Source organism: Pteronotus mesoamericanus, unplaced genomic scaffold (genome assembly GCF_021234165.1).
Source record: "Pteronotus mesoamericanus isolate MK-2021 breed Mesoamerican mustached bat unplaced genomic scaffold, CSHL_Meso_final contig_56, whole genome shotgun sequence".
Lineage (NCBI taxonomy): Eukaryota > Metazoa > Chordata > Mammalia > Chiroptera > Mormoopidae > Pteronotus > Pteronotus mesoamericanus.
The window spans coordinates 7,904,057-9,057,489 of record NW_026555201.1 but is presented as its reverse complement, the minus strand read 5'-3'; the positions used below and the strand labels follow the sequence as shown (position 1 = coordinate 9,057,489).

Genomic DNA, 1,153,433 nt, shown 5'->3' with positions numbered 1-1,153,433 from the left:
CTGGATTAGGTCAGGCCTTCCCAGGATAATCTCCCTTTTGATGAACTCAAAGTCAACTGAGTAGGAGCCGTAGTTACATTTGCAAAAATCCCTTCACCTTTGCCATATAATGTAACCTAATCATGGACAACCACAATATTCATACATTCATAGCTCCTGCCCACTGTCAAGGGGAAGAGGGGATTATGTGAGGTGTATACGCAAGGGACAGGAATATTGGGGCCATCTTAGAATTCTGCAAACCACAGTCGGAAATCAGATACAACTACAGAACAAAAGTCACAGATTTACTTTTTCTACAATGGTCTGAAAATTATGTTATTTTTAAATGAAGATAGAGACTGAGAGATAATAATAGACTTTGGGATAAACAATGGGTTTATCCCAAACACAATGAATGGGTAAACACATTCATTTATGTCTTCTGTCTCCCCAAAATGCGCTCAAATAACAGTAAAAGAATAACAGTGTAAAGCTTCCAGGACCGGAGACTAGAAGAGCATGGACAGGAGGTGCTGGCAAGGATGTGGAAGATGGGAAATGGATAAAGGTGTGGTGAATCGCCTGGCAGAAGAGAGAAAGCTGAACCCAAGAGCTTACAGAGGCAAAACCAGCAAACAGCAGAACAGCAGAAAGGCCCAGGGATTAGAGGGTCCATAAGGTAGGGGCAGGTTGAGGAATGAGGAAGCGGCCATCAGTCTGCATGCAGAACAGAGACACTCCTAGGTCTCCTCCTCCCCTCCACGGAGGAGGACACACTTTACAATGCCAGCAGGAGTTTGTATTGATTCTCTGGACACAAATGAACCACCGAAGAGATTCTGGACTGAGAGACAGCAGAGAAATTAAGTGTACATTTACACCTTGTTTTAATTAAGATGTCTCACCTCAACCAGCTGCTTCAATATTTTCAAAATTCTGAGATAAAAATATTTTATTCTTATATTTTTTTACTTAAACTGTCAGCTATAATGGCAGTGTATTAGTTTTTAGGGATGCCATAACAAAATATGACAGATTAAGAGATTTAAACAAAAAAAATATTTTCTTACTCTTCTGGAGTTTAGAAGTCCACAATAAAGGTGTCACCAAGTCTGGTTTCTCCTGGGGTCTCTCTCACTGGCTTGCAGATGACCACATTTTCACTGTGTCTTCACATAGCCTTACCTCTGTGTGCATGCCTGGTGTCTCTTTGTGTGCCCAAATTTCCTTTTCTTCTAAGGATACCATTCAATTAGATTAGGGGCCACCCTAACTAATTAAGCTAATTAATTTTAGCTTAATTACCTCTTTGCAGACCCTCTCTCCAAATACAGTCATATTCTGAGGTACTGGCAGTTGCGACTTCAACATATGAATTTTGGGTGACACAATCCAGCCCATGACAGGTAGAATAAAGGCATTTTACTGCAAGCAAAATCTTAAAAAAAAAGAAGATGATTGTGATCCACTAAAATGAAGGTATAAACCATCTAGGAGGAATGAATCCAGCCCAGGAAGTAGGAAATCAAACACAGGAAAGAGGTCAAGGAATTTTCCTAAAACGACATTGAAGAAAGTCCCAGGATGACAACTGTTCAGCCCTGAGGGAGTTCAGGAAGACAAGGAAGTTCAGATAGAGAGAGAGAAAGAAAGAAATAGGTCTCAGGTGGGGATTCAGACAAGACAATAGATGGCCTGATGCTTTCGACTGTACTGAAAGTGGTCCCACAGTTCTAACCATAAGAGATACAAAGAAATCTAAACCAAAGGAACTAAGAAATTATTAAATGCAAGGAAACCTAAAGTTGGTCCAGAAAGTGTAATCACAGCGGGGTACTGTGATGTTCGAAAGTGAGCAATGTTTCCATATCCTAATAAAGTAAACACAGAATATTAATTCAACCCAAAGTTGTGTTAGAACTCTTTTGGGGAAGACACAATGGAAAGAAAAATGGGGAAAAGGGGTGGCCTAAAATCGCTAAATCCACATCTTTCCTAATAAGTAGTTGATAAACAGTGGCTAAAATCGGATAATCAGAAGATTGCAGTTTAATCACATAAAGGCGAAATCTGGAAGAAAATATTAGAAGAAAGAGATAAGCATGGTGAAAGTTATTGCCTCTGGAGATTCAGCGGGGGACACAGTTGTGGCCAGGGGCTGACGATTTTATTGTAAGTTCTGAGTACTCTTTGCCTTTTTAAAACTAATTACATATATTATTTCAATAAAAAAAATTTTTTTAATGTCTCAGACAAAAAGAAAAAGAAAACATTAAACAAAGAAAATATGAGTGCACCACCTCAGGTAAAAATATACAAATATAACCACCTCTTGCTCTGTATTATATTTATGCCTCTCAAAGAATATAGCAGGCCAAGTTGGGGGCCCTTTATTACTAATGTAATAGACATGCTATTGTGTGCTTGCCAGCCATGTGCCAGGCAAGAAGATGAATGAAGGAAATAGAAGCAAAACACTTGAAATTTAATGGGATAGGCATGACATTTTACATACTCATATATATTTTAAATTCCTAAGATATTCTCCCTAACCATTTCTTTCCTGTTTATCATATATACCTTTGTTATCTGAAACAGAGCCCTCAGGCATTATTAGAGCCCTCATTAGCTCTCCTCTCTTTTTAAGCCTAGTTTTGACCAGTTTTTATAGGAGAGTGTACACTTGCTACTTCTGTTTTCGCTCTTACTGCATTTGGCTTTTATACCCACAAATAGAACTATTCACCATAGTGCCAAATTTTGGAGCTCTTTTCAGCGCTCTTTTTTTCTTTTTTATTGACAGCTCTGCTACCATTTGACAAAGCTGAACAGTTTATTTATTCTTAAAATTCACTTCCCTTGTAGCTTCAATGGCCACCCTTTCCAAAGGTTTGCCTTCAAAATCTCTGGCCACTAAATCTTCTTCCACCAGCTCATGAAACATTGGAGTTCTCAAAGGTTTCATACCCAAACTCACATTATACCTTTCTCAGATGTCTCCATCGCAGCTCAACAACCCCATATAACTCCAAAATGACTCCTAATGTTTTCTCTTCTAATCCTTATGTTCCTGACAGTATGTCCCATACACAATATCAAGTACAATGTGTGCTTACCTGCAAACCCTGTTTCTCCCCCAGCATTCTTCTCTAAGACACTACCATTCATCTATTCATTCATGCTTGGAACCTGAGATTCAGCCTCTAAAATGATTCTCACCCATTTCCTTACGGGACACTAGGTCCCATAAAGGCCACTTAAATAGTTCTCACATTTGTCCTCCCATCTCCAGCCCTATTAACATAATTCTAGTTCCGACTCCTGTCATTTTGTAAGTCTATTTTTTAAAGTAGTTTTAGGTTCACAGCAAAAGTGAGAGGAAGGTGCAGCCCTTCCCCCATATACCTCCTACCCCCGCACATGCATAGCCTCCCTCATTATGGACATCCCTCACTAAAACGGTACATGTTTCCCTGAACCTACACTGACACATCAAAATCACTCTAAGTCCATAGTTTACATTGAGGTTCACTTGGTGTTGTGCTTTCCTGAGGGTTGAACAAATATATAATTGACAGCTATGATATTGTAAAGAGTATCTTCACTGCCTAAAAATCCTCTGTGCTCTGCTCTGCTTATTCATAACATTTCATGCCACACAGCCCCTGGAAAATACTGACATTCTTCCTGTCTAAATAATTTTGCCTTTTCCAGAATTTTATATAGTTGGAATCGTACAGTAAGTACACTTTTCAGATTGGCCTCTTTGCTTAGTAATTTGCATTTAAAGTTCCTCTTTGTCTTTTAATGGCTTGATAACTCATTTATTTTAGAAATGAATAATATCCCATTGTCTAAATGTATCACAGTTTATGTATCCATTCACCTACTGAAGGACATCTTGGTTGCTTCCAAGTATTGGCGTCTATGAATAAAGCTGCTACAAATATCCACGTACAGGTTTTTTGTGTGGTCCTAATTTTTCAGCTCCTTTGAGTCAATACCAAGGAACATGATTGCTAGATCTGTCGTTAAGGCTTGTTTATTTTGTAAGAAACCACCAAACTGTCTTTCAGAGAGTCTGGGTCATTGCGCTTATCCAACAGCAATGTCTATGAGTTCTTCTTGCTCCATGCCCTCACCAGCATTCGGTGATGTCAGTGTTTCAGATTTTTGCCAAATAGTTGCACAGTGGTATCTCATTGTTGTTTTAATTTTCATTATATTGATGACAATTGATGTGGAGCATCTTTTCATATGCTTATTTTCCACCTGTGCGTCTTCTTTGGTGAGAGGTCTATTATGGTCTTTGGCTTTTATTTTGCCAGCAATAAGAAATTTACTTGTTTTGAAAAAATCCAAATGCCGGCACTGTCCAGAAAAATTTAACAGGTTTATTTATTTTATTATAAAGTTGAACTGCTGAGACTCGTTCACTGAAACATTTTGACTTGTATTAATGCTTTATGTCCCCACATTTATATTTTTAAAAATTCACACATAAATGAAAATGGAAAAACTGCCAATACCTGATTTCTTTCCCCTATTTTCCACTTGCAATCATATACTTAGGTACCTTTTGACCCTATGGGGAAAAAAAATCTAATGTTCAGAACTACTAATAACAGGGAGAATTTTTTTTTTTTTAAGACTGAAATGTTTACCATCTTAGTGGATTCTTAAGCATGTTCTCCATGCTCCACATATGTGGCATGGATAGCACAGGTTGGAGTCTTCAAAAAGGCCAACCAGACAGGCCTCACTTGCTTCCTGCAAAGCACCTTCAGCTGCACTCCAGAACTGCAGATCTGGTTTGAAGTCCTGAGCAATTTCTCACTCCAGACGCTGGAAGGGAAGTTTGCGAATCAGTTCAGTGGAATTCTAATTAACGTCTTATTTCATGAAGTGCCACAGTACCTGGCCTGTCATGGTGAGTTTTCTGTACCCTTCAAGTAAAAGGCACACTCTTTGCGAGTGGCTTTGGTAGCCAATTGCTTCCTTGGTGCTTTACCACTGGTCGATTTGCAGGCAGTCTGCTTTGTAGGAGCCATAGAATAGAAACTTATTTACCTAACCCCTTCTTCTTGGGCTAGAGCCCCTGGAACTTGGACAGCTAGAGCAGGCCCTGTCATTGGAGAGCAATGGTGGCTGCAAACACCCTTAGGCCGATTTTTAAAATTAAGTTGTTTAATTTTCCAAGATATAGAATTGTAGAATGGTGGATTTTTTCTCTAAACACTTTAAGTATTTTACCCCAGTCTCTTGTCTCTTGCATGGTTTCTGAGTAGAATTCAGATATAATTCTTTCCTTTATTTCTCTAGAGATAAAGTGTTTTCTCCTTCAGTTTTCTTTAGAAGTTTTCCTTTATTTTTGGTTTTATTTAATTTGAAAATTACATGTCTATTTAGTTTGAAAATGGTATGCCTAAGTATAGTGTTTTTATTTGTTTGTTTTTGGTTTTGTTTTGGCATTTTTCCTGCTTGGTGTTCTTGGAGCTTCCAGGAGCTATGGTTTGGTGTCTGGCATTAATTTGGGGGAAATTCTCAGTCATTATTGTTCAAATATTTCTTCTGTTACACCTTTTGTGGTTGTCCCACAGACCGTGGATATTTGATTCTGTTCTTGTCAGTCTTTGCCCTCTTGGCTTTTCCCTTTTGGAGGTGTCCAATGAGATATTCTCAAGTTAGCGATTCTTCTGCCAGCTGTGTCCAGGCTACCAATAAGCCCATCAAAGACATTCATCCTTTCTGTTACCATGGTTTTGATCTCTAGCATTTCTTTCTGGTTCTTTCTTAGGGTTTTTATATCTGCTTACATTGCCAATCTTTTCTTGCATGCTAGCTGCTTTATCCATTAGAGCTCCTAACATATTGTCATAATTGTTATAAATACCAGCTCTGTTCATTCCAACATCCCTGACTTGTCTGGTTGTGATGCTTGCTCTGTCTCCTCACATTGTATATAGGGTTTTTGTTTTGTTTTGTTTGCTTTTTGGTATACCTTGTAATTTTTTCTTACTAGCTGTACCTAATGGGTCAGGTGAATTGAAGTGCTGTAAAGAGACCTTTAGTAATATATCTGTGATGGGGAAGGGGATGCTCTATAGTCCTGGGAGAGGTCTTTTAGTGACCCTGTGCTTCTGGACTGTAACTTCGCAAGTGTTCCTTAGTGTTTTTCCCTGGCCTGGGGTAGGACAGGTTGGCTAAGTTGGGCTGAAGTTGAGTGTTTCCTTTTCCCCAGAGCAATTAGACTCTGATAATACCCAACAGGTAAGGCCCTGGTTGATTAGTTTCCCCTGAAGTCAGGCCTTATTAAGAGAACGCAGTGCTCTGGCGTGTTTCAAAACGGCCCCTCCTCTTCACTCTGCTGGAAGCACAAGGAGACTCTTCTTCCATATTTAGCGTGAGAACTCAGTCAAGCTCCTGAAGGTAAAACACACAAAATTGGGAGGTCCCCCTTTATAACTGGGTCCTTCAGAAGTTTTTAACTCTCAGTGTTGCCCACACTGATGAACCTCCTGCAATCCGCCAATTAACACTTCAGGTTTTCCTGGCCGTGGACTGGCTCCCCCAGCAGTTTCCACTTGGCTCTACTCGGGCAAGCAGACCCCTGTCCTGTCGTTGCAGGCTCAGGGGAGGGCTTTGCCTTGTGTTCTCCCCTTTCTTCCACTTCCCAGAATAGCTGTTGGTTCTTTAGTGTGTTTAGCTTTTTACTTCAGGCCCTTGTTAGTTTTCATCTGGTCTACTAAAACTCAGCCTGACTGGTTGCCCTTTCTCCCATACTGTTTCTTTGCTATCTGTCTATATTCTGTAATTTAGCTTTTTTTTTATTCCTCCATGCCCATGTATATGCTATTTTCATTTTCCATTAGTCTCATTTCCCACCTGATAAAATCTTATTGTATGAGTTAAGATTCTAATGGTTATAAATGGGAGAAAAGACAACTCACGTTGGCTTAAGTGTATAAAGGAAATTGACTCATGGAGCTGAATTTCCATGGTAAGCTGGCTTCAGGACTACCTGGATTCATGGATCCAGATTTGTCATTGGGACTGTTTTTCTCCATCCCTCTGCTTATCCCTGCTGTTTGACATGTGTTGATTTAATTCACAGTGTCATTGCAGTGGCAAGTGGCTGTGCTAGTTCCAACCTCCTATTCTTGAGATTCAAGTCCAGCTAGGATGAGAGAATACAGGCATACCTCGGAGATATTGTGGGTTCAGTTCCAGACCACCACAATAAAGCAAGTATCACAATAAAGTGAGCCATGAATCTGTTTGCTGATGGAGAGTCTTGCCTTTAATTTGTATAAAAAATGCAACATCTGTGTGTGCAATTAGATGAGGCATCCCTGTATCTCTTTCTAGGCTTCTAAGCATCTCTGATTTATTTAAGTCATATGGCCACCTCTGACCCAATTACTGTGCCCAGAGAAATGGAAAACATTTATTGGCTTAGATCTGGGTTACACACTGTGGTCCTTTAGCCTAACCCTTTGTTCCACCAGACCAAAGAATTAAGAATGGCACAGGGATAGATCCCCTGAAGAAAATCAGGAGCTGTTACACTAAGGAGGGTAAATGGCTGTTTAGAGGATTAAAACACAATGATCCACTATATTAGTTGTATTAAGACTCAGCTTAAGCACCCCACTAGGCTGAAATCTTTGAGGGCAGGGACTATCTATTTTCTATCTTGGTACGTTAATGCCTTAAACATATTAAGCACTCAGTAAGTATCTATTGAATGAAGAGCCTGCCTACAGGAAACCAACAGAGGCAACAACTAACTGCTAGGGAAATTGGGGAAAGTTCCAGAGAGGTCGTAACACTTCAGACCAGTCTGGCCAGTGAGCATGGGTGCACCAGGAGTGGAGGAAATAGCAAAAAGGGCATCCAAAAGAAGTAATGACCTAAGAAGATGCATAGGCCAACAAGAAATGTTTAAGCCTAAATTATCTAGATTAGGAGAAATAGGAGATAACATGGCTGGACATGGAACAGGACAGGGAGACTAGGGGGAAATTTGTAAAAGGCAAACAACAATAGAAACTGAAAGATTTGTCTTTATCATTAGGCAATGGAGAATCATTGCAAGATTTTAAATGAGGTATTAATATAATCAACTATTTTACTTTAGAAAGACAACATTGATTTCTTCTGCCAAACTATCCTTGCCATCTGCTGTGAGAATCAAGAAACCAATTAGGTCTCCCCTCGATATTTCAAGCACCCACCGTGAAATTTCAGGGGGAACCACTTTATGAAGTACATGGTTGTCTAACCACTATGCTATACACCAGAAATGTAAACTGTAATATTGAATATAAACTGTAATTGAAAAAAGTGCAGTAAAAAAAAAAAAAGAAACCAATTAGAAAAGGGTTACCTAATCAGGCCAGAGAATGTGAGGGAAATCAAGCGAGGTATTTTTAGGAGGTAAAATTAAGACCTGATAGTGCTCACATTAATTTAGAGATGGAGGTAAGAGAGAAAGTAAGACGTTATCACATTGTCTGGCCAAGTAGAAGGGAGTGCCAGGAGCAGAGATAAGGAGCAGAGAAAAACAGAGGCATTCTGAAATATGCCTCTTCTTCCTTCTATACCCTGCTGTTCTGTGCTGAGCTGTGCTTTGCTTTTTCAATCCAAAATACCAAAAACATTTACCTCCTAATATGTGGAACATAGTTACACAAGATCTCCCTCTAAACTGGTAACTATCTTGCCAAGGCTTCTAGGACAAAAATTGAGTGATGTTTCTAGAAACATGTAAAGAGGGGTGCTGGCATAAATTCACCCACATAGAGTTATAATTTTCCCCAGGAGAGCATGATGGGAAGTAGGGAGTTTGAGAAAAGTAGTCATAAGACCTAGCTGAGGCAACGAAGAAGGCACTAGATAGTTTATTGACATGATATGATTTAATCTTTAATTTCATGATTCCATCTTTTTAATTTATTTTTAATTATAATTGACATATAATATTATATTAGTTTCAGGTGTACAATATTGTGATTCAACATTTACATCTTACAAAGTGATCACCACAGTTAGTCTAGTAACCATCTATCACTGTAGATAATGATTACGATATTATTGACTATATTTCTCATGCTGTACATCCTTGTGACTTTTTAAAAAATATTTTATTTATTAGAGAGAGTGAAAGGGAAGGAGAAAGAGAGGGAGAGAAACATCAATGTGTGGTTGTCTCTCGCGCACCCTCTTCCTGGGGACCTGGCCCGAAACCCAGGCATGTGCCCTGACTGGGAAACATACCAGTGACCCTTTGGTTCACAGGCCAGCACTCAATTCACTGAGCCACACTAGCCAGGGCTCGTGACTTATTTTTATAACTGAAAGTTTGCGCTTAAGCCCCTTTTCCTTTTCCGCTCATCCCCCGACCCTTCTTCCCTCTGGCAAGCATCAGTTTATTTTCTATATCTATGAGTTTGTTTCTGTTTTTGTTTGTTTTGTTTTTTAGATTCCAGATATAAGTGAAATCATATGGTATCTGTCTTTCTGCCTGACTTATTTCACTTGACAGAATACTCTCTAGGTCTGTCCATGTTGTCACAAATGGCAAAATTTTATCTTTATGGATGAGTAATATTCCATTGTATACATAAATCGCATCTTCTTTATCCATTCACCTATTAATGGGCACCTTCCATATCTTGGCTGTTGTAAATAATGCTGAGATGAGCATAGGCGTATATATAGGTCTTCAAATTGGTGCTTTGGATTTCTTCAGATAAAAACCCAGAAATAATTGCTGGTAGTTCTATTTTTAAATTTTCTGAGGCATTTCCATAACTGTTTTTCATAGTGGCTGCACCAATTTTCAAATTCACCAACTGTGCACAAGGATTCCCTTTTCTCCACATCCTTGCCAACACTTGTTGGTTGATTTATTGATAAGCCATTCTGTCAGGTGTGCAGTAATAATCTCATTTTGGCCTTGATTTACATTTCTCTGATGATTAGTGATGCTGAGCATTATTTTATGCATCTGTTGGCCATCTGTATGTCCTCTTTGGAGAAATGTCTATTTAGGTCCTATACCCATTTTTGTATTGTTTGGGGTTTTTTTTGACATCAAGTTGTATGAGTTCTTTATATATTTGGATATTAACCTCTTATCAGATATAGCATTAGCCAATATCTTCTCCCATTCAGTTGGTTGCTTTTTCTTTTTTTTTAGTTGACGGGTTTTTTTTCATTGTGAAAATCTTTTTGATTTGAGGTAGCCTCATTAATTTATTTTTGCTATTATTACCTTTGCCCTAGGAGGTATATCCAAAACAATATTGCTAAGACCAATGTCAAAGTGCTTACTGCCTCTGTTTTCTTCTAGGATTATTACAGTCTTAAGTCTTTATTCTACTTTGAGATTATTTTTTATATGGCATAAGAAAGTGGTCTAGTCTCTCTCTCTTTTTTTTTTTTTTTTTTTTTTTTTTTGCATCTGTCTGGTTTTCCCAACACCATTTGTTGAAGAAATTGTCTTTTCCCTATTGTATATTCTTGCTTCCTTTGCCATATAAGCATGGGATAATTTCTATTTATTTTTTTCTTTTAGGTTTTTTTTCTGTTTTTATGCCAGTACCATAATGTTTTAGTTACTGTAGATTCATAGTATAGCTTGAAATTAGGGAATTTGATTTCTCTTGTTTTGTTCTCCTTTCTCAGGGTATTTGTCTATCTACATGGGGTCTTTGTGCTTCCATAAAAGTTTTAGGAATATTTTTTCTATTTCTGTAAAAAATGCTATTGGAATCTTAATAGGGATTGCATTAAACATACAGGTAGCTTTTGATACATAGGGCGAGTAGATATCTTTAACAGTATTGATATTTTAACAATACTCTCATAATCCATAAATACTGGATACCTTTCTATTTATATGTGTCTTTTTCAATTTCTTTCATCAGTGTCTTGTAGTTTTCAGAGTTGAGATCTTTTATTTGCTTGGGTAAAGTTATTCCTAAGTATTTTATTGTTTTTGATGCTATTGTAAATAGGATTAACTTTTTTATTCCTTAGAAAACTTGTTAGTGTCTAGAAATGCTACTGATTTTGTGTGTTAATTTTGTATTTCAACTTTACTGAATTTATTAGTTTTAATAGTTTTATGGATGAATTTTTAGGAATTTCTATATACAAGATCATGTAATCTGCAACTAGGAACAATTTTCCTACTTCTTTCCAATTCTGATGTCTTTTTCTTTCCTTTTGCCTGATTGCTCTGGCTAGGACTTTCAGTAATATGTTGAATAGGAGCAGTGAGAGTGGACATCTTTGTCTTTATATCTTAGAGGTAAAGTTTTCAACCCTTCAGCAATGAGAATAATGTTAGCTGTGTGTTTCTCATATAGGCCATTATTATGTTGAGATATATCCCTTCTATGCCTAATTTGTTAAGTGTTTATACATAAACAGGTGTTGAATTTTGTCAAATTTTTTTTCTGTATTCATTGAGATGATCAAAAAGATGATTCTTTAATTATATTAATGTGATATGTCACATTGATTGATTTGCAGATGTTACATCATCCTTGCATTCCCAGGGATTAGTCCCACTTGATCATAGTGAATGATCCTTTTAATGTACTGCTGAATTTGATTTGCTAGTATTTTGTTGAGAATTTTTGCATCTATATTTATCAGGAATGTGAGCCTGTAGTTTTCTTTGCTAGTAGTGTCCTTATCCAACATTATCAGGATAATGCTGGCCTCATAAAATGAATCTTGGAGCATTTCTTCCTCTTCAAATTTTTGAGAAAATTTGGGAAGGATTGGTGTTAATTCTTTAAATGTCTGGTAAAATTCACAGTTGATGCCTCTGGTCCTGGGCTTTTCCTCTCTGGGAGATTTTTGATTACTAATTCAATTTTCTTAATAGTAACTAGTCTATTTAGATTTTCTATTTCTCCCTGATTCAGTCTTGGTAGGTCATATGTTTCTAACAATTTTTCCATTTTTTCTAGGTTGTCAGTTTTTCAAAGTATAACAACTGCCTTTTATTGTTGGTAGAGCACTGTGTTTCAAGATTCTCATCTGACAGGGTACTCAGGGTGCTATATTGATGGTAGGGATTTTAAGGCACTTTGAGTAGAAAGATTAACTTCCTTTTTAGAATCAGTGAAAACCAATCTCCTGTATATGCAAGGGGGGATCATGTTCCTGGTATAATAATATTAAATGTTCTCGTAGCAGCAGGACTGCCTTCTTAACAAACAGATTTATACCTAATAATGTCCTATTATTTAGAAGTTATTCATAATACCCAGTGTTAGAGGGAGTGGAGGGAAATGGAAGCTCACCAGACTGCAGATTCAGTTGTAGATTCGTAGATCCTTCCTGGCCATCTTGACAATACGCATAAAGAAGCCCTCATGTGCATAAGCTCTTCTCTGACAATTCCATTCTCAGGGACTATGAGTCTGCAAAGGCGCAAAGATTTGCTACAGTATGTTCTAGGTATTATTTATCACAAAGAAGTACCGGGAGTATCCTAAATGTCCTTGTTGCATAGTTAGGGCATTTTCAACATAGTGGACTTCACTCAGATAATGAATTTCAATGAAGATATTAAAGTAAATATACAGCCCTGGCTGGTGTGGCTCATTGGATTGAGTGCTGGCCTGTGAACCAAAGGGTTGCCGGTTCAGTTCCCAGTTAGGATACATGCCTGGGTTGCAGGCCAGGTATCCAGTGGGGGGCACTTGAGAGGCAACCGCACATTGGTGTTTCTCTCCCTCTCTTTCTCCCTCCCTTGCCCTCTCTCTAAAAATAAATCTTTTTAAAAAAAAATAAGGTGAAAATACAGATGTATATATATTATATGATAAGAAATTCTTGCCATTTTAGGAGCTAGAACACATCACAGGACAGCAGCTATAGTCTAGTGCTATTTTTTGGAAAGAAAAAAGTGAAGTAAAAAACTAACTGGAAGTATTAATGAGTTACAGGGGTGGGGGTGAAGAATATTCTATCTCCCACTCATAGTTTGAAATACAGAGTCTCCGGTACACAAGGAGGAATTTTAAAAATAGACCAAGACAGAAACTAAAAATGAAAATTCTTTTCTCCTAAGTTCAAGAGCCAAAGTTTTAGGGAAGAGAAAATGGAGATTTGAAAATATATATGAGTTGGCCAAGCCAGGTTTTTCCTGCTTGTTCAAGAAAAACTCTCAAGCTGATAAGAGGGAGACAGGCTCCAAATAAAAGTGGAAAGTAGACTGGACTGCCCACTGGCCCTCCTCTGCAGGCTGCATCTTGCCGGTGAACTCCCTTTTGCATTTAGGGATCTGAGAATAGGGTTGACCCGTGCTCATCTTCCCACAGAAATTTTGGAAGTCCTCAGTGTTTCAGCTGATATGAGTTCTGCCCACAAAAGCAAAGGGAGGACAGTCACATGAGACTAGTCACAAGAGGGACAGAACTCCCCTCCAAGTGAAGGACTCATTACAGGAGTGTCCCACGAGGCATTTGAGGACTAATGTGAGAGCCCCGAATGGTGTGGCTCAGTTGGTTGGGTATCTACCCACAAAGCAAAAAGTCAGTACATGCCTGGGTTGTGGGTTCATCCCCTGGCCGGGGTGTGTACAAGAAGCAGCCAATCCCTGTTTTTGTCCCTCTTTTTCTCCCTCCCTTACCCTCTATCTAAAAATAAATAAAATCTTCAAAAAAAAAATAGAAAGAAAAAGGACTGATGTGAGAATATCTTTGTCAGGCCCCAGAAGAGATGAAAAACTTCAGCAGGTCTGCCCAGGGTGATACTGCGCAGATGAGGGGACACTAAGCAGAGAGGTGAGGGGTGACCTGTCCCCACTGGGGATTAGGTGACCACCCAGCTACAGCTACTCAGATTTCTCAGAGAGGATGGAGAAAGATCTGAAGAGAAGGCTACCTGCTTCTTGTAATCCAAAAAGGTACAAAGTGACATGGCCCCCTTCTGTTCGCCTCCTCCTGGCAGGAACTAATCGACAGCCACACCTGGGTGCAGAGAGGCCTGAAAATGTATCCAGGGCTGGGCAATGTCAAGCCCACACTGCAGAGTGAGGACAATGGCATTTGGTCTGTGCTTTAGGATTAGCTCTGGGCATCTTGAAAAACTTTCAAGATGCAGAAAGGAAGTATAACATTTTCTAGAAACAGTGAAAAAGTGATTTAGTGGGTAAAATATGGAAACCTTACATACACATATACATAAGAAAGCAATAACAGAAAATGAGTACCAATTTTTATTTTGTGGGGTAGTAATAAAATCTTTATTCTTTGCACTGAAATGAAGACATACATTAGAATTTGATATATAGATCATAAAACCAAAGATTTAATCTTTACTCTTGAGTTGTACTCTCTATAAGACAAATTTAGCAGCACTTTTGACCTATATTGGTACCATTTTATTGTTGTTGATAGCATAAACTATTAAACCATTTTGATCCAGTAATTTTACTCCTAGAAGTTTATCCTAACCCAGAAACATACATTATAACTATAGCTAGATAAATAAATGGTAGATCTTTTATTTATACAAGAGGAAACAAACTATAAAATTAACCAAAAATAAGAGAATCAATGAGTAAACAATTTTACATACATTCCATGAAGTATTAAAATTATAGTCTTTAATAAATAGAAAAATGACTAATATATAATGATAAATGCAAAAAGCATAGTTTAAAATTGCATACATGGCTTGTTGATAATTATGTAAGAAAAATTATGCACAGAAAATTCTGGAAAAAATTTGCCACAATAACTTTATTTTAGGTATCAAATTATTATTTTTCTTCCTGTTTGTATTTTTTAAATTTTAATGACATCATGTTGCGTTGCGCAGCAGCGGGTGGTGGTGAGGCAGGGCTCGTCCCAGGCCCGGGCAGCAACTACCACATCGGGGACAATGTGCCGCAGGTAGCGCGAAGCTCCCTGATCTGAGGGACGCTGTGGGGCAGCTGAGATGGGAGCAGGGCTCTGAATCCTGGAGAGCCTGGCCTGGGGTTGTCCCGGATGAAGGGAATAAATATGAGTTCTCGCAAACACTTCTCTGTTTGCAAGGAGAGGGGAGGTGGCACATCCCCCTAGTGGGGAAGGCCCGGAGTCCCTTTGTTCAAAGGCTTTTATCAAAAAGGTTATCAGTGGGGCTAGGTAACAGGAATACACACGTTATCTCATTACATCAGTATGTTAATGTTCACAGAATGGGTGATGTTTTGAAGAAGACAAACGGCAGGAACACACCGATTTACATGGGTCTAAGAAGAGGCTAGTAAACAAGAGAGAAGACTAAACAGGAGAGCGTAGTAAACATAAGAGTGCCTAAGGATATAGGGTAAGAGTCTGTGAATAATGTAAATTTCCTTCCCAGCATGAGCTGACTAGAGCTTTTGAGGGAAGAACAAAGCACACTTTAAAGAATTTACTTTTAGGCCTGATTTCCCCAGGAACCAGGAACCAGGAACCGCCAGATCTGGTTTAGGGCTGATTCTTACTGTTTCAAGCCTGAACCAGGCGTGGGGAGGGAGCCGCCAAGAGACAAGTAGATTTCTTTCGGATAGAATGAGGACTCCGGCCATGTCCAAGCAGAGCCAAGGGGTGCGGGCCTTTTTGCCCTTTCTCCGTGTCCCCCAATTTCTTGTCTGCTGCCAATATTCGATCGGCATCTGTCTTAGGTTGTATGGCTCAGCTCAAAGTAACTTATCCATCTTTGATAACCTGTCATCCATGGCAAAGTAGAAAGGCAGGAGCTACACCCCTGCCAGTGGGAACAGGTCATATCTCCTCAGGGGCCTGTTTCTCCAAGGCCTCCTGATTATTTCCAGCCTTGGGGCACCCCAGCAGGTCGGCAGGGTTACAGTTCCTGAAACCAGACAGGGCGTTTCCCAACAACATAACTATATTTAAAATAAAAATATTATTTCAGACATCATTTGTGTGTTTCCCTCTAACCATTAGAAGATGCTTCTGAGCATTGTGATAATGTTTTATTATATAATATCTAATTTGATAGTGTTATCAAATGAAAACAATGAATTTTGGAGCCATTTCCAATCAAAACTTGATAAGAAGAAATAATTTTCAAATGAAATTAAATTTTTAAATGAAACAAGTAACTTATCACCTTCTTTGACAAAGTTTCATTTCAGTTGGAGCTTTTTAGAACTATATTTCTTGGAATTATAAAATTAAAAATATAAGCAACATTGTAAATCACTTCCTGTAAGTATTTAACAGCCTAATATTAGATATACACCTTCACTATTCTTTCCTTGAAGGAAAAATTAACCTTAATAAGTAAAAACTGTATAGGATCTATAAAATAACTTTAAGAAATCTATAAGCTTTCTGAAATAGCCTCTATAATTTTCTAGGTTTTGAAACATTATATAATATCATATAATTATGTTTTGGAATTCTTTTGTCTAGAAAATATTTTATTTTGACTTTTATTTATTTTTTTATTTATTTTAGAGAGTGAGAGAGGAAAGGAGAGCAAGAGAGCAAAAGAGAGCTAGAGAGAGCGAAGGTGAGAGAGAGAGAGAGATTGAGACTTGTTGTTGCAGTTATTTATGCATTCATTGGTTGATTCTTGTACGTGCTCTGACCAGGGATTGACCTTTAGCCTTGGCCTATCAGGATGATGCCCTAACCAACTGAGCTGCCTGCCAGAGCCAAGGAGTTTTTAATCTTAAGTATAAAAATAGGTTTCTACCTTAGAGAAACAAGATATCTGTTAGAAATCTGATTAAGGATTGCCTGCGCCATTAAGACTTGAGAATTAAGGAACATATTGTATTCCAGATATCGAGCCCCAACGTTTCACTCTCAAGGTGCAGGAAAGTTAATAATATTATAATCATGACTCCTAGGATCTAGTGTCCAACCTCAGGGTTATCTGATTGAAAACAGAATGTTTCATTAAGCAGTGGATTATTAGTAAAAATGTGCATTAATAATTTTATAAGAGAAATAAGATAATTTGCAAAAAGAATTCAAGATAAAGAAAATGCTAAGACAGCTTGACTAGGATAGTGGTTGACAGTGCTCTAACCTCCTGGTATACAGACGGCCCCCGGGACGGTTGCCTGTGAGCCAGGACAGACAGTTTGAGCAGTGGGAGGCAGACGAAGCATAGGAAGGAAGGAGTCACAAAAAACAGGAGAGCAGCAGAGACCGTCTCACCCACGTTCGTCCTGATTCACAGCCTAGGGATGGTGGCTGATGCTGCAGTAAGACTGACTACCTAGTACTTATAAATGTAGACATTTTAATGTGGTTAAAACAAACAAACAAAAAAGAACATCTCACTTACAAGTTAATTAATAATTTAAATATATACATATATTTAAAACAACTTAATTAAACTAAAGCAAAAACAAAAAAGTTCACCAATTTCTCCCACTGCCCATCCCTACCAACCTGATCTCTGTATCTATGTGTTTGATTTTCTTTAATTCCACATATAAAAGAGATCATACAGTGTTTGTTTTTGACTTATTTCGCTTAGCATAATGACCTCATGGCCCATCCACTGTGGTGTAAATGGAAAGATTGTATTCATTTTTTTTTTTTTTTTAATTCCTGTTCCTCCACTCTCCCTTTCGGCAACCATCAGCTTGTTCTCTACATCTCTGGGTCTGTCTCTGTTTTGCTTTGTTTGTTCATTTATTTTTTTATTTTTTTAGAATCCACACATAAGTGAAACCATGCAGTATTGAGTTTCTTTTCATGTATAGTGTAAGATAGTAGTACATATTTATTCTTTTGGATATGGCTGTCTAATTTTCCTAATATCATTTATTGAAAAGACTGTCCTATCCCTATTGTATATTACCGGTTCCATTGTCATAAATTAATTGACCATATATTTGTGGGTTTGTTTCTGAGCATTCTACTCTGTTCCATTGATCTATGTCTTTTTTATGCCAATACCATACTATTTTGATTTCTATAGTTTGTAATAGAGTCTGAAATCAGGGAGCATGATCCCTCCAGCTTTGTTCTTCCTTCTCAAGATTTCTTTGGATATTCAGGGTTTTTGTGGTTCCATACAATTATTCGAATTATTTGTTTTTTCTGAAGAAAATGCCATTGGAATTTTGATAGCGATTGCACTGAATCTGTAGATTGCTTTGGGTGTGACATTTTTACAATATTCTTTCCATCCATGAGTACAAAATACCTTTCCATTTATTTGTCTCTTCTTCAATTTCTTTTATTGATATCTTATAGTTTTCAATATACAGGGCTTTCACCTCCTTGGTTAAATTTATTCCTAGATATTTAATTCTTTTTGATGCTGTAAATGAGACTGTAGTCTCAATTTCTCTTTCTGATAATTCATTAGTGTATAAAAATGCAGCAGATTTTGTGTATTGATTTTATATCCTGCAACTTACCTGACTTTGTTTAGTTATAACTCTTCTTGATGGAGTCTTTAGGGTTCTCTCTATATAATATCATGTCATTTGCAAATAGTGGCAGCTTTACTTCCTTCTTTACAATTTGGATGCCTTTTATTTCTTGTTTAATTGCTCTAGCTGTGATTTCCAATAGCATGTTGAATAAAAGTAGTGAGTGTGGGCATCCTGGTCTTGTTCCTGATTTTAGAGGAAAAGCTTTCAGGTTTTTACTGTTGAATGTGATGTTAGCTGTGGACTTGTCATTGCGCCCTTATCCTGTTGAAATATGTTCCCTCTATACTTTGTGAGAGGTGGTTTTTTTTTTTTTATCATAAATGGATGTTGAATTTTGTCAAATGTTTTTCTGCATCTATTGAGATACTCATATGATACTTATTCTTCATTTTGTTAGTGTGGTGTATCATATTGACTGATTTGTCAGTGTTGAACCACTCTTATATCCCTGGAATAAACCCCACTTGATCATGGTGTATGATCCCTTTAATGTATTGCTGAATTTCATTTATTAATATTTTGTTGAACATTTTTTGCATCTGTGTTCATTCATCAGGGATATTGCCTGTAATTTTCTTTTCTTGTGGCATTCCTGTCAGTTTTGGTATCAGAGTAATGCTGGCCTCATAAAATAAGTTTCGAAGAGTTCCCTTCTCTTCCTTTTTTTTTTTTTTTTTTAAAGAGTGTGCAAAGGATTGACATTAATTTCTTCTCTGATTGCCTGGTAGAATTTACCAGTGAAGCCAATTGGTCCCAGACTTTTGATTGTTGGAGGGTTTTTGATTACTATTTCCATCTCCTTACTAGTAATCAGTCTTTTCAGATTTTCTCTTTCATCTTGACTCAGTCTAGGATAGTTATATTTCTAAGTTGTGTTTCTAGGAATTTGTCTATTTATTCTTGTTGCCATATAATTGTTTATAGTAGTCTCTTTTTTTTAAATTTGTGTTATCAGTTTTAACATATCCTTTATTTCTGGTTTTATCCTCTCACTTTTCTTGGTTAGTCTTGCTATTAGTTTGTCAATTTTGTTTTTTCAAAGAGCCAAGTCTTAGTTTCACTGATCTTTTATATTGTCTTTTAAGTCTGAGTTTTTTTTTCTGCTTCGATCTTTATTATTTCCTACTATCTACTAACCTTGTGCTTCTTTTGGTCTTCTTTTTCTATTTCCTTGCTATGTAAAGTTAGGTTGTTTATTTGAGACCTATCTTGTTTCTTTTTATTTTCAATTCATCTTTTATTGAGGTAACACTGGTTTATAACATCATATAAGTTTTGGGTATGTAACTTAATTTTTTTTAAGTAGTGTTGGTATTCAATATTATATTAGTTTCAGATGTAAAACATAGTGACTCAATATTTGTATACCTTACAAAGTGATTACCTCACTAATCTAGTAATCATCTGTCACTGTGCAAATTTATCACAACATTATTGACTATATTCCCCTTCACCTTTTTTCACCCCCCTCCCTACTCCTATCCCTTCTGGTAAACTTCAGTTTGATCTGTTTCTATGAAGTCTCTTGTTGTTTCATTTGTTTTGTTTGTTTTTTTACATTATACATATAAGTGAAACCATATCATATTTGTCTTCCTCTGTCTGGCTTATTTCACTTAGTATAATACCCTCTAGGGATTGTGATGCCTCCAACTTTGTCTTTTTTTTTTCCTTTCTTCTCATGATCGCCTTAGTATTTGAGGTCTTTTATGATTCCATATAAATTATAGAATTATTTGTTCTAGTTATGAGAAGAATGCCATTGGTATTTTGATAGGGATTGCATTGAATATGTAGATTACATTGGATAGTATTGTCATTTTAACAGTATTAATCCTTCCCATCCATGAGTACCATATATCTTCCACTTATTTATACCTTCAATTTGTTTTTTCAGTGTTTTGTAGTTTTCAGAGTACATGTATTTTACCTCCTTAGTTAAATTTATTCCAGGTATTTTTTCTTTTTGATGTAATTGTAAATGAAATTTTTAAAAAATTTCTCTTTCTGTTCACTTGTTATTAGTGTATTAAAACACCAGATTCCTGTATATTAATTTTATATCCTGCAACTCTACTGAATTCTTTCATTAATTGTATTTTTTGGTGAATTCTTCAGGTTTTTCTACATATAGTATCATGTTACCTGCAAAGAGTGACAATTTTACTTCTTCCTTTCTAATTTGAATGCCTTCTCTTTCTTTTTCTTGTCTAATTGCTGGGTTTAAGACTTCCAATACTATATTGAATAATAGCGGCAAGAGTGCACATTTATGTCTTATTCCTGATCTTAGAGGAAAAACTTTCATCTTTTTAACATTGAGTATAATATTAGCTGTGGCCTTGTTATATATGGCCTTTGTTGAGAGTTTTCATCATAAATGGATGTTGAATCTTGTTAAATGCCTTTTCTGCATCTACCGAGATGACCATATAATTTTTATCCTTGATTTTGTTGGTGTAATGAATCACATTAATTGTTTTGTGGATACTGTACCACCCTTGCATCATTGGTAAATCCCACATGATTATGGTGTATAATTTTTAAAGATATTGTTAAAATTGGCTAGTCTTGTTTCTTCAGGTACCTATTTATTACTATGAACATTCCTCTTGGAACTGCTTTTGATACATCTCATAAATTTTGGTATTTTATATTTCACTTTTGATTTTGATTTTTTGACCCATTGGTTGTTTGGTACTATCTTATTTAATCTTTACATATTTGTGAATTTTCCCATTTTCTTTATGTAATTAATTTCTACTTTCATACCATTGTTGTAGGAAAAAAATTATTATTTTAATCTTCTTAAATTTATTAAGACTTGTTCTGTGGCCTAGCATGATCTATATTGTGAAATATTCCATGTATTTGAGAAGAATGGGTATTCTGTTGCTTTTGGATGAAATGTTCTGTAAGTATCTGTTAATTTCATCTGGTGTAATGTGTCATTTAAGTCTAATCTTTTCTTATTAATTTTTTATCTGGGTCTATCATTGATGTAAGTCAAGTACTGAAGTCCCTTACTATTGTAATGCTATCTATTTTTCCCTTTTAGTCTGTTAATAAGTGTTTTTTTTTATTTAGGTGGTCCTAGGTTGAGTGAATAAATATGTACATATCTTATATTCTCTTTTTGGATTGACCCCCGCCCCTGCCCCCACACTGATCACTTCATAATGCCTTTATTTGTCCTTATTATAGTCTTTGTTTTAAAGTCTATTTTTTTCTGATATACATATAGCTAGTACATGTTTCTTTTGGTTTTCCTTTGCATGGAACACCTTTTTCCATCTCTTATTTTCACCCTGTGTGAGTTCTTATATGTAAAGTGAGGCTCTTTAGGCAGCATATAGATATATCTTGGGTTTGTTTTTTTTTTAAATCTATTCATTCTATGTCTTTATCGGAGAATTTAGTCCACTTACATGAAAGTAATTATTGATAGGTATGTACTTATGGCTGTTTTGTTAATTGTGTTCTAGTTGTTTATGGTTCTCTTGTTTTCTTCCTTTGTGGTTTAGTGACTTTCCTTAGTAGTATATTTATATGCCTTTGCTTTACCTTTTGTGTATTTACAATAGGTTTTTGCTTTATGGATACCATGAAGCTTACATATAATAACCTATATTTATAACAGCCTATTTTCAGTTGATAAGTGTGTTCCCCCCAACTTTTTTATGGCTTTAATGTTATATATTTTATCTTGTGTATGTCATATCTGATTATTATAGTTATTTTTACTACTTTTGTTTTTTAACCTTCATACTAGTTTTTTAAGTGAAAATTCCACTACCTTAATGACATATTTGCCTTTACCAGTGAGATGTATACTTTTATATATGTTCTGTAACTAATTAGCACCCTTTATTTTCAGCTGAAAGAAGGCCCTTTAATATTTCTTGTAAGGCCAGTGTTATGAACTCTTGCTATTTGCTTGTGTGGAAAGCTCTTACCTCTCCTTTACTTTTGAGTGATAACTTTGATGGGCATAGTATTCTTAGCTGGATTTTTTCTTCTTTTAGTACTTTGAATATATTGCTTCACTTCTTTTTGGTCTACAAAGTTTCTGCTGAAAAACCAGTTTTATGGGGCTTCCCTTATATATAACAAGTTGTTTTTCTCTTGCTGCTTTTAAGATTATCTCCTTGTCTTTAACTTTTGTCATTTATATGTGATGTGTTTTACTGTAGTTCTCTTGGGTTTCTTATTAGGAACTCTCTGAGCTTCTTAGATCTGGATGTCATTCAACTTTGACCTAGCACTTGGCTGTCTCTCAAAACTTTGTGATTTTTTTCCCCAAGCAGTCCACTTTATTTTTAACCACTCTCCATTTTTGAGAGTGTGGCAAGACCTGTTTATATTCCAATGGGAAGGAGATTCTCAGTCAGTACCTAGATTCAGGCTGATAGGAAGCCAGACTCTTCAGGAAGAAGCTTTTAAAGTAGACAAAGATACAATCCCATGGTTGACAAATATAAGCCCTCTTGGCCACAGACCAGGCAACGAGGAAAGTAACATAAAAATCTGAGTGGACTATGAAGCTCCTATGGTCAGTCATGTATGAATATATTTTTCAAATGTTTATTGAGTGCTTACTACATACCACATAGTACTTTCTACGTGTGTATGCATGCATTTGTTAACCTTCTTAAAAATTCTTTCAAGGGTACTAAACATAACTCCATTTTACTAATGAGGTAAAAGACCTAAAGATATTAGCAATTTTTCCCAAATCTCACAGTTAATTAGTGGTAGAGTCAGATTTGAGCTGAGTTCTTAACAACTATGTAATACTGTTTCTCATGAAAGCATTAACAACCAAGAAATAACAGAAGTTTCAAGATGGCAGACAAATCTCATGTGCTATTTATTCAGCCTCAAAATTCTACTTAAATGACAGTAAACATTTGTAAAAGGGAATAAATCCAAAACAATATATAGAGTAGATGAAAAGGCCCAAGTATTTCAGAAAATCTGACAAATTACTAGAAGACAGAAAGCCGAGGCATCAGAATAGAGGAAGTCACAAACCCCTTTGAGGGTTTAGGCCAGCCAAACCCCCAAAGGACTCTAAGCTGTGAGACATTCAATGCAGAGTGGGACTGGGTAGCTGGCAGTATTCACTTTTACACACAGGGCTGTCTGTGAACAGTTAGTCCAGTTGGCTTGTTCCATTACTTTCCCCGACTCAGCAACCGTTGACAATGGCACGGGGAGTAACAGTATCTGTACAATGTTACCAGAGGAGTGCTTTTTAAAGAAACTGAACTATGGTATATGCGTGGACCTTAGATCAGGCTCCAGACATGGGAGTTGGCCCCTAGATAATGCCCTCTTTGTCACTTGACAGCAGGGAAAACTTCCTGGATTCCTTGACTTGGACTACACACAAAGGGAAGAGAAGGCAAGATACTCTGGGCAAAGGCACAACTTAACTTGAGCAAAGTTATGAAGGCAAGGAAGAGCATGGTGGCTGAGAAATCTGTTCTCTCAGAGGATAAATGTCAGTCCTAGGTGTGACAGATGCTGAGGCTAGAGGTGCAGAGAGGAGCCCGATCTTGAGCTTCTACTTTCTCTACAGGCCAAAGGGAGCCATGGAAGGATGTGAAATGGTTAAGACCATTGTTTTAGAAGTTGTGTAGACATTTGGCAATGGATGCTCTTTGGGTACCCTACTGCTGTAATCCCCAAAGTGTGGTCTGAAGAGGCAGCATCAAGACTGGAGAATTTACAAGAAATGCAAATTATTTGACCCCACTCCAACCTATTGTATCAGAACCTCTGGCATTGGGGCCAGTAATGCTTTAACAAGCCATCTGGGTGATTATGGTGCACACTGATTTGAAAACCACTCTTTTTGAGGAATACCTTTTATCCCAAGACACTTCATCTCATTTATAAACCTCTCCTGCCAAGCCAATGTAGCATGGATCATATCCTCTATTTTTACCCCTCTGTCCTTTGTATGTATTTCTTATATGGTAGAATTTTTTGGTACTTCCTTATGTCTGTATTCTCATGGGAACCAGCACGCTTCTTTATAACAGGTATGCTCTCTCACCTGCCTTTGCAGCCCTTGTATGACCTAGGAAAATGCTTAATAAATTAACTTGCTAAATGAATGAACACAAAATACCAATTAGGAGGCACATGCAGTAGTCCAGTCATAGGGGAGGAAATGAGAGCTTTAACCAAAAGAGTAGTGTGAAGAAACCTGAGTGATATTTAGGAAACAGAGTGGGCAGAATGCTAGTAAGAGCTAACAATTATATAGCACTTAACATGTACCAGGCAGTTTTAACTGTTATACAAGTATTCCTATTTAATTCACACAGTAACCCTCTGAGGTAGTTACTATTTTCATTCCCATATTATGTAGGAGGAAACTGAGGTTCAATAACTTACCCAAGTCAAGCAGTGAATATTCAGGCAAGGTTCAAACACAGGTGGTCTGGAGCAGAGTCCTTGTTTGTTATTCTGCCCCCAAATTTGTGCTAAGCTTTTCAGCTTGAGTGGCTGGGTAACGAGGATGCTATCAGCAAAGACATAAAGACAGGAAAAAACAGGGAAAGAGGCTGATTTCAGCGTTACACATGCTGTTTGAGATACCTTTATGGGGTGCCCAGCAAGTGGTTTGATATAATAGTCTGAAATACAGGACCATAGAATCGGCTAGGTATAAAGACTTAGAGAACAACTTGAAAACCATGAGAATAGGTGTGGTGACTCCAGAAGAATTGTATACTCATATAACAAGAAGACACATGGGAGTGAAGGCCCTAGTGAACAATACTTAAGAGAAACTAAGATGCAATGGCCTCACAGGTATAAGGAAACCCCCAGTAAACAGTGGTGTCTGAGAAGCTAAGTGGTAGTCTCATGAAGGGAGTGGTCAAGAGTATTTATTAGTATTAATGAGTTCAAGTAAGAAAAAGACTGAAGGTCATTTTGCCAAGACTTCACTGAAATTGTTTTGCTATCATCACCAATAGAGGGGTAAAATCCAGATTAAAATAGGTTATGAAGTGAAAAGAAGGCACAAGATTGGGAAAGCAAACCTAATTCTCTACACATAGATGGCAACTTGTGGAAAATTCATTAAAAAATTTTCTGATCTTTCAGATGAGACCTCTCAGCATATTTCGACAGTCCAGCAGATGGAAACAGTGGAAGGTGGAACCAAGGAAGAGATGGAAGACCAACTTAACTGAAGCCTGGGTGAGAGGCTGGTCTTGAGCTGACAGACAACTGAGTCTCTGAGATGAGGAAATGAGGAAGGGAATGGGTATGAGGTTTTTAGAGGGAAGGACAGGTATAACGGCCTTAATTGCATTGATGAAATGAGTCTGCTATGTTTGTAGGTGAGGGTTAAGTGTTACACGTAAAGGAAGATTTAGGGGAAGAGAGAGCATCCCTAAATGCAGTAAGAGAACAAGTAATTTTATGAATAAGCCATTTATAAAATCAATCAGGAGATCTTGAATGGATAAAGACAGACGTCTAGGAAGGACAGAGAAAATGGTGGGAAACACAGACTGCAGGACTAGCATCAGTTTACAGCAACTGAGGACAGAACTTGATGGATAGGCCATAGAGTAGGATATTACAGTTAAAGTTCAAACAGCCCTGATGAAAATATCCAAGCTGTAGCCTTCCAAGTGGCTGATCTTAGTGGTAGAGGTGAAGTTTGATAAAAGCAAGAATCACACGTTTGGGATATTAAATGAGTATCTACATAAGTACATGTCAGAAAACATTTATATTGGCACTCTTAGGGAAACTGTTTTTGTTGGGAAAAATACAACTGAAATGTGAAAAAGAGGGAAAAATGCTTGAGGTAGATGACCTATGGCTCTGGACGTCACAGCTTAAAAAGCAGGTAACACAATCTGATTGTCACTCTGCAAGGGGAGAGGGTGGCCACAGAGGAGGGAGAGGAGTCAGACACCGACACCGACTAGAGGACGAGCTTGAAAGAAACAATGGCAAGGTAGTTGAAAATAACTTGTAAAATAGGAAGGAACATCTGCTTTTTGAATTGTTTATGGTGAAGTGGGCAACATAACGTAACTCTTCTACTCTCCTACAGCTAGGAAAGGATCAGTTCACAGCCCACCAGAGCTTACTGGTCTCACTAGTGCCCTGTGAATGGTGCTCAGCAGTTAGGTGTGACGCTGACTTTGTTGCCCACCAAAATGTGATCAGAAGTAGTGAATGTCACCGTCAGTAAGAAAGCACAGGCAGACGGCTGATTCTCTGCTCCCTTTCCCACACAGCAACTGACAACGTTCAGAGCGGTAATTTGGTCCAAGACATGGGAAGCAGATCTCCACACTACGCACAATGTAGTTGTTCTCAACTACCTATTTTGGAGACCGTTTGTATTGCAGAATACTATATAACTCCCAATCAGTTGCTGTCCTGTCAATTTTATCTCAAATATCCCAACCTTCACTCTAAAGATATACTTGTTCGGCATAACATTCCCTGTCACTTGTTACCCCAGTAACATCCTTGCTCATCAGCAAACGTCTTAACCTTCCTTCCTACCTAAACTGCAGATAATCTTTCAACAATACAAATCTGATCACAAGGCTGCCTGGCTTTTAAGTCTTTTTAAGGCTTGCCATCATCTCTGAAATTAAATCTGAATTGTTTACAAGGCCCCCTGTCGTCGACCCTTCCTAGCCTCTCACTACTCCTTATATTCCAAACTACAGATTCTGAACACATCTTGACCTCGCCTGCGCTTTTGCCTCATCTGTTCCCATTCGAGGGCCCATGACTTCCTTGGCTTACGCTTGCCCTTAGTCTCACACCAGCAACCTCTGTGCCACGAATCACACAGAATCATGTATTTCCCCGTCACACCATTTAATAGTACTTAGTGTTTTCCCTATTTATTGTCTCTGATACCAAGCAGTGCTAAAGAATAGGCGTACCAAGGGAAGTGGGAAAAGGTAATTACTAGCTTTGCCTTTGATGACTCATTTACTGGAACTGAGGCATAGCAATAAATTTTGTATCAGTCTTGACACGCAGAGCACTGCGAGCACGGGCTACGGTCATACACACACCGGTGGGCCTCATTTGAGGAGCCACAGATGGTCATCTGATATAGCTGATTGCACTCAGAGTACAGCTGATGCTAAAACAAATTTCTAAATCTTTTAAAAGTAGAGTTTAAAGACTGATTTTCAAGGTTTCCAAACTCAGCACTCTGAACTTAAACTGCTGACTGATCAGCATCATTAATATTTCAGTAATACCACGTAAAAGGAAAGTAACACTTATGCTCATGCCGATTTTCTCCAATGGGACTGAAATGGTTCAGATGCTTGAAGGACTACTCATTCGCTCAGTGGTCTTGTTTCAAGTAGGCAATTTGTGGTAGCTTTTCTGCCACATGCTCTTACCATCAGTCTTTAAAATCCCATGTGTGAGTATCAAGAGTCATAAAGAAGCATTTTACTGTCTCCAAACATCAACTAATCCTAGGAAAGTAGCAAACATTTGCTATAGTCAGCTTCATTTTAATAGTTGCCTTCAGAGTTCAAATACATGGCTGTTTAGGAATTACACAAAATATCACTATTTGGCATGTTTTTATAGCTAAATAAGAAATTACCCGTACTAGGTCAAGAAAGTGAATTATTGGACAAACTTTTCTTGAAGAGAATGCAAATGAATTTTGAAAATCCATGTACTCTTATAAGAATTCAAGTAAAATAACACTAGTTGCTCATGGCTACTGATCCTAAACTTTTTTATATAGTAAATTTATTCCAAAGCACTCCACCTGCTTCACATTCCCCTTCACAGCAGTAGCTTTGTATTTGTATGTCTATTAAGTATGCAGAAAGCACTTTATACCCGTAGAAAAAACAGTATGTTAAAGGATTTAATAAGGACCATCCATTTAAATCAAAGGAGAAAATAGTATGTGTAGAGAGAAAACCTATTTTCACTAAATCATGACGGCTCTAAATAAAGGGCGGAAAAGGGATTAGAAGTAGTACTCAAATTTAGCTAGGAAGCTGAAGAACTGACACTCAAAACTGTCTGTATACTTGTCCACGTATAAAATCTCAACTGGCTATAGCTGCTAGCAGGAAACATCTTTCTCTAAAACAGTACATCTCAGCTGAGACCATTGTGGCCCCACCCCACCCTCCTCTGGGAACATTTAGCAATAGTTGGAGACAACTGTTTTGTTGTCCGGCGGAGGGGGTGGGGTGGGGGTGGAGGATGGTAGCTGAGTGGGTAGAGGCCAGGGAAGCTAATACCTTACAATGCATAGGGCAGCACCCCATGACACAGAATTATGCAGTCCAAAATGTCAACAATGCCTAGGCTAAAAATTCTGCTCTAAAAAGAACATGCATTTTTCTATTAAAGTATACATTCTGGAGGAAAACATGGATTTTTTACTTCTAGAGGAAGAAACTGAGAGTTTATTTCCAGACCTTTTAGGAGGCCTTAGGTCATGGACGGTTAACGATTTCAAGCAAGATAAACATTTGTGTCTTTTAAAAATACACCAAGATTGCAGTAAGCTCCTACCACACACATTTAAGTTGCCCTTACCTTAATAAGCAGTGGGTTTATATTAAAAGTGAAATGTCTGTGAAACAAGTGAAACAGCTTTGCAGAGTAATAGAATTATTACAGGCTATTAAAACATGAGGTTATCATATTACACATTAGCCAGTTCTGGAGTACAGTTCTTTAGACTTGTGCATGTTGTGTGTGAAAAAAGCATTCTAGAATAAAATCACTCACTGTGCGTAGACCATTAGTTAATGATAGCGGTTAAATACACCAATTCCAATACTCCCTAATTCAAAAGGAATTTCAGTTCACAGAATAAAACTTTTTCTCCCCTAAAATCTAAAAGAAACAATTAGCCAAAATCACCACTGATAATCATTTAAGGATCAGAATAAAAAGGTATGAAGTAGTCAGGGTAGTAAGAGTCCCTCTACAAAAATTTGTTCTGAAACCTGAAACACATTGATGTAATCTAACAAAGTAAAATTATCTGCAATACTCCCCTTAGTCTTAATTGGGTTTTTTGGTTTTAACTCTTCATCCAGGGATGGCTTATTGATTTTAGAAAGGACGGCAGAGAGAACATCAGTTGGTTGCTTCCCGTATTGAACTCACAACCTAGGTATGTGCCCTAATCAGGAATCAAACCCAAACCTCTTGGTGTTCGGGATGATGCTCCAACCAACTGAACCAACCAGCCAGGGCAAAGTTGGTTTTTATGGTATCATAAAAATCCAATCCCAGTTTGAATGTAAAGCTAACTTGCTAAGTTACAAAGAGGAAAAAACATGTTGCTGATTCATCTTGCTCTAAATGACAGTATAAGTGTTCACAAACCTTACTTTTCTAGTATTGATAAGTAAATACAGCAAGTTACTGAATTGTAAAGAGAAAATATGTAATTTCAGTATACATATTCCTTAATGGTCTGATCTGGCAAGCTATGGCAGCTTGCTACCAAATACTTCCATTGTGTTCCAGTTTTTCAACTAAAGGTATCAAAGTTTTATTTAACTGAAAAAGTCAGTTAAATTCATAATGTCCTTTTTCCAAACAGTAAAGTGAACGCTGTATTGTCTGTTTTCCATCCCACAGAAGAGTGAGTAAGATTTCAAAAACATATGAATCTGGGGTGGCAGTGGTTTAAAAGTTAGACTTCAATTTGAGATACAGCTAGAGTCCAAAATTTATTTGCGGAAATTTTAAAGCTCTTTAATATCAAAACAGTTATTAAGCATATTGTATCTAGAGATTAGCAGTTAATTTTAACAATTTAAATTTTGGGTAAAATTTTAAATGGGCAGAAATGTTCAACTGCCTAAACTGTGAGATATTACTATATACTTTGTCATGTGGTTAATTACAGCCTATAAGGCCTCTTAATCAGTTAACTGAATTTTTAAAACTATGGTTACATAAAAATTATGTAAATATTCAAACATTGATTAAGTCATTGTACTCCAGGCTTTTAAGAATTCTAATTCCCAATGGTTAAGAAGCTTTAGGTATCATTAATGAATATATAACCGTCATTTTAAAATTTATTCAGTGCTATTGATTTTATAAATTTTTAGGTTAGGCCTTGTCATACCAAATTTCCTTTCTGCCTAAGTGTCATAAAATAACCTAACTTCAAAACACAATCTCATACTAAGCTTTCTTGAAAAAGAAATCAGGTAGATCCAAACAATTTAAACATCTTCAGCTGTTCCCTTAACTTTTAGATCTCCTGAAGACTATCTATGTAGAGATGCTAAGCAGAACTTACTAATACTTACAAGACCAGTAAGCTGTATGAGTGGCAACTATGACTGGACCTCACACCTTGCAACCTCTGTACCACTATTAGGACACCACCACTAGAAGTATGGAGTTACCCAGTATGACTTGGCATTCAAAATCTGAGTATTCTCCTGTTATTAATTTTACATATGGTAGTAAACCATATCTACTACTAAAAAGAACAGAATCTATATTTGTATTAAAAGACAAAATTTCAGCTATATTAAAAAAATTAGCCATCTTGCAAACTTAAAAAAGTGTATCTTGGAAGGTTAAAAAAAAAAATCCAAGAAATGAAAAGCATTTGCATTTAACTTTAGATAATTAACTAAGACATTCACACAACATATGCATGTCAGTCTCCTACTTGGTCCTAGAGCCTGCAGTATTGTAATTTATTGTGAAACCATGTAATCAAATATTTAAATATATCCACAACATCTATACCACGGTAATGTATAGTACATAATATACTAACATCTCAAAATAAATTTCTACTACAGTTTTATGCAAATTATGGTGTAAGATTACCACCTGCCACATTCTGAAATGGCATCAACTTCATATAATGTTCCATGTCAATGAACTACTCAAAATCCTTACGGTAATGATGTTTTATGCATTATCATCTGAATATTCAAATTTAAGCTGTTAATCTAATAACCACAGTATATTACCAATTCAAATCACTGCATATTTGGACGTTAAAGCAGGTAATTAATACAGCAGAAAAAGTATTTCTAATTCACAGTTTCAAAAATAAAGGATGCAGTTTTCAAATATGATTGCTTAAAATTGGTCACTAAATTTAACTGCCTCCTTCAATACATGTAAACTATGTTTGCACAGCATCAGGAGATGTCTTTATTTCAGAAGTTAGTTCTTACTGTTACAGAAGCACCACAAATTTGAAGGAAGAGGCTACAGTGTGAAATGAGTTCACTGAAGGATATGTTAAATGAAATTTTAAATATGATATAAGGTACTGCAAAGCCTTGTTTCCCCCAGCAAAGACCCCTTAATCCGGAAAAGTGGTCAATGTTTACCAAATACAGTAAGTAAATTAGATCTACAAGAGAAGTGGAAAAATCTAACTAAAAGGCAATACTATTTATGAGCTAACAAACCCGTGATAGCCAGTTTCAGAATTTTCCTAAAACTAAAATTTAAAAGCATACACAGTATTTGTATCCTTCAATAAAGGGATGGCAAGATCCAAAGGGAATGAAAGAAAAAACTGGCCTTAAGAATTTAATTTCTAAGTGGCAAAACACACACACAAATGGGTAACTGAGAAAAACTGTGTACTTAAATATCCAAATTTAAAATGTGTAAGAAAATTTATAATAGAAAAAAGTGGCAAACTGTTATTGTGACTTGATTTGCTGAAAACACCTGCAAGTTCACACTGGCATTAAGAAAACCAAAGTTTCAAAAATTTACTCCTCACTCTCTCTCCAAATATGTGTTTTCTGTGCAAAAATAAATATCTGCAAATTGCACTAATACAATACTTATGTTAACTTTTGTATTATGAATAATCTGCACATGCTGCTTTACAGACAATACATTATTTGTAAACTTGCTCATGCAAAATTAGTGTGCGCAAGAGGGATATTGTTGATCCCTACACTTTAAAAAATGGTATTTTATTATCCTTTTTAAATAGCCAAACCCTCTGAAATGGAACAAATCTTACACAGATCTTCTTATCTGCCAGCTAAAAATCAATTTACGTTGCTGAAACAAAAAGTTATACAAGAAAAAGAAACATGGTTTTTGTCTTGAAGAATTTTTGATTTTTAAATATGAGAAATTTTATAAAAGAAAGAAATTCATGGTCACAAAATTTTAACATTTTAATCCTAAACATTACAGGGCAAATAATCCTGGACCCTATCTCCATATTCCATAAATCCTGACTTCTGGTTTCCATTTTAAACGTTGTCCTAACCACTAAAACATTAGTGGTTTTACAACCTCTGGATTATGGAAATACATATTTCTGAAATAAATGTTACAAAAACAAAAGTGGAAGAAAGCCAAACTGTCTCCATGAAGGGGGAAAAAAAAAAAGTGGAACATTTTGAAGCTTTTAGACACTTCTCTTTCCACGTCTTATGAATAACCTGTCGATTCAGTGCATCATATGGTCAATGTCATGGTCCCCATGTTGAACAAACATCTAACTAGTGTCCATTGATTCCAAGTTAGTGGATGATGAATCTTTTTGGATACTTTCAAAGATGGCTGCCAGCTCAGGGTTAGAACTGATCTGTGACTGGAATTCACTCATCAGTGGACTCTTCTCTGCTTCTGGAATGGTTAGTAGTGCCGCCACTGCTCTCATGGCAGATCTCTTTAGTTCATCTTGCTTTTCAAACTCCTGTTTTACTGAGTTTGCCTTTACCTGTAACATTGAGTAAATTTGTATTATATGCTATAAAAGACAAGCTCTTATATGAACAAAACTTAAGCACCTAGATATTTCTGATAAATAAAGCAAAGCTGCTCTTTCATAGGTCCCAAAGCCACATTATATTCTAAGCACAGTTGTTTTTAAACTTCTTTTTAGGAGCAGTCTGTCTTCCTCTCCTTTAAGGGAATATTTTATACAAAGGCCATTAGGGAAACAGAAAATCCAGAGCCATCGTGGTTGAACGAGTGAAAACCTGAGCTCTACCTGGCTCAGCAAGTTCTACTTCAGCTTCCACTAAGAAACTGCTCCTCTGTACATTCATTATTCTTCAAACACACCACATACAACATCTCTGTGCCTTAATTTATATAATTATTTCTATATGAAAAGCCCTGTTTCACCTTCTGAATCTAAAAATATTTCTGACTTTTTTAAGGTCCATTTTAAATGTCATCACTTTCATATAAAGTCTTCTATGATTACCACTCCCTACCTGCTCCTCCAAAATTACACATTTTTCTTTTTTGTTGACCCATCTCACTTTACCCTGTATCAGTACTTCAAAATATATATCATATTCTTATTAATATATAGAGAAACTTTAAAGAATAGCACAAAACAGTGTTTTGTTTTTTTTTTTAAAACATCCACATTCAATATAGGTTAACTTTTAAAACCTACTGCTACATATGGTTAAATTAGGAACAAAACATTATAAAATCAACTAGGAATCCTGAATATACCAAGTCTGGCCTAACTCAGTGTCTATCAATGATTACCTTAGTTGTACATGTGGCACGTAATGGCTCAACAAGCCGGTCCAACCTCTGCAGTACTGCGCTTGGACAAAGCGTGGAGAGTCTCACCAACATTAAAAATGTTAGCATCTATTATGGTAAAGAAAAAAGAAAAAAGACAATTTAGACATTGCATTATTTTCTAAAGACAATTTCAAATTCTAACAAATGACTAGCATGCACCATAAGTTTCATTTTAATGTAATCTCCTTCAAAGAATCATCACAAACCTTATCAAGGAATTTTAGTTACAAATACTACAGAGACCTTACCTATAATGTGGTCTTAGTGTTATACAGAACTAGAAAAGTGTTTCTGAATCTCGACCACGTATTAGAAATGGGGAGATTTACCCTGTTCCCAACCTGTTAGGATAAGGCCATATATTTAGAATTTTTAAAAAGGCTCATGTGTGTCCTGAAAGGTGTAGCTTAGTTAGTTGGGCATCATTTTCTGCAAACACTGGTTTGATTCCCAGTCAAGGCACGTGGCTAGGTTGTGAGTTCAGTCCCTGGTCAGGGAACATATGAGAGGATTCTCTCCCTTTCTTTCTCCCTCCTTCCCCCCACCTATAACTTTAAAAATAAAAAATAAAAAACTCATGTACTCCAAAATGGAAAACCATTAAATTAAGAAAATAACTGAACCAGGAGAAAAGCTTTTTAAGATTCTATTATCTTAGTAAATTTTCCTTTAAAAAACAAAAAAACAAACCTGGTTATTCAGATTATTCTATATAAAGCCTGGTAACCTGCGATCCTTTTTCTCTTAAACTACAAACTGTGGAATTAAACAGGACGATGCTATCACTTACGTGGGGGCTCTTTTTAATGCATTCTGGGAGGGGTCAAGTTACTACCACATATGGAAAAAAGAAAGCTGGCGTTCGGAGTCTGGCTGAATAACTAACTGCTCAATGATGACTTTTGCCTGCTTGATCAAAGGCCATGAATGGCAAAGAAAAAGACAATGTACTTACTATTTTTCAATTCACCCTTTAATAGTTCACATTTAAAATGCACACGAGCAAATAGGAAAACAAAGAGCAGTTATGAGCAAAGCTCATGCTCTAAACTTAGAAAGTGGTATGATTTCTCTTCTAGCTGCTTCTACACAGATGCTTCTGGTATCTGAAAATAGTTCTTCCATATTATCCTTTAACAAAACTCTTGATATTATACAAGAGTATATTAGAATGGAAAACAAAAATCCCTCATTCAGGTAAATAATATAGTTATCATGTAGAATGACCCCAAAGACAGCTAAAGAGAATTAGTCAAGGCAATGATGGGAAACGTAGAATATCCTCCATGGGTAGTAACTGTAATACACTTTTAAGAAAGGCCAAAAAGATCACAAACTATACTTTGAATAGCCAAAACCAGTCTGGACTCTTCTTTGAATGGAAAATACCTAGGGACTACATGCTAAGCAAGCTGGCACAGAACCTCTTAGAATTTTCTATTCACTGAGATTTGATTCCTCCTTCAAGGAAATGGTTTCTGGATTTTTTCTGTGTATGTCAACTCATGTTACAATTGCATCACTCTTACTTTTGTGTATTATAGTTCATGAGTAGCAAACCAATTCTCAAACAAAAGTAAATTACACAGGTAAAAGTCACTGTAGCTAAGTCCTCTAAAACATTCTATTAACAAGCACAAACATCTTACCTTAATATCATAATGGTCCTTCAAACCATCTTCAACATGATTTAGGAATTCAAAAATATCTAGTCTATCAAGACAACTGTCTAGAAGTGTGTACATACACTCAAAAGCTGCCTTTCTAATATCCAGGCCGTCATCAACTGTATGCTTAAATGGACCCATTTCTACCTGTTGAAACACAAAAGAATGTGTGCATATACTTAAAAGTAAAAGATAATCTTAGAAAAAGTGTAATCTAAGTAGCTTACCTCTCTTATAAGCTCCTTTCTAACTTTTGTTTCATTGTAAAGATGTGGAAGAACCGTATCTAGAAGATCCCTTATTAAAGATGGCTTATTATGTGCTGCTGAATTAAATGTGACCAAGGCTACTCTTCTTACATTCAAATCTGGGTCTTCTAGCGTTTTTAGGAAGTCACCTAAAATATTATGAGGAGCAACATACAATTATGGTAAGCTTAAAATAAAACATACATTATATTATTTCTAAATTGATCATTTATTATTGTTGGTATTATTGCTATATCTTCAATGTGGGTCAGAGAATATGATAAAATACTAAGTGTACAGTTTCTTTCAGAAGCAGGTAAGCCATCACATTTCAATGTGACTGTATTTAATTGATAACCAACTCTCACGCACCTATAATACAAAGGATACAGTAGAGTCTGAAAAGTACCCTAATTACTTTTACAGATACTTTATAAAATAAAGGTGGGTTGCAAAGAGAAGTGAAGGAGCCAGCAGGCATGAGAACTAATAATTTGAATGACTGTCCTGGTTCAAAGAAGAAAAAAAGGTGAGGACAGATCCATTACTTGATAAAGATGAAACACTGTTAACAAGTACACAATTTATCAGATAACAAAGGGAAATGTGCCTCCAAAAGTCATATTACTTATTTGTATCTTTAATGAGTGGTAAGAGGATAAGAACGCAAAAGGAGAAAAATGAAACCTAACACAGGACAAAAAGCTAAAGAAAGCACCTAGGCACTTGAAAACAGATACAAGTCTGGTTTTCTAACAAATGCGGAGAAGAAAGTATTGTGCAAAGATCTTTGGAGTCATCTAGATGATGATCCAAATAGCTTCATTTGTCAATTGTGACTTTTGGCAAGTTCCTTTAGGCAAACGTCTCGGTTTCTTACAGTGTATGAAGAATTATAACCTTTTAGGGCAATTGAGCAGAATAAATACCATGTATATATTGTTGAACACAGTGTCTGGTACACATGTGATATTCACATGGAGCTATCATTATGTAATCTCAATCCTACCATCACCCATTTTTAGAATACGCAAGAATAAAGGTAGGTTCCAGAAGACTTAAATGTATCACAGCAGCAATTTGGGGAGGCGGGAGGGATAGAAAAAAATACTGCAGACACCCCAGATTGGTAAGCTCAATGTTGACCGTTCAGGAAAGTCCTAATTACACAAAAAGCTTAGGAGACAGCTTGAGTTCAAAAAGGATTTACATGTACCAGACTAAACCTCTTCACCCGTGTTTTTTTTAGTTACAAAGATGGTAAATTAGAATACTAATTAGAATAAAGATGCCTTCAGTAAAGCATCTAAAACATTGCTATTATTATGGACAAATGGTGACATGGACTAGGATCAGTGGTCCCCAATTCCTTAGTCTGGGAATTTCAGTTTTTAAAAATCTACCTAAGTGGATGTAAGATGTTCTTATAATCACAAATAATATTAACTAAACCATATTCTGAGGGCTTTTAGCTGTTACTCACTCCCACCTCTAGGAAAACTGATGGTGAAAACAACACAGAGAAGCTATGACATCATGGAAAAACAATCCTAAAAGGTAATTCTTGTCCTCATAGAAACACAGAGAGCCCTAGTCTTTCTGGGGTATCTGTTAGTTTTTCTGATAATCATCTTTTTTATTCCAGGTTGTTCTCACCTTACATACAGAAGTGTCAACAGATCCCCTTGGGAACTGAAGGGTTATAAGTAACAACACAAAACTGGGGCCCTAATAGCTCAGGATACATTTATTTCAGAGAAAACTTCAGGACTGTTTAGATATATCAAATATTTTTTTCCCTTTATCCATTAGTCACTTTAGGCCATCCCCAAAATATGATTTTCAAACGTGTAGTTGACTCTAAAGACACCTAGTGTATTTACTAATTTCAGTTATTTGCAAAATTATATAACAATATCAAACCAAGGAATGAGAGAACGTAAGTATATAAGATCATACATTATCTTTCTAATGAAACAATTACCAGACTGTTAAAAGCACTTTAGTTCCTTGGTGATATTTTTCATTATTGAAATAATTTGTTTTTTGACAACTAACTATAAATAATCCGTATGTTTATCTTTGTTTCCACTTACCTATGCAGTTCTTTAATAGTGGATCAATAGGTTGCGGATGATCAGAAATAGTAAACTTTACAGCTGTAACCACTGAACTTCGGGCATATGATGAGCCTAATTAAAAATAAATTTAAGTCTATTGGTACGTAAGTCCATTAAAATCCATGGACATCTTTATCATTTTCCAAACCACTTCAAGTAACACTAGAGTCTTCAATTTTTAAATTCTCTTTGGCCACGAGGGTTATTGCTATCAGAATACTAACAGCTGGAGCCAAGTTTAGTCATGAAACATAATCTCATTATACAGGGTCCAACAGAAATAATGAACACCTGCTTGAGTGTGGTTGGGAGGGTAATATGACTGTAATAATTTATAGTTTTAATTTGAACATTTCACCTAAAATGTCATATGATGTGCTTGAGTGTGATGCTGTTATGTTACAGAATTACATGCTTACAATTTTGTAATAAAAAGCGGGGGGGGGAGGGGGGGAGGCTGGCGCATTATTTGTGCCCAATCCTGTATTTCAAAAGAAACAACTTCTTCTGGGAAGAAAGAAGCCTAAGAGAGTAGCAGTGGAGGATCTAGCCCTCACAAAAGGAAATTATTAATATCCATAAATAGCTTATAATAAATTCAAGTGTTTAATTAAAAAAGAAAGCAAATTCTAATAAATTGCTATTATTATCTTCTACTTGGTCTAAAGGGATTCACACCAGCTTATCTGAAAACTTCTAGAATCTTTCATTTGAACTAAAGTTAGATGCACTAATTTTAGTAGTATTAATTATTACCCGCAAACTCCTCAGGATATATTAATTCAAGAGACATCTGTCTTTATCATATTTTAAGACAAAAGGGTCACATTAGAACATAATGAACAGCAGAACAGATCTATTTAATCATTATCTAATTACACTCTATTCTTTTTAAACAAAATGTTATTCGAATATAGCTCCATATTATAACATAAGGCAATGGGTTCTATATGTAACAAGATACAGAAATGTTTTAACTTCTGCATAAGGCATCTTTTAAGGCAACCAACTGCTAATAATTAAAAAATTTTAAAGTAAGAAAACCTAGGTACTTACCTGATATCAAGTACCCCTTAAGCCGTGGAAGGAGAGTTTCTGGATCAATTAGAGTGAGTTTGCCTAGACATTCAGCAACAACATTTCTGGTTCCTTCTTCTGCACATTCACAGTGCTTTAGCAATAAAGCCCAGATGTTTTCAACATATGGTTTAAGGCCCACTACTGATGCAGAGCTAATAATTTCCTTCAAGGAATGAAGCAGAAGATACTGCCTTTTGGGTTGACTGGTTATTTCTTGTAAAACAAATGGTAGATATTCAGGAAGGTTGCCCACACTAATACTGCCTAAAGCGTAAGATGCAGCTGATTTGACTTCTTCACTAGGAGACGAGAAGGCTTCTAATATTACAGATTTTAGTTCCAGCTGCCCACTTAAGTCAATATGATGCCCAACTTCTCCAAGAGAAAGCAGAGCTAACAGACGAATAGAATCTGTAGACCTTGAGTTCTTGACATCTTGAATAAACTGACCTACTACAGCTGGTCCTTCTTTAGGACACGCTCGAGTAAGGGCAGCTACACATTTGGCAATGGAATAGTAAGACTGCTTGTGAGTAAGAGCTGTGCTCTGAGAATAAACCGGACCAGTCAGCATGCGCAACAAATCCATGTATCCTAGATTATTTGTTCCAGTGACAACCAGAGCCTGGAAAAAGTCCAGCATGGCGCTGAGAGCACCCCCCTGCAATAACGGTGATCTCACAAGTCCAATAAGTTCATTGAGAATGGATCCACTTATCTTTGAAAGAGAGGAGGGATACACTTTTGCCAGTGTGGTAAGAAAGCTGATAGCCATCTGTGAAACATGCATATCACTTTCACTGATAAGAGGTGGGAGCTCATCTAGAACTGCATCAATCATGGCAGCTGTCAAGCTGTCGCTATAGTTTTTAATTAGAATATCTAGGGCAGAAAGAGTACCCAGTTTCAAAGCTCTCTGGTTCTTCCTGAGAAATGAAGCAAGGATAGGAACCCCTTCTCCCAGGACAGGCCTCAAATCTATCTTCAAAGGTGATCCAGCAATCAGTGTCAACGCCTTCACTGTAGTTAACCGCGTAATTTCATTCTTTAGTCTCTCCAAGAAAATCTGAAGTGTATTAGGCAAGTCAGAACCCAAATTGTCTCCAAGGTTGCAAATAATTTGTCCCATACAGGAAATAGCCCTTTCCTTGACTTCCTGATCAATATCAGCTGCTTTTAACCTCTTAATGGTACAGGTAAATAGATCTTTGATGTAAGGAGTTGCGTCAAACGAGGAAGGCTGATCTAAGGGACGAATCACTTTCACAAGCTGTTGAGTAACAAGAAGTGCTTCAGATGTAATCTTGTAAAATGGGTCTCCAACACAAGCCACCACTGGAGGGACCAAAGCCTGAACATGAGGATGGAAGACTTGAGGAGAGTGGTTACAGAGGATTACATATAGACACGACAAAGCATCGATCTTCAAATTTGATGAGCTTGATTTATCATTCAATGAGAAAATGATTCCTAAAAAGCCAATAAAAAATCCAATAATTTTTATGCATAGTTTTATGAAAGAAAAAATTAAAAACTAATCCCTAAAATATTATTAGTTTCTATTTCATCGCATTATTACTAAAGTAGAAATTCCACAATCTGTATTAGAGCCCAACATTTTAGGGTAAGATTTACCTTTTTACTTTCAAATTTCTAACTTTAGGTTTGTCCTATAAACAAAGTTAGTTCTATGTACAAATTAAGTTGTCAAAATTGTCCTTTTGAAGGAAACATTTAAGCTTATCTAGTCTTAATAAAGTCTACATTAAGTTCCAAAAGTGATTTGCTATTTCTTTCATACCTGGTACAAGAACAGGGACGTGCTGCGTTAGGGCTCCAGGTAATACATTTACCAGTTCAGTTAACATGTTAAAACAACACTGTCGGGTCTTCACACTTTTTTCTTTCATCTGTTTGTGCAGAGCTTTAACAATGTTGGGAACCTGTAATTATCACACACTCATTAGCTGTTTCAGCTATTTTATTTCTTCAGTACACTTAACACAAATTACCAGGTATGAAAAGGGAAGACTTTATCTTTTTGGGTTTTTTTTTTTTGGTTAAATTTCTAATTCCTCTAACTGTTAAAAACATTGTTAGACACAAACTTTGCTGCATCAATTCCATTCTCTTATAATGTATTTGCTTAATACTTGATAACAGAAAAATTGTTAGCTTTCTCCAGAGCAATAAAAGTCATCCTTAATTAATTATAAAATGCACAAAATTAAATAGAAATCTAACCAAATAAAGTTTTCAACCAAAATTTTCTGAGCATAATTTATAAATGTTTTTAGAACATAGCACAGGTAAGAATTAAAGAAAAAAAGAGACAAATTATGGGAAAGAAACCATTAACTTAGCTCTCTTTTTTGCTTTTAGTTCGCTATTATAATGAAATCAACCTCACTTCCAGTGTAGCTATAAGGATAAAGGATATAATTCAAAAATATATGCTTATATACTTTCTATTCTAATCTTCTGTTAGTAAAACCTAAATAGGATATTTACTAGTAAATCTTATAAATGCCAAGACAGAGCCACATATATCGATCAATGATCTGAGAACTACACACGAAACACCTAATTCATCACAGCATCATCAGAATTTCCTGTGATTTTACCTAACTTCTGTATACTTTTTCGATTGCTTACATACCCTTATACTTTACCATATTTCTTCCCACAACTAATCTTCAACGTTCACCTTTAAGTTCACCAAAAGTTCTTTTTTTAATTTGTCCTACTTGAAAACAAAGTAGATACGATATGCACATCCCTCCTTGGTTTAGCTGTTTAATCTGACTCACATATTTTATAATCTATAAAAATGGACATGTGGGATTAAAAAAAATTAATGAAAGCCCTAGCCAGTGTGGTTCAGTTGGCTGGAGTGTCATCCCATAAAATGAAAGGTAGCAGGTTCGATTCCCCATCAGGACACAGGCCTAGGTTGCAGGCTTAGTCCCAGTCAGGGAGTGTACAAGAGGCAACCAACCAATTGATGTTTCTCTCTCACATCAATGTTTCTCTCCCTTTTCCCCGACACTCCTCCCCCCTCTCTAAAATCACTGATTATGTCCTACCATAGGGATTACATATATGACAGGAAAATGCCAAGCATGTACCAAATGGGAGCTGTATAGATGTAATGGTTAGAATCTTGGAAAAGATGTCCTAAAGTGAAAATGTGTATTTTATTAACAATAAGAGATGCCGTTTATAAGTACTTACTATGTAGAAGGCACTACATCAAATGTTTACATAGATCATCTCTTCTATAATTATCTTGGGCAGACATTTCTAGGTAAATCCTTATTACCAATGAAAAAAGGTTTAATAAAATGAATAATCTATCCATGATCACATAGCTAAATTTAGAAGTGAAGCCAGCTACAAATGCAAGTAGTCTGACTCCACAGTTCTAAGACTCCTCAATTAATATCAAAGATAAAAATTACTGAATCACAAAATTATTTTAATAGTTTATCCAGCAAAATTAAGAATACTTCAATCAAAATAAACTATTTACAAATAAGGTAATATGAACTTTCTCTAAAGATGTTCTGGAAGTCAATTTCCGCACAAAAAATACAATTTTAAAAGGTCATATTTACTAGCATGCTGTTCAAAACCATACTCTAAACCAACCTGACTCTGAAGCATTGTCAAAGGTGTTTCTCCCTGTTCCATTGCATCAGGGTCACACAGCCAACTTTGCACAGGACGAGTTTGCTTCAAAAGAGAAAGGTATGCGTGAAAAACATCTGCCTTTACATTCTCTTCACGCTCTTTAAATCTGGATATCAGTGCAGGAGAGACGGTCTTATAGAATTCTGGAAGCATTTCATGCCTTGTGCCAACCACAGCATCCAAGCACTTAGCGGCTGCACGTCTCACTTTCCAGCTCATGTCATCGTCATCGCTGTACTCATCATCACTCCCTAGAGAGAGATTTTAATGTCAGGCTTGTTTAATACAGTGACTGAATTATAAGTAAGATAGTTTTCTAACTTTTCACTAATACATACAACAGTAGGTAAGTTTAAAAAGAACTAGTCCAGATGAAGTTAACTGATAAATTTATATGTAATTAACCTCTAAAGAAAAATCATACTTGTTTTTGATTTATTAAACATTTTCTCAATTATAGCGAGTCATGAGCTGCTTATTAATCCTTTAAAATCATTAACACAGTAAACTTTAGAACATAAGTATCTGCAAAACCATCAATGTCCCAGCCTTTTAAACAGTGTGAATAAAAGTTCATCTGAAAGAAATCATTTGACACTATCAAAAAATCAAACAAACAATTGGGGACTTTCTAAGATAACCCATGAAGCAGATTTGTAGCTACAGATGATGTGGTAAGAAAAATGGCTATCAATCCCAGGATATTCTGTGGAAATATTTTTCTGGGAAGAAAGAATTCTGACACCAACTTTCTTTGTGACTACAAGACTTTTCACTAAATTTTTTAATGTGGGGGAGGGAACTATTAGGAAAAAATATGCATATTCGTAACCTTTAAAGATACTATCCTAATGTGGTTTGAAGAAACTACGCTGTCTCGATTATAACAAAAAAATTCTGCCCATGTAACAACACAGCACCATCTTCCCCAAACTCTTATCAGCTTTAAAACAATATTCCAAACATAAACAAATCCATCTCATTTATGTATACTTGATAACTTCTGTGTGTGTGAAATCACTGAAAATTATTTCCAACAGCATCCTGATGAATCAGTTGGGTAACATGAAGTCAGGAGGATGGCAAAAATATTAACAGCTCCAGGGCAGTCCAAAATTATCCAACAATTTTGTTATTCTTAGAAAAAACTAAAGCCCTGAAATGATTTCTTGGTGGGGGAAAAAAGATTTCATCTCTTCAATGACTTAAATCCCAATTAGCTAGTGAAAGGTAAATGTAGCCAGCTATGCCTTAGGAAAATCCAAGGATATGTAATAAAATTGTCCAATCTCATTTATTTAATTCCCCCTTAGCACATTATAGGAAAACCCAACCAAATACTGCTAAATCCATGGCATTTGATTTGTTTACCAATACCTATTTGAATAAAAATTACACAGTACTATCAAAATAAACTATTTAAAAGCAAATAAATAAGTTTTTCTCATGGCAACTCAACTATGGGGATAACTTTGCAGAAATGTAAGTTATTTTTAAAAGGTTATAAAAAGCCAAACATCCTAATCACTGACATTGTAATATGTTAACTGATGCAGCAGTTGAATTTTTTGTCGTAAGTACACTAAAAGCCAACAATCAAAACCTGGAACATATATTGCTACAGCTTTTTTCAAAGGATGCTCATATTAGAAGCTAAGATTTCCCATCATTAATACAACACATTTATTGAGTGCCTACTGTGTGCCAAGCACTAACCAGGGCACTGGGATACAGCAGTCAATAAAGAAACTAAAAATCTCCGCCTTCATGAAGCTTATATCATGCTAGGTGGAAAATAATTACTAATGTCAGAAAGTGATTAAGTATAATGAAGAAAATAAAAATAGTGAAAAGGGAGATGAATATAAAGTAAGAGAAATGCAAAGAGATTGACCTGGTGGGCTGCGGGGGGTGGTGGTATATAAGAAAAGTGAAAAAAAGTAATCAGGTACAACACCAAACTTTTTGGCCTGAGAAACTAAGAATGGAGGTACCTTTCTGAGATGGTAAATGCTAAAGAAACTGGGTAGGCAGGGGATGGAAGAAGGGTGAGGAGAAAACATTCTAGATATCTAAGCAGTAAATCAATTAAATGACTGTATATATAAACCTAGAATTCACAGGAAAGATCTGGGATAAGATAAAATTTGGATTTTCAGCATGCTGACATTAAAGCTGTAAGACTAGATGAGATCAACAAGAACCTAAGAGCGTAAGAGAAAAGTCCAAGGACTGAGCTCTGGAGTTCTCCAAAGTTTAGGCGTCAGGGTGATGAAGAGGAACCAGTAAGGAGACTGAGAAGGAGTAATCACAAAGACAGGACTAAAACCAGGAGTGTGGTATGCTGAATGTTAAATAAAGAAATGCTGCTGACACTGAATAACGGAGAGTCAAACATTTGAGGTCACTGACAATCCTGTCCATCACTGCAAAACTGGACTGATGAGAGACGGGAAAGAAAGGAACTGGAGAGCCTTCTTTTAAGGAGTTCTGCTGTAAAGGAGAGAAGCTGGGCAGTAGTCGCTATAGCATAATCTGGCATTAGAGGTGTTTTTTGTTAAGTTGGGTTTTCTTTTCGTTTTTAAAAGAGTAATGAAATTACAGACTTTAAAGGGAAGTCATTATATAAATTCATTCAAAGAATCAAACTAAAAAGTATCATAAAAAAATAACAGGAAATCCACCAACTCCTATGCCTAGTAACTTACCCACATAAACATCTCTATTATGATTCTTTTAATTGTAGCAAACAACACATGGGCAACCCCTATATTCTTGAAGTGCTACTCCTTTCCAGAGTAAATATCACAAATCATAGGATGACATCAATCTTAAGTGCCTCAAAAATGTTTATCTTCTTCATGAATTATCTGAAGTTAAATGGAGCCTCAAACAATATTTAGAATTTTTCATGAAAGTAACTACATATAAATCAACCACACTGCTCTGAATATGTTTATCTACAGGTATAGTCATAAGAATAACCTTCATTTCTCTCCTTACCAAATGCTTTGTAGAAAATCTGAAGAACAATAAAGAATAAAATTCATTTATAATTGCTGGCGATGAGAAAAATATTAGTTACATTTTTTCTGTATATTAAAAAAATTCTGTTAAAAAAAAGAAAACAAAACCAAGCCACAGGCCCCAAACAGCATCACTGGTGATAAGAGCCCATAATACCAAATCTAAATTTAATACCTGATCTAATTGCAGTTTCAACTTCTCTCAGAAATATAATCTTAACTAATAGGAATATTCTGGTCAAGCATCAGTAAGATAATCTGTCACATAGGCTCTCTCCATCCTCCACAGAAAGAAGAGGCAATCTACATAAATAAAACCCTTTCCCAAAGAAAGTATGTTCAAGCCCCAAAATAACCCTTTATTTTCTTTCTCTAATTAACTCTCATGCCCCACCCTTCTTCCTATAAAAAATCTTTTCATTTTGTACAATTCTCAGAGAGTCCTTCCAGTTGCTAGATGGGATACTGCATGATTCATGAATCCCTTAATTAAAGCCAATCAGATCTTCAAATTTACTGGGCTGAATTGTTTTTTAAAAAAAGAAAACTGGGACACACTAATTTTTGTTACCCACTTTTTCACTCAACTGCTTTAATAAATATTTTTCTAGAACATGATTTTGAAAATGTTGTACAACAGTTCAATACATGGATTCCCCATAATTTATTTAATCAATTTGCTATTGTTGAATTTTGAGGTCATTTCTATTTTCACTATTAGAAATAATAAATAAATCGTTAGTGCATTTAGGGTAAGATTTGACTCCATCTGTAACACTGGATCTTTCACAAAAATTTAACAAATTTCTTCTATTTAATTTGAAATACCCTGGTCATCATCATCACCACCATCAGCATCCATGGCATTTTCATCTTCATCTTCATCATCATAATTATAATTCGGGTCATAGGTAAGATATTTAAGACAAATATTTATAATGGTAGAAACATGAGGATATACTTCCTTAGGACATCTGAAGAAAGAAAACAAAAGCTGCCTTCAGTAACTGTATTTTTCTCCTTGATTCAGTACCCGCCACATTTTGCTTTGTTATCAGATTATTTCCTCCCTTTTAATAGAGTAGGAAAGTGGTTCCCAGCCTTTTCAATACTAATGCTCCTACATCTTTCTCTCACGTCAAATTACTTATTTAAATCAATTTTAAGATAAACGTTAACCATCACATTTTAACATCTCTGAAGTCGGGGTGATTTTTTATAATAAATGGTATGTTAGGGTTAATATGGGGTAGTATGGAGAGAAATCTGTATACAGTAGTCCCTCCTTATCTGTTGGTTATATGTTCTAAGACCTCCCTGGTTTATAGTGCAGACAGTACCAAACCCCACACATACTGTTTTGCCCATATATACATGCACTTTTATGGCTTCTCTTTGGCATACTGAAATTCTAAACTATGTTTTGCTTGATGTATGAACTAACAAACAAAATAGAGACGGACTCATTAGACAGAGAGTAGGATGACAGCTAATGGTATGGAGGAGATTAGGTGGTGGAGAGATTGAGCGAAAAGTAAAAAGGACACATGAACATGGACAACAGTAGTGCCTGGGGGGGGGGGAGTATAAGGGGACTAAATGGTAATGGAAAAAACATAATAAAAACAAAATAATACTAAAAAGAAAAAAACTTATGTTTATTTCTGGAACTTTTCATATTTTTGGAGCAGCTGACAGTGGGCAACTGAAATTTCAGGAAGAGATACCATGGGTAAGGGGAGACTACTATATACTATATCTTTTCAACATATGACTAGAAGACTAAGCTTATATGACCCTTGATCTTTAGCCATTAGGATTATCATGAAAATGCTAGTACATATTCATCTAGGCTTGGTCCTGTAGCTATATGTTAAGAAGACAGAAACATGTTAAGTGACCCCAAATAAAGAAATAACTTGTTTCTTGATTAAAAAGAGGAAATGAATCCCACAATTTGATTTTAACAATTTGTTCTAACTATAAAGCTACTTCAAACTATGAATGGCAAGGCACTGCTACAAATAACCACCAGTGAAGTCTCAAGACTCTGTACTGTGCTACAACACTGTCAATTCTAGCTAACGGGGGGTTACAAGGCCTCCTTTTTACATGTTACATGGCCCCTTCTAATACATTTGCAGTTTTTATTATTAAGGAACCACTGCCCTAGTAAAATGGATGTGAAAGACCTCAATTGTTGAGAAGTTACAAAATTTGCTATACATTTATACATTTATGGCCAGATTCCTGGCTGTCAGTAAAATACCTCTTCCCAGCCACCTAATCTAGATCTTAATTATTATTCTATTTTTAAGAAAAAACTTTATTTAAAAATACAGATCTTAAAAACTTACCTTCTCACAAACGATTCAAAGGCTTGAATGCAGTACTCTCTTAACTCATCGTCATCTACATTACAAAATTTTACCACCAAAGGAATTATCTTCTCAAGGTATTCACCTAAGAAAAGTACAATCGTTCTTAAAACCATTCATTATTACTTTAATTAAAGAAAACTTGAAAATATTTAAACATTTCTTACCTATTCTATGACCAGCTTGCCTACTAATAGCAGCAATACATTGTATGTAGGTTCTTGTTGTTGACATGGAATCATTTTTGGACAACTCTGACAAAAGGTGTTCAATAAGATCTACAAAAACTATATTTCCACAGCTCATAACCAGGTGGCCAAGAGCAATAATGGTTCTTTTCCTTACTGCAAGTCTAGGGCTGGTCAACTGGGGAAGTAGACAGGTCAGAATTGAAGGATGGAAATTAACAAGAAGTCCTCCTTGCCTTTAAATAAAATAAAAAAAGAAAACAACAAATAAATTCAAGATGTTTGAGCATTACTGAATGTCTGGCCTCTGAATTCAATGTATTCAAAGAGTAAAACTTTACATGACATAATCCAAATTCAGAATGAAAGGAAAACTAAATTCATACTGTCTATACCAACCCAACTGAAAACGTGAACGGAATGAATGCAATTTTGAAGTCTGTAGCCCTAAATTACCTCCTGGAATCTAAACCTATATTCCCATTTATAGGATATCCAACCAACAGACTTGGGAGCACATTAAAAACAGCAACAAAACAATGCTCTTGCAGTTTTCCCCTTTCCTAGATCTCTGAATTTTCTCTATTGATAGCTTTTCCACCATTACAGTTCTTTCACAGTTCACAACTCAAAATATCAGCATCTCTTGACTATCCCCTCTCCCTATTTTCTTTCTTCTACATTTCTATATACTAATTTCACTTATCCTGTTGCTCTAACCCTCTCTTCCATGAGTTCACATGTGTATAGCTCAATGAGTCAACAACCGTCAAATATCCATGTGCCAAGACAGTGCTAGTAATCAAGGTACACAGAGTGCAAAAAGTCTAACTCTTCAATACTTACCAAATTAAGTATAAATTTCTCACTCTTCTCAACATGACTTCAATCTATCACAATGACTTCATAGTATTCATTCTATATTATGGAAAACTACAATACAATTTTCCCTAACTCCATTACAATTGTTGATATATTCTATACATGGGCATAGACACCTATGCCCTATATGTTCTTCAAAACTAAATTCAAATGTTACTATTTCCATACAAACTTTCTTGGATCCTTCCATTTTAAACCCTAAAACATATTACACTCAGTATTTAGTCTCATTTTGCCTTATATTAACAGCCATTTGTGTTCTAATCTGTAGTCCTACGGTTATGTATAAGCTGTTCATTATGTACCACATGAAGGCACTTGATTATTTTTAAGTGGAAGTGCATTAGCCACAAATAATGATGACATATAATGATTATGCAAATCAAGGATAAACTGAAATTGACAGGTGTTTAACATATTTTCCTTTAGGAGCTGTTCAGATGTTTGTATCTTTGTATCTTCCCAAGTTTGACTTCCAGAGGAAAGTAGAAAAGCAACAAATTTAAAAAAACAAGTTCCTTTCTCCTCAAAAACATGCACTATATAGACATGGTTGGTGAAATTTACAAACAGCATTATACTAACTGGAACATTTGCCATGCCTGCAGGCACATCTTATCTAAGTAGATTATTGTATTCAACAATATAAAAAGAGTAAAACAAAAACTTTACTGAAATATTTAAATCAAAAATTTTATTACTCCTCAAAACTATGTAAAACATTCTTGTTATGCAATATTACATGATAAATATAATTATTTTTCACCTCACTCCTAACCACACATTTATAAATAGCCACACTTTAACCATGAATAATTTTAGACCAAGTTTTATTATACTTATCAGAAAGGAATTTTAATAAATGCACATAATATTTATATTACAAGCACTATAGATTATAGACATGTTTACCTGCTCAACATATCAGCCATAATATCCAAGGCTTCTAACTGAACAGAGACATCTTCCTGCTTTGCTATTGCACTGGTAAGACGTCCAGTAATCTTTTTACATACATTAGCAGCTAACGCAGACCCTGCATGATTAAAACACAATAATAATTTCAATACAAATATATTGAATTCCACTTAACATTCATGGAAGTCGCCAAATAATTCAACTGTAAACTTGATTATGACAGACTCAAGAGACCTATGTCACAAAAATATGTATTTCAAAAGAGGTTGTTTCTCAATAAAATAACTTATTAGACGTAAATGCAGAAGGTATAAATGACCTAGAGAAAACAATGTCGATTCAAATAGACTCTATTGGACAACTATTCCCATGCATGGCATGAATGCCGACCATGGAGTCAGTAGTAGCTGCAAGTGCTTGGAAAACAGAGAGATATCAAGATGGTGGAGGAGTGAATGGAAGTCACACGGACCTTCTCCCAAGACCAACCTGGAATTACAACTAAATTGTGGAGAAATCACCTGGAACAAATAGCTGAACAATAGCGAGAGAGGAGCCTTTTAACCTCAGACAACAGAAGAATCAGCATTAGCACAACTTAACTGGTAAGGAGTACAGTATAGACTCAAGAAGGCGAGCAGTACACCCACAGGCAGCAGCACCAGGAGGACACTGAAACAGCCAGCTGGATCGCCCTGAGAAGAGTGGGGTCTAAACCATAAGCGGGTATCTCTAGACCACAGCACCAGAGCCCAAAAGGTACACAGATAACCACCAGCTGCAAAAAGCAGCAGGGTTGCTTGCTCTCTGACAGAGACAGGTGGCTGGAGACACAAAGAGCCTTTTAAAGGGCCAATACATAAATTTTTATTTGCAACCACTTACCCTGGTCTCTGGTAAAGGTGGGGGTAGAGTGGGCTGGAGACGTCTGAGGAGAGACTGGGGAAGGAGGCTTTGGGGAGAGAACTAAGAGAGTAGCTGGCGGGATCCCAGTGCTGACCCATCCCTCATATGGCAGCAGCCATCTTTCTCAGGCCGATCACTCTCCCGAGCAGCATCAGACTAAGCGGACACAATAGCCCCGCCCCCAAGAGAGACTCTGCCCCATCCTGTGGTGCCTAGGCCTGACTGCTGAGTGCAGAGCGACTAGATTAACAGCTGAAGAAAACAACCACAGATAGTAGATTCCTAGAAGTTTCCAACAGACTGCGTAAGGTCAGACAGGGTCAACATCTGGCATCATCAGAGGCAGATCCAGAAAGAAAAAACAGTGGTCTCCTACCACAGAAATTCATACCTCGAAGTCAGGAAATCAAGACAGATCAATTTAAGAAGCAGAAGCAAAAAAGAAGAGTCTCACAAATAATGGGAAGACAAAGGAACACCCCCCAAAGGGAAAGGAGGAATCCCCACAAAGAGAACTAAATGAAATAGAGGGAAGAAAACTATCAGATATTGAGTTCAAAACAACAGTTCTAAGGAACCTCAATGAGCTCAGTGAGCTGAGAGAATTACAAAAAACTATAAGGACACCACTAAGAACTCACTGCAAACTATATCAGCATAAAAAAAAGGACATAGAAACTATCAATAAGAGACAAGAGGAAATGATGAATACAATTTCTGAACTGAAGAACACAGTAGAAGGAATCAAAAGCGACTCGATGAAGCAGAGGAATGAATCAGCAAGCTGGAGGATAAGGCAGAAAGAGCAAGAAAATGAAAAAAGATTCAAAAAGAAGGAAGAGGCATTTAGGGAAATGCAGGACAACCTGAAACATAATAATATCCATATAATAGAGATACCAGAAGAGGAGGAGGAAGAAGGGATAGAGAACCTGCTGGAAAAAGTAATGATGGAAAACTTCCCTAACTGGAGGAGAGAAAAAGTCACGCAAGTCCAGGAAGCACAGAGGGTCCTATTCAAGAGGAACTCAATGAGCCCCACTCCAAGACACATAATCATTAAAATGGCAAATATCAAAGAAATAGAGAATCCTAAAGGCAGCAAGGGAGAAACAGGCAGTCATATATAAGGAAGCCCCAGTTTGGCTAGCAGCTGACTTCTCAACAGAAACACTGCAAGGCAGAAGGGAATGCCAAGAAATACTCCAAGTAATGAAAAAAGCAAAGGCTTGCAACCAAGACTCCTCTAGCCAGCAGGGCTCTCAATTAAAATGGAAGGCGAAATGAGGAATTTCCCAGACAAAAGGCGGCTAAAAAAATACATCTCCACCACACCAGCATTGCAAAATATGCTAAAAGGATAAAATATGCTTAAGAGGATGAAGAAAAAGAGTATGGATACCCAGTTCCTTTCAGTCACCACTACTTGATATTATCAATATTTTTAATACTTATTAATCTGAATGTAACAATGATTTGTTTTTTTGTTACTTTATTATTTGTTGAAACTAAACCTGTTTGTATATTTCGTGCCTATTTCTATTATTTTTTAAAAAAATCTTTAAATGACTTTTTGGTATTCTTTATCCACTTTTTGACTAAATGTTTGTAGAATTTTTTCCCTAAAAAAAAAAAACCAAACACTATTAACCCTTTTTTAGATGTGTTCCAAATACTTTCCTATTCTATTACTTGTCCTTTAACTTTTTTTATATTTATATTATTGTATAGCTTTAAATGTTTAATATAGTCATTGTCAATATTTTACTTTATAGCTTCTGGGTTTGTATTTTCTCCTAAAACTCCTTAGATTTTACTTAGTGATTTTTAACTCACCTGAATACTTTTTGTATAATGTGTAAAATAGGATTCCTATTTGTTTTATTTCAAGTAAGAGCAGTTCATGCATCTTATTTGTTGAAAAAGCCTTATTTTCCCCATTGATTTGAAATACCAATTTAATCATATATTACATAGTTAGATATATATGTTTCTAGAACACTCATTTCACTGATCTACTTTATTATTTCTGGGCTGGTATCACGTTTTAACTGCTGAGACTCTATAATGGATTTAAATTTTTTAATATTTTTATAATGGATTTTGACATTTAAAAAATAAATATAAAAGAAAGTGCTTGGAAAGCTGCATGGGTTCCTCTGTATCAGTAACCTAGACTTTTAAATTTTAGTGACTTAAAAACCAATGACAAACAAGGTTTCTTTAAAAGAGAAAAGGAAGATAACTGTAACCTCTAATAAAATCCAATCCAGTTCAAAGATTCCGTAACTTCATTACAAAATAAAAATGTTGCTCCAGAGGACTCACAAATGAAGATTACTACTGTAAAGTTGATTTGTGTTAATAAAAAGTGAGAAAAAAATTTTAAAGGGAGAATCTGAATGGTTAACAACCAGAAATCAGCTAAAACCAAACATGTTTTAATGAGAGGAAAAAGATGAGGAAAATATCAATATAGTTAATACAATTACAAATAACATCTCAGAGTTAGTGAAATATTTTATTGAAATTAAGGTTAAAGTAGCATTGGTATGATACATTAGAAAAAGCATCAGTTTTGGATTAAAAAATAATGGATTTGAATCATCACCCAATTAGGTAATAAAAAACTTTGGGTGAATTAATGTTATCTCCCTGAATTTTAGTTCCTTCATCCAGAAACTAGGAATATTAAGGCCTTCCATATGGCTGATGTTGAGAGTAAATGAAATAATATACATGTACCATCCACCATGATAACTAGCATAATGAATGGCTAATAAATATGTTTTAAGTAGATGAGAAAAACTACATACCCAGGCTACATTACTACTAATCTATATCTTTCCACCAAATAAGGAGATAATTTCACTCCATTTGCCAATGAGACAAAAACTTAAGTCTGTTAATTTTAACCAGTAGGATAGCATTTAAGACCAATGCTAAAACATTATCTAAACATTTCTGTCAGAGATCAAAAGCTAAATTAATTGACAAATTGTTTTTAATTTTTTTAAAAATTACCAAGTAACTGTAAGATGTTCAGCCTTACTTAAAGGTATTAGTAAATAGAACTATTTTACAGCTGTCTTAACAGTGTTAAAAATTTTGTATCGTAAGTTCTAATGCAAAGCAAAATTAATATTGAAAATAAAGAGCTAACAAATAATTCATGACGTTGGTTATCTTTTCCCTCATTGTATAGAATGGCATAACTCTATTCAATAGTAATGGTACATACAACAATGTTAAACCTTGCTCCAACATAAGAATCCTTCAGAATTGGTATTTCTATGAGATATTTAAATCCAGTCAAAATATTCATTTAAAACTGAATTTATTTTTAAGCAAAAATAAGACTCCAGACTTTTTTCTTAGTCATTCAAAGGGATGCTTACCAAAGATCTTTTAGGATAAATAACTCTCTCCCTCCTTGGCCAGGAGTGTTTTGGGTGGGGGTAGGAGGGAGAGGAGGGGCAGGGGGAGAAAGGACAGTAGAGGAGAAATACCTCCAAAAGGAAACAGGGAGGAAAATGTTATCTTGCTTACTTACCACTGGAAGCTGGAGGAAGTTCTCCAATTACTGTTTTAAGGCCAATACTTGAAATATCTCGAAGTTGTTCTTTATCAGAAAGCATATTAGTGCAGAGGGTATCTACAATGGTCTCTACTTGGTATTCTTTCACTTTACTCACTAAAGGGCCAAGGCTGTAATATAAAGAAAAACAAAATTTTCATCTAGATAAATATAAAAACAGAAAAATAAACAAATAGAAACATTAACTTTCCTGCCTAGCACCTATCAACACAAAGTAAACACATTATGCCTGTATCATAAAAAGTGTACAAATAAGGCTATTAAATAAATTCTCGATTCATAAGCTCCCTGCAGCTGGTTTCCAATTTTTTCCCCACCAATTTCCATTATAGTATAATGAAATGTAAAATAGTACTACTTTGTGCTCCCAAAGCATCTTGCATTAATATATGCTTTTCATATTAGGATTTTATACTGCTAAAGGTTTGAATGTAGGTCTGCTGGTTGAGGAGAGAGAAAAGCCATTCCTTTGTGTCCTTCCCATAGAATTTAAGACACAATAGATAATGCTGAGTGCATGAATGCTCACTGAGGAAGAGCCGTCATATTCAGGACTGTACTGAATTACAAAATAAAGCCCCTTTCACCAAAAACCTACCATCTGGTTGGTGAGGTAAGGAATTCACCTAATTACTTTAGAAATGAATTAAAGACATTCACTATTCTGCACAATTTTTGTTTTTAAAAAAAAACTTTTAAATTCAATGGTAATATTTACAGGAGACTGCACCTCAGAGATTTTTAGGTACTGGGTTTTGATGGGATATAGTTAGAAAAGAAGAGCATTTCATATAAAAAGATCAGAGACTAGAATAAGTGGAATGCATACTGAAAGAAATGAGGAGAGAAAACTGATAAAAAAAAAGGCAAATCAAAAACTTAAGAGGAAACTTAGGACCCTGGAACAGAATGGAGAACCTTTAAAGTTAGACCAATGAATTTAAATGTGATGTGGTAAAATTGGGAGCTAATACATTTTCTCAGGCATAAATGACAATAAAAATAGTTTAATATGGTAAATGCTCAGATCAATGTTTCACATATATATGCTCAATAAATAAATGCTGCTGATTGCTTGACTAGAGAAGTAGTAGAGAGAGAAATTTGAGGAATTAAGAGGAAAAAGGAAGAAAAATAAAAAGGTTAAAGAAACCCAAGAATAGTCCCATCCAAAATGATGGCAGTGACAACAAAAACATGGCATATATGTAAGAGAAACCTAATGTCAAACAATGAAAATCTGCATTGCAAATAAAAGGAATTCAAAAATAAATGTAAAGAATTCTAGCTTCCATTAATGACAAAACAGCTTTGTTGGACTAACCCTCCTTCACATAACTGTAAGACCTCTAAAACTATTATTTTAGAAAACAACAATTTCAATGCCAGATAATGACGGAACTAAAACCAGAGAAAAACTACCTAGATTTCATATCCAGTAAAATTACCCTTTAAAAATGAAGATAAATTAAGACAATTTCAGTTGAAAGCTGAGCATATATTGCCACCAGACCTGTACAGCAAAAATTGCCAAAGGAAGCTCCCTAGGCTAAAGGAAAATTAAACCAGATAGTACTTAGATTTACAGAAAGGAAGAAAGATCACCAAAAATGTTAAGTGTGTATATATACGAATACATTTTAAAAATTATGTATTTTTTGCATTTATGAACATAAACACAAATATATTAAAAAAGCAAAAGCACAAAGGAGAAAGACAATGAAAAAATGTTACTGCAAGGTTTATATAATTTATCTCATGTGGTACATTAACTTCTAATAGATTATGATAAATTTAAGATGCAATTTATACCCCTAGTCTAGAATGACAATTTGAAAAATAATGAAATCAGATACATCTAAAAAGTTGACAGAGAATATCAAAATTAAATATTGTAATACAGTGATTCCCAACTTTTTGATTTCAGAAACCCTTTTAAAACTTCCAGAATCAATGAAGACCCTGAAGAGTTTTTCTTTCTGTGGGCTGTATCTGTCAATATTTACCATATTAAAAATTAAAAGTAACAATAATAAACTCATTGCATGTTAACAAAAATAACATTTTTAAGAAAAATAATTATATTCTCCAAAAAAATAAAAGAAAATTTTACATTTTTGCAAATTAATTGTTAAGCTTAAAAGGAAAAAATTGAATTCAATCTGTTATATCACATATCATGTGGCCTCTGTAAAATTATACCATGTATTTAGGAGAAAAGGAGAGTCAAAGGAAATGAAAAAACCCTAGCATTATTCATATAATTGTTTTGATACTCAGGATCATGTGATGTCCCAGGGGCCCCCAAATCAAACTTTGAGAACTGCTACTATAAAGTATTTGATTAACCCAAAGAAGGCGGAGGAAAGAAACAAACAACCAAGTACCTTAACAACAATAAAAAAAGAAAACAAGAAGCAAAATGGCACACTTAATCCAACTATATCAATATTTGCAATAAATGTCAATGGACTACCTGCTGTCAATAAGATACATAATTTAAAAATAAAAACAGCATTGGCCAGGTAACTCAGTTGGTTAGTGTCCTCCTGACATTCCAAAGTTGTGAGCTAGTTCCCCAGTCAGGGAATATACAAGAACCAACCAATGAATGCATAAATAAGTGGAACAACAAATCACTGTTTCTCTCTCTCACCCTTCCTCTTTCTCTCTAAAATCATTAAAAGTAAATAAATAAAAAATATTAAAAATTTTAGAAAATAAAAATACAACAAAACAACACAGCCCTGACCGGTGTGGCTCAGTTGGCTGAGTGACCTCCTGCAAAGCAAAAGGTTGCCAGTTCCATTCCCACTACGGGTACATGCCTATGCTGCACGTCTGGCCGGTCCCAGGCCAGGGCATGTATGAGAGCCAACTGATCAACGTTTCTGCCTCACATCTATGTTCTCCCTAAAAATAAAAAATAAAAATAAAATATTTAAAATAAAAACATTAAAAATTAAAGTAATATAAAGAGATATACTATATAAAAACACTAATGTTAAAAATGTTGGAGTGGCTGTATTAACATAAGCGAGAATATATTTCAAGACATGGTATATTTAAAGAGAAATACTTTATACTCATAAAAAGGTCAAACATCAGAAAGATATAATTATAGCCCTGACTGGTGTGGCTCAGTGGATTGGGCATCATCCTGTAAATCAAAAGGTCACAGTTCAATTCCTAGTTGGGGCACATGACTGGGTTGAGGGCCAGGACCCCAGCTGGGGGCGTGGAAGCGGCAACCGATCAATGTTTCTCTTGTGCATTGATATTTCTCTCCCTCTCTTTCTCCCTCCCCCCTCTCTAAAAAATAAATAAAATCTTAAAAAAAAAAAAAGGTAATTATAAAGGTGTATATACCTAGTTATACATCTTTAAAGTACATGAATAAAATCAACATTAAAGAGAAAAATAGGTAAATTGACAATTACAGCTGTAAATTTTAACACTCCTTTTGATATTTAATATCAACAACAAATCACTAAGGATATAAATCTGAAGAACACCATCAACTACCCTGATATAACTGACATTCCAAAAACACTGTACTCAAATACTGCAGAATACACGTTTTTTTAAGTGTACACAGAACACTAACCAAGATCATCTGGTGAACCATAAAGCAAATCTCAGTAAGCAAACAAAACAAATAAACCAAAAAACAAAAACAAAACCGCCCTGAAATCTGAAAGACTACTGTTCTTTGTCCATTAACTGAATTAAATTACAAACCAGTAAAAATAAAAATCAACACCTAGAGAACCCTCAAACATTTAAGAACTGCTTCTAAATAATCCATGGTTCAAAAAAATCACAATGGAGATAAAAAAGTATTTCAAATCGAATGATAATGAGCCCTGGCTGGTATGGCTCACTGGACTGAGTGCCAGCCTGCGAACCAAAGAGTTGCTGGTTCGATTCCCAGTCAGGGTACATACCTGGGTTGCAGGCCAGGTCACCAGTTAGGGGCGCACAAAAGGCAACCATACATTGATGTTTCTCTCCCTCTTTCTCCCTCCCTTCCCCTCTCTCTAAAAATAAATAAAAAAGAATCTTCAAAAACAACTAGAATGATAATGAAAAGTCCTGAAGAACTAGAGAAAAAAAATGCCTTTAAATGTTATGAGAATTAGAAAAGAAAGTGAATAGAAGGAAAGTAATAATAGGGAGAAATCAATAAAATAATCAACAAATAATAGAGAAAATAAACAAATAATAAAACCAGTTTTTTGATAAGAGTAGTAAAGTTGTTAAATCCCTAATTAGAGAAATTAAAGGGGAAAAGAGAGAAAACACAAATTACCAAAATAAAGATTAAAAGAGGGGGATAGTCACTGATGATAATTATTTAGGTACACAATCCTGAAAAATCAACAAAAAACTATTAGACACTGCATTAAAGGACTCATTCCCATTACAATGGTGATTCTCTTAAAATATATCCATAGCTTCAACACAGTCACAATCAAAATTTGAGCAAGCTTATTTATTAAAAAAAAAAAAAAAAAAAGAAATTGACAAACTGATTCCACAATTTACATGGAAATACAAAGAACCTAAAAAATCAAACTACTCCTAAGAAAGAATGAAGCTAGGAAACTTACACTACTTTACTTCTATAGACTACTTTACTCCAGCCTTTCTCAACCAAGAGCAATTTCTACCCTCCAGAAGACATGTGGCAATGTCTAAAGACATTTATTATTATTATTATTATTATTATTATTACAGAAAGAGAAGGGAGAGAGTTGAGAGAAACATTGATAACTTGCCTCCTGTACGCACCCTGACCAGCAACTGAACTTGCAACCAAAGCTTGTACCCTGACTGGGAATCAAACTGGTGACCTTTTGGTTTACAGGGAGACGCTCCAACCTACTGAGACACACCGTCAGGGATAGAGACAATTTTGGTTGTCACTAACTACTGAAGAAGAAGGAATGTTAATGGCAAATAATGGGTAAAGGCCAAACTGCTGCTAAACATTCTAAAATATACAGAACACACAAGAGAATTCCTCACAACAAAGAATTATCTGGCTCAAAAGTCAATATGCCAAGGTTGAAAAAGCCTGAGCTACACTAACAGAACAGTGTTGTACTGGCATTAGAATAGACAAATAAATAATCAATGGAACAGAACAGAGTCTAGAAATATTGGGTTAGCCAAAAAGTTCATTTGTTTTTTTTTTCTACACAACAGCCCTACTAGTGCTTAGTTGTCTTTAACTTCATTTGAAACCATCTTGTTAGATTGTACTGTGACAACTGTCATATCAACATGCATTTAAAAAACAAAAATCAAACCTGGAGAATTTTTGTGTAGCCATTTTAATATTGAAGATGGAAGAAAATATGCAACATTTTCAGTGTATTATGCTTTATTATTTTAAGAAAGGTAAAAATGCAACTGAAAGGCAAAAAACAGTTTGTGCAGTGTATGGAGAAGATTCTGTGACTGATCAAACATGTCAAAAGTGGTTTGCAAAGTTTCTTGGTACTAATCACATTGTGGCCAAGTAATTCTTTGCTGTGGGGCTGTCTTATGCATTGGAAGATGTTTAGAAGCATCCCTGGCCTCTACCCACTAGAAGCCAATCTTGGGAGATGGCTGACGTACTCAAACTATTCAAATCAATAAAGTTATTGTGTCTTTCATTTTACGGAAAAACACTAAATGAATTTTTTGACCAACCCAAAAGAACCACACCTTTATAGTTAATTGATTTCTAACAAAGATGCCAATGCAATTCAGTAGGGAGAAAACGTATTTTCAACAAATGGCACTTCAATGACTAGATATCTTTATGGGGGAAATAATGAATTCATTTCCTACTTCATAAAAATTAATTCAAGATAGATCACAGAATTAAAAGTAAAATCTGAAACTACAAGATTTTTAGAAGAAAACAGGAGAAGATCTTTGTAACAAGGTAAACAAAGATTTCTTAAGACACGGTAATGATCATAAAAGAAAAGCTGAAATTAATATTAAACTAAAGTAAATTTAAAACTAGTATTAAAAACTTAAGCTCATCAAACTGGGAGAAAATATTTACAAAGCATATACATATCAAAGGACTTACACCCAGAATATATGAAAAATACTTATAATATATGAAAGCTACTGATTTTTGTATCTTGTTACCTCACTGAATTCTTGTTTAAATTTTTCCTTGATTAACTTAATTTTTCCCATATACCTTTATCACTTCTTATGTGTCCGATTTTTCCCCCTTGTCTTATAGTGGCTATTACCTTCCAAAGAAATGTATCAGGGACAGAGACACATCTTTACCTTGTTTCTGATTTTTGTGTGAAGATATCTGGTAATTTATTGGTATTTGAGTTGAGGTATGAATATGTGTGGTTGTGAACTTTAATGTTAAAAAGATACTATCAATTCCATGTTATTAAATGTTTTACTTCAAACTGGCAATATATTCTCCTAGTGAGATAAAGCATCCCCTACCTGTTCTTTCCCCCCAATGACACATTACATGTGATGCTGATCTTTGGAAGGTGCTTCCTTCACTCTTCTAATTATCCAAACCAGCCTAAGTGTTAGGTTTTTGTTTGTTGTTTGTTTGTTTTTAATTGAAATCAAGGCAGAATCTTACAGTGCCTTGACAACTAACCAGAAAATTTTTTTTCCTTCCTCTGATCTATTAACATGATGAAATAAATGTACTAATAAAGCACATAATATTGAACTGCCCTATATTCTTGAGATGAACCTCACTTGATCATGTTATGTTACACTTAACATATTGTTTAGTCTTATTTTGAACTTTAAATGAAACTGGACTGTAGTTTTCTTTTACAGTGTTATCTTTAGTCAGGATTTGTTATCAGTACTTAGTTTAAATAAAAGACTGGAAGGTTTTCATACTTCATGTTCTGGAATAGTACTGGAAGTGTATGTACTGGAATTACATATTCTTTGAGGTTTCAAAGAGTATGTCAAAGATTTCTGGGCCTGAGTTTCTTTTGAATGATCAGTTTAATAACTTTCCCAATTTCTTGGTAAGGCTCCTTTTTATCTATTGGGATTTTCTCTCCTCTTGTGTTTTATCTCCTAATTTATTACTTTTGTTCATATCTTAATTTTTATTTTCTTGTATATGTCATTTCTCCCCAATCCATTAATTCTAAGTATAACAGATCATCAATTCAGGTTCCTACGAGTTAAGATTCATACTCATGTGATTAAGACCTACATACCTCTTAACTCTAAATCTGGAACACAAGACTACTTTTTCCTTATTGTACTTAAAGCCTGATAAATAAATGTTCGGCATTTATTTTAAACAAAACTTTGTTAATTAAGCACATGGAAAAATAATTAAAAGATGACAACAAAGTAAAATTATAGACTCATTTGCATTATTCTGCAACTTATTTTTAAGACCCATTTTATTTTGAGCTTGCACATGTCCCAAGTTAAACATATACCAATATAAAAGAAAGTCATACTGCATGTCTAGAAATTCTGTGATCAACGACTTCTCAATTTTTGCCTGCTCTTACAGCAAGTATGTAAAGGTTTAGCTCAAAACAAATTTAAAACCTTTATAAGAATATCCAATAAAGGAATGATGAGACAATATTTTATTTAAACTGATATCAAATGTGACATAGAAATTGACATAAAATTCCATAATTTAATTTTTATATGAAACTAAACAGTATACTTACTAATAACTTACGGTGCAAATTGTTAAGGATTTCTAATATTTGGTAAGTATAAATTAAATAGATGCATTAACAGAGTAAATTCAACTTTACTTTTTCATTTTTTAAAATTTTTTGTTTTTTTTAAAATTTATTGTTCAAATACATTTGCCTCCATTTTCCCATCTGCACTTTCCCCTGACCCACCCACCCATCCCCACCTCCCACCCTCAATCCTTCCCCACTTTGGCTTTGTCCATGGGTCCTTTATCCATGTTCCTTGACTTGACCCTTTCCCTTCTTTTCCTCGTTATCTCTCTCCCTCCTCCCCTCTCATTACTGTCAGTAAGTCCAACTTTCAAATGTTGTTAGCATCATACCTAACAAAATGCTCCTACTGTACTATACACACAAAGACAACTGGAATTTCCAAAATTTTTAAGAAAGGTTCTTTGTAACTATTTTATCATCACTGTTGATTTGTGTCAACTATGGTTGTAACTGCTGCTATTCTTTAAGTCTTATTATTTTTTTTTGTTTTTACTTCCCTTAATCACTGGTTCTTAAATTTTCCTCACAGTGGAATATAGGAATGGATAGAGCCAAGAAAGCCTTTTAAATAAGCTAAAATATCAGGTCAAACAAGTGAGAGAACCACTCTTTCTGGGGTTTCCTATATGTACTGCTTAAGAAGTAAAATACCATAAAAGGCTACATTTAGTCAATATAGAAACTATAAGGAAATGTATCTTATGTACCAAGAACACTAAACATTCATCAGCCACTTACTCCAGAAAGACACATTACAGGACTAAGATAATTTACCAATTATTACAGTATTTTAAAAATGTGGCAAAGGGCATAGTAAATAAGTTAAAAAAAAAACAAAACTTACCATTTGACAGCTAAATTCTGTACCTCTCCATTTTTATCTTCCAGTAATTTCAAAATCATTTTCACTACTTTCCTTTCACTATCATCATCCAACTTGATGGAATCTTTCTGCAGTTCTGTCATCAAATCATTTGTTGCCATAAACCTATCAAAAATTAAAATTTGTTAATTATTTAAATAAGGTACTATTACCCGATATTACCTTCCCCAGGTCTGTCTTGATTTCAAATTTCCTGAAAGAACCTACAGTGTGAGCAATCTTTCACTCTAACTGCATCACTGCTCATAGGGGGAGAAAAGCTCCTCTTAATTTTTTCTTTGAATTTTGTCTAAGAAGCCTTCAACTACAAACATTAAGAATACCTTCCTAAGTAATGGCTGTGTGTTGGACTGAGGTCACATATTACAAATTACTAGGAAATTTCCAAAATACAAATTCTCACCTTCACCCCAACTCCCACCACTAAGGTATCAGGTGTCTTTTCAAAATAATGATGAGGTGATTCTAGAAAGTTGTTCCATGTGACATCCAAACCCTTCCTCTTAAGAACCACTGCCAAAGGAAGGTTTAATACTAAAAGAGCCTGACAAAAAACCCAAAATGATCAACTGTCTCAACTTAGTTTTAAATAAAGGATTGAACAGAAGATAAAAATAAGGTAAATAGACTTGCAGATTTTTCTTAATACCTCACCAAACAATTCGTTGTTTTAAAAGTAATTTCTTAGAATATTAGTCACACTGAAATAAAGTCCCGAAATCTGTTTAAAAACCAAATAAAATTTTCCCATCATTCCTGGCTCCCCTCTACCTATCAAAATAAACTAACTGAAATAACTACTCACTGTATGTTGCCATGTATAATATGCACTTTTTTGCCCAAATTTTTGAGTGAAAAATAAGGATGCACATTACACATGGGTAGTACTAATTTTGTATCTATATAAATGTTTTTAATTTTTATTTGCTTATGCATTAAAAGTGTAACTCTAGAAGGCAATAATGATATCCATATGCAAAACAATACTGAAATATGACAATCAGTTTTGTTTCTAAATATAAATACTTGAATTAAAAAATTAAAACAAAAGATTTTTTTCCTGAAAGTTTGGGCCAAAACATGGGTGTGCATTATACATGGGAGTGTATTATACACGGCAAAATACGGTAATGCCCTTTTATTTGAATCAGATCCAGTTTGACCAAAAATTCAGTATTTTATGTTACATGCAGAAATGTCAACATCCATGTTTAAATCCATTAAAATACAACTATTAGGGCTGAAATGATAAACAGCTATATAGACAGTCTGGCAATGTAGGCAATAAACTGTGACAAGTATTTGGCAAAAAACTTATTAATTTAGTTCCTCATTACTTGTAAGGGCAGTTTAAGAATAATTCCAGTAATTAGTATGTTCATTTAATACCAATTTCACAAAGTTTTAAACTACATGCAAGCAAAATTCCTACCAAATTTTGTAAAACTGCTTATAAAGAAAAGCTTATGTTCAAATTGGGATAATACAAGGTAAATCAGGCATGTACTTCTTCAAAATGGACATAGTTCTCCTAATTGGAAACCCCTCCCAATTTTACATGACAAAAGTAAATTAAAACCATGTAGTATTCTGGAAAGTAAAATAAAACAAACTCAATGAGCACATGAATGTAGGCACTTCTACATATAAAATATTAAACCATTTACTTAGATAAAATTCATTAAATAACCACAGTAGTTAGCATTTCTAAGAATCCCTGAAATGCTGATCATCTTGTAAAGAAAAACATCAATTTCAGTAAAAAAGCCGATAATCCCAATATAAAAAATTTTTGTTTTATGGTTCTGAAGTGATTCTACAGTACTACCACAAAGACAGATTCATTCATTCATTCATCAATTCATTCATTCATTCACTGCCCATTATGATCATATGCCTATGGGCAAAGGATAGATAAAAGATAAACTTTGGCTCCTCACCTCAGAGAACCTCTGATTCTCTGTATCAGAGAATTCTAATAAATAAGTCTACTGATTTTCAAAAGTCAATTAATGGTTAATTTTTTTTTTAATTAAAATGAGCACCAGCAAAATTAGCAATCCAGAAAAAAATGAAATGATATAGTATGAGGGGAGAGGGGTTTAAGGAGACTAAATGGTAATGTTAAAAAAAAAACAAAAACCATAAAGATTTAAAAAAATGAAAGTTATTTTTTAATGATATCCTGAAAACCAGTAAAGCCTGAGTATTCCTTCTGTTAATTTGATATGACAAAACTGCATTATAAATATTCTTATAAGGAAATCAACAATTTTGAAAGCTGTCCATTGCAGATTCAAAAGCCAATTGGTAAACTGTCTCTTGAGCACTTACTCTTTATGTATGGTGTACTAATGGCTGAAATGATAAACACATACTCAGTCCCTTTCTCTTAACTTTTTCTTCTGCTATGGCAGACAGATAAGTAAATGGACAAACCTCAACCTTACAAACTTTTTAAAGCCAATACTCAAGGGTATTTGGCAATGATCACACCAAAAAACTGATGCTTAGCTTGGGACTCAAAGGATTAATAAGGGTTTGTATTGGGAAATCTGGTTTGGAATTTTTAATTGTTTATTTTTGTGTGGGTGGTGCTGGTGAGGGTTAGAATACCTCAGGGTAAAAGACTGAGAAGGAGCAGTTCAGTGGAAAGTCAATCTGATAACCAAGAGGGAGTCGTGCGTATAGTGAACAGAGGATTCACATCCTAGGTGGGACGGAATGGGATGATGAGAGTTATACAAAGTGCTCAATTTAAAACTTATTATCTATTTATTTCTGAAACTTTCCATTTAACATTTTTGGGCCATAGTTGACTATGGGTAAATAAAAGTGCAGAGAGCAAAACCATGGATAGGCTCCGCTTCAAGTCTACTTAGTGCCACATGCTATGCGTAAGTGTGCTTTTGTGGTAATTTTGCTATTTAAAATAACCCCTAAGTGTAGTGCAAATGTGCTGTCTAGTGTTCCTAAGTACAAGAAAACTGTGATGTGTCTTCCCCCCCCCCAAAAAAAGTCAGATAAGATTTTTTCAGGCATGAGTTATAGTGCTATTGGCCTTCAGTTCAATGTTAATGAATAAATATACATTAGATAAGATAGTTTTAAACAGAAACACACATAAAACAAATTTACAAACTGATTAACTGATGAAAATTCTGTAAAACTTGCCCATAGGAACCTAACCCTAATGGTTCATTATCACTAACTGAATGTTCTTGGCAACTTTGAGAATGAACTCGGAGATTTATGAGGTTAAAATTAATAGGTATTTGAAATGGATTAGATACGAGGATGGGAAGAGATGAGTTAGGAAAAAGACAAAGAAGTAGGAGGAAAACCACAGGGCTCAGGTGTTAGAGATGAGTGTGTATACTGTCCAGTCTTAATGTTATTAAACAACCACTCTGACATCAGATGGTCCAAGCACTTATCTTACAAAAGGAGAAAGATTAATAAGCCATGTTCAACTACAGACTACATGGACTGGCCACTCCTCTGATCTGAAACAAACTGATTTGATGTTTACAAGTAAAGCATATTGTTTCCTGGACATAAACAAGCATACAGAATGACCATATTAGACAAGTTCACTTTGCAACACAGAATATCAAACTTCCTCCACTCTGGGTGACTGCTACTTCCTTTACCACTTACTGCTCTTCCTCTGCTGTCGTCTCCCCTATCTGTAACATTAAAGATGTCAAATGATAGAATTTCCCCCAGTTTCAGACAACTTTCAATCTAAAGCAAATCTCCACTTCCTTAGACTTTTCCCAAAATTACCCCAATAAACAGGTCCCAACCCTCTTGCTGAGATATCCCATATTGTGTGTGCTCCCTCACTGTATTAGTAATAAAACCAATCTCTACCAAAAATATCTATATAAGAGTTTCAAGGAGGAAGAAATGGGAAATGGTACAGCTGCTTACATATCAAAATAGACAAAAACCCTCTAAATTAGTTACATGAAGATGGTTTGGAATTTGGGGAGAGTAATTTCAGTAAGCTTAGGAGGGCAACAGCTAAGGAGTTTAGAGTTTATCTTATAGTCAATGGGTACTAGTGGGGAAGGCAATGATAAGTGGTGATATTGAAGAAGAAAAATCTAAAGGAAGATTTACCAAGAAGTTGGATTAAAAAGAGGCTTGAGATGGGGAGACTAATTTGAGAAATATTTATCATGGTACCAAAGAAGAGAAGAAAGGTAAAAGGGTGACATCAAGGTTTTCCAATTGGGACATTTGGTGGATGGTAATGTCACAAGACAAAATAAGAATTAAAAAAGGCTTAAGTTAACGTGGAAAAGGAGAAAGTAAGATGTTAACTTTCAGAATCCTGTAGGAGCCCCAAATGGTTATAACTTAAGAGGCAGTGCAACTCATTCATTAATTCAACAAATATTTTGGGGTGCTATCATTAGGTACCGTGCCAGGCTCCACAAACAACAGTTATGAACAAGACAGTCAATAGTGTAGAACTTACATACCTGGCTTTTCCTACTGGACTGAAATTTCCTTGCAAAGAGAACTTACTCATGTCTAGTAAATCCAATGTAGAGAATAATAAATAAAGGTAGAAATAAATATACTATACTGCACAATGAGTAACTCTCAACCCTTCCCCTCATATATAAACACAATGTGACCCTTGTTTCTAAATGATATGGGCCAAGTGTATCACCTAGTGATTGAATTATCTTTTACAGATCTTGTACACAAACGATGGCTATCTCACTTTTTCTCATTTATTCCCTTAGAGTTATGAATTAACTTGGGACAGTCTTACTATTGTTCATATAAACAAAACTAATTTTTAGTCATATTTCTTCTTCCCAGTTTCCTCAATGAGGTCCCTTTCTCCTCTTTTTCAGTGGTGAGCTGTAATCATTGATGATCATCAGTGTCACCACTATGCCTGAATCAAAAAAAAAAAAAAAAAATCACTTAAATGAAATCTAGAAACTTACTGCCATCAACCTGCAAAGTACTTTAAAATGTCCAAAAATCACTAATCTCTACAAATCTATTTCTTCTGATTAAACTTAGTTTTTTCCAAGCACAAGCAGACCAGGTAAGGGTCACTTAGTATTTACTGTTACATTATTGTAAATGCCCACACAGTACTTTCAGCTATGTTATAGGACCACTAATGTCCCTTCCAGCTCTGAAAATCTATTATTCCATTTAACAGGACTGAGATTTTTGTTGGCATTTTAAGTAGCTTTCAAGAGAAAACGACTTTGTTGGGTAACACAAACCACTATCAAGTGAGGAAATTCTATATGCAGTGAATTATTTTTGACTATATCAAATGGTATTTTTAAAAGATTGGTAGATTTTACACTGGCTTATGGAAGAAACTTCCGAAATCCTTAGATACTTTTTTCTTAACTTTGGAACTAAAATCCAATTTAACTAAAACAAGCATCCATTGAGAACCCACATGTTCAAGGCACTAAGCAGAGTGAGGGGTTCAGTTCAGTAAGACAAGGTACCCACCCTCAAAGAGTTTCCAGAAAAATACTCACCCCCAGCTACAATCAAGATTATCTACTCCCTCTCCCCCAACAAAATTTTGCATAGTGTGCTTTCACATTGCTTCTCTATCTAGAATTTAAAGAACTTAGCTCAGATACTCCCCAAACACGAATCTCCTTGCTTTCATCTTCTCTGCCACTGCAGCTGGACAACTACATACTGCCATGGGTTACTTACCTTTGTACAATAGTGTCTTTAACCATTCATGTATATATTGCTGAGGGCAAGAACTAGATCTCCAACTTTTGGGAGTCCCTCTAAGGGAATTATTAAAAGCATCTTCCAGCACAAAATATTCCACAAACCTAACTTAGAAGGAACTGAAATTTAAGGTCTTAATCTTAATGTACCCTAGCCAAAACCCTGAAGCAGCAGCATACTGGGGGTAGTTAAGAAAGAGTTCATGCTCTGAGGATATCTGGAAAGCCCAGATCTACTACTATCAGACTGACCTTGGGCAAGTATTCAATACTTAACATCACCATTTCAGTTTCCTCAGCTGTACTAGAGATTAGTAGTATCCACTTAAGGATAAACAGGATCAAGTGTGTAAAGTCCATACTAACCATTAATTTTAACTATTATGTACAGAGAGATAAAAAAAGGTAATTGTTTTTCCTTAGCTCTTGATTCCTTGGTATACTTTAATTCAGTTAGTGGTAAAGTACATAAAAATAAAAGCAGAACTTTGTTATCTCAACCCACTGAGTGTTCAATATTAATATTCACAAATGAAGCATTCCCATGATTCACACACACTGAAGTTTTCATTCTGGTACCTAGAGAATCATCTACTTACTGGCACTAAACTTTAATATATTATATATAACCCACCTTCAAAGAATACAGAATATTAAAAGAAAAAGAGCATTCATTCCTCTGCCAATAAATTGAGCCTATGATTTAAATCCTACAAAACAATTCTTTTAAAATGCTGACTTTTCAAAACTCTGAAACATGCACCCATTTCTTTACCTTCTTTGCATTAATGGACTACGGAGTCATCCCGAGACCTGAAATTTCGGGCCTATAAGGGACCGTTTGTAATCACCCATGTGCAAGTCTGGCCAGTGAAAATTTAATCCCAAATTAAGCAGCCTGCCCAACATCTCACAGATATTTCACAACAAAAAATCCTACATAACTAAAACCCCTATCTTGAGACTAATAGATTTCCTGTTTGGGGTCTGCCATGAGAAGAATATATTTTTTCCCTTATTTTTAGATGTACTTTTTTTTTTCTTTTCCCCTTAGCACAAGGTAGAATGGTTAGATACAATATGTTAATTAGCCTTGTCCTCAACACCCTTCTGGCACTAGATATTTTAAAACATGTAGCAGAAAAAACAATGATATTTACATCAAAATAAACAAATAAATACATTTCTACTGAGAATTAGAAAGCATCACTTTAAAATAGAAGATACGTATTCAAGTTAATTAATGCCTGTACTGAAAATATACAGAAAAATCTTCAATACTTGACTTCAAATGACCACTATTTTAATTAATCTCTACATGTCTGTAATTTAATATACACAGTGCTTTAGTTCCAAAGACTTGTCTGTTAACTGGATGGCTTGAGCATATCACAAGTTTTTAAAACAGGGTAAATAAAAATTCTTAATGATGCCAAATTACTGAGAAGTCAGTCACCTATTGTTCCTAAATATATCTTCTTCCCAAAACTATCTTCTGTAATACCCACCAACTATTAAAAATTGTTCAATATTATACTTTTAGAATAATCTTTCCTGCAATGTTTTGATTTATTCCAGCCTAAATTGATAGATGATCCTTATCAAGTCCAACACTGACTACAGCTTAACTTCAGAGCACTATTTCTTGCGCACTCATACAGTTTAAAAACAAAAACCCAACCAGGTGTACATTTTTGCCAAGTTTCAGTCAATAATCACATATTATCACATGATTTGATTTCTTTATTCTAAACGTATTACCCATACACAAGTCTAAGTAAACAGAACTGTACTATCACAGGGAATGTGCTATCTTTAGACTGAAATTGATCACAATCAAAATAAAATTTAGTACTTTTACGGAATGAGCCAAACTGACAGAAATGGGAAGGGGGGAAATCAACACTAGCTAAAAGTTAGTCATATATATGTTCCACTCAAATGTTTATTTAAACTTCAAAGGCTTAAGCTGGGAGCAAGCAAAGCTCCGAATACAAGTAAAGAACATTCTAATCCTTTGAAAAAAAACAAAGAAAAACCTTATTTTAGCCAATAATCTTGATTTTGGCCCTAGAACTACACAAATCTAAAATATCAAAATACCCAAAACAAACATGTCTCCTCCAGAAAATCACAACACTAAAATCCATAGTATTAGCAAAGTTTCAAATACAATACTTAAAAATCCCCCATGTACCAAAACTTTGTAAAAACCACTTGTCTTTGAAGTCACAGAACTAAAACTGTATTTCATTGGCAATGAAATTCATTATGTATTTCATTAATATACCAACACATCACTTTAATTAAGAACGCAATCTCTACATTTTTCATGGTTCTTGCTTCACAAATGGGGACATTTCTTACTGATAAAGTTTAGAAAATTTTTCAGGTGTTATATCATACTGTTTGTACAGTAGATAAATAAGCTTTTCAGCCAAAATCTTAATGGAAGACTGTATGTTCTTTCTTTTGAAATGCACATAAAATACAACCACTAAACCTTGGAGAACCAGTATCAAAGAAGTAAGTTTTCTTAGATCAAGAGGCGGGAATAAAAAAAATGTAACAGTACTGTAGTGCAAAAAAAAGAGAAACCAAGATAATCCGCGAAAATAGAACAATTCTTCAATATGCATGTTACCAGCGTTTGGAACCAACAATACAAGTGTGCTGGAACTGAAGTGCTATCATATTTACCATCCCCGTATTAAAAACAATTCCTTTCAATAAGATTCATTTGCTTGGTTTACTTTTCTGTTTAAGGTTCAGCTATTTATCTCTCTTGTAGTAAATTCTGGATATAAAAAAAATAAAACTGAAACCCCGAGTTCCTACTTGGGTTTTTACCTGACAAGGGAAAAGAACAGAGATGCTGGCGGGAAAACCCTACGAGTCAAGTTTCCTCCATCCTGGCTGCCCTCCCCCTTCTCTCCACTTTCACAAATGAAATAATCCTAAGAAAAAGTTTATAATCTAATCCGACAAGAGGTCAAAAAAAGCAAGTCGTACAAGATGAATGCACCTAGGCCCCCCTCACAACTGCGGGAAAGGAGGCGGCTAGGTCCCCGAGTGGGCAGCCGCGCGGCCCCAGAAAGCAGGGCGGCCTAGCGCCCCCGGCGGGCCGGCGGGTAGGCCTGGCCTCTCGATCTCCAACACTACAGCAACTCCTTTCCCCACAACGGTGGGGGACTTCGCCCCTTTCCCCTACCCGGGATTCGAAAATCATGTCGGGAAGTGAGGGAAAGGGTAGCAGAGAATGCGGTGGGGACGTCTGGGGACGCAGAAGAGGCCCAGGGCCAGCGGCGGCCAACGGCCTAAAGAAAGGAATGGGGGAAGGTGTTACAAGGTGGGAAACGAAAGGGGACTGCCGGGATCTGGGACCGGACTGGTGGGCTGGGGACTTACGGAAAGCTGAGAAACCGGCTAAGGCCAAAGGGGTGGGGCAAGGCCTGTGTGAGAGCCATGGCCGCGGACGGGGGACCCCGAGGAGGGTTTACGGTCGGATTTCGGCCTTACCTGAAGTCCTTGTCACTGGATGTCATTTTTTCCAGCAGATTGGAAATATGGTACGAGGCGCTCGCCATGTTGACGGCCTCGATCCCACCCGTCGCCCCTGCCGATGCTGCTGCCCGCCGCCGCCGCCGCTGCTCCTCTCACTCGCGGCGGTCCCGCTTCCAGGGTCGCAGCACGACGCAGACGCTGCCTTAGGGAGGCGCCTCGACGGGTTGCCCCTTACCCGGCCAAGCGTGGGCCTGTCCCAGGGAAAGCAGAGGCTACGAGGCCGGCCTAACGACGGCGCTGCTCGCCGGAGAACGAGCTCATGGGAAGCAAGGAGTATAGCAGGGCCTCTCCTGGGAGCCAGACACTTCCAATCCGGCTCGTCTAGCTCCCTCTCCCTCCGCACTGTCTCCCTAGGGCAAGAGGCCAAAGCCCGCCTCCTTCGCTCCGGGGGAGGAGATGGTGTACGCGGGACGCCACGGAAAGCTGAGGTTAGAGTTCACGGAGGTCTCCCCACGCACGCTGTAAGGACGCTAGTTAAAAGGTAATCCTGTTGGCTGAGGCTTGTGTCAGTCTTCACGTATACCGCCTTTCAGAAGGCAAGACCACGACCGAAAAGGCCTATTCTCGCGAGACTTAAAAGCGACGGTTAAAGCATGGGGGAGCGGGTGGGATAAGTGTGTCTTAATCTAAAAATAGCTTGACTTTTTACCTGTACAGTAGAGAAAAAGATTACAATTATAAAGACCGGAAGTAGTGCTAATTAAGGGGTTAGCCTGGACACGAGCAGGAGAATTTACTAAAAGGATCTTTCGTTTCGAATGCGGGTGTGGCCTACATTGCCTTAACCACGACGGTATAGTGTTGCCACGTGAAAACCACAAATCCCAGAATTCAGTTGATGGGGGTGGTGGTTACAGTGGATTAGGGTGTGATTGGCCGAAGGAGCTAATTTTTATTGGCTCCCTTGGAAGGAATGCATACTGGGATTTGCAGTCTGGCAAGGCAGCTATAGTGGAGAGAACCTCTAGATCACGGCGCGCTGGGTTTATGTAGTTGATAACAATTTTCTCTGCTTTTGCTGGTATGGGGCGTCTGCAGAACTAGGCTGCTGAGGCTTGGGCAGGCGCATTGCGGATCAGTTGGTGTCTTTGGCAAAAGCCTAGTAGCGACTTTCTAACAGTAATCGTTGAGACTGATGGTAGCCCCCTCAAAAGGCAGCTGATCCTGTCCTGGCCACACTCCCTCTGCGCATTGAAGAGCCAGCTCCTCTAAAGCAAGGATCATAAGATTAATGGGCCAAAAACTGATTATATTTCAGGGCCTACTCGCTTTGTTCAGAATAGCTAAGTGAGTACCCTTTGTAGACAGTGTTTGTGGACTTGATAATCCTATGGCTGTGTGTTTTATTTTGCCCGGAGACATACACACACTGCAATCAAAGATTAGATATCAAATCACTTGCTTTAGTATCCATGTCTTTTTTTTTTTTTTTTTTTTTTTTTTTTTTTTTTTTTTGCTGCTTATATGGAGCTAGCTTCGGGCCTTTCTAAACGAAAAAAGAGAAATCCCAGTCAAGAAAGGGGAAAAGTCAATCTCGGTCTATTACTGCCCCTGTTTAAAAAAAAAAAAAAATTAGCTACTTTTTTCCAAGTATTAAATTTGACCTTTCACTACTCTTCTTTCCCTTAGCCATCAAATGTTATTTAATGTCTTCTAAAAGCAAGGTGTTGTTATAGGTAATACTAGTTAAAACAGATGACACAGAATCTGATTTAGTAATCCATACCGAAAATTTCCCTCATTACTCTTGTTTACCCCCATGTATCCTTTTATTTTAACACAGTTTTTCTCCCCAGTAGTACCGAATCTCTTCCCTCGTTTTACTGATCAGCTATCGTTAGGTTCCCTGAGACCTTCAACCACAATCCCTTCTGCTCTGAACAACTTTTCCTCAATAGTTCATATAAACTCTCCACATACACATCGCACACAGATAATCCAGTCATTTATATTGTATGGAACCCAAGGCTTAAAGTCTGCCATCTGGTGATAACCCTTTCTTTTAGCCTGAATCCAAACTGTGTAAATCCTTTCATTTATCATTTTCCAACTGAACTATAATATTTGTAGTCAGACAGCTTAAGTATAAATCTTGTTTACTGCCTCTTATTAGCTCTCTTAGGCAATTCGTGTTTAGTTCCCGAAGCCTGAGTTTCTTTGTGGGTAATAGATGACCATCAGAGTATCACCCCAATAGGCTGTTTTAAGAGTCAAATGAGCTGCCCTGGCCAAGTGGCTCAGTTGTTTGGAACGCAGTCTTGTACACGAAAAGGTTGCAGATTTGATCCCCTTACAAGTGCATACTCAGAGGCAATCAATTAGTGTTCCCCTCTCGCATCAATGTTTCTCTTTCTCTCTCTTCCTCCCTCCCCTCCTCTGTCTCTAAAAAATAAAAATAAAAGAGTCAAATGAGCTTGGTCTGTCTCGGCAGCCATAACAAAATACCGCTGTCTGGGTGGTTTAAACAACAGAATGCATTTTCCCACAGTCCTGGATGCTGGAAGTCCAAGATCAATATGCCTGCAAAGCTGATTTCTCCTAAGGCCTTGGCTTGCAGGTGACAGCCTTCTCATCGTTGTCCTCTCACAGCCTTTTCTCTGCGTGCTCTCACCCCTGGTATCTTTCCCTCTCCTTATAAAGAAATCAGTCCTGTTGGGTTAGCACCCCCACTTTTAACCTCATTTAACCTTGTGTTCTCATTTAACCTCAGTTACCCCTTTAAAGGCCCTGTTTTCAAATACTTTCACATTGGAGGTTAGATCTTAACATGTGAATTTAGGGGGAACATAATTCAGTTTGCAACAGATATTGCATATAAAGTACCGTATTTTGCCGTGTATAATGTACACCCACGTTTTTGGCCCAAACTTTCAGAAAAAATTTTTTTCTTTTAATTTTTTTAATTCAATTTTTTATTTATTTGCATTTAAATACTTGTTTTTTTGAATTGTAAAGGAATTTTAACATTTATTTTTGAACACATTATGGTACAAGAAATCTTATGTAACAAATAATTACAAAACACAAGAACAGACACCAGGTATTTCAGGCACTACCCATGTATAATGCACATCCTTATTTTTCCCTCCAAAACTTGGGCAAAAAAGTGTGCATTATACACAGCAAAATACGGTACTTAGCACATTGTCTGGAACATAATAATGTTTATAACTAACATTATTTGCGCATTTACAAAGGTCTTGGTAAGCATCTAATAGAAGTTGGCTGTTTTTATTATATTCTCTCAAGTCTTTCACTTGTGCCTATCCCAAATGATTCTACATAGCCAGTTTTCCAAAACATTGTTTTTATAGTGTTGTCAATTTTAAAAGTTGTGACTCTCTATTACCAAATAAAATCCAAACGTTTTGGCCATCAGTGGCCTCCATCTGTCACTACACCTTTCTTTCTGACCTAATATAGGAATTGCTCCCATCAGTTTCTTTGTTGAGTCCCTCAAAGACCTAACTCCAAATTTTTGTACATCATTATCATCATAAGCACTTACTTATAGGTCAGGTGCTACATTAACTCATTTAACCCACATTTTAACTATGAGAGGTACCCAGAGGTTAAACAAGTAGCTTCAGAGCCTATATTCCAAACCCCTATGCTGGAATGCTTCTCCCCGCCTGGGATGCCTTTCACATCCTGCACCTCCTTTTTGAGGATCTTGAACCAAACATAGTGTTTATAAGCTAGCCTCCAATGAGAGCATAAATTCCTTAAGAGCATATATCACCAACTTTTAAGCCGCTTATGCTTCTTTGAAGTACTTAGCCTGGTCCAAATTCATAAGAGGAACTCAATAATACTTAATTTTATTTCGTCTTCTTGACCACTTAGAGATTTGATTTGTCACTGAATATAGTTTGTTACTAAAAGTGGGAAAATGCTTTCCTTTTAGGATCCGTAAGTGCCAAATGAATCTAAGTGCGAAAGAAAATAAGCCTAGAAAAGACTATCCTCTAAAATGTTTCTTTCTAGTCAATGGTCATAATGGAAAACTGAGACAAGAAATTCGAAAAAGGAAGAAAAAATGTAGTCCTTCAAGCTGTTGGAAGTTCCTTTAAATATCAACAAGTACTTTAGCTTAATTCGAAAATATTTATTTTGTGCTTACACCATGCCAGATGCTAGTTACTGGGGACACAAACATGAGCAATACATGTTCCTTAAGCTTGAGGAACATTCATGTTGACCAAATCTTAAATTTTATATATATATTTTTTTGTATTTTAGGCAAAATTGAGAAAATTGCTTACCTTAAGTATAGAATTGAAATAAATTAATATTTATATTCTGTATTTGTAATGAGAAATAGATCCTGACATTGTCTTGTAAATGTTTAAAAATGTAAGAATAGAGTGAATTAAGTATTCAATATTTATACATAAATGTTAATCAAGGGGGAACAGTGGAAACGTTACATTACTGATTTATTGAATCACATAAAGTTGTTGGGGTACCAGCATAAAATGTTATTTTGTTTTGCTTTTCAAATATACTCTGTCAAATATTTTTCATGACTCTTAATGACATATCGGACAGACCCCGCAGCTTTCCCTTTGAAGACTTAAAAGTCCAATCCATTTTAGTCCAACATCCATTCTGATACTGCCTTCTGGTACGAGATCTCATAAGGTTAAGGAGGATGGTAAAAAGAGAAGATAAGGGGAAAGAAGCAAATTTTCTTTATTCAATTGTTACTGTTATATTTCTCTTTTGACTATAGATGGTGTCTGGCAGATACCCATATATTCTCTTGTGAGGGTCAAGGTTGTGACTTATTTAAGACGTCTTTCAGAGGCCTTTCCTCTACCGCTTCCATGACCTAGGATGCCTGAGTGTTCCTTAGCCCTGTAGGTGGCCAGTAGTACTCACAGGTTAGGTACGTCAATGTTGGGGGAGCACAGAGCTCCTGGATCTGAGGGTCACTGTCGGGGGGACAGCTGAGGAGGGAGCAGGGCTCTGAATCCCACAGAGCCTGTCCGAGGGTTGTCACGGATGAGGGAATAAACACGAGTCATCGCAAACACTTCTCTTTCTGCCAGGAGAAAGGACATGGCTCTTCCCTCTAGTGGAGGAGGCCCTGAGCCCCTTTGTCCAAAGGCTTTTATTGAAAAGGTTATCAGTGGGGCTAGGTAATAGGAATGATCTCATTACATCAGTATGTTAATGTTCACAGAGAATAGATGATGTTTTGAAGAAAACAAATGGCAGGAACACACCAATTTACATGGGTCTCAGAGGAGACTCATAAACATGAGAGCACCAGAGGGGATAGGGTCAGGGTCTGTGAATAATGTAAATTTCCTTCCCAGCATAAGCTGGTTAGCTTTTGAGGGAAAAACAAAACATGCTTTAAAGAATTTACCTCTAGGCCTGATTTCCCCTGGGAACTGTCAGATCCAGTTTAGGACTGTCTCCAGTATTGTTTCAAGCCTGAGCCAGGCAGAGGGAGGGAGCCACCAAGAGTCAAGGAGACTTCTTTCAGATAGAATGAGACCCCAGCCGTGTCAAGGCTGAGCCGAGGGATGAGGGTCTTTCTGCCCTTTCTCCATGTCTCCCAAGTTTTTGTCCTGATGGCCATCGGCTGTGCCTGGCTTAGGTTTTCCCTTCCGTCAAGGGAATCTTACCCGTCATCGACTACCAGCCATCTCATGGCCAAACAGGGTGATGTGAGGGAGGCAGGGGCTGTATCCCTGCCAGGGGGACAGGTTTTGTCTCCTCAATGGCCTGTTTTCCCAAGGCCTCCTTGATTAGTTCCAGCCTGGGGCCCTGTCGCCTGTCAGCAAGGCTACAGTTCCTGAAAACAGACAGGGTGTTTCCCAACACCTCAAGAAGGCTCAAACCCACCTTATTTCAGAGGGAGTGTTTTCTTGGCCGGCTGGAAACTCATGCTCCTTGGCCACACTAAGTGAAGGATGCGCAGGCTTTTGCACTGCAATACCCCCATCCTGCCACTTCTCGCCATTTCTCCTCTATCCTCAAGTTTGCACACATTAGTAGGTGGCCAACCACAGGATGAATAATCTGAAGTTTTGGGGGTACAATGTGAAATGTTTGTTACTTTATTTTTCAAGTCACTGCTTTCAAACAGACTCTGTCAAATATTTTCCTCCACCCTTAATAACATCTCAAGCAAACCTCAAAGCTTACCAAACCCTTCCCTTCCTGCAGGCATTATCATTTCTTCTGAATGGTGATTTTTTTTTTGTTTGTTTGATTGCTTTGGGGGGTTTTTGGAGTGGGAAGGAAGGAAAAGACCCAGCATTCTGTCAACTAATAATTGTCACATTGCTCTTAAATCCTTTCTTCCCTTAGTAGTCATCTTACAGACTGGAAGGTGTTAGTAGGATCATGGTAACAAAGTCACTCCTAGAAGGTGATTCTGGCTGCTTTTGGTGGATCTCTTTAAAAGCAGGACATTTTATGCCTAACATTTTCATCTTGGACACTTCTAAGACAATAAGAAATGTCTTGTTTTATACGTATGTGGAGGGAATGTAAGGAAAGGGGCCTCTAAGAATGTGGAAAGGCAATAAAGAGGGATAAGTTTAGAATGACAACAACTTTTGTGGAGAAAAAGGAAAATCTGGAGTAATGTGACAAAGAACAAAATTGTCTTTGTGGGCTTATGGTTGTTGAAGCCTAAATAGATAACATATAATTCCTCAGTGATTTGAGAGAAATATTACTGAGTCCGGATTATTTTCCCAAAATATGCTTGAGGGCTTTATATCAATGTCCATCTTCCTATACTGTCTTTACAAGGGGCTCCACTGTAGCATTTCCCAAACTGTATACTAGTCCCAAACAGTAGTTCCAAAAGATGTCAATAGAAGCAGACACACTTGCAAGGTTGGGGGAGTAATGGAGGGTGGAGTTGTGGTTGAGAAAAAGAGTTTAGAAAACAGTTTTTTAGTTTTTGGTTATTTACTTTAGAGATAGAGAGGAAGGGAGAGAGAGAGAGAAACACAGATTTGTGGTTCCACCCATCCATACATTCTTTGGTCGATCCTTGCATGTGCCCTGATTGTAGATGAAACAGGCAACCTTGGTGTCTCGGGACAACGCTCTGACCAACTGAGCTACCTGGCCAGGGCAAAACAGTTTTCCTAACTGCAGGACATCCCAGAACTTTTCCTACACTAATAATATCTTGTGAATCCTGGAGAAGAATATACAGAATCCCTATAAACTGAATTTTGTTTTGTTTCCATCTCCTTTCCTATGCAGCTACTTGACATATTTGAAACTTTTTCAAGTTCTACTACCATCTCAAAAGATCATAGTACAATACCGTGAAACGTAAGTTGGATATTATTGTTCCATTGGGCTTTCTTTTTTTCTTTTTCTTTTTTCCGGAATTGAATTCTCAATAGGTGACGGGAAGAAGTAGACTTGATAGAAAATGAGTTTATTTGACATTTATTTTAAAACAGCCTCCTGCCAAGTAAATGTGGACTGTGCTCAATTCATACATTTGCTGTAAATTAAGTTAAAGAAAATAAAGAAAATAGAGCTATATTTATTCAAGCAGTCATTAACTTCTGAAATATAATTCTTTGTTGAATGTCAAAGCTGATATGTTAATAGAGGAGGAAAAGGGCAGTTGTGATTTGTGTCTCAGTTAGACAGCTTTGCATCCAAATAAACAGACACAAAATGCTTCCTGTTACAGATCATTTATCAATACTGAATTCAACTTACATGCAAAAGGAAGTAAATGCTACATGTGACTAATCTTAAGATTTATTTCCCATTGATTGGAAACAACCCAACAGCTAGAGTTTTTCCTATGATCTACTCTCTTCTGAACAACTGCTAGAAGCTCTTTGTTAATTTTTAGTGCCACTCTAAATCAAACTTTATTGTTATTCTATGAAGGGATTTTTCTTTTAGAGTTATAAACACATTTGCTGCCTATTAGAGAAAATTACAAAGATTATTTATGTCACATGCTATTGCTTTTAGACTATCTACCAGTTCATTCTTGCTTTTGACTTTTATAATAATATAAACCATCATCTGGCATTTAAAAATCATAACATTTTCTCATATAAGTTTATAAGATCACCGTCCAGGATTTTCAGGCAACTGAAAATATAACTTTATAAATATAAAAGCTGGTTATCAGTTATGGCAGAAGGATGAGGAAGAAAGTACCAGAATTCAGCAAATGCTGTGTTTTGCTTTAAATACAGATGTTGTGCTGATGATGTCTTGTCCCATTGCTTAAAAAGGTATCTGCTTGCTACAAGGTGCAAGTTTTCATTTCTGAAAAAAAGTTGTGAAAGAGTAATTAAAGACTTGAGCACACAGAGTCAGAGATTTTTTTTTCAGATCAGGGATTTTTTTTTTAATTACAGTAAAATGAAGCAGGAAAGATAGTAATTTCAGTGAAAATAAATTTAATAAAATGGTGCTGAGACTCTTTCAGCAATGGATATTCATACCATGAAATCAGTCCATCATTATTATTTACATTAATAGGTGAAGTGGTAAAAACATTCTAGAAAAAATTGCATTATATGAAATATGTTTGTACCATATTTATATAACTTTAGATAATACAAACATTTCTATATAACGTAGGTAAAAAAATTAAGTGATCTTTCTTTGTATTTTATGGTTTATACAATAAAAATTTTGTATTAATTCCTAACAATTTTGAGCACTTTATAATAATGGATGTAGTTATTAACCAGATATGTCATAATCTGGAATGGGTTTAGGAGAAAATATTTACTGATTGAGCACTTTATAATAATGGATGTAGTTATTAACCAGGTATGTCATAATCTGGAATGGGTCTAGGAGAAAATATTTACTGATTGGGGCAAAATGTAACTTTTAACAGCACAACCAAGGTTCAGAACAGGTGAAAATAGTTGCAGAACATGTATTTGATAAAGAAATTGTATTCAGAGCTCACAGAACCCAATAATAAGACAGAAACTCTTATTTTAAAATGGGCAAAAGATTTGACCAAACACTTCACCAAAGAAGCTACAGGATGACAAACACATAAAAAGGTGTTTAATATCATTAGTATCAGGGAAAGACAAATTAAAGCTACAATGAGACAACACTACAGATTTATTAGAAGAGTTAAAATCAAAAAGACCGATCTCAGTAAGTGTTGGTGAGGGTGTGGAACAACTGGAACTCTCTTGCATTGCTGCTAGAAAACAGTCTTAAAAAGCTAAGCAGACATCTCTCATATATCCCAGCCATTCCAGTTCTAGGTATCTACCCCAAAGAAATGAAATCATATGTTTATACAAATAGAAAGATCATAAATGTTATATCAGATTTATTTGTAGTAGTGCCAAATTAGAAACAATCTCAGAGTCCACTAACAGCTGAGCAATTAAAACAAATTGTGATGCATCAATACAATTTAATACTTCCTGAAATAAAAAGGATACAACCATAGGTACATACCCCAGCATGAATGAATCTCAAAAATCATTATATAAGTAGAAAAAAGAGTACAAAATCTGTGAGTCTATTGATATATAATTTCTGTTGATATAATTTTAGAAATTGCCAACTAATCTGTAGGGACACAAAACAGATCAATGGTTGCAAAAGGATGAGGATAGAGGCGGGGACAGGTTATGAAGTGTCCGGGGCAGTTTTGGAATTGGCGGAAATATTTGTGATTTTGGTTGTGGTAATGGTTTCACAGGTGTATATGTGTGTCACAATTCATCACTGTGTACATTTTAAATGTGCTGTTTATCAAAGATCACCAAAATAGTAATAAAGACACCAAAATAATAATAATAAAAAGAGAATCCACATGAGCCAAAAAATTAACAAATTTAGTTAGAATACAAGGGTCAAAGTAACTTTTCATTTTCTTTCATGGATTTTCTCCAGAAAAGAGGAGTTGATTTAAGGCATAAAAAGAATAAGTCAGAATTGTCAGTACTGGAGAGCAAGAGATAGTAACCAGAAAGGAGGAACCGAGAATTGTATAAAAGAGAGTATATACTTCCCATATATGTCTACAGTTGTGATAATTTTTAGGAACTAGTGATACTATATTTAGAACACATAAAAATGTTTATGTGCTAATGTTCCATTTAAAATTACTTAGTATGCATAGTTAGAAACAAGTACTTGAACATTTAATACAATCATTTTGCTTGTGCTGTACTCCCATATTTCCAACTGTGCTGGCATGTTTCTGCTTAGATATTGCACAGTCACCTTAAACTCTGTGTATGATAATGTGTAGCTGGGTGATTCAGAGTGCAGGCTCTAACTCACAGAGAGCTGGGTTCAAATCCCCATTATACCACTTATTCTGTATTCTTGGGCAACTTCTTTAAAATAAGAATGATACTAATAATACCTATGATTAAATGAAGCTTAAATGAGATGAATATAAAATGCTTAGGACAAGGTACTTTAAAAATATTACCTACTATTATTAAAAACCAAAATTATTTTTCTCCAAAAACTTAATCTTCTTCCTTATTGCATTTCTTTTCATAGGTCTCACAAATATTCCAGTCTCCTAGACTAGAAATCTTGGGAAAATATTTGAATTTTGCATTTCCTTCATTATCTATATCCACTTCAACCCAATTCTTTATTAAAATATCACTTAGATTTTTCCTTTCTAATAAAGTTCCAATACAACTAGTCTCTCTAGGCCCTCTTAAATTCATTACTCATGTAGTAATTCAGTAAACTCTAGCCACACTATGTACTAGCTAAGGGATTTAGGCAAATTAGTTAACATTACTAAGCCTCAGTGTTCTCCACTACAATTTGGGGATAATAATATCTACCTCATAGAGTTAATGTGAGGATTAAACTGTATAATGCATGAAAAATCCTTTTTACTGTGCCTAATATAAGAGTAATTGCCTGACAAATGGGAGTTACTTTTACCATTTCCTAATTATCTCTTTGTTATTTACAATTTAAGACATTTTATCTGTTTCAGTTGTCACATCTGACTGCTGCTTCATTGATCTTTTGGTCCACAGAATCCTCTCAACATTTCCTTACATATACTGGGTTTAGTTATTACACTTACCCTGCCCTCCTCTAAGCTCATTGTTAGTGTACTGCAAGTGATTTTCAGCTCCAGCTGAGCTTCGAATCCACTGGGATGCCTCTAAAAAATATTGGTGCTCAGGCTGCACCCAGACCAATTAGCAAAAAATCTCCCCAGGAAATTCGACTGTGTAACCAGCGTTGAAAACCACATTTTGTTTTGTTTTGTTTTGTTTTCATCATTTTTTGTTTGTTTTGGTTATGTTGGTCATGATTTGCTCTGGTTGTTTTTTTTTTTGGGGGGGGTGTCTATTTGTAGAATTTTGCTTCAGTTTCTGAAGATATTTTTGAGTCTTGATTTTACCATGAGGTATTCTAGTAACTCCTTAGTGTTACTAAGTTTCTGCAAATGTAGGCATTGTGTCAGCAGTATCCTTAACTAAATCATTTGTAAAAAAACAGAGAGAGAGAAAGAGAAAGAGAAAGATAGACAGACAGACAGACAGACAGTAATACACTCCTGGAGAATTCTTCATGACTTGGCTTTAATTCATTAGCCTTTTGAAGAGTAGCAGTAATCAAGTACTCCAAGTAGAAATCCATTTAACTGCCCTGATTATACTTCTTAGTCTGCAAACATCATTTCTTCTAAATCTTCTATAAAGACTATTATGAGAGAACCTGTCAAAGGTCTTTCTAAAATCAAGATATGTTATAATCTTATCAGAATATTATGTGGTTTACCTGGCATGATTTTTTTAGTAAACCTGATCACAAGTTCCCTTTTTTAGTTCTTAAAGACTCAACAATTCATTCTAGAGCCTTATTGGTAGTCATAGCAAGCTCTCAACCCCATAGTTTGCAGCATCTTTTTTTTTAAATTGAAGCTTTATTTTACTACCTCTATATTTCAAGCACATTTTCAGTTCTCTCCAAATTTCTGAAGATTATCAGTAGCCACTTAGTAATAGTCAACAGCTTTTTGATAGATTGAGGTGACAGTATCTTTTTGGTGTCCTGAGATATTGTTGTTCACCCAGGCCTGGAAATGAACTAGGGCAGATATATATTTTTTTATTATTTTACTCTCTTGATCCTCTTTTCTTCTTATTACTACTTATTTTGCTCTTCCCATATAATGATTAATCTTCACACAAAAGGTGGAAGGAAACATAGTTAAGGAGTTAGTAATGTTAAAGAAAATTAAATATTTCAAATTAATGCGTTCTATTCAGCACCATTATGTCATTCATCCTAAATGGTAGCCTGGTATACCATTCTTGCTTTCTTACTCACAAATAAGTTCCTTTTCTTGTTGTTAATAATCTTCACAAGCCTCAAAATCTTCTGAGCTTTTAACCTCGCTGACATCATTTCCATATAATCCTTGCTACTTCTCCAAATATGTCTTCTTCTCCTTCTCCTCCTCCTTTTATATGAGTCTTTCCCTCATATTTCTGTTCTCATTTTTTCAAGAGTCTTGTAAAGGTGAATTCTCTGAAGATTTATCCATTTATTCATACCCATCACTTTCTATTTCTCCCCTTTTTGCTCTTGTCACTATAGATCAGAGATTGGCAAACTGTTTCTGTAAAGAGACAGATAGTAAAAAGTTCAGGCTTTGTAGGCCTGCAGTCTCCATTGTATTTACTCAACTCTGCCATTATAGCATGAGAGCAGCCATAAAAAACATATAAACAAATGACTGTGACTGTGTTCTGATAAAGCTATAAGTGTAGATACCTATTTGGGGGTTTATATACATTTTGCATGTTATAAAATATTCTTCTTCTTTGATTTGCTTAAGACTATTTAAAAATGTAAAAAATCATTTATAGCTGATGCATGTGCCTTAACAAAACCAAAAAAGTTGTTGGATGGAATTCACAGACAGTCTGTAGTTTGTCAGCCCTGCCATAGAGGGGTGAAATGTGCAATACACACTATAATCAGTAGAAAAAAATGATAATAATTAAAATAATCATGTAAATGAACTGAACTAGCTCTTAAACCCACATTTTCATTGGGAACTGTTGTGGGTGGAATTATGCCCCCTCAAAAAATATTAAGCACTAATGTCTGGTACTTATGAAATACAATGGCTATATTGAGGCCTCCAAAGGACTGGCATGGTATTGTGACGTCTAGCATAGCACCTTGTACAAAATAATGGAATCAAAAAAATTTGTTAATTCGAATCAATAAATGCAAAACAGTTATTTTGAATATTTGTATTTAAATTATATATACTCATAGAATTTAAAGTCATTTCATTGGCCATTAAATTTATATTGTTCTTTAAATATATTTTTGTTATTTCTTTATGGAAAAGAAAAGGGGGAAAACCAATAAACTAAAATAATGTACTATTCTAAAGAAAAATATTAAAAAACAATAGAATACAATCTAAGTGGAAAATGCTGAGAAGAAAATAAATCCATTACTTGACAAAAATAAGTTTATTTAATATTCTACATCTAAAATTTTTGTTCTCTTTGTCTTTTTCCAACTCACAGTAGATGGTTAATGAGGCAGAAGAATCCTACAGAGGAAATTCACTGCCACACAGTATTTGCATACTCTTCTCAAGCAATTCCTAGGACTTCTTGCAACCCCAGAAGCTAAGGGCAGGCATAGAACACACTTTCCCCCAGAGCCTTCAGAGAGAGCATGTTACCACTGAAAACTTGATTTCAGACTTGTAGCCTCCAGAACTGTGGGAGAATAAATTTCTGTTGTTTTGAGCCACCTAATTTGTTGTGTTTTGTTACCGCATCCCTAGGAAACTCGTACAGAGACAGAAAACAATTTACCTTGCAAATGATGTCATCTCAGTCTTTTCAAGTTTTATAATGGTATCTTCTGGACAATTGTTTATTCCTTTTAGGGATTTTCTCTCTACTCTCCTGTCTTCTCCTGCTTCCCAAGTTGGCCTCTAGCCATGCAGAATACTTTCACTTAAGTCATTAAGGAAGTAGTTTCTGGTATTCTATATCCTGTGGTTGTTGTCAATTGAAATTCCTTAACCCATTCGGACTCTGGGCTCTGGTATTCAATCTCACTGCGTTCATTGCAGCTTAGTCTTCTCATTTCTCGGTGTTTTTGTTAGTATTGAGTGAGGTTCAGTTGATCTTACCTGCTATTTTTGGTCATAATGCTGGCATCCATTGCTCATAGCCATGGCCTTTCTCCTGACTCCTATTCCAAAGTCCCTATTCTGAAAACGAGGCCAATTTTGCCATCATTGTCCCTTCTTTATCCACACTATCCTCTTGTGTGGGCCCAGGGTCTCTCAATGACCTACCTCCTCTGTACTAAGCTGGACTGTGCAGGACCTTGAGAAACTGCCCTCAGGCCCCTCCCTCAGTGACTGCGACTCTACCACTCCTCTAGCCTAATGTCTGTGTGCTACATTAACCATGGTTTTTTTCTCTGAGAGGAATTAGAAATGTTTCCAGCCTGTATCTGAGGAAGTCAGCAGCAGTGTTCTGACCTGACATTCTCCTAAACATATCTGGGTGTTTCTGTTTATGTGTCCTCCTCAGAAACTCATATGTAGGTAGTGAAACTCACTTCCAAGTATGGGATGGAGAAAGCCACTCTCTCTTGCTTTCAGCCCTCAGTTTTGCTGGAACTTTTCTGTACTCTATTCTCATTGTTTCTGCTGTATGTTCACTTTTTATGAAAAATGTTTCAAGCTTTGGTTCTAGATTGAAGTCCAAACTTTGATGATGATGTTAAGAGAAATCCTTTGTTCTCTTGTAAAAGCCGTCTTTCAAGACTCTTGTCTCCTTGTGAATTTTTAAAAGCTAAATTTGAGACTCAGGGTGGAACAATGACTTTTTCTTTCAAGGCTCTAGTTGTCTTCTTTTCCCAGAGACAAGATGCCTCCTACCACGACCAGCTCTTCTTGGCGGAAGGACTACAGAGGGTAAAGATAAAATGTTGAGTGAAGAAAATATGCGAGGTCATATTTCAAAAGAGTAGTCTTCTATATCAGATTTATTCATGATTTTATTGTCAGAACTTCAGTTTTTTGAGAGCTTTCCTAACCTGTAGAGCTTTGTAGCTTTTAAGAAATTGTTAAAGAATTGGTTTTTTAACTTCTTTTAGAAAACCTTGAACTGATTTTAAATGATGAACACAGCTCTTTTGGGCTCCAAAGAGTTGCCTTACTCTTTCAGATTTAGAAGCTTCTCTACAGGAAATGTAGAACAATTTCTCAAGAGCTTCCCCTCCAGAGTTATTCTCAAGAAAGCCCTTTTCTAACCAGGCTGGATAGACTCCCAAGGCCAGACTCGTCTTCCAGGATGACTTTCTCCTGTCTCATCAGGGATCACCTGACTTTCTCAGGCGTCTACTAGTATCCTGCAATCCCCTCCACCAGCATTCCCAGGATCTGGACAAAGGAATCTTCACCGTTTTTCCTGGGAAACTTGAGTCAAACAGGATTTCCAATGGCCTAGTCTGACATCCTAGAATTCTTGAGAAAGGCATGCAAATACTACAATGTGTCCGTGAATTTCCTTTGTGGAATTCTTCTATATTTTTAATGTACATCATTAACCATGTACTGTGAGTAGGAAACAGTTGAAGAAGAATAAAAATTTTAGACATAGACTGTAAAATCAACCTCAAGTAAAGTACATTTCTACTTAAATCGTTTTGTCTTGTTCTAGTATTTTTCTTTAGAACAGTACATTATTGTAGTCCACTGGTTTTCTCCCCATATTCCTTTCCATATTCTTTTCCTTAAAAATATATTTAAAGAGCAATATGAATTTTAAGTGCCTTTGAATTACTTCTTAAATTATGTTAACAACAGTAACAAAATAAATAAATAAATAATATGTTAATATAGCATTTGAATATATTCAAGGTAGATGTTTTGCATTTATTGATTCAAATCACCAAACATTTGTGATTTCCTATTCCGTACAGGGTCTCTGCGAGATGCCGCAATAATACCATGTCAGCCCTTCGGGGACTCCAACCCCAATGAGTAGTTATTACAACTCATAAGATGCAGAGAGGCATGGACTTGAATTCAGATAGATCTGAGCTTTTGTTAGATCTGCTATTTACAAACTGATGATGGAACGTGACAGAAATATGCTACCTGTGGACTGGAGGGGAGCAACCAGCAATGACTGTAGTGAGAATGGGTTTCGAAATATTTGATAAAGAAATGGAATTAGAAATTTTGAAACAGGGGTAGGACTGACAAAGGTGGAACTGGGTCAGGGCCAGGAGAAAAAATATATTTCTTGGTTTATAAATAAAATACCCACAGTTTAAAAGTATTTATGTCTTATCATTTTACTTAAACATTTAGCTAATATAAATGTAATTTTATGACTACATGTCAATGTGCCATTTTGTTGTTTATATTTTATGAACTATCTAAATGAATATGTTGTAAAAATGTTATGATCTTCTATAACCCAAAGTATATACAATTTAAATTCACTATTATATATAATGAAAACAACTTTTTAAATAAATAAATAAATAATCTACACGTTAGTCCTACTTTTATCCAGTAAATTCTTTTTATTAAATTTGCATTAAACTCTTGTACAGCCTTAAGTCCATCTTACTGGCTTCTCTCACACTGGGTTTATCTCTGTTCCAAGCAGAGTGCATCACGCTATGACAAACAGCTTAGGCACCAGGGAAATTCTTTTTTTACTATTGCTCACAGTCTCTCTAGAAATGGTGTTCCTGAATAAATGTGGTAATGTTTGTTCAAATGTTTCTTAGTCTTGATCCTAAAATTCAAATCATTAAGATAGTTGCTAATCAGGGGTCTCGTGGATCCTAACGAAAGGATGGGCCAGCCTGTACTTGTCCCACTGAGACCTGCAGCCCACTAAGTGGGAGGAGGAAGCATGTGGGCACGCCAGCAATCGCTCGAAACAACCCAGTGGGATAAAGCCAAAAAATATGAGAACTATTGCTTCCATATTTATTCTTTAAGTCTATTTGTAGAAGTTTTATGTGTGTATTTTGTTAGAATAATAATGTGTGTATACAATTAGTAAATAAATACATCTACATATGTTGGGAGGATATGCTCAATTCTTTTTAACTGTTAGAGGAGTGCAAGTAAAAACACATCTTGGCGGGGACTGAAACACTACTCCTACTTCTTCCCACTTTTCAGAGTGCAGCTCCAGGCTCAAGAGAGCCTGGATTTTCTCGTCCCGTGGACTGTGGGCAGCACCCCTGGAGCCCTTGACAGAAGCTGCTGCAGTCACTGAGAAACACTGCACAAGGAGTAGTGCCCTTTCACCTTGTGCTCGGGGTCTAGCGAGGGTCGATTATGTCACAGGAATACCCGAACGTGCCATGTCATTTAGTGCGTCTTCTATCAGAGGCTAGCTGAATGCATAAGCTAGATTTGGACTTTTATACTTGCTTCACAGTTGTAAGGTTTTTTTTTAAACAGCAACGAAAGTGCTCCATATTCCTTGACTCTGGTTTTAGGAAGTATTATTGTACTCTTTTATAAGCTTGAAACTGACAATAGCAAATAATCAATAGTAACTTCAATGAAGTGAACTGCTGTCATTTATTAAATAATTTGCATCTGACAGAAAATATAATGGGTAACGGTGATGGGTTTCTTTTACCTGCCTTGGCTTCAGAAGAAGAAAATTTTAATCTCAAATGTGGAAACTGTCAAGTTTTCTTATGCATAGCACCAGACCAGTATCACCACCCTTACCATCCCCGCTCTGCTCCCTGCAGAAAACTGTATAGGCTGTTAAGGAGATAACCTCACAATCAGAGGAATGAAAGATGCTTTCTTCCTGAGTAAATTTTAGTCAGTTTTTTTTCCTGAGTAAATTTTGGTTAATCTAAAAAAATGCTTTTTCAGGATGTTATAGTGTATTTCACTATAGTAAAGATATTAGAGCTCTCTTTTTTTCTGATAAATTATTTTGTAAAGATTCATGATTACCATTCTTTACACTAGCTTTCAACCTCTAGAAGTACAAATAAATAGTGTGTACTGACCTCAATAAAAAACCTGGCATTTAGGAATTATTTTCACAAAATACTGAAGTTGATATCCTGTTCTTATCCTCTACCCTATTCTCTAAAAATATGTCACTGTCAGACTATTTTGATTAAATTGAGGACTCCGGTCAATTGTGTGCACACTTTGGGGTGGGGGGAGGGATGTGTCTTCTCATCCTATTATGTCCAATGTTACTTTAAGCATTTTTTTCAGTGGCCAGCCTTAAAAAACAAATCTTGGAAGAGTCAAGCATTTAGCCTAATAAAACATTTAACGCCCTTTCTGATCTTGTTTTCTGGCTTTTCTGTGATAATTTAGCACTGAGGACTTTGAGAGTTTTTCTCATGATCTTTTTCATCAGAAAAGGTAGGAATTCTTTGGTATAATAAAATAGAGAAACAGCCTACCTCCACAAACATTTTAAAATCCTAGGTATAAAAAAAAACTAATTTTCTTATTGGTTTCCAATTTCTACCAACACATCCTATCAAGTTTGTTTTGCACAATGAGCCCACTGCCTGAGTACTTAGAATCTCAGAGATAAAGGGCTTATCAGTTACCTTACAAGGAATAAAACACGCAGCGCTGTTCATGTCGGGTCCTCACCATGACACTGCTTTAAGTCTTTTCAGAAAGAAGCATCTGTACCTTAAAAGGTGAACTCGAGTGATGTAATTTATATACAGGTTATGGCATTATGGGGGCATTGTCAGACACTAGTCTCTCTTGAAACTATTCCTTGATGAATAAGCAAAACTTAAGCATAGAAAAAAAAATCACCTAATAGTGTTTTTTTTCAAGAGTGGGCACTAGTATGACAAACTGTTAGAAGATGAGGTGCTTAATACAATTTTTGAGTAATAATATAAAATACTGAATCAATTTGTACAGCTTCTAAATAACAGCTATGTGTATAAGATGGCCTTCCAACAAATGCATAATTATATGTAGACACTTCATGGTTTGGGGATATAAATATCATCTTATGTAAGCTACTTGAAGTTTCTTAATTGTTTGTTGGTAGCACAGAGCATTTGAAGAGATAGAAGTAAAGTGCTGTCTGCACATGGCACTGCAGCACATGGCGGTGACAAGGCTTTCGAGTTGCGTAGAAATGCATGGGGTAGAAGACAGGATCCAGAGTTTAACTAGACTTGTTTAATGAGTAACAATCTGTAGTTCACAGGGGTTTTTTGTGTGTGAAGACAAAATGGACATACGCAGATTCAAAAAGTTCCCCAGCATTTGGCATGCAAGTAAGCCCTCTCTTGGGGGTTACTAATAGTGATGCTGTGCTGATCTGACTGAGTTCCTCAAACAGGACTGTATGCACTTCCTGGAGAGTGAGAGAAAGATTGTGAGAAATAAGCAACACAACAGTCAACCCTTATCCATGGCGGATACATTCCAAGACCCCTATTGGGTGCCTGAAACCAAGGACAGAATGAAACCCTGTGTATATACTATGCTTTTTCCTATATGTACATATTTTTCACTAAGGAAGCACTTAATGGCTTTTCTTTGGCATATCCAAACTCCCGTCATTTCTCATCTTGGACTTTGTAGCCATTATTAAAGTAGAATAGGGTCCCTTGAACACAAGCACTGAGATATCACAACATTCAATCTGATAACTGAAAAGGCAACTAAGTGCCTACCAGGCAGGGACTAGCGACAATGTGGATGCACTGGACAAAGGGGTGATTCGTGTCCCAGGAGGGACACAGCAGAAAGGTGAGAGATTTAATCACACTACTCAGAAGAGCTTATGAATTTTTTATTTCTGGAATTTTCCATTTATTATTTTCAGACCAGAGTCGATCACAGGTAACTGAAGCCGCAGAGAGTGAAACCGTGGATAAGGGGGACTCCAAAAGAGCAAAATGGGGCCCGTGCATGTGGCACCTTTGTGCATGACTCAACAATTAGTGTTGAGGGAAACAGGTTTTTATAAACAAGATTCCAACCTTGGTGGGGCTGTGAGCACGCCTGCTGGGAGCCCTGCTTTCCCATGAGACCCAGCACTTCCCTGGCTCCCCACCAGGCTATAAGCCAAAAACAAGCCCGATAGTTCCCCATATCCTTATCTGTTCTTAAGCCGGCAGCACAAACACTTCTTCATCCCCTCTGGAAAGTACACTTGCAGGTTTGAGATGCCACCCTCTCACAGCAGCTCCCTCTTTAGGATCGGGGCCGGGGGCGGGGGGGGGGCGGGACGGGGGGGGGCGGTGCGCTGCTCTCAGCCTCCATGTAGTGGTTCAGGAAGACATGTGCCATGTTGCACTGGATCAAGGTAAAGTCCAGGAAGGCACACATCCAAAGAGAGTGGCTTCTCCGTATGTCCTTCGGAGAAGTAAAAGTCTCCATTCTCAGCATTCCCAGCCGCAGTTCAGCAACCCAAGAATCTCCCACGAATCTGTGCTTGGTTAGGCCAGTCCTCGCAATTCCCAGCACCATCAGCCATGTTGCCCTGTTCCCCAGGAAGGTTTTCCAGCAGGTCTCCTCTTTCTTACTCCAGCTCCTTCCTTACTGCACCAGGCTGCATGGCAGAAACCTGAGTGCAAACTGCATAGCTGTCTGCTGCTTTCTCTCTCTGACCTCATGGCTGAATCCCTTATGGCTCTTTCCTCGTGGCTGCCTCTTCAGAGGAGCAGACATAGCTCCTCCCTCACTATACGCAGCATGGCTGAATCTCTCCCATGGCTGCCCTCTTCACTTCACAGACCAGCACAGCTGCTACCCACTCCCTCCGCCCTCATGGAGGACCAGCCTTCCTCTCTCTCTGCCTGCCCTTATTTTAAACCCTGACCTGGAGCTTCCTATGTGACCTTGTCTCCAGCCCCTTCTACAATGAGCTATGTTTGCCAGTTTCCTGTGTCTTTTACCTTCTCTGGGCTGCCATCTGTAGTCAGGGCAAGAGTTCCCGTGGCACTGGAGCTTCCAGGGAGGGCTTTCACCTTCCCTGGTTATGTCACAAGTCACAGAATGCTCTCAGAGTCACAGAGACACCTTTCACCTGGAGGGGGAGGGTAGCACAGCTTATGATCTGGGAAGACACTGGCTATCTAATTGCCATTGTAATACAAAGTATCTTAAACACTGTATCCCCTGCTCTCCCTCCCCCTTCCCCCAACCATGTGCTGTGGGGACTTTGGGGACCCCTCGCTCTGCCCCCTGTTTCAGGACTACTGTAGTGTTTGTATTTTGGAAAAAGACAGTCTCCCTTCCAAATGTTTATTCTCCTCTCATCAACAGTTTTCAGTCCCACACTTCTGAAAGGGAGCAAGCCATTCTCAGAAGTTAAAACATTTTATTAACGTCATTCCCATGGAAAATTGTGAGGAAAAGAAGTCATGCTGATCAAGGGTAATTGATTATGTTAGAATGAGTCACAAAATTCAGTGTTCACTGCTTTTCAATCTATGCCTGCCTCTTTTTCACCCATCCAGGATTCAGCCAGGCCATTGCTTGTTCAGGCACAACCCCCAAGAGATTGCAAAGATTCCTAGCTTATTTATGTTTCCAAGGAGAATGTCTTTATTCCTACTAAACTCTAACAAATCATTATATATATATAATATATAATATATTATATATATATATATATATATATATATTTGCTTTTGTACTTGTAATATAGCTTTGGGCCAATAGGCAAGAAGTTCTTACCACAAATGTAATAATTGAATATAGTTTCATCATTATTTTCAGCAATCACAATAAAAGAAAACTTAAATGTATCAGATAAATGGTTTGTGGAGTGATTATTCATGTCACAATTCCTTTATCATTAGCTTCCTGAAGAAAACAAAGGGCTGGCAGAGAAGCCTGAAGCAAAAATGTCCATGGCTCTTGAGCAATGAAGCAATAGAAAAATAATCCAATTTAGCAAACTTTTTTCCCCCATGTAATCTGTTAGGGGAGATTTACCTCTGCATATTCCTGGATCTGTATGTTTATTTGTTTTAATAATATTAAAAGGTTTCTTTTTTCACATACCCAAAACAATTCAATATATAAACAAGAACATTATGCCAAAAAGAGAAATAGTCTGAGTTGAGGTAGCTTTATAATCCCTTTCATATACGAAGTGGAACTAACTCCTCTCCTATTAGGGACAAAGATAAACAGAAAACACTAAAGAAAAGAAGAGTTGTTGTAAATGAGAGAAATGATGAAGTTTATTTATGTAGGGGAAAAGATGAAGTTTCTGCTTTCTCATTTGGCTTTTCAGTCAGCATCTGTAACTGAAGGTCAGTAACTTGATTAATTAGTTCTAGAGTCTGGTAGTAGTTAGAAGATTTAGTGTGCTTTGGCATAGATCTTGCACTCAGCTGTGCTTCTCTAGGTTGCCTTTGAACCAGATTAAAATAACAGTGCAGAGTTTCTCTCTGCTTGAGCTTAATGACGCCACAGACTCTCCTAGCTCACGCGGGCCAGCTGGCTGTCCGTTTGCTTCTGAGCCACTGTCAAGTTACTTATCCAGAGGAGTTAGGTCACAGACTACGACATACCATTCACACCCGTATTTCTTTTTTCCAATCTGAATTTTTTTAATCGATCACAAAAATGAACACATACCAGTAATTATAGGCTTTTAACATGAATCTTATAGAGTATAGAAGAAAAGTATCATTCATCTAAAGCACGGTTTTTCAGCCATATTTCTACCATGGTACACATAAAGAAAAACAGTTGATATCACAACTCAGTACATGCACATTTATAGATTTATATACACACACACACGCAAATGTGATATTGTGATTTATAGTAAGAAATGCATATGTGGTCTTCATCCCCATTTCAGGCACAGAGCTCCTTTAACTCTTTGGATTTCCCCAGTAATGAGAGCAATAAAGGTGTCATTTGTCACATCAAGGGGGAGACTTTTGGAAAGCAACTACGAATGGGAGCTGATTGCCAACTGAGGAAGGGAGGGGGCTGAGTTTGAATCTATCACCGATAGGCCATGAATTAATCATTCACGCCTGTGTAATGAAGCCTCCAGCAAATCCCCAAAGCAAGAGCAAACAAATGCTGATGTGGGGAGAGTGGTGCCCCCGGGGAGGGCATGGAAGCTGGTCCTTTCCCGTACCTGGCCCTAGGCATCTCTTTCGCCTGGCTGTTCCTGAGTATATCCATTTATAATAAACCTGTGATGTAGTAAATAAAATGTGTCTTTGAGTTCTGTGAGCCACTCTAGCAAATTAATCAAACCCAAGGATGGTGGTTATGGGAAGCCAGTTGGTCAGAAGCACAGGTGGTATCACCTGGACTTGCCACTAGTGTCTGAAGGGTTGGGGCGGTGCAGAATTGTAGGACTTCACGGTAGGATCTGACACTATCTATGGTAGCAGTGTCAGAATTGAGTTAAATTGTAGGACACCCAGCTGGCGTGCTAAGAATGACTTGGTGGTGTGAGGAAGCTCCAACCCTCGCCTTTTCTCCTCCCACCCCCAGCACACGTTGGAACTGGGCCCAGGAATTAAAAAAAGAGCATGTATTCCCACACACCCAGATAATGTGAAACAAAGGTTTCATGAAACAGTACTTAGTCTTACTGTAGGCAAAGCACTCCAATGTTTTCTGATTTATTTTATTTTCCCCAAATGGCTGGGAGCCACTAATGCATTGTGACCTGAAGTTTAAAAACACCCTTTGTTAGGAGAGTCCCTAGAACTTGCTTCTTTTGCTGAGAATCTGCTGAGCTTGTCACTGTCAGTACCCACAGGGAAACCTTTTTTTCTGCTAAACATTTATATACTTTCTGTCAGAAATCAGTAGGAAACAGGTTTTTGTTACCTCCACAATAGTGAATGTGTCCAGAGACTTAGGCCTGAGGTCTATATATCTGTTTTCAAATAATTTTTACATCAATGCTTCTTGACTGCATTCTGACAAATTCATTAAACATACTGTGAGCTATAGGGGAAAAATGAGGAAAATTCCAAGTACTTTAAAATAAAAATTTTAACATTATTTCTTCTGCCTCCAAAATGGCAAAATGGCACTTGCAAATATTTGGCTTGGGGTAACAGGACAGTGCCTCTTGCCTGGAGAAAGGGCTGCTGATGACTTGTCTGATGTCAATTTCACATAGCAATTGAAGGGGTGCAATTCCCAATCTGTCCTATCATGGACAGACAAGGCTTTTTTCCTCCCATTTCCTAGATGCCTTTAATCTTGCAATCTATTTGCAGTCCATGGTTGGAAATAGATTTTTTATATAGCTGTATGTGCAGTCAGTGACCAGAATTGGAAGAGCTTCTGTCTGCCACAGCAGAAATGTGGAGAGGCAGATGTGGCAGTTTGACGAAGCTTGGACTCAGAAAACTGGGGTTTGCAGGTTCCACTCCTTGAGGATTATACTGCCTTGGAAAGAAAGCATTTCCCTTCTCTGAGCCCTAGGTTAGTGCACATATAGACTGTGTATCACATGCCAGGTATGGTACTAAATTTTGGAAGGCGAAGATACTAAAATATAACGCATACCCTTAAAATGAACATAATAATACTCTAATACAGTTCTTGTAGCATTGAAAGATAGAACAAGCCCTGGCCAGGTGGCTCAGCTGGTTGGAAAGTCATCCTGTACACCAAAAGCTTGCAGGTTCCATCCCCAGTCAGGGTGCATACCAAGGTTGAGGTTTGGGTCTGGGCACATCCGGGAGGCAACCCATCTGTGTTTCTCTCGCACGAAGATGTTTCTCTCTCTCCCTCTCTTTCTCTCTCTCCCCCTTCCTCTCTCTAAAATCAATAATCACATCCTCAGGTAAGGATTAAAAACAAAAGACAGAACAAACAGGAAATATCCAGCACAATGTTTCACCTGTTCAGATTATGTTTGTTTCTTTTTGTGTTTGAAGCCATTTTATTGTGAAACATAATACACATTTAGAAAAGTGCAAGAAAACATTTGTTCAGCTACATGAATTATTGAAAAGCAAACACTCATGTAACTGTCACCCAGGCATAGAAACAGGATACATACAGCTATTACCCCAGAAATTCCCACTTGCTTCACCCTATCAGAACCCCACCCTCCCTCTAAAGGTAGCCACTTGCTTGACTTTCACAGTTAATACAGTTTAGTTTTCTTTATATGTATGTTTTTTACCACATAAGTATGCACCCTAAACATTACAATTGATTTAGCCTGATTTTGCACTTTACATATAATCTATTCTAGCTGGCCTCTTCTACATATCACATTATTTGCAAATTACCTACATTATAAATGTGAGTGGCAGTTCATTTGTTTCTGTATAATATTCAATTGAATGAATATTCACACACACTTTAATTAAAAAAAATTTTTTTTATCCTCACCTGGGGACATTTTTCCATTGCTTTTCAGAGAGAGAGGAAGGGAGAGAAGTGAGAGAGAGAAACATAGATGTGCGAGAGAAGCAACTGTTGGCTACCTTCCCTACTCACCTGGACCATGGATGAAACCCACAGTCAAAGTAAGTGCTTTGACCAGAATCCAACCTACAACCTTTCAGATACTTCAACCGATTGAGCCACACTGACCAGGGTCACATTTTCATTTTTAATTCACACTATCACTGGTGAACCTTTGGTTTGTTTCCACTATGTTGCTATTACACAAGAGACTGGGATGAAAATTTTTGTATGTGTCTTTTGGTACATCTGAGTCTGCATCTCTGTGGCGTATATACTTAGAAGAATTGCTGGGTTACAAGACATATGTATCCTCATTCCTGCTAGGTACTGTCTGTTTCCAAGTGCACCGATTTACACTCTAATCAGCAGCGTGTTGCTTTTGCACCACTATTTACCAACTCTTCGTATTGTCAGACTTTTACTTTTAGCTATTCCATTGAGTATGTAGATCTCATTTTAGCTTAAACCTCACATTCCTGATTACTAATGAGACTCAGAACCTCTATCAGCTATTTGGATTTTCTCTTATGTAAAATGCCTGTTTAAAATTTTGACCCCCCTGCCTTTTATTTTTCATTGCATTGTCTGCCTTTGTCTAACATTCTGGATAGGATTTCTTCTTGGTTACTTCATATAATATAAATGTTATGCAAATGACTTCTCCCAGTCTGTACCTTGTCTTTTTGTCTCTTACTGATGTCATTTAATAAACGGAAGTTCATAATTTTAATATAGTCCGCTGTATTTATCTTTTTCTTTATTTTAGGTGATTTTCTTTGTCCCAACAATGTTTTCTGAAAAGATCTGTTCCCTCACAGCACTCCAGTATTACTTCTGTGATACAGTGAGTGTCAATCTATGTGTAGGTCTGTTTGTGGGCTCTGTTTATGGTACCATTGATCTGAATCTGTATTATTGCAATAATTCCACAAATTTCCTATATCTTTATTAATTTTTACCTACTTATTTAATGAGTTACTGAAAAATGTATATTGCAAATTCTCAATGATTGTAAATTTGTCCATTTCACTTTGTAACTATCAATTTTTACTTTATGTATTTTAAGGCAAAGTTATTATATGCATACAATTTTTAATTTTTTGTGAATTCAACTTTTTACCAGAAGGAAATGACCTTTATTTCTAGTTATAGAAATGTAAACTTTTGTTTTTATATCCTCCATGTCCTGATTTCTTAAATGTGTTTCTTGTAAAGAGCACCTAGTTGTAGTTGTTTGAAAATCTTGGTCTTTTAATTGGATCATTTAGTTTACTTGCATGCAATGTAATTGTGGATTCATTAGTTTATACCATTATCAATCTATTGTCTCTCTGCTCCAAATTCACTCTTTACTATTATGCTTGTGATATCGGATTGTTTCTACTGTGACAGCTGGCATGATGTTAATTCATCAGTGGAGGCCAATGGAGACAAAGAAGAAGGTTGGAGAAGACAAAGTATTTAGGATACCTCCATGGATGGCTCCTTCTGGCACTGAAGGGGAGGCTTCCCAGTGAGTTGGAGCACCTCACTGGATGCATATTTTAACCACTCCCTTCTCTGTGCTGTTTCTAGCATTGAACTTCTCACATTGCATTATACTTTATCTAGGTGTCAGACTGTCTCCACTGCTAGGATAAAAGTTCCTTAAGAATCAGGTTTATGTATTTGTCTTCTCTATTCCTCAGTACTTAGCACTGTTCTGGGCAGCGACAATAGTTGCTAGCCTATATGTTGTACATTTCCTCATATGTTTGAATATAGTAGATATTTAGGTAATGTTTGTTGATAAAATAGTAAATAATTATTCCCATTTTTTCAGGAGAAGTATCAATAACTGAGGATCACAAAAAAAAATAACTTGCTGAAGGTTGCATAATTAGTAAATGGCATAGTCAAAATTTAAACATAGACACGTCTCTTTCCTCTATTCTGTGCTCGTTAAGATACAAGGAAGGATCAAGCAAAGGGATCTGTTGTTATTTTGTTGCTAAAAATAGAAACCTGTGCTGGATTTGAACTCCATAGTAGGAGATAAAGAAGTGTCTTACCTAGTACTGACTGTGTGCCAATATATTTACATATATTCAGTGATAAGATGGGCATTACTATCATCATGTAACAGAGAAAGACACTGGATCCCAGACGCGTTAAGTGCAACTTGTCAAGTCATAGAGTTTTAAAATGGCAGAGACAACACTCAAACCCAATTCCAGACAATTCTTGAGACTACACTCTAGATCATTAATATATTGACTGTTTATGTACCTTAAAAAGGTAAAAAATATATGCATGTAATAAATACCCATGTAACTATTACTCATTGTAAGAAATAAAACAGTGCTCCATGTACTAACTGTGTTCTCCTGCATTTGGTGACTATCATTTGTATGCATGTCTTTAAGTTTGTGTGTGTATATATATATATATATATGTATATATATATATACTGTACAGTATACAATATTATTTTTCATTAGTCATACTTATGTAAATACTACTCCTCAGCAAATATTTGAGTATTTACTCTATGCCAACCACTCCTTTAAGTGCAGAGAAAACAGTAGTGACATAATAAAATCCCTGCTTTCATGAAATTTAATTTTGGAATGGGAAGGTGGACAATAAAGCATAAACAAAGCAATGTATAATACACCTGGTAGTAAAAAATAAAACAAAATAAACATGGTAAGGAATAAAGAGTGATGGGGGTGTGGAAAAAGATAAAGTCCTCTTTTATCAAGTGATATTTGAGCAGTTACCTAAAAGACATGAGAGAGTGATGTCTGACATTAAAAAACACACACACTCTCACCACTGTGGAGAATAAACCGCAGTGAGCTACTCTGTTGCACAACGTCCAGATGAGAGATAATGGTGGCTTGCATTGTTGAGCAGGTAATAAGTGGTCAGAATTTGCTTGTATTTTGTTATACTTATAAGAGAAATGGCTATAATTATTTTTTCTTGACTCGTCTTTATGTTTTTGGAATCAAGATTCATTAGCCTCATAAAATGATCTGAGCAACTTTTCTTCTACTTTTAGGACAACTTGTATCAAATAGAAACAAACCTTTCTATGAAAAATTGGTAGAACTCACTGTAAAGCCATCCAGGCCTGGGATAATTTGGAGGTGGGGTTTGATTTTTTAAATTCTTAATATCTTCTTCAAATCCTCACTTTTTAATTTTAGCATCTATTTTTCTTTGAATTATTACATTTCATCTAAATTTTCAAATAGCATATCTGTGTCCATATTATTATTATTTACATGGATTTTTTATCTCATTTTTGTTTTTGCCATTATTACAGATGTCCCCATTTCCCCACCCTTTGCCCACCCCTCTCCACCTATTTGTATTATTGTGCCTACATTTTCATCCCTTTTTATTCTGTATTTTATTTATTTTATACTCTTTTTATGTATTAGTCTTGCATGAATATCTTATTAAATTTTTAAAGAACAAGGTCTTTTTTTTAATATCTTCACTAATTTGTATTATCATTGTCATCTTTGTCTATTTCAGAGTTTTTTTATATATATGAGAATATAAATATTTCCTTACTTTTTGTTTTTCTAGGTGTTCTCTAATGCTCTCCCCAGCCCAACCTTTTATATTGAATCTTAGCAGTACATTCTTATGGCTCAAAAGCCCAAAAGTATAAAACATTTTATAGCAGAAATCTGACCTCTTATACTGGTCTCCATATATTCAATTCTTACCATGGTTCTGTTGTACCGTTCTTAGTTTCACATGTGCTATTCCAGAGTTTCTTTATGCATATACTAGTACTAAGTATATAAACATAGAGTCTCATTTTCCTACTTTTTAATAAGGAGTGGGGAGACAGACAATAAAAGTTGCAGATTATAAATTCTCATCTGAACCTTTCTTTTTCACTTAACAGTATAGCCCTGGCTGGTGTGGATCAGTGAATTGAGCACCAGCCTGTGAACCAAAGGGTCACCGGTTCAATTCCCATCAGGGCACACACCTGGGTTGCAGGCCCGGCCCCCAGTAGGGGATGTGCAAGAGGCAACCGCACACTGATGTTTCTCTCATTCTCTTTCTCCTTCCCTTCCTCTCTCTCTAAAAATAAATAAAATCTTTAAAAAAATAGTTTATAGGTTTTCCATAACAGTACATAAAATTCTTTCTAATTTTTTAACAGCTGCAGAATATGTGTCTTGTTCAATCATTTTCCTACTGATAGCCTTTTGGGTTTTTTCTCATCGTTGTTATAAATATTGTTTGTAACAGATACCACTTGGACCTTTGCAGCCTCAGCAGGGTCCTTTTTCACTATTTCTTCTCCTATCTGCTCCTGTCATGATGTGTCCTGCAGAGCTATGGCTAACTCCAACCACAGAGTACCTGTCCCTTGCCCAAGACATGTGGCTTGCACCTCCTGACTTAGGGCTCCTCTGTTGCAGCTGAGACACAGATGTCCTAGGACAGGCTTAGCAGCCATGCATTCACACCAGAATTGCAGGAAAGTGAACCTTAAAAAAAGTCACAAGGAGTGAAGCTTAGAACAAAGGGAAATGGGAACCAGCAGAAAAATTATCCACCTTTCCTCCTTCCCTTCATCCCACAGACTGTCCTGAAACACAGCAGTTCATAGACTCTTAGGATCCTGCAAGATCAGCAATGAGTTTATTGACACCAGGTGGTAGTCTGCTCAGTGGTGTGCCTTGTGATGGCTCTCCCTTCTTCCTGGACTCTTTCCTTTTTCACTTCTGGGCTTGCTTTCTCAGGTACAGCAGCAACAGATAAGGGGTTGCCTCAGGCTCTATGCTCCAGAGCGGTCAAGCTGAGACTGCGGAACCAGAAATAACCCTTGAAAGCAGAGCCCTCAGGACAGAATTTGGAGCTGTGCTTCTCTCCCATAGGGACCCTATTGCTGGTGGTAAGTGAAGGGGGCAATAGCTCCTGTTTGCATTAACAACAGAATCACTGAGGCTTTCATCTAGGGATAATTGGGATGAGGTAAAGGGGGAAACTGAGGCTCTGGCTTGTGGTGTGGCTGTAGCACATCTCATGTCTCCGGGGATATGAGAGTAATGATGAGCATAAGGATTATGGAGGAGACTGGGTCGTGTGCATGGCATTGGGCAACCCAAACAGTCTGCAGGGCACCTTGCTGGTTATTAAACTATTGTTTTTCAGTTTCAACCTCACTTTCTATACTTTGCTGTGTGATACTCTATGAACTGCGAGCCTAGCAGCTGGCTCCTTGTTAGGTTTTTCCAAAAAAGAACACTAGAGGGAGACTGAAAGCCTGGAGAGGAGAAATAACCAGCCAGCACCTTCCTGTTTTGCGTTAAGTGCCTGTCAACATCACCACTTCGTAAATACCATCTGCCAGCCCCGGTCTTCAGAGGCCTGCATTCCTGCTACATGGAGGCTCTTCAAGCTTCTAAGTTTTTATATACCCAACCTCTGTCTTGTTGCCCAGCTCTTGGAATGATAGTTTCTATTTATGCTATTATGTCTGTGTTATCTCAATATTGTCTTTTTGTCTTTTTGGTCTTTTACTATTTATTTAATCTTTTACAACACACTTTGTTTTACAACTGGATTGAGTCAAATAAGTTGAAATGATTATTCTTTCCAGAGATTAGGAATTTAATGTGTTCTCTTGCGCATCTGGAGGTGGTTCTAAGAGTTAACTTGGTTGCTTGCTAGAGCTGGGGTTCAATGGTGACATGCATTCATCAAGAAGGAGATGCAGAGCTTTCCCCCACATAATGCAGAGGAGAGGATTTAAAGGTTTCAGAGGATGGGGATGTTGGAGTGAATTTAACATAAGAGACCTGTACACTAACCCCCTGACCCAGCCTCATTGCCTCATCCTGGATGCCTCAGAGGGCCCTTCCTTCACTAGGACATTAAGCAACACATCGGTGAGACAACCTTTGGTATCACAGAAACGCTCAGTTGTCCTTGTGCTCCGTAAGCCAGGCAGGGTGATGTGAGATGCTGCTGTTGCCACGGGTCCCCTGATTCCAGCACCCCTGCTGGAATCCCAGCAAAGCCTGGCTCAGTGGCAGCGCTTCCTGCATAGGGATAATGGGGACACATACGCTTCACAGATGAAGAGATAATCAAAACGTTTGGCCACCAGCCAAATCAATGATATAGACATGCTAATAAAATGTTACTTGATCTTTATAAGATGGGAAAAAAAAAATCCTGTCACACGTCCAGAAAACTGACTGGAGTCACCACAGTGGAGAGTCCATGCCTCTCACCCAGCTGCAGACCTCAGTCAGTCCACAGATTCAGAGCCCTTTGATTGAAGAGCAGAGTGATCCCTTGAGAAAGTGCCCTACAACTGGTCTACAATATACACTGTGAATCTTCCGCTAAGCTTTCCTCAAAGAGACAGGGCAGCCATTTACCATTGTGACTGTGCCCAAGGGAAAGGAAATACTCCGACCTTGACCAATGAGCTTCTAGAGTAGTTTATAAGAAAATGTTCAACTCCTGCAGCCCCAAGGTAGACTGTGGTGAGAATCAGGCCCTGGATCTCATTTTAAGGTTGGCAGTGCTGCAACGGAGACTGATTGCAAAGTTGACAGATTTCCTATGTGAGATACAGACCTTGATAGAAAAGGAACGGGGTCTTGGGATCTGGAATTGAGGCATTTTGGTGGGTCAGCCTGCGAGTTCCCTAATGCCCAAATTCTTCTAATCTCTCTAAATTGGCTAAAGCAGACTCTTCCACTTGCTCTGGTACCTAGAGACTGTGCAATGGCCTCACCTAGCAGGTATCTCATACAATGGTGCCAATTATTAGCACACACGCCTCCATCCCATTACCCTGGGCTGAAAACGGATCAGATTTCAGCACAGGCTGAATGAAGAAAGAGCTTCCAGGAAGAAATGGCTTACATGTCAAAGGGATTGAATAATGTGCATCATATATACAGGCATGAACTAAGGGAACGTGTGAGGGACCAGATCTTTAGAACATGGGACTCGGGAAGAGTATAAAATAGAAGGCTACAAAGGGAGTAATTTATGGATATGGAGGCTTTTTTTTCCTATGACTTGGGACTCAATGTTTTGGGAAAGTCACCTGAACCCAGGCCTCCCAGTCTGCGGGCATGATTTTTTGAAGTTTAAATACAGCACTAGCCTATATTAAATTAAACGGAGTTGCTGGAATTTCCTTGACATGAGATTGGGAAAGTGTTCAGAGGGCTCAAGGATATGGGAATGTTAGAAGGAATTTACTGTGCAATACCTATGGACCCACCACCTAACAGTCCGTGAGAGGCCCTAGAGGATGCCTCCCTTCAACAAATTGTGCCTGTGAAGGAATCACCGATGTCTTTGAGAAGTTCAGTGGTTGCTGTCTTGCATAGGCTGGAGCTGATGGTGAGGTGCAGCACTGACATGTGATCCTTGGAATGCAGGGAGATGAGGGATTAAGGAATGGCAGAAGCCAGGTGGCAGCACTGACTCGTCAGAGGCAAGAGGGATCTAATTACCATAGCGAGTAAGGTCAGCAACAAAGGACACAGTTTGCTCAGGACTGTTTCTGCCTGTTATCCTAGTATAATTATTAGTAGTGCGAGATTTCACTCTCAAAAATGCCCTGGTTTTGACAATAAATCTTTGGTCACCCAAGTAATGGACAAAAACAGTGGAATGACAATCAGGATGCGTGGACCCATGGGGATCTAGGGTGATGGCTATTAGATCATAATGTTTCTAGGGTCAAAACAGACAGTTGACTAGGGTGTAACATGATTGATAGAAAACAACAAGTGCAACTTTTAAAAATGAGAGGCAGTGAGTAGTGGGCTGGTGTCAGCTGTTATAAGAGAGAATTACAGTTTCTCATTGATTTTCCAGACCTAAGCCAGTTCGCAGACCCCGAGCCAGCTGAGTGAAGGAATGGGTGTTTGACCTTGAGAATGTACCCTGCAATGTCATCACAAGTATGCATTTTCCCAAACCTCCCCCAGAGAAACCTGTGACTCTTTTTCCAGGCTAACTGTACACTGAAGAAAAGAGAATATTTATACTTTTTGAGGGCCAATAACAAAGTAAAATTTATGCAGGCTAATTAATAAATGGAGTGCTGGCCCAAGTCATTCTTACAGTGGATCCAGTGAGACCACAGATCCACCTTGTGATAATTTTCCTGGTCCTGAATGTGTCATTGGCAAAAATATTCTTGGCACAAACCAAACTTTTACATTTGACCAAAGACTTGCAAAGTAAGAACAATAATGCTAGTAAGTCCCTGAAACTGCCACTCTACCTTGGCAAAGAGAATAAATCAGAAGCAATACCATCCAAGAGGAATTTCAGAAATTAGTGTCACTATAAAAGACTGAAAGGATGCAAGGACGGTGCTCCCCATCAGGTCAAGGTTTAATTCTTGGTTCTGTAAAAAACATAAGATAATGGAGGGTAATATTGGAATGTCTTAAATATGAACAGCTGGTAGTCCCAATTGCAGCTGACATGCCAAATATGGTAGCTTTATTGGAACAGATGGTATTCAGTATCCGACTATTAATTTTTTTAAAGATTTTATTTATTTATTTTTAGAGAGAGGGGAAGGGAGGGAAAGAAACATCAATATGCAAGAGAAACATCGACTAGCTCCCTCTTGCATGCTCCCAATCAGGGACCTGGCCTGCAACCCAGGTATGTGCCCTGACCAGGAATTGAACCGGCGACCTTTCAGCTTGTGGGTCAGCTACTGATTTTGTAACTGTGATTTGCTCAATCTTAAGCAGTAGAAAGGAAAAAGTAGTTTGCTTTTACATGGCAAGGACAAACTTACTGTCCTGACCCAGACCTGTGCCAACTTTCTTGCTCTCTGCCATAATATGTCTGCAAATTACTAGTCATCTTGATATTTCATGGACCATCACTGATCCACCAGATTGATGACAACATGTTAACTGAATCTTGTGAGATGTGACAAGTGCCCTAAATGATTCCCTAGTACTAAAAAGTAGAAGACAAGCCTCATTGAGATTCAGGAGCTTGCCGTATTAGTTAAGTTACCTGGACTGGGAAATACCGGAATATCCCCTTCTAAGATGAAGAATATATGTTACACCTCATACTTCTTACCACAAGGAAAAAACACTCTGCTTGATGAGCCTCTGGAATTCGGAGAACAGATTGTAATACAATATATTGCTTTGACCCACTTTTTGGATGACTTGGAAGGCTTCCATTTTCTAAGAGACCTAGTGCAAGAGAAGGCTCTGCAATAGGTTCAGGAGAAGATGGAAGGTGTCTGTGCTCCTCCTACCATGTGAACCAGTCATTTACAGTTTTAAGGACACAAGTCTTTCATATCTTTTTTACAGATTTATGCCTGCACACTTTATAGTTTTGATGTTAGAGTGGTATTTTTATTTCAATTTCTGTTTATATACTACTGATACTATCTTCAGCCCTGGCTGGTATGGCTCAGGGGTTTGAGTGCTCAGCTGTGAACCAAAAGGCCACTGGTTCAACTCCCAGTCAGGGAACATTCCCGAGTTGTGGGCCAGGTCCCCAGAGTGTGCCAGAGGCAACAGATCTTTTCTCACACAAAGATGTTTCTCTCCCTTTTTTTCTCCCTCCCTTCCCCTCTCTCTCAAAAATAAATAAAATATTTTTAAAAAATTATTTTCAGATATTACTTTATATTCTGCAAACTTGTGAAACTCATTCAGTGTATTGGATACCAGGTATTGAAACTTTACCTTGTTAGATGTCTATTTTTGTATTCCTATAAATATTTTTGAGATTTGTTCTGGGACCCAACGAATTTAGATGCAAGAATACAAACAATTTGATTGTTTTATGATTTGTTTCACAGATTTGGAGTGATGCTCAATGGAATTGTTAATTACTGAGGAAACTTCCAGAGGTTATTATGTATTACCCCGTGAATTACATTTCTTTTCCCCATTCTGCCCAATGGGAACACTTTGTGTGTGTCTAGCACAATTCTCTAATGCATTTGTTTTTATTCCTAAACTTGGATGATTTTTTATATTGATGAACCAATGAGTACTGTGCTAAATACTTGAGGGGGATTCTGCAGATGTCAGAGTTCTCTCTTTGTGAAGCTCTTTCGTCTGCAAACTCCAACTGTCTTGATCTACTCATACTCTCAGTTCAGCCCCTCAGCCCAGCGTGTATACCAGGGTTTGCCACATATTCCCTACCTGGTGCCATGAATGGAAATTCTGGGTGATAAGATGGGGCAAACCTGGGGCTTACCTCATTTCTATTTTCTCTCAAAGGTTGCTGTCTTTCATTGCATAATGTCCATGAAAACCATTGGTTCATATATTTTTCTGTTTTATTTTATTGGTTGTTTTCAGTGGAAGGGTAAATCTGGTTCCTGTTACTCCATCTTGGCAGGAAATGGAAGTGTCAGAAATGAATTTTAAGAGTACATTTATTATATTTTGTCTGAAATTTGGAAGCATTTGATAGCATAAGGATTTTCATATTCTCTAAAGTGGCAGCATCTGCTAGTTGCCTTCTCCAACACCCAAACTCCTCTTCCTTCTCAGTAATGGAACACTAAAAACACGCCTGGCTAAAAGACAGAGTTCTCATTCTCCTGTGATACCTAGGTGGCCTATTTGACTGGGTGTTGCTCGTAAAGTTGTAGACAGTAGTGTGCTGAATCTTTGAGGTGCTCCTGTAAAGCTTATTGCTTTACCCCATTTTGCTGCTTAGAATACAAATGGAATGACTGGAGTACTTGTAGCCATTTTGTTACACAAAGAAAACTTGTACATCTTTCATAACTGATCATAAAACTGTAAATGGCCTGGTCCTTCATGATTCTGAAGAGCCACTATAGCAACCTGAATATGAAATTCTTGTTGTATAAAAGTCAGTTAACTTCATTGTTTTTTAAAAGAATTTATTTTATTTATTTTATTTTTAGAGAGAGTGGAAGGAAGGGAGAAAGAAAGGGAGGAAAACATTGATGTGTGAGAGAAACACCAATCAGTTGCCTCTCACACACCCCCAACTGGGGACCTGCCCTGCAATCCCAGCACGGGCCTTGCCCTGGAATCAAACCAGTGACCTCAACCTTTTGGGTCGCAGGCCGGCACTCAATCCACTGAGCCACACCAGTCAGAGTTAATGTCATTGTTTTTAAAGCAGCTGTCATTTAGAAGTTTTCTGTTTACACACTGAGTTGTTCTGTCTCATACCTCTAGTTTGTCAAATAGCTAGGAACCTAACCCAACGCCTAGAGAAAAATCTTCTACAAAGAAAATTTTGACATAGGAGAAATTTACTTGTGGTGATTCAGGCTCACCATTTGCTGTCTTTCCTCTGCTTTCCTACCATCTTGTGTGCTCAGTGCTTTTATACTCTCGATCTCTCCATTATAAAAACCTGCTTTCAAGGAAAAAGCCAAAATTCATTTACTAGGGTTATTTTCATATAAACAGAGATCGGTGTTTTCATCTAAAGAGATTAAGCTCTGATGATGTTCTCTTCAGTAAGCAAGGAGACATTTTTAAAAATTACCAGGATTTCTCTTTTGGGGGCTGAGGGCGGCTCTTGAAATTTTGTCTGCATAGGAGCCTGCAGTCAAGTGGCAAAGATGGATAGATAGATTCAGCTAATGAGTAGATATTTTTCACATGCTTTTAGACAGGCAATATGGAAATATATGGCTCAACATTCCTCCATCTTGAATCCAGAACTAGAGAGTAATATCTGGGGGAAAGCTCATTACTTTCAATTTTCCTTCAAGCTCTTCTCTGAAACTGTATAATTTTGGCAAATATCATGATCAAAGAGTTTCTCCTTCTCTCTAGTCTGCTCTGGAAAGCTGATATATTGAAGGGAATAGACTTAGTTCGCAAGATAGCCACGTCCAGTTGAACCATTTATGTGTAACCAATCACAGCAGACACAGAAACAGGTGTTATCTAGTATGTCTTTCATTTACAAGCCCCTCAATTCTTTTATTTATCCAATTTCTCAATATCACCTTTACATTTTTATTTTGAATATAGTTCTATGAGCTTATGAGCAGGAAAAACAATCTGTAATGTATACATGTTATTTTTATCAAATTTCTTTGCTCTAACAGCAATGGTTTACTATATGCTAGAATAAAAAGTACAAGGATGAAAAGATAATTTCTTTCCCCTCCTTGTGGGATTTATATAAGACTATAATTTTGTGGAGTTGGCAGAGACTCCTTGAGAATTTCTTAGTTGTGGGGATATGTGTAATTCTTGGATCTAGTAAACAAACTCATTCATAACTCATGTATACAATTTAGTAGGACTGCCAAGGAATGCTTGCCTGAATTTATGCATACAAATGACAGATACATAACACAATTTCTTAAAGAAGGAAAATGCACTTCAAATTTTATGTTCTCACTTGCTTGTTGCTAAGTGGGAAACAACATGTGAGAGGGAACTATCAAAAATTGTAATGCATATTGCAAATTAAGTTGTCATCGAAATATTGTTAATCAAAGTATAGTATTAATTCATCTATGAAACATACATATGTCAAGAGCACTTGCTCTTTTCTCTGCCCAGAATACTCTTCTCCAAGGTCTTTGCATAGCTAGTTCAGTCTCATCCTTCAGTTATGAGTTTGAAGCCTACCTACTTAGAAAGAACTTCCTTTGCAACCTGTCTAAAGTAACTCTTTATCCTCTTACTCTTTATCTCCTTACCTGTTTTATTTGCATCATAAGATTCATCACAGTCTGTTAAGATATTGCTTATTTACATTTTTGCTTATTTAATATCAGTCTTCCCAACAATTGAACATTATGAGGATAGGGATTTTTAAATAATCTTGTTCATCTCTGTAATCTAGAGTCTAGGAAAGAGTCTGGTATCTGGGAGAGTCTCAGTAAAATGTAGTTGGGTAAGTTGTTTGAGTAAAACATAGAGTGAGGTCCTAACTCTGTGCCAGTTAACACCTAGCTAAGAGCCCTCAGTTTATTCAAAGTCATATAGGTAAGACAGACAATGTAAATATCAACAATGTAGTGAGTTTTACAGGGGTATGTGTAGGCTGGTTTGAGAGCATATAGATGGATCACTTAACGCAGTGTTTCTAAACCTCAGCCACATTGATGTTTTGAGCCACATAAGTCTTTGTTACAGGGACCAGTCCTGTGCATTTTAGGATGTTTGGCAATATCCAGGGTTTCTACACCCAGATGTCTGGTGTAGTACCCTTTCCCTGAGTTATGACAGTTAAAAATGTCTCTAGTCATTGCCAAATGTTCCTGGGAATAGTATTGAGCTAGGTTGATAACCACTGATCTAACTCAATCCATATGGTAAATGTTTAAAGAAAGTTTAAATTAATTTTCTTGTTTATCTACCCATAATAAAGAATTTGATAGGCATATAAGCAGAGGAAAAAATTCCATAATCCTACCGGATTACTACCACTCAGGGTAATCATTATTTCAACATATTGACATATTTCTTTCAACTAATTTAACCCAATATTTTTCCATTTCCATAGATAAGATCACACATATCAAATAATGTGTGATATAACTTTGCCTAACATCATTCTTCTGTAATTAAAAAATAACTCAGGTAAATTATTGTAATAATTACAACTATACATGATATATAAATATAATATCTATTTAATTATATAATATTCCATAGTGTGATTATATCATAATTTATATAACTTATTCCTTAATATGAAATATTTAGATGTTTTTAATTCTTCCAAGGTATATAACAACTTACTCTATCACCTACAGTTATAAAATTGCAGAATTTACTCTAACCTTACTAATATAACATTTAAAATGTTTGCTAATCTCACTTTACTATAATCTTTAAAAATATTTGCTAATTTAAAGGTCAAAAAGTGTCTTGCTTTTGTACAAATTCACATTTAAAAAAATTCATTTACTTTGGCTATTATTCTCTTTTGTTCAGTTATGCAAAGGGATCTTGTGTTTTCCTTAGCTATTTCTAAGAACACTTCATGTGTTTAATTGCATGTTAAATGTCAAACTTTTGGTCATATTTTTCAGGTTTTTAAAATTTTACTTAGTATTAAATACGGTTTATAGTATTTTTATGAAACAGTAGTCAATTTTAAGATATTTAAATGTTTTGCTCTTATGATTTCTCCATTGATTTTAAGCTTAAAAATCCTCTGTATCTAGAGGGTCAGATAAATATTTATCTGTATTTTCTTCTGTTATAAAAAGTTATATTATATATACATTTCACTCTGCTACTCCTGGGATTTATTTTGTTATGTGGCTTAAGATCAGGCTAAACTTTGATATTCTTTCAATAAGCTGACCAACTGTCCATGATTTTTTTCCCCCCAGTGGTGGTTTTATTTTATTTTCACTTTTCTAAATGCTTTATTTATTTTAAAATTTTATTTTATTGATTATGCTATTACAGTTATCCTCATTTCCCCTCTTTGCCCCCTCCACCCAGCACCCCCTACTCCCTCAGGCAGTCCCCATGCTGTTGTTCATGTTCATGGATCATGCGTATAAGTTCTTTGGCTACTCCATTTCCTGTACTACACTTTACATCCCCATGGCTTTTTTCTAACGACCTATTTTTACTTCTTAATCCCCTCACTTCTTAATCCATTTCGCCACACCACCTTCCCATTTGGCAACCATCAGAAGGCTCTCTAATTCCGTGATAATGCCTCTGTTCTTGTTTGCTTAGTTTGTTTTTTAGATTCAATTATTGATAGATATGTATTTATCACCACTTTATTGTTCATAGTTTTGATCTTCTTTTTCTTCAATAATCCTTTTAATAATTCACATAATAATGCTTTGGTGATGAGGAACTCCTTTAGTTTTTTCCTGTCTGGGAAGATCTTTATCAGACCTTTGATTCTAAATGTTAGCTTTGCTGGGTAAAGCAATATTGATGGTTCCCTACTTTTCATGACTTCAAATATTTCTTGCCAATCCCTGCTAGCCTGCAAAGTTTCTTTTGAGAAATCAGCTGACAGTCTTATGGGAACTCCCCTGTAGGTAACTAACTTCATTTGCTGCTTTTATAATTCTCTCTTTATTGTTGACCTTTGGCATTTTAATTATGATGTGTCTTGGAGTGGGCCTCTTTGCATCCATCTTGTTTGGGACTATCTGGTCTTCCTTGACTTGCATGTCTATTTCCTACACCAAATTAGGGAAGTTCTCCTTCATTATTTTTTTCAAATAGATTTCCAACTTCTTGCTCTTTCTCTTCTCCTTCTCACACCCCTATAATGGGAATGTTGGAATACTTAAAATTGTCTCAGAGGTTGCTTACGGTATCCTTGCTTTTTTTTGTTGTTCTTCTTGTTGTTCTTTCTTTCTTTATTGTTGTTCAAGTACAGTTTCCTCCATTTCCCGACACCACTCTCTCCTGCCCCATCAACCCCCAGCTCCCACCCTCAATCCTACCCCTCTTTGGTTCAACTGGTTGCTTTTTGCTTCCTTATTTTCCAAATCATAAATTTGATTCTTGGCTTCATCCACTCTTCTGTTGTTTCCCTGTAAATTGTTCTTTATTTCAATCGTGTGTCCTTCGTTGCTGACTCAACATTTTTTATGCTGTTGAGGTCCTCACTAAGTTCCTTGAGCATCCTTATAATCAGGGTTTTGAACTCTGCATCTGATAGATTGCTTATCTCCCTTCTGTTTAGTTCTTTTTCTGGAGTTTTGATCTGTTCTGTCATTTGGGCCATGTTTCTTTGACTTCTCATTTTGGCAGCCTCCTTATGTTCATTTCTATGTATTAGGCAGAGCTGCTATGACTCCCTGTATTGATAGCATGGCCTAATGTAGTAGGTGTCCTGCCCAGTGGAACAGCCTCCCCTATCACGCAAGCTGGGTACTCGACTTGCACCCTTCATGTGGGCTGAGTACTTCCCTCCTTTTGTAGTTGAGACTTGATTGCAGTAGGCAGGTCAATGGGAGGGATTTATCCAGGCCAGTCAGCTGCAAGGATTGGCTGTGACCACTGACCACCAACCTCCACCCTCCATGGCGGATCAACTTTGCAGGGTCAGGGTGGTAGTGCTCTGATGTGGTCTGTAGCTGTCCACTGGGTGTGCAGGCTCTGGGGTTTCCTGGGTGGTGCAGGCCAAGGTGCGTTTTTTGCTTGCCAGATGGGAAGGGGTGTGTATGGGAATGGGTGGAGAAGTGAAGGGAATTAAGAAGTACAAATAGGTAGTTACAGAATAACCTGTATTTATATGGGGATATAAAATACAATATAGGAACTGGAGCAACCAAAGAATTTATATGCATGACCCATGGACATGAACAATGGCATGTGGATTGCCTGAGGGAGTGGGGGGTGCTTGGTGGAGGGGGTCAGAGGGGTAAACTGGGGACAACTGTAATAGCATAATCAATAAAATATAATTAAAAAAATTATATTTCTTCTTCTCCAATCTGAATGACTTATTTTTTTCTCTTGCTTTATAACACTGGCTAAGACCTTCAATACAATGTTGAATAGAAGTGGCAAAATTGGACATACTTGCCTCGTTCCAAGGATACAGCTGCAGAAATGATTTATAATAATAAAAAAAGAATGACAATTATTTTTTTCACAATTTTATTGAGCTTTAACAGTGTGTCAGCAGACATTCTTCAATGTACTCTGTATGTATCAGCTCATTAGTTCTCACAACTCTCTATGTGTCATTATCATTCTCATTTTACAAATAAACAATTCAGCCTACAGAGAGGCTAACTAATTTGTTTATGATTACACAGCTAATAAGTAGAGGTATACCATTTTCCATCCCCACACATCTCACATATGTGATAACTCTACATCTTTGCCAACACTTCATATAGTCGGTCTTTTTAATTATCAGCATCATATCATCATTTTAATTTGTAGGAGTATCTTGTAGTCATTATTATGTGGAAAGCAAAGATTTGGACTGACATCAGAATTGGCTCTTACTATTGCATTTCATTTCCATAGAGTATCAGAGCAGCAGAAGACAGAGTAAAGGACTTGTCAAGGGAAGACTTGGGTTTGAATTTTGTCTCTGCATTGGTTCATTTCACATTGCTCACATTTAAATAAATAATAATACATCATAGAGTAGGAGATATGAGTTTTACACAAGAAAGTATGTAGCACGTCAGTGGTGCTAAAGATTTTTTTAAACATTTTTTTAACTATTTTAAGTTTAATGTTGTTTTTCTTTGACAGGCTCAAAATGCACACAATTCTCCTGCATGCCCCACTGATTTATGCTTTATCTTCTACTTTCAGCATCTTACCCACTTCAAAGATATTAGTTAACACCAGCTTGGGCAGACAGCACCCATGGCAAAAAGAAATACTCTAAAAAAAGCTTAGTCATCATATTTATGTCCATCAAAGTTGCAAATAGTTTAGTGTTTTATGTAAATTTTGTACCAGACACTGTAAAAGCATTTTTGTTATTTTGATAAAGGGTCACCTCAAGGTTTTACAATACTAGTTTTAGTGATATTAGGTATAGTGAATGGAAAAGAGGCCAAATGTCAAGAAGTTACAGTGATGTGCTCTGAAAGCAGAGTCTGTGTTTAATTTCTACCCCAGCCCTACTTGGTAGCTATGGGACTTTGGACAAGCTATTCAGCCTTTCTATATTTTGGTTTCCTCATCAATTAATGGGGGCATTACTAGCTCTTAACCATTTCGAGTTTAATGAGAATTAATGTGGTTTACAATAAGTGTTCAATAAAAGTTAGCTTTTGCAACTTTTTAAAACTCATAAAACTCACAAAAACTTTAAATTTATGTCCATTTTTAAAATTTTTTATTTATTGATTTTTTGAGGGAATGAGGAAGAGAGAGAGAGATGGAGATGAGCATTGATTTATTGTTCCACTTATTTATGTATTCAGTGGTTGACTCTTACATGTGCTCTGACCCAGGGATTGAACACCAGCCTTGGCATATTTAGTCAGTGCCCAAACCAACTGAGCTACTCAGTGAGGGCCATCTTTTTTTTTAAATTGAATTTATTGGAGTGACATTGGTTATACAATTATATAGATTTCAGGGGTACAGTTCTACAATACATCATCTGTATACTGTATTGTGTATTTATACCCCAAGTAAAGTTTCCTTCTATCAACACTGATACCTCCTTTAGCCTCTCCTACCTCCTCAAACCCCTTTTTCTCTCCGGTAATTGCTATACTGTTGTCTGTCTATCATCTTGTCTGTTAACAGCGTCATAATATTTGTAACTACACAAATAATATTACTTTCATTGCTAATATTCTCTGCTTGTTTTTTCCTAAGCATGCCTCAGTTTTTTTTTAGTTTATTCTACAATTTTGTCCAGAACTTTATAACCTTCAGGCTGTGAAGTAGCCAGTTTTGCCTGAATATTAGAAATAAGAGAAATACAAGGTTTCATATTGTCTACAAGACTGTGTAACATAAAACAAGGTGATGATATTTCAGTTAACTAAGGATTTAGGTCAGCAATGAAAAGAGAGAATTCATGTTGACTTTATAAAGTTGCAAATCAAGGAACTGTAGTTGGCTTGCTCTTTCCTTAAAACTAATTCACTGATTTGTGTGGTGATAGTGGTACAATACACACTCTACATTCCTCTTACCTAGATCCCCAAAAGTATTGAGGTCTGTCCAGAAAGTATCCAGTCATGTAATATGAAAAGTAGAGATATTTATTGATGAAGATACAAGATACAAGAAACATTGTACATAGGACAATGACGCCTCAATGGAATCTTGCACAGTTCTCCCAGTCACCAACAGCTGCCCCGTCATATTTTCCTAAATCTCATTGGTGGTCTGAAATCCCTTCCCTTTTAAAGGTGATTTTAGTTTTGGGAAAAGCCCAAAGAGTCAGGATGTCAAATCTGAACTATATGGGGGCTAAGTCATCTGAGTAATTTATGTTTTATAAAAAACTCTGCAGATGTGATGCATGAGTGGGTGTATTGTCATGATGAAGCTGCCAATCACCAGTTGCCCCTGGCTGCAGCTGTTTTCATCATATTGCATCTCTCAACTGATGAGGAACATTGATATAGTACTCCTTGTTAATTGTTTGACCTAGAGGGGTGTACTCGTGAAGGACAACACCTTCCCAATCAAAAAACACAGTTAATATGGTATTCATTTTACTGTGACTTTGTTGCATTTTCTTCAGTTGTGCAGAACCAGGCAATAGCACAGTCTATTGCAATGACTGGCTCTTCATTTCTGGATCATAGTCATAGACCCGTGGTTCATCTCCAGTTATGACCTATTTGAGGAAATCTGTTTCGTTGGTAGCGGTTTGAATCAAGTCATTAGCAACTGCAGCATGATGTTTCTTCTACTCTGGTAGAAGAAACCATGGAACACATTTGGCCATAATACATTTCATGACAAGATCCTGCATCAAATCTTGGACAGAGTAGTTTTTGGAACCCCCCCCCACCCCCCAATCAGCTTCTGGTTCTTGCCTGTCAGTTGCCAGTCTTTGTTGACTGCACCTCATACATGTTCAGCATTTTCAGGCGTTCTGCTTGTTGTAGGCCTTCCAGAACATGGATCACTTTCAACAGATTCTTGGCCATCTTTAAAGCATTTTTGCTGCACTTTTATTTGAGCTACACTCATTGCCTCATCCCTGAAAAGCCTTCTGAATTCTCCAAATAGTTTCCATGGAGAAATGTTCAAGCTTAACACAAATTTGAGGCAGGTTCATTGCTCTACTCCCTCAGTAATTTTGAATGCGATGGCCACACAGTACACATGCTCACTCAATGGCAACTACTATCCCCACTAGTGAGTACAGTGAAGTCATCATTGTTCATGCTTGTGCATTCCAGTCCACTCTGCTTGGATGCCAGTTTACATCAGTGTTGCACAAACTGTTCTCGTTATATTAACAATGGCTGGACTTTTACAGATAGACTTTTCCTTTTAAAAAATTCTTTTTTACTTTACCCTTCTCTTACCCAATTCCCTCTTTGCATTTCTCTATGAATCCTATTTATTCATCCAGGTAATATTTGATTTTCCCCAGCGGTTTGACTATGTCAGTTGGATAAAGAAGCAGCCACATTTCAGTACTCTGATAGCATATCAAATTATTTTGAAAAAGCAAACCAAAAATTGGTAAAAGAAAAGATACAGGAGTTATAGCAGTATTTCCAAGGCTTAAAAACTCTAGGTTACAAAAATGCAGAAAGTTGATTTGACTGTATTAGTGCCCACCTGGATATTCTTGATAAATAATTCACAACTAATTTGCTTGTTTAAAAGATTAAAAATGTATTAGAAGGGCCATTTTCACTCAATATGCCTATTGTTGATCTAAGCATTAAAGACAATAATGAAATATCTCTAAAGAGATTACACTCCTAAGGAGGAATTTTGGGTGCTGGCATGAGGCCGGTTTTTGTCCAATACTATAAAAGGATTTTTGATGCTGAGCAATAGAGTGTTGCAACTGTTCCCAGTTTCCCTCTTGATGTGTTTGGTGTAAAATTGCTCTCCATATCTCCAGCCAAAAGATGTGTGCATCTGCCTCTCAAAGATTGAACTGCATCTGTTGACAAGAAACAGGCATTGGGGAAGCATATTTTTTGTTAAAAAGAGTGTTTTCTTTATACCAGGTGTTAAGGGAATGCAAATAAATTAGCATTCTTAGCTTTGTGTTAAGTTATAAAGTAATTTTTTGCTGTACAACATTAATCTCAGGTGATTGCATGCCTTGATTAATAGAGGTGGATATACAATCAAGAAAAATCCATTCTCCTGACCTAGTAACTTATCCAGAACCGTAATAATGGTAAGACAATATTTAATCCGAAACTATATACTGACTCCAAACAATCACTAAGCTCTTATCATACATATGTTCCACAAGGGATATTTCATTGTTTTCTTTCTATTCCCAGCTATGATTCTAATGTAATCTCAATCAAAGAAGACAAATAACAACAACAAAAAAATTTAGTTAACAGGACATTTCAATCAATAATTACTCCTACATCAGGTGTGCTTTTAAAATTATTCAAATGATATAAACAGTTTAGTTTGTCTTAACTTTTGAGTTTTCTTCTATTTCTTATTATATATCACCTTGATTTTTCCCTGTATTCTAATTATAGGGGCAAAGATAAATTCTGGATGAACTATCTTAAATGTTATTGATGCTTTTAAATATAATAATTGGAAAATAATTTAGAAGTAATTTGTTAATTATACATAGGTAATAATAAATACAATTTAATATTACAACATGAAAGAAGACTTGAATGTCCTCCTATGTGGGTAAGGTACAAACAAAATTAAGGGCAGGAGATATCTACATATAAAAATAAAGCTACTTTTGGATGAACACACTGAAATACTATTTAAATACTTATATTTCAGAATAATGCAGATAAGAAAAACATTCCTAACATTTCTTTATAACATATATATTCAATAGGATAACAAAGAATCAGGAATGCAAATTCTGAAGAGAATGTGATCAAAGTTTTTCAAATGTGAAGGGTTTCTCAAGTAATACCTTTTCTGTTTAATTGCATTAAAAAGTATAAACATTGTATTAAGAGTGAGATATATATTTTACTATCATTGTTAAAAACTAAGCATTATTATTTTCAAACTGCTATTTAAAAATTAAATGCCAGAGCTTCTGGTCAAGATGGAAATGTAGGTAGACACACTTTGTCTTGTGCTACCATAGAAAAAATTACCACCAGATCTCAAAACTAGTAACACCCAGAAACATCAGAAAATCGATCTGTATGGAAGTCCAACAACCAAGGATTTAAAGAAGCCACATTCATCCAGATGAGTAGGAGGGCAGAGTCACAGAGCTGGGCAGAAAGGTGGTGTGGCACAGAAGGCTGCGGCAGTGGAGAACAGGCAGGAGGGATACCTTTGAAGCGAGCTATCCCACCCCCAGGCCAGATTACACAGCCCAGGGCTTCAAGCATCGGGAAAATAGATCCCTGTTCCCTCTGGCTAAAAAGCCAGTGGGGTTTGACGTGGCTGAAGAAACTGCCAGATTTTCACTGCCTAAAGGGCCAGCATAGTTTTTGAACATGCCCAAACTCACCTGCTCCTGGATTCATCACCAGGACAGCAGATGGAAGGGTGCCAATCATGCACGGGAAGGGGGTGAAGTGACTGGAAACGGGGTGAGCACCAAGGGAACTGCCAGAAGCCAGGCAGTGGCATAGTCCCCTATCTGAGCCCTCCCCACACAGCCACAAAGCAGTGAAGTGGGTGTCCTGCCCTGGCAATTACCTAACGTTCCACCCCACAGAATTCACGGGTGTCTTTTTGGCATAGGCCATACTACTAAGGAAATAAAAGCAGCTGTAATGAATACACAGAAACAAATGCAGGGCAGCTGTTAAATTGAGGCATCAAAGAAATATGTTCCAAAAGAAAGAACAGAACAAAGCCCCAGAAAAAAAACTAAGTGAAATGGAGATAGCCAACCTATCAGATGCAGAGTTCAGAACACTGGTGATCAGGACGCTCAGAGAACTACTTGAGTATGGCAAAAAAATAAAGAAATGAAGTTTACACTAAGTGAAATAAAGAATAATCCACAGGAAACCAACAGAGAAGGGAAGAAAGCTGGGATTCAAACCAACAATTTGGAATGCAAGGATGAGATAAATATTCGACCAGAACAAAAGGAAGAAACAAGAATTCAAAAAAATGAGGATAAGCTTAGCAACCTCTGGGACATCTCCAAATGTGCCAACATTCAAATCATAAGGACGCCAGAGGAGAAGAGGACGAGCAAGAAATTAAAGAACTTATTTGAAAAAAATAATGAAAGAAAACTTCCCTAATTTGGTGTAGGAAATAGACATACAAGTCCAGGAAGCACAGAGAGTACCAAACAATTTGGACCCAAAGAGGACCATACCAAAACACATCATAATTAAAATGCCAAAGAGAGAATTTTATTTTATTTTAAGATTTTATTTATTTATTTTTAGAGAGGAGAAAGAGAGGGAGAGAAACATCAATGTGTGGTTGCATCACACATGCCCTCTACTGGGGACCTGGCCTGCAACCCAGGCATAGTGCCCTACATTGGGAATTGAACTGGCAACCTTTTGGTTTGTAGGCCAGCACTCAATCCACTGAGCCACACCAGCCAAGGCTAAAAAGAGAGTTTTAAAAGCAGCAAGAGAAAAGCAGCAAGTTACCTGCAAAGCAGTTCCCAGAAGACTCTCAGCAGATTTTTCAAAAGAACTTTGCAAGCAAGAGGGGACTGGCAAGAAGTATTCAAAGTCATGAAAAGCAAGGGCCTATAGCCAAGATTACTCTATCCAGAGAAGTTATCATTTAGAATGGAAGGCCAGATAAAGTGCTTCCCAGACAAGGTAAAGGCAAAGGAATTCATCACCACCAAGCCATTATTACAGGAAATGTTAAAGGGTCTTACTTAAGAAAAAGAAGAGATCATAACTATGAACATTAAAAAGGCAACAAATCCCCCCTGGCTGGTGTTGCTCAGTGGATTGAGTGCCAGCCTGTGAACCGAAAGGACACTGGTTCGATTCCCAGTCAGGGCATGTGCCTGGGTTGCAGGCTGGGTCCCTGGTTGGGGGCATGCTAGAGGCAACCCATTGATGTATCTCTTGCACACTGATGTTTTTCCCCTCTGTTTCTCCCTCCCTTCCCCTCTAAATAAATAAATAAATAAATAAATAAATAAATAAAAATAAAAAGGCAAAAATTTACAACGATCAACAACTGAATCTAAAAATAAATAAACAAACAAAAAACAAACTAAGCAAATAACCAGAACAGGTTAGATATGGAGATTATTTGGAGGGTTATCAGCTGGGAGGGGGAAGGGGAAGAACGGGGAAATGGTACAGGGATTAAGAAACATAATTGGTAGGAACAAAACAGACAGGGCAAAGTTAAGAATAGCATTGGAAATGGAGAAGCCAGAGAACTTACACCCACAACCCATGGACATGAATTAACAAGGGAATTGCTGAGGGGAAGGGGAGTACCGGACAGAGAGGGGCAAAGGAGGATAAACTGGGACAACTGTAATAGTGTAATCAACAAAATATAATTTAAAAAATAAATACCAAACATTTAACAAATTAAAATATGTAATTAAGTTTGAGATCACTGTGGATAAGTGAGAGAATACATTACAGAACATATTTTTGTTTTTAGAGGGGAATCGTTTCTTTTGTTAGTATTAAGTATTTTTTCTTTTACCCTTTTAATGTTGTTCACCAGGCTAATCTATTTTTATGATTTGCATATTGCTATATCAGTTTCTCTATGTTGATATCTATCATAATATTTTTTATCCATTTTATCCAGTTTTTCTATTTCTGTGGTGATTCTGGGAAAAGCTGATAGAAAGATTTATTTTTCTATGAGAGTGTCTTTTAGAATATAAGTTTGATGCTTCATATATTTTATGATTACTGATATATTTGTTCTTGTATCTGACATATTTCTTTTGTGTTTTTATCCATTGTGCTTTGCTTATTTTTCCTTGGTTTCTTTTCCTGTTTTCTCTTCACCTGATAAAGGATTTATTCTCCTTTCTCCTCTACTCATTTGGAAATTATGTATTCTATTTCTTTCTTTTTGTCTTTATTTTTATTGTTGATCCTTGCAACTTTTAGCACTAATACATATATTTTTTAACCAAGTCCAAAGTTAATTGTATTTTTCTCCTCCTTCTGAAGAGAATAATCTTACCACACTTTAGTTTTCTTTAAACATTTTCCCAATTTCCATGTAACTTTTGCCTAAAGTTTTAGATACTTCTTGTTACTAAACAACAACAACAAAATACTGTTTTGTTTATAAACAACATTCATTTAGATTTCCATATGTTTCCTGATTTTTCACTTTTAATTCTTATACATCACTACCTCCTTCTAATTCTATAAATTTATTTAGTCAGTTGAAATAGACTTTCAAAGTTATTCTAATAGTGGTTTTTATTTTTGAGGTATAAGTAGCTTTAAAATATCCTCATATTTGGGGGCGGTAATGGGGAAAACAAGGGAAAGAGTCAAGTCAAGGAACGTGTATAAAGGACCCATGGACAAAGCCAAGCCAAGGGTGGGAGATGGGGGTGGGTGGGACAGGGGAAAGTGGTGGCAGGAAAATGGAGACAATCGTACTTGAACAATAAAAAATTTTTTTAAATCCTCATAAATTATAGCTTGATTGGCTCTAGAATTATAACACAGTTGTTTTTCCTTTAAAAACCACACAGATGTCAATCTATTTCCTTAGACATCTATTTTTACTGAGAATAGTATATAGTAATCTGATTTTTATTATGTAGGATTTCCTCTTTATCTTAATATTCTGCATTACTATAATGTATCTAGATGGGAATTTTTAAAGTATATTTACCCCATTTGACACATGGTGGAATCTTTTAGTCTGAGGACTTTTGTCTTTCTTTGGTCCTGAGAAATCTCAGGCATTAGCTATTGCACCTGTCTCCTCTGGTCCTCCTTTGGAAGCTCCTTTCAGATGTGCCAATCCCACAACTTCAGCTACTTGCAGCTATATTTTTCTGATCTTGTTTGTTTTGCCATTTTTATGGTAATATCTTCATTTCTAGACCATGTATTTCCCCTCCATGTTTTTGAATTGTGCTTGTAGGTAAACAAAATATGTTTACCTATAATTTAGGTGTGTCCCTAAGCCGAAGATGGGAGCTTTAGCATTGGTTCCCTTCGCTATCCTGGCCTGAAAGTCAAGAGGACTTATTAAAAAGAGAAAAGAAAACAACCAATGGATACATGATAATAGAATATGCTAAACTTATGTAACCACCCAATCAACATTTCTTTCTCTGCCATAAAATAAGAAGACTAAATTTTAGATGAATTACTCTAACAGTTATTATTGAGTTACATGAGATTAATCCCATAGGCCACTTTTATCTACTCTTAATTGAAGAAAAAGAGAACTTCTTCCATCTAATCCCCCTCAAGCAAGAAGTTTCCATGAATAAAACCCTATTTCCCCTACAGTTCATATCCTTTCCTACATCTGCCAAGGAAGAAAAAGAGCATCATCCCAGACAACTGACCAGTGGAACCATGTAGCTCTGCAAAAGAGGAACAGCAAGAAATGGCATTTGTTGCAGCAAAAGGTAAGAAATTGGAAAGGCACATAGACCAGAGGAGGAAAATACTTGCCATTTTAATGGTCATAGCCAGGAGAAAGACTTTTGAATTATGTTTACCTTATGTTCAGATCTTTCCAGGTAGGCTGGTAATAGTAGTAGCTATTGCTTTGACAACCTACAGGTGCTATTAGAGTTCTCCAAATTACAAGGCACTTGTATTGTCAATAACAGAGCCTAAAGGAAGTAACTTGTAGTGTTTTCACTTACTTTTAAAATTTTAACATTCTTTTGACATTCTTTCATGGACACTGTGCTCCCAAATGGTTACTTGTGTTTGCCACAATGTCTTGAGGCCAACTTAAATAACTGAATAACTCCCACATAGAAATAAGCTATTCAGAGATAGAGAAGTGGTATGACTGGCCCAAATCCCAAAGCGGGGTCGGTAACAGACCTGAGAATGAAGCTTGTAGCACTTAAACCCTTCCCATCCCCCAGCCCTGAGACAGCTGTTCTGCACATAAGACCAATGTATCATTCTATCTAAGTCCTTTTTTTTTCAAATGACCCTTAAAGCTAACCCTTTGAAAGAGGATCTTGTTTAAAAAGAAAAAATGTCTGATTATTTTTTCTGATCTTTTCTTCAGATTATTTTCCAAATGGCAATTAAACTAATGTCTCTGACTACTTTGAGTGAGGTACACATATAAAACTCCAGAAAGATAATTCTTGTTAAGATTCAGGAACTCATGGAATGAAATGTAAAACCCAAGATATTATTCTAGTCTAATGTCCACACAGATGAAAAATTAAAGAGTTTAATGTAATAGAGAGTTTAAATGACTTATCCAAGGTCACACAATTTGTGGGCAGAGCAAGGAATAGAAAACCTGATCTAACTTCCAGAGTGGTGCTCTTTCTACTGTATAACACTGAGTATGATGAGTTCCTCACTTAAGACAACTGACAGAGTCTGATGGATTACGAGGTAGGTTGGAGGAGTAATTCGCTATACTAGTCACATTCTTCCTGTTATTATCATAAATAGAACAGAAAGTCTAACTTTTTTTTTTTTAGAGAATACATATATAGTCTGGAACAGAACATTGATAGAAATATGAATTGTAAAAGTTCTTCTCGTAAGGCCTTACAAGGAAAGGTGAGCATATTATAGGATACTGGAAGAAAAGAGATCCTTGTTACAAAGTGACTTTGCTGATTTGGGTTATATTCTTGGGTGGAAGGCAAACTCATTAAGTAATTAACTTGGATATGTAGCTGAAGCAAACTTGTAAGCAAAGTGTAAGAGATGCAGCCATGGTTTCTTCTTGCTGCTTAGAGTAAAATACAAGATGAAAGAGAAAAATTGAGGAAGGAATTGTTAACCAAAAATGACCCAGCACTTGATGGTTTGAAAAATTCTCAACCTATTGTCAACTTAAGAAGCATCCAACACTTAAAGAATTTTTATGTTTTATTAGAGTCAAACTGAGGACATTGCCAGGAAGCAAGATCTCAAATGCCCTGGAGAATGATAGTTTTGCAGTTTCTTTTATGCATTTGGAATTAAGGAAGGAAGGTAAGGAAAATTAGCAAGGTGGGCACTGCATTAGAGCATAGCTAACAAGCTTATGTGTTCTCTTGAAGGGTCTGTGTTAACCTGGATGCACAAGATTAATGGGCAGGGCTTGCTGAAATAAAAAATAAACCTTTTACTAAAGAAGCTACATGACTGGGGCAGAAAGTCTAACTTTTGTTAATGTTAAAGTAGCATAGTATAAATGAACTTTCACTTAAAATTCTACACATTCCTGTTTTCTTTATGGCATGTAATTTTACAATCTTAAAGTTCAGGCTGCTGGGAACTAGAGAATCAAATAATAGAGTGAATTTGAATATCATTTCTGATAAGGCAAAGAGAAAAACCGATGGTCATGGCTAAAACTGCTACCTCTAAATGAACTTCAGTAGTAGCAGAGTAGTCAACCCCACTTGGCAAATGCTTCTTTGAAAGTAGAATCTCAGGCTTGCAGGAGTTCAAATCTCTGGCCTGATTAAGATCCTGGTAATGTTTTCTTACAGCTGATATATCACTTCTTGAAGATCATCAACAGGTCAAAGACACATGGCCTACCAAAGCCATTATCATTTTAGCTACTATTGTTTTTTCACAGCTCACCTACAGTAAACATTTTAAAGAAACAGATTTAGCTTTTACTTTCCACTGTGATCACCTCATGAGTCATGGCACATTGAGAAAGAAAGATGTCAAGAATGTTTAACCGGCAGTGATTTAAACAAGGGCCATATTTGAGGGAATTAAGAAAATCAGCATGCTCATTGCTCCAGGGTGATTTTTCTTGCTGGTAAGACTAAAGGAACATCAGAACTCGAAGCAGTGGAAATCTTTCAGCCCCAATTCTTGCTGCCAAAGTTAAAAGACTGCCAGGATGGAAGTCTGAATCATTTCCTATGCCAGTTACAGCTGTGTTTTTCATCTTTATCATGAATTACTTGATTCCAATGTCAAAAAAATCCACTTATCTACCAGTCTTATTCTTATCTCTTTCCTTGTCCCCATCACCACTCCATTCCCAGGAACTGATTGCAAAGCAGTTAAAGACATTTAGTACAACATCAGTTCCGAATGTCCTAATTTAGCCTGATGTGAATGTCCCACCGTGAAATATTCTGAAGGAGGGCTGAATCAATGTGTGATGGTTCGTTTTCTTAGTGAAGCCATCAAAGACAAATGGGCCTGTAAAAGTGCTTAAAACTGGTAAGACAAAATGCATTGGGGAAAAATTATAAAGTTAAAGTGTAGGTTTTAAAAAATCAATGGTAAAAGTGCAGAATGTGGGAGGAGGGATTTAACAACTGGTCATGAAGAAAGGCTGTTAGATTTTATTGACTGAAAGTTTGGCATGAGCCAAAGGTACAATGTTCTGCTTTTCTCCAGCATTAGGAGAAGCATGGTGTCCAAGACCAGTGTGGCAAAGATTCATTCCATTTTGCAATAATCATATGATACCTGGATCATCATATGTAGTTCTGATAAGCAGGTTTCCATGTAATTAATGTTTCTGGCTGGTGTTCTTGGTCACTTCTATGTCACATTTAAACTTAATAATGTGTACCTGAGTCCTTAACCCATCCACCAAGAACTAGCAGCACTAAATATTCATGGAAAAAATATCAAATAACATATGAAGAAGAATTTAGTGACAAAGAATGCGCCTATGAAAATCCAATTGCAAATTGCAGCTGGACAACTATCTCATAATCAAATGTCTTCTTCAAGTAACATTAAGTAAAATTCTGATGGAAATGAAGTCAACTTTTAGTGTTCTGCTTAGGACTTCAGATATGACTTCAAATGTCACAGATGCAAAATAAGCAATATTCATTTGCTTATTATGTTGGAAACAAAACAGGAATATCAAAGAGATAATCACAGATATAGAACCTATTGACTAGAAAGCTGATCTCTTTCAGTATGTGTGAAGAATTCTAGTTACATAGTACGTAAAATAATTTATGTCCAAATGTTTGTTAAAATCAGTATACCAGTTCTATTAAAAGATGTTATGTTTGATTACTTATTTCTAGACCTGAACATTTTCATTTTAGGTTGGGAGAGAGGATAAACTATGCCATGACAATGATTGAGAGTTATTTGCTTCATGTGCCTCTTGTGACCCAGGTAGGTCCTCCAGGAAGAAAACTGAGAAGTTAAGGTGACTCAGTGGCATTGGGAAAGTAATTCAGTGTTACGCAACCATCTTTTGAGCAGGTTTAGAAGGACAAGCAGGCTTGGTCCCAACCAGTAGCAGCAAAGAAAATTCCCAGACTCTAACAAACAAAGAAGTAGCTGATAATTGGTGCAGGAGCACTTGCTATAGCTCTCTTTCCAGGGTTCAGCTAAAAGGGAGCAAGCAAAATCACTCACCTCCCAATTTTTCCCTGAAAGGAATTCATCTGCATACTTTGAAATCTGCTGCCCTGAGGGTCAGTATTCTAATTCAGATCATATCTGGAGGCTACCTGGATCTTCCCTGGAGACCAGGGAAACAAGGATGAGCCTGGAGGGCATTATACTATGTGAAATAAGCCAGACTGAAGAAAGACAAACACTGCATGTTTCCACTAATAAGAGAGTGGACTAAAAAAAAAAGGCAAAACAAAACAGAATCATCTTCTGGAAGGTGGGTCCCTTGTAGCACAGGCTTCCCCTACTAGGTGAGTGTCCTAGAAACCCATCTGTATAGTGTACCAGCGGGCCTTGTTCTGAGAGGCTGTGTTCGGCTTCAGTGAATTTTTTTTTAAGATTCTTTTAATGCACTTACCTATTTCATGATGAGTGATTTATGAGCACACCTGTCTCTACTGCACTGAGTGTTCAGCAGTTTTTGACCACAAACAGCATGACCCCTCTGCCCTGACCTCCACATTCACCGGATCTCAGCCCGACCGGCTTATTTTTTTTTTGTTTCCCTTGATGAGAAAAGTTCTTAAAGGGAAATGTTCTGCTGATGTGGAAGAATGCAACAAAAAATGGCAGAAGCACTAAAAGGCATCAGAATCGACAAGTTCAAAAACAGTTTTAAGCAGTGGAAAAAATGTCTCAATAGGTGCATTGCATCAAATGGAGAGTACTTTGAAGGGGACTGAAGTTTAAACGTGTAAGAATAAATACATAGTTTTTTAAATAAATTCTGTTGTTTTGGCATCCCCCTTGTGTATGAAACTTTTTCTAAAAAAGTCAAATTCATAGAAACAGAGAAGAAAAGTCGGCTGGCGGATGGGAGAGAAGGAAAGGAAGAGAGTAGTAAAAGGTATAAACTTAGTGATAAAGTAAATAAGATCTGAGCATTTAATTTATAATATGGTGACTATAGTTGATAACATTTAGTGTACAACTTAACTTTGCTAAGAGTAGAATTTAAATGTTCTCACCAAAAGAAAAAAAGGGTAAATACGTGAAGCGGTGTTACTGAGCAAAAGTGGGGTTCAGTTACCAGACACAAAACACAGGCATAAGACAAAGGTTGGTGGGGAAGGAAAAGGTCTTTATTAGAATGTTTCATTTGAGGGAAAGGGAGACTTCCTGCCTCCAGGCTCTTCTCCTCCACAAATCACAGAAAACCCAAAAAGGCTGAAACCCAAGACCATACCCAGAAATTCCACTCCACCATTGTTTGTCATTCAGAGCTCGAGGGTGCTAGGTGGGCTGCAGTCCAGCTTCAGGCTCCCTCCCTGGAGTGAGCGTGCACAGGGCTGGTGCTGCCATCACCACGCCGCAGCCACTTCTTGTCCCTGGGGCCTGTGGCCACTGCCAACTGCTGCAGCCAGCAGAGCAGGGGCTCTGTCCGTGGGGGCCTGAGCTTGCCAGTCCACGAGCGCTCTCGTCCCTGACAGTGTGATCAAGGGGAAGGAGAAGGCCCATGTTTCTCCCTTCCCTCCATTTAAATCTCCTGGCCCTAAATTCCATGAACTCTGAAAGGGTCTGACGCTCCAGCCAATCTCATCCTTTCCCCAGGCTAGCCTGGGAGGTCTGCAGGTCCTTGGCCGTCACATTCCGGAAGGAAGTAGGAGGTCTTTTCCCTCCATCAGTCATGCTTGCCAGGCTCATAGAGACTCCGCGCAAGACCGCCTCTACTGCGTCTGTGCCTGAGGGCGGGGAAATGTCTCGTACACTGCACTAACTGCACTGCTCCACTCCTGCCACTTCCTGTGACCCCTCTCTCACTTGGCCCCACCTTAACCGCTGGTCTGGCCAGGTTTGGTACAGATATATCTGTACCAATTGTACATGTGTTAATTAACTCAGTGTGGGGAATCCTTTCCCAATTTTAGGTATATCAAGTCATCACATGACCTCAATAAAGCTGAAAAAAAAAACCCTCAGATAGTATTTGTGTTCAAAGCCTTCTATAGAGTTAACTTTTCCCGAAGTTAACATGGTTAGATGACAAGAAACCTTAATTTATTGGCTCTCATCTGTCAAAACTGAGCTTTTCCAAGGTAACTGTTCAACTCTGGAATGAAAGAAGTTGCTTGCAACTGCATCATTCTGAATGATACTCTATGTAACTTAGTTAAGGGTGGGGAGAGGGAAGTTTCTTTAAGCAAAAGAAATAAGATTACAGAGGCCAGACACAAGAGCAAATGTCACATTTGGAAAATTTCAACTAGTTCAAATGGGGGTGATGAGAAAGTAAGTTGGCAAGGTGAGGCTGGACTGGGAAGAGCTTCTTGCTCTGCTAAGGAAAATGGAATTTTATCTTGGGGATTATGAATACCATTTTTGTGTTTTAAACAGGTGAGTGTCTTGATTAGATCTACAATTTGGAAAAACCACTTTCACTCCAATATGGAGAATGGGGTAATTCTGGACAAACCATCATCACAGTAAAGAGACCAGGAAAGAATAGAAAATTATACCAGTAATTCAGCAAAAATTTGGTAGAGATTAACCAAGTAGCAATGATGACACAAAGAAGTGAAGAAAGCCAAGAGCCATATAGGAGGTGGAACTCATAGGAAATGCAGCCTAATTTTGTAACAGAGTGAAATGGTTGCTCTCTCTGACTTTTTCTTAATTCTAGCCTGCATTCTCCCACAGCCCACAGGATAATAGTTCCGTCTATAGGTATGCTAATTAATTAGAGGAGTTCTGTTTGGGGCTTGAGTTTTTACTAGAACAGCCCCTTGTCAGAAGGACCCTTTCCAGGATAGATGAGGAAATATATAGAAAATAACGACGGTTTATCAAAGATGTACCAGAGTCTCCAGACTAGACTCAAATCAGCTGTAGTCAACAGACCCAGCAGGGAAAAAAAGAGATTTCTAAAAAAAATTTTTAAAAATCTTCACCTAATGACATTTTTTCATTGATTTAGAGAGAGGATAGGAGAGAGAGAGAAAGAAAGACAGAAACACCTATTGATCACCTGTTTGACCTGAGACTGAATCCACAACTTGGGTATGTACACTGACCAGGAATCAAGCCTGCGACTTTTCAGGCTGTGGGACCACACTTCAACCAACTTAGCCACACTGACCAGAGAAAGAGTAAGAGATTTTAAACTCTTCATTGGATCCCTGTCTGTAACTAGCTGTCTATAGTCCCCACCCACCTCTTGCCCACTCCTCCTTCTTCCCCTTGATGTAAAAGACCTCTGAATTCTGGGCTCTCTTAAGATGTATTTGAGAATCCTCTAAGGCCCCCATCTTTTCAAGCTGGTACCTTTTCAATCAATAAACCTTCCTCACTTCAAACTGTGACATATTGAATATTGATCTTTGAAGCATTGGGCATATGAACCTTGAATGGGTAATGGTGGATCATGGGATGAGGGAGAGACTGAATTAAGAAGGACTCCCTGGTGTCTATCTCGGGCAGTGATATAGATGGAGAATACAGGGAGGGAGGTCAAATTTGGGGAGGGGAAGACAAAGATGATATGTTTTGGAGACTCTGAGTTTGCAGTGCCTGTGGGACATGTAAGTGGAGATGTCTAGTAACTGGAAAATACGTACCTGGAATTCTGAAGAGAGACGGTGCTAGGGCTCCAGATATAAGAGTTATTAGTATGTATGAATGTCAGCTAGAGTCATTAGAGCAGATGAAATCATATAGGAAGCATCTCTAGAATGGAAAGAGAAGAAATTAAGGTGACAGACCACTAAGAAACATCAACTTCTAAAATGTCACAAAAAGGAAACCATGAAGGAATTTGAGACAGTACAACTTGAGATAGGAAATCTAGCTGAGTACAGAATCACAAATCAAGGACAGCATTTTATTTATTTATTTATTTAGGCAGTAAAGTCTTGTAATATCTTTAATTTTACTTATGTTTTATTGTTGTTTACCTATAAGTGGAACCTAGTCAACAAAACAAACAAGCGAGCAAAATAGAACAAGAGACATCAAAATAAAGAACAAACTGACAGTGATGAGAGGGGAGGGGGAAATGGGAAAAGAGGGGGAAGAAGGGGGAGGGTCAAGTCAAGGAACAGGTACAAAGCACTCATGGTCAAAGACACGGGGCGGGGGGAGGGCGGGTACTGAATGTGGGAGGTGGTGGGTGGGCAGGGCAGGGGAGAGTAATTGGGGGATAATGGGGACAACTGTAATTGAACAACAATAAAAAAAGAAAATAAAAAAGAAAATAAAAATATTGACAGTGTTTTAAATAAAAAGTCATTAGAAAGACACTTCTGATTGGTCAAGTAAATAAGGGCTAAAAGAAACACATTGTATTTAGCAACCAATACAGCCATGGCTTGGCTGTCAAGTTTCTTAAAATTTATATGGGATTGGCAGGGAACTAACATAACAAATACATGGAAAAACAACTGAAACATGAGAACATACAAATGATGATGTGAGTATAATTTACATAACAATGCATACACAGAAGAATTAAAATGGTCTAAGTCACATTCTATATAATCATTAGAGAAAGGCTTAAAAATTGAATTCGACTAAGGTTTTATAAGAGGAAAATTTGGCTTGGTAGAACACCCTCCCACAGGTGAAATGGAAAGGTGGAAAATTTATTCCATTTCCAACGTGTTTTGTGGGATTGCTCTGAATTCTCGTCTTGTATTTCATGCGTTTAACATAAGTTCAAAACCGTCGCTATTTTGTAGTAGCAATATATCATATTTGTGAGACTTTGGACTCATTAACATATAGTATGCAACAGTTTTCTCCTTATGGTCACTGTGGGTTCCATTTTGTAAACTGTATTCAGGCTTAAGGTTTTTGGTTTTGTTCCCAGGGGAAGAATAGGAACTAAAATTTATTGAGCTCAAGGCCTTAGTTCCACCACACCTTTGTAGGGTAAGATTTATTATTCCCATTTACAGGTGAGGTCGCTGAGCCCTGGAGAGGTTAAGTGACTTGCCTAAGGTCACAATGAAGCCTAAGTCTCCCTATCATAGGTTACTATGCTGCCTCTTCCCTTTGTCATCCTTCCGATTTGAAAAATTGTCAGTAATATACTGGCAAGATTCCTACCCTCTCTTCCTAATAGGTTTATGATAATATTTCTCCATTTAGATACTGCTGTATATGCCTGAATAAAAAATATTTTATATGATTATTTTTCTGAAAGAAAATGAACTTCAGAGTTATTTAACTGATGACACTCTAAGGAATTAAGATAATTATTATTGTTACCTCCATCTTCATCATTGTTACTATCACACTGTCAGTTTACTCCAACACCAATAAAATAGAAAGAAAAGACCTTACCAGGTGGCTTAAAAACATAAAAGAATGACCTTAGTCTACCTTTCTTAATCAAGAAAAAATACAGTATATGTACTATAGTCTCAGTGCTCTAAGAAGTCATGTTTATTTCTCAAATATCACTTCCACAAACATGTATATTTGTTGATGTTTAAATTTTTAAAAATGTTTAAAGTAACAGGGGGTAAAGTCTCATTTCACAAAAGAGATGAGACTCAGGGACACATACCTTTTGGAAAAGCGAAACTTGATGACAACAGTGAGCTACAAGATAAAAATTGTTCTTCTAATTAGATCTGGATGGTGGGAAATAGGTAGAGAACAGAAGTCACTTTATGACAGAAGTGTCAGGAGTTAAGGGATGCCACAAAAGGGGAATAAATGAGAGGCTGGGATGACCAAAATTTGCAGCTTTATATCTTTGCTTAATAGCATTCCTCAGAAGGTTCATATGCCTATAATTTATTCTCCCCACATTTTGTAGAAAGTGAAGGTAATTTTTTAAAAATCCTGACTTACAGTTATTGCTTTCTTTAGAAGCTTGTCTCTGGTTTCTACCTGTAGATATGTTGTTCAGTTCCTTGTTTGCTGATGTGTGCTTCAGCATGTTTATCCTTATTGGTAATTTTAAATTAGAAATGCTTTGATGCCAGGATTTAAAGACCTTGCTAACCATAGCAGATTACTATTAGTCCATGTCTGCTAAACAGATAATAAATATCACTTGATTTGTTATGTGAAAGTTTGGAGATTTTGTCCTTTGATTGCATCCCACAAATACTTCAAATGTTGGAAATGTAATGCTACCCTTTTAGGCTCCTGCAAATAAAGGTATCTAAAGTTAAGGAAAAGAGAAACAAACAAGCGAGTGAGAAGAGGTCAAGGTAGAGCCCAGATGGTTGAATCAAGCGCTGTTATGACCCAAGTTGCTTCTAAGTCAGTGATGTAGGATTAAAAATAAAATTAATCACTTAAACTGACAGAAGTATAAACATTGTCTAGTTAAAGTTCTTTCTATTTCGAGAATCTTTGATGCCCACATTTTGTGCTTTATCTTCTGAATAGTGAATACTTTCATTTATCCTTTGGACATTTCCTTTCCTAGTGATTAATTCAAAGAGTTTCATTTGAAATGTCCCTAAATGACAGTCACCTGAATGTGGCAAGGAACAATTTTTTATCAGAACTTATCAAAACATTGCTTTATGTTTTTTTTTAAAGCCAAAGGACACTTTGATAGCACATTCTTAGACTTCTGATGAAGTCTGGAGCTCTCTCCATTTGTTTTCGTCAGTTGAACTCAACTACTAGGGTTAATCAGCCATGGAAAGGGAGAGATTTATTTGAAAAATTGATAAAGAAAGATGCTGTCTTGTTAGGGATTCTTTTTGATGCTCCCTATTTACCCAAGCATTTTTTTTTTTTTTGTAATAATCCAAACAGAGCTGTTAAGGGAAATTATGTAAAATATAATGAAGACCACATGGTAACTCTGTTTCAGTGTAGTCTCCCTCTTCCATTCCAATTTCCCTCCATCCTTTCACTCCTTTCACTTTTTCTTTCCTGTGTCCTCTTTCAAGGTGGTAGGGCAGATTAGTATGGAAAGTGGTCAGGGGGAACTCTTGATGGAGAATGAGATGTGTGAACATTTTAAGGTTAAGTAAGAAATGAGAGAAAGACTTCAAAATCTTAGGGAATTAAATTCAATCCAATATTGTTTGGTACATTCTAGAGAAAAGGGGGATCTCTTCCTTAATTGTCAATATGATCTAGTTTATTTTAGTCAAACATTGAATGAGTGTGGGAAGATGTCTCCTTGTATATTCAGATTAAACATATCTTATTTTTCCCTTTTTCTTTAGCTATATTTTTATTTTTTAAATTCTACTGTATTGATTATGCTATTTCAGTGGTCCTGATTTTCCCCCTTGGCTCCACCCTCCACACAGCACCCCCTGCTCCCTCAGGCAGTCCCCACACCATTGTTCATGTCCATGGGTCATGTATATAATTTCTTTGGCCACTCCAATTCCTATATTGTACTTTACATCCCATGTCTATTCTGTAACTACCTATTTGTACTTCTTAATACCCTCACCTCTTTACCCATTTCCACACACCACTCTCCCATTTGGCAACCATAAAATGCTCTTCATATCTATGATTCTGTCTCTATTCTTGTTTGCTTAGATTGTTTTATAGATTCAGCTGTTGATAGATTTGTATTTTTTGCCATTTTATTGTTCATAGTTTTGATCTTCTTTTTTAGATGGGTCCCTTTAACATTTCATATAATAATGGCTGGTGACGATGAACTCCTATAGTTCTTTCTTCTCTGGGAAGCTCTTTGCCTGCCCTTTGATTCTAAATGATAGCTTTTCTGAGTAGAGCAATCTTGGGTCCTGCTTTTCATAATTTTGACTATTACTTGCCAATCCCTTCTGGCCTGCAAAATTTCTTTTGAGATATCACCTAACAGTATTATGGGAACTCCCCTGTAGGTAACTAATTTCTTTTCTCTTGCTGCTTTTCAGATTCTCTCTATCTTTGACCTTTGGCATTTGATTATGAGGTGTCTTGGAGTGAGCATCTTTGCACCCATCTTGAGACTCTGTGCTTTCTGGACTTGCATATCTATTTCCTTCAACAATTAAGGAAGTTTTCTTTCATTATTTTTTCAAATACATTTCCAATTTCTTGCCCTTTCTCTTATCCTTCTCTCATCCCTGTGATGCGAATGTTGTAATGCTTAAAGTTATCCCAGAGATTGCTTATACTATCCTCATTTTTTTTGTATTTTTTTCCTTCTCAGTCTGATTGGTTGTTTTTCTTCCTTATGTTCCAAATCATTGATTTGATTCTTGGCTTCATCCACTCTACTGTTGTTTCCCTGTAAATTGTTCTTTATTTCAATTAGTGTATCCTTTGTTTCTGGCTGGATCTGTTTTATGCTGCTGAGATCTTCACTAAGTTCCTTGAGCAGCCTTATAATCAGTGTTTTGAACTCTGCTTCTGATAGATTGCTTATCTCCCTTCTGTTTAGTTCTTTTTCTGGAGTTTTGATCTGTTCTTTCATTTGGGCCATGTTTCTTTGTCACCTTGTTTTGCCAGTCTCCTTGTGTTTGTTTCTATGAATTAGGTAGAGTTGCTTTGACTCTGTATCTTCATAGTGTAGCCTAACATTGTAGGTGTCCTGTAGGGTCCAGTGGCACAGCCACCCCTATCACCCAAGCTGGGTACTTGATTTGCACCATTTGTGTGGGCTGAGTATACCCTCCTCTTGTAGTTGAGCTTTGGTTGCTGCTCACAGATCAATGGGAGGGATTTATCTAGGCCAGTCAGCTGCAAGGATTGACTGTGACCACTGGCCACCAACCTCTGCCCTCTGAGGAGGATCAGCTGTGCAGAGGCATGGTGGCGATGCTCCAACATGGTCATAGCTGTCCACTGGGTATGCCGGTCCTAGGGTTTCCTGGATGGTGCAGGCCGAGGTCAGCTCCCAGGCCCTGTATTTTGCCTGGAACCACCTTGCCTAAGCTATAAAGCAATCTGAGATCACTGCTATTTGTTCTGGGCTTGGAGATTCCCAGGTGAAGCCAAGCTATGAATCTAGGCTGGCTGCTGTTAGTGTCAGGCCAGGGGCTCAGTGAGGCCAACTATTGCTTGTTCTTTAGGATTTAGGAAGTTGCAAAGCATGAGCCAAGACCAGTCATTCATAAGGAAAAGCAACTTTGGTGGTTCTGAACATTGGGTTTTTGTCCACCACACATGGGTGACAGGCTAGTCCACTCTACATCTGTGCCCCTCTTGTAAGTCTGATGGATGTTTTTTATTTAATTCCATAGTTGTCAAACTTCTATTCAATTCAATTTATGGTGGTTCTGAGTGATGGTTGTCCCATACTTTAGTTGTAATTTTGATGTGGTTGTGCAAAGAGGTGAGCCATGTCTGACTGTGCTGCCATCTTGCCTGGAAGTCTTTAACTATATTTGAAATCATTAAATCTAGAAAACATCTTGTTGAATATTTCATGAACCCAGATTATAAATTAACCTGTAAAACATCTAAGTTAAGAAGAAAATCAGAGATTATATGCTTAATAAAATCTCAGTTAACCTCACTGAATTTAAAGCCTTCTGCAGCAAGTACAATCTTTGGCATAGAGGAGGATGAAGTGAACTAGTGAACCTCAAACATGGGCCTGCAGCTCACAAGAATAACTGAACTAACCCAAGAAACAAAACATACTGCAGCTAACGAGTATTCTCAGTCAACAATCAGGACAAAAATAACAGAGGTGAGAAGATAAAATACAAAAGGTCATTTGGGCCATCTAAAGAATAAAATTCTTTTTGAGGAAAACATTCTATTAAGACATTACAAAATAAATTCATGAATTGAGCAGCTGTACTTTACTTTTCAAAGATTCCATGGAGAATTTATCAGTATGCATTACATTTAACAGCCTGAAGTTTAATTAAACACAATTATTGAAAAGAGAAAATTTGTGTTTTTGTTCCTTTCAATGAGAGAAAAATAGGTACTTAATTGGGTACCTTCAGTGTCTTCTGCAAACTGAGTTGAGGCCATTTTTTCTTTTATAGTCTTGGGCTGAACACATATCAATCTCTGCCTTGAGGAGAAAGAAATGCTTGGTGGGAAAATATGACAGAGTATATGGTAGCCTACAACCTCCCCTCCACTTTACCCCATAATTGCTCTCCATGTTGCTGAAGCCTCAGTCAGGCCAGAAGCCCACACTGGATAGGAAAGGCAGTTCATTTTTTATTCCCTCCTCAATAAAAACAAAGGATAAATTATCAAGACCATGATATTAAAATTCCACAGCTCAGTCAGAATCAAATCTTACGAATGAGATGGCTCCGTGTTCCCAAAAGCTGACAGGAAGAAAAGTCCAGCAGATCAAGATTAGCAGAGCCATCCAGTTTCCAGACTCCATTCAGCACCATTTCTGGCCCTTGTCTCCATCCTTATCTCTATGTTTTAAACACTAATCAACTTGACTTTTAAAATCCCTTTAGAAATGCTGATAGCTCTTGCCTACTACTTCAGAACACTTCAAGACCTTCCTATACAACCTGGCCTCAGAAAATCTTAGTAGATGTGGCTTTCTCTCACCCTTAACCTCTAAACATCCAGGAGAGGGAACTGGAACCCTCTGTTTGGTACACGTGCATTCTCTTATGAACTTGGTGAGATTTAAGGCCATTCATTTCTTTTCCTAAGGGCAAAGTAATTTATTTATATTTAAAAATTTATTTTTCAAATTGGACTGCTTGGTTATAAAAATATCCATGATTTGATACTCTCATTCCCCAGTGACTACAGCATAATTAGTTGTTAAAAGATGAAGTGAAACAACACACTCATGAAAAAAAGGTCAATGTTTAAAGGGCAGTACAGCCAAGGTCACTATTCATCAACACATGTTCTCACTCTAGTGCAAATATTAATACTACTAAAAGGGAAAAACAGTCAGATATTAGCATAGCGCAGTCTAGTTCCCAGGAGGTGTTACTACAACATTTTTTGTGTTTAAAATAAAGCACTGGAGAGACCTAAGAAAATGTCCTTAAGCTCTTTGTCGGGTAAGAATATCCAATGGTTTAATGGAATTTAATATCTAAATTTATCCTCAAGTCTTTCTCTTGAAGTCATTTAAAAAAACCCTCACATTTATGTAATGAATGTGACAGTTTATGGTTGGACTCTATTTTTTTTTACTCTGGAGATTTAGATTATTGAAAATAATATCAATCTACATGGATAATTTTCCAAAAGCTGCCTTTAAAATCCAGTAAATTTATTCTCAAATAATGCAACTTCTGACCTGCTTAGTATTCAAAACCAAAAACTGAAATTCTGCCACCCTCTTTGCAGTCTATTGATTTGAGAACTACAGCTGCTGAAATTAAACTTTATTGTTAGCATAGAGCTTCCAGCTGAGGAAGCAATTTCAAATTGGTTTCTTTTCTAGCCCAGCTTAATATTAAGTAAATATGTGTCTATAAGTGTCTCTAGCAGATTATTACCTAAAGTGGTGCATGCAACTTTGCAGGTGCAGCTCTGAGAAACCAACATCCACTTTGGTGATGAATCTTACTACCCAATGGAAAACAACAATTTTAAAACTAAATACACAGATATCCTCAGAGCTCTAAGAGTGATTTCATGTTAGACTTTTCTTCACTTAACATACTTTTTAATTTAGTGCTCTAGGATATGTGCATATAGCAATGAAATGGACATGGTCCTTGTCCCCAAGGAGCACCCTGTCTAGAGAGAAGACAAACAGATATTATCATGTCACATAGCAATAAATAGAGATTTTCACAGTATATGATGGGAAAGGCTTTCTCACTCACGTCAGGGCTACTTTAGGGAATGGGGAAGACTCCATAGAGAAAATCAGTACAGACTGATAGGAAGGATGTCTGATTTATTTCTCTAAAATACAAAGTTCAATTTCTTGGTTCAAGAAATAGCTCTTATTCTCTAAAAAAATAATAAAATAATGTTCCCCCTGCTGGCATAAACACTAACTGAAGTAGTGGAAATAATAACCCATCATTTTACAGATATTCTGAAAGACAAGTGAGGAAATGATGAATAGTAGAATAACAAAGCTGTGAATTCTGAATAACAAGAACAGTTAAGATATTACCTATTTTGATCTCCAATCTATAAGCAGTGAAAGTTTGGAAACTAGAGAAAAGAAACACAATGTTTTTTCATTAATGCCTTATATTTTAAAGAACTTTGTGCCTTTTGAAGTTATGCCTTAAAATACAATGAAAAACACACACAGAAACTCATCTCAGAAATCAGTTAAACTTGATTCAGTTTGTTATTGTGCCAATTTAAACTTACATCTGAATTCTATTAGACTTCCTTCTTAATGGAGAGAGCCATGGTTACTTGTCTAAGCAAAGATAAATCTGTACCCCAAAAATATCATGCCAATTTACCTGCTGTGTTGCATTTTTGTGTCATAAAAAGATGAGGCTGAGAGTATTGAGTGAAACTATTCATAAAAACCACTCTATCAATTGACTGTAAAAAACAAGGAGAGGGAGTACAAGCTCTACCTTGTATCTATATAATGCAAATATGAGGGACAATTTGTCTCTTTGCCACGGGATTTGAACAAAGGAAAAAACAAGTCTGGATACTTAGTTCAAATGGCCCTGGGGGCTGTGATTCAGCTTCAGGCTACAATGTTCAGGAGTGAAGAATAAGAAAGGAAATTCACTAAGTTTCCACAAGCCAAAGAGACAAAGCTGTAAATGAAGACAAATCCCAGGGATAATTTTATCTCCTAAAAAGATATGTGAACGGGCGAAGTCGTACACATGTTCTTGTTTATACGCCACTGACCACACCACCTAACATTCACTCAGCATTTACTGTGTGCCAGGCACAATTTAAATGATATACATTTATTATTTTATTACATTCCTGCAACAACCCCAAAAAGGTTGTTCTTCCGTATTTCATAGAATCGGCAACATCACTGACTGTGAAACACACCATTACTTTATATATATACTGCTAAGAAAGTAAAAACAATTAAACTGTGATTTGCTTTCCATTTAAGTCACATTTAGATTTTAAAATGTGAAATAATGTACACTTGGGAATCAGTGAAATTCACAGTATTCTGGTCCTTATTTTGCAGAAGGCAAAACTAAAGCCAGAGAGGTTAAAGTAACTTTCCTAAGGCCATATTCAGGCAAGAAAAGAAAGTGGAGAAGCCAGGATATGAACCTGAAATCAGGTGCTGGGACCAGGGCTGCTGTCTGTTTGTATGACCTTGAACAACCAACGATCCTCTGTGCCTCAGCCTCCTCATCTTTTGAAGTAGAATTTTTAGTTTTGAACTAGAACAATACCTAAAGTCTCTTTCAGCTCTCACATCTCAGAATCTTTATCTTCACAAACAGGCAGGGGTCTGGGATTTGATACGAAAAGAAAAACCATGATTACACACAGCATAATTTTTTGACCATGGAAATGAGAGTGGGCTCTAAGAATGAAGTCAGAGTTAGGGGCAGCTTAAGATAGTGGAAGCTTTTTGGCTCTTGAGCCAGAAAGACCTGATTTCTAGCATCAATGCCAGGTCTCTTTTAGCTACATGACACTGGGAGAGTTGCTTAACCTCTGTGAACTGAAGTTTCTTTATCTAAAAAGTCAGAATATGCCTGCTTCAAAAGGCTGTTGTGACGGTGAACTACTATAGTGAAAGCAAATTTTTTGACACGGAACATTTGCTTCATGAAAACTAGATCTCCATACTCTCAAAAATTAGTCTAAAATAAATATATAGACTAAGCTCTCACACTGGGTATTTTGGGCTACATGTATTCATGTATTCCCTTCTTACAAAAACCATTTGACAATGGTACTGCAAAGCTCAAAAGGATGGGGGTAATTGTGCAATGTATTAGTAAAAGATATACATTTTAGAATGTAAAGGTTGTAGACAGTTACTGTCCTCTGCTCCACCCACAGTATCTATTTGTCTTCTTCTAGTGATAGAATAACTATTTCACATTCTCTGTCTATGCACTTTGAATGTATTTGACTGAACACTTAACTCCTCACTGAGGCACATGAGACTCAGGTTTGGAAAATTAAATATCCCATCATATCTAAAGAGATATTATCCAGAAGGTTTTGCTTTACACATGCTGAAAGGAAGTCTGCATTCTTTACCACGGACTTGAGCCTTGAAAATTGAAGCTGCTAGTAGCCATTTAGCTAGCATGGGAGTATAAAAAATATAACACAGTGTTGTTAATAACAGAGTTGAGAGATGGACAGTGTCCTGATGACATTACTTTGGTCCCTGGACCCAGCCACACTGAAGCTGTGTGACCCTGTCTTAGTTCAGGCTGCTATGACAAAGTACCATAGGCTGAGTAGATTATACACAACAGAACTTTATTTATCCAAGCTCTGGAGGCTGGAAGTCTAAGAGCAAAGAGCCAGCACAGTCAGGTCCTGGTAAGGATCCTCTTCTGTGTTACAGGTTTCTCATTGTATCTTCACACTAACAGAAGACAGATCTCTGGGGTCTCTTTTATAAGGGCACTAATTCCATTCGTGAGGGCTCTATCCTCATGACCTAGTTACCTCCCCAAAGCCCCACCTCCTAATGCTATCACACTGGGGGTTAGGGTTTCAACAAGTAAATTTGGGGGGAACACAAATATTTTGTCCATTGTAACCCCTGCGCATTACAAGTTCCTTTCTTTTTTGTGAACTAATAAGTTCCTTTCCTGCCTAAGCTTATTTGCGCTAGTTTGTCTGTTACTTGTAACTCCAAAATATCCTTAATAACTCCAAATAAGATAATGTTATTAGATTTCTTAAAGGAGTTTGACTATTAGGAAGAGAAACTGCTACTAATTTTCTCACCTAATTCCCCTCCTGGGACTTGGTAGAACAAAAACTACCACTACCAGTTTGCAAGCTACCTCATTTGCAAACATCCATGACGGGAAGTTAGGCACAGGAGAGCCACAGTGTCTCCTGTAGCTCCAAAGGGTAGAAAATCTCTACCTTCATTGCTCCCCTTAGTCAACTGCTTTTTTGTCCCTCTAGACAAGATCATTTAATAATCTAAGACCGTATTCAAGGGGTTGCTCTCAATTTTTTTTCTAAACCTTTTAGTGAGACTGACAAAATCTAATTTATAAAATGAACTGGTATCAGTTCTGCTTTCTCTCATTTTTAAAAAAGAGGTGATGAAAGGGTCAACTCAAATGAAAAGCAGGCTCCAGAAAAAGGAAGACCTGCACCAGTTAAATACAGAACAGAAAAGGAACCCTGGGGTGGAAAAATTGCCTGTACTAGAACACAGTTTACATAGGCTTGGAGTTAGTCCTTTCAAATCAGGACTTTCATTGAGTACTGCTTTAAATCCCATATGCAAGTTAGAGAAATCCAAATGCACTTCCAATGTACATTCCTTAGCCTGGAATTTGAGGCTGTCCATATTATGACCACAAACTAGTTGTCTAGGTTCATGTCTCCATCCTTTCTCACACTAATCAACTATTTTAGCCAGATACCTATGCTCCTGTCTCTTGAACACATCCATTGTCTACACTGCTGTGACTTTCTTTGATCTTTCCATTCCCCTACCTAAAGAAGCCACTGAAACACCTTTTATCTTTCTTCTTCTGTACGCTCCATAGGAGCCAAATCAATTCCCTCTCCTTAACCAAAAGGGATTTTTCCTTCCAACTACACTTGGAACATCCGCCTTTTCTCTTTCTCTCTCTCATTGGACCTGCACTTACAGACTGCCTTGCACTATTAGCTGTCATTTTATGTGTATGCATTTCATTTCTCCAAATAGCTTGTTCATTCCTTAAGGTCAAACATGATTGTACCTTACGTTTCATAATAAACCCTGTAGTAACTGGTGCCGTGATTTGTACAGAGTAAATGGTCAAAAATAACTCATAGGTTGACGATTGAGGCTGAGTAAAATGCTTCCCAATACATGTTTTTGCTCAAAATTTCTCTTGAGAATGCAGTTAGTAACTGGGTGTCAGTTCCTGAAAAGGCGTAAATGTGGATGTCTGGTTAAAAATGACACATGGATAAATGTTAAATGGGAGGGACGAAGGGAGAGACCAGATCTGCAGAGCTGAAAAGAAACACATATGATAGTAGACAGGGTGTCTGTAAAGCAGCGTCACTCCACAGACTTCCATAAACTGTACCTACACAAACCTCACTTGCAGGAAGTGACCCTGATATATACATGCAACACATTGTTTTGTCTAAGTTCCCTATCCTGTTAATGATACTGAAGCATCTCCTTTCAGCTGGAAAGTAATAAACCCTGAGAGGAGGATAATTGTTTAATATGCACATAAGAAAGTCTGACACAAGTGTTAGGGAAACAGCCTAGAATTTCAAGCATAAGCCTGCATGGAGGATGGAAAGAGCAGGGCTTTGGGCATGGCTGTGGGACTGGGGTAGTTTACTCAACACTTTAGAGGTTTGGTTTCCTCATCTGTAAAATGGCAATAAGATTACTCTGACAGAGACTGCTAGTAGCCTAGCTAATATACATTATCTCCCTCTTCCTTATTGGTAGAAACTCTGTATTATTGCGGGGGCTGAATATGATCAGCTAATAATATATTTCTGATCCTTTCTTGCAGATAGGGGTGAGATTATAGTTCAGAAATCACTGAATGGGGCTTTTTGGTAATCTCTTTAAAGAGAGCTAACTCAGCTAGGAGCTGTGCTGTTCTGCATTTCAGCTTCCTTTCTTATACCTCCTACCTGAAACATGGATGTGATGGTTGGACCTATAGTGACCATTTTGTAACCATGAGACAATCACGACACTAGAAGCCATTCATTAAGTCTGATGAACAGAGAATGAAAGAATCCTGGGTCTTTGATGGTCATGGTGCTGGACTGAAAGTGACTATTTTTGGAGTTTTTTAATGTAAGAGAAAAATAAGTCCTTTTCTTGTTTTAGTTGTTATTTTTCCTGTCTTTTTTTTAACCAGTAATCAAATGCATTGTCTCTTCACAGAATTGTCATATAAATTTAATGAAATTATATATAAAGAATCCAAAACTGTGCCATTATTCCTTCTTCATACCACTCATAAAAGATTTAATTGTAGGGTAAATAATTAATGTTTGGCACATCAATTTTGATTAAAATATTATAACTTTAGTTAGGTTTTTTTCCCTACAAAAATATTTTTAAATATTATTACTTCACGACATATACATATCATGAATGATTGCAAACTGTCCTCTTCTACATGTGATCTGCCCCTCTGTTCTGATCAGGCTGTGGACTCACTAATTCCCTACTCTGTACATTTTTCCCTGTAACTTTCCATACACAGAAAGTCCTTGTTGGACTCTGCCTACCCAGTGCCCGTTTGTTCTTCAAGCTCACCTGATTTCCTGAGTCTACAGTAATCATTCTCCATCAGTGCTGTTCACACATTCTCCCATACCTGAGCTTCTCTATTAATTAACTATATCAAACTATTCAGCACTGAATAATTTTCTTCTTATATTGCCTTTTAGTTGTTTGGTATGTGGCATTCTTATCCTCTGCACTAAACTGTTACTTCCTTGAGAAAAGAAACCACATTCTGTAAGGAATATCCAAATGAGATCAATGTACATGAGACGCACAAGGATATTATTTTTGTTGCTGCACAATTGCTTCTCTCATCTCTCAGTCCCCAACAGTGTCTAGCGCAGCACTTGGCACAGAGGAGATGATTAATAAATACATGTTTAATGAAATTGAAAAGTATGCCCTTGTTTAGGTCATGATGCCAGAATGAAAAACATTCAGATGATATTCAAGCAAGAATTTTCATCTGAAAATTCAAAGTGCTGGCCCAATGAACTTGATGTATTGGGGCAAAAAAAGTACAATTGAAAAGAATACATAGCTAGCCAGAAACAAAATGGAAAAATACCAGGCCAGTCAAGAACCATTTCTAAATTCTGTTTCCTGCACTGACCAAAAAATTTATTTAATCCAATCAAGAAATACTTCAGTTGAATGCCAGTGAATTTCCTTCCACCTGAGGGAGGCAAAGGCAGAGCTTGCCATCAGATCAGTAGAAGTTTATACATGCATATTTTAAATTTTCTCTTAGAATGTCTAATTTTTCCTGTCAGAACAATTATTTCCACCATTCTCTCATTTGGAGGAGGTATTTTCATGTTAAGTCAGAGATTAAATATAACATTTAATTAAATTTCCAGTTTTTCATTTCCTTTACAGCTTTGAAACAAAAATTACTTTTATTAAAATATGAATTGACAGTCAAAACAAAATGTGGTAGCATAGTTTGAAATTCAAGTGTACTTTTTTTTAAAAAAAAGAGTCAGAATGTAAGGTATTTATTTCTACATCTGAGAATTAGAGCAAGTTGCCAGTAAACTAAAATGTAACTAGTAATAATTCAATTAATATTTTAAACAGGTCTTGTAATGGTCTATGAATAAAGGTGGACCATGCAGAGAACCTTTTTTATTCTTTTACAATAAATATGTGCTCATTAGGGGAAAATTAGAAAAAATAGACGAAGGAAAAGGAAAAAAGTAAAGAAATATTACATAATTTAAGAACCCACCAGCCTAGAACAAAAGAACAACCATTGACAGCTGGGGGTTCACACATTAAACATATGTATACAGTTAAGATGATGAGTCAGATTCTTCCTGTACTGCCACAGCTGAGGCTAAGGTCAGCTGAGGATGAAAGGCAATCATTACTTAACATGCTAATCACCACCTCTGGGGCCAGCCTTCCGCCCTCAGCCTTGCTAGTAAGTACCAGCACAGCATCCAGCCCAGCATCACTCCCTCCCCACCCCCAGTTTATATAAGATGAAGAGAGAATCCTCCTTCCTCTTTCACATGGAAAAGAGGAGGTTTGTTTTCTTCTCTCTGAAGCCCAGCAAGAGGAAACTCCAAAAGAAACATCCCTAAATATTAGAGATGATTGTCAGGCAGGGCACTGGCATATTATACTCCAGCTGGATGCTTGCTCAAGACAGACTCATATACATGCATCCTATACAGGAGCTGTACATGGTAAGGGAGTTCCTGGGAAGGCATTTGGAGTACTGAGAATCTAGGAATATGGTCGTGTGATTTTAGCAATTCTTTCTGCCTATGAAGAAAAGATAGTTTGCTTGCCATATGTTCACCGAGGTTTGGAGGTGCACTTGATTTTGGAGAGTTCTGAAAGTAGGCTTTTTGAAAGACCATGTCAGCATCGTTTGGGTGTAATGTACTTGGAAAGACGAGTGGTCCAACTTATATCCCATTCCTATTTTCTCGGTGCCCTTCAAAAGGCCCTGGTAATTTTTCTGGTTCCATGTGGCTGTTGCATGGGCAAATGAAACAGGAGACTTGAGGCTGCTCAGATGTGTTTTGAGGGTCAAGTAATAAGCTTATCAACTTTGAGAGGGCACTGGGAATACATACAGAAGGGGCTAACAGGAAACATGCCTGTGTACTGGAGAAGATTCTTGATCCACAGAACGTATCCAGGTAAAGCCAAAAACCACCCAAAGACTATCACACTCACTGCCTGTGAGGAGCTCTCCACATCAGTAGGGTCCCTATATCAGAGCAATCCAGATGGAGCCAGAGCAAAGACAGGGTCTAGTTAACATTTAGGTGAGAAGGCCTCTGCCCACTCTTTCTTCAGTATCACCAGCACTGGAGGGGTTAGTGCCTGAGAGAGGAAAAGGAAAGAGATGTCTTAGAATCTAACCACATACTACCATACATGCTCCACCCTCTGCTCTGAGCCACTGGGAGAAGCGGAGAGGTCAAGCTTTCAGTTAAGAATTAAAGACATCTTGAATACATAGATAATATTTTCCCAGAAACTTAAAAGTAATTGAGAAGTTATGGCCAAGGCTTCACTGAAGGGGCACCCACACACATATTTATTTTTTAATAAGTTGCAAAACCTCAAGAAGACTGTTTCATATGTGTATGTATTCTGGTAATATGTAGAGCTAGGTTATTCATGCCAATTCTCTTATTGAAAAAACCACCTAAAATTCATGGAAAATTTATAAGTAATTATTAGATGACAATTTAGGTATAAGAAACAACTTATAACAGTACATCAAGGAGAAAGTCCCCTTTAGGCTTGAGGACATTTGCTGGAGCAGAAGAAAATATACTGTAGCTTTCACTGCCTGATTGACACAGAAAAAAGCAGATGGGCACCTAGAAGCCAAACAAACCCCTGTGAAGCTTGAATCTCAAACTGCTACACATTTAATATAAAGATAACTCACAAAAGATTATCGAACAACTGTGTCTCCTACATTTACAGAAATGAAAAATACACTTGAAAATATTGGCAAAGAAACAGATAATCATAAAAAGTTATTTAGCAGATTTGAAAAAATAGTGGTTATGTTTAATACTGGATCAGATACAGTTGAGGAGAGAATAACTGTACTAGAATATAGGTCAAAAGAAATTTCCCAAAATTCAAAACAGAGATAGCAAAAGATGTAAAATATGGAAGAGAGATTAAGAGTTTGGGACAAAAAAGTGAGAACATTGGATATGTATTTAAATGGAGCTCTGGAGAATAGAGAATAAGACAAAGACACATTTGGTTAAATGATGGCTGAAAATTTTTCTAGGGATGGAAGTCATCAATCAACCCATTTTGAAAGTCCAGTGATTCCTGAGTGGTATACATTTTTAAAAAATCAGATCTAAATATACCACATTAAAATTTCAGAACACCAAGCAAAATAAATCTTAGAACAGACAATTTTTTGAAAAGTAAAATTACCTTCATAACAGCAACAGTTATACTGACAGACTTCTCAGTGATAATACAAAAAGCCAGAAGAGGATAATTATCTATTAAATGTGTTGGGAGAAAAAAAATTACTGTCAAGAGATTGTATACACAGCAAAACAATCATTCAAGAATTAAAGACAAATAAAGACATTTTCAGTTCAACCGAAACTGAAAGAGTGTTAACAATTAGACTCTCTCAAAAGAAAATTCTCAACGAATACTTCAGGCAGAAAGAAAATAATCCCAGAGAAAATGTCTGAAATGCAAGGACAAAAAGAGTGTTAGATAGGGGGTAAGTCTGAATGACCACTGAATGATATAATCAACAATGTGTGTGGGGGTTAAGAAAATTATAGCATTAAAATACAAAAAATAAAAATGAAATCATATGGGAACTAAACAGAGTTAAAGTATATAAAGGTCAATGACAAAAGTAAAAATATTAATTAATTTTAGATATTTATAGGCTAAAGTAACCAAGTTGCAAATCTGGAGTAATAACTACATGAAGAGAAATAAAGTAAATAACATTACAATTATAAAGAAAAAGAAGTCCAAATAAGTCAATGCAGAGAGAAAAAAAGAAGTACAAATAAGACAGGACAATTTTAATTTTTAATGTTTTTATATGAGAATTTTTAATTTTCTTTTTTTTATTTTAAATCATGTTTATTCTATTACAGTTGTCTCAATTTTTCTCCCTTTGCCCTCCTCCACCCATCCCACCTTGACCCCCTTCTCCTATAGTCAATTCCCACTCTGTGGTCCATGTCCATGGGTCATTCATACATATTCTTTATTTAGTTCCTTGTCCTCTTTTCCACCATTGTCCTCCTTCCCGATTCCCTCTGGTCACTTTCAGTCTGCTCCATGTTTCCTTGCCTATGGTGTACTTGCTCTTTGGTTTATTTGTTTAATTGATTTCACTTATAGGTGAGATCATATGGTATTTGTCTTTCACTGACTGGCTTATTTCACTTAGCATAATATTCTCCAGTTCCATCCATGTTGTCACAAAAGGTAGGGTTGCACAAAAATAATCAAGTAGATCAATGAAATAAAATGAGCATTCTAGAAACAAACATATTTATCTGTATAACAATGTAATATATGATTAAATTGGTATTTCTAATCAATGGGAGAATATAAGGCTTATTCAACCTATAAAGTGCATGGATCACTATTACTTGAAATAAAACAAATAGAGAGACCTATTTCACAAATTATATAAAAAATATTCAGGTGAGTTAAAAATTAATATGTAAAATCTATGGAGTTTCAGGAGAAAATACAAAATAATATTTTTCTCACCCTGATGTAACATATTCAAACCCAGAAGCTATAAAGTAAAATATTTACAATATGACTATATCAAACATTTAAGACTATATAGTAATACTCATTTAAAAAAATTTAAAGGACAAGTAATAGAATAGGAAAGTATTTGCAACACATCTAATAAATGTGTTTGTTTGATTTCTTAGGGAAAAAAATTCTACAAACATTTAATCAAAAAATGGATAAAGAATACCAAAATGTCATTTAAAGCTTTTTTAAAAAGTAATAGAAAAAGGCAAGAAATATACAAAAACAGGTTTAGTTTTAACAAATAATAAAGGAACAATTAAAATAACACATTGTCACAATCAGATTAATAAGTATTAAAAATATTGCTGATATCAAATGTTGGTGACTGTGAAAGGAACTGGGTATTCATAGACACTTTTTCTTCATCTTCTTAAGCATATTTTATCCCTTTAGCATATTTTGCAAGGCTAGTGTGGTGGAGGTATACTCTTTTGGCTTTCTTTTGTCTGGGAAACTCCTTGTTTCGCTTTCCATTTTAATTGAGAGCCTTACTGGGGAGAGCAGTCTTGGTTGCAGGCCTTTGCTTTTCATGACTTGGAATATTTCTTGCCATTCCCTTCTGGCGTGTAGCGTTTCTTTGGAGAAGTCAGCTGCTAGCCGTACCAAGGCTCCCTTAGTAACCTCTTTCTCCCTTGCTTCCTTTAGGATTCTCTGTTTGTCTTTGATATTTGCCATTTTAATGATGATGTGTCTTGGAGTGGGCCTCACTGTGTTCCTCTTGAATGGGACCCTCTGTGCTTCCTGGACTTGTGCGACATTTTCTCTCCTCCAATTAAGGAAGTTTTCCATCATGACTTTGTCAAACAGGTTCTCTATCCCTCCCTCCTCCTCTTCTCCTTCTGGAATCCCTATTATACGGATATGATTATATTTCAGGTTGTCCTGCATTTCCCTCAATGCCTGTTCATTCTTTCTGAGTCTTTGTTCACTTTCTTGCTCTTTCTGGGAGCTTTATTCTACCTTATCCTCCAGCTCACTGATTCAATCCTCGACTTCATCTAGCCTGCTTTTGATACCTTCTACTGTGTTCTTCAGTTCAGAAATTGTATTCTTCATTCCCTCTTGTCTCTTATTGATAGTTTCTATGTCGTTTTTTTATGGTGATATAGGTTGCAGTGAGTTCCTAGTAGTGTCCTTATAGTTTTTTGTAATTCTCTCTGAGTTCACTGAGCTCATCAAGCTTCCTTAGAACCATTGTTTTGAACTCAATATCTGATAGTTTTCTTCCCTCTATTTCATTTAGTTGTCTTTCTGGGGATTCCTCCTTTCCCTTCGACTGTGGGGTGTTCCTTTGTCTTCCCTTTATTGTGAGATTCTTCTTTTTTGCTTCTGCTTCTTAAATTGATCTGTTTTGATTTCCTGACTTTGTGGTGTGAACTTCTATGGTAGGAGATCTCTGCTTTGTTTTGTTTTGTTTTTTTCTTTCTGGATCTGCCTCTGATGATGCTAAATGTTGTCCCTGTCTGACCTTAGGCAGCCTGTTGGAGACTTCCAGGAATCTACTGTCTGTGGCTGTCTCCTTCAGTTGTTAATCTAGTCACTCTGCACTCAGCAGTCAGGCTTAGAGACACAGTAGGGTGGGGCAGAGTCTCTCCTGGGGATGGGGTTGTTGGGTCCTCTCATGCTGCTGCCACTCAGGGGAGTGTTCTGCCTGAGCCAGATGGCTGCTGTGGTATGGGGTAGGAGTCAGCACCAGCATCCCGCCAGCTACTTTCTCCATTCTCTCTCTAAAGCCTCTGCTTCCAGTCTCTCCTCAAGTGTCTCTAGACCGCTCTGCACCCCTTTTAGCCAGGGATCTACTATCTGTGGCTGCCACTCTGTACTCAACCATCTGGTTTTAGCACTACCAGGCCTAAGTTGAGCCTCCTGGGGGAGGGGCTATTGGGTCCTCTCACACTGCTGTCACTCAGGGGGAGTGGTCTGCCTGAGCCAGATGGCTGCTGCTGCATGGGAGATGAGTCAGCACCAGAATCCCGCCAGCTAATCTCTCAGTTCTCTACCCAAAGCTTCCTTCCCCAGTTTCTCCTTAGGAGTCTCCGGGCCACTCTGCCCCCACCTTTGCCAGAGATGAGGGTAAGTGGCTGTAAATAAAAACTTAAGTGTTGGCCCTTTAAATGGCTCTTTGCATCTCCAGCTGCCTGTGTCTGGGCAGAGAGCAACCATGCAGCTTTCACAGCTGGCTGTTATCTGAGTACTTTTTGGGCTCTGGTGCTATAAGCTAGATATCCCTGCTTATGGTTTAGATCCTGCTCTTCTCAGGGGGATCCCATTGGCTGATTCATTTTTCTTCTGGTGTTGCCACCCATGGGCGCCCTGCATGCTTTCTCAAGCCTCTACCACACGTTTTACCAGTTAGGGTGTGCTAAAGCCGATTCATCTGTCTCTCCAAGGTTAAAAGGCTCCTCTCTCATTATTGTTCTGTTTTTTGTTCCAGGTGGTTTCTCCACAATTTAGTTGTAATTCCAGGTTGGTCCTGGGAGGAGGTCACTGTGACTTCCACTCACTTCTCTGCCATCTTTATTCTCTAGGAGAATTTTTAATTTAAAATTTTTAAAAAAATTTTCTTGTTTATGCTATTACAGAATTCCCCCTTTGCTACCCTCACTCAACTTGCCCCTCCACTTCCATAATCAGTCTCCTCACCATTGTCCATGTCTATGAGTCACTCATATGTGTTCTTTGACCAATTTGTTCCCCTTCTTTTAATCTCTTTCCACCTGCCCCTTCCCCTCTTACTGCTGTCAGTGTTCCATGATTTAATGCTTCTGGTTCGATTTTGCTCATTAGTTTATCTTGTTCATTAGATTCCTCTTATAAGTGAAATCATATGGTATTTGTCTTTAATTGACTGGCATATGTCACTTAGCATAATACTCTCCAGTTCCATCCATTCTGTTGCAAAAGGTAGGAATTCATTTTTCCTTTCTACTGTATAGTATTCCATTGTGTAAATGCACTACAGTTTTGTTTTGTTTTTAAAATACATTCATCTACCAAAGGGCACTTAGGCTGTTTCCAAAGCTTGGCTTTGCAAATAGTTCTGCTATTAACTTAGAGATGCATACATTCTTTTGAATTGGTGTTTTGGGATTCTTAGGGTATATTTCCAGCAATGGAATCACCGTGTCAAAAGGCAGTTCTATTCAAGCTACTTTCCACAGTGGCTGTACCAGTCTGCACTCTCACCAACAGTGCACTAGGGTTTCCTTTTCTCCATATCCTCGTGAGCACGTGTTGCTTATTTATTTAACGATAGCCATTTTGGCAGGTGTGAGGTGATAGCTCATTGTGGTTTTAATTTGCATTTTTTTGATGGCTAGTGATGTTGAGCATTTTTTCATATGTCGCTGGGCCATCTGTATGCCCTCCTTGAAGACATGTCTATTCAGGTCCCTTGCCCATTTTTTTAATTGGATTGTTTGTCTTCCTGGTGTTGAGTCATATGAGTTCTTTATGTATTTTGGAGATTAAACCCTTGTCTGTTGTATCATTGGCAAATATGTTCATTCTCCCAAATAGTCAGTTCTCTTTTAATTTTGATGATGGTTTCTTTAAGCATGCCAAAGCTTTTTAGTTTGATGTTGTACAATTTGTTTATTTTTTTCCTTTATTTCCCTTGCCCAAGGACATATATCCACAAAAATAATGGTATGCAAAATATCTGAAATTTTACTGCCTATGTTTTCCTCTAAAATTTTTATGGTATCATGACTTATATTTAAGTCTTTTATCTATTTTGAGTTTATTCTGGTGTATGGTGTAAGATGGTGTTCTAGTTTTTTATTTTTGCAAGTACCAGTCCAGTTCTCTCAACACCATTTATTGCAGACTGTCTTTACTCCATTGTATGCTCCTGACTCCTTTGTCACATATTAATCGACCATAAAGACATGGTTTATTTGTGAGCTGACTGTTCAGTTCCATTGATCTCTGCATCTGTTCTTAGGCCAGTGCTAGGGATCCCTCCAACTTTGTTCTTCTTTCTCAAGATTGCTGAGGCTATTCAGGGTTATTTTTGGTCCATATACATTTTTGGAATATTTGTCTTAGATCTGTGAAATATGCCATTGGTATCTTAAAAGGAATTGCACTGAATCTATGTTGGGTAGTATGGACATTCTAATGATGTTAATTCTTCCAATGAGTATCTTACTTGTATCTTCTTCAATTTCTTTCTTTAGTGTCCTATGGTTTTCCTAGTACAGGTCTTTTACCTCCTTGGTTAGATTTATTCCTAGGTACATTTTTTTTTTTTGGTTGCAATAGTAAATGGAATTACTTTCTTAGTTTCTTTTTCCAATTGTTCATTATTTTGTATGAAAATGTCATTGGTTTCTGAATATTGATTTTGTATCCCGCTACTTTGCTGAATTCATTTATTAGGTCGAGTAGTTTTTTGGTGGAACCTATAAGGTTTTCCTTGGAAACTATCATGTCATCTACAAATAATGACAGCTTTACTTCCCCTTTTCCTATTTGGATGCTTTTTATTTCTTCTTGTCTGATCACTGTTGCTGGAACTTCTAGTACAATGGTAAAAGTGGACACCCTTGCCTTATTCCTGATCTTAAGGGCAGTGATTTTAGTTTTTGCCCATTGAATATTATGTTGGCAGTAGGTATTTCGTATATGGCCTTTGTTATGCTGTGGTTTGATCCCTCTATTCCCTCACAGCTGAATGTTTTTACTCTAAATGGCTGTTGGATTTTTTCAAATGCTTTTTCTACATCTATTGATATGATCATGTGATATTTGTTTCATTTTGTTTATGTGATTATCACATTAATTGATTTGCAGATATCATACCATCCTTGCATCCTTGGAATAAATCCCACTTGATCATGGTGCATGACCTTTTTAATGTATTGCTGGATCTGGTGTGCTAATATTTTATTGAGAATTTTAGCATCTGTGTTCATCAGAGATTCTGTTCTGTAATTTTCTTCCTTTGTTGTGTTTTTACCTTATGTAATTATGCTAATACTAGTCTCATAAAAAGAATTTGGAAATCTTTGCTCTTCTTGAATTTTCTGGAATAGTTTAAGAATGATCAGTGTTAATTCTTCTTTAAATAATTGGTTAGTAAAATTTGCCTGTGCATCCATGTGGTCCAGGGCCCTTGTGTGTTGGGAGTTTTTGATTATTGCTTCAATTTCACTGATATTAGCTAACATAATTAGCTGTTATCAGTCTATTCAGGTTTTTTGCTTCTTCCTGTTTTGGAAGATTGTATGTTCCTAAGAATTATTCATAAATTTATGAGATTGAGACATACAAAAGAGAAAACCAACAAAGCCAAACTTGATTAATATTTAAAATTAATTATTACATAATAATATTACATTACAAACTATGGTCAAGAAATGAAAAGAGAAAGTACTACTAACCAATATCAAAAATGAAAAGGTAAACATGACTACAGGTTCCTCAGACACTTAAAGTACAATAAATTTGATTTGGTAAGTACATTTATGACAGAATTAATAAATTACCCAATAAAAATAAAACCACCACAACAGATTCAAGAAGATACCCAAGAAGGCTTAGATAATCTGTTGTATTTCTATACATTAACAATTACCTATCTGAAAAGAAGTAAAGAAACTAATGCTGTTTATAATAACAACAAAATCAAGAAAATAAGAATAAATATAGCCAAAAAAGGTGAAACTCTGTACACTGAAAATTATAAGACAGTGATGAAACAACTTGAAGAACACACAAATAAATAGATATCTTGTGTTCATGAGTTGGAAGAATTAATACTGTGAAAATGCTCGTACTATTCAAAGCCATTTATATATTTAATATAACCCTTATAAAAATTCCAATAGCATTTTTCACATAAATAGAACAATCTTAAATTCTTATAGAACTACAAAAAGACTCCAAATAACTTTAAAAAATCTTAAGCAAGAAGGAAAAAGCTGGGACATATTTTCTGATTTCAAAGTATATTACAAGTCTGCAGTAATAAAAATAACATGGTATGGACATAAAAACAGACACACAGATCAATAGAACAGAAAAATAGCCCAGAAATAAACCTACACACAAATGGTCAACTAACATTTCACTAGTTGTCAAGGTTATTCAATGGGGAAAGCATAATCTCATCAACAAATGGTATTGAGAAAACTGTATTTTGACATGCAAAAGGATGAAATCAGGCCTCTATCTTACACTATATACAAAAATTAACTCAATATGGATTAAAGACTTAAATGTGAGACCCAAAGCCACAAAACTCATAGAAGAAACATAGGGAAAACCTCCTTGACATTGGTATCAGCAATAATTTTTTTGATATGACACCAAAAACATAAGCAACAAAAGCAAGAATAAACAAGTGGGACTAATTCAAACTAAAGAGCTTCTGTACAGTAAAGGAAACCATCAACAAAGTGAAGAAGCAACCTGCTGCATGGGAGAAAATATTTGCAAATCATATATTTGATAAGGGGCCAATATCCAAAAGATACAAAAACTCATATAACTCAATAGCAAGAAAACAAATAATGCAATTTTTTAAAAAAGGCAGAGAACCTGAACAGGTAATTTTCTGAAGAAGACATACAAATGGCCAACAAATACATGAAAAAGTACTCAATATCCCTAATCATCAGGAAAATGCAAATCAAAAGTACAATAAGACCTCACACCTGTTAGAATGGCTACTATAAAAAAGACAAGAGGTAAGTGTCGACAAGGATGTGGAGAATAGGGACCCATCCATGTACTGATACACTGTTGGGAATATATATTATACAGTCACTATGAAAAAGAGTGTGAAAGTTCTTCAAAAAATTAAATATAAAACTATTGTATGATCCAGCAATCCCTCTTCTGGGTATAAATACAAAGGAAATGAAAACAGGACATTGAAGCGATACCTGCATCCCTATGTTCTTTGCACTATTATTCACAATAGTCACCACATGGAAAAAACTTGTGTCCATCAATGGATAAAAAGATAGAGAAAATATTACACATATACACACACAAGAATATTATTCAGTCATATAAAGAAGGAACTTTCACATTCATAACAATGTGAATGGAACTTGAAGGTATTATGCTAAGTGAAATAAGTCAGACAGTGAAAGACAAATATGTGATGATCTTATATATATGTGAAATCTAAACAAGTCAAACATACAGAAACAAAGCAGGATGGTGGTTTCTAGGTGGTTGGAGGTGTGAGAATTGGGGAGATGTTGGTCAAAAGGTATATAAACTTAGTTACAGGATGAATAAGTTCTGAGAATATAATGTATGTGACTATAGTTGACAATATTGTAATATACACTTCAAAATTGCTAAGAAAGTAGATCTTAAATGTTCTCATCACACACTCAAAACCATAGTAACTATGTGAGGTGATGAATATGTTAACTAACCTCATTGAGTTAATAATTTTGCAATTTACATTTATCAAAAAATCACATTGTACACCTTAAACTTATACAATGTTATATTTCAATTATATCAATAAAGCTGGATTAAAAAGACATAGACATCCTAACTAGTCATATTAAATAAATAAAATCCATAGCTAACATTTTCCACAAAGAAAATATCAGGACCTAATGGCTTCATTTGTGAGTTCTCACAAATGTTCCAGAAAGAAATAGCTCAATCTTCTGTAAACTCTTACATAACATACAAAGAGAGAAACGGTTCTCAACTCATTCTATGATATCAGGAAAATCTTGATACCAGAATCTAAAAGGATAATATAAGAAAAAATTATAGACCAATTTCCCTCATGGAAATGGATGTACACCAATCCAGCAATATATGAAAATATAATCCATCAAACCAAGAAGAAGGAACAGCTTTAGTAAATAAAATTAGGCATCATTTTATGATAAGTTTGTAGCAATTGAAAAATAAGAATGCTCTGGTAATCTACTGAGAGTATCTACAAAAATACCCACTGTGTATATCATAATTAATAGCAACACATTAAAAGTTTTACTGTCATAATAGGATAGAAGTATCAGAGATCCTCACTATCACTACTTCTGTCCAACACTGTAGTGAAGATCTTCAATATCACTGTAAGGAAGGAAGTTGTATAAATGGTGAAGAGATCAGGAAATAAAATACAAGATGGTTATGTTTCATAGATATGACTGTATACAAAGAAAATAAGTGTCTACTTGTAAATTATTAGAAAATTATTAGAAAACTAGAGTTTAACAGGGTTGTTGGACATATAACATACATATCATACACAAAATTAAAGACCTATAGTGGGAAAAAACAGGAATAAAAATACTAAAAATAACATAGAAAAGTATCTTCATGGCTCTGGAAGAGGGAAGGGATTATTTAACTATACATAAATAGCAATAATCATAAAACAAAATAATTAAATACAACTATATTAAAATTAAATAGTTCTGTTCACCAAAACACCACAGAAACAATGAAAAGTTGAGCACAGTGTAGGAAAATATAATTAAATATATATAACTGACAAAAGCAAATATAAAAGTATAGTATTTATATAAATAACTCATTCGAAAATTTTAAGTATCTGCCCTGCCTGGTATGGCTCAGTGGATTAAGTGCCAACCTGCATACCAAAGGGTCATCAGTTCAATTCCCAGTCAAGGCACGTGCCTGAGTTGTGGGCCAGGTCCCCAGTAGGGGGCACACAAAAGGCAACCACACACTGATGATTCTCTCCCTCTCTTTCTCCCTCCTTTCCTCTCTCTCTAAAAAATACATAAATAAAACCTTTAAAATATATAAAAATATTTATTAAGTATCTACTGTGTACTACTCCTGGTCTAGGCAATTGGAATATATTCTATTAGGGACACAGATAATATAGATAAACAGATAAAGTATACAAAGTTTGCTTGGAAAAAGTCCAGCCATTGTTAATATAACAGGAACAGTTTGTGAGACATCGCTGTAATCTGGCAACCAAGGAGAGTGGACTGGAGTGCACAAGCATGAACAATGATGACTTCACTGTACTCATCAGTGGTGGTGGTAGACACCATTGAGTGAGCATGTGCACTGTGTGGCCGTCACATTCAAAATGACTGAGTGAGCAGAGCAATGAATCTGCATCAAATTTTTCATTAAGCTTGAACATTCCTCCATGGAAACTATAAAGATGATTCAGAAGGCTGCAGCTATGAGCAACTGGTGATTGGCAGCTTCATCATGACAACACACCCACTAATGTATCATGTCTTGTGTGGAAGATTTTGATAAAACATCAAATCACCCAGGTGACTCAACCCCGTTACAGCCTAGATTTGGTGCACTGCGACTTCTGGCTTTTCCCAAAACAAAAATCACATTTGAAAAGGAAAAGATTTCAGACCATTGATGAAATTCAGGAAAATATGATGGGGCACCTGATGGGCACTGGGGGAACTGTGTGAGGTCCCACAATGCCTATTTTGAAGGGGACTGAGGCGTCTTTGTCTCATGTACAATGCTTCTTGTATCTTGTATCTTCTTCAGTAAATGTCTCTATATTTTATATTACGTGGCTGATACCTTCTGGGCAGACCTTATATATAGTATGTTAAACAGTGATCAATGCCAAGGAGAAAAACAACAGAGGAGCATATATTTGTTCTCAGTAAACATACGCATACATTGTCACTCACTCACACACAGGTGATGTTGTGAGTCTAGGATAAGTTGGACCATCCCTAAGATTTACATAGTTTTAGAGAAGGTGTTAGATGGTGAGGCAAAAGTGTAATGGCCACTGTAATGAGAAGGTATTTACAGACCATAATACAAAACAGGCAACTCCATAGAATATGACAGAATTTATTATGGGGTAATTTACTAACAGGAAGATTGGGCTGGAGCAGGCAGTAGTTGTGCATAAATTATTTTCTACCAGCAGGCCCCATTACTGTACTCCTTTAATAGTATAACTCAGATAGGTACTAATGATTGACAAGACAAAGGGACAAAGAATGCAGTATAAACATTACTATCACCAGTTTGATATTTATCTCTGTTGTCATGCCATTCTGGCTGTTGCTCACAAAAGTATTTATGGCTACATTTTAAGGCATACAGATAATCATCAACTAGGAAGCTTTGATATGCTTGCTAGGACAGTGAGATTGGTCAGAGACAAGATGAAACTTAAAGATGAAATGAAATTTGGGGCACAAAGGTGGAGCTGGGTTTGTTCACATCTGCACTAAACAGAAGATATTCCACCTGCACCCCTTTTCCCCCTCCACACGCTCTCCTGTGCATACGCACACATATTTCACTCTCCTGTTTGTGGTTATATACAAGTCCTTAAAAACAAACAAAGCTTTTACTTCTAAAATGCAAAGATGTCTTAGAGAGAACACATTGTATTGAATTTACATTTAATTTCCAATTACCCATTTTAGATTTTTTTCCGTGAGAATATATGGAAGGAGGCAAGTAAGAACAAAATTCTGGCATTGTTGTCAGCAGTGGAGAATGATGTATAGAGAGAGCTATGGAAAACAAAGGATTATTCAACTTAACTTACAATATGTAGATACTTGGCAAATAAGTGTCTATCCCATTTCTGGAAATGTGCGGTGTATGTGCTGGGGCTGGGATTCGGTTAGGTGCTGAAGCAGGGCATTCAAGTTCACTCTAAAATAATTTGACATAAGGCTGTAAAGCTGTGGGGATGACCTTGCTGAGGTGGGCGGAGTTTACAGTAATGGAGGCATTCTGCCCGTGAGGGCATACCTGGGAGAACTGACTTTCCGCCATAAACTTTCATATTCCAGGTGTGATGATGTGGGACCAAGGTGCTCATCATCTCAGTCATAAAGTAGCCATTTCTCCGAGTACGCTCAGCTGGGCATGGCACCGCTGACTCTCTGACATGAGTTGGGAATAATCAGTTTTCAACCCTCTTATTCAATGTTTTTAGTAAACTTTTGCTTTTGTCAATAAAACAGCCCTTTCTATATGTGTGTCCCTCCAACTTTCTAGGAAACTAGAGCACACAGTTTGAAAACAAAAAAGGAGGTGGGTCCATAGAATGAACGCAAATGCTGATGAAGCCTGAGAGGAGGGACCAGAAAGTACAGAGGCAAGAAAATGTTCAGGAGAGAAAGTTTGAGGGCTTACAACTTTGCTCACTACATATTTTTCCTAGGTCCTGGCAATAGTCCCCATTTTTCTAGCCTAGTCATTCTTATCCCTCCACAGAATTCTCCAAACAGCTACAACCCATGACTTCACAATAAAGGTAAATATGTAGGGTAGGCAGGACGGAAAGCTGAAATAATTGAGAACATCAAGTGTCTGCTCCCATTGATCCCAAGTTTCTGCATCATTCTATTTCATCCCTGGGCAGGATCGAGAACTCTGAAGTAGATGCTGGCATCACCTGGGATGAATTATCCTGGATTTGGATAATTTCTCATAATAACACCATTATTCCTCTGAAGAATTAGTGAGACACACCAGTCATAATTCTGCTTCCTGTTTAGTTCTGAAAATCAAAAAGCTGTGAAAATTTGGTATCCCTCTCCCATTAATGTAAATACACCAAGATCATTGAAAGCCTAGCACACAGCATGTTCACATCTATTCCTTGGTACCACTGAGCCGATCTTGATTTGTTTTCATCAGTCTGTGTGATTATTACTATCCCGCTATATAATTGAATCATTCTTTAGCATCAAGCTTTCTCAAAATGAATTCACCAACAGGGAGTGGACATTCAGCAGCAGCAATTATCTGGGTGTAGTTCTCCTTAGCAACTTCTCTTGTGGAATGTTTGACGTGTATTGGAGAGTCCCATCTAGTACTGATAGCTTTTATTAAATCATCCTTTTCAGTTTCCTCTGATCTCTCTATCATAGGTACCAAAAATTAAAACCCAGTTTTTGGAATGGATGAGTTAGCATATGGCAGTTTTCCTCTATATGATTGTCCCAAATCTTTGATCTCTGTAGTCCTTTCCTTTGGGGTTTTTATATAAAACTGTCATTGACCTTGCAAGTACCAGCTGTCCTCTTGAAATATGAGGCTGGTAATGATGACACACAGCACCGATGATAATAAATGGTAGTTCATATTTCAGCTGAGTTGGGATTTTATGATCTGCTATTAGACCCCAAGTATTCAGTATGAATAGAAAATATTAAAATGTAATTCAACTGACTGATCTCTCGCTCTCTCTCTCTCTTTTTTTTTTTTTTTTTTTTGCTACCAAGCAGGGCAACTGGGATTGAAATCTGCAATGAGTCTGCTCACGAATCAGGTCAGATCTGACACTGCAGGTAGGCGACATTTTTAAACTGAAAATCTGAAGTTCTTGTTTGGAGAGATTAGATTTTTATCTAGGATGGGGTAATTTTATAATTACTTTCAACTCTGTAATAAATTTCAAACTCATATAAATGTGAACTCTTTTATAGTTTAGAATGAAAATTAAGTCAAATCAGGGTCTTGGGAATAGAAAACCAGAAAGTAAACCAAAAAAAACCCCAAAAAACAAAACCTCGAGTCTAATGAAGCCAAATCATTTTGACTACAAAAAAGCATGTTTCTCTATTCTATCTTGAATACTGATCCTTGTTCAATTTTTGCCTTTTAAAGCACATCCTTATATAAACCTTTCTTCTGGTCTTTAGGAGATGTTTATACTACCTTGAAAAAATTTTTGCTATGGCATGAATATAAAAAGAAATATTTCAATGTTTAATTTTTCTGTTTTAACTTTCGGGGGAAAAAAGGAAGTTCTTTGAGAATCAAAAGAGGAGTCCTAAGGAGATAGCACATGGCATTTAATTCCTAACATTGGGGTGGACATGGGCTGCACGCCCAGATCTCCCCCCAAGGATGGACTTGTTGCCCTGGCAGCTGGGAGTGCTGTTGGCAGAGAATCTTTAGCTGTGGTCAGCTCCTCCAGGGATTGCCCAGCTGCAGAGAATTGCCTCACCTAAGCTCACAACCTTTGTGAGATAGCCTACATCCAATGGCTGGCAAAGGTGGGAGTATAAAGGCCTGGTCCTTTTTTGCCCGATACAAGACCACCACGACCAGCTTTTTCAGATCCCGAGCTCCACAGGGCATCAGCCCAGGCTATCCTCAGACTGCATCTCGGCTCAACTTCTCTTTCTGCCCAAATCCCACCTCCTTTCTTTCTTGCCACAAATATGCATCCCAAGAAGTCACAGCTAAAAAACATTCCCAACACTGACTCAGTTTTGATATCCAATTGACAACATGGAAAATAACACAAGAAAATAGAGAGTGAGGGACAGATGATATTATCTCTAAAAGTTTCTGATAAGTTTCTTGGGTAGGAGTAGAGAGAAAAGCATTATGTGTGTGCTGAGTGTGTGTATTTTTGAGGGGGAGGGGTTGATAATCTTAAACAAGCTTAGAGGAGGTAGAATTACAAAGACTCAGAACTAGATGGCCAGATGAAAAAGAGAAGTTAAATAGGTTCTGGTACTAATTCCAGTGTGTGTGTGTGTGTGTGTGTGTGTGTGTGTTTAGGGCAGCTTCTTACACAACACCAAGCAATTCTGAGACACCAGCAGGGTGTCAAAGAAATCAACTTAAGCCTGACACTATCTACTGTTGACAACAGGAAACATCCAAACATGTAGAGAATTGTCAATGGACTGGAAGCAAAATCTCAATGGACTGAGAAAATGCTTCAGAAAATGGCAGTTTTGCAGTTTATTTTATACATTACAATCAAAGGGGAGGCATAAGGAGGGTTACATGAAATCTATTGGTGGTAGAGCAGGGAGGCTGGAGAAAGCACAGCAGGGAATCTCTGAGACTGGATAAAGAGTAAAATGAAAAGACATATACTTCTTTTACATTGCTGGGTACAGAATAGTTAAGAATCAACATTTACAGCACACAATATCTGGACAACAAGATAACAATGAGGAGTTCCATGGTCTTGTGCTCTACTGGGAGATTGTGCCCTGAGGGGGTCTGGAAAAGGGGGATTACTCTGGCATTCCAAAGACAAGTTATTGTAGATGCAAAAGACAATAGACAGGTTCATTTAAGGTAAAGATTGACCTTTATCAAGGAAGATACCAACCTAGTGAAATAGGGTGCAAAGTGGGCGTCCTCAAAATATAGGAGAAATTCCCCAAAGCCCACGGTTGGGGGATGGGGATAGTAAACAATACAGTGCTTAAAATATTTTGCATAACAAAAGGCAAACTAATGGCTGTGCTGCCACCTCAGGTTAAAGGTCTATGTGACTTTCAGGGCCTGCAGTGACTTGTGATGTAGCTGGGGAAGCCTATATAACACCTACAGGAGAGGCAGGGAGTTGGAGGTTCCTGTGTTATGGGGAACTCTTGCCCTAAAAATAGCAGCCAAAAGAAGGTAAAAAATATGAGGGAACTCGCAAAAGTAGCACATTGTAGGAGGGGCTGGATATAAGGTCATGTAGGAAGCTCCAGGTCAGCATTTAAAATAAGGGCAGGTTGAAAGAGGAAGCAGCAGCCATGTGGTCTGTAGTAAAGTAGAAGGCAAATTTCGGCCATAAGGTCTAAAAAAGAATCAGCAAACAACTATGCAGTTGGCAGTGAAGTGGTCCACCATGAGGGCTGGTGTGTAAGATAGAAGCCATGCTGGCCAGAAGTTAAGATTACGCCACGTGGCCTGGGTTAGTAAGGAAGTCAGCCATACAAGTTAAGAAGAGAGTGTTAAAAAAAAAAAAAAAAAAAAGCTAATAAAGCTCTGTGGGGATCAGGAATGGCTAATGGAACTTTGCAGGAACCTGCCGAACCAAGCAGAGATTCGTGAGAAATGCCTGGAATACTGAACTGTGACCAGGGAATGCTGACTCCTGCTTATCTGAAGCCATATGGAGAGGCCACAGTCTTGAGACATGTGCCTCCCTGGGCTCCACCATAATCCAGTGTAACATGGGACATGTTTCCCTGAACTATTACATGAAAGTTAAGGACAGCATACCCCAAATCCTGAAGAAGAAAGCTGCCGTGAAAAAATAATGACTCTGAAGCTCACAAGTGTACATTCCAAAGGGAATGAAGAACTTTTTGAGCAGCTGGCTTAAGAACAAATAACAATATGAACTTTTTGGCATGTTTTTGGCTTATAGCCTGGTGGAGAGCAAGGAAAGTGCTGGGTCTCATGAAAGAACAGGGATCCAAGCAAAAGTGCTCCCAGCCTCCCCAAGGTTGGAATCCTGTAAATAAAAACCTGTTGCCTTCAATACTAACTGTTGGGTCATACATCAAGGTTACATGTGGACAGGCCTCCATTTGCTCAATTACACTAGGACATGACTATCTACCATGACTCACTTTTAGTTAGAAAGCTTTAATTTCAGACCATCTGTGTGGTTACTTTTAGTCTCTGAGTTTGTAAAGCTGCCATTGCCATGCAGGCTTCCCCTGAGCCTGTCACAGGTTTCGTATGTGGCCCCTTCTTTGTCCACACTACCCAGAAATAGCATCAGATTTCACAGGTTAAATGTTCAGTCCTACTGTCCCTATCCCACCCCCAACTTCACACACTAGTTGAAAGCCAAGGTTGTTACCTGTGCTTCTGACTAACCAGCTACAGGTTAGAAGGTCCCAGAACCTCTTTCTTGGACTTCAGCTGCCAGTCCCAAGTCAATGTTACTATCTACACTTCTCATCAACTAGCTATAAAATCAGAGGTTCCCAGGATCCCTTCTTGGGTTGATTAATTTGCTGGAGTAGCTCACAGAACTCAGAGAAATATTTTGCTTACTAGGTTACAAATTTATCATGAAAGGATATAACTCAGGAACAGCCAATTGGAAGAAATGCATAGGACAAGATATAGGGAATGAGTGCAGAGTTTCCATGGCCTGTCCAGGTACACAGCTCTCCCCAAGTTACCATGTGGACTCCAACCGGGAAGTTCTCTGAAACCTGTCCTTTTGGGGGTTTATGGAGGCTTCATTACATAAGCATGACTGATTAAGTCATTGGCCATTGACAGTTAAACTCAATCTTCAGCCCCTACCCCCTCCCTAAGGCCTTTCCAGAAGTCACCCCATTAACATAATAAAAGAAACACCAATCACTTTTATCACAGGAAATTCCAAGAGTTTTAGGAAATGTGTTCCAAAGACCAAATAGGTATGAAAATACATTTTGGTTACCTGAATTTCCAAAGTATTTATTTTTCTTATAAATCACAATATTTCCGTAATCAGCATCCATAGATGCTTCAACACCTGTGAGTTAGCACCACGAGGTCCAGTGAAGAAGTTTCAAGCCTTCAAACCACTCCTTTTACCTTTGAATGATCCCCCCTTCTCCCTTCTGTATGGGAGACTTGTTAGTTATATTTCTGGTTTCAGTGCGGAGCATCTTCCTTGCTCACCTGTAGGTACCCCCGCTTCTAATTGCACACAAGTTGTTAATAAGTTCTCCCCATCAGAGAAGGGTTCTCAACGGTGGTAGCATGAGAGGGACTCAATAGGAGGGAAATCCACCTCTTGTATATTAACATATCTGTTTTGTGAAGTCACCTTCTTATCACAGGATCAATGGCCCACTCGCTCCAAAGGCTGACACTAATGCTTTCCCCGGAAGTACTCCTCCTATCCAGAGGAACAGAGCACATAGGTTTGACCTGAAATAGAAAATGAAATTCTCATTCTGGTTTTACTTCTGCCACTTGGGACAAGGAAAACAGCAAGAAAAATGGCTTCCTCGTGTATTAGCATGCCTTGTGACTTCAAACAGAATACCTAAATATTAAAAAGAGAGTAGTCTTAGAATGGCTCAAGAAATAGGAAGGCTTTACGGAGTCACAGAAAGAGGTGAAGAAATTGAGTTTTTCTATCAAAAAGTTCAACTGAGCCCTGGAGTTTGCATTGAAGATATATTAGGCTACATTACACTCTGTTCCTATTAGGAGAAAATTGCTCTGAAAGAAAGAAGAGGAAGCAGAGGAAATTTTTAGAGAAAAACCCTTTTCATTTCAGCAAACAAGGGAAACAGATGGAGAAAGAACTTGTAAAGAACATTTTTCATTATAAAAATTTTATTTAGATTTTTATTGTTGGGAATCCCAAATCTAAGCTCAACTATTCTTACTGTTTAGTGAAAGCAATCAACTCACGTTCTAATGCTCTCATTTTGGTTATGGTGGGAATGAAGAGAACAATGATAATGAATTTGTTTTATGTGTCAGGCATTACTGTAACCAAGTAAAAGGAAGCGTGCCACAGCCTTCCTTACATTTGTTTATGCAGTAGTAGTATGCAAATTTTTTCAGCACTTAACCTAGGAAGATAAATGAACCATCTGAATTTCTGTTTCAGTAAGTCTGCCTTAAATTAGACTAACTCCTCTGTGCTCCTATTGAGGAAATGGTTTATTTGGTTGTGACTGAGGCTGAAGGTTTATACCATCCTTCACAATACTTAGTATAGAATACATATTTAATAATTGCTCAGAAGAATCTGGTCACTTTATTAAATATACCTCTACTCTTTTTCTGAGAACCTGTTAGTTGTTTCAATTCGACTCAACAAGTAATTATATGAACCTGTGATGTAAAGCTGCTGTGAACAGAAAAGAGACCTGAGAGATTTGGTCCTCTGCCAAGAGGCTTGCTGTCAGCTTTGAAGACACAAAACATAAACACATGAAATGGGCAGTGAATGATCCAAGGCAGGGTATCATTGAAGGTCATGGTGCTCAAGAGTTCTGGTAAGGCAGGAGACCAGCAGTGATTAGAGCCAGGAGGGAAGAATAAGGTAGAAAGACTTGATTGGCGCCAAGGATGGATAAAAGGAAGAGAGGTAATTGGAGAAAACATTCTCAGCAGGAGAAAACATTCACAATGAGACGTGTGTGGTTAGAGCACAGAATTTCTCCTTTCTGTAGGGATGTAAAAACTTTTGCTGGAAATACTAACTCTACACAAACAGGACATCAGATATTTAAAAACAGCAATTGACATCTCAGTTATTGATAACTCAAAAAAAAATAAGAGCAAATATAGTATATATTATCCTCCAAATTTTAGGGAAAAGTATAAATCCAGATTAACCTTTTGTGTTGGAACAATTCATTAATATGTTAATTAGTGAAGATGTTGAAGTAAGAATATTTAAATTATTTTTGGTTCTTTTGTTGTTTTTTCAAGGGTTAAAAAGGTCTAGAATCACAGGCAGTCAGTTTCTCTCTCCATTGGGTTTCCATTTGTATTTAAATCTTTTTTTCACACAAATTATATTGTGCAGATTTTTTTTTGACTGACTTGCATTTAACCAGGTTGCCAAAGTGGATGATGCTCTCCTCTGTAAAATATGCTGACTAATGCTCACAACACTTACTGCTTCATGATTCTGCCCTTCACTATTGCAGGCAGGCGCTCAATCCACTGAGCCACACCAGCCACAACGGCATACTGCTCACCAGTTGATCTGTTTGTTTACAAGAGTCAATTGGGCTGATTCCCAAAGCCCTTTCATCCAACTGTACTAGTTATAGCAATCATGTATTTTTTAAAAAATCCTCATCTGAGGTATGTTTATTGATTTTAGAAAGAGAGGAGGTGTTTGGGGAGGGAAAGAGAGACATTGATGTGAGAAACATCAATTGGTTGCCTCCAGTACTCCCTGTTCTCATCCTGACAGGGGATCAAACTTGCAACCATATGGGATGATGCTCCAAGCAACTGAGCCACCTGGCCAGGGCCACAGTTATGGGTTGGTTGTTTTTTGGGGTTTTTTTTTTTTTGGAAGTATGTATTTAAAATATTGAATATACTCATAAAGTATAGATATAAAAAGAGCTGTTTCTATAAAAAGCAATGAATGATTTAGAAATTGTTAATAAAGCTAAGCTAAAAAAAAATCCTTTTGAAATAGATGTAAGTGACACAACTATTAAAAAACTGGGTAAAGGAATCACACATGAATCTGTACTTAGGCTGATGGCAAGTATCTTCATTAATTAATTAATTTATTTATTTATTTATTGTCTTTTTAAAAGATTTTATTTGTTTATTTTTACAGAGAGAGGAAGGGAGGTAGAAAGAGAGGGAGAAAAACATCAATGTGTGAGCCTCTCATACCTCCCCAGCCTGTAATCCAGGCATGTGCCCTGATTAGGAATCGAGCTGGTAACCTTTCAGTTTGTAAGCCAGTGCTCAGTTCACTGGGCCATGCCAGACAGGGAGGCAAGTGCCTTTAAATTCCTGCTCCACTTTAAAGAATTTGAAATTGGATATAACTTACACACCCAATGATGGGCCATACTTCTGTGGCTCCACATCAAAATATTCATGAATTAACATACATTTATTTGTATTAAGTGAGAAAAAATAATTATGGCACGTGGATATCATACCTTAAGTATTCTTGTTTTAATCTATTTTGTTTCTGTTATCTGACCAACTACTGGTCCCAATTGCAGTGAAGGAATCTACCATCCTGTGATGGTTGGTTTGCAAGCTCCTGCATGGCTGAGGCAGCCGCCTAAAGTCAAAAGTTCTGAATTGAGTGGTATAAATGCCAGAACACTGGAGACAGAAGACCGGAGATTCCAGTGGGCTGCAGAGAACCAGGACAAACTGGGATTTATGGCTTTGGGACAAGATGAACTAGTAACATTTTGTCAACTAAAAGCACTAAGTGAGCCCAACATGTGTTGTCACCAATATTTTATAGGGCCATTTTGAAGGGGAGGCAGACTCTGTCCCTCTGAGCCACTCCAGGTTGTCACAAATGGGGAAATAAAATAAGCCACTCCAGACACTCTCTTGGTCTGCCAGGAGAAGGGAGTGGCAATTCCCTCTAGTGGAGAAGGCCCCAAGCCCCCATGCTCGATGGCTTTTATTGAAAGGGTTATCGGTGGGGGCTAGGTAGTAGGAATGTGCAGGTGATCTCATTACCTCAGTATGTTTACGCTTACAGAGAATGGGTGATGTTTGAAGAAGATAAAGGGCAGGAACACACCTATTCACATGGGTCCAAGATGAGTAAACATAAGAGCACCAAATGGTTTACAGTCAGGGTCTATAAATAATGTAAATTTCCTTTCCAGCGCGAGCTGGTTATGACAGCTTTGAGAGAAAAACAAAGCATGCTTCAAGGAATTTACTTCTAGTCCTGATTTTCCCTGGGAACCACCTGATCTGGTCTAGGGCTGCCTCTAGTATAGTTTCAAGCCTGAGCCAGGTGGGCAGAGCAGAGCAGCCATGAGATAAGGAGACTTCTTTCAGATAGAATGAGGACTTCGGCCATATCAAAGCTGAGGGGTGAGGGTCTTTTGCCCTTTCTCTGTGTCCCCCAAGTCCTTCCCGGTGGCCTCTATGTGACTGGGCTTGTCTTAGGTTGCCCCTGCCATCAAGTGGGTCTTACCTGTAATTGACTGACCAGCCATCCTCAGGGGCCAAGCAGGGTGATGTGAGGGAGGCAGGGGCTGTGCCCCTGCCAGGGGGACAGGTTTTGTCTCCTCAGTGGCCTATTTTCCCAAGGCCTCCTTGCTTAGCTCCAGTCTTGGAGCCCTCTCGCCCATCCGTGAAGCTACATTTCCCGAAACCAGGTGGGACGGTTCCCAACACCATTTTAATCCTCAAAAAAAGTATAACCATCACCTAACAGACATTCCTTTAAATGTAGTATTTCAAAGTATGATTCAAACCTTACCACATTGTCCTTATTTTGCCTCAATGTCATCAAAACTTCATCCTCTGTGCTGATTTAAAAACTGAAACTTCTGAGCTCCTGAGAACTTTAGTTGCTTAATGTAGTGTTTCTATAGCTTAAATAATATATATTCTCATTTTAAGGGAGAAGTTAGGTTCACAGAGACTCCCCTGCTTCTTGTATTACATTATTTTATTATAATTTTTTAAAATGCACATATTTTATATGAATGTAAAAGAAATATGTGCTCACAATTCCTATCTAACTAAAAGCAAAAGTAAATTTCCAAAATACTAACAAAATCATGTAATTCAAATTAACAGCACAAATTTAAAATAATACATGATGTCGTTTTCCTGGAACTATATTGCTGATATAGGCTTTCATATGTAAGGATATAAACTCAAGTCAGGTTCCGTACATAACCCATTTTTATATTTTGATTTCAACAATACCAATTTAGGAAAAATAGGTATGTTCTTTATGATTTTGTTTCCTAGTTTAGGATAAACAGTCTTCTGTAGAATCAAAATTTTTCCAGTGGCTAATGGTCCTAGAACAATTTTCATGAAGCATCAGTTATATAAATTCTTTACTTTGAGATAAGTTTAAGATTGTGACATTTAAAAAATCTTTGTGTTGGTATTTAATCGAATTATTAAAATAGCAAATTCTTCATAGTATATTGATTGTTAATGAGTTTTTCCTAATTTATATCTGAACCATATTCCTCTTCTTACACAATAAGCATAATACTGGTGCTATGGTATAAGTTTTCTTGTTTTTTAATTCTGCATATCTATAACATCATATTCCATGTGATGAGCCAATTCTCCCATCATGTGTCTCTATTCTTATAACTTTATAACTTTGAAACCTTTGGCCAGTTATTGGAATGTGAAAAGAATTCCTTGTAGTGAATCTCTCTCTCTCCATACACATACACACGCATGCACACACATACAGGGTCTGACAAAATAACACCCTTTTTTATTAAAAATCTTTTATTACAAAATCATAAGCATGTAATTCTGTAACATAATATCATACTCAAGCATATCATATGACATTTTAGCTGCAATGTTCAAATTAAAACTCTAAGCTAGTACACCCATATTATTACCCTACCAACCACACTCAAGCAGGCCTTACTTCTGCCAGATTCTGTATGTTTGTGTGTGTGTGTGTGTGTGTGTGTGTGTGTGTGTGTGTGTGTGTATCCTGTTGGTTCTGTTTCTCTGAAGAACCCTAATGCACATGTATTAATTGTTCAATAAATATATATCTATTCTATTTCTCAGTGCAGCAATTAAGTCCTATTTTCTTTTCTACTCTGCTTGCTTTTATTCCTAGTATATGCAGCAGAGAATATTTGCTTCATTCTGGCCTCCTTAAAAAGATCTCCCCTGCCCAAATAAGAATGTGCTAAAAGCTTATAAAGCTGGCCGCGAATATTTACTCTTGTCTCTGGAATTCATCCAAAATATATCCTATTGTATTCATTCCTAGGCATAAATCTTTATCACCATCTTCCCCCACTTTACAATCTCCATTGGTCACTTTACTCCCCGCTTTGATTTTTATGTCAAGTCCTGATCTTTCATGCTGGCTATGCATTATACCTACAGGACAGTGATGAGGTTTGCCGTCTGGTACCATGCACCTTCTGGCTTTGTCGAACACTCCAGCCCAATCCTTGTGTTCATATTGAAGCCTCTGGAAAAGGAGGCTTTGTGCTCATGGATTTAAAAGTGGTTCCCTCCTACATTTAGTTGAAGATAGATGGATTTAAGAACATTATATAGCTTCATGGTTCATGCTCCTATCCAGGAAACTAAGAAGCACACTTGACTAAGTGCCATTCCTGTGCAAATGAAAAACTCTTATCCCATAGCCTCATCCCCATTGAGCTGCATGTTGAAAAGCCTGTCAAGATATCAAAAAAATAAATGGGATCCTTTATCCATTGGCAAAACTCCCCCTTTTCCTCATCTTCTCCTGCTTAAAGATGTTAGCCACTTGAGAACAGGGCTTTTGGCTTGTTTGCTGCTGTATTCTGTTTCTAGAAAAGAGCTTAGCACATCCAAAAATGACTGAAATAAGGCATTAATAAGTGACTTATGACCCATATCCTTTTCTATACCTTAATATTCTACCACCAGCACTAATTATAACTTCATTGAGTCTCTACTTCACCTCCTCCTCATTCTCTAAAAGTTATCTAAGTGTGAAAAAAAAAACTAAGAGGCAGAGACCTGCTGCTGTGTAGTTAGTGCAAGTGTGCAACTGCACATTAGATCTAGTACCTGAGCTCTAGCAAAGCAGACATAGTCACTCTCACTGCTCAAAACCTAGGCTTTCTGCAAGTTCAAAGGCACTAATTAAAGTGGCAGTACCTTAGGCCAATTCTCCCAAGCACATTAGGGTTCTTTTAGGATTACTAGTACCTAAAAATATTTACTAATCCCTATTACCAAGCAGTCCTATGAAACCTTGTGCTTGACAAAGTAAGATTTTCATGGAATCTAAAACTTTCAACAAAACAGAAAGAATAATGAGTGATGGCACCTTTGTAGAAACATCTCAACCAGTTTATGTATTTGGTGATACTGTTCAGCTGATCCAACATCCCACTTTCCAATAAGTCTTCAAGGGTACACTCCATGAATTTCTGGATGGAAAGGTTTCTTTATGAATATGACTTTTCAATGAATTCATGGTTCAGTATTGTAGCTGGGTCATAATGTTTTGTCCAAATTAGATGATCCAATGATATCAGAGAAAGTGACTGTAATTTTAATTATGGGGGTGCCCAACAAAATCAAGAACTCCAGGTTATTCTAAGGTTTTTTTCCTGGCTACAAGTGATTTCTATGGTTTTCTGGTCATTTTTTTTCTTATTTCTCTATTTCAGTAGTTCTCAAAGTGTGTTCTCCACACCAGCATCATCATCTAGGAACCTGTTAGAAATTCACATTCTCAGGCTCCACTGCAGACCTATTTAGTGAGACACTCTTGCAGGCAGGACTCAGCAATCTGTATTTAACAAGCCTTCTAGGTGAATCTGACACATGCTTAAGTTTGAGAACCACAGATCAATCTAACCTGACTCGACTTTGGAATTCTTTATGTGGAAAAAGGGGTTTTATTGGTACCTACACATGACTATGGCCTCACAGTCATTGAAAACCTCATTCACCTCAGTTCAAAAACACACTCAAACCCAGCTTGGTTCTTCATTAACCGTGCTGATAATCTCACACATCATTGGAGAAAACAATATTCTTTCAGAAGTAGATCTATGTTCTCATCATTCTGCTCTTTGATTCTTCTACAAGTTAATCCTAGCTTAGGCCAATTGTGTGCAGAAACAAGTGGGATCACAGTCACCTTTGAAACATTTGGGCCTTCTCCTAAGGGACCTGCATGGCACACCTGGACAACCATGAGCACACCTAGTTCATGCCATTTGAAATGGACCCCTTCATGCTAATATCTGCATTGCATGCTGGACAAATGTGTCTGACTTTACTCTGAAGGCCAGAATGTCAGGGGACAGAAAAAAGACCCAATCCTAGGAAATCCTTTGACACTAGTACAGTTAGTAAAGATAATGTGACAGGGCAGCAGTACCTGGCAGAAATCCAGTTCTATACTGGGATGCTCCTTAAGCCAGGGAGTGTTGGTGAGCCACTACAACCAGACCAAATATATCTAATACATAGAAACTATTTTAACGTTATAATGCAGTCCATCAGGATTTTTAGTGGTCTCTTACTTGATTTGAAACACCCAGCACATCTCTCCCTGCTATGTCGTCATGAGTCATGGGACCACTGCACTTGTTCACAAACTTGAATGTCCGTGCAACATCATTATCCTTCATTTCCAACTTCAGTATTTTTCCATACCATAGGTCAGCTGTATCTTTTAGGTGGGGTACCATCTCTGCAGAAATGACACATTTCCTTTTCTGCCTTATTTCCCCCACCCAGCACAACACTAACTATTGCTAACTATGAGCCTTTTACATAAGCTCCAGTTAGCTGTGGAACTAAAAATTAGACTAGCAAGAAAAGCCCATTGTCTTATATGGCTGGAACTTTTTATACTTAGTCTTATGTCATCCATTAAAATCAACAACTCAGCTAATTTTGTTTTCCAGCCTCTGTTTGATTCTATAATATCTGACAACCTCTATTAATGATCTAATATGATCTAAAAGGCCAGACCAGCATGTTCCTTCAGATCTTGGCATCTGTCTCAGGCACTGCGCATCATGCCAATGGGTAAGTCACATTTCCAGACCCTCAGTACTATGGGAAGGACTAGCCTGGAGAACACTTTGAGCAACCTCCCTATGAGGGCAGGTGCTGACCAAATGAAAGTGTTATACACTTTACCATTTTTTTTTAAACCCACTAATTTTATTGGAAAACTCTGGACTTATTCAAGTTTGCTTATATTCCTTGTATGACAATCATGTAAAGTAATCTTTCAAGGAAAGCTTGGAAGGATCAGTATAGATATGTGGGCCATTTTATCTCTGGATAGCTCTTACTAAATCTCTCCCTTGTGGTCATACAGAACAAATCTATTCCTTTTTGCATATCACTATTGCTCAAATATTTTTGTAATCTCTCATGTACCTTGCTGTGCCAAATGACCTCTTCCCACCCCTCTCTCTATCTGGCTAAGCCTCCCCAGTCAATTCAACCTTTCCATATATGAGGGTCTCCAATCTCATCACTATTTAGATCTTTATCTCCTTTTTTCCTGAATTTTTAATTTTTAAGTTACATTTATTCTATTACAGTTGTGTCAGTTTTTCCCCCTTTGCCCTCCTCCACCCATCCTACTCTGTCCCCCGCCCACAGTCAATTCCCACTCTGTTGTCCACGTCCATGGGTCATTCATACATGTTCTTTGTCTAGTCCCTTCTCCTTCTTTCCACCATTGTCCTCCTTCCCCATCCCCTCTGGTCACTTTCAGTCTGCTCCATGTTTCCATGCCTGTGGTTTATTTTGTTCGCTTATTTTGTTGAATAGATTCCACTTATAGGTGAGATCATATGGTATTTGTCTTTTACTGACTGCTTATTTCACTGAGTATAATATTCTCCAGTTCCATCCATGTTGTCACAAAAGGTAGGAGTTCCTTCTCTCTTTCTTCCTTTTTTTTTAAATGCATATTGATTTTATTTATTTATTTAAATGTCAAAATCCATTATGAAATATTAAAAATTTTAAATCCATTATAAAGTCTCAGCAATTAAAACAACATGACACCAGCACAGAAACAATCAAGTAGATCAATGCAATATAATGAGCATTCTAGAAACAAACATGTATCTGTCTAACAATGTAATATATGATTAAATTGATATTTCAAATCAATGGGGAAAATAAGGCTTATTCAACAAATAAGGTGCAAGGATCACTATTACTTGAAATAAAACAAATAGCCCTTTTTCATACATTATACAAAAAATATTCAAGTGAGTTAAAAATCTATATGTAGAATCTAAGGAGTTTTAGGAGAAAATACAAAAAAAACATTTTTCTTACCCTGAAGTAACATATTCAAACCCAGAAGCTATAAAGTAAAATATTTACAATATGACTTTACTAAACTTTCAAGGCTATATAGTAATGTACATATTTAAAAAAGTTAAAGGACAAGTAATAGAATAGGAAAGTATTTGCAACATATCTATAAAAGGGTTTATAGTTGCCTTGGGGAGGGGGAGAAAAATTCTGCAAATATTTAATCAAAAAATGGATAAAGAATATCAAGAAGTCATTTAAAGCTTTCTAAAAATAATAGAAATAGGCAAGAAATATATAAAAACAGGTTTAGTTTTAACAAATAATAAAGGAACAATTAAAATAACACATTGTCACAATCAGATTAATAAGTATTAAAAATATTGCTGATATCAAATGTTGGTGACTGTGAAAGGAACTGGGTATTCATAGACACTTTTTCTTCATCTTCTTAAGCATATTTTATCCCTTTAGCATATTTTGCAATGCTAGTGTGGTGGAGGTATACTCTTTTGGCTTTCTTTTGTCTGGGAAACTCCTTGTTTCGCTTTCCATTTTAATTGAGAGCCTTACTGGGGAGAGCAGTCTTGGTTGCAGGCCTTTGCTTTTCATGACTTGGAATATTTCTTGCCCTTCCCTTCTGGCGTGTAGCGTTTCTTTTGAGAAGTCAGCTGCTAGCCGTACCAGGGCTCCCTTAGGAACCTCTTTCTCCCTTGCTTCCTTTAGGACTCTCTGTTTGTCTTTGATATTTGCCATTTTAATGATGATGTGTCTTGGAGTGGGCCTCACTGGGTTCCTCTTGAATGGGACCCTCTGTGCTTCCTGGACTTGTGCGACTTTTTCTCTCCTCCAATTAAGGAAGTTTTCCGTCATGACTTTGTCAAACAGGTTCTCTATCCCTCCCTCCTCCTCTTCTCCTTCTGGAATCCCTATTATACGGATATGATTATATTTCAGGTTGTCCTGCATTTCCCTCAATGCCTGTTCATTCTTTCTGAGTCTTTGTTCACTTTCTTGCTCTTTCTGGGAGCTTTTTACTACCTTATCCTCCAGCTCGCTGATTCGATCCTCGGTTTCATCTAGCCTGCTTTTGATTCCTTCTACTGTGTTCTTCAGTTCAGAAATTGTATTATTTCTTCTTGTCTCTTATGGATGGTTTCTTTGTCCCTTTTTATGTTGACACAGTTTGCAGTAAGTTCCTCCTAGGTTCCTTGCAGTTTTTTGTAATTCTCTCTGAGTTCACTGAGCTCATTGAGGTTCCTTAGAACCGTTGTTTTGAACTCAATATCTGATAGTTTACTTGCCTCTATTTCATTTAGTTGTCTTTCTGGGGATTTCTCCTTTCCCTTCGACTGTGGGGTGTTCCTTTGTCTTCCCATTATTTGTGAGACTCTTCTTTTTTGCCTCTGCTTCTTAAATTGATATGTCTTGATTTCCTGACTTTGTGGTGTGAACTTCTATGGTAGGGGACTGCTGTTTTTTTGTTTTTTGTTTTTTTTTCTGGATCTACCTCTGATGATGTCAGTTGTTGGCCCTGTCTGACTTTAGGCAGCCTGTTGGAGACTTCCAGGAATCTACTGTCTGTGGCTGTCTCCTTCAGTTGTTAATCTAGTCACTCTGAACTTAGCAGTCAGGCTTAGAGACACCACAGGGCGGAGCAGAGTCCCTCTTGGGGGTGGGGTTATTGGGTCCTCTCATGCTGCTGCTGCTCAGGAGAGTGTTCTGCCTGAGCCAGATGGCTGCTGCCACATGGAAGAGGAGTCAGCACCAGAATCCTGCTGGCTACTCTTTCCATTCTCTCCCTAAAGCCTCTGCTTCCAGTCTCTCCTCAAGTGTCTCTAGACCACTCTGTGCCCCCTTTAGCCAAGGATCTACTATCTGTGGCTGCCACTCTGTACTCAGCCGTCAGATTTTAGCACTACTAGGCCTAGGCCTAGCCTCCTGGGGGAGGGGCTATTGGGTCTGTTAATGCTGTTGCTGCTCAGGGGAGTGGCTGTCTGAGCCAGATGGCTGCTGCCACAAGGGGGATGAGTCAGCACCAGGATCCCACCAGCTACTCTCTCAGTTCTCCCCCCAAAGCCTCCTTCCCCAGTCTCTCCTCAGGCATCTCCTGCCTACTTTGCCCCGACCTTTGCCAGAGCCCAGGGTAAGTGGCTGCCAACAAAAATTTTTATGCATTGGCCCTTTAAATGGCTCTTTGTGTCTCCAGCCACCTGAATCTAGTAGAGAGCAACCCTGCCACTTTTCTTAGGTGGTTGTTATCTGTGTACTTTTTGGGCTCTGGTGCTGTCGGCTGGCAATCCCCGCTTATGGTTTAGACCTTGCTCTTCTCAGGGGGATCCAACTGGCACTTTCATTATCCTTCTGGTGCTGCAGCCTATTGGTACCCCATCTGCCTTTTTGAGCCTCTACCACACTTTTTACCAGTTAGGTTGTGCTAAAGCTGATTCTTCTGTCTGTCCAAAGCTATAAGGCTCCTCTCTTGGTATTGTTCAGTTGTTTGTTCCAGGTGATTTCTCCGCAATTTTGTTGTAATTCCAGATTGGTCCTGGGAGGAGGTTAGTGTGACTTCCATTCACTCCGCCGCCATCTTGATTTCTAGATCTTTATCTTCTAAATAGTCTCTAATTTGTCTAAATATTGTCTGAAGTATGGCATCCAGAATAGCATATGATCTAGGATTTTAAAACACCTGTTTCATTTAAACATAATTATGAAATTTTCTTGCAAACAAAATGCAGAAAGATTATAACCTATGTACTTATCACCAAGTAAACAGAATGTTATCAAATAGAAGAAGCCTCTTATATAACCTCCTGTTCATCCTCCTCTTTTCCTCCTCTAGAGGATATCACCATTATCACAAACAAAATGATATTCACTGTTTACCATTCCAATGTATTTTTATGCAATGCATTTTACCATTCCAATGTATGTTGTTCAAGTACAGTTGTCTCCATTTTCCCCACACCACTCCCCCACTCCACCCCACTCATCTTTGCCTCCCACCCTCAAACTTACTCCCTTGGGTTTTGTCCATGTGTCCTTTATACATGTCCCTTAATGACCCTTCCCCGACTTCCCCCCCACCCCCTTCTTTTATTTTTTCCCCATTTTAAAGATTTTATTTATTTTCTTTTAGAGGGGAAGGAAGTGAGAAAGGGAAGGAGAGAAACATGTGAGATATGGCTGGCTCTCACACGCCCCCAACTGGGGACCTGGCCCACAACCCAGGCATGTGCCCTGACTGGGAATCTAACTAGCAACTTTTCCATTCTCAGGCCAGTTCTCAAACCACTGAGCCACACCAGCCAGAGCCATAATCCCCATTTTTTATGAGAAAACAGAAGTAGTCTCTGAGAAATAAGCTCATCACATGGTTATTTGGTTTGTATGTTTTTAAACGGAGTCAAATCCAGATGCATATGACCATCATGGCACTGTGGTCTTCATCTGTTTTAGTCAGTCTCCTCTAAGTCCATCAACATTTCTGGTTGTCTTATTCCAGGATCTTCTCACTGGTAATGCCAACCATCTGATAACCTATGACTGTCAATGGTCATGATAGCAAGCTTCCTAAAGTGTTTCCAAGTGAATGGGAAAAGTACATCCTGGACTCCAGCAAAGGTGGGGGCAGAGTGGTCTAAAGACGCCTGAAGAGAGACTGGGGAAGGAGGCTTTGGGAAGAGAACTGAGGGAAGAGCTGGCAGGATCCCAGTGCTGAGTCATCCCCCATATGGCAGCAGCCATCTTGCTCAGGCAGACCACTCCCCTCTACTCCCTTCCCTCTGATTACTGTCATTTTGTTCTTTACTTCAACATCTCTAGTTATATTTTGCTTGCTTATTTGTTTTGGAGAGCGTTATGATAAGTGAAATAAGCCAGGCAGTGAAAGACAAATACCATATGATCTCACCTATAGGTGGAACCTAATCAAAAAAAGATTTTATTTATTTATTTTTAGAGAAAGGGGAAAGGAGAGAGAAAGAGAAGGAGAGACACTGATGTGAGAGAGAAACATTGATTGGTTGTCTCTTATACACACCCTAACTAGGGACTGAACCTGCAACCCAGGCATGTGTCCTGACCAAGATTCGAACCAGCAACCTTTTGATTTGCAGGACAATGCCTAACAAACTGAGCCACACAGGTCAGAGTTCAATCTTGTTTTCATAAACCTTCCAGAAAAACTAGTATAAGTAGTAGTTTCTAATCTTTGTTTTAGCTTTTTATTATCATTCCTCCTAATGATTTTTAAAAAATGTTTGCCCTAAATTCTTATAATTATTGATTGAGGCAATTAAATATAGAGCTCACAAGAGCAGAAATGGAGAACACTTGGTTTTCATCTTCTGCTATAATCCTTTCATATTATTTGAAGACACATCTTAAATCTTCCATGGAAGTATTTCTTCACCAACCTAGATAGGTACTAAATATGACCATTTTGTGTTTTCTTTCCAGGAAGTTTGAGCCATGAAAACTGTAATCACTTCCTATTATCAGAGGTGATAGTAGTTTGGTAGTCTGAGCCTCTCTTGGGAAGATTAAATCTTCCCCCATATCTCTGTAGTCCTGGAAGTCTATTAATAGGTTAATCTTCAAGCTGAATCTAGCTGATATCTATGTGAGTTTTCATGAGGAGCCTTAAGTGATTGCACATATAACATACTGTCTGTTCCCAAGCTAGTTGGACCTGACTAAATTTTCTCATATTTAGGGATGGTTGATTCTATTGAAATCTCAAATTCTTCAAAACACTTGATCGATAAAATAGAATACTTAGGGAGGCAATAAGAAGCTAAAGATCTGTCTTTAACACTGTAGCTTCAAACATATTCTAAATATATATTTTAGAAGAAAATATACTTAACTTTCTGATGTTTAAAATACTCTTCAATGAAATGTCATTTAATTTAGGTGTTGTTGCCATTGAAATAAAACTAACTAAAAGTATTTTTTTCATATTAAGAAACATGATTTGAGTCTCTGTTACCAAATGGATTCTATCTTCCAACAGACAAATCACATTTGGCAGATTATACAAAGAAAAAGGAGTTAAATATAGTTTATACCCTTGAAGAAGATTATATCTGAACCTGTAATATTAAATAGCCTAAAAAAGTTACAAATTTCTATAGTTATCAAAATAGAATGCTAATAAATGATGTATATAGCTGCTATATTAGTAATAAGTTTGTGCACTTTATTTGTCCAAAAGAGCTTACTAAACAGAATTTTAAAATTTTGGGAAAATGTTTTAACTTAGCAGGGCTCCAAAACTCAAATAATATAGTTGAATACATGATTTTTCCCTTTTTATGAAAATTATTAAAATACAGAAAACAACCAACTTTTAGGTACTCATCACCAAAAATTAATAAATGCTGTTAACATATTAACATTTTTGTTTTACTTTTTAAAATGTAAAATAGGAAATAAAATATTTCAAATGAATTTCAAATTTCCTTTATCTCCCCCAACCCTTCCCACACCAACTCTATTCTTTTCCTTCCCAGAGGCAATTCCTACTCACTGATTATGAATGTGACATATATCCTTTAGTCCATGTTTTTATACCTACTACATATTTGTGCTCTTTTTATTTGTTTTCCATTTACATAAATGCACTCACATGGTATTTATCATTTCTGAAATTTTTCTACCATCCTGTTATTGAGAACCATCCATGTTGATTAATATAGATCTAGGCCATTCTTTAATTGCTAATAGCATTTCATCTCATAACACAACTTACTTATTCATTAATAGAAAGTTAGGTTTTTTCTATTAGTTTGCTACTTGACACTGCTGCACTTGACATCTTTTACATGCCTTCTTGTGCACATATATGGGAGTTTCTCCAGAAATATATATTGGTAGGTAGGCGCAAACACCAAAATACTGTCAGTGGTGCCAATTACAGCTTTACTCCAGAGTTCTTGATTCTCTCCATCCTCAGCATATAGTATTGTCAGTGTGGTGAACATCTGTCATTCTTTTTGGCTACCCAGAACCCTGAACATCCTTCCTATATTTAGAGAATCTTCCATTATGAGTCTCCCACTATAGATGTCAGTACTCTCTTTCCCACCCTCCTGAGACTGCTGACCAGACTCCCTCCCACCAGATGAATGGGAAGCCAGTGACCTCACAGGACAGAGGTGCTCCTTGGAAACTGCTAGTGTTGGCAGCAGCTACATTTATTCATTTTTCAGAGGTCTCAGAAATAGAGGTTCAAGAAGCAACACTCAGGGATGGCACTGGTGACACACAAACAGTGGTCAGTATTTAGGATTTCTGAAGGGCCATGGGATTTTAGTGGCCTGAGGTGGTGTGATTTGGAACGTGATTCCTGACCCTCTCACAGACTCTATGGGTTTTCTAATAGACAACTGAATGCAGCTCTAAGGACAGTGAATGCTGGAAAGAAACTGCCTATGTCAGAGCCATTGTTTCTTGAAAAAATAGTTGTGTAACCTATAGCAGACTAACTTCTCAGTCTCCACTTTCTCTTCTATAATGTGAGAAATAACTGAATTTATAGAGTTGTGAGGATTAAATAAACAAACACATATAAACCATTTAGAATTGTGCTAGGCACATTGTGAGCAATCAGTAAATTAGATACTATAATTTAATACATTCTTTTTCTGCTTAAATTAATTGTGGTTGGTTTCTGTAGTTTACAACTACAGAACCATGACTGATCTATTCAGATGTTTTTGTCTAATTTGATGGATGAGAAATTGTGATAAGTAAACACAGCCTGCCTCCTCACATAATCACATAAAAATTAGAAGTAAAATATAGAACATCCATCAATCAGAACCATCAGAAAGTGAGTTGAATGGAAGCCTGACAACTGCAGAATTAAAGAAACCACATCTATCCAACTGGTACGAGGGGTGAAGATGCAGAATGGGCTAATCCCACATCCACATGTGATAGATAGAAATTTGGGAGGGATATCTCAGGAATAAGGAGTCCCAGCCACAGACCAGGCCCCCAAGCCCAGGATTCCAGTGCCATGAAGATAAGCCCCAATAACTTCTGGCTGCAAAAACCAGTGGGAATTGAGTCAGTGGAAGAAACTTCTGGAGTCCCAAACAATTCCTCTTAAAGAATCCACACATGGACTTAATCAGACTCAATTCCTCTGAGCTCCAGCACTGGGGTAAAAACTTGAAAGGCACCAGTGGTGTACAGGGAAGGACTGAAGTGTCCAGCATCAAAGTGAGGGTAGAGAGACAGTTTTCTCCTAGACAGAAAGGCAGAGGCCATTGTCCCTTTCTGAGCCCTCCCCTCACAGAGCTGCAGAACCAACAGGCAGATGCCATATCTGAGACTCTTTCAACCTAACGCAGTTAGAATTTCCTTGCCCTGGAGATCCCCTGATCTCCAGGTTTGTTTAGTTTGTTCACTTAGTTTGTTCTTTAGATTCAATTGTTGATAGATATGTATTTATTGCCATTTTATTGTTCATAGTTTTGATCTTCTTTTTCTTAAATAAGTCTCTTTAACATTTCTTATAATAATGGTTTGGTGATGATGAGCTCCTATTGTTTTTTCTACAATGGTGCCCTGATCTTCAGGACTCCATCCCACCAAATTTATGGGCCCACCCAGACTGTTGACCATGACTTTTCCATATAGATGGCTGGCCTTGGCTCATACTTCCCAACTTCCTAAATCCTATCAAGCAAGCAACAGCCAGCCTCATTGAGACCCCAACCCCCATACCCCTTGCTAAGTGTCTCCAGGCATGGCATTAGAAGCAGCCAGCCTGGATTCACAGTTTGGCTTCACCTGAGAATCTCCAAGCCTAGCATAAGCAGCAGACATCTCTGCTTTATGCCATGCAGGGTGGTCCCAGGTAGAACATATAAGTTGGGGGCTCACTTTGGCCTTCCACAACATGGGAAATCCCAGAGTCTACACACCCAGTGGATAACTACAGTCCATGTTGGAGCATCACCACCATGCCCCTGCACAGCTGATCCTCCTCCGAGGGCAGACATTCGTGGTTGGCGGTCGCAGCCAATCCTTGCAGCTGACTGGCCTGGGTAAATCCCTCCCATTGACCTGCCAACAGCAACCAAGGCTCAACTACAAGGGGAGGGTGTACTAGGCCCACACAGAGGGTGTACCTCAAGTATCCAGCTTGGGTAATAGGGGAGGCTGTGCCACAGGGCTCTACAAGACACCTACTACATTAGGACAAGCTAGCAAGACAGGCAGTTATAGCAGCTCTACCTAATACATAGAAACAAACACAGAGAGGCTGCCAAAATGAGCAGGCAAGGAAACATGGCCCATATGAAAGAACAGATCAAAACTCCAGAAAAAGAGCTAAACAAAATGGAGATAAGCAATCTATCAGATGCAGAGTTCAAAACACTGATTATAAGGATGTTCAAGAAATTTAGTGAGGACCTCAACAGCATAAAAAATATCCAGTCAGAAATGAAGGATACCTTAATTGAAATAAAGAACAATTTACAAGGAAATAACAGAGTGGATAACACGAAGAATCTAATCAATGATTTGGAACATAAGGAAGAAAAATACAACCAATCAGAACAACAAGAAGAAAAAAAACAAGAATAGTGTAAGCAGCATCTGGGACAACTTTGAGAAGTCCAACATTCATATCATAATGATGCCAGAAGGAAAAGAGAAATAGCAAGAAATTATAAGTCTATTTGAAAAAATAATGGAATAAAGCTTCCCTAATTTGGTAAAGGTAAGAGACATGAAGTCCAGAAAGCACAGAGAGGCCTAAACAAGATGGATGCAAAGAGGCCCACTCTAAGACACATCATAATTAAAATGCTGGAGGTTAAATATAAAGAGAGAATCTTAAACGCAGAAAGAGGAAAGCAGTTACCTACAGAAGTATTCCCATTAGACTGTCAGCTGATTTCTCAAAGAAAACTTTGCAGGCTAGAAGGGAGTTGCAAGAAATATATATTGAAAGTCATGAAAAGTAGGGACCTACAGTCAAGATTGCTCTGCCCAGCAAATCTATCATTTAGAATTGAAGGTCAGATAAGAACTTTCCAGGCAAGAAAAAACTATAGGAGCTCATCATCACCCAACCATTATTATATGAAACATTAAAGAGATTTATTCAAGAAAAAGAAGATCAAAACTATGAAAAATAAAATGGCAATAAATACGTATCTATCAACAATTGAAACTAAAGAACAAACTAAGTGAACAAGAAGAAAACAGACAGAATAATGGATACAAAGAATGTTTCGATGGTTGCCAGTTGGGAGCAGTGTATGGGGAAATAGGAGAAGAGGTGAGGAGATTAAGAAGTACAAATGGATAGTTACAGACTAGCCATGGGGATATAAAGTACAGTATAGGAAATGGAACAGCCAAAGAGCTTATGCACATGACTCGTGGACATGAACAATGGTGAGGGGACTGCCTGAGGGAGTGGGGGATGCTGGGTGGAGGGGGGCAGAGGAAGAAAAATTGGGACAACTGTAATAGCGTAATCAATAAAAAATAATTTTAAAAGGAAATTGTATTTCACAGATTTTATTGCATTTTTTTCAGTGATAGCAAATCTAAGCATTTTTTTATGTTCATTGGTCATTTGAATTTTATCTTCTGTGACTCGCACATTAGTAGCCTTTGTGCATTTTCTATTGGGCTCTTTTTTTTTCTTATTAAATTGTAGGCTGTCTTTATATATTTTGGATATTAAACCTTTGCTTATGTATTACAAATATCTTCTCCCAGCCTGTCACTTGCCTTTAACTTTGTTTATAGTGTCTTTTATGCTGAAGTTTTAAATTTCGATGCTTCCAATTGATTAGACTTTTCTTTTATCAGTTTGGCTTATTGTGCCTTATTGAAACTCTTTCCAATCCTGAGGTCATAAATACATCATCCTATTTTTTTCTGAGAGGTTGAAAGCATTCTTTTTTTTACACTTCAGTATTTATACTATATGGACTATGATTTCGAAAAAAATAAATTATGAAAAATATTCTGGCAATAGGAACTTTTCATTATTTCTCAGCAGCTAGCTTACCGACACTGAATGCAGCAGAATTGTCTGTTCAGAAACTGCAGAGCCCTTTTGCTTAGATGCAGGAAGTAAAGAGACACGAAGGACAATCACGAAGGACTGATAATAAGAGCTGATGAGAGTGTCGTTTTTTTAGGGTCTTTACTAAGGAATCTACTAAATACATTATCTTACCATTTTAAAGCCCTTCCAATCACATGCAAACACACCTCACACAGGTTTTAGATATATCTCTCTGACGAACTAGAGGTCAGTCGGCAATTCTGGAGGTAGTGCTTCTGTCACTCTAAGATTCATTTTAATTTCCCCTAAGGGAATTCTAGGCCGAAAAGGTTAAGAACAGCATGAAGGAGCAGCACAAACAAATCTTTGGAAGCCCAATGCTGCCAACAGCCTTGCTCTAGCCCTGCTCATGGTCAGCATGATGTTCTGTAGCCACTGCATCAGTGCTCTCAGCTGAGACTTGAAATAGATTATGTCATTTTAAATTAATCATTTCCAACCTTCTTTTCACATCTATTTTGGCCCAGAATAGAAGTCTGGCATTGCAGATTCTTTCTGCCACTCAAATAAAAGTGACTATCTTCATTTGCTTTCATATCTCTCACCCAGGAGTTCATATAAAGTTGGATTTTGTGGGAATACTATATAAATATTTATTTATGTAAAACTAGGTTACTTTTGCTTGAAGCTGAAATCGGTGGGAGTACTGTATTGTAGCGGGAAAGGCTCAGCTGAGACCCTTGGAGATCTCTGCAATTACATTGCATCCCGGGCTTAAAGTCCCACCAGTAGATATTTTAGATTTATACTGCTGGATTAAGCAGTTCATTTTCAAACTCTAGAGTCCATAAGAAACAGCTGGGAGAGCTTATGAAAGTAAAGGTTCTGATTTGGTAGGTCCATAATGAGGGCCAGATATATGCATTTTTACATGCACTTCTAATGAAGATAGTCCATGAATTTCTCTTTGAGGAAATATGGGTTATGTTATTTTATCTCTAGAAATCTTCTATTGAGTTCTAAACACCATGGAGCTGGGTATTATTACACATTAGTGTTAATCAGTTATTAATTTTGCTAGTCTTTTAAGCTCCTCAGCAGAGGGGGAGATGAAAAGGAGTATCTTTTGTTGATGTGACAGGCAGAAGTAGGAATAGATTTAGAGTGTACAGCAAGCATTGCCCGGAAAGGAGAATTATGCCTGGTGGATCAGACATGTAAAGGGACCAAAAAGGCACAAGAAACATGTGGACTCTGCACATGGGATCCGGGATGGGTCACTGGGCATGACCCATCCTAGCCTTTCCAGTTATGCCTGTGAAAATGGCTTGGTCCTCAACACTCCTCTCAAAATACACACGTGTCCTGGAGATGCTGTGGGTTTGGTTCCAGGCCACTGTGATAAAGCAAGTGTGGCAATAAAGCCAGTTGTAATCTTTTTGTGGGTGGAGGATCTTGTCTTCAGTTTACAAAAAACACAACACCTGTGAAGCACAATAAAATGTAGTAAAATGAGGTATGCCTATACATTCTCTCCCTACCTGATGTTACTTTTTTTTGTTTTTCAGTTACAGTTTACATTCAAGATTATTTTCTATTAGTTTCAGGTGTACAGAATAGTGGTTAAACAATCATATATTTTACAAAAGTGTTCCCCTGATATTTCCAGAACCCACCTGACACCGTGCATAGTTACTACAATATTATTGACTATATTCCCTGTGATGTACTTTACATCCCTGATCTCAATTTAAATGAGTGAATTTATGGTATGTAAATTATATCTCAATAAGTTGTTTGGGTTCCTTTTTAAAGCATCTTTTGTACTGCAAAAGATAAACTTAGTAAACTCAAAAAGGCAGGTCAGTAGAACATATCCAAAATAAAGCATGAAGAGCATTAAAAAAAGAAAAGGTAACAAGGAGAGTATAGGAGATACGTGAAAGTAGGCCAGCAGACCTAGCAGTCATGTGTTCGGAGTCCCACAAGGAGGGAAGAGAGAGAACGGGGCAGTAGCAGTATTTGAAGAAATAACTGTGCCTTCTCTGAAACTGGTAAAAAAAAAAATTTTGATCCAGAGACTCAAAAATCTCAGTGAATCCAAAGCCACAAAGATACAACTTGGTGCATCATAATCAAACTGGTAAAAACCTAAGAGATAAAAAATAATTAAAAATATGGGAATCTCTCTTACCTGGAATTTGCATGTTGGTTCTAGAAGTATGGAAGGGAAAAGAGAAAGTGTTGGGAGAGGCTGAACCAAGTGATAACATTCTTCTTGTGGTTGGTGGCAGACTTGGTGTATAGGAAAAACCTAGTTTTCTACCTCCTATGCGGGGGAAAACTAAGTTCTTCTCTATGTTTTTATCCTATGTGTTTCTTTTACTTCTCACATAGAACACTTCTGACACCTCCAAGTAACCAAACAGATGGGTTTTCCCCTCACAACAAAAAAGCAAGTCTCCCACCTAACCTGGGTGTCCTACAACTTAACTGAATTCTGACAAGCTCTGTCCAGAGATGGCATCAGATCCCTCAAGTTAAGGGCTCAGTCCCACAAGACTGCCCCTTAACCCTCATTTCAGAAGCCCACTGTGGCTCAAGTTATCACTTGTGCTTCTGAACAACTGGGTATAAATTGGAAGTGCCAATGACCCCCGCTCTGGTTCAATTCATTTTCCAGAGCAGCTCCCAGAACTCAGGGAAACACATTTACCAGTTCACTAAAGGGTGTAACTTTTTTTTAAAGTACAGATGAACAGCCAAATACAGCAAGGTTCTGGAGGGACACAAACTCAGGAGCTTCTGTCCCCATGGACTTGGGGTTTGTCACTGTCCAGGTATGCATGTGCTTGCCCACCTGAAAGCTCTCCAAACCCCATGCTTTGGAGATTTCATGGAAGCTTCTATACATAGGCTTGATCAATCATTAACTCCATTAACTCATCTCCCTTCTTGGGAAACTGTGGACAAAACTGAAAATGTCCAGCTTCTAATGATGGCTTATTCTCTCTGGTGACCGACCCTCCTTCCAGGAGCCCGCCCAGAGTGGTCTCATTAGAACAAAAGACACTTCTGTTACCCAGGCAATTAGAAGGCTTTCCAAGCAGCTGGTTCAGGAACCAGGATTAAAACCAAATATTGGAACAAAAGATACTCCTAGTGCTCTTATTACTTAGAAAATAACACAGGTTTCAGGAGTTCTGTGCCAAGACTTGGGAGCAGAGATCAATATATGCAGCTTCTATTACTTACCTTGTATCCACCATGTTTAAATAGGGATAAGAGAAATTGGAGCAGAATGGAGGAACGCTCTCAAAGCCAGGTTGGCAAATGTCTTCTGCATGTCGAGCCTCAAGGACCTTGTGAACATCAACTTACCTTAAGTTCAGTTTGGTAACAACGTTCGAATTTATACTCAATGATTTAAAGCAATCACAGGGGCTTCTAGTAATAAGATAATGGGCCTCAGAGTCGGGGGAAGATGACCTCCAAAGAAACCTCGCCTGATATACCCAATAAGAAAAGGACTTCCTAAGCAGCAGAATGCAATGTGCTTTAGAACCATGCACAGTTTTGTCACTGACTGGTCATGTGACTATGGGATTTTTGTAAGCTTTAGTTTCTTCATCTAGCAAATGGAGATAATATTTATCTTGCAAAATACTTCAGAGGATTAGTTGAGAATATATATAACTATAAATATATAAAAATACATATATTATTTATATACAATATATAAGTAAATAATATATAACATAATACAGGGGTGGGCAAAAAATAGGTTTATAGCTGCGAGTATGGGAAACAGAGTTTATTCTTGTATTGTTTATTAATTATAGTCTTATTTTTCATATGAACAACTATAAGCCTACTTATGCCCACCCCATATGTAATATTATAATATGTAGTATAAATAATATATATGTAAATATGTCTATAAACATGTATAAACATATATTGAAGGTATATAATCCTGACATATTTGCTGTCCACACATTAGTTTGTCTTCAATGAGAAAACAGGATTTATTCCCAGGCCCCACTTTCTGACACTCTCTTTTTCTGACACTGTGTCATGGTTGCAGAGAAATTAGTATGCTATACCAGGGTTAGTAAAAATCGTCATTATTTTAAAAGAGAGATATAAATTTGGTTATTTGGTATTCATCTTATTCCCCAAAGATAAGACTTTTTCTAGTTAATTCAAAATTGTTTGCTCTGCAACTATAGTCTTGCTTAAGAGTGTTATTTCAAAAGAAATTTTTAGCTGTTGGCATATCCAACAGAATAGGATAAATGCATTTGAAAAATTATTTTCAAGGGCATTTTCTCAAAAAAGCAAAAAAAAATGCAAAATGTGAAATATGTATGATCTAGAATGGATCGGCTACTTGAGTTTCATAATAAAGATAATAGAACCTGATCACGACTCATGCCCTCTCTAGTATGTGGCATCGATAAATAGTTACCTGTGACTTCCACTTATAAAGTCAGGTTTAAGGACTAAAAATTTTCCTACTCAACAAAAATTCAAATTCACTACTTCTGAGAGTTGAACTTTATTCATTATAAATAATTTTCAGCTGTTGCTTTCACAGTTCTGAATATTTTGGAATACATTTTCCAGTTCCTTGCAAAGGAATTCAAATCTGAATGAATTTCTCTTTAGTCTTATTATAAAGTGACTCAAAGACAGCTCCAGGTGGAATTATCACTGTAATATTTTCTGTGTTAGATGCAATCACTATTTTGGGCATTTATTTCCAATGATGTCAATTTCCTTCTATACATTTCTGTTAATAAGTTTCCAAAAGATTAAAAGATCATTAGGGGTAAAAAAAAAAAATCTCTAAGTTAGATGAGCTTTTGTGTTTTCTGGACTTAGGAAAGTACTGAGTCCTTAAGCTCACTCAAGCAATCATTTTCTCAAATCTCCTTGGTATAATTTCATTCAAAATATCTCATTCTATTGTATATTATTGCAGTGAATGAAACATTTTAAAATGTATTTCTTATCTAGCTGGGTCACTTTATGAATTCTTAATTTTGAAAGAGTAATGATTACTTTTTTCTTTGTGGTCAGTGTTATTGATTGCAATATAATATGTGATTCAGCAAACATATTAACCATAATGATGTTTTGATAGTGCCTCAGTACCTTCCTCCTGGGTAAGGTTCCAACCCCTCTCTGAAGTAAAGAGAAGTGATAAACAAATCTCAGTGATCACAACATTCAGTCCTGAAATGCCGTCTCCCCTAGGGTGAAATTGCTACTGCTTAATAGTGCAGAGTGATCTTTCCTGCTGTTGAGAGGAAGTAAGCAAGAAAGAAGAGGCCAAGTCATGTTTCCAGGCAACTGACTGAGAATTTCTCGTATTTTAGCAGTGTATCTAAAATCCCTGGAGTACCTCAGGCTAAGACTCGGGTCTCTGTCCTTTGTGCCTAAATGGAACAGCATGGATTCTTGAGCAGATAGAATGGCAAAGCCACATGTAAGAAAGGCTTTATCTAGGACACAAAACCTGAAGTCTATACTTTGAGCCCATATCTAGACAGACAAAGAAAGATGGAGATTAATTCACAAGATGGAGGAAAATAATAATAATTGGAATATTTCTGAACAAATTTCAGTAAACATTATTTTGTTATCGTATTAGTTCTGAAAAAAGAGTCTTCCAACATAAGCCGAGGTCATCACGCAATACCACAATACACTCGCTATAGCGATACACAATACACTCACTGTAAGATGGAACTCCAACGGTCCCTACCCCCCACCTCCTGAAGGTTATGCTTTTGTGTTACCACTTCCCCTTTACTACAGGCAAGAACTGGTGATGTGTCTTTCTGATGGAATGTAGCAAAGACGGTGGCCTACTGTTATTACATCAGGTTATATCAGTCTCTGTATAAGCAAACTGGACATAATGTTGTAAGCTTGATGAAATAGACAGCCCAGATAGAGAAATCTATGTAGCAAGAAACTGAAGGTGGCATCTAAGAACTGTGGACAACTGCCAGTACCTGGAGCAGCCTCCATCCAACAGCCAGCACAAAGTGTGAGTGCTCAGTCATACAGTGGGGAGAACATTAATTCTGCCAATAACCCGAAGAAGCTTGGAAATAGATTCTGGCCCAATCGAGCCTCTAAATGAGAGTGTAGCACACCAACATCTTGATTGCAACCTGTGAGACACTGAGCAGAGGACTCAGTTTAACTGCACTCCTTATGCACGAAAATTATGATATAATAAATTTGTGTTGTCTTAAGCTGCTAAGTCTGTGACAATTTGTTATGCAGATAGAAGACCAATACACCCACTGAAATGGCATAAGTGGACACAGGGGACTGGCCAGGTGGCCCAGTTGGTTGGAGCATCGTCCCATACACAAGGCTGCAGGTTCGATCCCCAGTTAGGGCGTGTACAGGAGGCAACCAATTGATGTTTCTATCCCTGTCTATCAGTGTTTCTCTCCCCATCTCTCCCCCTTCCTCTCCTAAAAATCAATAAAAATATCCTTGGTGAGGATTTTAAAAAAAAACAAAAAACACAGGGAATACCAAGTGTTGGCAAAGCCGTAAAACAACTGGAATTCCAATACACTACTGGGGAGTGTAAATTGGTTCAGCTACTTTGGAAAGCTGTTTGGCAGCATTTACTAAAACTGAAAAACTGAATATATGTATATGTATACATATACACACGCAAATATACATAAATGTATATATACATGTATATATGTATATGCATACCCCATGATTCAGTGATTTCACTCCTAAATACATGACCAAAATAAATGTGTACCTATTTACCAAAACACATGTCTTGGAATGTCATTCTATTCTGTTCTGTTCTGTTCTTTCTATTCTATTCTATCACACTATAATAGCTCCAAACTGGAAACAACCCAAATATCCATCACCAGGAGAATGAAAGACTAACTTGTGGTTTATTCATAAATAAAATGCTACATAGCTATGAAAATAAATGAACTACAAATACACACAACGTGAAATTTACAGACATAATGTGGTAAGAAACTGGTGGTTTATACAAAATTCAATAACAGACAACACTAAACTAAGCCCTTAGAAGTCAGTACGGTGGAGTGTAGCAACTAGAAGGGAACATGAGAGGGCCACCAGGGCTAACAATGTAATCGTCTATTTCTTGATATGGCTGCTGTGATACATGGTGTTCACTTCATGATAATTTATCAAGCTGTACACATATTATGGGTGTGATTTTCTTTATGAATGCCTTCCACACAGCAAAGTGCATTTACTCTAAATAAAAGGTTTACTGAATATTTCCTCTATATAGTCCCTTTATGCCTCTTATGCTTCCATTTCACCTGTCTTTCTGTACTTTGAGTGCTAAAGAAGAAAGAGAAAGACAAGACATTAAAACAGCTAATACAGAGTAAAACAGGGAAGGAAATTCATGTTCCATGTTTGTCTAATAAAAGATTTCATTCAGGCCTATATATAATTTTATACATATACTTATGAACTATTACAGTATATTATATACAGCATTTCCTTTCATCCTTTAATACTCCAGCGTGTTTCTCTAAGAAAACATATTCTTATATAAACCACAGTATAATTATCAAATTCTAGAAATTTAACATGAATACAATAATTTCATTTAGTTTGTAATCCATATTCTAATTTTATTAATTTTCTCAATAATAAGCTTTATAGCATTTTCCTTCCTTCTTCCAAATTTATCTACTTATTATCAGTATGAGCTCATGATTTTTCAATTCTTAATAATATATTGTTTTCATCTATTATTTCGATGCTAAATTCCCCCAGATTTGGCCAGTGAAAGTCCCTTCAAGCTGCCTCTGTTATTTTTGCCATGACCCATAATTCTTGAGTACTTCCTTATCTTCTCATACAAGATACACTAGGCTCACTTTTTTTTCCATGCCCTAGACCTGAAATCAGCCTTTCTCCAAGGTACCCTGGTTGCTTTCAGTGGAAAATGATATTAGAAACCAAAATTTGGATTGTCCCAGGTGTGGTCATTTTTACTGGGGTGCCTTACTTCCAGCCCTTTGGAGTAACAGAGATGAATGTACATGCGTATGTGGATATATATGTATCCACATATATGAGTATATATGTCTCCCAGATCCTGGAGGTGCAAGAGTATAATTAAACAAACAGGACTTCCTGTTAGTTCTATTGCCTCTATACTTCTGAATTCCTAACATTGCCCTTCACATACCCAGTCAGGTCTTCCCTCTGTACATAAATGCAATTATATAATATTTTGTAGTTTATAGGGCACTTTCATGGACATTATCTCCTTTGATCCTCATAACAACCCTTTGATAGAGGAGGGTAATATCATTATCATTAACTTATAGATGAGGAAACTAAAACTCTTAACAGTTAAGTCACTATTTCAGGGTCGCATTGCTAATAACGGCCTAAAATGCCAAGTCTACCATTGTTTACATTCTCCTGACTTTCCACACAGGAAAGTGCTTTGATCCTTGAACTTGGCTAGACACTTGTGTCAGTACAGGTAATATAGAGGTAAGTCAGGAGTTCCCTTCACATTTATGTGTCCACTGAATTCCCTGCTTAACCCACACCTCCACATGTGTTATGTGAGAGAACTAATTGTTTTATTTCTGAGTTTGTGTTGAATAATATAGTTCCTCCTCCTTAGTCTGTCCAAAATAATGTGGCAATGAATACATTGAATACATGAATACATGTAATACATTGAAATCCACTATTGTGAAGATAGCCAAACTATTCTTCAGTTAATAAAAAATATGGCACAAGTGAAAATGCAGACAGTCTGCATCTTTACAAACTTTTATCAGAAAGATTTCATGTTTAATCATTTATGAAGTTAAGAAAGCCCTGCCAAAAATGCAAGTTATGAGAATATTTCTTTTTGAGCATAGTCTTAGATGTTTGTAAACTATAATTTTAAAATATAGTGATATTATAGGGAGTACATATGTCTATCTTACCTAATATCATTCTCTCTACACAAGTCATGTTGAGTGAATGCAGTTCTATATCCACATTCATCTCCAGTTTTATAGCTCTGACATGTATAGAAAAGATAGAATTTTATGTGACACTTGTGAGAAATCATGGCTTCTTACATTTGCATTACATTTCTCCTTAGAGGAGATCTTCCATGAGCAAAGAAAATTGATTTGATTTACTTAAATAATGGGGCAATCGTAAAACCTCTCAGAGCTCCTTATACAGAGTAGCTTTGCTTACTGGAGGCTTATTGCTCTCCTCTGGGGAAGAAAACCCCCAAATCATACCCTTTATGACTGAAATAGTTGTTGCTCTTTTAGGGTTGCCTGGTTTATGACATCATGAGCTATTGGATGCACTCCCCCACTGCCAGCCCTTTTAGACTAGCAGCAGTGTGTCACCGGTCCGGGCTCTGTACCTGGGACAAACTCCCTATCAGTCATTCTGTTCCTCACGTTCTCTTACTATCCATGATCCTTTCCAACACACACGTCCTCTCCCATTTTTATTTCATGCATAGTCTTAGAGTCTATAGAGGGAGAATAATTCAACAGAAAAAAACATGGAATTAGGAGTCAGAAAACCTGGATTTTGTCTCCATTTTACCCAGAAATATTTGTGTCGCTTTGAGCTTATCACTTTACTTCTCTGAGTTTCAGTTTATCTATCTATCTATCTATCTATCTATCTATCTATCTATCTATCTATCATCTATGTACCTATCATCACCCTTCAAGTTCTTCAAGCTCTGAAATTCTGACTTTTATTTCAAGTACAAGAGTATACTAGTTTAATGGTAATTTAGTAAGAGGAATCCCTTTACTCTGCCTGACTCTGATTGTGCCTGTATGTACATAAATATGAGACCCAAATGAAGATGATTCCCACTTTAGAAGTGGGATAGAGAGTCGAAGCAAGGACTTTATTCATTCATTTATTAAATATTTATTGAGATCTTTCCATGAGCCGGCTGTTCGTCTAGGCACTGTGTATCCAGCAACAAATGAGACTGCTCAAGGACACTGCTCTGGTGAAGCTGCCACTTTAATAGAATGTGTAGAGAGACAAACAATAAAGATATTAAAGGAAAAAATAAAATTTCAAATTGTTATAAATGCTATGAAAAAAGTAAAAGAGAAAAAGGGGACGAAAAGGGGATGAAAAGGAAGGTGAGCAGGTACTTCAGAATGAGTCATCAAGGAAGACTTCTCTGGGGAGGGAGGTCACAGCTGAACTGAGCCTTCTGGCCAGCCATGTAAAGAGTTGGTGGCAGAGCTTTCAGAAAAGGGAAGGGCACATGTAAGGAAAGGTTTTCCCAAATGGCTGTGTGTGTTAGAGAAAGAGAATGAACGCCAGAGTCACTGAAGCATAGTGAGTAATGGCAGAGTAATTGAACCTGAGGTCACAGAAGAGAGGCGGGAAGATGAGGAGCCCGCCGGGACGGGAGAACATCTTTTCTGCATGAGGCAGGAATGACACTGGTGGAGTAGGGTTTTTCCTACTTGGGAAGAGTCAAGTATGTCACAAGTGTGGGACCAAGGGCCACCAACTGTCACACCGGCTGGGCCAGTCATTGACTTATGCCTCTTTTACAGAAAACCTAAATCTAAATGGAAATCCAGAGTTGAAAATCCATGTTTCAGTCTAAGACATTCACAGTATTTTTCCTCTGAAAAGACCCATTATGTTCAGCAGAGGAAACTTCAGCCTTTCCCTGAAAGAGTGGATCATGAGCAATTGCGATCAAGAGAGAGAACACCATTGACAGATGATGCAGGAGTAAATCATACAGCTAACTCGTTGGGAGGCTGGAAAAGGCACTTTACCTTTCTTGACGTCCTTATGACAACTACAAAGTGAAGGCTTAGACAAAATAATCTTGAAGTCCCTTTCCAGTGCTAAAGAAAAATTGTTTATTTCTAGCTCTAGGATAGATTTTAAAATAACTTTTCTTGCTATTTAAATAATCCCTACTATATCAGACTTTAACAAAATTGAATAAGGAACTAATTTTTCTAACATATACTGTAGTTTTTATGTCTATCCCTAATCGTGTACATAAGTTATTTATATAATTTAGATGATTATTTCCATTAGCATATATGTTCTCATGAAATTTCATAATGTTAGTTTGTAATCCATGTTTTGAACAGGACAAACTGAAGACAGTCCCATAGCACTCCACCAGGGATCAGCACGTGGGGACACACACTTAATCACAGGGGACTCTGCCTGCCTCCTTTATCACTAGGATATCATGCAAATTTGACCTTTTTTTCCTTTTGTAAAACTCAAGGCAACACTTACCAGTTTCCAGATATCCAGAAATTCTCCTATTCATGTCTTACCTGCCATTAATATCACCCAGCATATTTTTTTATCTCAGACTTTACAGTTTTTATCTCTAAAAATTTTATTTGGGCATTTCTTTAATAACTTCTCTATTTTTTGAACTCATCAAATACAGTTAAAAATAACTTTTTTAATGTCCTTGTCTGCTAATTCTAACATCTGCATCAGTTCTGGGTCAGTTTCAATTAACTGATTTTTCTCCTCATCATGGGTCACATATTCCACATATTCTGTGTTTTCATGGCTGTTAGTTATTTATTGGTTGCCAGACATTGTGAATTTCACCTTCTTGGGGGCTGGATATTTTTGTATCACTATAAATATTCTTGAGCTTTGTTCTGGGATGAAGTTAAGTTACTTGAAAAGAGTTTCATGCTTTGGGTCTTATTTTTAAGATTTCTTAGACAGCAGCAGAGCAGCATTTAGTCTAGGCCTAATTATTTCTCACTGTGGAGACAAACTATTCTGAGTACTCCCCCAGTGCCCCGTGAATGATGAGGTTTTCCAGTCTGGCTGGTGGGAACAGGCACTATTCCCAGCCTTGTATTGGTGTGGGGCACCATCACCGCCAATCCTTTTGAGTGGTGTTTTCCTCAGCCTGACATAATTGCCCCAGATGTGTGTGCTGATTAGTGCTCTGCTGAATACTAGAGGAGGACCTTCTGGAGACTTCTAGAGTTCAACTTCAGTGCAGATTTCTCCTCTCTGTTACTCTGTCTTACGAGCTCTAGCTACCTGAAGTCTCCCAAATCCTCACCCCTGTCTCTCAACTCAAACCTAACTGAGGTCCCCCAATCTTGAACTGCAGTCTGGAAATGCTCCCACAGCAGTAATCTGGGGCAATTGTAGGGTTTGGCTCCCTACCAAGCTGCCATTCAGCATGTAGTGTGGCCAAGAATAAACATTGTTGCATAATACCACTGAGATCTGGGAGTTAATTTGTTAATTCAGTAAACATAAACTATTCTGACTAGCTCATTAAAATAGTACATATGTGTCTACAAACATATATATTTTCTTAATAACTAAGTTGTAATAACAGAATTTCAAACAAATCTTGACTATTTGGAAAGAACAATAATACTTTTTAAAAGATTTTATTTATTTATTTTTAGAGAGAGGGAAGGGAGTTACATAGAGAGGGAGAGAAACATCAATGTGTGAGAGAAGCATTGACTGGTTGCCTCTTGCACACTCCCAACTGAGGACCTGGCCTGCAACCCATGCATGTGCCATGACCAGGGACTGAACCAGCAACCTTTCGGTTTGCAGGCTGACACTTAATCCACTGAACCATGCCAGCCAGGGTATAATAATTTTTTTTTATTATTATTAAAAATAATAATTTTTTTAAATCCTCCTAAATAATTTTGGAAAAAAGAAAATAAATGTTATCACAAACTATTTAGGAAATAATGACAGAACATTTTATAAAACTGCATAAAATGCAGCACACTGTCTCTCTAGAGCATGCCTGCACTTTCTTCAGGCATGTATCTCTGCTTTCTAAGCCCTAAGGGTCCCAACAAGACTTGCAATCAGGGGAGCAGCAGGCTGTGGGGCAGCACATCCCAGGCTAACCCCTGGAACTGGTCTCCAAGGGCCCCATTTTTGCCTCTGTAACTTGTTTCCTGAGCCCACACAGCCCAGCTGGGTCACTTCTCTGCCCCTGTGACTTTGTAAAGGGCCGAGGCCGCTCTCTGAGCAACCTGCTTGAATCTTCTCTTTGAGTGTGCTTTAGCTTTGCATGCTAAATAAACTTCCTCTTGCACTATATATATATAAAATTCTGCAAAACCTATAAGCAAAGAAATATTAATAGCTGATTGAGTTTAATACTAGAAAATGCACCATGACCAAATAGAGCTTATTGTAAGCATGATTTAATATAAGGACAGCTACAAATATAAAGCAGCCACCCAAAAGGCTGAAGAAGAAAAATAATCTCCACAAACACCGAACAGAAAACTTTCACTCTGCTTTAAAAAAAATAAAAAATCTTAGCAAATGAAGAATTGGAAGGTGGTTCTATAATATAAAATCATAATGGAAAAAATTAATCTTGAACCTACTAAAAATATCCATATTCATGACTAAATACAGAGCCTTCTTATTTTGAAGTAATGAAGAGACAAAGACTTCCTCAATTAGTACTCTTATTTACCATTTTTCTGTAAATGTTATCCAACATAAGGCAGTAAAAAGCAAGAAAGCAAAACTATCATTATTTGGAGAATCTCTTACCTAGAAAACTCAAGAGAATCAACTGAAAATATTTTCGAAGCCGTAAAAAAGTTCAGCAGTATTTCTAATACCACATGCTCTTTTAGAGTCTCATCATATTCCATCAAGGGTGTGGGGTCTGTGCCAGGGGTGTCCGACGTTTTGGCGTCTCTGGGCCACACTGGAAGAAGAAGAGTTGTCTTGGGCCACATATTAAATACATTGTGACACATAATCACAAAAAAATCTCATAAGGTTTTAAGTAAATACGTGATTTTGTGTTGGGTTGCATTCACAGCCATCCCGGTCTCACGCGGCCCACGGGGCACAGGTTGGACATCCCTTGTAGTCTCTCCTTGAACTCAAGAGCACCTGTGACTTCTCTGACCAATAGAATACAGAGGAAGTGATTTTATGTGACTTTCAAAGCCAGTTCAACAATAGAACACAGTTTCCAGCTGGTGCTTTCTCTGGGGGAGGCCCAGGTTGGGGAAACCAGCCACTATGCTGTGAGGAAACACACGCTAGCCTACCTAGAGAGACCAAATGGAGAGGCCAAGGTGGAGAAGGACTGAAGTCTCCCAACCAACAGCAAACATCAACTGCCAGACAGGTGAGTTAACAGGCCATCAGGTGATGTCAGTTTCCAACCTTCCCACCTGTCAGTTGAGCCCCCGCCACCAAGGAGCAGAGAGAAGCTGTACTCACCGAGTCCTGTCCGAATTCCTGATTCATGAGTGTAATAAATGATTGTTTTATATCACTAAGTGTTCAGATAATTTGTTATGCAATCATAGTAACTAAAGCAGAGATAAGAATTCAAGCCTTGAGTTTGCAGTTTATATGACCAGTGGCTTAATCCATCACCTCACTATATGCCAGAATGGATTGTTTTAACATTTGGCTTTATCCAAGTTCCATGGACCTCTGCAGAAGGCCAGTTTTCTGGGTGCCAGATAGTGGGAGATCAGTTAGTTAACCATTACCTCTGAGCCAGATGGAAAATAGAGTGGGAAAAGATCACATTCACAATGACAGCCAACAAAATATCTAGAAATTAACAAGAAGTTTGTAGGTTGAAAATAAAAAATGGATTATTTATCTGAAGAACATAAAGGAGAACTGTTTTTTCCTAGAAGGAAACATTCAATATTGAACATAGAGTAATACTCACAATTAATGTGTAAGATTAATGTAATTCCATATAATTACATTATATGCACTTAATGTAATTAACTCGAATGGGAAATTTAAAAGGATTTTTCTTGAATTTTACATATTCTAAAAGCTCATCTGGAAAAATTAGAAGACAGACACAAAACACTAATTCAAACAGAGAAAGTTCAATATTCAAACTTATTAGCTATAAAAGGCGATGGGAATGAATAATGAGGGGTTAGCTAGGAAGAAGTAAAGAGAGCTAAAGGATATAGGAATAATATATTCAGCAGCTGTCAATTCCAGACCTAAGGAAGAGCCTCTCTCAACAACTGAGATCCTGGCCTTGTTGAAGGCACAGCTGTGGCTTCCCTAATGGCAGAAATAACTGTGGTTCTACATCCGTGGAACTTGCTTGAAGTTTGCACTCCGGCGTGCTGAGGAAAGCTGTTTCACCGGCAGGTGTCTCCCTACAAACATTTGACAAAACTGCCCAAAGCGGGAATTCGTTGGCTGCCGGGTACTTCAGCGGAATGTGCACGGCAGGAGTAGGCACTAGAGAGGCCACGTCTGCGCAGAGGCTGCCGGGCACGCTGTTTCCAATTGAGAAGGGAAGGCCTTTTCGTCTTGCAAAGTCTCTTTAGTGCCCTAAAGATGTGCCCTAGGCCTTTTAGACAAAGATGATCATGCCAGCTGGCAAAGGAAAACAGTTAAGGGACCCAGCTCCATTATCCCAGAGCATCCAATGAAGGGTGAATTTGGAGCTGAGAAACAGTAAGTTGATTACTGGCAGAGACAGCGATTTGCATTACCGCTATTTAATATTAAAATATGCTTTAAAACTGGAATAATGAAAACAATACAAGAGTGGCACAAGACTAAAGAAACCAACCAACAGAAGAAAATAAGAGAATGGAAATTTCGGAAATAGACATACAATCAAACCTTGGTTCTCAATTGTCTCCCATCTCGAACAGCTCAGTCCTTGACCAAGTTGTTCATGGAAAAAACATCTTGGTTGTCAAACAGAACTTTGGTTCTCAACCCGACAGCCCTTTCATGCTGACACCTGTCTGATCAGTCACACATCTCCCAGGTGTGATTTGGTTTTCAAACAAATCATTTCTCAAACAGCCTTCCTGAATGAATTAAGTTTGAGAACTAAGGCTCCACATACGTGTGTGTGTGTGTGTGTGTGTGTGTGTAGATATATGTGTGCATACGCAAATATATAAATTTATGTATGAAAGGGGCAGCATTTCTAAAAAGACTGAGGAAGTAAATCATTAGTTGTTAAGATTATGAACACAAGATTAGATTTCCATTTTGCATCATACACCAAAATAAATTTCAGGTGTATTAAAATATTAAATTTCAGAGAGCTTGATTGCTTAATTACTATTGCATCCGTTTTCCCTGGTCACACCAATGCAGCCCAGCTCCCAGCACCACTTGCTGGTATCTATGATAACAGCAACGCTGATCAGCACACTGCCCCGGAGAAGTAGGTGCCTTGTGGTTTCCAATGATACTAAATATATTATATATGAACATGTAGGATGGTAGCTGAAAGAATGAAAAGACCCTGACAACAGGAATATCATAATTCTTGGGAGGAGCAGGAATTACGTGCTTCCTCTCACGGCAGTCCCAAAAGATAGAGCAAGGAAGGTTCCTAAGGAGAATGGCCTGTCACTCACTGTCATCACTCTAAACTACATAAAGTTAGTGTTGCCTTCCAGGCAGCCCTCCCAGTGGTGTGTCATATTTGTCTCTCAGGAACAAATGTAAGAAGTAAACATGACTAGTCTCTAAACAACAACATAGCCCTGACTATTTTTTACCAACACCACTAAAAATAAATCAAAGGGACTATGAGGTTGTAAGATATAACTCAATATTCTTCTCATCTACAATACTGTGCATGATTTAATTTGCAGATCATATACTTAAATATATGTGAGACTCATATAGCTAAAATATAAATCCAATTCTTAAAGTGTTTCAAAAATAGAATGAAACATTTGTCTGAACTCAGAGAGCAGACTTTCTGAATATAACAACAAATGAAAAAACAATTGGGGAAAATATCGATATATAACCTAAAATTTTAAATCTTATGAGAAAACATTATAAATAGAATTTTAAGGTCAAATTTAGAATAAAATTTGAAACATTTATCATAAGTTTTGACTATCATTAATATGTAATAAACTCTTTCAAATGAAAGTATTGGCTGGGTCCAAGTCATCTGAAGGCTCAGCTGGGATGGATATGTTTCTGAGATCACTCACGAAGTCCTTAGCTGGCTTTGGGTCCTTGCTGGCTATATCTGGAAACATCAGTTTCTTGCCTTACAGGTGTCTCTGTAGAGCAGATCACAACATGGCAACTGGCTTCCCTCACAGTGAAAGACTGAGAGAGGACAGCCCAACACCTCTTTGTAACCTGATCTGGAAAGTGACATCCCCTTAGTCTTGTATTCCATTCAATGGAAGGTCCAGTTCATACTCACGAGGAGGCGAGGCAAGAGAGACAATCGTTGGGGACATTTGACAAGCTGTCTATCACAAAATCTCATTACTCAAAACATGGCCACATATTCTATTAGGGAATCTAGAAATGTGGTTTTTAGTTGTGTAGTAATAAGCACAGCTAAAACTCAGAATCCCATTAGTAAAAAAGGAGGGAGTATTAATTATGTAGCAACAAATAGTATTCTCTACTACCCTCACTGACCCCTTGCTCTTTACCCCATGACCTCCCATTTCTCTCCTGTCCTTCTTTCCCTTCTTCTAGTGCAGTCTCCAGCCTAAACCCTATGTTAAACAGTCCTCTATATTTTTATGTAAAAATATTCAGTGAAAGCACTATATTCTTGACTCATATTTATCAGGATGCTCAGGAATTAGCATTTTCAATCATTTTACTCCTGACATCTCTCTACTAGTTCTAACCTAACGTCAAAACAATAAGCTCTTTCTTTGCAAAACCCCTCAGAGACATGTCTTTCTTCTCATTCACACCACAATTAGTTTCACATGGACCCACAGCATATCCTGTCTGAAGATAATCCCCTCCTTACTTACAGTATCTCCTTAGATCCATCCTAAATATGGCATAAGATGAACCTTTCTGAAGAGCTGTGGAAAGGCATAACAGGAAGAGCTCTTACATAGGATTTTAGGAACTTGAGAAGTAGTCTCAGCTCTGTTCCTGCATGTGACCTCACAGAAATCTCAGCCTCCTTTAGGACTCAGCTTTCTCCTCTGTGATTCTAAGACCAAGTAATGGTAGGAACACAACAAGCATCCCCAGCAGTGGAAGGGGTGGAAGTAGCATGCCTTGCAGCTCTCTCCTGCTCCCTCAGATCCCACGCTCTCCTAGGTTACAGCACAATTATCAGTGGCTTGAATCCAGATGAGCCCAGCAGCTGGTCAGGGGGTAGAAGACTCCCCAATCTTATTATCCAGGTGTGTTACATTTCACCACCCTCTGGCTCTTCTAAATCACATGCCTTCCCAACTGAGAACATAATGGTTTCCCATTGTTCATTTACTCATTTATTTACCAAACATATTTCAAGCACTTACATGTGCCAGAGTCTTTGCTGAGTGTTTAGGGTGAGGAAGGTGTCCTCACAGCTTTTGAGTGTAATAGGAAAGTTGCACAATTTAAGAAGCAATAGCAAAGAAATGTGACATGTGTTTGATAAAAGATATTATGTGCTTATTTTTGGAAATCAAACCCTTGCCTTAATAGAACCATTTCGTCTGGAAAGGTCACAGAAAAATTGCCAGAGGAAATGAAGTCCAAACTTCTTTTCTTCCAAACTGTCCATGTTCAAATCTCACCTGCTTTTTTATTCCAAAATATTTTTAAGTTTTTACAAATAAATGAAACTTTAATTCTTAGTGTTTCCAGTATTTTAAATTACAGAGCGTTAAACATTAATTTTACCATTTCCTGTGTCCCTACCCATTTATAACAAACAGTAAGAGACTCCTTAATGTTTTGACAAAAAACTTTAAAGGTCATAGAACAATTGAACTTTCCCCATTGATTAGTAAAATGACTTGGTTTGGTTTCAATGTGCATGGTCATTTTTACAGTCATACACATCTTATGCAAAGTGATAACTGCTGGTCCCAATATCTCGATAGAAAAAAGTGACTAGATGAAAATATACCAAAAAGGTGAACATGGGTACTAGAAGTACAGCTGAGTTTAGTATTTTTCTCTAAATTGTTTTTTGCTTTTTAAAAAAATTATTCTTGTTTACTCTATTACAGTTACCCCAGTTTTCCCCCTTTGTCCTCCCGCCACCTCCCACAGTCAGTCCCCACACCATTGTCCATGTCCGTGGGTCCCTTCATACGCGTTGTTTGACTACTCCGTTCCCCTTCTTTCCACCATTCCCTGCTCCCCACTCCCCTCTGGCCCCTGTCAGTCTGTTCCATGTTTCCATGCTTCTGGTTTTATCTTGCCCATTAGTTTATTTTGTTCATTAGATTCCTCTTATAAGTGAGATGATATGGTATTTGTCTTTCACCGACTGGCTTATTTCAGTTAGCATAATGCTCTCCAGTGCCAGCCATGCTGTCACAAAAGGTTGGAGTTCCTGCTTTCCTTCTGGTGCATAGTATTCCATTGTGTAAATGTACCACAGTTTTTTTATCCACTCACTTACTGATGGGTACTTACGCTGTTTCCTACACTTGGCTTTTGTAAATAGTGCTGCTATGAACATCGGGGTGCATAAATTCTTTTGAATTGGTGTCTTGGGATTCTAAGGGTATATTCCCAGCAGTGGAATCACTGGGTCAAAAGGCAGGTCCATTTTTAGTTTTATGAGGAAATTCCATACTGTTTTCCACAGTGGCTACACCAGTCTGCATTCCCACCAACAGTGTACTAGGCGTCCCTCTTCTCCACAACCTCTCTAGCACTTGTTGTTTGTTGGTTTATTAATGATAGTCATTCTGACAGGTGTGAGGTGATACTTCATTGTGACTTTAATTTGCATCTCTTTGATGGTTAATGATCTTGAGTATATTTTCACATGTCTATGGGTGTCTATTCAGGTCCTTTGTCCATTTTATAATTGGACGGTTTGTCTTCCTGGTGTTGAGTTGTATGAGTTCTTTGTATATTTTTGGAAATCAAACCCTTGCCTGAGATATCATTGGCAAATATGTATTCCCATACAGTCAGTTCCCTTTTAATTTTGATGATGGCTTCTTTAGCTGTGCAGAAGCTTTTTAATTTGATGTAGTCCCATTTGTTTATTTTTTCCTTTATTTCTCTTGCCCAAGGAGATATATTGGCAAAAATCTTGCTATGTGGGTAAATCCCACCTGCATTTTTTTCTTACTGTATGTCTATTACTCTCCACTGCACACCCTACTCTCCAACCAGAATTGATTATCCATTCTGTGCTGAAAACACTCTCCACTGTCATAAAATCACTGTCTTCTTCTAGATTAGAAAGACACAATCTTGGAATCCCTCTCTCCTTCCTATTGCTGAGCCATGGGTGTTTCTTAGCAATATTTCAGACACAGGGAGCTTTTCATTTTAGCCTAGCAACAAAGTTTTAAGGCCATATTTTTCTGGACTGATTTTATAACCAGTTTGTCTCCTTTAAATTCATTTCATACTCTGTTTTTCAGCTACCACAGCACAGCAGTCTATAATCTACAAAGTAACTTATTGGACTTGTTGTTCTAGGGTACAATGATTTGCTCCAGGCAAGCTCATGAGTGGCCCCGCAAGGATTCTGGGGATGTTTGAAATCCATTGAGATAGAGAAGTGTGTTGGAGACTGTGAAACATGTTCTCATAATAGCATCTAAATCCCTTGTTGTAATGTCAGGCATGGGTGCATAAAACAGATTGAGCCCAACTGTGCCTGTTATGTGCTTGGGCTTCACACCATTGATGAAGGGTGAGAAATTAAACCAACTGTTTTCAGGACGACTTCAACAAACCACTCCACCAGAAAATCATTTCCTCCAGTCAGTCAGGCACTGTGAAATCATTTCAAGTATTTCCATCACTCCTATTGCAGCCAAATGTTTGATATTCTTCCACTAGCATGAGCCTTTCTGAAAAGAGTTTAAAACACAAATTGACATGTGAAGGATTAGAGAGGACAGTAGTTGAGGTCTGTTCTTAGCTTGGATTCTGCTAGCCATTTCCTGCATGACTATCATAAGACACCTGCTCACTCACACCTGTTTTTCTGTGATAAACTAGGAATTGAAGGCTTGAGGGAGGTACCCGTCCAAAAGAGCATCTATGAAATGTATGGAATGCTTTGAAGTGAATGTTATATAATTTAAGTTCATCACCTCAGATATTAAGCAACCTCTATTCTTGATATGTGATTCAAGGTAATTAATTAATATAATTAGTAGTACTCAACTTTGTCTTTCACAATGAGCACAGAACCTCTTTGTATCTTTTTTTTCTTATTTGCATTTAGCTTTTTACTTAGCAGTAATTGACTATACATACCTCACTCATGGAAATATCAACACATTGATCATTACAAGTCATTAAATAAATTTATTTTTGAGAAAAAATACTACCCATACCCCAAACAATCACTGATCTCTGCCATGCTTTAATACAGTGTCTGTAGATAATTGTTCTTGCCATTTCTGCCCATAACAAGCTGAGAGCCTAAAAGCTAGAAGCATTTGATTATCTTTTTCATGCCTAACGCAAAAATTCACTCACCTTGAAACATTAGGTTTGACCTCACTGACAGCCTAAAAATTCTCTTCAATGTGAAACTGAGGCATAGACACAGCCTACGGCAGTTTCAAGTTTTCACTTGAAATGTACATCAAACGTTGGCATCAGCACTTAGCTGGAGGTGAGGGAAATATTAAGCCAACCTGACACAAAAATCATAAGGAAGGTAAAATCTACTTTGAATTCTGCCCTCCTACCATCTATGTTTAGGAATAAAAGTATTCCAGTATTCACATGCTGCCCATAGTTTCCCATTTCTTCCCAGCCCTATGCCCTATTGGCTCTTTTCTCATCTCTATGGAGGTTCTTCTATTCCAAGAATCCTGGAATCTCAGAGTTGGAAAGGAACACGAGCTTGTCTGGGGCATCCGTTCTGGGCATCAATTCTGCCTGTGCAACATTTGTCGAGACAGTTTCCCATCTCTGCTTGTGATCTCTCAAAATGAGAAATCCACTTTTTCTGGAGGGAGCTCATCTCATTTTAAATGATCTAACCGATTAACACAATTTTTATGAATCAAAACCCTCTAACAGTTAAGTTCCTAACTGTGGCATTTGATTCATTCACTTGTTTATGGAGGAGGGGACAACTGGGCAGAACCTTTAAGGGTAAGTCTAAGGATGTCCAGAAAAAGAGAGGGCAGAGTGACACGTCAAGGCGGATGGAGAAAGCACACAGAGGAGATGTAGAAAAGTGCAGAAAAACTAGCTACCAGAGGTTTGGGGTAGAGAGCTCTACTCCTCTCATCTGCCTTTTTTCTGCCTTGGAGAATCCATCCTTTACCAACCATGTCCTTCTCCAGGACCTCGTGTTACCAGGTATCCCCTTTCTATCTTCTATTTCTCTGTCCCTCCTGTATCCTTTCAATAATGCTGGAATCTTCCCCAACATAAATGCCTTCCATCGACCCCACCTGGCCTCAAATTGCCACCTTTCTCCTTTCTTTCATAAATAATTTATAGGGACACCCTAGCTGGTGTGGCTCAGTGGACTGAGCACCGGCCTGCCAGCCAAAGGGTTGCTGGTTTGATTCCCAGTGTAGGGCACATGCCTGGGTTGCAGGCCAGGTCTCCAGCAGGGGATGCACTAAATGCAACCACACTTTGCATTGATGTTTCTCTCCCTCTCTCTCTCCCCCTCCTTTCCCCTCTCTAAAAATAAATAAATAAAAATCTTTAAATAAACAAATAACTAAATAATAATAAATAATTTATTTTATTTAGTAAAATGATTGATAAATAAATAATAAATAATAAATAAATAAATAAATAAATAAATAAATAATTTATGGGGAGAGTAGCCCAGTGCTCCTTAAGGTGTGGATCATGAACAACTCACACCAGTCACCCAAGTCCTTGTTTAAAATGCAGCCTCCTGGGCTCCAACTTCAGAACTGACTCAAAAGCTTGCGGTAATCCGTCATTTTTCTTCTATTAAAACAAAGCTGTTCTGAGATTTGAGAACCACTGAAGTCACCATTACTCCAGTATCCTGCATCCCCTGTAAGCTAACTCCTGCTGCACTTCTTTACTAAAGCTACATCTCAAAGGGCATCAGTGAACACCCTGCCTCTAAATCCCATAGTCTCTTCTCTGCAGCAATTGCCCCTTCTTTGTTTTCTGAAATCACTGCCTTCTCGTGATTTTTCCTTTTTACTTTTGTCTTCTCTTTCTATAACTCTTCATTTGCTCATGCTTTAAATGAAATTTCATTGCAGGCATTCATCCATGACCTTTTTCTCAATCTATACATGCTCACTGAGGAGTTCTGGTAAATGATGGCTCCAACTGCCACCTATATACCTATGATCCCTAGCACTTGAGTTCTGCTCCACTTCTACTTCAAGCTTCCTATGGTCATGACAAATCATTAAAGTCAATATTTAAAAAGTAGAGTCCTCTCTATAGTTCCCTTTAATCTGTTTCTCCATTTTTGAGTTCCTAAGATATCAGTGAAGATGCTTTCAACTTGAACAGAAAACCCAGACTCAGTTGGTTGGAACAATAAGGAAAATTATTCCACATAGTGATAATACTATTTCACATAATGAGTTTTGAAAATAGGTCAGTCCTTTGAATTGGTTAACTCAGGAGCTAAGTAACATCAAGCCCATTGGCTTATTATCTCCAGGCTGGCCTCTCCTGAGGAGGATGCTGTGGTTCCAGGCATCATATCAAGACAGAGCAGCCCACTCAAGGAAAATTAGGGATAGTTCTTTTCTTGCTTGTCTTCATAACAGCAAAGAAAGCCTTTCCCATTACTCCTCTAGGAGAACTTTCCTCTCATCCCATTGGCCAAAACCATGTCACATGCACTTTTAAAATTATCTGCTGTAAAACAGAAAGGCTGGCCACTGTGGTAGTACCACCTCTCTTGTGCCATACGTTTTGCTTTAGATTGTGGGTGTCTGAATAGAGTCAGATAGTTCTATCAGAACTGTCAGGTAGTTGAATCAGTTACGATTAGGTTTGACTGATACTAACAAAGACCCAACTCAATTGTGGCCCAGAGTTTCTGATCCAGAAACCGAAGGTCCTGGGTAGTTTATTGTCTCCATGAAGTGATGTGGAATCCAGGCTGTCACCAAGCTTTTAGCTCTTTTGCACGAGGTGTCCATGCCACTGTCCACCCGATATACGTATTCTACGCAGTAGGGTTCTGGAAATGAGAGAGAAGGCCTCAATCTTTCTCTTTTAAAGAGACTTCCTGGATATCCGAGGCAAGATTTCTTCTTATACTGAAAAGAAGGCTGATAAATGTCATTTTTCAGCTTGACACACTGTCCAGGACTTTGTTACCAAGGAAGAAGTTCTGTTGGGAGGCAACCAGCAACCCTGCTGTGTGGTGGATGGTCATACAGGGAGCCAGTGGTGTCTGCTACTCTTACTATCCAATCCCCTAAGCCATCCTGGCTAGAAACCAAGCATCTTCTTTAATTGTTTTTCATCACTTCACATATGCTTAGGACACTGAGCCCAACGATTGTCTGCAACAGATTTAACAAACCTTTTTATCTCAATTCCCACTGTCCCTGCCTTAGATCAGAATTTTATAATGTCTGGACTATTTAGTTTCCTTCCAGTCCTGTCTCTATCCACACTTCTTATGTTCAGTCTATTCCCTAAATTACCTTCAGATTCTTTCTTAAATACAATTCTGATTTACTAAAATAACTACAATATTATTCTATTGTTTATCAAATAAAATTAAACAGTTTAGTATGCCATTCAAAACTCAATACTGTAGAACAGAGTGATAGTGGCCAAAGGGGGGTCAATAATATTGTAATAACTATTCATGGTGTCAGGGGGGTACTAGAAACACGGGGGAGCATGTTGTGGGGTATATGATTGACAACTGTGCTGTACACCTGAAACTAATACAAAATAATATTGAATATAAACTGTAACTGTGCCCTGGCCAGTGTGGTTCAGTTGGTTGGTATGGGAGTATCATCCCATAACTGAAAGGTTGTGGGTTTGGTCCCTAGTCCAGGTGTGTGTGATGCCTGGTCCAGGTGCGTATGGGAGGCAACCAATAGACACTTCTCTCTCACATCGATGTTTCTCTCTTTCCTCTCATCTCTCTCTAAAAGCAATGAAAAAATGTCCTCAGGTGAGGATACAAAAATTTTTTTAAATAAACTATAATTGAAAAATAAAATTTAAATTAAAAAAAAAGAACCTCTCAATACTCTGACCCCAACCTACCCCCAACTGTAGTCACACCAGAACAAACTCTTTTACAGCCGCATAGGTAACACTGATTTATTTCACTATTTTTATTTGCTAACATATTATATTATGTTGTTAATATGTATTTTCCCTCATGCTTCAAAGGTTGCCAAATACTTTCAGCCAATGAGATCCCAACGGGCTTCCCCAAGTTATATCTGATTCTGCAATGTTTGTGGTTTATTCTACCATGTCCCCTCTGTCATTTATTTTTGTGATCTGGCAAACAGTTTGGATCACTGATGGCTAACTAAAGGTATACAGGTTATACTTTGAACTAATCATGATGGAGTAAAGGAAAAATGACAACCTGGAGTTCAAATGTATGTTATTTTTTGTTGTTTTTTTTCCCTCTTTATTGAGGTATACTTGACAAATAAAAATTATATATATTTAAGGTATACAACATGACGTTTTAATATATCTCTACACTGAGAAATGATTACCACACTCAAGCTAATTAACATATCTCTCACCTTATATGGTTACAATTTTTGTGTGTAGTAAGAACACTTAAAATCTACTTTTTAAGAAATTTCAAGAATACAATACAGTAATTTTAAAGGTGTACAGTGTGATATATTGTGAAATGATCACAATAAGTTTGGTTAGCACATTCTTAACTTCACATAACTACTATGGTGGACCCTTGGACAATGCAGGGGTTAGGGGCACTGAACCCCCCACACAGTGGAAAATCCATGTAAATTTTTGGAGGCTACTCAAAACTTATCTACCAATAGCATACTTTTAACTGGAAGCCTTACTGGTAACATAAACAGCCAATTAACACATATTTTGTATGTTATATGTACTATATGTATACTGCATTCTTATAATAAAGTAAGCTAGAGAACAGAAAATGTTAAGAAAATCATAAGGAAGAGAAAACACATCTTCAGTATTTATTGAAAAAAAAAAACCCATGTGCCAGTGACCTCATGTAGTTCAAACCCATGTTGTTCGAGGGTTAACCATATGTTTTTGTTGCTGTTAAGGTGAGAACATGTTACATCTACTCTATGATCAACTTCCAAATATGCAATACAACATTGTTAACTATAGCCACCATGCTGTACAATAAGTTCTCAGATCTTATACCTCTTATGACAGGAAGTTTGTACCCTTTGCCCAACATGTCATTCCCCTACATTCCACCATTCTACTCTCTGTTTCTATGAGTTCAGTTATTTTAGATTCCACATGTAAAATTATTCAGTTTAAAATTCATGTTCCAAGAAGGCTGAAGTCACCTTCAAGGGATAAATAATGAAAAAAAGGAATAACAATTGTCAGATAATTAAGAATTGGTGAAAAGCTTTTGACATTAGAGAAGCACTATAAATATTACTACAAAATGAAAAAAAATACTACTGCAGACCAGAAGGATTAACCATCCATTATTTGAGTTGGGAGATGCTGAGATTGGAGACACAACCGGAGTCCAGGTATTTGAAGATGAACAAAAGAGAAATAGCTAGGGGATGATACTGGAAAAATATTTTCCCAAATATATATTATAACTATCCATATTTATTGACTTAGTTTGTGATTCTATTTCTATGATGCATCCCCTCTTCATGTACTTTCAGGCAGAAGCAGACTTATCATGGAACTAATGAAGCTTAAGGGCCACCACCAGCACAGGTGCCTTCTGAGGTTTTTGACAGGGCCATAGCTATGTGTCCATAGGCTGTATAGGTGCTTTTTAATTCTTTAAAAGTGACAGGAAAATTGCAAAAATAGGTAACATTATTACTATCCAGAGACTCAGTTTGAGTTTTGTCAATTGTTTCAGTAATGTGCTGTAGACAGCAAAGTGATTCAATTTGGGATTGTGTATTGCATTTACTTTTAAGCCTCTTCTTCAGTCTGGAACAGTTTCTTAGTCTTTTCTTGACTTTCATAACCTTGATGCTTTTGAAAATTATAGGCCAGATATTTTGTAAAATACCCCTCAGTTCAGGTTCATCTGATGTTTCCTCATGATTAGACCCAGCTCATATGTGTTTAGCAGGAACATCACAGAAGTAGTGTTCTGTTCTTCTCGTTGCATCTTCTCACGTAGTACATGACTTCCATTTGTCCTACTACTGGTGATGTTACCTTTGATCCTGACTGAGGTGGTGTTTGCTGGGGTTCTCTAGTCTAATGTTACTCTTTTCCACTGTGTAATTAATGTATTGTGGGAGGTACTGTGACACTATGGGAACTTCTTCTTCTTTCACCACTAGTCTTAGCATTCATTAATGACTTGAATTATTACTGTAATGGTTGCCAAAAGATGATTTTTTAATTCCCTCATTCTTTCTACATTTATGAGTTGGTATTCTACTATCAGTAAAAGCTTTTTCTTCTCTCCATTTATTATTAATTAATTTATTTATATTGGTGTGAATTCATAATTATTATTTTATCCAATGAGCAATAATCTGTTATTATCATACTTTATTTTGATCTCAAATTGGTCCAGAGTTGGCCAGTGGGAGTCCCTTCAAGCTAGCATCTGTAAGTTTTGACATGTCCCCATTATTCTTTGAGCACCTCCTGCTATCTAAAATAACAATTATTTCCAAGATTATATTGTAATTTCTCTACTCCAAACCTGCAATGGTATTTGACAAACAAGAAGTGGGCACTAGGGCTGCCCATTGCTTTGGGGGTGTTGCTGTTTCCAAGCCTTCTAAGTGGAGAAGCTAAGGAACATACACATATACACATCTACATCTATATTTGTATATCTTTCTGCATATGAATTCTCACTGATACCTCCTTTTGCAATCCAACACCACAAGGTTCATTTTGGTTGTCTCCATATCGTATTTGTAACTCTGTTCTCTGAGAGTGAGAGACCTGGCTACCAAATCCTCAATTTATTTACCTATTGGATCAATTCCCCTGTTGGGTAACTAATCTTCTCCCTCATCCCTGCCACATGGATGCTCCCCATTACCCTGTGCCAGACATCACTCAGCCATGCATTGGCTTTCTCCTCACCCAATTCAGGCTCTGACAGCCTTCTCTGGGCTTCTACTACCACCACCTCATCTCACCCCACCCTGAACTCAGATTTTCTGCTTAGTGCTGTTGGACATCAGTGTCCTGCATTGGACCTCATAGACAACCTCTTCATTCTTCTTGGGCTCGGACAGCCTCTACCTGTTTCCCTGGTCTCCCTCACACGGACACCCTCTTCCTTCATCCCACTTGGGCTTTGACACCTCATGCTGCCACCAGCACCACTAGCACTCCTGAACTAAATCGTTTACAAAATAAGGGTGGGAGGGAGAAAGGGTTTTTATATTTTTATAAAAAAGGATATTTATGCTTTCATAACTTAGGAAAATTAAGGTATTTTTAACAACAATCAGTTAAAAACACTCTTCCCACTGAAGCTTTCCCTCCATCACATGCCCCCTAATGTTGGGTGACACTGCAGTGGACAAAGGCATTGTGGGAATTCAGCTGAGGGGAAGTGGACTTGGGAATTATATTTCATTTGACTATAGTGGAATATATTTATGTCAGTTTAATATCATATATGTATATTTAACTTTATTTTGCCACCAGAAAAACATTTATGTGTGACTCTATTTATTGGGTTAGCCAAAAGTCCATACGGTTTTTTCTGTAAAATAAAAGGCATATTTTTCATTTTTACCAATAACTTTATTGATTTAGATATTTTGAGCATGTCAGCTATCTCCTACATGGTATAAGGTTGATTGTTCTCAATTAATGTCTCAATTTAATAACTATTAACTTCAACTGGTCTACCCACCTGTGGAGCATCGTCCAGCGAGAAATCTCTAACACAGAACTTCACAAATCACTTTTGACACGTTCGATGAGTCACAGCACTTTCTCCATACATTTCCCAAACCTTTTTGTATGTATGTTTCAGTTGTGTTTTAACCTTCCTTGAAATAATAAAGCATCATATGCCAAAAATATTGCATATTTTCCATTTTCACTATTAAAATGGCTACACAAAAATTCACCAATTTTGATAAGTTTTTTAAGTGCATATGGCAGTTGTCACAATACAATCTAACAAAATTGTTTCGAATGAGTTTAAGACAATTAACTGCTACTACAGCCATCTTATGGGGAAAAAACCCCAACTTTTTGGCCAATGCAATAACAAAGTGAAACAAATCTGTTCAATCATCACCTGCCACTAAGCGACATTTACAATCAAACATTGTGATAACACAAGTGTTATAAAAGATAAGAACAAAGATCTTATTATTGATTATTATTAAATGTGCAGAATGTGTGCCATGTGCAGCTCATTCCTTAATCATGCTGTAGAAAAAACTGGCCCTATAGTTTCTGAGCATGTTGATTACTTTAGTATTTTGTAAAAATTATGTGTTTTCCGGTTCAGCTCCTAGACAGAACATTTAAACCTGCAACCAATTTGGATTTTGTTTTTCAGTCTAGATACAATTTGATCTGTCCATTATGAAGCTGTTCAAGACTTGCAACATGGACACAAGTCAGAAGCCAAAGGTTATTTAAAAGTTTGTAAGACTCAAAAAATACCATTTAACTGTAATTTGGCAGTCATTTCATGAACATTTCAATAGAACAAGTGAAAAATTACAGATTCCTGCTTTGGCTGTATATGAAGAGTCCCTCCTTCAATTATATTTAAATTTATTAAAGAAAAATAAGAAAACTCAGATGAAATAAAATATGAAATGTGATAAAGGTAAGTAATAAAACCTACAGATATTTTTATGCCACTGAAAAGTCATTCATAGGAAGAGACAAATTTAGGATAAAAGTAATCGAAAGACTCATGGATATTGTTTAATAATTCAATTAATGAAATGAAGCATGTAAACATGTTTGTTGGGAAAATATTAATTTTTTCCTTATTTGACACAAAATAACTGATATCAAAAAAGATAAAATAAAAATTATGCTATGCCACCAGAATGAAAAAAAATTAATGACAACAGGATGGTAATACCATTAATTCAAACAGAATTCAGGATGAATCACTAACCCCCAAAATTGCAGCACCCTGAAATCCTAGAGCTCATGTATAAAAGAAACTTGATAATGTTCCCCAAATTTGGTAATACTTCTAATAATTTAACATGGCATGAACAACAAAGAATTGTAAAATTGAAATATATAATTTTTCTAAACTGGTAAAAATAAAATTCAATTTTATCAATCATCCTAGAAAAATTAAGGAATTATCTTCCTTTTATTCCATACTACATTGTAAAACTGTTGCCATACAAAGAGGCTATCAAAGAGTATAAGCTCCACAAAAATGTCAGGAAAAAAGTAGTTTAGAATTATATGCTAGGCAGCTAATTAATTCCATATTATTTTATTTTTCTGGATTTTGTGAAATTAGTGATCTTTGTAAGCTTTTACATTTATAACTTGTCATCCACTTTCTCATTTTAAATAAATCTTCACTTTATATTTCATTCTCATATTCATAATTTTTATTATTTTTATGAAAGAAGATCCCCAAAAGTATGACCTCCAGGCCCTGCATAGCCTGGATTTGCCCCTGGAGTACTTACAGCAGTGAGCAGGCTTATGAGCCTTCATTCCTGCTTTTCCCGGGGCCTGGACCTGCTGCCACCCTCTTTGGTTGCTTATTATTCAAGATGTAACACACAGGCAGCCTTCTCCGTGAAACCTTTCAGCCTCCAATCCTACCCATCTCACCTGCAGAGTATTTTCAGAGATTCATTTGTAGATCTTATTGGTAATAAGACACATAATTAAATCCCATAATTATGTGAGCTCGCGGAGAGTAGGACAGTGTGTCATTGTCCCCATCCCAGCTTTATACCTGTTACTCAGTAAGACTTTGTAAATACCGCGTGACCAATGAATTTATGAATGAGTTGTAGTGTCACACAATAGGGTGAAATTTTCAGACATGCAGTTGCCAATATCCAGAGATAGTATGGTGTTTTTTATCTTGTTACTTAGGTTTCTGTGTCTTTTCCTGAGTTTTGTGTGTGTGTAATTCAACTTGTATGGCAGCTCTTCTGTTGGTGGAAAAACTCTTTGAATTTCTAAAGCTGTTGTTAAGATATCTTTTATAAACTAGTAACTTATTAAAGGGGAAAAAAGAGAATGCTGTGTCCACAATGCTCAGGGGAACTTACCATTTCTTGGTAGTGTGTGCAGAGGAATAGAAGCCACTGAAAAGAACCTCTTTTCATTTCCTGGTCTATACAGCAATCTATTACCTTCCTTTGCCCCATACACAGTGAGCATTTTTTTCCTGCCTTTTCCCCTTCCCTCACATTATATTTCATTTCCTCCCTCACATTTTTTTTTTCCTCTACACATCAACTCTCTTGCACTGCTTAATATCAATGTGCTTAACTGCAAGAAGTCACTTGTCGGGCCTGCCTGCTATTGTTATTCCTGTTTGTTCTCATCATTGGTTCATGTCCAGGCAGACTTGCACAAAGCCATACCTGTCTTTGCTCAGGCCTTCCGTGTACATAGTGTCTTAGACTGGATGTGCCACCACACCAAGGACTTACTTGTCCCTCATCTTCCACTGTGCATTGCAAAATTAACTGAACCTTCATTCATTTATAAACAACACTTTCCCCGTGTTATACATCTGAATGTTGTTCTCTGAAATGGGGACAGCCCTATTATCACTGAGTAGTTTGATTATTGCCTTGGGCTTGCACTCAGTATTCATCGATGCATTCATTTATTCAACAAACTATAATTGAGTATCTCATAAGGATTACTATTGAGATATTGGGAGTTAATTCATAGGGCTAGATATTTGCCCACTAAAGTTATGGAAGGCCAAGGGGCTTTCGAACCAGAAAAGCTGGGTTTGTTCTCCACATCTGCCTCCTATAGCTATGAAAGGGTTTGCCTGTCAGGTATGCAGTTTGCCATATGTACAATGGCGGAAATACTATCCATGTCCTAGTGTTGTTGTTTGGATTAAACAATATAATTTTCACAGCATCATAAAATGGTAGATTAGGAAAGGTAGGGTTAGGGCATGCCAACATCCCAGGGTTTTCTCTCTTTTAATTGAAACACACCTTTTCCCCTTCAAGGAAATAAAAGGGCTGGGGCTACTAAGCAGCACCAAAGACAAGAGACATGATCCCAATGCCAGACCCCAGCTGAGCACCAAGAAAGGCCAGCCCGAGGCTGGGGAGAAACACCTCCCTGTCCCTCCCAAACCCTTCCCAGCATCAGGCTCCAGGCCAAGAGCTGGCAGTAGTCACCAGCACTTGACAGTGACTCTGGTTGAGAGGAGCATTGAAGAGAAAGAAGCAGTGACACACTCCCCGCTCCAGAGCCACATCACTGTGATAGCACCTGAGAAGCGAAGATTCTGAAGACTGAGCAGCATTCCTCAGATTCCCAGCTCTAGGCACTTAATGCAGTGAGTCTGACCTTGACATTGGCTCTTGCTGGCTGCAGGGGAAGCCAATGACCCTCCCCTTGATTCAGATGGAAACAAAGGGTCTAGGGTGGTGGCACAGAGGGTATCCAGAGTCCAGAATGATCCTTTTAGACACAGCCATGCACTGTTTGTTTCACTGGATTCTTACATTTCCTGTAACACCACACCACTGCCTCTCGCCAATTTTGTGGTTGAGGAGACATCTGCTACCGTGTGCAGAACTGCAGTCCTAATGCTTTCCATAGGCCAGATGCCTTACTAGATTTTATATACAAATATTCCATCCTTACAACTCTTTAAGGTGTACGTTATTCCCATTTTCCAGATGAGGAACCCAAGTTCAGAGAGGAGATAAGTACCTTTTCCGTGATCTCACAGGAGGAAACTCGGATTTCTCCCTCAGTGTCTGTCTCGCAAAGCCAGGTTGCTTCCAGCTCCCACTTTGTAGGTGCTTGGTTTTTATGGCATGAATTTTGAATGAATTCTGGGCCTGCTTCCCTCTTCACAGTGCCCAAGAGATTCAAATATGAGCACTTAGAGTTTTCATGCCTATTACTTACTTTGTCATCTCCTGAGGAGGGCAATAGAACTGTAAATTGTACCGCGGGGAATCCCTGGAAGTGCTGTTCAATGACCTTGCTTTACTTCAGATAACTCTCTCCGAGTGTGTGTGTATGTGCGCGCGCGCATGCGTGCGCTACTACTTGAACTAACATTGCGCAGGAGGGACTGGGATTTTACAATCACAAATTGAAACAGCAGTATTCCTCTCCTGAATGAACCCACCAGGTTGTTCATCCTAACACAATGGCTATACCGAATGTTTATCTTCGTTTGTTCTGCTTGTTTCATTCTGCTTCATTTTTTAAACCTATGATGACTCCCAAAGTAGGTTAAACAACTCTAAAGTAAAAGCCGTGTTTCGGTTTTGCAGTGTCCTCACTGCATGCTACAGATGTTCAGTACTATCACTTTTAAGGCATTGTGCATGCATTGGGGGTAGGGTGGGGGAGGGAGAGGAGCAAGCAGTGAGAGAAGCTGGGCTCTTTGAATAAACAGCACTTACATACATAACCTATATTTTTCCAGGTCACACAGCTTTGGGGAGGCTGATGAGGCAACGGGATCAAGAGATTTTAAACAAAAGAGGGTCTGTGTGGTCTGGTTGCTCCAGGTGAATCTTGGGAAGCTCCAGCCTGGTCTCAGGCCTCCTGCAGTAGCTAAGGAAATCCTCAGAGGGTGTGTTGCTAAGTGGATTCCCAGATTTAACCCTCCTGACCACAACAAGGGAGCCTTTGCCCCTTTTCTCCAGGAGCCCTTACTTGGGTGTCAGATTATGGTGATAGCCCCCAACCAGGTGGCTATGGCCTTTGCTCTTTCTCTCGTATAACATGGCCAACGGCCCAGAGGGCTGATCTGAATGGCATTTCCAGCTTGTAACTGCTTCAGCGTGTTCCAACTGCCTTCAGGCTGAACTGAGGAATTTACCCCGCCCCTCTCTTGGGTTGTATTCTGTTACAAGCCACAGAGTCATGCTGCCCAACCTGTATTTTAAAACGATGCCGCTGATCGGCTTCTTATTGAACACTCTTCCTCCCTGATTTGGGCACCGTCCCCTGCATACAATAAGGGCCTAAGAGAAATCTGAGCAACATGAACCTTCCTGACCTCAGACTGTCCCTCCCATCGGATAATGACCCATTGTCCTTGGGCCAAGCTGGCACACCTTGTCACAAGTGTATGTTCATAACAGTCTTTCCTATAAGTTAGCCAGGCAACTGCTCAGCTACCTGCCTGCTGAGGAGCCCAGCACCAAAGAATAGACAAGAGTCACACAAAGTAACTATGGTATTCCTCAACTTTTATCGAAAGCAGGTTCACTCAAAGTAGAACATCAATATACATTAATATCCTACTCACACTCTAACAATCTAGGAGAAATGTAAAACACACACACACAGTAATCAATGGGAATAATGAACACGAGTCCCAGTGTCTCAGTCTTCAGGTCCTGCGGGCAAGGGAGTTGTCAGTGTCTTGCATGGAAGATCTATGGAGCCAGGCGGGCAGCAGGACAGACGAAGCCCTCAGTCCAGCAGGGCAGAGCGTCCGGTGGCCAGTGCCAAGGGAGAGCAGCATGGCGTGGAGCAGCACGCGGGGGTGTGGAGCTCGGTGGCTCAGCAGTGGTCTGGAGCCTGCCTCAGTTACAGCTTGAAAGTGGTGCACTCCATCCTTCTGGGTCTTTTTGATAAATGTCTTGGTACCCCTGATGCCAAGTGTAGAATTTCCCCAAGAGCCTATCTGTGGGTGGTCCCGCTCTGTAGACCCGGCTGCTCTGATCACAAGCATAGATATCTTGAGTGTGTCTCTTTGCCAGATGCGTTTACTCTTACTTAGGTAGTTTCCCTCTTGAACGAAAATGTCATGGCTGACTGGCAGCCTTCTTGGTTAACATGAGTGACTCCACTTTGTTTTATGTACTTTGTGCTATCTTGACTGGACCAATGTCATTTTATTGGTCCTGCCCTCTAAACACCTCAACCTCTTTGGGGTGAATTCCTTCTCACCAGGCTCTGTGGTTCCTCTTGCAAATAACTCCCTGGCAGGCAGAACTACCCTGCTGATCCTCCAGACATGCCTGTGGAGTATCAGGATTTGCAATGGTATCCCAGGCTCTAGGTCTCACTCTCGAACTCCCCTAGACAGTGACTTCCTTGGTCATTTTGAACAGTGAATTCTAAAGAGTTTCTGGGTACTCAGGAGTGCTTTGCTCTCAAGGGTCACGCCCCACTCCCTTCGCCCACATTACAAGTGTGTGTGGAATTTTTTCAGGTTATATCATCATAGGACTCCCATTTAGAAAGCTGTTTCATTCCTAAATTTTCATTTTAAAAAGTAGCCTTTAAATTATTTAAGCAACTAATCCTTGATATTAAATCCATTGGACTGGCTTAACTATTTTATCCTAAATACATGTGAAATTAGATATTAGTAAGGGTTATTCCATCTAAAAAAAGTTGTTGAAAACTGGAAACTTTGGCAATCAGCCAGGATGAAGCAGTACATTTTAAATCTTTTTTTTTTTTTTCTTGTGGAAAAAAGTCCATGTTACCCATTTCTAAACTTTACTGATTTCTCAGAAATCTACCTGAGGGAACTTTCTAAGTGAAGCTAACAAAAACTTAGGAGACACAATTATCTTTGAGAATTCTGAAAATTTCTTCACTTTAGGAACTCTACCAGGGGAAAAACTAAATTTTTAATTGCTTCTCCTATAACCTTTAAAGAAAATTTCTTGTATTTTTTCCATTACCATTTAGTCTCCTTATACCCCCCTGCCCCCACAAAATCACCACACTATTGTCCATGCCCATGAGTCTTTTATCCTTTTTCCTCAACCCCTCTACCCCCAAACTCCCTCTACCTTAGCTGTCATCCTGCTTCTATCTGTGAGTCTGTTTCTTGCTTGTTAATACAGTTTGTTCATTAGCTTCCACATATGAGTGAAATCATGTGGTATTTGTCTTTCTCTAACTGGCTTATTTCACTTAGCATAATGTTCTCCTGATCCATCCACACCAGTGCAAAGGGTAAAATTTTCTCCTCTTTTATAGCTGAATAGTCTTCCATTGTATACGTGTCCCATAGTTGTTTTATCCACTCATCTTCCGTTTTTGCACAGCACAGGAAAACCAACAAAATAAAAAGACAACCCACAGAATGGGACAGCATATTTCACAGATACATCTGATAAAGGGTCAATATCCAAAATTTATAAAGAACTTACAAAACTCAACACCAAAGAAATAAACAATGCAATTAAAAAATGGGCAAAGGACTTGAATAGATAAGGCTCCAAAGAGGACATACAGGTGTCCAATAGACATATGAAAAGGTGCTCAATGTCTCCAATCATCAAAGAACTGCAAATTAAAATCACAATGAGATATTATCCCACACCTAACAGAATGGCCATCATCAATAAATCAAAAAAACAAGTCCTGGTGAGGATGTGGAGAAAGAGGAACTTTTTTGTGCTGTTGGCAGGAAGGCAGACTGGTGTAGCCACTGTGGAAAGCAGTATGGAGATACCTCAAAAAACTAAAAATGAATCTGCCTTTTGACCTAGTGATCCCACTTCTGGAAATATATCCAAAGGAACCCAAAACACTACTTCAAAAAAAACATAAGCACCCCTATGTTCATCACAGTATTATTTACAACTGCCAAGGTATGGAAGCATCCTATAACTTCTATATCTCTCCCCACCAGAAAGAGAGGGGGGGAAGCCTTTAGAATTGTACTTAATTGATTAAACACAATCACAATACACAAAACAATCACATACACACAAACCTCCGCCTGCACCCCACCCCCTTTTTTGTTTAGTTTGGGTATTTTGAGAAGTTTGCTTCAATTTTTGAAACATTTAAGTTACTGGAATCTTAAATGTATAATCTTAGTTGTATATTATAATGTGGCTAATCTTAGTTAAGCTTGTAATGTGTTGCTTAGAAAAAGACAACTTAATCTTCTTATTTCTCATCCCCAGGGAGAAGTCTATGCATATGTAATCAGAATAATCCTGACTGAAAGTTAAACTAAGGGTCCTCAAGCTTCTTGATATTGTGAACTTGTCTTAAATTCTCTTAACTGTCTTCAGCGGTTCTCCTAATTTGGATCTTGCCTATATGAAGTATGTGTACAGGTGAATTGTGACATTTTGTAAAATCTTCTCATTTTATTCATTATAATTGAACTAAACAGATGAGACCAAGAAAAAAATATACAGGTGTTTCAATAGCTTTGGAGAGAGAACCCTACTGAGCAGTAAAAAAGAGCAGACGGCACAGGGCCCCAAACACTGCTGGCTTTGTAGAGCGGCGGCAAACAGGTAAGTCGAGGTCAGACGGTGTCTCAGAGAGGCAGAAAGAGAGAGAGGGAAGCCCACCAATAGTAGCTGATCACACGAGACTGGAGACTTACTAGGCACAGGGTTGTTAGATGATTATTTTAAATAATTTATGCAAATTCAACTATGCTTGCTTGGGAGAGAAAGAGAGAAACATTAAAATGGCACTCGCCTGCCATCCCCCTCAATGATCACCTTCCCCAGAGGCAAGAAACATGAATCTGCTGCTATGACCTAAGTCTACCTCAGGCCCCTTGTGAACCTCTTACCACACAGGGTAGGGAGAAAGTAGATTTACAGGTGCTTGTGTGGAAAATAATATGATAATTAGTAAATAATAGTACAAGAACAAACTCTGTGTTTCGCATACTCACAACTGCAAACCTACTTTTGCCCCACCCTGTATTCAAACATTCAACTTGGTTCTCAATGCAAATCAATTATTTCATTAGCTACTGAACCAAAGAAACAGAAATCTATTAAAATGCCAAAAAAAACCCCACAAACCCTGGCCATGCTGAGTTCATAAGAGATGGTCTGCTAGTCTCCCATAAGCACTTTCCAAAGGAATTTTCAAGGGTAAATTTCTTTCCTTTTTTTTTTTAAGAATATTTTATTGATTATGCTATTACAGTTGTCCCAGTTTTTTCCTCTCTTTTCTTCCCCTCCTCCCTGTACCCCGCCACCAGCATTTCACTCCCAATTAGTTCACGTCCATGGGTCGTACATATAAATTCTTTGGCTTCTCCATTTCTTACACTATTCTTAACCTCCCCCTGCCTATTTTGTACCTACCATTTATGCTTCTTATTCCCTGTACCTTTTCCCCCATTATCCCCCCACCCCCTCCCACCAGTAACCCTCCATGTGATCTCCCTTACTATTATTCTGTTCCTGTTCTAGTTGTTTGCTTTGTTCTTTTTTTTTTTTTTTTGGTTCAGTTGCTGATAGTTGTGAGTTTGTTGTCATTTTGCTGTTCACAGTTTTAATCTTCTTCTTTTTCTTAGATAAGTCCCTTTACCATTTCATATAATAAGCGCTTGGCGATGATGAACTCCTTTAACTTTACCTTATATGGGAAGCACTTTATCTGCCCTTCCATTCTAAATGATGGCTTTCCTGGATAATCTTGGATGTAGGTCCTTGCCTTTCATGACTTTGAATACTTCTTACCAGCCCCTTCTTGCCTGCAAGGTTTCTTTTGAGAAATCAGCTGATAGTCTTATGGGAACTCCTTTGTAGGCAACTGTCTCCTTTCTCTTGCTGCTTTTAAGATTCTCTCCTTATCTTTAATCCTGGGTAATGTAATTATGATGTGCCTTGGTGTGTGCTTCCTTGGGTCCAAGTTTTTTGGGACTCTCTGAGCTTCCTGGACTTCTGGAAGTCTATTTCCTTTGCCAAATTGGGGAAGTTCTCCTTCAAATAAGTTTTCAGTTTCTTGCTCTTCCTCTTCTCCTTCTGGCACCCCTGTGATTCAAATGTTGGAACCTTTAACGTTACCTCAGAGGTTCTTGGGCCTCTTCTCATTTTTTCAAATTTTTGTTTCTTCATTCTGTTCTGGTTGAATGTTTTTTTCTTCCTTCTGCTTCAAATCATTGATTTGAGTCCTGGTTTCCTTCCCTTCACTATGGGTTCCCTGTATATTTTTCTTTATTTCACTTTACATAGCCTTCACTTTTTCCTCTTTTTTGAGACCATACTCAATCATTTCTGTAAGTATCCTGATTACTAGTGTTTTGAACTGTGCACCTGATAGGTTGACTATCTCTTCATCACTTAGTTATTTTCTCAGAAAATAACTTGATCTGTTCTTTCATTTGGGCCATATTTCTTAGTCTTGGCATTCCTGCTACATAATAAGGGGTGGAGCCTTAGATATTTGCCAGGACGGGGCAACCCAGGTCGCTGCATTGTGGCACTGCATGTGGAGGCGGGGTCAGAGAGGGAACAATGCCACTTGCTGGGCTCTCATCTTGCTTTCAGTCACTTCCTCTGCTACCCACAAGCAGATTGGACCCTTTTGGTGCTGATTCCTGGATGGGTTGGTCTGTGTACATTCCAGGACCCTGTGGGTCTCTCCAATGGACTCTCCTGTGAGGCGGGGAATTTCTCCCACTGCAACAACCCCCACAGATTTTTACAGCCAGAGGTTTTGAGGCTTTCTTTTCCTCTCGCTCCCCAGATGTTCCTCCTGGTTTATCCACATGCGAATGTGGGACCACCTGGTCCACCAGCTGCCACCTCGCCTTCCCAGTCCTCTAGCCACTGCCTTCCTGCGCATCCTCTCTGCCCAGGCTGCCCATCTCTGCCCCTCCTATCAGTCTGGATGAATGTTTCTTCTTTAACTCCTTGGTTGTCGGACTTCCATGCAGTTTGATTTTCTGGCAGTTTTGGTTGTTTTTTATTTTTAAATTTGTTGCTTTCCTTCTTTTAGTTGTGAGAGGAGGCAAAGTGTATCTACCTATGCCTCTACCTTGGCCGGAAGTCATGGTTTTGGATTTTCAGGGTAATTTTCAATAGCTCCATTTAGTTCTGAGCTGACTTTAGAAAGCCACCTCTGTGTAATTTGTTGCTCCAGCATATAATCATATCACTGCCATTTACCTCCATCCCTGTTCCCATCACCTTTAAGAGAAACAAGCAATTTCTTTTTCATACACACTTGGTTTAAAATACAGTCATACCTCAGTACTCACTGGTTTCAGCACTCTTCATGAGTTCTGGAACAAAGTAATGACAATTACCAAGGTACCACTGTATAAGGTTAAGTTGGAGGGGAGGGATGGAGGGAGGAGAGAAACATAGTTTGTCTCTAGAATTCTCCTCATCCAGGCCTTTGCTCTGCAACAGCATCCAAACCTGGGCTAACATTTCCAATACACATGTACTATCTACTGTGTGTCCTGCTCAACTGCATCTAGTGGAAACCCTGATTATAGCTTCTCCAGTTTGAGACTTTTGTGTCACCTTCTCAGTGAGCTGCCCTGACCCAGCTATTTAATATGGTGATATCATTTGTCAACATTTCCAATGCCTCTTGCCTTGCTGTCTTTTTTTCTGTTTCACATGACACAATCACTTTTACTCTTTTATTCTGATACTTCTGATTTTTTTTTCTTATTGTATTGTCTGTCGCCTGTCTCCCCCAAACAGAAGTAAACTCCATGAGGCAGGGATCTTTATGTCTGTTCACTGATGCATCTTATTGACCTAGAGCAGTGCCTGGTCCACAGTAGATGTTTAATGAATATACTGAATGAACATGGGATGATTCTGCATCTGAATTCTCTGGGCAGAAATATTTTGAATGGGTAGTTACAGGCATAAAGCAGGTCTTACATCTGTGCTAAATTCTTTCACTTTATCACCATAAACACAGGACATTGGTAATTAGCAAAGTTTCTAAAAGTACCTCGTTGGTTACCACGTGCACATGAAGAAAGGTACAATGTCCAAAACAATTCACCATTTTCACAGTAGAGCAAAATTCATTACTGCAAATAGATTTGGAGCTAAAATTTGTATGACAGAAATGTCTAAATCTAACTGGTGGCTCATTTGTTTTAAATTAGGTTCTTATCCACAAAATCCTATTGCAGCAAAGTGATTTAAAGAGATTCTTCTTCTTCTCTTTAATGTAACTTAACCTGGGTATTAAGACTTCAATTAAATAGTTTGATGAGGAATCCACATTTCCTAGACTACAAAAGTAATTTGAAATAAATGACACTTTTTAAAACTCTATTATCAAACTCTCAGTAATGCCTGTCTTTTCCTGAAATGTTTTGAGTAGTGTTGTAGGCAAGGCCTGAATTTTTGCCCCATTAATTTTTACTGGTAAGAGCCCCTGGAGGGTAAAAATATTATTTCAAATGTTTGAAAAGTTATTTAAAACAACCAGTCCACAAATTTTTAAACAACATTTGAAACATACCACTGCCTGCTCTTTTGGTATAATCATGGTACCAGGGTCTGTCCAGAAAAAGTCCAGCCATTGTTAACATAGCAAGGACTATTTGCAGGACGTCAATGTCACCAGGCAGCCAAGGAGAGTGGACTGGAATGTACATGCATGAACAATGACACATCACTGTACTAGTCAGTGGGGCAGTCGACACTGTTGTTTGAGCATGTGTATTGTGTGGCCACCGCATTCAAAATGACTGAATGAGTAGAGCAACAAATTTGCATCAAATTTTGCCTTAAACCTGAACATTCCTCCACAGAAACTATGAGGATGATTAGGAAGGCAGCAGTTATGGGCAACTGGTGATTGGCACCTTTATCACAACAATGTGCCTGTTCATGCATCACATATTATGCAGTTTTTTGGTGATACATCAAGTAACCTAGGTGACTCAGTCCCCCTATAGCCCAGATTTGGTACCCTGCCACTTCTGGCTTTTCCCAAAACTACAATCACCTCTGAAAGGGAAGAGATTTTGGACCATTGATGAAATTAAGGAAAATACAACAGGGGAGCTGATGGTGATTGGGAAAACTGTGTGAGGTCCCAAGGTGCCTAATTTGAGAGGAACTGAGGCATCATTGTCCTATGTACAAAGTTTCTTGTACCTTGTATCTTCTTCAATAAATGTTTCTATTTTTCATATTACATGGCAGTATACTTTCTGGACAGACCTTATATATCTGATGGAAGTGATATTAGTAAGTCAATGAAAGGTTATATAAGCACTCTGAGTCACATTTTTCTCTTTATTCAAAAGTTTAATTTGTTCAGAGACTCATTTTTTTTTCCTGTTCAGCCATGGTAATTTGCATAGCTGATTTGAACCACAAATGCAAGGAGGCCATATTTTCTGAGACAAAAACAGGCAGCACACTTACAACAGTTTTGGGAATCAAGCATACAGAGGTTGGAAAGAGTAGGTTTATAGTTGTGAGGATGCAAAACACAGGTTATTTTTTTATTATTTATTCTTGTATATTTTTCCATACAAACAACTGCATACTTTTGCCCACACCTCTATATTGATTAGTATTCTGGATTCACCCCTCTCAGGCTGGGCCTGACTTTATGGATGTCTTCTAACTATCCTGATACCCAGTTTCTTCATCTATAACATGAGTCTACTAACACACACTTTGTAATATTATTATGGTTAAACTCCCAATACAGTGTCTGGCATACAGAAGCTCTGTGCCATAAATGGTAACTGTAATCATAATCATTAATTTTTCTGACTTTACCATTTATTAACCTGAGAAATTTAATAAAGGCATAAAAACATAAAGCTCTTCTAACTATGATTAATCAATTGCTTTTATTTAAAAATATTACATGGAATCAATGTTATCCTAAAAATCCATGTCATAGAATCATTCTTTATAGGTCCTAATTCTTGCCCAAAATCCTGAAAGTAATTTTAGCATTTGAGGAGGACCAGAGATCAATATTGGTCTTTGTTTAAGAAAAAGGGACAACCCTGGCTTGTGTGGCTCAGTGGATTGAGCACCAGCCAGCAAAACAAAAGGTCACCAGTTCGATTCAGGGTCAGGGCACATGGGGGACCTGGGTTGTGGGCCAGGTCCCAGCTGGGAGCATGTGAGAGGCAACCAATAGATGTTTTCTCTTGCATGTCGAGGTTTCTCTCCTTCTCTTTCTCTCTTCCTTCCCCTTTCTCCAAAAATAAATAAATAAAATCTTTAAAAAGAAAAAGAGGAAAGGAAGGAAGGAAAGAAGGCAGAAAGAAAGAAAGAAAGAAAGAAAGAAAGAAAGAAAGAAAGAAAGAAAGAAAGAAAGAAAGAAAGAAAGAAAGAAAGAAAGAAAGAAAAAAGAAAGAAAAAGAAAAAGGGACATATATTTACCAGTTCCTCACAGTTATGGGTTGAATTGTGTACCCCTCCCAAGATTTCGGAGTCATAACCCCCTGTACTTCTGAATGTGACCTTATTTGGAAATAGAGACTGCAGACAATCAAGTTAAGATGAGGTCACTAGAACAGGTCTAATTCAATATGACTGTGTCCTTATAAAAGGGGGAAATTTGAACACAGAGACAGAGGCACACAGGGAGAACACCATGTGAAGATGAAGGCAGGGATAAGGGTGATGCTTCTACAAGCCAAGGCAGGAAGACAAGCTGAGGAACACGAAATATTGCCAGCAAAATGCCAGGAGCTAGGGGAGAGCCTGGAACAGATCCCTAGCCCATGGCCCTCAGAGGGAACCAACCCTGCTGACACCTTGTTGGACCTTCAGCCTCCAGAATCATGAGATTCTAAAATGCTACTGTTTAAGCCACTAGTGTGTAGTCTTTTGTTACATCAACCCTAGGAAACAAAGCAGTGTTGAGTCAGGGAAAAGGGAAACAACGTATAGGCAATTCCCAGCACTGTTGCTCTATCAGCAGTCTAATAATGGTGGGGTTAGGGGCACTGACCCCCCACACACAGAGTCTGAGAGGGTGAGCAGAGTCTAAAGCATACAGCTGACACTTGAACAATATTGGGGTTAAGGGCATTGATGCCCCCACACAGTCAAATATCCACATATAACTTTTGACTCCCCCAAAACTTAATAGTCTACTGTTGACCAAAAGCCTTACTGATAACATAAAGAATCGATTAACACAAATTTTGTATGTTACATGTATTATATACTGTATTCTTATAATAAAGTAAGCTAGAGAAAAGAAAATATTACTAAGAAAATCATAAGGAAAGAAAACACATTCACACTATTAATTACTAAAACAATCCATGCACAAGTGGACCTGTGCCACTCAAACCCATGTCTCTTTTGCCTGGCAATCTAAACATACCTTGCTGCCTGGCCACGGGTCAGTGGAGAGCAGCTGAAGACCAGCAAGCTTGTAGAAATGTTGCCAAGAAGAGGATGGTGGCACAGAGGTCCTGAAGGTCTTTCCCACCTCAGCTTCAGGCAGAGAAGTCTTGCCATCTTCAGACAGGTTTTTCTTTTTTCCCCTCTTTACCAAAAGAAAGAAAGTTTTAAGAATTCATCCTTTCACTAGCTGTGGAAACTGAGTTTCACCAGCTGCAGTGAAACAATTGCTCCAGACCATCCCCTTTTGGCCAGTCGGCAAAGACACGGGGGGTTAGAAGATGAATCATTTCCCACTTTCCCACCCCAGAGCAGAATCCATTTGGGGCCTTTCTGTGGCTAATTCGCCCAGCAGACCCATTAGCTGTTGGTGCTAATCCTGAATCAACCCAAGGACAGGCATACCTCATTTTATTGCTCTTCGCTTTATTGCACTTCACAGATGTTGCCTTTTTTTTTTTTTTTAAACAAATAGAAGACAAGACCCTCTACCAGCAAAAAGATTAGTACTTCATTGAGAAATTTGCTTTATTTTGGCGGTCTGGAACCCAATCTGCAATATCTCTGCAGTATGCCTGCAGTGTTGGAAAGCATTGATCAGACACACGCAGGTGCACACACACACGTGGGGTCTCTGCACAATGTAGTTAGCGGCAGTGATTTCAGTTTATCAACTACCTAGTGTATGCCAAGCACTGTGCTAAGCATTTTGCATGCATTATTTAGCAAATATTCATTCAACAATGATTAAGGGCTTCCTATGTGCAAATCATTGAATTGGGTGCAGTGAATAAATGATGAATAAGACAGATACAATCCCTGCCTATGGCAGACAAAAATTTTACTTACCAAATACTTACTACACCTTTATTCCCCAATTTAGACTGTACAAAATCTCACTCTCCCAGCCCCCCGTTTCAACTTGGAGTTGTAAGCAAGCCAGTTATGTGCAAGCTTAAGGATGGAAAGTTTGCTTTCCCACTGAAATGAGACAGACACAACTACCTTCATTGCTTCCTTCCTCCCAGTTTTGATTTGGATGTGATGGCTGGAGCTGCAAAAGCCACCTTGAACCCATGAAGAAAAGACCAAAAGAGTCAAAAAGGCAGCCTGATATTGTTGAGCCTCTGAAACATTACCAGTAGCCACTACTTCTGTATTTGCCTCTTTTTAGATGAAGAAGATAAGTCCCTATTAATTTAAGTCACTGTTATTCATGTTTTCTGTAACTTGTAGCTAAATACACTCCAATGGATACAACTGACTTGATGAAATTTTCAGTCTATCTGGGGAGATGGACATAATTTATCTCATAGGAATCGTTTGCTTGGCACTGTGACACAGGCTGTGCAGGAGAATTATAGGGTGTCAAGAGCACGTATAATGGGTCTGTCCAATTCTAAAGTCTGTGCTGCCTGGGAATAGAGCTGGGTGTAATCCAGATTCTGCCACTTACTGGCTGTATAACTTTGGGAAAATTATTTAACGTCTATAAACCCAGTTAATTCTTTAATCTGTGAAATGGGGAATATAATACAATTTCTCATAGGCTTGTTGAAAGGATTAAGTGATAAAATGCACAAAAGATAGTTTGTACGTTCCTGGTACATAGAAGCATAATTATTATTACAAGTAATAATTATTGTATTGAGCTATTATATATCACATGTATGTTAATATTACATATATATTAAATGTGATTGTGGTAAGCAGAATTTTTAAATTCTCCCCGAGATTGCCACTCCCTGATGTATAAGCACTATATAACCCCCTTCCCTGAGCATGGACAGAACTTGTGAATTTGATAGTATATTTCTCCTGTGGTTTTATTCTCTCATATGAAAAAAGGAACATTATCAGGTTAGGTCTGACCCAGTCGGGCAAGCCCTTTAAAAGCAGAGTTTTCTCCAGATTGTAAACATCTGAGAAAGAAGTCAGAGAGGTGCTTCTGATGGTCTGAAAAAGAAGTGACAATCATGCTGTGAACTGCCTATGGGGGCCACGAGGCAAGGAACTGCAGACAGACCCCAGGAACTAGTGGGAGCGGTCACTGACCTACAGCCAGCAGGCCAACAGGGGCCTCAGTCTACGACAGCAAGGAAATCAGACTGTCAGCAGCACCTGAGCTGGGAAGAGGACCCTGAACCTTAGGTGAAATGGCAGCCACAGCCAACGTCTTGATCTCAGCCTGGGGGGACCCTGAGCAGAGAACCCACCCAAATGTTACCTATGGAGCTGTGAGATAAAAAGTTTCTCTTGTAGTAAGGCACCAAGTTTACGGTAAATTGTTATGAAGATACAGAAAATGAATATAATTACAGTTGACTCTTGAACAACATGGTTCGAGCACACAGGACCACTTATATGCAGATTGTTTTCAATAAATATGTACAGTACTATAAAAGTATTTTCCTTACAATTGTCTTAATAACATTTTCTTTTCTCTTACGTTGTTAAAAGAACACAGTGTATAACACATATATAAAATAAGTGTTGATCAACTATTAATACTATTATTTAGGCTTCTTATCAAGAGTAGTAAGGTTTTGGGGCAATCCAAACTTGCACGAGGAAGTCGGCACCCCTACCCCCAACGTTGTTCAAGGGTCAACTGTACATATATCATTATTGTATTTTCTCTCATGAAAGGATATATTGCATAATTTATTGCATCAGGATAAAGTCTAAGACGCTTTTTCAAAAAGATCTAAACACACAGAGGATTAGAGAACATAAGAGTTTGTTTCCTCACACACTGCAGTCCTGAAGTGGGCAGTGCAGGGTGGCTCAGCTCTACACAGGTGGGCATCCAGGTGCTCAAGTTTCTCCCATCTTGTTATTCTGACAGCCCCCCCCAGAAGGCTCTGTCTCTGCGTGTGTCTGGTCAAAGGCAGGCTCTGGGCTCATTAGCTAATGTAAGGGAGAACAGGTCCAGAGTACCAATTTCATCTTAAGCAAAGAATCGGGAAGCCATACGCATAACTTCCGCTCACAGTTTATTTTATTCTTTTTTTATTTATGGATGTTAGAGAAAGAGAGAATTTAATCCTACAGCCACAGTTTGTCTCGAAGGAGACAAGAAAATGCAATCTTGTCGTGGGATGAAGATATGCCCAGAAGCAGAGCAGAGTGGATTTTAATCAACAATGAGTAGTTTCCACCACAAATATTATAAAGTAATAATAATTGTTATGATATACTGACAAATGGTTCTCTAGCCCTGCTTTCCTGATGAGAACTTCGTTTTGATTACTTCAGAAATGACCAAATTTGATTGCAGAGGAGACACCTCACAATTTTGTAATTCTGAGTCACTCATTCAAGAGGCGATGATGACCTCTGCCTGGAATAGCAGTAGCATTAACTAATTATTGTTTATTAGTTACTTGCTACTAATTATTGCAATTCATCACTAAGGTACTTTTCTTAGTGCTTTGCAAACAGGTACAAGTGTTTTTGATCAATGGGTTTTATCCACCTACCTATCCTCACCTATGACATGGCGCTGGGGGTGTGGGGATCATAAAGCAGCAGAAGGCAGAGCACCTCTACACAGAAGGATAGAGGTTGGAGGAAGAGCAGTTTTTGTTGTGTTTTCGTCAATGGGCTAAGAGGAGTGTTTACTGCCAGACGGCGTTTTGTGTCAAGAGAGGCCATGAGGATGGCTTCAGATTTTCTTTGGTAATTAGGCTGGTCCAAATGCCCCTTTGCTGAGATCACCCCAAGGACTGCAAGAAGATAGGTGTTTTGCAAGGATATGAAGAGTCAACTTTGTTTCATTGTCTGAATAGTCACTCAATAGATGTTAAAGATGTCAATCATAGCAGAAACATGCAAGGGCATCCATTTTAAGAGAAAAGGAAAATTTTTGTGCTAGTTTTCAGAATTCCTGTCACAGAATCTTATTGCTTCTCGATTCCCTCTCCTCTGTAGCTGGGACTTAGTTTCGGGGATATTTTTCAAAATATTGTGTATTTTCCTAACTATATATAACTCTACATGTCATTTCATCCACAAAACTTATTTCTAATGCCCTTTATGAGCTCTAAGTCGATAACACAACCTGGCCTTAGGGAAAAGTTGGATTTCTAACAGGACTGCTATGAAGCAGCAAAAGTTTTTGGATTCTGATAATAGAATCCTGACTAAGGAACTCAAAGCATCTTCACAAATTGTAAGCCCCTTCTCTCATTCTGTTCTATGCTCCCAGAGCAAACAGGACATTTAGTTATTAGCAACATCTAAATAGCAACAGTTTGTTGTTTGTTTTTCTTCAAAAATATTTCTTAAGTAGCAGAAACCACATTGAGTTAACTTACCCCAGTGAATGGTCCAATTCTCCATGCACTAAATTTAATCTCTGCAGAGGCAGAAGGCTGGTCTTTGTAACTCCTAAGGCAGTCTCGGGTAAGAAGGGAGACTGTGAGCCTATGGACCAACTCCAAGTAGAGCTAATCTACTGGCCAGAAAACCTGACGTGAGTGGAGTGTAAGGCAGAATAAGAAAGAGTGAAGGAGTATGGCTCTTTTATTCCCATGTCTTGCTCAGCATTTCTCAGTTCCAAGGGCAGGGAGGAGCTTATGCTTTATTGAGATAATAGGCAGCCATTCAGGTGAGGTGCAGGACTGCCAGTGGCGTTAGGGCTCTGCTTGACCAGGTACATACAAAGTAGAAATAGCTTTCTCTTCTAAATTTGGGAAATCACAAGTTACAGGGTCCTGTCAGAATACAGGGAAAGTGTTCATTCCCATTAGGCTTTGAGATTTCATCCAGACCACTGATGAGCTGCTAAGGTAGGTCTAACTAAGAGCTAAATAAACTAACAATACCTTGAATTTGCATGGCCGTGTGTAGTTGTCGCAAAATTTCACATCTTTTACCTCAGATGTTCCTCAGAACAGCAGCTCATGGGAGTAATAATAATAGAAGTTCTATAACTAAGCATTTACTGTGTGCCCAGTGTACATACATTCACTCGCTGACTCTTCACATAATCCTCAGGGTTAGGTTCTATTTTTAGCCCCTTTTTACAGATGAGGCTTAAGGGGTTTGAGGTGCCCGAGTTCACACAGTAGTAAGTGACCAAATATCACTGTAAACTTACAGTCTGGCTCCAAGGCTCACATGCTATATACATTCCATTATAGTGGCTCAATGGGCTTTAGAGAACACAAGTGGCCAATAATCAGTAGCATTGGAACTGAAATCTATTTGTCCTGCTTCTTTTTTATTTCAGAGTTCTGCTGGTTTGGGGACCTCTGAGGCTTTGTGCTTTAGATAATCTTCTCTGCGTAGGTCCACTGTGACGTGCTTCCTCCACTGTGGTTACTCAAGAATCAACCTTTTCTCTAAGGTCAAGCTCATGGATTTGAAACCTTTAATTTCCTTCAAGTTGACATTTCACTGGTACATACTCCCAAGCTTCCTGCAGCTGTAAAGGAGCGATTTCAGATATTCACTCCCCACAGCTCTGAGAACAATTCATTTCAATTTTGGGATATTGCCCAGAATTCAAGAAAACTAGCATGATCCATCCAGTCTGGCTTTTCATTCTATCTTTTGACTAAGGCTCTATCTACAGACATAAACTATGTAAGAGGTGAGGAAAAAATTAGTGTTCCTGATGATGGTCTTTACCTAGTGTTTTTATGCTGAGAAAACAAAAGGCTCACATAATTGATAAATTTCTTTGTTCATCTGGATATTTTAGGATCATGTAAACAGTGAAAAAATATGTTGCATAAGGATTTATCACGTGTTAAGGAATAGTACTATAAACCCATGCAAAATAATCATAATAAAAGTTGTTTAGGGCCAATATGGAGGCATAGGGAGATACACTTTGCCTCCTCACACAACCAAAAGAAGGACAACGACAAATTTAAAAACAAAAAATAACCAGAACTGCCATAAAACCAAACTTTATGGAAGTCTGACAACCAAGGAGCTAAAGGAGAAACATTTACCCAGACTGGTAGGAGGGGTGGAGACAAGCAACCGGACAGAGAGAACGTAGAGCAAGGTGGCAGCTGGTAGACCTGGTGGTCCCAAATTTGTGTGCGAATAAACTGGAGGAACAGCTGGGGAGCAAGAGAGGCCGCATAATCCAGGGCTCCAGTGCGGGAAAAGAAAGCCTCAAAACCTCTGGAGGTAAAAACCTGTGGGGGTTGCGGCAGCAGGAGAAACTCCCAGCCTCACAGGAGAGTCCATTGGAGGGACCCATGGGGTCCTAAAATGTACACAAACCCACCCACCCGGGAATCAGCACCAGAAGGACCCAATTTGCTTGTGTATATTGAGGGAAGGGACTGAAAGCCGGCCAAGATCCAAGCAAGGGGCATTGTTTCCCTCTCTCTGACCCCTCCCCCGCACACAGCGTCACAATGCAGGGACCTGGGTTGACCTGCCCTGGCAAATACCTAAGGCTCCACCTCTTCCAACATAACAGACGTGCTGAGACAAAGAAATATGGCCCAAATGAAAGAACAGATCAAAACCCCAAAAATAGAACTAAGCAATGAACAGATAGCCAACCTGTCAGATGCACAGTTCAAAACACTGGTAATCTGGATGCTCACTGAATTGGTTGAGTATGGTTGCAAAATGAAAGGAAAAGTGAAGGCTATGCAAAGTGAAACAACGAAAATTATACAGGGAACCAACTGTAAAGGGGAGGAAACTGGGCCTCAAATCAATGATTGGGAGCAGAAGGAAGAGATAACCCATTCGACCAGAACAGAATGAAGAAACAAGAATTCAAATAAATGGGGAGAGGACTAGGAACCTCTGGGGCAACTTTAAATGTTCCAACATCTGAATCATAGGGGTGCCATAAGGAGAAGAGAAAGAGCACAAAATTGAAAATGTATTTGAAAAATTAATGAAGGAGAACTTCCCCAATCTGGCAAAGGAAATAGATTTCTAAGAGATCCAGGAAGCTCAGAGAGTCCCAAAGAAGCTGGACCCAAGGAAGCACACACCAAGGCAACACAAGATTAAAGATAAGGAGAGAATCTTAAAAGCAACAAGAGAAAAGGAAGAAGTTACCTATAAAGGAGTGCCCCTAAAACTATCAGCTGATTTCTCAAAAGAAACCTTGCAGGCAAGAAGGGGCTGGCAAGAAGTATTCAAAGTCATGAAAGGCAAGGACCTACAACCTAGATTACTCTACCCAGCAAAACTCTCATTTAGAATGGAAGGGCAGATAAAGTGCATTCCAGATAAGGTCAAGTTAAAGGAGTTCATCATCACCAAGCCCTTATTATGTGAAATTAAAGGGATTTATCTAAGAAAAAGAAGATCAAAAACTATGAACAGCAAAATGACAACAAACTCATAACTATCAGTAACTGAACCTAAAAAAAAACAAAAACAAACCAAAAACCGAAACAAAAACAAACTAAGCAAACAACTAGAACAGGAACAGAATCACAGAAATGGAGATTGGAGGGGAGGGAGAGGGAGGAGAATGGGGGAAAAGGTACAGGGAATAAGCAGCATAAATAGAAGGTACAAAACAGGCAGGGGGAGATTAAGAATAGTGTAGGAAATGGAGAAGCCAAAGAACTTGTATGTACGACCCATGGACGTGATCTAAGAGCCGGGAGAATGCTGGGGGGAGGGACAGTGCAGGGTGGAGGGGAATAAAGGGGAGAAATAAATGGGACAACTGTAATAGTGCAATCAATAAAATATACATTTTTTAAAAAAGTTGTTTAGTAAATCTAAAATAAGTCCAATGAGTCTTGAAAAAGAAAAGTTTTAATTATTTGTGTCAGAGAATGGCTTTAAAAGATTAATGTTAGGGAAGTTTCTATAATGGCCTTTTGGTAACCCAACATATTTATTAAGTGGAGAAAATGAACGCAGTAGAAATGTCTTCAGCAACTTAGCTTGAAACGAACAAAATTACAGCATTCACCTTGAGACTTGTTCCTGATAGGATGGCTATTGATCAAAGACAGTCCTGAAAAAGTGATAAAGGGGCAGCTAGGTTGAACATCTATTTTCCCTGTTCCTTAAATTCTGTATTTTTACTATTAGTGATTTAAAAAAATAATAATAACCAGCCAAAATTTAGAGTTGTCAGCAGCTAACCTCAGAAGACATTTAAAATTAAATTCAATAATGAAATTATTTTCTATTGAACATTAGTCAGGTGATCGTTTAATAAGATAAGCATAAAAACCCATGACTCAAAGTCAATAGCAATTCTAGAGACTGTTCCAGTGAAACATAAGGCTACTTTTTTTAATCCTCACCTCAGGACATAGTCACTGATCTTAGAGAGAGGGGAAGGGAGGAAGAGTGGGAGATAAACATCAATGTAAGAAAGAAACACTGTTTGGTTGCCTCTTGCTTATGCCCCGGCAGGGAACCGAACCCACGACTCAGGCAGGTGCCCTGACCGGAGTCAAGCCCTTTACCTTTCAGTTTATGGCACTACGTCCAACCACCTGAGCCACACTGGCCCGGCCAAGGTTATTTTCTAAACAGTGGTAAAATGGAACATTATTTGCCAATTAAATTGTTTTATATATTGGCAAATAAGTTGGCCATCTCCAACATACTTGATAAAGAATGATAGGAAAAGAAGAAAGGTGCTAACATTTAGTGAGCGATAGCTATGTATGGAGAAATAATATTATAAAATATAAAGACCTTGATAGAGAAGCAAAAAATTTTACTTCTCTCATCTTCCCTCATTATCCGCCACTCTTTCCACATCCCATAGCCCATGCAGAGCAGGGCTATCACGCAACCTGGGCTGCTCACCGAAGGATTACAGCGTGCGAGGGAAATAAACTCCTCATACACAGCATTATTCTTTGATGCTCTGGATTTTTTGGATCTCTTTGAAAAAGACTCTTAGACTTTACCTGACACAGTGATCCAGCTAATTGTTTTTAGAATGACATCTTGGCCCCAGCCCAAAGGAATCAACTTTGTTGATACATATTACTTAGGCTACTTGCTTTTGCAAGTCTGACACCTGATCTGTTGGGGGGTGTTGTGAATCATGGAACAGAAAAACAAAAATCTCCTTTGGATAAGATTGAGTTAGCAGGAAACTCCCTTCCAGCTCCCTGACTTCTGTGATGATGGGATGGGCCACTCCTGGGAAGAGACCAGGCAAGGTATTGTAATATTTTGACTCATAAAATTTTTACAAAAACAACTCTTTCCTGGTCAAGTTTGGGCAGGTGGAGTACTTGACTTATTGGTGTGGGGATGCCACATGATGATAAAACTTCCCAGGATTCTGCTCTCTCCCAGTATTTGCATTTCTCTCAGGACCCCAAATGGCCAAAAAACAGTTTTAAAAAGGGGCGGTGGGGTTCTTGGTTATTTTAACATTATTTTTTATGCTCTATTTAAAATTCATTTTTTACAACAATCCTTCAGGATAGATAATACTCTGCTCAGTGTATAGATGACAAAATACTCCTAAGGGACAGGAAACTTGCCAGAAGCGAGTGAGCTGGAAAGAACTAAACCAGGACTCAACCCAGGTAAGTTTGCCTCCCGCGCTTTCCCACTGAGCCTTCCCTCTTCTTTTTGTGCCCACGTTGGCTCTCTTCTACTGTTGCCTAAGCAAAGGGCTGGCATTTAACAAGGGACTGGGAGGAATGCCAGACGAAAACAATACCAAGTGCATAGAACAGAGCTGCTTGTGGGAAGACTTTGCTATATGCCCAGTCAGTCCAATGACCTGGGAGGCAGCATGTACAATGGGAAAACCACATATTTTGAACTCAGACCTGGGTTCAAATTTCCTCTCCACCATAACTGAATGGTGTCCAATGCCTGGAATTAGTGTGGTTACAAGTGATATTAGACTCATAGGAGATCTCATAATCAGTGGGCCACAGTGCCTACCAACTAAATCCACTGCATCTCTCCAACCCTTCAAAATGTGTGCTTCTGACTCCTGGTCTCTACTCTAATCAGTCTTAAGGCTGAGCCTCTCCATACTAGATGGGCTCTGACCCCTCTTCCCTAGTCCTACCAGGCCTGAGAAGTCATTGTGGTGGTATCTTAACCTGTTATGTTCATGCTTTAGTTTTTAGTCAGGATTATAATTGGACTTGTTATGCCCTAACTCCCTGCTTTGGACTGTAGCTTCCTCCTTAGGAATCTCCCAGCTCCTTTGTCCTCAATTTCCTCTAACCCTGCTCCTTGAGCAGCAGCTTACGCACCCTCTCCCCATCCGGGTCCCAGCAACAAACTGCCAGTGAGCTGCATGGCTGTGGCTGCCCAGACCCTTTCACAGGTGGCCCTAGGACACCTGGAGGGCTGTGCTGGGTGTTTAGGGGGACTTCTGCTCACCTGGGATTTACACCGCCAGCTGGAATCACCACATTCTTCTCTAGAGTGGTGAGGACAAAGCAGGGATTACCCCAGACTAACAGATAAACCCACCATTGCCTAGTGAACACCTTCCTTCCCCCCCTCCAGTCATTCAATATCTACATTTTAACAGACAGTATCATATTTTCTGGAACTTTTTGGAGAGAAAGGAGAGAAGCGGGTGGAAAAAAATCACTACACCCCCACAGAACAGATTCTATTTGATAGGCTATAATTTCTAGAATAAGCTTTTCTCCTGACATTAGAGTTCCTATTACAACTGCAGAGAAATGTATTAGCTACTGAATCATTTAAAACTTTATTATGAAATTTTTTAAACACATGCAAAAGTGTACAAAGTAGTTCAATGAACTACCATGTAGCTATTACCAGCTTCTGTAATTGTCAATATATGGACAGCCTTCTTTCATTTATATCCCATTTACATCTTCTATCTCCTGGATTATTTTTATACAAATCTAAGAGTTTATATCACTTTATCTATGAATATTTTATAATATGTCCTTCAAAGATAGGGATTCTTTCTAAAACAAAGAACCACAATACCATTATTATACCTGAAAGTTAAAAATCCCGAATGTTATCAAATACTCAGTCTTCAGATTTCTCTGATTGCTTTGTAAGAGAACATTTGTTTACAACTGCTTGGTTCAAATCAGGAGACAAAATGCATATGACACATATTAATATGTCCTTATAGTTTGTTGAAATATATATATGTATCTTTTCCTTTTTTTCAATTTTTTGAAGAAAGCAGGTCATTTGCCCTGTAGAATTTCCCATATTTTGAGTTCTGCTGATTGCTTTCCTATGATATCCTCTGTCTCCTATATTTCCTATGAAATTGGCAGTTAGATCTAGAGGTCCTGATTAGAATCCAATTCAATTATCTACAAGAATATTTTACTCTGGCTGATGTGGCTCAGTGGGTTGAGTGCCAGCCTGTGAACTGAAAGGTCGCTGGTTCAATTCTTGGTCAGGGCACATGCCTGGGTTGCAGGCTGGGTCCCCCTCTGGGGACATGAGAGAGATCCATGTATCTCTCACACATGGGTGTTTCTCTCCCTCTCTTTCTCCCTCCCTTCCCCCCTCTCTAAAAGTAAATAAATAAAATCTTAAAAAAGATTATTTCATAATTAGTGTTGCATATTTTCTTTTGCATCATAAAAGGCGGCACAGAGTGTGTGGTTGTTTCTCTTTTTGTGATGTTCAACTTGATCGGTAGGTTCTGGTATCGTCAGCTTGATCCATTCTTTATTAAGTTAGAAGCAGTTGATGGTCATTGTTCAGATTCTTTATTTCATTAGGATTACAAAGTGGTGACATTTAAAATTTATTATCCCTTCTGCATTTATTAGCTCCAGTTCATTAAAACAAACAAACAAAAATCGCCATCAACTCTTTGGTTACTATGAGATATTGTTTTTATGGGAAAAGCATGATAAATGCTTGATTCTGTCTCTGCCCTTCCTTTTGTTACTAGTTTCCAAAGATAACTAATGAGTAGTATTTTTAAGTATCAATGTAAATTCATGTACTTTTGAACATGTCTAATATATTTCATTATGCCAAATGTTAATCATTTTATGTAGATAACATTCTTTACACTATAGGTATGGATATGCAATCATAGACAATGGAAAGGCAAGGGCTATATGCTAATCCAAGTGAGGACATTCTGAAAGTATAGAAAGATCAGCTGGCGGAAATTTGATCAGGCTATGTAAAGTGGTTAACAACAGCAACAGCAACAACTACAACTACAACAAAAATCCCTAAATGAGTGGAAGCAGAACAGAACGGTCCGGGTAGAACTGTACAAGTCTGCAAGCCCTGAAAGCAAGGGCCCCAGGTCAGGGGACAGTGGAAGTCTGATGAGGGAAGGGCAGACAAACGAGAAGGCGGAGCCCCTGAGTCAGCACTGGGACGACTGTTGTGAGAGCACTTTCCACCTGGAACTGAAGAGCTGGAACGGGGAGCCAGAGAGGCAGGCTAGAGTAAACCAGACATCAAAGGGAGGCGTGCGAGGCAGCAAACCTACCAGGGGACACTTGAGAGACAGCTTTTGAATCAGAGTAAGGGGTTAAATTACAAGAACCTGGTTTATGTCTGTGCATTGACTAACTGCTTGTCCTGTGGGAGCTAAGTTGCGCTAAATTCTGCTGTGCGGTTCTAGCGGACGTGTATCAGTATTACACTTCAGAGCTTTTAACAGGAGGGGGCGACACAAAGAGGTCACAGGAGGCAAGAAAAGCCTGTTCAAAAACATAGTCATCTTTGGGGGAGAAATCTTTCAATGCTTCCTTTTTCTCAGGCACTAGGAAAATTCTTTGGAGATTGCCCAGGCTCTGTATGATCCCAACAGAAAGCCATAGCTCACCTATATATTTCCATATTCTGCCTTAAGCGAACATAACAGTGAATGTTACTTAACAGTTATGACAAAGATTTTTACTATTAATTTTAAGGAAAGGTATAATAAAATCATCAGAGATCATAGTGTAGTAAAGGATCTTAAAGGTCACGTAGTTGTAGACCTAAATGAAAATATTAAGACAAAATTCTCATTCCATTAAAAAAAAAAAAGAGTTGACATTTAGATGAACTAACTCAACAGAGGACCCAGCTCTTTTGCCTCCTAGGCACAGGATAAATAACAGCTTTATCAAAGAGTGGTAATAACAAAAAGTAGCAAGAAAAACAAACAAAATTCCCAACCATTGTAAATTTTTCTTGGAAGAGATATTGTCATAGTCTATGAAATTATAGACTGTCTTGTCGATTTCCCTTCTAGAGTTAGTAGTTTCAGGCCAACTTTCAAAAGATTAACATTGAAACCAGGAGTTAGCATAAATACAGAAGTATTTTGGACTGAAAAAGAAAATCAAACATGTGGATTGCGTAAGATTAATTTTCTTGCTATTTTTTCTTTTCAATAAACATAGGTTCAATAATCTGACCTTAAACAGAAGAGAGAAATTTTATTTTTAAAAAGATGCTTATTTTTGGCCTTGTTCTATTCTCTTCTTCTTTGAAATACAGTATTAAGAATACTGAGAAACAGAAAGCTGGCCAGACAGAGCATATTTTCCCTTAAAATATTGTATTATGACAGGATAGTCATAGTCTTAACTTCAGCCTGATTTTTCTATTTTTTTTAGTGGCTAATGAAGGTTTTTCCAAAATTGCCTCCAAAAATGTCACATTTAATAATGAAAAGCATAACTTTACTTTTGAAAGTATTTTCACTTTCTTAATGAGGTAAATCCATATTATTAACGTCGAGTGTTTTAGGGCAAGTTCACACATGAAGTTGGAGCTCACTCTTGACCAACATTTCTCCCTAGAGATGCAATCTATTGTTCTTTAAAGGAAAGGCTAGATAAAAATCAGTAAAAGCATACATAAACCTGAAAATAAGCATTTAAACATAACACATATTATTCAAAAGAATGTATTTGGGGCAACTCTTTTAACGGATATCTTCTAGGGTAATATTACCTCTTCAGATTGTGTACGTGTGTGTGTGTGTGTGTGTGTGTGTGTTCCGAGATGATACTGGATAACCATTAAAGTATTGTGGGGTATTCTTTTGAGAATGTAAATGAAGAAATATGTAACCAGTCTCCACAAAATTTGGAGTTACCCTCTCCTCTCCTATGACAGTTTTAAAATATAATTTTAACTATGTTGTGCAGACACATGAGCTTACATGTACCAAATGCTGTCCTTGCACTGCGTGTCAGAAGACTACGCCACAGATATTGAGTTTTGTTTAAACAGTAATGAGACAAATTCTGAATGCCTCATTGTTCTTATTTTTAACAGAAATCATAATATACTTTAACTATTTCTTGGGAATATGAAACCTCAATAGCCAATAATTTTGAAGTAGTTTTCCTATCTAAATAAAATGACTTATTCAGATATGCAATATCTCTTTTAAAAAAAATATTTCCAAGCTTCTTTATTTTCATTTTAACTTGGTTGAAATTATTTTTATCAGGATCAATTATTTTTTTATTGTTGTTCAGTTACAGCTGTCCTCATTCCCGCCCCCTGCTTTGCTCTCCCCTGCCCTATCCAACCCCTGCTCCCAAAGACAATCCCCATCCCATTGTGCTTGACAACGGGCCCTTTGTACATGTTCCTTGACTCGACACTTCCCCTACTTTACCCCATTATACCCCTCCCTCCTCCCCTCTGGTCACTGTCAGTTTGTTCTTTAATTCCATGTCTCTGTTTCTTTTTCGCTTGTTTGTTTTGTTGATTAGGTTCCACTTATAGGTGAGATCACATGGTATCTGTCTTTCATCACCTGGCTTATATCACTTAACATAATGCTCTCCAGTGCCATCCATGCTGCTGCGCACCCTTTGCAACAGATATGCAGTATTTTAAATAATACGACTTATTTAGATAAAAAATATCTTAAATAAGATATGACACGTCTATAAAAGATGTGACAACAAAATAGATGAATTCCATCAGGCAGCCTTGAAAAACCTGTCTTACTATTGTAGTAGCACTTCTTATAAAGACCTGAGTTATTCTGTAACCGCTCCGTACCTCCCAGCCCTGTAGGACTCAGAAGAGGGAGCTTTCATTAGAAACTGTTTATTCTTGGGAATGAAATTGGTACTTTTTTTGTCAAAATAAAAAGGGTGCGGAAGAAAGACTCACCTGATTTATATAAGAATTATTGATTGTTTCAAACTGCTGACCCTTCTTTTGTAAAGTAAGGGAAAATCTGTATACAAAGGGGCGTGTGTGTGTGTGTGTGTGTGTGTGTGTGTGTGTGTGTGTGTGTTCCTGAAAGGTTACTTTAAACCAGAGATAGGTTAGCTATTTTACAGGAAATAACTCTGTGTTTCTCCATGGATCAGTGTTATGGTCATTTTTGACCTCTTACCGCACAGCTCAAATGATAAAAAATTCGTTAGACTTGCCATTCATTCCAAAGTAAAACTGCCTTTCAGATCATTATCAGAACAAAAGCTCAGTAAACAAACTTTTGAACCATGAAACAAATAACTCCCAGGCGGTACTTTCTAGAGTCAGGCAATTCTAGCCTTCACTTTGGAAAAAAAAGAAAACGTTTCCATTGAAGTAAGCTTCTTTCAACACCTCAGTTCTATAACCTCCTCCCCCTCTTCACCTTAGGAGTAGTATGATATCCAAGGTAGTTCTGAGACGCCAGTAAAATCTAGAAGACCTCCTTCCCAATGCTTGTTGCTTTTGTTTTCAAGTAGTAAGAATCACTTCTAAATAGATATTGAGTATTATCACGTGGCAATGTTTAGTTTGAGGGATGTGTAAGGAAAAGGAGCAGAGGACATGTGTTTCTGCTGCCTACCCGTATTGGTGTAGAATGAGTTTTGCTAACCATACGGTGATGGAGCATGGGTTTTGGTCCAGTTGCACTTTTGGATCCTGACTGGCTAGCAGAATCACCTTCTCCAAATCTGGCTATGCTTGTTGGGTCTCTGTCCAGCAATGAGGACTTAGGTGATACACGAGGCACGGAAATGTGTCCATCCCTTTCAGTTTGGATTCACTGTACCAGACAGACAGTTCTGCATGTTACCCACTGCAGAGGTGAAAATGGTGCCCTACCAGCCTACACAATGAAGAAAGTAAAATGAGGAAACGCAAAACTGAATGGGCTGATCCTGCACTACAACTTTTGACTTTATTTTCATTGATTACTCTTTTATCATTACATATACAATAATTGTTTTGAGGGTTTCCAAGACTAAGGACTATGTTGCATGAGTATTTTATAGGTGATTTTATACCACCTGTACCAAAACAACTTTTAAATAAACACTGCAATTTTATTTATTAATACCGCATATGTTTACTAATGATTACATATACATAAATTAGTCTTATCTCCCTAACGATGAGGTATATAACTTAAAGGAGAAGACGGGGTTTACATTCCTTTTTTATTCATAAAATGCATGTGTCAGCACTAGATAACCTGTAGGTATGTGGTTCCTTGATTACTGTTTATCTAAAATATTCCATGGTAGCTACCTCTGAAATATTATAAAACCTTTAAATCACAGAAGTCAATACTAGTAGAATAATATTTAGTCTAAAAATTAATGACAGCTAACTCATGGGGTACTTACTTTTCATGAAATAAGTACTATTATTATTCCCATTTTACAGACAGGAAACTTAAGGCTTACTAGTTTGCTTACGTTTACACAGATAGTAAGTGATGGAACTGGGACTCCAGTGCAGTTCTGTTGGAGGCTATGCTATTAACTCCTACATTATTCTCTCTCCCATATTTGCCCATTTAATGTGAGCCTTCGGTACTTAAATTTCTACTTTTCAACTTTTACATTTTTCCAGTGTAATAAAAGATGGCATGGGTCTCAGTAAATACATATTATTTTATCAGACTAGAAGTCAGCTACGGCTACTGCTGTAGTGTTAGTTGGTCAGTATCTTCCAGTTCCTGGCCTAGGGACCTATTCTATTCCTTGGGCCAGCAACAAGAAGTCTATCTTCTGAAGAAAAACTTCTTATTTCTGCTGTCTCTCTAGTCTCCTATCAATTTTTCCTGCCAAGTTGGCCACTGGTTGGTTAACATACAATAAATCCATCTCTACTTATGTCATGATGGACCTCAGTAAGTTAATGTGTTACGTACCCCAGGTATATTTTAATGTGGAGTTCACAGAGACTATGCCTTCACCCAAAGGTTCTCGTTGTAGGAGTGGAACATGTAATCCCAGTAGTAGAAGAAAGACTAATTCCATAGCTGTCTCAAAGCCTGTAGGATTAAACATAGAGGTAGAAAAAAAAAATAAAAGAATCATTGCTCAGAAAAAAAACACTGTTTAGTGCTTAGGTCAAATGATTAGGATCACTGAACAGACCAAGTAAAAAACAAACAAATGAAGAAACAGAAAGGGATAACAATCAAATCACCTGACCCCAATCTGTGCTTTGGTTACCAGTTTACCTCCTTTAAAGGATACATGCTATTCCTGGCTGCTGTGGCTCAGTTGGTTGGAGCATCGTCCTATAACTGAAAGGTTGTGGGTTTGAATTCTGGTCAGGACACATATCTGGGTTGTGGGTTTGATCCCTGGTCTGGGCACATAAAGGAAGCAACCAATCTATGTCTCTCTCTCACATCGATGTTTCTTTCTCTCACTTCCTCTCTCTCTAAAAGAAAAAAGAAAAGCAATGCAAAAATGTCCTTAGGTGAAGATAAAAAAATATTTTTAAAACGAATACATGCTATAGTGAATCTTTTGAAAGAGTTTTTTTCCTTTTGGTGTCTCAATAAATCTGTAGCTGTATGTAGTATAATCATGAGCAGGAAATTCTTGCTCATGGTTCTGTAGATATAGATGAATAAATTATATTCTTAGGAGGAACTATTGAAGCAGTAAAAATTTCTAGTCTTCCATTTCAACTGAAAGCCCTCCTCTGAACAAGTTGTTAGAACATGTTCAGAGATGCCTATCATGGGAATATGTAACAGGAGAAATTGACTGTGGGAGAAGAAGGCAGTTTAGTCACTCACAAGTTGGCAGCATGAAGACCAGGGGAAGGGCTGTGTGCCAGGCCGGCAACCTCCAGGATGAACTAGCATTCAACCTTGGTTTGGTGAGGCACTTAGTCCTTGACTTGTCCACAGAATTTGTTAATAAAACTACAAAATAAAGAAGTTGGGAATACAATTTTCAAAGTATACTTAAGGAGTTTATTCGTGGTATATTCCTTACAGATTATTAATTTCCCAATAGTTAACTCAGTTGGATAAAGCTTGAAACTAAAGACAAGCAAATACTGAACATGGCAAGTATCAAATACTAACTTAACGAGCCCTCGCTTGTTTTGCAATGCACCTGCTAGATACCTCAGAATACCTGGTCTAGGGTAAATTCTTACTAGACAATCATTATGGTTTTCAAGTTTCCAATGATAGGCAAGATAACCAATCTGCTACTTATAGGGTTACTTTATTTACTCAGTGCTTCTGAGGCAAGGCTTATGCTAGGAGATGTATTGCTAACACAGTTTTGCTGGTCTCCCACCACATCCCATCCCTCCACGGGCTGCTGTGGATATCACTGCATAGGAGGATGGTGAACTGGAAGTGATTTTAGCTACCCAAGGAGGAAAAGGGTCAGTCTGAGATTGAAGGTATTTGGAAGCAGCAATAAATATTCAAAACTTAACTGCCAGACTTGTCATCCTGGTATTTTGTATCATGTCCTTAATATTTTTGAAATTACTGGAAAAAAATGGATTCTGAAATGCAGTGGTTCATCTCTTAGACCTCATTATTCTGTTCTCACAATGTGCATCACAGTGAAGTGACTGACTAAGGACTTTGAATACAAGTAAATATAGAAGCTCTGTATAAATATGCTTGTCGAATCAGGAGGAAGAAAAAGCTCTGAAGAGCTGTTTATGCTTTCTTTCATCTGAAGTGCCATTTTCTCTGTACATCAGATAACATATTGATTTTAGTGTACTTCAGTTCTCAATTCTCCATAAACCATGAAAACCTTAATGATTTCTCCAAAGCTCAAGTGAGAAACAATCAATTAATTTTCCCAGTAGTTCAACTCTGTCAAAATTAAAGTGCTATTTTAATGAATTTTCAGACATTTAGGATCTACACAGCAGCAGTTTAATGCCAAAAGCCTTTCTTTTACCATTGCGAGAAAAGTTTAAATATAAACCAATTAAATATAGAGTTCAAATGTTTTAAACTTTGTTATAGACATGAAAATGCAAGTTGTTTTACATGACATTCTTCTAGGGTTTAAAGTAATGCTGAGTTCACAGCAGCTTTGAATAGAACTGTTGTAGAATCATCCATAACAGTGAAATGCATCAGCTACTACCCATATGACACCATTCTTCTGTGTTGTGATTTGAAGGATAACAAAAAGGGCCATCCCATTTTCCCCTATAGGTCTCATCATATGCCTTCTGACTCAGTGATTTCACTCCTGGGAATGCGCCCTAAGAATCCTGAAACAGAAATTCAGAAGGATACATGCACCCCTATGTTCTTAGCAGCACTATTTATAATAGCCAAGATCTGGAAACAGCCTAAGTGACCTCAGTAGGCGAGTGGATTAAAACACTTGTGCATTTACACAGTGGAATGCTATACAGCAGTAAAAAGCAGGAATTCTTACCTTTTGTGACAGCATGGGTGGAACTGGAGAATATTATGGTAAGTGAAATAAGCCAGTCGATGAAAGACAAATAAATATGATCTCACTTGTAAGTGGAATCTAATGAACAAATAAACTAATGAGCAAAATAGAACCAGAGGCATAGAATCATGGAGCAGACTGAAAGCTGTAAGAGGGGAGGGAGGAGTTGGCAACTGGTTGAAAGACGGTGAAGAGATTAGCAACAGAACAGGTATGACAACGGTGTGGGGATTGACTGGGACTGGAGGGCGGAGTGGGTGGAGGGGGGCAAAGGGGGAAAATTGGGACAACTGTAATAACATAAAAAATAAAATGTTTAAGTTAAACATAAAAAATAAAATAAAATTCCCATGGCTTATAGCATCTTTTACAAGTAAGACATTTCCTGGAAGGGAAAAGAGGCTAGGGAACGAAACCTGCTCTCATTTGCACAATAGTGAGCAATAGTAAATTAACATAGATTAGTTTATCAGATTAGTTAACTGTCAGGTAGAAAGCAAAGACTACCACTGGGACAGGTGCACTTTGGAGAGAGTGGAGGGGAGGTGAGAAGGTCTCTATCTTGAAGTGGCAGCAGGGAAGGCTCCAGGGAGAAAGAACAAACAGTAGTGAAGGAAAAGAGAATGCTGAGAAGGGTCAGAATTTGAAAAGGCTGGGGGCAGCCTCAAAGTAAATTTCCTTTCAGGCTGTGCTGAATACGCTAAGAAAAATAAAACACTACAATAGTAATTGGAATAGTGAAATGAGTTAAAAATAGAAAAAAATTACAGACAGATAGGAGATCCTAGTTCATTTCATTAGCAGAATATGGAGTGCACTTTGCTGAGGTTCAGCGATGTTGCTGGCTTGATAAAATTCAATTTGTTTTGGGCACTGGAAAATCTGTGACTCTGAGACAATGCCATCCTGACATTTCATTTAGGGTCTGCTAGATGTTTTTGTTCTTTTTTTGTTTGTTTTGTTTTTCTGGTTTTCTTTTTCTTTTTCTTTTTTTTTAACTTGGGTTATAATGTAAAACTCATTTAATAACTTAAGGAATTTAGGAAAGTTGTTTTGAAGCATCTTTAACTTGTTTATAATTTTCTCTTTTTACAAGACTGGATTTGTCACAGTTCCTTCACAAGGAGAGGCATTTTCTCTCACATACAACCATTAAACAGACCAATTTGCAGTCTGGCCTGTTTCCTGTTAGATTTCAGGGTGGCTATAAATGGTCACGTTTCTTGGTGCTCATCTAGTCTATTATTGTTCATTAAAATTTTGAAGGCATTTCTCTATCTACCTATTAATCTTCCATAGGCATTTCCCTAACATAGGTCCTTTCTGGTCTCCCTGGGGCTGACTATAAAGTATACTGCTCGGAGAGCTTCTGAGTCAAACCCTGAAGCTTCCTGCTTCTTCACTTACAGAACGCAGCTTGGCATTTCTTCGTGGAAGCTGACCTGCTTCATGGTTTCTAGGAGGCACTCACTACTGTTGTTCTGAACCAAATGCTCTTATTTCTCCCTCCACCTTCACTTCCAGCCACATGGCTTCTTAAAGCTTAGGCAAAAGAGTGGGCAAATGGAAGAGGCTGATTATTATTCAAGACATAAATAAAAATCAAGAGGCAACCTAGTCACCAAGTGCAAGAAGGAAAATCATGTTATAAATCTTGTGTTACTTTCCATTTACATATTCAGTAGCAAATATCACTGGTAGTGCTTAAATAATGCAAATATAAATTAGGAGCAACTCTATCCATGGATCTTAATGAAACATCATATATAATAAGTGTGGAATAAAAAGGCTCATTGAGCAGATTTTTAAAAGTCAAAAGGAATATAAAGAAATGATCATACATGCATAATACATATGTGTAAGGCACTTTGCCATCAATGCTGAGACTGAAGTTTTCAGGTTGTAAATATAAATAAGTTTACAAATCCCTAAGGGACCTTTTTTTTTTTTTTTTTTTTTTAACATTTTGGTCCATCATATGGAAACTGCTCTCAGTTAGGGTTCCTGGGGATTTCAATGGATTGGCTGGTCTGGGCCCCAGAGCTAGTGTGGAAATAAATGCTATTTAGTGTTAAGTTAAAGGGGAGGAGATTTGTCTTTACAAAATGCTTTATTCATGCTCTTTGCTGGGACTCCTGCAATTATGATATAATCTACTTGTATCATTCCAGATGTTTACTCACTGTTACTTTGAAGTAGGCAAGTGAACATTATTGAATATTTCCTACACATGGGAATAGGAACACTCTAGAAAACTCAAATTATTTGTAAATGACTAGTCTAGAAGATGCAAGAACAAAACTCAAATTCAATTTCTTAGCCTATTTATTTCAGAATTGCTCATAGATGTCCTAACTCCAGAGTAACTGGAAAAAATCTCAAGTCTTCAACCACTTGTTTTCACTATTTTTTAAAAAAACAATATTTACTAAGATCTCTCTATTAAAAATGTAATACTGCTTTTTAGAAAAATTGGAAAACATAAAAACGTATGAAAACAGGATAAAATTCACAGATAATGCTAATACCCAGAGAGAACACATTTTGATGCATCTCTTCCCCACTAAAAAATATTTGGATTCATACTATAAATATGAGTACATATTGCTTTTAATTAATCTGGCAGATCATCTATATTAACATTTACTATAATTTTAAATGTACTATTAAGAATTAAGAGAAAACAACTGCCAATTTTATGGCATGATACTTCTACTTGTGGAAAGAAATCCTTTTGGATTTTATACTTGTGGAAAGAAACGGCTTAGATACAGTTTTTATCAAATATTGTGAGCTTACAGAAATAAAAAGTAAGTGAAATTAACTGATTAAATATTCCTAAAATTTTATCATATTCAACTTTAACTCCTATGATTCCCTTTTTGATGCTTGTGTTTTTCTGCACAATTGTCTTCTCTCTCCAGGGTATTGGTGATGTAGCATTTCTTGAAAGTTATTGCTATTGTCTCCAGAACTTAACTTTAGCTGAGGTCCCTCTTCTGCAAGTTTATTTATTTATTTATTTTTAGAGCGAGGGGAAGGGGGGAAAAAGAGGGGGAGAGAAGCACTGATTGGCTGCCTTTCCTGTGCACCCTGAGGGCTGAACCTGCAACCCAGGCGTGTGCCTCGACTAGGAATCCAACTGGTGACCTTTTGCTGTATGAGATGATGCCCGACTTACTGAGCCACACCAGTCAGGGTTAGAATTTACTGTCTTTTAAACTCATGACAGTTAAGGGTTTTACAACAGTTAATATAAATTTTATAAATAATTCCCTATTGTTGGACATTTAGGACCTTTCCATTTTTTGCCATTATAAATAAAGATGTGATAAACATCTTTGAGCCTACATCTTTGTTCACATCTTTGATAATTTCCTTTAGAGACAGTTCTAAAAATAGCACAATATGTAAAATAATATGCAATTTGCATTTCTAACATATTGCCAAATTACTTTCCAAAACGACTGTATCAGTTTATACCCTAACCAGTAGACTACGTGGGCACACTGTTTTTCAACCAGTGTTTTTCACTATTATCAACAGTACATACAAATTAAATCTTGCCTCTTGACCAACCTACCCTTTTCTTTCATTTATTTTTATTTATCACCTGCCAATATGATAAAGAATTCCTTCCCCTTTTTGGCATTTACTTTCTCACTGATCCTATGAATTTCAACTACGAAAGCTCTTAGTCATTGCTTAGTCAATGTGTACTAGACGTAGCTAGCTACCTTAATTTTCCCTCTGAAGTCAGCTTTCTTAATCACTTCATTGCTCTAATTTTTTAGGTACTCAAGGGGCTAAACCTGAATTCATTATTAGAAGCTTTTTTTTGTCATGAACCTAGGAACCATCTATTTAATTTTCCTGATGAAATGCTTATTTATGTCTAGTCCTCCATTTCATTAGTCATTTTTGCTCTTGTTCATAATAATAATAATTTTTTAAAAAATCATTGCTCTCCATTCTGACCTAAAAGGTTTCTTTCAAAATATTGTCAAGCCTTATTGAAATAAGCAAAATTCTGATCACTAGTTCGTTTATGGGCTAAATCTTCATGATTATTGGAGATTTACTCAGGAAATGACAACTATTCTTAACATTCATCCTTTTGGCAAGCATCACTGGACACACACTATAACATGCAATGCTCAATGCTCATGGCAACGCCAAGAAGCATAAGACACATTCCTAGCCTTATGATAATAATAGTAACAAGTGAAACTTACTGGATTCTCCCCTTGTGTCAGGCACAGGTCTAAATGCTTGACACACAGTAAGTCATTGAATCCATCCTACAAAGAAAGGAGATGGACATTATTATTATCCCTATTTTATAGGTAAGGAAACAAAGGCAGAGAAAAACAAGTGATTGCCCAGGATCATACAAATAAATTTGAACCTAGACAATTTTACTTCAGAATCAGCTTAACCCATACTTCCCTATAAAAACTTAGAGCATAGTAAGATCAGACTTATACATGAGCTGTAATAAAATTCTATATACATGAAGATATGGTAGTACAGGGGTTTGGGAAAATGAGAGAAATTAAGATGTAAAGAAGAGGTAGAATAGGAATGGACCTTGAAAGATAGAAGCAATTTTGTTTGGGGTAGAGATGAGACTAGATAGAAATGAAAGTGGATAGTTTAATGTAGGGTGGAAAGATTAACTCGAGAGCCCAACACCCCTGGGCTCAAATTCTGACTCCAGCCGTTGTAAGGAGACTTCTCTTAGCCTCAGGCACTCAGCCTATTTAAATTCTAATGAGCACAGATACATAAGTTGAGAAGCATATTATATGTTTAGGGAATAGAAGCAGTACAAGGTAGAGGGGTTTTCAGGGGGTATTGGGGCATTTCAAGGAAAGAAGGACGGAGGGAGGGAGGGAGGAGGCATATGAGGGGAGCAGTTGTGGCTAAAGACAAATTAAAATAGGTATGACGGTATGATGAGTTATTGGAAGACTCACAAGAGCAGAAAGACGACTTGTCGTTTTACTAAAAGAGAAACAACAACAAGGCAATGTTCATGAGAAAGAAGGAGACACCAGAATTATTTCAAAAGTAGATTTGAAAGAACTTGGTAACCAGTTGGGGATTTGGGGCTGAATCAAATATTCCTCCAATTTTTGCCCCAGGGGCTTGAAATGATGATAATACCTTTTGCAGAGAGAAATCGCAGTTAGTTTAGGAGTGAATCAGTGTTGGAAACTTGGGTGTCAGCAGAATAGATGCCTTTTTGAAAAGTTTGACTGCAAAGGGAGATTTTTGAATGTCAGTAGTCCTAATGTTAATTTAGAAAGGTAAATCTCCTTTTGGATTAACACTTTCTTTTCTTTAGCAAAACTGATACCAATTATATATTACAGGATCTTCTCATTCTTTTCAGGGACCTTTGTTTTGTTGTTGTTGTTGTTTTTGGATTAGGCATCCTTTTGAGAACTTGATGAAAATTATAGACTTTCTTATATCCAAAAGTGTGTATGTGTATGAAGATGGGAATCATAAACATACTACAGAAATTTGCATAAGTATTTTAGGGAGTGTTTATATTTTTTGAAGGCTAGCCAATGAATCCCAAAAGACTGCCCTGTGTCACTTCTTTTTTAACCAATGCATTAATATCTATTCCCAACTATAATTACCTACATGTCAGCAGTGTGCGAAGTGCCTTACCTATATTAGCTCATTTAATGCTCACCATAACGTTGTCATATAGGTATTACATTTCAAACAGAGGGGAACTCAGAGTTAGGTTAAAGAAGTTGCCCAGAGCTGCAGTTAGGCAAGCAGGCTCGAGATTTAAGAAGAGGTGGTATTTCAGTTCAAAGGCAGGAAAAGGCTGATATCCTGCTTCAAAGGCTGTCATGCAGAAGGAATTCTTTCTTACTTGGGGGAGGGTCAGCCCTTTTGATCTAGTTAGGCCTTCGGCTGATTGAATTAGGCCCACCCACATTAGGGAGAGCAATCTGCTTTATTCAGTCCATCGATTTAAATGTTAATCTCATCCAAAACACCCTCCCGGATAACGTTTGACCAAAAACCTGGGCATCTCACACAGCTCCCCTCCCCTCCATCCCTGCCATCAAGTTGACACACAAAATTAAAGACCGTAGTCTCCCTGACTCCAACTGCTGTGCCCTGTACTGCCATTTTAAAATACACTCTACTGTTTCCTTAGAACTCTCATTTTGCTTTCACACATGCCTTACATGAGTGAATCTTGGTAGAGTTCTTCTTCTTCCATGTTTCCTCTTCCTCCAGTTATACTCTCCTAACTGAAGATCTTAAAATAAAAACCATTTTCATTCATTCTATTTACTTTCTGTTCTCTTTTTCTCCCCCAGAAGACAAACTATCCAAGGAAGCTTCCGGGTTTTGCAGTAAAAGTGAGTTAACGCCATCTAAAAGAATGTGCGGGCACCCACTAGGAGTGCATATCAGGTGTTAAAAGAGTTTTCAGGTTAACTGCATGTCACAGAAAAAAAGGGCATGTTTTGGTAACAGTATTGAAAGGTTCAGGTGGCTGCTAAGTATGCAGTGTGTGTATTCAGAAAAGTCAATGCACGATTAAAAAAAAATACTGTGGATGTTTTAGGCCCTGGAGCCAATCCAAAATAACAGCTGGGATTTTATGTCTCCTGGGGGACTCCTCAAACTCATGAAATTCAGTCCCAGGAAGTCATCACACTCTGTTAGAATGAAAGCCCTGTAAGCAGGAGACTGGAAGCTCAGTTGTCAGAATACAAAGGAATTGAAAGGGAGGCTGCTCTTTCTATCACATACATTTTCAATTTTGTAAGTGGGTGCATCCACATAAGTTTGAAAAGATGATCAAAGGATAAAATAAAGCTTTTAAAGGTTTTTTTTTTTTTTTCCATTTTTTGCTTTTCTACCAGGTGACAGAGGCATGAGTAGGAAGGGAACAGGTCTCTTCTCCACTTCATTTTAAAAATTTTAAGTAGAAAAGGAAATCAAACAAGGCCACACTGAGGATTACATCCCATGGCCTGTGCAACCAACTGTGTATTCTGGTTAAGGTAAAATAATTAATTTAAATTAAACTTTGAGTTTTGTAAACCCACAGTAGAAAATCCTTCAAATTGTACAAATAACTTAGAAAAATTTATGTTCAAAAAAGGAGCACAGGCCCTGACCAGGATGGCTCAGTTGGTTGAGTGTTGTCCTGCAAAGGGAAAGGTCACCGGTTCGATTCCAGGTCAGGGAACGTGTCTGGGTTGCAGGCCAGGGCCCTGGTTGGCTGCAAGAGGGAACCAAATGATGTTTCTCTCCCTCTCTTTCTTCCTCCCTTCCCCCTTGTCTAAGAATAAATAAGTGAAATTCTTTTTTAAAGAAAGGAGCACAAATCCTTAATATTGTACAAGTGAGCAGATGTCTAAAAACAGACACTACAGCTGTATTTGCAGTTAATGCCTTTAAAGGAGATTGAACTTCAAATTTAGTAACGGAAAAAGATAATATATCTTATATCCTAGTGGCTGGTAGGTATCTTCCTCATAAAGGTCCCTAGCATTACAATTTCTTTGGGATACATTTTCATATATGATGCTTTGAATATAAGATGCCTTCAACAATAGACAAATATATTAGACTATCATTTTCAATGATCTACTTATCTTTTTTGTTTCTGGGTTGACATTATCAAGTGATATCATAGTGTTGGGAAAAGGATTCATTAAGGGCCTATTTCCCTGAGGTGATATTCTAGGGGTAGCCCAAGGGAGGTTACATCCTATCATCATCAACTATCACTGATTGAATGCTTACTGTCCCTTCCTCTGAGGATGCAAAGAGATAAGCCACATTCCTACCTGAGCAAATGTAGAGCCTCATTGACGACTTAGATGTACATACAAAGATGATGCAAGGTTGGGTGTTGTTAAAGGAGTGTTCCGATAATAAGAACTTTGAGGTTGGGGAAGGTAGGAATCTATTCTTGAGCTTCTTTACCAGTCTCAGCTGCATAATGTATAAAATCATATCTGACCCTAACACATAGGAAAATGTATTAATTTGATCTTTGACTACTTAACTGTAATTTAGATGCCAGGTTTTTAGCCCAGAGTTTAACACATAGCAGGAATTTTGTCCACCTGAGTTAAAAAACTATTATTTCAACAGTTGTGCCCTTGCGGTACGGCTCAGTTGGTTGGAGCATCATCCCACACACCAAAGGTTGCGGGTTCAATTCTTAGTCAGGGCACATACCTAGGTTGTAGGCTTGATCCCCTGTCAGGGCACGAATATGAGGCAACCAATCGATGTTTCTCTCTCACATTGATGTTTCGCTCTCTCTCTCAAAAAAAATTTTAACAGTTGTCAGCTGGAACTCCCTATCGACTGAAATCTGTCACTCATCTTGGCAGAACAAGTACACTGCTGAATGTAACTCTAAGAGTATGGTTCAATCCATACTTTAGTGTGTAGGTTTTCTAGAATTATGCTTGTTAGAACAACCACATACATATAAAATGCTATATAAGATACTATTAAAGCAAAAACAAACATGACCAATGTTAAAAACATGGGTCTTTGCCTGTATACATACACCAGCTGCCTTGTTTATAGCAGGGTTTGCTTTCCTTTTGGGGGAATCAATGACAGATGCCTTTCTCCACATTAAGGATAGTCGGACTAGATCTTGAAACAAGATTAGGCCAAGACTATTTCAGCACAGAGGGTGGATCATTTAAGGATGACAGGTGTGATGTTTATATTGATTTCTGGATTTTACTTCTCAAAGAATCTGGAAAGGAGATTTGAGCAGCTCACACCAGATTTCTACTGATAACCCGCTGGGATGGTTTGACTCTGCCCTTCATTTAACCCTTCAATTCCCTTACCATTGAAGCTTCTATGCCTGGGTCACTGCCTAGAGAGATGGCCCTTTGTCTTTGGCATCTGGGCATTTCTGAAATGGCAGTCACCTGTCCACAGGGCAGCAGCAGGAGCAAACATCCCAGCCTTATGAAACTGCTTAAGCAATGTCAGAGAAAAAAATTCTACTTTCTGCCTTTTGTAGTTATTAAATCCTCTGACTGTATTATTCTGTCTCGAAGAGAAGAGAGCAAGAAGTCTGGCAAGAGCCAATGCCCTCAGTTTGGGAGAGCAAAACTGCAGTTCCTTCAGGGGCCAAAATAAACTGCAGGTCAGAGAGTCGTAACAGTGCAGTAGTTGGTCCCCAACAACTTACAAGCCAGTAGTTGTAGCCTAAGGGTCTGAAATTCTTCATTCCACGTCAGATACTCGGGAGGTGAACACAGAGGTATTATCTAGTCAGGACCGCTGCCCTGAGGAGGATGGATGTCATACGTCTGCAGGACAGACAGTTGCCAAGTATCACTTGGAAGACTGTCAGGAGTCCCTCCGAGTCTTACCCTTTTGAAATCACAAGCAAGTACCCCCATGTCTGGGCAGACTCTTCCAGGTTCTACTGTTAGACTGTCCCCCTCCTCCCTATCCATCCTTCCACTGATATTCTATGAGCTTATGACAAGGGGAAGCAACAAATCATAAAACCTGATCATAAAACGCTTCCTATACTTTAAGACGTAATGAAATATTCACTCAGTCATGGTCTCTTTGCTTCGTTTAAAACAAAAGAGGTTCTGTACTCACACCTTTCCCACCCCATCAGGAAAATGTATTCCTGGAACCATGGCTGGTCATTCCAAAAGTTGCTATTTCCCTTAGTTGAGGGGCGAAGTTAAGAGAATCCATAGCTGCAAAGTCTGGACTTGGGGGAGGGGGTGACAGCCAGGGCGGGGGAGAGAGGCGAGGAGGAGGGACTAGAGGGAAGGACACTGCCCTCCACTTCTTTGAGGTCGTCGCCTAAGCCGGCGGAGCGGCCAGTTGGCTTTGGCGAGGGAGGAGTGATAACCGTGGGGGAGCAGCGTGGGTTCCGCACCCGCGGCTCGGTGCCAGGCTCGGTACCTGGCGGGCCCTTAGCAGGCCTGCCGCCCGGGGCGCGGAGGGTGTGAGCGCGCGCGCCCCCTCCGTGCCCGCTCAGCTTCGCGCGCGTCTCGGGAGAGGCTCCGCCGAGAGGCGGCCGGGGAACCCGCAGCCTCAGTCCTGCCGCCGGCGGAGCTTTGTGCAGCGGCGGCGAAGGCTCCGAGTCCCACCTGCTGGCGGCCGGGAGACAAGGAAGGGGAAGAAGCAGGAGGAGGAGGGGAAAGAGGCGGCGGCGCGAGCCCACTCCTCCCACCCGCGCCCACCTCCCGGGGGCTCCGCAGTCTCCGCTCTCGGCCTGCACGCGCCCCCCGCCCCCGGCCCGGCCTTGCGTCCTCACCGCGGCAGCCGCCGCTGCAGCCCCCTTAGCCCGGCCCGGCTGGCCCGGCCCGGCCGCCGCCACCCGGAGCCGCCGGCGAGTTTGAGGCGAGCGCGGGGCGCGCGGCGCCGCCTCGATGTGCCCGGTAGCCGCCTCGGCTCCCCAGCCCCGCTGAAAAGCCCCGAGCGCGCAGCGGCCGGCCCGAGAGGGCGAGAGGGAGGCGCGGCGAGCCGCGGAGAGAGGGATCGAGCCAGCGAGCGAGAAAGAGAGAGCCTGAGAGCGAGCGCAGAGAGCAGGCACCATGCCGGGTTGGAAGAAGAATATCCCCATCTGCTTGCAGGCGGAAGAGCAGGAGAGAGGTGAGTGAGGCGACGGCGCGGGCGCAGGCGGGGACGGGGGTCTGGGCCGGGGGCCGCCCCCGGTGCCTCCCTCTCCCCCAGTTCCCTACCGAAGTGTTTGCCGGCCGACGGGGGAGGGGCGCCGCGCCCACTGGTGCCGCGGGCGAAGCCAGGCGGCGGCGTGCGAACTCAGATTTCTTTTTTTTTAAATTTTTATTGGGGGGGGGGCAGTGGGGTAGAGTGGGGAAAAAGGGATGGTGCAGCCGCAGCCAACTTCTCGCGTAGAGAAAGATTTTTCTGGGGAAAACAGAAGGGGAACTTCAGCCTCTCAAGGGCCCGCTCACACGTGGAGCCCGGAGCGGCGGTGTGCGAGTTGGTTGCTGGGGGTAAGGCGGCGGGGAGGGTCCTGCAATGCTTTAAGTGACTTTTCAAACTTTGCTCCTCCTCCCGCGGCCGCCTTTGCGGTGTCCCCGCCTCTGGCTGAGCTTCGATGGTGCTGCCAAGCCCAAAGTTGCTGGAGATTCTCGGAGGAGGAGGAGGAGGAGGAGGAGGAAGGGCGCGGGGGCGGGAAGTGGGCGCTGCTGCAGGTCTCCCCAGGGGTAGGGGTAGAGGGAAAGCTGTCCCTAGGCTGAGGGTCTGGGACTGAAGAGTGACGCCTCAGGGATGAGTTATGCCCGAGCGCAGTCCCGGCTGTCAAGTTAATACCGCAGGACTGCGGGCTTTTCACAGTTACTGTCTATTTCTTTCTTTCTTTTTCTTTTTTTTTTTTTTGAAAAAGCGGCTCTCTGTGCCAGGTTACTGGTAGATCTTTTGTGCTTCGACCTGACAGGAATGCTGGGCTCGTTGCTTGGAAGAGATTTCCGGAGAGGAAGAAAGTTGAAGGCCTTTTGCACCTTAAAGGCTTAGTGCTGTTGAGGTCATTTTATGGTGTTTGGTTTGCGCCGAGGTTGGACAGGGAGTTCAGCTTGGTAACCTGGATATGATACACTGAGTGCACCAGAATTTCCAATACAGGCCCCAAGGGGCTGGAGAGGTGTGCGCCGTGGCTCTGCCAGCATCCAGAGGGACCCTGGCTGGCAAGGCCCCCCAGGGTTATTCCCCCGGTCCTCCCACCCCGGCCTGCCCGCCCTGGCTTCCAGGAAAATGCTTTAGGCTTGGATGGGTTTCAGGATGCTGGGTTCCCCTGTGGCCCCAGTGGGTGCTGAGGTTAAATGGTCCTGCCGGCGTAGGTGGGTGAGGAGAGCAGGAGGCCAGTCGGGTGTGTGGAGAAGGCGGAGCTGTCAGGGAAGCTTACTCCAGCAGCTTGATGAGTTGGTAGGGAGGGTGGCTTGGTTATTGAACATGCCAGAAGTTTCAGGCTTTTGAAATAATGCATACTACTGAAGAGCCAATGCACGATTTCCAGTTTTTCTCTAGGTGGCACAACCTGTCTGGCTTATATCCTGTTTAATGACTCAGGGAATTCATCCCTTTTTAACCACTTCCTTAATAGAAATGTGTGTACATTTCCAGCGCATTTTCTGGTGAGCGACTTTACATTTACCTGCTCAAAATGCGTCCCAGCCTTAGAAGTGCTTTCCCCTTTAGTTAACTGTATCTTGAAAGTTGCAGATAATGGTGCCAATTTATAACAAGGTAAAAGCACCGAATGCAAGCGTTCTGTCAAGTATGGACTAAGCGTCACAGTGCACTTGGTGTTAAATGTATCTGTTTGCTAAAGGAAACACCGCAGTACTGCCAACAGATTTAATGGGAATGCTAAATGAGTAGATTTTTGGATTGTGACAAAATGTACGTCTTTTAGAAATATATGGTAACTTTGAAAGGTGATCAGCTAATCTGTTTGGTGGAGATAAGACTGAATTTTCTCCAGAGGATAAAAATCTGAGTCAGAAATTGTGTATTCCGCCATATCTTCTCCCATAGGAGAAAAAAGGGAAGCTTTGTTAGTTTGTGTCTTTTTTCATTGTCTCACCTTTTGCTTATATTATGTGATGCTTTTCTAATTGGTATTGTTTTTGTTTGGTTGTGGTATTTCTTTTTGAGGTTCCACTTAAATGGGAATGCACAAATATGTGTTTTGTTTCTTTTAAAATATACTTTGTGTTTCAATTGTCTGTACATGTATAAAGATATATTTAAAGTAACTGTTAATGCGTATGTCAGAGCACACTGCTTGAGATTGGCTTTTCCTTTTGAAAGAATTCTATTGTAAAGTAATGAGCAATGTTTTCTGTTTGTATTTGAAATAACATTGTATTTAACTTGTTTCCTTTGGAATTTACACATTTAATTGACTCAGGTAGTGTTGAATAAAGTTCTTGTTAAATATAAACAGAAAGATTAAACTATCAGGTTGGGGGACAAATACCTTTTAAATTTTGTCTGGGGGGTAACATTGACCAAAAAGTCAATTTCTAATAGGTTACCATTAAATTTTAAGGTTCGTTATACTCATATAACCATTACTCTTTCCACATTCTCTACACTCAATTTATATTTAAATATTCTAAAACCCATTATGGAGACTGCTCTAACATAACATTTTTTCATGTAGATTTTATTGAGCTAAATCTCTTTCTGAAACTTAATCAAATTAATACAGGCTGCTAGCTTCTTTAAGGACCACATATTTGAACAAGTATTTCTCAGTATTGTCCTTTAAAAAAATACTGATCTCAACTCAAAGATGTAGGGAACCCCCTTTCCTGATATTGTCCCATACAAAGAGAGGTTTGGCCAATCTGTATAAGTTCATGCTATGCCTATAAACCGTTTGTAACTCGGGTTCATTTTGAAGGCCTCTGTCAAGATAATATTGAGTGAACTGTTATTGCATGCAGTGCTGAGCAAGGAGACTGTATCATGTGGGTTGTTGCAGTAAATGCAGTCACTTCCAAAGTGACATGTTAAGATTCATTTACGTACAGTGGCATACTATTAACATTCAGGACACATTTCTCTGCCCTCCCCCCCAGTTTTCTGCCTGAGCCGATAAACCCAATCCATTTAGAAACCGCCTAATACACTTTTGGGTAAATGTTTTGGGAGAAGTGCAATGATTCTGAAAACTGTCCTATTTAACATCTCTTGCAATCAAATTAAATTAAGTAATTTATTAGTTGTTTAATCTTATTAGCTGATCACATATACTAGGAATGTAGTTGTTAAGGAAAATTTCAGTGTAAAGGGATGGATGCCTCAGTAATTAACGATGCCTTCCTTTTGCCTTGTATACATACAAACATATACAAGGTCCGGCACAAATAACACCCCTATTTATTACCGACTCTTTTATTACAAAATAATAAGCATGTAATTCTGTAACATAATAATATCACACTCAAGCATACCATATGACATTTTAGCTGAAATGTTCAAGTTAAAACTATAAATTATTACACCCATATTATTACCGTACCAACCGCACTCAAGCAGGTGCCACTTCTGCCGGACCCTGTATATTCACCTGGGGAAAATGTATGCGTTTTGTATAGCTCCTCTTCCTCTTGCCTTTCTGCTCTTCTCACAGGTTTTGGAGGTTTACAAGTGAACTTGAGAGCTTCCCTTTGGACTTTTGTAGGAATTATTGTATCTGTAATTTTGCTCCTGTTTTGTCGAATGAGAGTATTTGGATCTCTTAGCTATAAAGAATTAGCTGTTAATATTAGCTTTTATAAAATATCTATGAGAAAGTGCAGGGGGCTTAAGTTGTGTGCCTTTATTATAGCTTTGGTCTGTTTCATTTTCCCCATTATAAGAAGATCTGGTGACTCTACCACACACAACCTACTTAACAAAAAGTCCAATTTGAAATTTGAGTTTTGGCTTGGGAGTGCTGCGGGGAAAAGGGGGGGGAATCTAAGCCTGTGGAGAGTCTGCTGTGTGTCAGGCACTGTGTTTGATATTTCACACGCACTATTGGGTGCAGCCTTACCACATGTCTGTAAGGTGGGTATTATTATTATTTACCCTGGCAGATGATGAAACTGATCATCAGAGAAGGAATAATATTTGACTAAAGTTACAAAGCTGAAAGTTAGGGCGCCAGTTTCTGAAGAGAAAATTCAAAAAAGTTACATTTCCTGAGATGAAGTTTTTAGCATTATATCACACTGTAACATCTTACGAGATTTTTTTTTTAAAAAAACAGAATTTTAAAAAACTGCCACAAAATTTTTCATTAGATGAGTTTTTTAGTTACATATATATGGAAGAAGCTTCCAGAGTATATTTTGGGCCTTTGACCAGCTGATTTTGCTACATAGTTTTATTAATTCTAAGCATAAACATTGAAACACTAACATATTTTTAAGTAGAATTATTTGACTAAACTTAAAAAACTAATTTAAGTGAGTGGTTTTTCCACCAAAGATTTGCCATAATTACATAGTTTTCCTTCTTTTCATAAAGTATTTGTCTTGAAGGCAAGAATGAACAAGAATTAGGTATTCTTCCTCTCTGTAACAAACTGGGAAACTACTATAGTGTGCATTTGCTCTTTTGCCAACATTTTATTTAATTAAAGCCATCCATCTGAACTCTCCGCCTGACGATCTATCAGAAGGCCCAATGGCCAAACAAAGGGATTTGAGATGCTGCTCCTTCTGCGGCAACCTGATTGAAAAAGTGGTATCAATGGTAATTGGTAAAGGATATTGAGAATTGAATATCATGGGTTTTAAAACTATTATTATATTAAATGCTGGTGATGGCTGATGGTAGAAGGCACTTAGGATTTGATCAGTTTGTATTCAGTTAAAAGAGCCTAGTAGTTTAGTAATACAGAAGTGCAAAAGTACTAGGAATACAAAGTAACACATCTAACAGAGAATGCTATTCAAGTGCTAAAGCAAAACCTGGTTTTCAATGTCTTGTTTTATCTTTTATTAAAGTGTATTTCTTCTTAAATTCAAAGGTTTCCTAAATATGAAAATCTATCAATACACTTTTCTTTGTTCAGAACTACATGGTGAGGCATGTTAGTGGCCAAAAGGTACTGTCAGTTTTATGGGAAAGTTAAAATTCTTTAAATATGTCTACCAATTAAAATGGACTTGATTGACTTCCTTACTGCCTTTCATTTCAAAAGTGATTAAATTTTAAGCCCCAAATCAGGCGTTGAATAGAATGTGAAGATGGGGCTCGTATCCTAGATAGACTCCTTGACCACATCCAGCACAGAGGTGGACCGCAAGATTTTTTGGGAAGTTTAATAGCCGTGTGTTTAAATCCACTTCAGCACTTCCTGGCTCTGTAGTCTTTTTACTCTTCAAAGGCATTGTATTCTCTTCTTTAAGATGAGGACAAGTAACATCTACCTCATGGGAGGAGTAAATGAAATTAGCAAATGTGGGGGACTTTATGGCGATACTTTGCATGTAGCTCAGGGGACTGCCATTATTTTTATGTCTTGATATGGATCTGTAAACGCAACACCTCAAGGTGTCCTTGATGATGAAATGATAGTTTTTATCTTTTAAAGACTTCATACATTAGTAACAACAACAACAGCAAAAAGGCCAGTGTTTTATGAAAAGCTACCCTGAAACACAGAACTTTAAAAGACCAGTGTCTTTAATATATTCTAGCCTGACTCTCATGAAAAAGAAGAAACCCCAGTGTAGAGGGAAATGTATCCAAGGCAACATTTCATACATCAAGGAAACATTTATTGGCCACTAACTGCCATGATGGATATTTGAGATGAAAAAAATCATGGCTCCCATTTTGAAGGAGGTTATTATGGATAGTTATAGAGTCAATGATATGACAGATAACTCAGTTACAGCCTCTCTTCTCATGTGCAGAGTAATGCTGAGGGAGCACGGAAGAGGGCTTGGCTGTGCTGAGGGCAGGTGGGAAGAAAGAAGATTTTGAGGACTGTTCTCAGAGGACGTGAGACAGAGGAAATGTTAAAAGATTTGAAGGAAGGGGAGGAGTTTAGAAGGTTGGGAGGGGATATGAGGACTGATATTTCAGACAAGAGGTCTGCTGTGTTCCCGGGCAATGTAGAAACAAGTATTCCGGGAGCCACTACTAGTTTCTTAAGGGGCTGAAATATGGAGTGCACGCATACATATTGACTGTGGAATATGACTATGCATTTCCCCATGATGTGGGGAAAGTGGGTCGGAGAAGGTGAGACTTCAGAGCCAGCTCTAGAAAGACTTTGTGTGCCAGGTTGAATAGTTCTGATTGTATCCAGCAGATAATGAAGAGTAAAAGGAGGGACTTCCAAGAAAGAAGTGACGGGATCCAATTTGCATCTTTGGTCACCGTGGCAGCAAGGGGGGGAAGACTGGAAAAGGGAGGGACTAGGGGTAGGGTGGGGTTGAGGTAAGAGGCTACTGCCCTGTTTCAGGACATGCAGAGATACTCAGGAGGCCACTTGGTGAGCAGGTGAATGTAGGAAGTGTGGAGGGTGTAGGTCTCTGGTTTAGGTGGTGATTAGAATCAGAGTTGTATCTGGAAACCCAGGGCCTTGTTACAAAGCCTGGCGTTCTTTCCACCATATATTGCCTTTCTTTTCTCTCTCCTCCCAAATCTACGTAGAGGGAAAAGGTAAACATAATCTGGTAGAATAATGTAAAAGTAGAAGACCACCAAGGTGATTGGGTACCAGCCTGTGTCATGAGGACAGCTTACTATACATTTGTTTTTTGTTTTAATTATATAAAATTCATATACTATCTAATCCTAAAGGAAAAATAATTATTATTCTGTGCATTTATCTTCTAAAACTAATTTGGACTTTTAAGTGATTTTTTAAAACTGAAAGAGAGAAATGTAGTAGTTATTTTATAGAAATATCTTCCCTAGTAATAGAATTTGAGTGGGATTAAAAATTATTATTGAAGTTTTAAATACTTTTTATACTGGACTCAAGATTAGAAAACCAGAATTAAAGTTTTCTCTTAGCCGTGTTCCTGACGATTTGGTGTAGGCACAGAGTGCTTTTCTGCACCACCCTTTTCTCATCTGTAAAGTAAGGATGATTCTGGGTATACTCACCGCCTGGGGTTATGTTACTGGTGAAAGCTATTTTTGTTACACGGTTCTATTACAAAGGGAAAAAGTTGTTGAAAGACTGAGATTCTTAAAGTACTTTTGTTTGTGACTTGGTGCGTTCTGGTTGGAAGCATTATTTGCGTAGCTTGTTTCATAAACTGGAAATTTTCATTTAAAAAACCTTAATTCTCAGGCTTCCAAAATAAAGTTCAAATATGTTATGTTTCCCCCTTAGGCTTCCATGTATAATAAAATAACTCCAATGATGCAAATTACAATACGTAGCCTCACAGTTCCTCAAGGCAGCCTCCTTCTTGGCTGTGCTTGGAAAGGTCCAGCTCAGCTGCTGAGCGGACCCTGCCCCGTCCTTCAGCTCCTGCTTCCCTCCAGTCCAGGCTTCTGACTTCAACCCAATACCCAAGATATCCTTGCTTCTCTAATAGAAATCATGGGTGGAATCATTCTAAGGGAGAGCTCCACTGCCGACTTTTAAAATTTATTACTCGATTTAAATATTTACTAACATAAAACTAGATGTAAACTCTTAATGGTTATAGTTCTCCTTCAACCACAAAACCAAAACAGATTTTTACAAATGAAATACAAATAAAACTACCAAAAAAAAATCAATAACGTTAGTTAACATTTATTTTGTGTGACTTGATACTGTTTGCTGGAAACTAAATTCCCTCTTGCAATGTGAATATGGAACTTGCTCCTATGGAAAGGAATAGTGTCTTTTTTTTCAGTTAAACTCCTATGGAACCTTGGTTTTAACAGCCTGTTATCTCTTTGGGCATGAGCACATCATTTACATGCAAAGGTCTCTATTCACATCGGTCTATTTTGCAACATTGTGATCCCAAATACAAAACCCAGTATGGCACGGCAATTGGTAGCAATATTAGGCAGCATGCTGATCTACATTAGTACTTTTTGAACTATTTGTGGTGGGGGAAGGGTCTCCTTTTCTTTTTTAAAATCTCAGTCTGGTATATCGTCCTGAAGCACACTGAGTGTACCATGTGCAACTCCCACGTGAGTCTCACCGCCCCTGTACTTGCGCATGTCCTCTTCAGTGAGATGAGCTCTTTAGCGCAGACTTAGAGGCTGGGGCAGTGTCAAATTGCCACAGGATTTCTAATCACCTTTCTTTATTTTAAGTACTCATCTAACCATGGACAGGTAAGAAACAGGTTTCTGCCTGGCATTGTCCACAGATGACATTTCTTTAAAAAAAAAAAATTGGTATTTTATTGATGTTATTTTTATTTTTAAAAAATTGTAATTCATTTTATTTTTTAATCGTTTACCTGATCAGTTTCATCTTTATTGTATTTTTCTAATTATATTTTATAGATTATGCTATTACAGTTGTCCTGATTTTTCCCCATTTGCCCCCTGCCAGGCAACACTCCACCCCCAACCCCCCAGAAGTCTACATACCACTGTTCAGGTCCATGGGTCATGCACAGGTTCGATGGCTACTCCCATTTCCTATATTGTACTGTACATCCCCATGGCCGTTCTGTAACTACCTATTTGTACTTCTTAGTCCCCTGACCTCTTCACCGATTCCCCCATATGCTCCTCCCATCTGGAAACCATCAAAACACTCTCCGCATCCCTGATTCTCTCTCTATTCTTCTTGTTTGCTTAGTTTGATTTTTAGATTCAGTTGTTAATAGATATGTATTTGTTGCCATTACATTGTTCATAGCTTTGATCTTCTTTTTCTTAAATCCTTTTAATAGTTCCTATAATAATGGTTTGGTGATTGTGAACTCCTTTAGTTTTTTCATGTCTGGAAAGCTTAGATCTGCCCTTTCGAATATAAATGATAGCTTTGCTGGGTAGAGCAGTCTTGGCTGTAGGTCCCTACTTTTCATGATTTTGAACATTTCTTGCCAATCCCTTCTAGCCTGCAAAGTTTCTTTTGAGAAATCAGCTGACAGTCTTATGGGACTTCCCCTGTAGGTAACTAACTGCTTTTCTCTTGCTGCTCTTAAGAGTCTCTCTTTATCTTTAACCTGTGGCATTTTAATTATGATGTGTCTTGGAGTGGGCCTCTTTGCATCCATCTTGTTTGGGACTCTCTGTGCTTGCTGGGCTTGTATGTCTATTTCCTTTACCAAATTAGGGAAGTTTTCTTTCATTATTTTTTCAAATAGATTTCCAGTTTCTTGTTCTTTCTCTTCTCCTTCTGGCACTTGTATGATGTGAATGTTCGATTGCTTGAAGTTGTCCCAGAAGATACTTACACGATCCTCATCTTTTAAAATTCTTTTTTTCTTCTTGTTCTGATTGATTGGGGTTTTTTTTTCTGCTTCCTTATGTTCCAAACCATTGATTTGATTCTTGGCTTCATCCACGCTACTGTTGTTTCCCTGTCCATTGTTCTTTATTTCAATTAGTGTATCCTTTGTTTCTGACTGAGTGTTTTTTTATGCTGTCGAGGTCCTCACTAAGTTCCTTGAGCACCCTTATAACCAGTGTTTTGAACTCTGCATCTGATATCTTGCTTATCTCCATTTCATTTAGCTCTTTTTCTAGAGTTTTGATCTATTCTTTCATTTGGGCCACATTTCTTTGTCTCCTCATTTTGGCAGCTTCCCTGTGTTTGTTTCTAGGTATTAGTCAGAGCTACTATGATTCCCTATCTTGGTAGTGTGGCCTAATGTAGTAGGTGTCCTATAGGATCAGTGGCACAGCCTCTCCTATCACCCAAGTTGGGTACTCAAGGTGTGCCCTCTATGTGTGCTGAGTATACCCTCCTCTTGTAGTTGAGCCTTGATTGCTGTTGGCAGGTCAGTGGGAGAGATTTACCCAGGCCCGTCAGCTGCACGGGTTGGCTATGACCACTGCCCACCAACCTTTGTCCTCTGAGGAGGATCAGCTGTGCAGGGATAGTGTGGTGGTGCTCCGACATGGTCTGTAGTTGTTCACTGTGTGTATAGGCTCTGAGGTTTCCCAGGTGGTTCAGGCCAAGATTAGCCCCCACCTATGTTTTGCTGGGAACCACCTGCTTGAGCTATAATACAGTTGAGATGTTTGCTACTTGTGCTGGGCTTGGAGATTCCCAGGTGAAGCCAAGCTGTGAATCTAGGATGGTTGTTGCTAGTGCTGGGCCTGGGGCCCCTTAGCAAGGGATATTTGGGGCTGGGGGCTCACTGATCCTAGCTGTTGCTTATTTGATAGGATTTAGGAAGTTGTGAAGCATGAGCCATTCATGTGGAAAAGCAGCTTGGGTGTGCCCATTAATTGGGTGGGAAGGAGACCCTGGGAATCTCCAGAGCAGGATAAACAGTGTTAAAGATGTTGATGGAGTTTCAGATATGGCACCAGCCTGTTGGTTCTGTAGCTCTGTGAGGGAAGAGTTCAGAAAAGGGACATTGGTCTTCCTCTCTGTTTGGGAGAAGGCTGTTCCCCAGTTCTTGCCTTGATGCCAGACACTTCAGTTCCTCCCTTTATGCTACTGGTGCCTTTTGAGCTGCTACCCCAGTGCTGGAGTTTAGAGGGAGTGAGTCTGATTAAGTTCGTGTGTGAGTTCTCTAAGAGGAACTGCTTGGGACTCTAAAAGTTTCTTCCACTGACTGAATCCCTGCTGGTTTTTGCGTCCAGAAATTGTGGGGTCTTATCTTCCTGGCACTGGGACCCTGGGCTGGGAAGCCTGGTGTGGGGTTGGGACTCCTGTCCCCTGAGATAGCCCTCCTGAATTTTTATCCACCACATGGGCTGGATGTGGGACCAGCTCGTTCCACATCTCTACCCCTCCTACCAGTTGGCTGGATGTGGTTTCTTTAATTCTGTAGTTGTTACACGTCCATTGAACTCAAATTCTGACAGTTCTGAGCAATGGTGGTTCTATATTTTAGCTGTAATTTTGATGTGCTTGTGCGAGGAGGCGAGCCGTATTTACCTGTGCTGCCATCCTGACTGGATATACGGAATTTCTCCACATCACACTTTGAATAGTACTGGATTAGAATATGTTCATTTAGCTGGGGCTGGGGAAAAGAGTTTAGAAGGGTGTGTGTGTGTGTGTGTGTGTGTGTGTGTGTGTGTGTGTGTAAAATGTGTATGGTACTTTTAAGATGTATATAATTTATTTTCTATAGCGGCTTTCATCTTACCTTCGAGATCTCATTCCTGCTGAAGATGGAAAATATCTGATGATGGACGTGGAAGGCGTTATGCTGAGTGAAATAAGCCTGTCAGAGAAGGACAAGTCCTATATGATTTCACTTGTATGTAGAATCTAATGAACAAAATAAGCCAACAAACAAAACAGAAACAGCCTCACAGATAGAGAACAGATTGACAGCTGTCAGAGAGGAGGGGGTCGGGAGCTGGGTGAAAAAGGTGAAGAGATTAAGCAAAAAACGAAATGAAACAAAATAAACAAAACCTTATAGACAATGACAACAGTAAGATGATTACCAGAGGGGAGGAGGGGTGGGGGAAGTTTAGAGGAGGGTAAAAGGAGGGTAAATGGGGATGGAAGGAGACTTGACATGGGATGGTAAACACTCAATACAATATACGGATGATGTAATAGAATTGTACACTTGGAACCTGTCTAATTTTATTAACCAATGTCATCCCAAAAAAATTCAATAAAAAAGAAGGAAAAAAAAGCACGTTAGTCTCCAGTTTAAAAACTCTTCGGTTGGTTTTCTTCCTTCTCAAGGATTTCCTCTTCTGTCATTTGCAAGATGACATTCGGGTGAAGGGGAAGCTGACTATTCTCACGACACTGGGTGAAGGGCATTTTATTCATTGTGTGACCCTCACTGAGTTCACTGTTCTGGGCTTGGCGCACATTGTGACTGGGCGTTGTGCCCTGGTTCCAGGGAAGTGAGACTGTTCCCATTTGGTCTTGTCACCTTGGTAGCTGGACCTTGCCATTGTGTCTGATGGCACCTTCTGCAGATACCGCCACTTTATTGCTCCAGCGCTGTGTTGAATGCTACGTGTGTAAACAGGGGATCCTCATGCTAGGCAATGAGTGTTATTGGTCAAAATATTCACTAGTGCTCTTAGAGCTACTCAGGTGTTAGTTTTTCTATCCTTTTGCACTTGTGAAGGAGTTCTGAGTTCTTGTAGGGTACTGGACACTTACACTTGAGCTTTTGTCCCCCTTCCCGCTCCCTCCCTTTCCATGTTCTCTGTTGTATCAGATATCTGGAGTTGCTTTTGTGACTTAAAACCTTCCAACTGGAAGGGTCAGGAGTCAGGAGGGTAAATGAATGATACGGGGATGAGTCCTGTTCTCATCATTAGGTGGACACCTCTCCCTAAGATCTGAACATCGGGGAAGAAAGAAACAGAGAAGAGCTGTCAAACAGCTCAGTGATGACAGAGCCGGAAGCTGACAAGTAATTCCAGCCAGTGCCGTCTCCTGTTCTACCTTATATACAAACCTTTCTCACTTAATAGTTTATTTTAAATCTGCCTTTTATATTTCATCAGCAAATATGTGAACATGAAAACTGACATATTCTCAGAACTGATAGTGTAACTGTAATATGCATTATCTATTAGAAATTGATGTGTTTTAAAGGTTTACTTTGTATTTTGAAAAAAGACATTCAGACACTAGATATACTAAAGACTTTGTGCATGAATTGGTATTAAAATTAATAATTTGCCTGTTACTGGCGAAATGTTCATTTCTTTTAGTTTCACAGTTGTTAAATATAGCAGGCAAAATGACAATTTGACACAGAGTTTGACAGCCTAAATTACTAGAGTTTATGTCTTTTCACAGTTCATCATTTGAGAAAAAGTTAATGAATATAGTTTTCACCTGCTAGTACATTAAAGCACAACAGCAAACCAGTAGAAAATAACATAGGTAAACATTCAGATAATAACATAGTAGATATTTATTTGTCTATTTTTCTGATATATAATCGGTGACTAGTTTTCCTCCTTGATATCTTTTAACATCAAGTATTTATATCTTCTGTTACTGATATTCAGAAATTCCATTGAAAAAGACTGGGAGAAGTGCACTAATGTCTTCACGAAGTCAAACTTAGTCACAGGGTTTCTACATTGTCCTCTTCAGAAGTGTCAGGATTATTGACTAAAAGAGAGTGGCATTTAAAATTAGATTTTTTAGATGAATTCAAATGTTTCTTTTTAAATGTATAATTTTCTAGTAAGTGCAGAGCACATTTTCATTAAATGAAAACCTTGAACAAGGCAATATAAATTTAGTTTCTTTGTTACTATTTCATTCCCCGCGCCCCCCGCCCCGCTATAATTTTAGTTAGTAGAATGAAAATTTGCCAGGCTAAAATCAGACACTTGTAATGCTCCGTGTGCTGGGATAGCACCTCATCAGGCTTTGTTAGTGATCTTGACTGCTGACGTGTGTGTGTGTGCGCGCACGCACGTGTTTATTTATTTATAGGCCCTACCACTGAAGTGTAGCCCTGGGTTTTTAACTGACAATTGCATAAAATTACTGAGTATGACCTGGGCTCTGCATTCAATGCCTGCATTTACTCAAAACCCTATCCACTTAGCCTCTGCGGATTATACTACTGAAAAAAGAGGGAGGGCAGGGTATTTGTCAGCTCAGCTCAGGCTTCCATAACAAAATACCATGGACTGGGTGGCTGAAACAATGGAGATTTATTTTTCACAATTCTGGAGGCTACAAGTCTTGGGTCAGGGTGTCAGCATGGTCAGTTTCTGGTGGGAGCTCTCAGCGTGGATTGCCAGTGGCTGCCTTTTCGCCGTGTGAGCTCACACGGCCTTTCCTTGGAGTGTGCATGAGGTAAGGGAGATTGAGAAAGCTCTCTAGTCTCTCTTAGAAGGACACTAATCCTGTAGGATCAGAGCCCCACCTCTATGACCTCATTTAGCCTTAACTACTTTTTGGAGGCCTCATCTCCAAATACAGCCACACTCTAAGGGCTTCAATGTATCAATTTTGGGGCAATACAACATTCGGTCCATGACAGACAGGAACAGATTAATGAATGGTTTATATAATGTTCCTATAAATTTCATCTTTCAGTGTCTGGAAACTGCTTCTTTTGGGCAAAAGATGATGTGCTGCTTTTAACATTATAGCCTCCAAGTTTTTTTCGATAGTTTTACCATTGAATATTTGTGTCTCCTCTGTTTGAATCTGGACTTTAACCAGTTGGGTCTGCTGGATGTGGTACTCCATGAATTCTGTGTCTGGGATACAAAAGACATGCAGCTTCCCCCTTGTTAGCTGGAATAATTGTGTCTAGATTCCTGAGCCGCTAAGTGGTCTACTACTTCTGACTACCTTGAGGCCACCATGTGAGGAAGCCAGTTCACCTGGAGAGGCCAGGTGTGGCCGCTCCGGTTGGCAGGCTCGGTCTTCAGTGTACCCAGCCTAGAGAGCAGGCATGTGAGTAAATGAGCCTTTAGATGGTTTCATCCCTCAGTTGTTGAGTTACCCTGGCTTTTGAGTTTCCACAGCTGGGGCCCTAGATAACAGGGAATAAATACAAGCCATTCTTATTGTGTCCTGTCTGAGTTCCTAACCCACAGAACTATTAGCATAATTAAATGGTTTTTAAAAGGCTAGGTTTTGGGGTAATTTGTTTCACAGCAGTTCCTTCTCTCTCATTCTGTTGCATTCTCTGATACTCATCGTTTATCATCAGCAAAATCCTTTCAGCGGTGTCTAATCTGTTGGCATCCCTGGGCCACACTGGAAGAAGAAGAGTTGTCTTGGGATGCACATTAAATACACAAACACTCATGGAAACCGATGAGCAAAAAGGAGGTTTTAAGTAAATTTACAATTTTGTGTTGGGCTGCATTCATAGCCATCCTGGGCCTTGGGTTGGACACCCTGTCCCCAGCCTCTTGCATTAACGTCCCCTTCACCTTGCTCTAATTGAAACCTGACTGACCCTGAGGGCACTGCTTCGCCTGTGCCCTCTCAGGTGGTGGCAGTTTTCTTTCCCATACCCCTGGAGTGGTACGTGAAAGAACATCACTTACTCCTTGTTGAATCACATTACAAGGGGTAATGTAACATCACATTACCCCTTGGTAAATGATGTTCTTGGTCTTTTTGTTCTTCTTTGCTACTTCCACTCTATTCTTCCCTCCTTTCTAAAGATCGCTGATTCAGAATCTTGTGACATCAGACCATACAAACCACTCTTTCTCTTGTTGAAGTCACTTTAGTCCATGACCATTTTCTCTCCTGATTCGCTACCACTTGTTCCCATATTACTTCTGTCATAATTCTGTCATAAATTGTTCCTCCAGTCTCTCGGTCCTCTGCCCTCCTCTCTTCTGCTTGTCATATCCTCCATTGTAACCTCCGCTATTCATTTCCAGGGCCGCACTTGGACCAGCAGCTCTCAGTGAGGTCTGGTGGTCTCTGTGGGATGCTAAGGCACTTTCAGAGATTCTGTTAGGTTAAAAACCATTTCAATAATAATAATAATAATTATAATAGTAATAATAATGCGAAGACATTATTTATTTGCCTTTTGAACATTCATTTCCTTGAGAGTGCACAGTGTAGTTTTCTGGGGACTATATGATATGTGATCAGCATCTTCACTCTGGCAGCTGATGGAATGTGTACTTGAATATTTTTGTATTTAAATTTTTCCTGTCTTGATTTCAATATGATAAATATTAATGGTATAACCCATATAACCAAAAGTTTTTTGGAGTCCTTGCTAATTTTTAAGAATGTTGGAAAGCCATCTGAGACCAACATGTTTGAGAACTGCTGCCCTAAACTTTGTCATACCCTGTGACTGCAACCCCCCTTTGCCTCATCTTTAAGCACCCTGCTGTCCCATCACCATCTGTCTTTCTCAGTCTCAGTTATCCGGACTCCAATAATCCTTCCATCCCACTAAAACCCATAGACCGTACTCCCTTTTGTACTATTCTACACCCCTCTCACATCCTCATTTCCTTTCTTCCCAACTTAAATTCCTCCATGTAGCTTATCAGTCTCTTGGGAGTACTCTTACTGTCCTGTTCCCTCTCTGATTTTGTAGGATTGATCAGGAAAACCTGATTAAATCCAGCTCTCTACCACTCTATGCCTGTTTACTTTAACGTGGTTGGGGAAAAACACTCAGCCAAGCTAACTGGATTCACTTGAATTTCGTGATCACTAATCTCAAATGGGCCTTCAGTGCTGCTGGGTCTTCCAGATACATTTCCTTGGTCAATTCATTCATGACCTCTGTCTTTCTAGGTGATGAATACCTTCTACTCTCTCTTCTTCCCTCAAATATATTTTTTTAAGATTTTATTTATTTTTAGAGCGAGGGGAAGGGAGGGAGGAAGAAAGGGAGAGAAATATCAGTGTGCAAGAGAAACATTGCCTCTCACACACCCCAACCAGGGACCTGGCCTGCAACCCAGGCATGTGCCCTGACCAGAAATCAAACTGGCGACCTTTTGGTTTGGCAGCTGGCATCCAGCCCACTGATACACACAAGGCAGGGCTCTTCCCTGAAATCTCCAATACCTCCTGTTCCATTCTCACCTTCAGCTAAAGCCTCTGCTTCCTATTTCACTTGGAAAACAGAAGCAATTAGAAGAGAATTTACTCTTGACTTTATGCACACGTATCCTGTCTTCATTCCTGTTACTGTGGTTGAATTTTATTCCCTTGGCCTCTAAGCTATCACATTGTCTTCTCCTCCTCCCTCATCTCATTTGGTAGTTTCCCCCTCAGGTTCCTGATATCTAAATAACATAGCACACCAGGGTTTGGTCTTTGTGTCTCCTCTTCTCTCATGCTCTTATCCAGTCTTATTAATATCCTGACCTTCTCAAATTTGTGTGTCTAGCCTAGTCCTTTTCCTGAACTCCAGTCTTCCCTATTCACCTGACTTTCAACATCTCTATTTGCATGTCTAACAGGCAGGCATCTCACCTAAAATATCTGTAATCACGCTATGGATTCTCTCCCTTAAGCCTGCTCCTGTCTTGTGTACCCCATCTTGGTAAATGACAAATCCATCTTACCTCTTGTTCATGTCAAAGCCCTTGGTATCTTCCCGGGTTCTTCCATTTCTCTCACACTCCATATCCAGAATGCTGGAACATCCCATTGACTCCACATTCAAAGTATGTCTAGGATATGATTATTGTCACCTGCCTCCACCACGTTTAACTCAGTTCAAGCCACGATCATCTATTTGTACCTAGATTTTTGCATTCTCCTCCTAACTGGTTTTTCCATTTGTCCCCTGGTCCTCTATTACAACAATTTTCTGCAGAAAAGCCACAGTGATCCTTTAAAAATATCTCAGATCTGCTCCAAACCATTTCATGGCTTCCCGTCTCCCTCAGAGTGAAAGCCGAAGTAGAAGACCCTGTATTACCAGGCTTCTTGTTACCCACTTGTCCTTATTTCCCCCTGCTCGCCCTCCACTTACTCAACTCCAGTCACGCTGGCCACAGAAACACCACATTTGCTCATGTCTCAGGGTCTTTCTCTGCACTTACCCCTGGGCTGGTACGACTTCCTCTCTGACCTTCTTTAAGTCTGTATAAATGTAGCTTTCCTATGAGGCCTTCCCAGACTCTTTTAATTGAAATTGCAACCCCTCTACCACTTCCCCTCTTTCTTGCTTTAATTTTTTCCACATTTATTTTATTTACTTATTTGTATACTGTTTATTTATTTGTACATTGTATGTGCCTATTGTTAATGAAAGCTCTGTGAGGGCTGGGATTTTCATGTTTTGTTACTGCTCTATTCCCAGCACACAGAAGAGTATTTGGCTCGTAGTAGCTGCTCAGGAAATATCTGATGATGTGAGGCTCTAAGGCAGCATTATTATGAGAGTAAGAGAAATGATTTTCAGATGTTGGAGTAGTTATGTTCACATTTAGATTTTCTATTATTTTCAAGGTTTATGTTTGAGTTTTGAGCATTGTGATGCCAGGGGAAAAAGAACCAGGAAAAATTTTAGTACCATATCATTTTTTGGTCTATCCTTTGGGGTTGAAGAAGAATTGGGGACCTAAATGGACTACTCTTACTCCAAGAGAGGAAGATGGCAGACGAGCATGGAGTTTCTCTTCTATTGATGGCTGTCTATAGACTGGCTCTTGAAGGTGTTCTTTAATGTCTAAAGCTATAGATGTTTTCTGCGAAAATTATCCCCTGTTGATGATGTAGTTGATGCTTTAAAGCAGAAAAATGGTATAGGAATGTTGTACACAGTGATCCTTTAAAATCTTTTTCTTGATATTCTGAGACATGATTGTTCTGTCAGTTAGTAACTATGTCATAGTTTTCTTATTTGTGCCCGCCCTGCCTGCAAGGTATGATGTAGGTATTTAATATTTCTTAAATGAGTGAATAATGAGACAAAATGAGTTGGTATTATGAAAAATTATGGTAGGAAAAGTTAGGCCTATCTTTTCCTCTCTACCTATATAGTCAAAAGCTGTGTGAAGTCAATAATGTATTATCACCTAGTACCGGGACATATCACTGAATTATATCATGCAGTTGTTTTATGTGGAAACTAATTTTTGTTTTTGTTATATGTGGCATTTAAAGAAGGTTTTCCAAGTACAAGGTGTGTTTTTTTTAAAAAAACAAATCTGAATAGTTTACATATTTTCTTATCTCTCTCTATATATTTTAAATTTGTGATTCTTAGAAAAGAACTGAAGGCAATATCTTTCTAATAGCCTTCTTTTGTCTCTAGATAAACCTAATAGGTTTTACTAGTGTATAATAACATGCCAGTAAAATGAAGATTAGTATATTATGCCCTAATTTTTCTAAGCCAATTCATTGTACTCTAATGGAGTGAAATAAAAAATGGTCTTTAATTGAATAATTTATTATGCCATTTGTTTTTTCTTAATATCAAACACAGGAAGTAGTACTTAATCAATTTCCTTGCTTATTACTGAAACCAAAGGGCTGCATAGTTTATATGGCAAGCCTATTAGGGAATGTTCATATATTTTTTAGGAAAATATTTGTAATGTTATTACATAGCATCATTCTTTGTTCTAAGGCCGCATTGATATGTACATAGACCCTTAACTGCATCATTTTTTTTTTTTAGATACAGTTGATTGCATGGTGAATAATCTCAAACATCAGCATAATCATGAATCATACTTAGACTAAGGCAGTTGGTTTAATGCAATAGTTTTTCCCCCCAAAGCACCTCTTTAACAACTAATTTTCCCAGACTCCCATTGCATGTAAACTGTCATTTCTTGTGACTCAGTGTTTCTTTAATCTTAAAGGATCTCTATTCTATTTCTTTCTAATTTCCCAAGGTATTTGCTTGGTTTCCCGCCTTCACCCCCCAACATTGGAATATCATAATAACTATCAGTTCTACTGTTCCACTATAATTTTATGTAATGCTTGGCCCAGAATGTCAGGCATTCAATGAACACTGGTTGGTTGATTTATCTAAACCCCGACTCCTCCTGCAGACTGTTTAACCTGAGGAAGACTCCTGAGTGAATCAAAGACTCTTCATCACGTCAGTATGCGGCAGAAGAGGAAAAAATTGTCAATGATCAAAATTTTACTTTTAGTTATCATGGGAAAACAGTTTAAGAAACTTGATTTTCCTGCAGGCTAATTAGAGGTTTGGGCTTTTAGAGTCAGAGTTGGATTTGAATACTCACTCCTACACTAAGTGGCTCTTTGGCTTTAGACAAATTATTTGACTTCTCAGTTTCGTCCTTTGTGAAGGGACCATAATGACACCTACTCTGCAGGGTTGTAATCAATTTTAAGAGTGTCCATAAAAGTCCCTGTTAGTGGTAGGCCGTCAGTAATGGTAGCTATATTTAGAACTGTGAAATCTAGATGCATGTACTAATTACAAGATCACATGCAAGACGAAGTCCAGGTTTTCACATTCTTCTGGGTGGTGCACTTACGTGAGGATTGCTTTAGAGGCTAGATTCCCAGGTGTTTGAAGATCCCTGTATTTCATGAGCAGGAAGGGTGATGTTCACAAATTTCTCATGATGAACTAAATATCTGGTAGCACAGTGACAACTGGTCAAAATGGTTGAAAAAATAATTATGACCATAACCTAGAAACTTACCTAGGCTAATTTGTGTCATATATAAAAGCCCCACTCATTGTAGAACTATGTTTCCCTGGATAAAAGGATTGATTATAAAACCATGTCTCTGTTTATTTTGTTGCTGATGTGGAGTTCAGCCTGACATCAAGCTTTTGAATCAGTTTTCTACTTCTCCTGTCAGTGACTTCATTGAAGAGTAACTTTGTTCAAAGTGAGGCTTTTAATATATGTTAAACCAAGACATAATCATACATCAAATAATTTATTATCTTTCAGTGTACAGAACCTGCAAAATGTGATGATTTAGATTTCAGTACTTCAATTAGTGGCCTACAGATAAATACAAACAAAACAAGGCAGAAACGGCAGAGTGCTCTGTGACCTGAGGTTGTGGAAAACCTAACCTGGGATCCCAGGGGATTCCTTTTGCCAGCCTAGACCCCTTCAGCCGCTCGACTTTCGATTATTTACAGCCATTTGGAGCTGCCTGGCTTCCCACTTTACTAACTGCTAGATGTACCTCCTGGGGCCCCCTGTGTTCATTGTGTGGACCGGTTTAGAGTCTCCCAGGGAAACCTCTGCTTGGGAGAACTTGATTTGTTACTGAAGTCAGCACTGATGGTTCCTTTCACTTGGTACTCAGTCCCAATCACAGTAGAATTAAGGGTTCTGCTGTCGGGGTACCAGTCTAAATAGATGCTGTATATTACTGAACTATCTTAGGAACATGGTGTTAGTTAATTCAAACCTTAACCCTTCTACCATAGTGGATAGATTGTCAAGTGAAATTTAAAATAATCCCTCTGCAGAGTGCATTGGTATTGCCCATAATAAATGAACATTGAAACACTGGCCTGTCTGGGAAGCAAATGATTGGAATCCATGGGGATCCCACTACATATTGTGGTCCAGCACAGCTCTTGGTGCTTGGGGTTGACATTATTGCCAAGTTCCTCTATTATATTTGGGGTCTGCCTGGGTCCCTGCTCCTATTCTTGGTTCTTGGTTCTAGGATGCTGATATTGACTTCTTACTCACACTACCACATAGCCTGAGTCCTGCCAACATCCTTGAATGCCTTCTGCCTGGTCTGTGTCTTCTCCAGTCATTTGTCCCTGCCTGAATCCCCGTGTATGCTCTGTCTAGTGTCTTCCCAAATCCCAGAATGCTGATTTTACTTTTTACTAGGACCCAACATTTACCTGGTTCCCTCCTTTCTGTCTGGGCATCCCAGACAAACTCTGACCTTAGCTCCCTCTCTGTCTCCTTTGAAAACAGGAACCTGAAGAATTTCTCAGAGTACTTATCTATAGGAAAGTTCATTGTACCCCTGGTGTGTGGGTGAGCCGACGAGAAGGGATAAAGCAGTACACAGTGGCTGCATTTATTTGATCATACGAGGTCTGTCCAGAGGGTATCCAGACATGTAATATGAAAAAGAGACATTTATTGAAGAAGATACAAGATACAGGAGACATTGTACATAGGACAATGACAGCTCAGTTCCCTTCAAAGTAGACACCTTGGGACCTCACACAGTTCTCCCAATTGCCATCAACTGCCCCATCCTATTTTCCTGAATTTCATCAATGATCTGAAATCTCTTCCCTTTCAAAGGTGATTTTAGTTTTGGGAAAAGCCAGAAGTTGCAGGGTGACAAATCTGGGCTGTAGGAAGGCTGAGTCACCTGGGTGATTTGATGTGTCATCAAAAAACTCTGCATGAGATGGGATGCATAAGTGGGTGCCTTGTCATGATGAAGCTGTCAATCACCAGGTGCCCATTGCTGCAGTCTTCTGAATCATCTGAATAGTTTCTGCAGAGGGAGTGTTCAAGCTTAACACAAAATCTGATGCAGATTCTTTGCTCTACTCGCTCAGTCATTTTGAATGCAATGGCCGCACAGTACACATGCTCATTCAACAGTGTCTGCCACCCCCACTGACTAGTACAGTGAGGTCATCATTCTTCATACTTTTGCATATCAGTCCACTCTCCTTGGCTGCCAGGTTACATCATGTCTTGCAAGCCATTCTCGTTATATTAACAATTGCTGGACTTTGTCCGGACAGACCTCGTAGGACTTGCTGTTGGAGCATTTTGGTGGGTAATATAGTTGAGAACTCACTTGGAGAAATGCTGCTAAATAGAGCAGTTGAGATATTGGGGGCTTGGAAAAATGTTAACGCGTATGTTATCCCTTCAAACACAGAAGAACAGTGCTGTAGACAGTGCTTGATTTTGAACTTTCTTATGTTTTCTCTCTGCTAATTCACTCTAATTAAAACCTTTCCTCTTGCACTGGCTGGTGTGGCTTGGTTGGTTGGGGCGTCGACCCATGTGCTGAAAGGTTGTGGGTCTGAGTCTTGGCCAGGGCACATACCTAGGTTGCGGTTTGGTCCCTGGTTGGGGTATGCACAGGTGGCAACTGCGCGATGTTTCTCTCTCACATCAATATTTCTCTCTCTCTCTCTCTCTCTCTCTCTCTCTCAAATCAACAAATGTATCCTGAGGCAAGGATTAAAAAAAATCTTTCCTCTCAATTTTGTTATTTGGTTACTGACTTTGCCCTTCCCGATTGCTCTTTTTTTCTCTGTTCAGCAAATTCAGCATTTATTGAGAACCTGCTGCATGTCATGCTGTGCTAGCTGCCAGAAACACAAATGTGAATAAGCTAGCCTGCCCTTGAAAAGTGAGGTATAGTGTAAAGTGAACATTTTCTAAAGCTGGTTCTGCATCAAGCTGATTATTTCGTTTTTCTCCATTTCAGGCCTAAGACTTTTTTTTTAAAAAAACATACCCTCACCGGAGGATATGTTTATTGATTTTAGAGAGAGAGAAAGGGAGAGATTGAGAGAGAGAGAGAGAGACAGACAGACAGACAGACATTGATTGTGAGAGAGATGTCAACTGGCTCCTTTTGTAGGTGCCCCAACCAGAGATCAAAGCCACAACCTATGTATGTGCCCTAATTGGGGATCAGACTACACAGGACCACACTCCAAGCAGCTGAGCCACCTGGCCAGGGTGACTTTTTTTTTTTTTTAAAAACAGAGCTTTATTCTCTTTCCACTCCAAATAATAAAGAAACCCCTTAGGGTTTAGAAGGAACTTCTGAGCATGTTACAAAAAACTGAAAATAGAATAAGTTGTATGAATATTTAATATTTTTATACCTCAAGCCTACCATAAACAAAATTAAAAGGCAAGTAGTAAACTAGGAAGAACATTTGCAACTTAAAAGACAAAAGGTTACTATCTATAAGGAAATGAACATATAGTTTGCTTTTTTTTTTTTTTGCAGAAAAGAGAATGAGTCTTTTTCCCCCCACAGCTAAGAGAGCAAAAGAGGTGACTTATTGTACATGCTACATTCAGCCACAACTTGGAACAGAACCAGTCCAGAATGTCACAGTTCCAGAGCAGAGGACCAAAAGGGATGGTTTTTATACAAGCAAGGTGGGTCTCTCAAAAGGGTGTCGTGATAAGATGGCAATGAATATTCTGAATCCATTAAAAGTTTCAGACAGGTATGCAGCCCAACAGTTTGTACCAGCATCGCTGGCCTTTGGCTTCCCTCGTTTCTGCTCCTGTGGCTTCCGTGGGTGTGCAAGCTAGCAATCTACTGGGACCTCTGCTTCAAATCTCTTATTTTGTGGCTTCAGCCTGTGGTAGGGAAACTCAAGAGTTAAAGATTTTAGGTTTAGTTATAGTTGATAGGCTTAAGTGATCAATGCACATGGAAAGCTGTTGTTCCAGAAACTGGAATATGTGACCAGTGACTCCAGGAGGTGGAAAGCAATTCAACCTTTGTTCGCCAGGGAGTCTGCAAGCAATTGAGATGGTATCTGAGCCCTTGTATTCCAGGGAGGGCACATCCCTGATGCAGATAAAGAATTTTTGATCAGTAGGTAAAGAAATACAGTCATATCTTGGTACTCACTGGCTTCAGAACTTGTCAAACCCTGTACTTGTCTCATTTTGATGAGAAAAAAATGTTTTCAGCAATCAGCACTTGCATCGGACTCATCGCACTTGCTAAAACTCAAATGAATGACGATGCTGCCATAAATGAAATGTTCAGGCATGGCTGGACCCAGGCGCACTCCGTCTCCCGTGTTGGCTTCATTCACTGTCAGGCTCTCTCAAGCAGCTCCAGGTTTCCATCTTCCGTCTTCATCTCTCAGTAACCTCTTCATAGTTGCTTTTTATAAGTCACTCTTGAATGAAAGAAAGAAAGAATGAATGAATGAATTCAAAGCAATAAGGGGAACAATTATCCTAGTAGAAAAAGGAAGAAGATCCGAAGAGCTGGCATAACCCAAGGCACTCACACACACGCACATGCAGAGGTACAAATCCAAATATACAGAAAAGCAAAGAAAGGCAAATTAAAACAAAAGCCTTTTACATCTATCTTTCATTAATTTGGTAAATGCTTATTAAGCACCTATTATCACCACACTGTTAAATTGCCTTATAAATTATATTGTTTAATTTAAACAAAAATTCATCTGAAATAAATGTTATCTTCATTTTATCAAAGAACAAAGGGTTTAAAGAAGCTGCTATAGTTCAGATTTTGTAGGTGAGATTTGAACTCATATGCGTCTAAATTCTATACTCTTTATCTACCATGGTGTTCTGTTAGCATTAAAAATGTCATGAAGGGTATTTGAAGATATGGCAAGTTGTTTATGAAATAGAACTAAGTAAAACAATATTGCAAAACAGTATGTACATGTGATCCCACATAAATTCCTTTAAAGTGGTATAGCATTGAGCATAATTTGGAAAGATACACACTAAAACACGAACAGTGCTTATCCATGATTTTTATTTTCTGTTCATCTGTGCTTTCTAATTTTTCTACTATATATATTTTTATAAGCAAAAATATTTTAAAATCTTATAAATATGTGTGTATCTGTGTGTTTGTGTCTGTGTGAAAATGACAAAATATTTTGAACTTTACATGAAAGAGGTAACAGGGCCAACTTTTTTTTCCTAAAAGAAGAATAAAGAGGAAGCATAACCAGGGCATAAAGAATATGTGCTACCGGTACAGGGAATACAGAGTGAATGAGGAAATCCATGCATGCTCTGACTAGACAACTCAGAGAATAGGAAATACAAATGTTGAATACATACTTGGAGGAATAGTCAATACTGGTAATTAAAGACTTACAAGTAAAACCATCATGAGATAACTGTCACCTATGAAATCAGGAAAGCTTTTTGAAATAGATTGCTAAAATGAATACCACGAAGGTACCGTTTTGGAGAAAGCGATTTGATGATAAGTGTCAGAAGTCTTAAAATTGTTTATACAAACCTTGATCCAGTAATTCAACTCCTGGAATGTGATACTAAATAAATAATCCTAAATACTGAAAAATTGTTATATACCACGATATGTGGCATTACCAATAACAGTGAAAAATTAAAAACAACCTAAATGTGTAGCACTACGGTCATGGGGTAATAAATGATAGAATAAATAATTTATTCACTAATTTATTCAACAAATATCCATTGATTGCCTGTACTGAACCAGGCATTGCTTCAGTGCTGAGGAAATAACAGTGAATAAAATCTCTTCCTCAAATGATTTTTTAAAAGAGGATTTGCATAACATGGGAAATGTTGACTTTAAAAATGTTAGCTATGAAAAGTAGAATATTCAATTATATGTATATTAACTTCAGCTGTGTGAAAGATAAACAGAAAAAAGCTGGAAAGGAAGTACATGAAAATATTAACAGTTATCTTGCAACTGGATTGTAAGTGAATTTTTCTTTGTATTTTTTACTATGTCCCAATTTTTTTACAATAAATATATATTGCTTTTGTAAATTAGAAAAATAAACATAAAACTCAGTTGCCATTATTTATTATATCTTTGCAGTAGTCTCTTTAAACAGGAAAATGGGAACTTATGTTCAAGTAATAATGGGAATATAATAGATAAAACTACCAGAATTTGTGATTTTATTGAGCTCCTAAAACATCTTTGGTTTTTACTGATATGTTTAAAAACCTTTAAGATGCTACTTTCATTAAAACACTTCTGTAGTAAATGGTAGTTGTGTATTGAACAAATAAAAACTTACATTTAACAGATCAAAAAATCTAACAGAATGTCAATTTGGTTAGGTAAATGCAAATTTAACAGCCTAGTAATTCTTTAGTTTTCTTATTTTACATGCCATAAAGAGTGCAATAATAGAATTAAAATTCTGAAAATGGCTATTTAGGATAATGGTGCATTTTTTTCCTTTTCCCTTTTTACAGCAAGATGAGGGTATTTAAATTTCCACTCAAGCATTATTTCCTATAGCGAAGGATCCCACTACTGTGATTCTAAGTAAACTTTAATTACATTCCATACTTAATAGAAATTTATTTTGTGTAATTGGTTTGTGTTTTGAAACATTTCAGATAGATCGCCTTAAGTTCTAGAATTGTTTTTATACTTTGTGTTTGGAAATTGGTTTTAATTAAAAATAGAGGTGTTTAAAATTTAATTTAAAATTATGAAAGGGTCCAGTAGCAGCTTCAAATGTTGAACATAAGTCACGTAGTTCTGTATTTTGGTCATATCAGAATTTATTATGCTTCTAGAAATGTTCCATAAGATTTAAAATTCAGGGCTCAAAATTTTAAAAATTAGCGCGAAATTCAGTCATGTTAGAATTAATACTAAGCAAAAAGCCTAGCTAGAGAACTGAAAATAATGTCAAGAATGTTGGGTAGAACCCTTGAAAATGAGCTGCCATCAGAATTGCTTTTTCACGTGAGCCTGCATTACGGAAATCCTCGGTTTTCCTAAGGTCAAGCGGCGGGTGGAGGAGAGAGCGGAGGGGGTGCTCCTCTGCCTTCACAGCCTCTGTTCCTTGCACTGCACAGCTCCTCTCATTTCTGTGCCTTTCAGGAGGTGAAGTTTTTGTCTTTGACTTTGAGACGGACTGAATTCAGTTGGGAAGTGGAGGTCCACCCAAAACACCTCAGGTGGTTTTTCCCCTTCTAGGAGTCCATGTATTCAGGCCTGGCCAGGGTCAGTGCAGTCTCTCCCTCTAGCGGGTGCAGGTCGGATCGCTGCCTTGGCCGTGGCCGAAGTGCGGACAGCCTCCGGGGCTGTCGCTAGCCTTTGACCCGTGTTGGGTGAGCGTGGACAGCCAGTGAGAGGTTTAGCATGTGCAAGCCCAGCCTCCAAACAGAGGGGTCTGGACTACCTCACTGCCACTACAGACAGCGTTTTGCTGTCTTTTTCTTGACACAGCTACAACTGGGAGCCGAAACTTGAGACTAATTCCTTTGTGTGCTCAGAATTCCGTTAGATCGCACATTGGCTTACTCAGATTTTACTCCAGGGTAGTGTTTGCCCTGCTAGACCCAGAGAGTGTGCAGGTGACTCCCTTTCCCTTCAGGGAATTACTGGCCCTTCCAGGAAAGCCGCATCCTGTAGCAGACAAGTTGTGGGGTTGGAAGAGCAACACAGCAGAAAGAAATTTTTTTTAAGTAATGCAGCATTTCCTGTTAACTTATTTGGGCTCTAGGCAGTAGAGTGATCAGGATTTTTCTGCTTCCTTAAAACAATGCAAAAGTTGACGTACAGGATCTCTTTCTGTGGCTCTGTCTTTTCTCTCCTTGTCTATTCTTTTTACCTCTATCCCTTTCTTGCTCTCTTTTGACACAAAATTATCAGTATTTTGCATGCTAATTAGTTTCAGGAAAAAAAGTCTGAGCATGAAATGGCCTACTCTTCCCAGAATAGTTAGACATATCTTGATTTTTTTCCCCCTACACGACTTGATTTTAAATCCCATTATCTGCTGTGTTCACGTTCTTCGTCGGCAGGGCTGACCGGCTTTCATCCAAGTCTTGGCTGCCACTTATTAAGCTCTCTGACCTTTGGCAAGTCTTACGAATGCCTCCGTGCCTCAGTTTGCTAGTAGTTAAGATAGAGATAATTACCACACCTTCCTCATCTGGTTACTGTGAGGATTAAATGAACTAACATACATAAATTTAGTGCCCAGTAAGTAGTCAGAAAGAATTATTTTGGTGCCAGTCAACTCAGTGTTTCCTTCTGAATTAGTACAACACAAAAAAAAGCTTTTTAAAAAATGTCTTCAGAGGATAGATTTAGTTGAAGTTTTTGATATATTTTTTTTTAACCTAGAATAGTATATTACATGCCACTCTGGATTAGAATCTGTTTAAATTCTAAAACAGAAACATTGTGACAGTCACTAGAGAATTAGAAATAGCTGGTGTCTGCTTGAACACAGCAGAATGAGATAAAGAGCGATTTTGATACATAAAACATCCTGGGAATCAACAGGAATTTTACAGTAATTATGATTGTGACAAGAATTGTAGTAGATTTTCACAGTAGCTTTTTTATTTCAAAGGTTTTCAAGGGAAATGTACAGCCACTTTGAAAAATCTGTATAAAAAATTAATCACTTTAATATCCTATAGAAGGTGAATGTGAGCAAGAAAGTGGTTGAGTGGTTTCCCCAGAAAATAATACCATGTTGATAAGTGGTAAATCCAAGCAGCTTAATTTCTTATTTATTTCTTTAGTATTTACAAATCCTTGTTCTCTCAGGATGGGAGCAATTTGCATGTGAAATCTGAGGGGAAAAAAATTCTTTGGATTAAATCCCTTAACAGAATGTAACTAGGTTTCTTTCTGCGAAGATATTTAACTGGTGGAAGAAATGCCCCTACCACCACACCCTCCTATCCCCTCAGGAAGAGACTGGCGGCTATAGCTCTCAGGGGAGATTGGAAGCACCTTTAGCTTTCTCTAAGCATTAGTGTGTTTTTCCAGTTCTTTAAAGGTTGAATATTCAGAATTCATAGGCAAATCTCTTAAGATTAAAACTCATCCCTCTAGTATAAAATGTTCTCTCAGGGTCAGTGTTAACCTGGGGGTGGAGTGGGCCCCAAATAAGTTGTTTCAATTCAGCAGCTGAGAAATGCCTTTGAATTCCCTCCAAATAGCTTCTTTATCTACTCACTGTTTGAAATTTCACGTTACAAAATCTCCTTTTTTTTTTCTTTAACTTCAAGTTTCCTATCTTCTGCAAATGCAACTATCACAGGCATAACTAAGTAATAACTTGCTCAGCCTTACAGAAACATGTTAATGAGTTAATAAACTTTTCTGGATTATGGGATTTCTGTTTTGCCTTAAATAGTACAGAGTAAGGGGAGAGCATCATGATTCTTGGTTGTTGGGAGGAGGAGTGGGAATGTAAGAAGGTGCTGCCCCAACTGTGAAAATGGGGGAGAGGGGGTACATAAAAAATAGCTGGATGCCTGCTTTTCTCTCTCGCTCTGGGCTAAGCCTTCTTTTTTGACCTTTGAGAAATCAACAACATAAAAACCCTTTCACTCTGTGCCTCAATACTTTTAGTTGTATCTTTACCAGGGGCTGATACAGTTTTTGATTTAGAGCTTGGGATCCCTCTCCTGTTCTCTGAAAAGAAAAAATATATATATATTTGGGGACTGAACAGTTACAGTTTTCGTGAAAGTGGGAATATTTTCAGATTCTTCCTAAGTTCTCATAGCAGACTTCAGGCTTTTTCCAGAGTTTAATCATTGCTCCTACTAACAGGCTCCAGATAAGCCTGTGTGATAGAGATGAATACTTTAATTCATGGCCCTTAAGAGGGTGAAAATCAAAGCAAGAGCCTATGCCATGTCAATTTCAATGATGGCACTAGAACGCAAGGGCTCCCTTGGCTTCCCTCTCTGCTGCAGTCATTGGCCCCCGCAGAGCCAGCCTTGGCCTCTGTCCGTGAGTGAACAGCTCACACCTGCCAGCCTTTATCTACCCACTCTAGCCAGGCCATTTAAAGCCGCGACAGCAGGCAGATGGCGCTGCCCTGGAATTCTTTGTCATTCCAAATTGTGCTGTCATTGTGGACAAGTCCATTTGTTCTACGTGAGGCTCCTCTCTACCTGTTTCCTCGCAGCTTGCCTGAAAAATGTAATCTACATCTGTCCAGATAGGTCCCCTGGACACTGCCTCTTTCCTCCACTCGTACATAGAGTCTGACCCTTTCTGCCTTACTCTGTCCAAGTCCCATTGCCCTGACTTCAATCTAACTCATGACTGACACTCATTGTACACCCCTGCCCATCCGAACTGTCCCTTCGGCCCTCTCGCCGTCCTAATCATTCTCACCAGTAAACTGACCTCAGGCCTGGCCTCCTGACTACGTGCATCCTGACCCTCTGGCAGAGTTTGTGTTTCTGAGGATTAAAGAAGGTATTTAAAGCAAAAAACCAGGTATGAGACTGGAAATTTAGGAGGCACCAGCTATGAGATGTGGACAGGGAAAGAAATAAAATGCTTGGCAGAGAAATAAAGATATTTATATCCTGTGAGTTGAAATAGAATAAAATTACAAGGTATTGGGATATCTTTTGACCCTCTGCTAAAGAAAAATATGAAAAGAGATTGTGAAAAATTCCATACGTCAAAGACGTGCGGCCAATTTATTAGTTTTTGTAGAAAAAGAGGTTTCATTTTGTGATAGTTTTATGAGCAAAACTGAGGTCTTCGAAGCATATGCCTACTAAATCAGTAGACAATAAATGTGTAATCGTATTATTAACATTACTGTAGGTTTTTCTAGAACGATGCAGGCATTGTATCTGTCCTTAAGGAGCTTATAGTGTAACAAATACAGCAGTAAAAACATATGAAACAATTAATTTACTAACTGCAGGCTTCTTTTGCGGTATCTTTTCTTCCTTAAAACTTCTTATAAAAAAGAGACAGACATATTAAAATTGTTAAATTTATTTGCAATACCTAGGAATGGGAAAGTGACATTTTGATACCAAGATATTCTTGTATGCTAGGCAAATAACTGTGGGACATTGAGTGAGATGTCTGGTTTTGCTGAGGATCATCCAGTCCTCTTTTTATTTGAAGAAGTTGGAGGAAATTACCCTTTTTTACCTATCTCCTTTGCACTTGAAATTAGAGGACGACAGGTCGATCTGGCTTAATGGTGTAATGATGATGATTATAAATGATTATAATAGGAACTGCATTAATCAGGGTTCTCTGTATATATGGAAAGAGAGGGAGAGAGAGAGAGGGAGAGAAAGGGGAGGAAGGGAAGGAGATTGAGATGAAGAGCGAGGGCGGGGGCGGGGAGAGAGATTGAGAGGGATTTTAAGGAATTTGGTCACATGATTGTGGAGGTTTGGTGGGTCCAAAATTTGATGGTGTAGGCCGGCAGGCTAGAGACTCAGGGAAGAGTTGCGCTTCTCTCCAGAGGCAGTCTGCTGGCAGAATTTCCTCTTGCTTGGGGGATGTCAGCTTTTCTGTTCAGGCCTTCAACTGATTGGATGAGGCCCTCTCACATTATGGAATGTAATCTGCTTTACTCAAAGTTCACTTAAATGTTTTCTTAGCCAGAAAACAGGTTCATAGAAACATCTGGAATAATGTTTGACCAAATATCTGGGCGCTAGCCAAGTTGACACATAAAATTAACTGTCACAGTAACTAAACTCAGTGGAGCATATTCTTGAGTGCCAGGTCCTGGGTTAAGTTCTTTTTATATATCTCATTTAGTTCTCTTATTAACTCTGTCAGTTGGGTGTCTTCATTCTACCATTGAGGAAATTCAGGGGTGAAATAGGTAAGTTACCTGCTGAACAGAGGTAGGAAGTGGTTGTGCTAGCATTCATATTTCTTACCTTACTATTTAAACGTGGAAACAACAGATACTCTGTGAACTCTTCGGAGTCCCATGAAGGGACATCTAAGTTGAGTTGCAGGGAACGCTCTGTGAGTACATTATTTATTTTACTGAGATTGTGACTCTTTTCCATGATATGATCACAATAGGATTTATGTCTTTGTGGGAAGGATTTTAGGACAAGGCTCAGAAAGATCATTTAAAAATGTTACTGACAGACTAAACAACATAAGTTTAAAAGGATATATTTTGTGTCTGAGGTTGTATTGAGTCAAAGATTATTTCAACTTGCTGAATTGGGACTGGCTATACACTAGTGGATCTCATTACAACTTGCTGGAGAGGAACAGTGTGCGGGATAGAACTTACATGGGCTCTAATTAACCTTCAGGTATCTGGAACGTGGCTGAAAACCAAAGGGGATGTGAAAGAGGCCCATAGATACCACAGAAATCATGGGTTGTAATGTAGGCATTGAGTCAATCTGTTTTCTTCCACTACAAACATTGATTTCTGAGGTTACAGCAGTGTGAGAAACTGTCAATTAGAAAGGGGGAGAGAGAGCTTTGCAACGGGCAAACAGCTTGAAGATAGTAAGAAATAATATCTGGTTGGCTAAACTGGGAGATGAGAAAAATTTAGTAAAGCAAACACAAACCTAAAATATACCACAGCCAGGGTCCATGCAGCATATATGAAAACATCCTTTCATACTAAAGATCATCAGACACAATATAGTAATCCTCATTCATAATGAATCCCCAGGACTCATTGAGAATCAGGTTTTGAACATTCTAGTTTAGAAGGCCTAAAAGTGTGTAGTATATTCTAGAAGGATCCCTTGGAAAACTGGTATGATGTTTTTAGTGCTTACAGTAATAAGCCTTCATTTATCTAGAAGTGATTTTCTCCATAATGTTTCATGCTCCTAGCGTTCTTGATACAGGTGTCTCTAGGAAACAATGATCATTACTGTGAGTCTTTCAAATTCCTCCTATTGGTACAGAAAGTGTTGCAGTGCTTTTTGGAAATGGAGCTGTCGGCCTTAATTGACTTTCAACTGGCACCCGTGTTGGCTGTAGTTTAAACAGAGTTAGAGAGCCCAGCTGTGCAGAATCATTTCCTATGTTAGAACTCAAATTCCTTCTAACTCTGCAGCTAGCCCCACTGCCCTTTATCCTGTCTGAAAACAAATTTGTTTTCATTTTACATGCTTATAACGGACGAGTCACTATTTAGAACTTATTTATTGCCCATGTCTGGTAGAACGTGGCATGTAAAAAAGATCCGGGGCCTGTTTCCTTCTATGTAAACATGTTGCACAGATGTCTGAGAATATGCATGGTGTTTAAGCAGTCACTGAGTTCCAGTGGTGCATTTACCAGTTATGCTTTTGGGGAACTTCCCAAATAGTTAAAAATACAATATTCCACCTGACCCAAATGTAAGTCTTGTCTAACTTCTGATTTTCGGTAAGGTTGTTTGTAACTTTAAGTTTTCAGGACCTCTATTTTTCATTCAAAATTGTTTTAGGAATAAGTGTTAAGAGTTTATGTATGTTCATGTGGTTTGTGGCTTCTTCTTGTTACATATTTATAGCAATTTGGGCATGCATTTGGTCATATGACTCTGGTGCAGTTTAAGGCCTTGCCTAGGACTTCAGAATGTGTGTAGTATTGATTTATAGTGAGTGCGTTACAGTGTTGATTGATCATATTTTTAAATGTCAGTAGTGGATCATATAAGGCAAAATGCGTATTTGCAGCAATTGAATTAATTTTGCGGAGGGAAATGACCTTTTGATTTGTACAAAAATCTCTGCCTTTGCTAAGATAGAACAGGCTGATACCTGTGTGGGTTTCTTCCTCAAACCTCCCCTTTTACTACCGTGTTTTCAGATGTCTTGGTTGAAAAAACACCTTGTATAAGTTTACACTAAAAAGGCTCTGTGGAACACCCACTTAAAGGCTGTTGGTAGATGTTATGAAACAAAGTTCTACTGATTTGTTGTTTCAAAAATACTGAGGGAGTTCTCTGAAGCTTTTTATATTAATGTGTGTTGTGAAACTCTACGGAGAGAGTTTTGTTTTAGTTTAGTAGTTAAAGATGTTTATTCCAAGCCACAGACACCAATTGGAATCACATTTAAAAAAAAAAGATGATTTATTATAAGGATTCAGAGATGTATAGTGGAATGTGAAGGTGTAAATGGAGCTACGTTACAAGGTTTAGGAAACTTCCAGGATCCTCCCCCAGGTCCGTCCTTCTGCTTCGCTTAGAGCCTCTGCTCAGTTTCTTCCCTTGCTCCATTGTGAGCCTTCTGTAGTGACTCTCCTTGGGAGCCCTTCTGCTTTGAATACCAATAGAGGGAGCTTTTAAAAGTCATTGATTAGTCAGTCCTTCATTAGCTGGGTTGGTGCTATTGGGTAGTCAGACAACAGTTATAAATAGGAGATGGCCAATGGGAATTGTATTGATGAGTTTATGTTTGTCATCAACTTGAATATTTAAAGTTGGTAAACAAGTTTTGCCGAGTTCAGTATATTTCAGGATGGTGCATAATTTAAAGTAGCTTTAGTCATGCTAAATCTTCCTCTGTTGAAAAGTTATTTAAAGAAAAAACATGTGAAGCTGTGGAAGACCTAATATTTAACAATCTAGATCAAACATGCTGCGGTCTAGATTAATGTCCCAGTGATAGACTGAAATATAATATAAGAGAAAATGCATAACTTTAACATTTTGCTTGAGAACAAAAGGTTGAGTAACCATTTCTGGTCATGACCCGTGATAAATGCAATTATACTTTAATGATTTAGGAACTAGATGTAGCCTTTAAAATATAAAAATTCATATTTAACTTAGCTGTTTTTGTTTAAAATATAACTCATTTTCTTTGTCTGCTTTTGCTTCATAGAAGAGCATCGTAAGTCCTCTTTGTCAAAATGCTGTAAAGTTTCATTAATTAAGAATTCAAGAACTTAAGTAATTATATTTTCTTTCTATAGCAATATGTAGAGAGAATCAATGTTTGTAATAATGTCTTCCAAGAACTCTAAGAATTGGCTTCTGAATCTCCAAAAAAGATTACATTATATTGGTATAGCATCAGTATTAGAGTATTTTACTCTTATCCATAGAACATTGGTACATTATTTAACAATGCACTCATATCCCTCAAACCATATCAGCTTCCATATTTGTCAAAGATTCTGCAGGGTTCTCATGCTTCCAGGAATATAGAGCTTATTTCTTGTGCTTGTATGTTTGGATTCCTATTTTTGTAAAATTTGGAAGAGGTATAGGGGCTGGAGTGGTGGGTAGACCACTTGGGAACCTTGTCAAGAAGTCAAGGCTTTGGGACTTGAAGTGATGAGTAGACAAGGTCTTGGAAAGCCCTGGGTGGGAAAGTTTAGTAATTTGGAGCTATAAGAGGAAGGATTCTAGAAGCCAGCTGTTTATGAAAGAGATTTAATTATGATGCCACAGCTGAGAGTGCTGTGAAGGGATGAAAGTGCTGACGTCTTTATTATGATTATACTCATTTAGTAGAATATAAGATGAGTAGGAAAGAATGCTAATATATTCCTCTGATGGTTACAGTCATAGACGAAAAAAGTATAATGAAGTGCAAACTTGGCTACCAAGTGTTTTGTCTGAGTCCAGGCCAATTAATTATAAGCCTTTGGACAAGTCATTAAGCCAACCCAAAGCTCCTGTTCCAATGGTGGAAAGTTGAGACTGAATTTGATACCATCCAGCTGTAAATATTAAATGATTTTATGAAAATTGTAGACAAAATATGATGTAGACATATTTACACCAATCCTCCTCAGTGTATATTGCAATTCATTTTTATCCGTTTATTCAGCAATATTTTTTTGAGAATCTAGTGTGTGGAGAAATTGAGTACTCTTCTAGGATTAAGAAAGTAACATTGTCTCTGCTCTCTTAGAATTTACCTTCTGTTGGGAAGGGAGGCACAACAGGCACAAGTTCAAAAACTTTGTATGTATAGAACAGCCAGGGTGAGAGCAGTGAGCTATTTTAGGTAGGGTGGTTAGGGAAATTAGTTCCAGCCTCCACGTGGAATCCAGCGTATTTACTCTCTTCTGCTTTTATGATATTTTTGATGGCCCATTGTCAGCCTCCCGTCAGTGCTAACCTCTCCACCCCACAGGATCACATTTTCCAGCAAACACACCACCAGCACTTATTTAAATGCCTAATCATTGGCAGAAATGCAGCTGTGTTCATCATTGTCAATTCTGATTTGTATGATGTTCCTATCCAAACATACCTCAGGGTACATTTGCACATCTAATTACATTAAAACTAATAATAGCTTAATAAAATACTACTCAGACAAATGTCTGAGCAAACAGCTGGCTGTTTCATTGTATCCTGGAGGACAGGCAGATTCAGACTTTGTTCTCCAACTGGAGGGCCTGAATTCTAAAGTGCAGACCCTCCTCCAAGAACACCCTACTGAGGGAAGGCTTAGGCAGGAAGTATCTAATTCAAAGGGATGTCCTCAGATAAAAGAGCCTGCATGAAACCAGAGCTTTATAGAACTACATGGGGGGAAAAGCACTTTTCTTTCATTTTACCCAGAGGACGATTGTAACTGAATTCAAATTGGGCCAAAATACAACAGAATATTGGTACAAGGTGTTATTAAAGTGCCCACCTTTCTACAGAACTCAGAAAGTTAATATTTAAATTTCTGAGGAAAGACGCTCTAAGGGATAACTTTGTCATTTTTTTTCTTCAGATGTTTGAAGCAACCCTTCATGCTGTTATCTTATGGAAACAATGTTATCTTATGGAAACAATGGCAAACTCTATTTTCCACGAGTGATTGAGTTTATGCATCCGTTGAGAGAGGAAATTTGGTAAAATTGGTTTTATCTTACTGGCACAGTAAGCCATCCTATTAGCCAAACCAGGAAAGATGGAATATTTAGGAAATAGAAATTAATCCTCTCCTCAGGCTGAGGTTTAGTGCAGGGAGCAGGCTGTGACCCTAATCCACTTGAGTAGCAGGGGAAGTAGAATTTTTCCTCTGCTATTGACTGGCGTCATCGGGCAGGTTTTGTTTGCCCAGGTAGATTGAAGCTAATAATTAAGCTCTTTTTTATTTTTTTGGTTCTTGAAACATTGACTGAAAAATGGAGACCTATGGGAAAACTTATGGATTATAAGAGTTGTTCCTTATTGGAATGAATTGTTGAGAGAGGTCTTGTAATGTTTCCTTAAAGCTTTTAAATAACAATTTAACAAATTAAATTTTCATCAGCCTTAATAGATTAGGCACAGTACTCCTGCCAGGTGAGAATGGATTAAAATAAACCTCCAAGTTGCTTCTTTCCTCTTGATTCTATTATGTCTGCCCTTTTCAGATTCAACAAACATTTAAGATCACAGGAGCACTGTGCTTTTCAGATATATTAATTTATTGGTAGCAATTCTTACAAAAAAAAAAATGTGCAATGTAGATTATCATTGCTTCTGTTGCAGATAAGAAGAAACTAATGGTACCAGAAGGTGAAGTTACTCTTTGAAAGTTGCCCAGTGAGGAAAGGGTGGAAAGAAGGCTTGGAACCAGGACTCTGAACTTGGATACTGGCTTAGACTTCCATTCATGAGCTCCAAGATCTCAGGCCAATTTCTAGTCCTGTTTTGACCCTAGTTTCTTTATTGGTAGAGTGAAGGGGTTGAAATGAGAAGATTTGGAGTAAGTTACTCTCCCACCTCTGCAATACATGACTCACTGGAAACTTGAGAGAGATCAGTACTTAAGGTTTTTGTGCACACTCTGAGAACACCTTGTGTAGGGTATATAGATATATGTTACATGGTAGTGTAGGTATTATTTCTGGGTTGAGAATTTTGAGTATGGAAGGCAAGTAAAAAGTGACATTGCTGTATGATCTAATGATCAAATGCACTAAGCTGGTGAAATGGAATCATACAGCTATTTCTTGATTTTCCATCAGTTTTTCCACCTACTTTAAAAAAAAAAATCCCAGATTCTCTATTGTCAATCTCCTTTGAAATTTTCTTAGTTGATAACTGATTCTTAATCTTTCTATATCTGCTTGTAGCTCTGAATGACTAGGGGAGGAAGAAAAGAGAAGATTTCTTTATTCTTCTTGAAAAATGCTTTCTCATCCTATGGAAAACTGTCTATGCCTGAACTGTCTAACACAGTAGTCACTAGCTATATATGGCGTTGAAGTAAATGAAATGTGAATAGTCTGAACTAATTTGTACTATAAATATAAAATACACACTAAACTTCAAAGACTTTTAGTGAGAAAAAAAGAACAGTAAATATTTCATTAATAACTATCTTATATTGATTACTTGTTAAAATGATAATTTTTGAATATGTTGTTTTAAGGAAAATATATTCCTAATAATTTAATGTTTCTTTTTATTTTTAAATGTAGCTTCTGGAATATTTAAAAGTACACTTGCAGCTTGCATTGGTAACTCCCATTGTATTTCAATATGATAGTGCTGGTTGAGATAGGATAGACCCTTCTCCCTCTCTCCAGGAAAGAACTATCCAGTCCAAAATGTCAATAGTTCTGAGGCTAGGAATTCCTGGTACAGATGTTGCAGAAAGGAAAAGTAGAGAAAAAAGATTGGGAACTAAAACTGCTTTTAGGTTAATTTTATTTGAAATATTAGAATGCATAAGTATTTAGCAACATTAAAGGAGGACTATTTATTGTAGGAAAGAGTAAGGAAATTGTAGGTGGTTAGGGGTATAAGTGTAAAAGCAAATGGTTTTGTTATTTCAACAAACATTTATTGAGGGAAGAATAAATATGTACAAACAAATACAAAGATTGAACTTAGTTGGTATGCAAGGCTTCTACATGGAAAATAAAGCTATAAAATATGATTCCTGCCTTCAGAAAGCCTACAGGGTAGTGGGGAATGGTGTGAGAAGCAGACTGTCCTTATAAGGCCGCCCACGATGTAAGAGGAGAGATGGTGGGAAAAACAACAGCCGCAAACTATGGATTTCCAGGGGAAATAAACCATGTTTGGTTGGGGAAATTGGGTACAGCTTTATGGAGAAGGTCCTACTTGAAATGTGCCAGTTGGGCAGGATAACAACCAATGGAGGCGGTGGGAAGGCATACACAGCAGAGGGAACAGCGTGGTCCAGGGCAGTGGGGAAGGAAAACATGGGGTATGTCTGGGGAATAGTTAATGGTCAAGTTTGCTTAGAATCCCAGTGGGAGGCAGTTGAAAATGATACTAAAATATGAAAACCCCACACAAAAGAATCATAAACAAAAATAAAGAAAACTGAGGTCATGTATAATAGATTGGTTAGATGAAAAAAAGGAGAGCTGAGAGAGGCAAATAGAGGCAAACTGTAAAGGACGAGGCACTTGATGGGGTATATAGGAAAAGGGGACGAAGGGGTCAGAGATGATCCTGGGGCTTTAGGTTTGGGTGTCTGGGACCATTAATTGGAGTGGAGGTCAGGAAGATGGATTGGTTCAGCCAGAATAACAAGATCGTGAGTTCAGGATTGCCTTGTTGAATTTGAGGTAACAGTAAGCTATCTAGATGGTGGAGAGGTCAAGGAAGCCCCTGGAATTAGATGTGGAGGCCTCGAGAGTAATGAGGACTAGAAATAGAGATTTTGGAATCATCTTTAGGAAATGATCATTGAAGTCTTGAGAATGGATAAGCTTACTTTGGAGGAAGGTAGTGGCCAGTGAGAAGGCTAGGCCATGCCCTTAAGGTATGACTGTATTTGGGTGTTGAAATAAAGAAGTCAGTAAAGGAAAGAAAAGATGTAGCAGAAGATTTTCTGTAATTGAGCCCCGTGAAAGTTGAGAGGTTTCCATTGGGAACGTCCCAGTGTTGAACGGTACTAACAGAGAGTGGAGGATGAAGCTGCAACAATGCTTAGGACTTGCATTTCACCTGGGAAGGCTGTGGGCAACCTTCTAGTCATGGGTGGAAGGCAGACGGTGGGGAACAAAGAAGAGAGAGCGCAAACTGCTTCTGCGGTCACAGCTGGTCCCAGAGCCTCTGTGGGGGAAACGTGCTAGTTTTGTGACATTTTTTTCTCTTGGGTCATTCATTCCCTCAACAAATCTTTATTAGGCAAGTACTTATTAATTATTTTACATAACATGGGGTGGGTAATTAGGGGTGTATAAAGAAAACTATGATATTATCGCTATTACCTCTACCTCTCAGCTCACGAAAACAGAGCCAACAAGGCCATTGATGGAAAAAAAAAATGGCAGGACACTTTTTAGTAATGAGGTTCCTAAATCCTAGAACTTTGTGGTTTTTCATATTTCTTCTCCATCAAAGCTCTGAAAGTTTTTAGAGTTGACATTCTAAACAAGGAACCATGTCTAATTCTACTTACCCTTGTGCAGCTTGGGCTAAGGAGAATGCTTCTGGTTAAAAAAATAAATAAATAGGAATTATTGGGGCAGGGTGTTAAAAATTAAATAAATAAACTCACTGTAGGATTGATCACCTTTTCATAGAAGTAATTTTAATTTTTAATTTTATCTGCTGCTTTCAGAAGGTTTGGTGAAAATGGAGACCTAACTGCTTCATTTTATTATTTATTACTGAGGGGGATTTGGGAAATAGCTGAACAGATTTTTATGAATCCAAGAAAGGAAATAATACTTTTAAAATACAAATTGGAAACTTTTTGCTATTTGAGTGAAAATATGATAAATGGCTAGTTTTGCTTTTTTCTATATGTACGACATTGCTAGAGTTATGGTACCACAGAGGGAAGGGTGTTTCTCCACGTACGCTGAGTGGGGGATGTATTTCTAGTTTACGTTAAGGTTTACATCCCTGTGCATGCTCGTATTCATGACAGCTTTTACTTCCCCACAACGATGTTATTTTTTGATGTCTTAAGGAAAGTTTGCAGTCAGGTTCTAGATTAGATTTTGATTTTTTCTATATTATTGTTATTGGAAACAAGAAAAACATGTAAGCTATTCACATTTGAAGAACTTGAATGTTTTAGAATACAAAAATACAGAAAAACACAAAAATAAAAACATGTTTGCTAGAAATTGCCAGCAATATAAATAGTTGAAGTTTCAGAAAGCATGACTGGCATATGTCAGTTACTGCTTTAAAGGGACTTTCATTCTAAAAATAGATGCAAGAAGTCAAAGCAATTTGTTATGCGGTTGCCAGAATTTTGGTTTGGTAATCAAAATATATCAGTTTTACTTTTGGGATTGCCAAAGATTCATTTTTCAACCTTGATTAAATTTTATGTAAACGTAGTAACATGTGAGCCCTAGATTCCATGTTCATAAAATGAGAATACCAATAAATCTCATTATGTTTCCCAGTAATTAAGACTAGGGTGCTATCATAGGTCCCACAATAAATAACAATTGTAAAAAAAAAATTGAGAAATTCTCTAACCAATGTTTTCCACAAATGGCACTGACTGATTTAAAAATTCATTTGTAAAGTACTGGTCCTATAAAATTAAAAAGTATAATTACTAGGACTGTAGTAAACTGTTACGATGAGGGTTACTCAGAGCACTCCTTGCTATCTGCTTTTGGGATATATTACTCCTTACATTAATATCATGGTATGGACAAAAAGGGAAAGAGAAGGAGCTAGAACATTTATTAGTAAAAGATATCAAAGCAGTGGAAAGTAGTGAATAAAAAGTTCTTAAAAATTATTCATAATTGCCTATTTGCTACACTAGCTGTATTCTGCATTATAATAGATAATAGGGGTATGAGAGATGTTTCCTTTTTAAGCAATCTTTTCACTACAATTCCTACTTATATGAATGCCGAAAATTGCTGATATAATTACAACTATCCATAATATGCTTGTGAAGAGGTTACTAAAAATACATCTGTTTAAATGTGGTTCTGTTCAAATGTGGTTCTTTAATTTGAATGTTAAGTTTTCAGAAGGCAATATTTGAAACCACTGGGTTTGGTGGTTGTGGAAGCAGAGACCCCAATACTCCCTAAATCCCTAATGGAATGGCTGAAAGGATATAGAAATGGGGGGAAATTGGAATTAACAGGAGAAACCAGTGACGGATACAGTCCCTGTGGCAGAAAGTGATGGGGCTTTTTGTCAGCGTTTTCCCAGATGCCCCAGATTGAAGGATGTCTTAGGGGCCCTTCCCCTTGGTGGGGCCAGAATGTGACCTGGTGACCTGAGCGATGCAATATTTGAAAGTAAGGGCAGGTTGAGGAGCGGCCGGTGAACACGTGACCATGGCATATTGAGATTCAAGCTGCTCTGAGTCTCCCTACACCCACTTGCCTTCTTCCAAGTCCTTCTCCTCACTTGACTTCCCTGGTCCTTTTAAGGGGCAGGTCTGTCATATGATCTCTGCTTCACCGTTTGAGGGGTTTTGAGTGTTTTTAGATCAAGGCAGACATCCAGAACACGGGCCTCTCCTGCCTTCTTGCCCTGCGTCCGCGATGGCTTCTCTGCTGCAGCCACACAGACTTCGTGCACTGCACTGGCCTTGGGTCTTTGCACTGGCCCTGAACTAGTTCCACTGCCTGAGCAGCTTCTTCGTTCCTAATCATCGTTCAGATCTTGCCTGCACCGTTACTTCCTGAAGGATCATTGGAGATCTGTGCTATTATGGCACTCTGTGATTCTAATTGTAGAGTCATTTTAATGATTGTATTTCTCTCTCATGTTAGACTTCGAACGCCACAAGGGCAGGATGGTATCTGGTGCTGTACAACACTGTATCCCTAGCATTCAGCACAGTACTTGGCACGTATTACTCAATAACTATTTATGGAATGAATGGATAGACGGATTGGTTGATCTAGCATTTGTAATTCAGCAGCTGCCTAGGGTACCCTTGACCTCTGCTTCCTGCGTAGTTGACTACCACAAGCGAAGCACAAGGCTTCGTGATGGGAAAGTTCCTCAGGTTGCTCTTGGTGTGCCTGCCATGCCCGACAGATTTTGGAAAATGGATCATTTCCCAAGGAACAGGATCCACATGTGAGGTCTAGAGATGCTCATTATGGTTCCTTTGCTGTCCTCGTGGGCTGCTGGATGTCATTACTGATAAAGTACTGTCCTCCTTCTCCTCCTCCCCTGCTCTAGACCATTTTTTCTTCAGTCCAGATAGGAATATGTCTCTAAGAAAGATTTGGAATCCACAACAAATTCTGCCAGAAAGCCATTCAATTTTGGAGATTATTTTATCAGAAAATAAGTTCTCTCTCTCTATTCAGAGTTTCTGTTATTCCAAATAAGGGGATCAGCATTTTCCTAAGGGTTCAGAGGAATTGTTTTCTGCAATAGATTGATCATGAAATATGAGATGATCTTAGAAAATGTGTTCCTCTGCTTTCAATGACACTTGAGGGGATGTTGCATGTGTGAAACTACAGCCAGCTAAGCAGGTCATCAGAAAAGGGAATAAGAGGAAGAATTACACAGAGTTGAAAAATGTGAAAGCCAACCTTGATAGAAATAATGACAAGAGCTGGCATGTACTGAGCACTTACTAGAGCCCAGGCATTGTTTTGAAGGTCTACATGTTTTAACTCATTTAATCTTCGTAACAAGCCTTTGAGGGACTTACAGTTATTAACCCCATTTAGGAAACCTTTGTAGAGGAGTCAACAGAAACGGGACATTGAGAAATATCACAAGTAGTGAAGTAGAAAAGAAACCTGATGGAAGAAAATTCAAACAGAGGAAAAAGGAAAATAAAGAGAACTATGGGAAAAGCACCTTTTGAAGGTGGTATCTTTGGGTGGTGAGTTTAGGGATGGTTTTAATTTTCTTCTTTGCAATTTTTAATATTTTTAAACAGGAGCTTTTAAAAATACACTGTCCTTTTAACAAAAAGCATAGTTGGCTGGAAGCATCTAAAGTTTTCAATAAATAATCTTAAGTAATTCAATGTAAATGAAATTGCATTAGTGGTGGTGTTTAGGGATTTAGACAAGTGTGAAGCAGCCCAAGGAGGAGTAAAGTAAACCTCCTAATTTGGGAAAATAGACCAGAGAGATTCATGCTGCTGAAGAAGCTCTGTGACTATACACTCTTCCAACTGAAAAAAAAAGAGAAAGGACAAAAAACATGGAAAAAGAATGGCACTGGCTAGTTACGGCTATTTTAAGAAATTCAGATCGGAATGCTGAGAAGGCACTTGTTATACATGATAATTAGGAGCTAGTTAATAATTTATGCTTGCAACTTAAATTATTTATTTATTTGTTTATTTATTCATTTTAATAGAATGTGCATACTTATGTATTCTACATTATGTATCCTTTCATTTATTCTCCACACCTGGAGATAGACCTAGCTGACTGACCCTTGTCATTGTGACCCAAGATACCACCTGGTGGCAGATGTAGAAATTGCAAGTTATAACCAGGGGAGAAACAAACCTGCGATGGTCTAGCCTTACAAACTGAAGTCTATGAGGTGATGATAAAGGTGATGAACATTTGAAAGGGCTAGGATTGTTGTTGTAATGTACATTTATTTGTTGCATCTGATATTTCTATGGTAAGAGAAGGCTAAAGTGTAAGCTTGCTTACAAGAGGAAATAATTATATCAGTGGATATAAAATTTAAAATTTCTTATTTTCCTAGTTTCTAATAATAGCAATTGTGTTTTGAAGAATTTTTTCTCAGAAGCTGTGTGATTGTTCTCTTTGCTTATTCTTATAGAGGGGATTTCTAATGGTCAAATAGAGATGGGTTCTTTCAGAAATTGGCATAGGTTTTCAACCATATTTTTTGGAAGAATCCCTGGGACAGAATCAAAGAAAATGGCAGCCATAATTTCTTTAAGTTGAAATAAGTTTGTGGATACTGTTGGTGGGAGAGTCACTGACTAGGAATAATTGTGACAACCATGTTGTAAAGATCTTTTGGTTAAAACACATATATACCAATCATTGTCTTCCTTTGATTTTACTAGAAATTAAGTAAAATTAAATATAGAAGAGTAGCCATTTGTATTTCTGATTCTTTGTAAGTTTCTAAGAGATACAGAGATTTTTAAAATTTCATATGTGTTAGCGATCAGGGTCATAATACGTGTCCTTTCTCCAATTTATAATTTAAACTCTGCACTTAGAACACAAGATAAATAAGATGATAACTTCTTTTAATAGTTATTTTATTATAGAAGCTGCCGCGGACTTACAGTCAGGGTGCATGAGTAGCCAAAGGGGCTTTAGGAACAGTGTACAAGAAAGTCCTATTTCAGATATGCAGCCTCTGCCAAGATCCCCCCCCCCACCCCGCCATTCTTCTTCACTTCCCTTTCATTGCTCAACATTCTCTCCTTACTTCCCAGTGTTTTGTTGCCCCCCACTTTCTGTGGCTGCAGGTCTGCCCTTCCCCTCGCTCTTCCCCAAGTGGCCCCAGCCAGAACTCCTTAGAGACAGTGTCCTCCTTGGAAATACATGTGAATCCTCATTCCATGGGGCTCTCATGGTTTTAATCCTTTGTGAGTGTTTTATATTTCTCTAGAGTTGTGGAAAGTTGAAAGGGAGGGTGATGAGTGACAGGAGGAACACATTGTGTTTTTGATGACTTGCCCAGCTAGGACCCAAAGATGGCCAAATGCCTGTTCTCCCAGAAGGGCTTTTTGCTTGCGACAGGGACCTGAGAGTTGAGAAATGGCTCTTAAACTTTGGTTTCCAACCCTGGCTGCAAGGTGCTGGTATTAATGGGTAGCAGGAGAACTAATCTGTAATATGCTCATAAAAGGAAGGAAAAGAGAAAAGAGAAAATATTACAGAAAGAAAAGCAAAGATAAAGGAGAGAAAAGGTAAGAGAGGAAACTAGGCTGGGGTCCCCATAGAGACCTACTGACAGGAAAATCTTACCTTTTATCTAGTGAGTGGAGTTCGATCTCAGGCTCCTACCCTCTAGTCCTTTTCTACTACTGGTGTGAGGCTGACAGGGAGGGAGGAAAAGATGAGAGTGGAAGTTCTGATTCCTGCCTTAAATTATGTCTCCGAAACTGACCTGTAGATTTCGTACAATCTCAATCAAAATCCCAGCATAGACATATTTTGTAGAAATTGACAAATTAATTCTAAAATTCCTATGGAAATGCAAAGGACTTAGAATACTAGCAAAAACAATTGGAAAAAAATTTAAAAAAAAGAATGAAGTTGGATGACTAGTTAGCAGATTTAAGCATTAATTATAAAGCTATAGAAATCAAGGCAGTGTAGGGGTATTGGTATCAAGATAGATGGGACAGAGTAGAACAGAATGGAACAGAATGGAAAATCCAGAAATAGATCCATGCATTTACAGACAGATTCTTTTCGATTAAGATGTAAAGGCATTTTAGTGGAAAAAGGATAGTCTTTAACAAATGGTGCCGGAACAATTGAATATTCATGTGTAAAATATGTGCTTCAAACCACACCTTATGTCATATTTTTCAAAAAATCTCAAAGTGTGTCATAGATCTAAAAGTAAAACCTAAAGCATAGAAAACATAGGAGAAATCCTTTTTGGGTTTGTGTTAAGTAAAAATTTCTTAGGTACGTCACAAGAACCACAATTCAAAAATAAATTGATAAATTAGACATTATCAAAATTAAAAATGTCTACTTTATGAAAGACATTGTGAATAAATGAAGAGACAAACCACAGTCTGGGAGGAAATATTTGTAAGACCTATATCTGGTCTTCTATTCAGAATATATTAAGAATTTTCAAACTCAATAACAAGTAAACAGAGAACCTTTTTTTTTTTATGGGCAAAAGATTGGAAGAGACGCTTAGGCAAAGAAGATACATGGATGGCAATTAATTACATGAAAAGGTGTTCAACATAATTAGTCACTGGAGAAATGCAAATTAAACTCACAGTGAGGTATCTGTACACACCTATTACAATTGTTAAAATTAAAAAGATTGACCATACCAAGAGGTGGAAGAATTGGAACTCTCATATGCTGCTAATGGGAATGTAAAATGGCACAAACACTGAAGAAGATGGTTTGGCAGTTTCTCAAATAGTTAAAATTTTACCCACCAAACCGTCAAACCATTCCACTCTCAGGTGTTTGTGCAAGAGAAATAAAAACATGTACATTTGAAGACTTGTACATGATTGTTCATATCAGCTTTATTTGTTAAATCAAAATAGCAAACAACCTACATGTCTTTCAACAGGTAATGGATAAATAAACTGTGGTATATCCATAAACAAGCACTATTAAGCAAAAAAAAAAAAAAAAAAAAAAGAACTGTTGATACATGCTACAACATGGATGAACCTTAAAAATAATTATGTTGAGCAAAAGAAGCCAGATACCTCAGACCCTCCCAAAAGAGTCCATATTGTACGATCTCATTTATGTAAAACTTGAAGAAAAGTAAACAGATCATTGTTTGTCTAGGGACAGAAAGGGAGGGATGGAAGGCAGGGTGGTGAGAGGGAGGGACTCACAACAAGTCATGAGGAGACCCTTGGAGGCCATAGATTCGTTTATTATCGTCGTGACGGTGGGAATGGTTTCTTGGATGTATACAGAAATCAACACTTACTGAACTGTATATTTTAAATATAGGTAGTTTATTTTATGTCAATTATACTTTACTAACGTTGTAAAGGAAAGAAAAAAAACCCATCACGTTTAACCCACTAAAGTGGTTTAAATGTGCATTAAGTATCTGATTTTAGGTTAACATTTCATAACAGTTTAAGTTGATAATTCCTTTAGCATTAGTGACATTTAAATATTTTTAGACATTAAATGTTATGTGCAACCTTAAAATAGCACAGCCACCGAAGGACCAAAATTTCCTGAGTGATTCTGTGAAATAAAGCAAGATTAATGATTTATTAAGTCAAAACTTTTCCCACACAACATTATGAAGAGTACCATGTAATATCATGCTTTGTACTCAGGTTGAAAAGTCTGCCTTCCACATTTATTAGTTTCTCAAGTATTTCTGTTATTATCTACTGTTTTGTTCATTTTATACATAATGTGAAAGAAAAGAAGTCACAAAAAAGAACTGTCCTTTGAAGGGGTTCATGTTTTAGTTGCAAAGATGAGATTTGTGTACATAATCAAGTATCATTAAAGGAAGCCTTTAAGTGAGATTGCCATTTGTTTCCTGTAATACTTACCTTTTTCAGATATTGATTTCAAGATCCAGATTTCTTATCCAGAAAACAATGGCACTTTTTGTTTCGGGGTCTTTACATTAATCTTTCATGTGTATATAATTTATCATGAACCACCTGCCTTTATTTTAGTAATTATATCTCACGATTAAAAGAAAATTTAATCCTACATTTATTCTCCTTTTTAACATATTTCCCGAGGCCTGACTTGGAAATTGCTAATGCTGTTGCTGGCCTAGTTCACCCTCACTTGAAATGATAACAGTTACATTCAATAATATTAGCATTTTTTCTAGACGTTACCTCTCCAGCTGTGAAGATTTTTTTCCTCAGATGATTCATGCAATGCTGAGAAACTGAGGGTACTTTCTGGAGAAGCACTTTTCTTTTCTACTGCTCTTATTTTGAGTGCCTTTCCAGTGGCCATTTTTCATGGTGTACATCTTTAACACATTTCCCTTCCTTCCTTCATATTTCATCCTTGAGTGCAACAGCTCTGTATCATCAGGGCCGGAGGAGGTGCGAGCTGCGGTGTGTCTGCCCCAGCTCCCCGGCCAGCTGTTTGAGAAGAAAGGGTCTGTATTTACATATTGTCTTCACTCTGGGCCCCCTGAGGAGCTAATGGGGGTTGCTTGCATTGCTAAGCAGGTTCCTGGGCTGCCGGCTTCTCCTGGAGACGTGCGCACCTGTGTGTCTGTGGGCCAGCTGTGGGCAAGCCTTGACGTCTGATGTTTGCTTGTTGTGCCTGAACCCTCGTTTTTGAAATCATTTCTCTGTCCCCAACCCAGGGTCCATTTTTACTTCTTTTCAGACTCAGTTGCTCTGTTCTTCTTATCAAAACCTGCTTCTAGGGGAAAATATTTCTATTATCAGCTCCATTTCATGGGAATTTAAGTCAACTTCCCCCCGAAGTATTTGTGTTTTAAACTTTCCCTCTGAGTGTGACGTGCAAGCTTTTCTCCCTTTAGAAGGATTACAGGCTTTGGAGAACAAGTGGTGAGGAGGAGGCCTGGGGAAGGGACCGATGTCTTGGTGCATCTGAAATCATGCTGTGGGTCACTGGGTTTCCAACTGTTTTTGGTCACACATCCCTTTCTGCTGAAGCTCAGATAAACTTGGTTTTTAAAAATGAAGCTGACTGAGACAGTAGCGAAGAGTTGAGAGGCCCACTTATTGTGCTCTCCCTGCCCCCCACCGCTGCCTGGATGCTCCTCTTGGGCTCCCAGAGTTCCCTGATTGGCAGTTGAAAAAGCAACTCTCCGAACTTCGGCTTCCGCCCGGTATGCAGAAACCTGATCCGAGAAGCATTGTAATATCCCAAATCATAACTTTTCTTGAACCCATTATAGAACTGAAGTTGCAGGGCAACAACTACCCTAAAATCCAAGGGCAAACAGATACCTGCTAGGAGAGCCTGAATGCAGGCCTTGGCTTATTTGTTTCTGCTTGGGAGGGAGGAAGGCAGGTCTGCCATAGAAGCAGATAACCTGAATTCAGCTAGAATGCTCATGAATTCCTGAAGGTGAAGTGGGAGAGCAGGAGAGCATAGAACCCATGTGGTGGCAGATTCAAGGGGAGTGTGCGCTTCGTTGAAGGCTCCCTCCACAGGTTGTACTGGGTGCTCCTAGGAAGACTGAGGGCTGGACAGATGACCCCAGAAAGCCTCCCTGAGTGATGCAGGCTTGGATAAGGAGAGGAAATGGTCTTGGTCCCAGACTTATGGGCGTCTTCTACCACGGGGGAGCGACAGAATCACTGAGAAAGCCTACCTCTGAGACAGAGGGACACAAGCCTTTCCTAGGATTGAGGCTGGACAGGGCCACAGAGAATACCCACCTTACCCACCACACCTCGGCAAAGCTTAAATTCTCATGTTCTGCTCACTTAGTGTTCTAGGTCTTTATTGCGGTTATAACAAGCCACCTTAGAATTTTAATGGTCTAACACACAGGCAGTTTATTTTCTCTCTCAGAATTCTGCAACCCAGGCAAGTGGAACAGTTGTTCTGCTCCACATGGTGTCTGCTGGTGTTGAAATGGCCTTAGCCGCTCCTCCATTCATAAACTGGCACCTGAGTGGGGTTGGCTGGAACGGCCCCAGGCTGATTTGACATGCTCTTGTCCCTGCCTCCGTCTTCAGCTTTCTTGGCTGCTCTTTTTAAGAGCAAAATGCAGAAGCTGCTCAGCCTCTTGAAGGCTAGACTGGAGTTGGCTCCACGTTACTTCCAGTGTTTTCTGGTCAAGGCAGGTTAGGGGGCCAGCTTAGATTAGAAGAAAGAGATTCAATCTCTCTCTCTCTCATTGCTCTTCACCTGAGGTTTTGTTTATTGATTATAGAGAGAGAAGAAGAGTGGGGGGAGGGGAGAGAAAGAGAGAGAGAGAGACATCAATTGATTGCCTCCCACCCACACCCCAACTGGGAATCGAACCTGTAACCTAAGTATGTGTCCTGACCCAGGATCGAACCTACAGTCTTTTGGTATATGGGACAATGCTCCAATCAACCAAACTACCCAGCCAGATGAGATTCCATCTCTTGATGGGTGGAGCAGTGGACCCGGGAACAGCGTGGGGGTTTGGGACACAGACCACCCCACCCTGTGCCTTTGGAAATCTGAGTATAAGTTTTTACTTTCCGAACACTTAATTTCTGTTGACAGAGGGACCCAAGCCTTTGTTGACCAGAAGCCTTATGGGTAATATAAACAGTTGATTAAGACATTACATATTTTGTGTGTGTATTATATACTATATTCTTACAGTAAAGTGAGCTGGAGGAAATAAAATGGTAAAAAAATTGTAAGAAAGAGAAAATACATTTACAGCACTATATGTATTTATTGAAAAAAATCCACGTATAAGTGGACCCACTCAGTTCAAATCCTTGTTATTCAAGGGTCAGCTGTGATATGGAGGATCAGAGTCCGTGGCTGCCCACTCTGTGGATTATGTGTCATATCAAATTTGCAATGCTTTCCCCTCCTGCCTCTGTCTTTGGCTTTTTGGTCTTCCCACTCTTCTTTTAAAATTGAAATATTTTAGCCCTGGCTGGTGTGGCTCAGTGGATTGAGTGCTGGCCTGGAAACCAAAGGGTCACCACTTCAGTTCCCAGTCAGGGCACATGCCTGGGTTGTAGGCCAGGTCCCCAGTTGGGGGTTGTGCGAAAGGCAACCACACATTGATGTTTCTCTCCCTCTCTTTCTCCCTCCCTTCCCCCCTCTCTCTCTCTAAATAAATAAAATCTTTGAAAAAAAATTGAAATATTTTATTGTTGTTCTAGTTGTTCCCTTCTTTTTATTAATATATATTTCCAAATCTTTAGCCATTAAAATATACCCCAGTCATCAAAGCTCAACCATGATTTCACTCCCTTCTTGAAAAGCTGATCGTATAATTTATTATACAAATTGGGGCGGCTTTGGGAGAGGGAGAGACTGCTCAAAGGACAACAGTCATAAACCTGCATTGTTCCTGGCAGCTTGGGACATGTAATAACCGTTCACAAACCTCTCCCTGATTTTTCTGTTCATGAATGATCTTTCCCTTCTGATGAATTTGTTCATATCTCGAATGGGACACATTTCATTCTTCCTGATATTTCAAGTGCAAATAGGTGTCAGTGCTCTCTTAAATTATAAATTCCTAGAAAGCAGATTCACTGTCTTACTCATTTGCCTTTCCCAGAGCATTTGGCACAGTGCTGTGCATACAGTAAGTACTCAGTTGTGAATGGAAGAAGAGAGGGTGGAAGACAGAAAAGTAACAACAGTGACGATCTTAGGTTAGTAAAAATATCCTGTGGAATTGAATAACTACCATCGGATCTAAGTTCTAGTAATTCTGCCCCCTTCACTAACCTTTCACATGACCCCTAAGCAAGTGATTCAATATGTAGGTGTCTAAATTTCTTCATCTTGAAAAGGGGGGAAATTATACCTGTGCTACATATTTTATAGGGATATTGTAAAGGCAAAGGAAATAATATATGCAAAAGCACTTGGAACTATTATATGTGAAAGCGTCTCTACAGATACAAGGCGATATTATTATGCCAATTTGTTTCTTTGTTTCCAGTTGAGTGGCCCAGGTAGCCTCTTCATCAGTCATCAGTTAAGTTGTCTTTTTCAGTGGACTTTCAGACATTAATTCCTCCACTCCCCTGCCCCACCCCGCCCCCCACACCCAGCCAAATTCTTAACTCTGTTTAAAATAAGATGAAGGGGACAGCTGGTCAGGAATAATCAGAATAATCTCAGCCCAGTCATTCCCATCTACTGTTGAGCATGTGAGCAAGTGATTTAGCTTCTTTGAGTCTGTTTCCATTTTCTTAAAATGAAAGAATACTACTCTGTCCAAGGGGATAGTGTGAGGCTCAAATTAAATGCATGTGAAAATCCTTCTGAAATAAATATGAAGGGTCATGATATTGGTGATTATTTTAGAATACTCCTTTGTACTTTGGCTTCCTGCCTTATGTTTGATTATCTGTCATTCTATGTATCTACCTACCTGTCCTTGTGTGTATATATGTGAATTTGGAGTTATCAGATATTTGGAATTTTTGAGTTTCTGAATGCTTTAATTTCTCAGGTGTTTATAATTTCTTCTGTTTTCTTTAGAGAAAGGAACCATTTTAACCTAATGTCTTATATTTACACAAACAGAAGCTATGAAGCAAAGTGATATTTTCTCTCTTTCAGGGGATAGTATCATGTGCATATTAAATATATAGGCAATTAAAATTGTGATTCATTTGGGCATGAAGGACCTTGGGACCACCCCCCCCCCACCCAATAATCCAGAGTTATATGATTCTAGGTTTAAGTAAGATGTTATTGTGCTCTGAAGTCCTTACACCTGCCTCCTGAGAGGTCCACAGAAGTGAGTAACAACAATGCTGGTGCTAGTGGTAGGACTGACAGTAAACCACAGCTGGGATCCCTGGGGTCTAGAACTCACTGTGATCAACCATCAGGGTCATTTCTACTTCATGCTCTAATGTAATGCCACTTCGTTATGGCCTCTTATGTGGGGGTAATATTGATTCGAAGTCTCCCCCAACATTGTCTGATTTCACGCCAACTCTTCCTTTTGTAGCTGGTAAGAACCCCTCTGGAGGACGTACCCCTACCTGTAGAAATTGAAGGGAAATGGCTCTCCCACCATCACAGCATGGTTGCGGCCCTTAAGTCAGACTGTTCGCGTTCAGTGTCCATTGGGTTATTTCCCATGTTGGACACTATAACCCAATGGACACTGTAAGCAGGATTTATTGTAGTGCATCTCTGAAGCTTTTTGTTTTATTCTGCTCAGAGTCAAGAGAACCCCTCTCGGGGACAGTGAACTATACTCTGGCACATTTCTCCTGAGCATATGTTTATATTTCAGCATGATAGAGCTCCCGAGCTTGCTAAGAATTTATCTAGTAAAAAATCACCATTTCTCAAGTCCTTTTGGAAGTCATTATGGTTGATTTGACCTCTGGAATAATACACATCTTAAAATGCTAAAAAAATATCAGTTTACACATTTTTTAATCCATGTAGAACTCTACTTAGATTTAATTACTGATGTGTATGTGTGCTTGTTTTCATAGCTTTTTTTTCTCTCCTTGATAATAGGACCTGTGTCCTACAAAAAGCCATCATACCTTAGAAGGTGCTATTTTAGTTATGTAATAGAAATACTGTTATTCACCATTCTTAAATAATCACTAAGAAAGATGAGGTTTTACTTTTTCATTTATTCAGTTATTTCACACTTAAAAATGTACATCACTAGCCAGCAGAGATGCAGATTAAAACCACAATGAGATACCACTTCACACTGGTCAGAATGGCCATCATTAACAAATCAACAAACAACAAGTGCTGGTGAGGTTGTAGAGAAAAGGGAACCCAAGTGCACTGCTGGTGGGAATGCAGACTGGTGCAGCCATTGTGGAAAACAGTATGGAATTCCTTCACAGAACTAGAAATGGAACTGCCCTTTGACAAAGTGATTCCACTGCTGGGCTTATACCCTAAGAATCATGAAACACCAATTCAAAAGAACCTATGCACCCCAATGTTCATAACAGTGTTATTTACAATAGCCAAGCGCTGGAAACAGCCCAAGTGCTCCTCAGTAAATGAGTGGATCAAAAAACTGTGGTACACGTACTCAATGGGCTACTACGCAGCAGAAAGAAAGCAGGAATGCCTGCCCTTCGTGACAGCATGGATGGAACTGGAGAGCATTATGCTAAGTGAAATAAGCTAGGTGGTGAGAGACAAACACCATATGATCTCACCTCTAAGTGGAACTTAATCAACAAAACAAACAAGCAAGCAAAATAGAACTGGAGACAAGGAAATAACGGGGAATGAAGGAGAAGAAGGGTCAAGTCAAGGATCACGTATAAAGGACCTAAGGACAATGATAATGGGGTGGAGAGTCACTGTGGCGGGGGCAGGGGGCAGGAGAGAGCAATGGGGGGGGTGGCGGGGGGGAATTGGGACAACTGTAATTGAGCAACAATTAAATGCTGAGCATTTTGTAAGGAAACTTTTCTAGAATATATTAAATCTTCTCAGTACTTTAAACCAATACATTAAATATAGTTTGATGATTTTTTTTTATGACTTAGACTCATTAATTACTGACTACAGCTCTTCCCAAATTGGTGTTAGCAGAAGAGTTATACATAGCATATTAATAGTTATCTTAGAAAAATAGTTTTCTATGATCAAATAAATGGGGTAAATAGTGGGTAAACAAAATTATATGATTTTTTTTCAGGATCACTCAGAGCCTTTACTGTGTTCATGAGTATTTTAAATCTCCAAGGGGAGTCATAGAGTGGAGCTTTTCTCAAATATAATGGGCCAGAAAACCACCTTTGTGTTACATTAGTTACAGTTCTGTAGAAAGTCTTTAGAGCTTTTGGGGGAAATGCTGCTTCAGTGTGATAGCCTGTAGGGCTATCAGTATATATGAGATGATTTGCTCCTACATCAAATGACCCCAGACTGCTGCTGAATTTTATGTCTCCTTTCCAAATACATTTTCTGTGCATTCTTGTATTTTTAGTGTTTTTGAGCATCACCGTGAATGTTTTGGCCTTTTCTAACCGTCCAATCCGTCCTTTTAGCCCCATATCAGTTATGATTTGGGTGCCCATATAATTGGTCATTCAAACCAGAAGACTTCTGGAAGTGAAAGGGAACTCTGTTAATAGTTTTTCTGGGACAGTAGCTGTAAATTTTGACTCTCCAGGGAAAACCAAGATTTTTTACAGCTAACAGAGAATCCAGTACAAACAAACTTAATTAAGTATTACAGGGTTTTTTTTATTGGCTCAAGTAACTCAGAGGCTAAGTTGGCTTCTTTTGTGGCTTGATCAGAGATCTGACTTAATTTACCTGGCGCCATGTGTAAGGTTTATCCTTGGGCCGGTCTGCATCATGGTGGAAAAATCGCAGCATTTTAGGTTTTACATCTTGCACAGTTTGCTGTCAGAAAAGAAGAGCATCTTTACCATAATTGTTAGTAGAAATCCTGAGCTTTGTGCTGACTGGACAAACTCCTGAACCAGCCCCCAAGGAATTCTAAGTGTTCATTGGTTGGATATAATGCAGCAATGAGTATGCAAAGGAGATGGGAGTATTCTGATATTACTGTCGGGGTTGGTTATCAGAAAATATCCCTGGAGGGGGGACTCAGTCCCACCCAGATTGAGTGGCTGTTACACACCGGGGGGATAATTGTGTTGTCTACTACATATCCCTTTGTAGTTGGTCCCTCAGCTCTCTAAGCATTAGTTTGGCAACCAAACTATCTAGGTTTATTAGAATTTGCTATGAAATAATAAAAAGGGCTCAGAAAGCCCTCCTGTAATGAATGTGCATGAATACTGGACTTATCACATCTATTTGGGCTGTTCAGAGGTTTTTTTTGCTTCCGTCATAATTTTCAGTTGTTTTCTATGTAGATGAGGCCAAATAACTGAGCAGTAGATAGATGGAGTAATTAGAAGGGATTTGGTCAATAAATTACTGAGAAAATACTAACAAATACATACCCTAATTAGATTGTTTTGACCATTTTATTGCACAAGTAATGTATGTTCATTATTAAAAATGTAGGAAAGATAGATAAGCAATTTGAAGATAATAGAGAACATTTTAATCCCATTGTTCTGACCTAAACATCAGATTAGCTTTTGACCTCCTTCGGAAATAAAAATTGCCTATTTTTATATAAGTATTTGTATATGGAAGTGGAAAGTCTATTCTCTTTTTGAAAATCAGAAAGAGCAATACTTACTCCGTGCTGTAGCTGGTATTTTCTTTCCCCAACACATGTTACCCAAATTATGAGATGTAATAATTTATAATAATACCTAATACTTTAGCTATCTGTTTTCCCTTCTATGAAATATAGATTAAAAATACAGGTTTTCTCACAAATGTGGAAATGTTTCTCTTAGACATAAATTATTTTCTATATACAAAGCTGTTATATTTATTCTGCATATTTCAACAGAAAATTGTTTAAAAAATAACTGTTTCAAGACACACATTTCTTCATCATTCCATCAGAGCCCCTATAATGAATGTGATGCACGTTGCATTTTGAGGGGCTAATCTTTCAGTCCAAAATATAGGGACATGTTAGATATTGTGTGTCTAAATTTGGAGGTCTGGGTGTGATCCTTGAGACAGGACTGTGTGGCTGGGGAGGTTGTGGTGTGTGTGGTAAGAGCACAATCACAGTCCCTTCTGACTCCTGGTCCTGGATCCAACCCTTGACCTTAACATCTCTGACTCTCAGCATTCTATCTGCAAAATGAGTGTAATGCCATTTAAACTTGAAAGGCTGTTTTAAGAATTAAATAACTCAGGGCCCAAAAAGTTCTTTTTACAAGGTAGGGACTTAGTAAATACATTATTGCTCATAATGGGCAGTTCCCAAGTGACGGAGAAACTTGAAATTGGAAGGCATCTCGAAGGTCTTCTGGTCTAGCCTCTTACCTACCACTGCAAAGTCTGTCCTGAATAGACAGGTCCTCAGACTCTCATTAAGTAACTTAGGGACCCCACTGCCTCAGAGGGTGACCTACACGTGTTTTTGGTCAGCTATAATTCTTAATGATAACAACATATATTTTGTCTGTAGTTTAGAGAACATTTTTCACATCTATTATTTTAGCTAATCTATATGGCAATTCTGTAAAGTAGGTAGAACTTTTAGGAAGTTTTTCCTTACATTGAACTCAAATCTGCTCTCCTGTAACTTGTACTTACTGATCTGAGAGCTACATGGAGCAGATTTTATTGTGACAGTCTTTCACATTGTGTCCTTTCAATGACTATTGTGCAACTACTATATGCCAGGCACTTACTAGGCAAGAGAGATACAGTGGGGGGAATGAAACAGTCTTGCCCCTGCCCCCCTGAAAGTGATAGAGCAGGGGTCTGCAAACAAAGGCTTTTAGTTCAAATGCAGCCCAGTGACTATTTTTGTAAATAAAGTTTTATTAGAACACAGCCACATCATTTTTTTACATATTGTCTATGGCTGCTTTTGTGTTACAATGGCAAATGATGGATGCAACAGAGACCCTGTGGCCTGTGAAGCCTAAAATATTTATTTTCTGACTATTTTCAGAAAAAATTTTGCTTATCCCTGACCTGGTGGATAAGGTTGATATTAAATTCTTGAATACATCAATGAATATGTCGTTTCAAATTTCTGTAGTGCCAGGTGCTATGAACAAGATAACAGGGAGAGCCAAATTTAGGTTGGGCAGAAGTGAGGCTTCCTTGAGAAGGTGGCATGCGAGCTGGGCTCTGGAAGATAAAACAGAGAGAGAGAGAGAGAGAGAGAGAGAGAGAGGGAGGGAGGGAGGACACTGTGGGGATTTGAGGAGCAAATAAGGTAGAGGGACAACTTGTTTGAAGTCCCACAGAAGGAAAAGAACTTGGCACATTTAAAGAAGTAGAAGAAGGACCTAGTGGCTGGAATTCAGTGAAGAGAGAAAGTAAGTGGTTTGAGCTTCAGCTAGAGACATAGGTAGGGGCAGGATCTGTCAGGGCCTTCTTAAAATTATTGTTCTTTTACTAAGGGAACTGAGATATTACTGATGGTTTTGAACAGATTTGCATATCTAAGCAATTACTTGGAGACAGGGAAGCAATTGAATTGGCTACAGTTGACCCTTGAACAACCTGAGTTAGGGTGCCAACCTCCATACAGTTGAAAATCAACATATAATCTTTCACTCCCCCAAAACTTAACTACTAATAGCCTCCTGTTGATCAGAAGCCTCAGGGATAACATAAACAGTCAATTAACACCTATGTTGTATGTTGTTACACATTTATTATATACTGTATTTAAAAAAAAATTTCTGCCCCATTTATTATATACTGTATTTAAAAAAATATATCGATGTCGGTTGCCCTGACTGGGAATTTGAACCAGAGACCTTTTGCTTTATAGCATGATGCCCAACCAACTGAGCCATGCCAGCCAGGGCTATATACTGTATTTATAAAATAAAGTAAGAGAAAAGGAAATGTTATTAAGAAAATCATAAGGAAGAGTAAATGTATTTACAGTACTGCACTGTATTTGTCAACACTGTAAGTTTACCTTATCTGTTCACAAGATGAACCCTCTGTCAGTACCCACATGAATTGATAATGAAGAAGCAGCAATATGACTGCTTTACGGTAGCCTAGTGTGATAGATATGATTGTTTCACGATAGCTTAGCCCATATACTAATGAATGAATCATTGTAAAATTTTCATGGCATATAGTATTACAGTCATATTCATAGTACGCTATCGGAAATGTTGTTACATTTTTTAAAAAACTGCTTAGCTGTGATGATCGGCTAATACACAGTTTCTCCAATTACAAGAGAGAGAGAGGCATGCTGTATGGTAATGTAATTGTCTGAAAGCAAAGGTATAAAACAGTATAAAAAGGAAAACTAACACATTATCAATTTTACATTAAATATCACTCACCTTATGCTGAGGTAAGTGTAGGCAATCCACTTCCACACGTGTCTTGCACATAATATTCTACACGATGAATACTTAGGCAGTGATGATGATAACGACACAAAAAAGTCTCATAGAGTTCTTGTCATGCACTTATTAGATTTTCACATGAAAGATACACGCATACACAACAGATATGTTTATTAACATATCTGGTATGGTGTCAAGATTATTTACTATTCATTAAGTGGAAGTGGATCCTCATAAAGATCTTCACCCTGGTCATCTTCCTGCTGAGTAAGTGGAGGAGGAGGAGGCAGAAGAAGGTTGGTCTTGCTGCCTCAGGGGTGACTGAGGCAGGAGACGTGGAGGAGGTGGAGGTGGACGGGGAGGCAGAAGAGGCAGGCACACTCAGCGATGCAGTTGGAGGTTTTCAGACTGGAGAAATACATCATAATTTGTCTGACTGTTTCGCGTCTTTATTTCTGTAAAAATATTTCTATACGGTACCCGTCCTTCTTCCTTTATTTGCTTTAGTTTCAGTGCCTGTATCATAGAAGGATCCCTGTCTGAAAAGAAATCAAAAGCTGTCTTGAATAGTGGGAACTCTTCTGTCAGGTTGTCTAATGCCGGTTTGTTTCTGGCCCTGCTCCCTTTAGATCTTCTTCGGGCCGAAAGCACTGGTCTCCAACAAGTCATCTTCTGTTAATCCATCTGGTGTGGTGTCTTTTAGCTCTTGAATTTCTCTGAGATCCATATCTTAAAACTCTTCACCTATTCCCCCCTGCCCCCCCGCCCCCCCTGCCGTACATGCCATTTTCACACTCTCTTTCATAATTTTCTTGATTGGCTCTGTTGTAAATCCTTTGAAGTGATGCACAACATCTGGACATAGTTTTCTCCAGTGGGAATTTGGCTTTTGTGGCTTTTTCCATAACAACATTGGCAACTTAAGTGGTGTGATCCTTCCAGATTTTCATGGTGTTCTCTCTGTCAGGATTCTCTTCCATAACATTTACAATCCTTTTCATAGAGTACAATGTCTAATGAGCCTTAAAGGTCCTTATGACCCCTGAACTAGAGGCTGAATTAGAGATTTTGTGTTTGGGGGTAAGGAGACCATTTTGATGCCTTCACTGATGAACTCATGGTGTTCTGGGTGGCCAGGGACACTGTCCACAAGCATTTTAAAAGACATCTCTTACTGGCAAGGTATGGGGTTGGCCAAAAAGTGCATTTGTTTTTATTTTCATAAAATAAAATACACATTTTTCATTTTCACCAATAATTTTATTGATTTGGATATTTTGAGTATGTCGACTGTCTCCCATGTGGAATAATGTTGATTGTTCTCAATTAATGTCTCGATTTGATTGCTTTCAACTTCAACCAGTCTACCCAACCATGGCGAATTGTCCAGTGAGAAATCTCCAGCACAAAACTTTGCAAATCACTTTTGACATGTATGATAAGGAACAGCACCTTCTGCATACATTACACAAATCTTTTTTTGTGTGTCAGTTGTGTTTTTACCTTCTTGAAATAATAAAGCATAATATGTGGAAAATGTTGCTTATTTTTCCCCATCTTTCATATTAAAATGGCTACACAAAAATTTACCAATTTTGTAAAGTTTTTTTTTTAAATGTACACTGATATAATAGCTGTCACAATACAGTCTAACACAATTGTTTCTGAAGTTAAAGACAACTAAGTGCTACTAGACCCATTTTACGGAAAAAACCAAATGAACTTTTTGGACAGCCCAATATTTCCTGACTTCAGGGACAAAGCATTGATGGAACCAGTCTTAGACAAAAGGTGCTCATTGTCCAGGCCTTCTTGTCATATAGTCCGAAGACGGGCAGCTGGTGTTATCTTTTCCCTTCAAGGTTTGGGGGTTGGCAGCTTTATAGATAAGAGCAGTTTTGATCATAAACCTGACTACATTTGCACAAAACAGTGGAGTTTGCCTGTCCCTTCCTGCCTTACATCCAGGTCCTCACTTCTCTGCCTTAACTAGTAAATGTCTGATGTAGCTCCCCCCTGCCAAATAGGTTACTTTTGTCTGCAGTAAAAACTTATTTAGGCAGATATCTTTTCTTCTCCATGATTTTCTTAATCATGTCGTGGAACTCATCTGCTGCCTATTGGTTGGGAAAAACTGTTTGTCCTGTTATATGGGCATTTTTTTTTTAAAGCCAGGCTGCTTTTTAAAATTATCAAACCATCCTTTGCTGGCATTAATTCTCCAGCATTAGGTCGTTCACCTTTATTGCACTTTATGTTGACATGTAATGACTTCACTTTTTCTTGAATCATATTAGAGTTTATTGGTATGCCTTTCTTATGGCAATCCTGCATCCACATAAAAGCTGCATTTTCAATATGAGATTAAAAAAAGTATTTTGCAAAAAGTGCAAGTTTTTCCATGCCCGTTGGTGTAACTGCAGTGATGGCTTCATGAATTTCTTTTCTCTCTTTACAGTGGTCCTTTGGCTGGATTCACTTATTTTGAAATGGTGGGCAACCAGAGCTGCAGATCTCAGTCTACAGCCTGTATCAAGCAATTCAACTTTTTCTTATAATGTCACGATTTTTCTCTGCTTCTTGGGAGCACTTTCAGCATCACTAGCAGCACTTCGTATAGGTCCCATGATGCTAATCAAGGTTTACGGTATTGCACAAAACAATAAAAAGTACACAAGACCTGCAGATATGTACTGCTCATGTGATGATTAGCATTACATGGCATTTCAAGAAGATACTTGCAACACTTGAGCTCACTTCAGTAGTAACCGGAAGTGGCTATGAAATTATTAAGGTAGTACAGTATATATTACTACAGTTAATTTTGTGCAGTTATGATTTAACACTATATCTTTACATTTGTTTACATTTCTCTTGACTGCAAATGGCACCATGTATGGTCTGTGTTTGTAAATTTTAATAAATTTTAACTTTTTATAAGGTGTGTATATTTTATGGTAGTAAATGGAAAAATAAACTAGTACCTACATAGATTTTATGAGCTCATGACTTACCAAACTTATTCTTAACTTTAAAAATATTTCTATGTTACATTGTTTTTCTGTGAGTTTTTTTCAAATTGGCACAAATCTTTAAAAGTCTTTTCAATATATTCATTGAAAAAATCTGCATGCAGGTGGACCCACACAGTTCAAATTTTTGTTGTTCAAGGGTCAACTGTATTAGGTAGACCAGTTGCTCTGATAGGTGAGTAAAGGGGAACAAGGAATCTGGGATGACTCCCAGCTATCTTATTTAAGTAACTGGATGAAGTTGCCATTTGGGAGATGGGGAGCCCTGAAGGAGAAGCATATTTAGTGGGACATGATGATGATCTGAGTTTTGGAGATGTTTAGTGTGAGATGCCAGTGAGGTATCTAAGTAGAAATGTCAGGAAGACAGTTGGATGTGCAAATGTGGAGCTTAAAGAAAAGATATGGGTGGTAGTTGTAATTTGGACATCGTTGGCATTTATGGTTCTTTGAAGCCATGCTGGTGGGTGAGATTGCCTGGGGAGATGGGTACATTTGTAGTTTGGGTAGAGAAGGAGGGGGAGCCACCAAATGAGACTCAGCAGGAACAACAAGGGGAGTAGGAAGGAAGGTGGGAGAACTGGTTTCCTTATGCTAAGCAGAGAGAGTGTTTTAAGAAGGAGGCCTGGTATCATATGTCCTACACTGCTGCTGATGGAAGGCTAAGACTGAGGGCCTATTAGGTTGGAAACATGAAGCACAAGTAACTGTAGCAAGAACAGATTCAGCCAAGTGGTGAGGACAGGAGCCAGGTTAGGGTAGGTTGGGAAGTATATGAGTAGGAAGTGGGGATAAAGAGACTGGTTTTTCCCCAGGTACTTGGTTGCAAAGGATAGGAGACAAGGTAGCAGCCAGAGAAGGAGAGGAGATCTACAGAGCTTCTCTTTGTTTTTAAGATATTTGTGTCTAGACAGGAAAGAAAGAATAGGGTGGGAGAGAGCAGAGTTAAAGGGTAATAGATGAAGCCTCTGATATTACTAAGGGTTGTCCGGGGGGACGTTGGTCTTTCAATAGGAGAAAGGACACTCCCTCCATTGTAATTGGAAGGGGAGCAGACAAATGATAGCAGTTGCAGGTAGGTTTGCCCATATGCTGACCAGACGTTGAGTGAAGGTCTGTGGCTATGGGTGCCTTCTGTTTTCTCTTACATAGTTGTTTGCTGAGAGAAAGAGAGCATGTTAATCAGAGAAAGAAAGTAGGATTGCTAGTGGTTAAGGGTGATGATTATAACTTCATTGTAAACTAATCTCTGGTTTTGTAATTTTTTTGCAAGAGAGCTCAGATACTGAAGCTTCATGGACTGAAAAGCAGATGGATAGCTTAGGCAGAGGATGAGATGGAAGGGCAAAGGACAAGACATTTCATGGTGTCTCAAAGAGAGTTATTGGATAAGGATGATGATGACTACATGAGTGGACTTACAGATAGGAATAAAGGGGTCAGTGGATTGAAAATGCCTCTGAGACAGATAGATACACAGACACATGCACAACATAACATACTTTATGTGCGCACACATTGTGGTGGTACTTGAGCTAGCAACCAGGAAGGACAGTAGACTGTGGGCAGAGAATGAGATATTTGGATTAGTGGCTTTGGTTTTAGTGATGATGAGGTCCAAGACGTTACAGCGGAGTGGGTAACTGTGCTAAGGGGATGGTGACCAAAGGTGAAGAGGTCAAGGAATTGTCATACCAGTGTATTGGGTCACATAGGGTGAAAGAAGGATTTTTGGTAAGAAGAGACTGAAAAGAGTCCTTAAATCTTTGGTGAATAAGGTGAACTGATACAAAAAAGAGGGGAAAGTTAGTGTGCACCTTAGGGGAACAGAACAGTGGCCTAGAATAAGCCTCGGGAGACCAGACTCACCTACTACAGGCCCTGAAGTGCACAGGTGTGAGAAACTAGACAGCCATAGCAGACATGCATCCTCATGTGTAGACAGGTTATCAGGTACAGTAAGGAGATGAAGGCAAGGCAGGGAAAAATCACTGTTCAGAAGTGAGGCTAAACATACGAGGGACTCTGTGATCTCCAGGGCTCCAGAGGCCACAGTTGAGGGCATAGCAGGTTGGAAAAGTGGTTATTGGCAGAGCAGAGAACATCAGTTCAGCAATTGGAGAGATGATAGGTGTGGTAGTGTGTGCCATGAGTGACCCCAGTGAATCATGTCTCCTTGTGTCATGTACTTCCCTTGAATTCGGTCTGAATCCATGACGTTAATCAATAGAACATGCCAATTGTGAAGGGGTGCCAATGCTAAGACTAAGCTTTTAGTTTCTTAGAAGCCCTTACATGCCATTAAAGAGGTCTGGCTACTCGGCTGGAGAGACATGGAGAGGCCATGTGAAGAAGAACCGCTACACTACAGGGAGAGAAAGGCGGGGAGAGACAGAGCACCCAAGTCATCTTTGCTGAACCCAGCCCCCAGTCTGCCAGCTGAATGCAGCCACTGAGTAACCATCAGCAAGATCAACAGAAGAACTGTCCAGCTAAGCTTAGGCCAAATTGTACAATCCTGAAACAGGAAAGATAGTTTTAGCCCCTAAGTTCTGGGGTAGTTTGTTAGCAGCAACAGAGAACTTAAGCTATGCTTGAGAACAGACGCCTGCACTTAGGAGGTCACCAAGGAAAGCAGTGAAGGTCAGGCATCCTGGTGGATTTGGTTTTGATGTTTACTTAAAAGTAGGTGGGCCTGGGACATACCATAATTCAGCTGTGGCCTATACCAAAGGCTCAGGAGGGTGTGTGTGTGTGGTGGTGGGGGTGGGGGGTGGCGGTTCTATGTTCCCCATTCCCGTCCTTAGCTCTTGTTAATGGCTCTTGGGTTAGCTGCAATGAGGAAGTGAACACATCACTAGTGGCCTGTTCTTTCAAAGGTTTTTCTTCAGACTAATATCTTAATTTTCTTCTCTCATTTCTCATGCTAGGTTTTTAAACTCCTTAATGTTCTTGTCACCTTCCCCACATATATTCCCGATTGTCAATGCCTTTCTGGAATGCAACACCCAAAACTAAACTCATTAATCCCTGATGTGGTCATAGAAGTTTGTAATAGGAAAGGACTATTGCATTTTCTTGCTTTAGGCACTTTTCTGTTTTAATGTAATTTCCGATTTTTAGTTTTTTTTTTGAGGGGGCAGCTATGACACTTTTGACTCATATTTAGTTTGAAGGCAACTAAAACACCTATATCTTCTTTTTCTTTTTTAAACACAAATTGCTACTAAGTCAAATCCTATACTTGTGCCGTCAATATTTTGAATTTAGGAATGGGGAATTAAATTTAGTCTGCTATATTTTGGTGCATTAATCTAATCTGTTACCATTTTGAATATTTTTTTCTTTTATATTACCTGTACTCTTAGCTTTGCACTACTCCATAAGTTTGATACACATGCACATGAACACACACTTGTTGTCTGAGTCAATGATGAAAATTATGGGAAAGGAATGTTTGGAGACAGTCCCGCTGCATCCCCATGGAAATTTATCTCGATTGACACCAGGTCGTTAGGAAGCACACTCTGAGGGGTGGTTCATCTGCCTAGGGACACCTTCTTGTATTTATCACGCCTCTCCTTTTAGTAAAAAAAACCAATTTGGAGGTGTTATTTGAAAGTCAAAAATGAAGTAACTATTGTACTATCTGAAGTTACCATGAAAACAGTCAAAATCCTGTTCCAGTGATGGGTCTGATTTTTGTTCTTCAACTACAATTTCTTTCATATGAACTAAACATTTAGACTAAACTATTTTCAAAAAGGGTGGCTTTGGTTTTCCCTGTTTGTACATCTTCCCTTTTGCTAGGTGCTCATTCAAAATGTACAACCTTCCCAGTAGCCTTCACTGAATCCTATAATCTGTCTTGTATGAGAATCAACAAGCTGTAGTCTGTTTTGGTAAGATGTTCAGGAGCAATGAAGGACTTTCACAACATTGAACAATCCATCTATGGTCAGTTTCTAGTCCACAGACAGAACCACTTTAGGGTCAACTGTAATTCAGCATCAATCACAAGCTGTTAATGCTTCTAAAGAGTTTGTGTCAATATAAAGCCATTCTGAGAATGATTGTGGGTAAGAATATATTCTTTGTAGGTCAAATTCCAAACCTCGAAAATATCACAGTACCGTCTCCTAGGTGTCTTGACTTTTAACTGTACCGAATAAGTTTATATAGCTTTTAGATGAGCTGTACACATGCCCTTCTGTCAAAGTCAATTGAAAGATGAACATCTTCCTCCATATTGTAATCAAGGCAGGTGAATGCAGTGGCTAATTACTCTGCAAAAGAAAGCTCAGTAATCTCCTCTGTCAAAATCTTCAGCAATTATATGTACAATATAAAATAAATTACTTTTTTTTTGCTTGATTTTCGGGGGAAACAATTTGTGGCTCATTCAGTCTGGGGACACAAGAGGATGCAGTTTTTAAAAATAGAAATCTTGATTAAAGTAGCCAGCTGGTAGTTCCTGTTCTTAAAATATTTTAAACCAAAGTCATTGCTATCTATTTCATTATATAAAACTCTAGTGCCTCAATTGCTTAGGTCCTTGAAACAAATAAAAAATTAATTCTTGAACCACTTTTTCTCTTATGTCTGCAGATTCTCTTATAGACCACCTTTGTATCAAAATGAAATGACTGTTTCCTGCAGAGAAGAAGGGGTTAGGTCCTTCAATTTTGTAACTGTATGGCATGCACATATTTCTTAGTGCAAGCATGTGGATTTTTTTTCTTTTTTAAGTGGTTAATAAGGACAACCTGGAAGTTTGGAAAGTCAGTTTTTGTTTTTTGTTTTTTTTACTCTTTATCAGTTACAGAATAACAGCCCTGTAGTTTCTTGAGCTCTTACTATTTCTTTAAAAAAAAAAAGTTTATTTTTTCTGGAAGACAGCACATGTATGGATCTTGTTTTCTTATCTTACTGTGTTTTGATCTTACCCAGTGTGTTTTGATTGGAACATTTAAGCCATTTACATTTAAAGTTACTATTGATAAATATGTATTTATTGCTATTTAATTTTTTTAAACTATTTTTCTCAGTTTTTTTCTTTCTCTTCTTCTTGAAGCCAGCCCTTTAACATTTGTTGTGATACTGGTTAGGTGGTGACAAAGTCCTTTAGCTTTTTCTCATATGGGAAGCTCTTTATTTTTCCTTCAATATTAAAAGACAGCCTTACTGGGTAAAGTTGTCTTGTTTATAGGTCTTTGCTTTTCATCATTTTGAATATTTCATACCAATCCCTTCTGGCCTGAAATGTTTCTGTTGAGAAAGCATATGACAGTCTTATGGGAGTTCCCTTGTAGGTAACTAACTACTTTTCTCTTGTGGCTTTTAAAATTCTCCTTTCCTTAAGGTTTGCCATTTTACTTATGTGTCTTGTTGTGGGCCTCTTTGGGTCCATTGTGTTTGGTACTCTCTGTGCTTCCTGGACTTGTTCCCTTCACCAGGTTAGAGAAATTTTCAGTCATTATTTCTTCAGATAGGTTCTTGATCCCTTGTTCTCTCTCTCCTCCTTCTGATATCCCTATGATGCAGATGTTGTTACACTTCCTGTTGCCCCAAGTTCCCTTAAACTATCCTCATTTTTAAAAATTCTTTTATCTTTTTGCTGCTCTGATTGGGTGTTTTTTCTACCTTGTCTTCCAGGTCACTGATTCGATTCTCTACCTCATCTAACCTACAGTTTATTCCTTCCAGTGTATTATTTATTTCAGATACTGCATTCTTTATTTCTGACTGGCCTTTTTTTATGGTTTCTATGTATTTTTTCATGCTGTTAAGCATCCTTATAATCATTACTTTGAATTCTATATTTGCTAGATTTCTTGCCTCCATTCCATTTACCTCTCCTTCTGGAGAATTCTCTTGTTCTTTCATTTGGGATCTGTTTCTTTGTCATCCCCTTTTGGCTACCTTTTTTTCTGTTTGTTTCCATGTATTAGGTAGATCTACAAAGACTTTGGCTCAGACCTATATCAGAAGCTGCCTGTGACTGGCTTTGGGCAGCCTGTTTGGAGCTATCAGTGATCCACAGCTCTGGCTCCCTCTATTGGGCCTGCGTGCATGTGGAAAGGACCAAGCTGTGAACCAAGGCTGGCTTTTACCAGCACCGGGCCTGTGGAAGGGTCAGCTAAAGTCTCAAAGAACCCAGAGATCCACTTCTGCTTGCAGGCTGCCTGTTAGGCTTAATCACTGAAAGAGCCTCTAGCTATACTCAACAGGGCTTAAGTTCCACAGGGTGGGGCAAGAGGGATTCCTGCAGTTGGGGCTATTGCTTCCCTGCCTCAGGAACTGGAGTGCTCTGCCTAAGAAAGATGGCCCCTGCAGTATGGGGAACGACTCAGCACAGGGATTCTGGTGGCTCTTTCTTCAGTTCTATCCCCAGAGCCACCAACCCTAGACTGTCTTCATGCAGCTCTAGTCTGCTCTGACCTCTGTCTGCCAGAGCCTAGGGTAAGTGGCTGCAAATGGAATTTTGTGTGTTGGCTCTTTAAGAGGCTCTCTGCATCTCTAGTTGTCTCTCCCTGGCAGACAGAAACCCCACAGCATTTCACAATCAGATGTTATGTGGGCACCTTTCCCAGTTCTGGTGCTGTAGCCTGGGGAGGCCAGCTTAGGGGTTAGATTCCACAATTCTCAGGGGAAACCCCTCTGGACGCTAAAATATCCCTGTGGAACTTCAGCTTGCCACCTGTGGGAGCCCAGCCAGCTCTGTTGTACATCTGCACTTCCTACCAGTCACGTTGTGTTGAAGCAGTTTCTTTGGTAAGTCCTTAGTTATAAGGCTTCTCTCCAGCTAGTGTCCAGTTGGTTATTCAGGATGATTTTTATATAATTTAGTTGTAATTCCAGTTTGGTCCTGGGAGGAGGTGAGTGTAGCTTCCACTTACTGCTCCACCATCGGGGATCTCCTGAGCTCTTACTATTTCAACACTAGCATGGCACTTTATGTTTTTTTATATGTTATTTCACACAGTCCTCTTAGAAGTATGTATTAGCATTTTAGTTTTAAAGACAAGAAAATTGAGGATTAGGGGTGTGAAATAACTTGCTCAGGGTCACACAGCTAGTATGTTATGGAGTTCAGATCCCATCCTTTTTACTTCCAGAATCTGGGCTCATAAGTACTGCATAAAATTGTTCTTTAATCAGCTCTGATTTGATGTGTCTTTTATTGTACATCAAATCCAATTCCTTTTTGAAAGTCAGCAGAATGTAAATAATATATCGAGTGGCCTTCTGTTAATATGATTCCATAGCCTTATTTTTGGAAATCTTTTAAGATAAATCTTTATATGCAATATGTGAATGGACTTGATGAGACATGCTTATCCAAACTCCACATTTTTCCCCCCATAGAGTATGCTATTTCTGCAGATTTACTTTTCTCTTTTTATTTATTTATTTATTTTTGTGTGTAAAACTCTACTCTGAGCATGAATGGGGCGGTACCCCGTACCATCCTCTGTCCCCACTACACATGAAAGAGAGACAGTGGATGTAGTCAGCATTTAGACTGCCAGTATCTTTTCAATGAATACAGAAGGATTTTGATGATGATCTGTCATTTGTCAAAAAGAAAAGTTTAAATACATGCATATTATCCTATGTCATAGAAACCTTTATTATGATTGATTCGTTCTGTGGCAGTATACTATGCAGATGTTTTATTCATGAACTGTTATTTTTGCAAAAACTCTGCGGGTTTCTATTTCATTTTCCTCAACCAAATACTGCCATGAATATTTTTTTGTTAAATTCATCCTTATATAGGCAATGCTATTTCTGAGATGTTGATGTACATTGTAGGGCTGGAACAGAGCTGTTTGTAAAGCTTAATGATTGTTGACTGTAGTTAAATCCTTACGAGTTTATGATATAGATATCAAAGGCATTGATTGGGCCAGGAAATTCCATCTTTGATTTAATGGCAAGACTGCTATTATACCATGATCCTAATTTTCCTGTGGTGGCAGGAATGTTGGTGGGAATGGCAATGGAAATGAAAGATGAAACTAGTAAAATCAACAAGTGGAATGAGAGATGTGGAGAGAACTTACCTGTTGTTTTAAACATTGTATATTTATTAAAACAATTGCATTTCTAAGTCTGGACAGCAATGTCAGATTTGCTCTTCACTCTTTTCTTCATTTGCTTCACTCTTCTATTTTTATGGGGGGGGAGGTGACACCTTAAATTGCTTTCTGCACACATAAAAAATACAATGGATTATTGAAAATTATAAAACGGGAAGGTGGGTTATATCTATTAGTCACACATATTTTGAATATTACTTTTCTGAGTAAATACCAAGTAGATTCCTTTTCTTCTCCCTTATGTACCTATTTGCCCTGAAATTTGGCAGATAATTGTATTTCACACTGGTGCAGAGAGTCCTTTTGTACGTGTGTGTGTGTGTGTGTGTGTGTGTATGTATGTGTGTGGTGAGAGAGAGAGAGAGAGAGAGAAGGAGAGAGAGAGAACAGGAAGAAAACTGTAGTACTATCTAGTTTGTAATTCAAGACACTTTTTGCCCTTCCCCACCCATCACCACTGGGCTCTCCCTACTAGGGTTCTGTTTTCCATTCTAGACATTAAAGGGAAACTGAAAAGGTGTGTAGTGGTTGTCCTAACTTGATCCTCACTTGAATTCATAAGAACTAGAGAAAACATTCTTCATGGATACACTTGACTCTACAAACCCAAACAGTAGATTGCCTTTATGAACTTCCCCAGGGTAAATAGGAAAAGAACACGCACATACACACGCAAACACACGCATGTCTTTTTTGGTTTACTTGTTGTCATCTCTGCTTTGGACCAAATTATTTCCTCTATTTTTCTCTTTGGAGTCTGCTCTCTTCTCTCTTTAGGTTTGTGCCAGCCAACAGCTTTAGGTGCTTCTGAAAGTCCCCTCAGATGAAGGATGGCAGAGAGGCTTTTGTTTTTGTTTTTCTTTTTTTTTTAATGTCTGTACCTACCTGACTAAACACAGGCAGTGGTGGAGAAGTTATTTTAGACTTCCTTTTGGTGCTTGTATTATTTCTGACTTGTTAATGGATGCTTCTTTCTAGTTCTTTCCTCATATAAGTGTAAGTGCCCTTAGAGCATCAGTTCATTAGGAAACCTGGTACTGTTTTCCGCATTAAAGTGTATTAAAATGACGATGCTACCTAATCCTCTCATTTGCAAAGCTGGGGAACTGGCATAGGGATATTATGCTTAGAAGTCAAGAGAGATGGAGGTTTAAGGTAGTCATCCTTCAGAAGGCAGATTAGATGACTGGGTTCTCCTTCTGTGCTTATTCAGAGAGAGTCTTATTAAATATGACATGTCAGTAGTCTTGACTATTGGCATAGTTGTCAAGTATGCTGTCTTTAGAATTTTCTTTGCTGTGTTGAAATGCTCATCTACCATTTACTCTGTGACCATGGGTAACTTACATTATCTTCTTGTATGTCAACTTTCTTAGCTGGGTTTAATAATAGTACTTTCCTCCCGGGGAGGTTGGGAGGAGTATCTCCTCTGTGTGAGATCCCTCGGGCAGTGCCTGGCACACAGTAAGCACGTGGTGCTATCGTTGCTCAGCAGCAGTAATAGATGTGAGCTCCACTCTAGATTTAGACTGTGCTTGAATCCTGGCTCAGCTACTTCCAGTCTTGGGATCTTCACTTCATTTTCCTTTGCCGCAAAATTTCCATGCAAATAGTAGCTTCCTCTTAAGACCTTTGTGAGAACATAAATCAGTAGAGTGCTTAGCACCTTGCCTGATAGTAACGTTCAATGAATGTGAGGTAATGTTGTCATTGTAGTGAACTTGTGATAATTCTCTTACTGTCATTCTATTTCAGGACTTTTCAGCTCATAGTTTTTGAATTGTCAACCTGATGTCTGTGATGGCTGGACGATGTTATCACCAGGCTGCTTCCTCTCTAGGCAGCAGATTCTGATTAGATATAGAAGAAGGGATGGAAACTTAATGAAATATTTGAATTTGTTTCTTGAAGTATTTGAATTTTATGAAAGGAAATGAACAGCAAGTTGTTATGTAAACTTTCCAGGTGGACTGAAGAATATCTCTCCAGCTCCTATTTACAATAAGATTGCTTTGATCAAATCTTCATAAAAAGAGTAAAATTTCTTACTTTCATATTTTCTGTCCACAATGATGAAAGGAAATTGATATTTTATTTGTCTTTTAAAGTTAATGCAACAAAGCTATATGACCTTTAAAAATGCTCTCATGATTTCACTTGAAGAGAACTTTTTTCCATTGCTATTAATCCTTTGATAATTTATTGAATTCCTCTCTCTTTCCGGAATGAACATGTTTCAAATGCTTGTGATTTTGTCCCATCTTGGATAAAGCTTGACCAAATTAGTTGTATACTGTATATTCCCTCAATTTTCTCCAAAATGAATTCCATTCCCAACTCAATAATACTCTTATTTCTTCTCTTCAAGCTTAAAAAAATGTATTTGTAGTAGTTTTTGCTGTCATTCATTGCTCAACATTTAACTCATGGTTTTTCGTGTGGTGTCCCAGAAAGGATATTTTGTTACCTCTCTTTTTCTTTTATTTCCATCCAACTGGAGTGTTATGAGTGGATCATATTTCAACATATTATATTCACCTCTCCAAAACCAGGCTTGTTGGTTTTGTAACAATAGAACTATTCAGAGTGCTTTCCAGACTGCGTCCTCACCAAGTTCTGAGACATATAGTTTTGCCCACTGAATTATTTAATAATTTAGTCCAATACTTTGCCATCCAGGTGATTTTGCAGTCTGAGTATCTGGGATTTTTCAGCTACTAAATGCTGAGGGTGACTGTTACAAACTAGTGTTTGTTTAATATTCATAAGAATGTAGAATCTGCAGTGTGCTTTATAATTGAAAGATAGTGTGTGGCTGGCTAGTGCTTTTCAGCCAATTAAGACATTTTACATGTAGTACTTTACTCATCTTATAGTAGGGTAAATAATGACGACCCAAAGAGATCAGGTCCTAATTCCTGTAATTTGAAAATGTTACTCTATTCAGGTCAAAGACCTTTATTGAGGTAACTAAGTTAAGGATCTTGAGATGGGGAGAGTGCCCTGGATTATCCAGGTGAGCCCTATTTGCCATCACTGTTGTGTCCATTGTGTGCGTATAAGAGAGAGCAGAGGGAAGTCACACAAACAGAGAGGAAGGGGATGCGAAGATGGAGGCAGCAATTAGAATGATGCAACCCCAAGCCCAGCGAGCCAGGGCTCTGGGAGCTGGAAGAAGCAAGAAGGGACTCTCCCTCAGAGCTCCTGGAGGGAAGGAATGTGGCCCTGCTGGATTTCCGCTTCTGGGGTGCCAGCCTGGGAGAGAATTTCTGTTCTTTCAAGCTGCCAAGGTTGTGGTGATTTGTTATAACAGCTTCAGGAAACTAATGCGCATCTTCTCTCTCTTGACATTTTCATTTTAAAGTAGATGAAAAAATGATAGGAATTATTAGTTTTGAGATTTCAGTCTTTATTTACAGAATTAGTAGTATAGAATTACATATTCAGGAAGCTAATTGAAATAGCACTACTCTAAATAACAAAATGTCACATACTAAGTGCAACTTTTTTTTTTTTTTCTTTAGAGTAGTTTGTCACAATGTAAAACTGTTGAGCAAATTGCTACTGTTGAGGTTAGGGCAGGGAGGAAATAGGATGAGATGATATATAAATTATTGAAAGATGGTGTTGCCACTTAGAATTTTACTTGTAGTTGCAAGTGTAGGATTTGAGCCCCTTTGTTTAAGGGGGAAAGGCAGCAGGTGCTGCCTTTCCAGACAAAGGCTGCCTGCATACTAGGACACAGGATGCAGAAGGGCCAAATGCCTGCCAGGGTGCGGCCAGGGAGAGGAGAAAGCAAATGGGAGGGAAAATCAAGGTGCTGACTAGCAGGGTAGAGGCCTGAGTGATGGCTGACTCCTCTCCCTCAAATATCTTCCCTGGTGGTAAAAAGCCAGCTGTAGCTTTGTTGTAACTCTGATAGGAGCAAAGGATTTTTTGCTTTAGGGAAGTCTCTGGAATTAAGTATTAAAAGAAAAAGAAAGAAAAAGTGGATAGGCAGAAGAAACTACTGAAGAAAAGGAAAGCAGAAAACCATGACTCTGGTACAGTTTTACAGGAAAAGGGCATGTTTGGGTCTCTTGACCCAATGACCCAATGATCTTGACCCCATGATCGCATGGCTTTCTAAAAATGAGACAAGAAAATGAATACGCATACTATGTCCTGAATCATGAACCCAATTAATCATAGATGGCTGTTATAATTAAAGAAAATAATTATTTAAACCAATTAGAGAATTTTATTTACTTTGTAGTATGAATTGATTTGTGAAAAAGGCTAGTATCATCTTCAGTTAAGCTCCTTGGATAACAGTACTTTTGTGAAGTTGCAAGTTTAGGAAGTTGGCCGAGTAAATGGGAGATAATGTATTACATGCACTAGGAGTCTGTATTCTAGTCTGCTCTGTTACTGGTGTGCGGTGTTTAGTAATTATTCTATTGGTATTATTGGTTGTGGTGTCTCACTTACATTCTTTGTAATATTCAGGTCAGGAAATTTCAACATGAAGATTTGCTGATTTAAATGCTTTACTTATGGTTGTCTTCAATTTTTGACAGATGTACAATTTACAGACACTATGTTTTGAGCAGGAAGAAAATAGCTGTGCTATAGTTCTTCTGACTAAAGAGCAATGATTGCATTTATCATTGCTCTAATCATAGTGAAAGCACTGCATTTGTTCCATTGAGTTTGAATTGTAACACTGTTCATTTAGTATACAGTACTTACAGGCTTCTAAACCTCACATTTCTCTCTTGGTTTGTAAGTTGGTACACATTTTCCTCAGGGTATTGTGTCCTTGTCTCATGGGCAGTGCTCTAACTCTCGTGTGGAATTCAGCTTTATTTTACATCTGGGTGAACATAATCTTCTGACCAGGTAGGACATTGCACGAATGACTCGGAGGGACAGTGGAGGGTAGAGGCCTGCTAGGTGTGACATGCCTGATTAGCTCACAAAGCTTTTGCAGATGGAGAATAGGAACCAGCATATGAACTTGTGAAAGTGAAGGGTTTATCAGAGAAGGTCACAAACTGCAAGGCGTCCGTCCGTTTGTATAGGTGAGATGGTGGTGACGGGAAGGGTCTTTGGGGTCCTCAGCTCCAGTCTCTGGTTATCAGATATGAATGCGGGCCCAGACTTGCTGGGTCTTACTTTTCAAGAAAAACCACAGAGAGAGTTTTTAGGTAGTATCCTGATTATTGACTTTCAATTAACTGAAAATTCTAAAAAGCACCACAGACAATTATACTGTGTGGGCCAAATAAAGCGTGCCTGGGTCTGTGAGTTTGCGACCTCTAGTAGACATGACTGAATGTACTGAACTGTATTCTCCAGCACCAGGGTCTTGCAGAAAAATACTTATTGCCTTGCATCCTCTGTGTCTCTCTCATTCTGTGACTGCAGCTATATTTTGATACTATTTTTTTCCTTTTCTATATCACTCCTAGAGCCTGTGGAAGAGAGTTTAGATAGTGCACAAGCCCTCAGAATAGTTTTCGTTGCAAACCACGGGTGGAGACTTGGCCCTTTTAAAGCAAAGAGCTGAGCTAGAGCAAAATCTGAAGAGGTAATCAGAACTCGTTTAAAAAATCTCCAGCAGGAACAGAGCTAGGATAAGGAAGTAAAGTAAGGGAGGGATAGATTGCATTAGCCAGGAAGCATTTTTACAAAAATGCAGTTTAGGCAATGTGGCCTCAGTGCTAAGTGAAGATGGAAATATGGGAAGTCTGATTTCCATCCTCTAGGGCAAAGTTGACAAGATAAAATACAGGACATCCAGTTGAATCTGAATTTCAGGTAAATTACAAATAACGTGTTAGTATAAGGATGTTCCATGCATTATTAATACATTACAAATACACCTCAAATATTGCATGGGGCATTTTTATGCTACCATCTTATTTGTTATTTATCTAAAATTCAAATTGAACCTGGCATCTTGGTTTTGTATTTGCTAAATCTGGCAACCTTATACCATGAGCTTGGGAAGAATTCGAAGTCTAGGCCAGAATATCCAACATTTACAAGCCAGAATTGTAACAAATTCTTTCAACAGTGTTTGGACCGATTGTCTGATGTTGAAGTGTTCTAAATTTTAGAATAACCTTTACTAGAACTGCTGCAGGTGAGGAGGCAGAGCGATCCATCTGTGTGCAAAGCTATTGTGGAATTTATAGGAGAATATACTTCAGATGCTTGTCCATAACTGATTGAAGTCTCTCCAGAAGGTTGACATTTTTTAAGAATGCTTTGGAGGCTGATAGTAATTGTTGGTTAGACATATTAGTAAGAAATAAATTTTGAGAGTATTGCCATCTTAATACTATTGAATCTTCTGATTCATAAACAGACATTCCATTTATTTAGGCTTCTTTCATTTTTTCAAACATGTTCTATAGTTTCGAAGTATAAATTTTTTATGATTTTTGTTAGATTTATTTCTAAGTAATCTATTTTTTAATGTTATTGTAAATGGAGTTTTCTTAATTTCATTTTCAGATCATTCATTACAAGTGCATAGAAATGCAATTGAATTTGTGTTTTATCTCACATCCTGTCACCTTGCTAAATTCACTTATTAGCTCTAATAGTTTTTTAGATGGATTGCTTAGGATTTTCTGTGTTTGAGACCATATCATCTACAATATGGTCTGGTATCAACTTTTCCTTTCCAGTCTGGATGGCATTGATCTCATTTTCTTGCCTGATTGCCCTGGTTAGAAACTCTAATACAATGCTGAATGGAATTCATGAGAGCACTATTCTCGTGTTACTTCTGATCTTTGGGTGAAAGCATCTTGCGTTTTACCACTCTGTTGTTAGTTATGGGTTTTTGCAGATGCTCTTTATTACTTTGAGAAATTTCTCTCTATTCCTAGTTTCTTGCGTTTATTATGAAAGATATTTTATTTTATCACGTACTTTTCTGCATCTGTTGAGATCATGTAGTTTTGCCCTTTATTCTATTAAATGGTGTGTTACATTATTTGATTTTTGGATATTGTATCAACATTGCATTCCTGGGATAAATCTCACTTGGTCATGGTATACAGTCTTTTTTATATGTTCCTAGATGCGGTTTGTTAAAATTCTGTTGAGGATTTTGCATCGATCATATATTCATAAGGAATATTGGACCATAGTTTTCATTTTTTATTTTTTTACTTGTCTGGTTTTGGTGTCACAATGATGATAAAATGTGTTAGGAAGTGTTCTCTCCTTTTCAGTTTTTGGCAAGAGGTTGTGAAGAATTGGTATTAACCCTTTTTTAAATGTGTGATAAAATTCACTAGTGAAGCCATTTGGGCCTGGGTTTTTCTTTGTGGGAGGTTTTAAATCACTAATACAATCTGTGTACTTGTTTTAGGTCTTTCAGACTTTTTATTTTTTATTGAATCAGTTTTGGTAGTTTGTCTATTTCTAAGAATTTGTCCATTTCATCTAGATTATCTATCTGGTTGACATATAGTGCTTTTATAGTATTTTTATAATCTCTTTTATTTCCATACAGTTGGAAATAATGCCCTCTCTTTCATTTCTGATTTTTAGTAATTTGAGGCTTTTTTTTTCTTGGTCAGTCTGGCAAAAGTTTATGCATTTTGTTGATCTTTTTAAACATCTACCTTTGGTTTTGTTGATCTTCTCTATTTCATTTTTACTACTTTTTATTTTATTAATTTTTGCTCTAATCTTTATTATTTCCTTCCCCCTGCTTGCCATAGGTAGAGTTTGCTTTTCTTTTTCCAGGGTCTTATAGTGGGAGGTTAGGTTCTTGACTAGAGATGTTTCTTCTTTTTAATATAGATGCTTTTAGCTATAAATATCCCTCTAAGTACTGATTTTGCTGCACCTTGTAAGTTTGGGTATGTTGTACTTTAATTTTAACTTACTTCGATGTATTTTCTTATTTCCCTTGTCATTTTTTTTTTGACCTATTGGTTATTTAGAAGTGTGTTTTTTAAAAAATTTCTGCATATTTATGATTTTTCTAAATGTCTTTGGTATTGATTTTTAGCTTTATTCTACTGTGACTAGAAAACATAGTTTGCATGATTTCAATCCTTTTTAGTATATTTGTAGGCTTGTTTTATGGCCTACCATATGGTCTATCCTGGAGAATATTCTATATGCTCAAGAGAAGAATGTGTATTTTGTTGTTAGGTGGCGTGCTCTATAGATGTGTGTTAGGTCTAGTTAGTCAGTTTATAGCACTTGTTGTATCTTAAACATTTGTTGAATACATTTACCAGGTTGTTTAATCAAGACGTGTTGGTATTTAAAGATCTTTGAGTCAACTGCCTGCTTGGTTGTACTTCTCTCTAAATTGACAGAGTGAAATTGAACTTGTAGTAAAAAGCTAACCAGAAACAAACCTTTATTTTTAGACATCTTAAAATTATTATTTAGGATGCGGGAATTAAGCTTCCAGCGAGGAGTGTGGTTGCCGAATGTAGCCTGCTTATACATGTTGTGTTGCTGAATTGTCTTACAGTCAGTAGAATGATTGCTTCTTTAAGGATTGTGCAGCACACTGAGAATAAATGCAATTTTAGGAGAGATGTGCAGATTTTGATGATCATGAGTGATGCTTTAAGTTTTTGCAATTATTCCTGAATATTCGCACTAGTAAACCACAGTGCTTAACTGTGAGTGGGATTCAAGGTTCAACTGAGTGCAACCTTTGCCGGTGAAATAAAATGCACCCACAACATTCTTGGAAATTTAAGGATGGTTAAAAGTACCATGAAATTTGTGTCTATTTAAGTCATATTTTGAGAGGTGTTTGAGTGTGTCCTGTTCTGTGAAAGCATTTTTCTCTTTCATGAAGCAGCTGAAATTGAGGCCGAGAGCTCCCATTAGGGTTGTTGCTATGGAATCCAAACTGAGATGTGCTGTGGCTGAATACTTTCTAGGGAGTTAACAAATTGCTCAGGTTGACAAACACCAGTGTTCTCGTTGACGTCATTAACATTGATTAAAATATAGTCATTATCTCTAAGTATATTTTTAGATTGAATTAAATTGTTTTTGAACAGCTTTAATATTACCATTAGTATCTAACTGGCTGTATTTCAACATTGCTGTTAATAAGTCATCTGGCTTCTCACAATATGAATTTGTGAATATGTTGCTTATTATTGAAAAAGTTGGTTGTGACCAAGTTGTCCTCATGTTCTCCTGTACTCATTCATTCAGAAATAATAATTACTTACAGAAACTAATGAAGCATTTTGACTAATGATTCCAGATTTTACTTTGACCCTTGGTGTTATTTTCTATAATTTCTTCATTTCCCCTCACTTAGGTATGTGGCAGAATTTTTTTTCTTCCCCTGTCAGTTGCAACAATGCCTGATTCTCCCTAATTTGGAATTGAAGCCATATCTCTAACGATTACTAATCATTTTTTTAAATGGCAGATTTTTTGTAGAGTCCACATAAGTGAAAAGCTGATTATTCAGTAATGTAGTTTGTCTTTTAAGTAATGCTTGCCTTTCAGCCTGGTGTGTGTTGTATTAGACATTTGTTTGAATAGTGGAAAGATCAAGTATAATAGTTTTAAGTCCCAGTTTAGCCACATTACAATGTGATCCTAGACAAGACACCCATTCTTTCCTGAGCTTCGGCGAGCTCCGTGTAAAATGCTAGTAATGCCGGGAAAATGCCTGTGTCTTTCTCATCCCCTTCTTTCTCCCCCCTGTGTGTTTCCTTTACCATTCTCTCTTTTTTCCTAAGCTCCAAGGGCTCTTCTTGTGCCTCTGTTACTTGTTTCCTGAGCCCATTTCTTTTATGGCTCACTTCTTCTACCTCTGTGACTTTCTAAATAAACTTTCTTTTATTAAAAAAATACTGAGGAAATAATGTAACATGGGAATAGTTTTCCAGGTTGTTGTGTTAAATGAGCTCTTGGCTGCAAAGCTCGTGATAAAATGCCTGGTATACAGAATACTCGGCATTCATTTATTTCCTTTTACTTCTTGTTTCTCCTTTCCAGTGGTAGATGAGTTCCTTCATAGTAGTAGGTTTTATTGATTATCTCTATATTTTTCAAATCTGGCCCAGGCTAAAAGCTAGTAAGTGTTAAATACATTATTTTTACAACTTTAACAACTTTTCCCCAGATATTCAAGACAAATCCCATCTTCTTAGGTTTCTAACTTTTGAGAATTCAAGGCAGTATTTCCTTCATCCATGTAATGGGCCATGTATTTTAATGAAATACAGTGTGGAGCAAAAGTAGGTTTACATTTGTGAGTATGAAAAACATAGCGCTATTCTTTTTTCTTTATTTAGAAGATTTTATTTATTTATTTTTAGAGAGAGGGGATGGGAGAGAAAAGGAGAAGAAGTGAAACATGGATCTGTGAGAGATACATCAATCAGTTGCCTCTTACATGACCCCAGCTGGGGACCTGGCCCACAGCCCAGTCCTGTGCCCTGACTGGGGATCAACCACAAAACTGGGGACCTTTCGGCTTGCACGTGGGCACTCAGTCCACTGAGCCACACCAGCCGGTATATACAATTAAATTATTAAATCGTATTATTATTTAATAATTATTGTGTTACTTTATATATGAATAACTAACTGTAAATTACTTTTACCCCACCCTGTATATTTGATATATTGCTAATCAGGAATAGACACAATATAATAATCTTAGAGCTAGCAGTCATGCTTCCTTTTATTTTAATTCTATGAAATTGTATCAAGTAACATTTAACTGTATATTTCCTGTTTTATCATTTTCCCTTGGAATTTGTAATTCCTTTTAAATCATTTATACTTTTCTTCCCTGCCTCCCACATTGCAACAATCAATAGAGCTGATTGTATTTATTCCTCTGGTTGTAACTAAAATTCCATTAAAGGTTTTGGTGCCATCAGCCAGGTTGTGTTGGAGCCAGGATTCCATCCCCCACTAACAAATACTATCTTCCAGGATTTTTCTTTCTTGTCCAGTGACAGTGTTTATTGTTATTCCAAAGCCAATTTAAAGCTTAACTTTAGAAACATTGTATTATAAACTGATCTTATAAGGCCTTTAAAAAAGGTTTCTAAGTGTGAGATAAAGATTTTCTGTTTAATGATGATTAATAACCTATTTAGATGTATTCATCGGAGGAACTGAAGATAATTTTGCTATCAGGCCATTTGCATAAGGGCAGAAACAGATGGGTCTTACTCCGAACCCTGAAGGCAAACAGAGCAGACACCCCTTTAATTGCTTGGGGAAGATGATTTCTATGGCCATGGCTCTCTCCCAAGGACACACTGATCTTCACTGTGACAACTTTCAAATTTGATACTATCAACAAGGCAAAAACTACATTCATTCTGTAAAAACTTCCCATACCGTGCAGCACCTGGCTACTCAGAGTATAAACCAAGAACAGACTGTCCATTGAATAAGTTTGCATTTTAATTGTGAAACTGATGAACAGAAATTTAGAAAATTAGAATGTTGGTAGAAAATTGCCTATGACCTTTGGGAATCACAGCTTTAGAGTCAGGAAATTGTGACTCACTGTATAATCTTTTACAACCTGTTACGTCTTTTGTTGTTTATTCTCTGGGACTAAATACCTTTCTTAGAGGGCTGTTTTGAAGGTAGAATGTAAAGCAGTGGTCCATAGGAAGTGCTGAGCAAATGGTGGTTAAGATAGCATTTAGTATCCGGAAACATTTGTAAATGAAAGTTCTGATTACTAGTTAGCTTGTCTGTCATTCTAGTTTGCAAAGTTAAGCAAATCTCAAACACTAAACATCTTCCATTATAAAGTAGTCAAATCAATCTTTCTTTATTGAGAGTTAATCAATATGTTCTTAGGTTTTTAACTGTCTCTGAAATAACTGGTAAATGAACAACAATTTATCAGAATTTGGAATAAGAACCTGAAATTCCCAAAACATGGATGAAAATTCAAGCACATACTATTCATAAATACAACTCCTGGATCATCAGAAAAGCAACACAATGCTATGCATCTAGTGAGTGCACAGTAAACATCTGATTAATTATTGGCCAAAGATATAAGTGGCATGATTAGCTTACAAGAATATTAACTAGCACCATTTTTTTTTTTTTTTTTTTTTTTTACACCACCAGCGAGATTATTGTTTGGACTCCTTTCTTAATTACTTATTGATTTCAAGAATTTGTGACTAGAAGAGACTTACATTTATTTATTCCTGATCTTTAGTTTTATAAATGAAGGAGCTGAGCCCTGGGGTTAAGCGACTTGGACCTAGGGACCGGAGCAGGCTTAGAAGTCAAGGCCGATTTACCAAGAGCGTAAAGGAGAAAGCCCATCTCAAGGCCTTGTGCTCCTGTTGTGCTATTGACGGGGCACTTCTGAAGGCGTTCCTGGCTGCCAAGATGGGCAGAGAAGAGGGGAGCTGAAGTAGGACATTTTCTAAGAAGAAGACTTGAAATGAAGAAAAAAACCTCTTCCTTTCCCCTTTGTCAGTGGGCCCCAGTGAGTGGAAGATGTGTAAGTACCACTCTTGGGTGACTGTGCTGTGGCCTTTTGACCCTGTAAGTGACAGTCAGCTTAGCATGCTATTACTAAGCCCAAGCCCAGGCTCCTGGTACTATTCCTTTCCAGAAGGTGGGGATACCTGCAGTTGGACTGCAAAGATGACCTGCTGTGCTCAGTGGGTACCCTTTGGCACGTCTTCCTTTACGTCTGTGATGGGGAGACACAGCTGTGCACTCCAGGTCTCCAGGTCGGGAAGAAGGTTAGCGCCCTACTCTGGCTGAGACTTGTGAGGAGGGAGAGAGAATGAGTGGGACGATTAGAGGGCAAAGGTCTAAAGCACAGTGTCTGCTATCAAAAGAGTAAACTCATGGATTCCCATCTCTCATTTTATTTTATCTGGAGGATCACTACTCTCTATAAATATCATTCATTCATTCACCAAGTACTGGTTGCATATTTGCTACCTGTCAGCTGCTGTTCTAGGTCCTAGAGGCATTACAGTGAACAAACCAGCAGCCACCCTTGTTACCACAGAACTTACAGCCTGGTAGGGGAGACAATGAAGACTATTTCTCCCCTCCCCCACCTGCACACCTTTATGTCTTGCCTCCTAGGTCCTTATTCCTTATTCTTTCCTAGAAACATCCAAAAATTCAACTCTATTCCAATTCATTTTATCTTCTTCTAACCCCGTTTAAGCTTTTACCCTTTGTTAAGTCAAAAGGCTCAAATACTCTTGCTGAACTCTTTTTTTTGCCTCATAGACCTTAAATAAAGAGAGCTCTTGTATATCATCTCTTTCCATTTACATGATGTCTCTGAGCTTCTTAGAATTTCCATGTGTCTCCAAATCATTTCAGATACGAATTTTGCTAACGCAAGTGTATCTCTGCATGGATTGCAGATGTGTACTCAGAGGGAGTACAGAAATCAAGATCTCTGACCGAATTCAGTAGTAGATAAGATTTAGGTCACTGCGGGGGAAGGGCATGGCAGGTTGCAGCGCAGTATATCTCAGGGGCAGAAGGGATGATGAAGAGAAAAGTACGCAGCACGTTTAAAAATATGGCCCTGAATTTTAGTCACAAAAAAATACCGAGCACTTACAATCCGAATGAAATCAGTTCCTGATCATTGACCAGAGGCACAAGAATTACAGTGGTGGACTTGTTTTCTAGTGTCCTCAGTGAAGGGTCTATAAATGACATGACCTCTTGGGTAAAGCAAACTGAGATTTTGACTTCCAGTGCTTTTTTAGGGCAAGATGAAATATTCCAGAGGTAGTGGGTGTTACTGAAAATGACACTTTTATCTTTGAAAGCCTGAATGGCAGTTCTTGTTTTTCCAGCTTAACACAATGATAGAAAAATTCTGATCTTTCATAATATTAGTCCCTATTTCCCTAACCGTTCCCTCTGGAAGAGTGATTTGACCACAAGATATGGTTCCCCGGAAGTTGAAACTGGATCACATACAATTAAGTGGTAAATTGAAATGTCTTAGAGCTCTATAATAGAAGGAGATTTAAGCAGTGAAAGTTTTATTTTTAAAATAACTCAATTAAAAATTTTAATTAGGATGCTGTTGGCATCGCTTTAATTTTTTTATTTATTGTATTGGTCCATTATACTCAGCTTTTGTAAAGCTATAATTGCCTTGTTATGACAGGATATGTTTGCCACCATATATCTCCTCCTGTAAGCCATGTTAACGTATGACATTGGCACTCCTTCCACTGAGTGGTGGGGTCTATGTCTTCTTTAAACCTTAGCTGACTTTTTGATTGCCTTGATCAATAGTGATACCATGTGACTTTTGAATCTAAGACATAAAAATGCCAGGTACTTCTACCTTATTGTTTTGGGATGTTTACTCTTACAATCCACTCAGCATGCTGTGAGGAGACATGCAGGTGTGTTTGCTGACCACCCGAGCTGACCCCCTCTGCCTGACAGCTGGCTATTAACTGTGTGAGTGATTGAGTTCTCAGATGATTATAGCCTACAAGCATAGAGTCACTCTTTGCCCCAACAAAGCTTTCAGCCACTCTGGTGGACATTATGTGGAGCAAAGACACATCCTACCCAGACTGCAATTTTGTGGGCAAAATAAAATGATTGTTGTAGTTTTAAACCACTAAGTCTGGGATAGTTTGAGGTAGTTTATTTCACATCAGTAGATAACCAGAACACATGGCTAACATAACCAGATTTAAATGTCTTGTTAATTCCTAAAATGTTTTGTTAAACTCCTATAACTGGGGCTGCTTACTAGAGAATAATAACTTGACTCTAATAGCCAGGTAGAGTCCTTGTTCTAGTCAACAGATAAATACATCTGGATGTATTTTTAGTGTAGTAGTTGAGAGTGAGGCCACTTTCACAGCTATATCACGTCCTACTTTATGGGCGAGTTATTTAGTTTCTTGGGGATGATACTAATACACTTAAGTCAGAGTTGTTGTAAGATTAAAAGAGTGAGTACATGTAAAGGATTTAGAACAAAACTTGGCACACAGTAAATATTCAATAAATGTTAGGTCTTGTTAGCATCATTATAATTTTAATGCTTTATGAAGACAATTCAAGGATTTGTTGAGAGCATTTAAGCCCACAGCTATGACTATCCCATACTTTTCTCCATCTTCTATTTGATAAATTGTGTCATATAATGGTTTTTGATCTTAGACACAGGTTTCTCCTTAGTAAAGAGCCCCGGTGAGAGTCTTTAACCAGCGGGGACATGGAAATAATTTTGGTCCATACTAGATGCTCCCTGTGCTTTTGCATCTATGGAGATGTCTACTTTTTGTTGGAGGCTCATAACTATGTCTTCCTCTTTACTTATGCTCTTGAAATAGAGTCCTAAGTATAGACTAGTGGCTTGATTTATCTGTGGATTTTTAAGTGTGGCTTTGCTTCTTTTGACTTTGTTCTGCAAATTGCTGGCTGTGGTCACGAATCTCTAACCTGGCCATCCCCATCTCTCTTTTCTTTGCTGTAATCAATACCTTCTGTGTGCTGCAAAGATAGGAGGTGGGTTTCAAACCTCCCTTGGTGGAGGATGTGCTTCCTGCCCCATTGTTCAGAAATGTAGCCACCATGATGTTTCCTGGTAATGCCATTAAGTGTGTCTGTGATAGCAACAGCCAAGGGCACACAGTTTCATTGCCTCATGCACAAGACCCTGTGACTTACATTGTTGATAATGGCTGATGAAGTGTAGGTATTGAATTTAATTTGCTACTGATTGGGTTTGTATTTCAGATTTTTTGTGAATTATTTTGAAAACATAGATACAACTTCATCAAATCCATATATAGCATAGGGTAGATATTTAGAACTCTGCAGTTGTTTTATTGTTGAGGTATATAAATACAAACTTTATTAGATATAATTATTAAAATAATTACCGACACATAATTTATTTCAGTTTCCAAAAACTTATTAAGAAATTGCTTTTTAAAAATACTGCTAAGAGTTAAAATTAAGCATATATGTTCATTGTCAATAATATGCCTGGTCCTGTTATTAAATGTTAATATTTTGAGTTCTTAAAATAACAATAGTGCTTTATATTTACATTGCACTCTATGAGAACAAAGCACTTCAACACATCTGTTCTGGGTAAAAAGGGAGTATGTTATTCACCTCCAGTTTTATGGGGAAAACTGAACATCAAGCCAAAGCTGGAAAAGGAGTAAACTAGTTAGTATTTGCGCTTGACTCTAAATAACAAGACTCAAAATTTTCTTTTTCTTCTGTAACAAAACATCAAGAAGAAGTCAGTCCTGTGTTGGGATGGCAGCTCCATGGTGCCATCCGTGATTCAGGTTCTTTCCCTCTTTATTATCTGCCTTTCTTAGCAGATTGGTTTTGTGCTCCTGGTTATGAGGTGATGGCCTCAGCTTCAAGCATCAAATCTACATTCGTGGAAGAAAGAATGGGAAAAGTGCCGAAAGCTCATGGCAGTTGAGTTTTCCCCTTTTTATTCAGAAAGCAGTAGCTTTTCCAGTAGTCCCATTTATTGGACTTGTGCTTACATCGCATAGGTCATGTAGCCCCCTTCCAACTCCACAGGAATGGTGTTAGTTATCTGTTGTTGCATTACCAAGTGTCCTACCTTAGAAGTTGAAGCCACATTTATTATCTCAGTTTCTGTGGGTCAGGACAAGGGTTTAGCTGGGTGCCTCTGTCTCAGAGCCTCTTACAAGGCTACAATCACAGTGTCCTTTGGGGCTGTGATTTCATGTGAGGACTTGACCGGGAGAGAAACCACTTCTACGCTCACTCACGTGATTGTTGCCAGGATTCAGCCCCTGATGGTTGTGGGACTGATGGCCTCAGTTCCTTACTGTCAGTTGGCCAGAATTTCTCTGTTCCTCACCACGAGGACCTCTTCACAGGTCCGATCACATAGCATGGCAGGTGGCTTCCCTCGGAGTGAACAAGAGAGTGAGAAAGGGTGGTCCAAAATGGAAGCCCCAGTATTTTTTTAACTTAATTGTGGAAATGACATAACATCACTTCTGTTTTATTTATTAGAAGTGTCACTAAGGCCAACCCACACTCAGTGGGAGGGGTTTATAGAAGGACAACAAATCATCTTAATCATTAGGAATCATCTTAAAGGTGAAGTACTTTTTAATTGGGATATTACCATCACACACAAAATCAGGAAGAAGACGAGAATGGATATTAAGTAGGCAGATAGCAATTGGTACACAAAGAGCAGAGAAAGAGCACAGAGTTTGGAGACAGAAGAAACTGGGTTTGAGTCCTAGAGGTGCCATCTATTAAATGAATGAATTAAATCTTTGACATTCTATGTTCTCAACAAAGTCATAGGGTTATTATCTAAAATGAAATAATGTAGTATAAAAGTATGCTCTGTAAATTTTTAGCAGTAGCTCTTCTCTATTACTATGTAGAGGAACTAGAATTAGAATCCAGTTCTAAAGGTAAAAGAAAGTAATTTCCCCCCAAATAACAAAATGCAGTCCAGGAATATGAATTTTAAGACAGAGTTAGGAAGCCTAAAATCTAGGGATTTTGCTTTTCAGAAATTACCCTTTTTCGGAGTAGGCCGTCTCACTGTGTAGGCAGATGTGAAGGACCTGTGTGCAGCAGAGCTGAGTCCTTTCTGCAAATGTGCTGCTGAAATACCTGCAGCAAAGTGTATGCTTCCTTCTTTTTTGAAAAATTGCAGGTTTTTTTGGTTTTATTTTCTTAACCTGTCTTTGGTTAAAGGTGGTTCAGGACCTTGCTGCACAGGTATATATTTTGCTTTTCTGCTTTTCAACCTTAAATTTAAGTTACACTTTGGTAACAGATAGGAACTGATTTTTTAGGTGAATTTTCTTTATGTTGCTGTCAGTGGATTGAATAACCAATCTATGTAGAATTTAGCATGTTATTAGAGTCACTTGCCTAATATTATGATCATTATATACTCATCCAGTTATTCATTCAATGCATGTATTTTGAGGGCCTGCTTTATGCAAGCACAAGGAAATTGATTCAGGGAAACATACAATTTAATTTTGACATTTGGAATTTATAATGCAAAAATGGAAGTAACACGTGAACACAAAGAATTATAATAAGAGGTGGTTTCTGATGAATATCATGAGAAGCACTAAATGTTAGGGGGATTTAGACAGAGGAAGAGACCACTTCCAGCTTGTGGAGCATTGGGAAAACCACTCTACCGCATAGCCAACTCCTGATTAGAGATTATGCATGTTAAGTATGTGAAAGAAAGACTTGCTGACATTGTCACCCTTTCTGCTTAAGTGCTTGGTTGCCATAAATAGGGGCCTTGTTTACTGTAATGCAGCTGAAATGGAAGGCCTTTTAAATCAAAATACTTAACCTCTCTGCCCTAGGAAAAGTAGGAAACAGGCACATTTGCTCAAAGAATTCAGCTCTGCTGTGCATGGGTCCCTGACATTGTCTAGTGGTAATTTGGCTCGTGCCCAAAACAGGGTAATGGAGAACAAGGCAGGAAGAATGGAGGAAGACGAAAGTCATTGAGCAGAAATAGTAGCTTGGATAAGCTGAATGGTCAAAACTTCATCTAGTAATAGAGACACTATTGCATGCTCGTGAAGAGATGCCTTTGATTCAGGCTGCCTGGGGTGTCAAATGGTTATTCTGCTGCTTTCAAGTTATGCGACCTTGGGCAAGTAAATTTCTTCTTGTCTCCGTTTTCTTATTTACCATATGTGATAAGGATAATAATATTTCTTAGGGTTGTGGTGGTAATGAAATGATTTAATGCATAGGAATCCTTAGAAGAGTGCCTGGCCCATGGTAAGCACTCAGTGTATATGAGCTGTTACCGTTGTTTGAAGTGTGAATTTCTAGAATGCCAGTCACTCACTTTCAAAAAGAAGTGCAAAATACTTTGCCAAAAGCAGATTGATTTACAGTTTCTGTGTTTCATTTCACCACAGAGAACTGAGACTTGAGCAGACTTAGTGAATGACACTAGATTGTGAGTGTTCTGACTTAGCAGCCTGGGACTCTGTAAAAGAAGGGGAGCTACAGAAGACTTGCTGGCAGTCGACATAACGTACTTGCAGTGTGTATTCGTTTCCCAGGGCTGCCTCGACAAAGTGCTACGAACTGGGCGGCATAAAGCAACATAAGTTTATTCTCTCACAATTTTAGGGGCTAAAAGTTCAAAGCCAACATGACAACAGGACCATCCTCTCTCTGAGATTCTGGGTAGAATCCTTTCTTGCCCTTTTCTAGCTTCTTATGTTGTCGGACGATCCCTGGTGTTCCTTGGCTTGCAGCTGCAGCAGTCCTGTCTTTGGGTCTGTTATCCCATGGCATTGGGGCATCGTCCTCTTACAGGACCCCGTTCATATTGGATTAGGACGGGCTGTAATGATTTCATCTTAACGTGATTGCATCTTCAAAGACCCTATTTCCAAATAAGGTCCCATTCCGCGTAAGAACACACTCTCATAGGTACAGGTACATATCTTTTTGGGAGACATAATTCATTCCCTAGCCAAAACTTAGTCCAAATCCACAATTGAGATTTGAAGCCCTTGGAGGTGTTGGGAGAAGTTTTGATGAGTTCATGGAAACGGGCTGAAGAGCTCTAACACTCTAGCGTTGCCGAATATGGGCCGCTGCTTTGTAAACTAGGTTAGCCAGTCACTTTTACCCCTGAGTCCACTCATTGAGTTTCTTTCTACCTTCCCAAAATGTATTAATTCATATAAAAGTGATCCTATGATTATCTAGCGGTACCTGAAAGATGACAGGTTGTCGTGTGTGTATGTGTGTGTGTAGAAGAGAAGCTTTGTGGCTTTGTGGGTGTTGTGTGAATCCTCAAGTAGGGTCATGGGGATCAAAATATTTAGAATTTATTGATGCTTAGGGAGAACAGTGTATTTTCTATTAAATTCTTTGGGAAGAGTCACACATGGGATCACAGCAGGGTTAGTAAATCGTGTACCCTGGGGCAGCAGCCCAGATGGTGTAAAGTTACTGACCCAGCACGGAGGGCTGAGGCATGCCGCCCAAGGCATAGAGCTTGGCTGGCTTCTGCGGGCTCGAGCTGTGGCCCTGTCACGGTCCACCACTTTGCCATTTGTCCCCATGGGTCCTGAACATTGCAGGTAAAAGTTTCAAAGGCCTAGCTGCCTGTAATTTTAGGATGAACTTGGTTAGAAGTCAGATCAAGTCAAAGAAAACAAAAATGTCTTTGCACGAGAGAAAAATGAACAATCTGGTGGCAATGCAGCATTTTTAAAATAGAGTGTTTAAGTTTTTCCTTGGTTATTTTTATTTACTTTTTATCTTAGCTTTTGAGGCAAATACTTCTTTTTGGGGCTTTAATCTAGTAACATTTAATGTTTTGGAAAAAATAGAAAACAGCTGGCCTGAGACAGATGAAAGAATGGAGTGCTGAAGTGTGGCACTGTTATTCAGAAAGCGGCATTGCCTCCTTGGGAGGCATAGGCCCAATTTGAGGAAGACTGGAGCTGTTCCCATAATTACCGAAGACACAGGCTGATGGGGGAGAGAGAGTGGCTGTTTCAAATTACACGGTCAAAAATAGGTAAATCAAAATTAGGTGATTTTACTATATATGCATTGATTTGATCTACAACTCAAAAAATATATATTTCTGTAGAAGTGCTTTTAAGGTAAACTTTTAAAATTTTAGTGTATAGTGCTTCATTATTACTTATTTTGTTCAGTAAAAGGTAGTTACCTTTTCGTATGTGTGAATATGTACTTTATTATATTTAAAAAAATCATCCTAATACCCTCTAGGGTAGAACCTGTGTATTAACTGCTGTTGAGATACTTTCTGGATTTGGATTAAAAATATAACTTCATTAAAAGAAGATCCCCAACTCTGGAACTAATTATCATGACTGAAGGAAAGCATTCTGTAGTGCTATATTTAAAAAAAACTTAAGTCTTTGGGCTAGCATTGTCGCCCGAAAAGACATAATTATGAGAAAAAAGATCCACAAAAAAAGTGTATATTGGATGATTCCCATTTATGTAAAGTTCAATTATAGGCAAAATTAATCTGTGGTGTTAAAAGTCAGGATATTGGTGTCCTTTGGGGAGAAGTGGTGAATTGGAGTTGGCGTGATGGGGGCTTCCCAGCCTCTGGTAGTGCTGTTCATAACCTGGGAGCTGATGACTTGAAAGTGTTCATTTTGTGAAAAGTCATCCAGCTATATACTTAATCATTTGTGCACTTTCCTGTTACATTACAAAAAGTTCAAAAGATACATTATAGAGTTTAATGAACATACAGAACTTCTCTTAAGGTAATTTTATCCTGAAGGAGTTTAAATTTTGTAGGCTTCCTGATGGATCTTGATGAAAATTTGTCCTGATCTTGAACATGGCCTATTTGGGAATGCTAATGTTCATATTTTGTTTTTTCATAATTGAACCAAAATTGAGGACTTTTTTCTGAGAGCTGTCCTTTGATATTCCTTTTATATAGCAACTTGCACCTGTTTTTGAAATTGTATTTTTAATCATATAAGTGTGTTCAAAGACCTGAGTGTGGTTCAGAATTAACGAAAATTTGTATTCAGTTCAAAAAACAGAATTTGTTTCTTAAATTTCCAGTAGCTTTATGGCTCATAAACTTGAATGTATATAGATGTGTATGTGAGTTCTAGGAATCTGAGGATCAGACAAAAAAGAAAAACTAAGAAATTATGGAGGAAGTATAAAAGAGTTCAAGAAGAGTGGAGTTAAGTAGAAATAATGAAGACAAGCCTCCTGGTGTTCATTTAAAGCAAGGCAGTGGACTATTCTCTTGGCAAGACATGTGAGGTATTTGTATTTAACTCCTTTTGATTGAATGGACTTAGCTGTTCTAACTTAGACGTGGTGGTGGTGATGGTGGTGTTGGGTTAAACAGTTTAGATTCTGTTTCAAATATTGCTTATTTAAAATACTGTGGTTCTGTGCTTGGTGAAGGATATAAACTATAAAGTAAATATATGATATAGTATAATATGGCTTCCCATCAAGAACATTTTCTGCCCGTTGAACCTATTTTCTAGTTGGCGAAACATGGCAGTTAGACATAAAAGGTTTAAATGAAATATATGCATAAATACACACAGAGTATCAACATTTGACAGTTAGTAAGCATTTATATGTGTGCCCATCAAGTGACGAGAACCACATTTCTAATAGAAAAATGGCAAATGACTAGACCAGGTAGTCTATAAGGAAAGATTTCAAATGGGTAATATATTTATGGAAATACGTTTAGCATCTTTAGTAATCAAAGGTTCACAAATTAAAATTTCAGTGATCACACTGGCCACATTTAGAAAAATGATATTATTGATGAAATGTAAGGAAATTAGGTGTGTCAATTGGTATAATCTTTTCAGTTGGAAATTAAGTGATCTGGATCAAAACTTATAATGTATATATTCTATAACCAGGAGCAGATACAGGCTTGTGAAGGTTGAGACTGATTATTTTTCTTTTTTGGAGGGGAAAGATCTTTTAAACAAGATTCTGATACAAAATTGGATATGAAAGTAAGTAGATTGTTTTAATGAGAAAAAATTGTTACAAATTTTCATAAAATTGGTCAATACTGCAAACATCACAAAATCCATCTGTACGTGTCAAACTTGAAGCGAGGGAGGCCCCTTGGTTCATTACAGCTTCACTGTGACAGCCTCTGAGTGCTTCTCCGTGTCTGTCTGTTGACTTCCAGAGACCAAAATACAGTTGCCACTTCTCGTCACCTCTGGTGTCCTGCCCTAAACCTCCATCTGCCTCGTCTCTCCTTGATCATTGGAATAGCCTCCTAATCAGTCTCTGGGTTTCACCTTTGACTGGAATGTATATATTATGTTTATGAACATTTTTAGTAATTAACTTCCTGATATTCATCTATAATATTTTATTTCTTATGTTATTTTGGTTAGTTTTTGATTGTCTTTCCGTATGCCAGTGATTTTGTATTATTTTCTACAAAGGCACAGGAAAGATAATTAAGTCCTCTAGCATGGTAGCTGGAAATTTCTTCTTATTATTAATAGTCAGGATGCATAAAACTGGAAAGTACACATGCACACATATTTGCTGGTTGCTGTACTGTTACAAGTTTGTTGTGTTTACAATTGAATATACTCCATTATTGAATATAATCCTGCCAGGGGATTACTTCCATTTAATCTAGGCACTGATGAAAATGGAATTGAATTTTTTGTTTACAATTTTAGACGCCTGATGACTAGAATGATTTTCAACAGCTGAGCTCCTGTCTCTGTAGTTGCCCAATCTTGTTTCTGTCCCACCACGCACTTACCTCTGGTGCTATGTTTGGTGAGAAGTCTTCTCATAGTGATATGACCTTTGGCCCCCGGAGGAGGAGTTGAAGTGAAGGACTGTGGGAATATTCCTGGCCATTTCATTTTTGAACAGCTGTCACTAACTGTCTTTGGAACTGACCTCAAAGTCCATATATAAAGGCCACTAAACTAAACTAAAATATAATTATTTACTCGATTTACCCTAACTGGATTCCAAAAATGCCCATGGCTACTCTATAGCCACTGAATCTAAGGGTAAGCTTGATGAAAGGGAAATTGGAGTGGAATGCAATAACAGTCATAACACATGCAGTTAAAATTTCTTATTTTACAAAATTTACAAAAACACATGGCCATGTAAATATATTTTTAGGACCCTTTACATGTCTTGGAAGAGGCTGCAGCAACTGAGGGGCCCTGAAGATTAAGGTGTATTAGGCACTTAATACATATGCTTCTATGACCAGCAATTGCACTTACAAGGATTTATCCCAAGGAAGGTGTTCAATAAAATATCAGTAATAATGAACATTTGTTGAATGCTCACTATGTACTAGACACCCTGCTAAGACTTTATTTTGATATTTTAAATGAGCATTTTGATTATAACAAAAAAAATTTCTATTTTTAAAAAAATTCAGAGAATAATATCAGTATTTAAATGAAGAGTTGAATTTAGACAGTGTTTAAATTATGGTCATTTTTACTTTACCTTTTGCCTCGTCCTGTGTAGTAACCTTTTCATTAAGTATATGCACCAACTACTTAGTTACAGAACGCTAGGCTGCATTCTAGATGTTCAAATTCCTGCCTTCATGAAGTTTACATTCTAGATGGGGGAGATACTAGATAAATAAGTCAACAAATAAGATAAATAAGTAAAGTCTATAATATGTTAGATTTAAGTAGTAAGGAAAAACAGTACAGAAGGCGAGGGGATAAGAAATTCCTGTGTGTTGGGAGTGGGGTTGGAGATGTAAATGGATCACTTGATGGAGAAGGTGACGGTTACTTGAGTAAAGACCAGTATTGTGGGGCCGTAAGGATCTTAGCTATTTCTTTGAGTGATATGGGAAACATTTGGGACACGTTGAGGAGTAACGTGATCTGATGTATGTTTTAAATGTATCTCCCTGTCTGTTGGATTGAAAATAAAAGAGGTTAAGGGTGGAATAAAGAGACGAGTTGGCAGAAATTCTAGTGATCTGATATGGGGGTCATGGGGATGTGGAACAGGGAGGCAGTGTTGTAGGTGGTGAGATGGGGCCAGATTTTGTGTTTGGTCTTTAACAGTCGAGTAGATACCTCAGTGCGTGTTTGTGTGCATTTGGAGAGGGGGAGGGGTGGTTCTTAGGCATTCACAGTGTAGTTCCTAAGAGCAAACTCCAGCTCCGGTGGTCAGACTGACTCCACGTTCTGCCACTCAAGATGATTTATTTAGAGAGACTTTTGTTCACGTCTCCTGGTGATCTCTATGATTTCTTTCTTTAGAACTGGAAATACAAAACAAATGTTCTAAAATGAGTGCATGAAGATCTAATTGCAGAGAGATAGACTGAAACTTTTCATGTTCTCATTCATGTACAGGGTCATGTCAGTTTGGGGTATTCTTGTTTGGTTTGTTTATTTAGAATTTTTATATTGCGGCCACTGCAATTGCTTGTTTAATATTTAAAAAAAGAGAGAAAAAGAAATGGAAAGGAAAAAGAAAGAATGCCTTCAAACCCTGGAATCCAGGAAAACTGTAGACTTGAATATTCAGTATGCCAAAGGGTCTTATGTAATTTTAATGCCAACATTAAATTAGGATGACAGAAAAGCCACAACTGTCCAAACAGATGATGCACTTTTACGTGATAAATACCCTTGAAAAAGGCAGTATGTATGTTATCTACAAAGTTATTTTAGTATTATGTTACACCAGGTCTTTTATTGAATGCCGTTGGAATGAATCTCTATTTAAGGGGGTAACGGAAAGATCTTTCCTGGAGTTCTTTAAAAATAGGATGAACGCTGGCATAGCTGTGATGTTTTGATTTAGGCCAATAGAGGTTAGATTGCTTGACAGACTGTAAGTTCTGACTTAGTATGATGAATCTATTCAGAATTCAAAAATCTTTTCAGAAGACACTCTTCTATATGAAGGCAGCAGGATCTGAACCAAGGGAATTACAGATGTCTTTCACAGTCTGCAAAAAGGGTTTTGAAGTGCATTTTCCTTTTTTAAAAAGTTGTCATATCAGTCAGAAAAAAAATTAAAAATAAGTATCCAAGGACTCTGAATGAGCTACATAGTATATTTTTTCTTTTCTTGTGTTAAAGAATAGTTTTAAAAAATACTTTCAACCATAGTTCTCCTGAAAATAACATAGTTTTATATGACACACAGATTTATAAAAATTGCATGCTACCTTGTTTATAGCAAAAGAATGAGGGGTTGTGTTTTAGAAAGAAAGTGAGGCAACTTTTGTGTGAAAATACATTGGTGGTATTGAAATAGAGGTAATTATGGGCCCTAGGGGGTCCTAAAGTCTGCTTTCATCTCAGCCTCTGAATCCTTACGTGATGGTTCAGAACTAACTTTAATGCCCATTGTGTCCCATTTTCTTTTATCTTCCCCTCTTCCCCGGGCCCCCCTTTGGGGGTCAGGGGTTCCTTTGAGAATCTGGAGGCAGCCATGGAAGCTGTCCCATCAAATATGCACATATATACATAACAGATTTACATGTAAATTCATCAGTATTTCATAGTATCTGGAAACCATCTGTGGACCTCAACTGAGTGTGAGTCAATTAGCATGTATCAGTAAAAATATGGGGCTACAAAGTCTGTCATGTGAACAATAGTTAGAGAATCTTAGGGTGATTAGCTAGATAGAAAAAGAAAAGCTTGGGAGACGTGCCAGTAATGAACTGTCACACATATGTGAGGAGCTGTCATGTGGTAGGGCTAAGTTTGTTCTGGGTTGTTTGGAGCCAGATGTTCCAACACTGTAGCTACTCACCATGTGTGGTCATTTAAGTTAAAAAAAACAAAAACAAAAACCCTCAGTTTTCCAGTCAGAGAAGCCACATTTCAAGTGCCCAGTGGCTGCTTGTGGCTAGTGGTTACTGAAGTGAGGAGTGCATGTATAGAAAGAATATTTTTTCATTTCAGAAAGATCTGTTGGACAGAGCTACTCCAGAGTTATAAACTTTAAACAGAGTGGATTATGGAAAGGCAGATTGCAGCTCACTGTGAACACAAGCGTTCTATCAGTTTAACTGTCCATGCCTGTTCTTTTGAACTAGTTTCCTCACAGATTATTGAATTTACTGTCATTTCATGGACTCCTACAAAGCCTAGATTCCTACCCATTTGGAATGATGTAGAAGAGATTCCCACACAGAGCCTTAGGATATTTAAATAGAAAGAGGATTCAGCGATTTACTATTTTATTTACTAAAGATGAAGGCACAGAATGAGAGCCTAGTGACTTTTCCCCAAGGGCTCATGACTGGTGGGTGTCAGAGGCTAGTTGTCCTCATGAATCCTTGGACAGAGATTTCTTTTTTCCCCCATTCCACTCACCGTCTAATGTTTTAATAACAAGGTCCTCCTGGTTCTTGTTGAACAGATTTCTGATTCTGGCCTCAGCCAGCTTTTCTGCTGTTCTTTTGTATTTACTGCGTTGAAAACTGCACTGCAGCTAAGCTGTATTGGAACAAGTTATTGTATTGTACTGGCTGTATTGGAACATATTATCTCATTACTGCCTCCAGGCCTTTGCCATTGCTGTGCCCTTTATCAAAGTGACATTTCTTCATAACCTTAATTCTGACTTCTACTGAAGCCCCAGAATACTTCAACTCACATCCGTCCTTTTCTTTGCTGAACTACCTTTTACAGTGTATTCAAACATATATACTTTTTATGACTGTTACATTTTGTTTTGGCACTCTGATCAGCTTAAAGGCTGACGTTACTATTTTCATGTGTCTATTCTTTCTCTGTCTCCCGCTCTAGAATATAAGTTCTAGAAGGGCAGTGACCACAGCTGTCTTCTTCATCACCATTTCCTGCTATACAGCACATGGCCCAGCATTTCAGTAGGTGCTTAATAAATATTTGTCCAATGAATGATCTCCCAAAGTACCTGGTACTAAGCTAAGCTTCTCAGTAGTGTTCTCAATAAAAACTTTGCAGGTAAACATTTCTGTTTTCTATAAAAATAATTATTAAAAATCTGAGTATGAAGAAATAATATGGGGTACTCCACCATACAAAGAGCTTGAAGTCATCATTCTTGTCCTTACAATTACAAAAAGCTGAAGAAACTGAAATTCATTGACTTTTCTTGGACCCGCCATCCGTGGCAGGGCAAACACCACCCTGAAGTCAGGATAGGTAGGTGAATCCAGGCAGTCATAGCTAAGATGTGCTTCCTGGAGCCATAAAATGGAGAGACCATCTAAATAGTATTTTTGATGACTTGCTGGAGGGTGAATATGGTCTAGCTGGAGAGTGAGATTCCTGAGCACAGCAGTTTTACAGGGTGCCTCACATTAATGGGAAGCCCACCACACCCTCACAGTTGCTCTGGTAAGAGAAGGGGAAAGTAATCATTATGAAATACCCCCAGAGCATTCTCTATAATAAAGATCAACTCTCCAGGGGAAATGATTTTAGCACAGTCTTATAGTACCTGGGGGAAGGACATTCCTCTGAATCAAGCTCTAACTGTTTTATATCACCTAAGGGGGAGGGAAACCCCCCCCCCCCAAGAAACACAGGTAAAGGTCACAGCACAGCAACACAAGCCCACCAGAAGACTGAGATTTAATCATAAGAATGCTTCTACTTCCCATTCCTTATCACCACACCATCAGGCTCCCCTATAATAACATTAGATTGTATCTGAAGGGTGCAGGCTATACCCAAAGGTAACAGGAGAGACAGAACAAGGACACAAGAGAATTTTGAAGCTCTGTCACCTACATCTACAGCAAACATTCAGCACAGCCCAACTCCTAGCCAGGTTAACATAAAACCTCACACTTAAGTCCTATTCAACTCAGTTCTTATTATCCGATATATCGTGACTTGCTTTCAATAAAAAATTACAAGATGTGCTCAAGGGCAAGAAGAAACATAGTATGAGGAGACAAAGCAAGCATCAGAACCAGATTCAGGTATCATATAGATTTTGGAATGATGAGGTAAGGGTTTTAAAATAACTGATTCATTTCCGGTTAAGATGGAGGCATAGGCAGACACGCTTTGCCTCTTCGTGCAACCACAGAAAGAATTACAACTAAATCTCAAAACAAATAACACCCAGAACCATTGGAAAACTGAGCTGTGTGGAAGTCTGGCAACCAAGGCATTAAAGAAGCCACATTCATCTAGATGGGTAGGAGGAGTGGAGATGTGGAGATGGGGCAGAGAGGAGAGGAGACATGGCATGGTGTGGAGTGGTGGCAGCAGTGGCGGTGGTGGAACGGGCACTAGTGGTCCCACATTCATGAGTGATGGATAAAAACCAGGAGGGATACCTTGGGAGCGAACGATCCCAGCCTCAGGCCAGACTGCACAACCCAGTGTTCCAGTGCCAGGAAGATAAAGCCCCATAACTTCTGGCTGTAAAAACCAGTGGGGGTTGGGGTGGTGGAAGAAACTGCAGGATTTTCAGGAAACTCTGCTTAAAAGGCCTGCATGGCCTTGAAACGTACGCAAAACCACACACTCTGTGATTCAACACCAGGGCAACAGCTGGAAGGGCGCAAGTTGCATACAGGTAGTGTGTGAAGTATCTGGAAATGGGGTGAGTGCCAGGCAAACCTCCAGAAGCCAGGCAGCAGCATTGTCCCCTCTCTGAGCCCTTACCCTACACACGGAGCCACAAAGCGGTGAAGCAGGTTTCCCCACCCTGGTGATTACCTAAGGCTCCACCCCACACAATTTACATGTGACTTTTACAGGGAGTCAAAACAACTCTACCTAATGCACAGAAACAAACACAGGTAGTCTGCCCAATTGAGGAGACAAAGAAATAAGGCCCAAGTGAAAAAACAGAACAGAACTCCAGAAAAAGAGCTAAACAAAATGGAGATAGCCAACCTATCAAACAATGGTGATCAGGATGCTCAAAGAACTTATTGAGTATGGCAACAACATAAAGGAAGAAATGAAGGTTACACTAAGTGAAATAAAGAAAATCTACAGGGAACCAACAGTGAAGGAAAGGAAGCCAGGATTCAAATCAACAGTATGGAACATAAGGAAGACATAAACATTCAACCAGAACAGAAAGAAGAAACAGTAATTCAGAAAAAAACCCCAAAAACCCAAACCGAGGATGGTATAAGACGACTCTGGAACATCTCCAAATGTGCCAACATCCGAATCATAGGGGTGCCAGAAAGGGAAGAGGAAGAGCAAGAAATTGAAAATTTATTTGAAAAAATAATGAAAGAAAACTGATGAAGGAAATAAACATACAAGTCTAGGAAGCACAGAACATCCCAAACAAGGCAGACACAAAGAGGACCATACCAATACACATATTAATTAAAATACCAAAGATTAAAGGTAAAGAGAGAGTCTGAAAGCAGCAAGAGAAAAGCAGAGACTTACCTGCAAAGGAGTTTCCTAAGACTATCAGCATATTTTTCAAAAGAAACTGCAGGCAAGAAGGGACTGACAAGATGACAAGAAGTATTCATAGTGATGAAAAGCAGGGACCTACAACCTAGATTACTCTATCCAGCAAAGCTGGATAGAATGGAAGGGCAGATAAAGTGCTTCCCAGGCAAGGCAAAGCTAAAGGAGTTCATCATCACCAAGCCATTATTACATGTAATGTTGAAAGGATTTATTTAAGAAAATGAAGAAGACCAAAGCTATGAACATTAAAATGACCAGAAATTCACAACTATCAACAAATGAATCTTTAAAAAATCCAAAAAACAAAAAACAAACAAGCTAAGCAGAAAACCAGAACAGGAACAGAATTTTAGGTATACAGATCATTTGGAAGGTTATCGGCTGGGAGAGGGAAGGGGGAGAATAAAGGGAAAGGTGCAGGGATTAAAAGGCATGATTGGTAGCTACATAATAGACAGGGGGAGGTTAAGAAGATTAGAGGAAATGGAGAAGCCAAAGAACTTATATACATGACCCATGGACATGAACTAAGGGGGGCGGGGACTGCTGGAGGGAAGTGGGGCACTGGGCAGCGGCGGGCAAAGGGGGAAAATGGGGACAACTGTATAGCATAATCAATAAAATACACTTAAAAATAACTGACTCATATGTTAAGGACTCATAGTAAGAAGAGACAACATGCAAGAATAAGCGAGGAATGTAAGCAAAGAGATGGAAAATATAAGAATCAAAAGGGAATGCTAGAAATCAGAAACACGGTAACAGAAAGGAGAATCTCGCTCTCGGGCTCATCAGTGGGCAAGACGTGGCTGAGGCCAGTCGCAGTGAGCTCGACGGTGAGTTGAGAAAATCCCCCAAACTGGGATGCGGAGAAAGGAGAATGGGAAAACATACAGCCCACGACCATGGCACAATTTCAGAAGGTGAAATATACTTGTGTACTGGTATGTGTAATTGAAATATCAGAAGGAGGAAAAAAAGAAAATAAAACAAAAGAAATATTTAAAGTAACAATGACCAATAATATTCCAAAATGAAGGACAGACATCTAACCTCAGATTCGGGAAGCTCAGAGATCACCAAATAGCAAAGAAACCAAACGTATCTAGACGTAGGTATATGATGTTCGACCTGCAGAACACCAAAGTGAAAGAGAAGATTTTGAAAGAAGGATGGGGTGGGCTGAGGGGAACCTTAATTATAGAGGAAAAAGAATAAAAATGACGTGGATTTCTCATCAGAAACAATGAAAATTCAGTGAAGTATTTAAAATAATGAATAAAAAAATATACTCAGCAACCTTAAGTTGTATATCCAGAGAAATTATCCTTAAAATGTAAAAGAGAAATAAAGACTTTCTTAGGGAAGCAAAATAACGGGAATTCATTATCAGCACACCGGCTTTTCATGAAATGTTAAAAGAAGTTCTTCATAAGGAAAATAAAAAGGTTCAGAAACTTGGGTCTACTTAATGAAAAGAAGTGTATCAGAGAAGGAATACATGAGGTAAAATAAAGGTTTTTTGTTATTATTAATTGATTTAAAAGAAGATAGGTGCTTAGACTAATACCGGTGATAATGTATTATAGGTGATTGCAGCATATGTGAAATGAATGACCACAGTGTCCTAGGAGCCGGGAGAGGAATTGATAATATTCTGTTATAAGGTACAGGCACTATACATGCAATATGAATACTGCTTTCACGTATTACTTGGAGGTGGGTTTGGATTAGTTTAAAATTCATATTGCAAATTTTATGGCAACCGCTAAATTTTTTTTTAAAGGAGTATAATTGATATCCCCAGCATGGAGATAAAATAGTACCCTATGAAATGCTCAATTAACATAATGGAAGGCAGAATAAGAGGGGAGGAAGAAACAAAGAGGAAATCACATAATAGAAAACAGTGATAAAGAGGGTAAATAGTAATCCAACTATATAAGTAATGATTTTAAGTGAGAATGGTCTAAATATACCACTTTACCAATTAAAAGAGACGTTATCAGAGTAGCTTAAAAAAATAGACCTCACTCTATATTGTCTACAAGAAACCCACTTTGAATATAAAGCCTCAGGTTAAAAGTGATGGGATGGAGAAAGATAAACTATGTTAACACTAATCAAAAGAAATCTGGAGTCACTATCTTAATTGCAGAAAGAGAAGACTTCAGTACAAGGAAAATTATCAGGGGCAAAGAAAGACATTTAAGAATGATAAACAGGTCAATTTCACCAAGAACACATAACAATTCTAAATGTGTATACATGTAATATCAGAGCATCAAAATACATGAGGCAAAACCTGATGGAACTGCAGAGAGAAATAGATAATCCACTATTGTAGCTGCAGACTTCAGCACCCCTTTCTCAGTAATTGATACATCAAGCAGGCAGTGATCAAAAGCCAGTGAGGATATGGTTGACCTGAATAGCACTATCAATCAACTTAATCTAATGGTCACTTATAGAATACTCCATCCAACAGCAGCAGGATCTGCATTCTCCTTAAGCTTGAATGGAACATTCGTCAAGATGAACCACATTCTGGGGTATAAAACACATCTTAACAAATTTAAAAGAGTAGAAACCACACAAAGTATGTAATGAGCCTATGATAGAGGAAATCAATAACAGAGATATTCAGAAAATCCTCAAGTAGTTGAAGATTAAACAACACTCTTTTAAATAACATGTGGATCAAAGATGTCAAAATACTTCGAACAAAATGAAATTGAAAGCACAGTTTATCGAAAATTGTGGGATGCAGTGAAAGCAGTGCTTAGAGGAAGAAATTTAAGGCTTTAAATGCATGTATTAGGAAAGAAACAATGAAGCAACAAAGATTTGTTTCAGTCAGTAGATGGCTAGACAAACTGCAGCACAGTCGTAGAAAAAAAAAAGTAAATGGTGGGGGTGGGGAGAGAGAGTCTCTTATGAAGAACTGCAAATAATTTATGTAGATACTCACCTTTAAGAAGGTAGAACATAACTCCCTAATCCTTAACAGTGGGGTGTGCATAGAGATTTTGTTCCAAAGAGCATAGTGTAGAAAAGAGGAAAAAAATGTAACTTTGTAGTGGTTACCGTAGTTACACACGTACCTCAGCCTTTTGGTCAAGATTGACAGCAGCAGGGGTAAGTGGTGTTGACATTGTGTAGTCTTCATGTGGTGTGACGGTAATGGCACCTGACCTTCAAGGTCGTCCTCTCCCACATCCATAGCCCTAGTCAGTCATCAGACAAATCTCAGCTGAAGGACATTCCAAAAACTGAGTACCCCAGCAAACCAGGGAAGATCTAAGAAACTGTTAGAACCAAGAGGAGCCTGAGGAGACATGACAATTACATGAAATGTGTTATCTTGAATGGAATCCTGAACAGAAAACAATGTTAGGTAAACATGAAGAAAACATGAATAAAGTAGGGACTTTAGTTAATAATAACATATCAATATTGGTGCATTAATTGTAGAAATGCATATATAGGATATTAATAAATAGGAACCTCTCTGGGGTTATAGGAACTTACTATCTTTGCAATTTTTTTGTAAATCTAAGACTGTTCTAAAAATACATTTTATTTTAAAAAAATCATTGAGTATACCTACATTTTTCACTTGTAGGACTCTTACCCAAGGCCATTTGTTCCAGTTTCATGAATTTCTGCTGAGTAAAACTTTTGGTGTTTATGATATTCAGTTTATTTTTGGAATATAACCATTCTATTATATTCTCTTACAAACATTTGCAAGGACAAAATTGTCTTTCAGTTGTTAAAATCCTATATCTCCCATATATTTTTCAGTGCTTATGGTATTCATTGTTATTTTACAATTTTCTATTTAGGGACAAACTACGTAGGATTTCAAGTGAAGAATAAAGTTCATCTCTTCATCCACTCCTTATTTTATCCATGTATGAAGAGGCAGAGTGGAGACGGTCTCTTTGAAAGCAGACTGCCTGACAGAAACTGCGTTTTGCAATGGTGTCATCCAAACCCTGGGGAGTCCTGCAATTCAGAAGTCTTCCCGGTTCTTTCATGCATTAAGAGGATGAGCCTTGCCACGTTCTCGTCCTGACAGAGGAGAATGTTGCCATGACAGCTGTTGGAAGAGTGGGGTGCTGTAAAGAGCATCCACAATGAAAAGAGGAAATAGCCTAGCTTCTTGGATCTCACTGGTGACGCATGGGATAGCATGCGTGGGTTCTCAGAATGCACCTTGAAATCCGTTGGCTTCATTTTAGGTATAATATGTTATACAGGCACATCAGTACGTGGTTCATTTTTCAGTCCCCGAAGCAGATGTAGAAAAATTAAACCTTAATTAAAACCATGCATAGATACTCCCGTCCCCATATTTAGAGTGTAGACTGAGGAGCTACCATATTGAATAAAAATTTGTATTGTAAATGATTGTTATAAAGGGAAATATTTTCAAAAGAGAGGAAATCTTTTCTTAAAATATCATTGATTCTAAAACCAGAAAGATGCTAGCAAATAGTGAGGGAGCTAAGTATGACTTATCTCTTTTATCCTAGAGAGCAAAATAGTCTTTATCCAGAGACAATGAAAGAATATTTACTGATTAAAGGATGTATCTTCCATTTGCTTCAAAGTAACATGGGAGTGTGGGAAGTGGTAGGACTGTAGACAAAACAAGATAGGCTATGAGTTGATTATAGGCTACTGTTATAGCTGAACTATGTTCCCCCAAATGTGGAAATGACACCTAACCCCCATTACCTCGCAATGTCACTGTGTTTGGAGGTAGGGCCTTAGAAGAAGTGATTGAGTCAACATGAGGCTTTTAGTGTGGGCTCTAAACCAATCTGATTTGTGTTCTTATGAGAAGAGGAATTTGAACACGCCAAGGGACACCAGGGATGCACATGCACAGGGGGGAGGCCATATAAGGACATAGCAAGAAGACACCCTTCTGCAAGCCAAAGACAGAGGCCTCAGAACAAAACAAATCAGCCAACACCTTGATCTTGAACCTCTAGCATCCAGAACTGTGAGAAAATAAATTTCTGTTGTGTAAGCCACCCAGTCTTTGGTATTTTGTTAAGGTAGCCTCACCAAAGTAATACAAATATTTGTCCATCATCAGGGCCCATGTTCTTGATCTCTGGGCACTTTTAGATTAGAAGGGAATACAGAAGGGAATAAGTAATTTTGCAATTAGAGTGTAGTGTGGAAAGTGTTAAAGGGGAAGGTTAAGTTGCTTCGGGAACCCCATGATGGGTAACCAAATAGAACCAGGGGGATCAGGGGAGACTTGCTGAAAGTAGGTCAGAGTTAGCTTGGTGAAAAGGACAGGGGAAAGGGAATTTTAAGTAGAAGAAACATCATATGCAGAGGCCTGGATATGGGCGCATGGCATGTTTGGGAAATTAAAAGGTAGCTGGGTAGGGATGAAGTCTAGGGTGTATGGAAATGAGGGAGTAGTAAGCTTTTGTCACACACACACATATTTTGTGTTATGTCAGTCTCTCCCCACTGGGATGAAGCTGCATAATGCCTTTTATTCACTGTTGTATTTTCATTTGCATTGCCTTTTATTCACTGTTGTATTTTCATTGTCTGGCTAACAAATTTATAAATAAATTAATTAATTAAAATCTGATTTGTTCTTTTTAAAAAAATTTAATCTTTTTTATTTTTATTTTTTGTACATATTTTATTTATTTATTTTTAGAGGGGAAGGGAGGGAGAAAGAAAGGGAGAGAAACATCAGTGTGTGGTTGCCTCTCAGGCCCCCCCTACTGGGGACCTGGCCTGCAACCCAGGCATGTTGCCTTGACTGGGAATTGAACCAGTGGCCCTTTGGTTCACAGGTCAGTGCTCAATCCACTGAGCCACACTAGCCAGGGCTGTTCTTTTTTTTTTTTTCCCCTTAAAAAAACCTCTTTGGCAGCAGTATGGAAAGTGTTTGGAATGTGGTTCCAAGCAGGAACATCATTTAGGAGGCTGTTGTAGTGGTCCTGCTGAGGTTGATGGGGAAGTTTGGATAGACAGACAGACTAGACAGATGGGAGAGTTAATCAGGAGGCAGAATCAAGAAAACTTGTGATTCAGGGGGATGCAGGGTTTGAGAGAGAAGAGGGGAGTCCAGGCTCACTCCTAAGTTCCTGGCTTAAGTTTTGAAAGAAAGATAGATATTTTCTGAGGCGAGAAACATGAAGAAAAGTAAATTTGGGGGATGGGTTGGAGATGCTGAGTTCAGTTTTTGTCATGTTTAGCTTTAGGTAGCAGAACGACATCCAAGTCAAGATGTCTTCTTGACAGTGGCTGTAGAGGAGCACTATTTGGGTTGATGAAGAGTTGGGAATCTTCAGTTTCAAGACAACACAAAAGATGTGGGAATGGATGCAGTTAATCCTGAAGAGTGCGCATGCACCAAAGATAAGAACAAGGAGTTTTGAGAGTGAAATGAAAATGGGAACTCAGAAGCATGCACTGAGGAGTTCAATGCTCCTTGCGAATGTTCTGTGAAAATCTGTTACATTTGTTAGTACTGTATAGAGCTTTTGGAGGAATATGTGCTTCAAATTCTAGCTCTGGGCTGGAATCTTGGTAAGTTACTTAACTACTTTATACCTGTTGTTCTTCACTTAGAATATGGGCCCAATTCTGATACCTACCTCTATCATATGTTTGTTGTGAAGAGTAGATGAGATATCTGTAAAGCCTCTAGCACATGATGTGCACATAATACTTGTTAGCTCAATATCATTTCAAATTATATCCTTATGTTTCTAGTTTGGAACATTAGTGCTTATAACTTCTAAGTCACAACCACAGAAGATTACTTTAGGTGTGGATTGCTGAGTGTGATGGAGCACTCCTTTATGTTGTTTGTGGATCGGTGTATATATGAATAATTACTAATGTGCACAGTATTCCTACCAATGACTAATTACAAATTGTAAACCAAAGGATATTAAACTTGAGGCAACCTTTAATAAAATACAAGCTCTGGAATAAAATTACTGACTAAACCTCACTCAGTAGTGTTTAATCAGAGTCTTACTGTCTTTTTTTGTTTTCAGATAATCTGACTTTTATACAGGGTGGGGCAGGGGTAGGTTTACAGTTGTGAGTATGTGAAACAGAACTTATTCTGTATTATTATATATTAATTACTATAGTATTTTCCATATGAACAACTGTAAACCTACTTTTGCCCCACCCTGTATTAGTACAGTGAATGAAAGTCCTAGACTCCTACAGATTTACTGGCTCATTAAAGCACATCTGCATTTTTTTTATTTGCTGTCTTTTTAATTGACAGCTTGATGGCATGGCTTCCTATGGATTGCTCTGTCCTTACCGCTTCCTGCCTCTTTGCTGTTGAGGAGATGCTTTCATTCTTTAATATCCCTTGGTCTAAACGGCACTGTTTGGCTATAGGAAAAGCACCTTCCAAGGGTCTCATGCTTGAGTTCACTGTAAAATGCTCCCTGATGACTATTTTTTCCTAATCAGAAAAGTCTTTTCCACCTGACCCACTTTTTCTGTCTTAATTCCATTCCCTTTTGAAGTCCAATGTGGAAGTTTCTTTGCATAAAATTGTTTACGATAATACAAAAATCCTGTTAGTAGGTTTCCATACATTTCAAAAATTTGGCTCTCCTGAAGATTTTCTTTTATCATTAAACAGACTGTTTTCTCCCTAAATTTAAAAACTGTTTGTTAACTTGGGCTACACTCGCATCGCCACTACCACAGCCATGGCAAAAATAGATGTTTTAATATCTGAAAGGAAGGAATAAAAATATAACTATAAATACATATATACCATTTGAACAAGGCTGACCCCCAGGTGGGCTCTCACGCAGGACCGGCCTAAATGTGGGTGACCTTTCTACCTCAAAACCAGCATCCTTCATAATGCCAGGCTATTTCTAAAAGTTTATGTGGCAATTCTGCATAATACTTCACCCTTTTGAAATACATTAGGGTCAGCAAACATTTTTTTAAAAGGTTTTTATTTATTTATTTTTAGAGAGAGAAAAGGAGGGAGTGAGGGAGAGGAACATCAATCTGTGGTTGCCTCTCGCGCACCCCGTATTGGGAACCTAGCCTGCAACCCAGGCATGTGCCCTGACTGGGAATCGAACCAGCGACCCTTTGGTTGTTTGCAGGCTGACACTCAATCCACTGAGCCACACCAGCCAGGGCAAACAGTATTTTTAAAAACAGAAATATATTAATTCATTTGCACATCATTCATTAATCAATTTTTGTTTTTTAGATGCCAGGCGATAATGGTAGCTTCTTAACAGTTAGTAGTAAATGGAGTAGACATGGTACGGGCTCCACGGAGCTTAGCCTTTGGTGAGGGACACAGACACTAAACAAATAACTACGTTGGTACTCAGTAGATGTTTGAGAAACAAATGAGCTTTAACAAAATTGGGCTCAAGGGCGTTCCCAAAAAAGGGGAAGGTAGTTGAATTTTTTGAATTGTGCCTGAACCTCCTGAAATGTGGGTACTCTACAACTAAGGCTGTCATCAGTGTCAAAAGATATTACAGGTAAAACAGCGTAGTAGTTTTCCCTTAAACTTAGCTACTTCTTACAGCATTGTCTCTGTGAGAAGATGCACACAGAATTCCAAATACCATGTGAAGGTTCATTTAGAGTGCTTCATATTTTAAGTGGGCCTTGCTATTTTTCATGTAAAGTCTCTCATTTTTTTCTCCTACCCAAATTGCCTGCTTCTTTTTTCCCTCCTGACTCTTACTGCTTCTAAACAAAATCAGCTCCTTCCTCTCTGGGGTAAGCATCTGGGAAATGGAGAAATTTAGAAAGGTGACCCAAAGTTGGGATTAATAAGAAGTGGTGCAAAATCTCATTTCTTTTTCTAAAAATGTATGCCTATTTTGTGGCCTGTTGAAAAATAACATAGGTTTGGGAGTGTTTTAGAGGACATGATAAAAACGTTTTCTGTATTAATTAGACTCTGAGCCAGTATTCGCAATACTTCATTCTGCAGTAGCATTTGGCAGTGTTTGTTGCCCATGTCGTCTTTGAAAATTCTCTTCCTTTGATGTTCCCAGCCCCAGACACTCCTGGCGTTCCTCCCAGTTCTGTGGTTGTTCTTCCTTGGTCTCTGTTCCTGGACCATCATGATCTTTTCTCAGCCCTAGCACTGCTGACTTTGGTCTAGGTAGTTTTTGTTGTTGGGGCCTGTCTTGTGCATTGTAGGATATTTAGCCACAGGAATTGTATGAATACTGGCCTCTCTTCCCCAGATGTCCTCAGTTGTGACAATCAAAAATGTCTTCAGACATTTTCTAAAATTCCCCCGAGGGCAAAATAACTTCCCTGCACCTGGTTGAGAACCACTGCTTTATACTCTTTCCCTAAGCAACCCCTCTGTGCTGTTGGATTCAGTTATGATCTACGGGATAATTATGCTCATTATATAACCTCAGTTCAGACCTTGTTTCTGAGCTCCATGTTTTCTTGTGACAACATGTTTTCTTGGTTATTTCTAAGGGATTGCAAAATAAAGCATGCTGACCTTCCAACCACATTTCCTCTCTTGGTGTTTCCCATCTCATGATAAGGTACTGGTACCCACCCATTGCTCTTATTTCCCGTTTTTAATCAAATCACTAAGTGCGGTGGATTTTGCATGCCAGCTCTACCGCAGATCCTTTCCCATCTCTCTGTGTTTCCAGCCCACCGTCATCTACTGACGTGCCTCAATCCTGGTCTTCAGGAATTTTTACATCCGTTTAATCCATTCTCTATATTACTCAGGAATCCTGTAAAACAATAAATTTGAACAAGTCACTTACATGTTCTTCCATCTACTTTTAGGCTAAAGACTCAAATCCTTAACAAGACTCAATGGCCCACGTCGTCTGGCCTTGCCTTCCTTGCCTCCATTTACTGAATATACCGTATATCCTCCCACCGCCATCTCTGTGCACATGACTAGAATATTCCCAGACAAACAGCTCTTCCTCAACCCCACCATCCTCGGTAATTCCTAGGACACACACACACACACACACACACACACACACACACACACGCATGTGTACATTTTTTTCCTCATTTGAAAGGTCACCGCTACTCTAAAGAAGATGGTTTCATCAGTCCCATTTTGTGTCATGCTTCTTTTTTATTTTCAAAAAATTAAAGAAATGTGACAACATGAATTTTCATGTTATATCATTTTCTAAAAATTAGAAAAATATATTTCTAAAATATGAAACAAGCATGAGAAATAAAGTGCAGATTGACATATACATATATGTATATATATATTTGAAGTTGCTCTTTAAAATGATACTCCTATTTATCAATTTTTGGTGTGTATTTTTTTTTTATTAGAATGTATCAAGATGTTTGAAAAAATACTCTGGCAAGAAAATGTATGATACCATAAAGATTCAAAGGGAGATAATTTGTGTCTACTGAGCCAGAAATGTGTATGAGTCATAAATTAAACCTGACAAACCTGTCATAAAATATAAGTTTTAATAGTAGCATAATCTGTGCTTTCATGACTGTGTCAGAATCAATAATACATCATCAGCTCTTTTTTAGATTTGCCACATAATGCAAAAAGTAAGAGTAAACACATTTTTTAGTCCATGAGCAAAATTATAAAATGTAAATGTTGCTTATGCAAAGAAAATCTATAAATTTGTTTTCATTTATAGAATTTGGTACTTGGAAAGTTATTTTTTAAAAAGAAATAGACTAGGCCATAAACCAAATTGGAAGACAAGTGACACTCTGGTGAAAGGTGGATAAATATGTATGTAGCAGTGAAAGAGTTAATTTCTTTAATACATAAGCACTATACATATTAATTAATAAAAATGTTATCTTCCTGACTGGTGTGGCTCAATTGGATGTCACCCTGCAAAAGCAAAAGAGGCCATCTGTTTGATTCCCAGTCAGGGCACATGCCTGGGTTGAGGGTTTAGTCCCTGGTCTGGGCGCAGGAGAGGCAACTGCTCTATATTTCTCTCCAGCATCGATGTTTCTCTCCCTCTCTTTCTCTCTCCTTTTCCCTTTCTCTAAAAATAAATAAAATCTTTTTAAAAAGTCTACTAATAGAAAAGTGGGCAAAGTTCTTTAATTAAAAAAAAAACATTTTAAAGGGGATTTAAATGGCAACTATTTAAAACATTGTTCATCTTAAGAACAAATTACAACTACAGAGAAGTTTATCCATTAAACAAGAAAGGATAAACAATAATGATGTAACTAATGTTGAGAGTGTGTGGAGCAATGGGCAGTCATTTTCTGTAGGTGGTACCCAGGAAGGCTTTTTCATAACATGCATTAAAAGTCCTAAACTTGTAATTTGTAATTCTACGAATTTATCCTAATGAAGTAGTCAGTCATGAGACTGACAATTTTGATATAGAAAATTTATTCCAGCATTATTTATACTATCAAAACATTTAGAGACAGTTAAAATATCCATCAGTAGATGATATGGATTATCTACACAGTGGAATATTATATAGTTCAAAATGTGATGATATTTTAAATTGTGTATTCACATTAACAAATATGATGAATTAGCTAAAAAATGTAGGGCACACCCAGCACCCAGATCTGGGTTCCTAATACCATTCTTAGTAAAGGAAGCCAGGAATCCTTGGAGAAATACCTGCTTCTAGGACTGGGTCAGGAAATGTACCACATGAGCCCAGTGCCAGAAAGTAAGGCAGTGTTGAAGGAAAAACCCGCAATGATGGGGCATGTCGAAGGGACACAGGAACCAACTGAAAGAGCTCCCCATGGCCAGGGCTAGAACCAGGGCTGGTCCAATTTGAGCAACAAAATAAAATATTACATTATAATCCCAAGTGTGAAATAAAGATTCATGAGTGTTCTAATAGAAATAAATGATTGAATAAATAGATGGAGAAGAAGAGATAAATTTCCTGTGCAGAAAAATTCTAAATAATTCATGGAGCTACTCCACTCTCAAGGAAGGAGAATGTGAATCCCCGCACCTTAAGTATTAACTTAAATATATACACATGTAGATACAGAAATAAATATAGATATGTGTGTACACATTGCTGAGAGGTCCTAGAAGGAGTGACGTTTCAGTAACAACAAACAGACCTAGCCCTCAGACAGTTTCTAAATACAATTCTCTGTTAAAAGGAGAAGTGGCTGATTTTAAGACTGGGACAGGGAGTATACAAGATTAGTCTTGGAGAAAACTTAAGGTGAAGTAGGATATGTACACAGCCTCAAACTAGCTTCCTCATTTCAAAGACTTATTAATTACTGTGGTGGTTTTAAGGTAAACACACAAACTGTTTCATATGCCCCCCTTTAAGAGGTGTAGTTTAGTTCTCTTTCAGTGTGGATGCAGTGACTCACCTTTCAAAATTATGGAAAAAGAGTTCTGACTGGTATGGCTCATTAGGTTCTATTCCTGGTCAGGGCACATGCCTGGGTTGTGGACCAGGTCCCCCATTGAGAGCGTGCAAGAGGCAACTGTTTGATGTTTCTCTCCCTCTCTTTCTCTGTCCCTTCCCCTCTTTCTAAAAATGAATATATAAAATCTTTTTTAAAATTATGGAAAGAGAAAAATAGGAAATTTACAATGAAGAAACCCAGCATACACCAGGCACCTTAACTAAGTGATCAAGTTCAACATCAGCAGTGGTAAGTCCTATTAATATATGTACCAATGATAGGATGAAATGAGAAGGGCACTTTACATTCTTCCACCAAATCCATAACCCCGGTTTATTCATTAAAAAAAAAAAAACAGGAAAAAAGATTCAACTCGAAGGACATTCTACAAAATACCTGACCATTCGCTTCAAATTGTCAATGTCATGAAAAACATGGAAGGGCTGAGAAACCTTCACAGACCAGAGGAGAGTAAACAGACATGATGCCTAAATGCAATATTCTATCCAGGACTGGAAAAGAACATTAGTGGAAAAACTTGCAAATCTGAATAAAGTCAGAAAGTTAGTTAATAAATAGTATTGTACCAATGTTAAGTTCTCAGTTTTAATAAATATTATTTAAGATGTTATCACTAGGGAAGCCACTTGAACGTTATATGGCAATTCTTTATGATGCCTTCACAATTCTGTGAATAAACTTGTTCTAACTTAATAGCAATTTGCCTGGCCTACTGTAAGTGGTTCAATAAAAGGTACCGATTAAAGCCAGATATTGCTACCTCTTCCCTCAAACGTCTTCCTGGCTAACTCCCTCACATCTTTCAGGGCTTTGCTGAATGGCACTTTACTCAGGAGGCCTTTTTTGATTGTCCTTTTTATAGCTAGAACATGCCTCGCCCCCCTTGTCCTGCTGTCTGGAACTCCCAGTCTCCTTTTTATTCCTCTTCTTCCCCCTCCTCCAACAGGACCCATTACCTTCTAATAAATTATGTCATTTATATATTTACTACGTGCATTTGGAGGTGTCTGTCTCCTCCTGCTAGATTTTGACAACTCAAGGGCAGGGGACCTTGGTTTTCATTGATGTAGCCTAAGTGCTCAAATTAATGCCCACCTCATAGACACTTTAATATTTGTTTCATGGTTGATATTGTATTACGAAAGTGAGTTTCCAAGTGTCTTTCTAGTACTTTTAGTTTTCTGAATGTTTGGTTTGATTTCCAAAAAGCTTCCATAATTAGGTTTTGCTTTTGGCACTGGTTGATGGTCTGTGCCCACATCCTGAAGCCACCCAGAGGGCTGCTGGCTTGAGGCAGGAGTGGGGTCCCATCCAGCCTACTGGGCTGCTGCAGACATCTACCCGTTCCCTAGGGGTCTAGTCCTAAGTGGCCAGATCCTGGGAGAAATTCCACTGACAAAAGGACTGTGTAGCTGAAAGAGTTTGAAACTCACTTCCCTCTATGCCATTAAGTTAGAATGAGTTTGTTTTTCTAAATGTTGCTAAACTCTGTAACAAGTTTTTATGGGAGCTATGAAGTTGCTCTGGCAGAAGGAACTGAGTAGAGATGTCATGAGGAAGGAATTAGGAGAAGGGAAGAGATGAAACAGGGGATTTAGGTGGACTAGGCAGATGCAGAGATAGTGATAGATAAAGCGGGAGAGGTGATACAGGCTAAAGCCTATATGTAAGGAGGATTTGAAACCAGTTAAGAGAAATGTGAACTTTGTGCAGGAGAATCAGCAGAGAATTGTGAGAGAGAAGTGTTGTGTGACAGCTGCAAATAAGATCGGTTTTGACAATATTTTTAAAAACAGATTTTGAGGTCAGAAAGAAATATTATAATCTGCTGAGCAAGAGGCCAAATTTTGAGTGTGAAGTTTTATTGCAGGAGTAGAGAAAGGCCAGCTCCTCGGTTGTAGATGGCATGTACACGTGTGTGTGTTGCTCTTGCTCTCTGGGCTGTCATTTAGTGGCTGATGGAGCATTACCCAGTGTTACTCAGTTTCGTCTCCTTTTATTCTTGCCTTCCTATTTATGTTTTACTTTTTTCTAATCTTGTATAGTACTGCCTCCTTAATCTCTCATCCTTGGGAAGAAAGGAGTCTTCCCCAGAAATCACTGATACCCATGAACACCAATGCAGTAACCGAGTCATAGCCATGTTTCTTAGTGATGACATTTCTAAAAGCCTGCCTCCTCTATTATCAGTATTTTGCTGAGCAGAGTTTAGATTTTCTTGGTGTCTCAGGGATAACCATTCTAAGCATTGTGATTTATGCTAAAAACAAACAAACCAACAAAATAGAAAGTTTTTTTTATTTTAGTTATCTTAAAATGGAAATAATGACATTACTACCCAATTCAGACAGTTGCTTCCAGGATCAACTGAGACAGTTCATGGGGAGATTCCTCAGAGCCCGGCACAGAAATAAGTACCAAATGAATGACAGCTGCTGGTATCACCATCATCACTCTGACTGAGCCTGATAAATCCACTTACTCTCTGAGTCTTTTTCTTCACAGCCTTGGCATGGTTGTCATTTTCCTGTTACGTGGAGCATGTTGGCCACTCATACCTGCAGCTTAGTGCTCAATAAATGGTTGACAATAAATATGGGCAACATGAATCAATGAATACATGATTGTTTTAGATTTTTTTTAAGATTAAAAACATTCTATAAATGTAACTCTCCATTTGTTGCTGGATGAATGATTTTCTTTAGAAAATGTGGTACAATTTCTATGCTTTGAGAATGTACTCCAGTATAACATTTCCTCTTCTGATTTGGGTTGCAGCCATGCTCAGCCAACTTTGAAATTTAAATTTCTATGTCTTGACTAAATTTCTGTGGTCAAGCTTTACAGAATGTTTATACAAGTCCTCATGTAACTCTAATCATAAACTTGAATAAGTTTGCAAGTATGCGCAACAAAAATGAACTAAAAATGGCAGATGTTTACTCATCAGAATCCTGTTCCGTTCAGTATTCTAGGGCCTGGATTTTGTATGCAATTTATGAAATCATTCATCCAGCAGCAGAGAGAGAATGTTTTTAATGAGATGTCGAATCAGATTGAATTGTGATTGTGAAGGATATTGAATGTACCGAGTCAGAGAAATTTGAACTCTATTGAGATGAACCATTGTGCTTTATATTAAAATGAAAAAGTAAATGTTTATCTGCCATATATATATATATTTTTTCATTCTACTTTACCATAGTTAAGGGCAACAGGATATGATCAATCATGGAAAAAATGAAGAAATGTTGTTTATAGTATTGTTATAAAAGGAGATGGTGTTTACCCTTTACTGGGTCCCAATAATATGCCATTGATAATACTATATGTGATTTTTATTCATAATTGAGCTTTAAAATTTTCAACATTTGTATAACAGAAACTCAGTCAGTGCTCTTAATAATATAATCTCTTTCTTGACCACTGGGCTCTTTGTTGTCCTTAGTATCCAAGAGCTAAATAATAATATTTCTCAGTCCTCATCTTGTTTAATCTCTCAACAGTCACTCCTTCCTCCTTGAAACCGTCTTTCCCTTTGACTTGGGCACATGGTTTTCTTCAGCTTTTCTGTGTGCGCCTTCTCTGAGTTGCTCAGCAAAGCATCCAGTAGTTCCTCAAGGCTCAGTCAGTTCCAGTGCTTCTTCCTTCTCCCCTTTCTTTCCCTCCCCTGCCATCTCTTTCTGTCTCTGCCCCTCCTCTTCTCTCTCATCTCTTCTCACTTTATGTTTTTTTTAATCTCATCTATAACTCCGCCTATTGTCACTTTCCTACTATGTGCTGCTGATTCCAAAATTAAAATCTTCAGCCCATACCTTTTTTCTGAATACCAGACCTGCTTATCCAAATATCTTCCCTTTCTGGGATATGTCCATTGCTTGCTTTAGAACCCTCTTCCACATCACCACAATCCATCCAGGTCTATAAACATGAGACCTAGGAAATATCCCAAAAGTACTCTCACTCACTCTTTCAAGTCTACTCAGTCATCTATTTATTTCACCCCTTAATAGCTTCTGTTTATCCTGAGTGCACCTGGCTGAATACTCAAGGCTAAGCTAGCAGAACCTTTCACGTGAACGACATTAGGGATTACTGTTATAGGCTAGAATAATCTCCAGACTGGTTCTCTCACATCCATTCTTGTTCTTCCCTTAACCTTAACCACATTGCAGCCAGAGTAATCTTTTCAAGGGAGAAATTTGATTATATGCTGTCCCCCTTGTTAAGATCAAAATCTTTAACAAGGCTTCAAGTTCCTGCATGTTCTGACTCCCATTGACCCCATAAGCTCATGTGACAAGATGCTTTCCCCTTGTGATCTCTGGGGCAGCCAGAGACAACTGCCATTCTTTCTGTCCCTGGAAATGTGCAGGCTGCCTCCTGCCATAGGAGCTTTGTATCTGCTGTGTCCTCTGCCTGGGATGTTCTGATTCCCCAGCCCTCACTGCACACTGCTTCATGTAGTTAATTACTTCTCACCCTTAAAATCTCAGTTCAAATATCATTTCCTCAAGGAAGTTAATACCACCTAAATATTGTTAATATCTAAATACTATAGTATCATAAGATGTTATATATGATTATTAATGATATTAATAATTATTATTTTCTCAACCAGGTGAGGCTTCCTCATTATCTTTTTTTAACATACTTTATAACATGTAACAGCTATAATTATACCTTATTTGTATATTCATTTGATTAATATCTACTAGACTATAAGCTTCTTGACAGCAGGGATCATGACTTTTTTTTCACCATTTCTTCCCGTGCCTGTCATGGTATCTATATAAATTAGTCTTGATAAATGCAGGTCATATGGTTGAATGAAAGCCAAAGTGACTCAAATACTTATAAATTGATGTTCCAGGCACCAGATGTTGGGCTCTTCAGTCTTTAGCTTCAACATATTATAAGTAATTTCTTTAGAAGGAAACTCTTTCATCTGGCAGGATGGGCAGAGTGGCCAACCTCTACATTGCATGCTGCCTCTAAGATACAGAAACGAATGGCCATCTACTCGTCTGTATTCATTACTTTTTCTTTTTTTTTTTAAAGGTTTTATTTATTTATTTTAGAGATAAGGGGAGGGAGAGAAACATCGATGTGAGAAACATCAATCAGTAACCTCTTGAACATGCCCTGACTAGGGACTGAACCTACAACCCAAGCATGTGCCCCTGACCAGGAATCAAACCAGGGACCTTCTTCTTCACTGGATGATGCCCAACCAACTGAGACACACCAATCAGGGCCATTACTTTTTCTTAATAAATGTAATAACATTAAATATCAGCATGTTTTAAAACAGTGTTCTTCCAAATATTTTGTCCATTACCTAATTTATCTCATGGTCTAGTATAGACACACATACATACACTCACAACCGAAATAAATCTCTAAAACTTTGGTAATCAGTATTTTCAATTGCTACATGCAGTCTATTTTATTAATTTTTACTCTATTCCCTTCTACTTTATGCTATGTTATTTTATTTACTTTTTACTTTGGTTAAAAGAAACTGATTTCATACTTGGGAAGTTTTTTTGAGGAAATATCTTTTTTAAAGTTGTGGCATTACATATACACACACACATATATATATACACACATTTATATATATACACACACACACACATATATATACACAAACACACATTAATTAGGACTAGATAGACACTTTATTTCAAATCAGGAAAATTATTTTGACTGAAGAAGGGAAAATGTTTTTGAGGGTCTAGAAACTACTCTCACTTAAAATATAGGTGTGTTAATATATTTAAATTGTTTTTCAGCTAGCATTTAAAAAAATTATGAGAACTATTGGCTGTTGTGGAATTTCTTTTATTTTTATATCTAAAATCATGTAGTGTAATATGAACATTAAATTGGTTTTCAATTTAGTGTTCTAAATTGAACTAATTTATACAGATACCGTAAATCAGAAGAATCAGAAAGGTTTTAATGAGGCTTTGGAAAAAGACAAACATGAGAGAAGGGAGATGTAAAGGAAATTGAAAGTCATACATCTGTTATCAGTTCATGACCTTAGATTTGTAGAGCCAACTTTTGAGGAAGGCTTAGGATACCAGGGTGGTGGTTTGCCATGGCCAATCAGGAGGTAAGGATGGTTAGCATTAACACACTTTTATGTTTTCTTTTTAGAATACGATAAACAAGTTAGAATTAAGACAATGTAACTTTAATAAGACAGTCATTCTCTTAGAAAAAGTTTTAAAGATATATAGACTTCCAGCCAAGATGGAGGTGTAGGAAGATACGCTTTGCTTCCTCGCACAATCAAAGAAGGACAACAGCAAATTTAAAAACAAAAACAACCAAAACTGCCAGATAATCGAGCTGTGTGGAAGTCCAACAGCCAAGGAGTTAAAGAAGAAACATTTATCCAGACCAGTAGGAGGGGAAGAGATGGGCTGCTGAGACGGAGAGGACAGTGTGGCAAAGCAGTGAATGGGTGGGGGCGAGGTGGTGGCTGGCAGACCGGCAGTCCCATGTTCATGTGCGGATAAGATGGAAGGAACAATTGGGGAGGGAGACAGACCACACAACCCAGGGTTCCAGTGTGGGAAACTAAAGCCTCAGAACCCCTGGCTGTAAAAACCTGTGGCCTGTGGGGGTTGTGGCGGGGGGAGAAACTCCCAGCCTCACAGGAGAGTTTATTGGAGAGACCCATGGGGTCCTACAATGTACACAAACCCACCCACTTGGGAATCAGCATCAAAAAGGCCCAATTTGCTTGTGGGTAGCAGGAGAAGTACATGAAAGCAGGGTGAGAGCCCAGCAAGCAGCATTGTTCCCTCTTTGACCCCTCCCTGACATGCAGCACAACAATGCAGCAAGGTGGGTTGCCCCACCCTGGTGAATAGCTAAGGCTTTGCCCGTTCCAACGTAACGGGTGTGCTGAGACAAAGAAATATGGCCCAAATGAAAGGCCAGATCAAAACTCTGAAAAAAGAACTGAGCAATGAAGAGATAACCAACCTATCAGATGGAGAGTTCTAAACACTGGTCATCAGGATGCATACAGAAATGGTTGAGTGCAGACACAAAATAGGGGAAAAAGTGAATGCTATGCAAAGTGAAATAAAACAAAATATTCAGGGAACCAAAAGTGAAAGGAAGGAAACTAGGACTCAAATCAGTGATTCAGAACAGAAGGAAGAAATAGACATTCAACCAGAACAGAATGAAGAAACAAGAATTCAAAAAAATGAGAAAAGGCTTAGGAACCTCTGGGACAATATTAAATGTTCCAACATCCAAGTCATAGGGGTGCCAGAAGGAGAAGAGGAAAAGCAAGAAATTGCAAACTTATCTGAACGAGTAATAAAGGAGAACTTCCCCAATATGGCAAAGGAAATAGACTCCCAGGAAGTCCAGGAAGCTCAGAGAGTCCCAAAGAAATTGGACCCAAGGAGGAACACACAAAGACACATCATAATTACATTACCCAGGATTAAAGATAAGGAGAGAATCTTAAAAGCAGCAAGAGAAAAGGAGACAGTTACCTATAAAGGAGTTCCCATAAGGCTATCAGGGGATTTCTTCAAAGAAACCTTGCAGGCAAGAAGGGGCTGTCAAGAAGTATTCAAAGTCATGAAAGGCAAGGACCTACATACAAGATTACTCTATACAATAAAGCTATGCTTTAGAATGGAAGGGCAGATAAAGTGCTTCCCAGATAAGATAAAGTTAAAGGAGTTCATCATCACCAAGCCCTTATTATCTAAAATGTTAAAGGGCCTTATCTAAGAAAAAGAGGAAGGTCTAAACTATGAACAGTAAAATGACAACAAGCTTATGACTATCAACAACTGAATCTAAAAACAAAACCAAAACCAAACTAAGCAAACAACTAGAACAGGTACAGAATCACAGAAATGGAGAACACATGGAGGGTAATCAGCAGGGAGGAGGTGGTGGAGAAACAGGGAAAAGGCACAGGGAATAAGAAGCATAATTGGTAGGCACAAAATAGTCAGGGGGAGGTTAAGAATAGTACAGGAAATGGAGAAGCCAAAGAACTTATATGTACAACCCATGGACATGAACTAAGGTGGGGGGAATGCTGATGGGAAGGGCGGTGCAGGGCAGAGGTGGATAAAGGGGAGAAAAAATTGGAACAACTGTAATAGCATAATAAAATATACTTAAAAAATAAAAGAAGTATATGTTTTCTATTCATTTTTAATTTACCCTTTATCAGCTCCCTGCGACCATTAGCTTATTAGGCTTGTGAAGTCCTCTCTTAGCCATAGATTTGCATTCACATCATGTTGGCTATCAGGGTTGATTGTACACAGACCTCTCATTTGACTTTTCAATCTAGTTGCTCAGAGTAAAACTGGAGGAAAATGGCTTTATGATTGCTTCCTTCGATCGGAAGAATGTCTCTACTTGGTTTTTTTAGTTTTCTTTTTCCCTTTATAGAAAAGTCTCAAGAATTTTTTGTTAGGAACCAGGTGCAGCTAAGTTAATATATATACTTTTTAAACAGTTTTCTTATAAATAATAATTTTAAATTGTGGTATAAGATGCTTATAGTCTTACAATCATTTTCTTAAAGAGCCAAATAGATACCTAACAAGCCCAGTGTGTGAGAAACTGACTAAATACTATCTAAGGACAGACCCTAAAAGTCCATTCGCCCCCTGAAGGATCTATAATAGAAATTTAAAAGAATAAAATAGTTCTAATACATAAGAAGCATCAATTTTATAAATCAGTCTTTAATGTGAACCTTTAAATCCTGACCTTGGGAATTAAAACATCTTCCAATTTTTATTCCGATTTCTCTGGTACAGTGGGAGTGGCTTGTGTATCTTGATGTGATCTGACACTCTAAGGTCAACCCACTTTATAAAGGGGTATTACTGGCCATTCTTTTATAAACAAAGGGTCCTGCATCCTTAGAGATGGCCCTGAGAATAACTAAATATGTGGCAGAAAAGGCAAGAAAAGATAATACAGGAGCAACTTCCCTTTCTGTGCTGAACCGTGAAGGTGGTTCTTTAATTTCAGCTGCAGATGTTGCTTATAGAGCCTGTCACTAAGTGTGTGGATTTGTCTTATACTTAGCTATTGATTAGGTTGCTAAATTTAAGGATTCCTGCAGAAATAGCCTGTCTCAGGAGAAATCTGACTGGTGAGAAGATGCTGAACAGTTGATGCTGAACAGTAGCTAAAAATTTTGGTTACGGTTCTCATTTACAATGCCTTGTCAATGATGCTGTGGGGGCAGCCATCAAATCAGCATCAATCGTTTCTCTTCCAGAAGTCACCCATCTGTCACTTGCTCAAAGAGTACAAAAATTACTGTCACATCTCAAAGCTAAACATACGAAGAATTGTGTACTGTATCAATTGCCTTTATTTCCTCCAAACTTCTCACTCTTTACATATTCTCCCCTGCCAGTACTGGGGTGTAATCATCAACAATCATGGTTATTAAGGGGAAAAGATGGGGATGGAGAATGAGCATCATCTTCTAAACAGTTTCACATTTATAATGTAAGGCCTGAGCATACCCTTAGAGCGGCTGTGATGACAGCGGTCTGCGGGGAATGATTAATATGCAGACCACACCAACTCTTGCTCTGTGGAACTTAAGGAAATAGCATAGAATCTGTGGGAACAGAATGATTCATCATCATATGTGGGCTGACAGGGGATGAGTGAAAGTATTTGCTACCTACACCTTCAGCAGAAAGCTCCAGCCATTATGTTAGTCAAAGCACTCTGCTGCTCTTCCGGCCCCTCTCAGGTGGAAGGGATGAGAACTTCTGCTAAAGCAGTGGTTCTTAAAGGGACAGAGTAATAGCAATGCCCAGAATATGTTTGAAGTGCAGATTTCCAAGTCTACTCAAACCAAAGCTCTGGAGATGGGGCCCAGCAATCTGTGTTTTACCAAGCCCTCCAGTTCATGGGGTGCATGCTAATATTTGAGATTAACTATTAAAATATAAAGAATAATACACTCTGGATTCCACTTTTGGAAGTTATGTAATACATTTGGGCTCACTCTTGTTTAAGATTGATGCCCATTCTTTAGGGCAGCAATTTTCAACCTGTGTCTTGCAAGAATTTTTAAAACATATGCTACCTGACTATTTAGTCAGGAGCACTGACCTCTTTTTCCTTAGAGTGCCAAATAAAAATAATGACCACAGCCAACACAACAGTAGCCCTCTGGTGTGAATGCCCTGTCTTGAATCATAATATATAGGTCATATAATAGAGTTGCATCTTATTGGTCATGTCACATAATAAGGTTGTGTCTCATTGGCTAGTTCTTGGTATCAGCAACCCTTATATACAAGTATAGGCACCTGACTTTTTAAAAAGTCATTTTGGGAAAAAAAGGCTTTTTTTGGTAAGTCAATCAAAATTTTACCTATTTTTTTGTCAGGTTGGCAAAAAATACATATTTTTTTTGGTGTCCTGCAGAATTTTAGTAATTAGTTTATGTGTGCCATAGAAGAAAAAAGTTGAAAATCACTGTTTTAGGGCATGTATTTGAATATATTTTAAATGAAAAATGTCATTATTTAAAACCGCAACTACTACCTAAGAATTACCAATCATTTCTAAGGAAGGACTGTAACTCAGGCTCTCCCCTAGGTTTGGATTATTCAAAGCTGGGCTAGGATTTTAGTTTATAAGACAGGCCTAGAGAGAATTGAATTGCTCTAAATAATAGATTATGTAGAATTTTCTTGGACATTGCGGGGAGTAGATGAGGAGAGAGGAGCAACTAAGTGGCGAGGGATGTAAGTGGAATGACCCCATGAGAATTCTTGGAGGGGAGGAAGTAGAAAGGTCTTTTAGGAAAAGGTTGAGTTGTAAACTGGGTAATGCTGTGTAGTAACCCTACCTGTGGCACATCATCTTTCTCTAAATATTCTGCTAAGCACAAGAGCTGTGAATAACTGCACAGCAGGAAGAAGAGTGGGATCAAGGGGGTTCCACATTTGGATCTGTGCAGAGGTCAAGGTAAAGAATAATTTCAGGGTATTAAGCAGTGGATGAGAATTCAGGAGGAGCTGAAAACCAGAGGCAGGGCATGTAAGTCTCCAAAGCTTGCTAAAATATGGAGGAGGAGATGGGATTATTTCATAAAATAATCAGGAATAGTGTGATGTATTATTGTCAGATTGATTAATCTACTAATTTGATGGATTAATCTGACAGATATTTGAGCCAAATGTTTTTGGATTTTAAAGAGTATCATGGTTGAAGATGACATTTGTATTCTATTTTTATTATAGTAGGTGAATGTTTTTGTAATGAATCTTGTTATTTTGTGAAAGAGAATAATAACTCCATATTCAAAACCTCCTGCATAATTGGACTTTAAAACTGTTGATGAGGAAAGAATACAAAGTGGCTCAGTGTGGCTCTGGCTGGTGTGGCTCGGTTGGTTGGCTGTTGTAGTGCAAAGGCAAAGGTCGTCGTTTTTTTTTGTTTTTTATTCAAAGGTCGTCGTTTTGATTCCCGGTCAGGACACATGCCTGGGTTGCGGGTCCAGTCCCTGTACGAGGCACATATGGGAGGCAACCCATTGATGTTTCTCTCCCTCTTTTTCTCTCTTCCCTTCTCTCTAAAAATAAATAAATAAAATCTTTTTAAAAAAAGGCTCAATGCTGGCCTTCTGAGAGACATGCTGGGCTGTGCAGCAATGGACACATCAGTTACCTTCCCCTTTCTGACCCTTTCTGTTACCCTCCTGCCATTCCCCACCCCTGGTCCCATCTGCTCTTCAAGCCACAGGACTTCCTCACACACCCTGGCGTTCTCCAACTTCCCACTTAGCTCCAGAGTTGCACCACTTCTTTTTCTTCATTGTGTAGAATGGATACACTGGCCTCTGTTTGAGCAGAGGACTCCATCAAAAATGTAAGTGCTCTAACTAAAATGAATCAGTACTCTCCTTTATTAACAGAAATTTCCAACTGTATGTCAATTTACTTAAAAGGACATAGCCTTTTACTCTAGAAAGATAGACTTCTTATAATAGCCATAAGGTCAGGCTATCTGTTATGTTCCAACTCTGTAAGGGAGGAAACCAAGTCATCCAAAATTCATAGAATCATAGCATATGAGAGGGGGAGGACCTTTGAGATTATGGAGTTTAGCCCTTTTATCTAGCAGATCAAAACCCTGAAGGGTAAATGTGTTGCCTAAGCTAAAGATGAATGCTGTTTTACAGCACAATGGCCTCTCAAGGCCCTTTCTGCCAACAACTAGAGAAAGATATCAGATCGTACCTCCCCCCCCCCCCCCACTAAGGAAGAATCCATGATAATATAACATTAACCCTTGCAAAGCCTGGGAGTTGGAATTATTGATCATCTCAGGATATCAGACAAGGATTGGAGATGGTAGATTCCAATCTACCATCAGTTTTTTTCCTTCAGATTACCTGGGTCAAAGTGAACCTTTAAAAAAATACATACTTAACCTGTGAGACTATAAGATAAGACCCAGCCACCTGCTTCAAAGTGATGCAAAGGGAACTTAAAAACTAAGAATATACATATCAAATTAAATTCTTCCATTGTTTTAGTATATTTTTAGTCGCATTGTGTTTTTAAGGTCCATTTTTACTTTAGAAAACAAAACACACAAACCAAAAACTTAAATATCCTTTGGTCCAGAGACCAAAAAGATGATTATAATATCTGTCAAATGAAATTTCACAAGCGGAATAATCTCTAAATGCATTTACTGTAATGCTGCTTCCCTTTTAAAAATTTAATTAGAGACGTGCTTGCTGCCTTTCTTTCCTTCTGCGTTTGTTATGATCTGAAGACATTTTTCAGAAAAGAGAAATATAGAGAACATTAAACTCTTTGTCATGTTACCTTTTAAATGAAGATGTCTTTAATGCCTATAACACTTAAATAGAGGAAATCAATTTATGAACATCAGTTATATTGTTACATGTATTGTGGTTCCTCTTGACACTCAAATAATACTCTCTCATTAGAAAGTCCTTCCTTGATGATGCTCCCTCCCCCACCCTTCCAAATCGGCACTTGTTCCTGGAATCCCCCAAGTCTCCTCATCGTGGGGCCTTAGCATGTGCTCAGCCCCTGCTATGAAGGCATAACTACCTGTGCTCTGCTAACCCCTGTTTGTCCTTCAGATGAGGCATTGCGTAGCGAAGTCCAGGATTAGCTCATGTTGGATGTGCCAACAAGAGAGGTGGAAAGATTCTGCATAAGATTGGAACACGAAATTACCAACAAAGGAATCCTTGAGCTTTTACATTAGTGCCCCTCCTCCCCAAAGCACATGTCATAAAGCACCATCTACAAATGGAGTCTTCCACGTCATAGCACACATTGCTTATTCTGATCTGCCCTTCTTACCTACTACAGGTACGGCGTGAAATGAATGATGGTGAGCATAGTGAGTAACAGATGCTCTGAAATATTGTATACTCCCAGACTATTTAAAATATACCTCATTGTTCAGTTCAAGTGTCAAGTCAGAGTTGTGGTGACCATCTGCTGACCTTGGTCATTTTTGTACATGGGAGGGGAAGTGGGTCAAAAAGTAGGAAGAGCAGAAGCTTGGTGCTCATCTACATTCTAATGTAAATTAGTGAATGAAGAAAATCTCATAGTACTTAACGTTGGCAGGGACATTGGGCAGCCAGGAAGTAACACAAAAATTGAAAGAGAAAAATGAAAAGAAGGGTGGGAAAAGAAAGAGGCTGAAGAATTCCCCAACCTTTTTGGGACTCAGTTTTCTCATCAGAAAATAATAATTACAGTAGCACCTACATATGGTCATTGTGAGGATTCAGTGAATTAGTGCATGTAAAGCACTAAAAGACACATGGTAAATACTCAGTGAAAGGTATTTGGCGATAATAATATTATTACTCCTTTTCAGGATAGACACTCTGTCTTACTGATTCTTCTATGTGGGTAGTGCTTGTCACAAAGCCTAGCATAGGATGTGACGTGGAGTTGATGTTCAAATAAATGCTTGTTATGCACGCAATTGGATTAATTTTGTATTTGAATATAAAAGATAAAGAGATTTTGATAACTCTGTTGATTCTTACAGATATAGATTATAAATTATCCTCCACTGAACAGTGCTAGCTAGGTATTTCAGGAAGATCATGGTTATGTTACTGGTTGCCATTTCACTGAACACTACTTATCAGTCTATTTATGATTCTGTTTTAAATATCTCAGGAGTGATATGAAATAAAAATCAAAAGGTGGGAAGAAATGAGAAGGTGGAAATGAGCAAGGGTTTTTGGACATGGTACCTTGATGTTACCCATAGAAGCAACTTATGGTAAAACCATATTGGTGGAAGGAATGTTTTTAGCTTTGAAGCACAGAGAGCTTTATGGGACTAGCTAGCTCTTTTATGGAATGGGCATTGGATTTATGCTGTGTAGTCAGGAGGGAAGGATAAAAATAACTGGGGAGAAGATTTAGATTCATTGTGAGGAAGACATTTCAGAAATGGCAATGGTGACTTTCTATCAATGGGGTGAGTCATGGGGAACTGTTAAACAAAGACCAAATAACCACACGTCAGGAATGTTATTGATAGGGTTCCTGGCCAGAAACTTAATAACCTCCATTGGGGGTGGATATTCCAACACTAAGATTTTAAAGGCCTAAGGAAGAATCAGCTGATTTGGGTTCCAGTGCACTTAAAAGTGTGACCTTAGGTAAGTTTCCCTCTCTGAGCCCCCTCACGCACACAGTTGGTATAAAAATATCTACCTGTCCTGAATAGATTTTCAAAAACTCACTTGAATGAGTGTATGGTCTTGTTGTAACATGTCGTTAGGCATACTTGCTTTTACTGTGTATTTGTCATTTCCTGCACCTTTAGTAAGTGCTCAATTCACTGGAGGCTGTACTTGGCATTGTGGTTTACTTTAATCAAATGCATTATTGTTTTTCTTAGGAACTATTTTTGTGGAAATTGTACTTATTCAATTAAGAGAGGATACTTTGATATCAAAAATGGAAAGTTTTCCTGAATAAAAAACTAAATTTATATCATTTCTTTCTACAAAGGATTAAGGCAGGTTATTTTTCTGATAAAAACACACCCTCTTAGGGTTATTATTAAGATATTATTTCTGCTATTGAATTTTGGATGAAGTTTATGGGCCCTTATTCATGCTGTTAAGGAGAAGATTGTCATAACAACTCTCTACAATTTGCTTTTTAACTTTGTAGAAACTGAATCAATTGTCTACAATGGCCCTCATGGTTTTTCTGCTCTTAAAGGACTACTCAATTAGCTTGGATTAATTTTGCTAGACAATCCTCAAGTAGTTAATTTTTAATAGGAATTAATGATGTTTGCATTCTGAAACCATGTTCTTCCATTTTAATACACAGGATATGGTTGACTGCCTTCACCGACGCCCTGGTACCCTTAGGAGAACAACACCTGCTATGCGGCTTAATGTAATTTTGGTTTTGTTGGGGGGGGGTGGTAGGGGTGGGGTACGTGGCCATGACCAGGTTGGGCAGGGCAGTGGGGTTGGGAGGAAAGGAAAAGGATTGGGGAGCTAACACTTGCTGAGCACCTGCCATTTGCCAGAATGATCATTCAGTTTTCACAGTGCAGGGTGTGTGCACCGTGTTATTAGCTCCATTATCTTGGTGATGAAATTAAAGTTCTGAGAAGTTGATGAACGCTCCGAAAGTTCTCAGTTTAACTGTAAAGGTGCGATTTGGACGTGGGTTTCTCTGACACTCATGCCCAGTGCCTCTCTCCCTGCCATGGGCCTGTGCTGACAAGGCTGAGGCCCAGAGATGGCCAGTTCTTGCCACAAACGCACATGTAGCCCCCAACCCCCGCTGTAATCAGCGGTTACCTTCTCCTTTATGGTGGTGCCTTTGGAGAAATGAAGAAAGGAGCCAAAGAGGCATACACAGGCTGATTTGTTTCTACTAATTTTGCTTTTTCATATTAATATCTTTTAGAAACCAAATATATCAAATGGTATTATATTTTTTGAAAGAAATTAGAAAAATGAAAGAAATAGTATTTTCTTTTGTAACCATCTGGCATCTTAAAATAATAAAAGCAAGTAGCACTTATGGACATCTAAAACGAAGATGGCAGAGAATTAGCTGGTATTGTTAAAGTTTTTGAATAAAATATAGTTTAAATGAGAGTGGAGTACATTTGTAAACTGTTGGTTATTTCTCTTTATATCTACAAACGTCCTATTGGAGGTAGGTTTTTTTTTTCCAGACAAAAGCTTTAATGTTTTTAAGTAAAAGGATACATGACCCTTTGTAGCAAGAGTTGAAATTGTGCTGAGTTGACTATTTCTAAAGCTCATGCCCCCGCTGAAATAGCACACAGGCCTTAAATTGTGTAGATCTCATTTTTGGCTCTGACCTTAGGGCCCAGTTTGCACTTATTTACTGTATTTTCCAGGATATACATTGAAATTTACATATTTTTATATACCTATTCCACCTACTAGCCCGAGAATAATTTGTGGGCAGGAAGTTTTTCATATTTATATCTCTAGAGCCTAGGTTGTATGAAGTTCTTAATAAATATGTGTTTGTTGAAGTATTATAATTAGATGACTTATTCACCCATTCATCTCCCCAAAAGAAGTTGTTCTTGACTAAAGGAAGTGCTCCCCGCTTTGGGACCAGCAGAGAGTAGATGAACTTCAAAGTGTCTACCTCTCCTGTGATGTATCTACCACCTTGTCTCTGACACCAGGGTTACACCTTTCTTTCCAAATATAGAACCATTTTACTTCCTCCCTGATGTTGAAACTGCTTTCCTTTGAAGGCACTGCTTCCATAGCAAACCTTTCTGATGGAGAGACTATGCCATCTCTGATTTCTCCAGGTTCATAGAGGCTGATATATTAAACCTAAAGAATTCTTCATATACCTCTTGAACACTTCTTGGCTCACACTTCTGATGGAAATATAATGCTAGCTGTATATAATTTAAAATGTTTAGTTAGCCACATTAAAACAGTAAAGAGAAAGAGGTAAAATTACTATTAATTACATATTTTATATATATACCCATATATATATATTCTAATATACCCATAATTATTATTGTAATTTGTAACTAATATAAACATTTTAAGTATGTGTTACATTTTTATTTGTACTAAACCTTTGAAATCTGACATTTATTTTATGCGTTTACAACACATCTCCATTCAGAGTGGCCACATTTCAAAGGCTTACTAGTTTCGTGTGTCTAGCAGCTACTGTATCAGACAGCAGCTTTAAACTGCTGTTCCCCTGCAGTTTCTCAATATTTGTGAGTCTTTGTCTCATACCATCTGTTTTTGTAACCTTTGCTGTGACTAATAAAATCATTTTTCGCTTTTCGGAATTAGAGCATCATTAATGGCTCTACAGCTTTTCTGCTTCTCTTCACCTCTCTTCATCTTTGACCATTCTCAGACCTGTGGTCTCTCAATGTCTTGTCTCATCTGTGTCACTCATTACCATCATCTCTCTTCTTTTATTCCTTTTATCACCCCCAAATCTCTTGACCTCCATAATTTCTTACTCTGACTACAGTTACTAAAATTCTCTTATTACTTATCATTACACTTTTTCTTCTAGTCTTTTTGAATTGTGAGGGGAATAATTTTTATGTTTTTTTTGGGTATGAGCATGTGGGTTACCTAACTAAGCTGCTCTGCCTATGGGATCTCAGGAAAGCTAATCATCTGTGGAATATTTACTAAGCACATACTATTTATTTGTCATTCAGCAAACAGTGAAGACCCTTGCCTTCACAGAGCTTACTGAGGAAATAGATGGGGGACACGCTATTATCACATATAGTATTCTCGTTGATGGTAAGTGTCATGGAGTTAAAATAAAGCGGAGAAGGAGATGGTGAATTGTCAGGTATTGGATTGAAATTGTAGATAATGTGGCCAGTGAGAATCAGCAGAACAATGCCATTTGTACAGAAAAACCTTGGAGAAAGTTAGGCAGTAGTCACACAGGTATCTGGGGGAGGGGTGTGCTAGGTAGAGGGAACAGCAAGGACAAAAGCCTCAAACCTCTCTGTAAGTCATTGCTAATAAGAGAAGCCTATAGAAGAAAATCATCCAGAGGAAAAGTCATCATTGGCTTCCCTCCAAACCGAGGCCTAGTGGGAGCAGTATAAAGATGGGAAACGGCAGCCACTGACTCCAGCGGCCCTCTCTCCCCTCCCATTTATTGATGAGAAAACTCAGAAGAATTATATGGCTTGCTCAAGATCACAGAGCTCTTAAATGGTAGGTTTGACCCTGACTCTAGGCCTGACATTTTTTATTTATGCCGAATAAATATGGTAATTGTGTGGTTACCATGGTAGAACGGTATAATAGTGCAGTACAATTTTGATGCTAACAACCTCCTGTAGTTAAGGGAGAGGTTAAAGGGTAGACTCCGCAACAAGACTGCCTTCACACTGGATACCAGCCACAAGTTTGCACTGCATTTCTGTCCAACTGGCTATAAATTCGTGGGTTTATCCAACTTCCTGAGGATTTACAGTTCACTGGAATAACCCACAGAGCTGAGGCAAGCACTCTGCTTATAGCTACATTCGTATTATAAAGTTTACAAAGCAGAGCCAGCTAAATGAAGAGCCATACAGACCTAGGCCTGGAAGGGTCTTGAACAAAGAGCTTTCGTGTATTCTCTCCTTAGAATAAGGACATATTGTCCTCCAGATTTCTTTTGTCTGCCTACCGGGAAGTTCACCAGCGCCTCAGCGCCCAGAGTTTTTATTGGGGTTTCGTTGTATAGGAGTGATTTATTGAATCATTGGCCCTATGATTGAACTCAAACCTTAGCCTCACTTTCTGGAAGGTGAGCTGATATCATGTGATTCAAAGTCCTACCCCTTCAATCACATGATTGGTCTTTCCAGCATAGCTAGCCCCCATCCTGAAACTATCTAAGAACCCGTCTTGAGTCACTTCATTAGCATAAATTCGGGTGCTGGTGCCTACCATGGATAACCAACACAGTCCTGTCACTTGGGCAATTCTGAGTTTAGAATCTCCCGTCCAGGAACTGGCAACAAAAGCCAGGTACATTTTATATTATACAACAGAAATTGAAAACTATATAGCTTATGAACTTTACTACAAAGATAGCTGATTCAGAGATAAGAAGGTAGCAACTAACTGAGGCAAAAAAAAAAAAAAAATCCTGACTATGAAGGGAGTAGTCACAACCAACTCTCCTGTTCACCTCTTTGTGAGAGGGGAAGCTGCCAAGGGTAGAAAAGAACAGTGAATGGAAACATATTTAACTCTTTTTTTTTTGTCATCTAGGCCTCATTTGGAGGACAGGGCATTGTAGATTTAAACTGCACTAGATAAAGTTGATGTCACCCACTCCTGGCCTTGAGGGCGTTGGCAATTCCCCTTGCATTATCTCATAGGTGAAGAAAGGTCTTTGCTAATGAAGTGCTTTCTAGTGTCTCCAGGGCTGAGGGCAAATCTCATAACGGATGTTTGTTTAGGTGACTACTGTGTTTCCTCCATCAACTTCCACGATCCCTGTAGGGTTTTTCAAGTTTAAACAAGCATTGACTTGTGTTAACTATCTAGTTAAAACAAAACTTGATAATTTCACAAGTTTTCATCACTGTTAGACATCTATTGAAGTATGTTTTTAAAATTCATTCAATTATTTATTCAGCAAACATGCTTTTTAGTGTCTGCTCTGTGGAGAGCACTGTACGAGACATTGGTCCACAAACATGAGGACTTCATCCCCTTTTTCAGATCTGCCACTTCGATGATTATGATACAGTGTGGTAAGTTCAGTTACTGTGGTTCTTTTTTGTGTCATGCAAGCCAGAGGAGAACTTAAAGTACCCCCAGGGAATAGAGATACAAGGGTAAGAGAAAGTTTCTTGGAGGCGTTAATATCTGAGCTAAATATTAAAGGATGAGTAAGCATTTTGCCTGGGAAAGGGTGTGGGGAAATCCTATTCTAGGTGATGTGTGAAGCGTGAGCAAAGGCCTGCAGGTGAGATGGAGCTCGTGATAACTGAGAAACAAAAGCAATTCTGTGGAATAGGAAGTGAGTTGCCAGAAATGACCTGAAAAGATAAGTGATCACACTGTATGCCACATTAAGTAGATCTTGGAAATCTTTTAAAAGGTGAGATGAAGGACAAGAAAGTGCCATTCAAAACAAGGTGCTCTCATATGAGAATACGAACTGCAAGAGAATATCTTTAGTTCACTTTGGGAGAATGAGTAATGCTGCTTGGGGAGGTTGGTAGGGTTAAGAGTGGAAAAAGAATACCTCTACTAAAGGCAATTTATGGAAGGGAGAACAACCTATTATATGGAGGGGAAAAAAGCCTGCAAACCATTATGTGAATCTGTTAAGATTTAAGCCTGGGCTATCGTTTAATACTGTATAGAATAAAAGTTGCCTAGTGAATTGTTTGGGTACCTGACACTATTTAAATATTTCCAAGTTTAAGAAAAGAAGCCTATTTCACTGTGATGAACAGCTATTACTTCACTATATGTACATGGTATATTTATATATTTACCCACTAAAATGTTCTATGTCACTTCATTTCATTTCATATGGTATCCTCAGAGCCTATAACACTGGCTGGTACACAGTAGGCCCTCAATTAATTTTTGTGGCGTGCACTGAATATGCAGAAACTAAGGTGTACACCCTGCTTAAACTGTGTAGAGGAAGAAGTTCAGTAATAGATTTATGTTTGGTGTGATAATTGAATTTCAAAGTCAACAGAATGCCAAGCCTGATTTTCTCCTAAGACTAGAGTTATGTTTGGGGAAAATGTCAGCAGTCATTTCCACATAAGACAGAATTTATTTTTAGTTTAATTACACACAAGTGATCTCATCTTTTATTGTAGGTTTCCCTGGAGAATTAACATGTTGATGATCCCGAGCCCTGGTGCAGCTACTTGGGGAAGAGCTGCAATCTCAGTCGTGCCTTTACATTGGCATGAGATTTGGAAAAGTAGTGCCAGCATCCATGTATGTTGACTGTACTCAAGAAAAAGCTTAGGTGAGATCATCAGAACTTAGAAACTTAACGCTCCGCCAGAAAGTCCAGTATCCAGAAGAACAATTAGACTAAAGGCTAAAAGATGTCACACACAGGAAAGATTGTAAAGAAAATGGACTTTGCTAACTATAGGAATAATGTCATCTCATGTTAAGTTCACTGCCAATAAAGTACACTGGTGATCTAGTCTTTTTTGCCTCTGATTTTAGCCTGGTAAGCCTAATTCCTTGAATTGTTTCTATAGTATATATAATTGTCCTTCTACTCACTTGACTAAGAGATTCAATTTAGTGTCGATGTCCAAGTGATCTATTTGCTTAAGTCTCAGAGCCTGGTATATAGGGGTCCTCAATAAATACTTGTTTGAGTGAATCCTGTTGTAAAACTTAAAATATTTAAGCAGTTGGTGGATGATCCTGATGATTTTTTTTTCTAGGGCAGGAATTGGTTCTTAGAGTGGTAGGGTTTCCAATTTGTCACCTTTCTTAAATGACTAATGAAGTAAAAACAATTAAGTACTCCTAGATAGTCTGTGGTTTTGTGCTCCTGGATGGATGGAATCCTTGTGGGCTGTCTCTGGGGTGTAGATTAAAACTGAGATACATAGCACTTCTCCTTGCATTCCATTGCCTTTACCAAGTGTGCTTGAGGCCAGGAGCCTTTACGTAATAACTTTGTCTTATTGGGTTGTGGTTGAAGAAAACAGATCTTTGACACTCTCAGAATGTAAGGTATGAAAGAAAATATTTAATGACTTTTCCTTACCTTTAAACATATGCATATTTTTAACAGCATTCAAAAGAATTTTACCTTTCTTCTGCTATAATCTTATTCAATAAACATTATAATGTATAGCCATCAAACCATACATAATCATTGTTTTATTTAGTTGTAAGAAGTCTCAGAATTTGGCGTATAACCTGTAGTTGATATTGGGGCCATACAATAATTTGACAAAACATTAAAAATGTAGGTCCAAAAATTTCATGGTGATTTAGCAGAAATGTTGCGATAAGGAAGAAATTTTTCGATGCAACGTTAGAAGAATCACAGAGCCTTTCTTCATTAGTATTTTATCTAATATTCTCAAATTTCTGGAGTTTAGTTTCTTTCCCCTCATCTCATTTGTACCCTTTAGAGAAAAAAAAAAGAGGAAAATAAGGATATATGGCCTTGGATGGTGTGGCTCAGTGGATTGAGTGCCAGCCTGCAAACCAAAGGGTTACCGGTTCCATTCCCAGTCAGGGCATATGTGTGGGTTGCACACCAGTAGGGGGCACACGAGAGGCAACTACACATTGATCTTTCTCTCCTTCTCTTTCTCCCTTCTTCCGCTCTTTCTAAAAATAAATAAATAAAATCTTTGAAAAAAATAAAAAGGATATATAGAGAGGTTACTCTTACAATCTTTTAAATTTGAGATAGTGTTCCCAAACACAAGAAAGGAGATTATGCCTATTATTTTTACCTTGAGATTTAAATAGTACTTGCAGATTTTAACATCTCTTCTAAAATATTACTACCTATTTCTCCCTTGTATTTCACTGTCAATCTTCCTCAACAAGTATGTCCTGGTTTCCTTTTCTTCATCATTCTACTCATTGCATAATCACCTTCCAGAGTGATAGTCTTTTTTATTCTTCTGAAAACTCCAAGGACATCAGGGGCCTCCTAATCATGCAGGATTCATTCTTTGTCCCTGATGAAATCATTGACACTGATGATCATCACTTTGCAGTATTTCAACCTTCCCTTTGCCTGAAGTCATCTTGGTGACATGACATGGATATCATTTAGCTTTCGCCTGCTCCTTCTTTCTCTAGTACTTAAAGGTAGCAATTTTTAAGGTTCAGCTTTTGGACCTTGCTTTTTTTCCCTTTTATTCTATTTTTTTGTGAGGATGCTTTCATTCTGTTCCCTCCACTTTCAATGTCCATTTGAAGGCAATAAATTTAGAAACAACAGGGCCAAATATAGTATAGAGGGGGCTGAGGGAAGGATGCATTGTCTCTTAGGAAATCTTTTATCCTGTGCCTGCTGGGTTTTCCTGTGCTACTGAACTGCGTCATTCCACGATGTTCAGAGAAGATCCCATGTAAGGCCTATTAGAGCCGTTCTGAGTTAGGCTAGATTTCTGGAGGCAAGACAGACTGGCACACCAGTTGTCCTTTGCTCTACACCTGGGATTTGGCCTCCTCCCTGACAGATAGTGAATAGGACTAAGAGTTCTCTGAATCACCTGTTTGGTCAACACATAAGTCTGGATAGAACTCCCTTCCTTCTAGGATGAAAACAGAGGAATGTCTAAGCTTGGGCTCATAAAATAGCAACGCAGCTTATGGGAAAGCAGTTTCAAGATGGAAGATCAGAGGAAGAGATTCTGAGTATAATTTGTTACAGGAAATAGTATGATTTTTAAATAATGTAGGCATCCTACATCGACTACAAGGAGGGAGAATCTCAAGGAAAGGACATAAGGAACACAGAGAAGAAGTACACTGAGATGAGAAAGGCAATGAGCAAGTGATGGAAGTGAAGGTCTGGGATCAAAGGTCCCACCTTTGTTAGGCTCTGGGAATACAAATGTGAATAAGGAAAGTTTCACATTCTCATAAGCAAGTCGGTAAGTAGATCTAGGGGCAGCTTCCTAAAAGATGTAAAATTCAAATTGTCGTTAGATGGGCAATACTTAAGCAGGCAACTGTGAAGAAGGAAAGGCACTCTAGGAGAGTAACAACTTGGAAAAAGATAGAGAAATAGGAGAATGTAGGAAGGTGTAGGAATAATAAATTCGCTTATTATCAAAAATATTTTTCAAGCATCTTCTATGTGTGAAGCCCCAATTTTGGGGCGAGCAATGAACAAGGCAGAAAAAGACTGTCCCTTTGTGGCGCTTACATTGAAGACAGAGGAAACCAAATGATATATAAGAGAACAAATATGTAAATAAGGTAATTTCTTATTGTGATATGTCCTAGGAAGGAACCAAGTCAGGCTGATGTGGTTGGATGGAACTGGGCCCTGGCGGGGGACCGCTTTAGATCTGGTGGGCAGGGAAAGCCTCTATCGCGTGGACCATTTGAGCTGAGATAAGACTGCTGGGGTGGAGCCTGCTGTGCAGTCAGAGGAGCCCTAGAGGAAAGGCATGGCCAGTGCACAGGCACTGAAGCTGAGCATGTTCAGGATATAACCCACAGGCTCATGAATTTGATTAGACCTATAGCTGACCTTTTAATTTGGGTGGTTTTAATTTTCATACAATGATTGAAAAAAGCATTTGGTGAGAGTACAGGTCTTGGCAGTTAGAATGAATTTGATTCTGTTCTCAGATCTGCCAGTAACTCTCTTCAGAATTTTGGGCACATTAAAAAAAAAAATCTTGGCTTCAGTGCTGTGATCTGTGACACGAGGGTAATGGTCTATAGCTGTACATGCAAACTTGGGTTCACATACCATCTGCCCTTGGGGATACACAGCGGTGTGCCCGTGAGGTCACTTTGAAGCCACAGTATAGACACTGTCCAACTTCTGGGCTGTTAATTTCACTAAGAGTTTGGGAAAAATCCTATGTAAATAATATTCTATTCTAGATACAAAATTCCCTTGCATTTTTAAGATTAAAAAGTCAAATGTCAGAGATATATCATGCATTTGGCAGGACACTTTAGGCACTATTTCCATGCTCATGGGAGCTTTTCTCATGCATTTCAGTGGAACAGTTTGAAAAGCTTTAATCTAGATACTCTCTGGTTTTTCCAGCTGTGATTCTATGATCCATGATTCTTTTAACAGTTTTTTATTCTGGGTTATGTATTGTTAACTTTTTTTCCTCTATGAATGAATGAATTATCCAATGAAGATTGTTTATGTTGCTTTTAATTTAAAAGAACTTCTTCCAATTCAAAGAAAACTTTAAAACTAAAGTACTTCTAAGTATTCCAAAGGGTATTAAACACCACATTTAGAGAGAGGGAAAAGATACCTTATGAACTATTTGTAGTAAATACTGTTTTCACTTCAGAACTGTAATAACAGATGCTTCACTCTCCAACTGGATCTTAGAGGAGACATGCTGTCTTTCTGGTCAGGATTTACATTTAAAAATATATATGTGTTCATTCTAAAGCACATTTTCTTCTCCCTGGACTTGGAGATCAATAGTTTCCAGAGGATTATATCAGGATAGTTGTAACTGTAAGTGACAGAAAACCCTCTTAAACTGGCATAAAAAGTAAGCAGATATATTATTACACAAAACTGGAAGTCAGAGGGCAGGCTCCGTTTTTCTAGGATCTCAGCTGTACTGTCTTCTGTGTATTATCTTTCCCTTTTTTCCCCCCAAGAACTGGCTTTCCGAAGATAATTGTCACCACTTGCAGCAATTGTCCCTAACTGTAGTGGAAGAGAGGGCTTGTTGTTCTCCTTTCTTTCAGTCTGATTGGCCTACTTAGGTCATGTGCTCACCCCTGAACCATTAACATTGAGGCCAGTCATGATAGAGCAGGCTATCTGAGTTCACCCTTTGGGAATAGGGTCTACTTCCCCTGAGAACTATGTGTTGCAGTGAAAGGGGGAAAAACCTGAACGTGGCTCCATTTGGAAGGAGGAATATTAAGTGGCATTCACTCCTTTAAGGTAGGAGTCTACAGAGATGACTAAAGACGTGTTATAATGAATTTCAATTTGTTCTTTACTGTTGGCAGCCAAGTTCTATGGAGCAGCAGTTCCCATCTTGTGAACACAGAGAGGGGGACTGAAAAATTTTATTTAGAAAATATTTGCTGTGTTTCTCATGTGTTGCATGAACTGAAACCTATAGAGTAGTCACATAAACAAATGATAGCAATAGTGACGGGAATGACCAAGAACATATGGGCAAGTTTTACTGATCTTACTCACCTTTAATCAATATCTGCTCAATGATAAACTCTGTGGGAGTGGGGACTTTCCACTGCATCGTTCACCATGTATCTCTAATGCATAACACGTTCCCTGACACATACCCAGCATGCCCCATGTGTTTATTGAAGTAATGTCTGTTGGAGTCAGAATCAATGATTTCTGAAAGAATAAAGCTCAGTGACAGGCTTGAATAATCGGAAGCTTCTGTAAGGTAAGAAGTCTGAGGAGATTAATTTTTTCTCACTTGGAAGACAGAAGCATGTAATGAAGGACTTCTGATGTCAGAAAAGCTCCAAGACCTTGGCATAATGGAGCAAGTTGGGGTGATATCAATGCCTTAGAAGGCTTTTTACTTGATAAGAATATTTAGCACAGCACCTACCACGTAGTGCACGTTCAATAAGTAATTGATGAATGAATGAACAAATGAATGGTGAGCTTTCTAATTAGATTTGGGAGAATATTATGATTAGCTTAAATAGTTCATATCCAACTGTGCCTTCATGCATTTTTTTTCTTTGCTTCTAGTGGTGCGATTTGTGATAATATTAGCGCTTTGCTATTTTAATGTAGAGCTGTATTTCCAATGGAAGAATGTAGCCTAGTGAAATGTGCTTTGATTCAGTTTTCCATGTCCAAGGAAAAGGCTGCTTATTTGGAGCACGCAGGCGTAAACTTTGCACCTGACAAAGTTGCCTTCTTAGTCTTCAAAAGCAAATACCATCAGGACCTACCAACCAAATATGTCAATTAATGTCAAAAATCATTTAGAATAATTTGGTGGCATATTTGGAAAGGCTTGAAAGACCATCTAATCTAACCGTCCCATTTGTAGATGGAGAGGAGACCAGACAAGCAGGGCGATGGCCGGCTACTTCAGTGCCGCTAAGTGACAGAGGCAGAACTCGCGCTCACGTTGCTCAATGAACTGCAGTACTTCGACCATGCGAGGAAGTAAAGGATAATTAGAGCAGCAGCTTATTTTTAAAGTCTAGTTTTATGCTCTGAGCCATGGGGGTCTTGCTAGTCCTGGGTAGGCCTTCATTTTGTTAAAGGGCCATTTGGAATATGGAAAAAAAAGCAACCATCCTCTTAGGTGGTGAAGAATATTATTACGTGTAAAAGACTGAAGTTTTGTCAGAGAGGCTGGTAACATTGACTGTAAAACACTGAGAATTTAAAATAAAAACTCCTTGGAGATTCCTTCTGAAGTACATTGTGGGATAATGACTTTGCTCGCACTGAGGAGGAAGCTTTCTTTTGAGAAGGCTGTTTAGTTGCCTGTGATGAGTGTTTATTGATTCACCTTGTAGAATACATATTATTGTTATTTCTATATTAAAATGTCTAATAAAATTAATCAATTCATTAATTTATAATTCATACTTTCATGATACTTCTCTTTATTGTTCAGAGATTTTCTCTCTTTTTTTCAATCCTCACTTGAGGATATATTTACTGATTTTTGGAGAGAGAGAGTAAGGAAGGGGGAGAGAGAGAGAAAAATATCGATGTGAGAGAGAAACATCTATCAGTTGCCTCCTGTACACGCTCTACCAGGGATCGAACCTGCAGACTAGGTATGTGCCCTGACCCAGGATGTAACCAAAAACCTTTTGGTGTATGGGATGATGCTCCAACCAACTTAGCCACCTGACCATGGCTGTTCAGAAGTTTTCTTAAACAGGTTTGATTCTAATAAATATGGCTTTTAGGATATCCTTCAGGTATCCTCTCTATCTGACTCAGACAAATAAAAACCAAATGTATATTCATTCACTCTTCTATGTAATATAAGAGAGATATTATGATATACTTCTCATAGGCCATGCATACTTGAAAATGTGTTTTTACTTCTTTTTCAAAACACTGCCTGTTGTCCAGTGTGTTGTTCCTGACTGAACTCATGGAAGGTTTGGCTGGTTTTCATGCTCCTTGGCCGTTGGCCCTCATGTGTTTCATTGGTACTCCCACCTTCTGTGTCGCTGTGTGTGTATAGATCTTTCTCTAGCTTTAGAAAAAAACAACTCTGCCTTTTATATAGAAGATGATTTAAAATATTTTTTGGCATTGTTCCTTGAACTTAGCTTGGAGAGTCCTATGTACTTATTTACTTAACCCTTTTCCTATGAATCTGATCTTCTGAAGTGCCCAAAATCTGTTAGAAAAGTGAATCTCATCATAGTGCTTAAAATGATTTGTCACCAATAATATAATTTATTTATATTTTGAATGAAAATTTTTGTCTTGCTGTATTAATTTTTTTCTGGCTTCTCTTACGAGTTAGGCGTCACTTGTTTCGTGGTTGCTCTCAGTGTTCTCTCAGTTGGTCCCACTACGAGATCGCTGTGCAAATGAGCCAATCAGATTTCTGTATGAAGTCTTTTATTCTTAGAGAAGACAAAGAATTCAGAGAATGTGATTGTCTCTGTCAGCTGACGGTGCCACTCCGGATGTTACACAAACACCTGTCTGTCTCTTGACCTGCAGCATGGGCTTGATCATGGATATCAATCTTTATTTTTTAAGGATTTTCCCTAGATTTTAAATGGAATTTTTTTTTAAATGTACAGTTCATTCAGCAAATATTTATTATGTGCCTCCAGTGTGTCAGGCTCTTTGCGCTGTGCTGATTGTGACAGATACAGTGCAGACTTCATTCCAGTACGGGCTGGCATTGTTTCAGTGCTTTCCATGTTTCAGGTGTTGTGTTGAGGAATGCTAAAAATTTATCTCGTGCTTCTTTCGAAAGCTCATGAAGTGCAGCTATCCCATTTATTCTCACATTATAGTTGAGGAATTGAAATTTAGGGTAAGGGAACTTCCCAAGATTTCTCAGCAAGTGGGTGAGATTCCAGCTTGGTCTTTCTGAATCCCGAGTCTGGGCTCGTAACCCATACTGACTCATACACACCAGGCAGTTTGTGGATTTGGTGGGGGAAGCTATGTTGTGCTTAGCTAATGGTTTCTATCTTTATTTTCCCCCCAAAGTGGAAGATGAAATCTTCTGTAGAGAGTTAGTGGGATTAAAAAGAGGATAGAGGTTTGAACGTTGGAGAGACGTGGAAGGACTCTTGTTCGGTTAGGATGAAATAGTGATGGCGATTGAGAGTGCGGGCATTTCCGGGGAATCAGTCGATGCTGTGGACCATGAATTCATGATGGTATCGATCTGCCAGATAAAGTACAGTGTTGCAAAAACATTTATTTATTTTTAAAACGATTTTATTTATTTTTAGAGAGAGGAAAAGGGAGGGGGAAAGAGAGGGAGAGAAACATCCATGCGTGGTTGCCTGTCATGCTCCCCCACCTGAGGACCTGGCTCATAACTCGGAATGTGCCCCAACTGGGTATCGAAATGGTGACCCTTTGGTCCACAGGCCGGCACTCAGTCCACTAAACTACACAAGCCAAGGGCAGGGCAGTTTTTTAAATGAAATTCGAATAACTTAATAACAGTATCAATTGAGATTAGTTTCAGCAGCCAGTAAACTCCAGTTACTAGTAACTTAAGATAGAGGTTCACTTTTCTCTCATGCTAAAGAAATCTTAATGCAGATAGGTAGTCAAGGGCTTCTATGATATTTATGCTGTCATCAGTGGCTCAGCTGTTTCTGTCTTTTTGCTCCACTATTCTTAGGCCAGGCTTTCCATCCTCAAGGTCACCTCATTTTTACAAAATAACTGCTGGAGTTCTGGCCATCATGCCCACGTTCCAGATAGCAGAAGGGAGGAAAGGAGGAAGGGCAAAGGCTGTCCCTCGAGTCAGCTCCTTTTGTAGCATTTTCTCAGAAGCCCATCACTGACTTATGCTAAATGTTTAGATATTCTTAAATACAAGGGAGTTTGAGAATTATGATTTGTTTATTTTTTTAACCCAGGCACATTGCCACGTATAACAGTGTAGTGACCTGCTTTTAAAGAAAAAAGAGAACTGGATATTGAAAACAATAGCAGTCTCTGCAACCCTTTTCTGTTCCCCCATTTTCTGTTGTGTACCCAATATTTGGAAACCTTAGATGAAAATGAGACATCAGGTAGATGCATTATGAAATTCTCTCACAAGGTTAGAATGTAAATACCTGCTACTGTTTTCTACTTTAAAATGACATGACGGAGTCATGATCTAATAGAGGGGGAAAGAGAGGCAGCAAATGATGCTTCCTTTTCTCCCCCAACCCCCGACTGCCCTGGGCAAGCCTTGAACTATGCAAACTGTTTTTGGGTTACCAATGTGTTCTAGAGGCAGGGGAGCTGGATATATTAAACAGTGTTTGAGGTTGATTGTTCTGTGTATTTATTAATTGGTTTTCCCCATTCTTTCCCAAAGAGAATTTCACAGTTGCTGATTCTTCTTATAAACAGTTGGTTCGTAAATGAAATATAAACCAGCTGTATCCTTTATAAAAAGATAAAGTAAAACAAACACTTGAAACAAACACAATTTGTTTCGTGTTAATAATTTTCCATGTTTCTGTTCTTGGGGGCAGTGGTCATTTTTTCTAATCCTCTTTCGTTTCCAATGTCCGGCAAGTAGGAAATTAGCAACAACTTCTGTAGCTGCTATGGTGACAAAGAGAAGAAATTAAAGATGACCTGATACCATAAGGATCTGTAAAAGAGGAACATTCAGAGTCAAGAAAAAAAATACCTTTAGATCTATAAAACTGATTCTTCAGACATTTAAGTGCCTCCTGATGGAGCTGGCAATTTTTCTGGATGGTTTTAAGCAGATGCAGATGAAACTGTTATTTCCAATTTGTATTTTCAGTCCTGGTTCTTTGCTGATGGGTGTTTGACTCAGTATTATGTCCTGTCCCGAGGGTACAGATGAATGACTGGCTGTGGTCAGTGGCGGGGCTGGAAGTGTGCTGGACTCAGGCATTTGCAGCACCAGGAGAATTCAGTGCACACGGGGCCAGGGGGGTGGAAAGGTATCTTAAGCTGGGAATTAAACAAAGAACAAAGCAAAGGAATTGCACAGGAGCCTGGCTGGAAGGCAGCCCAGACACTTTCAAATGATCCAGATGGGGTTTTTATTCTTGTATATTGATATGTCAGTATTCAGGAGCAATCCCCTCCCTCAGTATTTCCTGTGGAATCGTGCACAGAGCTTTAGGCGGTTGACACATCTTGGATTTATGGGAAACAGTTTTCTTGGATATTTCATCTGTCTCCCAGGATGACATATCAGGTTGGAGGGTATCATAGCATTTTCTTTGCTGTTATAAACAGTTCTTTGAGCCGAAAGGCTTCTGAACTCATCTATTATTTCCCTCTGGGTGGGAAGTGATGTCTCATGATTGGTAACAAAGGCTCACATATCACCTGCCTTTAATGGTAACATCAGGGCATCTCATTTCGCAGTAGTGTGACTTTAATTTCCTGTCATCTGGATGTCTGTGTTCAGAGGCTGGGTTGTGCCATCGCAAAGGACAGGGAGGGACAGGGAGCACTCTTGCCTCATGTTACAGTTTGCCAGAAGGTATTCAGGAGAGTCCTTCTATGCCTTACTCCAAGTGAATGGGTCCCACTGTTGTATTCCCATTATGTGGTGGCTCATAGGAGTGTTGGGGAGGTAGAGACTATTACACTCAAAATAGAAAGTCTCAGCAGGGCGGAAGATACGGTCTTCGTGGGCACTGATCAGGTGTGAAAACAGGTGATAGGATCAGAATGCCCAGAAGTTAATGCTCAAATAAAGAAAATAGGAGGATAAAGCTGAATAGAGATTCCCCAAGGTTATGAAATTTTAAGGAAAGTCTTTCGGGGTCTGGGCCTGATTAAGGCTGTTCATACCCACTAGGAACTAAAGTGTACATGAAGTACGTAATGTTTTTCCTGGAATCATGAGAATAAGAGTGATAAATGATAGCGAGGTGATTCTGAACCAGACAGCAAAAGATCTCTTTAGTCCTTGAGTTTCTTCCAACATTTCTCAGATGCTACTTTTCACTCTGGATAACTTTTCTTGGTAACTCTGAGAGTCACTGGGTGGTTCTAAGTGCTCCTTTGAGGTTTTTTTTTTTCTTTTAAAATTCAATTTATTGGGGTAACATTGGTTAATAACGTTATATAAATTTCAGATATACAACTTTATAATATGACGTCTGTGTAGCCTCTTGTGTGCTCACTACCTGAAGTCTAGTCTCCTCCTTTATTTGACCCCCTTTACCTTCTTTGTCCTCCTCCTGCTCCCCTCACCTCTAGCCACCATTCTTCTGTCTGTATCTACGAGTTTGTTTGTTCATTTGTTGCTTTTTGTTTTATATCCCACATATAAGTGAAATCACATGGTTCTTGCCCTTTTCCGCAGTTCACTTAGCGTAGTACTCTCAAGGTGGTGTGTGCCTTGTCATTGTGGTTGTGGGTTTTTCTCTAGCTACATTTCAGTTGTGTCAGGGAGACAGAGAGAAGGCACATGTTTGGGTCTAATCAAGTGACCATGCTCTTGAGGAAGAAGGACCAGGGATGAATGCAAAGGAGTGATTAGAGAGGTGGATTGTGAACCATGAAGCTGAGCCAGAGGGCTAGTAGAGACGAGAAGGGGGAGAAGAGCAAACCACTGACCTACTAAATCAGTACAGGTGGAAGAGAGCGTTCCTTGACAATGTGGGACGACTGAGGTTTTAATATTTAATATAAGTTAATAAAAATCTGGCACATTTAAGTGGTTTAATTTTTTTTTGCTTCATCCAAATTACCGATGATCCTTATGGGTTTTATGATTTAAATTTTATGATACAAAATTAAATGTATCAACAAGAAACCTATTTCTATACATTTTTTTGATATGTCAATAAAATATTATCTCCATTGGATTTCTATTATTGAAAAATGTTGCTTTTCTAATATTTCTCATTCATCTGCATTTCTCAAGTGAACTTATATATTATGTTCAATGTACCAATAAATATTCCTACGTAAAAACACTTTGTCTTCACCAGGGTAAAAATTTACTTCAGGTGATTTTGTTTGTAAGACAAAAAAGAAATCTGTAATTTTTTTCTTATCACGTCCACAGCCCTTTTCTTTATTCCGATGTCTACTCTATCCTACTTTGATGGAGAGGTCAGTCAACATTATACGCTGTGACACATTTTATGGTGGGGGTGGCGGAGCTTACTTCATTTCCTTATCCCTCCCATTGGAATTAGAGAATTGAGGTAATTGTCTGGGGGCAAAATCAAGGCCTAAACCAAATTCTTGCTTCGTTTCACTGGTGTCATTGAGGTGTCTCCCCTTACATCATTAGGAAACAGACAGCAGTCTATTATGTAAGCTAAAATAAAGGAGAATGAAGTAATAAGTGCATACAAGTTCCTGTGTAGTCTAGAAAAGAAAAAGGAGTTGCAGAGAGAGCATTTTCAGTTTTTCTCTGTGCTACCCACAGGGCAGGAGTTTGGATTATCAATGAGTCATCTGGCTCTTTACACAAAAATATCTGGAAGGTAGAGAAGGGTAGTTCATCAGATTACACTGTTCCAGTTTCCTATGGAGTGCCATAATCACTGCTCTCCTCTGTTCTCACCAAGCCAGCGGCCTATTGCTAACTTTGCTTTCTGGTGAGCACCCTCTCCTCCCCTAAACCCAGGAAGGACTACAAAACATCTGTTCCCTACAGATGTGTCTGTAGTTCCTGGGTCAGACAAAATCTTACCCTTCAATAATTGACGATTTGGGTTTCAATAGGTTTCTTTTTTGATAGATGATTGTGAATCCATTCCATGATACCTGTTCCAGCCTGGGGGAACCAAACTCAACTGCCTTCTGAACCGGCAAAAAGGCAGCCGCTGAATCGGGATGATGGCAGGGTGTAGCCCTCTGTGAGCCTGAAGCCGAAGGGTCTCTGGCCTTACCCATTTCTGAACCATTCATGATAGAAGTTCGGTATTTGTGAATTACTTTTCCATATGCATTTTAAGGTTATTCCAAGGCTCTAAATAAAACTTAGCCAACAAGATTCTGTGACATTTGTATTAATTTATTCATGCATTCTTACTTTTCATTGTATATTTTTATAAAACATCTTTACCTTGTAGCATTAATGGTATCCTGGGAGTTTTGGGAGAAGTTGTCTAATGGAGATTGGTATTTGAATTTAGGCTTGACATTTTCTTTTACTTTGTTTTGATGATATCACTATTTTATTATGAGAGCTAACATAAATAATACCAAACTCTTATAAATATCGGAAGGAAAGAATCATTTTTCTGCTTGAGAAGAAAACTTATTGCTTTGATAAGGTTTTTCTAATTTGGACTAATTGTTCTTTAGAAACATTTTAATCTTCTAAAACTCTGAAATTTGGGGAATAGAGGGGAAAGTACAAAATAAAAAATGTACATTTGGGAGTATCATTGCTTGGTGTGATGGTTAATTGTATGTGTCAATTGAGTAGACTAGGGCTCAGGGTGTCTAGATATTTGGTCAAACATTAGTCTGGATGATTCTGTGATGGTGTTTTGAATGAGATTAACATTTAAATTGGTAGAGTAAAGCAGATTGTCCTTCCAGATGTGTGTGGGCCTCATCAAATCAGCTGAAGACCTGAGGGGGAGAAAAGGCTGACCTTTCCCCAACTAAGAGAGAATTCCTCCTACCTGGCTGTGTTCGAAGTGGAACATTGGCTTTGTTGTTGTTGTTGTTGTTGTTGTTGTTGTTGTTGTTTTTGTTTTTCCCTGTCCTTGGATGCGAATGGAAACTGGCTGTTCCTGCATCTCAAGCCTGCCGCCACCCTTCAGACCAGAACTGTATCATTGGTTCCCCTAGTTCTCAGGGTTTCGGACTGAGATTGGAACCACACCATCAGCTCGCCTGGGTCTCTGGCTTGTTGACTCACGTTGCAGATCTCAACACTTGTCTGCCTCCATAATTGTGTGAGCCAATTGCTTATAATAAATCATTTTTCTATACGTATAGAGGCCTATCTACCTCTCTTTTTATCTATCCACAACCTATTGGTTCTGATTCTCTGGCAAATCCTGACTAATGCAGTTGACTAAGTAGCTTTGATTCAGAGAGATAAAGGGAGAGATGAGTAATTATTTTGAAAATTATAAACACCAGAGGGAACATCATATAAAATGACTTAATTGGTCCGGTTTAATGTTTTCTAGAATATCTGATTTAAAAAGAATGGTGCTGAGAAAACAAGGGAAATTGAAGTAGTGTTTAAAAATTGGTTCATAACATTCTTTAAAATGTCTAGTGATTGAAATGAATGCAGTAAATTTCCCTTCTGGCATATTTTAGGGGTTAAATAAATACTGATGCAAATGAAATGCGGCATTTGGCATGTGATAAAAGAAAATTGTCTTTACCCTTTGTTTTTCAATTAATGCCATACTTTAATAGTATTATCATGAACATACACAGTTTTGAACCCTAATTTACAAACAAAAGTCCATTCTGATTTATTTCATAAAGATATATTATTTCTGGTGCTATGTGACATCTATGTTGTATCAAACAAAGTTAACTTTAACACAGTACCAGAAATACAAATGATTCCTTTAGAGTATCAGGCCTCCAGAAAAAGTAAATGCCTTTTGGTCCTAGGCAAAAGGGCATAGTATAAGAAACTGTTATTACTTTTCCTGGCTGATAGGGCTCAGTGGATTGAGTGCTGGCCTGCGAACCAAAGGGTCACCTGTTTGATTCCCAGTCAGGGCAAATACTTGGGTTGTGGGCCAGGTCCCCAGTAGGGGGCGCAGAGTGCATCCACACATTGATGTTTCCCTCTCTCCCTGCTCCCCTCTGTCTAAAAATAAATAAATAAAATCTTTAAAAAAAAAACCCTATTATTACTTTATGTTAAGATATTTCTTTTTCCTAACAAAATACTCAGTTTCTAGATTTTCTTGGCTGTTTTTCCTGATGGTGGTTCTCTTAACATTTGTGCGAAAAAGAAAAATAAATAAATAAAGATTTAAGTGTTCTTTTATCCTCTAAGAAAATTGTTGGAATGTGAGATTTTGAAGTGTGTGTGTTTTGCTTCTTAAAAAAAAAACAACATAATGCTTCTAATACTTTTTATTTGAAGATTTAAAAAAAAACATGAAAGGTACACTGGCTGCTTCTGAAGGGGGTTGCTGGAAGGTGAAGTGCTGAGACTGTTGTCTGTACAAAATCAAGACTTCCCAGGGGAGTTGATCTACGTGCCTAAACCTGATCAGTTATAAACTGTGTGTGGGTGGAGGGAAGCAGGAACACAGGGTTCTCTCTGGCTCTCAGATTCTCTGAATGGGAACATCTCAGCCCTTTAGAGCCCCCTGCTGTGGACTCCGGCCTGAGAGGGCAGAGATAACAGATATCTCATTATTTGTAGGAGCCACAACCTAAAATACCATGTTGGACACTTTGTTTTTGAATTGTGAATTAAACAATAATTTTGTTTACCCTTTTCCTTTTCATTAGGCTTTCTTATAAAATCATTTTATATGTCTGGCAGAGGTGGACATGCCTAGGGCTCATGGTGGCCACACGATGCAATGTTTTGGGTGGGCACACATATGTGTACATACCCATGTGTGCATGCACATGCTGAGGTGCCATGGTGTTTAGACAAAGCACAGGAGGTCCCTAACCCTCACATCCTGGCCTCCCACAAAGTTTGGCTTGATTTCTGACTTGATCAGTTTCTCACCAAGGGCTCCTGTGAGAAAAATGTTCTGAAGGTTTCTTCTCATTTTGCTTCAATTTTTGATTGAGCATTAATGGGTACAGAGCCACCTGAAGGTAGAACTATGTTTTATTCTTCATCTGATCCCCAGTCAGTGCCTGGCCCCGTGTGGTGCCTACTCTCCTCGCTTGTTAGACTTGTTTAGTGAACATCAGGAAACAATCCTGAGGAAAAGTCAGGCTTGTGGAAACCCGGCATGTTCAAAACCAACCCAGCATAGAAGATGTCGGCCCCTCCCTTTTTCAGCCCATTTAGTATCATTCTCGTTAACTGGAAACCCCACAGGAGGAGCCTCACCATTGGAGATCTGTGTGTGTCTGGAACCTGCCTGGTGGATGCTCGAGAAGACTGAAGATGGATGGGAGTGTCTCTTCTGTCATACTGCTTGATGCCCACCCACATCTAGTGCTTGCGGAGAACACAGGCTCCGCGTGATTCTCTCTTTCTGTCTCACTCTCCTTTGTCACAATGCGCTTCTTTTCTTTTCTAAAGCTAGTTGTCTCCTTGTCTAGACAACCCCCCTCTTCCATCTCCAGATGGCTTGTCTGCGAAGCCCAGAGAATCTCTCACTACCAAGCACTCCTCCCCCAGGAAGCCTTGGCAGTGAAGCTCGTCTAACTCTCATGGTGTTACTCTAGTTAGTAGGCATTTGCCAAGTAAGTAAGCCTTTGCCAAAGAGAAAATGACAGTATTTCCCTCACTTTGTGAATTGCTGTGGACGTTTATTCCTTTCAATTGTTAAGACCCTTCACTGGTGCATGTCAGGGTGGGCATGTCACACGCAAGGTTCTGGTCTGCCAAGGTTCCTGTTAAACTTTGTCATTTGCCTGCAGGGGATCTGGATTTTAGGAAACAAGTTCCCTCAAGATCAGATGAATTGGGAGACACAAAACAGGGCCATCCAGAGGCCTGTTTTATTTCTCATAAAATAGGAAGGCTTGTTTGTCTTTATTTTTTTCCCACTCTACTCTGATTTTAATTCAGCTTCCCGATGTACCCACCTGCAGTGTCGTCATGTTTGTCTTCCTCCTGCCTCAGTTCATGCAGATTCTTTGGTTTCCAGGTTTTGGGGTCATGGTCTTTGCGTGCTGTGTGACCTGCCAAACCTCTCACCAGGGAAAATTTGGACTGGGCAGGTCTCTCCCAAGGGCAATTTTTAATATATTCAGTTCTTGCATACTATGAACTGATATATCAATTGATTGTTTCTGTAGTATACTGGATGCACTAACAAATTCCAAGATTTTGTAATGATTTCCTTTTTCATATAGTCTAAAGTAGAGTCTAATTTATCCCCATAGTACTGCTCATTGCTTCATGAAATCCTTTCTTAGGTGGGAGAGAGGGGGTTAGGATTGAAACTAACACACCAGGAATTGCCAATTTCTGTGATAATTGATGATATGCTAGTACAAATTTTGATAATTGCTAATTATATTACTATCTACATCACAGTTACTAGCAAAACAGCAGAAAAGATGATGATGCAAGTAAAATATGCAATAATATGATGACACTCATTACAATTTAAAAACTTGTAAATTCTGTGTACTGTAATTTAAAATAATAAAGTAATATATTCTTATGCTTATTCTTCAATAATGTGTGTCCTTTGCTTAATTGACTTTACCTGTGGAATAGCATTTGGGAAAAGACTCACATTAAAAATTATGAGATAAAATTAACTATATTTATTTACTTTTTCCACATAAACTGACTAAAATTTAAATTGTGGCTTCCTGACCCATAAATCTGTGAAATACGTTTATAAGTACTATAGCAAAAATTCTCTTACTTTCAGTTTATTTCACCACAATTTGATTTTGTCAGAAACAGGTCAGGTTTGGGGAATATTTATATATAAATCTCATTTGTCAAATGTGTTGTGGAGAAAATCAAGGTCAAAAATTACAGTTTGAGAGATAACAACCTGAATAAATCAAAAGGAGAATGCCTGTTTAAGAGTATTTGTAGCCTTTACCAATATTGTTTAAAAACAAGCAAACAAAACCCCCAAAGAATTAGGGAGCAAACCTGAAAGAATGTCTCTTATCATTACTGGGGTCAGCATTATTGATTATTTGTCTCCCGTAATCTTTGAGATAGATATCATAGATTAAAGTAAAAGAGTTATGATCCCAGAATATGCCATTTGCACAGTGAGAAAAGATCGCCTTATTTCTAACAGCCCCCGTCTGTAGTCCATAGACCATTACTCATAGGATTGTTGAAAGAATTTGATGGCTTATAGTGTAACAAGTATTGGCTATTACCATTTTTGAGCCCAGTGAGCCCAGCCCGTTTTTGAGAAGGTGGTGATTCTTCAAAACTAGTATTTAAATACTATTTTGATGACAGGAATGAAAAGGAATTATCTACTAATAGACTAGACTTTAATATCGAATGGTATAAACAGTATAATACTTAAAAATCCTTTCAGTTTACCTTACTGCTACAGGTTTCAGATTTCTTATTGAATGAACTCCTGTCATTGTTGAATAGAAAAACATTCCTCTTTAGGCTAAAGACATTGGCTTTCCATTTCTAGCTCCAGTAAGCAGCTGGTCTTGTTGTCACAACATTGTCACAAGGAGCCACTTTATATAAATGAAGTTATTGTTATTATGTTAATACTTCTTCAACAGTGGTAAGCAGTGCCTTACTGAGATCTGATTGGTTCAGTTGCTTGTGGGTGTGACTCAAGATTAATTTTGTGTGGAAGGTCTTTGAAAACCATCTTACTGGAACATCACTGTCTTTTTTTTTTTTTTTTTTGATGTGGTGGTATCTGTTTTGTAAACCATGGCTTATGGCATATCTGGTGGTATTTTCCAAACTATGTGCTGTAGGACATTAGTCTTGCAAGATGCTCTGTGAAGTGAGAGCATCGTGAACAGATAAGCTAACTGCCCATTCCATCTCACTTTGGGAGGTCCGCATTGCATGCTAGCTCATTAAAAGCTCTGAGATGTCTTGGGGTAAAGACTTGGAGAAACAGTATTCTTTGGAATGATATTTTGGAATTTCAGATAAGCACCTTTTTCAGGAACTTGAGCAGGTCCAAAGCTTGAGGCCAGTTTTTGCCCTCTATGCTTCTGTGGCTGACTTGTGTGCAGATTAGGTGGCCTTTTACCGAGGCAAGAATTATAAACAGTTTTTCAGCTTCAGTAATGGGATGTTAACTTTGTGCATTTATATTTGTTACCCTAAGTCCTTCTTTTGGGCATGAATACAGGTATCTGCCCTATAGGCCTTTTCCTTGGTTTAAACTTGAGGGAATGGCCATCTATATTCTGTAAGAGTAACAGTGGAGAAAGAGAAATAAAATAATAGTCATCTCTTTTCTATTCAGTTGCACTCATGAATTAGTGATCACAATTCATGAGATACTGTGTTTTGCCATGTGTAATGCTCACTTTTTTGCCCAAATTTTTGAGGGAAAAATAAGGATGCACATTATACATGGGTATAATGATTATAGATCATGGCTATACTAATCCCGTGCATAATGCGCACAAAAATGTGGGTGCACATTATACATGGCAAAATATGGTAGCTATTACTTCCTGGCTTCTTCAGGATAGTTCTTCATAAAAACACCCTCATTAAATGGCATTAATATTGTGCCCTCAAATTTTACAGGAGACCTATATAATCCATAACATTTTTAGGATTATCTTCCAGTCTTCACTTGCCTATTTTTGTTGAAGACATGATATTACTAAACGTCTCGTTTAAATACCCTTGATTAGTACTTGATCAATTTTGTTTGAAACTTGGAAGTAAAAATGTCTTTATTCCTAACATCCCCCCCGAATATTTTATCTTATCAGATGCATCAAGTATAATTAAGTGTTCTTTCATGTTTTCCTTTTTGTTGAGGCTTCCAGGAAGATCAAAGTCAAATTTAATACTCACCACAGTAATATCTATACATGCTTTTTTAAAAAAAGGCTTATATATTATTTCATTTCCCTTGGGAGCAGGTGGTATTTACATTTTGTAATAGTGAAACATACTTCTTATGCAAAGCCTGTATTCAGAAAATTTATCTTAAAAACATTTTAACTGATTTATTTTCACAGACTTAAAGTTATATGTGTGTTAGATTTCACACTGGCCTTCAGCACTGCTTAATTCATTATATAGTGAATTTCCTCTGTATAGAAATTGTAACTTAAAAAAAGATGCTGAAGGGCTTTATAAAATTCCACATGTAAACAATTTTGGAATATTACTTAAACATGATAATTTTCTAAAGTTTTCAATAATTAAAAGTAATTAAAAAGTGAAACAGTAAAATTTAATGAGAAATAGATGCTGTCCATGAAATCCACAAACACAGGTAATATTAGTTTGTTTATTTTATAGATTGATCTTCCTTGATTACTCCTAGAATATGCTAATTAGAGATATAGTCATCTCAGGCAGCACATCTCAGATGTTTATGCAGGCATTGATGGAAAATGTTAGTACACGGTGTTCATTTAGTTAGGACAGTATATTGCAATGTGCATCTTAATAAAGGACTGCACATTGAACATATCATGCAATGTAACATCAATAAACCATTTTTATGTATATGTTCTTGTATGTTTTTTGGCCACCTCTAGATTTCCACTAACTGAAGGTTATGAAGAAAAATGAGCTTTAAACATCTATAGTCACATTTTATGATGTATAATTATTCCCTTAATTCCAGGATAGCACCAAAAGTGCTCTTACAATTATACCTCCAAAAACAAAGTTCTTAGAGAAGGAGCCATTTTTTTCAAGCCTCTGTTCTCCCAGAATTCTCCCCGTTTTTGTCTTGGTTACAGGAAACCATAAAATAACTGATATAAATAAAGGCTGTATGCCTAGAGAGTAGGAAGGCAAGAGAAAGGAGTGATGAGCGAACTCACGTCTTTAAAGGCAATCTTGTGGAAAAGGTTAATGGACCTGGTCTGTGTCGACTTAGAGACAGAACTAGAGCTGATGGATTGAAGCCGCAAGAACATAGATTTCAGCTCAAAGAAGAAAATTTTCTTATAATTACAAATGTTAAAAATAGAATTGGCTTCCTTGTAGAATTTCCCACCACTGGATATGTTGAAGTGGGATTTCAAAGCCAGTTTGCAGATGTTAAAGCATCTGTTTTACGGAAGCTCACAGCTCCCTGTTCTCCCTGCTGTTGTAGCCCCTGATCACACTCAGCTCCGAATTTTGCATCATCCGTCTCTCTCTCCATCTCTAGGAAGAGCCCCTGTGGGCAGCAACCATGTATTACTTATTTTGAGTCTCCATTCCTTAGCACAGTGCTTGGCACATAGCAGATGCTTAATAAACCTTTGTTGAATGGATGAATGCACGAATGGCTGTAGTTTGAAATAACAGTTTTTAAGCTTGTTTTTTCTAAGCTGCAGAACCCGATTTTCAAATTGAAGTCTGACATGGAGGGCTAGTATGTAAAAAAGATACAAAGGGAGCTTCTCTGATTAAGTGGAATTTCAGGGTTTGAACACCTGTGAAGAACCCCTAGGGACACTGTTTGAGAATCACTGATCTACGGAGTTGAACTTAAAAAACGTATTTGGTTTTCTTTTTGACCGCTAGTTCTTTGATTTGTGATATATTTATTTCAAGGGTTTTTTTTGTGGCGTGTGCTGCATTTTCAAACTTACTCTTTCTTTTTCTCGTCCTCAAGATGGTCTTTGAGTCTAGGAGTCAGATGCTAAGCAGGAGAGGCCCATGCCAATGTTCACCCCAAGACCCAATTTCATTTGCTTTTAACCCGGAAAGGCTGTATGACATACCCCTTTGTTCCTGCTTAAACATTTTTACTACAGACTTTTGGCTTCACTGCATTTTAGGTGGTAACTTCATGTCCTCAGTGTTCTGGCTCCTGGCTCTGACCGTGGATTAACTAGTTTTGTTTAGCCCATGGTCATCACCCAAACATGAAATTACATCTTATAGAACCCAGGAGAAGAAAGGAAAAGGGGGGGCCAACCCCGAAGATGGAAATAGGTCTTTAATTGGCCCTCAGCCCTTTATCCTCATTTGCGCTTGGGCATAGAGAGGGTAAAAACTGTGAACTAATGCTATTGATGAAGACTGTCAGCAGACTGTTCGAAAAGACAGAGGAAAAGAGAATAAAGGACAAGAAGACAAGGGCGAGATAGATCCCTGGCTTAGGTGTTGTTTCCAAGCAAGGGACATTTATGATTTGGTGGCTTCTATGTCAGGAATTCCAACTACTACCTGTACTAGTCATCCTAGACCAGTGCCTTTTAACCTTAAGAGTTCATTAAAGAAAACTTTGATTAAATGCCCTGACCAGAGGGGAGGTTACTGTGATTGATTACAATTTGCTGAGATGAGGTGAGGAAACTGAAGGTGTGGGGTCCTCAGACACAGCAAATGCTGCTGAACCTCCGCACACGCTGACCCTGCAGAAGGGTTTCTGGTACCTCACAGAGTGGGCAGCGTCCACGTGTTGAGTAAATGTTTTCAAAATAGTTTGAAAACGGAGGGCTGTTTCCTTTTTAACTTTTTAAATTGTAGTTGAAATTGCCATACCCTCTGCAGTTACCCATATTTTATGTTAAAGGAACAAGAGTGTGGCAGGTTCTTTGTTGCACCATAAAATGGTTGCTGTAGGAAGCCTCTGCCACAAGCTTCACACTCATCACCTGTGGATGTTTGCGGTTGTAAGGCATGAGTGCCTACATACAGAGATGGTGGGCGCCACAGCGGTGCACAGGTAGGCAGCTGTGCAAAGCAGAGAGCCCTAGCAGAGGAGGCTGGGAGACAGACAAGAGGGACTTTCCTTTGCTAAGAGAACCTTCACATTGTGGTAGTCGTGCACAGTTTATGAGAGCGAATGACAGGTTATGGTTGAAATAGAATATCATGTGTTTTCAATAGGAAATAATTGCAAGTCAAAGCTTTTGTGAGCAAGAGGAAAATAACTACACACTGACCCTAAATTTATATACAGGATTCAACCTTTTAGAAAACTTTTCCTAAATTTCCGGCTGCTTAGAAGGTCTTACAGCTCTTATTAATTACATGTGCTATTATATAGTCATTTAAAGTGACGAACTAAATTTAGAATGCTCTTATTCTAATAAGAATGCTTCTAAATTCTCAGGGATGTTTTTATAAGGATTTCTGAAGTTTTAAACTTATTTTTCAACCTTTATTAATTATCTTAAAAGCCATACTGTGTTGTTTTTCTATCACAATGGATTAGGATAATGATATGCTTTTATATGTTTAAGACATTTTAGAGAAACATTTTCTTCATAAAATTTGAGATGAGATGCTGTTAATGGAAAGGTGATCAGTCCTCAATGTGTGAAATAAAATAAGAATATATTAAAGTCATAAAAAAAAAAGATGCTTAACTGGGAATCTGGACTGTCTTGACATTCAAATAATAACAAATTTTAAACTCCAAGAGATATATAGACAGTTTACAATCAAGATATAAAGAGACCAGATTCCTTATTTTCATTTTGTTTTTCTCCAGCACAATTCTTCTTTATTGCCTTCGGTCCTGATGATCGGGCTGTGTTGTATGTACTATAGTGTCATTGCCACCAAAAGGCAGATGCTGGCCTCTCAAGCACATGCACTCTGGGACCAGGCCTCCCTAAACGCTCCAAGCTGTTGCTAGGTGAGGCAGGAAGGGCAAGATGAAAACATAGACTGCAAATAACCAAAGTGGGAGCAAGCAAGGGTAAAAGCCTTTGGTATTTATTGAGCACCTACTATGCTGGGTGCTGTTAGGGTCTAGGAATCTAAATATTTTAGGCTTTGAGAAAAGTCTTAAAAATTGTACGAAAGGTTTCCACATACCTTTTACCTAGTGTTAATATCTCACATAATCTTCATATCAATTATCAAAACTAAGAAACTGACCTTGGTACAATACTGTTAACTAACGTAACACACTTTGCATTTCGCCGTTGTTTCCACCAGTGCCCCCTCCTGTTCCAGGATCCACGCCAGGATCCCACATAGTCTTTAATCTCCTTCATTCCGTGACAGTTCCTCAGCCTCATCTCGTCTTTCGTGGCCTTGACGTTTTGGCTAGTTGACTTTTGAACAATTATAATGACGTGTAAGTTCTGAGAGGAAACTATGTTTTTGCCTGGGTGTAAAAAAACATTTGAACTGGGCCTGGAAAAATAAAACGGGAGATTGCCAATTTATTATTTCTATCTCATCTGTTGAATCCAAACTGTATTTATAGTAATGGGAAGAACATTAGGCTATGTGAATATAGTTTCGAAGAAGACAGAAGTGGTCTTTGCTCCAATTAAGCTTTTTATGGGGCATTAAACAAGTCATGACAAATGCACTGAAAATTACCAAGGGAAGGTAATATTGAGCAAGTGGACTTCACCTCACCTAATGGGTGAGGGGAGATTCCCTGAAGAGAATGGCAGCAAGCTGAGATCTAGCCCAGTTTAGTCAGGTGAAGGGGAGAGAGGAGTGGTCCGGAAGGTAGGAATAGCATCTGCAAGTACAAGGAGCACTTGTCATAGTGTAACTTCATTCCAATGCCGTGTCACTGAAACCTGATAGAGGGGAGCGGTGTGAAGAGAGAGTAAATGATCTTGAAAGAGAGGAGCTGCCAGTTGCACAGAAGATGAGAAACTTCAAATAAAACAAAGAAATACCTGAAAACATGGGTAGAAAAGTAAAACAGACTGAGATTCTCCATCAACTATGTGACAACAAGTTCCATTCATTTGCTGAGCTACTTGGGGAGAGAGGACATCTAGAACAAAGAGAAGGGAGAAGGGTCACGATGATGTGAAATTAACTGTGAAACTAACATGTACCAATAATCAAGAGATGGCTTAGGACCAGAATGATGGATTACCCTTCAGGGGACAAAGATTAGAGCAACAACAAAATTACAGAACCCAAAGAACACAGTTTTTGAAAAATAAAGAGATTTATTATTTTCCCAAAAAGGTATCAGAATCTTGGAAATGGTAAGAAGTTTGTTCAACTTCCTTAAACTTGTATTTTAATGGCTCAGTAGTGATTTTACTTTGAGTTACATCATGTAGGAAATATAATTTCAGGGTTTATGGCTTTTAACTGTCCTGGCCTTGGGTAAAAATATAGATTCTAATGACACTCTGTATCAAAAGCCACGTGAACATGAAATGGATAAGAGAGCAGACACAGCTTGGCAGGAGGGCAAAAACTAATAGGTTGGGTATGAGTTGCCCACCAAAAGCCAGTGAATATCTGAGGCAGGCCTAGCCAGAGAATAGTGAAAAGTCTGGGGAAAAACTTGGTCACAGAAATCGGAGAAGGAGAGAATTTCAAGGAGTCACACCTTACCCTGGATAGGTGAAGCGGGAGGAACGTTGAAACGATTCCTGTGATCTGGCGCTTAGGTTAACTGTCTGTCATGCAGGACCTTGTCAGAACAGTCCTGGCATAAATGCCGTATTAAAACAAGTTGAGTGAACGTTATCTGATAAAACAGTGATTTGTACTGAAAACTGCCTTCTAGGGAGTTTGTTCGTGAGCCAAAGGAGAGAAGAATGCATTGAATACAAGGCGGAGGAGGTATTTTTATGGAGGACATTATGTTTCTGGACCACAGAAGAGTGAGTGGGAGAGAAGTCTTGCTGAAAGAGTGCAGGGGGTCCTCGAGTGTAGGGAGCTGAGGGAATTTACAGCCATGAAAACGTCTTTCTTGCAGGTCTAAGAGAAGTGGATATAAGAAGTAGGCCCCAGCACTGACCACCTTGGACTTCTCTTAAAAACAAACCCTAGATTTAAGCCGACCCAAGGGAAGCCTGCAGTGTTAGCTAAGGCGGTCTCAGACACAGTAACTTTGCCCCTCAGTGCAGGCATACTTCACAGGTGCTAACTTAGCCCAGCTAAACATCCTTCTTCCTTTTTAGCACATTCCTCTATGTCGTTGCTCTTTTCTGTCTTTTGTTTTTTTGCTAATACTGTTCACTGACTCATTTGACAGTATTTTTCTTATTAACAACATATTTAATCTTCTTTAACTGATTCCTTTCTTCTGTCCTTGTTATTCTTTGATTTACTACTTTGCCCCATTAGTTTGTTGTGATGCAGTAGCCCCTAGTGACAGGAGCTTTTGCTACTTCCCTCACCTCTACCTCAAATGGCTTCTCTAACACCAGTTACTGTATCCTCCCAATATTTGCTATGATGCCCGGGAAGAGGTCATTTGCTGGGAGACAGAGCTGACGTGGAGCACACAGCTGCAGCAAATGTGAAACCCAGGATGGTTTAGACAAATAGGTTACTAACCTGTTCAGTACTAATAAGGATTTTGAAGATTGTTCCATATGCAAAATGAGCTGTAATCTAAAACCTGTTAACAGAACATTTGAATGGGATTGTTTCATCGTTAGCTCAACTGGTCAGTTTAAGGCTTCTTGTCATCCCCAGTCTTGTTGCCAGTAGTCAGTTATGTCTCCACAACCTACTCTTTTACTTCTTTTGTGCTTACACCCAAGTAGGATTTACTGAGTGCCCACTGAATGCATTCGTCTGGTTGCCCATGTAACTACACGTGAACGCCTCTATAAAGGCCATGCAGGGCAGGTGCGAACAAGGTTTAGGATGGCCTCCTTCCAAAACATCTTTGGCTCCTTTCCTTTCTCTTTAGCCTCTTCTCCACCTTCTCTTTCTCTTTACCCTAAACCAGTTCCCTTCTAATACAGGGTGGGGAAAACGTAGGTTTATACTTTTTCGTACGGAAAATAACACAATAAATAATAATACAAGAATAACCTCTGTGTTTCACTTACTCACAACTATAGATGTACTTTTGCCCACCCTTTATTTGTTCAATAACCGATGTGCAGAAGTCTGGGGTTGCAGAGAGGGTGAAGACATATTTACCTAGTAAGATTATACCACAGTGCCCTCTAGCCTGCATAGCAGGAAGAAAAATGTTTCCCCTTTCTGCTGTTCATTTCTGAAGGCATATTATTTAGCAACAAACTTTCAGCTATAGGCCAACTGAATATATTTGTTATATAAAGGGTACTGACCTGCTATTAAATACTCCCTAAAGTGCTCTTTCTTATAGCAGACATCATCACGTCACTTTTTGAATAGCCAGTGCCTTCTTGCAGAAGAAATATCCAGTGTCCTAATGTGTCAACAGGTGCAGAAACACAGCACCCCCATGTCTGCGGGGTCTCTATTGTTGGAGCCATTCGCTTGATTGAGTAGAAATAGGGAAGAGCTCTGCTTCTTACCTTGCTCTTGTCTCCCAGGGAAAAGCGGCAATCCGTACAATTTGTCCTTGAGGGTGGCAAAGGCAGGCATCCTTGGTGTTATCTCATTATCATTGATCCTTGACTCATTATTGTCTATTACGCACATTTTTTCCCTCCATATTATTTTTTGGGAAAAAACAATCAATAGGTTTAAGACTTCTTGCCTAGGTTGATTCAAATTCAATAAGTAGACTTTAAAGAGAAAATTTAGTCTTTCTTAGAGCCTTCATTTAATTACTTGTTATCTGGGGTTTTCTTTCCCACCTCCCCTTCAAGGAGAAAACTTAAAAACCTAAAACTTAAACCCAAGAATTTCATTAAGTGAGGCCCACAATATATATTTTCTTCAGAGATTTAAAAAAAAAGTAAAGCATTTTTTTTAATCCCTAAAATCTGCAAATTGTAGAAGTAGGTAAACATTAGAACATAATTTATTCTACTCTGTCACTAAATAACCTTGGAAGTTTTCTAAAAAGCAGCGTCTTTCCTGGCTATAAAAAAACAATTAATGGGGAAAAGTACTCCTGAGATTTGCAGCACATAGGCTTTTTAACTTAAAAAAAAGTATTTTAGCATATTTATACTCTGCGATAAAGTACTATAATAAATAATTAAAATAGAATTAGAGTAGTCACAATACATGATAACTACAGATTATGGTACAGTGCCCTTAATGTTTTTTATGCTTTTTTTGTTGTTGCTGATTGTTGATTTCCATAGCACAGTACTAGGCAAAAAATTTCCCAGTCATTCGATGGAAATTGACAAGAAAGGCTTTTAAGGGGTATTTTGGTCTCATTTCAGATTTTAGCCTGTTATTTAATTCTATACTCTTCTCTTGCATTTGCTCTAGAAAAAGTGTCTTAGTTATTTGTATAAATAATAAGTGTTTGGTGGTAAATGGATGAGAACTACTGGTTTGAAAAATGAAGTTTAGCAATTAATTTTTCCCATAGACAGGAAGCTTTCCCTAGTGCTCAATTCTGAGCATTGAAGAAATGAGCAACTCAGATAGGACATGTATCTTTACTATTAAATATTTCAAAAGCAGCAAAAACAATTTGCATTTAAGGTTGTTATCTTTCATTTTAACATATAAGCTCTTAGAGCTACCACACTATTTCTGTGTCTGAATCCAAATACATTACATGATTTCTAAATGAATTTTCCCAGAAGGCTGTCACTGTTAGGAAACATGAGGCCATGGTGCCGAAGTTCACCCTCACTCCCGTGCTGCGTTTCCTATGCAGCATTCCAAAATGGCCTTATCTGGTGACTTCAGCGCTGAGCTGATAAGCAGAACTGGCACTTTTCACAAGCTGTCACCAATCCTGGAGCCAAGCACTGCTGGGCGTGGGATGAAGACCACCAAAAGACATCTGGGAGCCTGCTCAGGTGACCTGAGCTTTGAAGCTGGTGTTCCTATATCTCTGTATTTTCCTTTAGCCCTTGCCAGAGTCATTGCCCAGGTCAGCTCTTTCTTGGAGATCCGTGCCCAATGTCACTCAGTGAGGAGAAGTGTTTATCCGTGGCTGTGCTATTGCATTGACATCCTTATGTCACCTCCCAATGTAAGAGCATGATCAAATTCTGCTTACTATGGGATGAGGTAGGGTGGTGGGAGAGAGGGAGAGGTTCTAACATTTGTTGAGTACCTGCTGTCAGGTGCTTGATATGTATTATTGAACACTGCAGCATCTTTGTAAGGAAATAAGGAACTGGTTTTCTACTTTTGCATGTGAAAAATGTTCATTGTCTTCTTAGTGTTACCCTAGCCCAGTGAATCACAGATTTTGGATTGCCAGCAAGGTATCTTTGACTCCAGAGCTCATGCTCTCTCTACATGTGCACATACACAGGAAGATATCTCAGGAAGAAATGCTTACTTCTATTGTTGAGTGCACTACAACTTCAAGAAGACTTTGTGTATGGCAGTGCTTCCCAAACATTACAGTACAATTGTGGAACATTAGGTGAAGCTTTGGTCCATTATTGAAGTAATAAAGTAGCAAGGAAATAAGAAGAGTAGGTCTTCACCTCCTGTCGCTCCCTGGCTCTTGTCTTCCTTAGGTCAGCAGTAAGACGTGCACCTGGGGTTATCTGCAGGGCAATGGAAACTCCAGGGAAACTATCTCCATTTCTAATTGTAAAGGTCACATCCAGTTTATTTCATTTTTTTATTGTTGTTCAGTTACAGTTGTCCCCATTTTTCCTTATTAAATCCAGCATACATCCTAGCTTTCTTGAGCTAGCCCTGAGTTCAAGTGCTTTTATTCTTTGCCGTACAAGCAAGCTCTTAAAAAAAAGCCCCATCTTACCCGTGAGGCTATTACATACCTTGGCACAAAAGAAAAAAATCCTGTCAAACCATAGAACCATATTTTTTCATTCAGAGATTTTGCTTATTACAGGGTCTCAGGAAGCATAGGCACAACCAAGTGAAATATATAGGGCTGACCTGTCCACCAGACGGGTCGCATTCATGGTGAGTGAAGCCATCCCTTGTCTCACTGAGTGACAAGTCTTAGGCTCGGTTCTGCTTTCACTTTTTTTTTTTTTGGTCTGTTGCTTAAAATAACTGAGCTTTATATTTTTCCCCCTCATCATATGAAATTGCAGATGTTTACTGGTTTCATTCTTTCTTTTGTCGAACTAACTCCCCCTCCAATGGATGGTTTTTGTTCTGAAAACAAAGCTCTACATTTCTGCTTGAATAGCTAGCTCCCTCTGTTATGACAAAGTTCTGTTATTTATATAATCAAGATCTCTTTTCATTTTTTAAATTAAAAATAATCTAAATGATGTGAGTGACAAATTTCCATGCACCTGAATGAAATATCCTGGTCTGTCCTCATCCGTGTGTCCTTCCACTGCCCTGGGACAGTATAGATGTTGGGGAAATGGTGGTACGTGTCCTCCTTGCTCTCAAACATGTGGGGTTTAAGAACGGAGAGCAAGAGTTTTGTTGGTCTTAGCTTTTCGTGTAGAAACTACTCGACATATACCCAGTATCCATTCTTTCACACACGGAAACCTGATTTTTTTTCCCTAATCTGGCAATGTGCCCAGCTCGCCTTGGGTGGTCAATAAGATGAAGCTGAATGTGTTAGGTGGGCTTTCAGGAAGGCCTTGTAAAGCAGACTGACTCAGCTGAGGGGCACGCCTTCTTGGTCCATCCCTTTCTCCCTCCTCTTTCTGCCTGAAATGTCATATCTGGCGTTCTACAGCCATCTTGGGCTTCAAGGCTGAAAGCCATGAAGAGAGATAGGATCCAGAGTTCCTGATGATTTTGGAGCTCCCATGGCAGCATATACTCTCTACATCGGTACTTTCTTTATCAGAACAGGAAATAAGCTTCTGTTTTGGTTAAGTCACGTATCTGGGGTTTCTGCTGTATGCAGACAAACCTAACCATACCTGATGCTGTTTTCTTTAGCTTTCTCATGACTGCAATGCAGAAACATCTATTTCTACCTCACCATTCTCCATGCTTCTCTCAATTCTTAATCCCATCCTTTTCTACTTATTGCTAGCACACAAGAGGACATTTTCGGACAGGAAATGCCTGCTTGAAAGTCACACATGCAGAGCAGTCTGGCCCGAGAATATATTCTTGGCTATTTCTGCTGTTCCTTTGTTCTCCTAAGAACACAAAGATTTTCAAAAAGGCACAGAACCTTTTCACTGCAGCACTCACTGCAGGAGTTGTGGGGTGGAGTAGGCAGCACCTCAATGGCAGTTGCTCGCCATGGAAGTCTAGAGCCAACACTGTAGCAGAAAGTGCATTGGACAGGGCTAGAGTCTCATGTGGGGTAGGAATGTAGTTTCTTTCCAATGATGTCTGATAGGAAGTAGATTCTGTGCCACCAGCAGCACCTTACTGGGTGAGTGTTTTATGGACCACCGAGTGAGAGAGCTTCCTTTAAGCCCTTGCTGATCTGGGGTCTTCTCCATGCCTTCCTACAACTTCCTGTGGGATTGCTCGTGTCAAATAAGATAGGTCATATTCAGCCTGGGAAAAATTAAAGGAATGTTTCAGTGAAAAGAAAATTAGAGCTTGAATAAGCAATATAGACCTAAATTGGGAAGGTAGAGTGAGTTACTCAGGCACAAGTCCCAAGAGAGGTGGTGGGGGAGCGTACAACAAAGAGAAACAAGGCAACCTGATCCGTTTCTATGCACCATGCCCCTGCTGGAAGGGATGATGCTGTCACATGCTGCTATGCCATATTGCTGTCTCCCCCAGCCACTGTCAGGATACTTGGAATTGAGGCTTTACGTAAACTTTCTTCCTCAGCAACCCAATCCCCATCAGCATGGCTGTTCCCCCTCTGGGCACCAAAGCGCTTGGCATGCTATAGAGAGTAATGTTAAGGCAGATTATAAGTGTTAATAATTATACTGGGTATACATACTACACTGGGTATAAGCTGCACTAGGAAAGAGTGTCATAAAAAGAAAGCTGTGATGGTAATGGACTGTAAGTTGATAATAAATATCCTAACAAGATAAGTCTTTTATTAAAGTTACAAATAAGTATATCCACCCCCTACTCTCCCCCTCTCCCTCTCTTATATGAAGGGACAGGAGGGATTATTCCAGATGTAGTTGGTACAGGTCCTTCATTTTTAGAGCAATGTATGTATGCGATATACAGGGGGTGGACAAAAGTAGATATACAGTTATGAATATGCAAAACAGTTTATTTTTGTATTATTATGAATTAATCACTGTATTATTTTTATTACATCTGTAAACCCACTTTTGCCCACCTCTGTATATGAATTTTGAGAGCAACATCAAGAGTTTGGAAGGGGTCCAGAGAAGAGTGAATGCAGTTATCAGTAGACTGGAAAATTGGGCCTTTAATGAAAAGTTAAAATAGTGGGACACATTGAGTTTGAAGTAGAGGTGATATAATAATTGTTAAATCACTGCTATTAAGAAGGACACTGACCAATGTTCTCTGTCCCCATAGAAGACATAAAACAAAGGGATTGTTTAAAGCAGAGGAGAAGAAAGGGATTTAGATTAGGTTTTGGGAAGCATTTCATGAGGGTGAGCATCTTCAAAGGAAAACAATGTCACAAACTATAATCAGTTATTGAGAAAGGTTGTGCAGCCTGTGTCTCAAGATATTAGTATAGTGGGCCTCGCACTGGCTGCTCTCAGAACTGGTTTTGAATATCAGCTCTTGCCTTAGCTAACATCAGTTAAGTGGCCTTTAAAATTCCTGCACTTTGTAGGATTTAGGGGCTTAGCGGACATAGAATTTGGAAGGCATTTAGGTGATAAAGGTGATAAATAAACATTATTTTTTCCCCTTAACAGCTGAACGATTATTTGCTTGAGATTTTTATAGCACAAGAGTTAGGCAATGTATTCTTGTCAGTATTGCTTATTTTTCTTTGTTTTTCAAGGATTTGGTTTTTGTAGAAAAATAGATCCTAGCATTTTTGTGGCAGGCGATTATTATTACTTGGCTTTATAAAGCCAAAACTGATGTGTGTATGAGTTTGGATTCAAGCTTACACCATGAACAAAGCGATGTAAGAAAAGTATTTCAAAAACAAAGTCAAGAAAAATTAGATATTATAAGTCACAAAAAGAAATACCTGGTCTAAACACTATATGGCATGGTCACAGTATTAACGTGTCATTTTGCCGTAACTGTGTCTGTTCCCATTACCACTTGGCCAACTCTCTGTGAAAATCTCTATAAAGAGGAAATACTGCTCTGTTAGATCTCAAACGCCACCATCTTTGTCTCCTTCCCATTCATTTGTATGTTAGTCTTGGAAGCAGGTGTTCTAAAGTTGCTGTTTGTCTGCCTTGGCTACGGTCACAGGGTCTTCATCATTAGAACAGAGTGTATCTTTCTTACCTAGACGGTATTTAAGCGTGTGCAGATGTTCAGTAGTGTCAGTTTTCTGTATTGCCAGATGCTAATAAAGAAGAGGCAGAAACTCTAAGAGTTGTTCTGCCTTAAACATCACCTTGGTGGATGGCTGCAAGAGAATGGGATTCTCTTGGGAGAATGTGATTCCTAGTGCTCAGTTCAAGGCTCGGAGTGCTTTCACTAAGCTGTTCTCCTACAGACAGTAAAGAGAGCAAACACTTACGAAGGGCTTTCGGGGTACCTGCTGCCAGTCTAAGTGGTTTACATGTATTAATTCATGTCACCTTCCTAACGGCGCTGTATATTTGGCACTATTTACTGTTGTTCACATTTTATAGATAAGAAAATGGAGACAGAGAATAGAAGCAGCATGCTGAGATTCTCGCAGCGACAGGCGACTGAGCCGGCACGTGGATTCACGCAGCTCAGCTCGCGGGCCCACACGCTTAACCATCAGGCCCCTGCCTCTCAGTTTGAGCAGGTTCCTACTGCTGTTGAAGCAGGACTTGAGAGGGGTATCTGGAAATGGCCTGACATGTTCTAGTTATTTGTGCCTTTTATCGTGGGGATGTTTTTGAAATTCCGCAACCAAAAACCTGACAAGCTATCTTCCTAATTCTTGTTTCGTGACACTTAAAATACAGAATTTATTATGGCTGGTTAACTTGGAACTCTCGTGTTCTAAAAACAGCTTGCAGATGAATTTTTCAGTCTGCCAAAGCCATTCTTTGCGCGTTCTTTTAACCCCTTCATGTCTTCCTGTCACCAGGACTTCATCCATTACCACAACCTCCCCTTTGAGGAGGGGTGTGCATTCACATGCAAAAGCATATTACAGATGACAGCCTAGGAATTCACTGACTTAAGCCCTCTCTTCTGCAACCCACGTGGAATTCAGGGCCACTGAAGACCGTGCCCCAGTTCCTCAGATGTTATATTCTCACAGTCACTTGTGGCACTGAGTTTTAGTTCCCATTGAAGTCTTGATCATCCTTGCTCCTTTGTTTCCTCTGCTCCATTTTGATCTATACCTGGCTTTTCACCCCTAGATTTTCCTGCGGATTACTCATACACAGCCTTTTCGGGAATAACAGACTTTAATAAATGTTTGGGGTAAGAGGGTCAGTTAGCCGTTACATCAACACAACACAAAAAGCTTAGAATTGAATGTGGAGAGATTTCTTTTCCTAAATGGCTCTCCATCACAGAGAATTTTTCTTACAAGGTGCCCCAATAGTAGCCTCTGGGCTCTTGCTCAACCTCCCCTCCCCTCCAGTTCTCTCTACACTTCAATTCAGTTTTTCTTATTTTTTGTGCAGAATTTTCTAGCCACAGCCCTTTAGCTTCAGGCCTGCCTTTTTCTCTCTAAGTGTTCATTAATATCTTGCTAAACAATATAGTCATTCATTCTTTACGTTTGTTTTCCTACCTCAGTTGACATTCAATATTATATTAGTTTCAGGTGTATAGCATAGTGGTTGGACGATCATACTTGACAAAGTGATCTTCTTGATGAGTCTAGTAGCTGACACCACAGATAGTTATTAAAATATTATTCACTATATTTTCCCTATGCTGTACTTCACGTCCTGTGACTATTTTTTAACTACCAATTTGTACTTCTTAATCCTGTCACCTTCTTTACCCAGCCCCCAATATCCCTCCCAACTGGCAACTACCAGTCTGCTTTCTCTGTCTATAAATCTGTTTCTGTTTTATTTGTTTATTTATTTTGTTTTTTAGATTCCATATATAAGTGAAATCATATGGTACTTGTCTTTCTCTGCCTGACTTATTTCACTTAGAATAATGCCCTCGAGGTCTATCCACATTGTTGAAAATGGTAAGATTTCATTTTTATGGCCAAGTAATATTCCATAAAAGAAAACAGTGTGGAGGTTCCTCAAAAAATTATAAATAAAACTACCATATAATCTAGTCACCCCACTTCTGAGTATTGATCTGAAGGAATCCAAAACACTAGTTCAAAAAAATATATATGCACCCCTATGTTCATTGCAGTATTATTTACAATATCCTAGATTTGGAAGCAATCTAGGTGTCCAGTGATAGATAAGTGGAGAAAGAAGAGGTGATACAGATATAGACATAGACATAGATATATAGATATAGATATTATATAATGGCCCTTTAGTCTGTATCAATTTAATAGAATTGGCAGTAACTTTGGAGTTTCAGCCTTCTCTTTCCCATCTCCTATCTCCTCACCTCTGTCTATCTGCCCCATTTCCTTACTTCTGCTCAACTTCCAAAAGCAGAAAAGAACAGAGAAAACATTTTTTTCCTCAGTGTTACGAATTTTGATTTTCCTGCTACCTTGCAAAAGTGGCTGTAGTCAGTTTGAATTTTTAATTAATTAATTTTGTGTTTGTTGATTTATGGATGATAGCCACTCTGAAAGTTGTGAGATGGTATCTCATTTTGGTTTTAATTTACATTTCTCTGATGGCTAGTGACATTGAGCATCTTTTCTTCTTTTTAGTTTTCATTTATTTATTTTTTAAATTTATAAATCATGTTTATTCTATTACAGTTGTCTCAATTTTTACCCCTTTACCCCCCTCTACCCATCCCACTCCACCCCCCTCTCCCACAGTCAATTCCCACTTTGTGGTCCATGTCGATGAGTCATTCATACATGTTCTTTGTCTAGACCCTTTCCCTTCTTTCCACCATCCCCTCTGGTCACTTTCAGTCTGCTCCATGTTTCGGTGCCTGTGGTTTATTCTGTTCGTTAGTTTATTTTGTTGAATAGAGTCCACTTATAGGTGAGATCATATGGTGTTTGTCTTTCATCAGCTGGCTTATTTCACTTAGCTTAATATTCTCCAGTTCCATCCATGTTGTCACAAAAGGTAGGAGTTCCATCTCTCTCTCTCTTTCTTTCCTTCTTAAATGCAGATTGATTTTATTTTTTTAAATGTCAAAGTTAATTATAAAATAATAAAAAAAATTAAAACCATTATAAAAAGTCTCAGCAATTAAACCAACATGACACCAGCACAGAAATAATGAAGTAGATCAATGAAATATAATGAGCATTCTAGAGACAAACGTATATATCTGTCTAACAATGTAATATATGATTAAGTTGATCTTTCAAATCAATGGGTAAAATAAGGCTTATTCAGCAAATAAGGTGCATGGACCATTATTACTTGAAATAAAACAAATATAGAGCCCTATTTCACATGTAATACGAGAAATATTCCGATGAGTTAAAAATCAATATGTAGAATCTAAGGAGTTTTAGAAGAAAATAGAACTAATATTTTTCATGACCTGAAGTAAAATATTCAAACCCAGAAGCTATAATGTAAATATTGACAGTATGGCTATATTAAACATTTCACTATATAATAATATACATATACAGAAGTTGAAGGACAAGGAATAGAATAGTATTTGCGACACATCTAAAACATGGATAATAGGGTTTTTTTTGTTTTTTTAGGGAAAAAATTCTACAAACCTTTAATCAATAAATGGATAAAGAATGCCCAAAAGTCATTTAAAGCTTTTTTAAAAATAATAGAAATAGGCAAGAAATATACAAAAACAGATTTAGTTTCAACAAATAGTAAAGGAACAATTAAAATAACATCATTGTCACATCAGATTAATGAGTATTAAAAATATTGGTAATATCAAGTATTGGCAACTCTGAAAGGAACTGGGTATTCATAGAAATTTTTTCTTCATCTTAAAGCAGTCCCTTTAGCATATTTTGCAGTGCTGGTTTGGCGGAGGTGTATTCTTTTAGCCTTCTTTTGTCTGGGAAGCTCCTTATTTCGCCTTCCATTTTAATTGAGAACCTTGCTGGGTAGAGCAGTCCTGGTTGCAGGCCTTTACTTTTTATTCCTTGGAATATTTCTTGCCATTCCTTCTGGCTTGCAGTGTTTCTGTTGAGAAGTCAGCTGCTAGCTGTATTGGGGCTCCTTTATATGTTACTACCTCTCTCTCCCTTGCTTGCTTTAGGATTCTCTGTTTGTCTTTGATATTTGCCATTTTAAAGATGATGTGTCTTGGAGTGGGCCTTGTTGGGTTCCTCTTGAATGGGACCCTCCGTGCTTCCTGGACTTGTGTGACTTTTTCTCTCCTCCAATTAGGGAAGTTTTCCATCATTACTTTTTCAAACAGGTTCTCTATCCCTTCCTCATCCTCTTCGCCTTCTGGTATCCCTATTATATGGATATTATTATGTTTCAGGTTGTCCTGCATTTCCCTCAATGCCTCTTCATTCTTTTTGAGTCTTTTTTCACTTTCTTGCTCTTTCTGGGAGCTTTTTTTCTACCTTGTCCTCCAGTTCGCTGATTTGGTCCTCAGCTTCATCTAGCCTGCTTTGGATTCCTTCTACTGTGTTCTTCAATTCAGAAATTGTATTCTTCATTTCCTCTTGTCTCTTGTTGATAGTTTCTATGTCCTTTTTCATGCTGATATGGTTTGCAATAAGTTCCTCGTAGTTTCCCTGTAGTTTTTGGTAATTCTCTCTGAGCTGACTGAGCTCATTGAGCTTCCTTAGAACTGTTGTTTTGAACTCAACATCTGATAGTTTACTTGCCTCCATTTCATGTAGTTTTCTTTCTGGAGATTCCTCCTTTCCCTTTGAGTGGAGGGTATTTCTTTGTCTTCCCATTATTTGTTAGACTCTTTTCTTTTGCTTCTGATTCTTAAGTTGATCTGTCTTGATTTCCTGACTTTGTGGTGTGAACTTCTATGGTTGGAGACTGCTGTTTTTACTTTCTGGATCTCTAAATATATTTATTCTTCAGGATGAACTAGAAATAAAGGAATATTAACACTGCCATTAAGACACATAATAGGAACCACAAGGAACGATTAGATGCGTATACCCTTTGTTCCTTCTGATAATGAACATTAACATGAAAGTAAACCAGTAGCACACTTACATTAACCATAGGAGATAATGGCAGGCCTGGAGCTACCTTTACTTTTAAGGACAAATCCTTGAATAGGACAATGAATGGTAAACGTATCTTGTTATGGCTTATTCATGGTGCTCAGAAGAGTGTGCAGTGAGCTTGAGACACACAGGGCTCAGGCAGAAACAAGGAAAGAGAGTGGATTCAGGCCCTGTGAGGCTGTGACTCTGCTGAAAGGGGGCCTGAGCAACCACGGATGTGTCCAAAAGATTGGCGTGCTTACGCAGCGCATGGTCCAAGAGGTACATGGGGGCCTCCAGATAGAGCACAGAAGGTAAAGTCAGGCACAGCTGAGTCACATCAGAAGACCCTGTTCCTTCACAGCAGAATCACAGCTACTGGCTGGAGGATGACCAGGCCCTGAGGGAGGGAGTTAAGGAAGGCACAAGATGTGAGCCCAGCAGTAGCGTTCCAGTCCTGTAGGGAGCCTAGGTTTTTGGTTAGTCAATCCGGAAGCTTGTGGAAAAAATTGTCTACCACAGTGGCTAGAAAAATTGCCACGAGGAGGCCTTCTGGATGCCTCCTGCTTATCCATTGTGGTGGCAAGTGAGAGCACAGTTAAATTCCCAGGTCTGTGTCTGGGAGGCAGTCTGTGTCTTCTGATCTAATTCTTGCCATCTGCATGATTAGCTCAGGAACCAGGGCATGCTTGGGTCTATGAGGAACTGGGGAGGCAAAGGCAGGGCAATGTTGTTAGGCTAGTGATTGGACAGCACTATGTTCAGCACACAATGTGGACTATGGAGGAACCTGGTTTTCCTCCTGCCGTGTACACAGCTGGAGAGAGCATCGTTCTCCGTACAATGAAAAAGTTAAAAAGCACATCAGATTGCGCTTTTTAGCAAGTTGATGTATTTTCTCAAACTCATTGGAGAGCTTGGTTGCAGGACAACTCGCTGACCCAAAATCTAAGGAGAGACTGACACCTGCAAAAACAGACAAGATGCAAACACTGGCTCAGCTGTGGTGCACTGAATAGGACGCCGATGGTGTGGTCTGTGTGGACTGGTGAGAGAATGTGGAGGCCTTGAGGGTGGCAGAAATTGGGGGACTACTCTCTCTTAAGGGTTTTTCTCTGTGAACCACAGTGAGCACTCGCAGAAGAGATTGGAGAAAGGCTTTTAAAAATTCCCTCTTTGGATGAAATAAAGCAGGAAAGGGAGGTCCTGTAATTTTAAAGGCTGGGCCTTGAAGACAAGGAAGCAAGGCACATGCAAGGCCCTGAGCCGTGCCAAGCTGTGGCAGTGGCTTGGTCGGTGACAGGCTGGTTAGAGCAGAATGAGCGAGGAGTGGAGGAATAGGAGATGAGGGTAGAGGTGGTGGGCGCGGTGTGTGTACAAACTGTGTAAGGTCAAAATGACTGAGAGCACTTTGGCTTTTACTGGAGTAAGATGAGAAGCCACTGGAGGGTTTTGAACAAGAAGTGATATAACATGACCTTTGCTTTAAAATGATCCTGAAAATAGTGTGGCAGTTCCCAATAAAGTTCAACATGCACTTACCATATAGTCCTGCATTCACACTCCTGGGTACTTAACCTAGGGAAATGGGAACCTACATTTGCACAAAATCCTGTACCTTATTGTACACCGCAGCTTGCTTTATAAAAGTCTGGAAACAACCCAAATGTCCCTCAGTGCTCAGTGACAGAATGGAAGAACAAACTCTGGTACAGCCAGACAATGAAATCCTACGATCCAAGGATAAGAAAGGAAAAACTGTTAAGTACCTGTAACAACTTGGATGGATCTCAGGGACTGTGTGCTGACCAAAACAAGTTAATCTGAAAAGGTTTTATACTGTATAATTCCATTTATATAACACATCCAAAATGGCAAAATGAGAGTGATGGAAAGCAGGCCTGAGGTTGCCAGGGGTGGGGTTGGGGAGGGTGTGACCGGAAAGGCGCAGCACAGGGCGCTCCTTTGTGGTGAGGGAGCAGTTCTGTACCCTTATTGCGATGCTGGTTGCACAGGTCTGTACATGTGATAATAGTTCCTAGAACTATTCTGTCAAAAAATAAGTACGTGAAAAATGTAGTGAAATCTAATAAGATCTGTCATTGAGTTAACAGTGATGTGCCGCTATTAATTTCCCTTGTTTGATAATATACAATGGGTATGTGGTGTGTCATTATTGGGGGAACTGGGCAAAAAGTACACAGAGTCTTCATTATTTTTGCAACTTTCTTGGGAGTCTAAATTATTTCTAAATAAACAGTTAAAAAAGGGGTTTCCCTGGCAGTTATGTTGAGTCAAAACTGAAGGGGACGTGGGGAACCAAGACCACCACTTTAGGTGAGGTGATAGAGGTGGGCCCGGGGTGGGTTTGGTGGTGGAGCTCCTGCCTGTCCCTTCCGGGCTCTGCAATGGAGCAACTTTCAGAAGAGCCAGGCTCCCAGTCCGCCACTACCCTTCCCTGGCTCTGCCACCGTCTCCGAATCCCATCTTTCACCCGGTGCTGCCGTTTGAGCCACACAGCCAGTGTGGGTGCTGCTACCCTAATGACGACAGCACAGATCCCTGCTGCTTTGCGCCACAGTTGCCTGAGCCTTCCCAGGTCCTGGACTTCTGCTGTCTGAGCTGTATTTCCTCTGTCCCTCTGTTAGGAAGGAGACCAATGCCTGCCCTGAGCCATTTGACCTGGAGCCGTGCACTGTTTCCCACTGGAGGTATAGCATAATTCTGCTCTTCTCACTCCCGCTTTCTCAGGAAAGATGATGGGATCCTTTCAGGAAGCTTCTAATTCCTTTTCTGCCTCCATGGAGGAAGAGTTCACCTTTGGAATATTTTCCAGTGGGATCTTCTTATCTCTCAGCACTTTCTCAAGACACATTCCCACCTGCGAGAAGGAAGGAGAATGAATCTCAGTGTCAAAACGTTTTCCTTCCTACTGGCCCAGGGATTCGGTGTGCATCCTTGTGCACTCCAGCAGTGCAGAGCTCACTGATCTGTGGGGAAGTACCAAACTCCGGCTCAGTCGTCCCAGCTTCCATCCCTTGTGAGGTGGAGGATGCAGCTGCCACCCTAGTCCTTCAGGCGTTGTTCTGATAGCAGCACACAGGCCCACACCCTTCTGGGGCCAGGTAAATCCTTCCTCCTGGCTTCCTGGCTGCAGCCAGGCCCTCCTTTCATCCTCCTAGCAGCGTATGCTGACACTGAGGTGGCCACTCAGATTGGAACATACTTTTCCAGGGCTGGCGGCCCTGCCAGGTCCTTGATACACAAAATTTATGCTAAGTCTTTGAGCCGTTCTGGATCATTGAGTCATAACTGCAACCTATTTCTTAGTAAGGTTATGAGTCGCCTTATATGAGTTTTGAATCATCATGGGTATTATTTAACAAAAGTGGTGGCACTTTTGCCAGTTGCCTTCCAGACATAGTCTCAATCTTTAAGCAGAAATATAAAAGCTTTAGATTGTTTTGAGATCCTTCTACTTTTATTCTATTAAAACAAGGTTTTTAATCTAAGCATGTGTGACTTCTAGACACTTTATAACAATCCTAAAACTGCTACCAGAAAACCCTCACCACCCCTGCCCCCAAATCCATAGGTTATTTAAGTCCCTAAGAAATATGTCATCATGTTATTGAGCATCCACAGGTAATCCTGAAAGAGGAAAAGATCCACAGTCTTAGTTTCAGTTCCTGCAATTTTTTCTAGACATAGCACATTTGCTACGTTGTTACATCCTCTGCCCTTCTGCTAAAATTTATTTTACGTCAGATAATTTATTTTTTTAGATCTCAAGATGATTGGCCCATTAACATGTATAATCAAATCACTTGTATTCTAGTTATGATCACTGAATTATTTGCATTTAAAAAAATTTTCTCTATGCCCGTTGTCCTAATTGTGTATTCCCAGTGCTCATTCTCAGGTACAGAGCAGAGAATAGTACTTACAGGTGTATCACTTCCGAACCCTGTGGCATCTTTCTCTGTCACTTCGACTAGCAAGGAGAGTCTTCAACAGTCTTACATTCAGGTTTTGTCAGTGTGAATCTTCATCATCATTGACATTTTCTCAAACAATTGAAGTTTTTTCTACCTAAATTATATTTAAATTCACTTTTATCCAAAATTGTTCATCTAATTTTATATTCAAACAAATTGAACTTTGAATGGTCAAAGTGGTTATTTTAAGGCAGTATGCATTTGTGGCTTGAGCATTGGCTTTGAAACAAAACTGACCTGGACCGGAATCCTCATTTTATCACCACCAAATGGCTATGTTTATAAGCACCTTAAGTTCTCTAAGCCTCAGTTTACCCATGTATGACATTTATATAATAAAATCAAAGGCTGTATATGTACAACACTTAGCACCATGCCTAGTGTATAATAAGCACTCAATAAATGGCAGTTACTGTTGCTATAATAATATTGTTACAACATTATTGTTGTTATTTTTTACAAATGTAGTCCCAAATTAATGATGTGAAAAATAATAGGTTAGCACATTATAATACTTGATGGCACTTATTCATTACCTAGGGATCCAGGAACACAGCTCAGACCTAATAAATGTCACATATTATGCTTAGTATGAAATTAAACTTATGAAAATTAGTACTGTTTAAATTTTATTAAATTTGGAAGCCAATTAACAGTATCTATTCTGATCAGAACAAAGTATATACTTTGGCTTATATCACTATTTAGCAAACTGACTATTATAGACATTTAAAAATATTCAACTTTATATAATATGTAATAGATAATGTTGAATATTGGATCACAGTTTTTAAAAATCTGTGAAACTATTAAAAAAAAGAAAAAAGAATTCTTGCCCTGACCGGTGTGGCTTAGTTGGTTGGGTGTTTTTCTGCAAAGCAAAAAGTCACCAGTTTGGTTCCAGGTCAGGCCACTTGCCTACGTTGCAGGTTTGGTCCCTGGTCAAGGCACTGGTAAGGGGCAGCAAGTTGATGTTTCTCTCCCTCTCTTTCTCCCTCCCATCCCCTCTCTCTAAAAGTAAATTTTAAAAAAATCTTTAAAAAACAAAAGAACTCTTGCGTGATACAAATAATTTTTTACAGTAGAAGAAAACAGTAGAAGAAGTAGCAGGTTTGATACTGGAGTTTGCTGCTGGCTTTATTCCCTTGGACAAATCACATTCCTTAGAAGTTTGCTTTTTCTGTAGTCCAGCTGTGCTTTCTAGTATTACTTCTTTATTAACATCCCATTGTGCTTACACACGTCCAGATTGTTCATTTAAATGAAGTCTTCACATTTTTTAGGCTACTGTTCCTTAGATCAAAATATCACTTAATTTATTTAAATGTGGCTTTTGAAGTCTGATAATAACAACTGTGTTCAGTAGAAAAACATCACAGACCCACAAAATCTTAGTTTCTATAAGCAAGATAGAAACTTGGAAATCTAATTTGGGTCAGTGGTTCTCAACCCTGAGTGCCCGTTACTATGATGTGAGATTTTTGAGCTCCTGGGCCACACCCCTGACTGGGTGAATCAGGGTCCCCAGGGGTAGGACCTGGGTTCTGCACACATTGAGAGCTCTCTCGAACCCCGATGATTCTGGTGCACACAGAGGACAGAGTACTGCTGATGTAGGCCGATACTTATCTAAATTAAATTTACATTTAATTAAAATAGGTTTTTTTCCCTTCTGATAGGGAGACATCTGGGAATAGATATCTTCACATACTCTTATGGGTAAAAGTTTTCTTCAGTTCAGGAGCAGTTTAACATGGGAACTACCCCTCTGTTTCTTTTGGTAAAGTGGATTTTAAAGTTTATAAAGAAATGTTTAAAATTACCATGATCATATTTTAATGGTCAGTTCCTTAAGAGATGTGTAGCTTAAAATAGCAATGCATAAAACATGATCATCCAAACACACTGTCAAAACATGGATCTTATTCCATTTGGACTGCCATAACAAATTATACTATAGTTTGAGTGGGTTAAAATAGCAGAAATTTACTTCTTCAATTCTGGAGGCTGGGAAATATACCAGCAGATTTGGTGTCTTGGTGAGAACCCATTTTTCATAGACGGCTGTCTTCTCACTGTGTCCTCTCTCTGGAGTCTCTATTAGAAGGACGCTAATCCCATTCATGAATGCTCCGTCTTCATGACCTAATCACCTCCCAAAGGCCCTGTTTCCTACTTCCATGTCATATTGGGGCTGAGGATTTCAATGGACGGATTAGGGCGGAACACAAACATTCGGTCTACAAGAGTGTATCTAGAATTCTCAAATTAGTTAAATAACAACTAAATATCAGATACAAATACCCTTGTAACCAGAAAAGAAAAACAAAAAACACTGAGTGATGAAAGTGTTTATGGTTTATTATTTGATCATTAGCAATGGTGGCCCTACTAACATTAATGGGCGCCTAGTGTGTCAGACAATATTCTGAGCACTTCAGGGCATGGTCTCATGTAATGCTTACCAAAATCCATGAAGAAGGGACCATATTGTCCCATTTACCCATGAGAATATTGAGACACTGAGCAAGTTTACATATACAGGCAGCTCATCATATCAGCCCTGAATCTGCAGGGTTACATTTGCAGATTCAGCCAACCATGGATGAAAAATATTCATAAAAAAATCTTATCTTGTTCCTGATATGTACTGTGTATTGATAGTGTGGCCTACCATGGTTGCATCTGTACTGAACACGGACAGACTTTTTTCCTTGTCCTTATTCCCTAGGCAATACAGGATAACAACTATTTACATTGTATTAGGTATTATAAGTAATCTAGAGATTATTTACAGTAGGTTATATGCAAATACTATACTATTTTATATAAGGGACTTGAGCAGCTGTGGATTTTGGTATCTGTGGGGGTCCTGAAACTAATGCCCCATGAATACCTGGTGATGGCTATAAATATTACCTAAATATTTTAATTCTGATCTTTCTTTATCAAAATTTTTATACCTTAGTAGTCCTTATTATTTCCAAGTACTGCTAGTATTTGGAATGCCAACCTGTATTAAAAATGTTTTACTCTTTAGGCAAAGCCAGAAGGCAAAGTCTTCAAAGCAGTTGAATCTCCTATGCAGACATAATTACAGCCAGAAAAACAAAGGGTAAGACCAAGTGATCCAGACACCACAGTTTTAATTGCTTTGTTTTCTCAATTCCCCAACATTTAAGATTTGAAATTCATTTACTATCTAAGGAGTGATACAGAGAGATAGTGAGGGAAGTGGAAAGAGCAGAGGGAGACTTTGACTTCCAGTTCCAGCTCTCCCATAGGGGAGTGATCTTGGAAAACTACCTGAATCTGCTGAGACTTCATGTGTTCTGTGCTATGAAATAAATGGAACAATGTTAATAGGAGCAATTAACAACAACAACAACAACAACAACAACAACATCTACTGTAGCTACTTCAAAGTATTGTCATGATCAAATGTTTTTGGCTATGTGATGATCTATAGATCCTTGTTTTCTTCTTATTGTTAACATTGTTATTATTGTTACTTTTATTATCTTACTAGTTTTCCTTACTATTACCACAAACTGAAAGTGATTTTGCCTTTCTAGAGTAGGTGGAGTGCATATTTTTGCTTGAGTTTGAATGAATCCATGCTAAAATATTAATAATACATTGTGGTACACTTATACAAACTTCAGGAAGGTAGCAAACAAACTCTAAACCTTGCAAATAAAAATAATCTCATTTCCGATATAAGCTTCATTATAATTTGGAACATTGAACTTTTTGGTATTATGAGATATAAATTGGTGGCAGACCTGTTCTTAGTACATACTGAAAAGCACACACCAGAATTGCATTTCTCAGCCTTTTCCCCTTTAATTTTCAGATGCTGACATCATTGAGTTTGATTCCACTTTCAACAGAAAGAGATCCTGGACTTTGGGGAGTCAGGGGCAGCCGGGTTTGAATCCTAATTTTGCCACCTCACAGCGGTGCAATTTTGTACAAGGTCATTCACCTCTGTGACTGTGGGCTCCTTCATGAAGGAGGGGTACTTGTGCCCATGCGATGTCATCAGGCCATTGTGAGGGTTGAGTAAGGATGGTATTGGTTACCACGGGTCTAGAAGGTCATTGGTATGTTTAACTGTGCTGCATCCCACCCCCAATGCACAGTGTCCGGTCTGTGATTTTTCCTGCAATTTCTTACTTTAAATGGAGAGTTTTCCTAGAGAGACAAGAGAAACTAAATTTTCCGTTGTGTTAGATCTGAAATTATCTTACCAGTATTAACTTTGATAACAAAGATGCCACCATTCTAATTTTCCATAGATTGGACATAAAATGCGTCAGAGGGTTTTTAATTTAGGGTCACATACCATAACTTGATTTTTCTCTGTCGCACCTGTCTTCATGTCTCCGTTTCCTCATGATTTTGTTCATTCAAGGTTACAAGGTCAGTTCTAGGTTAACTCTTCTCTCTTGTTAAGTCTTAGCCTTTCAGAGTTCTTCTTTGCCCTCAGGTGGCATCTAGGCAGCAGAGTGGGGTGGAGATTATCCAACCTCCAGGCCTTGGAGGAGAGGCAGAGGCTGGCTCTCCCTGCCTTCTCTGAGCTGTCTCATCCTCTCAGGTCTTTGGGCACAGCCCCTGCCCTCGCTGCATCTGCTACTGAGGTGTCCTTGATCTCAGCACAGTCAGTACCTGGAGGTCTTTCTCTGTTGAGTTGTTATCACTTTGACTTTTTTCTGGTGCTATTTTCTTCCCGAGACTCAGCCACACCCACACAGGGTCCTGGTTTGGTCTACTCATACCTGTTGCTGTAGGTTCTCATTGTCTCAGGCCACCGCGACAGCGTAGCACAGTGGCTGCCGCTCATAACCCCCCTTTTTGCCCCTCTGAGAGGCCCACAGGAATTTTCCAGGTCCAAGGGGAATTTCTATGGAGGGAAGTAGGAGGGACTTGTCCTCTCTGTCCAAATCTGCCTATTGGCATGTCTACTCTATTGCAGCCTTCTTGAGGGGCAGCACCAGTGAGAGTCTTCACTTGAAAAGGGACCAGGAGTGTCCTTGGCTTTCCTCTGCTGAGTTTCTCTGAAGAATTCCTGTATACCCTTCTGGGGTTTTTGATCTCAGTGGGTAAGATCCACCAGGTTCATCACAGAATTTTATACCTAGTTCTTCAAGCTAGTCTTGATATTTAAAGCATATATTTGGAGTCCAGGGAAAATCTCTATGTGCCTAGCTCTTCAAGGGAAAATCGGGTGTCTGTGAACTGTTCCAGAACAAGTCTACTGTAAAGTCCGAGAAGGGCAGTGGTTTCTTTTTATTGCCTGGCCCTGCCTTCTGCTTTGAGCCATGGAGGGCTTTGAGGTAACAAGAATTGCCAGCAATGATACAGATTTACATGATATTTCAAAACACTATTCTAATACCTACACAAGTAATATTTTACTTTTTGTTCTTTTATTTTACGTTTTGCATTTAGTTACTTTTTGCTTTGTGCATCAGATATTCATTGGGCAGGTCTTGTAATTCAGGACCAAGCTTTATCTGTGAATTTTGTAACTTCTCTTTTTATAATCAATTTACAGTTTTTGTCTCTCAAAGCTTTTGCTTTTTATAACTCCTCCATTTCACGATCATTCATTTCCAGAACTGGTGCCGACTCTGCTGAACAGTAATATTTTAAGCTGCATTAACTTAACTTCCTATTCTTATATTTTGATTCTCATTTCTCTAAAAGAAATCTATCATTTATCATAAGATGATTCTAGAGAGTAATAATCACATTTTCTAGTCCTAGCTTCTCTACCAGTTATAGATCCTCAATGATATGCTTTATATAATTATTAGAGGCTGGAGAGAGGCAATTTCTCAAACAGTGCTCTATTCCCTTGTGGCTGACAGGAGTTCTGATACTACAGTGGGAGCTACCGATCTTTGCTCCCTGTTGTAAGCAAAAGCTCTGAGTGGTCTTGCTTAAATTATTAACAAAATATACAGGTCAAGCATGCAGCCTTTTGCCCTGCTTTCCCCCATTTCTCTGCTCTTGAAAGTGCCCTCGTAATGTTGCACAAAAGGCAGTCACACATGGTTTGAGTTAAAACCGTGATCAATTTGTTGCCAAAATGTGTTGGAGAGTTAACCTTTAGTCATTGCAATTCTTCTGTCTACACATGCAGGTGCGCTGGGGCGATCACCTTCTCTAACTCCGTGATAATAGGAGTAGCTGTGGACAATGTGCCGGGCGTTGTGCTAACCACTTTGCAGGCCTTACTTATTTAATCTTAATAACCTGTGAAGCAGATACCATTTTGCAGATGGAGAACCAGACATTAAGAGAAGTTGACCAAGGTCACATAGCCGAAAGGTAACAGAACTCAAATGCAGCCTGCCCATGTTTACACCATATAATATAATTACATACACTGGGATGACGGTTATAAACCAGAGCTTTTCTGTGCAGACCAGGATGTGTGTTTACTCTGCCTATAAGTCCTCTTGGTTTGGAGCTTATAATCATTGAGACAGTGAAGGCAAACTAGGGGGTTCTTTCCAACATCCTTTCCCCAAAGCTGGAAAGTCCCTAGTCTCTAATCAGATTACATTTTTACTTAAAGGAGGCAGTTTTCCATGAATGTGTCCACTGATGCAATACTATGTAAACATGGTCAGGACTGTACCCCGGTCCCTCCCTCTCTGTTTGTAATAGAGAATTTCAGTTTGTTTACCTAACGTACTTTTGTTGAGTGCTTACCATGAGTTGGGTATTTTGATGGGTGCTGGGAAAATGAAGATATAGTCCATGCTCTCAAGCAATTTATAATCTTGTGTGGAGACAAGAGCCAATAATTACAGAATAGGGTGAACAGAGCTTGCAGGGGGCGGAGGGGACATGCAGACACAATGGGGGACCATGACTGGAGGAGTCAGTCGAGGAGGGTATGGGGAGCCCCCGAAAGAGAGGGTGACCCAGTGGGTTTTTACGTAGAGAATGGCTGTGAGGGGCAGACACCTAACAGACAGGATGAACGGGAAGTGGTGGTTTCAGTTATTCAAGTGAGAGATGATAAGGTCAGGACAGTGAGGATGGGAGGGAAAGAAGAGAAATGAATGAAAGAGAGGGTCCAGAATACACATAACTTGGGCATTCGTGGGATATGAGGGGCAAGGGGAAAGGGCCTTCCTCCCAGTTTTGGTTTCTCACCTTGCATCTGTGCTTGTCTCCTGCATTTCTGGAACCAGAATCCAGGGGAGATGCTTCTTTGGTTATGGCCTTGCGGAGGATGACCGAGTCGAGTGCGTATTTAAGGTAGCTCAGGTTCCTTGTCTGCGAAATAGAGAGAATAAGCCTCTTGGTTCACCGGGCTGTTGTGAAACCAGAAGGGGAGCATAGGAAGGGGCTTTTGAAACAGAAAAACAAAATATAAACCAAGCAGAATACCCTTAGTACCTTTAATATTAATGATTATAATATTCATTCTGGACATACCTTGATATAAAATGATGACAAGGGTGGTGGTAATAGTAGTTAATACTTTATATTGGCACTTAATACATTTCTGACACTCTTCTCAGTGCTTTATATATATCAAATAATTTAGTTGTCACCATAACTTTACTTTACAGATGAGGAAACTGAGGCACAGAGAAGTTAGGTGACTATTCAGGGTCACAGCTATTTAGTAGCCAGTTTGGCTCGTGTCGACTGACTCCTCTTATTTTCTCTCCTATAACTGTATAGCTCTCAAGTACAAAATAGCCATTTGTTTGTATCCGGGTTTTCTGTGGCAGTCTTGAAAATTTCCACCTGTGTGCACCGTTCCGGCTGCCACCCTTCCAGGCGTAGTCCCCCTTTAAACTTATTGTTAGCGCTCTGTTGGCTCAGGTGTTTTAACACCTGTGTTGATAAGCGTGGGCTTTTTCAGGAGGGCAGGCGAGGTGTGTTTACCCAGGGGGCACTGGCAACGAGACCCAAAGATTTAGGTCTCTGGTGAGTGTCTAATGACGAGGTCCAATGCCTGTGCCCCCAGAGGAGCTAAATGGTGCCTATGCCTGTGATGGAAAGCATAAGAAGAGGAGGAAGGGAGAAACGGGGGAAAGAAAAGGGGGCATAGAGGAAAACACAGGGGGGAAGACAAGGAAAAAGTAAAATAATAGGAAGTAGAAATAAGAATTAGATGTTGTTTGTCTGACTGATTGGAAGAAAGAATGAAAGGACAACATTTTTGATTACCTGCTGTGTAACCAGGCACTCTGTTAGGCCCTTCATATAAATTATCTCAGTCAATCCTGACAACTACTCCAGTCTTTGTTGAAGAAAAGGCGGTCTGGCCATTGGGTTGTAGCTGTGTCCTTATACGCCTTTTCTTTCTGACAGCCCTCAGCCATACATTGTGATTTCAAGGTTTTCTTCTTGTTGGATACAAGGGTTCTTAAGCTGACAACTTTGCTGGGAATTTTCAAGCCCCTGAGCCTTTCACAGCTTCGTGCTTGATTCTTTTTCCCTCCTTTGTAAAATTGTCTATGGATTTCATTTCTGCAATCCTTGGATTTTTTTTTAACAAGACCTTCAAAAGCTGTAAAGTTCAACGATGCATGTGATGGATGGTGCAGGGAAGGTAGTAAAAAAAAAGTTCTCCATCCCTACCAGGTCCCATGAAGGAAAAATGTGAATAATGGATTAAATAGAGCTCTTAACTTATAAAAGTCTCAATTATATATGCATGTAATTTTTAGCACAGAGATTTATTAATTTGCATTCAGATCATTAGAGCCAATTAGCAGCTTCAGCTTCTCCAGTGATGCCTTCAATCTTTTACCCTTTACTTCCCTTGTGATCCCAGATCATATTTCCATAGGCCAGCGATTTTCAGCTGGTGTGCCGCGGCACACTGGTAGGCTACAAGAATTTTTAAAACGTGCAACAGCTGACTAATTAGTCAGGGGCACTGACCTCTTTTCCCTTAGATTGTCAAGTAAAAAAAATGACAACAGCCAAAACAATAATAGCCATCTGGTGTGCATGAATCAAAATTACTCCTAGTTTTTGGTCAGATTGGTAAAAAAATTATTTTTGGGTGTGCCGCAGAATTTTAGTACTTAGTTTGCGCGTGCCATGAGATGAAAAATGTTGAAAATCACTGCCTTAGACTAATGCTTAAAACTAACCTCTGGTACTAGTGTTAGAAAATAGGAAGTTCTGTGTGCTGCCGCGCCTTCCCCTGCTACCTGCCACACACAGAAGCTGCTGCTTTTTCTACCCACAGGGGCCTTTTTCTTTGAAATAACTCTATTTTCCTGTCATTGGATAGCCCATTTGGAGCAATATCTGTCTGCAGGAATTAATAAATAAAGGGAAAAGAAGTGAAAATGCCCTTTGTCCCACTTAATTGAGACATTATTTGCAAGAAAGGGAAAGAGTAACTGAAATTCTGCTTAAAAACTTAACTTTTGGTGTTGGGCCACAGGTGAGATGTTTTTCCGATTTACCTCATTATGTCATCTAGGGAACTTTAAAAAATTAACAAAAGTTTGATTTTTAAGGAGTTGCCTATGTAGCGGTACAGGTCAGTTAATCAGTTCAACATTCTTTACAAATTCTTTTGGCTTATCTTTGGCTCCTATAAATGGGTTATACATGTTCTGTCATGTTCTCGCTACTTATTGCTCTTGGCTGACATTTTCTTCCTGTTGCTTTTGCTCTATTCCAATTATATTATAAACTCTTTGAGTTGGAAGCAATATGCGTAGTCTCTTTTTTATTAGCCATTGAAATCTGATAAATAATTTAAAAATTAGTCCAAGACTCTGTCGTGCCCGCCCTGATTGTCTTTATTTCCGGTTTATTGCTGCACTCTCTGTTGCTGTTCCCAGAGCTTTGCAATGGATGGGGATCTCTCAACTGTGATGTTGATTGATGTGTGTGCACTGACCCCTGAACTCAGCGTCAAGGCACTTTACCGTCACTACATCCTCAGTTTTGTCATAAGCATTTATTTTCGATCCCCTGTTAATTTCCTGTCCGTTTCATTAACGTGGCTATTTCTGATATCCTGTATCCAAAAGCTTCCTCCCCACCTCCCTTTCTATTAGCAGAAGATCTTACCACCCATAATTCTAGAAAATGTGAGGTTTTCAGGCTTCATCTGCTCCCTCCCTTGCACACTAAAGTTGCTCTTCATTACATCCATCCTGAGCTCCTTTGCCTCTTTGCATGGCTGACCTTTCTACCTCTGTCCTTCGTGAGCTGGGCTTTGCTTACTGCTGCAGTTTCTTTTTTTTGCAAATACTCACTGCCCCTGCCATGTTAAGCATTTTCATTTCTTCAAGCATGCCTTGGTGTAAATACTTCCACCCATTGTGAAAAACACCTCCACCTTTGCTGAACTGATTTTACTCCTCCTCCTTTGAACATGCCTTTGAAGTCTGGGTTTTAGGTATGCCATCCACAGACTCCCTTACCCTCCACGCATTGATCATAGTGTTTTCCGATTCTCCATAAAATGTCATAGCTATTCTTATATTGCTGCATCTGGAGTAGTGTCTTGTATATAAGCTTCAAAAAATGTGTTGAAAGTTGAACAATCAAAACATGAATGAATGAGTGAATCTTATAACTAGTTGCCATTCAATCCATCCTCGACGGTGTCTCTTAACTCTGTTGCTATCTTTGTCAACCCTCTTTCACTGTTCAATTTTCTCCAACTCAAACATTTATGTATTTTTGGAAAAGCAGCTTGTTCAGTGGTTTTGTCACAGGTGTGCACAGGTAACCAGGTCCTTGATGATCATGACAAAGAATTGGATGAGTCACACAAACTGAGTAAAGTGAAGCAAGCAAGGACATTATGCTTCGTAAAATATCGGAGCGGGGCAATCCCCTGAATGGAGAAAGGCCCCCTGTTGCCTGAGGGGTTATAATTTTATAAGACTTTTTACCTCCCTATTCTTAATTTACTTTCTACTCTGCTTGTGTTAGGAGTTATACAATTTTTCTGCTACGACACATGCGATTACCCATAGTTCTCCCTGATTGTCCACTTGGGAGGTGGAAACCACAATACTAATTTATTACAATCAGATTATAAGGATGCTAAAGTGGCCTATAGGTTGTTCAGGATCAAAGTGTGCAGGCCCGGCTGTGGTTTCAGGTATTACTATCCGGTTACAAGACTATTTTCAGAATTCAGGATGTTGGTAAGTGTCATGTCAGCTACTTACTTTAATGTCAGCCTCCCAGGACTTCCTCATTGTTATTTTATCTACTGTCTCCAAGTCTCCTACCTCAAGTCCAGCTATTTGTGGGGAATGAAGTAACTATTTCAGGAACTCAGGCTGTCTGGCCGATGATGTCTGGCTTAGCTTTCTTTAGCATACTTTGCATTTGCTGCAGATGCCTTTGGGACTTCCTCGTTTCTAACTCTCTGCCTGCCTCAGTTTCAAGCAGAGTCTTTAGAGCTTTGCTGCATTGGTTTGGAAACTGCGTGGCTTGGTTTGCTAGCTGTGTGATCTTGTCCAAATTACCTAGTCTCTGTGTCTCCTATTTTTAAATAAATGAAAGATAATAATAATGGTACCCCTTTCCACAGGCTTGTTGTATGGATTCTTTGAGGTAGTTCTAGTGTAACAGTAGGTGCCTGGTACATAGTAAATAAACTATTTTAATTATTTCTAGCTTTCACTTTTATAATTTTCTTTTTTATTTTTGTGTACTATTTCAGACATTCAAATAGTAATAGAGATTAATATTGCAAACATCTATACAACTACTAGTAGTTTAAGAAGGAAAGCAAAGATAGAAAAAGCCACCTGAGGACCCTTTCCCACGTCACCTCTTCCTTCTTCTTTCCCTCCTCCTACTTTCCACTCCAAAGACAACCACCGATGTAAATTTGGTGCTTCTCATTTATCTGTATATCTTTTTAGACATTGACTATGTAGCTAGGAATCATGAACACTATGTGGTATACAATGCTTTGTGCTGCTTCTTATTCTCCTTATTTTGGTTACCCCCACAATGTGCCCCTCAAATTAGTAATCTATACTGTTTTTAGAGTTATCACCTCAAAACACAAATCTGATTCTGTAAATTGTGCACAATTTCTTTTTTAAGAAAAAAACCTTGTTTTTTAGAGCAATTTTAGTTTACACCAAAATTGGGAACAAAGCGCAGAGATTTCCCATATACCCTCGGTTCCTGCATATGCATATCCTCTCAATATCACTCACCAGAATGGTACATTTTTTTCTTTTTTTCCCTTTTACTTTTCTTTTTGTTTCTTTCTTTCCTTTCTCTCCCTCCCTCTTTTTTTCTCTTTCTTTTTCTTTCTTTCCTTCCTTCTTTCTTTATTTCTCTCTCTCTTTCTTTCATGAACCCACATTGAACATTATAACCATACAGAGTACCTTCACTGCCCTAAAAATTCCTCTGTGCTCTGCTTACTCATCTCTGTTCTCCCCACCCTCCATCAGTAACCACTGATCTGTTTGTTTTCTTCAGTTTTGCCTTTTCTAAAATGTTATGTAGTTGGAATTGTATAGTGTATAGTCTTTTATAATTGGCTTCTGTCCTTAGTAATATGCATTGAAGGTACCTCCATGTCTTCTCACAGCTTAGTAGGTCATTTTGCTTTAGTGTAGGATAATATTCCGTGATCTGATATAGCACAGTTTATTTTTCCACTCACCTACTAAAGGGCATTTTGGTTGCCTCAAAGTTTTGGCAATTATGAATAAAGCTTCTGTAAACATCCATGCGCAGGTTTTTGTGTGGACATAAGTTTTTGACTCCTTTGGGTAAACACCAAAGAGGACAATTGCTGAAATGGGAGTTAAGGTACATTTAGTTTTGTGAGAGACCATCAAACTGTCTTCCGAAGTAGCTGTTCTGTTTTGCATTCCTACCAGCAGTGCATGTGTTCCTGTTGCTCCACTTTCTCGTGAGCACTTAGTGTTGGCAGTTTCCCAGTTTTAGGCTGCTCTAATAGGTATGCCGTGGTCCCAGTCTACTTTTGAATCACATACATACGTACTCCATCACATACTCTATTCTCGCCTCCTATGAACTGTTGTTCGAATGTTATCTTCTCAGTGAGGCCTTCCCTGGACATTCTAAGATGGCAACACCTTTATTCCTCATCCCTTCATTTCTCTCCACAATACTTCTTATTTTATGACACACTATATATTCTTTCTTCTTTGCCTTTTTGTATATTTCCAATTAAAAAGCAAACTCCATGCGATCAGGGATTTCTGTCTGCCTTGTTTCCTGATATAGGTTTACTGCCTAGAATAGAATTGGATACATAGTAGGTGCTCTGTAATAATTAGTCATTGTTGAATGTATAGAATCTAGTCCCAGCTTCTCAATCTGGGTCTCAGGTTACTTTGGTTCTGTCCATTGTTACTTCCACACCCTAATACCATCACTCCAATTTGCCCTACATTTTATTCTCTTCCAGGCTTTGGTTCAAGCTGTTTCCTATATCTGTACTACCTCCCTCTTCTGTTCATTTCTGCTTATCAAAACTTTTCTTCTTCTTTTTCGAGTTTAGCTAAAATCCTACCACCTCCAAGAAACCTCCTTAGATTTCTCCAGTTGAAATGAATACTTCCCTCAGGTTGCGCTAGAGCTTTGTACTTCTCTTATAGCTTGTTTCATAGTCTTCCTTATTTCAGATTTATTTACATATGTATTCCTGCAGGCATATGGAGTATAGAAATCTCATCATTTCCATTGAACTTCACAGCACCAAGCACAGTGCTCTGCCCATCTGTTTAGTGGGTGCTCAGTGAATTTTGTTTAATTAATTGAATCTGGGTGTGAGGAGGCACTTTAAAAAGGCCATTCAAATCCCTTTGAAAAGAGTTCTAAACTCTTGTTTAATGATTGTTTAACTGAGAGACCCTTTTAGATGGCAAAGCACTGAGGAGACTTTAAGTTCTTCTTTTGTTAAAATTATGATACTTCATTCTGATTCTCTGAGTACTGCCATGCTGTTGGCCCATAGTGCAGAGTAATCAAATTACCTTAATTCCATGTCACTTCTCTCACTTGCCATCCATTGTTTCTGTTGTTCCTCCTTTTGCTCAATTTTAAAATAGTTTTTCATTTAAAATTAATTTATAAGCATAGTCTCATTTCGTTTTCTAATCCAACTGACTTTCTGCCAGGTATGTTTTATGTGTAGGCTAAGAGGGAAGAATGAATGTATGCAGGTGTATATGGAATGCCATTTTCTGCCTCACAGACTAGGAAAGGCATTTCTCATAATTTAAAAATGTGCAAATTAGGGAATTTCCAGAAATATGTGTGTTCTATGAGCAGTAATGCTAAATAAGTGGGAGTGTGTAATTTATTTTTGGTTTTGGCTAGAGCCACTTTTGTAGTGAAAATCACTGATTATGGCTTTATTTAATAGGATGGAATAGAATTTTAAAACTGATTGAGACTTCAGATAATATTTAGTCCAGAATTTCTTTATCCTGTCAGGACCAGTGCACCCTTTCTTGACAGATATTTAGTAACAACAACTTGGTGGCTTAAAATAAATTTCATCAATAATACAATCCATACCTAGGGATTTTAAAAAATTAATGTAACACCCTGGCTGAAATATAAAGGAAACATAAAAAGAAAGTGATGTATAATAGAAGTGAATATATATACATATGAAAAAAATTATATGCAATTTATGCATAAAATTATATTTATACTATGTAAAAATTATATATGCCCATATACCTGCAGCAACATCTACCATATAATGCTTGAGCATGCCTCCTGGAAAACATGACGTAGTAAGGTGCTTGCACCCATATGTGGAATCATCATGAACAAAACAGCCACAGAGTCTGTCAGATACAGGTGTGTCGTGTTGGCAACTTAAATACTGTAAATGGCCTTATATCAGTGGTATGATTTTCCCAGATGGTGAACTATCACTTATAGTATTCGAAATGAAGCAATTTCACTCATACGCAGTTACTGACACATACACACATATTGTAGCTGCATACCTGGAAAAATCAGTGTGTATGAAAATAGCACAAAACAAAAAATACTTGTGTTTACATGTGAAAACGGGGGTAACGTGTAGGTTCAGGTAGTTATAAAAAGGGTTTTTCTAATATCTGAATGTCTGGTTGGAGCAGTTGGAAAATTATGAGGAACATAGGACAGCTTTTCCTTCAGTGGGATTGTCGCACTCATTATAACCTCTGTGACCGATCCTTCCTCACCCAAGGCCCACAAGACTAGGCCACAATCATTCCTATGAGGTTCTCTCTCTTAAAAAAAAAGTCATTGTTCAATTACAGTTGTCCCCATTTCCCCCCTTACTCTCCCCTGCCCTACTCACCTCCCGCCTCCCACATTCAGTGCCCCCACCCCGTTGTCTTTGTACTTGGGTCCTTTATACATGTTCCTTGACTTGACCATTCTCCCTCTTTCCCCTGTTCTCAATTACAGTTTGTGGAATAAATGAATGCTTAAATGAATATTGAGTGCAAGCACAAGACAATAATCAAACTACTCACTTATAATAGAGCTGTCCCCATTTCAGAGAACAACATTCAGGAATATAACACAGGGAGCGTGTTGTTTATAAATGATGGAAGATTCAGTTAATTTTGCAATGCACAGTGGAAGACGATGGGCAGGTGCGTCCTTGGTGTGGTGGCACATCCATTCTAAGACACTATATACATGGAAGGCCTAATAAATGTCCTCATAAATGTCTAGATTGCTCTCTAGTGGTTGGTGCCACCCAGCTGCAAATCTCTAGCTTAGTACTACCACCTCCTTTAGGAATGTGAGAACCAAAAAATTTCAGTTACCTGAAACTAGTCACATAACCAGTCACGCTTCATGTGGCTCATGAGCTGCTTGACAGCTTTGTTATGTCTGTAGCTACCGTATTCCTCAGACCTATTGTCAGAAGCATCTCTAGACGAATGATAATTATGAGGAAATGTGGCATCAGACTGCCTGGAATTTGAACCTGCCATTTACGAGTTTAGGCAAATAATTTGTGCTACTTAACCTGTTTTAGCTTCAGTTTTTTTTTAATAGTAAACCATAAGTAATAATAGAACATAAATCATAGAGCTGTTTTTGAAGATTAAATTAGAGAATGTGTATAAAGTGTTTGTTACAGTGAGAAACACTTGGTAAAGGGTAGTGATGATGATGATGATGATTATAATGATGATAATGACAGTGATAAAGAATTACACTTAAGATAAAATTCGTTACTTGGTTTTGATTTTCTTTCTAACTTAACTAGAATTTTTTTTTCTTTAAGCAGCTAGTTAGCCTAATTTTCATTTCAGTTTGATCCTTGTTACTCTTACAGATTTTCTTGTTTTAAGTTAAGTGCTCACACTTTTCCTTTTAGCTAATACTTTAAATTAAATTGCCTAACAGTTGATATCTTTTCATCACTGACTCACTGAAGATTTGCATATATGACTTTAAATGAAGTTATATTAATACAATCCTTTTTAAGTTGGTAGAGAATAAATATCTACATTTTATTGCACCACTATTTTTGGAAAAGATTGTTCACTTTTGCAGAGACTCTGTTCCCAGAAATTAGCTGTTATAATGATTTCTGTAGTAACACACACATTCTATATGAATCTCTCAGCAGTTTTCTCAGTTAAGTGCATTTTTATGCTTGGCAAGATGAGGGTAGTCTATGAAAATTAGTTTTCTTTTCTTATTACTTTTCCTGTTTAATTTGTAACCAGTTAAAACACCACAATATGATGGATGATTTATCCCAGTAAAACTGCAATGTTAAGGGATAAGTGGCAGACTTTGGGTAAGCAATGAAATCTTCCACTACCTTTCAATAGCCTTTAACACAACCTCATTATTAAAGTGTACATACTATCAAAATTCTGGATGTGCATGGAATTTAATTACTAACTAGCAATGATGCCAGGGTTTTATTTTTATGGTGGATGTGCAATGTTTATAAAGCAGCCTGTGGCATGATGAGCCCTAGCAACCCACAGAGAAGCGTGCATGAAAATGAAGTTTTGCAGCTAGATAACTGCATCCTGGTCACTTCCTCTTCACTTAACAGTGGCAGGACTTCCAGTTGTTCAGCCCAATCAAGAATCATGCCTGGAAATCTTTGCATATGTTGCTGGTGGAAATTAAATCCTTTCTGGTGATGACAGTACAGAATGTGAACCAATTATTTCCTAAAGTGCTGAGGTCCCATTTTGTAACAGTGGATATTACCAACTTTACTTTTAGGTTGAGACTTGTTTATGAGATAATGAATGAACAGGACAAGGTGACTTAAGACCCAAACGTATCTTAATCATTCTTTCATTTATCTACTCAGTGACTGCATCATTTTATAAGTGTTTATGGAACAACTACTCTGTAAGGCGCTGTGCTAAGTGCAGGAAATATGTACGATAGACATGGTTCCTGCCCTCATGCATCTTTTTAGCAATTCTGATGGATTTGATTTTGTAGCATACAGACAAGGTATATAGGCATGAAGTGTAAAATGTCTGAGAATGTGAATATAATGACCATCTAATAGAGTGTAAGCCATAAGAAGTTTAAAATGTAAAATGCTAGTCACATATAAAAGATTCAGCATTGCGGCACATTAATTATATACTTACGGAAGTAATGTGTAATCATAAGATTCTCAACAACAGACATTTGTTGAACAACTGCCATGTAAATGTACTGGACTGGGCATCAGTGGATCAGACCCAAGCCTCACGGTCAAGGCTTGGGTCTGATCCATTAAAAAAAAGATGCTAGATATATATGCTTTTGAAAAGGATTGGTACCTTGAAAATAATAGCTCTCAGGTGTTACCTTTGCAATCAGATAGTCAAAGCTCTTAAATTTACCAAGAGAATAACGGATGAGCCTGTATCTTGAAACAGCATATATCTCCTGCAGATTACATACTGATGAGGAGAAATGTCCTTCAGGAATCTTAAGAGGCTCTTCATAGCAGAGCCTCTTTCTGCCTAGAAGGAAGTCAGGAAAGATTTCAGTGCATCTTTCAGCAGTGGTGTTAAAATGTACAGAAATGTAATTGCATTTTTCAATGGAAAACTCAGCTGCAATGATCTGCTCAGTGCGTACGATATAAATTATCATGCCATTATCAACACCATCTTCTATCTATAAAACTAGAGGAAATACACGAGCATCATAAAAAATCCTTTTATCTTCAAAAGGATTTTATATTCATTACATTGCTCAGAAAGCAAACACAAGATTTTTCAAGAGATCTTTAGCTCTCTTGCAGAAGAATCATAGCACCAGGGACTTATGAGAAGCTGGAAGAAGGCACAAATTATACGTTAATTTGGACTGTTACTGAGAGATTTTAGTATTCAGAATTTAAGCAGTCACCTTATTCATCTAGATGGCCATTCCTTAGTCAAATAATGTACTAATGGATGAAAAATAGAAAGTAAAATTGAGAAAGTTAGCTTATGCTTTTAGGACCTCTACTGGATGCAGAGTATTATGATGGTACATGCATACATCTCTTTATTGTGCCTCACAGAGGATATATATATATATTTAACAAATTGAAGGTAAGACCCTCCACCAGCAAGATTACAGATCACTTTGTTGTCATATACTCACTTTATACTGGTGTTCTGGAACCAAACCCACAGTATCACTGAGATATGACTGTATTAAGCCTCAAAGTATCCTAGCAGTCTAAATATCTATTAATCCTAGATGTCTTTAGAATTAACATTTGGATTCTAAATCCATTTTGCCCATCACTGTGGTAAAGACGGATCCAGCAACCCCTCTCATCCCATATACTCTTTACCAATGTCACTTTGTCACTTCCTGTCAGGAAGTAGAGTCTAATTACCCTCCTTTTGAGTATGGGCAGGCTCCTGGCAGGTTTGCCCAATAGGGTATGCTGCAATTAACATTGTATGGACTCCAAGAAGGGTCATGAAAGGCAATGCACTTTCCCTCTTGTTTATGGAGATACTTCAGCTGACAGTACCGAGTCCAATGACCCTGAGGCTACCATATTTTGAGGAAGCCAAGAAGCCTGAGGTCCAGATCATGGAACAGAAAGAAGAAATCTTCTTTGTGCAATTTCCAAATTCCTGACCGCTGTATCTGTGAGCATGATAAAACCTTTGTTGTTTTAAGTCACTAAATATGGGGTAATTTATTTCATAGTACAGTTAACTAGAAAAATTGATAACATAAACTTGCCATTATAATAGCAAAGCATTATTGTCAACTGCAAAGGCCTGAATAAAGTCTTTTCTTCTCTATAGAAGCAGTATGTATGAAAAAATTTGAAGAATAAATTTGCGCATTTGGGGTAGACTTAATTATATCAACTGCCATATTTAAACAGCAGGGGGTGTGTGTGTGTGTGTGTGTGTGTGTGTGTGTGTGTGTATTACTAGTACTGGTTGGTGCCTCTACCCCCTTTACTAGTAGATGTAGCTCTTTCAGTCCAAATTTTTTAGCTGGAAGCAACACACATCCACTGCAGCTGAGTAACTAGGAAAGGATTTTATTCCATAGATATTAGGGAGCTCACAGAATTGTGGGGAGGAGTCTAAACATACAGGAACCTTCCTAAATCATGAATCTGAATTGGCCTGATGAGGAAATTGAAATTCTCGCTGTCGCCCATGAACACCAAGGAGACTTCCTGGCTGGCTGCCCCTGGTTGTTGGGCACGTCTGCTGCCACCAACATGGACTCCCCCCAGCCTCGTCTCTTCAGGTTGCTTGTTTACAAACCAGAGATTCAGGAGCACTTGACTGACTAGCAAAATCTAGTATGAGTGCCTATATCCCAGCTGCAAAGGAGTCTGGGTCTTCAGGTTTCTGGATGCTGCCCTGATAAAGCAAGATCCATAAGGCCGCAAGTTTCCCAAAATAGGGCGTTTGAAAGGTGCTAGGTAGCTTGACAACATGACAATTATGCGTAAGATGGGATACACTAAAAGGCAAACAGATTTTTGGCTGGCCACAGTCTGAAGATTATTCTGGTAGTGTCCAAAAGCAAAAACTAGAGACAGCTGATGAAATACTCAGGTCTACCTGCAGGCCAGGGTGTTAAGTTTTGTTTCAATGTATACAAGTCAAGAAAAATCTCTTGCTGTAGCAAGACATTGCAAAATTTAATTTTAATTTCAATCTTTCTTAGGAAAACCCTACCCAGAATAAAATGGAGATGAAATATTATCAAAAGAGGTGAAGTACGTCCGCTTAACTCTGCAGCCTTTACACTGAGCCTGGGGCTCCATGCTCATCAGTTCCTGTCTCTTGGCATAATGTGACCTTGAAAATAAATGGCGGTGTTGATGGTGGTTATGATGCCAGCACCTCTTGAGCGTTTTCTGTGTGCAAGGCATTACCTTAAGCACTTTACAGGTTAACTTTTTTAAATCCTCACGACCACCCTACCAGCTAACTAATATCATTAATCTGATTTTACAGATGAAGAAACTGAGGAACAAAGAAGTTCCCCCATAACTAATTAGCAGAAGTGTTCGCATTTTGACCCAGTCAGTCTGATTCTAGATCTGCTTTCTGAAGCTCTGAGGGGAATTTTACAAAGCATCTTGGTGGCTGTGCTTTTCCCCTGGTCTGAGCGAGTGCTAGGAATACCAGGGTCCAGCAGGAGTAACACCTGCTTGAATGTGATTGGTAGGGTGATAATATGGGTGTAATAATTTATAGTTTTAATTTGAACATTTCACCAAAATGTCATATGGTGTGCTTGAGTCTGATACTGTTATGTTACAGAATTACATGCTTATGATTTTGTAATAACAGATTTTGTAATAAAGAGCATTATTTGTGCCAGACCCTGTATGTAACTTACATATTAACTAGGAAAAAAGTAGAAATGCCTGCACTTAGGATGTTGATTGCTTTCCTAAATAGTTACTAATCATTCAGAGTCCATCATCCTATATGATACGTTTGTATTTTAATCATTAGTTTGTTGTTGTCTTCAATGAAGCACATCTGTCACATTTCATTCCACTCAACTCTTTGCCTTCTCTCTCTCTCTCTTTTTTTTTTTTTTTGTCATTTATGCTCATCAGCTTGACTTCTTATCTGCAATCTGGAATACTTTATGGCTTCATCAGCCAAATGATTTATATTTGAAAAAATGCTAATTAAGGTCAGCTGCAACAGACTCTTTGATATTAACTCCTTTCATATAGAGAAATTATACATTTATCCTTCCTTCTTGTTTACGGTTTTGAACCAGTTTTCTTCCCTTGAAAACCATGTTCCCAATCACCATGCAATTCAATTGGAAAACTATGTCCACACGTTCCTCTTGGCCACAAACTGATGCCAGCCTCTTAAAGAATTCTGGTGATCAGTGAAATTGTATTTCCCCCAACAGAAACCACAGTTGGCTTTCCACCCAGCAGTTGTGCTTCCTGATGTGGTCAGAGGGATTCAGTTAGATAGTGAGTATCTATTAAGTACAGGTCAGTGTGGCAGGCTGTCAGGGAACAGAGGGTGAGTAAGAAATAGCCCTTGCTAAACAGCTTAAAGCCTAGTTAGGGGTGGCAAGATGTCTACATAAATAACTCTAATGTATTCTAAAAAGAGGAATATGAGAGGTGCAGAGTTTCCGCAGTATGCCTGAAACTTCAGAGTTGTAGAGCCTGCCTGCCAGTCACGCACGCAAGTTCAAGTTCCTGGTCCAGACCTCCAGAACCGTGTTCTGTGTAGAATCATGCTGGCAGCCTTCCAGACTCCTTGCATCAGGATAACTTTATAAATGACAAATTGTACATTTTGTCCCAGTGTAACACTGTTTCATCCTGAAGTTCCTTGAGACTTTTAAATTGTATTACAACCACTCCTGGTGATTTATTTATATCCAATCTGTCGATTAGGCTCAGAACATCATGCATTCTTAACATTAATTCAACCTCTGTTTCAAAAGATGATTTCAGCTTTCAGATCTCCCTAATAAGTGCTGCAGTAACAACTCAAATAAAAATTTAATTTCTGTATCCTTTAGTTTTACCACGTTTTGAGTAGATGACTGTCCCTTCTTCCTTCAAGCCCAATTTTATTATGTAGACATTTTTATTCTTAGGGTGACACGGTAGAAAAATGATAGGCTTTGGAGTCAAATATATCTGGATTTAAAATCCCTGCTGTCACTCTGGGTAACTTTTCCAACTTCCATACAGAAAGGATAGCATCCACATATCATAATTTTTTTTACGTGCCATACTTTTGAGATTAGTTGAGATGACATAAAAATACTTTCCAAAAATGTCTCAGTGAGTCTTGTCCCCGCACCTGCTTATCCTCTTCACTTAGATAATATTTCTAAAGGGAATTCTCTCTCCTTCTCTATCTGAGCAGTGGCTTCTGTTGCTTCACTATTTACCAGCACAGATTTCCCCTGCTCCCCAGTCTCTCTCCGCTCATTCGGATCAACAGCATACATTTTTTTTTTTCCTGCTACTGTTTTGATAAGTATGCTTCATTTAAATTTTAACTAATTCCATAGTTTACCATTGCTCTGGTCCGCAAGTTTCCGTCCTTCCCCCTAATCGTGTTGAAATCCTGACCGCCCCCAGCAAAGGTGATATATTAGGAAATGGGGCCTATAGCAGGCGCTTAAGTCAAGAAGGGTGGAACCCTCATGAATGGGATTAGTGCCCACAAAAAAAAAAGGCCTCACAGCATCTCTTGACCCTTCCACCGTGCGAGGATACAGGGAAGTCAGCAGTCAGCAGCCCAGAAGGGGGTCCTCATCACCAGGACCCGATTGTGCTGGCATCCTGACCTTGGACTTCCAGCCTTCAGCACTGTGAGAAGTAAATTTCTGCTGTTTACAAGCCACCCAGACTTTGTTATTCAGTGAGAGTAGCGGGAATGGACTAAGATAGTCCTCGTCTACACTTTGCCTACTCCAACCCTGCCCAGAGAGAACCTCCAAATGCTTACACTGTCTATGTTTAAATTTGTAATGAAAGCAATGACGCTCATTCAGTGGTTCAAGCTGGTCTGGTATTATAGCATTTCAGTCAAAGGGCACCATTATCTGTCCAAAAGGTTAAATTTTGGTCATGGGTTTTAAAATGTACACTATGAAATAACTGCCTTAAAAAAATCATTTAGGAGCACGTCTTTCTCTTTTTCTTATAGGTTTTTTCATACGATCATACGTTTTTCACATGTTTCTCTGGGCAAAGTGCTGGCACAAAAGCCACCAAATGAAGAGTCTGTTGGGGTATTGGTTAAAGTCACAGCTCCAGGAAGGGGACCAGTGAGAAGGCCCAGCAAGGGAAGGTCTTTGTTCCTTGTTCTTCTCTTGCTTTACACAGACCCCATGAGCAGATGTTATGAGGTTGACAGAAAGAAATGGAAAGTTACATACAGAATAACAAGATTAAATTCAGGAAAAGAAGAAAAGTGGGTTGGTGGAAAAGGCAGAAATAGGAAAGTTGCTGAAGAAAGGTGATCATCCAGGGATATAGGAAGATAAGCATAAAGATATGCTCAGGGCTTGTTTTAAATCTTGTGATTTTGAGAAAGAAAACATTTGTTTCACTCTGAAGATTGTTTAAAGAGAGAGAGAGAGATAGAGCTCTGTGGGTTATGTGGGTGAGTGGGTGGATGGATAGACGGATGGATGATGTAGTAATGAATAAAATGTGTTGCTGACTGCTAGCGATTTCGTGTTTGTAGGTTGAAATCCTAACCTCCAAGGCGATGGTATTAGGAGGTGGGGCCTTTGGGAGGTGATCAGGATATGAGAGTGAAGCCTTCTTGAATGGGATTAGTGCTCTTATGAATGAGATGCCAGCGAGATCCCTCATGGGTCCCAGCATGTGAGGATACAACAGAAGGCGCCATCTATAAAGTAGGCAGAGGGCTCTTACTAGATGCTGAATCTGCCTGTGCCTTGATCTTGGACTTCCCAGCCTCCAGAACTGTATAAGAAATCAATTTATATTGTTTAGAAACCTCTCAGTCTATGGTATTTTGTTACAGCAAAAATCTGCTCTATTTAGATAGTCCTTTCTGCCCGCCCTCATGCTCTGAACAGATTTTCTTCTTTTGTAAAGGAGAAAGTTGTAATTTTGAGAAAAAATTAGGAATGTCATCGCAATAAACTGTGATTAAATTCAAAGACAGACACTCAAGATTGTACCACCTACTCTGTTTCTGCTAGTAAAAATAAAGTTAGAACCACTGATAACTTTTTTACATTGGATTTTAGAGCAGTAAACTTCTTGCCATGCTTCTTTGGGCTAATATGTTGAAAGTTACATTTCTAACTTGCAGCTGGGCCCTTAAGAGTCTCCTAATCCAGGTGTTTAATTTTCTTTCACTCATTTAACATTTCAGATCATTACTTCTAATCTGAAAATGAACTATAGGTCTGGGACGTACACAAACAATGCTGTTTCTTGGTCACTGACTTTTTAAGGGAGCATTTAAATTCTTCATCTCTACAGGTCAAATTGTATTACAACACATTTCATCAGCAAGAAGATCTATATACCTCTAAGACGGTAACAAGTTTTAGCCAGTGGCCCATGTATTTCAAGAAATGTGCCATAGATGAGAGATTAGAACTACAAAAGTTCTGAACCAGTAATAATTTTCTGGATTTGATCTGTAAAGAAACAGGGAGCCTGAAAAATGTCAGCACTTCCTCCAAAGTGCTGAAAACAGGCCTTTAAAAATTGTTTTATATCGTCAGATCATATTATTGATGACTGAATTTTATAGATCTAGTTTACAGCTCAATTCAAGAGCATGTATTGGCTGTCAAGTTAACATAATAAGTGCAGGATTTATAAAACAGTCTCTGATATCCAGGAGTTTACAGATTTTTTTGGCGAGATGTGGCACGTACTAAAAATCATAGTACGGTGTAGATGAATGCCATGAAGAGTTTACCGAAAGGGAGAAATATTCTCATTGAAAATGATTCCTTCTGGTGGGAGTGGAGGAGAAGCCACAAGATCAGGTCAGGACACGTGAACGTGAAGTGCCCCTGGCTGGATACGTTCTCTGTGAATGGGGCATGTGGTTCCTGTCATTCAGCGAGACCTTGACACGTGTGGTGGGGAAGGGCCTTTGGGTCTGAAGGAACAGAGGTCTCTCTGATCAAAACCTTGTAGAGGTGATGATGCAGGTCCCTCAGAATAGAATTCAAAGTGCTGACCGTGGAACCCCCCCAACTCCACCTCCATGCCCCAGGATCCCTGCTGGTCTGGGAACTGCCAGGGGTCTGTGGGAATAGAGGCAGAAACTTTTATAGCAGTAGATACTGCTGTGATATTTTAATTGTATTTTATAAAATAATCTGCAATGGATTAGAGAAAACAGACAAATGTTCTTTACCACAGAGCACTTGAAGGGAGCTGCCTTATACGATCTCCTTCTCAGCCTCTTCTCAAAGGCGCACCTGCGGGCCTCCTAGCTGTTTCTTGAACGTGCCAAGCAGACACCTCTCACCTTTGCTGTTCCCTCTCCTTGGAGTATGCTGCCTCCCTGTAACTAAACCTTCCTCTCCCTCTCCTCCTCTGGACCTCTTCAGTTCTGATAAGGTTCAGTCATCACCTTATCAGAAACGCTGTCTGTGGTGACTCGAATACAGCTCCCTCATCACTCTGTCTCCTTACCTTGCTTTATCTTTATTCCTGTAAGTTATTAATCCCCAGTATATACATATTAGTTTATTTATTGATTGTCTGCCTCACCCCTTAGAAGGCAACTCCACAGAACAGGGACTTCGTTATTCTGTCCACTGCCATATTCTTAACGCCTGGGACAGTGCTGGAGACACAGTTGGCTTTTGTAAATATTTGTCCAGTGCATGAATGAGTGAGTGGATGAATGATAGGAACAATTGTGGTGGTGCTTGAAAATGTAGATGTGCTTTAGGGAACAGTAGGTAATTTAATTTAGCTAGAAAAGGGAACAAGAAGAATAAATTTGCAATCAGCTCTAGTTTCAGTTCAAGTGGGTAAAAGCATATTTTGGTTCTAGACTTCAGCACATAAAGCAAAAGAACATTCTCCTTTTTCTGAGCCTTCCCAGATGTCATCTCGTTATCAAGGATCCTTTTCCTAACTAACTTTAATGTGCCTGTTTTGTTTTGATATTTCAAACTTAGTATCATGTTTCATATTTAATTTTCACCCTCATACCACATGAGAGTTTGCTCACAAAACTGGTTGGACTTCATGGAAAGTGCAGTGTCCTGTGAGGGAACATCCCAGAAAGGAGCCACTCACACATGTCGGTGTTTTTCCACAATGCCAGCTTTGTTAGGGGAGGCCTCCCCAACAAGCCAATAGAGTCGCACGCAAGGGGAGTTTGCCTCCAACAGAAGCTAGCAGAGTGAGCATCAGGCATGAAGTCCTGGTCACTGGCGTTTGCAGATGGAGAGGCGGGTAGTGGTCTCAAATTAAGCCAGGTGGCCACAGTGGCAGCACAGCCTGGTGGAGTGGAAGCTCCGAGTTCTTAGAGCCCACAAGGGGTGGGGGGCCTACTCATATTGATGTCCAGATGGAGTCCTTATCCGAGGGTCCAGCCTTGCGGTTTTGGACATTCTGGGCACCTCCGAAGAGCATTCCTGTTACACCCCATTATCTCAGTCTTGACACAGCTCTTGACATAACCCTCATGGCTGACAGGGACTCCATACTGGATTATCAGGTGTTCAGAAAGTCTGCTCTGCTGTTGCTCTGTACATGCAGCATATTGGAAATTAGTATGGGTGTGGGGAGGGAAGAGTAATGCTGCCTTAATTGTTGATAGAGATCAGTTGGGGTGCCAGCTCCTAACCAGTACAGCCGGGCCCTCTAAGGGTGATGAAGACCTGGAGAGGGTGGGGGTGAGGCTTGACAGTTGGAAAGAAAGCTCAGTTTTCCTAGGCTACTGAGGATATTCTGCAAGATGAGACAAGACAGCCAGGTGAGAACTCTGCATCCCACTTGTGTTCCCAGCCCTCTTGGGGTGTCTGGTGTTCCTTCCAGGGGCCTTTCAGCGCTCCTGGTCTCGCTAAGGGGAGACCAGTCCCACCTTTGAGTAACAAGAAAGCCATTTTCTCCTTTCGAGTGGCCTGGGTGTACATAATTCGTGTGCCCCAGAAAGCTGTTTAAATGAATTATGAGATTGTCCCCCTAGAAGTATTCCGTGGGAGGAAGTACCTTAGGTGTTTTACACCAGGATTTGGGCGTTCCAGGTTCTGTTTTCCTTCACCATTGGGGCTTTGTCACCTCAGGCAATTCACTTAATGTTCCTCTAAAGTACCTATAAAATACTTTCTTGATCCATACTTTATTCATACATTCCACTTCTGAACCTTAGGAAAACCTCCGTAAAGCCCTTCTGAGGGTCATTGAGTAATGCCCTTGGAGATCCTCCATAGAAAGTTGCCTAAAAGGACCTGGTTACATATATATATATTTTTTCTAACATCCCTAAGTAGGTATTTCATAGCACTAATCATTATTTTTAATATGTTCAGTTAAACCCACACATCTGCTTAATTCTTTAAAATCAAAGATGGCCTAAGACGTAGATGATCAGCTCTTTTTTTTTGTTAATATTTACTCAGTAGTTTATTTCTTGTGTGCAATTAAACAAGAGAACCAAACCACAGGACAAGTGCACAGAGTGGGGACTTACAGGGTAGGGAACGGATCAAACACACAGATGTGCAGATTTCACCGGAAACCTCAGAAAACTCTTAAGTCTGTAGCAGAAGGCTGCTTGCAACAGTCCAGATCCCTCACCCATCACCCCTATACTTGGATGCCACAGCAGGGCCAATGGTGTGATTTTTGAACCCAGAGTCCTCAAAGTGAGTGCAGGGGAGTCCACAAATGGTGCCCTCCAATTCTGTGCATCTGGTTGAAAACAGATGATGCAACAAACTTACACTTACTGTCTGACAGTTAAATTCATGTTATGAAAAAACTAACTTTAAGGTTTATTTTTGTAACTTTTTTAACCAGAGAAAACAACATACTCCTTGGGGAAAGGTGAGGGATGGAGAAGACAGGCCCTGGGTAAAAGTTGTTAGAACAGCACCTGGGGTGGCGAGGCCTGCCTGGGAGGGAGCCATGGGCCCTGCCCCGCGCCGCTCAGGGGCAGCCTGTGTCTGAGGCTCAGCACGCGCCCACGGGCCGCGCACAGCTGCTGCAGACATCAGGGTCTTCCAGCTCATCCTGAAACAAGTCCCACTGGTCTTCAGAGTCTGTCAGGTCGTTGTCACCTGCAGCCAAAAGCATAAGCAACATCTTGCCCAGCTCAAAGGTGACAACCTCTCCTTCACTGTGGTAGAAGGGGTTGCTGTTCTCTCTTTCCTCGATGAGCTCCCAGAAGTGGTTCCTTCGTTGGGCCCAGTACTGGATGTTCCCACTTTCCGTCTCTGTGGCTTCTCTCTACGGCCATCAGGGCACACATGCTTGTGAAAACAGTTCCCTCCAAATGGGCAGCTCCCATGTCCTTCCTCAAAATACCTACACTCCCTGTTGCTCCTTGCCTGCCTGTATTTCTGAATGAGTTTCTGCTTCTCTGCTTTCTCCTGCACCCAGCACTCATTTGGAATGACAGTTGTGATCTGGCATCCAGGGCAGGACTTTATGATCTTGCTCTCAAGTTGCTTAGCATTCCCTCCTCTTGCGACTATACTTGAGACAGTTGGTATGGTTGCAGTTGGAGAGGATCCGGAAGTGGCACTCACTGGGGTTGGCTTTTTTGTAGACCACCTCTATGCAGGTCCCACACGCTTTGTCCTTATTGCGCTGGACAGCAAATGAGAGCTCCCTGTCTTTCTCGTGAGCCTCAGTGCAAGACTTTGTGTGTGGTGATCTCTGGGCAGCATCCACAGGATGGAGGACCCACAGCCCGCACAGATCACAGGAGTCTCCATGGAGATATGCACACAGTTCTCCCCACTGCTGCATTCTGCGACTGCTGCCTAGGGGCAACGCTGCTGCTTTGTGTCTCCTGCTGGCTCCTCCATTTCCAAGTCTTCCTTGGTCCCTGAGCCCTGCAGGGCTGCTTCAGTGCAAGAAAGGGCAGTATGGCCACAGGAGGAACAAACTCAATGGCTTTCACCCAGTTCTAAACTTGCTCTTACAGTTGCAAAGTTTGAATTTCTTGACTCAGCCTCGCCTGTGTTCATTTCGACAATCAGTCCAACTACCGATGAGAGACTTAAGGAAGCAGCAAGGGATGAATTTGCGGTTAGATCTGTAGCAGTCACTTCTTCCTGTTTCAGTGGTTTGCTATGTTCGTTTCGGCGGTGGTCTCTGTAAATATAGTACCCTCGCTGAAAATACTTGCACACTACACCATATCGACTGCCAGAGAGGTCTTAACGAGTAGCAGCAGTTATCTCCTTCCTTACAAACCCCATGCATGAAATACATATAAGCCTGGTCTTGGAAGGAGGCGAGACGACATGAGTATCCTCCGTGTCACGCGGAAGTCCGCTCAAGGGTTTTGGACACGGCAGGATGGATCGATCATCTCTTGCAACTAGACTGAGAGCATATTCACGCAGGAAATTTAAAAATCCTTTCAAAGTTATACTATGATAGAGCAGGTTGCATTTTTCTTGAAAGGTATCAATAAGAAAGACTCATGTCTTTACCCCTTACTCTTTTCTCATCATTTGCACTAAAGCATTTGACCACTTTTAGGGTTCAGGAAAAACCTGTGTTCATAATTGAACAAGATTAGGGATTTGAATTTTGTGCTTTGTTGTATCTATTCTTTGTTTGTGAAGGTTGCTGCAAAAGCGGGCACTAATATTTTATTGACTGAGTCAGTAACTCCAGCTGTACTCAGAAAATCAAAGGTTTTTTTTTTGTTTGTTTGTTTTGTTTTTGAGAAACCGTTTTTTCTTCATTGGGGCCATATGGGATTTGTGTATGGTCAGCCTTTGGCCCTACATCAATATGCATATCTTTATAAAGCTGTTCTACTTAAAAAAAAAGCACAGATACTGTGCAATATTATCACCAAATAAAACAGTGCAGATTTGTAGGAAGTTGCTTTAGTTTGCATAAATCTCTTAGAGACACTGCAGAAAATTTCCTCTAATTCCCAGTGGGTATCTTGCACTGTTTCTGCTGCACATCAGCATCTGTCCAGCAGATGGCACTGTGTGGTAATCAGATGACAGCTTCCTTTCCCTAGTGTGGCTGTGTGCATTTCTGGCATGTATTATAAATACTTATTCTGTTACCATTACGGTGGAAGGTATGACACTTTTGTGAAATACAAGGTATTAAATGTCAATTATTTACAAATTTGTATCTTATACAGGCCCATTATTATACTATATTGCCTTCCAGAAGTATAGTGAACCTGTTCTCTTTCCTGAAGGAGCTTTTTATTCTTCTGATGATTAGCACTGGGGTTCACTTAATAGCTTGTTCTAATAGGGTAGAGATATATCAGCATATAACTTCCACACTAATATTATCCTGGTGCCCCTGCCCTCTGTATTTGCATCATGGATTGGATGTTGTTCCTCAGAGAGCTGCCCACAAACAGCTCTCTGTTGCCACTTCATGGATTACTGTAGTGGCAAGGAAGGAAGGAAGGAACGAAGCAGGGGAGGGAGGGAGGAAAACTAGCACCCAGTTATTCAAAGTATAGTTCAGAAGCATGGATCTACTGGGTGCTTGTTAGAAATGTATGCGGGCTCCCCTAGACTTAATGAATGAGAATATGCTTTTAAACAAGATTCTCAGATGAATCATGTAAACATTCAAGTTTGAGAAACACTAACTATTAAGTGCCCCCTCTTCCTTTAATTTTGTAAAGCAGATGCTGAGAGCCTACTATGTGTCAAACACTGTATCCTGGCCTTGAGTTGCAGAGACAGCCAAGTCAGGATGCCAGCCATCAGGGAGTCTCTAGTCAGGGGATGGAAGGGCATAAAACCAAATTACCAGTTCAGCAATGTAGGTGCCAAGCCACGGATGTGCTAAGAGCAAGCATGTGTTTGGTAGGCATGGGGCTGAGATTCACATTTAATCTTTGCAATAACTCTGAGAAATAGAAAATACTGTCCCAGAAGAGGAAACTATGCAAAGCCGTTCACATAGCCAGTCAGAGATGAGTTAAAGCTTAAACCAGTTCTGTCAGGCTCCAAAGCCCAAGCTCTTACAATAGGTCATCTGTCCTTATAACCTGTTATAGATGACAGGGGACGGGGTTGCTTTCCAGACCAAGGATTTGAGTACTTTATATTAAAATGTAACGCTGGAAAGTTTATAAGTTAAGCACTTAAGAGGGACTTCCCAAAGGAGGGCAGTAATCCCGTGTACCCCGCAGCGGTTGCTCTGAGTTCCGACATCAGGGTGCCTGGGGACCTAACGGGAGCCTGCCATCCTGTGGAGGAAGGGACTGACTGCAGAAGGGTGGCAGTAGGGATCTGTAATAGAATAGGATCCTGTTAACACTGAGCTCAGGAAAGCTAAGAATCCAAATATTCTGTCCCAAATCCTATCAGGTGACCCTTGCGAGTCCGCATTCACCAGGATGTTGAGTAACCCACAGAGCCACTATTCATAGGGATTGCCCAGATCGACACTGATCCGTTCAAAACCATTTTCAGGGGTTAATATAGTTGTAATTACCTACACTTATATGAGAGTGGTTGTTTTATCTAGGTTCCCTGATGAGTCTCCCACAGAGGATGGAATTAGATATCTCAGTGAGATAAGGAAGTTGCATCTATTTTTTTATGTGTGTTACTGTATGTAAGAAGATTGCTGCTCAGTGCAAGAAAATTATTTCATTCAGTCTTTTTTCATTTCGTATTAGCATTTATTAATTCATGTGTTGTGCATAGCTTTGAACAGAACTGAACAGTAAATTTGAATAATGGTTCAGCAGCAGAATCATATGTAGTTGGCAAAAATAAAACTGCTTCTTGTGAGGCCATTGTGGATCATATAGTGATGTTAAAGGAACTAAATGGCCTTGGTCTTTGATAGCTAATACTGGTATTCTTCAGAACATGCAAGGAATATTTAAGCTTCATTTTGTTATTTCCAGGCAATTTCTTACATTTAGTATCCTGGAATCAAAAATGGTTTTGCTTCTGGTTTGTCCGATATCAATGGTGAATACCATATTCCAAATATGGTTCATATTCCTAAATATACAAAGTGTTATATAGGGTGTAGTAGAAATTGTTAGGGAGAAATACCTGCACAAATTTGCAGGGACTGGGTAATAGATAGGAAAATTAGGTCAAAATGGTCAGTCTTATAGTGCATGTTGGTAATTTGTCAATCAGCACTATCTTACTCTTTAAAGGAGTAGCTCTGATACTCCAAATTTCTCCATAGCTAACATGAACAATAACGACAGTGAATTTACTCTAAAGTACTAGATCTTTTTGTCAGGGCTGAGGTTTTCCTCCATTTCAATTAGTACTTTCCTCACGTGCCCCTCAATCCCACTAGCTCATTTTTCATTCTTAATTTTGCTTCCAGTTCCTTTCTCCTTGGAGTAGAGCAGTGATTTTTCAACCTTTTTCATCTCATGGCACCCATAAACTAATTACTAAAATTTTGCGGCATGTCAGAAAATATATATTTTGTTGATCTGACAAAAAATAGGCATAATTTTGATTGATTTACAAAAAAAAATAATAGTAGTTAGCTTTCTACCCTTTTTGCTCCAAAATGACTTTTTTAAAAAAATCAGATGCCTATACTTGTATATAAGGATTTCTGGATTTCTGGTACTGAGAATTAACCAGACACATCCTTGTTATGTAACATGACCAGTAAGGTGCAATTTTGTTGTACGACCTATATATTTATAGTTGAAGAGGGGGTGTTCGCACCAGACGGCTATTGTTGTGTTGTCAGTTTTCATTTTTTTATTTGACAATTGAAAGGAAAAGAGGTCAGGGTCCCTGACTAAATAGTCAGGTAGTGCATGTTTTTAAAATTCTTGTGGCACACGGGCTGCAAATCGCTGGAGTGTAGAGAATTTTGTTTTAAACATAAAGAGGATGGAGGTGAGGTGACAGCCCTCTAGAAGAAGTCTGTGATGGATTGCGTTCGGTTATTGTCTGAATACACTGTTAAAAGTGTGCCCTTGACCATTTCATTTTACCCTCACCTCTCTCCATAATAAAATAAACTATTTCCCAGGAAAACAGTAGAATTATTAGCTAGTATTCCATCTATGGGAAAGCTATAGTCTACAGTCTACAAAAGGACAAAGATGCCAAGAAAAAACAAGTCAATTTGAGTGATTTTGAGTGATTTATATTTTTAAGAGTAGGTCTGGAGTATATCATAAAGTTATGCATATTCACTGTAATTTCTTAAATATACAAATCTCAGAGTCATGTAAATTATCATGGTCGTGAAAATAAATTATCACAAAGAAGCAGTAAGAGTGCCATATTATAAAATATGTTGAGCTTTGTTTTACTTAAGAACACATGGATCACTTTGGAAATTAGACTCAAAACAATTTCTTGCATATACACTAATCCCCTACTAAGCATATTATTTCATTAAACAGAACATCCCTTTCTTTGTCATGCTGAATAACTTCGCAATACTGAATCTGAAAAAAATACATTAAAAAAAACCCCTCAAACAGAAAACACATGGTGATTATTGAGAGGGTCGCCTTGGAAAATATGATCAGAGAAAAGGAGGAAAGGGTCCCCTCCGTAATGCCTGCGCTCCGGCCCGGAGGAGTCAGCCAGAGCTCTGGGAGTGGGCTGCGCTGTTCCGCACTTCCATGCGCGACACTAAGCTTGCCTCTGCCCACAGTATCGACTTTGATACTGCATCCTCTGCACCCTTGATGAACTTGCATGTATCCTTCAAGACTCAGATCCAGCATCCTCTGATTTCTGAAGCTAGCTGATCACTCTTCTCCTCTGTGTATTAGGGGCTCCTATTCTTGTTCCTGTCCCACTGTGTTGGAATTATATGATGATATGCCTTGCTTCCCTCATCCTGCAGTGGAGCTCCTTGAAGCTGGGAGCTACATTTAATTCATTTATGTATCCTTAGTGCCCAGTTGATGGATGGGAAATATGTGGCACATAATCCTAAATTCTGCTTCTGTGGCAGATATTAGTTACTACAAATCAATCATGGCACTTTTTCTCTCTGAGACTAGGCATGGCCCCACAGTTTTTCTGCACATCACACTTCAGTAAGCTACTTACTACAGATTCATTGTGATTGGCACACTAGTTTCAATTTCCTTGCCACCAATGGTCTAGCAGAACACATGGCTCATAGTAGGCAATCATTATTATTTCTATGTGAAAACCGATATTAAGTGGTTTGGTTTGACTCTTGGTTTAAGTATGCTGATGGAACTTCATCTAGAAGTGTTATACTTGTAAAATGTTCTGGTGTGTCAGTCACTGAGATTCAACCACCTCTGTTGCTCCACTTTTATTATTTTGAAACACTCTGAATTAAATAAGGTTAAACAGGTTTCTTTACATTATGTTATCAAATCCTTTATATGCCAAAGGGCATTACGTGTCTGCATGAAGAGAATAAAGTATTTAGTGTTCATAGATTTATTGAAACAGTAGAGTGTTTTATGGGACAAGTGTTCTCCAGAACCCACTTTGGGGAACACTGCTATAGCACATTCCAGATAGCTCTGTTCATGTCTTCAGCATGCTGTTTTATTCATGCATATATATTTAGTTATTGGTGTTGGGATACTGAGAACTGGGGCCTTTTCTTTGCTATTTTAGAATGATGTAATCTACAATATCCTTATAGAAAAATTTGGAAATGAGGGCCTCTTCTAACTCCTTGTTAATTTGTAAATGCTTTGACCTTCAAAAATACATTATTAGTTTTTCTTTCTTAATCTTGAAGATGTAAAGCATTAAGTGATATGAGTCAACAGGCTTGGATCCAAAGACCCCAAGTCTGAATTCACCAACTCCAAGCAAGTGTTCTCATTTTTCTCTTCATGACCCTGAGTTTTCTCACCTATAAAGTAGGGATGTTGAATCCCTGAAGTGGCAACATAGGGTGGAAGAAGCAAACAATGCAAAGATGTTTTTTCGCTCTGCTTGATTCCAGATACAACACTCTTAAAGGCTATTTTTAAAAACCAACTTGCATAGAGAGTAGTTTCATCTTCAAAAGATAGAGATGTTATTGAAAGTGACTAACAGCATCTGACCAGTTAGGTAGTGTGCCTTGTGTGTACAGTAGCAGCTGCTAAAGCCTAGTATTTCTTTTCTTTTTTTTCGTTACTGATGAGAGAGAGAGAGAGAGAGAAAGAGAGAGAGAGAGAGAATATCATCGGTTTGTTGTTCCACTTATTTATGCATTCTTTGGTTGATTCTTGTATGTGTCTTGATTGGGCATCGAATCTGCAACCTTGGCTTATTGTGACCACACTCTAACCAATGGAGCCTACCTGGCCATGGCCCAACTCAATCTCTATTTTTTAAAGAAAATATGTTTATTGATTTTAGAGACAGAGGGAGGGGGAGAGAAGGATGAGGAGAGAGAAACATTAATGTGAAAGAGAAACATTGATGGGTTGCTTCCCTTATGCACCTGACCAGGGATCGAACCTGCAACCTAGGTATGTGCCCGGACCTGGGATCGAACCCCCAACATTTTGGTGTATGGGATGATACTCCAACCAACTGAGCCGCACTGGCCAGGGCCCAACTCAAGCTTAATGATTTCGTAACACAGTAAGACATTTGATTACCATTGTGGTTTCTCCCCAGACCTCAGCCTTCCTCCCCTCCCACTCACACACACTGAAAAAAAGCAGATGGGAAAGAATTGCCTGTTAACATTACTTCACATAGTGATGATGTTGACAAAGATTGATACTGAAATTTGAGAATAAATAATTTCTTTTAACTAAGTGCGACATTAAGTCCATATTGAAGGCATTTAGAGTTTCTCCATATTATCTGCCTCCTCGGGTAGTGTGGACAGTAATGTGCCTGTTCTCAGCCCCATTCCACAGAGTCCCCTCTCGCATCCACACTGTGACTTAGGTTTTAATTCAGAGCAGTGTCCGTGGTCATGAAACAGATTGCACACTGTTTTTGTTTCATTTTGCATTTTGTGCAGCATGTTGACATAGTTGAAAAAATGGGGAATTGCATATACCAGGCAGCATTTTAATTCTAGTCTAACCACTTACCACTTGTGTGATCTTGCTCAACCACTTAATTTCCTCCTAGTCCCCTTTCCTCAGCTATGAAATGGGGATGATATGTAGGATTGTTGTGAGGATTCAGCGAGGTAATATAAGTAAAGATATAATAGCTGTTTAATAAATGCTAGTCCCACAAAGCCCTCCATCATACCACATCTGTTCGAGTAACTAATATAAAATATTAATCTGGATTCTTCTTTTTAAAAGCCTTCAGTGGCTCCCAGTGCTTTCAGGATCAAACCAAAACTCTTCATTGAGTCATTAAAGGCCCCTCGTGAACTGGCTTATTTCTAGCCCTATTTCCCGTCCTTCTCTTCTTCGTGTGTCGGGCCCCGTCACCCTAATCTCCGCTCCTGCGCAGCTGTTAGGCCTTTGCTCGGCCTTTGCTTGTCCTGTCAGGCACTTCCTTTCTTCCCGAGGACGTCCTCTCCGTCTGCGCCCCGCCCCGCCCCCTAGCATGAGCGTCTCTCTTCTGTGGTATCTCGCTGCAGTTTTTCATTTTAATTCAATCTGTTTATCTGTTCCCTCACAAGATTTCACATTAAGGGTACAACCTGTACCTTTTTATATTTGTATTCCCAGGGTACACTATCTGGTATATAGCAAGTGATCAGTAAATCTTTGCTTCATGGAGTCTCCCTCGCTATATTTCTTCCCTTGTGCCTATCAACCCAAAGAGAATGAAAAGATTCATCATTACTTATTAATCCTAATAGAGCCAGATGTATTTTGGTAATATTTTGTATAAAAAAGTAACCTACTTTCAGTGTCTATTTAGAAAAAAAATATAGGTTTGTGTGTATGTTAAAAAAAAAAAGAAACTCCATAAACATAAACTAATCATATTTATGAATTCTCAAATCATATTCTTAAAGAGTTAAAGGTAATTGAACTTCAGATACTTAAATCTTTCTGCAGCCTCAACATCATATAATTGGGGAGGAGTTCTGTTATTAGAATGCATGCCCTAATTGTTGGCACAAGAATTAATAAAAGGTACATGCTTGATTTGGCTGTTAACTTTGGCCCATGATTTATAAATGTATAAATGGCAAAAAGACATCTCAAAATTTTATATCTTCCTGGATATGTTGTTAGAGCTGCTGAGAAGCAGCTCAGATTCGCTAGGACTGGGCTGACATTTATAAAGACATAAAACTCCTGTGTAGCAGGAGCTTTAATTATTACTTAAGAGCAGAATTGTTAAAATGGCTCCCTCAGATCCTTGAGCTTTTGCTTATGTAAGGAGGAAAAAAAGATAAATTTCAAAAATGAAGTTCAGTCACACAGTTTGCACTGCCAGTTACTCTATAATTCATTTTGGGGACGACTTTTACATTTGGTCTAGGAATGAAGCCAAATAGCAAATGCGTCACTTGCTGCTGACAGGTAATAATAAAGTCTTCAGAAAGGAAAAAAAAAACTTGTCTCACATAGGAAAGATTTGGGGATATTTACAGAAGTATTTGAGTGTCTTCAAAGTGCATGAGCTTCACAGCAGCTGAGAGATTTAAAATCTTTTCCTGTTATTCATGTATAGAAATCTCTCATGGTTACTTGAAAATTCACCCATTAGAAGAAAAAGCCCCTATGTTTGATTCATGAGACAGACATGAACACAAATCTAAATAGCATTTTATTGGTTAATGCCTTTCATGTTTATTAAGTGGAGCTTTAATAAGAAGAGTAGTTCTTTGGGAGGGTAAGGTGTATTTTGCCAGCTTGGCATGTTTTACTTTTATTCTTGCAATAAATGGAGATTGGTCTGTATTAGAATGTGTCTACTCTCTGAAGACGTATAGACTGATAGCACTAATGATTTGCAATATTAACAGTAAAACTGTTTTACTTTTCAGTGACTCCAGGCTTTGAATTATAAATGGAATCATTTTACATCTTTTGGCATTAGTTGAAATACATGGGAATTAGCCCGGATTTCCCATTAATAATGTGCCAAGTAAGTGTTTCAAAATCATTAGAGTTGATATCTCTGTTTAATTGGTATTTGAAAAGTACATTTTATTTTTCAAAAAATATATTTATAAAATTTATACAAATTTCTACTGATTTGAAAAAATATCCAAATTTATTTTAATGGACAGGATAGTATTATGAGTACATATATACTATGTTATGTTTATCCTTGTATACAGGCATTAAAATTTTTAAAAAAAGACTTTATTTAGCTTCAGAGAGTAGGGAAGGCAGGGAGAAAGAGAGGGAGAGAAACATCTATGTGTGAGAGAAACATCAATTGATTGCCTCCTGCATGCCCCGAGTTGGGGACCTGGCCCACAACCCAGGAATGTGCCCAGACTGGGAATCAAACCGGCAACCTTTCTGTTCTCAGGACAACGCCCAGCCTCCTGAACCACACCAGCCAAGGCAGCACTTTTTGTTTATTGTTTGGGGTTATTAAAATCCTGCTCTAACTCAGGAGGTATAGGAAAAGATTGTTTTCTACTGTGGTCTTATTCTAAATTACATTTCTTTTTATTTGACTGCAAATTTAATCTTAGGAGGGCTGCTAACTTAACAAAGTGGGTAAATCTTGGCCTCTTTTCTGTCTTAAGGCAAATCATATGCAATTTTGGAAAGACATCAACTTTACTTAAAAATAATACCCTGGCACAGCTGATGTGAATTATAATTTTTAAAAGGTATTCAAATATGAAAGAATGAATTTGTGTTTTTATAGACAACTCTTTTCACAGTCTCTTGCTCTGTCCTTCTCAACTAAAGTCACTGGCTCTGTTTATGGAAGACTTTACCCCTAAAATGCAACTGAGTTTTTTATTTTGAAATTCCATCTCCTCTCTTTGTAGATTATGACTCTAATTCTTGATGATGTGATGAGGAAAAAAAATATTAGTCATGATGAAATCTGAATTGTTCATGTTGGGAATTGTTAGGACAGGTTGGTTTTTGATAAAGTTTTACAATTATATATCTGTAAAGACAGAGCCAACTTAAAACTTGCAAATTATTTTGAATTAAAGAAAGAATGCTTACTCTTTTAACACTTTGCTTGTTTAATACAAGGAAGAAAAATCTTACAAAGAAACTAATATTCAGAGATGAAGTTACCCAGCTTCCATGGCTAGAAAGGTAGAATTATGGGATTTTATTGCTGAAAGGGAACTTAAATTAGCCCATTTTACATATGGAGAAACCAAGCCCAGAGAGGTCAAGTTGGCACACTTCTGCCTCATCTTCTGACTTCATTGCATCGTATTCACTTCTAGAATGGCCCAGCTGGTAAAATCTTACTGGCCAGCTGTGGAGGCTGCATGATGAAGATTTGCTTAGCTGTTTGCAGCATAAAAAAAAGCTATGTCAATTTCAAAGGCAGTTATAATAAAACTCTTTATTTTGGCTTCCGGCTGCTGAGCTCTCAGATGGACAGCTCCAGCCTTAAAAGCAAGCATCTGCCTGCCATGCACTTGCCCGCGTTCCTGTTGCTCGTGTGCAGCCTCCTGTTTCCACTTCCAGGTGTCTGGAGTCTTGTGAAAGAGTGTCATTCTTTCAGCTTTTTAAAAGGATCAGCTTATCACTAATATTTTACCCCCATAGCCTCTATTCTCACATTCCTCTTGATTTTTAGTTTATTCTTCCCTTTTAAGAAATTTAGGGTAATTTAAATAGAGGAAGGAGATTGATTTCTGGGCTATCTGTTCTTGTGCCAGTACCAGGCTGTTTTGGTTACAATGGCTTTGAAGTGTAGTTTGAGATCCAGTATTGTGATCCCTCCAGCTTTGAGGTATCACCTCACACCTGCAGAATGGCTATCATCAATCAATCAGGAAACAAAAAGGGCTGGCAGGATGTGGAGAAAAGGGAACCCTGATGCACTGCTGGTGGGAATGCAGACTGGTGCAGCCGTTGTGGAAAGCAGTGTGGAATTTCCTCAAAAAACTAAAAATGGAACTGCTGTATGACCCAGCAATCCCACTGCTGGGAATATATCCTAAGAATCCCAAAACATCAATCAGAAAGAAAATATGCATTTCTCTGTTGATAGCAGCATTATTTACAATAGGCAATATCTGGAAACAGCCCAAGTGTCCATCAGTAGATGGGTGGATGAAAAAGATGTGGTACATTTACACAATGGAATATTAAGCAACTATAAAAAAGAAGGAATTCTTACCCTTTGTGTCAGCATGGATGGACCTGGAGATTATTATACTAGATGATATAAGCCAGTCAGAGAAAGACGAATACCATATGATCTCACTCATATGTGGAATCTAATGAGCAAAGTAAGCTGATGAACAAAATAAAACCAAAAGCATGGGTACATGGCACAGACTGACAGATTTCAGAGGGGAAGAAAGAGGGGGACTGGAAGAGATTAGCCAGAGAATATATATGCCTGTATGCGTAGCCATGGACACAGACAACAAAGCGGTGAAGGCCAGAGCGGGGCCAGGGCTGGGAGGAGGGGGCAAAGCGGGGTAACCAGGGATGCCTGTAGGAGTGTCAATTAAAAAAAAAAAAGTATCACCAACTTTGGAAGCACTAAAAAATAAATAAATAGAGGAAGGAGGGGAAGAAAAGTAACACTTATTCAACACCTACTGCTTATTTACCTCAAATTGCTTTTGGAATGAGGTCAGTATAGCTTGTAGGTATCATGCTAGACACTTTACCTACATTATTAATTGCTGAATTAGTAAAGGCTCAGAGATGTTCAGTAAGTCAGGGAGAGGAATTAAATAGCCAAGAAGCCCGAAAAGAGAGACATCACTAGGAGAAAGGTCATATATTCCTTTCCTCATTGCTGAAAAGAACATTAACAGGCTTAAAAGGAGAACGAAAGAGGGAGAGAGAGACAGAGTGAATGAATATGGTTACATGCTAGCTGCTACCTATCTGAAAATAATATATCTACATATTATTTTTTATATCAGAAATATGTACTTTTAAGAAAATGGGCTCTGAATTTCTTTGTCTGCTAATTCTATTCAGTAATTCTTGCAGGCGCGTTCCTGAAGTCTTATGCATCCAAGAGGCCCCCCTAGGTGTTCCTAGGAATACCCTATGGTTTCACTGAATATGTTTTATTTGTTTCTATGGTGTTAAGATTTGTGATTCCAAGATATGAAGTGTGAAATCCATTCTTACAAAGCATTAAAGCAACAGTGAACAACCAAAAACAATTTTAAAACTTTGCCAACTGCAAATGCAATATAGTGACATTTCACAAACTCTTATAGTAAAGTTTCATCATTTGACAGAGGGCTCAAAGAATAGATTCGTATTAGGAGAGAGGGGAGGGGGGAGGTGAGTGGGAAGAGAGAAACAGAGAGAAGGAAGGATGAAAGAGAGGAAGGAACGAAGGAAGGAAGGAAAGAGAAATGATTAAAGATTTAGAAATAAAGTAACTAATTTAGGGTTATTATAAAAGAATTTTGTTTTCAAGCAGGCTTTTAATGTGTCTTTCCACAAAGCCCATTAATATTGATTTAATATGATGTTGGTGTAATGGCCTTTGAAAGTCACAGATGATGCAAATCATATTGCTCATGACCAGTTCTGTCTCCTAGAAAAATGAATTAAAAAATTCAAGTTAGTAGAGGAAATTATGACAAATCCAAGGATCAAATAAACTGAATTGCTACCTGTTAAATAAATGTTTTCTTTAAAATGATGATAATGCATCAATAAAAAGGAAACTAAAACACATTCTCCTATCTTATGTCTGTAATTTAAATGCTTTGGGAAAAATTTCATCATGAAGTGAGTTTTTCACATGCTATTGTGGGATCTTGAGGATGTTTATGTGTCTGATGGAATTGTCAGGCACATTCTAAAGCAATACTTGTGGCTATATTAGCTCAAAAAGTTCCTAGAAACAAGGATTTTTCTGAAGAGAACATGATTTTTCTCAAGAGTCAATGATCAGATTTAAGATGTTGGCTTGAAACCTATTCTTTATATGGAAACAATAAGGCATTTTATCTTCAGTGTTCATGTTAATGTTGCAAATAAGTGTGTATAATGGACAGCAATATCTGATTAATTAAAATTAAATAAAGTTATTTTATTTGCCAACTAAAAATAAATCATACAACTGGAATTGATTTAAGAAGTTCATCTGAGTTTTGCAACTTATGTCTCCTCAGCAGGAAGTACCTTTTTGTGGAGCAAATGACAAGTTATATACACAGGTAGATAAGAACGAAGTACATATAGTTACAGGAAGCAGGATGCAACTGTGTCTGGGGAAGTAAGAGGTTCATAAGCCACGTTAGAGGATTCTGTCCTTACTCTAAGGAAACAGAAAAGCTTGGCAGGATTTAAGAGGACAGTGGAGATGGAGTTAGAGATGGAAGAGAGCAGCTGACGGAAGACCTTTAAAAGGAGGCTTTTGAAGTAAACAGCCCAGGGTGACATGCCTGCAATGCACCTGTATAACTGCCATCTTGACCCTGGTCAGAGGCAGAGGCTGGTCGGTTTCCCTCTGAAGCAGCTGATTAAGTCCCTACCACCAACCACCTACTTTATTGGGCTGTCACAGTCTGGGCCACTATTCACCGGCTCTCGTCACCTCCTGGGCCCCAGAGTCCATGGAAATTATTAAAACTAGCCATTCCTAAGCTGGTTTACTCAATCTCACCCATTCCTTCCTGTGGAAACCACAGTCAAGTCTCAGACCCACAGTCCCTCTCTTTCCCGCTGCCCCAGAGAGTCCCTGTGTGGCGCCTGTGTTGTGACCTGTACTCCATCTCTCAGGATCTGTGAGTACAATGGACTCTTTTCAGTGGCAGTAACCTCCCGATTCAAACAACGCCAGACTAAGCTGGTGGTGGAGGCAGCCGCGAAGTTAGTGAAGGCAGAGGTATTTAGGAGATAACACCAACAGAATTCCTGGAGAGGTCCACGTTGAGGATGAGACAAAAGTAGGTGATGAAGATGACCCCCGGATAGCTGGCTCGTTTAACGGAGGCCGGTCACCATGACTGAGAAAACCGGCAGAGGCCTGCGCTGTGGGATGGAGTCGTGACATCAGTTTGGAGCACGGCGATGTTAGGGTGACTTTGAGGTGTTCCAGTGGAAATGTCAAGGGGGAAGTCAGCTGTGCAGTTTAGGACTGGTGACTAGATCTGCTGAGAAAGAAGGACGTTTGAATAATGGACTTTAAAAAATCCCAGGGAGTGAGAATTAGAGATGGTAGCAATCCCTGAAACGGCGGTCCCCGAAGGCCTTTTTTGAGGAATGCTCCCCGCAGGAGAGGAGTCCTGAGAGTTGTTGGGTTGAGGCAAGAGACTACAAAGCAGGAGAAATAAATAATGTGAACACAGGTCCAGAAGCAAAATGTGTGTTGCAAATTCGGACAAGAAAGGATAGTCCAGCTTAGTGAAAGCAGACACTGTGTGTGGGGAGGAGTAGGAGCAGAGTACTGCCTAGGGACCGAATTACCCTGCCCTTGTGGGCTTGGGAGGTAGGGAGGTTATCAAGTGCCAGTGGTCCTCTGGCACTTCATTAGGAGAATTAAATCAAGTTTCTCTTGTTTGGGCTTTTCTGTCTTTTAGAATAGATGTTCTTGCAGGACAGAGATTCCCTTCAACTCAGCTAGTGTAGAGAGTATTAATGTTTCAGGCTTGAGAAGATTCACCAAACCTTATCATGTTAATTGTTGTTTCTGTCAACTGTCAAAGATGTGTTGTAAGTCTACTGTGTGCCCAAATCATAGGACCCAGCCCACCATCCCATGGAAATTATAGTTTCGAGTGGGAGATAGGCTTATACTTACACAGTGATTTAAAGAGAGAAATGTGGAGCCTAAAAATTAATGAAAGAAAGAATATGTCATGGCATATTTCTGTATTTGTCCTTAAACATTTTTACTATGTATTTCTTTTTAGTTGTGGTAAAATACACATAACAGATTTTTCCATCTTAACCTAAGTCTATGTCTCGGTCATATTAATTCCATTCACATTGTTGTGCAACCAAATCTCCAGAACTTTTTTTAATTTTGCAAAACTGAAACTCTACACCCACTAAACAATTCCCCTCTCCTCTCCCTTTCCAGCTCCTGCCACCACCATTCTGTTCTCTGTGTGTGTGAATTTGACCACTCTCGGAACCTCGTATAAGCAGAATTATACAGAACCTATGGGTACCTTTTTGTGACTGGCTTATTTCACTTAGTGTAAGGCCCTCAGCATTTATTCAGGTTGTAGCATGAGTTGGGATTTTTTTCTTTTTTAAGGCTGAATAATATTCCATTGTACGTATATATCACATTCTGTTTATTCATCGATCTATCGATGGACACTTGGGTTGCTTCCCTCTTTTGGCTACTGTGAATAATGCTACTATGAACATGGACATACAATATCTCTTCAAGATCCTGTTTTGAATTCTTTTTGGTATATGCCTAGAAGTGGAATTGCTGGAGCATGTGGTAATTCAATTTTTAATTTTTTAAAGAACCATCCTACTGTTTTCTATAGTGACTCCACCATTTTACATTTCCACCAACAGTGCCTAAGTGTTCTAATTTCTTCACATCCTCAACAACACATGTTTTTAAATTGTTGTCAACCTATTGGGCATGAGGTGGTATTTCTCTGTGATTTTGATTAGCATTTTCCTAATGATTAGTGATAGAGTATCTTTTCATGTGCTTATTGGCATTTGTATATCTTTTTTGATGAAATGTCTATTTACAATAGGTTGTGTGTTTTTGTTGTTGTTAAGTCATAGGAGTTTTTATATATATTCTGGATACTAGCCTTTTATCAGATATATGTTTTGCACATATTTTCTTTCATTTTGTAAGTTCTTTTTTCACTTTGTTGATTGTATCCTGTCATGCACAGAAATTTTAAATTCTGAAATAGTCCAATTTACTTATTTTTCCTTCGGTTACTTGTGCTTTTGGTGGTATAGTCAAGAAACCATTCTCAAAATCATTGTCATGAATATTTTCCTCTCTGCTTTCTAAAAAAAGTTTTATAGTTTTAGCCCTTATTTTGCTAAGGTCTTTGATCCATCCAGAGTTAACTTTTGTATATGATATCGGGTAAGGGTCCACCCTCATTCTTTTTCATGTGCATATCCAAATTTCCCAGCACCATTTGTTGAAGATATGTTCTTTCCCCATTGAATGGTCTTGGCACCCTTGTTGAAAGATCATATATATGATCATATATGCACAAGCACGTTTGTTTTTCTGGGCTCTGTATTCAGATTCTCCCCCCGCCCACCCCACTCTGGGCTCCCTATTCTATTCCAGTAGTTTCTTTGCCTGTCTTTCTGCCAGTATCACATTGTTTTGTAATAAGTGTAATAAATTTATAGCTTTGTAATAAGTTTTGAAATAAAAGAATATGAGACCTCTACATTTGTACTTCTTATTCAAGATTGTTTTGGCTATTTGTGCCCTCTTGAGATTCCATATGAATTTTAGATGGATTTTTTATTTCTCCAAAAAAAAAGCCTTTGGGATTTTGATAGGGATTACATTAAATTTAGAGATCATTGTGGGTAGATATCTTAACAATTTTAAGTATTTTAATCTATGAAACTAGGTACCTTTCTACTTATCTGGGTCTTTAATTCTTTCAGCAATGTTTTTTAGTTTTTAGTGTATGCAAGTCTTTTGTCTCCTTATTTCTAAGAATTTTATTCTTTTTGATACTATTGTAAATGGCATCTTTTTAATCTTTAAATATTTTATCATTAATTAAGAAATCGTGTCTCACATATTAGGGTTAGGAAGTGAAGTTTTGTCCCCAAACCAGCCTATTTTGCTATGTTTTTTCCTTTCCATTTTTATTTGGTGTTTTCTAATGGTTTTATCAGAATTTTTTTTTTTTTGGACTATTTTAGTTTAAAGCTCTTTCAATCAGATACATAAATCTCTTCCCAAATACACATTTATGAGATATTTTGAAAACTTTAACCACCTTCTTCCTATTATATCAGTAGTCCTATAGGCTGAACCTTTTCTTTAATCTCAAGGACCTTAGAAATTGATGACTTTCTATTGTATTTTATTTTTTCAGTTTCCAGAGGCACATCTTACACATGGAAACAAATAAAAATGTGACCTGTGCCCCTCGGCTAAAAGCCATTGGTTCATAATTCATTGATTGATTCATTCAACAGCATCAACTGAGTATCCATTATGTGCCAAATATTGGAAATTTTTACAAAATTTCATTTCTGATAGTGCCAGAGAAATTTCTATCAGTCCTGCTGAAGTTTGATCTACACTATCTTGTCCTGATTTTTCTAGCCTCTTACCCCTAAAAGAGGTACAAAATGATTATCATAAGTGTAAAAATAGTACTAGCTAACATTATTTAGCATTCATGATGTGCCGGGCACTATATACTTACTGCTAACTCATGGGTGACTCATAACAACATCCAGAGGAAACCAAGGCAGTGAGTGCTGATGGCCACGTGATGGTAAGTAGAAGGGCTGGGATCCAGCGCAGGCAGCCTTGCCCCAGAAATGTCTCTTACAAGAATAGACAAGTGATGAATCAAATCATGGGATAGCTTTAATATAAAATCATATGTATGTACAAAATTGAACATAAAAGATTATATGTATAATAAGATCTCAGTTGTGTGCGCTCTCGTGTGTGTGTGTGTGTGTGTGTGTATGAAACTAATAGGAAATATGAAGGTGTACACCATCAACAAATATTCTAAATGTTTGGGGGTATTTGGGGGGAGGGTAATTCATTTATTCATTAACATTTTTTCCTAAAATAGGCTTGTGTTTATTTTTAGAAAAAGAATTTTTAAATATTTCTCTTCTTGATGAACAACACCAGGGCACTTGAAATGAACCTCCACGCTAGGAGAGGCATAGGGGCAAGCAAAGTGTGTGCTGATTTTATTTTGGCAAAAATAGTAAGGCCTAGGAATATTACAGAAAACTTTTGTATCTGCTTTAAAAATAAAACCTGTATTTTGAACATGTGTGTGTTTGGTGATTTTGCCTACTTTTATCTTAGTAACTGTGACTTGTAGAATATAGAAACAGAGGCCTTGTGCCTGGCATTTATGAAAGAAGGATTTTGACCCCAGTGTGTTCCCCAGAAGTAGCCAAGGCTCCTTTGGGCCGCTGGCATGGATCCCCAGTGTCTCTGGGCTGGTTGCTTTGTTATATCCCTTAACTAGGGTCACCTTTAAGGATATGCTTCATAAAATCTCAGTTGAGACTTGAGATTTGAGCCAAACTTACAGAGGCGTAAGACTGAGCGGGTGCCTATAAAAAATAATTTAGAGAATTGAAGGGTGAGCCTCAACATATGTATTGAGGAATGTGATGAATGGCGAAAAGCCCCCATGTGATGGCCTGCTTCATCTCCTGCCTTTGTGTTTTCGAAGTATTTTAAAGGCTGCTTGCTTATTATATAAGGATCCATGTTTTACACTCTTTCTGTAGGAGGTTGCCCCTAGCCTCCTCTTTGTCACTGGCACATGTCCTCTTTTATTAATCTACTGTTTTTGTTTTATTAGGAGCATGCTCACTGAAGAGAGGGACATAAATTTCTTGGTGTTCAGTTAAGGCATAAAGGGGCAAGAAAAAAAGGGAAAGAGGAAAGGAAGAAGGAACGAACCCACAGGAAGCATCCGCTGTACTCTAGTCACTCAGATTTTCAGCCTGAATTCCTGCTGCCTCCCACCCTGAGGACTTTCTGGCAAAGCTCAGCTATGCCAGCTTTTGCAACAAAATCCAAGATGCTCAGTTAAACTTGAATTTCAGAAGAGCAAAAAATTTATTTTTAATTGAGGTATATCCCGTGCAGTGTTTGGGATATACTTACACTAAAAAAAAAAATTCATTGCTATATGGAGTTCAGATTTAAATGGGGATCTTGTATTTTGCGTGGCAACTCTTTTAACTTTTAAAAGGATTTTAAGATGTTTTAGCCCATTGGGAAAAAGTATTTGAAGGACCAACCAGTTAAAGTAAAAAAGACTCACTGGGCTCGTGTGTGCACATTTGACCTTGGTGTCCTTGACCCAGCACTGGAGAAGCCGACATACTCCTACCCTCCTCTCATGCCTCTCAGGCAGCCCAGATGACCCGTGAGAGGGTCTGGGGACTCCTGTCTGTCAAGCCTGGCACATAGTAGGAATTCAGTAGGTTTCAGTTTAAACAATGGATTCTTCGGTAGTATGAAAAATCTTGGGTATTTCAGAGATAATACTGCGCCCTAATGTTGTAAAATGACTTCACTTTACAAGGTGAGTAATAACATCACTGGCAAGAAAAATGTCAGCCAATCAGCTAGGAAAAATTTTCCATACGCCTCATTAACAGTGCAGCCCTTCCCGTCATTCTCTAATCATCTTGTTCCTTCCCTGCTCTTGTCTGGGACAAATAGTCTTCCTTTACAGCTGCCTGATACATTGTTTTCTAGTCATTTCCCTAGCAGATTAACATTAGGGAAATGTTGAGTTTTCACTATTTCATTAACGGTTAACAGCCACCGCCTCAAACGTGTAGCTCATTATTGGTCCATGATAAGAATAACCTTCACTGCTTAGCCATGGAGAGTAAAAGCTCCTCAAGTTGACTTTAGTTGGCAATCTGTATCAGAAGCCTATTATTATTACTACTATTACTTTAAACTCCCAAGTAGTTGAGTTTTTTCCCTAAATTACACATTGAGGGGCCGTTTTATCCTTGTGCTTGGGGTTGCTGCAGCTGGAGGCATTTATGGGCTTGAGTGGGAGAGAAATTGTATGCCTAAACCACAACACAGCAGTGTGGGACCACAGCCAGTAAATACCAGTATCTAAATTAATTTCCCGTTTTGGTCCTGGATTTGACTGTATTGAATTTGCAGCCTTATGGATGATATTTGCTAGCTAGAGTACCTATTGAACACATTGTCAAATATAAGTGGGATAGGTAAGAGAGGAGGTTGGTACAGGGGGCCCGTGCTTGGCTCTCTGTGAACATGGAATGCTTGGTAGAGAGCCTTGCACAGAGCAAGTGTGAAATGAACACTGTTACCTAAACTCTGTGCCCGCCTCTCAGTCGGACCAGGTGGGATGCCTGCTCTTCTAAGTGAGTTGTCATTTAGCAGACTGCTCCTTATGCCGTTTTGGGAATCCACTGTGCCATGAATTCTTTTGTTCTCGTTTGGCCTTTGAAGTCCAAGCTTGTCCCTTTGAGGATATATCTCTGTGTTGTTTCTCATGGTGTGCAGCTGCTGAAACTGAGTTGACCGAGTTGAATTTTTCAGATGTTTCTCATGTGATTATGAATCTTCATGTATTCTCATACATATATGCATAGACTGAGGCATTAGTGTGAATATGCAAATATATATTTAAAATAAACTTACAGATGAATATGACATGCAACTGACTTGCAGAATTAAGTCCTTTTGTAGTTTTCATCCCTAGAATTGCACCTATTAGTTTGACCTTATAAGCAGGTAACATAGGAGAGAGTCATCTGGGCCCATATATTCCTAATACTTACCCACAACTGTCTCTAAAGGGCCATTATGGACTCTTGAATCACTGATTCAGCCATTTCGCCTACTAAACTATTCTACCTGTCCATTACTTATTGACAGTGAATGGAAGTATTCATTCTGTTCGGTAATTTTTTTTTTCATTTTTCTCCGTTCCTTTTTATATTTGACCACAGATAGGAGCTGATTGGGAATTAAATTTAAGTTAGTCTAATTTCCTTTCATAGCAACAGTCTCATTATTGTGCAGCCAACACTTGGTGTCTTGACTTCACTGCTGTTTGCTATAAAATGTTGAAGTCTATACGAGAGTTCTTGTTGTAGTATTTGTAGCCGAGGAAACTAATCATTTCTGTCTCCACTCTGACTTGCCCTTTAAGATGTTTTATTCACTGCTAAGTTTAAACTTGGCCTTTATCCGTAGGAAGCTGCCCTTATCGATGACCCCAGTATTTTACTCTGACAATTCTGTTATCCTTATGCTTCTTCTGTGTTCCTTCCTTATTCAGTGGGCTTTTTTTAACCTCTCCCATTTTCTCACTGGCCCAGTCACTGCCATTACCAAACCAGAAAGAATTATCTGACTCACTCACCTATTTTTATCAACTCAGACCAGAGTACATGCCCCCTTCTCAGGGGATGTTCTGTCCTTGTGCTTTTCTTTCTTGTCAGTTTAACCCAGTCACTGATCCCAAACAGTTCTAATCAAATTCTTTGGCTTTATTATACCTAAGTTGATTTGGCCCCATGCATGAGTGAGTGTGTCACACCTCTGCTCCTGGCAGGATTCCTGTCTGATCAGAGTTTTGCATGTCCTGTGTTTGTTCTAGGCCAGCAGAGTCCCATCTCATTAACATAACCCTGATGTTCCAACCTCACATCTCCCCTCCTCCCCCACCCCCTGTTAATGGTTTTACCCATTGTCCACTAAGTCTTTTACTGTGAAACACTTGAATTGTTTCTTTAAAAAGCTTTTAGAATTAGGACTCTAAAAAACGTGGAAGCATAAATGGTACCTAGTAATAGATTAGTGAATGAAGAGTATTTCTCATACCTCATTTGTTGCTCTTCTGGAAAGAATGAACTCAGTGCCCTTTCCCCAAATTGTTCCCCTGCTGGATTCTGCATCCCCCTTCTCAAAGAACCCAAGCTCAAGACCGGATCCTCATCCCTGATGCTTGTTTCTTTATTCTATCTAAATCTTAAACCTTCAACCTTTCTCCTTTATCCCTCCATGACTGCTTTGGTTCAAACCCTTGTCCCCTGTGCCTAGACTATTGTAATAACTGTCTCTCTAATACTCTTCTTCAGTCCATTCTCCATACTGCCATATGAGTGATTTTTCTAAAACTCAAGTTGGTTTTGTGGTTGGTTGTTCATTGCTTGTAACATCAAATATTAACTCCTTAATAAGCACTTCCATTACATTGCCTTTGCCAGCGTCTCCATCCTCATTTCACCTTGTCTGCACACATACCACACTGAACTAATCGTGGTTGGCCACGGGGCATTGGCGTCTGTTACTGCAGGAACGCTCTTCTTTTCTAAAAGTATACCAAATGCCCCTCAGTGATTGGCTCACACATCTTTTCCCCTGGGATGCCTTCCTTGATCAAGTAGAATCAATCACTTGCTTTTCTATTCTTTCCCTGTATGTCTTCCACAACTTCGTTAATGCAACTCCTCTCTAAATCTCTCGTTCCCTTGTTCTGGTGTGAGATTTTGAAGATTAGAACAATCTTTTACTTTCCTTTGCGTTGCCCTGGCCTGGTATGGTCAATAGTTGGTACTCGGTAAATATGTGTTAAATTAATTCGAATGAAAGAATAAAGGCATTACTAACTTGGAACGAGAAAAGCCATGAGTAATGTAAGTCTAGGGAAATAAATGGAAGTGACAGATTCCGATGAGTCAGTGCACAGTGGAAATGATTTTGTACACGATTGTTTGACAGCAATTATCATTTGGATAAAAGCATGCATTTCCTCCTCTGTAACACCCATTGGAAAGATGGGCTTTGAAGAGAAAAGCAGCATGAATGTACCCTTCCTTTCTTTGAAATATCTGTGTGCTGCTTTGATGGTCGAGTTTCCCAACTGTGAGCAATAAACATTCTCCTCTTCAAATGAACTAATCATCACTCAGATTTTGGTGGGCAACCTGCTGCCAGCCAGCAAATGAGGCCTATTAATGATATTACTTATTTCAAGTCTGTAAATGTGAACACAGGGGAATGAGGACCCCACATCCTCCTGCTGACCATTAATCCTTGTTATTAATGGAGGCATTTTTATCAATGCCAGTCTCTTATCCTTCCCATGAAGGGGTTCTCATTAGTTTACTGTTTACAAGTTAAAAGACATATATGCATTTACAAATAGAGATTCGTGAGCAGAAAAAAAAAATGATACTTGCTGTATTTTCTTTCCAAATTTAGTGAAATCAATTTTGGGGAGGGTGGTTGTGGGGATCCTTCCAACCACATTTCCACTCCAAGAGCTATGGACTATTTTAGGGGCTGTTTTGAAGAGCATGCTAATGTAGTTGCCTCTATGTCACTGCCTGAAAGCTTTCATTAACTGGTAACAGGCTTATATAAAAGGGTTGTGGACAAAGGCCCAGCAAGCCTGGAAGCCAGAGGAGGTGTGGGGGAGGCAGGCATCTTCTGGGAGGGGATGGGGTCCTGGGGCTTCCAGGCCTGGGCTCTTCTCCAAGCATTTGGAGATGTTGAGTTTTGTGTGGTGGTGTTATTCATAAGGAATACTTACTCATTATATCCTGGCTGGGCGCAGAGATCTTATACACATCAGGATGGTAAAATGATCATAACGTGCTGCTGATTTCATCAGAGCCTTTGTTCCTTACCAATAATAGTAGCAAGCTTTATAGAAAAGGGCTCATTTCACCCATACATACAGTCCAGCCAGTTGTGTGCATCTACTAAACTGATATAAATCATCTACAGACCTCAAATACTTTAATGTGCATTTAAGGTAAATACAGTGGAGAACAGAATTTAAAGGAATACTAACACACTGGCTGCTAATTTGACTACTACTAATTGCTATTTAAACCTTAGTTTTGCCTTGATCCTAAGGAAGATGTTTAATTTGGGATTATAAACCCTTATCTTGCTTGATCTTGTATCTGTATTAATTCGGAGTCACCAAGCTGTCAATGATGAGAAAAAGGCCCTTGCTTATTTATTTTACAGAGGCAGTGCAGTGGAAGAGTGTGAATCCTGGTTCTGCTGCTTATTAAGTGTGTAATATGGGGTGATATAACATCACACAGCCTCAGTATAATCACTTGTTAAATGGAGCTAATAAGAGTAACACCCAACTCACTGGTCTGTATGGAGAATTAAATGGCATACACATTAAAAATTTCTTTTTCTTAATGCCTAGCACATAGAAAGCCCTCGTACATGTTGTCTGTTATTATTTTTTAAGGCTTTTCTCTCTACTCTTGATTCTTGAGCTTGCCTAATTTTTTTTTTTTTTTAAATGTAGGAGATAGAAAAATAACGTTGTGACTTGTTTTACTTAGCTGGAAACAGCGTCCAACTTCAGGATGGTTTTTAAATTACAATGATAATGATGACAAGAATCATAATAACAATTCATGGTTTAAAGCTGGTAGTAAGGGTCCACTGTGAGGGGGGGTGGGGGTTCAGGCCTGTAGGTTGTGCGAGAACTAGGGAAGAAGGGTGTTGAGGGGGAGAGAAGGAGAAGAGAGGAGATGGAAGAAGCCAGGGCCCAGGGGCCTAAGGGAATGGCCCATTTCCCCTGGAAAAAAGGAGACCCAATGGCAGAATCTCTGAGTGATGTGAGGACACCTTGGATCCCTACAGGAAGAGAATGGGGGTGTTGTGGGTCTCACTGAGGGCCCAGGTTAACAATACGGTGATGATCCGGAAGGAAAGGAAAAGAAGCCTCACTCTTGTGCCAGAATAAAGAAGTTAATAGGAGCTGAATATTCCAGAAGGGCTGCTTTGGAGTGCACCCCTGCCTCGGAGCTGTTGCCTGGGGCCGCGTCAAATAGACAGCTTTTGCCAGATCCTAGACTGACCCAAGCATCTCCCCTGATTCCAGTGCATGTGGCAGCAGCGGGAAAAGTTGGTGGCACCTTGCAGCAATGGACCTCAGGTTTGAGGAGAAAGCTGGCTTCATGAAATTGGGAATTTCACAGTCAGATTCTGCCCCTTACTTGGGTGTGTGGGTTCTATCTCTGTGTCTGAACGCCAGGCACTCACTCAACCACTAGGAGGAACGGATCTCAAAGCAAACCCCTGCAGGGGTGGAAAGAGCTCAGAAAGTTGGGGTGCCTGCGTCATGCTGGGAGGATTGTAGGTCGGACTTTAACTTTGGTTAAAGTGCATCAGAGATCGTCCCCTGGGGAACCACCTGTTACTCGCTGTTTTAGTCACTGATGCACTTTACTTAACATGATCTCATTTGATTATCACAACATGCCTGTGAAATGAACAGGGTAGTTGTCATCATACCCAGTTTATGGGTTTGCCTAAAGCCAGATAATCAGTAAACGAAGAAGCCCGATGTGAAATCTGTTTCTCCTTATTTCCAGTCTAGAGATTTTCTCAACACTTCACTACAACCAGTTAAGTAATCCCAATGCTTTCCTCACCCCAAATTTGCTCCATTAACTGGGCTCAGTTTGCAGTAAATCATTTCCTTACCAAGTTCTGCAGTTTTAAAGGAGAATGATTTTCTTCCATAAACAAATAATGCAGTTTTTAAATTGAGATATTCATTAGTTCCAAGGAAGAATGTATTATACGTTGATTTAGAAGAAAGGATGTCAGCTAAAGCTCAAAAAGCCCCTTTGTAAAATAGTCTGGGTCACCATAGGAAGATTGTAGATTACATTTTACGTATTCCAGACAGCGTGCCCGATATGAAACACTAACCTCTGTGCTCATGGCTCTGGGTCTATCCAAGTGTGACATTTGAATCAATTACTACAGGAAGTTATAAAATCTCTTTCTCTGGAGGTATTTCAAACCAATGCAGATAAATTCTGAAGGGACCAGGCCACCGCTTGAAGATGAACTCAACAACCTCTTGATATTTTCTAAGCATGAAACTAATTTAGTAGGAAGGTACAGGTCTTACGTGTGTACACAAAGAGAGACTCTGAGGTAGCTTGTTTCAATTCACAACTCATTCTGATCTTTGACAGAAGATAAAACTTCCCCTTTTATGAGTCTGGATAAACCAAGGAGTAGCGCAGAATGACTGAGGAAAGTCTAACTTGAAATTCAAATATATTAGTAAATCATGATAATGGTGAAAAAATACATACTGGGCACCTTACTGTATTCCAGAGACTTTGTCAAGCACTATACATGTGTTAACTCGTTTAGCTTTCACTGTGGCCTACATGGTAGGTGGGAACTGAGGGTGTGAAAGGTTAAGTAACTTGTCAAGAAAAGAGGAAAATCAGCTCCTTCCAAAAGGCAACATATGTCTCCATGAACTGACATGGAGAAAGAACATACATCTTGGAGATAGATTGGCATGAGTACAAGAGCCTGGTGGGGCTATCTTCCAGTCTCAGTTTTTAAAAACTGTAAATGGAGGGTGAAACACTTCTTTTGAAGTATTGTTTGTGAGGATACACACAGAGCATTGTTCTTAGCCGTTATAATTTTGAAATACGTCCAGGCAACCTGGTTGGGTCAGCATATGACATTTTGAGAGGGGCTTAATTAGTCCTACCTTTAAACCTGGGGTGGCCCAAGTCAACTCATTCTTTCTCTTGTCATTCTTGAAAGAAATTGCTAATGTAAGATATCTCACAGTGCTTGAAAATATCAATAACATTAACATAATGCTAATGTGAATAAATCAGCATGAACTAATTATCATCCCTAGAGAAACAGACCCAAGTGTCACCTTGGAGAGGAAGAACGGCAACTTCCCATGCACGTCTGAACCTGGCTCCGTGGCCAGCTCCCAGGTACTGTAGTTGGTGGGAATGAGATTCAGAAGTTATTGCCTTGGAGAGAGAGTTTCAGATGGTTCCTGCGGCCTCTGAAGGGGGAGCTGGGAAGAGGGTGGAGGGCAGATGGGGAGGCAGGCCAGACCCGCCCCCGCTCCCACCTGCCACTCCCCATCACCCTCCATCAGAGCAAAATTGCTTTAATGTTTTATATATGTTGAGAATTCCATGTAAGACTTTGAAAAAATAATTCTGTATTTTTTTTAAGTTTAAAAGTCGTGCTTCAGAAAATATGCTGGGCTGTACAGCTTTAGAAAATGAGTAAGTTTTTCAAATAGCTTTGTAAGACGAGTACTACTAACCAGTGGAAAAAGGAGGCAGTTATTTTTTTCGGCCTACCACAGAGGCCCAGGAAAATAAGGGGACATGCTCAGAAATGGTGAGGATCCTTTAATCAGCAGCCAAATGTCAGACCATTGATACCCATTCTGAATACTTCTATGGGAAAGAGCACTTTTATGAGACAATATAGGGGCAGCCCCAAAGAAAAATAAAAACAAATAAAATCCTTCTCCTTCATGAGATTTCTATTTAGCAAATGAAATAGAAAACACCAAAGTTTCAAATGAAACTTTGGAAACAGTCAAAGTTTCTGAATGAGACAACGGTAACAAGAGATCTCCCCTGCAGAGAGCCTGGGAAGGTGGGCAGATGCATCAGCCCAGAGCAGAAGGTTTTCTCACCTGAGGAAGCTTTGAAGAAAAGACAGAAATTTAATTTTCATTGAAAAAGAGAGATAAAACTCACTGCATATAATGAAAGTCAGACTAACAAGCTGCAGGGGTAAATCATGCTTGATGCCATTTTTTCTTATCCACAATGAGATTATAGTTAGGAGTGTGTTTTGAAAAATGTAAAAGCTGTGGGGCTGTGAGGTATTGGTTATTGATAATGCCAGTCATCTCCAAGTCAGATCATTTAAGTACTGCAAATGAGTACATTAGAGAATGGAGGGGGCGACCTTATATTTTGAAGGGTGAGCTTAATGTCAAGAATTCCAAGTATCAGGTCTATCTATTATTTCTTTTTAGTATAGCCTTCGGCAATGTCTTTAACCTTGCACTGCCACATATGGCATTGTCTGCAATTGTGATCATGTCATCTAAAACTCACAAGGTCAGGTTAGAGCTTGTTATAGCCTGTAGAGAGAGTCGCGTTGCATGGATGTTAAGCTAAGCTGAAATAATTGTCTCACCACAGTGCTGGTAAAATATGTCATCTTGGGACTAATATTTGGTCCATTTTGGACCCTGAGGCACAATGTGGGACAGATGTCTCTGCTTCCTGGTACTGGCTGACTAGTCCAATTGTGTCTTTAGATTTGAGATGTTTGTCCACATCTCTTTATCTAAAATAAAGATTTAGATTTGATTGTTGCCAGATGGGAGGGGAGTGTGGGGAAATGGAGGAAGAGGTGAAGGGACTAAGAAGTACAGATAGGTAGTTACAGAAAAGTCATGGGGTTGTAAACCCGTTATAGGACATGGAGTAGCCAAAGAGCTTATATGCTTGACCCGTGGACATGAACAACGGTGTGTGGACTGCCAGAGGGAGTGGGGGTGCTGGGTGGGGGGGAGCGAAGGGGTAAAAATTGGGACAACTGTAATAGCATAATCAACAAAATATAATAAAAAATAAAATTAAAATTGGTGTGAAGGTGGGAAGAATTCTCAAGTTCTGAATATATCATAAGCTTAACTCTTCAAAATATTCGCTAGGTATATTCAGTGTTTTGTTTTTTGTTTTTTTTTTTTTTAATGCATAAAGGAGACTATGGGAGTATGGGTGGAGGGAAATCAATATATAAACAAGATACAACCTGAACATATTTTATGTTTTCCAAAATGATTAGGCTCTTGTTTAAAACTATACTTATCTATCTCTCTTCTCTGAGGTAAGCTTTTGGACGTAGAGAGAAAAGTCCAAATTTATTGTATCAGTATCTATCATTTCATAATAATATTATTATCAAAACAACACCCACATATTGTCTCACAGTTTCTGTGGATCAGGAGTCGTGGCAATCGTAGGTGGGTCCTCTGCTCAGGGTCTCACAAGGCTGCTATCAGTGTGGCTGAGCTCTCATCTGAAACTCAGCTGGGAAATGATGCACTTTCAAGCTCACTCAGGCTGGTGGAATTAAGTTCCTTGCAATTGCGGTCTGTCCTCTGGAGACTGCCCTCAGTTTATAGAGGCTGCCTGAAGTCCCGTGGTACACAGCGCTCCCCAGTGTGGCCTCTTGCCTTATCAAAACCAGCAGTGAAAGAGGGAGGAAAAGGAGAGGGAGACAGGGAAGGGGAGGGGAGAGAGAGACCGCCATGACAGGCACTACAATCTTATGTAAACATGTAATTACATACATATAATCACGATATCCCATCAGTTTGCCGTGTTCTGTTTGTTGGAAGCATGTCACAGGTCCTCTCCACACTCAAAGGGAAGGGATCACACAAGGGCATGAGGACCAGAGGCAGGGACATGGAAGCCACCTCAAAAATCTGTCTGCTACACTCCTCCATTTTAATAGTTCCCAGATTCATTTTTAGTGAAACAGAAGAATGACAACATTGATTTTTAAATCAAAAAGTCTCCATTCCACTCCCCACCAGCCCACTGAGTATTGGTTCTTTCGATGCATTACTTGGCAATGATTGTAAGAACAAGATAAGCATTTACCTATGATTCAAACTTAAAAATAGATTCCTTTTCATAAAAATATATTTTACTAAATCAGCCTAGTGCACAATAAGTGTGTCTGGTTTTGGTTTTCTCAGTGGTTGCTTACTTGCTGGAGGCTGCTGAGAAGAAGAATGTATGACATTGTCTTTTCTATCTAATAATAGGCATTTCTAAAATGAATGGTTTGTGTATCAAGGGATTAAAGAAGGTCTTTGGGAAAACCAATAAACCCTTGAAAATGTTTACAAAAATGAAAACTTTTTTTTAGATTGGGCTGTGAAAGTCCAATATGGAGTCCAACATAAAGTTAAATTTTGCTATCACACGATTTTGTTCTATTGTCTAAATTTCCACTATAATTTAAAGAAATTATTCCCTCTCTAAAAATAATGAAAGTTAATACTTGAATTTTTTTTTTGGTTCATTTTTCCAGCCTTCTTATTTCCACTCTATACTATGAAACTAGCTTCTGTATTAAGTGGTTTCACTTTGAGTTGACTTTTCTTAGCACCAATTATCCTGGAATCAGGGGCCCCCCTGTGCTTCCTCTAGACAGAACACAGTTATTTAACTCTGACATCATCAGACAAATTGGAGAAACTGAACAACCACTTGTCCAGATTTTGCGGAAGGATTCAGCCTGATGGGGAGAAGGTGGTATTTGGACGTCAAGACCTCCAAGGCCGCATGCACTGCCAAAGCCCTGTGAAATCCTTTGAGTTATGTAAAATCAAAAAGTAAAACTGCCCAGTGCCATTCAAGGAATCGCAGCAGGCAGTCCTGGTGTAGGGGCCTCACCTGGGCCTGGAGCTTCAACAGCACATGCTATGTCTTCATTCATCTTCCTTTTCTTTGTCCAGCATTACCTTTAGCAACCTGAAAACAACCTCTCCGAGAGTGCCTTTCAACCAGTATCTTTCACTTCTTTACGTGTTGGGGGTGGGGGGAGGGGTGGTGTGTGTGTGTGTGTGTGTGTGTGTGTGTGTGTGTGTGTGTGTGTATGTATCTATCTGCTTTTCTGGTTGATGGTTAAAATGCCTTATCCTTGACCCTCTTAGTGTTTGGGGATTTCGTTCCACCCCGATTTTAAAAGGCATACTTTTAAAGGCCCTGGCATACTCAGGGCTCCTCTGCCATGGTTACATTATGGAAAGCATTGTTAGTGATACTAACATTTGAAAATTTGTTAGGCTTGTACAAAGAGTGAAACATTAGGTCCTATGACAGCTGGATGCCATTTCCATGTGCTCTCCTGGAAAGGACAGAGCTTTTAGCAGAATTAGAACTGGTTACACTTGGGAACCATCAAACTCCCTGTTTCAGAGTTGTGGCTGGCACTGCATTTTCTTTTCTAAACATTGTCCAACTAATAAGAAATATAGTTCACTCGTGGCAGTAAAAGCACGTGGATATGCGTTGGTGTTTGGGTCTGTGAAGGGAAGGAGGCTTGTGCTGTCTACCTGAAATTCTTTCAGAAACATTTTCTTGGAGCCGACACATCACGGGTGCTGTAAGTTAGTGCCACAGCTCTCAGGTCTCGGAAAGCATTTGTGCAGAGAAGTGATTCCCTGGAATTACAGGTGCTGTTTACTGAGTAAATACTTGATTTCCAGTCTTTCTGGAAATCTATTTAATCTATTAATCTATTAAATGTCTCTAGTTTTTTTTTTTTTTTACAGTACAAAATCTTACTTTGTAGAGAGAGATACATGTGGTTGTTAGGTTGTTATGTAGTAAATACTGATAAAGGGAATCTTAATGGAGGTGCATTTTTTTTTATAAACTAGTACTTTAGCAATAGAAGCTTTAAATGATCATTGATCATCTTTATCATGAAAATGTTAATGTGCAAAGCACTTGACTAGATGTTATTGGGTAATTAACCATAAAGAAATGTAGAGATCTCTATGCTCAAGGAATTTTAATCTCCCCAAACAAATACAAAAGACAACCTGAGAGACATTACTAGCATTCACCAAATAGCATGTAACTGTAAAAAACAAATTCTTTGCCACACTTGCTTAATTTCCTAGGAAATTTTGATATTCAAGATGTTTCTATGTCTGAGGACATTTAATCAGTTAGTTATAGAGTTTTAGAGGTGCCAACCACATAAGCTATCATATTGTGCAATTTTATAGATGAGAAAACCAGCCTAGAGAGGGAAAGTCATTTGCCAAAGGCCAAGCAGCAATCTAGCAGGCTCAGCTGAAACCAGTAACCAGGTCTGTTTTTGGCAAGAGACCTAGATCTGCATCATCAGCTTCGACTTTATAAGTGGAATGGCATACTGCCGTTTAGAACCTTTCACAGGGATGCTGAGAAACTGTATGGTTTTGTTAGCCAGGGAGTATTGTAGGTGAAAATAAGAAAACAGAATGATGAAGCCATCTTCTACCAGGCATTCTGTTTCTAGGTATGTGGCAGTATGGCTGCTGGGATTTGTTAAGTCACGTATAGTCAGTCTAGTTAATTTCTCCCTAGCCCACCCACATGTTTCAATTGCATGATACTTTCCGAATACCAAGTATTTGAAAAGAAAAGGAGGCACATTTATTTGGATGCTGTACACACACACATAAAAGATAGATATGGCAACATCACTCAGCCTCTATTCTGTCTCTGGTCCAATGTTGGAAATGCTCATGATTTTGGTTTTCTTCCTGGGGTGAGTGTGGTTGGCCAAGGGTGTGATGCTTACAACCCCTCCGAGGTCACAAACTAAGTGCAGCTGAGCCTCCACTTTTTGTTCCTTGATGAGATGTACACAGGAGTCCCCCTCATTCTGTTGGGTGTCCAGATCTCACATTCAGCCCCACTCCTTTCCATCAGAAGCCACCTTCCACAAGACTACACTCATGCATCACACAGCGACGTTTCAGTCAATCATGGACCACAAGTACCATGATGGTCTCTTAAGATGAGCTGAAAAATTCCTATTGCCCAGTGATGTTGTAGCCATTGTAATGTGTTAGCACAACACGTTACTACCTTGTCTGTGGTCATGCTGGAATAAACTAACCTACCGTGCTGTATACATACAGGTATGGCACACGTGATTAGGTTTGATTAGGTACAGCACATAATACTTGATAATGATAACAAACGACTATGTTACAGGTTTATGTACTTACTACACTATACTTTTTCTTGTCATTTTAGAGTATCCTATATCTACTTATTTATGAAAAGTTTTCTGTAAAACAGTATGCTGTGTTACGCCTGCAGTAGCCTCATACATCTTGTGTTTACCACATCTCTTGATATTCTCGTTTCGTTCTTTATAGCCACTCAGCCTAAAAAATCCACTCCTAATGTTGCCAGTAAGAGGCCACGTCAAGTGATTGATCTGGAAATGACATTAAAAGTGATTAAGGATTGTGAAGGTAGAAAATCAGTGATGGTTATTGCTCTCCAGTTAGGCACCTCCCGTTCCATGATAGCTGCCTTCTTCAAGAACAAGAACAAAATGAACAAGCTGTTAAAATGTTTGCTTTATGGAAGGAAACAAGACTAACAAAAATTTGAGAAGGGCCTTCGTCAGACATTGAGAAACTTCTAAAGGCCTGGACTGAAGACCTGTCTGACAGGGAAGCATATCCCGCTCAGCACCACGGCACTCACGACCAAAGCAAAATGATTGTGAAGTTAGAAGAAAAGGCCTGACCAGACTATGATGCTAAATTTACTGGTACCTCTGGGTAGTTTAAAAGATTTAAGAATTGTTATTCATTACATAATGTGAACATGAGCAGTAAGTTTGTGAGTGCTGATGGGAAGGTAGAAGATCTGCATAAGCTGATTGTGGAGGAAAGTTACTTGCTAGAGCAAATATTCAGTATGGATAAAACATCCCTATTCTGGAAGTGGATGCCTGAAAGGACTTCTGTCCTTAAGGAGGCCAATTATTGTCAGGTTTCAAGGCTGTTACGGGCAGGAAAACAGTCTTCCTTGGGAGCAATGTTGCAGGCTACAAAGAGAAACCCTTTATGACCTGGCACAGTGGGAACTCAGGGCCTTCAAATTAACGAGCACACTCTGCCAGTGTGCGTCAGGGGCAATGAGGAGTCATGGGTGACCCAGCTCCTCTCTTGAGATGCCCTCCTGAATTGCTGTGTTAAGAGAATAACTTACCTTTCGAGATTTTGCTTCTTGTTGATAATGCTCCCAGGCATCCTTCTTTTACTGATGACCTTCATTCCAATATCATAGGGGTGTTTTCCCCTCCAAACCCTACCTCTTTGATTTAAGGCCTACTGCCTGAGGAGGACCTTTGCCTTGACTATTACCGCATCTGAGCAAGACACTGATGCAATTCTGAAAGGAACACGGCATCTATGACCGCATCCAAAGACCGGCCTGGGCTCGGGGTGATGTCACCAAGGAGAGTATGGGTGGCATCTGGAAGAGAATATACAAGAGGCTACCCATGACTTCAAAGGGTATGCTAAGAATCAGGAGATTGCAAATCAATAAGGCTGTGGCTGAGATGGCAAACAGCTTTCACCTGGATGAGGATGAGGATGACCCTGAGGAGCTCCTTGAGATGGTTCCTGAGGACCTGGCTAAGGAGGGGCTGTTGGAAATGGAACAGGAATGCCTAGTTCAAGAAGAGGCAAGAGAAAAGGAAACTAGCAAAAGAAAAACACCCTAAGAAAACACAGTGAAGGGTTTAGCAGTTTTGCAGACTTCATCAAGCTCTTCTAAAAATGTCTCTTTTCTTTCCTTTCCTTTTCTTTTCCTTCTTCTCTTTTCTTCTCTTCTTTCTCTTTTCAGAAGAGAACTTAGTTTTATTTACATCAGACAGAGCTTTCATCTTCCACGTGCTCCACACAGCAGTAGCACATCATAGTAAAAGCATGAGGCATATGAAAACATAGCCAGTTATAAGCAGTCTGGATATTTCCTGTCATAGAAAAGAAGTATCCAGCCCACAGATTCACATTAACATACCTAGTATATGGACACAGACAAACAGTGTGGTGATTGTTGAGAAGGGGGGTTAAGTGGAGGTAGAAGAGGGTATAAGGGAGATCAATAGTAATGGAAAAAATAATAAAAATAAACTATTACAATGAAAATACACAATATATTAACATTAATCCAAAACCAAAAGGTTTTCATTAATAGAGAGGACTGTTCATTATCTATCTACAAGCAACTCTGTGATGAAAAAAAAAGAAATGAACCAAGCAAACCACCTTGAGCCTATTTCTGAAAAGTGTGTCACTTACTCAAAGTGGGTCTCAGGAGGTCCTTCAGGAGGTGGTCCAGAAGAAGGCCTTGTTACCGTGGGAGATGGCAGCTCGTGTGCACTATTACCCCAAAGACCTTCCAGGGGGACAAGATGTGCAGGGAGAGGACAGTGGTATCGATGACCTGGCCCTGCGTGGGGCTAGGCTGAGGTGTATATTTATGAGTTAGTTTTTAACAAAATAATTTTTTAAAGTAAAAAAAAGAAATCTTTAGTAGAAAATAGCTTATAGGCTAAGGGAATAAGGAAAGAAAATATTCTATACAGCTGTACAATGTATTCATATTTGAAGCTAAGTATTGTTACAAAAGGGTCAAAAAGTTAAAAAAATTAAAAAGTTTATAAAGTGAAAGATTTACAGTCAGCTAGCTAAGGTTAATTTGTCATTGAAGAAATTTTTTTTTATAAATTTAGTATAGCCTAGGTGTACAGTGTTTATATACAGTAATAGATAGTAATGTCCTAGGTCTTCACATTCACTCACCACTCACTCAGTGACTCATCCAGAGCAACTTCCAGCCCTGCAAGCTCCAATCATATTAAAATAGTGCTCCATACAGGTGTGCGATTTAAAAAAATCTTTTATACCATATTTTTACTGTAACTTTTCTATGTTTAGATACACAAATACTTGCCAGTGTGTTACAGTTGCCTATAGTATTCAGTATAGTAATACGCTGTACAAGTTCATAGTCCAGGAGTAATAGGCTATACCATCTAGGTCTGTGTAAGTGCATCCTATGATATTCATACAATGATGAACTCGCCTAAGGATGCATTTCTTAGAACATGAGCCCCTCATTAGGGGGTGCATGACTATGCTTCAGAAAAGGTATGTTGCTAATGATCTCAATGGTTTATTTTTTTTACCAAAATCCAGAAGAATGAGTATGTATAAGAGAGATGTCTAATTATTATTGATTTAATTTGCCTAGGGAGACTAATTTAGTTATGACCACTAAAAATTGAAACATAACTTTGACTAAGTTTATTGACAAGGGTAATGTTTTTATTTCTGTAGGCTGACATTGTTTCACCTTTTTCTCAGCTTAAGTAAGAAAATAGCAAATAGAATCTAAAGAAATATTCTTTATTTCTTATATCAGAAAGCAGGAAGTCAGGGAAGAAACACAATTATTCATACCACAGTGCTTCTCAATTGCGTATTCATGGCATTTGTAAAGAAAAAGTTATCATTGACTTTTATTCCCTATAACGTTCTATCATTTTGTTGAGATACACAATCTTTAGCAACATTTTTATAGTACTCATTGTCTTATGATAAATTTTAAAAACAATGTCAAGCAAAAGTTCATATTAATCTTCACATTTCTCCACCTAGTTTATAATTTTACTGTAAATGCTAGAATAGGATTAGGTTGAATTAAGTGAATATTAAAAATTATTAGTTTAGTTTGACATTTTTCACATAAAAATCTCAGAAGTGACTTTGTTCTGGCATTATAAAAAATAGATTTAATATAACAATGTCTTATTTAAAAGCTCCTTCTACTAAATATTTTGCAACATCCAGCCTAATACTTGGTGTATAATAGTTACTGAATAAATATTTATTAACTGTTGAGTGAATAGTTTAATTCACACTTTTTTTTTTACTATATTGTCTCTGTGAGGCAAGTGACCTAAGAATAATCTAGTGTATTACTTACAGAAAGCAAGATTTGAAAGATTGTTTCATTAATGTTTTAAAATATTGATGTTTCTTATTTACAATTCAATGTAACTACCACTTTGTTATATATTGTTCTAGTTGATTTTTAAATTTTATAAAATTTTCACCAGCTGAGTTTATTAACAGAAAGGATTGCATTTGTAGTCTTAGCTTTAAAAGCACCGAAAGAACCAGGTTTTGATGCATATGTAACGGTTCAGAGATTACCTACAAAAACCCAAAACAGCAATAGCAACAACAAAACCGACAGAAGCAAGGCTGGTAACTGAGGCGGGCGGCCAAGCAAAGGTCTTCCTCTACCAATTCATTCAGAAGCAGCTGTAGACAAAAATTTTACATAAAACATTTATTCTTTCTAAATGAAATAAATGTAAAAGACATTAAGTCATTAACATTTATACCTCTGAAATTATTAGAGCTTTAAATTGCACTAAGATTTTTGAGACACCTTTTTTAAGAACTTGGAGCAAATAACAGAAAACAAAGGCACTCACATCTTTTTATCCAGAAGTTATTCTTTATAGGGGGGCTCTCAAAGTGTAGTCCATGAATCACCCCCACTTTTTTTTTTTGCTCTTATCCTGTGGTGCTTAACACCTTTGGAGATTTAGCACCAAGGCAACGGCAACAAAGTGTAGTAGTAGTCATTATATTCTTCATCACCACACACTTGCAACTAAAAGCACAAAGCAGATTTCATATAAGAATGTTCTTAATGAGATATTAAACATAGTTGTAATAATCTATATTATGAAATAAGAAGTACTCTTAAAGCAGTCCTGTTGCATACCAAAGTGTGCTATCTCAGGAAAAAAGCAGTTGTTCAATTGAATTGGGAACTAAGCTAGCCACCTTTCTCATGGAATAGACTTTGGTTACTTAAGCTTGGGCATTTGGCAGATATTGTCTGGAAAATAAATGAAATAAGCCTATCACTTGAAAGATAACAACAGATTATATTTGTTGCCAAAGATAAAATTTGAGCTTTAAAGTGAAAATTTGAAATTTGGGGCATTTGTTTTCACCATCTTGAGCTTGACAGCTTCCCAATACTTACTGACTTTTCCAATAAGATCAGTGGTGATAATGAATATGATGTTTTGATATGAAATAATGAAGCATATCAATGTTTAGAAGACTGCATAAGTCATTGAACCAATTACTTTCCAAATGACAGTGCACAATGATACAAATCATGTTGTAAAAATTTATTTAAAATGTAAGCTAGACCAATGGATTTTAAAGAGAGTGCAAAAAATTTGACAAAGTTTCAGATCCCGCATTATGAATAAGAAAGTAATTAAGAAATTCAACTACTATTTAATTATGGTGTGATATCAAAAAAAGAATATCCTCAATGATCTGAAAAGGCTATTAAAACACTCCTTTCTTTTCCAACTACATATCTGTGTGATTTTGAATTTTCTTCATTTGCTTTGATCAAACAACACCTCACAACAGATTGAATGCAGAATGTGACATGAAAATGCAGCTTTTTCTTATTAAGCTACGCATTAGATTTGTAAAAATATAAAACAAGTGCTCATCTCACTAAATTTTTTTTTTTGGAAATGTAGAGATTTTTATAAAATGTCATTTATATTAACATGTAACGGTTTCTAATATTAATCTTATGTTCTTATAGTAACATGTCATGATATTACATTAACATGTTATTTTTAAATAAATTAGTAATGAATATGTTTTCAAATTCTGTTTTCTTTTTTTATTCTTTATTTTTAAATTAAGTTTACTTGGGTGACATCAATCAATAAGATCATATAGGTCGCAAGGGCACACCTCCGCGATACGTGCATTGTGTGCCCAACCGCCCACAGTCAAATCATCTTCTGTCACCTTGTACAATATTTGGCCCCCTTTTCTCTTTACCACTCCCATCCCCCTCCCTCGAGCGACCACCACACCGCTGTCTATGTCCATGAGTTTCAGTTTTATATCCCTCATATGGGTGAAATGACATGGTTCTTGGCTTTTTCTGTCTGACTTATTTCACTTAGCATCATATTCTCAAGGTCCATCCATGCCGTCGCAAAGGGCGGTATTTCATCTTCTTTTGTGTCTGAGGTAGCACTCCATAGAATATATATACCACATTTTCTTTGTCCAGTACTCAGCTGAAGGACACTTTTGTCTGCCTGTCTTGGTCACTGTGAATAATGCTTCAGTGAACAGAGGCATGCCTATATCTTTGGGAATAAATGTTTTCTACTTTTTTGGGTAAACACCCAGAAAAAGGATTGCTGGGTCATATGGTGTTTTATTTTTAATATGGTTAAATATCAATAGATATAACTCATATAAACAAAAGCCCTTTTATGTTCTCAATAATTTTTAAGAGAATGGCGTTCTTGACAGTGGAGCCCCCCGAACCACCCCTGCGGAGCAGTCCGTGGAGAAAAGCGCCCAGGGCGTTGAGGCAGGTCTGCGCCCCTCGGAGCAGTGACGACCCTCCGTAGCCTGAAGCTCTGCGGAGGCCTACAGTTCAGAAACAGGCTTAATTTTGTTTAATTTGATGTTTCTCCAACTGTTGGATAAAATCCTGTTTTTACCCTGAGAAAAGGAGTATTTGTGAGGAATAATATTTTACAAACATTGCTTCACTTTCACCTCACTTCAAAGATCTAGTAACTTAAATTGCATTGGTTAAAATATTATATAACAGAATTTTATTTCTTTTTTAAGGCTGACCAATATTTCATTGTGTGTATATATGACATTTTCTTTTTCCATTCATATGTTAAAGGACATGTAAATTGTTTCCATACCTTGGCTATTGTGACTGATGTTACAGTGAACATGAGGGTACTATTATCTCTTTGAGATCCTGATTTCACTTCTTTTGGATAAAGACCCAGAATTGCTGGGTCATATGGTAGATTTATTTTTTATTTTTTGAGGAATCTCCATATTAGTGTCCCTAAGGGCAGCACCGGTTTGCATTCCCAGTAACAAGTTTCTGTTATGTAAGATAAATAAGTTGTAAGGATGGGCTGTACAATATTGTGCCTATAGTTAACAATATTGTATTGTAAATTTAAAAATCTGTCAAGAGGGTAGATTGCATGCCGTTTTTATCACAGTAAAATGAAAGTTAAATGTTAAAATATCCCAGCTCTCAAGTTAAATATATAAAAGCTGACAACCCTAATCATGAGGGCAAATAATATAACAATATTTAATGAGCACAAGTGGCTGAGGAAGTAGTTTCTGTTTTATTCTAAATGTTTTCAAGATTCTATAAAACATTCAAAGACTCCACCATTAGAATTCTTATCACTTGTCATTCAGAAAATATGCATTGGTATAGGATAAAAATAAGACTGTTCTGACACATCTCTAATGTAAGGTTTTGAGGCTATATTTTAAAATAGCAACCCCAAGTTTTGTTGTTCACTTAAACTGTAAGAGCATGGGATTTGAGGGGTCATACAAGGTAGGTTTCAAATACCGAGTCCATCATTTATTGTCTTTAAAGGGTTAGTTTATAAATATCAGCACATATACAGTACATGAGATTATTGCACCTACCTCACTAGGTTGTTGTACAAAGAAAATGAAATTTTGACAGAGTCCATAGTAGAGGAACTGAGTGCCCACTAGAGGCCAAGCTCGGTGCTAGGTTCCAGGGAAATAGAGATAAATAGAACATTGCCTCTTTGTAAACAAACTTTGAGATCAGCCCCAGGGACAACCAAATAGGTCTCAATTGCAACAGAGAATAATAATGCTATAATAAAGTAAGGGAGAGGGGAGATAAAATGATTATCCTCCAATACTTTTTCACCCATTCTTTATTAATAGAAACTCCCACATTCTAGCCAGGCACCTGGCCCCCCAGCTAGAAAAACCACATTTTCGTCCTTCCTCGATGGCAGTGAGGTGTGGCCATACAGTGGCCTCGAGACGTAACATGTGCAACTTGTTACTGGTTCTGTTGTTAAAAGAAAACTTTACTATCTATTTTCCTCTTCCTTCAGGCTGGCACTTGGCCATGACAGAGTTTAGTCACACTTAGGAGCATAAGGACAGCATTTCAAGGTATAACATTTCAGATAGAAGGAGCCCAGGTCCCTGGATGATTTTATAGATAGCAGTACCACCTACTTTCTCCCAACCCCTAGCTGCCACCTACCAGCTCAGACCTTAATATGGGAAAGAAAGAAGCCATTGGTCTTGTTTAGGCACCCTTACTTATTGGTTAAAGCACCTGAACCAGTGTCCTAACTAGCAGAGTAGGCTGAGGAGGCCGTAACTCCCAAGCCTAGGCTCCTTGGAGGAGATGGGAGAGGGTGAGCATAACACAAGCCTTCCTGGAGGAGGGAATCCCTGGCCTGGGTTTTGAAGGGTCATTTTGAGTTGGAAAAAATTCCTCCCCATGTGATTCTGACACTTCCCTCTTATGAGCCCCTTTCCTATGAGAATCACTGATGTGATGCCTTATAATGAGATCTGACTTTTCCTTTATTAGTAAGATTCCAGTGGAAGATTGAATTAAGGAGTAATTGCTTCATTCTCTAAAATAATTTATATGGAGCACTTATTATATACATATAAATTAAGGATATAAATATCTAAGGTAGCTCCTTCTTCCAGATTTTTTCTTTAAAAAAAATCTTTTCTATAAATTGTCAATGCCCTCTCCTGAGGAAGGGGGTGGGGGATAATGGTGGAAAGAAGGGAAGGGACTAAAGAACATGTATGAGTGACCCGTGAACATGGACAACGGAGTGGGGATGGACTGTGGGTCGGGGTGAGATGGGCAGAGGAGGGCAAAGGGGGAAAAATTGGGACAACTGTAATAGAATAACAAAAAAAATCTTTATTATTTTTTAAGTGTTTTACTTTATTTTTTTTATTGTTGTTCAGTTACAGTTGTACCCATTCTCTCCCCTTATTGCTCTCCCCTGCCCTGTCCAACCCCTGCTCCCAAAGACAGTCCCCATCCCATTGTCCTTGTCCCAGGGTCCTTTGAATCTGTTCCCCATCTTCCCCACCCCCTGTTTTCTCCCTCCCCCCTTCCCTCTGGTCTCTGTCAGTTTGTTCTTATTTCCTTGTTTCCTATTCTTTTCCGCTCATTTGTTTGTTTTTGTTGATAATCTTTAAAAAATGATATGGTTGTTTTCTGCTCTTGTTTTGTATGGTAATTCTCAGCTCAGTGCAGCTGGTCACCTAGTAAGCATTCAGTAAATTTTTTTGAAAGAACCATTGAGTACATGGAAACATATATGCTTAGACATTAAGCCTACAACAGTGAAAAGGACAGTTTTGCCCTGAAACTCACAGTTAAGTAAGCTGATGATTAAAAGGTGGTATAAAAAGCAGCTATGATAGGGTTAATGAACATATTCTGCAAGTTAAATGTTGACAGTCATTACTGCATAAAAATAATTGAATTTTATTTCTCTAATAATGCATTATGAAAATAGTCCTCAGATATGTCTATAGGTGGGTTTTGAACAGGAGTTCAATTTTAACTACATCACTAACATAATGACATCATTTCTTTTTATTTTTCACAAGAGAACAAATCCGTTTTACTTATTTATTTTCAATAAATTTAAACCCTGGGGGAAGGGTGGGGATAGCATTACAGGGATTCTGTGTCCAATGGCTTTAGCAGGCAGGTTGTTTGGAATTTAGCACGAACCAGACCACTGTTTCTATGAGCACGAATTCCCCCCCCCCCCCGCCCCCATTCCTCTTGCTCTGTTCGGCTTGCCACCAGGAGTCACTGTGTTGTTCTTTGTGCACATTAGCACATCTCTTGTCTGGATAATATTCAGTGTTGTGTTGAGCATAAACACCTTCAGTTTTAAGAAGAGCCTTGTGTTCCCTCTGGTCAAAATTAAAAATGGCCTTGGACCACAGCCTTCCAACATATTTGTTGTTACAGAAGTCCTGTTCCCAGGAGCCCTCCACAGGCTCCCAGGCGGCAAAGTGAATGACATCATCTCTTGAGAGTCTGAAGTCACTAGGGTACAGCTTATGGAAAGACATTTACTCAGTGATGCACCAATGATATGGCAGAAAAAGTCAACATGGATAGAGATAACTGACTTGCATTGCCCACTCTCGCAGTAGATGCAAATCATGGCTAAAATTAACATCTTGGGTTCTATAAGATTAAGCTTCCCTATTGGTAAATAGTATGTATTGCAACTTAAAGACTTTTAGTTCTTTTCTGTCAGTTTTAACGTCTGATTAGTTTAAAAAATTTCCCTGATATAAAATTGGCACCAATAATTTGCCTTTTTCATCATTTGTATATGAAAGTAGAGACTGTGTAACAATTTTTAAACTGAATAATAAAAGTTGAACAGAAGGCTCTAACATGCTAAGTGGGATTTTGGCATCAAGAATATAAAGTATGCTATGAGTTTTTTTCCCTGTGTGTTTTAATGTTGTTTCTTTATTACATTTACTGAGTAACTGATATATGCAGAATGACAAAATGAATTGGCAGTATTACAAAACCAAACGTATTTAAGTAAAGGAAGCTTCCTCTTTATATATAATCTAAACTTGTAGGTGAATGCTGATAAGTGCAGTAGTTACTGGCACTCTACTGCGCACAGCCCTCCTGTAGTTTCACAAAGCCCTGTATAATCTGATGATCTCTTCAACGAAAGTGTTTTCCTGCTTTCATTGAGATTGATGCAAACTGTTTAAAGAAATTTGCCATTAAGAAATGAAAGTGGAAGCATGTTTCTAAAGAAATTTGAATGCAGAAAGAAATACTCCTTATTTTAAAAGACTTTTCCGCTGAACAATTCCTAATTGGGTCTCTAATTTGCTTCTCTCTAATCACTAATTATTTGTGTTGTTTATTAAATAAAGCATTGAGCCACCTGCTCTATGTAATACATACAGCCTAAGTTTGCTAATCTGCAAAATGATGAATAAACTAAGCCAATTCATCCATCCGTGAAATATTTCAAGGTCGACCATCCATTGGTTACAAGATTTTGAGTTAGACAGTGGAGGACAGTGCTTATAGTTTGATAATGTTTGCTCACTAAGCGTGAAATGAAATTTAACTGTGGCGTGTCTGCATTTGTAAATTTATTGTGGTTGTTTAGACTTCTTGCAAAATGAAATGTCAGACAGTCATCCTGAGATTCCAAATGTATTAGACTTCAAAGGGCTTGAATAACTGAGACTATGCTTTCAGTCTTTAAAGATTTTCTTCTATTTTTTCCACTATATAAAATTAATCAATATAGTCAACCAATAACTAAGTGTGGAATGAGCATAAGAAAATTAAAACTTAAAACGAAAATAATTTCTAAATTTGAAATGCTAAATTTACCATCTGATTATTATAGGGATTTGAGAATGTACAAGGTACTGAATTGACATTTTCCCTGAATATGTAATATATCAGATAAAAAGATTTAGACTAAAAAGTGCCTTATAGCTGCAAGATGTTATTATTTTTATGCAGCTAGATGCTTTTAAGCGATGGGAAAAAATAGTACTGATTATGAAGTTCTATTAGATAATAGTGAGACTTCACAGGATCTATTTAAGCTCCACATTGATGGTTCTGAACAATATAGTACCTAATGGCTTCTATTGCCTGAGCATTCATTCATACTTCCTTCCTCCCTCTATCTTTATCTCTCGCTCTTTCATGTGTCCTTCCAGGCTACTAGAGAACAAGAAAAATCTATTTTTAAGTGGCACACATTTATTTGTTTTTTTATTTTTCCTTTGGTTGATTTATTTTACCAAAGCATTGCATTTCCAAAAGCTTAGATTTTCTTTTTTAAATCGATTCATTTGGCTACAGGAACATTTTCTTGGTATTTAAAATAGTTTCCTGCAGACTCACTTTCAAGTTGTGATGACTAATCTAATTTAAATTTCTCTCTGCTTTCTTTCTCTAAGTGCTTTGCCATATGATTCATCTTACCTCCTTGGCCCTTTTCTCTTAGAGCTCTTCCTTAGACCTCAGTGTTAGCTGCCATCTACAGGCTTACTTGTTTGGTTTGCTATTTGAAGTATTTAAGAGTTTTTGATTTTTTCGAAGCTGTTTATCCAAGTTGGATTAACCTATGTTCATGCCTCTCTTTGTAACTTTTAGTATTGAACCTTTGGCTGGTTCATTTGTTTGATTGTGCATTTATTTGCGCAATGATACCCTACATACATACATACCGCACAATCAATATTTAATACGCAGTGTGTAAGAGGAAAGAGGAGAGGCTTCTCAGCCATCTCCTTACTTGATAGTAGTTACAAGTTTAGTGAAGAGTTTAAAAGCATGAGCTTAAAAAGGCTTTTAGAATGTCTGTAGTTTTTAAAATTCATTTATTGATTCTATCAAATGTATATAACACCTATGACATGTTAGCTACTTCTCCCGTGCTAGTTTTGAGCAACCTTTAGGGCTTGCTCTGTTTCATATCCTTGCTGAGTGATTTAGGTTTTGAATACACTTTTTAGGAAGGAAACTTTAAAGGTCTTTGTATAATTTAAATAGTATGTTTCCATGGGCAGTATGTGCTTATCTCACATCAAATCTGATTCATCTGTTTGTTCGTTCATTCATTCATTCACTCACTCATTCATTCAAGAAAGGCTTATTGTTTGTCCCTATTGCCAAGCACTGTTCACAACTTAGAGGTATGGCAGTGCACATGAGGGTTGGTGTCCCTACTCTCATGGAGTCTGTGTCTTAGAAGAGAAAAAACAGGTAACATACAAATAAGCACATATACAGAGTAGTTTCTGACAGTGAGAAGTGACAGGATGATATGACAGAAAGTGTGAGGGCTATTTTATAATGGGGGGATCTGGGGTGGCCTCACCCTGTCTTCGCCATGACCTGTTTGCCCAGTGTGGCAGGACATAGCTATATTTCCACTATATAAAAGCTCTCCCACTCTCAGTGAGCAATCTTAGGCAAATCTTGTCTCTTCAATCGCCATTCAATCAATTATTTATTCATCCATTATTCACTCTTCATTCTGTCTTTCCGCTCATCGGACATTGTGCATATAGTAACATGCTCTCCCAGCTAAGGATACAAAGGTAAAAGGAACCACCACTATATTTAGGCAGTGATCTCAGACTTTTTTGCACTAAGGGAATTTGAAAAACAAATACATTCTCTTCACAGAATTTTAACTTTACATCTAAAATTTTTCATCATAAAAGGGAACCTTGAACTCCCTTATGACCCAGCAATTCCATTTCTAGGTATATATCTGAAGAAACCCAAAATACTAATTGAAAAGAATATATGCACCTCTATGTTCACTGCAGTATTATTTACAATTGCCAAGCTATGGAAGCAACCCAAGTGCTCATCAATATGATGAGTGGATTAAAAAGTACATGTGTGTGCGCGCGCACACACACACACACACACACACACACACACACTTGGGTTTCTTCGGGGGGGGGGGAGAAATATTACTCAGCCATAAAAAGAACAAAGTCTTTATCATTGCAACAATATGGATGGACCTAGAAGGTATTATGCTGAGTGAAATAAGTCAGACAGACAAAGACAAATACCACATGATTTCACTTAAATGTGGAATTTAAAGAAAAAAAACAAATTAACAAACAAAATAGAAACAAACTCATAGATGCAGAGAACAGACTGATGGCTGCCAGAGAGGAGGAGGGTTGGGGGAATGGGTAAAAAAGATGAAGGAATTAAGAAGTACAAATTGGCAGTTACAGAATAGTCCTGGGAATGTAAAGTCCAGTATAAAGAATATAGTCAATAATATTTCAATAACAATGTTTGGTGCCAGCTGGGTATTTGAAATATAGGAAATCACTTTGTAAAATATATGATTGTCTAACTACTATGCTATCCACCTAGAACTAATTAAAATAATATTGAATGCAAATTGTAATTGAAAAATAAAATAAATGTTGCATCATACCTTTTTTAAAGTCATCTTTTAATTGTTATTCTGTTACGGTTGTCCCAATTTTTACCCTTTTGCCCCCCTCCACCCATCCCACCCCACCTCCTGCTCCCTCAGTCAATTCCCACGCTGTTGTCCATGTCCGTGGGTCATTCATAACTGATCTTTGTCTAGTCCCTTCCCCTTCTTTCCACCATTATCCCCTTCCCCTCTCCCTTATGGTCACTGTGAGTCTGTTCCATGTTTCCATGCCTGTGGTTCTCTTTTGTTCATTAGCTTCCTCTTATAGGTGAGATCATATGGTATTTGTCTTTCACTGACTGTCTTATTGCATCATTTATATATATGAAGAAGAGATCATTTCTAGCATATTGTGAATTTTAAACAAATCCATTAGGTCACTTATTTGAATGTATCCAATGGCATCTAAATACCACAGCAATTTGTTATAATCATTTAAAAATACCGTCAGAGTAGAAAAATTCTTGAAAGACAGCATATGATATTTAAGGGTATAAACTCTAAACAGGCTGGTTTATTATTAAGAGGCTATATATGTTAAATTATATATGTGAATAACACTGTAACAACAATGTATGGTGTCAAATGGGTACTAGACTTAATGGGACAAGCATTTAATAACATAGATGTCTAATCATAAAACTGTACAATAGACATTAATATATTATTGTGTGTCAACTATAATTGAAATTTTTAAAAATTAAGAATTATGTATGTGAGGGTTACATAATCTATGAATTTTATTTCAGACTAGTAAATATGCCACCCTTAGCTGTGTGGCTAGAAGCAAGTTGCTTAACTTCCCTGTATCTCCTTTCTTCATCTATAAGTGAGGATAAGTTATTGTATCAACTTTCTAAGATTGTTGGGAGGATTAAATGAGTCCATGAAACTCTTAGATACTGGCTCAAAGCAAGAAATATTTAAATTTGATATTGTCATTGTCATTATATTATTGTTGGTTAATTTACTGAAAATAGCCTTATAGGAAAAAAATAGCAGAGTTAAAGTCCTAAGTAAATTAAGTATATACTTATAATTTTCCCTGAAGTAAAACAAAGATAGCATATTAAATGCAAGTATGCATACCATTGTCCATATCTCAGATTAGTAATACCTGCTACTATACACCAACTAACTAGACTTTTGAGTCAAGGGGCACTATGACGGGAGGGGGGGGAGAGTTATTATTTAAAAGAGGCAGGAGCCAAGTGCTGTTGGAGTGCAGAGGAAGAGTCCACTTTTCTGCTCCAGAGTAGAGTCAGGGGTGCCTGAAGGGGGGACAGCTCTAGGACTGGGCCTTGGACAATTCCTAGTGTAGGTCTGGTGGGAACCTAGGGTTTGAATGTTGGTGGGAAGAGGGGAACAGAGAGGCTGGGAAGGATTTTGAAATCTTTTCTAACTTCAATATTTTGTGAATCTTAAAATTCTTAAAAATCTTTATGTCATTACATTTTTTTCTCTTTCGTTAACTAAGGCATCTTGGCACTGCGATTATAAGGATGCAACAAAAAGATTTATTGAACACCTACTCTCTGCCAGGACCACCGAATGCCTATCCCTTTGTATATGTGTCTACTTACCCACAGATATGCGTGCCTGATGGGAATTTTTTTAAAAAATTACTTTTTTACATTAAAAACATTTTACTTCAGGCTCTAATGATCCCTGTTTGGGTCATGACCATGAGAAAAATCATTTTACCATATATTTTTTTCTCACTGTTTTGGCTGCCCACTCACACTCAAGCTGGTCCCGATTGTTTTTTTTACCATATTTTTTTAAACAATGAAAACAAGTGCTTTTACTACTTAAATAAATGCAAGAATTGGAGTTTTTGTTGATTGTAGGGCTCTGGTGACTACTTACTGAGAATGACTTAATTTTAGTATACCAGCAGTGTTTTCTGTCCAACAAATCTAAGTGTAGTTACTGGCAGAATAATCATTTCAATGTCTTGGTCTTGGTGTGAACCACTTATTTTTAATTTGAAACATTTGTTTTGAAACTTGATTTCTCTTAAATTTTGTTCAAATTCACAAAAAGCAAGAACATAAAATATTAGAGTTATACCATTCAGATTTCTTAGACCATTACCTATCTTTCTATAGCAACTGTTGAAATAGCTGAGTCATAAAATTAGTCTTCATACTTCAACCTATCGTAAGCAAAGACAATGCAAAGGGATAGGGGACTATTACAATGTATAGGAAGAATCCCAGGGGTAAGGCAGCATTCAGTTGATTAAATTAGCTTAGTGATTGTCAGCCAGAGCAACCCAACATGCTCCCTGTTGGAAATTTATATGGACATTTTGGTTGTCACAATGCTGGGCAAGGTGAGAGAGAAAAGGAGGCCACCAGTATTTTGTGGATGGAAGCCTGAGGTGCTAGAATTACTGAATTGAGGGAGTTAGTGAAAACTTAGTTATAATTATTTGAACCTAGAAACTAATACTGTTAAATACAGAGGTGTAAGTTGCTTTTTCTTAAATGGATTTTATTTATTTAAAGATTTTATTTATTTATTTTTAGACAGAGGGGAAGGGAGGGAGAAAGAGAGGAAGGGTGTGTGTGGTTGTCTCTTACGCACCCCTCACCAGGGACCTGGCCCGCAACTCAGACATGTGCCCTGACTGGGAATCGAACTGGTGAACCTTTGGTTCACTGGCCAGTGCTCATTCCACTGAGCCACATCAGCCAGGGCGGATTTTATTTTTTAGAACAGTTTTAGGTTCACAGTAAAATGGAAGGTTACAGAGATGTCTCATATACTCCCTCCTCACAGATGCATAGCCTCTTTGTTATCAACATTTCATTGAGAGTGGTGCATTTATTACAAACCATGAGCCTACATCCACACATCCTTATCACCCAGAGTCCATAGTTTACTTAGAGTTCATTCTTGGTGTTGTACATTATATGAGTTTGGACAAGTGAATAATGACATGTGCCCACTGTTATAGTTATTATACAGAGTATTTTTCACTGCATTAAAGACCTGTGCTCTGTCCAATTATGCTCTCCTCTCCCCAACTACTGGCAACCACTCATCTTTTTACTGTCTCTGTAGTTTTGCCCTTTCTAGAATGTTATGTAGTTGAAATCATATAGTATGTGACCTTTTCATTTTACCTCCTTTCACTAAGTAATATGCATTTAATTTTATTCCATGTCTTTTTCAGGCCTTGGTAGCTCATTTCCCTTTAGCATTGAATAATACCTCATTACCTAAAAAATCACAGTTTATCCATTCATCTACTGGAGGATATCTTGGTTGCTTCCAAGTTTTGGGAACTATGAGTAAAGATGCCATAAACATCCAAATGCAGATTTTAAGGTGGACATAAGTTCTCAAATACTTCGTGTAAATACCAAGGAGTGCAGCTGATGAATTGTATAGTAATAACATGTTTAGTTTTGTAAGAAACCAACCATCATCCGAAGTTGCTGTACCATTATGTGTTCCCACTAGCAATGAAGGAAAATTCCTGTTTTTCTTCATCCTCATCAGCATTTGGTGTTGTCAGAGTTGTGAATTTGGCAATACTAATAGGTGTGTAGTGGTATCTCATTGTTGCTTTAATTTGCATTTCCCTGATGACATATGACATGAATCATCTTTTCATATGCTTATTTGCCATCTGTCTATTTTCTTTGGTGAGGTGTCTATTAAAGCCTTTGACCCACTTTTAATCAGGTAGTTTTTTTTATTGTTAAATTTTAAGAGTTCCTTTTGTATTTCTGTATTTTGTTCTTTGTATATTTTGGACAACAGTCATTTATCAGATGTTTATTTTGCAAACATTTTCTCCCAGTACTGACTTCTCTCTTGTTCTTTCGACATGAGATATTCTTCACAGTTTTAATATAAATAATTATACTAATTTTTACTGTGTTGTCTACCTATAACAATACCATTTTGTTTTCTCTATGTTGTATGGAATCACTTCTGATAATGTATTAAATTTGAAATTATTTCTCAGAAGTAACCCGTGCAAGGACCTAACTATATCTACTGGCATGGTTGTGTCCTAGGATTTACTAATTTATATATATGTTATTATTAAACATATATTTAAATATTTATAAGATATTTTATGTTTAAATTATGTATGCATGGGTCACATTATATATGAATTTTATTTAGACTAGTAAAGTAGGATATTTCAAATTTCTTTGCTACAATAAAGTGGTGTTGGGTCTAACAGGATGAAAAACACTGTCATTGCCAGGGACCAGAGCATCTTTCCCTCCTACTCTGCCTTCCTCAGTGTGTCAGAGTGTCTCCCCTAAGGTCACAGGGTGTCTTCCACAGTTCTTGGCATCACGTGCAAACACAGTGGTATCTAAAAAGGCTCCAGTTGATTTAATGTCTCAAGATTCTTCTAATAGACTGAATGTTTCATACAGATACTCACAAACTACTGTTACCATTGTTCGATCTAAATATATGTAAAAGAATACACCTTACTTTGCCTCCTCACACAACCAAAAGGACAACAACAAATTTAAAAACAAAACACAACCAGAACTGCCAGAAAATCAAACTCTATGGGAGTCCAACAACCAAGGAGTTAAAGAAGAGACATTAATCCAGCCTGGTAGGAAGGGCGGAGACAGGCAGCTGGGCAGAGAGGACCCATGGAGAGGTAGCAGCGGGTGGACCCGGCAGTCCCATATTTGCACGTGGATAAACCAGGAGGAACAACTGGGGAGCGAGACAGACCACACACCCAAGGTTCAAGCTTGGGAAAAGAAAGCCTCAGAACCTCTGACTGTAAAAATGTGTGGGTGTTGCGGCGGTGGGAGAAACTCTCAGCCTCGCAGGAGAATTTGCTGGAGAGAACCTCAACCTAGAACCTAGAACCTAGAACATACACAAACCCACCCACCCCAGAATCAAAACCAGAAGGGCCCAATTTGCTTGTGGGTAGTGGGGGAAGTGACTGAAAGTTGGTTGAGAGCTAAACAAGCAGCATTGTTCCCTCTCTGACCCCGCCCTCACATACAGCACCATAACCCAGCCACATGGGTTTCCCTGCCCTGGTGAATACCTTAGGCTCTGCCCCTTATAATGTAATAGGTGGGCTAAGACAAAGAAATATGGCCCAAATGAAAGAACCGATCAAAACTCCAGAAAGACTACAACTAAGTAATAAAGAGATAGCCAACCTATCAGATGCAGAACTCAAAACACTGGTAATCAGGATGCTCACAGAAATGGTTGAGTATGGTCCTAAAATACAGGAAAAAGTGAAGGCTATGCAAAGTGAAATAAAGAAAAATTCTCAAGGAACCAACTGTGAAGGGAAGGAAACTGGGACTCAAATCAATGATTTGGAGCATAAGGTAGAGATAAACATTCAACCAGGACAGAATGAAGAAACAATTCAAAAAAATGAGGAGAGGCTTAGGAACCTCTGGGACAACTTTAAATGTTCCAACATCCAACTCGTAGGGGTGCTAGAAGGAGAAGACAAAGAGCAAGAAATTGAAAACTTATTTGAAAAAATAATGAAGAAGTCCCCCAATCTAGCCAAGGAAATAGACTTCCAGGAAGGAAGTCCCAAAGAAGGTGGACCCAAGGAAACACACACCAAGGGACATCATAATTACATTACCCAAGGTTAAAGATAAGGAGAGAATCTTAAAAGCAGCAAGAGAAAAGGAGGCAGTTACCTATAAAGGAGTTCCCATAAGACTGTCGGCTGATTTCTCAAAAGAAACCTTATAGGCAAGAAGGGGCTGGAAAGGAATATTCAAAGTCAGGAAAGGCAAGGACCTACATCCAAGATTACTCTATTCAGCAGAGCTATCCTTTAGAATGGAAGGACAGATAAAGTGCTTCCCAGAAAAAGTAAAGTTCAAGGAGTTCATCATCACCAAGCCCTTATTATATGAAATGTTAAAGGGACTTATCTAAGGAAAAGAAGATCAAAACTGTGAACAGCAAAATGACAACAAACTTACAACTATCAACAACTGAACCTAAAAACAAAACCATCTAAGCAAACAACTAGAGCAGGAATGGAATCACAGAAATGGAGATCACATGGAGGGTTGTCAGTGGGGAAGAGGAGTGGGAAGAATGGGAGAAAAGGTACAGGGAATAAGAAGCATAAATGGTAGGTATAAAATAGGCAGAGGGAGGGTAAGGACAGTATAGGAAATGGAGAAGCCAAGGAACTTACATGTATGACTCATGAACATGAACTAAGGGGGGGTGTTGGTCAGGAGGATGCAGGGTGAAGGGGAATAAAGGAGAGAAAAAAATTGGACAACTGTAATAGCCTAATCAATAAAATATACTTTAAAACGTACAAGAAAAAAGAGTTCAATTTCCTGTGTGATCTAGGGAAAGTTGTAAATTGAATATGTAATCTCAATAGTTGGTCTGCTCCTCTTTTCCTTAGAGAGGATGGAGAATCTAATTCAGAAGAGTATGAAAACCAGGTAAATGCCGTTCAGGCAATTGCATATTCCCCCCACCCCCCCCAAAAAGAGTTAACTTTCTAAAAAAATTTATTTGCTAATATATATTTGCTAATTTTATTGAAGCGCATTTTTTATTTTCTCCTGGGAACAATTTTTTTTCCCTAAGAAATTTAATTTTATAGTTTGGTGAACATTTAGCTCAACTAAAACCAATTTGTCATAATAATTTGTTTTCTTTGCATGAAAGTATAGAGAAGCTGACACTTCTCTTGAAGAAGTTAGTGTTTTGGACTGGCTGGTCAGGATAGCACCTCAGCCAAGGACCCACAGGCATGAATGCCTGCGGGGGCCAGGTGGTAGGTGAATGAGAGAACTGGGCCCAGGGGAAGGGACTGTGGCTAAGTGGAAAGTACATATTTATTTCTGGGTGGCAGTCACCACTCAGATTTAATTAATAGTTGCCACATTGGAGTTGGGCCCAGAGTTGCCGTATCTTTTGATTTTCTGAGGAAACATCAAATGTCTGATTTATTTGTGAAATTTCTGACTCTTAAATGTTGGCCCAGTTTAAAACAAACAAAATAACACTTAAGTGAGCCAAACGAAGCACATTTATGGGAGATACTTGTTCTGTGAAGTGCCGTTTGCCATTTTTAAACTATCCCATTTGCTTAGACTGTAGAGTGCAATAACTGATGAATAACACTACTTACTAGTGTTTGTACTATGGACAGAAAGGGCGATTCTCTCAGAAATTGTAGTAAAATTAACTGAATGGGACTTGAACTTCACTCTACTCATTTGTCAGTTATTGTGGGGTATTAGCTAACTGCTGCATAACCTCAAGATTTTTTAGATTTTATTGTAGATTGGTCCCCCATTGTTCATCATGGAGGATCTAAGATAGGAGATGGGGGAAAATTCAGAGGTGCAGACCCAGGAAGCTCGATGAAAAGAGCCAGTCCACCTGTGCCACCCTTTAGGCAGAGTAGCAAGTGTCTTGCCTTCTGTCTTTTGGATTATGACACATGAATTCATGCTCCCTCTCACCCCCCACCCTTACATGGTTCACTGCCGCACTCTTTTATTCCTTGCGATTCAGGTAAACCTCCTCTAATCAGCAGAGTCCCTATTGCTGCTTTCCAAACATCTGTGATTGTTTTAAGAGGGCAGTTACTTCCTCTACCATATCCTTCCAAGTATATAGCCAAACTCCAAACTCTTCCCTAACAGCATCAAACTTCTTCTTGTATAAAAGTTTTTTTCATTATAATCAGACACTGAAATGTTAACCTCTCAAATAAAATTCTTCAAAACTAAGAAAATAAAAGAAAGGTGCCTTAAGCATAATTTATGAAAACAGTTTGGTAGGTATACAATTTTACTTCGCATTTTCTTTTCCAAAAATAGCTGCTTACTTCTGCTTCATAAGTTCTCAGGCTCTTTGAATATTGCAATTAAAAGTCAGCAAACTGGTTTGGAATGCTTTAAGTCGGTCTATACAAAAAAGGATCTTCTCTCTAATGAAGCATCATCTGTTCCATAATGTGAGTCATTTTAGATTAAACTGGGAGCTTAGAACTACAAAACAAATAACGTGGACCCCATTAATTTAGGAGTTATAATAATTTAGAGGTAGCTGGGTAAATTTTCTTGCCTGCATAATCTCTGGAAACATGTGTGCTTGACAAATTAATTACATAAACCAGGATATATGTTTAGCCTAGTTAAAAATGAAAGTCAGCAATTATTTTCAAACTCCATTTCCATAACAAACTCACACAGAAAATAATGAATCACAAAATGCAAATAATTCTTTGACAAGACAATCTGCAATTTGTATGAAAAAATGCCTGTAGGAGGTAGTATTTGGCAATATTGCCTTTGTGATCTTGGACAAACCACTAAAACATCACTGAACCTTTTTTCCTCATCTATAGAGTCATCATCTCATTATAAAGGTTGTTAAGAGAATTAAATTAAAAGATCATGTATTATTATCATTTATTTATCGACCTATTCAAGGTCTAGATTCCAGGTCTTCAAATTTCACTGTTTTTAACTGTTCTAATTTATTTGGTTGAGGGATTCAGAATAATAAAGAAAAGATTTGGCACCTAAGGACAAGTGAATTCATGTTTAAAGATGTTCATAGAACATTTTGTAGTATCTTTTGGTTGCCTTCATTAAGTTTGTGTTTCTTTTCACCACCTCACTTGTAAGGCATAAAAAAAAATGGGGGATCCATAAGAATAATGGGAATACATTGAATCTAACTTTACACATCTCAACTACTTAAATCTAGAAGAGGGGCAAATTGCCTGTGAGTCTAACAACAGATAGTGCTAAGGGCAATCACTTCCTTCTGGAATGGTCCTACAAACTTGATATTCCATAGATATTGAACAACTCTTATACAGTAAGAAGCTTTTTAAAAAATTACATTTTTGGGAACATGAAATTGCAGAATATTGTTTGTTTAGTAGGTAATATGATGACATGTTTAATTAATTGTAAACAAATAGAATTTTTCCTGCTTTTAAAATTTTACATTCATTTAAAGACCTGAAGAAAAAAGCTAGAGAGAAAAATGATTTTTAGTGTTATCCATGATTAACGCTGACCTGTCTAGACTTCCGAGTACCTCTTTCATCCAGTCTGAAGTGTTCCTGATTGTGGTACTTAAAAAAAGGAAGTTGTGATTTTAGAGACAAAGGCTGAATAAACAGGGTGTGAGCATTTTTTGAAAATTCTCTCTCTGCATCTTCAGCAAAAACTGTTTTATTTGCTCCTTAGTCTATTTGTTTTCATATTTTTTTAAAAAAAGTAACAAGTCATCTAAATTTGTAAGCAAAGTTGGATTATTTGTACTCCTCCGCCAAAACCTTGCAGTTGGTTTTGTTTTTTTTTTAATTTGCTGATTATAGTATGCTGTTACAAAGCTTATGAGCAGCCGCTCTGTGAAATGCATTTTAATATTTAGATCAAATAGCAACTGGACTACATTAATGCCCAGTGGGTAAATGTGTCATTTGAAAGCAGCTGCTGAGCCTTCTCCCTGCTGCTCCAATTAACACATACAGCATACTTTTGTCAGCAAGAGGCAGTGCATATGGATGAAACCACTTTACTGCTCATTAGTAGGATACGCAAGAGTGCACAAAGGGTTAATCAGTCTGCCCATCCCGATAGCTTTCCAAGAAGTTTCCTAAACTCAGAGTTTTGCTAGAAACGGTGTTAGATTAGGGGGTGGGATTAGCAGGTAAGAGAAAGTTGGCTCATCTCTTGCTTTGGTTCGGTCCATTGACTAGCCTGTTTCCCCGCCCCTCTCTTCTCCTACCCGCCCCCCTCCTCCCGCCTCCTAACCGCCCCCCCGCCCCTGATGATGGAGATATTGGATAGTGAAATTCTAGTGCTGGGACTCCCCTCAGCTGAATCTCTTGTTGAACTTTGTTCTCTTTTGTTGTGAAGCTCTTTGAAGGCCAAAGCTTCCCTGTTTGTTTTCTCTTTCTTCGTCTATATCATTTTACTTTCTCCCTCTTTTCCTTTTAAAATTGCACATTTGACAGTTGACCGGGCAAAGTAAGAAATCTTGTCAAGGCAAACCCCTGTCGCTGTTATTTTTCCCTCTCATGGCTAAAACCTGAGCGTCGATGGTAGCACAGAGGCAGATGGAAGGGTAGCGCGGCAGGGTCGGTGCGGGGCATTCATGCTCCACCAGCGCCCGGAGCAGCTGGGCTGTCTCAGCTCCGGCGCTGGCTGAGTCGAGCTGCGCGGTGAGGGAGAGATGGACCGCTTCCTGGGTTTCGTCAAGCAAATAAGGAGATCTAGGAGAAGAAAGGGGAAAAAGTACCGGCCAGAAGAAGACTACCACGAGGGCTATGAGGATGTCTATTATTACGCTTCAGAGCATTTTCGAAGTAAGCACTTCCTTCCACCCTCCTGTTCCTTCCCGCATGCCTGGGGTAACAATGCACCTTGTATGGTGCTTTAATCTTCAGTGCAAAAGGTAGTATTCTAGGTGAACAGTCTGTAAGTACTGAAGTGCTACGTATTGCTTGATATGTTGTGAGAATAACCTGCAGATAGTATCCAGGCAATATAACTAGCCCAAGTCTATACACATGATTAATATTTTAGGTGCAGCGAATTGATTATGTTATCATTTTAATGAACCATTCAAAATTACCTTGCAAGCCAATGTAGTAGATGGTTAAATTATGTTCTGTTGGAGTTGTTTTTAAATAACTGTGTTTTCTTTAGAATAGGGAAGGCTAGTTCATTTGGAAGAAATAATTGTTCATGTTCAAGTTGATGGTGATGATTAATGTTCCCAATACAGACTTCTAGTCAATTATCTGTGATGAATCGGAGGTATTGTTTGTATAAGGAAGTTCACGTACTTTTCTTTGATGCAAGTTTATAATTTTGTTATTATATTAAGGGAACTCATATTTGTTGTCAACTAGAAGCAGTGATACTTGTAGAATAAAATAATGTATCTATATTAAGGCTTTTGTAAATTAGCTTATAAATAGCTGAGACCTAGACCTCTTCTTATACTTAGCAGTCCTCTAAGTTCCTGGTGAGGTTTAGGCTTGTCCCAATAGATTTAAAATGCCCAGAAATGCCTAAGGGTGCAGAGAGAAAGCAGCTACATGCAGAGATCACCGAGTTTATGAGGTGCTCTAAATGGATAGAACCGACAGTTATATATGATCTACATTTACAAAATTAAAAATTATTTTTATCTTCTTGAATAAGGATCTTCATGAATTTGTATTTCAAGTCTAATCCTCCCTGGTCTTTTGATGTCTGTTGTAATATATCCCATCTACAACCTCTGAGTGTTGACTAATAAATAATTTAGAATCCATTCCTGTGGTATAAAACTCCATGAGAATTTGTTCTATGTGCCAGAAATTCTGTTGTGATCGATGAAAGTTGAGAGTTGAAAATTCATGTGATGGCAACAACTCAATAATGCAAAATTATAATTCTTTGACATGTGCTTTAATAATATGGCTATGTGGCTTTTACAGAGTAATCTGTGAGTTTTAGAGATGTTTCTCTTCTACAATGCTTTTACATAAATAATCTGCTCTAATGTAGTGACAATCTATGTTTCCTAAATTTAGTTTCCATAATATATTCAAGAATTTAAGATTTGTGTCACATCAAAAAATACTGTCAGCTGGCATGCATAATTCTGAAAACTTGGAGATAAAAAAAAGAAACTTAGGAACTTTAAATTACGTTATATTCATTGTACAAATTTCTTACAACCAATATATACAGGGTCCGGCAGAAGTAACACCATTGAGTGTGGTTGGTAGGGTAGGTGTGTGTCTTGCACGAGATAGACAGCAATTTGAACATTTCACCTAAAATGTCACATGGTGTGCTCGAGTGTGATATTGTTATGTTACAGAAATACATGCTTATGATTTTGTGATAAAATATTTTTAATGTAATAAAAAGGGGCATTATTTGTGCTGGACACTGTAAAATGAATCAAATTTATACCTTTTTGAGCTTGTATTGTGATATATTTATACAAATAGGAAAAAATACCTCTTTCAAGTACCTGCATCCTACTAGTTTTGGTAAGAACTTAAAAACAACAGAGATACTTTATAAGTTTACCAAATGTGCATGCCTACAAGGAGAAATGTTTGTGATGGTATCAAAGAAATATCGTAGGAGTTAGGAGAATGCTACAGCTAAAGCAGTAGTCTTTATCCATCAAATGCAGTAACTTAAAGGGAATCATGTCTTAACTTCTCTGATTTGTCAAGGTCATGCTAAGAATAAGATGCTAAACATCAAAAGTTATTTCCTTAAAACTGATATGTCTCTCCTGTGATTTATCAGAAAGTTCCCATTATGTAATACATAACTTTGTGGAGTTAGATGCATGTTGAGTTGCCAACTTTAGATGGCTGTATAGTAAACAGAATGTGTCACAGTAGATGCAGGCACTTGGAATTTGACATTTCATTAAACGTTTAAGTAGCCAGGGCTTTTAAAGACACGTAATGTGACATAATGATCTCTCAGTTTATCTTTTGGTTTCAGTTCCTGGGCATCTCTGAACTGGGTAGGGGAGCTTCCACTTATATTTTTATGGATATCAGAAAGTATTAAAGGGTGAGAGTGATCTGTAAAACCAATTCTCTCAAATGAGCAATATGGTTTAATTCAGTTACATCTACAGTGTATCTGTTTTAATTAGTCTTTGGCATAATTTGAAAGTTTATGACCTGCATTTCTGTAGATGGCTTAGGAAAACTGTTTTACAGTAAGGCTAAAACTTGGTGGAATTTACTGATGCCATCCACAGCTTAATGTTACCATTGATTAACCAGAAATGTTGTTGCTTTTACTTTCTTCCTATATTATTTGCTTCTTGAAGAGAGCAACCTATGGCTCTGTCTTGTCAGTCTTGTCAATTTACCTAGTGGTTTATATTACCATGAGAACTTTATACACGTAACAATGAAAGATAGAGCTAGAAAGATCTTCCCAGAAAATTCTCCAATAAGTCTGCTCTTCCTTTAGTACATTCTCATGTGCTTGCTGATCTCTAACTTTATCCTTAAATAATGTCTCATTTATGGTGGGTTCTGATTTAGAATTTTTTCTTCTTAAAGACAACATAGTTCATAATCTCATGAAATGCAAAAGCCTGAATTAAAATGTCAGGAGGACCTGAGCCTTTGAAAGAGAAGTTAATCTGAAAATAGATGATTTTTCTGTAACTCCATCACACTTGAGTTTTAGCGGTGATGATTGTGATGATGGTGATAGATTAATTTTAAATCTCCCCTGCTTTTATATTGATATGATATATGTCATTGTTCATGGGATGAACATATTTGATTTTTAAAAATCTGCTTTCATCACTCATCTATCCTTTCATAATTCCCAAGTTACAGCTTCTAGAAAAGTGTTTTGGGCAATTCCCCGAACTTTTGTGTGTTTTTATTTCCTACATTGTGACAGGAGGTGGAATTATTGCTTAAGATTTTTCAAGTTCTAGAACTACATAATCTTTTGCAGTTTTTGTTTTATTCTAAAACAGTTCAGAAAAACATATTGGCTAAAGAATTTTTAACTGTGATTTCCACCAAAAAAGTCACCTGGATATCTGGAGGGAATTGCTTTTTCTGGCAGGAATTGTGGGTAGGAAGATTTCTGTTGCTTTGAGATAATAATCTATCATTGAATATTAAGAAGTTTCAGAGAATATTTATAAACCTATGAAATTCTGAACATGTTGATAAACCCTAGACCTCATCTTTTATTTAATCTTATCTGTCAAGAAGCAGGATTTACTCTGAAATTCTGACATAGATGATTTGTTTGGTATTTTTCCTTAAGAAAAACCGGTACTGATTATAAAACTGATTTATAAACCTGAATGTAACAAAGAGCTAGAAAAGGATCTTGAAATTCACTTTTATTATGTTTGGTGCCTTTATTTGTTTTTAGTTAAATACTGTGTTATAGCAATGGCTTTTTAACAGCTCTGGAAGATAACATTTTGATTAATTTGTGATACAAAACATAAACCCTCTCACCGTATATATTTATTTTGCCACACTTGATAATATTTAAATTATAAAACAGGTAATGTATATTTTATAAGCCTTCTCTTAGTGCTGTTCATATTCATATTGAAATTCTGACCTGCTATGGTCCACGCAGGGCAGGGTTATGGAATTACTTTAAGAGGAGGAATTTATCTCTAATGAATAGGAGTCTGGGAGCCACTTTCACTTATAGCCCTGGAACCTTGGGCACACGTGTAGTGGCATTGAATCAGGCATGGAGCTCCTCCATGGTAACCGCCCTTCTCCATTTTCTTTGGGCCTCACTGAGGTGAGAGGAAGCTGTGCAGGAAAGCTGCTCAGGGCAGCCATTAGAGACCCTTTTACCTTTTCTGTTGATGTCCTTTCAGGGAATATGGTGTGGCTCTTTGAAAAAAAGGTCATTTACAAATAAACATATTGTTTTTCTTTGTTGTTTGCCTGTTCTAATAGATGTTGAGCAATACTTGTGATGTGCCTGTATAAAAACACTGTTAGCTAAGGTACTTTGTTAAATAATGTGCGCAACTAAAATGCCTGAGATGTTCAAACTGCATTTTAAGAGGGCTGCTCACTTTCTTTCATTTCATTAAAAAATGCCCTGCCTTGTTCCTCTTGGAGAAAAAATGTTTTTGGTAATAGATTTGTATAGCGTGAGAACTTTTTGGAATTGGTGTGGATAACTAGTTAAATAATTTCTCCTCACTAGTTCCTTTAACAGACTTTTTTTTTTCCTTTTCTTTTCTTTTTTTTCTTTTTCTTTTTTTTGGCACTTCATATATTCACATCCCTTCTCCTTCCCGGAACTGACATCTAATTAGGATCCTCTCTCTTGATAAGGGTGCCAAAAAGATAGAGTGAGAACTTTTACATGGATTTGGAAAGATGGCTGATCCCTGCTCTTATGTCTGTAAAAACTGAACACACCCAGTCAGAGGAGATGTTGCTTCCCTCAGCCCTTGGTGGTGGGTGATAAGAAAGAGGGGTTGGGGGAGAAGAGGGAGAAATGCAAGGAGAATGGGCAGCACATTTTATAGGTTATCCTTACCCTCCAAGGTTTACAAGCATAAAAGCCATTTATTTCTATGTTAAAAACAGTGATCATGAAACTGACAGGTCTTGAGTGTGAGATATTGGGTGAGGTAAGCCTCATCTGTATTTAGTTTGACTCAGGAAATCACAAACGAATAAGAAGAAACATCAGTTATATAGAAGCAGGAAAAACTTGCTTGTTTTGTGACTACATTGCTTATTTTTCTTTCCTAAGAATTGTTCTCCCCCTGCAGTATAACTGTTTTGTTGAAAATTGACTGGCTAACATGTTCCATTTTTCTGGAGTATTTTGTGTCATCAACATTATTATCTCAAGCTGTATTTTTCCTATTTGGAGTAACTTAAAGAAATATTAAAGTTGAAAGTGACCTTAGAATCCAACCTGAGTATTTCTTTTTAGATGAATAAACTAGGATACGCGCAAGTTAAGTGACTTATGCAAGCCCCCACTGACCCTTGCAGAATGCAGGCCTCCGGCTAGAGCCTGGTCCTCCACCTCTTATTCACACTCAATTTTAGTTTTAGTTGTCTAATCACTCTACTGATATTTAAGGACTAGGTACATCTACGTATGACTTAGAACTGTTAATTTCCCTCCTAGGAAGCTGTATTCTTATTTTAAACTAAATTCTTGAAGAAAAACTAACTTCTACTCTAATGCTACAAGTCAAATTAACATGGTGTCTTATTTATAAGTGGTGGTAATGACAGTGCTTGTCAGTGACTCAAAAAACCAGCTACCAGTATTTTCCGTGTCACCTCCCATTTCCTCTGTCATTGGCAAATGCAGCCACATTGTCAATGCATATCCCTTCTGGGGCCTGAGAGTGCCATTATTCTGTCAGAGCATCTTAGAATTAGGAAGAGTCTTCTAGTTCAGTTGGGAGGGCCTGCTGTTCAGTATGGGAAGTCCTTCCACAGCATTCCTGGTAAATGGCCATCGAGCGTTTGTTTGTCTTCCAGTACGATCACATTCACTTGCAGACAAGACAAGTCACTGAACAAACCTATGTCTCTTAAAAAAGTTTTAAATTACATGTTCACTTGTTTGCGTATGTCAACAAATACAATATATTCTCAAAATTTTATCCAGACCCAAATAAATATAGACTCTATTAAATTTAGTGTGAAATAAGATGTCATGCCTCTTCTCTATTCACATTATTTTTTTCACCAATGTAACATATGGTATGTGGAGGTGAGTAATTCCTTCAATGCTATTTTTGTTTTAACTACACAAACCCAGAAGAGCTCTGGATTGGGCCCACATCCTTGTGATGATTTTTCTTTTTTCCTCTTAAAAGTTTTATTTCTAAAATGTCACTGAACCTTCTATTTATTTAATGAAAAGCACATAGTGCTTTCTGTTTGCATGATGTTTTGAACATCTATATGTCTGCCCCCAATCTCTTGTTTTTTTCCTTGGGAAGGGCAATCTCATGTTTAAAATACCCCTGTGTCCACTCCAATTTTGTCATTACTGATTGATCAAAACTAACATAATTATATTATACCATTTCCTTGGCTATGGTGGTTGGTCTGGCAATGGACCCATAAACCAAGCTGGGCCAATTGAGTGCTCCTCTGGGAATTTGCAAATTCAACTCAATGTGCTCTACCTAATGGGGGGAAAAAAGTCTAGAATGAGAGAGAACCCAGTCAGCATGGAAAAGATAAGAGACCCCGTGCGCCCCCGCCCCCACCCCAGTTTTGTAGTCACAGTTCTAAACCTTGAGGTCTCTAGGACTACCCAAATTGAAGTTCACGTAGCTAGGAAGGACCAGAACTGGGATTGAAACTCGGATGGGCTAGTTTCTAGTTTGATAGTGTGGGTAATTTTTTTTAATTTGGAAAATATGATTATTGGGTATTTTCATTTGATAGAAGAAATAAGTGCCAGAGATGAAGACTAGATTTTTTTCCACCCTCCAATGTAATTTGCACTTTTTTTGGATTAAATTTTTTTTATTGTTTTTCTCTTACATTTGTCCAATTTTCCCCCTTTGCCCTCCTCCGCACAGCCCACCCCCTGCTTGCACAGTCCATTCCCACACTGTTGCCTGAGACTAAGGAACTATGTGACTTCAGATGTGTCACTTGGATCTCTATGCTGCTTCTGTTTCTTAGTTACAAAATTAGGGCCCTATATTCCAATGCAGGATGATAAAGACCCTGAGAGAGAAATCAGTAACAGATTTAGCCAGAGAGCTCTATCTTTCAGGACAGCACACAGCCAAAGCAGCTGGGAGAAGGAGAGAGCCAGTGGGCAAATTTGAGCAAGTTTCTCTTAGCAGCACAACTGCTGTGTATTTAACATTCTTTGTTCTCACTTTGCATTCAGAGTTGAACCTTGGTTTAGAGGGGGCCTTGCAACTGCCCCTCTCACATTTCCCCAGAGTTCTGCCACTGGTATCTACAGCTGCATGAAAGAGGATTTGGAGACATACAAGACAATTCCTGCTAATCAGCATGTGCCCTGAAACTAGGTCCTTCAAAATACAACACACAGGACAGTGAGACCCCCAAAAGGATATGTGTGGCAAGCATGGGCACATGTACACACACATGCATTCATGTACACACACTGCATTTATATAGATATTTGTGAGATAAAAAACAGCAGGCATTCTTTGTTCTAAGTTGGTATTAGTTTCTCCCAGTGGCCGCTGTGTTATGCTGGTTATGGATATGGGACCTGGATGAGATCACCTGAGCTGGAATCCTGGCCCTCTCCTTAGCAGATATGTGACCTTGACAAATAAATTTGTCTGTGGCTCAGTTTCCTCACCTGTAAACTGGGTCAGTAAGTAAACACCTCGCCAGGTTTTTGTGAATTAAATGTCATAATACAGCACTTAGTGCTTGACACACAGTGAGCACTTAGCAAGTGTTAATAGAAGAAAGCATTATTTATAAAGGCATTAAGTAAGCATGTTGGATAGTTATGAATGGCAGGCTAAGGAGCTTAAGTTCTTTGTTTAGGCACCAAGGTACTATTGTAGATTTTTTTTAGTAGAGGTATAACCAGAAAAAAAAAAGGCTGTACTTTAGAAAGATTAGTGTGGGATTAGTGTATAAAAGGGATTACAGGGAAAAACATAAATAAAAGAGCAGATATGGCAGTTGTGGGAAAACAGAGGTGTGAACAGAAGGGATATATTCAACATACTGAGTTTGAGTTGCCAAGAAGATGTCCAAAGAGAATTGTTATGAGGCAGTGTAGAAGGTAGAAGCTGGAATTATGGTGAGGGTATAAGGCTCACAAGACTTGCAAGACATACGTGTAGATTTCAGAGATGAATCGTGAGACTAGATAAATATGGTGAGGGAGACTTCCTATTCAGTCCTATGCTGGGGCCAAATCAGGAAAACTGATGAAACATGCAATTCCCATGATGTAACAGAGAATTTCAACAGAGAGAAGAATCAATCCTGTGAATACCTTAATAAGAGAATTTGTAATGAGTACTGAATTGATTGTTCATTTGATTAATTTCTTATAATAATGATATAGCAGATTAAATGCAGGTTGGTTATACAAAGGGAAATGCAACTCAAAATAGGTGTTAGGATTTAAAAGCTGGATTTTTATTTGTGTTGTACATTCACTTGTGGTGTCCTAGAGATAAAACTCCTTCTAAATGAGTTTAGAAAAATAGGGACTAGTACCTGCTACAACATGGAACAACCTCAAAAATACGCTAAGTGGAAAAAAGCTAGACTCAGAGGTTTAGCTTTTGATGCACATAGCACAAGGTTTCTTTATGGGATGATAAGGCTCTAAAAAATCTGACAGTGGTGATGGTTTCACAACTCTGTAAACTGACCTTAAAAGTCATTAAATTTTTTTTTAAGGTAGGGGGATAGGCACTCGAATGACTATGTGCCAAGTTTTGTCCGTTTTCTTGGTATGTAGGTATGTATTATGTATGTATAGCAGCTCCCAAGTGGGCAGTCAGGTTTTTGTCTCCGCTATGGAATACCCTAAGCATTAGCTCAGTCAAAAAGTATTTATTAAATACCAACTCGGAAAAAAAAATCTAATGAAATGTGGAATACAGAATGATTCACCATGATGACAGAGGGAAATATTCCCAGTGGTATTTTAGAATATATAATAGAATTGATTTAATGCTTTTTTAAAATTTGAGGTGTTAGAATTCTAGCCCAGTATCTCCTTAACTGTATCATAAGCTTAAAACCAGAAAGATTATCTGAAGCATTAAACCATATAGAACTGAACTCTTTGGATCTGTGGATTTAAACTAATTATCAACAGTTAGATATATGGATGTATGTTAACTAAATTGAATTTCAGTTAATATACTAAATCTTTGAAGATCTCTGTTCTAGAAACTGTTTAAAGTGACTCCAAAATATTATGTGTTTATGGCTAAGCCAATTCTTTATAATTAGTAATATTTAAAATATAGGATAAAGCATAAAGCATTTATATGCATTTTCTTCTTTAATTCCCTACTCTGTCAAGAATAGGAAGATTCAATTTATGGTAAGCATCCCGCAATCTTATCCATTCAGCAGCTACTTGATGACACCCACCGTGTATCAGGCATCTTTATCGGTGCTATGGATAGAGTGGTACAGAAGACAGAGAAGCTCTTTGCCCCATTGAAACCAACGCTCTAACAGCGAAACAGAAAATAAAAATTAGTGGTTAGTGCAATGGAGAAAATCATAATCAAAGGTACAGATTATAATGACAGAGCTGGAGAAAGGGGTGTTTTAGCTAAGGTCGTCTTTCTTGGAGAGACAGATGTCTGAGCAGACCCGGGCTGAGGAGGCAGAGGCACTGTGTGAAGATTGGCATAGGCGGCTAGGGCACTAAACCCTCAGGAGTTAGAAATATAGCTATTCATTTTAATACAATACTTGTGTTGACATATTCTGACTGGGCTGTCCCCTTAAAGTCCATTTATAAAATCAGTTCTTTGGAATTCTGAATGCATTTCTCTTAGGAAAATGTAGATTCCAAGCCACATCTCACCATAAATGCATTTGCAGAATTTCACTAATAGGTAAGTGTGGCCATGGCCAAAAGGAGGCATGGTTATTGCAGAAAACCTTTACTTTGCCAAAAAAGAGAGGGCTCTGGTTGCCCTTCATATATAGTAGTCTTCCTCTGACAGGTTAAGGGTTGCTTAAGGTTGCAATGGTTTTGGGGGGAATGAAAAAATAGTTTGTTCTCCATTTAGATTAGTATAAGTGTGTCATGATCTTTTTTACACTTGGATTCTGAACATCAATTGAACACAGTTCTTAAATGTGGCAAGCTAAAAGTGTGCTTGCCATGTAATCAGAGGATATTAAAATGTATGATTATTTTATAGTTTCTTGGGTTTTTTTTTGTAGTACACAAATGTTATGCTTTTTCCATAGTCTTTGAACATCACCATATTGTAGACTCTTAATGGCTTGTGCATTTTATAAGAAAGATTGTATGTCAAAGAAATTTTTTCCAGAGATTGAGCAAAGCTGTATAGGATCTTTCATGCTACAAGTCACTGCGTTGCTGTGCTTTAGGGAGAAGTGCTTATTATTTTACTAGCAATAGATAACCAGGGAATTTTATATTGCTTCTTGGAATATGAAGTTGTTTTCCAAATTAGTTGCTGTTTGTTAGATATGATTCTAAGGGTCAATCTTTTATATTTACAAAAGAATCTAGTATAAGATTTTTAAAATATTTCAGTTTTCTGATGACTGTCCAAATTGCTTTTCAGGAGATATAGCTGAACAACATACTTAAAAATTATGCCTAATTTTAGTACAGTGGCCTTCATTTTGTGAAAACAGGGATGGCTCCTGATTACTACTGAGCTGGTCTTATGTTTACATACTGCTTTTCTGCTGCTGGTGGTGGGTGATTCATGAATTTGCAGGTGCAGAAAATAACATTTGATTTGTGAAGCCCATTTTTAAGATAAAGCTAGGCATATGTCAAACGTAACCAGTAAAGAATGTGAAGCCAACAGTGGCACCTTGCTGAGTCTAAAAATTAGAGGTAGGTTAACAAATAACTACAGCAGAGAGTTTAGAAAAGATTACAGTTGGGGTTAATGTGTGTTTTTGTAAGTTGTGATTGGCATGTGAAAAAACTAATTTCTGTAAGCATATTGATGATATGAATAGGAACTTACACTTTCAAAATACTTTGCTCAGTGCATTTCACTCTGCCTAGAGTCATGATCAATTTTGAGGGAACAGCTGTCAAAATTTAGGGTGAAAAATACAGGTGTTCAGTGGTCAGTTATAAATTTCCACTTTATGGATTTACAGTGGTCTTTCATTATTGAAGTAGAGTTGGGGAATTCCCAACATCCAAGAAGTATTGTTTATGGCCAGTTTTATCTACCACTGCCAAGTTCTCAAGATTTATAGGGACAAGCGTCTCTTCCATTTTTAAAAATCCCAAAGCTTTTGTGTACTGGCATTTTTAGGATCATTTGGAAGATGGTCAGGCATACAAGGAATCCTAAAGCTAAGAAAAACTATTAGGATCGTCCAATCCAGCCCTCTGATTTTACATATGATTTTTTAACAGCATAGTAATTTGCACAGTAATTGTTTTGAATGCTTAAGGAGAGAGAATATCTAACTCAGGATTGCAGAGGTAGCTAAGAATGGAACTGACATAGTATTTAGCCTCTGAACTTGATGTATTTTTCATTTTGTTTCCCGCACCCAAACCCTTCCTACTGGAATAAGAGACTGCCTCCCTGGGAAGCACTCCTCCCCAGCTCAGCCCCAAATGTTAGATCTGGGGTGCCCGTGCGCACGACTGCCGCCATCTTAGTCAGTCCATTGTTTTGTGATTATCTGTAGTAATATCTTTCCTGTAAGTGCCGCTTCCTCAGCTTTATATTGCAGCACCTAGAACAGTGCCCGACTGCCTGGCCCACGCTGGCCCATCCATATTTCTTTCCTTCTTTTTTCCTTTTAGTACTGTTTTTCAGTTACAGTTGTCCCTCCTTGGTGGCCGTTGCTCCCTTCTGCCCCATCCCCCCCACTCCCACTGCCAATCCGCACCCCCACCCATTATCCATGCCCAGGAGTGTTTCTTGCTTGAAAACCCATGGAGACTGTTTCCCATGAGGAACCTATAGAAACCTATCTCATTGTTTTATAGTCCTTTTCAAATATCTTAAATGTATAGAAAACAATTTGAGTTTGCAATATCCCGTCCTGCTCCTTTCCTACAACTCCGTAGCATAATAAAACACACCCTTTCAACAGAGGTTTAGAGACTCTAAGTGGAAACAAAGTAGAAGGAGAAAGGAAATGTTTATATTTTATAGATTTGCCTTCTCTTTTTCAACACACACTTGTTACACAGTTCTTGATGCTTGGTCTTCCGAGATGAGTTCATGCCGGGCCCTGTGCGAAGCACTCTTCATGAGTTATCTCATTTAATTCTCGCAACTCCCTGAGACAGCTATTATCCTTATTGTCCATAAAACTGGGGCTGAAAGAGCTTAATTAACGGTCCCAATGTCATACAATTATCTGAGCTGTTAAAACTTATTACTGAATATTTATTAAGCACTTACTCTGTGCTATGCCAGCTGGGCCAAGTGCGTCACGCCTCCCAACTGCAGTGCGGTGTGTCTTCCTCCCCCAGGTTGCTGTTCAAGGACACCGTCATGACGGAGGCCTCAAGCTTCTTGACAGGTTGATTAACTCCTTAGTCATCTTGGTTATAATTCCATGCCTCTACCAGTAGAAGAGGCAGCAAAAGCAATTGCTGTTATGACTAACCATTTTTATAATGACATAAATTTACTTCTCAGTCTTCTGTATTCAGTTATTTTGAATGCAGTTATGCCTTAACCACGCCATTTGCCTTAGTTTCTGGTGAAACTTTGTGTGCGTGTGTTTCCCCATTGAATCTGAAATTCGTAACTGATGTATATAATTCATGGCATATTTGGACTAGAGGAAAACTTATTATCACCAAGACAGCAAATGAATCCAGTCTGGGGTGGGAACCTTGCCTGGGCCTTGCTCACAGTCCCTCAGCGGCACAGGAGGGAAAGCAGGAGAGTTGTGACACATCTGCCACCTGAATACCTGACTAGGAGGGCATGCTGTGTCTTTGAGACCTACAACTCAAATTATTAAGAGTTACACAGTGCAAATGCATTTATAGAAAGAAAAGTGTCAATATGGGTATAAAGCTGTCATAAAAATACAGAGTTCTCTTAAGGACTCCAAATAAATCCTAGAATTCATAAACATTGGAAAATGATAGTGGGACTCGTTTTCTTTATTTATATTCTCTTTCTAAGTCATACATGAATCATATCCCCAAAAAACTAAGTGCTCACATATCAAATTTGGTTATGGGAAATATTCCTCAAATAGAGGGAAATTATTTACTCTAAGATATAAAGTTGAAGAATGAATGTTACTCTTACTCTTGACAAGTGGTTAAGGAACTCTTACTGCCAAGTTATGTCACACATTATCCAGTTTGAGTTTGGCTTTGACAAAGTGTCTTACTTGGGGTTTTGTAATTGTCTCAAACAATTAGCTGTTTATTTTTTTTAAAAATTTATTTCTAGAGAGAGGGTAAGGAGAAAGAGAAGGAGAGAAACAACGTGTGGTTGCCTCTTGCACGCCCCCAACTGGGGACCTGGCCTGCAACCCAGGCATGTGTCCTGACTGGGAATCGAACTGGCCACCCTTTGGTCACAGACTGGTGCTCAGTCCACTGAGCCACACCATCCAGGGCTCAATTAGCTATTTAGTCTTTTCATTTGGAAGGCATGTTTTTTACTTTTTAAAGCTTTTCCTTCTTAAATGTCAAAGTATCCCAAATAATCAAAATTGCAACACTTTATATACTTGACAGGAGTCTCTTAGTTTGAAATATAATAGCAAGCTTCAGAAATGACCTGATGTTACTTGGAATTATGTAATATTAAGAGCAAAGCATAAATTTTAAGTTATCTAGAGAAGAGGTGAAGTATATCATTTTTAAAATTATAAAATCACTTCTCTTGCCTTGTTAAGACATTTGGTAACTTTCAATTTTAGCAGATTTTTCTCTCTCCATTTTTATATCCTTGTCACCTCAAAACTCTTACAAAATCACATTTTAAATCTCTCCCTCCCCCTCAAACCTGAATGGTAAACTCACCAGGCCCTTGAGTCCCTATCTGTTCTTTCCACCGGTTGGGATAGTACTGGCTTCTTACTCTTGTATTAGGCAGTTCCCGGGTTGGTTACCAGGCCCTCAGTTGTTTGTCTTCCCTGGACTTCAGCCCTAGGAGCCTGCCAGTGCTTGGCCTTAGTGCCCCAGAGTATCTGTGGCCTCCCCTCCTGCTCTCCGGCTATGACAGGCAGTACTGGAAGAAAAGACTGCCCAACCATGGAGGTCGATGGCGTTACAAATTAATGAGTTCCCGCCTCAGCGGGACTTTCCATACTAGTCATCCATCTCTGTCCTTATCTCCAGCCACTCTTTTGCTTTTCCTCAGCAATTATTCCCAAACTGAACCTCTCTTTGATATCCCAGCCTGTTCCTCCCCTACCTAATCTCACTCTCAACTGCAGACATGAACAGCTGCTAAATTCTCCTGACTCTACTTTCCCACATCCCCTTGCCCAAGTATCTTTTATTTACCAAAATAAAAAACAAAATCCATATAGACAGCTATACTTTCCTATCTCCAGAGCACAAAGAAGGTTCTCAGTCAATGTGAGACTACCAACTTTCACCCTTTTTCACCTGATGCCACACTAAAATTACTAAAGTTCTACGGCACAGCAAAAAATATTTGCTAATCTGACAAAAAATAGGTTTAATTTTGATTCATTCACCCCAGATGGCTAGGTTGGCTGTTGTCATTTTTAATCTGACAATCTAAGGGAAAAGAGTTCAGTGCCCCTGGCTAAACAGTCAGGTATCTCATGTTTTAAAAATTCGTGCAGCACACAGGTTGGAAATCGCGGGGCTAAGCTGATGGAACAAGGCCTCTCGGCCCTCTGGACTCCACACCCGCAGCTCCCTGGAAACTGATCCAGCAAAGGTCTCGGGGCTCCTGAACGTGGTTCCCCCGCTCTTAAAAAACTCCCTTAACTTGGTTGATTTTTCTGTAGCATTTGACAATTGGTCCCATTTTGATCGTTTGAGTTTTTCCTCTCTTGGTTCTGTGACCCATATTCTTCCTGGTTCTTCTCCCTTTTCTGGTCACTTGTTCCTTCGTCTCCCCTTTAACTTGGGAACTTCCCAGAGTTTATTCCTGGCACTTTTGCCTGCTCCATCTGTAAACTCTTCCTGGGCAACCTGTGCCTTCCCCTTTTGTAGTTTAAATGTCACAAATGAGATCTAGATCCCTATTGCCAACTGCTTTCTGGGTGCTCAGTCACCTCAGATTTCAACATTTCCCAGACCGAACTCAGTACTTATCTCACTTTCCAACATGTTCACTCCGCCTCCCTCTCTCTTTTAAAGGCAGTTGTCCTCTAACACTTAGTCCAAACTAGGGACCTCAAAATCATTTCTCAACATACTTACTCAAAGTTTTTCAAATGTATTTTACCTACTTCATCTACTGTTTACTTCCCCCTTGTATTCCCTCTGCACTTAGGCTAGCCCATAGTTAGAGGTTAGTAAATGGTTAATTTTATTTTATTTCACACCAAACTGTGGACAACTAGAATGGAGGATTCCAAGGGGCATAGCTATCTTCAGCTTTGATGTGTATATTAATATTTAGACCTACTAGAAAGATCCTTGGTAGTTTATGATGCCTTGAGGCTAAAATTTTTCTGAGATATTCTCTTAGTGTCCTAGTATTTCAATTCATGATTTTGACCTTGTTCATTAAAAGCAAAGTGGACAACTTGAGTCTCAAAGACCTGTGTAGCTGAAAATATTAGCTTGGAGTCTAAAATTCAATAATCATTGATTGCTTAGTCCAAAGCAGTTTATTGTTGATATCTTCTCCCTAAAATGGTATCAATTAATCTTGCCTTTGCATTTTTATTAATGGTCCTGTTATTTAGATTAGAATAATGAATTTAAGTACAGTCACATATTGAAAATATGAGAAATAAAGTGGTTTTGGTGACCTCGAAGTATTGCTCTAATTAAATCATGAAGTATATCACAGGAAGCTTGGTGAAGAAAGACAATAGAATAATGAGAATGTTTAACTGAGTTTAAATGGTAGCTCTAAACATTGTTTAAATTGAACAAAAAAGTTTTTTCTTTTTTTTTTGTAGGACAGAAACATTTTTTGCAAAAGTTATTAACTGACCAAAATGATTAGAATTTTTGTGTTCTTTGTAATTTTAAATCAGTTTTTCTTTCAACAATTATTATTACTTTTTCCACACAAACTAAGTTAAAATGAAAGCATGAGAGGTTTAAATTCAGGGGAGAAGAAATTCAGATTGCATAGTTTCAAAGGAATGCTTAACACTGAAAAATCTTTAGGATTTTCAGTTTTGAAATTTCAAATGTAAGGACCTATTTTAATAGTTCATAGGAAAAGAAATATCATGTCCCAATAAATAACAACTTAATTATGAATTATTCTTATCTATTTCTGTAGTAAATCCTGTATATTATAGTTTTGGTAATAAACATTGAAATAATTATAGTTTTTTAACTTTAATGTTTACACTATTATAGAAGACCCATCCCCCCCACATTGCTCACCTCCACCATCCCTTGCACCCCTTCCCTCAAGTCATCCCCACGCTGTTGTCTATCCATGGATTATGCATATATTTTCTTTGGCTAATCCTTTCACTTTCTTTCATTCAGTTCCCCCTACCCTCCCATGACAGCTGCTACTCTATGCCAGGTATACATGTCTCTGTTTCTATTTTATTCATCATTTTTAAAATTAGAGTCCACATATAAGTGTGATCATATGGTATTTTTTTTCCACTTACTGGCTTATTTTACTTAGCATAATAATCTCCAGGTCCATTCATATTTCTGCAAAAGTTAAGAGTTCCTTTTTTTTAAGGGTGTGTAGTATTCCATTGTATATGTGTACCACAGCTGCTTACAGTTTTATTTCATTTTATTTTAGAATTTTAAAATGCTTTTTATATACATTTTCCCTCTATGGTCTTTCTAGTAATCTTATAAGTTAATAAATCAGCTATAAGTATTATTACTTTCTCATTTTATACATAATGGGTAAAAACACTGAAAAATTAAATGGCTTGTCTTAGTGTCACATAGTGAGTAGTGTCACTAGTCTTGATTCTTCTGTTTCCTGAACTTATGGGCTTTTCTTCTTTTGTGAATGGACTTAGAGCTCTCTAACCTGTCCTATCTATCCTCCTGTGCCTGGAACATAGCAGGTGCAAAAGTATATTTGTTGAATAGGCTAGTCTACAATAGAATGAAATTTCATTATCAGTCTCTCAAAGAATCTTTCTACTTAAATATGGTATTTTATCAACCTAATAGAATTATACTGTTCACTTGAAAATACTGAAAGTGCTTTTGTAAAGTACAGTAAATAATGTGCTTTGTATAAATTGAAAGTTGTCATGAGAAACATCACACAGAGGCAAAGGATAAGTATTTTATTGTTAATCTATTTGGGGTTAATTTTATTCTATCTGTTATTTCTTGCTGCATGACAAATTACCACAAAATATGGCATCCTAAAATATCTCAAATATTTGTTAAATCATAATTTCTGTGGGTGAGAAACCTTGTTGCAGCTTAGCTGGGTCCTCCAGCTCACTGCGTCTTATGATGTTTTGACCAAGGTTTGGACCGGGGCTGCAGGCTCTCAAGGCTGGGCTGGGCCAGCATCCCCTTACACACATGCTCGTGTGGCTGTAGCCTCAGGTCCTTGCTTGTTATTGGTTGGAGACATCGTTTTTTGTTTTTTGTTTTCTTTTCCCACGCGGGTCTCTCCATTAGGCAGTGCAAACATGGCAGCTGGTTTCCTTCAGAGCAAGTAAGAGAGAAAGAGAGAAAGGCATGCAGCCAAAAAGCCAAAAGACAAAAGCCACAGTCTCTTTGTAATTTCATCTTGGAACTGAAAATCCATCCCTCTTCCTTCTCTTCATTAAAAGAATATCACTGGGTTAACCCACACTCAGGAGGATGAGATTATACCAGATTGTGAATACTAAAAGGCCAGAATCATTGGGACTGTCGTAAGTCTGTGTAGCACATCCAAATGAAATGCTATTGTTGAAATACAGTAAATCAGAAGAAATGAAATTCTAGCAGACTGACCTCTCTCTACCTTGTCCAGACTTTTTAAGGAAAAAGTTACAGATACCCAATTCAAACTGTCTTTAGCAGAAGTAATTTATTTGTTTTTTTAATAAAAAAAAAATTCTCGGGGTTGCCTTGATTCTGTTCTTTTCTCCCTTCAACATTCAACTTTGTTTTTCTTAAATAGTTCTGAGTGGATTCTGTTGAGCTGCCTAGTGCTTAGTGCTCATCCCTAAGGCCAGGGGCAGTGGGACTCCCTTGTTGACCAGTCCTGGGTCACCTACCCACACCTGGAACCTGGGGAAAAGTGACAGGACCAGAAATTTAAATCATACAAATTGAGAGTGGGGAAAGAAAAACTGAGGTGCTGTTACCACAATAAGGTATGGGCTACTGGGCAGATGAGTCCCTATTGCCCACCGCGCCCATCTGCCCCATCAGGCCCCTATTTGCTCGAACTCATATAGTTTACTACGCTTTTGGTGGGCCTACAGATGTCCAGGATGACATATGTTTTTTTTGGTGACAGGAATGAGAAGTAGCCTCCTAAATGAAAGAATTCATGCTAAAATCATTGTTTAAAGTCAACAACAAAGACACTCCATAGTTTTGCAGTGCCAGTGTGTGCATTGGAAGCAAAACATTTCCTAACTCTTTTTGTGTAAACTTTAATTGTTAATAGATCACCCACATCCTTAGGACTGAATCCAGTTCATCTATCTGGATTTAGAGAATGAACGCAAGGCCTTATTAATGTGTTCACTTACAGAAAATACAGGTGTATGTGTTGCTAGATAGTAATTGGGCTCAGCTGGGGCCATTAAGAGGTCAAATACTAGCTCTCCAAGGTCACTGGTATATAAAATTAAACCTAATAAACTGTAGTCACAACTTTACAGCAAGCTTGTTGTTGTCATTTTGGGTTTTCCTTCCCTACTTTCAGGTATCTAAAAGATTAGAACTGAGAGGTCAGCCATGGCTCACTCTTTGAATTATTAGACTGCCACTTGATTAATATAGATTTTATTTATTTATTTATTTATTTTAGAGAAGGGAAGAGAGGGAGAGAAACATCAATGTGTGGTTGCATCTCATGTACCCCTACTAGTGACCTGGCCTGCAACCCAGGCATGTGCCCTGATTGGGAATCGAACCGGCGACCCTTTGGTTCTCAGGCCAGGGCTCAATCCACTGAGCCACACCAGCTAGGGCGGCCACTTGATTAATTTAAATTGTATGAGGATGACAGCTAAACCAAAGTTTATTTGTCAGACGGTGCGGTTTCTGCCCTGTGGTTCCATGTCAGTGGACCCTGTTTGGCATGAGCGTGACTGTGGGCTCTTCCTCTGCTTCATGATGACCCCTGGGATTCAGCACGCCCTGGAGAGCCAGCCAAACAAGGCTCTTACCACTCTCCTTCCAGCGACAGTATCGCCCAGGCCAGACATTTGGTGCCCAGGACTGCTCTGGCAACATACATCCTCAAGGGCTCCTAACCAGACGTTGTGTGAGGCGCTGGGGATGCTCCGAAAAACAGAGCATGGCCCATGCCTGTGTGTGATAAGAGACACGTGACACCTGTGCTGGGTTTGGGGGGAGAAGAAAGCCATAGCTTAGCTGGTTCTTGGTTGAATGGCCATAAAGGTAAGTTTGTCTCCAGAAACTGTCCAGTTTTCTGCTCCTGCTTCCTGCTTTTAGTGTGTGGCTCACAGGGAGATGTTCTTTGCAGGCCCGCCCACCAAGAGAGCTTTTGCCCTCCTTGTGTCTCAGGTGTGGGCCACTATGCCAGTTCAAAGTCCTTGGTCCTCTGTTAATCCATGAGTACTGATTTTTATTTTGCAAAACATGGCCATCATATCCATCTTCCAGAATGAATTTTGTTTTTTTACCCCCTCCCCACCTATCCTCAAACTCCCAGCCTTCTTTACCTTCCCCGCAAACTTTATCCCAGTCAAAAAGTTATCATCATGAGACCAAAACTTAGTGTAATTCACCAAACCAAGTTACTTTTTTAAAACTCACAAAGTGTGTGACCCATATTATTATAGATGAAGTTTTCATTTTTGTTTTGTTGTTGTTGTCTGTTTTTCTTTATGAACACCGATAAATCTTTAAATGATGGGATTTTAGGCCAAGAAGGAGAGAGGGAGAGGGAACATTTTGCACGGATCGCTTATCGCTTTACTAAATTTTGTTTCTGAGCTTATTCAGTGTAGATATGAGGACGCCTTGATGGGGGAATTTGCAGTCTACTGTCAGAAACGGTTTCGTTTCCTCAATCTTCTTCCTTTTATCAGTTCTTAACTTTCTTCTACTTTCCCTTTCTCATAGCCAGCTTTTTCTTCTCTGGAGTTTGAGGCCTCTGCTGACTTAGTAGAATAGTAAGTAGTCGGCATGAGTCAACAGAGCTATGAAATTGGTTTGAAAATCAGTCTTCAGTTGTGATAATAAAGGGAGCCAGAATATGGTGGGGAGCATAGCCCTACTGTATTGCAGGCTGGTCAGGCCTCACTAGAAACATCCTGTTTGCTTCAGGGAGATGTGGGCATGTGGAAGCACTGCCAGGAAGCAATGACTAGACACATGAAAGACACATATGGACTGGCTGAAAGAGCTGAAGATGTTTACCTTAGTAAAGAGGAGCCTTCGAAGAAAAGTAGAGAGGAGGTTGGAGGTACAGTAGTGCTGTCATGTGCAACCAAGATTTTGCTTTGTGTGGCCTTTAAAAATACTGCTGAAATACTGAGTAGCTTTCAGGGAAGATTTTTTTTTTTTTTTTCTGGAAACAAAACTGAATCTTTTCTGTGACCACTATTAGCAATGCTGTAGAAGGAACATATGCATAGAAAACCAGGATGACAAATGGCCTATACATTATGTACTACCTAGTCAGTTGGTGGAAGCTGGCAGTAACAGTGCAGTCGTTTTGAGTATGGACTTTGGAGTAAAATGAACCTGACACTGAGTGCTAGTTTAGCGCCTTCCAACTGGGTAACTTAACCTCTGATCCTCAGTGTCCACATCTTGTGAGGCTCTGAAAGGAGATAATTCATATAAAGCAGTTAGTATGGTGTCTTCCATATAATAAGTGACAAATGTTAGTATTGAGGAAGATTGTGAGGTCAGAGAAAGAAGGATCAGGAGATCATGCCAGGTGGAATACTAAGTCCTGATTAGCTAGTGGCGTCTGCCATGGGAGTGGAGAAAAGCAGGCCCCATATTTATGATCTTTGGAGTACAGTTGAATAAAATAATCATTTATATTCAGTACTTATAGTTTATTTTTTATGTTACGTATATATTTACTTACAATGTAAAAGATAAATTAGAGGGAGCCTTGTCTTAAATTATGAACCTTCTCCAAAGAATATTTCCTGTCTTTCTCTCCATCTCTACTTGTATATCATAAGTTTAAAATTATGACAACCATATGAAGGAAAATACAGTTTTTTGTTCTAGTTTTCTATTAACCTTGCGAGTCTCGCAACATGAATGAATGGAGGGACATACACTCTGCAATACATAATGAATGAGCCTGTGCTTCTTCAATGTCTTAGTTCTGCAGATTAGGTATTTAGAAAGAATGTGAGGACAATCAGATCCTAAAGCAAGCTCTCTTTTGCCAAATCAAATATATTTTATCTGAATATACTTCTCTTATATTTGTATTAAACTCAAAAGAGGGCTTTTCCAGAACTTCAGTATATGAATAGTTACGTAGACTCTACCTGGAGGACCTTATCTTAAATATCCATGGATACTTAAGTACATTAACACTGCCAACTGTATGTTGTCAAGAACATTGCTTAAGGAAATAAAGTCTGTCATTAAAAGAGGTATTATTGCAAGGTCATCTCCCTGGGTGTTGAATAACTCCTGGAAAGCTAAGTGTAGCCACTTCACTTAAAGAGAGTTGCGAAGAGGAAAGTGCTAGTGCCTACTGAAGTTATCCTTGGTCCAATGGATGTATTTTCCTCAGATATGATTAAGTGAGAAGAAATGGATTATAACATAGAAATAAATTCTTTTTCATATCATGGCACAATGACCAAGAAACAACACATCTATATACTTACTTACTCCTTAGCTAGAAACGTAGTGATGTATTATTAATTTAAAAAACAACAACAACAGAAAACAGTATTGCTCTCTGGTTAAATCTCAAGCTCTAGAGTGAGAACTAATTGGAATCCTGGCTCCCCTACTTAATTGATTTTTAACCTTGTCAAAGTCTATAAACTTTTCTAAGCATGACCAGTTTTCCTCTTGTAAAATGGGGATAATTGTTATACCCATTGTCTTTTGGGGAGAAAAAATTAGATCAATGAGAATGCTCCCATCACAGAGTTTGTTGCGTGGTAAGCCATAAGAATAGCTAATGAGTGAAGTGTCTTGGATCCTGGACTCAGCCTTTACACTCACTAGCTGTGAATTTGGGGCAAATCCTATCAGTTCTCTGGACCTTAGTTTCCTTAACTATGACGTGAAATAAATTGATTAAATGATCTTGAATATTACTTCTAACTCTTAAACACTAGCCTGGTTAGCAGAAGCATTAAAAGCTCTTTAAAAGCCTCCACCATTCCTAAGTAGTAGTTAATTATTCCAGTCTTTACTTACACATTCCTTTATGTGAGGGGAAGACTGTGTGTTTTTCACCACCTCTATTTCCCAGGAATTTTATTGCCTCTAGTTAAGAGAAAAGTGTTAAGGAGAAAATGAACACCTTGTTGTTACTGTGTGAACACTAACTGCTCTTAATTGCTCTCCTTAAGATAGCTTCTGTTAATGGGTTTGCAAATCCTGTCTCCATTCAGATTCTTAATATTCCTTTAGCAAACATAAACCTATCTATTTAAAGTACGGTTTTTAGTGATGTCTAACACTTCTATAGGAAAGTACACAAATTAAAAACGTACAACTTGCTGAATATTTATGAAGTGAACACACCCATGTAACCAGCACGTAGATCAAGGATGAGAACATTACCAGCTCCCCCTAAATCTCCCTCATGCTCCTTTCTAGTCACTACCTCCTGTCCAACATTAACCGCTATCTTGATCTGTACCATGACTGATTGCTTTTGCATGGTTTTGAAATTGATGTGAGTGAAATCATATAGCAAGTAGTCATTTCATTTCACTATACTTGGAGGGGAATTTCTAGGCATCATGTATACGTATGTTCACCTTTAATTGATAGCACCCATTTTCAAAAATGGTTCTACCAATTTATATACTTTTGCTCCTAGCCCCAGCCGGCAATGATAATTCCATCTGTGCTTATCTATCTGTTTTAAACCCATATTTAAAAAGCAGTCTACTGTATTTGAACAAAAAATAAAAATTAAAAAAAATTAAAAAAATAAAAATAAAAAGCAGTCTACTATTTTGAATTAGGTTTAACAGATTTCTTCCCATTACCTGTACCCTCTGCTTCAGGTGATGATACAGCCTGGCTTTCCCTGGACAGACCATGAATATACCAAGTGTATACTTGCTGTTTTTGCATAATTATTATTTGTGTTTCTTTCATTTTCAAATTGTCTTAGGTTAGGGGGAATGCAACTGTTCTAGAGTTAGATTATTCTGATGGTTGCAGAACTGTGACTATAATTCTTTAAAGCATTGAGTTATATACTTTATATAGGCAAATTTTATGTATATGAATTATACCTCAATAAAACTGTTTTCGAAAAATTGTCCTACCTTGGATAATAAATTATGTGGTCATCCTCCTTTACCCCATTTCTACCATTTGCAAATGAGTTTCAAAATGAGATAGAAAGAAAAAAAATCTAAATGAGTGTGGCTGATTTATTTGGGAAAAAAAACAAACCTTCCTGGCATGGTGTTTGAAGTATTTGCTAGCAAGAGTTACTATCCAAAGCAAAGGAAAATTGATTTTATGCTACCAATCCATTAAGCTACTCTTTTCAAAGGGGATCCCTTCCACCCACATTTAACTTATTTTATAATTTATTCAAAACTACAATACATCAAACAAGGATTTCATCTCCAAAATACATAAAGAACTTATATGACTTAACACCAGGAAGACAAACAATCCAATCAAAAAATGGGCAAAGGACTTAAACAGACATTTCTCCATGGAGGACATACAGATGATCCATAAACATATGAAAAAAATGCTCAATGTCACTAGGCATCAGAGAGATGCAGATTAAAAAACTACAATGAGATATCACCTCACACCTGCCAAAATGGCTATCATTAATAAATTAATAAACAACAACTGCTAGCAAAGATGTGAAGGAAGGGAAACCCTAGTGCACTGTTGGTGGGAATGCAGACTGGTGCAGCCACTGTAGAAAACAGTATGGAATTTCCTTAAAAATTTAAAAATGGAACCGCATTTTCACCCAGCAATTCCGTTGCTGTGAATATGTCCTAAGAATCCAGAAACAGAAATTCAAAAGAATATATTCGTCCTTATGTTCACAGCAGTGCTATTTACAATAGCCAAGATTTGGAAACAGCCTAAGTGCTTATCAGTAGATGAGTGGATAAAAAAGGGTGTGGTACATTACACAATGGAATACTACGCAGCAGTAAAAAAGAAGTATCCCTCACCTTTTGCAACAGCATGGATGGAATCAGAGACTATTATGCTAAGTGAAATAAGCCAGTCGGTGAAAGACAAATACCATTTGGTCTCACATATGAGTGGAATATAATGAACAAAATAAACTACTGAGCAAGATAGAACCAGAGGCATGGAACATAGAATGGATTGACAGTGGTTAGAGGGAAGGGAGGAGATAGGGACTGGTTGAAAGGAGAGGAAAGGATTAGTCAAAGAACATATATGAATGACCTGTGATTATGGACGATGCTGTGGGGATGGGCTGGTGGAGTAGGGGACGGGCTGGGTGGAGGGGGACAAAGGGGGAAATTTGGGACAACTGTTAATCGTATAAACAATAAAATATTTAAATTTAAAAAAGAAAATAAAGAAAACTTTTACAATAAGCTTGCCTTATCAATGTTGCCATGAGATTAAAATTTTTAATTAAAACTATGGTATCTCTGTTACTGTTGCTAGGTAACAAACCACCTGAGACCTCAGTGGTGAACATAACTGTATCATCATACTCTTGGGTTCTGTGGGTCAGGGGCAAGGCACAGCAGAGATAACTTGTCTACTCTGTAGTTTCCGAGCCTTTAGCTTGTCATTGGCTGAGACCTCAGCTCACCTGTCAGCTAGAGTACTATGCAGGGCCTCTCCCTGTGGGCTAGTTTGAGCTTCCTCACAATATGGCAGCTGGGTTCCAAGAGGGAGCATCCCCAGAGGGCCAGGTCAAATGCATGGTATTGTTATGATCTAGCCTCCAAAGTCACATGGAGTCACTTTTGCCACACTCTATTAATTAAATCACAAAATTCTGCCCTGACTCAAGGGGTGGGAACGTAATCCCTGGATGGACAGGTGTCAAGGTCACAGTGTAATAAGAACATGTCGATTGGGAAGGATGGTGGGGCACAGCTTTGGAACACATGTCTTCCCTTTTACCTGGGTCTTCTCTTTCCTTCACCACTGTTGTTTTCGTCCTGCTCAATTTTGATTCCACTCCCAGTAATTTCTCCTCAGTGTGGGGTCCTCAGTGTGGAGAGGAGCTGAAAAGTGCACAGGGGCGTCCAGGCCCTGCCGCAGGCCTCTTGCCCTCACTGGCTTTCGCACTGGGCAGTTGCAGCCGCTCCCTAGTGAGAGGGCTGTTAACAGTTGCCCTTTTCTCAGATATGTAAGACTCTTCTTTGTTTCTCTCTGCTTTCTCCTCCACAGACATTGATACATGGACAAACCTCTTGGTGGTTTGTCCTCACTAGCTTGGAATTTGGAGTTTGTGAGCTACATTGTCTCCTAGTTTTGTGCAAATGTTATCCCTAGGGTTTTGACTATCTAGTTACTCTGTTTTTTTTAATGGAGAAATTTGGGAAGATAGAGAATTACGCTGCCACTGCCACCACCATTTTCCCAGAGTTCACTCAGAGTAGTCGTCTAAAAATGTCCATGAGGCTGCTACGCCAGTGCTGACTAAAACTCTCCAATGGCACCGAATAAAATGCAAACATCTTACCTTGTGCAGTCAGTGCCTCAGGATTTCGCTTCCCTTTCTGCCACTCCTCCTACGTTGCCTGTGCTCCAGCCACGGGACTCTTCTTTCTGTTTCTTGGCTGGTTTGCTCAAGGGCCTTCCAACTGGCCTGGCACATGCTTTCTGAATATATCACATGGCCAACTGCTTCTTAACCATGCAGATATCTCTTTAAATGTCATTCCTCAAACAGATTTGACCTTCCAGTTTAAAGGTGTTTCCCAGTCATTCTATACCACATTGTTCTGTTTTATTTTCACCACAGCACTTACCATAACCTGACGTTATTTCTTGGTTTGTTTATTGGGCGTCCCCCATGACAACCGCTGTAATGTAAGAAGCCCTGTCTGTCTTACTAAACACTGTATTCTATTCCCAGTGCCTGGCACACAGTAGATGCTTAATAAATGTTAGTAGGTTGCAAAAGAGAGGGGGAGGGGATGGGAGGGAGGAAGAAAGAGAACAAAGAAGGAAGGAAAGGCAGGAAGGAAGGGCAGGATGAAAGGAGGGAGGCAGGGAGGGAGAAAAGGCAGGAAGTGAGTGGCACTCCACGGTTCCTGATTATATAGTACTATAGTTCTGACCTCTGAGCTGCTTTGTCTTGTGGTCCTCAGTTTACTGAAAAGCCTTTTCATCTCTGAAGTCTTTGATAAGGTAGACCTGTGACATCCATGAGGAATATGCCTTGGGGGCCTTCTTGTTTCCACCAACTCACAAATACTTAACAGAATTTCCTCCATAAAATGCAGTAAAGTGTAATGGAAAAATCTAAATGACCTCTTAATGTTTCTTTGAATACAGAACTAAAATCATTTCTAAAGCCATTAAAATAAATTCAGCCACTAAAATAAATGCTACACTACATTGCACAAGCTTTTTATTTTCAAGAGGTTCTTATTATTCCCCCTGATGCCCTATGGCTTGGTAGATTGTAAAGTCCAGTGTAATTTGAAAACCTGCCATATTGACCTGGAATAAGAAAGACAAACTGTCCTTGGGCTCCTTAAATCTGATAACACTTTCCCCTTGAAATTATTGGGTTGGCCAAAAAAGTTCATTTAGTTTTTTCCATAAGATGGCTCTAGTAGTGGTTAGTTGTCTTTAACTTCATTTGAAACAATTTTGTTAGACTGTATTGTGACAGATGTCATACCAGCATGCATTTACAAAAAAAATTTAAAAATTGGTGAATTTTTGTGCAGCCATTTTAATACTTACGGTGGAAGAAAATACACAACATTTTTTTTGTGTGTGTATTATGCCTTATTACTTCGAGAAAGGTAAAAATGCAACCGAAACACAAAAGAAAGATTTGTGTAATGTATAAAGAAGGTGCTGGACTGATCAAACATGTCAAAAGTGGTTTGCAAAGTTTCTTGGCACTATAGACATTCTAGCTGAATAGTCCTTTGCTGCGGGGCTCTCTTATGCATTGGAAGATGCTTAGCCGCACCCCTGGCCTCTACCCACTAGAAGCCAATAGTGGGAGATGGCCAGCATACTCAAAAGATCCAAATCAATTAGGTTATTGGTGAAGGTGAAAAACGCGTCTTTCATTTTACAGAAAAAACTAAATAGACTTTTTGACCAACCCATTATGTTAACAAAGGCATTTTCTTCAAGCATAGCACTTTATCTTCATTGAACAGGTGTTCTGGTTTCTTCCTCTTCGCTTCTATGAATTCCTTTGTTTGGGGAGACATGGCTCTCTAGCCATGTGGTCAGCTGCTCTCCTCTGAACAGAACTTTCAGTAGAGCTCTGTCTCATGTTCCCAAACCCATACCCGCTAGAGGTGAGGTCAGTTCAGACCCTGTGAGCATGTCTTGGACTGCATTGGTACACAGTCCACAGCTTTCCGTTGTTTCTCTTTTCCCTTGTCTCTACTAAAATTTCCACTGTGGGGCAGTTTGGCACCTGTTGAATACTATGAAACTACATGTAGAAAAATGGCCCCTACCCTGCACTTAAAATGCAGCCCCTCGTTCCTTCCTTTATTTTCTGCTTGTGTTTTTCTGCTTACATTTCCCTTTCTTTATTGGGTGTCCTTCTTCTCTTTTTCCATAGGTAATACAATCTGCATAAGCATGCACAAAAATAATACTGCTCCACAGCTTGGCGGTAGGGCTCATAGCAGCCTTATGAACTATTTTCTCTGGAAGACAGTTCCAGCACTCTCTCATTTTATGGTACACCGTTGTTTACCAGGCACTTATATACCTTTATCTCATTTGATTTCCATTGTAGTCCTGCCAGTAGGTGAGCATATCCCCACTTTACCAGCAAAGGAATCTGAGGCTCAGCGAGGTTAAGGGAAAGCAAAGTTGGTTTTGACTCCAAGCCTGTCTGTCTAATTCAGTCTCTTTACTATTCTTATTAGTAAATGTGTGTGTGTGTGTGTGTGTGCGTATGGCTATCTATCCATTTTTTTGGACAGGGTGCAATGCTGTCCAATAGAAATATAATATGATCCACAAATAAAAGTCACATATTTTATATTTATTGTAGCCACATTTCTAAGAGTCAAAAGAAGTAGGTAAAATTAATTTTAATGATAGATTTTATTAAACCAGTATATCCAAAATAGTATCATTTCAATATGCAATCAGTATAAAAATTGTTAATGAGCTATTTTACATTCTACGTTTTCCACACTTCTTCAAAATCCAGTATATATTTTATGCTTACAAATAGGTTTTGATGTGGATTAGCCACATTTCAAGTGCTCATTAGCTATAATGGCTGGTGGCTTCTGTCCTCTATTGTATAGAAGGGAGGAAGGGAAAGAGAAGGTAATAATGTACAAGAAAGGTATACAGTGTGAGATAGACTCCCTATACTTCCAGTACTCAGATGTTCTATCTTTATCCTCAGAGGCAGACACAGTTTTTTATGTGCTTTTCAGAGTTATTTTATATATCAGGTACATTTTTCTTACTTTTAAAATACAAAGAGAGACACACTATAATCCTTTTGTGTTTTAGTGCTTTTTTTTTTCATTTAAGTCTGTATCTTGGAGGTCATTCTTTAGTTTAATAGAAATGTGTTGTGTTTATATGTATGCATACATGGATGCATTTTGTGTATATATGTGTTACATGTGTATACACCTATGTTCAATTACATCAATAAATATTTATTGACAACCTACGATGTGCCACACGCTTTGCTTGGTACTTGCATTATATCAGTGAATGAAACTGAGAAACCCCTCTACCTTTGGATTTTACATTTTAGAGGAGAGAGATAGACAGTAAATAACTAAGTAAGTATGTTATACAGTGTGTTAGAAGGTAATAAGTACTATTTTTAAAAAGAAAAAATTGTGAGGGAACAGGAGTTTTCATTGTAAACGGGGTGCCCAGGGTAGACCTCACTGAGAAGGTGAGACTTGCTCGATTCCTTGAAGGAGACCAGGGGCTGAATCTGGGTGTAGGATGTTCTAAGCGGGGAGAGGGGCAGTGCAAAAGCCCAAGGGAGGAGGTGCCTGGCAGGTCTGAGGAGCAGTGAGGAGGCCAGTGTGTCTGGAGTGAAGTGAGAGGGGATCATAGGAGAGAGTGAGGTCAGATTGGAGAGGATGGTGGATCTTGTCGTCTTTGTGGGCTGGCTACTGTGACCACTGGGACTCTTGCTTCGAGCATAAGGAGTTCTGCTACATTCTCATTAGCGGCCACAAAGCTTTCCAATATATGGATGTACCATAATTCCTTTACCAGTCTCCTATTCACTGAGATGCTTAGGTTGTTTCTGACCTATTTTATATTCTAAAAGACACAATATATGTCCTTGAATCTACATGTTTTTGCTCATGGGTGTGAATTTACATGCAGAATAAATTTCTAGCAATGGAGTAGTTGTAGGGATGCTTATTTTTAACTTTCCTAGATATAGCCAAGTTGCTTTCTCAAGAGGTTGTACAAATTTAGACTCTCATCCACAGTACATGAGAGTGCTTGTTTTCCCATTACGAAAGCAACTAATCAATAATTTTATTTTTGCAATTCTATAAGTAAAAGTGTTCTTGTATTGGCATAATTTTGTCATGAAACCCCCTTCATTTCTATATCAAATAATAATGTAGATTTATTCCAATCTTTTTCCTTCTCCAAGCTCCTAAACTGCTTTGCACTTTACATCTATTATAACAAATACTGCTTTGTATTTTAATTGTTTATATCCTGTGTCCCCCTCTTTATTATACCTTCTCAAGAGTATGGCTAGCCTCTCATTTTTTTTATACCCTACCCCAATGACTATAATTTTTCTAAATGCACAGTAAGCAGTTATCATACCTTTGTTGATGAAAAAGCAAATGAGGTAATTCTGTTTGAATTATGCTACATAACTTATACATGTGTTATCAATTTAATAATTAAAATGACAGCAATATCTGTCAGTGGAACTCCTTATTTATTGGATTACATGCTTTTGACTGCTACCTGGGAACAATTATGTATCCTGTCTGTACTGTTCAGGATGGAAGTAGTCAATTGCTATCTTATTTCTCATCCCTAAAGTAAGCATTTCTTTAAATATACAAAAACCTGAGTAAGACTAAATTGGATACCTATGTAGGCGACAGTAAATATGGTTCAACCAGATTTCTGTAGCTTTGTCTGCTTCTATCTGGTTCATCATCTTGAAACCGAGCAGTGATTTCTGGCCTGTAGCCTTGGGCATCTGGCTGCCGAGGTCATTAGGCCAGTGGCTATGCAATCACTTAGTTTTGAGAATCTTGAAAACCTGATTTGAAAATGGATTTGGGCAGAGGAGTGTGAGTTGGAGTGGGAAGATGAACTGCATTTCCCGGGCTGTGTTGCCCTGTACACTTGGGTCCCTGGAGATATTAACAAATGTTCCATTTTGGAAATGTTATACTGAATCTCCCTCCTCCATGCACATAAGTATATTAAGGGTTCTGAGAAATCGTGTGGTAAAGAAAAGTCTATCTCAGTGTTTGCCAAATTGATTTGACCACAGAAAACTATTTTTTTTCCTAGTAATAACTATCAATATATCATAAGACACCAGTTTTCCACAGAATAGATTTGGAGAAAAACAAGATCAATTAATTCTGTTTTTCATTTTGTACTAATAGAGGCAATTATTTAAATTTATAAATGATTATTATATATGTATATTATATACAGGGGTGGTCAAAACTAGGATTACAGTTGTGAGCATGTGAAACAGAGTTAAGGATGTTGAGTGAGCTATTGTAGTAGCCATAACCTGTATGTCTTTTTCCATATGAACCACTGTAAATCTAGTTTTGACCACCCCTATAGAAATCAAGTTCCTAGGATGTATTCATTACATGAAGAGTTGGTATCTGGTATGGGCTGGTTGTAGCCAGTTAACCACAGAAAGAGGCCACAGAAGAGTTGAACATTTTAATTGAGGGATTTTTTTTAATGGACTGCACCCTAGGACTAATTAGAAACATTAAAACCTGGGAATTTAAGAATAGGTTTAAATATGAAAATTGTACAAAGAAAGTGATGATTTTTAAAATAAGACTAGATATTAATTTCCCCTACTTACATAACATTTTCAGATACCTGAAATGTTGTCAGAGGAATGCTCCTAAACCTTCAATTTGTATTGCCAAAGATGCACTTGCTTGGATTTTCAATGATGGAGGTTTTCATCAACAGGCTCTGAGAACTTTACCCCGTGTGTAGAAATGAAGTGCTCCTCCCTTCCCGCTTTTGTTGCGGCTTGTGTTTTCAGGCTCTCTAATGCACTCACCTTGCTTCTTCCTCTTCTCATTTCTCTCTCTTCCCTCTCTGTGCTCCTTAAAAACATCCACTAGGCTGGCAATTAGGGCCTGGGAACAGATGCATCCTTTAATTTAATTTTGCATTCCATCATTTGAAACATGACCCCATGTGTGCTGCTTCTGGCCTTCAGAGTGCTGGGAAATCAATATGTTAATTTACCTCTATCTTCTCAGATCTTCTTTGAGAGAGAGCAGGCACCTCCACCCTGCTTTGTGAATGAGTTGTGTTCCAACGTATATTAGTAAATTGACTTTTTGGAACTTTGAACACTTTTCTTACCCTCCTACTGAAAAATGTTGTTCATGCTTATTATCAGCCCTTTAAATCCCGTTAACCCCTTGTGTATCTATCTAAATTGTACTACAGATAGTTAATTCATGGAGGTTGCAATGGTACAGATGTACTTCCAGTGGAAGAGAATAACAGTCCCACTCTGTTCCGCTGGGGTGATGTCTCCAATAACGCAGCATATGGTTACATTCCCTTATAGCATCCAGATTTTATTGGTGACTAATATTCAGCTTGTGGTAAAATGAAAACTCCAAGGTTTTTTCTACATCCAATACTCTAAGGTTAGGGCTGCAGCTCCCCACTTTTTTATACCTACGCAGTTCAAATGTTTTATATTAATGAAAGTATATCCCTGTTACATTCCATCTCATTTGATTTTGTCTCATTGCTCATGCAAGCACAGTGCTTTATGAATCTTCATTTGGTCATTATTTAATACCTTAGTTTTAACTCACTCATGTCACTTTATATTGGTTTAGATTAATTTCTATGCCTTTATACAAACAGTGCATAGATATGTGGGGAATGGCAGCTTCAGGAGTTTCAGTTTGCACAGCATTTTCATAGGAAAATGTGATCTCACTTGAGCCTCCCTCACACTGTGGGATGAACTAATGATCATAATAATCTCCATTTCAATGGATGCCAAAACAGAAGCAACAGTGTTATGAGTAAACAATGACTTTGAACCATACCCTATGCATGTAGTTTTGTCCTTTTTCTACTACATGACAACATTGCACTGAACTTATTCTTAAATATGCTGTTCTCTCTTTTTTTTTAACTTTTATATATATTTACGTACATATAAAGGGAATTGCAGGAATACCTTCTCTTAAATCTCCTCAGTGGACCAGCTCTCCAACTCTTGGAAGTCTTTGCTCACTCGGTCTCAAAGTTCTGTTTTCCCAGCCACATGGCTGGGGAGAGCCTTGTCTCTTGTGGCTTTTTGGGTCTCCTCCCGGCCCTCCTGCTCTGAGGCGTGGCTGCCAGTCTGTGCGCTGACCCCATCCGAATGTCCAGTGAGCTTCAAGGGTCTACCAAAATGGGAAAAGCTCCTTCCCTCCCATTTAAACTATTTTGCCATATTTTGCCATGTATAATGCGCACTTTTTTGCCCAAATTTTTGACGGAAAAATAAGGGTGCACAGTATATATTGGTAGTACTAATCCTGTATCTATATAAATGTTTTTAATTCTTCTATTTATGCTTATGCATTAAAAGTGTAACTCAAGAAAGCAATAATAATATCCGTATGCAAAACAATACCCTGGAATATGATAATCAGTTTTGTTCATGAATATAAATAATAAAAATTGAATTAAAAAATTAAAATGAAAGATCTTTTTTTCCTGAAAGTTTGGGCCAAAAATGTGGGTGTGCATTATACACAGCAAAATATGGTACTTTGTTCTGTGGACCTTAGGGTGGGCTGTCTGTGCTCTCCAAAGCCTAACGGTCTTTTAAAAAGCAGTCGTTTTCTATCTCCAGTCCCCAGAGCTCTGTCACAAGCCTATGGGGTAGAGGTGACACACACTAATGACTCAGAATCAGGCTCCGCTCCAACCTGATGCCATTATCCTTCTTGTGGCAGCAGGCTTTTCTCTTAGAATGTACTATTCCCTTGGTGGTTTCTCACCCCTCTCTTAAAGACATACCCCATTAGCCCTTCAGACCACACAGCTGTGACGGAAGCTTGGAGCCAACAGGATTTATACTTTCAATCTCGAACCCCATCAATAAAATGTCCTTTGTGTCATTTTCAGTAATGATCCAAAGGGTTTGGCACATTCGGGGATTTAGCTCCCTACACTCTACTTTGGGATCACCCTTTAGTATTCTTTCTTGATTTTGTCCCAGTTCTTCCATGTTGTATTAATTTCTTACTTGTTTTATGTGTCACTTATATGTGTGGGTCCTGTTTTAATAAATTAAAGACCCTTCTTTCATTTGCAGCACTTGCAATGTGCCTCCATGGATCGACCCTCCATAGGAGCTCCAAGACTTGGCTGTGTGTGGCCCAAACCCTAAGCAGTTAGGCTTTTTCCTGAGCTAGTGAAGTAAGTTTTCCTGTTTACGTCAAGCTTAATGGACTTACTTTTTCCCCAAAACAATAGGCAGTTCTCAGCCCTTGAGATGGCTTTTAAGCACAGTAGCCCCTTTGAATGCCAGGTCAGTTGTGTGACATTCAAAACAAATTTGAGTGAGTCTTAGAATTAACCTGTTCTTTGGGGCCTCCCCCTCCTGGGATTGGCCAAGTACCGATTGTTTCCAAAGCTCTTTAGACCAAAATGAACCCCAAATTTAATTCAGCTTTAACATATGCTCCACAGATCTGTAACAACAGACGAATAGGCCTATTTTATGATGTACTGTGTGGTTCGCATAGGAGTGTCTGTGTCTGTGTGTGCGCATAAGATCTTGTATGCTCGTGGCCCGATGTATACATTTAAATATAGTTGAAACTTAATGGTGCATTGTGTTACTGTATTACATTTGCGTATCAGGTTGGAAAAAGGAAATAATGAGAATAAAAGTATCATCATTAAAAATGAATTTTCTTTAAATAAGCTTTTTCTGAATTGAATGGAAGATTAGGGCTCCAACAGACGAAATGGTCTGTGGTGTCAAGCCTTTGGAATGTCTCTGAATAATAAACCACAAAACATAGGCCACCTGGCAAGTTTTTACTAGGGGTTTGACTGATAAAGTAAGATGGGACTGCTGGTACCATGAGACAGGGAATATGGTTTGATATATATCTATAGATATAAATGATATAGGTAGATATAGATAGATATAGATTATAGATATAGATATAGATATAGATATATGGGAGAAAATCCATAATAAAGTTAAAGCAGATCCCTAACCCATCCAGCTCACCCTTGGAGCTTCATGGCCCACATATACCTCAGTCTCTCCTTTTCTCTGGCCATTTGATGGCTTTCTTCCATTGCCTTGCCTCAGCTCCCTAGGGGTGGGATCAGTGGGTCAGCCTCAGGACTTTCCTGCCAACCCTGCTATTTGCCATTCTATTTTGGTTAACTGCCCCATCGAATGCAAAGCCTAGGTCCCCTTCCTCCCTCCATCTCCCTTCCTTCCTTCCTTCCTTCCTTCCTTCCTTCCTTCCTTCCTTCCTTCCTTCCTTCCTTCCTTCCTTCCGGCAAACATAACTTTCACAGAATGGACCTCACCCAGCTATAAAAAATAAATTTTGTATCACTTCTGTTAATGAACTTCATACCAAATCAAACTCTTCATCCATACACTCTTAAATTTTAGATGCCTTGAGCAATAACTTAGTCTGAGTTTGAAGTTTGACAGTCCTAAAGGACTGCCTTTCCTATTGTTTATTTGTTTAGTCATTTGTTTATTCATTTATTCCATTCTTTACTCAGCATTTGCTGAGTGTGCACTATGTCATAATAAAAACCAAAGCTCACATTTATCAAACACTTACTGTGTGCTAGACACTGTGCTAAGTGCTTTATGTGCTTTAGTTCATTTCAGTAATCCCATGCATTAGGCATTATTATTACCTACATTTTATAGGCAAGAAAATAGAGGCATGGGGGTTAAATAATTTTCTCCAAAGCCACCAGCTTGTGAGTGGAAGATTTGGAACATAATTCCATATTTGCATAGCTCCAACACCCACCTTTCAACTAAATTACTGAAATCATTTCCCATTATAAACAATTAAACTATTATCCAATGCCCATATTCCTCATTAATTAAAACCGAGAGTGTCAGCAAGGTGGGATGGGGAAGGAAATATCCTCTTTTCCTAATGCTCTGTTATTTTTTGTGATCTCAGAAGTTGATGCAGAGATAGGAATGGATGCAGCCAGGAAGACTTAATGAGATATTACAAAAAAAGAATATCATTGGTTGTTATAGTGAACTGGCTGGAAAGAAAGATTTTTTTTTTCATCCTATGTTCAGAGGCTTTGCAACAATAAGAAAGGTAATGAAGAGTGCATGCTCAGTACACTAAAGCCTTTTCTCTATGACAGAGCCGATTACTTAGACACTGTGTCCTGAAAATGGCCTTAGACCTGTGACCTTGACCTCTGCCCCAGAGAAAAAAGGCAATGAAGAAGCCCCACCTCGGGGAATTTACTCTATCCCACTGCTCAGGTTGGGGCCTGGTGGCCTTTTGTGCCCCGTCATTTTGGCCGTCATTTTCCATAAGCACATCAGCGATTCTGATGGCAGCGTAAGGCTAAGATAAAACACTGTCAGTCTAGTCAGAGAATCATTCATGCTGCTTAGTACATTTAACTGAGGCAGCGGTCCTCAACGTGTGGTCCCTGGACAGCAGCAGTGTCACTTGGGGACTTGTCAGGAACGCCAGTTCAGACCCAGGGAGCCCGTAAGTCTGGGACCGAGCAATGTGCATTTTAACAAGGGCTCCAGGGAATTCCCAGGTACACTCAGGAGCAAGGCCGCTGGATTCAAGGAAGCCAAGTGCTGTTGTGGGGTCCCACGCCATTGACACACATTGGAGTTACCCAGGGATTCTCAATGAATTGGTCTGGGATGTAGGCTGGGTACTGGGATTTGTCCCAAGGTACCCAGGCTACTCTCATGTGCAGTAAAGTTTAAAAGCCACTGCCCTTTCACTCTGGTCACCTGAGCTTTTAATTTTTTTCTCACTCTTAAATGTGAAAACTCTTTAATGCAAGCATTGCCTTTGTCCCCCGTCACCAATAATAAAATGCCATTGTATCAAAAAAAAAAAAAACAAAAAAAAGAAAAAGAAAAAGAAAAAAGGCCAAACACGAGTGTGTATCAAGAATATCTAGCTGACATGTTTATTTTCCATTATATACCCTTACACTATAACCTAAGCATGGAAAAGATAAAAAACTTCCTCCAAGTCACTGGGAAAATCAGAGACAGCAGCGAAATGAGAACACATTGTACCTGCCTTCATTCCCTTGGCCTTCTGGATCCGAGTCCACTGGGCCACACAAACCCTCATATTACTAACTTTCTCAGTTCCCTCAGGTGCACTGTCCCCTGTGCTGGCAAATTCTCATCTTTATTACCATGAAAGTAATTGGCAAGGTTGCAAGGCCCAGCCAACGAGGTCTACAGCGTTCCCAGCTGCATGTGGCTGTATGTGAGTGTGCATTTGTAGACAAATGCTCCAATGACTGGTGATAATAAAAACTGCAATTTGGGGAAGTGGGTGCCTGCTACACTGAGGTTATATCAACTATTAATTTCAGTGAAGTTCATCAGAAAGTGCCAGCAATTTGCAAATAGCTTTCCCTAATGGAAGGCATCCTTTCCTAGTTTTCTCAGTGAGCCTCTTCCAGGCACAAGGAGGCAATATTAATGTGCCACCCCAGCTCCACCTTCAATAAAATATATAGCAAATAGAGCATTTAATCAGTGTCACTGGATGTATAGTTCCGTGATGCTAGCATTTCTCAAAGTGCCTCTTCAAGGACGTAGAAGTTATTAGTCATTGCTGAAGTGAATTGACTCTTCCTTTTATAAGCCTGCAGGAAACAAACATTTGACAGGAATTGTGTTGATTCTTAACCCTCCCTTTACAAAGTCTGCGGTAGTTTTAACAAGGCACATCACCAGCGCATCATCGGGCCTCAGCATCGTTCTGAATGAGAGAAACTCAAGGCTGTTATCTCGTTATAAGACATTACCTCACCATGGCACCAGAACATGTGTGTTACATCTCTGGTGGCTGAAGCTGAGGAGATGCAAGCCAACATCCTGACAGGGCTGCTCATCTCAATCAGCTCATGTATACATTTATTTGCTTGCCTTTTGCTTTAGTGATTATATAATTTTCTCTCATGTCAGTTGCAATTTTTCAGCCTAGCATGAGAAATCATACCTGGTAGCCTATTAGTCCTGTTAAAGGTCAGTTATACTGATTAAAGATCTCTTTCTGTGTGTGTGTGTGTATGTGTGTGTGTATAAAATATATATATGTGTGTATATATATATATTTTAACATAGAGACTGACAGTTGCTGGGAAGGCAAAAAATATGGTGTATAGCATTCTTCTTCGCTTCTACTGCTTGATTAGCTACATCAGAAAACTCTAGTGCCTTTAATCCTGTCACAGACCTTTCAGTTGGCATTACTCTTTAAACATCTAAGCATAGAAGAGATAAATTATGAAAGCAATTTTATTTGCTTTTTTTTCCTTCCTAAGTCTCTTATCTTTAGATGCTGCTTCTGAGAATTTCTTCTCACCCCTCATCCCCCAGAGGTTTGGCCTCTTCTCATTCGGAGTGGTTTTAGAGATTATCTTGTTAATGTGAAGTAATTTCAATGTAAACACAACTTGGAATTTAAAGGTGCTTCTCTGTAACAATAAAAGTATTGTAAACTAATTTTTTGAAGGAAATCAAACTAAAGCATTTATATTCAAAAGCTATACAATGGCTCTCTGAGATTTGAAGCTGTTTAGATTGGTAGGGGGGTTCAAGAAGATTAGATTTGTAGAAGGCGGGATACAAAGCTCTGAGAATATAAAAGCTACCGAGATACATTGTCTGCCCCCAAGGAGCTCACATTCTGATGCAGGGGACAGATGTGTGAACTCAGAGTTAAAGCACATTAGGGTAAATGCCTTAATGAAGGGGTATGTGCCATGTGCTAGTAAAAGTTCAAAGAAGGGAGTGACCACTCAGCCTGAAATGCCAGCCACCTGCTCAGAAGAGATGCAGTATGCAGAGACTGGAAGAACCTTGCTGAGCTTTTCTACAAAGTCCAAAGGGAGCCCCAGGGAATTGAGGCTGGTCTTGGAAAGGGCCACTGCCACTGACCCCCAACGTGTCTCTGTGCCTTGCTGGTTGATAAACTATATTTAAGACCTGAAGCTTTGGCTCTGTAATACAACGTTTTAATTCAGAAAAAATATACTTTTGATGGTGTGGGTATTTCACCAGTCACTTACACCTCAGTGTGGATGAGCTTCAGTTTTTTCTGAGCATATTTTCATAGTTCAAGGGAAAAAAACAGGGTCATGGTGCAGTGAGTCCTGGAAAGGGATGGAAAGGCGCTCAGAAAAATGGACAGTGGTACCATGAGGACATTCTTATGGGGTCTGGAGTCCTGGAGGGGACGATGCTCATACACTCTTGCCCTGGGGATGTCCTAACTCTGCAGCCATTTTCTCCTCCTTGCTCATTTTTCTCCTCCACTTCCTCCTACCGTCCCCTTTCTCTACTTGTCTCTTCTCTCAACTCCAGTGTATAATTCTTTCTCTGAAATAGACCGTGGGTGAGTTTTCATACCATTTATAAAATTAAGGTAAAAACTGCTTCAGCTTCACTTGTCAAGAGCCTCCTACTCAACATAAAACTTACATGTCATTGGTTTCTAGTGTGTTTTCACTAAGGCAATGTGAAGGAATCTTAGCCCGTGCACCGGAGGAGAAGCCAGGTGAAGCAAGGGGTATGAGCACCCGAATGAGGATCAAAGCTCCCAGCCTACAGAGAGGGGGTGGCCTCCTACTAAATCGGTAGTATCATGCTCTTGATTTTACCCAATTTCTACTTGTTTTTAAAAAAAGAAAATGAACTACGGCATTAGTCCTGTCTATTTCACTTGCATAGAGTAACACTGCCAAGGAAGAAGTTCTTGGTTGACTAAAGAGCCATTTCAAAGACTTGGCATGAGCATGAATCAACATGAGAGCTCTGCATCGACAAGGCAGGCTTGAGGTGTTCAGGTGACTGCTGGAAGTCTGTTCAAAAAGGATGGTTCTTGCATTGGGTTGAACACTGCAGAACTCCTTGATTACTCCAAGGTGTTTTTCAACCTGGGATGACCACATTGTAAGGTATAGAAATGTCAAATTACTACATTGTACATTTGAAGCAAATACAATATTATATGTCAACTATAATAAGAATGAATGAATGAAATAAAGAAAGAAAGAAAGAAAGAAAGAAAGAAAGAAAGAAAGAAAGAAAGAAAGAGAGAAAGAAAGAAAGAAAAGAAAGAAAGAAAGTTTGAATCTATGAACTATCATTACCAGATCAGATGAACAGGTTGTGACCAAGGGCCTATCCCATCGGAAAGGAAGACCAAATGTACCTTTAGTGAAGGGTATACATTTAGGAAGATAATGAAGTTCATCTCCTTTCTAGTCTTGTACTCTATTGACATTGCAAGAGGGTAAGTTCTTTATGAGAAAAAATATAAATATATATATATTTCAATTCCTTATCTTTCAAGTAAGGAGTATAATACAGCCTGCTTCATAAGGTTTTATAAGGAGTAGATGCATCACTTCATGTTCGTCACTTAGAACAGTGTCTGGAATGCAGGAAGCCCTGAATAAGTATTAGCTGTTATTAAGAATATTGTTATTGTTACATTTTTCACTCTACTTAAGCTGGCCTCCTTCTCTTAGGTAGAGAACACAGTAGTGGCTCTATAAACCAGTGGCTCTGTAGACCAGGGATGCAGGATTTGCTCAAGGGCAAATGATGGTCTTTGTGCCTGGTTACACTTTATCCCAACTGGGAAAAACACAAAGAAAAAAGGAAGAAAACACAATCTCCTTTTCTGCCCCTCATCCTTTTAAATAACTGTGAATGTTAATAGGCTTTAATAAATATAAGCTTCCTAGAACTTACGTATGACTAGATAGGGCTGCAGTAATTATACCCTGTTCGTTTGCTCAGAAGTATAAGCGGACTTCTAGTTATGAAATAAAGCACAACCCTGAAAAGTTGAGCTTAAATTAAATTTTGCCCAAGGACTGCAGTATAAATGAAGTAACAACTCTTAGCAAAATTGTTTTCTCACCTATTGTTTTCCTAAGGCATGCCTTGAGGTTGCAAAGGTGAGCATGAGTATTGTGATGCTCTAACCAACCACATTAAGACTGCTAACTAGTAGTGAAATGACTACAGCCAAAGACCAAGATAAAGGAATTCTAGCTTCTCTCATCTTTAATACTCAAACTAGACATAGCATTCCTTATATTGGTCAGCTTTTGCCCTCTGATTCTTTCCCATTTATTTTTTACTCTCTGCCCCCATTTTTTCTGTGGCCAGAAACACAAATGGAACCTATTTTCCAAATGATTGTTTATATCCACTTTTGGTTGGGACAGCCAAATGGCCTCTCTGCATGGTCTGCATCACTCTTGCCTTCTTTTGTCCACAGCTGCACGGTCCTCTTGGCACATTGAGTAGCATGGGGAAGCATGATGTTGCGTAGCTGCCCATAGCAGGCTGCATTTGCCTTGTTAAGCAATATAAGTGCTTGCTGCACTACTTTGTAATTTGTGTCACTTGAATACAAGTGGGAAGACTTTTAGAGAATTTTCAGAGAGAAATATAAAACAAACTCTTTGAAAATGTGAGGACATAATAGATGCTGAGCAGATACATTGTCATTGGTGATTTGTATATAATTATTACTCACTTTTAGGTGATACTTAAGCCCTTTGTCCAGGATGAGAAGATTCATTTGTATACATCATCATTATCCCTCCTGACATGCACTTTGGTGACATTAATCTCTGTTTTATTTCCTGCGGCAGTAATGATGGGGTTGTCTTCTGTGGCTTTATTATGTTGTCATGTTTTTTCAGTGATCGTCCTCACGGTACAAAAGAAATCTCTCATGTGGGGATAAACTCCAAAATAGCTGACATTTAACAGTCATGCTGGCAAGTGTATAGTTTTTTTCCAGTTCATTTTTTTCCTTGTCAAGCTGAGTCCTGGGGAATTATCATTGACTGTGGCGAGACCGATAGTTGTTTGAAATTTTATGTCAGAACACATTACTGAGGTGGAGCTTGTTTCTAAAGACCAGATCGCTTGCACAGAGGTAGGCTAGAGGGGACGTCAATTCAAGCCTGCAAATGAATAGCTGATTTGAGGGACGCTTGAAAAAAAGACAGAGTGGATGACCCCAGTGGCTGATTCGGAGAGCCCATCCATAGTTGTGGTTGTAGTCAGGGGCCTATCTCGAAATCTCGTGGTGGAAGCATAAAGGGAAGCAGATGCACCAGGGTCTGTTTTGAAGGCAGCAAGGATTAGTTTAACAGTAGGGAGCTAATGATCCAATTTTAAAGCTACAATTTCTTAAGTATCACGTATCACTTTTATTAGCATCTTGCAGTAACAGAACAAACTATGTGGGCATGGCTTCTGTAAACAGAAAGTTCAAGAATATGATGATAGTAACTATATTCAGTACTTCAGCTCAATAGCCCCTGGTAACAGCCTCTTAGACAAAAACACATTAAACACAGGGAATGATGAAATGAAATCGAACAATATTGTTTATTAATTTGTTAGATGTTTTAATAAAGCCAATCCCCAGGGCAGAATCAATCCGTGTAACCACTGCAGATTGTCTATTCTTCTATTAAGTCATTTAACATATTACCTTACAGTTGTGTGTTTTTCTGTCTGTCTACTTCAGATAAATGGGAGTTCCCGGAGGGCAGGCCCTTGCCTCATTTCTCTCTGATTTCCCAGCACAAGCCCAGCGTCTAGCACAGAAGGGGGCTTGTGGGGTTTGGGGAACTGAAGCCAACCAAATATTGCACCAAATATTGCATCCGTTTGCCGAAAGATTTAAGCAGATTTTAGCTATAAATTTTTAAGGTGTGCAGCACACACTGTGAAATAAACATAAAAGAAAGGGTATTATTAACAACGGGTAATGGGAAAATGACCCTGGGAAAGGGAGGCTGCAGACACACTGCCAGCGCCAGCCCCTCACCTTCGCTGTCAGCAGCTCTGACTGAGGGGTTGGCCTGCCCCCTCACAGTCTCCTCTGACCAGGGGAAACAAAACTGTTGACACAGGTGTGTGTCAGGAAGCTTTTTCTGGTCCAGGAAAATTGCCTGCAGTCTAGTATCTCCTTGTTGACAATTACGCCCGGACATTTAATGTTAAGTAAAGCTCATACTAGGTAAATATAAGTCACCAGAAAGTTTGTCCTGGTTCACAAAACCATTACCTCAAAATAGAAGGTGATTATCCTCGAAGGAGCAAAAACATGGAGACTCAGTTTTAATATTATACTAATTTAAAATGTGTCAGACGCTGAGCTGAGTGCTACACAAATACTAACTTACTTATTTTTCTTAATAAAAGCAGAAACCAAAGCAGAAAGGCTTTGGTTCAGTCCCCAGTTCTGCCATTTACTGACATTGGCCCAATGCAAGTTCTCAGCTCATTTTGATAATCTCAGATCTTTGTCTGTCATATGGTGATGATAAGACCTACCTCACTGCAGACCTGATTAAATGAGATGATGCATAGTGCTCTGTAATGGTTAACTGTCTTCTGTCATCACACTGCTACCACCTTTGCCATCGCTGACACCCCGTCACCACCATTACTGGAGCTCTTGTGGCTGGTTTAATATCTACCATAAAAAATTATGATAAAAACCAGGTGCTTTTAAAAAAAGGGTGCTTATGAAATGAAAGAGTATTATATAGTATAAATTTCTACACTAATTCTGATGTCCAAATCAAGGATTTTTTTTTAAGAGACAGGCTTACTGCTCCAATAAGTTTACTCTGTTATGCAGAATATTGTGTCCTAGAAAGAGTTTTCTTTCTTTATTTATTTGTATTGTATTTTTCCCCATTGCCATTTGGTGCCCTTATACGCCCCTCCCCCACCCTCCTATCGCCACGCTGTTGTCCCTGTCCATGAACCCTTTTTCCTTTTTGCCCAATCCCTCCACCTTCTCCCCCGCCCCCCCCCCCCCCCCCCCGCAGCTGTCACCCTGCTCTCCATCTCAGAGCCTGTCCCCATTTCCCTTGTTAATTCAGTTTTCCAGAGATTTAGCTCTGGCAAGGATTGAAATGCTAATACTTTATTTAGGATGCACAAACCCAGGTCAGCGAGGTGAATAAAAAGGGAAAGGAGTCACAAAAAGACAAGAGCGATATCTAAGGCAGTCAAACTCAGACCCTCGCGATTGCCAGGGGCCTGGGAAAGAGCAACGGGTATAGAGTTTCAGTTTCGTAAGATGGAAAAGTTCTGGAGATCTGTTGCATGACCACGTGAATATACTCAACACTACTGGATTGTATACCTAAAGATGGTTAAGGTGGTAAATTTTATGTTCTGTGTTTTTTGCCACAATTTAAAAAAGGGGGAGGAGGAGGGAGGCAAGGGAGGAGGTGAAGCAATGCAAAGCAGCAAGTTCTAGGGCTGGTTAGCGCTTCATAAGGCCACCAGTGGACACCGCCTGCTGCTTGGTAGCTCCATCCACTTGGCATGTGGAACTTTTCTGGACCCTCTGGGAAAAAGATCCAGGTCTCAGGACAGTGGGTAGGAGGGATGTGAGGGGCTGTTATCCACCCATCTCCCACCCGGGTGCCTCCCATCTCCCACAGGTTGGAGTGTGCCCCTTGGGAAGTTAAATCCCCCACATTTCCAGGTGGCATCGAGCCTCTCCAGCTGTTGTGTGGGATGCCAGCGACCACATCTGTAACAAGCAGGAGAAACTAGAAACTCCAGGTGAGTGACTGGTGGATCCAGCTGCTTAGTGGCAGCCAAAACAGAACAAACTGTCCACACCCCCAGAACAAGGGAGGGCTGCTGGTGAAAACCGAGCTCCCCAAGTCAGAGCAAGCATGGCCCAGGGAGTCTGACCATGGGCAGCGGTAGCCCTTTCTGTGGAGATGAAGTAATTGCTACTGCACTCTACCTTTGTTGTTCTTTCTTCTGTTTTCATCACCTAAGACCCTTGCTGTTAGTATGTTTTATATTAGAAGTCAATGCATTCTTGCTTGGATGCAGGATTTTAAGATTGCTCCCCACACTCTTTGCCTTTGAGTCCTAGTTACTTACCCTAGTTACTTATTTATCACATAATGCAATGAGAGCATTTTTCAAGATACTTCATATTTCTAAGAAATATTAAAGTCTTGATCTTTCAGTGTTCTAAATATCAGCAAGCATCACTACAGCAATTGTGTTCTCAATTCCTACTCTGGGCTCTTTTTCCCCCACAGGAAAATCTCCTGATGCTTATCACACACACCCCGTTATGTTTTATTTTGGCACAACTTTTTTTTATTTTACTAGGATCAACACTATGTTTGGGGAGTCTTAGTACATCCTAGAAAAAAAATGAGTGGCATTTGAGAAGATGTGAAAATATTTCATGTTGTAAACAATGTCACATTTAGAAAATGTGAAAATTATACTTGTTTACCTCTTGGTAAATGGTAGGATAGCTTTGTGTGTCAGGAAATGGAGTGTTGACTGTAGACCTCAGACCAAGCTCATATGACAGCCAGCTGATGAAAGGGTATTAGATTGAAGCAGGGGACTCTGGGAGATGGGCTTCCCAAAATACTGGAACGCAGAGTTCTTTCTCAGGGCATCTGTGCTTCCCACCTTCTACTGCTTTCTGACCTCCATTTCTCATTCCTCCATAGAGAGAAGGGGCTTCCCTCAGGCTGATGTCAGTCTGAGAGTCAAGAGAGCTCCATGTTAGTCTTACTTCCTCTGGAATAGTAATCTAAGCCCTGAGTTTTAAAGAGCAGTCGCAGCTCTAGTCAGGTGGCTCAGCTGGTTGAAGTATCATCTGGTGGTTGCGGATTTGATCCCTTGTTGGGATGCGTGCAAACAATTGATGTTTTGCTCTCACCACGATGTTCCTCTCTCTCTCTCTCTCTCTCTCCCCCTCTTCCCCCCCCCGCCCTTGCTCATTCCCTCCCTCCTCTGCCCCCCCCACCACGCCCTTTCTCTGAAATCAGTAAAACATACCCTTGGGTGAGGACAAATAAACAAATGGCCTTGGCTTAGGTAAAGTTGTGCTCTTAGAGCCTCTGAGACCCTCCCTGGGGCGGGCAGTGTAGGAGCAGCCCTTGCTTAAGAGGCCTCAGGGCCAATAGAAGCTGTGTGGGGATGAAATATTTTGTCTCATTAATTAAACCAGAGACTTAATCCAGTTGTGTCCTGTGTGTGCATGTGTATGAGTGTGCATGCGCGGTGCTCCGTCTCATCTGTACTCCCAAAGAAGCCCTGCAGTGTGGCGATGCGGCTTGGGGAGAGAAGCAGGCGCACAATACCTAAGAACCCAGATATGTATAGGTTTTCTTTCAATTTCTGATATTACGGACTATAAATCGAACGTTTGCTCATTTTCACTTTTACGTTAACACTTGTTCTGTACACCCTTTTAAGTTATTTCTGGCTAGATTGTTTTTAAGTGTACACCAGAGGTATCCTTCCAACAGTCTGTTTTCCTTTGTCAAAAAGAACAATAAAACTATTCCCAAAAGTTGCAACAGATCCTAACTATGTACCAGAAGGTTGTCACTGAAACCCTCAAGAGCTATTAAGAGTCAGGAAGAGGAAATGCATTTATGGTACTTTCATTTGATGATTCACATTGCTCAGCATCATAAAAGAATAAACATAAATAAACTATGTTTATCTAAAGAAATGTTATCGTTTAAACATGGCATTCAAATGTAAGTTGAATACATCCCTGGATCCAGTATTTTCTCACCAACTGGGAAAACAATTGTTTTGTGTTCTCAATCAAATTCATTTATAACATTCTGGTAAATTAATACAAGTTCTCAGAAACCATGGATCACTCAATAACTTTCAGTAAACATTCACTGAGTACCTACCATGGTCTAGGTTAAGGATTCCCAGGTGAATTAACAGTAGCTATCCTCAGGGAGCTCAAAAGCTAGTTGATAAATTAGACAACATTAAATGATAAATACACAGAAGAAATGCTCTGGGAACACAGTGAAAGGGTGATTAATTCTGCCTGAGGTGATGGAAAAGAGTTTTTGAGGAATCTTTGATCTGCGATTAAAAGATAAGTAGGTGTAATCATTAAGGTAAATAAAGCTAGCTACTATAACAGGTAAACACCCAAATCTCAGTGACTTAACACAAGAAGAAGTGCTTTGTTTTGTTTTTTTCTCACTCTTGTCAGGCTAACAGCCCAAAGCAGATCAGCAGTGGTGGAAGGTGGCCCTCTCTCCACAGAGTGATTTGGGGACCCTGGGTCCCCCTGACTTGTTATTTTACCTTCTTCCAGGTCCTTGGAGCAAGAGGTCAGCAGGTGGAAGTTTTTATGTGCCAGACTAAGACATGGCCTTCAGCCCTTGCATTCACATTCCGTTTTCTGAGACTCAGACATGTGGACTCATCTAACTGCAAGGGAGATGAAAGTGTATTTTAGCCATATGTCGAAACCGAAGAGAAAAAACACAGATATTAATGAATACTAGCAATCTTGATACAGTGAGATTTTATTTGTTTACTTATTTTTTTACGTTAATAAGTAAGATTGGGCCCTGGCAGGGTGGCTCAGGTGATTGGAGCGTCGCCCAGCACACCAAAAGTTTCCGGGTTCGATCCCTGGTTGGGGCATATACGTAGGTTGAGGGTTCAGTCCCTGTTCCAGGTGCACACAGGCAACTAATCGTTTTTTCTCTCTCACATTGATGTTTCGCTGTCTTCCTTCCTCTCTCTCTAAAAAAATCATACAAACATATCCTCAGGTGAGGATTAAAAAAATAATAAATAGAGGTAAAGTTTGATAGCTACATAACCAGAAAAGAAGAGTATGAGACACACACAGTGATATGAAAGAGTTTGAGAAAGAGGGAGCATTATCTTATTTGACTCAGTGTAGTCTGGTGGGGAGGAAGGGGTCTGTGAGAAATAATACTGGAAAGGTGATTCACAGCCAGATTATAAAAGGTCAGAAATAACCGACTGAGAAGTTTAAGGAGTTACAGTTCTCCATTGTTGTTTTCATATTGTAAGTAAATATGAATTGATATACTGGACTGAAATTTACTTTTGAAATATATTTATTAATTCAGACCTGAGACATTGTTTTGATAATGCAATTTTTTTTAAATTTAAGCTTTGTTTTTTCAATAAGATTATAGTCTTGAAGTTAAAGGCCACACTTACACTTCCTGTATTTCCGTGTAGTTTCCCCTAAATGACTGAGGTGCAAAAGTGTTCAGTTAGTGTTTCTATTAATTAGCTGATAGTTTAATAATAACTTAACAAAAGTTGATTTTAATTAAGAGGTATAAGAAAGCAATGTTACTAGCCCATGGTACTATATCTAAATAATTCAGGAGTTCATACTGACTAACAACTAAGGGGCATCAGTATTGTATCATTAAATTAAATATGTTAATTGCCCACATGTACAAGGCTTTGAGTAGGGACATAACAGAGAGAAAGAGTCTTTGTTCTCTAGGTATTTAAGATTTCAAATTAAAAAAAAAATAATAAGCATGACTCTTCTTGAAAATCCTTATGACATTTTTGAGAGTACTCTATTTGGTCCTATATCAGAACACATTTGGTTTAATCCTAAAACTAAATGTCATTTTGTTTCAAATTAGAAAACATTTGAAATAGACATGTGAATTTCATCTCCCTGAAAATGGTAGACCAATGGAACTCTCATCTGAAGGACTAGCAGGTGCTTGATAAAAATATTCTACACCCCGGCCAGTTCACTTTGTCCGTTCCCTGCCATGGTCCTTCTAAGCGTAGTCTCAGTGTCTCTCAAGTGGAAGCTTCCAACCATAATAAATGATTATGTCAAGCTTTATTATGGCTTGAAATATGGATAAATATTTTCTCTATACAAGAAATATTTTTATTGGTTACTTGTTGAAAAATTGAGGGCCTGCCAGTGAGAATGAGAATCCGGTATTCTCTCGGTGCCTTTAGCACGTGTCCCTTGGATTTGCGATGTGCTTACCTTACTGATAGTTACTTATTATAGCTCTTTATTTGAAATTTCAGCAGGGTTATTTAAGTTACTTTAGATTTCATTTCCAACCATTGGATCATGATGTAGGCTTTCAGCTGGTGACACATGTCAGCTCTTTCAAATTATATGTAAAACTCAGAAGCAAATTTGCCAAGTTTATAAGTGAGGTAAGTGTGGTACAAAATCTAAATCTATTCATTTTGACTAACCAAACTGTGAGCTCTTTCTCGTTGGGGTTAATGAAAACACCACTCTCAACCTATAGCCTGATATAATCCATCTGTGGAGCATCTGCCTAAGAGCCAGTCAAGAAAATCAAGAAGTGTTAACTCCGGCCCCTGAGACTTTTGCCCTGTGCAGATGGAAGACATTATGGAGGAAATGAATTTTGAGCCAGTTTACAGTGGAAATAACCAAACCCAACATTCAGTAGTTGCTCCATGGGCTCCACACTGCCTTATGGAGGAAAAGAGCCTGAATACAGCTTTACCTTTAATTTCTGAAGTGTATGGATGAGGGTGGGGTTTGGGCGGGTGCAGAAAGCAGAATATGGGAAAAAGAATAGTTTTCCCAGTTATGCTGCCTAGTTCTTCTGCCCGTACTTTGGAGCGTCCCTAAACAGTCACATCTCTCCTGGTTTCCGAACTCACCTTACTCCTCTAGGTGCTTTAGTTTTCTTGATATTTTATTTTTCAGTTTTCCTTTTCCTCTTCATTATAGTTAGAGCTGATAGAGATAAAATTGGTCCATCATGGAACACACAGTGCTGTTGGGGGCAATCATTCCCATGTCTCTACCTTAAAATCTAGTAATAAGAACTCTGGGGGATTCCTGAAGCTGCATCTATAATTCTTTTTTAATTTCTCATGTAGATAGTATCTTTATTTTAACTTAAAACCCTTTTTTTTTAATCAATGCTATCCCCCCAAAGCAGACTACTATAATAAATATCTGAAGATGAAAGAGAATAAAGTTATAACAAACTTAGGATATTTTAATCTTTATTGGTTTAAATCAGTCTTCCTATTACTTTAGGAGAGAATTATAGTTCATTGCCTATGCTCTTTTAACGATCCCATGTAAAGAATTTATTTTAAATTCTCTCTGATATCTGTAGTTTGGTGACTTAACCCCCTTTTCACCAGTCTTTTGCTAACTCTAGGAAACTTGCTTGCTGTTAGTTTGTATCATTTAAGACTCATTTTAGGATGGCGAGCCTTTGACTGCCTCTAGGTCGTTTGGCACTTTGATCTGATCTAACAGGCTTGTTTAAAGTTGTTGTTCAAAAGCAGGCTCGTGTCCCCAGAGCTGTACAGGGAGTATCAGTCCTGGGTTGACCCTGTTGACTGGGGGTTGACAGGACAATAAGCTCGCTGGACAAGGGGCACGAGGCGGGGCTGCCTCCTTCTCCCAGCGGATTATACCCGCGGAGGTTATACCCCAGCCCAGCTCCCACAAGCCCCATGGCTTCCTCCCCATGATGGGTGGTGGACTGAGTGCCAAGACACTTGGCTTGCTCTGATTGTCCATATAGGCAGCAGGCACCCTGCTCTGCGGCTGCCTGGCCTTGAGCACGGATGGGGCTGCTTCCCATGCTTGCCCTGTAAAACGGAGGCGCGCGGAGGAGCGCCATTTCTCCCCTGGAACTCAGTCTGCCTCGGGATGCAGACTGTGGGATGATAAGGGTGTCAAGGCGATCCTTGGCTCATATAAATTTTCCCAATAAACTTATTCTTAAGTTCATACTATGTGATGTTGTAGAATTTTCTCCAAATCCTTGTGCTTAATGGTGGAATTCACCTGGAATGACAGTACTGGGCAGAAGAAAGTAAGCTGACGTTGTCACCTGCTAGGTGAGGAAAAAGGCATGTGCGCACTCTGTGGTATAGGTAAGGGACGTACACATTGAATGCACTGTCTCTCTCTGTGGAGGTTGTTGGGCCTTACTCTGTGGAGGTGAAAGACTCTATAAAGGATGCCGGTCCCAGTGCTTGGTTGTCTGTCTGAAAAATGAGGCGTATGAGAAAGGTAATACCAATGAAATAATCTGCTTTTACATTAACTAAGGTAGAAGTGTATTTCTCTCTCATGTACCCATCTGGACATAAGCAGTCCGTGGTGGCAGGGACCCAGAATCCTTCTGCCCTGCTGCTTTCTCATCCCTGGGACATTGTCTTTACCCAAGATGCCTCACCCCCAGGTCATCCGCATTTCAGCCAGCAGGAAGGAGGAAGAGGTGGGGGGGGGCATCCAGAAGATGTACACATTGATTCTGTTCACATGTGTTTGCTGCAGGGGAGGCTGGGAAATCAGTCATCCCCATTTACCCCAGGTGACAAAATGGCCAAATTACCTCCACAGGAAATCTGACTACTATATAATAGTCAGTGAAAAGGATTATACTTTTATAAAATTGGCATCTAGGTAGAGTCAGTAAAAACACAGCAGAAAATATACAAATGGCTTACAGAAAACTCGGAGGACAGAAATAGCGCATCAGTTTTCCCGTAGATAAGCTGTTGCCTAATACATGACTGAGAAAAGGCAAGTAATCTGGGGTGAATGGCAAGGTAAGGACCATTGAAAACTAAGTTTATTTCTTTCATAAAGCCTACTGATGAAGCAATGCAGAAAAATAAGTGGACCAGTAAATGGTGGTGTTCATCCAACATTTACTCTGTACCTAGTAGGTACCAGATATTGTGTTAGGAATTATGAAAATGAGATTGAAGAAGACATAGTTTTTGTTCTTGAGTAGCTCATGTTATAATGAGGGACGCAAACATGTAATTAAAATATTGTAATGGATATACTCAGATAAAATCAAGGGGTTCTATAAAAGAAGGGGAGAATGGGAAGAACGGTTACTGGTGGGCAACTAGCAGTCTCTGATATGGCTGGTATATAATTAATTTATGCAACAAATATTTATTAAAGTGTCTGTTAGGTGCTGGCTCTGCTCTAGGGTTATACTAGTCATCTACCTACTTAATCATCATGTATGCATTGCGAAAAGTCTGGCACGTAATACATATTGAAGTGAGTTGGATACACTTATGTACAGTATGAATATTTTATACAATGCAGGTCTTATCCATATATTTTGTAAAAATTACTTTAAAATAGCAGTAGCAATCAAATCGGAACAAGAATATTAAAAAATCTAGGAGCATCTGGACTGGAAAAACCCCAAGGGAAGTCCACACAGCCAAGACATAGCAGGCCATTTCCAGGCTCAGGGCTGGTCACTGGGCACGGTGAAACAAAGAGATTTTATTTTTTCCACACAATGCAGATAGAACCGGGCCTTATGTCCCCCTGGATCCTAAGGCTGCTGGGCATAAAGCAATTTTTTCAATACAACTTTTGGTTGATTACTGATGGAACTTTGGGGAACATGCCATGAACAACTGCGAAGAGAAAGAATGTGCTGCTGCCAGTTAAGTAAAAGGCAAACAGACAAGACCAAATGCCATGGAAACATGGGAGATAGAGAAGTCACTGTTACCTGTATTTTACAGATCAGGAAACGGAGCCTTGGGGAGTTAAATATGCTTTCTAAGATTGCACAATTTTAAATGGTGATGCCAGGATATTCACTCCAGCCATCTGGCTCGAGAATCCTTATGCGAGTAATTAATATTGATGGCTTAGAGCTGAGAAGTTGTAGAATAAGAATGCAGGAATATATATATATATATATATATATATATATATATATATGAATGAAATGGATATATACATATACATGTTTACATATAACTGTATATCCTTCCTCTTTTAAAAATGTTTTTATTAATTTGAGAGAAACATCAATTTCTGTTGCTCCACTTATTTATACATTCATCGGTTGATTCTTGTATGTCCCCGTCCCGGGATCAAACCCACAACCTTGGCCTGTCAGGATGACACTCCAACCAACTGAGCTACCAGGCCAGGGCTCCTTCCTCTTTTTTTATGGTTTAAAAACTTTTATTGAATATGAATTACAGCTTATTATATTCAAAATATTGTAACCCCTATTTCCTTCTTTTTGGAATTAAACGAAAACTCAAATATTTATTGAATGCTACTGAGTGAGACTCTACACTTTTCAGCAAGTCCTCAAGACAACCCTGAAAAAACTGAAGTTGTTATAGTTAAACTATCTTATCAGATTAAGAGATCAAGTCTTAAAAAGGTTAAGTAACTTGACTCTTGCAGTATATAAGCTTTTGCTTAAATCTAGACAAACTTTCACCTGTACAGTTTTTCTTGTGTTTGTTATCCCATACAATTTCCTTCCACTACTGTTCAAATAGAAAATTCCTTTTAAAACTATCTTATTTTTCTTCTCGAGAATAGAAAGCAAAGAAAGAGATGAGAAAATGAGAAAGGATAGAAAAAAATGCTTCTTTTGATTCATGTTTACCATAGACAATTTAAATTTTGGACCCCGACCAAGAACGTACAACTTGACTGATTATAGAAGCTTTTCCTGAAAATGTTCTTTTCCTGTGCACAGGTGCCTCTTGGCCTTCACTTGATATCATCCCCCTCTTTTTTTTTTTCTAGTTTCAATTTTTAAATAGCTTATGCAGCCAAATTATCTGGGTTTAACTTTATTTTTATCCCTTCTTTCTAGTGATAATCTTTAAGTTTTTCTGTAGCATAGAATATATAATTTGATAATTTTCTCCTCAGCTCATTTCTTTCCAACATCCAACTAAATATGTCCTTTCAGTGCTCTAATCCTAAATCCAATTTATTGTTCTATCTATCCATGCTCTTTTTTAAAATCATATGTAATTTAATCTTAGAAAATCTGCTTAGCCTGTCATCACCATTATTTCCATAGCTCAGATGAAGATGGTTTAATTTATTATAACATTATTTAGCCCATAAGTGGGTTCTAATAATTTATTGTTCTGCTAGCAATAGCCTTCAGTAGACAGGGACAATACCTACTTGGAAGCCTTCCCATTTCAAAAATAACTCTTTCCTATAGACTGTCAGTTATAAATTTATTTGGATTAACAAATACCCTTAAAATGTCAATCATTGCTGAGAATATCATTCCAATCAGCCTTTCACACCTTAGTGTGTGAGATGTTGCTTTAATGAGAAAATCATACTCTTTTTCTCTTGCACCTAATTAAACTCAGTTGCAGTGATGTAGGCGTATATTTAATGTAGATATTTTGAGACATTCAAGGGAAGTGTCTGACAGACCTGCAGGATTTCCAGTTGAGAGCTGCAGGAGGGTGCTGAGGACCAGAGGTGGGAGAGGTGTGTTTTTTCTTGGTGCCTTAGCTATGGTTTCCATGCCCTCTTGTAGCATGAGCCATTTCCTCAGTTCTCTGAAACAATGTTTCTCAAACATAAATGTGCATGTGATTCATATGAACTGCAGACTCTGATTCAACAGGTCTGGGCTGCAACGCCCAAGATGCTGCATCTCTAACAAGCTGCTGGCCTGAGAACCATAATCGAAGTAACGAGACTAAAATACCCAGTGTCCATGAAAAGTTATGGGAAAAAGTGACTTTTTTGGATGTTCTTCCACTTCTACAGTTTCTTCTAGCTCTTCTTATAGAGATTAATTTTTCCTCTTAAGTTCTCTCAGCTGCAGCATTGTATTTTTCAAGCAACAAGATTTCTGATGTTTCCTTTCCTTCTCTCTCTCTCTGTTTAATTCAATAGACATGACAGCCAGCAAATCCTGTAAGAGTAAATTTGTCTTTTCTTATGGCTGGATGGTCCTTCATATGATGCTTATTTTGTGAAATATTCTAAATTCACACTTTTGAGATTTAACTTCAAGTGAATAAATTTACCCTCCTCAAATTTTAAGCTTTGAGTACGAAGTCTGTCTGGAAAAAGTCGAGCCATTGTTAATATATAATGAGAACAGTTTGCAGCAACATCAATGTAACCTGGCAGCCAAGGAGAGTAGACTGGAATGTGCGTGCATGAACAATAACATTACTTTACTGTACTAGTCATTGGGGAGGTAGATGCTGTTGACAGCATGTGTACTGTGTGGCCGTCACATTCAAAATGACTGAGTAGGGCAACAAACACATCTGCATCTAATTTTGCATTAAGTTTGAACATTCCTTTGTGGAAATTATTCGGCTGATTCAGAAGGCTGAGGCTGTGGGCAACTGGTGATTGGCAGCTTCATCAGGACAACGCGCGTGCTCACGCATCACATCTCGTGCAGTTTTTTGGTGAAACATCAAATCACCCATCTGACTCAGCTCCCCTACAGCCCAGATTTGGCACCCTACGATTTCTGGCTTTTCCCAAAACTAAAATCACCTTTGAAAGGGAAGACATTTCAGACCTTCAATGAGATTCAGGAAAATATGACGGAGCAGCTGATGGTGATTGGGAGAACTGTGAGGTCCCACAGGGCCGATTTTGAAAGGGACTGAAGTGTCCCTGTCCTATGTACAGTGTTTCTTGTATCTTGTATCTTAAATAAATGTCTCTGTTTTTCATAGTACATGGCTAGATACCTTCTGGACAGACCTCATATACTCGTAAGTCCCACATGTCTCTGGTTGGGTGTGGTTGGGTATTGCTGGCATCTCACCCAGCAGCCCAGTTTCGCTGCTTCTGACCCTGCCACCCATACTGTGATCATGGAACTCCCTCTCCTCTCCTGACTTCTGGGATGCCTCTGTGCCTTGCTCCCTCCTAACTCGTCCTTTTCAGTGAACTACCTTTACCCTCTTCCTCTGATGTTCCAACCTTTCTTACCCTTTCAATTGTCTGTGTACGTCTCCCTGCATGTCAAGTCTTTCTCGCTTTTAAGGTGATTCGGAGGTTATTTTCACTTGCTCCCGCAGTGAGTCACTTCTCTCTGCTCTGTTAGGGGCTTTACATAATTCTACCATAGCCCTTACCATCTATTACAGTGTTTTATTTATGTGTGTGCCTTTGAACTGGAATGTGAGCTTCTCAAGAACAAAAACACTATCTTGTTCATCTTTATTTCTGTAACTCCTGGAGCAATATCTGGGACCTACTAGGTACATAATAAATACTGAATGAATATATTTATTGATCAGCCTCCTTTTCCTTATCATTTACTGTGTATGATTCCCAATTTATCACTTATCCCCATAACTTGCCTTTCCTCAGCCTTGATTTATCTATAATCTTGGCCAAACCAATGAGGTCTTCTTGTTCTCTACATAAATTACTACAGGTCATTTGTATATTTTCTGCTGGGTTTTACTGACTGTTCCTGAATGCTGATTCTGTAAAACTGCAGTCCTTTTTACTGGCTACTTTATATATGTTGTAGCCAGACTTCCTGTAGAGGTAATTTGGCAGCTTTGCCACCTGGGAGCAATAGCAGCCTTTGATGTTCCTCACTATCTATGGACCTCATGTGATGGAGCAATCCTTTCAGTTACAGCTGTCAGGTGATGCATGACATACTTTGCCCCTGACATTCAAGTGGGCCCTGCAATACAATGCTTTCTACCTTTGCCTTTTATAGGACCAGATGGCTTTGTTAGAACTGGAAGCCTGATTCATTAATCTTCTGCTGGAGATATACAACATAGTCATACAGGACTATGAATTTAGCAATTGTAAGCAGTACTAATTGAACAGTTTTAAATGTACTTTGGTGGAATTTCTTGTATGAAACTTAAAGGATGAGGGAAAATAACCTTTCGATAACATCAGAGTCTGGGTGATGTGATCTTGGGTTGTCTATGCAGAATGAGGCGCTGACACTGGAACACTAGGGTCTGGGCCGGACCTCCAGAGGGCCCCGGGAGTGGAGGGTCAGTCTCAAGGTCTGCAGTGAGTTTAACGGTCCAGAGCAGACTTGCTTCACAGTCAGGATTCTTGCTCAGACAAATCGTAGAGGTCAAAATCCACAGTAGGACGCAAATCCAGGAAGGCAGATAAGACAGCAAGAATTCCCCTGAGCAGTCTGGGAGAGGAACCAGAAACTTGGAAGAGAAATAATCTGTGTAGGAACAATGGGGATGCTTGCTTTTTATTATCTCTCAGGCACCAGTCGTCAAAAAGGGGTAGCCTGAAAGAATGAAATAATTGGAGAAGTGAAGAGGAAGGGGAAGACTATTTTTACAGGAATGGACCTCCCCCCCCCGCCCCCCCAGGAATAAAGGACCATCTTGCCAAATGCATCAGTGAGGAATGAAGGGGAAAGAGAGACATGAAATAAGAATAGAGTCAAGCAATGTTTAATTTCTTTCCTTTGTAATGTTTTTATGTATTTCTTTGTTCTTATGTTAATTTATTATGCTGCTTACTTTGGTAACTTTCCACTGCTACTACCTGGAAGAATAGGAGCTAGGTGAATCTCTAGGGAGCTTGCTCACGGAATGAAGATAATATTTTAATCATGACCCAGGAAGCAATGGAAAGGCTCCCGAGAAAGAAAAAAGTGTTGCCCTGGCTGGGTAGCTCAGTGGGGAGGGGCTTCATCCTGACACACCAGGGTTGCAGGTTTGATCCCTAGTTGGGGCACCTATAGGAATCAACAAATGAATGCATGAATGGGTGGAATGAAAAAACTCAATTCCTGTCTGTTTTCTCTTTCTTTCTCTCTCTTTTTCTCTCTCTTTCTCTCTCTCTCCCTCTCTCCCTCCCTCTCTCTTATCATATCTCTCTCTCTCAAATCAGTTTAAAAAAAGAAATAATTATTATCATAGACAAGAACAAAGATCTCTATGCAACTGTAGTGTCTATATTTTTAACTGAAAGGTAAAAAGGCTACTGTTAGTGAGGATTTGCCACTTCGCACTTAAATATGTAATAGACAGGAGTGTAGGCCTCCCACAGAGGTTTCAGTCTCTGCCTCCTTGAGGCCCCATGGTAATCCACTGGGAACTGAGGATTTTGAATAGAAGATAAATAAATTTGCTGGCACACTAATCGTACTGCCGTAAACTTTGGTTTCACTATGGAATGCTAACTTTCCCTTCCTTGCTATCCCACACTTTGGGGGGCTTGCACGACATCCAGGACACTCCAGGACAGACTCCTTCTAAGTCCCATTAAAGGCCAAATGCCTGGTTACAAAAAAAGTCCACATACGTTATGGCTATTATTTCTTTACTCAACTTGCCCCACAGAGGGCATGACCACTGTTCTGTACCAACTGATACATTTCCTTCTCCCAGGTTCCACTCCAGATCCATGGATCTGGTCGGGTCAGCCATGCCTTGGCTTCTGATTGCGGTCTTCCTCATGCTCCATGCTCCTATTGGGATTCATGATCAACTTCCTTCTGAGCACTCTGCCAGCTCAGATGCTAGCAGGGCTCCCATTGCCACTCAGTCTTAGCCCTTCCACCTTCGGGGAGGGTGCCACTAGCCAATGGTTCTCAACATTTTTTTATACCACGCCATATTTGGGGATAGAAACATACCTCCTAGTAACCTACAGCTATAGCCATTGCCCCAAAATATCTGCAACAAATATTTAATGAGTACCTGCTACGTGCCAGGTGTTATTCTAAGTCCGGGGGCAAATATTAGTGAAGAAAACACAGTTCCTGCATTCCAGCTTCATACCAGTGTTTGTTGTAGTTCTCTTTCTCATGTGTGTTGTCATTGTCACAGTGGGTTTTCCAGGGCTGCTGGTTTGCCTTGGGGAGTTGGCATCTCTTATTGGCCTACTTATTTGCAAAGCCTGACTGAGAAAGGCTCTGGCACTGTGGTATGTTGAAAAGATTCACCTGAACATTAACAATTCTATGTACAAAGAGGCGTGTACTGCTTTTTTTAAAATATGAACTATTTTACCTTCTACTTTTGCTAGTTACTAACTGCCTTGAATTAACTATTATTGTTAATTGTCAAAATATGTATAGTAAATTGGGCTGACATTCTCTCTTTTATTTTTTATTGCCTTAACATGTTTCATTTGCCCTTTTCTTCTTCCAGCTTGCAGTCTCATATTATCATGGGGGAAAAAGCAGGCGTTTGCTCCAATGTTATTGTTTTCTATTCCCCAGTTCATCTCTCACTTGAAGTAACTTTTTAATACAGTGCTTTTGAGACTGTTCTCGATAAAGTGTGTATGGTGTGGTACACCAGACATGATCAAATAGTGTACATCTGTTTATCACCTCATTTCGAGTTCATCTTTCTTCAGGATAATCTTGGAAAGGCTATGGTTATTTTTCTTGACTTTCTAATTAGCTTCCTGTTGTGATATATTCTACTTCCAGAGGGCATGGGTGGTTTTGTCAGGGTAGGCTTAGCTTTAGGGCAGCGTACCTCCCTTAGGCAACTTCTTATCAGCTCCTTGACAATTCTGCCCGTAAGCAAAGAGTGCGGTCTGGTGTTTGGACTCTGTTTTCTCTCTGTGTCTGTCTCAGTCTCCCTGTCTCTGCCTCCCCGCTGCTTCAGTTTTTCATAAGGAAACTATTTTACTAGTAGTTCATTGGTAACAAATGTCCTAACTTCCCTGAAAGAAAAGATGGGTTGAGGCTGCTTCCAGTAAAAATGCAAATGGAACAGGACAGTTAATGTCAGAAAGAAAGATCAGACCTCTCAGTGAGGAAACTCTTTATGGAGTTTTCAGTAGTAATCCTGTGGCAGCCCTTACAAATCAGAGGCTAGTTATATGAAGATGAAATGACATAAGGGCAGGGAGATAACCTAGGTACCGTATAAAACAAAGGAAGATAAATACAATGGTGTGTAATTTCTACTGTATTGTGATCTTTTGACGGAAAGTTGTTTCTTTCTAGTCTGACTTTAGTGAAGAATTGGTAGGGAGGACGGGGAGCAGTGACAGGGAAAAGTGCTAGGAAAGAAAAGGAGGGGAAAAGAGCTGGCCATTCTCTGAAGACGGGAGGCCATGATGTTCTAGACACTTGACAAATAGTCATGTTTGTGACAGCCTAGCTCTGTGCTGTATGGTTCTGTAGCCACTAGTCACATGTAGCTATAGAGTGGTTAGTCCAAACTGAGACATGCTATAAGTGAAAAATACATACCACATTCCAAATTTCAGCATATAGATGTATAATTCAATAATTCTGACTAAGATATGAAGTATCTTCTAGATTGAGTACATGTCGAAATAACTTTTTGATATATTGGATTATTAAAATTAAGTTTACTCATTTTTTATATTTTAAACAATACTACAGAAAATTTTAAATTGCATATGTGGGTCACATTGTATTTCTTTTGGATGGTACTGGTCTAACCATATACTGTGTTAGTATAACTATCTTGTACCTTTGGCATTTTAGCCATAGTTAACTTTCTTGTGTGGCTGATTTTACTTTCTCCTCACATTTTCCCTGTGAATTTGTTAAATATTTTAATGTAGTTGTTTTATCTGTTTTGGAATTTTTATTTTTAAAAGAGAAGGTTGATATGAGTAAAGAGCATGAACAACATAATTGGAGAGTTATTTTTATGGACCGGTTCTGGAGACAGTCCTCTGAAATAAAGAATTTTTGAGTACTTCTTAAGTTAAAAAATCTTGTCCAATTTTTATTAAAAAACCTTGTCCAATTTTTATTATTGATAGATATACTACACAAAGAGCACCTAAGAGAATAAATTGATTCCGAATAGTTCTCTTTGATCCCTACTAGAGGAGGAGATGTTACATCTTCTTTGAAAAAGAGAACTGTGAACAGTTGTTAAAGAGAGGGGAGATGTTTTTCTGAATGTCATTCCTCATACACCCCCAAGCCCCTTTCTCTTAGATTCGAGAGAGTTGGTCAAATTGGACATGTTTTCTTTAAGTACATTTCTAAGTTTGAAATTTACATTTGCATGCATCTTAAACATATGTGTCCACATCCATGTCTTCAGTGCATGTGACTCTCCTGAGAGAGAATATGGGTTCTACCCTCCACGGTCTAGATGATGGTTGGGGCTGGCTCCCAACTCCATCATGTCCTAGCTTTTGATCTTAAGTAAGTGACTCATCACTCTAAGCCTAATTTTCTCAAATGTAACATCAAGATAATTATAATAACTACGTATTGGATTGTTGTAGGAATTAAATGAGATAATTATCCAAAGCATTTAGCACAGTATCTGGCACACTCAATAAATATTAACTGGTCTTATAACTTTGATTGAGAAAACATAGTCTTCATTTACTTTCTTGTATTTTGGCCCTGTATCCTTCTAATGGGATGGATCAATAGAAGGCTAAGTGATTTATCCAACCTCTTTAATGAGTTAAAAGCACTCTTGGCATTAGAACTCAAGCCTCAACCCTTCTATGCCCTGGGCGAGCATCCAGGAATTATTGTTGACCGTGTTCAGATTCTGGGAGAGTAGCCGGGGGGACTCCAATCCTAATGTCACTTCACTGAAGTCAGGAACCTTACACCGATCCCAACACACCATTTGTATCTCTTATGCCTCATAGGCACTGGCAGGACTGCAGATGACCCAGTTAAACTCAGATGGCTACAGCAAACGGAGAGATACGTGACCTGGGGTTAGGTCGGTCTTATTGTAGGGTGAAGGTGGGCATAGTAATGGCAGGCAGAACACAAATCAGTGATTATGGCAACAGGTAGAATTATGTTCATCATTGGGGGTCCAATATACATGACATCATAATGAGAGCACCTGACCACCAGACCATGCCCAGCCACCACTGGGGCATCTGTCAGAAGAGCCTAGATAAAAAAATGCTAGAACTCATTATTGCATAACAGTGAAAAAAGATAGGAATATAAGACTTGCTACTAGGGTAGAGGCTCAGGAAGGAGCCTAAATTCATGTGTAAAGAATATGAGGACCCCAGTAACAGGTAGAAGCTAGTTCTGAGGACAAAGCCTCAACAGACTTGTAGCAAGATTAGCCTGATGCTCACTTTTCTTTAAAGAACAAAACTGAGCCAATATTTTCCTTTAATTTCACTTGCCTGAGTTCTGGAACCTGACCTGAGGCTGGGTTTACAGAGTGGAAATAGAGGATTGTGTAGGGGACTATTGCACACTCCCCTTCCCAGGAAGAGAACTAACACAGAGAAGCAGTCAAGTTATAATCATCCCAGTAGTCCGTTCAACAAATATGGGTATCATCACCGAGATTGTAAGAAATCTCGGTAATACTTCCTGTTCGTATATGGGACTGGAAGCCAAAGACTCCTTTAGAAGGCAAAGCCGCCTCTTGTGCCGTTAGTTTCAGAGTCACACTGCTGGCTCCACCATTTTCTCTCTCTGTGTCTTTGTGCAAATTACTTTGCTTTTCTAAGCCTCTTTCTATTCATCTGTGAAATGGAGGTAAGTTACAGGACTCACATCATAGGAGTTCTGTGAGGTTTAAATTAGATAATCAACCTAGAATACCTGCCATATTTCTAAGTACTCAGTAGATATCAATCGTGATTATTATTATCTGCTCCCTAATCTTAATCCTCCTATTGGCATGTGTTAACAGTAGATGGTGTACTGGTTTGACAAGTTCAATATCATGATCCTTTGAGCTCAGAAATTTATTGTGACCCAAGCAAATTGTAAACCCAGTGTTTGTAGTCACTGGGAAAAAATACTGACTTACTAAACATGCCAATCTATAAACAAATAGCTTAGGCACTCTTGATCAAGGTACAAAGTTCCTGAGGAACTTCTGAATAAAATAAAGGAGGAGAGAACACTAAATGTGTAAAGGAGGAATTGGGTGGAATGGTTTTCTGGCAGGAGGGAAGCGGCAACGTGAGAAAGTAAACTTCCATCCAGAAGACACTTTAACACCTTCATGTTATTGCAATGAGAGAAATACCAAGGACCTTTATTAGCCATATTTATTCTCCATAATTAATTTCCCTTCCTTCCACCCATTTCCGTTCATCCTCACTACTAGCACCTGTTATCTCTTCCCCGGACTACCACCGTGGCCTCCTAGCTGGTCTCCTTGTGTCTTCTCGAGATCCCTCTTTTGCGTGTCATAGGAAAGATCTTTCTCAAAACATACAAAACATCCTCCCCTTCCTCCCTGAAGTCCTTCAGTGGCTTCACATTGCTCTTATAATGAAAAAATTAACCCTTCAACTAACAAAGCTCTAACGTTGTGACCCTGACTCTCCCAAGTCCATCTCTGTGCTTCTCTCCAGCCATTAAACATCTGGGCTTCATCCTATATTAAGACCTTCCAGCCAAGGGGTCCTGGGCATGGGAAATGGACTTTCTCCCACCCTTTCCTTTTTGTTTCTCCCTCCCCTCCCCAGTGGTGCTCTCCTTGGTTGCTTTGACCCAGTCAGCTCCCGTTGTTAAATGCTGTCTTTGTACTCTGCCCTTCCTTTCTGTGGCACATCATTGCAACGTTACAAAATAATTGCTTGTTTAGTTTCTGCTTTCTCAACTAGAATTTAAACATCATGAGGGCATGGAGTCAGTCTGCCTTGTTTCTTATATTGTCCTGAATGCCTAACATGGCATCTGGCACATGGTGCATGATGATTAAATATTAGTTAAAGGTTGGACAAAAAAATAAAGAAATAAGTCCAAGATGAAGCAAAGAGATGTGGCAATATTGTTAGCTCTTTAAAATAATCTCCAAAGGGCATTAGGTTGAAGGGAAATAAGGGGGAGATAGAAGTTATGCTGGAAAGACCACACAGGAGTAATGAGGTGATTTTATGAGGTGAGAGTGTGTGAAAGAGACAGAGGGTATCCTGGGAATCACTAGAGGTGAAATAGAGGACAATTTGCAGAATGTAGTGGGGAAGAACAGGCAGTCAGTCACCGTGAACTGCAACCTAAGCAGACAAGCACCTTGTGCAGTGGAGTAATGACTTAGTAACCTTCTGGTACCAAAGGAAAGGAAGCAGCCTGTTGTTTAGCTCTGGCTTTACTTAACTGACCCAGATGCTCACATGATTGTGGTCAACTTTTCAAATATCAAGTCTTCCTTGCCACTTTACAGCAATGCCTGAAAATTCTTGTTGAATAATTGTCGGTCTGCAAAGCTCTGTGAATGCTTGCATGTTAGTGTTTTAACAACAACAAAAATACTTGCAAAACTACTGAATGCCAAAGCAAGCATTGGTGTCTGTTCAATTTGAGGACTTCTTTCTCAGAAAGTGTTGTAATGAACCTTGTCTAATTTTGATGCATCTTTATGACACCAATTCATCTACCTGGCATACCTCTTTCCCAATATCTCTTTAAATTTTTCATTTAGCTTTTGTTCCTCCAGAGATTTTTAGCAGCATGTAAGTATCAGTTGAAATACCTAGACTCTATGTTTGCCTTGTTGTCCTTTTCCTGGGTGCCGCATTGCATGTCTGTCTCAAGGTTCCTCTTCTGATTGGCCTGTGCCATATCCTAAGGGCTGTCTTAGTGTATTGGTAGGGGGACATGGAGGGGAGAGCCTGTAGTTACTGTTAATGCTGAAACATATTCCCTGAGGAATGGATTCATGCTGAAATCATGAGAAATGGGGTTATGAAAAGATTTGTCTTAGTGATGGCAGTTTTTGTACCAGAAAGTCCTGCCACTTCTGATCAATTGATCAATTGCCTCTCTCTTCTCGCGGCCCTCCTTTATCTGGCTTATCTCCTCAGACAAATCTTGATGGTCTTTCTCCTGACACCTGCCTTTCCCACTTCTTGACACCTTGGTTCCCAGGTTTTCGCGACTCTCTTGTCCCCTCCATGCTTTTTTGTCCCCGCTACTGCAGCAGCTTACACTTTTTATCGTCCTCCCAAGTCTGGCCAGGTGTTCCCTTCCGTCATAAAGGAGTCTTAGAATGCCTTCGGGCAGTGTGGGGTGAGTCAGGAATTTATGTCCAGATGCTGGGCTTGTTGCCCTGCCCGGCTCCCCCGTCACCCCTGTCGTGGGCTACTGAGAGTTTTTATTATTGATGCTGCAGTCTCTTTTAGCGACTTGGTTTCTGTAACTCCTCTTTCGTCCCGAATCCTAGTATTTTCTCTGTGCCTCGGAAAATCCTTATTGTCATATCAACATTACAAACATATGGCTCTTAATTTCTGCATGTGTATGTTAAAACTTGCTTATCCTTCTTTCATAAAACCATTGAAGTCTGTTGTAGGAAAGCTTACTATTTAATAATTTGTGCCCCATCCAGGGCCTTTAAATAGTATTTAGAAGAACAGAATGCAGGAAGCTCCTTTAACAGCCCATCACCGCTCTGAGGACAAGTACTGCTTTGCTTCAGTTTTCACATCTATGAAATGGGAGGGATAAGGGTACCTATCTTACAGGCTTGTCATTAGTGCTAAATGAGTTCCTATATGTAAAATGTTATCAAAAGACCTGTCCTTAATTACTGCTCAATAAATTTTAGTTATTTTATTAATTATACTTAGTACTATTATAATTGATTCTTGAGTTAATGTACAGTTTTTGATATAGTATCAGTCTTAAAAAGATATTTTACTCTCCGTTAAGCCTCTGTTCTTCTAGTGATACTTCTTTCTAGTGATGAATCTCCTAATGCTGCGTCTTTGCTATATTTTCACAACTCTCCTTCCACCACTTACAACACTTAAGTGTTTAATCCCACCTGTCTCTGGGGATTTCCATTTCTGAAGTAATATGTTTCTTGCATTGATTTGAGTCTCTTGCCTATTTTGTTCCACACAAATCATTCCATAATGGATCTAAGTACCAAGAAAGTTAACACTTCTCTATCATGACTCTGGCTTTCTTCTTTAAGATACAGTTCAGATAGGTGATTTTAATTTTTAAGCACTAATCATTGTGAGCCTTTGTTGCCATAGAAACCACAGTTGTCGCCCTGAGCATTGAAAACAGTGATCGCCCCTGATGGTTCACAGACCTGAATTTCAGACAATCAAAGGCAAAATAATCTGGAATTTATTGGGAATTCCAATGATTAAATAAGGCAGATGTTTTTTGTAAATGACCACAAACAAGTCCAATTGGACAATGTGCTACTTAACAGACAATCAAAAGCAAAATAATCTAGGCATGATGGTTTAGAATTTTCTCTTTCACAATATCAAGGAAGCACAGCTCAGGCTCCCTTCTAATTTGTCAAAACCAGGAAAAGGCATGTGCGTGGAGAGCCAAACGCCTCTTTTCAGGCCAAGGTATCAGCCCCAAACACTTTTATTATTCTCTGGAAAATAAGGTTGTAAAAAAGTAATTGCTGACACAGCCTTAATGATAGCACTTTAAGTATGCTGCTGTAATTAAAATAGGAATTTTATTATACTAGACCTCCGAGGGCCCAGTGTATATACCATTCAGATCTGCAGATTTACAAAGCAAGCATCTTTGATTCCTGCTGTCTTTGCTGTGTGGGCCGCATGCTCGCTTTGTGCCTCTCCTGGTTACAGCCTATGTAGAAACCACCTGTTTCCGGGCCGTCAGCAATCAGCTGTGCGTTCAGAACGGTGCCCTGCAGGGATGGTGCCACACGCTTAACTCTGAAATGCCATAAAAGGAACTACTCTTTCTCCTTTGATTTCCCCTGGAATAAAATGTTTGCATATTGTACAGTGAGGTTAAAATCCTACTACACACTTTGGTTAAAATTTGAAGAGGGCTCTCTTCTCTCAAAAGGATATCATACCCATTTTATTCCTATTTCACCTAATAGATAAGTTAGAAATGATATATAGCTGCTAGTTATAGACACCCAAAGATAGGGGCTTTAAAAAATTAGTTAATTCTTTTTCCCCTGTGATGAGAATTTCAGAGGATGGCGGTCCACAGGTCCCAATGCCACAGCTTCTACTGAGATCCTGGAAGTTTCCATTTTTCCTGTTCGGACATTCTTATCATGTGGTTGTTGCCTGTGGGCCCCAAAACAGCTGCCAGAGTCTCAGCCATCTCTTCCAAGTCCCAGGGAAGAAGAAAATAAGGGAAAGGGTGACAACCCCTGTAGGTCCTCCCTCTGCTTAAAGGAGTTTTCCCAGGAAGTCCCATCCAAAACCTTCCACTTATTTCTTATTGACAAGAACTTAGTCACATGGAAAATATATCGTTAAGTATATTGTCTGATTATGTTACCATCTCTCAAAAAAATCAGTGTTAAGGAAGGAGAGAAGGGACATTGGCTTGATGGTTAGCAGCCTTTGCCACACTCACTGTATATTAACAAACATGAGAGCGGGCTGCCCTCTCTGCGTGCTGTATTGTTTTTCCACAGTAAATACTTATTTATTCAGCTTATTTGTAATTAATAAACTGCTTTTTTTCTGTTGATAGCAAAATTATTCTTCATCACAAATCAGACCCAGCACAGTTCTTAATGACTTTTCTGGATCATCAAATAGTCTATTCTTTTCTATGTCATTGTCCTGTTACTTTAATGTTTTTGATTATTTGATAGTGGACCATTGAGGTATGACACTTTGAGGATACGCTAAAAAGAATGTTTCATTCTCATTTATGAATTATGTTCATGTCTCAATCTTTTGAATTAAAGCATATTTCTTATAACCAAAAATCCGGTACATATATGTTTAACAAGTGTAAAGTCAGGTCCTTGATATATTTATGCACTAATATGAATAGGCTCTGTATATCTGTTATTGGCCCACGCACTCTGAAATGAAGAATTCTCTCAAGAATTTTTTAATTTTTTTACTGTTTTGGTCTACTTTTTAAAATTTTTATTTTTTTATTGTTTATTCTATTACAGTTGGCCCAATTTCTTTCTCCCCTTTTGCCCCCCTCTGCCCAGCCCGCCCCTCTAGCCCGCAGCAATCCCCTCTCCGTTGTCCGTGTTCATACATCATTCGTACATGTTCTTTGACTAGTCCCTTCCCCTTCCTTGTACAATCCTCCTTTTCCTCCTCCCCTTCTACAGCTATCAGTCTGTTCCATGTTTCTATGTCTCTGGTTCTATTTTTCTTGTTAGTTTATTTTGTTCGTTAGATTCCAGTTGTAAGTGAGGTCATATGGTATTTGTCTTTTGCCAACTGGCTTGTTGTTATAGCGTAATAGTCTCCAGTTCGATCCATGCTATAGCAAAAGGTAGGACTTCCTTTTTCAAGAATTTTTTAATTGTGCTAAAATATACATAACAAAATCTGCCATTTTAACCATTTTAAAATATACCGTTCAGTGGCATTAAGTCTGTTAACATTGTTGTGAAACTCCTCATTGTATTTTTTTAAAATTATGACCTAATTCTTTTCTTCTCTACCATGGTATCTGGCACAAAGTAATGTTTCATCAATGTTTGCTCATGCATATGAATTTTTAGATGACCAGTAGTCACGTTCCCATCATTTTTATTGGAAATTTCAATGATTAAATAAGGCAGATATTTTTTGTAAATGGCCACAAACAGGTCCAGTTGAAAAATGTGCTATTTAACAGTGGACTTTCTTATCTAATACAATGCACAAGTACTTTTATGCAATTACAGCATTTTCACCTGACAATCTCTAAACTAAATTTAAGACTTGTAAAACTCCAAATGGCTAAGATCATTTTTATGACATGAATAAAGTCTCTTCTAAGTCCAATGTGTCACAATACTAGCTTAATAATAGTCCAACAGTTCTCATTTTAAATCATTTTTAAATGACAATTATTACAATAACCTCTTTCCTTTTTACATTCTATTTCATTCTGTTTTGCATTAATCTATAGAATCTATTCTTTTCTTCCTTGGCAGTCCAGCAGTCCTCTTTAAGATAATGAAAGCCACCAACAAAGAAAATGTCTAATGCAATCTCCCTAAGAAAAAATAGTTACATGGGTAGAAGACCTCATGGGCACTTGATAACCCCACAATGAGAAGAGCGGGTGTAGTTTCCCTTTGTTATTTAACCAACAAAGATCAAAACGACTTTAATTTTAGCATGTGTAATCATGTTTTCCATGCTTCCTTAATGCCTTTTCTTCCCAAAAGTAGAGGATATTCTATTTTTACATAAAGTTTGAGTGACAGGTAGGACAACTCATGGTACATGGAGAGAGAAGTTATATACAAATTTTTTAATAAAATGAAGTAAGAAGCCACTCTCCTGAACACCAGCTTAGTGCTGTGCTCTGGCACCTTTCCCCTCGCACAGTGGGTGTGGGAAGTACCACATCCAAGATCAGTCTCTTTAATGTGGGTGACCCTCCTGGCATCTTATTCTTGGCCTGGCCTCCAATTTAGGTCTATGCCTTGTTGCTAAGAACAAACATATTTTAAGTTGATGATTCATGTCTTATTTGAGTGACCTATTTTTTGGAAAAGGATGTATAATTTACATAGATATTTTATATTGGAGATGTTTTTGGACAGATAATTATAACTGTTGTACAATAACAATGCTGTTGGTCTTTTAAGTTACTAACAGACACTGTAAATATTGCAAGCAATAAATAATGCATTTTCCAATCACTGTTCTGCTTCCAAAAATGTTTCAGTCTATATACACATAGTTCAAATATTAAGACCTTTAAAGTTATAGCTGTTTGTGAACAACTTAAAAATCACTGCTAGGCATTAGTGGTAGATGATATTTTATAATAGAAATTCAGAGCAGTGGAATTGTATGAGATGTTGGGAAATGTTTGCAATTTTAAGTGTTATTGTAAAAGAAAAACCATTAGCATGGTACATATGGATTGTGTATTAGAATATGTGAAATATATAATATAGATCATAAAATATATATGAAAGTGAATTAAAAACAGAACTACTACTAAGCATAATAATTTCACATTTCAGTCAATCATTCTACAACTATTGAGTGGCCATTATATATGAGTCACTCTACTGGTCATTGGTTTTGTGGTGGGTGAGAGACAGAATTTTCTGATTATTCATTTAACTAGAAGATGATAAGACAAAATGTAGTGTAAAGATAAGGGTAAATATTTATTATCTTGCTTTTTCCAAACTGCTTACCATTTTCCTTATGACACCTACTGTAACAAAATGCTAGTTAAGCCTGATTAAGTCTTATAGTCAGAGAAGACTTCAATTGTATTGAGTAAGGTGTGAGTATGAGCTAATTACTTACCCATTTTGAGTAAATCAGTTCTGTAAATTGGAAGACAGTCTCTCCTTCCAGGTTTATTTTTGAAAAGGGAATTAAATAAGCAATGACAGGTGCATGGCATGGAGCCTGGCACCCTGGAGGTATTCCCTATATGCTCATTATTTGTCTTTATGTTATTGTATCATTACAGTTAAGCCGTATAATATTTATTGGGAAAAAACCCTGCATATAATATACAGGGTGGGGCAAAAGTAGGTTTACAGTTGTTTGTATGGGGAATAATACAATAATTAATAAAAATACAAGAATAAACTTGGTTTCATGTACTCACAACTGGAAGCCTACTTTTGCCCCACCCTGTACATAAGTAATTATGCACATTCAAAATAAATATTCTATATGCAGAAAATGATTAATGCCAACATGGTCTATCTTCATGTTAACCAAAAATCTTGGGAATAAACTTAAATATCAAAAAGCAAAAGATAATAGGTGCCGTTTTCATCAGATTTAGGCCATTCATATTAGTGACCAAGATTAACCTGTTTTGTCTAAACAAAGCTTTCTTTTTTTTTTTTCAGTTTAATTGAGGTATAATGGACATATAAAATTGTAAAATATTTAAAGTATACATCGGGGTGATTTTATATATGTATACCTTGTGAAAGGATTTTTGCCATCTAATTAATTAAAAAGTCCAGCACTTCACAAAATTATTTATTTATTTAGGAAAAACATCTAAGTTCTCTTCTCTTAGCAAATTTCAATTATACAATACATTGTTATCAATCATAGTCACCATGTTTTACATTTAATCCTCATGTAGAAAGCTTTTCTTAATCCAATTAATCCACCAACCCTTTTTGACCTCACTGGTAAAGTGTTTTGGATTATGTTAAAGATTACCAGATTTTAATCAGCACCAATGAATAGAAAGAAGGAACGGAGAGAGGGAGGAAATTTACAGATGTCATCTTTTTTAATGTCTGTTTTTATGTTTGTGTTTTATGTATGCTGGGATTCTGTGAGTTAATGTTAGTGTTTTGTTTAGATTTCAAAATGCAATGCTATTGTTTTATTTCTGCACGTTTCTTGTTTTGGTTTGCCATAATGTTTTCGGGCAGGCTGTTGAAGGACTGCTCCTTTCTTGTCTATATGTTGCACTTTTGACACAATAAAAATCATAGTAGAGGCTACTTATCCCCTAAATCTGTCCTTTCCTTCTTTGATAATAGGAAACCACTTTTTTAAACCTGGGTGCATTCATTTATTTATTTTTTTTACATAGTGTATTTTTAATTCTCACCCAAGTATATTTGAGAAGGGGGGGAGAGAGAGAGAGAGAGTGCACATATCAATGAGAGAAACATTGACTGGTTGCCTCCCACATGCACCCTGACTGGGGATTGAACCTGCAACCTTTTGGTGTAGAAGACAACACTCCAACCAGCTGAGCCACCTGTCCAGGGCATAGTGCATTCCTTTAAAACTACCTGTGAATCTAAGTTCTGGCTAATATGACATAAGCTGAAATGTAACATGAAATGTCTGTGAAGAGCCCTGCAGAGAAAGGGCATGATTTTCTTAATTTTTTCTTTTATTCTCCTTCATGAATACGGATGTGATGGCTGGAGAACAGGAAGCAATCATAGAGCTTAAATAGGGAGCTATGTGCCGAGAATTGTGGAGCAACAGACAGACCCTGGGCCTGTGTGGCATTGCAATTGGCTACTGTAGCCCTGAACTGAATGCTTCTGAACTTTTTTTTATGAAAGAAGAAATCCTTCTGTCTAAGCCACTATTTATTTGGATTATTTGTCATTGATAGCCAAACTAATCCTAAAAAATAAAAGTAATGTAAGGAAATTACTATAGGTTGTAGAATATAAACTACATTAAAATCTGAATTATCTTCCATTTCATTTTTGCAACATGTCAGCCTTTAAGACGGATCTTTTGTCTTGGCAGTGTGTCTGTTGTGGTGTTTTTCTCTGAAGTGCCTAGTCCCTTCTATAAAGTCATAATATCTGTAAGTATTAATTAGCCTCTCTGAATTAGAGGACTTAACCCAGGTCAAGATTTAACATGATCAAGGACAGCACTACAAAAAAAAGTTGAGATTTTTCTTGTGTATAGTCTTAGGCAAGCTAAAACTCTTTTTTTTATACAGAATTTTTCCAGGCTTCTCTGAGTACATCAGCAGCTCCTCAGAATGTATGTGCATATTTCTATACCCATATTATCTATTTCAGCATTTACATTTTATCTTATAGAGCCTAATAAAACAGTATCTTTAATTTCCATGCCATTTCTATTCTTTTTCTACCTTTTTTAAAAAGAGGCAATAGAAGTTAAAGAACAGAAAATTTGTAGAAGTAGTTTTGGAAATAAGTGAAAGAAAATGATCCTATTTCCATGTTTTCCTCATTTGTATCAGTGAGATTTTTCTCCATTGACACATCATAGTAGACAAACCCAGAATTTCAGTGCTTACAATAACCTGCATTCATATTTTTCTCTGTTGGGTCTGCGGAGGGGCCGGGAAGCTTTGCTTCTGATGAAAATTGGGCTCAGATCTGCTCCATTTGTCTTTCCTTCACGACTAGCAGCTACCCGGTTCATAATGTACTGGCAGATAGTGGAAGACAAAGAGGACTGAGTCTCTTAAGGCCTCACCTGGGGATGGTCATTCTTTCATTTCAGCCACATCCACTGGACAAAGTCAGTAAGGCAGGGAGATATATTCCATCTATTCTGTGAAGTGTCCTGATCTATCATCCTATCATAGAAACTGAAACATTTGAAGCCATACTGCATTCTACCATACCACTTGGGAGGTTTGAGCTGTGTGTAAGAGAATTCTTTATTTTATAGTCTTCAAAAAGAGAGGTTTTACATTTTTTAGTATCACGATATAAGCAGGTCGGCCAGTTAACTGAACTATGTACAGTATGTGTTTAAATGATTCTAATGGCCAAAGCTCTCAGCCCACGTATTGAATGGTCAGTGTCACACTGGGTCTCTTGAAGAAATTTGCATTTGATTCTAATGATTGGTGTCACTTCATTTTAGAATGCAGCTGATTTTACTTAATGGGCAAAATATAGTGGCTAACTGGACTGCCTAAAATTCTTTCAGCTTAGTGATGCTTTGAGAACTGTGCTAAAAATATCCTGCTCAACAGAGTGTAGTTTCTACGTATGATTGCAATATACTTTGGGGCCTCTATGGACATAAAATATTACAGCTCCATGACAGACTGCTTCATTGGTTATTAGAGGTCAAGGCAATTATAAATAGGGACTTAAGCTTTTAAAAATGTATTGTTCATGCCCTCAGATCATAGTTAGAGATACAGAAACACTAAGCATGATGGTATGTTGGGTACTACAGTTTTAGACTGGCGAAGCTGAGCAACGTGCACTGATAGAGCTCGTTACAGTCAGTTTCTAACGATTTTGGCATCATTCCCTGAGGAGAGGGAGGCATTCTCTTCTTATGGCTACTGCACCCCTACAGTTTCTGGCTCTCTTGCAGTTGGGTAGGGCCAGTTACTGTGTCTAGACATTGAGGTGTGAGTGGATATCATTAGGATGCTGCTGGACCAGTGCATTTAAGAGCCAGCTTGCCACCCTCTGGCTCAGTTTCTCCTACCGTACTGAGCTGGCAGCCACCTGGAAAGGGTGGAGGGGGTGGTGCTGCAGGACCGGGGCAGCTGTGCCTGCGGAGTTACCACACAGAGCACCGCTACCCTGGGTTGTCACGCAGCCTGCACTGGAATGGGCAAAACAAGAAATAAAGGTGGTTTGTTGTTTTATTTTTTTTTTGAGTTATGTCCTACCTTCTTTCAGATATGTAGGGCAGTCTCTCATTTTGCAGATATAGAAAATAACTGAAATTCAAAAAGTCAAGATATTTTGCCAAATCATGCGGTGATAATCTCCCATAGTCAATAATGCTGTGGCTTAAAGTTATTCTAACTACTGCCATGTATACTAGTTTGATCTTTGTTTAGTTGTGAAAATTAACTGAACCAGCTGCCCAAGAGAATTATAAAACAGTGTGAGATATTTATTTTTCTCATGAAAAATGTTGAGCACTTTCCTATGTATTTTTTGGATACTGTGAGCTCCCCTATCATCACCTCTCTCTCACACACACACACACACACCCCTCTACCTACCAAGGTTAGAGAGTTCCCAGGAGGTTCAGAGACGGTGCAGGATATGAACAAGGAGACCTGTTCCTGTTTGTGATAATGCCGTTTCGTCACTGTGCGATCTTAGGGAATCACTTAATCACAATTTCTCTGAGCCTGTTTTCATCTTCTTAAAAGAAGGCGTCGAATTAGATGATTTTTTTTTTCCAAACTGTGGTTCACAACCCAGTAGTGAGTTATAAATCTACAGAAAGTCTCTCCCAGCACTTTTTAAAAGAATAGATTTTTTAAGAGCAGTTTTAGGTTCACAGCAAAATTAAGGAGAAGGTGCAGAAATTTATCATATATTCCCTGCACCCACACATGCATAATCACCCCTTAACCAACATCCCCCACCAGAGTCATACATTTGTTAAAATTGATGAACTTACATTAATACATCCTAATCATCCAAAATCCATAGTTTACATTAGGGTTTATTCTTTTTGTACATTCTATGGGTTTGGACAAAGAGGCAATAACATGTATCCATCATTATGGTATCATACAAAATATTTTCACTGCCCTAAAAATCTCTGTGCTCCTCTTTTTCATCCCTCCTCCCAACCCCCAGCAACCACTGATCTTTTTATTGTCTCTATAGCTTTGCTTCTTCCAGAAAGCCACATAGTTGGATTCATACAGTATGTAACCCTTTCAGGTTGGCTTCTTTCACTTAGTAATATGCATTGATGGCTCCTCCATGTCTCTTCATGGCTTGTTAGCTTAATTCTTTTTAGTGTTGATGAATGTTCTACTATGTGAATGTACCACAGTTTATTTATCCATTCACCTACTGAAAGACATCTTAGTTGCTTCCATGTTTTGGCAATTATAAATAAAGCTGCTATAAACATCTGAGTGCAGATTTTTGCATGGACATAAGTTCTTAACTCCTTTGGGTAAACACCAAGGAATGCTGGATCCAGCTTGAGTGCTGGATTGCACGGTAAGACTATGTTTAGTTTTGTAAGAAACCGCCAAGCTGTCTTCCAGAGTGGCTGTGCCATTTTGCTTTCCCACCAGCAACAAATGAAAGTTCCTGTCGCTCCACATTCATGCACGCATTTGGTGTTATCAGTGGCACTTTTTTAATATAATAAAATTAAAATAGAAATCATTACAGTGCTTTTTATATAATGAGTGTAAGTGTAACATAAAACTTTGATTTCTGTTTTGTGTGTGTGTATAACAAATATGAGTGCATGTACTAAGGTGCAATGTAAAATGTATTTTTAGTACAAGTGTAGTCCTAGTTTGAATAGATGGTCTCTTACAGCTTTTCCACCTCTAATATTCTGTGAATCTGTGAATTTTTACAGACTCGATTTATTGATTTTAAAAGATCTTATAATGTACTAAATGAAAAACATTCCATTTTGTAAAAGCAATACATATATATTTTGTATGTGCATATAGAATACAAAATGTATGTATTTATATATATACACACATATATAAGAAACAACTATAAAGGTAATACCAAGATTAGTTCTGAGTGAGATTTAAATGTTTTCTGTTAGTTTGCCTTCACGTTATGTAATGTTCATGTATTCTGTTTTTTTAGTGTATTTTCAAAAGAGTCTGTTGCTATAAAAGGAATCTCTAATTGGTGGACTCTTCACTTGGATGACGACGTGGAGAGAAGTCAGGTGGGCAGTAAGGGGAAGAGTCTTGCAGTCAGTGGCGTGGGCGCACCTGCGGTCATGCTGCCACGTCTGACACAGGGTCAGCCCTTCGGTGGACTCTGCTTTGACAATGTCCCTTCTCCTTCTGCAGGCAAACGTTCTTTGAAATCCCTCAGTTGTTCTTGGAGGAGCAAATGGTGATGTGGGAAACCTAGTGTGGCAGTAGCTTTATTTATCTGCCCATTACAAATGGGCGTTGATACATGAAATAACTTGTAAAGGAAGGGCTCTGGAGTACAGAACGCCCGATGGGCGTCTGTCTCAGCCTGTGAGCCTGCCTGCGGTTAAGCATTGTCTCTGGAGTCTGTTTTGGACATCAGATGCCCAAAGCCCCCTGACTGAAGTAAGAAATCAGTTTTTAAGGTCAAACGTCTGAAGGCTGGGTGACTTCTTACTGAAACGATGTTCTATGCCTAAATGACATGTGTGATGTTGGACAATGAGCAAATATAAATCCGACTCCAGAGCGAAGTCCCCTCTGCCTCAGTCATGTAAACACACCACATACTGCTCAGTGCAGCCCAGCCCCTCTGAGCCCCTCCGCCCAGGCTCTGACCGAGAAGAGGTCACATGAGCAGTCAGTTCCTACAGGAATCATTGGCATCCCCTCTGCTCTTCTCTCATGAAAGTATCACAGGGGCAGTTTGCTACGAAGTGCTGATATGTACAAAGAGGGGACTGTGTGTGCCCTGTTCAGATATGTCAGGAACTTGTTGTGGGAGAACAAAACAATCATTCCAAAAAAGCTATTTCCAGTTCAGCAGAACTCCATACAACCATCATCTCTTACTACTCAAGTGGGAACTCCTGAGAGTAATTGTGTACAGATCTGGAACTGGAGGAATGATAAGGATTTATGGATTGAGGGGTCGATGCTTTCCTACCCTACCATTTCTACAAGGCACCACTTCTGTATTTTATTTTGTTTCTATTTCCTAACCCATCCCTCCTCTACCACTTCACTGCTTAATCTATAACCCATTGACATAATGAAAGAAATGCTCATTTCATTCAACCCCTGTGTTTCACTCATTAGATGTGTTTGCAGAATGACCCCCAAATGGGTAGCTGTGCTTGCATTGCTTGAATTCTTTGTGTTGAAGCTATCTCATGTCGTTTCTAGTTCTGTTTTTCACCTACCATTTCTTGGTATGAAGTATATCAGATTGCTTTGCCTGTAGACATCTTGCTGTGGTGTTGCTCTATAGTGTTTCAGAAAACTCCATGGTGAAGCTATGTATGTGTGCAAACTCCCCATTTGCATGCTAAAGCCAAAAAGAAGATGAGAAACTCTTATTTGATGGATGGGTCCCATGTGTAGAAATTCACCTGATTATGTTCTTTCATTTATTCACTTGTTTTCCAAAAAATATCTATTGAATGCTCTCCAGTGACCCAGTCTGAGCCTGTGGCTCTAGTGGCCGGACGCAGGGTTAGCGAGGGCCTGAGGACAAATGGGTCCTACAAATGTAGGGTTTTCTGTTTTGTTTTTCTGTATTGATTGGATCAAAGGGCTTCTTTAAAACAATAAAATATCAAAAGTAGCTTTGGTAAACAACAATTATTATAGGGGCCTGGCGAACATAACGAAAATACCACTATACTTATCTTTAAGTGATATAACTGGGATGAGAATTCTACCTCTTCCCATTTTAACTGTTCGATCATCACATTTACCTTCTCAACTGCAAAATGTGAGATTTTGATCCTACATTACTATATAGCATTACTGAAGAACATTAAAGCTGACACAATTTCTTCCTTCTGTTACTACCTTTACAGTGATTTTTCTTTTCTAGGAACTAGAAGGATTAGAGACTTATTTCAAAAATCACATGTATAACTACCTATTTTGATAAAATTAGATAGTTCAATACCTTAACATGTTAATATAACCTACTTTCTTATGTGAGAATAGGTAAAATAATTTTAATCTTCTGTACATGTCCTATTCACATTCAAACCTAAGTATGATTTTATCCTATGATATTGGTCAAGATGCCTTGTATCCCTAGGCCAGTGTACTTAAAAGGATATAAACAAGTTGAATTAGAATTACCCATAAAGTTGCTTCCACTTTACTTTTGGTCCATCTATAAATTGTACCTAAATCTGAACCTCCCAATTTTTAAATTTAACATCACTGCCCCTGGGAATTTTAAGAGCATTAATTTTTACAGAGATGCAATGGCCTCTTTGAGAAGAAAGCCTCATGGTAAAGTGGTCAGTGTGGTTTATTTTTTTTATTATGGTTTTAGAGAAAGAGAAACATTGATTTGTTTTTCCACTTGCTTAGGTATTCATCGGTATGTGCCCTGACCAGCGATTGAACCTACAATATTGGTGTATCAGGACGATGTTCTAACCAACTGAGCTACCAGGCCATGTTTGATGATGTTTCATTTGTTCCATAGTGCATTCGTCATATGCCTTTGGGCAAATGGTTAACTGCAAAATGTGAGACATTTCGAATCCTTCCTTAAAATAAGTATGTTTATTTGTACTGAATTGTAGTGATGTTTCAGGACTTTACGATAATTTCCTGTTACGAAAATCATAGCATCATAAAAATATTAGTTGGTTCTTAGAAATCATGTCCCCCTAATTCATGTAGCCTCCCTCACTGGTTAACATCCAGTCTCTGTTTGAATACCTCTGGAGAGGGAGGGGGGAGCTATGTCTTCCCAACAGAATTCATTTCCTTTTTGGAGGGATGTAATTGTATATTGTATAAAAACTTTCCTTCCTGTAATTTCCCCTTCCTCCTCCTCCTATTGTTGTTGTTGTCATTATTGTTATTATTATCACTGCCTTCTAGAGCAACACAGAAGAGTACTCATCATTCTTATATATTATAGCCTTCAAGTTGGGGATCAGAATTATGACTACCTTTCTGTTATCTTTAGCTTTCAAAATGTTTTGTTTTGTTTTGTTTTATGCCTCTATCTGGTGACCATATATCCCATCTAGGTCAGTTCCACTTTATGCCTGTTCTCTCAGCATAAATATTAATGGCATCTTCTTTCACTCTCAAAATTTTCCTAATTGGATAATAAATTATATAGTCACTCTATGCCTCTGTAATAGTGTCTGCCAAATTTATTCTACAGATTTCTAGATCTCAAGAGTGCTCTATGAGACAAGAGAAAAATTGTTTAGGAAACATTTTTATTTACCACCACCCTTTTCACAGATTCTCAAAGATATTAGTGAAAATTTCTGTAAGAAGGAAATCTGCTTTACTTTGTTTATCTTATTGTTTCTCAAATGTAATTATGGAAATACCTATTGCCCCCCCGCCAAGAAAAACTGTTTAGCATTCTCTCTTTCATAAAAATAGCATAGGTGGATTTTAATTTCAGTTATTTTAAGTTTTTTCTGAAATTGCTAGAAAGATTACACTAAATGTTAACCACACTGGTTCCTATTTTTTATCTGTAAGAGAGTTAGAGTGGGCTCTTAGGCTCAACAAGTTGGAAAAAACCTTGGCAACCATCTTAGAAGAACCCTCCTCATTTTATTTCTCTAGGATTGGTAACTCGTGGTAGCTTAGAATCAGCAGGACAGGAGGGGTGATGGAGTCTCTGGGCGTCAATGAAGGACCTCCCTGCAGCCTGGAGGATGCACCCGCTGTCCTGTGAATGGTAGTGTAGCTGGAAGGGTCTACAGCTGGAGACTAACCAGGAGATTTGAAGAGCAGTTACCAAAGTATGATATCAGGTCACCATGGAAACTGTGTCGTAATGACAGCCCTGGCTCTGGTTCGGTCAGCGCTTCCATCTGTAGGAACACATCTTCCCTGGAAACAGGGTGCCCTCTAGCCGTTATCCCTACACAAGAGAACTACAGATTTGTTACCTTTTAGTCCAAGGGTAGCTGTGTTAACCCAAACACAAAAATTGGGAAAGAGACTTCTTTAGAACACCAAATAAGATTTAAAATCAGTATCTTTTAAAGTCTGCTAACTTAATTTTGTTTGGCAATTGGATACGTTGGATTTAAGTGCAGTATCAGTTCTAATAAAAGGAGACCAATGCAATTACTGTTCAACATGCATCACCATTGTAAGGCATTGGCAGCCATAGAGGGTCCATTTTTAAATGATCTGCTGAAGATTAAATTTTTCATTGTCTTCCAACTGCACTAAGATAAATCTCTTTGGCAGTACTTTTCTTGGATTTGCATAGTGACAGAGCCCAACAAGATCAGTTACCATTTTTATTTTTATTTTTATTTTTTTAAGATTTTATTTATTTTTAGAAAGAGGGGAAGGGAGGGAGAGAAGGAGGGAAACATCGATGTTTGGGCTGCCTCTCTCACGCCCCGAACCAGGAGCTGGGCCTGCAGCCCAGGCATGTGCCCAGACACAGAGTCAAATTGGCGACCTTTCTGTTTGCAGGACGACACGCAACTCACTGAGCCACGCCAGTCAGGGCTCGGCTACCATTTTCAGTGGCTGAGTTTTCTGGCATCATTTGTGTCAGCTGTGGTGACATCGCATGTATACGTTTTCTGAACCAAAGAAATGGACAGCTTCCTGGGTCATGTTATGGGTTTTTCGGTTTTTGCTTTTTTTTTGGCGGTGAGCAAAATGCCAGCCCATTGTAAGTAACTAAACAGTATTTTGTAATTTAAAAGGACAATTACAAAAAGATTTCTTAAGGAGAGTATTTCCTGTAAAATTGGCTCCTAGGCTTTTGCTTGTATAGTTGGCTTGTACATGCTGCCCCCTGTCTACAAAATTCAAGAAGAAGAAATTTTTGTCCTACATTGCCTAGAAATAAAAACAGATTGTTCTAAATATGTGTGTCTTATAACTTACTGGACTTTTTTTCCATAGGGTAACAGTTTCTGATCAAAGAATAAGTTGTATTTCTAAAGATCACTCTTGACTAAGGTTTTTGGAACTTGGAACATATCCTGTCATAAAAACAAAATTACATAGATAGCAATCAGGTTCTCAGCAATTTTATCAGTTTCTTGCCTGGGCTGTGTGTTTGACTGTGAGAAGGGTCAGGAGAAGAGACTGTTAAAATAGCTGGATTATAATACCCAGAGGCCCAAGGCCCCTGTCTCGAGAGGGGGGTCTGTGGAGTTTATGAGGCTGTCACTTTTTTTCCTCTTTTAAATGCCCCTCACCTGTAGCATCTCTCTCAGTTAAGCTCCCATAATTACAGAGTCAAGAAGAATGCTAAAAGCATGTTTAGCATCTAGATTTTAACTGTCCATGGCCCAGATGTGTATTTTTTTTAACATATGCTTCCACTTTGAAGAACACCTTTTTTAAAAAAATTAATTTATTTATTTTTTCAAACACCTTCTTAATATGTAAACCTAAAATAGCGAGATTCAACCTGGCTGATTATTGGAGTCAGCCTGGGAACTTTATTAAATGCAGATTCCCAGGCTGCTCTCCTGGGCCCCAGACGTCCCACATCAGAGCTGGACCTGGGCATCTAACAAACAGCCAGATCAGGGAACCAATAAACAAAACATCTGGATCTCTTTTCTCCTAATCAAAAACCCGGTTTCAAGACCTGGCCTGGTGTGGCTCAGTAGATTGAGTGCTGGCCTGCAAACCAAGCGGTCGCTGGTTCAATTCCCAGTCAGGGCATGTGCCTGGGTTGTGGGCTGGGTCCCCAGTAGGGGGTGCATGAGAAGCCACCACACATTGATGTTTCTCTCCCTCTCTTTCCCCTACCCTTCCCCTTCTAAAAATAAATAAATAAAATCTTTAAAAAAAAAACAAACCCAAACCCAATTTCATCAAATCAGCTAAACTCAATTAAGAAACAAATAGAAAATAAATTAATTAACATAAGCTAATAATAATTAGTTCAATTTATTTCATATTTTTAGGTTTTCAAAGTAGTTTCACTTAATCACATTTGAACTTTATAACAGAGAAAAAGGAGAGGTGATTATAATTTTTTAGGTAAAGAAACTGTCCTTATATATCAGCTACAGCAAATCCTCCATAGCACAGAATGGGTATAAATAAATCTCAAAAGCATCATTAGTGGGAGGAAATAAAGACAAGTGAGTGAAATATTCATGCCAGGTGAGCAATGCTTCTTTTGGTCAAAGGGGTCCCCAGGGACTGATGGATCCTGATTGAGTGTTCCTGTGTGGGCAAACCCTCTTAAGTTATTCCAAATACTCACAGTTCCTCCCCTTCTTAAACTCCTACATCTAAAGTGTCTTCATCAAAGCTGCCACTGAAGAATCAGTGAGGACAGGAGAGAAAGACAGAGATGACTGTTAAAACTCTGCATGTATTCCCACTTACTATACATTTTAATGTTTTTAGAGTTTCTGGCGGAGCTCTGAGCAGTACCAGTCTTGGGCATGTCCTTGGGCATGCAGGCCTTTTTGCCCTTTCTCTGTGTCCCCCAAGTCCTTGTCTGCTGCCCATACCAGCCCTGTCTGTCTTAGGTTGTCCTTCCTTGTGAGGAATCTTATGTGTCTTTGACTAACCAACCATCACAGGGCCAAGCAGGGTGATGTGAGGGAGGCAGGGGCTGTGCCCCTGCCAGGGGGAAAGGTTTTGTCTCTTCAGTGGCCTGTTTTTCCAGGGCCTCCTTGATTATTTCCAGCCTTGAGGCCTCCTCACCTGTCAGCGGGGCTGCAGTTCCTAAAACCAAACAGGGTGTTTCCTAACAAGAGGGGTTACAGCCAAATTTTTATTTGGCCAGGGAAGCAGATCTTAAAAGATCATGTATACCTTGCGGAAGAGTACAGCTTTTTATGTCCTTGGCAGTAGAAAATATGGAAGGATTTTCATATGGGAAGTTAGAAGGATCATTGGCCACAGCTGAGAAGGGAGGAGAAAAAGCAGGCTTGATACTCCGAGCTAGAGCAGCATAACTGGGCCAAGGAGAAGAGAGAGCCGTTAGAGATAAGAGACCTTGATTTCGATGGATGGATTGGTTTTCTGAGTGGATAGATTGGATGGATGGTGAAGGAAGAAGCTAGGCTGACTCCATTTTTTGGCCTGACCCCCTGGAAGACTGAGAACAACATTCACCAAGCATATAGAAGGGGTAACACTTTTGAAGAAATCATGTTAACCAAAGGTCATCAAATAAGAACTAATGGCATTCAAGTTTTTTGTAGCATACTAAATAATACGTTCATTGTAATTTGTGCATGAAAAATACAATGATCATTTAATAATTATCTTTAAGTTCAAAACTATAAAATGAAGTAAACATTTTATACTGATATCCTTTAAGGAGATTATTTAGTACAATTACAGAAAAATTAAGATTATGTGATATATTTATTTTAGATATATTCTGGCAAAACTTTTATAGTAATGGAACAGAAAATGAAAGATGTAGCGGGCACAAACACAGCTGGCGATAAAGTGATAATTGGGCAAGTTCACGTTTTTTACTGATCCTCTGTGATTCTGTCTTTTCTTTTTTCTTATTGTCTCTTATATACATAATTCGAGGACCTAAATTATTATTTTCAATGAAATATAGTGTGAACAGAAAATGTTTACTTTAAACATGTCATATCCTGAATATACCATATCCTTAAGTTATAAATTGCATTCTAGTTTTAGTTTCCAAAAAAGTCTTTGTTAGATCTAAATCAGACCGAACAGATCTGATGGGTAGATTTAGAGAGTAAAGATTTTTTTTATATTGGTTTAGAACTTACAAATTGCAACTGAAGACATTTTGTAGAGATTTTTAAAATAAACATACAGTTCCCTGGCTTGTCAAAACCTTGCTGTTTGGGGCATTTGACTGTGATGGTTCACTGTGCTGGCAACAAGATGAACTTAAATGGATTTTTTTTACTCTTGCCTATCTCTGACTAAGGGCATTTCCAGCTTTATCAGGGAGCTTTACTATTTTTCCACTTATAATTTTGTAAATGTTTCTGACTATCCACTGCATAGAAGCTTGATGCTAGGGCCCTTATTGCAGAGATGAATGGGGCCCATTTTCTGGAAGCACATGTATAAACCAATAAATTACACAGAGGTAAGTTTGTCATCAATAGGAATGGGTACACAGTAAGCAAAGCGTCAGAAGGAAATAGTTCTATGGGGGACATGGGACAATCAGGAAAAGTTGCTAAAGGAGGTAGCATTGGGGCAGAACTGTGAAGGGTGAGCGGGGAGGGTGATGGCGAGTGGAGTCTGTTTTTTCAGATGAACGGCACAATATAAACAACAGCAATGAAATTGTGGGAGAGGTGCAGGGGGTTCAGGAGACAAGCTGACCAAACATCTGGGACTGAGAGCTGGAAATGTCAGTTCTAATTCTCTGAGAGGGTACCCAAGAATCTACATTTTTAACAAGTACCCCAGGTAAACTCTTAGGCAGACTACAGTCTAGCTTAAGCATACAGTCTTAAATTTTAAATTTTCAGAGTAGAGATTGTTTTACTTATCACTGTAGCAGTACATGGCACATGATAGATGATCAATGAATGTATTTCGAGGAATAAGACCACTTGCTAGACAGTTGACTCATAAGAGATAATTACTGCTTGATTTCTTAGGTACTTTCTGCTTTGGCTGTGAGTAAATGAGTTTACTACTGCCCATCCCATTTGAAGAAAGTAGAGGGGTTGACAGTCATAAAGGCAAAAATTAGGGAAGGGAATTTTTGATGGGAGGGTATTAGGTTATTTTAGTGGAAGAAAAAGTAGGCTGCTGGCTTATTTTCTGTCCTGTCTTTTCTACCTCAAAAGCTTAAAGATATGAATGAAGGGGTCTAAGAAAGTACTTTGAACTATTTGAATTTGCAGAGTTCACTCATCATGCTTTAGCCACCAATCTGAGGACTTAATAAGCTGCAGATACAGTCCTAGGAATACAGAGATGAAGAGACTGCCTTCAATGAGCCCTCCACCTACAGGTGAAGACAAACAAGCAAAACTTAATCACTTCGCAGTGACAAGTCTAGGACTGCAGAATAGGGGCCAAGCACTGGCTCAAGCACTTTCCACTTGTTATCATGTCATTTAATCCTAAGAACCGTATAAAGCATCTATTTTCAAGATGATGGAACTGTGTCTTAGGAGTTAAGTGATTTACCCCAGCCCACATTATAACAAGGAGTGAAAACTCTAATTTGAACTCAATGTCTGTAAAACACATTGTTATTACTCATTGCATTTATCCATCAGTATTCTATACTTATGTTTGCTTTTATTTGTTCATGCCCAAATAATCATAAAATATGATTGAGTTGTATATGTAAGATGCACTGACATCTTAAGTTCCCTCAAAATTTATCTTCAAAATTGAAAGCTATTCCAAGAACACCTACATGATGTCAACATCTGTCTGACCTCAAAAAATCACTCAGTGACCCTGTGTATAGAATCATAACTTGTTTCCTACTGAAAATTAAGGTTTTAACATTTTCCTAAGTCTTGCCAAATCTTAAGAATATTAGTAGGCTCAATCCTTAAATAATTTCCAATTCCTTTGATGAAAAGTACCATATTTCTGTATGATGATTTTATTAATATAATTGGTAAGCACCAAAGTTGTCTTAAAAATATGAAAGCATAAATACTGGTCAGAAATCAGGGTGCTTGGAAATAATACATTTCATTGCGTACTAAGCAAATGATGTAAAAGATTGTATTAAACTTCAAGGTTTGAAAGCACCCTAATTTTAAAAATACCTATTACTTTAAAAAAAATTTGTCTCTAACATACAAAGCAAACTAGAGTTCTTGGGTAGTTGAATTCAGTTACTTTTTCAGTGATGTGATAGGTTTACATGAATGTTTATTTTTTAAAATGATACTAGTCCTGAAACATTTGGTATCCTTTCTGCTCCTACCAGTTAATGGTCCAGATTTGATTTACCCACTTAGGATCTATGACTCAAAGTGTTCTGTGCAACTTGGCAAATAACTGTTTGAGTATCCTCAAATTCAGTCTGTTAACTAGTAATGTTATTAGTCATGCTTTGTCATGTGTAACTCATTGTGGCAGTCCAAACAGACCAATTCTGAGTTCCAAAAGGACATTTTGATATGTGGATTTTTAGTTTACCCATTACTTGTGTATTCATGCTCTTGGATTTACAGTTATTTAGTTTATAAGGCATAAAAATCTACCAAGGTTTAGATCAGTATGAACTCAATTATACTAAAAAAAATCTCAATGATGAATATAAATATGTGTTACAACTTTCATAGTTTAGGCTTTTATATATCTAAAATCACAGTGAATTTTATTTTGTTGATTTATATCTAGGTTTAGGCAAAATTTAATTTTCTTGATGTCAAAATGTTTTGTTGAACTGTGGTAAATAAGATCAATGATTTATTTTCTAATTTATAGTACTCAGAAAATTTTCTTGATTTAATTATGCTCATAAATTTTTAAAAATCTCTAGATTTTTTGGCATAAACACTTACAAAATTTTCTTTCTTAGGAACATGTATTTATTTATTAATGACAACTGAGATGCATCAATTTTGAATCCATTTTTAAGGACTTTGCTTTTCATTTTTAGATGGGAACTTTTAGGGATACCTTTTTATTAAAATCCCATGTTCTTTTTATTTTCCTGCTAAATACATTTTTAACCAAACATTTTGAAAACACTGTTCCTTAAAGCAGAAATCAGGCCAAACAAGCTCTAAAACAGTTGACTCATCTGAGCTCCAAATCCATACCCAAAGCTATTTCTACTCTGGTCTAGAAAATTATGTCTCTATGTTTGTAGAATGAAGGAAAAGATATCCTCTATAAAGTCAGAACAGATTACTTGAAGACTTCTATCATATCTGAACCAAACACACCACATTATCTAGTATTTTCAGAAACTATGCTGAAATGATCCAGAAAAACAGAAACCTGTAGAAGATTCTTCAGTAAATTCACTTTAGAGATATTCAGAATTATTCATATATTTTATGAATATATAATGTCTGAAGTCTCAGTCTGAATTGCAATTGGTAGTTTTATTTTTTTTTAAGAATTGCATGAATATTTTAAATGTAATTTGGTGTACTATGTTATTGACCATGAATTATTTATGTTAAGATTCTCTTTAATCATAAGGCCTTGCAAAGTGTATGACAGGAGAGCGGGTTGAATTTCTTCTTTGTACTTTGGATCATTAACTCAGGGGTTATAGCAACAGTAAATTCTCAAGTTGCATTTTGTCTTTTTGCATTTTGTTTATATGTGAAAAAGTTCATTTAAAGATTTGGAAACAAATTGATCTGGTTTGAAAATATCACACCCATGTACCACATTTGTATGTTTTAACAAGTAAATATTCACTTCCTTCAAGAATAAGACAGATTTACAAAAGATGGAAAAAGCATCATGAATGAATAGTTTGTTTCCAAAAAAAGAAAAAAAACCCCGTAGAATACTTCTCAGTTGGAAATGTTTTAGAGAGTAAAGCACCAATTATTTTTTGAGAATATTATTCTAAGTGTTTCCACAACTTGTGTATAATCTCCCAAAGGGTAGAGTGAATTTTATCTTATCAAACTATTTCTTTTCTCTCTTAAGACATAATTCTACCCTCTTCTGCTTGTCAAAATATTCCAGAGAGATGAAACATAACTCCCCCCTTTTCAAGGGTGGTCTGCACGTAGTGACTTCCTTCCAAAGATCACAGTATGGCAAGTGGAAAAAAGAGTCACTTTCTAGCAGAGAAGCCTGCCAGCCACCACCTCAGCCAGGTGATGGTCAGCGGTGGCAAGTCATGTTGCTGACAGGCCTCTTTCATACAATATGCTGAGAAGGGCACTTTACGCCTTCGGTCTTCTTCCTAATAATAGCACAACCCCAGCCTACTTAGGAGAAGAAAACATCAGACTCCCAGTTAAGGGGCATGTCATAACACACCTGACCAGTGCTCCTCAAAACTCTCCAGTTCATCAAAATCAAGGAAAGTCTGAGAAACTATCAGCCATGAGGAGCCTTAGGTGCCCTGACAACTAAATGGAGTGTGTTATCCTGGATGGGATCCTGAACAGAAGAAAACTAACTAACTAACAGTAGGTACAAACTAAGGAAATCTGAATAAAATACATACTTTAGTTAATAATAGTTACCAATATTTGTTCATTAATTTTGACAAATATACCACACTATTTCCCCTTTTTTTAAAGGCAAAATTAGGTGTGGAGTGTATTGGAATTCTCTGGGCTACCTTCAGTTAATTTATAATAAAATTAAAACTATTCTAAAATTAAAATTTTATACCAAAAAAACCCCCTAGAACATTGTGTACATCAATTATGTGCATTATAATCATTGTATACCCAGAGGAATTACATATGTATAGGGTTTATTGAATTTCTCTCTCCTTTTTAGAGAGCCATGTCTAGCTCTAGCTGTTGAGCTCGAGTTGGTAGTCTGTCATATGACCAGCATCATCATTAGATGGCGATGCTCTTATTTCCGAGCCCCAGATTTACATGTTTATATTTCTAGACCAAGAGGTGAAATCTTAAGGCTTAGTTCTAATTATAATGTAGTCTCATGTATTATCCCTTCCATTTTACATTAAAAAATGGGGGCTATGTGCACATTTTAGGCCAAGATTTGTTTGTTGTTTTTTTTTGTTTTTTTTTTTTTACTCAAATACGATCTGTTATACAGTAAGTCTGGGTAACCATTATCTACTATTTATGTACATAGTCATTACCTCAACTGGCATTTATTGAACATTTTCTCTGTGTTAGCACTGGCCTAGATGCCGAGGATGGAAGGGTAAGAGGATCCCTGGCTTAAAGAGCTCACCTGGTGATGGAGGACAAAGTAAACAGTTATACAACAGGATCTGGAAGATAAGCAAGGTAGCTATCAAGAGCTTTGGCTGCCTTGGGGGGGCCGCCACTCACAACAGGCTCACATTGCTCCTTTCTTGTCAGCTCATTCATTCATCCCACAAATACTTACTGAACAACTGCTACTGAATAGGCTGTGTTCTAGCCACTTAGGTACAGCAGTGAACAACAGACCAGTACCCCTGCCCTTGTGAAGCTTACAGTCTCTGAAAATTACAAATGCCCCTTATCCTGAGCTGAAATATGAATCCCTATAGCTTCCATTAGGAAAAAAATGTTTATTTTTTTCCATGTGAAAATCTGATACTGAGGAGAGCTGTTGTGCCTCTGAATCCTCTCCCACCCTCCACTGCAGTCCCGTCAAATACTGTTTTCTGGCAACACCTCCCCAGTTCCTTCCAATATTCCATACATGATTTACATTCAAGTCCCTTCCCGATCCTCTTTTGGAAAGCAGTGTAGTTGGAAAGGTACTCCAGTAAAAGTCAGGAAGAATTGGGTTCATATCCTGGGTCTGTCATGTAATAACTGTGACCTTTGCTTATATTACTTGCCCACGTGCAGCCTCAGGTTTCTCATCTATAAAATGAGAGTATTATTTTTACTTTGCACAATTATTGCAAAATTAGAGCTAATTTATGTAAAATGGCCCGCAAAGGTCTGGGCAAAAAGGGATTCTAAAAATGGCAGCTCACTCTAAACTAACCAAACTCCTTTTACCAAATATGCTGCTGGTAAACTCGGTCTTTCTCCTTCTGCATTTGTGCTGTTGAATTTTTGGTTCCAGGTGTGTGCGGACGTTGACCCCTTTTAGTGTACTTGTGATACGTATTCACAATCCCTTATCAGAAATCCAGGAGGCAGATGTGCTTTGAACTTTCAGCCTTTAGAAGGTAACACAGTGACCCCTATGTTACCTGCTGTGTGTGCCCCTTGCCCATATTATCCTGGAACAGCTCCCTGTTACCAAACATACCAACACTGCTGCAGTGAAAGGTATGGATATTCACACTAAGGGGGATTAATAAAGACTTTCAAACCTCTTGTTAGCTCAGGTCAGGTTTTGCCACCAAAAGGGTTAAAAACAACTTCCGGGTTTTGGTGCTTTTCATTTGGGGACTGTAAATAAGGGATTAATTTTTGTCAATCCTCGTGCTGCCCTGTTGAGATCAATTTCAGTCCTAAGTTGGTTCACCCACAGCACATGAGTGTCCCTTCCGCCTTCTGAGTCATCAACAATTTTTATAAATATGCTGTAAAAATCTTTCAAGTCACTGATTAAAAATAGCAGAAACATTTTCTTCTCATGGATATGACAGATCTCACAGATCCTGAGATGTTTTGTTTCTCAATCATTTAAAAAAGTTATTTGTCATTTAATATGATTACCAGATACTTGAATGAGCTCTAAAATTTGTTTCAAAATGCTTTTTATTGTTTTGAGTTTTTTTCCTTTGCTATGCAGTAAATGCTCTGGGAGCCTTTTTTCTTATTTTTTTATGTTATTCTAATTCATCGTGGCTATTATCTTTTATATTAATTCACTTCCTCTGGCTATTAAAATCATGTTGCATGGTAATGTTATTAATTTATCAAGTTTTACAAATTATGTTTATTTGTATCAAAATCTTGACAAAAAATGGTTTCACAAAAAAATATCATTTTTAGCCAGTAGATGGGAGTCAACTACAACTGAATAGTTTAAGACAGTCAAAGAAAAAGAATTTGTGGATTTTCAGATAGATTAGCATATAATTTTTAAATATATACTCAATCAAAACATAAATATAACCTAACCATGTATTTTCATTGTGGACAGACCACAAGCATATTTGATTTTTTCATCTTCATAAACATATTCAGCTATATTCTTCTGTTCTTCTACCTGACATACTGTTTTAATTATCTTTTAATATGAAGCATAAAAAGGGTATGAATATTACATGAACACATAAAACACATGTTTATGTTTGAGAGCTGCATAAAAGCTCATTTCTCTTAATACTCTAAAGAAGTAAAAATATTATAGCCCTAAAATATAATAGTATCAAATCATATCTTTGAACCTATGATTTATCTTATTAAAGGAACTTTTAAAACTACTATGAAAATCTTAAGGTGCAAGAGTATATTATTGTCAGTTTCCATAGAAACCAGTCATGGGTCCAACGCAGCTCATGAGAAGTAACCAGAGGCTGCTCCAGGAAGCACTTGCCTCCTTACCTCATCAATGAGAAAGGCCCCTCCAAAATCCTCCATCCTACCCATCCCTTACTGTTATATCAGAGCATTCCTGATGGTTAGTTTATCTTACTTTGCTGCATTAACTAGGAAGCAGATGTAACTGTTTCATTAGTAAACCTGGTGCTCGGGAAGGTGCAGGGACACATCCTGATTCAATGTCAAAAATCTGTCCACCTCCATAGGATTGTACATAAACACTATTAATAAATATATTCTAGTGCCCACTGTTTCCACATTTTTATTTTTCAGTGCACTCACCCCCAAGGGTACTGTTCTTCCCATGCTGTTTCTATTGTGTTTGCTATTGTTTAGTTTTGAAAAGAAAAACAAGACTGAGGAGTTTGCTGAGAGAATCACTGAGGGGTTGATTTTTATCTTTTATTCTGTTCAAGAAATAATTTATTTGATCATCATGTGGAAGCAGTGGATTAACATTGAACTACCTGTCTGAACTAAGAAAATAAGCATTGCAAATTTAAACTTCCTGATAGACCTTAAAAGTAAACTAACAAAGCATACGCTGATGTTATAAATCTTTAGCATCACCTTGAATAAATCTATTTTTTAAAGGATTTTATTTATTTATTTTTAGAGATAGGGGAAGAGAGGGAGGAAGAGAGGGAGAGAAACATCAATGTGTGGTTTCCTCTCACACGCCCCCTACTGGGGACTCAGCCTGCAACCCAGGCATGTGCCCTGACTGGGTATTAAACCAGCGACCCTTTGGTTTGCAGGCCAGTGCTCAATCCACTGAGTCACACCAGCCAGGGCACCTTGAATAAATAATCTTAAACGACACTTCTTTCATTACAGATACCTAACATTTAAACAAATAAAGTTTTAGACAGAGATTATATTTTTTTCTTTCTTGTTTTTTTTTTAAATTACCTATATATAATTTGCCACATTTGATTCTGTGGTGAGCTCTGTTTAATTATGTTACTAAAGTGTTGATGTACAAGAGCATTATGAACGCCGTCATGGCATTCTCCCTATAGAGGGCATGTGTTCTGTATGTCCCAACACATCCCAGTGCTTCTGGGGGCTTCAGAGATTTGATAGGCCAGTTCACCTTAAATATTCAAAAGGCAATAAGGGATCCTGAAATTATGCCCTTTGAAACTATTAATAGCTTTCTTAGAATAGAGACTGTTGGGCAAATACCCATTGCTTCTCTGTTTCTTTTTAAAAATTGTTAATAACCCCTCCCAGGCAAAATGGACTCTCAGTTAATATTCAGTATTACACATCAATAGAATAGACTTGTCTTATTTTTTTAAACCTAGCATGGTATACTGTTTCAAATGTCCTTTTAATTAAACTATTAATTTCTTTTTTTAGCTGTAGTCTAACAGTAATTTGTAACACGTGAAAACTGATGGAGGGCTGTTTTAGCAAAAATCCATGAATTTTCAGTGCATAGCATTGCAAGGCAGTGAAAGGAGGTTTAGAAGTGGTTGAATTACGGGGACACACACTAGGTTCCAAGTTTGTAAAGGAGCAATAAGCAGGAAGGAGGAGGACGCCACCATCTTTTCTCCCACTTTCACACACACACGAATCTGCCTCTTTTTAAAAGAAGCATTACTTGAGGTACACAGAGAGGGTCAGTGCCTCTGACTAGGCCAGCCCAAATGGTTAACACCCTTTTTTTCTTTTAAAACCGTATTTGGCTCAGGCAGCAAAATCACAAGGCCTATTGCTGCTACTTGGAGAAGAAAGATTGTGTTTACTCTTTTTAATCAGACCTTAGGAAACTGAGTGTAAGCAAGATGTTCTCCACGTTGTTTATTTACATGGTATGTTTTAACCTGTCAAAGTGAGTGCAGATATCTGCAATAGTAATACATATTCCTTATATCTCATAATCTAAGGGTCTCATCTGGAGAGCTCTCAGAACAGCTACAGCATGGAAACCAGGAAATGAAGGCTCTGATGTTGGGCATCTCCAAGAGCACGTGGGCACTGGGGGCAGACACACGATTACAATAGTAGACTTAATTTAAACAGCTTTATGCATGGGGAGCCAGCCTGCAAGTGGAAAGGGGGTTCACTTTGTTTTCATTTTTCTTCTACAGAAAAATTAAAAACAAATCTGAAAGGGATGCTTTTATTAGTGTTATGTCCTACAAAGTAAGTATTTCAGTTTATAGACTTTTGACTTTTAGTGTAGAGGGTGAACTATATTAAAGCATGTTGTTTTAATAGGTTTTACTGTACTTATCCTGAATAGCAAAATCACGTAAGATCATCTGTAAGGAATCTTATGGAAAAAAGGAAGAAAGAAACTTAAAATGATTGTGGTTTTGTTTCTTAGCAGTCAGTTCTTCATTCATGCATTCATTCAACAAGTGATTTGTATTGAGGGCTCTATTTGGCAATGGATGTATAACAGAGAAAAGAAGACCTCCTGGAGCTTATAGCCTAGATGAGACATCTAGACAAGAGGGAGGCAGTCAACATTGGCACAGTGACCAGCATAAAGGAACTGCAGGACGCTGTGGCACCTTACGGCAGGGACGCTGTGGTCAGCGTTCAGAAACTGGCTGAGACCTGACGGGAAAGAAGGAATTGTCTAGAGGAATGATGAGAAAAAAATTGTTACAGGCAACAAGGTCTGTGATGCCAAGTAGAAAAAAAAAAGACTATGATAATAAGAATCTTGGCTATGTTTCTAAATATTTCCTTAGAGTACATCTCTACAGTGCAATTACTGTGGATCAAAGATGGGAACATTTTTAAGGCTCTCACTCCAAGTCATCAGGGAGTTCTCTGAAAAAGTGGTGCTCAATTGACCTCAGAGGGCTTTCAAGCATTGGAGGACCCTTAATTTCTTACATGAAAATCACATCTCATTGTTTTGCTTTGCTGTTGTGTGATTATTCGTGATGCTGAAGAGTTTTTCATAAATGTATTGTATACTTGTATTTGCCCTTTCCTGCAGTGTTTCTTCACATCTTTTGTCCATTTTTCTCTGGGGGTCTTAGTGAACTTTTCATTGATTCCCTGTGTATTCTTCATGGAATAATATTAACCTTTCTCATTTTGTGTCAAACTCTTTACGATTCTGATTTATCTTTTAATTTTTAACATTAAGATGGTTTAAATATGAAAATTTGTTGATCATTTTCTTTGTAATTTCTTCTATTGCTTTTATGCTTTGAAAGTTCTTTTCACTGAGCTGGAGTGTATTTTAATGTTTGTACTATATCTAAATTGCCTTTTTGGGAGGACATAGCTAGTTTTACCCTCTCTCTCTTTGATATTAATATGTCCTTCCTTTGTCGTCTACAGCATTCCTCAATACTGCATGTGCTTTAGATGTGTACTTCTCGTACCTTTGTTAAATGGCTTTTGTTTTATTTATCATTTTATCCACTTTTATTTATTATTGTATCTTGGTATTTTAACCATTTTTAAAATGTACGATTCAGTGGCATTAAATTCATTCACAGTGTTATGCCACTGTTACCACCGTTCATTGACAATTTTCTTATCATCCCATAGAAAATAAGTAGCTGTTAAACAATAACTCATTTCTTCTCTCCCCCAAATGATCGTATTATAGTTTTGTGTTATATTTTAATGTCTAATAGTCATAGTATCGCTCAGCCTGCGGCTTTTCTTTAGGTTGATACTCATACTTTTACATGTGTGTAGAGCTGGGTGAAATGCTTCTCCTGGTTTATCTTCTGTCCTCTGAGTGGCTGCACCCTCCAGCAGTCACCCCGGTCTGCCATCTGGGAATCCCCTCGGCTCCTCCTTGCTCCTCTTTCCTTGCGTCCATCAGTTACTTGTCCTGCTAACGTCCCGTGGGTCTCCACTTTCTCTCTATCCAGCCCTTGCTCGGGTCCTTCTCACCTGCCACAGGGTTTATTGCCTCAGCCTCCTAGCAGATCTGGTTTCTCTCCCTTTGCCTTTTCCCATCCACCCTCCATGATGGAGCCACCTGGTTGTCTTCTTAATACAAATATAATCATGCCACTGCTCTGGCTTAAAATCTTCCTGGAGGTTATGACTTTCAGGGTAAAGTTCAGATTCCTTGTCTGGGCCTTAGAAATCCATACCTCTTCTCTCCCCTCAACTCTACTTTCCCTTCTGCACGCGCACACACACAGTCAGGAAGCGTAAGCCTTACTGAGTTGCATTCACACTCCAGGAAATGCCCATTCCTGAAACCTCACCTGCTACTTTTTCTCTTCTTCCTCCCTCCCCATCTCTACCACAACCCCAGGCAGTTAGGTCTGCCGCTGAGCTTCAGCCATACCTTGGAAATCACAGTTCCATGTAATTAAGTGCCTAGTCCCCAGAGGTTTCAGGTAGGACCTTCATCTTTCACCAGCACAGTTCACAACATAGAAAATACTTACAGAACCAGAGTGAGGGCTGTGTGCCTGTGTTCCCTTGCCATTCATTCATTTCATGGTGTTCCTTTAAAACTGATGCACGTTAACAAGAATTGTCTGAAATAATTTTTCATACGGCTACTGTGAGTAGTTTTTTTTTTCCCTTGAATTCCAACTACTACTTCCTGTTTTTTATTAAATTTATTAGGGTGGCATTGGTTAATAAAATTATATAGGTTTCAGGCGTACAATTCTATAATATGTCATCTGTATGTTGTATTGTGTTTCCCAAGTCCGTCTCCTTCCATCACCACTTATCCCCCATTTACCCGCTTCTACCTCCTTCCACCCCGCTTTGCCTTTGGCAATCACCATACTGTTATTTGTCTCTGAGGTTTTTTTTTTCTCTTAATCCCTTTACCTTTTTCACCCAGCCTGACCCCCATCCTCCCCTCTGACAGCTGTCCGTCTGTTTGTGTATCTACTAGTGTTTCTGTTTGGTTTGTTAGTTTATTTTGTTCATTGGATTCTACATATAACTGAGGTCATAGGGTATTTGTCTTTCTTTAACTGGCTTATTTCACTTAGCATAATATCATCCAGGTCCATTCAGGCTGTTGCAAAAGGTAATATTTCCTTCTTTTTATGGCTGAGTTGTATTTCTTTGTGTCAATGTACCACAGTTTTTTTTATCCTTTTATCTACTGATGGGCACTTGGGCTGCTTTTAAATCTTGACTATTGTAAATAATGCTGCAATGAACATAAGGGTGCATATATTTTTTTCAAATTAGTGTTTTGGGTTTTTTCAGATATATTCCCAGAAGTAGAATCACAGGTTCATAAGGTAGTTCCATTTTTAATTTTTGGGGGTAACTCTATACTGCTTTGCACAGTGGCTGCACCAGTCTGCATCCCTACTAACAGTGCAGAAAGGTTCCTGTCTCAACATCCTCGCCAAAACTTGTTTTTGGTTGATTTATTGATGATAGCCATTCTGACAGGTGTAAAGTGACTATCTCATTGTGGTTTTAATTTGCATTTCTCTGATAATTAGTGACTTGAGCATCTTTTTATATTTTTATTGGCCATCTGTATGTCCTCTTTAGAGAAGTGTCTATTTAGGCCCTTTGCCTATTTTTTAATTGGCTTGCTTGTTTTTCTGGTGTCGAGTTGTGTAAGTTCTTTACAAATTTTGGATATTAACACCTTATCAGATGTATCACTGACAAATATGTTCTGCCATTCGGTGGGTTGTCTTTTTATTTTGTTGATGACTTCTTTTACTGTGCAAAAACTTTTTAGATTGATGTAGTCCCATTATTTTCTTTTGTTTCCCTTTCCCAAGAAGATACATCAGAAAAATATTCGTAGTAGAAATATCTGAGATTTTACTGCCTATATTTTCTTCTAGGGTTCTTATGGTTTCAAGCTTAACATTTAAGTCTTGAATCCATTTTGAATTTATTCTTGTGTATAGTGTAAGAAGATGGTCTACTTTCTTTTTTTTTTGTGTATGTATATGTCCAATTTTCCCAACACTACTTATTGAATAGACTATCTTTACCCTATGTTATATTTTTGCCTCTTTTGTCAAATATTAATTGACCATAAAAGTTTTTGCCCTGGCTGGGTTTGCTCAGTTGGTTGGAGCATTATCCCCTACACCAAAAGGTTACAGGTTCAATTCCCAGTCAGGGCACATACCTAACTTGCAGGTTGGATCCCTGGTTGGGTTGCATATGGGAGGCAACCAATCGATGTTTTCTTCTTACATTGATGTTTCTTTCTCTCTCTCTCTCTCTGTGTCTCTCTTCCTCTCTCTAATGTCAATTTATAAACGATGTGGGTTTATTTCTGGAATCTCTGTTCTGTTCCGTTGGTCTATCTGTCTGTTTTCATGCCAGTACCATGCTGTTTTGATTACTATGGGAGTGTAGTATAGTTTGATATCAGATAGCATGATTCCTCCAAATTTGTTCTTTTTTCTCAAGATTGCTATGGCTATTCTGGGCTTTAGTGGTTTTATATAAATTTTTGTAAAATTTGTTCCAGGTCTGTGAAGCACACCATTGATATCTTAATAGGAATTGCATTGAATCTATAAATTGATTTGGTAGTATGGACATTTTAATGATGTTAATTCTTCCTATCCATGAACATGGCATATGCTTCCTCTTACTTGTATCTTCTTCTATTTCTTTCTTCAATGTCTTATAATTTTCCAAGTACAGGTCTTTTACATGGTTGGTTAAATTTATTCCTAGGTATTTTATTTCCTTTTGATGCAATTGTAAATGAGATTGTTTTCTTAGTTTCCCCTTCTGACAGTTCATTATTGGTATATAAAAATGGACTGATTTCTGGATATTTATTTTATATCCTGCTATTTTTTGAATAGAATACATTTATCGGTTCTAGTAGTTTTTTTGGTGGAATCTTTAGGGTTCTCTATATGTAATATTAAGATCATGTCATCTGCAGATAATGACAGTGTAACTTCTCCCTTTCCAATTTGGGTGCCTTTTATTTTTTCTTCTTATTTGATTGCTGTGGCTAGGACTTCCAGTACTATATTGAATAAGAGTAGTAAAAGAAGACATCCCTGTCTTGTTCCTGACCTAAGGGGAATCACTTTTAGCTTTTGCCCATTGAGTATGATGTTGGCTGTGCGTTTGTCATATATGGTTTTATTATGTTGATGTATGATTCCTCTAGTCCCACTTTGCTGAGAGTTTTTATCATAAATGGGTGCTGGATTTTATCAAATGCTTTTTCTGCATCTATTAATATAATCATGTGATTTATCCTAGATAGTGTTCCATGTGCACTTGAGACCCTATGCTTAACAGGGCAAACCTCCCACAGCTGAGATATCCCTCTGGAACTTCAGCCACCATCCATGGTAGCAGGGCCAGCCCTTTGTGTGTCTCTGTCCTTCCTACCAGCCCTGCTGTGGCTTCTTCTGTAAATTCTTGGTTATAAGACAGTCTTTAGCTAGTTTTCAATTGGTTATTCATGATGCTTGCTCTGTATTTTAATAGTGATTCTGATTGGGTCTTTGGAGGAGGTGAGTGTCACATCCACTGACTCTACTGCAGAAGAGACCTTTACCCTTTCCTATCTACCTCTTGCAAAATGGAATGAGTCATTAACTTTCATGTGAAAGGAACTTCCTTTTTTCTTCTACCCACACTGTATTTAACTTCTGAATAAGTTATTAGTGTGCATTGCATAGTGTCTCTTTTTTTCTTTGTTATGTTGACTTTTAATTCAGATTGTCTTTATGACATTGCCTCTTATGGCCACTTTGTTGTAACTCATTTCCCAGTAATTAGAAATATACCTTCTCTGAAATGTAATTTTCTGTGGGCTTGTAAAATGCACAGAGCAAGCCATACACGTGAACCAATTATAGAGCTTTAGCTGTCATAAAAATCGGATTGAAAATTACTACCCTGAAAACAGAACTCCAGGTATTTAAACCATGACTGAAAGCTGTCAAGAGAAAACAAAAAAGTTAATTTAGCAAAAGGGATTCTAAATTAGGGCAGGAACATGTGATTTTAGAGTATTATTTAATGAAAACACCACTGAATTATAGTGAAATGAAGCATTTTGTCTTTCTCTCCCAGATTATCTGATATTCATGCCCTTGAAGAGTATTAAATGAGCATGGTAGTGTCCTTTTAATGGAATATCATAAATATAATGGAGCAAACATTTCAAGTTTGGCCCAACTGAGTATATAGCCTAGTGTAAATAGGTGGAAACGGCAGAAATAATACCCTTGCTGAGGTACTGCAGGAGAACCTGTACTATTTTTTGCTATCATTTACAGCCCAGACTCTCAAAAGGGAGTTGGAATTTGTGTTGCATGACCAGTTACGTGATACTTGGGTGTTTAGAGATTTCTATTTTTGAATGACTGCATTCACTATAATATAAGCATTTATATAGTTTTTTTCAACTACTTGGACAGTTACAGTTCTAAGAAGAGATTGATGACCAATTAAGTATGTAGTTATTACAAAAGTAACTATGTAAAAAAGCTATGGGAATGAGTTCTGTAAAAGGTTTGCATAAAGTATAGCATTTAAGTGAGCGTGCAGTTAATTCAAGGAGGCTTAATTAATCAGCAGGTATTTATTGAACACCTACTGTGTATCTAACACTCTGATGTGTCCGTAACAGCCATTGCCCTCAAGGAGACAAGGTTAATATTTATGAAACAACCTGAAATCAACTGTGTGGCAAACTCTGGGGCGCTGCTCTGTGGATAATAAGAGGAACCCAGAGCAGGAAGAGAGCAGTGAAGACAGGAATGGGAGAAACCTCCCTGTGGACAGCCTGAATAGCATTACCTGTTTATGCTTATTTATGTCTTACATACATCTTTCCAGAAGCATTCTATTCATTGATAACAATAGTTTCTTATGGAGAAAGGATTTGTAGGGAAACTTGCTTTTTACTCTGTTCCCAATTAGGTTGTTTGGATTTTTTTTTTACCTCATGCATATATTTTATATTCACAAAGGAAATGTATGTTGTTGTAACACTAAAGTGAGTAGCTTAAGGAGCTACACAATGGAAAAGCATCAGAGTAAGCAATGGCCAAGAGGCAGCTATGAAAATAGAGAAAGGGTGGGGTGTGGCAGAGGAGACCATGGAGACTACTTGGGCACCTAGATGACATCAGGGAATAACAACAATAGAGGAGCAGAACCCTGTGAATGTGGGCAGAAATGGGAAGAGTCCGTTTTGGGTAATTGCACAGGTTTTGGAGTCAGACTACTGAGATATGAATTCCAACTCCATCATCTACTCTCTGGTCTTCTTAGACTTAACCTCTCTGAACCTCAGTTTTCTCTTTTGCCAAACAGGACTTATTCATACTCATGAGGTTAATCTGAGGATGAACATGAAGATCAAGCATGTAGCATGGTGCCCGGCACGTGGCAGGACCTTCAGCAGCCGGTAGAGCACTCAGAATGAGGTGGGAAAAGGACAGTTTGGAGGCCAGAGACTCAGACAGCGGTAAAGCGTTCCCTAAGTTCTGCCAGTCATGCCCTCCAGAATATTTTTTAAGTCCATCCTCTCCTTTTCGTCCTTGACACCATTATCGTGGTTCAAGCCCCTGGAAATACTTGAGTATCCTCCTGACTGACTTGATGTTTCCCCCTCCAGTCCATCCTCAACAGCCAGTCTATCTAAAGTACAAGTCTGGTTATAGCACCCCCCCAGGAAGAGCCTTCAATGGCTCCTGTCACCAGTGATGAAGCCCACGCCCCTTTCCATGCTACGCAAGGCTCTGCGGACTCGCCCTGTCCCGCCCACCTACCGAACCTCACACCTTGCCGCTTCCAACATGAACTCACAACTCCAGGAGCGACAAAACGGTCCGCCGTCCCAGCCCACACCCCGCCGCTCCTCAGGTTCCTGTCTTCACTGATGCTCTTCCCTCTGCCTGGAATGTCTCTTCCGCCTCTCTCTTCCCTTCTTTGCCTAACTCCTACTTATCGTTTGAAACCCCTCCAGGAGTTCTTCTCTGGTGTTCTGCATTCTCCACAACCGGGTTATGTCCTCACTTCTGGTGCCACGACAACACTCTGTGCATGTCTCCACTGTTTCTTGGGCAGGAGGAGGGGAGCTCCCTGCTGCAGGACTCTGCCCCCGCTTGCTCCCCCACAGGAGTGGGGCTTATGGATCGAGTTAGTTTGGGAACAAAGTTGAGCAAGCTCTCCTCCGCTCCTCCCTCTCTCCTTTTATTTGGGAGCGAACTCTCCCTGAGGCCTTCATTCCTTACATTCTGCAGACACCGGTGCCGGTGCCGTGGTTGTTCAGCACTGCGAGCGACATTGACAGTGTAAGTCCACCTGACTCAGGACAAGCGAGCCAGCCCTCGGCGTTCTCACACTAAGCCATGTTCTCCAAATCAGCTTTATGAGTTACAAGGAGATGCTTTGCTTCTTTCTACCTGCCTGACTCCATTGCACATCTCTTTTGCTTCCGATTGGATGGGAGAAAAACAATTGTTAGTTATGGAACTGCTTGAGGCTCACCCGTACTAAGTTACTACAGTTTTGCATTTCAGTCATCTGCATGTATAAGCATTGTAGAAACCATGCTTTTGATATTCTTTTCTCTATTTGATTCTATACAGTGAAAATTTTTTTCTAGTTTTAGGATCCAAGTAAATTCAAACGTATGGTACAGATCAATAATGAATAGATCGATAAGCTTTTCTTCTTACTCCAGTTCCTTTTACTGAAGGGATCTTGATTTGCATTTGCTGATCAGAGCAATTTGTCTGCAATGTTGACATGAGAAATGAAGTTTGAATAGGGTCAGTACTTCTTACAAAGAGAATAACCCACTTAAAATGCCTTCCAAATCATTGCCTTTCATCTTCTTTATTCTCTTTCTCCTCGAATTTAGTTCAAAATCAGTGCTTTCAATGGACAGAGAAAGATGGATTTGTTTCTTCCCTGTCCGCACTCAGCTCAGGGAGGCTGGTACACACTTGCCAGCCCTTTGCCACATAACCTAAAAGAAGGTCTGAAGTTTGTGATTGCCCCAAAATTGAGCCCCACGGGAGTCTAAGGCTGAGGACAGGTGGGTTGTTTCTTGGCAGTTTTCCGCATTGCTGCATAGCCAGTTCCCCGTTCTAGTTAAAGATATTTGAGATATCTTCAAAATGGTTTGTTTAAAAGTGTGACAGCTGTGTTTTCATAAGGAGCTTATAATGATGAAATCGGTACCTGCAGCAGGCCTCTCCAACGAACACAGTAATGTATTTAACCTTGCCACATCCCTCCAAAGTGAGGAAAAAAGGTCATTTTTATGTTTCTTTGATCCATAAAAGGTAAGGTATGGCAAAGGTGAAATTTGAGATACATGACCAGAGAGTGAAATTCAGTCTCTATCTTTTTCCCTTAAGCATTTACTCTCTTATTTCTTGATTGATAATGTTCAAACCATTCCAGTCTTCCATTTATTAATACATTTGCTTTTTTTCTTCATTTATTCACTATCAACTATTTAGAAAGCACTTGTTTACACCAGACAGAGGTCAAGCTTGTCTTCACAGCAGTCCAGACCTTCATTGCTGTATGAAAATGACATCTGGGCTTTCAGATCCCAGAGCCACCCCTAGGAGGCAGTTTGTAAACCGCTCAAGTAGAACAGTTATTTAGTCAGTCATTCAAGTATTTTCTTGAGCATCTGCAGTGTCCTACAGGCCTCCTAGATTTGTTTCTATAACTATAATTATTTTTTAAGATTTCTTTTTAAACACCATGGAGAGTCCTCAGAAAATGAAAAATGGAACTGCTTTATGCCCCCAGCAATTCCACTTTAGGGCGTATACTTGAAAAAATCCAAAATGCTCATTCTAAAGAATCTATGCGCCCCTTGCGTTTATTATGGTGTCATTTACAATAGTGATGGCATAGAAGCAACCCAAGTGCCCATCAATAGACAAGTAGATAAAACATACATATATACAATGTAAGCTGTAATTGAAATATAAAATTTAAATTTTTTTCCTTTTTCATCTTGGGTGTATTCTACCTTTTTGTAATTTATAGTCTTTCTGGCCTCCGACCCTTATGACTATTGAAATAAAGAACTTGTAGAATGTCTTGTTTGTTACTCCATCCATAATAGTGTTTAGATTAATATTCTACTTTAGCTCGTCATCTTCCTCATCAGAAAGGAAATTTTAAAATGACAAGGAGTATACAAAATTATCATTCTCTGTAGATTTGGAGTGCTCAGTGGACTTGTGTTTCTTTATGTCCACTGGGTCAAGGGACCATTCCTGAGACATGAAAGTATCCAAAGTTTGTAAAGAGCCCCATAGATGGGAAGTGTTGTAATGTGTTGTCCTCATAAGAAAATGAAGTTCTAAAATAACAGTAACTTTGCTTATTATTAGCTTCCCCAAAATGCATTAAGCTAAATTGTAATTTGTTTTGCTCTTTACTTAGTTCTTCCTCCTTCCTCCTCCCTCCTCCATCCTCCATGGACAAACTCCTACTTACCCTTCAAGACCCGGCTCCAAAGCCACCTCTCCATGAAACTTTCCCACAGTTTCCTCACTCCTTCACTTTTCCATTCACCTCACTAGTTTGTTTCATCCTTTTTGCTTCTAGAGCATTCTATTGATGGTACCAATACCACATGTATCCCATTCAATTATTGTTACTTGTTTAAAGTGATCCTGTGTATGTAAATTACACTGCAGAAAAGGCATTCAATACATGACATTTGTACCTCCTTCTACCGTCTATAGTCACCCCCTCCCCAAGAAGCTCCCTAAAGCAAGGACTACCATGCTCATTTTGTATATTTAGCACCCTACCTAGAATTTGAAACATTTGGTGTTAGACTACTTACAGCACATAGGAGCAGTTTGGGGGTAGAATAACCTCTCATGTGCCTAGCAGAGTCTTTCGTATATATGCCCATGGATCAATCCCATTTAGCAGTGGACATGGACTAAAGCCAAGAGGAGGAGAGCCAACCACTGACAAGAAGGCAGGATCTCCTCCCCATGTGTGGCACCAAGCCGGTGCTGTGTGCCAACTTTGGGCTAATCAGTCCATTTTTAGAACAGGTGTTCTCTGTCCTGCATACTGTTGCTGAGAGCAGAGGGTGTGCCACCTGGTCAGAATTTGTATAAACAGATGCAGTAAAGAAAAAGCTTAGGTTGCATGTTGTGTCAGCAGTCTAGGAGGGCTTTGAGCAAAGTGCCTGCCCTTCTAAGAGCAAGGCTTCTCTTTACAAATTCCCTGACCCCTTCATAACCCCAAAGAGTCAGAGTCTATTGTAGGAGCCACGGTCCTTTATGCAACTCATTTCTCTTGTTGAAAATCCAGCACACCTGCACTGGGAGCCTGATGGTCCTTATGACTTGTTAGGGACAGATGACTTGGAAGTTAGGAGGAAGATCTTTCCTTATTTTTTAAAAAGCTGCTTTTTAAATAAAATTAAAGCAACAGCAGCACCCCAGAGAGGTGTCAAATAAGATACTAAGAGAAGGTTCCTATTAGTCATACCCTCAACGTGGGGCTGGTTCTGCCCTTGGCTTCTGGGTATTTCTTGGTCATTGGGATGCCTAGTGTGGTCATCCAGGAATTGGTATCTACCTCCCAGGATGTGGAAGCATCTCATTAGCAGTGATTACTTAGGAGTTTATACTTAGAAAACTGGGATGGCAGCATACTATGGTTGAGGAAGAACATTAGAATACATAAATAATAACAGTTACTATCACTGCCAATATAAACAACAATTAATTACTCGATGTCAAGCACTGTGATAAATACTTTACATATAATTTAACATAATCCTTAACAGTAGATATTTTTATCTTCATTTACAGTTAAGGAAATCAATGCTAGTGGATGATGATAGTATCTTATAATTTACAGTGTGTTGGCACTGGGTCCACCTGCCAAGGTCTTGTCAGAATCTTGATTTAAACCTTGATTTTTATGGCTACAAAGTCAAAATTTCTTGGAGGCACCTGGGAAAGGGACATGTGGAAAATGTTCTTTTTCGCAGCCTCTCATTAAGTCTAAAAGTAGTTCAAAACAGAAAGTTCTTTAAAAATTCAAAACAGCCCTGGCTAGAGTGACTCAGTTGGTCAGAGTGTTGTCCTGTAGACTGAGAGGTCGTGGGTTTGATTCCAATCAGGGCACATACGTAGGTTGCAGGTTCAGTCCCTGGTTGGGACGCATACAAGAAGGCAGCCAGTGTTTCTCTCTCGCATTGATGTTTCTCCCCTTCCCCCCCACTCCCTGTCCCTCTCTCCCTAAAAGCAGTGAAAAAATGCCCTCAGGTGAGGATTAAAATAAAAGAAAGAAAAAAGAAAAAAGAAATAGGTAGTTATTTAAAAAAACAAAACAACAAAGCTCGTAAACACCACTCTCTGCTGCCTGTTCTGGATAACAGGCTTCCATCGTAAGGGCGCGTCTGTGCCGGGGTGCCTACAATTCCATCAGGCTGGAAACTCCTGTGCGGCTCAGCACTGCCCAGGGACCGCGTGCCAAGGGGCCGTCATTCTCGTTTAGGTGTAATGAATGAACACTTGCAGTTAGTGTGGCACTTTTCGCCCAGCAGATGGCAGTAAAATGTTTTGAGGAAGGGAGGACTGTCCTGTTTCTTTTTCGTTTCTTTTCTTTTTTTTTTTTTGAAAATAAACTTTAAGTTTTAGTTTTCAATTACAGTTTTACAGTTGGTATTATTTTGTATTAGCTTCAGGTGTACAGAATAATGGGTAGACAATCATATACTTTACAAAGTGATTCCCCCCTCCTGATATTTCCAGTACCTACCTGATACCATACATAATTATTACAGTATTATTGACTATATTCCTTATGCTGTACTTTACACACCCCCATTGCTGTTTTGTAACTACCAATCTGTACTCTTCAATCCCTTCACCTCTTTCTCCCAGTCTCCCAGCCCCCTCCGGTCTGGCAGCCAACAGTCCACTCACTGTGTCTGTGGGGTCCCTTTTTCTAATGCTCGCCATCGTACCATCTAGGCTGGCAGTGACCCTGTTAATGAGGGATGGAGGAAAGGGGGTAGAGTTGAGGAGTGTTTAGGAGGTGAAATGAGATAGCAAGCTCATATAATATTTGTATTTTAAAAATGTCAAATTCAGCTGAAACCAAATCAACCACTAAGTTGATTCTGAATCCTCCTAAGCATCATCCTTCAGTTTAGCCTCTGCAGCATTTACCTTATTTTAATCATGCTCTCCCTTTGCAACAATGTGGATGCAATAGTAATCTAAGGAAGATTGAGGATTACCTGAATTTACTTGTTCCTGAATAAGCCCTTACTGCTGAGAGTTTTTCCCTGAGTGGGCTTTAGGGCGTCCATGATCCCCGGGAATTATCATGTACTATGAACGTATGTATTTGTGTGCATTTTACTGGGGAGAGTTTCCAGGTCTCAGAGGGGATCGGGGCCATAAAAAAACCACATTCTGTCTGAAGGCACATCAGCCAAAGAGGCCTAGAATAACTTAAAGGCTGGGCTGGCAAACATGTGCCTACGAAGGCCAGCGGGATCACAGAGTGAATGAAGTAAACCTGGAGGGGACGGGGAGGGGGGGAACGAGGTGGGGCGGGGGGTGAGCTGCGAAACGCACACCCCAAATAGGGAAAGCGGCGGTTTTTGTTCCTCGCCCCCCGGCAAGAGTAGCCGTGCAGGAGAGCAGTCCCAGTGCACGGCAACCTGTGGGGGTTTTTTTTGTTTTGTTTTGTTTTGTTTTTCAGAGAAGCCACAGATGCATAATTTTAAGTGAGCTGCAGAAATTTCTGATGTATACAACTAATTCATAACACTTCTGAACAGCTCAGGCAAAACGAACAAACCTACAGGTCGTGTTGTGACCCAGGCGTTGCCAGTCTGGTGACCTCCTCCATTAAGACGTCAGCGGTGATGAGTAAGCTGGAGACCTGGCTCCCCGGGGGTGGGGAGACAGACCGTGGTAGGGGATACTAGCACTGCTGCTATTATTATTATAACAACATTCATGATGGTAATGGCTAACATTCCAGCACCTGCTGTGTACCAAGGACCATATTCTAAATACTTTAGTTACAATAACTCCTTTAACCTTCTCAACAGCCTGGTTATGCGGGCACTTACGTAGCATTTACTATATTTAAGGTACTGTTGTAGAGGCTCCGGGCACACGTCTTAACTCATTTAATCCTTGAAACCGTCCTCTGAGTTGCTAGGGAAACTGAGACCCTGAGGTATTTAGTAACTTTCCCTAGGACATACCGTGGTTTGCGTTTCCGACCCTGCACTTTTAACCTCTGTGCTGTTCTGATTGCCTTTGCCTGGGTACTGGCCGCTCTTCAAATACCTCACCGCAGTCCCAGACAGACGGGCATGTTGTGGCGCTTCTGACAGACTGCAGTCAGCCCCAGGTCTTCCGTGAAATCCATCTCATTGTCATGCAACACCAGAGATGCTTTATTCAATCTTTGGGGTTTTTTACTCTCCTCTGAAATGAGCAGATCATAAATCCTTTGCTAGATGAGGTTTCCAAATAATGGTGATCGATGGCCTTCTATTTTGTCTCTCAGCAACTTTGGCCCCGATGTCATCACAGCTGTCAAAGTCAAACAAAGGTACGTTGGAATAAGACGGCCATGCCAAAAAAGAAAATGACAGCTTAGTGCTCTGTGCAGGTTTCTGTTTCATCGGAACCTCCTCAAAATGAGTGAGGCTTCCTGGAGGTTTGCACAAAATAAGCTTCTGACATAAGTGAGAAATTACAGTTGTAATGACTGAGAATTGGCTTAACCTGCAGCAGCAGCAGCAGCGTGGAACCTGTGTCTGAGGAATGAGGATGGGATGGCAACGTGGGAGCCTGCAGTGGTTTCTGGAAGGCGCTTGCTTAGAATTCTGTCTATCTGTGCCAATGCTAAAAGCCAACCCCTGCTGAGAGATTGATAATGGAAAACTGAAGGAGGGAGGGAGGGGAAGGAAGGGCCGTGAATTTACTCCAGAGCTGCCGTATGCCATGAATCATATCAAATGGGTCTCTAATTTCTTACTTAGAAGATGCTCCTTCCTGGGGGGTTGGGGGGGAGTAGATTTGGCGGTTACTTTGCAGCTTTGTGTTTTCATCAGCTCCCCACCCAGTGTATGTGCTTTCTGTGAGCAGTGGGTCTTCGAGGCTGGGACACAGCGATTAGCCTAGGCTTCTGCCAAAGATTTCATCCTCTTGTAACTCCCTTTTGATCGGGTCTGCTCCTGTCCCTCTCTCCTTAAACAAGTCCAGAGAGAGGATCTGTGGAAGACCTCTCTTCCTGGGGACTAGTTTTTAATGTCAGTCCAGAAAATAAAACATTAGATACAAAGCTTAAAGGAAGGTGGCTTTGGAATTAAAAATAAAAAAAAAGATGCCAGTAAAGAAAATCTTTTATTGACTACTGGGACTCCCCACCAAAAATATGGAAGAATTAGTGAGCAAGGACATTCTGAGACTTTGGAGAATTCTGGGCTTGATAATAGAAACAACCATTAAAAACCATATAGACATCTACACAACAGAAAAGGTGAAAGCTGATGGTTCCAACTGCCTTTTGAAAGTGTATGTATTTTATTAATATCCTGTAAAGTGTTAAAAGTAAACATCTCTCCATTTTATTTTTAATGAAATGTTTTGGCTTTTTCCTTGGTTCATGGAAGAAAAATCTTTTTCCCATGTACCTCGTATGTGAAGCTTATTTTTTTTTTGTTATCCCTCAGAATGTTTTTAAGAGCTCTCTGTGGCCGAATGGGTCTGGGTATATTTGGAATCTGTTGGCTCTTGAAATGCTTCTGATGCATTTACGGAAGCCAAGATGTTTCTAAAGTTTTCTAAGAAAAGTCCTGAGAGACTGGGATCAGACATCCAAGATGTGTGCTTGGGGAGGGGCAGAAGGCAGAAGGAAGTGGCTGGGAGCCCGGAGAGGGCTCGGAACTGGGCAGACTGGCTCTGGACTTGACCCTGCACACTACAGCCCTCGTAGCCAAGGTCCTCCAGACGGTCCTGAGGCATCCTGACCATTCAGGGGACCTCACAGTTGGAAGCCCTGCCTATTCCAGAATGCTTTATGCAGTACCTCCCCCCAGCTTTTGGTTAATCTGATGCTTCATAAAATGTCTTTTTGTTGGGCTTCTCTAGTATTACAAGGAAGGGACTAGAACAGAAGTGGTACAGAAGTAGTGAAGATCGCCAGCAATCAAAGGCTGCTTCCAGGACTCAGGACCTGGGGCTGCTCCTGGGTGCCCATGCCTGAGAGCTGCAGCTCCTTTGTGATTAGTCCTTGGCCCTTTATGTCCTGACTCTTCACTTTGAAATAGCACATCGTTCTTCTAGTCCTTTTCTCTTATGCCCCATCCATCCATCCATCCATCCATTCAAGAAAAAAGTTAAGAACCTAGTGTCCTCTAAGTTCTGGGCCCTGAGACCCCCCAGATGAAGATTGCTCATGTTCTCCAGAAGTGCTCAGGCCCCTGGGGCTTGACCATCATTGCTCCAACATGGGGTGGGCACATAAGGGAAGGAACTCTCTCAACAAAAAAATATGGGATAATAATAGTCCCTCCTGTGTAGATTTCTGTGAGGATTCAATGAAGCTTAGATCGGCACCCAGCTCCATGTACTAGCTGTGTTGACAGTGATGATACAAAAGGTGACATCGGTCATCATGACCAATTGACCTAAAGGGTCCCCTGAATTCTAGCCAGAACACAAGTTCTCCCAACCTCCTCCCCACTTCTCCTTGACTTTGGCTCAACCTTCCCCGACACCCTTGGTTTCTTGGTGACTCGACCTGTGCTCCTGTCACTGGGTGCTCAGGCAAGTCCTGGCATTGCTATCAACACAGGCTTTGTCGTAAGCCATATAAGAACTTTACCCGCCCCCCCCCCCCCCCGCAAATTCATCTTCCCTGTCCTATCATGGGAAGTGGGACCAAGGTCTTCTCCAGGCCACAAGCCTCAGTTTGGTCCCCTGGACCGTTCAGCCGTCCCACCAGAGCCCTGCTCTCCCATTTCCAATCCTCTGCTGCCCTCTAGCAGGTGCTCGGCCCATTGCGCAGGCAGAACACAGAACCAACACCGTTCTTGCGGGATCTCAGGGGGCTCTTGTAGTTGGATCTTAAGAAGATGCCTGAGGAGAGGAAGAAACCCCATCTAGACTGCCCCTCTATGCCGTGGTCTCTTCCTGCTCCCCTTGATTCTGCGCTCCCTTCGTTCCATGGAGCCCTTGCCCCAGTTAGGCATTACCTTTGTTTCCTGTATTAATGGAAAATAAAAGAAACCCCTTGACTTTATTTTTCAGTGAGTGATCAGTGATTAGAAGTGTTTGTTTTGCTAAACATCCCCATGGCGCCCTTTACTGTTACTTTTGTAGGAAAAAAAAAATGAAAAGCAATGGACACTTTTTTCTTCAGTGAGAGAGAAGAGGCCTTCTGGGCTGTGGTGATGAGCTCAGAAAGATGGGGCACGGTTAGTAGAAACCTGTGATTTTTGGTAAAAAGACGGAGTGAGACCTTTCTCCCCCTTATTTTCTCAGTCTGTACTTACAGAATTGTAATGACTAGTGGGGTGGACTCTCGACCTCCCAATGCTTTTTTTTTAGTACACACATACACACACGCTTGGACATATATGGGTATATATACGTATGTACTTACTTATATCCATATGTATATATTTGAATATTACCATTTTCATAAACCTCTATATCTTCGTAGGGCACTTTAAAATTGACAAAGCACTTCCCTATTCCTTACCTCACTCACTCACCACAGCAACCCTGTAAGACTGGTGCATTCAGCATCATAGTGTAATGCTGAACCGTAAAAGAGTTTGGAGAGACAACCTCCTTATTTAACAGACCAAGAATCGGAAGCGTAGAAAAGTATTAGTAAAGACTCTTCTGATTCCGAGTGACAGAAACCCAAATCAAAATGGGTTAGCAAAATGGGGACAATATTGACAAATATAACTGAAAAACCCAGGGTATTATGGCTTCAGAAATGGATGGATCCGGATGTTCCAACACCATGTCCAGGAATCTGTCACTCTCTACCTCTTGACTCTCTTTTCCTCAGCCTTGGAGTGGTTTAAGGGCAGCTTCTCCCAAAATGGTATTAGGATGACAGGTGCAGGCTCATAACCTACCATTGGTGGTGGGACAACATTCTGACAAAAAATCCTAGGATTGCATCTCATCCGGTCAGCTTGTGTGACTGCCTGTTTCTGGACCAGCACGTGTAGCTAAAGGGACGGCACGCTCCACTCGGCCTGACCAAGGGCCTGCTCAGGAGGGGCAGCTGAAGGGGCTCCCGCCACACTCACACCACCTGGGCAGAGAGTGGGTCTTCAAAAGAAAACCAAGGTGTTATTAGCCTTTTACTATTCTTTAAGGAGAAGGGGGGACCTTGATGTTGCAGAGGCATAGCCAGTTTACAAAGTTATATGGCAGTGTGTGTGAAGCAATTCCATAGTGTGTTGGCTGGAATTCTGGATTATGTGTTTAGTGCTCCGAGTTTGAACTTCCCCCACTAATATACTTTTCCTACGAAGAGACTGGATCTTTTTCAGTTTTGCACGTCCTGGGCCCATTGTGGTTAAATGGCATAAAGGAGGTTCTCAGGAACTTTTACCCAAGATGAAATAGCCAGTCTGTAACTAACTGCATCTGAACGTTAACCTGAGTCTTTCATCTCCTTAGGACGTCTTTCAATTCTGCCAACCTATTTCCCACGTGTACTTTTCCTTTTTTCGTACTTTCTGCCATCATTTCAGTGATATTGATTAAAGTATTCTATTGGGTGGTGGCATTTGCTACCCAATTGCACGGGTTTTTCACGTTGCTTGAAGAAGTGGAGTTTGTCCATTTCATTGTATTAGATATGATAATTATATCAAGACTTTTCCCTCATTGCATTTACATTCTTCAAATTTTTATGTATCTATAGAATACCTTAAAATATTGTCAATTCAATTTTATTTGAACAGGTAAGGCGTCTTAGAGTTGAGGAGGCTGTGTTATAGTTTTCTTGTTTTTAATGCATGCATTCTTACTATGGAAAGCTTAACTCCTACATCCACAAAATGAAAGCTGCCAAAATAGCAGCTGAAACAGTAACAAGGTCAGGTTGGAGGTTAATTGTTGCAATATAAAGCCCTACTGAAGATGGATTACAAAGTTGTTTAGTTGTTGGTTACAGGATATAGAAACTTTTAAAAACAGACACATCTGGCTGTTACTTTAGAGATATGTACATTATGTCCTCGTCAGGATTATGCTGTAATTATGCATGTTAGATCGGAATGTGGCTAACAGGATGAGTGTATGGGATTACCAGGATGAATATGTATTCGCTACTTTCTTCATTCACAGAACCAAGTCAAGTAGAGAATTTCTTTTAATTTTTGCATCTTTTACTTGGTCTTTTCCTTTGTTGCCCTTGCTGCCTTTGACTTCCATGAAAAATGAAAAACTAGCTAGGCTGTGTGTTTCTTCATATTATTTGGAGAACAACAGGGTCCTTATGAATCATCTTGTCAGAAGCACCAGGAATAAATCTGAGGTGTGCTCTGGAAAGGAAGGCACACGTCACATCTCTCTCTCTCTCTCTCTCTCTCTCTCTTTCTCTCTCCCTCTCCCCCTTCCCCTTTCCTCAAACAGGCGGAGAAACATGTTATTTGGAAGAATTTGCTCTTCAAGTGGCAGAGCTTCTTTTTGTAAAATAGTAATTTGCGAAGTTCATTTTTGTAGAAGAGCTTTAGAAACAGAATGGCTTATAAAGGTGGTCCACTGGAAGGGAAACCCCAGAAATTCATTTATTCAACAAAAAATATTGAACATGTTCTAGGCGTAGTTCTAGGCAGTAAACAAAATAGACCAAAAAATCTTGTCAATTTTCTGCTTACTTAAAAATATGTTCTGGCGGGGGTGGGGGTGTGTGTGCAGAAAATAAACAACTAAAATAGTGCGTTGAGTGATCTAGGAAAAAAAATAAAGCAGAAAAAGGCAATAGGGTGGCAATGGAAGGGATTATGGAAATAACTGCTTTGTCCAACCGTCATTTAGCAGTTGCACTGCCTCCCTGGGTCTAACCGGGTTTCTGTGCACACCCCACCGCTCCTTGTGGGTGGGCTGTTGAGTGAGTTGTTTTTCTTGCCTTCTCAGCGGCACGAAGACCCATGCACACATCGTGGGTTGTGGAAAATTAACATCCCTTCAAGTCAGCTTTAGTCTATGCTTCTCTAGGTAGGCTTTTTTTATGTTAATAACTACAGAACCTCTCCTATTGGATTGCCTGCTTTCCTAAATTCTTCAAATAATGTACTTGTCTGCAAATTGTTGGTCACAGGTATTTGCCATAACATGGGCTGCATGTTATACTAATAATGCGTGCTATTATTTATATGAAGGCATTATATCTCTTAATTTAGCCCTAAAAAGAACAAACTTTGACTTACACTAAAATTTGAAGAGTAATGCTGCCCCATGAAATTACTTAGATACTGATAAAAAAATTTTTTTAAGTACTGGCCACTGACTCTGGAATGAGTTAGCCAATCCACAGCAGGGGGCCCAGTGCCCCAGTGCCCCAGTGCCTAGAACGAACTAATAAATGTTTGCAAGAAAAAGCTCCTGTGCAGTGATCATGCACGTGTAGACCTGGATGCTGATGGTCAGAATGGGAGTATTGAGAAGTTTAAATTTTTTTTTTATTATATATATTTATTTTTAATTATTTTAATTACATTTTTCCATTACTCTTTATCCCCCTTATACCCCACCCCCTGCAATCACCACTCTGTTGTCCATGGCCATGAGTCCTTTTTCTCTTTTCCCTCTGCACCCCAACCCCCACCCCCAGAGCTGTGAGCATGTTCTCCGTCTATGAGTCAGTCCCCGTTTTCCTTGTTAGTTCAGTTTGTTCATTAGATTCCACATTTCAATGAAGTCATATGGTACTTGTCTTTCACTACCTGGCTTATTTCACTTAGTATAATGTTCTCCAGGTCCATCCATGCTGTCACATAGGGTAAAATTTTCTTCTTTTTTATGGCCGAGTAGTATTCCATGGTGTAAATGCCCTGTAGTTGTTTTATCCACTCGTCTACTGATGGAACATGGCTGCTTCCCTAGCTTGGTGATTGTAAATAACACTGCAATGAACATAGGGGTGCTTATGTTCTTTTGAATTAATGTTTTGGATTCCTTCAGATATACCCCCAGAAGTGGGATCACTGGGTCAAAATGTAGTTCCATTTTTAATTTTTTGAGGTACCTCCATACTGTTTCCCACAGTGGCTGCACTAGTCTGCATTCCCATCAGCAGTGCAAAAGGGTCCCCCTTTCTCCACACCTTTGCCAGAAGTTGTTTGTTGATTTTTTGATGATAGCCATCCTGACAGGTGTGAGATGATATCTCATCATGGTTTTAATTTGCATTAAAGGTGGACTTGAAAGGAATGAACTGCTGGGGAAGAAGTTGATGATGTCAGCAAGTTCAATGAGGAGTAACAGGCATCCTGTTGGGAATAAAATGAGGAGCTGGAAGAGGTTTGGTTCGAGGCTAATTTGAGATGGTCCTGAAGGGTGCCCACAAATATGGAATCAAGGATCAGAGAAGATGGTTTGGAATGAAAGCAAAATTGGGTTGGAGATCGAGGTTTGGTAGCAGGGAGGTGATTGCCAGAGTCCTGCCAGTAGATGAAGAGCTGTCAAAGGAGGCCAAGGTGCTGTGATAGAACCTGGGGGAGTTCCATCTTCTAGGAGCAGGAGGAAGGAGTGGCGTGAGCACAGGAACAAGCTTAGGAGTTGAGGGGGAGTGATCACCTTGCGCGCCATTGCAGCTGTGAGAGACTTTATGGAAACAGGATCATTCTAGGTGTTAATCCCAACCCCCTCCTTGGGAGTCGGCTTTGTTTTCCAGGGCCAGATTATACGATTTTGCTCCGTACCAAATACATAGTGACTCTGTTTGCAATTTGCTGTTTCAGGCATTTTACACAAATAAATCAGTTTAATCAGTAAAACAGGCCTGGAAGTAATTTTCATCATTTTGCAAATGAAGAAGGGAGATGTTAACACACTTGCTCAAGGTCACACAGCCATTTGGTGGTAAAAACAGGATTCAAAGTCAGTCCATTTGAATGTAAATAAAGGCTGGGCTTTTGGCCTTGACACCCTCTTTTCTCTATGTAATGCCTCCATAAATAGCTGGACTTAACCTGGGTTTTATGTAGAGGGATGTTTTCTAGAAGGCTTCTTCTTGTACTGCATTGCTCATTCTCTGTGTATTCCAATCCTTAATATTTCCCACCAGATGCTCTTAGCTGAGAAATTCCTAAGGTCCTTGCCTTTGTGGGAGGTTTCCTGGCCTTCTGATGTGAAGTGGAGATAACCTGCTTCCCTTGGCACCACAAAGGGCACTAGAGCCTCTACGGGATAAGCCAAGCCAGTAATACAGGGAGTGTGGGTTATGCCCACCCGCTTCAGTCCCAGCACACCAGGGGCCCGGAGCCACTAAATGCTTTTTAATCACCCCCGATTTGCAAGTGTATGTCCTAATGGCACTTCCTAAAGGGCATCATTACATCTACAGAAATGTTTTCTCGTAAAATAATTTGTAGAAAATGCCTAATAAATCCTGTCTTGAACAATTACACCAAATCTCCACACCCTGAGAACTTCTCGTAGTAAATTCGGTCTTGCTTTTCCTGCTTCTCTAGGAATCTTCAGCTGCAACTTGGCAGTGACAAGTCCTAATGTCTGGGCTCATAGTGAGTGACACACTCCATGAATTAAGTGGCAGACAGGGGCCACAAGCATTAGAACATGTTTGAGGCTCATAGTTGCTTTCAGCATCTTTGAAAAGGAAACTAAATTGGGTGATTATTTTAACCTAAGGATAAATCAATGAAATTGTCCATAACGAGTCAAAAAGGGGATCTGGTCCCATTTTAAGATCTCCATGAACATTGTATTCTGAAATACCCCAGAGACTTGGGATATGCCTAGCAGTAACTATGAGGGGAAAATCAGTATATTTAATACTATTCATGATTTCTTGTGCTGTTTAAATAACGACCTAAACATATTAAGCACTTTGAATCAACTGTGTTCAAAGAAAAAGAAAGTTAATATTTAAATTTAAAAAAAATCAAACAAATGGGATCTGTCAAGTGTATTTTGTGAGATTTACAAAACCAGCTGAAATGAGGATGATGGTACAAATTATTTTAGTACTTTAATCAGACTGATTCTAATGATATAAAATGGTGGCATATTTAATGTGGAAGGTTTTTCAAAAAAAATTTTAAATAAATTCCCTAGGTTAGGTATATGTCAGGGAACTTGTGGTTTATGATCAATCTTTCTTGTTAAGAACCAGAAGAATCTGCAAACAGCAGTGTGTATTTTGGGGGTGGAGCTGTTATATGGAAGAATGGATATGAGGGAGGAAAATCAAGACACAAAAATAATTAGCAAAATACGGTAATTTGTATGTGTTTGGAAGACGATTGTTCCCACCTACTAGTGGTGGTGTGGAATAGTTTTGCAAATATATTGGAATCCTTGAGCCAGTCTGAAGGGATTTTTTAATCTATACTCCTAGCCTCCATCCTGTGATGAAATTGGTATCATATTGTCACTGACAGTATTATTCAAAGTATTTAAAACAAGCATGACAGAGATACCGACCAGTCAGGGTGGACACACTGCCCATTCAGAATGGACTACTGTGGCAAAAACTTGGTGCATAACAGTTTAGTACTTGAGGTACCTGTCTTAAATGCCTTTTGTTTCTGGATCTTTCTGGTCACCGTGGTTCTGGACACACTAGCTGTGCTTCAGAAGGGCATGTCACTGCATTTAATAAGTTCTTGGTTAAGTTGTGTGCGTGCGTGCGTGTGTGTGTGTGTGTGTGTGTGTGTGTGTGTGTAATCTGGATGGTGTCTTCTATGGATGGAAAAGGGACACAGTGAAAAAAGCAAAGAGGAGGAAGAATATTTGTTCAGGTGAGAAGCCTTGAATCCTTTCCTGTTCTTTACCTTTCAGTAGCTGAGTGACTTTGATAGAAAATGCTCCCTGTAGAACCAGAGTCCTTATCTGAACAAAAAGCCAAAACAGAGTGTCCCCAATGACACATTATGTGTGAAAGTGCTTTGTAATTCATTAAATTCTGTATAAACAATATATTTGTATTATACCTTCAAAAACTATTATTTTAAAGAAATCCTAAAATATGAATTGTCAATGTAAGAGAATAATCAGCCCTGAATCCAGCAAGTCCATGTGTTCATATATTGAGTTTTTTTAAAAAAAGAAAAGAAACCCCATGGACTAGCGTTTCTCCAGATCAATCACTTTAGAGCTTAATCAGATACATATTGTGTACCATCTTGCCTGCTTTATATTTCCATAGTCTCCACTTGGTGAATCTCAAAGAGCATGTTGTGAAGTTTGACTTATCTACACAGCTGAGCCACCATATTTATCATGATTGATTGTAGGAGCCCAGGACACATGCTTATTGTAATCTGGTGTCTGAGAAATGAAGGACCCTCTGCCCACTGGCAGCTTATGTTAAGGCACTGTGGTCCAATTCTACCAGTTGGCTCGGCCAGTCGGAACCTTTGTCCTACAGCTTAGAGATTTTTGAGGCAGAAAGCCGTGCCCTTCTGGAAGACGTTTTGCCAGCATCTGGGGCTAGGCTTGAATTAGGTGAATGGATGAGGAAGGGCTGAGGGCAAGAACCGAGCTGGGAATTGCTCCCAGGGAAATCTCTGAGGCCAAAAATGGGGGACCGTGGGAATGCATGGCAGATGCCTCCGTTTCCTGGAAAAGGGTTACTTTAGGACGGCCCTGTTTCTGTAAGATTCCTGGAGCTGAGCCGGAACCGGCTAATAGGATATGTATGGATTGGCAGCCACAGTATCCAAAGAGGAAAAAAAAAATCCCTTAATGTGAGCCCCCAGGAACCTTTCAGAGGGCTCCAGGATGAGTTTTTTTCCTCCTCCCAGAAATACAGGACATTCTAGTAGTTCTGAAAATCTTTTTTAGGACCAGGTGACAGTCTTTCAAAAATTGAGTGTTCTAGTCAAATGGGAAATATTTGATCATTTTAGCCTTAAGGAAGAAGCGAATTAGATCTGAGTAGGCATAATAGCATAGGAGCAAGAGATTTCTGTATGATTTTGAGTTTTATTTGAGTAGACATTAATATTATGGGCCAGAGTGGTGATGTTTCATGGGCAAGATTTTACTAATGCTATTTGACAGCTGCATATTCTGAGTGCCTGGATTTAAAGAAAGATGCTAAACTGAGGAAAGAATCTTTTAAAGAGCTAACTATAATTGTTTATCTTATTTTAGCTAATCAACCAATTCCCTAACAGTAAGGTACATTTTCTTTTAGAGCATATCAAGGGGACTAAAATATTACAGGCATGACCTAATAGGGATGAAAATGGGATGGATTGAAATTTAAAACAGATTAAGGCTAATTGGAACAATTATAAAAATTTGATTCTGCAATACAATCCATTTAATTTACTTTCCTATTGATTAGTGGTGGCTGACTGCGTTAGCTAGGCCATCCTTGGTAAGGGGATTCTGTTCTTCTCAAAGACCTTTAAAGTAGACGCTCATGATACTTGGCTCTTTTTCACACAGAAGTTATTTTTCTATTGCACTCAAAATAGAATGCAAATGCATTTCAATACTAGTGGATTAAAATTGTTTGACTTAATGTGGAATTTATGAATGAAAAGGAGAAAGACCTATCACTAAATTTGGAATATTGGAAGTTATTTTAGAAACCAGCTTGAAAGCTTTTTGTACAGCTTCAAAGTAGAGAATAAGACTGAATAATTCATATAGTCCTAGAAATATTAATCAAATAGTTTGGATAATGATATAGCTTTTCTTTTTTGATTGATTGATTTTTTAAGGTTCCTGACCAACTGTATTTTTTTTTTGTTTGGTTTTCTGAATGTTTGTGTTAATACTTGTGGGAGACTGTTGGGTTTTAATTAAAATCTCATACCCAGTGTTAGTTGGTATAGACTGTATAGTGAGTAGACAGGAGCTGGCAGATGAAGAAATGTGCTCCATCTTCTTGTCATTTTGTGAATGGATTGTGAAGGGTTTTTTAATTTGCTCTACACTGGAGCAGATACTCACAAATATTTGCTGTGTCGCAGGACTTTTCTTTGCATAATGAGAAGAATGGTTTGGGGGAGGGTTGTTTGGGAAATAGAATAATAAGGTGCATTAAAAATAGAAATACTTGGCCTTGTTTGCTTTTATTCCCAGTATCTATGAAAACAGTCTTGACTGTGGCTTTCCAGCCAAGTCCTTTTTGGGAAGGGTGGTTAAAGGGGCAGGACTCCTGCCCGGTCAGCTGCCTCACCTCAGCCCTTTCCATTTCATCTCTAAACCTGGACTGCCTTGACCCTCATAGGTTTGTAAAGTACCACAGACATCTGCCTTTCTGACGCTATCATAAGGCTTCTCCCCTTATGCAGGTAAAAATATTATTCTCTAATGAATCCCCCCAATAAACTGCCTCCTGCCTTTGCCTGCCTTTTTTGTTATTAAAAGAACATAGTATAGGATACACATTTCTTCCTAAAGTAAGAGGGCAAAACATTTCACTTGCATTTCCAGTTAAATGAGACTCGTAAAGCACACAGACAGACTTAGGCTGAGACGGAAGGGGGTGGGGGTGACTGAATTGGCTGGAACACATAGCCCTTTGCCTAAACCCGAGTGCATCGCTCAGTGCTTAGTCTTAGATTTATGGAATGGCTCCTCTCCCAGCGTTGTCCCTGCTCTCTACAATTTGGTGCTTTGTTGCTATCGAAACAGCCTTACTTTCTAAGCCATTGTGATTGTGCAGGGGGAGGAGGCTGTGGCGGGCAGGGGTGGTAGTAGTAGTGAATGACACAGCTCTGCCAGCTGACATGTGGCGGACCTCTGCATCAGCCAAGAGGAATTAAGCTTTGTCACTCCCCACTGGGACTACCTTTCTCCTGGTATGTGCGCAAGGAATTCATATGCTGCTGCTGCAGCCACCAGAGCAGAGCCCTGAGTACACTTTGCCACAGAAAGCAGTGAGCAAGAATGATAGCTGTCTCTTTTAAATGCCGTTGTCAAATTCTGAGGCGACTTACTAAAGGTAAAGGTACCATGATTTTCTTCTTATTCACTCACCGAGTCTGTTGTGGTAGCCTATCAGCACAGTTTAATGGTTTTTACTTTCAAATATGACTGTCTTTTCAATTTACTATCAGGCAACAAAGAACTCAGTGAAAATATGTATAGATACAGATGTGCAGGTAGACTCGGCTTTGCTTTCCGTCCTCACATCCTGGTTGTGTTCATGCTGAAATCATGAACCCGGCTTGTATGTTTTTCTTTTCTTTTTTTTTTTTTTTTTTCTTAACGACTTCATTCATTGCTGAGAAGAAAATGTGTTTGGATCTGGTGCTGAAGTTATTGTGGGAAACGCTTGTTTTGCTTGCTGATTAACTGGTCAAGAGGTGTCAAGTATGTTACTGTCCTTTTCATGATACATGCACTCGATGCAGCTGGTGAATCCACAGAATTATTGTCTATTCTAGTAATGTCCAGCACCTCATGAGCATTTTCCAGGACGGCTTTAATTTTTTTTTTAATGTGTTAGAATTTCACATTCAGAAATGTAGGTAATTTGAAACGCTTTGGTCCTAGGGGATATTTGAAGTTTATTTGAAAGTAAAAATTATTGTTCTGTGTCTTATCAAGAATTGCTGGTTTCAGATTGCCTCTCTTAGAACTCTAAAATATTTATTAAATCTGTCTAATATTTGAAGTATTTTTCTTGGAAATCACTCCATCTATGCCATCTCATTTACTTGGTGTGCATTCTATTCCAAAGTTAGTGAACGGTTGCTTTAAAAAGCTTGCCTTGGGTATGAATAGATATGTGAGCCCTCTTGCTTTATTTCCTTTAGATAGAATTTTCCTTAGAGAGGATTTATTATTTTTGAAAAACTTTACTCTGGGTAAAAGTGCGTTGCCTAAAATGCTTTTTTTTTTTTTTTTTTAAGCCTGTAATATATAGCACTGTCAAGTAATTAATGGGCGTAATTATGCGCTAGAAGCTCTGAACCTATAAATATGTTAATGGATGCTATTTCTATCAGTTTAGCTTGACATATCAGAGTTCTCTGATCACCAGCAGTGCAGCTAAAAATGCAATTAATATTTTATTTGGCAGAAGAATGAACACAAAGCAAATAGTGAGAAATAGATCTTGAGTCAATAACAGGAAAGAGAATAAATACGACAGCCCAACTTACTGAATGCATTTGCAAGTTGTTTGGGTAGCAGAGTAAGTCCTTTAAAAGGTACTTTGGGGAGGGGGTATGGGAAAAGCAATCTATTTTAAATTTAAGCTGTTAGCATGGGGTGGTAAATACTGTTTTGACTTTATCCTCTGCAGTTGGTACAAATGTATAATTTCTGTTTATGAATTGCTATTAAAATACTATTCTTTATGTGATGGTTTTGGCTAAGAATTTTAAAGCTCTCTTATTCTAAAAAGTTCTTATCTGATTTTAGCATTTACTTATCTTCATGTTCAGAGTTCATCCTTGTCTTACATTATAATCATGAAGCAATATTTTCTATTCCTGCATATCAGAAACTCTTTTATAAACCCTACATATTAGAGTGAGCATGAACCTAAGCAATTTTTAGTTCTTACAAATATTTTAAAGCTTTTTCCAGTTTTCTGAGTCTTATGGAAGCATCGATCTCATGCAGTGAGAAAAGATTTAAATGTTTACGAAGATAGTTGTTAAAAACACAATAGGTCAATGAGGAAAGTATCGATACCTTCTTTGTAGCTGGTATTTCACTTATTTTCATAATCTTTATATCTGCTCTTTTCTATTTGGTACTTAGCTGAAGACTGCCAGTTGATGACTAAAATAAAGTCTCTATGTGCAATCAATTTGCTGTAATTTGGCCCCTCTGCGTGCTTGACTGCATGTTCCAATGTTGGCCAGGAATGTGCCTGGATAATGGAATGCCTTACCTTGCCATCCCCTGTCCAACAAAGTTCAAGTCCCACCAGTGCTACCTGTTGTTCTAAAATGTATCCATTAGTTCCTGCATCTCACCCCTACCTGTGGTGCTATTTTTCTTGGGCCGTAATACTGAAACCAAGGAATGTAGGTGAAATAGTTACAATCTTAAATATCCCCCTTTTGGGGAGGGGCTGGGTAGAGTGGATATGCACTTCGGTGAAATGTCTGTCCCATCCTCCTCTCTGCCCACACAACTCCCACACCCTCAGCGACATCCTCCAGACACATTTTTCTTTATACTCATGAGGACTGCACCTAATATACCTCCTCCAGATATTTGCCCCAGGGCCCGGCACATAGTAGGTGCTCAGTAACTGTCTGTTGAAATGAATTGGATTGGCGTTGTTGAAAGTGGTAGGACTTGAATTTTCTGTAAGCTCTCAGTAAATGCTTCAAGTTCCTTGTTAGACCCCTTGCGGCTAGAACCTTTGAAGTGGGGAAAGATTTGCTTCATGATTCTGACACTGTCTTGCTATTTGTGGCTGATGTCACCCATCAGAAGAAGCAGTATGGCAATTACAATATCTTTTTAATTCTCTTACGGAAAAAGGACGTAATTAAAGGGAAACTGTTTTCTACACACACATTCTTTGTACTTTACTTGTCTTTTAGGTTTCTTTATTCATCCACTGTCCACTTAACAAATATCTATTGAGTACTAGAATCCTAGGCTGGGACATGTTACAGGGGTAATCGGCATTTTTAAATCAGTATATTTTTAATAAATAAATTATTATTTGAGAAGTAATTTTAAGAGATCTGTACAATTTATAATTTATGGGCAAATCCTCTGATCACCCCACATAGAAGCAAAACCCCCAGTAACATGGCAGGACACATTTTAGGTGAACTTCTCAGTCTTAGAGAATGAGACTTTTTTTGTATTAAGTTTTCAAGCAACAGTTTCTATTTGTCTGCCTTACCATCCCCTACTGAGGTAAAACAAGAACCAGAAAATAATCTTTACCCAAAAGGCCGGTCCCTGCCGTTAGGACAGAACTTTGAGCCACCTACAGACCTAGACTATCAGAAGTATTCTTTTGCTTTTGTTATTGAAATTTAGAGGCCTGTCTCCTGCTTCTGTTCTTCCTCTCTTCCTCCAGAGTGAGACTGTCTACTGATTACCCAGCCTGGGAGCCAACTCCAAAAGTAACATTTTCTCAACTTTCCAGCCACATCTGATCAAGGAATTTTCTAGAGCAAGTCAAGCCAGGCTCCTGGGCACCTACCTTCACAGCTGCTGACCTGTGAGATAGGCTGCAGGGCCTCAGGAGAAGGGAATGTGTTGGAGAAGGGCATGTATTTTCTTGGCTTCTGCAGGCTTTGTTCTCCTTCTCTTGTCATAATGGCGTCATCTCTTTTTCCTTGAGATTGGTTGGCTTCCTATGCACAAAATCATTTTCTGTAGCGATACCTGGTGTCACTCCACTTTTTCCCTCGGGTGCCACTGTGTTTAGTTCAAAGACCAGAGCTCTCATGCCCCACTGGCTATGGCATTTTCCTTTCACAAGCTTTATTCTGTCTGCCAAAGTCAGCACCAGCCAGTAAGTATTTACTCATGTTCCGCAGGGACCATGCGCTGGGACCGTTTTGGGTTTTGTCTCCATTCACTTTATCTTTCTGTCATCTCTCTACCAACTCAAAACTCATGTTCAAAAATTTCTGTCTTCATTTTAGTATAGATTTCAAAATTCTTCATTATAACTGGACTCGCTGTCATCTTATTTTCTACTTGCCTTCTCTTCCTGTCTCTTTGCAAACACACATATGGCCTAGAAGAGAATGAACTCTCCCTGCCCCTTTCCATCAGCTTCCTGCTGGCAGCCCTGTTGACCTGCAGCCCAATGGGGTATCCGAGCGAGACGTTTGCGGCTGGCATCCAGCAGCTTTCTGCTGTGCATTCCTCCTTTCTCTCTGTCTCCCTTTTTCCTAGATTTCTCCTCCCAGTTGTTTTATCCTTCCTTCTTTTCTGGATATTCAGGGGTCATTACTTGTCCACGGGCACTGAGCAGGTTTAAAGGGCTTTGTTCTGATCACACCCACATGCTCTTCCTTGCAGTCTTTGATCCTTACACTTCCCCTGATCATGGAATCATCATGCTTGAAAAGGAAGGTCAGACATGAATCTAGTATTTGTCTCCCAAGAGAACTGAATCTCAACCCCCTTAGCCAACAATCTTAATCTTAATTCTCTCCAACAGGAAAAACTTCACAATGTGTCTGATAACCTTTCAAAGGATTGTTCAAGTGACCTCTGAATCCCTTTATAAACTTCGATGCTCATCTCATGTTTAAAATTTTTTCTGTTCAGAAATTCATTTTCTGTGTGTACTCTCAATCAGCTTCAACAGTGCATTTGAATTTTTTTTTTTTTTTTTTTTTTTTTTGGTCTCAATGGAGGAGGAAAGGTATTTCCTATCTCTTCCCTTCTGCAACATTCTTCTAATCCAAAAACTGTTTTATCAGTCATTGAATTCAATGCCTGGTTCTCAACATGACTGCTCCTCTTCTGGTAACCTCAGATGATTTTCTGCTTAGGTCCCTCTGCATTGGCCCATCTGTCTGTGTCTAGTCACACAGCTCCTCCAGCATTCTGCTCTAATGGCTCCTCATCCACTCCGTGATACGGCTCAGAATTGATTATCATCTAGGTTGAGAATGCTCTCTCTAAGCTGGACCTCATTTCCCCCTTCTCCCCACCCTCATTTCTTCTGCTAACCCTGCTGGCCTCCTCTGTCAGATCCTGCCATCTGAACAGCTTGACTGTCTCTCCACCTCATTAACTTTCTGTCCCTTTTCAAATCTCACCTGAAAATATATCCTTTCTCGGTTGCCTTTACCTCTTAATTTCATCCTATCAAAGCTAGTTTATTTATCATTCCAGCCTATAAGCTTTTGAAAATACCAGGCACTTAAAAGTCGTTTCACAGAATAAGATTGTTTTCTTTTGTTGATTGATTGCTAGGGCACAGGGCATATTTGTCTCACAAATAGAAAGACCCCACTTGAAGAGGAGGATCCCGTAGCCAGATCCCAGGCAGGTCTTTGTGTTCTCCCATAAGTGCTGCTGATGGTGGTGACAGAGATGAATTTCTTGCTGTGCCCCTAGTCCAGGCTCTCAGGGCAGGTTGCTCTGAATAGTGGCTTGGACCATAGTACTCCTAGTGGTCTGAAGCATTTCTTTTGTAAAACTGGCTAGACTTATCATAGTTGCAAGTTTATTTCTCCCCCATCTTCTGGATGGAAATTGCATGTTAGAAATACTTTACCTCCTTCCAGGAAGAACCCACCTTTCTGATGGAATATTTGGCTCTCCCCCATGTAACCTTCTATGAACAAGAAATCATATGCTTCTGATATGACAGTGGCTTGGCTGATCAGGAAGGAAGCTAGTTTATTACCGAGAAAAGAGAGACCACTCTAAGATAGGCATTCTAATGCATTAACCTGTACACTTTGGGAAAAGGAGACCCGAAGTTTCACTTTTTGTCACCACTTTGTCTAGAGTAGGAGAAGGGAATGGGAACTGTAGACCTGCCCACCTAAAATGTTAGAGAAATCAACCAAGGTAATCACTACTAATCCTTTGGCATTCCATATGGTTTTGGGGAAATAGAACTGACTTGGAAGTGAGATGTCTGATCCTGTCTCAGCTCTTCTGCTTTTAACTGTGTGGCAGAAAAACAGAATTTTACCTACTCATTGAATCTCAGGTTCCTCATCTATAAAATAAAAATCGTTTGTGAAGACGTACGGTTTTATGCTCATGTTAGCTATAAGAAGATAGTTCAATTTTAATTTCCTACCATGATTGATTTATTTGAATGTTTTATTTTAGTAAAGTCACTTTATTCTGGCAGAAATATATTTTTGGTAGTTTTCTTACTATTTAAGAGAAGGTGAAATATGGTATTCTGGTAATTTCTAGGAATATAAGGGAACGGTCGTTTGGGTCCTTCTTTCTCTTTTTCTCCTTTTTATGTAGTCTCTTGGCATTATTTTGCCCATATACCTAAGAATTATATTTAAAACTAAAAAGTTAATAACCTTTCTCTTATTAAACCTATAGAAGAAAATACTTGGGGCAGAACTTCTTTTGTAATCACATCATTCTAGTCTCAGTGCCACATACATCCCCCCCCAAAAATGCTTCAGATGTTTATTATATTTATCTTCTTAAAGGATGTTACTTCATTTTTCAAATGTAAAGAGGAACTTTGACCCTGCCTTTACAAAAGCAATAAAATCAAAATGGTTTCATATTTCTTACTCATTGGTAACCAGCTAAATTCAGACAAAGCTTCTTGGGGTATTAGAAAATGGGAAAAAGCTCCTTATTACTAATTTGTATTACATTATTAAATAGCTGTATGTCTGACAAAGCACAATAATTAAAATTTGTACTAAGATAAGTTTCTGTGCAATTTTAAAACAAAGATGAATTAGGAGAAAAGGTAAAACCGAATGTCACTAAAGGTACGCTGTCAGGGTTCTAATGGAAAGCACTGTGTGGAGGAGGAGGCGGGAAACAAATTGATTTACAACTTACTATATGTGCTGCCTAATAAGTTAGACTACATATACAATACATATGTTTGCCCTACATCTTCTTAAAATTATACCCATTTGTGCATGTCTGCACACACTTTTCACAGGAAATGTTACTGTCTCTGTACCATTCCATTGCGTGGATTCTCATAGTTAACATATCGTAGCTCGTTTCCAAATTTTCACTCTGATAAAGTATAAGTTTTAAATATCTTAAATAATGTTTTTTTGTATCTTAAATAATGTTTGCCTTAGTGTATTTTCCTTTTCATGTGTCTTAATGTGTATTTCCTGAGAATTGTGTTTAGGATACAGAGCCCACACATTTTCTCAAGGGCTTTCCTAAGTTAACAAAGGTGACAGAAAGAAATTTAATGAGGAAGCAGCTTTGAGGCCCTAATGTCCAAAAAGCGTAGCAAAGATGGTATTTCAACCAGGGGAGAGAGGGCAGCCTTCGGTGAGAAAGAAACAGCCATTTGGTTTTGTAAGTGAGTCATTGCTGACCTTTGAGAAAACAGTTCCAGCAGGGTGGCGATGTCCACAACCAGATTAGAAGGGTTTTAGGCATGCCTGGAGGCTGCGAATACAGCCTACTCTTACTACGGTGCACAGCAAAGGCGAGGCTACAGCTGGGTAGTAGCCTGGGGGCGGCGGTGTGGGGGGTGGCGAGGAGAGTGGGACCCAGGGAATAGGGAAGGGTATTATGGGATAGGAGAGATCTGAGCATTTTTTTTTTTTAGGCCTAGAGGAAGAAACCAGCAGAGAGGTGACTGGAAGATGCATGCCAGAGGAGGCGTGATTCCTAGAGCAATGCAAGGCAGGGTGAGAGGGAGGGGGACACGCTGCCGATGGAGGCAGCCTGGGCCCGCAAGAGGAAGGCTCCTGTCACACTGGCAGGGAAACATAGGAAGAAAGATTTGGAGACAGACATTAAGGAAATGAACCTAACTTCATTAGTAAACTAGGAGAGTCTAAAACTCATCCTTATGAGCCCCTAATCCAGGGGTTTCTAAATTGTCTCCGTATTGGAATCACCTTGGGAGTTTGACAAAATAACGACAGCTGTGTCAATCCCTGATCTTGGGATTAAATTGACTGGAAGTGTGCTCTATGTGTTGGAATTTTTAAAAATCCCCCAGGTGATTCTACTATGCAGGTGAATTTGGGAGCTTCATATTGATGCCGCGCTGGGCCTTCACACCTGTTTCACCCAGGGACAAGCCCAGGAATTGTATGTAACTGCTAGGAGGGAGAAGGTGAGCAGATTAGCCTTCCTGTGACTTTGAAGGCAGACCCCATCTGGGAACGGAAATGAAACCAAAAGAAAGAGACACCAGTCCCGGTGTCATCACTTGAGCGTCTGGGCAAGGACTGCCTTAGGTAAGTTCTGGGCTCTACCCCTAGACTTCTTCAGGTATAGTAACTAATCATTTTCCTCAACAACTAAACTAATTAAAGCTAGGTTCTCTGTCCGTTGCAATCAAAACAAGCCAGAAATGGGTTACAACACATTTGAGTGAACACATTTTGGTGAGTTTTTAAGATAGAGTTTAAAAATGACAGCTGACTCAACTACTTGTGGACTCATAAATCACTCACGTTGCACGAACACCAGACAGCCTCAGCTAACCTTGGTCCCCCAACTCCATATTATGAACACACTGGTAATTTAGAATTTCCATGGGAGTATTTTGTTTCACAGACCAGTGATCTACTGCTCCCCTCCCCTGTCCTCTCGGCCGTCCACATCAGCATAAACTAGAAGGAATATCGAGATACGGGTGGAATGTTTTATTTTCATGTGATTTTTTTTTTCCGGTCCTTAATATTCCAGGAGCTAAGGGCTCCTCCCACCCCCTGCTGCCTAAGCAGAAGGTGCTTGTTTAAAGAGAGCATTGTTAACCCTGGCCGATGTGGCTTAGCTGGTTGGAGCATCATCTGGCTAACTGAAAGGTTGTGGTTTGACTTCTGGTCAGGGCACCTACGTAGGTTGTGTTTCTGTCCCCAGTTTGGGCCCTATGGGAGACAACCAATGGATACTTCTCTTTTATATAGGTGTTTCTCTCATTCTTTTCCTCTCTCTCTAAAAAGCAAGGAAAAAAATGTCCTTGGGTGAGGATTAAAAAAAAAACACCAAAGAGAGCATAGTTAAAAAGCAGGGTTATAGAGTTGTGCTGCTTGGGCTATATAGAGTTCACTGTTTCTCTGGACATCATCAGCTCTTCTCCTTATTCCCTCATTCCTTCTTTTATCACCTTTCCCTTTCAAATTCTAACTGGAATAGACTGACTTAAGGCAACTGATTCCACCTGCATTTGTGTCCTGTAGGAAGTCTGCCAGCCCAGCTCCCAGTTAGGGGTGGTTGCATGCTGAGGACAGCTTGTACTGGCTTAAAAGAGCCAAGAGTTGAATTTTCTAGTGTTTTGTGAGCCAGTTGTTAAGCACATATATTATTAAACACTATTGTGTATAAACTTACAATTAAATAAATTATATTAAAAAAGGTAATACTCAAAATTCCTTACTTCCTAATTATCACTTAATTATTACTTTACTCCACTTGGTTATCTATGCTGCTGACGTCTGGTATATCAGTACTATGGAAATACCATATAACGGTGTGCTACTGTACATTTCTTAGCAATTCCACATTCAGTGACATCATATTAATAGCTTGAAATTGGCCATGGTGTGAGTATTTACACCATGGAAATTGGCAAATGCTGTATAAATCAGGGCTTCCCCCTAAGCCTCTGAAAGTCAGTTTATCATTTACAAACATACCACTGAATAGGTAAATACCCCTACTCTATTCAGTCATAAAACCTGTGCAGATGTTTTCCCATTATGCTTGCTAAATGAGGTGGTGACAATCTGCTTATCTGTATACAACCATGAGACTATGAATTCCTCGAAATTAGTACATATCCTTTACTTATTACTTTGTCACCAGCAAGTACACAGGATTTGATGCAAAGAAAATGCCATGCTGAATGGGTAGTATAAATTTCTAAAGATCTCCTGACTAATCAATCTCACATATTCCCTGTGAATTCTGAATGTTTCAGGTAACTGCTTTCCTTTTACCAGAGCTCTTGATTTTCGAAAATCTTCTTTCAGGTTTTCATATCACATGAGGAAGCCCTAGGACATTTTCAAGGAGCTTCAGCATCCCTAACACCTGCTAATTTCCCAATTTCCCTTTTAACAAGAGGGGTGTTCCGTGCCCTCCTCCTTTCCCTCCTCCTCTGGAAGCCTGCTCAGAGCCAGCTGGAGGAAGGCCTTGGCAGGAGGCCAGGAACAGCACTGGGAGCCTGGAGGCTGAAGGACAAACTTGTTAAACTCTGCGCGACAAAATTCCTAATTGAATTCAATCTGGGGAAGACCTAGGACTCCACAGAGTTTCTGATTTAATTGCTTGAGTCTTTCCCATTCTAAGTGACCTACTACATATCAAAAATAAATTTATTTTTGCCTTTGTTTTATAAGTGATTTGTTGGTAAACTTGGTACATATGCTGTGAAGATTCATTTATAAAGTCTCAGATCAAGACAGTTTTCAAGGGTATTAATTCCTAATGATATTTTAATGTAGGTGATATTTATTTGTTTTAAATGTGTGCTTCCAAAATGTTAAAATCTGTATAAGGATTAGGGGCTCACAGCACACTGTCCAAGAACTTTTTCCTTGGCTACAACGTAAATGTCAGCATTAAAAAAAAAGAAAGAAAAGAAAAAAGAAAGCAGTTCTAAAAATGAGAGGAGCAAATTTCAAGACACCAGAGATACTCAGAAATTTCTGAAAGATGGAAAGTGGCTAAACCAAAGCAGACATTACAGCCCAGAGAAAATACAGGAAAAGTGGAGCGGGAGCAATGCTTCCTAGCAATGGAGCCAGAGACAGACTCCAACCTTCTTTTGGTTTGGGAGATCAGGCAGAGGAGAGTAGATGAAGGCTGCAGCAGCTGGAAAAGTCAACCCGCCTCCCTTTTAATCCCTCTCCCCCCCCCCCCCAATTATAGTAGTGTTCTCTAATCTACAACTAGACAACCATTCTTTGAAAAAGTTCATGGATTTATGGTGATGATGACCCTCAGAGTAAAAGCCCTGCCTGTTTTGGCATGGAGTCAGTGAGGGATAGGCAGGTGTAACATGCCTGCTTGCCTTGCTGTCTGTCAGCAGCACAGGCCTTCACATGAAGCCGGCCAGGTGTCATGCCCTGTCATTCAGAGGAGAGCCTGGTTGAGAAAACATATCTGTATAACTCATACCAGCAACTTGAATTAGGCAACCTAGTTCTTTATTAACAGATATAAGCTGATGACCACTGACATTTGAGGACCAACAACTGACCTGAAGAAAGAAGTAATTCAAGAACAAAGACACATACAAAATTCTAATTAGTAGCACCCAAGGCATTGAAAAAGTTATCACATACATAAAACAAGACCAGCTATAATGGTGAAGGGGCAAAAGAGAAATACACAGAATTCTTAAAATATGACTTAACATAAATATCCATTAAAAGAAAAAGTTGACAAAATAAAGGCAGATTAAAAAAATAGGTACCAAGAAGATCAATTGGAAAGACACAAAAGCAACCTAAAAAGATATTGAGAGAGCAGAGGGAAGAAGGGAGAAGAAATTTTAATGGAAAGGATTGATGTAAATTCCTGAAATTAAAGAATGTTTTCAAATTAAAGAGTCCATTGACTCCTGAACACAAAGACTGAAGAAACACCTAGAAACATTCTCTTGAAATGCTAGGCATTATGAAAAAGAAAAGATCCTGAGAGCTCTTAAAGAGAAATAAAAAGATTGTCTATAAGAGAATGAGAATCAACATGATAGTGGACATTTTATCAACACTAGGTCCTAGAAAAATTTTTTTCAATTATTCCAAAGTTCTGAGAAGGTATGCTTTTAAACCTGGAATTATCAATCAAGGGTGAGTATAAAATAAAGACATTTTTAGACATGCAATAATTCAGACAATTTATATTCAACATGTACTTTTAGGAATAATTATTTAATATTTTATATATTAATAACTACTTAATATATTTAAGCAAAATACACACACATACACACGCACACATGCATGCACACAGAATCTAATGAAGAGGAAAGTATAAAAGTCAAGAAATAGTGGATCTGATTTAAGAGTGCCATGGAAAGATATCCCAGAATGGCAGTTATGTAGTAGAGAGCAGTTCATCCAAATTAGAACAGGTCATCAATTTCAGAAGGCCTGGAGAATAACATCTTCCCAAAAATGTAGATTTCTTATAACAATTAATGAATAAATTGGATAAAATTAATGATGAAGTAGAGACATAAGTATTATTTTTGTCAACCAGATGAAGGCAGGCAATTAGAAACCCTAAAGAGTATTAAGGCTGGAATAAAAAATGAAAATCAATGTAAAATGTGTCATGTTTTTGAGCAGTTGTTGGTGAATGAACTTGACATTTATACCTGAGAAATTTTCCATGGAGTAGCACTGATTTGAAACAGAGAACTGCATCTCCTGCTTTAGAGATTTCATCACACTACATTGTTTTGTAATGAATAATATGTACGTTGATTGAATCATAATTTTGAATTTGTCATTTATTAGATGTTTTTAATTAACCTTTACTGTACCTCTTTGTTATCATTTAGTCCTCTTATACCACGTTCCCCTCAGCAATACTCACACTGTCCATGAGTCCTTTTTCCTTTTTGCTCAATCCCTCCACTCCCTAACCTCCCCTCCATCACCATATAGAGAGCCCGCTCTCTATCTATGAGTCTGTCTCTGTTTTGCTTGTTAGTTCAGTTTGTCCATTAGATTCCACATATGAGTGAAATCATATGGTTTCTCTTTCTCTGACTGGCTCATTTCACTTAGCATAATGTTCTCCCGGTCCATCCATACAGTTGCGAGGGGTAGATTTTTCTTCTTTTATTATGTCCAAATAGAATTCCATTGTGTAAATGTCCCATAGTTGTTTTATCCACTCATCTGTTGATGGGCACTTGGGTTGCTTCCATATCTTGGTAATTGTAAATAACACTGCAGTGAACATAGGGGTGCTTATGTTCTTTTGAATTAGTGTTTTGAGTTCTTCGGATATATTCCCACAAGTGGGATTGCAGGGTCAAACGGTGGAACTATTTTTTTATTTTCTGAAGTGTCTCCATACTGCTTTCCACAAGTGGCTGCACCAATCTGTATCCCCACCAACAGTGCAAAAGGGTTCACCTTTCTCCACACCTTGACCAGCACATGTTGTTTGTTGCTTTATCATGATAGCCATTCCGACAGGTGTAACGTGATATCTCATTATGGTTTTAATTTGCATTTCTCTGATAATTAGTGACTTCGAGCATATTTTCATATTTCTATTGGCCATCTGTATGTCCTCTTTGGAGAAGTGTCTATTCATGTCTTTTCCCATCTTTAATTGGGTTGTTTATTTTTTTGGTGTTGAGTTCTATAAGGACTTTACAAATTTTGGACTCTACAAATTTAGAACTTTACAAATGTTTTTACAAATATTAGCCCCTTATCAGATTTATTGACGACTATGTTCTCCCATTCTGTGGGTTGTCTTTTATTTTGTTCAGAATTTCCTTGGCTGTGCAAAATCTTTTTAGTTTGATGAAGTCCCATTTCTTTATTTTTTCTTTTGTTTTCCTTGCCTGGGGAGATATATCCGATAAAAAATTGCTATGAGCAATGTCCAAGATTTTGCTGCCTCTGTTTTCTTCTAGGATTTTTACGGTTTCAGGTCTAAATTTAGGTCTTTGATTCATTTTGAATTTATTCTTGTGTGTGGTAGACGAAGGTGGTCAAGTTTCATTTTTCTGCATGTATCTGTCCAATTTTCCGAACACTATTTATTGAATAAACTAACTTTAGCCCATTGTATGTGCTTGCTTCCTCTGTCAAATATTAATTGACTATAAAAACATGGGTTTATTTCTGGGCTCTCTATTCTCTTTCATTGAAATATGTGTCTGTTTTTATGCCAGTACCAGGTTGTTTTGATTACTATGGCTTTGTAGTGTAGCTTGATATTATGTAGGATGAGTCCTCCAACTTTGTTTTTCTTTTTCAGGATTGCTGTTGCTATGCAGGGCCTTTTATGGTTCCATATAAATTTTTGAAATATTTCTTCTAGTTCTGTGAAATATGCCATTGAAACCTTGATAGGAATTGTGTTGAATATGTAATTGGTTTGGGTAGTATGGACATTTTAATGATGTTAGTTCTTCTTACCCATGAACACGGTATCTGCTTCCACCTATTTGTATCTACCTCAACTTATTTCTTCAGTCTTATAATTTTCTGAGCACAGGTCTTTCACATCCTTGGTTAGATTTATTCCTAGGTACTTTATTCTTTTTGGAGCAATTGTGAATGGGATTGTTTTCTAAATTTCCCTTCCTATTTGTTTGTTATTGACATATAAAAATGCAACTGATATCTGGATATTAATTTTGTACCTGCTACTTTACTAAATTCATTGATTAGATATAGTAGTTTTTTGGTGGAATATTTGGGGTTCTCTATGTACCATGTCATGTCATGTGCAAATAAAGACAGTTTTAGTTCTTCCTTTCCAATTTGGATGCCTTTTATTTCTTGTCTGATTGCTGCGGCTAGGTCTTCCAGTGCTATGTTGAAAAAGAGAGATGAAAGCAAACATCTCTCTCTTGTTCCTGATCTTAATGGGAACACTTTTAGTTTTTGCCCATTGAGTATGATGCTGGCAGTGGATTGTCATATATGACCTCTAGTCCCACTTTGCTGAGAGTTTTGTTCATAAATGGATGCTGGATTTTATCAAGAGCTTTTTCTGCATCTATTGATATGACCATGTAGTTTTTATCCTTCATTTTGTTTATGTGGTGAATCATACTTATTGATTTGTGAGTGTTGAACCAACCTTGTATCCCTTCAATAAATCCCCCTTAATCATGGCGTATGATCTTTTCAATGCATTTCTGTATTTGGTTTGCTAATATTTTGTTGAGGATTTTAGCATCTATGTTCATCTGGGATATTGGCCTATAATTTTCTTTCTTTGTAGTGTCTTTAACTAGTTTTGGCATTAGGATAACGCTGGCCTCATACAATGAGTTTGGGAGACTTACCTCCTCCTGAATTTTATGAAATACTTTAAGAAGGAGAGGTGTTAGTTCTTCTCAGAATGTTTGGCAAAATATACCTGTGAAGCCATCTGGTCCACGGCTTGTGTTTGTTGGGAGTTTTTTGATTACTGCTTCAATTTCACTGGGTATAATCTGTCTATTCAGATTATCTGATTCTTCCTGATTTAGTTTTGGAAGATGTATGTTGCCAGGAATTTATACATGTCAACATGTCATCCAGGTTGTCCAGTTTGTTGTCATGTAATTGTTCATAGTATTTTCTTACAATCATTTGTTTCCTGTGGTGTCCGTTATTGTTTCCCCTCTTTCATTTCTGATTTTATTTATTTGGGTACTTTCTCTTTTTTTCTTGATGAGTCTGTTTAAACGTTTGTAAGTTTTGTTTATCTTTTCAAAGAACCAGCTCTTGGATTCATTGATCTTTTGTACCTTTTTTTTAAGACTATTTCATTTACTTCTGCTCTGATCTTTCCTTCCTTCTGCTCACATTGGGCTTTATTTGTTGTTCTTTTCAAGTTCCTTTAAATGTGAGGTTAGATTGTTTATTTGAGCTTTTCCTTGTTTTTTAAGGTAGACCTGTAATGCTATGATTTTCCCTCTTAGGATTGCTTTCCTGGTATCCCACAGATTTTCAGTTGTTATGTCCTTAATTTCATTTGTTTCAAGGTATCTTTTGATTTCTCCCTTGATTTCTTTGTTGACCACTTCCATATCCATATCTTCCCATGTTTTTCAGTTTTCTTCTTTGATTGATTTCTAGTTTCATAGCCTTGTTGTCAGAGAAAATACTTGATATGATTTCAGTCATCTTAAATTTATTGAGACTTGTTTTGTGCCCTGACATATAGTCTATTCTAGAAAACATTCCATGTGTACTTGCAAAGTATATACAATTCTGCTGCATTGGGGAAAATGCTTTGCAAATATCAATTAAATCCATTTGATCTAGTGTGGCATTTAAGGCTACTGTCTCCTTGTTGATTTTCTACCTAGTAAATCTATCCATTAAAGTCAATGGGGTGTTAAATTCCCCAACTATGACTGTATTTCTCCCTTTATATTCATCCAGATTCACTTTACATAGTTAGGTGCTCAAATATTGGGTGCAGAAATGTTTACTAGAGTTATATCCTCTTGTTGGATCATCCCCTTTGTCATTATGTTGTACCCTTCTTTGTCTCTTACTATAGCTTTGGTTTTAAAATCTGTTTTTTCAGATATAAGCACTGTTACCCTAGCATTTTTCTTTTCCATTGCATGAAATATCTTTTTTCATCCTTTTAACTCTTAGTCTCTGTGTATCTTGGAGGCAACATATATGCGGGTCTTGTTTTCTTATCAATTTGTCTACCCTCCGTCTTTTGGTGGGAGCATTTAAACCGTTTACATTTAAGGTGATTATTGATAGATACACATGTAGTGCCATTTTATTGTTAGACTGTTTTCCTCTGTTTTTTTTCTTTCTTTCTTTTTCTTCTTTTAAAGTAAATCCTTTAATATTTGTTGCAGTACTGGTTTGGTGTTAATAATCTTCTTTATGTTTTTCTTGTCTGGGAAGCTCCTTATTTCTCCTTCAATTTTAAGTGATAGACTTGCTGGGTAAAGTAGCCTTGGTTGTATGTCCTTACTTTTCAGCACCTTGAATATTTCACACCACTCACTTCTGACCTGAAATGTTTTTGACAAGTAAACGGATGCCAGTCTAATTTGTGCTCCTTTGTAGGTAATTACCTGCTTTTAGGAGCTTTTAGGATTCTCTCCTTGTCTTTAAGCCTTGTTATTTTCATTATGATGTGTCTCGGTGTAGGCCTCTTTGCATACAACTTGTCTGGCACTCTCTGAGCTTCCTGGACTTGTGTGACTTTTTCCTTCACCAGATTAGGGAAGCTTTCAGTCATTATTTCTTCAAGTAGATTCTTGATCCCTTGCTTGCTCTTATCTCCTTTTGGTGTTTCCATTATGCAGATGTTATTATGCTTCATGTTATCTAAAATGTTTTTTAAGCTCTCCTCATTTTTAAAAATCCTTTCCTCTTTTGTTGCTCTGCCTGGATTTTTTTTTTTCTACCTTGCCTTCCAAAAACTAATTCTGTCCTCTGCTTCATCTAACATACTGTTTATTCCTTCCAGTGTGTTATTTCAGATATTGCATTCTTTATTTATGTCTGGTTCTTTCTAAAGTTTCTATGTCTTTTTTAGTGTTGTTGAGTACCCTTATAATCATTACTCTAAACTCTCTATCTGATAAATGGCTTGCCTCCATTTCATCTAGTTCCTCTGGAAAATTCTCTTGTTCTTCCATTTGGGGTGCTTCTTTGTCTTCCCATTTTGGCTGCTTCTTTGTATTTCCCTCCTTAGCCATTAAACTAATCAGCTGTTAAGATGATCAGTTGTTACACTAATCAAGGTGTAATCAGTAGTTGGGCTTATGCTCCACAGGGTGGGGCAGAGTAATTCCTGTGGGCAGGGCTATTGCTTCTCCTCAGGGTGATGCCACCTGGAGAGGAGTGCTCTGCCTGAGAAAGATGGCTTCTGCAGTATGGGGAATGACTCAGCACAGGGATCCTGGAAGCCCTTCCTTCAGTTCTCCCCCTAAATCCTCCAGCCACAGACTCTCCTCAAGTGTCTTTAGTCCACTCTGCCCTCCCTCTCCAGAACACAGGGTAAGTGACTGCAAATGAAATTTGGTGCATTGGCCTTGTAAAAGGCTTTCTAAGTGTCCAGCACTCTCCCTGGCAGATAGAACCCTACTACTTTTTGCAGCTCTATCTTATCTGGGTTCCTTCCCCAGCTCTTGTGCTTAGGCTGGGGAGCCCAGCTTGGGGTTTAGACACCACTCTTCTCTGGGGGAACCCTCTGGCTGCTGAAATATACTTCCAAAACTTCAGCTGCCACCCGTGGAAGCCCAGCCAACCCTCTTGTGACTCCTCCACACTTCCTACCAGTCACCTTGTGGTGAAATGGTTTCTTCTGTCTTTCCTTGGTTATAAGGCTTCTCTCCAGCTAGTGTTCAGTTGGTTATTCTGGATGATTTCTCTACAACTTAGTTGTAATTCCAGATTGGTGTTGGGAGGAGGTTAGTGTAGCTTTCACCTACTTCTCTGCCATCTTGGCTCTTCTGAAGTTATTTTCTAGGTTGCAGGTTTGATCCGGGTTGTGGTACTATTGGTAGGCAATCAATCAATGTTCCTCTCTCCTAGATTTTTATTTTTATAGTTTATCTTTTCAAAGAAAGCACAAAACTAAATTATTATTACAGAAAATATATAAATGTTATAAACTTTTATAACATAGAGATAATTATATAGTTGATAAGCATGGAAGTTTATGGAAGAAAGAAAAAATGGAGGAAAGTGGAGGGCTGCTAATCTTCTCAATTTGTGTAGAGTATATTTAAGGTAGTATGTGAAGTTGATATACTAAGAAAAAAAAGACTACACTTAAAAAGACTGACACTGTCATATTTTGGAAGTATAATTTGGTACTACCACTTTTGGAAAACAGTTTAGTAGTATCTACATACAACCTAGCAGTTCTACTCCTAGTTTTATGCACAAGAAAAATTTGTAATATTTGTCTCAGAACACTTGCACAAGGATGATAATCACAGCACTATATACATTAGCACAAGACTGGGAACAACTCAGATATCCCTTAACAGTAGAACAGATAAACATATTATGGTTTATAATGCCATACTGTATTAATTTAAAAGAAAGCATTACTGCTACGTGCAAAAAAAATGGGCTAATCTCATAAGCATAATGTTGACAGAAAGAAATTAAATACAAAAAGCATATGATTCATTCATTAAGAAGTTTAAAAACATGCCCTGACTGGCATGGCCTAGTTGGCTGAGTGTTGTTCTGCAAGGTAAAAGATCAGCAGTTCAATTCCTGGTCAGGGCGTATGCCTGGGTTGAGGACCTTGTCCCCAATTGGGGGTGTGGAGAGGCAACCGATCAATGTTTCTCTCTCACATTGGTATTTCTCTCCCTCTCTTTGTTCCCCTTTCCCCTCCATCTAAAAATAAATAAATAAAATCTTTTTAAAGTTCAAAAACACTGAAAATTAATGTATGAGGATAAAAACCAAAATAATGGAGACAGGAGCAGGACTTCAGGGATGCTGGTGCTGTTCTATCTGTTCATCTGAGCTGTGTTTGCTTTGTGAAAACTTACCTAGCTGGTCACTTTTGATCTGTGCACTTTCTGTATGTATGCTGTGTTTTAATAAAAGACTTCTTTAAAAACCAAAGTTTTAAGTACATTATTTTACATTTCATAAATATAACTAGTAGAAGAACTAATGATAACTGTCAAAATAGAGGGGAGGAAGAAGAAAAGAGAGGGCCATGAAAGTGAAATAAAATTCTTTTTCACAATGTTCACAAATACTTTTTAAAATTGATAAATGAAGAAATGGTTACATTTATTTTGGTATTTTCAGAAGTTTGGCAACTGAAACAGTGAAACAGTAAAAAAAAAAAAAGTTTCCTGTTGAGGAATTGGAGAACAGGAAACATTGGAGGAAGAAAACTTTTTATGTTTTACACTCTGTACTATTAACATTAAAAAGAGAAAAACAAAACAATTAAAAATAATGTTAACATTAGTAGCAGCTACAATTTATTTCATGCTGCTATTTCTGAGACACTGAAGTAGATATTCTATGTAACATATCTCAAAGCTTCACACTTTGTATACTTTACTACATTTATTAGGGTAGAATTTATTAACGCAGTTAATATGATAAAAGCTAAATATCAAGATACCCAATTATAGTACAAAAAACATAAAACATTATTTAGAAAGAAAAATTCTCAACAGCCCAGAATATGTTTGTTATTATATTAAAGCACATTTGAGTTTGAGTCCCCTAGCAGTCAAGGAGAAAAAATAAACTCTTATTGTCTTTATGAATCTCAATGCCCATTTAAAAAAATAAAAACCGTAAGAGATAATCTGTAACTGGCATTAAATTCTAGATGGAATGTACGTTATGTTTATCTAACATACGTTAGATGCTATAATTATGTTGTGGTAAATATAAAAGTTATTTTAAATCTCTTTTACTCACTATTAAAAGGCAAGGGTATAATATATCATGGGGGCTTCTGGTCAAGATGTTGCCCTAGGCAGACATGGCTCATCTCTTCTCACAACCACATCAAAATTACAACTAAAATATAGAACAACCATCATTCAGAACTATAGGAAATCGAACTGAATGGAATTCTGACAACTATGGAATTAAAGAAACTATATCCATCAAAACTGGTAGGAGGAGTGCAGATGCAGACTGAGCTGGTGTCTCACCCATGTGTGGTGGATATAAAAGTCTGGAGGGATAACTCAGGAGCAAGCAGGCCCAGCCCCACACCAGGCCCCCCAGCCCAGGGTTCCAGTGCCAGAAAGATACATCCCCACAACTTTTGGCTGCAAAAACTAGCAGGGATTGAGTCAGTGGAAGAAACTTCTGGAGACCTAAGCAGTTCCTCTTAAGGAGCCCACAAATGGACTCACCTACTCAGACTCACTCCCCCTGAGCTCCAGTGCTGGGATAGCAGCCTGAAAGGCACCAGTGGCATGCAGGGAGAGGCTGAAGTATCTAGCATCGGGGTGAGCAGAGGCCATTGTCCCTTTTCTGAGCCCTCCCCCTGCAGAGCCACACAACTGATAGGCTGGTGCCCTATCTGAGACTCCACCAACCTGGCTAATGCTGTTTGACCTGCCTTGGAGATCCCCAGAGACTTTGCCCTACCCAATTTATGGGTCGATCCAAGCTGCTTTTCCACGTGAGTGACTTGTCTTGGCTTGTGCTTCACAGTTTCCTAAATCCTATCAAACAGCCAACAGCTGGCCTCAACGAGTTTCAGGCTTTCCACTAGCAGCAGCCCGATTAGTTTCATAGCTTGGCTTTGCCTGGGAATCTCCAAGCCCAGTACCAGTAGCAGCCATCTCCAGTTGCTTTATAGCTCACTCAGGGTGGCCCTGGACAAAAAACAGTTGGGGTGCTGACCTTGGCCTGTACCTCCCAGGAAATTCCAGGGCCTGCCTACCCAGTGGACAGCTACAGACCACATCGGAACACTGTCCCCCTGCCCCTGTACAGCTGATCCTCCTCAGAGGGCGGAGGTTGGTGGTCAGTGGTTGCAGCCAATCCTTGCAGCTGACTGGCCTGGATAAATTCCTCCCATTGACCTGCCAATAGCAACCAAGTCTCAACGACAAGAGGAGGGTGTACTCAGCCCACATGAAGGGTGCACCTTGAATACCCAGCATGGGTGATAGGGGAGGCTGTGCCACTGGACCCTATAGGACTCCTACTACATTAGGCTATGCTATCTAGACATGGAGTCAAAGCAGCTCTACTAATACATAGAAACAAACACAGAGAGGCTGCCAAAATGAGGAGACAAAGAAACAAAGAAAATTGAAAGAGCTGATCAAAACTCCAGAAAGGCAGCTAAATGAAATGGAGATAAGCAATTGATCAGGTACAGAGTACAAAACACTGATTATAAGGATACTCAAGGAATTTAGTGAGGACCTCAGCAGCATAAAAAAGATCCAGTCAGAAACAAAGGACTCACTAATTGAAATAGAGAACAATTTACAGGGAAACAACAGTAGAATGGATGAAACTGAGAATTAAATCAGTGATTTGAAATTCAAGGAAACAAAAAACAACCATGCATAACAACAAAAAGAAAAAAGAATCTAAAAAAAATGAGGGTAGTAAAAGCAACTTACTGAGGACAACTTAGAGAGGTTCAATATTTGCATCATAGGGATGCCAGAAAGAGAAGAGAAAAAGTAAGAAATTGGAAATCTATTTGAAAAAATAATGAAAGAAAATTTCCCTAATTTGGTGATAGATATGGACATGCAAGTCCAGGAAGCACAGAGAGACCCAATCAAGTTGGCCCCAAAGTGGCCCACTCCAAGACCCATCATAATTAAAATGCCAAAGGTTAAAGATAAAAAGAGAATTTTACACATAGAGAAAATCAGAGTTACGTACAAAGCATTTCCCATGAGACTGTCAGTTGATTTCTCAAAAGAAACTTTGCAGGCAAAAAGAGGCTGGCAAGAAGTATTGAAAGTGATGAAAAGCAAGGAACTACATTCAGGATTACTCTATCCAGAAAAGCTATCATTTATAATGGAAGGGCAGATAAAATACTTCCCAGACAAGGTAAAGCTAAAAGAATTCATTGTCACCAAGCCATTATTACATGAAATGTTAAAGGGACTTATTTAAGAAAAAGAAGATCAAAATGATGAACTTAAAATGACAACAAATGCAACTACCAACAACTGAATCTAAAAAACAAAAACAAACTAAGCAAATAACCAGAACAGGAACAGAATCATTGGTATGGGGACCATTTGGAGAGCTATCAGCTGGGAGGGAGAAGGAGGAGAATGAGGGAAATGGTGCAGGGATCAAGAAACATAATTTGTAGGAACAAAATAGTCAGGAGGATGTTAAGCATAGTATAGGAAAGGGGGAAGGCCAAAGAGCTTACACGCACGATCCATGGACCTGAACTCAGGGGAGGGGTGATTACCGGAGGGAAGGGGCAAGGGGAAAAAATTGTAACAACTGTAACAGCATAATCAATAAAATGTACTTAAAATAAAAAATATTATATCATAATTCAGGAAAGTAATTTCTTCAGGAAATACAGATAGTTAGGTCTGGACATATTGATATCTGGAGCTTTTCCCAACCTCTCTTCTTTAGAAAACTAATTATGGTAGATATTAATAGTTACTCCATTGAAAATGGGTTCAAGTTAAATTATCTTGGAAAATGTATCAAACTGTAATCTATCTTCTGTAGATTCAAAAAACTATGTTAGCATTTTAAATCCCTTAGAAATTCAATAGGAAATAAAGCTAATTAGTTTGAAATAATCCAGTATTTTCTCAACTTATTTGATTTATTTTTTTTAAAGTAACACACTGCAGAAACAGATTTAAAGAAAGGTTAAACACTGGTTGGAGCATAGCAAGCAATAGAAGCACCAGTCATTAGTGATTCTTAGACAGTAGCTTTCAAAACTAGTTGTTTCAAATGCACTTTTGACAAGTACTAGAAGATGAACAATTTGCAGTTAAATCATCTGAGAATTTTCTCAAGTGCTGTGTTCTCTAGTATTATTTATAAAATTAGACTCACATGTTTTAGAGTTGAGGGTTTGCATCCTGTTAAAAAAAACTGGAGTCTGACAAATTCTTTTTTAGACATACTCCTCCCACTTTCACACAGAAATAAACTGCAGTCCTGTCTGCAGCTAGATTAGAAGCCCTCCCCCACGCCCACGGCCTTCCAAAGGGCCGAGCTGTCTGCATTTTTAATCAAGCTGTCAAATCAAGTCAATTTGATGAAACCACTATGTTCTGTGCCATGAAACATGACGAGATGATTTGAATTCAAAACATTTAAAAAGCAGCCATTACCATCAGCCAACCAGATGATGAAAGAGACAGATGACCCTCAAACATGGTCTAGTTTTTTAATGCAACCACTTCCTGACGAGTCTGGCAATAAAGGTTTCTATCCCTCCCTCCTGAGAATTGAATAAGTAGATTTCTCAGGGGAGGTTCACTTTGTCATTTGTCAATTATATTTGTCAGAATGTCTGCCAAACATAAACATTATATTGTAAGTATATATTGTGCTAAATTCTTTACAGCAATAATCAATGCATCCTAATAAGACAATGGTGGCATATCTTTTAATTTGGTAAAACTTGTGGACATAATTTCAATTGAACAAAACATTATCAAGTTATCTTGATAAAGGTTAACAGGAAGGGAATGCAACACCACTTAGAATTAGAATGTGATCTGTCAAACAAACATTCTTATCTACACTAATCTCATAGTGGTATTATGGTATACCCTTTGAAAAAGCGTTAATAGCCTGGGCTTTAATCCAAGATTACAGCTTGACTCATAGATAGTTCCTGTTTATGGAATCAAAGGCAAAAAAGATCAATGAATACCACAAAAAGTCTTACCTCATCTCAGTGTGATAAAGCAAGGGTAGAACAGTAATCAACAGTGGAAACCTGGCTTCTTCATGCAAGATAATAGACTGAGGGACCCAGGCTTACCATTTTTTGTTTTTATGCGGAAAATTAGTCATAGTTTTGCAACGTAAGGTGGCGGCACACTTTGAAAGGAGAGCCCACCATGAAGGAATTATGCCCCCAAAAGTCATTATAGTAAGTGACCTGGCAGAAAAAGCACAGTCACATGGGACAGAATCTTAATAATGCTAGGGGGAGGAAGAGGTTTTTTTTATTTTGTTTTTCTTTTCCCTGAGCTCTTATTTACCATTTAGGTAAGTGACAGAAATATCTTAAAGAGGTTATTATTATTATTTTTTTTGGTCTTGTTTTAACCAAATCCTAGGAAGAGACAGGTCTGTAAACAGTAGCTCGGAAAAACATCATGAAATAACTCTCCCAGTCACCTAAAGAAACATGTGCTTCTACTCTTCCTCCTGGACACAATATACTTGAGATGACAGTGCACAAGAATCTCAACTCTTGTCAGAAGTTGTGCTCAGGAATTTCTTAGAACTCTCTCCCTCCCAAAGGAATGTGTTATTTTGAAAATATTTGAAGTTAAATAGTTTATGCACAATCTCCTCCATACCATGTTTAACTTGGACAGACTTCTAGTTGGAGGGCAGACTGGGGAAATAGAGAATCTGGACGGGAGGAGGGGAGAGAGGAGGTGGGATTGTTGACCACAGCAGACCGTGAACTTGTAAAATAATGAAGAGGCCATGAAGATGAATAGGTATTGGCCATGCTTACCTGGAAAACCTCTCCAGATGGTCATTTTGAATGGAGTAAATCTGGATCTTTCTCGGTTTGGTTCCTTTTTTGAAACTCAGAACACAAAAATGTTTTGAGTGAGTATTTTCTTACTTCTCCCAAGGATGATGCACAATATGTCATTCTGCATGCATGGGAGTATAGATAGCTTAGGACACTGGGGCTTAGTTCTCTCAATGAACCCAGCGTGCGAAAGGTTGCAGGGTAATTTATGGGAAGGAAGAGACCCCTGCTTTATCTAAGTCTTACCTGGCTGAAATTTCACTGTTCAGCTGAGACACATGGTGAAATATTAAGTGTTAAAGACTATTTTAGGATGGATTCATCATTTTGTTTAAAATATCTTATGGGCAGAAGTGGGAAGAAAAATAGCTTGTAAATTGTATAAATAAGACTGTAGCCATTGTAAAGATTAAGGAAAGTACTTCAGTAATGCTTAAAGTAAAACTAAATGAGGGCTCAGAAAAGTTATTAATTTGGGGAAAAAATAAATTTCCCATCCTTTCCATCACTTCAGTGAAATTTTAGACACTACTGAGTGTAAAATGTACGTTATATAGAACCTAATATTTAAATGAAGTCCCTCTCTACTTTAATAAAGATTATAATACATTTTCTAGACAGGGCTGCCCTTAAGTCAAATCGAAAATAGTAACAGATAGAGTCTGTTTTGGTTTCTTTCTCATCTCCCCAGTTTTGCTAGACTCTAACCAGGGTTTTATTTCCACAGGATCTTGTTCTCAGAGCTAGTTATGTTCTGTTGTTTTTGGTTTTGGAGAAAAGCTCCTAGAGAAATAAACTTCTAGGGCTTTGGTTGATCTTTTTCATTGGAAATTCTAGATGAGCAAAAATCTGCTCAAGACTCAAATCTCCAGAAGTAGAACTTTAAACTCTCTGGACAGCTCATACTGAGCACAGGGAGTTAAATCAGCTGCAGAGGTTGCTTCCTACACTTGAGGAAATTTCTGCTTTCAGATTACTGTATAGAAGTAATTTTTCTCTCCAATATTATGCCATTTCCATAAAATCATGGATTTGAATCAAATCTGAAAACTTCAGCATGTTTCTGATGTTTCTAGGAAAGCCACCATATGTCTGCATATTAAGTTTTTATTTTCTTAAAAGTTATAACACCCATTCCAACTTCAATATTTGTATATTCAGAGTATAACTAATGACTTATATCAGATAATACATGTATATATAATCTACAATATACATGTATATATGTAATACATATGTATATAATTCATATATATATCTCACACAAACATATACACACAAATTTATTGGGTGCTCTGTAAAAATACATTTCTTTTCCCACACCTCAATAGCCACTAATGTAATGGGCTATTGGGTGGCCCATATCTTCTTTCAGGATCCCCAGCACCTAACAAAATGCCTAAAACATATCAGACAATCAATAAATATAAGTATATAAATAAATAAAATGGAATTGATAATAAAATTAATCACTTAGCCTTCTCTTCATACATCTTCCCCCAAAATAGAAATGTATTAGTATATGTTACCATAAGAAATAGTGGACTGAAATGGCTTATGAGAAAAAATATATGTGAAAGTGCTTTGTAAAATTTTATATAAATATCGGGTTATGTTATATTCTCATAAAATACAAACATTTGAAATGTTATAATTGTACAATATAAGTATAGTTTCAGTGTTAGACACTGGATTAATAATAATTGATTGATACTAGGTCATTAGCTGAGGAATAGAGGCTTGAGTTAAAATATTAATAAGAGGATAATTCATGAATTAAATCATTTTCCTCCTGTAACACAGAAACAATTTGATAAATATTCTAATACTAAGATACTGCTATTCATTTGAATATGTAGGCACACCATTGTAATAACTGGTATGTTATGTTATGATATTGATTTTAATATTTAATATTTAGCTATTATTTCAGGGTATGAATGCTAGAGATCATTTTAATAGCAAAATAAAGAATTGAAGATACATGAAGAAAATTCTAATGAGGATACAATATTGATTCCTTAACCTCAAAGGTGGCCAACCATTCACTATAGTTGGGCTGAGTCTGGTGAATCTTATACAGTTTAGGCACCAACATGACAATCATAGAAAACAACAGTTTATAGTTTTTCTCTCTAGAGAAACATGAATATTGATTTATTTTGATAGCCATCCTTGTACAGCAAACAGAATTATTTCAATGGAAAAACAATCCTTTGTTTATTTTACGTGTAGAAACTGTGTTAACTTGAGGTATATTTGTGCAGTATAAGACCATTTTTCTAGTCTAAAAGCAAGGGAGAACTTCTTTTTCTTTTCCACTAGAGAGAGTTTACACGAGAATTGCATGGCAACATTTCAGCAAGAGTTAACAGTTATTGAGCCTCTAGTGGGTATATGCTACAAAACTGGGTTCTTCAAGACATATATCTTTTAAATATCCATGTTTAGAGGACATACTGGATACATTGTCAGAGTGAACAACCATTTGAAAGGAAAAAGAATTGTTCTATTAGGTTGAGTTCAGTGTACCTTCACAGTGTATGTTAAGTTAGAACCTTATACAGAGACTGGTGCTCATGTTCTTTTTTAGAAGCCTATAAAATGGAAATAGGACATTAGCATTCACAGCAACAAGGAGTGTGTAACACTGTACTGTGTACATGTAGAACTGGAGCTTTTAAATACGTTGTTTTGAAAAAAAATTGCTATAGCAGAAGCACACAGACCAAGAAACTGTTCTATTTTGAAGGAAATGAAGCCAAGTTATTTTTTAAAATGAATGTACAATGACAGCTTCATTCCTTCACTTATTTATAACTATTACTGAGCACCTACTAAATGTGAGAGAAAGCTCTGGGTGGTGAGGGTTCACACAGGTATGAACAAAACAAGTGTTGTCTCTGCATCTGTGGAGCTTGATTCTCATGGTAGAGTTGGACAATAAATATATGAACAAATGTGTACTCTCAGTGTTCTACATAAAGTTACGGGACAATTTGGGGTTAGAGACTGAGAGGGAAAGCATTATTTGAGATGGAGTAGTCAATCATGGCCTCTCTGATGAGAGGACATGAGCCAAGACATGAAAACGGTCTGAGAGTATCTGAGGGAAGAGTGTTCTACACAAAGGGAACCGCAAGTGCAAAGGCACTAAGGTAGGTATGAGCTCAGCATGTAAGGCTCACCAAGGGGACAATATTGTCAGAGTAAGCAAGGCGAGGAGTTCAGACTTGCTTTTTAAATGAGGGGATTTCAAGTTATGGTTACGTATCATGTGCGTTTGCGGTCACAGCGCAGAGATGCTCCCTAAAGGTAGGGATTACAAGAAAGCAAAACTACACGCTATTGTACTTTACTTACTAGGCATTCCTTCTTGTTCACAAGGACCTTTGCTGGTTGCCCAGAGAGTCCCTAACCAGATCCACAGTCAGCATCACCTACATTAAGTTCTCAAAGTAATTAGGTAATTAACAGTAGCAATAATCTTGTGCATCATTTCTGTTGCTGTTACTGATTTCTTTTGTCTTTACTTCTCAGGGTTTGGTTTTCTTTTTTTTGCATTAATATATCAATTGAATAAACATTATTCATTCTGTGTATTGTTTATTAACAATTGAGATAATTATGTACCATTGATTTCACTAGTAAGAACATTTTAAACCTGAGAATTTGCCCTCCCTGGAGTTTACCAGGAAGGAATGGCATCCCTAAGATGAGAGAAGACTGTAAACTCTTTACTTATAAAATGTTAAATGCCTTCTATATTTCTGTACAAACCAAAACTTAAGTCCTCAAAACAAATGACCTTGCCCAAGATTCAAGAATTAACTTTAAAATCCCCTAAAATAACACTATAAACACATTTTTTTAAATAAAATAAATCACCTAAAACAGAGTCCTTCCTATTATTTGGAAAAAGTGGCTATCATGCTTTGTGTATTATTGTTCTCTTAGCCATCTCTGAAGGTTTCATTAATTTTTATGGTAGTTTGGAACATGCTAAATGTGGGGGACATCTTTCAAATGCAGTGGAAAGGAAGCCTGTTGTAGCTAAAAATAAACCAGCTCAAACCCATATAAATACAAGATGAGGCATAGTGCACCTTTTATATTCTGCTTCTCCCCTCCTCTTTTAAGGATGGAAAACATTTACTTTCTAATCAAAGACCATTCTTTTAAAATAAAAATAACCTGTTGATGTAGAGGAACTGAAAGGACTACTTTTTTGGAGCACAGAATCGAAGTAAAGCTGAGAGAATCACTTTGACCACTGGGACATCCCACTTGAAAACATTAAGCCTGCCTGTGCCCCCCTCCTTTTTTGATGCTCCATTCTGTCCTATTTTGAGGATTGGGCGTTGAAGTGACTGCCAAAGACAGAAATAGTTCAGGACCCAGGCATTTGATATTTTTTTAAATAAATAAGTGAGTGCCATTCCCCATGACCTAGACTATCCAACCTGGACACAGTTTGCATATTAAGCACCTAGGGATAGAGTTTGCACTTGTGTAAAGAAATATGTTCTCTCCAATTTTGCCTCACACACTGGGCCTTCTAGGCCCATTTGTTTCCTCTTTCTTAGAGTCTAGGATACAATGAAATATTTCCTACTATAGGAAAAGCAACAGTCAGGCAATAATCCATGGTAACTGACAATTGGCCTTTGCGTTAGAACAGCAATGGGAAGTGGAGGTGTCACGCTGAAACATGTGGCCTGTTGAAAGGTGGGTGCAGCTACCCACCTTGACTGCTGCCCGGCAAACGTACCAGCCAGTACAAATCAGGCTTTGCTAGAGAATTGGAGTTTAGAATAAAAGCCAGGAATCTAGTCTTTAAATGGGAAATCTTCCAATTTTAAAATGTTGATTCTATTTTAAAAATACTGTGTTGGCTGATAAAACTCACTTGCAGTTCAAATTTTGCCTGTGGTTGCCGGTTCCCTAGCTGTGCCTTACATATCCCACGGGGACAGAGGGGGTGTGTGTGTGTGTGTGTGTGTGTGTGTGTGTGTGTGTGTGTGTGTGTGTGTGTGTGTGTTTATTCGTCTATTTATTTGTTCATTCACTCAACAAACATTTACTGAGTATCAATCAAAACCACAATTGGTGCCGTGGGGCTTTCAACAATAGGAGTCATTGCATTAAAAAAACTGAGTCTAGTGGGTGCCTCACCCTTGTCTACAGAACAAACCCATGATCATAGTTCAGTTAGTCCCTGTGTGTTTATAGGCTTCTAATCAACATGTACAGTTCCGATCCCTCATCTGACCTTCAGGATATCTAATTTCCTTCAAATATGATGTATCAGTAAAATAGAGCAACATGAATACATGTTCAAAATGTAATAATGAGGAAAAAGAATTAAAAAGTTGCAAAAATATGTAGAATGATTTTATGTGAATTTTCAAGGCACGCAAAACAGTACTAGATATTGTAGGAACATCCATCTGTAGAAAAGGTATAAAAGCTTTTACAGCCCAAGGATAACAATACCCACTTGAGGACAGTGGTTGCCTCTGGGGGAAGAGAAAGGGAAATGAGATAGAGATGTTGGTCTGTAATTGTATGTGCAACACTTTATTCCTTTAAAAATATCTGATGTAACTTTGACAAAATGTAAACATTTGTTAAATCTTGATGACAGGTCCTTAGGCAGCCCATGTTTGCTCCATCTTCCTGCTTACAATATTTAAAATAGATAATAAAAACTAAATAAGAATGTGAAAAACAGCATGACTAAATTAGATTTTTTCTTTATTTCTAAGGGAATGCCTTCTCTCATTTTCACTATTGCGTTAATGGCACTAGCCTACCAGACTTGAGACATTTACATTTTCTCTCGTTTGTCCCCAGTGGCTAACCCAATCTGTTACTTATGAAATCTACCTTCAAAACATCTCTTTCTATTTTTATGGCATCATTAGGGTGCAGACATCATCCTTTAACATCTTATCCACTGTCATCACCTCTCGAAATGTCTGAGGACCTCCACTTCCCCTCCACTCTATCCAGTGCAGTGCCGTTGTCCCGTTCATCACACCTTTGTCCTGGCACTCAGGCATTGCCACAGTCTGGCCCCAACTCAGTTCATAAAGCGCACCTCCCCCTCCCATTATCCCTCACTCTCTCCACAACCCTCCAGTGCCTTCGAGAAACCAAGCAGTACTCCGCTTTCACCTGTCAGGATGTTGCATAGGATGTTTCTCCTTTGCAAATTGCCCCTGCCTTTTCTACCTTTCCAAAACTTCTTTCTACAAGTCTGGTTCAAGTCCCCCCCTCCTCTGTAGGACTTCACTTATATTTGTTGTCATTATAATTTTGGCAGTTGTATTCACTTTGGTACTATAGCTTTTTGCTTGCACGTTTAACTTGGGTGGAAGTTTTGGTTTGGTAGGTTTTTTGTTGCTTTTTTTATTGTTTTGATTTTTGAATTTTTTTTTCTTAAGATCACCTCTCCTTGTTCAGAATTTTTGTAGTTGTCTCCTTCTGTCCTCTGGGAATCAACTGCTGACAAGCAGATCTTCATATGACTCGGTCTCAGATAGTTTGAATCTAAAACTCTAGGGCTGGTGCCTGGTAGCTCTACTCATCTTGGTACCTCAGGTAATCAGGGATCACAATCCTGGGCGGTGATCACATTTTCAACGTCTGCTCACTGGTGGGAATACTCACTCCAGCTCACTGTTTTATTCAGTGACCCTACATCTGTTCACTTCTGCATGGGAAGGGCCCTTAGTCCTGTTCGCCCTGAGCCTGCGTCCCTCAAGTTGCTACAGTCTGTGTCCTTCCCTGAACCTGGAATGCCATTCCAAACTGCACCCGCTGGTGGACCTTTTCAGTTTAAAGTTTGGTCCACAGGCAAGTCTCCTGTTTTTAATTGTGGCTATGCACCCTTCATTTTATTTTTAATTTTCATTGCCATGTGTTTGGCATAAGCAGGAGGAGTTCTCACATGTGTTCTCATGCCACAGTCCACTGATGTGTCTCATGAGCACATGTGTGTGCTCATGCAACAGTCCACTGAACTACAGTGGTATTTCAGACAGGTAGTCATCTTACATGGGGTGTATGGTATATCTAGCCACATGTATTGATTGATCTGTTTACTTATACCTTGATCTTCTTCACCCATTTCTTCCATCCCCAACCCCCTGCCTTTGTCAACCACCAACCTTTCTCTGTATCTATGAGCTTGGTTTTTTGTTTCTTTGTTTTTCATATTCCACATATAAGAGAGATCATATATTTTTGTCTTTTTCTGACTTATATCACTTAGCATAATGCCCTCAAAATCCATCTATGTTGTCGCAAATGGCAGGATTTCATTTATTTATATGGCTGATTTATATATATATATATATATAAAATTATATATTATATAAATATATTAAATATATATATTTCTTTATCCATTTATCCACCTGTGTACGTGGAGGACACAGGTTGTTTCAATATCTTGGCTATTGTAAATAATGCTGCAATGAACATAAGAGTGCACATATTTTTTTAAGTTAGTGTTTTCATTTATTTTTTGATAGATACCCAAAAGTGGAATTACTAGATCACTTTGTGGCTCTATTTTTAATATTTTTGAGGCACCTCTATAATGTTTTCCATAGTATTTGCATCAATTTACATTTCCACCAACAGTGTACAAGAGTTCCTTTTTTATACATCCTCACCAACAGGTTATTTATCTTTTTGATAATAGCCATTATGAGAGGTCTGAGGTGATCTCTCATTGTGGTTTTGATTTGCATTCCCTGAAGATTAATGACATTGAGCATCTTTTCATGTACTTGTTGGCCACTTGTATGTCTTCTTTGGAGAAATGTCTATTTATATCTTCTGCTCATTTTTTAATCAGATTATTTTTTGCTATTCAGCATACGAGTTCTTTATATATTTTGAATATTTACTGGATATATGATTTGCAAATATTTTCTTCCATTTAGTAGGTTGGCTTTTTACTTCATTGATGGTTTTCCTTTGCTGTGCAGAAGCTTTTTAGTTGGATTTAGTCCCACTTGTTTATTTTTGCTTTTGTTGCTTTTACTTCCAGTGTCAAATTAAAAAAAATCACCAAGGCCTTTATGAAGGAACTTAGTGTCTATGTTTTCTTGTAGAAGTTTTATGGACTGAGGTCTTACATTCAAGTCTTTTTTTACATTATATTTTATTGATTATGCTATTACAGTTGTCCCAATTTTTCTCCCTTTGCCCCCTCCACCCAGCACCCCCCACTCCCTCGAGCAATCTCCCCACCATTGTTCACGTCCATGGGTCATACATGTAAGTCCTTTGTCTACTCTACTTCGTATACTGTACTTTACATCCCCATGGCTGTTATGTAACTACTTATTTGTACTTCTTAATCACCCCCCAAAAAAAGTTGTCCAAGAGGCTGTTCATACTATTCTCATTTTTTTTTTTTAATTCTTTTATCTTCTTGTTCTGTCTGGTTGTTTTTTGCTTCTTTATATTTCAAATCATTGATTTGATTCTCAGCTTCATCTACTCTACTGTTGTTTCCCTGTAAATTGTTATTTATTTCAATTTATGTACCCTTCGTTTATGACTGCATCTTTTTTATGCTGGTGAGGTCCTCACTAAGTCCCTTGAGCATCCTTATAAATGGTGTTTTGACCTCTGTATCTGATAGATTGCTTAGCTCCATTTCAGTTAGCTCTTTTTTTGAATTTTGATCTGTTCTTTCATTTGGGCCAAGCTTCTTTGTCTCCTCATTTTGGCAGCCTCCCTGTATTTGTTTCTATGTACTAAGTAGAGCTGCTTTGACTCTGTGCCTTGGTAGTGTGCCCTAATGGAGTACATGTCCTGTAGGGTCCAGTGGCACATCCTCCCCTATCACCCAAGCTGGGTTCTCCATGTGCACGCTTTGTGTGGGATGAATACACCCTTCTCTTGTAGTTGAGTCTTGGTTGCTATTGGCAGATCAATGGGAGGGATTTACCCAGGTCCAGTCAGCTGCAAGGACTGATTATGACAACTGACCACCAGCCTCCATCCTCCATGGAGGATCAACTGTGCAGGGGCAGAGTGGTGGTGCTCCAATGAGGTCTGTAGCTGTCCCCTGGGTACACTGGTCCTAGCGTTTCCCGAGTGGTACAGGCCAAAGTCAACCCCACCTGTGTTTTGCCTGGGGCACCCTGCCTGAGCTATAAAGCAATCTGAGATGGCTGTTACTTGTGCTGGGCTTGGAGGCTCCCAAGCAAATCCAAACTGTGAATCTAATCTGACTAGGGCTCACTGAAGCCAGCTGTTGATTATGATAGGATTTAGAAGTCAAGACCAGCCATTCTTATGGAAAAGCAGCTTGGGTGGGCCCTTACATTGGGTGGGGAAGAGCCTCTGGGGATCTCCAAGGCAGGTCAAACAGTGATAGCCAGGTTGATGGAGTATCAGATATGGTACCAGTTTGCCAGCTCTGTGGGGTGAGGATTTAGCAGAGGGACAATGGCCTCTGCTCACCTTGATGCCAGATACTTCAGTTTCTCCCTATATACCACTGGTGCCTTGCAAGCTGCCACTCTGATGCTGGAGCTCAGAGGGAGTGAGTCTGAGTAGGTAAATCCATGTGTAGGTTCTTTAAGAGGAACTGCTTGGGTCTCTAGCAGTTTCTTCCCCCTAGTCAATCCTGCAGCTGGTTTTTGCAGCCAGAAGTTGTGGGGACTTATCTCCCTGACCCTGGAATCCTGGGCTGGGATGTCCCATGTAGGTCTGGGACTCCTCACTCCCAAAATATCCCTCTAGAATTTTTATCCACCAGACATGGGTGTGGGACCAGCCCTATTTGTGTCTGCACCCCTCCTACCAGTCTGGATGGATGTGGTTTCTTTAATTCCGTAATTGTCAAACTTCCATTCAACTTGATTTCTGATGTTCTTGAGTGATGGTTGTCCTATATTTCAGTTGTAATTTTGATATACAGAGAGGCGAGCCATGTCTGCCTATGTAGCCATCTTACAACTCATTTTCCACATTCAAGTCTTAATTCATTTTGAGTTAATTTTTGTGTTTGGTGTAAGATAGTGGTTGAGTTTCATTCTTTTGCATGTGATTTTCCAGGCTTTCTAAAATGAGTTATTGAAGAGACTGTTGTTCTTGACTCATTGTATATTCTTTGCTCTCTTGTCATAAATTAATTAACCGTATATACATAGGTTTATTTCTAGGCTCTCTATTCTGTCATAGCCACACATAGATTTATGTGGTTTTTATGCCAACACCATATTGTTTATAATTACTATAGCTTTGTATTAGAGTTTGAAATTAGGGAGCATGATTCCCCCAGCTTCATTCTTCCTGTTGTTTCTATTCTTGGTCTTTTGTAGTTTCATACAAATTTTAAGACTGCTTGCTCTATTTCTTGGAAAAATGTCATTGGAATTTTAAGAAGGATTGCATTGAATCTTTATATTGCTTTGGATAGTCTGGACAATTTAAAAACATTAATTCTTCTAAATGTGAGCACAGAATATCTTTCCATTTATTTGTGTGTGTTTTTCTTTTCAATTTCTTTCTTTAATGTGTTATAGTTTTTGGAAGACCGGTCTTCACCTTCTTGGTTAAATTTATTCCTAGGTATTTTATTCTTTTTGATATAATTGTAAGTGGAATTTTCAAAAAATTTCTCTTGACAGCTCATTATTAGTGTATAGAAACAATTTTTTAAAACTGATTCTGTATCTTGCAACATTACTACATTCATTTATTAGTTCTAATGGTATTTTGGGTGAGTTTTAGGGTTTTCTATATATAACAGCATGTCATTTGTAAATAGTGACAGTTTTACTTCCTCATCTCCAATTTAGATGCCTTTTATTTCTTTTTCTTGCCCAGTTGTTCTGTCTAGGACTTCCAATACTATGCTGCATAAAAGCGATGAAACTGGGCATTGTTCTCTTGTTTCTGATCTTAAAACAGCAGTTTTTTAGCTTTTTGCTGTTGGGTATTATGGTAACTGTGGGTTTGTCATATATGGCCTTTATTATGCTGAGATACACTTCCTCCATACTCACTTTGTTGGGAGTTTCTATCTCTCATAGTGGATGCTGAATTTTGTTAAATGCTTTTTCTACTTCTAGTGAGAGGATCATATTACTATTAACTTTCATATTGTTAATGTGGTGTATCATGTTGCGTAATTTGTGCATGTTGAACCAGCTTTGCATTCTGGAATGAATCCCATTTGATCATGGTGTATGATTCTTTTAAAGTATTGTTGCATTTGGTTTGCTAGAACTTTATTGAGGATTTTTTCATTTGTGTTCATCAGGGATATTGGCCTATCATTGTCCTTCTTTTTTTCTTTTCTTCTTCTTCTTCTTCTTTTCTTTCTATGCATGTATATGTGTGTATGTGTTTGTGTATGTGTGCCCTTGTCTAGTTATTGTATATAGGTAATGCTGGCCTTGGAATAGTTTCCTCATCTTCCATTTTTGGGGGAAGATTTTGAGAATGATTGGTATTCTTTTTTGAATGTTTGGTAGAATTCACCAGTGAAGCCATCTGGTCCTGAACTTTTGTTTGCTAGGTGATTTTTGGTGATTGATTTAATCTTCCTACTAATAATTGGTTTGTCCAAATTTTCCATTTCTCATGATTCAGTCTCAGTATGTTGTATCTTTTTAGGAATTTATCCATTTTTTTCTAGGTTGTCCAATTTATTGGTAGATAATTGTTCATAGCAGTCTCTTATCATCCTTTGTATTTATGTGGTATCAGTTGCAGTATCTCTTATTTCTGATTTGAGTTATCTCTCTCTCTCTCTCTCTCTTTTTTTTTTTTGGTGAGTCTAATAAAGGTTTGTCAATCTTGTTTATCTTTTCAAAACAGCCATCTCTTAACTTTCTGCCAAAGTCATATAGCAAATAGTTTCTTTCTTTAGGTCTAGTGTGGATCAACAATTTCCTGGATTCAATATCCTCTCAGTGACATTAATAAGGGCTGACATGTCGGTTGAGGTTTGTAGGAAGCTGAAAAAAAGGCAATGCCAGGATGAAGCTTCTATTCTAGTACAGCAGATTGATAGGTAGAGGAATTGCTGATCTAGAGATGTTCGGTGGTTTACTGATTCTGTTTCCCAAATTAGTACTCACTCTAGGTGATATTTTCAGGAGCTTGGTGGGCTAGTACAAAATTGCTAAATATTCTGTGAAAAGGTGAACTGTTCATCTTACAGGGGCACCTGAAGTTTATAAACTGTCTGCTTTTAGTTAGTTGGTGTTTTTCCCTAAAACAGATGTTTTTAAAGTTATAGTGAGGTAGTAATTAGATTGATTACATATTAATACTTGTGGGAAAGAGGTTTGGTTTTTTAATTTCTTTTAAATTTAGAAACCCAGTGAAAATTGTATGTAGAAACTGAATGCCTGTGATCTGGAAATCCGTGTCAAGGAATGCATGGATTCAGCTCCCCAAGAGTGGCAAAGCCATCACATGCTCGCCAGCCACAACTTTTCTGCCGCCATATAATTGTGAGCACGACAGAATTTATCCCAGAACAACCAAAATAAAACACTTTGGTGTTGGACATTTTTAAGTAGCCTTCTTTACCTCTGGAATCTTTCAAGTAAAGCAACTGACATTCCTCCTTTTTAGATCAGACACACTAAAAATGAGAAGCTGTAAGCCTGTTTCAAAATCCTCACCTATGCCTTCCTGCCATTTGTGAGGCATACATGGCCCCGAAGTAATAGTCCTGAGTGAGAGCTGCTGCAGTGGAAACCTTTCATCGGATTCAAAGAGGAAAGGCTAGACTGGTCATTGGTCAAGCCAGGTTCAGCTACAGAGGGGAGAAGCACATGGGAAGGTCAGGCCGTGGCCCATCAGCTCACCACTGAGGTGCGTCCCTCAGCACCCTCTCTGCAGAGGCTCCACTTGTTATTGACTCTACTCATTGATACCCTAACACTAACTGCCCAGAACGCCCACTAAGTTTCAAACACATTTTCTCTCCATAAAGGTAAACCACCATCTCCTCCAGTTTCTAGTCTTCCTCCATAGCTCCCGCTGTGGGATTTGCATATAGGAGTAGCAGAATAAGCATTTGTTTCACATTCGATTTTTCATTAAGAAAGTTTTTTGCCTTTCCCAAAAGGTGGAGTACTTCTCTTACACCAAATTTAAACAGACTGCCTGAACCCCTTTTGATTCCTAGTATTTTAATTTTTCTCACAATAATTTCCAGATGCCACAACCTCTGTTGAGCAAACTCTTAGAATATGGTGTGCATTTGAGTAGGAAATGGATCTGGGCCGTCCCATGTGCTCTTCCCTTCCTGATTCTAGGGTTTGTTTTTTTTTTCTTAATGAAAACAATGCATTCAGAAGTGATGGATGATATTATTGAGTTTAGAAAGAATGCGTAAAAGCTCCCCTCCCTCCCCCTTAATTCTGTCCATAGAGATTTCCACCAAGCAAAAGAATATTTTTCCTCATTATCCAATATTGTCAAATTCTACTTAGCATGTTGCCTGCGTGCCAACGAATGGTTACAGGCCTGCAGATATAATTCTAGTATGCTTGTCTGCTCTTTTCCCCAATTAGTCATGGTGTGTTAAAGTGAATAAAAATTTTTAAAGTATTTTGGCAGCTATTTTTGCTGAAGCACTTAAATCTACATTTAAAATAAAACAATAATTGTGTGTATTTTGATTTGGAAATGAAGAGAAATTGAGAATGTTGCGGGGGTGGGGGGTGGGGGGAGGGAATCTAAATGACAAAAGGAGAAAAGCAGTCCCTAGAGAAGAACACAATAGCCCTTAAAGCTCAAGATTTAGGAAATAATTTAAATTTTGCTGATGCCTTTCCTCAAGCCTCAGGCTGTCCTGGGCTCTAGAGAAGATTTTAGGATGCGAAATGAATCAAGTATTGATCTGGCTTTAGGATAATCCTTTCACCTAGGGAATGTGAATTTAAGGAGATTAATGGATACAATGAATGAAATTCTAGGTTTCTTATTTGGATGCTTAATAATCCAGAGTTGCTACACACTCTTTGACCAGGCATAGTAGAATCTCCTAATACTGTAAAGTGTATACATGCCAATGGAAAATGAATGTTCTAGCAAAGGGATGTGTAGCTAATAAATACTAACACATACAAGGCAGTAATAATAACATATACTAGGCCATAACAGTAATAACTACTCACTACAGTTACTGAGCAATTTTCATGTATATTAGGCATTGTTTAAGTGTCACCCATGATATCTCCTTTAATCCTTACACCAGTGCTATGAGGTGAGTCTTATTACCATGCCCATTTTAGAGATGAGGAAGTTTGGGGACAGGGAAGTCAAGTAGTTTGCCCAACATCATGCTGCCGGATTTGAAACTGGTCAGTGCTGTACCAGAGCCAGACTCCTGACCTCTGCTCTGTATTACCTTTCTATAGTTACAATAAATAACTATTGAATAAATGAGGGGTTGTAGTTTAAGGGAAATGTTTCATGTTTCATCCTCAAGCATGTAGGGATTGCCAGTTGAATTTGCAGAGGAGTATTAAACAACACTGCAATATTCTGTTAATGTCAAATATTTAGACCCAAAATTACAAACACAAGGTAGACCCTGTATATGTTTGTGCCTCCCTGGCATGCCATGTACCAAATTACTAGCACACAAATCTCAAGAGACTGTCTTTGATCTGTAATATCCTGTGTGTTTCAAACACTGGTTTCTTCTCTAATTCTTTCTTGTTAATTAAGATCAGCCTGTGGTCTAAACCAAATAGTTAATAATAGTGACCAGTATGTGTAAGCTCTCTTTCAAAGAAGGTATTACTTGTCCTAGTGTCTAGTGATTGAGACCATATATGAAGTATTTTCCACTAGGTCCTTGCTACTTATAAAACATAAATTGCATCTCACTGACTGTATTCTACTGAAATTCAAATTCCAAAATGTAGCATGTTCATATCTCGATGTTTAAGAGCTCAAAATTTCCTCAGGGTCAGAGTGACAACAGGTAGGGTATTATCTCTCTAGTAAAATGTGCTTTATTTGCTTACTACATCTCTTGGACAAAGCCCTCAGGATAAGGAAGAAATCTGTCCTGGTGCTCCTTCGTCTCCCTCATGCATTCTGAGATCTATTAAGCTGGGACTTTGGCCAGCAAGGTATCCCGTTGGCCAGATGACCCAAGTAGCCTTTAAAAAGCATTATTCTATCAATGGTTTAAACTGCGGTTTGGAGTTCTAGGAGCAGAACAGTGGGTGGGATACTCTTGCTTGGGATTTGCGGCCAACCACCATGATGTATACAGGAGTCGCCAGGAGACGCTGGGCTTCCTTCACCCAGCTGTTGTTGGGGGAAGATGGCAGAAAGTGGACACTGGGGTGTGGTGGAAAAAATATGAGCTTTGAAGCTTTAAGTCTCAAATCTAAAAGTTTTCTAAGGCTCAGTTTTCCTTTTCTGTAAATTAAATATAACACCTAGCCCAAAACTCACCATTTTGGCCTGTATACCATGGAATACAGTGTTTCAGCCTCTTCTCTCTACCTGACAGCTCATGCAAATTGGGTATATTCCTCCATCTATATGTATATGCATGTGGTTTTTCTATTTCAGTGTCTTTGATTATGTTGTTCCTTCTTCCTAGCATATCCATTTGCCTCATTTCCATGTATCTAAAACCTACCTTTTACCTAGTTTGAATACTCTGTCTAAAGTTAATTTTCCCCAGTTCCACCAAACAGAAGTATAATACTTTCTCTCCTCTCTGTATTCCAGCCTCTCTTGGGGTGCTCGACAGCATTTACATGTGCTTCCTTGGCTTATAATCATTTATATGTTGCTTTTATTTTCCCTACTGGACTACAAGTTCCTTGGAAAGGAAATAATATCCTGTCCATCACTGTATCCCTGTTCAGTGCTCAGCGTGGTTCCTTGCACATTGGCAGTCAATAACTGTGTGTATAATTGAATTGAATGAGAGAAGAAAACTGAACTTTGTGCAAATCTCAGAACCTTTCTCTCTGCTCAGGCTTAAGGGACTCAGCTTCTGTGATTGAGTCTGGTTGAACTCAAGGTAATGAAGGAGACAGAACTGATGACTTAGCCCCTATAAGTCCACATGGTGAAAAACTGAGAGAATGAACTTGCACATTGCTATGTATATGATAAAATGAAAGTTACAAAATAAATGTGAATGTTTTATTAGGATCATCAACATATCGTATTCATCGATTTTCCCCTCTGTGTTATTTTAGAAATGTTTAATTATCAAGTTTCCTTTACAATGGTATTCATGCAATTAGGTGAGACAGAAAATGCCTTTATGTACCCACTTAAAACTAGACTCTAAGCTGTGGATACCCATTGAACAGTTAGGTGATAAAGATGTGCCTTAGTGAACCTCAACAATATTCCAAGTGGATGATAATCTCATCAATTTCTATCAACTTTTTGCTCTCTGTGCACTCATCCTTTCTTTCATTAAATCCTGGACATGAACAAAATGTTCTATTCTGTTTCATATCCTCTCAACATCAGCTAATAAAGCAAAAGGACTTGATTTTTTAAAACATTTTCATGACTGCAGTAGTCATACTGGAATGCTTTATACTGAAAGTGATATTTTGGCTGAAATTCAATTCAACAAACATTTATCAAGCAACTACAATGGGCTGGAAAAGCAGGGGGGTGGATACCCATCCATTCCTTATTTTATTTGTTCTTATAGATGGAAGAAGACATGTACCCAGCTCTTACATACTTAAACCAGGATAAGAATGAGTAGGGAGATACAAAGCACCTAAGGATGAGGAAAGGAAAAATGCTGACACTTACTGCATGTCATATCCTCTCAGGCATCATATTCAAAACATATAACAATCTGCAAAGTCAGACACTGACCAGACAGAATGGACATTGGCCATAGCCTGGAGAAGAGTCTGACAGCCAGACAGAGTCTATGAAGTTGTCAGATCGAGGGGAGGCCTGAGGGCTTCTGGGTGAAGTGGGTCAGGGCTGGGGTAGCAAGAAGGCACTGGTGTGTTGGGGACGGGGGTGTGCGCATGAAGGACAGCAGCTTTTTCCAACCGTTTTGAAAGTATTTCAATATCTTAGCCCTGATATGGCCATCCTGGTGCAAAACAGCCGCAGATCAAACACATCTAGGCCATGAGGTCAGTATTGGTAAAGAGTTAAATACTGGTAAAGAGTTTAATTGGTAAATTAAAAGTGAGTAAACCGCATATGAGGGAGGGATTGGGGCACACGGCTAGTAAAAGACAGAACTGAGATTAACCCACGTCTCCCTCATTCTACAGCCCATTGTCTGCAATAGTAGCAAATTTGTACCAACAAATCCAGAGGAGGAAGAGGATCATGCCCATGATGTACAAAGAAAGTGTGTTTTGAGCGGGGCCTTTAAAGTCAGAAGATATTTTATTATCATAGATCCAAGAATTTGTGATATCAGGTTAGCTTGTTCCATCTCTAGCAAGGATCTTCGTTTCATTCTTTTCCAAGCTAGTCTTCTTTCCCTTCCTTTCTTCTCACATCTACCACTTTCGTTAGACAAAAATTCTGAATCTAGGAATCAGATGCAGGGAGATAGGCACGAATGAGTTTCCAGAACCCTAGAAAGCTTTGCATTTCTGTCTGTCAGTGTACATTTTTGTGGGAAGATGATCCATAGTTTTCTTCCAGTTCTCAAAGGCCTTTCTGTATAACTCCATTACACTTAGAAGACTCTAAAATTATCCCACAGCAAAAAAGTTAGGTATTATGATGTCATATAATGTAACATTCTGAAACTACAACATATCCATTTGAATTTCAAGGGCCTGAAAAGGTGAGTACTCTTTGGCACTTAAGTATATATTCTTATCAAATAAATGGCATTTCTCCTATGCATACCAATGAATTCTCTTAGAGACATGGGAGACCACAGAACCTAGGCACCCAACCCTGGCAGATGTTGCTGGCACACTAGCTGTGGCCGATATTTAGAGATCACAGTTCACACAGCAGTTCCAACACACGAGGCAGTAGTCCGGTGGTCTAGTGCAAGTGACTAAGTATAAGCTCAGGATCCAACCACTGAGGCTCAACCTTGGCTGTGGTTTCCCAACAAGTTATTTAACCTCTAAGAGCCACCATATTCTCACTTGAAAATTAGGGTACTAGCACTACCTACTTTTTATAGTTATTATGGAGCAAAAGTGGTGGATGCAAGATGGGACTAGCGAGGTCTACGGTTGCTTAATTCATGCACCAAGGTCAAGGTGGAAGAACATCAGAGGACCCAATGTCCCCCACTAAATTCTATGCGTTTTAGCACTAACTTCATCTTGGGCTGCCTAGTCTCTCTTTGCCATCACTTTTGTGTCAGAGTCCCCATTACTGCCCTGTCTTCACATGTGACTTTCCTTGTCCCATCAATGGGATAAGAACAAGTGAAGGAATTAAAAACTGTGACACATGATTCTAGAGGCTTGTCCTGTTTTAATGTAAAAATAAAAATATCTCAAGATTTCAGAACTGTTCATTTAACTGAGTAAAACTAAAGTCAAAGGAAAGCAACCTTTCTATTTTATGCCTTGTCTGGCAAGCCTTATATTGTTAACTTCCTGATATGTGCCTAAGGTATGGTTTACACCTGTGGCCATGCCAGTGAAACTGTCAGTCGACACACATTGCTTGAGAGCTCAGTATATGTAGCTCATAAAGGGAGATAAAAAGTAATTTTATTTGTAAGAAGTAAATACACAGGATGCAATGATTAGCAAGAGTTCTGTATTATTGTCCATTCCTATTTAACTGAAATCTTGTATACCTTTTTTTGTGTTTAGAGTTTGCAGCCCATTTTGTGAAAGGCATGGCAAAGTCAGATAAAAAACATCACTTTAGCACTTCTGAACCATCTCTTCCAGCCCTCAACAGCATCTCCTTTAATACCGATGGTTCCATCCAATATAAAGAAAAGCCATATTCCTCTGCCTCCGAAGCCCTAGATGCTTACATTGATGATTTTCATTTAGGCTGTGAGCTTCCTGATATAAATGATACAAAAGTTAACCTGGATCAGAGCCCTCTGGCATTTCTTGCTAAACTAAACAGTGGTAAGCTTTCATTATTCTGAGTTCAACTTTTAATTATCTGTAGAATGCTAATGCTTTGAGAAGAGATATGCTCTAAATGATTTTTTTTTTTTTTTTTTTTTGGAAAGCCACTGTCATACAATTCGTGAATATTTTCATAAGGTTGCTGTATAATTTTAAGTTTCCCAACCGTTTTCAGCAATGGGTGCCTTTGAATGGAGAGGGACTTACAGAAAACCCGTCCCAGGCTTGATTTCAAAGTGGGAAACCTCTGGCCTCCGGCATGAAAGCCTCAGGCTCTGTAACTGAAAGTGTTACCAAGTCACTTCAATTCTCCGAGTAACAGTGACCCTTTTATAAAATGAGAATAAATAATAACCCCTCACAGGGCCATTGTGGGAACAAAACATATGTGAAAATGCTCTATAAACCCTATGGCTATAAGGTCCTCAGGTTCCCTCTGTCACACAGTGAGCACTAGAATAGACATAGTGGGCCTGAGGTCTGGCTCTCACTCTGCTAAAACAGTTGAGAAGAGTCACCTGCTCTCCCTGGGCTTTAGTATCTTTCTCAGTACTTGAGGAGAAAGAACTTCATGAGCTCCATAGTTTTCAAATTCTACATTATGTAGATGGCAGAAAAAATAAAATTGGTCAACTCCAGAATTTCTTATTAAAACAGTGTCATTGGTAGAAGCTGAAAAACTACCATCATGAAAGCAAAATGTGAATCTGAATTTGTGGCCAATTTTCCGTGAAACCCTTGGGGAAATGAAACTCGTCTGATAGTAACTTCTCTAATCTATATAAGTAGAAATAATAATAGTAGTAAAAATGCCTGCTCTTCCACTAACCGTGGTCTTTTTAAGATTATATGTTATTGTGCACAAAAGAATTTTAGAAAACTATACATTATAAATGTAAGGTGGCATTTATTGTTAGTGAGTTTAGATGATTATGGAAACAGGCTTTACCATATTATTGCATGCTGTCCTTGACATGCAAAGTTAGATACCGGAAACAGCTTCTTATTGTTTTATAAGTGAAAGAGCGTAGTGACGTGGGGGTTTGTGCAAATGCGCCATAGTCATACACGAGAGAAAACCATGTTCCTTTAAGTTGCACTGGTTGTAGAATTTGACACGTTTTGATAAATGGGCAGGCACGATGTGGGGATTGAGTGTGAAAGTGTGGTTTAAGTGTCTATATTGTCTATGCAATTGAAGTGCAAAATATATTGTAATTTATTCAATAGTGGTGCTGGTTCTCCTGACAAAGATTTTCATGTTTTTTCGAGGCTTGGTGGTAGAAAGGGGTTTCCATGTCGGGGTTTTTTTTCTTTTTTCCTTGAATCCACAGAAAGAGACTGTACATACACAGAAAGAGACTATACACAGCTGGCACTTGTCAATGACTTGGAATGTGATACAGGCACGTGCTCTTTCCTGCATTCTCTTGAGTTATTAACTCCACCATTGCCATTGTTCCTGATACTTCTTTGTAAAGGGATACGAGTTTTTACTTTTTTATGATTATAAAAGTAATATGCACTCATGGCAAGAAAATGCGAGAAACACATAGGAAAAAAACAGAAACCAAGCATAATTTTGACATCAGAGAAAGTGACTGTTAATAGTTCTATATAAATTTCTCCTTTTTTCTCTTCAAATATATATTTTTATTTATAAGAGTGTGTGTCTGTGTGTGTGTGTGTGTGTGTGTGTGTGTGTGTATTAGAGTTGTAATAGCCACGGTTCAATAACTGTTGATTCACTTACCATGTGAAGAGGTAAAACAAAAAATGGCAGAAGCACTAAAGGGCATCAAAATGGACAAGTTCAAAAACTGTTCTGAGCAGTGGGAAAAAGTCCTCAATAGGTGCAGTGCATCAGATGGAGAGTGCTTTGAAGGTGACTAAAATTTAAGCATGTAAAAATAAACACACAATTTTTTTTAATAAATAAATTCCACTTTTGAGGGGTCCCCGCTCATATATCCTTTGGATAAATTCCTAAGAATAGACTTTCTTGGTCATCTTCATGCACATAATTTAAGGGTTTGATTTATGTTGTCAAATTGTCTTCCAGAAAGGACATGCCAATTTTATACACTTCCACTAATGAAGAAGGATCCCTATTTCCCTCTATTCTCAGTACCCATGAATATTGTGAACTTGTCTTCTTAGTATTCTTGACAATCTTCTGGATAAAAATTGATATCTATGTTTACTGAGCATGTTTTTATTCTTTTGTAATTGCCTAGTCATGATTTTTACCTGCTTTTATTTTGTACATTTAAATCTTTATCTAGAATTTATTTTGTTGTTAGGTATGGTGAAAGTCAAATTATTTTATAATACAATTCCATTTGCCCTCTTTATCATCACCTAAATCTCCAATATACTTAGACTTATTTCTTGATGTTTTCCCACTCATCTGCCAGTATCATTTCTGCACTATTATCACTCTGTTTTAATTATCATAGTTTTCAAATAAATTTAATGGCTTGGCTAGGACAGAATGTGAAAGGCATAGAAGGAGTCCTGTCTATTTTCATTTATTCCTTCTTCTAACTGGGCTTTAAGAGCATTCCTCCTAACTTCCAAATGCTGGCCTTCAGTTTACTTGCATTGGATTCTTAACTGTTTGCCTGGGTCCTGCCCGATCCCCTCCAGACTGTTCTCCACCCTCGACCTAAAAGGGCCTTCTTAAAACAGATCTTACAGTTTGTGTGTGGCAGGTACTACAGTAGGCGATCCTGGAAATAGGTTCAAACTGCTTAAGTAGATCTCAAGGCCATTGGTGATCTCACTCCTACTATTTAGTAATGTAGCTTCAGTATCTAATGACCACGGCCACCCCACCACCCACACACACAGCACCCCTTGTCCCAGTCTTCCTGAGCCGCCCCCAGCCCACAAAATGGAAAAGCTTCCTCTACTCCTCTCTCTGCCCCATCCCTCCTCCTTCTTTCTGGCCTCAATTTAGATGTCTCTCTCCTCCCTCTCCCTACAAAGTGCAGTTTAGTTGCTCATATTGTGTCTTCCCTTTGCATCTTGTAATGTTTCTCTAGGATGGCATTTAACACTGTATTGTAAGAATGTGTTCACTGGCTTATCTTTCACACTGGATTGATAAAGCCATCAAAGCTCTATGTCTTGTTCACCATTATAATCCACCTTGCAATTTGGCCCTGAGAGTGCACAGTCAATTTTTGTTGATGAATGAAGCCATGAATAAAACATTGCTGCTATGGCCATATTGTCTATATCCACGACACCATGATCTTTTTTTTTTCTTTCTTATTCTCTTTCTACTGATGATATGGCTGTTATAAAAACTATTGTCCTCCCTTGCATTTTTTCTATTGCCAATATAATTTATGATTTACTAAGAATAAAGAGTAATAATATTTATTTCCCCTTCTCATCAGATCAACAAAAATGTGATCTGCACAGTGCTAGGGGTTGATAACACTGAGAACCTTATGTATCTAAAGTGAAGGAGGATGATTACCCATAACACCCTTGGGAATCCTTTCAATTCTTTACAAAATTCCCAACTGATAATGTTTTGGGGTCAAGTTGTGAGAGGTTCACACCCACCCCTACTTGACTACTTCATTTAGGCTCCTCCTGTAAGACTCACCCCAGATGTTACTCAGGTAAGAATCACCTCAGGTGTTACTCAGGTAAGACTTACCTCAGGTATTATGCAGGTAGGATTCACTTCAGGTGTTAGTCAGGTAAGCGTCCCATTTGGTGTTACTCAGGTAAGACTCACTTCAGATGTTAACTCCGGTAAGACTTACCTCAGATGTTACGCAAGTATTACTTACCTCGTGTATTATGAAGTTTTCTCAGAGCTCCCACTCGCTCTTGCTCCTGAGCTGTGGTGGCACCTGTGCGGATCTTTGTGCTCCTCACATTTGACTGCATATTCAGTGAATTCAGTGAGTCATCAATGCCGTCTCAGTTATTACTATATCCTCAGAGTCTGGCATAGTTAAGTGAACTGAACAAACTGACAAAATTACCCTAAAGATTACTACCTTGATGTGTCAGATGAAACTGTATTTGTCTAGAATGTGAACAAAATGTACCTCTATCTACTAGGCCTACTTATACTCAGCTAACTCTAGCATATTTTAGGTGTCATGCAGAAATTGGGGGGATTGATACACTTCGCGCTGGCTTTTTGTTGTCTAATTCATTGTAATGTTCTTCTGTTCATGTTGTATAAAGAACTTTTTGCCCCCAAAAGGGTATACAAACTATTTCCAGGCAACATTTTGTCTGTTTTTGCCTTGAAAGTCAAGTGATTTTCTTTCGTATGAGAATATGCTTTGGGAGAACCAGAGAGATGTTTCTCTTCAAAAATTATGGCAAACCCTGCATGGTTTTTACTTGAAACATTAATCCCTTAAATATTCCTCTTTTAGTTTTTATGTTCATATGTGGAGAAAATGACCCAGCAATGAATTCTGTAACAGCCTATTTTGTGGATGAGAGAGTTCTTCTTCTTTTACAATAATGAAAAATTGTCACTATTGATTTGAAGGTGGACTGATCTGGAAATCAAATGAGAGTTCCAGTGGACATAGAAAGAAAAAAAAATTCTTATACCACTTCTCAAAACAACTTGGTGAGACATTGTCTGATATTTCTGTACTATATTGGGTATTTCTGGGGCATTTTGCTATACAATGTACTTGTAGTTTTGAGGCAGAAAAATAAGGAATCTGTTTTGAAGTCATCTTGTTACTTTAAGGAGAAATTTATTTTTCAGTCTATACTTGTCTGTTGGTTAATTGACAAACTCTATGCGTTTAATTAGTGCCAAATATATGCTAAGTAATATGCTTGGAATTAGGGATAGAGGGTCAGGCATGGTTTCTATTCTGAATAGCCATGATCCCTGCCTTCAAGGACCTCATTTATTAGTCAATCAAATTAGTATAATACCAACAATTATACTGCAATGTGACTAGTGCTAAGATGGAAGCATGTATGAAGCCTGGGAGTGAGAGGACATGTACCCAAAGCATGTTGGAAGAGTGGAGAAGGCTCCCAGAGAAAACGACCTTTCGACTTCATCTTGAAGGTCAAAAAGAGGAGTGAGGTGTGGGTATGTGGAGAGGCACATAATATACTCAAGAGATTATTGGCTGTTCAGGGTGGATAGAAAGAAGAATGATGTTCTTTAACTTTATCTCCAAGTTTGTCTTAACCTCAGTTTTAATTCTACTGGTATATCCATCCTTGTACTGAATTCATCCAGTTCCTTATATATGTTATGAGAAAACAGATTTTGCTCATTCTCATCTGTGGTGATTTTTAATGGAAAAATGGCAATAAGGATATTCAATGCAGATGTTTTCTATAACTTTTATCTCTGAAATTTTAGACTTTCATACTAGAAAATATAAAAATTAAATAAGAATTTGATCATAGCTCAAGTGGACATGTTTTGCTGGATTATTTATCAATCTTTTATTTGGTTCTTTCTAATTCAGAACAGTGACAATCTCTTCACAGTCTGCCTCCCTGAAAGAGTCATTTTCCACTTGCTATCCAGTCCCTTATGGGCCTACCTCAATTTGATCTTCACGCCAACTACTGCACTGTAATTGGTCCCTTGATGCTTATGACCTGCCCTACCAATCTGCCCTATACATCCTGCTATTTCATGCTGTGGGATTTCATTAATGCCATTTCCTCTTGCCTGAAGTTTCTTTGCTCCCCTATTCCCTCCCCACACCCAACACGTACACCTTCTTCATATATCTTAACTTCTCACCGTTGAACACCTAGCTCAATATCAGCCTCTTCTAGAAGGTCAATTTAATCCTTTTCTGCTGAGATGCTCTACCTCAGTGCTTCTGTCCCCTCCCCCAACCCCATGACATGGCATCCAAGTATACCTAATCGTAATCGTAATACCTACAATTTATTTGTATATATAAGGTACATGCATATGTATATTTGCTACTAATAATAATGCCCAATACTTATTAGACTCCTATTATGTATCAAGCACTATTAAATGCTTTATATGCTCTATATCATTTAATCTTGACAACCACACTATGAGATATTATTCCCATCTTACAAACTAAGTTACAGAAAGGCTTGTAAAATGCCCAAGGGCACAGAGCTCTAAATATTGCCTCTGGATTCTCATGCAGGAATTGACACTCCAAATCTCCCGCTGTGGGCCAGCACTATACCACATGTAATTTGCGTATGTTACAGGATGTGTGGCTAAAAAAAAATGGGAAAAAAGAAAAGAAATCCTAAGACACATCTTAGACATGATGATCTGAGTTTTAAAGAACCTAAATTGACAGACTTGATTCCATATCTTATCTCCTTGGTTTATCTTATTAAGAAATAAGTAATGAGCAGAAGTATAGCTAAAGATATAGGGAAAACCCTTAAATTGGGGGGAGAAGAAAAGAACCTGGCTGATTAATTCTTGATTTATTAATGATTTTTGCTGTCATTTCCAAAAAGAAAGGAAAAAAGAAAACTAAATTTTAAGGCAGTCATAAAGAAACAGAGTAACAGCCCAAGTACTGGACTTGGAGTGAGATCCAGGCTTGAACTCCAACACTTTCACCTGCACAGTAACGCCGCGCAGGTTAGTTGGTCCTTCTCTCACTCTCTCTTTTCCTATTTAAAACGAGAAAAGTAATACCTATCAAGAGCGATGTATTGAAGATTAAATAAAATGATACATGTGAATGCACCTAAAACAGTTTTGTGTCACGTCGTCAGTGCCCCAGAATAATCTGTTTACCCTGGAGGAATAAAATGTAAAATATGGCGTTTCTTAGTGGGGTTGATGTTCTTTTATTAACTCTTTGCTCTCACTAACATCTCACCGTCACTCTCACCTCTGGCCATACAAAATATACTAAATATTTTCACATGGACATTCTCACCCTGATGGAAAAATATTGTTCTTGACGATAGTGTGTATATCTAAATGGCTTTCAGACTTAACAGATATGATATGGAGTCTTTGTTGACAGCATACAAAAGATTTTTTACTGTCCATAGTGCATTTTTTGCCAGCATGGATTTTGCAGCGCTTCTGGTAAAATTGTGATTTATATAGCCAGCTCTTCAAAGCAGTTCAAGTAATTTATTATATCAGAATTTTGCTTGCTTTGTTATCTATCCCGGTTATGCCCTGCAACCTGGAGTTTTATATTCTGTTTATTTATGCTGTGGGCATTGCAGACTGTCATTTATTTTATTTATTTAATTGTTAATAAATAGTCTACATCTGTGAAATAAGAATATGCAGAATGCACATATAGGTTTTAAATAATAATAAGACATCTACATGCCCACACCCTGCTTAAAATATAGAATATTGATGATCATGTGAAGCCCATGCATTTTCCTCAAGCACTTTTGTTTCTCCAGATGTAATACCATCCTGTGTTTTTTATTATTTACCTATTTTTGTTTATTTTTTCTATTGTCCTGTCAGCATACATTTTGGTTAGTTCCACAAAAGCTGTCCCATTCAACTTCCATGTATTTATCTCCTGTGACAGACATGCTAGAGCTTCTCAGGAGTGTCCACCATGCATTGGAGCTGCTGGATTGTGAGTGTGCATGGCTTCGGCTTTGCTGGACCAGGCCACACCCCCCACCCCCCATACATAGTCCTATCAGCAGCACATGAGACCACATTGCTCCACTATGACTATCTTGGGCCAGACAGTTAGAAGCTACACATTTTTGGCCCTCATGAAGCTTTACATTCTTTGAGGAGAGAGACAATAGACAAATAAATACATAACATGATGCCAAGTTGTTGTAAGTGCTATAAAGAAAGAATAAAAGAAATTCCTGTTGTTGGGGCCAGAGACACCTCTACCCATGTGAGCTAAGTGAAAAGCACAAGAAGAATAGTACATTGGGAGCAAAGTGTGACTGAAAGGTCTGATGGCACTCCACGGAGCTTCGAGTCCCAGCGCTAGCACTGTCTCTGTATATTGAGTGAAACTCATCTTATTGGTCAATTCAATGTGTGGACTGAGTCAGATACCATGTATGATTCCTTTCATCATCAAAAATTTTCTAGGATTCTGAAACTCTAGAATGTTCTTTGCTTTATTAAACCTCTTTGGGAGAAACTGTTTAGAAGGAAATAATACGTAAGTTTGAATTTTACCAAAGCTGCAAGAATGTAGTTCGCTTCCAATCCTGATTTTTCACACTGTATCCTGAGAAAAGTAATTTTTTTTATCATTTCCAATAAAACCAATGTTAGATTTCAGCTGAAGCACTGTAAATGGAGAGCCATTTGTAAAGGGATTTCCCTACAATTAGGATGACTCTGCAGAGAAAGCTATAAAAGCAACTCTTCCATGATTGGCTGCAAAAAGTAAAGCACTAAAATTGCTAAGTAATAGTATAGATTTCAAAATTTATATGTATCTTTAGAGCTAGTCTCATAAAAAGAATGGTTATTTAACATTCTAAATTCCTGAAAATGGTTTTTATAGTGGAAAAAATGTAATACATACTGCTATACTTTTTTATCTAAGGACATTAAAATGTAAATTTCACCTTGGAGTGGGTGGAAAACCTTTTCATGGAATGAATGCTAAATTAAGCATGACAGGTGATTGTGATTAATCACTATTTATTACCGGGAAAGGAAGAAGAGAAGCCTTTGTTGCGTAATGAAATGTAACACAACGCAAATGTAAAATGCAAAGACAGACTATTTTTTAACCTAAATAAAAACCATATCTTTTTTGCATCTTGTTTTGAAAAACTGAACGAAAGCATACAAATATCATTCTTCCCGTCTATCCGAGGGTTGTCCTGGAATCTGACTGCCTTGAATCTGCAGATCCAGAGTTCATTCAAGAGTACTTAATGTATATGATTTGACTGCCATTGGCGACTTCAGTTGAAGACTTTGCCAATAGAGATGGATGACACCAGAAATGGCTTAGTCTGTGGCCACATGTCACATAGCAGAGTGGATGCATGCGCAGCCTTTGGAAAACAACTTCCTTGTTCAAATTCTAGTTCTGTCCCTTATAGCGAAGAAAACTCAAGCAAGTTATTTAACCTCAGGTAATTTCTACCCCTTGGTAAAATGAGGATAGAGATAACATCTTTACTGACTAAAAGAAAAAAGCTGTGCCATCTTTAGATATTCAGAAGTCACAAAACACCCATGTCCTTCTTTCTTCACTCCTTTCTTTTTTATTTTTCAATTTGGGATGAAATTTTTATTTATAAGGAGTCATCTTAAAAATTACAGATATTCTTTATATCTGCAATCGGGACTAATAGGACAAAGGGGACTTCCTTATTCTGCCCCTTACTGGCCCTTGAGAAAGTCACTTACTCTCCCAGGGCCTCACTTTTCTTATTTATAAAATCAAAATGATATCAGTTCATAAGGATCATAGGCCCCCCTCAGACTCTGTTACACTTTATGAATATATAATGGGTCTTAGCAGGAATATGCATATTTATGCTAAGCAATGGTCTTAAATCTTGAATTCTAGTGTGGGTTTCTGGAATTTTGGAAATATGTTTTTGTATTTGTTTATGTGTCTTTTTCTGGAGAGAAAATCCTTACCTTTCAGAACATTCTTAATGTAGTTTATGATTCAAAAATGGTTAAGAACCACTTCCTCAACATGAGACCAAACAACTTCTTAAAAAGCAAGGCAACTACAACCTGACCAGATGTGTTAATACGAGGCCATAAGGAAAGTGCTTATCTGGACAGGATTTGGTCCTCACTGGAGGTATAGTGAAAGGAGGCCACAGAAGTAAATACCACCACCATCCAGGGAAAATTAGAAATCTTAGCATATGGTCTTCAAGGGCTCCAAGCCCAACATCTAGATCACCTCTAACACAGAGACAGAGAGGAGTTGTTGTCGAGTTGTTTTTGTTGTAAAGGATGTTGCCATCCCGTTAGATATAGTCCCTTTTCATTCCCCACTGACCCAGCAACCTTCCGATTATAGTTTGTCTGTCACATAGTTCTGCTTCCAGCAAGTATTCTTTATGTAGGACAGCAAATTTCTAATTAGACATCAGTCTCAAAATACATTAGTCTCCTCAGTTTGGTAATATGTTTCTTACCTCTGAGAAATGGGGCCACTCTGGGTGTGCTAATAGTTTTGAGTCCTGCAAGGCAAAGGGTCTGAATAAGATGCACCGGGGAGATGAATGCCACCTTGGATGCGCTCACTGCCCCTTCACACTATTTCCTAGGCATTTCATGTTAAACTTCTGTTGGAAAGAATCCTACCTCATAAGGTTATACAAGAATTAAACAGAGTGCCCTGGCTGGTGTGGCTCAGTTGGTTGGAGCACCATCCTCTAGATAGAAGGGTCTCAGGTTTGATTCCACATCAGGGTATATACGCAGGTTGCAGGTTCGACTTCTGGTTGGGGTACATGCAAGAAGGCAACCAATTGATGTTTCTTTCTCACATCAATGTTTCTCTTTTTCCCTTTCTTTCTCCCTCTCCATCTCCGAAAGCAATGAAAAAAAAAAAATCCTTGGGTGAGGTAAATAGAAAAATATATGTTAAAACTACTCAGCTGGGCCTTCCTTGTCACATGTTCCATGTTAATACATATTCATTCCATTTTTACTAGAGCTCTTTTACTTCAAAAACACTCATCTTGTGACAATTTTCTGCCTAGATAGAAATTTCTGTATCAGCCAGCTCGTATGGTGGAAGCACCAGGCTGCAGTTTGTCACCAGTCTCCTGTAATAAGGACAAGGTTATTAATCATTTGTGCTTTTCCTTTTGTTACATGAAAAGTCAGATGGCCACAGAGGATGGCACTGTAGTAAGAGAGAGGAAAAAAATCTTGCCTCTTTCTAATGCTTACTAAAATGGAATATAACAACAAAAACCATCTACTATATATGTCTTTAGTCTTGCTGTTATAGGGATTAAAAACATTGGGTATAGGTAGTGTTTATTTTTCTTTACAAATTTTCATGTTCTATTTGAATAGCACCTTTACTATCCCTTTTATCTGAGCAGTAAACAAAGTCAATGGACAAATACTTATTAAGCACCTATAATGGGCAAGTTACTGTGTAAGGAATAAAAATGAATCATAAATTATTCCAGCTCCAATGATTTTTCCAATCAAGGCTATGCCCAAGGAAACACTAGCTTTCCCAATTGTCTTACTCGCATTACAGTAATAGGAAGTTTTACTTTTCTCATCTACTGTTCCCAAAGTATCACATTAAATTCAGCCAACATGTTTGGAAATGGGCTTAGCAGGAATATTTTTTGGCCTTTTTTTTTTTTTGTCTAAATAAGACATTCCTGATAAAATCCTAAGAATGGACATTTATCCTTCAATAGTGACTTTTACCTACTGGAGAACATCTTTTACTGCACAGTATGTGCAGTGAGATGGAGAAGCAGATATTGCTCTGAGATTCTTAAGAGTGTAACTGGACCATTCCAAGAGTCTCTGCTCCCCGCCCTTAGGGACTTTGCAGTCTCATAATGGTAGAAAAATTAAGTCTTGAGTATATGCCCTTTAAAAGCCTGGAAAGAGCCCTGGCTGGTGTGGTTTAGTGGATTGAGTGCAGGCTTGTGAAGAGCAAGATCACTGGTTTGATTCCCAGTCAGGGCACATGCCTGGGTTGCAGGCGAGGTCCAAAGTTGGGGGCGTGGAGAGGCAACCTATTGCTGTATCTCTCACATGTTTCTCTCGGTCTCTTTCTCAATCCCCTTCTCACTAAAAGTAAATAAATAAAATCTAAAAAAAAAAACCCCAGAAAGATATCCTCTGTTTTAAGATGCTTTCAACTAACTTTTCTAAGCCTTACTTTTCTCACCTATCAAATGAGTGCTGTTTTTCCATTCAAAAATATTTTTTTTGCACAAATTGAGCTCCGTAGTCTGTGTTTTTCTGCCCTACAAGAGTTTAAGTATCTTGAGGGCAGAAAGCCGAGAAAAAAATCCAGGGAGACTATGAATTGGAATTTGATGACAAGGATTCCAAATTTTTAGGATTTAATTTTAAGTACCTAGCAAACACACACAAAAGGGTGCCTAAAGTTTACCAAGATTTGATCTTTATTTGATAGAGTGAAGACACTTAAGGATTTGGGGGTCTGGGGTGAGGAGGAGGAATGGGGGGAGGGAAGCAAATTTTTTTTAAGTGAAAATTAGGCTTGTATCAATTGCAACTAGAATCTCGAGGCATTTTTCATATAAAATTTCAATAGGGAAATGTAAAAGATGAATGAATGGTTTTAGCATCCTTTCAAATGAAAGTTCTGTGTGTATTTAAATAATTTACTGCCTCCTGTAGAAGGTAAACATCTCTTGGTGAAAATAGGTCCAGTGTGCATTTGCAACATGCTTTTAAGGATGGTCTCCTCTATAAACTCGTTTTATTTTTATAAAGTAGTAAACTTTAGTACATTGTTTTAGATTCAGTTTAATAATTAACCATGTCCATTCCCAGTGTTTTTACATTGCAGCTTTTCCAGAAATTGACTTCTATAGAAAAATCACATTTGAATCACTTGAGGTAAAGCTTGAAAGCAAATATTATGACTCAAGGTTATAATTAGAGGCTTTAGAATTACTGCTCACTGAAGACACTGCTAAATAGACTCCAGGCCTATTGTTATTTGGTAACAGATTTGAAGTATAGGAGGCTCTATTATCATTTGTTTCAGGGATATTTTTATGACGCCCCTTTGATAGCTCTGTGACATGCTAGTCACCACACCTGTTAGGTTTCCTGTTATTTGTGTCGTTGAGGCTTGGAGCTCTGTTTGAGAGATTACTGCACCAGAGCTGTGTTTACAGGTCTTGTCTACTTGCCCAGGATTTCTTAGGATGTTAAAACTTATCTTTTCATTGAAAAATGAATGAAGCCTCCTCAATTAAACCAAATTCAATCATGCAAACAACAACTTTTGTTTCCAGAAAATGATAAATGAGGACAGAGAATTAAATTTTGCCTGCTACTCTAATACTTGCAGGAAGGGAGGAGCAATGACTTCAACGCCGTGTTTGTTTCAGAGAGCAGGTGCAGCATTTCTTTAAATGCAATGTTCAACAAATAATTGTTGAGGCTTTGGGATTATAATGGTGCAAAACAGTGTTAGTCCCTTCCCTTTTGGAATTTACAGTTTAGTGAGAGAAAATGCATTAATCAAATACTGACAAAAATCGATCAGTAGTTGTAAACTGTGATGATTCGTATGAGAATTTCTCAGCCTGAGCATTACTGACTTTTTGGGCCAGGTGACTCTTTGTTGCATGGAGCGGTCCTGTACTTTGTGCAATGTTTAGTAGCATCTCTGTCCTTTACCCACTGTAAACCCCTTCCCAGTTGTGACAGTCAGACATGTCTTTAGATGTTATCAAATGTCCTAGAGAAAGGAGAATAAAATCACCCCTGGTGGAGAAGCACTGATTTGTGTAAAGGAGAAATACAAGGCATTTTGAAAACCCGTAACAGGAAAACTGGACCTAAATTGGCAAGACTCTGATAAGTGACATGATACCAGTTTGTGTTAAGCTCTAATGGGGAGTGAAGTATTAGACTACAGGACCCGGGGAGGTGGAAGAGGACATGGAGAGAAGGAGGGAAAAATAAGAAAAAGTGTAAGGTATTTAAGGTTAAGTCCGGTTCTCTGTACATGTCGGTTATCCTGGTGAATTCCTCAAGGCAGGGCCAGTGTTCTGCTGCTTTTTGAATCCCCTGCATCCCCTGTAGGGCTGGGTAAATGAAGGCACCCAAGGGATTTTCATCAGAGGCATAATATATACCCAATCTAACAAGCACAGTGCTAAGCACTAGGAGATACACATATGACCAAGACATGTTCTTTGGTACCTGTGAACTCTCAGTCTATTGAGAACGTAGTATAGGAAACTTGGAATTCTTTTGGGGTTGGGGTTGGCGAGAGAAGAAAGTTTTCCCTGAAAAGGTGACATTTTATAGGCAGGTGTCAGGTGGATGAGTCTTTCCCCAGCTGCTCCAGGCAGAGTAGGTCTCTTCCTCCTCATGGTGTTCATTTCGTGGTTTATAAGCACTGTTAGTATTGCCCTGAGAACTTTGGCACACAACTAGATCTAAACACTCAAAGGTTGGAACTTGCACTTCTCATATAGGTAGATGATAGATAGATGATAGATTAGATAGATAGATAGATAGATAGATAGATAGATAGATAGATAGATAGATAGATAGAATATGTGTTATCTATATAGATATATATCTATATATTGACACATGTATATATCTATATTGATCTAGTCTATATGTCTCTATATATGTGTGCCCCTCTCTCCCTCTCTGTCCCTCCAGCCTGCCCTCAGTCTCCACCTCAGCCTCCCTCCTTCCCTCCCTCCCTTTCTCATTCCCAGACAGGCTGGCTTCTTCCCACAGTAGGCTTATACCCTCTCAGTTCCCCCTTCAGAAGTAGATGCTCTTCCTTCCTAACAGCTCCAACCCAACGCACCAGGGATCCCTGAACCTCACTGTGCCGAGACCTAGTGCTCGCTCTGATTGGCCAGCACTAGGTCTCACAACCCCCTCTCCAAATCTGCAGGTAAAAATAGCTCCACTTAAATAGCATTAGAATGAGGGGGAAATGTTTCCACAGGTAAATCCAAGCATTGTTGCGAGAAAGAGGAAAATGGCTACTAATTACTCAAAAACTAATCACTACAGTAGCCTACATACTTAATCCCTCCCAGCCTACACTGTGAGCCCTGCTGCAGTCACATTGACACTTGTAAGGTATGTGCTTGCCACATGAACAACATTCAATAAATATTGTGGTTCTCTATTAAATTACTGAGTAAATGAGAAAATGAACTGATATTTTCATTTTGTTTAACATATAGAGCTCTGATATTTGAAGGAGAATAGTAAGAGAAACCAGTTGGGAGTCTGGTATTTTGATAAAGAGATTTGCTAGACTTGATCATTGTGTTGAATTTCAGGGTTTCAGTCTCCTTCCCAGTACAGAAATATAACATCCTAAGGTTAGACACTGATCTTTTCACAAAGAAACCATATGATGAAAAGGCAGTAATAATAGAGTTTTCCGTGTCAAGCTGTCTTGAGTGATAAGGAAGGGCACCTGAGTATTCTTCATCAAAGGAAAGAGTGCAGCTGTCCTCATGCTCCATAGGACAGATAATGGCTCAGCAGCCACTGGCAGGTTGAGCAAGAGCCTGATCTGTAAGTCCTGTGGTTAGAAAATGGGAGGGCACAGTGTGCACTGACATTTGGAGCTTAACGTCCATGCAAATAGATTATCTGGACTAGGCAGATGTGGTCAGAGAGCACAAGAGCATGAATCCTGGCAAAATGGCATCCATGCCAAGTCCCAGGGTGTCCCATCACAGTGCCCTTTTCTTTATCCACCTGCAGAGTCACCTCTGCAGAAGGAAGCAGGCCTCTCTCTCATGAGGATGCTATGCTCATTTCTTTGTGATTCTGACTATACCTCTTTTTAATTGAGAGGTAAGGCCTTCTCACCTTCCCCAGCTTGGCAGGAGATGGGGACAGGATATGAGATACTGGTAGAAGGTGAGGCCAAGAAATACAAGGATCAAACAGACTTATTAGGGTAAACTGTAAACAGATATTTTCAGTATATAAGCTATCCAGGTATTCATAGCTTCTGCTACTTATATTCAAAACATTTAAAATCAATAGAGTGGAGCAGAGAGCTCAAAAGTAAACCCACAACTTTATAGTCAATTAATATTCAACAGAGGAAGCAAACACATACAATGGGGTAAAAATAGTTTATTCAATAAATGGTGTTGGGAAAATTGGACAGATACGTGCAGAAAAATGAAACTTGACCACCTTCTTATACCACACACAAGAATAAACTCAAAATGGATTAAAGACTTTAATGTTAGACCCAATACCATAAAAACCCTAGGAAAAAACATAGGCAACAAAATCTCAGACATTGCTCATAGCAATATTTTATTGGATATATCTCCCCAGGCAAGGGAAACAAAAGGAAAAAAATAAACAAATGGGATTTTGTCAAACCAAAAAGTTTTTGCACAGCAAAGGAAATAGTCAACAAAATAAAAAGACAACCCACAGAATGGGAGAACATATTTGCAGATACATCAAATAAGGGGTTAATGTTCAAAATTTATAAAGAACTTACAAAATTCAACACCAAAAAAGCAAACAACCCAATTAAAAAATGGGCAAAGGACCTAAAGAGGCACTTCTCTAAGGACAACATACAGATAGATGGCCAATAGACACATGAAAAGATGCTCAATGCCACTAATCATCAGAGAATTGCAAAGAAAAACCACAATGAGATATCATCTCACACCTGTCAGAATGGCCATTACCAATAAATCAACAAACAACAAGTGCTGGCGAAGATGTGGAGAAGGGGGAACACTTTTGCGCTGTTGGTGGGAATGTAGATTGGTGCAGCCACTGTGGAAAGCATTACGGAGATACCTCAAAAAACTAAAAATGGACCTGCCTTTTGACCCAGCAATCTCATTTCTAGGAATGTATCTGAAGGAACCCGAAACAATAATTCGAAAGAACATAAGCACCCCCATGTTCATTGCAGTGTTATTTACAATTGCCAAGATATGGAAGCAGCCCAAGTGTCCATCAGTAGATGAGTGGATAAAACAACTATGGGACATTTACACAATGGAATACTACTCAGCTGTAAAAAAGAAGAAAATGTTGCCCTTTGCCACAGTATGGATGGACCTGGAGAACATTGTGCTAACTGAAATAAGCCAGTCAGAGAAAGGCAAACACCATATGATTTCACTCATATGTGAAATCTAATGAACAAACTGAACTAACAAGCAAAATAGAGACAGACTCATAGAGAGCAGGATAACACCTGAGGTGTGGGGAGAGGTTAGGGGATGGAGGGATTGAGCAAAAAAAAGTAAAAGGACTCATAGACAACAGTGTAGTGATTGTAGGGGGTGGAGGCTGGTGATCTTAAAATTATTTCTTTCTGGAAACTACATTTAAGATTTATGTTTGCAAAAATTTTCCACCTCAGTGACATTTCCCATTAAAATATAATGCTTAATAATCTGTATTAGCTCAAATTTCAAGGTTAATTTCATCCTTTTGAGTTTACTCATTTTATGGATACTGTCAGAGGGTAATTATATTAATAATCACTAGTACCAACTATGGTTTTTCTTGTTTAGTAGTGTAAATGACTATATTTCAATCTCAACTTATAAATATTTTATTACTTTATTCAGTCCCTTTGAAAATAATGTAGTAATTTATAACATGATAAACACTCAGAAAAGAATGTTCTAAGGCCTAATGGTCATCCATTCATATGGGAAAGTATATATGTGAAAATCTGTCCATTTGCAAGTAAGATGCATGGGCCAATTCACACAGTCAGTTTAGTTTGGGCAAAGCATAGTGGAAGCCATCCATAATGAAAGGCTTACAGAACTTAAAAGACAAGATTTGAGCTATGTTGATTAACAAAAAATTATGCTAATACAAGTGATTAGAGAACACAACCACCCATCTGGTCATTTGAAGGCCTGTATTCAAATGGCAGATTTCTAAGTATAGGGTCATGACAGATGTTAACATGTGTCCTCTCCTCTCTGAGACCTTTCTGCTTTGTGTACAAAGGATGGCATTACAAGCTTACCACCTAAACCAAACTCATTTTCCTGGAAAAGGTATTGAAATACATGATCTAAAAATATAGTCTTGCTTTGGTTTTCATTTGCATTTGGCTTTTAAACATGGCAAAAGTCAATAGTGAGTTTCCACTTTGAGCTATTTCTAAATGTTATATTGGAAATTAGCTGCAAATGTTACAGTCTCTGGAACAAATTAATTTGGAAATGTCCAGGCTAAATGAAATATACCCACAAGCATTCTTAACTATGAATAAGAATCCTAAAAGAAAAATGAACTTCTTAAATGACTTTTTTTAATATATATTTTATTGGTTATGCTATTACAGTTGTCCCATTTTTCTGTCCTTTATTCCCCTCCCCACTGTATCACCCCTCCCCACAAACCCCCCACCTGCCTTAGTTCATGTCCATGGGTCGTACATATAAGCTCTTTGGCTTCTCCATATTCCTATACTATTCTTAATCTTCCCCTGCCTATTTTGTACCTCCTATTTATGCTGCTTATTCCCTGTACCTTTTCCACAATTCTTCCCACTCCCCCTCCCCTCTGATCTCCATTTCTATGATTCTGTTCCTGTCATAGTTGTTTGCTTAGGTTGATTTTGTTTTTGTTTTTTGTTTTTTTATGTTCAGTTGTTCATAGTTGTGAGTTTGTTGTCATTTTACTGTTCATAGTTTTTAATCTTCTTTTTCTTAGATAAGTCCCTTTAATGTTTCATATAATAAGGTCTTGGTGAACTCCTTTAACTTGACCTTATCTGGGAAGCACTTGATCTGCCCTTCCATTCTAAATGAGAGCTTTGCTGTAATCCTGGATGTAGGTCCTTGTCTTTCATGACTTTGAATACTTCTTTTCGGCTCCTTCTTGCCTGCAAGGTTTCTTTTGAGAAATCAGCTGATAGTCGTATGGGCACACCTTTGTAGGTAATTGTCTCCTTTTCTCTTGTTGCTTTTAAGATTCTTTCCTTATCTTTAGTTTTAGGTAATGTAATTATGATGTACCTCGTCTTGTGCTTCCTTGGGTCCAACTTCTTTGGGACTCTCTGAGCTTCTTAGGCTTCCTGGAAGTCTATTTCCTTGGCCAGATTGGGGAAGTTCTCCTTCATTATTTTTCCAAATAAGTTTTCAATTTCTTACTTTTCCTCTTCTCCTCCTGGCACCCCTATTATTCAGATGTTGGATGCTTTAAAGTTGTCCTGGAGGTTCCTAAGCCTCTCCTAATTTTTTTTAAATTCTTGTCTCTTCATTCTGTTCTGGTTGAATGCTTGTCTCTTCCTTCAGCTCCATATTGTTGATATGAGTCCCAGTGTCCTCCCCTTTCGTGTTGGTTCCTTATATATTGTTCTTTATTTCACTTTGTGTATCCTTCACTTTTTCCTCCATTTTGCGATCATACTCCACCAATTCAACGAGCATCCAGATTACTAGTGTTTTGAACTGCATCTGATAGGTTGGCTATCTGTTCTTCACTTAGTTCTATTTTTGGAGCTTTGACCTATTCTTTTATTTGCGCCATATTTCTTTGTCTCTGTGCTCCTGTTATTTTGTAAGGGGTGGAGTCTAATGTATTCACCAGGGCGGGGCAACTCAGGTCACTGCACTGTGGCACTGTGTGTGGGGGAGGAGTCTGAGAGGGAACAATGCCACTTGCTCAGCTCTTGGCTGGCTTTTATTCACTTCCCCTGCTACCCTCAAGCAAATTGGGCCCTTCTAGTGCTGATTCCTGGGTCGGTGAGTTTGTGTATGTTCTAGAACCCCATGGATCTCTACAATGGACTCTCCTTTGAGGCTGGGAGTTTATCCCGCCACTGCAACCCCCACAGGTTTTTACCTCCAGAGGTTTTGAAGATTTCTTTTCCTACACTGGAACCCTGGGTTGTGTGGTCTGTCTTGCTCCCCAGCCTGTTCCTCCTGGTTTATCCACAGGCAAATGTGGGACCTCCCAGTCCACCAGCCGCCACTTTGCCACGTGTCCTCTCAGCCTGGCTGCCCATCTCCACCCCTCCTATCTGTCTGGATGAATGTTTCTTCTTTAGCTCCTTGGTTGTCGGACTTCCATACAGTTAGATTTTCTGGCAGTTATGATTTTTTTTTTAATTTGTTACTGTCCTTTTGGTTGTGCAAGGAGGCAAAGTGTATCTACCTATGCCTCCATCTTGGCTGGAAGTTCATTAACTTTTTAAGATTTAATGCATTATATGAGAAATTTCACATGGGGAATACCAACTAATAACCATTGTCTTGATACATTAAAAAGGGAAAGAGGTATGAAGCTGAATGCACATGCTATTAACCATCAGCCTAGAGCTTGTGGCAGAGAATAATTTTGATTCTTTGTTGTAGGTCCTTAGCATAAATGATTAGTTTACATGCTTTAATTCTTTAATACATTCAGAGAGAATCAATAAATTTTATGTATTATCCAGATGCAAGAGAGGTTTTATAATCTGTTTAATGGTAAATTTTTAATATATCCATCCTTAAAATTTTACTATTTTTTTCTCTCTTTAGGGGGATGAACTCACAAGTATAGCTACCTATTATACACCTTGACTTAAAGTTTTCATCTTGTTATATATTTTTGTACTTAAAGGCAATAAGAAGCCAATATGAAGTCACCCAGGCATCTTTTGCTCATTAGCCTATTCCATTGTATTCCTTTGGGATTTATTTGGGGCCAAGGTGATTTGTAGAGTAAGCCAAGAATGCTGCTTAATGATGATACCAGAGGTTATTCAAAATGGAATCACTACAATAATGTCTTGGATAGGACATCAAAAGTATAAGCATCAAAAATATAGATAATTTGGACTTTATAAAAATTAAAAATGTTTGTGCATCAAAGGACACTTGAGTAATAAGGTAATCCACAAAATGGGAAAAAAAATTGCAAATTATGTATTTGATAAGAGATTAATATATTCCAAAAAATATAAAGAGCTCTTACAACTCAACAGCCTTAACAAAAACAACCCAATTAAGAAATGAGCAATGGGCTTGAATAGATATTTCTCCAAAGAAGATACAGAAATGGCTTATAAGCACAAGGACAGATACTCAACATCATTAGGGAAAAGAAATTATAACCATAGTGAGATATTACTTTATGCTCATTAGGATTACTATCATTCAAAAACAAAAAAAAAAAATAGAAGAAAAACAAGTATCAAATTTTGTCAAGGATGTGGAGAAAGTAGAAACTTTGTGCAGTACTAGTAGGTATATAAAATTGTGAGGTTACAGTGTAAAAAAGTTTGAGGATTCTTCATGTAGTTAAACATAGACTTGCTATATGATCCAGCAATCCTACTCCTAGGTAAATAAACAAAAGAATTGAAAATAGGGACTCAGAATGATACTTGAACACTAATGTTTATGGCAGCATTATTCACAGTCACCAAATGTGGACCTCACCCTAATGTCCATCAACAGATAAATGGATAAACAAAATGTGGTATACACATACAATGAAATTATTCAACCATAAAAAGGAATGAAATTATGATATTATACTATGATGTGGATGAACCTTGGAAACGTTATGCTAAGTGAAATAAAACAGACACAAAGGGACAGATATTGTATGATTTCACTTATCGAAGGTACCTAGCTAGAGTAGGCAAATGCACAGACAGAAAGTAGGATAAAGGTTACCAGAGGCTGAAGGGAGGATAGAATGGGAAGATAGTATTTAATGGGTATAGAGTTTCAGTTATACAGGATGACAAGAGTTATGGAGATGGTTAGTGGTGTTAGTTGTACAACAATTATGAATGTATTTAACACCATTAACTGGTAAAATTAAAATGGTTAAGATGGTAAATTTTGTATTATATGTATTCTACCACAATACAAAAAAAATGTAATAGAATCTCTATGCTCTGAAATTTATAAAATATTTTCCTAAAATTAAACCAAATCTTTTCTAAATATATTAATCTCCTTGAAATTTTAATTCACTTTTTATCTGCTTCTGCCTTTGTAATTTTGTGGGTGTGTCAATTTGAGCTAATTAGAGAGGCTTGGGCCGGAAGATAGGTTCTAATTGAATAATCTCATTCTCTAGCTTCCAGACTTCAAAAGGATTTCTATAACCCAACTCTTAATGTTTGGTGAGGAAGAAGCCCCTTACACTACTCTTCCCACTTGAGTAAAAGAAGTTTTTGATGGATGGTGAGAGGGAGTGGGGTCGGGTGGGTGCAGAGCAAGGGAAGACCAAGATTTTTTTTAAAGCCCTGGTCTGCAGCTTAATAAAGATCTTTTTATTCTCACTCTCAAGAAAGGCATAATATCCTCAGAGAGCTATTACCTGGAGTATAAGATCAATCCTGCCAGCTTCTTAATTGTTTATTGTTCTTTGAGAATCTCTAATTGTTAATATCTGTCTCATATTGAAGTGGGATATCCAGAAGGTGAGAGCAAAGCTTTCCCGGGTTTTAGAGTAGAGTAGTCAGGAGTTTGAATCAGGGGGAAATCCATTCCTTGCACAACTGATCGCTCAAAATCATATTACCTCTTTGGGTGCAGGGAATTGAGAGTCCTAGGTGGTGACAATGCATCCATGTGTCTTTGTAACTAACACTGGACCTATTTTTGAGAGCTCTCTCAGCACATCATTGGCACAGATTCTCAAAATACCTTTAGTTCCTGACTGGTTACTCTGAAGGCGAACGGAATGCCTCATTTTTTAAAGACAGGTAAATATCATTATTTAGGTGTATTCATGAGTATCTGTGGAACTCAGAGGACAGAAACTTTGGAGTCATGAACTAGGTTGGAATCTCTGCTTCAGTCCTTTCTTTCTACATGTGCCTGAGCTTTGTAATTTAATGTTTCTGAGCTTTGGTCTCTACGTATTATCTGTATTACAGGGGTGGTATATCAGCTCACCAAATGAAAGAAAGAATATAAGGTTGCACTGAAATTGTAAAGTGCTTTCTAAATAAGAGTTGTTTCTATTCAAGGTTTGTAAGAGACAGTAATTTTAACCTCCCAAAAATCAATTACTTTTACTCCTCCTTGAACAACCAAAACCATGTAATGGTCAACGAATATTTTTAAAATCCCATTCTTCTTATTCTCCATACATATAAAATTCTCTTCAGGTGTTTGTTCTTTCACTGGAAGATAAATTTAGATGGACAGTATCTAGTCACCTGCTTTTTGTCACCATTCTGAGGAGGTTGTTATTTCATAATTACCCTTAAACCTTGCTTTTCTTTCTCTTTTTGGTTTTCTTTTACAAGGCATGTAAAAACAAAAAGTTGTAATGTTGTGGTCATTTTATAGTCTTCATTAATTTCACTGTCAGTGTTCACGTGTTGCTCTCCCTTCTTTTACCCAGTATGTGGCAAATGCTAGAAGCTTACCGATTTGTTCTTCTTGAAATGGACCCAGGGTACATTTTTGTCAAAGATGCCATTAGGAATAAAGCAGAAATTCCCTGTGTGGACTGTTGATTCAGGGAGACAAAGGAAAACCACCCATTATGGCTCCCTCTCTGTCCACATTTTCCTGCTCCGTAGTGCCTCTTAAACCCTGTGGTCTACTACCCATTTCCCAGTGTGTTATTTTAAAATTGTGAATTCTGAACATAGTATGTCCATCTGATAATACTTTATGTAAGTTTTTGATTGCCTTTTAAAACAGAAATGGAACTCATATTGTAGTCCTGCTTGCTCTATGGCTCCTGAAGTATTTCTCTATTCACTGTTTCCTTTGAATTTAACATGTACATCTTACTTTTTCTTATTCTATCTTATATCTTGATATTGATACCTCAGGTTCTTTTTTATTTTCAATTATTCAGGCAACACCTCAAATAACTGCAGCAACAATGAACTGGGAGAAAATGCCCTTTATATTTTTTAATCTGAGTGTTTTAATATGATGTTCATATCTGCCTGAACATGATTTTTTAGAGTAGTGAAAGCACTAACTTCCCAATATTAGAAACCTGTAAAAAATAAAATAAACAGATACTTTGTTTATCTTGCCAAGATGCTATGTGACGGCTACTGATCATCCCAATTTTAGCCTTTTGCTATAGATGAAGGCGGTACTTGTCTTTTTTTGGCAGTCTCTATCCAATACTGCCAAATTGCCCTTTTCGAAGTTTATATTCCAACCTACAATGTATGACAGCACCTGCTTCTCCACAGCCTCTCCAATATGTATGTCATCCAACTTGTCAGATTTTGCTAATCTGAGAAGTAAAAAAAAAAAAAAATTCCTGTAGCTTTAATTTGCATTCCTTATGAGTAAGTTTATGAATATCTTTTTTACTTTTAAGAGTCATTGTATTTCCTTTTGTGTGAATTTCCATTAATATCACAGGCCCACTTTTTTTCCTCTTGGGTTTTGGTTATGGTGTGTTAAAATCAAGTACATGGAAATATCCCATATTTGGACATATCTTAGAAACTGATCTTTAATCACAACCAGTCTTTCTGTGACCTGTCAGACTCGGCCTGGAATATGCCTACTGTAGGTAGAAAAATGGAATATCCATGTCGTCCCTGTGACTTCAATTATTTTCAGGAAATGATCTAATTAATGTTGACAAATAAAAAGAGAATGAGATAAAGCATTCATATTGCTAAATTAATTACTATGGTGCTTCACGTACCCTGATACCATTAGCTTTGATTAAACATCATTCTTATAAAAACAGTGAATAACTAAAACTTATTAGGATGATGTCACTCAACACACATGATTGGGACCACCAATGCAATAATTCACAAGTATCCCTCTTTTCTTCCCTTTTGGCTATGTGGGGAAAGAGGCAGACCTCAGATGGGGTCTCTGGATAATTAAAGCTGAGTTATATCTCTTTCCCACTGGAGAGCTGATCTTCTGAAGATGAAAGGGACCTCAGGCTGTCCATCTCTCCACCTCCCCTAGACACACACACATGCACACACACACACATCTATTGCTTTAAAATTCTTCCTAGCTCTTGGGGAAACGTGGTTGGTTTCCTTTCTCCCATGAGTTACCCTACCTCTCAGGATGCATAGACCTTTCAGAACACATGCCTGCAACTCCAATAAGGCCTTTTGGGATTTCTTCTAGTAAATAGGTATTTTGCTTTTATTTCAAGACATGCCTGCAATATGCATGTCAGGATTTGGCCATGGCCAGTGCAGATTGTGCTCATTGGGGATTCAGCCACAGTAACTGTAAATCCCAAACAGCTATTCATTTTACCCCGAGAATCAGAGAGGCAGTGAGTTGAGAGAGACAAAGAGAGTTACATCCGTTCTTTTAACTTGTTTGGTTGGTTGGTTTTCAAGTTCTAGGACTAGAAAGGTTCTGACCCCTTCCTCACTTTTTGCTTTTTTTAAAAAATTTAATCTTTATTGTATTTTTCCCATTACCATTTCGTCCCAAAGACTTTCGTCACAAAGACTGACTCTGACTCTCTCAATTTGTGAACTGTTAGTGGCGTTCTGGCCTCTCACTAAGAGATTGCAATATACTTTCTAAGGCCCTTCTCAGTTCTGGAACTCTATGACCAGGAGCATGATTTCATTATTTTAAGTTATTATAGAGGATTTAAGTTGTTATGTTTGACTTTATTATATGGTATGTGTATACATCTTTACATATATGTATTGCTCATAAATGCACTCAAAACATTTATTCAACAAACACTTATTGAATACCTACTATGAGCCAAGACACACAGACAATACGTGCCAGGCCCCTGTTCTTATGGAGTTCATATTCAAGTGGGGAGACAGCTACTAGGCAAGTAAATGAATAAACATTTCAGACTTAACTTTAGGTATTAGAAAGGAAATAAAGTAAATTAATTAACAGGGAGTGACTTGGGAAGAGAGGGTTATATTGGGAAAGGATTCTCGAAGATGAAAAGATGACATAATCAAGATCAGAATTATAAGAAGAGGTCAGTTGTGCAAAGATTTGAGGAATAATTTTCCAAGTAGAAGGAATAGCAAGAGTAGAAACTCTAAGGTGAACGTGACTGTAACATGACAAAGGAACAGAAGAAAGACCAGTGTGGCTGGAGTGGATTCAATAGAGAGGAGAAAGATAAAAGGGTAGAAAGGTGGGTTGGGGCCATATTACACCTGACACCATGGTCAGCTGTCTGGGTATTGCTCTAAGTATAATTGGAAACCTCTGGAGAACTTTAAGCCAAAGAGTAATATAATTTTTTTTTTGGTTGGGGGAGGGATGTTTAAAATCCAACTTTGGAAGCCATGTGGGCAGTAGGTGGGCAAGTTCTGAAGTTGTTTCAATAGTGCAGAAAGATGATAGTAGCTTAGATTAGGGTGGTGAGAAGTAAATGGATTGAAGATATAGTCTAAGAGTGAGCCAACACAACTTACTTACTGATTCAAGGTAGAATGTAAGGGCAAGAGAGGATACAAGAAAACTCAAGAGTTTTTGCCCTGAATAACTGGTTGTGTGGGGATGCCATGAGGTTAAAGTTACAGAAGAATCAATTATTCTATTTTGGACATGTGAAGATATTCAAGAAGAGATGCCTGATAGACATCCTGAGTCTAGAGCTGAGGGAGAGGTCATGGCTACAGATATAAATATGGAGAGCCATTAGCATTTAAAGGCATGGAAATGAATGCTATCAGGAGGGGAACATAGGTAGGAGGAGGGGCATATTAGTGTTACAGGTCTGAAAGAAGGAGAGGAGGACGGGAGAGTGGCGCCAAGGTGAGAGGCTGAGAAGGTGAGGATGGTGAAGTAGGTGGGAAGCAGGACCATCTGATATATCCAGAGACAAGGGAACTGACAGATGGACTCCATAATGCTGTCAAAATGTCTTGAATAAAGAGATAAGGGAAAATTTTTAAATAACATTAGTTGATGTGGGTTTTTTTAATTTAATCTTTATTATATTTTTCCATTACCACTTAGTCCCCTTATACCCCACTCCCCACAGCAATCCCTACACTGGTATCCATGTCCATGAGTTCTTTTTCTTTTTTGCTCAATCCCTTCACCCCCTAACCTCCCCTCCCACTAGCTGTCATCTGCTCTCCATCTAACAGTCTGTTTTTGTTTTGCTTGTTAGTTCACTTTGTTCATTAGGTTCCACATATGAACGAAATCATATATTTGTTTTTCTCTGACTGGTTTATTTCACTAGCATAATGTTCTCCAGGTCCATCCATAATGTCACAAAAGGTAGATTTTTCTTCCTTTTTATGGCTGAATAGAATTCCATTGTGTAAATGTCCCAGTTGTTTTATCCACTCACCTATTGATGGACACTTGGGCTGCTTCCATATCTTGGCAATTGTAAATAACACTGCAATGAACAAGGAGGTGCTTATATTCTTTCACATTACTGTTTTGGGTTCCTTCATTCCCAGAAGTGAGATTGCTGGGTCAAAAAGCAGGTCCATTTTTAATTTTTTTAAAGTATGTCCATACTGCTTTCCACAGTGGCTGCACCAATCTACATTCCCATCAACAGCGCAAAAGCGCTCCCCTTTCTCCACATCTTTGCCGGCACTTGTTGTTTGTTGATTTATCAATGATAGCCATTCTGAAAGATGTGAGATGGTATCTCATTGTGGTTTTTCTTTGCATTTCTCTGATGATTAGTGACATTGAGCATCTTTTCATGTCTATTGGCCATCTGTATGTCATCCTTAGAGAAGTGCCTCTTTAGGTCCTTTGCCCATTTTTTAATTGGGTTGTTTGGTTTGTAGTTGTTTTGTCTTTTTTTTTGTTTATTTGGAGTTGAGTTTTGTAACTTTGTATATTTTGAATATTAACCTCTTATCAGAAAACATATCTGTGAATATGTTTTCCCCTTCTGTGGGCTGTCTTTTATTTTGTTGACTATTTCCTTTGCTGTGCAAAAACTTTAATTTGATAAAGTCCCATTTGTTTATTTTTTCTTTTTTTTGGAATATTAATATTTAATAGAATTATCTTTTTATTCATTTATTTATTTGTTTGTTTGTTTGTTTGTTTGTTTGTTTCACATCCATTTGTCTCTGCCTACCCCCACCACGTTCCCTTGCTCCCTCCCTCCCTCGCTCCCTCAACTTTTCCCCTTTGGTTTTGTCCATGAGTCCTTGCTATATGTTCCTTGACTTTCCCCTTCCCTTCCTTTTCCCTGCCCCCCCTTCCTTCCCTCTTGTCTCTGTTGGTTTCTTTTCCTTTCAGTGTTGCTGGTCTTATTCTCCTTGCATCTTTGTATTGTTGGTTAGGTTCCACTTATAAGTGAGATCATATGGTATTTGTCTTTCGCTCCCTGGCTTATTTCGCTTAGCATAATGCTCTCCAGTTCCATCCATGCTGTCGCGAAGTTTATTTTTTCTTTTGTTGCCCTTGCCTGGAGAGATATATCTGATAAAAAATTGCTGCGAAAATGTCGAGATTTTGCTGCATCTATTTTCTAGGATTTTTACAGTCTCGGGTCTAACATTTAAATCTTTAATCCATTTTGAATTTATTCTTGTGTGTGATGTAAGAAGATGATCTAGTTTCATTTTCTGCACATAACTGTCCAATTTTCCCAACACCATTTACTGAATAAACTATCTTTACACATTGTATGTGCTTGCTTCCTCTGTTGAATATAAATTGACTCTAAAAGTGTGGGTTTATTTCTGGGCTCTCTATTCTGTTCCATTGATCTATGCATTTGTCTTTATGCCAGTACCAGCCAGGCTCTTTTGCTTACTATGGCTTTGAAGTAGAGTTTGATATTAGGTAGCCTGATTCCTCCCACTTTGTTCTTCTTTGTTAGGACTGCTGTTGCTATGTGGGCCTTTTGTGCTTCCATATTCCAAGTTTTTGGAATATTTGTTCTAGTTCTGTAAAATACATCATTGGAACCTTGATAGGAATTGCATCGAAGCTATAGATTGCTCTGGGTAGAATGAACATTTTAATGATGTTAATTCTTCCTATCCTTGAACACAGTATGTGAATTCACTTAACTGTATCTTCTTCAATTTCTTTCTTCAGTGTCCTATAATTTTCTCCGCACAGGTCTTTTACATCCTTGGGTAGGTTTATTCCCAGGTATTTAATTCTTTTTGAAGCAATTGTGAATGAAATTGTTTTCATAATTTCCCTTTCTGTTAGTTCATTATTGGCATATAAAAATGCACCTGATTTCTGGATATTAATTTTATATACTGCTACTTTACTAAATTCATTTATCAGTTCTAGGAGTTTTTTGGTTGAATCTTTGGAGTTCTCCGTGTACAGTATCATGTCATGCGCAAATAAAGACAGTTTTACTTCTTCCTTTCCAATTTGGATGCCTTTTATTTTCTTCTTTTTGTTTAATTGCTGTGGCTAGGACTTCCAGTACTATGTTAAATGAAAGAGGCGAAAGCAGACATCCCTGTCTTGTTCGTGATCTTAAGGGGAACATTTGTTGTCTTTGCCTGTTGAGTATGATGCTGGCAGTGGGTTTGTCACATATGGCCTTTATTATGTTTAATTATATTCCCTCTATTTCCACTTTGCTGAGAGTTTTTATCATAAATGGGTGCTGGATTTTATCAAAAGATATTTCAAGTTGATGTGTCATAAGACATATTCCTAGAAAATCTTCTGATCAGAATGGAGACTACCTATACTACATTTTATATGTGTATTGTTTCTATAGTTTTAAACTCCAGGATGCAGAAGCATATTTTTTATTGCTTGCACAGAATAAACCTAAATTCAATGAGAAGTCCTTTATTTTGCCATGATAATTCTCACCCACGTTTTTGGCCCAACTTTCAGGAAAAAAAATCTTTTGTTTTAATTTTTAATTCACTTTTTAATTTATTTATATTTAGCTACCTGTTTTCCTTATTATAAAGGAATTTTAGCATTTATTTTTGAACATATTATAGTACAAGAAATTATATGTAACAAATAATTGCAAAACACAAGACCAGATATAAGGTATTTCAGGTACTACCCATGTATAATGTGCATCCTTATTTTTCCCTCAAGAATCTGGGCAATGAGGTGCACATCATACACAGGTAACACAGGATTTTGTGCCCTAATAGTGATTCAGGAAAAGAGAACAAAGGGATGTGCCCAGGGCAGCCATCCAACAGGTTGCTCTTCCTATCTGGGACATGATCTATAATGCCCAAGAGTACTTGCTTTTTGTCATATTTCACTTTTAAAATAAAATTTTATAGCAAGTAGTTAAAAAGTTCTTCTTTTTTCATAGTTGTTTCCAAACTGGGTAATGCTACTACCCTGCCCTTTGTTGTCATTTATCATGTAAAGCAAGGAGAATACTACATACTCATTATTTAAAAGGAGTGGCAGCCTTGCTATTTAATTGTTTCTCATATTATTTAAAATTCTTAACCTAACTGTAACATGTAGGAAACTTGCTGTGTAGACAGAGTGTGCATCTCAGAGTTGGGCTGTGCATAATGTGATATCACTAGAGGTATTTAAGGGAAAAGTACAAGCCAGATTTGTACAATTAGTGATACTTAGACGCATAAAGCATCAGATGAGAAAATCATTTCCCTCATTCTAATTTAAACCTTTACAAGGAGCACCAGTTCTAGGCCACCAGAGCACTAGAAAAGCGGTAAATTAATAAATGGTATCCTAGTACCATAAAGGAATATGCATTTGTCCACCTTATGTGTCTAGTTTAGGGGATTAAGCTCTACTTCTGGGAGGATTTGCTCTATTATATTTTAAAGCTGTGTTTTATACTTAATAGGTTTCATGTGTAATTTTGGGATTGACTACACTTTTAATGAGTCATGTTTAGTCCTCTCAGAACTCATCTCTAATTAATTCCATTATGTGTAAACAGCAGGTTTTGTTCTCTGTTGTTTGGGTCCTGTGTTTCCCTCAGAGTAAAATAAAAACAAATCAATAAGATAAATTCTAGTTTTTTAAAAATCTCTATTTGCATTATTTTTATTTCTACTAAGCATAATCAATTAACATGTGTCACGACCCAAGGGTTCCATGAAATCATTCCTGGCCAGAGTAGCATGAAGAAGCTATTACTGTTGATCCTGTGCTATTTACTAGAGTATTTATATGCATTTTTCCAACTAATCCTCACAGGTTGAAAAAATAGCTATTGTTATCCCCTTTTGTGAGATGAGAAAAATCAAGGCTTAAAGGATTTATGTAACTTGCCGAAAGGAAAAAGAGAAACCAGGATTCAAACATTTTATGAATACAAAGCTTGTATGCTTTTCGCATTACCATGTTAATTCTCCAACATCCTTATGTTCAAATAGTTTGCAGTCATATAGCCGAATAACTGTAGTCACTGCATGAGTGTAATAATATAAGGGTAGTATGCACATGCATTCTGTTGATATAAACCTTAAGAAGAAAAGTTCTAAAGGAAAAATAAGGAATTGCCTTCTCTCACCTGTATCCAATTGACTTGTCTGCAGAAAAGAACAAATGTAGTCAGTGTCTGCCTCTTATATATTTTTAAAATTTGTGATAGGCCTATAGAATTTAGTCTCAATGACAAGAGGTAATTTGGCAGATGTACATCCAATCCTTAAATTTGATAGACATTACTCACAGAACAGCTAGCCCTTGAATGTTTCTGAGGGCTCTTCAAGTGAGAGTTCAGCCTTCACATTATACTACATCTCCGTTACACACAAATATGCAGTGCAGAAAGGAAGTTCTGGGGTCTCAAGAAAAAAAGGATTAAAGGAAATAAAAAAAGATGGTCTAATTATGCATGTTGCTTGGGGCTTTCTGATATTTCTTCACCAAATGAAACTTTTTTTTCCAATTAAGTTTGTAGATATTTAACAAAGGTAGCAAAGCTTTACACTTGGTTTAACACAGAATTTTTTGACCTAATAGATTTCTAGCTAAAACCTCTCATAATTGGAATAAAGACAGCATCGCTTGCAATCGTTTCGTGGAGGGAAGATGCCGGCAGGAGAAGCACCAGTGTCACATATTTCAGTTTTATGGTCTCTGTTTACATAAATGTGACATTTTTCAGATAATGCACAAATACTTCTACTTATTTCAAGCAACGTGTCCCTAATTGTCAAAGAAGCAAATATCTGAGCTTTATTGTGCCCAGAATAACCATTATGTGTTGTTTACTCTTTCTATCACAGTCAATATCAAGTGTTTTGTTAAGCTTGTCTTAAACAAAAGAGAAGTCAATAAAGGCTGCAGTTATGCTTCAGTGGAGAAATGTGAAGGCAAGCTACACTTAAAATCGGTACCCAAATTGTTCAATAGATCTACAGTGCACACATAGTATTTCTAAGCTACTTTTTTATGCAGTGGATATGTAGACAGTACTTATCCAATGGCAATCATGCCCACCTCAACAATGTCTGCTATGTGGTGCTTGAATGCTTCACTTTGGACCACTAAGATGAGCAAATTTCTCCCATAACTGTTCTGTTTTTCTACCCACACTGCATATTTGTAGGCTGCCTCCAAGCTAAATTACAATTTCTCTTACAGCAGCTATGATAGAATGTGGCAGTCCTAAATGTAGAATTCCAAAGTCTATAAACTATATAAATTAGTACACAAATTTGCATATATTTTGAAAAAGTTGAAATTTCTGGAATATCACAGAAGCTCTATACCATCATGGGTCTTGCCATTAGCCCTAAGCTCTTGGTCATCCCACTGCAGGGCTCAATAAGAAGTCACTAGGATAAAGGTGGAACTCCCCATCTTCCACCCATTGTATTTTGCCCTGAAGGATAAGAGAGAAAGGATATCTTAGGGATAGAGGGTCCTCTGAGTTCCTCTGTTCATATGTGTATTTTTCCTAAAAGTGCTCATAAATAGATATGGATGACGACGTCTCTGAAATATATGAGGTCTGTCCAGAAGGTATCCAGCCATGGACTATGAAAAATGGAGACATTTATTGAAGATACAAGAAACATTGTACATAGCACAGTGATGCCTTAGTCCCCTTCAAAGTAGGCACCTTAGGACCTCGCACAGTTCTCCCCATCACCATCAGCTGCCCCATTGTATTTCCCTGAGCCTCATCGACAGTCTGTAATCTCTTTCTTTTCTAAGGTAATTTTAGTTTTGGAAAAAGCCAGAAGTCACCTGGCACCAAATCTGGGCTGTAGGGGGGCTGAGTCACCTGGGTGATTTGATGTTTTGCCGAAAAACTCTGCATGAGACATGATGCATGAGCAGGAGGATTGTTGTGATGAAGCTCTCAATCACCACTTGCCCATATCTGCAGCCTTCTAAGTCATCCGAATGGTTTCCATGGGTGAATGTTCAAGCTTAACACAAAATTTGATGCAGATTCATTGCTCTACTCATTCAGTCCTTTTGAATGCCATGGCCACATGTACACGTATTAACTCAAAAGGTGTCCACCACCCCCACTGACTAGTACAGTGCAGCTGTCTTTGTTCACACATATGTGTGCCAGTCCACTCCTCTTTGCTGCCAGGTGACATGGATGTCATGCAAACTGTTCTCTATATTAACAATGGCTGGACTTATTCTGGACAGACCTTCTATGTATGCGTACATGTGTTTGTGGATATATTCCTTTCTGCGTGTTTCATATGGCATTGATGGACACTAATCTAGAAATTTTAAACAATGTTTACTTTGAAAAATACTGAGTTGCCTGTTGCTCTGTCAATATTAAATTTCATAAAAATCTGTTTTAAAATATACTATAGCTCGGAGATAAATGCGTAGGAGTACCCTTCTAAAGCTTTGATGATGTGATTTTAAAATACCTTAAGGCAAATTACATGGCAGTTGAGAATGAAGCTAAGAAAGTTTCATTTATCATAAATGAAACTCCCCTAAGGTATTACTGCTGATAGAATCCAATAATTTTATATGACTACTTTCATGACTGAAGTGTCCTGAAAGCCAACCCGAAAGTCAGTAATGAAACTAACAGTGATAGAAGGAAAAGATTTCTAATATGCTAGGTGTTTGTACATGTCAGTAACTTGTTAATTGGAAAATTGGAAGAGTCCTATTGAGTATAATTCTACCAAGTCATTCAAAATTAAATACTTACATTTTCTGGAGTTGAACTGCATTTTCCTTGTTCATCCTAATTAACTATAAAAGCTGAAGAAAAAAATTCAGGCAAGATTTATGGGAAAAAGTAGTAAAGTTGATGAAGTAGACAGAACTCAAGGAGAGTTAGACAAGCAAGTAATTCGTGAGGAAGTTGTATGTCTGAATAATTTGTCTCAGAAGCAAATGAAGATAATTTGATAATCTTTGGACTATTAAATCTAGGTACCTGGGTTTTAATTTTTCATTTGCCACTGACAAATTGAGTCATAATAGACCATTTAAAACCAATGAATTTCTCCAATTAAAAGCTCAGCAAATGGTAGCCCATAGGCTTGAAAATAAACATGTGTCAAGTAACTACCTCTTTATTTTGATAGACAGTGGGAGACAGGCTTAGGCAACACTCAGGTTCCTTTACAATGGTCAGACAACAGACTTTGCTCCCACTAAGGGTTGTTTGGTTGTTTTTTTTGTGTGTGTGCAAACTCTTTACTGAGGCGGTGCAGGAATATTGGGAAAAGAATGGTCGTTGATGTCAGAATCATGGGTTAGCACCATGTCTCTGCCACTTATTAGCTGCTTAGCCTTAGACAGATTTTTAACTTCCCTGAGATTCAGTTTTCTCACCTGTGAAAATGGGGGTAATAATATCTATGACTATGAAAGTAAATCTTCTCTCAAAGGAGTTCATACCATGGAGGGAAGCAGGCTGATGGTCACAAGGTGGTAGAATAAGTGCTACCATAGAAACATGTAGTTGCCACTGTTGCATCCTTGCTAGTTTTTGTCTATCACTCAGCTTCCTCATCCATCAGATAAAGTAAAATTTCAGTGCTCTGAAAATGGGTCTAGTATGTTCCATAAAAAAATTACTTCTGGTCTAACACCCTCATAAGATTTTGTTCATATAATCACTGCCTCTCAATGTAAAACCAGGGAATATCCAAAGTACAGCTTTAAATAACGATAATCACAGACTCCCTGGATTCTGACAGCCATGATAAATCCCGCTTTAATCATGCATTAAAAACACATGTCATCTGTTTGATAATCAGTCATCTGCTATTGCTTGACCTAGCAATGAATTAATAAAGCAAAATATGTGACAACTCAAGGCATATGTATGAAATATGTTATGCCCAAGGGATCCACAAGTGATCCTCACCTCCCTCCCTCGTGGCAAGAAGGTTCGGCTTCTAAAATGGTTTGTAAGGAGACGGGTTCACACTTAGAAATTGGGTTAAATCTGGGAATTTTCAAAACTATAAAAAAAAGTGAGCTCCGAGAAACGTCTTGATATAAGCCACGGCCGTAAGAGATGACAGTCTTGGGAAGAATGGCTAATAGGTGTGTTAATCAGCTGGGTTTCGAACACTCCCTGTGAAATTCCTGAATCTAGTGGAAAGTCCACAGCTGTGTATCCAGGGGCCCTGCTGCAAGGAGGCGCTCCTGAGCCTGAGAATGGAGGGGGCAGCTCCCCTACTGTGAGCCTGGCTATTCAAAGACATGGGCTTGAGAGCCAGAGGGAGAACAAAGACGTGCTTGACGATCTCTTTTGTCAACTGCGCAAGTCATACCACCATTTTCTTCATAGCATTCTTAGGTGTCACCTGGTCCAAGATTTATTTTCTCCCTCCAGCCACATGACACTAATGAAAGCTTTGAGATATTGTAAGCAGCAGGCTATGAACATGTTATCTGGAATACTAAAGGAGAGAAGAGAGTGCCCCGCTATTTATTCATTTTAAGGTGATAAACTACTTGTAGGAGGATCCATTTCATAAATGTTCTATCAGTAGAGAATGGTTGGTATAGAATGGAGGAGTTAGATAAATCCAGCCAGATTTCATCTCCTAAAATGCTTGGAGGTTATTGGGTAAAAGGCATTCTTTCAAATGATTTCTTAATGTGCCATGAAAAACCTTGAATCTTACATCATAAATTAAACCAAGAATTCATGACAAAGAAGTAAGACCTATAAACTGGGAGACATATTTTCTTTTTTAGCCTAAAATTCCAGGACATCTTCAAGGCAGCCTCAAGTCCCTCTATCAGTGCCATACAGTCATTCAGAATAGACCCAGACATATATACACCCACCACACACACACACACACACACACACACACACACACACACTTTAAAAATTATATGAATCAGATTTTGATAAATAGTATATCCTGGTGGTGAACAGACTCTATAAAGACATGTAAGTTAAAGCTTCATTTCTGCACTTTTCTTCTTCTGAACATTTAGGAACATCATTTCATCTCTATAAGCCTCTGTATCCCCATATTTCAAGTGGTATAATTGTACTTCTGCAATCACATTGTTGCAAGTATTGACCATGTGTATATGAGGTACTAAGCACAGTGCTGGGCATGTACTACACCCACACTGCTCTAGTCTCCATTATAGCATAATAACCGTTTCATTTAAAAGTCCCTCTGGAATCTGCTATTTAGGATGAACAAAGGCAAGTTCTTCCTTAAAACTAGAACTCCTTCTGTAAAGTGAACTTGTCTTTTCCTGTTATTTTAATTGCATTAAGTTATTGTAAGAAGAAATAAGGTTATACATCTAAAGTGCTTAGACTCATGTGGGCATTTAATGAGTGCTCAATAAGTGTTAGCTATAATTGTTATAGCATTATTAGTATTACTGACATTTTAAAAAGTCTTCTGGTTGACACAAGTCTGTTTGAACTACTTATTGAATGATGCACAAACTCAGAAGAAAGGGTCTGTAAGAAATTATTAGGATTACTTCTAGAGGAAACCAATCACACTGATGTATAATGAAGGAAACATCTCAAAATGTTATAAGATTATAATAAAACCCTAACATTTCTTCACACAATTTTTACATCCCTTATATACAACCAGAGGCTTCAACCTGAGGTTTACTTTTCCTTCCATCTATCTTACACTCTGATAACTGCTGGCTTAATTCATTTTCTTCATTACCACAAAGTCTCATCTGTAGCTTTACTGTTTTGATTATGAATTAAAATAGACTTCTGGAGGAAGCTTACTTGTCCTCAACATATTGGAACCATCCTTTGGAGCATTGTTTCGAAGGCCACTACACATGTCAACACGAAGGAGGGTGCTGGGAGTCACACAGTGGGTCTTGGCACACACAGGCAGTCACCTATGGTCCTTGTGCCTCCATCTCATCCATGACCCTGAGGAAGTAGTCTGTTCTCCAAGATCCAAAATGCTACTCAAGCTTATAAATGCACTCTATTCATGCTATGCTTTCTATCACTCCAGGATGCTAGGTGTGGAAACAGACTGTCAGCTTGTATATTGGAAACTCTGTCTGAATAGTGGTGGTAACACTTTCTTTTTCATTTTCATTTAGAAATTTATCAGCACTAGCGACTGTCTGATCATTGATTTGTATAAATTAACTTGCCAGCAGTTGACATTTGTTTCAGTTCACACAAACTTTGTGAACAGGGGGAAAAAAAAGAAGGGAAAATACCGAGCCACTGAACCATGTTTGAAACCATGCCTGAGCCATACACTGGCATCATTGTCTGTGAGAGCAACAGGGGAGAGCTAGGCCGGGGTGTCCTTCCCCACAGACATGTGTATGAGAGGTGGTTTTTTAGCTGTAGTATTGAACCCCTGAAATGGTTGCGTGACTGTGATTAATATAATTTTGAGGACATTCTACCATTGTGAAGAAACCACTGTACATTTGTTTAAAAATGAATTTGTGTTCTGTTTGGATGATTTTTTTTTTATGTTCAAAAGCAAAAGACCTGGTCCCCTTTAATAATATAAAGCACATCTGCATCTAGATTATAAAACTGTAAGAAAGCCTACAGAGCCAAGGATAGACATTCAATGCCATGCAAAGGCAAAACATAACAAAAGAGAGGAGGGAAAGTAGACCCCTGGAATGCGGAAATCAACTCTTGACAGGAAAGAGCCCCTAATACAGCAGAGCGCTGCCTCTGCCTCCTGGCATCAAGCTCGGACCATTCTCCCTTCTGGTTTACAACTAGTTATGTGAGGGAAGGAGGTGAAAATTCATTGTCATTGAGATCAGTTGTAAGCAGCTGTCGGTCATAGCCTCAACATGCCAGCACAATACAGCTGAGACTATATAGGACCCAGAAACTTCTGACTTGAGGAAAGATTAGGGGTGCACTTTTTGTATGACCCTAGAAAAACAATATTATTTTAACCTGGAATTAAGAACTATTTGAGATTGAAGAGGAGTCTTAGACCAAATTGTTGAGTTTGCATTTCTTTAAATTATGCAGGGCACTGTGCTTAGAGCTATACATTATTTTAACAAGAAGAGAAAGACATACTTGTATAAATCCTATTATCATAACCCTTTGACAGCTACCCTTCAGGAAATCTTGCTTAAATTTTCATGTGCCATCAAAGCACCAAGGCAGCAAACAGAACTCGAGATCTAGAGTCTGCGAGAAACAGCCAGCGTGCAAGATGTCTGTGTTGGGCTGAGATGAAATGTTCACAGGCCCCGAGGACTGAGAAGATCATGGTCCCACACCACACAAAACCTCCCTGTTAGCTGAAGATTAAAATGACCTGTTCCTTGGTTTTTCTGATTGCAAAGTTCTGGATCAATTCATCATGGCGGCCCTCCCCTCCTCCTTCCATCCCCCACCCCCACCCGCACCCCAAGCCCGTGCTCATTTCCCCCTCAGCTAATGAAGCACACGTTCCTGTCGCAAACCTATGAAGTAATAAGGATTCCTCAATCACCATTCTACTTAAAGTTTTAGTATCTTTTATCCAATTGATTCTTAGTTTGCACGTAGTAGGCGCTAAATTTGTGGAATGTAATTGACATCAAGGGACAGATTACTTCCTTCACAATGGATTTCATTCATGAAAACAGAGTTTTCTTTTGAGTTTGTAACGACATGCATGAACACTGTTGCATGAGCTGCCTGTCTCCCCACTGCTAGGAAATGGTCATAATGTTTAATTGCACAAAGTGCCTTTTATTTTTTTCTCATCAAGAAGTTAAGAGATCTGCTGGCTTAGCAGGTGCCTCAATTGTGCATAATTAGTTGCTAGGAATTGTTTAGCATAGGCTGATTAGTCACAGCCAAAGGAAATTAAATTTTTTTTTTCTTCAACAAAGCCCTGAACATAGCTAGAGATTTTTGAGACCACAGTCATATCCAGTTCATCTGGGAAGCCTAGACCCTGGCAGTGGGAGAGGCAGGAGATGGGGAGACAAGAACCAGGCTGATTACACATGGGAGCTATTTGATGCCTGGCAACCATTTGAGGACATGATACGAGGGGACCTGAGTCAATCCCACAAGATGTGATTCGGCTCCTACATGGGTCTTGGTTGTGATGCAGAATGAAGCGTTGTTCCTTAGGTGCTTGCTGCTTGCTTTCCAAGTTTATAACACCAGCTTCACTTGGAATATGTAATCAAAACAAATGGTCTCTGTTTGCCTCTCTGGCATTTGGCATGTGAGGAGACTGGCCAAAATGGAGGCAGTGATGGGGACAGATTGTTCCCCCCTCATTGTTCCACTATTTTTTAAATATATGCTTGACTAAGCCCTTTCTGTGCCTTTGTTACAGTGTTGATTTCTTCTCTTAATGGAGGGGATTTTCCCTCGCCTCATGGGATAACACTGGCAGTGGTTCCTATGCTCTTTCTTCTTAAGACCAATATGCAGCCCCTTTGACAGAGGGTGGCCATCATGTGTGACAGTGATTATCTGCTAAGATGTCATTAGAAAAGACTGATGGTTCTGAAACCCTGAGATGCGCGTAGTGATTACTTTCAACATTGATTTCAGTGAGCACTAGCTCACCAGCTGAATGTCTGCTTTGCTCCTATAGTGAATTTCCATAAGGATCCCTTGTTAATGTGATCCACCATTAAACTCATGGTGGGGAGTCTGGTATGAAAGTCAGGATTCTTTTGCTTGAAGGCATTATTTTAAAGATTGTTCAATAAATCCTTTTGTAATCTAAATGAAAATTAAAGGAAATATTTTATTATCCATTTTATAAAGAGTCACAGATTTTTAACCTGCTATAAGTCAATACTCAATAGCTGTTGGATGATGTCATGACTTTAAATGGCATAGACTATAACCCCTAGGGAAAAAAATCAGAGGTAGGAGAGAGGATAGCTCATAACAAATGTTTGACTTTCTTCAGGTTGCTTATTTACAACAAATGTTTTAGTTTGAAAAGTTGAATACAATTCATTCATCTATCAGCAGACATTTACTGAATGCATACGATGTGTCAGGCACTGTTCTAGAAATATTATCTACTTACTGATTATTGTTATTTGGTCAGTTTTTTATTCATATGTAATTGGACGGAACTTGAAGGTCTAGTTAGTGTCTTACTGATAAAGAAGTGTTTACACAGATCTTATAATTCAGTGAAACTTTGAGGACCGTAGTAAGGAACAGTGAACTGTATTAGCATTTTATTTTATTACTTTGCATAAAAAATGAAATGACAAGAATAAACTGTTTCCGTAGTACAATTTAAGTGTAGTTCATTTTAGGCAAACAAATATTTGGAGGACAGGGGAATGGGGTTTGTTTATATATATGATATATATACACACAAGATGTATATATATTATATATATCATATGTATATATATATATGGCTATGATTACTCATTTTCATAATCGTTTTTATAGGAATTACCTCACATTATGCAAGGTCTCTCCTGGAACGTTGTGTCCATTCACTTGCCTGTGTGATACAGAAATATGTACCTGTTAACCTAGCAAATCTAATTGTCCATCCAAGAGGAAATGCATAAAGAGGAAAGAGCTTGGGAAGAAAAATAAAAGAAATGCACTTTAGACATACTCTAGATATTTCCTATAAATTTACCTCTCTGGCCTCAAGTTCTAACTATAAAATGAAAGAGTGATCTAGATCATCCCTTATGATCATGAAATTCTAGTGGTACATTTACAAATATCCATTAAAGGCCATATGAAAAACTCATAGCTCTCCATGACTTTATGTTCAAGGATTGAAAATATACCCCAGACATTCCTGGCCTTTAGTATCCTATTATGGGACCATCTGCCATTGAATCATTCAGTATCTTCCCTCCGTTTCTATTTCCAGACAAAGTTTGAATCAAGAGTTGATCTTGAGTAAATCGTATTATGAGGGTTGATGTGTTCACTCTGTGATGGGTTGCTTTTTATAAAAGGCTCATAATGCTTCTTAGAAATTTGAAATAAAGAGATACTCTGAGGAAATTTCCTTTAAAAACAAATGTTAAATGGTTCCATGCTGCTCTGTTGGTATGCTCTCCTTTTACTTTCATGATAAATGTTGCCAAGATTCTGCCTCACCCCCATTAGGAGTTATTGCTTTCATCTTGATAGATTTTGGCAAGCTATTTTTAGATAATATAAAACTTATTTCAGTCTGGTTCTTTGATAGATACAACTTTTGGCTTCTCAGTAATGGCCTACTTTTACCTCTCTCGGTAAGGACACTGAATGATGATAATGCGGACAGGAGCTGGGGAATGGAAGCTGGCCAGGTGGCCATCTATAATTCAGTTTCAACCTTTTCAGGATGTGCATAACTAGACCAGCTCAGCTCTGTGTTCAAATACAGTATACTTGTAAATGAGGAAAACAATTTTATCAGGGTTGACTACTTCTGTAATACAAAATGGGTAATTTTTTAAATGGCTTCTTAAAATAGAGTATCAAGTGCAAAGAAAAAAAAACCCACAAAAAAAAATATGCATCTCCTGGGCAAATCTTTTATTTGCCTTTTAAGAAATCTAACACTGGATTCAAAACAAGATTTTAATAGGCTGGACTCTTGACAAGTTGAAAAACTGAAAAAACCTTCAGGCTTCCAAGATGCTATCCCCAAAACTGGTTGTTATGATTTGTATCCCCTGGCTCAGTGCTACTTGTAAATATACTGTTTCAAAGTTTTGGGGTAAGAAAAGAAAATATATTTTAATTAGCTTTATAAGGATCCAGATTTTAACATATAGTAAATGTGTTTTAGTAACTGCTATATAAATGTAAAGCACATTGCCTGGTTATTCAGACAACACTGTGGAAAGCACTCAAATGCTCAGTTAAGAATGGTGGGGCAAATGGAGACTTTTATGGCTTGTGATCATACTCAAAATTGCATTTGCAAGTAAACAGTCAAGGTCTAGGTTACTGCTTCATAAGCAAAAGTGATGCTGTTCATTGTATTGGTATCTGAGAGTTGGTAGTTTATGGTTGGGAAAATATAAAGAGTTGTGTGACAAATGGAATACAAACATAAAACAGTGTGACTTCCATTTTTTAAAGTTAATTGCAGTTTAGAGCAGTGTTAATCTTTCCTTTTTTGTCATTGCTTATAAAGATCATCTCAGTTTTATGAAGAAATCATGAATCATTTCAACCAGAAGTACGTCCTAGAGAGAAATCGAGTTCCTTAATTTTAAAACACAAACCACTTAGATGGGAGAATTAATATTTTCACATGACAAAACCTTGTTGCTGAATTAAATCCTTGTTAACATTTAGTAGTTTGCCAAGCACAATATGATTCTTTTTAAACATTTAATGATTTCCTATTGTAACAACAACAAACCAATCTTATAATGTGTCCAGAAGTAATACTGGAGTCATCTGGCCTGAGTAGGTATGCTGGATAATTATTTTACGTTATGTTTACTGAGACCATATACATCCTAATCTTTACTCAGACATCTCTTTTACTTTAAATAAATGTCTGCATGCAAACTAGAAAGAATTCTCCTTTTCTACTTTAACCCTAATACCTGCCATCCTAGATCATTACTCCTATGTTCCAAGCCAGATTAAATTCTCTTCTAGATTTAACAAAACTATTTTACTCAAATTTGATGAACCCATCACCTCTAACATCTTGTCACCAATTGAGCTTCTTGACTAACTCACACAGATATACTAAGCCTGTCTTTTCCGTTGTTTTTTATGGTTCTTCGATTATTTTCATCTCTTTCTAAAAGGCAAATCAGCTCATTGCAGTTTACCTCTTCTTTTGCCTAACCATCATTCCTTTCCTGTTCTTAACCTCCCTGCTCTGGTCTTACCCTGAATGTCCCTGCTCTCTTCATTTGGCAATGGTTGCCAGTTCACTCTTTAGAGAACCCACTAATTCTGTGTGTCTTTATTTCCCTGCAATACTAATGATCTGCCATCTGCTTATCTGAAATATAACATTTCCTTTCATTTCCTTTGTTCTTCTACCTGATTATTCTTAGTGCCCACTGAGCCATTTTATTCCTTCTTTGCCTTTCTGTTACTGATATTCACTGATACTTATTTATCAATGAATGTAGCCCGCATTTGCATTTTATATTTGCATACTTCTTACCGTTTTATGCCTTCATGTGCACTATGGCTTGATCCTGACGATCCTACGAGGTTGATAAGAAAATACATCGCTCTTTTATAGGAGAGGAAACTGATGTTCAGAGCTTTTTCAAAAACTTGTTCCACAGCTTAGCTGAGGTTAGGACTCAGGACCACCAACTCTTTCTGCTGTACCATATCATATCACCTCTCTCTGGCAGAAGGACTGCAATCCACTAAAAATCTTCACTGCATTAGAAACTGGATGGAAATTAACCAAACCCTTCATTGTACCTTTGCAGATGAGAGTCCCTACACTAAATCCGCCAGCCAGACAAAGCCGCCTGATGGAGCATTGGCTGTGAGGAGACAGAGCATCCCAGGTTAGACCAGATTGTTGGATTTTTCAGCTGTTTTACATTTTAACCCTGTTATTTGGTGATCCTAAATAATCCCACCTTGGTAATAAAAATTATGCTATTCCATAGGGCACAGACTGCATTCTATACAACTTGTTCAAACAATATTCATGAAAGCTAGACTTTGGAAAAGCTTGCAGACTTGTGAGAATTCATCTTGGTTGCAAATTCTTTATGAAGTGACTTGAATTGAGATCAGTCCTCACTCATTTACTTGCTCTCATCTCTGTTTTCAGGGGATGATTTTCACAGAAGCATCTATTCTTTACTGAGACACAACCGACAGAACAAAGGGGTTCAAAATTGCTATAGCAAATCATGCAGGTGCTGAATAAAAAGTATTCCTTCTTCTTATCTCTTTGTACCTGAATTTACTTCCATTGGACAACTCTTGTAAAATTCTGAAACTTTGTTTCCTTAGGAAACTGTGATTAGGATTCTTTTAATACTTTAAGTGATACCTGTTTTTTTTCAACAAACCATTCTCGAGAGACATCTTTAAATGTCTTTACCACAAAACTTGAATATTTTAAAGCTTTGAATTTCAGAATGACATAACTTCTGAAATTAAAGGAGGAATGAAATTCAAAGTGTTATTTAAACTTTATCTGAACTAGGTAATTCATGGAAAACCTTTAATACAGGCAACTGTACTTAAAAGGGTTAAAAGCAATAATGCATTTAGACATTTATCAAAAAAATTTCTTTCTATATTTTATACAAGTAAATTGAGTGCAGCTAAACCTTAAAAGATTTTAGAGTATAGTAGATTTAGCAATTCAGGAAAAACGAAAAAGTATTCTCAACATTAGATTGAATGGTTTGGCAAATATGTCAGTGAAAAGGGAAATTTTCCATTTGAATAAAGAGCAAGATGAGTTCAGTTCCAAGCAGTCCTGTTTATGATTATTATTTATTTGTATAAGAACTATATGTGGTTATTTTTATTCTTATTCTGAAGGCTTGCATTCATCATGAAAGTACATGGCTTAGAAAGAGCATATTGTGAATGTTATACATCCTTGCTTGTGTGCTTTGAAGATTCTAAAGTAATTTGAATTTAATAATTAGAGGGCATAACCCAGTCCTAAGATTTCTTTGACTCCATCCTATGAAACACCAGTCTTAGTGCTGGTCACCTTTAGAAAAAACATTGCCATTAGCTACGGGCTGTGTTCTCTGCTTTCTCCTTCTCTGCATTAAGAAAGCACCCAAAATTTGAAGTTCAAGAGTCTAGTTATCCATCAATTCCTTCTTGTCTTCTCTATATTAGCTGGTATCCAGTACTCTTCTGTAGGAAAGAGTGACGAGAACTCCCCATGTCCTTACCACTTTATATGTGATGAAACAAAAGTACTGTCATTCATCATGTTTTCCTTTCATGGGTTCTCTAATGTTATATACTAAATTGTAACACATGTTTTGAGGGCCCAACTTTTCCTTAAAGTCACTGAGTAGTTTTTAAAATTACATGTTAGGTACACAGAGGTTGTTCTTCATAATCCTTCGTTCATGATACTTAAGTGATTCTTCATTATAGAATTTTCCCTTTTGTTCCTCCTTATAATAATTTAAGTCACTGGAATCATGAGTCCTTCTTTGTAGGCTTCATGGGTTATTTGCCTAGAGTTTGAATATGGACATGGAGCTTTTTGTTCATTTCCTGTAAGGTAGTGGCCAAAAGGGTCAAAGTTCTTCAAAGCCTTCTTCGTTATTTAGAACACTCCAAGAAAAAAGACCTCATCAGCCAGAGAACTGAGAAAACAAAATGGCTAATATCTAATTATTACAATATTTACTATTATCTTAAGGAGAAAATTAAGGAACTTCTTGGATGCTTCCTAACTGACTTCTGACACTTGGAGTTCCAAACCCATACTGTCACCTTAAAAGTACCTATTCTGGTTCTGACAAAAGGAAGGGAGTCTTCCCTGATCATTGGCTAAGAAGTCACTTAAAACAAAGAACAATCTTAACCAGTGGGTGACTGGTCACCCACCGTGCCTACCTTTACCCCTACTAAGTCCAAAAGAGAAAAATGGAAAGAAGAAAAGGGCGGGGAAAAGCACACTCTTTGCTATTTGCTGGCACTTCAGCTGAAAAATCCCAGTGTTCTCCTGATGAACTTAGTTGGACCACATGGAGCTATAAGATTAAAATGCAAGTTTACAGCCTTTGAGCCTTTCTCCAGTGTTCACCTTCCAATCTTACTTTACTCAAAGATATTATTACTATGCTGGTAGCAAGGAAAGGTGTGTCTAGAGAAAAGGACACCAAGGAAGTGAAAGAAGGCATAAAGGAGACCTGGGCTCATCTACCAGCCCCAGAATCTTCCCAGTGCAAAGGTACTGATCATGAGGGTCAGAGGCAGCCCCAGGCCTTTGTGCTGCCCCAGTGACTAGGGAGTAAGCAAACACAAGGATGCTGAAACCTTAAAGGAGCTATGTCTTTTCCTCCACTTCCAATGATCCAAGGATAGTGATTTAATTTGACCGTTGAGCACTTTTTCTGATGGAAGCGGGCAGGGAAGTGTAGGGTACTGGAAGGATTTTAAGCTTCTCTATCCAAACTTTATGAAAGCTTAGGCTCTTCTTTGAAACTTATACAAATGTGGACCTGGTACTTGTGGAGTAAATATTTATGCACATATAAATAGGGAAGATTTCTTAACATGGGCTCCACATTGTTCATAGCATAATGAAGAATACCTTTTAGAAAAGAAATCAACAGAGACAAGAGGGAAGGAGGGGGGGGCGGGGAAAAGGAAGGGAAGGGGAAAGTCAAGGAACATATAGCAAGGACTCATGGACAAAACCAAAGGGGAAGAGCTGAGGGAGGGAAGGAGGGAGGGGACAAGGGAAAGTGGTGGAGGGGAGGCAGAGACAAGTGTATTTGAAAAAATAAATTAAAATAAAATTTAAAAAAGAGAATACCTTTTGATAATTCTGCCCCAAAAAGGTAACCTTGAATATTCACAGAAATATAATTTATTTTTAATTCATATCAGAATTTACTACCCCGTTGATACTCAAAATGACTACAATTATTTTATAATCACAAGTCAAATATATGCCCACATTAAATGACAATTCTAAGTGTAAATTCCTTCATTGCCCTCCTTTACTCCACTCAAAAGAGAGAGAGAGAGAGACAGGGAGAGAGAGAGAATGGATTAGATACCTCTTAAGAACAAAATACATTTGTTTTGGATAAATTGTAAATGCTTTATTCACATTATTTGGAAACTCATCATTTTAATGATGTCTCTTATGGCATAAGATGTATAAGAAAAAAAGATGTTTAATTTTAAGTTTTGCAAAATTTTAATAATGATGATAGTAAAAAAAAATGAGCATCCCTATGATACTGAAGTTTAAATTTAGATTAAAGACTTAACATTTTGGTAAAAAAATATTAAGGATGACTATTTTTAATATCATTTATACCCATTTTTTTTCCAGAGAGATGAATTTCAAGTACAAAAGTATTTTTGATTAACACACAGCTGTTTATTTTTTAAAATCTGTTGATTTGCTTCTTTTTTATTTGACAGATTACTGGTATGTTAAAGTTTGACCACTTGAATGGTTTGTCCAAATTATTAGAAGAAATTTTTACAGACTCGGTTCGACAGACTTTGCAGTAATTTGTGGTTTTACCCACTTAGAGATGAGGCAGTTAATCATGTCTCTTCAGTGTTAGTGAAGGGAAGACAGGATGCTGTACTCGACCTCAAAGACTAGAGTTGGTGTATTATTTGACTTGCTTCCTCTTTCCGGGTAGGGTAGCTTTCTTTCTTAGGCTAAACTTGACAGAGAATTCTGGGCAATTCACAAATGCAGGATGATATCAAGCACTCATATCTAATGCAATGGCAAACTTTGGTTTCCCAGAAAAAAATATCTTAACTCTGTAGCCATATGAAACCACAAAGTATGTGTGGGATTTTTTTTTTCCTTCCAGAATATATCGGAAAATACAGATCAATTTGGTCATATAAAATAGAGTTGACATGAATAAAGCCTTCCTTGTTTCTCACATTTGGATATTTGCAGGGAGGGTAAAAATACGAAGCTGAGTGTATGAAATGTTCATTAGCCCAAGATGTATACACTCAAGCTGTTTAGAATACACCCCGCATTGTCAACACCTGCCAAAAAACCAGTCTGGAAAATAATACAGCACCCTTGGCACCATGGAGAAGCTGACCACCTTGAATTAAGGGGAAAGGGCAGGAATTTTGAAGGTTCTGCCTTCTCTTTTCAGCATTTGCCTGTCTTTGGTAGCACACAATTTGGCAGTTCATTGGTGTAAATTATCATTATTATGGCAGGTATATAGTGTGACAATTGCACTAGGTTTTTATAGCTGTAACACTGTTTGGGTATATGAAGGGCGGTTACTCTGATTTTCAGGCCTGATTCTGTTTCATCTGTTTAGTTCCACCATTGAGCCCCTCTAAAAATATGGGTGAGATTCACAGATAGGAAACCAAAGTCAGGTGAATCAAGCAAGTATGAAATGTCATATAAAGAATAGTGCTGCGCAATTCATAGTATATGAAATTATCACATCATACACTTTAAATATCTTACCTTTTCAGTTATACTTCAATAAAGCTAGGGTAAGAGGTAAAGGGCCATTGTATTTGCAGTGTACTCTGAAATAATTTAGAAAAAAAAAAAGTGTCTCTGTATGTGTGGAAGAGGGAGTGCTTTACAGTATTCCTGCAGCTCATATAATTTTTCAATTATTTCAAAATAAAATTTTTTTAAAACCATGGTGCTACAGATGCTGCCCAAAGTTATTGAGTCAGGTTCTACTATTAGTGAGGGAATGACCTACATGTGAAATTACCAAGGGACAAGGACCTTTGCTACTTAGCCTGGCTGTCCCTACAGCCTCAAAAGCACCCAGTGGGCCAATGCGAGTACATCAGGGACCTAAGGTTCGGGGTGTGCCCTACAAAAGGCTTCATAGTCAGCATTACAAACCCAAAGCACTGATGTTTACATGTGTTAAAATTACTGACTATTTAAGAAGGAGAGATCAAAGGTGGCAAAGGAGTCAGTGAAAGCTACACTAACCTCCCCCCAGGACCAATCTAGATATACTACTAAATTGTAGAGAAATCATCTTGAATAATCAACTGAACAGTAGCTATAGAGACAGAAGAAAACACTTCAGCACAACGTGACTGGCAGGGAGTGCAGAAGAAGCATGAGGGAGCTGGCTGGGCTCCCACTGGCAGCAGCTGAAGTGCCAGACAGATATTTCAGCAGCCAGGGGTTTCCCCCTGAGAAGTGTGGGGTCTAAACCCCAAGCTTGGCTCCCCATCCTCCGCACCAGAACTGGAAAGGAACCCAGATAACATCCAGCTGTGAAAGGCAGCAGGGTATCTGTCTGCCAGGGAGAGATAGCTGGAGACACAGGGAGCCTCTTAAAGAGCCAATACACAAAGTTTCCTTTGCAGCCACTTACCTTGGGTACCAGCAAAGGGAGGTTAGAGTGGACTAGAGACACTTGAGAGCCTGGGGTTTGTAGCTCTGGGGAGAAAACTAAAGGAACAGCAGCCAGAATCCCTGTGCAGAGTCACTCCCATACTGCAGAAGCCATCTCTCTAAGGAAGAGCACTCCTCTCTCAATGGCACCAGCCTAAGCAATAGCCCCACCCACAGGAATTACTCTGCCCCACACTGTTGTGCTTAAGCCTGACGGCTGATTACAGATTGATTAGATTAGCACATGATCAGCATAAGCACCTGATTAGTTTAACATCTGAGGTGTAAAATACAAAGAAGCAGCTAGAATGGGAAGACAAAGAAATAGGCCCTCAATAAAGAACAAGAGAATTTTTCCAGAGAACTAGATGAAATGGAAGTAAGCCATTTATCAGATAGAGAGTTTAGAGTAATGATTATAAGGATACTCAACAGCATGAAAAAAGACCTAGAAACCATAAAAAAGGATCAGTCAAGAAATAAAGAATGCAATATCTGTGATAAATAGTACACTGGAAGTAATAAACTAGGGTGTCCAACCTTTTCGTATCTCTGGGCCACACTGGAAAAAGAAGAGTTATCTTGGGCCACACATTAAATACATTGTGATGTGTAATCACCAAAAATAAAAAACCAAAACAAACCCAACAAAACAAAAACAAACAAAAAAAAACAATCTCATGCCTTGGCTGGTGTGGTAACTGGATTGAGTACCAGCCTGCAAACCAAAGGGTCACTGGTTTGATTCCCTGTCTAGGGTACATGCATGGGTTGCAGGCCAGGCCCCAAGTAGGGGGTGCTCAAGAGGCAACCACACATTAATGTGTCTCTCCTTCTTTTTCTCCCTCTCTTTCCTGCTCTAAAAATAAATAAATAAATAAAGTCTTTTAAAAATCTCATAATGTTTTAAGTAAATTTACCATTTTGTGTTGGACCACATTCATAGCCATCCTGAGCCACATGTGCCCTGCAGGCCACTAGTTAGACACCTCTGGATTAAATAGTAAGTTAGATAAAACAGAGGATGAAATCAGCATTTTGGGAAACAAGGTAGGAAAAAACACACCAGCAGAGCAGCAAAAAGAACAAAGAATTTTCAAAAATGAGGAGAGCTTAAGAAACATCTTGGACAACATGAAGCATAACAACAACCGCATCATGGGAATACCAGAAGGAGAAGAGAATGAGCAAGGGATTGAGAACATATTTGAAGAAATAATAACCAAAAACTTCCCATATCTGGTGAAGAGAAAAGTCACACAAGTCCAGGAAACTCAGAGTCCCAAACAAGTGGGACCCAAAGAGGCTTCCACCGAGACACATCATAATGAAAATGACAAGGCTTAAAAATAAGGAGAGAATTCTAACAGCTACGAGCAAAGCAGGTAGTTATCTACAAGGCAGCACAAATTAGACTGTCATACGATTACTCAACAGAAACATTTAAGGCTAGAAGGGAGTGGCATGAAATATTCAAGGTGATGAAAAGCAAGGACCTACAACCAAGGCTACTTTATCCAGCAAGGCCTATCATTTAAAATCGAAGGAGGAATAAGGAGCTTCCCAGACAAGGAAAAACTAAAAGAGTTTGTTAACACCAAACCAGTACTGCAACAAATGTTAAATGGCTTGCCTTAAAAAGAAGAACAAGAAAAAAAGAAAGGAAAAAAAAAAAAAAACAGGGGAAAACAGTCTAACAATAAAATGGCAATACATATTTATCAATAATCACCTTAAATGTGAATGGCTTAAATGCTCCAACCAAAAGATATAGGGTAGCTGAACGGATAAGAAAACAAGACCTGTATATATGCTGCATCCAAGAGACTCATCTCAGATTGACAGATACTTACAGACTAAATGTAAAGAATTGAAAAAAGATATTTCATGCAAATGGAAAAGAAAAATAAAAGCTGGTGTAGCAGTACATATACCTGAAAAAATAGACTTTAAAACCAAGTCTATAGTAAGAGACTTGGTTTTAGGTGCTCCCAACATAGGAGCACCTAAAAATGTAAAGCAAATCTTGATGGACATAAAAGGAGAGATAGACAAATACAGTCATAGTCTGGGATTTTAACACACCATTGACTCCAATGGATAGATCTTCCAGCAGAAAATCAACAAGGAGACAGAGGCCTTACATGATGCGCCAGAACAAATGGATTTAATTGATATCTTCAGAGCATCACACCCCAAAGCAGCAAAATGTACATAATTTTCAAGTGCACATGGAACATTTTCTAGGACAGACCACATATTAGGACATGAAAGAAGTCTCAATAAATTTAAGAAGATTGAAATCATATCAAGCATCTTCTCTGACCACAGTGCTATGAAACTAAAAATCAACCACAGAAAGAGCACAGAAAAACATGCAAAGTCATGGAAGCTAAATAACATGTTATTCAACAATGAATGAGCGAAGAATTAGATCAAGGAAGAAATCAAGATACCTTGAAGCAAATGAAAATGAGGACACAGCAATCTAAACTCTGTGTGACAAAATGAAAAACAGTCCTAAGAGAGAAATTCATAGCATTACAGGCCTATCTATAAAAACAAGTAAAAGCTAAAATAAAGAATGTAACTTCACACTTTAGGAACGTGAAAAGGAACAACAAACAAAGCCCAATGTAAGTAGAAGGAAAGAGATAATTAATCAGAGCAGAAAAAAGAAGTGAAATAGAGTAAAAAAAAATATATACAAAAGATCAATGAATCCAAGAACTGGTTCTTAGAAAAGATAAACAAGACTGACAAACCTTTCACCTGACTCATCAAGAGAAAAAGAGAAAGGTTCCAAATAAAGAAAATCAGAAATGAAAGAGGAGAAATAACAATTGACACCAAAGAAATACAAAGGATTGTAAGAAAATATGATGGACAATTATATGTCAACAAACTGGACAACCTGGATGAAATGGATAAATTCCTAGAAACATGTAACCTTCCAAAACTAAATTAAGAAGAATCAGAGAATCTGAATAGACAGATTACACCCAGTGAAATTGGAGCAGTAAAAAAAAAAAAAAAAAAAAAAAACCAACTCCCAACAAACAAAGGCCCTGGACCAGATGCCTTCACAGGTGAATTTAACCATACATTCTGAGAAGAACTAATACCTCTCCTCGAACTATTTCATACAATTCAAGAGGAAGGAAGGCTCCCAAACTCATTGTATGAGGCCAGCGTTATCCTAATGCCAAAACCAGATAAAGACACTACAAAGAAATAAAATTATAGGTCAATATCCCTGATGAACATAGATGCTAAAATCCTCAACAAAATATTAGCAAACCAAATACAGTAATGCATCAAAAAGATCATGCACTGTGATCAAGTGGCATTTATTGCAGGAATGCAAGGATGGCACAGCATTCACAGATCAATAAATGTGATTCACCACATAAACAAAATGAAGGATAAAAATCACATGATAATATCAACAGGTGAAGAAAAAGCTTTTGATAAAATCCAGTATCATTTTATGATAAAAACTCTCAGCTAAGTGGAATAGAGGGAGCATACCTAAACATGATAAAGGTCATATATGACAAACCCATTACCAGCATCACATTCAGGGGGCAATATCTACAAGCATTCCCCTTAAGAACAGGAACAAGACAGGGATGTCCACTTTCACCCCTCTTATTCAACATAGTACTGGAAGTCCTAGCCACAGCAATCAGACAAAAAGAAGAAATAAACGGCATCCAAATTGGAAAGGAAGAAGTAAAACTGTCTTTATTTGCACATGACATGATACGGTACATAAAGAACCCCAAAGATTCCACCAAGAAACTGCTGTATCTGATCAATGAATTCAGCAAAGTAGCAGGATACAAAACTAATATTCAGAAATCAGTTGCATTTTTTTATGCTAATAATGAACTAACAGAAAAGGAAATTAAGATAACAGTCCCATTCATGATTGCTTCAGAAAGAATACCTAGAATAAACCTAACCAAGGATGTAAAAGACCTGTACTCAAGGAATTATAAGTCACTGAAGAAATAAATTGAAGAAGATACACATAAGTGGAAGCACATACCATGTTCACTAATAACAAGAATTAACATCATTTAAATGTCAATACTACCCAAAGCAATCTAGAGATTCAATGCAATTCCTATCAATACTCCAATGACATATTTCACAGAACTAGATCAAATATTCCAAAAATTTGTATGGAACTGTAAAAGGCCCAGCATACTAGCAGTGATTCTAAGAAAGAAGAACAAAGTTGGAGATGCTACCTAATATCAAACTACTAGAAGGCCATAGAAAGCAAAACAGCCTGGTACTGGCATAAAAACAGACTCAGAGATCAGTGGAACCAAATAAAGAACCCCGAAATAAACCCATACCTTTAGAGTCAATTAATATCTGACAAGCACATACAATGGGCTAAAAATAGGTTAATCAATAAATGGTGTTGGGAAAATTGGACAGATATGTGCAGAAAAATGAAACTAGACCCCCTTCTTCACCACACACAAGAATAAATTCAAAATGGATCAAAGACTTAAATGTTAGACCAGAAACCATAAAAATCCTGGAAGAAAACATAGGCAGCAAGATCTCAGACATTGCTCATAGAAATTTTTTTTATCAGATAATTCCCCAGGCAAGGGAAACAAAAGAAAAAAAAATAAACAAATAGGACTTCATCAGACTAAAACCTTTTTGTACAGCAAAGGAAATTGTCAACATAATAAAATACAACCCCAGAATGGGAGAAGATATTCACTGATGCATCTCATAAGGCATTAATATCCAAAATTTATAGAGTACTTAAAACTCAACAGCAAAAAAACCACAAACAACCCAACTTAAAAAATGTGCAAAGTACCTGAATAGAAACTACTCCAAAGAGAACATATGGATGGCCAACAAACATGAAAAGATGCTCAGTGTCGCTAATCATCAGAGAAATACAAATATAAATCACAGTGAGACACCACCTCACAACTGTCAGAATTGCTATCATCAATAAATCAACAAGTGTTGGCAACGATGTGGAGAAAGGGGAACCCTATTGCATTCTTGGTAGTCCTATAATACCTGCAGACTGGTGTAGCCGTTGCAGAAAACAGTATGGAGATACCTCAGAAAATTAAAAATGTATCTGCCTTTTGACCCAGCAATCTCACTTCTGGGAATATATCCAAAGGAACCCAAAACACTAATTTGAAAGAACATAAGCACCCCTATATTCATTACAGCAGTATTTACAGTCACCAAGATATAGAAGCAGCCCAAGTGTCCATCAATAGAAAAGTAGATGAGAACTACTATGGGACATTTACACAATGGAATTCAACTTGGCTATAAAAAAGAAGAAAATTTTACCCTTTGCAACAGTATGGATGGACCGGGAGACCATTATGCTAAGTGAAATAAGCCAGTCAGGGAAAGACAAATACCATATGATTGCACTCATATGTGGAATATAACAAAAAAAATGCACTAACAAGCAAAACAGAGACAGACTCTTAGATGGAGAGTGGATGACAGCTGATGGGAGGGGGAGGTGAGAGGGTGAAGGGATTGAGCAAAAAGGAAAAAGGACTCATGGCCTTGGGCAGCAAGTGTGATGGTTGCTGGGGGGAGGAGGGTGTAAGGGGACTAAATGGTAATGGAAAAAATATAATAAAGATTATATATTTATTCTGAAAGGAGCTAGTAACACCATATTACTTCTTTAGAGAACTTTCTAAGATCATAAATTTGAAACTCTTGGTAGCACTGATGGCACGTGTGAGATTTTGCCCACACCCTGTTTTGGTTTTTTATTTGTGTTTCCTGTAGCACTTATCACTATCTGAAATAAACGGATATTTTTTTTCTCATTCCCTCACTAAAATGTAAGCTCTCCAAAGAGAGGTACTTTATATATTGTTTACTCTCATATCTCCAGTGCATAGAACAGTGCTTATCAAATCGTAGGCATTCCACTAGTTGTGGAATGAATGAGCAGGCAATTTGGGTCCGCAGGCAAATTTCCTTTGTGCAGACCCTGTTACCTTATAAGTAGTATACTTTCCTACAAAAACATGCAACACAGTCTGCTGCCTTATGTTTTCTGACTCATATGCTGTGCACGTTAGCCTTGAGGCTGCACCAGATATGATGTTTCTAAGGAAATTGTCTGCTGCCCAACACTAATGAATGAAATATAGGTCAGCTAGAAGATAGAGAATTTTAAAGGCCAGCAGTTTCCCCCCAGCCTCATCTGTTTCTGTTTGAGCAGAAAAATGTCTGTGCAGTCCTATAATACCTTAGGAGAAAGTCTGAGCACAATTTAACAATAAAATTGACAAAATGAAAATGATTTATTCAAGTGTTCAGCTACAGAAAAAGGCTAAAAAAAATTGCAAAAATAGCCCGAGTCTATAAATAGAGTGATGCAAAGCAGAACTTATCACTTATTATGGCAGATACACATTAGGGATTTTCCTCAGAGAACTGATCCACTTTCTGTATGGCTGGTTGTACATACTGAATTCTCCCATAGCACTGGGCAATGCAAGCAGTTTGATTTATGTGTTCAATGCTGCCGCTTTCATTAGTGATTCAGAGAAATGACAGTCTGTTATGTCTGAACTTCTCTTACTCCTTAGTAAACATGGGTGAAATATAATAAACTGGTACATGTGCAGCAAATGATTTTTAAACAATAGTTATCCCAACATGCAACTTAGGGGGAAATTATTTGTAGTGAATTAGTGCCGTGTCTTGATATTTCCAGGGACCCCTGTGTTACAGGGGTGGTGGCCTTTGGTCAGTGTCATGGTCTGGGTACCCACGATGATCAGACTGAGTGACACTGATGATGGCCACCGCAGCCCAGTGTCTGAAGACTACTTTACAAGGAGACTCTAGGATATGTGCGCAAGAGCTACCAGGAAAAAGTCTTTTCCCTCTCTTACTTTGCATTGAAGAAAAATTAATTCTCCCACTCTGTGAGTTAGGGAGACCTTCAATCCAGGATTTATTTTTAATGATGTGACCTTAGAAAATTAGTCTGGGTGCAAGTTGTATTGATAGGCATTGGGACAAGTGAAGGACCATCTTATACAGTTTTCTATAGAACAGAGCAGTTGGGCCCATTAATACTTCTTTCTTATCCATTGGGCTTACCTGACTTGGAACAGCTTTCCAAATTTCAGTCACTTACATGTCATCTTCATAGTGTTTCTTATATATCTATCTTTACCTGTACTATAATTAATATGATTTTAGGTAAATTTAAATTGATTCACTCTTTTACTTAGCTTTATCCTAACCTTTATTATCTATTTTTTATTTGATATGCTAATTATATTTTTCTAATATAAATTTAAAATTTTTTTAACTCTGAAAATTTTTTTAAGAATCAATATGTCCCCTTCAAATGCATCCATCAATGTTTATTTGTACCATACTTCGGCAAACAGTGGCTTGGAATAAGATTCTTCTCAGAAGAAATGACTTAGAGAGCCCTATGCTATATACTTTGTCAGTACTTTGATAAGCAGTTGTTTCTTTATAGTGCAGAAATGGGTCATTTGAATGAGGATGAAAGTATTCAGAGCTTTTGCTATAAAGTGAAAAGTAATATTAAAAGAGACAACAGACATTGAACAATATTAACCCACAGCTTAGAGAAAAACAAGAATGTGATGATCACCAGAGTAACCAAATATGCAAAGAGAGAGGGACAGAAGCTAGAGATAGTTATAAAAATACTAGTTGCCATTCATTTCATGCTATCTCCCAAGTATTGGACTAAGCATTTTCATAAATATTGTTTTATTTCTTCTTCACAGCACTCCCAGGAAGTAAGAAGTATAGCTTGTTAATACTCTGTTGTTCTTTCTCTAATAAACACCTAAACCTGCCACACACTTCCATGCATGCACACATATCTTTCCCTCTGTTTTTCTTCTTGAATATAGGAAACTCCACCTCTAACTTCTTTTGCTTCAATATTTTCAGAGACAGGAAACACAATCTTACAAGGTAATCCCTATTTTTTATACATCTGCCTATTAAAAGTATCCCACATGCTGATGGGCTGAAGTTTTTGACCCTGTACCTCCACCCACTGGCTCTTCTGATTATTTTTAACTTCCCCAAAGTAAGTTTTTCAAGTACTTTAATGCACCTGCATCTCTTCCGTGAGTCATTGTTGTTTAGCCGTAAATGTAAAGCATGTTTAACCGTAATGTAAAGCATGTTCCTTCCTTCCACCTTGCCTTCTATGGTATATTTTCCTCAACTTGCTAGTCTTTCTGCAGTTTTTCAGGGCTTCTTAGCATGTGGTTGCCAAAATTCAGCCCCTTTACCAGCTGTGGTTAAAAGGTAACAGAGTACAAGAAAACCATTAGCTTCCCTGATCTGGATGCTCTACTCGATTAATGCAGATTAAGATTATATTTTACATAAAATAATGATTTTTTTATATTGAACTTTTAGTCAACTAAAACTTATAGGTCTTGTTCTTATGAATTGCTCTTAAGAGTTAGGCTTTCTCCCTTGAGCAGTAACACTTTGTAAAATGCTGGTCAATCCATACCCTTCGTTCAGTTGTCTGCACATTTATTTCTATCATAGTAAACCATTAAAATTTGAAAAGACAAGAGGGAGGGTACTGACAATTGTTGGGCATCTGTCATGTATTGGTCTTATTTAATCAAAATAAATAATTATCCCAATTATATGGAGGAAGAAGTTAAGGTTCGCAGAGGGTTAACTAACCCAAGTTTATCCAACAACAGAGCTGTTTTTGAGTTTAGAATTATCTTAATCTTTCAGCTACATACCATACCTAGCTCTGGAATGATTCAGCTCATCTTTCAACATGGTGGAAATAGTCTCAATTCCTGATCACCACACATATTTACTACATTTCTTAGCAAAAGATTGGCTACATATTTGATAAGCATCTAAGAGTGTTAAGAATTTTGAGCATTGCAGCACCAAGGACAAAGCTCTGCAGCATCCCCTCTGGAAACTGTGATCTTCCCCCATTAACACTGATTTGCATCCTTAATGAACTTCATACATTTTCTGTTCTGCCCACAGGTTATCATGACAGATGTCTCTGAAAGCCCACTGAAATACTCAAATATGACATCCACGTTATATTGTCTTATACATAATATTGGTTTGCATACCTTGTTCTTCAGTAATATAATAATTCTCTTTAAAATTTTGCCAAAACATGCCATCAGTCCCAGAGAGCCAGGATTCCCAGAGCCCCTCACTGCAGAAATTGAGATGCTCACTCATTCCCAGCCTTCTGGCATATTTTTCATCTTTATCTTTGTTTCACGATCACATCTGCACATTCTTTTAATTCTCTGGGAGGTAATTTATCTGACTCTAAAAACCCAAATATATTTTAAACAGCTAAGGTACTCTTTTAATGTCACTTTACCTACCTTGAGCATAATTTTCCTCTTACTTTAATGTTAAATTCTGTCCTATCTAGTTTAAGATTGTTCTCTCTAGGGGGCCCTGGAGATGCATCATGGGGATCAAATTGCTCAGCATTTCCCCATGCTAACAGTAACTTTATACCAGCTCTAACAGCAGATTTCTTCCCTGTGTTCTTCTTGTCCTGGCCTAGAGAACTTGGAAAAATTCTTCCAGTTGTCCTTAACACCTCCTGTTAGCTATAATTCTTGCATGACAAAGTTGCCCATATTCTAATAAAACATTCAGGAGCTACTCTTTTTAGGATGACAGAGGAAAGCAGTAGTAATTATGATGACAACAACTCCTCTTTTGTTCTCCAGGCACTGGGAATAAAGAGAAAAGAATATTAGGAGTTTGTAAAAAATGAAATGGCAAATATTAAAAATGATGATTATGGTCAAGTGCTATCAAGGACACAGGAAAATAATAACATTCATATATTTTTGGTAGGAATATCTATTTTTGGAAGACACTTCAGTAACTCAATCAAAATATTTAAAAATATATGTACTTTTCCCAACATTTCTGGGAATACACCTACAATAATCCTTACATCTGTGCACAAAGATGTAACCATCGTTGCCTACTTATACACTGTGATAATTTTTGAGAATTATCCCAATCTGATAAAGAAATGCTTTGAAAAAAATGTAAGTCACCTCCAATGACCATTTTTACCCTCACTTGCTGTCTCTGAAGCAAACATCATTGACTTTGAAAGAGGGTGGCTATGGGAATAGAAAAGGATCTCTCCCGATTCAGGTTCCTCCCTCATTGTTAGAAAGTGGAATCTGAGGGTCCCTTCAATTAGCCATGAGTGGACAGGTGAGGTATGGTTGACCATGCAAATGGGAAGAACTGGGAATAAAATGTGCCAACAAGTCAGTGTATAAAGATATGTTCATTGAAGCAGTGCTTGTTAGTAAAATATTGGAAACAACCTAATATTTCCAGGATAATGTTAGAGGAATTCTTCAAATAAATTAGGATACAGCCATTCTAAGAAATATTATAAAACTCTTTGAAAAAAAGTATGAGGTACACCTATGTGTCGTGTCATTAAAAGATTTCCAAGATGCACTGTTAGATTGAAAGTACCATTGCATTGTGTTATCCAATTTAGATGAAACGTTAGTGTCTCAACAGAGAATGAAAGGTTGGATGCAAACACCAGTGGTGGTTTTCTCTGAAATGAGATGAGTAGAGGGAGAGTGTGGCTTTGCCCCATGCACTTATGTATCATTTGGATCTTATACTAGCGTATGTTCATATAATACCTTAGTAGTTTCTTTAAAAATACTATAATGACAAAAGGGCTATTACTGGATTAGAGCTACCTAGCAGAACCATATTGTGTGGGCCTCCCAGACCCACCCCTGCAGATGGAGAAGGAGAGAAGGAGACATCTCTGATGGCTGATATCACATGGAGCCAAAACCTTTTCAATATTTATATACATGTCAAGAAGACCATCTGCAAGAAAGAACAAAAATGTGAGGATCTCATCATTCATATAAATAGGAGAAAATAGAAGATTTGAAACACAAGTGATAACTAGTTTTTAGTATTTCCAGTGGTATGCAAGAGGAGCCAGAGTGTTCTCCACGACCTCAGAGGCATAACCAGAACGTATATGTCAGAGTCACTAACTGGCATCCTTCCACTGGCTGAGGGCAGCCTACAGACGTGTTTGTGGGGCCAGCAAATACCTCGAGGCAGCATCTGTTCCTCTTCACCCTATTTCAAGTCCATACCCTACTGCTCAGGTTATGGTTTGCTTTCTTTATTTAATGCATCTCATTAACACCTGCATTTGGATTTTTGATCCATGCTATAAGGCTGTTACAGGGCATGAGATTTGGAAGAATGTTCTAAGATGTAGAGAATGGGAGCAAACCCTACCGGCTAGAAAGACAGGCTCTGGAGTTAGCCTCTCTTGTTAGAATTCCAGCCCTGCTACCTACTGCTGTGTGGACTTAGGCTTATGGCTTCATTTTATGCTTAATTTCATGCTTCATGTATCAATTTTCCCATTGTATGAATTGAGAGAGTAATGAGGACTAAATGAGTTAATGCATATAAGGCATCTATAGCAGTTCCCCTCACCCCATACACAGTTTTGCTTTTTGCAGTCGCAGTTATTCATGGTCAACCATAGTCCAAAAAATATTGAATAGAAAATTCCAGAACAAACAATTTATAAGTTTTAAATTAGGCACCATTCTGAGTAGTGTGATGCAATTTCATGAGGTCCTGCTCAGTCCCACCCAGGACATGAGTCATCCTTTTGTCCAGCATATCCACACTGTGTACACTATCCACCCATTAGTCACTTAGTAGTCACCTCAGTCAACAGACCAGCTATCGTGGTATTGCAGTGTTTGTATTCAAGTTACACTTATTTTACTTAATAATGGCTCCAAAGTGCAAGAGTAGTAATGATGGTCAATGATAGTCAGTAGCTTCTCCTGTTCATTATTATTACAAACTTACCAAATGCCAGATCTGGGACTGGCTGAATCTGCCACCTCACAGGGTTCACACTTGGTTTTTTCACAGTACATACCTCTTTGCAAACAAAATCTTACATAGAGGAACTCAAGAGAATGATACAGTAGAAAGAAATTTGGATATGCCAAAAAGAAACCATAAGGTGCTTCCGTTAAGTGAAAAGATGAGTATAGTACAGTGAGATATTTTGAAGGACATTAGATAGATAGATAGATGATAGACATAGTGAGAGAACGCTATATTCACATAACTGCGATTACAGTATATTGTTATAATTGTTCTATTTAATTATTAGTTGTTGTTAATCTTTTACTGTGCCTAATTTATAAATTAAACTTTATCATAGGTATGTGTGTATGTATAGGAAAAAACATAGTATATATGGGGTTCGGTACTACCAGAGCTTTCAGGCATTCACTGGGGTGATCTTAGAACTCATCCCTGTGGATAAGGACAGACCACTGTATATTAATTATCTGTTGGTGTGTAACAACATTACCAAAACTTAGCAGCTTATAAGCAACACATATTTATTATCTCACAGTTTCTGTGGGACACTTATCTAGGCATGATTATCGGCACTCCCTTTAGGGTCTCACAAAGCTGCAGTCAAGGTGTCAGCTGGGGCAGCAGCCTCATCTGACACTTGCCTGAGGAAGGATCTGCTTTCTTGCTCACTCAGGTTGTTTGCGGAATTCAGGTTAGGGCTTTACTTCTTTGCTGGCTGTCCTTCAGAGGCCCCCCTCAGCCCCAACACGGCTGCCTGCCTCCTCCACGCCCACAAAGATGGCAAAGTCTCCAGCAAGATAGGTACTGCAGACTTAAGTGCATCATCACATTTACAAAATCACACACATCCCAACACCTTTGCCATTTTCTACTGATTAGGTGCAAGTCGCAGGTCACACCCATGCTCAAGAAAAAGCAACAATACTAGGGCTTATGATCAGGAGATAGGAAGAATGAATGAATCACCTGGAGTCTGCCCCACACAGCATACTAAGTGAGGCCTAGCACATATAAAGTGCTTGATAAATGTAGTTATTATTCATTGAAACTCTCTGAAGGAGACTTAGGTAGCTTTCTGAGAGGATTAGTGTCTCACACTGGGGGTATTCAGACAGGTACTGACTGGATGATGACTATAGGCACATAATAAAAGCTAAATGTAGTTAGGTCTTGAACCTCATGACCTTTAAGATTACCTATAATTTAATTCAGTTACCAGTCCAGGTGGAAGAACTGCCCTCCTCCTTGAAAGTCTCTTCTAGAATCTTTCTGAGTTCACGGCTGCTTTTCCTCGTGCATGTTTTTTCATTTTTACCCGACTCACCTGCGCAAAACTGGACACTAGTCTTTCCTACATGATTTCCTCTGGGAATTCTAGGAGTGACATTGGTCCCTCTTACAACAGCCAAGCTTTGGGCTATGGTGGGGGTAGGGGTGGGAGCAGGGAGGAAGAGAAGAAGTACATTTAACTTTACTAAGAGTTCCAGGAGCCCAGGCCCTGTTTTCAGCTTCTGTGTCTCTCAAAACCCTGACCAGGTTTGCATACCTAGCCTGCACTCAATAAAGTCTGTATATAATATTACTGGGTGTCTCCCTGAAGAGGAAAAGATGATGGGTTGGACTTCTAGGGAGATCTAGATCGTGCTGCCGATGAACGGGGGCTTTTCTCTATCTGTTTCACTGCTCAGCTCAGTCCTGTGCCTCTGCTATTTGTACTGAGGCTTGGTAAATGTAAACTTTCTGTTTAGTAGCCCAGCCTTTGAAGAGGACAGATAAGCCAGTTTCATTGTGGTTGCAGACAATCCAGATGTGCTTTTAATGCCGGAGAAGTTACTGATGTAAGGCGCACATAGCCTTGCATGTTGATTCATCCATGCATATACCAGACATAGCTTAACAGTGATTTCATCAGTGCATATACCAGCTCTGTGTGTGCATTCAGCCTCTGAAAAATGTGACCAAAGATCTCCATGTGCTGCACATGCCAGTACCCGAATACACCCTGACTTGCTCCTGGCCCTGCTGCACTGGGGAGGGTAGGTGAGAATGACTGAGGCATTCTACAGCCATGCTGGAAACTAAATATTAGCAATACAATAACCATGAAGCATCCCTGTTATTTCTTTAATTGGAGCAATTTCCCAGTAGAGTGTTGAGGTGTTAATTGCTTCTGCACTTCTTTAGTTGACAGATATGTTCTTTTCTCACCTGGGTAAGAGAAGCAATTATTGTAATGCTCTCATGGGCTTGGTGAGGTATTCTTTAATGGATTTTTAAAGGCATTGGTAGGGCATTGTGCTTTTAAAAAGAAATTGTCCTCTGCTCTGTTCATGCTTGATAACAAGGGTGGATATTGTATTCAGACCACATGATGAATCTGTTAAAGGAAAATATGCAATGAAGGCAAAAGGGAGAAGTAATATTTTTTCAGGAAATATATATATATATATATATATATATATTAGATATGACAAAAATATGTTCCTATGGGTCCATATATCACTGAGTTAAACAAAGATTAAACAAACGAAACAAAAAGAGTAAGCCTTTTCTTTAGATATTCAGCAGGGCATCTTTCTCACGAATTCCAATACAAAGTTGTTACTTTCTGAAACTGGTATAGCCTTCCAAATGAGGGTTCGGCAGGTCGATAACTCAATTCAAACCAGCAACTATTCCTTTACCCATTGTATGAAAGTGACTTTCACAATCCACTTGAACCACAATTTGTTTTAATGTTTCATACTTACATTTAAGAAGTCAAAGAAACTAGTGTTTAAACTTTTTATTAGAATTTGGAAAAATTTTTTGATAAGAGTCACATTAGCAACTTCTCAAACCGAGACAACGCATATTAACCAGAATGATACAGTAGAAAGATTGACTTTAGAGTTAGAGCACCTGGTTTTAAGTTCTAGCAAAATGATTTGGCTACTATGGTGTCTTTAAGCAAGACATCTAACCTTGAAAGTCTTCATATTTTTCATGTTTAAGATCACAGGTTTCTGTGGAAATCAAATGAGAAAGTGTATGTGACTCTACTAGGAAACTCATTCTATGCTACACAGATGTAAAATGGCATTATCAAAGGAAGAGCTTGGTTTTCTGGCACCTTAATCTTGTACAGTTTGAAGGGAGGCAGCTCTTTAAGACCACAAACATATATTTTTCAAATTTTAAAAACCATGTGGCCATGTGAACACATTGTTAGAACCCCGCCGAAGGCTTTGGAAGAAGCCTATAGCAATGAGATTCCTGGAAATTTCAGTCAGTAGCTTCTCCTGTTCATTATTATTACAGACTTACCAAATGCCAGATCTGGGACTGGCTGAATCTGCCACCTCACAGGGTTCACACTTGGTTTTTTCATACTACATACCTCTTTGCAAACAAAATCTTACATAGAGGAACTCAAGAGAGAACAGACAACAATAGCCGAAGGTGAGACAAGGGACAGAGCTACGCCCACTTGGTGTCCCCCTTCCTTGTGTGCCTTAAGAATGTCAGTTGAAAGTGGAGTTTGGAGGGACAGACTGTACTTCATTTATTCAAAGACCCATTTCCACCCACACATTTTAAAAACCCTGAGAACAGGAATCATCTTACCGTTGCTCTTGAACCCGCGGTGGTTGTGATGTCATCTTTACTGCCTGTGCATGCTCTTACTTGATTGTCATCCCTGGTGACATGATTGGATAAATGGAACTCCTTGAAATTTCAGACAATAAACTATTCAAGGACCATTTGAGGAAGGAGCATGCATTATTGCCTGAAACATTCTGTTGACACTTTCACATAACATCAAAGAGGCACAAGCATCAAAATTTGCCCAACAGGTCTCAGCAGCTTGGAAGAAAGTCCAAGAGACAGCAACAGAGCATTCTCTAAGGAGCCTGCGCCACCGCTGCTCTCCAGTCCAGGGGGATGTGGGCGTCAGTGACACTGGTTCCGGAAGTGACTGAGAGGAAGGTGTGGGGCTTCCCTAACCCATTTATTTCACTTATGTTTTCCTTTCCAGGTCTGCACTTTGAGTGATTGTATAAGAAAAAAAATTCCTAAACTTAGTCATAAGAAAGCATTATGTTGTAACTTAATTGGCAGCATTTCTTAGTGGTAAGTAAAACAGCTGTGTTTTTTAAGTGATGGCATCTCGAAGTCAATGAAATATGGCACTGTTAACACCAGTTAGTTCAATTTTCTTACGGGGCAGTTCAGAGATTAGTGTCCAGAGACAGTTTAGTGACTTGCCCAAGGCCACATGGCTGGTTTTTCCAGGACATAATGAAACAATTACAAATATTTTTCAAGCAGTTATTTCTTAGCCCCAGACTAGACTCCTTACCCTTTGTTTTGCTAGCATCACTAATCATATTTGCTATTATTTTTAAGTGCTTGAAAATCTGTATTTCTTACTAGAATATAAATTACTTGAGGGCAGGAATTAATTCTGTCTTGTTTATTGCAAGATATCAGGATACCTAGCATTTAGCAAATAATCAATAGATGTTTGATGGATGGATGGATGGATGGATGGATAAATAGATGGATGGAAGGCATGGCAGATGGATGTCTAACTGAATGGATGAATAGGACTGATCCATTTCTTTCTCAGAGTGAGGCTACAAGATAATTGGGCAAGGTGATATTCTAGCTGGTGATTGAGATACTGAAACAGAGGACTGAGCAAGGAGGAAATAGTAATGACTCTGGTTTGTCTGCTGGTTCCATTGCTGCTTACCCTAATGGGGTGCCTTTCCCTAGAGGCAAGAACAAACTTGTTTCTTATGCGGAGCAGAAGAAAAGAGTTGGGCCAGGAGAGGGACCACAAGAGAAGGCTGCCCCCTTGTCAGGGTGGAGGAAGCTGAGAGTAGGATGCAGGAGCTGTCCTTGATATGGGCTGCAGAGCTGCCTCCAGTTCTGAATTCCAGCGGGGTCTCAGTGAGGTTCTAATAAAACTCAAACTCACAGCAGCAGGCTGCCCGGCATCTCCGGAGAGAGTCCCCAGGGCTCCTCCGATGCCTTGCCTCTTGGTTATCTGCAGTGACTGCGCTATTACTTTTCCATCTGTTCCTTTATTTGAAATGGATCAAGTCTCATAAAATAAGAGAAAGTCAAATAAGTGCCCCTGACATCTATAACGAAATGAGAAGGACAGATTTACTAATTTACTGTTACCCTAGAGGCTTGGAGTCTGCCTGAGATTGGACTTATTTTTCAGCCTTTTTCTCAGTAGTATTTCATCTACACATTTATGTGTCCATTGTTGAGCAATTACTGTATGATGACTCTGAAAATTGATAGCATTCAGTTATATGAGGAGGCAATTTTATGTACTTAAAACAGACACAAAGTTCTGCTTAGCAAATTCTCAAGTCTTAGTTTCCTAATCTACATAATGGGAGTAATATCTTTTTCACAGGATTGTCCTGAAGGTTGAATTCAATAATGGATATGAGCATATTTTTGAAGTATTAACTGCTCTGAAAATGATGTATAATCTTAAAAGATATCAGAGACTCCTTTATTTTAATTTCTCTATTCAGACAGGTGGTCTAGCTCATGCTAGACTCCTTGGTACTTAGGTGTTCATGGAAGGAGGAGGCAAAGCAAGTACAGCTCTGAATCCCGTCTTGTCCTGATTGTTTAAGAAGTCTAATTTCTTGTTGAAGTTCATCCTTCTGTTACTGAACAAAGATGGGGTTTAGCTGCCCTTTGCCACCAAAAGACAAACTCTAGAGGTAGATGCTGGTGGGAAAAGAAAGATGTCTTTGTTCAGATGCTGAACAATCCAGGAGACTGAGAGACTCCCCGTCTCAAAGCTCATCTCCTCCGCAAAATACACACAAAACCCAGCCATCCTCAGCAAGAACAAGATAAAAGGCAGTGCCCAGAGTTCCTATTCAATTTTAAAATACCATCCTTTGGAGCCCAAGGTACTGCTAAGTGGTCATCCAAGTAGCTTAATTTGTTCCCAGCTGCTGTCCGGCTTCAGGATCTCTTCTGGAGGGTACATGTGCAGCTGGTGCTGCCATTGGCCATGCAGCTTTTAGGGACTGCTACGGTCATGTGGCCCATGGAGAAGGCAGGCCAGTGTGCCATCCTAGTGCAGGTCCCAAGCAGCGAGCAACAATGCCAGCGAAAGCAAGTTTCTTGGTTCCCATGGGTTGATACTAGTTTTGGGTATGGGAGAGACCAGGCACTTTCTCAGATTGAACAGTTAACTTACTAAACTATGCATGCTTTGGATGGGCTCACCTCCCAACCATTTCCGTCTTTCCCCAGGCTAAGCAGACAGGCCTCTCTGCTCCAGCACCTCCCACTAAGGCCATATTAACTTCTGTTGCACATGTGCCTGCCTTCCCCTGGTCTTGCCCAGGATCTGGTACTCACAGCGGGTAGGAGGGCCTTTTCCTCCTTATCCAATTACCTTGCTAGTTTTGTGCATGCTCAGTGTAAGAACGCCCTCCTGCCACTGTCTTGCCTTGGGGCAGGGAAGACTCCATAGCACCCTGTTAGCTTCATAGCCCCCCATGCCCTAGTCCCCGAATGAAGCAAGTTGCCTATTTCTCAGGGCCCCATGGCAGAGAGTAACTGAACCAAAAACCTAAGTAAAGGGACCCTGGAAAACCCCATGGCCCCTTGGGCAGTGCCTCTCAATGGGAGAGGTGGGGCATCTGCAGCCAGGAGCTGGACCTCCACCTGGGGAGCAGAGCATCCCCAAGGCACAAGGTTGGTTACCCAGGCAACACAGAGGCAAAACTCAATGGCCTCACTATGGTCCTGGGTGGTCTGTGAAGGTATTGTCTGGGTGCATGCCCACCCTCCGTGCCCCAAGGAGCAGAGCATGGCACAGAAGTGGCTCCCAGGTTCCATTCCTATGGCCTAGCTCCATCGCCCCTGGTGGCCCTTCCTATTCCCTGCCCTCAGCCTGCTCCCTGCAGTCCCGACAGGCTATCTATCAGTATCATTCCTTTGCTTTCCTCTTCAGGCCAAATGGGATCCCAGGCATTGTCTTTTCAGTTATCTTTGAAGAAGCAACAGCCCCTAAGTCATATTTAACTCCCCTCATTTGGACTCTAGCTAAGCCACCTATCTCACTGATGACTACCTTTTACTAGCTGCAAGAACAATCCCACCTAATATCTGTCTGTCTTGGGGTCTTCCTTCACTTCTGGAATGTTCCTTTCTTCTCACCCACCAACTGGACAAGACATGTCTCATCATCCCTTGTTCAGCTCGACTCCTAGACCAGACCACCTGATCATTCTAATCCAAGCACCACTGCTCTCGTTTTTCCTGTTTAGTTATTCAACATAAGATACTTGCCAAAAGGATATTAAAAAAGACACCCCAAAAATTTCTCCCTAACGATGTCTCATTAATTTGCTCAGCAATTGACTATAACACAGTCTGTAGACGCTCAAAAAATATTTTTGGACCAGAAGGGTCCATATGTAGCAATAAGAATGCAGTTAATTTCTCAAAGAGAACACTGAAAATCAGAGTAATTTCAAAGTTAGCTGTGCCAATTGCTTAAGTTTAACTTGAATAATGCAGTTTTCAATCATGTTAACGACTTTGAAAATGTGATTACAACCACCTACAAGTAAAAGATCATAGATGGAGGGTTTGCCCAAAGGGAAATTGCCTGAGGCTCTTGAAGGAAATACAGTTGCTGGATCTCCAGTAATTGTTGGTCCTATGCAGTCTCAGATACAAATACCCACCACTCAGGCAGTCCTGCTCAGGAAGAGAAGTTTCACTGAAGTGAGCCGGCTCCTGTTCCTTGACTACAGTTTTATTTCAATTTTAGATGACTGTGTGGGAACACATGACTGATAGGTTTAGGCATTGTTGCTATTCTGTGATCCCTACTTGACATACACACAAATCATAAAATGTCAGCCGAGCAGAGGATGTTCTTAGATTTTCAGTTTGCTCAAATCTGATCTAAGATCCTCAGAGTGTCCGTGAATTCTCCCGAAATTTTATACACAATTTTTCTGGGGAGAAGGCCCATGGATTCATTAGATTCTCAAAGGAGTCTATGATTTTAAAAATTATTAAACACCACTGCTAATTGTTTTATCTTCTATTCATATCAAAATACAGTAAAATGTTGGCAATCTGAAAACGTGGAATTTTTCAATATTCTGATAATAATAATAATAATACCATGGCTAACATATAACAGGAAAATTCACTATGTTACTAGTACTACAATAAGGTTCTGATAAGAATTTTATCACTTAGTTTTTGCCAAACTCTAAGGGTAAGTACTGTTATTATGCTAGTTTTAGAGATAAGGAATTAAGACCCAGAAAAAGTTAAAAAACTTGTTAATAAGTTGTGACACTGGAAAGCTTAATAGAGAATTTTGACGATTAAATCATTGATTTTTTGAGAAGTGGAAAATTGAAAGAATTCTAGTATTACCATATTTTTAAAGCAGTGATTTTCTTTCTTGATGCTTTAGGAAATATGTGATACCTGAATCAGTTACACCAAAAGTCTGTATCTCTGTCCCACTTTTTAAAATCCTGCTCTATAAACCTGGCTGGTGTGGCTCAGTGGATTGAGTACCAACCTGCGAACCAAAGGGTGGCCGGTTTGATTCCCAGTCAGGGCACATGTCTGGGTTGCGGGCTGGGTCTCAGTAGGGGGCGCATGAGAGGAAAGCACACATTGATGTTTCTCTCCCTCTCTTTCTCCCTCCCCTCCCCTCTCTCTAAAAATAAATAAATAAAATCTTTAAAAATCAAAATCCTGCTCTATATATCACATACTCCCAAGGTTCTCAGATTTTTATATTTGGTACTGCATATTTGTATATCTGCTTTCTCTTAAGGTGCTCTAAGAAACGTACGGATATTAATCCAGTCCTCCCCATCACTGTGTGAGATAGATACTGATCATGATTTTGTTTCACATGACCATTTGTGCCAGGTAATATTTACATGTTATACATCCCTGCCACTAGTCTGACTTATGCTCAGATTCCCAGGGCATGAGAGAAGTTATGGTAGGTCCCTCATGTCACCACAGAAGGGTGGAGAGTGCCGAAAGACCCTCCTCTGCTAGCGAGGGGGACTGCAGGTGCAGCTATTCATGTCTGAAACCCAGCTTTGATCCCTGCAGCTTTGCTGAACAAGGGGATGTTAGGAGGAATTTGAAATGAGTATTGGAAAAAGCATCTGTTTATTTCCTGAGGGGGATAAACTTTCTAGTGGCACCACTAACCACAATATACAGATAAAATTGTAGTGTGAGCAATTATATTCTCTCCAGAAGTAATACCTAGACATAGCTAAAGTATTCTGGTATGAGCCTCAATCCTCCTTACTAAGGCAATGGTAAAAAATAATCATCCAAGGAAGCTTAAGGACATAATGTTGGCTCCTGTTCAAATTCTGCTCCTTTATCATTCTGCTTCTGCACCATCCAGCAGTAACTCTGTTTGCCATAAGTCAGTGCCCACTGCCCAGTCATAGTCCTCTGTGTTGAGACCGATGGCTCATTTCTCAGCAGTTACCAGGAAGCACCTGAAACTGTGCCAGGCACAACTCTAGGCACTGCAGGTGCCGAGAGACTAAAGCACTATCCCTGCCCCTAGCATTTGAAATTTGTGACTTACAGTGTTAAGTTTTTATCAATAGTATCTTTACTTCACTGTGTATGATTTTTTAATAGTCTATGTCGTTAATGAACCATCAAGAAATCAAGAACTTCTCCCTGGCCGGCTGGCTCAGTTGGTTGGCGCATCATCCTGTTTACCAAAATGTTGTGGATGTGATCTCTGGTCAGGACACAGACCCAGGTTGCAGATTTCATCCTCGGTCAGGGCACATAAGGGAGGCAAGCAAACAGCATCTTTCTCTCTCTGTCTCTCTTATTCCCTCTCTTCTTCTCTCTCTGAAATCAATAAACATATCCTCAGGTGAGGATTAAGAAAAAAGTAGAGCTTCACCAATGCCTATTTTGCTGAACATGCCTATGGCAGTCACTTTTAAAATGCATTTTCTCTTTTTATGTTATAGCTATGGGGTGAGGATATTACAGATCCCTCTCTTTGTTTAGGGTGTGACGATAAGTATACTAAAACTAGATCTTTCCCTGATACTTACATTTTATTTAGTTTCTCTCTATATGACAACATACAATGTAACTTGCCCCCTTCCAATGAGTCTCAACAACACAAACTTTCTCTCATTTTTCAGATTCCTTTTCTTAGTGACTGATGTCAGTATCCCCCAAACACACAAGCCAGAAAACTTCAGGTCCTCTTGTTTTTCTTAGCTCCTCAAAACCCCCCCAACACACACACACACTGATTGGTCTGTAATTCAGGGCAGTTCTTCCTATGCACTATGGCAATGGTCCCCAACCTTTTTGGTACCAGGGACCAGTTTCATGGAAAACAATTTTTCCACAAACTGGGGTGTGGGACATGGCTTCAGGATGATTCAGGCACATTACATCCAAGCCCACCTCCTGCTATGCGGCCTGGTTCCTAACAGGCCTGGACCAGTACAGGTCCACAGCCCAGAGGTTGGGGGCCCCTGCACTATGGAGCCCATGCCATCCATGTAGTTACTGGTGGATTTCAGTCTCTCATGAGTTGTCTACCTGCCCCAGCATCTGTCTACAGCCCAGTTCCTAGTCTCTCTTGCAGTTAGGCGTGGACAGGCAGCAAGTCCCTGCCTCTGGGATGTGAACAGAAGGAGGTCAGTGGTGGCATGTAAGAGAGCTCTCGTTCTCCTTCCACCTGTTGAATGCAGACAGAATGAAGTCCTAGGCAGAAGTCTCCAGACCTTCTCAGTTCACAGAGAGCCCTTAGTGTGTCAGTAATCTTTGCACAGTACCTCTAGGCCAAATGAAATATCAACAGTTCTATTCAGTTAGCAGTTAGGTCCAAACAGCATAGTGCATAATTATATCCCAACCACTTAGTAACCATTTAAAAAATACATATAAATTAAAACAACCACAAGCATATAACAGTATGTATATTTGTTGGACATTGCACAACTTCTCAAACCTTCAAATCAAATTAAACATTACAACCTCATTTTCTGTTCCACGTTGATTCTGACATGGATTTTTTTTTTTTTTTTTTGTCTTGTCACAGCAACTACCAAAAACTCATCTTTGGAAAGATAGGGTTCAAAAAAAGCTATCTCCAGTTAGTCAGTGGTGCTATGGCCAACAGATACCAAGTACCAAGTACAGCTGTATTTCCCTCAAATATTTCAAATCACCCATGGTGGTGTGGGGGTTCACTAAGGAGCCTTGAGACACCTTAGTACACAGTTTGCAAACCAGAACTCTAGGAAACAACAGAGTCACAAAATGGAAAAGAGCGTAGATCCCTGAATCTCTGTGTGGAGGAGAGCTGGCTGCTGCTGAGGAACACCCACCTTAGACTTGCATATGAACAGAATAAACCTCTATTGTGATTGAGCATTATTCATTTTGGATGTGTTGATACAACCTAGCCTAACTTAATTAATACACTATATTACTGCAATGGCCCTTAAATGGTTCACCACGGCCAAAATCTCATGCCGTTCTCCCCAAGATTTCATGTGATCATCACCAAACCACTGCTTGACAATAATAACAGACTAATCTTTTCTAAAACTCAAATCTGAGCACTTCTTGGCTTGCTTCTCAGACTCCTCTCCACCTATCTTTCCTTCTGCAGCAAACCCCAAGTCAGCGTCCCTCAGACCTGACCAGGTGGTAGGATCACATGGAGTGCTTTAAAGGTAGACCAATACCCAGTTTCTAACCTGCAAGGATTTTCATCTAATTGAAATGGGCCAATTCCTTGAAGAGCACAAATTACCACAACTTACCCAACATGAAATAGATATCGAATAGCCCTGTAACTATTAAGGAATTTTTTTCAATTACAAATTTTAAGAAAGAAAAAGAAGAAATGTCCAAAAGCTGATGACTTCATTGAAAAATTATACCAAATGTTTAAAGCAGATAAACACCAATTCTGTACAGTCTCTTTCATAAAATAGAAGAGGAAGAAATGTACTTCACAGTTCATTTTATGAAGCTAGTATTATTAGCTTGATACCAAAACGAAAGATAGTACAAAAAGAAAGCTGCGAATTATGTCTCTCATGACTATAGGTGCAAAAAAGATCCTTAACAAAATATTAGCAGATAGAATTTAGCTATATATAAAAAGAACTATATATCATAAACAAGTGAAGATTATTTGAGAAATGCAAGATTGGTTTAATATTAGAAAATTAATCAATATAATCCACTGTGTTATCGGACTAAAGAAAAATCACATGATGATATCAACCAATGCAAAAAATTTTTGACAAAATTTACTCATTCATGATTTTAAAAACTTTTAGAAAAATAGGAATAGAGGGGAACTTCCTCAATTTCATAGAGTATCTACAAAAACGCATCTACTAACATAATATTTAATGATGAGACCCTGAATGCTTTTCCTCTGATACCAAGAATGGACTTGCACTTGGAGGAACCCACGCCAACAGTGGTCTGTCCTGTTCCTCTGCTTTTAACACCCCCCCTATGTTTGCTGAGCCCAGGCTGTGTTCGAGGCCATCTGGGGGTAACTCCTCCAGGGAACTGTCCAGAGTGCACTGCTCACCCTGCCTGATGAGGGATCCTCCCACGTTGGAACATGATAGACCTTTATTTATTGACTCTATCATAGCCCCTATCACTCTTTGTTGTAATCAGCACTTTTTGTCTGTCTTTCCACTTTTGGCAACTGTTTTTACAAGTGTTCACTTTGTAATTCCTTGTTCATTTAGCCCCTGAATTCTAGGGAACTTCCAAAATTAGAGGTAACTCCCATTTTCTGGTCTAAGGCTAATTGTACTTTTTAAATAGCAATGAGGTAAGAATCTCCACACACTGAGAGTTTCACAGAGCAAAACACGATTATTATGCTGCACCTTTATGCCATGTAAAACAGTATTATAAAACACTGAGACAGTCTAATATGAGCCCTGAATGCACTATGCCTATGATACTTCTCTGCTTTTCCTTCATCATCATCATCATCATCATTATTATTATTATTACTTTGTATGGCTAAACAGTTAAACAGTTCTAGACTCTGATAAATATTTAGGGGCAGCGGTTTTGCCTCCTCACTCCAGGCCCCTGCTTCTAGGGTGCATGGGTCTTTTTATAATCTCTCTTGAGGACAATACAATTAGTAGTTTAGTCATAACTGCATTACATCATTCAGGTTTGCTTCATGCGTAGGCTGTGTCTATTTTTTCAAAGCAACATTAAACAGCAAGCTGCCATACTTGGGGAATACAATTCAGAGGATTTTTGCAAGGATTCATGTTCCATATTTGCACTAATGTAAAATATATCTTGTGCCCACGAAAAATGTCCTATCAGCATTTTTATCAATGGTATGAACTTTATGGATTAATTTAGCGTGAATTGTCCTATTGTTGGTGTAGGTTTATGCTAGCCACTGGAATATTAGTTTTTAGATGGAACAGTTTTTCTCTGTTTTATACAGAGCTGTGTCCCCAAAGCCTAAAACAAGTGCCAGGCACATAGTAAGTGCTCAGTTTTTATTGAATGAAGGAATGGGGGCCTTTCCATTTGTCCTGATCATATATCCTTCAGAAGTGTTTAAAAGTTTTCTTCATATAGATCTTATCCATTTTTCATTAATCTTTTTCTCAGAGATTTAACTTTTGGGGTATTATAAATTGTTTTCCCTTCTATAATAACTTCTAACTGGCTATTTATATAAAGTCTATGGTTTTTTGCATATTAATTTTGGAACCATCTATTAATATATTATTAAATTTCCTTATTTGTTTGCAAGATTTTTTTCAGAATTCTTTTGTTTTCAACAGGTATTATTGTTATTTTTCTTAAAACTTTCTGGAGTTCAGTAATTAAGAGTATTAAATTATACACCCAAAGAAAAACAGCAAACAACTGCATCCCATTCTGTCAGTGAGATTCTTGTTGATTATGCTGAGTGAGTACCCACACAGATGGAACCCTGCAAAGTTTTCGTAAGATAACTAAATATGGTGATTAAGGAAACCATCAAATACAGAACCATCTTATTCCTTGACAGTTGGTCATCACTGGTTCCCTGTGTTTCTTGCTAATTTGGAGAGACTACAACCTTTGCTATCAGGTCCTCTTGATTCAGGAAGTGATATTTGCAATTTTAATCACAAGTAAGAAATTGTTCCTGCGTATTAATTTGCCCCAGTTCCACTGTTTCGCCGCAGAACCTGGTTTAGTGGCCTTGATACAAAAGTGAACTCACGCAAATGAATACATCCGTCTTCATTTCTCTTTGCCATTAAATCATTATGCAAACATTAAACACCAAAAGAGATATAAAATGATTGATTAATCTAGTGGAGAGTGCAGGCTAGCTAAAAGCAAACTCCAGAAGCATGTTCCTGCCTCTCCAAACTACTTCTTTTTCTCCTACCTCCTTCAGAAATACCCATAAAAGATTTAGTCAGTCCTTCAGAGATTACAACTACTTACCGGCACTTAACATTCATGTGATTCAGTGCATTTTCATGCAACAATATTTTATCTTTACTCTTGAGTTTTGCCTGATTTAGATTCCTCCTTTGGTCTGTTTTGCTTTGCTAATCCTGATCGATAAATACAGACAGATTAAACAGGAGACAAAATTGTGACACAAATGTTACATTTGGAACAGTAAGCCTTCAGTTTACTTCGTTATGGGACTGACTCCCTGCAACCCACACTGTGGCCTGCTGGTTTCTGAATCATTTCCTCTGTGAATAGGTTGTAAGCATCTCAGAATTTTTTCATCTTTGGGTTTCATTGTCCGGCTCACGGTAGGCACTCAATAAATGCTTGAATCAATGAATGCATCAATTACCCAATTAACTGGTGCATGAATATTTTCTGTCTTTCATGTTGTTAACACTACCTCTTGGGAAAAGATGTGAAATATTTCTGAATAAGAAAGTAGTTGACTATTACCAGTTTTAAACGAAGCCCAGCTGGATTAATTTTTTAACAGAGACCAAATTAAACTAACAGAATTGAGTTTTTCTAGATTTTCAGGGTTCAGCCAGAAGCCTGGGAAGGACCTGGGTTTCTTCTGAAGAAAACTTTGTTGTCCACATCCCATAAGATTGCATCTATATAGTGGTATAAGTTTCATGCAAAAAGCATGTTTCTGAAAACCTAAATGGGAATGAAGTTCTTATGAACTCAAACTTACTTCTCCCTTGATGGGTATTACCATTTCGTAGTGCTTCTTGGTGCATTTCTGACTGATCTCTAAGACGGGCTCTTAAAAACCACGCTTCCAACTCTTCAAGTTAAGACCTATAATCAAATATTTTAATATGCAGGGTCCGTCTACACATTTAAAGAAAGTGCAAAAAATTCTTTTGTTGGACAATATTGTTGAGCACATTATGTCTCCATACTGTGAATAGTCATCATCTGTTAAGTAATTTTCAGTACTTTAATTATTTCCTTCCTTCTTTTAAGTAGTTTTTACTTAGTCTTCTGCCAAGAAGGATTTATAGGGGGAGTTGTTTGTTAAGTTGATCTCTGCAAATGCCAGTTGGGCCTATGTATGTTTTTATGGGATGTGTAGGGGTCGTTTTGCTGTGTTTTAAGGGGACCCGGGTGGAATGCACACCCTGATGGACTTTTGTTACAAATGCTTCTGGTAAATGATATAACAGTCTCTGTGCTTTGTATACTTGACAAGAATTTTGATTCTTAAATTTCAATCATGTGGTTTCACCCAAAATGTAGTAAATGAAGCTGACAACATTCACACTCATAAACTCTTCCTTAGCTTCTACTTTAAAGGGCAATAACAATTCACATATGCAATGTTGTGAAACTACCATGAGAAAGGAGTGTGCTGAGTGCTAAGGTCACAGGACCTAGCCATTTTGAAAGCCCTGCCTGGAGTGACATTCTCTATGTCACTGAGGAAATCAGTGATCTGTCCCTGCCCCCACTTGCCTCCTCTCCCATGGTTCTCTGTTCTTCTTACTTGATCAAATGAGAGATTATTTCCTTCCCCAATATGATTTGATTTTTTTTCCATTGACAGGTGGGATAGTATACCAGCAACAACTTAAAAACCTTTATGATGATAAGCATTCATATAGATTTTTAAAATAACTGTGTTATATGTAATTAAGGAAGGAGCAGAGGTGTGCAAATTATGTTTAGTTGTTTTGCCTTTGAAAAAGAAAGCCTGTTCTTGCCATTTGAATAGTGTATTTGATGTTCTAGAAGTGCATAACCCTTGAAATTCATGACCCGATTTAGGAAGAGTTGGAACACTGTTCACTCTCCCCATCCTTACCCAGAACGGGTATATACAGAGGAGGGAATATGCACACAGAGTGTTAAAACAGTGTTTACCAGAATTAGCCTCTAGACCCATGAATGTTGACTCGACTCATTTTCATGTCTGAAAGAAGGATATCCTCAAAGTTTTCTTCCCTTCAGTTGTGCCTGAAATCAAACGATTTGAGTTCCCTCTTAGTGTGTAGACATTATCTTCACAAGGTCTGTAAGGTTTAAAATTTTTTATGTGTAGAGAATGAGGACTTTACAGCAATTACTCAGGTTTCTGAGAACGAAGCCTGCTTTACTGTATGTGACATAATGTGTAAGAAGTCATGCTAGTTGTTACATGAAGCCATTGTACTTTGTTCTCTGAAAGACGGGGGGAAACAGAGAGTCAATAATGTTTTTCTCAAACCTGTAGAAAGCTCTCTCTATCAGCTGAAATGCAACATGAACTTGGATCCTACTACTATCCTACATGCATTTGTACTATTATTTTAAATGTTCTGGCCCCTGCTTTTATAGCTCTCTGTTGTTGTCTTTGGAGTTACAAGGAGAGAAAACCAGAGGAAGTCACTTCAGAATGCCTGAAAACAAAGGGTGAATATTATCATTTGTACATAAGCCATGTCAGACTATTTATTGTGAAATTAGAATGAACTGTCCCACTGGTGCCCACTTTAATAACCTATAATGGAATATCTGCATGCAATCTTTATGAGATACTCTGCAAATTGCAATGAAAAGAGGTCAAAGATCTTTTTGCGTAAAAGGAAAAGCAGAAAGAGTTCATGGGGAGGCATCAGTTCCCCACACAAAAAACAGCATCATGTGCTTCTAATCTCATTTCGTAAAGCAAATGCTTTTCTTTGTAAACAGAGGAATTCAAGGGCTCCACCGTGGTTGAGCTGATGAAGAAGGAAGGCACCACCCTCGGACTGACAGTGTCGGGCGGCGTTGACAAGGACGGCAAGCCAAGAGTATCTAACCTGCGGCAAGGAGGGATTGCTGCTAGGTAACCACATCTCGGGGAAATGCGGAAAAGGGAACACGGGGTGTAATTAATTCAAAAATCAAAGCTCCATCAGAAGAGGTCACTGATAAATGAATGACAGCGCCCTCTGCTGGCCAGAAGCACAATGGGGCATGTTTCAGAAACAGGGATTTTCTGTCCTGTGCTGAAATCACCAGGGAAACTCTCTCAGGAGCAGACAGACCCTCATAAGATTTTAATTTTAAAATGCCTGTATGGCTCTCGTCCCCAAATGTGCCACTGAACATAGAGGGGCTGCAATGGGACGAGACAGTGATCACGTACGTGCGGAACAGATGACCCATATAACGTGTATGGCTGAAACTGCCATCGAGGGCTTGGCTGGGCCCAATGCTGAGCTTCCATGCAGCAGTTTCGCTTGTCTGTCATCTTCTCTACTCTCCTACATGTGAGATCTTTCTTTTCATCAAGACAAAGAGGTGACTTTCCAAAGGACAGAAGTCTTAGATGAGATCTCATTTTGTGCTTGTTCCAATGACCTGCAAACTGTGTGCGTTGTTGCCAAAGGAGCACGTCTTGGATGCTGGGCAGGGTGGGCTCGCTCTATAGACAGGTTCAAAATTCACCTGAGAAATGGAACAGACTGGTCAGGTTTCATTAAAAGTGAGGTTAATGCACCTTAAATCCTAGACACCAGTGCTCTTGCCCACATGATCACAAATTAAGTTTTAGAGTCCTTGCCTTATAAAATGTCATTTGAAAGAACAATGACTACCTATGGTGAACTGGTTTCTACAATTAATGTATAAGCATAATCCAATGGATTGCTCCATGGTTCAAAGTATTTGTAGAACAGGCTGATGTCAACACAAGCACCTTAATTTCCTTTCTTCAGGCTTTTAAGGGATGTCTTTCCTCACCACAGCCTCCTTTATTTTACAACAGGCATGGCCCATCCATGATGCTTGGGCTCCATATTTCTCCAAAGCTTCTTCATATGAAGCAGATGTGAATAGGGGGGAAATGCCATTTGCAGTTGTATTGATACTGAAATTAAAAGTAGTACTGGGCCGGTTACATTATTATCAATCACTAAATATTCATTGTTTCAGGCACTGACATTTTATAGGTGGTAAACCAAAGTAATTAAAGATAAGATCTCCATGCAATGGGGGCTTCTAATCTATTAGAAAAGATATGGAATAAAAAGCATTAAAAGCTTGGGGGCAATAACAGCATTGCATAACAGTGAAAAGCGATGACATAAGAGTTGTCACAGAGCAATAGGCAGTTAAGTTGCCCAAATGCATGTCAGTAAACCTAAGGTAACAGTGGCAGTATGAGCTGCAGGCTGCAGTGGGTGAGGAAGCCTCACTGAAAAAGGGACAATTGGAGCTGGACCTATATAAAAATAAATGAACTACATATTTCTATTTAGGCAGAAAATATTATTGAAGGTCCTTAACAGTATCACAAATTTTAAGTTCTGTCATTTGTCATGCTGCTTGTTCTTGGTTTAGAAGCAAAGTTAGATTAAGAGCCCACATGTAGCCAGGGTTCTGTTATGCTGGTGACGAGAGACCAGAATGTCACTGAAATCTGGTATTTTTATTATAATTTCTTCCTCACCAATACTCTTCTTTATCATTCACATTGTAAGCAATAAAGAGCAAAATAAGCTGATGCTCTTCTTAGCAAATTCCCAGTGAAGATATTGAAAGCTATGAGGTGTTCAAAAAACAGGTGGCAAAAGTGAGAGAGAATTGGAAGAAAGAAAAAAGTCCTGGTAGGTCCAGGATCTGGATAATCTACCTCCCAGAGAACCAACCCTTTATGGGCAAAGCAACTAAAAAAATTCCTCCACATTTTGTTTCATGGTGCTCGTTAAAAATAAAAGAGTCAAAGGGTTGGGGGGGGGAATCTGAGGCAGCAGCGGGCCCAGTGCAGGACTTGTTTTGTTTTGTTTTGTTTTGTTTTGTTTTCCTTCATCTGAGAACTGGCTTACGGAGAGGGGAAGGTAGGGAGAGAGGGAGAAAAACACTGATGCAAGAGAGAAACATCAATTATTTGCCTCTTGTGTGTGCCCCGGCCAGGGACGACCCTACAACCTAGGCAGGTGCCCTGACTGAGAATTGAACTCCCGACCTTTCGGTTTAGGGCTCAGCACAGGACTTCTAAAGGTTAACAGTAACATGAGTAAAAGGGCTTCCTTGAGTCTCTCATCCACCATGGCTGTATCCCCACTCTCAGAAGCCAGCCGTAGCCCAGGAGGCAGGGACTTCTGCTACGTGGGCCTTGCATGCACAGTCACAGAGGGAAAGTGGAAAATAGAGCCCGCCAGGCCTGTGGAGAGCAGGGGTCTGCTGACCTGACGTTCCCTTTTTTGCAGAAGTGATCAACTGGACGTAGGTGACTACATCAAAGCTGTGAATGGGATCAACCTGGCCAAATTCCGTCATGACGAGATCATCAGTTTGCTGAAGAATGTTGGGGAAAGAGTGGTTCTTGAAGTCGAGTATGAGCTGCCGCCAGTCTGTAAGTAATCACAACCCAAGGCAGAAAGGCCGCAACACGTTTTTGCTTAAAATAATTGTTTCTCATTCTTTCTTTTTTGCTGTCATTTTCTCAGTACAGGAATGGCAGAGCATAGTTTCTTAAATATTTATAAATATTTAAAATTTATTTGAATTGATAAATGTATAACCTGCTCAGGAAGAATTGGTAAGAGCATATTGAACAATTAAATTATATTATATGGAACTTGTGTTCCATTAAGGTGATCTGTGAACACTGTATTTGCCAGTTAAACTATTTTAATAAACAGTAAACATCTTTGTAAGTTCTGTGTTTAAGTTCTATCCAGCCTTTGTATTTAGTGACTAGGTTTAGAAAAAGCATGTTTAAAGTGTTTTATATTGATTCTTTATAGTTATGTTAATCTCTGAAACATGAAAATAGATTCAGAACATGTTATTGTCAAGTAATAATAATAATAATAATGTAACAAAAGCAGCCAACACATTTTGAGACCTTTCTAAATGTCTGGCATTATACCGAACCTGCCTTGTATTGATACACTTATTTCTCACCACAAGGACACTTAGCACAGCAGAGCTGAACTTTGGTGCCAATAGCCATGTTCAAACCCCAGCTCCATCTTTTACTAGCTCTGTACTTTTGAGGAAGTTATTTAAGCTTTCTGAGTCTAAGTTTCCACATCTGAAAAATGGGCATGATATTAGTTCCTACTCCTAGATCTGTTGCAAGGATTAAATGAGTTAGTACTTGTAAAGCACTTAGAACAGTGCTTGTCCCTATAAACATTTTTGATAAGTAATAAATATATAAATCAACCAACACTCATGACAGGCATTGTCATCATTATTTTTCTCATTCTATAGATGCTTAAATATCTTTCCCAGATTAGTAAGGAGCAAAGTAAGTATCTGAACTCAGGCTCCCTGACTCCAAAGTCCATATGCTTCTTTACTGTGAGATATACTGTATGCTGTGTGTTACTTTGTCGTACATTTAAGCTATGCTATTCTAGAACCATGTCTCCAATTATTAAGCTATGAACATGGGTCTCATCCTGAGAAAGCTCTTTGCTTTTATGTACTGGTGGGCACTCAGATTGAATATTAATAATCAATACCAATTTATTTGTTTAGCAATGATTTATTGAGCATTTACTAGGTTCTCACCACCACTCTGTACATCAACAGAGTTTATGTTCCAACTGGGGAAGACAGAAAATAAAATAAAACCACAATAAATAAGTTAATTATATAGCATGAATGCCATGGGAAAAAGAAAGAGCAAGGAGCGGGGTTGGGAATGCTGGGGAGTGCAACTTAAATAGGGTGGTTAGGAACAGCTCCATTGGGAGAGTGACATAATCAGGGACTTGAAGGAGGTGAGAGAATTGGCTGGGTGGGTTTCAGAGGGAAGAGAATTACAGAAAGGTGGAACATTCAGAGCTAAGATCAAAATGTGGATATATATCTAGAGTTGTTTTAGAAACACTCGGAAGGGCAGTGTGGTTGGGGCAGAGTGAGCATGAAGGGCAGTAGGAGAGGAGGTCAGACAGGTAAAGGATGAAGTATTTTTGCAGATTGTTGGAAGGACCTTAAATTTTGCTCTGAATGCCATGAGGGCTGAGGAGTGATGTGGTCTGATTTACACCTTCAAAGGCTCCACCTGGCTGCTGTGTGAGGATAGGCTGCCGTGGCAAGGGTAGAAGCTGAGAGACCAGTTCAGGGGCCGTTGCAGTTATTCTGGTGAGAGGTGGTGGTGGAGACAGTGAAAAGACATCATATTCTTGATCTATTTTGAAAGCAGATCCCACAAGATCTTCTGGCAGATTTGATATGGGATGTGCAGAAATACAGGCGTCAAGGACCACCCTGGGCATTGAGCCTGAGCAACCAGAAGGAAGGAGTTGCCGTGAATTGGGTGGCTAAGAATGTGGGTAGAGTTGACTTGTGAGAGAAAGAGCAGAAGTTCATTGTTTAAAATGCTACAGTTGGGGTGCCCATTTGGCATGCAAAGAAGAATGTCAGGAGCTGGAGATCTGGCTTGGAATTCAGGAGAAAGCTCTGGACTGGAAATGTAAATTTAAGAGTAATGAAAATGTAGATGGTGTTTGAAATTTTGGCAACAGATGACAGCACTCGGGGAGTGAGTGTACATACCAATCACGAGTTCTTATACTTATTATAAAATCTAATGGTCATTTTATAACAAAACCAACTGAAGTCTGTGTTCAAAAACCTTGCTCCGGCATGGTTCATTTTCAGCGTGGGTAGGCGGTAAAATCCAGTGTTGAATGCTTGTACTCTGTTACTAGTTAAATGTTAGTTTTGCCCCTTTCTATTTGTGACCTTGGACATGTTACTTAAATTCTCTGAGCTTGGGTTTCTCATCTATATAATAGATGTGGAATTTTTGTAAAAATTCAAGGCTATAATCATATAGAGTATTTAGAGCATTATCATGTACTTGGTAAGCCATACTACGTTAGTCATTACTACCATTTTTATTATTATACTGAAAGTACTATTTTTTTTTTGAACTTCAAAAGAGTCTGTTTGCTTTGAAATCACTACCTCAACCATTGCCCAGGAGTTAAAAGAAGCCAGATATCTAGAGCTGATGCTCCTTGATTTAGCATTTTTACTCCACTAAGGATATGAATATCAATAAAACACAATCTTTTCCTAAAAAGAACTCTTAGGATAGCTTTCCAGGGGTAAGGACTATGGAGGAGCTTGGCCAAGTTCAAGGCAATCCAGAGCTGGGGGTTTCTGGGAAGATCTGAAAGAGGTTCCTCATATCCAGAGGGAACAGGCACGTTCCAGGCAGAGACTACAGAAAGAGGGTAAGAACATAGCCCAGTGCACAGGCTGAACTACAGAGTAGAGTTGCTGGAGCCCGCAGGGAAAAAGCAGAGAGGCCTGACAGGGATGAGGCCAACAACATAAACAAGAGCCAAACAATGGGGCCCGTGTAAGCTAAACCATGTTGGTGGATCTTGTATGGTGTCAAGTTGGCAATAAAGAGCCTTTTAAGGGCTTTTAAAGCCAAGGAACAGACATCACCAAGTCTGAATTTTTAGACATATCATTTTAAGAAGCCAAATGGAAAATAGATCAGAAACTAAAAGCCGAAGGCTATTATAATTTTCAAAGAAAGAGGTCATGTCCTGAATAAATTATAGCATCAGTAGGGTTAAAGGGGATAGCAGATGTATTGGGAGGTTAAAACCTATCATGGCTTGGTGATTAGATAGCTTTTTCTTCTTCATGCAATAGATCTGATGGGAAAAGGGAAAAATATTTTTGAACACAAAATTGTGAATTTTAGAGTAGATAGCAGATGGAAGAGGTCTATTCTCCAAGGATTATCTTTGTCATTTTCTATTATGTTTGGATAAATTAATAAGATCTTTGTATTCAGAGAGGTTGAAGGGATTAATAAGCCTCCCCTTCACTGCACTTGGGCAGCCAGAGCCGGAGTAGGCCACCAGCAGAGAGCTGGGAGGAGAACTGACGGTGAGGACTGGACCCTGAGGCTGAGGCTTGTAACTCTTTCAAGAATCACAGCAATTTGAGGCTCGGCCAACCCCAGAGTCTAGGAACAAGTGGAGGAAGGGTATGCATGTGTGTTCGTGTGTGTGTGTGTGTGTGTGTGTGTGTGTGTGTGTGTGTGTGTGTGAGAGAGATCTGTAGATGAGAAATGGAACATTGATCTTGGGCAAACCACTTACCTTTCTAAGACTGACTTTCTTTAAGAAAATGAAATGCTTGATCCACATGAGCTTTAAAGTTCTTTTTGACTTTAAAATTATGTGATGGTTTGAGTCTATGTTTAGAAAGAATATTACCAAACAGTATCAGGCATTTTTGTGTTAAAATCTAGAGTAGTGCCTTCAAAATGATCCCTAGAGAATTTTGAAATATTATATAATCCTCACCCATTTTTTTAGTTAACACCTAAAATCCTTTGTCCATAAGCTTAAAGAGTTGGAAAGGGTGTAATTTCTGGCATGATGTTTGCTTTATATATCTTTAAATACTGTTTTTATTCAAACCTTGGAGGTACATATTTTATGGAATGTATTTTGTTTTATGGAAAATGCCACAGGGGATTGGCAAAGGCAGTTGTCACTATTAAATCAGCTAAATGATCAGCTAAATCAGACTAGCTTTCCATCAGGAGTCCTTCTTTAATTCAGGTAAATGTGTTAAAGCATGCCCCTATGATGACACTCCTTTCTTCTTAATTCTAAGAGAGACAGACATCATGATGATGATGATGTTGATGTTGATGGTGATGATGATGTCTCAGATCTCTTCCACCTGGTTCATTCTGGGATTCAGTCTGAAAGAGCACCAGCTACCTGCAGAAAGCTCTTCCTGTGGCAGAGGCAAGCAGGAAAACACTGTCCAACCACTGCTTACATCTCTTTATGTCCCGTTGGCCAAAGCAAGTTGCATGAGGTAGCCCAACATAATGAGGTGGAAAAGAACACAACTCCTATTCTCCTGTAGAGGTGGGAGCTGAGAAGGCGGGGCAGTAGTATATAATTCAGAAAAATCTAATCTACTATAGTAAAATAATATGAATATGCATATAAACATGCATAGTCACATATAGAAAAAAGGGACAACAGAACATTTAAAATACTAAGGAGCAGTATTTCTTCACTGTGAAATTGCTTTCTACCTAGCCCTTCCATGTACCAGATTGATGTTTAGGAAACCCTTTAATTGGATCTTTATGCCCACACACACTCATATGAAGTAATAAGTAAAATTCACATAGCAATATAGAATATCTCAGTTCTGAATATAAAAACATAGTCACCAAGAGCCAGTCGTACAAATAAAAATTATGAAGAATAAATCTGTTTCATTAAGTGTATTAAAATATAGTCAATATTGACATTTATCTTTGTCAATAATGAACATCAGTAGTGAGGATAATCTAAAGCTGTAGATAATCCTAAAAGTCTTTATATTGACTTCAGATTTTATTGTAAGATTTGGTGGTCAGCAAGACTTAGCTCAAAAAAATAAAAATTACAGTACTTTGCATTCCCAGGCCAGACACCCAGCCCAATAAGGACAGGTGGCCCAGAATTAGATTTAGTTGTATGTAATTGAATGTTGACTTAATGATTAAATAAAATAATATTTGTAAACTGCTTTGCAGAGTTCCTGGCACACAGTAGATGTTCATTAATTATTTCTCTCCATATCTTTTCTTTTCCTCCCTTACCAATAGAACAAAAAGATCATGTTCTTTACCAAGTTCTTCAAATGGCTTGTTAGGTCATAGAAATAAGAAAACATTTGGCTTAAACTCAATTTTTGATTTAATTAAAACTGTATCTCAACATTTTCAGCTAGTTGTATGTACTATTCCTGGCTGATTAGAATAAACTGAAATTCCCCTGATAGCAAGAATATGACATTTAATTAAATCAGCAGTGTACCAAACCATTTGGTCAGCTGTAGGTTTATGTTGTTATTCAGCAGATCCAAGTTCTTATTATACTCTATGTCCCAGCTGGATGTATGCAGGTCTGTGTATTTAGCTGTGTGCTTTTCATTCTCATGTTTGTTCCTTTGAGGATTCAGAATTTCTAATAAAAATGATTGTAATTAATGCTTAATTAAAATTACCTCCTACTACTGTAAATGGAAAGAACTGTTCTTTTTTAAAATGCCTTAAATCATATCTATGTTATTTCTTGTTAAAATATAAAATATAAAATATTTTATATTTCTATATAAAATAGCCTTCAACATCTAGTAACAATGTAAAAATGTATCATTGACATTTAATGAAAACAGCATTAGATCATTTGATGTCATTGTACAAGTTCAGTACAAAGATCTAAGACCATCAGATTCTACAGTTTGCAAATTTTTCTGTCTCAGTGAATAAAACTATTTTTGTATGCATAATGATATAACATTATTTTGTGAAAATTTTTATTTTTAATTCAGCAAGCATACTATATAAGAGAATTATTTGCCAGTTTCTTGAAAACAGTCATACAGAAGAGCTTGGTGACTATACCTATACCCAATTTATACCTTCATACTGTGTATACTCTAATTAGAGATGGCAACCTGGCAATGTAATTTTATTTTGTGAAATGAGAGCAATAAACAGGTAAATACAACATAAGCATGATGATATTGAGTAAAACTAAGTAGATCTTTATTTTATTAGTCAGTAGTAATATTTTGAATGTACTTAGGATTTCTTTTGCCCTCCAAGTTGCATTTGCATTGCTGATATCTTTGTTTAATTGCTTTGTGTCATGTCAGAAAATCCGTTTGTATCTATTAATGACAATTTGAGAATACTTTTTCTTCCTTTGTTAGCTGCAAAAATTAATACACTAATTGTTTTATAACTTTTACAAATATCCTATTGTTTTTGTATTTCACAAAGGAAGAACTATTCTATTTATTATATGAAGAGTGTTTCTCTTGTACTGCAGAATTTTAACAATGTGAATATTACCATCTACCTAGAAACTGGCTATACAAGAGAAAAGGAAATGCCTGTGATTTTGATTCCATTTGAACCTATACAAGTCACTTATGCAGATGACTCTTATATGGTATTTTCATGTCATTCCAATTATTTTTTTCTAACTAACATTTTCTTTGAAAATAAATTCTTGCTCTTTTACTACTCAGAAAAGAATTATTTGCAACAGGAATCTTCTTTATTTTATGCCACATCAAAAAAATCTAGAAATGTTATTATGACTTAAAACTTACATCTCCTTCCCTCTTTTCTGCATTCAGCTGTCCAAGGATCAAGTGTTATTTTCCGAACAGTGGAGGTCACATTACATAAAGAAGGCAATACCTTTGGTTTTGTAATACGAGGTAGGTAATGGTTAGAAAATATCAACGATCAGATATTTTTGGAAAATTCCTCAATGAAATATTGGGAGTAAACTAGAGAGTCATCCTCAAAAATACCAATGTTTCTAGCACATAAAGTCACCTTATAATATTTGCACACACTCTCCTTTAAAGAAAAATAGCAATGAGTGGGAATCAAGTGGAATTCAAATGACCTAGCTTTATTTTTAGTCTGTTAATGCAGAGCAGGAAGTCACCATCTGTAGACCTTGTCTGTTCACAGTCATCCTACTTATTTGCCACTTTTAAACACGTCTTTTACCGTCCTTTTATACTTTTCTATATCAATGAGTCAAAAATGTTCACCAGTGAAGGTTGTCAGAGAGGAGAGACTGAGGGAATGAGTAAAAAAGAAGCAGAATAAGAAGAACAAATTTCTAATTATAAAACAATTATAAGTCACAGGAATGTAATTGTACAGCATAGAGAATAGACTCAATAATATTGTAATAACTTTATATAGTAATAGATCATTACTGGACTTTACTTGATGATCAATTTGTTAGATATCAAATGTTGAATAACTATGTTGTACACCTGAAACTAATAATATTGTACACTAATATAATATTATAATTTAATTTAAAAATTTTTTAAAGGTAAAAGCAACAATCAAAAGTCATTGTTGCCCATAAATCCCTGAGTTTATAATCTCAATAGAGATTACCGTTTCCTTTGGGAAAAAAATGTTGATGAGTATGGCTTGATTTGATTTAATACATTAGGATTAAGCAACTTTTTTTTCTCCTGAAATACTTTGTTATTGTAGTTTTCTAAAAATGGATTGAAGATAATCTAATCCCTTGGGCACCTACGTACATCAGCTCAACTCATCTTAATATGGGATGAGATGACATTAATAATAAAGATTTCGGGTGGCTCCAACTTGTCCATAAAACCATTAATTCTGAGCTGTAATTTTGGTTTTTAATATTCTGTTTTTCTCATTAGCAGTTTTATCCCTTAAAGACTACACAGATACTGACAACTCATTATTCCTAGTGTGAAAGTGAGGGAACTATATAGGCAACGAGGATTTTTTTTAGGATGTCACATTTCTTGTTTTTTTTGTTTTGTTTTGTCTATTATACATTGTATTTCACAAGAGTCAAAATTCTACCCAAATTAGTAAAACATTAATTAAAATTAACTAAGTAACTTAATAAATACACAAACATCAAGGAATAAAAAAGATATGTTCACTCGTATAGACTTGTCTTAAATGACTGAGCTTTAAGCATTAGATTTCATTCTGCATCAGTCATTTAGCAAATCAATCAATCAAATGTTTATTAAGGATATGTCAACATGTCAGCATAGTGCCAAGTACTCTAGAGTCATAAGACAGGACCCCTACCTACAGTAAATTACAGTCCAGTGAATTTAAGACATAAGTTGATAAAATGCTCAAGTGAGTTGTGGGGAAAATGGGCGATGAGGAACTCAATGAGCGGTTTAGACCAGCAGTTATTACACTTTTCTGACCAGGTCCTAATGTACCCTAATAATTTACCTTAACCATTTCCAAATTTCCATGTAAAAGAACTAGATGAATGTAATGAAAAGTCAGTGTACAAGTAATTTTAGCATAAGAGTAGTGTATACAAATCTGTTTTTGCAATATAGGTGTGAAAGAGAGACACTTGAATCCCATGCCTATAATACTAATTATTGGAAAGCTTCAGTAAAAGTACTGTACTTTTCAAATATTTGTCAGTAGTTGCTGTTCAAATATTTGCCAGTAGTTGCTGTGTGGTTAATCAATAACCAATCCAATTGCTAATGAAAAAGCTAAACCAACAGTAATTTAGCATTAAGAACTTAAAAAAGTAATTGAAATTCACAACCACCTCAAGACAACTGATGATATAATGTTAACAAAATGTTCTTCCCACAATTTGCAGGAATTTCAAATATCTCTTTGTGCATGCATAGTAAGAGTCTTTTAATATGAGTCTGGAGTACTACCTGGTACGGTTAATACTTAATAAATGAATGAATAAATAATTGAATGTTGCCTAGATTTGTGTAGACATCAGACTTCTTAGCATCATACTAGTATTGTACTGACTTTGAAACCCCAGGACTAACGAACCCATTTTAGTGTATGAGTGGCACATTTTTGTAGGCTTTAATAACCCCCTTAGTACATTGGCTGAACATAAAAGTTGGTAGAATTCTGCATAATTTTTCAATGAGAATCAAATACAGAACTCATATTTTTAAATCAGTTTGAGACTTATCTGGAGGATCATCCAGGCTCAAAAGGTGGCTACCATCCATCTCTTAAGAATCATTGGTTAATCACAAAAAGAACCGCAGCGTAAAAACGTAGAGTGGATACTTGTTATCATGGCAAGTAGTGCATTACAGCAGCATAGATATTGAACTAAACGTAGGTCTATGGAGACCACTGGGATGTTCAGAAAGGCGGGGAAGATATTGTACATGAGCATATTCATTTAGTCCTGGATATTTTTTTTTCTTTTTCAATTAGAATGGGTCTTAGAACAATAAAACTGGCTTTTATCTACTGAATGGAATTACATTTCCAATGATATGCCACAGGTTCTAAAACCTTGACTCATCAAACAATAGAAACTTGCGTGCACCCACAGAATGAAAAATGATGTTGTGGCCTAAATCTTGGAGAGTTAAATTTCAGTTAAATCCCTTACCACCAAACTATGGGAATTGGTTTGGGCCAGGGGGAAAGTCACTCTGCTGTAAGTTACTTTTCACTTTGGACAAAAGTGAAAACTACCTAGTTATTCTGTATCTAGTTATTCTCACCCACAGAATTGAAGGTAGATGTACTCTTCCAACATATGGAGCCTCATACTTACATTTGGTTTGCACTGTGGCCCTGCCTGAGATTGAAGTTTTTACAAAAATATCGCAAGCGGTTGATACTAATGTGCAGTCAGGATTGAGAATACCACTGGAGTCTGAATGGTTTCACACTTGGCTTTGCATCACCAAACTTCTGTAACCTAAACAGATCACTAAATTTGGTTCATTATTTTAAACACTGATATAATGTCATATATCATGAACTTTAGAGCTCTCTCTCACACTTAGCCTCATTCACTGTTATATATATTTAAATTCAGACGTCCAAATAAGAATTATGGAAAAGTTTCCTGCTGTCTTTTCTAAATCAGTGCTCCTTCCAGGAAAAGCAAATTTATCTTTTCATGATCACCTTGCAAATGAGAAGTTACATAATAGTATTTTCCTCTTAGGCTGGGTTCTTTAAATTGACCTCCTTATCGGTGCCAAGTTTGGGAAATGTCAATCTGTTCTACCAGGCAAATGTTCAGGATCGACTACGTGACGGTAGCATCCTATTAGTCATATGCTGGCAAACTAGAGACCTCCCCCATGGGCACCCAGGATGGTGATATATGAGGAAGTCAAGTCACATGAAGAGCGGTGAAGAAACTAGGAATGTTCAGCCTTAAGATGAGACCTCGCATGTGTACAATCACTGTTTTCAACTTCTGGAAAATATTTCTGATAGAAGAAAATATACATTTTTATTTTACCGCTTGATAGAACAAGAACAAGCAGATGAAAGTTGAAAAAAGATAGACGTGGTTGAATGTTAGGAAGAACCTTCTAGGTGTCCATCCATATGTGCAATGGGCTGCCTCCAAGCTAATAAGCGGAACAACTGGTGGATCTCCAGTGGATACTGAGGGGGCACAGATTAAACAATTTGTACAAAGGGGTCCTAGATTTAAAAAAAAAAAAAAGAGGAATTATAGTAAATTACCTTCTATCTCAAAGCTTCTCTGTTTCAAAATTTTTTAAGAAGAAAATTTTTCATACCAGGAAAGAATTCCAATATAGGCCTTGTAATTGGCTTGATGTAATCTGCCAAGTTTGCCCCCCAAGTTTTAAACACACCAATTTAACAGAGGCCACTTCAGTCTCTTGAATCTTTTTTTTTTCTTTCTTTTTTTAATACTTGGATTTTTTCTTTTATTTTGGTTTTTTCTCCCTATATTTCAGGCTGTAGACCTACTCACCTGTATTATAGCCCAGATTAATTAGCACCAGGTCTCCCTACCTGTACTTCATTTATAACTGGCAGCTGTTCTAAATGTGTTAGCACCTGTTATAATTAGTTGAAGCTCTTGTCACGCTAGTAGTTCAATATTTTGTATGTCACCTGTGATTACAGTCATATATTTATTGAGCAGTGAAGAAACGATTTCAAAAACATATTCCATATAAAATGAAAAAGATTTTTGAGGCTATTATATGCCAGAAGAAAAAAATTTGCATGTTTTCCTCCACACATCAACAAGATATACTTCAGTTTCTCAGCTGGCATTTTGTGAGTGAAGTCTTTTAGTGAAAGAAGCTATATTTCTTTTCTTTGCTAGGGGGAGCGCATGATGATAGAAATAAATCTCGTCCCGTTGTGATAACATGTGTTCGTCCTGGAGGGCCTGCTGACAGGTAAACTTCATCTTTCTGTGTCATTATCCAAATAGACTTAAGGACTTTGGCATAGAAGTTCATGAGTTATAAATTTCATAGTGTAAGATAGACATTAACTAGGTATGTTAGAATGTGAAAGCTGAAATAGTTTAGGTTGTGGAATCAAAGGAAAGCTTTGACACTAGTCTTTGGCAAGTGACTTAACAGTTCTGAGCTCCATTTCATCCATTGTAAAATATATATAATAGCAACTTTACAAGTTTTATCAAAGATTGGAGATATGTGGTACATTGCAGGGGACTTATCATACTGAAGATACATAATAAAAGACAGCTGGCACTTTTAAGGCAGGTGCTTGAAATGCATCAGCTCCGATTGCTAATCTCCTAACTTGGCAAGACAGGTGGTGGTGGTCTGATTCTTACTATTATCAACATCCATATCAGTATTATTATTACCTTTTGATGATAATTATGTATGTTAGAATGGAAGTAACTTTTAATATAATGGAAGGGATATTGTTGGTCTCTAGAGCTCTCTTTTCCTGGTTAATTGGAATATTATAAACCTCAGTGGGGGGGTTGGGTCCCAGGTACACTCACAACTTAGATATCTCAAGAGATACTTATTTTCCTATTAATTTCCCCGGCAAAAGTTGACCCCATAATGGTGGGGGAACACCACTCCCACCATTAGATCCTGTGTAAGGGTAAAAGAAAAGTGCCCCTGCCTGCACTATGTTTCAGGCCAGGATAAATGTTTAAAACCTTTCTTAAGCAATAGAAATAGCAATAATAATAAATACTACTTATTGAGCACTTACTATGTGCCAGAAACGGTGCAAAGTGCTTGGCAGACATCATCTTATTTTATCCTCACAACCACGCATGAAATGAAGTATTTTCATATACATTTACAGGTGACAAAACTCAGGTCCATTATGGTTAACTGGCTTGACAGCTAGTACATAGAAAAACTAGAGTAGGAATTCAGGTTTATTTTCCTCAAAGCTCATACTCAAGAGCTCACTTCTTGAAAAAAAATATCTAATATAAAATAAGAGAACATGAAGGCACTAGTTTCTCGCTTGTGCTGAAGTATATTTGCCTTTCCAGAGGATAATACAAAACCGAGTTTTCCAGGGAAATGGTGCCTTTTTTCCTTCTCATGCTTTTTCACTTCTTATTAACATTTAGAGTTGGAATTGACAGAAATATCAGAAGCAGGCTACCAGTTTGTGAGAAACATGGTACCATATTAATATAGGACTGAAGGAAATCTAAAATTTATGATTAAAAATTTAGAGTCAAACGCTTAGATAGCTATCTAGCTGAGAGATATTTAAGAGATCATTTTTATTCTTCTCAAATCCTAAACTTATAATCCTCCCATTTGGTTTTTTTCATCTCTGTGTCCTTCCCTGAGGCAGGATGGTTATGATCTGGAAGTTATACCCCGAGTGGTATCACTAAGTCCCGAGGGATCTTCTCCCAGTGCCTTGCATGTCTGTGGTCATAGCAGGGAGAATCATATTCACCTGACTTTTCCAGTGAATGTGAGACTGAATCAATTTAATGATCGCCAAATGCCCTTATAAATCAGTAGGAAATTTTACAGACTAGGGGATTTTTCACCAGTGTTCCCTATCCTGCTTGGGTTCACTGGTAATAAATTGAATGGAACAGCAGGCTTTTCTGCTCACCTGGCTGTAGGAAAATAGGTGGATGCTATTTCCTGGACTCTAATAAATCAATTTTAGACATGTAGGCCAAAATCTAAAAGAGAGAAATGTGCTTTTATTACTTTTGCTCCCCAAGAGTTAATTGTGTGGGTAACTTAGATATTTGCTAATATGTAGTTATTTTCTTATTACTGATTTTTCTATTGCAGCAATTTTCTGTTCGGGGTTACCTCTTTATTCTCTCACTGTCACACTTGATGCCTAAAAGGAAACACAAATGAGGTGGATGGCAGAACGCATATGAAAGAACCACTTTGACTAAGTGACTATTAATGCTAAGCCCCATTATGCTAAATTAATGGAGACTGTTCCTTTATTCTCCCTTCAGAGAGGGCACAATCAAACCTGGCGATAGGTTGCTCAGTGTGGATGGAATTCGCCTTCTGGGAACCACGCATGCTGAAGCCATGAGTATTCTCAAACAGTGTGGACAAGAAGCAACGCTGCTGATAGAATACGATGTCTCCGTAATGGGTATGTCCAAGTCCCATGGCTGTGATCTCTAAGCTTTAGGGCATGTCACCATCCACCCCTGATAAACCACTTTGAATTGAGAAGTAACCGTTCTGTCCTGCTGCAGCAGGCAGAGTTGCATCAGTACTCCGTCGTTACTCTGTTTGGGTTCAGGAAGAGGTGAGTGGTACTTTTCAGCAATTTAGAGTTCTTTTATCAATAAAGTCGTAAGAAAGTCTCATTCTGTCAGAGCGTTTCACCTAGCAATCAGCATTTATAAGTGGATTATCATCCTTTGGCAGGAAAGTATTTTTGCCTTCCAAAGCATAAAAATAGTGTTATTAACGTAGGGGATATTTTTAGTCTAATTATGGAGACCGAGAACAGGAGGGGATTCCTTTCCTTTTTGTAACTTCATAATATGAAGCCAGATAATCAGAATTAATGGAAACTCTCATTTTTTCATCAGACTTGGGGACAAAGAAAGGAAATGGACGTTTCATATCATTGACTAAAATCAGAAGTTGGGTGCAGTATTCTTTCTTTCAATAATGATTCCAATAGAAAGTAACTCTACTTCTACCCTCACAACTATAATAAAACTGGGACAGTAGCCTCATGTGGCTTTTAAATGTTAAGAGAGGCCAAAGATTTTGACACGTTGACTAGGGCAGACAATTTATGAGAGAACGAATTGGAACCTGAAATTGAAACTTAAATCTATATCGTAAGCACTCCTTACAATGATCAGATTTGATTATGTGACCTGACATTACCAACAAGTTTTATGCTTGTGCAATGTAGCACAGAAAAAGAGACGTGTTCTCTAAGTGCAAATTCCTTTATTTCCCGCTCTCTATGATTCACGTAGAGCAGGGTTGCTTGAAAGTATTCGTAATCTGCCTGTCAGCATGAGATGACTTAGAGAGGTATAAGGTTTCCTAAAGGGCTTAAAGTGTGAGACTCAAAGAGTTCTCAGCAAGATAAATAGGACAATATGCCCTATTTATAAATGAACTTTTCTCCCTTCTTCCCTTGTCTTGTCTTCCCTCCATCCCTCTTTTTGTTCTCTTTTTCTTTTGTCATACAGTTTTTGAATTGGATGTTTGGTTAGATGATTTGGCTTCTGTTTTCAACTCTACTGATTTCTAGCTATTAATCTGGACTAGGTTACTTATCTTTCTGTGCCTTAGTTACCTCATTTGTCAAATGGACACTAGTGGTGCCTATTTTCAAAGGCAGTTATGAAGATAAAATAAAATTATACAAGTAAATATATTTTAAATGTTAGTACAAAGTATTATTAACATGAAAAATCAAAACATATGTTTCACATATTTAACTCATTCATTCATTCTAGAAGTATTTATTGAGCTTAGTGGCAAGTACCAGGAATACAGAATAACAAACCTGGTCCCTGGCATTATGAAGCTCGCAGTTCATGGGGAAAACAGACAGTAAACCAAACTTTACCAAACATACAATCATAAAGGGCGATCATTGCCTGCCGTGAATGGGATTCTGTAATAGGGGATCAGGGCAGGCACAGATGAGTATTGGCAGGTGCCAAAAATAGGGTACTCATTGAAGAGGTGACAGGTAAGCTAAAACCCAAAGATTTAGAAAGAACCAGCTTCCAAACTGAAGACAATAGTCTGCAAGGCCCACAGTCTACCTCAGAGAGACAAGGGCTACCCCACAGGGAGGGGCAGCACTTCAGACGTGATTCCTCCCTGTCTCATTATTGCCAGTTGGGAAAGGATGAGGTGGCTCACCCGCCTGTCTGCCTTCTCCCCAGCTCACACTCACATTCTGAGTGACGCCTGACAGTTGTCACATTCCAGAGTTCTCAGATATCCCCCTAATACAGGGGAAAGTAGCCCATCAGGAAGGGAACACATTAAAAGTTCCTTTAAGTTGCTAGATCTAAGATTATTATACAAAGCTTTTCTCTATACCAGCCAAAAACAGGAAGTTTAAAATTTTAAGATGTCACTTAATAATAGAAATAAAATAATAAGCTTCCTGTAAGAAACAAATATAACAAAAGTTATACAAGCTCATTAAAATGTAGGTAGATTGTATATATTTTATATATATTATATGTACACACACATATCTTATTCTTTGTGTGTGTGTGTGTGTGTGCAAAATATGGAAATAAATGTAGACCCCTGTCATGTTCTTAGATGGGAAGTCTTAATACCTGAAAGATGTCACTTCTCTCAAATATATCAATAAGTTAACTTTATTGAAAATCTCAAAAGGATCTTGAGGGTGGGGGATCTTAATACGTTGTTTCTAGAATGTATATGGAGTAAGCAAACTGGGAGGGGGAAACAGCAAAATGTTTTTGAAGTAACATGAAAACAGAGAAACTTGTTCTAAGCAATATCAAGACTTATTCTAAAATTGTGCCATTAAGTGTATGTAATAGTAACATGGGGTAAAGAGACCAGCAGAAGAGAATGGAATGGCTAGAGACAGACCACTGCAGATACAGAAAGATGCAGGGAAAATATGACCAGCAACATTGAAAGGAAAAGAAATCAACAGAGACGAGGGGGCGGGGGCAGGGAAGGGGAAGGGAAGGGGAAAGTCAAGGAACATATAGCAAGGACTCATGGACAAAACCAAAGGGGAAGAGCTGAGGGAGGGAAGGTGGGAGGGGGCAAGGGAAAGAGGTGGGGGGGAGGCAGAGACAAATGTATTTAAAAAGTAAATTAAAAAAAAAAAAAGAAAGAAACAGAGGTGTAGTCTTACACCAGAGGGCAGAAGTAGAACTAACTAGTCAGTAAACGATGCTGGGTCAATTAGTTAGCTACAGAAGGAAAAGCCAATTAAATTCCTACTTCACATCACACCCAAAAATGTATTCTGTATTTATGTAACCATTTCCCAATAGACTGGTGTTATAAATAACTGCAATGAATATCCTTTTACCCAAATCTTTGCCTGTATTTCTGATTTCATTAAGTCAAAGAGTAGATTTCTTTTTAAAATATCTGATATGAAATTTCAAATTGTCCCTCAGAGAGGTTATACTACAGGGTGGGGCAAGAGTAGGTTTACACTTGTTCATATAGAAAATAATACAAAATTTAGTAAATAATAATACAATAATAAACTGTTTTACGTGCTCACTGCTGCAAACCTACATTTGCCTTGTCCTCTATTTTTAACTACCAACAAAGTTTTAAGTGTACCTCTGTCACTAGAGTTTGGTAACATTGTTATGATTTTTAATTATTCTGATGTTGAGTGAAAGTTGCATTTATATATTAATTTAAAAAATTTCTAGTGCAAGTGAATATTTTTTCCTATGAACACTAGCCATTTTCACTTTCTACTGTCTGCTTATGTCCTTATTCATTTTTCTATTAGAGGTGCCATGGCTCTTTTTTAAAATTGGTTTGCATAAACTATTTCTATATTAAAGACATTAATTTTTTAGTAAGAACTTTTCTCAGTATTTTATTTCCCCTTTATTGTCATACAGAAATTTGTTTCCTTTTAGTTTTGTTTTTTCTTTTTATTTTGGGATCTAAGATTTTTCTTAGAATTTAAATAATATTTTTCTAAATAGTTACCAATATAGCTGGATCAGTTAAAAAAATAATCTATCACATACCCACTGACTTGTGATTTTTTTAAATCATACACTAAGTTTCTTAATACACCAGACACTAGATCTGGGCTAGTTGTTCTTATCTCTCAATCTAGTTTCACACCAGAATTCAGCACAGAATTTTTTAAATTAAAATCTTAGCATAAGGGCTCTAATTACCATAAAAAGACACACATTTATTTTTTGAAAAATTATTTATCTACATACTATGTTTGCTGTAGTATTCTTTTTTATTTATTGTTTACCTTTTTTTTAATTTTATTTTTTTTAATTATTCAATTTTTAGACAGAGGGGAAGGAAGGGAGGAAGAGAGAGAAACATCAATGTGTGGTTGCTTCTCACACACCCCCTACTGGGGACCTGGCCTGCAACCCCAGCATGCGCCCTGACTGGTAACCGAACTGGCGATCCTTTGGATCGTAGGCTGGTGTTCAATCCACTGGGCCACACTAGCAAGGGCTTTTTTCGTTTGTTTTACTTTTTTAATTGTATTTTTTCCATTTCCATTTAGTCACCTAATACCCTGCTACCTCCCACAATCACCACGCTGTTGTCCATGCGCCCTTTTTCATTTTTGCTCAATCCCTCGACCCTTAAATTCCCCCCACCTTTAGCTGTCATCCTGCTCTCCATCTATGGGTCTCTCCCCATTTTCCTTGTTAGTTCAGTTTGTTCATTAGATTCTACATATGAGTGAAATCATATGGTGTTTGTCTTTCTCTAACTGGCTTATTTTATTAGCATAAATTCTCCAGGTCCATCCATTGCCGCAAAGGGTAAATTTCTTCTTTTTTGTGGCAGAGTAGAATCCAATTGTGTAAATGTCCCATAGTTGTTTTATCCACTCATCTACTGATGGAACTTGGCTGCTTTCATTTCTTGAAAATTGTAAATAACGCTGCAGTGAACAAAAGGGTGCTTATGTTCTTTTGATTTAGTGTTTTAGGTTCCTTTAGATATATTCCCAGAAGTGGGTCAAAAGGCAGAACTATTTTTTGTTTTTGAGATATCTCCATTCTGCTTTCAACAGTGGCTATATCAGTCTGCATTCCCACCAACGTTGCAAGAAGGTTCCCATTTCTCCACATGTTCACTAGCACTTGTTGTTTGTTGACTTATTGATGATAGCCATTCTGACAGGTGTGGGATGGTATCTCTTTATGGTTTTAATTAGCATTCCTCTGATGGTGACATTGAGCATCTTTCCGTATGTTTATTGGCCATCTGTATGTCCTCTTTGGAGAAGTGTCAATTCAAGTCCTTTTCCCATTTTTTAATTGGGTTGCTTTGTTGTTGTTGTTGTTCTTGTTGTTGTTGTTTTGTGTGTGTGTGTGTGTGTGTGTTGAGTTTTGTTAAGTTCTTTATAAATTTTGGATATTAATGTCTTACCAGATGTATCATTGAATGTGGTCTCCAATTCTGTGGATTGTCTTTTTATTTTGTTGATGTTTTCCTTTGCTGTGCAAAATCTTTTTAGTTTGATGTAGTCCCATTTGTTTATTTTTTTTCTTTTATTTCCCTTGCCTGAGGAAACATATCTGATAAAAAAATTTCTATGAGCAATGTCCAAGATTTTACTGCCTACATTTTCTTCTAGGATTTTTATGCTTTCATTCAAACTAGCGTTTAAGTCTTTGATATATTTTGAATTTGTTCCTGTGTGTGGTGTAAGAAGGTGGTCTAGTTTCATTTTTCTGCATGATTCTGTCCAATTTTCCCAAAACCTTTTATCAAATAAACTATCTTTAGTCCATTGTATGTACTTGCTTCACCTGTCAAATATTAATTGACTATAATGGTGTGGATTTATTTCTGGGCTCTCTTCTGTTCCATTGATCTATGTTTCTGTTTTTATGCCAGGACCATGTTGTTTTGATTACTATGGCCTTATAGTATAGTTTCATATTAGGCAGCATGATTCCTCCAACTTTGTTCTTCTTTCTCTGGATAACTGTCACTATGTAGGGCCTTTTGTGGTTCCACATAAATTTTTGAAATATTTTTTCTAGTTCTGTGAAATATGTCATTAGAAGCTTGATAGGAATTGTGTTGACTCTAAAGATTGCTTTGGAGAGTATGAACATTTTAATGATGTTAATTCATTCTACCAATGAACACAGTATGTGCTGCCACTTACTTTTATCTTCTTTAATTTCTTTTTTCAGTGTCTGATAATTTTCCAAATACAGGTCTTTTACACCCTTGTTTAGGCTTATTCATAGGTATTTTATTCTTTTTGAAGCAGTTATGAATGGGATTGTTTGCTTAATTTTCCTTTCTGTTAGTTGGTTATTAGCATATAAAAAATGAAACTGATTTCTCAATATTAATTTTGTACCTGCTTCTTTGCTGAATTCATTTATCAGTTCTAGTAGTTTCTTGGTGGAATCTTTGGGGATTCTCTGTGTGCTGTATCATGTCATCTACAAATAAAAATGGCTTTCTTCTTTTCCAGTGCGGATGCCTTTTATTTCTTCTTCTGTCTGATTGCTGAACTAGGACTTTCCAGTACTATGTTCAATAAGAGAGGTGAAAGAGGACATCCCTTTCTTATTCCCAATCTTAAGAGTAACAGTTGTAATTTTTGCCCTTTAAGTATGAAACTGGCAGTGAGTTTGTCATATATGGCCTTTATTCTGTTTAGATATTTTCCCTCTATTCCCACTTTTCTGAAGAGTTTTTATCATAAGTGGGAACTGGGTTTTATCAACTGCTTTTTCTACATATATTGATATAATCAGGTGGTTTTTATCCTTCATTTTGTTTATGTGATGAATCATATTTACTGATTTGCAAAGTTGTACCAACCTTGCATTCCTGGAATAAATCCCACTTGCTTATGGTGTATAATCTTTATGATGCATTGCTGTATTTGGCTTGCTAATATTTTGTTGAGGATTTTAGCATCTATGTTCGTCATATAATTTTCTTTTTTCTGTAGCATCTTTACCTGGTTTTGGAGTTAAGATAATGCTGGCCTCATAAAATGAGCCTGTGAGCCATCCCTCCTCTTGAAATTTTTGATATAATTTGAGAAGGAGAGGTGTTAGTTCTTCCCAGAATGTTTGGTAAAATTCACCCATGAAGCCATCTGGTCCAGGGCTTTTGTTTGTTGGGAGTTTTTAGTTACTGCTTCAATTTCACTAAGTGTAATCTGTCTGTTCAGATTCTCTAATATTCCTGATTTAGTTTTGGAAGACTGTATGTTTCTTGAATTGACCCATTTTGTCCAGGTTGTCCAGTTTGTTGGTGTGTAGTTGTTCATAATATTTTCTTACAATCCTTTGTATTTCTTTGGTGTCATTTGTTATCTCTCATCTTTCATTTCTGATTTTATTTATTTGGGTTTTCTCTCCTTTTGTTTTTTTTTTAAGATTTTATTTATTTATTTTTAGAGAGAAGGGAAGGGAGGAAGAAAGAGAGGGAGAGAAACAACAATGTGTGGTTGCCTCCTGCGTGCCCCTTACCGGGGGTCTGGCCTACACCTCAGGCATGTGCCCTGACTGGGAATCGAACCAGCAACCCTTTGGTTCACAGACTGGCACTCAATCCACTGAACCACACCAGCCAGGGTTCTTTCTCTTTTTCTTGATGTATATGGTTAAAGATTTGTCAGTGTTGTTTATGTTTTCAAAGAAGCAACTCTTGGAATTGGATTCTTTGAACTTTTTCCTCTTTTTTTTAGACTCTATTTCATTTATTTCTGCTCTAATCTTTATTATTTCCTTCCTTGTACTCATTTTGGGCTTTGTTTTTTTTTCTTTCTCTGGTTCCTTTAAGTGTAAAGTTAAATCGTTTATTTGAACTTCTTTTTGTTTTTTTGTTTGTTTGTTTGTTTGTTTTATATTCCCTGTTAAGGTTGCTTTCTCTTTTGTCCCACAGATTTGGGGTTGTTGTGCTCTGATTTTCATTTGCTTCAAGATATCTTTTGATGTCTTTGTTGGTTTCATTGTTGACTCATTCATTGTTTAATAATCACGTTATTTAGATTCCATGTATTTGTTTTTCAGTGTTCTTCTTTTGATTGATTTCTAGTTTCATAACATTGTGGTCAGAGAAGATGCTTGATATGATTTCAATCTTCTTAAATTTATTGAGGCTTGTTTTATGTCCTAACATGTGATCTATCCTAGAAAACGGTCCATGAGCTCTTGAAACAAATGTATGTTCTGCTGCTTTGGGGTGAAATGCTCTGAAGATATCAATTAAATCCATTTGATCTTGTGTGTCATTTAAGGCTGCTGTCACCTTGTTGATTTTCTGTCTGGAAGACCTATCCATTGAAATCATTGGGGTCTTAGAATCCCTGACTATGACTCTATTTCTGTCAATCTCTACCTTTATGTCCATCAAGATTTGCTTTACATATGTAGGTGATCCTATGTTGGGTGCATAAATGTTACTAGGGTTATATCCTCTTGTTGTATTGTTCCCTTTATCATTATGTAGTGTCCTTCTTTGTCCCTTACTATAGCCTTGGTTTTAAAGTCTATTTTGTTAAATATAAATATTGCTACCCCAGCTTGTTTTCCTTTCCATTTGCATGAAATATCTTTTTCCATCCCTTTGCTTTTAGTCTTTGTGTATGTTTTGATCTGAGATGTGTCTCTTGGAGGCAGCATATATATGGGTCTTGTTTTCTTACCCATTCAGCTATCCTATGTCTTTTGGTTGGAAATTTAAGCCATTTACATTTAAGGTGATTATTGATAGATATGCATATAATGCTATTTTATTGTTACACTGTTTTCCTCTGTTTTTATTTTTCTTTTTCTTAAAGCATATCCTTTAACATTTGTTGAAGTACTGGTTTGGTAGTAACAAACTCCTTTAGCTTTTTCTTGTCTGGGAAGCTCCTTATTTCTCCTTCAATTTTAGATGATAGCCTCGCTGGGTGAAGTAGCCTTAGTTGTAGGTCCTTACTTTTCATCACCTTGAATATTTCATGCCATTTCTTTCTGCCCTGTAAAGTTTCTCCTGAGTAATCAGATGACAGCCTAATGGGTGCTCCATTGTACAGAACTACCAGCTCTTCTCTTGTGGCTTTTAATATTTTCTCCTTGTCTTTAAGCCTCACCATTTTCATTATGATGTGTCTCAATGTAGGCCTCTTTGGGTCCAACTTGTTTGGGACTCTCTGAGCTTCCTGGACTTGTGTCTTTTTCCTTCACCATATTAAGGAAGTTTTCAGTCATTATTTTTGCAAATAGGTTCTCAATCCTTTGCTCACTCTCTTCTCCTTCTAGTGTCCCCATGATGCAAATATTGTTACTCTTCATGTTGCCCAAAATGTTTCTGAAGCTCTCTCATTTTTTAAAATTCTTTTCTTTTTTTGCTGCGATGGGTGTTTTTTCCTACCTTGTTTTCCAAATCACTGATTCGATCCTCTATTTCATCTTATTTATGTTTGTTCCTTTCCATGTGTTTTTTTATTTTGGATATTGCATTCTTTATTTTGACTGGTCCTTTTTTATGGTTTCTATGTTTTTTTCATGCTGTTGAGTATCCTTATAATCATTACTCTAAACTCTCTATCTAAAGAATTGCTTGCTTCCATTTCATCTAGTTATTCTTCTGGAGAATTCTCTTCTTCTTTCATTTGATGTCTCTTTGTCTTCCCATTTTGGCTGCTTTTTTGTTTTTGTTTCTATGTATTCAGTAGATCTGTAAGGCTCTGGTGCAGTCCTTTGTCAGGCACTGTTTATGACTAGCCCTGGGCAACCTGTTTGGAGCTATCAGCAATCCACTGCATGTGGCTCCCTCTGCTAGGCCTGTTTGTGTGCAGAAAGAACCATGCTGGGCACCAAAGTTGGCTTTTACCAACATGAGGCCTGGGGCAGGGTCCGGTAATATCTCAGGGCTCGCAGAGTTCCACCTTACTTGTTAAACTTAATCAATAATGTAGCCTCAAGCTATACTCTGAAGCTTGGCTTAAGCTCCACAGGGTGAGGCAGAGTAATTCCTGTGGGCAGGGCTATTGCTTTTCCTCAGGCTGATGCCACTTGGAGAGGAATGGTCTGCCTGAGAAAGGTGGCTTCTTGGCAATATGGGGAATGACTCAGCACAGGAAACCTGGCAGCTGTTCCTTTAATAATTTCCCCAGAGCCATCAGCTCCAGACTCTCCTCACTCGTCTCTAATACACTCTGCCTTCCCTCTGTGGGAGAACAGGGTAAATGGCTGCAAACAAAATTTTATATGTTGGCCCTTTAAGAGGCTCTCTAAGTCTCCAGCTGTATCTCCCTGGCAGACAGAAACCCTGCTGCTTTTCACAGCTGGATGTTGTCTGAACCCTTACCCAGCTCTAGTGCTATAGGCTGGGGAGCCCAGCTTGAGGTTTAGTCCCCACACTTTTCAGGGGAACCCCCCCCCGACCACTGGCTACTGAAATATCCCTCCAGAACTTCAGCTACGACCCACGGGAGCCCAGCCGCCCCTCTCGCACCTCCTCCGCACTTATTACTAGCACATTATGGTGATGTGTCTTTTTCTGTCTGTTCATGGTTATAAAGCTACTTTCTGGCTAGTGTTCAATTGGTTACTCAGGATGATTTCTCTACAATTTAGTTGTAATTCAGATTGGTCTGAGGGGAGATTAGTGTAGTTTTCACTTACTCTGCCATCTTGGCTCTCTCTTGCATTATTTTAAACTTTACTAGCTTTATATAGCAAATGACCACACTTTTATTTGGATTTTTTATTTCTTTTAAGTTCCTTTTTCTCTCTTTTCTTCTTTTCACCACTCTTGTGCCTACTTGCTTTCTCTCTCTCTCTCTCTCTCTCTCTCTCTCTCTCAATTTCTCTCTTTCCAATTCTGTACTTCATCCTCTATGCCCATTTAAAAACACAATCAAAAGTTAAATATTATATTCCCAGTAGCAGTGTATGGAAGTTTCCCCTACTTTACATCTTTACCAGCACTCACTCTTTTCAGTCTGCTCTTTCAGGCTAACCATACTGATGCATGTGTAGTGATATATCCTTGTAAGTTTAATATATGTTTTCTGGATGAATAACCATGTGGAGAACCTTTTCATTTGCCAGTAGGACATACTTGTTGCATTGATTTTACTTTTAATACTTTCATTTGTTTACAAACTATTAAATCAATGACACAATATGTCTTAGGAAGTGTATGTCTGCAATCATAGATATAAATATTGATTTTATTTATACATTATTAAAAGTACATAAATTACTGTATTTGTGTGCATGCATGTGCAACCATACATATGGATATCTTGATCCTAGACACAGACATACTTTCTAGTAAATGTCAGATCATAAATTTGAGCAAATTTAGTAGTCTATTTCGGAACACTTTTGAAACTATCAATTTTATTGACTAAAGTAAAATTTAGGCTGTGTTAAAATTTTAAGGAAAATTTATTGAGAGAAGGAACACTGTGGGAAGAATAAGTTTGGGAGAAAATTAAGAGTTCAGTTTTGGATATGTTATATTTGAGATGTCTATCCATCATCCAAGTGGAAGTGTGGAGTAGACAGTTTGGTATTTAAGGAGCTAGGACAGGAGATACAAATTTTTGCATGATTATCACAGAGATGAATCTTAAAAGCATGAGGCACCTTAGGAAAGTAATATTGAACCAGAAGATAGAGACCCAAGAGTTGAGTTCTGGGACCCTCCAATAGTGATGTGAGGAAGGTGAAGAGGAACCTGGAAAATAAATTGAGAAGGAACATTCAGTGATGGAGATGGAGAGCCAAGGCAGAGTGTGGAGTCATGGAGGCCAGAGTTTTTTTCTTTGTAAAATGGTGATAATTACACAACTGCACTCACAAGTAGTGTTTGGCACATAATATGTGCTCAATAAATATAACTAATTATTTTAAATGTTTATAGGTTTAAAAAGTCCATTATTGGTTAAATGTATTACCAAGTAATTAGGTATGAGAGCCCTTGTGTTGAAAATCAAGTGGCATAAAACCCACCTAAAAGGGCAAAAGTTCTGAAAACAATTAGTTCAGTAAAATTTAGTGCCTTTTGAAGTCAGACAAACTTGGTTTTGAATCTTGGCTCTCTGTTGACCATGGGCAAGTTATTTAGCCTCTCTACGGTTCAACTTCCCAATCTCTATGTTAAGGATGATAACAGGACCTTTTTGAAGGATTGATAAAAAGATTAAGTGAATAGCTATATGAAAAGTGCTTATCATAACTAGCATTTCCATGGTCCACCTCCCTAAAATGAACCCCAGTTCCCCCATTACCCTGGGTTAAGAAGCAAGTGAAGCTTTAATCTGTGACAACATTAGACATGTGACAACATAGTCCTTGATAGAAAGAACATTTGGTAAATGATGTGTTCTGGATCATTTTCTTTTCTAAAACTCATCAAAGTACTTATTTTACCTGAAACTTTGCTGAAAATATTTCTAAAATAGGTGTCTGAGAATATACCTTAAAGATACTTCAGTCTTTGTTTTTTTTGCTGGAAAGAGGAGCACACTTTTATCTCACAGACATCATTCCAAATATCAGTTCAAAGGCCAGTATAACACAGTCAAGAGTGTAAATCCCCAATCTATACTGATGTATAGTTTACTCTAGATTTTAAAAATTACAAGATTCTCTAATCATTGTTTATTTTATAATTTTCCTCTTTCCTCCATGGGAAGAGCTATGGATGGCTGTCTGTTAATATGGACTTCTTGTTGGTTGTATAACACAAGGCTCACTATACTGTAATTTAAACAAGCTTTCTTACTAAGAAACAGTAATCTTAGTCATTTTAGTAGATGCCAAATGTAACCAACAAAATATTGTGATTGATAATAATAAAGGTGAAAATATAACTAAAATGGTTCTCCCAAGTGTCCTGAATTTGCCCACTGTTGTGCCCAATATTTAGTACTCCTTTCAAAAATATACTACACAAATATCCAAGTCAAATCCACCTCCCTCCTGATTCTGCTTGAATTTGGCTCACTTAATCTCTCATTTCCTCTCCCTTTTGATCTACTGTAGCACTTTCTTGACAACTCTTGAAGCTGTTTATATTTTGCCTTGCCTTAGTTGTCTATGTGTTTTTTGGTTGTACCACTAGCTTCCCTAGCCTCCTTGGAACACTAATTGAATTATCTTTTTTTCTTATCTCTATTGCACCTCCAACACAAGAGTCTTCAGACATATACATAGGAGGGTCTTGATGATAACTGGATTGAACAGTGCATTCACCCAGAGATGAGATGTTCTTAGGACGAATCATCATCGAGTGGGGGTGTATAGAATACAGTGAAATGTCAATGTTTATGTGGTAGGTTTTAAACGTGAAGGGATTAGCCAAAGAACATATGTGCATGACCCATGGACGCAGAAAATAGCATGGGGATTAATCACATGAGGAAGTGGGGAGTCTAGGTAGAGGTAGGCAAAGAGGAGAAAATTGGGACAACTGTAATGACATAAACAATACAAATATGATAATATGATTTAAAATATTTTTTAATGAATTTAATTTATGATACCATATTACACTGAATGACATTCTTAATCTTTAAGTCACAAATCCTCTTAATCTACCTATGGTGTTTTCCTGAATTCCTCTAAGTCTCTGACTCCACTTTTAACTGTTACTTTCTCTGATCAGCTTCAAATCTTTCCTTTTATTCACCTGAAATAAGCCAGTGTGCAAGCCAAGGATATGGAGAAAAATGTTACCCTTTCCTTATAAATGCCCAAGTGTATTCTATCTTTGCCCAGCTATGTGTATAGTCCCGATTTATAGTTAATCCTAAGTAAACATAAAATACTAATGTTCAAGTAGTAGTTTTATCAGCGATGGATCTAAATATTATGTCTTTTTAAGAAATGATTAACTCCCTTGCAATAAAAAATATATGTTTATTGGTGTTACCACAACTGGGTTTTTCTTATGGTTAATCTACACTTTTTACACTCCATTGAAGGAGAGGCAACAAACTGGAGGGCATAGCATGGAGCGTGTATTTTCTTGGCCTCCATAGTGGTTTGAAAAGTATGAATTAGTTTCCAACATTTAAAAACAAAAAAATCTAAAAATCTGACTGCTCTAAACAATTTGATAACACTGGGCCTGCCTTACTGCATGTCACCATTGTCTTGAGTTGAGTCTTCTTCTGCCTCTTTAGAATATTTCTCTATTTGGCATTTCTCCATTTACCAACACCTTACAGTAAGTCCACATCATGCTTGCCTCCTGAAGGCATTTGGGGTTGTGATCTTTGATCTACCAACCTGTGTCCAACCTGTGGCCTACAGGCCACAGGCAGCTCAGGATGGCTTTGAATGTGGCCCAACACAAAATCGTAAATTTACTCAAAACATTATGAGATAATTTTTGTGATTACATGTCACAATGTATTTAATGTGTGGCCCAAGACAACTCTTCTTCTTCCAGTGTGGTATAGAGACGCCAAAGGGTTGGACACCCCTGCCTACACCATGACCTTTCTGTTTTAGCCAGCCTAGCTCCAAGGCAGTCTAAGTTGTATTGCCTCTCAGAAAAAAAGTCCCTACTGGAAGTTCCAGTTGTCCATTCAACATTCTTCTCTATCTTAATCTCCTTATTTCCCAAAATAGATATGTGAGGGCTCCTGGAAGGAATGTGAAGATTTTTGGCAAAATAGAGTTGAGAAATGAGATACTCAACCTAATGCATTGGCACAGCCCACTTTCTCTGTTGTCCTCTTGTGAGCCACCATTGGTCCCATTCTTATCCCTTCTGGGGCATGCCTGGTACACCCTGCTTGTCTCCTTGGGCTTGGGGGCAGATACATACTTGAAGACACATTCCTAATAAGTTAGTCATTGGTTTTTAGGTCTCTGAATTAATTTGGATAGTCTGATTTTAATGTAAAATGCACCCATTATACTCTGGTTTCTCTTCAGATCACATAAGTCTTTTGCCTTTCAATAGGTACCTGTTCACATTTTTAATACCTAAATAACACTAAGGTAACAATACAAAATACTGCAGAATATCACTCAGGAGCTTATTCCTTCTGGAGGTTTAGTATTATATTAGGTATTAAGGAGGTGAGTAGTGGTATCAGAATAGAAGAAACATGTATTAGTAATTTAATATCTACCTATTCCCTAAGGGCCCATTTGACTACATTTTAAGTGATATCCATTGTGATAGAATCAGAAGTATCTTTTAAATCATTTGTACCACTACTCCTCACTTGTGACATGAAGGGACTAGACTACATCATCTCAAAAGCCCTTCTAGCTCTAATATTCTGTGATTCTTTGAATTTAGTAACTCTTCACAAAAGAGCTGTTATCATTGCTTCTTTTTTCATTAACATAACTCCAAAGTAAAATACTGTAAATAAAAAGTTTAAATATAATATTTAACTGTAGTTCAAACTGAATTAAAATAGTTACAGCTAAAACCACTCTCTAAAAAAAAAGTTGTCATTTCCCTTGTTACTCACATGGAACCCAGCAGTCACATTAATGGTGAAAAATGTCCCAAGGACTATTTCCCAGCATTCTTGCCATAAGTATAAGGCCAGCGTGATGCTGTGAAGCCATTGATCTTGGCATTATGAGACATTTAAGAAATTAATAAAATGGCTAAAATTCCCTCAAATTGAATATTATGCTTCTAAAATTAAACATGTCCCTTAAGGGGTAAATTAGCCTTTTAATTTTAGTGTATTTTAGAGAAATGAAAAACTGACTGAACTTTGTCACAGGAAATCTCTCTTGGCATGGTAAGTTTCTTGAGGTCATGTACACATATTAGGTCCATGAGAATTGCTTTTTGCTTTTTTTTTTTAAAGAAATAGCAGACAAGCACTTTTATTGATCACAAGGTCAGTTCTTGACCATCTAAGTACTGTCAAATCAAGCTTTTTTTTTTTTTTAGAAAGCCAAAAAGCCTGACCATGGAGCACTGACAATTTCTGATAAACACAAGAATCCACATGACTTCTACAATAGGTCCCTTCACACAAGGCTTACTGAATTCATTTGCAACTTAAGTGAACAAAGTGACCAAATCCCATTTCCTAAATAAAACATGTTTTTGGAAAACATACAGGATTTTATGGGCTTCGTGGTCATTGTACATTTAACATTTAATGTTGAAGATTATACTTTTAGGGTATTACATAAGAACTTTGGAATTCACATTTGAATATTTTAGGGGGAGTTTTTTGTTCCTTTTCAGTAAACATACGTGAGACTGACCTCAAGTAAGATCTTCCCCGCACCCACTGTTCTCTTCACAGAGTTGTTTTCACAGGGCTCCTGTGGGAACAGACTGTGAGCATTCCTAATCGTTTCGTGCTTGTGGTATAAAGGGAAAAATCTTCCTTTTTAAGATGATTTTATTTTTTAATGACAGTTAGCATTCAATATTATTTTGTATTAGTGTGAGGCATACAGCATCGTAGTTACACAATTGTATACTTTACAAAACGATTCCTCCAACATTTCCAGTACTCACCTGGCACCATACATAGTTATTACAGTATTATCAACTATATTCCCTAAGTTGTATTTCACATCCCCGTAACTATTTTGTAACTCAACTTGTAATTCTTAATCCTTTCACCTTTTTCACCTAATTCCCTTGTTTCTTTTTTGTTTATTTTGTTTAGAGTCCACATATAAGTGAAATCACATTCTATTTGTCTTTCTCTGTCTGACTTATGTTACTTAGTGTAATACCCTCTAGGCCCATTCATGCTATCTCAAGATGGTAAGATTTTATTCTTTTTTTATCATTGAGTAATATTCTATTGTATATATGTACCACCATTTTTTTATCCGCTCATCTGTTGATGGGCACTTGGGTTGCTTCTACATCTTGGCTATTGTAAACAACACTGCGATGAGCATAGGGGTGCATATATTCTTTTGAATTAGTATTTTCAGTTTCTTCGGTTAGATCTCCAGAAGTAGAGTCCCTGATCATAAGGCATTCCATTTTTAACTTTTTGAGGAAACTCCATACTCTTTTCTATAGTGGTTACACAAATCTGCATGAGGGTTGCCTCAAAAAAAGGAATCTTTCCTTCCAGGACCTATCAGTGGGACATCTAGGTTCAAGGCTAAATCAAGAATGTTTAAATCAATTACTGTTTTTATATACCTTATAAAATGGGAAAGGGGGGTGTTAGGCTGTTTTAAAAATAAAAAATCCAAGATAAATGATTTGCTTGGATGACACAGTTTATTCAAAGTCAAAACTCAGTCTTTTCTCTAAAATAATATACTGCTATTATCAATTTACAGTAACAGTAACTTTCATTTATTAAGTACCTTTTGTGTTCAAGGCCTTTTATGAGCATTATCTTATTGTAGTCTTACCTTAAGAGATAGAGAGCTAGGTAGTCCCATTTGAAGAATCAGAAAAAAAGAAATAACTTGCAAAAGTAGAGAGTAACAAAGCCAGAATTCAAATTGTTGTGTTCCATTCCAGGACCTTTACCTAAAAGCAGTTCAACCATCAGAGCAGACTTAATGCAACACTTACATGATAGTTCTTAAAACTAAATGTTTAGAACTGAACACAAATTCTCTCCCTACCCTGATCCTGTCCTGTCTTCTCCATCTCAGGTTTTAGTGCCTCCATCCAAGCCATTCTCAAATCAGAAGTCTGGGCCATCCTTTATTTTTCCCAGCCCCACTTGCACTGGGCCCCAGCTCTTCCCTCTCCAGTCACCCTGCTTGTCTCTCTTTTTGCTTTCCACACACTTGCCCTGAGTCTCACAGACGCCACCCTCTGTCTCGCCAAGAACAGCAGGCGCCGCCCAGCTGAGGTCTGTCGCACTCTTATGCCCACTGCCATTCAAATCCATGCTCTCACAGAAGCCCAGAGACTTTTCCATGGCATACATTGAACCATGCCCTCTCATTCAATGTCATCCAAATTTTGAACAAAATTAAACTCGGTGTCATGCTTGTGAGTCCCTGCATGCTCAGTCTCTAGAGTGGCCTCCCCTACTGCAACTTTTCAGTTTCTCTGTTATTTACTTCTCTTTGAGCCCCAAGGTTCTTTTTTAAGCACCTCCCCCAACTCAGCTCCTATCCTCAGGGTCTTTGCACATATTCCCTTCCCTCTGCCTCAGAAGTGATTCTCTAACCCATGCACATGTATAAACACACATTTTTTGCCCAGTTATTTTGTGTATATCCTCTAAATGTCTCATATGCCACTTCCTCAAACTTCACTGATACCGTATCTAAATTAGGTTTTCCGTTTTAATTGCCTAGGGAACCCTTACTTTCCTTTCACAATAATTATTACCATTATAATCCTAATTTGTTGGTGAGATAATCTTCTCATCTTATTCATTAAACTGTAAGCAGCATTAGGATAAGGACACTATGTTTTTTTCACTGCTGTGTGCATAGTATACGAGGTCTGTCTGGAAAAAGTCCAGCCGTTGTTACTATAACAAGAATCGTTTGCGGCAACATAGATGTAACCTTGCAGCCAAGGAGAGTGGACTGGAATGCACATGTGTGACTTCAGTGTACTAGTCAGTGGGGGCAGTAGACATCTTTGGGTGAGTATGTGTACTGTGTGGCCATGCCATTAAAAATGACTGAGTGAGCAGAGCAACGAATCTGCATTAAATTTTGTGTTAAGCTTGCACATTCCTCCATGGAAACTATTCGGATGCCTCAGAAGGCCACAATTGTGGGCAACTGGTGATTGGCAGCTTCATCTCAATGCACCTACTCATGCATCATATCTCATGCAGAGCTTTTTGGCAAAACATCAAATTACCCAGATGTCTCAGCTACTGCCCCCGCCCCACTACAACCCAGATTTGGCACCCTGCAACTATTGGCTTTTCTGAAAACTAAAATCACCTTTGAAAAAGATCTCAGACCATCGATAAGATTCAGGAAAATATGACAGGGCAGCTGATGGCGACTGGGAGAACTGTGTGAGGTCCCAATATGCCTATTTTGAAGGGGACTGAGGTGTCATTGTCCTGTGTACAATGTTTCTTCTATCTTGTAGCTTATTCAGTAAATAAATGCCTCTCTTGCTCATAAAATGTGGCTGGTACTTTCTGGACAGACCTTGTATGTCCAACATAGAGGGGAAAAAGGTGTCCATCAAATATTTGTTGAATGACTGAAATGCAGACAGCTTAAAAGCACTGTGTCCACTATGTTTTGCTAAAATGAGGGTAAACATTTCCTCCTCTCTAAAGAACTCCAAAAATAGTAATAAAAGATGTAATAAAGGCTTAAGTAACCAATATACATTTATAGTCAGATAGTTTTATTTATTCCTTCTTCCCTTCCCTCTCCTCTCTTCCCCTTTCCTCTCCCTCACTCCTCTCTTCCCTCCTTTTCCATTCAAAAACCCATTTTCTCCAGGTTATAAATAAAAGCATCATGGTGCCTGAATCCTAAAGAACTACATGGAAGGGTTTTCCATGACTCATCCATTGGTCCCTTGGATGAAATCAACATCCATTGGTCCCTTGGAAGAAATCAACATCCAGAGTTGATTTTTTGCCCAAACGTTCATTAGCTATTTCCAGTGATTCAGGAACACCATAGCTCCAAACTCTAATAGTAAGTGTTTGCTTAGAGATCAAGACGTTGAAAAAATATGCTAGACTCCCCAAAGAAGGTATACAAGCAACAAATTAGTTCTCTGCAGTTCTCTCAGGGTTGGGAAGTACTGGGATCATAGTATAAAGTAGCCTGAGTTACCCTGTCTCTGGCCATCTTATGTTAGAAGAACCTTGTTTTAACAAAGCAGCAAGTATGAGTGCTCAGGATCTAAGTCCATAATACTGTGGCTTTTGAAAAGTGCCCTTCTGTGATATGTTGGCAGTTTAAAAGTTTGGTGTGCTGGGGTCCATTTGAGGGTGCCCAGCTTCTCTTTAGTTGTCAGCAATAGCAGCTAATCAAGAATGTAAATCTATTGCATCATCAATACTCATTCTCCAAACACTGTTTCCTAATCCATACCTTCCGCAGAAGCCTGAGCCTTATAGGCACAGGTAAAAGGAAGATTTTTTAGCCACTCCTTGATGTGGTTAAGCATCATGTATTTTAACAAGCAGAGTATTGACACTTGATATTTAGGCCCAGTGGAGACCTTCCATTCTGGCCTGTTTAAGTTTGTAGCTAGTAGGCCACACATCCCCTCTCTCAGAGAGTAGGAAGGAGTAGTTATAATTAACTCACAAGAGCTGGGTGAAACTCTCAAGTACTATTTCAGCTGCACTCATGTAAAATCCCACTGTCCTTTTCATCTCATGTACTTGGGTTTACCGCTGTTGGTAGCCTGCTTCTTAGGACTCCTTTGAAGTTTTGTTACAGACTCTACTGAGAGGTCTCACCCTGTGGGACATGCTTTGAGTGCCCTGGAGCCTTTTTTCAGAGGTGATTTCCTTCCCTTGAACGTATCTGTTGAGTACCTTGAAAGGCAGTTTTGTGCTGAGTAGTACATTCACCTTCCAGAATCTGCTTCACTGGAATGTTACTATCCAAGCACAATTATGTAAAAGCTTGGAAGCCTTTCTAGTGGATTTCTCACCCTAGGGAGGGCATATAAAGGGCCTGAGATAGGATTTAGCTTGGTCAGTCAAGCCGAAGATATCATTTGGCAGGAATATTAAATATTCTACCTGTGAAAAACTTTAATTTAATTTTCATAATTTGTGCCATTCAAGGGCTCCACACGTTGACGTGTTTTGAGTATTTTCCCCAAGATATGGATTCACTAGTTATAGATAATAAAACTCAATCCGTAGCAGTGTAGATAATTTGAAATTGCAGAGAGAGTAATATTGAAATCATTTACAACACTTAAAGCTAAGTAAGTGAAACGACACATGAAACTCTAACTAATGATACACTAGAACACTGTCTGGCTTCCGCCCTTCCTGCCCTACTTTCTCTCTGTGTTATAACTTTCTCTTAAAGGACAATATCACTGCATCTTACATAGAGGAAACACTAACTTAAAGTGCTGGGCCAGATAAATAATAATTTAATTTTTTTGACTTGAGTCTTCTAGCTTTCTCTGGCCAAGTAAAACAAGTAATTTTTCACATCAACTAGGAAATTAATTGAGCAGCAACATGCCCTGAGTTTAACCCAAGAAATAGTAGAGAAGAAGAAAACTAACAATTTTTGTGGTTAATTTCTGCCAAGCACTGTGCCAGGTACTTTATGTGTTTTATTAACTCTAATTTTGATAGCCACCCTCTTACATATATATGATTATCCTTGTTTTTCATAGGTGCAGTAACTGTCTTGAAGAGGTCACATAAATTGCCCAGTGGCACACATATCATATTATGTTAAGTCTAGGATAAAACCCAGGTTGAACTCACAAATCTGATAATATACCCACAGAAGATTGAGAGTAATTATAGCCAATATATGAAACAATAAATGTTTTAAGTATGGATGAAAGTTCTGAAAGCAGAAAAGGTCATGGAATATGTCTTTGTATGTTTGAAACTTAAGATTCTGACATTGAAATGGAAGACTCAGGCAGTTAACAGTCTTTCAAAAATAAAAGCCTTACAGGGAGTATTTAAAAATAAAAGCAAAACCTAATCATTTAAAATGTAAGTGTTTTAGGCCTAAGTGTATTACTAAGCAAGGAAAAAAAAATCCCAGAACATCAAATATTTAACAGTAAGCACCCTAAGCAAGTTCTGAGTAAGAGGGAAGAAAGTAAGACACTGAATTAATTATCTACTGGTGTTTAATCATTCAGGCATTTTTATTGATTCAAATTATGGTAAAGCTAAGAGAGTGAGGTGTAATTTTCCAGGAATCCTTCTACCTTTGTTTTTGTTTTTTTTTCTTTTTCTTTTTCACTTTTTCCATATTCAGAGACATGTTCACAGATTCCTGGGCACTGCACTTGTAGCCCAGATTTCTGCAATGAACCAGAAGTGTCAAAATCTAGCTTGTCTCCAAAGAGAAGAGGGGACTAGATAGCCCAGGAAAAGACCACAAGTGTACCCCTAAAGCAGGGTCTGTGTTCACTTCTTAACATAATACAGAGCTCATGGGTGATGTTATAGCACCATCATCAAAATCACAGTTCCATAAATGAAGGATTTTAAAGGGAATGGTCTGTTCACTTTTTGTCCTTTGGCAAAGGTGCTCACCTTCCTTAATTCCACAAACGGGCAAAATGGACTTGGATACCACAGATTCTCAAGATCCCCACTGACCTGGCTGGCTCTTCTTTCTGCTGCCTGTACTAGTTTAGGGAAATTTTCTACTTTGGTCTCTTGACATATTTCAGATGTTTCCATTTCTATTAGTGATAGTCTATCTTTAATGGTATAAAGTGCTATTTTTCATTTCAAATACCCTCCCTATCTAAAACCTGGTCAAGAAATAAACATCTATAAAAGACCTATCTAACCAAACAGGTGAAAATACAATGTTCAAAACATGCTTCTGAAGGCAGGTAAGCTCCCCAGAGATGGTGTTCTCCAAAGTTGGTAACACACCACAATAATTGAGCCTCAGCATTATTTACATGTGCCACTATCCAATGCTGGGATCCCTTCATGACATTCTTTTTATTTTTTATCTAATATTTTCTTTTTATTATTTTTTTCAATTTTTAATATCTTTATTGATTTTTTATTTTTTAATGATTTTTATTGTATTTTTCCCATTACTCTTTAGTCCCCTTTTAGCCCCCTTGCCCCCACAATCACTACACTGTTGTCCATGCCCATGAGTCCTTTTTCCTTTTTGCTCAATCCCTCCACTCCCTCACCCACCCAGGCTGTCATCCTGCTCTCCATCTATGAGTCTGTCTCTATTTTGCTTGTTAGTTCAGTTTGATCATTAGATTCCACATATGACTGAAATGGTATACAACCTGCAGCCTGCAGGCCACATGCTGCCCAAGATGACTATGAATGAGGCCCAACACAAAATCATAAATTTACTTAAAACATTATGAGATTTTTTTGTGATTACGTGTTATAATGTATTTAATGTGTGTCCCAAGACAACTCTTCTTCCAGTGTGGCCCAGAGACGCCAAAAGGTTGGACACCCCTGTAGGATATTCTTTGCCAAGCTCTGTTTGAACACCTCTAATGATAGACAACTTCTGGACAACCAAGAGCCTACAGCATAAAGCAGCAGCCAAAGCCTCACTGCACACTGGAACCATGTAGAGGGCATTTAAGATGCCCAGGCCCATCCCAGAGGGTTGTTGTGTACCTCACAGTAAAAATGTAAAGCATATAATCACTTACCCTATTAAATAATAATTTCTAAATATTCTCTCATCATTCCAACCTGTCAAAACTTTTTTAGATCATGATTTTGATATCCATCATCCTATTTATTTTCTATCCCTTCCAGCCATATGTCAAAATTTCCAATTATAAATTTCCTTTACTTTATGATATTATGAGTATTTATTCAGGATCAACAAGATTCAAGACAATGAACTGTGTGCTTATTATTCCCGTCCAATGGTCAGTGGTCATACTGGCCCAAGGTGGGGTGGGGAGGTGCTCTTAGTACATTTGCTCTGGTCAGACTGCCTTTGCTTCTTTATTGACAGGCATCAGCAGTTTCAATACCTAGTGGTCAAATTGTTTTTCCTTTTTTTAATCTAGCCACATCTTTAGACCTCTACATTTTCCCAGTGTTTTGTTTTGTTTTTTAATATTATGCTTACCTCCTGTGAAAACCCAAGGTCAAGCAGAAATACAGATGCTTTAAATATTTCTAAGTATATTTTTGGCAACTTACATGTAAATTGGCTTTTAGGATGTCTACATGGTTGTTATTTGCATGTTGTCTTTCAGAGCTGGTTCCTGGAGAACTAGGATACTTTTTTTTTTTTTTTACTGTAAACATAAAGCCAAATTTAGCACAGGATTCCAGAGAGAGTCTGCAATCGCTATTGAGTCGTTAACTCTTCCTGACTGTTCCTCCCAGTTTTGAGAGGTGAGGCATCCTGAACAGTAAGAATTCTTTTTCAAGCTGGCAGACACTTACTCCTACTTAAGTAGTTTCTCTGCCTCAGCAGAACCTGGTGGGGATTCATTCTGTTTTCCGTGTGGATCACTTATCCAGCTCAGGAAAACCTGACACGGACTATTTTTAGAGTCAGTAGAGGAATCAGACTTTCTGGAGAATGATAACACGGAATATGATGATTATACATAGCCCTGTGTATATGCCAAATCTTTTTGAATAGTCAGGGCAACGGATTTTTCACTTTTGGGGCCAATATTTCTACTTTCCAATTGATATAGATACTTAAATGCTAAATCCATTTTGCTGTTTATACTTTTTATAGCAAATAGGACATAAATTGTTTGAGTCTTCTGAAAGCTTTCTCTTGGTAAGCAGAATTATGCCCTTTTAAAAAAAATGTTCACATAGAACTGACAATGGAAATGGAAGCTTTGAGAGCTTGTGTGGTATGGAATATGGCATTGTCTGCAAAGTGTGTCTCAAGTCACTGTGTCTGAGCTCAGAAACTTCTTTAGGAAACTTTGTGAACTGACTTTTTTCATTTTGTCTCTTAAAAGTGTAAAAACTATCACTTATATACATAGGACAAAATAAGAGCCCTAGAAATTTAAGTTGGAAGACTTTTATTAGCATCCTACAAAACATGTTTAAGTATCTATAAACACTATGTCAGTCTATCAAATTTAATACTGGAACCTACCATGTAAATCCTAACACAATTATTTCATATATCATATTCCTTTAGGGAGGCCTAAACTCCTTCACTTATTTAGTTACTGGGTTCTAGTTTTGTTTTTTGTGGGTTTTTTTTAACTAAATACACAGTAAAACATCACTCTGCAAAGGGCCAAGAAGAGCCAAGGCAGTCTTGAAGAACAGCAAAACCAGAGAACTTAAACTAAGTGATTAAGACAGTGTAGTATTGTCATAAGAACAACAGACAGATTGACCAACAGAACAGAACAAAGCTATACACATACATCAGTTTATGACAGGTGACAATAAAATGGAGTGAGGAAAGAATGGTCTTTTCAAAAAATGGTGATGGGTCGATTATATCCATGTTGATAAAATATATTGTAACCCTACCCCACACCAGACATAGAAATCCATTCAGATAGACTACTGATACAAATGTGAAAATTAAATAGTAAGGCCTGTTGAAAAAACATAAGAGAGCATCATCATGACTTTATGGTAAGCCAAGACTTCTTAAACAGAACATATAAACTACTGACCATAAAAAAAAACAATAATTAAGAACTTCTCTTTATCAAAAGATCGCATTAAGAATCTGTAACAGTAAAGCACACAGGGACTTAAAAATAGATTTGCAAACTACATATTCAATAAAAGACACGTCAACATTTTTTTTCAATTTCCACAAATTGATAAGCCAGGTAACCTAATAGAAGAGATCCAAATGATCAATAAGCCATGAAAGATTGGAAACTGAAACCACAGTGGGAGGCCACTATATACTCACCTGAATGTTACAATAGAGAAGACCGGAAGAGTTGATGAACATGTAGTACAACTGAAACTATCATTTGCTGCCAGTGAGAAGGTAAATTCATACTGTGGGAAACTCTTCGACAGTATTTACTTAATCTGAACATACTCATACCCTGCAATCCAACAGTGTCACTCCTGGTCATGACTCCCACAGAAACACCTCTCTTCACCGAAAGACAACCTAAAATGTCCATGGCAACAATATTTGTACTAGCCAGAACCCAAAAAAATACCTAAATAGTAAAATGGATAAATTGTGGCACATGCTCCCAGTAGAATATTATATAGCAATGAGAATGTATAATCTAAAACTACCCCCAACCTTGGGCACACTCTCACAAGCATAATATTGAGCAAAAGAAGCCAGATTCAGGACAGTGTAAACTGAGTCTACTTTTTTTGAAAGCATAAGATGAAACAATATTAATCTATGCTGTTAGAAGTCAAAACAGTAGTTACCTGAGGGATAGGGAGTGATTTAAAGGAGTATATGGTGGGTGGAGTTTTTGATGCTGGTAATGTTTTATTTTCAGTTTATGAAAATTTAGAAAATACAATCTTATGATGTATGCATTTCTCTGTATGTTTCTTTTACTTCAATAAATTTTTAAAAATACACTATAACCCAGGCAGGCTATAAAAAAAAAAAACAACCTGTAATGTCAACTGGATGGGGGGATTGAAGATATTCCAAAGTTAATCAAATGACGAGAGTGAGCCTGCTACAGAAAATGAAAGTTAATCACCAGTTATGTTTTAGCCAAACCCAAATTGACATTATTGTGTTTCGCTTGCTTTGAACTCATAATACAGTAACTATCCAAGTTGTCTTTAACTCCCCAGAAAAAACTTAGGATTTAAGATAAAGTTCAGTTGAACATGGAAGGTTTACTTTTTGTTATAGCAGAATATTTCCCAAGTAGCATATTTTAGTAGACAAGAATAAACTGGCAGTCTTTTTAAAGTTAACAAAAATTTCTATTAAAGTTTAGCTCATCTGAAAAGAGTTGAAATTATTAGTAGCATTATATGACTAGACTATCACTAATAAAAATCCTTTTAACTAACGGGTAAGTTATGAAGCCTCCCAAAGGTACTTTTTATTTGAAGGAATATAAGGCAGGCAAAGCTACTATGACCACACACAGTCTTTCTGTCACCGCCTGGGAGGTCCCAATCAAGCCTCATACTCTGATTGAACTGCAGGCTCAGAATGGGACATCTGATTAACAAAATAAAAAATCCAGTGTTTCCCATGCAAACAATCATCAGCATATCTTACATAATTATGTAGCATATAAATCAACACAGCATGCACGGGCTTCAGCTGTGGTACAAATATCTTAATGACTAAGGTATCTTAAACCATGAATAATTTATATCTGCATGATCCATTTTTCTCAACCATGCTTCACTTCAGCAAGATAAACTAATCATCTGTCAGGGGATGGGTTCTTGATTATTTCTTCCTGATTTTTCTTCTGTTTATTTTTCTCATTTTGACACACTCCATTTTTTTCCCTTGCACATCCTTAAAAAAGAGTACCCCATTTATCCACCCTGTCTGCTTGCTTTTTCTTTTCCTCTGCCTCTTATTAGACATCTTGCAATAAAGCCAGAGCTTTTGGTCCCTTACTTTGCATGAGGCCCTCTGGGAATGAAATTGGGTGGCAGCTAGGGAAATAGGCTTAATACCACAAGGCAGTATGAGCTTCTTGATGTTGTGGGGCAACATTTATTATGGAAAGCAATTGCCAGAAAAGGCTAATGATCAGTAAATGTTAACATTTGTAGATCCCCTTCTGTGATGCAGAAAGTAACTGCCGCATGGGCAATGCTGGAAAGCAGCACTCGTTAAAATAGTTTTGTTGTTTTCCCAGAACCCATTAAAATAAAGGCAGCTGAGAGACCTTCAGATCAAATCTTATCTCATCTGATACTCATCCCAACCATCCCAGTTCACCATGCTCAGCCTGTGCAGACCCCCATAGGTCTCACTGTCACTGCCATTCCCTTGTCATACTGTAGATAATTGATAATAATTGCCGTTCCGTAGGCTGTCCTTATGGATAGGGAGCTTCGGCCACCTTCTGTGGATCTTTGGCCATGCTTGAGTAATTTTCCTAGAAACCTGGAAATCACATCCTATTAGATAGCCCACTATTTTTTATAAGTATCTTAACCCTAGTAGATTAAAGATTTCATCGGGGCAGGGGAGGGAGGGGAATTGAAAACATTTGATGTCCTGCAGTTTTAAAAAAAGTAACTAGAAATTTCATGAAGTTCAACAGAGTAAGTTTCCATTGTGAGACCCAGGAGTCTACCTGCTCCCCCACCTTCTCTGTAAGGGATTTCAAGGGGGACCCCAAGGGGTTACTAGAAGGAAGGGATAATACATTTTCATCTATGAGCCCCTGCATCTTCTGATATTCCTGGTATATAATTAGCACTCAGTAAAGGCATATTTTAAATTCATGTTGTTGCATGAATGACGACTTAGCCTGCAGACTGAGAAAGTCCTGTTCTCTGGGAATGTGAGGTGGATGACCTCCTATGCTGCAAGAATATAGTTAGGCTTCTCCAGCCTCCTGATAGAGACACTAATCCTGCCACTGATTTACCTGACGTCCAAAGCTTTTGGATGTGGTCTCAGTCATGTATATAAAATGCCAGCCTACCAGGGTCACATCACAGCTTTTAATACGCAGCTTCTGTTGGAAACCTAAGTGAGGAAAGATACCGATATCTAGGAAAGATCCCCAGACAGTTGTCTGGTCTGTCTGCCCTAGGGTCTGTTTTTAGATCAAGTTGGCCATCACACTAGCTTGTTCCATTATAAAGACAACATCACCTGTTGCTTTTTAATCTTGATGAAGGAATAGCCATTGGAAACCGCCTGTGCACCCTGTTATAAAAATGTGGTAAGACCATTACCCATTTATAAGTTAGCAGCATTTACTTATATAAAACTCAGAGGAGAGATATGTTTTAGTGCTGTCTGCTTGAAGAATCTTTACTTCCATTGTAAGGACCGACTTTCTCCTTTCCGGCAGTTATAACTGCATATTTAACTATGTTTCCTTTATTGTTCTGGTTTCCAGGAGTTCAGGGTCAATTTTTTTTTAATTGAAGCAAAATTCACATACCATAGAATTAACCAGTTTACAGTGTACAATTCAGTAGCATTTCCTATATTCACAATGTTGTGCTACCGTCACCTTGGTCTAGCTCCTGAACTGAAGCAATCACTCTGTCCCCACTGCTGGCAGTTTGTAATCTACTTCCTCTGTAGATTTACTTATAGTTCAGAGTCATTTTTGTAATCCTCTATTAACCCTTATGGGGAAGGCATTTTTAGTCACTTTTTCTCCTTCCTTATTATTTCCTTATATTACATACTTTGTTTAAAGGAAGTAGCCTCCAGACTTCTGTGCCAAGAAGTTGAGTGGAGAGATATAAAAGTGAGGGTATCCTTCTTCATACCTCCAGAACCACTTACGACCCTTCCCCATGCTACTCTGTGCCGTGACCTATTGGCCTGCATGATGGGCCCTCATGCCTCCTGGCTCCTTCTGCATTTAGCTAATTGGGAATCATGGCAGGAGATCACAGGAGGGAGAACAATGACATAGGATGCTATTCCATGGCTTCTTCCAAATGGGGCTTCTTCCGTGGTTCACTGGGGCGGGCCACGCCCTTTGATTGAAGGTCCCAGCCCCTGTGAGGTAGCCCTGTCTATACAGTCCTGGTTCCAAATCCTGGCTCCACTAACAGCTGTATTCTTTGCCTCTTCAGGCCTAATGAGATATGGTACCCTGTTGCTTCTGGCCCTGGAGTATTGCATTGTCCCTTGTGGTTTCCCTATAACCTTTCTAAATAGTCCCTTTATTATACTCTCCTCAAATCCTAATTTGAGTGTACCATCTATTTCTTGCTAAGACTTAAGCATCTCCTTCTCCATGGTTCTGTTCAGCTGTCAATCATCATGGTTTGCCTAGATTCCCCTAGAGTTAAGCCAGCCTGGCAGATTCTCCTAGGGCCAGGCAGCACCTTCTCCCAGGCACCCAGAGCATTTGTATCCCGTCATGGTTTTAAGGCGCAGGATCTTAGTTCATTTTGGGGGAGATTAAGCAATCTCTGGAGATAATGGTTTCATGAACATATGCTTCCTCTGTGTTGTGGCTCCTTGCCCTTGTCTTTGTGGTTGGAGATGGTTCACAGTTCTGGGCACAGCTTGCAACAGCAAGAAGTAAGAAATGAGGCCGAGTGAGGCGCAGCCATTTTTTTTAAGAGCACATCCTGAATGGTTCATGTTTCACTTCCATTCACTTCCCATTGGCTAGAACTTAGTCATGGCTGCACCTCACTGTAAAGAAACCTGGGAAATGCTCTTCTTAGCTGGGCAGCTGTTAGTTCAGCTGAAACTTAAGAACCTTATTACTGAAGAGAGAAAGAAAGATAGGATACCAAGAACAACTATCAGTTTCTGTCATTTATAAGAGATTAAGTTAATAAATAACAGAGAAATTTCATTACTTTCGTCTGTCAAGCCAAGTAAGTTTATCTTTAGATATGAAAAAACCAGAGAGAAGAACGTATGTGATTGTCACCTCACAAACCTACCTACTAAAATTCAACAGGTCTATGGGAAGTCATTTGGGAAATTAATCTTTCTAAAGTTGTATGAAGATAATGTAGAAAACGCCCTGGTAGGCCAGAGCTCCTGTGAGGATTGACCTGAGCAAGAAGAGAGGTTACTGGGGAGTAGCTCAAGGAAGAGGTGGCCAACAAGCTTCAGGGGTGGAACTAGAGACATCAGGTCACGTGCTCTTGGGTTGGCAGCCAAACTTTGACTATTAGAGTTGAGAGGTGGGCAGAAGCGACTACCCATTCACATGATGGAAGGACAACCAAAACAGGGGCCAAAGGGATTAACTGGAAGTTCTTCCACAGGGTTCCAACTGAGACAGATGAGAAGCAAACCACTGTTGCATATGCCCACAGGGACCACTGACTCTAAACTACTAGGTGAGGAAAATTAACACAGAAAGATTAGCAACACCAGAGAGTAGCAGCCACTGTAGTGTTAGGTTGGGAGCAAACTCTGGGAGCTAGTAATGATATAATGGGAAAATTGTAGCCATTAAACCTCAGAACCAAGAAGTCCTCTTAGAAGACCAAGACCCTTGACTCCTCCCAGCTATTAGTAATGAAACTCTGCCCTAGTTTGACAGGAAAAGATATAAACCCTAATGTAATGTCTCTCAACCATTTTTAGGACTAAATTATTTCCTTTTTTTTAGAACTAAATTATTTCAATATTACTAATCATTTAAGAAACATTGCACATATAAGAATCCTTAGCACTGAATATGAATGTTTCTGGCATGAATATTCTGTGTTTACCTCATTTAAAAAATATGTTATTTCATCTCAAATTGAAAATGGCTTTCCACGTGGAACTTTCAGCTTCATGAGTCAGTGTGTACTACCTGAGCCTCAGCAATAGGAGTACAGATTTCCGAGTTCACTGGATCTGAGTGGCAAATTGGTGATAAAGATGTGCTTGCAGAAAAACAAAGTTCTATTAATGAAGTCTCAAAAACCAGAGCAGTAGAAAGTCAGAAAAATATTACACAGTAATGTACAGTCTTGAAAAATGAGATGACTCCAGGCTTGAGGTCATCATATATCAATAATAATAATATTTTTTAATATATTTTATTGATTTTGCTATTATAGTTGTCCCATTTTGTTTCTCCCCTTTATTCCCCTCCACCCTCCACCCACCTCCTACCAGCATTCCCTCCCTCCTTAGTTCATGTCCATGGGTCACACATGTAGGTTCTTTGGCTTCTCCATTTCCTATACTACTCTTAATCTCCCCCTGCCTATTTTTTATCTACTATTTATGCTTTTTATTCCATGTACCTTTTCCTCCATTCTCCCTTCTCCACCTCCCTGCTGATAACCCTCCATGTGATCTCCATTTCTGTGATTCTGTTCCTGCTCTAGTTGTTTGCTTAGTTTGTTTTTGTTTTTAGGTTCAGTTGTTGATAGTTCTGAGTTTATTGTCATTTTGCTGTTTATAGTTTTTGATCTTCTTTTTCTTAGATAAGTCCCTTTAACATTTTGTATAATAAGGGCTTGGTGATGATGAACTCCTTTAACTTGACCTTATATGGGAAGCACTTTATCTGCCCTTCCATTCTAAATGATGGCTTTCCTGGATAATCTTGGATGTAGGTCCTTGCCTTTCACGACTTTGAATACTTCTTTCCAGCCTCTTCTTGCCTGCAAGGTTTCTTTTGAGAAATCATCTAATAGTCTTATGGGAACTCCTTTATGGGTAATTGTCTCCTTTCTCTTGCTGCTTTTCAGATTCTCTCCTTATCTTTAATCTTGGGTAATGTAATTATGATGTGTATTGGTGTGTGCTTCCTTGGGTCCAATTTCTTTGGGACTCTCTGAGCTTCCTGGATTTCCTGGAAGTCTATTTCCTTTGCCAGATTGGGGAAGTTCTCCTTCATTATTTTTTCAAATAAGTTTTCAATTTCTTGCTCTTCTTCTTCTCCTTCTGGCACCCCTATGATTCGGATGTTGGAATGTCTAAAGTTGTCCCAGAGTATCCTAATCCTCTCATATTTTTTCATTCTTGTTCCTTCATGCTGTTCTGGTTGGATGTTTATCTCTTCCTTCTCCCAATTGTTGATCTGAGTCCCAGTTTCCTTCCCTTTACTGTTGGTTCCCTGTATATGTTGTTTTATTCCATTTTGCATAACCTTCACTTTTCCCTCCATTTTGTGACCATACTCAACCATTTCTGTGAGCATCCTGATTACCAGTATTTTGAAACTGTGCATCTGATAGGTTGGCTATCTCTTTATCACTTAGTTCTATTTTTGGAGCTTTGATCTGTTCTTTCATTTGGGCCATATTTCTTTGTCTTAGTGCACCTGATACATTATAAGGGGTAGAGGCTTAGGTATTCGCCAGGGCAGGGCCACCCAGCTCCCTATGTTGTGACACTGTGTGCAGTGGTGGGGTCAGAGAGAGGGAAACAATGTCGCTTGCGTGGCTCTTGGCTGGCTTTCAGTCCCTTCCCACAATACCCACAGGCAAATTGGGCCCTTCTAGTGCTGATTTCCAGGTGGGTGGGTTCATGTACGTTCTAGGACCCTCTGGGTCTCACCAATGGACTCTTCTTTGAGGCTGGGAGTTTCTCCTGCCACCACAGCCAGAGGTTTTGAGGCTTTCTTTTCATGCACTGGAACCCTGGGTTGCACAGTCTGTCTCGATCCCCAGCTGTTCCTCCCGGCTCATCCCCACACAAATGTGGGACTGCCTGGTCCTCCAGCTACCACCTTGCCATGCGTCATCTCTGCCCTGGCTGCCCATCTCCCCCTCTCCTACCAGTCTGAGTGAATGTTTCTTCTTTAACTCCTTGGTTGTCAGACTTCCATACGGTTTGATTTTCTGGCAGTTCTGCTTATTTTTAGTTTTTAAATTTGTTGTTGTCCTTCTTTTAGTTGTGCGAGGAAGCAAAGTGTATCTACCTATGCCTCCATCTTAGACAGAGGTTCGAATAATAATACTACTCTGTTTAACACTCTGTGAATTACTAAATGTTTAATTACACATTGATTTCATTGTAATAGACACTGAGGGAAAGATATCATTTTATAGGTAAGCAAGCGGACTTAGAAGGCTTTGGTAACTTGTCTAAAGTACCATGACTAAAATATTTTGAAAAGAATAATTAAATGCAGGTGTTTTAACGGTATGTCTGGGGCTCTTACCTGTATGACCCCTGCTTTTTATGAGCTTTAAACAATTTCATGAGTTTTCTCATTTGTTCATACATTCATTCAACAACTGTCTACTGCATATCTCCTATGTACCCATCATTAGCCCAGGCACTGAGGATGCTGTGATCAATAAGACGTAGTCTCTGCTTTCACAGCAAGCCTACTGTCTGGCAAAGGATAGAGGCGTGTAATCCATACTGGCTATTATGAAACAGTGAGGTGTGTGCTACAACAGCAGGAGTATAGTAGAGTGTGGGTGCACAAAAGAAAGGTGTCTTCCCAAACCATGAATCAGGAGAGGTTTCCCAGCGAAATTAATGTTTACGCTGAGTTCCCAGAAGTGAGTAGGAACTGAAGGAATGTAGAGTGTTCTAAAGCAAAATGAAAGCATGTGGAAAGTCACTCCTGAAGGAGAGGTGACCCTGTATCAGGCCTAGAATAAGGAAAGACCCAATGGATGTAGAAAAGCAACCTAGTGTACGCACTCCTACTAAGTGGCTAATTAGAAACATCATCTACTTATCCACCCATCTGTCCATCCTTCAAGCCATTCCACCTCCCTCCCTCTCTCTTTCCATTCCTACCTTCCTTCCTTTCTTTTAACCATCCATCCATTCGTAGTACATGCTAAGATGTTTATTGAATTAATTAATGTAAAAATATTTACTGAAAGATGTAGTATGTGCCAGGCACTGTATGTACCAAGTGACGTGGAGAGCATAAAGATACACAGACCTTATCCCAAATGACATGAAGCTTAAAATTTAATTGAAGAAACAAATTTGTGCACATATTATTGAATACAAGCCAGATAGAACAGGTATCCTAAGAGATGCCCTAAGAAGTTACCACTGGCTAAGGGGATGTCATTTGGAAGAAAATCTAAGTTTCAGACCAATATCAGACTGAATGTTTTCCATTTTTTGGTGTTTGTCTGTTTGCTTATTTGTTTTGTTTTGTTTTCTGAAATTTGTTCTTTCATAGACTCTGTGGCAACAGCATCCGGGCCATTACTAGTTGAAGTTGCCAAAACTCCTGGTGCCAGCCTTGGGGTTGCCCTTACTACCTCGATGTGCTGTAACAAACAGGTCATTGTCATAGACAAAATTAAATCTGCAAGCATTGCAGACAGGTGAGTGTCGTAGGAAGCACCAACCTTTCAAAACTGCATGTGGGTTAAAACACACATGCACATACACACAGAGGTGGGTATACATATACATTTATATATGTATATATACATGTAATACATACACATCCACATACATACATATACAATAAAATACAGCTTTCCTGCCAACTTATACAAGTTTCAGTTAGAAAATGAGTTATCATTCTAGGGCTTAAAGACTGGCCTACCTTATGAGCCACTCCATGATGTTATGTCACATCCAATATTTGGTATGGCCTTTAAAACTGGAAAAGAAAAAAGTCTAGTAACTGAGCACATTTTCCTGCTGTGTCCTAAAGGGTAGCTAAACAGAGCTTAATTATGCTCCATGCAGAAGAGTCATGGTTTTTCCTGAATTGTTATCAATTGGATCCTGCCACCATAAAATCTTATTCCTTTTTTTATTAAATAAACAGAACAATTTTTTTAAATAACACAATCTTTAAAGTGAGGACCAACCGTTACAGTATATCCATCATAAGGTTTCACAATCTTCAAGGGTCCCTGAAAACATCATTCATTCTTATGACAGTAAAAACAAGAAGTCGTTTTTCCCAAATTCATTCTCCTAATTAATATTTTAGACTTACAATTTAGGAGAGGGATAAAAAACACAACTTTACCACCTAATCTATTATTTTACAGCCGGTGGTAAGAAAACCCCCACCTCCCATAGCTGAAGCACTCTAAGTACATCCACATGGAATTCTATTTTCAGATGGAAGGGATGGCTTGAAATGCTTTTATCTTGAGAAGTATGCTATTCTCACGGTGGAGATTTTCAGATGCTCTCAAGGGCCCAGTCTCCCCGGCATGTCTTCAGCCCCCTTCTCCACATGCTCTCGCCATGCCCGTTGGAGCTCTGATGGTGAAGCAGTGACCTGCAGCCACCCCTCAGACTATAGCACCACTGAGGTCTTACCTGACATTCAGTCCTTTAATCCTAATGGCTATTGACCCAGCGGTGTCCTCCAGTTCAGTGGTGCGGGATGCTTTAATTTTCTCCCTCTCTTTTCTCCCGCTCCACAGCGGGTAACCACTGCAAGGAGCTGTCCCCTTGACTGGAACATCGGGACGCTGACTGCCGTGCTTGCTTTTCTCAACTCATCCAGTAGCCAGTCTCTTGAGTTCAGCAAGGTGCAGTGACAAGCCAGCCCCTCCCCTCCCCCAGCTTTCCCCTTCTCGCACCATGCAGGCTTGTTTTTATTATTTCCTGCATAATTTCCATCATCTTCAAGAGCTTTGGTACTAATAAAAGTATAACTCCAGAATAAGAAAATACAACCATAATGAAGAACTGGTCCTCTGGGAGCTTGTGTGAAAGGATTGTGGAGAGCCTTAGCTGAGTTCCCCCCAAGTTATTTCCCCTTTAGACATAAAATAGCTGTAAACGACCCTATTCCAACCTGCAAGTCACATCTCGACATTCTGAATGTTTACCAACTCATATTTTTAAACATGAAAACCCACGAAGAAAAATCACAGAAAAAAAGTCAAGGGAAATGTTTTTCCTATCCTTCCCTTTCTTCCTGCTCACTCTCCCTCAAATTTTGGCACCATTACTCAAAATAATTGTTTTTGAAGGACAGCAGTAAAGCATTTCCTTGAGTGTTTCTGTATTTTCTACAGGGTTTTACGTTCCCATTCGTAGGCACTTAACATGTCACAGGTGGTATCTCCTGTAACACTCCAACTTTCCTTTCTGTGAGTACATGGAAACCGTGTGAATTTTTTACTACAAAGGACATGAAAGTCATATTCCAAAGAGGAAGAGCTCTGAGCACGTCTCCCTCCCCTAGATGCGGTGCACTGCACGTGGGGGACCACATCCTGTCCATCGATGGGACCAGCATGGAGTACTGCACGCTGGCGGAAGCCACCCAGTTCCTGGCGAACACCACGGACCAGGTCAAGCTGGAGATCCTTCCTCATCATCAGACCCGCCTGGCTCTGAAGGGACCCGACCACGGTGAGAGGATCTGTCTGGATGAATCTCTTTATCTTCTCCTTGCGATTATTGCTTGCTCGTTCCAGCAGAGTTAGAAAGATACTGAGTTTCTTCTCATTTCTTTTCAAAACAACAGATTATCTTTATTTATTGGTCTTTATCCTCCAAACCTTTTTTGTCAAGCTACATGTCATTTACTTGAAAACCCCAAATTGGCGAAAGAAACATTGTTTGAGGATGTTTTCAAGAATTTAAGGCTAATAATATTCGATGTGAAAAAAAACCCTTTGGTGCAAATTGAGTGTGGAGAGAAGGGAAGTAATTTGGCATCCTGTTATATTGAATTTCCACTCTGCTTGAAGGATAATGAAGGCAAATAGTAAAACTCTCATTTTTTTAAATTTATAAAGTGAGTATTAATAGCAGACCCTTCAGATATTTGGAGGGAAAATGGTTGTATGAATGGCTGGCTTTCTGGATATTTTGTCTGTTTGCCAGACTAGTGTATTTCTTAGAATGGAGAACAACCTTTTTGACCAAACATCTTTCCTCAGAGAATCATATTTGACTGCATTTATTCAATAGCAAGGGTCAGCTGAGGAATCTGCATTGTTACCATCCTGAAGATCACAGATATGATTGCTGAGTATTTACAGGGTGGGGCAAAAGTAAATTTACAGTTGTTTGTGCGGAAAATAAAATAATAATTAACAAATAATAACAAAAGAATAAACTCTGTGTTTCACATACTCACAACTATAAACTCACTTCTGCCCCACTCCAGCTAGGTGTCTTTTAACAGCACCTGGTGCGAGGAAAAGTACGTTTAACCCAAAATCAAATGAAGAAAGACTCCCCAGTGGGGTCTTTGTTCCAACTCCATTTCCATCCTTTTCCTTAAGCCAAGTAACCCTCTTTTTATTCTTTGAAATCAATTCCTTAAAGCCTCACTAGTGACTTCACACTGCCCTAGAGATGAAGAACGCACTTCTGTATGTTTAGAGAAAGAGAACAATTTTCTCTGGAATTGTAATTTTGCCTACGAGAAGGTCATTTGTATTACATGTCTCCCACTTTCTAAAATACACTGCACTTTCCACAGATTTGGGGGGGGGGGCGGAGAGGGACCAGATAATTTTCATACTGAGTCAGCTGGATGCAACGTTTTTTAATTAAATGGTGCTTAGACAGCCCCGGAGCTAATGAAAACCTCTAGTACAGCATTACCTTTATCAGATTTTAATTTTACACATTGGAGTGGAGAAATGATGCCGCACAGGCAGCTTATGAAAAGAAATTCTGCCTCATCTGAATAGCAATTGTAAGGCACTCGGGGGGTGCATGCTGTTCCTGTCAGGAGGTCCTGTGGGCCTTTCCGGCCTGCACACTGGCTGAGAGATTTCTGGAACTGTTGAGTTTTTTCCAAATTAATCCAAAGTCCTCACTGGATTTGGAGCACAGCAGGTGGAACAATGCACACTATGTAGTGTTTTCTCAGCATAAGAGTTTGCTTGGTAAATTCAGGTGTCCATGAATCAGAAATGTTTAACAGACTCTAAAAATGTCACTGGCCTTAGCAACCTAATTTTTCTCCTTTTTATTTGTCCTGTATGCAAATCATAAATGGTTCAAATAGTTTCTAATTTGTGAAGTCATAAATATTTTTACCTACCAAGACAATTTTATAAAATAAATGTATACACTAAAATGTATGGAGACCAAGAACAAATTTTTTTCTTCCCTGTGGAACACATGATATTGTTTACAATTACTCAGGGAACTGGTAATTTAAGTAATTCTAATTTCTGACCACATCATGCACTTTTGCTGAAAATTGTTCACCATCATCCTTATGTGGCATATAAGCAACTCCCTATATTTTACATTAAAATCAGACTTGCATTTCCAAAATGAAATAAATATTGTCTCTTAAACATAATTAAATCACAGTTATGAAGAGAAAAAACACAAGAAAAAATATGGCATTTATAATTTTCAAACTTCTGTTTTTATATATAGTGGACTTTTTTCCAGAAGAAATTTCTAGTTATTTTTTCAAGATCTCTGATGCCTGAATAGCATGTCTCTCGATCCAAAAATGGATGGGGATACAACACGTTCCAAATTTTGCTTAGCAACAAAGTATTCACCACAGTGTTTTCATGAAATATGGAAATGGGCACATGAATTAAGAATCAGAGATTAACTGTGCCTTTTGCTGGTAATTATGCCAACAACAATGAGTTTTCAATGAGGTTAGACATTGTTCCCACTGTGGGTCTTTGGGAGACATAATCATAATGGAAAGAAAGTGAGGCTTTGTGAGGGAACATGTGAGCAGAGCCACGACGTTTGATATATTCCGTACCAAGAGGTGTCCATCGGGGCGTTCCAGGAGCCATCACTAGAGGCTGTGGCCTGCACCCTCAGACGTCCCAATGGGGCAAGAGGGCACCGTTAGAGAGGAAAATGAACAACTTCTTGCCAGATACCTCTTAAGACTTCAGCAATGATGTCACCATAGAATGATGAGAAAAGCATTGTACTGTAACTATTTATCTGTAACGAAGGACTTAGGAACACCCACAGGAAGGAGCAGGGTAGTGTGTGCCTGAGGGAAGGGACTGTAGAGTCAGACTTCCAGAGGTTTAACTATGACCCTACCATTTGGAACCTAAAGCAAGCTATCCAGCTTTTCTATACCTCACTTTCTTCTTTGTAAAATGGGTGTTATAATAATGCCTACTCATAGTTATATTGGGAACACTATCTGAGATAATCTATGAGAAAACACTTAGCCCAGTATCTGGTACACAAGGGGGAACCCCCCAAAACCTGAATTTATTTATAAAAAATTGTGTATCCTTGTATGTTTAAACTTCAGTCACCTTCAAACTAAGGTTCCTCTTATTTTACTCAAACTTCAGTTACTCTTCATTTGATGCAATACATTTATTGAGATTTTTTTCTACTGCTCAAAACAGTTTCAAACATGTCAATTTTGATGCCTTTTAGTGCTTCTGCTGTTTTTTTGTTTCACCTCATCCATATCAGCAAAATGTTTCCCTTTGAGGTCTTTTTTCATCTGGGGGAAACAACAAAAAAAAAAGGCACACCAGGTGAGATCCAACGCATGTGGAGGGTGGTTCACAAGGGTCATGCTGTTTTTGATCAAAAACTGCAGAACACTCAGTGCAGTGTGGGCAGGTGCACTTGTAAATCACCCATCATGAAATGGGCAAACGCGTTGAAAGAGTCTTCAAAAAAATTCGCGGAAGCTGAACACAGCCTCTCACAACACCACCAGCTGGTGCGTGACACAGATGGGTTCCTAGAGCACTCACCTCGTGGGGGAAGCCTGTACTACAAGGGGCTCACCATCCAGAAGATAATTCTGGGTTTTCTTTGGGTCCCACCCCCCCGCCTCGTATAGCAAGTAGTCAGTAAAAGTTTTCTGTTATTATTGGGACCAATAATTGGGAGAATGTTTTTTTGCAAAATGAAATAGTGTGCCAAAAATATAATGTTTTATTTTAAACTCCTGAAATACTTGCCTAATATAAGACTACAAGGTACACCACCATAAAACAACATAGCTTTGCGGTGAACATTCAGAACAGACAGTGGCTATCTTCAGCCTACATTATTTGTTGAATACTTTTTGTATTCATTACAAATGACAGGCAATTTTATTCATTATTTTATATCCTTTTTGTCTCAGTTATTTCATATGCATGAAGCATTAGTCCCCAATAATATTTCAAAGTTAGGGTAAAAATGATGGCCTACATTTAGCCTGCCTACAATAATTAACACAGTGTTACGCACACCATAGATTGTCAATCTTACCTTCTTTATTGATTTATTAATTGGGCCTGACCGTACCTAAAAATGCCCAGTTATTTTCAAAGCACTCTATAAAGAATTGGATTAAAAATTAAGTTTAGAATTCTGAAGTCCCCTCACTGTACTTCATTTGAAACGCAGACAATACTTTGTAAAGAGTAAAAGAGAGTGGCTGTGGGTGTAGACTAGCCTGACCCAGCAGTGATTGTGCATTGTTATAAAAAATTGCTTTGTACACCACAAAGTAGAGTAAGGAGGTTTGAAAGAGAATCCCTTAGGGACTTCCCTCGCAACACTTTTTATCACAAGGAAAATGTTGCTGTAGTGTAGTCGTGGACACTCTTGCTGATATTCCTATGCAGCGTGCATTCTGCTATTCATTCACTCCTCAGTCATTATGTACTAGGCACTGTTAAAGTTCCTATGATACATCTAGTGAGCAAGACAGCAAAGTAGATTCTTATTCTCATGGACTTCTAGTTTAAAAGGCAAACACTGAAAATATATTAAACAAATGAAGCTATTTCAGACAGTAGTGAGTGCTATGAAGAATATAAAACTGTAACGGAATAGCGTGGGAGAGGGCAGCTACTTTGGCCGTGGTGGTCAGCCACAGCTTCTCTGAGGAGATGGCCCCTGAACTGAGACCTGAATAATGAGAAGGAGCAAGCAATGCCAACCACTGGGACAAGAATATTAGAGACAGACAGAATAGCAAGTGCAAATGCCCTGAGGCAGCAAGGAGCCTGGCTTGTGTTAAAAACAAACATAACACCTGTGTGGCTGTAACAGTCAATGACAGGGAAAGAGATGGGGCCTGCAGCTGGAGAGATAAGTAGGGGTCACATCTGAATCTCTTGGTAATTGTAACCCATTGAAGTAGATTAAATGGGAGTGACATAATCTAACCTATGAATTTTAAAAATCACCCTGTGTGGTGGATACCCAAAGGTAGGTATGCAGGAGACGAATCACGGAGCCAAGTGTGAAAGTGGGGCAGCGGTCTAGGTGAGGCAGATGTTGCTTGAAACTAGAATCGTGGTGAGGAACCTGGACCCCAAACTAGAAAGAGCAGTGGAGTAGAAGGTAAGAGTCAAAAGGTTAGGGCTGCAAAATTATGGTGGCTGCAGATTTCTGAGATATTCTCTAAACTTAAGTGTTCAATGTGTGAAATGTGTTGAGTGAGAGACACATCTGTTTCCTTTAAAGGATACTTCATTTTATGGCAAGTCAATAGAACGCAGGCAGAATCAATATTATTACTCAGAGCTCAATTGTTTTTATTGTGTGTACCAGCACCATGCTAAGCACCTGTATACATAATTCTCACAGTTGTCCTGTGGGGTAGATGCTTTCAGGAAATCCATTTGACATATGAGGAAACTGAGGCTTAGAGGGGCTGACTCACTGGCCAAGATTATGTGAAAGGAAGGGCTGGAACCAGAGTGGAACCCAGCTGGCCTCAGCCCATGGTGGTCCACCCGTGCTGTAGGGCTTTCGTTCTGCGTACTCCCTCATTCCACAAAGCCTCCAGAGTGGACAGGGAGGCTGGTATCACAGGTGGAAGACAAGCTCCTGTCCGAATGACCCTCCTTTAAATACTTAGAGTATTTGACCTTCTGGCATGATTACATGCTGTTAAATTACTCACATGTACAGCATCTAACATTAAAATCATGACAGTAGAGAGATATAAATTCATATGTTATTTTTAATTCTTTAAGATTGTTAAATGAAAAATTTCATATGAAACATAGTAACAAACAATATTGGTCATACTTTAGAACAATGTGTAGGAAATCAAATTTAAGCAATACTGAAATTAGAATGGAAATACAATATACATTTTTTTTAAATAAAGAGGATGCCAAAATTTAAAAATAAACTTTATCAAAATTTTATAGCATCTTCAGAAAACATAAGAACATGTGAAATATTTTAAGAATTACTGTTGCTTTCAAGTGTAATCATCTTCTTTCAAAAATAAAAAAAATTTAATATGTTAAGACTTTTATCTTCTTATAGGATATAGATATGATTCTGTTATTGATAGATGATTAAAGTGGTTTATTGTTTAGAAAAATTAAGTCTAAGTGATGGATCATAGTGTAATTAAAATGTCAGAGCAATAGATTGTGATGTGTGACCAGTAAACCACTTGAATCATGAATCCATTTGATTTATTGTTTCTTCTTTCTTCTTTCTCAAAATAAGTGCTGCTAACTAGCCAAGATTTGCATATCTTCAATTACTAATCATGTGCCATAAATCATCATGGGGTTGACTTTTAAGTTTAAAAAAATGTTTTTAATCTCTGCTGTGAAGCACCGGGGGAGATTAGAAATTGATTCAAGAGACATCTTTAAAAGAGGAAAAAACTGGGCTGGGGAGACGTGCATTATTCTTGGGAAGACGAAAGTTTCCATCCTGATGTTAATCATCTGTTTTGCTGACCACGAAGAAAAGGGCAAAAGCCAGTGGACAGTAGATACCCTTTTCTTTTCTATTTTTTTTTTTTTTATTTTAGGAAGAGGCTTTCATTTTTGTTATACTTTTTATTTGTGCAATTCAGTTACTTTTCCTCTTTTTTGGTTCTTTGTTTGTTTTTCTTATTTCCCATCATCACTTCATGTGGGCAGTGAAAATTCAGAGGAGCGACAGGCAACCTACCTGGGATTCCTGGGCCAGCAGCCACTGCAGCCTGCACACCCACCGTCACTATAACACGCTCCGCCCTGACCATTGCCGAGTGCCTGCCCTGACATTCCCGAAAGCGCCTCCTCCCAACAGCCCTCGTAATGTTCCAGGCTTTCTCCTCCTGCTCTTTTATTTCAATTATACAAGTATCCTTCTCCCTCCTTGCTCATCTGATTCATATTGTATTTGGCTTCATGGGTGTCGTATGCTTTTTTTCCCTCTTTTTGTAATAGCAACTTATCATTTCTGACATCTCCTGAGTCTTTTTCTTTTCCACCAGAAAGCATCTGTCATTAGGAAAAGATGAAAATGTTCAGAATGCTTTATCTGTGGTCAGGAGATAACAATTCAGAATATGGTACAGCGCACGATGTTTGCAGATCTCCTTTGTATATGTGGAACCCTTGCGAAATTCATGTCAGAAAGTAGCTATGAAAATGAGATAATGTATCTGATGTATTGTGGTGTTTGTGTAGAAACTTGTTTTAATGTTTGGTGTTTTGTGTGCGTGTCTCAGTGTTGGGGGTTCTGTGCGTGTGTCTAAAGTAAAACTCAGAACTTCTCTGTGCTCCGCTGTGCTCACGAGGGTGGCGCTGCTCCTCGGGTGTCTATGGGCTCTGGTAACTCGGCTTCTAAAAGCACTACCACCTTGGCTCCTGGCGCCTGGTCTCTGTCTGGCCCGGGTACTTGCTAGCTATGACTGTGCATCATGTGTGTGTTTCTGGATTGTTACTTAGTAGTTGGCAAGTGTGGTAGGCTCACTCCCCAACCCGCGAGAATGCTGTGTGCCAAGTCTTCGCTCTCTTACAGCAGCTTTGGTGTCTTCATCCTTCTCTCCTACCTCCATGAGTGCATACAGCCTGAGCTCCCTGAACATGGGGACTTTACCTCGCAGCCTCTACTCCACCAGTCCACGTGGAACCATGATGAGAAGGAGACTGAAAAAGAAAGACTTCAAAAGCTCACGTAAGTGGAAGGGTAGCCAGTGTCATCTGGACTGGAGAAAACATGTGGGCAGGTTTGAGTCTTCGCTGCACAGTAGTCTATGGGAAGAGTTTAGAGAGCTTACCCATCAGGTAAATAGATGCCAAGGAGCCTCAGCTCTGTGCCAAAGACCATTAAAATGGTACATGTTACCCCTATGATAATGATTACAGGGAATACAATTTCAGACTGAATTAGTTAGTTCACACCACCTTTGCCTTCAACTTTTTGTTTGAAACTTTTTCTTGCTCCTTCAATCTAGTGAAATAACCAAAGATGTGATTTTTCCTTTAAAACTCCTTCCTTATGTTCTGAGTAGCTTTGGCTATGACCTTTGTTCATAGTTTCTTATTCACTCTAAAGTAATTTTTTGAAAACTATGTCCACTTTTTGGTAAATATACTAATCTCAGGTTTTTGTTTAATGTCATTATAAGTTTCATATAAATTATATTTCATGATATATTTGAAGCCCCTCCAAAAAGGAATAAGTTGCCTTTTCAAACTACCCCACTGAGAATCATTTCTCTAACTCATATGCTTATTTCTGTTGTCCACTACAGCCTAAAGAAGATTAGAAGAATGCTCATCTTCACAATGAGCATCTTAAAGTCTAGGGATTTCAAATATGATTCTTGGAAATATGATCCTCTGGGATAGGCCAGCATAGTATAGACTAAGCAAGACTAACTAGGAAGATGTGGCTGGCTACTTGCTTTTGGATAACTGGTTGTACAAGAGAAAAGGGGTAAATGAATGTTAACAGGGAAGAAATATAAGTCACTCCTAATTTTTGTTGTTGTGAAGGAAGATCATAATCTCCCATCATCATCACATTAAGTTTTAGAGGAAGAGAACACCTATCTTTCCAACCAGATCCAGTCATAGTCTAGAATGTGTTTTTTATCCTCTTATTTCCTGTCTTGTGGCCATGATTGTGATTCCCATAAAGGGGCTCAAAGAAGATGGGTTCTCTTCCTGCACTCACCATGAGAGTAAAATAAGGAACACCCTTATACTTCCCATGTACGTCGAAGCCAAACCTAAATCCTTTGAAGCTGATAGTGAAGAGAGAGCATTCTTGTGAGACGGAGTGGTTGAACCTGTTGGCTCTTCAGCATATCTGCCAGAGGTTCATCTGTGCAGGCGGATCTGCTGCTGGTTCCACTAGAGCCGCCATCAGCGCAGGAGACTAACCACCAACCACGCCAGGAAACCATCTCTTCATGTTGCAGGAGACATGCGAAGGAAACCATTGCAAAAGATAGGGCCACCGCTGTGGTGCACTCATGATTTGACTTGCATATCCTCTCACACGTGAGATTTGTCACTTTTAATATATGTACATGACAGGAAATTGGAAATCAGGAAAAACAGAAGGAAGATTGAATTTAGTCAAAATCAGAAGAAGGCTTATATTATCTCATATGTTTCTTACCTGACACTCGAGTGAAATATTTACTCTTAGAAGAAACTAGTTGGAAGCAGTACAGTGAACTGGATGCAAGCATAGACCTTGGAACCAGGCTGCCTGTGTTTCCATCCCAGAATTATTAGTTTCTAGCTATAGGACCCTGAGCAAGTTTCTTAAGCTTTCTATGATTTATTTTTCTTAGTTACAAATGGGGATGATTATAGTAGTTATTTCTTTGGGTAATTATGAAGATTCTGTGAGTATATATATTCTCCGCCACCAAAAAGGCAAGAAATATACTCTAGAGTCTAGACTATGAAATCAGTATTATAATTATATATATGCTAGAACAACACCTGGTAGTTGGTAAGCACTATTTAATTGTTAGCTATTTTGAATGGTGTAAGTGTTAGCTATTACTCTGCCTGAATCTGAATTGTCATGTGTGAAACTCTCCAGACATTCCTCTCAACATTATGCATTTTTCAGTGGTTACGTGGCATAATACACAGTTCTTGAATCTGCCATACAATACCTTCAGGGTTTGTGGTGGATATTTGTATATGAATATTTTTCCATACAGTAGCTTCACATACAGAACTCCTCGCTGATAGAAACAGGCGAACAGCCCTCAGCAGGGAAGAACAATTAAAACATTCATTAATGACTGTACTTCTGCTTCAATGGCTAAACATTTGTGTTAGGTAAGATGTACTGTGTTGACTAAGGACTTTAGAGACTCCAAATGAATGATAGTATGTTTGGCTCTCTCAGGTTGATGTTTACACATCTTGAATATTGTAGTAGAAAACAGAGCGGAGGCCACACTGTCACTGACGTCCACGGCCAGCTCCTAAATTCTTTCTTGAATCTGCATATTACTCTCCAACATAGTAGAAATGTAAACACAAGCCTTGTTGAAGAAATTTCTAGCTATCTGTGTTTGCTGTAGACATTAGCCACTACAGCCCCACATATTGTACCTACCAGGATGTTTATAGATGTGTCTCAGATGAGCATATATTTTATATTTTAATCAAACAATAAGGTGCAAAAGCTAGGAACTTTTATTCCAATTTCAAAAACACCTTTAAAAAAAAGGAGATAGTATTCCAAAATCACACACACAAAAAGGAGGATTAGGTTCTATTCTTTTTTTTTTTCCTTAGTCTAGGAATGGTCACATTAGATATGAGGGTTTTTCCAAAGAACTGATAATAAAAGGTTTATTGCCACTGTCACCATACTGTTGTTTTTTCCACTGCTTTATTTAAGCCTTTATTCTGTGCCACCATGTACTGCCCACTTTCTCATTCTCATGTTTCTATAGCAGCCAGGCCATTTGTATGGAGGGTGAATCGTGGCAAAGTCACAAAAAGGATAAAAAGTCTCTTTGCTCTACTGGTGATAACTCAGGGCCAGAACATGGAAAACAAAAAGAATCGTCACATATGTTTCTGGTACAAAGGAAGGACGTGGCCAGAAAATTATAAAATCTTCTCACATATATATTAAAACCTTCTGTACCGTTGACCAGAGGAGGAAATCCATGAAATCTGTGAGGACACGTTACAGGGATTAAAACAGGAAGGTCCGGTGTTCGTTTCACAGGGACAGCAATGAGTCAGCCCAGCTCCAGGCTTCAAGGGTGTCACAGAGCCTGGTAGGGTTGCAGAGCCGTGTCACAGAGGGTGCCCGCTCCTCACCTCTGCCGGAATGGTGCTGACCTTTCCCTGACAACCTGAGCTGCCCCTTTTTCTACTGCAAAGGCCAAGGCCCCTTCCAGAAGCCCCACCCTGCCCTGTGATGGTGGCATGAGGGAGAGGTGGGCCTGGCTGGCTCCCTGGCTTTCTGCCTCCCACTCCTTTACACGGAGCCGATGTAGAGACCCTGCCTGTTCCTAATCAGCCACGGTTGTGGCAACGTTCAAGTTAGAACACGCTCCCAGAATGGTCTTTGCCTCTTTTGTCATCGTCACTTGCTACTAGGGAGGCAACACTGCAAAGAGCTGAAAGGAAGAGAATGAAAAAACCTAACAACTTTTATCCCTTCCACCGACCCCTGAAAAAAGAACGGAAGACAAAGGCAGCTAATGGTAAGGTTTTATAAGTGACTGTGCAGAGAGGCCAGTAGTTGATGGCCTAAGACCCGCTCCCCACCAGCCCCCATGTCAGGGAGGGAGCTGCTGGCCACCCCCACGCTGCCCCTGAACTGGATCACGGATCCACAGTGTATTGTGTCCACAGCAGGTCGACCCTTAGTGTGGAACACCTAGGTGAGCCATCTAAATTACAGGGTCAAATAATGGCAAACACTGAGTTATTTATAAATCTTTGAGGTCCTTTGCTGTCTCTACTTTTAAAATGGTTTTTATATCTGACAGTGAACCTCACAGCCTTCTAAATTAAAGGCACATTTGGCTAATTTTTAAACTTAAGGAGTTAAAAAGCTGTCTTTGATTCCCTTCCCTTCCTTACGCCAGGAAAGACAAGAATTGACCAAAACACAGAGTCATTCCCCGCAACCCTGAAGGGTTGTGACAGAACTCTCCGAAAGTGACAGGGGGAGGACAGAGCAGATGTGACTCGGGCCACAGCCTCGGCACACTCCCCTTAGTGGTACCGGCACACAGCGTGTCAAGCAGTGCAGTGATTTCCACTTCACCTGCAAGCAGAAATGGGCACGTCTCAGGCCAGAGCTGGCGCCTTGCAGGAGCATTTGCTACTGGAGAGAGAATTCATTATACACATTTTTTAACTATAGGATAATAATTCATAGGTCATCTTTATTTTCTTCTGTTGGTTGACCACATTAATGAAGCAGGATAATCAAACTCATCTTTTTCTCTTCCAAGTAATATTGGTTGTTTTTCCCTCTGGCTCATCATCTTTAAGTCTACAATCTATCTTTTTCATATCTGGTAATAATTTTCAAGACTTTAATGCCTGTGAGTAATCAATACATACAATTTCAAATGAAATTTTACTGTTTCAAAGAATGGATTCCAATGCATCGGAGGGCTTTCAGAGTTAATTGTAAAATCCCAGATTTAATATAATCCTATATTTATTAGATAAATTATAACTTCATATAATTATAAAACCAATGTTTAATACATTTTTAATTTGAAATTAAAGTTCCTAATGATTTCTGTCACCACAACTTGCCTCTAGATAGTGCTTATAAATGTAATGATACCCATGGTGAATTAGTACTTATTTCTGTATTCAAATCTTCTACAGAATGAACTTTTTTATATTCTCTAACTGTTCCAAAAATATAGCAAATCTCTCCTTTGAAAAGGTATTCACTACTTCTAATCTAATGTCCCCTATTATTATTAAACTGACCATTTTTTTGTTCTTTCTTAGTGGAGATGGTAATCAGCTGAATTAAAAGTTCAAAAATCGCTTTTAACTTCAATTAAGTAGTCTAAAAATCTATACTGAATTGAGATCTTAAACGGAAACAAACATTATTGTGAACCTATACAAAGATTCACAGAAAGTATCTTTGATGAAGTCCAAAAAAAAACAAAAACAAAAACACTTCACCTAGATGTGGAAGTTATCTGCCAGATAGGTGATGTTCTAATATTATACTCCTGCTTCCTCTGAGTACTAACTGGAAAGAAATGCAGCTTTCCAGATGTTTACTGACAGGAAAGGGTACCTTCTATTGATTTTGTGTCACCATTAAAGAAAAAAAGAACAACAAATGATCTGGAGGGAAATTAAAGTACAGTTGACATCAACAAAGGCACCCTAGACAATGTGATAGTCTAATGAATAGAATAAGCTGAGAAACAAAATAGAAACAGTCTCATAGATAGAGAGAAGAGACTGACAGCTGTCAGAGGGGAGAGGGGCTGGGTGGCTGGATGAAAAAAGGGAAGGGATTAAGCAGGAAAAAAAACCCCTCATAAATACAGACAACAGTATGGTGATTACCAGAGAGAAAGGGAGGGTAGGGGAAGGTAGAAGAAGGTTAAAGGGAGACAAAAAATGACTGGAAGGAGACTTTACTTGGGGTGGTGAACAAACAATACAATATACAGATGATGTAGCCTAGAATTGTACCCCTGAACCCTATATAATTTTTAAAAGATTGTATTTATTTTATTTTTAGACAGAGAGGAAGGGAGAAAGAAAGAGAGGGAGAGAAACATCAATGTGTGGTTGCCTCTCACGCGCCCCCCACTGGGGACCTGGCCTGCAACCCAGGCATGTGCCTGACTGGGAATCGAACTGGTGACCCTTTGGTTTGCAGTCTGGTACTCAATCCCCTGAGCCACATCAGCCAGGGCTGAACTCTATATAATACTATTAACTAATGTCACCCCAATAAATTCAATTAAAATATGTGATAGTCCATGTGCCAGACTTTGGAATTGTAGGCTGCCACCTGTAAAAAGCTTAGGGTTGGAGGCTACCTTCACCCCCCACTGCAGGCTGCATTAATCTCATCGACGTCAATCCTGCTGAGACAGAACAACGATGGTGCTTCTTTAGAAGAAATACAAGTTTTCCTTACTCCTTCTAGACAAATGAGCCACCTCACTGTCCTCTGCCACGTCAGCTGTGGTGCTGGAATGATCCAAATCATAGACAAGTTTGGGTCCCAAAGAATGTCTTATAGTTTCTAAGCAGAATCTACATGAAATGTTGGTTCCAAAATGGAAAATGCAGATATCACAAAATGTGTTCATTCCTCATTTGTTTGTTTGTTTGTTTAGCATTCACTGAATGTTAGAGTCATTGGATTTTAGAGATGAAAAGATCTGGCCCAGTCTTTAAAGAACTTGAGGGTCAAGTGGAGAGACAGGCAGGCAAATATAACCCTGATAAATGCTAAAACAGGATCATGTATTAGAATCTGGAAATGTAGAAAAGTAAATACCTAATTCTGTCTGGGTAAGGCAGGGAAAGGGACATTGAAAATGCCGGGTACAGGCGCCAGGGGCAGAGGGCACAGTGTATGTGATGACACAGAGGTATGAACACGGGGCTGAAGACAAATGGCACATGAAGGGAGCATAGGAGACTATGAGGCTAGATGGGCAGGAGAAAACGAACTCATGAAGCGACCTGTGTGCTCTGCTATAATTTGAATATGTTGTCTTATAGAAAAAGGAAAACATTGAAAGATTCTAAACTGGGGGGTGACATTTATAGAAAAGCCACTCTGGCACCATTTGTTGGCTGCTGGCATAAGCCGAGAAGCAGGGGCATTTGTTGAAAACCTAGTCATCTCAACTGGCAATGATGAGGCACTCCTACAGAGGAGTAGATGAGCTGGGGTCTTGTTATGAAGAGAAGGGCAATCTGGCGATAATATGTAGAAAGCATGGGCATGAGAGAACCCAGAAACATGTATATTAGAGTAATTGAAGTAAAAAGTGATGAAAGCCTGGATTAAGGCATTGGCGGTAAGAATGGAAAACGAGATTTAAACAAAATTGATTGAGTTTGAAACAACGGGGAGTTGTGGGTCAAAGCCTACTCAGATTTCAGGCCTGAAGGACTATAAATGTAGTAGTGGCAATGAAAAAGAGAAGGTGATTAACTCTATACTGAAAATGTTGAGTTTGAGGAATCAACGAGACATCATTGTGGTTGGCATCCATCAAGTCAGGAAATTCATCAGAGGAGAAGTAGATTTGAGAAGATACATGCAGAGGTCTTATTTTATTGGAAGTGAATGAGGAAAAGAATGAGAGTAAAAAGAAGGCTTAGGACAGAACTGCATACAATGCTGTGTCCAGAGTGCAGAGAAAGCAGAACTGGTTGGGGGAGTAGGATGGGCAGAGGAGGGCAAAGAGGAGGAAACTGGGAAAACTGATAGAATAACAATAAAAAATCATTTAATAAAAATAAATAATCTTAACTAAATAAAATTCAAAAAAAATTAAAAGTAAGAAACGAAGATCCAATCTTCCTCAAAACCAAGAGGGCAATTTTAGAAAGAAAATGATGGTTCCCAAAGCCAGTTGCTGCAAAGTGGTTAGAGGAGATGAGGCCATTCATTTTAACAATCAGGAAGTCATCTGTGAGAATAGTTTCAGGAAAGGGTGAGGGGAGAAGCCAAACTTTAAGCCATTTAGAATCAGTACGAATCATAGAGAGAGGTCAGAAAGCGAGGGTAGTGAGTAGGAAAGTTAGAAAAAGTGGGAAGAAAGATTTTATGGCACAAAATCACAGGAGTAGAAAGGAATAGTATCAGAAATACTTAAGAGTGAGCCTGGAAATGGAAAGAATGATGCAGCCTCCTAAAGCAGGGAAGTAAAGAGAAAGGACAGATGATGGTACAGAGCAGCGTTTTTCATCAGCACGCCGGTGGCACACTGGTGTCCCGCAAGAATGTTTAAAACATGCAGTACCTGACTAAGTCAGGGACACTGACCTCTTTTCCCTTAGATGGTCAAATAAAAAAATAACAACAACCAGCACAACACTAGCCATCTGGTGTGAATGAATTAAAGTTATACCTATATTTGTCAGATTGGCAAAAATAATAATAATAATAATATACTTTTTGATGTGCCACAGAACTTTAATGATTATTTTATGTGTGGCATGAAATGAAAAAGGGTGAAAATTTCTGATACAGAGAAATCAAGGTGGAAACAATGTTGTTTAAGGAAGTCTTGTCAAACGGTTATATCTTTTTAGTCTTGTAGGAAATAGAGTCAAGTTTGACCCTGGTAAGGGTAAAAATGTTTGAGACATCCTGTAAGGAATCTAATAAGGTGCCAAAATATTACAAAGCAAAAGACCCCCGGGACCCACAGAGTAATGAGAATTTGTCATGACTTTCTCTACTACCCCTAAGCAACTTAGTAGCAGCAGTGGAGTTAACTGGGCATTACCAAAAGGTACAGAGAATAGAAAAATCGCATGAGGTTTCAGAGTCTCTGATACTAGCAGATGCATCACTGAAGTGGTCACTAGGAGTTCAGCTGGAGTGTGGAGGGAAATGATGCTCATAAGAGGCAATGGATAAGGACAATGGCCTTCAAACTGCCTTCACCAGATTCTCCCATGAGGGAGGAGTAGGCCTGGGGGTCTCATTCCTACAACTGCACTAGCTCTGTTTTTATCTGAAATATAAAGGCATACCTTCTATGCTTTCATTTAAAGGGGGAAAAGCTGTTGCTAAAATTATTGTTTGAAAACCGCTATACTTGGAGACAGGTGAGAGGAAACAGGGCTGGAAGTTATGAAGAGTAGAAAATTAGATCACAGAGACTGCAAGAGGTGGCTAGTAAAGTTATGTGATCAACAAGTATTCAGATGCTGAGATTTTGGAGCTCTACCCATTTTGAAAGATGGGGCACAGCACAGGGCTCTGCCGGCAGGGAGCCGGCGTAGGGTGGAGCTGCCAGGACTGGGAGAGCTGAAGAACCGTTCATCCAGCCCATTAAAGATTATTACCATGGTGTCAAAGATGCTTGGGACAAGGCAAAGCTACGGGTTAGAGGAGAGAGATGAAGAGCCAAGTCCTGAAGGCAGTGAGGAAATGGGGGAGGGGTGACTTTTGTAAATGTAGGAAACTATGGAGATGAGACAAAGCAGAAATGAGTACAGAATATGGAGCTATAAATAGGAGCGGTTTGAGATTTAAAAAGAAAAAGAAGCACTGCACAAGGAAAGCAAGGAGTATTAGAAACCCTTCTCTCTCTTTGCCCCATGCAGGGAGAGTGGAGGACAACAACTTCTGTGTGGAAAGGGGTTTGAGGTACATGATGCCATCAGGTTTCAAAGAAAGGATCAGAAGACCCTTTCTGTAGGAAGTGACAGTCCAATAGAGAGCCCTGAGGACAGAGCGCTTGCTCACAGAGAACAGAGGAGACGGAGGTCCCGGTGGGCAGCACTGAGAGGAAGGCGTCCAGGAGCGGAGCAGCCGCTCAGGATGTGGGCTGAGGATAGGAACAAGACAGAGATGTATTCCTGGGAGCTTAGCAGTGAGTCAGAGGAACAAATGAAACAAGAGATTAGAAAGTAGGTTGGAGACCCAGTGGGAAGAAACAAGGACTGAAGAGAGCAAATTTGAGAGACGTGTAGCATTTAAACAATTCCATCATGCCAGCCCAATGCTAGATTAAGGTCGATGACCAGCACTTCATCCCCACTCTTGGAGCGAGACTTTGATCACTTCTTCAAAGCTGGAGGTTAGAATGTTTGTAAAAAGCTGAAATCTTAGACACAGATGGCTAAAGTGGGAAAAGCACTAGACCGGTTAGCCTAACCCCCCTTTTTCTAGATAGAAAAGAGAAATGACTCATATACACTGGGTGCTCAGCAGCAGAGCCAGGACCAGAACCCAGGGACCCTGGCCCTGACCCTGGGGCTATCCTCTTCCTACAGTGCCCACAACTGTCCCTAATATGGAGGTACGTAAGAGGAGGAGGCTACCCTGGTAGTGGGACTGAAATGTGACTAGTACCGCACATGCACCTTGCATCTTGTTCATGCATCTGGTTCAGCTCTGGCTACATGTATTGCCAGAAGGTCAAAGTATAACCTGTCAGCATTGCCAGTGAGCTGTTTTTCAGAGACATGATCTGTTTCAGAAATGCTGGTGTCCCCGGTGCTTGCATCAACCTAAAGTATTCTTTTCTGTGTTTGTTCCTCTAGTGTCTTTAGCCTCCAGCACCGTGGGCTTGGCTGGGCAGGTGGTTCACACAGAAACCACAGAGGTTGTGCTGACAGCAGACCCTGTCACAGGATTTGGGATCCAACTGCAGGGCAGTGTGTTTGCCACTGAGACTCTCTCCTCGCCACCTCTCATATCCTACATTGAAGCCGACAGCCCAGCAGAGAGGTGAGACACCTTTCACAGCACCTTTTCCTGCTCTCTATTTCTTGCGCTGGCTGCCTGTGGACAGCTAGTGAATTATGGGACAGTGCTCAATGCAGGAAACGTAAGATGTAATGAACTCTGTGTTCTGACAATAAAATTTTATGTTCTTGATCAGTTTTGAGAAGAATAATGAGCATGGATGCCTTTATCTAGCAGACTTTTATCCACTGGGGACTAGAGACCATATTAATTAAAAGGAAAAGATCTATTAAAAAATCTCTAAGCTCAAACTTTAATAATTTCTCTGCCATGGGGCAATGTACATTCATCATTACTGTATGTTGGTTCAGATCAGATTAGAACAATACCAAGGTGCTGAATTATTAATCACTTTGCTGGGAGAGTTCAAGATTTCCTTGTTCTCATGTGTAGCCATGAGATGCAAGAGTGTAAGACACTGCAGTTGACCTAATGTGATTCTCACAGCATTGAATAAACAAGGGCTATCTACAACTTCTAACATGTGATTCTAAATTCAGATGTGGGGTACTACAGATTGGAGACAGAGTGATGGCCATTAATGGAATTCCAACTGAGGATAGCACCTTCGAGGAAGCCAATCAGCTCCTCCGAGACTCTTCAATCACAAGCAAGGTCACACTGGAAATCGAGTTTGATGTTGCAGGTATGATCATATAATCGCGAGGCAGCTGCTGAGTCAGGAGTGGACTGCATGTGAATTATATGGATTATGTGGCAGAAATAGAGCTATTTCTTATATGCTGACATGCTTTTGTTCAGGAGATTTGGGGTGTCATTTTGAGGTGAGCATTGTTGTTGTATTATTCATTAAAATGTTACCACTAGAACAGTTGAAAATAAATGTGACAAAACAAAAAGTAATAGCCACGATAAAGGTGATAAAAAAATCATGTAGCCTTTATTCTTCTTGACTCTCTCCTATATGCTAGAGAAACCATATTCTTCAGTCACACAGATAAGAAAAAGCCTCTCTTTAACCCTTCCCACTGCAAAGAACATAAGGTTTGGAGGGTAACAATGAAAATTCATTAAATGGATTTATACGAACCCATAGGTTACTGTTTGGTGTCTGGTATGAAAGAGAAATTGTACCAGACACTTGTTAAGAAGAAAGACTTAATTCAAGACCATTGCAAGAGAGATCAAGACTTGCAATAGAAAAGAGAGATTGAATTCAACTCCAAACACAGCAAAGACAGCCAGGAATTTCTAGCTAGCAGGCAAGGTGAGGGTGGATGGGAAATTACTAAGAGGAACTTGATAGTAATGGAGAAGGGATGAGGAATTTAATTCAAGGATGGAGATATCCTTGATAAATGAAGTTAGCACAAGGCTTGCTAAAAGAGCTCAGCGGGTCAAGGACTAGGGCAAGGACAAGTCCTAGTCAAGAGGAGGGCCAGAGGAGCCTAAATTTGGTCATAAAGGGAGTCTTTGTCAGTAGCTAACATTTGTACACGTTTTAAAGGTCGGTGCAAGTTTCCATTTAAGAAAATTGTCTTCACAGAGTGAAATAGTACCTCACAGAGCCAATAACCTTTCCCAATCATACAGATAAGCTTTTGGACATGGGGATTGCATTATCCCTACAAATATTTGCTGAATATTTACCATGGGCCAATTTCTTTCCCATACAATGGAGGTGCACCAGTAGACAGGAAAGAAAAAAAAAATCCCTGTCTTAATGAAGATTATATTATCTGTACAGAAAGTTAATTTTTAAATTTACAAGTATAAATTAAGACAATAATAGAAAATAAAGCAGAATGGGGGTTAGAGACTGACTGTGCGGGAGCTATTTTCGTAGGACGACTCTCTAAGGGAGTGGCATTTGAGCAGAGATTTGAAGCTTGAGAAGGAGCCAGCCATGTGAGAACCTGGGAGGAGAGAATTCCAGGCAGAGGGAACAGCCAGAGTAAAAGACACAAACCAGAATAATGAGCTTGGTGAGTTTGGGAAGCAGCAAAAAGGGTTCTTGTTAGAGGATATAAGTGAGCTGGGGCTGGGAATCAGATTTGGGTATAGAGATGGGGTGGGAGAGGTTGGAAAGGAACCAGTAATGAAGGGCCTTGGTAAAGAATTTGGACTGTATTCCAAGCGCAATGAAGTCAAGAAGCATTTTATGGAAGGGAGCGAGATAACCTAACGAATGTTTTAGAGATAGTCTTCTGAGGTGAGAAGAAACAATAGCAGCAGCGGAGAAAGAAGCAGAAAAGCCAGTGAGGAGGTGGTGGCAGTTGGACAGGTAAGAAATAATGATGGCTTGGACAAGGTGATGGCTTGAACAAGGTGGAAATTAGTGCTAGAGATGGTGACAAATAGTGAAAATGAGGCCATGGCTAACAGAACCTACTTATGGAGTAGATATGGGAGATGAGAGAATGACAGATCATGGACGACTCCTCAGGCACAAGCACCAGCAGCTGCGTATGTACTGATGTCTAACTGAGAGGAAGCCTTGAAGAGTAGGAATTTGGGGATGACAAAGCTTCTGTTTTAGACATAAGCAGGTAAGTCCACCACCAAAGCTAGGGAAAAAGGGCAAGCACATTCATTCAAAAGACAACTATCGAGCACCAGGTACTCAGTGCTAGGCACTGTCATATATTCGGATCGTTGAAAAAGGAAATAGAAAGGATTAATATCTTCAAGGAGCTCATAACCAATTAGACAAGAGCAAGAACTGCTAGAATAGACTTACTAAATGTGTGTTGCCACCAAAATGCCAAAAGAAGTGCCCAGGAGACTGCAGGTAGCACCCCCTGGAGCTAGGATCAGGCCTGGGCTAGAGAGCAGGACTGAGGAGAGACCACCACGTCAGCAATTGTTGAGGTCATTGTAATGAGGAGACCGCCAAGGAAAGAGTCCCAGGCAGAAAGGACTCTGCCTAAGGAGTACTAAGATTTAAAGGGGAAGGATGATAGCAAAGGGGCTGATGAAGATCTACTATGAGAAGTGGGAGGAGAACCAAAAAAAAAAAGGTGGCATTTTGGAAGCCAAAGCAAGAGGGTCAAGGCAAAAGTCATGGTCAATGGCGGAATGGTGCTGTAAAGAATTCAAATAATATAAGGCAGGAAATGTCCACTGGGTTTGGCAATTAGGAAGACTGACATTGCAGAATAGTTTCTGCAAACTGGAGGACAGAAGTCAGGCTGTAGTGAGCTGAGGAGTGAGTGAGGGCAGGGTGGAATACAGACGAGCTGTGCTTGCTGTCTGCCAAGGCATTGGTGTTTGGAAGAGGGTTTGGCAGGAAAAATGCAGTGAATGGATAGAAGGGACTGGAGGACACTGTGCGCTCCTGTTTTTAGAACTTTGCAGCATTTAGTTGTATACCTGATGCTCTATTGTATATTGCCTTATCTTTTTATCAGTGGTTCTTAACCAAGATCAGTTTTGTTGCAGGGCACATTTGACAATGTCAAAAAATTTAGCTGTAGATGAAAGAAAACTGGACAACAGGTAGAGGGGAATTCAGAGTTCAGAAGGGTGTTAATTTGTTTTGTTGCTTTGTTAAGATTAGAGAGAGATTTGAACACGTTTGGGCTTAAAATGAATGGAGAAAGGAGATAATTGGTGAAATTGGCTCCCCAAAGGGATGAAAAGGGAAGTTATCGAGAATATGGGTGGATAACTAGTCTAAGAAAGTAGAAGACCTCTTCCTATGAGATTGAGGAGAAAAATGTGAGAATGTTAACACATTTTTAGCTGTGATTAGGAAGACCCTGTAAGAACTAGAGAGCAAGGGTGAGAGGGTCAGCATTTTGGGACGTTGAAAACAATGATGAAGGTTTAGCATTGCTAATGGGGAAATCAGTGAGGAAATTAACCAGACTCATGTAAAGGGATTTTTCAAGCTGGATGGTGGGCCAAGCAGAGTCCAGAAGCTCCAACCTGCATGGTCAAGTTTGGGCTTGTATGTCTTTTTTGTTTGTTTATTTGTTTTATTAGGAGACCTCAGCTGCTGAGTAATAAGAGCAGAGATGGTAGATGATTAGATTGAGACAAAGATTAAGATTTCCGGAAAAGCTTCAACAGAAGGAGAACTTAAGTTACAGAGGTTCAAAGTGTTGCAGGAAGAGCAGGTTAATAATTATCATAATAGCATCAAAATGATCCTGATAATATTTATCAAATGCTTACTCTATGGCATGTCCAAGTGTATGTGTCCATTAGTTCACTTAATCCAATAACAACAATGAAGATTACTATTATTACATCTCCAGAATAGGAGGCCCATGTAGTTACAGGTAGAGGTGGGATTTTAACCCAGGCAGTCTGGCTCTAAAAGCCACACTCTAACCACTACACACACTGCCTGTGTTTGCAGATGTCTAGGTTGGAGAGGGATGGAAATTTATAAAAGATCAGCCTGATAGACTGGAAAGAAAGAGAGTATTTAAGTAACTGGGAGTTTTCAAGAAGAAAAATGGGTCTAGCGAGGGAAAGTTGATATTGAGGTCAAAAAGTATATTAGAGTTTAGGATTTTTGAGAAGGTCAAGGAAAGGTAGTGAGTTGCTGGAGCAAATATTATTCAGCCAGAGGTCTGGGCATTGGGAATGCAGTGCGGTGGAATGACCATCCACACAGTGAGGTCTCTCAGGAGGGCAGCACTTGGAATGAGGAAGGGGGTAAGAACTAGGTGCTCTTGTCATAACAAGCACAACCCCCTCAAAGAATGTCTGCAGTTGGGGTTTCCTCTTCCTGGACAGCGCTTCCCCAACATGTTCAAATGGTTTGCTCACTTCACTCAAATGTGGTTTGCTCAGAGAAGCCTTCCCTGGTCATCTATCACTCTCTGTCCCCTTGCCCAGATTTATGGTTCTTAGCACTTCGCAAACTCTGATGCTATGTGGGACATTTATTTGTTTATTGTCTTCTTTTCTCCAGTAGAAAAATTTATGATGTCAGGGACATTATGCCTTTTATTCATGAATGTACTTCAAAATAGTAATTGGAATGCAAGAAGCTCTCTGCCAGTAGTTGGTGAATGCATATATGCATGAATGAATGAATGGATGGATGGATGATGTTCAGTTGGCTTCCTTGAAGGCCTCACATCAGGAATTTCAATTTGCATGAGGAACTGATTTCACATCCACTGTTTTCTGGGACTCCTGGTCTCTTGGTGCTGCTTGTTTCTGCTTATCTGCTCCATTTGTCTCTGTACAAACTTTCTCTGATTTTTAATTGTATATGACTGTTTCATCTTTGCTAAAGTATCCAGCCAGCAGCAGCCAGTTCTGATTTCTAATTCCCAAGAGAAAGAATCTAACTGGCCCCACTAAGATTTGGTATCCTCTGCTTTTAGTTAGCTGTGGGCAACTAAATCTAGCAAAAATCTAGTAGAAGGACCCTATAAGGATCAGTCAGATGGCAGTGAGGGCATGGTTTTCAAACAAGGCTATCCAGAGGCCTCAGAAAATCCTCACTACAATCTCAGATCATTAGTGATGAAGGGGCTCATAATCCAGTACCTTCATTTACTTGTAAATGAGGGAACTGGGGTTCAGGTGGGGAAACTCAAAGTCATACAGCAAAGTGAGTAGTAGATCCCAGATCTGTTAAAGTGCACCTCTCTTTTCCATCACATATTCCACTGCTCTGCAAAGAGATGTTAGAGTTTCCAGCATGAAACAGTTGGCTTTCTGAATCTTGCCCTACTGACATTGTCTGCTGGGGGAGGTAGCGATTTTGCGCATCATAGGATACTGAGCAGCATTTCCTCAGTATGTGGCAGCGGTGGAAAGGCCAGCACAATTTGAACTTCTTCATAAGCAGTATCTAAGTGCTTACTTGTACTATTCAGGCATGTATATTTTATGTGTACCTTTAACATTTGTTCTTTGTTTAATCCATACTTAATGTATATGTATATTTTATGTGTATGTTGATTAAATGCTTTAATATCTTAGGTTTAAGCTCCTAAAAAATAGAAATTATGTCTATTAAACCCACATTGTTCCAAGCTTGCTTGAATAAGAGACAGGAAAAAGGGACCTCAGGTCATCTCCCCTTGCCCTCCATTCTTCCAGAAATAACCCACTTCTAATGGACAGGAATGACGTAGAAGAGGACCAGAAGAGAATAGGCTCCCATCCTATCATTCCTTTCTCCCTTTCTCATGGCAGCCATCACCAACCGATGCCAGTATCCTCCCGCTGAGTTCAGACACAGCACCAGAATTCTCAGTATAACACTCTAGTCATTACCCATTACTGGAATCTATTAGAAAAGGCTGGAAATCTCAATCTTAATCTCTGGCTCAATTTAATCATCTACTGTCTCTGCTCTTATTCCTTGGCAGCTGAGGTCTCTTGACAAAAAAACTACTTGACCATTCAGGTTGACCTACTATGAGCTTAGAGCTTCTGACTCTCTTTGGTTCAACACCCAGCTTGAAAACCCCTTTACATGGGTTTGGTTGGCTTTCTCACTGATTTTCCCATTTGTTATTCTAAATCTTTATCATTTTTTAAAGCTCCCCCAAGATGCCATTAGAGAACTTGGAATATTGATAGGAAATCTCTGGACATAAACTATTTCAAGATTGCCCTGTCCTCCTAGATTCACTCCTAATTGTCTGGATGGGAGCCCTCTGTTTCCAAAATTATTCTTTGGAAATATACTATACCTAGATATTGATTCCCAAGCTATTGGGTCTTGGAAATGAGCGATCTCTATTTTATAAACATTTTAAGTGACATAAGGACTAGTTAAGAAGCTTGACTATGAGTATATTTTTGTTTAAATCTATGTCTTTAAATGAGTGTTACTATACAAACAACATTGTAGTAACATTAATGGTATTTTTTACATTACTTTGCCGTCCTTCACCATATAAAATTTAATAAAGATATAATTATAACATATGGACAATTTACATGTTGCCTTTTTCTAATACTGCCTTTTAAAATACCAATCTGCAATGTTGTGTATACTTCAAGTTTGCACTTTAACTCTGAAGTTATTTTGCTGGAAAAATATAGCTTTGTTGTGCAAAGACATCCCAGAACAAAAACCCTACTGAATGCTGTTTGCCATCCTGATAGTGCCCCAGTGCTTTCCTCTGAGTGGACGGGAGCTGAGCATTTCCATTCATCCCCCTCAGAACCATTCGTTTTTTCCAAATCTCACAAGGGTGTCCAGGTTGATGAATTATGATTACCTTACTGTGTCAACAATGAATGCTTTCGGCAATAAAAGCAGACCAGTTGGAAGGAAGTCTTTGTTTACTCAAATGTGTTTTTAATTATAGTATTAACAAAGATAAACCAAAACCAGGGGAGCGCAAAATAATCACATGGGAGTCTAAGAAAATAAATGGTCTATTTACTTATTCTAAACCTATTGTTTCTCTAAATATTGGATCTTTTCTCCCTTCACTGGTATTTCTTTAAGAAACCCCAAATGAAATGTGCCTTTAACCACCAAGTAATTGTAGAGAAAAAAAATACCAAACATAAAATAAATCATATTGGCATTTAAAGATTAAAATGAACTCGCAGACTGATCAAAGAGATTTATTTGTTGATATTTGTACATCATTATGAATATTTCAAATCTTATGTAGTCAAAAGTGATCCATTACTGTTTCCTAGGAAATTATAATATCTTCTCCAGTGTCATTGACAATGTTAATCTTGGTCAAGGGTCCTTGCATTAAAAATTTATAAAAGTAAAATGTTGCTATAGTAACTATTCCAGATCAGTGTTTCCCAGCCCTTAGGATTCGAAGACCTCACTTGAATAAGCATAGTATTATGAGAAGTATATACATCCAGTAAGTATGTATATACTTACATGGATACATATGTACATACACAAGCATACAATGGGCTCCTCTCCCCTTTCACAGAGCACTTTTCTTAAAATAGATAACACTAAAACATGCATGAAATGAGTTCCATAAATAGGGAAGCCATTGGCTCCTCTATAGCTTCTTATGCATTTACTTAGAAACACTTGCATGCTTCGTCCTAGTAATCAAATAATTCCTGCTACACCGTGAACACTTTTGCAGGACCTTTCTGTTTAGCTCCATCCCATTTCCTTCACTTGATTAGTGTGTTCATCAGAGATCTTTCAGTTTCAAGCAACAGAAATGCACTCAAGCTAGTTTAGATGGACAAGAGGCATTTACTAGGAGCACACAGGTGTTTCACAGCCCTTGACTAGGGAGCCCGAGGAAGTGCTAGAGCCAAACATCAAAGACTGTCCAGCTGTGCACAGGTTCTCTCCTCATCTGTGCTTGTTTCATTCTCCCCTCTCTCTGCACACTGACTACTGGGGAAAATGGGGCCACTTCCAGCCAGCCTTTCTGCCCGCAGCCTGCATGCTCATTGAGAATTCTTGAAGTGTCCTTTTAGAAGTGGGAAGAAGGTGACAATTAGCCTTCCACTACTGGGACAGGGAACGGAGAGGACTCGGGAAAGAGATGGAGGGAAGGCATGGAACTGAGAAATATTTTGGAAGTAAATACTTATGACACTTGCAGCACCCGAAGCAAGAAAGTAAAACACACCTCCCTGTTTTTTACTTTTCTCATTTCTCTTTTTCTGCCTCAATATATCAAAATTAGCCAGCCGTTTTAAAATCTACTGGGGTTTAGAAGTAATTTATCTAGCACAAGTCCTATTGGGAAATGAGGAGGGTACAAACTCTAAACAAACAAACAAGTAAATGTCTGTCCTAGCACATCGGAATGTTAGTTGAGTACAATACCAAAGCCAAAGGTGTCATCTCACTGTCTGTCACCCTCTGGAGCACACCTGCCAGGACTGGAGAGTTCAGAAAAGTGGAGGAAGCTGATGAAGGTAACAGATTCCCTTACTCCCTCAAAGTAAAAACTGGAATCTCCCTCTTTTTTTCCCACACATGGAGCCTAGGGGTCTTAGGAATCTTTTATAAGTAGCATTACAGGTAGAGAGCCCAGCAAAATCAAAGTTTCATTGTGTTTCACCAGTTTAACAGTCCACAGAGAATCTTTTGAGTTCGAAGATGAGATTCAGGTTTTGTAAAAGGTTTACTGCCCAAATCCTCATGGAAAAGTACAAAAGGCCAGGAAGAACAGGTAAAGGCAGAACAAGGAAGAGAGTATTCTGTTTCCATGAGGCCATCCCAGCTTTCACCCTGCTTTGCAGAGACTCAGAATGTCAAATGTGAGATTAACACATTGGACCAGAGGCCGGAGGTCTCACATCACAGCTGCTGTCAATGATTCCTTTCGGCAGATTTGGGGGCCGGCCTTGAGCAAAATCAAACAGTAAAAGCCAGTTTAGCTCACTCATCCCACAGACGCCCCCATCATGCTAATGTTTCCCTTGCCTCTTGCAACTCCTTCCTACCCCTTCCCAAAACCTTCAAGAAACATTATAGTCATTAGCAATTTAGAGTGAATAGATGTTATCTCTTCAGAGGATATTTCCATTTCAACCTTATCCCTGGTTGGAGGTCCTCCAGACTGTTAAAAGAATTTTAAGAAGAGTAAGTATATTTAAGTATATGTAGCAGGGACTTCAATCAAGATGGCAGTGTAGGCAGACAGGTCTCGCCTCTTCGCACAACCACATCAAAATTACAACTAAAATATAGAACAAGAAATCACTCAGAACCATCAGAAATCAAGTTGAATGGAAGTCTGACAACTATGGAACTAAAGAAACCACATCCATCCAGACTGGCAGGACAGGCACAGACTTGGAACGAGTTAGTCCCATACCCACATGTGGTGGATAAAAATTTGAGAGGGATATGTTAGGAGCGAGGAGTCTCAGCCACACACCAGGCCCCCCAGCACCACACCAGGCCCCCGGCCCAGGGTTCCAGTGCCAGGAAGCTAAGTACCCATAACTTCTGGCTGCAAAAACCAGCTGAAGAAACTTCTGGAGCACCAAGCATTTCCTCTTAAAGAACTCACACATGGACTCACCTACTTAGACTCACTCCCTCTGAGCTCCAGCAGCAGGATAGCAGCTTGAAAGATACCAGTGGTACACAGGGAGAAACCGAAGTGTCTGGCATCAAGGCGAGCGGAGGCCATTATCCCTTTTCTAAACCCTCCTCTTACAAATCCAGTAAGCTGCTGCAGTACCGGAGACTCCATCAGCCTGGCTAACGCTGTTTGACCCACCTTGGAGACTCTGCCCAACCCAACTTAAGGGGTTCACCCAAGCTGCTTTTCCATATGAATAACTGGTTTTGGCTCCTGCTTATAACATCCTAAATCCTATCAAACAAACAACAGCTGGCTTCAATGAGCCCCAGGTCCGGCACTAGTAGCAGCCAGCTTAGATTCACAGCTTGGATGCTCCTGGGAATCTCCAAGCCCAACACAAGTAGCAGCCATCTCAGGTTACTTTATAGCTCAGGCAGAGTGTCCCAGGCAAAACACAGGTTGGGGCTGACCTTGGCCTGAACCATCTGGGAAACCCCAGGGTCAACACACCCACTGGACAACCACAAACCACTTGAGAGCACGACCAACCTGCTCCTGCACAGCTGATCCTCCACAGAGGGCAGACTTTGGTGGTCAGTGGTCACAGCTAGTCCTTGCAGCTGACAGGCCTGGGCAAATCGCTCCCATTGATCTGCCAACAGCAACCAAGACTCATCTACAAGAGGAGGGGGTTACTCAGCCCACATGAAGGGCACACATCAAGTACCCAGCTTGGGTGATAGGGGAAACTGTGCCACTGGACCCTACAGAACACCTACATTAGGCCAAGCTACCAAGACATGGCGTCAAAGCAACTCTACCTAATACATAGAAACAAACACAGTGAGGCTGCCAAAATGAGGAGACAAAGAAACATGGCCCAAATGAAAGAACAGATAAAAACTCGAGAAAAAGTGCTAAACAAAATGTAGGTAAACAATCTATCAGATGCAGAGTTCAAAACACTGGATATAAGGATGCTCAAGGAACTTATTGAGGATCTCAGCAGCATAAAAAAGATCCAGTCAGAAATAAAGGATACACTAATTGAAATAAAGAACAATTTACAGGGAAACAGTAGTACAGTGGATAAACTCAAGAACCAAATATGATTTGCAACATATGGAAGCAAAATAACAACCAATCAGAAGATCAAGAAGAAAAAGGAAACCAAAAAAAGGAGGATACTATGAGCAGCTTCTGGGACAACTTCAAGCTGTCCAACATTCACATGATAGGAATGCCATAGGAGAAGAGAAAGAGCAAGAAATTGGGAAATATTTGAAAAAAAATAATGAAGGAAAACTTCACTAATTTGCTTAAAGAAATAGACATGCAAGTCCAGGAAGCACAGAGAGTCCCAAACAAGATGGATGCAGAGGTCCCCTCCAAGACACATCATAATTAAAGTGCCAAAGGTGAAAGATAGAGAATCTTAAAAGCAGCAGGAGAAAAGCAGTTAGTTACCTACAGGGGAGTTCTCATAAACTGTCAGCTGTTTTCTCAAAAAAAACTTTGCATGCTAGAAGGGGTTGGCAAGAAATATTCAAAGTTATGAAAAGCAGGGACCTACAACCAAGATTGCTCCACCCAGCAAAGCTATCAGTTAGAATTGAAGGGCAGATAAAATGTTTCCCAGACAAGAAAAAACTGAAGGAGTTCATCATGACCAAACCATTATTATATGAAATAAATACATATCTATCAGCAATTGAATCTGAAAAACAAACTAAGCAAACCAGAAGAACAGAGACAGAATCAGGGATATGGAGAATGTTTTGATGGTTGCCAGATGGGAGGCAGGTGGGGGGAAATGGGTGAAGAGGTGAGGGGATTAAAAGTCCAAATAGGTAGTTACAGAATAGCCATGGGGATGTAAAGTACGGTATAGGAAATGGAGTAGCCAAAGAACTTGTACTCATGACCCGTGGACATGAACAATGGTGGAGAAATTGCCTGAAGGAGTGTGGGGTGCTGGGTGGAGAGGGAAAAGGGGGAAAATTCGGAACTGTAATAGCATAATGAATAAAATAAAATTTTTTAAAAAAAGAAAAGTCAAAGACTATGTTCTCAGAAAGGGAAATAGAAAAATAATGAATATGTAGCAATTCCTTCCTTTCCAAAATACTAGTCAGGCTCTGGTAAAATCAGTTTAGTTCTAGCTAAGGTTGCAATTCAGCCAGTGCACACTGGCCCTCTCTGTTACTACAATGTTAGTTCACCTTTATACCAGTTGGCCAATATCTAAGCCCACCTTCACCCTATGCCAGTGTCGCCTTTCCTTCTGCCCCACTCTGGGACCTTCTGAGCTCCCCAGGATCCAGAAACTAACGGGTCACCCTTGGTGCACTTGGCACCTCCTGGCCCCCTCTGTTCCCAAGTGTGGTCAGCATCCAGTCTGGCTAGTTATGGGCCGTGCCATTCTGGTTGTGAAATGTTTCAAATATCACTCCTGCTTCTGCCTCTTTAAATGCACATTTCACTGTTTACATTACAAAGTAAGGCACCTCCTTTTCCCCTCCTCCCAAATCAACAACTATTACACCAAGCTGAAATTTTTCCTAAAATCTATTCCCCTCAGTACCTTCAAACAAAGGTCGAAAAAAATAATTGCTGAATAGTAAACTCTGGGAAAATACAGGTAGGGGAAAAAAGAATATGACCAGCCCTGTGATTCTTAAACTTTATTATGCCTAAGAATCACCTGAAGAACATCTTTAAAATGCAGACTTCTAGGTTTCACCTTCAGAGATTTCGATTCTATAGATCTGGAGTGATTCAGGAATCTGTATTTTTAACTTGCATCCCAGGTAAAGCTGATAGACGTGGTCCCTGAATGGCACTTTAGAAATTGTGAACTCGACTGTTGCCGTGAATTATGTGCAGTTGCCATGAATAGGACATGTATTTTTTTGCCAGCAGCTTAGTTTACCAGTATTTTACGGGCATTCATTCACCTTACTTCAGTCCTACTTTAAGTACAGATGATGCATTGTCATTGGTTGGTGCTTCATTCTTCCTGATCTTCTATGAACACATTTTTTTTTGTTTTGCAATTTCAGAGTCTGTCATCCCAAGTAGTGGAACATTTCATGTAAAGCTCCCTAAGAAGCACAATGTGGAACTTGGAATAACCATAAGTTGTAAGTAGAAATGATTTCTTTAACATGTAGTATTTTAAAAATACATCAGAAAATTGTATTGACAAATGGTTCACAGGTATGGCAAATGTTTTTAAGTGTCACTTCCTAATTTCTATGTAATGATACAAAAATGTGAAGCCAGTCACACCTCTAGCACTTATATATAAGCTATGTTACTTAAATACTCTCTAATCTTATATTTCTTCATCTATAATATGGAAATGATACCTACAAAAAATAGAGTTATATTAAATAACATATTTACATACCTAGCATATTCCTTGGCAAGTAATAAGTACTCAATAAATGTGGCTCCTGCCACCCTACATGAATAATTAATTAAGCATATAAATGCATATAGATTCTCTACATTTCAATATATTATGGATTAAGTTTTCACAATAATCTATTTAGTTAATGAAAGTGACAATTATTTACATTTAAAACCATTTTTTTTTTTGGCCACAGTGCATCTAAATCTATTTTGCAAGACTGAAACAATGTCCTTACTTTAGTGACTTCCTGAATTCCTCCATGGTACAAGGTGTCTGGGTAACCAAACAAACCAAAACAAAAAACGTAAATGTGTTTAATTCCCTTCTTTCATCAGGCTCTAGATTTAGAACTGCTCTGGGTAAAACAACTTTGAAAATTTTAGCCCCAATGGAGTTGTATAGAATGGAAATTGAGGTTTTTGTGCTTTTAATATCCATAAACTAAGTTTATCCATAAATGGCCCCCAGAAAGTGAAGCAAATGATTAATGATTAATGCCTAAAGACCAAAGGAGACACGAAGGCAATGTCTGTAACTGAGTGGTGGTCCCTTCAAGAAAGAGTGATGAGGCTTCATAAAAGTGCCTCACTGCACTCTGTTGCATAGCATTTATGTCAGTGGTTATGGCAAAAATTAAGAGATCTTAACTGGGCAGTATAAAATGGGGACTGTCCAATTCAACATTGACCATATAAATTTAACACAGAAAATGAAATTTTATTTATAACTAATAAATCACATATACTAGTACAACACTAAAAACAGTGGAACTACAATACAAAAGTAAATGTTGAGAACAAGAAGCCATATGTATAAGAGAGAGCCTGTATGCCACACTCCCTCTCCGAAACCCCAGTGTGAGGAAACCTACTTACTGTGAGGAAAGTAGGGCTGAAGTGTTTGATGTGACCCTCTATACAGTAGCAGAAAGATGAAATGAGATTTTGGAGACTCCAGACCTAGTCTAAGTGCTACTAAAGTCGTTTATGCCTTTAATAGATTCACTTAACCTCTCAATTTGTTCATTATGAAGCAAAGATGGTATGCCATTATTTCTGTCAACAGCTGAGGATACTGAAATTAAGAAAGAACTGATAAGAACTTGCTGTTCTAAAAATATTTGGAGTTAAAGGTAGATTCTGCAACCTCCATGTAACTTTAAAGCTGCTCTCATTTATTCTATTTATTCCATTCTATTCAATTATTTCATCAGAATTGGCTGTGACAGTGGTCACTCTTGCAGTTGTGGAGTGCATACCCTGCAGCATGTAGAGGCCCTGCCTTCCTTCCTCTCCATTCTCTTTTCCTTTTGTCTTCATTGTGAGTGTTCACCATGCCTAGGCCATTGGCAAACACACTACCAGCCTGAGAAATGCTTGCTGCTAGTGTACATATTAAAGACACCTCTTCAGAAGTTTCTCTTGCTACACATTTTGCCACAGAGTTATTTTACTCTCAAATTTTAATGAGAGAAAAGATTTATTTGTGTTTTTATACAATAGATTTATTCTTAAAATTGATATATTTAAAATATAATTTAACTATAGAATATTCATTTGAAAACTTCTATTCATGTGATATATTACTTTTTTAAAGTTGATATTTATATGTTCAGTTAGTTTAAGGTGTAGTCATGTACACACAACTAGAAATATTTTAATCACATGAAGAACTACTTAAAATCATGCTATATGATGGTGTTACATATGTACTATTACTTTTAAAACTGATTTTAATACCAATAATGGAAACTATCCAACTCATGCACCACAAGAATGGCCTGAATTTAGCCAGCAACAAGCTAAAGTAACTCGTGGATGTGGCAGGTATGATGCTCTTCCTGGATGGAGAAAAGAAGCTTGTCTCACATGCTTGTCAGCCCTTCTGGAGCTACAGTACCATTTACATGACTAATCATCACCATACTGAGTTTGCATCTCCTTGTGGAAAATGCTCATATTTTGCCAGCTGAGAAAGCAGAATTTGCTAAAAGAAAAAAAAAAGAAAAGCCAGAGTCCACTTTCATTGTTGCAAAATAGTGAAGTCCTGAGACCTAGCACAGATCCTGTCATATACAAGGTGCTTATTTAATTTGTATTTATTGGATGATCTAGGATGGTGGATAAGTAAATGGAAGCTACACTAACCTCCTCCCAGGACCAACCTGGAATTACAACTAAATTGTAGAGAAATCATCCTGACTAACCAACTGAACACTAGCTGGAGAGAAGCCTTATAACCAAGGACAGACAGGAGAAACCACTTCACCACAGCAAGACTGGTAGGGAGTGCAGAGGAGGTGCGAGAGGGCTGGCTGGGCTCACTCAGACAGCAACTGAAGTTATACTGGGATATTTAAGCAGCTGGAGGGTTCCCCCTGAGAAGAGTGGAGCCTAAGCCCCAAGCTGGCCTCCTGAGACTATAGCACCAGAGCCAAAAAGGAACCCAGATGGCATCCAGCTGTGAAAAGCAGCCGGGTTTCTGTCTGCCAGAGAGAGACAGCCGGAGACACAGGGAGCCTCTCCTCTTAAAGGGTCAATGCACAAAGTTTCATTTGTAGCCACTTACCCTGGGCTCCAGCAGAGGGAGGGCAGAGTGGACTAGAGATGCTTGAGGAGAGTCTGGGGCTGGTGGCTCCAGGGAGAGAGCTAAAGGAACAGCAGCCAGGATCCCTGTGCTGAGTCAGTCCCCATACTGCAGGAGCCATCTCTCTCAGGCAGAGACTCTCCAAGTGGCATCAGCCTGAGGGGAAACAATAGCCCCACCCACAAGAATTACTCTGCCCCACCCTGTGGAGCTTAAGCCAGGCTGCTGATTACAGCTTAATTAGTGTAACAACTGATCATCTTACTAACTGATTAGTTTAACAACTAAGAAAATACAAAGAAGCAGCCCAAAAAGAAAGACAAAGAAACACTTCCCAGGTGAAAGAATAAGAGAATTCTCCAGAAGAAGAACTAGATGAAATAGAGGCAAGCAATTTATCAGATAGAGAGTTTAGACTAATGACTATAAAGATACTCAAAAGCATGAAAAAATACTTAGAAACCAAAAAAATAAAAGGACCAGTCAGATATAAAGAATGCAATATCTGAAATAAATAATATATTGGAAAGAATAAACAGTAGGTTAGATGAAGCCAAGGACCAACTTAGTTATTTGGAAGAAATCACTAAGGTAGAAAAGAACACCCAGGCAGAGCAGCAAGATGAAAAAGGAATATAAAAAAAAAATGAAGAGAGCTTAAGAAACATTAGGACAACATGAAGCATAACAACATCTGCATCATGGGAATACCAGTAGTAGAAGAGAACGAGCAAGAGATCAAGAACCTATTTGAAGAAATAATGACTGAAAACTTCCCTAATCTGGTAAAGGAAAAAGACACACAGGTCCAGGAAGCTCAGAGAGTCCTAAACAAGTTGGACCAAAGAGGCCTACACTGAGACATATCATAATTAAAATGACAAGGCTTAAAAACAGTCCTAAAGACTATAAGAGAGAAGCAGGTTACCTACAAAGGAGCACCAATTAGATTGTTACCTAATTTCTTCACAGAAACATTTAAAGCCATAAGGGAGTGGCATGAAATATTCAAGCTGATGAAAAGCAGGGATTTACAACCAATGCTACTTTACCCAGCAAAGCTATCATTTAAAATGAAAGGAGAAATAAGGAGCTTCCCAGAGAAGAAAAAGCTAAAGGATTTTGTTAACACCAAAGCTAAAGGAGTTTGTTAACATTAAACCAGTTGACAAATGTTAAAGGGCTTGCTTTAAGAAGGAGGGGCGGGGAGGGGGAGGGGAGCAGAACCAGGAGATGGAGAGAAAGAAAAAAAGGAAAGCAGTCTAACAACAAAATGACACTACATGCATATCTGTCAATAATCACCTTAAATGTAAATGGCTTAAATGCTCCAACCAAAAGACATAGGATAAGAAATGGATAAGAAAACAAGACCCATGTATATGCTGCCCCCCAGAAATCCATCTCAGATCAAGAGATACACACAGAGTAAAAGTAAATGGATGGAAAAAGATATTTCACGCAAATGGAAATGAAAAAAAAGAGCTGGGGTACCAGTACTTACATCTGACAAAATAGACTTTAAAACCAAAGCTATAGTTAGAGACTAAGAAGGGCACTGCATAATCATAAAGGGAATAATCTAACAGGAGGATATAACCCTAGTAAACACTTATGCACCCAACATAAGAACAAAAGAATATATAAAACAAATTTTGATTGACATAAAGGGAGAGATCGACAGGAATACAGTCATAGCTAGGGATTTTAAAACACCATTGACTTCAATGGATAGGTCTTCCAGATAGAAAATCAACAAGGAGACAGTGGCCTTAAACAACGCACTAGATCAAATGAATTTAATTGATATCTTCAGAGCATTTCACCTCAAAGCAGCAGAATATACCTACTTTTCAAGTGCACTTGGACTGTTTTCTAGGATAGACTACATGCCAGGACACAAAACAAATGTCAATAAATTTAAGAATATTGAAATCATATCAAGCATCTTCTTGACCACAGTGTTATGAAACTAGAAATTAATCAAAAGAAGAACACTGAAAAACACACAAAGACATAGAAGCTAAATAACATGTTGTTAAACAATGAATGGGTCAACAATGAGATCAAGGAAGAAATCAAAAGATACATTGAAAAAACTGAAAATGAGGACACAAAAATCCAAAATCTGTGGAACAAAAGAGAAAGCAATCCTAAGAGGAATATTCATAGTGTTACAGGTTTATCTAAAAAAAACAAGGAAAATCCTCAAATAAACAATGCAACTTTGCACTTCAAGGTACTTGAAAAAAACAACAACAAACAAAGCTGAAAGTGAGTAGAAGGAAGGAAATAATAAAGATCAGAGCAGAAATAAATGAAATGGAGTCTAGAGGAATGATACAAAGGATCAATGAATCCAAGAGCTGGTTCTTTGAAAAGATAAATAAGACCGACAAACCTTAAACAGACTAAGAGAGAGGACCCAAATAAATAAAATCAGAAATGAAGGGAGAGAAATAACAACTGACACCAAAGAAATAAAAAAAACAATTTAAGAAAACATTATGAACAACTATATGCCAACCAACTGGACAACCTGGATGAAATGGATAAATTCCTAGAAACATAAAATCATCCAAAACTAAATACAGAGTAACCAGAGAATCTGAATAGACAGATTACACTTAGTGAAATTGAAGCAATAATTTAAAAACTCCCCGAAAATAAATGCCCTGTGCCAGATGGCTTTTCAGGTGAATTTTACCAAACATTCCAAGAAGAATTAACACCTCTCCCTCTCAAACTATTTCATAAAATTCAAGAGGAGTGAAGGCTCCCAAACTCATTCGATAGGGACAGCATTATCCTGATTCCAAAACCAGATAAAGATATTACAAAGAAAAAAAATTATAGGCCAATATCCCTGATGAACATAGATGCTAAAACCCTCAGCAAAATATTAGCAAACCAAATACAGCAATGCATCAAATAGATCACACACCATAATCAATTAGGATTTATTCCAGGGGTGCAAGGTTGGTATAACATTGACAAATCAATAACTGTGTTTCACCACATAAACAGAATGAAGGATAAAAACCACATGATCATATCAATAGATGCAGAAAAAGCATTTGATAAAACCCAATACCCATTTACGATAAAAACTTTCAGCAAAGTGGGAATAGAGGGATCATATCTAAACATTAAAAAGGCCATATATGACAAATGCACTGCCAGCTTCATACTCAACGGGCAAAAACTACAATCGTTCCCCTTAGGATTGGGAACAAAACAGGGATGTCCGTTTTCACCTCTCTTATTCAATATAGTATTGAAAGTCCTAGCCACAACAATCAGACAAGAAGGAGAAATAAAATGCATCCTAATTGGAAAGGAAGACATAAAACTGTCTTTATTTGCAGATGACATGATACTGTACTTAGACAGCTCCAAAGATTCTGCCAAGAAACTACTAGAACTGATAATGAATTCAGCAAAGTAGCAGGATACAAAATCAATATCCAGAAATCAGTTGCATTTTTAAATGGCAATTATGAACTATCAGAAAGGGAAATTAAGAAAACAATACCATTTACAACTGTTTCAAAAAGAATAAGATACCTAGGAATAAACCTAACCAAGGATGTAAAAGACCTGTACTTAGAAAATTGTAAGACACTGAAGGAAGAATTTGAAGAAGATACAAATAAGTGGAAGCACATACTGTGTTGTGGATTGGAAGAATTAACATCATTAAAATGCCCATACTATCCAAAGCAAGCTATAGATTCAGTGCAATTCCTATCAAGATTCCAATGACATATTTCACAGAAATAGGACAAATATTTCAAAAATTTGTGTGGAACCACAAAAGGCTCCACATAACAACATGAATCCTACAAAAGAAGAACCAAGTTAGAAGAATAACAGTACCTAATATGAAACTATACTATAAGGCCATAGCGATCAAAACAATGTAGTGCTTGCATAAAAACAGACACATACATCAATGGAACAGAAGAGAGAGCCCAGAAATAAACCCACACCTTTATAATCAATTAATGTTTGACAGAGGTAGCAAGCACATACCATGGGCTAAAGATAGTTTATTCAATAAATGGTTTTGGGAAAATTGGACAGATACACACAGAAAAATGAAACTAGACCCCCCTCTTATACCACAACAAGAATAAATTCAAAATGGATCAAAGACTTAAATGTTAGACCTGAAACCATAAAAATCCTAGAAGGAAACATAGGCAGCAAAATCTTGGACATTGCTCATAGCAATATTTTATTGGATATATCTCCCCCGACAAGGGAAACAAAAGAAAAAATAAACAAATGGGACTACATCAAACTAAAAAGTTTTTGCATGGCAAAGGAAATCATGAACAAAGTAAAAAGATAATTCACAGAGTGGGAGAACATATCCACCGACACTTCTGATAAGGAGTTAATATCCAAAATGTATAAAGTACTTACAAAACGCAACACCAAAAAAACCAACAATCCAATTTAAAAATGGACAAAGGACCTAAAGAGACACTTCACTAAGAATGGCATACAGATGGCCAATAGACAAATGAAAAGTGCTCAATGTCACTCATCATCAGAGAAATGCAAAGAAAAACCACAATGACATACCATCTCACACTTGTCAGAATGGCTACCATCAATAAATCAACAAAGAACAAGTGCTGGTGAAAATATGGAGAAAGGGGAACCTGTTTGCACTGTGGGTGGGAATGCAGATTGGTATGGCTGCTGTGAAAAGCAGTATGGAGATACCTCAAAAAATTGAAATGATCTGCCTTTTGACCCAGTGATCTCACTTCGGGGAATATATCCAAAGGAACCCAAAACATTAATTTGAGAGAACATAAGGACCTCTATGTTCATTGCAACATTATTTACAATTGCCAAGATATGGAAGCAGCCCAAGTGTCCATCGGTAGATGAGTGGATAAAACAACTATTGGACGTTTACACAATGGAATACTACCCAGCCATTAAAAAAGAAGAAAGTTTTACCTTTTATGACAGTATGGATGGACCTGGAGCATGTTATGCTAATGAAATAAGCCAGTCAGCGAAAGACAAATACCATATGATTTCACTTATATGTGGAATCTAATGGACCAACTGAACCAATAAGGAAACAGAGACAGACTCATAGATGGAATGCAGACTGACAGCTTGGGGGCGGGGGTGAGGGAGTGGAGGGACTGAGCAAAAAGGAAAAAGGACTCACGGACATGGACAACAGTGTGGTGACTGCTGGACAGAGGGGTATATAAGGGGACTAAATGGTAATGGGAAAAATAGATTAAATTTTTAAAAATTGTATTTATTGAATGAATAAGCAGTGTACTATAAACAATCTTCTACTAACAACTGTGCACTTTATGAAATGAGACTCTGAAGATGATGAATATAGATGTTTGTGCAAAGGCTATTGTGTGAACTGAAGAAGCATTGCCTTGGAAAATGATTAAGAGCAGGGACTCAGAGCCCAGACTGCCCCGCTCCCTGACTCTCTCTGTCTCTCTGTACTCAGTTTTCTTGTCTATCAAACGGTGAACTTATTGCTTCTTTGTAGCATGGCTGAGAAGATTAAAAGAGTTTGTATGTGTAAAGTACCTAAAACACCTTATACAACTAATATATAACTATATATTTATATCTATATATAACTGTTTCCCTAACAAATGATAGTCATTATGATGATTGTTATTTACTTTACACATAGAGCCCTGTGAAATGTTTAAATCAAAGCTCTAACCCACCAAATTTAGTGCCAGCTGCAACTGTGCTAAAGTTAGGGAATCAAGAGACCTTTTTCTCCAACACACACAGGTACTCTTAGTGAAACCAAGCTACAGCAAAGGTTCACTGATGTTTCTCACTCTCTCTATACAAACTCCTTTTTGTCTCCTTCACCTTGTAAAAATTCTGAGTGGTAAGAAACATGCGTTCATCTCTGAACGATACCATCAGAGCCTTTCACATTTTACTTAAGGCTTATTCTTCATACATAATTGACTGAGAAATGAGTCCCTCTGAATTTTGACGTTGTGAGCAGTTTTAGACTAATTTTCTTAAGTTCTTGATAAGACATTCATAACACATTAGCATTGGGCATTACTTTTATTGATGTTATTGCTATAATATGGAGTAATTTATCATAACAAATAAAGTGGACCGACATAGCAAAAGGATGCAGTTTAAGACTGGAAGTAGCCTCTTGAAGTTCTGACCCCTCACCCAGTCAGAAGGTGGAGAATGCAGCGTGCCTGCCTTTCAAACCAGAGAATCCTGGTTGCAGTTGTCAGTAACGTCCTTCTGATAGTGATATTTTCTTTTTTGGTTTTATCAGATGAATTTGTATCTACTTTGTTCCAGGCAGGGCTCTCAGCAATTTATGTATCTTCCCTTTTAATCTTCAAAGTGGCTCTGTGACATCTACGCCCATTTAGAAGAGGAAAGTAAGGCACAGCTGGATAACCTGCCCAAAGACCGAGAGCTATAAAGGCTAAATAGGGATTCAAACCCTTCTGTCTGACTTAGCATTGGCTTTGCTGTCACGTTACCACTCATCCCCATCTTTACCTGATTGATGAACCTTCCCAGATACTATAGTAGAAAAGCAGAAGACAGCATTTTGGGAGTAGAGCTAATTTGCTCATCTTCCTCTTTGGTTATGACTAGATTGTTTGCAAGAACAGAGGCTTTCTTTTTTTGATAGATAAAATCATTAATCAGTCTTCATGACAAGCACAACTAATCTGTCATTTTCCCATAAAGTCTTAAGCATATTTAGAAGATAATGATTCAAGTTTTTGCCAGTTTTGCTATAAAGTCTCAACTTACTGCTCCACTTGTTTTATTTGTCAAGTTTATATACATATATATATGTAAAACTGAATGATCGTGTATGTGTACGCTTTACTCCAATAACATTTGGACACTTATCAGGCCCTTTCAACAAAGTACTTTGACTGGCAGAATATGTCCTATGAATAGCTAGATATTATAGAATGTTCCTGGAACACTTTTTGATTCATATTTAAGTCACTACAAAATTCAGAAGATTTCACCTGTCTTCTAATACAAACTTTTTAAAACAAAGAATAGATACTGTCGATTTCTATCTCTTCCAACAACTATGTGAAGAGACTCCATATCCACTTTAAGAGTAAAGTTTCTGATAGCAAGGGATGACTAGTAATTTTAAAACTCCAGGAATCAAAGATGATAGCTTGAACGCCTGCGTTTCTCTGCTCCTACCCCACACCTCAATTTAAAATGACAGTATAGATTTTTCAAAAGGCAGAAAAAAAAAAACAGAGAGAGACGAGGAAAGGGAAAATAGACTACAGCAACAAAATTTGGAAGTGGCAAAGAAGATGGAGAAAGATGAATTTAAAGAAGCAGAAGGGAAAGCTGACAAAGAACCTGATTTATATCCTAAGCTCCCAACAGGCCCAGGAACTGGTGAAATCCAGAACTTTCAAGTGAGAGTCATGGTAAAGCTAAGACAAGAGGATCGGTTGGAGATCTATTAAGAATGAATTAGTCCATTAGATGCCTTCTCGCACTTAACACAGCTAGGTACTCCTTTCCTTCCTGGGAGAAGCCTAGTTTTATTCTCCGGGAAGCACGACACAGAAGGTCCCTGGACTGGGAGGCCACAGCTGAGTGTAGCAGGGCTGCTCTAAAAACAAGAGTGGGTGAAAGTTTACGTACTGAGTGCTGAGACTGCTCAAAGAAGCCAGGTAGCCATGCTGAATACCCTCCGAATGAGAAAGGATCAGAGCCATCTGACCCAAAGAAACAGCCTGGCCCGAACTAGACAGTGAAGACCAAAGTCCACAAGCTCCTCTCAGATGCGCCAAGTTTTGGCTTTTAAGGGCCACACTCTAATGTGAAGAGAGAGCTAAGGGGGAAAAAGACAGACACTTGAAGAAAGAATCTAATATGCAAGACTACTACCAAAAATAAAGAAGAAAAACAGAAAAATATCACATGCAGGAAGAAGAAAGGAAAAAACTGTCATTAACATCATTAGCAACATAAGATATTTTATCCATGGGAGGTAGGAAATGGTTACTATTGCTAACTAACATACAGAGGAGAACAGAGCTTTTGAAACTTAATAATATGGCAGAAATGAACAATTCAATAAAATAAGAGAAAATAAATTTGAGAAAAATTTCTAGAAATTAAGACAAGAATAAAAGAGGAATCTAGAATAAATAGGAATTATACGGGATGAATCCAAATAACGCAGTATCCAAATAATTACAGAGAGAACAGAGAGAAAGTAAAGCACCAAATAATTTCATAAAATTTCTTAGAATTGATGGATATACGTTTCCAAATTGATGGGTCCATGAGTGATGGATGAAAATAGACCTACACCAAAGCAACATCATCATGAGAGTCAAAAACACTAAGACTAAAAAGGCAAATGTACAGGCTTCCAGTGGCAAAAGTTAGGAGGGAGTTTTTATACAATGTATAAGAATACAAATAATCAAATAATCAGAATGGTATCAGACTTCCCAACAGCCACTCCATAAGTTAGAAAGCAATGGAAGAATACACTAATGAAATGAAGAACACGTTACAGAGAGTCAGCGATGGAGTAGATGAAGCAGAGGATCAAATCAGAGATATAGGAGAGATATATATATCTTGCCTATAGTATGGGATTTTGCATCATTGCTCTTTCTTTTTTGTCAGCCCTTTAATTCTGTATGTTGACCCACCTTATACCAAGATTTAAAAAGGTTATGATTGTTTTTTCTTTCTTTTTCAGAACTTAACCTTGTATTACCCTTCTTGTCTAAGACACACTCTTTACCCATGTAGTGTAACCTCCTCCCCATATGGCATGTTTGTATGGCCTTTCCAGTTGGAATCACTTCCCAGAAAAAATTACTTCTTGCGTAACCAGTCCAGCCTTTCCTTTTTATCCAACTTTTCTGGGATTTCATAGCCAGGGCCCAAAGCAGAAGTGCTTAGCTCATAGTTGGTGTTCAATAAATGTGTGTTAAAGGAATAATTCTGTGGAGAGCTCTGATCAAATTCAAAACACTGAGTACTAGAGTATTTTCTCCCAAAGGGTCACAAACTCAGAAGCCCTGAGGGTGAAGCAAGTTAGTGAGTGAGGTCCTTCCAATGACAACAATGACAAACTGATGATTTCCAGAGGAGGGAATTGGAGGACTGGGTGAAAAAGGTGAAGAGATTGAGAAGTACTGATTGATAGTTAAAAAATAACCATGGGGTTGTAAAGTACAACATAGGAAATACAGTCAATAATATTGTAATAACTGCGTATGGTGCCAGGTGGGTACTAGAAATATTGAGGGGGACATTTTGTAAATTGTCTAACCACTATACTGTACACCTCAAACTAATACAAAATAATATTGAATGTAGTGTGTATTTGAAAAAAATTTTAAAAAGAGAACAAAAGGGAGATGGAGGGCTCCATCTAAAGGAGGCAGTGAGAAAGTGAGTCCAGTGTGTCTGGATAATTGTAACAACAAGAAACACTTACATATGGTATTCTACATGCACTGGTTCAGTTACTTTACATGTAAAAACAACCTTACAGCAAAAACTGTACGAGATAAGCACCACTATTATCTTCATCACTGTTTTGGAAACTAAGGAGCTTAAAGACTACATGCTCAAGTGCACATGGCTAATAAGTGGCAGAGCCAGGATTTTAAACCCAAGCATTCTGACTACCAAGTCCTGGTAACCACTATACCATCCATATTGCCTCTCCAATTTTTTTAAAGGAGCTACACATTTATATAAAATCTACAATTCTGATATGTTGGCAACTAATTTAATTTTTTAAAGCACCATAATCCAAGCAAAGCATGCTGGTGCATGACTTCTCAGGGTGTACAAAGCATGACCAAGTCCTCAAAGCATGCACTGCCACGTGTAGCGTGCCTGGTAGGCTTGGTGGTGACACTGTCAGGAGCTCACAGGGGTTTGGACCCACTTACAGGTTCAACTTTGTCACTCTAATGGGCATCCACCCTGATGAATCTTTCAAACCTCAGATATGGACATGGCTAAAGGAGAAAGAAGCAGATATAGCAAACGTGAGAATGGCCACCACACTTGTCTGTAAGACCACAGAAGTTTCAAACCTCTCTGCAAATCTGTGCGGGTTTGTCCAAGAGGTCATGGTGCTCTTCTCCTCTGTTGCAAAGAAGACACAGATGGGTTTGATGTAGTTTCTTATCTCTACTATTGTTTTGTTTCAGACCATGGATTTTTTTTAAAAAAACCAAGGGAAATATTGAGCATTCTGTGATGGTTACTTCTGCTTGGCAAAATATTCATTTTTATAAAAATGAATGTGTAAATTCATTGGCAGATGCTAGAGAAGTCATACTTACTCATAGTAACGAAGTTTTTATTTTTGTGCTCATGCCCAGAACAATTTGCCCTACTGAAATATGACATGAGTAAAAATACTAGATGTTTATATTTCTCTAGAGGAATTATTTTAAATCATTGAATGGAGGTATAAATTATGAATTAATTGTAGGGAATAAGATATTTTACATTCTTTGCTAGAAGCCAAGAATAATGATTGAAGGAAGCCCCATTAACATTTCCTATGGACTAATTTAGACAGTGGGTAAGGTATGGAATATGAGTTTGCTTTTTCTTTCCATGTTGTGTTGAGATATTAAACCATCTGTTCTTGTGTATAAACATTTTCCTGGGATTCAGATGGGATTATGGGCTATGATATGTTTCTATGATTATTATGGGGTGATCAGAGTGTTTATAATAAAATCTTACTTTAGGGGCCTTTTAATGATCGCTACAGGCTCAGGTTGGCAAAACATCTACTCCTGGAAGCAAATTGTTTTTTACAAATGTTGGTATGGTTAATTTTAAGTATCAGCCTAAATTAAATGATATTTCTAAGTTCTTAAATTAAGATGATATTTTTATACTTACTTTGGCTATAGTTCATTTTCAAGATTAATTCTAAGTAGTCTCTTTACTAATTTGTTTTCATTCTCATCAAATGGAAATTTTTCTCTCTGTTTTAAGATTTTATTTATTTATTTTCAGAGAGAGAAGGAGGGAGGGGGAAAGAGGGGGAAAAACATCAATGTGTGAGAAACATCGATTGGTTGCCTCTTGTTCACCTCCAGCTGGGCACTTGGCCCTCAATAGAGGCATCTGCCCTGATCTGGAAATCAAACCAATGACTTTTCAGTTCGCAGGCCAGTGCTCAGGCCACCGAGCCATACCAGTCAGGGTCAAATGGAAATATTTCTAAGAAAATGTATAAAGCTCAAAAATGATCACTGTGATAATAGTTTTATCTGTAAACTCAATAAAAGTTATATATAAATTATTATTTTATGAATATGCATAAAATATAATTCAGTAGCACCAAATATTTACTATTGTCAATCAAATAAAATAGTCACATTCCAAAACATTTTAGAACATTCTAGGTATGGATTTGTAAACAAAATTTAAAGATTAATAGTACATCTAGTAAGATTTCTGTCTGGGTAGAAAAAAAACAATTTTAAATCAACACTTCTCACCCACTTTTCCCCCCAGGACACTTGAGTAATACAGTACATTTCCATGAACAAGGGTCCTCTCCCTCGAAAGGGGCTGAGAAAGGCAGGGGAGAAGGAGCACACTTGGGTACCCCTAACAGGAGCCCCCAGTGGCTTTTAATATTCTCTTATTACACCATCGACCCTTCATCTCCCTCTCTTGAGAATCACAGATTAAGATAGATTTAAATCTGATGGGTGGCTCTCCAGATGCTTTTTGCAATTACAAATTTAAAATAACGTGACTTTAGTTTTTCAGTTTATAAATACTTTAATGTAAATGTATTTTACATCAAGAAGATGTACAGTGCACATTTCTAATTCATTTGTTGATCATCTCTGCTTTACATACAAACTATACTTACATGAACGATTGTTTTAAAACACGAAATGTATAGTAGTATGTGAATCGTGGATATAAAGATGTGACTAGTCCTTCTTCATTTTCACAGCACCCTCCAGTAGAAAACCAGGGGATCCCCTTGTCATTTCAGATATCAAAAAAGGCAGCGTGGCACACAGGTAAGGAAAATGGATTTTCTGGTTCATTCCAAGGCATTTCTAAATTAAAGCAGAACCGATCCTTGCCACACCCTAGGCAGACCTCGCTAATGGATCATGGTAGACTCAGTATTTTCCAGGCAGCCACTATTAATGAATCATACTTAACATTCCTTAATGTCAGTGGCTATTGTAGAAATCTCTCACCCTGTCCATTTATTTCTGCATGTGGTACAGAAAACACACGCCTCAAAATGTTTTTTTAAGGTGTTTTATGAGTCCAGTATAAGCTTTCCTTCACTGAACTTATTCTATCTTTCATTTTCCAACTAAAAACCAGAATGTACCCTTAGTTATGACAGACACCCCATATGGAGATAGTAGCTTGTGTAAGAGCTTTGCGAGATGCCAGAATGTCCTTCCTCGCCAATCCTGATCCTTGAGATTTAATGTTTATATTTCTTATTTGGTCCATACACCATCAAAATCAGGAAGTCTCAAACTTTTTTTAAATTGAATTTATTGGACACACTGTATTGTGTGTTCACCACCCCAAGCCAAGTGCCCTTCCATCACCATTTACCCCCCAACCCTCCTCCACTTCCCTCCATCCCCTTCACCCCTGGCAATCACGGCACTATTGTCCATGTCCATGAATCCTTTATTTCTTTTTTTCTTTTTTGCTCAAACCTTTGGCTTCACAGATCAAAACTATTTTTTTAAATATTTGGAGAGTGCTAACATAAGACTGTTAACTTCTTTTTATTTTCCTGTTAAAACATTTTTTAAATCCCATCTATTATCACAGCCATTTCATTCAAGAAATACTTTAACCCTCAAAAAATAGTACGGGCAGTGTGTGAGTTTAGATATACAGACAGGTATGGGTTCCACCGTGACAAAGAGACTCGTAGATAGAGTGGATCAAAGAAGACAGCAGTTTGTTTCTCATATCACAGTTGGGAGCTAGGCAGGAAGTGCCGGGCTGGGGAAGCCGCTCTGCCATCCTGGCCAGCTTGCTCAGCGTTGCAATTTTCTAGTCACAGAGGGGAGCTGGGGGTGGTCCTGAGTGAGTCTGGGATGTGCATCGCTAGGGGGTAATCCCAAAGAAAGAAGGAGAGAAGAGATGCTGGGGAGCAATTTGCAGTGTCCGTCACAGACATAATACATAAAGGGTAGTTCTTATCAAAACATAACCTTACTTAAGGTTTGTGTGTATATGTATGTGTGTATACATATGTGCACATACAAACACATATACATTCATATTATTTTTCTCGTTTCATGATGGGAAAATCCTCAATAGACCTGCAGAGCTCCACCGTCCTATATTCTCAATGGAAACACCCCACTGCAGATAGGTTTTCTTCCTACTGCAGCCATAACTGAGTTTCCCTGTGCAGGTGGAAATGGCAGAGGCGCCACGTCTCAGACCTCTGCTAAGTGTACCCCACCTTAACTTTCCTCACTCCCCCAACCCTCTCCTAGCACCTAGACTGCCACGGATCAAAAGAGTAGCTCAATAATGTGCATAAGCATGAGGCATCTTGCTATAGACCCAAGACATTACCTTCCTTCCCAGGAAGCTTAGAATTTCTGAGTGAAGCTTGCATTGTTGTCCTGATCTGATAGAAGACAACACAAGAAAAAACTGTTTTTAATACTCTGCAACTTAATGTCATGGCGGCCATCCAAAATAAGACTGGAAAAAAGAGGGGGGGGGTTGTCAATAAAATTCTATTTAAAAACAGTTGAAGAACCTCTTTTCCGCTAAGACTACCATAATGCTACATTACGCTTAACGCCTCTTTAACGATGAGCCTGGTTAAGTGCTCATCATTACTCATGTGTTGCTTTGCATTTATTAACAGAACTGGAACCCTGGAACTTGGGGATAAATTACTTGCAATAGATAACATTCGGCTGGACAACTGTTCCATGGAAGATGCAGTTCAGATCCTCCAGCAGTGCGAAGACCTGGTGAAGCTCAAAATCCGCAAAGATGAAGATAACTCAGGTATTCATAGCTTCCTTAGTTAAAACTGATTTCTCTAACTGCCCATCTGTCACAAAAGATATTAGATCTTGATGTTTTACATACAACAGCTGGCTAGTGATGCTGCAGCACAGTTTTACATAGTTAAAAAGGTCTCTAAATTGTGCATTGAAAGTGTAGTATTTAAGTAATGGTGCTTTTAAATGACATAATTAAGATAGTATCATTATATAACCATTATTACAACTGATATTTAAATAATTTTTAAAGATGAAAATGAAATTATCACCCAGTACCATCTTAATACAATGGAACAAGTCATTTTCAGGTTGATAGTTATATTACATAATTATAACCATAGTGCATGTTACAGTTTTACTTAATTTTATAAACACATTACTACTGTATAACCCTCAATATCTATCATTTTTATTTAGTGACTGTAATTTACCATTCTTCTCTTCTTAGATGGCTTTTAATTATTTATTATAGTAGATAGTACAATTGTGGATATCTTTATGCATAGATATCTTTCTTCAACTTTTCTTCTTTTAAATTAAATCACTAGAAAATATTCCTAAAAGGGAGATTGCTGGGTCATATTGAAATGGAAATCTTACTGTGGGAAGTCTTGTGCCATGTTTCTGTCGAAATAGGCCGTATCCATTCTTAGCGCGTCCAACAGTGTGTGAATCCATTGGAGCAGCGCTTCTCCAACTTTCATAGGCCTCAGAGTCACCTGAAGAGCTTGTTAAAAAAACAAAGATGAACAGACAAAACAGAAACAAACTCCTTGATACAGAGCACATTTTGATGGTTAGATGGGAGAGAGGTTGGGGAAATGAGAGGAAAGGGAGAAAGGATTAAGAAATACAGATTGGAAGTTACAAAATAGTCTTCAGGATATAAAGTACAGTATAGAGAATATAGTCAGTAATATTGTAATAACTATGTATGGTGGCAGATGGGTACTAGAATTATAGGAGTGATTGCATCATAAATTATATAAATGTCTGATCACTATGTTGTACACCTGAAACTAATATTGTATGTTAACTGTTATTAAAATATTAAAAATTATTTTTTATAAAAACACAGTTCTTGGGCACTGTTTCCAAATGGGGCCTAAGATTCTGCATTTCTAACAAACTTCGTCATGAGGCTGCTATGGTCCAAGGACAACACTCTGAGTGGCCCTGCAGCAGAAGCCTTTTTATCTGATTATGATAAGACTAGAGCTAATTAGAAAAAGTCCATTAATTGAAAGAGTCAGCTACTGTAGGGAATTAAAGGAAGTGTATATATATATATATATATATATATATATATACATATATATATATATCTCCATAATATAAATGTTTAATTTAAAATTTTGCCAGTCTTATGGGGGAAGCCAAGGCCTTTCCTATGAATATTCTGCTGATTATAGTTACAAGTCTTTTTACTTGTTTATTTGCCTAAACCATAGCCATAATACACAGTTTATGATTTCCACTTTTAGGGACTTTTCTTTTTTTGCTTGTTTATTTTTTAATATGGTGAGAATTTTAAAAATTCAAAGCAATCAAAATGTTTGCCCCATCTAGATTTTTATTTTCCCCTATGTTTTTGAGTTTTTCCTCTGCATAATTAATAGTAGATGTTTGCTTAATGAACTCCCTTTATTGAATCTTTCCAAGCATTTGATTTTATTGTCATAGAAATACTATACTCATATTTCATAGGTTATGTAAGATTCATTAAATTACATAGTTACAACAACAAGTAAAACTGGGACAAAACAGGCTTGGGAATAAATTTAATTACCTCTAAATTTTTAAGCTTACAGCTCAAGAGGTAGCGGGAGCAGAAGTACACAGGGGTACTAGAGAGAAAGACCTATTAATCTGGAGCATTCTCTGTCATTGGTCAATATAATTTACAGAGGACAGGCAGCCACAATTATTCTGATAAATTGGTTAATTGGAGCTTGGTTAAGAGAACTTCCACTGTTTATAATTTCACCCAAACCAATGAGTTATTGTCCATGTTATAGAATCGTCTGTAATCAAACCATCTAGACCTTAGAGTTCATGGTTATGTCAGGCAATATGTTTATGAATTCTAATCAAAGTCAAAACAAATCAGTAGTTACATTCAACTGTACAGCCGGTAAAGATGATTATGTCCAAATATATAACCAGCATTTAAAATATGCACAGATTTCTACTCATTGTTATTTCCCAAGCAACTGATTTTATGTTGCCAACATTTGCATTCCTGTCCTTATAAGCATGCTTCGATTGCACTTTCTTTTGGGGGTTTCTTCCAAAAGTGGGATAAAGCCTCCAGCATCACTCTGGGCCCTGTGCTAGGGAAGAGGCAAAGCCCGGTGGAGAACCCCATTTTGCAAGATTTGCCAAGCTAAGCCCATCTGAGCCACCTACCTTGCAGAGTGAAAAAGCCACACAGGGGTGAGTGTGTTTTGAGCTCATGGTTGGTGATGCTGCATTTCCAAAGCCAGGCTGAGCAGACGCACTGAGAGGAGTTGCAGCAACAACTGAGCACTGGAAGAGCAAGATCCTACTTTCAGCTGTTGCTTTCCTTCAGCTCATTTTTCCCGCTTTAGACCTTTCCCCTATAGTCCCTCTGCCTACCATTATGGCAATAATAATATGCGTATTAAGCATATCTTTCAGCTTCACTGGTTTCATTGCTCTGCCTTGTACCTTACCCCTGGCGTGACTTTTTCACTCTGCATGGTAGGTGGCTGAGATCTGCTTAGCTTGGTAAATCATGCAAAATAGCGTTCTCCAAGGCCTTTGGCTCTTCCCTAGCACAGAACTCAGAGTGACGCTGGAGGCTTTATCCCACTTTTGAAAGAAATCCCCGAAAGAAAGTGCAATCGAAGCATGATTTTCAGACATTTAAGTCTTCGTTTTTTCATTCATTCATGCAGTCAGCATTCATTTAGTATCTGTGAGGTGAAAGGTACCTGTGCTAAGGACTGCCAATTCTTAGATTAAAAAGGACACAGTCCCTGCCCGCCTTTAAATCAGTCACCACCTTTGCAAGAGAAACAGAAGCAAATCAATAATTAACAACATGATGAATGCTCTAGGGGTATGCACAAAACATTAAGAGAATGTGGAGGCAGCCATTGATGCCTGGAGAGCTCACGGAATGCTTCTAATAACCTTGGTCTTAAAATTGCCTGGGAGGTATTGCTAGAGAGAGTTTCAGGAAGAATGTGAACCAAGCAGGAGGCCAGAGAGTGTGGCACATCTTAGTAGCAGATGTAGCTGAAACAACAACTATGTGCAAGGACTCAGAAGCAGGAGAGTAAAACTGCTCTGCTGAAGCCAGATTACCATGGTCCTTCTAAATGATGTTAAGACATTTGAACTTATCCCAGAAGTCAATGAGGAGGACTTACAGCAGGGAAGTGAGGCCACAGTGGCTGGTCAGGGAACACAGGTTGCAACCATTTACTAAAGTATTGAATGAGGCAGTTGAGAGTGTCTGAATCAACTGTTTTTTGTCCGGTCTGGGGAAGCAGGAGAATAAAGTGAGCAAGAGCACTAGATGGGCATCAGAACTGACACAGTGGGAAACTTAGGAAAATTACCTTCTCTGAGCATCAGCTTTCTCCTCTATAAATGTGCTTTTAATGCCTACTTTCCCTGGCTGTTTTCAGATCAAAGGAGGTAATAAATGGAAGTGCTCAGCAATAATGTGTGGCACCTAATAAGGCCCAATGAATGCTAATGATCAACAGTCATTATTATGGTGTTATTAAAGCCAATTTTAGCTTTATTTCACAGTGGCCAGCTCTTTTGGAACACTTGATTGTGGGCATTTCCCTCCCTCTATATTCAAAGACCATGCTGCCTTCAGGAGCCTTTGCATATTTCACTTTCATTACTACAGAAATTTGAATTAAGGACAGCCAGAGGGTCCCTGCCTGGATCCCAGGCTCCAAAACAATGGCTATTGCCCAATCCCAAGGTGCCCAAAGATGCAGATAACCCTCTTGAAATAGAATCTATTGTTTTGCCGTGATTGCATCTAGAGCCAATGTAAAGGCAGAGGGGAGAATTGGGAGATCTGAAAAGGAACCCTGAAGCAAAAACAGTGGAGAATTTGGAGGAATTGCAGGAAGAGAAATGGAGGCTTCCAAATCTGTCTCAAACACCAGTAATTTCTAAGGTTCTGCTTAGATCACATAACATTAAGGAAGAAGCTGTTCTAAACGGTTTATTTACACAGGCCTGTCCCCCTCCAAGAAATGTAGCTATACTCTGAAGTGCATTCCATCACTTTCAGTAGAAATGAACTTTGATTGACCTGTACGTTTATGCATTCCCAAGGCTCTCTCACAAATCCAAGCCTCCTATTCGGCCGCAGGAGCAGCTGCCGTTTTGGATTCAAGCCAGATAGTGTTCATTCTGTTAAACAGGCGGCGCTCAAGAAGCCTGAAAATAACGTTGCCCATAAGTAACGCTGCAATTTTGCATCTGTTCCTTGGTCCCATTCATTTTCTTAACTAGAGCTGAGCAGAACAAACAAGTAGGCTGGCCCCCTCTCATGTCTTTCACTAACAGTTGTAAACCTTCTGTTGTAATATAAAAGCTGTTTATAATATCATTACCATCTGGTTAGGCTCACTTTGCAACTTACTGGTGATCCTGCATTTTTCCTTTTCAGAAAGTTTCTGTTCTGGTTAAACACTCCAGTTGCTGCTTTCTAAGCTGGAGCAGCCTCAAGGAGAGAGTGACTTGGAGTGCTGCCACCTCCAAAACCGCCTGCGCCGCCCGGGCAGTTACCATCCTGCTCCTAAGCTGCAGAGCCTTTCACATGCCAGTTGAGCTAAATAAAGCCCTAGAAGGCAGCAGGAGCTGGAAGTGCTGCCTGAAGCTGGCTCAGCCACTCTTGGGACTGTGAAAAGAGGATGTTTAGGGTTGCTGGTTCCCACAGTGGCAGCCCAGGTCTCACTCTCACACTTCGAATGAGCCACATTAGGTTTGCCTCACTTTGGAGGAGGAAACTAGACCTTGGAGGAGCAGGGAGGATGACCACAAAGCTCCCTTGGAGAGCTCTTCCCTTGGAACTGAAACCGGAGGGCAACTGAGTGGAGTCTGAAGCTCATGCTGCCTGTCACCGCTCAGCCAAAAAGCAGAAACAGGGACTGGATCATGACTGCACTTTTATTAACATCAAAGGCCAGCAGTCTGAAGAGGTGGTGGGTAGAAACGCTGACATCCACCTTCCCCTTGAGCTTCCCCTTGAGAAGCAAGTTTATATAGCAGAAACGTGGGAATTGGGGAGGGGAAGGTCCTAGGGGGTGCTCAGCCTTGCCCTTTCCCTGGGACTAAGGGGGGCGGGGCTGAAAGGGGAGCTGTGCCGCCTCCTCCCAAGCTCACTCCCTTTGCTCAGGTGTTATCTCTCATTTGCATCAGCATTCCTCTCTTCCCCAGACACCTGTGGCTTATAGCCAGTTAGGCTATATATTCTCTGGTTAGGAAGGAGAGGTATAAGCCATTTGCTCTCAAGTGTCCTTGGTTAGGGGAGATAGGGTCTCCTGATTTACTAGTTGACTGTGAGTTGCTCAAACTGTTTGACCTTGTTTAATTTTCTTGTCTCACTTTCCCCACTCTAGTGGCCTAGGAATTTTCCTAATTTCTTACTATCCCATCAGAACCTGGATGCTAACACCAACATTCAGGCATCCTCTCTCTCTCTCTCTCTCTCTCTCTCTCTCTCTCTCTCTCTGTGTGTGTGTGTGTGTGTAAAACCTTTTATTTAGGCTTAGTTTCAGGGTAGAGTATAGGACTGAGAATCCATTGGAAGTTAATATTCTGGTTATTTCTTCCCATGAGAATGTTAGTAGACAGTCAAAGGTAGACAGAGCGTTAGTTTTGTTTTTTGGTTCTTTTTAAATTGTTGTTCAGTTACAGTTGTCCCACCTTTCTCCCCGTTGCTTACTCCTACCCCTTCCCCTCTCACTTCCACAGTCAATTCCCCTACTTTATTCATTTATTCAGGCATCTGTGGATTTCCAGGTAGTAATTCTAGACATAGTTCCAGGGACTGGGGATACGAAAATAAAAATCTTTGTTTTCAAGGTGATCTTATTCTAATGGAGGAGACAGGGAGAGAAATAATTAAAACATTTGATGAAGAGAGCATGCCAGAGGTTGCCTTCTCGATGGGGGCAAAAATCGGTTCTCGGAGTGTAAGGAATCTTAGATATTACATCATAATGGTTAGTAGCCCTCCAAAGCTCAGCCCTACCTGAGCAAATCTGACTCCTTCACATTCCTCTCGTTAGGAAGATTTTTAATTTAATTTTTCTCTTTGTTGGGGGCAGAAGCAAGAATTGAAATACTAGAGAAACACTAGCAGAATGCATAGGCACTGGGGGAGCTCAAAGGCCTCTAGCCCCAGCTGAGGAGCCCGGAGGCCTTCCTGAAAGACAAGCCCTCTGAGGCACGTTTTAAAGTTACAGTAGAAATTCTCCGAGGGAAGAAAGATGTTTGTGTACAAGTAGTGATGTGTGCAAGGTTAGAGATGTCAGACAAGTGCTGTTAAAGTAACACAGTGAGGAAGAATTTAGGAGATTGAACTGGAATGGGAGGATGGTGACCCTCAAGAGCCATAGAGGCTCCAGCTCAGCCCATGCAAAGAAAGGGGTTGTACTTAATTCTTATAGAACTGGGAACCAATGAAGAGCATCAAGTAAGAGAGTAACGTGTTCACATTTATGCCTTTAAAATATTCTAGGAGGGAAAGAAAAGGAATTATAGTTGGTAGCACTGGTGAAAATGAATGGGAAAGAGAGGGGCAAAGGCTGGATCCCTACCAGAAAAAAAAAAATTCAGAAGAAACTATTGTTCTGAAAACCTGGGCAGAGCTGAGATGGGGGCCTCCGCTCGAGCAGGTGGCAGTGGGATGCTCTGGGACCTTGCCTGAGTGGCAAATGGGCCGCAACAGCTGGATGAGACAGTGTCCAGGCCGCTGCCGCCACCACCGGTTAGGAAAACGAGGAAGCCACACTAATTAAATATCTGTTTACTCAAGGCATCTGCAGAGTTTTCGGAGGGAATCAAAGTTGTTATTAAATTAAATATTTATGATAATAAATATTATAAAAATTTTTAATTAAATATTGAATCGAGTATTATAAACTTATTAAATTAAGTATTATTTAATAAAACATTTTATTAAAATCTTTCAATGTTATTATAAATACTTCAAATATTTAAACATAGAGCAAAATGGTATAATGAACCATCATACATCACCTGGCATTAACAATTTTAAATTTATGATCAGCCTCAGTAGCTGCCTAGCAAACTATCACCAGCCTGTTGGCCGCAGCTTAAGTAAAAACCTGCGAGAAGTTTGTGAACCATCACACAGAGCTATTGAGGGCTTGATCTACAGCAGCAATTTTCAACCTGTTACATCACATGGCACATGTAAACTAATTACTAAAATTCTGTAGCACATCCATAAATGTTCTTTTGCCAATCTGACAAAAAAAATAGGTATGATTTTGATTTATTCACACAGAATGGCTCTTGCTGTGTTGGCTGTGGTCATTTTTTATTTCACAAGCTGAGGGAAAAGAGGTCAGTGCCCCTGACTAAATAGCCAGGTACCACACGGTTTAAAAATGCTTGCGGCTCGTCAGTGCGCTGCAGCACACGGCTGAGAACTGCTGATATAGAGGATTCTCTGCTGCCAATATAAACTGAGTCTAATGTGGAAGATTTTTATACACAGAAATGTTGACCTAAACACTGCAGTGGGTGGCAGGTGGTCCTTAATCCTGTGTGTATGGAGCCTATTAGGAGTAGAGCGCTGAGGAAGTGCAGGCCATGGGCACATTTCAGAACTCCCCACCCACAGCCAGAGGTGAAGTGAGTGCTGGTGGGAGAGGACACATCGCTTCCAACACACCACTGTAAACCTGTCACTTTATATTCGTTGTAATTTTTCAAGCACACACAAATACTTGAATTGTTAATTCAAGCCTTCCTTTTCATCCTTATTTTAGGGTCTCATATCATAAATGAATGGGGCTCATTGCAGAAATGTGACTGTGTTGATGCTTCACCATGATACGGTCTGACTATAAAAGCTCACTGTTTGGTTAAAGTAGATACTGGACCATTTCATTGCATCTCTAGGTATAGAAATGAAATAGCGTCTTAACCATTCATGGCTCCCAGCCCCAAGCAATAAAACAAGAAATGCTCAAAACCCTTCAGCATGCCATTAGCAAATAAGATCCTGAGACTTCATATCTGCAACCTCCTCACAGTCAAAATACCCACGCTTGTTGAAGGCATCTCATGACATCTTTCAGACCAGTGCTTTAGGCAAACCACATTTCACACCCCCTCCATGTTAATGTTAAATAGCAAAAAGAAGATGAAGCAATTAGCCAAAGAACCCATAGGCACAGACAACAGTGCGGTGATGGCCAGAGGGGAGGGGGGATGGGGGCTCAGAGGAAGTGGGCAAAGGGGGGGAATGGGGACATCTGTAAGAGTGTCAACAATAAAAATAAATTTTAAAGAAAAAGAAAAGAAAACATTAGCAAAAATTAATTTATAATGGTATGGCAGCCTGGTATATGCTCTGGAAATATAACTCACATGGCTTTTAGTCTCAAGAACAGAAGAGAGATAATCAATCAAACCTCTGTTTTAATATCCATGAATTCATGAATAGGATGACATTTTAAGACACAATCAGTGGAATGATATATAAAGGATTCTAGATTTCCAATCCATCCCCTCTAAGTTCCACTTAACCATGTGAATGTTAAAGCGTGCTCCAACCCTGAGTAAAATCAACTTTTTGATATTGAAAGTGAGCTTGCTTATAAAGCCTGAAAACAGGAATTGTGTGGCTCGACCTCTTCGCCACCGCACGACTGACTCTCACCTCCCAGACGGCCCCTCAGCCCGGCGTTCACTGCCGCAGCACTGATGCCACACTGCCCGACGCTGCGCGCGCGCGGGGCGGGGCCTGGGCCCTGCCGGAGCGGCTGCGGTGCCGGCTGAGCAGACCGCTCACAGTTTTAAAGCCTAAACCATGAGGCAGTGAACCGACCTCAATCTCTGTTAGGGTGTGATAGCCGACTAAGGAAACGCTACTTCCCAAAATAGTTATTTCCTGAGACAAAATGCCCTGATGATGATGTTCTGAATTTCTTATTTTCTTTCTGAATATATGTGTCTTATTACTTTCCTTTTTCCAAAGAAACCAATTATGATTCCTTGGCATTTATTGCAGATGAACAAGAAAGTTCCGGAGCAATTATTTACACCGTGGAGCTTAAGCGCTATGGGGGGCCCCTTGGCATCACGATTTCAGGAACTGAAGAGCCATTTGATCCTATAATCATTTCAAGCCTCACTAAAGGGGGATTAGCTGAAAGGTAAAAATTTGAAGGAACTGTTAAAATTACCTGTGTCTGAGATAGTTTTTCCTCCTCACAGCCACATAAAGACATGCTTCCCTCTCCTGCTCAGTTCATTTGTTGACTTTTTCAAATCTGCACAAAGGAGTGACTTTAGAGCTTAAGAACTCTCAGCTGTTGCTCAGACTTGACTTTGAAGGACATCTTCCTGGCAGTCAAAGGTGTCATGAGCTTAGCATTGATATTAGCCTCTAGAAATGTATAAACTGACCACAATTGACTGGAGGTAGATTTATATTGCGTCCACTTTGAAAGAAGGAGGCTAAAGTTCAGGGAGGTTAACAGGCTTGTCCACTTCAATTCAGCAGACGTTCACTGAGCCTCTGTTACCTGACAGACACTGGCCTCTGCTGCCTTGTTTTCGGGAGAGGATGACACAGCCCTTGTCTTCAAAGATTTCAGGAAACCAAGTGTAATATCTTAGTAATATCTTGCAATTTGGAATGTCAGCCTATTCCTTTGGCAAATTGTTTTCATTAGCACGCAACCCCGTCCTCCCATGAAACTGCCTCTCCCTGAGACATGCTGTGGGGAGGATATTCCAAGCGTCACAGCCAGATCTGTACTTCAGCTGCCTAGCTCAGGAATGCGCACACATCACTCAGGCCTACACTTGAGGACGAGAGTTTTCAAAATAGAGATGTAGCATTGCAGAAGTTTGGAGCTGCAAAGTACCTTAGAATTCTATTTATCCAGCATCTTCATCTGCCAGACGAGGGCCCTAAGGCCACTCAGAAAGGTTATTCTCTAGGAATTTTGTACTATGATATTAACAGAGATGCCTATAATATGGTATTCTTTAGGCGTCCTTCTGTCCCAAGGAGAAAACAAGAAAAGATGAATATTTATCTGACGTGGCAAGCTACTGGTCAAGTGTTGTATGGCTTACAGCGTAGATCTTTCATAAACTGGAGATCCTTTGTGAGAGAATGAAGTGATTTTTTTTTCAGGGAAAAAATTATTTGAGGCATTGGTGGACTTACTAAGCAGCCACTCATAACCTTCGTGACCCAGTGTTGCCTCTGCTGCCCAGCACAGCTGCCCACTGCCCCAGCTGTGGGCAGAGCACTCAGTCACAAGCAGCCCTGGGAGCTGGGCTGACCCTTCACTTAGTGCAGTTAGTGAGCAGTGCATAGGAGGCTAGCACGTGGGATTCCTGCTCTGCAGCCTGCAGAGTAAAGATATTTTTTTCACTGTCCCTGAATTGCCTGCTGTGGGTCTACTCCTTCCCCATCCAGTGCTTCCAAATTAATGCAAATACGCTGAACACCAGCGTTATAAGTTCCAGTCTGCTAGTTCAGAACTGTGTGGGGGTGGGAAGAGGAGGAGAAAGTCCAAAGGTTTATTAGTTTATTGATCAAAAAATTAATTTTTTCACTTTTCCAATAACCTACTAGGCCCTTTACATATGTTTTCCTATTTAACCTTCAGGGCTTCCCTGTAAGATGATTACTCCCATTGTAGTGATAAGGAAACTGACACCCAGAGAGGTTAAAATAAGGTCCCCAGGTCCCACAGCCAGCAGGTGGCAGAGTTGGATTCAAACGTAGCACTGCAGTCATGTGCCGCATAATGATCACCACATAGGCCACAGTGGTCCCATAAGAAAAATTCCTGTCACCTAGTGACTCCATAGCCGTCCAAACGTGGTATCACAAAGGATTACTCATGTGTTTGCTGTGATGCTGGTGCAAACAAACCTACTGCGCTGCCAGTTGTATGAAAGTGCAGCACATATATATACAATTATAGACAGTACCTAATAATTGATAATGATAATGACTATGTTACTGGTTTATGTAGTTAGTATACTATTTACTGTTATTTTAGAGTGTGCTACTTCTACTTATATAAAAATGTTTGCTGTAAAACAGTACATTGTGTTATGCTGGCGGCAGACTCATATAGCTCATGTTTGCTTCACTTTCTCTTGTGCTTGATTTGATTTCATGCTGTTTTGTACAGTACCATGCTATACAGCCTCGTAGCTTAGGAGCACTACGCTGTATACCATCTAGCCTAGGTGTGTGGTAGGCTGTACCATCTAGGTTTGTCTAAGTGCACTCTGATGTTCTCAAGACAATGAAATCTCTTAGCAACACATTTCTCAGAACATATTTCCATTGTTATGTGGTGTGTGACTGTAAATGATTCCTGAGATCAGCCTTTTTTGATTCTTGGAATCGCCATCGGGGGCCCTGCCACACCAGGGCCTGGAGTACTCCCCGCAGATCTCTCTGAACATCACTTCCGGTGAGCTGGGATAATGATTACGTCCAACATTTTAGACCTGTACAAAGAAGAAGTGCCCCATGCTAAACATACTACATTTATTGTCCGACATTGTTTGTTTCCTTGGGATTTTTAAGAGAGTTACCAAATGACTCAGCTTTCTTGGAATTTAACAAGCACACAAGTCCACTTTAAATACTAATTAAAACAATTTTTCTCCTTTTATTTGAAACTAAAAAGTAATTCACAACAGATGCAGTTGTCTTGTAACATTGCCCAGGAGAAAACTAGCAGTGGCTTCTAGAGACTCTTGCCAAGTCTTTACTGTTATGAATATATAAGGTCCGGCTGGGAATTGATATTCAGTAGCACGCAGGGATGATTTCTACTCTTCCTATTCTTGTTCGGTGTTTTAGAACTGGCGCAATCCACATCGGAGACCGAATCCTAGCCATCAACAGCAGCAGCCTGAAAGGGAAGCCTCTGAGTGAAGCCATCCATTTGTTACAGATGGCAGGAGAGACTGTCACCTTGAAAATTAAGAAACAGACAGATGGTGAGTGGGTTGAGAGCCGCAATTAAGAATTTCCAGTGCATTTCCATTCCAGAAAGCATGTGCAAATGTCTATGTGTATATTTCTAGGAAAACGACTCTCTATCTAGGGAGTGTTTGATATCTTTTTATTTGAATTTATTCTGATGCTTAAACTGCTTCCCTGTCTTTAAAGCTCAGTCAGCATCAAGTCCCAAGAAATTCCCCATTCCCAGCCACTTGAGTGACCTGGGAGATGTCGAGGAGGACCCCTCTCCCTCACAGAAGTCCGGCAAACTCACCGACATGTACCCCTCCACCGTGCCCAGTGTGGACAGTGCTGTGGACTCGTGGGATGGCTCTGGGATCGATGCCAGCTATGGCAATCAAGGTATGTCCCAACCCTGAGGAACGGAGGATGTTACATTGTTGAAGCCCATGTTCCTCAAAGATCCACCCTCTGCTTCATGAAAAGAACATATTTTACTTGTGTTCATGTCAATGTAACCTATTGAACACATTACTGTAGTAGCTCTGCATTGCCCCTTCTTAATGCTGATAAATCATGAACATTTATCAAACACTAGTAGGCCCCCATTAGACCTACCAAGGGTCAAGTGTTCAATCCAGAGCTGGTCCTTCAAGCATAGATTAATATGAGGGTAACCATGCAATAAGGTGGTTTGCTGAAGACAGGCCCCGTTGTCTTACCTTTTTTAGCAAAGATGGATTGGGGATGCTGACAATGAGCATAAGAGATTAGCCAATGATTTATTTATTCCTGCCTCCTCCTGACTTTTAATAGCAACTCGTAGGGATTTCCTGGAAATCCCCTTATTATTAGAGAATTATAATCACAATATATAAAAGTATTTAATAGATTTCACAGATATCATCTTCATGCGGACAAGCATAACCTACATTAAAAGTTAAACCTCATTAACAGAAAATAAACACAGAATGTGTTAGACTGCATACAGAATATAAATTAAAAACTTCTTTTAAAAATCTGTCTCCTTCCTAATGATACATAGCAGCAAGAGAGGAGTGTATCAAAAAAGTCTTTGTATTTCTCCTTATCTGAGACTGACTTTTTGTCTATTGCTTATTGCCTTGTATAAATTTCAGCCTCCAAATCCCCTTTCTGACCTGGATTTGGCTCAGCCCAAGAATAAAATGCATAAACAGTTTTGAGAACACATGTTCAGATGTGAGGGTTGCTTTGTAGCTTAGTTAACTATTTTTTAGGAGAGTCTACATCCAGTTTGCTCTCTTTCTGGTTCCCCTAGTTTACTCTCTGTTAAATCTCCTGAAGGGGACAGAAAAATAAAAAGAAATATTTCAAAACCTTCAAGTTGTTACTTGTTAGAGATGATATTAAGGTTTGGTGGGGAAAATATTTTGAACACCCAAAAAATAGAATTGGGACTTTATTTATTCGGCCATTAATTTTTCTAAGTTCTAACACTTGGTAACAAGTAAGCTATGCCATCAAATACTAGCTATCCTCATTGCCTGAGAGCTGATGGGCCACCAGAGGTCACTCTGGATAGAGAACATAGGTCAGATTATATCAGCATAGACTCTGAGGTTTATTTATTCATGTGTTTGTTTATTGTTTATTAATGTAGATACTTTTTTGTTACACAGATTTTTGTGAGGATGCTATTGATTTTAGTGAGTTCTTTCCCATAAGACAGTGTGTAATAATTTAGCTACCCTGTCCCTTTCCGCCATACGATCAGAACCACGATCCGCATACTGAATAGAGGGCCTTTGCCTCATTAGTGAAAAATGAAGAATCATTTATTATTTACGAAGCATTTTGAACATTTGAAATCTTAGACAGGGATAATAGTCGCCATGATACTATTAAATTTGGTATTTATAAATCAGAAATCTTTATGAGGCTGAAAAGAGATTAGAGATAAGCAGAGAAAATGGCAGTCGAGGCAGAACTGAAGTCTTCCACGGTGCTTCCAAAGTACTATTTTACTACGAAAATAGTAACCATACCTTGTATTTGTAAAACGCTTTAGTGTTCACAAAGCATTTTCACAAAAGTAATCTCAAATGATCCTCATAATGAACATGGAAGTCAAAAGGCTCGTGGATCCCAGGATTTCGGTGTTGGGAGGGAATTTAGAACTCAGTGTAGCCCTTGGGGGCGAGACCAGCCCTGCTGCATTCGATCACACTGCCTGGGCTGGACACCCTGGTGACAGGTTGTTCCCCAGCTGCTGAGGCAGCCCTCCCTCCTCCAAGAATGGAGCTCTGTCTCCGAGTCCTCGGTTGCATTGAGCAGAATTCCGTCTGCCTGTAGCTCCTGCCTATCCGTGCTCAGTCTGCCCTCCAGGTCCTTTGGCACTAGAAGAAAGGCTCTTCCTCTTGACGGCCCTTCCGATTCTCAAAGCCAGTTATCATGCCTCTCTTCAATCTTTCCTTCTCTGAGCAAAATGGCCACAGTTCCTCAAACTGTTCCTCGCATAACCTACTTTTCAACATCTTTTATCATCTTGGGGGCATCTCTTCTGAATATGTTCAAATTGAATGCTACACTTATTAAAGGGTAGAACTCAGAAAGGAAAGCCACACAATAGCCTGACAGCCCAGAGCAACTCAAGCCTGTCATCTTCATCACTGAAGATTGTAGAATCTATCAACGCAGCCTCTCTTGATTTTGACGGTCACATCATATCTGTCACTCATTTTGAGTTTCTGTTTACCAAGAACTCAGTCTGGTTTTTTTTTCCCTTTACTTGTGATGTTGGGTTAATCTAGATCTCTCCAGATGTGCTTGTGAAGTCAACTTTTTAAAAGCAAGGCACAGAACCATACTTCCCTTGATGTTAATGACCATGTTGTGAAATGTAGATTATCTCTCCAACCCATCCCTCCAGCCTCTCCGCAGACTCTACCATTCCCACTCCATCTTTAAGTCTAGAGTAGTTGCCCCATTCTCAATAGGATGTTGTACCTCTTTAATTCCTCCTTGAGCCAGAAACTGTTGTCTCTGCAGCCACATTCCTTATTGTTCTCTACTTCTTGTCCAAAAGGTCAAGCCTGCCCTATTCATTCATTCAACAAATAAGTCATGGCTGGCACAATGTAAGGGTAGTATACAATGGTCATGCAATGTTGGACAAAAGAGATGTGGTCCTTGTTCTCCTGAAAGAGGTTACCCAGCTGAAGGGCCAGACAATTTACCAGTGGTGCAAAGTATTACTCAGGCATTAAAAAGGAAAAAAGTATGGAATCATCAAATCTGGTAGAGAAAGAAGGAATGGGTTCAAGGAATTCCCACAATGGGATGACTCAATTCTAGAGTGTAGCTCTAGGATTCAAACTTTTTCTAGTCTGCCTCTGAGGCAGCTTCTTCCAGTCCCCATTCTCTATATTCATGCCCTTCTGCCTTATCAAAATCATGTGCTTTTGGCCCCCTTGTCTTATTTATTACTTCTTCTTACTCTGAGAAAGCCTTACAGTTGCTTTCCTTGGATTCAGCAAAGGTCAATCAATACAAGAAACAATTTAACAAATTGTTTGTACCTGGACTCTGTCATTCTCATAGACAGTGAGTGTCTTGTGATGTCTGTAATTCTTGACTCTCAACTCAGATATTTATGTTTCTGTCTTCTTATCCCATCATCTTTAGATATTTCTCTTTTGAGTTCATTTTCTCAGCTTTATTGATATATAATTGACAAATAAAATTGTGTAGATTTAAAGTACACAATGTGATGATTGTACAAACACATATATGTGAAATGATTACCACCATCGAGTTAATTGACATATCCATCACTCTGTCTATGGTGAGAATGCTCAAGATCTGCTTTCTTAGCAAATTTCAAGTATATGAAACAGTGTATGATTGCCATGCTGTACATTAGATTCCCAGAACATATTCATCTTATAAATGCAAGTTTGCTTCCTTAGACCAACATCTCTCTATTTCTCCCATTCCCCAGCCCCTGGCAACCACATTATGTTCTCTGTTTCTATGAGTTGTCATTCTTGTTCTTGTTCTTGTTCTTCTTGCCCTCCTCCTCTTCCTCCTCCTTCCTCCTCTCTCCTCCTCCTCCTCCTTCTTCCTCTTCCTCTTCTCCTTCTCCCTGTTCTTCTTCTTCTATGTTCCACGTATAAGTAAGCTCATACATTATTTGTCTTTTTCTCTCTGGCTTATTTCACTTTGTATAATGTCTTCTAGTGCCGTCCATGTTCTTGCAAACAGCAGGATTTCCCTTTTATTTATGGCTAAATAATTTTCATATATATATGATATATATCACTTTTTTATTCATTCATCTGGTACTTAGGTTATTTCTGTATCTTAGCTATTATAAATAATGCTACAATGACATGGGAATGAATACATCTTTTCAAAAATACCAGTTTTATTTCTTTTGGATCTATACTTGGAAGTAGGATTGCTGGATCCTTTTAGAGATCATTTTGTAATAATTTGTATTCTCTCAGGAAAAAAGAAATTGTTTCATCCAAATTCTCTTATGTATTTGCCTACAATTGTTATATCCTGTTTTATTATTTTTATTTTCTATGTTTCTATAATTATATCCCCAGCATTATGTCATATTTGGTGTATTTGTGTTTTTATTTTTTTTCCTGTGATTATATTGGTAATGGCTTATTTTTATTTAGTATTTTTCCCAAAGAACTGGCTCTTGCATTTATTTATTAGTTCCACTCTGGGGTTTTTTAAATAAAGTTTTTCTTTTAATTTGATTAACTTTATTTTGTTCTTCTTTAATTTTTTTTTCTGTTTATGACTTGAATTGGATGCATCATTTATTTCCATACTTCCTTATTGTTCTCGTAACACTGCTGATGACAACTGATAAAAGACACCAACATGTACAGCCAGAGAGTCCCACTGTGCTTTAATGTAGTTAGGGAACATGACCTGGTACATACAGAGAGCAGCAGAGAGCAAGACACTTCGTAGTATTTTCCCCATGGAGGAGGCCTTCTTCTCCTTTTCTTTTGCTTTTCTGATCTCTACATGCTTATGTTTCATCTCCTTCCATTGTCTTGCCTTGCCCAATTTTCCTTGAGCTCTTATGTCTCTGTTTCGATCTCTTACAGAGACAATGGCTTCAGTGTGTATTTTTTAAGTTTTGAGATAATGTACCAATGTTTGGTTATATTTACCATTTGCTCCACGGTAGCCTTTTTGTCCCTTCCCTCTCTTTCTCTCTCTGTCTCTCCTCTTCTCTCTCGCCTTCCCTTCCTCCCTCTCTCTCTCTCTCTTTGATATTAACTTGGTATACCAGTTTCTTTTAAATTATTGCTCATCTTTGAAGGAGATGATTCCCTCCTGATTTGGAAGTTTGCAAGAGGTTCTGAGACAGAAGAGCCTAAGCTGTGCTTCATGCTGGCAACACTTACTCTGTTCCCAGTACCTGTGATGAGTGCTTTCCTTCTCAGCCAGCACGGATCAGCAGCTGCAGGCTGCCAACAACGCAGAAACCCTGCCTGCCAGCCCGCCCGCCTTGCTCATAGATTGCTCCCCGCAGTCTACGGCACATTGTAGGTGCTGTCTTTCAGCCAACCTCCCTGCTTCACCCCAGTGCCCAACTGAGTTCACGGCACTTCCTGCCGCCAATCTGTGTAATCCACGGTGTTCCAGACATCATCATCTTGCTTCATCCCGTGGCCCCTGATTTTGAGGATAAGGCCCTTTCTGAAAGCTTTGGCCATGGATATTTCCTCTTGGCTTCTTAACAGAACCCCCTATGCCCTGTTTGACTTTCAGAGAATTTGGTATCTTGTCTGGTGTATAATGGTTTGAGATTCTAGTTTTGCCAAAGATGGAGTTCACGTTCTCTTTATTTGTCATCCTTTTTTTTATTTGAGGTGATTTCTGAGAAAAAGGAGAACTGCGCTGTTATTTTCAAACCAGCCTCATCTAAACACCTTAAATATTTCATGGCAAGAACAATTATAAATAGTTACATAAACATATGATTTGTTTTTTCTCATTTTTAACAAAATTGGGTCTTTAGGAAACAAATTGGCCTGGAATTATGTGACTTGTTTTCCTAGCCTAAAATCGGCTTCTAAAAGTGAAAGCAATGACAGGAGCCACAGTCCCAAAACTGTAGAGTTGAGATTGAATTCCAAAGCCATTCTTGGATTTCAAACCTTATGAATATGAACCTTCGTTTAGTTCACTTTTCTAAATTAATACGAAGTATGAATTAAGAGTTAAATGAAAGATATTAATCTGCATAATACTGCGTTACTGAAAACCAAATAGCATAGTGTTGTAATATCAGAATTTTACAAATATCTGAGGTATGATTATCCTAAAAATAAAAATCATTCTCAAGATTCCATCAACTATCAGAAGGGCCTACATTGGCGAAGGTCTATTTTCCATTATGCTAATGAATAAAACTTAACATTACTCTCAGTGAAAGGAATCTAGACTGAATCTTCTACCTTGTATTGGTGTGCTTGGGCTGCTATAGCAGAACACCACAGACTGTGTGGCTTTAAACAACAGAAATTGTTTTCGCCATTCTGGACATAACATTTAAGATAAAGATGTCAGCAGGTTCAGTTTCTCCTGAAGCCTCTTTCCTTGGGTTGCAGGTGGCCCTCTTCTCCTTGGGTCCTCACATGGCCTCTCTTCTGTGGGGCTGCATCCCCGGTGCGAGTCTACAGTTCCTCTTCTTGTAAGGACACCAATCAGGTCCTCATTTACCTTAATTACCACTTTAAAGGCCCTCTCTCCAAATACAGTCAGATTCAGGGTGAGAGCTTCAACATGTGAATTTTGGAGGGGATGCAATTAGTCCATAGCATACCTAATATTATGATACCAAGTGGAAGACCAGATAGGCAACCTAGATGAGAAAGAAAGAGAGAAAAGGAAGGAAGGAAGGAAGGAAGGAAGGAAGGAAGGAAGGAAGGAAGGAAGGAAGGAAGGAAGGAGAAAGAAGAAGAGGGAAGGGAGGGAGGAAGGAAGGAAGGAGAAAGAAGAAGAGGGAAGGGAGGGAGGAAGGAAGGAAGGGGAAAACAGATAAAGGAGGAAGGAAGAGAAAGGAAAGAAAAAATAAGAAGTAAAAAGTCTCTAGTTTTACATACAAAGAATAATCACTTAGAAAATAAAAATTTAGAAACTGCTTCTATCTTTCAATTTGTTTCTTTTATCAATTTTGAAGTTAAACCTTAGTTTCCAATATCATAGATCTTTACTTGAATTTTATGTACTTAAACCATTACTCAGTAAAAACAAAGTCCATCCTCCTGGCAGCTGACTCTCCTCACCCCTGGGCTGCCTCCTGTATTCCATTCCTTCTGTGGCTTTTGAGTTGGACTCCTGGTGTAAAGGGATATTCCTCAGGGCCTGGTAACTTTTTCTCAGCTAGGGCAACCAGCTTGCCTGTACCAGAACTGAATTTCCACCTATTTTAAATCATAATAGCATCATCCACCGGTGTCAGCTGGGGATTGAATTCACCTACAAATGAAAGAAAGCCCAAATGTTGGTATTTACCCAAGACACAGGGTTCTTTTTCTCCCACTGTGTCAAGAGCCTGGAGGAGGCAGGTGGCCCCAAGGCATCTCAGGACCCAGGCATCTTCCTGCTTCCTACTTACTAGTTTACTATCTGTTCCGTCTTTCCATTGCCAGTGCCTTTGTTCTACACTTTCGTTAGGCCTGAAACATTTGCTTCCTCACTCACCACATTACTTTGATGATCCTTAGAAAACAAAATCTAATTTTGCCTCTCCCTTTAAGAAAAACTCTCTTGATGATTCTCTATTATTGTAGGATAAAGTCAAAGGTCCTTGGTTTAAAACACAGGGTTCTTCAACTACTTCATCAGTTTTATCTCCTGGCCCTTCATTGCCGTACCTTTTGCTCCACACATCCTGAACTTCTCACTGTTCTCTGAACCAGCTTTGGTCCTTGGTACCTTGATTACTCTAGGTGTTTTTATATATTAATCCACCTCTTCCTTTATCAATTCTGAAACAGTTGAAAAATAGAAATTGGAGTCAGCTATAGGTTAAAATAGCAACTTTTGTGCTTTGTTTATTTTTGCTGAGAAAGTTGGATTGGCTGTACAGACAGAATTAAGATTGTTATTTCCCTACCCCCAACCCACATCTAGACATTGAGACTTCAATGAGGGGATGTCAGAGCCACAAAGCAAACCATATCCCAGCACATCAGTTGAATTTGGTTCAGCTGGCTAGAACTTCAAATCCTAATGCTACTATCTTAAGTCATAAAGAAGCAGGCATTTCAGAGCTGGTGTAGAACTCCACAGCATCATAAGGGACTCTTAAATACCTCTTCTCTACTGTGCTTAGCACATGTCTTCTATCCTTAGTTTTGGTCCAAGGGTCCATCGCAGGATCTGAGATAGTTACTAGGGCTCCACCTATTGCATTTACATTCTAAGCAGCAGAAAAGAGGGTTGTAATGAGCCTCCCAGAAGATCTATTTAGATATCATGGCCAGAACTTTTTACATAGGTAATACAACCTCAAGAAAGGCTAGGAGCAGTAGTCTTATCCTGAGCAGGAATATCCACTCCCAACAGTGGTATTCCAGTACTAAGAACAAAGAGAAAAAATGGCTGTTTGGATGGGCCACAGTCAACTAACCGCACAGTCCTGGTCTCCTGTCCCCCTTTGAGCTCAGAGAGCCCAAGCATGGGACCCAGTTTTGCTTATCTCACAGAGCCACAGCCGTGGGGGAGAATGGATCCAGAGAAAGCCAAGAGAGGCCAAGTGCACGTGCCCAGTGCTCTTTTCCAAAACTCGACAGTTAAGTAAATCACAGCTCCTCCTGTGGGGAGTCATAAGTACAGGCGGTAAGAGGGAGACTTGAGATAGTCCTGGAGTGCTGCTCCCTCCTTGGGAGGGAAGCAAAACCCACTGATGGGACGTGAGAGCAGGGAGCGGCCTTCCCAGCCTCTCCTGCTAGGGCTACCCTGTCTGACCCAATACCTCCACTGCAAGGGCCAGCGTAACCTCCAACTCCAAGCTTATACGTCACCTTCCTAGGGTGCCTCTCATGGCCCACATTACCACTGCAAACAGGTCTCTCTGTTCTTCCATTTCCCTGTGTACAGACAAAAAGGATAATGCTGCTCCGGTGGCACTAGAACGCTTCCTTGCTATGACTGTGTCTCCTTCTCTCACTCCCAGACATGTACTAAACCATGCAGTTTTGCGATTGTCTTTGCATTTCAGTTGCTCATACAGTACCAGGCACTTAGGAGGCAGCAGAACATGTACTTGAACGAGTAAATCTGCAGCTTTTCCTTCTTGTCTGCTCTTGCTATTTTATAACAAGGAAACTGAGATCTTGAGAAGTCGAATGGCTTAGTAAATAGTGAAAGTAATGGACATCTATGTTCATTAAAACTTCATTTTGTTCCAGGCACTTTCGTAAGTGTTTATGTACATTCTTCTCCTTAATTCCCATACCAACCTGATAAGGCATGTGTCATTGTACCGGGGGGTAGGGGGGGATTGGCTAAGGCTTCAGGATGCGGCAAAGCTGAAGTTTGAACCCAGGACTTTCCTTACTTCGGTCCCATGCCAGTGTACCATAAAAGCCCAGGTCGTCTGAGTCTACGCCTTACCTGAAGATATTTGAATTTTATTCCCTTTACATGTCCTGCTTGTTGTAATGCAATAATCATTTAATAGCGCTGACTAAGCCAAAGCAGCCTTGGTAGAGATTGATGTGCCTGTCCAGGATGGCATTTGTCCAGCGGCGATGCTGCCCATCTGCTCCAGCCCACCCGGCTCTCCTGCCCAAGTCACCAAGAGCCACTTATGAACAACAGCTGGAAGGAAAATAAGAAAGCTAATCTGCCCAGTTTCAAACATGTTGGAACTTCCCCAGGGAACCGAACGGTCACGTGGGTTAATGCTTATCAGGAAAGGTCACCCCCAGGAGGACACCATTAGCATTTGGCTCTCAGCAGGCAGCCAGTAGAGAAAAGCGAGGAGCAGGCTTCCCCTAACTCTTTTTGCATCACGAAAAGTGAGACTTCTTATGTTTGGGGGTGGTCGTTTCAGTTCAGAAAGAGCAAATGGATCCCTGTCAGGAGCCAGGGGAGACTCAGCCTTACTCCATCGCTCCTCTTCAAGACGAGACTTGTGCGTTCCCTTCATTCACCATGTTTGACAGAATTCTGCACGTTCATCATGCAAGATTTCTGCCCAAATGGCGAGCCACTCTCTTGCAGTTATCCGGGAAAGAAAATTGAGATATGGAGCTGTACATGTTTCCTCTGCACCAAGGCCTTCTCATCCTTGGTCTCCTAAAACAAAAGCTTCGTGGAGTAGTTCCACGGTGCAGCTGCGTGCATTCTCCTGCACGCTCGAGATCAAATCCTTTCGGTCAGAGCATCATCTTTGGGACACCCTGCTTTTTCTGGGCTGTTATGTAACTGGTATTGAGGATGGCATTGTAGGATCTAATAAGTGGAGGGAACATGAATGAGGAAGACAAAGCAGGGATGCCATGGGAACATTCATCTTACGAGATCTGGTCATTTAATTGCATGTGAAAACAGGGGCCTAGGCCTATTTGCTGCATTGAGTTTTTAAATGCAGTAAAAAGCACATGTTATAGTGCAGCCCAGTACACACACATACACACGCTTACACAGTGGGTCACAGCCTGAAGCGGTGGATGGGCCTGTGTACAGTGGTGGCGGCACAAGCTGTAGAGTGAGACCTGCAACACGCGCTGGCTCTCTCACGGAACCCCCCAAAGAATTTTGAAAAACCCCATTCCCCATCACACATTCACAGTTGTCGTTTAAAGGTTTTTCTCCCAAAATTTAAATACTTACGAAGACTAGAATTTCCTGTTTGTTGTGCCTATGCTTTAACTATATTTTTGTGAAAACACAGAGTCAAGGATTTAGCTCAAATTCATGGACAACATCCCTTATGTGAGCTAATTGTCAAAAACATCCCTCATTGTCTCACCCATCAAGCTAATCAGACTTAACTCTCCGTCAGAGAGGAGGCCAGTCTTCATTTTGCAATTCAAATAAACATCATAAAGGGCCCACCTGCCAGTACTTCTGAATTCTAACTCTGAGGTGCAGAGAGATCTATGGTGAGAGAGGGTCAAAGCCTGGCCATGAGTCTGTATGTGGTTGAAATAAAGCTTTGCTCCTCAGAGACCTTCCCTCAGGAGCGAGCCCTTCCCAAATTATCTCTTGACTTGGCATCTTGGAGTCTTCATATCCCAGGGCCAAGCTCCTTCAAAGGTCTGAGATAGATGAGAAATGTCATTCACTCGTAAAGAGGCAGAAAACAATTGTGAGAGCGGAGGTGACGGAGGTGACGGGAGAACTGGCAGACCTCACCGCCTGGTAGTTTCTCAACGAGGCCGTTTTTGGGAAAATGTGTATGTGGAACTTGAGGATGTGAAAACGAAGCCTCCAAAATTTATGACTAGAAGCCCCAAGAAAGTATGCAAGTAGCCCTAGGTACTTGAACTACGGTTCTGAGTCTTTAATATCCTCACCTGTAAAATGCAAATCATAGTAGTACCTACTTTCTAAGACAGTTATGAAGAATACATAAGGCTATACAAAGAAAGCATTTAATGAATTTCTGGGTGCGGAATAAATACCCACTATGTGTTTGCTATTGTTATTGTTGTTGCTGTTGTTATATGACCCCTCTACTTGCTAACAATGTCATTTCTCATTGGATTAAGTAATTCTCAGGCCCATCCCTAATATTCTTGGCTGCAGCCCATATATCCAAGCTCTGCCCACACCTCTGCAACCAGCAGACCCTTGGCCACTTCTTGGGCCTGGATCCCCTTTTTGGTGGCAAATTCCACTCTCAGAAGGTCCCACTTGGGTAAGAAGCCCTTACAGAGCTTGGAGGTGGGCGCAGGGCTGTTGGGACAGGAAATTCAGGATTCTGACTTTCTGGAACTTGCTCTAAAAAAGGTTGGCTATAAGTCTGCTGGACACATCCTCTGGCCCAGTAGATTTCTTGCCCAGACAGGGCCGGGCAGGAGCCATATAAAGCACATGCCCAGTGCAGTGGCCCCCCTGCTGGGATCTAAAGGTCTTACCTCTGGGATGTAATTAAAATCGGTTGGGGTGATATGTGTGGATGCGTTTTGAATGTAAAACCTCAGTATTATCTTGATGGCCTTTGTGATTCCAAATTCCATTAGAGTCAATCCCTTGAACAAACTAATGGAAACCACAGAAAAACTCAAGTTTGTCAACAGACTTCCCTGGAGGTTCTCAGACACAGAATAAAATGCCTTGTTTTACTGTTTCAGGCACCAGCTTTCAGGCCTCAGGATACAACTTCAACACCTATGACTGGAGGAGTTCGAAGCCGAGGGGTAGCTTGTCCCCAGTCACTAAGCCTCGAAGCCAGACTTACCCAGATGTAGGGCTGAGTAATGAAGACTGGGACCGGTCCACAGTCAGTGGGTAAGGCTCCCATCAGCTGTTGCCCTGTCCGGGCTGCTCCGAGTTCTTCTGGGCCAGATCTGAGCTGCTCTGCATCCAGTGGTGCATATTTCTAGCCCTCGCTTCCTGAGGCTGCTGTAGATATCCGTGCTGGCCTCATGGCAGGGTTCTAAACCTTGTGCTTGCCCAGTGGGAGCCGAGGCCCCACCACGCAACAGGGCAAGAGCTGAGTGTCCCCTGAAGAAAACAGTCACAGCACATGGGGAAAACCTACTTCCAGAAACTGTGCCCTCAATCTGTGACCCGTTCCCTCTCCCTTCATTTACAAGGTAGTTTCACATTAAGTTGCATTTAAAAAATTTAAAAAAGGTATATTTAGGGTCCCATATTTTTAACTCAGAGCTATATTTTAACATGTTTGTCCCTTACCAAAATATATTAAGGAAATTCATAGAAAATGATAGCACTTAATTGATCCATGCTGATGTTTATCATAGGGTGGGGAAAACACACTTTTCTCTCCTAGAGAAAAGTTTGATTTCTCTTTTCCCGTAGCTATGGTAGCTGAAAGATATTCCCACACGGACTCCACATTAATGCAGCTCATTCAGGAGCAGCCGTGAGTACTGTGAAATTCATTTAGTAAGACCATGGTCCTTCCTTTCATTCCTCGATACACTTCACGTTTCCTGAAGCATCCTTACATCATAGCCGGCCCTGGTTGGAGGCCACAGTTGGAAGAAAGCCAAATCCAAAATGAATCTCTATCTTTTGCATGTGAGATGAAGGAAAGAGGTTCTGAATTCAGGGGGGGAAAAAAGTGATGTCTAGCAACTTCTTAACCAAGACTGTGCTTTTTGGTGACAGTTTTACAGGGGCTCCTGACAGTACCGAGGCAGAGCAAGAGGAAAACTTCTGGTCCCAAGCACTGGAAGATTTGGAAACCTGTGGGCAGTCAGGAATTCTGAGAGAGCTTGAGGTAGCCTCGGTCCTGCTCCTTACTTTCATTGTTTCTACATTCGTTTTCTTTGGTCCTTTTGAGTTTGCATTTATCACACCAGTTCATTTAAAAGCTTTAACCCCTTTCCACAGGAGAAAGCTGACAGGCGTGTGTCTTTGAGAAACATGACTCTCTTGGTACCTACCCTTTATGTTTATATTTTTGCTTGTGAAGCTGCCTCCCCTGCCCCCTTGCCTTCTGGACAGCAATTTGATTTGATACAATGCAGTTAAAAGTATTTATTTCCCCATTTTCACACACCCCTCCTCCTCCACCCCAAGCTGACTGACTTGTGGCTTCTGCCATTGCTCCCTGCTAACCCTGATTGTACCTGTTTTCCACCGAACCGCTAAGGAGCCAGCTAAGTCTCCCAGCAGTGGCGCATCTCATTCCCTTAGTTGCTTTAGAAAGGTTTCTTTGGCATGTTTTCATTTGTACCTGGTATAGAAATTAATTTGATCGTGAAGAGGAACATAAGAGGAAATTTTATTTTATTTTGTTTTGCCCTTTAAAATAGATGACAGTGCAGCTGGTGCAAAAGGCCAGTCTGCGGGTTAAGCAGCCAAAATGTTACACGGTACTTTGCTGTTGATTGCAAATCCTGATTCCATATTAACTTAGTGTGAACCTGAGGAGTCTCGGTGAGACAGAATGTTATAGCTGAACTCCTGCTGAGTTCTTTAATCAAAGCCATGAATTTGCTGATGGTATTCACACTTTGGTCTGGGAAGTCCTGGGCTATTTCCTTTTATGTTCTTTTAAATTTTCTAAGCTGTTAAAAATAAAGTGGCAAAAGTTTCATTTTTATTTTGATGTCATACGAGGTTCCCAAGTCACCATAAGGAATGTGAATGGCATAACTGGGTGGAACTCTTGCAATTCTAAAATGATTACTCATCTTTATATTATTTTGCTTCTCAATTGCATGTGTGGATATTTTGTGTGATTCTGACGTTTGTGAATCTGCAAAGAGACTTATTGAGAAAAATATTAATTTGAATTTATAAACATTGTGGTATTACCTGGCATGAATTTTAGCTTCAGAGCATGGCTGTGGGACCTGGAGATGGATAAACCTATAAAACCTGAATAAAATGGTAGCAATTGATGCCTTTTTAACACAACTTTCAAAAATTGTAGAATACTTAAGCATCAGCTGGCTTATTTAAACTTTTACCACTTCCTGTATGTAGAATGATCCGCAAAAGTGGTCCAACCTGAATAATGAGTTCAATTCCCAAACCTTGAACATACTCTTGCTTTTGAAAGCATGTTTTGGTTTACATGCCTTTTTCATTTTACATTTTGATACTTTTTGAAGATGCATCTATTCTTCTGATAGCTTCTTCTATATCAGGTAACAATGCAGATGATATAAAATATAATATGAAGTTGTATTTTTCATCCAGAAATTGAGTTACCTAATGAAAATGTTGCAACAGCCCATAAGTCTGCATAACATAGCTTCAGGCAGGCATGGTCCTTGAAATTAGAAATCCAGAAAGGAAATGGGTTGAATGTGTAAGCCAAAGAGAAATTTAAGTCCTCAACTAGGAAGAATGATTGGCAAACCGTAAATTAGAGCCTTATTTACACTTCTATCACAAAACACACTCATTTATTAGTTTAATTAAACTCTGACCCCTTGCAAAAAATATATTTGAGCTAGGTTCCTGCCTATGAAATTTACACCGAGTATGAAAAGTTAAAGTGTACTATAACTGTAACAAATGTAGAGGATTAACTAAGATAAAAATGACTGTAATTGAAATGAAAATGAAAATTATACTAGTCATTTTCCCCATTGTTAGCAATAATTTAGTTTTAATTTAAGCACTGAAAAATGTATAGTTTTAACAAAGGAGAAAAATTCTAAGATTTTGGACAAGTTACTTAATATGTCTTATCAGATATATCTCTTTCTTTAAAATATGGGATTTGTAGTGAGCTAATGTTTATATGGCACTTAATAAATGTTCAAGTAGAAATAAATTAATTAGTTTTTGCCATTTGTTTGATTAATGAACACTGCCTTAACTATTTTTTGTTTAGTATAGGAAGAAGGTTTAAATGTCAGATAGAGAACCTGAACATATCTCTTCTAAGTTGTTTGTATATATCAATAATTTCCCTGATAATTTAGAAAAAGGAAATTATAATTGTAAATTATGAGTTGTATAAAATAAAAAGACGATAGATAACTCTTTGAGCCCATACAATCTTAGATAATTTAAAATTATTTTTAACTTTTTATTGTAGTTTATATATTTGTGTCTTAATTTTTACATTCCTTAATAGATGTCACTAATGCAACTGAAGTTCATTTTAAACAGAACAGCCATGCCACCCGTTGAACACTTGAATGAGAGGCCTTTTGATAATATGGCTTTGCTTCCATCAGAACCCTTTCTAGGTCACTTTGAAGCTTCTGCAGTAACTAAGGCTTATCAAAGCAAACTAATGCCTCCCGCTTGTAGTAAGTATTTTGTTTCCAATGTGTTTCCTGCTGGTCCCATGAAAAATAAATATAAAAACATAGGTGTTAACAAAGTAAATAACTAGTCTAAGTAGGAAAAAGCAATAGGTGGTGGTCACACAGCAAGAAAGCGGTCACTGGGCGCTGTCAGTTACAGTACATTAAACAAAGAAATGATACATGGAAGTTAAGTGCCGTAAAATAAAAGAATATCCCATGATACCAACAAAGCTAGTAATTGAAAGGTTTTGTTTGTAAAAGGGAATGTATCTGAAATAAACCAAAATATGGATAACTCATACTAGTTCAAATGTTAGTGTTTTAATCTACTAAAAAGTCAGTTTTACATGTTTCAACCTAATATTTGACTGAGAAGCAGTAGAGCCTGGTAGTCAAGAATATGGGTTCTGGAGTCAGGTTGTTCTGGTTGTAATCCCAGACTCTTGGGCAAGTTGCTTAGCTTATTCAGGCATCCCTTGCCTTAACTGAAATGAGGAGATATAATAATTATAATGCCACCCATACAACATTATTAAATGATATTCTACATACACACATATACACATATACAAATGCTACTTACCATGTGTTAATGCTCAACGACTAGTAAGATTTTTTTTACAATTTGCTTTTTCAAAATTATCATTAAAAAACCTGATCTAGTTAGGATAGTAATGACTTTACTTGTCCTATTTCTGTTTTCAACAGAGAGGTAGATATGTGTACAAGTGCGCTAAACCTTGGCTGTCATTCAAAGATCTTGTTCATGGTATATTTAGAGCTGAACACCAGGTGAAGATGGAATTACAAAACCTTAAATAACAAATGAAAACTCTGTTCGCTTTGCAGTGCTTCCTCCTGATCTATAATTTTAGGTAGTGCCCTTGGCCCGTTTACCACCTATGTGACCTTGGGTAAGTCAGCCTCTTTGTGCCTCAGTTTCCTCACCTGTAGATTGGGAGGAATAATAATGCTTATTTCATAAAGTTGTTGTGAGTCTTAAATGGATGGATACATTCAAAGCACTCAACAGGTTACAGTTTTGTTACCGGTACTGTAACCTCTCTCAGGATCTTGTTAAATAAAGGCCATTTCTAAGGAACAGTGACCTATGCCAAATGCTGCAGAGACCTAGCTGGCCATGACCGCCTGGGCCAGGCCAAGTGCCAAAGGAAAGACTGTAGACAAGGAGGTTTGGGTAGAAGCTCTTGTCTTTGTATCCATAACTGCATTTCAGCCCACTGTTTTCTCCAGGCGGGGCTGGAGGCAGCATTGCACGTAGAGGCAGCCTGGTCTCTACTGAGAAGTTCTTAGTTCGTTTCCGTAAGCTATATTGAAGGTTGCCTCATGAACCCCATCTTTAGAGCCGACTCAGTGGAAAGATAATGCTTAAACTGTAGTTTACAGTAAGCAAAATATCAGAGCTTTTCAATTTGCCTCAGAATGGCCAGGGGTGGTATTTGATTAAATAAACTCAACAGCTTAAGCACTTAAATTGGATTTGAGATGTGCATTATAAATGGCACTTACGAAGCATTTTTCCAGACTTCCATACTTCGATGAGTACATCCATTCTCCAGCCTTCAGTTATGCCCTGAAGAGACTGTATTTTGACTGGGCAGAAGCAGATATGTGCTTAATGTCGAGCAACCAAATCCTTTTCTTTGTCCATGGCTTAATTGTTTCTGAAAATTGTCAATGCCACAGGCAACAATCATGTCGGGGAGCACGATGAGTTTGAATCATGAGGCCCCAACACCTCGCAGTCAGCTGGGCAGACAGGCCAGCTTCCAGGAACGGAGCAGCTCCCGGCCGCACTATAGCCAAACAACTCGGAGCAACACCCTGCCCTCAGAGGTGGGCAGGAAGTCCGTCCCCCTAAGGAAAATGAAACAAGACATAAAGGAGATCGTGTCCCCAACTCCTGTGGAGCTGCATAAGGTCAGGAAGCTCTCTTCCCTTTCCTTAGGGTCCCATGTAGTAGCCATGGCGCGTAGCCTGAGCACCTGACGCAAGCATGGCAAAGACATGGTAGCTGGGCTCAGCCCAGGTGGGAAGCCAGAGCTTAAAGGTATATTGGCAGAGGCTTCAAGTGTTCTCCCAACAAGGGCCTTTCAGATATTATTCTGTAAAACAGAGATAATTGGATTTCAAGCAATGAAGTAATCCAAAAAATGTGTTTGTGGCCAAAATTATCTTGTAAAAGTTTGAGGCTCAGGTGTCACATGGAGCTTTGATGATTGGTCTCATATTCCAACTTCATTGGAAACGAGGGAAGGATTTTCCTAAATGTATACACTCATAGCTTCACTGAAAAGAGGGCTCAGGTGTAATGTGGGCAGGCTTAATCCTTAATTACAGGCACCGGCAGATTGTTCCATTAGCCAGGGGACACGGAGCTCTCTTCGAGACAATCTCGATGACTTGGGCCAGGCCCTGGTGATGTTTCATCTCTGCTACGATAGTTGCCTCACTGTACTTCATGGAGGAAAACCCATGGTGGCAGACAGAGACGCATCTGAGTTGCTGGCAGAGTTTAAGCAGAGCACGTATACGTGACAGTGTCCGTGGAACCCTGCGCCAAGGGCAGCGGTGGTAGAGAGGTGTCTCCAGTTCTCTTTTGTAGAGCCAGTGCTTTATTTTTGTTAACACATAAGGATACTTACAGTCCCTCTCCATTTTTCTTGAGAGCCCAGACCTCTTTTTAGTTAATAATCTATTTACTAGCAATTAATTGCTTGTCTTATCCAGAAGAGCAAATAAATGTCAGATTGAAAGGAGGTGACATGCCAGCTACTCCTTTTTTCCTCCCAGGAGGACTTCATTTTCCCTAGTCACCTATGAAAACTGGCTCTGTATTTTACAGCTGACAAAGGATGTGGTAACAGTGTGGGAAGCTGGGTTCTGAACTTGGTATTCTATTTCTGGGTTCATTCTTTTGCCCCCCATTCATTCGTTCATTGAATACATATACTGGGCATTCGTTCGCTTAAAGAATGGGTTGTGAGTTCCAGGGAGCACATAGCTGACGGGGGACAGTCTGGGAAGCAGTGGGAAGACAGTGGGACAGGAATAATGGTAGAGGCAAGCCTCGGCTACCTCAGGGGACAGAGCGGGGACCCCCCCTCCCGCTATGCAGGAAGAGAAAAAGCTTCCTAGTAGCAGGTGTTTGCTCCGTAGGAAGGTGGGGAATGGGAAGGTACGCCAAGTACAAAATGAACCATGTGCAAAGGGATGTCAGAGACTGCGCTGTGCTAAGGGAATGAGAATATTCCAGCAGGACCAGACAAGGCTCCTTGACTTGGAGCTGTGTACGTTACGAGGAATTATAGAATTTCACAGAAAAACAAAGGAGTTTCTGACATTTTAGGGTGGTGACCCAGATTTAGCCCCATGCCACAAATTAGGTTGTTTACCCAGTTACCCTGAATTGATATGTCTGTTTAGTAAACACCAGCCTTCACCCCCCTCACAAGACCTAACATGCTAATTGACAAACACCATTAGGAGGTTGTAAGGACTCACATGGGTCTTCAATTGCAGTAGCCGCATAGTCAATGCTAATCCTGTTGTGCCAGGAAAAGGGCTGGACCTCTCTGATTCCCTGAGGAATTTAGGAACACTGTCTTATCCTCTTCTCTAAAACTCCACTGTCCTAGGCAAAGAAGAGTATGCTTAATAACGCTCCTGCCTTCAGCACAAAAGGGAAAGGACACCCACATGTATGGAGAGCCCGCTATGTGCTATAATTTATTGACTTGTACCCCTCACAGTAACCCTCCTTAGCAGATATTTACTAACCCCATCTACAGGGCAGGGAAATAGCAAGTCTGACACAGAGTCATTCTTCCCCCGGAGTAAAGCTGTCTCTTCCAGGGAAAATTACTGATAGCCCAACAATGCAAAAGGGCTGTTTCCCCTCCTCTCCTGCACTGAAAGCATTTAGCACAGATAATGATGGTGAATTGGATGTGCCAATTGTGATAGCTGAGGTTTAAAAAATGACTGTGCTGAAAATAGATCCTATTAAAATTTTTTCAAAAAGCATCATCCACTTACCAGTACGATGAGCAGCAGGGGATGGACCGGGTTGGAATTTTGGGTGCCCGTGTGTGATGGGAGGCCTCAGGATCACAGACACGGGGGGCCACCTGGACCTACTCAATGGGATGCTTCCTTTTTCCTTCCCTTTAGCACATTTCCCATGTAGTCTCGCTTTCAGAGTTGATCCCAAACAAAATAAGACTCGTAAGTAGATGGTGTCCCAGGTGTTGCGGCCTGACGATATGGAATTCTTGGAGTAGATTTTGCTCACATCTCGTTTCCTTTCTTTTTTAAGTGAATTCAGTTACTCTGATGGCCATTCACATGTTTGTTGCTAAATACACTCTTCCATTTTGAAGTGCTTGAGAAGAGAAATGCTTGTTAAGAGAAGTCACTTCGCTCACAGTTCAAAGACCAGAGGCTTTTGAACTCTGGAAAATTACCCGACACCATGAAAAAGCACAGTGACTTGTTGATAGACTTGCATGATCCTTCCATTGGGGTGCTGCCGGCCTGTACCAAATCTTTGCAAAAATTAGGAAAAGGTACTGTCTTGTGTGGTGATGTGGAAAAGAGGCCAGGGAATTAGAAAACATCCTTCCACTAGTTGAAGGATACCCCACGACGGTGTATGCAGCTTGACACATGGAATAGCTTTCAGTTCCCTGAGCCCCTTGGGGGAACTTTTCTAAATGAGCCGAGAGGCTGAATTCCCAAGGCGCTGGGAAGTCCAGAGCGGAGAGGCTGGGTGAGGTGAACAGCACACTATTCTGAACATACTTGGTGTTATTTTCCGGTTGCCGTCGGCCACCTGGTGAAAGCTGTCTCCATGAGAACAAGTCGTACCCCTGTTTGGGTCCAGGCCAGCACCTACAAACTGTCACTGTCACTAGAAGCTAGCAAGTATCCATCTCCATGCCTGGAGAGAAAAAAACAAAAGCAACAGCACCTCCATCTCCTGATGATGGATTGCTAACATCTTTATACAGAAGGAATAAAGTATGGGCTTATCTTTCAGTTCCTTGGCTTTCAACTTACTCTCCATTGTTTGCCCCCTGTTTTCCACCCAGCCCTCCTCACTATTCTTTCTCTTCCTTTAGGCCTTCAGAAATCCTGAGCTCTGGTCAGACTCTAAGTGGTTTCTATTCATTGTACATCCTCTGTTGTACCTCGGGCTCCACCAGGTCCTGGCAGGTCTTCCCTCACATTGTTCTGGGGTCCATGTTCATTCCCAAACCCAGAAAAGCTGGCTGTCCTTCCTGACCAGGAGAACAAACACAGGAAGGCTCCCTTCCCGCTTTGTCCATGTGGACGGGGGAGGATGTTGGAGCTGGACTGGTGGTTTAGTAAGTAGTCGGGGTGCAGGGGGCAGGAGGAGGTCACAGGGAAGTGATACTCATGTCCCCTTACACCGCAGCTTGTCGAACTTTCTAGGCCGAGTCACACAGTCTAAAGTACATTTTATCTCGCATGTCGATACACACATACACCCACACTCATATATGAAAGAATCCATAAATTGTACACTAGCATTTTCTATTTTCTGTTTGTTTCTTTTTAAATGTGATCGCATTGAGCTGATTTCAAGGCTTTTTAATGGGCCTCAACCAAAAGTTTGTGGACTGCAGCCTTAGGTAACAATTTGGCTTGCAAACCTCTGGTGGCCTTGACCGTGATTACAGAGTGCTTGTTAAAACGCAGCTTCCTAAACCCCCTCAGGCTTATCTGTGTCTCCGGGGCCCAGCATTTTCTGGGACTTCAGGCCAATGATCTGCATTTTAGCGACATCTTCCATGGATTCCTTTGCACCCTAAAGATTGAGTATCATTCCTTTAGGTTTTGCTAAGTAGAGGTGATTATTCTGTTTCATAGGCAAATACCTGGTGACAGGGTTAAAAAAAAAAAAAAAGTTTGCATCTTTTGCCCTGGAACTTCTGAGTTTTATCTTTAAAATGAATTCTGGTTTGTCCTATAGTTTACCACAAATTCTTTCTCTTTGCAAATAAGGAGGTATGATCTTAGCTACAGTTTATTGATAACCCTTCTTTCCCTTCTGAAGCTTAAATATCCTGTGGTATCCACTTAATCTATTTCTGAGATGAAGTCTAACTGCACTTCTTTGCACAGTTTATGGCAAAAAAAAAAAAAAAATCAGTAGAGGAGAAATTTCCCCACATTCAGAGCATTTGGACTTATTTTTTAAAGATCATATTGACATTTCCTGTGCTCTGTCATGCATGTTTTTCAGTTAAATTATGTTCCTTATTGGTATGCAGCTATTTTTATTTATCTTTTTACAGAACTGTTTTTAAAATAATTTTCCAGCATCTACTTTTATTTATGGCTCTGGTGGCATTTGAGTCACGCAGGAGCCCATTTATCTCTTGTAGCTGCATTTGCTGCCATCAACTTTTCCAAAGCAGCTGGGTTCACTTTGCATTTTCCATATGTGCGAGTATTTGGAGAGGGGACCTTTGTTCTTCTCCGTGGTGTGAGGTTGTTTTACTCCGTGGGAGGAGGGCCATTTTTGGTGTTTAATGGCAGCTTCTTTTATGATTCTCTCCCTGCGTCAGGAGCAGTCTCAGCCCTCGGAGGAAATCTAAAATGGAAACGCATAGCTTATCCAGGCATGTGCCTCTTTCTTCACCAAATATTCAGAGCTGCTACTCCAGATCAAATGAGACCTCCCACCAGGCCATCTCCAAATAGCTAGCATAGAATTATCTCACTGTGGAAGTCACTGGGAGCTCAAACAACAAGCTGAATCTTTTGTCTCCCAGTCTAGATCCAACTTCTTTTTCTTCAGGCAGGGAGTGAATTAAGTTAGAGAGAATGCAGGCTTCACTCTCAGACAGACCGAGGTTTGGTCCCAATGTGACAGTCATCAGCCCTGTCACTTCCCAGAACCTCAGTTTGCCCACTTAGCAAAGAAGGGTCAGGGGAAGACCATTATCAGGAGAAGAGACCTCACAAACAGCATTTTCCCTGGTGAAGTCACCATCAGTCAGAGTCTATCCAAAGCCATATGTTGTCAGAAACCCAGAAAATGAGATCTCCTCAGGATCCCAGACTAAAAGAAGGTTCAGCCAGCTGCCTGAGAGTCTGCAGAAATGGAGCTGTAAACCAGAATGAGAATCTATTTACAAAGACAACCGCCTGTGTGTCTAGTTACTAGTCATGGCATCAGTCTGACCAGCATGTTCTCTCCCTGTGAAGCCAGGGCAGCTAAATATCTGAACGTGGTGGAGGGACCAGGGAATAGGAGAATAAGGGTAGAAATTTAGGTTATATATGTATATGACTAATGGTGTCCAACTCTGACACTCCTCAAAATGCCTTATTTCCATCAGGTTCCCTGGTCTAGGATGCTGCTGAAACAACTTCTCAAAATGTAAAAAACATAATCTATATGCAAATGATTGGCTTGCATCAGAAAAGTTGCGTGTGTGTGTATACATATATAAAATATATATACAAAGTGTATATACCATACACACACACACACACACACACACACACACACAAAATTTTCAGTCCATGGGAAAAAAAGAAAAAAGAATGCCAAGAGTAAGATTTCCTAGTTACTATAAAGCTGCTCAGTGACATTAGGGAAATAAAAGCAAAGCCTCTGAGGTTATCTTTTTTAATGGAGAAAAATCATTTGCATCTCGACCAGACAAGTCAATTTGCATCCTATCACTTTGAGTCTGAGCAACAGGAACGGCAAGTCAGAGTTGCAGTCCCCTAGACACAGAGGACCCCTAGGCAGGCTTGTTAGACAGAGTTCTAGGGTGTCTACATCTCTCTGTCTGATCACGCGTCTCATCACTTCTGTCATGGGTCTACCACCACCCTCCTAGAAATGTGCATAGTGTCCCCAAAGTCTCGCCCTGGCCCGGGATCATCCGTCTCGTCCTGATGTCTTCGTGTGTCTCTGTTGTGATCAAATATGTTTATAGGTTGTAAGATACCCTGTTACCTGTAGGGAGTTCACCTCCAAGCTCCCTGAGGGTCACCCTGTGTCGCGACAGTCTGAGTGCTTGCAGAGAAGCCTGCCGGACATCTTCCTCGGCATCGTTCTGCCCACTGCTTGTCCGGCAGAGCTACTGTAGGACATTGATCATGCCCAGCCCAGGGCTTGTCTCCTTCGTTCCCTCAGGCGGGGTACAGAGCTCTTTCCTTGTTTGAGAATCTTCTCAGTGTCAGACTACAGCAATCCTGGGAATGAGGAAATAAAATCAAGACTGTTAGTGCTCAGTGCAGTAGGTGTTTGGTCACTTGTAACTTGTTGTCCTTCCTGGATGACAGTGGGCCAGGCCCTGAGTTCCCACAGGCTCATAAGGTGGGTTGGGGGCAGGTCTCCCAGCCAGAGATGCAGGTGGTCCCCGAAGCACAGAAGCTCACTGTGGCATTGTGATTTATAATAAGTATCTGGTCTTTGTCCTTGCTGGCACAGGTCTCCTAAGCCCCTCAGAATTTCTTAAGTGTTGAAGGAGTAATGGTGACTTTTCTCATGCTGTTAAGACCTAAGGTTGGGGGAAGGGAGAGGGCTTGGAGGTTGAGTTCAGTCACAAATGGACAATGAGTCACTCGGTCAGCCTAAGTAATGAAGCCTCCATAGTCCATAGAAAACTGAAAGGAGAGAGTCAAGAGTCTGGAGAACCTCCTGGTCAGTGGACACAGGGAGATGTGGAGAGAGCGGTGCACTCGGAGGGGGCTCGAAGCTCTGCGCCCTTTCCCCGTACCTTGCCCTGTGCATCTCTTCCATCTGGCTGTTCCTGAGTTATATCCTTTTATAATAAACTGGCATTTTAGTAAGTAAAGTGTTTTCCTGAGTTCTGTGAGATGCTCTGGTAAGAACGAGGGTTGTTGGAACCTCTGATCTAAGCCAGTTGGTCAGAAGCCCAGGTGATAACCTAGACCTGCAATTGGCCTCTGAAGCATTTGGGAGGCAGTCTAGTTAGACTGAGCCCTTAACCTGTGGGATCTGATATTGTCTTCAGGTAGATGGTGTCAGAATTGAGTTGAATTGTAGGACACCCAGCTGGTGTAACCAAATTGCTTGGTGATGGTAGGAAATGCCCCTTGTCCCCTACACGCATATTGGAATGGTGATCAGGACATTTTTACCCACATTCCTACAGGGAATGGAGGCCAGTAAGTTGCAGACGGAATCAGGAGGGGTCACGAGCTGGAGGAGAGCCAGCCCACAGCAAGGCTGGCAGCCGACAGCCAAAGCAAAAGCCAAGGGGCAGGCGCTGCGAGTAACCGGCAGACAGTCCCGGCCAAAGCTGCCGGAACACCAAGAGCCCGCCGCTGCTGGCTGACTCGATGGTGGCCAGGGCAAAGGGAAAGGGCCAGGGACAGAGCTGACAATAACTAAGTGTCCATCCGCTGCCCGTGGTGGTCTGATTGCCTGAAGAGACCTGGGAGAATGATCTAATTCCTTCCTCTTTGATATGATGTGAAATAACAGCCACGAAGGTGCTCTGGATGAATGGAGAAACCATGATGCTCCCTCGGCTGGGACGCGGTTCTCTGAGGACCACATCAGCCCTTGACTTGATCCTACTTACATTGATCCTCTCACTGTTGGGCCCCATGTTTCAAGCTCCTGTGCCACAGCCTTGCCAGGGAGCAGCAGGAGGCACGGTGTGAAGCAGCTGTCCCTTCTTCTCCTCTGCCAACAAGACTCCCCAGACAGGAGGGCAGCAGCTGCCTTCTCCGACCCAGCTCGCCTTGCAGGCTGTGCGTTGGAGCAGCGTAAACTGACATCGCTTCCCCCTGGGCTGGAAGAGCGCAGCTGGGAAGGCCGTACTTTATTTTTCCTTTCAGCCCTACAGGTAGTGTAGGGTTGCTCTCAAAACTGACATTACTGGCTTGTTAGGTTTAAAGGAACAATGCTACCCCCACAGTGTCTGCAAGAATAAACCCAAATGTGTGGTGATTTATGGGAAACCAGAGCCATCTCTGAGAAGTAGGTGTCGTTTGGTCCTTAAGGCCATTGGACAAGAGTCTGAGCCATAGGGAGGCTGCCAGCACTTGGGGACTGCATCTGGGGATGGCTGTCACTCAAAGTGACTTGCTGAAGGTAGCAGACACAGCTTCCCTTAACATCCAAGTGAGGAAGTTGGCTCTGCTGTGAAAGCATTCTACACATGTCAAAGCTGAAAATGCAAGCATTAGGTTTCTGATCTTTACTTCAAGGACATTGTTCAGACATGTGGACAGAAATATAAAACAAGGCTCAGCTTGAATTGTGGTGAACCCTTCTGCCTGCTGCCAAAGCTCCGTCCCCAGGAGGGTTAGAAGCAACGGCAGCACGTGCTGGCAAAGAGTTCAAGTGGAATTGAGCTTTGTAGTGCTGTGCTCTTGCCTGGAGTGCTGCATTCCAAGTGTTATGTTCATTGGCCCCTTTAGAACAGAGACCCTGCAAGGTGAGTCTTGATTGGGACGGGCTGAGGTGGACCCTGAAGAGCCCCGGGAGCAGTGGGCAGGAGTGCTTGTGGGTGTCCACAGAAGGCCCCAAAAGGCTCCATGAGAAGAAATGCAGCAGACGTGATGCATTTTGCATCTTTAGTTGGCTGAACAGTTGGAAATGGATAAAGGCTGCCTGACCAGCTAGGAGATTATGTGTCCAGGAAAAAAAAAAAAATCATGACTTGACAAATACAGCTAATGAGGTCAGATATTTTAGTACTGAATTCTAGAGCTTATTCATTCTAACTGGACACGTCTGTCCCTCAACTTCTTCGAGAGTCAGCATCCCCATTAGTAGGAAGGAAATGATTCTGCTGTACAGAGCAGTTGGGAGACCAAAAGCAATCATACGTAGGAAAGTGCCTGGGTAAGGAATGCATGTGTGCAAAGAATTTTTTAAAAAATATGACCTAAACCTCAGAATCCTTAGAATTATTTTTGGACAGAAAATAAATCAGAAGTAACCACGACCAATCTCCAGTGGAACAAGAGGGCAGCAGCTACGTGGCACAATTTATTATTGCTGCTTTGAGAGCAGCCAGCTGTGCTGCCCAGTTTTGTGAATTATTGATTTCTGGAATCTTATCTTTTGTGTCGTTTAAAAATAATTTCATTTTTGTTGTGTGCTATTTCTAAGCTGTTTCCAAGAGAACAATACAGTTGGCTATTAAAATTCAGTCTCTTCTAACCTTAGGAAATCTTTCTAGAGAAACAGATTACTCTCAAATTTAAATCACTTGTTAGCCTCTTATTCTGAAGAGTTTACCATAGAGATACATCAAGTCTAAGGCCCAGGAGAGCGAAGCCTCTTGGTCAACAGCCAAGACCTTCGTCTGCTAACCTGCTCTGTTTAGCACCCACCAGCCATGTTTTGGATAATGTGTCACCACTGACCAGTGTTGGCATCATTTGGTGCCACTCATCTCTCTGCCCTTCCTGGGTTCTGGCTGTGGAGCAGGCATCTGAGGTCCATTGGCCAACTGAACAATGATGAATTTCCCTGTTTTTCCGGGCCCGCATTAGGAAAGAGGGACAGCACTCTCCTGCCCTATGGCCTATAGCAAAACCACAACTATAGAGGGACCTAAAAAGTCTCCTGTGAAATGCATATGTATTAAGGCGGTGTGCCATGGGAAGATCTGAGCTTCTCAGTCAGAACCACCTCTGTCCCTTGCAACCTGTTGACCTTGGGTAACTTTCTAACCTTCCCTGAGCTTTCATGCCCCGGCCTGTGTGATCTGCTCCACAAACTTGGTAGAGACAGTAGCATTTTGTTTGCTTTTTAATCTGCTCCCTCAAGTCCCACAGACCTTATTAGCAAGACGTCCAGCATCTCCTGCTGGAAGACCTTCCATCCCACCTCTCTTCCTGACCGACAGTAGGGCTTCTTCAGCTGTTAAGTAGGGCAGACCTGGCTCCAATGTTACGAGTGTTCTCACCTCTCATGGCCACAAGGTGTCGCCATTGGATCTTCGTGGGGACTAGCCCCGACCAGCCCCGTCCACCCGACCGGAGGGGCGCTGCAGCTTTGCTCATTTCCAGCCCTTCCTAGAAGGGACTCTGGTGGATGGATGGCTTGAAACACAAAATTAAATCCCTCTTAGTTCACACTCACAGCATATGGTGGCCAGTTCTGACTGGCTTCCCAACTCAACCATGTCAGAACCAATCTTTTCATTTATTCAACAAAAGTACTAACCCTACTATATGGCAAACACCAGATTAGGGATTTGGGAAGGGGCATCTTTCACATGTCCCCCTACTTTCCCTGAGCCCAAGTCACCAAGACATGTGTCTCCTCCACTCCTGATGAGTTTTGCTTTGGGGATGCGCCGGGGAGGCGGGGGGCGGGGGAGGGGGCGGGATGAAGGTGCGGGAGGAACAGACTAGTTTCTTGTTTACGCAGTTTTGACCCACTTCTCCCCAGGCGTCCAAGTGTGCATGTCAGATGGGGTGCTGGATTTTCTAAGCAACACAGGCACAAACGTGCCTTCTGTGGTAAAATGGGGCTTACTGCTCTGTTTAACTGTGCTATAAATTGATCCTTCCCCAGAAATCAGGTCATTTGGGATTAAAACTTTATATACACTACCTGATTTAAAATTGAGAGTCTTACTTATCTGGCAGAATAGCTTAGAGGGTTAAATTAGATTCCTTCACTGGACTATAAGCTCATGAAGGCTATGTTTTGTTCACTGCTGTTTCTCTTTTTTGTCTTCCACTGCTGTATCTTCAGCCCTTAAACCAGTGCCTGGCACATGGTAGGGGCCAGTGTTGGGGTGTGCACGAGCACGCTTGTGTGTGCGCGCACACACACACACTCACATACACGCAGTCATGGAATGAGCCTGCAAAGAATGTCATCTCATGAAACGTTAGCTTCCTTGCTTCCTTTTCCAGAACATGTAGCAGCCCTGGATTGTGAAGCATCACACAGAAGAAACTTCAACATGCACACAAATCACTAGTGATCTACAGATGCCAATTCAGTCAGTCTGGGGCAGGGTCTGAGATTCTGCCTTTTCACACGCTCCCGACTGATGTCAATACTTCTGGTCAGAGCCATGCTCTACCAGCACGGGCGCTATATGTTGATACAACTTACTTCCTAGGATTTAAGATGCCATGGATTACAAAACATAATCTGATTTTGGAGATTTTAAAATATAAAAAATGTAGAGTACCTTAGACTCTATGAAATAAGGCCCTACTGAGAGACAGTGCAGCAATGGCTAAATGCTTGGCATCTGCAATCAGACAGAGGCAGCTGCACCCTTTGTTACCTTTCTGATCTTGGGGAAGCTATCAAACCTCCACAAAACTGCATTTCCTCACCCCCAATATGCAGTAACCACAAGGGCTGCCTGGTGAGTAGTGCCAACCCAGCCAGCCTGATGATCTACCTGTTTGTCCAGTACAATTAAAAATCCACAAACTGACCACCTTTCTATTTCCTTCCACATCGCATATGTCTCATAAGTAAAATAACTGGGTATAAAAAAAAATAAACCTGCTCTAAAAGTTTTCATTATCACATTTTACCCTATATAGCTCTAAATTTTACTTCAGTACAAGAATGTATCTGTGTATTCTTTGTGTAGAAATAGAATAAAATAAAATATATTCTTTTAAACCAAGAGAGTAAAAGAGTAAGCCCGAGTCATTGTTTGAGGTATGCGTAGTTTTGCAGAAGGCATTTGACAAACCTTAGAAAAAGCAACGGGTTCCGTAAAGAATTAAATGAGCGTGAAGGGCCCCGGCCAGTGTGGCTCAGTTGGCTGGAGTGTCGTCTGTAAACTGCAAGGTCACAGGTTTGATTCCTGGTCAGGGCACAGGCCTAGGTTGTGGGATCCACCCCTGGTCAGGGCGCATACAAGAGGCAACCAGTCAATGCTTCTCTCTCACACTGTTGTTTTTTCTCCCTCCCTTTTCCTCTCTCTAAAATTAGTACACATATCCTTGGGTACGTATTTAAAAAATGAATGTGAAGTGCTGAGCGTGCCACCCGGCAGTGTCCGGCACTGTGCTCAGTGAATATGACATATTAATTTGTTTGCCCCTGGAAGGCAGGCTCTTCTTCCTCATTCGTTGCTGTTTCCCAGCACCCAGAACTGGGCATAGAACACGGTGGGGCCTCAGTCCACGTTGCATGGAAGTATGAGTGATCGGATGAAGGAACCTCAGACTAACTCGTGCAGGTGGTCAGGCGCAGGAATGAGCACTGGGGGAAGCTCTAACTGGTGGTAGTGGCCTTAGCTGTGGAGAGAAGCAGCTGTGGCCCACAGCGGAGAAGGTTAAAGGCCTTGAGTTGCTCAACTAAACCCTGGACACATGCTGAGGGCGCTGTTGAAGCCAGGCCCCAGAGCAAGGTGTTTGTTACTGGAGCTCTTTCAGGTCTTTTTTTAACCAGTGTTACTGAAGTCCGATCCAGGTGCCATAGCAAATAAGATGAGGGGCTTCATGGACTTGTTCAAAGGGTGAGGAAACGTGAGCTCGGCACCCAGCACAGCACCAGGCAGGGTGGGCAGGGAGGAAGGGTCTTTGGCTTAGTCCTGGGACCGTCGGGACTGAGGGCTGCCCGGCTGCTCCCAACACGAGGGAGTTGTCCAGGAAAATAGAGAAGTCAACTTACCCTAGTGAAAGTCTCACTTTTGTATACCTGACAACTGCTATTAAAAAAAAGAAAAAAAAAAATAGAAGACCACGGCTCTTCATCTTCTCTCCTTCTCCTATTTTCCTGTTCTGGGTGGAAGTTTACAAATTCCAAGGATATCCTTGGGTAAGGGGGGTGGGGGGGAGGGCACTGCCTAATATATTACAAATCCATTATGTTACCGAAGTGAGATTGAGAAGATTGTTGGTCAAGAAGATTCACAGGCCAAAGTCTCCAACCTAGCTAAGTGTCCCCTTCACGCTTTCTCACTTTCCAGGTGACCTTGTACAAAAGCTCTGACATGGAGGACTTTGGGTTCAGTGTAGCAGACGGCCTGCTGGAGAAAGGAGTGTATGTCAAAAATATTCGCCCTGCTGGGCCAGGAGATCTTGGTGGTTTAAAGCCTTATGACAGGCTCTTACAGGTAAGACCGCAAGTGGGACTTCAATGAACTCTTCTGAGGCTTACTCGACCAATGCCTACCCACCCTCCTTTGCCTCATACCTAGATTAGGATAGAAGCTTTTTCTTTGGTAGAATTTACCAGTTATTGAAATTGCCTGTTTCCCTGCATACACGCCCCAGCAGATCACGCACTCCCTGAGGACGGGGCCAGTGCCTCGCTCTCCCGTTCGCCATTGTGCAGTGCCTGATACCTCAGTATCTGACACTATATCTGAAGCCAGAGAGCTGAACCTTGTTTATTTAATGGAGTCCTTTCATGGTCAGGCACAGTTTCATTGAGCAAAGCAAGTTCTCATGTACAGTTTTTAGGAAGAGAACATTGTGCAGGAGAAGGAAAGCCTTGACATCAATCTTAAAAGTGTGTTCCACTGGAATGAATCTGGCACCAAACAGCTGACTTTCAAAGCATGAGGCTGCGCTGAGGTGTGTTCACTGAAGCAAGTGGTCATTGATCAATTAGATAGTTTTAAAACCAATTCTGGTGATTATTTTTGCCATGACAATAGAACAGTTAGTCTTATCCTAGAAGTATGGGACACTTTTATTTTCCATAGGTTCTTTTATAGTTGATGAATGAATAACTATGGACAAGTTACTAACTCTCTAAGAATGCCTTCCTAATCCATATATTGGAGCTATACCTACTTTGATGCAAGTTGAGGCCATGAAAGTAGACTGGATTCAGATTGTGAAAAACCTTGAATGTCATGATAAAGTCCTTGGACTTTATCCTGGAGGTATATTCATTTCTTCAGCAGAATGACATAATTTATGATTTAGAAAAAATACAATAATATTGTTTGAGGCATTGGGGTAGGTGGGGAAGGGGAAGGTTATAGGAAAGGAGACTAGGCAGGTTTAAGTAAGACACCCGCATCATACCTGGATCTTCAATACCTTCAGCGCATTCTGTTAGAGCCCTCTGGGAGGAGGCAGTTTGGATTGTTGCTCAGGAGAGATGTTAGATCCAGAGCTAAAGATTTAGGATACTGAAGGCATGGGTTTGGATTAAGCTGCCTATGGTGAATTTACAGGAATAAAGAGAAGAGAACCAAGGATCGAATCCTAAGAGAAACACAATTTAAAGGACAGGAAGGAACAAAGGCAGGAAAGGACTGAAAGCAGGCTGTTAAAATGGTAGGAGCATCAAAACAAAGTAGTGTTCTAGGAGCCAAGAAAGGAGAGTTTTAAGGGCGGGCAGGCGTTAAGGGCAGCAAGTGCTGAAGGCCAAAGGGAGTGATAGCCCAAGACTTGGGTCCTGTATTGGACAGTGGGGTCATTTGTGCGATATGAGGGTAAGATCAGATTGGGGAGAGAATGGAAAGTCAAGGAATGAAAGCAGCATGTCGATTGTATAAACTTCTGATGGTGAAGAATAAGGGGAAATAACAGCAGGCGAGTGCATGCGTACGCTGAGGAGGGGATGGGCTCAGTTGAGGAGGGTAGTTCAGCATTGTGGTCAAGAGCACAGGCTCTGGAACCACCCAGACTGCCTGGGACCACATCTTACTTAGCTCAGCCGCTTACCACCTGCTTCCTTAGGGCAAGTCTCTTAACCACTCTGCGCCTCGTGCTCCTCACCTGTGAATTGGGGAGCACCGGCTATGAGCAAGGCAGTCTGTTTGCCATGGGACCATTGGGATGTGTCCTTGTCCCCTGTGCTCAGGGGCATTAAAACAGCAGCAGAGACTATGTAAGCCAATAAACTTGTTATAGTATGGTCAGAGCAGGGACGAACTCTCTGTACAGGTGCTGGTTTAATTACCTTCAAGGCAACGTGTTACACCTGAACTGGGTTTGGGGAATTATTTTATGGATAGAACAATAATTCAAAATGGCTTTTCTTGACCTTTCAGGTTAATCATGTCCGAACGAGAGACTTTGACTGCTGCCTCGTTGTGCCCCTCATCGCAGAATCGGGTAATAAGCTGGACCTGGTTATTAGCAGAAACCCACTGGCTTCACAGAAATCCATAGAACAGACTCTACCAGGAGAATGGAGTGAACAGAACAGCGCTTTTTTCCAGCAGCCTAGCCATGGTAGTAATCTGGAGATTCGAGAACCAACTAATACCTTATAGCAACGCTTTTTATAAAGCGGGACAAAAGACAGTATCTACATGGTGCTAAAAAAAAAAAAATCCCTTTAAGATTTCTGTGACATTTGAAGCACAGATAATCACGTGGCATTAACTGCAAGCACAGGGGTCTTTTAAATCTCTCTCATGGCTCATGTTCACTTCCCTTTCCAAGTAGAAGAGGCTTCTTTTTTGGTGACCACTCTGGTATATGGCTGGCGGTTCCCTGCCAAGCCCGCTGGTAGAGAAAAAGAGAAGTAGGTAGGCCACCCCGCCACAAGGAACATCGGAGGGAGTTTTTTACAGCTTCATCTTCCTATCACTTTTTGAAAAATGTTTAAAAATATTCTCTGTGATAATTTCCTTCATTCACTTTGAAATCAGTTTCTTACTATGAAGTCATTGATGTAAGAACTTGACCGACAGGGCTTTTTTCATAAAGCTGGCTCTGCTAGAGGGACTAGTTGGTAACTGCTGCGCTGACCGCTGCTAGGGGAGGGGAAGAGGGATAAAATTACCTTCAAATGTTCAGCAACGATGCACGTAGAAGATCCTAATAGGTGGTGGTAACTGTTTTGCCCAAGTATAGGAATGATTTTAACTAAGATGTATGCTATTCCCTATGCAACAAATTATCAAACAGGATATGTCTTGTGACCTGTTGTTTTTTTTTTTTTTGAAGGACACATTTTTAATAGCTGAAAATCTCTGATAATGAATTAGTGTTTAGTAACACTGAAGAGTTAGTTATCTTATTTTTAAAATTCAAGACTAAGAATTTAAGAATTAAGTCTATTAAAAGGTTTATCTTAATGATAGGCAAATCAAACTCATCTTGCTTGACATGTTTTAAAAACTGGTTCTATTGAGGGGTGTACAACACATGTACTTAAAAATGACACTGGACTGTTTTGTTCTGAGCCATGCCACTTACCGAAATTGTAAATACATTTTTCACAAAATGCATTGCCAATTATTACCATCCCTCAAAGCAATAAATTGTGACAGTTGCTTTTAATGTTCGTCAGCAACTGTTTTCATTTGTTCAGATATTTTGAATAGTTACACTGATAACTGTTATTTGGTGATTATAAAAAAATAGATCTGTATATTGATTGTAGAATCTCCATATTGAAAGTTATTTTCCCAACATTTTCATTTTGGTCAATAATTCAAACAACCACTTAGATGAAGCATTTGAACACTGTGTCCTTGTTTAAGGAAAAAGTTCACCTTTCTTTTTGTGCAAAGAAATATATTATTTCAATCACATTTCAGGACCGCCAGGGCAAGAAAGTATAAAGCAGAATCATGTTAAGAAAAAAAAGATCATGAGTCACTTAAATATGTATTTTTATTTGTAACAAACAAGTATTAAACTGTAAAGTATTTTTGTACAAATTTAATACTTTAATAGCATGGTATTTATCGTCTATATGTATGGTTTTGAGGGATTCAAAATTGTTGCAAATATTTGTATGGAAAAAAAAAAACCCTCTACCAAATGGAATAAACAGTGATTTTAAAAAGCCAAAAAATATGCCATGCTCTTTCTTTGGCGCTTTGAATTAATTTTCATGTTCTAGAAACTGAGCCCTACACAATGCCAATTGCTACATAATTTGTTAAAGGGGGAAGGCTTTGCCATAAATTTGAAAAGCAGCATGGAAGGGTGGGACGAGAGTAGGTTTTGAAATCAGATCTGGGTTTGAACTGCAGCTCACTGGTGGAGTGAAATGTGCCGGCAGTCAGTGTCCCCACCTGTGATGCTGACGGTCACCTCTGCACTCCGGGTTTGTTGTGAGGACAAGATGTGAAAAGGGAAAGTGCTACAACAGCCTGCGACAGGAACACACCCAGGAACAATGGCACATTTGTTTTAAGTGACACATCTGCCCCCAGAGAACATCCTGTGTATTCTATGAAATAAATTTACATAAACTATGAAGAAACTACACCTATAGTTCCAACACTTTCATGCTTGCAGATTGCCTTGCAGGTCTTGTAAATTCACAGGAACAAGCCTAGGATGTCCATTCTCACCACTTCTACTTAAGTTTACTAGAAGTTCTAGCCAGGGCACTAAGACAAGAAAATGAAATAAAAGGCACCCAGATTTGAAAGGAAGAAGTAAAACTTTCTCATATGCAGATGACAGGAAAATATGTACTTCAAAGTACACCATCAAAAAAGTGAGAACAAATGCACAAAATGCAAAAAAAAAAACTTTTTTGCAAATACTGTTTCTAATAAGAGACTTCTAAGTAGAATATATAAACAACTCATATCTCAATAACAAAAAGAAAAATAACCCAATGTATAAATTGGTGAGAGATCTGAATAGATATTTCTAAGAGAATAAACAAATGACCAATAAGCACATGAAAATGATCAACATCATTAGCCATAGGGAAATGCAAATCAAAACCACAATGAAGTATCACTTTACACGCACTACATGGCTATAATCAAAACGTCAGAAAATAACAAGTGTGGGAGATGATGTGGAGAAACTAGAACCCTCACTCACTGCTCCTAGAGATATAAAATGGTGCCGTTACTTTGGAAAAGTCTGTCAGTTCCTCAAAGGTTTTAACCTAGAGTTACAATATGATCCAGCAATTCCACTCCCAGGTATATACCTTAAAGAAATGAAAATATATGTTCACACAAAAACTTGTACATGGATGTTCATAGCAGAATTAGTTACAATAGCTAAAAAGTGGAAATAACCCAAATGTCCATCCACTGATGAATGGAAAAATTCCGTGTGCTATATCTTTACAAAAGAACATTATTCAGGAATAAAAAGAGATGAAGGCCCTTGCTCCGTGGCACCACTAAAAGCAAGATAGGCCACCTGCAGCTCTACTGGAGTCACCTGCAAAAATTCAGCCAGGGTTCCTGATCTTGTCACATCAGTTCAAACCCACACAGTCGGATGCAGAAATATGGCCTCAACATTTGTTGCCAGTTTTTCCATCAGTATACAAAGGGTACTGACTTCATCAAGGTGGACTGAGTGGTCTTCCTTGAATGGGTTATCCAAGACAACTACCCAATAAAAGAAACAATGCTCGTTCTTTGTACATGATTGTTTTTAGTCTTTTATTTTTTTTTAAAGAAGAGAGATGGAGCATTGATAGATACATGCTACAACATGGATTAAGTCTGAAAGTATTATGCTAAATCCAAGAAGCCAGTAATGAAGGGCATACTGCAGAGACAGAGTAGATTAGCAGTTGCACAGGGCAGGTGGGGGTGAGGGTATTAGAGCTGAAAGGTACAATATTTCTTTGGATGATTACATAAAAGTATTCTAAAATTGATTGTGATATTGGTAGCACCACTGTGAATATACTAAAAACCACTCAATTGTGTAAATGGGTGAATTGTATGTGAATTACATCTCAATAAGGTTATTTTTAAAACATTGGGATATCAGGTAAATTTTTCCTCAACTATTTCTTTTACCATTCAACAATAAATAAAACTTTAAAAAAAGTAAAAATCACTGAGAAAAAATTTTTCCACAGTAGAATATCTTCAAAGCAATCTGTATCGTCCCCCTGCAAAATGACAACGATGTGACATGATGGAGGTGTCAGCTAATGCTACAGTGGTAATCACAGTGTGCTATGTAAGTATCAGCTCATTGTACAGCTTCAACTTAGACAATGTTACATGTCAATTACATCTCAGATACAGAAAACAAAAAAGGGTGCGCTCCCAACTCAAGAGGAGGTTCCGGGAAAAGCCCCAGATGAGGTAGAGCGAGGCAGCAGTTAGGGAGCAAATGGCAGCCTTGGGAGGCGACCCCCTTCACAGAAGACATGACACCCTGGAATTGGTGTCGGTAAGAGATGCAACTACAGTTTCTCATTGCAACTGCTTCATCCCATTGGCAATGATCACTCACAATGATCATGGAAGTTAATAAAACATTATCCTAAAAATAAAACTCTTTATATAAAGTACAGATATGACACTGTTTTCTCTCATTTATGTCCAGTGCTACCGGTTCTCATGATGAAAGACATCGAAATCATTAAGGTTTTCTTTGATCAAATAAATTTAAAACATCTATAACACAAACACCTTAAAACAGAGCTCCAGTTATAGACATCCTCTTTTATCTTGATACTTTGAAGTTATGATGTTCATTTTGTGTTGAATGGAAAAAACAGACAATTATTTTGAGTAATCTGAAGTAAAATTAAGTTTCTTGATTATTTGTGGGTTTGAAAAGTTGCCTGGGGGTTAAACTATTTAGTCTCAAATTCTGAAGTTTGGAAGACACTTGTGGAGACGATTCTTCCACCTGTTAGGAAAACAATAAAAATAAGGTTAATTTGGTGGTCAGTCCCCTCAGACTGCTTCTGCAGAAGACACAGTACGCTTCCCCCACCCCCAGAAGACTTGACCAGACAAGAGCAATCGGCTGTCAGCTCCTTGCCTGTGGGGTCGTGTCTGTTTTTGCCACTGTGCTATCCCCAGCACCCAGGGCTGGGACTGGCATGTAGATGTGACTATTTGCTGAATGAGTATATAAATCTAATGTCCAAAGCTGTGGACAGGGTCCACTATATAATTTGGTGACCCGGTACAAAATTAAAGTGAAGGCCCTGTGTTTAGGAATTAAGAATTCCAAGATGGTACCTGCAGAGAACCCTGCAAAGCACAAAGCCATGGATGCCTGACTGCCTGGGCTGCAGGTCCACGCAGCCGGCCCCAGCTGGGGTGAGAAGAAACACGGCCGTGCCACAAGCAGCTTCTTGGTACTGTCAGTGACGCCCAAACAAAAGTCAATGGACCAATGTGGTCATGGGGAAGTTTTACCACCATAGGGAAATGAGAAAAATAGGTACAACGCAGTCTTTCCCAATGCGAAATCTGTTCAATTTAGGTGAGTGTGATGGTTAATTTTGTGTCAGCTTGGCTAAGCTATAGCACTCAGATATTAATTTTGTCAAATATAGCTCTAGATGTTTCTGTGAAGGCAAGATGAGAGTAACATCGAAATCAGTAGGCTATGAGTAAAGCAGATTACCTTCCATAATTTAAGTGGGCCTCCCATCAACTAAAGACCTTAACAAAAAAAGACTGGCTTTGTCCCAAGAAGAAAGAAGTCTCCCCGGGGTCTGTACCCCCACCTGTGGATTTTAGACTTCCAGCCTCCAGGAGGGCATGAGCCAATTCCTTCAAATCCAGAGAGATAGATAGAGGCAAGCAGGCAGACACATCCTATTGGTTCTTTCTCTAGAGAACCCTGACCAATATAACAACTATCTTTTTTTTTGAAAATCATGTGATTATGTCTTTCCTAGGTTTTTTAATATTAAAATGTCATTTTCCTTCAAAAATTCTGGAAATCACTGCTTTATGTAATAAATTTTAGAATGTTTACAAATGTTTTCATTTAAAGGGAGCTTTCTGTCTTTCCTCTCTTTATGGTGGGGGGTGGCTAGGCAAAGAAAAACAATCCGGCTAACATTTTCTTTTGGTATGTTTTTCAAAAGCCAAAGCTATTAACCCATGGAAAAGCAAACGCTGCCGTCTAGGAGGAGCCTAGCACTAGTGTTTGTAGAATTTAAAAGCTGATTTGGCTCTCGTGTACCCAAAAGTGTGTATGTAAAAAAAGGGGGGATGGGGGCAGCCCTTGTCACTGAATTGTATCATTTAGAAATACACATGGCAAGGCACCTGAAACTTTAGAATCATGAAAGTAATAGAAGTTCCTAATTTATCAGCCCTGAAGCTTTGAATTCTAGTCCTCATTTCTAGGGATTCTTGTAAATGCCACGTACTTCTGGCAGACCTTGTAAGAAAATGTCTCCCCTTCAGTTAGAAACTTCGCTCGTGCTGCTCCTGTTATGCCGGACGTCCGCTCCGCCGCTCCGAGCTCACAGACCCGGGATGTCGGCCTCGGCCGGAGCGCGGACGCCTCGCGCGCGGACCCGAGGATGGACCGCGCTGCCGCGGCTCTGGGCGCCCCGCATAAACCCGGAGCCCGGCCCACACTAGTGCTACGGAGTACAAAGCCAGAAACTTTGAGAAAAAGGCTTTCTTTGGAATCGCCTCGCTTTTCTGTCCAAAGCTTTATTTATCCCACGGTCTTTATTAGAGTGAGTACATTTAATTTCAGAAAAAAAATGTTTTGCCAAGAAGGAAATTCCATGCCCAAGAGTTGAGCTGGATGGTGGAGTGAAGCTTAGGGTCAGCACTGGTCCTAGTACTTCCAGTGAGAAAAAGTTTTTCCCCATTATGTCCAGTTTTAGCACTTTCCCCACAAACCCTGTCCCCCAGCCTCTTTTCCCAAATCCTGATTAATGGTGCCTGGGTCCACCCGGATGCCCAAGCCAGAAGCCTAGGAATCATCTGCAGGTCCGACCCTACCTGTCTAAGTGACCAGTGGGCCCCACCAGCTCTATCCCCTCGCCTCTCTCCTCCACTCCAACTGCTGCTACCTGACTTCAGAGCATAATCACCTTGTACAAGCTATTGAAATAATCTTCCTGTTTTGGGAACTCATCCCCTCATCTCTGCCTAACTATAATCTACTAAACTCCTGACAAAGTCACCCTCATACATTTCAATCCACAGAGCTTTTTAAATGTTCCTAGTGCTCCTCACGGCTGCAGAAGAAGAGCCTCCGTCTATTTCCTGACTCCTCCGATGTCCTCAGCCCAGCCCCCCACTAGCATGCTGTGCTCCTATTCTACACTTGCAGCTGCCTAACATGCCAGTACTTCACACGCTGTATCTTTTGTCAGCACACTCTCAGAGATCTTTCTAACTGTCTCACATCCACGTGGGGTCAGGAGATAGACATTTCTCCATTTAGAACTCAGCCTGGGATAGGCAGGTTTTGTGAGCATATTCTATGGGCTCCCAGTGACCTGCTCCATCCAATCTTTACCACACAGCTCTGGAAACTAAAGGCTCACCCTCACAAGGCTGCTGCAGCATGTCAAGCAACTCTTAAGCTTCTGGGGGACATGTGGAAATAATTTACAATCCAACCTTTTTAAAAAAATATCACAATGCTCAAGGAACTTAGTGAGGACCTCGGCAGCATAAAAAAGACACAGTCAGAAACAAAGGATACACTAACTAAAATAAAGAACAATTTACAGGGAAACAACTGTAGAGTGGATGAAACCAAGAATCAAATCAATGATATGGAACATAAAGAAGCAAAAAACAACCAATCAGAACAACAAGAAGACAACAGAGCGCAAAAAAATGGGGGTAGTATAAGCAACCGCTGAGACAACTTCAAGAGGTCCAACATTCGCATCACAGGGGTGCTAGAAGGAGAAGAGGAAGAGTAAGAAATTAGAAATCTATTTGAAAAAATAATGAAAGAAAAATTCCCTAATTTGGTGAAAGAAATAGATATGCAAGTCCAGGAAGCACAGAGAGTCCCAAGCAAGGTGAATGCAAAGAGATCCATTCCAAGATACATTATAATTAAAATACCAAAGGTTAAAGATAGAGAATCTGAAAAGCAGCAAGAGAAAAGAAGTTAGTTACAATGGAGTAACTGTAAGACTGTCAGCTGATTTCTCAAAAGAAACTTTGCAGGATAGGAGGGACTGACAAGAAATATTCAAAATCATGAAAAGCAGGGCCCTACAGCCAAGATTGCTCCACCCAGCAAAGCTATCAGTTAGAATTGAAGGGCAGATTAAGAGCTTCCCAGACAAGAAAAAACTAAAGTTCATCATCACCAAACCATTATTTTATGAAATATTGAAGGGACTTATTTAAGAAAAAGAAGATCAAAACTATGTACAATAAAATGGCAATAAATACATACCTGTCAACAATGGAATCTAAAAAACAAACTAAACAAGCAAGAAGAGCAGAGACAGAATCGTAGATACAGAGAGTGTTTTGATGGTTTCTAGACAGAATCATGGATACAGAGAGCATTTTGATGGTATCCAGATGGGAGGGGAGTGTAGGGGAATGGGTGAAGAGGTGAGGAGATTAAGAAATACAAATAAGTAGTTACAGAATAGCCATGGAGATGTACAGTACAGTATAGAAAATGGGATAGCAAGAGAACTTACGCATATGACCCATGGGCATGAACAATGGTGGGGGGATCGCCTGGGGGAGTGGGGGGTGCTGGGTGGAGGGGGGCCAAAGGGGGGAAAATCAGGACACCTATAACAGAATAATCAATAAAATATAATTTAAAAATTAAAATAAAATTTAAAAAAAACTTAAAATATTACCCAAATTGGATAATCCAGTTCATAAAACTATGAAACAAATGACTTTGGAGTATTCCTAAAAACCAAAATAGGTCTCCATAGAAGTGTGTTTCCCTTATAAACATTCATATTGTCTCTAAAAGTGATTCTCAAAGGAACTCTCAAAGCAAGAAGGGCACTGCAGAATAAGTATGACTTTGAGCATGACATGAAAGAACAATACTCTGAAAGTCCAAGTTTTTTTTTAAGTTGGAATGCCATGTATTTATAACTCCTAAGTTCATCAATAAGTATTTTTGAGTTATCATGTAATCAGCATGCTGTCCTCAAGAAGCTTTATTTACAGAGTCCAACAAACTGGTGACAAAGTGCTGCAAAGAGGAGAGCTGTGATGGTTTAGAGACCAGGAGGGTTTCATGAACAAAAAAGAAACTAAGCTGGATTCTACTATGAAGAGAGAGAAGATGGGAGGAGGAAATCAGCTGGGAACAACTTCATCTTCCTTCCACTAAACCCAGCAACATGCTGCGCCGGCTCCCATCTGGCTGCAATGGGAGCAGAGCCCTTATCCCCAAGTGTATCTAAAGGCAGCACCTCTGTTACACTCTTGGTTTTTCTCATCTCACCCACTTCAGGACACCACTCCTGCAATTACTCTCTGTCTGAATCATGAATTTTTTGTTCTCCGTTGGATCATTCTAGCAACACCATAGGATGCGTTCATGTACCTGTCCAAAATAAAGAAACCTTTCCTTGACCGCAAGTCTTCTATCCAGATACAACCCTATCTCTCTGCTGCTTTTCACAGCAACCTTCTGCAAAGCCTCTCCCCCATCCTCCACGCCATCCTCCCCGCCCTCGGCTCCCACTCCCTCGCAGGCACACTCTCATCGGGCTTTCGTCCCTCCCGCCACCCTGGTTCCCCCTCCTCTGCCGGACCTCTACAAGTTGGGAGGTCTCTTGTAAGGCCCCCTCCTCTATCTGTGGTCTCTCCTAAAATTAACTCACCTAGTCCTTTAATTACCATATTATGCTAATACCTCCCAAATGGATGTTATCCGCCCCAATCCACTCTAAGGTTCTAAACTCCTCTACCAACCACTGACTTTCTCAGTGAGTTCACTTAACCCACTTCTTCTCAAGTCCTTGCCATCTCAGGAGGCGGCACTCCATTCACAAGTTATTTCAGCCAGAAATCCAGAACTCACCCTGGATTACTTCCTGTTTTCTCACCTCACATCTAATCAGCAAGTGACATAGACTCCATCTCCAAAATTCATCAAGAATCTGACCCCTTCACAACACCCTTCCAGCTCTTTCACTAGACCTTCCCTGGGACAACCTCTGACTGGGCTCCCAGCTTCCACCGTACTTGCCACAGGTCACTCTGCACAGAGGCCCGAGGTTTTGTTCTTAAGCGCACCTGAGATATCACACCTCTGCTGACAGCGCTCCACCGCATTCCGGCTGCATGGGGCATAAAATCCCAACTCCCTCCCAGAGCCCTGCTGTCTCCCTAACACCGTCACCTACACACCCTCTCTTCCTCATTCTCTGGCCACACTGGCCTGCCTTTCCCTTCCAATAAAGTCATTCCCTTTCATTCATTTTCATCTCTAGCCCCTCTGCCTAGGAGGCACTGCCCCTGGGACTCGCACGGCTGCTCGTAGTTCAGCTCACAGGCCATCTCCTCAGGGAGGCCTTACCCGACCGCCACGGCCGAGCAGCACCTTCTGCCCACCTCCTCCCATCCCCCCCCCATTCCCTACCTCTCTGCCTTTATTTTCGTCATAGAATCTTGACCTGAACATTTGATTTCTCTTGTATTTACTGCCTGTGACCCATTGGTAGATTATAATGTCAAGAAAGCCGGAGACTGATCTGTTTTCGTCTCTCCAACAGTTAGACCAGTGACTAGAAGAGGATCTAAACTTAAAAATGCTAAATGAGGGGAGGCAGAAAGAATCAGGAATCTAAACCAAGTTGCACAACGAAAGCCAAAAGGAAGAAATGAGAATCAGTTTGGTTCATTTTAGTGAATGAAGAAACTGGCTTGACTAAAAGCAGAAAAAGAACAGTGGGAAATGAAATGATGCTGGGAAAGCTGGAATCAAGCTATGAGAGGTCTCAAATGCTAAGCCAGATCGTCTAGAGTTTATGTTGTAGGCAAAAGAGAGCCACTGAAGGCTCTTAAACACAGGAACGAGTGCAGCACTTAAGGGGGGCTAATTTGGTAATGATGTGTAGGGTGTACTATGAGCAGGGAGTAGGAGGGGAAGGTAGCCGGGTCAGCAACTGTCCAAGAAGATGAGATAAGGATCCAAAGTTGCCCAGACTAAGTGGGATGAAAGAAATTCCTGAGATACATTTTGTGACAAATCTAACAAGTAGAGGTGGAGGGGGAAAGTGAGGTGAGTCTAGGGTGACTCCAAGATTTTAAGCTTCCATAATTGAATGAATGCTGTTTGAAATGGAGAAATCAGAAAAAAAAGAAAAGAGTCAGATATTGGGCTGTGGTTCCAGAAAATCCACCTCCAAAAACAGAGATGCAGATTGGGGAGTTGGTTCCTTATCCCGTCTCTGGTGTTAAGAGAAGCTAGTGAAGCACCAAGTTACTTACATAACACTTCTGTCCCCTCCATGGGCCATCAGTGCAAGAGTGCAAACTGTCACTTAACTGCTGAATTCCCAGTCCCTGGAATGCAGTAGGCAGCTGAAAACTATGTGTTCAATAAATCATCAGTGCGAAGGTGACAGAGACAGTGGAAGCAATTCTCAAAGGAAAAAAGAACTGATCCTTGGGGAGATGTCTCCAGTCAGAGGATGGGAAGATGAGGAGTGAAGAAATGAAGGGGAGATGAGACCGAGAGGTAGTGGAGGTGTGAGATAAGGTACCATTGAAACCAAGGGAAGGAAACATTGAAACGGTAGTAGCATTTAAAACTACTAGAACTGTCAGGGGAAAAAGTCAAGAACAAGACCTAAGGAAAGGCCTCTCAGGTTGACAAGATGACTGGAACCAGCCGTTTCAGTGGAGTTCTGGTATGAAAGTGGGATTATAGCCTACAAAATGGAGGAGCGGCTGATAAGAAAGACAGCAGACAGAGGGTTCCAGATGACCAGGAAGTTCCTCCTGCCAAGCCTACTCATTAAGGCTGCCTAGAGTTCTGGCCTTAGGCATAGTGGGAAAATGAACCAGGACCAACTGGGCGTAGGAGAGAGGAAATTTGACAGAGAGGAGAGAACACCTGTTTTTACGTCCAGCAGCACAATGCAACACTAATAGAAATACGTAGTACTGGAGTACATATAAGCACACTGAAGTTGGCAATATTTACATAAAGCTTGAGCACAGGAGAACATCACTCCTACCATAAGAATTTTGTTTGGACTTCCGTCTTCATTCATGACACTGGTTCTTTTGAAGCCTCGTGATTTGGATGGATCTTCGTCTGTATCTGCTTCACCAGAAAAAGAAAATTTCCATCTTCCAGCAGAGGCAGGCGTCTTGTCATCAGCCGCAGAGGCCTGGCTTCCGGAGATATTGCTTGTCAGAGCGTCAGCTGTGTCTGTCGGGAATGGTGACCCTGAGGGCTGTGTGCTGCGTCCTCTGCTGTCTTTGGAGCTTGGTGACGGGGATGCACGATCTGCTGGAGATGCACAGCTCGTGGAGAGCTCATTTTGCAAAAAATGTCTCAGACGAGTTTTTCTGCAGACACTGTTCCTCAAAATTGCGTTTCGGAGATGAGACTCTTCCGCAATGACATACACTTTGCAGCGGCCCCTGGTGACAGCAGTGTAGACATGCTGCCAGTGCTGGCGGCCCGCCTTCCCGACCACGTAGACAACTGTCTGCTCCTCAGACCCCTGACAGGGAAGAATGCATCAGGGAGATTTAATGCTGCATAACAGGCTCATGCCTTCACCTACAGAGGTAGGGAAGAGACCAGTCCTCCCAACCACCCACTACCTGGCCAGGATGCTCAACCTTATGGAGTCCATTTTCCTCATTATCCGAGAACTCATGTTCTCATGTTTTCTAATTATGCCGCTAAGCTCAGGCCTTATAGATCCACGGCTGGCTTGTAGAAACCCAGAGATAAACTTTAAAGTCTGTGCACAGTGCCAAATAATAAAATAATTTAAAATGATTGTGTGAGCTCTGTGTGTAAGGTATTATCCCACTGCTATTTTATATTACAAAAATAGGTATCTTAAATATCCAATGATAGGAGAATAAATATATGCACTTATTTACATATATTTATATCAAGTATCTACATATAGATATTTGATATACTATTTTGCAAACATCAAAGATATTTCAAAAATAACAAAATTTTTAAAACTGGATATATGTATTTCACAACTATGTAACACAAAATGAAATTACTCTGATCCAAAAAAATGCCTACAAAATAAACATAAATATGTGATGAAACAAAATAAATCACAAGAAAGAAGGCAACTTTATCAAAATTATAACTAGGCTGTCTCCCAAATGAAGGGCCCATGCATAATTTTTTCCTTGTATTTTTCTGTATTTTCCCATTGTTGAACCAATTACTTTTTCAAGATAAACAAAACAAAAGAGAACAATGGGTCTTTGCTTTTTAAGTTTAGCAAGCCAAGAATTTTATAGACAAGAAAAATGCCCAATGTCACCATGGAACTGTGAGAAAAGTTTCAAGTTTGATAGCTATCCTTTGTCCCTATATTTTCTGCACCAACATAAACTAAGAAGTGGTTTGAACCATTATCTCCCCTAATGTTTCCACACTGACCTGCCAAAAGGAGAACTGTGGGGAGACAAACAACAAGATGGGCATTGAGAAAATACAGATCCACAGTTAAAACAAACAAAATAACAACCTTTTACACAGCAAGCACTTCTATCTCTCTAAACACAGAGAATTTGAACCAACTCTTCAGATGACAAAAGTTGGACAAATACTTCCTTCCAATACTGCTGAGTCTCGGAAACTGACTTACGTGATACTTGATTATAGAAATGCTAAATACAGCTAACAGATACACAGCTCCATTTCTCCCCTGGACTTTACACTGCACACTCATAAACAGGGAAATGTCTACCTAAATTTGGCTAACTCAATTCTTACTTATTAATTAAGTACCACTGAGAAAAATTTAATAGCCTCATAATCAGTCTCCCGGTATTCACACTTGCATCAATCCGCTGTCCTCGTGGTAACTACAGTGACATCTGTAAAGTGCAAATTCAATCATATCTGACTCTGCTTAAAGCCCATTCAGGGCTCCCAAGCTCTCAAAGTCTTGTCTTCTTAATATGGCTCGTAGGGCCCTTCAAGAGCTGGCCTGGGCCCGGCTCCCCTCCCCCTTCTTACCCCTCCCCTTTCTACGAGCCCTGCTCGCCAGCGCAGGGGACCTCCCTGTGGTCCTGCCCGTGCTCCCCAGGCCACGGCCTCCACCGGGCCCACTTCTGGGCGGGGCCCCTGCCCCCCTTCCCTGTGCTGTCCAGCACCTACACTTCCCCTGTCACAGAATTTCTCTCAGACCGGAATGCAGCTTCCACTATTCCTCAATGAGCTGAAAGCTCTGTGAAGGCAGGATATCTATTTTGCTCACTGTTCTTTATTCGGTGTCTCACTGAATGAAGATAAACAGTAAAACACCATGCCAAAGGTGCACTCAGAAAGCAGGACATGGACCCCTAACTTCACCTCAATAACCTGCTATAAATCATATATCCATTTCTTTAATTTCTTCCTTCAATCATTAACACTATCGAACTTCTTAAGGAGGCGCGTTTTATATATTTACTTTTTAAAATCCTCACCCAAAAATATGTTTACTGATTTTACAGTGAGATGAAGGGGGAGAGAGAGAAACATCAGTGTGAGAGAGAAACACTGATTGGTTGCCTCCCGTCGGCGCCCCAACCAGGGATTAAACCCGCAACCTTTCGGCATACAGGAGGGCTCTCCCTCCAGCTGAGCCCCCCCCGCACCCCGTCCGGGCTACACATTTACCGTTAATTATGTATACATCTATTCTCTAAATTTGTTCTGAAACTTACAACTTGGATGAATAGACACAAACAATTAATACCCTTCATGATTTTACAGACTCGTTATCCAAAAGTCTCTATGGACTTTAGAACGGGGTCCAAAAACTTTTTTCTATAAAGGGTCAAAGAATAAAATAGGTTTTGCAGGCCAGATGGTCTCTCCAGCTACTACTCAACTCTTTCTTGTATGGTGCAAAGGCAGTTACAGCCAATACATAAATGAATGTGACCGTACCAATACAATTATTTACAAAAACAGGCAGTGAGCTGGATTTGACTACTATACTGGATAATATATAGTCCTAGAAGATCCTAGGAGGTGACCTGGTCTCCTACCAACCTACCCTCCTTACCCCACATCACTTCTCTGACCTCATCTCCTGTCACTCCCATGCCGGCCTCCTTGCTGTTCCTGTTCTTCAAATATGCCAGACAGGCTCCCACCTAAGAACCTTGACCTTGGCTCTTCCCTGTATCTAGAATGCGCTTCTCCCAGATACCCACATGGTCAACTTCTTTACCTCTTCCAGGTCCATGCTCATAGGCCACCCTCTCAATGAGGCTCATGCTGACCACCTATTTAAAATTACAGCTGTACGGCACCCCCACTTCCTTTCCATAGCATTTACCATTTCCTAACATAACATGTAGTCTACATATTTTTTTACAGTTGTGTATGTCTCTATCCTCTTCCCCACCAAACCTAATCCTCACACTGGCAGGTACCTTTGTTTCATGGACTGACCTTTAGCAAGCACTCAGAACAGAGTTTGACTGAATAAGTATTTGTTGAACTGAACTGAACTCGGAAGAAACAAACTACGCTGATATTAATCATGAATGCATGTTCTTGGAGGTAAGAGATGCTATTTCAATCACGAAAGAAGAGCCAGGTTTAATAAAAGGAACACTTAAGAGATATTTACTCCAACCTCAACCCAGTAATCATAAAGACCTCTTCACTTTTCATTTGCCCAGACATACAATGAAGACTGGATTATAATTTTAAAGAAATCTCTCTCAGAAAATACAGCAAAATGATAACATGATGGGAAACAAAAGAGAGTGATAAGAAATTGAGATAACCACTTCTGGAGGCCAAACAAAACAGAGGTTCTAGAAGGAGACAACAGAGAAAACTCGGGACAAGAAATCTTAATGAAATTATTCAAGAAAATTTTCCAGGACTGGATGATATATGAGTTTTCAGAATTATAGAAACCATAAGGAAAATTTCTCCAGGATCTCACAACCAGAAGTATTGCACATCTTCATAACTGGTTGTTTTTTTATCCATACAGACACAGTCAACTGACTGATTCTCTCTTATTCTGGGAATTAAAGCCAAATCCACTACCCTAGCGAACAAATAGGTTGGTGTGTGTATAAGCACTCCAGCCTACTCCTGGCAGGAATCCTTTTACCGTCCTTACCTTTATTTATATCATTTCTTTATCTTTCTAAAAGTCATGTTAAATTGTGCATGTTTTTGTAGCCATTTCAAATGCTTTTTTGAACTAAGATGGGGTAAGTTAAATACTACACCATTCACTTAAAAAACAAAAAACCTACACTAATTAATGTTGGCCTCCTAGTAGAGGATATAGGCTAACCTATAAAATTTTCCTGCATAACAATGGAGGTCGATGCAGCTTCATCATTAAAACAGCATTCCAACATCAGAGAGGGGAGCTCAAACACAATGAGATACATAACAGAGCCAATGATAACTTATGGGAATTCAAGAGTATTAAAATAGAACTTAAAAGTAAGTTGCACTAAATGCACTGTAGCCCAGGATTAGATCCTGGAACAAAAACAACAAAAAAAGGCATAGTTAAAAAAACTGGTGAAATCCAAATAAAGTATACAGTTTAATTAATAGCATTGTACACAAGAGCAATTTCTTTTTCGACAAATGGTAGAATTTTGTAAGGTATTAACATTGGAGAAAGTTGGGTGAAGGGTACATGGAACTCTCTGTGCTACCTTCCTAGCTCTTCTGTAAATCTAGTTATTCCCAAATAAAAGGTGGTTGCCTCACAAGGGCGGAGATAGGGGGGTACATTTGTCAAAGCTTATTCAGCTTTATAATTAAAATGTGCCCGAGATAGAGTAAGAAGGGTCTGGTTGGAGGGGGTGCGGTTAGTGCAGATCAGAAACATGTTTTATGCAAAATTATACCCCAATAATAGTTGATTAAATAAAAACAATAAGTGAGTCACAAAAATCTCTAAGCATCTCAAATACCATTTGAGATGGTAATCTTGTTTCCATATGATTGGACGGATACAGAGCAGAAGCCACTTCGAGGAGGGTGGGAAGGCAAGGGACAAGGGCAGAATAAATGAGGCACTTGCTTAGGATGCAAAATTTAAGAGGATGCAAGAAACTCAGCAACCAAGATTAATAATATTTTAATAAAATAGTTTTAAAAGTCAAAATTTAAACCAAAAGAGATCCATGATGAACAAAATATCAAAATTTTAAATAAAAACAAGATCGGTAACAGTGCCATGCTAAGCAGCACAGGAGACTGAAGCAAGATGCAAGTTCAGCCCTGTGGGTCCTGACCCTTCCATCCTTGATGGATGAGGCTTTAGCTATGACATCGTGGTTCCTGAATAAAGAGAGCGCTGAAGCCAAAAAGAGTAAACGGTTTATGTCTGCAAAATATTGTCTGCACTTTTGTGCATTTTGTTTCCTGTTTTTTAAAAAATAAAAGCAATAAAAATTAGGAAGAAAACAATATGAGGTATTCTGTGGCAGGGCGAGCTATCTGAATAGCTTCATAAATCTCCAACCTTACCTGAAAAGTGTGAATCGTTCTTGCCCATGCATGTCTTATGCGACAATGTTTCATCAGTTTCCCAAAATCTACAGTTACTTCCAAGCCAGCCATATTATTAATGGTCAAAAATCTTTTCTTTCCACGGGTTATATCAACTTTATCCTGTGACCAAAACAAAGAACTATTTTGTATGTTTTAAAATACGCACACTGCAAAGATATCTATAGTTGAACTGAACATAAAATGCAAGCACCTCATAAGCAAAAGAGCATACATATCCACTATAATCGTTAAGAATTTCAAAAGGTTTAAAATCTATGCTTAAGCACAATCTGAATACATATACGCACAAATATTTTAATAAACACAAATTGAAGTGTTTGGTCCTTCAAACTTAACCAAATTTGACTCTCTGGAAAACAGTCTGTGTTCTCTCTCTTATTTTGAAGTCTATACATTGTATTTCTTGTACTGACAATGTAAGTCTGCATATACTCTTTGCAAAAACCACTTTTCCTCACAGCTTTTAGAGAATAAGCTTATAAATTTAAGAAAGTTTTTACACAATTAGAACAAATTCAAGGTGACCACTTCTACAGTTTCTATATGTAAGCAGACACCAAGGAAACGATGCTTTGTAAAATACCAGCGTGCCACTCGTTTCTTGTTCTTGTTACTCAAGCACTTCAAACTTATTAAAAATGTTTTTCTCCCCACAAGGTCTTCTAGAAACTCATTTTATGAAGCCAGCATCACTCTGACACCAAAATCAGACAAGACATTACTAGAGAACTACAAAACAATATCCCTCACAAACATGGATGCAAAAATCCTTAACAAAAAAAAGTATTATGGAAGAAGAATGTCAACTCTGATATGTGTGGATTATGAATCAATCCTAGGGCAACTTTTAAAAAATGAAATCTATCTCTAATAGGTAAAAAGGTACTCTTTTTCTGTTATCACTTACACTTGTTATGAAAAATATTTCTCCATTGCAGAGTCGAATACCACTCTCAAAGTCATGCTTATTCTTAGCAACATGATGAAGGGTCCAATTAAAGCCTTCACCACTGGCCTCTAGTTCATTACTTTGCCGTCCGTTGGAGGTATCTTCAGGCAGTAAATCTGAGAGATATGCATTCTTGGTACAACAAATTTTATCACCAACTCCAAATACGAGTCTATTCTGATGGTCTCTGGATTAGAAAATGATAATAAATCATTAAGTGTAGAAAACCTTAATTTCATTTTGTTTAAGCAGTAACTCCCACTCAGACCCAATCTAATGTTCAACATAATTTCCACGCTTTCTTTACTCTACTTCTATTCTCCAAAGTTCAACAAGAAATCAGGCTCCCACAGGTGTAATCACCATACTCTCCTCGCCACCTCAAACGCAAGAACGTTGCCTAGCCACACTTTTTGTTAGAAGCCTTGGCGTAAATGATGTCTCTCTTTCCTGTTACATTCTAAAAATTACCAAAAATCGTACTTATTCTACCTTTTAAATTTATCCTCTCCTCTCCAATCACTCCTATCACTGTCCTATTTCAGGTCTTACAGCACTTATACATATTTCTATTATAATAATCGTAACATATTAAAATAGCAGCAAATTGAATAAATGCCGGCAATATACCAGTTACTGCAATAAGTCATTAGGCGTATTATTTCATTTCATCCTTACTACACTCTGTGAGGATATTCTGTGTAAGTATCCTCTTTTACAGCCATGGAAAGGTGAAACTACCTGCCCAACTTCACAGTCACCGAGGCCCAGGCTGCATAACCCCAATCTCATGCTTTTTAGCCCTTTGTTAGGCTACCTAACATGTTTTCTGTGTGTCTATGTGTGTGTGTGTGTCTTCCCTTAACTAACATATCTCTGCATTCTTTGCACTTAATAAATAGATGTTGATAAATGCTAAAGATGTAAGTTAATTTTCCCCATATGCAAATAGAGTGGCTTTTCTACATTCATATTTCTCTGATTGATGTCCACTGTGGTGTTCTCTGCAGGCATCCCGTTCCTAAGGTTCTTGGACACACTACACACATATTATAATTTGAAATATTCTCCTGAATTCCCCATGCTCATCTTGGAGAAGCTGGAGTTTGCCAACCTGGAAACCACAAGGAAAGTTTTATGCCTTATTTTTCTTACCAAAAATTCAATTCCTAAGAATATACATTATACTTCATTGACTAGATCACCTTCCTTCACAAATGAGAAAAAATGATTTTTAAATATGTTGCTACAGCCCTGGCTGGTGTGGCTCAGTGGATTGAGCACTGGCCTGCGAACCAAAGGGTCACGGGTGCGATTCCATCAGGGCACGTGCCTGGGCCACAGGCCAGGTCCACAGTAGAGGGCGCGCAAGAGGCAACCACACAATGATGTTTCTCTCCCTCTCTTTATGCACACTGCAAAGGTATCTATAGTTGAGAGATCTCTCTCAACTATATTTCTCTTTCTCCCTCCCTTCACCTCTGTCTAAAATAAATAAATAAAATTGTTTAAAAAAATAAGAAAATAAATAGGTGGCTGCAGTGATAAATGTCAAAACAAACAAAAGAACAGTAAATCATGGAAGGACTGTCCCCAGAGCTTCCGTTTGTTGGTGCTCACTTGGTCAGGTGGCCAGTGTAGTGCTTGCCACAGCAGTCGTTGATGACATCGCAGTCTTGCCTGAAACACATAAACATGCAAGGGTCACTACAATGGTACCTGTTTAGTGCTTATTCTGTTAGCAACAATTATGACACACTAGATTCCATAAAAAATCTCCAGGACTTTCTCCAGGAAGGAGCATTTTGTAAATTTGATCTTAACATAAACATTTGTTCCATTCAGATTTCCTGTGAGTTTCCAAATACTGTATAATATTTTGTAGAAAGAGTCCTGTTTAGGAACTGCCCTCTGCATGTAAAACAAAGAAATACCTCAAACTAAGAGAGAAAATTAACAGCAATGAACTAGAAGAGACTCTTATTTAAACAACACCTATATTAATAAGCAATAAGATTTAAAAGCTAGATTAAAAACAAAATACTGCAAATGCTTTACCTTCTAAATGCAATAAATTGTGATGTCTCTGCACATTGTAGGTCTTTTTCTTTGAGTAAAGCGCTAACAGCAGAATATAAATCTGACAATTTAAGAGAAAAAAAATTAACATGGCAAAGCACCAAATTACAACATTGTTTCTGTGGAGAAACAAATTCAGAATTCCTGCTAAGGGGCACATACAACCTGTCATACAAGTTCTCCATGGGAACATCAACCTCATTCTAGAGTGACAGAAGAGAAAATGAAGACAAAGGGTTCAGGACACCCTGTCCTCAACAGAGTTCAGCCACAGCCAGGACACCTCCTAATTTGTGCTATAATCTCTGTATATTCACTGATGGTTTGTGAATGCAGAATTTAAACTATGAATGAGAGGATAAAATATGTGACAGAATTACTCATGTAAGATTTCTTTCTGTTTTAAGTTCTGGTAGTACAAGTGGGAGTGAGTTATATTTGAGAAAACCTTAATTTCATTTCATTTAAGCAATAACTTCCACTCAGACCCAATCCAATGCTCAAAATAATTTCCACGCTTTCTTTACTCTACTTCTGTTCTCCGAAGTTCAACAAGAAATCAGGCTCCCACAGGTGTAATCACCCATACTCTCTGCACCACCTCAAACGCAAGAACGTTGCCTAGCCACACTTTTTGTTAGAAGCCTTGGCATAAATGCTCTCTTTCCTGCTACATTCTAAAAATTACCAAAAATTGTACTTATTCTACCTTTTAAATTTATCCTCTCCTCTCCAGGAGAGGAGACATTATAGTTACTCTCCAGATCATGGAAGGACTGTCCCCAGAGCTTCCGTTCGTCTACTGCCTACGTTATTTCATTTAATTGCATTTTCACAACACTCCTATGAGGCATATATTATTTAGTAACTACATATCAGTATAAAATATTGAGATATATAATGACTGGAAGACAGTTACTCCCCAAACACCACAAGGCCCACTCCTATTCCATTCCTGCCCTTCCTTCCCCCAGAACCCACAGGCCTCCCCCTGATTCAGTAGCTAAAAGGTGAGCCCTGGCACAGCAGGACCATCCATTCTAAGAGTGACTATACCCTACCAGCTAATAAATAGTTTGACTATCACCACTGACTACATCCTTGTTATGAAAGTGAAACTGAGGCTTTTGGAAACAAAAGTAATTTTCCAAATGCAGTGGCCTGGTAGGGTGGCTGGACTCCTCTTGTAGAGCTCAGACCATGGCAGTGCCGACATTCACTTACAGCTTGTCCTTCCTCAGAGCACTGAGAAGCAGGCCTCCTCTCATCTCTCTCAGCAATATTACAAAAGGGAAAACATTTCTCAGGAAAGAGAGAAGATATATAAACTCGGGTAAGAACGTTCCAGGTTTGTGTGTCTTTCCCTCGCAGCAGGTGAATCACAGGAGAATGAAAAGGCTAAGGCCTTGCATTGTCCTCTTTGGGGAAGACTAAATTAGTTGCCAGCTGGGTGCTTCATTTTTCAGATGAAGGGAGGATTATCACTAAAAACTGGCCAATGCTCAGCTCACCCCCAGGCAACCCCTCGTCTTCCAGAATGGGAATTTCCAAAGGTTCCATAGAAGACTGTTTTCTTCCATATGTACAGGAAGGTTCCTGCTATTCTGCTCCTTGCTTTTTTCACTCTCTCGGCATCTCACAGATCAATATGCACAGTATCTCAACATGTACATAGTATTTCACTGATTCTAAACTACATGATTTTCTCACATTTTTAACATCTCTAAAATTCTAACCCACCTGTGAAGCCTGTCTTAAGTCTTTGTACTCCACAATACTGGGAATAATCTACTCAACAACTTAATTAATTATTAACGAGAAAGTACTATAGGCCTCTCTGAGGAATATTTATTCAATTTTCTTAAGGAGGAAACTAATTTTCCAGCTAAAATTTGTAATTAAGAAAGTACAACAGTATCAGTTAAGCTCTGCTACCATTCTGAATGGTAGACAATTCAGACATTCAGACAATTTTTTAAGTACATTTTCATTAATGAAAAGAATGGGTGCCAGAAATAAAGCAAACCATATTTTAGGTAGATCTAAATGGAGTGGCAAAGAGGCCAAGTTACTTAACCATCTAAGTCTCATTTTCTTCATCTGTACTGGTACCTACTATTAACTAAGCTGTTGTGACAATAAATATCTATGAATTATTCATAATATATTTAATTAAAAAATCACAAAACAGTATGCAGCCTATAATCCAATGTACGTAAAACTTACATACTATGTATGTAAGCCCTTACTATGTATGTGGCTTTTATAGGGTTGTCTTGAGGGAAGGGGCAAAAGGAAGATTACAGAGAAATATTCATTTTTACTTCAAGCACTTCTGCATCATTTGACTTTTTTTAAGGACTACGAATTATTTCTATAGTCAAAAACACCAAAAGGCATTTATAGAAAATTATGTATTAAAAAGAAAAAGGGGCTATTATTCTCAACTGGTCTGCCCAAGACCTACCCCCTGAGCGCCAACCCTGGTCCCCCCACATGGCCCCGTTTTCTCTCCAACAAGATGAAAGAAACTATCAGGAACCAAGAGAAACTTGCCAGACTGCAGGCACGATACATATTGGGGGGAAAGGAACTGCTCATAGAAAAAAGGTGGTTCACAGATCAGTTACAGCAGAAGATAGATAACGTCAGCTCTCTTTCAAGAAGTTAGGGGTAAACATATCTCTGATACTGAAGAGGTAAATATGTCCACAAACCAAGGAAGAGCGATCTACTTTACCAACTGTAAGGTTCAGGCATCTCTGGCATTGATCACTTTCACCACTGCAGACCACACTGAGACAAAGCAACTGAGAGAAATGCTCCCCAGCATCTCAAATCAGCTCACTGCAGACAGTTTGACTAGTTTAAGGAGGCTGGCTGAAGCCCTGCCCAAACAACCTGAGGATGGAAAAGCACCACTTGCTACAGGAGAGGATGATGATGGTGCAGTTCCAGGTCTTGTGGAGAATTTTGATAAGGCTTCCAAGAATGAAGCAAATTGAATTGAGTCAACTTCTGAAGATCAACTTGAAGAAGTTACTGGAAACTATCTTATATTCTGACTTCTTTTTCAAATTTTATTTACGGATCTGATAAAATCTAGATCTTTAATATTTTTAAGCCCTAGCCCCTTGGGCACTGCAGCTCTTTTCAGTTTTTGCTTATACACAAATCATTCTTTACAGCTAATTAAGCTGAAGAAGCCAGAGAATAAAGGTTGAAACCAAGGGAACTGAGATTGGTGACATACACAAAGAAGAAAAGCTTAAAGATAAAGTTCAATGTCACTTAATTTCATACACAGAGTGAGAAAGCTAAGTAGGAAGGATATACCTTTAAGAACTGTGGCAACTAGGACTTCCGGTCAAGATGGCAGCCATACGCAGACATGGCTCACCTCGCAAAACCACATTAAAATTACAACTGAACTATAGAATAACCGTCACTCAGAACAGTCAGAAATTGAGTTGAACAGAAGTCTGACAACTATGGAATTAAAGAAACCACATCCATACAGACTGGTAGGAGGAGCAGAGATGCAGAACAGGCTGGTCCTTCATCCACATGTGGATAAAAATCAAGAGGGTGGATGCCAGACACCTCAGCCTCCCTCTGTACACCACTAGGGCCTCTCAAGCCACCACCCCATCACTGAAGCCCAGAGATAGTGAGTTTGAGTAGGATCTCCAATAATGAGGAATGGATGCTGTTCCTGCATCAACACCAACCAAGGGATGATCCACCTAAAATCCTTAAAGGGCCTTAAACAGTTTTCGCCAAGCCCTTCTTGTAATAACACTGAAATCATTGCTACAATGAAGAATGGGGATCAAACATGGCTAAACTCAGATTCAAGATATGTGAAAAAAATTGATTAAAAAGTGGGAGAAACAGGTCAGCCAAAAGGAAAAGCAAAAGAAAGGGAGAAACATAAAAAAAAACCCAGGAAATTTCAAAAAGTTAAAAGATTTCAACATCCTCAAAAGAAGACTACATAGCAACTGCTTACCAACAAGTGTTTTGCATTAAAAAGGTTCTTTTTAATTTTATTGAAATAATTTCAATAGGGGATGGCCCCTTAATCCATAAGCTTGTTTATCTGACTAGAAATTTTAAAGCATCATTATAAAACTGTAATTAAAACTAGAAAGTGGCTTTTAAAATCCAAATGTTAAGAATTACTAGAGGCTATAGTTTGTCTTTATGCTTCCACCTATAATCAGCTGAATTTCATCATGCTTAAGAGCATCATCTTAGTTAACACCCACATGCAGACAATGCCTACACAAAAACATCCAACACACAACAGCTACTTGGGGAAGCAGCCCTATGCTTCCAAGATCACAGCCTGTAGTCTCCAGAGAGTATTCTGAGGCACACCAGGAAGCCTCAGCTTGTCAGCATGCTGATAAGCCAAGCATTTGGGAATTGAGCTGGACCTCACCAAGCTGCCATGGCCATCAGCATCTATATTTGACCAGCCTACAGGCCTCACATGCAATGTATGTGAGAGAAATGCTGTTTATTTCTGGGGACCACCACTGCAGAACACTAGCACTTAGCTTTCAGAATCTATCTCACCCTTGAGGCCATGCGACTCCATCTTGCCCGCCCAGACTGACCTCTTTATTTCTTTTGTTCCCTTCTACCTCAGTCAAGCCAGTTCCTCAATTATTCCACCACAATTGAGTGCCTGCCTCCTCTACCACACAGGTCATAATATTGCTGACCTGGGTCTACTCTTTTCTTAGTCTTTCCCCAGCACCCCACAGGCATGCCGTCTTCTCCCCACTCATCTTCCCTTGATCCAGACTTCAAGATTCAGTTCAACCCTGACTCTTCAATAAAACCTCCCAGACACCTGGATTATCTTAAAGCTCTTATTTCACTTGTGCTCCACACCACTCAAGTGAGCACTTAATTATTTCTAATTATTTTTTGTGTTAATCTGTCTCTCCAACCAGATTGTCAGCTCCTTAAGGATAGCGACCATGCTTTATTTCCCTGAAACCACCACTGTGCCTCATATACTATGGAACTAGGTTTTGAATAATTTCTTAGTTGCAATTGTTACAGGTAGGAGGGCAACCAGACCATCTCCTCAGAGCAGGAGGGTCTATCTACTGGCTCCTCAATATTAAGTAATCCCTGATAACTTCTTTTAGTCATCATCTTCAGGCCATTGTCCCTGCAGCCACTGGGGATAATGCAATATCCTTTATGACAAGATGTTAACCTGGCCTCTTCAGCAAATAAGAAGGAAATGTTTAAATATTTGTTGAGCCATGGAGCCAGCAAGTGTGTGCCATGTCTGAGACTCTATCAACCTGGCTAACACTATTTGCCCTGCCCTGGGGATGCCCTGAGACTATGACCCACCCAACTTACAGTGGTTAACAGTACATTTTCCATATAATGGCTGATCTTGGTTCATGCTGCACAACTTCCTAAATCCTTTCAAACAAGCAACAGCTGGCTTCAGTGAGCCTCCAGTCCCCATACCTCTTGCTAAGTGGCCCCAGGCCAGGTACTCTTCAGTAGATTCACAGCTTGGCTTTGCCTGGGAATCTCCAAGCCCAGCACAAGTCGTAGCCATCTGAGATGGTTTTACAGCTCAGTCCATGTAGTCCAGGGCAGGATACAGGTTGGGGCTGACCTTGGCCTGCACCACTCGGGACACCACAAGGCCTGCACACCCATTAGACAGCTACAGACCATGTTGAAGCACCACCACCCTGCCCCTGAACAGCTGATCCTCCACAGATGGCAGAGGTTGGTTGTCAATGGTCACAGCCAATCCTTGCAGCGGACAGGCCTGGGTAAATCCTCCCCACTGACCTGTCAACAGAAACTAAGACTCAACTAAAGAGGTGTACTCAGCTCAAACGAAGGGAGCACCTCAAGTACACAGCTTGGGTGACAGGGGAGGCTATGCTATCAGACCTTACAGGATACCTACTATGTTAGGCCAAGTTACCAAGACAGGGAGTCACAGCAGCTCTAATACATTAGAAACAACTACAGGGAGGCTGCCAAAATGAAGAAGCAAAAAAACGTGGCTCAGATGGAAGAATAGATCAAAACTCCAGAAAAAGAACTAAACAAAATGGACATAAGTGATATATCTGATGCAGAGTTCAAACCACTGGCTATAAAGATGCTCAAGGAACTTAGTGAGGACCTCAAAAGCATAAAAAAGATCCAGTCAGAAATGAAAGATACACTAATGGAAATAAAGAACAATTTACAGGGAAAGAACAGCAGAGTGAATAAAGATGAGAATCAAATCAATGATTTAGAACACAAGAAAACAAAAACCAATCAGAACAACAACAAGAAAAAACAATCCAACAAAAATGAGGACAGTGTAAGCAGCCTCTGGGACGACTTTGAGAGGACCAACATTAGCATCAGAGGGGTGGCAGAAGGAGAAGAGGAAGGGCAAGAAATAGCAAGAAACTGGAAATCTATTTGAAAAAATAATTAAAGAAAACTTTCCTAATTTAGTGAAGGAAATAGACATGCAAGTCCAGGAGGCACAGAGAGTCCCAAACAAGATGGATGCAAAGAGGCCCACTCCAAGACACATCATAATTAAAATGCCAAAGGGTAAAGATAAGGAGAGAATCTTAAAAGCAGCAAGAGAAAATAAGTTAGTTACTTACAAGGGAGTCCCTATAAGACTGTCAGCTGATTTCTCAAAAGAAACTAGACTGGACTAGCAAGAAATATTCAAAGTCATGAAAAGCAGGGACCTACAGCCAAGATTGCTCTTCCCAGAGAAGCTATCATTTAGAATCAAAGGGCAAATAAAGAGCATCCCAGACAAGAAAAAAACTAAAGTTCATAATCACCAAACTACTATTATATGAAATATTAAAGAGACTTATATAAGAAAAAGAAGATGAACAATAAAGTGGCAATAAATACATAGCTGTCAACAACTGAATCTAAAAAACAAATGATACAAGAACAGAGACAGAATCATGGATACAGAGATTGTTTGATGGCTGCCAGATGGGAGGGGGGTGTGGGGGAATGGGTGAAGAAGTAAGGGAATTAAGAAGTACAAATAGGTAGTTACAGAATAGCCGTGGGGATGTACAATACAGTATAGGGATTGGAGTAGCTGAAGAACTTATATGCATGATCCATGGATATGAAAAACGGTGTGGGGATCTCCTGAGGGAGTGGGGGTACTGGGTGGAGGGGAGCAAAGGGAGAAGAATTGGGACAACTGTAATAGCATAATCAATAAAATATAATAAAAATTCTAAGGAAAAACCTGTGTCAACTACAATGAATTCTCAATAACAGTCATTCAAATCTTCACTTATTCAATTCTGAGTAAACTATTACACTATTTTAAAAAGCTTGCTAAGTTTATAATAAAGATCAAAAGGTTCAGCCTATCTAAATAGGCTTATCTGCAATAGATAATTTAATATCTATTGTTCATCAAAAACTAACATTTATGTAATTCCTTAACATTGACGAATGTCCTCAAACCTCACAACAGCTCCACAGGCGCTGTCACTGTGATTCCCCTTCTAAAAATGAGGAAGTGATATGACACGGATCATACACATAAGGGTAAAGATTTCCTATCCCATGCTCTTTCTCAGCCCTGTCGTGGTGTCAGCCTAACCCCCATAATTAGAAGTGATGCTTGTCCATTTAACAAGAAGTAGAACAGAAATATTAGGGCTCAACTTCCCGACAGTTGACAGCCATTAATTTTGTTTCACAAATGTACTCAAAATAACAAATGTATTTACTTTTTCCAACCGTTATGAAAGAAAAACTTCATTAAGACATGCTTTCTCCTGAATGAACTTGGATTACTGGAGCTTTGCTTTATTTTAAACTATTCATCTGCATTCATTTATTCACTCAGCAAATATTTATTGAACCCTCAGTATGTATATGACAAAAGCTTATCTTTTACAAAATTCTAGGGTAACCTGCTTTCAATGATTAATAAACTAGTTTATTTTCAGTGCTTAATTTTTTACTAGCAATACACATGTTTACCATCAAATAAAATTATAACTAGTCATTTAATAACTGTTACAAAACTGAAATACTTAATCCTACATAACACAGAAGTTTATACTTACAAAAGTGATGATTACTTTTTGATAACTGAGAACTAGCATCCTCTTCTGGAAGTTTCACAAAAATAAATGTTTTATCTTGTATAGAGACAGGAAATGTTGGATCATTAGAGATATTCAGCTCTGCATCGAATTTTGGAAATTGGCGTTTTGAGATTCTTAACAAAGATAAAATAATATACCAAGAAACAATATAAAAAAAGTGTCTCATAATATGATCAGAGATAATATCATTATAACAATTAATATCTGTTATTAGGTAAATAGGGCAAACAGGCTACCCATATACACATAAATAGCAAAGGAGTTTTAAAACAAAATTAGCAAATTAAAAGCATTAGAAAAAATAGGGAATTTACTAAGCACCATTCTGAGAACCTGACCTACTTTTCTCCAAATGGCTAAAGAACTGTACAAGGTAAGTAATACCCTTGTTTCACAGGTAGCAACATGAGGCTTAGTCAACTGTAGTTGATTGCTCAAGGCCACAGAGGTAGGACGCAGGGGAACTAGGCAGTCAATCTGGGCCCATTTGGCTCCAGATCCTTTTCTATTTAAATTAGCTTGGACTCTTGGAGGTTTATCCATATGTTCACTCTTTCTTTTCCCGTTTCTTCTGTGTATATCATCTGTATGGCCTCATTTTCCCAGTTGAACCAAATATCCACATCTTCTCTTTGCTTCTGTTTTTCCTCTGCAGCCCTCTTTAGTTCTTGTAGTTCCCAAGACTAGCTAATTATATCAGAAAACAGAGTAAGGGGAAGGTGCCTTGACATACTACAGTCTCTCCTTGGTTATTTCGAAGATGACTGACTCCCTGAAGACCTAATAGCAGCCTGGCTATCAAAGGTAGTGGTACACTACTATGTCATCTTCCGCCTTTCCCAACAGAGTTGAAAGGAAGGAAAGGAGAGGGAAGAAGGCTGTCCCTGCTGGAAAAATCCCAGATTTAATCTCTGGGGGACTGAGAATTACCACGAGTGTCCTATTTTGCTTCTGACCCAGGACGTGCAACATATTTCTATCTCAAGGAGCTTTTCCCTGGTATCACTGGGATCCATCTGTCATTGAGTATTTGGGATGATTAAGAAGAAATGATGAAAGGAGCACAGCTTAGCCCAAATGGTATCAGAAAGGTCACCAAAAGGCATTGCTAAATTTCAGATAAAATTGAGTTTTAAAAACTCTAATGTGCTTTAGATTCTCCCAAGATTTCTAGACTTTAAAATGACCAATCATCTACCAACATCCCCAAAATGAGCAGAAGTGTTACAGAAAAAGAATTATACATCCAACAGCATTATTTTTCTTAATGTTTTAATATAAAACTGCATCATCTACCCTATTCCTATCAATTCTTCCTCTACTACTCCTATCCTATCCACGGTAGATAAGGACACAGAGAAAGCAGATGTTTATGTTCTAGTTTCTGCCAATATCCAACCAAAGGAAATGTTCAAGAAACAAAAACAACATCTTCTAAAAGAGAGTCAAAACAAAGATAAATTTTGTCCAATGAACAAAAGGGTCTCTTAGTAGTCTGAGGTCCCATAACATCTACTACAGAAGAGTACTCTAAATACTTAGGCAAAGGCTAAGGGAAAAATAAGTGTTCTTTGCTACTTAAAGGAGAGTAATATGTCATGAATGCCACCAAAATTCATCAAGAAGTAAAATGTCATATTCATTTATTTTGCTCTGGGTCTCTCACGAAAGTTGTGGGTAATCTTTTCCCCCAATTCTCCCTTGAACTCTACTGAACTCATTTCTAAGTCTCTGTTCCCCTTGGGCTTATTCTAGTCTCTATGCCTGATGTGACTTTAATTTACACACACATTTTTTATATCAGAAAAACAGCCCTGGATGGTGTGGCTCAGTGGATTGAATGCCGGCCTGTGAACCAAAGGGTCACTGGTTCAATTCCCAGTCAGGGCACATGCCTGGGTGTGGGCCAGGTCTCCAGTGGGGGTGCAAGAAAGGCAACTGCACATTGATGTTTCCCTCTTTCTCCCTCCCTCCCTCCCACTCTCTCTAAAAATAAATAAATAAAATCTTTTCTTTTCTTAAAAAAAAAGAAGAAGAAATCAGGAAAACATGTTTATTCTTAAATGCATTACTGGACCAGTAATAAAAAATACTAACTTTGTTTTTTTAATTGTAGGGCAAAATGTGTGTGTGTATGTGTGTGAGTGTAGAGAGAGAGAAAGAGAATAGATTTGTTAAAAGGGCATAGTAAATGTACTGCACTGATTCACCCTAATTCAAAAACTAATATGTATTTTTAACCTTTTATTTCTAATTCAACAGAGAGAAAGTGCAAAATTTAAGTTATATTATACCTTGTAGCATTGTCCACAATTAGCTCAGATTCTGCTCTATGGTTTGTCTTTAGTTCAATAGCACACTTTCTTGACTTAAGAGTGTCAAAAAGATCTTGCAGCAAGTTACCAGGTTCAATGCTGGGTAACTGTCTAATGTCACCTAAAAGGGGAAAAAAATAGATGCAGTAAGTTTTAGGTAACTGAGGTCCTAAAATTTAGGAATTATTTTTATTTCTCCTTACTGATATATGCTATACTTCTAAAAACTTACTTACTCTGAGAAAAAAAAGGCCCCAAAAATCTTTATTTAAAATGACTTGAGAACATTGTCTTTAAAAATATTTAACAAAAAAAAAACATTTAGATTAAATAATATAAGATATAAAAAATAGCAATAATACAAGGTAAAATTTGAATCAAACTTCTTTCATACCTATAACCACAGGCAAATTGTTTAAGGACATATATTTTGGCCAATGTGTACGGAGAAAAACAGGCCTTATGCAGGAATGACACTTTCTTTTTGGTCTCCCCTCTTTCCTGGGCTGGAGGTCCTAGGTCCTGGCCATGAGGGATGTTAAGAAGGAAGAGAAGGTGGCTCGGCACTGTCAGTGGCAGGCGCTGCGCCCCTCCCCACATGCAGCTGTGTCAAGGGTCACCAGTGTGGGCTTGTGAGGGGCAGCAGAGAGAGGACGGTGAGCCACAAGTAGAAGGCCAGGAGGCACAGTCTCTGAAAGGTACCTGAAGCTAGAGAGACTGGAGACCTGCTAAGCCACCAACGTTGCCAATATTTTTGAGTGGGAGAAGAGGTTACTGGTGCAAACTTGAACTGAGCTGGCAGAGGGTGACAGGGTGATTTTTCTTTGGGTGTCTTAGACCAAAATTTCTGTGCCTTCTTCAGTTGTCACATTATTTTCAGTTCTTGATTCTATGTAGTAGTTGTAAGGACAGATATTTAAATAGCTTTGAAAATTATTAAATAAAAGATTCCTTTCTTTCCACACACACACACACAAAAAAGGCTTTAGATAGCTGGTATTTATTCAATCTTGTTCAATGTCTAACCAAACATGGAAGACTCTATGTCCTCAAATAAATAAAATAAATATATAAAATACAAAATAAACCCAATGTATTTGATAACAGATAAATTCTAGTAATGCAATGATAATGATTTGCTCTATTAAATTTTTTTTTCTTTTTACTTTAGGCAAACCAACCAACCATAGAGATAAGAAAAACTCTTTTCTGGGTGAAAGATGGAAGAATGTTTAAGCCTTTAATAGAATCAACTATTTATAAAATATCCTCAAATATCTAAAAAAGTTACTTATACACAATTTGATTCTCACATTGCAATTCTATTTTTTTCTCCATCACATTATTGAGTCTACAGAATATTATACCCAATAGAATCTAACTGAATCTCACCAGAATTGGCAAGGACTTAAGAGTCTGGTGAGATCTAATTTGAGTTATTAGCTTAACAATCACAAAAATACTTTTAAGAGGTTTATAATTCAGATTTTTATTATTTACAAATTAATGTATATCTTGATTTACTCTAAATCTGTGACATTTTTAGCATCTTAATAGTCATCACTTAGGTGATTAACAGTGACCCCTCATGACTCTATTTCATTTACATCCTAGCCTGCTAACATCCTGGCCAAAATAAAGAACCACCCAAACTGCTAAAGAGAGAGGTTAAATTGAACTCAGTGGAGTTTTAGCATGGCTCTGACAAGTGACTTCTCACCTGTAAAATGTGGATATTAAATAGTGAAATTGAATAAACAAACAGTCATTTAACCACAATTCTTTGAACTAAATAATTAGAATTCCAATATTTTAACTTACCAAGAATAATAAGCTTAGAAAGTTTGGAGTGCTCAAGCAATAAATTTAAAACGGATTTGAAGATTCCTACAGATACCAAACTCCCTTCGTCCACAACTAGAACTCTAACTGAAGAAAATTTCCATGGACTGCTCATGTTCATTATTTTCTTCCATAAGTAGAAGCTATAATTGACCTACAATGAAAGTATTGCATTTTTAAGTTCAGGTTATAAAATTTACAAAAAAAAACAAAAACAAAAATATTTACATGTTATTTTAAAACAACTCTTAAATTGGAGGAAGGAGTGTAAGTAGAGTAACAGAGGGGGAAAGGCCAAGGAAAGAGACCACAAATGACAGAGATGAATACACAGAAAAGATAGAGCAAATAAATCTAAAAACAAAAAAAAAAATCAAATAATTTTAAGAAGTGCTTCTGAATGACTGCTTAGTGTGTTTAACAAGCTTTGCATATATCACTATTTCACTGCAAAAATTTCAGCCCTCCCCTTACTCCTTTGGACCAGGGAAAGCTCTTATTCTCTTCCATTCCCAAAGAAAGCTTGGCCTTCTGAGCGTGCCCAGCCACTCAGCCCTCCTCTTCTCCTAAACTATTACAGTCCGTCCTGGAAATAAAGTGCTGCCTTCCCAATCTACCTAGGAAAATTTTATTCTTTCTTTTAATATTCTAAACTTCCTAACTTCCCAACATTTAAAAAAAAAACACCACCACCAACAACAAAACAACTAAAAAACAATTTATTATAGGATAATAATATTTACTACTTTAAAAATATAGAAGAGGAAAAAATCTGTAAAATTACAGCCAGATAATGTTAAATATTTAGGACTCTATCATTCCAGAAACATTTCTATATTGTAAGTATGCCTATTCTGTATATTTTTTAAATGGTAACATATCTTTTCTCAATTGCAGTTTACATTCAATATTATTTTGTATTAATTTCAGGTGTACAGCATACTGGTTAGACAATCACATACTTTACAATGTAATCCCCCCAATATTTCAAGTACCCACCTGGTATCATACATAGTTATTACAAAATTATTGACTATTTTCCCTATGTTGTATTTTACATTCCTGTGACTATTTTGGAACTACCAACTCATTTAAGTTTTCTACTGCAACTAGATTTAATATGTTTGTAAAAGCTTTCGTATTTTCCACCCAAATGCATAAATTCCCTTAAAAAAAAAAATACTTGTCTCACAATAGAACATTTGAATCATCATTATTTGTTTCCTTTCTTTTATTTTACGTATTCTGTTAGTTAAGAATGACTGGTTGACGGTTTCCCCTGTATTTCTTATGCCACCAACTCAGTACAGGCCACATCTATGAGCAACTAGATTACTCAATAACCTTACAACCATGTTCCACTACACACTAACCCAAGATGGGATTGCCAGACAAAATATAGGAAACCCAACTAAGCTGAATTGGAGATAAACAATACATGACTTTTAATATAAGTATGTTCAATGTAATATTTGGTACTTATTTATACTTAATGATTACTTGTACTTTTATGTGCTAAGTCTGGTAACCCTAGCCCAAGGATGGTAAGTCAGTGGCACAAGTGCCATCCCTGCCCTTACTCTCTCCGGAGCCTAAAGGCGACTTCAGAAATGTTCTCCCAGCATCCCAAGCAGATATTAAGACACTACCAGTTGATCAGAGTTGGAACATAAAATGAAATTTAGTAATGATCCCTCTCTGGCCTCTCCTCTCCTAATTCAATCCTTTACACTAATCAGACGTGAATGTGTAATAGAAAAAAAATCACAGACTGATCAGAAGCCCCTTCCACAATGATCAACACAGAACTTCTACAGGTCTATGTTCATTCACATGACTGACAAAGGTAATGGGCAAAGTAATTTCTGAGGTGGCGCGTGGCTCTGTAATCCTATGTAGTCTTCCTTAAAACTGCTTCCATTTCACTCCCTTACTTAGTAACCTAAATGGCTCCCCAGTAAATCAAGACCAAGCAAGCCTCTTTGTTAAGTTCCAAGGTCTATGATAAATGAGAAAACTATGGCGTCATGGAAAGAACAAGTTGGGAGGCCAGAAATCTGAATTCAAGTGCTAGTTCTGCACCTGGTTAAGATCCTGGGCAAACCATGTAACACCTCTAAAGTTCAGTTGGCAGTTTCATCATTGACCCCCTCACTGGTTTACTAAGGATTTAATGAAATGTCAAAGTACAAACTTTAAAGCTCAAATTTCCTGTCTAAACCAAATTTAATTTTCATTATTTCACAACACACAGGCTTCAATCAACACAATCACTTCAAAACCCTCTATATACACTATGCTTTTGGAAAGGCCTTTCCTCTGAATATTATTTCCTTCAGAAGTCTTCTAATGCTTAAGTTCCTTGATCTGTAGAATGGAGGTCAGGGCTAGGGGAACCTCTACCACTCTTTACAAGTTTAAAACTTCATGACTCCTAATTACAGCCAAACCTATTTTTTCATGCATATTAATTCATTTGAAATTCACATTACGTGACTCCTATTTGCCAGGTACTGTTGTAGGTGGAGATGAAGAATTAAACCAGATGATCAAATTCCTCACTATCATGGAGCTTTAATTCTACAAAATATAAACCTTTTCCTTCCAACTCCAATGCTTTTCAAAATATGGTTTGTGAACTATGGCACGCATGTAACCAGTCCAGCTGACAACGGAGCTTGTGTCAGCATTTAAAAGAACTACACCACTGAGCATACACTTATTTTAGCTTTTTTTTTCATAAGACTTTCTCAAGGAAAAAAGCAGTTCACTGCCTTACTTCCTGGCACTTGCTCCTACCTCACTGCCAACCAGCAACAGTTTATAGACAGGTTGTTTTGAGAGGCAATGATCATTAATAACCAGCTACTACAAGGCAGGGATCCGGAGGACATTCCATAAAGATCTACTGATTGTTGTCAGGAAGAAATGAAAAAGAAACTAATGAAGTAGTTTGTCTTAAAGGCAAATGTTTTCTCTCAAGAAAAAAAATGTAAAAGGTTTTACCTGACACAGCGTATAAGCACTAAAACCAGTCTTCTCTCTCAGTAAACCAGCTGCTTTTCCTGTAGGTGCAGTAAGTAAAACCTCTATCGCCTTGTCTGCCTTCAGTGCACTTTGCTGGCTAAAGGTAATCCACTCTTCTGATAAATCTTGGTCTTGTTCAAAGTCCTCACATGCTTTTTTTACTTCGTTTTCTTCCAACAGCTCCACATGCTTAAAAAGATGGCTAACAATTGTGGTCTTCCCAGAACCACCTTTCCCACTTATGACTGTCACAGCATTGGAGCAGATCATCTCCAAAGCAGCCACCTGATCCTGGTCCAGGTGATCTTGACTTATTTCTGCATTATCTTCATTTTCACCGTTATCCCAAATATGGTCACCGCTGCCCTGTGCATTCAGAACGCCGTCCGAAGTTTCTAATCCTGTTTTGTCAGGTTTACTTTCGTTCAATGTATCATCGCTTCTTGAATCCTCCAGTTTTTTGGTATGAAGAGATGCAAGCACCTTCTTGACATCAACATGTAAATGCCATGGAGGCCTTGTCATCAGGTTACCTATTAAAGAGGCAATGTCTTTTTCAGCCCGGAAAAGGTCATAAAGAAAGATACGGCTCTTCTTATATGTCACCACACCGATATCCTTCAAAAACTGCAGAGACTGCCAAACATCATGAAAAAACATACAGTTTGACAACTGAGAAGTTAAGTCAGCTTCTTCTACATATGTGTGCCCATGCTCTCTACATATCTGCTTCAGTTTAGAATATATTATTAATCCATTCTTCTCTAAATCAGTCATCAGCTGGAGAAGAGGCTCGCACTGACAAAATGCCGTCCAACTTGCCTCACATCGCAAAAGCTTCAATTCTCTGTAGGTTATCTTCAAGAAAATAAAGTTCAAGCTGCTTTATGAAAACTATAAATGTTAATGATCATTATGAAAATTACAATAAAAAATGTTATTTACTAATGATTTTTTAAGTCCTAGAAGACAAGTCCTCATATTTCAATTAAATTTGGAGGGGAAAAAAAACTATGTACCTAATACCTCATAAATTTTTAATTGACTGTCCTGTGATTAGAGATGTATATAATTTTTAAATTAAAATTATATTTTCTCAAAGCAATACATCTAATTTTAAAAGTCAAATAACACCATGAGATTCAACACTAAAAATAGGAATCCCCTGATTTATCTTTCCCATGCCTTCTAAAGGTAACATTTTCAACATTTTGAGTTTCTTCTAAGTACCATTTATACTATTCCTTAATTTTATACTTTAGCTATTTTGAATTTTAGTTTATTGGGGTGACACTGGTTATTAAACTTATAAAGGTTTCAAGTATATAATTCTATAATTCTATCTGTATATGGTACTATGTGTTTACCACCCAAAGTCAAGACTCCTTCCATCACCCCTTTTACCCTTTACTACTTCCCCCCACCCTCCACATTAACTCCCTGCTATGGAAAGTCTTTCTCTGTAGAAGATCTCTCTCTTTTATACCATCACTTCCACATATACTTCTTCCCTTCCCACCTTGGAAAAAAGTTACAGTATACATTTTGTTCATCAATTTTGGCTAAATCAGTGTAAACAGGATTCAGATAAGCAACAGGATGTACCATGATTACGTTAACTTTATGTTAAGCTGTGTGTGTGTTGTGACTGCCTCATTTTCTTGGCTTCTTTTGTTTTCTGCGTGCTCAATAACTCTGCCCGAACGCTAGCAGGCCGTCCACCAGCTCCATCTGTTTTTTCATGGAGACATCCTTCTTGGAGCCCTCCATACATAGTTATATGGGTTGAATTGTGCCCCCCCATGTTGATATCTTAACTGCATGTTGAAATCTTAACCACTAGTACTTCACAATGTGACCATATTTGAAGACAGGGTCCTTAAAGAGGTAATTACGTTAAAATGAGGTCATGGGTGGGCCCTAACGCAAATGACTTATGAGAAGATTAGGACACAGCCAACACAGACAGAGAGATGAGCATGTGAAAACACAGCAAGAAGGTTATAAGCCAAGGAGAGAGGCCTCTGAAAAACCCCACCTTATGGACACCTTGACTTTGGACTTGTAGCCTCCAGACCTGTGAGAAAATAAATTTCTGTTGTATAAGCTACCCAGTCTACAGTTACAGTAGTCCTTGGAAATTAATAAAATACCTCAGTAAAGTCTTTATTTTGGATGGTGAACAATGAAACTTCAAGCCCCTTTTCCCCACTTGAGTCCCAGAATGCTCATTTCTCTGCCTCTCTTCTCTACTGAATAAATATATATAAATAATCTAATGTTCCAGAATTTTATTTTTCAAAGCATATAGAAATCATTGTCATTTGATGTAGGGAACAAATTTATTATTCTAGTGTTTCTCAAACTAGGTGGGGAGCAGTGTCTGCAAACATTTTGGGGGATCCAAAAATTACACTAGAATTTTTAAATTGTATTTTCATTTGGAAAACCACCTTTAACTAAGTACTGCCAAAATTTAAGTGCCACATTTAGTTTCCAATGCCACTGGAACCTCAGTGTCACTTTACTACTCTTGGTCTATAGTGACAGAAGTGGAGTCATTTGTAAATGATATTATTGTACCAAATTTAAAAAATCAAATGACATCATGCTGTACCATATGAACAGGGAAAGTTTTCAAAAGTTCAGATAGGAAAGTGGGGGATTGAACTGCACAGCAGAATGAATTTGCCAAACTCATAAGAATGTGTGTCTTCAATGAGATCTATGCTCAAGTTGCAAATGACAATTAAGTTACCAAAAATGTTTGTCATATTAAATTATATAACTAAATTATTAATCATTTGTATGTCACTTATTTTGTTATTTTGTTTTCCTTTATAAATTTTGCTAGAGGCATAAAAAGTTTATATTTAGTTGTTACACTTAAAGAAAATAGATCAACATTTGAGGTCCATACAAATTTTTTCCTTTAAAAGAGATGCAAAAATTGTCAAGTTTGAGAAATCTTGCCTTATGTAAGATTACCAAATGCTAAACAAATGTTTTACTTACTTTGCTAAATCCAAGTTTCCATGGATTCGTAACCAAAATCTCTTCTATCTTTCTCAACACATCTTTAGAATCTGAGCTTATGAGCTGTTTAAAGTGTTGAGGCAGAAGAACTGGAAGGAATTCCATTATTTTTGGAAACTTCAATGCTGTCGTTACACTTATAAACGGAACTACAGGATCAGAAAAGAACAAATGAAAACACACAAATGAGCTCATTAGAACAACTGATTTGATGGATTTTCTCATTTAGTATGACCAGCTCAAGAAATCCAAATCAAAGAGAGATTAATATATTTAACCAGGAAGGAAATTGACATTGTAACAATTTCTTTTGTACTGAGATGATTTTCATTGTGTTTAACACCAAAGTTCATGTTCTGTAAATGCTTAGGTAACTACTTCTTAGCTTTTGCTTCATTTTGCTTGCAAATAACAAAATTCTGCTCAATGATACAAAGATAAATTCAAAGCTAGACATAAAAAATAATATACATATTAACCTTTATAATCATTTTTCTGACTGCAATCATATTCCTTTGGTAATTAAAGTCATTTGATGAGGTTCTGCCAAATTTATTTGAAATAACTAACAACTGAAATATTCCATATATGGGAATGTCCAAATAACAAACTACATTAAAAAATATTTTAAATCATTTCGGAATGAAATTTTTCCAAAATGGGTTACTAATATTCTTGCCTTTTTCTTCTGCCTTCTTAAATAGAATAATTGACAACTTTTTCTTAACCTCTCAAGGTAATTCTATATACACAAAAGTTAGAGAGGGGGAACCAGAGTTTTAGAGCTGAAAATGAACTGCAACGAACTTAAAGATCATCTCATCCAATCTCTTCACAGTAAAGATGAGGAACCTGGAATATCAACATAGTCTAAAAACTATATAAACACATTTTCATCAAACCAATTTCAAAAAGAATACTATGCCAGACACCATAGTGGCAACATTTTAAAACATATTAAGTCATTAAGTTATCTTAATTACACTACAACTTGATGATAAAAATCACACCTACTTGTGTTTTCCACAGGAAGGCACATCTCATGATCTGGTTGGGACTCTTCCTGTTCAGTCTTTGTAGATTGTTTTTGACCATTTCTCCCAAGTTCTTTGTAGAACAGTCTTAATGTTTCCCTAAGATTTTCAAAGTTGAGGTTTTTATAGCCTGATATTTTATTTACCCAGTCTAAAAATTTATTTATAATGTCACTGGAGACATTACATTCTTTAAGAAAGAGGGAACAGATGTTTTTTTGATTCGGTGGTGACATATCAGACTGTAAAAAGTATGATGGAAATCCTTGAACGTGATAGTTCCTTGATCCCACAGGCTTTACTTGTACCTTCACTCGCCACCAAGGACCCGTTAATGGAAAACGTCCAGACACTTCACACTGTTCTTGAGTGTTTTCATCAGCAATTACAACTTCAAAAAAAAGTTTAGTAAATTTTAAAACCTCTCTTCCAATATCTTTATCAAATCCACTATTCTCTTTAACTCCCCCCACCCCCACACACACAGGCACACACGGCACCATGTACAGATATCTATTAGGGTGTTTATATTCCACTTACTTGTTTATCTGTCTCCCTCTACTACCCTGTAAGCCCTCTAGAATAAGACAATGCTTCACTAGTTTGTACTCCAAGAGGTAAGCATGGTGCATGGCCAAAGTCTGCTGTTCCTCTTCTAAAAGCAGTCCTCTCTCTGCTACTCTGACTTCAGCCAATTCAGAAACTGACCTTCATGCAGTTTCTAAAAAATGCCATGGCCCCTCCCACCACAGGGCCTTTGCATAAGCTGTTTTATCTTCTTTAAATGTTCTCCTCCTTACTGTTTATCCCATTTACTACAGGCCTCAGGTTAACTGTCACTTCCTCAGGAAAGCCTTCCCTGAATCTCAAGAATGTAACCTCTCATAGCACTGCTTACTACTTCTTCTAAGCACTAAGTACTATTACAGTTACTTCTGTGATTATTTAAACAATGTCTGTTTAATTCACTATAGACTATAAGCTCCATTAGGACAGCAACCTCATCATCTTAGCTATCCATGGTATTCCAGCAGCAAACACCTTGCTTGGAACATGGTAGCCAGTCATGAATACTGCTAGGATAAATGACTAAACCCTCCACAAATACTTGAAAATTGTCTGTCTAAACCTGTGCTGTCCACTCACATGGGACCATTTTAATTTAAATTAAATTAAACTTAAAGTTCAGATCCTCAGTTGTACTACCTGCACTTCAAGATCTCAGTAGCCACACGTGGCTAGTGGCTATTGTACTGGACAGTGCAAATATAAAATACCATTACCATAGAAAATTTCACAGGACAGCACTGGTCTATACGTTAAAATATTCTTAAATAGCAGTCACAAGTATAATTTATAGCACAGGAAACTACACAAGGTAAACACGGATATCAATATTATTAACAGAAGGTTAATGAATCAATAATGCCTAAAAGGTGTTTCTTGGGTGTGTGTGTCTTCTAACCACCTGAAAAATAATCCCGTATTTGGCCTCCGGGCCCCAATTCTGGGTGTGAACACAGGCTCAATACCCACTATTATAAATATCCTCGATAATAAAGGGCCTTCGAAGAGTTGTGGACATTACATGAGATAATACACGTCACCACAAGCTTAACACACAGTATTTGTTCGTTATTGCTGTTACAGTAATATTATTTTATCCTAAGTTGGACAAAACAACTAGGCCGTCCGAGAGGAGGCCTGTTAACAGCGATGGGGCGCCTCACTGAGGACAGGGCCACACTAGGAAGCAACATCAGATTCCCCGGGGGGTTTATCTTCCATCACATCCCCCAGGAGCCCGGCGCTTCCTCACCACGGAGGCACCCAGGGAGGCTGCCAGCTTTTACGCCCCCACTGCAGAGCTCCTCGGCATCGACGAACACCGGATCTTCGTCCTCCACGTCCTCCATCAGACATTCATCGCTCTCCTCCACCAGGACCTTGGATGGGAGCAGGGGTCCCCGTAGTTCCCGCAGTCGCTGGCTCAAAGAGGCCATAACTCAGTTCTCCGAAAGTCAACTCAAACTCGGGACACCGGGGCAAGTACAATGCCATCATCAGCCAATCAGGTCCGCCACAGCAAGACGGTCAACTTCCGGGAACGCCGGCGCGCGCGCGGAGGGGCGGGACTGCAGCGAAGCTCCGCCCCCAACCGCGGGCCGGGCAGTGTGCGGGGGAGGTGAGGATTGGTACTCCCCTGCTGCGCGAGGAAACGAAACTGGAGTGTCCACCAGAGGCCTGGACGAAATCAGCCCCCAGGACAGCGGCAAGTGTGGCACCTGCTGAACCGCTAGCACGCGGCATCCCCTAAGGAGAGGGGATTGCCGGGGAAGTCCACGTCCAGTGAGCCTAGAGAACCCGGGAAAGCAAGCCCTCCCCAAAACCCCCAAAACAAAATGCCAGGTGCCCTTCAGGCCAGGTGGCCACCAGCCAAAGCACCAAACAGCGAATCTCCAATCCTGAGATCCTTCTAGCTAGTCGTGACTGCTTTGGAGTTGAATTTCTATAGCACAGGAAACTGCAATCAATTTCTATAAGGAGCTAAATTTCTATAATCAATTTAAAGGCACTTATTCAAAGTACTGATCTCTAGTCCCCATTCCACCCATTGTGTCTGGATCTAGGGCAGGGACCCAGGGTTTTGTCTTTTAAGGCGTCCCATTTGTTTATTGTGATGCTTAGCCAGGTTTGGAAACCACTGAATTGGGTGACATTCAAAGTCCTTTTCATCTTTTTCTCAGTAAGTACACCTTGGTCTCCCAAATTCCTTTAAGCTGCTACCTGCTGACAGTGGGCAGGAGGCGAGGGGAACTATCTACTCCTAGCCCAGAGTATAGATGAGGATGGGGGATGGGATGCAAAGCAGAAGAGAAAGGACAGCGCTTTAAGAAGTTATTCTGGTGCCATGATTCTCATACTTGATGAAATACTGTTTGAAAATGCTTTTTGAGGAACACCTAAAATATATTACTACAATTGCTATTTTGATTACTATTTATTATGAAATTATTCTAATAATAGGCCTAAAATAACTAAGCATACACTGCTAAATCCAAAAGCATCTTATGATAGATTCTAATATAAACAACAGCTGCCACCAAAGGTTTAAGAAAAATTTATAAGAGAAAATACTACTAAAATTGTTTTTTTTTTCTTTTTTGTCCTTTGGATTCAAATGTCCACGTTTGTTGCTTTTGGAAGAATAGTTCTCTGCTGCAGCTGACAAATCACCAGTGTATTCAAGAATCATTTATATGAGGTTGAATTCCTTCCTAAACACTCACAATGGCTACTGTTTCCAGTACAACATTGAATTTGCTGGGTCAAAAGTCACACTACTGATCTCTTTGTTACTAAATCCAATAGATAACTTTTAGCCATTGTCTTACCCCCTCTGTCAACACTATTTGACACTGATAACAGTTTTCTTGAAACACTCAGGTCCCTGGGCTTTTATGATCTGCCTTCTCAGGTCTTCCTCCTGCCTCTTTGGCTATGGATACTTTCCTTGGGCTCTTTCACTGGCCTCCTAAGTAGTGGTTTTCCATAGGGTTCCATCCTAAGCACCTTCTCACTCTAGTCCGTCCTTCAATCATCTTTCACCTACTCAGTCACCTACATGCTATTGAGTGGGCAGGAGGAGGGCCTGTGGTAGGAGTTTTCACTAAAGCCCTACAGGAAGACCTCTGTGTTTACAACAGACCTCTATGGTTGTAACAACCTCTCCCATTAACTAGCTCTTCCCTTCTGTAAAATGGGATTTAATGCTTCTTGATCGTTTTCAGCTTCTGGCTCACCATGTATGCACAAACTGGATTGCAATCCTTTCTTTCTCCAGAATAAATCCTTTTTGGTGAGCGAATACTTAGTTTTGTTTACAGCTAACATTCCTAATCTGATCTCCAAACCTGTGCAAACAACTGCCAATTAGAAGCCACTATCAGATGCCCCTTGGCTACATCCAAACTGAAAGCTGTTCACTGCCCAAACCTGGGTCACTTGTGTATGTATGTATAGGTTTTCCTGGTTACCAACATGATTTGAGGACAGGACTCCAGAAGTTAAGGTTCTCTTCATATGAGGAGCATAACTCAATTACATTTGACTAGATAGTGTAGGTGAGGATTCAGGGTGATGAGAACCCTGTTTCCTTACTGGTTATTTCCTCATTTTTTCCCATCCATCTTTTTTTTTTTTTTTTTTTAAATGTTAACAATTCTAGGATCCTGGATACCATTTTTGCCATACACAGTAGGCAACAGCAGATTCCCTGGGGTGTTTCTAAAAATGAAATTCCTGGATCTTCTCTGAAGCTACATTTCCAAAAATGCAAAAGAGCATAGACAAAAGGTTATTCACTGTGTAGTTTTTAAAGTAGCAAATGATTGGAAACATTCCAATGTTTCAATGAAGCAGAAATGTGCATCAGTAAGAGACTTATTGATAAGCTACAGTGTATCTACACAGGGGAGTTCTCTTCAGCAATTTAAAAATAAAAGAAAGAAAGCATAAGGAAGATCTCTATGAACTTGATAAAGAGTGATTTCTGAGATATTATGTTAAATAAGAAAGAGAAAGACATAAACAATGCATATAGTTTATGGGTATTTTTATGCTTGTTTTTTGGGGAAAAATACAGGCAAGTTAAACCAGAAATTAATGAAAATAATTAACTTACAAATAGGGTGGAAATAGGATAAAAGGGACAGGGAAGGGACAAGATCTCTGAGTTTAACTTTTTGTAATAGTTTTGACTTCTGAAACATGTAAATATTTCATGTATTCAAAAATAAACAGAAAGCAAAACCTAAAATTGAACACAAACAGACATAAATGAAACTGTCTGTCAAATGGATAACATAACCTTTCAGAGAAAATAATTACTTCAAGTTACTTTTGAATACTTTGAATAAATGTTTTAAGTCACTCTGACTATAAATGCTTAGTAGATTATATTCCCAGGACAAAAGATCTACAAAGAAATCTTAAAGTTCACCACACACTGTGGTTAATGTTAATTGTAATATTGTTATTGTGATTTTTAAATTATGCATTATGGGAAAAAGCAAATAAGAAAATGTCTTCATGTTTTATTAAATGAAGGTTTTTTAATGTACATGGAAAAGAAATACAAACTCAAAAGAGGTTAAGAAAAATGCCTACAATATTAAACCTGAATTGAAAATACAAATATGAGTTTGTGATTTCTTCCATTTTAAATATATTTTCTAGCTCGGTTCACTGACAGGGCTGAAAGCAGTGTCACCCCAGGAACTCTGACCATGTCTACCAGTGTCATCTGGGCTTGGGCTTCCCATTTCTTATTCAAAGAAATGAAGGGTTTCTTAAGAAATGGCTAAAAAGAAAGAAATCAATCATTCTGCTCTGGGACAAGGAAAGTACAAGGTGGACCAGGAACTCTTTGTACTGGAAGGCAAGGAAGCCTGCAGAAACTAAGGGGGTTGTGATAGCTGAAGGACCTCCCAGTACGCACACTTAGGAAGATTTGAGTATCAAAAAGAAAAATGATTGCATTTGTTTTTCATGCACGGAGTAAGTAAAAATTTGGTGTGTTCATTGTGATACTAAAACAAAAAGAAGAAGAAATTTAAAAAATATTAAACACCATCGTGCAATCCCTGGTGAAATAACTGACTCAAGCAAGGATCGCCAATGGATACTAAAACCAGTAAGTGAAATATCAGTGGGAAACTGAGAGTCTCATGGCTATCATAGTTTACAAATTGTGAAGAGGAAAATGTATGTTTACAATGGAAATATGTACCTGTCAGTCACCCTTTAAACAAGTTATCAAACTTAGGGCATTAATAATGGAAAGAACTAATGTGTCTCATGCTGTGATGCAGTAGTGATCTACACAAGATCAGCTATGAAGTATTCATGCTGAAAATATTTAACCTGATTGTAATCACAGCTCTAGATCAGCATTGTCCAATGGAAATATATTTGTGAACCATATATATAACTTAAAATTTGTAATATAGCTATATTTAAAAAAGAAATAGGTGACATTAAGTTTAATGATGAATTTAATTCAATATATGCAAGATAGCATTTCAACATGGTAGTCAATATCAAAATCATTAATGAAATATTTTACATTTTTCCCATCCTAGGTCTTTGAAATCTGGTATGTATTTTACCCTCATAGCCCTTCTTAATGTGAACTGGCCACATTTCAAAGGCTCGAGAGCTGCATGTGGCTCTGACTACCACACTGGACAGCACAGCTCTGGATCTAATTGTTAACTTGACCAAAATCCAAGGAACTGAGGCACAAAGTAAATAATATCATGAAGAAACATAATGATTTAGAACAAAGGTCAGAAGACATTTTTTAAAAAGGGCCAGATAGTAAATATTTTAGGCTTTGCAGTCCATACAGTCTTCACATAATTCCCACCCTCTTTCTTCTTCTCGCTCTTCTTTTTTGCTACCCTCTAAAAATGTAAAACTATTCCTAGCTCCAGGGCAGTACAAAACAGGCCGACATTTGCCCACACCTAATCTAGCATATGAGATGTTCTACAAGACAGCTGACCTGGACTTTCAAAAAGTCAATGGCATGAGGGAAAGAAGGGGAAGAACAAGAGGGATCCCGGGGTTTACAGAGAGGCCAGTAGCTGAAGTCAAGTGGATGAAGAGTGGGCATGGGATGAGGCTGGAGAGAGAGGGGCTGGAGCCACAACTTGCAGTGCTTCGGGGCATCACAGGCTGCAAACCGGGGCGTCACAGGCTGCAAACAAAGCTTAGCCACTTCTGAACATGTGGTCACTCATCTAGCAGAAAGTAAGCTCTCATTTCAATGTCCCCTTGAAATCTCTCCTAGGAAGTGCTTATTAAATAAATCAATTAATCTGAATTACGAAACAAAAAATTTCAGTATCTCACTCATACTGCGAGAAACACAGAAGTTTTTCCTAGGTTACATCTAATCTGTTTTCTGGTTACATTCAAAATACATTTGCTTTAGAGCACCTGGATGGTATCAAGGCAAGTGTCACACTGTGAAGCTGTCATTAGTAAGATCTATACATTCTATTGGGAGAGTGGGAGGGAATAGGTTTAGTGACCTGTTTAATTAATGTGATGAGGTAAAGCATCCAATTAAGGCGGATTTATGGTAATGGTGGTTTCACAGTTATGAGAAAGCACTTCATATTATTTTCTCCTGATGAACATTTAAATGAGCATTTTGTCTTTTTTGTTTGTTAAAACAAGGTCCAAAGGAGAATGGTAAAATTAAAACAAGAAATGAGTTAAATAATAGGATTACCAAAGATACTGGCAAGTACACACGGAGTAGAAATTGTAATAAAAATGTCTTAGATTTCATTCAGTCACCAGATAGACGTGTGTGTGACAGGTGGTACTATTGTCTGTGATATCTGATGTCGCGCTCCCTCTAGGTCCACAGGAGGACTGTATTCCCCCATATATTTGAAGTTAGTCATGGCCGTCTGACTTACTGTGGCCAATAAAATGAGAGCAACATGTCACTTCAGGGGAAGCATATTAAGTGCACCTCCCGCCTCTCCACCACTGATTATCCTGTGGTGACTGTGGGAGTGTGAGGTCAACGGTGAGCCAACCTGTAACAGGCAAATGCCCTGTAGAGTTATGTGGGTCTGCAGCGGACTTTGAATAAATAAGAATACATCCTTGTGTTAATCTGCTAAGATTGTGGACTGGGTATTTATTTTTTTCAGAAGAATTTAAGGTAGTTTTCCGGACAATACTAATCGTGTACTAGATGGTTGTGTTTGGTGGGTTCAGTGAGAGATGTAAGGAGACAATAATTTCCCTTCCCAAAAATATTTCTATTAAACATTAATTAAAATACGTAGATTGGGAGTAATGGGTCAGAGGGCTGGACAGCTGGGGGCCTGATGCAGGGGAGCGTTGAATGATAGAGCCCTGGGACGGCAGTGCACAGCATGGGCAGAGACTTCGGGGAGCACAGAGCCTACCCCCAGGGAGCGGTTCTTGCTCCCTAGTTCTCTAATGAAGCCAGACTCCTCCCAGGCGAGTGGTGATACACCGGAGAAAGACAGACAGACTCAAGATAAAAGGCCTTTTGGAGTGTTAAGTCGACTCATGTTATTTAATACATTGTTCTTATATTTTAAAAGTAAAGGTGTTTATTATACAGAATAAAAACTTGACATGAACTTTTAAGGTAAAAGATGAAACTTCATGCCCTCTTCTTTGCTATATGGGCGCTTCACTCAAAACGTTAATATAACTTGTTAACATTACATTATGTTGTTAAGGGCTTGATGTTAAGCCCTTGTCTCTAAATATTACAAAGAAATGGCCCCAATCTCCTCGATTGCAATTCAATTGACCTAGTTCCATTATCACTGAAGTTTTTACTCAAGCTAAAATACTTGTGTGACTAAATCTATGTCTGCCCTTATACTTCTGTTTCAGTGTATGGCTTTTAAGTTGTAGGAGAATATGTTGATAAAAAGTATTGCTTCCTTAAATGTATTTTCTATAAGCTTCCTTCCTAACAAACATGCTATGATCAAGAAATAATAGAAAACCTAGAACACATCCCTCTGCTGCCCTCAGAGAGAGGGTGCTGGGGATTGACCCCTGGTCAGCCATATTGGTCTTAATTTTTAGGCCTTTTATGAAAATTATTGATCTTATTTTATACAGTAAGTAAAAAGTAGCAGTAAAACTTTAGCAAAATTAGTAAGAAGAAGCAAATGATTACAACTTATTTTTTTAGTCAGTATATATCTAAGGACACTTACTGTTCTGTGTACTGGAGAAGAACAGTGAACAAAACAAACCAAGTCCCTGAACCTTCTAGTGGAAGGAGATAGTCATAGAGCAAGTGAATATAAATACCAAGTGATGACAAGAACTAAGAACCAAAATAAAAGCAATTAAAGGGACAGAAAATGACTGGATTGGAGATTTATTATTTCAGATATGATGATTGAGGAAAACAGGCAGAAATATTATTAAATTGACATTGATAAGATAGCATGCTCTGTTGGCTGAGGGATGAATTATTGAACAGGAGGAATGCAAATTGGGGAACAAATGAAAAGTGCAATGTGTATGCAATCCATAATCAGCAACAGATGAAGACAAGACTTTGTAGAATAGAAATATATTTGAATGTTCCACAGAATCAGCCTTGTTGCAGAAATCAAACTGCCTTCAGCTTAGCAGGTGTGTTTCCATGGGGTTATTCTAAATGGCTGGAAAAGTCCCTTTGCTTGTGAGAAAATTCCACGTACAACATCTACTTCTGGTCAAGGGAGGAAAAAAACCCATCCAGCATGTGAAGCATGGGTCAAATGTAAAATATAAAGAATAGATTGACTTGATAATGAACAAAAAAACAAAACAAAACAAAAAGATGACTGAAAGACAAGAAGTAGAATGCAGAAAGAGAATTCCACTGAGGAGCCAGTAAGCAGATGCAGAAAAGTGGAGAAAAGAATTTGAAAATTCACCCTGGCCATGTGGCTCAGATGGTTGGAGTGCCATTCTGTGCACCGAAAGGCTGCCAGTTTGATCCCTGGCAGGGCACACGCCTAGGTGGCAGGCTCCATCCCCGGTGGGGCCTGTACTGCGTACAGGGGAGGGAAGCAACCAACCAATGTTTCTCTTTTTTTTCCTTTCCCTCTCTCTAAAGTCAATAGGCATGTCCCCAGGTGTGAATAATTAAAAAAAAAAGTTTTTCTTAAAAAAAGCTGTAACATTGATAGGTAACTCATTTTACCTAGTGGCAGATTTCATAAGGCACAGAAAATCTCTAAAATTCCATATTTTTTTTTGATGGAAACAAACAGAATTTGGAGAGTGCAGAGAAATGTTTTCTCATTCAGGAAATAGAATAGTTGTGCATTTTTATCTTTTTTCCTTTAGATAGAAACAGTAATAATGGCTGCTTTGGAGTGTTTATGATGTGTCCACCATGAAGTGCTTTTTTATGAATGAATTCATTTACTCTTCATTATAGACCCATGAAGTAGATACCATTAAAACATTTGTTTTACTTATGAGGAAACCTGCTGAAAGGTAAAATGACTTGTTTGAGGTTGGAAGTGGTCAAGCCAGGCTTGAACCCACGGAGTTGGGCCCCCATGCCTGTTTGCTGCTGCACGGTCAGGCACAGCTCTGTGTTAGTTTCTGTGCATATACCTAGGACACACTGGGTTGTATGGGGACTCATTTTCTAGCAGAATAAACTCCTTGATTTGTTGCCTCTGGTGTTTGAGATTTGTAAAACACACATAGACTTCTTTGAGATCTTAGAGTGGATTTAAAAGATACCCACAACATGGTGTCATATATAAGTGATAAATAACTTAAATTGCAAGCAGGTTACTTATTTTTCATGTAGCTGCTGGATCGATCTCTAGAACTCTATTCTCAGGGGTCTAAGATTAATAGTGCATGTGGGAGAAATGAATGCTTTTCACCTCTTTCCTGGCCGGCTCTGTTTTGGAGAGATTATTGTTGGCTGACACCTACCCCATAATATTTGACCATGACTTCACATTTTGAGAAAAACTACTTTCTTACAGCTCCCACACTGCTCTTCAAAAAGCTCCACCTGTTGTCTCTTTGCTAAATCCCATCATTACCAAACAATGGGAGTAAGAACAAGGTATAAGGAATTTCTGTAGTTGGGGAATTCACCTAAGAAGATGACACACAGATATCATTACATCCTATAATCCTGAAGTTGTGTCTGTTCTTCCTTCTCCTTTAAAATACAGTATCTCTTTGATTGCCCCTTCATTGCTATGTCACACTCAGAGCCATCCTTAGGGTATGTAGGGCCCCATGCAAATATTTATTTTTGCAGGGCCCCACTCTATATAAACAATTTAAGCCATCCTAAATCAGCATGCCAGTGCCATTTTGGAGTCCAATATCACACGATTCTTAAATTTAAAAAAATCTGCATTGCCCAGGGACATGATTGGCTCTCACATCACTCTCCCAGAATTAGGATTTGGCCATAGCACAGAATGAATGACTAAATAGGAATGAATCATGGAGCAACTTGGGACATCTGGTCAACTCCGCCCCTTAGCTGGCAGGTAGGAGAGCAGCCCATCACAGAGGCATTGGGACTTAGCCAGCTTGGAGGGCTCCATCCAGATGGATGCCAATCCAATCTCATCTGACCCAGGGAGGGTCACAGATTTGAGGAAATCACTTCAAAGAGTGAGACCTCCTGATGCCTGGGGCCCTTGTTAGGAGTCCTGATTATTCAAATCTGAGAGTCACACCAACACCTTAATCTGTATTCATTTAACCTAACTTATTACAGTTTCTTCCTGGTTGGGCTCATCCACTTTCCTCCTTTTGTGTCCATTGTCTTCATAATGTAGATGTATTATTAATATTTTACTGTCTTACTTTCCACCATGTTCCTTCTTATTGATTTTATAAAATATGAACGCCTTAGTTGTTATCCTCATTTAGATCTAGTCTAGATCCAATCCCCTCTCATCTACTCAAGAATACCACTTCAGCAATTCTCCCTTCTTGCCAAACTCTTTGGACCCATCTCTGACTTCTCTCTGTCTCCTAGATCCCATATCCAATCCATCAGTAACTCCTGTTGACTTTACTTTCAAAATATACCCAGAATTCATCACATCTTTACTGCTCTCATTCTAGTCTCAGCTCTGCCTTCCTCTCTGTGCTAGCTTAGTGCAGTAGCCCCATAACCGAGTTTCCTGCCTCCAGTTTTGCTCTCAATAGCCTTTCCTCAACATAGCAGCCATAGTGATCCTTTTAAAATGGTCTTAGGCCTTGGCCAGTGTGCCTCAGCTGGTTGGAACACAGTCCCACACACCAAAAGGTTGAGGGTTCTATCCCCAGCCAGGGCGTATATGGGAGGCAACTACTGATGTTTCTCACATTGGTGTTTCTCTCTCTCTCTCTCTCTCTCTCTAGCTCTTTTTTCCTCTCCTAAAATCAATAAACATGTTTTTTTTAATTAAAAAATAAAATAAAGCAGGTCTTAGTGTTTTACTCCTTTGTTCAAAACCATGCAATGGCTCCACATCACATTTATGATGAAAGCAAAAGCTTACAAGTTCCTCCATGCTCTGCTCTCCTCTGGGCCTCACTAACATTCCTCTTGTACTCTCCTGTGCTCATTCAGCCTCAGCCACACCAGCCCCCTTTCATTCCCTTGCACGGCCTGTTTCCTCTCATTGGAATAGTCTTGCTCAATTGAGGATATGTGTCGCTAACTCCCTCACCATCTTTGAGTTTGTGCTCAATATCACCTTTTCGGTGGGACTTTCCCTGTTCCCTGTGTCAAGGACCTGGGTGGAGATATGAATTGCCCACATATCGAGATGTTGCAATCCCCTTTCACCTGTTACCATCTGATTTTTGTAAGTTCACCATACACCTTCCCCTTTAAATTCCTTCCAACAGGTTTCTGATAAGGACCAAGGCCACTTCTTGAGCATCAGGTTCATGTGCGATGGCACTTGTTTGAGTTGCCATGTGAAATACAGGATGCCTAGTTATTTTGAATTTCAGATAAACGACAAATAATTTTTAATATAAGCATGTCCAAGAGTGTCCTGTATTTTTGTTTGCTAAATTTGATAAACCTGCACTTTGTATTCCATGATATTTCTGTTTTTGATGTTTCTGGCTTTTACTTGATTGCAACACTCAACCCCATCTCTTCCAGGGCCAGTGCTTTTGTTCCTCTGCTGCCCTCTACTGGTCACTATTGGTAACTGGCGCCAAAGGAAAAGATTTGAGAGCTTGGGTCTTCAAGAATGTTGAAGGAATGTGGATTGAAGCACTGTGCTGTGCTAGATAACTATTCCATGCCTGCAAGGAGCACCGAGGCTTGAAGATTTGACAGATATATACAGAAAGTGTACTGGATTGAAAATGAGAAGTCTCAGAAAAAAGGTTCTGGCCTAAAATCTATCACTGACAAGCTGTGCAACTTTGAAGTCACTAGGACTTTTGGATTCCTGTTGGGAAAATTACTACTTGAAAAATGCAGCAGGATTCATCTTGGAGAGATAACAGCTTTGGATAGACCCTTGGCTATGCAAAACTAACACTCAGAGTCTAACAAGAATAAGCAAAAGCAAACATAAGTAAATGGAACTATGTAGATAAAATGCAGGAAGAACATTGTCTTTGGAGGACTTCTTTGGATGATAGCTGAATTGGGCTGAAGGGGGCTGGGGACAGAGGGTTGTGGGGTTAAAGAACAAATAACAGAGGAGCGAGGTGAAGAAACTTTTTATAAACGAGAGCACTTCTAGCAACATGGCATCTGACCAGACAAAGGAGGACCAGTAAGGTAAAGTCTGCCATCTGAGTACATCTGAGTCAACGCTTTCCTATTTCACTTAGTAATTCCACTCTGTTTCCTTCCAGCCTTTTATAAAACAAGTTACAGACAACAGTGTTGGGCTTATAAGGCGGAGGCTGTGTGGCCAAGTTAGAATGAAGTGGTTCCGAAAGAGCTGGAACATCAGGGGAGACAAAGAGGTGATGGGCAGGAGTCCGGGAGGAGATGGGCATTGGTGGTTATAGCTGCCAACGGGCCATGTACACCTCCTCCTGGAAATACCTGCAGAGAGCTGGGTAGTGCCAATAGTTCCTGCAGTCACACAGCATAGGAACTGGAGATATTTTACTTGTATAGGAGGACCACAGAAGGCCAGAGAATTTTGTGACTTTTGTGGCTCACCTAAAATGAGATTGTTGCTAATTGATGCAATTCTGTGCAGCTCTAACAGTCTAGGATTCTAAGATGTGTTCCCACAGAAAGAGAAGAAATGACAGACTAAACGAGCACAGAAAAATAGGGGAACATATCAACTGCTGGGATCCTGGAGAAATTTCCTGCTCATGTGCATCATACCTGGCCCTCCTCCATTAGTCCATGGAACTAGTAACCTTTCCAAGTTTCCTAAGAACTTCAGGTCTAAGTCAGCAGCTCTGCCTTTAAAGAATTGAAAAAAGCTTTGGAGATAATAGTTTTTCTCTAAGCAGGGCTCAAAGTCAAAGGACTTCTGCTTATTTCCCCACCACAAGGACTTCTCTGAGGAGAAGAGCTAGCATACATTCATTCTCTTTTCCAGAACAACACATCAGTGTTACGGTTTAACAAAATTATTTCCTCATCCTTTGGAACCTTCACGCATGCATGTATTTAACATGCTTATTTTGTGCCTGGTATTCCACTAGGTAATGGTGAGCAAGGATATACCTGGAAGTTCCCCAGAACTTTCAGCTAAGCCTGGGAGTCAGTAATTAATTAAATGATTACCAGTATTAAATTAATTAAACATGAAGGCCATTAGACTAAAGTTACGTTAATGCTGTGGCAGCCTCCATAAGCAAACCTAAATCTAAGCCTATAAACTCCCCAAGGTTATAAATTGAAAATTAAGGACAACCAATTACAAACAGCTATCTACTCTGAAAGTTATAGCCAATCAATAACTTCCTTACTTTGCTTCTACTTTTTCTCTGTAAAAGTCTCCCCCCTCAGCTTCTGTAAGTGAAGCCCTCCTAACCACTTCCAGTTTGGCACTGCTTGATGCCAATCGATTTTTGCTCAAATAAAGTCTTAAATTTTACAAGAGCCTCAGTTTATCTTTTAACACCAGAAAAGCAATGCAAAATCGCAATAGTGATAAGTGCTCCATAAGAGAAATATTTAGAACTGGAAGAGAACTTTTAACAGGCATTTGACCTAATCCACAAGGTCAGGAAAGGTTTTCTCTGAGGAAAGGATTGAGCCAAACCTGGCATCACCCTTCTGTTAATGTCAGAGGAAGAAGGAGGGTTCACTTCCCTGTGGGCAGGTAGAGTGTTCCAGGCAGAGGACGGAGGTTGCTAGGTGATAAATACATGCCTTCAGGGTTGAGAGCTGAGCTGGTGAGAGGAGAGTGTGCAGGCCAAATTACTCCAAAATGCTTTCCAGAATTTTGGCTCAGGGGTGGGCAAAAATCAAGTTGAAGAAGCAAGGCCTTCTTCCAGTTCAGTGAATGCTGAGGAGCGTCCAAAGTGACATGGTTATCCCTAATATCAAAACCCCTAAACAATCTGCGTGCGCACACACACGCGCGCGCACACATGTACACACACACACACACACAGTTTACTTAAAACATAGAAACAGTCTCCCTGACATACTACAGAGAAATAACCCTCATCCATATGCAGTCATTAGAGGGGGAGGCTTCTGTTATGGGGCGGAGTCCATGGACCTTCCCAAAGCTGACTGGACATATTCCTTGCAGTTCATTCTATGGAACAAGCGTCCTTTAGCTAATTCCTCCCTTGTGCTCCCGCAGTTCTTGCTGTATGGTCTGTCGCTGCACTTACCTGATTGTATTTTATCATTTCTTGATGTCTCCATGTTTCCTTGCTTGACAGCGAGTATAATCCCAGTGTTTGACCATTAGCTGTGCTATAATGTTTTCAGTGTTGCTAAGAACAACATTGTCCCTTAAAAACAGAATCTTTATACCATGGCTGCTTTGTAGCAGTCAGAAATATTGTATTGAAGGGAGTCACTAAAATATTAAGCATTGTATCCATGCTAAGTGTATTTCTACTGCATTTAAGTGGCTATAAATTGCTAGTAAAATCAGTTTCTCCCCTTTGGTTCCCCTTATTAAAATCTCTGTGGCATTAGGCAAATCAAGATGATCAGTAGGAATACAGCATTGGTTTTGCAACTGAGGGTAAATATGAGTAAGTGTGATAAAGAAATAAAGGTTTAGAAGAACAGGTCTTTGGGATAATCTATAAACCTATTGGCAATGAACTAATTCAATAGTAACCTTATCTAAGGATATTAACTGGAAAATGCAAAAGAAATTTTCACATAAATTCCATGCTCTTAATTCATATCATGCAAAATTAAATGCCATGTTCAATTTTGTTTTTTACACAAACTTGAATATTGACATTATCCATGAGAACCAGAAAGAGTTGGCAATAGTACAGTGCTCCAAGAATTGTACAACATGGCAGGATTTCAGTTTCCATTAAATAAACAACAAATGGCTTTAAAAATTAAATACAAAGCTGAATTTTTCATAAAGAATTGATTTCCTAAGTGCCTGCCCTATTTCTTTCTAAGTGCAGAGAAAGCGCCCCCTGGTGGAACTCTGATGCAGCGGAGTTTTTTCTGCATTGTTTTTCAGTGTTTACCTAGTCAATCGTTGAAGGTCGGCCGCGTGCCAGGCACTGTGCTAGGCTGTGGGCACAAGGGCATGATTGAAAGCAGAATTCAGCAATGTCAGATGCTGCAGAGAAATCAAGTGTGGTAAAGTGTGACTGTGGATCACCAGGATTTGCATTTAGGAGGCCACTGATTGTCTCAAAGAGAGAAATTCTAGTGGAATGGAGGGAAAACCCTGTATTTGAAGAGCTGAGGAGCAAATGGGAAGTGAAAAAAGGGTGTAAACTAGTGCAAACTGCTTTATCAAAGAGCCTGGTTGAGAAGAATAGGAAGTTAGATATGATTAAAGAAGCGGTCCGTCTCCACACCCCCAATATTGAAAAAGATACAAGCGGTTTCTATGTTGGGCAATGGGAAGCTGAAAAAGCAGAAAGGACGAATGACTGAATAAAGGAGAGGAATAGGACGCCGAGCACAGAGGGAAAAGCCCCAGAAAACAGATGGAGGGAGAGCGGGCAGGAGGGAAGAACATGCGATTCGTGGGTCTGTCTGGAAGCAGGAGAGGGAGTGAAGCGTCAAGCCCAATGTCTGCTTTTTTCCCTCTGAAGTAGAAATCAGACATAGGGGCTCAGAGTCAGAGGATAGAAAAGAAGTCTGGAAGAGGAACCTGACGACTACGGTTGGGTGGGGAGGCGGCAGCTGACCCGAGACCAGCAGGACAGCTAAGCAGCTGTGAGCAACAGGCGGAAGTGGAGACCGCGCGGTGCAGGCTGTAGTCAGCCTAGCGGTGACGTCGCAGTACCCGTAACCTCACAGAAAGCAGATCGTAGGGGAGAGAACTAGACCATTTTTTTTGCAGATCAGTTATTTTTGCAGTTCAGATATGGCAGGGGGAAAAAAACTGAGGATGCTTCCAAAATTAAAAAAAAAAAAAAAAGGAATTGAAGCCTAGGGGTGGGGGTAGGATTGTCCTGATAGAACAGAGAAATTGAGAGTCCAGAGATCTTGGTGGTAGGAACCTCCTTTGATGGGATTAAGAAGGTGAGAGCCAGAAGGAGAAGTTGTGATCCAAAGGTTAACATACGTTCCAGAGACCATGCTAACCACATCTTCTGTGTTATTTTACTTAACCTTAAGCCCGGTGAGGACACATACAGCAGCTAACTTGTCCAGCGTCACACAGCTGGTTGATCTGCTCCGAAGCTTGTGCATTAAATCAGTGCTGAGGGTGAGAGGTGGAGCAGCTGGGTAGTGAGAGGAGCACGGGCCGCAGGAGCTAGCTGTTCTCCTAGGCTGGACTCGAATGCTGGTGAAAGGGACGGCTGGGTGCAGCTGGGTCTGACGCACTCGCAACGGATTGCCCTGCCATCAGCATTGCGAGCGCGGGGGGGGGGGGGTGGGGGGGGGGCGCCGGGTAAAGAGACTAGCGAAGGGGGTAAGCTGTGTGTATGCAAGAGTACTGAGGAGAGAGGGTAAAGCAGCCAGGTTGTCTGAGCCCTAAAAGTGGTGACATTTTATATGGAGGCTGGGCAGGGCTAGCTACATAATTTGTGGAGCCCAGCGCAAAATGAAAACGTGGGGGCCTTTGTTCAAATATAATGCTGTTAAAGGTACTAAAATATTAAGGAAAAAAAACCACTCCTTTCCTTTTTGCTGCAGTCCCTCTCTCTTGACCTGTCATCGTGTTGTTGTTTACTATTTCACATTGTGGTCCCTTGGACATGGGGATACTTGCAGAGTTAGGGCAGACCCTAGCAGACGCGCAGTGCTGCGGGGCTTTGTTTGTGTGTGTGTGCGGCTCCCTGGTGTTCGACTTCCTGCTCCCCTGATAGGCTGAGCCCCCTGCTGGACATAAAGAAACCACTCTTCCCTTCCCACAGCACACCCGGCAAACCAGGGCGGAAGGGCAGCTACCAAGGAATGATACCCGCCCAGACACAGTTGGTACCTGGATCAGGGTAGTTGATAGATACGCGGCCAGCCCAGAGCCCACCAAACAGATACTGTGCCCCTGCCAGCATAGAGCAGAGATGGGGCTGCCATGCCCCAGCTGAAGATGCCAGGGGTGAGGTTTCCCCATCTCAACACTACTCGTGCCTGCATCCAGGCTCCCTACCCAGGGCCGGAGCACAACGGTGGGACACAGGTGGGCCTGATACTCTGACAGGACATGAGCCAGTTACTGCCCTGGGGAGGAGACAGGAAAGGGCAGGCTGGGCAGGACCCAGAGTTTTGGGGATGGGAAGGGGTAGTGGGGGGCCAAGAATCTGACCTGCAAAGGTGGGGAGGCAGTAGAAGGTAGGAACCCAGAGAAGCCAAGGCTCCAAGCCCCCGGGGTAGGTGTGTGCTCCACCGTCTCCTCAGACTCCGCTCAAAACACAAATTAGGTGAAATTGTTATGTTCATTTGCCATGGCTACTATAACAAAGAACCTGGGTGGCTTAAACAGAAATTTATTTCATCATATTTCTGAAGGTGAGAAGTCTGAGATCAAGATTTCGGCAGGTTTGGGTTCTCTCGAGGCCTTTCCCTTTGGTTGTAAAAGGCTGTCCTCTCCCTCTGCCCTCACATGGTTTTTCGCTGTGTCTGTGTCCTACTTCTATAAGGAATTTTATAACATTTGGAATCTCCTCTTCTTACCAATCCGATTGGGTTGGGACCCACCCAAATGATACCATTTAACCTTAATTAAAGGGTCTTTAAAGGACTCTATTTCTACCTACGGTCACATTTGAGTCCTGGCCGTTGTGGCTCAGTTGGTTCAGTGTCGTCCCACAAATTGAGAAGTTGCTGGCTCGACTCCCGGTCAGGGCACATGCCTGGGTTGCAGCCTGTGCTCCATCCCAGGTCGGGGCACTTGCAGAGGACAGCCGATGGACATTTTTCTCTCACATCGATATTTCTCTCCCTCTCTTCCTCCTTCCCTCCCCCTCTCTCTAAAATAAAATACAGTAAAATATTAAATACAGTCACATTCTGAGATACTGAAGGTCAGGAATTCCACATATACGTGGGAATACACAATTCAGTTCATAACAATTGTTGCGTTTCAAGATCAACTTCAGAGCGTTAAACCCCAAGCCTGGGGCTCTTCTGTGCATGGGGCCCTGTGTGCCCTGGGCTGGTCAATAGTATAAAAGCAGCGGAGTGGAGCTGGAAGAATCAGACCTCCCCCTCCCAGACCTAGAGGGGTCAGGTGCACAGAAGAATGAGCACCCTTCACTGGACAAAATTGTAAACGAAGGAGAGCAGTGTTCATGATGAGAGCCAGGTTTGGTTAAGACAACGGGAAGGGTGAAAACATCTTTGAGCAGGTTAAGAATGACAAGAAATTTCTTTGCAAGTGAACGAACATTCCACCAAGCAGAGCAGCAGTGCCTGGGAGGGAGGTCAGCAGGGAGCAAACAACCCTTGAGGGAAGAGACTGTACGAGGGTGAGAACATGAGAGAGAATACATGCCGGATGACTTTGCAGTCATTACTTTTAATTACGCTGGCTTTAAATTCCTCGAATTTAGAAATTAAATTAAACTTTAATTGAATTATAATTAAATATTAACATTCCTTGATCCAACTGCTGCTGCACTTCCTGTGGAAACATGGGATTGCTGATTGACCAGCGGGAGGACATTTCACGCTGATCTACCCGTGCCTTCTTGTGGTCTCCAGTGTAATCAATGCAACATTTGCAGAGGATGGGTTGTGAAGAGGTACATTCTGCAGTTTAGTAGACAGCCTAGTCTCCCACTCTGGAAGCAAACTCATAATTGTTATCACACCACTGCAGTACTCTAACAAATTAAGCTTAGTCCCTTGAATATTTGCTTGGCGGTTATTATCCTCACTATCTTATAATAGCCTCTCCCTGAGAACAAAAACAAAAACCCTGTCTGCATTTATACAAATAGAAATACTGGCAATTAATACATTTAAAGAGCTACTATAGTGGGATGTCACTACAAGATATTAATAACATGTAAAGTAGAAAGATAAAAGCAGCTTTCTTACACAAAAAGCTATGCAATAAAAATACTGATGTATTGTTGCATATATTTTTTATTTACTATTCAAATTCTATCACATATTATTACAAAAATTAATTTGTAACTATTCTAATAATGGTAATCATTTAAAAATTAAAGTAATATATGTTCATTGATGAAAAGTTTGAAAATATAGATAGGTAAAAAAGAAGTGGCACATCATTATAATCGTAACACCCAGTTTCTTTTAGATATTTTTTCTTCTAGTCCTTTTTATAAAATTGTGTATTCATATACTTTCTTTTTGCAAAAATAATAGGGTACCATTTTATATAGTGTTTAGTAATCTGCCTTTTCCTACTTAACAATGTAGGGCAAACATTCTTATATAATATGTTATATAAGACTATACTTAGTTATAATTTATTTCACAAATTTCTTGTTGTTGAACATTTAGGTTCTTGCCAGCTATTTACTACTATAAACAATGTACCAATGAACATCTTTCTAGCTATAATTTTTCCACCTCCATGATTTTTCCATAGGACAGATTCATAGAAATATTAGTAATGTTTCAAAGTTATGTGTGTTTTTAAGCCTTTTGAAAAAAAATTTGTCAGAAAAGTCAAGAACAAGTCTTCTTGAATGATTATGAGGTATTTCCACATAGAAAAGTATAACAGAAAACATACCAGGTTAGAGCAACAAGACCAGGGTTGAATTTCTTCCTCTTCTACCAACAACTCATAAGACCTTGATTAGTCACTCAGCCGTTCTAGTCTCATTACCATTAAACAAGGCTGACACAGGAAAAGATGAAAGAGATATGTGCTATCAACAGCTTATATAAAAATGACTCCAAGGGCTTGGTATATCCATAAGCTCAATAAGAACTACTATACAGTGATGACTTTAAGACACACACACACACACCACACATATATATACATACATAGACACACCTATTCACATATGGGCATGCATGTCTCTGCACTTAGCACACATACAACCTTAGACTAAGTTAACAGAAACATACCCAAATTAAATAACAGAATAAACTAATAATCTTATTACTTACCTTTTTTAAAGTATTACATTTGATTTGGTATAACATTTACATAATGGAATACTACACCGCAGAAAGAAAGAAAGAATTCCTACCCTTCACAACAGCATGGATGGAACTGGAGAGCATTATGCTAAGTGAAATAAGCCAGGTGGTGAAAGACAAATAACCTATGATCTCACCTATAAGTGGAACCTAATGAACAGAAAAACAAGTGAGTAAAATAGACCCAGAGACATAGAAATAAAGAACAAACTGACAGTGACCAGAGGGGAGGGGAGGAGGGAAGGGGATGATGGAGGAAAGAAGGGGAAGAGTTTTCAAGGACCATGTATGAAGGGGGGGGGGATTGAATGTGAGAGGTGGGGGATGGGTAGGCCGGGGGGGAAATGGGGACAACTGTAATTGAACAATAATAAAAAATATATTAAAAAATTTAAAAAGAGAGCTATTGAGTTAAAATTTTTCCCATTATTCAATGACCAGGACACTTTTTTTTTTTTTTGCTTTCTATCCCTTCAATTTTGAGCTCTGCTAATTTAAAGGTCTAAGATCTCAAGTAAGTAATGGTCCCATGTAGACACAACAATGGTTTCACTGACCTGGAAGTTGAAAAGACTCTCATTTTGGGCTCTTCCTGCCATGAACCGAGGAGAAAGAAGTGGGTTATTGTACAGCTCTGGATAGCGACTGGAGTTGTCAAGGGGAAATCAAATCGGTGAGCACAATGAAGGCAGGAAGGTCTCAGGGCGCAATCCAGGGAATTCTGAGTAGCACTATCGCAGGTTCAGTGTACAGCTGTAGCACCCTAACGAAGCCACAGCCCTCGAGGACTCACACGCTCTGGGAGTGAAGATTTGATGCATCCCGTCAGGGTAGGAATCCTGTATGACCGACATGCCGGCTGAGGGCAAGGGGAACATGGAAAAAGAATGAAAGAAGCACAATATAAATATAAATTGCAGCCTTGTGAGAAATTATAGAAACAAAGGGTATAGCAGCTGTGTATAGTTCATTTGTTTTGTATGTATTTGCATGTATTAACCAATTATTTATTTTTAATCTCTTTTCTCCTCGTATCATGTAAGAAATACTAGTGATGATTACCTTTATTCTTAGAAAATTCAAGTGGAAGAAATGTTAAGCTCACTTAGAGATGGAAATGATGACTGATGAGAACTTGCCCCTCTGTTTTGGGAGAGTGACAGCATCTTTAATTGTTTAAAGAGTATTTGTGTCATATTGTTATTGTCACTGGAAGTTTCAATAAGACTCAAGGGTGAGAATAAATGCTGAACAAAGGGTAGGTTTTGTCTGTTGGCTCATAGCTAGCTCTCTTCTTGCCCTCCTGTGCTTTCCGCTGTAGTTCAGAGAACACCACATGTCCTAGATGTTTCTAGAAGCTAACTCCTCATTTTGGACCGTGGAAGCAATGGAGAAGCTCTGTCTTCCTCTGCTTCATATCGGGCCCCAGCAGTGACAGACGCTGCTGCAGAGGTGGCACAGTCCACATTCCTGCTGCCCTCCTTGGCAGCACCGTTTGGAAGCATCAGCAACAGGTTCTCAGAGGCCCCAGTGGGACAGTGGTCATGGGCCCTCAGTTACACTTTCCCCCTTTTGCCTCCTTTATCCTTAAGAGTGAGAATGGCTTCCTATAGTTATTAATCTCTAACTTTACATTTTCATTTTTTTAAAAAGATTTTTTAAGATTTATTTTTAGAGAAGGGAAGGAGAAAGAGAGGGAGGGAAACATCGACGTGTGAGAGATACATTGATGGGCTATCTCTCACATGCCCCAAACGAACGGAGGACCTGGCTTACAACCCAGGCATGTGCCCTGACTGGGAATCGAACCGGCGCACTTTTTGTGCACAGGCCTGCACTCAATCCACTGAGCCACATCAGCCAGGACACATTTTGATTTTTTTCCCACTCTTCTAGCCTTCCCAATCCTTTGGTAATAATTCCCAGTATTAAATTCCACCTCTTTGAAGTACTTAGTGGGTGTTCTGTTTCTCCATAAAGACAACCACTCATGCAGAGAACCCATGACTCAGCAAAAGAAATATGGATGGAGGAGGAAGAAGATGATCATTGATAGGCCAGAAACAAAATGAAGAAGTCATATAACAAGATGTCAGGGATAGCATGCTATGATTTCTGATGTTAACAGTTCGAGGCGGTGGGAGGGTCCAGCGTATGGACTTGGAAACAGTGGCTGAAGTGAAAGTGTAACTACTGGAATTGGTGAGATCTTTTAACTAGGATGTGATGGTGTCACCTAGTTCACTCAAATGACTTGCACTAAGGAATGATGATGCCAGGATATGAGACAGGGAGAAAGATGAGGACATGTCAGACTGTCTTCTAAAATATGGTAATATTTTTTTATTAGAGGAATACATTTTAATGGCTAAGACAGGGTGCTAGTAATGACATGAATTATTTCCCCCTCTTCTAACTGCCGGACAAATGCATAAGGAAAGTGTCAGAGATGGCTCTGCCTCCTGTCTCGGGCAGTAGCCTTAGAGCTGCGGGCAGTGAATCAGTAGAATCATGCATGTTTGCCTCTGTAAGCATACTGGAATCTTACATTTATCTCTAGCATATATAAAATAAAAACAATATCTGCCCTTGGCTAAAGCCATTGCAGCTCTTTTTAAATATCCTGTGTTACAAACATAAATGAAAAAGAAATATCACAAGGTCCAAAGTTTAATGGTTCAGTAAGTGCACTGTAATTAGTGTATACACTTTGAGAATGACATGAAACTACCATTAATGAATCATGGGATTAAGAAGACTACGAAGCTATGTATACTTCACCCCAATGTGCTGTCAGAATAACTTTATTTTACACTCTATTTATTTATTGGATTCCTTAACTTCTCATTTGCTGAAATCTTTTCAGTGATGGTACAGCTGGTATTCCCTGGTATTGCTCTTCCGGAAACACATATGGCACCAACACATTAATTTGGCATCAAAAGAACAAAATTCGTGGCTGTGTTATGCTCTTAAGAAGGCAACACTAATTTATCTTTCAGCTGGATTGGCTAGGGAAGTGGTTTTTTTTTTTATCATATTTACAGCTTCTGTAACTTAGTTATGTCCACAAAACAGTCTCTCCAGATAAAATTAATTGGAATTGGTATTTTACCCTGGAGTATGGTTTGCTCTTTCCCTTTATAATTAATGCATTATTGTGAATATCATTCATACTGTTATATAGACTCCATCTCTACCTGCTAGAGAAAACCACTGTTTTTAGTCACAATTCCTTTGCATTACTACAAGTTTTATTTGCAACTGCTAACTACAGCTCCGAGTCAACTAAATTCAGCAAGTTATAATTTTTATGTAGGCTAAAAAGGGATGGTGGGCCACAAGTCTGTGGAATGGATTTTTTGTGATGAAAATTTTATCTCCCCAGATTTTTAAATTTAAACTGTAGGTTACTTGCTGAAATACTGATTTGTAATTTTAGCTACAAAGGGCAATTTTAAAAGATTTTACCAAAATTGACTAATATTTAATCACAAAGTAGTCTCCATTGTGCATTGTAATCCATTATACATTCTTGCATTTCAATTTTTCTGGTCTTGCCTTTTGGATTGATTTTTGTAAGCTGTCTCAAAACTTGTTACTCAGGGGATACCAGACAAATCTATGTGGAGCTTCAGTCACTAAGCTTTGAAGACAGAGAGAGCAAAGGGCAATGGAACAGAAGCATTATTACTAGTTGTCAGTTTTTACCAAGGCCACAACTAAGCAGAGAGGCAGGCAAACATAGAACTGTAGAAAATATTTTTTTCCAAAATAAGAATAGCTTTATTACTTTCAGAGAATAAAAATGACACATGTTCATTATAAAAATTTCAAATACATAAAAGTCTAAAGAAAGTAAAGATCACCCAAATACCACAGCCCAGAAAAAAAATCATTAACTTTTTGGCAAAGATCTCTCTATGAAACACATTATTATTATAAAATATCCAGTGTTATAAATGAGCCCATATTAAACATGCTATTCTGGAATCTGATTTTTTATTAATAATATTTCGGAGACAAATTTCCATAGCAATAAACATAGATCTAAATAATCTTTAATGACAGTTGCATACAAGTCAATTGTATATATGTACTATAATTTATGTAACCCATCTTTTATTGAAAGACATTTAGGCTGTTTCCAATGTTTTAATATCATAAACATCATAAAGTACATCTTTGCCATCTTGTTTACACATTTATATAATTTTTATTAGAATTAATACCTAAGCAAATTGCTGGATAAAAGTGTGTCATTTAAATTTTTGATACATATTGCCAAATTTGATACATATTACTTTCTTTAAAAAGTACCAATTTTCACTCCAGCTAACACTGAAAAAAGAATGTCCATTTGCCCATATTCTTTTCAATTGCTTCAATATCTGCCAATCTGGGAGGGTAAAATTAATACTAATAAAATAATAATCATTGATTACAATAGTATCATATGATTACAATAATAATCAATGATTGTAGCATACATATTTATCAGCTGTTTTTTATTTTCAGGTAGAAGATGCTTTTAAATTTTAACCTACCCTTTTTCAGAGCAGATATTTCCTGCAATTGAATAAAGAGTGTTCAGTTTGACACCCATTGCAACATCAGTGTGACTCACGATAAGAGTCAACTTCTTTGAGATCACTTCCCTTGATCTATGGTAATAGAAACTAGCTCAATAAATATGCACTTGCACCTGCATACTATTGCAAATAAGTTATTTCTACCTTCTTACCCCCCCATTCCGATTAATGTTGATCTGTAAGAAAATTTTAAAGTTAAGAAGCAAATGAAAAACTGAAAATATTTATAAAAATATTGCTGTTTATATAGATGACCACAAAGTTTGCAATGAGGCGGATGACATCAATTAGGAGGCTCTTATGTGAAGGTTTGGTAGGTAATGTTGATCTTCTGAAATAAAAATGCTTCCCAAGAAAATACTTGCATGTCAAGTCCAATGAACCATCAAATATCTATAATTTGGGAGGGATAGATGGAAACAAAATATAACAAACATTGGTTTATTACCTGTCAAAATGTTGGTTTATCATTGCTCAGACATGATTTGGGAATATTTCTTATCATGAAACAAATTTACAAGCAATGTATACAATGTCTAATTCCTCTCATTAAATATATCTCATATATTAATATTTGAAACCAAAATTTTTATCCAAGAATGGTGAGGTGGAATTATTTAAGCCAATGATTGATGATATCATGGGTATCAGGAAGACAAAATTTGGGCACAATAAGATGTTAGTATTGATACACTAGATACCAATGATTTTGAAGATGCTTTAAAGGACTATTTGACTCATTAATTTTACCAATATTATTGGGTCATATTATATGCCAAGCTCTGTACTAGCTGTTAGGGATGAAAAAATGAGCAGGGTATATAGCCTATGTCCCCAGGGAAACTTCAATTTTGTTGAGGACAGGAAGGAAGTCAACCGCAATTCCATTATGGAGTGATAGCGAGGTGAGGTATATATAGGTGTTTCAGATGACCTAGAAGAAGCCTGCTGAAGACGCCATCAGTAGCAAGTACATGCTCTGAAAAAAATCATTGGTCAATGAAAGAATAGGATCTGTCATATTTGCCACAAAGCATGTCATAGACTGCTTTATGCACAGTAATTGCAAAGCAATGGGCTGCCACGGAGATATCAGCTACTGCATAGGACAAGGACAAGACCTCTTAGAACTCCTACACAAGAGCTGGCAGAAGAGCCAGGATGTGCGTACAGACAGCACCCTGAGATGGCAGCCTGTGGAGAGCTGCCAGTTAGTGCGAGAACCGCAATTACAACTCTCCCAGTGTTTCCTATTCACCCACTCATTCATTCATTCAGTCAAGTGTACATTCCATGAGGGCAGGGTGTTTTGTGGGGTTTGATCTTCATCATCTCCCTAGCTCCTAGAACAGTACCTGATGCAAAGGAGGCTGTTGGTAAATACTTATTCAATGAGTGAGTGGACGGATGAATTCATGTTATTTACATCAAACGACTGTGTTGGCAGGAAACTGTGGCAGATGAGCAGCATAGTGATAAAGGCAGAAAATGTGGCAAGGCTTGTGTGCTTACTGAAAGTTTATGGAATTAGCAAATGACTCTTCACATTCATGCCTTTTCATAGGAAAAGAACATTGGGCTTTGAAGTCAGGCAGATGTGGGTTCAAATCTTGTCTCTTCCAGATCTGGGAGGACTTCAGGCAAGTTCCTTAATCTCTCTGAGTCATTTTCTTCATCTATAAAATGGGATTCATACTTTCAGGGTACTTGTGATGGTTAACAGAAAAAAACATGCAGAGCTCTGGACACGGTTCCTTTTGCTCTCCCCCATTCTTCCCACCCCCCAGGTGGTGTTGTGCAGAGCTCTGGTAGAGCTGTGGGCCCCCAATTCTCCAGAGAGCCTTCCTGGAACACCTCTTGGGTACTCTTCTATTCCTCTTATTCCATTCTATCTTCCAGCAAGCTTCTCCAAGAAGCCTTCTTTACCCTCTCGAAAGTGCATAGTAATCTTTGTATCCTCCTCTCCCTTCCAGCCATTACTTTCAGTTCTATTGGTTGGTGGTTCAATAATAGATGCCACCCAACTATTTATTGGAGTCAATCCCTTTTCTTCTTTACTTGGTATCCTAGTAGTTGATATAGTGCCTCGACTCTGGCAGATGCTTAGTAAATGCTACTCAGGATGGCCCTTACTTCCGGTACTGGCCACAGTCAGGTCACAAAAGTTGTTTTACACAGGCTGATGTACCACTGTATAAAACTACTATTATGCAGTAAGTCACAGGTCACTATAACAATTCTCAAGAGGTCAATAAAATTGATTATGTCAGATCTCATACCTATTTTCAAAAACAATGAAATATTTTGGGGCATCATAAAATGTGAAGAAAACTAACAAGTAAATAGAGCCTCCCTAGAGGATTGCTCACGGTGCATTATTAGGATGCAGATGAGTGGAATTCTTGACTAATTCATGTTTGCTGATCAGAGGGAACACTTACTGGAAGCTCATTCTTCGTTTCTTACTCTGCACATCATGAAGCTACGAGGTATCCCTTGTTGCCCATTGCAGAATGCCAGATTCAATTACTATAACCAACATTTACTGATGCACCCACTGCAAAGCAAATAGTCAGGAGGACTGGATCACTCAGCAGAAAATTGGTAATTCCAAGCCACAGCGGCATCTGCTTACGATATCATTAGTCAGGTTATTGCCAGCTAATCCGACTTGGTCCTTTAGATGTCCAAAATACTCACCCCCAAGTGAGGTGATCTAGTCAAGGAGATCATAGATTAACAACATTGCTGGAATATAAAGAAATGACACTTCTTTCAAAAAACATACAGCCTAGTTAGAAAGGTAGCATCTACTGATCTAGAAAAATCTGAGAACACTTTAGGGCAGTGGTTCTCAGAGTGGCTCCAGCATCACCTGGGAACTTGTTAGAAAGCCCAATTTCTAACCCCAGAACTACTACCTCAGAAACTGGGTGAGACCAGCAATCTGCACTTTTGGCAAGCCTTCCACTTCATTCTGATGCACATTAAAGTTTAAAGAACACTGCTTTAAGTCAAATAAGCAAATTCAAATCAACATAAAATCAACAGATTACATATGTGCTGAGTGATGGTGTGGGCCTGGTGTTAATCAGAGCTTCCTTAGTGACCTCTCACTGAAGGTCCTTTCAGACAGCATCTATAAAACAAGCTAAATCAGCCTCAGAATGGTTAGTGATATATAAAGCCAAATGCCAAAGACTTTTACTGTTTCCTTTCATTAACATGGATAGCCAAGAGTTGCCAACTAGGACAGGTCACAAGAATTAAAATCCTATGAAGTCAAGTCTAAGCCTCTTCCCTACTAATCTTAGCACACAGGCCATTTGGGAGCACCATGAAGACACACATCATGCTCAGATGAGGAAGACAGCACTTGACAGCCAGGTCCCTGCAGACCCACCTGTGAACATGGCCTCTCCTAATTGCTTACCTGCAGCTTTTTGGGGGCCTGTCAGTCAAACTAAGGCTTACTGTGTTTTGAACCTTACTTTCTGCCATGAGATCGCTTTCCTCCCAGAATTGTACATAGTTCCATGTTTCTAACCTTGGTCTTCTAACCTGACCCTAATTCCTAATAACTTCTTTTTTTCATTAGTTTTTCTTGAATATAGACTCCAATCTGACTATGATTAACCCAACTGTACACACACACACACACACACACACACACACACACGTGCCTATTCTGATGCACAGAAAGCTGCATCCTTTTATTGTAAATGCCCTGAAGGGGGAGATTCTGTAAATCCTCTGGAAACGGTTTTCTTGAAGTATTTCAACCCACCATGATTAAGACAATCATTATCCCCACTTTGTTAACTTACTCAGCAATGTTTACTATCGCTGAATTTTTGATTATGTGGGTTCATGGAGATACTTCAATTCAACTTATAAGGAAGCACTTGCTCTGTATAGGATAACATGTTAGGCCTTAAAGAGGTGGCCCCTACACACTCAGGAAATGTGATAGAGTTATGGCCCCCCAATGATGTCCATATCCTAATCCCAGAAACCTGTGAATTTATTACTTTACAAAAGAAAAGGGACATTTGCAGATGTGATTATATTAAGGATCTTGAGATGCAGAGATTTTCCTGGGTTACCTGCGTGGGCCCAATGCAATCACTTATCCTTATAAGAGAGAGGCAGGAGGGCCAACGTATGAGAAAGGTGATAAAGAAGAAGTCAGAGAAAAAGAGGGGGATCTAGATTCAAAGATGCCATGTTGCTGGCTTTGAGGACGGAGGAAGAGGCCATGATCCAAGGGAGGCAGGTGGCCTCTAGAAGCTTGAAGAGGTAAGAAAGTGAATCTCCTCCTATAACCTCCAGAAGGAATGCCAAGGAATTCTGATTTCCAGAACTGCAAAATAATTAATTTTTTTAACCCACTAAGTTTGTGATGATTGATTTCAGCAATAATATAAAACTAATACAGGGAGTTTATAAGCCTAGTCAAAGAGAAAGATGGCACAAGCAACTTTGATATAATTTGGTATAAAATAGAACTATAAATATTGCTATGAAAATGCTGATAAAGTACTTCTGGCTGGAGAGGTTAGGGAGGCCACTGGAAGGATGGCAGTTCTGCTGGGCCCTGAAGCATTAGGTAAGATTTCAAAAGGGCGAGATCCAGGAAACAGCAGGACTAAAGGCACAGAGTTGGAAGCTACAGAATGTAACAAAAAGCTGACCTCAGCTCTTGTGACCAGCCACTTTCTCAGAAACAAAAATTACTTGATTAAAATTTCAAACATTCTACTAAGGATATAATAGGTCTCTAAGTTTGTTTTGTTTTTTTTAAAAAAGAACTTCTAATAACAGTAAACAACTATATTATATGTGATAAACTACCCCAAGAGTTTAAATACAGAATACAAATCTTGGGCAAGAGTCCCCTCTCTGCACAGAACATGTCATAGCCAAGGGTGAATCTGGCTCATTTTCAGACATGCAGGTTTGATAGGGATGGACAGAAAAAAATAATAAGAGTCAATAAAAGTAAATGAAAAGACAATTCTTTAAAGGGCATCTATTAATATTTATAAATTAGGCACTTCCTACAACCTTTATAAGCAAACAAAACTAAACAATGGAATCCTACTGAATGGAACATACTTAGTGGACTGAAGGCTCTGAGGGCTCATATTGATGAAGAAAACGTCAGAATTCAGTCTCTTTTTGGTAGGTTCTGGTTGTTTTGTTGGTCTGCAGTCAGAGCCCATTATCTCAATTAATCTTGAATGACTCTAATTTAGCCTAGGTTTGCTCATGAGCCAATTACCTGATAAAACACATTTTTAAGTCACTCTGTTTTGCAAGTTGGAAAGTAAAGAATGGGACCGTCCAGGCTGTTTATCTGCATTACCAATGTCATCCTCTCGGCATTACTTATGAAGGCAGCATCTTTCCCAGATGGTACCTGTACTCACACGCCTCAGTAATCCTTGCCCTCTTCTTTATCTTCTGGTAAAATGGGTTCCTTTTTGTGCTGTTCACATTCATTCCAGTAGGATTCAGGGGAACAGCTAATCTCCATAGGCCTGCACCTGCAAGAATGGCCTGGAGCTTCTCCAGAAGGGTCCACGTTCATGCCAGAGGCCCTTGAGTCCTGAGATGGAGCTGCATGCTCTGGAGACCAAAATTCATGAGAAGAACTGGGCTCATTGCAAGTGTCCTCATTTCTTTTACTCCCTGCCTTTCTCTCAAAGCCCAGAAATGTAACCTCAGACTGGCTGCATTCAAAGGGAATTTTCTGAGTCATTCTCACTTCTCTCAAGTGCTTGTCATGAAGCAGTGAATAATTACTCTGTCTTTCATCATCTTCCACTGGAATACTTGGTACATTGTCCAAGAACAGAGGAGAAGGACACCTGAAGGACTTGAGTGACATGGGAGGATCTTCAGCGAAATGTAAGCTGACTTGAGTACTTTCAAGAGTAGTTAGAACCTAATTAACCAAAAAGCAAACAGTGAGTTAAACTTGAATAACCTTTCCTTTTTTTTTTTCTGTCTCCCTATTAAGGAATGTACTCTTCTTTTCATGAAGTCATTTCTACTATAGAATTTTGATTAAGGAGGTATTAGAGACTAGCTAAATCCTTCACTTTAATGAGTAATTTAAGTGACTTGAAGTAAAGCATTAAAAAAAACCCCAAATTACATTGTATTGAATATCAAGAGACTTGACCTAAGGCCTAGATTTGCCACCCCTACTTTGCAACCTTGGGTGAATTTATCATTTTTCACTTCAACCGTAATATGTGGAGAATTGGAAGGGTTACAGGTACTATAAATCTAATCCATAGTTCTCAAATGCCAGATTTACATAGAGGAGCATTCTTAAAATGCAGATCCCTTATCCCCACCCCAAAGGCTGTCATTCAAAACTATAGAGATGGTGGACCAGGAATCTGTATTTTTAATGCTTCTCAGTTTATTAGGGTATGCAGCTCAAATCGAGAATCATTGACCTGATATAAAATAACATACAACATACCTTCTCACACACTTGTAATTTAAAAGAATACAGATCAATGGCTTTACAATTTACATAGTGCTTTACACACATCACCCCATTAATCTATACAAAGAACACTATTATTCTTACTTTATAGACAACAAAACTGAGTCTCTAAAAAGGAAATCAATCAATATCACTAGTTGGTAAGGAGTAGACCTGTTGTTACTTGACCCAGATCTCTGGCTCCCAGTTCCATGTTCCCTCTGCTGTGTACCTCACAGCTCCATTCCGGGCCCAAGAGTCCAGGTCCCACAACTCTTACTGCCGGTGGCAGGCTTAGAATACAGCTCTCCTGATTCTTAGCCCAGTGTTTTTTATATTCTGATGATGTCAACTCCTTGATTAAAACCCTTCCATTACTCTACATATAGACTCAGGATAAAACTCAAATTCCTAGGATGGAAGTCATGTCCCTTTACCACCTGGAATCTTTTATTGTAACCACTGCAGCTTTTCCTTCACCACCATCCCACTTCCATGATACAGAACTACTTGTGGTCTTAGCAATGTGAAGTTCATCCGCTCTGAGCCTTTGCAGGTGTCTATTCTTTCTGCCTGGGAAGTTCTTCCATCCAAAAGCTACCTAAACCCACCTTATTTTTCAGGTCATAGCTCAGCTGTCACCTCCATGAAGAAGCTTCCTTGACTTCCATCTGCTAGACTGTATTCTAACTCTGTGCTCCCACCCACCATTATGCTTATCTTTCTGCACTGAAAGTCCATGCTTACTGATGGGCTGTGGGCTTGAGGGCAGCAACTGTAGCTCGATCCCTGTTCTATCCCCAGCACCCAGCACAGTCTGGCACATGCAAATTAGGCACTAAATAAATATCTGTTTATTATAAACAAATACTAAATGAATGGATGATTAAATCGATCGGGCAGGTGAATAAATAAAAAACCAATAAGAAAAATACATACTGCATTTTTAATGGGCAGATCTCTTAAAAAAGTTTAGATAAAATATTCTCTCCAAAATACTGTATCTCTTTATTAACATTTTTGCAGGTCCCTGGTTCTACCCAATAATGAGCTCTACCAGAGTACAAAGTGATGTGACTTTTTGTCCTGGAAAAGCTATGTATTCCGACCAGATCGGGCGCCTTCAGGGTGGTATGGCTGTAGACTGGAAAAACTACGTATTCAATTAGAATTCTCTTCCAGTGCTAGATTTGTCTCATTAATAAAGAGTTCACTTAGATACGTAATTTATCGCATTTAGATTTTCCATGGTTCTGTGGGCTTAGTTTTTAATAAAACTGTGTGTATACATACCTCATTCATTGATGGTCTTAGTTTTGCCCGCGTTGCAGTGCACTGGCCTGCCAGAGAGAAGAGCTTGGCAGAAAAATTCCGAGGACAGGGAAGCACTTTCTTGTCTAGAAGTGAGAGGCATGATTCGAGTCCTCTCTTTTCCATCAACTCCATAAGGAGGTCTCTCTAGGAAGAGAAGAAGACAAGAAGAAGAGAAGAAGAGGAGAACCTCATTTAGAACTCTATCAGGAAGATGACCAAGGTGCAGAGAGGAAGGTGATTCTTACCAGCTGAATATGCTTTGGATCATCTAATACGACTTTACAACCTGTCAGAACTTCCATTATTACCTACAAAAAATATATAGAAAGTTAAATATATATGCACAATTAATTGTGACTATTAACCTTAACAATGAACATAGTTCATTCCAATTAATAAATTTATATTTTATTGTTGATTGATTACACAAAATTAATGTATAAGACAAATAACAGGAGCCCATAGACCTAGAAGTTTAAGCCTTTTAAAAATATGGAATTTATCAGGGTGGCATTGGTTAATAAAACCACGCAGATTTCAGGGGTACTACTCAATTTAGAGCCTCCCCGGTACTCACGATTCCAAAGCTGTAGACATCTGTTTTAGTGGAGAGTCTGCCCTGTCGGATATACTCCTCTGGCATGTACCACAGGTGTTTGCCGCCGCTGCTGGTCATGCTTGTGGCAGAGCTCTGATGCTCCAGGTGGGGCCGGAAGTGTGCCATGGCAAAGTCAGTCAGTTTGGGTTGAAACTGATCATCCAAAAGTATGTTTGTACTAAAATTATGAGCAAGGACAAACAAGACAAAAACATTAAAAAGACGTTTTGGTGAAAAATAACATGACAAGCTCACCTTTATATCTGGTTAATTATAAGCATGGACAAATTAAAACCATCCATAGTTTTCCATGAAATAGAGGACATGTGCTCATTTTTCTTAAAGTATAAATCCAAGTGTTATATAAAACCTAAAACAAAATCCTGACCTAGGAACAGTGGACATTAGAATTTACAGCTACTTTATACAGAGTTGGTGGATAAAGCTGATGTTTTGTCCATAGGAGACACTCCATGAACAAAAGCAGCTTTCCTGTGCTCTGCTTACATGTAATGAGAACATTATCTGGGTTTTAACCAGATAACAATAGTCTGTGATGTGTCTGGAGCTGTGCTGTGGGATGCTCTGCCTAGAGCTGCTAACTTCTATGGCGATTTGAGGAATCTTTAGTAGCTCCTGCCTTAGGAATAACCGTACTCCACTGTCCCGTTATCCATGGCTTTTTTCCCTTGAGTCTTTTTTTAAAATTAATTTTAGAGAGAGGGGAAAGGAGAGAGAAAGAGAAACATTGATTTGCTATTCCATTTATTTACACATTCATTGGTTACTTCTTGTACGTGCCCTAACCAGGGATCACACCCACAACCTTGGCGTATCAGGACGACATTCTAGTCAACTGAACTACCCAGCCAGGGCCTTGTCTTTGAGTCTTATTTTAAAATATAACCATTTATAGCAGCAAAGGCAAAGGGCTTGGAGTCATTTCCAGCTGTTCATCAGTCACATAAAGATCTTAAAAATCACTGAACACCTTGGCTGAGAGTAAGCATTGGCTTATCTGACTGGTGAAGGGCTGCCATAGCAGGGATGAGAAAGGTAAGCCAAGGAAGAGACGCATTTCACTTGGCTCTGAGACCGCCAGTGGGTTACTTCACCCTGTAACCCTCAGCATCATCTTCCCTCACACAGGAAATGAGGAAAACAACAGAACTCACGGAGCTCATATGGGGCACATAAATAGCCTACTGCTTCTGTATGGTAATGCTCACTGAATGGCAGCTAAGATGAAGACTAGTAATTACTCACAAGAGAAAAGATGGATATTGATAAAAAGAGGTGGGTGAGCTAAAAGAAAGTTACTTATTTTTCAACTTTGTTTTGGGCTATTTGGAGCTCGTTTTTTGTCCCTTGGAGCCAAAGCTACTAATAAGAGACCTGCCCATCCAAAATGCCACATGGTACATTTGGAGTACTACACACTTTCTTATTAACAGTGGTCATAGCTGCAGGATAAAAATAAGAAATTTTTAATCCTGAACAAATATTGGATCTTACAAAAGTTCCAGAAGTCCTTTCTGTTCCCAAATAAGTAAACTGACAGGCAGGCCCTAGCTCCATGGGTCTGAATTGCAGGCATTATTATGATTCAGAATATTCAGAATCCTGGTTCTATTTAGAAGACTTTTTTAAAAAAGATTTATTTATTTTTTAAAATTAATTAATTTATTTTTCCAAATACATTTGTCTCTATTTAGAAGATTTGAAACGAAGGCCTCAAGAATTCTAATTCAGACTTTGTTTAGGACTGAGTTGACAACATGCAAAATGTTGGGGCTCCCAGGACCAGAAAGACATGCCTTAAACTTTATTTCACTCTCCCTCCTCTAAAGGTGTCAGCTGAATCACAAGATCCAAAGAGCCTACCATCTGCATAGGCCCTAGAGTCCTTCCCTGTGGCGTGATCCTTGCATTTATAAGGAGGAAGTCAGGGAGGAGACTTGTATCATAAGCACAGTCCTCATTTTTCTCCTTGCCTTGTCTTTTCTCTCCAGATTATTTCAAACCTGGCAGCTTCTAAGACCAGCCTGGGTCCTACATATCTGTCACTCCTCACCCATTCTTTGTTTTTCTCATTTGGAAACAGTATTAACTATCCTGACATGCTTCTGAAGATGAGGAATATGCTAGAGCCAGATGATACCTTCTCTCTCGCTCTCAGTAAGAACAGACTTTTAGTCCATAATTACCTCTTCCATAGGTGTACACTTCACTTGTTCAGATCAATAGTAGGGCTTCTGGAGATGCCCTGATCATTTCTGAGTGCTGGGGTATTTAATGCAGGAGTCTGCCAAATGTGCCAGGAGGCCAGGTGGGTAGAGAAGTTCATTAACTCTCATTCCCAGGACCAACTTCCTGCCCCTCCAGCCACATGCTGAGCCTGGCTCTCTTCTGCGCCCTGACCCACTCCATTTCTGCCTCAGAGGAGGGCAGCAAAGCTCTGAATGCCAGATTGTCAAATGTGAACCCTCTCCTTCCTCCACCCCAGCTCTAAAGAAGGTATAAAAATCATAATTTAAAAGGCCAGAACCAGGAGAATGCAAAAAATTGATTCTGTGGAACACTTAAGACTCTCTGAAGAATAGGTCTTTTCTAAGTATAAAAGAAAAAAAAGCAACAACAATCATAATCTAATCTATGTATCTGATCCTCAGCAAAACTGGCAAGAAGCTTCTAGCAATTGGTGAATCACATCTCTGTAAAAGTCGAGCAGGGTAACCACAATGTGTTACACGATAAAACCCAACAAAGGACTTTAGGTGAGTGAGAGGCCATCAATAAGAATGCGAAATTGTTCTAGGGCACTGTTTTCACACTTTGAATAATGATATTTGGTGAAAAGACAAGCTGTTTACCAGTCAACGTTAGTGAATAACATAAATTTTGAGTCCAGTAATTTACTCTGTTCGAAATAAAGGTTAATGATAGCCAAGGAAGAAGGATATTCTGTTTCAGGAAAGTGGGAATTGCAAAAGGCCCTTCAACAATCAATTCTGCCCTAATTCTTCCCCCCTGCTTCAGCCTAAAATGGAATGTTCTAACATAAAGTGCCTTAAGCTACTATGTAGGTCAACTGAATACGTTTATCCTATAGGGCTAAAGACAGACTACCAAAGTGAAGACAACATAAATAACTAAAATCATGTAATGATATAATGAAATAAAAGGGCAGCTTGCTAGCTAGCTATTGTGGCTACCAAAGACACAGATGAGAAGTATCCAATAGCTCATACACCTAATTTAGTGTTTCTACATCCTATTTCTTCTAGTCTTTCCCACAAGACTACTCACTACAGCAAAGAGACCTCGCTAGGTAATTCTTCCAGCAGAAGGATCAGTGGTAGGATCACTAACGAGACAGGGAAAATTCTGCACAAGGTGGTGATCTATAGCCTGACTGGGAATATTATTGTACTTAGTCTCCCTCTTGCTAAATATTTCTAAGACAATTCTTTCTGGGGGAACCAAATCCCCTAAAGACTGCAAGAATTGCTTTCTTTGCTCACCAATTTGTCTCCTTAGTTGAAGTCTATGGGCCTTAAATATAAAGCAAAATAATACACCTAGATTATGATGCAGGATTTGAACTTAAGTGCACATACCATGTTTGACATGTAAGTGCATGATTAATTTTCAAAGATACATTATTTTCATAGGGTTTTCTGGGGAGTTATTGGTGCCCAGTAACCTAGTCCCTGTGTGCCTGGCAACTCCCAGGAAAAGTCCAGACTCCACCCAACTGGCCCTGGAGATAAAGAGGACCCAAGTGGCCTCTCGTGGCCAGCCTGAGGCAACAGGACATCTTGCTGTCTGTGTTACTGCTGTTGCAACACCAAGATACCCCACACCAGATGGGGCAAGGCCCAGTTTCTCCGGGAACCTGCAGATCCCTGGGAAAGGACACACACCCGCTCCCCCACTGCAGCATGCGGGCATCTGGTCTAGAATGATGTGAACCTGAGACCCTAATTGCCCTCTGCGGTGATGCAGCTTTCTCTCTCCCATGGGACCCGGGAGGACTCAGAGACAGTGCTGAAACTTGTTTTGCCTTAGTGGCTACCTAGGCTCTCTGTGTAAAGGCCCGGTCCATACAAGGCATTCCTTCTGAACATGTGAAATTTCATCTCTAACTAAACCAGCACAACTTCCCTAGGCCTCAGTTTCCCTGTAAGTAAACAGATCTGGCAATGCTTAACTCACAAGGCTGTTACAGGGATTAAGTGAGAAAATGTAAGCGGAGTGCCTGATATACAGGGAAGGCCTATAAATGTGCTTTGAAGGGTGTAGGCTAGCCACTGTCCATTCTCCACACAACACCTTACCTCAGAATCCCAGGGAACTGGGTTGGCTACCACTAGAAGTTCAAGGACGCCAATTTCAAGTAACAAAGGTATAGGAGGTGGCAGGGTGACCCCGGAGCTCCGAGGGCCCTTGGGTTAACTAGTCTCAAGGCAGTGGCTATATTTCAAAATAGGTCCAGAAAAGTTCTGGAAGAACCTGACTAAATTAACATTCTCAGGCATTTTAAGACCATGGAAAGAAAAAATATATAACTATTAGTTTGTGTATATATATATGTATCCAGGTGTATAAAGCAATGAATGTCGGGGTTTAGACTCAGTGATGGTAAATAGAAATGGGGAAATTTTAACTTAGGTAATATTTCATTCTTCTGGCATCCTTTAGGAAAATAAATGAGCATATTTAGATATCTTGGAAGAAGGAAGGCACTAACGGGAAAATAGGAAAGTCTGAGGAAAAAAAAGTTGTTCATATCTAAGATGTTTCTGAAAAACAAAAGTAGGTTTTTGTGGGGGGAGAGGGAAAGAGAAGAGACTGGTTGATTAAACAGTCAGTCAAACAAATTTTACATTTCCCACAAGCTTTGCCATTCCCACTAAATACTGAGTCAGAGCCCGGTTTCAACACACACACATGAGCTCTGGGACCGAAGGCGGGAGAGGCAAGGGTCCTCAGGCAAGGGTTGCATGGTTGTAGGAAGTGGCCAACTGTGGCTTCCTGCCCTTCTTCCCAACCACTCGATCTTCCTAATTCCTCACAAAGGAAATTCTCTATGTACCTACTACAGCCATATATCTGAGTAATGTCTGTTTTTAAGCAAATGGCTTCTTTCCTCCGTTCTTTCCTAGAGCCCTTTCCTTGTATGAAAGACTGTTTCACTTGGCAGGAGACAGATGGCAACACAAATGGATGAGAGAACATAATCTTATAGGGAACATTAGAAATGTTCAAGATTATCTCCTGGCTTTGGAAACTAGCAGGGATGCATGTGTGGGGTGAAAAATGTCAAGGATAAAATGCATTTGAATTTAAGATCGTTCATAAATGTGAAAACAATTAAGCTCACTAAGGGACAGGATGGAAATAGCAAGAAGGTTTACTGCTTTCAGATGCTTTTATGTGATCTTGTAATTCAAAAACATCTTCGTTTCCCAAATAAAAACATGAGGGTCTTTTGTCAAGAACAGAGACTTTAGTTCTTTAAGATTGTTTTCTTTAAATCCTTTCCTCCTCAAATTCCACCATCTGGAAATAAATTTTTGTTTTTATAACATTCTCTTTGAAGAGTTCAAATTACCAAGACATTTTTGGGCTAACTAAACCACCAGACTTCTTGAAAATACCTTTGCAATGTGGACTTGGCTTCCTCCTTCGTGTCCTGCAACTGCATCCTTGACAAAGTGTCTCCTAAGAAGGCTATTTACAATAGCTGCTTGAATAGGGTGAAGATTCTGCATGCGGACTCCGGGCCAAATCTCCACCTCAGTCCACTGCTTACTGCCATCTCACTAGGAGTCCAATGTCAACATTTCCAAATTTGCATATATTAATTATGTCCTTCTTTCCTGCCTGATTTCCCTGTCTCTGCTCGATGAAGCTAACATGCTCCCCGGAGTCCCCACACAAACATGGAACCCCACCTCCCTTCCCCATCTACAGATGTGTAACAGAAGCCTGATTTCTGGAAAGTCTTGGCTTTCTCTTCTGTAAAACTGAGATAAGATCAATGATACCTAAACTCAGGGTTGTTGGCAAGATTAATAAATTATTCAGTGGTCTTTTAGGTCAGGTCTGAAGTCTTGGGGCTTTCATTGAGCTCCCTAATCTGCCTGCAGCCTATGAGCTACCCTGATGTATCAGCACTTGCTGATGCAGTTCGTGGAGACTGCAGTTGTTGACATTTAAAGGCTCTCTGCCTTTCTTTCTTTAATATTTAATTTTCTTTATTTTTTTATTATTAATAGAACCGTATTTTTTTTTTAGATTTCTATATATTTATTTTTAGAGAGAGGGGAAGGAAGGGAGAGAAATATCAATTTGTGGTTGCCTCTCATGTGCCCCCAACTGAGGACCTGTCCTGCAATTCAGGCATGTGCCCTGACTGGGAATCAAACCCTGCAACCCTTTGGTTCGCAGGCCGGCGCTCAATTCACTGAGTCACACCAGGCAGGGCTCTTTCTTTAAGATTTAAAATTTTTTATTCCGGTAACATTAGTTAATAACATTATTTAAGTTTCAGGTGTACAGCATTATAATTTGATGTCTGAATACCCTATAGCATGCTCACCACCAAAAATCTAGTTTCCATCTGTCATCACACATTTGATCCCCTTTGCCTGCCCCCACTCCCTTTCATGGGGGCTTTCTCTATACTGTTCCCCTCACCTGCAAAGTACTCCTTCCTAACTTTCATCCAATCCTCTAAGCAGCCTAAGATTCACTTCCTCCGTGAAGTTTCCACTTGACTGCTCTGAATTCCAGTGCTCCTCCTTTCTCCAAGTTCCCACTGTACAGCCTGCCCTATACCCTTTGACTCTTACTCAGAGACCAGGTTATGTTGTTTATATAAGCATAATGCTGAGTCTATAGGAGATAGTAAGCAAACATTTGTTGATATAATCAGTTGTTAATTAAGAGAATTTACAACCATGAATAGATTAGACCATTCTTCATATGGCAAATATGTGGCCCAAATGTTGCCAAAACATCCTCCCATATTTTTGGCAGACATCACTAATTGAGTGCAAAATGTACACACCCCAGATTCTCTTTCAATACTGCACGTGGGAAATCATTGCCAATCAATCAAAGATGGAATGTGAGATGAAATTGATTTGTCATCGCTGCTATAGTGTAATTGCTCTTTTTCAGACGAGGTAAATGAGGCCCACATGGTTGAAATCACTTATTCTATGCAAAACAGCTTTTTAATGGCAGAACCAGGACTACAACTTAGCCTTCCTTTTCACAGTGTTCAGTGCTCTTTCAATTTACTATAATTAACTGAAAGAAAAATCTTTTTATTCAGCTACTCATAAAAAATAAATAACTGTTGATTACAAAGCACAATTTAAGTGAACTATTTCTTCTCTTTTTTAGGTATATGTAGATAATTCCAGTGCAAAATAGTGACTGAGCAGGTCACAGAGTTTACTAAATATAAAGGAAGCTCCAGTCATTAGAACTGCACCCAAATGGAGCTCTGACAACGTGCCGTGCAAGGGTCCAGGACTGGTTGGATGAGACACTTGGGAGATGGAAGGGGCGGTCTCCATTAGCTGGGAGAAATTGTAGTTTATTGCTAAACTCAGGGTGGTGCTTTATACAGATTATTTGGCTCCACCCACGTACTCTGGGAGGAGTATGCCTACTTAGTTCCAGGTAGGGAGATCTAGGCTCAGGGAATTTAGGTCATTTACCAAAAGTCACACTGCTAGAAAGTAGTAGGGCAGGGATTTGAGTTGAGATCTTCCTGACTCAAAGGCAGTACACTTAACCAGAGGCAGAGACAGCAAGGACATCACTGGTTGTCATTGATGGGTTGGTTGTTGAAAACAGGGAAGAAGAGAGAAAAGACTCCAGGGAAAGCGCTTCTGGGAAACAGGCATGTCAGGACTTTGCCGAACCTGCCCCTGGGTGAGCAGGTCTCTGGAGGCACCTCCCTAACACAGATAAACACCTCGTCATCCTTACTCTGAAGCTGATCGGGATAAAGCTTGACTGGGATTTTAAAAATGTGGAGTCACATCCTTCTCCTGTCTCAATCCTTAGATTTGAGTATAGAGCACAGTACAAAAACAGGCAGGTGTAAGTCACAGGATTTGAAAGCAAGAAGAGATCCAACTTGAGATCATCCCAGCTGACTCTGAACGTGCAAGCGAGAAGAAAACTGTGGCCTGAGAGCATGAGGCAGGACCTGGGCGTGAATCCAGATTTCCTGTGCCCTTTCCCTGTGACCTCCAGCGGCAGCGCTGGCACCGTTTCATTGTGCTTAAACAAAGGTGTTGCTCACACTCTGGACTCCAGGCTGCTCAATAATGACCTTACGATCTTCATTTCTTAAACCGTTTTAAAAACCATAAAGGTGTAAGATTACCAAGCTTCTCTGTAGATGGAAGTAATTACGGGAAATGAATGAAATAAAATTTTTGGACAACATTTAGTAACTAGAGACTCCCTGTTGAAATTTCTCCTGTTTCCTCGGTTTGAGGTAGAAAGGTCTGATGCCAAATTATATTTTCCTAATAAATATTATTTTTATTATAAGAATAGGACATAATATTTAAATAAAAAATTAAAAAACATAATATAGAAGCAAAAACTAAGCCACTAGTAAAAAGCCATATCCCTCTGTCTCAATGAACCTTTATTTATATTCTTGTTTTACTTTTAATCTATTTTTTAATCATAAGTTTTAGTACTCTATACGACTTCAACTTGGCTTTTTTTTTTTTTTTACTTAATTTCACTTTATGCTCATTGGTCCATGTTATTTCATAGTATTAAAACATTATTTAATAATGTCAAATGATGTATAATAAACTCTCCTGTGATTCATCAGTCTGAGGCCCAGATGCAGAAAAGAAAATAAAGGTAACAATATCTTCCATTTCTCACTCCAACAAATACAGGAACTGGACTTACTCATCAAAGGATCACTGTTTAACATGTTTTGAAGTGTCCTTTTTTTTTCAGTCAATTATTGCAGCATTATTGTAATTAAATGACCTATCACCTAGACGCTGCCCTTCCTTACAAATAATTAAAAATTAGTATGACAAAGGCAGAAGAGTAGGGATTGCAGACCTTCCTGAAAGCACTAGGCCGTAAGTATGTGTAGAGGAACCAAGAATCAGGGAGGCCCACATTTAGAGCAAAGTGAAGGGTTCATTTAAAAGACATTCAGGAGGGTAATCTTGGTCAGCCAATTCACATTTGGCCAAGACTCTTGGCCATTACCATCCGACAGATGCTCAGTGCCTTGAATGAAATGAGCTGGTCTCATTCCAGTTCCTAGAGAACAGGTGTGCCCATCACCAAACGAAGGGGGAAAATCTATTGCTATAGTTGGCACTAATTCACATCTTTGCTGGCAGGCTTAGCAGAAAGTCCAAGAGTTCAGTGGCTGTGAAAGAGACTGATGTGCCCTGGAGCAGAGAGGAACACACTGATGAGCACTTGCGATTCTCAATAAATGCCCACAACCCCAGAACTCCATACCATTACACATGCCTGAGTGGGCATAGTCTATAGATGAGTCTTTGAACCCTTTGCAAAACCCAGAAAGGCAACAATTGGCAGCCCCTTCACCGACTAGAAAAATAAAATCCATTGCTAGCTGCATTTCTAGTTTAAACCCTGCCTTTTCCACGAAATTCTCCGTCCCTGATCAGATGTCTTTCAGTACTCAGTATCCCTATCACCCATTAGGCACTCATCTAGCAGTGTAAGGTAGAAGAGTTTTTTGTTCAGCACATCCAAACAAGAACCTGGAATATTGGCCTGGAATAAACGGCCTCCTTTAAAATTGTGGTATCACCTATGAGATTCCAGAACCTTCCTGTTGCCACCTATACCCCAGAGAAGCCTCGGAGTCCCTTGAGAGAGAGCCTTGCTTATCAGGTCTAGGTCTTCAGCCTAGTTAGCATTCAAGCCTCTATCCAACCCCTGACTACATTCCTTACTCCTCTCTCAAGTTTTATCTTTCCTTATTCCAACCTTATCCTTTCTGCTCCAATCAATTAATATATCTTGCTTTCATTATATGCTTGGCAATTCTTCACTCTGTTCCCTTGAACGTATTACTACTTCTACCAGGAATATTCTCTTCCCTTCTTTCAACTAATCTGCTGCCATGAACTATCTCCTCAAAGACGTGTCTTGGAAATATCTCATTAGAAGAAAATCCTTCTCAGACCAACCATGCATTGGGTATAATTAGCGCTGCTCTGTATATATTGTGTTTGTGTTATCTCTCTGATCACCAGGTTGAAACTTCAAGGTTCACTCATGTTCATAAGACTATGATCATTGTTTTCCCCCACTGTGGTCTAATACAATGGTCGTTATACAACAGATCCTTCATAAATATTTGTAAACTACAATAAATGTAGGCCCTGGCTGGGTAGCTCAGTTGGTTAGAGCATTGTCCTGATATGCCAAGGTTAAGGGTTTGATCTCTGGTCAAAGCACATATAAGAAACAACCAGTGAATGCCTAAATACCAGAAGTGGAACAACAAATTAATGTCTCTCTTTCTCTCTAAAATAAATTAATATAATTAAAAATAAAATGAAGGTAATTTTTTAAAACATTCAATATGTTAGTTAACACAGAAGTGATTTTTCCTAAAATAGAACTTAGTTTGTGGGTCCACTTTTCAAACACAGTAAATTGATGATGGAAGTAAAGTGCTATGGACGGAATGTTTGGTCTCCCCCAAATTCATATGTAGAAATCATGTGAATTAGAAGGTAAGCCTTTGGGAGGTGATTAGGTTGTGAGAGTAGAGCCCTCCTGAAAGGGATTAGTGCCTTATAAAGAGGCCGCGGAGAGATCCCTTGCCCCTTCAGCCATGTGAAGACACCGGGAAAAGATGGCTGTCTGGCAACAGAAAGTGGGACCTCGCAGACAAAGAACAGGTCGGCATCATGATCTTGGACCTTTCGCCTTCAGAATTGTGAGAAATAAATGTGTGTTGTTTGTTAGCCATCCACTTACAGTATTTTGGTTATAGAATCCTGAATGAATTAAGACAGTACGTAAAAAAGGCTGATTAGCTATCAGTTCTCATAGCCTCTTCCACTGCTGTTCCTATCACTTCTTGACCAATTATAACAGGTGCTAGGATTTGATGAGTGTGTACTCTTTGCCAAGCGCCATACATACTTTGTCATTTTACCCGGAGATAGATGCTATTATTCTTTTATGAGCATTTTGCAGAGGAAAAAAAACTGAGGCTTAGGTAAACTAAGCAATTTGCTCAGAATCACATTTTAAGCAGACAGAGAGTAAACTAACTGAACTAACAGGAAAGGATGAAGAGGTGGGAAGGAAAGTATATGAAAAAGATGAATCACTTGGTCACATTTTGCAGAGCGGCATCCAGCCAAATCTTCCTGCATAACTGTGGTGGCTGCAGTGGTGTGGCCCAGGGCCCTCCTTCAGGACCCAGGGAGGCACTTGCTCCCCAACCAGGGGTGGGGGCTGCTGATGGCTCACAGCTAAGCCCCAGCCTGGGACCTGTCTTTGGAAGGAAGGAGCTGCTTTGGTCAAGTGATGGCCCCTCTCAGAGCCAGTCAGACAAAGGGGAACTAAAATCTGAGCGCCTTGCCTCACTTTAGGATATTTTTCAAGGGCCACCCCAACTTCAGTAGTCCCCACCATGGCATCGGCCAAGGCCTCTATGACAATATCCCAGCCCAGCTTCTCCCGCAGCCCAATTCTGCCTTCCGTCTTTCCTCCTTGACACTTGTTGTTCCGGAGAGCAGGCCTTTAAAAATCCACTGCAGGCAAATTTCTGCCTCTGAGCTTAATTCCTGGGAACCTGACTGAAGACACCAAACATTAGTGGCAAAGCAGAAATCGGGGTCCACGGCCTGTGCTCTAACCTAAACCAGGAGTGAGATGCCGGAGGGGCACATCCAAGCCTCCTCACCTAGCGTTAGCGGTGGGAAAGCTTGTGACTCAGGAGGGGCCTGGTTGTGTCGCCTCCCACCCCGAAGTTCGCTTTGCTCCAGTGGGTGGCCTTCCCTGACCCCTTCTCTCATCACACACCAAAATCTTGACACTGTCTCTCTTCTTACCAAACTGTGCTTTCAGGAGAGAATTTGTTCAACTTAGCCACACAAAAGGAAAATTAATTAAATTCAGTACTACTGCTTGGGATTGAAAATAAGCTCATAGCCATTTTAAGTTTAAACCAAGGAAAGAATATGTACAGCAAAATTCTAGATATTTATTTATTTATTTATTTACTCAGTTGAAACATATTTGAGCACCCGCTGGGCAGAGCTGGTAGAGAGCTGGGTGGGAAGAGAACTGTTTTAGGTTTGGGTGGCCACCAACCACCAGCCCTTTGGAACAACCCCAATGGCTGACGCCACCAACCTCTGAGACTTCCACTGTCTGCTTATGTCTCAGGTGCCATGAGGGTGCACCGACTTTATGCTGATTTATGGGGTCACTAGCAGTTGATGAATTACCACATTGTAACAGGAGCAGACATCTCTGGGTCGTTACCCCCAGTCCTCCAGGACTAAATGAAAATCTAGTCTTTTCATATGGAGTTCATTTCACTAGCAAAACAAAGAAGTGAGCAAACGGTCTCTTTTTGCCAACTCAAAAGCAGGCTAAAAGCTTTTTTCAAGATAAGACAAAATAGTTCAGAAGAGGAAGCAGCCTTTTAAATTGAGCCTTCCCTGCTGTCCAGCAGTGGCGTATTTAGCTATTTTTGGATAAGTTTAAGAAGGGTACATAGGTAAAATTCACCGGAGAGGTTTTGCTCAGGCTATCTACTCTCTGAATGATTCCTATGTCCACCAAAGAAGAAGAAAGATGGAAGGTATTGCTTCTAATTTTCTCATGTCTCAAAAATGAAGACAGGAGTTGCTGCTCAGCTTGTCACATGAGAATATATACAGCTACAAGGCAGCAGGATCAGCGGAATCAGCAAGACACTGGAGACTCAAGAACAAAGAATTTTAGTTGTCATATACTACTGTTATCTTGCTAGGAACCCCCATATAAGTAAGTCACTTAACCTTTCCTTTAACAAAATTTTTTTTAAGTGAGATTAATACAGGTTCGGTTCACAGTTTGCTCTTCCGTAGAATTAACAGAATACACAAAATTGTCTGTCTTACATTATTCATTAATAATTCCCAAAGATAACATAAACTCTCTCTTTGGCAGCATATATGTATCTTTTTAAATTTGGTAGATATATTTTCATTAATAAAAAGGTAAGAGTTTAAATACTTAGATGAGCATTTTTAATATACACATAAATGCCAGGAACTATAGACAGAAAATAGCATGAAGCCTGATTCACCTGCAATGACGATAGGGGCTTTCAGGTGTAACCCAAAGCTCTAGGATAACTTACCTTGATATACTGCCACAGATGACCGAGCACGGGTTGGTGTTGTGCAGGTACTGAACGGCTTTGGCTGTTCCTATTAATATACTAATTCGACTGTCCCAAGAGAGTGGGGCTGTGTTACCCTAAAAAGACAACAGTAGTTGGTTAGTTGCACTTTCTGAGTAAAAACCATAGTGTATTAATTACACAGAAGTATGCCAGAATAGAAGCTGATGGTTGAGGTGAGGTATGGCGGGTTTACCATCATGTATTTTTAATTCAAGATAGGCTTTCCTCTACTCCCAAGGATGGTTCTAGGCCTTTGTAACTGATGAAAATACCTACCAATGTTAATATTAGCTTAATCAAAGTATGGGTAATAAGGTAATTGTGTTTGAAAGTTCATTAAATAAATTATTTGTGGCAGAATAGTGTGGGTAGTTGAGAATAATCTGGTTTTATTCTCATCTTAACCTATTTGAATCAATTTTTAAACTTACATTTCATGCCCTGCCTGGTGTATCTCAGTGGATTGAGTGCCAGCCTGTGAAACAAAGGGTGCTGGTTCAATTCCCAGTCAGGGCACATGCCTGGGTTGCAGGCCAGGTCCCCAGTAGATGGTGCGCAAGAGACAACCACACATTGATATTTCTCTCCTTCTCTTTCTCACTCTGTACCCCCTCTCAAAAAATAAATAAAATCTTAAAAAAATAAACTTATATTTCAAAAACATCTCATAAAAAATCATGACATTTGTTCAGCCTCCTTCTCTTTAAGGAGTCTATCACTTTTATGTCTATTCTTTGTATTGAAGGGTAACTTGGTAAAGTTGCACAAATAAAGATTATCTGAGAAATGAGAGTAGTTGATGTATGCTTATTTGAGATATAGAATCAATAAGGAGTAAGGACCCAGTAAATCCTTTGGCCACCATACTGCACTCAGGTATTCATTCAGCCTTCTAATGGTAAGAAATTAATTCATGAAGAAGTCCTCTGCCTCCGTGGAAAACCCATTGTGGGCTGTCCCCTCACCTGAACATACACACTGACCTCCCAGCTCTTACTGATGGTTTCAGCAGCTCCCAGGGGCTTCAGGGAATCAAAGTAGAAAGCAGAGTAATTGAAATGACTTACTACACACTGTAATCTGTCAAAAAGTGATCCGTTTCTCATATATGGATAAACCAGGCAGAACTTCTCACTCTCTGTAAAATATGCAGCCAACTCTAGTATGTTTGGATGATGATATCTTGAAACAAAAGATATTTAAATCCATCAAATTGCTTATTCAAATAGGAAATAAACAACACTAAGGTTTGGGAAAGGAGAATAGGTCTAAAGCAGAATATAAATTTGGCCAAGGGAGAAGTAATTTCATTGGAAGCATGAAACAGAATTGCTTTCCACATAACTCAAAAGTAGTAGTGTTCTAACAAATACTAGCCACTCTTTGATTGATTGTGACCATGCAAATACAAATAAAATACCCAAATATACGAGATAAAATTTAAGAAAGTGAAGAGTTCTTAAGATTTGTGGCGTTTGTAACTTTATAACAAATAGATAACAATATTCAAAGTTAACTTATTTTTATCAGCATAAAACCCAATATAACTTATTTATGAAATAAATAAAGATAAATGCAACGGAAATTATCCATTTCATTGCTTTAGGTAGATACGTGTAAGTCACCATAAGTCATGTTTATTGAGAGCTAATATGCAGGTACTGTACTAGGCATCAGTCACACAGGTAAAAGAGATACCCAATGTCTTCACAAAGCTTGTATTGTTTTCTAAAATCCATGTGATTAGTAAAGTCAGATGATGAAAAACATATCATTGATTTTTAAATCATAGAATTTTATGTCAGTGTAAGATACATATTTCAGGCTCCTTTCCTTAAAAGCTCTATTTTTTTATTGCATGTGTCATCACTGTGAAAACCAATGGAACCCAGGTAACAACGATGAAATATAAAACATGCAAAATTTACATATACTGTGAATTTGGTTCAATTCTTTGATTATTTATGAATACCTATTATGTTGTAAGTATGCTTGGGGATATTCAAATAAATAAAGTTATTTTTTAAAAAATGTGGTTCTATTTATAAGAGTATTATTTGTTTCTTCAATAGCAAAACTTTGCTATAAATCACACACATATATAGATATCTACCTATATCTATCTATCTATCCAATCTCCCTTCTGAGTCCTTTTATTCCTCCTTCCTCAAGAGAGTGTGTATATGTGCATGCATGCAAACATATACACATTCACAAACACACAGAAAGACCTTTATTGTTAGATGTGTGAAAATCTGTGACACATGATTGCTGCACCTATTATGATTCAGACCATATCTATAAAATGGAAAGCAATGGACTGAAAAGAAACTGAGTTGGTATATTTGGTTGCTTAAATAGCTGATCTATGCTACTAGCTAGTTGATTCTCCTGCAATTAAAAATAACTTAATGAAGTAGAAATCTTTTGGAAAGCAGTAGACAGAAGATCTTGTATAGGCATAGACATGGCCCTGCTCTCTTGCTCACAGAGTAGAAATGACCATTTGCTTATTTTTAAATATTACTGATCAACCAGAAAAACGGTTACTTTAGAAGTTATCAAGGTATGGAATATGGAAATGTCATAGGAAATGATTGCTGCTTTTAATTCTGTAGACTCACCTCACCCATCCTCTCACTATAAAGTTTTAAGTTGGTGGGATTTTAGATTATATAGATCTGAAGATCAGCAGATCAGATAACTTTGGAAATCAATTCAATAAATATTTTTGAGTGCCCACTACAGATTAAACATGATGCAAGCTACCATGATGTGGTAGAGCAGACAGACTTAAACAACAGACACACCTGGGTTTGAATCTCTGGTTTTCTTTTTATCAGCTGTGTAAACCTGAACATGTTAGTTAGCTTCTATGATTTGAATTGCCTCCCCCATCCATATGTTGAAACCATAACCCCCAATGCAATGATGTTTCATGATGCAGCCTTTGGGAGGTAATTAGGGTTAGATGAGGTCATGAAGGTGGAGTCCTCATGATAGAATTAGTGCTCTTATGAGAAGAAACACCAGAGAGTTTGCTCCCTCTCTTTACCATGTGAGGACAAAACAAGAAGGCAGTCATCTGCAAGCCAGGAAGAGAGTCCTCAGAGGAATCAAATCTGCCTTGATCTTGGACATCTCAGATTCCAGAACTGTGAGAAATAAATTTCTTTTGTTTAAGCCAGCCAGTCTATGGAAGTAGGAAAAAACACCTACTTCCTGAGATTCTTATGAAAATTAAATTAAAGATTAAACATTTAATCAAATCCAAGATCCTCAAAAATTATTAGGTCCTTTCCCTTTTCTTGAAGAAAAAGGAAAAAAAAGAATCAGAAGCCACATTTTAAGAAGTCTACAATTCTATTCAAGGCACAAGGATTAAGCAGTTCCCTTGATATTAAAAAAATAAAAAACAAAAAACTCATTCTTAGGTCCTAGCTTAGATATTACTTTTCCCAAGAAGCCTACTCTGCGGCCTACCCCACTACCCCTACCCAAGGTACCATTCCCTATTTCTTCAGTGCTCTGTACTTCCTCATCTTATCACTTACTTTACTGAAATTGCCTATTTACTTATGTACTTCTCTCCTAATCCCACTCCAAACATCTCAGATACTATGTTCTGAAAGAAGAAAGCTGCATCTGACTTATTCCTAAGTAAATCTCTAAGACCAGGAAGGTTTGAAAATGATTTAGGAAATAAGTTGGATCTCATAAAAAAAAAAAAGACAGAATCCATCTCTGTTTCCTCTTCTGTAAAATACAGATAATAGCAGTACCTACCTCATAGGTAAGTTGATTACCACCTAGGTAATCCTATGACTACCACATAGGATTAAAGAATTAATACAAATAAAGTTCTTGGTGAATAAATATTAGCAATATAAATAATAATGATGGCACATGAGAAATATTCAACATCACAGAGTTGTTCATTCTCTCTAAATTAATATATAAATACCTTACCAGAATAAATCCAAATGAATCAAATATATGAATGTAAAAAATGAAGTCATAAAAGTACTTGGAAAAAATGGCAATATTATTTTATAACCTATCAGAGGGGGAGGCCTTTAATATAAAACCCTAAGTCCATAAGAAGAAAATATAGTTGAAAAATATTAAATTAAACTACATGAAAACCATTTCTACATGACAAAAACTAGAATAAGCAATGACAAATGACAATCTGGTAAGAAAAAAAAACCTGCTTGTATCTCATAACACAAAACAGGACTAAATTTCTCTCTATATAAAATGCTCTTATAAACCATTAAGAAAAGTACACAATGGTCCAATAAAAAGTGGGGCAAAAGATGTTATATTTCATATCTCTTAATATGTAAAAAAGACTCATTCATAATAGAAAAAGAAAGTTAAACTACACTGAGAAACCATTTCCACTTTGCACACTGGCAAAAATTAAAAGTTAAGAATAAACACTATGTTGGCAAGAATCTGGAGAACCGGGTGCTTTTACATATATATGACTAGTATAAATTCATATAACTTCTGCTGAAGGACAATTTGGTAGTATGCCATACTTATCACGATTTGACCCTATAATTTTATTTATGTAAATTTATTTTAGATATATTCGAACAGGTATGAAATAATATATGTAAAGGCTTTCTCACTGCAGCATTATTTTTTAATACAAAAAGGTTATAAAATAAAAACCTATCAGAAGAATATTTAATTAAATTACAGTACAGCACACAATGGAATACTAAAATAAGCAAAATGAATAAAATATGCTGCCTCTTGTGTGAGAAGAGGAAAATTAGAAAACAAATACATATATGCTTACACATAAACTATCTTTGGAAAGGTGTATAAGAAACTAATAACTCGACTGCTTTTGGGAAAATCACCTGGGTGGTTGGATGAGAACAGTGGAAGAAATTATTTTCTTGGTTTACCCTTTTGCACTTCTAGAATTTTGAAACAGTTCAACTTATTTATAAGCAAATAAATAAAGCTTAAATATAAAAAACTTTATTGCAATTTTTGTTTCAGTTTTTCATTGACTAAATGATAGATATTAAGTTTTTATAACTAGCCTTTAACGTTTTGATTTCTGGTCCTGGGTGTAAAAGCAGAAGGATTTATATCCCTCCCCCAGCCACATATCAGTTTAGAAAACATTGGAAAAGAACATTTCTATTTGTAAAGGGTGATGAGTGAACTCTATAGGGTTAGGGGCCTTCGATGAGGCAGGCTGCACAGCTGCATATATGAACATTTATAAAAATGAAGTTATTTTAGTTTGTCCCCAAGGATTCTGAGGCTCATGAACAAATTCCCTGAAAATAATATCCATATCAAAAGCACTTGATTTCTTTGTCTAGAACTCTTTTCCTGAAGATGGTTATATTGATAAAACATTTTCTTGACTGGAATGTCTCTAAGGAAGGGGGAAATGGTAAAATACATACAATTCTAATGTTCTAAGAATTATTTTACACTCTGCCATGTTAGTCACACATGATTTAACCTACTTCTCCGTGACAGTTTCTTGTTAAAATATGTTCAAGTGAATTATGTAAATGGCCTATTTTTAAAGGTATTCCAAGAAATAGACTAAAACAGATGTCAGATATTTACCCTACATTCTAATATCACATTTATTAAATGCCTACCATGCCAAGCTGTGTGCTGTAGAATCAAAAGTGAACAAAAAGATGAAAACCAGGCAAAAAGGAAGAAATTCCAGGCAAAATATACTCACAGTAGTAGAACTTCAAGCTCAGATAAAAACTTCTTCCATTGCTTCTTACATTGCATTAGTTTCTCCTAAATACCATTCAGAAAAACAAGGGGAAAAAAATCAAGGAAATGATCTCTCTCTCTCTCTGTGTGTGATTCTTAGCCTAGGTCCTATAATCTTCCTGAAATTAGATGAACTTTTTGGTATAAATGAAAATGCACATTTTTCTGGGAAGAGGACCCTTAGATTTAATCAGATTTTCAAACATCTATTAACTCCAAACAGATTAAGAACAAAGCTATTAAAAGTTTTTCATGCAATGTAGCATGTTGCCATATTTTATATTCAAACCCTCACCTTTTTCATAAATTTAAAAATATTACACGTATTCAAAGAAAATCCCATGACATTTAGAAATTCCCCACTTAATCTCATAAACAATCCATTTTGAGATTGCTGTATTCTGCTTTGAAGTGATTTCACTAATTTGGCACTTGTGACTTGGGTCATTGGAATATGTTGGTTCAAGTTTATTTCTGTATTAATTTTGAAAAGATGGACTTACTAAGCAAATGAAAAGTATAATTCTTTACTTCAAAGATGCTTCAGAAGCTATCCCTGTGCCTGATAAACATTTACTGAATAAATTAATGAGTTCAATAATATAACCTACTCTGTGCCTGGACTGTTGCCAATGGTTTCATACACCTCATGCCATGGCATGCCTCCGTACCTCAGGCTCCTAACATCTACCATAAAAGAGTTAAATTAACTGTGTTCCTAGGTCCCATCAGCTGGAAGTTTCTACCATTTGCAAATTGCTAGACAGGGCAGAGATTTCAGAGATCTCTGTCCTCAGGAATAAAAGGTGAGAAATCAAACAAGAATTCTGGAAGCTATTTTCCAAGTTAATTCAGGAAGTCAGAAACAATAAACTAGGCTGACAAATCATTTTCAAAGACATCTTTATGAGAATTTATATTTAAAAAAGAACATTGTTATGCGATCTAAGTGCATCAGATCTCAGGCCCATTTTATAAAGTATATTTTATTGATTATGCTATTACAGTTGTCCAATTTTTTTCTCCCCTTTATCCCCCTCCGCCCTGTACCATCTTCCTTCCAGCATCCGCACCCCTTAGTTCACGTCCACGGGTTGTAAATATGAGTTCTTTGGCGTCTCCATTTCCTATACTGTTCTTAACCTCTTCCTGTCTATTTTGTACCGACCAATTATGTTTCTTATTCCCTGTACCTTTCCCCCCATTCTCCTCCCTCTCCCTCCCTGCTGATATTCCTCCATGTGATCTCCATTACAGGAGCATTTCTATCACCACTATCTGTGACATTTTGTCACTTAACCTCAGGGTTATAATTTTATTAATCTGAAAAATGAAGGGGTTAGTTTTTGTCTCCAGGCTAACCCCAGGATTCTTGCTGTTCAAAGAGTAGTCTGTGCACAAGGAACATCAACTTCACCCAGAGCTGGCAAGAAATGGTGAATTTCAGATCCCTGCCCAGATGTGCTGAATCCAAATGGTAAGCTCTTCAGGCTTTGGATGCACCTAACACACCTAGTACATTTCCCTGCTCCAGTCCCTCTACAAAAGGTTATTAAAGTTAATGTCCAATTTTACAAAACCACATTCCTTTAAAAAAATGCTCTGTGGCTCAAGCTTCATTAAACTATCTCATCTTTTTGATAATATGTGTGTGGGTGTGTTTGTAAGAGTGTGTGTAGGACTTTGTACAGTCTCTAGTTCTTGGTACCTCTGTTATCCCTGTCTGTTTACTCCTAGTGATTAGCAACTAAATTCATTAAAAAGTCATATTTGTCATTGATTTCATTGTTCAACAAACATTTATTGAGCAAGTACTATGGATCAGGCCCTGTAAAGAGGCACTGGATACAAAGATAAATTAGAACACTTTAAAGAAAACCATCTAGTCTATTGGGAGAGAAGGATGAAGAAATCAATACTATAATACAATGCTATAGTACTGTGACTACACACAGGAGGATCAGCAAAACCATACTGGAGGGATCAGAGGCAACTGAAGAAATACTCATTGTCTCTGGCATAGGAAAGGAAGGAGGTCTAGGTTATTAAAAGCCAGAGTCCTGGAAAGAAAACTCCCAAAATGGAGTGTGAGTTGGTGGTAGCAGAGGGAAGAGGAAGGTAGATGGACAGAGCTTTTGGGGAAGTGGCTCTGGGGCACAACCGTAAGAGAATATACAAATGGGGCTGGAGACACAATGGCCTCAAGAAACAGGCTTTGGTTAGGCCACCTCTAGAATAACCACATTCTCTTCGTTAAGTGGTTTTACCAGCAGATAGCTTCATTTCTTTATTAGATGAATCAACTTATCAGGAATTTTGAGATGTCTATTTAGAATTAGTGGGCAAAATGTAATTTAAAGGAATGGAGAAATCAGGCTAATAATTTTTTTTTAAGTCTCTGTACTCTCAGCTGCAAAGTAGGATGTCCTCCTTCCTTCTCCCTTCTTTCCCCAGCCCTATATAACAGATCACTATTGTTGGTCCACTTCGCCTCATCTCTCAGACCTATCTTGTCCTCGCCATCCCCATTACTCCTGCCCTGCCTTCCAGCAGGGGCTCTCAACACTGGCCGCCTGTGAACCACCTGGAAGCTCTTTAGAAATACTGATGTCTGCCACCACTGCCACTTCCTGACCTAACCAGACACTAAGGGGCTCATTTTTTAAAAGCTCCCGAGGTGATTCTAATACTAGGGTTGAGAATGTTGGTTTAAGCCCTATCCATTTCTTAATTTACTTATCTGAAATATCCTTCTACCAAATCTTTTCACCTCCAGTCTAAGTTCTTGCCACCTTTACTCCAATGCTCCTGCCCACTTCCAGCCCATCCTCTAACCTGTAATTGAAGTTATATTTTAAAAACACAAATCCAATCTTTTCACTCTCCCTCTTAAAAATCATCCATGAATTTAGCCCGAGCTGGTGTGGCTCAGTGGATTGAGTGCCCCGCTGTGAACCAAAGGGTCACTGGTTGGATTCCCAATCAGGGCACATGCCTGGGTTGTGGGCCAGGTCCTCAGAAGGGGGCGCATGCGAGACAACCACACATTGATGTTTCTCTCCCTCTTTCTCCCTCCCTTCCTCTCTCTAAAAATAAATAAATAAATACTTCAAAAAAAAGTCATCCACAAACTTAACCTATCTTTCCGGTATTATCTTCTGCCACCACCCTCCCACTCCCACACTAACCTCTATTCCACTGAATGAACTATTATTCACGAGTAAGATGTCTGCTTTCATGTCTGCACCTCCAGCCTTTACACCTGCTATTTATTCCACAGCAAAGGTACTCCCCCTCACTCACTGCTTGCCAAAATTCTACTCATCCTTCAAAATCCAGCTGAAAGGTCACTTCCTTTCATCTACTTTTCCATTTGTTAATTGCAGGAATGTTTATTGAGTGGTTACTCTGTGCCAGGCACTCTTCTGAGTGCTGGATGCACCTCGCCCCCCCGGCTATATTGTATGTGCTCCCATGATCTTTTGGATAAATCTCTGCTAAAGTACTCCTCACACTACAGTTTAATATTTTCTTTAGCCAGCTGTTTCCCCCTGTCAGGCTGTGAGCAACTTGAGATATGCCTTACTCATTTTTGCATGCTCAATACCTAACCCATACAAGGAGTTTAGAAAATCTTTACTGATTGTTGCTTAACAGTGAACAACATGAAGAGCAGTTCTTTTGGGCGTGTGGTGTGTACCTATCTCTCCCAGAGTCCTGAGTTAGATTCCTCCCTACCCTTTCTGCTTTACTGGTTGCAATCAGCTGTCTCCCAATCGCCTGCTGTGATCATTGCCTTGCTGCTCCTGCTTGAATCCTCCCTTTTCCCACACTCCTGAACTGCGATAGGAAACAATTTATAAAGTAGAACAGGATGCCAATCTGCAGCTTAGCCCGTGAGGCTGCCTGGAGGGGATACTTCCCATCCTAAAAAAACAAGCAAACATGAAAACTGGAGCAGCTGGCATAATGTGACCATCTGAAGCAAGTCCTAAAGGTCCTACAAGGCTTTTCAGAAAAGTATTTTCTCATGCAATACATCTGGGGAATGGGAAGGATTTAACTCCCACATTCCTACAAGACAGGCATTCATTTCTCAATCATTTCTCCAGTTACCTGAGGTCATGCATCTTATTTTCATTTATGAAATTTTATTTTCAAATACACATCTCAATCTCGATGAAAAATGACACATTCTAATATGAAATATGAGCAAATAAATAGAATTAATATCCTGTGTTATTAATTCTTTCCATACCTGTTTAAATAACTTAATGGCATAGGTTTGGTTTTGGATCTCCGCTCTGTATACCTCAAAAATCTCCCCTTCTCCGATTAGGAAGTCTTTGTGGAAGTTGTTGGTTCCTTCTATGACGTTTTGAAAGCTGATAGAGGATTTAAGCAACATTCCTTAGGAAGGAAAGTAGAGAGAAGATAAGTAACCTTTTCTTTTTCTAAAGAGTCAGTGCCACCATTATGAAGAACCAGGATTTCCGTATAGAAACACACCAGAGGCCAGTGGAGAGTTGGACGGGTGAGGCCCCCGGAACCAAACTGAAGAGCACCATGTGCTCTCTGCACATTGACTCAGGTCTGGCTCCCACCATTTCACAGAGCAAATGGCCTTTTAGATATTCCCATAATAGCACTGTGATTCTATTACCTTTCCTAAAAGATCAGCCAAAAGGCATAGTTGGGGAAACTTTTCCAAAATTCTGTTTCTTTGTCATTGAAGCTATAAACCTAAAACCAGTTTTTAAAAAAAACACCAAAAACTTATATTAGTGGAACTTTTGATATGTATGACTAAACAATATACTCTAAGGATGACTGATGGAAACATTTTTCATGAGCCAAATCGTCTAAATGCCTAATTTACTTACTCAGAGTAAATTAGGAAGATGTTAAAGCAGAGAGGGGGAGGAAACATTTAAAAGGGAATCAAATACAAATTCAAAGGCAAGGTCTTGGCTAAATCCTCCAGAACCCAATTTTGGCTATATTTCCACATTTAATGTTTGATTTAGACCTTATGGCTAAATCTTAAAAGACCACATTTTTTAAAATCTCTTTTGAATCAAAAAAGCATCAGATCTAGAAGCAAAATTTAGACAAGGGAGCCTTAAATAGCCATTCAAGTTTATCAGAATAATTTCTAGGTAGAATGAAATTATTCTCTCTGCTAATAAAGTAGGAAAGTTGATGTACAAAATAACTGGATTTTCATAGTGACTTTCAGAATGGCTGTACGAACATCACTAAAAATCTCTGCAAATACTATGAAAATTTCTAAAATATATAAAACCCAACATAATTTTTAAATGTTTTCCTATGACACAAAAATAGTAAATTTCACTAACAGAATATAAGAAATCGCTCTGAGACCTGAATTTTGTTCTTCATTCGCTAAGAGATTTTTAATATCACAATAATATACCATCCATCAGAACTGAATGAGTCAAAATTGCAAATATTTTGATATCTATGAAAAGTTTATCCTGAATCTGCATATTAATGAACAGTTAACATATTTATTAGATATTTCTCCCTCTCAGTTGACTTAGTAGAAAGCAGGATTTAAAAAGAAATTGAGGTGATTGGGGTTTTTTGGTTTGTTTTACCTTTTTTATTATCTTCAGGAATAAGAACATTATCCATTTTGACATCGGCTGTTTCCTAAGAGAAGAAATACATGTTAAAGAAATTCAGTTTCATGAGTGCAGATAGAATAGGACCTCAACAGAATCTGAAGTTCCCCCTGGCTCTGCACAGTTGAATAGAGTGAAATCTAATTTAGAGGAAAGCTAGAAGAAAGCAAAATTATTTTATTTTATTCAATAGTATTTATTGCCGTATATATATTGAAGTCTTCCAGGCCAACTGTGAAAACTCAAGTATCAATGTCATAGTCAGCAATAGTCAATTTTAAATGACTTTTATTGCCATAAAAATGATCACTGCTAATTTGCTTTAATAAAAGCAAACAGCTATATGCAAAACACCAATTAAAACAGGAAAATGAAAAGCTGAGTTAAGACAAATGCACAACTCACAGTACCCTTAAGAGTTCTAAGTCTCACCTCTGAAAGATCAGTGAGAGACGATAGCTCTTAACTCTTCAAACGTTTACGAATCTCTAATTTTCTGATTCCTCAAATAAGCAAAGAATAGACAGCGAGAGAACTAAGGCTTTTCTGCTTTTAAATTAGAATCTGCAAGTACAGCATTTTTATGTCTGATAATTTCCTTTCTATGCTCAATTACATATGCAACAGAGTTCAAGGGTCATTATCTGTGCATTCACACTGTACCTTGGAGAACATGTTTGGAAATCCATCTCCCTGATGTCTCTGCTCTAAGGGAGTCAAAGCTGCTCCTGAAAGAGAAATCAGGGGAGATAGATAAAAAAAAATGTTCCTAATAAATTTGGATTTTGTCTTTTCTTAGGCTGTGAAAATAAACACTTTGATAGTAATGTTAATTTCTAAAGCTCAGTTTAATTCCCATTTAGTAGTTACATATTTATGTGTGTGAATAACATTCTAATGATCAAATATTATATATGCATACTTTGGTTCACTTAAAACATGAATACCTACCTTAAATTATTGTTAGACATTATTAAAAATATTATAATATAAAGTAAAAAATTGAAAGGAAAAAGTAACATTGTAATCCTCTTTTGCATATATATTTTAATTTTTTTTTTTTGCAATAATGGGGTTATATCTCCCTGGGTTCATTTATTTTTTTATTCTACTTTGTGCTTTAAGGTATTAGAGGTATGTGTATGTGTGTCCATGTTTGTGTGTGTGTGTATTAGCCACCCACCACCATTCCCCAATTTAATTTTACTTTTTAATTTAATCTTTATTGTATATTTTTTACATTACCTTTTAGTCCCTTATATTTCTTCCCCCAGCAATCACCATGCTGTTGTTCATATTCACGAGACCTTTTTCATATGTTGGGCATCTTTTCATATAACTATTGCCCATTAGTATGTCCTCTTTGGAAAAGTGTCTATTCAGGGCTTTGGCCCATTTTTTAATTGGGTATTTTGTTTTTTTGGTGTTTAGTGGTTTTTTGTAAGTACATTGTAAATTTTGGATATTAACCCCTTATTGGATATATCGGTGACTATGTCCTCCCATCCTGTAGGTTGTCCTTTTATTTTGTTGATGATTTCCTTTGCTGTGCTAAAACTTTTTAGTTTGATGTAGTCCCATTTGTTTATTTTTTCTGTTGTTTCCCTTGCCATAGGAGGTATATCTGATAAAATATTGCTACAAGCAATGTCTGAGATTTTGCTGCTGCCTATGTTTTTTTCTAGGATTTTTATGGTATCAAATCTAACATTTAAGTCTTTGATCCATCTTGAATTTATTCTTGTGTGTGGTGTAAGAAAGTGGTCTAGTTTCATTTTTCTGCATGTATCTGTCTAATTTTCCCAACACCATTTACTGAATAAACTATCTTTAGCCTATTATATATGCTTGCTTCCTCTGTTGAATATTAATGACTATAAAGGTGTGGGTTTTTTCTGGGCTTTCTATTTTGTTCAGTTGATCTAAGTGTCTGTTTTCATGCCAGTACCATGCTATTTTGATTACTATGGCTTATAGTACAGTTTGATATTAGGCAGTATGATTCCTCCAACTTTGTTCTTCTTTATCAAGATTGCTGTGGCTATGCAGGGCCTTTTGTGGTACCATATACATTTCTGAAATATTTGATCTAGTTCTGTGAAATATGTCCTTGTAATCTTAATAGGAATTCCATTGAATCTACAGATTGCTTTGGGTAGTATGGACATTTTAATGATGTTAATTCTTCCTATCCATGAACACAATATGTGCTTCCACTTATTTGTATCTTCTTCAGTTTCTTTCTTCAGTGTCTTATAATTTTCTGAGTCCAGGTCTTTTACATCCTTGGTTAGGTTTATTCCTAGGTACTTTATTCTTTTTGAAGAGTTGTGAATGGGATTGTTTTCTTGATTTCTCTTTCTATTATTTCATTATTGGCATATAAAAATGCAACCAATTTTTGGATATTAATTTTGTATACTGCTACTTTGGTAAGTTCATTTATCAGTTCAAGGAGTTTCTTGGTTGAATCTTTGGGGCTCTAAATGTACAGAATCATGTCATCTGAGAATACAGACAGTTTTACTACTATCTTTCCAATTTGGATGCCTTTTATTTCTTCTTCTCGTCTTATTGTTGTGGCTAGGACTTCCAGTACTATGTTGACTAAGAGAGGTGAAAATGGACATCCCTGTCTTGTTCCTGATCTTAAAAGGAACACTTGTAGTTTCTGCCCATTGGGTATGATTCTGGCAGCAGGTTTGTCATATGGGGCCTTTATTATATTTAGGTATGTTCCCTCTATTCCTACTTTGCTGAGAGCTTTTAAATCATAAATAGGTGCTGGATTTTATCAAATGCTTTTTCTTCATCTATTGACATAATCATGTGGTTTTTATTCTTCATTTTGTTTATGTGATTGATGGGGGTACCCCGTTCCCCACAGAGTCTCCCCGGGTCACCACAGATGGAGGAAAATAAAATAAGTCGCTCCAGCCACTCTTGGTCTGCCATGAAAAGGGGGTAGCAATTCCCTCTAGAGGGGAATGACCCGAGCCCTTCTCTTGAAGTGGCTTTTTTTGAGAACAATATTTGCAGGGGTATAGAGCATGCATGCAAAGCTCATCAATTAATGTCAAAAGGCTATGTTTACAGAAAACAGATAGAAATCATAGGTAACAATTGAAGGAACACAGAGATTTGTGTCAGGTCAGGGTCTGGTAGACAGGGTGGTGCCTATTTGCCCCTGAAACTGGGGAAGCTGATCACATTCTCTGCTGGACCCCAAATATCAGTACTCATTAACTGGACAGCATTCTTAGCAAAGTAAGTTTCATAGGATTTAATGCATTCCTTTTTCAGGCCTAATTGTCCCCAGGAACCGCCCGATTCAGTTTAGGGCTGTACCTGCCTTTTGTATTCTTTCACTGACTTGGTCAGGCATTGAGCAGAGCAGCAAAAAACAAGGAGACTTCTTCCAGATAGAATGAGGACTCCGGCCATGACAAAGCCAAGGGGTGAGGGTCTTTTGCCCATTCTCCGTGTCCCCCAAGACCTTCCCTGATGGCCCCCATGCAACTGTGCCTGTCTTAGGTTGCCCCTGCCATTGAGGGGTCTTACCCATCATTGACTAACCAGCCATCCTCTGGGGCCAAGCAGGGTGATGTGAGGGAGGCAGAGGCTGTGCCTCTGCCAGGGGAACAGGTTTTGTTTCCTCAGTGGCCTATTTTCCCAAGGCCTCCTTGCTCAGCTCCAGCCTTGGGGCCCTCTCACTTGTTGGTGAGGCTACAGTCCCTGAAACCAGGTGGGACAGTTCCCAACATGTGGTGAATCACATTTATTGACTTGTGAATGTTGTACTAACCTTGTATACCTGGAATAAATCCCACTTCTTCATGGTATATGATCTTTTTGATGCATTTCTGTATTTGGTTTGCTAATATTATATTGAAGATTTTAGCATCTATGTTCATCAGGGATATTGGCCTACAATTTTCTTTCTTTGTAGTGTCTTTATCTGGTTTTGGAATTAGGATAATGCTGGCCTCACAAAATGAGTTTGGGAGCCTTTCCTCCTCTGGAATTTTATGAAATTGTTTGAGGAACAGAGGTATTAATTCTCAGAACGTCTGGTAAAATTCCCCTGTATAGCCATCTGATCCAGGGCTTTTGTTTTTTGGGAGTTTTTCTATTACTGCTTGAATTTCACTAGCCGTAATCTGTCTATTCAGATTCTCTGATTCTTCCTGGAAGATTGCCTATTTCTAGGAATTTAACTATTTTGTCTAGGTTGTCCAGTTTGTTAGCATATAGTTCTTCATAATATTTTATTATAATCTGTTGTATTTCTTTGGTGTCAATTGTTATTTCTTCTCTTTCATTTCTGATTTTATTTATTTGAATTCTTTCTTTTTTCTTGATGAGTCTGGATAAAGATTTGTCAATCTTGTTTATTTTTTTCAAAGAACCAGTTCTTGGATTCATTGATCTTTTGTATCATTTATTTTAGACTCTATTTTATCCATTTCTGATCTTTATTATTTCCTTCCTTCTACTTACTTTCAGCTTTGTTTGTTGTTCTTTTCCAAGTTCCTTTAAGATGAAAGTTAGATTGCTTATTTGAGCTTTTTGTATTTTTGAGATAGGTCTGTAATGCTATGAATTTCCTTCTCGGGGTTGCTTTCTCTGTGTCCTGCAGATTTTGGATTGTTGTATCCAAATTTTCATTTGTTTCAAGGTATCTTTTAATTTCTTCCTTGATCTTGTTATTGACCCATTCATTGTTTAATAACATGTTTTTTAGCTCCTATGTCTTTGCATGTTTTTCAGTGTTCTCCTTATGATTGATTTCTAGTTTCATAGCATTGTAGTCAGAAAAGGTGCTTGTTATGATTTCAACCTTTTAAATTTATTGAGATTTGTTTTGTGTCCTAACATGTGGTGTGTCCTAGAAAACATTCCATGTGCACTTGAAAAGTATATATATTCTGCTACTTTGTGGTGAAATACTCTGAAGATATCAATTAAACCAATGTGATCTAGTGTTTTGTCTAAGGCCACTGTCTCCTTGTTGATTTTCTGCCTGGAAGTTCTATCCACTGAAGTCAATGGTATGTTAAAATCCCCAACTGTGACTGTATTGCTGTTCTCTCCTTTTATGTCCAGCAAAATTTGCTTTACAAATATAGATGCTCCTATGTTGGGTATGTAAATGTTTACTAGGGTTATATCTTCTTGTTGGGTTGTTCCATTTATCATTATGCAGTCCTTCTTTGTGTCTCCATATAGCCATGGTTTTAAAGTCTATTTTGTTGGATATAAGTTGGATATAAGTACCCCAGTTTTTTTTCTTTTTCATTTTCATGAAATACTTTTTTCCACTCCTTTAAATCTGTGTGTATCTTTCCATCTTAGGTGGTCTCTTGGAGGAAGCATATATATGGGTCTTGTTTTTTTATCCATTTGGCTACCTATGTCTTTTGGTTAGAGCATTTAAGCCATTTACATTTAAGGTGATTATTAATAGATGTGTATGTAATGTCATTTTATTGTTAGACTTCCTCTAGTTTTTTTTTTCTTTCTCTTCTTCTTCTTCCTCTTAAAACAAGCCCTTTAACATTTGTTGAAGTAGTGGTTTGGTGTTAACAAACTTCTTTAGTTTTTCTTGTCTGGAAAGCTCCTTGTTTCTCCTTTCCACTCCCCAATTTTAGACAATAACTTCTCTCTGTTACAGTTCTGTCTGAACTAAGGTAGTCTATCTGGCTTCTCACAAAAGGTTAAGACCCTGCAGTATTTTGCCATTGCTTCTGACATTTTCATTCAGACTTTAGAAAATTTTCATTCTATCTTCAAATTTTTCTTAGACTATGTTATAGTGTTTCATAAATTATTTGTTTATATGACTGGCAACAAAACACAATAAATTGATAACAACTCTCTTTGAACATTATAAACCAAACATTATAGATCTAACAGACATCTATAGAACATTCCATCAAAAGCAGAAGAATATACACATACTTCACAAGTGCACATTGAATATTCTCCAGAATAGACCATATGTTAGGCAATAAAATGAGCCTCAATAAATTTGGAAGGGTTGAAATCATACAAAACATATTCTTTGACCACAATAGAATTAAAGTAGAAATCAGTAATAGAAGGAAATTTAGCAAATTCACAAATACATGGAAATTAAACAAACTCATAAATAACAAAGAAGTCAAAAAATCAAAAGGGAAATTAAAAGGTACTTTGAAATGAATGAAAATGAAAACATAGCCCTGACTGGCATGTCTCAGTTGGTTGAGCATAGGTCCACAAAGCAAGAAGTTGCCGCTTCAATTCCTGGTCAGGACACATGCCTGGATAGTGGGTTTGGTCCCTGGTTGGGGATGCTTTTCTCCCTCTCTTTCTCCCTCCCTTCCCCTCTCTCTAAAAATAAATAAATAAAATCCTTAAAAAAAGAAAATGAAAACATAACATGTCAGAACTTAATGCAGCAACAGCAGTGTTTAAAGAGTGTTTGAAGTGAAATTTATAGCTGCACATACCTACATTAAAAAAAGAAGAAATGTCTCAAGTCAGGTACATACAGTTGTTCTTGTATCCCATTATAATTCTTTTTATTTCTGTAAGGTTGGTAGTTAGAGCTCCTTTTTTGGTTTTCTTTTGTTTTTGACTTTAGTAATTTTAGTCTTCCCACTTTCCAGATGAGTTTAAATAAAAGATTGTCAATTTTGTGATCTTTTCAAAAAAACCACTTTGGTTTCATCCATTTTTCTCTTTTGTTTTTCTCTTCTTTATTTCATTAATTCCACTTAAATCTTGATTCTTTCCTCCTGCTTCCTTAAGTTTAGTTTACTCTTCTTTTTCTAGCTTCTTAAAGCTAATGCTATTTTTCTCAGTAAAGGACTCTGAGTAAGGTGTTATCCTCCACTTCATCTCAGATTTACCTATCTTCTGGTACTACGGCAGTAAATAATTGTCCTTCTACCAATCAGCTAATCTACTTAAAAAATAATATCAGTATTGCATGTGCAACAGACTAGGAGTCAACCGAGAATATGAAATTGTTGTCTATTCACAGTCCACATCATTCTCTGCTCCATAAATAAACAGCATTGAAAGTGAAAGATACCATGAAATGTATTTCAGAACACTGACATATAAAATATACCCATATGTCCTATCAAAATGGTGTGAATTTATACTGTGAACAGCAAGTTGTGTGGGTAGTTTCACTGGCTGGAAAAGGCGCAAATAAGGATAGAGCTTTGGATTTCAGTTAGTTCCCAGAGACTCACTGCATTTTAATTTATCAGCCAGCTTCATAGTGAAGCATTCTGCCCTATGAAACTATGTGAAGAAATGGTGTGCAAAAGACGAAAGGAGTTAGCTGAGGTATATAGGTACTATTATAGTGGAAGCCTATTGGGAACTAATATCCCATCGACATGGAACACCTACGAAATAAAATCAACCTGAAGCTACAGTTTTCTGGTATAAATCTCTCAGGATTTCCTCTTTGTGTATGCAAAATTTCTTTGGTTGATAAGATAGAGGTTCAAGTGCATGAGGTATATTATTAAGGAGTATGTGTGCAAATATACAGAAATAAAAATATTCCTGAGGGAAAGAAGGAGATAATAAGGTGGCTGAGTCAAAAAGAGTTTCCAACCTAAGAGCCCTGAGTCTATAAGACCCAAGATCACTCAAGAGCATTCTGGTTGAAGTGAAAAAATTAAAGTGGAGCAAACAGAACAGGTGGCATTAAGAGATTATTTTATTGACAAAGAATGAATGGAGAAAACTTCATGTGCTTTACTTCTCAGGTTACTCTAAATGTAAGGCATGGCACAGCATGAGAAACAGACAAGACATAAAGAACTGGATAGTTATCAGGTAAGGTAGAGTTAGAGGCCATGGCATGAAAGAGCAGGACAGATAAAATAGAAATCCCAGAGTTATTCTGGAGGTATATCAATTGCACTAAAATATGGGAGCAGAAAACCAATTATATTTTTAACTTCTAATCATATGATAAAACAAATTATAGCATAATCTATATTTAATTCATGTTGTGATTCTGATTATATTTATGATTCAAAGAGTTTTAGAGTTTTGGGCAGAGAGTTGATTTGCATTGCTAAGAATAAAACATTTCAAAAAGTGTAGTTTGTAAGTAAATTTTTTTTAAAACCCAAACTATAAAGATAGAAAGGAATGTGTTGTATAGATTAGGTAGTAAGAAAAGAAAGCATCACTAAAAAAAAAAAACATGAAGCTGTAAGGCCCACTTCAGATAAATGCCACTGGTAAGAAATCAGTAACATATAGCATAAGCAGTCATTGTCTTGAATGAAATGTAATATTTACATTTACAAAGTACAATTCCTATAAAATGGACCAAGGGCTATATAATAAAAATCAGTGTTTACCATAGCTTGCAACTAAATGGATAGCTCGATGATGTCCCATCTCCTGAAGAATCTGTAAAAGGTCACCAATGGTCTTGTTTTTCTGTGCCCAGGACCAAAGTAATTCTCTTGTTCCACTTTTACCTTGGTCTACATATTTTTCAATGTGACGAACATCCAGCCAGCTGCTTGAAAGTCGCTCCGCTGTAGAAATTGCAAGAGGAAGAACCAAAGAATAGTTCACTTTACTGGAATACTTGTTTAGGTATGCCTTATGTGTTTTATTCAATTTTTAAGTTTTTTATTTTGAACTAACTTTAGTTCCTCACCCAGTTTCCCCTAATGCTAACATTTTACATAACCACAGCCCAATTATTAGAACCAGTGATGACTAAACTACAGGCCTTATTCTAATTTCATCAGTTTTTCACTGTCCCTTTTCTCTTCTAAAATCCTATCCAGTTTCCTGCATTGCAATTAGTTGTTACTTCTTTTTAGTCTCCTCCAATCTGATGTTCCTCAGTCTTTCCTCTTCTTTCAGGACAGGAAAATGCTTTTAGGCCTTTTTCATGCATAATATCAAGAGGTTCATGATGTTGATGTCTCATCACTGGTGATGTTTATCTTGATCCCTAGGGTAAGGTGCTATCTGCACTATAAAATTATCTTTCCATTTGTAATTAATAACCATGCTGGAGGAAATACTTCAAGACTATGGGAATATCCTACTTCTCCTCAGATTTTGCCCATGAATGTTTGCATCTATCAGTGGCTCTTGTTTATCATGATTATTACTCTGGTGTTTGCTTAATAGTGATTTTTCTATTTTCCTTTTTCCTTCTATGTTCCTTAACTGGAATTCTTCTGTAAGAAAGTGCTATCTCTTCACCCCCATTTGTTTAATTAATTTATTTATTTCATCTTGGACCCACAACTATTTATTCTATAGGTTAAAATCCAATGCTATCATTATTTATTTTGTTGCTAAAATTGTTCCAGCTTTGTCCGTCAGGTTGGCTCCTGTATTCTTTTGACAAGCCCAATCATTTTTGCAACACTTCATTATTTTCTGGCTTACAAATGCTCCATTTTGTATTCTCCTGCCTAGCCCTGTTATTAATTACTTTTCCAAGGAGTCCAGCCAGAAACACCGAAGAGCCAACGTGCAATTCCCCAGGCTCCCATCCCTGCCACATCAATGGTGGAAGCACATGTTGATATGGGGTTACCTCAAGACTGAAGCAGCCTGGAATGTTGGATCACTACGTGGAGGTCAGTTGTCCTGGACTCTCAGTGCTCTCCCCATGAGCAGAAGGTAAACCTCTGTCATGTTAACCACTGAGATTTTTGTGGGGTTTGTTACTGCAGCATAACTTAGTCTATCCTGACTAATACACATCAAATTTATTCTTGAATTTTCTGTTATTTCAGTCTCATTTTATACCAGAAGAGAGTGAAAGGGAATGGCAGCTTTTGTGAGTATATATCAAACAAGGGAAGATAAAGTAGAGACATTCAATTTGAAAGCACACTTAAGCTGTAGAGCAAAAACAGTTACAATAAAATGTCCAAATCATTAAGTTGGAATGTGTATGCCCTTACTCCATATTTGAACTTCTAGCAAGAATATATTCATTCTTCATCTTTTTGAAGAGATGATGTCTTACAAAGAGGCAAGGACTATCCAAATGCTAATTTATATTTTAGACAGCTTATCATTAAAAAAAAATAGAAGAGGGCCTTTAGAGCAAAAATGTGGGACTCTAATGTATTTCTTTTTGATGATATAATCTACCTATTTTGGTTGAAGCACACTTTTCATAAACACAACCTATTTCTAAAATTTCTTGGTGGAAATACTGCAAATCAGTGTAGTAATTGCAGGCATCAAGTGTGAGTGGAGCAAGAAAAGGGGTCCCTAACTAAAGGTGAGGGCATCAGTGGAGATTTCCTAGAGGAGTAACCACTCCTCTAGGAGTAAACTAGAGCCTGAGCCAAGTTTAAAACTGTGAGTACTTCTAAAGAGAGGCCAGTGTTTTAAGGAATTATTGGATGGGGTACACTATCCTGGGGAGAAAAAAAAATCACTGGAGTTTGCATTTGAACAAAAAGACAAAAAAATGAACTCTGAGCCTCATGGCCTACACTGTCTTCTAAGGAGAAAAGCTGCCAGTCAAGGCAGAGCATTGCTGGCCTCCTGAAATACGTAGGAGCATGTTGGTTTAGTGGTGGCTCTGCCATTGATCTATGGTGCAGTCCCAAAAGTCACAGCCTCATTGAGCCACCTCAAACTTCTCATTAGTAAATGTCTTTTGAAGCAATCCCTCCCACAACATACAGTAAATTAGTTTGCCCTTCCCTGACCTGTTGTTTATGTGAGCATTGATTTTAAAACCCCCCAGTCTTTAAAATGCTTCCTAGTCTCAAAATTAACATTCCAACAAGGTAATGCTAAATATCAAACTTCAGTAAATGGAAAATTTATGTTTCTACTTTTTCTATTAGTAAATAATTTGACTGATATTTAGAAAGTATTAGGCATAATGTATCATATACATTAATAATATTTATATAACATACAACAGGATTCTTTTTCTCTCTTTTCTTCTTTAGATAAAATAGTTCCTTCTACACTTTGAATCTTTGGGATAAGACATGCATATCACTTGATATGCATGAAGAAAGATGTCCTTGTGGGCTCCCAGGCAGGGAGGGAGCATACAGGTGCTGGGACCTCAGCTAGCTGTGCTGAGTGGATTGGGGTAAAGTTTAAATAGGCTACATGAGGAAAGAGCCTGTCAAATGGGGAATTGTTCCAGAAACGAAGAGGTCATGAGAGGGTAGGGGAGACCAGTGCTGCTTGGAGCAGAGGATTTATATTTAAGAAAAGGTGAACAAACTTCATGAAGTCCTCAAGTTACCTTTGTAAGAATGGGCTCAGCATAGAGTAGAAGTTCAATACATATTTGCTGAATGACAGACAGGGTCTCTGAGTGTTAGCACAAGTTAAACTTTATCCTGAAAGTAGATGGGCCAATCTAAGATTTCTGATGCAAAGATGGAAGCTTTACTTTTTGGAAGATTCATCTGGTGGCAATAGTAGCAGGAGGCTCATGTACAAGATTTGCGCATAAAAAGGTATAAACATTTTCCTACAGGAGGAAAGAAATGATTTATAACTATTAAGGAAATCTGGAGTTAACTTTTCAAGTCCCAGGGGATGTCCCATTTCCCAGGTAATTCCACTCCTCATTTTTCCTTTTTATAAAAAAAAAAATTTCTGAATTTTCCTTTTAAGAGTGCAACAGGCCACAAGTCTGTGTTCTTCCATCCTGTGACTTGGCTGAAAAACTGTTAATGTAAAATGCTCTTCCTTGAGCACATTTCTGAGATTTAGCTGGTGAGTGAATAAACAGACGCCGAAAGTGTTTAGTTCCCTAACACTGGCCAGGGGCAAAGGGTTCCAAGTTTGCACTAAGTCTAAGGAAAGCTAGATTAGGCAAAGGCATTTTTCTAATAAGAATAGTTCATGGTGTGAAACTGACCTGGGCTCAGTTAAAATGGATTCTGCATGCATGGGTTGCTTCCAGGACTAGAAATGAAATGCATTTTCTCTTTCCCTAACTACTGATTTACAGTGCAACCTTAATAAGCTTTTGTGCAATGATAATGCTTTCAGAATAGAAACACCACTATAGAATATTATTAGCATCCACAAAATATATAATTCATTTAGATCAAATTCTATAAAACAATACCTTCAATTTGATGCAAAAGGATGCAAACACTTGACCTTAATTATATTCCTCAATATTCCTACTTTTCTCCTATCCTTCCACATTTGTTCCTTTCCAGGATATAGAACTTTGTTTATTCATAGCACTAAACAAATAAAAAATATAAGGGGACTAAATGGTAATAAAAAAATACATTTGTGCAATAAAAATAAATAATTTTAATAGAAAAAGAATAAACTTCTCTATGATTTTATTGTTAAAGTTAACAGCACTCTAAATGAAAAGATAAAATTTTTAAAATATGCTATAGCAAAGCATTCTTTAAAACCACTTTTTGGAAGGCAAGTCTTTTGTTTGAAAGGCATCTTGGCATAATACAACCAAAAAATCAACTGGTGAAGTTCAGAGATTAGTTTCTCTGAAGATACTGGTTGCTTAATAATCATTGGGTGCTCAAAGGTGCTCAAAGGCTCTGTTTTGGGAGGCTGGGCTATCTAGGTGGTGCTAACCGCTGGGGAATTCAGCTGCAGAAATCACTCCCCATATGCAAATATGTGTCTGAAGGGGTTTTTTAGAATAACGCAACACAGCCCTATTTGGAATCATTTTTATTTGCATTTTACCACGTGCTAAAACCCCAAGGAAATTAAGACTGCACTCTCACAAAGTTTGTTTTGAGAGGACATAATGGGAAAAAGAAAAGATGCCTCTCTCCCTTCTTCCTGCAAAACACACAAAAAATTTGGCTTTTTTTTTTTAAAAAAAAAGAACATTTAAGATTGAAGGTACATTTACTTCCAAAAAGAGTAAAACAAATTTTAAAAGTGTAAGTTAGTTCAACTCCTTTTTCCAAGCCATAGCTTCAATACCTGCTAGCTAAGAAATTTTACAAGAATTAATACTAATCCATACTTAGGCTTTTATGTACTTATTTCCCCAATACCTGAGTAGGACTCATTACTTATCAACTGGGAAGGGCTGTGCATGATTTTTCAGGTATCTCCCCATCTCTCCTGCTCTCTCAATCCAAGACTCAGGAAAAGACCTAACATTACCTCTGGGAGAGAATTTAAGAACAGTTCACCCTCAACACCAGCATTTCAGTCTGGAACTCAGAATCTATACCCAGCTAGTGATCAGTATTATTTTGCAACTCTCTTCTCTTGTTAACTTTTGTATAACACCTGTCTAGTTCTGTTGTCTTCATTACATTGGAAAATCCTTAGAAGCAGAAACCGTGATGTGGTACAATGCTCTAAGATTCTGCCCAAGATGGTTTTGGATGTTTAACAGACATCTGTTCAATAATCCATTCACCTAATGCCTACTCTGTACCAGATACAATTTTAGATGCTAGAGGGGTAAGCAGAAAACAACACAAACAAAAATCCCCTGCCCTCATGAAGCTTACTTCTAAATGGACAATAAACAAATAAACAAAGACAGATAAAGGATGTGGAGAAAAATAAAGCAGGGAAGGGGTATAGGGTACATGGGAGTGTCAATTTTAAAAGAATGGTCAGGATAGGTATAGTTAATCAAAAACATGAAGGAAGTAAGCAAGGAAGCCTCATCAAGGTTACCTTCAGGGAAAATATTCCTTACATGTCCAAGGAGGCCAATGCAGCTAAAGTCGATCAAAAAAGAAGGAAGTGAGAAAAGCGATGTTGGACTTTGGTGTTTACTGTGAGATGGGAAGTTGCTGAAAGGTCCTGAATAGGATAATGACATGAGGTACTTTACATATATACTTTATGTCCTGGCTCCTGTGTTGAAAAGAGACTGAAGGAGGGCAAGGGCAGTAGCATGGAGCCCAGTTAGGAGGCTGCTGAAATTACCCAGCAGTGGGTCTGACAGTGGTTTGGACCAGGGTGGCTATGGTTAGCAGTGGTAAGAAGGGGTCAGATTATTAGCTTGATCCTGAAGGCACAGTCAACAGAATTTCCTGAGAGAAAGGATGTGGTTTGTGAGAGAAAGCAAGAAGTCACAGAAGGCTAATATTTTTGGCTTGAACAAATTAAGAATGGAATTGCCATCAACTGGAATGGAGAAAAACTTCAGGGGAGGGGAGCGTTTCTGGACTGTTAAGATGGAGTTGTCTGTTATATTGGCAAGTAGATGGATGGTGCCGATGTTCAAGAGAGAGGCTCAGGTTAAAAATTTGAGAGTTATTAGCACAAAAGGGAAATTGACAAGATAGTAGGTATAGCAGATAAGTAGTGGAGGTCCATTGACTAATCCCAGGGACACTCTAAGAGATCAGAGAGGTAAAGAGGAACCTTTAAAAAGAGAAGAAAATAAATAGAGTGCAACATTCTAGAAGTAAAGAATGTGCTTCAAGGAGGAAGGAGTGATCCACTGTGTCAAATAAGAAGAACTGACCATCGGATTTAGCCACAGTGACCTTGGGGGAGAGGAATTTCAATGGAGCAGCGGGCATGACAGCGTGATTGAAGCAGATTCAAGGGAGAACGGAGGAACTAGAGCATAAGTAACCCTTTTTACGAATTTGACCATAAAGGAGAACAGAAGAACAGGCTACAACTTACAGTAGAAGTGAGATGTAGACAGAACGTTTAAGATGTGAGACAAAAACATGGTGGTAAATTGGCACAGCGAATACCCAAGTGTGCTTTATAGTTCCCTTGGCTTTGACTCTGTGGTAGAGCAATGTCTGTTCTTTTCCTCTGCATTGAAAGAACTATTTATCCTTTTAAAAGTATTCAGAAAGACAGCACATTTTTTTAAAAAACAAAAACAAAAAAACCCATGGTGCTTTTGAAAAGAACATAGGCTCTTCTCCACTCCAGGAGGGGAAGCACAACTCTCTATTCCTTAAGTGTGGGCTGCACAGGGTGACTTCCTTCCAGAGAGTATAATATGGAAAGAAGGGAGTAGTAATTTAAAGTGAAATCTGATAGACACTACCTTAGCCTGGTTAACATCAACAGTGATAAGTCATGTAAATACTGTGCACTTCTGATGTGATATAATGAAAATGGTACTTCATCTCTGTGGTTGCCTCCCCAAAGTCAATCTAATCATCAGAAAATTGTAAGACAAATTTCAGTTCAAAGGACATTCTACTGTACAAAATGGTAGACCAATACTGACCAGTACTCCTCAAAACTGTCAAAGTCACCCAAAACTAGAAAAGTCTGAGAAACTATCACAGCAAGAAGAGCTGGAGAATATATGACAACTAAATGTAATGTGGAGTCCTGGATGGGATCCTGGAAGACAGAAGGAATGTTTGGTAAAATGAAGGAAACCTGAATAAAGTATGGACTTTAATAATAATGTTTCAATATTATAACAAATGTATCATATAGTGTAAGATGTTAATAATAAGGGAAACTGGGTGAAGAATATATGGGAAGGATACAGAGTACATTCTCTACCCTATCTTCTAAATCTCTGTTAATTTAAAATTGTTCTAAACAATAGTCTATTTAAACATTTTTTAAAAGAGCATAGGCTGTGAAGTCTGACCATCTAGTTAGAATTCTAATCCGCAATTTACTTAGACTGTAGTTTGAAGTAAATTACTTAAATGTTCTGACAGTTACCCTGTCTATAAAATGGAAATAGGAGAGTACTGATCTCATAGAATTTTTGTGATAAATAAATGAGATAATCCATATAAAGTGCTTAGCACATAAAGTATAGCAAATAGTAAACACAATAGATGGCAGCTACTATTATTATTATTATTATTACTATTTCAAGCCTGTATTGAATATTCAAATACATGATTAATGTGATTTTACACTTAATTTGTTTTAAAGTGATTAATAATTTCTATGATAATTTTCTCTCCTTTTTGAGCAGAAGAAAATTGAATATAACCCATTATATAATTTGTAAAAAGGGTTTCCTTCTCAGTGTATCGCTGAAGTGCTCCAAACAATTTAATTCAAATACCACTCTGCTATAAATGGAGTGAAATGAGTTGTCACCAGAGGCTCTGTATATGTGTTGTCATGTTTATAAGTTAGTGTAAGATAAAGAACATTTCCCATTTGGAGCTCTACTTTCATTATATAGCCATAGAATCATCAACATTTACCAGAGAATATATTACCTTGTGATTACACTCTTTTAAATAACAATACTTGATATAAATGATCTGAAGATTAATATGTAGAATTTGCTTAAAGATAAAAAGAATTAAGGGGAGTAATAAAAGAGTGTGGTAAAATAACTGTTATGTTAGGATGCTATTAAAGAAGAGAATTTTGCCTAAGAAATGGCGCCCAAACCAGGCTGGGTATCGGACTCACCTATAGGGCTTGGCAAGAAAAACAGAAAGATGCTGGATCCTCTGTGCAGACTTATTATTTTATCAACAACTCTAGGGGTGGGCCCTGGGCATTTGTCTCATAAAAGGCCTTCTACCTTACTGTGTATACCCTGATTGTATCATACTGCATAAGTATGTATAAGCTGCCATACAATTTACCAATGTCAGAGCTGCCTTTGTAAATATAGCCTGATATTCACTATCATCAAGAGTCATTATCAGCTCGAGACAGTCTTACTGTTACTACTATAGTTGTTTTCTTGGTGGAATTTTGGGACACTGTATTTTCAGGCTTTCCGCTGTCCTGAGCATAAAAGGAACTGTCTCCTTAATTCAGTTCCCCAACAACGTCTTATTCCCCTTCTAAGGTAGTTTTCCTTCCCTGCACCTCTTCCCCTCATTCTCTTTTAATGCCAATAGAGAAACTCATCATGTTTAACACAGGCAGTTGCCCTCAATTACCCTGAACTGAGACAGTCTACCTTTCTTACTGAGCCAACAATTCATAAAGCAGCTGGTGTGTTCCAGGTCTCCTTCAGAGCTATGTGGTGTAAGGTGTCAACAGGTGCAACTCCCTTGCACAATGAACTGTAGTTAAAAAATCAAGGTAGACATTTTAGACCCTTCCTCTATGATAGAACGAATATACAAAGGAACAATGGTCAAACTATATGTAAAAATGGATGTTGACCCACAACATGTGTCATCCAGTCTAGGAAGTCAAATTGGTATCTATAGCTACCAGTCCAGGAAGCCAAACAATAACCCCTGTGGCAATTGGGCCCAAAAGGTTAGGATGTGATTAATAACTGACAGCTTCCCTAATTTTTTCCCGCTTCCAACTTAGGGCCAAATGGAGAAAGCCAAACATGCACCCTTAAACAGTCTCATAGGGTGCCCCACTTCTAGTTAGCTGGTCTACAGCTTCCTCATGCCAGCAGTCTCCAATCAGGGCACACCTGAAGCCTTCTATTTTTTTCCACTACAAAGTTTTTCTTCTCTGCCTGCCTTAGTGTTTCTGTCAAATGCAAGTGATGGTGGCCGACTTCCCTGCTTTGAATAAACAGCCATTGCTGTTCTCATTTCGGTGGTCTTCATTTATTTCCACAACTAGAAAAATGGGGCAGTATGTTTGAAATGGCTCAATGAATTGTTCTTTCATGGCAAAAATGGCTCTACCTTTGGGAGGCTGTAATATGTAGCAGAAAGAGCATGGTAGTACTTGCGACTTCGACAATGCCATGGTTGGGAAGTGGGAAGTATATAGAGTGGCTGTGGGTAAGGGCACAGGCTGTGGATTCAGACTGCCATGGTTTGAGTCTTGGCTCTGCTACTTCCTAGCTGTGTCAGTTTGGCAAGCTGCTTAGCTAATTTGTTTCACAGTTTCCTCACCTATTGAAACGTTGGTGACCGATATTAGCACCTGCCTCATAGGGCAATTGGGAAGGTTATATGAGACAACCTATGTAAAAATGAACATCTGGATTTCAATGGAGAGAGAGGAGAGGAAAGGAGATGGAGAAAGAGAGATCCAGCAACACTGGTCTGAACTTCTTGAAAAGCAGCAGTGCCCAGAGGCTGATTATTAACTGCCCCTTTTAAATGAAAGCATATGTTCTTTCATTTCAAAGTCTCCACCAATGAGTTTCACTCATTTATAATACCTGCCTGGCCTCATTTTACCTGTGGACTGGGCTGGAAACATTTTTCTCTCACAAAATATGTAACCCTAGGAAAACAAAGGGTGCAAAAACTGCCAATGCCATCATCCATTTTAAAAAGACCTGGTGAGGGCAGGATCTTATCCCTCAAATGCATCTTGGAAATGCCTATGCTTTTCCGAAATCAAATACTCAAGTATCTTTTTCTGAGGCATTTACTTAAGAGTAATAATTTAAAATTACAGAATTTTTAATATATAAACAAATTTTATATAATTAGAAGCTCAATGCCACATTCCAGAGAGTGTGACCATATTCATCAGCAACAATTAAAATGTTTTTCCTCATAGGACTTCTACTATTCTTGGTAAGAAAAACAGCTATTTCAGAGACTCAAGGCTAAATTGTCTTGACATAATTTTGTATTTTTTTAACTAAAATTAAATGTGACATCATGGAGTATCAAAGTTAACCAAAAATGCCTGTGCTTAACAAAATAAAGGTTTTTGTCTGAATCATTTCCGGCGATCACACTCAGCACTTCCAAAAGGCAGTTGTTCAACCTTCCATTGACTGCATAAAATGAAGTTTTGAAGCCAACTTTCTAGATTAAAACAAATACGCCATTCTCTAGCATAAACCTTCATTCCATCAAATTGGGTAAATAAGATAATTTAAAAACTGAGAGCCACAATAATTACAAATGGTATTTTACTTTAGCATTTCACAGGTGTTCACTTGAGAGTGCACTGTAAACACCGATCTAGGGTAACTTAGCAATGATGACAAGAAGGCATCACATAGACATTCTAATTTACAATATTCCGAACCGAGTAAAGCAGGAACGGTTGATAGCACTAGATGGTTTCACGCGGGTAGCTGTTTTTCCCAAGCCTCCACTCATTTAATCTTGCAGCGATACCCAAAGTTTCTTTTAGGTATCTTTAGAAGGGGGAGCTCTTGGGAGGATCTCGAGGAGTCTATGTCTCTTCCACGGCGAGCAAAGAGCAGCTTCCCCATGAGAACCACCCAGAGACGGCCACAGTCGGGCGCACTCTCCCCGCGGTCCAGGAGGGCGCAGAGCTGCCCCGCGGCGCAGACCGCGGGTCGGACGGAGCGAGCGCGCGGAGGCCCCGCCGCCCTCCCCGAGCCGCGTCTGCCCGCGAAGGCCGCACTCACCCAGGCCGCGCCAGCCCAGCGCGCCGTCGCAGCTGTCCAGGACCGCGCAGAGCTCGCCCAGCAGCGTGGGCGGCAGGTCGAACAGGAGCGTGTGCACCGAGAGCGCGCCGCGGGCCCCGCAGCTCCCCGCCGGCGCCACCCAGGCCATGGTTCGGCTGCCCGACACCAGGGACCAGGAGGAGAAGGGATGCAGGGCCCAGGCCTCTGTGCTCCCGCGAGGTGCCGTTGCACAACCGCGGAAATCTTGCTTCCACGACGGCGCCCAAGAGAGCAGAACTCGCCGAGCCCAGGCCCTGGAAGGGGCGGGCCCCACATGACGCAAAGTGCCGCTCCCCACAGATGTCCCCGGGGACACCCGGCTTGGCTGGCGGGTCGTCCTGCCTCTGCTGATTCCTTGTCGTTGGCCTCAGGTTCTGGAGAGTCTTATTCATTCCTCTGGGATTGGGACGTGTTGAGGAGACGAAGCAAACAGTGAAAGCTGGAGGAAGACCAGAACTGCAGAACTAGTGAAGAGTTGGACTGCCCTGGCAAGGCTCTCCTCTGGCATGGATGGATCTGAGACCTGCCATTACTTATTTTAAAAGTTTATTTCTAGTCGTCCTGTCACAAAACCGATACATTGAGGAACACCTGAAAGACCCAGAAAAAAATGGAAAGAAGAAAATAATCACTCATAGGCCCACTCAGCTGAAGACAACCAACAACCGCTCTAAATGTTTTGGCACATTTTCCTCCCAACTTTCATGAAATTTAAACAGGTCAATGTGTGTATATGAACTGATTATTGGAAAAGATGTACATAAATGCCAACAACAGAAAAACAAGAGAGAACAAAGTAGAATAAAATTGTAGTTATTTTCTTCACGAGGCTGTCCCTTTCTCCATACTGTATTTGGTTTTACTGTGTTCTCTTCTCACTGGGCATTCTTGATGAAACACTGTTTGACCACTTTGGCCTTCCTCAAAGGGCTTCACAGTATCTTCCTTTTGCTTTCAATTTGGAGTTTAAGTAAAATTGACTCTTGTTTTGAAATTGTCTACACTTAGCTGTAACATCCCACAGTTGGCATGATACAAATGCTACTGACAATAGAGGAGATGCATCGAAAGTGATGAGAAGAACCCAGCCTTAATAACTACAAGAGTGGACAACTACCATTAACTGAAAAAATATGAACACTTCCTTGAAACTTTTCAGATTTTCAGTGTTTGGGAATGGCGCCCCCTATGAAATCAACAGTGATGATACACTATCATTTAGTATTACCGAATTTTTCAAGTCGCTCTCACCTAAATTATTATACAACATATTTTTTTGAAAATTGGTAAAGGCAGTACCGTTTGGGCAAGAGTTTCTATATCCCTTTGTTCAAATGGCTAAGATTTTATTACCAATCTGTCCATGCTTAAGAAGCTCTGTGTGTCTCTCAGAGGGACTACATGAATAAGGTGAGCAAGGAGGCAAGATATCATTACGTATTTGGTAGCTCTCGAATTGCTAGAACATGGGAGTCACACTCAGATGCAGAGGAGCCAGGAGATCATTGTGGGTGAGAGAAGCAGTTAGCAAAGTCTACTTTGCCACATTTTCTGATTTACAAAAAAGAAAGAATTTTAGGTGAAAGCCAGATTAGTCATATGTGGAATCTATATAGATTATGTGAAATCTCTTGTATTTTCAGTGTGGGTAGTTAGTATCAGGCCATGCTCCCTCCCTATTCCCTAGAATTGCCTCTGAATTTTGAATTCTATATCATCAGATTATATCACTCACTTCTCTTCATTCTTGCTGTCATCTTCTGCTCCCCCCCACCTCAATTCTGTCTCCTCATTTTTAGACTGTATAGTTCCTTCTCATTGTAATTCTCTTCAATACTAATCATGTCTTAATTCTTGGTGGTTTACAATATATGTAGAAGAGATTATGATCTTTCCAATATCCTGGACTCAGTTCCTTGATTACTCTCCTCCAGTGATCTTGTCCTCCACCTTGTTTCAGCCACTTGTATGAGCACCCATCCCCTAAAACATGTCATTAGCAATAACTGCACCCCATCCATGCTTTCTATTTTATGAACCAACTCTCTGACTATACTGCCTGTTCTTGCAGTGCATTCCCTTTAGTACTCTGACTTCAACAATCCTTTCTTACCAGAATACCAATCCAAAATCCTGTTCCATGCTCCTGAGGTCCTCATTTTTCTCCTTATTCCTAAGTCCACACTCAATTATTATAACCCCTCCTTTGCTTATGCTCTCCATTTTCGTGCTCCTCTCTCACTTTGTTGAACTCTCTTGGCAAATCTACCATCATGATTAAGTCTAATCTTCCAAATTTTTGCTCTGCATCCATGCACCAAAGTGTAGCTGCACTGGGATGGGTGGGGGAAACAAACCTTGATAATTGGATTTAGTTTAAAATCAAAGCCATCACTCTCAAGTGGGGCATTTATGCTTCCAGGCAGTTACACTATGTGCCTTTAGTCCATTTACTCTTAGTCTCCTCCACAACTGTTTTATGTTTTCTTTTTTTCTCCTCAATTCCCATAATCTTCTCCCTAATCTTCAGGCTCCACTGATGATGACCTTGAGAATACTGATACATCAGAAGAAAACTTCCACAGAATCTCACTACCACATCGAGATACCTGGCAACATATTTACCAACATACACGCTCTCCGCTTTTTCATAGTTGAATTACCTAGGCTCCTATCTAAGCCTAATCCTTTCACTTATGCACTAGATCCTATCTCCCGTCTCCTAGGCAAAGACATCAAGGACAGCAGTTCTCACTCCTTGCCATATCATCAATTTCTCACTCCTCATTGATCAATCCCATCAGCATACAAATATGATGTTATTTCTTCTCACCTTAAGACAAAGAAAAATTTCTTTGATATCACTTCCCTCTTCTATCAATGACACCATTTCTCTGCTCCTTTTTGTAATAAAGTATTGAATATTCTTGCTGTCTCCAATTTTCCTCCTTTTATTTTCTCTTAAACCCACTCTAATTAGAACCCCCCTCCCCTACCTTACTTCAATGAAACTGCTCTCTTCAGGGTCATCTATGTCCACATCATTGCCTAATATAATAGGTTTTAGTGGGGAACAGCGAGGGCAGTGGACAAATGGTGGTGCCCCAGCCCCTTTCCCAGGGAGGTCAGGAGTGGGCAGCGTCCTGAGTCATGCATGTTCCTCCTTCTCCCCTTCCTTTTTTTTCCCCCAAAAGGAAAAAAAAATAGTTTTTAGTCCTCATTTTACTTGACCTATCAATAATTTTTGATACAGTTGATCACCTCCTTCTTGGACACTTTCTTCACTTGTCTTCCACATTCACATATATTGTCACTTACTTCACTAGTCTTCAGCTTTCTTTGTTGTCCCTCCTCTTTTCCTTTAACTCTTAGGGTTGAAGTGCATGATTCTCCTCTTTATTTACATCCACTCTCTCGATGATTTCAACCAGTGTTGGGGCTTTAAACAACATTTACCTACTGAGGACTGCCTTGTATGTTTAACTCAGACCTCCCTTTTGAACTCCAGACTCATGTCTAAATTTGAACTCTTCATCATGCCTCTCAAATCTAATTTTACTCACATTTCCCCCTCTAGGTTACTCCATCCTTCCAGTTGCTCGAACCAAAATAGATAGAGTCACCTTTGACTCTATTTCTTCATAGCCCACATTCAATCCCGCTAGCAAATCCATCCTACTGATTCTATTCAGACTATATCTAAAATTTGACATTATTACCCACCTCAACTGCTGCCACCCCAGATTTGAGTCATCATTCTGTCTTATCTGATTACTATAGTTGTCCCCTAACTAAAAGTAGCTTTCACTATTGCTTTCTACAAGCTTTCCTCAATACTGCATTCAGAGTGATCCTTTTAAATTAAGTTTGATTACATCTCTCCTCTGTTCAAAAGCCAACACCGACTTCTAATTTCAGTCAAAATAAAAGTCAGACTCCTTATACTGTCTGAATTTTCTCTCTCCACACCTCTCTTCCCCTCTGCTCTGTTACCCTGTGATATTGTTTCTTTGTTCATTCCGCTTTAGCCACACTGTCTCTTTGCTGGTCCCTGAACACACCAGGTCGAGTGTCACATTAGAGCTTTTGCACATGCTATTACCTTACTTGGTATGATCTTTTCACAAGGCAAAGTTCTACCCTGACGTCCAAATTTAAAATTGCAGTGGCCTATGTACTGAAATTCAGGCTGGCATGTGACTGAAATGGGCAATAATATATGGCTTCGGGGGGACCAAGTCATTCAGACCTCTTAGTCTTTCTCTGGATCTGTATAGGAATGTGTAGCAGTTCTGGCCACCTCTGAAACCCTTTTGCCACCATGTGAAGATAACATGCAAAAATTATTCCTTCAGTTCTCTCTCCCCCGCCTATGTATATATAATTTTTATATATAATTAGGATTCCATTGTCTTGTAACTCAATTATTTCCCATTTAAGATATCAAAACATTTTTCTAACAATCTATTATTTCACAACATGATATATACTACAATTTTAATAATTCTTTTATTCTTTTAGGGTTGATGGAAAAGATTATTGGTGATTTTATTTCTTACCTTGTGTTTTCTGAAATTTTTCAAGTTAAATTGCATTGTCTCTATGATTAGAAAACTCTGAAATATAGAAAATAATTTCTTCCAATACTTTCATGGTTGAGCCCATTTGATTATTTTCTTTTTAAATCATCTTTGTGGCCTTTTGCACATCATGCTGGGTTGCTATAATAACTTTTCCTAGTCATTGTTGACTTTATTAACCAAAAAATTGGCTTAAGTCTGATTTTTTAAATCAAATAATTTTAAGTCAAGGGCTTTCATGCTAATTTCAATATTAGCTAAGGTTCTAATTTTTTGAAGCCAACATTTATTTACCCTTAGAAGAACCCCAAACATGTGAAAAAACCTGAGAATATGGCAAAATTTTTTCTCTTACAGTAAAACATTTACTGAAATTGTTTGCAGTTTGAGACTATGAAAGGGCTCAGAGAGCTTATTCCAATTCCTGCATTTTACAGATGACAAAACTGTTAATGGCTATAAGAACCCTGGATGCAATGTTTGTTGAAAAAAAACTTTAAAAATGCTTACAAAACCAAATCTCATTGTCATGTCATGTCATGTTATAAGCACAAATCTCGTATATTTTTCTTCTCAATGATTTGGCTTTCTTTTCATTGCTATTAAATAAATATCCCAAATAAATCCTGTATTAATTGGTTCAGGTTGACATAAAACATCACAGACTGTGTGGCTTCAATAACAGAAATGTATTTTCTCACAGCTTTGGAGGCTGTAATTCCAAAATCAAAGTCTCAGCAGGGTTCAATTTCTGGTGAGAGCTCTTCTCCTTCTGGCTTGTAGATGGCCTTTCCTTGGTTGGTACGCAACAGAGGGAGGGAAAGGGAGAGAAAGAGAAGAGAGAACATATTCCTGTGTCTCTTATTACAAGGGCACTAATCCTATCTGATCAGAGCCCCACCCTTATGACCTCATGTAACCTTAATTCCTTCCTCAGAAGCCCCTTCTCCAAGAACAGCCAAACTGAGATTAGAGCTTCAACAAATGAATTTGGGGAGTGGCACGAGCATTCAGTCCATAAGAAACCCTCTGTACCTAAATTCAAGAAATGATGTTATACCATCTGGTTTCAGATGGACATCCTAAAAACACCTGGTAATTAATTATCCACATCTTCTGGTCTTTCACAGTGGACATGGTTCCTCTTATTCTTCTTGTACTGAGTTTATTTAATTGTTCTGGACTCTTGAAAGAAAAATAAAGGCTCAGATTTTTATCTTGGTAATGGCACATAACAAGTTTACATATGAAAATGTTCAGCATATTTGAGTCTAAAATATTAATAATTTTTTTAGATCAAATAGCCTTTCTTCGGGGTTTATCCTGACAGTCCCATAGCATTAGTCCCTCATCACGCAATCCTTCTTGAATTTTTCCTTATTTCAATGTTCCCTTATTTTGAATATTTTCCTTATTTCTTGATATTTAGTATTCCTACATTCTTGATTTTTCTGTTTTCTTAGCTTACTCCTCCTCTGACTTGAATTATGTCCCCACAAGCTGAATTCTTTTATCTTTTTATTCTAGATCTTAGAGATCTCAAATAATGTCATTCTTCATCTATTCTCCCTACATGGACCACTTTCATATTTGTGTCCTCAGCCTTAACCTGCCCTGTACATTCGCTTCTTAACTCCTATCTCAGGATTTATTAAATAGTTTTATTTCCATTTCTTGCTTTCACCTCAAATCAGCATTCCCTAAACTGATCATTGCCTATAAAATCAACTTTCTTGTTTCTGGTCACACAGGCCTAGGAAACTCTTAGTAATTTTGACTGATTGGTTGATATATCCAGAAGAATTTACTGAGCACCTATTGTAGCAGGTATTGTGCTAGTCACCAAATCTTACCCTTCTGTAATGTTTTGACCATGTGTCTGGGTCTTTTCCAATTTTTCTGTCCTAGTTATTTTATGTTTGGATTTTTTGAATATCTTCTGCCTACTGAACCTACATTTAAGACAAAAGTGAAAAGTCACGACCTGTGTTATGGGTTGACTTCTGTACCCCCCCAAATACATGTTTAAGTCCTAATCTCTTAGGACTTAATTGGACCTTAATTGGAAATAAAGTCTTTGCAGATGCAATCAAGTTAAGATGAGGTCACAAGGGATTAGGGTGGGCTCTAATCCAATGACTAGTGTTCATATAAGAAGAAGGGAAATTTGGACACAAAGACACAAAAGAAGGCCTAGTGATAATAAAGGCAGAGATTGGAGTGATGTCATGAGTTAAGGAAATTCAAGGATTGCTGGCAACCACCAAAAGCTACAAGAGGCATGCAACAGATTATCTTAGCCTCTAGAAGAAGCCAGCCCTGCTGACACCTTGATTTTAGACCTCTAGAACTGTGAGAAGAAATTTCTGTTGTTTTAGGCCATCCAGTTTGTAGTAATTTGTTATGGCAGCCCCAGCAAAGTAAAATAGTTTGTGAAGTCTTATATAATATCCCCAAAGTTAATCATTCTTTTCTTGGTTCTATAACACTCAGTACTCTTTTTGTTGTTGTTGTTATTTCCCCTGGGGGCTTTATGAAGGTTGGGGTATAATGGGGGAGTCATAGCCTTCTTCATGTCAGTCATCATGCAAGGTACTATATCAGCTTCTCAAAGTTTTATCGTTTTGTCTTTCAATTTAGATCCACATTTGGAATTTACTTTTTGTAATTGATAAGAGGTAGGGGACCAAACTTTGCTAATGTGGTTTTTAGTAAAAAGATGGGTTGCTAGTTCAACTCCAGTTTGTTTTATACAACAAATCCTATTGTAATGATTTTATATTAAAATGAGTAATATGTTTATAAACTGTCTATAAAGTCATAAAATGTAAGGTGTTTTTTGGCTTACCTTTATGGAAGTGAGGTTATTTCTTTTGACAAAAGCTTCCAATAACATACAGTTTAAGAATGTAGCTCCAGAATAGACAGTTTCACAGCTATTCTGTGTTCCACTTACTAAGTCTTTTGAGTATGATGGTTAAAGTAGAGACTGGGCAAATGTAAATTCATAAAAAAATCTCCCAGCGACTCTGGGATGACATTATTCTTGGTATATCTATACTTCATCTTTGTACTGGAATGACAACAATATGACAGATATTCAGATTCATCAAATTTTTCACCATCATTTCTTAAACTAATACCATATTCCCTCTTTCCTGATTTTGGTCAGGACACTCTCCAATGTGTTCTACATCTGGGATAGCATACAGCAATCTGGCGTTTGTTTATCCAGACTATTCTTTGCCATCTGTACCCCACTCCCACTGGGCTTTGCACCTCTTGCTAGTTTGCAGATGTTAGTCCCTTGAGAATCTACCTACTTGTCTTCCGGGATTAAGTATTATCTCATTCAAAAAGGCTGATTTATAGAAAGTGCTCACTAAATTTAGGGATTAATATTATTGTTAAAATAATAGAATTGAAAATGCATCCCCAAGAATAAGACACTTCTCTAAAGAGGATGTACAGATTACCAATAGACATGAAAAATATTGTCACTAATCATCAGAGAAATGCAAATTAAAATCACAATGAGATATCATCTCATACCTATCAAAGTGGCTATCATAGTTAAATCAATAAATAAGTTTTGGTGATGGCATTGAGAAAAAGGAACCCTTATGCGCTATTTTTGGGAATACAGATTTGAGCAGCCACTATGGAAACAGTATGGATGGTCCTCAAAAAAATAAAAAATGGAACTCCCTTATGACCCAATGATTCTATTTCTGGGTATAAATTCAAAGAAACCAAAAACACTAATTCTAAAGAATATGGGCACCCTTATGTTCATTGTAGCATTATTGACCATGGACAAGATGTGGAAGCAACCCAAGTGCCCATCAATAGACGAGTGGATAAAAAAAGTGGTGGTACATATACAATGAAATGTTAGTTGGCCATAAAAAAAAGAACGAAATCTTACATTTGAAACAGCATGGATGGACCTAGAGGGTATTATGGTAGGTGAAATAAGCCACTCAGAGAAAGACAAATACCATATGATTTCACTTACATGTGGAATCTAATGAACAAAACAACAAACAAAATAAAAGTAGACTCATAGACACATAGGACAGACGGTTCCAGAAGGGAGGGGAGTTGGGGGACTGGGTGAAAAAGGTGAAGGGATTAGGAAGTACACATTGGTAGTTACAAAACAGTCACGTGGATGTAAAATACAACATAGGGAATATAGTTACTAATACTGTAATAATTATGTATGGTGCCAAGTGGGCACTGGAAATATGAGGAACACTTTATAAAGTATATGATTGTCTAACCACTTTACTGTACACTTGAAACACACAAAATGATGTGAACTGTAAATAAAAAATAAAATTTGAAAAAGAACCAAGTAAAATTTTAGATATGAAAAATTAGAAACAAAATGCATCCCCAGTGTGATTATTCAGAGTACACCAAGTATTTGTCAAACGGATGGATTGACGCGACTTCGCTTCTAACGCTTCCGTCAACTCTCCAAGCCAGAGGGTTTATAAAAAGCTCGTTGAGGGCAATCTGAGAAAGGTTTCACTTCAGATGACGCTGAGAATGTGACGTTTCTTCTCTCCAACCCTAACAGGGAGCAATTTTCTCTCAGCCTAACCTCTTTCTGAGGTGAAAGCACTTCAGATGACGCTGAGAATGCGCCGCGTCTTCTCTCCAACCCTAACAAGAAGCAATTTTCTCTCAGCCTAACCTCTTTCTGAGGCGAGAGCGTGGATTGGCTAAGGTTTCTCTCCGCGTAAGCCGTTTGGCTACTTCGGGCTGGGTTTTTTCATACGGAAGTGGCCGTCGGCCGTTGTGGCCCGCGTCGCCTTCCTTGTTCGGAGTAAGCTGGGTCTTCTACTGCCAGCATGGCCAACTCTGACCCCCACTATCCCTGTTCCTCGATAGAGGACGACTTCAACTATGGCAGCTGCGTGGCGTCTGCTAGCGTGCACATCCGAATGGGTACGTCGCCGCCTCCCTCGGCCTCCCTCCCGTCTCCTCTGGCCTCTTCTGGTCGGTCCTGCTGCGCAGTCAGTCTCAGGAGGAGGGTTTCCGGTTTCGGAGGGACAGCGCCTTTCCCGGCGGGTCTCCGAGGAAGAGGCTGGCCTCCTCCCCTCCACCGGCTCCGGGAAAGAGCGCCCTCCCCGCGGCCGGGGTTCAGAGAGTGCAGGCCGCTTGCGAGAGGCCTCCTAGCTGTGGCTCAGAAATCAAAACTGGAGCCCATTCTACTTGAACCCTGTCGTCTTCTGTGTAGAAAGGGACGGATGAAAACCTCAATAGCCTTACCTTGGCATCTTTAAATCAAAAGAACCTATGGTTATTTTTCGGAAAATAAGTTTATTGTGTGATCATTTTGAAGTACGCCAGCACCGAGTTATCCGCTGGGATGTTTGTGCGTTAGGGCGTGTGAACGCATTTTGATTTTCTATTTGTCTCCTTTGCTAGATTGTAAGACCTGTGAGGGCAAGGACCTTATTAATTCTGGTTTACTATTTTCTCTCCGCAGGACCTAGAACTCAAGATAGGTTTGAGTATTACGGGGCAGTTGCTGGAAATGGATGCTTTCTAAATTAGACAAAATACCGCACTAGTTTTATGGTATGATGCAATATCCAGTGGGCAGAAATTATTCGGAATTTAAAATGCTCAGTGTCACTTAAGTGGAATTCACTTGTTTGCTCTAGTTCAGCCAATTGATTACATGAGCTCCCCCAGCCCTTTTCACCCTGTCGGAGCAGTTGGAATTTGTTCTGGAAAATGAATTATGAAGCTCTGATGCACTAAGAAACTTGATTTCTAGTATTTATATTTTTGAAGTAGAATTTTGGAATTATTTTGTCAAGTGAGCTAATTTTTTTTAATTTTTTAAATTGTGGTGAAATACACATTAACATTAAAAATTAACCATCTTAACTATTTTTAAGGGTACTAAGGTTCAGTAGTGTTAAGTATATTCACATTCTTGCGCAACCAACCTCCAGAACTTTTTCATCTTGCAAAATGCTACACTCATCAAAGAACTGCCCATTTTCCCCCTCCTCCCAGCCCTTGAACTACCTTTCTACTTTTTGTTTCTTTGAAAGTGGACATTCTAGAAAGCTCATATAAGTGGAATCATACAATATTTGTCTTTTTGTGACTGGCTTGTTTAAATTGGCACATTTTCATAGTGCATCCCTATTGTAGAATTTCCTTTTTAAGGCTAAAGAAATATTCCATTTTATGTGTAAAGCCAATTAATCTGTTGGTGGACATTTGGGTTTCTTTCACCTCATTATGAATACTACTACTATAAACATAGGCATAAAAATAGCTTTTCAGGACTCTGCTTTCAATTCTTTTGGATATATAGTCACAACTGGAATTGCTGAATCAAATGTGTTTTGGTGAAAAACTTTTTCCATCAGAAAATCCCAGTTCTTCCTCCTGTGTCTCTACTTCTCACACAGAACACTTCTGACATTTCTGGTCACCAAATGTGTGGGCTCCCCCCCACCCTCCACCCCCCCAGTTCCAAACAATTCTTTGTGACCCTATCTGTGTGTCCTACAATTTAACTCAATTCTGACAGTATCTGCCAGGAGATAGTGTCAAATCCTACAGGTTAAGAGCTCAGTTCTGCAAGGCTGCTCCCACCCCACTTTAGATGCCAGTCACAAGTAGTAGGTCCCCAGGTTACCCATAGCTTTTGTCTGACTTGGCCACATATTGGAGATTCCCATGACCGCATCCTCAGATTTGATAATTTGCTAGAGTGGCTCACAAAACTCAGGAAAACCCTTTTATTTACCAGTTTATCAAAGGATAGAGATGAATAGCCAGATGAAGAATACATAGGGCAAGTTCTTTTGGATGGTCCCAAGAGAAGGAGCTTCTGTCCTCATGGAGTTGGGATGTGCCTTCCTGCCAGTACGTGGATGTGTTCACCAACCAAGAAGCTCTCTTAACCCCATACTATTGGGATTTTATGTAGGCTTCCTAATGTAGACATGATTGATCTTTAAGTGCATTTTCAACCTTTCTTCTGAAAAAATGGGGATTGGGCTGAAAATTCCAACTTCTAATCATGGCTTGTTGTTTCTGGTGACCAGCCCTTGTCCAGGAGCCATCCAGAAGCCAACCCAAGAGCCACTCAGTAGAACAAAGACACTTGTATCACTCAGGATGTTACAAGGGACCAGCCAGTTTAGGAACTTGGGTCAAAAACCAAATATGAGAACAAAAGATGCACCTAGTGCTCTTACCACTTAGGAAATTTTAAGGGTTTCAGGAGCTCTGTGTCAGGAACCAGAGACAGACACCAATATATATTTTCTTATAATATGGTAATTCTATGTTTAATTTTTCAAGAAAATCATACTGTTTTATATAGAGGATGCACCATTTTATGTTCTCACCAACATTGTACAGGAATCCAGTTTTTCCACATCCTCACCAACACTTGTTTATTTTTTTTTAAGTAGCCATCCACATGGGTGTAAACTATCTCACTGTGGTTTTGATTTGCATTTCCCTAATTAGTGATGTTGAACATCTTTTCATATACATATGGGCCATTTGTATATCTTTGAAGAAATGTTAATGCCTTTGCCTATTCTTTTAATTCTATTTTTAAAACTTTTCAAAAGATTTTATTCATTTATTTTTTAAACAGAGGGGAAGAGAGGGAGAAAGAGGAGAGAAACATCAATGTGTGGTTGCTTCTCACATGCCTTCTACTGGGGACCTGGCCTGCAACCCAGGCATTTGCCTTGACTGGGGATCAAACCAGTGACCTTTTGGTTTGCAGGCCTGTACTCAATCCAGTGATCCACACCAACCAGGGCATTGTTTTTTATGGACTTTATTTTTTAACGCAGTTTTAGGTTTATAGCATAAGTAATGTGGAAAGTACAGAGTTCTCATATTTCCCTATAATGGCTTGCTTAGGTAGAGATCCCCCAAAATCCCAAAACCCCTACAGCTCTCACTTGGGAAGTGGAGCAGAGCTTTTGAGAGCTGCTTTGCATATCTGAAGAACCTGGCAAGTGTAGTTATGTTAAAAGTTGTGCCTGCTCTCCTGGGAGATGGGTGTGACTCTAACCCCTAATGCAAGTAGCCAGGGGGCGTCCTGCGCCTGCAAAGAGAGGGCCACAGTTGCCTGCTTGCCCAGACTAACAATGGCGGCTGAGAAAGGCAGAAAAAGTCAGAGTGCTGGCAGGTGTAACCCAGTGTGGGAGGAGTCAGAAATAGGGTTACAGGAAGATCTGCACTGGGATTTAAACCCAGGTGGGGCAGTCGTGCTACGGCCTAACCTTGAGGTTTGGCGCGCATATGCTCTCGCTCCATGCCCCCCCCCCCCGCCTTTACTTGAGCTTTGGACTATGGGGTAAGGAGAGTAGGAGAGTCATGAGATGCCTTTTTTCTCTCGTTCGCTCTTGACCATGCTGCTAGGGAAGGTGAAGCCTCTTGATGATGTAGCTGCAGTGCGGGGCCTTGGCCATGCGGTTTGAAAGAATGCGGAAGGATTCCCTGGCCCACCAGGAGGATGCAGTTTTGGATTAAGAACTGGAATCTAGCTGAGCTGCAGACTTCTGTTTCTTTTCCTGAGATATGGTACCCTTGACTGGCCTGGTTTGGCAAGGGGAGGCAGGACTGTGTGTGAGTGTGGGTGTTTTAAAGGGATTTTGGGATTTAACGGCAACGTTCCGCCATATATTCAAACCTGTATAACTTTTGAATAAATAGTTCCTTTTCATAAGATTCTGGCATTGGGAGTCATCGTCACACTGGCAGCAGGTAAAAAGAACCCAGAGTAATAGAACCCACAGGGGGGTTTCTGTAACATCCCTGCCCCTACACATTCAAAGACTCCCCCCCATCAACAGCCTGCACCAGAATAGTACATTTGTTACAATCTGTGAACCTACGTTGACTCATCATTATCATCCAAAGTCCTGAGTTTACATTAGGGTTCACTCTTGGTATTGTACAGTCTTTGGGTTTTGACAAATGTATGATAACAAATACCCACCATTACAGTATCATACAAAATAGCTTTACTATCTTAAAAATCCTCTGTGCTCTCTCTATTCATCCCTCCCTTGCACCAGCCCTTGGCAGCCAACTGGTCTTTTTACTGTTCCCATAGTTTTGCCTTGTTTCAGAATGCCATATGGTTGAATCATGCAGTATGTGCAGCCTTGTCAGATTGGCTTCTTTCACTTAGTAAGTAATATGCATTTAAGACTCCTCCATATCTTTCAAGGCTTGATAGCTCCTTTTTACTGCTGAATAATATTCCATTGTCTGGATGTACCGCAGTTTATCTATCCATTCACTTACTGAAGGACATCTTAGTTGCTGCCAGGGTTTGGCAGTTGTGGATAAAGTTGCTACACAGACATCTGTGTGCAGATTTGTTTGGATGTCTATGTTTTTGTATGGGCATAGTTTTTAACTCATTCGGGTAAGTACCAGAGAGCACAATTGTTGGATTATATGTTAAGGGTATATTTAGTTCTGTAAGAAAATGCTGGAGCACAATTGCAGGAACATAGATTAAGGGCATCTTTTTGTAAGAAATTGACAAACTCTCTTCCAAAGTAGTACAATTTTGCATTCCACCACCAAAGAATGACAGTTTCTGTTGTTCCACTTTCTCTCTAGCACTTGGTGTTGTCAGTGTTTTTGATTTTGGCCATTCTTATAAGTGTGTAGTAGTATCTCATTGTTTTAACTTGAAAATCCCTATGACATAAAATGTTGAGCATCTTTTCATATATTATTTTCTATCTGTATATCTTTTCTGGTGAGATGTCTTGTTAAGGTCACTTCCCCACTTTTTAATTGTTTGGGGGTTTTTTTGTTTTCGTATTGTTGAGTTATAAGAATTCTTTGTATATTTTGGGTAACAGTCTTTTATCAGAAATGTTCACAAATATTTCCTTCTAGCCTGTGGCTTGTCTTCTCATTCTCTTGACTTTGCCGATTTTTAAAAATGGGTTACTTGCTTTGTTGTGGTTATTTTTACTTTTGTTGCCTGTGCTTTTGGTCTCATATTCAAGAAATCATTGCCAAATCCAATGTCATGAAGCTTTTCCTCTATGTTTTCTTTCTTTTTAAAATACTTTATGTATTTATTTTTAGAAATGGGAAGGGAGGGAGAAAGAGAGGGAGAGGGACATCAGTGTGTGGTTGCCTCTCATGCATCCCCTACTGGGGACCTGGCCTGCAACCCAGGCATGTGCTCTGACCAGGAATCAAACCAGCGACCCTGTGGTTCACAGGCTGGCGCTCAATCCACTGAGCCACACCAGCCAGGGCTCCTCTATGTTTTCTTATAGGAGTTTTATAGCTTTAGGTCTTATGTTTAGGTTTCTGATTCATTTTGAGTTAATTTTTGTATATGGTGCAAGGTAGGAGTCCAGCTTCATTCTTTTGCATGTTGATATTCAGTGTTCCAAGCACCGTTTGTTGAAGAGTTGGTCTTTTCCCCATGGAATGGTCTTGACACCTTTGATAAAAATCATTTGACCACATATATAAGGATTAATTTCTGAGTCTCTATTTCTATTTCATTGTTCTAAATGTCTGTATTTATGTCAGTACCATACTATTGTGATTAATGTAGCTTTGTAATAAGTTGTAAAATCAGGAAGTATGAGACCTCAACCTTTCTTGTTCTTTTTCAGTATTGTTTGGACTATTTGGGATCCTTGAGATTCTATATAAATTTTCAAATTTTCAGATGCATTTTTCTATTTCTGCGAAGAAAATGCCATTGGGATTCTGATAGGGATTGCATTAAATCTGTAGATTGCTCTGAGTAGTATGGACATCTTAATATTAACTCTTTCAATCTATGAACATGGGATGTCATTTATTTGTGACTTCTTTAATTTCACTCAACAGTTTTGTCATTTTCAGTGTACAAGTCTTTTGCCTTCTTGTTAGATTTATTCCAAAGTATTTCATTCTTTTTGATGCTATTGTAAATGCAATTTTTTTCTTAATTTCCTTTTCCTTTTTGTCTTGTTCATTGTTAGTGTAAAAAAATGCAACTAATTTTTACACGTTGATTTTGTATTTTGTAACTTTGCTGACTTCATCTATTAGTTTTAACAGTCTATGGAATCTTTAGGGTCTTCTATTCAATACATATTAGATTATGTTGTCTGTGAACAGAGATAATTTTATTTCTTTCCAATTTGGATCCTTTCATTTCTTTTTCTTGCCCAATTGCTCTTGCAAGGACTTACAGTACTGTGTTGAATGGAAGTGGCAAATGCAGGCATCCTTGTCTTGTTCTTAAGCTTAGAGGAAAAGCTTTCAATTCTTCACTGTTGAGTATAGCCTTTATTATGTTGAGGTAGTTTCCTTCTATTCTCAGTTTATTGGATGTTTTTATCATGAACAGTTGTTGAATGTTGGTAAATGCTTTTATTTGCTTTGATTGAGATGACCATATGTTTTCCCCCCACTGTTATGTTAATACGGCATATTATATTGATTAGTTTTTATATGTTGAACAATCCTTGCATTCCAGGATTAAATTCCACTGGGCCGTGGTGTGTAATCCTTTCAATCTCCTGTGAATTTTGCTTGCTAGTACTTTGTTGAGAATTTTTGCATCAATATTCATCAAGAATTTTGTTCTATAGTTTTCCTGTACTGTCTTTGGCTTTTGTATTGGGGTAATGCTGTCTCATAGAATGAATTCAGAAATGTTCCTTCCTCTTCAATTTTTTGGAAGAGTTTTAGGAGAACTGGTGCTAAAACTCAGTTTTTTAGTTTATGTTTTTTAAACCAATAAGACATTCTCAGATTCTAACCAACCATAAAGTGTAAATTGACAGTGTGACACATTAGAATAATGAAGAACTGGTATACAAGTACTGGGAGTGCATAAGAACTTCTGGTTTTCTCATAGATGCCAGTGGGAGAATGAAAGTTTCTCCTGATCTCAGAAGTGATAAAGAAAGGGAATGAGTCCCTTCAGGGAAGGACGGGAATAGAAAAATGGAAGCCATTGTAGAAAATTAAATTTCGGTAGAGGTAGAATCCATGTGTGAATAGAAGGCATTCATTAGAGAGATCTTGCTAAGTCAAGGTACTATCAGTATGCATTTAATAAATAAACTACATTTTTAAAAAGCAGCCCCTTTTTTTACTGCCTGTAAAGGCAGTAAGGAAATTGAAAGTCACAGTTGCTGTCCTAATGGCATTAGGTAGGCTAGTAGCAAAACTAATCTGTGATAGCAACTTAATTAAATTCTAAAGTGCCAAGTCCAGAGGGAGTTTAGGGAAGGAATTAAGAGCACTGAGACATGGAAATTACTGGCAGTGTTAATTGAACACTCAAAGATAGCATAACTTTGGGTGTATGTGTAGATTATTCACTAGATGAGGGCAACAATCCCTTTTATTCTTACATATACTCCACTTTGCAATGCAACCTTACTGTTCTTCCATTGGGAAGTGAAATCTGTTTCCCCATTCCTGGAATATGGGCTTGGCCATGTAACTTGCTTTTGGTCAATGAGTCATTAATAAATGTGACATAAGGAACTTCTTGAGAGGTAATTGAGCTTTGGGGTTCAGCCTCTCCTATTATGGGAAACTCTGCCCACTGTGAGTAAATTCAGGCTAGCTCTCTGGAAAAGAAAGACCACATGGAGAGCCATTTCTGTCACTGAGTGCCAGACAATGAGGCTATCCTTGACCATCCAGCCCCAGCAGAGCCAGCTCAGAGAAGAACCGTCCAGCTAACCTAAAGGTTGTGACCTAATAAATAACTTTTCTTTTAAGGAAAAAAAGAAATCATGTGAACTGAAATATTCTAGGAAAGCTTCAAGAAGAAAATGGAATCCCATGGGAAGCCTGGGTTTAGATATATGAATGCTCAAAAATTTTCTAGTAACAGTATTGTCATTTGCCCTGGAATTACAACCCCTGAAATAATACATACCCAGGCTTTACAGAAAACTAAGCTTCAGAACACTTGTCTAAAATAACATGATTCTTTGCAGTGAAGCCTCAGGACTAGAAACCAGATTTCATAATCCCTAGATGAATGCTTTCTCCATCTGTCTGCATATGTAGACTTCTTAAAGAAAAATTAAGTCTTATACTTGATTTACTTCTGTATGTCTCATATCACTATAACAATGCTGAACTAAATACCAGAAATTCAATAACCATTTGTTAATTCATGAATATTTAAATTATGCAGGAGCATTTTATTAACTTAGGAGCTCTGGTGATTCAGCTGGTAACTAAACTGACTACATCTAAACTTTTTAATATTTGGCAATCTGGTAGATCAGGGGTTGACAAACACTTTCTACAAAGGCCTAAATAGTAAATAATTTCAGCTCTTTGGGGGCATAAGGTGTCTGTGGCAACTACTCAGTTCTGTTGTTATAGTGCAAAAGCAGCTGTAGGGGGAAACATAAATGAGTGTGTGTGGTGGTTTCCAATAAAACTACTTACAAAACCAAGTGGTGGGTTGGATTTGGCCAATGGGCCATAGATTGCTGTCTCTTGCAGCAGGAAAAAATGCTATCTTGTTTTAATTTGCATTTCATTGGCTATGTGAGTGAAGGTGAACATTTTCCTTCATTTATAAAGCTTTATTGGACTCTGCTGATATTAGGGATATAGCAGTGATCACACAATATTTCAATCTTCAAGAGTATTATTTGATTGGGGAATGATGAAGACAGATCCTAAAGAGGTAACCAATTAAATAGAATACTAGCTGTGATAAGTTCTCTGAAGAAAATAAACAGTGAGGGAATAGACCTCAAGGGTTTAGAGTGGCAGCTCTTTTAAAGAATGCTCAGGGAAAGGAAATGACAATTGTGTGGGAAGGAGCTAACCAGGTGTATTAGCTATGTATTGCTTTATAGACTATTCCCTCAAAATGTAGTAGCTTTAAAAAACAAATAGTTATTGTCTCATGCAGCTTCTGAGAATTGGGAATCTGGGACAGACTTGGCTAGGTAATCTATCTGGCTCAGGGTCTCTCATGAAATTCTGGTCAAGTTGTGGGCTGCGGCTGCAGTCAGCTAATGGCTTGACTGAGCTGGATGATCAGCTACCAGGAAATCTCACTAACGTGGCTGTTGACAGAAGAGCTCATTTCCTTGCCACGTGACCCGACCCACTCCCTGGGCAGCTTGAGTGTCCTCAACATGTGGCTGGCTTCGCCTCAGAGCAGTAGATCCTTAAGAGTAATGAGGAAGCAGTACAACTTGTTATGACCTTGTCATGGGAATTACGCACATTGTCACATCTCCGTTATTTTATGCATTAGAAGTAGGTCACTAAGTTCAGTCAACACACAAAGTGAGGGGATTTAGGCTGCATCTTTTGAATGTAGTGTCAAATAATTTTTAGGCATATTTTAAACCACCAGTTTTTCCTCTGGCCACAAGTTATCTATCTTTCTTCCAATGCAATACAAGACCCTCTCTTGAGTTTGGCACTAAGGAGACAATATTTGTACCCATACACCCAGCACCCCAAGGTAGGACAGGTATAATTTGGTGGTATTTTTGCCAATAAAATCATTCAGTAAACTTTAAGGGAATCCTGCGATTCTTATTAAGATTCATTCTATTAGATAAAACATAAACTGCTACTTCTGCCTTATTCTTTTTGTTAGAAGTGAGTCACTTAAAGGAAATGTCAAAAATTGTGGATGTATTTTAAACCACCATTCTATGTAAATAAGATAAGGGCAAAGGCCCAGAAGAAGGAAGACTTTGGCGTGTGTGGGGAACAGAAAGGTGGTCAGTGTGGGTAAAGATTATGAGGAAAAGGAAGAGTGGTGTGAAGTGAGGTTATATAGGTTCTATATGTCATACCTGGCCTTGTAGGGCCCATAAAAACTTCTAAATGTTATTCTAAGTGTAAGAAAAAAAGTTAAAAGTATTAAAGCAGGGAATCACAGGATATGGTTTATTTTACAAAAAAAAGATCACTTGTATAACTGTGGCGCACAAATTAGATGGGACTAGGTTGAAAGCATGGAGACCAGTTAGGCTACAGTAGTAGTTCAGGTGCAAGATCATACAGACTTTGACTAGAGAGGTAGCAGAGGAAACCAAGAGGTGGACATGTTCTACTTTGCAAGTGGAAGCAGTAGCAGTTAATGGATTGGGAAGAGGGAGGGGAATCAGAGATGACTCCTACATTTTCATCTTGGTGGGTGTTGGTTCTGGTTCCTGAAAAGAAGACTGAGAGGACAGAATTAAGTAGAAATGAAGAGTTACTATTTTGGCTGTGTTAGGTTTGAGATGTTATATAGAAGAGAAATCAGGACTCAAAAAAATTTAGAAGATATTGCTGTTGGGCTTGTATTTTCATACTGAATCTTTTATTTTTACCTGTGATCTGTGTGTGCATATCCTTTGCTACTTTTTATATTAGTTATTCAAACTGGGTATCAAATGTTGCTTTTCCCTGGGATTTAAGGCCCCCTCCCCCATTATTTTTAATCCTTACCTGAGGATATACCCATTGATTCCAGAGTGAGAGAGACAGAGAAACATCAAAGTGAAAGATAAACATATATATAGGTTGCCTCGCCTATGTGCCCCTCCTGGGGATCAAACTCACAAACTAGGTATGTGCCTTGACCAGGAATTTAACTTGTGACCTTTCGGTTTACAGGATGATGCTCCAACCAACTGAGCCACAGTGGCCAAGGCAAGGTCCCATTTTTAAAGAGTATAGAAAAGCTATGATGTGGAATATCTGCATAAGGATTATTTTGGCTAAGCACAGGTTTCTGAAATATGTTTTTCCATTACAAAAGTAATATACATTTATTAGTGATACATTAAAAAACACAAATTAGCCAATAACTGAACATGAAAATCATCCTTAGTCATATTGCCCAAAGAAAACTAAAGAAAACGCCCTGGTGTGTGTTCTTTTCTTTTCTTTTCCCTAGCTGGCAAAATTCACCTTTCATTAATTCAGTATAAATTTATTTGGCTGAGTGCTAGTGGTATGAATATGAATAAGACATGCTCCATATTATTAGGGAGATTTTAGTCTTAATAGTCTAATGGGAGTGAAGGACAAGTAGGACATCAATTATAAAGTAAAATGATTAGACTTATGTTTAGAGTTCCTTGGGAACATGAGGAAGAACATTTAATTCAGACTGGGGGAATGAGACAGGCAGAATCTTGGAAGATGATTAGCAATTAGCTAAGAGATTGAAGGGAGAAAAGCTGTTATTATCAGTATATTTACACAGAGGAGGCAGGAACTGTTAATGTTTTATTTCTGAGGCTGGTGATGAGTTGGGTGTTTAGTGTATTATTTATATTATCTGTAAATCATGAGACTTTAGTAGGTATTTAAAATCATTAGGCCTTGGAGTCATTTATGGATATTTATAAAATATTCTGAAAGTAAGAATTTCTTACTGTATAGAAATTAGAGGCAGAGGTACTGTAAGTGAGAAGTAAAAATAGGTGTTTGAAAGTAAGTTTATATATTGTTTGCCTTTCAAGGGAAGTTTCATTTTAGAGAAACATTGTACTGCTTGGAAATTACAATTACTTTTTAAATTTATATGTAACCATATGCTTTCTATTCCTGCATTTCCTTTTCAAGACAGAATCCTTCTATACAAATACTCTGTTTTTAATCTTCTGCTTTGTTGTATGGTGCTGTTTACAAATAGGCATTTAGTACTTTCTTTTTATTTTGATGAAAAGATTTACATGCCGGCCCATTAATTTTTTTTAAGTTCATGCTTCTTAGAAAATAGTTACCATTAAAATTTTTTTCTTCAGAAGCATTTTAAGTTTTAATTACAAATTACAGTATTTGGATTAAGATTTAAGAAAGAATACATATAAAAATTTAATATTTATGAGAAGAAATTTGATCTTGCTGTTTTATATTATATACTTAAGAAAATAATCATGTGTAAATTTTTTCTTTTTAGCCTTTCTGAGAAAAGTCTACACCATCCTTTCTCTGCAAGTTCTCTTAACTACTGTGACATCTGCATTTTTTTTATACTTTGAGTCTATACGGACATTTGTACATGAAAGGTAAGGTGATTCTGAATCACTTTCAGCCTTTGCATATGATCAAAAGGGAATAAGCAAAGTTCTTTTTTTTTTTTCTGTTAACTTTGTATGTTTGAATGTAAAAAAGGTTCGTTATTTTCTCTTGTAAATAAGATTAGTTTTGTTTTGATAAGGAAAATATTCTACAACATGGTGTTTACTTCTGAACTTTTTAGCTTATAGTTTCGTAGGGTTAAGCTCTTATCTCCTAGAATAGTATTCAAAATTTTTACTGCATGCAGTTTTCAAGTCTTAATTTTTTGTGCTTTTATTAGACATATGCCTTCTCCCAGAAGCCTAATAGAGTGGTTGAGAAACAAAAATATTTAATAAATGCATATTTAATTTATCTTAGTGTTGGCTCATGACTAGGATAGTTTCAATAAAAAGTTTTCAAAGGAACTCCATATGATTTATCTCAAATTTGTTTAAGATCTGACCTCCAAAATAATTATTTTCAAGGCTAAAATAGATTCTTCGTTACAGAAAAGGTAAAATAAGAAATGAATGCTTTCTTAGGAGTAGACAATTCCTATCTTCCTCCTACAGAGGGAGAGTCTTGAATTATTAGTTTGCAATTTGGGGAAAAGTTCTTTAAGTTATAGCTACATACAAATACCCTAGAATAGTAGTTAGGTATAAAATGTATTTCTTATTTAATTGCTTTTCTTCGTATTTTAGTTAAAATGCAGTATGCTAGTTGCAAAAATACTCAAATATGATAGAAGTTCATGAAGTAAAAAGGAAAATTCTTCCCTCTGTATTGTGGGTCCTTTTCTTTATCCTGCTGCTCCTCCTCATCTCCTACTCCTCAGATTTCCCAGATGGAAAAATAATTGTTTTTTATAGTTTGGTGTGGATCCTTCCAGATTTTTTTGTACTTTCACAAACACATAAAATAGACAAATGTTATTAAATTTGATAATACTATTTATGCTATTTTTTAAGCTTGAAACTACTTTTCATTTTGTGTTTCAGTCCTGCATTAATTTTGGTGTTTGCCGTTGGATCTTTGGGATTGATTTTTGCATTGACTTTAAACAGACATAAACATCCCCTTAACCTGTACCTGCTTTTTGGATTTGTGAGTACTTTGACAATTTTATGTCTCTTTAATATTTATTACTGAGTTTTACATTTATTTACTTAATTAAATGTGTATATGTGTAACGGTAGCAGAAAATGAGTTTTTTAAAAATTTGAATAATTTTAGTAAATTTCCTGTAATCTCTTTGTAAAATTTTTTAAACTTTGTCAGTTTCAAAGTTTTTTCTGTGTTATGGTATAGTGGAAAAAATAATGAGTTGGAATCATATGACCTAGCTGTGCTACTATCTGGTTATGTGACATATGGCAGGACATTTAGCCTTTCTGTACCTAAGTTTTCTCATATGTAAAATGAAAATATTAAAGTAGATTATCCCTGTGATACTTTATACCCCTAATATTCTGTGCTTTTCTTGGGAAAACATTATATTGTGGCCTTCATTTCATAGGCCCTAAATTGAAATCTTTATACCTAATTCCTCACTATTTTTATCTTATGACAGTGTTCTTTTAAAGGACCATTTTGTTCAATTGATGTGCTTTACAGACTTTTTTCAAAATCATTGTTGAGGGAACTCAAGTCTAAGTGTGCTTGCTGAAATATTTGTGAAAATTAAAATCTAAACTACTGCTTATAAAAACTCAATCTTAGACTATGACCAGAATGAGTTGGTAAGGTTCAAGTTATATATTTTTTAAGTTATTTTTCCCATTCTCATATCCAGTGTGATTTGGGTTCTGACTTAAAAATTTCTATCAAAACATTACATACTACTGTTAAGAGTATTTATAGTCAAATAGGATTGAAAATGCTGCTTATCAGATTAAACTGCCTTAAACTAAAGAAAGTTTATGAATTCTGTAAGTTTTTGTTAATATGATGAAATAAAAGCTCGGGACTTTGGAAATTTCGGTTGTAGGAAAGGTTATTCATTTAAATCTTAAGGCTCTTCTGTTTGCTATGTATCAATACTCTAACTCAAGTTATTGCTAATAGCAAGGAGTTGATTTTAAGGATATAAGGTCTTGGGAACCCATCAACCCACCCCATCAGAACTCAATGAGAAAATGAACTAGAAGGAAGGTTCCAGAAATGATGCTATTGTAGGATATTCAACAGCAAGAGTTTGTGGTCTCCTCTCCCTTCCATTACATTTCTTTTTCATGCAGATGTCCTTCTGCTATCTTTAGTTTTAATATGGCCTATTGTGGCTCTCCCTCTGCTATCTTTAGTTTTAATATGGCCTATTGTGGCTCTCATATGATTCATTAACATGTTAGCTTTAGCTCCTGCTACCATTGGTTTATACTCAGAGTTTAGATTTCTAAGTGAGAAAGAATCTGATTGGCACAGCTAATTAATGGCACAGGTCATATTGTAGATTGTTAGCCAATAAGTTGACAGCTCCTATCCCAGTCAGCTGTCCTAAGACAGAAGGAAGAAGTACAGAAAGAAACAGCATCACGTAGAGTTTCTTTTCAACTCTCTCTATATAGCCACTCTGTTTTCAGAAAGACTCTAGTTGATTTCTATGGTATGGACCAGCTTTCGCCCAACAGGGAGAGGACCTATTAGAAAAGCATCAGCCAAATGCTTATGGGCAAGATACGGTCACTTGCTGCTGCAACTATTGATCATGCCCATAGCTAAAAATAGTTTAACAAATAAGGAAGTACGTAAAATGCATTTCTGATTACTCAAAGACCTCTGATACTAGGTTATTTTGTCCTGCTCCACCAAAATAGGAAGGATATGGATCTCACTTTGCCTTAGGAGGCATGTATGTATGTATGTATGTATGTATGAATGTGTATGTATGCATATTTAAAAAGGGGCATTATTTTGTGATGGTATATTTTCCTAGTTTTACCTTTCCTCCTGTTTATACTGTTCTTTTTCCTTCTGATACTTGAGCATGGTATGATTTCTTACCTTAAATCATGTCGCAAATATCTAGAATGTTGCCCAGAAAATATATTTCTATCATCTTTTGCTAGTACTTCCCTGACACTATCAACAAACATTATAACAAAATGTGTCAATGGCTTCGTTGCCTCCACTTCTATGAACAATTTCTAATACCATTTTTGCTCTGGTTCTAATGATTTCTTGATTTCAGGTAGTGAAGGTTTATAGGGAATGCTTATATGTATGATTATTCAGCCACTGCCGTTACTTCTGGCTTTGCTTTTATGTAAGATCAATCAGATAGTTGATTTAAAAAAAATTCTAACTAGAGTAAGCATATAAAACAAAATAAAGATATGTAATTAAGGGGAAAAAGAAGCTAGAGGTTAAAAGCTCAATATCCCCAAATCTTTTATTTAGGATCTGAGTTCAGCTACTTCTGCCAGGCTTAAACAAAGACAAAAATCACAATGATTTAAACAAGATGGTTTATTTCTTTTTCATGTAAAAAATATGAATGACTATTTAATGGAGTTGTCAGGGGCGCAGGTACCTGCTATGGTTCAGGTATTCCTAGTGTGGTGTGTTATAAGATGTTCATATAATCATATCCATATTCCATCCAGTTATTTTTTTTTAAATGAGAAGAGAAAGGGGACTACTTTGTTTTCAGAAGTTGTACACATCTCTGTGCACATTCTGTTGGCTAGAATATAGTCCTATGGCCAGATTTAGCTGTAAACAATACTGAAAAATGTAATGTTTAATCTTAGTAGCTGTGTGTCCAGGTAAAAATTCTGTTACTAAGGAAGAGAGAATATTTTGAGACAGTTTTAAGAATTTTCCACACCAGAGTGCTACCTATATATTTAATATTAAATTTAGAATTAGCGACTCAGTATATTTAATATTCCTGTGTTTGAGTGAGATATTTTTTATAAGTGTGCACATGATTTGCAATTTCATTTTTATATTACACAGAGTGAGAAAATAGAATTTTGTTTCTGTAATTTTCCTCTTACAGATATGAAGAATCTAGTTAGAGTTTAAGGAGTGATGGGATACAATTAGAATCTAAATAGTTTCACTTAATATATTGAGGTTTCATTTTCATTATTGTGAGCTTATTATCTGTCCCATATACTTCACAAGGTTGTTCTGAAGCTAAAATGAGATCATGCATATGGAATCACATTGAACTAGAAATTGGAACCATGTATATCACATATTATAAGTTTTGCATTAATGTATGTAATTTCAATTTCTTTTTCTTAGACATTATTGGAAGCTCTGACTGTGGCCTTTGTTGGTAAGTCTAATTGTGCTTCTGTGTGTTACTTTTTTTTTTTAATCTGAGAATTTTATTTATTTATTTATTTATTAAGATTTTATTTATTTTTAGAGAGAGGGGAAGGTAGGGAGAAAGAGGAGAAATACATCAATGTGTGGCTGTCTCACTCGCCCCCTACTGGGGACCTGGCCTGCAACCCAGGCATGTGCCCTGACTTGGAATTGTACTGGCAACCCTTTGGTTTGCAGGCCGGCAGTCAGTCCACTGAGCCACACCAGCCAGGGCTACACTTACTTTTTAATGTCGATAATCATTCTGGGTAAAAAGCTATATGGGGCTAAATCTTACCATCATGGAGTGTCATATTTAAAAAATATGGCATAGGATAAAGAATTTCTAAAATATAAGCACAAATTAAATGTTTATACTTTCCATAGTTCAACTGAGCTTAGAGGAAGTAGAAAAGAGTTAGAAAAACAATAGGAATGGAAAACAATATTCATTTGTGTTTATCCATTTATAAAAATAAGACAAGCATAGCTAATCTTTCCCTAATTTAAAGGGATCTTAGAGCTGATAATATGTTTTGAGTCATGTACTTTCATCATGAGGTCAGCCTCTTAGATTGCCTGTATCAGAATATGCTTTATATTATATCCTCATATTTTATCAAATCACAAAAGGCTAGTAATCTGTTTTGTATTTGGTGTTAAATATGTGTTTGAAAGGAAATGTCTATTATACTTACTCGATGTACCCTATGTAATACATCAAGTAAAATATTTGATGATTTGTTAAAAATTAAAAAAATTCTGATTGTCTCAAAACTATTAATTTGGAGTATGAAAAGCATCAGCATTAACTATTACTGTCAGTAAATTGTTAATCCTTATGGGTAATATACTTACCTATTTATCAGTACTTCTTAAATCTTTCTATGCCAGTTTATTGAATATTTGTATTCTACCTCTTTTTTTAGAAGAAGAATCAGAATATAAGAAAATAGTAACTACTAAAATAAATAGGATTGAAATTCCACACCATAGAAAGTATTATTAATATTTACTTCTTGTTAGCATTATTATCTATTATGTTATACATTATTAATATTCTTCTCAAGTCTATCTCTGCCCTCCCCGATTCCCACCATTTGTAAGGGAAGTAGAAAAGAAATTTATTTCATGGTTATTAGAATTGGGGTAGAAATACATAGGTGGGATAATCTGAGAACATCATTTCTCTCATTAATTATAATATCTTTTCCACATAATCATACACTGAGATTACTGATAAGAAGCAAAAGTGATTTCATGTTTTATCTTTCTGCATTCACCTTCCTAATCCTGTAATGGTATAAATAGAGGAATTCCAATAATGTAGCATTTAGAATAGAAAGAACTTGGATAATTAATCCATGACAAATTAAAAATAACTTAAATGGTTTTGGGTTCAAAGTAGGTAACTTCCTTTAAAGAGGGTAATCATTCTCTTAAATGTTAAGCAGTTGCATTGCAATAGCTTTGGTCAACCCAGAAGATCATTCTGAAATTATGGAAGGAAATTTGGTATATAATGTACTCTGAGATACTGCAGATTTGGATATAAAGGAAACAGTGGTTAGTTTCTGTTCTCTGCAGGGTTGGTGAAAGGCAGACAATGCCAAATAGCCCCGATATTTTTCTTGCCCAATTTCTTTTATTTAGGCTGATGAACTTGGTGAGTTAACCAGGTGATCACTAGACCTGCTATATGCTATCCAAGAATTCCCAGCCAGCCACAGGTCCCAGAATCATCCCTACTGATACCTAAGCTATAATGGACAATGATCACAGATAAACTGCAGCTGGAACAGGGATTGAGGGAGAATCATCCCACCATATCCCTAAAACTCCTAACTGGCTAGCTGTGTAATCTCCAGTCATTTCTTTAATTTCATAATAATGTCACTTCCTTATTTTGTATTAATGAATATTTTAGAGCCTATTTATGGCATTATGGGTGTGGTTTTACTGTATGAATCAATATTCAAGGCTGAATAAGGAATCTTTTCATAATTGTTTTTATTGCCAAGTAGTATAGTGAAAAGCATTTCAATTAAGTCCCAGAAAAAGCTGTTTATATTATTTATATGCATGTTAATCATTATTTTTTAATTTTACAGTTACTTTCTATGATGTACATATTATTCTCCAAGCTTTTGTACTGACTACTGCAGTATTTCTTGGTTTGACTATATATACCTTACAATCTAAGAAAGATTTCAGCAAATATGGAGCAGGGTAAGTTACATATTCATGGCTATGAAAGATACCTTTAATATTATAGTTTTGAGAGACGTGCTATACTGTTAGCTTTGTATACTGCCTTTTAAAGTGCAGTGTAATGAAAGGCCATCTTTGAGTTCTAAGACCAGGCCCTGCTCTCCCAGAACATCCAAGGACATGAAAAGTGGCTTTGAGTCATTTTCTTCCCCTCTATCTTGAAAGGGAAGTAAATGCCAACAACAACAAAAAATATCAGGTTTCTAGAGAATGTAAGCTTGTGTGCTATATGAATGGCATGGAATTTACCTATATTATTTAGGTATTTGTCTTAACATAAATGTTACCAAAACCATCCACATCTTTGTGGTAAAAGCAAGATTTTGGAGATGTCTGAATGAACCTTAAAACCTTTTGAGCCATTTGATTAACCTGTATCCTTCTTCAAACTAATAGATACATGGAACATCCTTTTTATATTAGGATAACGGTACTTTGTTGCCCTCACTTGTTAAGAGTGAGTAGACTCTGTAAGCTCACCCTGGCTTCCTGTTGGCACATAATCAGGCAACCATTTTCTGTTCTTTTTCCTGTTACAACACTAAAAATTTACAAAAGCTTACTCTTGCAAAACTTTTCTTTCCTTCCCCCCTTTTTCCCCTGGTTATCCAGATTACCAGAAATCTCTGCTGGGATAAAATACAGATTGTTAGTCAACACTGGTAATTGTGCAAGATGCAGATACAGTTTTATTAAAATGGAGTTTGATTTAGGGGGAGGTAGCATTATTTAACTCTTGGCGGGGGATGCTTCATACATATTTGTGGCTCCATATGATGAAAGGTTTGCTCTTTGCTTCTTCTTTCTATCCCAGTCGCTAACTGCTGCCCTCCTTCCCATCCATTCTACTGTAGTCTCTAGAACTCCTGGTATTGGGTTGGCAAAAAAATCCGTATTTTTTCCCCATAAATTAAAAGATGCATTTTTCATTTTCACCAGTAATTTTATTGATTTGGATATTTTGAGTATGTCAGCTATCTCCTGCGATGTATAACATTGATTGTTCTCAATTAATGTCCCGATTTGATCACTATCAACTTTAACTGGTCTACCCAACTACCATGGAGCTTCATCCAGTGAGAAATCTCCAGCACGAAACTTCGGAAACCACTTTTGACAGCACCTTCTCCATATGCTGCACAAATCTTTTTTTGAGTTTCATTTGCATTTTTACGTTTCTTGAAATAATAAAGCATAATATGCCAAAACTGTTGCATACTTTCTTCCATCTTCAATATTAAAATGGCTACACAAAAATTAACAATTTTGATTTTTTTTTAAATGCATGCTGATATGACAGCTGTCACAGTACAATCTAACAAAATTGTTCTAGTGAAGTTAAAGACAACTAAGCATTACTAGAGCCATCTTACGGAAAAAAAACCAAATGAAATTTTTGGCTAACCCAAGAAATAATCTCCCTTATATTTGTCTCTTCATAATATATTCTTTCTTTTCCTTGAAACTTGATTCCTCCAAGAATTCTCTAGCTGTTCATTCTCCCATACCCTATGTAGCTTGGGGTGGGGGTGGGGGCTAGTGTTGAAAACTGCTTCTGTTCCCTGGTGCCACTTTTCATTATCCCTTCAGCATAATAGAAATTCATTACTTTAAGGCTTATGCTTTCTGGTGATACACTTCCTACCCTTCCTCATTACTGTCATTGATACTCTTTTTGGTCAAGCCTCCCTCATTCTTAAAGATATTAGCATCAAACTACATGTTAGCCCCATCTATCACCTTTGCCTCTCAATATCTCTGGACCTTTACTACTGCAGCAACTTTCATTTCCCTGCCATGGCCACTTTGTGGACCTTGCCATCACTAGGGATTGTTCCACTGGTGAAATATTAAATGCGAATGCCTTACTTTCTTTCTTCAACCTCCTATCCTTCTAGCTCTCTCATTTCTTTACTTCTACAACACCTATCTACTATGCCTGTTCTTCAGCCACTGTTATTGTCATAACAAACTGTCCTTCATCTCAGGCCTAGAGTCTCATGTGTTCAACTAGCATCCATGAAATTGTACCAGGCTAACTCATTAGCTTGTAAGGTAAAATCTCAGATGCTCTACAGTTCTTAATCCCACCTTCCCATACTTCTTGGTGCAGAAGCTTTGGAGTTTCCCTAGGGTTTAAGTATTCCCTTTCAATCCTGAAGGATCTCTACTCTGAGATGGTAAGATATTTCATGCTAACTTAGGTATGCCAGGTGTACCCTGAGTTTTGTGGCCATTCCACTAAGAGCTGAAGGCTGGAATCTTACCATACCCTTAGTTCACCTCACTGAATTATAATATATACATTTAATTTATTTAATTCTGTTGTTAAGGAACATACTTTATATGATTTCAGTCCTTTTGTATTTAATGGACTCATTTAATAGTATCTTGGTTAATATTCTTTGTGCACTAGATATATATTTTGCTGTTGAATGACTGAAAAATGTCAAATAGGTCAAATTGGTTGATAGTATTCAAATCTTTTGTATGCTTACTTATTTTCTGCCTGCTTATTCTATCAATATAAAAGTGGTACTGAATTCTCCAACTGCAAGTATCGTTTGGTTATTTTTCCACCAGTTCTACAACTTTACTTCATGTTATTTGAAGCTCTCTTTTTAGATGCATAAACATTTAGGATTGCTATGTCCTTTCTTTCTTTCTTTCTTTCTCTTTTTTTGTATGTATGTCTTAGCATTTCACAGATGTTAATGCTTATTAACTAACCTAACAATGGGCTCCCATGGGCATAACCTTTGCAGTGTCTATACAAAGAAACAATCAGCCAGGTTTAATTTTAACCACGTCCCTAGTTCTTTTTTTAAAAAAATTTTTTATTGTTGTTCAATTATAGTTGTCCCCTTCCCCCATTGCTCTCCCTTGCACTGCCCACCCCCCTCATATATTCAATCCTCCACCCTCCATGCCCCACCCAGATCCCTCATTGTCCCTGTCCATGGGTCCTTTATACAAGTTCCTTGACTTGACCTTTTCCATTCTTTTCCCCCATTATCCCCCATCCCCTTCCCCTCTGGTTACTGTCTGTTTGACTTTTCAATGACCCTTTATCATTATGAAGGGGCTCTATCTGGTAATATCCTTGCCCTAAAATCTACTTTGTTAATGTAGCTACCCTGGCTTTCTTTTGATTGTGTTAGCATGGTATATCTTTTTGTTTGTCCTATCTGTTCTTTGATCCTTTTTCCCTCTTTCCTTTCTTTGAGATTATTTGATTCTATTTATCTCTTTTATGGTTAATAGCTATAGCTCTTTTAAATAGAAGCTCCTCTAGGTTTTACAGTGTACCTGTTTAAATTATCATAGTCTACCTTTAAATAATAATACCATTTCATGTATAATATACTTATATTTGCCCCTCCCTTCGTACAACCTTTTGTTCTACATATTATAAACCTCATAATACATTGCTATTAATTTTGCTTTAAACATTAAACTACCTTTTAAAAAGATTTGAAAAATGGATGAAGTCTTTTATGTTCAACCACATATTTACCATTTCTGTTCTCCATTCTTTGTGTAGACCTAGTTTCCATCACATATTTTCCTTCTGCCTGAGGGATTTCCTTTTAACATTTCTCATAGTGCTGGTCTGGTCTCAACTTTTGTATGTTCGAAAAAAAATCTTTATTTTACCTTTGTTTTTGAAAGTTATTTAAATTTTTTTTTTGTAAAGACGTCACTCCCCTGCATTATGGCTCATATAGTTGGACAAGAAAATCTACTGTCTTTATTTTTATTCCTTTGTACATTTTTTAAACATCTCCTAGCTACCTTTAAGAGTTTCTCAGTTATTTGATTAATATTTTCAGTAATTTGATTGATATTCCTGGTATTTTTTTTTCCTCCGAGGATGTGACAGTTCAGATTTTTCATGAACTTTGTAACATTTCCAGCCATTATTTCTTCAAATATTTTTATGTCCCTTTTCTTTCTCCTTTCCATTGAGACTCCAATTACATATATATTCGATTTCTTGATGTTGTTCCACAGTTCACTGATGATTTGTTCATTTTTTTCTAGTCTTTTCTTTCTTTTATTTTGTTTAGTTTCTAAAACTGTTATCACTTTCAGTATTCTTTTCTTTTTCAGTGTCTAATCTGCTATGAATCCCAGTCAGAGTATTTTTCATTTGACATACTGTATTTTTTAGTGTATGGAAATTCAGTTCAATTTGTATTTTTTAACTGTATTTCTTTCATTTCTCTCATGATGCTTTCCTCTACCTCCTTGAACATATAGAGTATATTTTTTAATGTCATTATCAACTAATTCTATTTTTGTGTGACTTCTGAATTTGTTCCTATTTTTAGTGTGTATATTTATGTATGTATGGTATATTATAAAATTATAGCAGTGGCAAATTTATGTACATAATTAAGTTCTATAATACATCAGAATAAAATAATACATTTGGGAAGTTTAATGGATATGCATATTCACAGAATAATTTGTTATTTGATTTAAAAATCAATTTTTATTTGTTCATGAATGTATTTTCTAGAAGCTTTATAGATTTCTGAATTAAAATACTTATAATGCACTTCTACTTAAATCAATATTCCTTTGCATTTCATATGAAACCTTAAAAAATTGACACTCTTAACTACTTCTGTACACCATTTAAACATATGTTGAATAGATAGCTGTTCTTTTGATTTCTGGGCACTCTACAGTATTCATTGTATGTTTATGAGTTCTTACATACAAATTATTCTTTGACAAATATCAGGATGGATTTGTTTCTTCAGAAAATATTGAATGTGTTTACAAAGTTTTTTTGTAAGGAACAATATTCTAAATTACTACTATTTTGTTTTTATAGATTGTTTGCTGTTTTGTGGATTTTGTGTTTGTCAGGAATCTTGAAGGTGAGTTGTTTTAGAATAGTAACGTGAAATATAATTCTCACCATGTCAATATAAATAATCTCAAAAAGCCATGTAAGATATATTCTTATGATAGGACACTTATAATTATCTGAAATGTTTGTATAGGATGATTATCAAATTATCTTTTGAAAAATCAAGGTCTTCTTTTAGCATTATTGATTGAAATAAAAGATGAACAAATTGGTTAAATTACACAGAAAGAGGCCATCATGTAATTGCTAACCTCCGAGTGGCACATGTAATTATGAAAAAAAAATTTAATATTTGGGATACTACTGTTCAAAATCAAGTAGGTAATTTAATAGGGGACTATCCATTGATTCATCCATTCATTCTTTCATCCAACAGAAGCCAGAGTGGACCTGCTTTGGCTTTCTCTGCTTTTAACATTTGTATTCAAAGTTGTACAGCATTATTAAATATATATGTAGCATATGCAACTTAAGAGCAAGTAATTTAAGTGTATTTAATAGGGTTCTTAAATACAAATGTAATATTTTAATCTCTTGCCTAGTTTTTTTTTTATAGTGAGACAGTGGAATTGGTCATGGCTGCTGTAGGAGCCCTCCTTTTCTGTGGATTCATCATCTATGACACTCACTCACTGATGCATAGGCTGTCACCTGAAGAGTATGTATTAGCCTCCATCAACCTCTACTTGGATGTCATCAATCTATTCCTGCACCTGCTGCGGTTTTTGGAAGCAGTTAATAAAAAGTGATTGAAAGCCGTATGCAGAAACTAATTCATTAATAAAAAGCAACTCAAAGCAAGATATAGAAACTGATTCATTAATAATACTTTATTACTGATTCAGTAATAAAGTTTGAGACATAATCAACTATTAAATACTTTTATTACTTTATTTGTATGCTATGTACTTTGGAGCTACTGCTATAATACAGCATGTACTTGAATAATGTCATTTTGTTCAACGTCATTTCATTATAATGTTGATGAGGAAGGAAAAAAATTATAGCACTTAACTAAGGGCCAGTAAAACTTTGGAAAACTCCCTCACTGTATTAGTTTGTTCGGGCTGCCATAATGAAGTTCTACAAACAGGGTGGCTTAATCAGAAATTTATCTTCTCACAGTTCTGAAGGCTAGAAGTCCAAGATTATGGTGTTGGCAGGGCTGGTTTCTCTGAGGCATCTCTTTTGGCTTGTAGATAGATGGTCATTCTCTCTGTGTCTTCACATCGTTTCTCATTGTACTTGTCTGTATCCAGATTTCTTCTTACAAGGATACCAGTCATTGGATTAGGGCTCCCTAGTGACCTAATTTTGCCTTAATTTCCTATTTAGGGTCCTATCTCCAAATACAATCACATTCTGAGGTACTAGGGGTTAGTACTTTGCAGTGGTCTGATCTGAATATTTGTGTCCCACCAAATTCATATGTTGAAAGCTAATGTCCAGTGTGATGGTTTCAGGAACAGCTTTTGGGATGTGATTAGGTCATGAAGGTAGAGCTTTCATGAATGGAATTAGTACAAGGAAGACCCTGCAGAGATCTCTCACCTCTTTTCCCATGTGAGGTTACAGCAAAAAGACATATAGTCTGTGAACCAGGAAGAGGGCCTATGCCAGAGATCAAATCTGCGGGCACCTTGATCTTGATCTTTCACACCTCCAGAACTGTGAGAAATAAATGTCTGTTCATAAATTACCCAGTCTCTAGTATTTTGTTATGGCAGCCCTAATATATTAAGATAGGCTTCATCATATGAATTGAGGGGTGGGGAGCACCACTCAGCCTATAACACTCACTAAACATCATTTTTTCCCAGCTGTCAAGTTGAAATAAATTAGTAGTATGGAGCTCTGGCTGGATGGCTCAGCATTGGTTGGAGCATCATCCCATGCACCAAAAGGTTGCGGATTTGGTTAGGACACATACCTAGGTTGAGGGTTCAATCCCCAGTTGGGTCACATAGAGAGGCAACTGATTGATGTTTCTCTCCCTCCCTCTATCCCTCCTTTCCCTCCTTCCTTCTGTCCTTCTTTTCTTTCCTTTTTCTCTCTCTTCCTCTTTCTTCCCCTCTCCCCCTTCCTCTATCTCTAAAATCAATAAACATATCCTCAGGTGAGGATTAAAAAAAATTTAGAAAAAATTTAGTACGGATTTAGCTTCTCGTAAGTTTTAGATGTAAATTTGATCACTGAATATACAATTGCTTTCATACTGTACTTAAGTTTAACACAGCATAGTGAGTAAGAGCATCTAGATTAGAATCATTGCTATGCAACTGAAAGTAATGTGGCCTTTGGCAAGCTATTTATCCTTCCTTCCATAGGTCTTTTGCATCATCTTTATAATGGGTTGATAATACCTACCTTATTTGGCTGATACATGGGTTAAATATAGCATATAAAATAAGCATAATGTCAACTGCTTTATTAATAATTTTTTCAGTTCAAAGGCAGAATGTACTAAATTGCAAGTAAAGATACTAAATAGCAAAAGCTGATTTGACATTTCAAAAATGTAAAACAATGCCACTGTTTTCAGTAAATTTTCTTTTTGGTTTGGGAAATAGTTTTTTAATTAAAAATGTAGACATGTAATTAATTAACCTTTCTAAAATGACAAATTTTCAAAAAATTATTTTAAGTTTTGTATGACAAATACTGTAATTCCTAAGAGTGTAAAGCGGTCACAAGACCAAGAAGTTTGAAAACCACTGGTGTAGACTTGGAGTGGTGAACACACAACACAGTGTACAGATGATGTATTGCACAATTGTGTACCTGAAATCTGTATAACTTTGTTAACTAGTGTCATCCCAATAAATTTAAAAAAGAAGAAAAACCACTGATGTAGAGTATTATATTTTATAAATGAACCATAGTTATTCATATATTCTTCTGTGGTTGAATTTTTATAGTTCCTCCTTTTTTACCATTACAATCAGTCCTGCTCTGTATGTCCCTGTAATGTTTACCATTATGCACAGATAAGAGAGTTTGCCCAGGAAGGCAATATACCCGGAAGCAGAATTACTGAAAAGAGTATGTGCAACTTCAATTTTTTACATCAAGTAAAGGTGAAAATAAGAAGACTCCTGAAATACTTAAAAAAGTGGAATTAGCAGGATTTAGAATGACAGGCTACTCCACATGCAAGGTACAAAATGCAGTCAGAAAAGAAGAAAACTAAGAAAGAGTGGGATCTGAGAACTGTTTTCATCGAGTGTAATTGGGGGAAAGAAGTGCAGCAGGTCCTGTCTACCTGCCTTCTTTTTTCACACCTGGCTTTGGTCCACTTGATGCACTGGGCATTAGTGGTGTCAAAAGCCAGCTGTGGGCCTTTTTGGAGCAGCTGGGAACCTAGGCTCTTTTTGCTTGTTCCTTTCACGCAGGGGTGTCCAACCTGTGGCCCCTGTGTCCCATGCACGACTCAGGATGGGTATGAATGCAACCCAACACAAAACCATAAATTTACTTAAAACATGAGTTGTTTTCTTTTTTTTTTTTTTTGTTTACGTGTTGCAGTGTATTTAATGTGTGGCCCAAGACAACTCTTTCCAGTGTGGGCCAGAGATGCCAAAAAGTTGGACACCCCTGGTAGAGCTTTGTCTTGAAGTTCCCATCATCGAGGGCCTGGGTAACATGGAGTCACCATCTGAACCCCAGAAGTCTAGTTTTTATTCAGTGATTATGTAGATCAGGGCTTCCATGGAAGAGGCCTGACTGCAGGGGTTTCCACTGGCTGGTGGCCGTAGTGTTAGTACTCTGTTTAAATGGAGAACCAGCCCACTTCTTGTCAGGTACCCAATTGTGTTTCCAGTAGCACAGGCTCCATCCAGCTCTGTGAGGGAGAAAGAAACAATGTCCAGTTTGGTCCTTAAGCCCTGTCCCTTCATTAGGGATTAAAGTTTCCTGAAGACTGTAGTTTGGTTTCCTTCATCTTTGTATTCCCAGCACAGTACCTATCACAGAATACATACTCAGATGTATGAAGAAGGGAATGAATTAAGGATTTTTAAATATACCGAGGCCATTTATTCTGTTAGAACTGCTTTTATACAAACCGGTGAGGAACTTAGGTTAAAAAGGTTTTTTTTCAATAATGCAGTCTATGATTCAGTTTTTTTTAAAAGCATTATTAGTAATGCTGAATTATGGCATATATTTAACATCACGACATTGTGTTTTGTTTTGTTTTTTTCCTCTTTTCTGGTGCCAAGTGTCTATTCAAAAGCCTCGGCCTGGAATATTAAGTAAGGTGCAGTCAATTTGGATTAGCTAAAAGTGAGCTGTCTCTAATTTTAAATGCAGTGTGAACATTCATTTTTGGAAGAAGTGGCTAAGTTATAATATATGGTTAACTTGTAAAATAGAAAGTCACTTGCTCTATAAGAATTTAATCTATTTAAAGAAACTAGGTCTCTGGCATGCTTTTTTATATGCCATATGTTAGCATTTTTTGGCTGTTAAGAAAAATTCAGTACATTCTGAGTTTACTCATTTCCATATGATGCAAGATTTACAAAAGGACACAGATTTACAGAAAAAAGGTACCCACGAATTGTCTCAATAAGAACTCTATTAGCAACCAGACAGGAACTTACTAGGCCATCATTAAAAATTATTCATTTCCTTTTTTTTTTAAATGTAAGTCTCTAAAAACACCGTTGACAAACAGTACTGTGCTTTGTTTGAATTATAATGTAAAAATGATGAGCTACCATGTATTGAGCTCTTATCACCTACCTAGGGATCCGTTAGGCTGTATTAGCGTCATTCTGTGGACAAGGATATCCAGGCTCTGAGACATTAATCACCAATATCACAAGAAAGTGTTGGAGTCAAAAATACATCACAGACCTGCCTGGCTCCAAAGGTTATGCTATTCGGAGCATATGTAAAATAATAAAAAGTACTGGTGTTGCTTGTGACCAATGTGACCTTCACCTAAGACAGCTGTCTTAAGTTTAGCACTGTCTGGTATACATTACTAATTAGCCAGGTAAACACTGGTTAAACCGAGTTAGTTTGGAAACTTTACTCTTTGAACTCGTCTTTGGGATAGGAAAGGCTTTTTTGTTTTGTGTAAGAACTTTGAGGTATAACTGACATAACAATAAATTGCACATACTTAAAGTGTAGAATTTAATAAGTTTTGACAGATGCATATATCCGTTAGACCATCACCTAGGATGAGAAAAATTAAGGGATGCAAATAAAAACGATCTCAATCTGGCCTCCCGGTTTAAGGAAACCCATTATTAGTACTGTGTGAACGTGAGAGCTAAAAGGTCAGCTCTGAGCTCCCTACCTGACAGGCTGTGTCAGCTGGCCAAAGTCACTCCTTAAAATCTCAGGGCCACCCCGGCCACGCTCGGGAAGTGGGCCCCGCTGGCCCCCTATCTCCACTGGGTTTCCCTTCCGCATTCTTCAAATTCAACTTCGCAACGTGTGCTGGAGGAGTCAGACTCCAAAGTCTGCCCTCGCACCGAAGGCAGGAAGCGCGTCAGCGCCCAGCTGCAGAAGACCCCGCCTGTAGTCCTCCCAGGACTTTTGGCTCCCGGCGTGCAACGCGCCGGGGGCGGGGTGCGAGAGGGACGGGACCTGGCAGCCCGGAAGACGGAAGAGAGGAGACTTCCGGTCGTCTTGAAAGTGTGGAGTGTGAACGGTGAGCCGTTTCAGGTGAGGTGGTGTCCAGTGGGGCTTGGGTCTTGGGCGTGGACTCCGGCCTCTCGTAGAGAAACTTGCCTGTAGCCTGGTCCATCACTGGACAAGGTTGAGCCTGGCACAGAGAGACAAGCCTTCCTGGAGGGCGAGGGTGTGTCATGGCCGTGTGGCTGTCCTCGGGCTTCTGCGTGCTCTGTGCGAACTGGCGTTCTCCTTCATCGTTCCTTCTCGCTTAGGTTAATCTCGGCCCTCAAGGTTGCTTAACGAAACCCTTCTAACCCCACTCCTTACAGGGCCTGAGTTGTTGTACACAAGAGGACCCACTGAGTTTGTTATTGCTGGCGTCCAAGAAAAAAAAAATGTTACTTCAATAGTCATTAATCCAACAGGTCTTTATTTAACCTTTGTTGTATATATCAAAAGAGTTACGTATTGGGAGATCTAAAGGGGAAAGTGGAGGTCACAGTCCACCGGGGATGACAAAATAAGGAACTTCAGACTGTAGCACATTCTGAAAAGAAAGGAAAAGGATGATAGCATAGAGAATAAAAGGAGGGGAGCTTACAGGGCCAGAGAAGCCCTTTCTGAGCTACTGAAGTAAAGGAGCAAGGCTTTAAAAAGGATCAGTCCTCAGGCACAGGAAAACAAATGTAAAAGGTACCTTTAAATATAAAGGTGGACATAGTTTGGACTCCAACCCACTCCTTTCCAGTCATGTCTTAATGATTTTTATATATCGTTATTGGTGTATATGCATTATTGGTGTATAATTAACACAGTAAACTTCACAAACAAATTCATCAACACAATTAAGATGATGTTATAAGTCACTCCAAAGTTTCCTTCTAAACTCATTATAATTCCTATAATCCCTTCATTCCCACCTCTCACCTAATCATATTGCCACTGTCCTTGCATTGTCACCAGGTACCAATTACATATGAAAAAATTGGACTTTTTTCATATGTAATTGGTACCTGAGGGTGAGATGGAGCATGAGGTGAGATAGTTGAAGGAGGCAGGGGGTCAAGTCACAAATAACTTTGTAGATCTTGAATATATTGATAGGAGGAGGGAAGTCATTAAAGAAAGGCAATTGTGTGCTCTTAAGTTTTTAAAACCTCACACTAACCACCTTGTGGTGGATTTAGGAATGGGAATAAGGGATGGAGGGAAAGCAAGAGTGGAAACAGTCAAGTTTAAAATAGCTACATTGATTTGAGGTGGTGGATAATGATGACTTAGGTGGGTGTCCTGTAGAGTGAAATCAGGATTTGGGGGGGAAATTTTTTTGCACCTTGTATGGAAACTCCAGAAACTTTCAGAATTGGCTTGATTTACAGCCAGTGACCCATGGGAGTTTGATTTGGTGTTTTTAATTATTTAATGGCTGTATATAGCCATATTGATCTTCACATAAGTTACACATTAAGCCATCATAAATCATAAACAGAGTAAAGAGTATTACCTTCTATTTGTTCGGGTTTTGTAGAGACACCTTTTGATCTGGTTTTCCAAGCATTTGCCCCTTTTTGATAGTAAACATTTGCTTTTGCATATGTATCTTTGTTAACTTTCCAGATAAAACATGGCTAAAAGCTTACGAAGTAAGTGGAAAAGGAAGATGCGTGCTGAAAAGAGAAAAAAGAATGCCCCAAAGGAACTTAGCAGACTAAAGAGTATTCTTAAAATAGATACTGACATTTTAATGAAAGATGTTCAAGAGATAGCAACTGTGGTGGTGCCCAAACATTCTGAAGCGAAAACACAGTGTGTGATGAAAGATGAAAAAGGTGAGTTTACGGGCTTTGTTTAAAAAAAAAATTGTTTCCTGTGACTTTTTTCTTTCTTCCTTTTTCCTGTCTTTGATTCATTCCCACACATGATTCCTTACAAACTTCCTCCTATGCTCACGTGATTCTTTGAAGGCTTATAGTGCTACTAGAGGTTTTATGTTAAACTACTTTGTAGTTGGTTCATGTGAACAGGTATGTTTTCATATGCAGAGTGGGCCTTTGATGCTTACACAATAGCCTAAATGTCTCAGAAATAGTGCATTAGGAGTAGACAGACCTGGACACTATCTTTGGAAGGTACACAACTCGGTCAAAGACTAGGCAGGATAAAAGAAGGTCTTCCTTCATTACACCCTTTGCAAGAACTAGTTTCCATTCTAAGAGTCCTATGCCATTATATTATTATCCTGAAAATCACAGCATTTCCCTGTATTTGATTTTTGACAACAGATTTTAGGGACCTTTGTGTTTTAATCATAGTCTAAAGTTGGAGGCTGCATATAATAATTTCAGTACAATGAAAGATTCATTGGTTTTCACATGGTTAATACACTACTTTGACAGCAAAATAAATTAAGCACTCACAATACCTAGGGTCTTAAAACACAAGTATATTCCAGTGATCAAGGAAAAGAACAGCATTCCTTAATCTTCCAATCCTAGAAATTTCATTTCCCATTCTTCACAAAGATGATTTCTTATTTTTTCTTCACATTCCACCCCTCTTCCACCCTCATGAATGAAAATTACAAAAAGCTTTTTACTTCAACTTCAAAAAGTAGGAACAATCAACAGAAAACCCCTCATCTTCCCACTTTCCAAGTCTAGAAGAATTTGAATGTGTAGTCTGTTTTCCCTCTTTCATTAATACTCTCTCAAAGACCAGTGTCTCCACCTGTGTTCTGAATCCTCTCCATTCTTGGGCTGTACTCATGCATCCTGATTAGCAATATCTCTTCTCTGCTAGGTCATTCACAATAGCTTAAATGTGTTCTGGAATGTCACATCTAGAGAGATGGGGGAAAGCATTTAGTACATTGATGATGTTATCCAACCATCACCTCTATTTCCAAGACATTTTCATCATGCTAAAAGGAAACTATACCCATGAAGAAGTCTATCCCTCTTTCTGTCTCCCCCACCCCCTAGCAAACACTTAAGTGTTTTCTGTCCCTTTGGATTTACCTGTTCTGGATATTTCATATAAATGGAACCATACGATATGTGACCCTTTGTGTCTGACTTTATTCACTTAACATTTTTGAGGTTCTTCCATGTACCACCATGTATCAGTACTTCTTTTTTAAAGCTGAATAATAGCCCATTTTACATATGTACCACATTCTTTTTTTCCATTCATTCGTTCATGGACATTTAGGTTGCTTCCAGCTTCTGGCTATTTTGAATACTGCTGCTGTGAACATTTGTGTACAAGTTTTTTTTTTGGTATACCTGTTTTAGTTCTTTTGGATATATAATTATGAGTGGAATTGCTGGGTCACGTGATACTTCTGAGTTTACTGTTTTCTCTATCAGTCACACCATTTTACATTCCTGCCAACTATCTTTGAGGGTTCCGGTTCTTTCTCATTCTTGCCAGTACTTGTTATTTTCCATTTTTTAAATTTTTATTTATTTTTTTCTCCTCAATTGAGAACACTTTTTTTATTCCTTTTAGAAGGAGAGGAAGAGAGAGAGAACATCGATGCAAGAGAGAAATATCAATTGGTTGCCTCCCATATGTGCCTGGACTGGGGAACAAACCCGCATCCTAGGCATGTGCCTTCACTGGGATTCAAACCCACAGTCTTTTGGTTATGGGATGATGTTCCAGCCAACTGATCCACACTGGCCAGGGCTCCATTATTTATTTATTTATTTATTTATTATTATTGCAGTATTGTCTCATCCCAGTGGATGAGAAGTGGTATATCATGGTTTTGATTTGCATTCCCCTATGACTAATGATGTTGAGCATCTTTTCATTGCTTGTTGGTCATTTGTACATTTGGAGAAAGTTCTATTCAAGTTCTTTGCCCATTTTTTAATTGGATTGTCTTTTTGCTGTTGAGTTGTTTTTTTCTTCCAGTTGCAAACTGATTTTATTGCAGTGGGTTAATCAAAACATTTTTAATATTTAATATATATAATCTCATAGTTAAATATTTTGCATACTAGCTGCCCATTCATTCTTGAGTCTCTTGGATTTATCCTCTAATTTTATTTATCTCTCTTTGTTATACTTTGTAACTTTCTGAACTTTGTCATCTGGGTCTTGTGTTATTTAGTTTTGCATATATATGATTTTATTTATTTATTTCTAGGCAGGAGAAGGGAGAGAGAGAGAGGGAAACATCAGTGTGTGGTTGCCTCTTGCATGCCCCCTACTGGAGACCTGGCCCTTTACCCAGGCGTGTGCCCTGACTGGGGAGTGGGACCCATGATTCTTTGGTTCACAGGCCAGTGCTCAATCCACTGAGCCACACCAGCCAGTGCAATTTTGTATATTTTTAATTTACAAAATTTTTTTCTTTTTTTAGTAGGCTGAGGTTCTTAATGGATCTATTCCTTCTCTGATATCACTGAGGGTAGTAATTATAGTTTATTTTACAAATTTTGATCTTCTCTATACATTGTTTATCTTCTTGGGTTTTCCTCCTCCCTTCCATTCCTTTATTTTGTCTCTTTCTTATGAGAGACTTTTCTCCAATGTCTGGTGATCAATACTTGTTTATATTTAAAAGTGAGGCACAAAAATGTTTGTTGGGTAGAAGCTTGTGGGGAGTAGGCAAAGTGTAAAGGAAGGCTTATTAACCGCTAGACTCACAGAATGATTGGATTAGCCCTGGAAAATTTTGTTGTGGGAGATCTGTCTCAGAATCTGTAGGCCTTTTCTCATCTTCAGAGAAGAATTCTCTCATCTCCTGCCTGAGGGAATGTCCCTCCTTTTTGGAGTATTTCAAGAACTGAATGGGGATGGAACTGAGGTTTTGGGGGTGGTCTTCCCATTTATTAATCTACCTATTTTCAATATAGTTCCTCATCTCTGCCCTCAATTTCTTGTTTCCCCTTCTACTCTTTCAACTACCCACTTAATTTCTTAAGCCGTGAACCTTGTTAGTTACCTTTGATCCCTCTTTCCTTTACCTCTGACATCTAAACCATTAGCACATCCTCAGTATCTCCAAATAACATCAGAAATCTATCCATTTCTCTTTTACGCTTTCCCTCTAAATAATCATCATCTCTTGGCTGAATTATGATAGCCTTTTTGCTTCTCTCTTCAACTCTTGTTCCCTTCTGATTCATTCAGCCAATCAATCTGTGTGACCTTTTTTAGAATATAAATCAAATTTTATTATCATGCTTAAAACACCACATTCTTTTCATGTGCTTACCAGAGTCTACCATGTCCTACTTAATCTGATTCTGGTGTAGAGAGAAACAGAACCACTCTTAAAAAAACTGTTTCCACAGGCTGAAGTATGCTTTGTTATTCTCCTCTCAACAGAATATTGTAAACCTCATGAGAGCAAGGGGGTTATTTGGACCACTATATCCCTAGAAACTAGAATAGCACCCAGAATAATCATTCAACAACTTGTATTGAATGGCTAATATATACCAGTTACTATTTCAGGTACGGTGGAAACAATGATGAATATCAGAAATGGCTTTCATTCTGGAGGATTTTACGTTGTTTAGGAGGAGAGAGAAATAAACCAGATAAATGAATTAATATGAGGTCAGATGGTAGAGATCATGGAAGACCTTGTGTACCTTGGTCAGTTCCCGGGGAGGGAGTTTCTGGGCATGCGCTTCACAATAAATAAGGTTGGTGATGTACAACAGCATGGTTGCACTGAGCTTTCTACCAAATCTCCTGTTAGTAGAGCTGAATCTCTGGAAGAACTGGATCTCTGTGTGTTACCTGGATAGAAAAATGTGGTAGGATACATCCAGTTCTTCTCTATTTTCCGTCCATCTCTGTCATATAAAGCCGCTACTTTCTGCTAATCCACCTCTTCCAAGTTCATGTCATTAGAAGTGGCCATTCATTCTTAATTAGCTCATTTATTTTTAAGTCCTGTTAGAAGTGGGAGTATCTTTCTTATTGGCTCAGCTATCTTAGCTCAAGAAGCCACCTAATGTAAGAATTGTAACTCACATTAGCTCAGAACCATATACTTATCCCTAATGCAGTAACTCGTATATACATCCTAAATGGACCCTATTTAACCTTTATTATTCCAAGGAAGGACAGTCATGACAGTGTTCTTGAGAAAGTTCCTTAGTGACTAAATAGATGATGTCTATTATTTCCCCATAAATACTTTTTGTATCTTTCATGGTTGTAGGGACACATGGCAGCATGTGTGGGATTTCATTGAATGTGTTGTTACGAGCATGTTGGTCAAAGTGTTATACACAAAGAAGGGATTTTTTTTTTCTTTTGTAGTTTCTGACCCCTTTTAACTTTTGATGTTCTCATTGCATTAATATGCTTTTTTACAGGGTGGTTTTTTCGTTCATGAGTATTAATAGTTTTTCCTTCTTTTAAAAAAAATTCAGATGACATGAAAATGGAGACTGATACTAAGAGAAACAAAAAGAGTCTTCTAGACCAGCATGGACAGTACCCCGTATGGATGAACCAGAGGCAGAGAAAAAAGCTGAAGGCAAAGCGAGAGAAAAGGAAGGGGAAAAGCAAAGCAAAAGCCGTGAAGGCGGCTAAGGGTTTGGCCTGGTAGACTTTTAAAAACTTGAAAAATACCACATGGGACAGATCTTTGATTAGAATATATACACTTGATTTCAACCTCCAATTGAAAGCTTTGTTTCCATATTTTAACTGGGCCTTTTTCTTCAATTCAAACCCAACATAACTCTTCAAATTTGTTTTGGAAACTTAAATAAAATATTTTCTTTGATGAAAGAAAGCTGTACTGATATTTTAACTGGATGCTGCTTGGTATGCAGGGATCATCAGACATCAGCATTCTATCAAGTATTAATGTGGTTTTTTTGGTACTACTAAAGACAAATAATATACTAACATTTAAAAAATATAGTGTTATTTTAAGATACAGTGTCAGTGGATCTTATAAGCAATTATTGTTTGAGTTTTGATTTTGTGTAATTCATAATAAAAGGTATTTTGTTTAGAGCTTGAATATCTTTTCTTTCATTTATCCTCAAGATACTCTAGTAGTTAAGACCAGATTCTTCTTTTAAATTTTTAGATAGAATATTAACAAGCACAAAGTAGTATGACCCATCTTTTAAGGAGATTAGATGTCTTGGGAACTAGTTTAATGTTTATCAGTCTTTATATAATGTAGCCTAATGCAACATTTCTCAGAATCAGTTTTTCCAGATTGGTAAAAAAACTACAGTTTGTGGTCACATCAGTTTGGGAAATGCTGCATACTTGAAGATACACAAACAGTATTTGCTTAGTGTTATAGAGATCTAACAAAAAGGAAAGTTTAAGTTTGACTCTTGAAACTAATATTCAGAGGAATAGAATATACTAATGGAAATGTTGGTAAAAGTATTTTAAAATAGCATTCCCTCTGAAATTTCACGGTAATCATATTAACCATCACTTTATGTTCACTGGAACAACATATTTATTGAGGGCTGACTGTGTGCCAGGGACTTTTCCAGGTGGTGGAGCACAGGGAACCCCACAAGGTGTCTGCCCTTATGGGTGTCTACTCAGAAGAGGCTGTTTACTTCAGAAGAAAACCAAGTTAGAAGGGAGATCTATTAGACTCAGGTCAGTTAGTCATCAGGCCACAAATTGTGTGCCAAACTGCTAGGCTGGGACACAATATAGAGACAAATAGGGCCTGACCCAAATCTAGGAGTTTTGAATCTATAAAACTTAATGCCAGTAAAATGTTAAAAATTATTTCATATAATAGACCTCAATTTACTCAGTGGTTAGTTCATTGAAAAACTAGTGGATAATTTTTAAACACTTAAGTTTTCTCAAGCAAATAGAAGATGTGAGTTGGAAAATGTCATTCATTGACTTTCTGCCTTTTAGTATAGTTATGAACAATAAATGGGAGTTTGTGAGGAAAAGGTAAATAAATATGAGGTAAAGTTGCTAACATCTAATTTAGGCACTGATGATATCAGCCTAAGTACACTAAATAAACTGTTTACCTTTTTTTCCTATCGGGAATTCTCTATCAGTGATGTTAAATGCTTAGTTCTTATATTTTGACAACATTGTCAAGAATTTTTTAACGGTTTTCTTCAGTTAAGGTCAGAGGCCACCGCTCAAGTTATGTGCATGTTTTCTGTTGCGGATAAGCCTCTAACTGGACCCCAGTGGTAGTTGCTTTGAGCTTTCATCCTGGGCTTTGTAGTTTTGTAGGTATGTTCACTTAACTGTGTCCAGTCAGGATTAAATAACAAAATTGAAAATCAGAAACACCGCTATCAAAAAACTTACTTGGGAAATATGTTCTTACGTGTCCTATAGCTTCTGGAAAGAAAACAAAATTGTCTTGCTCTGAGTTGGTGGGCTGCACTGCCAGTGAGATTTTCCACCTCCAGAGGAGGAGGTTTAGACTGGCATTCAAAAATAGCGCAGGGGTGTGACCACTCTTGCTGCTTTATTCCTAAAGATTATCAATTAGGAAGTATAGCAACGTTCTTTAATCTTTGAGTAAAAGATTATTTTTTTTGAAAGTTAATCATCTTTTTATTTGACTCATGGTTTCCAGGGAATTGCTGTAGAACCACCAGATGGAGCTCAAGCTAAGCACCGAATCATTTTTGGAATTAGACTGGGCTAAATCACATTCTAAATAGAATGTAAGATTTTATTTTTTGTATTTTTAAGAAACTAAAGATAATCAAAATTTATTTCATTTTATCAGTTGCTTCATATGTCATGCGTTAGTCTAAATGACTTACTCCTGAACGGTTCAATTAAAGTTACTAACTCATTGAGCAATCAATGAGTTGGCTACTAACACTATCTCTGTTACACATGGGGAAACTGGGGCACACGGCCCATTCAGCTAAAATTGGGAGAGCTGGGACTCAAATACAGATAGGCTCCAGAGACTACATTCTTCAATGACATTCTGCCTCTAAAGGATGTGCAAACTTGCTAAGAAAGGTAGTTTTAGGGAAGAATACCCATTACTGATTCAACCCATGATGCAAGCTCAGGATCAGATAGAAAGAACATTTTAGCAGAGAAACGATTTCTAAACCCCTCCTTAAATCTCTGGGCCTGAACAGGGTTGGAGTTCCCCAGGTAGCACTCCCCTAGAAAGGGCCGACCCAGTCCCAAAGGTGAAGCCCAAGGTTTCCAGTGCCTAAGCTACTAATTAGAAGAAATGGGAACTGCAGTTGAAATTCTAAGGTAGAATTAAATAATGGTTTTGACCACTTCCTTTTTTCCTAATGTCACAGTGATGTAGATTCCTTTTCCTCCCACTAATTCACATGCTGTCTAGCATAAATGTGTAGCAGAATATAGGTATTTATTAGAAAGTTTGAGTTGGAGAAGAAAAAACTGGCTAACAATGACAATTTAAATTTCTGAAACAGACTGGATAATGACGATAAGGGGTAGTGACGTGTCGTTTTGACTAGTGAAGTGTTAGCCACAAAGTGAGATAAACGGGAGAAATCTAAAGAGACTTCAAGGAATTGCCAAATTTATAAATACTTCAGTTGAGATGCAGATGTTTGGACTGTTGACTAAGCTTACTAGCTAAGTGACTGACTTCTGAGGCCACTTGGCAGAGTGATTCAGGCTCATGTTAGTCATAAAATGGAATTCTTTTTCCCTGCAGTTGTCAGCATATAAAAATACCATTGCAGCAGATACATACCAATTTCACAAGGAACTGGTGGAGGCGGGCGGGGAGCTGTTGAGCACTTACGCCAGGCCAGAGGCCACTGCTGTTCTCAGGGCCCTGTCAAGGAGCAGGAACGCTGGGGCCAGCTTAGTGCCTGCCTACAAAAACCCCTGAATTTTACATAATTGAATGCCAAGGGTCTTTGGCACCTATTTTAGAGCAGGAGAAAAACAGAATGTGGTATCATGTAAGACTAATTTGGTAGATTAATAACAACAACCAACATTTATAGAAAGCATTTAACTGGTGTTAAACGCTTCACCTAACTTATTTCCTTTAATCCTTAAAACAGTGCCGTGTGATCAATACTCTTATTATCCCTCTTTTCAGATGAGGAAACAGTTTTGAAGAGATAAGTAAACTTGCCCAAATTCATGCGAGCTAGTTAATTATTAACTAGTGAGCATGACTGTTCCAGAGCATAGACAATGAAGGCGTGTGATGGGAAGCTTGAGAGAGACAGGCTGATTCGGCCTACGGAAGAACCTAACCAAGTCTTTGGGTTAGGCACAGGCAGCCTTAGGAGTACTACCCTGTTCAGCTGAGGCTGGAGAGCCACCTGATCTGAATGTAGCGGAATGGATTCAAACGCTGCACTGTAGTCCCTCCTTATCTGCAGGGGATACAGTCCAGGACCCCTAGAGGGTATCTGAAACAGCAGATAGTACTGAACCCTATATATACTATGCTTTTGCCTATATATACTTAAACTATGGTAAACAATTTATAAATTAGGCACAGTGTGAGACTAACAACTAATAACAAAAGAGAAACTTTGTAACAGTACAGTTGTCCCTTGGACAACACAGGTCTAAACTGTGAGGATCCACTTAGAGGCAGGTTCTTTTTCAATAAATACACAGTCAGCCCTCCTTATCCCTGGGTTTTGCATTTGTGGATTCAACCAACCACAGGTTGAAAGCTGTTTTTAATCTACAGTTGGAAATCCAGGGATGCAGAGGGTCGACTATAGAATGGCATTGTTCCACACCATTCTATATGAAGGACTTGAGCATCCACAGATTTGGGGGAGGGGATCCTGGAACCATCTCCCTCAGATGCCAAGGGACAACTGTATATAAGTTTTAGGAAAGTCAAAAGGTATATGAGGGTTTTCGACTGTGGGTGGTGAGTTCGGTGTCCCTAACCTCTGCAATGTTCAAGGGTCAAGTGTACACTGTAATGAGAGTTATGTAAGTGTGATCTCTCTCAAAATATCTTACTGGACTACATGTACCGTGTATGTGCACAGGACAAAGGGAGATCCTCGTCTCTGGCAGGATGGAGGCCGGACAGCTCAGGTTTCCTTCTGCTACTCAGAGTGGCATGAATTGCTTATTTCTGGAATTTTCCATTTAATATTTTCAAACCACAGTTGACCACAGGTAACTGAATTGCAGAAAGTGAAACCTCAGATAAGGGGAGACTACTGTACATGGAATTCGGGTTGAAAGCTGCTAAAGTCCTTTCCAGTCAAGAAATGCCTTGCAGGAAGTTGTCATGTCTGACATGTATTGTGCTTTCTTTGGTCTCCATACATAGTCTTTTGGCACTACATGATTGCAGGCTTCAGTATCTTTTTGTGGAGATAACAAAATTTGAAATCTTAAATTTGATAATGTTAAGTCTGGTATTCATTCCACTAAGTTCCACTTTAAACTATCAAAAAACATTATAAACATCTGCTTTAAACAATGAATGGGGTAAAGTCTCCTGCATTTTGATTTAAAGAATGGCATAGTTTTATAATACAGTAAGTTTATAATATGCAGAATATATTTAATTTCCTAAAGCGATGACTTATCTTGTCATTGTACTATCTTATGAAACACTTTCTCATTCTCACATTGTGTCTTTATAGTTTTCAATATCAGCAAAACCTTTAAATAGTCTTAGTTGGGTAACTGCTAGTACATATGGTATTTCTGATCCATATAATAAAGTACATTTGTCATGTATCGTGTGATCTGCATACCTTTCAGCTGTTACTTCATAAATCTATTCCATCGGAGAACTGCTTTGTACAGCAATGGTTGAAGCTGCTTTTAATAAACTAATATTTTGTGTCTCATATGTAATCAACAGGGAGTATTATAGACTTGTGCCTCTGTGGAGAAACATTCCACTAAACTTCTTTTCTCTTGACAATAATGGGGAAAAAAATAGCTTGGGAAAAGCACAGATGTTCAAGAACATATGTTGTTTGCTCCTAAAAGTCAGCTGAAGATCTTTTGTATTGCTCCAGGGTGTTTTTTTTTTGTTTTTTTTTTTTTTTTAATGCTTTAGAGAAGAAACAGTTTGAGATATGTGATGGGGAGAAGACAATTACAAATTTCTGTGAGAGACCAACATTGGGTGCCATTTGTCAAAATTCTAAAATGCCTCACCTTGCTCACGTAAAGAGAAGTGATATTCTTGAGCAGAGCTGTAGGCAGTTGGCCAAAGATTGGTCATTCCCACATGCTTCCCTGTTCAGACATAAGCAAGCATTGTGCTCTTGTTTCAGTTTTTCTTCTGTCCCAAACTTCCAACTAAGTGTCTTCGAAAAAGCACAGGTATTTAATAATTCAGGTAATCCCTTGAGTAATTGGATAGGGACTATTGTTTTTCTTCAGCTGTAGAAATTTGCTCAGTGAGTCAGCTCTCCACAGACTAGGCAATTGGTTATTGATAACTATATAGGAAAATATTCTTGAAAAATACTTAAGAAAAGGAAGCTATAGGTGAAGTTGGTATGGACGACCTTTCTAAGCCTATGAATCTTTAAGAAGGGTTGCCATAAAGAGAATGGGAACCAGCTGTTCCAAATCTCCACTGAGGAAATGGGTTTTAACTGTAGCAGAAGGGATTTGGGTTAAATGTAAAGAAGAACTTCCTGAATGTGAGTGTTATTTAAAGCCACGTTTAGGTTGAAAAGAGGCTGTTGAATTATCTCTGGAGGAGAGAGAGTGCTATTGAGAAAAAAGGAAAAAGGACTCACAGACATGGACAACAGTGTGATTGCTGGGGGGAGGGGGGTATAAGGGGACTAAATGGTGATGGAAAAAATACAATAAAGATTAAATAAATTAGAAAAAGAAAGAAAGAAATGGAAGGGGGTGAAGAGTGGGAGACCCTCACATAATTAAGATGGTTAAAATTTAATTCTGCCCGATGGTTATAAGTCCTTTATTCTCTTTTTTCACACTCGCATCTCAGGTTACCAGGTTTAAAAGGTCAGAACTGAAGAGCATACTTTAGTTGTTAGAACTGAAGTGACAGAGGACCCCATAGGTCTAGAGGTCCTTTTGGTGTAATTCTTAATTGAAAGGAAATGCTAAGGTGTGACCAATGGATGAGGAAATTGACCCATGGTGAATTTTCCACCCTTGTCATTAACGACTAGTGTACACACTGAGCTCACGGTGCCAGGGAGGAATCTGACATTGAGCGATTTCTGGAAAGGCAAAGGGTAGGTTGAAACCACTTGGACTTGGGATGGGTCGCGGGGCTGGGGAACGGGGGATGGCAATGTTACTGCTGGGCATGTGCCAGCTGAATATTTTGACCAGGAAATCTCCAGCAAGACACAGGGTTGCAGGTCACATTTGGCACTTGGAATTCCAGAGAGCAGAGACTGAAAGGACAGGGGAAGTTGACACATTCTTCTTCCCTCCTGGCTGTCACCACCCTGCCTTTGTTCCCATTTGGGACATTCTAGTGAATCTCCCTTTTCCTTGCCTCCCTTTACTTTTAGTCTTTCTCCTTTAGTCTGTTTTTCTTGCATATTACTTAAAAACATTTTTTTAAAATAAAAACCTGACCGAGTCAAACATTTTTAATTTACTTCTTAGGGGGAAAAAAATCACACTATGTTTAATTATAAATGTCTTTTGTTCATAAATGACCCCCAGCGTTTTTCCTTGTGACTCAGTGTCAATAGTAGAAATAGATTTCTTGCTTCTATGCTGTTTCTCTTCGTCTCTTCGTCTTTCTTCCTCTGTATTTCCCTCCCCGTCCCCCATTCTTCTGTGTGAGCTTATTCCTTCCTTGGTCTCATATCACTACCCTTTCACATTCTTTTTCTATTTCCCTGCTTGTCTCTTCCCTTTTTATCTCAGTCTTTCTATTCATTATGTTTTTCTTCCTTTCCCTTTTCAACCCCATCTCCTAACCTTAACTGGGTGTATGAATAAAAAATATGCTTTACAACATGGTCAGGCAGAAGGGCTAGTCATCTGTTTTTGTAAATAAAGTTTTATCGGAACACAGTCATGCTTGCTTTTGCATGGCTGCTTTTGTGCAGCAAAGGCAGAGTTGAGCAGTAGTGATGGAGAACCTTCTCTGGCCCACAAAGCCTAAAATATCTACTGTCTGGCCTTTTAAAAAAAAGTTGGCTTCTTCCTGCTTTAAATATGTATTGGGCTTATTAAATAAATGCTTTTGTTCTTATTTGGAAAGTCAGGTGAGTTGGATCTGTTTTATGTCTCCTATCTTTAGTTAATTAAATTAGGTTGTATTTTATATTTGCAAGTCCCCCCCCCCTCCAAATTTCTTACTTGAAGGCAGTTGTGTCCAAAAGAAAAAGACAATCAAACTCACCCTCACTAAGTATCAAAGCAAGGTGGGAGACACCAGAGGGTTGTCATGTGTGTGTGTGTGTGTGTGTGTGTGTGTGATGTGTGATGTGTTCTCCACCTTCAACCTCTAACTGAGCTTCTTTTAGTCCTTGGGAGGAAAAAAAAAAAAACCCAAAGCAAAAGACCATTCCATTGTAAAGCTCTTCAAAAATCTCATAGCTAACTTTTCCTTTAAGTCTACGAACCATTTTTGGAAATGTTAGATGCTGAGGAAAGGACTCTGTTTTAATTTAATATGGCACCTAGAATACTGGCACATATGAAAGCATTCCAATTTAGTTTGATTTGGTGGGTGGTCTAGCTGAAAATGTTTTACCCAAATACACTTACAGGTTGGTTTCATTAACATGAAATTAATACGGACAAAAATAGTATAGGATTTAAGGCTGAAACATGTTTTAGAGATCACCTATTTTAACCCTGTGTTTTTTAACAGATGAGGAAATTGAGGTCTCAATTTTTGCAAGATATTAGGAGTTCATAACAGAGTCCAAGAGGCCAGGTCTCTACTCTCAGACCAATCTTTTTCTAAACCATAATGCAGTGACAACTAGTCACACAAACAGTCACATTCTACCTAATGTCAAGATTAATTTTATTCTTTTTCTTCTTATAAAAACAGGGACTGCTAAATGAAATGATTGTGTATGACCAGTGGCCTTTTCTGCAGGTCTATTTCTGCTGTGGTTCATAGCCAAATCTTCCACTGGTAGCTGTGCCTCTTTGCCTTATAGGTAGTATAGCATCTTTTAATTAAAACAAAACAACAAAACCCCTTTCCCTGGATTGGGTTTTTTCTTGGTTTTTTTTTTTTTTTTTTGTCTTTTGGCTCTAATTCACCTATGTAGTTGTCCACTTCTTTTTATTTTTGTATCTCATTATTTTTTTCATAAAAGTAACACATGTGTTTAGTAGGAAATTAGAAAATCTAGGGAAGTTTAAATGAAATGCAATCATTCCTAATCCAACCACCCAGAGACTGTATATATGTGTATATTTTTGTGATTGTCTTAACACTGTATCATTTTAGATTCCTTTTTTTCTTACTCTTGTATCATGAAGATTTTTCCCATGCCTCTGAAAATTCTTTAAAAGTGTTGTATGATAAGTTTCCTCTTATTCTGTCCTGTGGGTAAACTATAAATTTTCCTATTTGCCTATTTTTAGAAATTTATACTTTTTTCAAATATTTTTGCTTTTCAAATATTTTCTTGTGATATTAATGACTTACATGTAAATCCTTATCTGGTTATATTCTTGTAGAAGAATTGTAGAAGAGTATGAACTTTTCCTTAAAACACTCTGGTCCATATTGCCAAACCGCTTTCCCAAAAGGCCGAAACTATTAATTCTTCCGGGAGTGTGTGACTGCCTCGATGCCTGTCTGGGGCACACTTGAAGGGCTGTAAATTAAGCCTTTTAAAACATTCCTTCTGATATGTCACTCTCCATCTAGGAAACTTCCCGTGGCCACAATGTCACATCTAAGCTTCTTAGTGTACACTCTTCCAATTCTTTACTTCCAACTGATTTCTCAACCACAGCAATCTGGCACCTGCCCCCTTCTGTCTGTCTGGAGACACCAGGGAAATAGCCCTGAATGGACTAAGTGTCAGGAAACCAGAGTTCAAATCCCAGCCCTGCCACTTAGTAGTATGTGACCTTGGGCAAGTAGCTTAATTTCTTTGAGCCTGCTTCCAAGGCTTTAAAATGGAATAATAAAACAGACCTTGATTTGTGGGGCTTCTGTGAGATAATATATGTAAAAATGTTTTTAATCTGTGAAGCACTATGTAAACATTTGGGGGTATATTGCTATTGTGGCTACTTGAAGTGTGGTCTTTATTAGTGCTGTCCATCACACACTTGATTCCCTTTAGGCTCATGGTAGAATTTCACTTCCCCACCCCCTTCATTTGGAGGTGGCCACATGACTGATGTTGGCCAATGTGATAGGAGGTGACATGCGTACTTGAGTACAAGATCTTTTAAGAGCTAGGCCTTAGTCAGCCACTCTCCCCTCCTCTCTGCCACGATGAAGGGCAGGGCCTCAGGGGTTGCCCCGTGCGCCAGAGCTCTGGAGGAAGAACATCAGTGTGGAGAGGATCCCTGACCAACCAGGGAGGGACATGTATCTTGAGCAAGACTTAGACTTTGCTTTTCTAAAGCTACCAGGTTTAGGGGTTGTTTATTATTGCACTCTAACCCAATAGTTCGAGCCTAGTCCCAATCCTTTCTTTGTAGCATTCAATGTCATTGAAATTCTTGAAAACGTCTCTTCCTCTAACTTGGTGTCATGAATACCCTGGGTGTTTTTCTCCATCTCTGGCAACTCCTCTGTCTCCATTGCATTTTCTTCCTTCACTTTCCACTGAAACATGGATATAAGATGAGCTCCTGACCCCAACATTTCTTTTGGTATATGCTTACCTTTGCCAACTTTATTTACTTTCACGGCATTAAGTATTATGTCTCTTTAACCCTATGTGTTTGAAAAGGTTTCTAGTTTGGGGATCATTGGTGCTTACCTTTTTTTGCGCCTTGAGGGCAGAGACTGTAGACTGGAACCAGATGGCTCTTCCACTGACCTCCCGGCAAGAGGCTTAGAGAGACTTAACCTCTCTGCACCTCCATTTCTGCACGTATAACATGGGGATAATTGGAATTGTTACCTCATAGGTGGTTGTGAGGATTAAATAAGAAAGCACAAGCAAAACACCTTCAGTGCCTACGTAGCACATGGTAGCTCAGTTTAAATGGTGGTTGTTTTGTTGTTACATGTCTTCTTATTTTGCTCCACAAGTTCCACTTTCAGTTTCTGGTAAGATAGCCTTAGAAGTAGAAGCTCCCAAATAAGTATTTTGTTGTAGGTTAACATTGCTTTGATGTCTGCTGTCAGGAAAGAAAAATTGGTGCCCTTTCCCTGAAGATACTTCATACAGTGCTTGCTTTGCTTTCTGATTGAAGTATTATTGCCTTAAGGTGGATCAGGCCTTCTAAATTCTCACAGTAATCCCTACTCCCTATTGTTTTATACACAGTCACCTGACCCTGCCTTCAGCAAACCTGCTCTGCCACACTCACTGATCTCTTCCCTATGGACTCCTGGTCTTGTCTTCCACTGACTTTTTGCCCCTAAGAATATTAAAAATCTCTCTTTTTTGTATTTTTTGTTATGGTACACATAACATTTACCATCTTAACCATTGTTAAGTGTACAGTTTGGGACACTAAGTACATTCTCGATATTATGCAACCGTCACCTACCACTGTCCATTTCCTGCTTTTCCACACAGACACTGTGTCCCGGCTAAGCAATGACTCCCCATTCCCTCCTCCCCGCAGCCCCCAGTAACCATTGTTCTACTTCCGGTTTCTATGAATTTGCCTATTTAAGCATACCTCACAATAGTGGAATCAGGCAATATTTGCTTTGTGTTTGGCCTCTTTCACTGAGCATGTCTTCAAGGTTCATCTATGTGATCGCATGTGTCAGAATTTTATTCATTTTAATGGTTGGATAATATTCTATTGTTTAGATATATTTTGTTTATCTATCGATGGACAGTTTGGGTTGTTTTGAGAATATCTTAAGGTCCATGGTGCTGGCTCATGCAAGTTCTCCATTCTCAAACAAACTTCCCTTCTTGGAACCCCTTTATCTGTACCCCTTGTTTGCCTTGAAGTCATATGTTAAGTGGTGAAAATGTTGGGGAAGGGGTGGGGAAAGAGCAGAGGGAGAGTTCACAGACTATATGAATGTGATAGTGAGATTTTTATTCTTTTTGCAAAAAAATGTATGATTTTAAAAATAGTCTTGGTTAATAATTATAATTATCATGTAGGTTTCACAATTTTTTGGTAGCTGACTTCTTATGGGTTTTTTTTTTCCCCTAATACTTTTTGACTTCTAACAATAGCTTTTTCTCATTTGGGAGGTTGGTGGTGGGAGATACACAGAGCCCCTCAATGCTATTCTTATGCTGACTAGTGACATCTATTATTTTGTTTGGTGATTTAACTTTTGTATTTGGGGGGTTGTATAGCTCATGTCTTTGGCACTTTATTTTACGTTTCTCCAGGGAGACCATTCTATGCTTTGGTATATCCAGATAAAAACCATACATTTCTTAAAGGATTTGATGCATATTTGGCACTCCTTTAAACGTTTCCTTTTACTCTTTCTTCCAGCAACATCCAACACAATATCATGCAGATAGTAAGCTTGCTACAGTTTACTACCTAACAAATTGGTTAGTCTATTGATTCCAGCTTTCCAAAGTGTCTACTTTTTTTTCCCCCCCCGGACAATGCAATATTTGAAATAGTCATCTTCCCTTATAACCACAGACGTTCTAATTAGGATACATTCAATACTGATCCTGAGCTATAATACAAATTATCAGCTTATATTAGCCCTGCAAATACAAAACAAATTTCAGGGGTTGAGGATGATGGTTTTCCTTGCTGAATCTTATCTTCTGCTGTGGGCCTGTGTTAGTTTGCAGGTTTATGTAGTAAATTATATTAGCGTTGATTATAGTTTCCCTGAGATTTACCAAGGACGAATGTGATCTTAATATCATATTGTATTTTATTTCACAGGTTTGTTTCATAACCTCAATAGTCATTTATATCTGCAATTCTGTTTCCTTTCAAATGTGTTAATAAAATGCTTGCATTAACATTGGCTTTACTCCAGAATCTGATAATGTCATTCTTCAAGTAAGTGATAAAACTCGTGACAATGTAGCACTTGGAGATTTTTAGATGCGTCCTAACTGTGCAAGTGGGGAAACTCTCAGTTTCTTATAGAGTTAAATTAAGGTCAGACCTGGTTTCCGACACGAAGTTCAGATGCATTGGCAGATCCCCATGCTTGCATTTATTATACTGTAATTTGGGGCTTAAAGAGTTATATCCAGTCCATCCCCAACATCTGGTTAGTGTTTATAACGATCACATTTGATCCTAATGTAATTTTGTTGGGGAATTCACTAGAATTCCTCTGTTGGCTACATTACAACTGAACATGAGATCTGCTAAAATATTACCAAAAACTAGTGAATATCCATAGAGAATACAAAAATAGATAGATTTCATCCCCCACCCCACCCCCCTGCCACTAACACATCATGTTCATCTATCTGGGCTTCCTTGTCTCCATTGATAAAAATGGGGGCGACGCTTTCACAGCAGCCAACATTTGTCAAGCGTTTGGAACCTTGAAGCGCAGAGCAGGCACAACAATCTTTCAAGGGCGATTAGCGTACACGTGCAACCACAATGGCAGTGTCACAGACTCCACAGATACAGATGACATGGGCTCGATGGAGATCTGTCCTTTCATTTTCAGTTTGATTTAGATGCTGTTCCTTAGGGTTAGGAAAACATTACTTGGAAAGGAGAGCCAAAGGTTAAAACCACCCTCCCCCCACCAATGGCAGCCCCAAATGAATCAAGTTAAACCTTTTAAGGGCTGTTAAAAGGAGCCTTTAATTATGTGAGGCAGACAAGGGAGGCGGGCATGTGGGAAGTGTGCAGTTTGAGGACCTCCCAGCCCTGCCAGCAGGAAGGTTATTAGCATATTTCATGTAACTTGTGCATAGCTGTGTACCCTTCCCATAAAATAATTTTAACATTCAAAAAGAGACAGATGGGAAAAAGAAAAAGACAGACAGAGAAGGACAGAGACTATAACAGCCTTTAGCGGGGGAAAATTATTTCATTAAACCTAAACAGCATATGCTTTTCTGATGTATAGCATATGCAAGTCTATGCAAATTATTTAATAGCAGTGCACTCAGAGTAATTTCCATTTCCTCCCTCACTTGTGACGGGAATATTCCTTTTAATCAGATTAGATGACATCCTCTACAAACTTTTGGGGGTTTCAACTTAATTTACCAAGCTAAGTAGTTAGGGTAATTTGAAATAAAGCAATCAGTGGGCTGAAAAGAATGAAGCCAAACCCCATTTCTGTCTTTGAGAGGAGGAGCTGCCTGGCTGTGTAAGCCCCTGGGGACTTCTTAGCCCTCCTCTCCTCTACCTGCTCCCCAGCACCCCAGACCTCAGCGGTTTCCAGTGGCCGGGCGCCTTGTTTTGATGGCATCTCGTCAGATCTGTTCCCCCGCCGCAGAGCTTGCCTGCAATGCTGCCTTCCATTCAACCTCACCTGACCGTCCCAATTCACGGCGCTGCCTCTGGCAATGATGGATGGATGAATTCACACTCCTTAAAAACTTTTTCACCTGGGGAGGTCATAAACCCCTGAAAGGGTCTTTTAAATGGTCTGAAGGGGCCTTACCGATATTCCATTCTGGTGTTTCTGGGGAAAGGGAGCAACATTCAGTGCATTACCATGGATGGGCCACGAAAGACCCTGCAGGCAAGAGTGCAAGAGGGACACACACCAGAGAGCGATAGCTACCTATCAGTGGTGCTGTGCTGCAAGGGTGGTGCCGGTCCTTGGCAAAGCTGGGAAGCTTTTGGGGGGGCGTTGCTCACGGCCGTGCGAGCTTTGTGTTACACAATTCCAGGGTTGCCATTGTTTTGTAGTCCTGGGGAATCTGTACAGTTGGTACCTAGGATTCTCCAGCAGATGGCAGTAAAGGGTCTTGAGCAGAGAGTTATAAAATCACATTAAGTTGCAATTTGAACTAGAAACTGGTTGGCCTCCCCTTTCAATGTCCTCTGTTTTATGGGTGGTGGTGTTTAGGGAAGGGAAAGATTTTAATTGCTTAAACTAATTCCCTGCAAAGTGTTAGCAGATGAGGTTTAAATATCATTTATACTAAGGCTGCTAGGGATTTACTAGCCATCAAGATATAAAAGGGAGAAATTTAATGGTTAAATTTCATGTCCTAAGACAAGTAGTAAAACTTTCTTTCCCTCTTTTTCCTTTAACCCCCCCCCCCCGCCCCGCCCCATGGCAAAGCCTTAACCGGGATTGTGGTTTCTTTGATAAGAGACCTCTCCCGTGGTATAGGGAAAGGTTTCTTATCAAAGATTTGTTTACAACCTTTGGATGTGACAGAGATGAAAAAGAACAAGCTGTAATCAATTAACTGTTTAAAAATTATTAAGGACATCACATAACCAAAGTAGGTCCTTCTTGCATGCAGGGAGGAAATCGGGGTTGCGGTTTTCTGCGTGCCTACTGTTTTTCCATTCATTGTGTTCCTTAATTCCCCAGGAACACACGAAGTCGTTACTGTTTCTCCCACTTTACATAGAAGAGGATGAAGGTTCAGGAAAGTAAGGGACCCAAAGAAAGTCTCTCAGTTAACATATGGATTTAAACCTTAACCTGCTCGACCCCAAAGCCCAACCTTATTGTCAGGAGAGTGTTCTATCACAGTAACAATTAAAAAAGTGGGATAGAGGAGAAGTCTTTCTTATTATTTTGTTCTTTGTTGACTAGGTAAAACATGCATGACAAATTCAAATACACAGCCACGAGCAGGTTTGTGCCCTCCCACGCTTCCTCCCCACTCTGCAATGCTCCGGCCGGCAACCGCGGTCAGTGTTTCCTGCGTCTTCTTTCAGAAATATTTTGTGCTTTTATAAACGTGTACATACGTCTCCTATTCTTCCCCTCACATAAATGATAGCACATTACACATACTGTTATGTCTTTTTTCACTTAATAATGTATCTTGGAGATGAGTTAAATAATTCTTTTTAACGGCTGCAGGTTGGGAATACTTTCTATTGTATGCATGTACCCTAATTTTATTTAGCTGAAATTGATTAGTTGAACTGATAGGTTTATTTAACTGAGACTGATGAACATAATAGAGATTATATTGTTCAATGACTATATTCCTGTTAGTGTAGCCAGCCTTAAAAAACTTCCTGATGTCTCAAAACTGGAATAAGCATATAGGTTCCCAGGATGACTCAAGAACAGGTACATTTTTGAAGAAAGTTGTCTTGTGTTTTGAAAATGTATTATCACCTGTACCATGTGTCTACACACACACACACACACACACAGCAGTTATTTTTCCAATATCCACCTACATTTAAGGTCAGGCCCTGTCTAGGAATTCCCTAGGGTTATAAGTGGAACATCTGGAATAATGAGACTTTCAAATATTCCACATAGTTTTATTTTTTATCTAATTATTTTAGGTTTTCTATTCAAATGGCAAATCTATTAAGTATTAACATCTATCCAATATTTCCAGCAAGGTACTTTTATTTCAACATTTATACTCTTAATGAAATTTTGCTCTATTTCCAGACCCCCTCCCGATCTATCACGAGTCGATGTCTGATCTGGAAATCGGGGGGCACGTGGCTGGCACCCTGCAACAGCACTATCTTCCTGCTCCTCCCACGCCACGCAGTGACTCACACCACGCCCCACTCCATCTCCCACTCATCTCCCTCTCCCTTGTGGAAAGGCTGTCCTATAAGTCTCTGGGAAGGCAGGGGCATCTTGAATTTGTTTTTTTGAAAAGGTCCTTAAAAGTGATGATGCTAAAGCAAAAGGAGAGAGAGTGACCTCCACTTGACTTAAAAGCAGAAGCTGCTAGAATGGAATAGCTACATGTGACACAGTGAACAAATCACATGAGCTGGATCATGTAGAATCATGAAGTTTTAGTTTGGGAAGAAGTCTTAAAGGTCATCTAGTCTAGTGGTTTCTGAGCCTGGCCATGAACACCAACTGAGAAATATTAAAACACACACACACACACATACACATACATACACACTAGCAGGAATGAATTTACACCACATCACGCAAGTGCAAGAAATGTCACATCATTTATCTAAATCAAGGTAGGGGACTCCCCCTTCTCCTGGGGACTTTTGCGTGATTATAATAGTCAACTATTGCTGCAATGATGTTGTATCACAAGCTCAGTGGCTTGTAACAATAAATTTATCACTTATGCTCACAGGTCTGTGAGTTAGATGGGGCAGATCTGCTTAGGGCTACAGGTTGGGTTCAGGTCTTTCATTTTCCTTCAACCAGCAGCTACCTAGAACCTGTTCTTATGGAAAATTACAGGAATGCAAGAGATAAAACAAACTATGCAAGTCCACTTCAAGCCTCCGCTTCATTCACACCCACCAAAATAGGTCGTGTGCCCAAGCTCATGCATAGTGGGAGGGGCCACTGCAAAGCTATGTGACACGCAATGTGGATGCAGAGTCCTATTGTAGACGAGTGAAGAAGAGGACCAAAAATCCTTATCTTGATCAGTCTTCCAAGATGTTTCACTCATGGTTTCCTGTCCGCCCTACTGGTTATTCCTTCTAAGTTCCTTTTGTGGATCCTTCTCTCCTCAAACATTCAACATGGAAGATCCCAGGGCTCATTGTTTTGCATTCTTCTCCATCTGCTTATATTCCCTTGTTCATCACATTGTAGTCCTGTGGTTGTAAATACCAAGGACACCCACATTTCCATCTCCAGCAAGTTATGAGCTCCAGATGTACACATCCTCTTGGATGCCTAATAAACATCTCAAATTTAGTGTGGCCCTTCCAAAGCTGCTCTAGCTTTCTCTCTTTTCAGTGACTGCAAAACCTGTTTTCCAATTACTCAGGCCAAAAACCTTGAAGTCATTATTGTGCTTTCTCTTTCAGATCCTTATCCAATCTGATCTTGAGGCAAATCCATTTGTTTCTACCTTCAAAATAGAACCAGGATCTTACCAGCCCTTACCATTCTCGCAGCCCTGCTCATCTCTCAGCTAGAACACCAAGACCGCATCCAAACTGTTCCTCCCGCTTCTACTTTTGTTACCTACAGTCCCTTCAGAGTAATCCTTTTGAAATGCAACTCACTTCAAGTTATTCTTCTGCTCAAAGCCCCATGCCACCCAAACTAAGAGCCCAAACTGTGCCCTACAACACTGCATATCGTCCATTCTCCACACTTCTCTGACAATCATCTCCTTGTGTTCTCCTCATCGAATCTGCTCTGGCCTTGCTGGTCTCCTTGCTGTTCTTTAAACATACCAGGCATACTTCTGTCTTAGTAATTGGCTTCCTCTTTTTCAAATCCTCTTCCTCAACATATCTGCATTTCTTAGAGATCTGCTCCAGATAGTAGTTCCCTAGCTTCTATCTCATCTTTGTTAGGTTGTTACCTTCCCAGTGGGATCCACTCCCATCAATCTATCTGATATTCTCTCCAATCTGGATCCAATACTCCTGATTCCCCTTAATCTGCTTTACTTTTTCTTTTTCTGTAACACTTATGACCTTCTAACAAAATATCATTTACTAATTTATTCTGCTTAGTGTTTATAGTAGGAGGATTTGACAGATGGAGGTAAGATGTCTTGAGGAAGTTACATGTTGTTGTATTTATTCAAGGCTCTATATTTGCTAGCAGTAGCCTTCATTTGGTGCAAATTTGTAAATAACTCATACAATAGAATAGATTTCTTTTTCTCATTACCCATGATAAGCAAAGTAGGACTATTTAGTTTCCAAGCGATTGCAAACACAATTAGAAATGTGGGTACTGAAATTTCAAAAGCAATTGCAAGCATGGACTTTGATGTTATTCAATTAAATATAATCATACTGATAAGATTATATTAATTTTTATTTTAATTGAAATGAAAAGACATGAAAATTGCTCCAGAAAAGTCTCTGGATCTCCCACAATATGTCTTTGGACGCTGATTTTGGAAACACTGCCCCATGGAATGTTAATTCTTAAGCAGATTAGAAGGCCAGCCAAAATAAAGCACAGAGTTTGAAGTTTCTGGGATGTTTCATTACTTGTTCACCTTGTAAAACAAGCATAAGTCATGCTATCCATCTCCCCCCAGCCTCTAATAGATCAAGTTCAAAGTATTAGATAAGCAGGTTGAAAAGCAAAAGGAAGCTAGTATTTATTTATCACCTAATAAATGCCAGGTGTTTTTGTATGCACCATCTCATTTATTGTCCCAATGGAATTACTGAATTATTTCTCCACTTTTACAGAGCAAAAAACAAACTGAGGAAAGTTCAATGACTTGCCCAAGGTCACATAGAAAGAAAGTGTTTGGATTTTTAAAAAATATTTATATTGGACAAGTTTTAAATTTAAACGTTGCAAGAATGGTATGAAGACATCTATCCTTTTTATCCAGAGACCCCATTCAAATTTTGCATCTCTCTTCAGTAATGCCCTTTATAGCAGCGAATCTAATCCGAGGACACACATTGCACTTCATTGTCTCTAGTCTCTTTATTCTGGAACAGGCCCTCAGTCATTTCATGACTTTGATATTTTTGAAGGTTATAAAACTGCCATTTTTATGGTAGGATATTCCTCAATTTGTGTTTTTCTTATGTTTTCTTGTGGTAGACCCTAGCTAATTTTTAGCTAAGATACCGTGGATGCTGTGTTCTTTTCATTGCATTTTATTGAGAGATGTGTGGTGTCTTGTAACTGGTGGTATTAACGTTGATCTCTTAGTTAAGATTGTGGTGTCTGCCTTACCTCCCTACTGTAAAGTTATTTTCCCCATTGCCATTAATAAATATTTTGTGGGGAGAGCCTTTGAGACTATACTCTCATTCTTCACTCCCCATTTACCCACTAATTTTGGCATCCATTGATGGTTCTTTCAAGAGTTAATTATTACTGCAGTGGTAGCCACTATGGTGGCTTTCTAATTCTCTTATTTTTTCTGTATTTATTGTCTGGCTTTTTACTTTAAGGTTGAGCTTTCTCTTCTTTTCATTGGTTTTTTTTTTTTTTCATTTATTCATATCAGTGTGGACTCATGAATTCTTATCAAATGGATTATCCTCCATTATTCCATTATTTACTTTGATGTCCAAATTTTGGTTTCAGATTTGGAAAGTGTGAGCTCTTTCAAATTGGTTTTGAATGCATGTCTCCTAGATCTGTTGTTTCTTTTATTATAACTCTATTTACAAGGCATAGGTTAAGTACTCAGGCTTTGAAATCACCAAAATCGTGGTTAAAATCCTGGCTTTGTCTTGTCTAGGTTGACTGATAATTGGGCAAGTTGTGTGCCTTGCTGTGCTCTCATTTACTTACTTGTAAAGTGGAATTAAGATTTATTTTATAGGTCGTAAGAATTATAGGAGATAATGTGCTGTATTTAAGAGATATGACAAGTGCCTGGTACACAATTAGTATGCAATAAATGGTAGCTACTATAAATAATTATGAGCCACACTGTTCTCACCTTTAATGGGGACACAAATCCATCTTACAGAATCATTAAAATGATTAGATGAAGTAGCATATGTAAAACCATGTAGCACAGATAAGTGTTTAGAAACGTAACTGTTATTCCCTGGCTTCCATTTCCTCATCCTTAGAAGGGCAACATTATGCAGGGACAGATTTGTGAAGATTAAGTGAAATTACATATGTAAGACTCCCAGCCCAGTGCCTGGCACTTAGAATGTATTCTGTAAATAAGAAGTATTGTTATCGCAAAACAGATTTAAGAACATCTGGAGAAGTTTTGCAGAGGGAGATTACCACTTCACGTGAGGAAAATCATGCATGCGCGTGTGTATGCCCGCACGCGTCATCAGTCAATGACTATTGCTTACCATTCCCCGAGTTTGAGTCTCGTTTTCACTAGATCACTTCTTACCCTCCTGGACTGAGGCAAAAGCATACTTAAATGTAATTGGTTTGGTCAAGTGCAGTGATTTAGAGATGCACTCACATTCCCTAATCTCATTTTTATCCACTTGCCTCTAACAGGGATTTTAATCAGCCTCCCCACTGATTTACTTCACTTCCTGTTAATAAAAGAGCACTCAGAAGTGACATGAATGACGCGGAGGTGGTCACGAGGGATCAGCACCTCAGCTGAAATAGACATAAAGCTATTTTAATAGTAAAAGCAACAGATCAGTATTAGTGTTAGTAAGTTTCTAAGTCCTGCTTGAATTTAAATCTTCCGCTTTCATTTCAAAACAAATAGCATTCAGTAGGTCTGCAGCCAAGGAAGTCAAATGTCAAATTAAGTTTGTTCTTCATAATTAAGACTGGTGACATTAGACATTTAGGCTCTAAAAAAAGCATAGGTAAATAGAACTTGGAAAATCTCACTGCGTGGTTGCCAGCCTAGTACTATTCTTCTCATTCATTCATAATAAATGCCAAAGGCATTTCATAATCAAGTACTGTACAAAAGTGAAATACAGTCAGTCCAATGCTTTCAACACAGCTGGGTGGCACAGAAGCTCAAATAGTCCAGCAAGGAATCCAAAAGCCTTTTGTGTCTGGTGTGCGGGGCACTAGTCATCACACTACATGGATACTTTCATTTAATTTTCACAACTACATTGGGTGGTAAATACTATTGTCATCTCAATTTACGGACTAGGAAACAGGTAAAGAAAAGGCTTTAGTAAGGTCAGCAGGCAGTGGCTCAGTGAGGATTCGCAGGGAGGCAGCCTGACCCTGGAGTTCAAGCTCTATCCCCCTCTAAATACCAGAGGGATTAGAGTTTTGTTATTACTGCTCTTTTGTTTTTGATACTTCTATTTGATTATGGAGCTGTCGGCTGCACTGGGAATTGGCTTTGAGCCGAGTAATGACATCAGAGGACGCTGAATCACGATTGTTTCTGCCTGGTCCCTGGTTACCCACCGCCCTTGACTACCCTATGGTGGGTTCCATTTCTCAGGGAAGGCATGGGGTGCTGCTCAAGCATTTCATTATTAAAAAGCTGCTGTTAAGGACCTGTTTGTTTTGTCCTATGACTTTTTCCCCCACAATGATATCCGGCTGGGTGAGTTTCATTTAGTTGTTTTGTTTTTTTTTAAAAATTTCATTTATTTATTTTTAGAGAGAGGTGAAGAGAGGGAGAGAAACATTGACCCATTATTGATGATGGATCGGATCAGTTGCCTCTTGCACATGCTCAGCTGGGAACCTGGCCAGTAACAGAGGCATGTGCCCTGACTGGGAATCCACCCTGGGATGCCCAACCCACTGTGCCACATGAGTCATGGCCCCTTCAGTTATGAACCTCCCTGGCCCTCTCTTCCTGAACTTCCTGAAGACTTGGAGGAGATGTTCTATCGTACTCCTTCTAGCTCCACCTGCTGAGTTTCTAAATGGCTATTTTATTATCTCTGTTCCTCAGCTTCTCCAGAAATCTGCCCCCATCAATACTGCTCTTCTCTGACTCTTTCACTCACCCTTGTCATTTCTCTCTCCCTTTCTGTCTTTTTAAAATCTTTTCTCTCTTGCTTTTCCCGCACCCATTTTCCCTTTCTCACCTTTCCGGTGTTCTCTTTCCTCCGGACTTCCCTCCCTCTCTTCTTTCCTTCCTCTCCCTAATTTCCTTTCTCTGTGCCTTTCACTCACTTGCCCTCATCCCTTCATCCTCTCTTTTTCTCTGCCTCTCTCTTTCCCTCATTCTTTTCTGTATCTCTATTTTCTCTTAGTTTTGTCTTCTCTCCCTCTTTTCCTCACCCACTTCATTTTCCTTCCTTCATTGAATTCAGCACACCTTATTTTTCCTCTGCCATACTATTTACATACAATCAGATCATTGGAGAATAACAGAAGGATTGATAAAAGAAAATTCATTTGGGTGGTATATTTATTTCAAAAAAGAGAAATGAACATTTGGAATAGTTAGAAATTTGGGCACTGAAGATACATTATCCTAGCTTCTCTGTGTATCATTGTCACTGCAAAGCAGACTGCGGTTCAAATTCAATAGGAGTTATGTTTTGTGGGGGTGCCACATTTTGAGTGCCTCTCTTGAATAATCTGAGCTCCTTGCTAGGGTAAATATAGCACTTACAAATTGGTAGTTTTATTTTAAAAACTTGAAACAAGAGACTAATCCTCAGAAAATGCACACTAAAACCTATACCTCTGCTAGTATGTTAAGTAAAAAATTCACAAATTCTGTCAGTTAGATTTGGGCTCTGAATGGGCAGCACTGATGATGTCAACATTAACTTACATTCTTTCCCCATCCAGCACAAATCTTTTTTGTGTCCCTTCATCTTTAGTTAAATTAGAGCATCAGTTGGATTTTAGCCGAGTATCTTCAGGGTTGCGCGATCTTTCGGGAAACAACCATTTTTTTTGGCCTCCTTTTCTGTGTTAACTGAAGTGAGACCAGCTTTTTTAAAGTAAAACAATGTTTGGGTAAAACCTCTATTTTTAAAATCACTCATGCTTATAGAACCTGCTGCTTAAAATTTGTTTTGTGGTCTCGGACTTTATATTGCGTGCTCTTGTAAACACTTAGATCCTTTCAGCGTTTCCATTTCGTGTTTCTCAGAAGGAGAGACTGATTGCTAAAATCATCAATGTGCATCCAGTACTGTTGCCTGAGTCATACTGTTATTTTTAAGGACATGCAAATGGACCTGCGTTTGTATGAAGGGGTGAAAGAATTGTCTTTGATTCTTAATTTCTACCAAATTTTTCACATAATCTTTTTTAGAGACTTTAGATAGTTACAGCTTTTTAAAGGGGTTTCGTTGACATTTGGTTCAAGAGGCCCCCTACGCTCCTCTCAGAATCTTGGATTCTAGCCTCAAAATATACATCAGGTTTGGAATTCAATGTAATTTTTTGAAAATAGCCTTTTCCACAGATTTTTTAATCAAATAGATCAGAAGTCCAATCTGATCATGTAGACTCCACACAGAGACCCGCAGAACACTTTCTGATTTGTGTGCATCCCGGCGTAAGAGGATCAGAGCTGCTCAGCCCCGCCGTGTTAGCTGGGATGGCTCTGAAGCCCTCCTGCTGTGGCTGAGGTGGGCTTACATTTGAAATCATCCAGGCCCTTGGGAGCTCCAAACCCAGAGCAGCTCTACAGGGGGCCAGGCAGGATGATGAATGGACTCCTTAGTGATGTATGGAATACCCACACAGGTCTCTTGCACCTGAGACACGGAAAGCTTTAAAGAGGGGAACAAACTTAGTTTCTGAAAGACAAATGAAAGTAGAAAACGCCATGAAAAGAGCTTGCACTTAGAGCAAAGATGATGGAGGAAGAAAGACATTAGACCTGCTCTCAAGGACTGGATTGCAACAGAGAACTGGAGCAGAAGGTCACTGGTGAAAGAAATCCGCCCCCCTGCAGCCTTCAGTAAGCTCATGATTTCTGAAGGGGTGGCACAAAGCCTGCCAACTGCTGTCTTTACAGAGAGATGGTCATTTAAGTACCAGCACCCAACATCTCCTTTCTTTTCTCATCAGCTTCACTCTGCTGGGATCGTTCTATGCTCTGGATGGTATTTCCATGAAGACACCTGTGGCCAGGTCTGCTTCCCCTTCTCGTTCTGATGCTCAGACAGAGAAGGCACCTCGCTACAATTAGATGGTAACCTATGGTTCCTGATGCAGAGTGTAGCTTCGGCTTTGTATTATCACAAACATTGTGATTCAAGAATGAGATGTGGTATAAGTTCAGTGTAGCTCAACAATTTGGATGTCCCATCAGCATAGCTGACATCTTAAAATTGGGCCACCATTAGAGCTGTGGATATATGGCAACAGGGAGTTTGCTTTGTACTAAAAACAACTTTCCAAATCCAGGTTTCTCAATTAAAACTCATTTCACAATGGCCAGCAGATGGCACTATAAGCATCTGATGTCAGATCCCTGGCTGAGAATATTTATCTTCTCAAAGCTCGTCTCAAAATATTAAGCAAAACTTTGACTGAAATGCAACCGTATTTGGACAAGCAGGTTTATTTTACTTTGGTGCTTTGTTATTAGAAACATGCGTATGTGTGTGTATATATTTTACTATCAAACCCTAAAGTTATGGAAAGTATCCTTGATAGTATGGACCGTAAACTTTTACAGCATTATAGATGGGGGCAAAATTTTCAATTCCTTATTTAAGCTAATTTTTTCTTAATATGAGGTTTAGTGGTTATGTCATACTATTGCTCAGTAAAACTCAGGAGAATATTTTTCATGATCTAAGTATCCCTGTAAAGGAAACTCATTTATATAATAAAAAGCAGAAATGCAGAGCAACACGCTGTGTGTGTGTGTGTGTGTGTGTGTGTGTGTGTATGCGTGTGTGTGTGTGTGTGTGTTTTAAAAGAACAATGTAAATAAATGTTTCTATTCTAATGAATACATATGTATGGTGATATGCACACAAGCACATAGAACTTTTGATCAAAATTAACAAATATATTGATATAGTTTAGTATAAGAATCCTACCCCGTTTCAGACTCCACCCCTGAACCTCAAGGTCTTAAAGTAGGATATGACTCTTAGAGTTCAGCTGTAGCTATAGCGTTCAGAAAGGAACCTATCCCTTAACTAAACCATTACCTTGGGTGGAAGTCTGAACAAAACCAACTATCTCTTTGCTGGTATACTTCTTGCTGGGTAAGCAGTCAAACAAGACGTGGTAAAGCACAAACAAAAACTACAGGGCAGGTTGCAGGGTCAAAGACTGAAGTCAAATGCCAAAACGGTACTTAGAACAGAAGCAAAGTCAGGGGCTAATTATCAGAAGGGTATTAGTGAGAGACACCAAAGCTCCAAAGGCACGTGAAAGAGGAGAAACTATGGGAACGTTCAGGGCTCAAGACAAAAGTGCACATACATGGTGACTAGAATTTGTGATTAGGGATATGAGATTAGCTTCCTGGGATGAACATTGTGGTACTTTTATTCCATTTGGAGATTCAAGATCTACCTTCAAGGATGCCTCTCTGCCCTTCTTGTTCTTGTTTTTCTCTCTCTCCCCCGTCCTCTCCCCCTCCTTTTCCTTCTCCTCCTCCTCCTTCTTCTTCTTTATAGATTATATGCTGATTTACTGATCTCTTGTTAATCACAAACATTGAACAAATAATTCAGAGTTTATTTAATTTTTAGCTTTGACACAGAGTTATATTTTATAGAAAATAAAATCATCAGTCTTTGAGGTAACCTAGTGTCGAAGGGAGGAAGGGTTGTAGGGATGTGCACAGAGGGTGAGCTGGTGTTGGGTTTCTGTGGGAATTTCAATCATTCGGGTTGAAGGCTGGTTTGGGGAAATCCCTCAGGAAGTTAGTGTAAGAATCCCATCCTGAGAGGGAGAGGAGGGCAGGCAGGACTGTGGGAGAGAAGGCCTAGTCAAAGGCGCTCATGCCCAGGGCCTGATGATACAGTGATGGAGGTCTCAAGTGTCACCAGTAGCACCGATCTGTTGGGGGATAATACTTCTGCATGTGGAATTTGGAAGAGACTCAAAGGTAGTTGGCTTTAGGAATCTTTGTATCCCCCTTCCCCGAGGCAGTCATGTTTTCATGAGCTCAGAGGCTTTGGTGCACAAGAATGAAAATAGTAAAAGGCGGGGCCAAGGGCAAAGGCATGTTGACTTCAGTTGTACTCAAAATACGAGCAGAAAGAAATGTTAGAGTTTACCAAATGGAAATTGAAACTAGTCCTTGGAAAAAGCAGTTTTATTCTCAGTCTTCCAAGTGGATATTTCAAATGGCAAACTATAAAAAAGTTATAGGAAGACTGTTGAATTGCCTGAAACACATGAAAAAGGACCAGACCATTGTTCCAGCAAACAGTTAATCATGAGAACAATATCGCTTTAGTGTCCACAGGAATGTTTAAGACTTTTAAGGGGAGAAAGCGCAGAGGGAAAATACACCTAATTGCTTCTAAATGGCAAAAACAAGCTAAGTCTGATTCTTTCCATTTCATCAGGGAGCTAGGGATGTTTGGACATCTGGGAGTTTATTAAGTTCATTCCACAATGAAGTATCATTGTGCAGTTCTAGCTTTGGGTGTCAGATCTGGTTTTGAGTTGATGATCAGCAAGGTTCTTGATTTTTAGCAAGTCTCATAACTTCTCTGAGCTTTTGTTTGACAATCATATCTACCTCAAAGGTTAAATGTAAGCATGTTAGAAATGAATGTAGAAATATTATCATTCATGCAAATAAATATGTATTGAGTGCCTGCTATATTCTAAACACAGCTCATCAATTTAATTTTTTTAATTTATTTTTTTCATTATTATTTATGCCCTAGATGCTGGTTCATGGGGGAGAAGCTATTTTCCCCCCAAATTGAGAAAGCTAATGTGCAAGAGCTGATCTGCAAGCTCCTCTGAAGACAGAGCTTATTCTTTCCTCAGCAAAAACATGGGGAGGAAAGGATTATTACTATTTTAGAGAAGAAAAAAAGGAAAATATATATTGTTAGATTTACCTTGTGTGTTTTTGTTGTTATTCTTTCTAAATTGTTTCCTAAACTCCTTTGTGCTATATTCTGAAATTAAGTGTTGTATAGAAACAAGTAGTTACTGGGAACTTTAGCCCAACATCCTATATTGGAACTGTTCCTTAAAATGACTGTGTATGTGGAGATTCTACTTAAAGAATAGATCAATGGTATGGGCTTGGCTTTCTACTCTAATCAACAGAAATAATTCAGTTTGGGGTAGGGAGTAAGAATCCAAAGTAAAGTGCTACTACTCAACACAGCACATTTCTGTCATGTGGCCTAGGCTGTGCACTATCAAGAATAGCTAGAAGAATTAAATGAACTCTCTTGGCTGCAAGAATTATCACTGTAGAAATATGTGAACTTGGAGGAAGGGTAGTGCCAGAGCCTGTCCTGCACCTGATAATGATAGTTTCTTAGGTTTGTCTAAAATCTTGATTTTGTATCTTTTTACTTTTGGTATTGTAAGTTTGTAGAATTTCTACTTGATTCTTTTTCAAATCTGCTCTGTCACTTTTTATAGTTTCCTGTTCTCCAATAAAGTTTTCAAGCTTAGCTTTTATATCTTTATCAAATATAGGCATAATTTTTTTGTAGTCTTCATCTGGTAATTTTAATATCTCAAATGTTTATGGGTCTGTTAGCTGTTGTTTCTTCCAGTTGTCAATTGAAGTTCTTGCTTTCTGTGTGTTTGGTTATTTTTGTCTGTGTGCTGGACACACTTAGGACTGCTTTGAGGCCTAAACATCTTTTTTCCTGTAAAACATATTATCGTGCTTCAACCAGGAGCTTGGGAACACTCCCAATCTGGGGGCGTTGTAATCTGCTTTCAAGGCTTAAAGTTTCCCTAACAACCCAGGTAGATGAAGCTATAAATCCATGTGAAGACTGGGCTACTTCCAGACATCCTGATGCTGATCTTAAGTTAGAGAGACTTTACCAGAGTCTTTGTCTTTGGCATGTTCCTGGCTTTTACTTTTATCCTCTTTATCCTTTGAAGTCCACTCAAAGCACAGGTTTGTTTCAAAACTATTTCTTATGCATCAGCAAATGTCCTCAGGGTAGAGCAGCTTTGAACACTGGGCTTACATCTCTGGGGCCTTCACCTGGATTTTGGCCCAGGAATTCTTCATATTTTGCGAAGAACTATTTTACTTCTTCTCTTTCTCTTTCATTGGAAAATTGGTTGAAATGGCTTAGTTCTACTATGTTTGGAGGCTTGCTAATGGTCTGGTTTGTAAATAATGGGATTCTGAAGTGGGTGTGAATATATGCTCAATTCAGAAAATGGTATCTGTAAAATGGAAACTAAATACACACGATGAGTAATATGAGCATCACTGCAGGAATAGTATGAAATCTGATTCATCTCCTTCTAGCTCCTCATTGGGGTGAAATTTTAAGGGCCTTTTGTTTTTTCAAACAATTTGGAAGCATTTAAAAAAATCTGTAAGTATATTAGTTAGTTTTGCTGTGAAATAACAAACCACAATCCATCAGTGACTTACAGTGATAAACATGTAACTCTTGCATGAGTCTATGTCTTGGCTAGAGTGCAGGTGGAATTCAGGTCTGCTCATCCTTTTTTATTCTAGGCCCCCAGACTGGAGGAGCAGCAGTTTACTGGGGCATGTTCTCCCCATGGCAGAAGCCAGAAGCTCCCAGAGAGGTGAGTGGAAACAGGTGATAACTTTGAAGCCCTAACCTAGGAACTGATGCCCTGTCACTTAAGCCCACATTCCACTGACAAAAGCAAACTCATGTCCAAGACCAACATTGTAGTGTGGGGAGGGAATCTATAAAATAATCTGCCGTAAGTGGGTGTTCCAATTAACTGTCAGATGTTATGAGGTAGTGGTGATGACAAATTAGCGAGTATTTGGTACAGATTTGATGATATAAAACCATGCTTTTAATGAATGTGAAATTCAATGAACTTGTTCTTGTAAGTTCTTTGAAAGCCCTATGTACTGAGGGCAATTGGACATTTAGAGCTTCCCTGCATCCACTTCTATTTGTTAACAAATATCTCAAAATGACTATGATTAGGTAATCATTTAATAAACATTTTCAACATATTCCATATCCTAATAGACACAGCAAAAAGCAAATATGATCTTAATAATGTTGAAAAAACTTTAAAATGTAATGTAATTCTTTCAATTCAGTTTTTATTTTGGTTTGCATATTAATATGCAAGACATTTGTTACTTTCTTGAACATTCTTCATTTTAAAAAAGTAGATTCCTATTCTTGTGTTGAAAATACTTTATATTCTTAGACTATCAATGAAAATTTTTGACATAGTCATTGCCCCTATATTGTTTTTTGTTTGTTGGTTGGTTGATTTGCCGGAGGATTTCTTTACATTCCTCATCATTCTTATTGTCTGCTCATATTTAATATTTGGACTTTGAAAAGATGACTGGAACTTTGTATATGTGGGAGGGCATTGATGTATGTGGACTGTTGGTTGGGTCATTTGATTGAAGATTTTCATGTTGGGCTAATTACATGTTCTAGAGAAGACTTTCAATCTTCTTCCTGAATATCAGAATTCTGGAAGTACAATAGAAGATGTCTCGACATAAAGAATGTCACTTCTCACTTAGTCACTATGTTCTCAATATTTGCCTCCAGTCTAGATCATCCATCTGGCCCTCTGTGGAAATTGAACTTCCTGTCTTCTGCTGGGAGAAGAAGGGCAATTGGTCAACTGCATGGAGTGAGACAGAGGGATCTGGTGAGGAGTGAAGTCTGTTCTCAAACACACTTCCAACAGAGTCTTCTGGTTTTAGCTCCATCCTCATCCCTGCTTCCAGCAATGTTGTAACACTAATATTTGAACCTTTTCTTGGTCCCCACTGTAATTCAGGTTGCTTGTCAGCATTCTTAGTTGTTAGTTTATCATTTAAGTCTACTAAATACATTATGATTTGTCCATTAGCTTTCTAGCTTCCAAAATGTTGTTTCTTCTTATTCTCTTTATACTTGTGGGTATATGCTTTACAATTATTTTCTTTCTTGTTGTTTCAGTTAGGTTTAGGGAGAGAGCAGGGGTATTGCCATCCTTAACCAGATGTCTACTTCACTTCTATAGATGAAGTTTATTCTACTTCAGCCTATAACACATTTGGCCATGGATTTGTCTTCAGTCATTTAGGAGGCTTCTTCTTTAATGCTGTCTTATCAGACAGGAATCTTGGTTGTAAAAAGTGGATACAGACCTCACTCTGGGAGCACGTCATCTTCGCTGTCAATATGTTTCCCAATGCAATTGTCTATACTAGTCTCTGCCCTCTGTCTCTTCAGCCTTATGCTATGGCCAAGCTTAGAGGTGCTTCTGCCAGTCATCCTTCTTCACTCACAGACTCAGCATCCCATAGCCATCGTTCTGTGTAAAGGCATGTTCCCTTTGTCACCCATCCTCCGTCTATTCCCTAGTCTCAGGAAACTCAAACTCCCCTAAGAGCTCAACTCCATCATCTTCATCTTAAGAGTTATGTAGTTTAATCTTCAGTGAACATGAGCTACAGAAACTATGACTTATTCCCTGTCTTGAGTGAGGACTGCGAGTAATAGTGTTGGGAGTCAGTATTATTAGTGCAGCTGATTAATGTAGAAACTCAATATTGATTTCTTATTCTTGTATGGTGATCAACAAAGAAGATGCTAAAACTATGTATTTTTCTTTAATAATTTATATTGTTATATTCTGCTTAAAAGTCCTCAATCTCTCTTCCTGTGGGCTTCTCTTCTCCTATTTCTTGTTCATTCCACTATGATTTTTATTTACCGAATCTTCTCCTGTGTCTGGCCTGGGCCCCAAACACTGACTGTATGTGAAGAGCGGCTCTTTGAGGTTGAAGCCATCATGGTTCTGAGTGGTTGTAGCTCATTTCTCTCACTGGATCAGGAAAGAGATGGGGAAATCAATCATCCTGTCACCAAATGTTAATGGGCCTTTTATCTCTCATTGAACTTATCATCCTCTTCATCACTCTGGCACCTAATCACTTGCTGGCTTTCCCTGCAGCTATGAGGGTAGAGGGTAGAATTAAGCCTCTATATTGATGATAAGTAGAGCAAGCATATTGTTGATGTCCATTTTAGTGGGAACCACTCTGCATATACCCATCCCTATAGCCTGTTTCTCCATCCTCCAATCTTATAGACTTTGCAATCCCACACTCATAGGTAGCAAAACAAGACTAAGAAATTTGTGAGTATTGGTATTTTAAACCTTCACTATAACATATATATTTAAATAGATGATTCTTAATTGAATGATGTAAATCACCCAATTGTAGTGTAACATCCAAGGTATATGGTCTTCAGGCAGAAAAGCTCTGCCATAAAATCTCACTGTTATTAACCAGGTACATTGCATCCCTCAGGTATTTTAGGTTAGAAAACTTTTGACAACCACTAATTTCAAATGACTTACTTATTGAGGTTTGGGAGGACAATGTCCTTTGAGTTCAAAACCACTTGGTCTTAAAACACATGAGGAAAGTTTTATTTACGTAAGTGATTAGAGAACTTCCAATTAAAATAGCCTTGGATTACCACTCTAAATTGGTAAATTGTAAAATTTGCAATTTTTTTTTACAAATGTAATAAAACTAAGTAGATTTCTGTACAGGTTAGTAAAATTTTTAGGAAACAATATGGCACTGCGTTATTAAAACCACAGGAAAACCACTTCAATATTAAGTATAATTTTGGAGATGTTTGCTGAGAGTCAGACACTGTGCTAAATACATTAATTATTCCATATGATCCTCCCAACAACTGTAGCAATAGTTATCTTCATCCCCATTTTACTGGTAGAGAACAGAAATTCAGAAAGACTGGTGACATGCCTTGGGTCACATACTAAGTGATAAAGCTGGGATTTGAACTCAGGGTTATCTGATTTCAAATTCCATGTTTTTAACCCTGAATGTGTACTGTAACTTTCTGTTCCAGTAATTCCACTCTAGGAAATGTAACCTAAGGAAGCAATTCTTTAGAAAACAGCTACATATATACAGATGTTTATTGTCGTGGAAGTATAATAATAAATATTTGGAAGCCACCTGTATTTCTCAAAATAGGAGAATTGGTTAAGGGAAGCGTAAGAGATTTGTTCAATGGAATATTATGTAATCACTGAACCAGATTATTAGGTTGTTTCTGTAAAAATACAGAAATATGTTTATAATTGTGTAACTTTTAAATGACTGAATGAAAAGCATTGTTTACCACTATGATTTTAACCATGAAAATATATGAATGTATAAAAACAAGGACATACACTTACAGAAAAAAAGTTTTTAAGCATAGGATTATGTGTATTTTTCTCCCAAATTAAAACAATTTCTCATTATTGATCCAGGCACAAAGAAAATGAATTTTAGTTATTCTGCTTCAAATAGCAAGAATTCCTAAAAGAGCAGTGAAGTAAAATAAACTCTTTGTAAAAATTATGACACAGATATACTTTGGGAAATATTAAGAACTGCAGAATTTCACAAGATTGTCAGTTATCTCTTCATATGTGTGAGCATATCTCCCTCACAAGACTTTTGGTTTCTAGATTAAGAAGAATCCCATCTTTGCAGTAGACACATGTGTTCATTTTATCTATTCTCCTTTTTCCTGATAACAGCACCCTAACTTCCTATTTCTATTCTTCCTCCACGTAGATTGTAAGGAGCTGACACCACTACTGGCTATAGGGATGGCCGGGTGGCCCAGGCCTAACCAACAGATCATTGTATACCTTTGGTCATGTGAATGCTGTAGATGGAAATATAGAATCCAATTAGATCTGTAACCCCTAAGTTCAGAACGTTGGCCAAAGCAGCTTTAAGAGAAAATCTTTTCCATTGAGGTTGTAGAGAAGATGGGCCATACACGTTGAGTACTGGGAGCTGTTTTGCTATTAATGAGGGCAGAGTTCACATGAGAATGGAATAATAGTGAGGAAAATAGAGTCATGAGACAGAACAAAGTTTATCAGGTTGTTATAGTTTTGGTTCTTGATGAACTTGCCTTTTAGTCAAATGGTTAATCGCTCTAAGTGGTTGATGTACTTAGCAGTGGCCTTTTGAAAGTCATTTGTTTTAGTGCACGCAGGCTGAGTTGATCAGGAAGGTCTCCTGAGAACCACCAACACAGTACTGCAGACTGAGAGCATCGGTGATGCCCTTCCTGACCTTTGCTTTCTGGTCCTGCCAACAGTTGTGTAAGGTTCTACTTCCCTCTAATACAGCCCTCCCTGCTTAGGATACACAGAGTGGCTTCTGTTTTCCCAACCAAACCCTGACTGAAATGGACAATGTAGTATATTAAACACTAAACCCAAAGTCCAAAGACTTTATATGTTATGGTTGTTCCATATCAGCTTATATTGACCTAAATCATTCTTTTTCAAACAACATTTGATTTTCCATTTTGTGGACACATCATAATTTCTTTAATCAGTCCCCTGTTGAAAGACAGACAGTTTCTCATTTCTAGTTTATCTAACCCCAATAAACATCCTTGTACTTGTACTTTGCACACTGTGTGAGCACATCTAAAGTCCTGAAAGTGAAATTGTTGTGTCTCAAAACAGTTGTAGCAGGTCCAATGACAGAGTATGATTTTTACTTTTGTCCTTCAGTAACCATCTATATGATGGAGTCAATTAATTAAATAATCTGAATTTCACTTTCTCTGTCAGAAACTCTGATTTTTTTCTAATAAACAGGTTATTAATATCCAACACAGTAATTATAATAGGGTACAAACATTGAAACCCATTTTCTTCCTAGAGGAGAAAATTAGGAGTATTATGAAAATATTTTCCATATTTTATATTGTAAAAGTATATATCATTTAAGGGTAGTGTATTGGGCTTTCAATAAAATAAATCAGAAAGGATCCCATTGCCATATGTTAGCTGGGAAACAAATAGGCTGTGAGATAAGAAATTCTTATTTCATGCCTCCTTCTCTCTGCAATGCCAGGACTACATGAGAGAATTGTGTTTATATTTGTGGCTGGATATATATTTGTGTGGGAAGCAAGAAATGCTTGTAGCATTATTATCAAGTTCAGAAGTTTTGTGTTGTTCTTTCTTGCAACTAGTAGCAACACGCCTCTTCCATAATAAAATTTGTCCCTTTTTTCTTTTTTATGAAAAGGCTAACTAACAATTTACATTACTAGATGGAAATCTTAATGCTAGAATCACATTTCTAGTTAGGGTTCCTAAACTTTTGTTTACGATCTCAATTATGAGGCTAAAGTGCAAGTTTGATAGTATCTAATCCATAATTGGTACTCAAAAGTATTTTTTAAAAGAATAAATAGATGTATTAATTACAGAGTGCATTGTAATGTATCTTTTCATTAAAAACAACCTGTACCACCTCTCAAAAAATATTCCTTGTCATTGCTTCAATTAAAAAGAAAGATAGCCCCGCCATGATCAAATGCAGTAAAACTCTTAAAATTTTGGAGTTGAACTTCTTTTTTAAACATACCTGAAGATGTGGTAGCCATTTTTTTAAATAAAATGTTGTTGCACCTTCATTTTCAAGCAGGACAAAGTTATCTTTGGCATGGCTAACTAAGTGAAGGAAGAGCCTGGTCTACTAGGATAGGTAAGGATTGAATGGATTTGCCTCTGTTCACCTTTTTCTCATCCCTGGATCTGGTTTGTAATCACTGTTTTTAGGGAATGGTTTACTGGTACCCAGATGAAAAAAGATGAGAAGAATTAATAGTAATGGCTACTTGAGGATAAACCAGGTGAAGACCCTCACATGGTTCAAGGTGTATGTTGTTCCTAAAATGGAATTACAAATGGAATTTTAACATGTGAACCCGGGATTGATGGGAAATCAACACAGAAAAAAATGTGTTGTGACAACAAATGACAACAAAGACAACTGGGTTTGGAAGCCAGATATAAGTCACTTTCACATCTTATAAGTTGTGTGGCTTTCAGCAAATAGGTTTCCTCATCTTTAAAGCAAGATGATAATGCCATCTTCAGAGGGATGTTAAGAGACTGAAATGAGATAAAACAGTTTGTGATACATAAATCCTAAAATCTTCTCTTTTCATTACCATTGTTCTCTTGAAAGAAAGGATTTTTATGTACTGATGTCTCTTGCATTAGAGTTTGTAGTTAGTAGATCAAAAACAGGTTCAAAGACCAACCCTTAGAACTATAGAAGTTGTCTTGTATCTAATTTATTTCTTATGATGGGGTTAAAAAAATTTCTGTTACAGTTTTAATGTTACTCATCTGTAAAGTGAAAGCAATGATATAAGTGGACCTACCAGCCCAACTGTGACTCTCCAAGAGGAATCTCACTGGGGGTCATGTGTGAGTATTGGTACAAAGCCCATCACCACTTTGAGCTATTTTTTCTCCTGGTCTTGACCTGTCTTTGAAGGACTCACATTCTATGTCACACACCCTATCTTTTCTTGATAAAATGTTTAGTAAGAGGGTGTCTTTGGACTAACTAAAATCTGAAAACAGGGGAGCTGCAAAAACATATTCATAGCATATAGAGCTAGTAAATTGCCAAAGGAATAAGTCACAATTTATGCTTAAAAGGTAGAAAAAACTTATCAATTTCATTTAATTTAAAACAATATTTTTGAACACAGCTTTGACTTTTGGTCAAGATGGTGGCATAGGAAGATAATCAAGATGGCAGAGGAGTGAATGGAAGTCACACTGACCTCCTCCCAGGACCAACCTGGAATTACAACTAAATTGTGGAGAAATCACCCAGAAGAAACAACTGAACAATAATGAGAGAGGAGCCTTGTAACCTTGGACAGACAGAAGAATCAGCTTTAGCACAACCTAACTGGTAAGGAGTGTGGTAGAGACTCAAGAAGGTGGTAGGGGCTCCCACAGGTGGCAGTACCAGAAGGATATTGAAACAGCCAGTTGGATCCCCCTGGGAAGAGCTAGGTCTAAACCATAAGCAGGGATCTCGTCTACAGCACCAGAGCCCAAAAAAGTACATAGATAACAACCAGCTAGGAAAAGCAGCAGGGTTGCTCTGTGCCAGAGGCAGGTGGCTAAAGATGCAAAGAGCCATTTAAAGGGCCAATGCATAAATTTTTATTTGCAGCCACTTACCTTGGGCTTCAGCAAAGGCAGGGGCAGAGAGCGCTAGAGACACTGGAGAGGAGACAGGGGAAGGAGGCTCTGGGGAGAGAAATGAGAGAGTAGCCAGTGGGATCCCAGTGCTGAATCCTTCCCCATATGGCAGCAGCCATCTGGCTACCCTGAGTGTCAGCGGCATGAGAGGACCTAATAACCCCACCTGCAGGAGGGAATCTGCCCCACCCTGTGGTGCCTAAGCCTGACTGTTGCATGCAGAGGGACTATATTAACAACTAAAGGAGACAGCCACAGACAGTAAATTCCTGAAAGTCTCTATGAATAGACTGCCTACGGTCAGACAGGGTTCACATCTGACAACATCAGAGGCAAATCCAGAAAGAAAAAAAAAACAGTGGTCTTCTACCATAGAAGTTCACATCACAAATCAGGAAATCAAGACAGATCAATGTACAAAGCAGGAGCAAAAAAGAAGAGTCTCACAAATAATGGGAAGACAAAGGAATACCCTGCAATCAAAGGGAAAGGAGGAATCCCCACAAAGAGAACTAAATGAAATAGTGGCAAGTAAGCTATCAGATATTGAGTTCAAGCAACAAGTATAATGGATTTGGTATTCTTTATCCATTGAGGTTCCTAGGAAGCTCAATGAGCTCAGTGGGTTCAGAGAAAATTACCAAAAACTACAGGGAAACCACAAGGAACTTATTGCAAACTATATCAGCATGAAAAAAGGCATAGAAATTATCAAGAAGAGACAAGAGGAAATGAAGAATACAATTTCTGAATTGAAGAACACAGTAGAAGGAATCAAAAGTAGGCTAGATGAAGCAAGGATCAAATCAGCAAGCTAGAGGATAAGGTAGAAAAAAGCTCCCAGAAAGAACAAGAAAATGAAAAAAGACTCAAAAGGAATGAAGAGGTATTGAGGGAAATGCAGGACAACCTGAAATGTAATAATATCCATATAATAGCAATACCAGAAGGAGAAGAGGAACAAGGGATAGAGAACCTGTTTGAAAAAGTAATGACAGAAAACTTCCCTAATTGGAGGAGAGAAAAAGCCACAGAAGTCTAGGAAGCACAAAGGGTCCCATTCAAGAGGAACTCAATGAGGCCCACTCCAAGGCACATCATCATTAAAATGGCAAATATCAAAGACAAACAGAGAATCCTAAAGGCAGCAAGGGAGAAACAGGTAGTAACATATAAGGGAACCCCAGTACAGCTAGTGGCTGACTTCTCAACAGAAACACTAGAAACCAGAAGGGAATGGCAAGAAATATTCCAAGGAATGAAAAGCAAAGGCCTGCAACCAAGAATGCTCTACCCAGCAAGGCTCTCAATTAAAATGAAAGGTGAAATAAGGAGTGTCCCAGACAAAAGAAGGCAAAAAGAATACACCTCCACCAAACCAGCATTGCAAAATGCATTAAAGGAACTGCTTTAAGAAGATGAAGAAAAAGAGTCTATGGGTACCCAGTTCCTTTCACTATCACCAATACTTGATATTACCAATATTTTTAATACTTATTAATCTGATTGTGACAATGATGTGTTCTTTTAATTCTTACTTTATTATTTATTGAAACTAAACCTTTTTTTTTATATTTCTTGCTTATTTCTATTATTCTAAAAAAAGCTTTAAATGACTCTTTGGTATTCTTTATCCATTTTTTGATTAAAATTTTGTAGAATTTTTTGCCTAAAAAAACAAAACAAAACAAATTAAACCTTTTTTAGATGTGTTGCAAATACTTTCCTATTCTATTACTTGTCCTTTAACTTTTTTTATATGTATATTACTGTATAGTCTTAAATGTTTAATATAGTCATATTGTCAATATTTTACTTTATAGCTTCTGGGTTTGAATATTTTACTTCAGGGTAAGAAAAATATTATTTTGTATTTTCTCTGAAAACTCCTTAGATTTTACAAAATTGATTTTTAACTCACCTAAATATTTTTTGTATAATGTGTGAAATAGGGCTCTATATTTGTTTTATTTCAAGTAATAGTGGCCTATGCACCTTATTTGTTGAATAAACCTTATTTTTCCCATTGATTTGAAATACCAACTTAATCATATATTACATTGTTAGACAGATATATACATTTGTTTCTAGAATGCTCATTTTATTTCATTGATCTACTTGATTATTTCTGTGCTGGTGTCATGTTGTTTTAATTGCTGAGACTTTATAATGGATTTAAATTTTTTAATATTTTATCATGGATCTTGACATTTAGAAAAATAAATAAGTAAAATATAATTGCATGTAAGAAAAAAAAGAGAGAAAGAAGGAACTCCTACCTTTTGCAACAACGTGGATGGAACTGGATAATATAATGCTAAGTGAAATAAGCCAGTCGATGAAAAACAAATACCATATGACCTCACCTATAGTGAAATCTATTCAATAAAATAAACTAACAAACAAAATAAACCATAAGCAAGGAAACATGGAGCAGACTGAAAATGACCAGAGGGGATGGGAAAGGAGGACGATGGTGGAAAGAAGAGAAGCAAATAAACAGAGAACATGTATAAATGACCCATGGACATGGACAACAGAGTGGGAATTGACTGTGGGAGAAGGGGGCGGGGCGGGATGGGTGGAAGGGGGAAAAGGGGGAAAAATTGAGACAGCTGTAATAGATTAAACATGATTTAAAAATAAAATTAAAAAAAGAAAAAATAAATAGTTGCACATTAAAAAAAAAGATGGCGGCATAGGTAAATACAGCTCATCTCCTTACACAAACATATCAGAATTATAACTAAAATATGGAACATCCATCACTCATAACAGTAAGAAATTGAGTTGAATGGAAGTCTGACAACTATGAAAATAAAGAAAACACATCTGTCCACACTGGTAAAAGGGGCAGAGATGCAGAATAGACTGGTCCCACATCCATGTGTGGTAGGTTAAAATTCAGGAAGGATATCATTTTGGGAATGAGGAATCCCAGCCCCACGCCAGACTGGCCTCGGGTTCCAGTGCCAAGAAGATAAGACCCCATAGCTTCTGGCTGCAAAAACCACTGGGAATTGGGTCAGAGGAAGAAACTGCTGGAGTTTCGAGCAATTCTTCTTAAAGAATCCACACAGGGACTTAGTCAGGCTTTCTCCCTATGAGCTCCACAGCAGGATAGCAGCTTGATAGGCACCAGTATACAGGAAGAAAGTGAAGTATCTGGTGAGAGCTGGGGGACAGCATTCTCCTAGACAGAAAGGCAGACCAATGTCACTTTTCTGAACCTTCTCCCACATAGCCACAGAGCTGGCAGGCGGGTGCCATATCTGAGACTCTACCACTGGATAACAGTTTGCTCTGCCATGAAGATCCCCAGAGACTCTGTGCCCCCCTAACCCCCAACTTATGGGTCCACCTAAGCTGCTCTGCCTTATGAATGGCTGGTATTGGCTCATGCTTCACAACTTGCTAAATCTTCTCAAACATGTAATAGCGAACCTCAGTGAGCCCCCATCCCCCATACCTTTTGCCAAGGGGACCAAGGCCTGGCACTAGCGGAAACCAGCCTAGATTCACAGCTTCGCTTTTCCTCTAAGCCCAGCACAAGTAACCACCATCTCAGATGCTTGATAGCTCAGGCAGGGTAACCCCAGGCAAAACACAGGTGGGGGCTGATGTTGGTCTGCACCACCCAGGAAACCCCAGGGCCTACACACCCAGTGGACAGCTACAGACCACGGCAGAGCACCACCACCCTTCCCCTGCACAGCTGATCCTTCCCAAAGGTGGAGGTTGGTGGTCAGTGGCCATAGCCAGTCTTTGCATCTGACTGGCCTGGGTAAATCCCTCCTATCGATCTCCTAACAGTAATCAAGGCTCAACTAAAAGAGGAGGTGTACTCTGCCCACATGTAAGGTGCACCTTGAGTACTCAGATTGAGTGATAGGGGAGGCTGTGCCACTGGACCCTACAGGACAACTACTACATTAGGCTGTGCTACCAAGACAGGGAGTTATAGCAGCTCCAATATATGGGAAGAAACACAGAGAAGCTGCCAAAATGAAGAGACCAAGAAACATGGCCCAAATGAAAGAACAGATCAAAACTCCAGAAAAAGAACTAAATAAAATGGTGATAAGCAATCTATCAGATGCAGAGTTCAAAACACTGGTTATAAGGGTGCTCAAGGAACCTAGTGAGGGCCTCTACAGCATACAAAAGATCCAGTCAGAAACAAAGGACATGCTAATTAATTTAAAGCACAATTTGCAGGGAACAACAGTGGAGTGGATGTAGCCAAGAATCAAATCAATGATTTGGAACATAAGGAAGCAAAAAGCAACCAATCAAAACAGCAAGGACAAAAAAGAATCCAGGGAAATGAGGAGAGTGTAAACAGCCTCTGGGACAGCTCTAAGTGATACAACATTCTCATCATAGGGGAGCCAGAAGGAGAAGAAAAAGAGCAAGAAATTGGAAATCTATGAGAAAAAATAATGAGGGAAAATCTCCTTAATTTGGTGAAGGAAATAGACATGCAAGTCCAGAAAACACAGACAGTCCCAAACAAGATGGATTCAAAGAGGCCCACTCTGAGTTACACCATAATTAAAATACTAATGGTTAAAGATAAAGAGAGAATCTTAAAAGCTAGCAGTTAGTTACTTACAGGGGAATTCCCATACGACTGCTAGCAGCTGATTTCTCAAAAGAAACTTTGCAGGCTAGAAGGGACTGGCAAGAAATTTTCAAAGTCATGAAAAGCAGGGACCCACAGCCAAGACTGCTCTTACCCAGCAGAGCTATAATTTAGAACTGAAGGGCAGATGAAGAGTTTCCCAGACAAGAGAAAACTAAAGGAGTCCATAATCACCAAACCATTATTATATGAAATGTTTAAGGGACTTATTTAAGGAAAAGAAGATCAAAACTATGAACAATTAAATGGCAACAAACACGTACCTATCAATAATTGAATCTAAAAAACAAGCTAAGGAAACTAGGAGAACATAGAATTGTTGATATGGAGACTGTCTTTATGGTTGGCAGATAGGGGGAGATTATAGGGGTATGAGTGAAAAGGTGAGACAATTAAGAAATACAAATAGGTAGTTATAGAATAGCCATGGTAAAGTATAGCATAGGAAATGGAGCAGCTGGAACCTATGCATCACCCATGGACGTGAACAATGATGTGGGGATTGCCTGAGGGAGCAGGGGATGCTGGGTGGAGGGGGGCAAAGGGGGAAAATTGGGACAACTGTAATAACATAACCAATAAAAAATAATGAAAGAAACAATATTTTATGCTTTTTTCCCTTTTTTTTTACCTTGGTGTTAGAAGTAAAATATAAAGACTGTGAGGCTGGTAAAATGTTGGGCCTAATTTTTAAGGTAAAGTGCAGTAAAGTGCACTCCTCAAAGTACAGTAAAGAGCTAAATTCTCACCCACCTGATGTATAGACAGCACTGTCTGCAAAGGAAAAGTCTCTGGGCCCAAGAGAATCACAAAGTGGAGGGATTGGGACCCCCACCATACAGTTTTCTTCATCCTTCTCTGTTATACTATAGCTGTCTCTATGGGGCTTACTACTCAAGTTCTTTCCTCATCAGATTCCCTGAGGAAATGTTCCTGCAGAATGACTCATAGCTAAGGTGTTCCTCTGAAGAAAGAGAAATCTTGGAGCCAAGCCCAGCAATTAAAAACAGAATTGACTTCCCCTTAATACATACCCAATTCCTATTTGGGTACAGTCTCTCAGCTATTAATCTGAGCTTCTGCTATGAGATATGAGGACAGAGAGATAAAGAGCTGGAAAATTCATCAGGACATAGTAGGGTTGAGCTCATTACCCTTTACTTACACCTCTGAATGTGTTACACAGTCTGTCATGGGTTTATGTGTGGTAGTGGGGGCAGAGCAGAGGAGAGGTGTAGCAGGACAGTAGCCAGGGCAAGCCACTCACAGAAGGTCAGGATGGTGACGCAGCATGAGGTCACCTACAGCAGGGGAAAAGGGATAGATGAAAAGGCTGCAGATTGGAGTAGGTTGAAGAACACATGGTAACTTGGGGAAATTCATTATATCCTTACTTTGAGCCAAGTACATGGGTTATTTTATTTAATTCTCATAACAGCTGTGTCAAGTAGGTTGCCAACCCAATTTTACAGAATAGGAAACTGAGGCTTAGAGTTTAAGTACTTGCTTTGGATAATATAGCTAGGAAGTAGCATAGGCTGGGTCTGATCATATACCTGTACATCATCAATGCACATGTTACCCACTTGTCCTCGTTGAATACTTCCTCAGACATACATGCATCTCCTTCACCCTTAGCACCTCCCATGGTGCAGGGCAGGTGTCAGGGAATGTGTCTACCACTCCTGCTCTCTTCTTCCTTTCTTTCTTCCTCCCTTCCCCTCCCCACTTCCCTTCCTTTCCTTCCTCCCTCCCTCCCTCCCTTCCCTTCCTTCCTTCCCCCCTCCCTCCTTGCTTTCTTATCCTCACCTGAGGACATGTTTATTGATTTCAGAGAGAGGGGAAGTGGGAGAAAGAGAGAGAGGGAGAGAAACATCAATTGGTTGCCTCCTATGCACCCCAACCAGGGACCAAACCCGCAACCTAGGCTTGTGCCCTGACCAAGAATTGAATCCATGACCTTCTCAGTCTATGGGATGATACTCCAACCAACTAAGCCACGCTGGCCAGGGCACTCTTGCTTTGTTATATCAATTTAAATTGGATCATGTGGCCAGGTTTACCTCCAGCCTTATTAGATTCCATCCTAGAGAGTCAATTTCATGTTCTGCTTGCTATCAACTTGTACTCCCTGGTTCTCTAATAATCAAATCCTTACCCAGATCAACCCTTATTTACCCTCTGGTCAATGTTCTCCCAGGATGCTGCATACTACTCAGAAAAACCATAAGTCAGTGTTTATTGTTTGTATTTTTATTTTGTTTTGGTGTATATAATATCTGTAGGATAATTTCCCAAAGTCACTCACTACTGTTCAACATTTTAAAATCCATCTCTTGTTCATTCTGTTTTTATCATATACTTTATGAAAGTTTTTCTAAATCTCCTAGAATTCAAATATTTAATTTGCTCCCATTTCTACTTTCTTCTGAGATGTTGCACTTTCAATTTTCTACTGATATCTACTCTTGAAGGTAACCTGTGACCTTCTAGCCATCAAGTCATATACCATTCTGTCATGTCTGCAATCTGCACAGCAGAGGGCCTGGCTAAGTGCCTCCACTTTTTGAGGGTCCTTCTTTTCCAGATGCCCTGTCCCTTGGCCCATACCCCATGTCACTGGAGGCAGTAGGAATAGTACCATGTCCTCTTCTCTGCAGACCAGTATTACATTTCCAACTGCATGTTAGGAGTCTTCACCTGGATTCAGCACAAGTTCCTAAACTTAACAAGTGAAAACCAAATTATTTTCCCAGAAAAACAGCTACTTTTCCATATTTCTTTATTTCTATTTTTTTAAAAGTATATATTCCAGCTTAGAGATCTTGTTTTATATCCCTGTGGCAAACTTGTTCAAATTCTGTGAAATCAGTCCCCATTTTCTTCAGTCCTCTCCCTTCCCCACATCTTTAGTGCCATAGCCCACTCCTTGATCTGGCTGGGAGGACATGCTTTTCCCTCTGTGACTTCCAGTCATCGGTCCTGGTTTTGTTCTGTGGGGCTACAAAATATAATTGCTCTTCAAATTTCTGTCTCCTTCTTCCCTTCTCTTTTTTCCTTCCCTTCTTTTTTGGTTAAACATACCAAGTTCCTTGAAGCATGTCTCTCATATGACATCATTTCTAGATCCTTCATGATCCTCGTGGCCTCTGAAGACATGCTGTATTTAATAGAGGTTTTTTTAAAAACGTATCTCCAGAATTGAGCATACTACCCTAAATGTTTATAGTTCCAGGTCAGAGGGCAGTGAGGCTCTAACTCTACCTCTTTTGTCCTGAATTTGTACTTGTATTAAAACAGTCACATAGCACATTGGCCACTGGCACTAATGGGCAAAGGAACATGTGTACATTCTTGCCCCTTTTCCAACTCTGAGCACTTTGAAACTGAAGTTCTCCACATGCTTTTATGAACGCGAATTAATTAAGCATCACCACACCTTGGTTAGGAATAGGGAATCACTTCTTCCAGCATGGAATTACAGGCTGCACCTCCATGGAATGCTAACCACCATGCCTAGCAACGCTGTGAGTTGGAGGGTTGAGACTATCGTATTCAATTGAAACTGCAGGGGGAATTTTAGGAAGGCAGAATGTAATTACTTTAGTTGGACTTGGGCCAGGATTCCTGAGTTAACACAACTGCTCTTAGAAAGTCTGCCATAAGACGTCTGGTGACCACAAATGGTTAGGTCTGTGGTTTTAGGTTTCATCCAAAAGGTAAACAGCACAGTGCCCCCAACACCACGCGGGGTGTTGATTCACACGGACCCAGAGAGGAGAGGCCACCTACTGAATGAGAAACACCATTTCCTGAAGTACCTACTTGTTCCTGGGAGGTCTCTCATCCTCGCACCAAAGCAGGCCAGCCCTTACTTAGCTAGTAAGAACTGACAGGCTCACAGCACAAAGTGGTATGGTTGCCAGACTAAATTATGTGCTTGTCATTTCCCCCCGTGTTGTCCAAGATTCCAGCAACAAAACAGTAGGGAACTCCCCATACACATTTTTGCTCAAAACACATTCGTTTCTCCTCTCTGTAAAGTTCCTGGATCCCACAGTCCAAGTTAAACACAACTGGAATTTCCCTATAAGTCAAAAACAATATTAATTCTGAGCCCACATATTTTTCTTCTTGTAGGGTATGTACACATTTAAACACAGCACATGTTGTAGACAATCTGCAAATGGTAAAAAGCTCTGGAGGAAAAAACCAAAAAGGGAGAAATGCAAGGGAACATATTTTTAACAAGAGAGCAGAGGAGATTTGGTTGGGTGTCTGACCCAGTGGTGAGAATTTTCCTCTGTGGTCTGTTGAAAGAGGAGCAGAGGCTGGCATCATGCCGTGGGCCGACGGTTGGAGGTTTCTATACCACACAAATCTTCAATGAGGGTAACTTCTTGGTGGGAAGCAAAGAGACTCTTGTAGAATCTTAGTGTGGCACACAGCTGAACTCACGAGTCCCTGACTCGGGCTGCACAGGAGACATGGAAGTCCCTGTTTATCTGAAGTCTCAAGATTACCATAGTCATCTTTTTCAAATTAAAATGGCAATGTAAAGTTTTGTAAATGTTAGTTCTTCTAATTGACGGTGGCTTGTATAATTAAAATAAAGTCACTAATATTTTCTCTTGTTTTATTTTTTTATCACTGAAAGTTCATTTTTCACTAACTCAGACAAGGTCTTCATTTTTATGAAGACCCATGCTGACCCCTAAAAATCTGATTTTTTTTTTTCAGTTAATGTTTGTGCCCATCTGGTTTGAATTTAGCATTCTTATGAGTCATTTCACTGTGATAGGAACACTCTGCTATAGAAAACTTCTGTTAATATTTTAACATTTTAAATCAAACACCGCATAGAGCATTACCTAAGCTTCCTTGCAATTATGGAAAACCGTGCCCTCTATTTGTTCATGGTTCCTGCCTTCACGTTTATTTTCTTTAAATTGAACATAGTACATGGTAAATAAGTGCATACCCCATATGTGTGTTCAAATACTTTACCATCTTGGGCCAACATATCCTTTTTCAGCTTAAGAGCCTTTTGGAGGCAGCGTTTGCCTGAGGAAGGATGAATAATTCTGTAGGAAGTTGGATGGTCTTTACTTCTCAGGGCTGACACTTAACCCACCATTTAAAAGAGCTCAATTTATTTTCCGATCAGCATTGACTTTATAACTTACATTTTTACTACCCAAATTTCCTGATTTTGAAGCTTGAACTCATTTTCCTTTTACTGCTGGGCAACATTTCTCAAGGTGGTCTTTAAGGCGAAATGAAGGAGGAAAAAAATGCCAAGAATCTCTTTAAGAAAATACAGCAGTGTCTCCTCTACCTTCTTAGGCAAATGGATGGTTCCCAGGGAGGCTAGGTTTGGTTGTGTACTTAGTCAGTAAATTGAATTTGCACATGGGGTGGACATAATTTAACTTAAAAAAAAAAAAAAAAACAGAAAGAGGATTTTGAAGTATTATTTGTCTATATTAAAAGTGAAGCAAGCATGCCTTAACAAGCCAAGCCATTTTGTCCTTTGTTATATTTAAAATAGTTCATCTTAATTTTGGAAGAAAAAAAAGACCAGTGGTTTAAATCAAGAGCCTTGGTAGGAGCCAGCCATGTTTAAGGTATGTATGAGTTCCACCCTTCAAAGATACAAATGAGCTCCCACTCTGAATGAATAATAGGGTTTCACTCCCCTGTTCCTCCATTAAAGTTTCTTGAGTTTATTTCCTAATCTGCAGGAATAAAGTTTAAAAAAACAAAACGCCTTACCTGGGCTCTGAGCACCAATTCCTTAAGATAACTTTATTCTAATTCTCATTACATTTTAGTTCACTGATGGCGCTTGGAGAGGTTTAAATCAAAATAGGAAAAATAATAACCGTTGACTCACAGAGGTGGGGCCCAGTTTCTTCATCTTTGTTCAGGCAAAACATGTGTTGGAGGCTATGAAAGCCCTGCAAACTCCAAGCCTGGGGATTTTTAGCAGCCACATGCCTTAACTGCAGATCCCAGGCTCTGGGCATGACGAATACGTTTGTACTTCCCGTTAGCCATATTGTTGTGACTGAATATAAAATGTAGTCTTTTTTCACACAATTTAATTAAAAGTACCAGATGTGGTGTTGTATGACTGATGTCAAAATACGACACTTTTATGTAAACACTTTAACTTAATCAATCAAGTAAATAGCTTTCACTATTTTAAAGCATTTCAAATCTGCTTGATACAAATACATTATTTTTTTGTTATGCTAAATAGATCATGGCCAGCTGCAGCATTATTAAGAGATTAGGGGAATAAAGTTAGATTTTACTATATTATTTTTCAAGGGCTGGCCTTTACAATTTCCTCCTCTGGGAAGGACGAAAAGAAGATCGAGTTAGAAAATCCTTTAATTTTGTGGTGCCGGAGAAAGTCCTCCTTGAAAAAAAACTCTTTCTCCACCCCCATCAAATATTATTATTAAATGTATCTGTGCATCCCCCAACGCTTCCGGAGAAAATTGTTTCCCTCTGGTTCCCTCTCCAGTCAGCAGCGCGTTGCTGAGCCGGTGCACCTTCACCAGCATATTGAGTGTCTTCGAAGTTTGATACTCCCTGGACCACAGCCTGGGAACTGAGTATTCAAAAGCCAGGCCATTAGTTTCCAAGCACCTTTCCTTATCCTTCTTCGTTTGAATTCTCTGTTAGTTCAAATTGCCCTGTTTCAGCGGGGTCAATTTAACTTTATCAGTAAAACTGGCGCTTCTGCCCAGAGGTATCCCTCTTCGAAGAGCAACAGCTTAGGGGAAACAGGACACCAAGGGATGCCAGAAGCTCAGGGGCTCAACTGTGAAATGCGCTATGGTCCCAGCTCTGAGAATTGTGTGTAATGCTCACAGGGAAGGGTGGCTGATAAAGCACTCGGTGAAAACTTCATTTTAAGGAGATGTAAAAAAAGGAATGGGTTTTAGCCTCCTTCGGGGCTATAGTGGCTCAGCAGGATGACTCAATGTTTTCCTCACAGGCCTGTTTCTCACTTGGCCCTCCTTTCCATTGTCCTCTTTACCCCCCCAAACCCCATGCCTCCACCACCGCACAGGGCATTCATGACAAAAAGAAGACTCATTTTGGAGAGTGGTTGGGAAAAGCACTGTGTACATGTAAAAGTTGATGTACACCTGGCTAATGTTCTAGAATATTCTGCAGCCCCCAACCTTGGTATATATTCAAAACAGTTCTTCCATTGTGTCCCCTTCATACTATGGCTTTCAGGAATATGGTGCTCCCTGCAGTTGGACAACACAGGAGCTTGGCTTATGTCTTGTGGAAACAAGGGGAGGACAAAATGAAAAAGAACACTGTCCTTAAGATTCTGATTTTTCCTGCTTGAAGAACTATTGACAGAGAAGAAATCCAAAGAAGAAGAAGAGAGAATATATAGGTAACGTTTATCTTGTTCAAATCAAAACTGTTTGTTTGTTAGTTTGTTTTGAACATTGAGATGGCTTTAAGATTCATAATAGAACTAAGGACAAATCTAAACAGAACTAAGGATACACCTAAACAGTGCACAATTTGTTCAGAACTTACTTTTAAAGGCCTCTTATAAACTCTGAGTGACTACGTAGAGAGGTGGAAAAGATTAAATCCCTGCCTGGCCTCTTAAAAAAGGTTTGAGATTGTTGAAAAGCCCATGTGTGCTGGGAGACACCTCATATCCATGCCAATTTGGGACTGTTTTAGTCAGAGTGCTCTCTAGGGATTCAAAATGAGAAAAATGCTGAGAAGTCTGTGGTCGGGCACTATATTCATTTATAAGTAAAAATTTAGTAACTTTTAACTCCGTGCTACATTACCCGTACCTTAAGAATACACTCAAGCAACTGAAGGCTCCAATCAGACTTTTCCTTGGGCCCCAGGATAATGGAGGCTCTCCTGCCCCGCCTCCGCCGCTCCCTCCCGCCCATGTTTCCTGCACTTTATCAAGAGCTACTTACTTTACTGATCCTACTTAGGTTGCAGGCATTACCTGGGGGAAACAATAAGTGAGGAAACTGAATGAACTTGCAAAGAAGAGGTGTGGGCTTTGTTCTCCAAATGGATTAATTTTCTGGACCACACACTGTGAATGCAATCAGTCAGTGGGTCTGCTTTTTATGCCACTTAAGCTGAGTGACCCGGTTGTTGTGTGTTTTGAAAAGCTACAGGAGTCAGGTTGGCATTCAGATAGTTTTGCTGTGTGAATCCCAAAGTGCAAGACGTCCTGAGGGGTTTTATTTTCTTCATTTCCCCCTTTTCCTTCTTCTTCTTCTTCTTCTTTTTTTTTTTAAAGGCATCTCTGCTTACTTTGGCAGATGCGTAAGTCTAAGTTAAAGGTGGGTGGAGGCCTTCAGGGAAGGAAGTGTGTGGGGGAACAAAATGAAAAGGCAGTGGGGCCAGCTAGCTGCCACTCTTTTGCTGGAAGACCTGAATGTTTTGGAAGAGGTTCTTGTGCAGGCTTCTCTCTCTCTCTCTCCTTCTATATGGTGAGAGGTGGGGCAAGAGAGCCTGAGTCTCAGAGAGGCAGGAGAATCTTCTTGGTAGACTTATGAACTCCCCAGAGGTTGCTCCTTTAGCAAACAGTGCCAAACAATTTTTTACACCATGGCTAATGATGTGATTGTTTAGGGTTTGAATACTTTTCGTGGTCTGTCTTGTAGCATCCTATTTTCTAGTGTTTCATTTACATGACAGTTCTTAGAAAATATTGCTCTGTTGATGATCAATGAAGTGTTAATTTTTAATAATTTTGGAACACATACCCATCCCACATCCAGTTTCTTTCTGCTTTATGGTCCTTATACCTGTCCTCACAGGCTGTTCTCTCCACTTGGGATTTTTTTTTTTGGAACTTTTTTTTTTTTTTTTTACTTATTATCTCCCCACCCCCATCCCAGCCAACTTCCATTCATTTTCCATATTTTCCATTCAGCTCTCAGCTTAAACATCGTATCAGTGAACTCTTCCTTGACTTTCCCAGGCCGGCATGTATCATTGCTGCATCCATCCTGCGTGATGTAGCTCTCTCTGACAGCATGCCTCGTCATTGTACTTTGTTAAGTATTTGGGCAATTACTTCTTCTCCACTAGGTTTCCTGCTGGACTGTAAGATGCTGAGAGGAGGACTGTGTCTGGTTTGCCACTGTGTCCCCAGAGCCTGACATACAATAGATGCTCTGGGAATATTTGTAGGATGAATAAATGAACAAATGAGTGTTGGATTACTACTTGGTAGCTGCTCCTGGAAGAAAAGAGGGGTTGCTACCATTTCTTGGAGACCAATAAACTATTAACTCAACCCCCAACTCCTGCCCCAAACCTAACAGTGATGATAATGGTTATTCAGAATATTTAAAAGCCACTTGAAGCATAATACTCATGGGAAATTCAATTAAAAAAGAGATAATGAGGAGGAGGGAATGTGATGATCACTATATTTCTCTGCCGTGTGCAGTAATGCTTCTTCCCATCTGTTAAGCAATCTTAGTAATTCTCTTTTTTAAATTGATGTAATTCAAATTTGATTGCTGTTGAGGTTAAAGATATGTTTGTATGCTTGTTGGCTATTTGTATTTCTTTTTGCATGAGCTGTCTCTAATTAGAGGAGGAAAATGACCTCTTACAACACTCATGAGGTTTCCTGACACTGGAGATCCTCCATATTTTCTTGTCGTGGATGGCATCGTTAGGTGAAACCTCTTCTATCAGGAATACCTTTCCAAAACCACATAAAAAGTTCTGAATCTCAAGGTTACTACATAAATATGAGATTAACAATAATGACCTACCTGAAAGATTTTCCCACAACACAATTATTATAAAGCACTTTAAGCTCAGTCACTTTCAAATTACTGTCTCTTTTTGGTGTGGTTCCCCTTTAGTTCTAGTAATATGTGTATACCTAGTGAGTTTGTGTGTTAGGAAACTCCACTTTGAAATGCATTCACTTCACTTTTTCATTGATTATGTGTATTAATTATGTGATTACTGAGTATTGATTATGAGAGTCACAATTGCCAATGGGTGACATTGAATAAAATACTTAATCTCTGTTTGCTTCAGTTTCCCTAAATGTAAAATAGTGTTCCTAGGATTGAATGAGATAATATTTGTGGTCAATATTAGCACAGTGCCTGGCATACAGTAAGCTTTCAACAATGTTAGTGGTTAACATTTTTTTATGCATCAGGAACTGTATTAAATTCTGGCCACCCAAAAACGGAAAAGAGGTAATCCTTGCCTTTTTTGAGTTCACAGCTTGTAAGGGATTGGCACTGGAGGGCTCAAGGATGTCTTTCCTTTTTGTGACCAGCCTCATTGATAAGATGACTATCAATGGGAGCTTCTCATCTCACTCATTCTGCGCGATGGCTGCCAGCTTTTCCCATATTTTGACAGAGCTGCAGTGTGTTTGCAGTGCACCACTCCCAGCAGCATTTGGTTTTCCTTCTCTGTGGGCAAGTGGCGCATGGGGCCCTCTCTTCCATCCCCTGGGCATTTAAGTGGCAGGGCAGAGGGTGTGTTGGGCATTTGCTGTCCTGCCTGGGTTACATTGAGCTTGGGTGCTGCTGGATGCATAGTGGAAGGTTTAGAGAAAATTGTTCACAATCCGCAGAGCGTGTGAATTATGTTTTTGTGACATTTTAAAAATTCTTGGCAGAGGGAGAAGTGTTGAGTGAAAGATAATAATCTGCTGTTACCTTCCTCTTCATTTGACTGCTGTAAGAAATCTTTTGAGAAATCTCATGAATTAGACTCATCATTGTGCTTCCCATTCATTAGGTAGCTTCTTTCTTCTGTACCACTTCCCACTGGCAGTGTGCAATTAAAAAATACTTTTTACACAGGCATGTGATTGATATCCAGTCCCCAAAAGATTTGCTTCTTAACACAATGGATTCTAAGTGAAATTGAGAACATGTTTGGCCATTACTTTTGTAGGTGGAAATGTGCCACAAATGACTGCTGTTTCTTTAAAAACACCATCTTGGCCTTGTGGGAGATCGGTTGTTGTTTATGGTAAAGTTTCGATGACAATTTAGAAGTCTCCACTCATTTTCTAGAGACTTTTGCCCAGCTCTAAGAGGAAAAGAAAAGACAAGAAAACTCCAAAACTGCATAACTATGACGATGAATGCATTGCATATACTTTCCAATTTTTCTAAAACAATTTTTACAATACTATTTGGCAATTGTTCTTTCTTCCTTTTTGATTTCTTCCATTTGTACCTTCACTGTGTTTATGAATACAGTTAATACTTTACTATGTACAGACATTACTCTAAGAACTTCACATGGGTTAACTTTATTGACATCTTATAACAAACTTATAGACTGATATTATTATCTTTATCTGTAGGCAAGGAAACACAGGCAGAAAGAACAAAAATAAATCACTTAAGATCACAAGCTAGTAAATAGGGGAGCTGGAATTTGAACCCAAGCTGCCTGGCTCCAGGCGGTAACTATTATTCTCCATTGTCATTCAAACCTAGCCTATACAAAGTACACCACAGAGAGGGCCTATCTAGCCCACCCCCCAAGACTGCGCATGGCAACCAGCATCCTCTGGGTCTCAGTGCTGGGGAGCCATAGGCTCACATTCTCTTCACTAGAGGTCATTCATTGCTTCGTTGCTTAAAATAGTAAACCTTTAAAGATCAAGTCAATCTTCATGGCAAAAGTTAACAGATAAAATAAGAAAGCTTTCTTTTTGGAAATGGTTCCATTGAAGAAAATTATCCTTAGCTGTATTTTAAACATATAATCTCCTCGTACGTTAAACCATATAGATATGTGCATTTTTGTCTTCTTCTGATTGTATTATTTAAAAGTATTACATGTCTTTAATTTTGTTTTCAATATTAAATACTGCCTCTAAGAGGAAACATAAGAATAAAAATGATTTCTGTGATAAGTCCACTCAGGCGAAGCCTAGAATTAGCCAATTTTATCGTGTTTGTTTGCTTTCTCATGCTTGTTTGTTAGAAGGAATTCAATTTCTTATACTCCTATTTGGTCCAGTGGGATGATGTGTTAGACATAGACTGACTTTACTGACTTCAACATCTGTTTTCAGAAACCTTAGCACTTCCCACCTTTAGTTGGAAGCTGCTAAGTTCTACCCCAAGAACGAGGTACACTTTGAGCAGCTCGGGTGAAGAGTTTACCAGGCCCCCTTAGACGTTCATACCTTTTATGTCTTCCTGAACAGAGCTCTGGGGATAGAACAATGTGGTCTTGGCTATTAAAGATAGTGGCCAGGAACACCTGGTCACAATAAATATAGACTCCTTCTTTCAGCCTTCTCTGTGGTGTTAAAATGAATCTACAAATTTTTAAATTTGTCATTTCCAGGATTATGATAATCCTAGGTAACGAGACATTTTCACAAGTCTCATTGTAAATCTGAAGTTTGCTTATTTAAAAGGCCATATCCAAAGAAGATGAAATTTTGTTAATTATAATGTTTCCTGGATTCAGTTTATACCAACACTAGACTTAAAAATCAAGAATATTTCCAAGATACCTAATTATTAAAATCATTAAAGAAAATAAATTTCATTGAATGTTATTTGAAGGAATTGACAGCCACACTCAAAATGTTTAGGCAAATTCCTGTAGTGCAGAGATAAATTTGAGCAAAGCCTAATTATCTGTGGGTTTATGTGAGTCTAAAATCTTCTTTCCAAATAATAACATTTATTGGTATGTTTCTAATTATAGAAGTTATTTGTGCTTTTAGAAAATTTGAGGGGCAAAAAGAAAACTAAACCGTCTTCTATCTTACTCATGCCTGAAATCTTAGCATCCAAGAAAAAGACAATTGTGTATTCTATTAAGGGTCTTTTCTCAAAGCAACTACATTTTGAACTTAGTGTGCACTTAAATTTAAGAATATCTGATAATAGCATCAATTACAATGGCTCTATACCCTATTTTCTAATGTAACGCACCCCAATTTAAGATGTATCTTTTCTTATTCTCTAAGTTACTTTTTCCAATTATGAAAGTAACACTTTAATTATGGAAAATTTGGAGAACATAAACAATATCACTCTAATCAACCCTACTTCTCCTCAAGACACACACTGATAGTATATTTTTATCTAGTCTCAAAACCCTTTTTCTCACTTCGGCAGGTGTTTTCTTAGAAATTGGCGCAGGACCTCTTAGGAAAACTGGCGAATTTGACAATGTCAGGCCATGAGCCAGGGTTGGGCAGATTAAGATTGTACAAGGGGAGAGTTTCCAGCAACTGTGCTCTCCGGGCAGGAATTTGTGGGTGGGGTGTCCAGGAAGGAAAATGAAAATTATCTGTTCCATAAAAGCAGATTCAAATACATTGGGGTTGAATGATCTATCTGCTACTTCTTTGAGCGCTTCTTTGGTGGAGAGAACTGGTGCTTTGTCCTTATTCCAATTATATTCCACCACAATGTGGTTAGTATTCTCTCATCAACTTGTGAAAACAGCCAGGCCAACTTAATGGAATCGGGAAATAGCAGGTCCTATGTAAATGCTTACTGAGCACAACTGAAGAGAACTCAATTTATAATATGAACTGCAATCTCACTTAAGAATATCAAATTGTTTTCATGAAACACCTGTAGTTGAACTTAGTTAAGGGATATATCTCTTAAGAAAGTGGACATAATTTATTATGCACTGAATAAGATGATGACAAGGAAAAAGGACGGAGCATGAAGGTCAGGAAGAATTATTTTTCAACAAAACATTATACTTATCTCAAGATATAAAAATAGATGTCTCTAAGTGCATATGTACAAATAAGATTGTTTCAAAAATGTCTTGGACTGTGGTGCTTATGAGCCCATTTTTAGGAAGAAATAAGAACTGAAAATGCCAAAAAATAGAGAAAATGCTCAAGAAATAGAAAACCATAATGAGAAAAATGTCACATGTTTATGTTTGTAGGAATATTATTTTTGCTGTCATGAATTGTAATTTGGCACTGATTTGACTCAACCAATTTCATTAACATCTCATTTCTGCTTAGGACTTATAAAGACATGCAAAGGATCTACCTGAAATGAAGGCCAGCAACCCTCATGTTTGGGGAATTCCTTAAAAATTCCTTTAATGTTTAGACCGTGTCAACTGTAAATACTATCTGCTCAGTCTAGAAAATTGAGTCAGTGAACATTCCTCTGCTTCATCAGATACTCTTTTTATAATCTCTGAGGTCTTGGGACTCAGAGGGTCTGTGTTTCTGAAAGGGTGACCCAGAGACCACTTATGTCAGACTCTTCCAGGCACTGATTAATATGCAGATTCCTGGGCCCCTCCCAGATCTACTGAAAGAGAATATTTAAATATAAGTCTTGGAAATCCAGGTGACATTTATGCACACTAGATTTTGAAAACTTGGTGTAGGATACATGTTAGAAGGTACTACTTGTTTAAAGATTTATGTAGGTCCAGAGAAGAAGGGATGGAATACACAGGTTCTTTCAGCAACAGAGGTCACTTACTCTTTAACTTTAAATTCTGTTTTAACAGGCTAAAAGGTACACAACAAAACCCGCATGATGAGGGTGAACTAACATTCAACAGAGGAGAAAACCAGGAGGTTTCTCCAATAGATGAATCAGTTTTTTTGACATTGTAATAATGATAGTAATGATTCGATTGTTATATAATAATATATAATCATCTTTGATTACTTCTTGTGTTCCGCATTTTTCACAAGCAACTGTAGAGGATCTCATTGATCCACTCAATAACTCAGTGAGATTGGCACATCTTAATTTTACTGATGGGACTCTTGAAGCTCAGGGAGATTAAACAACTTGGCTTGGGTCTTCCTTCTAGTAAGTTGTGGTGAGAGCATCTCTGATTCCAGATCCTGGGATCTTGGTCCTTAAACCACATTGCTTTCATGACTCTTATAAACGGACTTTGAGCACACCTCCCAGGAAAAGAGTTTTTTTCCTAAGTTGAAAAATATTCTAATTTTTTAAAAAGATTTTATTTAGTTATTTTAGAGAGAAGGGAAGGGAGGGAGAGAGGGAGAGAAACACCGATGTGAGAGAGAAACATTGACTGGTTACCTCTAATATGCGTCCCAACTGGGGACCGAACCCACAGCCCAGGCATGTACCCCGACCAGCAATCGAGCTGGCAACATTTTCCTTGTGAGATGAAGCCCAAACAACTGAGCCACACTGGTCAGGGCAAACTTGAAAAGAATTTAAAAAATTCTTTAATTGAACTACTTGGGGTGACATTGGTTAATAAAATTATATATGTTTACGGTGAACAATTCTGTAATACACAATCTGTATGTTGTATTGCGTGTTCACCACCGCAAGTCAAGTTTCTTTCCATCACAATTTATCCCCGCCTTTAGCCACTTCTATCTCTCTCCAGTCCCTTCTGGTAATCACCATAATGCTGTCTGTCTACAAAGTTTTTTTTTTTCTTTGCTTAATCCCTTTATTTTTTTACCCAGCCCCCTCAATCTCCCTCCCCTCTGACAGCTATCATTCTGTGCTCTGTACCTATGAGCAGGTTTCTCTTTTGTTTTGTTTTGTTTTGTTTTGTTTCTGTTTTGTTACTTTATTTTGTTCATTAGCTTCCACATATAAGTGAAATCATATGGTACTTATCTTTATCTAGCTGGCATATTTCACTTAGCATAATGCTCTTCAGGTCCATCCATGCTATCACAAAAGATAAGATTTCCTTTTTTTCTATGGTTGAGTAGTATTCCATTGTGCAAATGTACCACAGCTTTTTTAGCCACTCATCCACTGATTGAGTACTTGGGCTGCTTCCAAATCTCTGCTATTGTAAATAACACTACAGTAAACATAGGGGTCCATATATTCTTTCAAGTTACTATTTTGGATTTCTTTGGGTATATTCCTAGAAGTGAGATCACTGGGTAATAAAGCAGTTCCATTTTTAATTTTATGAGGTAATTCCATACTGCTTTTCAGAGTTGTTGCACCAGTCTGCATTCCCACCAACAGTGCATGTGGATTCCTTTTCCACATCCTCATCAACACTTGTTTGTTGATTTATTGATGATGGCCATTATGATAGGCGTGAGGTGTTATCTCATTGTGGTTTTAATTTTCATTTCTCTGATTAGTGACATTGAGCATCTTTTCACGTGTCTACTGGCCATCTGTATGTCCCTTAGGAGAAGTATTTATTCAGATCCCTTGCTCATTTTCATTAGATTGTTTGTTTTTTTTCATGATGAGTTTTGTAAGTTCTTCATAAATTTTAGAAATTAACTCCTTATCAAATGTATCATTGGCAAATATGTTCTCACATTCAGTGGGTTGCCTTTTCATTTTATGGATGGTTTTCTTTGATGTGCAAAACCTTTTTAGTTTGTTGCAGTCCCATTTGCTTATTTTTTCTTTTGTTTCCCTTGCCTGAGGAGATAATTCAGAAAAAAAAATATTGCTATGAAAAATGTCTGAAATTTTACTGCCTATGTTTTCTTCAAGTACTTTTATGGTTTTGAGTCTAACATTTAAGTCTTTAATCCATTTTAAGTTTATTCTTGTGTGTGGTGTAAAAAGGTGGTCCAGTTTCTGTTATTTTTCTTTCTTTTTCTTTCTTTTCTTCTTTTCTCCTCCCTCCCTCCCTCCCTTCCATTCCTTCCTACTTTCCTTCCTTCCTTCCTTTCCTTTCCTTCCTCCCTTCCTTTCCTTCCCTTCCTTTCCTTCCCTTCCTTTCCTTCCTTCCTTTCCTCCCTTCCTTCCCTTCCTTCCTTCCTTCCTTCCTTCCTTCCTTCCTTCCTTCCTTCCTTCCTTCCTTCCTTCCTTCCTTCCTCCCTTCCTTCCCTCTTTCTTTCTTTACTGTATCTGGCTAGGACTTTCAGTACTATGTTGGACAAGAGAAGTGAAAGCAGACATCCCTGTCTTGTTCCTAATCTTAAAACAAACACTTTGAATGTTTGCCACTAAGTGTAATGCTGGCAGTGGTTTGTCATATATGGCCTTTATTATGTTGAGATATGTTCCCTTTATTCCCATTTTGCTGAGAGTTTTTATCATACATGGGTGCTGCATTTTATCAAATGCTTTTTCTGCTACTGTTGGTATGATCATATGATTTTTATCCATTACATTTATTGATTTTACAAACCTTGCATCCCCAGAGTAAATGCCATTTGATCATGAGGTATGAAGTTTTTAATGTATTGCTGGATTGTGTTTGCTAATATTTTGTTGAGGATTTTTTGCATCTATTCATCAGGGATATTGGCCTATAATCTTTGTAGTGTCTTCATCTGGTTTTGGAATTAGGATAATGCTGGCCTTGTAAAATGAACTTGGGAGTCTTTCCTCCTCCTGAATTGTTTTGAATAGTTTGAGAAGAGACATTAGTTATTCTTTGAATGTTTGGTAAAATTCACCTGTGAAGACATCTAGTCCAGCACATTTGTTTATTTTGAGTTTTAAAATTACTGCTTTAATTTCATTACTTGTAAACAGTCTATTCAGGTTTTCTAATTCTTCCTGATTTATTTTTGGAAGATTGTATGTTTCTAAGAATTTATCCATTTTGTCAAGATTATATGCCAAGTTATTGGCATATAGTTCTTTGTAATATTTTCTTACAATCCTTAGTATTTCTTTGGTGCCAGTTATTCTCCTCTTTCATTTCTGATTTTATTTATTTGGGTCCTTTCTCATTTTTTCTTCATGAGTCTGGTTAAAGGTTTGTCAATCTTGTTTATCTTTTCAAAGAACCAGCTTTTGGTTTTATTGATCTTTTGTGTTGTTTTTTTAGACTCTATTTATTTCTGCTTTAATCTTTATTATTTGCTTTCTTCTACTCACTTTGAGCTTTGTTAGTTGTTCCTTTTCCTAGTTCCTTTAAGTGTAAAGTTAGATTGTTTATCTAAAGTTTTTCTTGTTTCTTGAGGTAGGCCTGGAATGCTATGAATTTCCCACTTAGTAGCACTTTTACCTTGCCCATAGATTTTGGGTTGTTTTCTTTTAATTTTCATTTGTTTCAAGGTGTCTTTTTATTTCTTCCTTGATTTCACTGTTAATCTAATCATTATTTAGTAACATGTTATTTAGCTTCCATGTCTTTGTGTGTTTTTCAGTGTTTTCCTTGTGATTGATTTCTAGTTTCATATCATTAAGGTCAGAGAAGATGCTTGATATGATTTCAATTTTCTTAAATTTATTGAGACTTATTTTGTATCACAACATGTTTATCCTAGAAAATTTTCACGTGCATTCGAAAAGAATGTATATTCTGCTGCTTTGGAGTGAAATGCTCTGAAGATAACAATGAAATCTATCTTACCTAGTGCATTATTTAAGGCTGTTGTTTCCTTACTGATTTTCTGTCTGAAAGATCTGTTACCAAACAGCAAGGGGGGTCCTGCTGCCCACTGCCATACTCTAGGAAAAATTTCAGAGGCAAAGTTTCAGTGATAAGGGAAAGGAGTCTTTTATTCAAGAGCTTCACAGTTTTGGAATAACAGCTTTCCACATGCATTAGTCACTTAAGTCTATCAATTAAGGCTAATAAACTCTTAACACCTGAATTCTATCATTCCTCCTGTTAGTTTTAATAATCTTATTTCTATAGGGTTAGTTGACAAACTAAAACAAATGAGATATAAAAGCTACACAATATTGGAAGAATGACAGGCTTCTGACTCAGAGGTCATCCCCTCTAGAACATGCAGAGAAGAATAACCCTGCCACTTTCTACCAGGCCAGCCTGATCCTAAGCCGTGCCCAGAGTCCTTGGGAAATGCAAGCAGATGCAACACGATCATCGAGGCATCCTCTAGGAAGATAGAGGCAGCGAGAGAGTCCAAGAGCCCTTCTTTTATTTCAAATCTTCTAACCCATAATTCCATGTGCTCTGGAGGAAGCCAGCTTCTCAGCCAATCCTGTCCTAGACGATTTGCCATTGCCTAGGCAAATTTCCTACTTCTGCCCAATGATCTGATCAGATCTTTCTGTATCAGATCTATCCTTTGTTGTCAAGGGACTGTTAACAACCTCTACTCTGACTATATTACTGCCAAGTTCTCCCTTTATGTCCATCAAAATTTATGTACATATTTAGGTGCTCCTATGTTGGGTACATAAATGTTTACAAGGGTTACATCCTCTTGGGTGATTCCCTTCATAATTTATAGTGTCCTTCTTTGTCTCTTACTATAGTCTTTGTCGTAAAATCTATTTTGTCAGATAGAAATACTGCTACCTCAGCTGTTTTTCATTTCCATTTTCATGAACTATCTTTTTCAACCCCTTTACTTTTAATCTGTGTGTATCTTTTATTCTGAGGTGAGTCACTTATAGACAGCGTATATATGGGTCTTATTTTCTTATCCATTCAGCTATCCTATGTCTTTTGATTAGAGCATTTAATACATTTACATTTAAAGTGATTATTGATAGGTATTCATTTCTTGCCATTTCATCCTTTTAACTATTTTATTCTATGTTAACTATTTTAAATATTAACTGTAGTTAACTATTTTAACTATTAACTATAGTTAACTATTTAACTACTTTATTCTTTTAACTATTTTAACTCTGTTGTTTCTCCTCCTCCTTCTTCTTCTCCTCCTCCTACTTCTTCTTCAATAATATTCTTTAACATTTCTTGTAATCCTGGTTTGGTGGTAACAAACTCCTTTAGCTTTTTCTCTTTTAGGTAATAGAATTTTTTTTTTTAAAGATTTTATTTGTTTACTTTTAGAGAGAGAGGAAGAGAGGGAGAGAAACATCGATGTGTGAAAGATACATCTTTCAGTTGTTTCTCACACATCCCCAACTGTGGAGCTGGCCTGCAACCCAAGCATGTGCCTTGACTGGGCATTGAACTGGTGACCTTTTGGTTTGTAGGCCAGCACTCGGTCCACTGAACCACACCAGCCAGAGCCCTTTAGCTTTTTCTTGTCTGGGAACCTCTTTCTGTCTCCTTCAACTTTAAATACTGACCTGCTGAGTAAAGTAGTCTTGGTTGTAGGTCCTTGCTTTTAATCACTTTGAATATTTCATGCCAATCCCTTCTTGCCTGAAATGTTTGTTGATAAATCAGTTGACAGTCATATGGGAGCTTCCTTGTGGGTAACTAAATATCTTTCTCTTGTGGCTTTTAAGATTTTTTCTTTGTCTTTAACATTTGCCATTTTAATTATGTTGTGTCTTGCTGTGGCCCTGTTTGGGTTCATCTTGTTTGGGACTCTGTGCTTTTTGGACTTGTGTGTCTTTTTCCTTCACCAGATTAGAGAAGTTTTATGGTCTATTATTTCTTCAAATAAGTTCTCAATCCTTGGCTCTCTCTCTTCTCTCGCTGGTACCCTGATAATGCAGGTGTTGTGCTTCATTTTGTTCTAAATGTACCTTAAATTATTTTCATTTTTTAAAATTCTTTTTTTTTCTTTTTGGTGCTCTGATTGGGTGTTTTCTGCTACCCTGTCTATAAAATCACAGATTTGATCCTCTGCTTCTTCCAACCCACTGTTTATTCCTTTTAGTGCATTCTTTATTTCAGATATGATATTCTGCATTTCTGACTCATTCTTTTTTATGGTTTTTATGTCCTGTTTAATGCTGTTGTACTTTTCATTAAGTTTTTAAAAAATCCTTATAACCATTGTTTTGAATTCTACATCTGATAATTTGCTGGTCTCCATTTAATTTAGTTCCTTTTCTGGACATTTCTCCTGCTCTTTCATTTGAGGCTATGTTTCTTTGTTTCCCCATTTTAGCTGCCTTTTTGTGTTTGTTTCTATGTATTAGGTAGGTCTGCTATGACTCTCAGTCATGGTAGTGTGGCCTTATATATTAGGTATCCTGTGGGACTCAATAGTGCAGTCTCCTTGATCACCTGTGCTGGGTGCTCCAAGAATGTCCCTTGTGTGCATTATGTGTGCCCTCCAGGTACAATTTAGTCTTGATTGCTGCTGACTCACTTGTGCATGGGTTTGGCCATCAGATTGGCTAACACTAAGGTTCAATCCTGACCACAGTGCGGATGCTGATCACAGAAGAAGACTTACCTCAAGAGGGCCTGGTGTCTGCCAAAATATCCTTTTGGATATGCTGTTTGTGAAGCTAATTGGATTCTGCTGTGATGTTGTCTGTAGCTGGTTATTTGGTTTGTTTGTTCTGCATCTCTTGAGAGGGACTCTGGTGCAGCTGATGTCAGGCACTGCCTGTGACTGGCCTTGGGCAACCAGTTTGGAGCTACAAAGTGATTTGCAGTTCGTGGCTGCCTCTGCTGGGTCTGGATGTGCATGGGAAGGATAAGCTGTTCAGAAAGCCAGTTTTTACCAGTACTGGGTTTGGAGGCAGGTCAGAAAAAGTTCCAAGGCACCTGAAGATTGGCCTCTGCCTGCCTCTGCCCATCTGCTGCCTGTTAGGCTCAGTCACTGAAAGAGCCACTGGCAGTACTTGAGTTGCATGAAGTAGGTTCTAACTGGACTCCTAGGTAGGGGTGAGTGGTGTTCACCAGATTGATACAAGTTCAAACTCAGTACCAGTGCTGGGTCTGAGGCCACTCAGCAAATGTCCCAGGGTATACCAAGTCTAGCTGCCACTCTCTGGGTACTTGCACATTTGTGGTAGGGTGAGAGCTCAGGGAGTCGTAAAGGTGAGGCCAAAAGAATTTTTTAATGCCCAGCCATGACTGGGGTAGCTCAGTGGGTTGAGTGTCATCCTGCAAACCCAGAAGTTGTGGTTCGATTTACGGTCAGGGCACATGCCTGCGTTGTGAGCCAGGTCCCTGATTAGGAGTGTGCAAGAGGCAACCAGTTGTTGTTTCTCTCACCCATCAATGTTTCTTTCTCTCTTTCTCCTTCCCTTCCCTTCTCTCTAAAAATAAATAAATAAATAAAATCTTTTTTTAAAAAAGAAGAGTTTATCAGACCCAAACAGACCAAAATTTGGCTGTGCGAAGGGAAGGCTCTGTACTGGTTGGGTGTGCAAAGAAAAAATGTCTCCCATCCTAGGGCCACAAAGCTCAGTCTCTCTCATATTCTTCCAGGAGCTTGATCTCAGCAGGGCAGGGCTGCCACGAGTTGGGAGGTTGGGGCTAGTGGATCTGCTGTGAGGGAGAGGTGCCTGACAGGCTCGGGAGAACGTGTGGGGAATGTCTTCCTCCCCTCAGAACCATACAACTCAGTATGTCCCTGATTCTGCCCAGACCTTAGTAGGGCTGAGCCACTAGGAGTCAGAGTCTGAGGTTGCTAGAACCCAGAGAATTTTTCATACAGGGTAGGCACCAGTCAGGTTCATGGGAAAGTGAGGGGACTGGCCCCCACCCCAAAGCCACACAACTCTGCCACTGATGCCTCCAGAGCCTGGGAAGACCTCTACACCCTGGCCCAAGCAGATAACTCCTCAACAGGATATGAATTTTTTCAGGGTGGGGTGACAGGGAGTCCAGAGGTTGGGGCTATTGCATTCTCTCAGACTGATGCCATATGGCGGGGAATGCTCCACCCTAGAAAGTTGGCATCTGCATTGTGGGAAGGGGTATTCACGGAGACTGTCCCCTCAGTGCTCTCCCCAGAGCCACAAACCCCAATGTTTCTTTAGACAACGTTAGTCTGCTTCACTCTTCCTCTGCCAAACCCATGGCGAGTGGCTGTGAATGAGATTTTGTTTATTAGCCCTTTCAGAGGGGTTTGTGTCTCTATCAGATCCCAGTCGCTCCCTGGTAGACAGAATCTTGGCTGATTTTCATAGCCAGGTGTTACGTGAGCACATTTTTCTTGCTCTGGTACCCTGGGCTGAGAAGCCCAGGTTGGGGCTGAGTGCCCACACTCTTCAGGGGGAACTTTTGCAGCTGAGATATCCCTCTGAAATCTTAGTCACTGCCCGTGGAAGCAGCGCCAGCCCTTATTGTATCTCTGCCCTTCCTACCAGTCTTGATGTGGTTATAAGACTTCTCTTCAGCTAGTCTTCAGGTTGATTGCTCTATATTTTAGTTGTAATTCCAGTTTAGTCCTGGGAGGAGGTAAGCATAACATCCACCTACTCTGCTACCCTCTTAGATCTCTTAACTGAAGTACTTTCCTCCCCTTTTGTGTCTTCCTTGAATGCAGCTTGAGTGGTGCTGTCACACATCCCATGTTGTGTCCCAGTAGCTCTGCCAGCACCACAAGCAGAGAGAAGTCAGTGATGGCTATTTTCATTTCTACTGTTTTTTAGTTTCAGAAATTTACTGTTCTTTCAAATCATGACAAGAGCAAGATCTAAGTGCCCACAGTGGGCAAAGCTACATTACTAAGTTAAAGAAAAATCTGTAAGAGTGCCCAGAATGTTTTGTTCCTTGACCTGAGCACTTGTTACAAGGATAAATCTAGTTTGTGAAAATTTAGCAAATTGTCTACTTATGAAACAGTATGTTTAACTACGCATACTATGTAGAGGTAAAAAATAAAAAAAATAAAGTACAGCTGTAGTCTTATATTGAATTATGTAACTTAGCAGCTGAAACTCACCTCCTCTCTGTCGTCTGCCACTGGTCACCACCACTCCCCCTTTCATTTCCAAATCAACAAAACGTTTTCTGGTAAGAAAGTGGTAAGGTAACAACTGCATATAGAATTACTTGTTAAACCAAAAATTCAGAGTAGGAGTTAACCCCGGTGAATCCTTTTTATCTCTTGGTTTCAGTAATCTTAAAAGTTTAGCACAGTTTTCCATTATGTTAACACATTGTGTACGGAAAAGGCAGCCCAAAGCATTGTGAATGTGCTTTAAAATTTTTGCTTAAGTAACCTCACAAGACTCCCACATTCTTCAGTTCTGCCTGTATTGAGAATCAGCAGTTACTTTTAAGTTTTAATAAGTTTCACATGTTTTGTAGTAAAACCGTGTTTGGTTAATTCCAACCTTTAATTAGTAGGCTCTGGATTGGTGTATACCAGACATGGGGATGTTATTAGTGTGAACCGAATGCGATGTGTGTTACTCCATAACAGATCAAAACAAACCTTGTGTGCTCTGACAGCGTTAAACCCCACTGAGACCTGACCAGGATATGGTTTTCAGTTGTAAAAGAAAATTGTAATTCACAAGTCCTTGCCAGATGTCATACCCCCATACCTCAACTTCATTCCATCTACCCAGAGTAGGTGGTCATGCGAGGTTCAGCCAAAAAGACTCGGTGTGGTTTTTTAATCATTTAAATATTAGATTTATTCAAAATCCTTAGTGGGCATATTGTATATCTTGTTTTGGGGTGCTTTTTAATTTTTAAAAACCATTTGTGATGTATGTTCTTTGAGATGTAAATAATACTTTCCAATTTAGGAAGCAGTTTTAAAATCTTCACATCTAATGGTAGTTCTATCTCTTGAGACTGTTCTATCAAGAAGAAAATTTTCTTCTACAAAGTATAAAAAGACGCTAAGATAAAATAACTGGAAATGAGCACACTTGAATGAAAACACAGATTTAGGAGCTGCTCTCTGTTTAGAGGAGTAAACCAATGATTTCTAAGGTTGTCCTTATCTCAAACCCATACAAACACTGTGGGTGTCACCAAGTACAAAATTTCAAAAAACTTTCCTGGTTTGACCAAGAAACAGAGCCAAGATATTTTTAAAAACTAGTTTGACTGGCAGTGGCTTCTGAGGTGTTGAAAGACATTAGATAAAGTTCAAATGCTAATGCACGTGGTGTTTTACAAGTGACTTGTACAGTTTGCCAGGACAGAGAGGCTCTGCCCATGTAGAAGCTTAACACAGGACTCTCAACTTCTGGATTTCTCTTTCCTGATCATTGTGTTATATGACTTTAGCAAAATGCACATCTTTATAACTTAAATTTCTCGTATCCTTGTTCAAACCATTAGATTTGTGAATGTTTTCTTTGGTTAGACAATTGGTATTATTCTCATACTTATTTCAATATAACTTCAATATAATTTCACAGTAATATATAATGCAGATGGTAGGGCATAGTAGTAGCTTTCACCTTACAAGCAAATCATATTTTATCTGGCTATAACTATAAAAAGTTATTCTTGAGGGAATGTTATAGCAAGATTTTTTTCAATGAGATTTTACTGCAGTAAAGGCCACTGCTAAATCCCAATGATTCAAAATGTAAATTATTGTATTACTTTTTTCCCTATAAAAGAGTAACTACAGAAAGCAACTCCAAGGTATTCTGGCTGTATACACGATTTGACACTAAGATCCCTGTTGACTAATTTTAAAGATACCATTATGTTTCCCTGCTTTTAGAAGCCCCTGATTGCTCATCATTGACAATCAACATCTTAAAATGTGGTAGAAGAAAGTTCCTTTAAAGAAACTCCCCTTTCTCTTTTCACACGTTTTGAACTTGTGAAGAACCAAATAATCACATTTTTGAGAAAGAGTGTTTTCTTTCATCAACTCCAGAAGCAAAAGGTTTTTTTCAAAGTTGGCTCTTAGGATTGCCAGTGCTAATTTGTGTGTGTGAACTAAGCAATAAAACCACACAGGCAAACTTGAACTAGGCTCTGAGGTTGGAGAATAAATTTGAACCTTCTTTGGAATTTCTCCTTTTGACTTATTTTCATCTCCAAACACAAAACACAGAAGCAGAATTTGTTGCTTTGCATGCTGTGTGTAAATTATTGTTGCTACTGACTTCTTAAATGACGTTATTCTCTGAACATCTTTCCCCTCCATTGTAGATGTAAAAATTTAAACTTCAGGAATTAGCAAGATTTAAAGGTCTTTTTGTTTGTTATCTTTCCCAAGTTTTCATTAACAATTCATTTTGGAAAAATTTTCCTTTTCCACATTAAAACAGGTAGATAATGATTGCTTTCCCTCTTTTTTTTCCTACAGTGAAAAAATTTCAAATTATCTGTCTTTTTTAAAAGTCCACAGTCTTTGAAAGTTTTTTCTTTTAATTTTTAAAAGTATTTTATTTATTTGTTTTTAGAGAGGGGAAGGGAGGGAGAAAGAGAGGGAAACATGAATGTGTGGTTGCCTCTTGAGCGCTCCGTACTGAGGGCCTGGCCTGCAACCCAGGCCTGTGCCCTGACTGGGAATCAAACGACCCTTTGGTTTGTGGACCAGCACTCAATCCACTGAGCCACACCAGCCAGGGCTGAAAGGTTACTAAATAGACAAACTAAGATAAATATATCTTATAATCAGTAAAACTTACCAGTTTATGATGATTGACAAATATTTTATTCTTTTGGCCTTTATTATTAGGTTCATTAACAGTTTTAATTGCTACTAAGTTTTTGTAAACAAACAAAAATTGACGTTTTAATTTGAATTACATTTTACTAGCACAAAGAGATATAGCAATACCTCCTTATTTGTTGAGTTCATGTGCATATATGTTTGTGTATAACAAACTTTCTATCCCCTTTTTCCTACCTATTTGGAGTAAAAATGGCATAATAATAAGAACAGAGAATTTGAAACCAGAAGACTTAGGTTCCCTTCTTCATTTTGCCTCATACTAAATGTGTAACTTTAGGTAAGTCCTTAAATTTCTTTGCGCCTCAATGAACTCAGTCCTAAAAAAGAGAACTTTATAACACTTACCTCAAAGTTTGTTAGAGATTACATATTCTGACATATGTAAAAACATTTGATAAACTGTAAGGTGCTGTGTTACTATATTACCAGCTAGGAGTAAGTATCTGCTCCAAATAGCGTTCCCATTAGTGAATATATTACCAAAGACAACAGGGAAATAGAAGATAGTGGTTAAGAGACAAGTCTTTGGAATTAGATGTTCCTGAGTTCAAAACCTGGCTCTGTGTTTTATTAACTCTATTACACTTGGATAAATTTCTTTCTCTTTCTGATTCTCCGATTCCTCATCTAAAAAAGACAAGGGGGATAATAAACTGACCTGAAGGGTCACCAAGAGGATTAAATGAGATAATATATACATCGAGCATTTAGCACAGTGTGTGGTACTTTGCAATTGCTCAATACATAAAGATGTAATATTATTACAATTTTGTTTTTGCTATGGTAATCGTTGTAAGTTCTCCTTGGGTAACTTCGGTATAATTTTTACTTCTTTCAAAAATGACAAGCATTTATATCTGTCAGTGTCTATACAAATGAAGCAACTCAGCAAAGATTTGCTGAGGGAAACTACATACACTTCACCAATATGGAATTTTTAAAATGTACTTTGCATTATCTAGCAAATGCTCAGCCTTTTAACAACATTTTCATAACAGTTATCAATCAAGTTTTCCACATAAGTTTCTAATGATTATTTCACCACAAAACTTCAAACAAAGACATTTATAATTGCTTTATGTTCAAGGGTTTTAGCCTAAGATAGGTATTTAGCCACACATACTTAGCTTTATACAGTATTTTCCCTTGCTAATAATGTCAGAACCCTATGCTTGCTACAGTGTTTTCTCTTAGCACTTCTCTTAGTACTCAGTTCATTAAGCAAAAGTATAACCATCCGACAATTTTGGAGACTACCTAGAAAAGCCTTTCATCAAAAACCACTATAAAAGAACATTTTGACAGGAATGTTAATTTCCCATAAAATAAAACAAGTATGTTGATTTTCTGTGAAACAGATCAAACAGAAAACAGAAAGTTCACAGATTATTCCTGAATCTTATTGCAATCCTCTGTTTAAACTTGTATCACTACAAGAAGTAACGGTGGCTCAAAAGGTAGAATCAAACAACCAGTTGTGTGCATAAAAGTCAGTAGTGAAATCTCCAGATGGCCAACAACAGGAGGAGGAGGTATTGGAGTCATGGTTAATATACGAATTAAGCAACCATGCCCTGGAATTTTGACCACATATTATTTTTCAAGGAAGCTCTTTTATGTCTATCTGGTCTTCTCCCTGGTGGAGCTCGAGGTCTTGTTTCACATGTCTGAGAAGTTCAAGAGCAACACAACTATTATTTGACAGAGGAAGGAGGGGAGATGGGATAAGGTAGGGGTGTCTCAGGCGCAGAGGGTTGGTGGGAGAGGATGCTGGCAGCAGATTTCATTAGCTGAAGCAGACTGGTATTTGACTCCAGACACTGCCCTGCATCTTAACCTTCTCAGGAGGTTTTCTCTTAAAAACCCCGGGAGACTCTCAAATCACACCATGTACGCTTTGCTCATGCATGCTTCTCTTTTTGCCTGGGAAAGTCCTCATCTTCCTCTTGCGGACCTTCTATTCTTTGAGAACCGCTCAAACATGACTTCCTCCATAAAGCCTTCCTTCACTGGGCCCATCCCTCCCCCACCCCATCATGCACCCACATGGTTGTATGGTTGGTCTCTAGGAACTGACTGTATATTGTACCATATATTGGAGGCATGTCAGCCAGCACTCATCTACTGCACCTCAGTCATCAGCTTGCTTCTCTCTCCCACTGTACCCTTGAGTCAGGCTCACGTTGGATCCCCTGATGTTCAACACACAGCATAGGACCTGGCAGATAGAAGTCCCCAATTTATCCTAAATTTATAGAAGATCAATGTGAAATAAGTAGTCTTTATTTGTATTTTAATTGTGTAATTGCCTTATAAGGGAGGTTAAGTATAAGACTTTTTAGGAAATTCTAAACCTGAATATAGATTGGGAGATTAAAAAATTAATTTTAAAATGTGAAGAACTAATTATAGTGACATTATTAGGTGTTTTTTTAAAAAAAGTTTTTCAGGATTCAAAAAGTTAAAGAAATACAGGATTCCACAAAATTAAAAATAACATATATTTAAAGTTTAGGTTTTACCAGAGCTTAGTATATTGTTTTATTTTCTTACCTAAATTTTTAATTCTTTAGGGGACAGAGGATATTTTTGTTTCTGTCACCCAATAAGTAGCGACAGTGCTTGATGTGTGTAGTTAATGCTCAGTAAATGCCTAGCTGACATTACACACACACACACGCTTCACTACGACACACAAACACCCTTACATTTTGAAAATCAATGGGAAGCTTAGCACTGTTTTTGGTTAAGACATGCCTAAGAAGACATCAGCTTTTAATTGAATGCCATCAAATATGTAGTTAATTCATGAAAAACAGCCTAAGTGTCACAGTCTGTGAATGATTTAGGGTCCTCCCAAATTCCTGACAGCGCAGGGACTCCAATTAGAGAAATACATCCTCAAGGGTGTTTTCCCAATATGGAGCTCACATTTGTCTTTATTTTGGATTTTAGAAATCTGATAGCTGCTACTGTACCCAAAAGCTGGCGTGATGGGAATGTGCCTTTAGTTGCAGGAATGATTTCAGCTGTGAGAACTCCTCCAGACAACCTGTTTTCTCTATTTGCATGAAGAAAAGAGAGAGCAAATACAAGAATTTCCCCAGTGCAGGACTGACTTCCTCTGAGGCCCCAGAGAAGCCATTTCAACACTCTTCCTTAGTTCCTCCAGCTGTAAAATGGAACTAATAATGACTAATAATGTGTTTCACAAGGTAACTGTGAGGATTAAATAGTCAGGGTTTCAAGGTGGTAGACCCTGAGTATGAATTATTTCTATAATGTGAAACTCAGTTAGACCTATTTTTCCTGGCTGAGCATTAATGTTTTCTATTATATTGGGTTTTCAAATCCCCTAAGTTCATTTAAATACCCAATTCAAGTGACTTGCAAGCAAGGTGGTTTACTTCTATTAAGAATTCCATTTTGAGGCAAAGACATTTCTAGAAAACAATAGCATTTAACATTAAAATAATGTGAATTCCTATCTGAGCTACATCACAAATGTGGGCAGCCCCAACATTCTTTGCTCCTCTGTTTCCTTTCAGGTCCTAAAACAAAGTATTTGTGCCTGATTTCCAGGACTGTGAGAATTAAAGAGGTAACATATGGTGAAATACTTTAAGGTCTGTGGTAAAGATGCCAGAGAATATTATTCTACAGATTTGAAAACTGAGTCCCAGAGAAGCAAACAGACTTGCGGCAAGTGAGCATCAGGAACAACACTCAACAATGCCCTAATCACACCCAGTTATTGTGGCCTTATCGCTTTCTCAACAATCAAGTACCTGCAGAGGTGTTTTTCTCTCAGGGGAAGAACCCGCCCCACTCTGAGGAGAGTTGGCTTTCTTTCCTGAAAGAAAAGGCTAGCACCTGTGGAGCTAGCTTTTGTCTAATTCTAAAAATGGAGCTTGCTTGCAGTTATTTATTTATTTTTGCCAAGTTGTCTCTCTTTCCTCCAAGATAGAAGAGGAGGCTGCTAGAGGCTTGTGGGGGAGGGGGCAGGAAAAAGTAAAGAAAAGAAAAGAAAAAAAAGTGTCTGGTTAGAGTATCCCATTGAAGAGTTATTATTGGCTGCAGAGAACACTGTTATATGACCTGTAGAAATCAAATAAAGTCTTGAGAGGAGGCCAGAAAGTCAAAGAAATGCTGTTAAATCTCAAGTCCTGTATGATGAAGAATAAGTAAGGGGGAAATATAGGGTGTAAATTGAGTTGTAATTCCAACCAAGTCAATGCAGTCAGTTTTGATGGCCAAACAACAGATGCATAAAGGCTTAGGGACCTCAAATGTTACAGACTCTGGCTGCTACCCAAACACCCTTGCAGATGAAATAAAAGAGTCCTGCATGCTTGCAGAGACAAAGCCTTCATGACAAAGCAGCAGACCCTCTTGACTAAAAGGGTTTGCAATGGATATATTGCTAGTAATCTTAAACTCATTCAGCAGAGACTGGGAGGGTTTGGGAAACAAACAGGTTTTGTAAAGTGATGGGTTCTGTATATTTCTCACATGTTCTTGGCACTCAGTGGCCTGATTATTATTCCTGTGAATATTAGTTAGGCAACACAATAGTATATGGGCACAGGACACCCTGGGTGGGGAAGAAAAGAAACTGGCACAGTTTCTTCAAGTCTTTCCTGCTGGTCCCACCTCTTTGGGCCTGGGCTGAATGAAGGAGAAGGAAAGAAAGGGGTGGGGGGAAAGCCTGGCATTTTTTAATTGCTTATTATACCCCAAACCCTGTGCTCAGTATATATATACAATGTCTCATTAAGTAACACAATAAATCTATGAGGTTTATAATCTCCATCTTTTAGAGATGAAAAAGCTGGGGCTCAGCTGGGTGAAAGATAGTGTAGTCGTTAAGAGCTTGTGTTCTGGAGACTGTCTGGCTCTGAATCCCAGGTGCTCCACTTGTGGGTTGTGTGATATTGGATAAGCGAATTAATTGCTGTTTCGCCTACAAAGGGGTGTGAAAATAGTACCTATTATCATTGTTAGGATTAACTAAGTCAATAGACCCAACAAAGCATTGAGAAGAGTACTTGGCACGTAGTAGGTACTCTATACATATTACTTAGTTTTATTACTGTCCAAGGTTATAAGCACAACTGTAAACTGCATGGTGGTAGAGCTGAGCCTAGAACTCAGGTCTCTAGTGCCTTTCCTCTTAAACATCTCACTCTTTTGCCTGTATGAAAAAGGAAGAGAGGATGTTGTCAGGAAATCAGAAGCAATCTTCTGGAGCAGTTTCTAGCTGTTTAGCCATAGGGAAGACCAGAAAGAGCATTCCTTCGCCCCCGGCCACTCTCACCACCAACGACTGTATTTATTTTATTTTTTATTAGTTCCGATTGCTTCCATTGACAGCCAAAAATAGGAGTAGCATAACAGCTCATACTTACTTTCGTGCTGTCTCATTAATGTTGTCCCCTGCTGATTCTTGCCTGTCCTTTGCACCCAGTGCTTCTTGCAAGCAAGAGAAAAGAGAGATGGTTTTCCTGGCATTCCTTATGAACTTAGAACAAATAGCTTCAGGGGGGAAAAATCATCAATTCTATTTAGTGTTTTCAAGGCACAGGAGTTTAGATGTTGAAAGGGCACTGTCTGATGTGATTTCCTTGACATAACCCTCTGGTCTCGGCTTTGGTTTTGATGAAATGCACAGGAAGGCTCTCATCATCAGCTTGGACACACACTGTTTCCTGCGCAGCCCTGCAGTGTTGTCTGCACAGGGAAAGGAGGATGAATTGCAACCCCTTAGGCTCGCAGCTGCCAGCCGTGCTCTGATGGCAGCAAAGTCCCAGGCTCTCTGCAGATCTTAGATTTCAAGCAGGATTTGGAGGTCCTGCATCTGTAACACAGTGAGCTGTGAAACTCACGTTACCGCTTTAGAGGAATAAAGCTGTTGTTAGGTTTATTTTTTTTAAATGTAGGGCCAAAAAAAAAAAAATGTTCACATGACTATATTCAGAAGAATTTCAAGTTTTAATCTGGGAAATTCGAATTGATTTGGTCCTGCTGGCTGACGTCTCTGATCCTCCAATAGGGGCCAAGAAATAGCACTGTGGGTATCCAGCTATTATAATGATACAGGCAGGCAGGGGCCTGTTCAGCAGTGGTTGGGTCGTCGTCCCTAGGACCTGCAGCATCACAGTGTTCTGCTGCAGGTGGACACCGCTTAGCCTCAGACTCTATAGGTTAGGGATGCAAGAAAGACCTCCCACTTGTTGGGTGGGGTGGATGCCTCCATGGAGTCAGGAATTTGGCCTTTGCTAGCAGACCACAGCGAGCACTAAGAGAAGCTGTAGCAAAGTTTCTGGGAGTGTTTAGACCTCATTACCCACCTGCCCTCCTTGTAGTGAATGTTCACTGCAACACAGCCAGGGGCTGCATCATGTTTTCACTTCACAAGGAACTAACCCATCTCCAGTTGCCACAAGGAAGCCTTGTCAGAAGTATTTCAGCAGCTATAGCTTGGGGGTGGGCTCTATTTTGGGGTGGATCTGTGCATTATCAAATTCAGCATGTGCTATCCAAAATCCAGAATCATTCAGTCCAAACTCCTGCCTGATGGGGAATCCTGTCTACTATACTGACACTGAATATGCCCTGGGACAGAGCACTCACTCATTCAGGGTTTTACAGAATAAATAATCTTTACACTGGGTCGAAAACTTCTTATATGAAAAATGATAGAAATGTAAAGTTGATCAGCTATTATTCTGGGCTAATATCCAATTTCCAATTATGTTGCATCTGGCTTCCCTTCTTCAGTTTTTGTAAACCTCCTTCTCCTTGGAGCTGGGGGTATGGGTGAAACAATATGTTCATTTTCATATTTTTTAGTAAGGTTGATCAAAGAGTTTTATTTGTTTAAGGGAAGTTGAAACTGATACATAAATTGTTTGTTTAAGGGAAGTTGAAACAATAGAGTCATCTATGCACTTTTCTTATGCGTACTGTTTTCACTGCCAGATTATCTGGGAGGGGTATGAGAATCTATGGTTGGAGGCTACTAGGAAAGTGACTCCTTCCCCTATCTCTTTCTTTTAGAAGGGTGAAAAGTCACTTTACACGCCAATGGAAGAATGCTTATTTGTCCCCTGGAAAGCTCACAGAAGCCTGTTACCTGCTAGATAATCAAAACTTGTCTCAGGTTAAATTGCTCTGTATAAACCACTTTGCTTCATGTCAGAGACCTATACAGTGAGACACATTTGTGCTCATTGGCTTCTCAACTCCCTAGATCTGTTCAGTACTCATCTCTGAACTAGATATTAGTGATTTTCATACTGAAAGAAAATGTTTTAGAATCGTTCTTTTTTCTCAATGAGTGATTCATCATGCAGTCCCTTTAGCTGTGAACATAATGTTGCTAGTCAAAATTTCTCTTTGTTCCAGATTTTTCACGTTAACGTGGTCTGTGTAGTAAAATCCTCGCTGGTAAGAGAGAGCCAGATTTGTGGCATGGCCCATAACACACGTACGTTACTCAGACCACACACAGATCAAAAAGATAAAGGCATGCATTGCTTTTGAGCAATGACCCATGTACCAAAAATGAGGTTTCACCTACAATAGACCAGAAGAATATGAGTTTGGTTTCAGTATTCCAAGAGTTTCCTTTTCTGTTCCATTCTGCCTTTTAAGAGGATGGTAGGACAATATTTTTTAACCCTTTTAATTGTTCTTGTTTTGCTATTTACAACTTAAAAAGCAGTAAAGAACATTTCCCTCTGACCAGCAACCATTGCTTGGAGAGGAGCAGAATGATGCAGGGGTGAGACTTTTAGATCTAGAGCCAGACTGCTTGGCCTCATTTCTGGATGAACCACTGTGTAACTTTGGGCCTCATTTTCCTATAAAACAGGAATAGTAACTGTACCTACCTCATGAGATTGTTGTGAGAATTAACCAAGATAATACAAGTTGATTGCTCAGTACAGTACCTAGATCCTAGTAAGGTTTTAATCCTTTGCCATGGGTACTAAAAATCTTCCCCAATGTATCCACGTGCTCCAAAAATTAAACTGAATAAAATAGGGGGTGAATTTACTCTAACATTAATAAATAATATATTTTCAGTTGATCTGTACCATTGTAAAAAGCACAAGTAGATATTAAAACTGGCCATTTGTTAAACTAGGAAGGTCACCTCTTAAATGCATATTCTTCCAGAAAACTAAAACTTTACCAATCCACCCACCTCCCAGCCCTTTCCAGGTTGGACTGTAGAACATGTATAATTACAGTGTATCCAATTGGTATACTTGGGGAGGAGAAACAGTATTGAAGGCATTATTTGTTATTATTAAGGTGGATGTCTCAAACCCGCTTTTAGTATTTCCAGTAGGTTGGTTCTTGACCCTGAATGCACATTATAATCACTCAAGGAGCTTTAAGGACATGTGGATGCTTGGGCCCAGGATGCAAGCAGCAAAATGTAGTCACGCAGACTCCGATTCAGATCCTGTCTCCACCATTCTTAGCTACATCAACTTCTACAAGCTATTAACCTTTCTCTTTCCTAATTTGCAAGATTGGTTGTTGTGAGACGTAAAGAAAATGTACTTAAAATTCTGAGCATAAATTTTAGCATGTAGTTAGTAGGTGATCAATAAATACTATTTGTTAATAACTTATTCTCTCTCCACATTCCAGCTTGAAGTGTCCTCCACGTCCACTGAGCTCAATTATAGAAATGTTGTCTTGAAATATAGTCTTGGATAAGAGCTGGTGAAAGCCAGTTATACAGCTGAGAAAACAAAAGCACAAAAATTTGCTCAAGGTTATAGAACTGAAAATAGGCTAGAACTCAAACCCAGGTCTCTTAAATCTTTGCCCAAGGTCTTTCTTCCTTTTCTACAGTTCTCAGTCACAGGATCTCTGAGGCCTCAAATTCTGGCCCTAAGCCCCAGCTCCAGCCACACATTTTGCCAATCATTTCCTGCCTTTAGCTTTAGCGTGCAAGAAGACCAAATTGCTATGTCCTGATACTCATGATTGCTGTTTGTCACCTATTTGTCTTAGCTTCTGTGAGCATTTCTGCCTAAAATGCTCTTCGTGTCTTCACTTTCTTCTAACTATGCTTATCTCTGCCTCTTCTCACGAATGTTTAGTTACTACACCAATTACCATCCCATTGTAAACAATTAGAAATCATACAAAGTGTCAGATGTTGGACCACAGATTTTATTCCTGTGAGTAAGAAAGCCTATGAGGTGAACCCTGTGATTTCCATAGCTTACTGCTTAAAGGCAGTTTCCAGGCCACTTCCCAGTGAGGGAATGAAAGCATAACCCCGTGGTCTCACTGATTTGAGAAGACAAAGATCAAAGTCTGGAAAGACCAAGGAGGCTAGAATGTGCAAGGCATATTAACAGAATAGAAGGAACTAAATTGGAAGGAAACCCCAGAGTTCACCCTGTGTGTTTGGCTGAATGTTATTATCTGCAAGACTGGGGAAAGAACTACCAGAATGCACTTAGCTGAACAATACCTAGAGCTCATATAGGACTGGGAAGAGACTGTGTTTTCAATAGCTTGAATGAAGAATCTTTAAAGTATATGGAGCATTAGCAGAGTCCTTAGAGGGCTCATGCCTTAGTAGTGGGGTTACATTAGTACTAGAATAAAAGCTGCTGTGGACCCACAGTAAAAAGCTTAAAAGCAAGTCTCCCATAGGTCAAACTGACCTGCCCTATAATCTTTAAAGGAAGACAATAAAATCTAGCACCCAATAAGATAAGACTTACAATATGTGAAATTCAAAAAGTAATTACTAGATATGCCAGGAAGTGTGAAAATATGATTCTTAACAAGGCGAAAATGGATCAATTTTGAGTGATTAATTGAGAAATGACAGAGATAATGGAATTAGGATACGGGGACCTTAACAATGCTCTTACAAGGCTTATTCTTATGCTAAGGATATAAAAGAAAATGAACATCATGAAAGGAAAATAAAAGATATAAAAAAGACACAAATGTAACTTGTAGAGATGAAAATACATGAAATGAGCACTGGGATCCCGCCGGCTGCTCTCTCAGTTCTCTTCCCAGGGCCTCCTTCCCCAGTCTCTCCTCGAGCATCTCTAGCCCACTCTGCCCCCGCCTTTGCCAGAGACCAGGGGAAAATCAAGATGGCAGAAGAGTGAATGGAAGTCACACTGACCTCCCACCAGGACCATATTGGAATTACAACTAAATTGTGGAGAAATCACCTGAAACAAACATCTGAACTATAGTGAGAGAGGAGCCTTGTAACCTTGGACAGACAGAAGAATCAGCTTTAGTGCAATCTAACTGGTAAATGCTTCTTCAAGCCAGAACCCACATATGCTTCAATGTCTCCTGCTTGACCCTGAGGGATGCCTTTCACATGGCAGGTGCTCAATGAATACAGCTTTTATGGAATAATATATATTCAAGCTCTTCTTTTCTTTGTATGGTGTAATTACTTTAAGGATACCTGTGTGGAGGAAAAGCCTCATTTCAGCACTCCTTTTTAATGAATACATCTTCATGTAAAAGGTAAAGCCTTCAGAGTTTGTATAGTTCTTGGTTTTTATGGTTAACAAATAAAATTGAATAAAATTTTAAAAAAAGAAAGAAAATACATGAAATGAAAAATAGACTGGTTAAAATTACCAGTATATTACATGATGCAGAATGAAAGATAACTGTACTTGAAGACATAACAACAAAAACTATGCAAAATTAAATATAGGTTAAAAAAAAAAAGACTAAACAAAGCCCAAAACAAACACACACACAAACTGGACCTCAGTGAATCTGGAACCATATTAAGCCATACAACACATGTGTGATTAGAATCCTAGAAATGTGGTATCAGGGAAATGAAAACACTCTTTGAGGAAGTAATGGCTGAAGATTATCCAAATTTTACAAAAAACAAACTCCAGACAGAAACAACATAAAGAAAACCACACCAAGGTATATCATAATTCAATTTCTGAAACCAATGGCAAAAAGAAAATTCAATAGCCAGAAGTAAAAGGACATGTTATCTATAGAGGAACAAAGATAGAGTTACAGCAGACTTTTTCATCATAAACCATACAAGCCTAAAGACAATAGAATGCTATCTTTTAAGCACTGAAAGAAAAATCTGCCAACTTAGAATTCAGTACCCAACAAAGATATTTTTCAAAAATGAGGGCAAAATAAAAACCATTTCAGGTAAATAAAAGGTAAGATATCTTCACTGTAAGAAATGTTAGAAGAAGTTCTTTCAGCAAAAGTTGAATTATACCAGATGGGAATTTTGACCTATAGTAAGAGATAAAAGCAATCCAAATGGTAAATATGTTGTTAAATATATATTTTTAAAAGCATGTTTTTTCCTCTCATTTTTCCTCTTTCACACCTCTCCACCCTTCTAGGAGGAAATTCTATACTTCTTTACCATCTCACTTTAGGTCAAATTCAACACTCTGTACAAACCAGATTGATAAATTCAATGACTGAAGCTTACGTGCGATTATAGGAAATAGTGGGGACAATGGTGAACTGGAACATCCATTACTCAGCTTAAGCTGATTGTGGCTGGCAGAAAATTGAGCACAGCTCTTCCTTTCTGTTAATGTAGTTAACTAATTAAACTCAACCAATACCAAAAAAACTCTCTGTGTATATTATACTATGTATATATTATACCTATGGGCTGTATTTGGCTTTTGGGCTACCAGGACACAACTACTATTTTAGATACTACTATTAGGCTACCAGATATACAAACTACTATTTTAGATACAAATACTATTTGTGCTCTTATAATACTCAGTGCGTATCTCTGTTATACTTACTAAAATGTATTATATAATTCTTTGTTTGTTAGCTTCCTAATTAAATTAAAACTGTTCATGGGAAAACGCTATTTTTTTTTATATTCCAAGTGATTAGTATATAGATTCACCTGGCATAGGAAGCATTCAACAAAACCTTATTCAATTGGAGGTTAGTTTAATGTATTATTTTCAGAAATGAGCTTACACTATCCGCATCTCAGAGAACTGAAAGATTTAGGAGATAAGCACTTGACTAAAATTTTGGTGGAATACTCTGGGAATGCATCAAAATAATATGGTTTACATTCTTTTATTCAGTTGATAAATTTACCCCTATGGCAGAAATGTTCTGTGACCATCAGCAGTATGAGGATTGAAGCGATGTGGTATTTTGATAGCTGCAGTCTTACTTCAATTCCTATCTTTTTTTCTGGAATAAAGAAAGAAACCACAAAGCTTGTTCCTCATATCCTCCAGGAAATTCCTCTCCTAATGTAATGTCACATAGATGCATTTATTACTGGGCTAGTTTCTATCTAAGCATTAATCGAGGTATAGGTGGGATCTCTCATTTTATTCTTTCTTGGATTTGCTTTTCATCCCACCTTCTCTACCTGCCCCCGACTGTTATAAAACCAAAACAATGGCAGGGGAAGGAGAGAATCCTACTGTTTTCTGACTATCAGGCAAATCTCCAAAGACAGGATTCTGTGGAGAAGAAAGAAACCTTTTATTTAACAATCGTATAATAGGAAATAATGGCAAGTTCCTACCTAAAATATCTGGGCAACAAAGGGGGAAAGAAAAAGTCAGAGTATGACATCAAAAATAGCTCTTTAAATATTTGTCACTACAACTACTACATAGGTTCAAGAACTGAAAATAACACAAGAACAAAAATCTGTTCACAGTGCTGACTATTATCACCTAAGTCTGGAAATAATGGCAAGTTTCTACCTGAAAGACCATTTCCTCTGAGATACCCAACGAAAAATTACTCTGTCACCCTCTGCCAGCTCAGTTCAAGGTTGTTCCAGGAAACTCTCTTCCCACCCAAAAGTATTATAAACATAGGTGGCTTAGCTGGTCTCCAGTCGCTGTCCAGCTTCAGGCATCTTTCAGAGTGAGTGCCCCCAGGCCTCGGCTCACAAGCCTGCGCTGGTGACCATGGACATGCCCCCCACTGGGGACAGGGAAAGAACCAACTTACTTTTGCTTCCTGGTATACTCTGTTTAAGAGTCCTCTCCCAGAATCCCATACATGGGAAGCCTGTGAGACTGTTTAGCCTTCCAGCCAATGAGGGCCAATGTTGGCCGTATTTACCTTTGCACCTCTTTCGGCCGCCATGTTTAGGAAGGGGGCAAAGTCTCCAGGTATGCATGCTCTGTACCAGCTCCCCTCTCTGGCGGTCCCTCCCTTCACAGGGAGGGCAAGCTGCTTCTAACCTTCCGTTTCGCCTTGGGATTTTTCTCCCTGCCCTCTGCCTTCCCTGGGAGATTTGGCCTGACCCCTCTGTCACACCACCCCAGCACACACACATTTCACTGCATCCCACACATCTTGGTCTCACCTTCAAAAAACCAAGTTTACGATGGACATCATTCTTTGGAAGCTGCTCCAATTCTCAGAGTAGTAAAAATAAAATACTGATGGTAGTCATTGCATCGAATACTTACCATGTGCCTTATTATATGTCATCATGTCATTTAATGCTCACAATAATCCTATGTGATAATACTCAATTCCCATCTCACAGGTAAGAAGACTGAAGCCCAAGTTTTCACAACTCATATGTTCTGAAATTGGATTTTGTGTTTTTACTTTGTATACCCTTGCCCCTCAAAGCATCATCATCTTAATGTTTGTTGGAAAAGTATCATCTCAGGTCCCACTCTGGACTCTGAGCCAGAACCTGCATTTTAGCACGATCCAGCTGGCTTGTATGTGCATTAAATTTTGAGAAACACTGGTCCACACAGCACCACTTCCTGCTGGGTACACACTTCCTGATAGTGCTCAAATTCTCTGTGGTTGGAAGCTCCAACACACTTTCCAGCATGCCTTTC

The 1,153,433-nt window shown here is 38.6% G+C and overlaps 6 protein-coding genes, 1 non-coding gene and 3 pseudogenes across 13 annotated transcripts; 6 read left to right on the top strand and 4 right to left on the bottom strand.

The window, feature by feature from the left end:
• Nucleotides 1–27,727: 27,727 nt before the first annotated feature.
• Nucleotides 27,728–72,987, bottom strand: CAND1 (cullin associated and neddylation dissociated 1). Its single transcript, XM_054580067.1, has 15 exons — nt 72,572–72,987; nt 63,270–63,413; nt 54,648–54,802; nt 50,183–50,306; nt 48,368–48,624; nt 48,180–48,285; nt 46,651–46,796; nt 42,755–43,047; nt 40,905–41,046; nt 39,080–40,573; nt 38,000–38,095; nt 35,883–36,052; nt 35,638–35,802; nt 33,947–34,054; nt 27,728–33,158 (listed from the first exon to the last, which is right to left on the bottom strand). Exons 1-15 carry the CDS (start codon nt 72,637–72,639, stop codon nt 32,934–32,936), a joined length of 3,693 nt encoding a protein of 1,230 aa, XP_054436042.1. The 5' UTR covers nt 72,640–72,987; the 3' UTR covers nt 27,728–32,933.
• A 391,603-nt stretch (nt 72,988–464,590) lies between these two features.
• On the bottom strand, nt 464,591–465,850 carry LOC129075964 (E3 ubiquitin-protein ligase makorin-1-like; annotated as a pseudogene).
• Nucleotides 465,851–521,925: 56,075 nt separating this feature from the next.
• GRIP1 (glutamate receptor interacting protein 1) lies at nt 521,926–909,206 on the top strand. Of its 6 annotated transcripts, XM_054580060.1 has the most exons (25): nt 521,926–522,058; nt 728,892–728,972; nt 763,739–763,874; nt 766,243–766,388; nt 773,186–773,269; nt 777,703–777,778; nt 779,830–779,975; nt 813,866–814,013; nt 815,852–816,021; nt 822,486–822,641; nt 823,354–823,509; nt 833,577–833,763; nt 834,282–834,427; nt 846,779–846,859; nt 861,749–861,818; nt 863,669–863,814; nt 873,085–873,229; nt 875,920–876,059; nt 876,232–876,426; nt 888,357–888,513; nt 889,360–889,471; nt 889,585–889,629; nt 893,676–893,909; nt 906,923–907,069; nt 908,966–909,206. In XM_054580060.1, exons 1-25 carry the CDS (start codon nt 521,926–521,928, stop codon nt 909,188–909,190), a joined length of 3,462 nt encoding a protein of 1,153 aa, XP_054436035.1. In that variant the 3' UTR covers nt 909,191–909,206. The 6 variants fall into 6 exon arrangements, with proteins under 6 accessions (XP_054436035.1, XP_054436038.1, XP_054436037.1 ...); XM_054580063.1 differs by lacking the exon at nt 822,486–822,641 and having other exon boundaries at nt 823,357–823,509; XM_054580062.1 differs by lacking the exon at nt 822,486–822,641.
• A 518-nt stretch (nt 909,207–909,724) lies between these two features.
• LOC129075990 (40S ribosomal protein S29-like) lies at nt 909,725–912,253 on the top strand (annotated as a pseudogene).
• A 14-nt stretch (nt 912,254–912,267) lies between these two features.
• On the bottom strand, nt 912,268–950,840 carry HELB (DNA helicase B). The gene is made up of 13 exons (XM_054580066.1): nt 950,582–950,840; nt 948,743–949,153; nt 947,708–947,877; nt 944,672–945,550; nt 941,645–941,819; nt 939,803–939,944; nt 937,467–937,621; nt 929,323–929,404; nt 928,885–928,944; nt 927,223–927,451; nt 926,271–926,414; nt 920,785–921,279; nt 912,268–913,508 (listed from the first exon to the last, which is right to left on the bottom strand). Exons 1-13 carry the CDS (start codon nt 950,763–950,765, stop codon nt 913,404–913,406), a joined length of 3,231 nt encoding a protein of 1,076 aa, XP_054436041.1. The 5' UTR covers nt 950,766–950,840; the 3' UTR covers nt 912,268–913,403.
• On the top strand, nt 931,865–932,348 carry LOC129075861 (transcription factor BTF3-like; annotated as a pseudogene).
• Nucleotides 950,841–979,725: 28,885 nt separating the features above from the next.
• IRAK3 (interleukin 1 receptor associated kinase 3) lies at nt 979,726–1,027,454 on the bottom strand. The gene is made up of 12 exons (XM_054580059.1): nt 1,027,204–1,027,454; nt 1,016,345–1,016,527; nt 1,008,627–1,008,691; nt 1,007,937–1,007,991; nt 1,006,574–1,006,725; nt 1,002,275–1,002,339; nt 997,608–997,722; nt 996,496–996,614; nt 983,049–983,247; nt 982,717–982,779; nt 982,451–982,615; nt 979,726–980,602 (listed from the first exon to the last, which is right to left on the bottom strand). The coding sequence occupies exons 1-12, from the start codon at nt 1,027,349–1,027,351 to the stop codon at nt 980,090–980,092; spliced, it is 1,842 nt and encodes a 613-aa protein (XP_054436034.1). The 5' UTR covers nt 1,027,352–1,027,454; the 3' UTR covers nt 979,726–980,089.
• Nucleotides 1,022,669–1,022,802, top strand: LOC129076100 (small nucleolar RNA SNORA22). Its single transcript, XR_008529711.1, has one exon. It is a non-coding gene; the product is annotated as a small nucleolar RNA SNORA22 (small nucleolar RNA).
• An 8,990-nt stretch (nt 1,027,455–1,036,444) lies between the features above and the next one.
• Nucleotides 1,036,445–1,063,198, top strand: TMBIM4 (transmembrane BAX inhibitor motif containing 4). 2 transcript variants are annotated; one of them, XM_054580056.1, is made up of 7 exons: nt 1,036,445–1,036,781; nt 1,048,774–1,048,882; nt 1,049,879–1,049,984; nt 1,053,132–1,053,165; nt 1,055,309–1,055,426; nt 1,060,315–1,060,360; nt 1,060,896–1,063,198. In XM_054580056.1, the coding sequence occupies exons 1-7, from the start codon at nt 1,036,685–1,036,687 to the stop codon at nt 1,061,100–1,061,102; spliced, it is 717 nt and encodes a 238-aa protein (XP_054436031.1). In that variant the 5' UTR covers nt 1,036,445–1,036,684; the 3' UTR covers nt 1,061,103–1,063,198. The 2 variants fall into 2 exon arrangements, with proteins under 2 accessions (XP_054436031.1, XP_054436032.1); XM_054580057.1 differs by having other exon boundaries at nt 1,036,446–1,036,781; nt 1,060,910–1,060,990.
• Nucleotides 1,063,199–1,065,967: 2,769 nt separating this feature from the next.
• Nucleotides 1,065,968–1,072,756, top strand: LLPH (LLP homolog, long-term synaptic facilitation factor). Its single transcript, XM_054580279.1, has 3 exons — nt 1,065,968–1,066,035; nt 1,067,602–1,067,813; nt 1,072,389–1,072,756. The coding sequence occupies exons 2-3, from the start codon at nt 1,067,609–1,067,611 to the stop codon at nt 1,072,565–1,072,567; spliced, it is 384 nt and encodes a 127-aa protein (XP_054436254.1). The 5' UTR covers nt 1,065,968–1,066,035; nt 1,067,602–1,067,608; the 3' UTR covers nt 1,072,568–1,072,756.
• The last annotated feature ends 80,677 nt before the right edge of the window (nt 1,072,757–1,153,433 follow it).

What these genes read in the sequence shown, in the direction of transcription:
- LLPH (XM_054580279.1), top strand. Translation starts at nt 1,067,609, where the DNA reads ATGGCTAAAAGCTTACGAAGTAAGTGGAAAAGGAAGATGCGTGCTGAA. An exon ending in TGTGATGAAAGATGAAAAAG is followed by an intron (nt 1,067,814 to 1,072,388) that starts GTGAGTTTACGG and finishes AAAAAAATTCAG; the next exon opens with ATGACATGAAAATGGAGACT.
- IRAK3 (XM_054580059.1), bottom strand. Translation starts at nt 1,027,351, where the DNA reads ATGGCCTGGGTGGCGCCGGCGGGGAGCTGCGGGGCCCGCGGCGCGCTC. An exon ending in ATGTCTACAGCTTTGGAATC is followed by an intron (nt 982,780 to 983,048) that starts GTGAGTACCGGG and finishes TATTTTTTGTAG; the next exon opens with GTAATAATGGAAGTTCTGAC. An exon ending in ATCCAAAGCATATTCAGCTG is followed by an intron (nt 982,616 to 982,716) that starts GTAAGAATCACC and finishes TTCTCTTCCTAG; the next exon opens with AGAGACCTCCTTATGGAGTT.
- CAND1 (XM_054580067.1), bottom strand. Translation starts at nt 72,639, where the DNA reads ATGGCGAGCGCCTCGTACCATATTTCCAATCTGCTGGAAAAAATGACA. An exon ending in ACTTCCTCCAGCTTCCAGTG is followed by an intron (nt 50,307 to 54,647) that starts GTAAGTAAGCAA and finishes TTAATCATGCAG; the next exon opens with GGTCTGCGTTAGCTGCTAAT. An exon ending in GTGCCACATGTACAACTAAG is followed by an intron (nt 33,159 to 33,946) that starts GTAATCATTGAT and finishes TCAATGTTACAG; the next exon opens with GTAAAGGCAAACTCAGTAAA.
- GRIP1 (XM_054580060.1), top strand. Translation starts at nt 521,926, where the DNA reads ATGGACCGCTTCCTGGGTTTCGTCAAGCAAATAAGGAGATCTAGGAGA. An exon ending in CAAAGATGAAGATAACTCAG is followed by an intron (nt 863,815 to 873,084) that starts GTATTCATAGCT and finishes CATTTATTGCAG; the next exon opens with ATGAACAAGAAAGTTCCGGA. An exon ending in GACCGGTCCACAGTCAGTGG is followed by an intron (nt 888,514 to 889,359) that starts GTAAGGCTCCCA and finishes TTTTGGTGACAG; the next exon opens with TTTTACAGGGGCTCCTGACA.
- HELB (XM_054580066.1), bottom strand. Translation starts at nt 950,765, where the DNA reads ATGGCCTCTTTGAGCCAGCGACTGCGGGAACTACGGGGACCCCTGCTC. An exon ending in TTCTAAGCTTATTATTCTTG is followed by an intron (nt 939,945 to 941,644) that starts GTAAGTTAAAAT and finishes TTCCCCTTTTAG; the next exon opens with GTGACATTAGACAGTTACCC. An exon ending in ATTGTGGACAATGCTACAAG is followed by an intron (nt 937,622 to 939,802) that starts GTATAATATAAC and finishes ATCTTTGTTAAG; the next exon opens with AATCTCAAAACGCCAATTTC.
- TMBIM4 (XM_054580056.1), top strand. Translation starts at nt 1,036,685, where the DNA reads ATGGCCAACTCTGACCCCCACTATCCCTGTTCCTCGATAGAGGACGAC. An exon ending in TGTACCTGCTTTTTGGATTT is followed by an intron (nt 1,049,985 to 1,053,131) that starts GTGAGTACTTTG and finishes TCTTTTTCTTAG; the next exon opens with ACATTATTGGAAGCTCTGAC. An exon ending in GTTTGTCAGGAATCTTGAAG is followed by an intron (nt 1,060,361 to 1,060,895) that starts GTGAGTTGTTTT and finishes TCTCTTGCCTAG; the next exon opens with TTTTTTTTTTATAGTGAGAC.